Source organism: Temnothorax americanus, unplaced genomic scaffold, assembly GCF_048541705.1.
Source record: "Temnothorax americanus isolate GAGA-0224 unplaced genomic scaffold, ASM4854170v1 Scaffold2, whole genome shotgun sequence".
NCBI classification, from domain to species: Eukaryota; Metazoa; Arthropoda; class Insecta; order Hymenoptera; family Formicidae; genus Temnothorax; species Temnothorax americanus.
Genome location: NW_027509338.1, coordinates 4111499 through 5158998, shown reverse-complemented (window position 1 = coordinate 5158998; position 1047500 = coordinate 4111499). Strand labels below are relative to the sequence as shown.

Here is a 1047500-nt window from a genome sequence, read left to right as displayed (position 1 = left end):
GTAGTGACACTTATCCGGTCGTGACGACGAATGACCATTTCGCGATGCCGTCGGTAGCCGTAGCGACGAACGCCGCACCGGGCGATTCCGTCCTTGACTTGACTTCGAAACTGATGTCCGCCACCGCGATATTCCCGCCCAAGTCGCAGATCAAACGGCAGAAGATGATTTACCATTGTAAGTTTGGCGAGTTTGGCGTGATGGAGGGTCAGTTCACCGAACCATCTGGCGTCGCGGTGAACGCGCAGAACGACATCATCGTTGCCGACACGAACAATCATCGCATCCAGATCTTCGACAAGGAAGGCAGGTTCAAGTTTCAATTCGGCGAGTGCGGCAAACGCGACGGCCAATTGCTCTATCCAAACCGCGTCGCCGTCGTGAAGACGTCCGGTGACATTATCGTTACGGAACGTTCGCCGACCCATCAGATACAGATTTACAATCAATATGGTCAATTTGTGCGCAAGTTCGGCGCAAACATCCTCCAGCATCCACGCGGCGTCACCGTCGACTCGAAAGGACGGATCGTTGTCGTGGAGTGCAAAGTGATGCGCGTCATCATCTTTGATCAGACCGGCAACGTTCTACAAAAGTTCGGCTGTTCGAAACACCTCGAGTTCCCGAACGGCGTAGTGGTGAACGATAAACAGGAGATCTTCATCAGCGACAATCGCGCCCATTGTGTCAAGGTTTTTAACTACGAAGGCGCTTATTTACGGCAGATAGGCGGTGAGGGTATCACCAATTATCCGATCGGCGTGGGCATCAATACGCATGGCGAGATACTAATAGCGGACAATCATAATAATTTCAATCTGACCATCTTCACGCAAGATGGCCAATTGGTCTCGGCCCTTGAGAGCAAGGTGAAGCACGCGCAGTGTTTCGATGTGGCGCTAATGGACGACGGTTCGGTCGTATTGGCCAGTAAGGATTATCGGCTGTACATATACCGCTATGTACAAGTACCGCCGATCGGCATGTAGAGCAGCGACGCGTCACGACGACGACGATGATCGTCGTGCGCCAAGTGTCAACATTTTTCATCGTGTCATTATCGCCATCATAATTGCCGCTCTTCGTCGTGCGACGATCGCGGGACCACCGCGATCTCATCGATCTTTTCTCTCACCTACGTTCGCCTGTCTTCTATCGCTTCACCGCCAACGCTCGCGCGCTTAACTCACCACCTCCGTCATCATCAACTCATCACCTTCTTCGCTCGCCCCACCTATGAGACGTTTCACGGAGAACCGCCGACCATGAGAAAAGAAGCGCACCATTTATTGCTACATACACGACTCTCAAAGAGATCGACACCCGAGCGAGTGTCGTTCACGCGGCAAGAATTTGGGAGTCCTCTCGTCGGAACTTTCCCGAGGCGCTCCTCTTGTGGACTTTGCCGAACGACGGATATCATCGACGGTATGCGAGAAAGCACGCGCGCGCTTCCCTCGATAATCCTTCTTGCGTTTCCGCGAGCTGCCCTCTTCGTCCCGCGTAAACGAGCGGGAAAAAAGAGGAGAAACGCGTGATGCTTTGTGTGTATGGCCCTCGCAACGCTGGACTCTCGAGGACCCGTAAACAAGAGAAAGAGAGTGAAAGAGGGAGAGAAAGAGAATGAGAGAGGACGCAAATCAACCCTGCCCCGACAAATTCGCGCGCGCTCCTTTCTTCGCGCGTACGCGCCGTATATACGCGTGCGCGTACACGATAACTTACTTGTTAATGTTGTTATAATACTGAAAATACTGTTGTTGTTGTTTAGTTGTAGAGCTCGCCGCCGCTAGTCACTTCCCCCTTCGCCTTCCACCCTCCGCTCCTATTCTTTCACGCCCGTTACCACTTTCCTACTCCCTCATTCCCATTGTCCACACTAACCAACGGTCCTCTCTGAGACCTCGTCCGACGATCACATCAGGAAACATGTTTCCACTCGTCACAACGACATATGGTCTACACTTAACTAACACAATGCATCGGGTCGTTACGCGTGCCCAAATTCACGCGCGTTCACCACATTTTCGTTACTCTCTTCGACGGTGGTCGATCGCGGCCGTCGCGCTCGGGTCACTTCCGGTCATCGCGCTTCAAAATATCTCCCTCCAAATGCCGTGCGAGGTTCGCGAGGAAGGTTCGTTTCGTTGAATAACTCGTGAGAGGATCCATTTCGAGATCCACGCGAAATCCAACGATTTTGCGCAAATTGCCTTCAACAGGTTTGATCTTGTCCCCACGGGACTCGAGACTGATTACCGTGAGTATTATATAGGCTTATTACTCCGGTAAGTTTCGAACTAGTTCGTACATTGTCAACACATCTTATCTGCGGTCTTCGTTAAACGATTTTGTTTCCTAAATTGTTTATACTTTATGGATCTCTATGGACAATTGTTTGATCTTACTGCGTAAGACGTCAGATTGATCCGTGTGTTGTCAATGCGTTTGCAGAAATGGTTTCAGAAATTGTTGGAGAAATTAGTAATTTCGTCATTATATTTCGATACAATGTAATATAATACGTCGACATATTTGGGTAACAGACTCGCCGAAGATTGTTGAGGCATGTATGGGCGCACTTGGGACTGTGCTGATTATCCGAGATCAATTGATCCAATATCATTCGTGAAACGCGAGAATCGTCCCGCGGATTCTAAGTCACCGGACGGCAGGACATTTTATATGTTGCGGATAGATCGGATCCCGTTGTTGAATTTGTCCTTCGATTCCGTCTCTCCCCTTCGTTTTGTAACGATTATCGACAATTCCTACGGAAACTCATTCTGAGGTGCATTTAGTAATTATGACAGCGTTTCGTTGAACGGTCATCGGGCGCGTTTATTTTTTTGTCTCTTTAATTATATTATTATTGATTAGTTTTACTTAATTAATTTCCGCACCTCCTCTCCCAGGACATTCGTCTCACTCATTTTGTCGCTAATTCGCGTCGACCCATTTAACTTTTCGGTCGTTACAGCAAAATTACTTTTTCTCACTCGATTTACGTGATAAATTTAATTACCACCTTTATCGGCGAGTATATGTGCTTATCGACGGTATCGTTATTCATTATGTTTAAATATAATGTCGCGATATGTTTCGGAGTATTAGTGAGGAACCATTGTACCAAGTAACGTTAACGCTTAAATACGAGATAAATTCATTTATAGATAACGCAAATAATTCTAATAGGGATTAAAGATTGTTTCACTCACGCAAGAGACACGCAAGAGAATCGCAAGAGAATTTTTAAAGACCTGAATATAGTATTATAAGAGATGAATCTCAAGATAAAAAAAATAGGATGCTTAGCGTTTGATCCATGCGTAAAAAAAGCCGATTGCGTATATCGGTGTGTTAAGATTATCGAAGCTAATTCTCGGCTTTCATAGCAAAATAACGCAATCATTTACGTAACCACTATCCTCATCAACGATTACGAAAGCAGAGGACGAATTTTGTCATCGTCTTCTCCAATTTTCTATTTTACGGCAAAAACCCTCTTCCTTTTTTTTTCTATTAGCGTAGTTAGTATTGTAGCGCATATAGTAGTTATTAGCCGTTTTTAGCGATCGTATAAGACTTTCCTTTTTGCTCTGTATCTCGTTCTCTCGATAGTTACGTTGTCACAGCCTGATGCAACTTTTGTTCTTCTCTCTTTTTCATTTGTGTCGCTGCGCTTAGAAAAAAAAACAGAATGCGTTGTTGCTGCTGCTTACATTCTTAATAGATTTTGACGAAACCACCGTCTATCCCAACCACCAGCGATGAGAATCATCGCCACTACCATCACCCTCCGATTTCCACCCGACTGCCACGCTGCCGTTTTAGGTTTGCGCTGGCGTCTTTTTCACTCGAAACAAAAAACTTATAGTATTAATAATATATTTTGTTGGATGGATCGTCAATCGCGGAAGTCGTCACAAGTCTCCGCCGCGCGACTCCGTGCATGTTTGCTATTATTATATTTTTTATTAATATTATTCTATTATTATTCTATTATATATTATTAACGTGTTGCGACTTTCGATTGTCGATGTGAGACGTCATCCAACGCCCCCCGTATTGTGAAGAGAAAAAGGCTAGCTGGCATACCCTAACGACTCTAATTACTACGGTCACGAAGATTCGTGGATTATGTCAGGATCTTCGGTCGTCGATTGCTTTGCTCGCGCGAACATCAATTCGATTCTAGAAACTTTAGGCTGATTTAATTTTCTCGCGCTCAATCGCTCGGGAAAAAAAATTATCACGCCACTTAAAGAATATTACGAGTTTTACACATGGAATAATTAGAATTCTTTTAAAGATTGATTCTCCACGATTCGATCGAGTATTGAATATTATTTCAACTCAATGACAGATTTTTAAATAAAATAGTAAATTAAGGTAGTAGTATAATGATTGATCAACAGTTGACTTTCCGCAAGTCTATTGGACAAGTGTTAACTAAAATTCAATATTTCCACATCTTCGAACAGTTTCGTCATCGATCGTAATCGAAGATCCTGGGATAATTCGCGATGATTGCTTGATTTGGTAGTCGAATCTAATTGCACGTTTAGTTCAGCAACGTGCTGACATTTACAAAATCGGATTGAAGATTTATGACATCTGATTAAGGGCTTTGATTTGATTTGAATTGCGATATAAACATTTTGTACCTTCTGCAGTTTGTTGTTAAGAAATATAAAATGCGAAAAGAAAAAGGGAGGTGTAATCAAAAAGTTTCCATGACGTTTATGTGAATGTTGCGAATCTTATAACCGACGTTTGTAAATTAGTGAGTATTTAGGTAGAGACACGCGAATTATGATGCACGACAAACTATTTGTATCATGCGACAAGTGTGTTATGATTTGACAGATACGGGCACTAAAATAAATGTTGAATCGTGAATTCTTTAATTTTTGCGCGGTTAAAGAGTTGCAATTAAAGACTACTGAACTGCAGGTGATCGTCGTTGAATTACGTCCTTGTTCGTCCGAGGTAATTCCACAGACATTCCGTAAACATTTCCGATCTTCCTTCGAGTCGCGCAAACGCTCTCAGAATCATATCACGGACCAGTTATGCGCACATGTCGTTTGCCGTCTCGAATAGAGGATTCAATATTATTTTTGACCACAAATTCTGGACATTTTCCGATTGGAATGTCCTCGTTACGAAGACAAACTCTAAGGACGGACAAGGAGGATGGAAATTAATTAATAGGGTACCCGGAATAAAAATAAACAGTTCACCGAGAATTATTTGGATCATTTTCATTTTTCTTCATATCGCGGTTTTGTTTCGATGTTTTTGTTTTAATCTTTCGATTAAGCGCCATTCCCGCATCGACTCGGGCAAACCGTCGAGTTTTTTTTTTTTTTTCAACTTCTTGATTCGTCAAGCTATTTCAACTATAGTCGATCGCACTTCCGCGCCTTTAATCTTTTAAATAACTTGACAAAGACGGAATGCCAAGAGAACGGCGTGAATGGATTATTTGTAAAAATTCGAAATCTCTAGGAAGGGGAGGGGGGGTATTAATTTGGGGAGAGAAAGGGGGTGCACGAAGAAAGTTGCACCGTCGAGACGGCATCACAAGGTATTTGTCCATTAGTATTTATATCACATAAGGATGTGTTGATCCCTAATTAACATTACTGTCATTATTATCATTATTATTGCTATTATTAATTAGTTATTATTGATATTTAGTTACTATTATTATTATTACAATATTCTTATTAATCAGTTATTATATCGTTATTGTATCGTATTAACGCGTTTGACGCGAGAACCGAGGAGAGACGATGCGCCGCCTTGCCAGCTAGCCATCACTACCACTTCGCCGCTCTCATTGTCAATAATAATCGGCCGTGAGGCGCGCGCACACAAGACAAGAGATTAAATTCCATTCCTACGCATTACTCCCAAAGTAAAAGCCCGCGAGATGTATGTACATGCGTGTGTGTATGTGTATATGTTACTACTGTGCCTGCGTGTGTTTTATATATGCGTGCGCGCTTGCATTGCTCGCGTTATCACCGAGAATGAGACGCTCCGCGATGCGCGCGAGAGATGAGAACGAAATACCGTTTCGACACTGTCACTTTTCTTCTCGCTGTCAGCCACTCTTTTTTCCTCTTTTTTTTGTACTGGTTTGTTATGTTATTATTATTAATATTATTATAATATTATTGTATTATTATTTTTAGATGATACAACTCGATTGTTCTTAATTTAATTGTAAATCGTATTTTTGTTTGTTTTTTAGTTATTTTTTGTTGTAAAATGCTTTTTAATAATATTTTCAGTTCACATTACGAATGAGCCGCTGGTCTTATTTTTATTTTCTACATCTCTTGCCTGCTGTTCCCCGACAACGATGGCCCGGTTCGGAAAATCAATATCTCCCTTTTGAGGAAAGTCCATTTTGAAGCATCGAATCTAAATGCAACTTTTAAGAAAAGTCCACTGTCAAATGAAAATGTAATTACTGATATACAAAATTTGGGAACTTTACTATTTTTTCTTGTTACGCACACAGATTAAACATTTTTCGCATCCTCGTATCACAATACGACGGTGCGAATTGAGATTCAATTTTTATTATTTATTGTATAAATGATAAAGAAATAATATTTTTAAAATACTGGTATAGCAATCGAAATAATATAAATTTGATTATTTACTGTTCCAATGATTTTTTCTTGGTTTTTTCTTATCAAATATTAACATTATGTCGAACCAACATTTTTCGAACCGGTTCGTCGATATTTTTTTGCCGAGCAATCGGATTTTTATTTACGATCCTTATAGGCGTATCATATGCGCGCTTTAACGCAAGTATAATCGACGAGTGAACCTGCCCCCAATGAAACTTCCTCGCCGAAGGTGATCAGTACATTCCACTATAACGTGTGCGTTACGTAGCACTATGTTCCTGTTTGATTATAGATGATGCAGTATAGTCTCTATAGATCTCTTAGCGTAGCTAGTTGTTTGTTGTCCACCAACACACGGTGTCCTCGTTACATAGCGTAACCGCTGGGCTTTCTCAAGCAATTTAAAATTATTACATGAAAACAGGAAACGCTGTCAAAAACATAATCGAAATTTTATATATTTTTTAAATCGATTATTTGAATTATTTTATGTACTATTTCTTGATTTGTATTAATTGTTAAGAATTATTAACTGATTACTAATTAATTTATATTATTTTACAGTGATTTTTAGTGTCTGCTATTTCTTCAATTTGGCCTCTAAAAAAGTTGGTGCATGTTTTTTTCTTTTTATTTTTAATATTTTTTTTTTAATTCGAAAATCGTTTGAGAAAGATAACATTATTCTATATTGTGACAAATGCCAAAGATGATAAGCAGAAGTGATGTTGACAAGTGATGAATAAATAGGAATCTTGAAAAGAACATTTAGCCAACACCTTATCGATCGATATATTCAAGTCGAGGAATGACCAAGCCAATTGTATTCTCTCGAGTTGTTAAATTTTACTTAACTTGTTCCTAGCACACATATTCCTCTTGATATCTTAAGTGCGAAAATGTAACGTGAAACGAAAAACTCGATCAGTTCTTGACCTAATCCCCGGTATCGAGTGTCCAGGCTTTTCCCGACAGTTCCCTTTCCGCGCGACGATCATCTCCTTGTGACGGACGATCAGCAAAGCAAGATAAAGAAACGAAATTGAGAACGACGAAACGAGGTCTCGCGAACGGGGAAATTCCCGCGGTCGAGCGCAAGGCACTTCGGCGGCACTCGGCGTGACGTCGTGATCGCCGGTGAATTAATAATAATGAGAAAAAAAAGAGAGACGAGTTTTTAGAAACCTATAGCGGATTATAGATGTCACATATATATTTTTGTACGTTCGCAACGCGCGTTAATTGTGTGCCGACCACGCCGAGCGCCACCGACGAAACGCATGCAGAACACCTGTTTCCTTTGAATCGAGAACACGAGGAGGGATGGGCCTGCCATAAATCACCTTGGCTTGCCGCAATTTTTGCGGCAACGTGAAATTATATCCTGTGTTGCGAGTAATTCGATCTCCGGTCGAGGGTCAGAGGAAATTTTCCCCATGTGGAAGAAGAGGAGAGGAGACGAGATCGAAAGCTTAACGACAAAAACGATATCCGTGCATTTCGAAAGGAGGGGGAACCTTTTTTTAACTATCCACACGACGTCACACACTTGAGACACAAAAGCAAAGACAGCGGCGCGCGGCGACTCTGTGTAACTTTCGCGAGAAAGGGAGAGAGCGAGAGAGAGAAAAAAAAGAAGAAGAAAAGTTACATTCTTCCCGGGCCCAAGTAATGTTACTTAACGAGTAAACAAAAAAAGAGCAACTGTGAAAGTGAGATGATGAGAGAGTGTGAGAGAGATAGAGAAACACTTTGGGGAAAAAGAGTATATGAGAGAAGGGGAGAAAGAGAGATTGAATGGCTGATCGCTATTTTTAACTCGAGAAAAAAAATACCACTCCTAGTATTGTTGCATGCCTAGTTATATATTGTACTTGCTGCCGAGCTGCAGTCTCTCTGACACCACACGATGGATATTACGATGCTGTAAAAGTGTAAACGAAACGCCGTGGAGAATCGGCGCGTCGCAACGTCGGGCTCGGTAGCACCGAATCGGCTGGCTCCGGTCGATCGTACTTTCGTCCTCTACACAGCTAGGTTATTGTAATTTAGCGAGGCCGCCGGATCGCGCTGACCGGAGTCGATCGTGATGCGACCGCGGGCCCTTGGGCGACATGCGCGATCGCGAATTTCCTAGTCCGTAAGCGATATACGCGAATTAATTATTATCGTACGCATATATCACTAGCATGATTAAACGTGGTGTATACGTATCCGCGCGTGACGTGCGCCAATCGACGACGATACGGATTACAAGGAGGTCCACGAATCGAAAACGAGCGTGCGCTATTAATCATTAAGTTTCGAATTTCTTCGAAGATCGAGAAATTCGAAGGGGAGAAATTCACGAGATCGTTAACGTTATCGAGATAAATTCAGCTCGAGAAACTCGGTCACGTGTTCGGTGCTCGAGTCTCTCGACATGATCTCATTGTTCTCGACTATGCAACTCTGGAAAAGTACGGTTCGAAGAAAAAGATCACGGGAAGGTGTCGTTGAAAAATCCATTTCAAAACATTTTCCGATAAAAAAAAAATCATTACAGGGGGACTCGCCTGCCGTTGACCGTCCTTATGAAATCAATTCAAGTCTTGGTTTTGCAATCGTGATCAAAACGGTGATCTGGAAATGAGAGAGTAGCGAAGTACGCAAGCGCGGAAAATGACGCGAATTGCTCCATAATGCGAGTTATAGGTATGAAGAAAAGGGGTACGGAGAGGAAAAAAGGAAGTTGATGCGTACGTTCGAAGTACAAAGATGGCGAAAGGTTCTTTATTATTATAGCCTGATCGACGAACAAATTATCAGGCCGGTCGCGTCGTTCTCCTCTGGAAATTAAGTAGATCTTAAGACGTTACTCGATGTTGAATGGCTAGTTATCGTTAATCGTTGAACCGCCCTTGCTGCTTACTTATCTTGGGAAAAGTTTTTAATGGATTGTCCGTATGTTGAAGCGTGAAGGTGAAACGACGCGACCGGCACTCCGCGTTTCCATTAAGAGAATATCTCTTCGCGTCTTTTTTCTCCTTGAAGAATCGCTATTCCGATCTTCCGATACACCACTCAATCTTCTCTTATTTTTTTTTACCCTGAGTTCTATGTATAAGGTTTTTAAATCTACGTTATCAAGCTCTTTGTTCTTTCTATATGGAATCTTTATCTTTACTCTTATGAAATACATACTGCTCATTCGATATCATTTTATCCGTTTTGTAACATGCGATTTAGAACCGAGGTGTCATTTCTAATTCAATTCTTCTTAGATTACCGAAGTCAAATTAATTTATGTCGAATAATAGCACAATCTTAAATTGAATCTTTCATAAGCACGTGTCCGATTTTGTCATACTTCGTGGTATTTCCAGAGTTGTGAGTTCCGTAATAAAATGGTACACAATCGCGGAACGCAGAATCAATTTTCAGCCTTCATTTTGATCAGGGAGAAAAGAAAACACTCGTGAATTTCGACGTACTTTAATGCCTTCCGGTGAAAATATGTAATCGGAAAGTATCGTATAATTGTAAGTGCGACGCAGATTTCGCGTGGACCCACTTGTACGATTAACTAATACATTCCATTACGAGGAGCTTATCAGAAGGGGCGCGTGGCCCAACCGTACCGGTTTCCTTTTCTCCACGAACCGCCACTTTTTTTGCGGGAAAAGGAAAGAAGAAAATGAGGTGAGAGAGGCGGGGCTGTAATCGATCAGCTGACAGCCGTTGATTGGGCACAACACGTGGTACGGTATGTGTTGTAATTTAAGATACGTTTTTCTAGACTTAGTTCTCGCGTGTTTTTAAGGTTTAACTCTAGCGAACGAAAATAAGAGAGAGAGAAAGAGAAAGGATGTACATGCATGTGGGCGAGATAGTAAGGTTTTTGCTATGTGGTGTATAGATAAGAAGCCTCCAGTATTCCAGAATGTCTGTCATGTAATCGTGAATCGTTTACTCTCTTAATTTTTACCGTCGAGCGAGAGAAGGTGGGAGAAAAGGAGCGCCGAGCATCTCCCGAAGCGACGAAGGAGTTAAATACTGAAAGTAAGATAGCGCGTTAAATGAAATGGACGAGAGAGAGGAGAGGGGGAGGAGGAACAGGGAGGGTGTGAGGGTGGAGAGACAGGGGAGACGGGTGAGCAGAACTTATATGTATATTACGTGTATGGGATATATTAATTAAGTCGAGTGTGTTTTATTCGTCGGCCATTTTTCCGGTGCCGCCCGCCATCTTGTTATTACTATTGTAAGTCGTATGACAAGAAACTTATACGATTGAATGTCTAGTCATGGCCTCTCGATAACCTTTGCTACTTTGCATCGCGTGTAAAGCAAGTTAAACACTCAGCGTATGTAATAATTAACACTATTAGCCGGTAAGGTAACACGTACACGCACGTATATATAAATATATACGTACGAGACACGGAGAAACGGCGCATGACACACACGTACACTCGAGGAAGGACACGTGCGCGGAGCACAGGGATAATTACTATTATTATCGCTATTATTACTATTATAATTATTACATTATTATTATTACTATTATCATTCTATTATTATTGCTATTATTATATTTATTATTAAAGTGGGGATTTTTAATAAGGCTTTCTCCTACATTTTCTACTCGTACTCGTCGTCGTGATGTCAGTCACATTATTATTATCATTGATTACTATTGGCATACGACAATTATTATCCCCGCCATCGAATCTGTTGCCAAATGCGCGCGTTCGTCATTTATTATCGAATCATTACGACACTATATGCCATTTTACATTTGCTTTGTGGAATTATATATATGTATATTTTGGCGTCTATTCGTTATTGCGGTTTATCGAATTTATCGAATATTATTTATGATCGTCGACTCTTTTATCATTGTCTTTGCACAAGCATCGCGGCACAACTCTAGTCGCCAATTATTAATCTCCGCGATGCGATTTTACTATTGCAATCGCTATTTATTATTAATCGATCATTATTATTTATTATTACCATTACCATTATTATTATTACTCTAATATTATTTTTATTATTATGATTATGATTATATTAGTGTCATTATTATTGATAAATGATTGCCCAACCTAAACATTACGCATCATTATATTCCATATAAATCCTATTCATATCTCTATATTCGCTAATCGAGCATAGTACAGACACATAATATACGCATAATACATTACATTATAAATATATATGACGTATATATATGCATATATATTTAAATTAACTATTATTATTACTTAGATTGGTAGGATTTTATTAAGGAAGTTAACACGAGCAAAGAAAAAGAGAGAAAGGGAAGCACGGAGCGGGAGAAGCGTTATTTGACAAGTTGAACAAAAAGAGAGAAAAAGAAAGAGAGACTAAGAAAAGTAAATAGTTAGACCGCGCCCGTTGCGATGCGCGTGTCTGGTTGAGAGTATATATGTATTTTTTTAAATTTTGAAATTAACAAAGAACACAAAAAATTGTGTGTGCATGAGTGTGAAAAAGGGAGGCGCGATGAATAAATAAATCTGGGAACAGTACTCTACTTATAGGTTATTAATTAACGACTATATATTTAGCCGTGCGACGTCACGGTGACACTCGCGTTGATAACGCGCCGTTGATAACGACGGGAGGCGATGGGAGAACGTAGAGAGATACGGAAGATAAAGGGTGACAATGAGGCACGGGGGAATGGTGGGAGGAGGAGAAATAAACTGAGATTCGGTGGAGATTCGGGCTTGGATGGACTTCTCTTTTCGTTTAGACGATAGCACATTAGCTCGTTATCGACGTAATTGTATGTTCGCGAATTATCGAGTAACACTTCCGCGTAATTTCGCGACTCTTCTCTCTCGTAGCTATGTACGTACGTTCGCGGCACTTGGACTTTTCTCTCGCAACGATCCCGGATTACGGTAATCGATAGCTCGTAACGCTCTTCCGGCGAACGAGAAACGCGGATCTAGAACGAACAAACAAACGAACGAACGAATAAAACGAACTCGCGCAGATTTCACGCGCGATAAAGTGTTACAATAACGACTGGAAATTTGCGGAAAAATCCGCAATGACGCTTGACACTCCGCGTGTCTCAATTCTTGTACTTTTAGAGCCAGATGAGCATGTATCCGTCAGCCATTCCTGTGTATCGCAATACTTTCTAGGCTGAATATCTTATCTATCACAAATTTTTACGGATATTGAACTAAGAATTTTTCTTTGGGTAGATACTAACTACAATGGTATTTAAAAAGCCAGTAAATTTCTGATTGTGGATCAGGTTCCACTCTGGAGCAAGCACTTCTCTTGGATATTCTGGTAGTACAATAATTAAGAAACAATATAACAGAAAGGGGGAGAAATATCTGAAGTCTTTCTTTAACACGTACACATATAGACACCGCGATCGTTGTTGTCTTCTTTTTCAAAACGTTTACTTGTGGGATAGGTCAGGGGAGAGTTGGTGGAAATGATATGCAGAGGATTCGAGTCACATCCGTTAAAAAAGAAAAAAGAAAACTACTTTTGTAAAAAAAAATATATATATACTATTGTTTGTTATATCTCTGTCGTCGGCAGCTTGAATATGATAATATTTTAAATATCGATGAACATGAGTGTAATATCAAGAGTATATTAATTTTTGTCTCTTCGCTCTATCCACTCTCCTCTCCACACGAGCTAATCGATAACGCGAATTGGAAGAGACGGCGTTTAGCGGTGGAAATTTTATATATCTCCGGAAGCTTGTTGCCTCCCACGATAAAAATTTCTCTTTTTATATTTTATCAAAAAATAATCCTTTTAATATCGATGGAGAAATATACAATTTTTCAAATACTTTGTATGATTTTTCGTCGCGTTAAGGATATAAAGAAATCGAGGATTTTGTGGACCAGTATAAAGTTTCATTTTTTCTTGCAAAATATTCAAGACGTTTTAAGCCTGATCATTTTATAGCCGAACTTCTTGCACGGTTCATCTTTTCCCTTCTTCTTTTCACGTTGAAGAGAAAAGGAGAAAAGATGAACTGTGCGCAAGAAGTTCAGCTAAAACGAACAGGCCTATTTGATGATTCTGTATCAACGCTTTTCACAATGTCGATTTCTATCGCTGGGCGAGCGCATCGAGTCGCGAGAAAACGGAATTGAGTGAGAAACAAAAAGGGGGGAGGGAGTTGAGCCGTTCAGCGGAAAAGAGATATAAACTATAAGTATCTTCACATGTCAATTACTCTAGGGAACATCAAAGCCACGGGTGAAACGTAACCTTTGCGAACCATCAAAGGAACTTTTTATCCCGCGAAAATCTTTTTTCTACCATCCTAACGTATGTACTTTTTAATGGTTATCGACCGATTCGTCCACCGCTTCCGCTTCTTCTTGACACACCGTTCAATTTCGATGCACGCTGATGCGAGAGGAACAAACAAAACGTATGAACAAAAGAAGAGCGGAACCACACTGACCACGCGAAAGGCACCATTCGCAGCTTGGAATCCGCGATTCACATGAAATAAAAAAAAAACAGAAAGAGAGAGGGAAATAGAGAAAAACTCGAACAGGTTTCGGACGGGACGTCCGATTCTTTCTCGGAAATTATGGCAACGGCACCGAAGGTTGTTTCGAAGGTGTATCGTTACGACATACACTTTTGCATGAGATAAAAGAGGAAAAATAATAGAGATGTGGAAGGAATGAAGAAGCGCAAAGTGTCGTATTCTCGCTGGCTTGATCAGCGAACGATTGATAGCGCTCAGTTGACAAATGCCGACGATCGTTGATCGAGAATATCAGAGTTGTTCTTTGGAAATTTTATTTTTGCAAGGCAAACCGATAATGTAGATCCGCTATATAGAATATAGCGACTGCCAAGAGAAAGGTGACAGTCTAATAAGATACGTATTATTCGTATTGTTATAATTCCCAATACGAAAGAATAAACGTTCCCTCCGAGCTGATCGACAGACTAAATAAAAAGAGAAAAGAAAAGAAAAGCGTAAGGGAGTCAAACGAGATAAATGGGAAAAAACGTGGAAGAGCAAGGCGATCAGTTTTTCACAGACAACACACGCGAACTTTTATACGACTTACAATTAATCCTTTTTCAGGGCACTTTTTTACCACATTGACTAAAAGCATATCTTTCATTAATACATTTGTAAAATTATTCTCTTGCATTAAAAATTGTTATTATTTAATAAATTAAAGGCAAAAGGGGGAAAATAAGTTTTACATATCGATTTCGAAAAGTTCTTTAACTTTACTTTCAGAAATAATCTCCTATATAGCCAATACTTTTCTATGAGAACCTTTATAGAATTCAATCCCGAGCCTCAAAACCTATTTTCAGACACAAATTCTCCGAAAATCTTGAAAGGTTGAAAGATCTTCGTAGCCGCGATCATGAAAAGCAGCGAATACTCAAATGAAAACTGTCGACTAAATTTTTCAACCGGACGGTTGAATCGAAACCGGACTGTGACGCGCGAGGGAATTCATTCAACAAGTCTGATTGTTATAGGTGTTTTAAAGTTAAACGAACGGAGTTTACAATCATTACAATTACGTTGTTGGCGTATGACACTTTTATCGACTAATTCCATTTCGATAATCATATGTAGATTCGTTAGAATTAGAAATTAGTTATATTTTTAACGTGACAACGTATTATAGAGACCAGACTGTACAATTGTTTGAAGAATTATAGAACAACGCGGAAAGGAATTTTTAATAGAATGCAGAGGACGCAGTATCGATCGTTGACGGAAGGATGGATGTTTTTTATTGTTACCTCCTAGGGGAAAGCCTCGAGCACATGTGATTCTGTTTTCGATTGGGGAAGCGTTCTGATAGATTAAACGATGATTAATTTACAGACATCTTGTTTCTAACTACAATAGTAAGATAACAGTATCGATTTTCGTGTACTGAGATATTCTCCCGAAGTGGACATTAGTGTACATTCGATAAAGATAATAGATTAATATTTCATACGAATGTGTGTAAAACAAAAAAAAATAATCTCACATCGAATTATTGATAAATTTAGATCGAGACTTCGCTTGCTCGTGATATTCTCTTTCCGCACTTATAAATAATCTTTTGCGCGATGAACTCGCGAGATTTCTACACTAAGTGCTCAAAGAAAACGCGTTTCGTTCGAATCGGAGAAAAGAAATTCGCGGAACGTATTTCTCTAACGCGAGTAAATCTTCCATTTTGTCGCAAACAAAGTTAAAAACAAAAGAAGCCTATTCTCTATACTGTTTATTATTCTTCGCGAGTTTAACATTTTACAAATCGAATCATAATCTGGAGCGATTGTTAATTATTTTGATCAAATTTCTTTTCGCTAACCGCTAACGAATGCGAAACGTGCGCAAATTTTCATCACGATCAGTCACTTCATCCTATAGAACTAGTGTTTCGTGATTCAAAGAGAAGTTACAACCGAACTACTTGATTTTATCGTTCAGTGTTCTCATTGCTCGACCAGGCATGATCTAGATCCGGCCTACGATATCGATATATCGATGGATTTAAGCTCCATCTCCACGTGATGCGATAGCATGGTTTTATTAATCTCCGGTGTTGGATATTTAATCGATGTTGAATTTGGCCGCGTGGGGACGGATCTTAAGCAGGTTGATAGAGGATGTCTCGCTCGCTCAAACAAACTGAATCCCTGAGGATGTAGTTCGCCAGGGACCGTAGTTGTTGAATCGTTAAAAGAGATGACCGATAGAATTTAAAAGAAAATACGCGCAGCGAGAGAAAGAGGAAGGAATGGGAAAGAGTGGGGGGAGAAGATTTTTAGAGTATTATTTTGTCATGGTAGGGTTTATCATATTTATAGGTATATACATACGCATTAGAGAGCCAATGTATCGATTAATAGTTAACAATATACGCGCATATTTAACGTACATATACGTATAGCTATTTTAGAAAACGCACTATGGCTAATTATCGAACTATATGATATTAACGATTTATTGGATATGTTATATAACATGTTTGTACGTAATTTTTAATTATTGATTAACTGCGTTTTGCTCATGTTGCGGAGGGAATTTTCACCGTATGAAACATTCGTATTATATCGTATTCGCAGATACGTATGGGGGGCGAAGTGTGGGAAGTCGCAGGGTTTCTGGACGCGTTCTGGATAATTTTATAAACATTTGAGTGCGGTACTTTTAGTGGTCCCTTCTGACACCAACTTTTCTCGAAAGGCACTTACGATATACACGATCCAGAGAATGCACTTGGAGATCATTTCAAACTCATTTTTATTTCTAAACAGAAAGAATCCGTTTTAGGATATTCCAAAAATATAGAACGCTGCGTTAACAAAAACGACATAAGTGATTTTTAGAATCCAGAAGAGAGCGACGATGAGATAGCATAAATGAAGCGATTTTGTTAACAGCCTAAGAAGAAAAGAAAGAGGAAGAAAATGAAGCTAGTCTACTGCGAACGGTTATTGGATAATAGTACGACTGTACTTATTTGTACAATTACGATCATTGGCACGATTGCTATTAAATCGCTATGACATTATTATTACGACAGTTACTATTACGACGCATAATATCACTATAATGTATATGTATGCCATCACTGTTAGTACCATCGATCTCGATGTTCTTTGATTCCCGATCGAGCGCTCGGTCGAGCGACGTACCTCGATCGTCCGCGCGATCGAGCGCTCGATCGCTTAATTAACATCACGTAGAAAGTAACTAATCGGACCTTAGGCATTCTTATCGACGAAGGGGTCCCGTGTAAATATGGGCCGTGCGTATGTACGACGTTACAAATCGTACACCACAGGACCGTCGTTTGTACTAATGACCGTATATACGTTGTGCTAATTCCCCATTCTATCTACGCAAAGTAATGCCGCTACCTATTTAAGTATCACGGCGTTAAGCGCTTGCCAGGGTGTTATAATATATAGTTCGCTTTGCTAACTAACCTCCCGCGAGCGAGAACATATACGGAAAAGTAACGATAAACTGTAACTGAACACCAATACCGTAACAATATCAAAATCCCAACCCCCTCCACTCCCTTTTAACCGCGTTAGAGTTAACCCCTACCCTCCGCCCCCCGTCCGTTTCTATACGCCCCAAACTTATCGAATTAACCCTCGAGACTGTAGCGTGGCTTTAATTGGCCTGTGTTACGCAATTGAGCGACATTCTGTCGATCGGATTTAGCATGAACGTCGAGAAGAGAAGACTCCGCGTTTTCCGCAAAATCCTATGGTATCGTTTTACTCGATTCGTGGCAAATATGTATATTAATTTTGCATTTCGCGTTACGCTTGAATTGAGAGCTTTGAACGTAGACGATTAACCGTAACGATCATACGGGTGGTGAATAATCAAAGAATAATCCGTGGTGTTTTGCTGAATATTGCATAAAAGCACTGCATATTGCTATTTTTCATCGTAACAATAATCCGCTGTTATTGTTGCGAGACGGACAAACTAAATTATTTTTAATAACTTACAAATCGAAGATTAATATTGCATATTTGAAACAAGCAGTCGTGAATTATGTAATTATATACATAATTTCTACAAAAAGATCCAATATCAATCTTAATTTTCCATAATTTGACTGTATAATTCGCGCAATGTGATATTATCGCAATTGAAACAGTCTCATGCGAAGGTTTTGTGTGATTCTATTTCCGAAGGAAATCTTTGATCTCGTTTCAAATATCTTTAAAAGCGGTATTACATTGCACGTACATGAGAGATATACTTGTGTGCGAGCTTAAACGTTGCTAACGCGTATTGCTCGTACATTGTTAATTTAACGATATGTATTAATTCTTTTTTTTCTACGACAATGGCCTCTTATTAAAGTTCATAGATAAGCAGAGGTCTCTTCTTTACTAACGAGTTTATTACAATCTCTACTGCTTTTTTAAACGTTGACTGTTGAAGTATCTTTCATAACGAAATTTTACGGTCTTATCTTATTTTACCAGAATTTCACTGCTCATTATGCCTAGATATACGGCACCGCTTTATCGCGGTAATGTCAATAGATCGATACCGACAACCGGCTCAAAGCATATTCTGCGTGTTTATATTAGGCGTTCGATAGCGTGCATATGTTGTCTTCAATTTCCGCAAATCCCCGAAATCCGCAATATTGCGATTAACGTGTAACATGTGACTGTATGTAACGTGCAGTCTCTCTCTAACTAACTAACTAACCCTCTAATTTAACGTGCATCGTGAATGGTGGCCCATTCACGATGGTCTGACGAAGTAATATCCGCAATTTTACACGTATTTACCTCACGCAATTACCAAATTGTGCGTGTACGTGCAATGTGCCTGCTAAATCGTTCAAAAGTGCATTAAACGTGTTTTGCTTCATTTCCGAAGTACGAAAAGTTTACGGTCATTGCGGAAGAAGAGTAATCGTAACGCTCGCGTGCAATAATTCGCTATGCTCTCGATCGCTATGTATGCGCGAGAGAGGAATGGCGCAATTAAATCTCTCGCGTATAGCTCGAGGTAGATCTCTTTTGAAAAAAGGCATAAATCCCGATACGATTTCGCGATGAGTTGAGAATTTTATTCAAACGGTCCAAGCACAGAACTCGGTAACGGAAAGCACGGAAGAGATTCTTCTGAGCGAAATATTTCTTCCTCACGTTTACGCTGGTTTACTGGGCGATTTACCTGTGTAGCATCTCGTATTTTTTATCGACATCGAAACTTTTCAGAGACTGTTTTTTAATCCGTCGTAATGTTTGAACATTAGACAAGCGGCGATAGCCATTTGTTGCAAGTTATCGCCGGTGTGCTGTTACAAGTTGCTTTGTGCAGTAATCGACTGTGAATCGAAGGCAACATGTTTCGATATAATCTTATCGATACGCTGATAGCCGTGCTGTTCAATAGAAGAGTGTGTTATTGAAACCGCGATATGAAGCAACGTGTTGACAGCCGTAGGCTGTCGCAGGCAACACGGAAAAAGTGTACTATTTGTTGCTGAAATGTTTTATTGTCCTCTATTAAGCGATAATTATTAACGTGCGGCGCGTAAAGCGTGTGCCCTTGTAAAAATTCGTTGACCATTCCCCCGACTAGAATATTTTTCTGCAACACAAATTATTTTTTTACCGGGAGAGTTAAGGGATTAACGCGATGACGCGAGTGCTGACTAATCGAGTTAAATGTTGCGTGATCACCGTTTTACCGATAGTTATCTCGGACATTGTTCGATCAATACATATATATTCGTCGTTTCTCGTTTTTTAATCTTGCCACGCACAATAAACATTTATATCGTACGGCATATAGCACTAGTAGAGGTAACTTTGTCTTATAACATATAGGGAAAAAGAAAACAAGATACCAATGCGATCAATCGATATAAAAAAAGTAATCGACAAATAATATCACGCCATCAGTGTCCAAATTGGAACCAATTGCTTTGATGTTAAATAATATTACAATCCTTGTATTTACCGAAAGTGCGAAGTTATCTCCGCTGGCTTATACGATCTAATATTATTTCGCCCTAGTTTGGGGGGTGTAGAATTAACTCGTGCAAGACTTCGCGATTCGCCAAGAAGTCTAATGCAATTTGCAATCGGGATCTAAATGTCTCTCGAGAAAATACAGCGCTCTGTGTTTTCTTATTCGCCGTGTTTTAGCGCTGAATGCGGCTTCTAATCTAAGTTTTATTTGTTTACTAACGTATAGGTGCCTTTTCATGCTGACGCTCGACGCTCGATTTGGGCGTCAAACTTGATCACGCGATAGGTCACGTGATAGTTTTTTTAATTCCAGCGTCAAATGGCAAAAGCTCAACTGTGTTCAGCTTTGACGCTTGACGCTTGTTTCAGTCAATTGCTTGTTTTGACGCTCGCATATTTGATGCTATTTCGCCTTCTACCAATGAAGTTGGTCACGTAACCAGTTTTGACGCCCAAATTAAGCGTCGAGCGTCAGCATGAAAAAACCCCTTAAGGTATTCTTTTCACGACACCAAAGTCTTAAGAATTAACTGATTTTTTGGTACGAGAAGGTTAAAATGCATATCTTTACGACAGAAAAAAATTAAACCACATTACCGAACATATAAAGAAGAATTATGACTTTGAAAATTCGATATTTTATATGTGACGTTATCGAAAAAGTCTATTTTCCACGTTACAATGTAATAATTTGTTTATCAAATATGTTAAGATATTAAATATTAACTGCGCTACACACACACACACACACACACACACACATATTCGAAAACTCTATACTTTCGATAGTGTCGATAAAAATACAGAGTCACCATAAATATTTAAGCAAAATATTTATGTTAAAAGTTGACTTGAAATGTGGTTTATAGATGAATATTTTTAATGGCGACTTTCAAGGAATTATTTGGCAACGCTGCAAGCTGTGCGTTCATATCACACTTCAGTTCATCACGTACGGTTTATTATCAACTATTTATTATGTTTTAAAAAAGAAAAATAATCCAAAAATATATATATATATATATATTGCATAAAAAATATAAATAAAATATATAAATATAAACAAAAATACAAATATAAAAATATAAATCATACTATTATATAAGTACCGGACGTCTGTCTGTCTGTCTGTCTGACCGCGAACTACTCATTCGTTAGTGGACCGAATTTTTATCAAGGGTACATGAAATAGGGATAGAATTTCCCGGGAAGTGCCACAAAGATAAAGATAAATATATAAATATAAAAATCAAAATCAAAATTTTAATTAAAAAAAAATTAACAGTTAGGTAAAACATAAATACGCATAAATAATTTATTTTACATAACAGGTTATAGTTTATATTTCTTATCACTCATTATTATTATAAAATTTCTTTTTGATAAAAAGAAAATGTCACAATATTCTTTGATTAATGAAATTGACACTGACACTTTTGTTATCAACTTCACATTTTACAATCGGCGCCCTGAAAAGCGCAGCGTTGCCATATTGTTCTAACAGTAAAATTTACCGAAAAATGAAAAATTTCTAAATACACATAATATTTTTACTTTTTTCTTATAATTAAACAATAATCACGTATAACTTAATTTTATATAAGTTTAATGCAATATACAAGAGTTTGCTGAGGCCCTGCTTAAGCGCCTACGTGAAAGGAATACCTTAAGGATTCACGTTTAAAATTAGCAAGACAAAAGAATCAAACGGTACAACTGTGCGATGAGAATTCCTAAATGCAACACCATCCAATGACATGGAAAAAGAACTCGGAAAAAATACTCTTTCCGAATAAGCTGTCGAAAATTAAGTATTCGTAAATAAGCTTTAATAATGAAATTCCTGTAATAAAACTTTGTTTTCTTAAGCTTAGTAAAATATTTAACGGAAGTTAACGAGCGAATAAATGAATAAGTGATAATTAACAAACTTATGAAAATTAATAATTTCGCAAGCTTGGAGCCGTCGGCAAATTTAAGTCTTCTACGCAGGAAGAATCGAACGGCCGAATGTATTTAGCGCTAAAAGGCGTGCCGAGAACGCGGGGCTGTTATCTCGTAACAACGCGATCGAATCGATAACTACTTTCCTTCGGCGACGTTATATACGATCGCGCGTACACCTTCGTATAGGATTTAGGCCAGTCGTGTTAGGGTAAATCGCGCACGTAGTAAGCCACGTAGTCGAGTACTCCGCGCCAGGGAGTACCCGTTGTAGAGATCTCTTTATTAAGTAAGGACTTTAAGGTAGCCATACTCGGTTTTTCTCTTCTTGTCGATAGGTATTATAGGCGGGGTCCACCTCAGGGTCGACCGCAGTCACGCGTGTAGATTAGCAATAGTGAGTCGTAGCGTAGCGATTATTTCGACGCACCTATTATTATAACCCTTCGCGCGCGGATATGAGAGAAAGAGAGAGAGAGAGAGAATGGCCCTCTGGATTCAAAGCGTGGATACGTATCGTTCCCCGCGTATATACACTTCTCTCGTTCGGTCGTGAGTCCCTCGTCAAAGGTGGTCGCCGAAGGGCCAACGGAGAGAAAAGGGGTCTCGTATTTTTGTCTCGTTGAACGTTGGTCTTACCGGTACGCGGGTTGCTTCTTAACGCGCGCCTAATATTTCAGGGATAATTTTGGAACCCAAACACGAGAGCGGAATAGGTATGTCCATATGAACCACGTTTTTATCCTACTTTTTTTATATTCGACAAAAAACATGGATTATATCTGACATTTGGTGATATATAAATATTTTATTAAATGTAATACGGACGTGACCGAAGATCGTTTCGCAACGGTTCGCACGCAATACCGGGAACATAAAATGTTATGAGGAGAATTGTTATGAGCGATAAAAGGAAATAATGAAATTGACCCTGCAGTAATGGCACGTGTTAAGAAACACCTCGTAGTATCATCATTATTAAACGTTTGAAAAAATTTATTTTTCTACTGACATACATCGCGCGTCACCGTGTCGCACGACGGCGAGCACATCTTCGTTTTGCGGATTCTCTCGTGATTCTCGCGATGGTTTTCGAGCCGCGGTTCGGGAGATCGAAGATTGTTAACACTAGAACACCCGGAGGTGGACAGTCTGTTCACCGAGGATTTCATTTAACTCGGCATATCTCCGCGGGGAGAGATTATTGTAAAAGTAATACGTGTCTCTCAGCGCTAAGTGTGTTTTTTTCGTAGATGTATTCGGAGGCAAATTGAGCATCCTCTGTCGGAAACTTCACGTGCAAAAGCGTCACTTTCATCCTCGATCTTGAGAGAAAACTTTTTTTTCCTCTTCTTTTTTTTGCATACGGCGGATTTTGAGGGAACACATCACGTGTGCAGCGGTGTACATAGCATCCACGAATGTGGCGCGTGTCAAGCCGCGAAGTTGTTGCTCTTTTCTATATACATTATTCAGCACTCGCGACTCGGTTTCCGATTTGATTGCGCACGACGAGTTTCTGGAAGAGCCGCGGCGTTCGATCGAGGAGAGAGAGAGAAAACGGCCGGACGTTCTGGTGTTAAGCAAACACGCAGATAGGAATCTTTCTGCGGAGAGGCGTCATGAAGAGCGAGGGGTGGTTAAAGGCAAGACTGAAATCCGCTGACTCGACAGAACCGGAAGATTCGAGAAGAAAGGGAAGAAAGGGAGCGGGAAGGAGGGAGGGAGGGAGTAATCGGACATTTCTCTCCGACATTTAGACCGAGGACTCGCGACAACGCACACGTATTTTACGCACACGAGAACAGAGGGCGGGGGGGGAAAGAGAGAAAAAAAGGATTAACGTAAGCAGCACATAACAGTGAAAGAAACGCGTACACGTACACGTATCGATTATGCTATACGCGCACAACACTCAACACGATCACACGTTTATAACCGTTGTATAAAGAAATCGCCGTTAGCGTAACTTACTACCTTCGCAGGGAGATTGTGTAAAGAACATTTCGCATGCACATTGTCACACGCACCGTTCATACTCTCCCCGCGGCATTAGTATTTCTCTTTTGCGTCTCTGCGCTCTTCGCCATTATCACCAGATGAGAATAATCGACGGGGGGAGTTACTGACAAAACGATTGTGATCGGAAAGAGAAAGAAAGAGAGAGAGAGAGAGAAATCGTACGCTTCCTCGAAGAAAATAGATTCACCTCGCGAGGAGAGAACTTGGTCGCGCGAGAGTTACTTTTCTTGTATAATTTTGTATCCAAAAATATCCATCGGATATTCATACGAGGTGATATATCTGCGAAAGTTAGTACTGGTACAAAGAAATGTCGCTTCGGGCGAGAGAGAGAGAGAGAGAAATGAAAAAAGGGAAAATTTGATAGAATCGCCGTGGGGGAGGTCGCATCTCTTGGGAATCGCACTACCACCTTGCACGTCTTCTTATCTATCCTTTAAGACTGAATGATTCTTCATATGTACTCGCGTGACTTCTGAAAGAGACGTGACAAGCGTACAGGATTCTCGTTTCTTAAGAAAAAGAGAGAAAAAAAAGAGAGGAGACACGAGGAAATTGTGTTTCATGAGGATATGTGCGCACGAGGCGAACGGATACGTGAGAAATGCTATACGCGCGCACGAGATGGAGGTGATTGGACGACAGAAAACGGTGGAGAATCTGTACATTTTTTCAAATACAATGCCACTCGAGTGTGTTTTTCGTCGCGTGAGTTTGACGCTTTGGCGTAAGGGCCGGGTGTGCGCAGCCGAGAGAGTTTTGCCTTCGCGAGGAGAAGTGAGTTTTCCTCTCGTAGGGACGTACGTTCGAAAGTTTACTCGCAGAAAGTAAAACTCCCGGAAAGTGAACGTTATACGAGAAATGGACGGGAAAGGGCGCGGGACGGAGAGTAGGGATATTATCGAGGCGCAATCGATAAAAAAAAGGTGGGGAAAAAAAGAAGAAAAAAAGACATAATAATGATTGATTCTAACTCTATCTCTATATTCTTCTACCAATTATATTTTTCTAATTATATTTGTACGTTGACTCGTAAGCTAATCGACCAAGCGATGTTTCGTGCTTGTGGTAGAACGAGGAGGAGATAAAACGCGACAAAATTATAAAAAAAAGGAAAAAGAGGAAAAAAAAATATGGAAAACGGAAGAGGAAGATAGAGTCGCGCGCGTTGCTGGGTTAAAAGGGAGAGCGGGATGAAAGCAGCGGAGGCTCGCATATTGTACTTCGTGATGACTACGTATACCTACGATAAACTGCGCCGCTCGTTTTCGCGTAGACGATTCGGTCTATCTTTTTTATTCCCTACGATCGGCCCTTTATTCTAACCGCTGTGGTCTACAAGACTATATACACGCGATAAAACACCCGCGGGATTTCGAATCAATGTAATTTCGGTAAGTTCGAATCCCGGCGTTTTTCACGGAAAAGGCGGAAAGCAACCCTCACGCTCGTTCGTCGCAATGAAAACGACGAGGGCGAGGCATCTTCTTCCCTTAGCCACGATATCTAAGAAATTGAACTTATCGAAATTATGCGGATTTCAATTTTGCGCACACATACCACTTCGGGTCGCGTTTCAAGAAGAATTTAATATCGTTCTCGCGACGCGATCGCGATAAATTCCATTCGCAGGCAGAGCTGGGCTTGCTTCGACGTCAAAAATACAAGGATAATCGGCTACCCATTTTGCGAAATTTATCGTCTGTACAATTGAGAAATAAAAAGAAAGAAAATTGTCGTTCGAGTGTAATTAAGCTAATTGCGCTTGTTAATCGAGATTCGCTCGGAAATCTCCATCAAGAAAGACAGAAGCTTCATCGTAAACTCACAAAGACGACCTCTTCTCTCAAGCTTTGTACCGTTCGTTCATTAGCTTGAATAAGCGAAAGGGAAGAATTCGCATTGCGTTTGAAATTCCCTTTTCAAGCTATATATACGCGTTGTAATGTATTTCTTTGCATTTCGCTCAGCTCTGCGCGCAAAATAATGTGGATGCACTTAAAAACTCTAGAATACGTATGCACAAAAATCCGTATCAGATCGAATTTATTAGGCCGATTTCACGCTCGTATACCGCGCTTAGTCCCCAATAACAGCCTTTCGGTTGAAAAGAGAGAAAGAAATAAAGAGAGAGAGAGAGAGAGAAAAGAATGGGAGAGAGAGGAGAGAGGGTACGTCTGCTCGATCTGACTCGGTATCGGCTCTACAGAAATATTTTATCGCGATCTCCAAAAGCGCTATTCGGAATTTTTCGTGCGGTACGGCGAAGAAATTTCACTAAGACTAAAGCAATCTATTAGAATTTATTTTTATACTGCAAAAGAATCCTTGTTCGATGCGAAATATTGCATTGTCGCATTCTTCGTACGAATGTCAAGCGGATCATTAAACTCTATCAGGTTTTCCTGCGGACCTTCCGCGTCAAACAAGGTCAGTCCGATCGGACGACGGTGAACTAATACTTACTTACTACCAAGCTGCTACATACAATAAAATGTTATAATAATTAATAAATTCTTACTAACAATATTGTAATACGACCACGGTTTCCGCCGAGCGGTATTTAGGCTGGATTTGTACGGTGGATTAAACGATCCCCGTGGCTTTCATCGCGATCAAGATGATGTTTGCTCTCATTAAATCAAAAATAAACAAGTCTCTCTCTGCGAATCCACAGAAGTTCGTATTTTTGTGTATAATAGGAGCGAGATGGTGCACACCGCCGCGTTCTCCACAGAGCCATGGCACTTGTTACGACTAATTTCGCACGAGTCACACGTACAGTGATTCGCGAGGAGGGGGGAGGGGGTGGGTGGAGTGAGAGAAGGGAAGAAAGGGGGAAGCGCAGTGGCTCGAGATCGCGCGGGAAAACAAAACGGTGAAAGGGGGGAGGGGGCGAGAGCGACGTCGGGCCCGGAGCGCGGCACTCTTTCTTCGTGAGCGGGGGCGCACCAGACACAAAAAGAAAAAGAAACTTGATTATTAATCAATGTGCAAAATAATAAACTCGAAGTTCAGTCTCGAACGGCGCGGACAATTCTTTTATATCGCGTTTATCCGGCGTTGTTAAGTCTTAGCATTAATGATCGGCCAAAGGAAATGCACACCAACACTCGACGTGGCATACACGCGTGTATATGAAAACACACACACACATACACACATACACATGTACACACGCATAAAAGTACACGATACACAAGTAAGCGCGACATTTCGTTCGTTAGAAACAAGTTAGAGACACACAAGGGGACTCCTTATTTTCTCACCGCTCCTTCCGGGTGTAGAAACAACGAGAGTCGAAAAGACACACTATAGTTTTATCCGCCATCGGCGATCGGCCGTTCGCACATTCCACACATCGATCGAGCGACTGAGAGCCGCTGATGTCCTGCACACAACAATACAACTAACCCATACTCACAAACACACGTACACACATACGCGTACGAATCTTGCGAGGATCCGCGAGTTCGTATACGAATAGTATTTGCATAATTAATTGCGTATGTATATACACGTATATTAATCACGAACACGAATATCTATACGTACACGTTTGTAATATGTATATACATGTATTATCAAAAGAGGTGAAGTAGAACGTAAGCTGATCGCGGCTACTTCGAGAAATCAAATTTACGTGTGCGCGGTCGATGTTGTGAGGAACGTGTGAGGAACCGAGAGAATGAGAGCGAGAGAGCGGAGGGGGAGGAAAAATGATGAAGATAAGATAAATAATAATAATTGACGATGACTGTAAACGGTTAAACAAGCGCCGCGGGGGGCGCGGGGTGTGCGCGCGTGGTCGATATCCTTGAATGTTCGCGCGTGAGGGAACGAGGATGGGGGAATCGAGGGTACAGCGTTTCATCGGAGTGGGCTCGGTAATGGGTGAGCTGGTAAATGTAATTTTTCCTAACGATAATTATACATAATCGACATACTGAATCCGATGCAACTAATTGCGACGCGCTAAAGTCACAAAGTTCGCAAGTAAGCACGAAAAATGAAAAATGCGCCCGGCCTTTTATAACTCTTTATTTTGCAACTGCATTTTTCGGTAAAACATTCTTCAACAAATTGAAGGAACTCAATTTGTAATTTGTAAAGATTCGCAAAAATTTGCGAAGACATATTTTAACGCCGTAATTTTAACAAAAGTTACGATTTTATGCAAAGATGCATCTTGCAGTATGCATTTCGCGGATAGTGCTTTTACGTAAAGTACACGAGAAAACTGTTGTCTCTTTCTTTTTTACTGGAAATGCGAGACGACATTGCGTTTATCCCATTACAATCACTCCGATGAAGCTCGTGACGATAACGTCGGTGCTCCTTCGGCGAGCTTCCTGTTTGATAACGTCATAAATGGGGAAATGGTATTCGTGACGATTCGGTGATTAAACCGGCTTTAAAATCGCGAAGCGGCGTTACGTCTCGTTCTGCATAATAAATCGATGAAAAAACGGCTGTAAATCTGTATAAAGGGTTTTCCAGTTGAAATAATTATTTTATTAACTTGGTCGTTTGTACGTGTGCGGTTTTTGCGGTGTAACGAGGAGAGAGTAATATATTCGGGGGTGATAATATATATGTATACGTGTACGTGCGCGCTTGGAATTGGCTCAATTCTTCCTCAATCGCGAGATCGACCGCCCTCAAATGTATTTTTGTTACTGACGATGTTAGGCGTACACCTGAGAGAGAAAGAGAGAGGTAGAGAGAAAGAAAGTGAGAGCCTATAAATATATATTTTTCTCTCAAAGAGGTAAAACTCCCTGCGTGGTCGCTTTCGATAAGTATGTCGGGCAATTTTGATGCGTGAAAGAGATCTTTGTTGAGATTCGATTTTACGCCGACTGAGGACTTTCAATACTGGAGAGAAGCAGCTATCGGGGATTAAAAAACGCTGCGAATTTTCGCCAAAGATTACTCTGAATCTCGTATCTATCAGGACATGAGAAATTTCTCTCTCTAAAAAAAAAGAAAGAAAAAAAAACAAGAAGCAAAAAAAAAACTCTCAAGTGTACGTTTGCTCGTGCATGCGACGGTGACGTTGTTGGTAGAACGGATTCGCATTACGGTACGTGCTCGCGTGTACGGTTTTGAACGAGAAGAGGAAACAGATTTTCGATATCGCGGATACGGCACGTCGAGAAGGTTGAGAAGGGTATTTCGTGACGGTGACGCAAAACGGACCGTCGCAACGTCCGCAACCCCTCGTTCGCAAAGCCCCCCCTCGGTCGCCAATTCACGTTTGTTTGGTTTTTATTGTCAGAAGTTTCTATTTTTCCATAATATGATAAGGGACGATAATATTTACTACTGATATATATGTATGTGTGTATATGCGTGTATGAGTGTAAGCGGCAGCGTCCGGTCGAGAAAACGTAAGAGAGAAAGAGAGAGGACGAAAGAGAGAAAGAGAGAGAGAGAGAGAGAGAGAGAGAGAGAGAGAGCGCAACCAGATCGAAGCAAGTTTTATAATGACACGGTTTGTTAAGTATTGAAAGGAGGCCACACATGTTTGCGGAAGGTACTTTAACAGTGCCCATCATCGGGGCTCGAAAATCGCGTTTTATATTAAAAGGAAGTTGTTGCTATATTAAGAGAAGTTTAATTGAAACCGATAAGATTTCTAAGGAAAAATAAAAGTTCAAGATCGTATCTTTTGTTTGATTACTTTTTTTCTTTCTTCCTTTTTTTATGATTTTCGAGCCCCGTATCTGTTATTACCTGTGACGAAAGATACGAGAGAGGTGTAGCAGTGAGAAGATAAAGCAAGAAATATTGCAAAGTTACCCGAGTTGAAGCGATAAAGATGCGGTAAGGGGGACGGCGGAGTGAAGGCGAATCGGATACGAGTGAGTGCGAGCAAGAGGAAGAGATAATTTTTTTCTTGTTATGAACTAAGTGTGCCTAGTCAATAGAGAATATATCTCGTCAATTTTAATATTATATATATATTATATATATTATATATATATATTACTACGATTATATATGATTTAAACTTGATACTCTCTGTAATATTAACGATGTGAAAACCTATCGGACGTGTGAGAGAAAAAGGGGAGAAAACGGAAAAAAGGGAGAAAAAAAAACGTAATGAGATGCGACAATGATTGTGCTGTGTTGTACTACGAAATGTTGGCCTGTGACTTATATTTGTAGCGATTATACGTACGTACCCGTACCCCCGCATAAAATGAAAAAAAAAGGAGAGACGGTAACAACCAGAATACAAAACAATGAGGTAATAACGATACGCAAGTCACACACACACACACACACACACACACACACACACACACACACACACACACACACACACACACACACACACACACACACACACACACACACACACATACGTACATATATATACGTGTTTATATATGTAGGTTGTGCGACTTTTTTCAGTCGGGAGAGTCGGACCTCTCGAAGAGAATCGCGAACGAGTCGATTACAATCGATGAAACTGAAATACGACCTCCCGCAGAATGTCGAATCTCTAATTTTGTTTCATCGAACGTGTCTTTTTTCTTTTAAGAAAAGCAATAATTCTGTTTTATCGGGAGGTGCTTGAAAGGAAAAGGCGCAAGCTCGAAAATCAGTTGAGTCGCGTCAAGACCGCAGCTCGCTGCGATCAAAAGTTGTCGATTTTTGCGAATTACTCGGAATCGAAATTGTGAAGAATGTTAAGAAGCTTCGCGATTCTCGTCCTTCAGTTACGCAAGCATGAGGGCCAAAAGCTCGTTGATAATGGAAGTCGAGTGACGAGAGCAGCTCTCATGCGTGCTTCGCTTCGACTCGTATATTGAGGATGGAAAACTTGAGAGAGTCACGAGAACGAGAAAGGAATACGAAAGAATTTTGAGTATGGCAAACGGTAAAGTGGATCAACGATAAATTTGTACGGCTCTTCGTTGCTCTCTCTCATTTTCTCCCGCCCATCTCTCTCTTTCTCTCCCCCCTCCCCCTCTCTCTCTCTCTTGTGCATTCCGCGTGTTGGAAATGTGGAACACAATTTGTAAGCGTACGGCACGGAAAGCCGAGTAGCGATACCAAAAAATAATAAAAATCATGCATGTGAGAGTGCGAGTACGTATGTGTGTGTGTGTGTGTGTGCATACGAAAGAAAGACACCGAGCGAGAAATATTTTTTCTAATAAAGACTTGTCCCAGTCATGGCAAACGCAACCCCCTATCTTGTTACGTGCGAAACTGATTCGCTATTAATGATTAATTCGTTATAAAAACAGATGTTGTACCGTGAATGAGAGAAGTATAGAGGGAGGGAGAGAAAGAGAGAAAGAGGGGAGAGAAAGAAAGATGATTTCTCTTAAAACCAAAGGTAGCGTGAGAAAAGAATAAGAGAGAGAGAGGGGGGAGAAAGAGAGGGAAAAGCCAGAGGCAGATATTAAAGGGTCATATCAAGATTGGTTATGGAATAAGAGGGCTATTTATTTAGGATATAACTAAATGGTCTGTTTTAATGTGTCACGGGCTACACGTACTGTACTATAATATTTAACAATAAAGTATTTTGTTTGCTTCAAGAAATTTCGCGCTTTATTTATCCTCATCGTTGTCTTACGTGAAAATTTTATATTTCAGAAAGAAGTTAGTATAGAGAAATAATTAGTGTTAAATCTGCTTTTAACACGTGAATTCAACATGTTAATGTATGTACAAATAATTAAACCGACATTGACGTCGAAACTGACGTTTACTCGTACTACTATCAATTGTAACTGTCCGGCAAGTAGAAAAAACACCGCTTAATGCGACGTGAAGACATTTAAATCGAGAATATTTTGCAAAATAATTATTATATTACATTCTGGAAATTCTTATTATTATTTTAATATATATAATTTTGAGAAAGTTTTAAATAGAAAGTTTTAAATAATTCATATATAATCTCTCTCGATATTGCATCGTATTAATTAAATAATATATGTGAACATTACAATGTTATAAATACCTGACAATACAATAAAATACATTGTATAAATGCGGCACATTTGAATTTATCAAACATTTGATGAACTAATGTATTGGGCGCTAATTTTAATCATTTATAATTAATATATTTATTTAATATGCTTATTTATAATATTAATGTATTTATATCAGTACTTTTGTTATATATAGTACACGATTGTTTTTTATCGTAGTACAATATATTAAGCGTATTATACTTTTTAATCGATTACCTTCTCTGTTAACATTTTTAATTTATCTTGTATTTAATGAAACAAAAATTCAAAAATTCAAAGAAAATTTAATGCGCAGAAGTATTATTTTCTCTGTAGATATTGTAACTTTTTTTTAGGTTTTTATCATAAATTTTCTGCACTTTTAAAATGAAATGATTATACGATTATACTCTCCTTTAGTATAGAGATAAAAGAAAAATAACGAACTAGGAAATATATACATATAATAATAACGTGAAATAAAAATAAATAACCCCCCTCCCCCTCCCTTCGAAGACCGTCCATGCTGTGTGAGCATCGTCCGAGGGAAACATACTGGATCACGAAAAGGGCAAGATATATAGTCGGGAGGTAAGTACATAACTATTTCTCTACATTACGACTGAAAGTATAGAACTTTTCCAATCGAGCGCTGCTGGTTCTTCGCAGCCATCCGTCGGTGCTTCCAAAGCGTTCTTATCTTACGTACAAGCGGAGTCTCGTAAAAGATTTCTACGCCAACGGATTAACCGGATTACTATCTTATTAAAACTACTTCATCGCTGCGTACGTGCATTAACGAACGGAAAATGTTCAACTTTTTTTATCGACAGATATTCTGGAGCGCGTTATTTTCGGTAAATTCGTTGTCTGCTCTATCTACGTTTTACATGGTTTTAACATCGTTGTCTTTTCATTGAAAGTTTTCTTGAAAATGGTTCAACTACGCTGATGCATAAGGAATAAAGAAACGTTGTACACCTATGACAGCTTTCCAAATTTCTTATTTTCTTTTTCGTAGAAGTTATTATACCATTTGTAACGGGTTATTTATTTCGCGCTTACCGTATACATCACATATATGCGTTAAATTCCAATTCGTGTAACAAACAATACCAATATATATGAAAGTAAATTGCATAAGAAATTGCATTCTCTTGTTTTGTGGGCATCTTTTTTCACGACACTCGCAAATGCGTTAATTTTACAATGTGATTAGGTGAATTAATCGTTAAGTCTGAAGACGTGAACTTGATAGCCTTTATCTGAAGAGAAGCGTGGGATACATATCACAGTTTCTATTTCATTTGCTAAAGATTCCCTTTCTCTCTCTTTCTCTCTCTCCCTTCCCGCCCCTCTCATTTTCTCCTTCTTTCACCCACGTGTCCCGTTATTCTCTTATCTTAGTCAATCTCTTATCTTAGCGTATTGTCGGCAACTCCTTTACTTCGCCGCGCCGCGCCGGCAAGTATATCAACCCCTGTAGACGCGCTTCGCAGGGGCAAACACCGCTGTCGGAGGGGGCTATCCCACTCCTGCTCTCCCTCGTCTCCCTCGCTCTCTTTCTCGACCCTACGGTCCCTCGCGACCGACACGATCGATGGAGCGTCGTCCGCGGTGAGTAACCGGTCGACGCGACGCAACGCCACAGACTAGACGTACGTGAGCTTTGAAAAAAAATTCCATGAACGTATGTCCAATTTATATTCTTAGAACATTGAAAAATTCAAAATTTGGCTGCGTATACGATACAACAATATAATTAGATCTCTGGGCGTGAATAACGTGAGGGTAATTGTGGAGCAAGGCGGCGCGGAAATTCTGAATCTCTGAAATTTAGGCGCCGCCGCGTCGAAACAAATTGGCGCTCCGCGCTTTAATCACGCGTATTTTTCGCGAGCAGGAGTAACTAGGGTACTTCGTTACTCGCTCGTTCAGCTTGTTGGTAGACGAATTGCAAGCGTAAACGCAAATGGCCAATTTCGTGAAATAAAGTTAAACGAGCAGCGCGATGAGTTCAAGCTCAGCACGAAAATAATTAACCCCTAGGATATCGGATAAGTTAAACGCTGGTTCGTAGTAGTTAGAGGTAAATATATTGCGCCCTGCAGGAGTATTCTTCGGATTAACTTCAGCTTCGTGTTCTGTGCTTGCGCACGCAGCGAACGAAAGAAAAAGAGCGAACAAATTAGGCTAAAATGGAACGGAGCAGCAAAGATAATATAACTGCACTGACGTTTTAATAATAATGGTGTCGAAAAAAGAAACGAAGCAGTTTCGCGAATGTACTATTATACGAAAGAAAATAATATTACAATATTAAAGTTTCCTTTTAGTGAGTTTTAATTAATATTTTCCTCGTTTTGCATGGAATTAGTTTGAAAAATTCAAAAAGATAACTCTTTCTTTCGTATTAAAATTTTTCCTATTATTTCTCATTTGTGCAAATTTTTATTGAAAGAATTATTAAATAATACATAAATATAATATCGTGACATTCTTTTGTGAAAGATTTTTTTCTATTAAGATTAAATTGAGTTAAGAACGGCGGCTTTAAGACTCTAAAATTTACTTTATGTAATAAATTAACTTTTAAAGCTTAAATATAATAAATTATTTTATAAGAATAAATAATTGTTCTCATTGATAAAGTGCTAGGACTACATTTTTAAGAGAGACACTTCATTTCGCGTTCATTTCGTGTATAATATACATAAACTGAATTTTATACGTTCTACGGAAAAAGATACGCGTATATGATTGTGCAATTATATAAGTGAGTCAGTGTCGAGTCAGTACACGTGCAAACGACAATTACGCGTTAATCCATGTTGAATTGAGCATAACCTTTAGCGAAGGTTTTTTGGTCGCAGAAAACGTGATTCATACGGTGTTCTCACGGCGCTGAATCACTACGCGTCACTGGAGAGAACGTCAACTACTCCTGCTACAACTTTACAAGTGCACGCAAAATAGAAGTTACAAAATCCACACGAGTGAGGCAGATTACACATAATATCTAGCGTGTTTTGTTTTGCGACGATATGCACGATGCATAAAGCACGAAATATCCTAAATTTATTCAACAAACCGCTATGGAAGTAGAACTTTATATCAATAAAGATCATGTACGAAAAAACTTTCTAAGCATTTTTTTATTATTCAAGAACTGACATAATTTTAAAGTTATACATTACATACGTAAAATGCGATTTAGAATATTGTTTAATCGCATATCATTTCAGCTTTATTTTAATAAACTTTTTTATTAAATTAAATTATACAGAGTGTAACTCTAAAATAAGAGGACAAACTTCGGGGATGAGCTTCCCACACCAAAATATGAAAAAAAGTTAATATCAACATAATAATATATCCACAAACCCACTGTTATTGAGATACAGCTCAAACAAATGTTTATTAATGGAAAATAAAAAAGTAATATTTATTATTATATTTAATATTATTTATTTTCAATTTTTAATTACAACAAATGTTCAAAGTGTCTCCTATTTGATTCAATAAACGCATAGACATGTCGGACTGTCGCACTCTTTCAAAGATTCCGGGGCGGTTGCAAATGGTTTCATTATTTCAAGAATACATCAATCCGTGTGTATATATATATATATATATGCATTGTACACATATAAATATGTATGTATGTATGTATGTATGTATGTATGTATGTACAATACATATGATGTCGAGTTACGTTGCCCGCACATACACCGAGAGTCATCTAGGAATCAGAACGTAAAACGGGATATGTTCAACGAACGGCAACGTGCCATACGAAGGTGCACTTACGTTGCCTACAGATGCTAAAGACTCTCACGGTACAATTTCTGATATCATATATGTATATCTTACGATCAGTTTTCCGCATATTATCTTATCCACAAGAATGTTTAAAAGTCATGATATTATTTTTAGGACATATCTTATCATTTCGATTAAAAAAAGAAATACATAAAAATGCAATAAAAAAAGCTGTAGAAATTTTCAATATAAGCCTATACATACATATGCAGATTATTAATAATAAAATAATATTATTATTATAATAAATTGCAACTATTAAGAACATCTAAGACTCTTTATTGCATTTCTAGAAACTTTATTTTGTATTAATAAGAAAATAAAGTTAGGATTTTACCATAAAGATGACACCAACCGAGATAATATTAAAGATCATCGACTCTGGATAAATTTCGTGACTATTATCAATGAGAGGTATCTGGAAATAATTGAGAAGTATTAATATTATCGACTATTGATGTAAAATTTTTGACCGCCGACAATGATATCTGAACAATTTTGATTTATGCAATATTAAACTAACAATTTTGTATACTAATGCTTCATAAATAAGCATTGCTTTACATATTTACAATGCAATAATATCATACGTATTGTCGCGAAACTGTGTTTGTTATCTCACAGTTATCTCACGGATAATCAAACACAGCACAGGGTTCTGCCATAAATTTCAAGATTACATCTACATGGATTGTTTACGCATTGCTTATGTTATGTGTACACAAATTTTTTTCATGTAGACAACATGAACAATGTAAATTATTATAAAGTAAATGATTAATTGATTAATTGATTTATATTTTTGAACTGTATTTTTGCAGTCTTACAAAAATATAGTTTTAGACTAGGTCAGATTAGTTTTAATATATTTACTAACTATAGAATGGCATAAAAGTCTATAAAAGATAAATGGTACTGATATAGAAACATTATTATTTACGTTGATCTTATATAAACTTTTAAACAAAAAGCAGTATATTGTTTAGCTTACAGTTGCGACACATACAAAATACATACGATATGTTTATTTTCTTTTTTCACAGGTATAAAATCAAAATTTTTAAAATTATTGTTAACGTCTTTTTGATATTCTAAAAATTGTACCCAAGTTAAATAATATAGGTAGCATTGAAAATAAAATTGCAAACAAAATATATTAATATTTTCGATATTTATGATGAAATATAAAACATCTCGATGATCGTTTCCATAGATTACATTATTTAAATAGATAACACGTTAAACATAGTTTACATTGTACGCACGTAGATATAGATTATTATATTTTACGCGTAAACGCCCAACTCTGCACAGTTATCTCACGGGTAATCAAACACACGAATAATAAAAATAAAAATACAGTTTTAAATAAAAATCAGACATTATGGAGTCGTAGTTGTATCATTACTCTGTTTTGTTAAAATTTATACTCGTTTTAAAATTAATTAAAAAGAAGTTTAAACTAATTTCATAGATTTTTAAACTAAATCTTTTTTTTTAATATATATATATATATATATATATATATTTTTTAAATTATTTAATATTCTAATAAGTTTATCTAAATTTATTTAATTATTTTTAAAAGGTAGATTAATTTATTAATTATTAACATAATTTTATTTTAAACTTAGATATATTAATTTTGTCAAAAACGTAAAATAGTCTTTTTTCGTTAATTATATTTTAAATACTATAATATTAAAAAATTGTAATTATTATGCAATAATCGACATGTTAGTAATTATACTTGCAAAATGATAAAAATAAAGCGAAGAGTTTTTGAAAATATATGCAATTATAAGATGGAAATATAAATTGTGTAATAAAAATAGAAGAAAAGTGAAAATATTTTTCATAAATATGAAAGAAAAATACAGTAAAATAATTTCTCGTTTTTATACAATTTGTTCCACAAATAGATTGCTAAATGCTAATAAATTATTAATATCACCAAAACAAAAAATCTCTTTTATGTCTCATAAGATCAATTTTTTATGGAATTCAAATTAATTGGAGCATATAAATTTATACCCATTTTTTACAGTTTAATGAGTATTATATGCCTTTTCTCATCGTGCCTTTGTTTTTTTTTTTTTTAATTATGCATATTATTATGAAAATGAAATAAGTAATCTCTAATTGAGACATTTTTCTTTAATTAATAGCGTTTGTAAAGTTTTACATTGATTAATCCACGAGTTGAATATTGAAACGGCCGGACGCCAACGCAATTCCCTGGACGCGTGGCGTCGACTAGTCGCGACTTCCCCTTCCCGATCTGAAAGCGTTACAATTTATGCGCGGAGAGCTGCGGGATTTCACGACGACGAAATACGTGGCAATGACGAGTGGTAGCCGCTAGCTAAAAGATAATAATTTCATGGTTATTTCATAAGGAAGAGGGAGGATAGGGAGGTGTAGGGAGGTACCCGAAAGAGGGATTTCCAGTATAGATAGACCAGAAGAGAGACGAACGAGGAGATACTGGTCTCTTTGAATATGTATTCAATGAAATTTATAGCCGATAAGGGTAGGGTAATTGTAAAGTACCCCTGAGTGTTTCGGAGGGGAAAGAGCAAAGAGCTGAGCTGACCGGTAGCCCTTGAATATGTAAAGATCGCGCACGCACCCCTTGCAGCCATAATAGAACCAAAACATCCAGCAGGGCCGAACGAAGGGCCTTAATTACGTTTTACTGCCGCTCTAACAACCGTTACTGCGAGATTTTCGTTTCTTCCTTTTTCTCTGCACAGCAGGGTTGTAATCCTGGTTTTGCTGCAACAGGCGGCCGTGTCGAATTTTCCCCAATGCTTCATATATGTCATACATTCGCCGGTAGAAAACAAATCAAGAAACTGGTATGTAATATACTGGATGTAACGTGAAATTGAGATTCCGATAGTATCAGATCGCTCTTATAAAGCAAATTTTATATCACATATTGACTCGCGTTAAAATAATGTTTGACGATACTAGTATTTTATATAAAATGTGTTTTTATTTCAGTAAAATGCAATTGTTCGAGTTAATCGAAAAAAATTGGAAATTTTTTATAATGTTACTACGTGATTTTTGTCGGATATGATATTATAGGAAAAGTTTACGATATAAATTATATTCAAGAGGAATCACATTAACATGAAAGAAGCAGACGTGAAAGAAAAAGAGAATATTAGAAAATGACGCAGCGGAGAAATTTTTGACGCCTCGAGGAAAATGTAGTTCGGTGTCTTAATAACAAGTTACATTACGATAACGGAATAAAGAACATGAATCATAAATAGCTTGGTTGGATAAAATAGCGGCTTGGCGCTGCAATGGGAGCGAACGTGAGAAAAACGCGACGTTGCACTACAGAACTTTCAGTAAGTCACATTTCTGCTACAACGTCGTAAGCGCGTTCTTTCAACCCCATTCCTCCATTCCTCCCCAACCACTTTCACCTGCCTGTCCACTTCGGTTTTAAGATTAAATGAAAGTTTCACGAGACTTAGAGTAAAAAATAATCTACGAGATCTTACAAGAAAAAAGATAGTTTACAAATAGTGAAAGAAAACTGATTTGAATGAGTAGGACGAAAATTCGGGAAATTAAAAAAAAGTTTTAAAGAACCAAATGTTATGATGACATTAAAACTCTTTAAGATTATATTTTCCAAGATTTAAAGATTATTGAATTAGTTGAGGATTGTAAATCATGAAGATTTGCCGCGTTTTATAGAAAATTAAAAAAATACCTGTGAGAAGAATATTTTGCTTTAAATCAAAAAGGGAGAAAACAAGACGATAAATTGACCGCATAATAACTTGGATGCAAATTTCTATGTAGATTGTATTTTGAAATTAGTGTCATAAAACAAACTTGAGAATCTGTTGAAAAAATTATCTAAAGAAAATAATAATGTAGAGAATAATGAATGATACACCCCATCCATTTTTTCAATATAAGACATTATTTTGCTAATTTTATTTTGTTTAAAAATAGAATATCTCCAAGAGTAGAAAAAATTAAATAAAAAATATTTATTTGCAATTTTATTTATAATACTCGCTTCTTAAAATTTGTATATTAATATCTATTTTTTGCTTCCTCATAGAGGAAGCTTTGTTTTTTTCTAGTGTTAATATATGTTTATAAATGAAATTTTTTATTAAACATTATATTTTTATAAATTTACTAATTTTTTCTGTATTTCTAAAAATTAATTGTTTTTTAAAAAATTGCAAACATTTTTTTAAAACTAGGGCATACTTTTGTTAAAAATCATATTTCTTTAACGTGACATGTAATATTCGATTGTCAAAAGACATTTACATTAGAACATTTTTATGCAGAAATAATCCAATGTGACGAAAATGCGCGTACTTACCGTCCAAGTGCTTTAGATGCAAGATATCCTAAATCGCATCTCGCGGGATTTGTATCGTTTACACTGAATTTCTTTCTTTTCCATTCTTTTTTATTTCTATAGCATGCGCTCCTTCCTTTATTCACAAGACGCTCGAGGCGAGTCTGACACTTGCTCTTTCTTCCGAAACTATGTTTATCTCGTCTGACATCGGACATTAAGTAAAAGCTCCTGACCATGTTTATTTGATCTTGCGAAATGTTCTCGCGAATTATTCAGACGCAAGTACTGATGGCACTTTACATAAATGCGTTGTACACTTAAATGTTGTTGCTATTTATTCAAATTATTACTTTTTTACATATATTTTATGATTTTATTTTTAATTATAACATTATATTTACAGCTATATGTTTATTATTATATTTATGTACTAATAATTTTTTTTTTAACACAGAATGTATTCTACTCTACAAGATTTTTTTACAATTAATTTGTTTTTTTATTGTTATTTTAAAACAAGTTATGTTTAATAGAAATACATATATATACTAGTTATACTTTCTCACACTTTTTAAAATAAAAAAATATAGAAGTGAGAAGAAAGAAAGTAAAATATAGAAGCACAAATATATAAACTTAATATATTGTACCATTTTTCAAAGAGTCCCATCGAGATGTTTATTTTTTTTCCCATTTCCAGCCTCGACGTTTGAATGACGGAATTTAGCGATAGCCCGTACGAGATCTGATTCACAGCACGTGCAGGTCCTCATGGATCAGAAGGAATGGCCTGGTGAACAGCGGCGATGCATCTCCAGACCAATACGTGGTGTTTTTGGTGATGAAAGCCACAGGAATCGATACTAATGGGCGTTCAAATGTCAGAGAGGAGAGAAACTACCACGCCCAACGGAGAAACCAACGCGGTTGCATTGCAGAGACAGGAAGAGAGAAAGACAATGGGTGGAAGGAGGGGAGGGAGGAGACCAATCGGTGAAAATGCAAATTCCGAGTGACAGAGTGAGAAATGACATATAAATATTATCTAGAATGAACGGATCCTTTATCTTCATCCATCAGATAGTGAGCAGTTAGTTGATTTCGGAATCCCTTTGTGGCTTCGAAATTGGCTGAACTTTGATACCTGGCATTCCAGAATCAAAGCGAAATTTGGCCTTCCTTTAGCGTGCATGCACGTGCCGGGATCCAATAATCCCGTAGCTACTGATCAAAACAATATGATAGAATGTTTATGAAAGGAAATCTTTTTATTTACGAATTCGATGAAATATTGCGTATTTAATTGTGGAGATAATTAGATTTGTTTCAAAAGCGGATGAAGTTATTTATTCAAGGTAGATACTTAATACTCATTACGCAAACTTGAGAGAAAGATTCATTCTGAAGAATATAATTAATCTTTGGAAGTAACGGGCAAGTTACATCATTAACATAAAAGTACGTAGATTAGACAGACTTTAATACATAGCTAATTCTTCCTTCTTCTTTCCGGTGCGTTGGCTAAGGGAAAAAGCAATATCGGAATAATCGTTGCATATGAGAAAACGTGCTGGAGATCACAGCAAAGGAGTATACGGAACAGAACAAGAGGGGAAGATTTATAGGATTTTGTGTAGTGGAATTTCTCTCTGCGCGTGAAGACGATACGGGAGCGCGTACAATCTGTGGCGACTCCTGGGGCAAACTGCTGCACGGACAGACAGACGGGAATCGCGGCACGTCTTCGCCAGTGTTGAGAACAGATGTTCTCTTTTGGATTTACGAACTAATTTGAGGAATCTTGCGGGAGACGTAGCCGGAGACGTACGCCGGAGCTAACCAATCAATTCGTATTGAAAGTTTCAGCAGTCTCTTGGCAATTGTGGCGTAACGAATTTCTATACTCACAATTAATTAGATATATTCAACAACGTCGATGGCTTCGAATGTGTGAATTTTTCAATGAGCAATTGGGCGATTAACCTTTAGATGCATGACTAATAAACCTTTACAAACGTTAAAAAATAATAAGTTTTCTATATATAAATCTAAATAAATTGTTATTAAAAGACATTTTTATTAATTTTAGAAAAAAGAAAAATTGATACTCAAAGATGGTGGAAGGAGGGAGAAAGAAATTGAATTCTTTTATGTGTGCGTAAGAACAGTATTTTATTTATTAATATTTTCAAATTATATATATATATATGTAAAATTAACTTATGTATATATTTTAATTATATATATGCATATGTATATATGTAAAATTAATTTTATAAAATCTGGAATATTCTATATAATTAGGATATGTGTAATATATATAATTTACGAATTAATTGAATAACAGACTTAATCAGATCGTATATACACGAGAGAGTTGCTGAATTCCAGTTCAAATCCGATTGCTTGCAAATGTACAATGCATTCACATGAATTTATTATTAGATATTAAATTTGTTTCTCATAGAAAAAAAAACACAGAAATATTTTCTATATACACATTATTCTTCATATATAAATTTCAACAACAACGAAATATAATTTATATAATTATATAATCAAGATTTTATTTCAACGACGTGCAACATTTGTTTCATTAATTACTGAAAATCGTTGTTTCCTTTGACTTTAATTACAAAAAAATTACACAATACATTGCGAAGAGAACGTGGTTTCTTAGGAGAACTGCATTTCGCTCATTCTCGTGCATGCAACATACAACAGCGTAAGAACTCAATATTATATTTGGTATGTGCAAAATAACTCTCTCGAAATAAGAGATTGATTAATACATCACGCATGTATGCATTATGTATACATGCATAATATAATTTTAGAAATTTAGAAATGTAAGAAAATGTATATAATAATGTAAAAATATATTTTATTATTGATGGAAATATTTAAATAAATATTTGATATAGTATAACTGCATTGTAATTTTAATAAATATAATTTACTAAAAATTACAATTTTTTCCAAAGTATTTTTAATCTATTTTTGCACGTTATATATATATGTTCCCATTGCACATTAGTGCTTGTGCTAGAAGCTTTATAAGCAAAAACTTAATCATTCAGTTTTTATCTTATAAATAAGAGGTACGTCTTGCCTCATCGAAGAAGATCGCCATTCGCGCTTTGGAAATATCCTTTGAGGAAATAATGCCGCGAGGTCGGTGAAAAATGCAAAAACGACTTTGTCTGCTCTTCCTTCGAAGACCGAATGCGCGTATACATCGGATATACAACCACTCCGTCGCTCCGTGTTGAATAATTGACAATGCAATTTGCTCGAGCGGTGGTAAAAGAGGAATACTTCGTATCTTTGCGCGAAAACGTCTTCGGTTTCAAGGCGCAGTGCGGTTTTCTTCGTGCATCCTTCGTTGTAAAATGTGATGTTTTCCCAATGTGACAGGACAAAGATTGTATGCAAACATTATGCATTTTTTTCAGATTAATTATTTATTCTTAGATTTGATATATTATATCTAAGTTAAAAATTTAAGACAAATAAATAGAATCAAACAGAAATCTCTCTTTAAGCGACATACTATTAATACTAACAATTTCTTATGTATCGATTTGGATTAATATTTAGTCTTGAAGCTCTCGGATGTCAAACTGCTTCAACAGTTGAATTACATGTACCATATTACATGTACCATTTGATTCTGCGTAGAAAGCCTAATAGTGACACGCAGACATAACGTGGTTGCGAAGGTTGAAGGGCTTTCAGGAAGGGGTGTTACCGGTAGAGAGACAGACTACCACGCCCCGTCCCTAAAATTTCATCCCCTGAATGATTAAAACCTAATATTAGGGACACGCCTACTTGGGGTCCTCCGAAACCCTCGTTGCAATGTACCGTCTCGATTTTGTTATCCCTTATTCTCTACGGCCTACGCAATCTACTGCAACTCAATATCTGTCTTTCTTCAATCGCAGAATCTAATAATCCAATATTTTTACTATATGATATTACTCCCATTTTTCTTCTTTATCTTTCTCAGAATGGGTCCATCAATAACAATTATCCTTTTATCGCCGAAATTTGTTTATGAGAATCTGAAAAGTGTGTAATACACTTACAAATAAATTAATAAATTAAAAATACATAGTCAGTTTGTATTGTCAAAGTATGGAGATTGTTTTTCATAAGATATTAAATTTGCATTTCTCTATTGTAACTTTGAAGTTTTACTATAAATTTTATATGACGATTTCCTTGAAGATGATTTTTTAAATAAAAATTTATTAAAGAAGAGCTTTTATTATTTATGCGAGTCGTTGAACTAAATATTTAGAGAGTAATGCTGTTTTGCACCAAATTAAAACTGTACATTTGTTAAATCTGCGAAAAAATTTTCTTTTCATTTAGAAGTTGTAAAGAGAGAAAAATGTTTCTGTTTAAAAACTGTAAGGAAAAAATTTGTTCTATTGAATTTTGAAACTGTGAAGAGAAATTCTTTCCATACTTATATTGTGAAAAAGCTTTTTTTAATACTAACATATTATTTACTATCATTTTTTTTATTTCATCTTTTTTTTTCCTCTTTTTTATGATATTTTGAGACCCTTCTTTCTTATTATTTTAACATTTTCAAGAATATATCATATTATACATCACATTCATACTTTCTGCTTTCATTTTCTTCGTTTCGTAATTTATGGATAAGCACAGTACTCTCTCGCAGTAGTGATAGTACAAATCCATGAGGGATTTTTGCAGTTATAGTTTAATTTCCGGTCAGCGGTTTACTTTTACGAATTTAGTTCAAAGTAATTCGATAGATTGAACAAGAGAAAGGGAGAAAGTCAGGGAAAGGGAAAAAAGTAAAAGAGAAAAAAAAGATTAATAGATAACAATAGAGGAAAAAAGAGGGAAAAGATAGAAGAAATAAAAGGGGAGACAAAATGAAAGAAAGAGATGGTTGGAAAATGCAAAATGAAAGGGATAAATTTTGAAATCCGCGGTCTATCGAATTGGAGAAATATTATCGTTATAAGATATTCAACACTGACCTGTAATGAACATATCAAATGAAGACGTGACAGTTCTTGTAGCCCGTTTTAAAATTCGACACACGTTTGTACGAGATAAAACTTTCACAGTTAGAGGGAAAAGAGGATTCCAAGAATGACACGTCGTGACGTCCCATCCGTGTTTTTGCTACGTTTTTCCGCAGGGCTCTCCATGTCGACTTTGTCACTCTATAATGCCATAACTTATTGTTAGACGTTTCTAACGTTAGAAGTTTCTTATTTCTTGAAAGCTGCAGAATCATAGCTCCAGCTGTTACGAATATTGAAGCAAAGTATCTATGTTGAACCAAATTTTAAAATAGGTACTGATTAGTAATTACTAGCTTAGTAATTAATTGTAAGAGCTGAATTTAAGCTGAAAAAACTACATACGTATAAATTGTTATTAAAAATATTTATTTCCATTACAATTGGTTCGAGATAAGTCATTATCTAATTCAAGGTAGGTAAAATAATCAATTTTATCGAACCAATAATGTAACTTACGATTTATTTCTTGCAAGCAATGTTTGATTTAATATCGTATATTTGGTCCAAGAATAATGTAAAATTTTATAATTGCTAAAAGCAATATATTACACATATGTTTTTCATGATTTTCTTTTTTTTTTTTGAATAGTAAAACTACATTGTTACTATATGATGTTAGATTATTTTCTTCATCATTATAATAAGTCGTATGACTCCAATAATAAGTTATACTAATTTTATTGAATAATCGAAAAAAAAATCTTTTCTACTTTAAATAAGTGCTCAATCTGAGAATTTTATTTTACTTGCGCAAACGCATTGTCTATTTTTAATCAATAAAGCAACCATAAGAGGCGAACGAATGATCGGATAACCCGATGCAACTGTCACAAATTGCGGCACTTTCGGGAAAACTTCGGGGTTAAACTTTCGAAACTTTGGAAAGCTGGCCGTTAAATTCTCATTATCGTTAAAATTAATCCGGCCTTACGGCGTCACAACTTCTTGGCATATAACGCAACCCGTACCAATATATTCGTCAAAAAACCATTATTGTTATAGTAATTTAATCTCACGACGCGACGTGTATAAGATCTAGATTAAGATGAAACAATTAAATTAATTTTTTAGATCTTGGACGTGTAGATGGCATGCATATTTTTTTATTTAACATCTCTCCCCGTTAAAATGGATCCATAAGTGATTTTTTACGATGTTGTAATAAACATAAAGATACCTATAAAAGAAATTTATTTAAGAAAATTTAATCTTTGTTTCAAATCATGCATAAAATAACGCTTTAAGAACTAAATCTATTCGAGAATTTAACGTATCATATTTATGATGTCCTGAGAACAATTTCTGTTGTAATATTTTAACATATACTTATAAATAATTAATTTAATAATAATATTGGTATGTGCCAAAAATTGAAAATATTAACTTCAATGTAGAAAATGTGGAAAAATTGAGATTTTATTCATAGGCTTATTCGTAAACTTTCGTCGTTCGATTATTAATAATTTGCTCTGTTCTAATATACTTTTTAATATATATCTTTTTAAAATTTATTTAAATTGTATTATATTTATATATACACGATATTTCTGTAAACATCTCTTTGTCAGTGTATATACACATATTTCTTATACTTTATTATAAATGTTGCCGTCTAGCAAATTTCATTTTACATAAGATTAAATTGTGCGTAAAACAAACAGAGGAAAATTAAGTTTGATGAGATTAGATAATATCGCGTGTCATCTTGAGGTAAGCAGTCTATTTGATAGCGAGTGGGAATGGTTTGCTTGGCGTATCGACAGAGATTGCAATTTCGTAGCTGCCGTAGCTGAGTTGTTTTACTGTCTAGGTATCTACGCGTGTGAGAGCGTGATCAACCGATCTGGAGGAGAATTTGATTCCCAGTTGATCAAAGGCGATGCATCCGGGACCGTGGAAGGGCGAAAGCACATTCAAACTCGTAGCACGTATTCAATTTTTCTCTTGGAAATATCGGTGACACGACGGCAGTACTGCGACTCGGGATATTGTCTCTCGAGTTAAATGCAGCCTCTCGCGGCGCACTCTTGTGCAAACTCACATTCGGCGGATTTTCGCACGACAATCGCGACGTTCAAGTTACATGTCATCTGGATTTACGACGCTTGGCTGAAAGTGATAAAGAATAGGAGCAAGAAATTGAATTGTTTGCTTTCTCAAATTGTATTGTAAAATGATGCAGATCCTATAACTACCTTATTTTAATATATTAAATATTAAATAATGTTTATATATATTTTAGCTGACAAGGATTGAAAATTTAATGATAAGTATAAAAAGACTTAAAAAAATCTAATTACACTTGTTCTTTTAAATATTGAACAAAACTTTGAAATGTTCTTTTTTTTTTAAATGCGATCTCTTATAGGATTATAAGATCTTATGAATTAAAATAGTCCCTGCATATTTTTTTTAATATTTACATATAACATATCAAATCTTCTATCCCATTGCACAGATTTTACACGATATATACCTACATTATAGAATGTCAAGATCGCCGCTACCACTGGCGACTTGTTTGTCTCGCGTTCGACGTATATAGTCTAATTATATCGGTACATGTTGACTGTCCATTTCCCTGAGCAGAACAAATCGATCGCGTGTCATCTGCCGACTGGCATTGAACTATTCGTTTTCTTCGGTCGAGTATCGCTTTGCTTGTCCTCGTGGTCAGACGTTTCGTGATTCCATTGGCGAAATCATATTATTTCTCGCCGATACCAGCTCGACCTCCAAAATTTTGTCTGATACTTGCGATGCAAAGGCGATTTAAAAAGATATACATTTTAATATAAAATCTGTGAATATAAAGAAAATTTTATCCATCCAACATTCTCATCATTTCTGTTTCAAAGCAGTTACACAAAATAAAGGTAAGTATAAGAATTAACAGTGTAAGAATAAAATCTTATTATGCATGCTTTTTAAGATGATATCTGTTTCCAAAAATAATATATATAAATACTGAAAAAAAGAAGAAAAAGATTTTCAAATACATTTAACTTTTAATAATAATTTTTAGATTTTATATCAAAAATTTGTTATTTTTAATGTTTGAACGATATAGAATGATGATTTATATTATCGTACTTTTAAAAAAAAATTGATTACATTTACCTACAATATAAATATAGAAATAATCGTTAAATTAATACAAATTTTTTAATTAGTGCTACAAAATCTTATTGCTTTAATTTTTTTGTATTTTTTGTATTGTAAAATGTAAATTATATTGTTTGCATAAGTATACATATCTATTAATATATTATGCAATAATAATATGTGGAAATAACAAAGAAGAACGACAAAGTAATCTTTTATTATCTCAATTTTATTAAAAAACAGAAATAATTTTTAAAAAATTTAACTTTGTGAGTATTTTTATAGATATGTAAATCTGTGTCACAATAGAATTTATTTTTTAAGATATATTCGAAGATGTATAGTTTTAACCGCGTTTGAGTGGTTGCATAAGCAATTGTTTGTTATAAGAGACAGTCTCACATTCTTGCACGTGCAGTTGATGTATAGGATGTCATCGTTAATAGATAATATGTTTGTAACGTCAGTTTTACTCTTGAAAAACAGTTCCACTAATCTATAGTGCACGTTGTTATAATCCCTGCTTTAGAAATAATTTTGCAACAGTCTTGAAGAATCGGAACATACTTTTTATTTTGTTCAATTTCATAAATATTTAGTACTTTACGCTTACAATCTTGTTTATTTTGTTAACTATTCATATATATCTATGAATTCATAATTGATGATATTTTCATGTGAGCAATCTCTTTGACATATATATTTTCGTAAAACAGCCAATAAATTGAACCAATTTCTATATTCATATAGAGAATGCAGAATAAAAAATGTAAAATTATACGTTGTGCATAATAAATTTTCTAATTTTATTATAAAAGATTATAAACAAATTATAAACAAATAGATATAAAGATAACTCTTAAAGTGTGAAGCGTAGATGTAAAATGTACAAAAGCGAGATTAAAGAAATAGGAAATTAAATTCTTCTAACTAAATGAAAAATGAGATAAAAAATGATAAATGAAATAAAATAATAATAAAATAGAATTAGGGGAGACAGGGGGGGCTTGTTGGCACCGTTTTCACAATTTCGGCATTTGAGTTTTTAAACAACTAATTTTCATGATTAAACAGTACTAATATGATAGAGAGAACCTTTCTCCACATTTTCATACTAAAAACGCTCCTGTATACTGTATAGTTTCTTTGTAATAAGTAAAATACGAACATGCTGCATTAAATCGCGGATTCTTCTATTTCTGGAAATCAAGTATTTCGATGAGATGACAAGGACGCATGAAATTAGATAAAGATGACAATTGTTACTAATTCCCCTGCGGCTTAGGGTTCATATAAACAGCCGTGATGATCACGGGGCGACCCTCAGTATGGGTATTTAAACGAGGCTTAAACGAGGCAGAATGTTTTGCGACATCGTGCGACGAGCGACGTTTCCCACGTCAACGATCCACTAAGAGTGAAAACGTGATCTGAAATTGGGTAATAACTTTGCAGTTATTCCTATACTTGTAATGCTATATTATGATTAATGTGATGTAAAGCGCTCAGTGTAATAGTGACTCAATTCCACGAAAAAGAGTGATATTTCTTGTATTGCAATGTATTGAGTGTAATGGTCTAGTAGAAATAACGTGGGGTGGTCAATGTTGCGCAACTACAGTGTAATTGGATCATGTCCACTATAGAAAGATAAACAATAGCGTATAGAAACGCACTTTATTCATACCAGCTGAACCAATACAGATTATATTCGTCATATACAAAATCATTTCCACCGTACCTCTTGTCTCGTCTTGTCTTGATGACCATTTGAATTTGCTATTTGCATTTAATAAATTTAACAAAATAGCAGTTTGTATTTACTGGTGCACGGGAGAAACACAATGTACAGGACAAAATTCTAATCTATATAGAGCATATATGCAACATAAGTATTTAAGAAATATATATGCGAATATGTGGAACATCAAAAAATACAAGAACTGAATTGTATTTTTTATTTCAAAATTGTTGATATAAAAAAATATTGTGTATAACTAGTCAATAATAAAGTAAGTTAATGTAACAGCGGATGAATATTGTACATTTACTAGCTCACCACTTTTTACTTATATTCTCAGTTAAATATATTTATTACTTTGCCGAATAGAAATAAATTTAGATTCAGATCATTTTTCGCGTTTCTCATAAAATTCGACGAGCGTATAAGTCAGTTTGCAAAAGTGAGCGAGAAAATATGTATTCTTTCAGTGAATCTGTGAGGCAGAAAATCTTCAGTGTGAGAGGCGTAACTGACAATTTGATTAAACTGAATTATTAAAACATAATGGCAAAGGTATAGTACTGATTGATATGCAAATTATTACTTATAGATATTTGCTTATTTAAAGTTTACGACTTTGTATATTTATAGATACGTGTATATACATACATGTATGCGTGTATGTGTTCTTAAGAATATTATTTTAGACTTTAAAAATGAATTATTGGATATATTTATATATTAATTATTTTTTAACCATCTTTAGATTATCATTTGTTTTAAAAATATAAGTAGGTAAACTCTTATAAGCTATCGTATATTTTTTTATTCTTTATAACATTCAAACATTATATCAATAAAAAATTGGATTACTTATATATTTTTTTATACAGATATTAAATAAAGATCTGATTAATTTAATTTGATAACACGCGCCAGACTCGTGATCTGAGGAACCAGGTTCCTCCACTAGAGCCACGTAAACATGGAATTTTAATATTGCGAAAGCTGCGCTCTTGTGCACTCTCGTGCGGAGCAAACTGGGCTCCGTCTTTTGGAAGAGACGTTAAACTGTTAGTCCAAAAAGGTTTAGTGTAGAGATGGAGAGGATAGTGGGAATTGTAAATTGTAATTCCAAGGAAATTGATTAGGGACTTCTATTCTATTCTAAATACTTAAAATATTATTATACACACATAATCAAATAATATCTAATAATTAAATAATTTTTATTTCTTTAATTTAAAGAAAAATTTTTTAAACTTATAAAAAAATAATAAAACAGCAACAACAATAACTAAATATATCTTAAATATATCAATAAAATAATAATAACAATAATAATAACAATAATAATAATAATAATAATAATAATAAAATAATATGGAAAATATAGAAAAAAGATATTTATTCTTTTCATATTTTTTTTTTTTAAGAACTAGGTATAAATAAAAACAACTTGTGTCATTCATATCCAAAATACAATTCAACAGCAAAAAGCTTTTGGCAGTAAACTGATAATTTAATCGTGCTAAAAATAACTGTTTTAACGATTTACATAGATCTTTCCAATTTTGCAGATAATGTTTTCATCGGTCACTGGAAAGCAGCAAGTACTGATGCTGTTTCTACTCGAAATTATCCTAATCGCGATAATAGGGACAATGATGACATACGGTCCAGAGGCGAATGCTAATTTGCTAAAAAATCACACTGGTCAGTGTCCAAAACACACACATACACATAAATGTATACATGTACGTGGATCTCAGTTACATAATAATACGACTTGTATAGTTATATAAGAATTATTGAGTGTGTAATATAATTTTCAGCAAATTCATTTTTTTATTCATAAATACATGTAAAATATTATTAAATAAAAAAATGTAAATTTATAATTAAATAGCAAAATTTTAATTTTTTTCTACAAAAATTTTATAAAATTGTTACATATACAATATTAATTTATTACAAGCAATTTTTTTTCGATAACTTCCAAGGAAATGGAAGTATATATAATTAAAATAGAATTTATAAACATATTCTTTTTAGCCACTTTTAGAACTTTTTTCGAAAATTCTAGAAATTTTAAAAATTAATTGTAAAAATTTTAAGAGTTACATTTATTATTAATGATCAACTTCTTTAAATTTTTTATATAATTTATGTACATACAATTTCCACTGTTGTGCTTAACATTAAATTCTATTTATATTTGCAGGCACCAACAAATCCGGACAAACCAAGAAACCGGATGACGATCCATTACGAATTTATCCAAGTAAGTAAATCAAATTTCTTCATTTAAATTATTTGTTATTTTTTGTAAAAGAAGAGAAGAAATGACGAAAAACAAAGAGTGAAAAAGAGCCAAAAGATATATTTGACAATTTTTGTTCAATATCAACAAGAATTTATAAAATATTCGTAAAATGATGTCTAAAAGATAGATTGTTTTATCTCTATCATGCAGAAAACGCAAGAAAAAAGTCAAATCTTTGTGTCATTTCACATATAAAAATATTAAGATAAGATCATTAAGAAGATGCTTTACAAATCTTTCACATTATTTATACAAAAATTTATTAAAATACACAAGCTATTTTGCAAATTATCTATTTTTCAGTGATCTTGTGTTAACGTCTACAAGTAAAATAAGATAAAAATGTATTTATGTAAAAAAAATAGAAGTTTTTATATTTAAAAAAAATAGAAATAGCTTTTAGATCTCGTAAAAACCACCTGAAATAAATTTGTACTCATTATCATATTTTCCTGTCCTGAGCTAACCTACGAATTTCCCTGAAAGTATAGAGCATCCTGCGTCTTTGACTAATTGTGAACGATAATCTAATCTGCGTCTACCTCTACGTTTCTTTATTTCTATCTCCGCCTCCAATATGTCGCGTACTAATCCTTCATGTCTCAGCACAGGTGTCCTATACCATCCTATCTCTTCTACTCTGTATTGTTGTCTACATATTTCTTTTTTCCTTAATTTTTTCTAATATTTTTCTATTGCTAATCCTATTGCTACCTCTGTCCATGGTATTGTCATCATGCGCCTGTAGCATCAAATTTCAAACTTCTATTTTTTTCCTATCCGCTTACGTCATCGTCCACGTTTCGCCAACCGTACAATGCCGTGCTTTATACGTACATATGTACCAACCACAGATAATATCTTATTCAAAACAGAATAAGTTTATTCTGAATCATTTTTTTGAACTAATATTTTTAAACACATCACAAAGATCGCTTAGAAAAATTAAAATAAATCATTTTAATATATTTGCACGTGTTCAGCGTTGCACAAAGAAAAGAATATACAGGTTAGCATGTGAATAAGAGAGGTACGGTTTTCGACTTGACCTTTCATATTTTAAACATTATCGACCCGCATGTGTTCAAAAGGTTGGTTGGAGAGACATTGTTCGCGCTAGTCGTCGGAAACAGTCCATCTTCAGTATTTGTCAGTGAATTGTCATGTCTACGTTGTTTCCTATTAATGGTCTACTTGGAATAACAAGTTTATCGTTAAATTCAATGGGGGGATCTTCAACCATGTAATCTCTTTTCAATTAACACATTAGTATGTAATCAATAAATCATAATTATATGATTTTGATGATGAAAATAAGACAAAATAAGATTGCTGTAAAAAGATTGCGGATAAAATTTTGTGTTAATAAATTGAATTAAAAATATCTAAAGTGTTTTCTTTAAAAAATTGATTATTATAAAATTATTTTTGAAGAGAAAATTTAAACAACGACAATTTTAATTAATTTATGCATGTGTTCCTTTTTTAAAGAAATAACTGCATAATAATTATAACATTGATATAAAACTAATCTTAACGCTTACATTTATATAAGCAATAAAATGAAATCTTTTTATTTTCGTGGACTGGAAAAATTTTAACTCACTGCGCATTAATACTCCAAGATTGACATTTATCAGAAATTAATGCGTATTATACTTTTTCGTGCGGCAAATTAAATTCAAGTACATATGCACCGTAATGAAATCTCCATGAAGTACGAAAACGCCAATAATTTTGAAGAAGTCACCGTGACCGAGCACATTTGGCGCATGACACGCCGCACAATGAATCCTTGCACAGTGCTGGTACGAATCCTGACGTGCAACGGGCCAGAACGCCCGATCATACTTCTTCTTATCGAGGGTTTTCTGTTGTGTGCTTTTCTTGCCATATATGATTATGCCCCGGAGGCGGACGCCGGTAACCCACAGAATAGCTTCGCACCTTATTTGAATGGAAAATCGAACTCTCTATCTGTCAGCTATACACGTAAGTTTTATATTGGTCTCATCATTTTCCACCATTTCCCTTTTTCTGTCATTTTTATTTTTTTTCTTGTTATTTATTTTTTTTATCTTCTGTCAACTCATCTTTTTAATATATTCTGTGTCCTTCTTCTCGTATGTCCCCGAGAAAGAACATTTTTCAAAAATAACCGAGAAGCACGCATAATATCGTTGAAATCTGAAGCAACGTATAATGTTTGAAAAGTTAAGTGTAAAATTTTTGTTCTTGATTGACTATTTATGTGGCCATCGGTGATTTTAATCTTTTAATGAAAGAAGATTTTTGATACTTTTTATTACTAAAATCATGAAAAAAGTGACAGCTATGTTTTGCGTCAGAAAAAAATATTGGAATGATAAAAAATAATACAGGGTGAAAAAGGAGGTGAACCAAACAAATTTTTGTTATATTTAAATTAATGATAAATGAAAGTCTTTATGATACACACGATGCTGAAGTAAAATGTACAAAGCAATAACAGATGGAACGGAAATATATGAAGCAAATGTACGAAACAACATATAAAACAAAACTTACAAATGTATAATTGTATAAATAACAGTTTATTTTTATTTAATTTTATATTATTTTTATTTGTATAATTAAATAAAATCCATTTTAGATTATAAAAAATGTTTACGTAAATGAAGGAAATTATAATCTAGTCGCAGTGATAAAATTACATTTATTAATAACAGATTCTAACACAAAAGCTTTGCTGTATCGGTATATATAGAACTTGCATGTTAATTGAAATATTTTATTATTATATTTATTACTATATATTAAAAAGTTATAAGATGTGTATAGGTACACAACGCGCGGAAATATATGCTAAATCTATACAAATTGTAAGTTACATCTTTTACTATCCTATTATAAACTATGATTGCTGCGATTGCTAACTAATGTGTAAGTTATATAAGCGATTAAGGTAGATTGAGAAATGAAGAAAGAAAGCTTTATGCACTAATCAACACGCGAATTGTGGCGAATATATCGCTTTACAAAACGCTCGTTCTTTTTTGTTTTTGTGGACCTGGCTAAAATCATCAGTGTATCAAGATGTCCACGTAATGATTTGGATCGGTTTTGGCTTTCTGATGACGTTCCTCAAGAGGTACAGCCAGAGCGCTGTTGGCTTGACCTTCCTTATAGGCGCGATTCTCGTCCAGGTGGCTTTAATCTGCGACGGCATATTGAACGTGAAATTAGGCAACAAGGCTCATCTTTCATTAGGAAGGTCAATGTTTATTCTGATTTCTATTAAAGACTGAAGTAATTAGATAATATTTTAGATTAGTTTTATTTTGTGGATATAAAGAAATGTAAACGTTTTACTTTTACACTAAAATTAAGGAAAGTAAAAAAAATGGCTCTTTTATAGAAAAGTCTAAATAAAAATATTTATTTCTTCATCATGTATTGTTACGAAACTTTTCAGTTTGCTTAGCGCCGATGTTGCTGTTGCTACACCGCTTATATCCATGGGAGCAATTTTAGGTAAAGTGACCTATATGCAACTGGTGTTTATGGGGATAGTGGAGTTAATCATGTTCACCGCTAATAAGTATGTGGGCGAGCATCTGTTCATGGTAAGTTTATGTTCTGGTTTTTGCAAGATCGCAGTCACAGAAGTTCATAAATTGCGCGATCATAAATCACACACACAATGAGCGGTAAAACAAAATATACATTTATCAATTAATTAAAGGGATATTTTTATATGATAAAAAATCCACAGAAAATATATTTATAAATATTTCTGACAATTGTCAGGAAAAAGTTATCGCAATCGATAGTATTTTCATAATAATTTATTTCAACATTTCCAACGAATGTTTATTATATTATAAATGAAAATATTCATTAGGTATTATATAATCTATATGTGTTGCTGACTTTTATATCAATAAAAATATATAAACCTCGTTGACATTTCTTAGGTTGTTGACGCTGGTGATAGTATGTTCGTTCACGTGTTTGGTGCATATTTTGGATTGGCAATTAGTTTTGTACTCGGAATGAAGGATAAACCGGAGGAGCATGATCTGGAGGGATCGTCTTATCAGTCAGACGTTTTCGCCATGATTGGTATATGTCAAATAAGTTTTGCGTATCTATAACAATAATAGAGATTGGATAATTTATTAAATAGAATTTTTTAAAAATTTTATTAAATTTTATAAATGATAATCGCTAGAAAGGAGGTAATAAGATATATGGTTAATCGTTGCCTTCAGGTACGGTGTTCTTATGGCTATTTTGGCCGTCATTTAATGGCGCTGCATTGACAGGAGATGATCAACAGCGTGCTATAATCAACACTCTGCTATCAATATCCGCGAGCTGCGTGATCACGTTCGCCGTGTCGGCATTGGTTTCCAAGGACAACAAATTCAACATGGTGCACGTGCAAAACTCAACCCTAGCTGGAGGCGTAGCTATTGGCACAGCTGCAGGTTTGCAAATCGATTATTAACTCTTTAACATACAGATCTATAAATATTATGTATATACATATACTACTTATGTGTAGGGTTTTTATATTATATAATATACAAAATCTTATGATGCGCGGCATAATAAAAAAGTGATTAAATTAAGTCGTATTTAATCCCACATTTACTTTTTGTGTTAATTCAGTTAATTTTTTCATTGAGCTAATATAATTTTTCTAAATATGTTATTTTTACTAAAACAATATAAAATCGATCAGTGTATGGGTACTGCAATTATGTATTAGTTCAGTATCCGAATGTTTTCTTTCTACATAATGTATATTAGATACATAATATGTTACATGTAATTATCGAAATTATCATATTGCTTATTAATTTTGGTGTACTTATGTTTTATGTTACATTAAAATAGAAAGACACAGACTTTTTTCATATTTTGTGTGTACTAACGTTACCTGTACTACGTTACCCATGACCATTAAAATTGAGAATAAAAGTAATATACAAGTTTAATATTATTGTCTTTTGCAATATTTCATTGTTATAAATATATTGCAACGTGACTGTCATATAACACTTTTGTCCAAAAGATAAATATATTTTTTATTAGTCTCACTCATTAAATCATCTCGTTCTCTTGTTCAGAATCAAGTGAGCCTTTCTCTAATTCGGATTTTTCAATGCGCACAGGTATGATGTGTCAACCAGTGGGTGCTTTGATCATTGGAGCTATATCTGGTATGATTAGTGTGCTGGGATACAGATATCTCACGGTGAGATTATCATGAGATCAGATAGTTTTTTAGATACGTACCTTTTTATCCTTTTCTGAAAATAAAAAGTTGGAAAATCAGTAGTTTTTTTAAAGGATCGAGATGTTTTATATTGTAAAATTATATCAGTATAAAAAATATAAAATATTTCGTAAAATATTCGCTTTTCGATGAGTGTACTTTAATACTTTTGTGATAAAATAATAGATAAATCTATTAACGTAATTTACGTAATTGTTACATATATATATATATATATAAACTTCTATTCGCTATGCCAACAAAAAAAATACTTTGAACACACAGAATATACATTAGATCGTTCTAATCAGGAATTTTGCTAGATTTTATACATTTATACCAATTTTAGTTCTTTGAAAATAGCACAAAAATATATTAGATATCGAAAACGATCTTGTTATATATTCTTATATAAGGATTATATAAATACACATAACGTGGTTATTACATAAATCACTCCTCGTCTAGTTTTTATTTTCGGAATTAAAGATGTAATTAAAAGTTCAACAACAGTTTTTCGATATTTCCACCATTCAGCATAACTTATATATAACGAAGAAGTTAAATATCATTTATAGTCAAGAACTTTTCTGTTATTACGAACAAATTGCACGACTGTACAAAGTTATGTACATATATATATTAAAGGGTTTATTTTAAATAATAAATATATATTTTTTGTGTTTGTTTTTTTTATTTGACTTAAACTTTTGAATAACGTTGTGTATTATTTTTATATCTATTATTATTTTAATATCTTTATTTAATATATTAATATCTTTATATATATATATATATATATATATATATATATAAACTTTTTTCAAGTTTTTTTTCAAGAAATATATTTAACTATTCTATTTCTACTAAATCCATTTTATATCAATTTCTTTATCTTTTTTTTACAGCCAATTATACAAAAACATTTTCATATCCATGACACTTGTGGGGTACATAATTTACATGGAATGCCGGGTGTACTGGCTGCATTTTTCGGGGCTCTTATGGCATGCTTGGCCACGGAAGCCTCTTATGATTACTCCCTGTATGAAGTACGTAATTCCGTTGTCTTGAATTAATCATTCGATCGTTTCCGCGTAATTAACTTTCATTTGTACGTTGCTGTGCGGAACGATAATTTGACCATCGCAATTTTAAATAATTTTTGCGGTAATTATCGAACAGAATCCCGTCCACATAAAGATGATAATCATTCAATAAATTGTACATGCAACGTATGATAAAATGTTTTATTTTAACTTTAATCGTATTTTTATCTGTTTTCCATCAAAATATGTATATAAACATTTAAAATTAAATAATTGAAAACTATATAAATGTTTGTTAAACATATTGCAAATTTTATGTCAAATTATAATTTATAATTATTGTTGATTTAAAATATTTATTTTTAATGGCATTCGTCAATAGATCTTTCCTGCACGAGCGCCAAGCTCAGAGGCAAAAATTGGCGAGATGCGCGACAATTATGGAATATCACCGGGACTTAATAGGACGGCGTATCAGCAAGCGGGATATCAATTACTGGCTCTGGCGGTCACCCTTGGGATCTCTATTGTTTCTGGATTAATAACAGGTACTTCTAATCAATCTCCACGTCGCGCATATTGTGAAAATTAAACACTAGCGATATGAAAAAAAATAATTTTTATTCTGTTAAATAAATTTTTAATACAATTTCTTATTGTATAAACAAATTAAATTATCGATAAAAAGGAAAAATTATAAAAACTTTTTACTTGTATGTTGAAATCAATTAGTTTCTTTGTCTTTAAATTAAATTTTATAATTTGTCTAGTCAAATGAGTTTGTTTCTACTTCATTGATTTTATTCATTTATTTCATCGGATTATGTAACTCAATTTATAGGTATACTTTTACGTACAATGATATGCGGGTGGGTCACTGAGCAACAGAAATTCGATGATGAGGTTGTCTGGGAATTGGAAAATGAATTTCAGCACGAGATCGGAAAAAATAGAAATGATAACACACGTTCCAACGATCATATAGCCATGGGCAACATTTAACATGTGGATATAATACGCAATATATAATGAAATAATATGCAAAGTGCGAATCTCACAAAATTATTTAAGCTTAATAAATAGGAATAAAGGCCAACAATCGAGCAAACACGTAGATGTCAATTTAAAATAAATTTAATAAACATACTTATATACAACGGAACGTTTCAACCGCACAGGGTCTTCTTCAGCCGTTTTAAATTGAATTCTTTATTTATCTATTATTTAAGCTTGCATGAAAACATTAGTATTAAGTAGCGTATTCTAATATTTGTATAATTAATTACTTAATAGTTAGTTCCTGTTTGCACCTTTCATATATAGAAACCGTATTGCAAATAATTACGTTAGACGAACTGTTTTACGATACAAGCATAGACTTTTACAATTCATCAAGTATTTGAAGCGATTAAGGTGGACGATATAAAAAGTATTTCTATCTTTTATGAGAAAAATTTGTTTAAAAAAATTGTTACACACAAAATGTTTGTACAAAATATATTATATACACAAAATATATTATATTTGCGTTTGCATAAATGTATTAAATAAGACAATTTGTAACAACATTTTACTTTTGTTGTAAATATAAGAAATTTAATAAATTATTAATAAAAAGTTATAAATGAATAAAATTACAATGAATGAAATAAATTTTAGTTTTAGACAGAATTATCTAGAAAAAGATTTAACGCGTTCAGACTTATAATTATTATTAAACTGTCAATGTAATCTAAGATGATATAATCAAGGCACACCAAACAAGTATCATCCCTTACGTACGTTAGAATAGAACATTTATTAACCCTTAAATGCCACACCTCTCAAGAATCTCGTAAATGACACATATGGGGTCTAAAAGACCCCAGCATGAAAATGTCTTACTCATTGATTTTTTGATATTTAGTTATGAAAATTATTTTCAATCTTGTTCAAAGCTTAGAAAAGAGAATAAAATGCTTATATTGTTAAAATTTCAATTTCAACATAGTAGAAAAAATTAAGTAAACTGACTAAGTGTACAAACGGGTAGGTCATCAATCACTCAACTATCACGAATGGGAGCATGAACTCTATTTTTGGCGGAAACATTTGAAAATATATAATTGTAAAGGGTCTGGGGTCCGCTGGTCCGCGTAGCATTTAAGGGTTAAAAAAATACATATCTCTTATTTTGAATTATACGTATTCAAAATCGGTGGGAGACAATGGGGACATTTGTGTATATTTTGTTACCAATGTGTAATCCGCTAGTTCTCTTACACACATTCCATGTTCTTCTTCTTTCCGTTTTTCCATTTTTTCTTTTTCTTTTTTTATTTCCCCATCTCCCTCTTTCTCTCTATCTCTCTTACATTTTCGATTTTTTTTTTCATCACTTTCCTTTAGTTTTACTACCTTTTTATTTCACGTTTTTATGAATCCTTCCATGAATCTTTACGGTATCATTTTTTTTATCACCAACCTCTTTATTACACATGCTACAAAACCATACCTGTTAAAAATATACTCGCACTTAATTTCGCATCAAATATCTGAGGTATAATATTTTGTTGAATTCTGTATTCATTTCAATGTACATATCAAATACAATATAGATCATTGTATACATACCATTCTTTTATATCTGGAATAAATTTGAACTACCTTTTATATTCTGATTCATTTCGTACTATTTTTCTAGTAATATACATACGTGAAATAAAAATGTTTTATACCACGTTTATTTACTTTCTTATCCTATGTATAATTAAGTGATTACATAGCAAATGTATAACAGAAAAAGTCCGCAAAAGTAGAAGTCAGGTTTACTGGAGAACCATTTGAAAATAAAAACTGATTTAAAACAGAAGGGGATAGAATAAAGAAATTCTACCGTAAATAAGTAAGTGCGTGAGAAGTTATAATTTTCCAATTATAATTTTTTATAATACTTTTTATTGATATTATCAGTAGGAAATGCAAAATTGATAGGATAAATTTCGACGGGAATAAATTATTGGAAGAGAAGGAATGACGTATAGCTTCTTTGTTTTTCGACAATTTATTTCCGATTATCGTTAAGTCTTACAAAAGAACATATAATACACATTATAGCTTGGCGGTAAATCTATAAGTAGACTAAACCTAATTTATTATAGTTGCGTTTACTTAATAACTTAAATTAATTGTACATATAATATATAAAAAAATCATTGCATTCTCCCAAGAATTATCTTCTTGAACATTATAAAACGTATCCGACATATACATATTGAAACTCGTATATATGTCAAATATAAAATGTAGTTACCTTAATAAATAAAGTTATTCAAATAAACGCGTATGATATAGTGTGGTACGTATTAAAAGTCATATGAAAATCGAAGAATAGAGATAAAGCGGGAGACTTGCAAAGTGAATTAGAGAAAATAAAATTAGCAAATTGCTCGATTATCTACTTTAATTATTAATATTCTAATTAAATTTGTAATTCAATAGATAATTTTATGATAATCTCTTTTTTCGTTCATTATTTAGCTAATATGAAAGAATAAGTAGCAGAGTGAGAAAAAGAGAAAGAAGGAGACCCTATGGAAAATTCACGGGGTCCCGTTTTATTTAGACTTACAGCGACTCGGGATTGACAGTGTACCCGTTCATTTACTTATCAGATTTAATAATTACTTAGTTTATTTTACTTAGTGCGATCAGGCAGATCACAAATTGTGTACGAGAGAGAGATTCCTAACAGCTAACACCAAATTTTTCTTATCTTTGGTACCTATAAGTTAAATGCCTTACGTGATCGCGATCTCCTTCAACTTCTTTCCAATAAATTGTGCTTATCACTTGTTTGTTTTTAACGAAGTCGTCTATATAGAGCTATAATTAATAATCCTAATAAAATGTTGTGTCCTGAATGTTTCATCAGATTATATATGTCTCAGTAGTCACAAAGAAAATAAAGAGAGAAAATTAGATAATAATATTTCTATTTATTGGAAACTTACGGCTCTAAATATGTTTATTTGTGGCTTAATTTTGTATCTTATAAACGACCCAGTAACGCAGTACCCCTTTAATTTATACGCGTATTTCTTTCAATCGACAACAGGTGTCATGCCGCACTACGGCATCGAGCGAAGAGCAAGAATCGATCATTTACTCATAAAAAAGAAATAAAAATTAGAAGAAAGTACTCGTTTTACGTTATTACGTTCAAATAATTTATTTAAAAAAGATAATTTTATGCATTTTTTGATTGCCCTTATGTATTTAATTTGTTTCTGAACATTTTTTCCATCATTTATTTATAAAATCTCTTAGTCACACAACGCGATCTATAAGTATAATTTAAAAATATTTTTATATAAATGGACATTTTGCACTTTTCATCTCAGAAATAATAAATCTAAAATTTATATTTATATTACGATTTATTTTTGAGGTATTTAAAAAATAAAGGATATAAGCACAAACTAAATATACATATTAATCAAAATGAATAATGTATATAAAATTGTTTTTTTTTTTAATAACTTGATTAATTAGATTTTTTGTTCGTAAGAATGTAAATCTTAAATAGAAAACACTTTCACAGATTAAAAACACTTGCAAATTATATTTTTAGCTTGCAATGGCGGGACCTGTCTAAATTAAATTGTAGCTTATGTTTTTTTTTTTAAGCAAAGGTCGATAGTTGACTTTCTTGCGTCTCCTACGATGTCGTTTTGCGACTCGACGTTTCATATATTATATAAACATTATCACGATACTATGACAACGTATATACTATTAGACAAACAACACCTCAACATTATTAATAATTCTTTTCTTTATCATTTTTCCATATAGGGGTAGGCTATATTTCACGTTATCCATATCGTGCGTTTCTTACTAATTGATTGTTGCAAATTACGTCTGTTCGCTCCAGTTGCGCTTTCCGTTTTTAGCTTCATTCCTTTTCTCTTCCATCCAAAGATTAAAATATAAGTCCATTTAAAACTTTTACGCAAAAAGCGCAAGAAAGTGCATCTCAAACAAACAGATTGTCGTAGACGTAATCGTTGTGAAATTGCTCGTTAAATATCGCGCAAAAACATCACGATTATTATGTAAGAAGAATAATAAAAACGCTTAGTGCTCGAAAAATTTCTGGTTTTCAGTCTCATTTCACATATACCAAGAAATATATTTCATAGGATAAGAAGTATATATATTTCTTGTACTAAGTATAATATTAATTATACACACGTGGAGAGTAAACAGAATATTTTAAATAATTCATGTACAATTGAATCAGTTATTATAAAATGGACATGAGGTACGATTTTTATGGAATTAAATTAATACGTATTGTTTCTTAACTCACAATACATGTTATATACGAAAAAAGTATCAATTGCATTACTACAGGAATATCGATCTCTTTTTACATGCAACGTTTCGAAAAAGGCATGATTACTACTGAGCTTTCTTAGAGGCATTTTGTAATTAATAAGCGTTTATTTATATTTCTAAATGCCAAATATGTAATAAAATACTAATATATACACGATAAAATTAAGAATAAAGTCCTTGGAATTTTTTAAGAAGTTGCGTTAGCGTAACTCGTGCATTTTCGTAATCAACTAATTCAATTGCTTTTCTTTTCTTTAATAAATATCGAAAGCAGTATATATATATATATATATATATATATATATATATATATATATAAAATCCTAATCATATGGTGTCCTTCTCAATTTTTCCTTAAAATATGTTTCAACCATATCAATTCTTGATGTGTTCTATAATCGCACCGTGCCTCCATTAAATTTTTTTTTTAAATTGTAGATACATCAATATTAATTCTTGATGTTCTTGATATTCAAGATATAAAGTTTTACAAGGATCCAAAATCATCCATCCATCGTAGATGATCTTCGCTATAGACTTAATGTTAAAAATATGTATAATGGATCAAAATCTAAATAGTAAAATACAATTAAATCCGTATTCTTAACATATTAGGATAAAAAACCTTCTATTTTTAATACTTTTCCACAGCCCCCTCAAATAAATATGGATATTTATCTGTTGGACGTAATGGATAAAAATATAAATGGACCGAGCAATTTTCCATGCCGACAACGCTTTGGAGAGGGAAAGTCAAGGTAAATAAAATGAGAAAATAATTGCCGTGTCTCTTTCTCTCTTATTCGCGCCTGCGCGTTGACATTCGATGTGTCGCGTGATATGCATGTGCGCATACATACGCATGCATATGTGCATAAATAAGAAATTCTTATTTACTAAGAAATGTCTTTGAATATCCTCTTCAATATGGCATCCTCCTCTTTCATTCGCGCTTTTTCTAATTATAAGATGATCACGTGGTCATATAATAAGTATGAATTATTAGCATATATGTATACATATATATAGCAGCACAGGAGTAGATGTTAAGAATACGGAGTTCATAAATGTTGTTACAATGAGAATAGAGATGTTAAGAATAGAGGGGGGGGTATTAAGAATATGAAGATTTAATCATAGGTTTACAAATAAAATGCTTACTGATAACTGGCAATGTGCAATATTTAATGTTTTGTAATGTTGTATAGAAGGTTACAAAAATCGAAAAGCAATCTTAAAACAAATATCACGTAAATTTGTATCAAAATTTTAAAACCATCCATAAAACTGAGCGAGCAGAACTGGCAGTGTGATTGTGTTTAATATTTCACAGCATGTTGCAAAAGGTTGTAAAAAGCACAAAGAAAAATAATTTTAAAAAATACATTTATATCAAAACGTTTAACCTACTCTTGAAAACAAATAGAAATAGTGGAAAAAAGATGGATAATTATTGCGGTCATAAATAAACGATTAAAAAATCTGCTGTCTAATTTTACTATCAAAATTTCAATATTTACTCTAAATTAAATTATACGGCGATATCTCAGTTTCTGGCAGTTTGTAATTATATCGATATTTGGAGCCGTTGTAGCTGGACCCGTCGTCTCGGTCAAAATTAACTGAATATGATAATGGACTACAGTCTAAATGGCAGTAGTTACGCAAGCGAGATAGCTAACGAGAAACGGTAGTGTGCGCGATATTTTTTGGTATTCTTATAATGCATACAGTAAAATTATGTATATATACTGTACAAATACGGAAATGCGTACAGTAAGGGAGCGCGTATTGTATTGTAATTGTAACATTTGAGCCCGAATTTAACCAATATTGTGTAAAATAAAACAACGATGTGAAACCTTGCCATTTTTATATTACCATTTTGGCTTATATTGAAAACACAGTAAACAGGTAGATAGTTGCGAACATAAAATATCGCATCTCATTAGTTGGCCCGTTAAACTTTGTGCATGATAGCATATTTCAAAGAATAGCAAACGTTTTTACACTGTCACGTTAAATACACAAAAAATTAAAAGAAAATTATCAAACTTTAAAAATGGCATGCAAACGCATCTGCGTTTATATATACTAGACAATTGTGACTTGGCGATCTCTTGTCCATTGCTATGCATTATTGATACGTACTCACGAACATTTTTAAAGTTCGGATACCTTTAAGAGAGACTTCATATAATAAACGGTAACTGCAAGCGCTTCGGAAAGTTTCGAAGGTACGTCTCTTGGTTGTGTCTAGTTAGTTCCCTATATACGTAAGTGCGCGCGCGCGTGCACACACACACACGCACACACATACACACACACATACACACACACACGCGCACACACACACACACACAAACATACACTTTCTTTCACGTCTCGTTTCGTTTAAGTGTACGATTTTCCATTCGCTCACTCGAGCATATCGGGACGCCGAATGGCGCTTATACCGCTTTATTTTTGAGTGCTTAGCCACTTCTACGTGAAAAAAAGTATAGATAGCAATAGCAATGAGGCAACGAGGACGGACTGACCGGCCTGGACCGAGGTCGAACCAGAGCTAAACCAGCTGGACCCGGACGAACCCACGCGAGCGTTTTCATGGCGGCTGGATGGCTGCTCGGAGGCCATCAAATCCTCGCGCGAAAGCTCCGGGCATGGCAGCTCTTCTGGCTTCAATTCGAATAAGTTTTTCATGCAGCACTTTTTACCATCACGATTACTCTGCAAATCAAAATTAAAATTATCTACGTAGTATCAATTAAGGAGATTCGAACGTTTTGATTAAACAAAGGCTAAACCTAAAACATATGCGTGCGTGTACGATGCAAAGATTAATTAAATTAGTAAGGTTTAGAAAAAATACCTCCATTATTTTTAAAATTTGAATCTAAATATATATCAAATTTTTCATATTTTTAAAATTAAACAGTATAATTTTGAATTTTTTTCTATAATATTTGTATATTAGTCTTCTATATTTTTGTTAGTCATTTCTGGTAAAAATCATTAATGTGTAATATAGAGACTAAAATTAAAAATCTGACATTAAGCTCAGCTTGGTACATGCAATACATGTTATAGTATTAATTTTAATTGCAATCAGCTCAACTTTTGGATGATCAATTTTCATGCAATTGCATAAACATTTAAATTGCCTTTTAATTAGTAATTAAGATTTTAATGAATTTTAAAGAAATTCATTTAATGAAGCAACTATCTTGATATCATTGTAAGAGAAATTTCAGAAGCTATTATGTGTAATCAACAAGCTGGTCTATATCCTACCTTGCTGTGATAATTTGACGAATTTTCGTCATCGGATTCATCATAATAATCACCGTTCTCAGCCTCGTCGTTCTCACTGTTATTATCGTATCTCAAATCATCGTCAACGAATTCGTCTGTAATAAAATACAAATAATTATGTTTAAAAAAAATAAAAAATGCGATACATGAAGAGACTTCCTTCTCCTTTCCTTCTCTCTCTCCTTCTCTCTTTAAAATTTTATTTTTCATTAATCATAAAATATTTTTGTAAGTAATAAATATCCACCAGTTTAAATACATTTTATCGACATTGTGGAATATATAAAGCAATTTATACGTATAAAAAGACGTATAATTACTTTGTTTTTAACTTCTATTGACAAGTGCGGTACATATAAAATTAAATTATGATGTCTATATTCATACAGCAGATAGAATGCTCTTATATGTCTCTAAATTAAATAAATTTTGCATTTCGCCTTTTTGACACAAAACTGAGTTAAGTTTCGCCGAAAGGCATTCATACTCGCTCGCGCGTGAACAAAACTTACCGGAAATCTTGGGCGGCTGATTTCTCCCCAGGTCTTCGTTGTTGATCTTCTGCGTTGCATTATGGCTCTCAAGGAAGCAAGTCAGCTCCTCCAGGGCATTCCTCAGTTCCGTGTTCTTCGTTTCGTTCCGCAGGCCCCAGATCCATGCGAGTTTGCAATCGCAGATCAGATTGTTTCCTACATGCAGATAAGATGATGCACTTTGATCAGTCAATCTCGTTACTTTGATCACGAATCGCCCAAATTCACTGCGGATGATTTAACATTGCTGTTCGCAAACTTTAAACAACTCGCGCGAATCTTTTTAATACATTACAATGTTTTACTCTCTTATTTTGGATTCGAATTTATTTGCGATATTTATCCGATTTTTATTTAAAATTGTTCTTTAGCGGACAATAAATTTGACAATACTTTAGATAATTTCTTCTCAAATATATAGATGCTACAATTTATTTAGATGATCGTAGTACTTACCGCCCAGGTATAAGTGGCTGTTATTGCCGTAGAAATTAGTCACGATTGGTTTAATGTTGTCAAAAGTCATGGTCTTCAGCGAATTTGCCCTCAGATCCAAAAAGTGAACACTGGGTGCACCAGCTAAAAAGTCTGGCTGCAATGTCACCAGCTTATTGCTGCTGAGATGCAATTTCCGGAGATTGCGCATGCTGTCAAATGCTCTTTCGGCTATATATATGATCTTATTTTGATCAAGCTGGAGCTCGGTTAATTCCGGCATCTCGACAAAGCTACGATCGCCGATCATGGTGATCTGATTGAGGCGTAGATCGAGACGCAGCAAATTGCGCAGACCATAGAAACTGTCGCGCGTGATGACAGTGATCTGGTTGCCGCTCAGCTCGAGTTCCTGCAGCGAGCCCAGAAGCTTGAACGCCTTGTCGTGAACAGTGCTAATGTTGTTGCGGTTCAGGTACAGCTTGCTCAAGTTCGGCAAGTTCACAAATGTATCTCTATAAACAATTATTCAAAATATGTTGTGTACATCTCATGTATATATATTTTTTATTGCGTCTTTTAATTAAATAAAATTTTATTTTTTACTTATATTAATTTTCATTAATCAATATTCACGTCACTTATTATTTATGCAATTTATGCATTATGTATTTACTGTTAAGTGAATGGATATAATACTTGTGGTAAAATATTACACATATTATGTAAAAAGTAATTACAAAAATAAATGTAATTTATAATAATATGTGATATATTAGAGTATTATAAATATATTATTATATAAATATGCATAATATTAATTGAAGAAAATGTCATTTTCAGCCGGATTAGATCTTGATAGCCTAATAATAATATTTCTATGCAAATTTTATACTTTTTTCAACTTAGTAAATTGCGCTCCGATTATTTGTCGGTCTTGAAACAGCTTTTTGTTGGAAGAGCAAATTCACATATTTAAATCAATAATCAATTTAATTTTTGATGCTGATAAGCATCCTTTTTAAATTACTGTAAATATATATGATGCAAAATATAGGCGCTGTTTGACAGTAATATATATATATATATATATATATATATATATATATAATAACAATAATTTTTTAAATATAAAAGTTTTAATGGCATCGTAACTTTAAGTTCTTTACATTAAATTTTTATATTTTTAATTAAATTATCACTTTTATTGATACATTATTTAAAAATTTTCCGAAATAAAATGTAATTATATTGCATTTCATTAAATATAATATATTTAATATCCATATATATATATATATATATATATATATATATATATATATATATATATATGATAATGTGTGAAAGAACTAATCTTCATGGCATGCATAATCTTTTAACAATTTGATTGGAGTATTTTTTTAATAACATTTTGTAATAAAAGCAAGTTTAAATTATAAGATTGTAACGTAATCTTCAAATTTTTATATTTTTTACATAAGAGTATTTAGTACATATTACTTTGCTTTAATCTTTTTTTATTTATTTGTGTGCAACAAACTAAATAATTTGTACTTAATGTTGTGAACTATTGGTTTCAAGCTAAAATACAAAAGTATTTATAAATTTCTGACTTATTAATATATTGCAATGTATAAGAGAAATATATAAACAATGTATAAACAATACTTTTTTCATAAGAACACTTTTTTTAAGCTCATATATTATACCCATTTTCTCAACAAGTAATGCAAATAGCACAAATAATATATGGTATGATGATATAAATAACGAATAAAAATTTCATTCGTTAGATTAAAAAACTCGATAAAAAGTTATAATAGCCACCTCTACTACTGGACAACTACTCGCCAGCACAACTATCAGTTATCCGTACCTATTAATCTCGGGGATGCGATTATCGTCGAGATTGATGACAGTGAGATTTCGCATGTTCTCGAAAGCGTACTTGTGCAGCACAACGATCATGTTGCGGTGGAGATTGATCTCGGTAACGCCGTTGAGATTGCTAAAAGCGTTCTCGGCAATCTCGTGGAGCCATCCATACTTGAACACGATCACGCGCAAATTCTTCAGTTTGTGCAGCACCTGACTGGGCACGTAGTCGAGGCTGCCGATCTGACGTACCGTAAACGTCAATTTTTTCAGATGGCTTTGCGATGTGAAGTAATTCCACATGGAATCGTCAGGCACGAACTTGCTCAATACCCAGCAATCGGCCTCGCTGGCATTTTGCAGGCCGACATTGTTGCAATAGCAAAAAATCGGCGCTTGCTGGTTCTCAATGTCGCAGATATTCACCTCCTTTGCCTCTTTGATGAGTTTCTTTTTGCCGCGCGTCTTAGGCACCGCCAGACCCGACGACGCGAACAAGATTGTCACCAGCAACAGTTCAAGAACGAGGGAATGGTACAGAAATTGGCGCATTATGATCCTGAAACAGAGAATTGACAGTTTTGCTTGAGTATTACTTTATATATGACTCATTAATTGATACCGAGATTATTTTACAATAAAATTATTTTGGAAAATTCTCTGGTAATATATATTATTCTTTGACTAACGTGTAACAATTTAACAGATTTTTATTATACATTTTTCTTCCTTAAAAGAATATTTTCAAAAATTATACGCGATTTTTATCTCTCTCGGATGGATTTAAGTGTAAATAATGAGCAACTGATCGTCCTCGAAGCATCGAGGCGATGACGAGGCGATAAGGGTCGATTTCCATTGTATTTAAAGTCGGCGCGATACGATGCGCGCCTCCGGCTCTGTATCACAGAAAATTTGCTCGACAGCTCCATTACAAGCACGTCGATACGTAACGGCATATCGTTTCTCCATCACGAGGCTGCTCTTTGGAGAAAAACATTCCCTTCTTTCATCCATAGAGAGGACGTGGACACACATTGTCGCACCGATCGATGGTATCTCCGATAAATAAGAATTTTTTTAGTCGAATGTTGTTCTTTCAAAGAGATACATTATATAATATATCTATACAAAAAAATTTTAATATGCGCGTTAAAAATATTTTTAATCGATATAAATGATTAATTAAACTGTTGAAATGTTTTAATACGCAAGAATTTTACAATGTTTATGATTTGCATTTAAAAATTACAAAGTTTTTCTTTGTCTTTCCTCTGTGTTGTGTTTATTGACCGTTAAATTCATTAACTCGTGTTTTTTAATCGAATGAGTATTGGAATGCTATTATAAGGATTCCATTTCTGCGTCGATATTGTATTATATTGTATTATATTACGTACGTAATGGCGTTTTTTTTTATTTTAGATATCTCATTGATTTCTTCATATTTTTATTCAGCTCAATATTGATTACATTTAATAATTAAATAATAATTAAAATAAAAAATACTTAATTAAAAAACAATTATAATTTATTAATTACATGTTGTGTCACAAAAGAAAATTGTTCATATCAATTTAAATAAATAAATATTTTTACCGTATAATTTCTGAAACTATTTTATGCTTTCAAAATTTTTCAGTAATACACTGCATAGTTTACGAAAGACCGATTTTAGAACAAAATAACGCTTGGAAAATAATTCACTCTAACTTCATAAACTCTAGGATATGAATAACTCCGGTGGGAAAAGCAGCATAGATAAAAATTTCCTCAGTGGGAGAAGAAAAAATAATTTCTATTCAAGCCGAGAGAGAGAAAAGCCATCCACTATTGCCACATAAATTAAAGGATTTCCTTGACCTAGTGAGCCATTTTTTATCTAGATATAATATCATACATTATTTTTTTATACAAATTTTTGGATAAAACTCGAGTCGTTGTTTTCTTAACAAAAAGATATGACAAACATTTTTAAAAATTATATAAATTAGCCAAAGAGTAGTACCTATACTTTTTAGGAACTAAGTTCTAACGGTTTGTACAAGTAATAGCTTATAACAACTTATTCCTAATTTAATTTAAAGTAGATACTTCTATAGTTTTATAAGTATATTTATAATTATATAATTAAAATTACCTATATCTATATTTATTATAGAAATATAAAGCCCTTTTGGCATCCTAAGCCTAGTCTGCGTAGCAGCTTCATGCTATTCTCTTCACGTTTCTCTTCCCTCGAAATTCAATAGCGATAATCTCGTCTATAATAATCGTGAAATTTTATAAATATGACGGTAGATGATATCGCATAGCGATGCTTTTGTCGTACAATAACGTTTGTTCGCAAACTTCCAGAGGCCGGACGATTTTAACGTACACGCGGCGCGTTCGCGAATTTTGTGAATTTTCCTCCTCCGTATAACTCGGCTTATTTAATTACTGTCGGGAACAGCGAAAGCTTCGACGAAAAGCCACGGGGATCCGCGAGTTCCGGATCAATTTGAGTTTTGTTCAATTTTCCTGATGGACTTCTTCCTCCCCTCCCCTCTCTCTCTCTCTCTCTCTCTCTCTCTCTCTCTCTCCTCCATCTCGTTCGTTATGCCAATAAGGTGTTCACTAGATGAGTAACATATTTATTCGTCGGTTAAATCTACCCGCAAGGCGAAACGCCCGTTTGCATAATGGAAACGGTGATTCTATTTAAATTAGTCGACATGGAATTTGTCCACAATATAGAAGGACGAAAATAAAAAGTAAGAATCTGATTGTACAATATTCAATTACATTTATTTCAATTTAAATCAAGTTGTAATACAATGTATTATGGAAATAAAGTATTATTATATTTTATTAGAATTCTACAGACAAAAATAGTCTAAAATTGAAGATTAAAATGTTTCAGTCATAAATTTTTGGTACTTCATGTACGCCTGTACTTGGGTCTCCAATATATCATTTTTTAAAAATATTTTTATTCTCTCTGATTAGGTAAATTTTTCACCTCGTGCAATAGTATATATCGGAGCTCGTAACGTATTTCGCGGATGAAATAAATCACAAAACTGGCGAATATCATCTGTGGTGAGCGCAGCCGTTACAGAACCGCTGCGGTGGATATGGCCGATGCAACATATGCAGATAATGCGCAAAAGTTTTTAAACAGCGCACTTGGGATACTCGTAATACTTCGTGAACCGCACGATAGCCGCCGCTTTTGTTTCGTACTTATTTCCGATTGCGAGCGAAACTCGTCTTGGAGGGCACCGCGTGTTGCGTGAAGGCAAATGCAAGTCCGAGACTTTGCGCAATGTTGTCTCGACTTTGCAATATTTGCATTTAATTTTGACTATAGACAGCTACGGAGTTGCCTACTACTTTGTGAAGTTGATATATACTCTTATACGACGATGACAATCGCGCCGAATCGTAATATCCGCTACATTGTCAGCATTTATATTGATACGTTTATAGTTCCAATTTAAAGTTTCTATATTCGAGTTCTTTGCAATTTGAAAATGTTTTAAGCAATACTATTTTTTTTCTATATTATATTTAGTAATAACAACTTCTTTCAAAATTCTTGTATACATACATAGCTTTCTTTATATTTTACAGATGTGCACGCATTTTCATCTCAAAATTTAATTGATACACATCTCTTTCTCTCTCTCTCTCTCTCTCTCTCTCTCTCTCTCTCTCTCTCTTCTCTTTTCACCGCTCCCCATTCTTCTCCCTACGACTTTCTCGCCGCGATAATTCCACAGTATAAAGCGACATGTACCGAACCACAAATAATAACGCACGAAACTGGCACTTGCCGTTACAAAGGGCCCAACGTCATGAACGAGGCAAAGACATATGAATATGTGTTATACCTGGTTGGAACGTTTAATATAACTTCGCAACTGACCGAAGTTTCGACATAGCGCGCGATTGCCATACGTTGCACCACGAAAATTATCCACGACACCGCGGTCCATTCGGCGCCTCTTACCATCACGCACGCTCCGTTGCTGTATGCTAATTGCGCCTTAATGGAATTCGAGCCGTGAGACTAGAGATGAGAGAGTGCCGGGCGGGCGTGTGCAAAACACGAGTTGTTTATTCCAAAAGTTAGGCGAGTAGAATGTCGAGACGCGACGAATTTAACCCCTCCGCTCAGTAATCTAAACCCTTTTCAATCCTCTATTGTAACATTTCCAGGACGTTAAATTATAGCCTCTATTTAACGTCGGGAATAACATGAAACGCGCCGCTACGCTTAACATTAGATAATGAACAACTTCGTATATAAGAAGAAAAATGGTACATCAGGCATATATAAATACCTTGAATATACATTTCAAAGGTAAACGCAGATTAACAAATGGATTATCGTAAATAAGCTAATAAGCTTGTTTGGATAAATGGAGTTTCAATTAAGTAATAATTTCATTAATTTACCATTAAAAACCCACTTTACAGCCGTTTTAAAGCTACTAAAGATATTTTAAGCTCGCACAGCGGCAGCAACAGCAATACGCTAATACAATGCAAATTAATACTGCTTAATAAGTTTAATTAAAAGCGTAAGCCCGGCGTATACCGTATTATTCAACGATGAATTCGCGATCGCAGAGAAAGAGAGAGAAAGAGAGAGATTCGCAAAGGATGGCATCCAATCAACGTCGAAATGTGGTGCAATTGGAAAATTCTCGCGGTGCAGCGATGCGTTGCGGGAATTGACTCGTATTATGGCGCCACACATAAGCACGATTCCATTATGCTAATTACATTTGGCTACGATTCGGCGAATTAATAATTAGATCGGGAGATATTTTAGCAATTCATACGCGGAGATTTTTTTTCTAATAAAAATATCATAATGCGTAATGGCGGTATAAGAGAACCCCAGGACACACAGGATCCCGTATTATATGGCTCGCAATATCGAGAAGTCGCCTATAGCGACGGGGGCCCTCGACTCGATCGAAGCGCGCCTCGTATCGTGCTTTTATGCTAATGAATGACGGCGCGATTCGAGCTTTATTATAGGCCGGTACATCCGCACTATGCAAAAGAAGGACGCAATACGTTTTCGGAATGCCTCGGATGCAAATAAAACAAGAAAAAGCGGACGAAAAAAGGGAGCGCGCCCCTCACGTGACTATACCGATCTAGGGAGAAAACCAGTGTATAACTGCGCCGGGAGCTTCTTAAGATTATGCCTAGACATGATCCCACATAGATCGGGGCCTGGGGGGATGAATGGGGGAAAAAGGGGGAGAGAGAAGGGGAGGTTTGAATCTAGCTAGTGTATGCAAATCCCCCTCGTGGCAAACTGCTAGACATTTGCATAAGCTTACAGATAACGACGCGTTAGAAGTAGAAGCCTTTCCTTTGGATTCGTTTCTACCGCGCCGGGCTCTTTCAACGGAAGGGAAGAGCAAAGAATCGATCTCTCGAACGTGGCCGATCCTTGCAACGGTATCCGAGAGTGTGATTTTACGGACGGAAACTCGCAATTTCTTAAATGTCTCGAAAAATTGATCAAATACCATATCGATATGAAAATTAAGATCATATTTTATGACGACGACAACAAAGAGGATATGACGCCTCTGCACCTCATCGACCCCTTTTCGAGCTTCATGTTTTTTACTGCATATCGCGGAAGAAAGCGGAGAACGATGGTAGCTGAGAAAAAATCGAGAACGCCCTTATCGATAATGGCGTGTGTCGAGAGCGGCCGTAAAGGCAGTTCGTTTATCGAGAGGGGGATACTGGAGGCACCTGGACTGGATGTATAGTTTGACGTGCTCGGGCGTATGACGAGCTCTTCTTCGATCGAGAAAGCAAATATGGGCGAGAACTCGAGCCGTTATGGCGTCAGAATTCAAACACCAGACTGATCAAGAGTGTTAGTGGTATTCTAGAAGAACAATTTTCTATCTCATATGCAAAAAGAAAAATAGAAACTTGTTATCAATGGAAAGTTTCATTTCTTTTCTCTCACAATTTGTATATCTCTCATCGATATTTAAAATTTTATAAAAATTTAGATTTAGAAGAAAGCTTTCCAAGAATAAAAATAATTTTATATCTTATATTAAAAAAAGATAAAAATATCTGATAAAAAAAATTTTTTCTTATGCAATATTTCTATTATTGATATTAATTAAAGAATAGTGAAAACAGAAATTTCATGCTTATGAATTACTGACTTGTCAGAAGAGTTTTATTATCAACGCCTCATTAGCACGGAAAACTTCCCTTCTCCTCTCTTTAATTCACCGAGTCGCCAACGATTTAATTAGATCTTACACGCGCCCTCGGCAAGTGAAAGCTCCGTGACGCCAACGTCGCCGTCGGGACGCGTGCCCGTCCTTCTGACGAAGTGACGCCCATTCACTGGATTCTTACAACGGAAACTTTTGGCCCTCGTATTTCATTTAGTTCTCAAAATGAGGCCACGTTCGTTCGACGATCGCAAATTCAGGAAAATTAGAGCTTTTCTGCATTATCGCGCGCGTGAAAGGTGACAGCTCAAATTTGGAATTTGTTTTCACGTGGACGATAATTAATTGAATTTTGTCCAAACATTGTTACAAAGTAAAATGCAAAATTTCCTTACTAATGTAATAATAAAATAATGAAATGTCGCAAGTATGAAAAATTTTGTATCCAAATATAGATATGTATATTTTTATATTTTTATACAATGTATGTTGTTCAATATTCTATAGCTTCTCTCGATGTATATTGTGTAGATATACATATATTAGAAAACAGAGTGAATGTATATCACAAAATTTTTGAAAATAAAAAATGGAAAGAATAAAGTTTCTTTTTAAATTTTAAGATTAGAAATTAAATTTAAAAAGCTTTTTAATCACAATCCATTTAAAACTGATTATTAAAAAAGGATAATTAAAATATAAATAATTTTAAAATAAGAAAAAATATAAATATAACCATAATATAACCGGAATAAAAAATCTTTGTCTGCCCACAAGACGAGTAAATTCTAACGATGTTAGAATATTAACGTTATTACACTTGAAATTCAAGCACGCTGAGAGGTACATCGACAAGGTTCGTGTATGTCTATATGTAGTATATTCTTCCTTCAGTCGTATATCAAACATATCAGTATAGCGAAGGTGCCAGCCGAGAGAGAGCCAGAGGTCGAACTCTTATTGCCGTAAAATACAGCAACAAGACGATGATATAGTGGCCAGCACGGGTCGGAATTTTTAGCGCGAGGACGATTGCCAGAAATGCGATATAGGAATATCGTAACGCTCTGAAAGTACGAAATTGGCGACAATACTATCACGTTTTAAAAGAGCTTTTAAAAAGAACACTTCAAACAAATAGTGTGCAATTTAATCGAAATTGCAAACGAATCAGCAGAAATGGATATACTCTGCAGTTCATAAAAATTGAAAAAAGTAAGCATATATGTATATTATTTAATTCAAAATACATTATACAAACATATCTCTTAATTGAAAATAATATTACACAGACGTGTTTTAATATATAAATATAATTTATAATCTTTCAATATTCCATGTAATTAATATCGCGTAGCGTAAATGATCCACGGTGGTCTCTTGGCGCGAGACACTATACCGTGTCTCTTGATTACATTCATTCATCTATATAAGTTACAAATTAAATAATAAAGTTAGTTATGGATTATATATACATGAAAAAAATTAAAAATGTGTATCAAAAGATCTTGGAAATTTTATATTTCTAATAAGACAATTTTTGTACATTCTGATCTGAAATTAAAGAAAGTATAATTAATATCTATTATTGATATTGTACTGTCATGTGTTTACATATGTTAGTTAGTAAGGATCATCTTTGCCCAGTATATTTCATTATTATTACAATATACACTCTGGTTAACATAATCGAACACGACCAATTTTGCTAAACCACTGAAATACGATCCAAACCAATCGTGTTTCGCGAACCGAATCTTTCCCCAATTCCTCAGCATCTGTACACACGCTCGCACCTTTGTTGGAAACTCAGCCTGCTTTTCAGGCATTCCGGACTACTCCGTACTCCCTGAGGACCCTAGGCCGCGTTTCGCTGCACCAGAAGAAAGGCGCATAAATCGATCTCTCTGCCACAGAGAGCTGCCTAAGCGAATGAAACCTGAATTTTTCAGAATCTCGAAAATATTCGAACACACCTAATATATAATCTCTTATATTGGTTAATAAAAAATTGCGATAAAAACATTTTAGCAAATTTGCTTAAATATAACAATGATAGTTATAATAATAAGAACATAATAATGATAATAATAAGTACTCAATAATTTAAACATCTCGACATCTTTCTAACCATTATATTAGAATATCGATTAACAAAGTAGAGCATGTAATCAACAATTAAAATGTAATAAAGATAAAAAATAATAAAATAAAATAAACAAATAAATAATTAACGTACTTTTATCATTTGGCAGTGAAATAGTAAAAATGGAATATCTCGTAAAGAATTTGCCTGTTCTTTTACGATCTATTCATTGACATTTTGCAAATTATTAAATTCTATTGTCAATAATAATAATATGTGTTTTTAAATGTAACTCTTTCAAAAAAACATGTTGCGTTTATTATACACATAAAAAAAAAAATGAAATTGAACCGATTTTGCTCCCCCCGGCAGAAGTAATTTTTTCCATATTTCTCCGGAAACTAGCGAAGCCCGATATTGGTTCCGGATACGTTTCCTCGTGTACATATCGAATCGTTCTGCAGAAGATCGCGTAGTTAATATATTATATGTTATCGAGAGAAATTTTCTTCCTCAATTTTTTCTTTTAACATAGGGAAAGTAAACACATATATTTCTTAGTAGCAATTTATAATAAATAAACGTTAATAAGAACTAAATTGCTATTCAATTGTTTCAATATATTCCTATTACATAGATTTTGTTTCTTGTACTAAAATATTTTTTCGTCACAGATTTTTAATAAGATATTCTCTGCAATTATTAGTATATCTTGTGACAATTTATATAAAGATATCTTAACAAAAACAAAAAACAAAAAATAAGAACGCATTGGTATCAGTTGAACAAAATAAACTTTCTTTAAATCTATTTGAAAAAAAAAAATTATTTCTAATTTTTTAGTCTTATGTTTTACGTTTTTAATCTTTAATATACATCTCTCAAAATTATAACAAAATAGCGCATTTCTGAGATCAGAATCATATCAAACATTAAAAAATAAAATAACTTTTTTTGTGTGTTTTACATTTATTAATTATATTACTTATATCAAAATTTAAATGTTTATTTAAAAACCTTCTATAAAACAAAATTGAGCTTGTTCACAATTTTCTTTGATGGAATTAAAATAAGAAATAAGAAAACTCTTACGACAATACATATAAAGGAACAAGAAGAAACATTTCTTCCGCAGAAACATTCCTTTTTGTGGAGTACAGAGCACACAGCGTTCCTTTATTTTATTTCGTCGATTGGAGCGCGATAGCGGTGGCTACTTATGGATTGTGCGAACCTGCAAACAGTATCTTTGTACCAAACCTGATAATCTTCAACAACTCCACAAGAAATAGCTCTTTTCGATTCTTTGGATTTGGAACTCGGGACTTTTCTTTGCAGAGAGAGATATTACTTCCCTATCGTTTGTTGTGCGCAACGATGCGAATAGTTAAACTTATTTCACGGTAAAATGATCGTATCGCGCTCTGTGATTCTTTTTCATTATTTCTCACGAAAAATGTCACTTGCGTAAAAACCGCCCACTAATCATGTCGTGATATTAAAATCTGAGGATTTAATTAAAATCTAAATGTCGATCTGATCATAGTCTAAAAAATTTTATAATTGCGCAATCTATATATAAGCAAATTAAAATCTAGAAATAATTTATACAAATTTATAGCATTTATATAGAAAAATAATATACATACAAGAGAGAAAAATGTTCTGCTTTTTTAGTAAAGATTTTTATTTTTCTTGCACTGTATGTTCAATCTCAATTTTTACCATCAAAAGTTGACTTTATTCCCACGTGTCAAACGGAATATTGTTATAGTACGCATGTTATAAAGGAGAAATAAAGATATTCATTATTATACTTATTAATATATGTTACAAATTATGTCAAATAATATCATAAAATTAATCCTATTCCAAAACTAGTCAAGTTACGCCAAATCGCAATAAGCATTTCATAATTAATTGGAATCCATTGTAATCGCCGAACACAATACGCAAAATGTCTTCCTTTCTCTCCCTCCCTCTCTCTCTCTCTCTCTCTCTCTCTCTTTCTCTCCTCTAATTACTTGTTAGTAAATTAATTTAATTAAACTCTACATCGAAAATTGATCTGTCATATTCGAATCTTGAAATCGACTACAGTTAAATATAATTTATATGTCTATTAGCAACCGTTATATTTATTATTATTTTCTGTATATTATATCGTTTATTAATTATTATGCATATATATTAAACATCAATATATCTATTTTAACTTAAAGTATATATATAAAAGTTTATATAATATATAATATACATATACAATACAAAAAAAACATTTTTAGATTGTGTTATCTTTTTCTAAATAAATTCCATATTTAATTCTTTAAATTATTTTTATTAATTTGAGTAACATTTTTTAAACAATTTAATTCAATGTTAATTAAATATCTTCAACAAGCTTTAATATCATAACTCAGTACTTTAAATCAATTTAATCTACATTGATTAATCAAGCATGTTTCCAGAAATTATATCTAGATTAATTAAAATCAGATTAAGGAAACATCAATTATTGTCTGTATTAATTAAATCCAAGTTGATAATACATTTTCTAATTTATGGATAAGAATCAATAATTAAGAATCAAGCAGAAACAAGCACTGTGATCAGCGTTAATATGAGACAAGCATTATATGCGGTTTAGTCGAAAACATGATTTACAATTCCGAGCACATTTCGGGAGTACGAGGGTAAAGCCGCGACTCAGCTCGTGGGGTTGTTCTCACCCTGCATTTAATTTCGCGCATTTAATTCCCGTAGGATGCATTCCAGGAAGGAAGGCGACCTACGTTAAGGTAAACCTGGACCGGTTATGACGGCGGCTTTCAGCCGGGATTTCCTGCGAGTGGGGATGAAGACAGCACAACCCCGAAGAGACCGGAAGCGACGGCTGCGACGGTAATTCCCGCGCGCGAGGAGGAATTAAGGGACTCCCGAACAAAAATGGGGCGAAAGGAGGGGGTGAAGAAGGAGGCAGAGGAGAGGGTGAGACGCGTGATTTAAGTCGCGAGCGGCGAGATAACGCTATCCTCGGTGCCGTAATTTCGCCAAGACGAACGGTTATTGGGCGAACTTCCGCGCATAATGCGGCGCTGTTCCCTTTTGTTGCATCTTCCTATTTTTTTTTATAGTCGAGCCCAAAATATGTCTCAAGGATTTGGAAAAGATAGACAACATATGAACTTTCTTCGAAATTAATGACAAACGGAATAATTAACAAGAGGAGAATTAATGTTTTCGGTAGACATAATTGTGTTGTAAGTTTAATTTATGAAAATAATTAAATAATATATAATTAATTAAATATCAATTAATGTCTCTCTCGAATAGAATATACGTATATAATATCGATCGCATTACTAACGGTTATTTGCATTTTATTAAAAGTCCTTCGTCTTTATTTTATAAAAAAACTACAGTTATTTTATATCGCAAAATAAAAGTGTGCAGGTGTAACAATAGGTTTGTTCGTTTTAGTTGTATTTTCAACACTCTATGTATCTTTCCTTATTCCCCCCTTTTCTCAAAGCCTGAATACACACTTATTCTGTGTAGATACAGAAAGAAAATGCAGGGAGAAAGAAAAGAAATGCAGTTAAAATGAACAGTCCTATTATACTTCTAACGTCTCTCCTTATAAATATAACTTTGAGTAAACATTTTCAAAATTCCTCTCGAAACGTTATTATTACACATGTTTCTTTTAAGAAAAATTCTTACCTGAAATCTTATTTTTATATATTAAGTGTTCGAAATTTAATTATATCAAATGAATGTTTAGTAAATGTAATTATATAATAAAAAATATTAACAGTGGCATTATTGTGTCTTAATTTAGGTGTCTTTCACGTATTTGTAAAAGAAATAAATCAATCTTCAATCATGATGAAGAAATGTTATATAATTAAATATTTACTAAGCAATATATTATTTATCATAGATCCACAGTTGTGTGCGTATGTTTTAGGATAAAAGATATTTTATATATTATGTAAAAATTCTCTATATCACAAAATGTATCGAAAAATATACCTCTCTTACGGTAAAGGGCATTTATGATAAAAGTAAATCTCTCTTACGATAAAAGTATTAAGGTAATATCATTAAAAAGTGAATAGCCTAGGGATGTTTCATACTTTATTCTGACACACTCTGACATATATAGTAACATATGAAATATCTTATAAAGCATCCGTTTTTCGATAATTTTGTCTTAACACTTTTATGCAAAAAATGATAAAAAAAATCAGCTTATATGATAAAAATTATAAGATTCTATTATAAAAAAGTACAGTATTTGCAGGTTTTATTGCAATTGATCATTGCAAGTGCATTATTGTAAGTGAAAAAAGTAATGTATAAGAAATTGGATTACTGCAAATTTAAGTGTGTTATTTCTACACGTATAAACGTCTAAAAATGACATGCACATTTGGCTGCATCTTGTTTTACATGTTTTGTTGCGTGTTAAAGTAACACATTTAATCGACCTAAATTAAAAGTTAATACCGTTCAACCGTGTTGAATGACGTGGATTAAAACGGCAAGAAATGTGTAAGAAGAGCTTCAGTTAAAATAACACACCTGGATTTGCAGTAATCTTATTATATCTTTTAATCTTTTCTTTTGTCGTTTTCTTTATTATCAACGGTATAAAAGATATTCTCTGTTTTATATTGTTAGAATCTTTTTAAAAAACTATAAAAGATATAAAATACCCTTTATAGATTTATTTCGCCAATTTATTTGCTCCCAACAGAAGAGCAATAGCAATTCAAAATTCATTGTGTACAGTCAATTAAAAAATTAAGAATTTATCTGAGAATGTAAATCTTTTTCTGAATAATTTACCGATTTATTTAATTCAATTAACAGAATAAGATGTTGTTAAGAGGAATAGTACAGTAATAAACTTTAATATTTTTAGGAAATTTTTTCTCATTACTTTAATAGTTATATATTTAAAGAAATATATAGCTACAATTATTATGCTACAACCTTTTTCCATTTAAATCTCTATTCTAATTGCTTGCTTTTAAGATTTTTAATTTATTTTCTCAAAATACCATTTTCTAATTTGTTTTTACACTCAAATTTATTTTTTCAAAATATCACTTTTCAACGTTTTTATATGTCATCTATAAATTCTTAATTATAATATTAAATATAATATATGTAATATTTTTAATTACAATATAAATATTAAATTTATTCTGTTTTTATCCAAAAATATCTGAAGATATTAAATTCGCGAAGAATTTCGTTTACTGCAATTTAGCAGGAACGAAAACAGTGGAAGGTTCCATACAGCAGAATTTTCGTCGGGGACAATTAAGAGTAGAATCTGCAAATTGCGCCATAATACGCAATGACAAAGAGGTAAACGTCTGCAAGACGACGTAAGAGAAAAGGAGAAAAGCGAATGAGAGACAGAGAGAAGATTAATAAGTATGACGGAGATGCGCAAGCTATAATATCGCGAGCAGAGAGAGGAATAGCGTTTAAGGTTGAAATATATACGAAACGCGATACGATGCAACGAAAGATATATCCCAACGATGCCAACTAGAGAGATTAGATCTCGGCGATTCGCTTCGAAATTAAGCTCGCTTTAATCCCGCGCAACTCCAGCGATTAATCTTCCCGCGTACTTCGGTTTACCGTTCGCGTTCTAAGATTCCGAGCTTCCGTAGCTTTACCTCTTTTACATCAGATTTACGAGCGATTTGACGAACGGCGAGGTTCATCAAAATTAGCTTCTTTGCTTTTCACCCTACTTGTCACGCTTACTTTTTTCGAAAAATGTTTTCAATACGTTTATAATACGTAAGGTGCTACAATTATTTTAAATATGTTAATGTGACTAGTACTATAACTAATAAACATAAATTTACATATCGTACCTCATAGATAGAGAAAGCATTTCTCTATCAATAGATAGACTAGAAAATGTTTAGTTTATGATATATATTATTATTTACATTATTTATTATCAGCAATTATGTATGTTGTTTTATTATTTGAATATTAATACGCAATTAGTAGTGCATTAAATATTGTTTTAGTAATTTAATATTATTTATGTGCTTTTTAGAGAAAGATACGCTATGTATATTTTTACATGCCATTAATATATAATAATATCTATAATTTTGATTAATTATTTTGATATTAAAATTAAATATTTGTATTATTTATGTTATTTTTATCATAATTTATTTTTCATGTAATACATTATTTACCTAATATATTATAGATTTATATTATAATAATAAAAAACTCGTATAATATTAATTAATGTATTACGTATATTTGATGTTCGAAAAATAAATAGAGAGAGTGCTGAAATGATTTACTAAAATCGAATATAATCGACGTTCTTGTAAAAATTGAACAAATTATATGAATTAAGTGAAGAGAGGGACTTAACTTAATAAAAGTTTTATTTTTTTTTTCTATTTCTTATTGTATCCGCTTGCCTTATTTCTTTCATTTCGCGTTTTCGATTGGTCGCCTGAATATTGGAACAGCTGTCGGCAACAGATTAATGGTCCATTATCGCTATCCTTTCGATTACTTAAAAAGCATCATTGAAAAGAAATGTCCAGCAAAGTATTAACTCCTTTTCCTTTACATGTACAAAATCATTGAACTAAATAAACTTAATTAACAAATATCTTTTCTTAATTTTAAAAATTGTTTAAAACTTTTTAGGAATGCTAAAGATGTTATAAAGTTTCAGAGAGAATTGCCAAAAAAGTATTGTAAATTTATCGAGTTAAATTAAGAACATTACCTCGTTGCGAGTTAACATCTTTATGTTACTATCGTTGCTAATTTCCACGATTGAATCAGCATAAACTTCTCAACTTGAAGCCGAAAGAGAAAGACCGTAAATGAGAACGCAGATTTAATCGATAGACAATTAAACGTCGCGGAAGAAGCGAGATATATATTCGAACGGAAACAAAAATGTGCACGCCTGCGTCTGAAACGCTCGCGTAAACCGAGGATGCAAACCGATATAGCGGAAAAAGAGAAGTAGGAAGGGCAAGAGGAAAAGAAGACCCTTCGACCCATCGGCGTTTTCGTTGCAAACGCGATAAATAAATAATCCTAATTGCGGCTGAATAGCTCCACCGTGACAGTAGAGAGAGAACAGCATATAAAGAGAGAGAGAGAGAGAGAGAGAGAGAGAGAGAGAGAGAGAGAGAGAGAGAGAGAGAGAGAGAAAGAGGCAGGAGAATAAAAGCAACCCTCGAGACAATGGCGATCGGTTGGTCGGTTTTTTTTCGCCCGCTACGTACGGTTTTTTACCGCCTTTCATCGCGCGCAGCCGTTCGTTCTCCGCGATGATAATACGGCTAATTATTTATTCAGCCGATAAAAGCGATCGACAGGCTTCTAACGCGACGGCTGCAGCCGGTATTTACGCGTCGTTCCCGCGGGACGCGCAGATAATTTAATTAAAAAGCAAAATAAACTAATTGAATAAGTGGAATAATTAATCAAAGGTGTAATTACTACGTATATTTGTAAATATTTATGGAAGAGTTTCGTATTTACCTAATAAATTTTTTATATTTTTTTAATGTACGCAAAATCTGAAAACTCGATCTAATATTTATTTGCCCTGTTTATAAAAAACGATACAGAAACAGCTTGTCTTGTTTTTGTTTACATTAATATTATCTTATTTAGTAATTAGTTACACAGAAAAGTGATAAAATAAAACAATGAAAATAGCAATAAAAAATAACAAAATTTATTTTAGAGAACTTTTCAGGTTCTTTAAAATTTGTTGAAACTTTTTACAGGAATTCAAAATATATAACGAAATTTGCTCGGTGTGAATTAGAGAAAATCCTTTCTCCGGGCATTTTCGCCATAGCTTAATTAAACTAAAATAAACCGATTACGTTAATCAGTTAAACATAAAACACTTTCGGAGTAAGTAGAGAAAATAGTGAAGGAACCAAAATGGTAAGCGGGCGAAGAGAACCATCGTGCAACCGCGCGAATATAATAAACTTGGCTCTCCTCTTTAATCAATTTTACACGTTGTCTCCTCTTTTATCAATTTTGTACACAACGTTTTGAACAACATGCACGAGATAAACAAATTATATAAAAAAGATAGGTATAAGATAAAAATTAAAATGCGCGAGGGAGTTAAATGCTTTTAGTGCACCCGCTTGTTAATAGGCGCTCTCTATTGCGAACCTTTGAAAGATTAAATTATTAAGCGCCGTTTAATTAAATGTCACTCTGATATCAGAATTAATATCAACCAAACTCTTTCGGCGTGTGCAACGAGAACGTGCAATTACAGCTATACAAAAATATGTCATATGTCATTTCACTAAATACACGTTAAAATATTATACGCAATGTCAATCGAGCTAAAAAAATAAACGCAAACTCTTACACACGTGTGTTAAACATAAAAATATGAAAGTATTTAAAACTTGAATCCTATTCCTTTTTATTAAAATTACTTTCGAGAACCTATTAATCTTCGTCCACTCTGGTATGAATGGAAACTTGCTAATTAGCGACAGTTATGTGGTTGCGCGAATATGACACGCCTCTCCATATCGAATAACTCGTTTCGAAGCGAGATGGTGCCGTGCGTGAATTAATGCATATGAAAGCGGCGGAAAATGTTATTACGTTGGGAGACATTTTTTTTATGGAGCCCTTATACGCTGAGCTTGAGGGACCTCGAAGTTACATTAGTATAATTAATGCGCAAACAAAAAGGGGAAACATGTTAACCCCTTTTAAGGCACTCGCATACTGTTTTCGCCTTCGTTGCGGTTGCGGCACACGTGGGTTGTAACGAGGTGTTAGATAAACGATTGGATAATACATTAGGTCATTGCATACGAAATGTAAAGCGTATATTCCGAAAGCGCGGATTATAACCGACTGCAGTTCGCGCGACATATAGGTCGAGCGATTAATGACACGTCGCGCGCGATACGGCCAAATCCAGTCCGACAGTGGCAAGTTGTTTTTAATTAAAAGCTGCCCGCCTGCCAGTGGCAGAAGTTTCAGAAGTACTGTCGCGCGCGAAATCGTCTTTCTTCTGTTTCAATTAGATCTCTTGATAGCGCAGTGTGTACTGCATGTGTGTACCCGTGTAAACGAGCGTGCGTACGCGCGTGCGTGCATGCGCGCGACATGGTATCCCAAATTGGTTTAATTAAAACGCCGACCTTTTTTTTAATTAGATCCCAAACCACAAAGTCGTCACAAACGCCCTGTCGCTTATATATCTCAGTTTGAAATAGTTTGAATCGTGCGCGCAAAGATCGTGATATGAATTGCGGCATTCAGAAGCCAGGCAAGAGCGACATGACAGAATGCTGGAAAACTCTGCACGCGTACAAACGTTGAAATTAAAAATTTTATTCTTCTAACGCGTCTTAAATTCGTATTTATGTAACATTATATAAAACATTTTTTTCTCTCTTTTTTTCATTTTTTTTTAAATATAATTAAACTTACAAGGCTTACGAAGACTTTTCCAAAATACTTTAAATCCATATTTAAGAAAAAAATGGAAAAATTATAAAATTATTTAAATAAATAAAGTGATTGTGTATTGTATATAATGGAATACAAATTTGAAATTCTGTAATAATATTCAAACGTATAGATTGAAATCTTCTCAGGTTTCAATTGTTTGATATAACCAGTTTTCATATCTAATAGATCTGAATTTGGAAATTAAACTAGATTAGAAACTATTTTAGCCAGACATTTTAATTTATTTAATGACTTACGATTAATTAGAGAAGATACTATTTTCAGATTCCGGACTGGACGTTGGTAACCTATAATAATTATCAGTTTCCGGACTAGATTTTGGTAACCTAATAATAATAACCTAATAATATATTTCTATGTAAATTTTGAATGGTCTTTTAAAGTTAAGTCAATTATTGATTTTAGTGGTTTACTGTTTCAACAAAAAGTGTTTTAAGACCGACAAATAATAATCGGTGCGCAGTTTATTAAGTTAGAAAAAGTATACAAAATACACTGCACAGAAATATTATTATTAAGCTATCAAGATTCAGCCCAGAAACTAATTATTAGATTAAATGGCATCTTTTTTTATTAATTGTAAGATTTATCTCGGTCCTGTTTTACTTTATTATTGTTTATTTAATAACTATTATTTTTACGCGTTTAATTACAATTACTTATTTTATTGCAATTATTTTTATACATTTCTGATACTTATGTATTATTATACGTATAATAATTGTCATAATACAATAATTATTAACTTTAAATGGAAACTATCTGCTAGCTTTCGTTTTCAATTGGTGAAACGCGGCTGAGGTAAAAATCATTTTTCCTGAGACGCCACACATCGTGGAAAACGGCAGGTGAAGAATATAAAGAGAACGAACAGAAAAAAGGCAATGTGGAACGAATGGGCACGAAATTAAAAACGAGAAGTATAGAACAAGATAAACAAAATTGAGGATTCTTACGTACAATGTAAGAGATGATATCAAATCATCTACGCAGATATGTAGATTTAATATTTCATTAGAGTTTACCTCTCTATATTCTCTATTTTATATATGAAAATACAATAAATTAATTAGTTGCGCACAAATCTCATGTTTTTTACTTTAATACATATACTTATTTTTTAGAATACAAAAAATTAATATTGTTTATAGTTGTCAAAGAATAAGAATTCGTATAAGTAATTAGTTTGTCGTATATGTGTCAGCCACTTTGTAAGAAGAAAACGCTGCGCTAATTTTAACTTTAATGAGTTTTTACAATCTCACAGTTATTTTCACGATTTATACACATTTAATGTGATGTACCATTTAATTTCTTCGAAATTATCTGAATGCTGTTACTTTTTCCATTAAGATTAAAAAAAATATCTTCTCGAATAATGTCTCCAAACTTGGAAGCTTTTATAGTTGCTTTTATGGTAATAATCAACATCTCATTATAGAATTATCTTGAAATAGTTATGAGTGCTATAAATGATATAAATAATCATAATTGTGAGCCGTCATATATGTCTCTTTTAAAGTCAAGTACTCCCGTTTAGTTCACATTTATTCATGCCCATTATATACAGCGTCTATCGATCTTCTCGCGCAAAGTATTGAGGAATATTAACAACGACCGGGTGGACCAAGGAAGCAATTTCGCGAGCGGGCAGATTTGCGAAGCTTTCAGCTGGAAAGACCGTCCATGTCCCGGTGCTTAACAATTTCACAAGTTTGCCGTCCAGGCGGCTTACAGTTTACGCGACGGTGGCTTTGTTCTCACTTTGGGGCACTTACGACTTCGTAAAACCCTCAGATCCCAGACGGTCAGAGAGAGAAAGTAAAATAGAGTTGAGAATGTACACATTTCATGTTTAAGGATTGAAGTCACCTCGAAACGCTAGAAATATTTACGTTTCGTTCAGTAAATAGTTATAAACAAACGCAAAAAGAATTAAAATTATATTATGAGCTAAAACATTTAATTGAATAATATTTATAACTATATTAGAATTAAAGAGAGTTAATGATTAGTAATTATTTAAAATTTTCATTAAAAGTTTACTAGCTTCATATGTATAAGTATATTATTTCTTAAAAATTTTTGCTCTTATTTTTGTTTTTATAGACAATATTGTTATCACAATAATGAAAGAAGAATGTCATTATTTCTACTCTAAGAGAATCCTGAAAATATTTTTAGGTATGAAATATATCTTAGAAAATATTTATATCTATTTAAATAATATATTTTTTTATATTTTGCATATTGCTTCAGAGTTTGTAATTTACATTATATTATATTTAGCATCTAATTTAAAAAATGCAGATATATCAAATATTTTTATCAGAAAAGATATATTTAAGTCTATAAATTTGTGAATTTAACTAATAAAAGATATAAACACGAAAAAAATATAAGGTTTCATTTATACAATAAATATGTAAATAGGTTACTATACATGTTACAAAATTTTTGATCTCATTATTTTATATATAAATGTTCGGTCACACACACATACACCTACATTAGAAAAAGAAAGAAATATAAGAGACAGACGGCAGATAAAAAGGGAGAGGGAGGACAGTAGAATAAGAGGCACAGAGAGAAGAAGGAAAAAAGAAAGGGAGAGAGAAAAAGTACTTTTGGGAAAGATGGCAGTCTTCACTTCCGATGATTATGCCAGGAGATCAATCTCACATCGAGGCCGTTATGGTTCGTTTCCTCTGCTGAAAGGATTAAAATCGTGTGCGGCGCGCGATTTTCCGACACAATAGGGATTTATACATGTATAAATGTATATGTATATGTGCCTTGGGGTGAATGATATCATCGTTCTGAGATGGGTCGTATAACTAACTGGTTTTGTGATCTGTGCGTTTGAGTGACTTCCGGCGAAATTGATCTACATCAATAATTGCCAATTAGACTAATTGATAAGATTAGATAAAAATTACTAATGCGTTTTTGCACATCATTTAACACTCATAAATAAGTTGTCGTAAATTGTTGTTTATAATGATTCCCGTTGAAAAAGTTCTAGCGACGTTAATTTCGATAAATAAGTTGTCCAACAAATATTTACACAAAGATTTAATCAAATGATTAAAACCTATGTTATTTAGTACGTCATGCACCATTCGAACAATATAGGTTGTGAGTCGGAAAACTGTTCATGCTGGTCCCACATTATACCAATCGTTGTTACAGGGGAACATTTTCCATTAATTCTGAGAGTTTTTGGACTAAAACACCTTTTGACCATTTAAAGTTTGACCTATAATGGATCTATAATTTTCCAAGTATGCTCCCTACCGTATATTACAAAGACACTGATATGCTATTTGTTAAAGCATTACCTATTTGTAATGCTATCCACAATTTGTAAATATTGATTTATCAAAGTTATAAAGGCTCTGAGTTTTTCCGAATATTATTCTAAATTAGTATTACCTTCATTTTATCTTCTTAACTGATTGTGAATATTTTTTAATGGCAATTAACACAAATGTTTGAAGACTTTTTATTAATAATCGTTCAGAGGAACAAATCATATTAGTCATTTAACAGATCACTCATTGAACTGGAGTTTATCGCTATAGGTTCTCTCTCTCTCCAAGTACGTTGGTGATACTCAACGACAAATAACAACAATAACAACACTTCCCAACAATAGACAAATTTTAAGAAGTAATTTGACATTGATAATTATGTTGAAATGCTTGTAACACAATAATATAAATTTTTTAAATGCTAAACATTTTTCACAAGTTCAATAAAATTGAGAATTAGTAATAAAAACAAGATTGTATTAAAATTTGAAGTAAATAAAAATATTATTTTTTTAATGGTGTACTTATTAACTGTTTTAAAAACTTAAATGTTCGATTCTTGCATGTTTGTATTTATTGACAAATAATAAAACGCGCAAAATAGTAAAATAGTAAAATACGTCGCGGCGATATATTGAAAACGCCATATAAAGATATTTTTCTCTTTTCATATTATTTGTGCAGATAAAATAGACTGTGTTAATATTCACACACATTCAATACTTCTGTTTATACTCGAACACCGTACATCATTTTGCACGCGCATACGAAAAATAATTTGTGCAATCTTTTCACGTGCGGGAAAAATATTCCGTTGAACGTCGCGCGTCGTAGGGAACTCTTTCTCCGGTACTTAAATCATATTTTGTTTCACGTTTTACGAATGCTCTCGCGCCGTTTTCGCGCACCGTTTTTAAAACATGATTAAGAAAATGCAACATTTCGCTATTACTGTATGCTTTTCCCTTTACCGTTGGCTTTTCCGTATGTGAAGACTCAGGGTACCAACATTATGAAATTAATACAACGTGGAAAGACAAAAATATTCTATTTTGTAACCGCAAAAGTCGTGTGATTTAAGAAAAACGTGTATGTATGTATGTATGTAGATATATTATCTTATACATTTATAACGTTTTTCATTTATTTATATAGATATCTTACGTGTGTATATCTATAAATATGTGTATTCATATTCACAAGTGCGCACACACGCGCACACACACACACACACACACACACACACTAGAAATATTTTACAATGCATTATTGCATCTAAAATATTAGATTCAAAAATTTCAATTTTATGAAATATATTTATAAAACAAATCTCTTTTGTGTTAATCTCAAATATTATATTAAAGCGACGCTCGCACAGCACCAGCTGCGTCATATTTTAAAAAGAAGATTACTATAGATATTACTTTATTCCTGCCGTCATATTACTTAACGAGAGGAGCTCTGACCGCAACGGTGTCCTCAAGACTGTCTGTCTTTTGGAGGGTACCGAAATATGGCGACCGGATGTATGTAACATAACCTAGACTGACATAAACTTGTGCAAACAGAGTTTATACGAGAAGGGGGAACGCTGTAAAACGTGTGTATCTTGGCCGTGGCTGACGCCGGGGCTCGCTAAATTAAACAAGGGTCTAAAGGGTCGCCCCTAATTTACGTAGCTCGCTAATTCAGCCCTCTTCCGTCCGCCTCGACCTCCCCCCCCTGCCCCACACGTCAATCTCTTCTTCCTTCTCTTTCTCACTCCCTATTTAAGCGGGTATCATCGTCTCCGTTCTCTCGTGTTGCAGGCTCTCCGTTACGGATTTCCGCGGTAAAATCCCTCATCTCACCCTCCCGACGGCGGTATCTCTTTTCCCGGATTGGATAATGGGATTATTTACCCTTCGGTGCGCAGATTCACGTCATTCTTAAACTAAATCTGCATCGAGAATTACGCCCGGTGATAATGAGATTGCAACGGATATACGAAGAGGCGACGCAGATTTGCGTTATGAAGCGTGCATCTGTTTTACACAAATCTCCAGCACTTTTTTTTTAACAAATTATCTATCGCAATATTATAATAAACGGTAAAGCTACAACAACCGGAGGGCAAATAATAGCAATTTTTTTCATATTTTATATAATAATTTTTTGTATTTATTTTAACCGATTATTATACAATTCGATCAAAATTGTATATATATCGAAATTTTATTCATCGCTTTATCTTATAACAAAATTCGTCCGATAGCCGTCCGAAATCCAACGGGATAGCGCTGATGAAAAATGCAACGGATGAGATCATCCGGAATCGCTGCGACGCGACGACAATACGGAACGCGGAGCGGAGCGAGTAGGTAATCCGCTTCGCGCGTCGCACGCGCGCACGCGCCGCAGTTATCAGGCTCTTATATTTCGCGACGCAACACAATCTACCTTCGTCGAGCGGCATCACGTGCGAATTAATAAGAGGATTATTACTTTTCCCTGCATTACTCCGAAATGCAAGACGACGCGGGGAAACAGGGTCCATCTCTTCGCTCCTCCCGAATGCGAGAAACGCACAATTTCCGCTTTTCCGCGCGCAAGCGCGGCACGTAGCTTATCTTTCTAGTCGCGCGATGGCACGTGACTTTCAACGTTAAGTACGACCTGGCAGAGAGATGCTCTCAGGAGTGGTGTACACCCCGTTGTAATTATAAAGCTCAAGATAACACCGCGCGCGATATAAATCCTCATTATTGGCGCGCTTTTTCTCTCATCTGGGATCGCGACTGTGTTTTTCCACCCCCCTCGGCTATGGGAAATTATATGACAAAGTTTCGGTATCGCCTACCGCAAACCGCTTCCGGTTACACATGGACGTAACGCACGGTGTGAAGAACTTTCATCGAGTGTGTTTTGCGGCTAAATTTTAGTTGCAATGAAACAGCGCATTGTTGTTGCTACATTTTGCTGCTATAATTCCAAACACAGAAATAGAACTGACAAATCATATTGAAGATTTAGCTGCGATATATGATGAGGAAAAAGCGAATGTTTATCATTATCTGTTATTTTACAATTGGGTTATAATAATAGTATCAAAAAAATTAACAAGTTAAACTTTATCTGATACAGTTCCTAGCCTAAGTCACGAAAACATGATATAAAAATATAAGAAGAATTATTTTTATTTAAAATAGAAAGAATTGAAAGAAAAAGAAAGATAGATTTATATAAATAAAAATGTCTAGAATAATATAGTTGTTATTGTCAAGATTAAAGAAACGAGAAAATATATTTTAAAATATTAATATGTCCCAGGATTTAAAAAAATATATAATACTTTTTAAAATTTTCGCCTTTCTTTAATTCTTAAAAAACACAATAAACTTTGAAAGAAAAGGCGAACGACTGTAATGGTATTCATAATTTCCAACAATGATGTCGTTATATCGGATCGATACAACGATAAAAGCCTGCAGATTGAAATATCGGCCGTTCGTGCTTTCCTCAAGAACGTTTCGCGGCTAATTTAGCAAGCATGTTGCAATTTGCATGTATTGTTTGTCCACGGTCGTACCTCCGCCGATGTTACGGTACGTTTTTTTACGTTGCTTCTTTTGCGACAGAGTACAGCGTATAACTCCGTCTATTGTCGAGCTATTTGCTGCACCGTAAATGACTCTGATTTACAAATCTAAACTTATGACTCTCCGCGTGCATAATGCGATAGGGTCCTCTACTTCGCTAATGACTTGAATATTTCATGAAACGTGCATATGACGATGAACTCAACTGTGATATAAAGTGTCCTAAAACTTAAATCAGATGTTTTATTCGTTGCTTCGAGTTTTAGAGATAAATTACACTTTTTTTTGAAAAATTATTGTATCGTGCCCTAAAGATAATCTTCTACTAAAATTGCTCATTTCGATACTGTATTGTTCGCGCGGGATCAATTTGTAGAAACTACAGTTTCGTTCGCCGACATCATCTTGGATCGCAAAAGCGTGTACGCACGTGATATATATCAATCGTGCATATCGCGCGATAAGTATCGCTCGTACGGATTCGCGGTCAATTGATTCAAATTCGAACGGTGTCACGATGTATATAGGCGAGCCATAACTCCGTGAAACCATAGCGCTCCGAGACACTATCTGCGCATCGCTATCTCTCATATAGAGTGCGTGAATGTGGGTTAACAATCGAGTTAATTTCCTGGCGCAGATGATAACCGGTCGGCCAACCGCGCATTTGTATTCCGCCGCGATTATTCGCCGGAGGAAATTCGCGGATCGAAGGCGCGAGCGTGAGCACGTGTCACGTCCTTCCGCGCTTCGGCGTTTTACTATATGTAAATCCGGCGCTTAAGCTCGCATCAAATGAGCTCTGTAATTCGCGACGAAATCTGGAGACGAAAATCACCATTCAAGTTAATTTCAATTACGTAACAATGACATGCAAAATGTCCCGTTTGTGTCAGCTAACTCGTTTCTGTGTTGCATGTTCAAATAGTTCCCGCTGCAAATTATAGCTTTCTGCTTTTGTACTTTAATCTATTAATAATTTCTTTACATTATAATTTAAAAACATATTAATTTGATACAACAATATATTTTGAATTTACATTAATTAAATATTTTAATTCCAGAATTACAATGTGAAAAAAGATCTTACAATTAGATAAATAAATATTTTCTTGAGCTGCATATAATTTGCATTTTATGAAAATCCAAGTTTTCGATACTATTAATATACATATGTGTATTATTTATTTTTAATTCGCATTGTCTTTATAATCAGTAAATATACATTTCTTAGAATCCTTTTATCTTATCCAAATTTCTATGCTTTTATCTTAATTTTATCTATTGTATTTTATATTTATGTACTTTGAAGCCTGGCAACTGATTGTGAATGACATACACAATTATGTATCAATAAAAATATGGAAAAACAGTTGTCAGTTTTTTTAAAAATTGTCTGAAAAAAAGAAAGAGAGAAAGAAAGGAAAGGGGGAAAGAGGGAGAAAGAGGACAGAGGAGTACAAGCGGTTCGTGAGAATGGCGTATAGGACGAATATTTGCAATTCCGGCTGTGCCATTACGACGGTCTGCACGCAACAATGTTACATACATGCCGAGACAAATTTTTCGCCATTCCGACGACGACACGGTGGCTTTTTTTGCCACGTCGAGATATCATCTCGATTCGCCGTTAACACGGCAGCTTTCCATCTCGCTACCCTTTCTTCAGTCGTAAAAAGAAAATACGATGTCATGCGACTAAAATGAAAAATAAATTAGTAGACTTAATCCTTTGTATCTTTATTATTGTATAATTATATCTTGATTAAGCTTCTTTGTTCTATTTTAATCAATATATTCAAATATTTCCAGAAACAAGTAAGTTATTTAATTATTATTTTTTTGGGTTTATATATATATATATATATATATATATATATAAATGTTGTTCTTAGTACTATTTAACTATCAAAAACAGTTTAACATCCGATTTAGTTACAAAAATATTTAATCATATTAATTAAAATAAGACACTCTGTATAATATATATGTTATAGTCAAAGCCCGAAATAAGTTTTGCGTTTCGGCTTTTGACTAGTCAATCCTAGGAATAATTAATACGGCTAGTCAAAGTTAGAAACTAAAGAAAAATCACTTCGGATTTTGACTACTCAATCCTAGGTGTGGCTTAATTTGGACTGTGTGACTGTTAACAAATAAAATCAAGATTTTTTTTACTTTTGTTAAAAAAAGAAAATCAGTTTCCGTTTAAAAAAAGTGAAAGGTCAAATAATTTTTGTGCAAAACGTTTTTTTTTTTTATAAAAAGTATAGAAAAAAAGATATTTGGATAAGGACATTAAAATAGCTCGCCATGCATATGTCATGCAGTATTATATGATCTCATGGAATATGCACATGTCAAGTTTATATGTATATGAATTAAATTAAAATAGAATTCAATATAAGTACACTGTAAGAGTTAAAGTCAAAAATAGAAGTTTCACATTTTTTTATGGAGAATTGCATTACACTTGCATGTTTCCGTTCTGTGTTATTTCACAATTTCGCAGATTTGCACAATCTGTCCTCCATCTCATATAAGACACACATATAAATTGCACAATATGTCTATCTGCACGTGTGTATTTTATTGCTATGTCTTTCACATGTGCTCAGTTTTCAATTTAAATCATTCCACCAAGTTATCTATATATACCTAAAATAGGTATTTTAACGTGAATTTCATTAAATTACAAAGCATAATTGACATCGTATTGATTGAAATCAACTTGCATTCTGTACATTTGTATTTCCAAAATCGAGAAAAGTTATTCAGGTATTTCTGTCTCTATATGAAACATTCTGTATATCGGCAAGTTAGGGATCAAAAGGAAACAAATTCCGAATGGATTGCTATCGACGGATTGCTAGATCGGGCGAGATTCATCTGATACAATTTTTAACGATATTTCCTCGGACATCGGAGGATTTTTTCGAATTCGTAGAACGTGACCGATTTGATTGCAAAAAGCGGAAATCCACTTAAGGCTCGCTATTTGTCTGGCGTGAACGACAGACTTTTCCCGCTCCCTCTTTTGTGTATATACAATATCCATATATTGTCAATTCAATCCCGTCAGTTAGCACCGAAGTGCTCCAACAACGCTTGCCTCTATGCCGCGCGGAGCGCGGCAGTTATAAATCAGCGCGAGATGCAAGTGCCATTTCGAATTCCGGTGCGCATATAGTCCTTTGTCGCGGCGCATAATTCATACTCAGTTACACATTACGCCGCGCATTACACCATGCATTGCACCTAATGTCAAACAATATTCCGAGCGATAATATTTCAAGCATCGTCGCCGCTCCGTCCTGTACTTGTAATACACTTGGGGTCGCCGGTGACCCCATTATACATCAAGAAATGAATACAGGAAATAATATTTACGTAGTATTACGCTGTTACGTATGAAATATCGTTTTCATATCAACGATATTCTGTAGACAATTTACAGAAAAGCGAAATGTATAAGTAATAGAAAGAAAGAATAGCGTTTCTCAACATAAAATGTTAATTTTATTACAATTAAATGCGAAAAGTTTAGAAGTAGATTAAAAAGTTAAACCAATTAAACAGTAAAAGTTGAAAATATCTTTCTATTGTTTAATTCTTTTACAAATGTAAATATTCCAACGAAATCGTCAGAATAAGATTATGAAAATAAGTTTTCGTCCTAAAATGCAAAAACCATTGTCGAATTTTTTCAAAATATATTTTAAATTAAATAAATGAGCAAGAATATATCATTCAAGATTGAAGACAATTGTATGAATGATAAATCAATATTTATCCTTCTTTCTTTTCCCTTTTTCGTTTATCTCTTTTCCTTTTTTCCGTAGTAGGAATCCCCAAGATTCTTCAAATTAGATTCGAGTTCTCTAAGAGACCATCGCTTGTACCAAACGTTATTATCAATTCAATCGTTAAGTGGTTTCAAGCGAGTTAAAATTTGAAGATCACAGGGAAGCTAAGCAAGTCGCATGTTCAGTATTTCTTACAAAGTCCATTTCGAAGGAATCCGTAATGCTTCACGTTCTTGCATCAGTCTGATTAATCCTTCAACCTTTTCGAATTATAAAAGACTGCTCAATCTTCCCGCGTGACTGTATATTCAATGCGGTAGTACCTACGCGGATAAAACCTAAATTTTCTTGAAAGTTTATTTAAGTAAATCTATAAGTAATATAATCATATATAAATTTATATCAAAATTATTCGAAAAAAATAATTTATTATTAAACTAATTTTTTATTAATAATAATATGTTTAGGTCTAAATTAGAATGATTGTTAGAAAGTAAAGAAATTTTACTTTAAACAGTTTTTTTGTCAATATGTAATATTTTATCAAAATTTTTGAAAAAATCAAAAATAAAATAAAAACTGTTATTGTAATTTATCATAACAATTACATAAAAATTATATAAAACTAATTGCTTTAATTTATTGATTAGAAAATAAAATTAAATAAAAAAATATTTACCTTATTTCAAAGAAATATAAAAATAATTATACCTATAATGTAAAACTGCAAAGTATTTTTTGTTCACAAAATATTTCTTATATAGGCACCACCATAATTCATCAAAGTACATCCACTATCTATATTCAATAATAAATTATCGATTCTGGGCGGAAGCAAAAATAGACAGAGATATAGTGAAAGGGAGAAAAAAAGAGAAAAATAGTGCTAACAATTATGTAACACATGTATGTAAAGGACACATGTTGTACACACTTATTGGCTGAAAAATTTTGCTAAGTCACTATTAGGTCGACAAACATGGAGTCGACAAAGGCACAGCCTTTCACGACATTGAGAACTATCTACCGGAGAAATGACTGTTGATCGCAACTGGCCACTCGATATTAAAAGCGAAGATAGTTCGCCGCCGGTTTCTAGAATAATACTCGGATTACATAAAATGCGGACAAATATGCAAGATTAACGTAAAGCCCATTCTCTCCGACTCTCTCCATTAATATTAACCTTTGTACGTCCTGTGTGTTTACGCCCCACAGTTTACTCTAGGTGGTTCTACGATTCAAACATGCATATATATGTATCGAGTAAAATTTGGAAATATTATCCTTTCCGATTGATATCTCCGAAATGTTAACCGTATTTGATATCAATCGAAATATTTGATCGACAAATTTTTAAGTGCTTTACAAAAGCATTTTATAAAACAGACGTCTGAAATACATTACTTTATATGCAGTAATCCAATATTTTGCATCAACTTTGAAAGACTCGAAAGTATTATAATTTAATTGCCTACTGAATCATTCACAATCGCGTAGATCAATACTGGATGGCACGTTTCGTTTTGTGTACGTGATAAATTCTTCGGCGTCAAATTGATTGTCGATCAGTACAGGCTACGCGGTAGCACGGGCGTGTTAACGCATTCCTCCCGCAATTTAGCGCAATTTAGTACTTCGCAGCGCACTTATTCGAATACGGCGTATACTCGCCGACCCGGCGCTGCAGAATGAATGATCAAAGCGAGCCGGATAACGTTTATCCGTTCCGTCAGTATACATGCCCGTGGTCGTTATTTCCGCACCGGGATTCGGGGATGTTCGATGCCGACTACGCTGTTTGAAAATTCTGCCCGATAGTGGCAAGCTGACCGGTAGCCATCGCTGATATTTTTGCTGTAAAATCTGCTGGCGATTACTGGAAACGTAAAAATGATTGAAACGAATAAGTTGGATCGTTATCATACGTAAAATCCTGTTCCGAATTATAGATCGTCTAAAATGAGTTTGATTAAAAACAGAAAATTCACCATCACAAAATTCACGAAAACCACTTTCTTTTCAGGGAGACTTTTTTTTAATCCAAAAAGAATCACCCCACCACCTGTATTTTTTTAAATACAATTCCAGCTTTTAAATGCTCTATTACGTCAAAAATTTGAAGACAAAATAAACATTTGAACGTACTTTGTTATGCCACAATTACGATATACATATATATTTAAGAAATTTTATGCCATTAAAAATTAATATTATTAGATCTTTTTATCCCCAAATAAAACTTGCTGTAAAAAGTTAATTAATTAAATTTTCGTGATAAAATATTAGATTTATTATATTATTGAAAATTATTATAAATTAAATCATTGAAGACTATAGGTAAACCTTATATTTACCTCATTTTTTTTCAATTCAAACGTCATTGTTCATTCAAACCTAAAACTTTCTCATGTGGTCGAATAAATCTGATAATAAAATTAGAATAAATTGCATATAACGATTGTACGACAATATCAAAATTTGAAAATTTCCGAATTTTTGCGAATATTTATAACATGAGTAGAGGTACCTTCTAAGTTATTGAATATATAAATCCAATATCTCAAAATAAACCAATACAATGTACGGATTTAATATTCCAAAAAGTTATGAGAAATAGATATATGTGTTTTTCTTTAAGTTTTGTTGAATTATGTTATTGAAATTTATGAATTATAATATTTTTTATATAAAATACGTCTCTATAAATGTCATTTACTTTCGCGCATGTTTTCGCATAATTTATACGTATTAAAATATGGAACACAATAAAAACTGTGGAACAATCGCATAATCGAGGAAGTTTGTTTCGCAGCGCGACAAATAATATCCCGTTCATATATGTATATCACGTAAACGTATGATACATCCGTTTCAGCGCCTCGTTTCGGTACAATACGCAGCGTGTCCCTGTCATTAAAATGAATGCTTTATGATCGCAAATTATATGTTTTTCGACATCGATCTACCTTGTTTTTCGCGGAAGTTGATTCGCATTAATGATCCCCGTGTTGCATACGTAACCATAGGTAGCAAAAAACAAAATTAAAAACTCTGAAGCACATACACATCGGGGTTACGAGTTACGAGCGAATTCAGGAAGAAGGGGAAAGGAGAGAGGGCGCAACCCCAACGTGGTATAGATCTAGAAAGGCGGAGAAACGCGGTAAACCGCAAAACGGTGCGTGACGAGGGATTGCGATGAATGACCTAATCGACGCCCACGTATCGCTCCCCTAAACTGAAGGAGAGACAAGGTTAAAAAGAGCCCTCAGCTACATGTCATGTGGTTATACATAAGTTAGGTGAGTCAGGTACGCACTATTGGAGGGGTTGAATACAACAAACTCCAATAGTATTTTCACAAATAACCGTTCGGTAAAAAACAAAATATAAAATATATTAAAGCGTGGCATAAATTAGATAAAGGTGCGTAATTAAAAAAACGTATTTAAAATTTAGATTAGATTGTATCAAATATCATCAATCATAACGTTCGATAATTTTGGGACACGCATAATAATTGAGTTTTTCTCACCGTGTGAGTTTTTTTCAACCGACTATTTCGGTTAAATTCGAGGCACACAATTTCCATGATGGAGTCAATTCAACTCCAATTAATAAATGGCGCCGTATATTTCGTTAAAGCAATGGTCGCACTTTATTTATCATTACTCATCCACGCAATGAGCAAAAAATAAGCGAGGGGAAATAAATCCAATTGCGCTTTAATTAACACTCCTCATTTAAATTTGCAATATTTTACGACAAACATATATCTATTCGCTAATAGACTACACATATAGGTACACACGTGCACATAGAAAATGATTTATTTTAAACGATACTTTAGTATTTCTTACAAATTGAAAATTCTCTAGAAAAATATATCAAATAAAAGTTTTAAGACTTTAACAGGTTTTACTAAATTAAATTTTTGTCTCTCCCTCTCTTCCCTTCTCCTCTTTCCTCTTTCTCTCTGTCTCTGTCTTTTTTTATCTCTTCCCTCTCTTTTCGTATGTATATATATCTATATGGTAATATTTTGTCTTATCACAGATAAATAAATATACATAAAGAAAAAAATTAATAAAAAATTTTGAAGAAATAAAAACAAAACTTGATGATAAAAAAATCAAAGAAAAAATGTATCTTTATAAAATATAAATCTGTATTTCTTACTTATACATAAATAAATAATTAATAAGCAATAATATTAAATAAATAAAAAACTTTACTAGTAGTTAATAAATAAAGAATTACGGGTGTAAATAAAAAAACAACTTATTTTGAATATATAACTTGATTGTATAAATAAAAAAGTTATGTATAAATTTAAAAAAATGTAATTTATATAAATTTGAATAGTTATACAGACATTACATATACTACTGTAATAATTTAATAATGTTAAATATTTTGAATACCAGTTCTGAATATTGTACACATGCTTTAGGTACCCAGGAACTATGTACTTTAATATCAACCGAGGAAGCGTTGGGCACGGGTAATGGCATTAATTATGCAGGCAATTAACATTCAAGCCACCCCTCGCAGGTATCATTTTACGGAGCCACTCTCCCTCTCCCTCTTCGCCATCAATCCAAATGTATCATCTAGTGTACGATCTCGTGGCATGATATGCCCTTCGTCCAAGTGCGCAATTGAGTACCGCCTTACACACTTACGTATAATATTATTCGCTATGAGTATTACCAAACATAATCATTGGTATCTAAAGAAAACATCAATCCTTCTAAATAATAAGCGATCTCATCTTTGCTTTTCTCGAAATTATAATTTGAATCAAAAAATAGAAAGAATATGATTCACGGTGGAAAACTTTATTTATTAATGATATCCTTGCAACAAAATTTACGCCTACATAGTATTTTCAAATTAGACTAAAAAAGTACTATTAAAAAAACTAATATTGGCTGCAACATGATTGTAACAAATACGAAGTTAAAATTTTCTACCAGCGTAAGTAGAGAAAGGATGTAAAAAACTTTAACTAAAGCATTTAATGGAAATCGCGCGTGTGTGTAAAAAAGCAGAAACTGCAAAACCGCGCCGCTAATCCCCGTTTGGGCTCTGTCAGCTTTTGCAGCAGTGAAATATGCAACGATGCGTTTGTTATGTTGTACGGCGTGAAAGTATATTTTTTCGCTTACAGCGACTTGCATTTTTTAACCGCGGCATTTTTGCGATATATGTATATACGTTATATGTACATTTTAACGGATCGGATGGCATAACAACTCGCGCTCGCAACAGAACTAGTATACATTTCGCGATTTTGCAGTAAACTAAACAGATACACCAGGTATATAACTTGGCATTACCCATAATTTCTCTCCCTCTCTCTTTCTCTTTCTCTTTCTCTTTCTCTCGCAGTACTTTGTATAATCTTTATTAATTGTAAGTAGTTGCGTTAGTTAACGTGCAGTCATGCAGGCATTTCACTGATAAATATTTTCAAATTTCATTTAATTGTTATTAAAGAATTATTTCTTTAAATCTTTGTATGTATTAGTTCTTATAGAACTTATACTGGCTACCTATATAATATATTTTAATAGTTTTTCCAAAGAAACTTTTATTTTTCTCGTTCGCTAGGAGAATCAAAACTTTTTAATGCAACAAAATTACTAAGACCGTTTATTTAATGCTCGACCAAAGAAATGTCTATTCGTCGTGAAACTGCCGTCTTTTCTTATTGTCTGGAGAGGCACGGTTCTCTCGTACCACGACGCTTTTACGGCGTCCAACTTTGCGATTGAAGGGTGTAATGCCGTAATAAGCCGTATGGCAATTTCAAGTAGGCGACGAGCAAAAAGAGGACTCATTTGAACAGCCGCCAGTTGAAAAACACAACATTTCGTCTTTGTGCAGTTCTTAAGAACTACGAGTTCTAATAGCGTCTACGCTTTAAATGTATTCGTATTGTTATCCTTGAACTATAAAAAAGAATTATAATTATAGTAATCGGATCTCTCGAAACGTGATTTTTGTTACCAATTGCACTTCTTAATTTTATTTCTCAAAATGTCAATTCAATAGTTACATCATAGTATGATTATACAAACCAATAGTCCGTAATTAAGTAATCGTTAATGTCGTAAGTTGACATACACCGAGAAAAAAATACTCAAAAATTTATTGGTGAAATATATTCCACCAATAAATTTTTGAGTATTTTTTTCAGTGTATAAAAACATATTTTATCTAATCTTTTGTGATCATCAAATGCTATTTCCATCTTTTTTGCAAATTTTGTATTGATATTCTACATTTTTCATAAAACAAAATATTATAATTGCGGTCGTAAAATCGCTTTTATAACCATATAGCACTCTACGGAAAACTTAACTACGCATAGCAAGAAGTTTAATAACGAAGTATATGCATCGTCGACATTCTGAAGCGGAGGCTGATAAACGCGTTGATAGCTTTTGAAAGGAACTCGCCGGGCAGAATCCGCGAAAAAGAGAATCACGAGATGCCGAATCTAATTATGAGCTTCTCTTAATTAATAACTAACAGTCTTCGCCGCGGCTTCTTATGAATTTTCACCAGGCTCACGATTAGCGAGTCAATCGCGGTATACTACAACAACCGAAAATCTGCAACGTACGTTATACGGCAGATAATTATATAATGAACTAAACATCAAAAAGTAGGTGCATTAACAAGTTAATTGGTAAGAAAATGTGTGCTGTTTGAGACGCTATTTTATCGCCACTATTAAATTCCAGCGCAATACGGTCTCTTTTAACAACAAAAGAAGAGCATACAATACAGAAATTAAAGACAGAGCGAACTAACCGTGACGCAAATTTAGCTGCAGCAAGATAATGCAAATTGTATGAAAATATGCACGATAAGCTTGCATGAGAAAATAAAACTTTTTTACACTAATAGATAAGTAATAGACAGGAAAAGATTATCAAGCAGAAAATATTACTATTTTCTGTATCACAGACAAGAAAATATGTCGTGTTCAAGTTATTGTATAAATAACAAAGATTGTCACGAGAGCATAGTATTTATTAAATCGTAATACAGAAGAAGTACTACATCACTGATATAGAAAAAGTATATACATATACTCGAGCTTCCATATTCTTATCATATCTTTCTGCGCTGTTCATCCGCTATTCTACATTTACCACATAATATACGTGTCTATACACACACCTATAGAGATAAAGACAGAAAATATTACATATAACAGTATAATCATTAACGCGATACTTTTAGATATTTTCTCTCATTTTGCACATATAGGCTATAGAAATAAGTATAGCCCGAGGAAAAGTATCGAGAATAGAGAAATTAGTATTAAAAGCTTGATACTTTGTAATCTAAGAGAACCGAAATCTACAAAAGAAGAGAAAGAGCGGAAGAAAGACTGAAGGTTACAGAATCTGCAGTTGAAAAAACAGACAGTGATTCCGAGGACATCTGATATAACATTCTATCGAAATGGCAGCTGCGATATGATCATCATTGTTGTAGAGTCTTCCTTAAATGTCGACGTCAGGGTGCTCATAGCACGTTTCGCGTTACCGCAAACGAGAGGGATGAGAAGAGAGTGCGGGTGCGGGCGACTAATTCGGCTGCCACAGGTGAATATTCATGAGGGGCGATCTTCGCAGCTTAGAGCGCCTCGTTCGCGAGGCCGTATCGCCATCGAAGAGACCTTTGCAACGGAGAAACGGTGAGCTTAGAGAAGAGGCGAAGAGAGGAAAATGTGGTGAAGAGAAATATTTCCGTAATGACGTCGACCCCATTGTCGCACCCGCCTGCGAAAGCTACCGTGTGTATGTGTGTGTGTGTGTGTATGTGTGTGTGTGTGTGTGTGTGTGTGTACAAACTAGAAACAAGCAACTGCTATTCTCGGCGACGCACGAAACGAGTATAATGATATCTAGAGGCGCACGTGAATAGACGATAAATTTTTCAAAGTCTATAGAAAATTTAACGAAAATCTAAAAAAATAAAATAATTCTCTCCGATATTGCTTTTATTTTATTGCATTTGTAGTGAAAAATACTTTTCTTTAAAAATTATCACTTTTACGTATACAGAATTGTATATAATTCCACCGATATTACCAAACTAAGAACCCAATGTAATTGCGTATATATTTTGATAATATTGGAGAACGTTAATACCGTTATTAATATCTACGAAACAATTAAGATCCACGTGTAAAAAGCGAATGCAGCACGTGTTGCCGGAAGCGAAGAAGGTGCTTTGACAGCTATGAAATTCATCGATTCAATAGCTATGAAAACCTGGGGTGCATCATCGATCAGTCAAATGAGCGAAGAAAAATGGAACGCCGGAAGATCGATGATCTGGCCGGAGCTTAGCTTGAAGGTTTCCGGAAATTCTCCGTATAGTCTTCTTATCCTTTTATGGTTGTTTGAGATTTTTCTATCTCTCTTTTTCTCCCGGTTTTCTATTAGACCGTTGGATATGAAATACCGGTTTTGTATCAACAATTTACAGATAATAAACGACCCCGATATTCTCAGTTCTTGTAGATTTTTTTCGAAAATTGCCGTAGCGGAGGGTATATTTCGCGCATCGTTAAATCTAAACTCTTGCAGTATCCGCTGCCGACAATGTGAAGGCTCGCGACTAGCCCAGTAGTCGTTAACTCGAGAGCTCCCGCTCCTCATTATGGTCGATAACTTTAATCACCGCTTGCGCAACCACTCTTGCCGTCCCTATTTCGTGCCAGTCAACCAAACGATGGCATCAGCCAGCATGTGTCACTCTAGTCATTCGCCTTTATCGTTGCGCAGGGTGAATTCGTTTACAAGTGTTAATAAGATAGAATTTATTGTTGTAATTTATAATTGTAATATGTTAAAAAGTTCGTTCTTCAAATAAATTTGCTTGTTTCTAGCTGATAAATTTAGTTTTTGTCATATATACCGTTTCAGAAATTAGACATTTTTAAACGCACATTAATCTATGACTTAAGTAAAGTCTTCTGTAATAGATTTATTTCAAAATTTTCTTATATTTCTAATTTAAAAATGTTATATTGATTACATTTATAATGATAATGTAAAAACATAGAATGGTCAATTTTTTAATAGTAAAAAGACTATAAAAGTTTATTATTAAATTAGATATGTTTGTACTATTATATAAAGCACAAAAGTTAAAAGAAAATGGTAAATATGGGTTATAATCACTCTAATTGGCCCTTATCATACATACTTTTTTGCAAATTTATGATATTAAATAAACTGCGCTTTCAATTTATATGTGTATCGATTTATTCCACAAAACTATCATCAAGTTAAGTTATTTCTTTACAAGTAGTACAATAATATTCTCAACGTTAAATAATCCCCTTTATTTCTATAGCTAATCGTAGGATTGCCTGAAATACTATAGATACGATATCGGTACCGTGCCATTCCGCGCCGGCCACGTCGGTCGAGAAATTGACCAGCTAGTCCTCTATCCAGTCTATCCTATAAAACAATATAACCGGTTGCGCATCACGAAGGATCGGGAACTTGCGTCAGCGGTATTTTCAAGACGAGTCGACACCCCTTCTATCGTCGCCCAAGAGGGGTGACACATCCTTCATATGTTATCGTGAGACACGCCAGCACGTAACTCGATATCTCGCGGCCACGATAATCTGCTGTGCCTTAACCGTCAATTTCTCGGCAATATTTTACACCGCGGAATCATGCACGGCCAACGTATCGATTCACGAGTCGTGACGCAATAACTGTACCTCCGCCGCGGTATAATTTCGCCCAGAATAAAGCACCCACTTTCGGAAAGCACAGTCTTTCTTCCCGGTCGACCGAATGACCGTTTGTGTGTGGACAGAGTGTTATTTTCCTCTTGACAAGATTTATTGCTATTTTATACCTCTTGAAGAAGGTACTTGCATGTGCTGTCCGCCAAACAATGTCATACAGAGTATGATTTGTACTATCTACAAAAATAAACGTGTAACTTTCTGACTATATGTATATGAATATTTGAAATTTCCTTATTTCAAAATTATTTAATTTATTCGTAAGTAGATTAATTTGAAATTCAAAACTCGAGAACTAGTACAAAACCAAAAATATATCTATTATAAATCCTGTATTATGTTACTTCGCATTTACTTGTATTTCTGAATAATTTTACATAAGACCCATTTAGATCATGTCTGAAAAATTACATTTACATTTTTAAAAATTTCTTACTTCTTAATTTTCCTATTATTATAGTTCTTTAAAAAAAAAAATTGGTGTATTTAAAACGAAAAATTTTACTGCGTTAAGTGCAGCAGTATATAATCGAAATTTTATCCCATTTTTACAGAATATAAAAAATTTCGAGAGGATCTCACGAAATACACCTATATTCGCGAAAACCCTCAATTTCCTGCATCCAACGATCATGCCTTTTCCGGACACGTATCTGCGAGTTACGGAGATGTTTTTTCGCGGATATTTGTACGAGCAAATTCCGGTATCCGGTCATTTCGAGGTCGATGACGTCCAAAATCGACCAACGCGAGAATTTCGTCCATCTTCACGTAGATTATAAAATCCGCCAAGAAATCGTCAGACGTCCAACTCGTCGAATATTAATGCGCGCTGGCAGAAGAATTTATATCGATCACCCCAGCGCATAATCCCCAGAAGTATGAGGAGCGCGGGTTTCGAGATCTATTTCCAATATGTGATTTCACGCGTGTGTATCGCGGGATACCTATACTCTCGCGGGAAATCGAAGTTTCGCGTTTGACTTCGCGAACCCCGTCTTGAGCTCAATTTCAGATTTGGAACATGGCGAATTAACGTGTGCTAATCGAGAAAAACGTTATTAATTTTAATCACTTCCAACAGCACAGTTAAAGCGATAATTAATTAAGCAATATTTAGTAAACTTATATTTTTGACTAATATTACAGCATTTAATTAATATAAAAACGAATATACATATACACTCTGAGAAAAAAAATTGTTAATCCGAAAAAATATTTAGTCCGATACGTTCAACTAAACATTTTAGTTAATTAACTAAACATTAGTTGTTTCAACAATTTATTTAGTTTCTTTAATCAAGAATTAATTAATTCAACTAAAGTTTAGTTAACTAACTAAAATGTTTACTTGAACGTATCACACTAAATATTTTTTGGGATTAAAAATTTTTTTTCTCAGTGTACAGAATATATAGATATAATTATAAAAGTGAGGTAATGCAACACTTTCATACCTTTTACTGTTACACCAACGTTGGTATCATCATAGTCTACTTTCTTTTTGTTAGGTTGAAATTAAAAAGACTTCCCTTATTTCTATTATAACATGTACTATTCTAACACTCTTTGCGAACTATTTTCATTAACGAAATTATAATCAAATTTTTTATATTCAAATTATATTTATATTTTTTTTTATATATATTATAGTAAAATTATAATTAAATTTAAATATCTACATTAAAAATATTTTATTACAAATGTTCTCATTTATAAATGTTCTTTTCATAAAGTGTTACAATACTCGATAAGTTTCAAGCAGAGGAAGTCCGCTGCGTTAATTTTTAAAGACCATTCAGCTGTAAGCTGCCGATAATGTCTATATTCAAGTAATAACTATTATCAATTGGAAATATTTGCAGCAAATATAAAAAAAAGTTATATATTTATATATAATTCTTCTATCCACTTAGATTTAATTAAGCAGAAATTATATCAGCGCTATGTCGTGATAACCTTCTATGTTATAAAATTAATATCTCATAATTATGTGTCTCATGTGTCATATACGCTCATGAAAGCCTTCATAAATGTCCTAGGTCCACACAAAATCCGTGACACGACTCAATTCACTATTACGCGCATCTGAAGCTCAAATCGTAATGGACACCGTCGTATTTCGCGTTCAACGCGGCCCTTCGAAGTCTTCGTTTATGACCGGCTCGCTTTTACGATCCTCCGACGAGTAAGCGGCTGATGTTAAGGGGAATATACCCTATACATGCCGTTATATTTTGATTCGAATTTTACAACTTAAAACATTCAATTTAAAGTATTTGAACCTACTATAGCTATATTAAAATTTAAATATTGAAGTACAACACTTTTATTACATATTCACATTAATTAATTAAATCGAATAAGACCATTCATGTATCAATACAAAAGTATTTCTGTTATATTTTATGGCAATCAAATAATTGACATTCCAAAGAAATCTGAACAAATTATTCAATTTCTCGATAATATCGACATTATCTTGCAAATGTTGTATTGGTATTTGTTGCGGGAATAAACATATGTGTATATGTTATATATCTGTTTAATTGCAGTACGCGAATCGATATTAAGTTCAGCATCGGCAGTCGAGAGAAGGGATGGAAGGAATCCTTGAAAACCCTGTCGTACGGTGTTTGCCATGCCCGTCCATCCGTCGTTCCATCCATCCATCCATCCACGGGGGCCACGGCACCCTTTTTCACGTCGGCACACGAGCGGGCCCCGCCGAGTAGTATCGATTTTGTCGACGGAATAAAAAGGCGATTCGTTTCTCTTTCTCGCGACGGCGACGGGGACGAGTTTGCATGCCAACCTCGTAAACGCGATCCATGATTCTTCCGCGACAGTGGAGCGATTGTGATGCCGGAAATCGGGCACTCTTTACGTCCTCTGACTCCTGAGTGGGTATATGGGAAAATAAGCGCAGCGGAAAATGGCAACTAAGCCGCGAAGCCTTGCCTTTTTGAAGAAGGAATCGGAATGTCCTTCAAGAAATTAAGCCCTTAATTTTCTGTGATTTTTTTGCGAGACTGAGGTGTCGGGCGCATAGTTAAAAATCTTTTAAATAAAATAAATTAATTTAAATAAAATACGGACATTGCTATTTATTGCCGTGAGCGTCTGCTTTAATTAAAATACATATATAAAACGCCAGTCTAGTCCGCGAGTGCACTATGTATAGAGAAACTCAGTTTATAATTAACATTTCTTTATATATTATTTCTACTCAATTTACTCACACACATATGTATGCGCGCGCACACACATAAACATAATGACATTTTAAAATTATGTAAAATTGCGGGCATCAAATTATTTTTTATAAAGCGACTTTTGGGAAGCAGTAATTAAATTAATATAATATAAAGAATTTAATATATAAAAAAAGACTTAATTTATCCTGATACATTTTCGTGCCAATAGTTTATCTATACATTTATACACGACGTCTTTTGTGGAATGTAATATAAAAACGATAAAAGAACAATTGCTTCTAAACTGAAAATATAGAATAAAATAATCAATTTAGTGAAAACGCCATTTTCGGTCAAAACTGGATCTTTTGGTAGTCTAATAATATTATTCGCGTAAATTTTGTGTACAATTCATCGCCTTAGCAATAAAATAATTTAATTTTGAATATAACTTTGTTTTTTGAGAAAAAATTATTTTAACGAACAGAAAATTAATAATGTATTTACATTTCTTTTTTACTCTGAAAAATCTCGATTTTGAAGTGACAGCAGCTATTAATACCTAAATAATATTCTGTAATATATACAGCATTTTATTTTTAATAAAACAAAAAAATAATATTAGTAATTCAGGAAGTTACATATGAGAAACATCGAGAAAATTTTTATTTTTAAATAAAATATTGCATTTTGTATTTTGAGCTGTTGTATTCAATAATGCGTGTAAATAAAGTCATTTAAATATAAATATAATATTATTTTCAAATTTTTCAAATAATATTTCTCTAAACCGTACTCTCGTGGTTAATATTTTATTCCACGTTTCCAACTTATTTTTTCAAGAGGCATCACTCCCTGCCCATTGTATCACGCTTTTACTCTATATCTACGTGTTGTAAGTCTACGTCTACGTAAATGGATACGCGACGTGACGTTTACGAAAAGCGAAGACGATGAGCATCGATGCGCTAAAAGAGACACAATACACGAGAGTTATGCGAATTGACATTAAAGAGAAACAACGTCGATCTTTATTCTGTAAGAAAGCTTGCGGAAGCGGAGAACCTCGCGGAGTGCATGCAACGTCATCGGCTATTATAGTTGCGCGCAATATTCCGAGCAAAGGCGGCACGATAACGCAGTGGTTTATCAGGAATTCTTTTCTTGCGAATAAATCGCAGTGCATGGGTTTTTTCTCGGAAAAAGAATTACCTCGATATTTCACCTAAAGAGAACGGAAAATTCTGCTCAAATGGTGAGCTCTGAATGTATTTAAATATATAAAATTTACATTATTATATTGTTATCATATGTAGCCTGATTAAAAGTTTCCAAGTATTAAAGGGTATATATTGTTTTAAAGAGATGTAATATACTCGATCTCACTCTCATTTGTATGTATATAAAGTCATTGATATACCTACAAATTACACAGACAATTATAATAATAATTTATAAACAGCAGAATTTATTTTGTATTATATTTTATTACCAAAATAGAATATGTCTTAACTCTATTTCGACATGTTCCTTTCTAAACCATTTACCATACACACACACAAAACAAAGTTTAAAAAAGTCTATATTTGCATATTCTTGTTTTTTCTCTTAAATTCATGAAATATGAAAATATTATTGAAAATGAAGTTACACATACATGATTGAAATGAAAAATCGTAGTAACATTGAAATAATTCGAACCATTTTACTTCATTTCTAGCAATATGTCTGGTTTTTTTTTTACGAACAGAATTTATTTAAGTGTATTTTACTTCTTTAGATATTCTATCTACCTCCGCGGCGTAATATCCGTCGTCGCGAATTGCACATGCTCTCTGTATTATACTTGCGCCAACGTAAACCACTTCCTCGGAATAAAAATCGATGTGTTTTTCTTTAATGTCAATTCTAATCATTCGATAGTACATCTCTTCGTCGCCTTCGCTTCTCGCAGATGTCACATCGTGTATCCTACTAAACGGTCTCTTTTCGATCCCCGTATGCCAGCCGTCGGAGAAAATCGAATCTCGTCCGAAACTAATTTCGTGCCTTTGTAGAAGAGACGTGCACCATTACTGCCGAGCGAGAGGAAGCGAAAAGGGAGGGCATGAGATGAGGGATGGATGGATTCCTAGATTTCCGATAGTATTGAAATCCGTCGAAGTGAAAAGCAAATTATGTGAACTCTCTTTCTTCCTCCTTCTTCCTCTTTCTCTTTCTCTCTCCCTTTTGCAACGGAGAGAAAGGAAGAGAAAGAGAGAGAGAGAGAAGGAAGAAGTGGCGAGTCCTTTGATGTTCTCGCTGCCGAAACAAAGTGGCCCGCATGCTCTCGGGGACGAGATCCTTGCGTATGATACGCAATCCCGAACCAGTAGGTGACTCTCATGCCCTTTCTTGTACCCTCGAAGTGCTCCGGGAAATTATTAAGTCAACTATAAGCGGGGAGAAACTATACGCTCGCACAGGGAACCAGGAGTCACATCAAAGTAATTGAAGTGTACTATATTTGAGAACTTGAGAAAAAATAATTTTAAGTTGAAAAAAAAATTGAATTTCTGTAAAGCATGTTACTTTTTTACAAATTATGCTGCTGAAATGGTGGAGAACTTAATCGCGAACTTCGTACTTGAATGGCGAAATCCATGATTAGACTGCTTATTTCAAGAAGCAGGAGAAAGATATGGATTTATTTAGCTTATTTGAATTTATTTATCAACAATCTCAGAAGGATTATTTATTATTATGCGGAGCGCTTTTTCTAAACACATGCACGCGTGCGTTATCGCAAAGCGTGGATCAAAGTCAACATACGGGAGAAGTGGGGTATATCATGGAGGCGGTGCCGACGCAAAATGGCGTCTTGACATGCCTATGGGACAGCAGATTGCCTCTCGTGTAATTTTCGCAAAAATTAGCCAGACTCCAACAGGCTCGGCCATCTTTCACGGAAGGGGCCATTTTGAAGGGTTGAAACCGCCGCCGACGGTTTCACGCTCCGATCGGCCTAACGAGGTTTCGTTAGTCGTCCCTTCACCCTGGCATTCGGCGCCCACCGCCATCGGCTTAATTGTATAAATATTAGATTACGCGTAGGGTGCGCGGCTGGTAGCATAACTCCAAAATCGGACGCGAATTTTACGCTTCGCTGGACGGATTTATACGCGGAATACAAATTCGTCGGATTCACTGAAAGTTAAATATTTTCTCTAAGCTATAGATACTCCGAAAACAAAACACATTGAAACACAACGTAAAAACCTAGAAATAACTTAAAACACATTTAACACCAGAAAAACTGAAGTAAATATTGTATCTCTCTACATTGATGTTTATGAAGAGTAATATTAAAGTTGTTTAAAGTTAAACATTAAAGACATATTAAACATCATATATATAAAGAAGACGTTAATTTGAGAAATTTTATGTTCAAGATTAATTCCATTATTAAAGATAAGTAGACACTTAATAGTCACTTATTAAAATTTCATATTGTTGAACAAAAATAAATTTTCAAGCTACGGGGAAAATTGCTTTAAATTTGTCGACAGTATGTTATGTATATAATACTATGCATGTATGTGTGCCACTATAATGTATACATGTACGATATATGACGAACATATTGTACGAAAATTGCAGTACAATCGAAAAAAAACTTACATACAAATTAGTCGAAAATGTAGAATAAAAACGGTTTTAAAAAGTCGACTTTAAAAATAAAAGATTAATAACATGGTTGCATTTTTTAAACTTGAGCAATTTTTTAAAGATTATAATACGTCAACAGATTTAACTTGTCAACAGATTAACTTGTTAAATATTCAAATATCTATTTAAAAAATATAACATTTTATTTTATAAAAAATAAACTGATATTTTTTTATACACAACTGTTGTGGCAAGTTAAATTATCTTAAAATTTTTTATTTTTTTTTAATAGAATAACTGTTATTTTCATATTGTAGCCTCATACGCTGCCGCCGAGACAAATTCAACAATATCATACTTAAAACAACATAAATGTGTTCTCAATTTTCTCTGTTTTTCAAAGTTATTTTTAACTATATTTTTAACTGCATTTTCGAGTGACTTTAGCAAGAGAAATTATTTCTTTTTTCAATTGTACTGCAATATTTAATTTATATATATTTAATTAATTATTTAACTTTTAATGTATCTTGAATCTCTCTAATCTTACATTAGTGTAAAAAAACATAAAAAATTAAATATAAAAAGAATTGCAAATTAGAGGAAAACAATACAATTACTTTTGACTTTTATACTCATAGACGTATATAATAAACTGAGCATTCCCATTGGAGAGCTTTCGGCAAGATCTGATTGTGACAATTAGAAAAAGAAAGCGTTTCCGCAAGCATATATCTTCTGTCCTTCAGATCTTACCGGAAGCTCTCCGCACAATAGCAATGTTCAGTCTATTATACGTTTATACTACATACCATTTTATATTGACAATTGAGCAGACAATTGAGCGACGCGCGATAGGGACCTCTTGTATCGAAATACGGTGCTTATTTATCACATTTAATATAACGGGGATACGAGCTTGTACGAGTAAAATTCGCGGAGTTCGCCGATCGACGAAACAGGTGGGTGTCGCCGTGCTTGTGGCGGCTCCATTCAAAACCGCCTCTCACCCTCGGGCTCACTCTCGGGTTGTAAAAGAGACGCCAGACATAACCGGGCGCGTGTTACGCCATCAACGACGTATACGTGTGATTTATCCGCTCGAACAGGTGTCAACGATACGCCGGTTCTCATGTGTGAACGACAGGTAGATGGCCTGTGACACGAGACCGACGTTTTTCCTTTGCGCTGACTTTCCATGTAGATTTGCTTCCGCAACACTACATTTCGAGGGCGAACGCACGTCGCGGCGCCGATCGTCGCCCAATTGCACAGATTTTAGAGTCGTTGCACACACACAGACGTAGAGTCATTTTTCGATTAACAGAGAGATCGAGCTTCTCGACCATAGAAATTATAAAAATTTTAAATTTTTTAGATTCTTATAACGTTGTAGAATTATTGTAATAATTCTAAAAATTTAAAAAAATTACATGTTATTGATTATCAAAATATATATTTGTAACTCATTGTAAGAGCAATTTGGAGCGATTTAAAGAAACAACTGATATTTTATACACGATCTAATAATAATGTTTGCTCGCGTCATCGTTCGCTATTTTCTGCATCAGCCATGGTGTTTGCATCGCGACGTCACGTCTCTTATTAATGGATTCCACACCACATACGTGAGTGTCTGCTCATCTCATAATCAAGTGCAGAGCACAGTCGGCTGACTTGTTACTCATACGAGGAAGATCGAAAGATAGCAACGACCCGAGAATGTACTCTCGTGACGCATCCCCGAGCCGACAGAATTCGCATACGAAATGCACGCCGAAGCATTTTCTTCGCCACTCTTGAGAAAAGTTTGCTTTGTTAGCGGAGCGCGGCGAGCTTTTCCTTGCCAGGCTGGACGTAAAGTTGGAGGAGATTCAGTTCTCGACCCACCGAGCTAAAATTCTTGACGTTTCTCCATACAAAATTACCGTTTCGACCACGGAAGGAGGAAGGAAAAAAAAAAGAAATAAAGAGAGAGAGAGAGAATTTGCGAATACTGTTACGGTAGTCCTGGACGTGACTATTCCTCTTTTTTTACGTTTTTCATCGTTTTACATTTACGTTATTTTGTAAAAGTTTGACAAAACTACAGAATTACTCATTTTTATTCACTTCAAAAGATTTTGAGATTGCAATTTTAATTATCGTCTTTACATTAATGTTAAATAATTTTTGCTAAATTTTACAAACCCTTAAATATAAAATTTATATAAATTTTTAATTAATTCTCTGATGATGTATAAGCAATAAATAGTTTATTTAATTTATTCTAATTAGAAAACAGATGAATTTTTATTTGCAAAATTTTTAAATAAAACTAAATAATTTTTCTCCAAATGCTACAAATTTCTTAATAATTTTTCACGAATTATGCAAACATTTTCAATATTTATTTGCGAAGTACGTCGATAAATTGCAAAATTTATACGCAACAACCAGTGTTCATCGAATGTGTAGCGTTTGCTTTCATAATCGAATTCGCGCGACACAACGGCAATGACTACGATGCTACAATTTGCATCTCTGGCGCAATCACCGGAACAACGTACATCCAATCCGATTCTGCTGATCAATCGGGACGAACTCCTCGGCGAAATAACCGGTAGCTGCAACAATGGGCCGAAGATATCGATCGATAATAATCCATTGTCGATCGATCGGCTGGCGCCGGAAGAAGTGTATAACGACCGGCGCCGTTATTAATTGCGGTTACTATCGCGAAATTGCCCTTTTAAATCATGCTCGGTATGCATCGGCAAATATTTCACCAAGGGAAGAGAAAGGGAAGGGTGCGATGGCTTTTCGCAAATGCGTCGATCGATTCCGAATATTTATGCGACGTCGATAATTAATCTCGTGGCGAAATAACGTAGATAGTTTCTTGGAGTATGAGCAAATTCTATTTCTCAGGAAACATTTTTCCATAATAATGGATTATTGTTGAATAATTGTGTATATAAAATATTATATTTATACAGAATTTTTTAATAGTATTTCCGAAATAAACAAAAAATTATATGTGTGTGTGTTTTGTCAATCATTACTTCTTAATGACATATTCTTTAATCTGCAATTTGCAATTACTCTTTTCTCAACAAAAATATCGGAAGACATTTATCTTAATTTTCCAATCTTTAACATCATATATCTATATAACTGTAAGCTATTCAAATTAAAATTATATTAAAGTAAACTTTATTATTTATCTAAAATTTACTAAAAGATGTGTAGCTTTGTAGTATTTTGTTGGACTTTTTAAAGTGTATTTCCTAAAAACTTTTTTTCTTAGTTGCTCATATAACTCGATATAAGTAAAAACATATTTTTTCTCAGTTTTATATTCTATAATATATGTTAAATTTTAAACATCCATTTCCCTCATAATATGTACCTACATAATTACATATGGACTTTTTATACTAGAAATGATTTCTATAAAGTAATCTGCAATTTTTTAATTATGAAAACAAACTCGTCTTCTACGAGTTTCCTCACAATTTCTACGTTTGTATAAATTTGCTATTACTTGAAAAATCTCAAATACCTTGCGAGGCTTTAAACATACTATTACATGATGTGTACTTAATTGTCATAAAAATGTTTGTACACGTTTTACATTTCGCAAAAATACAACTTTTAAAATATGACATCGCATATATGCAACGAAAGGCAATATCTTGATGTATGCTTATGCATACGCATACATATGTATTCGAAATTGTTATTTGCGTTACTCGCAAATATATTTTGTCGGCATTGATAACAAGACTCGCTGCGGGATGGTCCGTTCTTGCGAATCAATGACATATATATATAGACGGGATTTTGCTTGTTGTTCTGGTTTACAATCTGGAGTGCGTCCAAACGGCCGAATCCCGACCGGGCCGGATATCTATTGTCCCAGCATCCCGGACCGCCATCTCACCGAGCGATAACATCTGGCTGTCCCCTTATAACGACACCTCGAACGCGCCCGATTATTTGCCCGTCCGGGCGTTTATCCTCGGGAAATCGATTCGTCGCGCGTAGATCTTACCTTACCCCCTTGTGTAAACTGTAAGCTACAACAAACGGCTTGCTACCGTTGCTTGATTTCGAACAATGAGGACCAGTATTGAACTGGTTAAATTAGTGTAGGAAACCTAATTGTCTTTTTTGGAAACGTGAGAAATATTATTGAGAAATATATTCTTTCATTTATATATTCATTTATGTACTATAATTTGTTCTTTATAAATAACAGAATGACATTTCGTACACAATGAGGCAGTGCATTAGAAAAAAAACTGTGATCAGCGCGAATAGTATGCAAATTAAATTGCGGACAATTATTTGCAAAGTACGAGTGATGTTGAATGATCGTCGAAGTCGATCTTTATTCCTCGTCTCTATTGTAACCACTGTCATGATCATTAGTGGCTAGTGGCGGCAGCACGCGCGAGTGCACTGAAAGTTAATGGTCGACTATCATTTTTCCGCTATTATCTACCGGCGAACTATTAATATTCGAGCACTGGTCGAGCGCTTTTCTCATGTAACGAGAGCGTAAAACGGGCCATGCTATCGCCGTATCGCATATGGCGAACTGAAATAATTACATGCCACGCTTAAACTATTAATTATCGTAAGGAATAATTGCTAAACGCATAATTGTATATATATTGCTTCAATTAAATTGTGTGTAAATGATCGAAAAATCCAATAATAAATTTAATTATTAAACCACACAATGAGAATTCTAAGCATACAAAATGATGCAATTAATTATACACAATGATGGTTTAAAAGTTCCAAAATCCTATTAAAATACAGCCCGTCCAGGAGACTGACTAAAGAATATAAGCCTGTCATTTATTTCCCCTCCCGAAGCTTAATTCGTCGAAAAGAGTAAAGAGAAAAGAAATTTGCAAACACAGAAAGAATATATATATTCATTGATTTTAAATACTCTGTGTATTTATATAACGTGTGGTTTAGTTCACTAATCATGCAGTATGTTATTTCGTCGCGTATATCGCGTTGGAGGTAAGGGAACAACGTGTTCCGTGCATCGCGAGAATATTATTGCCGCCCGAGTAACTTCAGGAATGGAACTCGGCGATGCACCTTGTCTTCCATATTCATTAAACTATTTAAAGCGGCCATTATGGCTTTTACAACGGCACCAGCCGTTGCAACACCTTCCAACACGCCCACGGTGAAATTGTTACACGTTCAAAAACTTGACCAACAATTTATTAGTGCATTCGCATTATTCTCGGCAACTACAGCCGAGACGTCATATTCTTTTTATATACCTCTCCTGTTCCCCTATTATTTATCATTTTTCTTTTTACACCGCTCTCCTACTTGTTCACATTTGCGTGACCGCGTGACATGTTTTACCCACATTCTCACTCTACGCATGGGTCACGTAATCACGCAAATGTGAGGTAGAGAGCAACAAGGGGAGAAATGATTACTTTTTTTTCTTCATGCGCGGCAGATGCCATAAACATCTTAACATCTGCTAGATATAAATTCTAGAGATAAAAGAAGGAATCTAAGTTTAGCACAGATTGTTTAAGAAATCTTCAGAGATGCTTTAACACTTTCCAAAAGATATTCTCAAAACGATATTATTTAACAAAATAAATTGTTCACATAATAATATCTAATTATTCAATATCATTTATGAAGAGAGAAATCTGATTTTCAAGAATATATAATTTCTTCTTTTTTTTAACTTTAAGCGATTCATGTAATTCATGCTCAAATGATTCATGTAATACCGTTTATATGATTGGAAGCTAAATAGATTCCAGCTTTATGCTGTCAACAACACTCGCGATCCGCTTCGGGCGTTAATGACGACTCTTAAATCGACTATACTCTTGGCTGATATCCACTTTATCCCCGTGTCCGCGACACACGCAACGACAAAGCCGCAATTGCAATATACACCGAGAGTGCACGGGACCTTTCATTTCCGCCGAAACCGCCGCCCGGTCGCGGTGACACCTTTTGCTCCGCGCTTTTGCTGAATTACTTGCGGCTGATTAAATCCCGTCCGGTAATGCAACATCAAAGAATATTGAAGGATGTCTGCCGATGATGTCTAGGCGGACGGTGAAATAAAATGGATATGCAGCTTAGTCATAGATGCATAAGTTTATTAAAAATTGTCCAGTATGAGAAAAAAATATTCCATTTGATTATTTATTTATGAAAAAAAAGGTTCAGGATTTAAAAGACAGATCACTCTTGAGAAAAAATATATAAAAATAAAATAAAATATAAAATATAAAATATCAATGAATAATATCTGTGTATATATTACGCTATGGCAAAATATCTCGCGTTAAATATTCTTTTTTCGATTATTATTTAAGGTATTCTTTTCACGGAGGAGCGTATTTTGTAGGCGCTTAAGCAGGGCCTCAGCAAACTCTTGTATATTGCATTAAACTTATAAAAAATCAAGTTATAATTGATTATTATGTTTAATTATAAGAAAAAAGTGAAAATATTATGTGCATTTAGAAATTTGTCATTTTTCGGTAAATTTTACTGTCAGAACAATATATGGCAACGCTGCGCTTTTCAGGGCGCCGATTGTAAAATGTGAAGTTGATGACAAAAATGTCAATGTAAGTGTCACGTTCATTAATCAAAGAATATTGTGACATTTTCTTTTTATCAAAGAGAAATTTTATAATAATAATAAGTGATAAAAAACATAAAGTGAGGAGTAATGTGAGCAAAAATAAAGGAGAATTTTTTAAATTATTTTTTTTAAACATAATAAATAGTTGATAATAAACCGTACGTGATGAACTGAAGTGTGACATGAGCGCACAGCGTTGCCAAATAATTCCTTGAAAGTCGCCATTAAAAATATTAATCTATAAACCACATTTCAAATCAACTTGTAACATAAATATTTTGTTTAAATATTCGGTGACTCTGTATTTTTATCGGCCCTATCAAAAATATAAAGTTTAGCGAATATGTGTGTGTGTGTGTGTGTGTGTGTGTGTAGCGCAGTTAATATTTAATATCTTAAGATATTTGATAAACAAATTATTACATTGAAATATGGAAAATAGACTTTTTCGATAACGTCACATATAAATATCGAATTTTCAAAGTCATAATTTTTCTTTACATGTTCGGTAATGTGGTTTAATTTTTTTCTGGCGTAAAGATATGCATTTTAACTTTCTCGTACCAAAAAATCAGTTAATTCTTAAGACTTTGGTGTCATGAAAGGAATACCTTAATACCTTTATGTGCAAAAAAATTATGTGGATTTATCCGAACAAGGCACTAAACCAACATTTTTTCAAATATTTTCTTAGTTAAAAGTTTATATATAGGGTAAATTATTTAACGTTTTTACCCAATATATATCTATTCTATTATATATTATAGTAAAATATTATAATATAAGATATAAATCAGAGTACCACAAACACCTCAGGCTCAAAAAAAAAATTAGCGATACTGTTTGTAATGCATGCCAATGGAATTATTTTACTTAGCGAGCTATTATACGTCCAAGTAGCTATCATCGACTTATCATACAGAAGTTGTGTTAGTTAGACAAACAGCTTCTTCCACTCTCTCGCCTTAAGTCGTCGTGTGTAAACAACCAAGACTTATCCGACATCCGCATGCGGGCACACCGTTTAAGTATCGTAAAATATGTAGGTATCGCTCGCGCCCGATGCGAGTGGGTAAAATCTTCGTAAATCTTAGCTTATTTAGCGTTAGGTCCATTTCTCAGATTACTTTTCCTTTGTTATAAAGGTGTAAGTATTTATTATTATTAATTACGTACTATACTAATTAAAGTATTAATTAGAAAGTTAAATAGTTTTACAATTAAAATTTAATGTCTTTAAAATAAAGAACATAGTGTTTTAAGTGCAAAAGTTTAATGATTTTCGTAATCAGAATTTAAAAAATAAAAAAATTACAATTAAAAAAATCCTTATATCGTAACTACAGTTTAATGGTTGAACTCCATCGGCTTTAATTAGAATTCTTTGTTCGAGTTCAATTACATGCAGCAAGAAAGAGTTTCCCGCGGTATATGTATTTAGCAACCAAATTTCGAAATGCAGAGAACATGCGACAATTTAATTCCGAGGACTATTTAATGTCTGCGTATGTTTGCGCTTTTTTGTTTCTCAAAAATATTTAAAAAGATAGAAATTCAAGAGATGAAATTCATCGCAAAACACTTGCGTAGCGGTTTGTTTATATATTTCATGACCGTTTTATGTGCATGACTATAATAATCTGTGTAATAATAAAATTTAATTTCAAAAGTAACTTTTTATAAAATTATTACATATAAATATAAAGCAAGTATCACGGTTGTCAAGATAAATTATTACTCAAAATGCACAATACAATTAAAAAATTGAAAGACGCACAATAATAAAATAAAATAAAATAAAATAAAATAAAATAAAAAATAAAAATAAATAATAAAATTAAATTAAATTAAAAAATTAAAAAACGCACATCATGCAAAAAAAATATTATTAACTATGCATAATTATTTTTTTTTTAATTTTCATGATTTTATCTATTTTCTTTTTATTTATCATTTATAAACAATTATTTTTTAAAAGTCAAAAGTCAAAATAGAAAAGTCCTTAATATATATAAAATAGATACGAGAAATAATAAAACAAAATAAAATGACATTTTAAAACATTCTAAACCTATTTCCATCAAAATCTCGAAAAAAAATTTTTTCACCATTACAAAGCTTCCTCTATGAGGAAGCAATAAAATTAAAAAAATTTGATAATTAATAAAAATATAGTATGTATAGAGTATATGTATAGAGTATATAAATTTATATGCAATTAAATTATATAAAATAACAAATATTGTCTAAGAAAAGATAATTAAGTATTTTATTAATTTTACATTTTCTCCATTTTTTAATCTTTTAAATTATTTTTTTCTACATTGTATGATTGTTGACTTATTCTATATAAGATTTTCTTTTATTTCACACACATGCTTTGACTTTAAGACAAACATTCTTGTACTCACCGTTAAGTTTTTTACTTTCCTTCGCGTAGTTCAATATCCTGGAAATTTAGTTTCTGGTCGCTGCCCCGATCAGTTAACTGCATCCAACCTGTACGAAAACGAAGGGCGATGAAAAAAAACAGCGCTTCGCCTGTTCCGTAATTAATTCGGCCATTAATCCACCGGTAAATTAAACGGGAGATAAGTCGAGCACATGGGTGATTATTAATCACACATATCGCGGTATCAATTTTTTGGGATTTTTAATTTTATGTTTTTCTCTTTCATATATATTAAAAATACATCCATTAGCCTATTAAAAATAGAAATATATAACGTTGAATAATATTAGGATGTTCGCTTATACATGTCATTCTAGCACAAAATTGTGATCGAGAAAATAGATATGTTACATATTAATTTATCCGTTTTTCGAGCGCTCTCGTATTCATGTCCTCGTGTCGCGCATATTCCACCAAATATTCCGGATTTGTCACGTCGCTATACCCCTTCTGGGAGAATTTGCGCTCTGTGTTTCGCGCGTCTAATCGTCACCGTCGGGAAATTACATCGAGTTTCCCGGCTACAGGCTGGCCGTAATTTACACCGCACGGCGGAGACTACACGACATTGCGCACAGCCCTTATGGCCGCGCCATAGAACGTCAGGAGCGAGAGAGAAAGAAAAACGAGGAGTGTTAATCCCCCAGAAATAGTAAATCAGCGATTATAATACATATATACTCCATGTTTCTTTTTAGATTGTTTTATACAAAATCTGGAAATCAATTTAGCATCGAATATAATGCAAGCGTTTATTTCTTTTTCCGAGAGCTTTTTCTGTCGATTGTGAATCATCTTCAAGATGATTAGTTACAATCTTTAAATTCCTTTTCTTTTTACATTTTTAGATCGTAATATTTTTAGATCACTCTATACATTTGAACGTGAATGTTTGAAAGATGTTCTCTCTCCTCTTTAAATAAAGTGCACGCCGTTAGCGCAGTTTCGTATTCAGGAATTCTTTAATATTTCGAGTGCCGGTTGCATCTCGAAACCTAGAAAGTAAAGATAGGAAGTGAAGAAAGTAAAGAAAACACAACGAAGATCTGGCACCTAGATCAAAGGCAGGAGATGTCATCTTCGGAAAGATTGCGAGGGCGGAACCGTTTCCATTCGCTTCGGCGAGGCGATAAAGAATAAGTAAAGCTACTTTCAAAAAACAAAGAGATGCTTTGCAATTTTAAATTAATCGATAAAATTGCTAAAAATAGAGCAGATTAAACTGATTAGAAAAGTCCTCTATCATTTAAAAATGCGTACTACACCATATCATGTAACACTGAATATACAATAACGCGTCTTTTTCATCAATATTAATCTTTAGTACTCAAAAAACATCTATCAAAACCTATCAGATCTGTCAAAAGACTTCATAGTAGAGCGCTGTTAGCACTATTGCAAGCATTGCACGTGTGAAAAATTGTAACTGTACAAAAATGTTAAAAAAAGACAACATATACAATAGACACGTAATAGAAAAAAACAGAGAAAGGTAAAATATTTCAATATTGAAATTTTGCTCCGTAATATCTTTGCTTCTAGGGCTCGTAGAAAAAAAATAAATATACTTTTGTTATATAATATTCAAGCTATCGATTACGGTTAATAAGATGTCAATCGGTCCAGCCGTTTCTGAGATCCGATAATCTCAGGTACTCGCAACTGGCCGGCTCACGTTAGACTACGCGTGTACTTGGCGCGAGACATTACCGTGTCTCTTGATCTCATTCTCGTACTTAATCTGAATCGTTAAATTTACATCATCCCGCTCAAAGTTTATCTCTGAACTTCGCAATGTTCTGTCGCACTCAAAGGACTTGAAGAAAATTGATGTAGACAATAATATCCCGTCATTTCTTCACGGACGACGACATACTCGGCAAGAGAGCCTCAACTTTCTCCAGGAATATTACCACGGAGAAGCACGAAGAATCCATCGAACAATTAAATTTGCGGAATCGCAAATCAGACGATGATATCGCTCACGAGTTCTCGATTCTTATTCCGCTTGAAAATTCCTTTCGCCGTGGGCGCACGGGGGCGGATAATTTGTTCAAGTTGAGGCTGCCGTGGCCGTGGCAGTAGAGGGGGCGCACGAAGACGGGGGCGCGTTTTTATTTTAGACGGGGGTCGCGAGCGCGCTGACGGCGCATCGAACTTCCGCTCGTCAGCTTGCGGACTTTGTTCAAACATTACCGGCGTCCTCCAAGAGTTCGCTACTCGCAAAGTGGATGATTCGGCCCATCGAACCGTGAATCTCTTTTCCCCGCCCTCCCTCACCGCATGAATCTGTGCGGGAAAGGGCGAGATTCTAGCTTGCGGTTTTTTTTGTCCGCGTGAAAGGAAGCCGCGCTTTTGCGCGATTTATAAGGATACCGGGTAGCGAGAGTTTGCAGCGTAAACGTGAAGAGGAGTTTACCCCCGCTCGTCATTCCACAATGCGTTTCTTATTTCTAAAGCCGGCGAATAATAGTTTACATGGAATGGAAAATAAAATGGACATATCGGGATTTCTCTAACAGTTCCCGAAAAACTTGAATACGTATATTGATGATATACGTGTGCTTTAGAGGTGGTGCATTTTCTAGAATGATATTGTGGAAAAAAGGACGCGAGTTCCGAACCGAGCCGGTAACACGGCCGGGTTTAAACAACGTGTTAAACGGAATTCTCGCATCAACGAGCGGTCTTGTCCGCGTAATTAACGTGCCGCGAAGCCCGACAATTCCAACGGCTACGCGGGTCACTGAAAACAGGGTCACGTTCGTCACGTTTGTCGTCGTCAATATATATATTTGGCGGTTCGATATTTTCAATCATTTCACGGAAATTAAATTAATGGCAAAGATTAATTGCGTATGATTTATCTTTTATTCAATATTATCGATGAATACGTTCGATGAACGGTTAAGAATCAGCTTTTCGAAACTATTCCGATAGAGACATATTATAAATTAAGAAATATGCACTATTCGTAGGCAATGACTCAACAGTTATATAGGCAACTGTTGCATTCGTCGAATTGGTAGTATATGTAAACATTATGACATATATACAATTAATATGTAGAATATATAATCACATGAAGTATATATAGATATAATACTGTATAGAATTAAACATTTTTACGCTACATACAATAAAATTCAAAGATCTTTGTTCTTGATTAGGCAAATTTTAGAATGCAAATTTATATATAAAACAGAACAAGTTTTTAATATTAAAATTGATACTCAAAACTAGTTTAATAATTTCGTGGAGAGAAACTGTAATACTAATTTTATTATATATTAAAAAATTCTTATGTCCAACTATTTACTTAATAATCTAGTCGTCGCGAGTTATTCAAAATATTACGTATTTTTTCACATAAAAGTTAGACAGACTTGATAAGACGAAAAAGATAAAACAGATATTTTGATCATAATTTTTTTCTATGTTCCCTTTTTCTTGTCCTTTTTGGCCATAGTAGAGTTCTAGGGAACTTTTTCGCGCTAAATACTTTATAAAGTAATTTGTTACTTCAAAGGAGAACATATATCTACTTGGTTATGAAACCAAGTTCTCGCAGCCGATACTTTTAGATTCTTTTGTTTTTTTTGTGGATATGTGAATATAAAATGGTCTGCAAAATTTCAAAGTATTATATTGTACTTCAAAACGATCCAATTTTTTGTATTTCACACTTTAGCGTGAAATATAAACGCGTTTTATAACGCAGAAAAATATTATATGTCAGATCAGTAATTTTTAATAATCTACATTTTTTAATAGTTATCAAAAAATTTATCAAAGTTTAAATAATGCTGTAAAAAATAGTTACGTTATTGTCTTATTAAATAAAATCACTATAAATTTCGACTGAGTCTGTTGTGATATAGAATTCGAATTATGAAATAGTCGTGATCATAATTAGGGCCGTATAATTATGCAATAATATGGCGCCGCGTAATAAGATTTGTTTTGTTTCGAGTTGCCGATAATTCGTAATGTTGCAATACAATTTCATTAATGGGAAATAGAATTCCGATTGGTAGTAATAAATGAAGTTACGCAATTCTGCTCAGCGAAAATTAAAACATAATATTTTAATCAATTAACGAGTGAACCGAATTTTATGATTCGCTGAACTAACACAATAAATTGAAAAGTAATTGAAAATCTCGATAACAAGACTAATTAAAAAATATAATTGTATATACGTTAATATTTTTTAAAAAAATTAAAATTTTTTAAATTAATAATTATACAACGGTAAAAATAAAGATATGATAAAAATAATATTTATTATTTCTAATCAGTATTATTTAATTAATTTTCTCAATCTTAATTAATTCTAACATTGCTTTTTATTATTGTATTTGTTTAATTTTATTAGAACATAAAGGAGCTTTTTCGTTATATGAGAAAGATTAGCTATTCTGGCACAATATTCACCGGCGACACATTTCATACTATAAATTGAAGTGTTCATCGTCGCGGAGATGTGAAAAACGTACGTCCGCGCATTTCGCTATTTGCTCTAAAGCTCAAAAGCTGATAAACGTGGAAAAACGGTAGAAAAAGTGAATTACGAGAACAGTGTTGAAACTTTTCGCGTTTTATTCTGCGAGGTTCGCTGACAAGCCACCGATATAGAACGGTTCGACTTTTAGTAATTAGCTGCTCGCGTAATTACCATCCACAAATCCACACTAATTGTTACGTGGTGATCTATCGCTAGCCGGTCAACGAGATGCTTTATCTCGGTAATGTGCTTTTCGAGAACATTTATGTTGATTTACTTACATTGATACAGCAGAGAAGAATCTCAATCTTTCAAGAATAGTTATATCTCTGTTAACACCGATAAGAATGAAATGAATAAGAAGAAAACAAGGAGAGAAAGAGAGAGAAAGAGAGAGAGAGAGAGAGAGAAAGAGAGAGAGAAAAAGAGAGTTACAATTTGTTCAGATACAATTAACAGACTCGTACACATCAAACGCACCATACCTATTATAAATTAATTTTGCTCTTAATAATATTTGATAATAATAATTATAATATTACTGATTAGCACATTAATAATGTTAAAATGAATATATTAGATATAATAGTTAATATTTATCGAAACATTTATGTTCCTTGTTTATACCATTTTTATCATAGATAAGTTTTTTACATATATTAAATTCTTGTTTATATTAATGAGAGAGAGGCTAAAGTGCATATTCAGAATTTATTCAAATGCAGTGAAATAAATGTATATTTTTTGTATGTGCAAATCTCGTGATATCAGCTTTAATAACGAAAAACCCACTGCGTGATCATCACGTAACCACGGTCGTTTTTCACCCTAACTTACTCCGAAATCGATTCGATATTTTAGTAGAAATTTCGGCCACGATACGCACGCATAACAACGATATGCATACCGCACATATCCATATGACACACATATATATATATATATACACACACATATATATACATCACAATGCAACCGCAATGTGTGCAAACCTTTGACACCACAGCACGATGGAATATTTTTACCAAAAATTCGTCGGGGAACGAGCGATAACTGATGCGTCAGTCCACCCTATAAATTTTTATAACAATGGAATTTCTAACTGGGGGAGACGACAGACGAGAATTCATCGGTGCAGATGACTCTTTTTTCACGTCGTTAAATATTCATTAAATAACTTGTCGTTGATAGCTCTTTACGGTTTTTTCCAATTTAACGTAAGCAAGAACTTTGAATAAAATTGCCTTAATGTACGTAATCAATAATATATAAAAAATTATTATATGCATATTAACATGATATTTATATATATATACATGTATATATTTTAAAAAAATAATTTTATATTAATTTTAATATTTATGTAGCAACAGCATATTCATACATATATGCCGTCTTAAAATTATTGAAGCTTTGATTGTTTTCAAGTTACAAGCAATTTTAAATCTTTCTCCTAAGTAAATTTCGCTTTAATAAAATTTCAAGAATTTCAATTGCAAAGATGTACGATGTCGAAATAATAAAAAATAAAAAATTAGTATAATAATATTCTTTAATATTCGAGCTGAGGAAAAATACAATTATCTCAAACTGATATAGACAGAATTTGTCGTTAAAATTAATCATGAGTGAAACTATAATGTATACGGATATTAAATATTACGAAAATTAATATTAAACAAATTTAAAATATTACACGACAAATATTATTACATTACAGAAAATAATATATGCATACACATATATATTTTTATTTATTTATTTATAGATCATGCGATATCAGATATCTCGTTTCTGATAGAATCAAAATTATTGAATGTGTACCGTACAGGGAAATGCGGAATGAAAATGAGAATAGGTATATGTACATAGGTTTGCCGGTTCAAGAGTTCTTTTCGTTTTTCCGAGTAAAAACCCGAAAAACGCCAAGAGAATTTTCGAGCTTATGGCGTGTACGCGCCGATCGATTTACGGCTTGTCGACTAGTGAATGTCCGGCTTCCGAGAGAGATATTTTTGCGAAATACCGAATACTGAATGTAGCGTCAGACAAGCCGTTGTTGTATCGTCAGAAAACCGCCGATCGATGAAATCGCGTTTCTATAACTCGAACACAATAATTTATTCCTCTTGCTCCAAAATTTGTAAAGAACATTTAATATTTTGTACATATATGCACAGATAACGTTTGCATATATGAGATATCGTAGTATAATATTGTTGTACAAATTGTAGGTATATTCTTTTTTTTTTACAATATTTTGTTGTAAAATTAGAATTAACGATCAACATTACAATATTTATAATATTATAATAAAGTTTGACAATTAACTGTGTACATATTTACTCAACCTCACATGTTACACAATAAAATTGTATAATGTATATTACATTACTCATACACAGTCGCAGTTAATCTTTTGTTACATTTAAAAAATTGTCTTGTATTAATATTGTGATTTTTGCTACAAACATAGTAAAACGTATAACTTGTATAAAGGCAATTACATTCAAGTTGTAATCTTTTTTCCTCATTTAGCGAAATTTAATTGTAATGAATTATACATTCAAACATTCAAATAATTATATAATGATTCTTCAATAAAACATAAAATGTGCAAAATATCAAAATATAAATAAACACATCAACATTATGACAATAATTTCTATCATAATGTCAATTTATTTCAAGAGAAGAAAACTTAATTCTATATATTAGGATCAAAATTTAATGACAAAATTATATTATTCATTCTTGTGCTCTTAAGCGCATAATTATATAATTTTCGTTATATAGGAGTAGACCAACCAGACAGACGTGTATATTATAGATATGTCATGAATTAATGATAGAATATTGATCATGACTTACATTTACATATTATTATATTTAAACCATAATCTATTAATTCTATCTCATATAATTCTAATTATCTGTCAAAATTGGAATATCACAGAAAGAAAGAAATATAAGTTAATAATCGATATTGTTTAGATTAGTCATGAACAACGTCGGAATTCAACGGATTATCTTGTAACACGTAAGGCATTTCACATATCGATATATTTTTAACAAAGAGAATGAAGAGGCGAGGCGAAGCGAGAAACGAGCGCTTGCCGCATTGTCCGTTAATTACATTTTTCCCAGCTTTACTTACGCACGACCTATATACGCGGGAAAACTAATTTACTGGCTCGACTAATTTCCTATTCTTCGTCCTCGCGGGACGCGGAAGACTTTAAATTTTCCTACTACAGAGTATGTCACGATGATTCCAAGTTCCGAAGAAGTCGTATCTCGTCGTTTTATTTTCGCCGGAAATTAGAAAAATTATCTTAAATTTCTCGCGTACTCTCTCGTCCGTTGAAATAAATCAATGACATAAATTTTCGGTCATCGCCTCCTACTTTATAGATTTTTCTCTTCTACAAATAAAAAATCTGTTCGTTTAGTTCCATTTACTTGATGTTAATGTCTACATTTTACTCTTGTTGACCGAAATATTTCAATTAAGTATAATAAAAGAATTTTTTATTAAATATTTCCACTCCCGCAATATTTAAATCAATATTATAAAGTAAACGTTAATAATATTTAATAATGCTTAACATATAAAATTAAATTATTATTAATAAATACGTTAAAAATGTTACTAATGAATGCGTTAAATATAATAGTGACATCAATGTTTCAAATTTATATTTTTTTCGATTTGCAATACGAAATCAGCCGTTTCGACGAAATATTTCTGCGTCGCGCAATATTAGCATCATATCAGCGTCTTTTGCTCGTAAAAAAGAAGAGATCGGCGAGATTAAAAGAGCGGGATGAGAAGAGTTTCCGAGTCAAAACTCGTAATTCCGTCGAATGTAAAAGTCGAAACGAGAAAAACGAAAGAGAGAGAGGGAGAGAGAGATGATCTTACGGTCCTCCCGCGGACTTCCGGCCACACGGGCGAGCAATTGCGGCCGGAGGCTGAAGTGAACCTTTGACCTCGAGTGGCGCACTTGCGTGAACGTGCGGTGGTGCTTAACAAGCCGTCCACTCGTCTCGATCAAACGTGGACGGGGTACACGGATTTGGCGTTTAGCTGCGGGTGTCGCCGTAATTGCGGATCGCTCGTAAGATCTGCGATTGGAATTACGCGGTTAAATGACTGCAGAGTTAGAACGATATATCTGATGTACTGTCGTAAAACCGTTTAAGTATAAATAAAAAAAAATAAATGTTAAAGCGAGAAATGTGCTTAAAATGTTAACTGACATTAAACATTATTAACATTGTAGCCAAACAAAAATAACCAGTAATAACTCACAATGCAAAAACATCTATATAATAATGCAAATAAAATAGAATCAAAAATTGATGTAATGTTAACGTCATATTCAAATAAGAATATTTTGATTCAGAAATATCATTTTCTCTTAGAGGATAAATAGAGATGTCTTTTGACTGAAGAATAATTCTCGAGTTAAACATTCAAAATAATGCAAGGGGAGCAAAATTTGAATTTGTAATCTCCGTTCTCGAAACTGTTTTTAACCAACTAACATTGTAAGCTCTGCTAATTTCTCTGGAACGATAGGATGAAAGATTACCATTCTTCCTTGCAAAGATTCACCTATTAATCAATTTAGTGTCGCAATACGTAAAAATCTGATAATCTAGAAATAAAATATCATTTATCATTTTATTTAGATAAAATTCAAGTTAAATTGAACTTAATTCAATGTAAGCGAATTAAATAAGAAATTTTAGTCAAAAGAATTCAACTCGACAAATTTTCTGTTTACACATATATATTTAAGATTTCCAAAAAAATTGAGATCAAAGTTAATAGATCAATTTGTAAAGAAATTTAGTCAAGTTTAAACTTCTTGAATTAACACACTCGAACGAGTAAACAATCTCTGTCAAAACAAAATGGAAAGTGCGCAAAATATATCTGTCCAATCAGGCAGAATATTTTTATTTAGTCAAAAATTTGCAGAGAAATTAAATGCGTTACAATTCGCAGAGAAAGAGAGCGCGATCAAGAGAGAGAGAGAGAGAGAAAGAAAGAGAGAGAGGGAGGAAAAAAGAGAGAGAATTGCGCGGATTAATATTAAGCAAGAGCGAAACGATACATCAGTTACAGTCACGAATTGTTGACACATCGGTATATCTTCCGCATCGTATATATCCGCGACATATTGAGTCAGCGAGCAAATATGACTCGCGTAACGATTTTCCAATTTTTACGTCTAAATTACGATAACGGTAGGATTACAATTATCCAAGATGGATAGGAGGGAAAAAAGCAGAGACAATGCTAATATCGCAGCCTATCATCCACTTCCTCTGTTTCTCCGTGATGGAAGAGACATAAAAGATATCATATATACGTACATATCCTTCATTTCCGCCAACTTTATTTCTATTTCCGATTGGATCACGTAGAATCAAAAGCGGAAGCGACCTATTGAGATAATATAAAAATCAATACTGACGTCGCGACACGGTGAAAAGACCCTTTAGCTAAATTGAGAATCTATTTATGCCACTGATTTGAATATTCTATCGTATACCTTTGTTAATTTTCTTTATTATTTTACAGATCATCGAAAATGCGCTTTGTAATAGCAACAAAATACAAAAAGATTTCGCATAAGTCTCTCTTGAATTTGATATAGCTGTGAGAGCGAGGAGAATCTCTCGCCTTTAAACATTAAGTGTGTAGAGTATATGTATCACCTAATTACCGGCGTCATCGTCTCGTCTCCGCGAAACTTCGTCGGGATCAACAGCTAACCGGGAATCTTACCTGCCTGAGTTAATGGCTCAGCGATCCAATTAGCAACGTAGCGCGATCACGGCGCGTATACTCCATTGCGAAAATCCCTATTTGACGTCTGGAACACTCCAATTACGTCTCCTTATCGCGCGCTGAATGTATTCTTGTTTTTCATATAATTACTACAAGTTGGATAATCACGCCATAAATGTAATTTAAAAAGATTATTGTAGAAAAAATAATCTTTTAACATAAGAGGTGCTAAATAATCATTATTATCTATACAAACAAAAAATATTGATAAATAAATTAAAATTAAAATAAGATTATTATTGACATTTATAATACGTATATATACTCTAGTAAAAAAAATTTAATATATACAATTTAAAGGATTAACTCTAAAAATATATTGTATTTCAATATATTTTCAGAGGAAATATCAATATTTATCGAACTATTAATCAATTTATGCTCCCATGTATGTATTGTTTTTCACATACCAATAGTAGTAATTATTATAAAGTAAGTAATAACGATAAACATTGCTAAATAATTAACTATAATCAATATTAGGTCACCAAAAATAATTAATATTGTTTAATTTTGCAGTTAATTATTGGCACTAAATAACAGCTAAATGCAAAAACTACTTCAGAAACAAACAATCACTGTTGACAATGTCAAGTCGTATATGTAATATTTATATGTGCATGCGTGCATACACATACACATACACACGCATACTATATGAGTATATATACGTACATATAACAAAAATTGAATGACAAACAGGTAAGATACTTGTTAAAACCGAACTTGTTTTAAAAAAAATTTAACAACCGGGAAGATTAATGCTTTGTGATGGCTGCGACTTCACATTCAGTGCCTTTGCGAAACTTGCCGTTAATTAAGTCCACCGCTTTCATTTGCAAGTAAATGCGCTCGCTCGCTGTCGTTCGTCTTGTCGTTCTCGACAAATTCCCGACTATCGCGTTATCAAGCGGCGACACGTTCCGCACGTGAAAAAAAAAAAGAGGACGCCGGCACCATTCCGCGTTTGTCTGTTCGTTCAATCGCGTTACATAGTATGTATGGGCGGCCCATTTAATTAGAGCAACGACGTTGTCGACATGGCACGCCCAGAATATCGACGAATTCGATTTTCGAGCGACACACCCGGTAGATGCGCAATTTCGCGCAATCCCGTCCAGCAGATTCATCAGGATTAATCCGCCGCTGTGATGCTTCGTCGTCGGTGTCAGCGTCGGCGTCGGCGTCGCGACGCGCGCCGCGCGCGTTATTACGTGCCGTTGAGGATGACAACGACGATGATACCGCGCGTCGTCTACGTGATCTCCATAAAACGCGGCCAGTAAGGCCCACTCCACGGTCGAGAGTGCAATAGCTGATAATTAATAGTGCACGAGTAATTTTGCGAAACGAGATTTCTATCATGCCAAAGTGCGTTCAATCTATAATTGATAGATTAATTTAAATCATTAAATTTAGAAATTTGAATTGCTTGTATAATCTATAATACGAAATATATATTTAAGAAAATTATTAAAGCACACATTATATTAAAATACATACTTTTTAAATTAATCATAAGATTTATATTGTTATTAATATTATTATTTTGTAATATAAATTGTTATAATGTTATGTTATTTAATAATAAGAAAATTAATAAATAATTTGATAATAACAGATTAATAACATTCAGATAAATTAATTCAGATAAATAAACAGACAAATTAATATTCCGGAAAGAAAAAAAATAATTACTTTATTTCAAATAAAAGTTTGTTTTTCAGTTATTTTGATTTTATTCAGTTAGTTTACATTTAGAATAATTTATAATTCTTATTTATTATAGTATTTCATAAATAATATTGTTAAGATAAATTTATAATAGAAAATATTAACAATTGGAGATTGGTGACAGATTCAGTTTTGAAATTTAAATGTATAATTTATAAAGGATTTTATTCGAAAAGTCCCTCTCTGTAAAATGTATTATATTTTATATACATTTATTGTTTTATTTATTGTTTGTATTTAACCGAATATTTATTCATAGTTTAAAACTTATATAGCTATTTGCCCAATATTAAAATATTCAAGACACCTAAAAAATTTATACGTTAGAATTGTTTCACACCGACTATGGCAATTTAATATAATATACACAGAATGTCTCTCAAACTGGGACATTTATTTCAATGAAAGTTTATCTGACAAAGTTAGAATCAATTTTATTTTTTTTTTGCTTAAATATTTTGCATTCTCTAAATTTGAAAAATTTTAAGTTAATATATTTAAACTAATATATTTAATATCGTAAGTAAAAATTCAGAATAAGAGAGTTATATAATATTTTTAAAACAGAATGCTTCAGAATATATTGTCTCATATTTCACTTATATGTATAAATTATATATACGGTGTAAAACAATTTCTCTCTCTCTCTCTCTCTCTCTCTCTCTCTCTCTCTCTCTCTCTCTCTCAAAATGTATTGTATATATATATACAGTCGTCGTTTATAATTATTTTTTAAAATAATTTTGTTTACTTAAATTAAATTAAAATTGTCAAATATTTGAAGTTGCATGAGAAATGGCAAACAGCACGCTATATAAAAACGTGCGTTTCGTTTGGTAACAAATGACTTTGCAATCGTGATACAACGGGAATTTGGAAGAGTGATCCGAATGAATCTACACAGCGTGCGGTCCGGTTAGTTCCTGTGAAGCCTGGGGAATCGATGCCTTTGCATGATTCAAGCGTAATGCCCGCGCCGAACGCACATGCATACACACATACATACATCTCGCTCTTTCCAGTATTCTGTCTGCACGCTCCGCATCGAGAATCGAGACGCACCCCGTGTACAATCGGACGAAAGCTTCCCTCTCTCTTCAAACATTAATGCATCGTCTTTCGTCATGTAGTTGCACGACGCCACGACGGCATCGACAAGGGGAAACGATCGCTTTCGTCAGTATATATATGCACGATTGCCGTTCACCCCCGTGTTTCCCTTCCTCCGTGTTTTGTTATTTTTCCACCAAGCGCAGAACAATAGAGACCCTTATCTCGCAACTTTCGTTTACGATAAAAACTTCTAAAAAATTGATGTAATTTTACGCAGCACACAATACAAAATTAATTTGAATTTAGCAGAAATTTCATTTAAATATCGAAAGATTAAGAGCCGGTTGTGTTCCAACCTGTTGTGGTGTACAGTTCATATATTTAAAAAGAAAGTATAATTTTCTATTTATAATTATTAACAAATTGTAGTTTTAATTCAAAAATTATATTTTTAATTAAAATCTTAATTATATTTAATTGCAATGCTACATCGATAATGCATAAGAAATATGGCATGCGCAAATAACATTTTACAAATATATTTTGTACTTTTTATCCCCACACAGCAATTGTTATTGAGTCTATCGCAGTCCTGCTGATTCATTTCCATCAATTCACGATCATAAACGACCATAATGCATTATCTTCTTCTTTCTCTCTCGCTACGTTATTCTTTCCCCCGCGATTACGCGATTACTCGTCGATCGTGCCATTCATTTCCCTCCTTCTTCCAGCGAGTCGGAAAAGTTTTCGTAGCGGCGCCGTAAACTTTCTCGGGCGCGCACGATCGACCATCGGGCACTCGAAGCGATTTTTGCGAGCAACACGAACTTACGAGCTTTCTTCGTCGCTCTGAGGCATACAAAAAACATGGAATAATGCTATGTGAGATCCGCATGAATCACCATCCGCGCGATGAGGTCGAGAACCTAAGCTTGCACTTATACGCGTCCAGGGAGATTTTTATCTTTTAACTAAATCGTTTCTAGTCCAATTACGTTAAATTGGTTTTCTTTTTCTTTTCACACCTCCGGTAAATTAATGGAGAAGAGATTTTACTTGTAAATCGATTGTTTTTAAGGAATATAATTCTTATATGTTTATAAAATCATTATGAATATATATACACTACAAATATACATATAACATGTCTAATTATGCGATTAATCAGTTGAAATAAAAAAAATTAATAATATGTCAAATATCTAAAATATTATAGTTCTTAATTTATAAAAATAGAAAATAAATGATAATTTCTAGTTCCATGCAATTGTTATATGTATATGCAATCAAATCAATACTTTTGTCCTTTTGCAATAAAACAGCGCAAATTTTACGTTGAACAATATATGAGAAAAATGGTAATGTAAATGCTTGTAACGTGAATCAATGAAATCCAAAACTTGCGCATCAGATCGGTTAATACGATAAAACGTTTCGAATACATAAAAATAATGCAATATACTGAATAAAGTACAAGGCACATCAGCAGTAATGAAGATGAAATGACGTATCGTCTATTAGTCGACTAATTTTAGATAGTGCACGTCAAATGGCTTGCCTGAAAATGTAATAACGTTTAATTAATTTGACAATGTGTCGACCAGAACGCTCGTCGATATTCGTCAAGTTAATCACCTTCACGTGTCCATATCAACTTTCAGAGCACATGCTGATAAAAAAAAAAACTTCCGCCTTCTTAGATATTTTGGTCAGCTGTTTTTATTTTTAGTACATAAGTAACAAAGATATAACGATATTGAAATTTAGAAAAATTTTGAAATTTTTGAGAACCGAAAACGATCATTATTATCGATATCGTTATTATCATAATCTGATATTTGTATTTTAAAATTATCGTTTATATCAAAATGCGTTCGTTAATATAATTTTATCTTAAACCTTTATTTCATAACTTTAGTTTAAAATTTCTATAGATTTATATTTTCCAGGGATCTTGCAAGTTCAACTAAATTATTTATGAGCGTCGTTCTCGTCGAAGTGATAAAAGGGATATGTTAAATTAGCTCGTTTATCACGCGACAACAAGAATATATCATTTTTAAACCATAATGAGTTAAATCACTCGACAAGTGTGTTCGATTTTACACGTGTCGCCTATCGGAAAGAAATTTCTCAAATATATTGGAGCTTCCGCTTTAAAATCCGGTTTAAATCATCGATGTTACACGCTGGAACGAGGTAACGGTGCGCGAAGAGCCAAGCTAGAATCAATTAATTTATTAGACTTATTTAGACCGATATTAGATGGCGAGGTATGGAGAGCCTGACACAGAAGGAAGGAAAAAGATGAGGTGGGTTCATTCTTCTATACGAATCGAAAAGTAATCATTCACCACCAAAAGAGAAAGAAAGAAATATGAGGGGCAAAGGGCAGACAAAGGGCAGGTAAAAGGGGCTATCCGGGCTAAGCGGCTATCCGGAAATTAAATCCTTCGAACTCGTCCGCGATAAATCACTCTTCCTTGTGAGGCGCGAATTAGGCCGCTCGATATTAAGGAAATAACAGCGATTTCATACCGCGGGATAGTTATGACCATAACTGGGTTAACGCGCAAATCACACGTTGGGCGGTTTTTAACAAATATTTTGCGCGTTTGTCAACTCTTTTTCAATGCATGAGCGTTTCTGCGTGAAACTTCCGGAAAACGTGGTTAAAATCGAACTGACCACGTAAAATCTTTGTTTAATAACCGTTAAACAAATCTCTGCTCAAATTTTATAATAAAACATCTCCCAGTCCTTTAAAATATAAGACATGACCTTTAGCCTTAAATGAGGAGGACATTATTAATTCGGTCGGAGTATGCGAAATTGTATTTGTTTAATCTACAGACTCTCATGTTCAATGTCAACACGAGATACGACTCAAACGGCAGTTGGCGTTTAGCACGACAAACTCACACAGTGAGAGATACAAAGCTAGATGAAAAGACCGGTGCGACATTTCAAGAACGAGCCGCGCAGATACGACGATTATATCCGGAATTTCCATTAATAATGCACGCGCAGGAGAAACCATAGGTGCAACACGGAAACCGCGGAGCACCCGCGGGGCGTTCACACACACGCACACACACACGTCTATTCGCTCTATACTGCTGCCATACCAATATTATTCCAATTATGGCACACCGTGGCGCAACTCGCGTGTCGAATAATACCACCGTTATCGTTTTTAATCCATAATGTGTTCGGTTGCAGAATGAAATATAATGTATAGCGGAAAATCATATAATAAATGTAATAAATGTAAACGAAATGTAAAAATACATGCAGAATAATAATATTCTAAAGACAAATAAATAATAAATATCTATATAGATGTATAGACGAAAGTAATATTATTGTACTTTTATCTGTATAGAGCAAAGATCTATCAGTAATTTAATTTATCGAACAAAATCCTTTACTTCAACCCCAAACTGGCAGTCTTTATTATAAAAAACACCAAGTTAATTTATCATCTATATTTATCATTCATATTTATCATCTATATAGTAGAAGTTTATCATCCATAGTTTGAGATACGTATTTCAATTATGCAATGGGGCAAAAAAATTATTGTTTAATTTTCTAGAATGGACAATTGCAAAGATTTCACAACTGGCATTGCGTGTCAATCCATACGCTGTCGACTTCATCATCCAGCAATTGCCGAGGCTGCAAATCGAGTTTGCGACAAGCAATGCTGTGAAAAAAAGAAAATGAGAAAAAAAAGTAGGCGGTTTTGAAACTGCTCTGAAACTCCACCCCGTCTGGCGTGCGAAATGCACATCCTGAAAATTTGAAACTGTTGTCCCGCTGGGAAAAAAAGAAACAGACCTATAGGAGTGGCGTCGTCTAAATGAATCGCGGACAATAGGAATATACGGGCCCGGCGGCGGCGTAACGATATGACGATGCATTGGTGAGCAATTATGCGAACAAAAACTTGCAACTTTTTAATTATTCCACAATATTAATTATAAAAATTGTACTACTTTTCCAATATATGTGGCGTTTTATTATATCTATTGCTTCCTCGCTGTGCAATCAACCCGACTGTACAATGAAATGCATTACAAGTGCATCCGGAAGGCTTATATTTGTCAATTGAACGAAGCCAAAGCAAATGGAAGTTCAATGACAGAATAAACGCGACAATAGAACAGTGTGCATGGCTTTGTAAATTGTTTAAATGCTATATAAAATCTATAAAATGTGAACGTGATTCAGCGAAGAGGTTGGAGCGAAGCTCTTCCTTTGATACTATATGCACGTTGACGTACAATACTCGTTGACACTTCACAATATTTTATGGTAGTAGTTAGATTTCATAGATTTCGCGTTATATATTATGTATTTTATTAACTAATGTCTCTGGAAAAAAGTTATTGGTATATAACGGGAATGCAAAAATTCGAGTTCCATTATTTCACAACTGAATAAAATTGAATTATTATATACATATAAATAACCATACATATATTGTGTATATAATGTTGTATATAATATAAACACACACTAGGCGTATAGGTAACTTAGCGAGTTGATCATTGCATTAATAATTCTTTTTAATAATTCTTTAATTAAACACACAATTTCATTTTTGCTTAGCAAATATATACGCGTGTGTATTAAGCAAGCATTAAAAAATCTATCATAAAAAATAATTTAATAATCTATATTCTTGTATCTAAGTTTAAAGATCCGAAAGATCTTCTAAAAGAAAAAAAAATTCTTTATAAAAAAAACTAATTAAAATGTAAAATAAAATTATTTTATACAAAGTGCTTTATTTTTCCGAAAAAATTATTTTAGAAATGATAAAATTAACGACATATTAATACTTTTTTAAATTTGAATAATTTTTAACAATATTATATTAAACAAAATTTAAAAATAAATAAAAAATTTTTCTAATTAATGATTATAAAAATATATGTTAAAAAATATATTTTAAAAGAATAATTTTCATTTTACATAAAATTCTTTGGTAACTTCAATTATATTAAAACAGTTAATTAATTAGAAATTTCTTAATCTCTCGATAGTTATTTTTTTCCAATTTATTGTTTCAAATTTATTTCTGTTTCATAATATAATCACTAAAATGAAAAAAACGGATTTAACTGTATCAATGTAAATAACGCACACTCATCAATGCCATGCACATATTTTTATCGTTTATGAAGTTCGTATGTATGTGTACTCGTATAAAATTTAATGCGAGACTACTGTGTTGTGAGCGTAACGTGCATGCGAGAGCGTTAAAATTTACGGTGTGTTCTCACTTGCTTGTTCGATCTTCGTCGTTTTTCAAAGCGTTACAGCGTAAAGTGCATCGCGTTTATACTCAGCTTACGGGTTACAAAACATACAATAAGTTTTGTAAATGCAAAAGCATTTAGTAAAGCGTGCGCGCGCGCGCGCACGCAGCTTAATATGTTGACGATAACTAAACAATCAATAATGGTATCGCCTAGCGATTATTAATCGGTTCACATTATGCAATGCCATCAGGATAATATCTAGCGCGAGAAACGATCCATCTCGCTAATTGCGACGCGCGATATACGATATATCGCGAAACTGATGTCGAACGCGACGTAATTAGTGCGTTAGTCATTAAAGGCATCAGATTCAACGTCAGAACCTGAGGAATTACGATCGCTTGCGATAAATACCGCTCCGCGTCATAAACTCAAGAACGTATTTATGCAAGTAGATGAAGCTCTGTTTCATTTCGCAAAACTAAATTAGTTTTAGTTTCGGAAAATATCACATTGCGAGTAGATAAAATATACGTGCGAAAGGGGGGATGCGCGAATATAGGAGTTTTTGCTGTAATCACTGGAACGCTTCAATACACTTTTTCCGTCTAAGAAAGAAGTTTCCTCAATCTTTTTTTGAAGAAACTTCGTACTCCTAATACTATTTAAAACAGAACTTACCAGAAAAACAACAAATCTTTTGCATGAATGAAGCATGTAATGAAGTCTATTCGACGATTCAGGATTATTCAGCGCGCCGTTTGTAGGCACGGTCGAAGCCCTTATTTCAACACGATTATAAATATTTATCTTTCATGAGGCACTTAGTATCTGCGTAGCAAGACACATTGGCAATTCACGTGTCTCGTCGTGAATTTTTCACGTCGTTTTAGCTGTGGCACTGCCATGGAATATCGATGACCTTTAAGTGGTATTTGTAAAATCGGAAGCCTGACGAGTGCAGAGCACGACCTTTAAAAACCCCTTTCCATTTTCCATTTTCCAGTTGTCGCGTTATCAATCCTTCATTGCCTAGCTTTTTTTCTCTTTCTTGGATTTAATATATCTATATTTAATATATCTATATTTTATACAGATTTTATCTTCTTATTTTCTTCTTCTTCTTCTTCTTCTTCTCTCTCTTTCCCTTTCTTTCCATCTTTCCTTTTACATTTAATCAAAATGAAAATTTAAATTCTTAATTTTATTCGAAACAAATTTAACGAATAACCGGCAAACTTTTAGACTAATAGACGACCCAGGTGCGATTCCGACAGTGATGTAACTGGCGCATTCGAATTACTATTGCGAAGTCGTAAAGCTGCATTCGCGCTGGACGGTTAAATACCGTCGAATACAACTCGACATATGCGCGTTCTCCGTGGATTTGCATCGCTCGTCGAGTCAAACGACGGGTAATCCCGTGTGTGACCACGACACCGTGGATATACATATCTATCTCCGTGGCACACAATTTTCCGTATTCTCAGTCGACGAGAAGTACATCTCTCTGCCGAGGGATTACAGTTTAGTTACCTCTTCGTGTTTTTCGACGCTTACGTGACTTATAATCCAAAGGAAGAAATCAGATTTATCTCTCTCTCCATTTTGTCGTTCTGGCAGATTCACGATGTCACAGCAATGCATAAAAATATTTCTTCAATCTATCTATTATTACGAATGAAATGTCTATCTTAAATCAACGACTTTTTCGATTAATTTTTGAGAAAATGAAATATGTAATTGAAGAGATTCAGTAATGGTTTTCACATTTTTAGAATTGTTTTAATTAAATATGGAAAAATTCGAAACTAAAAGAATGTAAAAATAAAAAATAGATTTTTAACAAGTTGATATCTGATACAAAGATAATACATTTTATGATATATATTTTTATATGTATATATGTGTGTGTGAGATCTTTCTTAAATATGAAAATAACATAAATAATTGCTTCTATAATGTCGTGTTTAAAATAAAAATTGTAGAACATATTACACGCGCAATTTTCCTAATTTTCTACGTTTTTTCCGTAAATTTACCGTGACTTAAAAATTCGCAAACGTTTTGCAAAAACTAGCCATACTCTTGTAAAAAAATTGTGTTGTTTTAACGTGATTACAAAAAACATATATGTGGCACGGAGCAGCTAAAGTATTAAAACATTTTATCAAATTAAATATCTTACAATTAGTGGAAAATGTTCTAGATAAAAACTGTGATTTTTGAGAGATAAAAATAATAATTTTGGCTTGATCCTTATACATGCATTCTCGTTATGTCATGTCATTATATATTTTTTGCTATGCAACAATTTTTAAGCTTAAAAACCTCCCAGTTCTCGTAATAATGTCACAAATTCCAAAACTAAATATACGTATCTTTATCTCTAGAAAATAAATTGCGTAAAATATTCCTATTTTAACAGGAAAGGAGATAGTCTAATACACGTAGCTATTCCGTTCGGCTAACAAAACACGGAATATTGAAATAGTTGGACATTCAAATAATGGGGCTTTCGATAACGGAGATTCTACCTTCTAGTCGATTACATCGTTGTTCCGGCTTCGACAACGTGTTGTTCACGCTTCAATCGTCGGTCTCCGTCATTCGACTTTTGCGATATTCGATCGGGTCGATTCGCTAATGGAGGAAGCGACGTTTCGACGCTTTGCCGATCGGTCGGAAATATGGATATTTTCGGTTCGTTAGGGATTACAAGCCCGGTAGCTGTAACTCTCCGCGTGGAATATTTATTCCACATCTCGTTCGGTTCCGGTATTCCAATATTTCGTGCGATCTCTGATGCTATATACCTGGCCGATGTCTATGTCGCGCGATAGTAATGGCGAAAGTATTTCATACCCGATCGCTATTTTTGCTCGACTGGCGATTTAGCTACGGCGTTTCTATTCACAATCCGATCGATGCGCATATATGCATGACTGGAATATCTACCGCAATTTTTCCCTTTCGAAAGAGTTTCTACAGCCGATCAAACGTTCCGTTCGATCTGCATGCTGACCATAGTTGACCAGAAAAGTATATCAATCTTTTCGTTTTTAAACGCGATGAGTCATCGGTATATTACTATTAATTAAAATATGCATATATCCACAATATAATTCATAACATCGAAAGTTACAATTTAGCAGTTACAATTTAATCATTATTCGAAATTAAACCATTATATTACGTTGAGTCCTATTTCACACTTACTGCCTTAGTGAAAGAAAGAGACCACAAATTGAAACTTGCAATATAATATTGTATAAAAGTTATTCTTTTGAAAATAAATATATTTCACTTTAATTAATTTTGTTTTATTTGATTGTTTTGTTTAATTAATATTATGTTTCATTTAATGTGTTTAATTAATTAATATTGCAAAAGCAGTAAAAAAAGAATAAAAAATTACATATTTATTAAATTATATAATAATATTATTAAAGATAAATAACTTATTAAGCATTTAAATTTAAAAGGTATTTAATGAAAAAAAATGTAAATAAATTTCCACGCAACTGCATGAGTTGCCTAATAAACACGCAAAATCGCTTGGCTAATATTGTTCCAGCGAAATAAAAATAAAGATACCTCTGATAAAAGTACTACGGAAATAAATACAATCAACTTTGAATTAATTGGACATCAGCTGTTATCGGGATTTCGTGTTTTCTCCATTTTATCCTACAAAAATGCACAAAGCGGAATTCAAACAAACGACGCTTATTTTTAGCTTGTCAGACCGAAATTAATTGATAAAACAATTTTTGTTAAAATTTAGATCCCTTGTTAATAACTATATCCCTTGTTAATCTACGTATTGAATTTAAATCAATATAAAAAATAAATTTACTCTCTGTATTATTGCACAAATTATTTTTAATATGGATTTAAGATACATACAATTATACAATAAAATAAATTAGATTAAATCTATATTTATGTGCATGAATAATATTTCTTATTTTTGTGTGTGTGTATAAAAAAGAGAACATATATATATATGTATATAAGAGTGATTATAATAAAATATATAAATAATATAGAATAACAGTAAAATCTGTTTAAATAATAAATCAATATTTCGAAAGAAAAATAAGTTTCTATATTGTAACTTTAAAATTACAAGTAATGGTTGACAAACGAAAAAGGGAATACAAGAAGGAAACTATAAGATCCAAAGCGCGAATCGTTATTTTGTAAAAGTTTGAAATATAAATCGGAATTTTTAAGAATGGCAGGCGGTATTATCCGTGTCTCTTTCCTTCGTCTAGCTTAAACACAATCGATCATGGCCGCCGCGGAGATGGATTGAGGAGGCAGGCGTTATTTCAGAACAATATCCGTGGCCGATACGAAATTCTGAGGTCGATGAACCTACGATTCGGACATGGTCGACTGTAATTGGAAGAATATACTGTGTTCTAATGGACAGAAAACTAATATTTCTCAACACTTTGATAATACCTAGATACCGGACTTAATACATGTATCTAATTTCTCCTTGTATTGCATGGAAATATTTTACTTTTTTATGATCATTTTTATAATCTCGCTTCGTTCAAATGTGAAAAAGAGCAGAGGATTTAAAAATTGAAAAAAATTATATATTTTAAAGATATTAAAAATTATAATAATTTTTAAAATTTCGACAATATTTTAATAGCAATTTTTAGAATATTAAAAATATTTGTAGATTTACATTTCAGTGAAAAATAAAAAAAGAAAGAGAGAGTATCTTCTTTTCCGTAATAATTTTTTCTTTTAATCAAGAATTTCGAAGTAAAACTTATTGTGAAAAACATCTCGTACAATTTAAACATCGAGTAACGCGTATACGAAATAAAAAGCGAGGCTCTAGCCGACGGCGCAATTAAAATTTTCGGCAACCGCAAGTTCGGTACTCCAAAAAAACCTTCGAGCCTCGGGAGAAACTACTACTAGCCATTAGCGAGGAGCATCCCCTGCGTCGAAGTTCAGCCTGCGGGGCGAGCGAAAGCGAAAGGGAGAGAGCAAGAAAATCGGCGAACCAGAGCGAGGGAAGCCGGGAGGAGAGGGAGACGGCCCATTTCACGGGCTTTAAACACTCCGCCCCGGAAAGGAAAGAGGAAAAAAAGAAGAAGGAAGGCTCGGTAGAATCTGATTCCAGCCATTCGCCCGCTGCTGATTTCCTGCTTGCTGCCTTCTGGAAATAAGGGTGGAGATTTTTCGCGGCGGGTGCGCGTGATACCAACTCCACGCTCCCTTTTCCACCTTCGTCCTACATTTCTTCCGTTTCCCTTCTCGTTCTGTACGAAAAAGCCTAGTTTCGGGCACTCTAAAAAGAAATGACGTATCTATGCGTGCGAAGGGGAAATGAGGGTGGAAGATGAGAAGGATACGAGGGGTACACGTGATATATAGAAAGAATAGGATGAGACCTCGCTTCAAAGGGCGATTTGTCGACAGTCAACATGACAAAGACATTAGTCGGCCCGAGGGCGAGAAGGGATGACCCCTTCGAATCATTAAGAAAAAGCAGCAGCGTAAAGGGGATTGCAGGCAGAAGCAGGGAGGGAGGGATCGAGGAATGCAAAGGCCTCGCCGGAGGTGACTACGTCCGCGGAATTCTCGTTATAAAGTTATCTCAAAGGATGTCACGCGCGGAAAAATTAATATTTTTCCTACGTCGTTCTTTTTAAATTCTCTTTTTCCCCCTCCTCCTTTAGCCCCCTCTTCTCTTTCTATTTCACTTTTTATCTTCATTCGTTATTTGCAAACAGTGCTTTTGATGAAAATTCTAGCGCTTTCTATCCCCGCGTAAAAGCGAATGCACTCTTCCGGACGGTTCGTCCTATTCGATGTGTTTCGCGTCTTCCCAGCTTTTGCTGGTTCGGGAAAGGATCTCAGAAATCTAGGTCGCTATGTACTTTTTGCTTTCTTTCATTCATAAAATCGTTTTATGACATACATATAATTGCTCGAATTAAAAGGACAGTATTAATACAATCGTATATAAATATAGTAAATATGTAACATTTAATTCAATATATTAATTTTATTAATCAATTTAATTATGGGATTGTACTATTCTAGCATCAATTTCAAACCGCGATTCAAGACAGTAACGGTGCGTAATTTACGAAGCAACAATATACATAAATTATTATTAGGCACAAAAAGATCTAGCCCAACTGTATATTGATATATACTGATACACATGTCTATTTACTCGATTGTTATAACGGTCATGACTCATTTAATATGATTAATTTTATTATTCATTAGATAATTCCAAATTAATCTGTTTATGTTTTTCTTATCGCGTATTTCTATCTTCCTTCCTACACAAGAGCTTTTCTTTTACAAATAGTTATCCCGGCAACAGAGTGCAACACACTAAATCGAGACCCGGAAGAAACGGGAATTCGTAAAACTTAAAACGTAAAGAAATTCAAAAACAACGTTAGAACCTAGACGACATTGACGGTCGTTTCAATTGATACCGGCACTCGCGGCTCTCTCGAACCTAGCACAAATAAGTTTCAAACATCCGTAATCTTTCTGCTCTTTCTCGTCTCTTCCTTCCTTTTTTTTCTTTCTCCTCCTTACACTTTCGATTCGAGCTTTCAGCAGAAACCGCCAATAAATGAAAGAGAGAAAGAAAGAGAGAGAGAGAGAGAGAGAGAGAGAGGAGAGAGAAAGAGAGAGAGAGAGAAAGAGAAGGGGAGATAGAGAGAGAGAAAGAAAGAGAGAGAGAGAGAGAGAGAGAGAGAGGAGAGAGAAAGAGAGAGAGAGAGAAAGAGAAAGAATTGGCAAGCTGTTCCTACGACCGATCGAAGCGTTCTCGGTAGGAAAGAGCTTTTCGCAGTACGAGGAAAATTCCAGTGGCTGAAGGCAGTGGATGGTAGAAGGAGGATGGTGAGCAGACTTGGATCATAGATCGATTCGGAGACAAACATTTCCAATCAGTGTGGAAAAGGGAACTGGCGAAGGTTATCGCCTTTTCGCCTTCATTTTTTTTGCTCTCTGATACAGAGACTAAGAGGAGGCGTGACAGGGGACTGTCGATTTTTATCGAGTTACAAAGGGCGAGGAATTAGCGCTAAGCGAGAGTGCAGAGAGCTAAAGCTTAGAAATTAAATTTCCTCGGCCAGATGTTTCGTCCGCGCATCTCACGAATAGACGTCTGCTTTTCCTCCGCCATGTCCACAGCCGGAAAACAATAATGGAGGCCGACGCGACGGGGAATCGAAGGGAAGAGGAGCAAATCTCAATCTCATTTGACAAATAACATAGGTTAAGCAAAAACTTAATTATGAATAATAATAAGAGAAATAGGATCGTAACGATAAACAATCAATTTAGTAACAAAGCGATCCAAAAGCCTACGTCTTTATGTATACAGAAACCAATATGGTGTGCTGCCAAAAAGACCTAGGCTTGGATCGCATGGCTTTGTTACTAAATTGATTAATTATGAATGTCTATATATCCATGGCTCTTTTGTTCGTTTAAATAATTATACTACATGTATATTATTATTAATTCAAATCGTTTGTTTGAATAAAAAAATAGGACATATTGTCACTCTCTTCGATTCTTTAAAATAATTCCGATTCTTCTACTATTTTTATACTTTAACATCGTTATAATTATATAGTAATTTTATCACTTACCCAAAATCTCCAGTCGTCGCCACAAATATAGAATTAACCGATTTTCTATGCACTGGATAAAATCACTAGACCACCTAAAAAGAAAACAAATAAAATCCAGAATTAGTATAATAAATTTAATAAAAGCTAAAGCGAATTCAACTTTTAAAAATAACCACATATAAAAGAACGGTTTCTCCTTCTCTTCTGTACCAATATAAAAACTAATCTATTAACTAATTCACAAACAAAAACAATTTTATCTGTTAAAAAATTTAGAGAAAAAGTATGCAAGCGAAGTTATCAAGTTTATTAAAAACTATATAAAAAATTAAATATTTGAAATAACAATCGATAACCAAAAGCAAAGTCATTATTTCGCTGTATTTTATTTTTAATTGCGCAACCCGATAAAAGTTTCGATTAAAGAGATAAAGAATTCCTGGAATCCTTGTCTCAATAATTCAACTTTAAATTGATCAATTAATTGTGATGCTGTTGAGCCACTTTCCCGCCACCACCAGTTGATTTATATTTGAATTTCTATCTCATAATTGAGACAAAGATATAAAATTCGATCAACCATGCGATTGCCCCCTTAACTAATTGTTTCCATATTACTAACACCTCTGCATTATACCTGCGACAAAACTAGTACATTAATTGCCGCGAGAATGGAGCGACGTTAATCCGGTTTATTGTTCGCGGCGTTTGGAAACCATTCGGTCGTTATTTCGCGGCTATGCACGAATATTGGATCGCGCGCACGGAATATCAAATTACGAATACGAATAATTAATCGAATGGTAGAACCGCGCGTCGTTCGTGACCGCAAAAAGTAATTTTTTTTACTATTCTCTTGCAAATTTAGAAATTAAAAGTCAAATAATAGTACATAAATTTAATAAAAAAAATAGGTCCTTTTAAATTAAAATAGTATATTGTGCACCAAGGGGAGAAAGTTGCGTTTTTCAGACGAGTGTGAAGTTTGCCGCCCGAGCCGAAGGCAAGGGCGGCAATCACACGAGTCTGAAAAAGCTTTCGACCCGAGGTGCACATGATATTTTTCACAACACCTTTACGGAAATGTTCGACTTCCATGCCTGTAGAGAGCCCCTCTCGCCCCGAGCGAGAGTGGCCAATTTCGACCCTCTCTACCAGACATGGAAAGTCGAATTTTCCGTGGAGGTGTTGTAAAAAAAATATTTAATCATTTTTAATCATTTTTTATACAATTTTAATTTTTGGAATGTATTATCAAATCACAATTTTTAGAAGAATATAGAAGATTGTGAAAGGTCGGAAAAAGGCAATTTATCGTTAAGTGTTATATTTATGCTTTATGATATGTAACATGTTGGAACGGTTCTATTGCGAGATTAAATATATCGTTAAAACCATCAGATTTCATGAAAAACTTGTGCATGATTAACAATAAAAAATCCTAAAAATTAACTTCTCAATAACAATGACGGACCTTGATCACATGTGCTTAATATTCTTAATATTTTTCTATATATTTTTTATATTACGATCAATCAAACAGTATCATAAAAAAAGATAGCGCAACGTTCTTTCTCCCAAATAGCCGACTCCATGTGACAAACGGTCGTTCTCGATTCGTATATCAAAATCTAACCATCATTCGCGAAACTAAAACGAAACTAGCCATCACTCACTTCAATCAATCGTCCTCTCGGCGTTATTTACACTATACAGCCAAGTTTCCATTTCGACAATACCGTGACATCCTGTAAACTCGGTAAACGAATCGCCGTAAAAGCATTTTTTAGGAAATCCTTTTTTTTATATAAAATTTTATTTCAAAGAGGGCAATGAGAATAACAGGATGACTACTAAATCTCTTCTGTCAAAATTATTTGAAGATTTACGAAAAACTACTTATTCTTTTTCTTACCAAATATATTTGATGTAGTTTCGTTACGAGTTACGAAAATTATTCCGCTATTAATCATTGACGCGGTAGTAACGAGACATCCCGCCGAAACGAGAGTATGAGAGAAAAAAACGCGGTCATCGTCACGGAACACAAAAGTCACCCTCATGCGACCACGTAACGACTTCCGCGACGCTCAAGGGATGCTTGCGGGAATGAGAGAAAACGTGACGTCATGGCGGAAATAGAAATTAGGGAGCTCGCGGAGCGAATCACCCCCCCAGAACTTGTCTCCTAAACTACTGCCGTTCTTAAATCTTCGGCGAGAGAACGACGCCGCGGTTCACATAAAAGTTATTTATTGGAATGCAGTTAAACGTTCTCGTCGTTGAGAGTGGACGGCTGCGTTTGTCTGTACGGGGGGCGCACACGAACACACTTATATCAAGTGAGTTTTCGATTTATTATATCGCCCTCGGCGTTTTTCCGGACATTATTATCGACCAACGATGGAGGACCACCGTGCGAGTCGCCACCGATGTCTCTTAAATCGATTTAAGTATATCGAGGCGACATGTAAAGTTTCCAATCGGAGACCCGATTTAAAAAGAGCTGACAAATATTACACCACTGCATGCGAGCTCTCTACGCATAATTGTTAAGTTCGATGTCATTTTATCGGTCTGTTTTATGGGTTATAATGTACTGCAAAACTGTGCTCCATAACTGTTACAGAACTATCATATAAAATATGTTGATGGATTATTTTAATAAATAATTTTTTATCTCTCTCTCTTAAATTATACACACACATTCTAATATTAATTGTTTCATTACATAATTCTTTAAAGAGAAATGATACTATAATTTTTGTATTTTTAATTTCTAATTTGAAATTATATACTGAATATTTTATTATACGTATCTTGTTCATAAGTGAATACATTTTATTTATACCTAACTTTTTACCTTTGTAATTTTTTTGCGTCTTTTTATATTTTCAATATGTTTTGTAAATGTGTGTGTGTGTGTGCGTACATGTGTGCGCATGTGTTATGTTTAACAATAGATAAATAACACTTTTTAAAATAAAATCCTTAATTATCCATTGTCTTTTTGTTTAATGTCAAATTCGTTACGGGATATTCAACAAAAATTAATGCGACCTAAAGTGAATTATTATATTCCATATCGCGAGCACTATCAAATTTATTTGCGCAACGTTTGTTTGATGAAATCGCATGCACATATAAATATGCGTCAATACGTTAAATTGCATTAGCTAGACCATCAACCAAGCCTTCAAATTTGGTATCTTAAAATGTTATAATAAATGCCAGGCACGGCTCTTTCCATTCGATTACCTCTTCGATTGTTATCATCGGTATTAATTCCAATAAATTGTACGTCAATAATACTGTTTGCACTGTAAATGAATATTTTATCAATACATTGTCAATAGAAAACTGAAAATACAAATTCCGGCTGTATAGCAGCACTATAGCAGCCATCAAAGTAAAATAGTTTCAAATTTTGTTATTTAAAAAAAAAGTCAGCTTGAAATTTATTAAAAAAACATCTTACCGTCATTTTCTTCTTTAAAATTTAAAATTCTCAAAAGAGATTCTTTACAAGAAGTACAAAAACTCACTTCGTTTGTTTCCCCTGTCTTATGAGACCAACAGAGATTACTAAAGTTTGTCTTGTCATTCTTTCCTTCTCAATATTTCAATTGGTACGTTTCTTATTTCCAATTATTAATTATTCAAAAAAACTGTCCTGACATTTTTGTTGAGAAAAATCTATCGAAATCAACAAAGGAGTCTGTAATAAAAGGAACACCCTGTATAAGTGTCACGAGACAAAAATCGGAACAAGCCATCTCGGCGATCGGTAAATCCTCGACGGTGATTTACAGCGTCTACTAGCGTCGTGGCGCCGTTTTCTTTTCCGCTAGCGGTCCTCGTCGAGGAATCGCTTTGCCGCTACATCGAATCCGACAAGCGCGACTCGCGGAGTTATAGACTGCCGAGTCAGATCTATGAAGGAATTGCTTTTCGACAATTCCTTTAGTTGCAAACGTGTTTCATCCAGTATTAAATTAATTTTTTCTTAGTATTTCATTATATTAAAATAAAAAAATTATATGTAACTATAGACAGAGAGATATAGTTAAAATAATAATTTGTAATTAATCTCTTATATAATCAAATTATCGATATATAGTAATAAGTTAGTTGGAAGATCGTTTGTATTTCTTATTTCTCATATCTTGTCTGTCCATTTCATTATATATCAATCGAAATATTGAGAAGAAAAGAATGACAAAACATCTTATCTCATCTGTTGGTCTCATAAGACATGGGGAAAGAACGAAGTTCCTGTACTTCTCGTAAAGAATCTCTTCGAGATAACTAACGGTCCGAATCGGTCGAGATCTATCTATCGGCTCGAGGGGACCTCATTGGAGGGAGGCGTAGAATTTTAAGCGGCCTCTTAAATTTACTCGGCACCTTGCGGATAACAGGCAAGTTATCGAGTTATCGAGTTACGAGCTGGGGGAATAACGCTTATACCCGGAACGCCGCTGCTAAAGGCGGAACAAAGTTTTCGGGGGGCGAGGTGGTCGAGGGATGATTCACTCATCGTCGAAAAACGCAAGTAGACGATGATGGAGGAAGGAAAATGGGAGGGCAAACTCCGCAGAGAATAAAGGATTCCGAAACTAGTCTTATTAAGGTTTCGTGGCAAATTTTCACTGTGGGAAAATTCATCCTACTAATTCGCGAGAGAGAAAGAGAGACAGAGAGAGAAAGTAATGAAGCAGCTTTGCGCAAGAGGGACTTTGTCTTATATTAAAGAGACTTTGTCTTATATTAATGTGGTGTTTAACTTCGAAAAAGAGAGATCATAAATTCTAATAAATTCTTAAAGGCAGTTAATTTTCTTAATGAAATTTCATATTTATGAAATTCGTTAAGTTAACTTAACAAATCTTATAAGTATAAAATTTCACAAAACAATTCCATAATTTTTCTAAAATAAAAAAGTATTAAATAAATACTAAATAAATAAGTAAATATTAAATAAAGCTTTTCACATCAATAGATGATAAAATAAAAAAGAATTTTTTTAACTCAAGAAATTCTTTAATTAAGAAACTTAAATTAGTTTTAGTTTATATTATTTTATACATATTAGGTTTTGTATATATTTTTTGTAGGAGGAAAAATATTTTTAACAACATTTAAAGTGAAAATAATAAAGAACTACAGATTTAAAAAAAAATAACAAAACTTTCATGTCAACTTTGAAAAGTTTTTTACTAGGTAACTTATTACCATTTTATCTCTTGAACTTAACGATGTTATCTATGATTCAGCGTCAATACATTGATAAGTCCCCTAGTATATGTTCTGAAACTTTTTCGTAAACGAATTATCAAATATTCATCTAGCTTCATAATTAAATAATTACGAAGATAACCTTTCATTGTTTATGGATGAAACAGCGCAATACTTGTCAAATTGATCCGAATACAAAATGCGAGTCAGTTGCGCCATGACATAAAATATTTATACAACTAACAATACGCGTTTTCGAAGCTACACGTTTACATAATTGATTGAATTATCAAATTACATAAATGCGCACCGTCGAAATCGAAAAACAGTAACATTGCTGCCTTATCAATCTCCGGTATTCCAGTCACTTCATAAATAAATCAATTGCGTTGGTTGAATTATACTCATTTTAAGCTCAAATATAGACGATACGCGTACATAAAATATGCCGTTGCACAAGTGAGCATTTTATTTTAGTCTAGATAATTTAAATAACATTGCACAAATAGTATTGTATCCGTGATCCAAAATACTTTGTTTCTTTCAGGCCACCCTATGAACGAAGAACGAATATTGATCCGATTCGACCGCGGAATGCAAAACGACTTCGGTGCATTCGTGATCTGAGGTACGGGATGGAATCGAGCCCATGCATGCCCCGACGATGAGATCTCCACGAATCCTCCGCGAGCCTCGGCTCCATTACTTCGTCATCACTGTCGCTATTACGTCCGCCCTCCCTTAACCCTCGTCACGACGTCAAGACGAGCCAGCTCCTTGCCTTACTGACGCGCAAACACCACTACCACCGTCTGTCTAACGACTCTCCGCTCATATACGGACTCGTAGCGAACTTCCACGCACACGTGTAATCGTTGCTCGCACGTGTGGCACGTCCCGATGTACCCGGACGAACGATAAATCATTCTAAACGCGAATTCGTCGTCTCCCATCAATGTCGCTCCTGCGTTTCAGATCGGGTCTCGGTTAATTGACGCGATTTCCCCGCGATATTCTCTCGAATAAGAGCTAGCACACTCGTGATGTATTACGCATCGCGGGATCGCGTCTCGACTTTTAATTTGACAGCATTTTTTCATAATTTTCTTAATTTAGTACAATTTTTCCTGAAAGAAAAAGAATGCGAACATTTCGTAAAAACTGGAGCATATTACTTCAATGCGACGTGTGAATAGTAGAAAGAAAATAACTTTTTTCAAATTATTCTTAAAAAACAATTATTTTTAATAGTACAAAACATCAGTTACCTATTCAATTTCATGGACTATTTTTATAAATGTCTCGTGATAACACGAGTTTAATAAAAAAACAAAGCTCCCTGAAATCATAACTTCTTATAATTTTCTTAATGTTAAATATAACAAAATTAATACATGCAATGGTAGCAGATTGCATGTATTTCTTAATATACAAGCTTCCTGTGACGCAATAAATCTAATCTTTGTTCATAAAAATTTTATTAATCTTAATCTTCACAACAAGTTTCTTCTAAGGATTGATAGTTCCAACTTAGTTTTAAAGGGAGTAAAACTTTTTTAGCACGTCATATACCGCACAACTTTGGCATGATAAATTATATTAAAATAACCTTCTTTACACTCCTTTACACTTTAATTTGAAATATCTTAAAAACTATGACGTGATAAAGCATTTCCGGGAAAAAAATTATATTCAGCATTAAGAAAATTATAAGAAGTTATGATTTCAGGGAGTTCTTTTTTTTTATCAAACTGTGTTATCACGATACATTTATAAAAAATACTCCTTGAAGTTGAAATTTTAGGTAACTGATGTTTTGTACACATTGATGCAATGCATCGCGTCTATGTGACGGCAAATTGCGGGCAAAATATGCGCCATGTGTCTAAGCACGACGTTAAGATGTCAACGATCGAGCGGGCAATCGCTTACGCTTACAATTGTACTTAATGGAATTGCTGTTGCGGAGTGGGATTGGTCTTAAGCGGCGAAGTTAACGCGGTTTCGAGCAATACATCAGGCCCAGAATGCGCGTCCTAGCCGGTCCTGGCGAATCGCCAATTATTTGGGTTAATGGGTTAAAGGGGACGTGCTGCGCTACCCTGCTACCGACCGCGGCGCGATATCGGTTTCCGAAACAAAGCGGAGTACGTGCGCGTCACGTTCGTGGAATATACCTACACGTGGAAATTTAACGTCCGATGCGCAATTGGAAACTACAGCGGGATTAACATTGTGGATAACCGTAAACATTATATCGCTTCATATAATTAGGTTTAAACTTTCCTCAGGTTGCCATTATCAGGTTGTTGCATATCGTTTCTGTGTACTTTTTATCGTAAACCCATCTCGTTGTCACACCTCATACTCATCGTATCATATCTATTTGTTAAATTTATCCTTATAATCCACTTTTCTTCATTTTTGTATAAAAACGAAGGAACACGAAGAAACACGCAGCTTCATCTGTTTTCTATTAAAAAACACGTAACGCGCGCGCGCGTTCGCGATACGTAATAAAATCGAAATTTGTTTGCTCTCTCCCCTGGGAGAGAGCATGGGGGAAGGTCGAAAAAGGGTACGCAACAACATCCGAAACCGGTCCGGTGCATTGTCCGAGCGCAAGTCGCATGTCGGCCATACCGTCTGCGACTATACTTCATAGCTCGCTCGCGCGCCGCATGCAAGTTTAATCTCCTGGAAGTAACGTAAACGCAGTAGAGTGTGTGTACTACCGCCACCCCGTGCCGCGCCTCGTGGCGCCTCTCCCTGAATAATGCATTTGTGTTGCTCCGCGTGTCCGCGAATCTCCAGCGCGCCGACTGTTCGAGCGTGTCGTCGGGATGCCGCACGCGCGACGTACCACCGTATTTCGAGAAAGCCGCCCTCCCCCCCTCCCCCGTTAAGTTTCCCCGTGCCCATGATTGCGATATTTACATCTTGCGCGAGCGGCGCGTTAATGTCCTAGAAAGAGATACCGACTTCGCGCTTGCAGCTTCACACCCGCGGTGATGCTTCTGCTTCGCGTTTCAGAAGGATGCTAGAGAGTGGTTTCGACGTGCGCTGGATGCTGATGGCGAGGATCAATTTTGTGAAAGATGTGCTTTCACGTGATGTGCAGGTAATATCATCGATATTTATGTCTTATTTAGAGCTACGACCAATTGCGTTAGAGTATACTTCTGAAAAGCACACGTTTCAGGAAGTATATTACCTACATTTACACGGAATCATCGGTTCTTTTACAGTTCAATATATTAAGCTTTCTTTTTATGCGTTATTACGTTTTTTTATAAATTGTTTTTACCTCTCACTTACTTTACAGAGCTAAGTTACTAATATTTTAAATATTTACACTAATGCAATCATTTCTCATAAGAGCGCACAAACTGTTTTTTTTTTTTTTTTTATTGCAAGTTTTATTTTGCAAGCGAAACGTTCCACGGCTAATTATCGTCTTTTTCAAGGATGTAATTTTTTAAAAAAGTTTGTTGACGCTGTTTGCGTGCTTTCCTGAAATTTAGAGTACTAACTTGATGCATCACCACGATGACTCGCTTTGGCTGTTATCATATCAAAGCCTGTTCTCGGTGGTAATTGAAACTAATTTGCGGTCGCGTGGAAGAGATGATGCTCTCATAATTCATGTAGCGAGGGTTAATGCACCATCTGTGTAAGCGAAATGTAAATATGGAAACCGTGGGTGGATATGAAGCAAACTTGAGACGTAGTCATCACGTTCCAAATATCATATTCCGCGCAACGTATATATATTAAAACTAAATGAAATTCAATTTAATAAATTAAAATATGTTTAAATGTTACACGGCGTATACAATAAAATATATTAAATTTTATATATATATATATATATATATATATATATATATATATACGTATAATGTATAAATTATGTACAATATTAAGTTTAGTTCGTTTTAATATATTATTTTTAATAATTTATATGTATTGATTAACGTGTAAAGTAAGAGAATATTCTTACTGCCTTCTACATTTTTCAACAAAAAATATAAAATTGTTCTATCTTCTTTTTGTTTTCTACTACAAATATGCACCTGTCGAGAAAATCGGTGCAATTTGTTAGCGAGTAGTATCACGTGATACTAAGTTAAATCACGATACAAGTTTAATCTTGCGGCTGTTTGATCACGAGGTCCTCCTCGAAGCGGCGCCGCACATCACGAGCTCCCTAGAACTCTGATTTCAGACATCAATCGACATCTTGTCGTAAGATAGATTGAACCCTCGACGAGATTGACTTACAATACCCGGGCCGAAGTCCGGGCCGAGTACGACGCAAATATTGGAATCACGCGCGATAGTACCAGAACCTATAGCCTCTTAAATTATACCCTTGCCGTCTCTACGGCCAGACGTCTAAGAGATAGTTTAACCGGCGATTCTGGAAGGAAATGAGAAATACGAGATAATTGTTTAAACAGCACTAATAATGCGCAATAATGACAAATAAATAAAAAAGAAACTCTAATTTATATATGTTCAATAAAATTGATTTTGTTTTAGCGATACTTTCTGCCGCCCCCGTGGCGCTTATCGCCTCCCTCCAGGTAATCCTCCACTTAGAAAACTGTTGATCCAGATCTCTAAAACTCGAAACTGAACGGAACGAATTAATTTTCGTTCCAGTCAGCTTGTACATCGTGAAAGAATTTGACACGCCAGGATCAACGTAACGACACGATGACGACGATAAATGAGTTCACCCGTATATCCCCCAGCTCTCACGCTGTCGCATAACGTCTTACTTAATTCTCTTATTAACCGTGTTAAACGTACAAGGCATATCCAAGTGGAACGATGCTGAAAGCATGACAAATATCGTAGTCCTCTGCTTCGTCCGTTTCGCAAACCAGTCGGAATTGCATTTAATCTTTAAATAGACTTCCCAGCTCTCTTTACAACCTCTCTTCACTCTTTATGTGTGAATCATTTACTTCTTATATAGTTAATTTTAAAAAAAGTCGAGCTACAAAATAGTTATAGCGGTTGAGTAATAATTTTTTTCAGTTTAAGTGAAGAATAAATATGATTTCCAACGTTCAGAATATAACATTTTATGCAATATCTAAATAAGATAATATAATATATAATAATGAAGATGAATTATAATTAATAATGATAGACATAGACATTAATCTGAAACTACGTAGACATATATTCGAATATTTCTTATTGTTAGACAAACTCTCTCAGTAATTCAAGTCCGTCCAAGCACTACCTATTGCGCTTCTCCTCCTCTCAAGTCGATGTAAGCTGCATTATTCAGAAGTATCAACACCGCTTGGCACACGGGCGGGCGGAGCAAATTACGCGCGATTCGTTAGCAGAAAGAGATCGCCGGCGAGTTGGTAATTTATAATCGTACAGCCACTCCGTTACACCCCCCGATCGCCCGCCCGCCCGCTACCGGAATTTATCGCGCGATGGTTAACACGATTTTCGCGTGTACGGCCTGCTTAATATATTCGCGCGATCTATGTTCTACAATACCGAAATATCGCGGCAGCACCGTGTCGAGCAGATCGAGAATTTATAGTCTAGCTACTTGTAATAGTTGAATACGCTTTTCGTTTGTTCAAGATCTTTTTCTCATTTTTCACACTTTCCAAGTAAAGCCGGTATTTCGTATTCACTTATCTTCATTTTATTTTATTCTCATACATTCATTTAATTTAAACACTTCTCTTTATATTCTACAGAGTTATTAACCATCGTAGGTATATCTATTTAAAGATTAATTGTTTATAATTCAAAGATCAAGAGAGAAAAGGAAATTAATTTATTCATAAAATGTATGTAAATATAAAACGACCTAAATTCTATAAAGCATATAAATCTATAACTAACAATAAGTTCTCAACTAAAATTATACCTAATTTTATTCGAAGAACTGACAAGAAATCTAAATTTGCAGTGCAAACTTAGTTAATTAATTTCTAAAAAGATACATAGAGTGTTCAAATGTAGACAAATTAAAGAAGTATAATGTATGACGTTTTATGTATAAACTAAAGGAACGTGTTCCTAAGATCAATTTAAATACAAAATATCTTATAAATACGGGTTTAACTTATTGTTAGCTATATATAAGCTGTTAAAATATATGTTATCTAACGATATAAATAAAATAATTTTTAAATTTCATAAAAAAGTATATTTTTGTGACATTTTATAATTAAAAACAGAAAGATATTTCAATAAATCAAAGATTATACTAAGAATAAAAATTATATAAATTGTTGAAAATGACATCCTTTCACAATAATACACATAGAAAGTGCAACTCAAAAAAAAGATTTGGAACAGTTATATTATATAAATAATGAGATCCATGTTTATGGGACATTTTGTGTAAAACTGATCGACTAAAATTGATCTCAAAAACATGTTTTTTTTTCCAATTTGTGCGTTATGGAATATATCTTGCATAGCACTTTTGCTGCAAATTGTATCTCCGAGATTTCGGATTGGGCTCCGCGTGACTCGTCATGTGACAGCAATTTTGCGATAGCCGTATGTATGTGTTGCATGCAAATACCCGGAAGTCCCGGTCTTCAGCGGGAATTTAGGTTGCATGCTCTCTCCTATGTACTCCCATTCTGCAATTTGTTCTCGCGGTAGCCTTCTCGAAGTGATACCCTTCCACGAAGCGTTGTCCGACGACGCTGGCGTCACTTCCGAATTGCGAGAATCGGCGTCCATTGTGATCTAAATTGTGATCAAAATGAACGAAGAATCGTTGACTCTGCAGAAAGTGCTCGACGTTCTTGCAATGCATAAATTATAACTTCTATAAATAATGCATATCTGCTTATAATGTCAACGTTTTGAATGCTACTGTCATCTTTGGGAGATCTTCACATTCTTTTTTTTATATTTCTCATTTCATTTTTTTCATCAAAATATAATTAAATTCACTGTTATATACACACAAATGTAAAAAAGACTTCTTTTCTCTAGTGAATTAACAATATTAATTCATGGTCAATATTACAAAGTTCGGCAACATATCGGTATATAATCGGTATATAATCTTTTTGAATTGAGATAGATTTATAGATTAGAGGCGCTCATTAAAGTCCGATTCGTTCCCTTGCCTTCCTTTCCAGCCCGCTGCACGTCTACACAATGTGGAACGAGCTTAATCCTCGATGATACAGGTTTATAAATCTCGCTCCTCTTTCCCTCCCTCCCCTACATTACTCTGTACTCTCGAGTATCCGAGACGCCGCGCCTCCCCATTCGCTTGTATTTCCACAATTCGCTCTTCCCTTTCAGTGCAAGTACGCCAACTTTTCTTTGAAATTCTCACATCTACCTTCTTCATCCACGGACGACAAAAGCGATTCTTCAGAAGTGCCGTTTTAGATTATTTCGAGTGAAATAACACACGTCTCGATTCAACCATCGCCATCGATTGATTTTCTAATATTCGACACCCAATCACGCATCTCCCCTTTTTTGTGGAATCTCTTATCTTTTTCAGCAGTTACTATATACACTAACATTTATTTAATGCCTTTGGGCTTTCACACACAGGATCTCAGAGTTGTTAGACATTTCTTTGGTTGGGCACATTGCATTTGGATTTATTCATTAAAACTGTTATTATGACGAGAGATTAACTATTAAAAATACAGGGCTATATTTTCTATTGATTAATTTAGTTATTTTATTTTATGTTATATTTATCTTTAATCTTGCGCGTTTAATCTTTCACACACCTATCAACTTGTGCGAAACTGTTAGACAAAGTTTTAAACCATAACGAATATCTAAACCCTATCCATCCGACCGAGAATACTTAATAATCCTAGATTCCGGAAATGTTAAGACATTTATGAACCTTAGTATATCCATAGTACATTAAAGTTCATTATTTTGTAATAAAATCTTTAACAAATTCGCCAGACTACAATATTAACGTATTAAGTACAATATTAACACTTCCCTGTTACGGACGTAATCCGCAGAGCAGAAATTATTAGCGGCTCGTTAGTCGTGATACAGAAATCCCCGAAACTCGAGCGGAGAAGATCTCTTCCGCATCTTCAAACAAATTCTGATTTGAATCCAAAACGAAATCGAATCATATGCGCGAAGACTCGATCTTTCGCGCGCAATCGACGACATAAACATACAAAGTTGCAAAAGATGCTTTCGGCCCATTCAATAGGATTGCAAGATTATGAGGAAAGGGATTTGTCGGCACATGTGTATTTTCACTTACGCAGATAACATTTTCAACTTCACTTGACAAATACGACAAACTACATCGAGTAAATATTCTTATATAATACATATGTTAATTTTAATTTATTGTTAGATTCTCTTAATTTAACATTATATGTGCAATGTTTATATGTGTTTATAGAGGACAGGTATTCTATATATGATACAGAACTTATATATTCTGTTGCACGTAGATCGTAGATAAATATAATTCGAACAGATCTGAAAAAGTGATATAATTGAGAATGGAATGATTCTCCTCGCGCATAAGTCGAAATTGCAGAATAAGAAGTTTCAAATAAAATTAATAATATTTGTATAAAAATAATGAAGTATATATTTACACTTTTTCAAGTTTTAATGATTTTTATGTCATATTTCACTAACGACTATTAAACTAACCAAAATTTTTTCTTACAAAAGACATCTTTTTGCACTATTTTTTCACTACTGATATTAATATTATGACGTTTTACTTATCAAATACAATCAATTGCACAATAATTTCCAATGTAAACACCAGCTAGGTATTCGTCTCTTACAGTCCAAAGTCTCGAAGGTACCAAATCGCGTACGCCGACTTTATAGATATTCGATTTCGGCCGTTAAGTTTTGACGGAATTCGCCCGGTAGTAATCCGATGTTACGAGTTTGCTAGTAATTTTGCGGAGAGGTCTAGCGATATAACATCTAACGGCAAAGTGGCCGAATCGTGCGATCGATTTCTCGGCGGCGCGAGCGAAATTTCGACGCCAAGTTGCAACCTCGGAAGCGCGCGATCGCCTTCGATAGAATACCAGATCTATGTGGAATTTCCGACAACTTCGGATTTCGAACTTCTTTCGGACAGCCGTTGCTTAACGTGACTAGCCGCACAGCTGTTCGAATCGGCGATATTTGAAGAAAAATCTAAAGTATAAATATATTTAAAGTATTGTCCCCGGGGCATCTCTCATATATATAATTGATCTTGTTAAAAAGTTTAAAATTTATTATGAAAAAAAAATATATATATAGTATCTATTTAAAACTAATTCTCAATATATAATTAAACTATTTTGCTATTTTCTCCGTAAACTTATTAAAAAACTTGATATAAATGTCCCATTTTGTATACAATAACGTATAATAAATTCGATATTTTAATGGAACAAATCGTAGGGAAGCTAAGTGTTTCATTATTTCTGAACGAATGACACTCTCAGCGATATAGATTGAATCAGCGGGAAGCGGGCTGCTTAATTAATGCCAAATTGGATTAATACGACGATCATTCTCGTGAACAAGATGGAAACGAGGAGCTGAATGGTGCTCGAATCAAACATTCACTCGACCGAAATGGGAGCTAACTTGAATTGGCTCGTATAGGCAAGGAAGGACGAAGTAACAGCAGGAGAGAGAAAAGGAAGATGGGAGAGGCCGGCGTAACTGTATTACAAAAGTCAAGTAGCCGCGAGCACTCGTGGTCCACTGTCCGAAACCATTGTTGCGCCAACACAGATGTCAAAAGGAGAATCGGCGGTGGCCATATGCCACCCCGTGCCGACCCCGTGGTCGAATTCGAGTGTCATACAGACTGAGCAAACGCGAGCTTATTTCATTATGATCCTTCTGACAGACCATGGTACATTTAATCGTCGATCGCGAGTATTTTATTATGGTAAACTGGTAAGTGATTGGTTCAGAAAAATTTATTAAAATACTTAAAATATTTAATATTCGAGATAAAAAATGTATACTATATTTTTTTCTTTCCCTTCCTACATTCTTCGATCAATTTAAAATTAATACTTTTCCTTAAGGCTATAATTAAATTTAAAAAGACATAAAAAAGGCATAAAAAGAGAAAAAGAATTTACTATTTAGAGAGAGTTAATAAGATTGTTATCAATTATTGGATCAATTATAGGTACATTATGGAAAGAAAATTAAATCATTCAAAACCAAGAACATCTCTAAATTGAGATCCAATCTATATCTATCATATTATATTTAATTTTTAAATTCAGATTTATATTTAGTAAGCCAATTATTTTTTAAATTTTAACACCCGTATTTATTTTGCCATTTCAAAGTTAAATTTTAACATTATATTTATATATTAAAAAATCTAAAAACCTTTAATTTTAAATAAATATAATTGCAAAACGTTTAGTAGATTATTCGTGATACTTAATGACTTAGTTACAACTTTCTTAATATAATGGATCCAATATTCAATCACAAAAATCTTATAAAATTTTAATCTTTACAATAAATTCTAAAGATTAAAAGTTCTAACAGTATATTAAATTTTAAATAGAACAAAAATTTTCTAATACGTTTGAAATATATATTTAAGAACTAAATTGATAAGTAAAATACACACTGAAATACTTCATCAAAACTCCTCCATACGTATGAGCAAATTGTAATCAAACTAATTACACTGTTTAACAAAAAAATGCACAAGAGCGAGAATAAATAATTGTTTCTTGTAATTTTTTTGGACGTTGAATATGATCCCGTTTACTAAATTGCTTTATCATGTCACAGTTGTGAGAAATTTGCAATTAAAGTTGTAAATTTTTCTAAATTTTGACGTGCTAGAGCAATTTAGTAAACAAGATCGTATTCAACGTACAAAAAACTACGAGAAACGATTATTTTCGTTCTTGTGTTCATAAGAAAGAAATTTTTTGTTGAACAGTGTTATTCCTGAACAACAAATAAAAAACATAACTGTACAGCAGTATAAATCACTCTCCTAGAGAACCTAGAGAACTCTCCTAGCATAACAAATTGTTAACTTCAATATCAGTTATTGTTGGTTTATTGTTATATCAGCTATATTTATTGTCTTATAACGACTTAACCGCAGTTCTCCATAATTCGACTTATTCAAACTCGTTAAGCAGGAAATTTTCGCGATAAAAAATACAAAAACAAGGATAATCATCAAAACTCTGTAAAGGAACGGAAGTGCGAGGCGAAGTAAGCAACTATAAAGGCGCAAAGGAAAATGAGGAGGTTGACTCCGAGAGATTTCCAACTATGTATAGGGCTGTCTTATATAGTCGCGCGTCGTCGTCTTCGTTGGTTTCCGCACAGATAGAAACGTGTAAATGTTGGTGGGATTAAATCTACGACAAAGGACTCGCGGATTCCTTCCGGGTACCGAAAAAGAGATGATAGTGGAAAGTTCGTATACCCGCGCACGGTTCATAAGAAGCCCCTCCCATACCCTCCCGATTGAGAGAGACACGACGAACGACGCTATAATGAACTTATAGGATCGAAGGCCGCAAGGGACACAATGAAAGCTGTATCAAAGAGTAACGCAATTAGTTTTGCGACGAAATTCGTATCTTTAATTAACGTTCGCTCGTTAGCGGCGGCACGGTTGGAATTTTCCTTCTAGAAAGTAGAAGCTTCACGAAGAACACTGATGACGTTACTCGATTTCCTGCAGCATTCATAACTGTTACCGCGTATTTTATTAAAATCGGGTCTTTGTATTCTGGACAGTTATTATACTCATTTTGTAAGAATGTAAGTAATAAGTTAATGTTGTTTAATTCGTTAAATGGAGTTCAACGATCTTTTACGTCAGATTGTTCCATATTGTTATTATTACTATATTTTATGTCTTGATGAAAATAATATCCATTATGGTTAAATACCAAGACGATAATGAGCTTGTTATTATTTAGTTACGATAACTATATAATTAATTAGTAATCATTCTTAATTAATAATAAAGGATTAATAAATATATTTTAATGATGATAATTATATTATATTTCTATTTTATTTTAAATCATAAAGCAATATACCTCTGATCAATTTATTTACAAATATATTGTATAATTTATCTCATTGTCAGTTCTTATATATTTTTAATGTATTTTTATTTAAAATTTTATTTATTCATGTATTCGAATATTTTTTACAATTCTTTTTAGAATTTGTATTAAATTTTCTATCTTATATATATAAGAATTCTTTTATCGATTGAACAAGCTATCTCAGTTAATTAAATTAATAATTAAAGGATTAACGCTTTCGTTTTTTGCCTGTAAGCGCATTCAAAGACGTCCGTGCAGCTCATAAATTGGCGAAATCATGATATGCATAATTCGCTTCATCGCATGACGAAGTAAATCGATTATTCCCATTACAGGCGTCGCGTCGTATCAAATCGCACGCGCCGATAAATTCCCTCGGTTATAGCGCGCCGAAGGTATCTCGTTTTCGACTTCAAAGTTAATTAAAATTTCCTTGCGATTCATAATTCGCGATTTCGATGCAAATGAACTTCTCTCTCCTTCTCCCATTCTACCTCTCTTCTCTTTTTCTATAGAATACTCGAGAGTATAGCTTCCTCCCTCTCCTCCCTATAAGTTAGTTGTATTTGAGAACTACATATAGAAGATTGATACGTGCATGTAGATATAGACATTGGTGCACAGAAAAACATTGTCGTTTTTTCTCACAAAACTTTGCTGCGCGGAAGTCACGGCAAACATGCATAACATATCGTCTTCATTTGTTTGCTGTGCATTCGCGAATAAAGTCAAATAATGTTATTCAGAGAAAGAGAGAGGGAGAGAGAAAGAAGGGGGAGAGAGAGAGAGAGAGAGAGAGAGAGAGACAAAAACAAAAAAAAGAAAAAAAAAAGAGAAAAAAGAGAGAATTTTTATAAAAAAATAATTATTAATAAAATTAAAATTATATTATGAGTATTATACAGAATATAATAATTTTTAAAATATAATATGAGAATATAAATATATATAAGAACATATAAATAATAAAGAAATAAATAAATATAAGAAACATAATAATAAAAAGATAAAAATAACGTTAGAATTACAGTAGGACAGCTTCAAAACTTCGTAAGTAATTAAAAACAAATAAAAATTTTATTATAATTAAAAAAATCAAGATTTTAATTTTATTTAGTATTTTATACTTTTTAATTTCTGAAAAAATAACATTTTAGCTACTCATAATTTAATAACTCAAATACTCTCTGCAAAACGTAATATAATTGATTTTATTTTTATAATCATGTTTCTTTATTATTATTTATGTTTCTCGATAAATTTTTATTCAACCAAAAAATAAACTATGGTTTCTTACACGAAAATTTAATTTTGCTGAATTATTTATAGTAATTCAAAAGCATCTTTAAAATGGAATTGAAATGAGAACACAAGTACTATGTAAATGAAATTGAAATGAGAACATAAGTACTATCTAAAAATTTTTCCCCACATATGTAGCTATAAGATACATCGTATTAGAGGCGAATCAGCTCGCACGCCGAGTTCAAAGTTCTGTGCGTTTCCACATTTCTGCCATAAAGTTTCTGGCGGGGGGTCGGGTATACTCCCGTCGGGAGATTCCTGTCGTAAGCTGGCCAGATATTTGCCTAGCCCGAAACTGTTCTTGTCATGCCGCGAAATACGTTTCCTATCGGAGGAATTTTTCCTCGTCTTGACTCGAAACTTCACTCACGAAACTGAATTTAATCTCACGACGAAATTACCCTACTACGTATCGCTAATATTTCAACATTAAAAAGATATGAAAAATAGAAAATCTGCCATCTCAATTTGTAAAATTTAAATGGAAATTGTCTTTATTTTCTAGTGGAAAGAATCCCAATGTGATTTCATTATTTCTATGTGATGATATTACTTCTATAATAAGAAATATAATTTTAAAATTCTTGTCATTTAGAACATTTCGCATAGAATATTCGTTAATTATTTATTTATTATACTGTCATGTAAATTATTTATTAATTATTTATTAAACTTTCGTAAAAATACTATTCTAAAAATAGTAAAATATATATATATCGAATGGTTGTTCTTGAAACTGTATCTGAGAAGATTTATTATAGTAAAGAGAAAGATGAAATTTAACACAAAAATAATTTTTTAGACCCGTATTTGACTGTCTGTCGAGTTTTCCTGGAGAAAATTCTTCTTTTCATCCATTGTGCGAAGCAGCTTTAACGCATGCCACATAAATAGATGGAGTCTCAGGTAACAAGTTCGCAGGTAACAGGATTGTTAAAAACGCAGAGGGTGATCGAAAGTCTAATTCAAAAAGGTTAGGTATAAAAAGAACTCGAAAGATTCGAGACAAGATTTACCCAGTAACTCGAGAAGACATGCTAGAATCCACTCAAGAATGCAGTCGGCAACAGAAAATACAAGATTTCCAAGATCTAGCAAGTCACCTTTTGCATAAATTCCTCAAGGTAAATACGCAGCAGCGAACAAAATAATAATGACACGTGCGTGATCTATATTTTAAAAATATGTCTATTAAGATTTAATACATTTTTGATAATTAAATTTTGAGAGGTTTTAAGGACAAAATTATTTATTATTAAAATCACTTTATACTCGCAAAATCCTTGTTCTAAAAATAGTACGTTGGGCCATTAACGGGTTAAAGGTCTGGTTTTTTTTCCATACCACACGCGGTGCAGTAATATTCCATCCGGTGGCACGCCGAGTCGTTATCACCACCGGAAAATAGGAGAAAAGCGAACAACATTTTCATCAGCTCGCAGCAGCCGAATGAAAAATGGTGAGCGCGGCGAGCGCGCATGAAAATACGCGACGACGCAAATCCGATTAATATACGTCGGATCGGCGTATCGACTGCTTTTACGCGTATTCCCCTTCTTATCCCTCTACCCTTCCAACTTCCCCCCTCCCCTCTCAGCCCCTTTTTACCGTCCCCGCGTGATGTCCTATGAATCACCATTTAAAACGTCGCGTGCGCCAGCACTCCCCGAAATCATTTTTCACGTCTCTTGATTGATACAAACGCGATCTAACCACCACTTGCAGAAAACTTGAAGGAAACGGGAGAAAGGCGAAAAAGGACGCTGCGCTGAAGGGCGCGCGAATCACCCTTTATCTAGTTTTTACGCATTGCTCTTTTTCCCATTCCAAGCACCATGCACCCACCAGCCAGATTACACTGATGCCACTTTATATCCCATTTTCGTTTTACATTTTGCCACTTTTGTTACTTTACTTTTTTTTATTTTTATTTTCTCTTTGGATTACTCTTCATTTTCATTCTACTTTGCATTTGTTATTTTTGTTTATTTATAATTTATGTTTACCTCAATTTACACTATATACTTTTATATTATGAATTATTTTACATTTATTTTATTGCGTTAAAAGTGTCAGCTAATTTAACTAAGCTTTATAAAATTGTATTTATTTCTCTATGTTAAAAACTTATATATAATTATTTTAAATTAAATGAAACCGCTTTAAACAAATGTCTGAAAAGGATGCATTTTGAATGGAAATCGACAAATCGCTTTCAAATGTGATATAAATGTGCATCGCGTGAGAAAGAACTTAAACTTCAACTGACATGTCACCAATAAAATTGATAGATTGCGCCTTGCGGATAAAATTGACAAATGTCAATACGCATGTCCATTTCTATTGATTGCAATAAAATCTGCCTATACTTATACATGTCTCCTTTAATGAATCACGTACTGATGGTTACGTTACAATTTTCTGTATAAACTATTGAATATGAAATTCAATATAAAACAAATTAATCACATTTATCAAATAATTGAGGAAAATTAGACCATTTTATTTTATATTTTGTTGACAAATACAATGAATCATACTGACATTATTTCCCTCGAATGTATTGCTTATCGTTAATATAGAATCATCCATTGCAAAACTATATATTGACGCATAAAGTTATTGAATGATAAAATAAGAAGAAAAAAAAATTATTTGATATAGAATAGAAGGAAGACAGTTTGATAAAATATAGTATCGGGCAAAACCGCGAGAGCGGCAAGTCGGTTCGTACGAAAAAGAAAAATCTATGGGATTCTGCGCCCGCACCTGCGGTTTCATTGGCGGCGAACGGAGAAATATGGTTTTTAAACAAACATTTTCCTAGGTCAGCCTCTTTCCGAAACTACGAAACTCCCGTTCGCGTGTGATCGATAACGATTGATCGGAAACTACTTCACGTATATGCTCCAAAGTAAATCGTTGTGTACGTATGTCTCGATGTGGCAGAAAATATTGATAGATTTCTCTTCATAAATGTAACAGAACAAAAAGCAAGAGAGCGAGAGAGCGAGAGAGCGAGAGAGCGAGAGAGCGAGAGAGAGAGAGAGAGAGAGAGAAAGAGACAAAATCACTTTTGTTACTTATCACTTCAATACAACAATTTAAGAATGTTCAAATTTTCTAATTTTTATAATTGAATTATTTGCCAACAATTCATAATAGCTAATTTTTTATTTCTTCTATTTAATTAGCTCCATATTAGTCTACAAATATATACACTAAAAAATTATAAAAATTTGTTACATATTAATTCATATTTCAACCGTGCATATTTCTGTGAAAAATATAAATCATTATGTAACAAATTTCTGAATCAATATATATAATCAATTTTTTTAACTGAAAATAAGATAACGTATCCAAGACGAATTTTATAGAAGTTAAAGTATTTTTGTTGTCTTCTATGAATTTCTTTAAACAGGGAGCGTAGGTCAACCGTGTTTACATATTTATGAAGTTTTATTCTATACGCATAATTCACGCTATTTTTCGTATGTCAGGTGCCGTCATCGAGAAAAATGTCAGTACGTATGTATAAGAATTCTGAGCATTAATGCTCATAATCAAAATATCGAAATTCTGTAATAGTATCGGTATAATAATAAAAATCCGTGTTCTCATCGACGAGAATATTTAATTAAGCATTTAATATTAATACTTTTAAAAAGCCAATAAAATCGACGCTTCGTTTTATACAAACGTCAATTTTATTATGATATTTTTAAAAGAATAAAAATATTAAAAACGATGTGATAATATCAGCGTCAACAATGAAAAATTCTACAGTTTTTATTGCCAAAAATAGAGCTGACCGCATACGATTATCCTATCAAATATCTGATGGTCCGTTTATAATCCATTCATAATCTAAAACAAATTTTAACTTATGTATGCGGACTTCAATTTTATGCATCTTTAAAAATATCAAAATGTCTATACAATAAAATAGATATATGTATAAACAATTAAAATTTTTCCTTCTGCGCATATATATCTGACTAGAAACAATTTATTAAATATTTGAAGATATCGGCATTCAGAAACGTATATAAATATAAAATTTAACAAAAACTTTAAAAAATGTGAGCTTCAATATTCCTCATATTAAAATTGTGATCTTCACTATTAAAATTAACAAAAACTATTAAAATTAATAACAACAAAATAAATAACTGCAAAAGGATTGACTTTAATCTATGTCTTAATAATGCGTTAATAGCTTAGTATATTTAGTGTATTTAATAAATATTCGTGTTCTTGAATGACTGAAAATGGTTAACATTCAGGTTTGTTTGATCTTCGTCAACATTTGCTACACGTTGGAAAAGATGAAGCGAACCGATAATTATAACGAACGACGTGTCAAACTGCAAATTACCGGACGGGCGAGATTGTTTAAAACAATATTTCGCCAAGGTACTGTCAATAATCAACAGCCGACGGCTACTGTAAATTTGGAGCGATCGAATGCCATTATGCCATTTTCAGGATATGTATTTGTCGATGCGCGATTATTTCGTTTTACGGCGACTGCTACAATACTTTACTGTCGTGGGATTAAACGGCCATTGTTGCCGTCAGTCATAAAAATAACTAACGTGTCGCGAATGACAATGAATGAAAGCCTGATCGGCTACAATTCGATAAAATCGACGTAATTTCGAATATTTAATGGAATGGTAGCTGCCGTATCATTCAATCAAAAATTATATCCTTCATTTATCACAGAGAAATTGTTAATGATAAAATATTAATAAATTAGAAAATATTAAATTATTTGTAAATTTAATAACAAAAAATTAATACATACATATACGCTTTTATTATATTATAGTAAATTGTTTTATTATTCATTATGTTTTTGCTTAATATTACATTCTAAAGATTAAATACTTTAATAATAAATTTCAATATATATTTTTAATTAATAAATATAAAAAATAAGAAGAGCATAAATCTAAAAATTTAATAAGTAAAAATAAAACAAAACAATTTACAAAATAAAATTTTCGATGAAAGAATTTAGGGGTACGTAGCCGTACAGAAAATAAAATTTTAATAAATGATTAATTAAACTAAAGACTTGATATTAAAATTAACGAGTAACAAAGAAAGGTGCAGGGGCTTTGAGAGTCAGGCGCGTTGTGCGTGAGTTAACGTTGTATAATCTTTAATTAATAATTTAATACAAATTATAAATCGTACGTTTCGGCTCTACTTTAAGCTGTCTTCAGCGATGATAGATAAATTAAATAATCTCAAGTTCTCCGACGAACATAAGGTAAATATTTAAAAATTGTATGTACAAAGATAATATAATTTTTAAGAGAAAGTATCTGAAAAATTCTTCTAATATTCACATTCTGCGAAATATTCGGACTAGAAATGAAAATTGGGACTAACCAACAAAGAGAAATGAAATCCCTTTACCAAACCGCAAGTCCAGTGAATGTGAGATTGACAAACTGAAGTCTTGGGAAAAACATTCGTTAAATTGAATTCTATTTTTTTCAATAAAATGTAATTTGCACAAGGCGAATTTAAACCTACAATATCAAATATTGTCGATATTCAATTTTTGAATTAATAAAAGTAATAAAATTTTAGCAATTTCCGTTAAAAGAAATTCAAAATAAAACGTCTGGTACATTTAAGAATGAAATCAAATATTGTAAAAAGGAATAACGTTATATAACTGACATTATTCGCAGGAAAGTCGAGAGAAAAGTGAGAAAGATGAAGAACCAATCTGTAAATGGCTGGTGTTAAATAAAATTGTTCTCTATAATGTACATTACCAATTCAAATCAATACTATATTACGGAAGATATATATCATTTCAGAGCAATAAAATCAGCTGTGAAAAGAATTTGCGTCGTATAATGTAATGCAATGCACAGCAAAAGATAAAATAGTATGCGTGGTCTATATAGAAACATGTCTATTTTTTATCCTGGAAGTATAAAAATTAGATACGCGTATCAAAAAATCGATATATCTCGATAAATATAAATTGAATTTGTATTTAAATTGAAAGCTGCACTAGCAAATATTCATAATATAATATGTAAATTTTATATAGCGTGCTTATTATACGTAAAAAGATAAAAATCCTACATATTCAAATTTTCAAATATTGAGGTATCTATTTACTTATACTTTTACACGTATAATACATACAACTATTATAAGTATACTAATCTCATAATTCTATCCACTAATATTGTATAATAATCTTTACTCTCTTTATATTTAAAATAATTTGATTAAAACGAATAATAAAATATTAAAATGTATAGAACTTTTTATTCTTGCTGTCTCTTTTATAATGTCATACATTGTGCAAATTTCACGCTATCTCGCTGGACGCTGCCCGCGCAGTTTAAACTATGTGGGACCGAAGTCAACAACACGAAATGACAGATCCACTACCGGGGCGCGATTTTATATATTAAATCGCGGGTCGCGTCACGTCGAGCAACCGGTAATGGATTTGGATCCGCTCGTTTCAATCCAAATATTTATTCATTATGATAAATGAAAAGCGCGTCGCGCACGTTGCAGAAATCAGGCGGCGATTACGAAATAGCGCTATACATATAGACGCATCCGCGTCATCATATCGAGGGTTATCGAGAGATTTGCGTCGAATCGCGCAAGTAGATTGAACAATGGTCCGCCATTGGACTCATGACACACAAAGTTAAATGACCATTAGATATATATCTTCCGAAAGCGCGCGTGTCGGTTCGAAGTTCACAATCAATGATACAAAAGTAGGAAATAATGAGATGATGAAAAAATCAGTGATTATTTACGACGAGCGTTTCGCAGAAAGGACCGTAATAAATTGTCGTATAAAAGAGGCAAAACCGAGATTTAAAAAATGTTGAAGGTGCATTGTTACCCGACGCTTTAATATTGTAGCATGTATTTTGTATATTGCTGATCAAATGTATCGCGAAATTTAAATAATGTAATTTGGAAGTATAAATTACATAAATTAATAGCAATAAAATGATTCAAATCGTTAACAATGTTGAGATTAATACAAACATTAACATCAAATAGATTATTTGTGAAATCATTATATATTTCAAGAAATAAAATTTAAATCTGCGACGTATAAATTTTTATTCGTCGTTTAAAGATATTTTACTCTTGAAAATTAAACGAGCAATATATTACATAGCTTACTAAAGCATGCGATTAAAAATGTACATTGTGGCTGAAGTACGTCTTCTGATCTGCTATCGCTCGGCCGGCTTGATTACTGTGTCCCCTATCACAGCGGGATCGAGGGCTCGCCCGCGGAAGACATCAGCTCGTTAGGGAACGATACTCCCAACATTAATAAAGCCGCACACTCATGCCGCAAGTATTCCGAGAGTCGAGCGGCCACGTTTTAAACCTCGGATTACTCCCCTTGCTTAATAGTCCATTAATATTTTAAAAACGCTTGAGAGTAATAAAAGAATTTATACAATTTTTCCGCCGTATACATGAAATTTATTTCGACGCTGTATCTCTCCCAGGCGGGAAGAATTTATACCGAGGACTAAAGACAGAAAGAGAAAAACGAAGAGGAGGGAGTGCCGGGTGTGGAGGAAATACAGAGCGCAAAAAGCCGCCGCGATCGACTTGAGATCAGCGGATATGCAGTAAAAAAGTAATAGACTAGGGGCTGGAACGGATATAAAGCGCCAGGATAGAATCTCTCGTATATATGAGGAGAAAAACAAGTCCGGCTGGTACCGCGACCGAGAGATACATGTGAATAAAATACAGCGAGAGAAACGGAGATTAGCATATTCGTCCATTTGGAATTTCAATTATTAAAATTACGCAAACATGGATAGAATAGGAGACGGGCCAATAAGGCTCCAGTGACGAAACCGTGAAGCTTTTAATGGTATCCGCGAGATAGGATACATGAGAAATGGACTAGAGATGTATGACATCATCTCTCTGTGATCGTTAAAACTGTTATCGCTTCGCAGACAGATTGAAACGGATTGTCGTCGGGTCGACGTCGCGAAAAGCGCCAAGGAAATCATCCAGAGTGAATACAAGAGACGGCATGGACTCGACATAATTAAATTAAAGAGCGAAATTGATGAAAGAAGTACGTCACGTTCTTGCGAGCGTGAAATTATTACGGTAAGACACAATATTAGTCATATTATATCGATTCAACATTCGAAATAGTACCTGCTATATATTGAGAAAAGTTACGACCTACATTAGAATGTAAAAATAAATGTTATAATAATATTTAATGAAGTAAAACATATAAAATTTTATATTGATATATTAGTATATATATTAGTTTTTTTAGGAAAGTTAGATTGTTAGATATCACGTTCAGAAGCAGAATTCCTGAAAAAAATGAGACAGGAATTTACTCATTTGTATCATCTGCGCTCATGCACACATGTACAAGTATGCAATCAAATACACATTACACAGTTTAACAAGGAAAGAAGGAAAAAATGTTTTTAAAAATAGCTGTTCCTTGCAGTTTATTATGTTTAACACAATTTTAACTGCAGAAATACAGTAATATTTGTTTATTATAAATAATTATTGGTAATATTTTAGATATACATTATCATATTACATCACATAATATTTTTAAAAAATTTGACTTGAATTTTGAAATAAAAAGATTAAAAGTAAAAAGAGAACACAATTTTACATACTACAACGATTACATGACGCGTTTTATTACATTCAGAATTAAGTATAGTATTAAGATCAATCTTCAAGTAGAATTCTTTTCTCTTATTTTAAAAATTAAGATTAATGAAAGTTTAGAATTAATTTAATAAATGATTTTAAAAATTTAGGAAATTAAAATTAATCTCGATGATTAAATATTGGATTTATTATACCGCACAGGTTGTATATTAAGAGATACCACAAATATACCACAGAAATTGCATTCACCATTTTGTATTTGTTAAATTTTTTAATTAAAAACATTTTTTTAATCTTTTTTAATTAATCTTGAAATTGTGTGACGCAACAAAGCATTTTGAAAATTAAAAAAGTATTCATCAGCATAAGAAAGAACTACAGATGATAATGATACTCTCTTTCTTGAATTTGAAAAGAAACAAGTTTTTTTTTATTGTATTATTAATTCAGTCTTTAGTGTTATCAATATTATATTACTTAACAAAATGGATTAAGTATTTAACGAGATAAAATTGATGGATGATTGGTTTTGAATGAAGTACGAAAGAATGTTGTGATAATATACAAAAATAGATTTTAATTGAAGTAGATCGAACTAGACGACGATATCAATTGAATATGTATATGTATATATGTGAAGTGAAGAAATAAAGGAAATATACCATACATCATATGAAAGTACATGCCTCATGGATAAATCAACGTTATTCACTGTGCCATAATATCGTTTCATTAGTTTCGCGATAATATTTAGTAATATGTTTTCATTAATCTAAATAAAGGACGGTTAATATTCTACTGTATTAATAAGCAAAATGTTTTCAGTAATATATAATTTTTTTAAGCTCTTCTATATCTGATGTCAAATTTTCAAGTATTAAATTATTGATTTTAGAATGTCTATCAATTAATAGTTATTAATTTAAGATCCTCAGAAGATAGACATAATTGTAATTAAATTACATTCTTTAGGCCATAATTGATTTCTTTCTTTAAATACGTAACACATATGTAACACATTGTACAAATATATTCTAATATTCGTTAATTGTTAATAACATTTTAGATATGCATTATTATAACATATTATTTTATAACAAGGTAACATAATATATATTACATTGTTACGTAAAATTATTTACGCTACTTACATTGCAGCTTTCACAATATGTATATTTAAGTAATATCATTTAAAACCGTCTATCGTGGAGAATAGCAAAACACATAATCGCGCACGCATATAAATTCGAAAAAAAGACCTCGGTAAACTTCAAAATGCATGTCGGGTGCAGTCGCATCAAGCTCCGTGAGAAAGCATGTGCAAAGAATACAAAAGGGGGCCTCGTACACCAGAAGGGGTGGCGACATAATATTGGCAACGTAGCGTATATCCGTATAGGGCTAACGTCCTATTATACACATATACGGAGCTCTATCGTACGCATTATGTGTGACGCTGATTAGCGACATATATTCTCGCGCACCATTTAGGATTATCTCACGCGTGCTTGTGGATCTTCTTAAATATGATAAGTATATATTTTAAGCTTATTTAAGCTAAGGTCAACGTGTGCCAGAATCCCCAACCGGAATAATCAACGAACAATCGAGATAAATATCTCCCCCTTTTTTCTCATCTGGTATAGGCGGGTGTCACATAACTCACGACGTTAATTTTGTAGTGACAAGAGTCTCTAAAAAAATATAAAGCCGACTTTTTCTTTTAAGTGTCAAAAATATCGATTTAAAGTTTTCAAAATGTTCGAATCTTATTTCTTGTTATTAATTTTTTTATATGTTATAGCTTTGTGTTACAAGCAATGGAAAGAGAAAAATGTTTCGCAACTTATAAAATAAAAGTATAATAATACTTTTTAACAAGTTTTTTATTTCTAAGACAATCTGATAAAGGCAAAAAACAGAATTTAAAAAAAAATGACTAGATTCAATTTAAAAATATCAAAAATGTACAAACTATTATTCTCGAGTCTTTGAAAACTTTCAGACAAAATAAAGTATGTATTAAAATAATGAAAATATGAAGATAAAAATAATGGACAATATAATAATCAACTATAACGAAATTCTTTATACAAATATTTCAGCTTTTATAGTAACTTTATAATCGAAATAAAGTATCTCTATTATCGTCGTAGCGTCACAACCGCGTTTCGAATTCATCCGATATATTCGCTACGCTTCCATCGAATGCCGATGCAATGGCATTAACTAATATATATGCGAGAGGCCGAGAATCATACAGTCGTTTAATTTGCACGCATTGCAGCCTCTGCGCTGCGCCGGGTTGCGCTTTTGCGCGCACGGCTGATCAGAAATTGAGTGGGAATTCAGAGACGCGAGATTAGTTCTACGATCACATTCGAAGCGGATTACTATATATGTTACTCGCGCAGCCTAACCGCGATACTCGCTTTGAGACTTAAAGAACATTCAAATCGATTGATCCGATTAATAAATTACGTGATATATAATTTTTAAGATTTCTCATTTACGTCTTTTTTCAACGATAAACTTCCCGTATTTTTCAGATAATAAGCATTTTATGAACCAAATATAATTGACTCTCTATTTTTATTTTTACTTTTATTTTTTATTTTTCTGACGCAAATAATAATAAATATTATTTGATATTTTTGATAACAAAAGATCGAAATTTGTTATTTGTGTATGTTACCGACTAGTTTTATCTACTGCTATCAAAATAAGAAGAGTTTTTGAAATGTCGTATCGATGTAACATAATTTCCTTTTATTTATTTTACAGAGAGTTATACCAGAAATATTAAAAAAATAAAAAAAACATAGGATTAGTTTAATTTTATGTTAAATAGAACCGGTGCATATACAAATAACAAATCTCAAAATTGTTATAAAAAATATCAAATAGTGTTCGATGTAGAAAGATTGCAAGAAACGTTAAAATAGAGAAATAAAAACAGAAAATACAACATCTTATAATAAAAATATTATATAATTTTATCACTTCCTAAAATATATTTTGTCTTAAAATGTGAAGATAAAAGAATTTTTAAGAGAACAAAAAGTTCAAAATCACTACAAATAAATTATAATTATACCTTTCTCCACATAGCGCGATTGTCAAGAATACAATTACTGAGATATGTATATATTATCTATAGAATTTCAGACATATTTTGAGCTTCCTCATTACACCGTCACTAACGTATCAATATCCATTATATGTGAACAACGGCCATCGCGGAAATCCGATCGCTATCATCATATATTTACATCGAAGACTTGAATTTAGTTTAGTATGGGATTCCGTAATGAGATCATGTTCGATAATATGTTGCAGTATTAAAAATTTATTATGATAATTTCCCATTAATAAACCACAGAGAAATGATGATGGGGCTCAAGAATAAATCTCTCTGTTTCTCCTTATTATTCAACGTGATTTGAATAATACGTGAGAACCGATCGATAATCCACACGTAATGTCACACACGCTGAAAGCGTGTATATGTACGACATCTTGGCGTATTAATACCTGGAAAGAAACCGCGACAGCAGGGTCGTTGCACCATATGCGAATTCTTTACCCTTTCAACGGCAATGAATGCGATTATATTTGCGTCGCGCGACACGCAAAGAATCGTAGCATCGCGCGGCTTTTCTCTTTCACGTCATATATATTTAACGGCCAGAGCCTTTCCTACGGTGCGCGCGCGGCATGGGTTCTCTTTCATTATTTTTTAACCGAAAAATAAAATAGAAAAGAGTAAGGGAACGCACCCTGCATCCAACCTTCCGGGAGTGTCGGAATTCTCGGCAGGAACGGAAGAAGCTCGGGCGAGACGATCTTTCCACGTTGAAACTCGGCCGGCTTACGGCGCGGCACCGAAAGGATGAGGCTAATTCACGCTGACGAGATCTGACAAAGATATAATGCCCTTGTAGTCGCTTGATAACCCGTGGATTTTTAATGCTCAATTTTGAGCGCGCGCGGAAGTTTATTTCCGACGGTGTATATATATACTAGCGCGGTTCTCCCCCGCGAAATATTTCCTATTATTCGCTCTATTAATCTCCGTATAAAACAGTTATTACTCTTTATAACACAGAATTCCGTGTAAAACATAAGGTAATTCAAGACGCACGAAAGACACAATTGAAACAATCCATCAAGTAATCTATTTTAGAGAAATAATTTATTAGCGTATTATTTACGAGTCTTTTGTTGGAAACATTTTTGCTAGAAATAGTTCTTCAAATCAATAATTTTATTAGCGTGTTATTCTTTTTATAAGTGTATTAACAGCAAGAAATACCTCTCGGGAGAAACAATATCGAACGACTATATATACAGTATTAAGCAATAAAACAATATTTCTTAACTGTTTCAGTGCCAAGAAGCGCAATCGCGTTTCTTCCGGTTCATATTAGAAAAACTGCCAACAAGCACTATTACTTTCTTTTGTTTCATTATCCGACATATAGTTGTTCCGAGACAATTCAATTTATTAATCCCTGGCTAGATTGAGACGATTGCGGTAGAGATTGAGCGCATAAAGCGAACTTTTATATTTATAATACAATAAAATTTAACAAAAAATTTAATAGTAAAATAGAAAATAATATTTTAAAAGACAGTATTTTGTATATGTAACATGTCACTTTCTACTTTCAATTGATGCGAGTACTTGAAATGTTCGACCACCACGCAAGTTCAGAAACAAACGTGCCAAATGCAAAATATTGCAGATTTTAATCGGGAAATGTCACTCGCTGAAAACTAGTACAAAACAATGTGATAAAGGGTTGAAATATTCAGCAAAACGCTCAGAATATTTGTTCGTTTCAATCGTACTTTCAACATTTTTCGTGCACTCTTTCTTCTTTCTTCCCTCAAAGCCCTTTTTTTCCCCTTTCTCCCTGTCAAATATACAAAGGTGTTCCGGATCAACCGCGATATAAAAGATATATATCTTTTCAATTGCGGATTCCTCGACCATTGTCGAGCCGATCTTTCCCTCACGAAAATGTCGTCGACGAGTTATTTTCCGAGTTATAAGAGAAAATGAAAAGACTTCTCGTAAAATACATTTTCTCGTTGTGAAAATGTTTAATTGATCTGTATTTTACAAACACCCTTTTAACGTCGCTAAAACAAAATTTATTTATTTTTCATTCTTTCCCATTCTCCAGCACATACACGCACATTCGTTTATCATTCTTACAATTAAAAGATTAATTGAAAATCGAATAATTGTAAATGTTAAAATAACATTGTAATGATATTGAAATAGCAACTGCAGAGGCTGAGACAATCGAAAATAAAATAATTGTTAAAACAATGATGTCACATCGAATCGCAAAATTGATTTAAAATTATAATCATAACGGAAAGAAAGCGATCGACAATTTTTGGATTTTCATATCTCTGCTGAATTGTTGCTGGATATGTGTCAAAAGTGCATTAAACGTAACAAAAAACCAATCGTCAAAGTAGCTATATATATAAATAAACAGACATGTATAATATGTCATATCACATCACTGCGTACATGTATATATCGCAAAACAAAATGATTCTATTTTTAAACCTACATCGCTTTGGTAATTTATTTGAAACGTTTTTTCTCAAACGGCTGAAAAAGTGGAATTGGAATTTTTCTGCGTAACTGTGCCGGTCAAAGAATCTACTATTGAAAAAACATGCCTCAATGGTCGGACTGGCAAAAGACGCCCGTCACGGATTTTACGAAGGTACAGGGGCTCGATTGTGTATTTTTAAACAAAGTAAAAATTACAAAAGAAAATTTATTAAGGTACCTACGATTTCACCTGTCGAAATATAATAAATCTGTTCACTTTTGTATTTTTCTACTCGTTTTAAGGTGTATACAATAGACCTCCAGGTTCGGACTCTGGCTGGGGTGATATTATTCACAATAAATTCTTTACGGTGAATTAAAAGGAATGCTTATATTTATTATAGCATCAAAAGTTAAATAAATTAACAATTTAAGTACGTGGATTTACTGATCCAACAAAAAACTGTATTTTAAGACTGAAAAATAATCGGCGCGCCCGTTTACTGAGTTTTGGAAAAGGTATATAAAATTCGCACAGAAATATTACTTACTAAATAACAAAAAGCTTAGAGCCGTGACAAAATGTTCGTGACTATAACAATATACATTCTGTGTGAATATCGATACTTATTCCAACTCAGTGAATTGCGCGCCGAAAATTTATTAAGTATTATTAGACTATCAAGATAATCCAGCCCGACCGAAAATGGCATCTTCTCTAATTAATTATAAGATTCATATCGGTCTTGTTTCATCGCTAGGAACAAAATGCTGATTCTAAGAAAAACTATACATATACCAAATTTAATCACTGATACGGGAAGAGAAAGAGTGTTCGCGGCGCACAGAAGACTTGTAGTTTTGCTATACATCTTAATTTCACGTACTTAGTACTTAGAACGCGCAATTGAAACCGAGCAGAAGCAAAAGCGTCTTGGAATTCGCGATCGAGAACGCACGTATATACGGTTTCTCAGCGCAGGTCCGGGAGTCGCGCCGGTCCGGATTCGACATAAAACTCCGCACGCACCAGAGAACGAGATAAATATTCTGAAAACTCACCGGTCAATCCCGCGTCACACGGCCCGGCGTCGCAGGATCGTTCACGATCGACTTGTGTCGCACTTATGGGGTGGTCGCGTACGGGAACGCGCGCCCGATGTTCACGTAACGTAAACCGCGTAACCGCGTGCCCAAAAGAGAGATGCGCGTTCGTTCGCATCTAAAATGCAACTTAAACCGTAACCCGCGCTTTGCCACCGGCACCGGCGCGGCGACGGAACGGAGCAGGAGCACTGGCACTGGCGGCGGCAGCGATGGAGGGGGAAGGAAGGGACGCCGCCGCGTCGCGTCGCGTCGTTCCGCACTCGCCGCACCAGACGGAGCTAGTGCACTATCGGCCACAAAATGCGAGCGAATTTTAAATCCCTACGTTACCAACGAGATTGAGGGTAATATACCTGCGCGTTGAAGATCTCTGTCGCGGATAAATTCTCGGATCTGCAACGATGAAGGAAAAACTATGATAAATGACTAATTGTCGATAAGTGGGATAAGATTACATTCTAATTGAACCATAGACATATTATATCGTCTATGAATTGAACACGTATGTACAGGTACAGTATAAAAATAGGGTTGTGCGTAAAATTTCGAGATTTTACATTTACATGAGTTGTTTGCGTATTGTTTATAAGAACCATTTTCATATAGACAATATGTATACTCAATGTAAATTATTATAAATTGAATGATTAATTGATTAATTTATTGATTTCTTTAAATTGTATTTTTGCAAATAGTTCTACAAAAATATAAAGTATAAATTCTAAACTAGATTAGATTAGATGTATTTCAGTTATAATTTATTTATTATCAATTGTACAATAACGTGAAAGATGCATAATTGCTAACACATAGAAACGTTATTATTTATGTTGAGCTGCATGTTAAACGACAAAAAGCAATATTATACTTATATAATTAGTTTACGGTTGTAATTCGCGCATTATTGGTGCATTTTTTTATAGATATAAAATAAAGATCTTCAAAACCATTGTTAATTTTCCGTAGCGGCCTAAAAATTATGCTTAAACTATAAATAATATCTCTCTCTAGTAACTGAAAATAAAACTGCAAACAAAACGTTTTCCGATATTTCTGACGAAATATGAATGTTCGATGATCCATATAGATTATTCATTGTTTACATGACATAACTTACACTGTATATACATGTATAGATGATTATATTTTACGCGTAAGCGCCCGCACACAACCCGGCCTGATATATTTGTTTCCCCTATATAGGACAAGAACATTTTACCCGATTGCTCGTAAATATTCTACATCGCTGTTCACAATTCAATATTTTTAAATTGAAAAATATGTTACAAATCTGTGTTTTATATTTTTTAGTGAAAATGTCTGATTTCAAAAAAAAAATTTATTTTTACTTTAATTGCAATAATTATATGTTTTTGTAAGAATTTTATCATTTATTAATTTTGAATTATCTTATCATTAATGCACGAATTATGCAAAAACATTTCAAAACTTTACTATTTGAATCGTGACAGCTTCTACATACCTATAGCAATGATAAACGTACTAATTAATCTTCCATTATATTTCTGCGAAAAAATAACGTAAAATATATGCGAAAAAGAAGCCAATCGACTATGCGTACAGAAGAATATAGACAGCCGATACCATAAAAAGAATGGCGATATACAGGTAACGTGCGCGATGTTGGAAACACTTATAAAAATCACTTGCGATATAGCATACATATATAAATGTGATTCACTTTTGACGCGAGAAAAATACGGAGGCTTGCTTAATTGTCAGTAATTAAAAATTAATCAAAGAACACTATGTATTTAATACGAAAAAAAAAGTTGCAAATATTTTTTTAAGTATTAAAAATGCTGGTTCAGAGTTTCAGAGTCTATAAATTATTCGCAATAATTTAATACGCGAAACTTTTCGACGTACGAAAATAATTACAAAATTTATTAAAACGTCCGATTTCTCGACATGACAAATTCTAGTCATTTAGTGATTATTTAGCGCAGAAATTTTTAGAAATTTTGAGACTCGGAATTTATTTATTTTATAACTTATTAGTTGTAAAAATATTTAAACATTGGCACTTTTATGTGTTTTATAATTATTGATAAGCTATAAAATCTATTCTTTTCGATCGTACTATGTTTCTCGTAATTATTTTCATCCATCTCCTCTTTCTCCCATTTATTCAAACGCCTCTCTGAATATATTTATTTTGTTTCAACTCGAAGGAGTATAACGTAACGTAACTAAAGAGAGCAAACTTAGTAGCTGCGAAGAGAGTATATCGGTAAATAAATGTCATCTTTTCTCTCACGAAAGCAGACTCTTTTCTGCGCTCTACTCTATACCAGGCAAAGAAAGTAAATACTTTGCGCAGATGAAAAAGAGAGCAAATAACCGCCGACGTTTTCTTTCTCTTATTCGGAATACAATCGGAGACATTATTGTCATCTGGTATAAGATACGCGTACAGCTCAGTGGTCAAATTTCTTCGCAATATTTTAGAAATGTATTCTCGTGTCTAAATTGTTATAATAGTACAATAATAGTGGCAACTAGTTTACTCTTTGTTGAACGATTAATAAAACGAACGTTATATAAAATCTCCTTTTGAAGGAGACCAGTTATGATGGTGTCAAAAGAGAATTATGATATATTCTAAAAATAATCTTCAATATTTAAGAGGATGAATGCATCTAAGAATTACCAAAATGTTTCAATTTTTTATTTTTTATTAGCTTTTCTAAGTTAACTTTTTAGAAATAAGTGGACTGTAATTTGAGATCGTCTGGTTTTAATAATTTATAAATATTTTACCAATTTATAATTAATTTTATAAAAAAGTTATAATCAGAAATATCAAAATTCGGGAAATTATTCAGAAACAAGTGTCGATCGAAATTTAGCGGATCATACGAAAAAAAATAAGAAAATAAAAGATGATTCAAATAAATATATAAGTCCAGTAATAAAAACAAGAAAAACGGACATAGATAATTTTATTCTACGATTTCGCAACTGCACCATTCTCCTTTAGCTCTTTCGTGGGATTTACGCGCCTTCTTTCTTGAAATTCGAATCGTGCGCCGTAATGGCGGCCCAGTGCCCGGTGCAAATGACGGCGAGACGCGAGAAGAACGAGAGGAGAGAGGAGAACATTGCAGCCAACAGCGTTGAAAACCGCGCCGAGCATGGCGCCACCGCGCACCCGATAGAACACCGCTCTCCACTCTCCACACACACACCGCTCGCGCCACTCTGCTGGCTCTCTCTCTCTCTCTCGGCTCTCCGGCTCCGTCAAGGGGCAGGGCGGGGTGTCGCTGACGTCACGCTCGGCAACGTCCGGCGGCGCTCGACTGGCCCGATCTCGCCCGAACGGGTCAATGTCTGAGGAGGAGGCATCGAAAAATCCAATGGTCGGTGTGGTGTTGCCGTGCTGCTGCTGCTCGACGACGACGACGAGGCAGAGAGGTCGTCGCTGATCGCCGTGTATCGTTCGACATTCACCACCGCCGTCGCGACCCACGAGCGCGCGCGCGCGCGCGCCTCTCGCATTTTTTTTTCTTCCGCGTACGACATTTACCCACCCGCGGACCCGCGTCCATCGCGTCGTCGCGACACACCGAGAGGGACCGAGGAAAGCTGCTGCGAGAAACTGCCCTGCGTCGGCCTGTCCTGTCCGGTGCCCGCAGACCAGCGGTAGTGTGAAAACGGAGAAAGCGATAGGGAAGGAAAGAAGGGGAGACAGTGCGCCGATTGACCACGGGCGTTGAACGCGACGACGGCGGCGACGACCGACGACCGACCTCCTGTCGAGGAACGAGCGCATTAACACCGCGATCGTTCTTCTCGCTCCGTAATTTCCGCGCTACCCGACTCGCATCGCGGCGAAATGCAGCGGTACGGGCTTCTGTCAGACGTCGGTGCAGGCGAGGAGTAGTAGAGTTAACGCCGAGAATCGGAGTAACCAGCGAGTGACGAGGCTCCATAACGAGAGAGGCAGATATAAGAAAGAAAGACAGTGCGCGAGACAGAGAGAGAGAGAGAGAGAGACGGAACGAGGCGCGACGGCGCGTGAGAGAGAGAGAGGAAGAAAGAGAGACGGAGAACGACGGAGCAGCGAGAGAGGAGCGAAGATAGCCGCGAGAGATAGACACGGCGGGAGATCGACGCGACGTTGGCCGTGGAAGTAAGGATTCGCGCCGCGCGTCGTCGTCCTAGCGCGGAGGACCGCGCGGTGGCGCGGCGCTACGTAATACGTCGGCGACCGACGACGACGGAGAGAGCCGTGGCGCGGGATCGCGAGGTAGCGGCCGCGTTATATAGGAACCGCAGACCGTACAAGCCGTCCCGAAAACGTCGGTTCACCGCCACCGCCACCGCCACCGCCACCGCCGCCGCCACGACGTTGGCACGCACCCCTCGTCGCTCGCCAGCAGCGCTCCGCAGCGTCGCCCTTCCCCCGCTGCCGTTCATTGGCTGACGGTACCGCGCTTTGGAAACCGCTCGCGGCCGCCGCTGCCGCATCGCCGTGACAGCAGCGCGAGGAGGAAGCTAGGCCGTCGTCGCCGAGAGAGTGCGCGTCAGTGTGTCGGAAAAGAGGGTGGTGTCGCGTACGACGACGACGAGGAGGAGTTAGCCGAGCGCGTGAAAGTGGCCTCCTCTTCCTCCTCCGTGGAGAAGGTGTTGCTCTCCCGCGACGAACACGGTGCGGATCGACCCGAGGGAGGGGGGGGACACTCGTCGCGTCGGTGGTGTCGCTGCGCGCGTTTCGCGAGAATTATAGGAAGATAAAAAAGTCATCCGTGTGAAATTAGTGTCGTCCGCGGTTTCGCGCTGCTTCTCGGCCAGTCGCCATCTCCCTTCGCCCTTGCTCTCCGCGCTCATCTTCCCGTTCCTACGTTCCCTCCCCTCCTTCTCCCCCTTTTCCACCTCCGTCCGTCCGCCAAGCTGCGTCGTGACGAAAACGGTGCGAAGAAAGTGACAGAGAAGAGAGAAAGAGATAAAGAAAGTGCGCGCGCTCGCGCGCGCTCTCGTGCGATGTGATAATCGCGTGTGCGACTGTCATTGATGTGCGAGGTGGTGTTGAAAACAAGGAAAACGACGTCGACGGCGACTACCGGGGCTAACTTCAAGCGGTGGCGGAGGAGGAGGAGGAGAGTTGCCGGAGGAGCACCGGCCAACCTAACCTAGTAGACGCGGCCGGAGCAGCGGGCGAGAGAGATAGAGTGAGCGAGTGGAGCCGGAGACGCAACCCCCTGCGAGTCGCGGTGTAGGTGTGGTGGAGGTGGAGGTGGAGGTGGAGGCGGAGGCGGTCGAGAGAGCTTCAGGATGAGCGGACGACCGAGAACCACCTCCTTCGCCGAGGGTAACAAGCCGCCCGCGAACCCGCCCCTCGGCGGCATGAAGATCAGCAGTAAGTACCATAACCTCACGTCTCCTTACAGTTTTCCCCCCTCCTTCTCTTTCCAATCGCACGATCTTCGATCGAATCTGCTCTTTCAGCCGTCTCGCCTTTACTCTCGTCCAATTTTAATCTCTGCACCTATCGAGTGCTCCTCGAGTGCAATAAATTGCTGAAAGGAACAGACGGTCCGCTTCTTTGACCGCTGGATTTGTCCATTTAAATTCTTTTTTTTTTCCGCGTATGTTATTTCCTTCTTCTTTTTCTCCTTTGTGACAATTGCGTGCGTACCTGTCTTTTTATTTGACTATAAAAGGTGTGAGAAAGTACAGAGTGTGAATAGTGAGTTGTGCGGTTAATTTGACGAGGTGTGCGAAGTGTAGGAAGGTGCACGTGAAAGGTGCAAACGTCCATCTTTGTCTCTCTTTCCTCGATCGTTCTTCGATATAGGGAGCTTTCCAGCAAGCGACACAACTCGACACAAGTATCGTTTTATCTTTGTTGCTCATTACCAAAAAAGAAAGATAAAACGATGCTTGTGTCGACCTGTGTCGCTTGCTGGAAAGCTCCTGTTATTTCTTTTCTTCCATTTTCTCTTTTTCTCTCTCTTTCTCTCTCTCTACATTGCACATTTTTGACATGAAAAATCTGATCTTTTAATTGTATTACTTTTATCTTATAATTAGTCTAAACATGCACGTGCTTATTGAGTGCTTCTTAATACAATAAAGTGCAACGTATAGAGATAGGGAGTATAAAGGCCTGTTTGTTTTAGCTGAACTTTTTGCACAATTCATCTTTTCTTTTTTTCTCTCTAACGTGAAAAGAAAAAGAGGAAAGATGAACCGTGCAAAGAAGTTCAGCTAAAACGAACAAGCCTATTGACAATCTCTTTTTTGACTGCTAGATTGTCCATTTTAAATTTGCATTTTGCACACATATTGTTTTTCTTTTTCTTTTATCTCTTGTGACGATTCCATATTTATCTTGTTTTAAATATGAAAAGGATAAGAAAGTTCAGAGTGTGAAACAGTGCGGTCAATTTAAGGATGTATGTCCGTTCAGTCAAAATAAAGGGATCAAGCTGAAATTTACAGAGATTGTGCACTTATATGTTTTAAAAACCTGTGTTAAATTTTAGATTGATTGTCTGACTCGTTTAAAAGATATTAATTTTTTAATTTTGTATGTGTTCTTATGGAGATTGACAGTTTATCAAACATATACATTCAGAATGTAAAGAAAAAATAGAAAACAAATCTCGAAAAAATTACGGTGTATAGAGGATACATGGCACAGGTTCTCTACAAATTTCACGATGATTCACTGACTAGTTTCTGAGAAAAAAAGTCAAAACTGCAGCACTCTCGCAGATTTTGGCGTTTGACGCCGAAGACGCCTAAAGACGTGGCAACGTCGTTGTTTCATCGGTAACTAATATGGATATTTTTCGCCTTTTTTTGCCGGTTTCCGACATTTTCAGTCGATGTTTATATACAGGATCTGAAATTCACTTGCTCTTATATATTAAAAAAGCGGGATTTTATTCACTTCAACATTTTTTATTTAACTACACTTTTCTAATAATCGGCTGTCAATATACAACAGATACTATAACAGTCGTGTGATAGCAGTCGGGCGTTCAGTGCAGCCAACAGTTAAAATCGAGCGGTGTTGCCACGTCTTTTTGTGTTATTTGCTCGATATTTATATTCTTTATTCTCGTATTTAGCGTATTATTTTTATTTTATAATAATATTTTATACTATTGCGTGATATTTTTGATCATATTTAACCGTTACTTTCTGTCTTTATCCATATTATACATGTATGATTTTTATTTCTAGCAGTTAGATTCAGGGAAGATTCCCAGCCAAAAGTTTTGTGCCTCTATTAAGAATATTTACAAATACGCTGTTAATAATCATAAAAACTTGTTAAAATCACTCAAATCAGTAACATTAATGTCCTTGTTATGATATTAAATAGTAGTAAGCCGTTAAAGTATGCATACAACCGATATATATTGGATTTCTCAGATTACTGTACTTTTGGCTGGGAAGGTATAGGTAATACATCCTTAATAAAACGTACAAAGAGTGTAAGAAAGTGCGGTTGGAAGGAGCAGATCTATCGTTCATCTTTATCCCTCTTTCATTTTCTCGCGCGCTCATTTGTTCCCCGTTATTTCTTCTTTTCTTCTTTTTTTTTTCTTTTTTCTCTTTCTCTCTCTTTTTCTCCCTCCCGTTCTTCCGTCTTCTCCCCTTTTTTCTTTTACCGGTTCATCTGTAGGATGCAAAGCTACGCGTATGCGTGCGTGCATCATCCGGATGCTCTCGAAAGCGAGGGAGTGAGGGGGTGTCAGAAGGTGGGAGGGAAAAATAGAACCGATTGCCTTTTTTGTGCTGTCCTTAAGATTCCGCTCTCGCGATCGTCTCGATCTTGGCGGTTTGCGTCGTGTGCTTTCCTGGCAACCTCGATGGGAGTGTCGTGAGATTCTATGAGGATAAGGGTGGAGTCGATCGTGCATCTTTCCGCATTTCCCCGTAGTAACGTTATTCACCTGGTTTCTACGTATTTGTGGCAAAGCAGGCTCAGTGACAAAATGCAACGTAAACGTGCAAAATTACAAAGAACTTAGGTAGTTATCCTTTTTTTTATGAATGTTTTTCTTAAAATAATTTGCATTTTTTATAACATTATATTGTACTTCAAAGAATGCAGAATATTAATGGTGCCTTAAAACAATTGTATATCTAGCGGTATATTTTGTTATTAATCACAAGATTGACTCTATATAACTCACGTTGTACATAATTCATGTTATATTAATTAACTTAGAGAGGTTAATTGTATTCATAGTCCTTTGGAATTCTTATTCCTCAAGGTAGGACTATGAATACGGCAAGAGAGATTTAACTATTAATGTTTGATGGTTTTTCTCTCTTTTTCTCTAGCTACTTTATGATTATTATATTTAAACATTTAAGAGCAGTTTTTAAAATTAATTTAATTTAAAAATAAAAGTTAATTTAAAAGGAAGAATTAAAATTGAATTTAAAATTAGCGAGACGCAGTGTAAAAACGCGAAAATATAGAAAGATATTACCAAATATTTTTTTCAAGAACAATCTAGCAATTTTTAAGTACATTGTATTTCCAAGAACACATTAAGTGAGCAGCAGTATATTATTAAATACAAGGTAGTATATTTGGCATATCTTGCCGCTAATTATCACGTTAATTTGTCCTTCATTAATCCGTTCAATGTATTCTTTTGATTTGTTTGAATTTAACGACTCATTGCCTTATGAATTTTACATTTGGATATTGTATTAACTTTATGTTAAAATCAATCCCGAGACAGGATGTGTTGAAACCGACCATCTTTGATTTTTTTTATATTGAGTGATAAAATGCTCGAAACTGCAAAAAAGTATGCAGCTTAAAAATATATTAACAGCATATTAGAAGGATAATTATTTAGTAGTTTATCTCTCTCTTTCTCTCTCTTATTTTCTCCGTTAATCTATTTATCATACGTTAATGATTAATCTGGGTTTGATGGCTATCAAATCCATTTTATGATTATAACCATTTCATAAATATTGCATTTGGATACAGTTTTTTTTAAATTATAAAGAATTTAATTTGTTATTAATTTTCTAATAATTATTTGTGCAAACTGTATGCACTAATATATTACAACGTTCGAACATTCTGTATCAACTAAAAAAAATTAAGGGAATAATAATCTATTTATACTAATATCAAAAATATTAAATAATGTAAAATATTATTCACCGAGCAATGCGACAAAGCATAAAAGCATTGAAGCATTTTGGAAGTTTTGGAACATGCAGGAAAAGTTTTATTACGAGAAATTCTAGTGAACAATGTGTAATTAAAAAATATCGGGGAAAATTTTTATTTAATAATATTATCTCAGAATTCTCTATATCTCTCCCTCTCTTTCTCTCTGATTAAATCATATGTACACTTATTTTTGCGATGATTATTTTCATCGCTCGCGATCATAATCGTGTCGACGCAATTCAAATGACCATGACAACGTTATATACGCGCGTGAAAATCTGATTATATATGCATTACATTTTTGGCGAGTGTTTGATTTACGTATGTACTAACGCACATTGATCTACTATATTATACGTGCAATATGTGCCTGCGATCCCTGCGATCCATTACATGGAATAAAAGGCTGTAATGCGTGGTAATGCGATCACAAGATATCTGGGTAATTCTTTTAAAGAACTTTTTGATTTTTAAAAAGCTATCATATATGTGTAACATTTATTTATATTATTACTGATACTGATCCCAAATACTCAAATAAGGTAACAATTTTAAACTTAAAAAATATTGACCAAGAAGAAGAGATTAACAAAGTATTAAAATAACAAAAATAGTATTACACGTTTATTCAAACAAACTGATTGATATTAACGTCAACTTTTTTTGATGGATAACAATATTGAGGGAAAATTCACAACCCTAAATTTTGTACGCCACTGCTATACTGCCGAGCCAATGCCGAATAAATTTCGGACACTGTCTTAGCGATGCTATGCCTCCTGCATTGTCACTGCCACCAGTCATTATTATCACTGCCCAACCACTGACGACAATACTGTCATATATTATAGGCGACTGTTTTTACTTTTTTTAGTCCATTGCTGAATTTTTATACACCAATGCCGGCTGTGAATTCCCCCTCGAACAATATATAATAAATATAATTATTAGGTGAATGAATAAATAAATCTGAGGCGAATGGAGTAGGTGCAATAAGGGACGTTAATATGAATCACTATTTGAGTAAGAAACCATTCCGATGTAATATTTATAATATTTAATCAAAATCACAAATGATCAAGTTTATTCATTATAGCATTGAAAGTTTAATGAATCCATGTATACGAAAACAAGTCCGATTTAATTGCTGCAGATAACCTGGAAGCCTAATTGCACCTGCGTTTAATAAACATTTCTCCGTGTTGCATACTTCTTCATTGGCAAGGCAATTTATGTAACGGCACAGGATAAATCATGTATCTCGCCATGCAATCCACATGCGCCAGACTGTGCAAGATAAACCGTTACCGCCTTGAACTTGCATAACGCTTGCATAATTTTTAATCGATATGCCGAACTATATATATGGAGTTTAACAGACTAAACCTTTAACATAGTTTTTGTATTTTGTTTTGCTTACAAATCATAACAATTCTGATTTTTTTCATTTTTCCATAAATATATTATATAGAATATAAAAGGACATTTCTTATTCTTACAATAATTTTCTATAAAAACATTTTTAAATGTCTTGTTTTATTAGAAAGCATTATGTTGATCAAAGTTCTATCTTTATGTTTTTTTAGTGTAAGAACTGTGAAGGAAAAGAATAAATAATTTTGTATTAATCTAATAATTATAGGTGATTTTTGTATAATACTATTTTATTCGTACGTTTTAATGTACCTCATGCAAGAAATATATCATTATACATTTAAGACGCTACTGAATGACCTACGTCTCTCCAAGGACGTAATGTAATTTGTCATTTCGATGGATTATCTGTGAGATATTGCTGCTCGACATTGAATGGCCGCGGTAGTAGGTGATGGTAGGTAAGTAGGTGACAGTAATGATTCAGACTTCTACTTTGACTTTCGTAAACGCGTCTCATGCTCAAGTTATAATTTATTACGTCGCATCTAACGAAAATAAACTCGACTCTCTCAGGTGTTGATCGATCCAAAGCTCCATTTCGGATATATCTATATACATATATACAATTATAGAAATTGAATTGACATTATCTGAATTAAATAAGAAATACTCTATAGTACATGTATTAGCAATTGTTATTTTAATCTTGTAAATTCATAGAACAAAGTAATATTTCTCGAAAACAATCTTAATTTTTAAATGGAATATGTATTTTAACATTCTTTTTGATAATCGACTTCTATGATAGTGTGTATATCGTGAGAATAGTGAATAAAAATAAAAGGAAAATTATCGCACATATTTTATTTCGACGATGAAAATCATATAGATCGCCAAAGTCGTTTCTATATACGATAACGTTAAATTAAGATAACTTCAAGCTTCCGTGTTGTCAGCTATGAGAGCGTGCTCCTATCAAAAATAGTGACACAAGTAACGCAATCGCACCGCTATCTTTGGCGCACGCGACCTGCGTACGTCCGTAACCTTCCGATGCAATTAAATATATAATTTGATTGCACGATATGTGTTCCTGTATGATACAAGGTACCTATTATATCCTGTATGATGCAAGAATAATATCAGTAGTAATAATCAGAATTTAATTCGCGATTCCTGTAGTAACACAATGACGACAGGTTTAACAATTGTTTTCTACCTGCTATTTTTTATTATTTTTAATCATAGATTTTGTAGTTTATTTTTAGATGAATGATTTTAACGTGCTGTTATGAACAGAGATATTACCACATTATTGGAAACGATTTATTTTCTATTATTAATTTATTATCAAAGGCTATAGATTTCTCGATAGTATTAAATGACAATTTAATGGCTGGAGAACCTTCTCTCTCTTTCTCTGCTCTCTCTCTCTCTCTCTCTCTCTTTCTTTCTTTCTCTCTCTCTCTCTGTTAAAAAATAACATCGCGGGAATGGAATATACTTGCACTAGATATATGTATATATTTTTTATTACAACCGATTGATCCATCTTTGGAGAACTGCGAATCCCCCCGAGACTGTTTGCGTTGTAAAGAGGGTCGATCACGTTACCGATTCACGTGCTCGAGATCTAGGTCAATGTGCTTCTACGATATTAAACTATTCGCAAGAGAAAAAAAGACGATACGCATGTTTCAACAATGGGCTTCCCGTCCATTAAACGATCTGATTTTTGCTTGATATCTTATTATCACTCCATTTAGGTATTTTCAGTTAAAGCCTGTTCGTAAAATATATATCCGAAAAAATATCAAATACATATTATATAGTTGAGTTATTATTGTATGAATTATTATCATAGTTTAACACAATTATTGAAATCGCATTTATTTATGCATGACATTCAATCTATGTCGTCTCTATATACCTACTCCATTTCTTCCGATTTGTTCAATTATATGTCATGCTAAAATATGCATGACACTACATACGCTATAAATAAAAATACCTAACCAGACATATAATGATTGACTGAGCACCAACTTAGCATTTTTTTATTCTGTCATTGTGTGCGAAAATGTTCGTCACCGGCGTTTCCTATATTCACGTATTTTATCTGACTTTTACATATTCACGTTTTTCCAAAAAAAAGTTTTATATCTGCCAAAAATATTTTCTACTTTAATTATATATTTCCGTTATTATATTTTTTTTTTAATTTTATTTTTAAATTTGACTAAATAATTACAATTTCAACATCTTCTCATCTAGTTTTCCCCATTTACTATATTATGATGAATAATGTTTTACAAAAATCAATTGTGTATTTAAATTTAAGATTGTATCAAACAGTAAATTGCGACTGATTTTTATAATTTGTATCGCATACGTTTTTATGACACGAAATCTATGAATCTCAATAAATTTACGAAATCTGAAAGACAACCTTTTTTTTAATAGTTCACTAGATGTGTGCAAACAAAAATTTAAATCATGTGTGCAAATGAAAAAATTTTCATTTTTTTCTAGTATTCGGGAGCTAATCCATTTTACGTAATGGTTTCGTAATGCCTCTACTAAGAATCAAGTTCGTTTTCTTGGTTTTAATGATTAAAGATAACAAACCTTGTCTGTTGCATCTTCTTTGTTCGTGACTTATCTCGATAACAGATGGACAACAGTACCGACCGATCCGTTGTATAAATAATCGGGGCTGATGGTCGACCAAGTAATTGCGTATTGACGCAGTTGCCAGGCGGAGCGCGGAGACGACCTCTTCGATTGCGCGGAGGATCGATTATCCTCGTGGCGGCGGCAGCGTGCTATATTCTGACCCGAATCAGACTCATTCCGCGGGTAGCGGTCTAAAAAGGATCGTATTTCATATGCATCTCGATTCCTCCTAACCTTTATTGCTCTGATCGTTTCTTCTTCGGATGGCTCGATCGCAGGGATCCGCACGCTTGGTGACAACGCTAAAACTAAAACCGTTTAATCCTGAAATAGTGCTACTTCGGTATCTCCCCAAGTATTATTTCGAAGAAAAGAATCAGTATTGCTTTAAACCTTCTGGTTTCAACTGAAAAACATAGCTAAAACATAAGATAAGATATAAAGAATGTACTACAAAAAGAACTATTACAATTGTTAACTTATTGCTGTTAAATTGTGTTACATTGTTAAATAATTTACAGATGTAAGTTATTCAAATTATTTAATTATGCATCCAACTTTCCGAATGTTAATTTGGTTAATTACATATTGTCTAAAATCACCAGGTTAGTAAAATGCCGGCCGTTTTCAAAGATACTCTGGGGCCCCCTCGATATCGATCACTCAAGGTCACTATGTTAAATTTGAGTACGACATATAGTACAGTAGGAGCTTTTGACGTTCGTTAGCGAACTTCAAGGTGTAACGGCCCGATGATTTTGTCAGTGCTACATTTATTACTTCTCAGAATCTTGAATCGTTTCAGAGAACAGTTTGAAGATATGTATATACGAAGAATATTTAATGGTAATAAAACAAAAAAAAGCGAATATTACATTATATAATTAAAGTATATGGTTAAAGTGCAGTAAAAAAAATTTAAATAAACTTTCTCAGTCTGATGATATTTGAAAATACTAGGAAAATAGAACATTGCTTATAATGTCAAAGCAAAGAAAATAGATGAATTTTGGTGATATAAAAAATTATTTTAAATTTTTTTCAGAATTTTATTTTATATTCAATGCATTATAGGTAGCAAATGTAGAAATAAAAAAGAATTGACTCGTACAGTTTCTAAAATCTTCATCAATTTGAATCACGATAATAATGTAATATTTTTATATAAGAAATGAAAATAAAGTAACAGTAATAAGTTACAATAAAATAGTTACGTAAAGAACAGAATTAAATTAAGGAAAGTATGGAAACATGGAGGTTAAAGGAATAATATACTACTATTATCTCAATGAAACGTGCCCGCGTGGCAATGTACTTTTTTTTTATAAGAACCAACCCTTTCTAACCGCGGCGGTTGTAAATATCCTTGCTTTGCACGCTCATCTTTAAAAATATCTTCATTACAACGCGCTATAAAGTTGCGTCTGCTGACGCATTATATTTTTAAACTTTCACTGTATGTCTCGAAAAAAAATTGCAAATGCATTGTAGGTGTACGACCAACCAATTAGTGGAATTAATCACTCATTCAACTACATCAGCTTTCTTTTTACTCACACATGCTCTCTATAAAACTTTAGTATATTTTTTCAATTTTTAACAAAAATAATTTTAGATTGATTCACAATTGTTTTTATTTATCTTACATTGAAATACATTCTTTATCCATAAATTGTTAAAAAATAATTTATCAAAATTATTCAAATTTTTTGCCAGAAAATTCATGCTTCCCTTTATACTTTTTTTATTTATATTTTATTTTCAAATTATTTTAAGTTTATTTTTTTTTTAATCTAATTATTTAAACTATAAGTTTATACATTTATTTTGAACTATTTTTACATTTAACTGCATCTTGATCTTAATTGCAACTTTAATTTTTTTAATATTGTTTTAAGACAGTTTGTAGAAGTAATTAATTATTATAGTTAATTTTTTAGTTTATTTTGGAAGGAAGTCGCATCTAAGACGTTGACGATACTATGGTCAGTTTTCTGATGGTGCGCCAACTCTAACATATCATCTATACAATTTTACTCTTGGCTAAAATTGTGTTCCTCTCGGGGAGATCGATTTTCCTCTCTCTTTTGACATATTTCAATTTAATTTAAGATTTTTAAAAATTTATATAGTTTATTTAATATATTATCTAATTTTTTTTAGAAATTTTTATGTAAAAATATGTTACATAGATATGTCACAATTTTCTAAATGTTAATGAGATTATTATTAAAGATAAGATAATTTATTAATTGAACGGAATAAAATTTATATAATCTAGCTAGACTCAGTCAAATAACTTGTTTAAATAAATTGCTCACGATATGAAAAGCGAACTAGAAAAAAGTCTTGGGTGATAAATGTGCTTTGCACAGTCTGAAGATAAGTCTAAATTATCATTTTATTACGGCTGCGTAAAATTATCATTTTATACGGCCTATATTTACTTGGGTTGCGTTCCGATATTCACTGTCACTACTGAAAATCTATAGTTTACGTCACGTATACTATAGGTTTTCAGTACTGAAAGTTAATATTGGAACGCAATCTAAATAAATAGTAACAAGACAAGAGAAGAATGGAATTCGAGTATTTTGAAATACTTTTTTTGAACAATCTATATAGAGAGATTAAGCCAAGGATGTACCGAAATGCATTGATATAAAACAGCAAAAGTTCTGTATGTATTTCTATATTTATAGTTACTATATAATTGTCGTGACATCGTATGCCTTCCAGATTGAAATATATCTATACTTCTTTTTTTAATCTTCTGAAGAAAAATGTAGAAATTAATCTAGAATTAAATTAATGGAATATAATTTTTTCGCTAAATCTACGTAATTTAAATAAGAAATTAATTGTATTCTAATTTTTCGCACGTTACAAACAACTTTTTCAAATGCATAAAAGAGTTAGTTAAATATATAGCGCGACGAATCTTACAATGTCAACTCAAAATATGAACCACAATTAAAGTTATGAAAAATTAAGAAGTTTTTGGTTCTTTTATACAATTATAATTGAGATCAATTTTCTTCCTCATCTGATCCACCAATTATCCGGATTTTTGTTACAAGAACATCAGCAATGCACTCGAAAGTTGCAATTGCTTACAATTTATGGAATTCACCTTTGATAAAGTATGTCAGAACGAGAGATGTGTCTTTTATTGCGTTGGTTCCCTTAATGCAATATCGTGATCGGCCTTGAGCCGAGAGAAAAACAAGGCACAGTTTATCACAGTATAGGTAATTCAACAGAAATGTTATGATTCGCGTAAACATATATTTTATTTACGCGTATATCTTTTTAGAGATATTTACAAGTATAACTAGACCAACAAAAACGTTGCCATATTACGCCATAAATAAGACTCATGCGTTAGTGAGTTTTTAACTGAAATTTTAAAAAGAAAAATTATCTAAAATGGACTTATGTATATAAATGTCTTATAAAGTCTCTTTTAAGAATAAATTAAATAAGTATTGATTTATTTTTAAAAAACTAAACGCCTAATATTTTTCATACTTTTATTATAGAAAAAAGATATTCTTTAAAGACTCGGGTTTTAATTAATTGTTGGAAATTTAGCCTAAAATTAGATGAAAAGATCTTATATATACTCTCTCAAGCATATTTATATTTGCAGGTAGAAAAGGAATTATAATAATCACAAGGCAAATATTTAAATCAGTACATTAGCTTTTTGCTATATTTAAGCTAACATTTTATAGGTAAAGTCACGTTAAATTAAGACTCATCAGAGCATCTGTCATCAAAATTAAAATTATGGAACACTTTATATTATAATAATAACATAAACTTATGGAAACTACACACTATTTTTTCATAATTTTATTAGTGAAAGAAAGAAACCATACGATGTATAATCGAACGTAATTTAATTTATGCAAAAATTACATTTTTTTTCTTGAGTAAATCTTTTCGGAATTAAACTTAAAATAAATGCATTTTATAAAGTAAAGAACAGTTAATATTAATTGTGCGTCGGTATGCCAAAAATGGTTTGGCATCCGAAGTCCCAAAACTTAAGCTTAGCTCAAATCGCCGGCATTACTTCGGTATACATCGGTTTTTTGTCAATTAGAAAAGTAGCAGACCGCGCGATATGCTGTCGAATCAATAAATGAATGTTCTTGCCGCAAATAGAAATCCACTGTTGTTTGCACGGTATACGCGTTTGTGTTTCGCGTCCACAGGACACTATTGTTCTCCACGGATGATCGCGGAGAACGCCCGCTATTGTCTCCACCGGTTCATCCTTCGACGAAAGCACGATCCGTCGCGTTATTTTCATCGACCGAACACTTTCCTGTGCTACACATTTCACGTAAATATTTTATTATTGCTTGGTTCGTCTTTTTTTTTTGCAGAAATCGTCAAAGAATTCTTTGTTTATTTCAATATATTCTGTGTTTATCTTTATTCTGTTTATCTTATCTCGAAGATGTATATATTACTATATATATATATTTTATCAGGTTTATTTCACTGCAGTTTTATTCAACGCGACATTGTTGCGATAATTGCAGTTCGCGATAATCACAATCTATGAATGAAATTCTTATCGTTACTAGACAAAAAGTATTGCTGGATGTTCAAGTTTTCAATCTACATGCAATATTTTTAAATAAAATAATAGTAATAAGATCATATAAACAATAAATGGATTTTATTATATAAAGAAGAATACAACATTTAGTCTTAATAATATATATATATATATATATATATATATATAATTCAGTCTTTATTTTAAAATATATATTTAAAAAATTAAAAGATATTTTTTTAATTATTATGAAAACTACGAAAATTTTACCATGTACAATTTTATTATTGTTTAGATAAATAAGCTTGTTGTGAACTCATACAAAACTATTATATTTCTATTTAAGATATTGTCTGAAAATATATTATCGGTAGTTTTGATTAGTCTGTTTGACCAATTTAAAATTGATTTTTATTTAAATAAAAATATGATTATATTATAATATGTGAAATCTAAAAGATCCCATAGTATGCCCGAGTTAAAGATAGTCCCGCCTCCACGAAAGAGATATATACGCGTTTCACTATTAGTTGCATCAGTATATTCTTAGCTGACTAGTATATCGCTATAGTATATTCTTAGCGAGTAAGTTGATTTGCGATATCATATTGGTACGAGCCAAAAAACAATCGTTGTATTGGAGTTCGCAACATACAATCGACACTCTTATGCGTATGCAACCACTTCTTCCGGATAACTAATAGTACCTCAGATGTCTTGACTGTAAACCGAAGACAAAGTTGAACGAACCACCTTTGTGTGAATTTAACATTCCGCTCTTAATAAATTAAACTTTTAATACAAGATGTCGTTTTAATAAAGCCATATATATTTTTATCAGAAGCTGTCTATAACATATTGTTCATGCATATGTTATTTAATCGGGAATATACTTTTTATCTACAAAAAATTAATTAATTAATTTACGATTCCATTAATACTTATTAATTTTTAAATGTTCATTTTAAGGTCTAAACTAGGGGTCCGTTCCGTTTCACGCATGATGCGCGCATTGTCTATAGTAAACGTTACGTATGCTATATAGATAAATGCGCGCATATACGTGAAACGGAACGGACCTTACGAGTTTCCCCAACTTTTTGTGTCAAAAGGGCCATATTAAAATATTTGTAATGACCAGGGGGTCGAATAAGTTTTATTTTTAAAAATTATATAAAAGTAAAATATTTTTATCTAAAAATTCTTTTATATTATAATATCGAAATTTCTTGGCAGGCCGAATTCAGTCCACGGAGCATAGATTGGGGATCCTCTTAGTCTAGACCTAGACAGACGAAACTATGTTTTCTAGAAAACTATATAACTCTATAACGTGAACAAGATTTTATACAATTTACATTGAAAGAACGAATTTATACTATAGTACGGTTTAAAGTTGAAAGGAAATCGAATTATAAATTATAAAGAATGATGCGATAAATTGTTAATGCTCGATACTGCGCGATTTATTTGTATTACATTCGTATTTAGTAAATACAAACTTTGAACTGAAACAATAACATAAGCACGGATATAGCACGAAATAGCACAAAATGGATTATTTTTAAATGACAATGTAACATATAAACGGGCAGCTTACCGATTAGAGATAGTAACAAAATCATAAGATAGAAATGAAAAATTGATAATTTTACAATACATTTTAAAATTTGATCACGTTATTGCAAAAATGCTCCATTGTATATTGATTGAAATTTTTTGATAAATATTCCTCTTTGAGGATCTCTTCCAAAAACTTTCACATGACATATATTATGCGAATAACCTTTACAAAGTTTTAGCCGTTCATTGTTTATTCGGAAGTTATAAATGACTAAAGAATACCTTCTGTGCAAAACAAGAACTTCAACGTATTATTAAATACCTATTAAAGATAAGAGGTGAATACACGTGGGTGGGAAAAGGGCAAAGCCCTTTGGAACCCAATCTAAAATTGGCTTAAGTCAGGCTGAAAGTTTGTGAGGGAGGGTGCAGAAGGAGGGGCTCCAGCCACGCATTAATTTTGGATTTAATAAACGATGAGTAATTATTGAATTATTTAAATTTAAATTAAACACACTTAATGATATGCGAACGACGGATGATTTTAATTTTATATTACAATTAGTACAATTATAAAGTGTATTCAGAAAAAGGGGATTTAGCTATAAAATTAATCAAATTTTACATACCAATTAGCTGCTCGACTAAAAACGAATTCAACTTCCGATTAATTTAATCGACGATTTACTTATCAATAATATCTATTTTGTCAATATTATAAAGTTATTAATTTTTTATTGTTTAACATATGGACAAAAATTAGATTAAAAACAACGATTTACACAGTTAGAAATTTCGTTTTGAGCAAAATTCTGCTGATTGAATTCATCGCCGGTTAAGTTAAATGGAGCTGGAGTTTGGTCGAAGTCGACCCGAATGCCGCGGCGTACTGCTATTTAAAAGTAGCGACACGTGCCAGTCGTGTGGCGCCACCCTTGCGCGCGTCATCTTGTGGTATCACACGAATAAACTTTGATAACAAAGCAGGCCAATTGCGTGCACGGATGAGATTGTGAAAACTGTTTTTCTACAATCTTTCTTCACAAAATTCACATAGATACACACACAGGCAAACTATATCAAAATACGATGTAAAGGAAAAAATAAATTGTCCTCTGTTTATTATAATTTGTATGAAGTCAACATATATTATTTATTTTGCAAGAAGATTTCTAAAGAATGGTATATTATTTTTAAAATAGGAAAATATAACAATAATATTGCGAAAGCAATATTGATAATAGCAAATGTTTTAATATTGAAATTTGGTAAAGGAATGAAATGTTATTAATATCTTTAGCTGTGCAAACGCCATACTGGTAACTCATTGTCGAGCAACGCTGCATCTCATGACATTAAATGTTAACCATTGTCGATAGGTGGCACTATACACGAACTTATTAGCTTGTCTCTATGTTTCTCCGAAGATATCTTCACTTTCGCATCATATAATAACAGCCATATACGTCCCACTAGACATAATTGCGTTCTGTTATTTATTAGAAAGTCTATTAAATAATTTTTTTTATAAATTTTTTTAAAGTTTTTAATAATTTTCATATTTTAGTTATCTATTATTTTAAAATTCTAATATTAAATTGAGATTGCGAGGAAATAAATAAATGATCAAAGTTTAGGACAATCCACAATAGTTGCCGAAAATAGAATCTAATTATTATATTTATTACGACATAAAAGTTATTAATTTATTTTTCTAAATATACTATAAAAATAATTATGTAAAATGTTTTATCTTTATATTTTAGTAAAATTCAAACGTTTTCTTGTGTTGAAGGATCTAAAAACTCTGTTTTTTTTAATGATTATCTTCAATAATATTAAACATTTGTGACAATTTTGTCATGCTACATATTGATTACATCAATTCACGTACGCATCGTGAGCAGCGTGAACTTGTAACATGTGTTAATAGATGACTCGCGTAACGTGTTACCGTTATTAGAATATGAACTCTAATAAACTAGTCTTCCATATTACGATCTCTGATGTAATAAATGATCATCACTATAACGAACTTTTTTGGGCTCTTGAGCGAAGCTCAATCAACGTATGTGTCGATAATATAGGAATCATTTCTATAATCTTCTTTTATTCTGAGAAACTTGAATCCTTCATTTTTTAAATTAATTATGATCAAAATTGATTTTCTCATCTTTTTCTCGTCGATAAGAGGCTTCAGAAAAATATTGTTCATATGATTTAACTAACATTTTGATCTGCTTACTATATACAATTCGGCAACGTTTAAATCTACATTATGTGTGACTTCAGATGATTTATTTAGAATTGATCTATAAATATGACTTATGCAAATCGCCAAAGTAAACACAAATTTTCATACTGCGCTATTGTTCTTATTATTTTCACAACTTGTGATTTTCCGTCGATTCCTTATATTTTGTCTGTTAATTCATGTTTAATTCCTCGAACTTTTAAAGCTATAATGAGATATAAAGAATGTTTTGTGACAAATTTATTTTTTCATTCTCGCCGAATCGATACGAAAAAGAAAGAAGTAATATTAAAAATGAAAATTATATATTTCTTAAATAGAGATGTGTTTTAATTTAATATTTTATTGACTTTTATTAAAAGAAAGAACTAAACTTTTTCCTCGATTAAATACTTTTTGTATAAATTACCGTACATTTAATGTTTATTATAGATAATATTCTTTATAAATAATGATTAAAATATGATTTAGCGGTATTTTATAATCTATGTATTAATGTTATTAATGTGATTTGTACATATATTACAAATTGTTTTATAATTGTTTTGAAGGCGTACCGATTTTTCGATCGCAAAAAATAGCGCCTTTGCAAATAGACTCACACTATATGATGACCTATGACCGTATATATCGCTCGCAGCTTGATCTATTAATAGTTATGGCGTTATTGCTATTTTACTTGAGAGAACGATTGAAAGAAAAAAAAAGAAGTCGGCCCGATTATCCCGATTAATTCGTCGAATGCATTCGAGCAAATCTCTCTGGCATTAAAAAAGTGAAGATGTTCTCAAGAAACTGATTATACGAATGTACATATGTGCACAATTCAAAATTGATTTTACTGCGTTATTTGCGCACCTATAGACACATTAAGCGACACTTATGCATTGAAAATTTGATGAATCTTTACACATGAATCTTTACGCAGCGAGACATAATAAAATGCCAAATGGATAGTCGCAATCAATTCGGTGTGACAAATACTTCTATAAATATTTCCAATCTTTATATTGCATTGATAAAAGTCATTACAAACTTGAGTTCTGCTATGGAAGAGACACGATCTTTTGTTGTGATACTTTTTGTAATTCAATAGTTTAATATTTTCTGCGAATTTCTTTTACAATATCTTCGTCATTCGCGGTCTTCAATCTCTCGTTCGACTTATATACGATCGTTATACTTCCCGTTGAGATTTATAGTTTGAAAAAGAACCGCCTTCATATATATTGTGACGGCAAATCGGAATTATTGGCAAACGATCAAGACACTCACGTGTGACGTTGCAGCTGACGTCGTACGTTGCGGCAGGTGCCAATTAATAGAAAACGAAAAAATTTATAGAAATCCAAGAAAAAGTTACAGAAAATAAAAAGTAAAGAAAAATTCTAGAATCTGCAAAAATTCTATCAAAAATATATTTGAAATTAATTGAAAAATATATATCTCTATTATCTATATATTTGTATTTTTGAAGTTTAATTCGCGAAAATGTCTTGTTTTTCAATTGCTTTATAACTCGGAAATAATCGATATTTTTGGAGTTATAAGGAATTTCAAACTTATCAAGGAATCTGCTATTAAATATTAAAGTCACGAGTATGAGACACCTGTGCATATACGTGTGTATGTGTATACATACATAATTTGACATGTGAAGTAGTTATCGCAGTGGTTCATATTTTTATTTGCGCTGATCTTCATTTGCTCTTTCTTCATTTATTCATCTCGGCATGTGTCAGAAGATAAGATCACGATAACGGAATGTCTGCTTTTCTTGTCGTTTTTTTTTTGTGTGTATGTATGTGTGTGATCACTGATCAGAGTTTAACTATTACAATTATATATTTCGGTATAAATAGACTGTTATCAAAACGTGACTTCGTCATGTTACTTGAATAATCTCTTCACACAATTTGCTTACGCGTTTAAATTTGCAGGATTCTGTTCTTTAATTTCATGTTTTTTTCTTTTTGTTTTCTGGAATAAATGTGTAATATATAACAAATATATATAATGAAATTTTTATAATCATAAATATGACTATACACAAAATAAGAAATAATATTTTTAATCGCAAAAACTTAAATTTGATTTTTATTTGCAATAATAATTTAGGCATACGAAAAATTCACTCAACATTTATACTCAACCAATAACAACATGAGACTATGCCAAAGTTAAACATTGGGCTATTCATGCAATCGGATGGAACATTTTCATTCTTTCTTTATTTAAATAAACATTGTTCTGTAACATGTGTGTAAACGCAAGAAATAACATTTTGACGCTAGTTACAGACTTCACGGAAATAGAGATGTAAATAGTGTCAGTAGAAATTCCGCGGAGTCACCACGCATATACAATATTCGCTAAAAGACTTCGTTTGTCCGCGGTTAATTTCTCGAACAACTGGTCCCAGCACTGCATTTCTGAACTCTCGCGCGGTCATACGCACACAGAAACTCGTGGACGAATTTGCACGACGCCGCACGCGCTCATAAAGGAAAAGATGGCACAAAAAGAAACGTGAATCAGCAAAAGTTCGCGGGACCTTTGTCCGAAGTTTCTCCGAACTGTATCATTTCTATATATATATATTTCTTATATTCTTATTCTCGAAAATTTTTTTGTGGTGATAAACACTACACAGAGAATGAAACAATATATTAAATAAAAACGTAACAAGTGATTTCGTAAAATTTTACATATAATTAATTACTGGTACGTTAAAAACTGATTGCTGGAATTTTTTTTATCAATTGACGTTGAAACTTTTTATATGTATAACTGTCTGTGATTTTATAACAAACAATATCAAATAATTGTCTATTTTCAATAAAGACTTGTAATTTTATCAAATCAATTAGTAAATGTTGTTTTCTGGAGTAATTGATTTTATGAGAGAAATACCTCCCAATATTTTATGTTATATCACTTTTGTTTTAATATACATATTTGTTTTCCGAAGGAAGCGAATTTCGCGTACGACGATTATGTAACGACATGAAGTTGCGTCTTTTGAAATGAGTGCGGCTAAGCGATTTCCGCGACTCGTCGTGTATACGTAATGTGAACGAAAAGTCAGACGCCACGTATGCATCACCTCATTGCCACATCTTGCGTCAAAATTATTTCCGTTGACGTTCATCATTGTATTTCGAAAAAAATGCTCGCATTACACAATTTGTCGTGACGTAATCGTGGTCTGTAAAGTATCTTGATCGCAATCTTATTTAAAAACAACGCTATATAGTTTTCGGACTAATAACGCTTTCACGATCGGTGCGATGGAAATTAATTTGAACAAACGCAAAAATAAAATTAGTCGTGACAAAGTAACATGCGTAATGACATAATCGCGTGCTTTATTTTGTTTCAAGTATATTTTATTCGACTAGAAACTGTTTGGGAATATACCGCTATCGCAAACCGTTATAAAATCACGAAAGAATGGAGATTTCTTTCCACCGTCTCAGATGAATAATAGAACTCTATATACGGTCGAAGAATGCTACGTCTTTTTAATCTCAGAAACGCGCTTAATAATCTGTTACATATTGAAGGGCACACAGCGCGGAATTGCCGCGTTATATCTGTGTTGCAATCGATAATTCACGCTGCGTCAGGGTCAGTGTGTTAAACCGCATATCCTGTATACGCTATAATGCTCTTTCTTGATGGAAATATCTTTATAATTAATCACGCGCTCTCTGAATACATAGCGCGATGAAAAAAATGTTGAAGCTTTTAAATATATCGAGAACAATCCATTTTTAAACCATAATTTTACGATTTTATAACAATGAAACGTAGTAATAATCGATTGTTTTAAGGCGCATTTTACTTAATTTATACCAACATTATCAATATCTTTTTTTTTTAAGTAATTATACTTTTTATTTATCTCGACATATCTGTTGAGAAATATTGTACAGAATACAATTTTATGTAACTTGTGCCTTGAATCGTGTATAGTGATTTTTTCTGGTTTCTGAGATACGTCTTGCTCTGTAATTATTATACAATATTTAATGGTGATCTGCCACTCACCGCCTTACATTTTTTATGTAAAGTAAAGTCCACCTTTCTACCACTTGGATATTAAAAAAGGCATGAAGAGAAAACATATAATTATATATACCTAAAAAGAAGTATGCGATGTATCGAAACTCCCAAATATATCGAAAATAATTTATTTAAGATACACACATCTCATTTAAAAATGTAAAACAAACAACAAAATAAAAGAAATCAAAAACGAACTAAAATATAGCATTTAATACAGATTACACATTAATCGCAAGATGTTGAAATCGATAATCGCCGACATACCGTCGAAAGGGATTTACATTATAATGCCTGTTTTTGCGCGACGAAGCTTGATCGACACGCAGCCGGTCTGGCATAATTGAGTTATGACCAATTTGCGCAGCTGATCGTTCGATATAAATAGATCGTGCAACGTTTATATACGGTTATTCTCGTTACTTACCGATACACTCTTTGACCGACGACGTCGAAGATCTGACGCAAGAACGCTTAACGAGTGCAGTCTATTCCTCTTTCTTTCATTTTTCATATTCAACATTGTCGCCTAATGGGTGCATATATAGACATCAAATGATAATATTGGTTCGAAAAATCCGCAATCAGAAGATATGCAGTAATTTTGTGACACTTCGCGTTTTCGGTGTAAACTTTCAGCGAAACGACGCCGACGTCTGAAATTTTTAGGACGGTCATACGCGAGTTCGTTCACATTCTACTAATCTAGATCCGGAATAATGTCGTCATCAAGCGGCGGATGCGGGTAGCTAAGATCGTGTTGCTGGCCGATTTCCAAGTCTCGTCTGTCTCGGAAGAGAGACAGACGAGAAGAGATATGGCAGCCACTTCAAACATCGTACTCCGCGATAACTAATCAACAGTCAGAATTGGCTTTTCGCTCTCTTTCTTTCAACACTGATTATTTTATCGAATTTATTTCTTATGCTTCGTCTGAACAAATATCTGAACAAATATGGAGGTACGGAGTTATTTAATACCGATTTAAAAATTATTGAAGGAGTTTTGAGTCCTGCAGATATTTTGTGTCGTCTCCAATCCTTTATTTGACGGAGATAAAACTAGTTAAGAAATAATTATACTTTTTCGTAAACAATGAACAAATTTGTCGAAATATTAACTATTATTGATAAAACGAGAGAATTGTCGATTATATTAAAATGATAATAATCTTCACGCGTGAAGAACACTTTATCAGTTTACAGAAGTATTTCTTATCTTAATTTCGATAAACTCTTTTGTCTTTTTTTTTTCGTATTCACGACTCGAGAAATTCAGCGAATTATAAAGTCTACTATGAAATTTAACTAGTAAATTAGTTGAGTTTTAGTAAGTCGCAATATATATTTGCGATAGATGCGTGTTAATAAATTTGAATGATAAATTTGAATGCTTTCGTAAGACACTTGCCACGTGCCCTCCGCGTTTCTTCGTTATCATATCTCTTCCCCCGAAGACGTGCGCACGAGCGCGGGGTACTGCTCACGTGTACCGTTTGTTTGTGTGTTATAACGATGTTATCTCCTTAGCGGCTAAATATAGCGAATACTCTAACCTGCTTCGTTCAACGTATGCGATATCGACGCGTTCATTTCATTCGCTTTAGGTATTCGACACAGGAATGCGAGAATCGAGCATTCAATTTTTTACACCACATGTTGTTTTCACTTCCTCTTCACTTAAGTCGATTTTTTTTAATGAAAAATTAAAAATGTTAAAACTAAAGAACACAAATACATTTTAAAACATAGTCACACGTATATAATATAAATACACTCTAATTTATTCTGTTTTACCAAATTTATTAAGTCATATTGAGCGCAGTTAAATAAGACAGAAGATTGATTATTTATAGCTTTGAGTGCAAGTTATTAATATGTGTCCTTATGACGACGAAGGATACAAACTATAATTGAAGATTATTGCGACATCATATAGCCGTATTAAGCATCTCGTTTAATGGAAGTAAGGTTTAATCGAACGTGATAGAAATATTTATAGCACATCTAGATGATTTTGCACAAAGTATTGGATTATAAGCGTTGACCGCGGATAAATTTTCCGCGGATGAAACTTTTTCCGGTCTAATAACGTCGAGTTTAATAAATTTCCTCTATCGTGAAATTAGGTAAAACCACTCGAGTCGCAAGATTTCCCAATCATTCCGATGAATTATTACGTTTGCGACATTACGAAACATTATCGAGATATGAGATAATCGTCTCTCTAATTATAACAATTTCTACGAAGTAATTTTTGTGGAAAGAAAAAGCGCTGTTCTTCCTATTTTATTGATTCTATAATCTTATCATTTAAGAACATTAAATATTTTAAAACATTTTATTGCATGTCTATGATACTTATTGAATATTTAACTCAATAACGTTATCACTCACACACACACACACACACACACACACACACACACACACACACACACACACACACACACACACACACACACACTTGACTTACTTATAAAATATATCACCTACATCATGCACATTGTGACCGCATTATTGTGATCTGTATTCGTGCCCTACATTTATTGTGTATTAAACACAGAAAGATCTCCCTCGGAGATGTTATCGCGAGCCAACAATCACGTAAACGTGCTAAATGTGGAACGCGAATTAATTCGCGTTTACCTGATTTTAACTTCTCATAAGGCCAGGATTTCAATTCCGCCGAAGACGATTCGAAGTAATCGTTTGCTGGAAGTCGATCTAAGAAAAACGGTATCTCTTTATCTACAATTGTACCGTTCCGCAGGTTGTTCGCTTTATTTCGCCTTATCAGTAATCGAATCGGCAGCACAAGTTCCTGAGGACGGACGAAACTCGAGTCTAACGGCTCGGACGCGATCGACGCGATTATTCACTTTCCCGGCCCAGGCGCTCGCTCTCTTTCCGGCCATCCCTCTTCTTTCCCTTCTACCACGTGCAGGGTCGGTTGTACACGATGTCAGAGAACTATAATCTTGAACTATAATCTTGAATTCTAATATTTTAGTTAAAGAAAATTCAAGTTCATATTGGTGAGAAGCCTCTCGACTTAAAAATTTTTATTCAAGTCTATGATTTATTCTTAATTTAAAATTAATGTTTGAAATTTTGACTCAACTCACATATTATTTAATTGCATTCGCGTAAATTACACCCCAAAGATTCGAGCATGTATGATTAGCAATTAATATATTGAATAACTTAAGCGCTAAACTAAACGGAAAGAATCGAAGGAGAAGTTCCTCGGGGAGAGAATTTTGCTTTGGAACACATATGAATGAAAAAAGCACGGGTTGCAAGATATAAAATAAAATTCATTTTGTCTTACACCAAGATACGTCAGACGATAATTACTGTACAGGATTATAATTATTATGCAGCCAGAAATATCTTGGAAAGACAAAGGGTTGCCCCAACGTTGCTCTCCCACCGCGACCACCCTGAACGCCCGGCGCGCAAGTGATGTGACGACTCGATCGGCGCCGGCGGTGCTCTCCGCTTTAGTCGCGTGCTGGTAGTCTATCGCGAATCAACGCAGTTTACTACGTGTGCAAAGTCGGCTCGGGCCGAGCCCGCGGTGGTCCCGTAATGCGAATCACGCCGATTCGATACCAACGCGTGATCCGCATCGCAACTCTGCTTATTAATCCGTTCGGAAACGCAAACCATCGTTTATCGCGACCCCCAATGGATTAATATGGTGCAGTGCATCTTAAGAAGAGAAAGAAAAAGAGAGGAATTTTTGTGAGTCTGACACGTTTTGAGCGATTGTTCAATCGAGATCATCGATCTTTCCCGTGAAGAAATATAAGGATATTGGAAGTATGAATATTTTTCGACGATTAACGTGATGGTTAATCATTATTGATTAGCTTCGAGAAAAAAGACTTAAGTGACAACAGTTTAATATATATCAGCACCTTATAGTGTACGGCATATCATTACTAATTTTTGTAAGACAGTAAAGTGTGTTAGATACAATATCGTGAAGAAGTATTTTCTGATTGTATGTCAAAACTCAAAATAAATAAACGTGGATTATAAAGAATTAGTGACATAAAACTTTATAAAATTTATATACATTATTAATTCAAGTGCCAGTTTTTACGAGCAATTTGTGTGAGCGATAACCGAGAACAGATATTTATAACAATTTTGTGTGGAAAAAAATTTGTTATTTAATTTGTAAAAGAAAATATAAATGATTATTGAACTTCGTACTATGTGCACATTCGCGATATTTGATTCTCGTGAAATTCGACTTGAAATAATCGTCGATTCTGTAAGTCTGACGAAGGATATTGTGGAAACTCGAATACAAAAACGAGTTCACAAAAAATACCATAATAAACACCACAAACGTTCCTAGAAAGACAACCTGGAATGCGCGATATATAACTGGTATGAAAACTCTAAAAGAGAGAGAGAATTGTATTCATAAAATTCTTCAAATATACAAATTAAATTCTCTGAATAAAAATATCGAAATAGACAAGTCGAGATGAATAAATTCTACAAAAATATATATGTATCAATAATAAAGAATATAACTTTTATCTGTGATTCAAAGCATTAAAAGTTATAATAATGGTAAAAAGTAATAGGCATATTGATCTGTAATATAAAAAAAAAGAATAATAAACTTAAAGTAATAATAGAAAGAAAATCTATAACAGAGGATTAATAATAGAAAAGGAACTGTATGATCGAAAAACGACAGAAGAAAATTTTTGTGACGCAATATAATTATAGCCATCACGGAGAACTAATCGAAACCTTTTCAAAATATCAAAACAAAAACGAAGCGTTATAGTATATAGTGATATATCGTGGGACGTTTCAATAATCGATCGATCTCTAGAGACCATGGCTCCAGCAAACAATCTCGATTGGTCAGAACCGTGTCAGCAGTGGCGATATCCAAAATTCTGTCCGACGGCGACCGGACAGAAAAACGAGCGTCCTAAGAGCGCCGTGGAACTGGGTGGCAAAGAGGCCAACACTGCCTATAAAAAATTCTGCAAGTTCTTGCGCCGACTAAGCAATAAGAAACGTAAGTCTATTGAGCGATCGATGTACCTTGTGTATGTATATATGTATATGTAAACGCGTTGGTATCTCATAATTTTATAGCTTTAGATAGAATCATAAAGTTTTTACATACTGTGGAATATTACAGGATTATGAATCTTTGTTAAGCTAAATTTTAAATTAATTATAATTTAATAATGAGAAATTTTATTTCATATATATTATTATATTTAAAATATTATTATAGAATACACTGAGAAACCCATTTAGTTGACTGAATTAAAATTTGGTTGAATCAACTAAATCTCTTGTTTGTATATGGGCAAACAAGAATTGTGGTTGGTGCAACACAAAAATGTAGTTGGAAAATTTAGTAATACCAATACATAAATATAGTTCACTGAACAAAAATATGGTTTGTATGGAACAAAATTTGTGATTGACTTATTACTCAAATTTTGTCCTCTGAACCAAAAGTATGTGTTGATATTACTAAAATTTTCAACCGAATTTTTTTGTTGCGTCAATCGATTATTTTTGCACGGAAAAAACGATTTTGCTGAAGTATTTAAAAATTTTGACTAGCTAGATACAGATCTGAAAATAATTTTGTTGTATCATTAAAATAATTATAGTAGGTTACTGAAGTATGATGATAATGCTGTAAAAAATTTTGACATTTTAGCAATCAGTTCTACATATAATTATTTTAAATCACATTGCGTGAATCTATAATTATTTTAATTATGTAGAACTGATTGCTAAAATGTCAAAATTTTTTACAGCATTATCATCATACTTCAGCGACCTACTATAATTATTTTGATGGTGCAACAAAATTATTTTCAGATCTGTATTATATCTAGCTAAATTTTTAAATACTTCAACAAAACCGTTCTTTCCGTGTGTAGCCATCAATGTATAGCACATAAAAAAATGCATAAACAGTTAAAGTCGTTTAAGTATTTTTATTTATCACATTAACGAAAACATACAAAATTATCGTTAGTATTGCCGTAGCGCAAAATACCTGAAGTAGGAAAAACGTCTATCAAAGAACTAAAATCCATCTCAAAACTGTTGTGTGTCGCATTTTGTATGACTTGATAAGCATCAATATGTGAGTAATATCCAATAGTAAATAATTTTTGTAAATTAAATACAATCCTCTTGTCTCCATAAGAAAGTATAGACGAAATAAGACTAAATTCTGGCAAAGGTTCATCAACAGAGGTAAGTAAAACTGTACGATTAGCTAAATATTTTATTCCATTAATTTCTATCCATAAATAATGTGTAGGATCAGCAGTTTCGTCAAGATGTGGACCAAAAGTAATTTTATCCGATAAGCCTCTTTTACTAAGAAATCTTTCGCATAACTGCAACTGGTTCTTTTTTGCTAAAGTTAACGTGATGTTTACGCGAGAATTTACTACACTTGCATTTTTCTTAAAGTCTCGATGTTTGGCCTCGAATCGCATTGATGAAATATTAATTAAAGGACCCACTGTAGTCATAATCTCAGGATAATGCGTTATTATGTGATGTTTCGGCTTTAAAGTTACATTCTTAAATACTTCTAAGTAAAAACTATGATGTTCTTCGATTAATGATTTTAAAAGCTTGGGTGTAGACTCGTGAATTGTTCGAGATGTTACAATTGATATAATCTGTTTGAGAAGTAAAAATACTTCCCAAGCACAATTATTTTGAGGAATTTTATCGCCAATTATTAATCCTAAATAACGAACTAAGCATGCCATCTCTGCAGCACTAATTATAATGTGACATTTTTTTATATGTTCTGTTTTTATTAGAGGTACTCTATTTCTTTCATACATACCAAAATTAAAATATTTTATTCTTTCGTTTAAAAATTGAAAACTGAATAGTTTTTCATCAATCAAGTACTTTAAAACAGTGCCTACTTCATATCGGCAAATGCCTTCATAAACATCATGCATAATATCGCATGCTATATTTTTTGTAACATTAAAATATTTTAAATCATTCCAAATACATGGTTCTTTTACACCTGCAGATGTTCCAGATAATGTTTTAATATCTTGATCATAATTATTTTTGGTCCTCCTTAACGAAAGTTTTGATGTACATAATATTTGACATTGTTCTTTGGTAGCTCTACAAAATCGACAAAAAAAATGACTCGAGAAACTCTCTGAAAATCCTAAAATACTATTAACACCTAAATTATCACCTAAAATTAGAGCTAATGTGAAATATATTTTGTATCTTTTATTATTGGATACTATTTCAATACCGTTTGTTTCCAAAAATTTTAGTTCTTCAATTAAAATGTTAAATGTAGCACGATTCCCATGAATCATTCTATCAGACGCATGACACAAAAGAGCCAAAAATATATTATTTAATGTAGAATGGTACTTTATCGGTGTACCAGCAAGTAATATATAAACAGCACCTAATTTATGAATACCGGCATGAGATCCTAATGGATTATTGATTTCAAAATCGTCATAGAAAAGAAAAATTGGTATCACAATGCTGTTGCCATAATTTTTCGAAATATCACGCCATAAGAGTGATCCAAGAAAATCAAAATAATCTTTCGAACAACATTTAATATATTCTATTTCTTAAACATGATTAATTTTTCGAGCTATGTTAGACATTTACTATCTGCCCTCTAACTTCGAATTCTTTTTTTTTCCAATTTTGTATAATTACTAATTAAATTTATTAACTAAATTTATTAAAGAGTTAATTATAGACGCGCGCATACATATATACATATATAGGTACACAAAATATTTTAATACAATTTCACAAAATTTCTCTGAGATTTTCTTATACACTCTCATGTCATCAAAGGAAACCAATGTCTTTATCTCATTCTTCTAAAAAAAAAAAAAAAAACCAATTTATTGCTGATCGGCGCGTTTCGGAGTTTCCAGGGCGATTTCTCGCTGATCTGATTTCTATTTGAGCGAAGGGTCGATCTTCAAGATGACGTATTTAATAAATGTCGTCAAGTATACCTAGCTACCACTTTATGTATCGAGAGCGCGTGATCCTCTGACATTTACACGACCGTCTCTTGGCGGTGCCGTATTTACTCTTGGTCGCACCTACCGTGTGTGATGTGGTTTTTCTGTCTATTCGAGAGTGAGAACAGATCGAGAAAGCAGGAGAAAGAGAGAGACGAAAGGGTTGAAGAGAAAGTTCATGGGTATCTGTTACCCTCGATACTGCTTCTCGCGAGGAGGCATCGAAGGAGGCTCTTTCCGTTATGGTAATATAAACTGAATATTAATTATAGAATTCGAGCAAACGGTCAATGAATACGTTTTGTAATTAAACGAAAGAAACAGTGAAGTGATAATCAAAAAATCTAATATAGTTCACGTATAACAGTAAATTAAAGAGTTATATATATCAAAATTGACAGTCAATCACTGATGATTTCTTTAATTTAATACTTTCTCTAATACTCTTTTTTTTCTATATTTAATTATTTTATATTATAAAATAAATTATATAGAATAAAATATTATTTTGTAATATTAATTATATATATTATTATGTAACAGTTTTTTTATCAGTACACAATTGTGTGTACTGATAATGGAACATCGTAAAAATATCAAAATAATCTCGCGCAAATCGCAACGTTCAGCAGATCTAATCATAAAAGAGATTGTCTCGAACCTTATTCTTCCGCTATTCTCTGGCTTGATTAATCCCTCTTTTTTTTTTTTATTATCCGCGCGGCCTATTTCGTTAAACCGAGCACGATTGCCTCTGACGTCGACAAAGAAGCCTTCGATATAACGGAGGGACGCCCCCTTAAGTCGCACAAAATGTCACCATGAGGACCGATATACAGATATTCTCTGAAGCTTTCTTGCTTCACCAGGTAGGGGCTGCACGCCATGGGAAAGGTCGAAGTCTCCTCCGATGCGCGCGTAACGCGATAAAGGGATTCGGCATCGTACGCGATGCAGCTGCTGTGCATCGCTTCGTTGCGCTTTTTGTCGCAAGCTGGATTTAGCTGGCTAGCTGACTAGTCGGCTAGATTTTCTAGCCTCGACTGTCGCTTGACCCATTTCCTCCATAGGCGCGATGTTTGTTTAGTTTTTTTTTAGGCCCTTTCAAGAGTCTTGGAAATTATTATGAGGCTCTATCTTTGGTTTTCTTGAAATTTTTAGTAGAAACACGACCAAAATAATATACTATTAATTAAAATAATTCTTTATTACTACATCTCTCAGTTTATACTTAAAAGATACAAAAAGATGTATGTATCTTGGTAAAGAAGGAAAAACATGTTATTGGGATGAGGTAACAATACGTGAGATATTTCAGAGAATCGGCATTTAAAAATAATAAAAAATAAATAAATAAAATAAAACACCAATACATACCAATACATTTTTGTATGTTAATCTTATCTGGAATCTGAAATTATTTTATAATATCTGCGTAATAAATGCAATACTTTTAACATTATTTGATTTTTATATTGTTATGTATATTATATTATATATTAATTGATTTTTCTTAAAGTATTCTTCTGGGAAATCTTGTACACATCATACTTAAATTTGGCCGCGCGGTAACACGCTCAGTGTCTTGCCAATGCAGCGGCGTTTCATAGGAACGTGACAAGATTTCTTTCGCTGTATTGTTCAATTCTTGCAACTATAAATCAGATACGAGATTTTCGTATCCGTTGTCGGTGTATAATTATAATAATTGCGTGTCTCTCACGTATATTAATTTAACGTCTTAAACGAAACGGTTGTTTGCCATATCTCGCCGTTATAATGAATAATATATATAAATTCTTTCCTTTGTCTATATATATATATATATATATATATATATATATATATTTACAATCAAACATATACAAAATTATAGGTAGATTTCTATTATAGATTGTCTACAAAGGGTTTTACACTAGATATCAAAATCTAATCGGCATTAATCTCGCGAAGTACACAAAACAAATGAGTCGCTCGCGATCTTCAATCTATGGTTGACAGTAATGATTGAAAATGTCGCGAATATGTCAGAAGACAAGACACCGTTCACGTGGAGACTAATCGTTCGCGGTGTATTCGCAAATCGGAATCCTCGTATTCACCTTCGAACTCGAAAGCAGGTGATTCTCTAATTTCTCGATCAAGTAATTTTTCGAAAAGTATCTCGATCAAGGATCTTTTAACCCACTTTGCCAATAACAAAATACAATTTTCACAGAAATTGAGTTTAATTAACCTTGCTCTTGTCAAAGTGATGATGAAGTTACAGCACATACATGCAAAGCAATTATTAAAATTTCAAGTAAATCTTAAGTAATCCTTTAAATAATTCTTTATTATCACATTCTCTAAATATAAAGATTGTGAAAAAAATAACTATTATTTTGATATTAAATTTCAATAATAAGAACTTTTTTACTATTACAATGGAATTATTATATTTAGTTATTTAATTCTATTGTCTAATTTTTTAATAAATAGAAAGATTGTTATTAATTGTATCACGATTACTTTGCTGTATCCATGTAAATAGTCAGAGCTATTTTAATAGATATATCTATGAATCAACAAAGCTTCTTATGACATACTCGATGTGTTATTAAAACAACCTACATGCACCCGATATTCGGCGCGTCCGTTTCTAACAACAGATGAAAGATATGACGAAAAGTGTGACGCAGTTGAGAAATAGACCGGCAAAAGTCTTGCGTGAAAACAGCAAAATGCATATTGCGTGAGGAAGTTTACATTGCAATGGTAGCAAACCCGGTTATTGTTCGCAATAGTTTACACCGCCTGTTTATCAGACTTCATCCATCAAGGCTATATTGTGCACGTTTTCTATCGCCGATTGAAAACGTCTCTCAACGATTCGATTGTACTTGTACATATTCGTCCAATTTCATGTAAATCTACGCGTTTTACCTTTTTTAGAACGATAAAAAGAGTTGTCAGAAGTCTATTTGCCTAAGTATTCCCATTAAGGAATCTATTGATTATTGAAGACATTAAGTATCGTCGGAAATCGCAAAATTGCAGGATAATTGTGAATTGTAAATCTCAGCTCTTTCTTCGGGCAATTTGCATGCACCATTCAGCGATTTATTCTGCAAGTCGCGTGGATCGAAACTATTATAGTTGTATAACAAAAACAAATCAAGGATTAGATTATTTCTGGTCGCCTATGTCCAAGAACTACATGTGAAAATAGCGACACGATCGCGCGGATCCGAGGTGTTGTAATTTATAATAATTTATATAACGCTTTCCAGACTCGCGATTTTAACGATGTGCGTGATCTTTTTTTACATTTCTGCGAAATATAAAGTTCTCGGAAAGAAAGAGAGAGAAATATCTGAAAATAATAATATAAAAATGGATTGATTCTCTGATACAGTATATATGTATCTAAAGTTATTTTTTATATTAATAGATTACATTTTGCAAAACAATACGTTGCATTTTGTCATAAATTTTCAAGATAATTGTCAACATGGAGACAATTTTGCTCGAGACGTTTTTGCGAAATAGGGGTGCAAGCTTTCCTCGATTCTCGAGGTTCTGGGCGTTTTCTGCTTTTTAGAGGAAGTTTGGTTTCCCACTTTTGTTTCCACTTCTTTTCGTGCACTGTGGTTTTTTCCGATTTGTTTCTATGGGTAGTGCAATGTACCCTGCAGGCAAGGATGGCAGCAAGGTAACGACTGTGGTAGCGACTCCCGGTGCTGGTCCGGATCGTCCTCAGGAGGTCGCGTATACCGACACCAAGGTCATCGGCAATGGCAGCTTCGGCGTGGTGTATCAGGCGAAACTCTGCGATTCGGGAGAGATGGTTGCTATCAAGAAGGTTCTCCAGGATAAGCGATTTAAGGTAAGCATTTTTACGTTTATTTCCTGACATATATCTAAATAACGAAGTACAAAAGACTAAAATTATGAACTAAATAAAAATGTGTTGACGACACATAATATAATAGCTGTTAATAGTTACTAGATAATGTGTTGAAATAATACATTTTTATTTGCATTTTATTTTACTTAATTTGATTTAATTTGATTACATTCTATATATATTCTATCTTTTTATTCTATATTTATTTATTTTATTGTTTTATATTTTTTATTTTAATCTATTTTTTTTTATTTTTTTTTTATTTATTAATGAGAGCAACGAATACAAGATGTTATAATAAAACTATACGATTTTATTTCAGAACAGGGAATTACAAATCATGCGACGTCTTGAGCACTGCAACATTGTGAAACTCAAATATTTCTTTTATTCTAGTGGTGATAAGGTAACTATCTTATCTATTTTTCTTGAATTTTACGTGAAGATGAGTTCGATATCCGATTTTGTTGTTTAAAAAATTCTAAGAATTCTCTCTCAATCTGTTTATTATAAATCGAGAGAAATTCGCGAGAAAATGATGCGAAGTATGTAACTTTAATCAGTACAGTGCTTCCTTGATTGGCGTGCAATTATCAATTTTATTGGTTCGTTACGTAAATCATACGTTCCTACAAATAAAACGAGGTTCATTTGATGCATGCCACATTGTTATGTTATTTTATAGAACGTCTTAACCGCGACTAATCCGGTTTTTCACGTTGACGTAAGTTGAAGTGCACCCAGTAGTAGTTTGTACAAGAGTCCTCCTTTTGGCGAAAGAAAAAAGAAACTAGGCGAATTATCGCTTCCACATAGGAACACAACATCTTCACATTCGTATCATTTCTTCGAAACGTCATTTTTTTTTTTTTTTTATGTCAATTTAGGTCCAATTAGATTACGCTGCTTCGCTAGTCTTGTTAGTACGTAATTTTTCTGAAGGCGTGTGTGGTAATTGTAAATGTTAATAACACGAGGGCATCGATGTGTGTGTCCAAGAGAGATAATAATGACGAAACGTATAACTTAAACGATCCTTATATACGGGGTATCCCACAATTCGCTATAATTATTTCATATTTTTAATCACAGATTCTGATGGATTTTTAATTGGTGCTTCTTTATTCATAAATTCATAAATTCTGAGACCCTGGAAAAAATAAGAAAGAAAGCTTCTAATGAAAAGAAAAAAGTTTTCGTATGAGAATAAATAACATAATCCTATTTCTACGTTCTAGTCTTTTTTAATTAATTCTCGAAAGACATGCAAAGATTTACATGTAATGTTGAAAGCTAGAAGATTGAACAAGTAAAAAAGAATTGATGAGCATAGGTCGTAAAGATAGTTAAAAATAAAAAGTTGCTGTCGGATTGATTAAAGAGAATTTGTCGTTAAAATTTAAGTCGCGCGAGTTGCGGGAAACTCTACATTTTTTCCTGACGATAGTATACCAAATATGTCGTCAATGTTTGGGTTTGGAGTAGTGTGTCTTTGAGACGACAAATATTTACAAACAGATTCCCCCCCCCCCCGCTTGTTGAATGAATGTTACGTGCAAAAGAATTTTCGTATTTCTTTTTTTTTTTAGAAGGACGAGGTTTATCTTAATCTAGTCCTGGAATACATACCCGAAACTGTGTACAAAGTCGCTCGACATTATAGCAAAAGCAAGCAGACGATACCAATCAGTTTCATCAAGGTAAGTCATTTTTTTTTTTTTATATTTCTAGAATCATAATGTAACGCAGAAATAGATGTTTGTAAACCTCTTTGTACTTTTTTGTAATCTTGTAATCTTTAATTAATCTTTAGAAAATCACGTAGATGTTATAGTATCTCTGATTGTAAAGGAAACATTCTTTTCATTCATGCAATACTCAGTATCTAAGAAGTCATTAATTATATTATGAATCTCTCCTAAATTAAAATATATGTATATAAGATTCATAAGTATCAATAAAAGTAGTTGATATCGCGTACTAAAACATACTTAATTTGCAATATTTCAGTCGATTATATTCGCCGTTTTAAATTTGCTATTCATACCTCAGGTTTGTAATCGGTGATCTTAAAAACCTAGAAATACTGACTTGTGTACACAATTCGAAAGAATCTGGAAAAATTTTATAAAGATTTTTATGTTATAAAAAATGTGTTTTGCAAACTTAACCAGACATATTGTAGTATTAAATATAATACCACAAAAGATAATCTTTGTTTTTCTTTGTTCTTTGCAGTTATATATGTATCAACTGTTCCGTTCATTGGCGTACATCCACTCGCTGGGTATCTGTCACAGGGATATCAAGCCACAGAATTTGCTTCTAGATCCGGATACTGGTGTTCTGAAGCTATGTGATTTCGGTTCAGCTAAACATCTTGTGAAAGGCGAACCAAATGTGTCCTATATCTGCAGTCGCTACTACCGCGCACCTGAACTCATTTTCGGTGCTATTGACTATACTACAAAGATTGGTACGTTCAAAATTTCGATGAAACTTTTGTTTAACATTGCATATTATGTTTGAAAGAATTTTATCATTGACCGTGCTGTTTGTGTCTCTTTGTTCTAATTTATATGTATATGATATATATCCGAAAAAATAATCTAATTCTTGACAGATATTTAAAATCTTTTGGCAAAATACGTTGTAATTAATAGCGACATGTAAAAAAATACATTATTTAATATGTTTTTTATTTCTTTTCTTGTATTTTATTGTAATTCTTAGTGTAACGTTCTTTTCTCTTTCTCGACAGATGTCTGGAGTGCAGGTTGCGTGCTAGCGGAACTACTGCTAGGTCAACCGATATTTCCCGGTGATAGTGGTGTCGATCAGCTGGTAGAGATTATCAAAGTACTCGGTACGCCTACGCGCGATCAGATACGTGAGATGAACCCCAATTATACCGAATTCAAATTTCCACAAATAAAATCACATCCTTGGCAAAAGGTAAATTCTACTATTTTATTTTTAAATATAACTTTATACATTTTGTTCTTAATATGTATTTATATACGTACATAAATCCAGCGGCATATTCTATGTATTTCTTCATCTTGTGATTGTTTCGACTTGTTCCACACATATGTCTATTAACTTTGTGATTTGTTATGAATAATTAAGAAGCCCGTTTTCGTCTTAAATCCATAATTTCAGTAATAAAGATGATAGAGAATGTCGTTATTTTTTGAAATATGTATTGTTTGAAATATATACTTTAAAACACAAATTTCAGAAAAATATGGATTTTTTTAAACAGGATAATGACAAAACAGAAAATAAAGAAATTTTTTTCAGTTAATTTTTCAAGTTAAAGGAGAAGGTAGAGTCGAATTTGATGTAACATTGCATGAGGAATTATTCAACATGCACTTTCGTAGGGAGATTATTTTTCGTGTTTAAAAGATCGATGGCCATAGCAATAGCGCCTCGATCGGTGCCAATCATCAATACATGTACTCGTGATTTGCAGTATATGCTTCAACGAATGAGTGAAACACCTATGTGTTCCACGGAGCATCAGAAGATTAGAGTAAGTGATCCGACTTGCAACAAGTGTTGTTCAATATGGCTGGCACAAACTTTCTCTATCTTGGCCCGTTGTACTAACATTCGAAATAACATCTAAACTTCCATTTCGATATTCGGACGAGCGTGCAGACTTGTGGTTCCCAATCTTATTTAATGATTACTTAAAAGAGAACGAAAATAAGGAGAAGAATAGTTTTCAAGATTTCCTTTACGATCAATTATCTTCTTCATGTAACTCCTCATTGCCTAGTCTCATCTGTTAACGACACTAATGATTTTTTATACGCGATTTCTTACATTTTACATTTGTTATGGCGACTGATTGAGAGTCACTTACTCTGATGTTCTGGTGATATTTGAGACTTGCATTTGTCAAACTTGAAAGAATGAGTAACATACAGTCTTTCGTGTCTATTGCACAGAGAATAGTACTTGGAGTCTGTGTTCATCTTAGATGTACATATTCACACTTGCATTGTATTTATTCCAATATTATGCTGGTACATATATATGTATATATAAAATATATATAAAAGTTGCATATATAAGTACATGGTGTGTAGATTTAAACTTTGTAAATTTTTTTTTGTTTTTATTGGGATATCTGTTCTTTTATGAAGATGTAGTACTATGTGCTAAATTGTACAAATTATAGATGAGCACAATATAGATGTTTTACAATGGATGATTTTCGAATATAGATAGATAAGTTTTTGATGATAATATTAATGACAAATCGATGTTATCCTTATCCATTTTCATTGTCGATACAAAGCATAATTATTTTATTTTCAGTTCTCAGCAGGTATCAAAACAAATTTCTTAACTCTAGGACTGCACATTGTATTTTTGTAAATCATTATATGTATATAGTACGTAACATTTACATATTGGATCTATCAGATTTTAGCCTATTATTTTTACATAACTCTGATACAAATACATATTTTTCAATAAATTTATTTACAAGAGAATGTCAGACATCGTGAAACAGAATTATAAAATCAAAATTCAAGTCCGTTTGCTAGATTGAGAAATGTAAATGTTTAAACAGGAGAAATTTCCAAGAATGTTAGCAATTTGAAATTGTCGCCAGGTTGAACAAACCCATATATAGTGATCCTAGAGTTAAACGCCATAAAATGAAATGTAAGAACTGAAATTTTGTATAGGAAGTGTGACTAAAACCATCTCGTTACGAATCTTTTAATAACATATCGCGACCTTTCATATCCATCATACTGAGAGTAGTGCTTGGAATCAGTGTGTAATTTTCTTAAACGGAATTTTATAGACCTCATAGTACAAAAGAATTGACAAACTTTACGATACCTACTGAGATTTAAAACTGAGAATTTAAATGTTACTAACTGTTCTTGTTATTAATCATTCGTACAACTTTCAATCTTCAATATGTCTATACAATGTTCAACTTTTTGAAAACATTGAACAGAAAATGTCAATGCACGAAAATACAAGGTTTTGATTCGTATTCTTACTGCTCCTCTTACGTTTACACTGCTGATCATAAAGAAACAAATAAGTTTTATAGTCAAGGTTGGTTCTTATTCTCACTGCACATTTATAATGCTCTTATCTTATTGTTAGAAGTATATTTAAATATAACACAGTGCATTATGTGATGGAGGAAATATCTAATCTTGCATATCTCTGCTCTTCAATGTTGTCATTAGCTGTCGCATACGAATGCACAGTTTATTTACGTAAGTCTATGGTAATATTGCACAATTGGCCGTTACTTATAAACTTTCTTATTTTATTTATTATACTTTATTAAAATATATACTTTTTGCACGCTATTTATTTTTTGCACTTTAAAAGAGACCGAAGAAATATCAGAAGTATTCAAATATTATTATTGTTATGTAATATGATTTTATCAATGAAATTAATCGCATAGCACCGCTATAATTGATCAAACTTGCAAAGCATCTTGCATTTATCAAGTACAGTGCGCCGTTATTACGGACCAATGTTCTACAAATTTAATTTAGAATAAGATTTTTGCTCTAAAATTCATCCTTTAAACCAAGACTGACAGTCTGTCTCTAAAAGTCCCAACAAATGTGTGATCAGCATATCGTAATATTTATCTAAGGAATATTTATTGATACATTTAACGAAAGTTGAAAATACAAGGTTTTGTCATGAACTTGATGGTGATTGCAGGTGTTCAGGGCGCGTACGCCGCCGGAAGCGATGGACCTAGTAGCACGGCTGTTGGAATATACGCCGTCGCTGCGCATGACGCCGCTACAAGCATGTGCGCACTCGTTCTTCAATGAATTACGTGAACAGGGCACGCGGTTGCCGAGCGGCCGTGAATTGCCGCCACTCTTCAACTTCACCGAGCATGAGCTGCGAATCCAGCCGATCCTTAACAGCATGCTGATACCCAAGTACATGCAATCGGCCGCCGCCACCACCGGTACGGAGGGAAATCCCGGCGGGGGCGGAGGTGGCGGCCAGTCGGACGCCACGGGCGCCGCTGCCAGTGCTAGCGGTAACTCTAGTGATAATAGCGCCAGCAATCCCAACACCACCACTAACACCACCGCTACAAACACGCAAAACACTGACCCCAGCCAATCGAACATGGCTTGAACCGCTTTACTCTATCTTCTACTTTTCTTTTCCTTTTTAACGTTATTAAAGAATTGGGTTATGACGTTGTTACGATGGCATGACGAAGTAATCATCTTCTGACGAGGATGTCCACGTTGTAAATGCGTTGTATACTGCATTGCGGAATATATAGATATAAGATTTTCATCTTCTCTCTAGCGAGAAGTAGTGGTAGTACAGCGACGCGATTCGGCGGAATTAAGGCTCCTCGCACCCGTCTCCGTAGGCACGTTGGACCAGGGGGTCCTGACTCTCTTCATTTTAACGAAGATGAAAATTCGATTAATTCGTAATTTCCAGAGGACGGAGGCAGAGCGCCAGTACTGTCGACTTATTATCTCCACTACTCACTGACTTTTTCGTTGTCAGTGCTAATTGCTTGACCGACTTATTAACCAAAATATATTGTCTGCGAGTCTATAGTGCAACTAGATTATATTTCTGTAAATTAGACAGTCAAGATTCTTCTACCTCGAGATTCGTATCTATCTTTGCATCTGTTTTTTTATCTTTTTAACGATAAAATCGCTATTCTTATGGAACAGGCATATAAAATCGAATTTTATGATAGAAGAACGTTAATCTAGTTTTGCGGAACTATAATCATATTTCAGATTCGTAAAGACGTTTCTAGAAAACTGTAAAGCAATCGTTAACAACAAGACGCACAGGAAAAATATTAATTTTATAATTGAATGAGATATATAAAAATAGAAATATGTTACACTCCTAGAAGAATACTGTCATTTAAAAATTCACAATTTTTAGGAGAGAAGAATAAATTTAATTCAGGTCTAGTATGATTCACTTTTCAAGCGACCGCAACCGATTTAAAAGAATAACGACACTTCTGCTTCCTGCGGAAGAAGTTATTTACTTATTTCGCATATCGCTTGTGATATTATTATAGCACGTATGTAACATTTTAGGCATACTTTTTATAGGCTTAATTCAAAATCGAAATTTTTGGAGTTGTGGCAATACTTTTCTAGGGGTGCGATATGTAGATATGCGCAAGCGTATAGTTTTCGCAACGTAACAAGTATAAACTGCGTGTTCCAATTAACTGCACACACACTTTACAATGAGAAAGGAAGCTTTGACTGATATCTTCTCCATTCAAAATAAGAGTAGAGGTGAATGTCGTTATATCCTAGCTGACATAAAATCAACAAAGATAAAGACAGATCGGAAAAGCATCACGTAACTTTTCTAACATTGGTACATGGCTAGAGAACGCGCAATTTTTATTTATTACATTTGTAGATTGCAATATATAACATTTCACATCCTGTTTCTCTGTAAATGATCTATTTTAGTTCGCTGCTTTTGAAGAATTCGCTGAAATTTGCCCCCTTTTTTCAGGAAGGGAGTTTGGACCCACTGTGTGGGCATATAGTATCAAAAGTATTTTACACATTGAAGTAGATTACATTTTCTGATATGCTACAACTTGTATTTGATAGAATAGATCTACGAAACACACCGAGAATTCTCAATTTGATAAATATTTGTTGAAGCTAGATCTCAAAATTCATTTTTGTTACAGACACACGGAATAGATCTAATATTAATTTATTTACCGAAGAGGAAGTTTCGGAATTGGTCTCGAAATTATTCTGTCAACTACGAATTGTTGCAAAAAGCTAATTTACTTCAGTGTGTGCATGCGCGAACAAAAATTTTGACATTTTTTATTTCTTACATTATAAACCGATGTGGCTATTAGGAGTCTTAATTACGCTTCGTTGTTGTCGAATCGAATTCAGTGTATATATATATATGTGTGTAGGAATTTGTCCCCCTTTAACTTTAAATACCGCTAAATGCGTTTACTCTAATTAAAGGTAAACTAAGAGGATGTATAATCTAATGCGTTTAGTAATGTCGTTTGCGTCGCCATCATTTTATATTTTAAGACAAATTGTGAAATCGAAGCTTGACAAAAATACTTTAGGAGAATGTGAATGCTGATAACGGATAAAGAATGTTATGTTGTCTTTTGTAGACTAGACCGACGCAATTTGACAGCGAATGCTTAATTATACCCTATGTATATATAAAAAATAAATCCATCTTTAACATATTGACTGCTATGTTAAACCCATTATTTATATATGAATGACACTTTATTTCTGTCATTTAAATACGAATGACATCAAATTTTCGTAACAAGTTAGTGTGCAATGATATTCTACGATAAAAAAAGTAAGTTATGAAGAGAACGGGTTTGGTCTCCTAAAAATTTTTCATGAAATTGAATGTCATTTATATATAATATAAGTGATTCGTATAAATGACATAGCAGACAGTGTGCTAATTGATAACGGCTAAATGCGCGACCCTAAGTGAGTTAAAATCGTTAAAATACAGTCGAATGCCTTTACTGTGAACTCGTTAGGATGAAACAAATTGCTTTTTGTATACTTTTCTTTAAGATTCTAATTGGATTTTAGTAACATATATATTGAATATCTTTTTTACTTGCTTTCTCATTTTAATATGATTACGCAATCACATAGCAAATATGAATAGTGGGAAAGCTATGCGAAAAAGAAAATTTTCTTTAAAGAATATTTAGATGATTCATAATACGGGGAGTTGATTATACGGATATTCGACTGTACATGTAACCATATTCGATTATGTCTAGGCATTTCTCTAGACAGAGTTCAATATCTGCAAATTTAACTTTAAAAAGTACAGATGCTTGTTGAAAGAAAACCATCGTACTATTAATGCATAATTTGGCAGCGAAAACAAATTTCTTTATTGCTGAATTGACTTAAATGTACATATTAAATGTACATATAACTGGTTTCTCTTTAACCGACAATTGCTAAGCATCATTCGAATTGAAAACAAACCAAAACAATGTGTAATCAAATGTCTAATAATTTATTAATGCATCGCAAAATTGGTTGAAAAAATAACATCGATGACAATTGGAAGATCATCGTGCTATCGACATAATTTAGCATATATGTAGGAATCGTTCCTTCTTTAACAACTGATAATTGCTAAACGCGACTTTTGACGAAAATTCGAGATAAATGCGTAATTTCACATCTAATATCATTAATTTATTGATAGAATGCGACAGCAGAACCGAAACCGGTATAATTTAAAATTCTAACTTAAAATTGAATGACCATTACATTTATATTTGTGAATAAATATGAAATGATAATTTTCTTACAATAAAATCTTTTCTCGTAGAAAATTATGCTTATCGGAAATTATACCAGTTTCAAATTATACACTATGGATGTTATTGCGAAGTCGGCTTAGAAGGAGATAAAAATTGGAAATGGACTATCATATTTTCGATTCATAACGCGAGTTACATTAAGCCGAACTGTATTTCTTCAAGATTTAAGTCAACTTGCAGATATCGCATACTACGGAACGATATAACACAATGAATATCGAACGATAATATCAATAATTAATGTCTGCATTTCATTTCGACTGATGTCATCTTGTAGGCAAATGATCATAAAAAGGATACCCTTTATTTTGTATTCAGATTTCTTCCGTTAATGACCCAAGTAGCAAGATGACATTTAAAGACGTCTTATTGACGTTAAAGACGTTATTAATACGTGATTTGACGTCACTCTGCTACTTGAGGACTATTACTGATACACGCAGAAAGATACTTAAAATATGTTTCAATATGTATAAAAGTGTCTCTTTCAGATATAAAAATCGACGCGGATTAAGACGCGCTGTCATAATTTAAGAGAATATTAGCTAACAAATTCGTCTTTCTTGCTGAAACATTTAGAAAAGGCAGACATTAATTAATGCCTATATCGATCATGCCTTGGCTCTTAAAATTGTTATCCCTAAATACTGTCGCTACGCTATGACTTTTTCCGGATTCTTGGCTTTCCAAATTTTTCTTTTTTCTTTTTTTTTTTAATCTAGATGACGAACCTGATCGACTCAATGGAGCGATTTGTAATACTTTTAAGCCGATGACATCGTACATGGCGAATGGACTTTTTGACATGTTAATAAAATTCCTTCGATAACAAAAAAAAGTTTTTGTGCGTTATACATGTCCCAGGAATCAGTTACGCGGGAAAACAGTTGAAAATTCGAAAAGTTTTTCAAAGGAACGTGTGATAAGAGCGAAAACTCTCTTAGATTAAGAAGACGCACTTCTCTATTGCAAGAATTATGGAAAGGTTTGTAGCATGTAATTTTTATTTTCTAAAAAATATGGTTTTAACTGTTTTAAGGCATAAAATAAATATTTGACGTACATATATAAAATAATAAAAATAAATAACCTTTATACATAATTTATAAAGTATATTTATTGTTGGTTTGCTATTACCGGCAATTTTGCAATATATTAATTGTTAAGATTTAAAAATCAAATTATTTGTTAATGGTTTTTAATAATACAAAATGTATAGAGAGAAAGAGAGAGAGAGAGAGAGAGAGTGAAGTATAAAGTTACTAATGTGTAATTCTCTGAATCTAATTCGGAAATAAATCTATAATCCTCGCAGCTGCATCCCGGGACAATTCAGTTATCTTAACATGTGTAGCATATTCTGTCATTGCGTTGCAAAAGATAACATTCAACCAGTTCGGTTCTTCTACCAGGAGATGCAATCAAAAATGAGAAGCAAAATATATGAAAAGAGATATGAAGAAAGAGTGAGTGATATATAAAAATTAGAGACGTTGAGGTTCAAATTAGAATTTTATCGACGTTGAAGATATTAAAATTAAGTTTTTTTAACTCTCTCGTCTTTCTGGTTTTTTTTTTATGATTAGTGCTGCATCTCACGTTTGATTTGAAACGAAATCATCGTCAACTTTTCTCCAACTTTAGAAGTAAGACAGCTTTAGAATTTATTTTTCGGAATGTCTTCCGGTTTTGAAAAAACGAAAATATGCTTTGTACAAGAAGTCGTAAACGTGTCGATGATAGAAAAGTGAAATTCACATTTTCGCCATGTACAAATTTGAATTACACTGTTCTGTACAATTAGAAATAGATATAAATTATGAGATTGTGAAGATTAAAATATTGCATAAAATATATAAATAAATCTGAGAACGAACTAAAGAACCCCCAGTTCAGGTTCAGGTATCGGAAACAATATTGAAAATATTAAATAGTTTGTTAATTAGTTGTACATATTTTGAATTAATTATTTTCTAATTGTTTTGAATGGTGCATTTATAAATCCTTACTTTAAGAGATGGCTGGCTCGATACAAAGGCTCGAATTCTCTTTCGTGTTGTCATATTGATACACAGCACGAAATATTTTTTTCGAAAGAAATTTTGAAATAATCGACATTTTTTAAAACAGCGAAATTACACCGTTATCCATCTCTAAGTTTGTTCGTTTCAGATGCATCTTTCGCACTTTGTTTTTTTCTATCTCTTCTTAAAGCCTAGATATATACATATGTATATCCGTTTTATTTTAAAGCGCATGAAAGTGCAATTGATACAAGAAACACCGAAGAATTCAGAAAAGAAATTAATCAGAAATTTAGGTGTAAAGTAAGCAATAAGTACGAATATCGAGGGTGCGTTCCATTTGGGCGCTCACGCGCTGTAAGCATCGCTCTATATCTTCGTTTGATATTCGATGTGCAACGAAGATAGAATGATGCTTACAGTGGCTTACAGCGCGTGAGCGCCCAAATGGAACGCACTCCAAATATTCACTTCTTGGACATAGATATATTGTTGATTATTTATCATTATTATTATTAATAAACAAATTCAGCGATTTTTCGTTTGAATTAATTCCTTTCTCATCTTGTCTCAGCGAGTCTTTTCTTTATCGTCTGTGGAAACCTTACACTCAGACAAATGGGAGGGGATTCTCTGTATTTCATAATTAGATGATCACGAAACTCTTTTGACGTGATTGTCAGCTTTAAAGAAGAGTGTAAAATATTTAAAATTCTCTATATAAATATAAAATATTGATCGAAAAGTTCGTTTATTTCGTTTTTTTGTTCATTAGTATAAGGAGCCATACAATGAACGAATCTTTCGATTAATCTAATAATAATAAATTTATAATATGTGTGTATATATTATAATATTATTATTAGATTAATAATATAAATATACATAGAATTTAATATATAATGTATATATATATGTGTGTATATGCATATATATATATATGCATATATGCAAATTAATTAATATTTTAATGATAGTGATGAATAAAAACACATTGGTGTTGTGAAGAAAAAGGTGCGAAGAGAAAGATTAGACAAAAATTTGCTTTTAAGGTTCCTGTTTCTTCGTTGTAGCTGTATTAAACTATAACGTTAAAAACAAGAAATCATATGAATTTTTTTCTTACTTTATACATTGAAATAAATCAATTTTTTCATATATTATAACATGCGTTTGATAATATAGATTAATAAGACGTACTGAGAATATCCCTTGTTTTATTAGTAAGTGCATGTATAATTCAAGCTGCAGATATGATTTCCAATAAATTTTCAACAAAAATGAACCTTACGACAATCGATCGAGATTTATAGCTATTTATTAATCTACGAGAAGGAATCTTTGGTTCAATACGAACTATTTTATACAAATTTATTCAACAATGAGAAGCTGCTTGTGAAAAAACTAATTTATCTCGATTGTACAAGGAAAAATTTATATAATTTTTTATTTTTAATGCCGTTAATCAATATTACACAATAAGGAAATAAGAACCTTAAATAATATCATTATATAATATACTCTCTTCATTTTACAATGACATCTTATTCGTTAAGTTTTCTTTTTATCCTAACATCATCGTTTACACCCTTCAAGATGTAACGGATAAAATGTAACAATTGTGTAAAGAGACAAACAATAAACTAATTTAATATGTAAAATATATATGTGTATGTGTGTGCGCGCGTGTGTTCATGTGTATATTAAATTAGTGCAAAAGATATTAAGATACTTTCACAAGTTCAAGTTACGAGAGAAAGTTTAAGTTTAAGTTTAAAGTTTTAAGATGTGAAAAGGGTTTAAGATGAAAAAGAAGGAATGCATGAACCTAATATATGATAATTATTTTAATTAATAAAGGTATAGTTTTCTTAAAACTATATTATTTTATTCTGAATCTTATTTAGTAAATATACTTTTGCACTAAAAAATATAATACATTGTAAAAAATAATTCATACTTTGGCGTTGTCGCTGACTGTGCGAGTAATGTTGTTTTGCATGATATGTTACGTGTTAATATATCTGCATAAGGTAAGAACGCAAAATAGTGTGACTTACGATATATCTCGACAAAGACCAATCTTTCTTAACTTAATTCTATTTTCCTAAAGCGAGACATATCACGTAAGGAATTAATGTAATATGGCGCACATTACATTAATCCATTAACGACCAATCACATTTTTGGGATAAAAATTCTATTGTGAATAAAATAAATTTAATAATAATAATGACGCTCTCCAGTATCAATTCTTTTTTAATATATCTTGTTTTTAAATATATTAAAATGTTCGAGAGTATAAATTATTCATAATATTGTGGACTTAAATGAAAAGTAAGAACAGTTGTATAATAAAATATAGTATTATAATTACGGTCTTTAACTAAATTCTTTCCATTACAGAATAATGCGTAGTCTTTAATGGATTTATTAATCAAACACGAATAAAAATGGATGGAAAAAAGGAAATTGTTGAAAATAAATTAACCAAGCACAACAAACAAATGAATTCAAATAAATCTGAATTTGAAAAGTTTAATTAATTATTTTTGAATGTGTGTATATAATATCTGTATCTTTTTATTATTGCATGTTAATTTTAATGTTAACTTTATTTTAATTTGTTTATTAAAATAAAACTTAATAATAATTTCTAATTCTTGGTCTTAATTAAAGAAAAGCAGAAATTAAAAAAAAGATGTTTTATTTAAAAAGAATTAAAACATAATAGATCTTTTCTTATTTTGCACTTGATTAAGTTAAATATATTATTGTAATTTAATTTTTTATCTTTCAATTTTGAAGTTTCGTGAATATGTCTTACGTATAACTCCATACAAGTGTGATTTTTCCTTCCAATTCCATTTTAATTCGTCCACTTTTTCCACAGACATTTCCACAGATATCATGATGTATCTCATTTCTTATCTATCAAAGTTCATCGTATAAGTGAATTTATATACTGTTGCGGAATATTTGATATACGAAGGTGTGAGTGATACGTTAGGAATAATCTTAATTTTCTCTTTTGGATCCGATCTGATCTGATCTCAATATTCGTTCTAAGAATCCCAATTGTTGGACATCCTCTTCAGAAGTGCGTAAGAAATCTTATGAGGATCAAGAAAACTTTGAATTTTCAATTTAAACAAATTTACAGTTACAACTATAATTCTTTTCTCATTTTTTATTCTGTTATAATGCAAAAATTGTGTCCCAATTAAAAATTTATTAAATCTGAAAATTAAAATACCGGCTAGAGTCTCGCAACTTCTTTTTTAGAATATCTTACATTGCGTATATAATTAAAACTAATCAAATTAATAAATATGTATATAAGGTCCCAACGTTTTTTGCTCAAGGAATATTTTTTTCACTTCACTGTAACCTATTTATTTTAACATTGCATAATGTTAAATATATATATATATTTGACATATATTTTAGTAACTAAACGCCAAATCTTATTGAAATCCAATTCGAGTTGCATGACAACGTTTTGTTATTTACTGATCCGTAATATTTAAATTAATCGAAAAAATTGACGTTATATAGTAATTACCCGTTATAGTAATTACGTGTGTTTCATTATCACATCGCGACATTCTTGGTGACGTTGTGTACTCTAACCGATCTGACCTAATGATAAAGCAATCAATATCTCACGAGTATAATCATTAGCAAATGCGTTTCGTTTAATACGCAATCACTCTCTTATTCGACACAAATATTAAAGAATTCAGACAAAATTATCAATTTCTTCAAGTTATTTCTCTTCTTTGGTAGAAATGTAAAGAAGTTCGAGCTTTTTAATATAAAAGCTACTTTGTATAAAAATGCTTAATTAAATATAGTCTAACTTTGAAATAATATAATGACATAATCTTTCTATGTAGCTCATTTTCTATATACATCTTTTAAATAAATTAATTTTGTTTAAAAATTTTATTTTATATTTTCTTACATCTTTTCTATTGTTGTCTTTGTAATTAAGAATAAAATAGAATGTCCAGATGTTAAATTGTAGAAAACAAAGTTTCCCTTTTATTACTTTGAAAAAAAAGACCAAGATAAATTGTTATCTGTAAGAAACTGCTTAACAAAGAATTTTTTAAATTAACATAAAAAATATCAATAGAAAATATATAATAATTTATACAGAGGACTACGTAATATAAATCAAAGAAAAAATTGCATGTTAACATTTAAAGCAAACTGCATAATCACATTTATTTACACTAAGGAAGAAATACATTATACAAGAAATATCCTGATAAAAATAACGCCTCTTTCTTTCATGACCCTGTACCTTCTTTACACTCCTTAATATCGTATTTTAGACGAGGACAAGGATGCCAAGGAGACAAAGGAGCAGGAAGCTCAGGAGCAGCAAGTGGTGGACGGCGAATAGAAAATATATTGGTTGATGCAGATCACATCGCGCTCCGGTCGAAATGGATGATGATGACGATGACGGTATACTCCCGAATGATATAAGGGGCAGCGAATAATTGATAAATCAAGGTAACACCCTCGACCGCAGGCGCAGTGAGTGCTTAATGTTTAAAACTCATGAATGTACGATATTAGGGAGAAATTGTTTAATATATATAAATATATATATATATAGAAGGGAGAGAGAGAGAGAGAGAGAGAGAGAGAGAGAGAGAGAGAGAGAAAGAGAGAGAAAGAGACGATACATAAGCGACAAAAATATTTACCACACAATTAAATAAAAAAATTAAAGTGAAATGAAGATGATTATAAGAAAAAAAAGAAGTAAACAGAGTAGTGTTAGTTACTATACCACGCCTATACGATAAAAACGCGCTAATTCGACGTCGTGAATAGGTGTGAGATTATATGCGCACGTGTATGTGTGTGTGTGTGTATGTGCGTGTGTGTATGAAAATAAAAGTGCGCTCGTAAGAGAGAGAGAGAGAGAGAGAGAGAGAGAGAAAGAACGAGAAAAAGAAGCATGTACATACATATATATGTATGTAATATATAGATATAGCGTATATATATATATATATGAATATGTATATGTATGTATAGGTAATTAATTATATATAACTACACACTGTACTAAGCAGTGAGCAAAAAAAGTGAAAAGGTAGTAAAACTCTTATTACACGATTGCTATGTTTACACAATTATATATATATTTATAACATATATATATACATAAAATTATAAATACACACACTCTTACTTATCATTCTCATTTCGCTACTCCTCCTCTGCGTTCTTTCTCTTGAATGTTGTTTTTAGTTTTAATGAAACATGACGACGCAAAAAAAAAACGTATTAGTCGCAACGACGATAATGATGATGAATACCTTGTAGCATAACTATTCTGGATGTGTTTAAGCGAAAAAGGAATCGCGCGATACCGCGCCGTCGTCAATCACGCGGCGGGATCACTCTATATAATAATATTATTATTGTATATTTTGTGGTTTATTTAACAATAAACTATTAACAATAATGTTAATCGTTGTCTCGATACTTTTCCCACATGTAAAATTTGCCTTCTAATTTCTAAATTGCTAAATAGATAAGTACTTTGCTAAGTAGGACATGCGATCTAATAAACTTAATACTCGAACGAGAATATACCGATCTTTCAGTCAAGATGGAAAGGATCGTTCCAACACAATTAAACTTATCTATTCTCTACTTCAAAATATAATATATATTCCCTTAATTTTACTTCCATTCTACTGTGGCACATGCGCAAAATAAAGAATCGCACGCTTTATTTTTTACTCATTTTTTCATTCTACATATAGCCATGTGGTTACGTGGTAAAATGTGTAGGTGTAAGTAATATGAGAGCAGCGTAATTCCAGTTTATAAATGTTTTAAAATAAAGAGGAGAATTTTTAAAATAGAGGGTTTACAATACAGAGAGTTTACATATTAGATTAATCAAAAAATTCTTTTATTTCTCCAAACTTTCGAAGCAGATCTAAATTTACCTTGCTATTTTCGAAGTTCTAAAAAAGAATCTTATGTTTTTATTTATATTATAAAATACATTATTATATTTTACCAAATTACATTTAACATATTAGTTATTATATTTTTGATGCAGAAAAAAAGAAAAAAAAGAATAAGTACACAAATGTATAAACAGAAAGAAAAAAATATAAAACATATAAAACACATCATAATATTTCTATAGATTTACATGTTATAAATTCAATTCCTCTGTATCTTATAGAATCTATTCCAATATATTTATTCCTATATAATTATCTATAAATTTTGCATCATCGATCAAGAGCAGAAAATGAAGAGTATCTCTCTTGAAGTGGGAAAAATTATAGCGAAATAGTCTCAATGTCATCTATTACAGAAATATATATGTCTTTAAGATCTCATTAGCCCAGAAGAACCTTTCTGATCATGGCACCGCTCACGAGTTCCTCATCGCTGTCGCGTGGCTCGATGCACTTGCTGCTACACAAGTATTGTAACAGCGGTAAGCGATACTTGCCACAGAAGTCGACAAACTTAATGTGCTCCACACGGTTATTAAAGAAAACACCTGCGCAGAAAGATAAAGGTTGGCCTTGACGCGAGATTTAATCAAGAGGAATATTTTGAGAATGCTTTGTCATTCCAAATTTGCTGCTGCATATTTTTTAACGCGCTGCAGAAAGTGTAATGCAATCGAACTTTTTCCTCAAGCTTATCTTATCGGGAATGCTCGACTGATTGATTCGCTTAAGCTTTCCACGCGTGACTACTCGAAGTAATATTTTATCTAATTGCTTTTACTACAGTGATTGAATTTGGTTTCAACTTTCGGCCCAATTTTCGTGTTGACATCCATCGATCTTCCTTGTCGCTTTTAACAATGAGAAGAATAAGAGAGGGAGAATAATAAACGTCAACACAAAAATCGGTCCGAAAGTTGCAATTAAATCCGATCACTAGTTTATTACATCTGGATTATAATTTTGCTAATTATTGCTAAATTATTACGAGATACTAACCTTTGCACTTAGGATTGACACAATGGTGGCCACTATTGAGGTACTGCACTAGATTGTGCGGTATACTCTCATTGTCGTAGCGAATATCGCTAGTCTTGACGATGCGGGCCGCTAGCTCCAGCAACGACGGCGGATTGTGTGTCATATCGGATACAAATCTCACCACTAATGGATTATCTCGTAAAGACAACTGCGAAAAAACGAAAGAGATGTATTCCGAGAAAAAAAATTATTTGATTCAACATGAATCAATTATAAATGTTAAACTGCTGTGCAAAGTTTCCACTAAACTTTGCACAGCATAGTTTACTAAACTTTATCAGTTGCAATTAATATATAATATGATATATGATATAAAATGGTGATTACATTATTAACCAACCTCTGTGAGGCATTTTAACGTTATTATCTCGGTAGGCAGTGTCCGTAGTCTGTTCTTATGAAGCGATAAAGTCTTCAGGTTTGTTAAATTGGCTATCGAGCTTGGCAGGCTCTCTAGCATGTTGTCGCAAAGTACGAGAGCCTGTAGGGCCTTCAGTTCACCAAGGGTGGACGGTACTTCTGTTAATCTGTTGTCTCCCATCGACAAAACTCGCAACCTTTGGCAAATCATAATATTTATTGTTAGAGATGTTTTTTTTTTATAAAAACGACAAATCGTTCAATTTTTTATATAAAACATATTTTATATAAAACACATGCGCATATATTATACTCGGAAGCAGATACAATTATTTGAATTTATTTTCGCATTTATGATTATAAATTTTTAATGCGACAAATATAGTTTTAAACTCTAAGATCACACGAACGTTAAAATAACGGGCGTGATATGATGAACGTCACGTTTATTTTAGCATAACATCGAAATAAAGCGCGCAAACAGCAATATCTTAAAGATGAAAATTGATTGCACAGCTGGAATGCCAGTCAAACTAAATTTAAAAAGAAAACGGGGATCAAAATCGATACAGAAAATTCAATTCCTTTGTCTCTCTTCATGTACGCAAAAAATTATTATTTTAGAACATTATATAGTTATGAATAACCATAGAAAATATAGAAATCATCTCGACACATTGTGATATCGCAATTATAAACTCGCGTATTACTATCGTTAACAGCAGTAGACTTTTTTAAATTAAAATTCTTTAAATTACAATTAAAATGTTTGATTATAATTTTCAAGTTTCTTTACGTTCTTCATAATACGTTTTTATTTTCCGATTATCAATTTGCTAACAATTAAATTAACGAATTTGATTTTTATCTAAACCTTAATTATTATTAAACTTCGTTAAAGTGTGCATTACCTCTGCAGCTTCCAGATGTCCTTGGTAATCTCGTTGATACGATTGCCGCCCAAATAAAGATACCTTAAGCCAGGTAGATCGAGAATCTGATCGGGAAATTCCGTGAGTCTATTACCACTTAAATTGAGTTCCCGCAGACTAGCGAGATTTTCAAAATCCTTCGCTAATCCATCATTGGCCAGGTGGTTGTGTTTCGCAATCAAGCAGGTCAAAGGGCACGCCGCCCAAAAATCTGGCAATCTGGTGAGGCCGCAGTTCGAGATGTCGAGGAAATTCAAGTTGGTGAATCTATTGATACTGGCAGGAAGGGTCATGAGGAGATTTTGCCTCAACAACAAGGTATCCACTTGCTCTGGACTTTTGGTATTGAGAAATTGCTTATCTAACACTTCGTTGTCCAGCAACAAATAGGACAGGTCCAACGTTCTTAAAGCGGAATCGGAGTCGCTGGAGTCTGACGTGTAATTCTCCATGACTAGGCTGTAACATTTCATATACTTATTTCAATGTTCACCCACTTATTCACTATTATATAACGCTTATATAAAAGAGAATGTAAATATATTTATGTATAAAATAATGTATACATCAAATATTATAAAATGCATGGAATAACTCTTTTATATTATTATAATTTATATATATAAAAATAATAGCGTTAACGTATCTATTTATTTATGACATTTAATTAATGTTATTATAATATACTTCCATTCATATGTATAATCTTCATAGCATGCATATAGAGTTAATTTATTAACTCAATGTTAATCGTCTCATTGCGATTAGTCGTTATTTCTATGTTTCTTCAAGGAAAAGAGAAAAAGTTTATACAGTAAAAAAAAAGATAATTTTTTTGTAAAAACTCGCATCGTCATTACCGTAATCGCGCGAGCACGACACAGAAGCGGCAAAGTAAACAGAGAATGTGTATTTTTCGCCATGTGGATGATACATGACGATGTGGATTCATGTTCAACACGTTATCATACGACGTGCATGTCAAGTCATGTATTAAAAAATCGAAAAAAAGTTCACCGATTAAAAATGTACAATAACTATAATATAATTAGCCAAAATTATTATTACAACGAAATCATTTTTAATCAGTTCATAAAGAATAATATAGTATAACTAAAAGTGCAATGAGTATTCTTCATTTGATGTCCTTCCTTTTAATTGTAATTATTACCCACAAGCAGGCGCACATACATTCGGTACAAGTAAATTAATTATCGGAAATCGATAAGATTCTGAGAAGGCCATCGTCGCAAATCATGCTGTTGTTGATTAAATGAATTTTCTTGAAATAATCGAGTCTCAAGTGTTTTGTAAAAAATAATGGAGTGAAAAATAGGTACCTCCATCGAGTTACAGTCATTATCAATATTATTACAAAAATTATTTAAAAATTATACATTAATAAATTAACAAAATGAGTCATTTTGATAAGGAGTCACATATGAAAATTTAACAAGTTACACACGGAAAATATAATTTTCATTCGATCAATGGCAAAAATATTGAATAAAATTCACATCCCTTGTGAAAAAATTTCTCATATTTTCTCAGCAATTGTATAAGAATTAAGACTTATCAAAAGTTCTATAAATTTTATAAAATTTCTCATACTTTCAGAAATAATGGGATTAAAAAATTTTCGGAATATTTTAGTATCCGCGTATGTATAAAAATCTATATAAATAAAACAAAGTCGGGTTAGTTACAGTTACACCATTTATAACTCAAGAACGGCTGGACATATTTTAATGATCTCTGATTTGTTGGATTCGTCTCCGCCCCGAATAGCAGAATAACTATTAAAATATCGAAAAGATTCACGTAAAAAAAAAAAAATAATAGGGGTAGAATTTTCCGGCGAGTGCTATAGAGTGTATAGTTTTTCGTTACCGGGACGAAGCCCGGGTAACCAGCTAGTTTCTGATAAATTACACAGATTTTCTCATATTTATTCAGATATTTCTCATATTTATTCAGTTTTTTACAAAGATGTGATGGCGGGAGAGAAAAATCTGAAAAATTCTGAGTATTCTGAGAAAGTGAAAATTTTTATAAAAATTCTGATTAATAATATGAAAAATTCTACGATATTTTTCCACCAAAGATGACACTTTTTTTAACTTAAAGAAAGCATTATCCGACATAATTAACATGCAAAGTTCTCGCTCCGTATTGCGCTGTATTAAAATAATTAAGAAATTTAGAAAATAATAATTGAAGTGAAATGCTCTCGAAAGCGAGCATGCGGACGTTCGAAATCCGCGCGTTGCTTCTGCGCGAGAATTAACAGTGCGATTCTCACGTGACGTCAGACTGACTGTGAACCGTCTGGGTCTGGGCACGACGGGCTGCGTGGAGCACCGCTTACTTATTATTTGTTTTAGCTTGGCGATGAAGACAATCACAATGCCGTTGTCAGACTCCGTTTAGTCGGCACTTTCCGAAAGCACAGGGCGTATTATATGCGTGAATCTCGAACGAGCGGATCTTACGAGCGGCACGGGCAGAACGACGGCTAACCATCAAACACGCGGAGGTCGGCGGCGCACGAATCGCGACCGCATGACGTCTGCGCCGATCCGTCCGATCTGCGCCTTTATCAGCGCGGTCGTCTTTATCCATTGCCTATCATCGCCGCGCTACCGCACGCTCGAGCCGTTCTCCCCGCCAAGCACTGTTGCAACCAATTCCAAATATATTGTTAACAGTCTATTTTAGGGGCTCTCAAATCTTTTTTGTCAAGAGAGCCGATTTGTTGAAATTTATTAAAATTTTTTCAATAATTGAAGGATTTTATTTTTGAAAATCATATAAAAACAAAATATCTTTATTTTTAAATTAACGTCTAAATTTCTTGGCGGGCCGAATAAAATTTAGGTGACCCTCCAGCAGTCTATCCAGATGGAGTTGCGTAAAATTTATAATGCATCGCATCTCGAAAAGAATATACTGTCACACTATAAAAAATATTCATATTTTTCAGGAGAGAAAAAACAAATTTAATTCAAGTTTTTTGAAACTGTGAGATAAATACAATTACAATTATAATATTTTGTTATAATGAAACTTATATTGTTTCTTGAAGATTTTAGTTCTGGATTTTGGTTTAGGTCTTGTAATGGCAAAAGAACGTCATCATAATGGCGGAGGCACTTCGTCTCCCGCGCGGTCAAATTCACGCGATGAGAGTGGCATCACTATAGACGCGTTCCGTTCTTATATTCGCGTTCATACATTTTTTTTATTCTAGCAATAAATATATGCTACACGCTTGCCTTATATAGCGGTCGCTCTTTCGCAAATTGAAAGTGCATATGTTGAAATTGTAGGTTTTGATATCCGCAATACTTTTCAATATTGAAAAATGTGAGCATTTTATCGAATATCCGCGCGATACATTTTCGGCCGAGTAAATCTTGCAAAATATGCGTTTTAGTTTATAAATTGTCAATGTCCATCTGAAATAATTAAGCAAAGATATTTAAAAGATTTTCTGGTTTGAACTTTTTATATTCTTATCATGCGAAATATTAGATTCTTTTTTAGTTTTTGCTCTTTTTAAGTAATGTTCTTTTTCAGGTTTCCCTATTTACCATAAACAGATAAAAAATGCCTAATAACCTACTCAAAAAAAATGATATATTTATTAAATGTAACTTTCCGAAAATCAATATATTTGTTTATACGCGCGGGAATTATTAATAAAATTTTATTTTTAATTATCAAAATATGCTGCTCATATAATACGTACCATCTCTTTGTGTGCGTATTCCCACTACCTAATTTTTAAGTTAACCACGTCCTCATTCGTCCCTGATGGCACATAATGATAAATATCATATATTATATTAATTTGTTTACCGTTTTATAGTTAACACAACCAACCACCGAGAAACATCACTCGTAAAAAGAAGAATTAGAGACTGAAAAATAATTTTTCTCATAACAAGCAAGTTGTCGTTTAATTTATTAAACATTATTAATTGCGTCTCTCTCTCTCTCTCTCTCTCTAGAATATAAACACTAACTATACAACATTAATTGACGATCGAACCACTTATTCCTTTAAACACCTTTAACACTTATGAAAGTTGTCACTTCAATGAGGCAGAAGTCAAGTCTTACAGATAAAAGTCGTGTTTGATACTATTCTGTTCTAATTAAGCTTTTTACAACTTTAATCGTTACAAACTGTACATTATTTACAATAATGTAAAAATTCACTTGTCAGTTCGTCCCATTTGATGGGCATCTGTTCTTCGTGTGACCTGTGTGAAAGAACAGTGGAAAATGTAAAAATATATATAATATGTACAATATGATAGATAATAGATATAACTATAGATAGATAGAGATGGAGGAAGAAGAGAAAATATAACAAAACAAAAATAGAGAGAGAGAGAGAGAGGGAGAGAGAGAGAAAGAGAGACAGAGATCACTTTACCTTCTATTGCCGTCCTTTATTGGAGCTATCCTTATAAACCGTCAGCCTAAAGAAACACGAAAGAAAATATTTTTACATACATTACAGACATAGCTGTTAACCGGTGATATTTAACCAAGACTTCGACTCATTAATTATTGACATTAATTAAGTTTAGTTGAGAAAGTTTATCGAGTAGTTTACGAGAACCTTGTTTCCCTGATTCTTAAATCGATGATTCTTGAGATAGAATGCTAAATATCTCGCAATATCTTAACTCAGTTATTTACAGTGGTATCCAGAGGTAGAGGCCTCCATTTGCTTTTCGATTTGCACGTTATTTTCTCTACTGTAGTTTCCGGCCGTTCTAAGCACACGTCCAGAAAGATCTGGCAAGGCATTTTCTCGAACAATCGTATTCTGGCCCATATATGAATTCTACAGATATCCCTTCGCGATCGTCGAGTACTCTTAGCTTCTAGTACGACTCGGATTTGAACCGATGGCTAGAAACCTCTCGACTACAAACCCAACCGTTGGAAAGGCAGCTGCCATAACTGATGAGCATATCTCCAAGAGTATTGGGGAATATTTTTTGCAACCTTAGGATCTGAAATCTCGTAAACGCAGCACCTGTCAACGTGTTAATTAAATATTTATTTACATGGAATTTATTTGCAGCTCGATTACGATTCGTAATATGATCTTTAATAGAAGCAGTACCAATTCGTAAATCTAATTCGCTTTTTACATCTACGGCATCGCTCGTTGCTTTATCTGGGTTCTCCCAAAGTTTGCAGAGCTCTTTCGACAGACTGTCTCGTAATTTTCGAGAATTTTGCTCTGAAACATGAAGAAAACATTAAAAATCTTGTCAAATGTATGAAAAGAACATAGAACAGGTTTTCAATTACCTATATATACGGATATTAGGCTTGACTGCTTGGCAGACCTGAATAATCTCAAACCCTATGTCGAGATGTTCTCCCCCTCTCTGTCACAATCTGTCCAACTAAATAATCAATGCGTTGCAGGATTGCACTTCTCGCTCTAAGGTCCTCTTAAGCTTTACATAATTTTCATCTAAGCACTGCTTAGACACCGGAGCATCAAATAAGATTAACGGATGACAGATGTATCCACTTGCTATAGGCTCCAGTGAACTCGTAGCCTAATAAGTGGCCGGTCACGGACGTCATCAGCATTTGGCAGTTTTGACACCCCATAGTTGTACATACATTAAATTCGAAGATCTTGTTATACATGGAAAAACCTTCCCTCTACAAAAAACATAAGAGTTAAGGAGCATATTTCTAGAGCTCCTTTGGTTTGCAAATAGATATGATTGAACAATGAGAAGTGCGTGCACGATAGTCACAGATTACTGCTGAGAGAACGCTCTGTGCAGAATGTAATATTGTTTACCTTTCTGCTGGTACCGGGTACCGTGCGACAAATAACCAGCGATAGTTTTAGCCGCGTTGGGCTTCTCGGCAACATTTGAGAGAACCTTCATAATGCGCTTTGAACAATATCGCCTTAAGGGGATCCTAAAGCCGTCTGTAATACCGGCTTTTTTTCTTAGCACTAATCTTTTAATTGGCTTTATAGAAATGCAAAATTCTTGTCTAGAATTAAAGTACGCATCAAAATCTAGGTCCATAACACACACACATGACGCTTGGCGTCGGTGGTATTGTTGACAATTTTCTGTCACGAAGGTTAGGTTCACTGTTCACTACTCGAAGCAGACTGCAGGGTTGCGTCACAGTATATACTGTGCCCAGAGATCACACAGAGAAGGCCTCCCTATTCTCTATTCCCTCATTTCCCTCGTTCTCTCTGACGTCAGTAGATAACAATACGGTGAACGTGGTACCCCAGAGAGGTTAGAAAATGTGTTCGCTCTTATTACGAAAATTCTGATGAGAAAGCAACGAAGAAAAAAAAGGAGGAACTATTCTTGATGTTCACTTACATACAAATTTACAATTTGTTATATTTATAACGATACTATTGTAAAACTTTCTACGGTGAATTGTCTTATATGCGGTAAGAATAACTTAATCTTGTGCGATCGAAATAAATTGCATTATTTGTTAGTACACCTCGGTTAGTACTGTTTAATAAAGTAAAATTATCGAAAAATATATGAATGTTACTGTGCATTAAATTAAATAGCAAAATTAAATTTAATTCTAGAATATATTTACCATAAGAATATATCAGTTTTTTTGTAGATATATTTATTAATTACTAATTTATGTGCACAGATAATTTATAGAGCACGAGATAAAATAAATTATATAATAAATAATTATTAAGAATTAATAATAATCAATAATAAGCATTTCTGGTTTATTATATTCTAGACTTCTGGAAAACAATTTTTTTTTTATTTTCATAATTTTGTTCTGTTTCATAATATTTTGATGTATTTTAAAAGTATTTTTTTATAATAAGTATTACGACACCAGTTTTAACAAAGCAAAATAAACAAACGTAAGTTCTTATATAATTATGACATATAATTTTACCAATGAATAAATTTAATTTTCAGGTGTAGAATAAATGACGCTACTTTATAAACTATCTCAACCATTATGGTCCCAGTTTTGCAAGGTTCACCAGAGGACATATTTGTTATCGAAACAAATCTATAATGTTAAGAAACTTATTCCTTTGAATGCCTTTATCAGGGAAAATGCAGATATATATGAGAGAATGACAGGAAATTTATCAACTGTAGAATGGAAAAACATTCGAGAGGAAGTTCTTCAGAAAAATCAACGAGTCACGCCAGCCACCATCGACTCCACAATCATAGATATGTGTCTTAAAGATTCCAACGTGGATAATGCTATTGCGTACTTCAAATTCTTGAGGGAAAATAATTATCCCCTGAATATGGCAGTAATTGGAAAATATCTCAGACTCTATGTTTCGAAACAAAACTCCTTGACTGACGCGGATAAAATGGAAATTGTCGAAACTTACAATGCTTTGAGACAGAAGCATCCGTATTTGGATTCCTTTACAGCTGAAGATTGCATAATGAGCTTATGTTTGACGGATGAATGGGAGAAAACACATGAGATAATAGAAATGCTGAAACTTACCTCTATTCCAGGCACCACGATATATTCTGCGTTAGCTAGTGCAGCATTTAGAAATGGAAAACCTGATGTCGCATGGAAAGCCTTATCAAACATAACGCAGCGCAAGATGATTCCACAAAATTATGTATATATATCGCATTTACAATATTGCCAGTTGGAGGATACAAAAACTTTTAGCGGTAGAATGGAAGAGATGTTTCATTTCTGTGCCAATTATGGTATAACACCGTCAGATAAAATTATAAGTACATATGCTGATACAGCTAGCAAGTATGGCTGGTCCACGGAGCTTGTAACAATCTCCAGAAAAACGTTTGTTTTCTCATTATGTCAATGTGATTAAATTTAGTTTATTTAGTAATTTTAGTTTAGATAATGGTTAAAAGAATTTAATAATTAAAGATGGGATTTTTAAATTAATATATTTAAGTAATTACATTAATATATAATAATTTTTATACATTAATGTAATTACTTAAAAATATAGTTATATTTTTTAAAGATAATGTTTAAGAATTTAATAAAGAAAATTAAGATTTGAAAAAATAGATTAGTGTTTTTATAGAATGAAATTAGTAGTATGAGTTAATAAATGATGTTTTAATAGTAGGATATTTATTTCATTTAGGGGACATTGTAGACATTGCGGTTATTCCTTGCCTGAAATAACATTTAGTGAAAAAGAATTTCGGGAACTGGCGAAATCTGTGATAGATAGGGTGATCATAGGATCAGATATCTATCGTAAGACTAATCCAAAAGAATTGTTGAATTTTAAGAAATTTGTTGAACATACCAGACCTTACGACATAGTGATTGACGGACTTAATCTAACTTATGCTCAGAGCAAGTCTGCACCTAAGTTACTATGGGTAATACCTACTGTTTTTAACAAAATGAAGTATATTAATATATTAAAAGATATATCAGTACATATTATTACATATACAAGTTCATATATGTAGAAATACGCTGTTTTTTCAATTCCAAAGTAATTTTTCCATTACCTGTTATTATTTTTCTATTTGCCCGTTATTGTTTAATATATTAGATATTAATATATGGTTCATATTACAGCTAACCAATGTAGTCGAGTATTTTAGCAAATATAGGAAAAAAATGCTGGTATTGACGCGGAAACATCAAAAGAAGCTATCTGTTTTTAAGCAAGTAGAGCGGCATGCACATGTCTTCCTAATAGATGATTTGTAAGTATTGAATATATGCAGATACCGTGGGATGTTTGGGATACCCACCATGGGATAAGATTACTCTATATATAAAATAAAAGTATATATAGTTTAATTATGAAAGAATTCCAATAATACATTTAAATACTTGTGTACATAAAACTTAAAATTTTAGATCTGCTGATGATCCTTACATACTCTACGCAACTATGGCGAGCGGGATAAACGCAATGTTCGTCTCGTTGGACTTGATGCGACAACATAAACACTCCTTGCGGGATAACCATTTACAGCAAACATTTAGGAAATGGCAATATTCGCATCAGTACTTGATCAAGCCAAGTAAAACTGGTATCCGTATCCAAGATCCTTTTCCCTGTATGCCGTTTGTACAGAAGATCGATAACTGTTGGCACGTGCCATATATCAGCGAGGATCTTACTTATGTAGAATCATATGAATTTCCGAATAAGTGGTACTGTTTAAAGCACAATGATAAAAAATAAATGATATTTAAAACATATTTTCTTTATTAGATATTCTTTATCTGTATATATATAATACTAGATGTTGGATGCGATTTCAAGATTAAAAATCTTATTAATACTCGTCCCCCTTATATACGTGAAATATCATGTATTTTTATACAATTTTATAATAAATTATATCGATCGCTTGTGCTCTACTGCATTAATGAAGTCTAAAGACTAATTAATTAGTCTTTAGTATAATTAGTCTTTAGTAATTAATAAAGTTAAAGTAAAGTTAAGCGTTAAAGATAATAAACAGTATTTAAAATATATAAATAAAGAAATAGTATGTTAATTGATTCGTAACGGTGGTTTTAAACATCCGGAAAAGATTAATTCGACAAGTATCTGTATACTTATATCGATCATTTCGGTTCTACTAGCGCTCAGAGGAGCGCTCATTATTAATGACTCATTGTGACATCATATAACTATTGTTTACAAACGCTTATCTCATCGAGGTGGACTGAGGTGGACTAATGAGAAAAGAACTGTTAATTATAAGCATTTGCTCGCAAAAAATATGATGAAGCAACGCGCAACCTTTAAAATAGCTTTAAACAAAATTTTTGAATTGAATTTTTAAAAAACGTATTATCTTTTTTCATCATACTTCTTTATAGTCTTACATATACTTTCGTCATCGTTAAGAAAATCCGATAAATTCTTATGCGACACAAATTAACTTTTCCTTATCCCCCATTTTTATACATGCTCATAATTGATCTCATAATTGCTAATAATAATATCCGAGGTAAACAATTTCAGTTGCTTCAATTGGAATGTTATAAGAACAAAATAATTGAAAATAGCGCATGATCAAATAATGTATGTATACCTATAATTTATTGTCTTTTGTAACTATAACTTTTCGTATTTTAATTGGCTGCATTCTATTCACTGCTAATACTGAAAATTTATAATGCGCGTAGTATGTAAACTATATAGATTTTCACTACTGGCAACGAATATCGGAACGCGGCCTTTGTAAATTGACTTGTAAGTATTTTGCAAATGATTTTTTGTATCTTTCCATCATATTTTCTTTTATCTCCAACGTCCAAGTGTATGTAACATCTGTCTCATTTTAAATAGGGACAATAGGCCTGTGTTCTTTTTAGTTGAGCTTTCTTGCGCGGTTCATCTTTTCTCTTCTTTCTCTCCAACAACGTGAAAAGAAAATGAAAAGAAAGATGAACCGTGCAAGAAGTTTGGCTAATAAAAGCATAGGGCATAGGCCCAGCAATACCATAATCATAATTGTAAACGCGAAGAGAACGAATGCTAGACGCTACAGGCTAAAAAACAAGTGAGGAGACAAATAATTGCGAGTAATCGCTTCATGAGAATCGGCCCGTGCGTCCGCGAGCCGCGAGCCGCGAGCGCAGCTCGCCTCGAGTCGCTACAGTCGCGATTTTACGATCAGCCGTGTGGTTTGTCTATAGCGCGATAAATTCCGCACCCGCGTCTCATCGCGTTCCGTACTTAACGGCGTCCGGCGACCTTCCGCGTCCGTTTTCTCGCGCCGCGCGCTCCCGCACGCGTCTCGGCGGCCGACGGAACGTGCCGTTCCTCGCTCCAAATTCGGTTTTCGTTGGACAATGGACATGTGATGTTGCGCACCGTGCTCCGTGCCCGAGCCTCGCCATCTTTGTCTGTCACCGCCGCCGCCGCCGCCGCGAGAACGGTCTCGGGGAACGCGGTCCCGATGCTCGTCGACCGTCGCAGGATTTTCGTCGTGTGAGAACCAACGTGTGCGTCTCGCGTCGCTCGAAATCGCGACGCTCGCGATATCGATTCCGCCGTGGAGGATTTGTCCCGAAGGTAACGTGTTCTCACGCGCACCTCCGCTCCGGCGTGTGTCGAGTTGACTCGCGACTCGCGAGAGAAACGGAGATAGAGAGAAAGACAGACTGGCTGGCAGTCTCTCCTTCGGCGGAGAAACTTTCGTGGGACCTCTCAAAAAGGACACTCTTTCGCGGGACGTCCCCAGGGATATCTCTTCGGGGCACCCCGGCAGCATCCCCGATCCGGTGGGATGCTACATTGAAGCGAGCGGTGGCAACCTTTTACGGACCATTCGCGAGAGTGAGTATGGTCAGCCGGTATACTAGACGCGGATTGAAATAGCGTTAAAAGGGTCATGTTATTATTATATAACGTAGGATTGTACCTGTCCAGTTGATAGATAAATCAACGGATATCATCAGGCGCAATTTGTGTGTTAATAGGAAAAAAATGAGCTTTACACGCTGATTATTAATAAGAGTGCATTTCTACGTGTCTAGATTTGAGAGAGAAGGAATTGCGCACCAATTGTCCAAGAAGAGAATTTTTTCAAAATATGTCAAGATATATAGGAAGATGAGCCTGTGTGTTTTGCTACTGACGAGGTTTTATTTTTGCATACTATAGTTCGAGGATTTCAATTCCAGAAAATTGTGCCTTTTGATGAATATTTTTTCAACGGTTTCTCTAATTAATTCCGACTGGCATTATATTCGAATATGAAAGAGTACCCCGTCTATCTTGGCAGTCCGCAGGTATAACCGGCAAGTTAATCGGCTTAATCCATTTCCGCCGACAGCAGTAGTCGTGGAAGCATAACAGAGGGTTTAGCGACCATGACGCTGACGAACAACATTGTTTCCAAGCACACTTTAAGCAATCTGTATAAGTTAAATGGCATCCGTGACGGAATATACTAAATTAAGAAATTGATAATTAATCGCTGAACACACATTTGTCTCTTTGAAAGATTAATGAGACATATGTATAAGAGTAAATAAATAATGAGGATAAACGACCGTATGTGGGTACGTCTAATTCTTGTGAATAGGAAAAGTAGATATAAAATAAAACATATGTGTATAATGTATAAAGAAATATAATGTTTACGCATTCAATTAACATATATATTTGCGGCTTTCCTTTATAATGTTAGTTTGATGTAATAGTGATAATAGCGATGATCTATTCCTGTTCTTATATACATATTATTTCTATATACCAATTTTTTTTATTCACTATTACAATTATTAATAACATTCTATGAAAACCGATTAAAATTATTCGATATTAGATTTACAAATTATTAGTAAGGCAATATATTAAAAGTTTCTGAATATTAATTTTATAAATTGAAAAATGAAATTGAAAGATATTTAGGAAAGCTTTGCACGATCATGGTGAAATTATTCCATCATAATTCTAAAATCCTTTCTCGTCGGTTCTGAGTGAAACTCGGATAATAAGACTTTTTCTTTCTCCTCATCATTATAGTTGGTCTGGCGTTATTTACTATATACTTCAATTTTCAACTAGTAGCATATATTTATTTCATACATTACTCGATATTTAGAGCATGCTGTACTTAAAGTAATTTCATTCGAATAGTTCACATTATTCTAAATTATGAATTACATAATTATTAAGGAATTAAAGAACATTATATAAAATTCTTTATTTTACTTATATGAATTATATAATTATATATTATTATATATAATTTGCAATTGAAGATACCCGTATATAGACAATGTAGTAATATATAGAAATTATAAATATAATGATGAGTATATATTAAATAATGATAGGTATACCATATACGTGTACAGAATAATTTGATACTTTCGGTTATCGGACAAATCGTACAGTGTAATGTTTATGAGATGAGTGAGTTGTAGATATTTGCTTTCAAATCATCTGCTTATAGGTATTATTCAGTTTTATAACGTAACCTACTAAAGGTCAAATACAATCTTATATTATTAAATTTGTATATACGTTATCGTTAATAATTAAACAATAAATAATTTAATATTACTGATGATAACAAACATCTTATAAAGCTCTATTGTAAAAGAATTTATTGCGAAAAGTATTATTTCAGAGCCGAGGCTCGAAATTGGATTTCTCTATTTTCCAAGACATCAGGAATCTAACGTTTAGTCACCAATGTTTTTGTATATCAATTGAAAAATTATTTTCTTAATATGTATTATTCATTGTGTGTGTGTGTGTGTGTGTGTGTGTGTGTGTGTGTGTGTGTGTGTGTGTGTGTGTGTGTGTGTGTGTGTGTGTGTGTGTGTGTGTGTGTGTGTGTGTGTGTGTGTGTGTGTGTGTGTGTGTGAGCGCGCGCGCGTGCGACGTACCTACTAGAGTTTTGATGATCGAAAACATCCTAACACCTAATCTATTTATTCTGTATTAATGTACTTAATATTATTTCTGTATTTTTTATTGCTATATTTAATTACTTTTGTATTTTATTTTTTATTTAATTACTTATTACATTATTATTACGCATGTCTGTGTCAACCGTCATAAAAGTATAACAATTCTGATTTAACAATATATTAAAGTTAAACGGAAAGTCATACAATTAAGTGGAGCATTAAGAAAATAATATATTTTTTATTGTTGCGATAATTCACGCTGGTGCGATCGAGCCTTTTTTCGATTCAAAATAGCACAATTATCGAAGAAAAAAATCGGACGGTTTAAAATTTATAAATTATTATCATGCAAGTTATATGTTTTTCTACACCGGGTGGCTTTTAAACTGCATAAAAATCTGGTATGAAATCCGTGAAGGAGAGAAAAATAATAATATTTCTGCAACAACACTATGTACACGCGGTTATACTGCTTTACTCGGTAATAGTGTATTACTGGCTCACAATCAGTAGTCTGTCGTCATGCTGTTGTGAGTCATCGAATGCCAGTCACAGCTGTACTCTGTAGCAGTCTCTGGGATTGCAGAAACAGACTGCGTGGAACTTTCTTGCCGCCCGCAGATCCTGAAACTCGCCAGGTATATTAAGCTATCTAAGCCAAATTATCAGAATACAAAAAAATTTTATATCAAATTAATTTGCTAATTATTTGCTATTTTTTGCTTTTAAAAGTAATTTTTTTGCTCCAGCTATTAAAAAGTTACAAAAGGCTGGATATAGCTTAAGATTAAGCTGTCACGCCATTGTAAAAAACAGCATGTACATAAGTCAAAGCAAAAAATTAATAATATCAAAATTATTTGTTACTTTTTTGCTATTTTTTGCTTTTAAAAGTAATTTTTTTGCTCCGGCTATTAAAAAGTTACGAAGGGCAGGATAGCTTAAGATTAAGCTGCCACGCAAAAAACAGTAAAAAAGAGCTTAAGCTATCCAGTCCTTCGTAACTTTTTAATAGCTGGAGCAAAAATATAACTTTTAAAAGCAAAAAATAGCAAATAATTAGCAAATTAATTCCATATAAAATTTTTTGTGTTCTGATAATTTAGCTTAGATAGCTTAATATATGGTACCTAAACTCGCCCGCTTTGCATTCGTGCGCGAAGAATTTTGCAAAGAAATTTCACAAGTGTTAAAAATTGTCATTATCACAAGTCACATTTATATTTAAATTTTTATTATTAACTGTTTGTAAGATTTATCATATTAATAGTTAATATTATTATTAATAAGTAATGTGACATAAATCTGTCAGGAAAATAGTTAATTATTATCTCTATTTTAATATAATTATATAATCGGATGTTAATGATAATATATTATTATAATAATAGATTCAAGAATAAGGATGTTGTACTATTATGTGTGACGAAAAATATTTTATTCGACTTTGAGATATAATATCTTGTAAGTACACGAATGTAACGCCTGCACTGCACCTCTAGCATCCCTGCAGCTGCAGCCTTACAGGGGATGCGATTTGTGCACTCCCCTTTATGCAAGCCGGCGGGTATACCCTATACGGAAGAACGTTATGGCGCAAGCGTTATACATTTTCCATCCCCGCTGACGCTCTGCACCCTTCTCGGGGTAGGGATGGGCTCTCGCCACGGGGGTGGAGGTCTTCAGTGAGAGGCTAAACGCGATCCCGCGCGGTACGGTCACCGTAGCGATCGAAACTGTACACACGGTGTACATATACCTTCCCCCTCCCCCATATACACACGCATACTTATGTACATATTCGCGCGTATTTGTATACAATCTATATTTTTGTACCGACGATAACTAGATGACTTTTTTGTATCGTGGAAATACGTCCAACGGAGGAAGGAAGAATCACTGTGTATATAGATACATATATGGTGTAAAGTGGTAGAACCGGCAGAGTCCACCGTTACCGATGGGTAGGACGGATATGTCAAAAACGCTCAATGCTTATAGAATGTGAGTAGACCTATAAAAAATCCATAATTCTGCCTTTCTCTCTCTTCTTTTTACACCAACTTTCGTGAACAATTTTCCCATAATTTCTCCGTGAGAGTGACGAAGTGGCTCATATTCGCAGTTTTGCGATTGTGCTGTGAAATGACGAAGTGTATCTTGAAGAGAGAGAACATTACTCTTACAAGCCCACAATAATTTCTTTATTGGATCTTGCCCGCACCCGGTGTAAACGATTCATTAAACCATGTCGTAATTTATACGTTTGTTCGTTTTAACGGCATTACTTACGCTTTATCCCTATTTTCTACGTTCTTTCGAGGTCTAGCGGAAACAAACAAACTTATTGATAACGCTAATATGGGATTGGCAAAATGGCTATAGTGATCGCATGACTCTGGAGAATAGCTTCAGCGGGAAATAGCGGGCATCAGGTTCAACGAGAGCAACGAAAGCTGTCGATGCTCTTCAAGATTAGGCTCAACTTTGTTAAGTTCAATGATAAGGTTCATTCATATCCGATTGCTACGTAGCAGCAAACTTAGAAATTGCTTCCACACAACTGTCCTCGGTGCCGAGCATCGATCGGCGGTTCTCATGGCGCCGCGACGTTATCGTGCTCATCTGCGATATGTATGGAGCACGGTGGTGATATGAAATTTCCGGGAACATCTTTGAAAACTGATGTTTTGATGTTCTAAAAAGATTCTTGTTAATATCAGCGCGTACGCACACACCACGCACCTATTATATACCGTTTATCTAATCTTTAAACCTTTATAAAGATTAACGCGTCGATCAATATTATATATATTTTTTTACTGATGATTTATTTTGCTTTGGCGCTATATCTCGAGTTTTAATTTATTGTATGTAGTTGTATTTTTGATAAAATAATTTGGTCCTTCAGAAATATGTTAATTGATGCTGATTATGGTTTATCTGAGTCTTTAGCTTTTTTTTAAAGATTAGAAAGTTATGTTAATGATAGTTAATCAATGTTGTTTTGTGACGAGTTAATTCTGTTACAAATATATAGGTAAGTGAAGTTTTTGTGAAGGTTTTGATTAAAATCTTGTGTCGGATTTATTAAATTATATTTCTTCGAGAAATATCGATTGTTCAAATTGTGTTTTTAACAATATTAATGATTCTATTATATATAGTTATACTTATTCTATCGTGATCTTCTAGACATCTAGACTATCGTATATTAAATTGACTAATTGGTATTGATGAAAAAATCGACTCGTGTTAACTGTAGTTCATTTAATTTATCTCTTGTTGAAGATTTATATTAATACTTACTAATATTAATGATTACAATTTATTACTAAATATACAAAAGTGTTTCAAATTATTTGAAAAATTGAAATTTGTGCAAAAGAAGAAGAGAAAAGACAAAAGATAACGGATTGAAATGTTATACAAAAAAGAAATAGATCTAACTTTAATTTTTGATCAGTAAAGCTTTCTTTTATCATTTTTATTAGTGATTATGTTTATTTGATAATACTTCTGGAAAATAAAAAAAGAGAACTTATTTTACTCGTAATGAGTGTTACTATTCCATTATCGAATTTCTCACCGTCTATTGCGTGTTAACATGAATACGCAATGTTGCCGTAGCTTTGATATCTCACTTCTTCCCTCGTATGAAATAAAGATCGCCATTTCGATGATCCAGAACGATAAATTTATTTGAAGAGTAGTAAGATAGATTATTGTTACAGATTAGCCTAAGAATATATTAGGTTAATAAAAATAGTTGTGGAAAAAGAAATTTTTTTCTTTATGGTACTGCATTAATAAAACAAAAAAAGTTTAATGAGTACTTTATTAGTGTAATAGGCATCAATTACACATTAGATTAATCTCGAGAGAGTTTTGTTAATTGTCTGGACTAAAATATATTAGAAAGAGTTGTATACAGTTATTTTTATACATATTTCTGTATATACTGAATCTAATCTGATGCTTAAAATTGGACTTGCCTTAGAATTTTATCTAACATCTTTCAACCTTTTTTATATTCATACACATTTTCAACACACACTTCTTTCTTTCTATGTTTTTCTATACATTCTCTATAAACTTAGTTCTCTATCCTATCACGTTATTTCTTTTTTCCTATAGTAATCTTTTTATCTTTATTCTATAATGAGATATCTGCATATTTCTATACATTTGTAAATTTTTATTTGTAGATTGCTTATTTTTTTAATAGTTTAATTTTCCCCGGTTGAAATTTTATCGCAGATTTGCGATAAAAGATATAATTTTTTAAATAAAAAAGAAATTAGAAATATCCATTTTTGCATTTTTTTATCAGTCCTTATTAGACAGTTACTTATTACTTAGCCAATTAATTGTTAAAATTAGAAATAGTCGTACCTTGACTTAAACCATGTGTGTGATTTTTCCTTATTTATTTTTTATTTATAGTAATAAAAGAGGGTAAACGTTCTATGAATATATTATGAGCATGTAGATAGCGGAAAGCAGCTCACAGAACACATAATGTATAGCAGATTAAAAAAAAAAATGATCGTGTGTACAGATAAATAATTGTATTCGCTCTTCGTGGCTTCCGACTTTCGATTCCCTATTATTTTATCCTGCAAAATTTATCATAGAATGTTTTTCAGAGTCGTTCTAAGGTTTCGAATCACGATAACTCCTTTCATATATATTTCAATTTGCATAATGGCTTATATACATCGGTTGGCCAAATAATCCAGAGATACAAATTCATACAAGGCGGATCACGTAGATTGATCTCCGTCTTCGAGCGGTTAAGGTCGTCGCTGGTCGTATAACTGGTTGAATAACGGAAGTCCCGAGATCGGACAAATGTTCTTGTCGTGAGGTCGTCAGGTCTGTCTGCAGTACTGACCTCAGGTTGTTGAAGGAGGTCAAGGTTTACGAGTGCCTGAAAATTCAACCTCGATCGAACGTCTAGGACACCTAAGATACGGCTATCATGTACCCATTCGAATAGATGTACACTCTACCGGCAGGAATGCCTGGACATAATACATATATAGGTATCGAAATGTCCAGGCATTTTTGCCGGTCAGTCTAGGTGTTCGATCAAGATGCTTCTCAACTATTATTCTATAATGGATGCATTAAGCATTGAGACAGTTCTCGAAACAGGGTAGGCCAATAAATCAGGACAGAAAGTTGATTGAAGCTATTAGAGGTATTGCATAATTGGAAAATAATACTAGTTAGTTATGTAGTCTTATACAGTGATAGATCGGTACCAAATTCGAAATCATTGTCTGAATGATGTACAGTACATCGTACATGTGTAATATCGATTGTAGTGGAATATTTCACAATTGATCTCTAGAGAAAAGCGGTCTCTCTCGGCCGGTATCGATTACGTGGCGGCGACGCGATCGTTCCCTCGAATTTTTAGTCGCGTTACGCCTCTACAGGCCGATTCACAAAAAGATGCTATATGTAACATAAGAATACAATTTTTTTAATTAAAAAGAGATCTTGAATAGAAAATTCTAACATCAAATCTTAACAATTGAGGTAGTGAATTTTTAGGTTGAGCATTTAATATTATAATCATTACATATTGAAATATTTGAAATCTTGATACTACAGGGCGAGATATGAGTCTCGCGGAATCAATTTTCGAGGAGATTTAAAGTGATCAGTTTTGAATAAGTGACGAGAGATTTTTAATAACTGCAATGCTATTGAATGCATTTAATTGTATACATTTAACTCTTTATTTAACATTTAATATTGTTTTACAGATTTAATTCTTTTCTCTCTCTTTCCGGTATTGTTTTTATAAATATTTAAATGTTTTTTTCCAAGTTTTATAATGATATATTGGCACAATACTATACTGCTGATTAGTTAGAAGCTTCGACAAAAGTTATTCTATTTGTAAGTTGAAAAAGAGTAAAAGTCGAAATGTTATTGCATTGATATTGTAAGTTGTAAGTAAACAAAGTATGTTATAATACAATTGATACATCTATCTGATTGTAAAACTTATTTTCCTCAATTTTTCAATTTTATTCTATAATATATAATATTCTTTGTTGATTTTTTTACTTTACAATTAAATAAATCCTAAAATAAAATGCAGAAAAATAAAAGCTTTTTTAACGATAGTTAATAAGGGAGGATAATATATATTGAGATATATTTTCGTAAATCGCTCTGTACAATACGTATCCGATTCTGTCGGAATCGCGAAAGCGCCGCGGTACCACGATGCGCCGGCGTCGAAATATTGAGCCGATGGTATACCGCGCGTTAGACCAGCACGTAGACAGCTTCAACGCGGCTCCGAAGACATGGGGTAAGTCCTCTCTCTTCGTCCTCGTCTTTCGTTTCGCTCGCGACTCCCCGATCGAGTGTCGATCGCGTGCTCAAGTCATAACGGTTCTCTTTGCCTTCGGGATCTCTGAGACCCCGCACCTTCGGCCTTCGACTTCCTTCTCTGCGCCGGAAGCGCCTTGGCGCTCGTCGGCCATGTTACAAAAATATATAACAATGGTATATGAGTTTTTGATGTTTTATTATAAAGTATCCACAGATACGCGTGAGGTGAAATATTTTATCGGCGTTTACTTTAGAAATTAACTGCTATTTACTTTATAAATATAAGAATTTATTTATATTTTTCAACAGAACACGTTTATACACTTTGAAGGAAAAGTAGGAAGAAATTGTTTTGTACTGCAAATATAATTTGTTCTCCTTTGTTTTTGTTTACAGTAAAAAAATTGAGAACATAGGCAGAATGACGGCGATGACGCAGGAGGAGATCGTGGCTGGGGCACGAACGGTTGCTCAGGGTCTTGAAGCTCTCCGAGTCGAACATGGGGGTCTGCTACAGGGCCTGCAGTCTCAGGACGCGCCAGCCGCTCGGGACAAGGCTAGTCTACTATCTAAAATCATTGAGATGATCGACCTGGGCCTAGGCGAGGCGCAGGTGATGCAGGCGCTGGCGAGTCATCTGCAGATGGTAGAGGCGGAAAAGCAGAAACTGAGAACGCAGGTGAAGAGGTTGTGCCAGGAGAACGCCTGGCTCAGAGACGAACTGGCCAACACACAACAAAAGTTGCAAGCGAGTGAGCAAGCCGTAAGTACTTAATTCCACCTGTTTAATCGTAATGTAATGATTTTATGTGGTACATATAGGTACAAAAATAATTTAAATTGAGATTTCAAGAATTTTTTATAAGTACATGTCGATTGTACTTCAATTTTGTTTCTCATAAATAAATTAGTAGATAGTGTTAAAGTTTACTGAATATTTTGTTTTATTTTATTTTTATTTTGTTTTTTTTCCTCCTTTTGTTTCTCACAAGCAGTTAAAACCGAATTTATTAATTTTCTTCTTATCGTTATTATCTATACAATTTTGCGTATTTTAGCATATTTATGTCTTGCACCAATTGGTGTATCGTGCAAACCCTTCTCCCCTCCCCCGATTGGATTTTTGGGCGATTGATTAACAATCGAAATCGGGGCAGCCTTTGTCTCTTCCTCGAGAACTCTTGCGCGAGAAAGTGGTTCAATGAGGCAAAATAATTTCCGTGATTGTGATTGCGAAGCTAAAGGGAGTGAAGTGACCGGACGATTCGATATCTTCAAATCAGACTGTTCTCGTTCCGTTCTCGTCAGCTTCATGCACTATTGATTTAGAGTGTGACCAAAGTATTCCGAATTCAAACGCTGCAACAACTGTGACTTTGGTCATTCGGTCGAGCGAAACGTATGGCTTTCGCTCATGCTAACGTTCTGCGAAGTTAGCGAGCGGTGGAGTTTTTCGCCCTGCATTGGATGCATTGTGCTGTAATCATGTTTGGTCGAATTTGCCGTAAAGCAGACATATTGGTCAATCGTATAAAAAGCACGTCACTTCTCGGCGACAGCCAGAACAATAGATCACTCATTCTAGTTTAAGTAGACTTAAAATTTTCGACAGATCTTTGTTCACAAATCAAATTTTCAGCAGTAATTGTGAAAATGTTAGCAATTGCGAAGAGGCCCTCTTTTATTAATAATTTTCTTTATTACAACAAATTGCTTGTTATTCTATACTCAGCAAATTTATCACATTTCCAATTGTGTATTTCGCAGGTTGCTCAATTGGAGGAAGAGAAGAGACATTTAGACTTCATGGCCAGTATGCGACAATACGATCCGGATCCATCAACAGAAGATGAAAATGCTAAGGATCGACCGAAAGACGATCCTGTGGTGGATCTCTTTCCTGATGATGATGCGGACGATCGCAATAGCAAATGTATTTCTACCTTTCTATCTTTGAATTATTGCAATAGCAAAATTTCTAATACTGAAAATTTTATAAAGATGATTATTTGTTAAAAAATTAACAATATATAAAAGATAGGAGCAAATAATATTATTTAATAATGAATAGAATATTATTCAACGAATATTATAATAAAAACAATTGTGGTTTAATTAAAATTTTTTATAATTATGACTTTTGAACTAATTTAAACGGATTAAGTGTAAAATACTTTAGAACTTCATAAGTATTACGTGGCTATTTCTTTAATAGAGATTTTTATTGTGTTTTTCAGCTATATCTCCAACTCCACCGTCGCAATTCGCTCAGCAAGTGAATGCCGGCTATGAGATACCGGCACGTCTGCGTACCCTGCACAACTTGGTGATCCAGTATGCGAGTCAAGGTCGCTACGAAGTGGCCGTTCCCCTGTGTAAACAAGCTTTGGAAGATCTGGAGAAAACTTCTGGTCATGATCATCCGGACGTGGCAACAATGCTCAACATACTTGCTCTTGTATACCGAGACCAGAACAAATATAAAGAAGCCGCAAACCTTCTGAACGACGCTCTAGCGATTCGAGAGAAAACGTTGGGTGAAAATCACCCCGCGGTAGCGGCGACGTTGAACAACCTTGCGGTGCTATACGGAAAACGAGGGAAGTATAAGGAGGCTGAACCCCTATGCAAACGAGCACTGGAGATTCGCGAGAAGGTACTAGGTCGCGATCATCCGGATGTGGCGAAGCAACTGAATAATCTGGCACTGTTGTGCCAGAATCAGGGTAAATACGAGGAGGTGGAGCGTTACTATCAACGTGCACTCGAGATCTATGAGGCTAAACTAGGCCCGGACGATCCAAACGTCGCTAAAACGAAAAACAATCTGGCATCTTGTTACTTGAAGCAAGGAAAATACAAGGATGCCGAGGTGCTATACAAACAGGTGCTTACTAGAGCGCATGAGAGAGAATTTGGTGCCATCGATGGTGACAACAAGCCGATTTGGCAGGTACGGGAATATTGAATCATTAGTACAATGCAATTGCAATGTTTTCATAGCTGCGAACAAGTATTTAATTTTTGGAAATCTTTTCAGAAGACACTTAGTAATAGTCAAAAGATTCCAGAATTATATTAAAAAAAAGAACATGATTCACGACTTATGATTTATTTACTGCAATTTTTCAAAATTTTTTTCTTTTTAGAACAATGCAATGTAACTTATAACCTACTTTACCACATATCTTCTAAAAGATTGATCCATGAAAAAAACTTAAGTTAACTGCAAATCTTATAGATTAACAATGAAACTTCTCTCTGTGTGAGCATTACACAACTAATTCCGTTACACAACAGAAAAGTGATGACTGATGGTTACTATTACATTATTATTTCAACTTTCGTATTTTTATATACATACATACATTAATGTGAAAGTTATATAAGATACGGCAGTGACTCACTGTCACAAAATTTCTTTAGTACTTTATATTAAAATTTGCTCTACATTAGAACATTATTGTTGAGGAAACTAAATTTGTATTAATTTAACTTTTTTGAATTTTTGATGAAATTCTTGAAAATTTAATTGTTTTCTGACCGATCTTATGATTTCTGTTTTAGGTGGCTGAAGAGAGGGAGGAGAATAAGCACAGGAATAAGGAGAACACACCATATGGCGAGTATGGCGGTTGGCACAAGGCCGCGAAAGTGGATTCCCCTACTGTCACTACTACCTTAAAAAATCTCGGCGCCCTTTATCGAAGACAAGGTAAATACGAGGCCGCGGAGACGCTCGAAGATTGCGCCATGAGATCTCGAAGAGAGGTAGATATAACGTTTGTATTAATTCTTTTGTTAAAATAATACGCGTGTATAATTGCAAATAATACAACTAACGAGGTTTTTTGCATTTCACGCACACGCAGCACGCACAACAAGCGAGTTTAGTGAGTAAAAGCTTAGCACGATTCTGGAATCTTGCATGATCTTTGCACATTGCAAACTTACACGAAGTTAATTTTTTCATCTGCGTTTAAAATATTTTTTTTTTCTTATTAATTTTTTATTCTAATTTTAATTTACGTTAACATAATGTTACATACTGCCATATGTAATAGCGATATATAATTAATACGCACATGTGGTCGTGACAAAATTTCTTTCTCCATGTTATGTGGAAAACTTCTTTATTAGTCTAAGAATAAGTTTATTGCTTGAAGCGTTGACAGTCAACATGTTAAATAATTTTAAATGGTTAGATTATCAAGTATTAAAACTATATAATCAAACTGCAAATTAAAATTAATAATATACTGTATGTATATGTATGCAGTAAAAAGTAATATCTACAGAAATTAAAATTTGATCGAATTAATGGATTCATAATATGGATTCATAGTATAACCATTTGCTTTTATTTTTTTTTGCAGGCGTTAGAATTGGTGAACAAGGCACGAGTGGCACAGCTGCTGGGCGACGAAAAGAGCTCCACCAGACGTGGCTCGCGGTCCAGTCTGGCTAATAGCGAACATGAACAAAGTCACGAAGAGGTGAGTCTCTTTCTCTCTGCCGTTTGTCATTTCGACGTATAAATTAGCCGTATGCACTTCCGCATGTCATGCAGTAGTTGACACAAACACTTATAGCCGTCTACTATCCTTTTCTTCTTTCTTTTTGTTCTTTTTTTCGTTTCGTCCCGTCGTCCGTCACGTCCGGCACAACCTGATCTGACCGAATCTCATCGGCGACCGCACACGCACGCATACGAACGCAATCGAACGCAGGCGAACAGTTCGTTGCCACTGGTGCAAAGGGCGCTACACGAAGGACAGTCAGCGGCGAGCAGTGGCCAGCACCAACATGACGCTAGTCCTAACAAACCCGGGTTTAAAAGCAAGATCTTTCAAGCTTTTGGCATTAATTCGTCGTCTACTACATAGGCCGGGCGGATTCCGTTTTCTGTTTCTCGTTAGCTTCTATTCCGCCTTATCACATCGTCACCGTTCTCTTCAGCTACGTATTCTGTATTTTTTTCTAACAGTTTTTATCTACTCTCTTTCACTCTCTAATGCTTTCTTGTAACACTTATCTTAAATGTAAAATTTATCGTACTGCAGCTAAAGAGAACAGCTTTATTTTATCGTGCTCTCATTCATCATCCGTCGATGATTTTTTAAACGTCACTATATAGGTAGATGTACTTCTAGGGCGAGCGAGAACTTTAAAATATACTCTTTTATTTTATCTTTCATATTTAATATATCTATAAAGGATTCATATCAATCGATTGATTTCTGAATATCTTTTGATGTCATAAAATAGAAACTATTAAAATATTAAAATTAATTGATCAGATTTTTTTGAAATAGAATATTAAAATTAAAAATATTAAGATAAAGTATTAACAGGATTTATTTTGACTTCAATAAACTCACAATTATTTTAGGATAATTATTAAATTATATGAGATGGCTTATAGAGTTATTTTTTATACAGATTAAGGCTCCTGGGTACTCGTCGCGGCCATGTTGGAATGTGACGTTAGAAGCGAGAAATGACACGTTGAAAATTCTTGCATGGTATTTCCAAATAAAAAGATATTTGCTTAAAATAACACTACAGATCACTTCAGCACATTTTTAAAAATACTCCGAGTTACATCCCTTTCAACATATCCGTAAAAGGAATGTGATACGATTCAGACTTATACGCAGGCGCATGACTAGGTTTCGTATTACATTCATTTTATGGCTGTTTATTAACTGTCAAGGGAAAGAGGTAGACTTAACTTAATCTCGGAGTATTTTCGAAATGTGTTGAAGTGTTATTTTATGCAAATACCTTTTTATTTGGAAATGCCATGCAAGAATTCTCAACGTGTCAATTCTCAACATTTCTCGCTTCTGACGTCATATCTCACGAGATGTCGGGAAAGAGCTCAGGAGCCTTGAGAGAATATATAAAAATGAAATCAAATATATGAGTGAAAGTATGTCAATTTATAGGATGACATAAAAACATGATGCATATCTAGGCACAATGCGTTTGTTCTGAATATGCTTCGAATAGAGCGCATCTAACTATCATGTGATAAGACGTGACGCCTAGTATAAATGAAATTTTCCAAATGAATCATCCAGTATAGAAATTTTATTCATCCCAAATAGTTTGTGTTGACAGCTGTATTCGACACACATTTTATTGCACACTTTGTAAGGCTACTTGTCCCGTCGTTTCCTGAGATGAACAGAAATGTTTAGTAACTTTTTTAGAGGACAAAAAAGGTGAATGATGGTGATGTTTAATGTGGCATTTCTCTTTATTCGTTGATGTCATATGCAAATCGAAAACTTTTTTTACGTGTTTTAGTATTATATATAGTCACATACAGGGTGTAATCGCCGTTTCAATTGGAACACCTTGTATAAATTGCATTTACATGAGACTAACTTTCCAGATAAATGCTTACTCACACATACCGTAAATGTAAGAAATAACTGGACCAGCTCATCTATCATAAATCTATCATATTGTTACGCCCGGGACTCACTCGCGTTCGCGCACTTCCGAACTCGTGGAAGTAAAAGGAGACAAGCTAGCGGAAAAGGACTGTTTTATTCAGTGAAGTACAGATTGGTCACTTTGACACGTTCGTTCGGTTTAAAGTCTCCACTTCCAATCTCCATGGCGTTGTTATTCAACCAACTCAAGGGGAAGACTCGCGACTTCTTCTCCGGCTCGCATCTATCGAGCGTCTCGGCGCGGGCGTAATAATATCTATTATAAATACAGTATGTCGAAAACATACGAAATTTAATGTTATTTGAAAACTTCAGTATTTTGAATATTTTAAACTACAAAGAATATTAAGAATTATAAACTGATATTATTAAAATGTACTAATATTTTTTGTATAATGTTAAGAGATATTCTAGGCATAATAGATCATATCGAATTTTTTGTGTTCATTACTCTAAATTACTTTGGAATACGACATCCAATGTCTTTCAATTTTGGAATAGCATTTTTACACTCTATTGGGGAATAGCATTTTACATTCTATTAGATATATATTCACTATGATTATTCATTAAAAATCTGAAACTATTTATATTGATAAAAATATTATGTAACATTTTAAAATGTTTACGTTGTAAGCATGTCAATAATGTGGCATAACCAATGAAGTTTAATAATTTTTTTTAACTTAGATTTTATAGCAGGTCCAGTCATTGTCTTACATTTATAATTTATATAAAGAGATTGCAACAATCAAACGCGTATTCGACACGTTGCTTTTAAGTAAAATAAAGAAAGAAATGCAATTAGGAATTGATTAAATCTCAGAAATATAAAAAAACTTTGATAGGCAACAATAAAAAATGTGATTATATTTTTTACTTGTCACGCATTATAGAGTTTGACCTAAAAAATTTTTTTTTTCAAATATATATCTATTTTAAATATATATTTATTTTTTTTTCTTTCTCGCCGCAAAATTTGATACAATTACGCACACGTTATTTAAAAGTAGTATTATCATACAATTAGTAACTTTGCTTAACTATATAGTGCAGTATAGATTCGCAAAGCAATGCGAAAAAAACGAGATATATTAATGATTAAAAGGCCTCGAGTAAATAGGCAAAGGTTATTTATGTAAAAAAATGTTGTTAAGAATTTAATAATAATTATGAAAAATATTCCGATTTTTATTCAATTCATCATTACATTTATATATATGTATAATATATGTATTCATTAAGATATAAATTGAATTAAAAATCGGAATAAAATTCATTGAACTTTATAGGAAAATATATTCCAATGTTTTAAATTAAATTAAATTTAAATCAAAATTGGAATACATCGAAAAATATTCATGTATTCTAATTTTTATTTAACTTTTCTTTATAAAGAATTTCTCCAAATTTGCAATGCCGTGATATGTATATCCCATATATCGATAAATATTTATGATAGCATAGAACATATTTTCTCGGATACTTTGCGTTATAACCAAATTGATTTTTAAAATTCCACGTGGCTTTTAGCGGTATTTTGATCACAATTTATACGCTTTATACGGTAAATTGCAGCAATTTCGATTGTTGAACATATATAATATCTTGAAGATATAAGCTAAGATGTCTTGAAGATATATTTTATTTACAGCGATAGATATATTTACACAATTGTATAGAGAAAAATAGATTTCAAATATAATTCAGACATAGAGATGTATTGAACGTACTTGAAAACTTCGTTAGAGGAAGAACGTCAAGTTGCAATCCATAAAATATAAATATATTCGAAATATATTTGAATTATACTTGAAATGTATTTAACGGTGGCAAAAAATGACGCGCGCGTGGGCGATATCTCTTATAAGATCTCAACGGTGCATGTAAAAGAAGAAATGATGTTTCTCTTGTTGATTTCTGCGTTGCGAGATACCAAGAGTATGTGTGATTTTGATTGAAAAATAGATATGAGTTTTTAATTCTACGAAGCGACATCAGCACTCTTAATACATACACATTCTTTTTTAGATAGAATAATTTGTTATATAAATTAATAATGGTTATTTTAATCTCGATTGAATTAATAGATTAAAAATGATGAAGGTAGTGCCTTGAGACTTTAATACATAATAAATAAATTATTTTCAAACGCAGACTCCAGTTTGTTCTTGATTTTTTCTCTATTGTACAACATTTCGAAGTTGTTATGACTTTTTATTATAGTTACGCTATGAAAAAATAATATGTAAGAATATATAAAAAATAATAATTTTTTAATTTTTAATAACGCTTTTAATAATTTTGTTTTAAATTAAGATTTAATTAAGATTAAATTGCCTCTAAGAAATATATATATATATATATATGTATATAGGCAAAAAAGTTTTGCAACTGAAAGCAAGTACTGTAAACTCCACTTATTCTAGGTTCCCGTTTATCTTGGACAGCTATCCCATTATAAACTGTAAATTTTTATTTTAAGCTATTCTTTGAGTACATGTTTGCCAGTTCTTGTGATAGAATATTCTTTGTATCTTCTCGTATAAAGTGAGAAAATGAACGAAAGGCAGAACGGCGAAAGGCGCAATATTTCACTTGTTTAATTAAAGATACAGTTTCCATGTATTCTAGTGTTTTATTAGAATATGATTGGGGATTATAAGGACAGGTTCCAAAATAAAGAAGCCAGGTCCTAATTTGTTAATTTTAGAATAGAAGGATTTTATACATTTGATCTGAAACGTTAGGAAGGCATGTGAAAAAAGCTGTAATTTATAGGACGTATAATGTAATATGTTGGTAATGAATGGAATATTGTGCATTTAATTTTCTCTGCTCGCAAAACTTGTGCTTAACTATACCGTTCGTTCTTTGGATCAACTTGCGTTGTCGTTTTTGTTTCGCTTTTGATTCTTGAGTATATATTGAGCGGAATCCAAAATACAAGATGAGGCTGCCGATGACGTAGCGGAAATATATCACTCCTGACGACGAATGGATACATGATAAGGTGCGTATTTTTTTCGTAGAAATATGTAAAGTTTTTCGTTTCTACATTATTAGTGCACAGAATATAACTTAGTTGTGATTATCCTTGATTGTTTCCGTCACTTTGTTTCTTTTTAGATGTGTCATTCTATTTCTTTTAAATAATTTAAATGAACAAACGTCTTCCGTTGATAATGTTGAAGCAGCAAGTCGATAAAGGTGATACATCTTTTACATAAAGAGATATATTTTTTATAATGCGTAAACATTTATTATTGTATAACATTAATTTATTCTTCTAAATAATCAGATTATTTTATATTGAGAATAAATGTCATATATCTTTATTTAATTTTTATAATGTATCATCTTTATGTTTATTTGCTTCTTCAATTCTCGTTTTCCAACAATTAATGATTGATCTTGATGTGAAATTCACAGTAGCGATAATAGTGATAAAAATAAATATAATAGCAATAATTTTATCAGTGTGTAATAAATATAGAACAGAGTGGGGATGCTAATATCAATAACTACACAATCAAGAAAGTTGCAGAAGGAGTAAAATGTACATTTGTTATTGTGTAGAATTGCATGCCGGAGCAATATGTAATAGGTACTTGTGTATCATAATTGTTTCCTCGATTTTTGTGTGCTTGCTATGACGACAAAATATAAATAGTACACTAGTTAATTTAATACTGTGCACTTCTTTCAGCAATATTATTAATATTTTATAAAATATTATAATTATAAATATCTTGTGTTTTTTCAATCAAAATAGAATTAAGGCTAATATTAATCTACAAATTATAAAAGTATTGCAGAAGAACAGCATATTATAAAAAGCAGAATGATAGGAACTGGAGGAGTAGAAAATTTCCATTTATTTACTTAATATGTCGCTCAGAACTATTAAAATACTTTTATCCATTGATTTAATTAAGTATATTATATTTGAGGTCAATGGTCATAACAATTTATTATTCCTTTATCGACTTATTTACTACATACATTCAAAATTTTCTTAAATTATTATATTTCTATATATTATTTAATCTTTAGCACTGTATTATCTAAAAGTAATTGAAGACACGAGGTTTTCCTATTTTTGAGATAGTTAAACTTAAAAACTTGTTTCCATTCTGTTGCAGGACTGGAAATACGCCTTTCGCGCGAAGTAAGGAGAACGCGTTCATTGACGAGAACTACTATTAGACTGTAATTCGAATGTGCGAATGATAAGACGAAAGGAGACTCTGCATTGACCGATGATGATGTCCACTATGTCTGGATCGTCGTTCACATACACGGCACACATTCCAGCTGCTTTTCTCTAACGAAAAACGCACTGTATGCGAACTAGCTCAACGTTGCTGCTAATTTCTCACTCGTAGCTTCATGCGGACGATTTTGCTATGACGCGAATTACTATCTTTACTATGTTTTGAACGTTTATTTGAACGAATCTAAGAGATATATCGAATAATTGAATCAAAATCCAAAAGAATGTCAGTGTTTTACCTCGCGTACACAAAATTGCGCATGTACATGTTATTTATTTCGGTATTTTCTTCGCGATAACGCGTTGTCTTTTTATCTGGAGTTAGATTTGATCAAACTCAAGTTACTGCGCGTTACTTGGTATAAACGTAATCCCGCCCGTCCGTTCTTTACATTGATTATTTAACTCATTCGTATAATCGTCAATATTTATTTATGTTTACATATTTATATTAAATCATATATATATTTATATATTATTTATATTCGGTGATTATATGTTATATATTTCTCAAATAATAAACATGTTTGTTTTTTTTTGTCACGGCAATTGAAGAAATTTCTTGTGTACAACCTATCTTAAAAAACTAATTTTTTAAATCTATACATCAAAGGAGATGAATCTCTCGAAAACTATGGAATTTTCTAGACAGCGTTTTTTGGATTTGACATCCCGACAGGATTTGAATCTCGACGTGGTGCAAAAATTGTAAATCTCAATTTTTTTAAAATATCAACTTGAGAAGATCTGAGTGTAAATTTTTCAATTTGGAACGAATAATAGAAGGATCACTATTAACAGTCAGTGACTTACAGCGATGTTGTACAGCCAGAATTGTGAGTGCAAAAATGGTTTTTTATTTATCGTACAGCTATAAAAGATATTAATGACATTCGATTAATTTAAGTAGGTTTACGTACATGATACATTCTTTTGCGCTACATGCGAGCTAGTAATGTGCGCAATGTTTTTCATAATTTGCTAGCTTGTATGGAATTTTAACGCGAAAAAATGCACCATCTACTTATACGGTTATATAGATTAGATGGTTGCAATATTTTTGTTTTTGATGAATTTCGGTACGCGTCAAATCCTTGAGATTGTCTTTGTGACTTTGACATGTTCCACAGTTCATTAAGAAAAAAAATTGCATAACTTTTCCGTCCGTAAGTGTACGCATAGTTGGCATCAAAAAGATTGATACTTTAAATCACTTTCGCAAAATGATATTTAAAAATATAATTGAAATTACAGTGATTTACTTTTATGCTTATATTGGAAAATTGTATTGTTATTATAAAGATACATTAATTTGATGTATTTTTGTATTATTTGGACTACTATTGATATTTTGCCCATTACTTCTATACGTATGATAAATATTTATTTATCGTATTGAAATTATTGACTTGAGTTAACTCAAATCGCTCCAATTGTATATAAGTGTCGCTGAAAATTATATAAATAAAAAGCTCTTTTTTCATTCTTCTCGAATGAATATTGAAAATCATGAAAAGAAATTTCAAACTTCGCCTTTTTAATGCCAACTGATGCACACTTACAGTTTTAAACATCAAAATAAAATTTTTACTTTGTTAACATATTATTTCTCGAGCTTTCATTATTATATGTGTCTCGTCATTCTTGAATCTTTATCGATTTGAAATGACGATAATTTCTTTTTACAATTTTTTAAGAATTTTAAACGAAAAATTTTTTGTCGCACTATTTATTGTTTTATTTTAAATGTTATCGTTGAAATTTCGAAACGCACGGAAGAAGTTAAGCAACAAGCAAATCGACGAATTGTAATTGAGCATTTGCTTAGACTTCCTATTTGATCTCTTGATTATTCTTGAAAATGTTCGACTACGCAATTATACACCACACTGTAAAATATTGGAAACTATACTTACGGTCGAAACTGCGTAATATTTCATGGTTTTAATATCCGATTTACACGTTTAATTCACATATCTCGTAATATAATGCGAGAAGAACAGAAAATATCGAATGTTTACTTATTCGGTAAATTTAATCTTATTAAAAAACTTTTATTTATTTTTTTTTTAATCACTTTTAATGTTCTACATTACAATGTTTTTGTTTCACTTTTATTTCACGTCTTTGATAGTACCAATTTATGTGCCTGAGAGCTTAAAGGCCTAAATTTTCCTTTAATTTAATTAAATTGAGCGATTATCGATCATCAGCAGGCACTATATAGGGTCTCATACCTCGTAAGATTTTTTTAGATTTTGTCTAGGAAAGGGTTTTCATAAATCTTAATAGATTAAAATTACTTATTCTAAAAAAGATTTATTAGTTTTCTTTATTACTTGAATCTTTTATTTTCAATGAATTTTTTTGTAATAAAGTCACATAGATTCCGTGGTATTCAAGGCAATGGTGTCTGCTGAGGTTTGAATGCTTTTTTGCGAGGGAAATTCAACATTATTTTTCATGAAATTATAAGTTAAGAAAATATTAATAAGTCAAGTAGGTGCTATAAATCCAAAATGCATCTTATAAAGCAGTCAGTCGCTGTCTTTCGATCCGGAACGACGTGTCACCAGTCGGTTCCGTTCATATCATGACTGCGGCTCGCTCTGGAGTGCGACTTTTTAAGATTTGACAATGTTAGTAGAACTGCAAGAACTTTGTGGGTGGCTAATGCAATTTGCGAACAGTATGAGATAGAAATCTCTTGATAAGGACACAAAACCAGTGTCGAAACGTCGAGTTAACGTAAGAATAAATGTCAGTTTGGTCAAAAATATAACCTGTGTTAATTTTTCACTGACAAAGCAAAGAATTTTGGAAAACATCTTATAAAGTTCTATAATGTGTACTTTTTGTAAATTAAGATATTAGTTCAAGATTTATATATAATACTTTATACATATTTTAAAATACAATGATAGACATTTAATATAAAGAATAATGAAATGGCAAGAAGAATTGAATGATAATCTAATTATTTGCATATAGATATTAAAATGCATATGCAATATGCAACTTTCTCTTGACTATATATTGCTTTCCGTCAAATGATTCTTTTTATCATTTTATGTTTAAAAGTATTAAACTGATGTCATCGAGAAGCGAAATACTTTATAAGATATTTTATTTTATATTAGAATATATCAGGATAGAGTCTGATATATATAAACTGTTCATTTTATATTTTTTTAATCTTTTTAGTTTTGCATGCAGAATGATAATGAGACTCGATTTATGTAAGAAAATCATCGAGTGAACAAAATATCAATAACGAGAAGTAAGTGTTTGTTCCGCCAATGATAATCAAGACAGATCTTGACGACAGAGTACTGACGATCATTCTTAAAAGGGGCAAGAACCGTCTCAATAAAAATCAGTCCACTGAGTTGGTTTATAGAATTTACTGTAATGATTGTTGGTGCATCCTACATTAGTCAAACGAAACGCTACTTAAAGACGCGGGTCACGGAACATTTTAACGATATAAAAAAAAAAAGAAGATCGTCAGAACTCTGTCGTCAGTAAGCACCGCGTCTCTCATGGCCATGAATTTAAATGGTCCGAAGTTGAGATACTTCATAAGGAAAAGAATACAAAAAAGAGAAATCGTGGAAATGTTCCTTATAAAGAAATATTCTGACACCATAAATCTCCAAAAAAGATACAGATAATTTAAATCCCATTTATGACAACGTCATCTCTTGTTTATAATTTTTGTTATTCGATGGTGCTTGCTCCACCAACCTTGGATTTGTTCTTTAAACAAAGCATGACGCGATACTTTCAGTTCGTTTCCGTCATCCATCGCGTAAACACGAATTTGCCTGCTGTTCTGTGTTTTAATGTAACTCAGCGAGCATGAGACGAACCGGTGCCATTGGAAAGCATTCTTTGCGTAATTATTTTCTTTTTTTTTGTTTCTTGTTTTTTATTTATTATAACATACTTACCTTTCTGAACTTAAACTGAATCGAAAAGTTTATTTTATAAGTTTTTCAATAACTAATGCGAAATTAATAAAGATACTACGGAAAATGTCTTATGATGCACGAGGACGTTATGTTGTAGCAGAATAATGACTCAAGATCTGCTTTTTATGATATAAATATTATTTTTTAATTACTTAAATATTATCAGGTAAATATTATCTAAAAATCTGTCAGTTTTATTATATTTTGTACTGATATGCTGATATGAAATAGAGCGATGCCGCGATGTAAAAAAAATCTATCGTTATATACGTATGTGCTCATATTTGTTGAATTTTATTCGTCAATTTTATTTAGCTTTCTTTGAGTAATTGTATCAGCTATGAGTTTGTAACGTATACTATTATAAACTCATATAGCTGATACAATTAAGGTAATTTAATTTTCCATAAAAAGGTTTTGTTCATATTCTTATATTATTCATTATAAAAACGCCACGATCTGCAAGGACATCTGCGCAGGCAGACGTCCTGATGCTCCGATAGCCAGTTACGAACCATTTGGATTTATTGCTAATCGCGGCGGGTGTCTTAAAGAAACGCGAGATTTATCAGCTTCAAAGACTCTTCGGCGTCTGTCAGATCGACCAGATGCGAGCGGAACGTTTCTACACAGAGACCATTGGTCAAGAACCGAGAGAGCCTTACGTTGCTATCGTGGGTGGTCACGCGGAAAGTCCTATGTTTTTATTTCCTAAGGCGAGACCGGATATTCCTTTAATAGAAGAATTTAATGGAAGAAGAAATTAGAATTTTTTGATCTACCTTGTCCGAGATGCTGAAAGAAGAGTGATTCAAATAAGATGAAATTATTTCGCAATAAATAAAAGTAACGTTACTTGCATACATTTTTACTATGTACATGATAAATGTAAAATTTAATATCGCGCGTTTTTCTTTACTGCATAATTAGAAATAATTAAAAAGATTTCAGATTTCAATTGAAACAAAATGTTTTCAAAGTTAATTGGCGTGCAACTAGTTAGACACATATCTCGTACTTATTCCTTATCCATTTAGTCAAAAGGTGCATTTACAATGATGCTACTCTTTTATAAATTATGCCGTGCCATACGTCAAGAGCTGAAAAGATTATATACGTTTATATATAGATAGACGATTGAATGTCGCAACTTTTTAAGAAAAAGTATATTTAAAATATTTGAACTGATATATATATATATTTTTTGAAAACATCTGAGAGCTTGATGATATTAGATCTTACTTATATTACGTATATTTGATTTTACGATTTGTAAAATCTCTTTAAAGTTTACTATCTCACAACTTTGTAGCAGATATTTAGAATGCTGTTATAAATGTCGCAATTATCTTCAATCGCATCATGACTTGCGGTATAAATTGCAAAGCATGCGACTAACGATATAATTGTTTTGCTAATCAAAACTGGAGTAAAAGTCAAATGCAGGTATATTGCATTGTGATAACAAGTTGCTGCACATTTGCCGGAAGGCTTCCGTATTCTACGTCGCAACAATATGCCGTTATCGTTACAATACGAACTGGATCTTGGACCAAGCCGTGCAAGTAATTTTCCAAATAACACGGGTGTCCCGCGATCTATTGGTCGTTTGTGATCCAACGCATCTGTCATGCGGTTCGGAAGGGCTGATATTATGTTATGAAACGGAAATTGTACATTCCGCCATCACCCGCGAAAGATTTCGCCAATTTCCTCGTATAACCAATGACGCAATGACGCAATTTATTTGTCACCTGGAGCTATACTCGGGAAGGTAAAATGTAGACGTGAAAGTTCATATAGCGCTTATATAGCATCAAATTAAGAAAAAAAGTATATTAGTTCCTCTTAGAAACTATTACCGATTTACATATGTTATAGCGTTACATCGTAGCATTGCTCCGTATGCTATTGCAGCTATCCTATCAGTGATTTAATTTCGATAAGATGAAAGATTATATTCTTCCTAGAAATGAAAATAATTTTGCTCTATCTAATATCAGCGAAGTGTACAGCTTCGGCGCGCGCGTTTCATCGCCGTTCATTAATTAGCGGTCGCGCGATAGTATCGAGGCGCGCAATATTTTAGGACAGCCGCGGAAAGTAGCTGCGCACGACAGGCGAGCCCATTAAAAATGCTTGTTAGAGAGTATTAGCGTCGTTTCGACGCGAGCTAGATCGCGACGTAAGATCACGATTAAAAGGCATTTACCAGACACGGCGGATTAAGAGTGACGCACGGTTCGACCGTTACCTCGTTAAAAGCGCGGAATTACACGCTCGAATTATACGTAAATCTGTTCGTGATAATCGCCTCTAAATATTGGCGCCGGTGGCACCCGACATACATAATTCACCAGGCGAGTCGCGTTAAAGTTCCTGAACCTGAATCTTTATGAGGAAGTTGCGAATTAATAATGGATAGGCGTGGGGAGAGGCGAGGTGAGTTTTAGGAAGAGATGGGGTGGGGTGAAGGATTAATTTATGCAATTCTCGATCGCACGTTTCACTTCAGCGTTATTCTAATATCAGTTAATTTATTTCGCTTAAATCGCTCTTATTAGCATTCGACAGCGTTTGATTGTATTAATCTTTCAAATTATCTTATGTTTATTAAAAGGATCTCTTTTAACAAGCTTATCTACATTTTGCTTCTGAGGACCTTTAACTGTAATAAAACACATTTTTAAACACATGTCTCAGAAAGTAAATTTACGTATATGTGTCTTGCTTATTCATTATTTTAGATTCTCTAGATTACAGAATCATTTTCTAATATAGAAAAGGTGAAAACATTTTCCAACAGAAGCTAAGTAGCCTTGTATATACTTCTTTACACATGCAACGCCTAGCAGTTACGTTAATTTCTCAAATAACATTTTTATTTTAATTAAAACGAGTGATTTATGTTGATCGGAAATAATAGTTTTTCAAAATTCCTCAAATGTTCGGATAAGAGTACAATCAGCAAAAAGAATTTCCGTTTTCTGAATTACCTGATTAAAATTAAGATGGAGGATACTTCTCGTTTCATCGATAGAATCATAAGTGTATCCTCCACGCGGATGATGATAGGAGAACAGGTAGCGGTATTTAAAAAGCTAGAAGGGGACGGACTTGCGATAGCACGCTAACCACAGTGTACCGTCGCATTAGCGATAACGTAAAATTACTACGAGGCATGATTCTCACGAATCGCGAGATCTCAATGAGTAACCGCCGGTTTTATTGAAAAGCAATTGCTGCTCTGGGTTCCCGCCGTGGAAAAAAAATTTTTGAACGATTGGATCGTGGAAAACGTTCTTTCGTGGTACTCCATCAAGCAAGTGTTGTACTAAGTAATTATAACATTACGCGCATCGCGATGTGCAGCACCGAGGAGAGAGACATTAGAAATTCCCACGATGCTTATGACTATATATTTTCGCGCGGTAGAGACTTCATTCTGCCATGCCACCGAAACCTTATTCTGCCACGATCAATGATCGGAATGAAGATGCATCGCCATCGTGCGAGTCGAGGCTTGGCACGAGAATAGGTATGCAGATATGATCGCGGAGATCTCAATTTCGCGTTTTTCGTTATATCTAGTATCTATTATAAATATTTATTTGTGTTTAATTCTATAATTATATTAATGCACGTGCTTGCAAGACATTTAATCAACACACACGTAAAACATAAGTTTAGTGAAGCAAATACGCGAACGAGTTACGCGTTGTCACTAAATTAAAAATCTAGTATTTAGTTCAGGTCAGATAAGGATACGTTAATTGGTTAGACTTATATATGTTACTTCTGCAATTTATATTGTACATTAATAAAATTTTTTCGCATTGGAGTTATCATGCATGCAGTTGGATTATTCGCACTCTAGCCTTTAGCAAAACGTTTGCAACACCGTTTAATGTGAACTCTTTATCTGTGAATACTATAAGCATTGTAGGTGCAGCTATATAGGTGTGAAGATTGAGAACTTTAACGCTAATGGCAAATAAAATTTTAAGAAAAACTCGATTAACGTTTCTCGCCGTTGATTTACGGCATCATTACGCTACGTTGATTTTATATATATAGAAACGTATTATCGAGCGTTATCGGGATCGCGAGGTGTGCGCATTTCCATCTTTTATAGTATTTAAAACGCCATATAACACGGCGTAGGTGCCTATTATAAGGATTAATCGTAGTTGCGTATAGTTACGAAATTTTCGCGTTCTTGCACTTAAGACGGCCGTAATAATTCGCGCAAAAATTTCGCTCTTCTCATCAATTACGTAATAACAGAATGCACGGACGTGCAGATCAGCGCCTAATATTAAACCGTTGCTCATTGCGCGGCGGTGAAGCGGATTTTGCCGATAAGTTATGAATGTACCATGATGCCATTAAAGTGAATGAATTGCGCGTTTATTTCCGCGCGTTAATAAATAACAGTCTCCTCGGGCGTTTCGCAAAAATTGGAGCAACCGCGTGGAGCAACGGGCCTATATATTTCTCAAAGTTGCACAATACAATTTCGAGGAGGTTTAATTGTCTCTGTAGGGACAGACGAGATGGTGATCGCGGCATTTTATGATTATATCAGATAACTAATGGCACAGAAAAAGCGTGATTTAGGCGTAAAATATGTATCTGCTGCTCAAAATAATGATTTTTGCCGAATTAAAGCGAGATGCTGATCCGCGAGCTGTCCGTATCACGTCGAGTCGACGAAAGCTCGCGCGCTCGCAAAGCATCGAAGCACTTACGATGCTGCATTGTTCGATGCTGAAAGCACACACACCGATCGTTATCGCCTTAATCGACCAATTATGACGCAACGTTAATGATCCCGATGAATGGTGTCATCGAGTCAATGACACTGCGAGCGGTGCAGGCAAAAAAGCAGGTAGCTATACGAGTCGTACGTGCAATTGGCTTCACTTGCCATGCTATAATCACCGTATTACATCGAATTATTGCGATTTGCCTGGCATTTGAATGTGTCGAGAGAGGATCTGATAAAATATTTAAATCTTGTTAATTAGCATCATTACGCTAGGATAACTATAATCAAGTAGCTTAAACAGATTCTTTATCATAATCGCTTTGCTTGTAATAAAATACTAGTCACACTATTCCTTTCTCTGATTACTTGTTTTTATTGAAGTATGTATGTTTAAACATTTTTGAAATGTATTATATCTGTTTATATATGTACGCATGTTACTTTCTATTATTAATTTTAAATGTTAGGTTTCTAACGTGTTAGACATTACACACGGTTTTAATGTCAGTGTAAAATAATATAGAATATATGTGCGTTATTCTATAGAAGAAGGTACTCATGACATATATGTTGTTAGCACTATTAGTCTTACTTTTAGTTCATTCGAATTAAAATAAAACTTCAATTTTACTGTAGCTTCAAATTATCTGTATATATTTACACTTCGCCTACGAGTTTCCGCAAGACGGGTGCAATGGTCGTTGCCTCCGGAAGAATGTTCTGTTATCGTACGAAAATTATTTCTCATACTTCGATGGGTGCGATCGAGAGGGTGACCCGGTATATTTATTTATAGTATCGTGAGCGAAAACGGAACGGAGGGTGATGAACGACGATGATACAAGAGGCAAGATGCAGTCTGGACGCACTCTCCTTGCTCTAGGAACGCGGCAATTTAGCGATATCAGCCGACAGACCGACGTGGCTAATTCTATCTACGTAGCGCCACTCGATAATTTACTTGTGGAAATGTATTAGATCGCTGCCGGAGCGACCGCTAATTACAGGCTGCCTTGTATGCGAACGCATCTAAGCTGCGAAACGAGATGTTAAACTATACTCCGGCGAAAGTCACCCGTCCGTTATCAATTTCAGTTGCTGTCATCGCTTCCTCATAAAACCGTTGAAAGTACGTAGGTTCTCACAATTAATTGCGATTTTCCCAACATTTGAATTTAGAAAATGATTTATGTAGATTTATGCAGATTTTCAATGTAGATCGGTGTCTTTTAATCTTTCGAGAAATGTTTCAAAGAATATATCAGTAATATACATACAAGCAAGTATATTCGTAGATATTTGTCTCTTATAAGATTCTAATAATGAGCAGTTAACCAGTCATAAATCATATTGATGTTTCGCAGCAGCGAGATTTGATGTACGACCGGTTGTACGATGTACTAGGAACGTTCTCCGTTTTCTTTTGGTACAGAGAAACCAGTCAGGACCCACCTTTGTCATATATTTGCTCGAAATCTCGTCATCGTTGATCTCAAGCGATTCTTTTCAAGAAAAATAAGATTCCGGGAAGAAAATTAAATTAAATGACTTCGCTATAATCATAATATCACATAATAGGTACCATAAACAACGTATCTATATATTTATCTCTTATCTATTTATAATATCTTTGGATTAAATCGAATTATATTAAACCTTGACTTTATTGGATGCTTTAAAATTATTTTGCATTTTAAATAATAAAAAAATTTCAATTTTACTCCTATCTTTCTTTATATTAAGTTTTCATAAAATAAAATTTTTAGATTTTATAAAAAAACAAAAACTTATTTTTATTAACTTACTTTAGATTTTAAAAGACTAAAAGGATAACAATTTTATTGTAAAAAATCCTTAATTTCAGGCTTATTAAAGTACTAGCATGCCCCGCCGGGCTTCGCCCCGGCCCCGGTATTTCTTTAATTTTTTTTTTTTTTTTTTTAGTTTTTCTGCTATTCGGGGCGGAGACGAATCCAACAAATCATAGATCATTAAAATCTGTCCAGCCGTTCTTGAGTTATAAGTGCTGTAACTAACCCGACTTTGTTTTATGTATATAGATTCAAATTTTAGAAAAACATGATTTAAGTAAACTTTTTGTTAGAAAAAATTAATTAATTTAGCTAATAAATTTCTGTATACAAACAAAAAAGACTTTGTACTCTGAAAGTATTGATATAGAACATTAATTCTTTCGATATTTTTGTATTCACAGAATCGCTTTGGCCGTTTTCCAATTGAATCAATAAATATAATAGATTAATTAATTTTTGTCAAACTCTCTTTCTGTATTATTTAATAGATTTGCGTCACGAAACGAAGAAAAGCGATATTTTCATCTATTAAAATAACGTCTTCATACTTGGTTGCCAGGTGACGCGCCGTGGCGGAGGCGCCTAAAGTTCGGTTCCGCGACTCTACGCGGGCGTATAAAATCGGTCCTCCACCGACAGGAGCCGTCAGTACGAAACAACACCTCTGACAGAGAAACTCGACTCTCGGGATCTGCTCACTGGCCTGCAATATGCACCTCCTGCGCTTTACATACGTTTTAGATTTACACGCGAGATAATATCGAAAAACAAAATTATCGAGGGGGGGAACACTGGATGTGTGTAAACTGGATATAAATTCCCATGCAGCCATTCCACAAAGATATTTTGCATTTGCAACACTGATGAACAATGTTTTGTTTGTCGATCGGTGGCGTTGATGAACCAACCAGCTGGTGAACTAATTGGCGACAAGTCTATTAGCTTACAAAACCGAAGACCACGCCTTCGGGATAATTGTGTAATTACAGTGCGATTAATCGAGATGAATCTCTACGATGTGATAATAATTTGCTCTGCAAATTTGCAAATAAGAGCCGTATTCTGTGATCGATATGTGAGTTGATATTAGCTGACGTGTCTGGTTAGTGTGTTTATTCTCTGTCAACAATTTCGCGTACGGTCCGAACTCGGTGCAACAGGTCAGTCAAGTAGTCACAATGATCACGATTTGACGTGATCTTCGTTTTTAATTAAAAATGCAGGCGTAAGACAATGTAATTATCTCTTCTAATATATTTAAGAAAAATTAACAATAATACTTTTCAAATTTAAAATTATATATAAAAGATACACGAGATTTTTAATGTAGTTATAACTATATAAAATGTAATTAAATTATTTTCGCAAATAATAATTATAACCGTATAAATCTGATTAAATAAAAATAATTATGTTTTATTAATAAATTGCACGAACGTTAAAATAACACCTGCATAACACCTTAGACATTTCATGACAATCAGTTAAATAAAATTTATTTGCATCCAATTTGGCAATCACAACACGAGTAATACGTCTAGTTCCGTACTTGTAATTATCGTAGCCGGTATAATTGCGAACGCAGCCGGGATAACGAAGCCGGGATTGAAAATATGCAACGCGCAAAACTGTGATTAGGTACTTATACGTTCCACTCGGACGAAAATGACTCCTTGTTCGCAGGCTTGTTCACAGGTTCGCCTTTTGCACAAACGTGTATTTATAGTGTGGTAATGCTGACGGGGTTCGATAATCGTAAAAATCAACGGTACATCGCGACTTGCGTAAGATTCCCTCAAATGCTCCATCTCGCCGCGATATGCGACGTGTTTTCTCTGCAATAAAGTAAAGACTCCCGATAAACGGTGGCCCGATAGAAAACACACACACGGAAACGCACGCAAATAATTTTCTAACTCGTAACAAGGGCTCTTACATATACGTACGTTGAACAATCGTATGGTATTTTCGACATGCATGTAAAAGAAATCTCATAACGGGATATTCGTTATATAAAAATTGTAAGCTCTTACAATTAGTAATACAAAAGTACAATTTCTTAGAGAAATATATTTTTTGAATATATTCTGATAGAATAGATAAAATCACATGCAAAATATTAGTAAATAATTATTATGTTTACACTATTTATTGCACAAATTATAATGCAATGATTAATAAAATAACCAGTAGTACTAGTTAAATAGACTGCATTTATCAACGGATTATGAGATATTTTAATACATAAAATCGCCAATTTTATCTAGTACGATAACTAGTTTTTCACCCGAGTGATGTGTAAACTACATGCTTTGCTCAAAATGTTAATAAAATTATCATGCCCGGGCAATTTATTCGCCATGCAGGCGTGAGCGATGCAATCGCGTGGTGCGTTCGAATCAGTAATAATTGTAAACTTAATGAGCAATTCGTACGCGATTTAATGATCATATCTCACGCGGGCTAATTTGCATCGGTCGCGCGTACCGTAAATAACGCAGGCCGCAATCCCGTTTCGAGTGTCAATAATGTCGACGTCAGCCTTTTTTTTTAATATTGTGAAATATATGCTCTTCACGGAACAACGTGCGTCGGGTTACGCGACGGTTCACCGGTGCATTGACATTATCGCGAGGAACTATCGCATTTCAGAATATATGCAGCAGGACGGTGAGCGCAAATGCTTTGCCGTCTGCTCCGCGAGAGTTCTGTTACAAAAATTCTCCGGTATACTTCGAATCGGCACGGTCGACTGCCGCAAATTTATCGTACGCGATTATGCAAGCGCACTCGTATAATTGGCGACGCGACTTTGCGCAGCCTTTGTCGGCAATTTATCTACGCAACGCGTAGATTTGCGCGGGAGCAGAGGCTTTCCCATTTCAGAACGATCGTTATTTACGATCCGTTTGTAATCAGCAGTCCGCGCGTGTAAAATTCTCGTCGTCCGTTTACTGACTTTGATGACAGAATGTCACGCGAATCGATCTTGCTTTAAATTAAAATAAACGAAAGGCATGATCTATTTAAAGTTAGAAGATTTTAAGAATATTAATCTTAATCAATTTTAATGTGCATAACTATACGTAATGAAATGCGTTAAATCTCTCTGGTATGTATAATCTGCGGATAATTCTCGCTTCGGGCTACTCCACCTTCGACAGGTCGACGTACGGGTAATATAGGTTCTTGTCTAACGCTCACTAGCAACTGGAGCATGAAAGCATTATACGTGCATATTCGCTCACATGCACGCCAGCCGATGACTTCTCTAATATCCAATTTCCTTCGCATCGGCTTAGCTTCTTCAGCGTCACGCTACAACATTTGGTTTGAATGTCAAACGTCATTTAAGCGCAAACAAGTCATAATTAATTTGCTATTAATTAAATAAATGACAGTTTATGTTATTTTATTATTAAATGTCATGATATATGTTGCAATTTATCAATTTCTATCATTTTATTCAAATATTTGTACTGTTTCTATCTTTATAGAAATAAAATATATTTTTCTAATCTTCTGAATTTAAAATATTAAATGTCTTTGTTTGGAATCTTGTTAAAAAATATTAATAACTAAGTACATCTTGTTTTTACTTTATCTATAATATTATATGTGTGGCGAACTTATAATGTGTATTTTTTTAAATGTAGTTTTATTGTTTAAAGTTTAAAACATCCTTGAATTTTATTTTTATAAGAAAAGAATGACAAAAAGATACAAGTAAAAAAGTAATTGTGAACAAATTTTAAATATGTAATAAATGATTTAATTGACGTTTTATCAAGCAATATCATTTGACGCAACGGTGAATTTGCTAGGGTTCAATCAAGCACTCGTAAAATTGCGGATAGTCGGAACTTTATAGAGACGATGATGTAATTGCATTCCACGCGATTCGTGCCGATGTTCATGAGGTTTTATCTCTGGAATGTTACAATGATAATACTGTTATCGTCACTGTTCACGAAATATCACAGGAATAACTTAAAGATTCGATCATATCGCAGATTCCGCGACATAATTGCATAAACAGTTATAAAAATATTAATCGTGTTGATTTATTTACTGAAAAAGATTCCAACAAGTATTTAGATTTTTTATTATTACATTCTAAAACAATATTATTTTAATATTTAACCTTCCATTACGATATTGTTGAATAAACGCTATTGCCAGAAATTGATTGAAACAAAAAATTCAAAAAAGCTTAGTTAAGAAGACTCAATTTAAAAAAATCTAACTTCTGTAAATTATTTAAAATACTAGCATTAGAAATACAATTTATGATAATAATCGCATATCCATATAATCCACACAATATTTAAAAAAATTATAATATTTTAATAAGAACATTATTTTTTTTTTACAATTTAACAACTTCGATTGCTGAACACATCTAGTCAACGACAAATCTACCGATAGCGCAACAAGCGGCATTTAAAACAGTGAAAAATGACGTAAGAATAAACGTGCAGTGCGGAAAGAAAAGTGTGCACTATCTCACCGGAAGCAGTAGCGAAATGCGTCGACAGTGAGGCCGCAAGAGCGAAAATCCGTCAAGATGCAGCCACTCGTTCTTCCCTTTTTGCTGCTATTTTTAACGGTAAGGCATAAGCGCAACGCGACTAACATATATTGACGTGTGATTTACCGCGCCATTAAGGCCGGCCGTCCGGTTGCAGCCTCAATGTCAAACTCGTATATCAAACGTGGGCGAAATTGTTCGTAAATATGTTCCGGCACATGTCACGAACATCGCTTCGCCGGTTTCCGATCACTGAGGTCGATCGCGTAATTTCTTCTTAGAAATGGAAAGGTAATGGATGACAATTTTTGCGTTACAATTCACGAAAGACTATAGTTTCCATCGAAGCACATTCTAACAGATGAGATTCACACCGGACTAGAGAAATGAAGACTAAAATGAAAAAATGCGTAAAAGGTGAAAAAGTTCATTGACCATTATGTGAATGAATTTTTGATACTAAATATTTACATAGAAGCCTCATTTTCAATATTCTTCTATTAATTAGTTTTGACAACTGTGTGTTAAAATGTTTAATTAGAAATATATAATATTTATAATCGATAAAAATTCACATAGATAAGTTTACAAAATTTTTTTAGAGTTTATCTCCTACGTTTATTGATTTTTGTGAGACAGATTAAATCAGACTGTTTCAGTATCTATTTTCCTTCTTTAATCCACGATGCTTTCTCGGTCGACGGTGAGGCTTCCGTCGACGAGGTAATAAACAAGTGTTACACAATAACAGAGTTTTTTTATGACGATAAGAATTTTTTATATAAGAGAGCGTAGCTTTTTATCTATATATACATGTACAGTGGAGAGATTCTCTTAAAATACATGCATATATTTTGGACGAAGGTTAATGCACCGGCACGTAGTTAATGTCATTCGGCATGCTAGTTAGAATAGAAATTTCGGAGAAATTTATAAAGCAGACTCATATTTGAAGCGAATAAAATTGAATATTAAATAAATTAAATAGAGAGCAATAACAAAGAAACTTTTAAATTAATTAGGAGAGAGAGAGAGAGAGAGAGAGAGAGAGAGAGAGAGAGAGAGAGAGAGAGAGAGAGATTCTAATAATAATATTATATAAATATTAAAAACATATTATATTATAACATATTTATAAAATATATTATAACATATTTTTTATATTTATAAAATATTATATAAATATATTATAAATATATATTATAAACTAAAAATTTAGAGAAATTGATCAAATTATCTGTTCCACTTTTAATACGATGCAGATAACAACTAATTATATATTTTATATTTTCTAGAGAATTTTTTTTTTTTATAATAAATGTTATAATGTATGCTGTAAAAGAATTCATTTTTCCATTGCATATTGTCCTTTTATAAATTTCCGGTTGTCAGATTCAGATCAAAGTGTTATGTTACATATTAACTGATCATGTTTGTGTGAAATGAAAAATACATTCAAGCGTGACGAAAGCAATTTTGGTGAAAAAGAGAAGAGTATTACTTTGCTCCTTAAAAAAAAAGGTAATATCGCAGGATGTTAATTGGAACAAACGATCATTTACATCAGCCTTGTAGACTAACGTCATCATAATATTATTTCAACCGGATCGGCTTGTACGTAAAACGATGTTCTATTAGCATAATCTAAGCGCTACTGGCGCCTAATTATAGACAATTTAAAGACGTGCGAGGATCGTTCTTCCTGCGTAAACGAGCGGCGACACGCGGAGAGGTTTCGGAATTAATTCGGAACTTTCACGGATGACTCGATAATCGCACAGTCAGGTTTCGGTAATGCGGTAGATTATGTCTGAGTATAACTAGTACGCCGAATGCTGAGTAGGAAGTCTCGCTTAACGCATTCCTGCGGCTAAGTGTTACCGGCGGTGCGTATTTTTAGAATGGCAGAATAATATAATCGGAGCCGAATGTGCAACTTCCTGCCACATGATCCGAAATCGAATCTCAGTCGCTACAAAAATTCTTTCTTCGAGAGAATGGCGATAAATTTTATAATCTCTATAAATACTTCTCTCTCTCAAGAGTGGAGGATTAATATATTTATTTCTCGCGCAGAAACTCTTGCCTCATTTCACACACGTGACAAAGAATTCTATTAAGCTGTAAGTTTTCCGTCTCTTTAATATGAGAAAGTTTACATTGAAAGTTAAAGAATAATATAGTAATTTTTCATCTTTCATTTTTATCATATAATTTCATAAATTTTTATCATCAATTATTACTTCTTTCGCATCACTGCAGTTTTGTACGGTCATAAGATTAGAAAATTAGAAGGTGCATACGTAGAAACATTAAAACACGATAAACTGGATTTGTAGGACACCGAAATTTTCACAAGAGACTGTTTTATTTTTTACGTTCGCTCGTAACATTGCAGTTTTCATTCACTCGGACATATTTGACATGTTTATGTGGCGGCTATTCGTCTTCATTATTGTATAGGAGCACGGCGCCAGAGGTTTACGCCGACCCCCGCATGTCCCCAATGTGTTTGCCTCCAAATCGCGACGACGTCTTTATTTTCTCCGTATATCCGTTTCGTTTAATGGCTCGTAAGATTTCTTCGGATTGAGAGTGGAACCGAATTTATTTGACTGGTACCGAGAAGACACCGATTTTCGGCGAGCCCCTTCGTTGTTGTCATCGTCTTTTTGTTCACGTCGAAAGATTTTACATATTGGACGTTTAAGTGTTTGCAGTTTATAATTAATTGCATAGAAGAGGAATAAATGGCGAACTCCTCTATTCAAAACATCTCGTTGAAATCTTCGTGAAGACACGCGGAAGAGTACATAGAATAAATGCATTGCGTAAATATAACGACGTAGAGTTATCTATTTTTTGACTCTAACGGAGTGTAACAGCATAAATAACGTGTTACATAGAAGAATTGTGTTTCAGACAGAAGTAATAATATTAAGATTGGAATATGTGTTACCTAAATTTTTTGCAATAAATTTTTCGATGTACCGATCTCGTTTTTCTTTTAATACCGAAATATGATCTTTTTAATTGTTCTATTATTTATCAGAAATCTCTTTATCCGTTAAGTAACAAATAAAGAAATTTAAAAAAGCATTTTGTTAAAAGAATTTTGATGTTTGATCGAATAAAACGGACCTATAAAAAGATCGTCGCTATGCATCGTCGCGCAGCAGGTTTGTCATTATGCGCCGCATTTATAGGGCGATGGGGATTTAACAGCTTGAGTGGCCACGAAAATAACACGCTGAAAATAAGCGGCAAGAGATTCGATGCTAGGTATATCATCGCGAGACGATCGGCTCGACGCCGTCGATCTTGATTATCGTAAAAAGGAAGACGCGCCGCGGCGCTGCCTCATGCAGGCGCACTCAACTACTTCACTCTCGTCGGCGACATTACGCATAATCAGCTAAAGCTGGCGCTTAGAAATCTGACGAAATGCAGAACGATCTCCTAATTCGTGTTTCTATATAGGTACTGTACTCTGCTCACCGCTGTAAATGCGCGGATAAATTGAAATAGAAGGATTTACATTATTTCCATGCTGTGATAAATAATAAGAAATTAATACAGAAATGTATCGTATTTCTTATTGAATTATAAAGCGATTCTTGCTGTTGGCTAAATTAACGAGATGTTAAGTTGACAAATTAAACACAGGAAGTGAAGAATTGTATAACACGAGGCGGTTAATTAGGCGACTGGGACGACCTGCGCGCGACGTAATCTCGGAGAACCGGAGGAAATTATTTAACCGTTCACAAAGAAAATGGTTCTTTCTTAATCGCGTGTTCATACGTTGCTCGGTGATACGCCGAGTGTACACACGACCGTATTTTATCGCTATGTAAACACCTAATGTGGCCGAGGTGCTACATGAGGAGCTATACATATACTTACGCAGATACTCGACTAAATTATGGTTCGTTCGTTATTATTTACGATATGTATGATGCGATTCGATAAATTGTGATATTATAGCTTGCTATAGCTGAAATTCTTTTGCCTGAATGCGGTTTTTTTGCGCAATCGCCTTTGCTGAAATGAACATTTTTATCAGCGCAAGCGTTTGAAAACGATGGTCAATCTAGATATAATAAATTTTTTAAATATTTACTTCGCTTGAAAACTGGATTCAATGAGTGACCAATACTTAGAGATTATACTTTGTTTATAATAATTGAAAAAACCAAAAGCCCCTAACAATATATGTATAGTTCTTGAAGAGAGAGAAAAAAAGAAACATCAGTTACATTAAAAACTTTCTTCTTTATTTAAATAATTGTTTTACACCTTATTTTATCCTGTGTCTTATATATATAGTCATATTTGGATTTGAAATTAGTAAGATATTTCTGTATTCCACATCTTTATGTCGTTCTCTCTTAATGGAAAAATGGAATCTTTCATATTTCGGCTTGAACGTTGAACGTTCTACGCCACTGTGCATTCATTGTTCGCCGCCGATTTATAAATTCACTCATGCGATATTCATACAATTAACATCGTGCGATCTCGCGTACACAAACGGCAAGCAAGTTGACATTCATCCCGAGTTAATCCAATTGGAGAGAGAGGAGTGTCAGTTTGGGCGCGGCTTGATGTGCAGTTCGCCGATTAAACCTGGTTGAAAATGAACGGTCAGCCTCAATCGAGCAGCGTCACTCTTTCAGAATGATCCCCGACGTGTAAAATGTCGAATTATGTTGTTGTATTTTATATGTCATGCAGAGACATGAACTCGCTAAGAAAACTCGAACGAGTTAGAGTACTAATGAAATAAAACTTTAACTTGTCTAATAGAGAGTAGAGATTTTAATATGTGTGTTGTAACTTATAGTAAAATAGTAATACATATACTTCTTTAGCTTAATCGAGATATAAAAGATGTAAAAAATTAATTAAATATTATATTTAGGTTTAATTCCCATTCATTATTAAAAACCAATATATGTTTCAATTTGAAAAATGTTGATTAAATTAACTTATCGCAGTATGTACATTCGACACATGTAACATATTTCATATATTCAACAAAACAAAAACTTCTACTCGTTTTTAATAATCTTTTGTTAAAATTTAAGGAGAATTTAGAATAATGCTGTAGATAATATTGTCAGAGAATTAACAAGGTCACTTAGTAATAGTAAAGCAGTGCGGGAGCGATTCGTAGCAAGAGAAATGATTTATTGCTGCAGAGATACTAGCAAGCTGATGGAAGAAGCTCGAGGTATAGATTAAGCGAGGGTTCTCTCTTTCTCTCTCTCACGTACACACATCCGTGCCACAACCGGGCCACGTGGCGCGTACAACGTGATAATACTTTGATCGAGATTCAGGTCGAATCGCGCATCTTACATCTCCAAGCTACCGTTTGATCGCTTAGTTAACCTTGATGATCTTACGTGGCGATTTGACGAGGAAGCAAAAATATTCTACTATCTTGATATAGTAGATCTTGATGCTTTTAAGCTATTTTGGTGTCTTTACGTAGGATATTCCAGAACATGCATCATGAATGTAACTTCTATGTAATTTATGTCGGAACGATCATACAGAATAACATTCAACAAGAACAAGATATAACATTCTGTTATAATTTTCTTTTAAATTTCAATTATTTCTTTTAATTAGTCCCTTTATAATGATTTTGAATGTGCCGTATTAATTATTATCCCTGATTTTCTAGGTGTGTTATACCTTCCTATAAAAATAAATTTGTTTGAGAACCGTGCGTCTAAAAAGTGTTCTTGCGTACTCGTGCTAATTTCCAGGACCGAATTCGCGACCGGTGTTTATTTCTGTGCATTAGCGAAACAGTGGGTGCGGTAACCGTGCAAATGTAAAATGCTCGTCCGCGCGCCAGAGAAACGGAAAGGGTGACGCGAAATTATGGCTGTCAAGACGTAAATTTAGACGACGATTTGCCACCGTTTCGGTCCGCCTGCATTCTATTCACCTCGTCTGGCTAAAAGTCGCAACAATAAGTCCGCTGGAAATAAAAAGCGAAGTGTAATCGCGTCACAAATCGAAATGCAGAGAAGATAAGAACTTCATTACCTAAAAAAATATATCTTCTAACGTCTGACTGTTTTTTAATCTATATTGTTCGCAAAATTTTCGCATCTCACGGTGCATTTCACAGTGTAGCAATTAATGCACGGAAATCGAAAATTTTTATCAAGCATACAAGCATATAAATCACCCGTCTGCATCGGGCAAAATGGGTGTGTCGCTTCCTATTAATTCATTTCGCAGATTGACATCTGCATGGTCGCACATACACTCTGCTGATTTCAGTTTGACATCTAGAAAAATTGGAATGCACGCGAGAATGTCATTCATTACCTAGTACCCGTTCAACGGAATGCTCGGATCTATGATCTTGAATGCCGAGGCTGCGAAATTTAGTCTATGAAGTCACGATTTATTATCTTTTGCATGAAATTCTTGGCTGGCACGGCCAAGTTAGCACATGTTATACCTACTGTTTCAGTGTGGTGTGAAATTTGGCAGCGGTCATCTGATAGATGGAATTTTCACGGAGCCGACTTTGGAACCGGGTTATAATTTGGTGGCGGTGGTCCCACGTGGCGCCTTGGCACTGAACGTGACCGAACTCCGTCGCACGCAGAACTATCTTGGTAAGAGAAACAGGAATTTATGACTATTGATGAAGATAAATTAAGATGGCTGAACTATTTTCATTCAGCTCTACGCTAAACCTTGCATCGAACATTTAAGCGCGTGCGTGCCCCATTTATTTAAGTAAGATCGCCAATATTAAGCAATATATTTCATATTTTGGAGCCTATACTGTAACGTCATATTTTCAATCATTAAGTTTATTTAATGTATTTTAATGCCTTCTATCTTTTGAAGCCGCAACGTTACAAAACGTATAATATTTCTTTGATAAAAAGTGATAGAGAAGCTAAGGGAGAGAGAGAGAGAGACAATTTCTTTATTACGGGATATAAATTAATGTCAATGCAACTTTGTGCGTATGCAACTTGGTGCATTTTGCATTGTAAATTGGACGTTACATGATCAGGACGTGACTAGCGACTATTTTTACTGACGTCCAGATACTGATCAGCGCTAACATTAATTGCGCGGTTGGCGCCAGATAGAATAATTCAGTGGTAATGCTTTGGATTTCGTGGAAAGCGCAGGCAACCGGTTGCGAGGAATGCATTTCCACCTACCATGATTTCTTACTGTTTATGCACTGTTTACGGGTAACCCGTTACACAGCGTGGTCGTTAAATAGCGACCGCACCCGACATTTAAGATCATCATCGTCTCGCGAATATGATTACGTCGTCCGCGCGAAAAATTAATTTACGACAAGCATTCTGCCTGCGAGATAAAATAGGTAACGTGATTTAAGAAATTAAAAATGACGATATTTATTTCAATAAAATTATTAAGTTATTATACTCTAATAAACATTTATGTCAAGTTACAAAAAATTTAAGGATTAAGTTAGAGATTGAAAACAAATATAAATATATTAGGGTAATGACGTTTACTTAATTATCTGATTAGTTATCTGTTATTACATCCAGACATCTCAGTTAATTGTTTCTGAGGTCTTTAAGAATACTAATTTCTCCTGTCATAAAACAAGACGTATTGCAGGTGTCGCGATTAGTGTAGTTATGACTATTGAATTTGCGAAAACCAATTAACTTTTTTTCCTTTAGAAAGCATAATGCATTAAAGACCATACATATATAACTTACATAATTCATTACGCAAAATTCACGCTGTATGATTCTTAGTTTTGGAGATTATATTTTTTAAGAAATACTATGTTGAAAACTGCAAAATATTTGCAGCATAATTAATCGCGAGTTACATACATTCTTTCTTCATCTCGTTAATTTATTTAAAAGATATATACATATATATAATGTGTTTTTTAAATTTAACAAATTTTAAAAGCAATAATTATAATAAAAATTAGCTGTAAATAATATTAAATTAGCATTTTAAAAAGTATAAACCATAAAAAAATTAATAGTTAATATAACAATAAATAATAGACAGTTTTAGCAATGTTTAAAACCATATTTAGACCATTACTTATTTGCTAATAGCATTATTTTGTAATAAGTTTGGTGGTGATATGCTATTTAAAATTTAATTAGGAATTGAGTCTCCATTACATATGAAGGCAATCATCATTGTACTGTCTTTGATGCCTTTCGAATCCATTCATCGCTCGATCGAAGTAATGTAATGATTACCTTTCACGGGATACGAATAACAGATCGTAATCAATGCGTCTTCTATATACAATGATGGCGTCGCCGATAAGCAAAATGAGTCGCCAGCAGCGTGATTAGTTGCGATCGTTAACAATACTGTCGGAACCTTCATTACCGCCGACGTGATCGCGCCTCCCATTATCCTCACTTAATCTGGGAAGATGAATGATTCAAGGGAAATCGATAGGAAATTGCGCCTCGCGTGAAATTAAATCCATCCAATCTTCAGGGAACATAAAAACATAAATTGACATAAAAAATTTACAAGATATAGTTAATAAATTATTATGTATATGTATAATATGTTTATAACAAAGTAGAATATTTTGTAAGGCGATTGTAGAACGTATTAAAATTAATTTAGGTATCCAGAAATTAAATTCTGCAAATGCATTTCCGTCAGCTTTAATCCATTTGTTTTTTGTAAATTGCGCTTTTAATGTAAACGTAATTTAATCTTTCGCGGTGCGTCGTAAGTGGAACGGGGCCCGTTGTTCCGCTAAATTAGATGCACCGGCCCGTGCCACGTGGATTACATAAATCGCGCGCGGCCGTAAACTCGCTCATAAACGACTGCTATTGTGCGCGCCCAAGTCTCGTTTAAACGATCGTGCGATTGCCAACTTTAGCGTGATCCATGTCAATCGACGTGTCGAAGATCATAGATCATCCTTGTTCTATAAATAGGACTAGATAGTTTATTCGAAAATAAATGCAATGCGGTCATTGTAATTTTCTCGTTTTTAACTGTACCAATATGTTTGTGATATACATATATATTTGTGACGAATAAATGTTTTTATAAGATGTACATAGTAACTGGAACGTACTCGTCACATATAAAATCTATGGAGAATAATTAATATCATTAGCTATATTCTTTTAAATAAATGTAAACAATTTTATTACAATATTATTAATATTTCTATAATCTGCATCTCAGATGCTGCACAGAAAATCAAGTATTTCTTACAATTTAGAAAGTACGTAATAAAACACGATAATAAATTTGCAGCGATTAGATTGCAAGATGGTAGCTATTTGTTAAACGGGAATAATTTTATCAACTGGTCTGGCGAGTACAAAGGAGCTGGAACAACATTTGTTTATCGTCGTCAAAGTCCTCAGAATTTAGAAAGCTTTTCTGCCGCGGGCCCATTACAGGAACCTATAGATGTCATGGTAAGTAAAATATAATATGATATAATATAAAATATATGCGGAAATAATTAATTGCAAAAGCTTTCTTTATATACATATATTACATTTGCATTCAGCGATGTTAGTCAATTTTTGTTCATAGAATAAAAATATCTACTAATATTACATATAAAGCTTTATATCTTATGGAATATTTTGCATCCTTCGGCCAAATTGTAGACATTGTTATAACGCGACCGTAATAATGGCGGCTCAGAGTAACAATTGTTGCGCGCTAGCAATCGTGGGCGTTAATGAGTTCAACCGAGTTCCATTTAACCCTTTCACCGCTGATTTTCCACTACACATTGTCATAAATCGTATAGGTTCTACGTTTAATGATGTTAAATTGCATACTGTTTCACTTTTGGAATACTACAATTTAATAATTATAGGAACTATCTAGTAATAATTCATTAATTAAAAATTGTTTAATAAAAGTTTAATAATTAAAAATTAGATCTCAATTATTTTTAATTCAGATCTACTTAAAGTATATAACATAATCTAATTTTATTATTTCGTAGGTTTTGTATCAGGAACCAAACCCTGGTATTGTTTATCGATATCGGATTCCCGGAACTACAAATTTACCGAAAAGCAATCATTTTCCGCATAATTCAGGTGTTATTTTATTATAACCATATATTTATAGAAAGAAAGTAATTTCGAAAGCATACTGATTTTGAAATATTTCTTAATTGTATTACAGATAAAGAATTGCTTTTTACCACTTTGTTTGGATATTTTTAGTCTTTTTAATTTTATTTAAAAAAATTGACAAGCAAGCAAAAATAATGCTTTAGAAGTTACTTTTCTTGAAATCATAAATATTAGATATTACATACGTATACACACACACACACACACACACAAAATTACTAAAAATAAAAAATTGTTTAATTATAGTTTCCAATAAAGGCGTTGAGCATAGCTTACAAAATAGAAGGTAAGAAGTTCATCAATTAACATTTAATTAATTTAATAAATTAAAAAATTGTTTATTTGCCTTTTGATAATAATAAACGTCTCACTTTAAATTTTATATTTAATAATTAATTACAAAGAATTTAATTTTAGATTCGAAAATGAGGCAGCAGTGAGTAATGTAACGTCTCCGCCGTATTTATCACGACGGTTTAGGAAAAGAAAATTTATCTGGAAAGCGATTGGTCATAGTGAGTGCAGCAAATCATGCGGCGGAGGTAAACGAGAATTAGCTGATAAGTAGTTGATTTTATGACAAGTTTTATAGAGACCCGCGCGGGCACAAATGATTTTGATATGTTTACATAAGGTGTACAGATACTCAGACACGTGTGTATCAAGGAGCACACGCAGCAGCCGGTACCGGAGAAGAGATGCCATGGGTTGGAAAAGCTGCACGAAATTCGCCTCAGATGTAATACCATGCCATGTCCACCCAGGTGATTTTAATTTATATTTTATACGCGTAAAAAGTCTCTTATATAAATTATAAGTACACAGTACGTGATAATATTAAATAATAATTGTACAATAACAGTGCAAAATAAGAATGTATAAAAACACAAAAACCTAAGTATTACAGTTGCAGAAATCTAAAATAATTATTTAAGATATCGTTTACATTATTCTCCAAATAAAAACTGTATTCTCGAAGGTGGCGCGGCGGACCATGGAGTGACTGTTCTACTTCCTGCGGCATCGGGGTTCGCACACGGGAACTCGAGTGCGTACAGGAAATAAGGACGTCATTAACGATGAGAATCGCTGATGGAGCTTGCACAGAACCGATAAATCTGCCGACGAGCGAAGCGTGCGAGATGCCAGCGTGTGAGGAGATTAGGCAAACGTCGACGGAGACATCCTCTCAATCGTCTGCTCCGCAATGGACCGTGGGTGTTTGGTCACAGGTAATTTTGTTCAGACACGTACATTATCTATATCAATAATTTGTTATATAAGAAAAGTAGAGAAAATAAAGCATAACGATATTATATAAGTTTTAATATTTAACAAAAGTTTCATTTTACAGAGCGATATTATGTCAGATTTTGAATTTGTATATTTTAATATTTATTTATATTAATTATATGCTTTTTTTTTCTCATATCTATATATATCATGGGTATAATATTTTAAAACAATTTTTCTAATTTTCTTGTTATAAACAATTAAATATGTATATATACAAAATTTGTACAAATATTTGAATGGAGTGATTATAATTTTTTATGTCATTGGTTTTTAAGTGTTCCACGTCCTGCGGCGTGGGGAGAAAAACGAGAGACGTAACTTGCGTTACAGAAGGTGCTCCATGCGATCTCTCGGAAAAACCTAAGGCACATGAAACGTGCGACTTAGGACCATGCCTAGCGAAATCAACGCCGCAGAACGTTGTTTCTGCGAAGCTACAGAATCCGCAGTGGTTATTCACTGAGTGGTCTGACCAGGTGAGCTGTTTACCTGCACTTGCAAGCTCTATGAGAACTGAAAGTATCGTTCTAATTAAAAACTGGTATAATGAAAAGCTTATTTTTAATTTTAATAACTTATTGACAGAAGAACTGATAAAAATGTGCATAAGTTATTATATTTCCTAGAACATCACACTTGAAATTATATTCAGATTAAAAAATTATCATATTGATTTTTTACTAGCAATCTCTAATTATCGACTTTAGTGCTCGGCAGAATGTGGCATTGGAGTTCAGACTCGGAGAGTTTTTTGTGAGACGAATTCTGACGAAGAACATTGCGATGAATCGAGTCGACCTGAGACTTCCAGAGACTGCTCGAGCAATAGAACTTGCAGCGGTCAATGGTTCACAGGACCATGGGCGGAGGTCAGGCTTAAATATAATTGTGCAATAAAGCTATAAAAAATAATTTTAAAATAGAAAGTTGTATTATATAAAGATTATAACGTGTTGATTGTGTGTCGATGTGTATACACACAGCATATATATTATAAGAATCCATATATAGCAAAAGAATATATATATATGTTTGCTTCACACTATTTTCGTAATTATCTCAATATATAATAATATTTTTAAAATTAATTATTAATGTAACGAGAATTATTTTACATTCTCTAGTGTTCTTCAGACTGCGACGTGGGTGAGCAAGTTAGAGACGTCGTATGTGTTACAACTCTTCGAGGCTTTCTACGTGTCGTCTTAGACATGAATTGTCCCGCGAACAAACCGGAAAGTAGAAGATCGTGCAGAGAGCGTCCCTGCACATCTACTTGGTTCATATCTGACTGGACGCCGGTAAATATTTATTTTATCACAAGTTAAAATCACAAGATTAAAATTTCAAGGGCTAGAACTCGGTAAATTTACTTGTTTCCAAAAATCGGTTCGCAGTGTTCGCGATCTTGTGGTAAAGGTGTACAGAAACGCGAAGTTCGATGCCTGAATCCAGATGGCCAATTACCCGAATCATATCAGATTCATTGCCGAGAGGAGGATCGACCAGTATCTCGAAGAACATGCAACGATTATCCTTGCAGAGATGATCTACGCGCGCCTGAAAATTCTCACAGGGTCGTTCAAATCCAGGACGATTCCGAAATAACAAACGGTAAACAAACTTTTAAATTTGAGATACAGATAATATAATTTACCCTTGATATATGTAAAACATTATATATATAAAATGATACTTTTTCCATTATATATTAACATTTTATTTATTTCAGGTGTTGAAGACAATCCACTTTGCAAAGACAAAATGCCCAACTGCAATTTAGTCACACAAGCTCGGCTCTGCTCTTATCAATTTTATCAAGAGTCTTGCTGCCTGTCATGTTCTCGAGGCAAGCAGGATTTTGAATAGAAATCCCCCTCTCGATCAATCATGCTCATTACGGCTTTTTAATGCAAACAAAAAACTGCCTTCAGTAGTATTCCCCGTTAGTATATATCGCCAATTAAAACCCTATTTTTGTCGCCTATTGGTACAAATAACTTTTAATAATTAATAGATAGCAAAACTTTTGTACGTTTTATATGTATAGAAGTATAGATATGCATGCTGCAGAGCGATTTTAATACGAAGTCCACGATTTCGTTCGAGCAAGATATTTGATAAAGAAATAGAAGAGACTGATCGCGTGTAATTGCCGGTTTCGTTGTAGTGATCTGATGCAGCATTTAAATCCGCACTGTTCTCGAGTAACCGTAAATATATATATTGAGCATTAATAAATGTTACGCTTTTTTCTTCTTCGCTGTTCCTTGTTACCTTTTATTTCTCTGCTTCCTTTTTATTTCAACGTTCTAATATTAGTACAAGGAATTTTACGCAAAAACATATTATGTATTATTATTCAATAATAAACGAGGAACGTGTTTACTATTTACATTGCCTCTAAAGTATAAACCTACTTGCTATATTTTTTATTAATAAAATAAATTATTTATATATATATATATACACACACAGATAAAAAAAATTGTTTAAACTAGACGGAAAGTTGCATCATGGAAACAAGGCAAGTTTCCAGATATTGAACATTGAGCTTGTGAATCTTTGATTAATCTGCTGCTTGACTCAAGAATTATTTTCACTTTCCTCCGCGTTGTTTGTACCGTTCTCGTGATTTTTATACGCTGAGAAGAACGCCAAGGCCTTCATCAACTGATAGCTCTTGCTGATGGGTATATTACTGTCGTACAAGTTCTTCGAGGATTTACAGTCTACGTAAAACCACCAGTTGCACTTCAGAATCGTTTGATCGAACAACGTCGATTCCGGACACAGGAAACTCTTCATGATCAGGCCGTCGTCCGTCAGTGCGCAAACGTGGAATACCTAATCGGACGAAAATTAATTTCAAGAATTTTTAAAACAGCAAAAACAAATATCGTATAAAATTAGTCAAATAAATACTTTTTTTTAATACAGATTACTTTAATCTAACGTAGTTTTTAAAAGCCTCACCATACATCCCAAATCTTCGTCGGCATAGAGACCTGGGAAATGCTTTTGATCGCCACAATAGAAGCTCGTATCCGGCAGATCGACGCGACTTGCGAAATTGTCATCGAAATTCTTGTCATATCCAACGGGATAGTATTCCCGTGGCGCATTCATCACTTTAGTAGCTCCGGAATTATATTTACTGTAAACAAAAGCGTTAGATTTTTCTTCTCAGTGAGCTTATCATTATCACATATATTGCCTTGTAATGCATATAAAGTACATGATGAAACATTGTACATATAATAAGATGTATTAAACGAGATATTCTACACGAAATACGTTTCATTTTCTGTAAAGCAAATATCTGTATCTTTTTAAATTAGTTAAATGCCCTGCTTAAAAGATTATAGTTAAGTTGAAACGGAAATAAATTTACTTTTTAGGAGGTGCGATTGTAGATGTCGTAGTGGTACTGGTACTTGCAGTGGGTCCCCGTTGCTTTTTAAGAAGCTGTTGTTGTTTTAGAAGAATTGCTGCTTCCAGGGCTTCTAGAGTAATATTACTTGCTTCCGCGAGAGCCTTCAAGGATGTTTCCATTTCTTGGATGGGGGCCAAAGATGGTAAATCGTTGGGCAGTGGCAAAGACTGTCGTTTTTCATTTTGTTGAAGAGGCAGCGGTTGACTGGCATCACTTGCAGAAATAGGCTGCAACGAGAGCAACGTCATTTCATTCACCGAAGCAGCCATCTCGTCGCTCGGCAAAGGCAGCTGTAATAATAATAAAGTAATAATAATATTTAAACTTTACGATCTTCAAATATATCTTTACTGACATCACGCGATTTATTTGCACAAAATATGTTGTGACAGTTTATTGAGCAAGATGTAAAAGTTGAAGTTTAGAAAAGATATATAATTTAAAATGTTTCACTAATTACAACGATAACTATAGTGGTAATAAGATAAGTGAGATGATACATGAAGTTTTAATAAAATGATTGCTATAAATAAATACCGTTATACCTGTGCGAAATCATCTTTTGATACTTCGTTATCGGAATCCTGTAACAGAGTGCTACTACCACTGATTCTGTTCGTGAGCTTTGCTGACGACTGCGGCATCGCGATGAAAGGCGGCAGGCCAGCGTTTGCCGAGACTAAATTAGTCGCCGCCTTTGATGACAATAACGATGTTGGGAGGGCTTCAGCTTCGACCATACCAACTGACGGAATTGCAGCAATGATAGGTAGTTTCGGTATCGTTCCTGCCACCGCTATCATTTGTGGTTGCTGTACCAAGATTCAATCGAGTGTATTTTTCACATTTCTCAAAGAGAAATCTTTTCATTGAGATAATAATCGAAGCTATATAAAATTAGAAATGTGTGGATATATGTCTGATAATGCATATTATTATTTAAATTTCCCGGAACAATATTTAATTATTAATTTAATTACAATTAAAATACAGTATTTAATAAATATTAGATTAAATCAAAATTGATCACCACAATCACTTGGTCCTTCTTGTTTTCTATCGCCATAATCTGCTGCCGTTGTGCGAGCATTTGGTGTTGCTGTTGCTTCTGCTGTTGGTGTATCTTCTTTTGTTGCTGCATCTGTTGTTGTCTCATGGCTTCCTGCTGTTGCAGACGTTGTTGCTTTAATATCTGTAGCGCCAACGCTTCCTGTTGTATTCTCTGCTGCTGCTTTAGTTTGGATTCTTGATGAATTCGTTGGTGATGCTGACGCAGTGCATCTTGCTGCATCGCCGGCATCACTGATGTTGTTTTAAGAGCTGTTGCGTTCACTATCAGTTTTTGACGTTCAGGCTGCTGGCTCATCGGTCGAGTCGTTCCGATAGGCAACGGCTTGAAGGGCGGTACTACTTGGCGAGTATTGACTGAGCCTGCACGCGTATCATCACGATTGTTTGGCTACAAAAATAGTGGATTTATATTCAGTGTAAAGTGAAGAAAGAATTTGTTGATACTGTCTCTTAAGTCTAATTTTAAGACACTAGCTCTGATAATACAGGGCACACCCAGTTGAGAGCGTGAACTTTGCATTTTGTGGAAAGTTACACGACGCTCATTCGTGCGTTGCCTGAAGAAATTTCAGTAAAATCGCAACGTGTCATATAAACACGGCACAAGAGAATGTATACCGCGCCGAAGCGACATTCACGCACCAGTTGTGACAAGGCCGATATCGGCACTTCGTGTAATCCATATTTTTTTATAGCAATGCAGAAAAACCGATCCATCTTATTCGATCCCCGACCTAGATATTCCCCTCGAGGTGAACAAAACATCAATAAAAAGACATTGACAGATATTGAATATAATATTTACTGATACTTTTACTCCACTTTTACTGATTGTGTATCTCTAACACGAAGGAGATTAGATAAAGATATAATAACTTCAGTAATCCCCTTCGCGTTAGAGATATACAATCAGTAAAAGTGGAGTAAAAGTGTCAGTAAATATTATATTTGCCTACAAGCAATACAGTTTCAAAATTAACGTAAATCGCAGTATTACAAGCACAAATCTAATTTGACGCAAAAATTTAATCGTTATATTTAATTATAAACCTTTTAGTCAAATTATAAGTATGTAATAATACAAATTTTACGATAAATTAAATTTCTTTGAGCATAATGTCGGTTGCGTTATAATAAATGCATTAGACACTTTCCTCAAAGCGGCTACGAAATGAAAAGTTAGAGTGACGGTTATTATATTATATAGAACATAATCCTATGATTATTATTGATCGTTATATACATCACGAGGCGAGATCAAGAAGCTGCCTCGAGAGCAGATGCAATTAGATTGCACACTGTGGAATGGTCAAAGCGGATTTCCAGAGGGGATATTGCCTCTATGAATAACGAGTTAACGCTTTCGCGCTGATCTCTGTCTGCATTGGACTTTCCATGAGCCGATTTGAGTGTGGCTATCGTCGTGATACCTATCGCCGCGTACAGGATGTTCAGCCCGAAAGTATCGTGTAAGCGAACATGTTAAGATCACTGTCGTATAGAGACTACAGAGTATAGAGAGCCTTAGGGCAGGAAGGAAAGTAGCAAATACAAGAAATAAATGCAAAACAAGCGTTAAGCGAAAGTAAAATCGTCATCCTATTTATTCAGTTCATTTGATCGGTCTTTTATGTATATTGTTGTATAGATATTATTCATACAAGTAATATATAATTTTTATATTATACTTTGATACTATATTCTGAATGTCTTACTTGCCTACATAATTAGATGAGCAAAATCTGATTGGTTTAGAAATTTTTTACTTACCGTATTCAAGGGATTAAATGCAAGCCCATTAACTCTGTTCGGTTGCACGCTTCTTCTTTTCGCACTTTCCAAATTGGAGAGCGATTGGCTAAAGCCTAGCTCGTCTCCAATGGAAAATCCTGTAACCAAGTAAAATTAAGTAAATTTGATTAATTATAAGCATTACACGCGAAACGGAGGACTTAAATTTTTTAAAATAATTTTGTGAAAAGAGAGCAACAGACAATTAAATTTATTTACAAAAAGGAGGAGAAGACAGTGCTATTGTAGAAAGCTTCCTATAAGTGTGTTAAGAGAATAGAGACGCGTAGTAAAGCGTAGGTATATATGAAGAGTCACAGTCAATATAGAAGTAGTATTAGCTTTTTCAGAACCATTTCCACCAATCTTCTTTTCTTCTATTGTCTATTATTCTATTTTTGTAATTATATTTATACAGTCATGTATATATAATTCAGTAGAATTTTATACATTTTTTATACACAATGCTTTATATTTGTTTTTATTACATTAAAAGACTTGTATTTATAAAAACCACAGGTTTTCGAAATCTCTTTGTTATCGTATCTTTATTTACGCCAATACAGTGTCTATATATTAGCTAACACTAGCACATATAATAATTGCTCAAATGAAACGCCAGTAAACTGGCCAGCCGTTGAGGTCGGTAGATATTGTGCAAAAAAGATGTTGCGTCATTTTAACGCCTGGTGGGCTCATTTTTACTATCGACATTTGATCCTCAGCCGCATGCATTAAATACAAATCGTGTCCCCGTCGAAAAGGTCTTCTTCGAAACGAAGATGTATGATGGATAGCTACGCAATAACTGGGTCAGGTCAAGGAAGATGAATAAATCATTATCTACTTGTCACTGCGTCTTTAAAGACGAAACCGCGATATCGGTCAGAGGGTAGCTTTCAATGCAAGTTGCATCCACATTGCAGGTTAAGCCATTACATATTGTGCTTATACAGGCCAATCGCTTATTTCGTAATAATCTTGTTAATAACGCTGTTGCAATTTCCGATATTAAAGCAGTTAACTTATACGTAAATCTTACTTGCAAGAGTTTGTTAAGATTAAAATTAATTACGTAATGGTAAAAGATTAAAGTCGTAAGATATTCTCGAAAATTATAACAATACACGAAGTAAAACTGTTTTCAGTATTTATAATAATTACAGAAAATAGAAAAGCGTAAATAAGAACGTTGTAGTTCGACTTGCTGTCAAGTTATGACATCTCAATCGTTATATCACTTAAATGTACTTGTCACATCTTTCCGACCGAAACTTTATGTAACGATTGCATGCGATTGGATGTATTTTCCGGTAGTGACGCGATAAACGCATCCATCAGCACGCACGCAAATAGCATGCGGGGTGGGTGAAAATTTTGACGTAACACTTAAATCGCCTTGTTTCTCAATCGTTTGGAGAAAATGTATATATATGCGATATATATAAATATTTATAGATATAAATATTTATGAACACGTGAACCGGTAACTATCGGTATAAACACTTAATGAAGTGCTTAAAGCAGGTCACGTATAATTTAGAAATCTATGAACATTTGCATTTATTATGCACAAACGTTTCTTTCGTGATGTGTGAAAGATGGGTATATCTGAGCAAAGTTTGTTTCACCTATAAACGTTCATTTAACTTGTTACGCGATAAGAATCTTAATTCGTTATTGAAAAGTTTTCATTGCAAACAGTTTCTGTAAATAGGACGATCAACATGTTACAAAATCTCTTCGCAGTGAATTGGCAAAACAATTTACGCAACGTACAAAAAGGTCGAATGTGCAATTCATCATTTATTTAAAAACGATAAATATAAAAAAAAAGATATGTCAAGGAAAAAACATTTTGACTAGCAATACAAGGACATTAATATACATTTTAATATTAAGTTAAACTGAATTTTAATATAAACTTAATTAATATATATTAAATTACTTACTAGTGCTTTTTAAGCTAAACTCAACTCATTTAATATATAATTTAAATTCAAACTTTTACAAAAGATATCTCATAAAATAGTTTACTATTGTTGCGCTGCGCTTCGCTATCGCACAATCACTCGCGTTCGCGCCGCGCACTCCCGGACTCGTGTAATAAAAGAGGGTGAACACTCTTTATTACAAAAGGAACTCAGGTTTATTAAGAATTCTGTACAAGCGTTTCAGGTGGAGAATACGTCCGAACGATCGGAGTCTCCCCGTAGATCTGACAGTCGTCGTGAAAATCAATACATCATCAACAACGCGGTCGTTAAGGACCGCGCTTCAACTTGAAGCTATTCAAGCGAAGTTCGGGCTCCTCGTGAGCGAAGTTCCGCGCGCAACGGGTGAGCGCAACACTATATAATTTACCTTTATGAATGTACCAATAAATTTTGTAATTTAAAACATGTATTTAATAAAATTTAATTTCTTTTTAACGAATTAAATATTCTTAAGAAGGGTTTACTATTCAAAGAGTTCTTTGTCAATTTCCTTAACGTGAATTTAAGACGCGGATATAAACGAGATTTGGTTGATTGATTCGGTTCACGCGATAATTATATCTTCTCAAGGTTATTCGTTTTCTCTACAATCTCCAATATGAAATTAATCGACCGAGCCAGATCAATAAACACGATTATTGGCGATCGCTCCCATCATATTCAACTCACCCAGGCCGACGTAACCCTTTACACCTCCGAGATTTCTGACACGGAAGAGACCGGACTTTTTGAAAGCGCAGTTTAGAACAAAACCAAAGTCCGATTGAAACACGCACGTGCCTAGCGCCTCTCGCCACGTACATCCTGCAAGCAAAACCGGAAGAAACAAAGCCATGGATCGTTCCTCTGATGATCCAGCGAATCCGAAATGATAATCTGCGTGATTCGTTATGCTCCGAGGTGAATACAGTTTTATGAGTCTTGAAGTATCAATTGTTTAAAGCTGAATGTTATATTAATGATGTCTATCAAGCTCTTACATGCATTTACGTATACATTTTCGATTATGAAAATTTGATTTTAGTTTGCAACTTTTGTTGTAAACTATTTATAAAAATATGAATAAATTGTAAACAAATATTCCTAAGAAATGATTATTATTTTGTATCAGATTGAATTGATTTAAATTGTTAAATGTCATTATTATAACTAAAATAATAAATATAATGATACTACTATAAAATTTAGATAAATATAGTTTTGCTTTGATATATTAAATAACAATCAGAAACAATATTATTTTAATCAGAATTGATTGTTAAAAGCAAATGTTGAATAATCAAAGTATATAGTATATGCTTATACATATATGAATGATATATTTGCGTATTCTGTGCTATTGATTCTCCGTCGTCTGTCAATGTCACGTTTTCAGAAGATATGCTTCCATGTATACAATATTTGCTTAGCAATCAAATAAATAAACTCAAAGAAGATTAATGTTAATATTGGTATTAATCCTTGAAAATATGTAAAAAAGTACTATAATCCGCAATTTTTTTAATATGATTTATCCACATGTAAACTTTTTTAAATAAATTTCATTAATAATTTAATGCTAACACACGCAGATATTAAAATAATTTTTAAAATATTTTTATCGCGTACTATAAAATGTTAGTTCCTAATAATGCTTTTTAATTACTAAACAATTATTTATATTCAATAATTTAAAAATTGTGTATCAATCGTGTATTGTAGATAAATCGAGAGTAACTCTATGCACGAAACCTTTACTTTCCAATCTCCTTTCTCGAAGATTATTGTAAAGATAAATAGCCTTGTCACCGTAACTATCACGACAAAAAAATAATAGTGATTTATGTCTACGTGTTTTCTCTTTGTTTAGATATCGCCATAAAGAGCTGTGGGCCAAATGCCATTAAATTACCTATCAAAGCAACCTTCACTTTGTAGCAGTTTCTATTTTTAACGATATTACTCTCCGTTAGTAGAAAAAACTCTTAATGATGATATATCATGCATCACAAACTTTAAAGGCAATTACTTTCTCATTTAGATCCATTTCTTATCTATCTACACTCATTGTGATGATGATTATAGAATGACTATAATAACGCGGCGATTATATTACTTTTCACTTATATGTTAAAATAATCTATGCGTATCGAGTAAGTACGCGTTTTGCAAGAATTTGATTCTCTTCTTTGCGGAACGAGTATTTCGAACTTCGTGAAAGGTATTTCCGGAATTTGTTTAAGGAATATTTGCCGGATCTGAAGCGTGCCGTTGGGCCATAGCCTAGTGACCCACTTGAAACCTGACTAAACGCCCTGGCGTTGACCGAGCACCATGTGTTTCATAATTTCCATGTGGTCCAACTGCTTTCTTATCGATGCCAAATTTATGAGAATTCTTCTCGAATTTCCGACTTTCGACTGATGCATTCATCAGGCTTGGATACATCGCAAGTATTTACAAATCGCTTTTAACTTCAATATCAAAAACCCAACATAACATTACATTCATCCACCGGGAATTGAAAAATTTTCGCCATCAGACAATTAATTTGTGAGAAAGAACATTGTAAAAATAATAATTAACTTATTCTTTATGAAATGTTATTCGCAGACTAGAGAAAACTGACAACTGAGATCTTTTCTTTTTAATTAAAAACAACCGGATGAGAAATAACAAAACTTTGAGAAAGAAATTATATAGACGGCTCAAGACAAAGAAGAACACAAATTATCATTGATAAAAATGAAATTAATAATTAACAGAGCATTATTATTGTAATTAATACTGTTTCGCCATCTCTGCTGATGAATTTCCTTATAGATAATAAGGAAATATAGTCAAATAAGGTATATTTGACTATAAGTATATAGTCAAAGAGAATCGGTACACTGTTCTTGCTTCGGATTTATTATACAATCGCGTATTGCACTATGACGTACGAAAGTCGGCGAAACGAGTGGCGTTTCGTAATGTAAGAAATTATCTCTGAATAGAAATTTTACCGTTCCAGTCCGATAAACGGATGTAAACCCCTTTTTTCTAGAGCACTACTGCGGTAATGACACGTCGCGTGTGTGTCATTCGTGATAGTGAAAAGCAAAATAAATCAAAGCCGGGAAATTTCACCGTAATTCGTGATAAATTAAGTGCTATCCGATCACATTAGTTATATTCAAAACAGCATTTACGGTTGAACGCATATGTAGGTTTATTAATTTATATTTGCATACACCGACATAATATATAAAAAAATAAAATGTTATTATGTATGTGTACAATTCAATTTAATATAACTATGCTTGATAGAACGAATACCAACAAGATACATTACTTATCTTGCTGCACAAATAAATGATAAATATTTTAGCAAAATCAATTCTTTTATCAAAGAAACTTGTTTTACAATATGCTTTAGACCATTTTTGGCAAATAGTGTTTTTGCCAAAACGACGATGATGATATATTCACACATCTGTGGTACAGATCTCGCACGTACATACTTTCACTGTTTCGCTTTTGAGAGATGCCTGATGTAACAGAGTCACGATATGATTCTTAAGAGTTATATTAGGTTCTACGAACGACGGCGAAATTCACTTTTCTTAACCGGGATTCTCATCATTGAACGACATAACAATGATCGTGTACGGGCGAACCGTGTAATACTTTTCTAAGGCTGGCCTTCACCTTGACCGCCGGCTGCTTCGATAATATTATACTATATTATCTTTACTCTATCAGCGGATTACAGAGAGAAAGAAAGAAAATCAATGCCGTCAACGTTTAGAAACTAACGCCAATCTCTCCTCTCGCAGACACTAACAATTGTCGATGATAAAATAAACATCCAACGATTCATTAAATTGTATATAATGTCGAACGTGATCATTAATTAAAGCAAAATCGCTCAAATAAGGGAAAGTGGATTTCTTCGAAATGTGTTCTGACGTATTGTGACGTTTATTATTTTGAAGGAAAATAAAGTAATTTGTAATATAAAATAAATTGCACAGATATTATTATCACATAAATTATTGAGTACAAAACATTTTTTATACAAGGTATCAGATTTGAGATAATAAAATGACGATTAAAAAAAATAAATTTCATCTGACAATTATAAATTTAATAAATGACTAACGTCGACGTAACGAGAGCGGCATTATTGTTGGACGCAACTAAATAGAAAGTATGCGCACAGATGACATTTACATAGACAGGTTGGCCTGATTCCCCAAATACGCATCCCGTGAATCTCGGTAAAAAGATTATCGACAGAAGCAACTGGTCATTCTTTCAAGGTAGCCTAATTTTTCACTGGACACGTCGTCAATGCAAAGTCATTCAAAACGGTACATTCTCCTATTTTCGTGTCACGTATCGCTTTATTGAGCTTGAAGAAATAGATTGCATACGTAATTATAGTTATTGTTTACAAATAAATTAACCCTGGCAATATATAACGATCTTAATATTTTAAAATATATGAGATTGCGTACATTTAAAGTCAAGTGTGACGCGCATCTTAAAAAAGCATTTAATTAAGGTCAAATAAATAAAATTTATTCGGAACAGATTTAGTAAATCAAATCAGATTTCCTTAGCGGATCTACAGTTTGGTAAAAGTAGCGACCGGTTAATTCAGCAGTTAGTCAATATAGGAATAATTAACCTCGATACAACTTATCTATAAAAAAAAAGTATATTTCATTTTAACGCCAAATTCTGAGCCTAGCAAACTTGTGTTATAGTTACTTTTCAATTCATAATAATGCAGACACAAGTACGACAGTCGTTTTTCCGATAATCGTGGGAGAAAGCTTTCGCGCATCTTATTTAATTATACGTCACGTCCGTTGACAAGTTATAAGTTTATATACAAAAATAAGGTTTGCATGCTGCGATATATCACAGGAACTTCAACAAATACGCATACCTCTTTCTCTTCCTTTTTACTTTTTGTAAAAATAATACACAATTATATAGTTGAAGAAGCGAAGTCGACTTTGATTCCTTTCTCCTGGATCACTTTCAATGACGATCATCTAGCGATCAAAATTGCATACTTTCGTCGATGTCCTGCTTTATTTTTTCCACTCTACATTTTGCGACGCGTGCACCGTGCACCCAATCTTTTCGCACTTTCTATCCTGCATCACTGAGCAAATCAATGACGATACTTTTCTCAATGCGGTAATTTTTAACCGCCTACGCGTTACGCATATTGTTGTACGTAAGGAACGTTTTGTTATATGAACCTGTTATCGAAACCCTTTTAATTTTATGATGCAAGCAGAAAATCAAATAATATTTAACCTTTTCTTTAATTATTGAAAAGAATTAAATAGTATATTTGGAAATTATTAATTCTACAAATAAAATTCTAATAATAATTTAAAAAACACAAAATAATCATGTGTATTTGTATAACAATAAAAAAATAAAAGAATGATACAAAAAAGTTATATGTGCAAATTTTTGCAATTTCTTGGATAAAATATTTTGTCGTCTTATTTATGTATAATAATATCCTGTCCTAAATATTACCATCAATAATCAATTTATCAAAAGTTTTTAAATTACAATGTACATATTTATTTTAGTAAATAAAGTAATGAGCTGCAAAACAGACTTTATATTTTCAAGGTGTTATTAAGCCTATTTGACCAATGTACACACAAAAGAATAAATTGGTTAACGTAGCGAGAGCCACGGTTAATTATACAGTTTCATCATTTTTATTTACACATTATGTACACATATTTATAGATATATACGATATGTACACCGACTCGTTTCAATAACTTCTTTTCTAATGTAGCAAATAGGGATGAATAACTTCGCTAATGTAGCGAAGAGGGGTGAATAATTTGCAGTTACATGTATTTAACCAAGAAGATTCTATTGTGTCTCTATCGTATATAAAAATACACTTTTTTAACATGCTTACTTTATACAATTTTTAATAAAAATACTATAAAATACAGTTATTATGCTAGAATTACTACTTACAAGTATTTTAATTGGCTCTATTTATTTTAGAAAACAGATTATATTATTTATAAAAAAAAATGTTTTTATTTTTTTCAAAAACACAATTTAGGTTAGAACTGCGTCTTTTTGCAAAAGTATGAAAAGTTTCCGTATAAAAATAGGTTAAAATATTTTAGACAAGAGATTTCCACTGATCCTGACGCATCATGACGCATAATAATGCATCGAGTGCAACGTACTACCTGTATCAACCTGCGAAAAGTCCGACTGCTTTTCACAATGCGTAACCATCACAGTCACGCTCAGATCATTGCAAACAGTAGCGTGAAATTACGGAAAATGATATATTTTTACACAACTCACGTATCTAAGTAGGATATATGAATTTTTCGCGAAGTATAAAATGCCTGCTTACTGTAACGTTGTAAACAAAGGCCTATTATGTACAAATCTTTGTCACAGAACGAAATTTCTTCGTTAGAGAGAAACAAGACCATTAGTAGAGTAAGAAAGAGATACGCTGATTAATTGATCGATTTACAGCGTGAAACGTGCAGTCAAGTCAAGAATAATGTATACAGACGTCGAAGTCGATAGCACAGAATAAAAATTATGCAGTTCATACAAGGCGCAATAAAAATGAGAGAAAGACCAAAAAAAAAAATGAAATCGCCCGTGTAAAAAATGCCGACGGTTTTTGCGATCGGCTTTCAAATTCGACTCTATTGCAAATCGTTCATTTAAAACTTTATTATAACATATCTGAATATTGCATTAAATACTAATTATATTCTTTAGTGACACCAATAAGCAGTAGAAAATTAATGTGTTATTTTAATGGTATTAAAATGTTCCTTTTTTAACAACTGACAATGAGAATGTATTTTATGACAATTTACTTCAAATTATATAAAGTTTAATTAAAAGATTGTTTTATTAATTATTGAAAGATTAACGCAATTAATATCACAGTATTAAATATTTTATTTTAAAAACACGATTGCACAGGGAAATTTGAAAACCGATACTTATAAATGTTAAAAGAAATATTTGATAAAAAGTTTACGTTTATGTGTATCGAGAATGCATTTATAGCGCGATTGTCCTATTCTATTATGGCGCAAGAATTAATTCTTATGTTGCAAAATTGACGGCATATATAGATGTGCATCTCAAGCTCTGCGCTAATTTGACATATACAAATAAATATTTTTCAGATTAACTTTACTACACAATTGCATGAATACAAATATTCCACAAAACTGTCAATCAAAGCAATGCATTAACGTATAAATATCAATAAGAGAGAAATAACCGGATGCACAACACATGCACATCGATAGCCACCGTCTGTTCTGCATTTTACGCATCTTGCGCGGTAGAAGTAGCGCAGCTGGATGGTTTTCCATCTGTGACGTTTACCTCGATAAAAATTTTAATTTTAAACTTAAAATTAATTTGAAATTCAGTTATTAAATTACAAGACATTGATTTAAATATTTGCAATGCGAGAACGAAAAAATAAACTTAAATCGCTAAAATTGATTCAAAATTTCTCGAAACAGTTTTATATAATTTAATAAATAATCTAATAATTTGATAAAGATTTATAAAAATTATATTCTTTCTTCTTTTTTTTCGTAAAAGAGTACGAGCATAAATAGCATATTTTTAAATAAATCAACAAAAAGAAAAATAAAGAACCAGCCACGCTATTTCTTGAAAAAAGAAACAAATTACTTACCGACGACCACGAAGAGGAATAATGTAATGGCGATTTTCATTCTCGATCCAGTTTTGATTATCACTATCCTAAATGATCTCAAAGAGTCGTCGATCCTCGCGAAACGATCCTGAGAATCGTTTAGGAACGAGGGATAGAGTAACAAGCGCAAGGATTATTATCGCAAAAATAATTCGCTTGCAGGTTGAGCGAATCTTTACTAGGAACGATCAACGACTACCGGTGAAAAACGTGCGGCAAGCTACTCGATCTCGCGGATACTAATAGTACATGCGGACATGCTCGACAAAGGCGAGCACGCGAAGCACTTTCAGACTTCATCTGGCTTTCAGGGCCGAGCCACACAAGTCCTGGGACTTTACACTCTCTGATATCCCCTCTCATACATACGGAGGACATCTCATCCAATATAATATTCTAAAATTGAAATTTCGTAATTGATGCATTTTCTAAACTTGACAATATATGTTTTTTTAATAATTTGTAGTAATAAAACATACATGTGATCGATTACTCTAAAAATTACTCTTTAACTTTAGTATTTATCTCTTGTTATTTATTTTGTGCGTTCTTAAATTATACGTTTATTATTTTAATTTTAAATTAAAGTAAAATCTGCATATTACACGTAAATTTAATATTTAAAAATGCCATATAATTTCTTTTAAATTTAAAATTAACTTTCAAAACTTTTTAATTTATTATGATACAAAAAGCAATGTTCAAAGTATATAATACAATATTCAAAGAAATTGATTTTATTATTATTATACAACATTATATCAAAGTTATTTAGTAATCTCTACTTAACTATTCTTTTTATCTCGTGAGATATTAACAAATAAAAATTTGAGAGACATTGAACACTTTATTTCTCATGTTTGTTTTCTTTTTTTTTCATTTAATTGTCCATTTAATTTTTCATTTAATTGTTTATTTAATTACATTTCTTCCGTATATAAAAGCATAATCTTATTATATATATAATTTGAAACATCGGTTTTTATTACATATCATTATGTGTAAAATTTAGAAATTTACTAAAATAAAATAAAAGGTTAAACAATTATGTTTTAAATATCAATGGAGTATTCTTGTAAAAACAAGCCGTCCCTGCGTGCCCCACCACGTTTTCACTGAGAACGGTCCGCTCACGGAACAAGTCCGATGCACGGTTGCGAGTTAATCTTGGCGAGGTGCCGGTGACCCACTCGGACGAAACGATAACGGGACCGACATGCGTCCATTTAAAGACAACCAAATCGACCATGATGGCTGGACATTTGAAAAATAGAAAAATATTCAAAAAGTTTATTGTTTCTGAGAACAAATTGCACCTAAGTACAACAGTGTTTTTTGAACGAGAGAGAGAGAGAGAGAGAGAGAGAGAGAGAGTTCTATTTAATAAGTTTAAATTTATTATATTATATTGTAAAAGAATTTAAAAGTATACTTCTGTAGATATATTTTAAAATATAATTAAAAAAGATAAATTTATTTTGTTATATATAGTCTATATAGTGTAAAATTCTTCAGTTCCTTATGATATTATTTTAGAACCTTGAAATATAAACTACAAGAATCACTGCATCAGGAAAAAAAGCCGAAGATCTATATGTGCTAAAGAGATAAAAATTACGCACACAAAATAGTTATAAAAATATTAAGATTGAGAAATAAAGCTGAAGCATACCTACATGTGTGTGCTGGATCTTATTTCTAATTTCCAGTCGCAAATCTCAAGTGAAACAAAATAAAAAATCAACCGACCCTGCACATACGATGATGTAATACACATTGTTGCGTTGATTTTCCGGCAAAATTGCACTGCACATTCGATGTAGGGGAAATAGAAAAGGAGTTCGATGGGAAGATTAAACACCTCGTTCGTGACTGGTGTGAATTACACATCGACGGTTGCGTTCAAGAGAGAGAGAGGCATGTTTCGTTGGATACAGCATGCACTTTCATCCAACCGTTTCAATTCTAGAAGCTACTAGTGCATAATGCACTTGACCATGCAAAAACCGAGAGTGGGTCAAGGTTTAATTACGATTGAACTTTATTATTTTATGGAGCGTCAAATTATATTCGTCGGAATTTTAATTATTTTTATAATTCTCATTGTACGAGTAATATCGCTCTCTATTAAATCATGCTGTAATAAGAATATTCTACAAAGATGTAACGAAGTAGAAAATATGTCCACAGTTTAAAAGGCTGACAGTTTTCAGTTAAGAGTTTTGGAAAGTAATGTTTCGTGCATTAATGAAGAATCTATTGATTAATTAATCAATTTTGAAGACACAAAAACTTTTCTTTATTAAATATAATTATACTTAAATGAAAATAACATATATTTATAGAAAATAATATATTATTGTTATACAGATACTGATAAATAATTCATGAAACTGTTGGAAACTGTAAAAAATCAAACGATACTATATTTAGTAATTTTCATCCTATAACTATCGCTCTAGGGGAGCTTTACCTTCTTTTTAAACTCTTGTAATGCTGGTGATACTTCTGGATTACTGTATTCCTTAAAATTTGGCAATTTTTTTGTATTTGGGATATCCTTCACAATCACCGAGCTTTTGTGGTCCGGCAGCAGGGATGGTGGATTCTGCAGCACCTTAATTGATTTAACAATGTTCCAAGTACATCTGGAAATTTTTTCAAGCTGATCGCACTCGTCAATTTAAAATGGTGGACGATCAAAGTGTGTGTAGGGTCAGACTGACCCATGAGTGTTTCTTTAAAAGAAAAACGTAATTTACGAATAAAATTTTATTTTTTTTTATTTTTAATATTTCTGGCTAAAAATTTTTCTGGCAAAAATAACAGGGTCAAATTGACCCTTTGTGTTCTCGGAGGGTTAATAATAAATAATATTATAAATAAGTATAAAAATTAATATAAATAATGTGTTTTTTATTATGTGGACAGATAGCCCCTCGAATGTGGAATCTCGCTTTCGCCTCGCGCCTACCAATCCGCGTGTCGGAACCGTAACAGAGTGCGTTCTCCGTGAATGAAAAAATAGGTGTGTTCTCGGAGGGTTAATATATAATATTGAAAAAACTGCCTAGTCGTTGGAGTTAGAGAAGTAGTAAGCACACACACACTTTGTGTGGATTTTTTGACAAGTTTCTTGCGTAGAGCTGACTTTTCTTCATATACGGTGGCATCAAACTGATTTTGAGTCCGTTGCAAAATCAATGCGATGAGTTTCTTTTGTCCCCTCAATTCTTTAATCTTTTTTTTTATTTAGGGCCTTTACTTTATCCTCGGCAGCGTTTGAAATATAAAATACTCAATAATTTAAGACAAACTCATATATTTAACTTGACGGGTATTTTTAAAATAAAAATTTGGTAACAATTCTTGAATCGCAGGATCAAGTAGTTGCTCGTAGGTCACTTTTTTACAGTAGCGAGTGAGAGCCCAAACATTTATTCCAAAGTTTAACGCTGTTTTTACGAAAAGATTCTCGCTCAATTTTTATTCTTTTAATTGCTCTAAATATAATTTTATTAGATATGTCTACCTCATCCGTCTTAAGGAAAGTTTCTTTTTTGTAGTAACGCACTATTATCTATTTATAAAAGAACAATTTGTCACACACACACACATTGAAGTGTGGACACATTGCCCCATCAAAAATAGGACAGATAGCCCCGACCACGTTTTTCAGTCTAACATGTTGCCAATTTTAGATAATGCGGAATTAAGATTTGACGCTTCTCACACCTGATAACTATATATTAATTGATAATATTATGAATTGCTTACTTTAATTTGAGCTAAACTACTGTCGCACAACAAATTTTTCGACCGTCGAAAAATGTGAATAATTGTTTTCGCTTTTCTTTTAACGTATATATAGCGTCTGCGAGAGGCATCGCAAGAAAACAAACAACATTTAAATATCTTACGTAGGGCATTTTTCAACTACTTGTTACAATAGTAGAGACATCTTTTGGAAGATAATTTTAATTTTTCATTAATGAATAATTTTTTAGAGGGTAAAAGCGCGCGAAGCGCGATCGAAAAAAAAGAATTAATGAATTGATATTAAAACAGAAAGGCAGCAAATGTAAAACTAAACCCAGTAGAATTTTTAAACAAAATAGAAAAAGGAGGAACAGAAAGAAAAGAGAGTCAATAACGGCGGGTCAGCGGAGGGTGAAAACGCGCGAGGCGCAAGCAAAAATAAAATTTAATGACTATCAATATAAGGGATTACATTTTTTATTTGACAATATGCTAATCTACATCTATAATATTATCTATTATTTATTATTTATTAAAAAAAAATTCGAAGATGTGTAGGTTAAAGTTTGAGGAGAAAGAATATCAAATTTGGTGCTCCTTATTAATGGATGAGTTTGGGGAGAGAGGAATAGACCGCTTCGCGCGGTCTCAAAATCTAGTAAACATTATATTCAGGAAGCATCGGTCGAAGTCCTTTTCTCCTTCATAAATTCTCTTTTGAATCTCTAATGCTGTTAGTAATACCTGTGTCAATGACTTTCCATATATAATTGTTGATGATATTAAATATTTTTTTTTGCATTTGAAATGTCTTTATCATCATTCGAATAAGTAATATATGTATGTACGACCCTGATTCTTCTTTTCATTCTTTTTAAATGAATTACGCTGCAAAGAATATTTATATCAAACTACGCTTCTTGTTTGCATTGTGTAAAGGAGGAGAATAAAATTAAATTTTATGTCTTTTAAGTAAAATGTTACACATAATAAATCTAAAAATCCTAAATAATAAGATACCACTTTGTAGTTATTACTTACAATTTTTGTTGGTTTTTTTTTATATAGAGCTTTTATTTCTTTGTCTTGTAAAAGTTCTTGTAAAAATAACAATATTTGTCTTATTTTATTTTTAGGGCAATATATAAATTGAGATTTTTTTTTCGTATTTGGAACGTTCTTATCTTTCTTCAAAATGCCATTTTTTGTTGTATATGTATATGATATCTCTCCGTCCTCGATTGGAATATCCTGAAAGCAGTACAATTTAATTAATTACATTTTTCTTTTTAATTATATAATTCAAACGTATGTATAATTAATCCTTCGAAACCACACTAGGTGGCGGCCAATCAGACAAAAATTCAGGCCTGATATTTTTAAAATAGGCTTTATAATCAATGTCTCTCTACCCTATAGGATCCCTAGTTTGAGTCCCTCTCTCGAAGATCCGTACAGTAGAAAAGCTTTAAGACATGTCAGTTATGTTTGGTAAACATTTAAAAATAACTGTGAATGTGACTTCGGTGTATATTTCTTATCGCGACCAAAAATTACAACATTTTTGTTCATCGAGCACATTTCGGGTTTTGCACCAGTGTAGATTAATTGAAATTATGAGACTAAATCCGTGTGGGCGCCGACCACCCAGCGCGTGGCCGGGGCGTATTAAAGAAAGAGGTGTGGCCTCGGAGGGTTAAAATCTATGTCCTTTAAATAAAACATTATTCCGTCCATCGGATGGATATATTGTAATAGCGTTCCGCTGCGTTATCCTCAACAAGATATTTTAATGCTTAAAAAAGCAAAAATGCCGTCATTACTCGCCTTCACTCGCCTGCGTGCGCTTAAGACACTTCTTTGTTTTCCTGTTGTGTGATTACGTATCATTATGAAATTACGATGCTTCTTAAAACCTGATGGCACTTCTTTCGTATTCAGAACATCTTCCTTTGAAGTATCATTTTGTGACGTACATGTATCAGATGTATTTTTGTCCTCGATTGGAATATACTGAAAGCAATACAATTTAATTAATTACACTCTTTCTTTGAACTGTGTAATGCAGGAGTATATAATTAATTAATTTATATGACTTTAAGAAAAGCATATACTTATATACTTAATTCTTAACTTAGATTAACATCTATAGATAATTATATATATATATATATATATATATATATATATATATAACTATGACATTAATTGTCACTGATGAATTATGGAACTCATAAAAACTAAAAATGATAACATACAATTTTTTTATTAGCTCTTCGTATCTGTCTTTTCCGCTGTAAGGCTTTCATTTTCCTTTCAAATTCTGTGAACACTGTTGACTTTTCTGAACTATCTATTTCGTTGATGATATTAAGTATTTTTCTGAAATTTGGAATGTCCTCATCGTCTTCTGAAGTAACACATTCTAAAGTACGACCCCGATTCTTCTCTTCGTACCCGAGTGTATTACTCTGCAAGTATATAGTACAATTTAATGAACCACACTTCTCTTTGACATCGTGTAAAGTAGGAGTACAGGATTAATTTCTATATCTTTTTAGTAAAATGTTACAAGTAATAGACATTAACATTTACAGGTAATAGTATTATTTTAATATTGTTACGTATGACAAACTGAAATATCCTAAATAATGAAAAGATACTAATACTCTGTAGCTATATATTACTTATTATAATTAGTTTCTGTCGTGCTTTCAACAATAGTGATATCTCTGTATCACTGTGTTTATTAAAATCAAACTCATTTTTTGCATTTAGGACGTCCTTATCTTCTTTCAAAATCTACAGTTTAATTAATAACATTTTATTTCTTAATTGTGTCATGCAGGAGCATGGAATTAAATTGTATAATTTTATATAAAATATTCTAGCCAAATAACAAATAACAAATACAGGTAGTACTATCAATGTGATATTATTACTGATAAATTGTTGGTTATAAAGTTTCAGTTATTATACCTACATAAAACATATTTAAAAATATATACAACAAACTCAAAAATTCTAATTTTGATGAAAATTTATATATATATTTATATAAAGGGAAAAGGATAAATAGATAAATTCCGAAATTTCCAATTGCAGCACAAAAATAATTCTAAGGAAAGAAAACCACTCTTAGCGTTTTTTCCTTTTCTCGATATATCACGAAATTATTTTTTTGAAGTGGCTAAATAGAGGTATTCTCTTACCATAAAACTTTTATATAAAATATTTTCTAATATCTCGAGTACTTTTTGAGATATATCGAGAAAAGCAAAATGCCACTTTCTACATATACTTAAAGGGTAATTTCACCTCTTAGAATCTCTACACGTGTATAAAGATCCATCAAAATCAGAATTTTCGGGTTTACGAGGTTTCCTTGTCGAGCCGACTTCTCAACCGTATGCAATGTCATATCTCATTTTCGCCGATTCAAAATTCTTTATTTTTTGTATTGTATCATTAACTTTTTGATTTATTTTTTTTGCAATTTTAAGGTGAAATTCTATTTCTTTTTATTTTAATGTACAATTTCGGTCTCAGTTCCTTGCGTTTCGAAATGGCACATTGTTTGATCCTAGATAATAGGAATTACTTTTCTTGACCGGACAACAGGACCGACCATCGCACCGCTCACGAAAAATGTCATATAATGTTCTTTCAAAGTACTATGATGGATGATGGAGGACCTTTCTCTTCATTTTCAAAAACCATAAAAATCCGTTAGACGTAAAATGTATATGTTTCCAGCATTTTAAAACCACTTATATTTCGTTATTTTTAAATCGTTTATTTTAATATCTATTTTGTGCATTTAGTACGTATGTATATATAATGCCTATCAGTTATATTTTTTCCATAATAAAAAATGCAACTAATCTTCATTCTTTAGAAATTTTGGCGTAATAAGTTTTTTAATGTGCTTCTTTTGTTTGTTTAATATACTTTTGGTTTCTTTTTACTTTTTTCGGAAAATATTTAGTTAAACTATATATATAATGTCCTCAAATACACTAGTAAATTTTTAAAAAATTATTAATATACAATATATAATTAACAATATTTAATAACTTTTAATTGTAAAATAAACGTGTAAAATGGTGTAAAAAAATCAACGTAAATAGTCGTTTACGCAAAAAAAATTAAGTTAATAGTTATTAGGATTAAAATTTTCACTGAGTTTATAATAAATAAATAGGAAAGTAAAATTTTACCTCATTGAAGATATATTTCAGCTTGATTTTTCCCATCACAAAGTCTTCTTTTTGATTAATGTGTAATGTATTTTCGCAGAAACTGTTCTCTAGAGCACCCGGTACGATCGAATTACAACCAAGAAGTGTTCTTCAAATAAAATATACGTTTTAGTGTTCCCCAGCAATCCTTGCGCCTGCGCATCGGAGTTTCAACGAAATACTCAAGTATAAGGGGGTTGTTAGGTTCTTTCTTGCATGTAAATCCTGGGTAGTTCCACGAGCGACACAAGACGAGGCACAGGCCTTATAATTCTGGGAATCGACGGAATTTCACAATCGCTTTTAAATAATCGTCTTAACGTGACTCGACACAAAAATCGTGCTACGTATAGCCACAATAAATACGAACAATACGAAGCAGGGGTTCTACATTTAGCATGCTTATAGAAATCTTTAATCTTTAATCTTTTAAAATTTTAATATTTATCAAAAACAAAACAATGAGTTTGATTCGCCAGCAAAAGATTAAAAAATTAATGTTATAGGTAACTTTTTAATCGATCCAACTGGCAAAATTTATTAATATATTTTGCAACGTTTCAACCGTTGATTCTGGTGCTTATCAAGTAAAATGTTATAATGTGCACCGTTAATTGATTGTTGGTTGGAGAAAAATTGCGAGGACAAATATTTCTTTCATTTTTTCCAGTTTATACATTCAGTATTTCGATTTATATTTACTTTGGCTAGAAACTAGAAAAGCCTTTACCGTCAATTTTAACTTTGAAATTTTCACAATAGTAACACATGTTATACCTCACATCTTGTCCCTTCCTTGTCACGGTAGCGAAAAAATTTTACCTGATAAATTCGTGCCGACTCATTTAGGCAGACTCATTTTTAAAATATATTACATGCTTTATAACTCTGTTAGTTTTGCAAAGTATTCCATCTTAAAAAACATATAGTATTGTAGTAAATCATTTTTAAGAAATTTTGAATATTAATAAACAAGTTTTGCGAGGAACCCCGTTTATACTCCGCATAAAATGCATAATAAGGAAAACTCACACTTTCAAAGAAATAATAATTTCATCCATTTAAACTATTCTTTCGCGGTAAAATTTGTGTCGTTTTTACAGTGGATATTTTAAAGAATATTTTAGTGTAAAATCAAGTTTATTTATTTATTTTTAATATATGTTTTAAACTTGTTTAAACCTTAAAGTTACCATTATGCCCCGGGTTCTCCTATATCTCATAAATCCTGGTTTTTTTTTCTATACACAGTAAACATACAGATAATTAATTTATCTATATAAGAAAATAATAACGTAGAAATGGTAGGTACGCGAGATAATATCGCAGTAAAAGATAAATATACCTTTTCATATTTAAATCTTTTGTTATCTTTTTTACAAATAATATTTTAATATATAAAATATTTTAATGCTTAAATATAGATAATTTGTTTATAATTATTTATTAGATCACAGCATCAAACATTATTACAATAAATTTAACAATATTAACAAATATTACAATTAAAACATAAAGAGCAAAAACAAAATTATTAATAATAATAGTTAAATTAAAAATATGCCTAAGATTCTGATGTATGCTGTTTGCGTGAAGAAACTGTCCTCTGTAGACAAACTAATGGGTCTTTAACAAAGTTATACAGCATAGAATATAATTCTAAAACTAACAATAAGTCTGCCTGGCGTTGGGTCGACTTTTTCTGAAAGAATTTCGGGTCAGGTAAAATATTTTCGCTTTTCTTTTGAGAGGAAAGGGGGGGAAGAAAGAAAAACACGATGTGAGGTATAACCGGATTGGCACACCGACAAATTACTATTGTAAAAATTTCAAAGGTAAAACTGACGGTCTTTGAAACTCTTTTAGTTTTTAGCCAAAGTAAATGTAAAATGCCGAATGCAGCTAGAAAAAAAATAATAGAAATATTGGTAACAATGCTGGCACCAACGACACAATTAGAAAAAAAGCGCCTAAGCATATCTTCTGTCTTTCAGATTTTACCTGAAAGCTATTGGCAATGTTTTGTATAAACCGTAGGTACATCAACGGCGAGCCTGAGGTTCAATGCGTACCTCTGAATGGACGCACCGAGGATTTTCTAGTCGCCTGTGACTAATTGTGGGATTACGTGGGAAAGTTTTCCCGTTTGATCACGTTGACCACATAGCCACTCATAGCCCCCGATGCATGGAGTTTTTCCAGTGAACCAGCCAACCAGATAATTTTATTTTAAATCAGCCAACTGACGACGTCAATTGAGTCCCACTCACATCCAGTGGACCAGAGAATCACGGCGCTCCGGCAGTTGCAGAACCGGTGTTGCAGAATCCCTACGATCTTAAGCACGTGCATCAGAGTGTTGCAGAGTGATAAGCGTGTGGGTTCTCTCAACAATATCACCGTAATCGTAGTGATCTTGACGTAGTGTTCGCCGCCGATTGAAATGGCTTCGCGCTATCAATTGCCGTGGAATTACAATCTACGAGACAGTGATATATGTCGCCCCTATTCCGAAATGAATTTCGATGAGTTTGTCGATATCTCAAATGTGTGCGGAAGAATAAACGATGAACAGTGGTACATCGAATACAATTACGCGGACACTTTAGATTCGAAGACCGACGAGGATGTGCAGGACAATTACTTTCTCGCCGCATCGTCGTCGCTCAATCTCTCCCTCGAGAGCGAAAAGTCGCCGGTGGAAGCAGAAAAGCAGAGCAGCGATGACGACAGGAATGACAACGATTATTCTAACAGCGATAATGCGAACGTCTGCCTGGTGGACTCGGTAGTAGACGATGGCGTAGACGATCGTGTCCGACCGAATGACAAAGACATTCGCGACGCGGACGACGAAAATGACGAAATGCTGCGCGACCACAGTAACGACGACGACGACGACGACGACGAATGCGATTACGCGGACACTTTAGATCCGAAGACCGACGAGGATGTACACGACAATAATTATTCTCTCGCCGCATCGTCGCTCGATCTCTCCCTCGAGAACGAAAAGTCATCGGTGGAAGCAGAAAAGCAGAGCAGCGATGACGACAGGAATGACAACGATTATTCTAACAGCGATAATGCGAACGTCTGCCTGGTGGACTCTGTAGTAGACGATGGCGTAGACGATCGTGTCCGATCGAATGACAAAGACATTCGCGACGCGGACGACGAAAATGACGAAATGCTGCGCGACCACAGTAACGACGACGACGACGACGACGAATGCGATTACACGGACAATTTAGATTCGAAGACCGACGTCGACACCGACGAGGATGTACACAACAATAATTATTCTCTCGCCGCATCGTCGCTCGATCTCTCCTTCGAGAACGAAAAGTCATCGGTGGAAGCAGAAAAGCAGAGCAGCGATGACGACGACGACGAATACAATTACGCGGACACTTTAGATCCGAAGACCGACGAGGATGTGCATGACAATTATTTTCTCGCCACATCGTCGTCGCTCAATCTCTCCCTCGAGAGCGAAAAGTCACCGGTGGAAGCAGAGAAGCACAGCAGCGATGACGACAGGTATGACAACAATTATTCTAACAGCAAATTAAAAAATAATGGGCTATGCTGAGAGCCGACGCAAAATTAGATATGCGGAAATTACATTTAAAGACTTTAGTCAATACATTAAAATTCAAAAATTTCGGTCCTAAATCAGGCCTTCTTCAGTGACTCATAAATATAATTTATAAAAAGTTAATATGCACGCATATAATGGTATCGCAATGGGTTATGTACAAAGTTATTATGCACGCATATACAATGGTAACGCAATGGGTTAACGCGAAACGCAAGCGCAGATATTAGAGTTCGCATTTTAAGAACGTCGGGTGCGCGTTCAGATCTAACTGGAGGTATATATATTACGGCGCGTATGTCCGACAAGCATCCGCGCAACAATCGACAGCGGGAACCATAGAAGGAGACGAAAGGCAGCAAACTGTAGCCCGACAGAACTACAGAATGCAGTAACTATTAGGACCATTGTAATAGATGGAAATTATGAATAACTTACTGCGTGCTACGCGAACCGCGTTCAAACGATGGAATTCATAGAGGTATTCCCTGTCTGGAAAGCGATGTGTGTGCGTTGGCATCTGAACCACAAAATGTGGGTTCAAAGCGCACGCCGTGATCTCAAGAATACGCGAACGTATAATAGTTAAGAAACAAACAAACACGTATCGCCGAACATACGACGGCCGCACCAAGAGAAATCAACGGATTTGCTTAAACATTAGAGCGATGTTTTATTTTATTTATTAGCGGGAGATATAATTCGCCCTGATCTTGCGTCGGCTCTCATAGCCCATTATTTCTTAATTTGTTTTTATTCAGAGCCTTATTATACATTTGTTTATTCTAACAGCGACAATGCGAATGCCTGCCCGGTGGATTCGGTAATAGACGATGACAACGTAGACAATCGTGATGTCCAACCGAATGACAAAGATGTTCAAGATGCGAACAACGAAATGCTGCGCGACCACAGTATCCACAGTGACGACGACGACGACGAAAATGTCAACGTCTGCCCAGTAGACTCGATAGTAGACGATGGTGACGTAAACAATCGTGTCCGACCGAGTGACAAAGACGTTTGCGACGCGGACGAAGAAATGCTGCATGACCACGGTGACGACGATGAAGCGCGTGTCGAGACTGCTGGCACGCATACCGTTGTGAACGATGACAAGTCGCAAATAGAGATAATGGCGAGCGACGACGAGGATTCGGACGTGGACGAGCTCGAGTACGAGACATCCTATGCAAATACGGAGACCCTGATGGCCAGCAACGTGGGAAATACCGATTACGACGAAATTATACGTCAAACACAGATCGAGAAGGAACTCATTGATGCTATGGATTGTACGGATAATAGCATCAATGAAGTTTTGGCTGAACCTCCTCAGCATGCACAGTTCAAATCGGACATTGATTTCGAGAGCGAGTGGGTTCATATAGAGCTGAACGAACAGGAATCCACAGCGGCGGCTGATGTTGCAGCAGACAAATCGCCTCTCGACGACGATTGGGTGATGCTGGATGGCTCATCCAATTAAGAGGAGGACGATTGTCACCAAGAATAATCCCATGGCTATATCGCTTACACCAGGTAATTTTATAAGGCAGCATTCGAGAAAAATGTCGATTTAAATGCCGTACATACATTGGACGACAGTTTAGATGGTGCTGAACAAGTGAACACGCCGCCGCGTTCATCACCCAAGCCGTATGCAGACGAGGATCGTGCGCACACACCCCTCTCGGAGGACAAGAGCCCGAGCGATGTCTTGTGCGCGTCAACACCGCAGCCCCCAGATGATAACTCTGTGTCCACTATGAACTCTGAGATTAACTCCGAAACAATTTGGCTTTTCTCTTTCAGCAACAATGCATGACAAGGAAAAGTCGACCCATTATCCTTGGCGTGTATCTATGGAACAATTTAGCGCCATGGAGAGAAAAATAATAAATAACTTTATGAATAGGCTTGTTCTTTTCAGCTGAACTTCTTGCATTGTTCATTTTTTTTCTCTTTCTCTCAAACAAAGAAAAGAAAAAGAAGAAAGATAAAAAAAAATGAAAAAGAAATTCTGCTTTATATAACTGTTAATTTTGCGAAGTTTTCAATCTTAAAACATTCTCCACACATTATATTTTTAGGAAATATAAAAAGATTTTTTTATTTTTTAGAAAGTACAAATCTCTCGATATAACTATCAAAATAGAGTACATTTATGTATCACATTATTACATAAAATTTGTTACGTCAAATTTTATTTGATAAAATGCCTAAATTTAAATTCATTAGAATAATTTTGCATGCATCTTACATGTAAAGCCCTTTGCACAATGCTAGGCAACAGGCAATAGGAACAGAAAATAGAAATCAGAAATCATGTATAAATGCAGAATAAACAGTGACACAGGCACAATAGACACAGAGTTTTCGTCACGTTGGAAATTCTGTGTCTATTGCCTGTTGCCTACCATTGTGTGTGCAAGGGGTTTAAGAAACACATAAAGAATTATATCTTCGGATTATATCGAGGGAGGAGCACAACTATCGTGCGCTCTCTTTCTTTCTCTTTGTTTCTCTCTCATTTCTAAAGTAACATGTCCAACGCATAAACTGCACGACTGCAGGCCCATTTCGATTTAGTTTCAGTTTCTAATGCCTTTGTGTATTAGAAACAATAGAAACTGCAAAATGCATTGTTGTCGGATGAATGATGACTTATATGGAAAACTCCGACATCTGGAAAACCATCAGTTTGTCTACAGCAAAGAGAATTTTTTACGCAAGCAGCATGCATTAGAATTCGGTTTTAACATAAAATTTTTTTTATTAAGCGGTCTGATAGATCATGGCATACTTTCTTTGTAAACTTTTTGAATTTTTGCAATATCTTCAAAATTAAAGAAAATATAGTACACGAAAATGTGCTGTGACGTCATACCTTATGCGAAATCTTTTGAAGTTGCCGTCATCAAAGAAACTTTACCAAGCAATAACTTTCTCAAATTTAAGTTTTTTTTAAATTTAAAAAGTACTAAAAATCGGCTTAGATTCTCTACATTAATTATGGATACCGCTTAATAAAAAAAAAATGTAAAAACCGAATTGCGGGCGAATTTAATTTAACATTATTATTAAAAATTTTTTGTTTGTTTCTTTTATTTAATTTTTTTGTTTATTCCTTACATTTGAATTGAAATATTTGTGCATATTATTAAATTTATTGTAATAACGATTGATGATGTCTAATAAATAACAATTTAATTTAATTCCCTTTCATAATTTATTTTAATTTAATATAATCTGCGAGACATGTGTGTAGGTTAAAAATAAAGAGTATTTAAAAAAATATCTTTTTTATAACAAATAAAAATTATGAATAAGTCTGTATAGTTATTTTCTACTTATTGTATAAATAATTCAATAGTTTAATGTTGATTGTTATATCAGTGATAGAAAATAAAAATAATTTTGCCAAATCATAAAGTTGTTGTGTGCATCACACTTTAAATGATTGTTATGCAAGAATGGCACCAATTGCAACTGCATTATTTAAATTAATTTCCTCGTTAGCTTTAGTATCGACCATTGTATGTTTATGGCTCACCATGTAAAGATAAACCTTGAGTTTAAGCAGCACATTCTGGCTCGCGAGAATACAGATGATTCGTTCGCGCTGTTGACGTCTCACGACAAATTGTTAGTAATCGTATAAGAAAATAATTGCTTTATAACAAGAAATAAAAGAATTACCGCAAGAATATTTTTAACAATGTTTATATTTCTTGTTTTATCATTTACGGTTTTATATATAAGATAGTGCTTTATTTTATAATTTTTTATTACTTTTTATAAAATCTAAAAATTTACTTACTGCATATTAAACGATTTTTATTAAAAGCCTTACATTAAGAATTTATCATTTCGCTTTATTTTGATTCGTAATTTGTTTTATTTTTTGTACAAGTCTTTTTCTGGATTATATTAAGATATTGTAATCTAAGACAATTAAGAAAGAAAATTAATTAAAGTATTCATCGCTGTATAAATAAAAGTACATTAAGATACATTATTAGTCTGCTTTATTGAAATATTACACTGGAGGATTAAAGCAGACACTAAAATCTTTGCGATAACATCAATAAACTGATCAACACTTCACAATGTAAATGATACCGTTTATACTGGTTTCCACCGCATGATATTTTCATGAGCTGTGAAATTTCGTGTAATATGCGTACTTAGTTTAATAATAACCACTCCATGAATAGCATAAAGATAACCTTACCACCTTTGTTTTAACAGTGTTTAATGATTATAGGATACCGATATATTCCTGGTAATCCCAAAAATTTAGCAACATTTATATAAAGTATTGTAATGATATAAGTAATAAGTAATAAGATATTTTAAAAAATGACAAATCTTACAAAATCAAATAAATTGATATAATTAGAATCAATTAAAATAAGTCATCAAATCAGACAGTAATATGTTTAAAATATCGAAAGAAAATAACAAGAAGAGGAGAAGAAGTGACTAAATTGAAATTACTTGAAAAAATTAAAAATTTATTATGACATCGTAGATGTGTGTGTAGATGCATAAATTTTACTAAAACAAACTTGATTGACTTTTTTCATCTTTTAGTATTTTAATTTTGTCGTGATCTTTATATAGCGGGACTCCATAATTATATGCAGTTGATCTGCAATAATGCTCATTTATATTTGTCAGATTATTTAACACGTATTTTGTTAAAAAATTCTTCTATCAACATTTATTGAAATTATCAAATTAATTCTTGACTGATCATGACAATCAAAACTAGATATATTTCTTTCTATCGTTATCACAGTTGGATTGCACCGAGATATTGACAGATCCGCGCAAAGTTTATTGCCATTCCTCGCTAGGAATGCATTTCATTGTGTTCTGCATCGTTTGTTTAGCGCATTATCGTTTCCGTGCTTGAAATTATTTATTGGCTGGTGCGTCGTCTTGTATACAAAAAAGTACGTGTAACATACATTATTCATAATTATCCGCATGCCAATGAATTGGAATTTGCTTGAATCGGTTTGCGAGACATCCACCGAAAGGCAAACTGTTTACTCACATAAATGATTTTAGTATATCATCTTCTTACTAGTTGCTATTAATAGAAGATATAAAATTAAAATTTTGACTCACAATCATTTTCGATAAACTAATATCGTGCATTCTAAAACTTATCAAAACTAAAATAGCATGCAAACAATTTCGTGAAAATAATTGTATAATAATTTAATTAAATTGTGTACTCTGATCTAACGTTTGCGTCGGTGACGCTTCTGATGAATTTTATTAATAAATATATGATGGATGACTTTTCTGGACGATTACTCTTGAAGACTCCGCGCAGGCGCCAATACGATTAAGTCGGTCTTCGGGAGTAAACAAAACTGGATCCTACCGCGTGGGTACAATCAGTCAAGCGGTGACTCCACTCATCGAAGGAATCTCTTGATATCATTTGAAATTCTCGTTCCTATCTATTTTCAATCGAAAGATTCGCAAGTTCGCGTCGTCGATCGTTGGCTCTCCAGGATTTCCTGCGACGAGAAGAGCGCGACGGGTGATCGGCGTTGCTTATCGATACGAAAATCGGATTAAAAGTCCGGATTAGTAGACAACGATTCAAGCGAAACCGTGCAAGATTATCGTCTTGAAGAATCTCAGATGAGACGGCGAATGATTGGAAGAGCTTCGAGGATTGAATTTACGGAGAGATGCGATTTTCTAAGCTTGCAATTTCCTCCGCGTTAAAATCTCTATTAGAAAAAATTCGAGGAATTATAGAATCTCAAAATATTTTGAGATTTTTATAATAACTGTATCGTAAAAATGACTGTTAAAATTGGCTGTGAATACAACTGTTCGGAATTTTCACGCTGTGCGTAAATATTACACTATAAAATTCCGTTATAAAATTAAACTATTAGAAATAATATTCTCAAACATTAAAAATTTTTGTAACCTTAATCTTTAGATTGCTTTAATAGCTTTGTGACTAATAAGTTTTAAAATCTTTCTACCATATTATAATCCTTCATTGTTAAGAAGTTTTAATTGCGATATCCACAATTCAGAGCCTTCTCAATTTTAATCTTTTCCCCAGAATTAATTATCTTTGCCATTGATTGTCATTAATTGCGTTTAAATTCTGGTTTTTATCTTCTGCAATTAGTATGTAATAACTATTATAAATTATTATACTTTTGCAGACATGTAGAATATCTTGTTGATCCTATTTTAATTATTCTTCTTGAAAACGTTGCTGCAAATACTGCAAAAAAAATATTGAACATGCAAGAATCATTATACAAGAATTTTTATACAAGTAGCAACAAAGAGTTATTGTATACCTTTTAGAACGCGAAGACAAAAGTGCAACGAACTGCGTAAACGTATATAATGTAATGCGCATTTTGTAGACAGAAGAAATTTCTATCCATCTTCTTTGGATTCATAGGGCCAATCTATATAAACTTAAACTTGAAAAAAAATATATATATATATTAGTGATTACAATACGATTGATGCTAATATTTTAAACTGAACAAAAATAATCACGCATGAAAAAAGTGAGAATTGAAATCGACATATTTTAAAAAGAGGTAACGGATAATTTACATCGGATTATAGTTGATGTGAATATCAGTTGTCTGCATTGGTAAAGTCAGGCCATTGTGACTGTATACTGGATACTATACTTCATTATAGTAATGCTTTACGTCACATTAAGATAAGTTCTTCGACGAAATTGAGGAAACAAAAAATAAGCGGAAAGTCCCGAAAACCACGTATCTTCCTAAAACCACATATCGCAATCATGTTGGCGGATAACTGGCAGAACGATACTTTATCAACTTTTGCGTTTAATAAGACAATGATGATGACTAACATAGGGACAAGTGTTGCGCGAAAGAGACATGTAACTTTTGTATCTCAGCTTATATTGACCCTCGTCTACATAACCGGTGTCATTGGTAACGTGTCTGCCCTGGTAATACTTTTCCATCGGGACAAGGTAATTCACAAGGAAATAAGATCATTTATCTCAGTTTCTATTAATTAATATAATTTTTACAGTAGATATGCTTATTATAATGTATTAATTAATGAGTTTTTGTAATATATTGTAAAAACTGTTACTATAATAAAAAAAAATATTAAAGAAATTATATACTACATAAATTATAATGCTATTTTTCTTAAAATAAACTTTTTTGTAGTTTATAATCGAAAGTATATCTAATAAGGGACTTACTTATTGTATTTCTATTATTAAAGTATTTTTTTTAAATATACACAAATTTAATATATTTTCTTTTTAGCTGGATTAGTTAAATTAAGATCTTAATATACATATATTAGGAATATCTTTAAAAATAATACCATTTAATTAAATGCAAATATTGATTACGCGAAACAAATAAAAATGCTTTTTTCTAATGTTTGATCACTGATGGTATATATTAAGTCCATTGATCGATCCAAACTTGATTCCACCGACAGAAAGTTAAACCTTTTCTATAATACTATTAGGACGTTTTACGATTTTTCTCTTTGTAGAACAATTTTCAATAAATATAAAATTATATTAAATATATTTTAATAAACAATTAAATAAAAATAAACCAAAGTAATTATTTTCTTCGCCAGTATCTAGTGATTAACAAGAAAAACAATTTATTTTGACCAAACTGACAATTTATTATAACGTTCACATATAAAGTGATCATTGTTTTTGGTCCTTATCAAGTACACTCTAAAAATAAATAGCGAAATCATAAATATAAAGGGACACAGATATCAAGCCATAAACAAAAAGGAAAGGATCGGTACCTATGTCATAATAGCTCGGAGCATCTTATTGGTTACAAGTTTTTTCCCGGAAATTTATATCTAAAAACTTTTTGGTGTTATATATCATTCTGACTAATTTTTAATTTATCTTTTAGATATAAATTTCCGGGAAAAATTCGTAACTAATAAGATGCTTCGAGCAGCTATGTTTAAGTTTATGACATAGGTATCGATCCTTTCCTTTTAGTTTATAGTTTGATATATGTATTCTTTTGTATTTATGATTTCGCTTTATTTTTAAAGTGAGAAGGACCAAAAACAACAGTCGAAACATCGTATATGTGAACGTGATAATAAATTGCTAGTTTGGTCAAAAATAATTTTTTTTGTTAAATACAAAAAAGTTCAATATTTTCTTAATAAATTATATAAATTATTTATTATAAATAATTTCATATAAAAAATATATTTTTCTATTACATAATAGCAAAAATATGTTTTTGTCAATTTAATGTTGTTTTAGCGAAAAGTGTGTTACCCTCCTCATAGTAAAAAGTAATAGAATGAATAAATTTGTTTCATTTCAGAGGAGAAATCGCAAGCACTTGTTGATGCTGCGTTGTCTGGCAACCAACGATCTCGTGGCGTTATTGGGGATGTTGGTACAGATGTATGTTACAATTTATGCGGACGGTGTGACATCCACAAGAATATTTTGTTCTCTCCGAGTAGTCTGGCGACTTTTTGGTCTCTTCAGCGGCTGCGTCGCCATCGTCATGGCGGCAGAGAGGTGGTTAGCTTTGACGAGACCCTTTGTTTACCAAAAGGTAAGCCTAAGTTTAAGATAATATAGTAATGGTGATGTGTACTTACAAATTGCAGATAATTTTTTATACAGAAAAGAATTGAATTAGTTAATTTCTTTACGCAAATTAAATAAAGAAAATAAAGAAATTGTGCGATCGTGTGTAATCTGTTAGAGAAACGGATTCTTTTTTATATTTATTGTGACCATAAGTTAACGCACTAAGCGTGTTACCAAAGTAAATCGCACGTTATAATTTACGACATAGTTTTGTTTAATCCAAACAAACTGACGCGTGTGAGAAAATTTATACACGTGTGCCACTCCAAAGCTAAGACAGACGCTTATAGAACGACCGTATTTTACCATAAAGATATGGAATAAAAGGAGGGAGTACGATTGATCGACGAAGTTAGAAATCTATTTTTGCTTGAAATACAACTGCGTGTTGATATAGGAGTACTAAGGCTACAAGGAAATGCCGTTTCGCCAAATTAATAAATTCGAATAATTTCACGATCATTAATTGAGGAAGTATTGATCGCGGAACGATGGAAGCTGACGTCAATTTACACAGCGTGATCATCTTATTCAGACGCAGTATCCAAGATTGCAAGTAATTGGAGATGATTACCGCTACAGTTATGTCGCCCTTCATCAAATATTATTTTTTCCAAGAAAAAACCCCACCTATAATTCGAAATATTCTCAGGGAAATGCTATTAAATTAAAGTAATAATTTGCAACGCGCGTTATTTATATCTATGTTTGTTCATAAAAACTCGAAAATAGTAGATTATAGATTAATAAATTTTTAAATTTATAAATACATAAAAAGATTATTCTTAAATATCTTAAAAGACTAATAAATAGGTCATGTTTTCGATTCCGAGATATCGCTCTACGCACGGATCATATGCAAAACTGATATAAAGTCGCATAAGAAGAATCGATAGATTTATCAGGCGCCAGCATGATTTCTGGTCAATCTTGGACGATTTAATTTGATACAAATACCGTTTTCATTGATTTTAAGAGACAATTGCCCTTGAGAGTTTCGTAAGATTTTACGCGGAACGATGTTCTTGAAATGCTTTGAACGACGTCGTTCGTAGTTCAAAACAAGGCGTCACGAACGTATATTTTTCGCATGTTGACCTACTTATAAATACTTAACAAAACTTTAGACATCAGTATATTTTCATCTTATTCTGGTTGTCATGTGTCATGAGACCGCATGTTGCAATACATGATAAAATTAAACAAATTATCATTTGGTGATAATTAGATTATTGGTTTTTTTTGATATCTCGGTTTTTTCTTGGTTCTTTGATAAAATTCCATCCTTTCCAAAAGGCCTCTGAAGAGCAAAGAATTGGCGAGCGCATAAATCCAGATCATGTAACATAGAAGATTTATGCGAGTATCGGGAGATAATAAATTCTAAAGTTTCCCTTAGGAATTTAATCTAATGATTTCAATTTAAAAAATTTACATGCGGTTGTTAAAGAAGATATCTGAGATATAAATCTGAAACATCAAATTTGATTTTTCCAGAAAAATATTATAATTCTATAATATATATTATGGTTTATAATTTATACCTGTATTATTTAAATACATATAAAAAATTCTTAATCTTAATAAGACTCAATATTAGCGATTTGAAAGCTTAAGGCTTAACGTACATTTAATAATAGCATTTCTTATTCATGAAAGATTGCATTTAATTTTCTTAAAAAATATTTCTTTATAAAGAAGAGATGAAATTATTTCTCCAGATTTACAAATAGAAACAAAAATGACTAAAAGTTTGTAAACAAATTTATAAATGAAGATTACTAGTTTTTGTATCTTTTTTTGTGTCTGTGGCAAAATAATTTACACCGAAGCCGGTTTTTCCCGGCTTCTTCAATTTGTATAACTATCGTAATCAAAAGTTCAGCAAGGAGTCGATACCCGCATCGTCGTATCTCGATATCTTAATGGATGACACGCATGTATCTTCCAGCAGGTGACGTATCCGGTAATTGTGCGTTGTATGTTGGCGCTTTGGTTGGTCGCATTGGCAATGACTAGTCTTCCAGTTATGGGCTTTGGATTATATTACAAAGGCGAACAATGCATGCGTTACCGAGAGGCTACCGAGCCGAGTGATATCGCTTATGCTTATGTATGGTTCGTTTTTGGTAAGCATAAATGAGAAGATAATAAAAAAAGAGAATTATTGAAAATTAACAAAATATAACATTATTTATTTTGTTAATTAGTTTCACTTCTTACATAATAATTACTATAAATATAAAATTATGTTTCCGGTTGGCGGTTAGCAAAAAAGATCCAATTGTAAAAGAATTATTTTTAGACTAATAAATTAAATTTTTTTTAAATTATAGGTACTCTTTTGTGTTTGTCCATTGTCTGGTGCAACTTAGCGGTTTCTAGGGCCTTGAGTAAACTGAGTCGTCGTACAATTGCCCTTAGGAGAATCTCCAGAGCTTCATCAAGAGCGAAACCTTTGCTGACCGTAGCCAGACCAGCAAATCAACCGGAAATGGTTGCTACGACTGAAGAAAGAGCATTCGCAAGGCTTATGGCTGTATTATCGATATCATTCGTTATCTGCTGGATGCCACAAATGGTAAGTCTATCGACTTAATTATAATTATGTATTATAGCTTAAATTTATGATAAAAACTAGGTAAAAAAACAATTAATAAATATAATTAATCTAAAATATAAATAATCAATGTAAAAAGTAAAATAATGATAAGACATATACAGTAAGATGATAAATTACAGAAAATAGATGGATTTTATCTTATCAAGTAAAAAAGCTAATGTAATAAAATAATATTAACTTTCTTTTATTTTTTAAAAGTATTTTCCTGTTTCTCTTATCATTCTTTTATATTTAGAAAAAGCATGAATATATATCATACACATTCATTGATGTGTCCTCCCATTTCATAAACGATTATATCTATATCATCAGACTCTAACAGATAAAAGTAATAAAATAGCAGTCGAAGCAAAAAAAGGAAACAGATCAATTCAATCGATCTTTTACGTTTTTTATGCATGCAGTAAGGATTGGTTGAAGGTTTCAGGTAATAGATGTAGGTTGATGTCTATCTTTAGACAGTATAAACAGTATCGAATCGTAAGAATGAAGATCGTTACGTAGTTCCCATGAAGGATGGTTATCATTTTTCCTCTCTTGTATAAATTAAGAGAGAAGTCCTTGGTTGAAATACAAGTTCCTTTTCACATACTAGTACATTACTCGTCGTAACTATAGCACGTAGCCTTGAGAAATTTTTGTCACGAGATTCTACTTTCGGCAGTTCCGATCCAGGAGTTCGATAGTGTAGCGTCCATGACATTTGCCTGCATGTGATTTGCCTGCAAAGTGTTGTTTTAGTCGAATGTTTTCTGTTATATTTACGACGTTTATGCTCGTCCATTTTAATCTTGATAGCATTGAGATGAAAGAAGAGAGGAAAGATTTTTATAACAAAATGATTCTCGACGCCTTCATATGTCATTCGATGACATAAAAAATGTTTTTATCGAAAAGATTTTTTTTTAAAAAAGATTTTATTTAAAGATAAAAAATGAAAAAATTACTAAATATAAATATATAAACTGTTGCTACAATTGTCTAATTATAAGTAATAATGATAATAAGAAGAAAGAGAAATAGCAGGAAATATAATAACAATACGATTACTAGTAATAAGTAGATAATGTGAGAGAGAGAGAGAGAGAGAGAGAAAGAGAAGAGTATATTAATATCAAATAAATATTCTGATAGAACGTAAATAGTTACATTGTATTTTTAAATAAATTGATTGACTTAGAGTGAGCATCTTCTTCTTGCAGGAAATAATAATCATTATTATTTATTACATCTAACCAGTACAAAAATATCGCGCGCTTCCGCTATAACTGAAGGTCGAGGGTAAATGATGGATATTTGAGAATAGTTTCACGTACAAGCCATCGAGACATCCGCGAGCCAATATTCTATTCGTCTCTGAAGTGATTTCATCCTGTTGACGGTTTTGCCAAGTGACGAGAAACTTTACGCGCAGAGAAAATTAATTCGCAAAATAAATAGATTCAATAAATATTTTTTTCAATAAATTAGGAACGTTATTGTTATATATATCTATATATATATATAATCGATTTAATTTATAAAAATTTTAGTAAAAAAAAAATATTTAATAATGGTTGCACACACAAAAATGCATCTCTCTATTCTTGAAGATTTTTCTTTGTAATATTTTATCTGCAATAATTAAATCAAATTTTTATTTGTTTAATTTAATATTCAACTCTAAATTTTGCTAAATTGTTTTTATTTTTTTCTCTAGATTTCTATTCCATTGGCTCAATTCGCGATGCAGTTACCTAAAACGGCGGTCACAGTACGGAAATGCATTCGCATCTTCCACGTCGTAGCCGATATTCTTTTATGCATTCACTTTACCCTGGATCCATATATTTACGTACTTTTGCGAGTGCCACGGCCAAGATTTCGATTGTTGAAGCCCCTCTGTAGGATCTGCTGGCCGGATCGAAGCCGCTCCAATTCTTTTACAGGTGAAACAATATACGAATGATTAAAAATTAAATGTAATGCCTTACGTATTTTTATTCATGCCGCAACAATTGTATTAACAAAGAAGATTTATATAGATTAAAATTACTTATATAAAGTAAATATTAATTATCAACTTTATAAGATCGTTGTAGTAAAAAATAAAATACAACGAATTAAATAAAGTTGGAAAAATAAGATTATATAGCTGTTGGAAGATAAAAGACAAAGTAAAAATAAAATTTATAGCATTGTCATAAAAACTATTTTGTGCAACAGGCACGACGGATCACCAATGTAGCACCGGGGATCCACCCACGCCGATCACTGAGGCCCCATCGACCCCTGTCAGCGAAGAGCACGATTCGCATCTGGTTACAGCATCTCTCTGAGATCGGCCTATGCGAATGATCTTCCTAAAGCGATTGAAAAATCACGATGTAATCCGCATGTAAGCATTTGAATCGCTTTGAAACTGGGGAGACATTCGACCAATTTTTGATTGACTCCGTTCATTTGCATGAGGCAAGTGAAAGTGATGTTGATATTTTGTACACGAAAAATTTAATCAAAATTTGATTTAAAAAAGAGAATTTTTATTTGTAAATAAGAAATATGATATATTCTTGAATATGTTTGTTTATATACGTATATATAAGCTTCTAGTCAGTAACGAGAGCGCGAGAATGAATGACGTAATCAAATTGAGCGCCGAAAACCAAAGTGTAACCATGGCTGATTAAGAAATATTTTTTTAATACTAAAAATTCAAAATATATAGAATACAAATATAAATCTCAAAATATTATGGAGGATTTTGAAAAAAAAATGCAGAAAAGTTTACGAGATATAAATACACGTTCTTACATCTAAATTTAGTTTAGAATATAAAATAAAAAAATAATTTTAAAGATTTATGTCAATCACATGTATTTAAAATATTGTCGAATCTTGGACGCAATGTACCATAAGAGAGAAAGTCTATTCTACATACCTCTTATATATTATATTCCGTATTATGTGTGCAATTGCAACTTAGAGCGTAGGAAAATATTGTCAGTATATTTGTAAACGACTTTATTTTAAACGAATATCGTTATTTGTACATAATATCATACATACATATGTTAATGTATTTTATGTATACCGCGCAACGTCGCGTAACACTTGCGCGTTTAACAACTTTCAAATAAACGTTAATCCGAAATTATCTAGATCACGACTCACCTTCCGTTCTCCATCCAGGACAAACATACACCCACGACTATTCTCGTGTACAAAAAGAATAGAATGCAAACATATGCTTCGCACTCTTTGTGCAGAATATCTAAAATATCGTCACGTCGCGCTATGCCCGAAATATTAAAATGATCGAAATGGCAAAGCGCAGCGCGAGATAAATCAAGGATCGAATGAAGTTATACAAGTAATACAAGTACAATTATGTCGGCAGGTAACTCGCTGTTAGTTACTGACAATGTTAAAAATAAGTTACTCACCGTCGAAAAGTCGAGTCGTTCGGAAGAAATATACATATCTCAAATGCAAGTTTAACTAAAATATGTATACATTTTGTCTATACAGAATGTAACAGAATGTTATTGTGACTGCATTTGCATTGATCCATATGTTATTTAATTACTTGTAATATATAAAAGATAAAGTATATAAATATTCGGATAGAGAGACATAATATATGTCAACATTTCTTCGCTAAAACATTAAAAATATGATTTGCAGTCAGATATTTAACTGTTGCTGCTAATAAAAAAAATTTTTTTGTTATATTTAATATTATTAATTTGTATATTATATAAAAGAATGACGTCTTTTAATATTATTTACTTTTGACTTGAAAATAGTTAATTTTAATTATAGTTAAAAACGCAATTACTATAACATTTCTTCTCACTTTTTGCGATGTTTGTTACACTCTGCATATTTTGAAGCTTGGAGCTTGATTTTTTGAAAATCGAAGTTACATTCGACTATTATACATCATTCACAAATGTACATATACATATATTTTGGTTTGTATTAATTTGACAAAAATTTATATAATTTGATAATTTTCTGACAAAAATATCGTTTTTATGCAACAAACAAGTGCATTCAAAATTCTAGTTTGAACATTACAACTGACATATGAACATTAAATAGAATTGGCAAATAACAGTATGAAAAAACCGTAAAATTGCAAATACGACATTCTTTTATCTAAAAAGATTTGTTTGTTTTAAATATAACGAAATAGTAATAAAGCATGAAAGCCAAAATTGTATAATGTGACAACAAATTGACTTCCGTTTTACAATATATGCAATAACCATTTTATCAATTAAATTTTTTATGGATAGTATTCTTCTCACCCGAATCAATTCATTTTTATATCGCAACAAATTAAATACTGATCAAATCCACAATGCCATGTAAGTCACTGCGTTCGCACGGAATCGGAATAATTGTTTGGCCATTGCACTAATCGCATTTTTATGACAACAAAGAATGTCAAAACACTAATGACTACATACACTTTGTTTAGTCTCGTATACAGTTATCTCGATTCATTATCAATTAATTATTGTCAGGTATGTTGTATGTTTATTACATGGTTAATTATTTAAATCACTTGCGGACTTGTGACAATCAATGTTGCACATTTCTATCAAAATAGCAGTGCATTCTCCGAACGCTTGTATAATTAATAATTCATAATGTTGTTATAAATGCACCTCAAACTCATTATCGAATCCATCTTGAATTAAATGTGCTTTTAAATTACTGCATTATTCAGTACGACATTGATTGCAAAGTCTTGTAGATGCGGAGAATATAAACGACCAAATCATTATAAAACAGTAATGTACGATCCTTTTAGAATTCTTCTTAAATTATTAACTTTATATAATACTTTTCTCATTATATATATAAATTATATAATAATTCTTAAACAATTCAAGAAAATAAATAGACAAGTAATTATATCCAGAGAAATTGTTGATCAAATTTAACATCCATCACAGTTAAGTTGTAAAATAGCAGATTTCTGATATTGGAATAATTTTTCTAAAAACAGCGCCTAAAATAAAAGAAAGATGTACAACTTGATGGCAACTTCGTGACAGAATAATTATTGGCACTTCTATTAGCTTGCAATTGTAAATTTGTTTTTACTGATTTGTAGTTTTAATTAGAAGATAATGAAGTCCACACACATACGCACGCATACATACACCTTCACGCGCGCGCGCACAGATAAAATATAAACAGTCACCTCTAATACGTAAGCTTTAAAATTCTTTATTTCTCGTCTCCTTCAAATAAATAAATCCGTCTATTTCTTGTTGTACACAAACTCGATAAACTTTTAAACAATTAACACGAACACATCGAGTTACATTATACCATGTACTGGAAATAATGAAGTACATCAGTACTTTCGCAGTCAATTGATGAACGGGGAAGCAAAATTCATTCTCTTTTTTTTCCCTTTTTCTTTTTTTGGCACTTCAGTATTTATAAGAAATATATATATCTCTCTATATCTGCTAATTGATGTAGGCCAGAGTTGGATACATGTACACACACACACACACACACACACACACACACACACACACACACACACACACACACACACACACACACACACACACACACACACACACACACACACACACACACACACACACACACACACACACACACACACACACACACACACACACACGCACACGCACACGCACACGCACACGCACACGCACACGCACACGCACACGCACACGCACACACACACACACACGCACACACACACACACACACACACGCACACGCACACGCACACGCACACGCACACGCACACGCACACGCACACGCACACGCACACGCACACGCACACGCACACACACACATTAAGCTCGATTTGACGTCCAGTCAAGTCCCGTTGATTTCTCAGCGTCGATAATTTTACCTGATCATAATCCGGTCTGAAATAGAAGATCTGTTACATTTATTGTTAGTTACACTTTCTACATTTTTCGACAATTTTCTCCTAACACTCTTTTTCTTAAAAGTTCAACTATATTTTTTTCCCCATTTTAAACGTATAAGATGTTAGAAAGTGCAGCTAAAAAAATACACGCACGGATCAAATCCAAACGAGACAAACATCTAAGAAATATCGTAAAGACTCTACTTAAAGAAAAACAGGTTTCATTTTTATAAATTTTGTAGACGTTCTTATAGACGTTCTTTGGACCTTTGTGTTGTTTTGGAATCTGTTAACTTAACGTGCGGGGCGTGTGGGTCACTTTCAAGACTATATCTTCGTGTATAGCGAATCGATATCAAAACATACATCGACATCGAGAATTACATCAAGGATCAGATCCTACCATTTCCAACAGAAAATTCGCGATCCCGCGATTCGTCCGGTATTAATAATTTACCAAAAGCATGTGCTCAATCCACAAGAAGTTAACAGTTTCAAATACATGTAAATATCGCAAATATAAGGCAACTCGAGATAAATATACACATTTTTTTTCAATCGTGATTATTTAATGCAAACGCATATTGTTATTTACAATGTAGAGAGAAAATAATACAAACGTTCAGATTTAAATATAATGATTGTTTTATTATATGTTAATCTCCAAATAATTTCGGATATGTAATCGAGAAAGCAAAATCTCACGGTCATCGAGCACTCGTCATTGGTAAACGATCTTGCATCAGACCGACATAACTCATCATGATCGGGAAATTACAAATCCACTTATAAATCGCGCAACGATGACTAAGACAGGTCCATGACCGTCTTCGATCGGTCGGACTCCCGCGCGAGCTGCAATCGATATTTCCTTACGTCTTGAGAGCAGTGCACTTTTTGCATTTTACTCTTGATCCACTCAGCTAATACCAACCAGAGAACCCGCCCGCGTTCCCTGAAAACCTGACGCGCCGATGTGTTCTGATCGGCCACGATCAGACGACGGCAACGTCTGCCTGCGTGCTGCGCGTACAACGATTCCCACGGCGTGTCATGCCGGCTTTCATTTACCGCGACCCTTGCCTGCAATGTAGATGGTCTTCATTACATTCCCCCCTTCAAGTATTCATTTACAGTGTTTATATACATAAATCCACATAGATTAGACATGCTCAACTAAGATCTGTCTAGAGAAAGTTTGACTAATCAAATCTATTATTGTATACATAATAATGTTTAAAATTACTAATTGTAAGTTTACTGTGTTATAATAAAATAATGTCGAGATATCTTCTTTTATACCTAGCTATTAATATCTTCTCTTCGTGCTATATGTATAATTTGATTGATAAATTATCAACTTTTAACCATGAATCTATAATCATTTAGATGTTATAATAATAGATTAGATATTAATAACAAAAGCAAATTCAATTAATTTAAATAAATAAAAAATTGTGATACAATTATATTAGGCGTTCAGTTTACTTTTTGCGACAAAATAAAATAATTTTTTGTTTCAATATTTAGTCGCATTAAGTAAAAACGTGTTTTCAACAATGACATGTATAGATTTCAATAAATAGAAGAATCTTATTGTACTAAAAAACAAAAATTTTTATATAAAAATATATAAGAAAGAAATAAAAAATATTTTATCTTTAATAAAATTGATATAATAAAATAAAATTGTTGCTACAGGAAATACATGTGCAACAAACATAAATAATAAATCATACACGTTTCAATTCTACGGGATATAGATAAATTTCATAATTTAAATTTTTATAAAATAATGCATACTTACTAGAAGTAAAATGATTACTGCATCATCCTGAACCTTGTTCAGCATGATGAAAAACTTTATTTAGCGTGCGATATTAATAAAATATTAAGAAAATTTAATGCACAGTAGCAAATTATAATAAAACCAAGACAAAAAATTATAAAATTGTCTTATAAGAAAAAAAAATGTACTTTAAACATATTTTTTTCAAATAAGTGATAAATTTTCTACAGAAAAGAGAAAGAATAATTTTGTGTTTCGTGTTTCTTTATGACGTAAATTTTATCATTTAATCTGCTCTTCTTTGTACACGCAACAGCGATATAAAATAATGTGTATAATTGATATATTGTGTATATTTAATCTATAAGAGTTCACCTATTTTAAATTAAATTTTACAATAAGATTTTTTAAATATTTTTTATCGAGGACTTGTATCTTTTACCTGGGGTCGTGCCATATCGTATCACACTTTCCACAACAGTAAATGGTTTGTGGAGTCTTCGCGACCAGCTTGCAACTCAGCGGATGCTTGAGGTCCACGGAAGTCTTCATAACCGTCTCCGCCGGATATCACCAGGAGTTTACCGCGATTGATGTTGTTCTGTTGCGTTTTGTTCGATTTTAATGAATAACGATTCACCTTTGGACGAGGATCCGGTTTCGAGGGATTCGGTGTTTCCACACAGGTAAGAAAACGCACGTGTCCTGTGTGTCCGTGAGGAATTCCTGTATAGAACATCATAATTTTATTAGATATTTAATTTGATAAAGATTATTTAATGTAAAGCTTTAGTGAGCGTAGAGAAGTAGCGTGTAAATTTCATAGCGAGATTTGCCGAGTTTCTAAAATCTTTGGCCATAATTTTAATCAAATTAGTTATGCAAATATAATTTCTCATGCAGTTTGTTTCCAGGAAAACCTTTATAAGGTCGATTTATTTCCACTTGACGTATGCCAAAATGCAAACATACGTATAAAGATATTAATATTCGTCTGACAAAATAATATACAGGGTGTGTATATATAAAATATACAATACAATAAATTTTGATAATAATTAACACACACACACACACACACACGTTATGTACGTATGTTGTACGTACGTATTTTAACGCGATAAAAAAACGAAACATGACATTGATCGATCGCTTATTCTGTATCCTTCCACGTGGACGAAGATCGCGCGAGATTTGGGGTGTCGGCCAGCTTTCTAATTATATCGCGAGGCAATAATAACGACACAGGCGATAGAATATGACGTCAATACGCACCAGTTACGATCGGCGGCTGCGACATCCTCTGAGTAGATGGCTTTATATGGGGAATTGGCACGGTGAGCAGCACGCCAGCGCTCGTGCCGATCCAAAGCAATTCGTTGCAAGCCAATAGTGCGGTGACCCTGAGACACGCAGCCTTGTGCTGCCGAATTATGTCATCGCAACCTGCAACAAGTTTAAAGCTTCCGTTAAAATAAGTGCCGAAGCTTGTCCCTCGATGGGAACTCGTCTTTATCGTCTCTATCATTCGGGTAATCAAGTTCAGACGCAATTCAACAAGTTTGAAAGGTGTGTCACACATCTATTTCTATTTTAATATCTTAATATTTTATATATAATGTTTTAAATTAACTTTTTTAATACTTACGACTTATATATAAAAGTTAAGTCCTAGTCTCAATTAAAAGAGGCAGTTTTAAATTAGTAGGAAGTATACGAAATCCTAAATTTGAGATCTATATAAAATTTTATCATTTTAAATTATTTTTTTAAATTGTTTCTTTAAATTTTTCTACTAATTTTTAACCCAAGTTTCTAATTATTCAAGATTTGAAACTTACTGGCAAGCATTTTGGTAACAGCTGGCGCGATGTTGATATCGGCTAGGCACTCGTATGTACCGGAATGGAAAAGCCTCAGCACAGCGCTATTGTGTAAGGAAATCCAAACGCCTAAACCGCCAGAGTTTGCCATACAGGAAACGGCGCGGCTCGTGTCGCTGCTCACGGCGAATGTGTGCTCGATGTCCAGAGTGTGGGTATTCAAAACTTTAACGCTGTTGTGACATCCGCACCAAAGTTTCCCGGAGACGGACAGCATTTTGGTCACCGGTGACGCTACCGTCCCGACGGACACCGTCGTTGGATCCGGAGTGTTCCATCCACTGACTAAAAGAAAAAAAAGAAAAGAAGAACCAAGAACAAAGTAAAACAAAGCAAAAATAATTTTATCGTGCTCACAGACTATTTTGTTACTAATTACGAAAAAGAATGTCAAAAGTCGGTACGTACTATGGTCCCGAACGTAAACGGTGATATCTCCGTTGGCAAGAGAGACGAACACCTTGTTATCTAAATATCTGAAATCACGAAACAATATCGTGAGAGTTTAGAATAAAGCGTGGAAAAGAAAACATTCCTATTCCTTTGTAGTAATAAAATAGATCACAAAACGACTTACATGATGCAATGCACGCTGCTGCCGTGCTGTATCTTCACTTTGTTCTTCTTGATACGAATGTTGTCGTTGCAGTTATACACATGGATGCAGCCATCCTCGGTTCCCAGCCACATCGTAGGCTGATTCGTATCCTCCTCCGTGATAGTATTGTCGATACTCGATACGTCGCCGCTCAGCGTTACGCTGCCCGTGTCTGCACATGGAATGTCGTCCGAGTCCGAATCGTCGGAGCTCGAGCTACTGCAAAATGTGCGAGCAAAGATATTAAAATATTAAACAGAAATAACATTAAACTAAATAAAACGTTCCTGCGTGGCAACCTTCTATGCAAATTCCAATTACTCTGATTTTAAAGAAATTTCATGACCGTTAACTGTACTTCAGTTTAATAATTAATAATTAATAATTAATTTCAATAAATATGTTGAATTATATAAATTTAAGTATAAGATACATTACTGGATAAATGGCCATTATTAATATTCGCGCTTATCAATAAATCACACTCAATTATGAACCACTTAATATTGCCAAGTTTCGGATATCATTATTTATGCGTCAGTCGCTAGAAGCTGCAGAAGAAATATTACCTGTCTAACTGTATGTTACCGCCGCTGGCATCCACGTCTTGCACCGATATACTTATACCACTCTTGCTGTTAGCGAACGGACTGTTGTTCGACGTGCACGAGTTCGAGCTAAAAAGACAAATAATTTTTAATAAATTTAAAACTGTGTGTTCGTACTTCTCTCCACCTGGTTAGCTATTCAATTATATCTCGTGGTAATGTCAAACTTCTTTATACGCATCTGCTCTCGACAATCTTACCCAGGCGTACACGCGGGTATTCCAGCGACGCAGAGTATCCTGGCGTTGCAGACTCCATTGCATGACGTTACTTGAGGTGGTTCTGGGCTTAGACTCAGTACGCACACCTGACCGACGTAACCGTCACTGTTGCAGACCCAGACATCCTTCGATCCCTGCCCGTTCGCCAATGTCGGCGCCGCGCAAGTGAACTGCAGACCCGCTCGCGTTTTCCTGATGGGTAGAGGCCCCACGAATTCAGGACACGGTCTCCTGTCAGCCGATAGTGCTGCACACATAATGAAAAAGTACTCGAAATTTTCTTGCGAGTTTACTTTTAAATGAAAAATAAAAGGTACGTAACAGATTTGAAGGTGGAAGATTTATATGTGGATATATCTTATATAACTGTGTCTATGCTTCAACCTTCATTTACAAGTTACAAAAGATTTGGAATTCGATTTGATGTATCTATAAGTTGGTCTAATTAAGGCTTTGTTAAAACGTTTATATTTCTGAATCATAATTTAAGTTTTACACACCTCTTCATTCATTCATTTATTCAACTCTTCGTTAAATATTTTATTTATATCATAGATATTGCTTTTGTGTGAAAGCTCGAAAAAGGTAATTGTGATTGATTAAATTATTCATCTATTTGTAAAATCTTCGATATATCAATTATATTACTCTATCGAACAATATAATAAAAGGATTCTTTTTAGGTGAATTAATATCAAAAAATCAACTTTTATCAGATATGGCTTTTTCAACGTGGAATGCTTGACATGAAAGACTAGGTAATATTACTCACCGAGCTTCTGTTTGGCTTCATTAAAACTCTCCTCCCAGCTCGCACGCTTGTCAGGCTTCGCGAACATGACGGATATATTCTCGATCCCAGCTCTGCAAACAAAATACATAGGAATGTGAGTCACGTTGCGACCGCGATCAAATCATCATGATTTAGGGATCTAATATTTAGCACGTGTGACGGAAACGTGATCGGAAACGATTCTTCGACAACGATCAAAGGATTTCACGATATTAATTTTGCAAAATTAGATGAAGCTCGTTTCTATTAATACCTCACATCAAGCTAAACTTACTTATCGCCATCAATTTCCTAATTTCTTTGACCATAAATTGTAAAATAAAGATATAAACACCTTATATATTTTCAATTCATGTTATAATAAGAATTTGCAACAAGTAAGAGCTCGAGTAGTCGCAAGAACTACATCAATATATTTTATCATCATCGATCCCCTAAGCTTTTCACTATATGTTTACTTATCCCGCTTAATTTCGGAGAGGCACGCTTACTGAGTATTAAGTGTAAGTTCCAAGCAAGCCAACTGCGAATGCGCCGCATTTCTTTCCGCCAATTGCCGTTGGGCCTGACTCAGCATATCCTTGATAAGGTCTTCCAACTGCTGCTTGGCACCATGCAAAGTCGCGGCGAGTTCCTGCAGCTGAGTCAACTTCGTGCAATCTTCTCGGAGATAATCCACTTCGCGTACCATTCGTCTTAAATTCTCGTCTTTGGCTGAAAACGATTTTAGGATAATCTCTCAAGCTCGAACGATGAGTAATATATTATCGATGTCTCTACAATACCTTTCATCACTTCGAGATCATCCAGTGAGATCCGCATCAGCATTTTGTACTTGTTTGCGTCGAGCAGACCGACCAGGCTGTTCGGACACGTGCTTCTGTAAATTTTCATTTCTTTTGTATTTTTATTGTCACAACAATATTTCTATTAAAAACTATTTATCTTTATATATATATAGAAACATTATATATAATATATATATATATATATATATATATATATTATATATATATATATATATATATATATATATATATATATATAATATATATATATATAAATGATTTTTTTATATTAAAATTCGTAATGCAAATACTGAGCAATTACTTTATTATTTAAACAATAACTAGAAAGTAATACTTTTATATTCATTTCTCTTATTTGCGTTATGCTTAGTGTTTTAAATAAGAGTAATTAAATGCATTACAATTATTTTAAGAAAATTTTAAATAGATGTTTGGTAATGCAGAATGTTTCTACATTTTTATGTGTTAAATTTTTTCTACTAAAACGCCAAATAAAATAAGTTTGATTTAAACAGATAAATTCAAAAGAACACTTTTTATCGCACCCCGCTAAAAAGAATTTTATTTTTTATATAAAAGTATATTTCTCTAATAATCTTGCTTACGTTGATGGTTTTCTTATCGTGCCGCTTCTGCGCTTGATGCTGGTGATGACGAGAAGATCGGAAAACAAAAATAAAGCTCGTTCCTTCCGTGTGCCCTGATTCGACGCTATGGTGACCAGATCGTGTCGGACGAAAGCTCTATGGGAGAAAAAGCGGACAACGTGTCACACGATGAATTCGATGAATCTTTTTGTCGCGTCGTGGCCAGTTTCCGCTACAGCACGCATCATTATCGGTAATCAATATTCCGATTCCGATGGCTAAATAAGTCCAGTGGAAAAACTATGTAACGCGTGCGAGACGATTGACACAGATTGAAAGGCATGTGAAGTGGGACGACACGTTTCTGTCATGCAATGGTCGATAATTTATTGGAAAACGTTATTCACCACGAAACAGTCTACCAATATGTATTTTCTTAATAATTTACGTTCCTAGTAGTCAATTCAAACGGTTATTCTAAAATACAATTTATGTCACGACAAAGCATGCAATAATTTTTTGGCGCATTGTCCTTAATTATTCTGTAATTTTTTTTATTCATTCGAATATTATAATTTTGATATCATGGATAATGATATTGTAACAGAATAAACACCAAACAATCATAATTTATGTTATTATTATAACTTGACCTTATAAAAAAATTGTCTGATCATTATTATAACTTGACCTTATAAAAAATTGTTTAGATGTTTATACCTGAGCATCTATAGACACAAAGAAAACATGAATGACGAAGCACGACTTTGGAAATGCTGTGGTACGTAAATTGAGCGATTTATTTTACAATTTGTAGTTCTTATTTGATTATTCACTCTTTTGTTTTTTTCGCTCTTCAGCAAGATTGAGTTTCGACATCCTTCGTCCGTCGACGTCAAAATGGGGAAATGATTGAGAATTACCCTTCCGTCGTGATAAATTATGCCGCACGTGCATCGATCATAAATCTAAGGATATTACGTTGGAAAATGCTCGTAAATCGCGACCGCAACGTATCGATCGTAAATCCGAGACCAGCTGTCTTCAAGAAAACAAAGCCGAATCGAATTATTATCCGTGCTCCGGGGCTGACGTAAAAATTGTAAACGAATATCGGCTCGCAGTTATTATATTACCTGTCGTTCGTTACGATACCGGCGAGACCTTCGACGAGAGCCTGGACCTCTCTCAGCGTGGTCTGCTGCTGTTCCCATTCGAGCGACTCCCTTTCCGTACAGTTGATCTTCACTACCAGCTCGTGCACTACTTTCTGCGCGGCCTGCAGCAACTCGTGATCGGGATGCGTCGGATCCGTGTGTTTTAGCAGCCTCTGGATCAACAGTTCGTACCGCGGGATCTTCTGCACGGGTTTGATCAGTAGCTGATCCAGACCCAGCTTGCCCTTGTGCTCGCGCTCCATTGTCTAATCATAACAAAGTGTGAACTATCCTCTAGGAACTTTTTATAACTTACCTCGGATAATTTACCGCGGATTTTGGTAAAATTAACTTCCGTACAAGATTTAGATAGTTAAACGGTAATAATTACTATTATACATATAGTCATAACGATATCTGCCAATTGAAATTTTGCTTAATAAGGTATACAAAGAAGTTAGTTTTTAAATAAAATCGTAAACTGCTTTAAAGAATCTTTTTGAAAAAATATATGTAACGTATGTTACATAATGTTATAAGCTATCGCGAATCTAAGAGATAATAACTCACAATCAGTAATGATGATGCACAATGATAATACATTGAAGCGCGTTTCAGTGTTTAAAGCGACTATGATATATGCTTCGTATTTCTCGAGTAAATGCAAGTTGCCAAGTGCGTCGAAAATGCGCCCAGCCTCATGAGAATCTAAGCGGTAAGTGGGCGATGGTAATGCCGGCAATCAAGTAATAAGTTAATTATATCGATAAAATTGTGAAAGGTCAAGTTTAAAATCGTGACGCTTTAAGAAATATATATATATATATATATATAAAGAGTCGCAACGGATAGAATGTGCAGCGTACCTCGAGAAATCGTGCGAAGGCCGGCTTCGCTTGGCACGTTGTTTTTATCGCCTTCCTCGCAGACTTCCAATTGTCCAGAAACAGGGTGTATGTCTCCAGCACCACCGGCTTCGTGAACTATAAAGCGACACGAGCTCTTTATATCTTCACGTATCAGTAAAAACGTATGTTGTACACAAAACGCAATTCTTTAATAAAAACATTATTAAAAAATATATTGAACTCATTATTTTTTTAAGTTTTTGTTAGTTAAGGATGGATTACTTGAATAAAGATATACCTGACAATAAAGGTCATCTAAATGAACTGATATTCTCAATATTCAATTGTTAATTAAATGCATTTCACTATTTCATCTAAAAATGCTTGAGTCAGATTATTTTGTAAAGTAAGTATTTTGCTAAAAGATTTAGTCCACAAAAATGTAAGTGTGGCATATTTCTAGTTTATTTTTAAATAATCAATATAAAAAAAGCTTAAATCCGTTCCTGGTACGACATTTTCAAATGCGGGGCACGCAAATTCGCGAATAATGAAAACTTGTTCCACTTTACCTTCTCTGCTATTGAATAATAATAGGATAAATTTGGTGTTACGTGAAGTCGCGACGCTGTCAAAATTTATTCTGTTTGTAATATCAATCGCGCACCAAATTCCAACCTACGCCAGAATTAATTCGCGACTGACAAAACCGAAGCGCGGGAATGAATTTAGTCCCACGCTGTATCCTAACATTTTAGAGAAAATCCTGAAATATCACGGCATCGCAAAACGACCGCTGTAAATTTATTCGTTACATTACATGATCCGCGGGGAAAAATGCGAAACGCAGATAAATGTGTTTTCAAAGATAAAACTATTCCGTGTTTATGTAAGGAATGGTATGGTCGCGACGTTGGTCGATTTATTAACGTAGACTGCACAGAAGAACGAGCCGCACGAATTAACTGTATGGCGTCTGTCGATTTTGTTGGCGCGGGAATCTTAATGGCAAAGGAAAACGGATACTCTGTTGCGCGGTGTAATTTATTACGTGTCCGCGGCCGGAGATATTTGCGCACCTAGTAACAATGTAAACTCACCACATCGAGGAAGACGTCGCCGATCGTCTGCCTGAGTTCCCAGGTGTCCAGTCGCCTACGCAACTCCTCCAAGAATACCTCGTGATGACTGAGAAGCGCAGGGATCTGAAATGCATGAGTATTTCCTTTCGACAACTTTATCTTTGATTGATCGACGCACAATCAAATAATACTTTACATGGGAGGATTACATCGGAAATCTAAGAATTCGAATAAAACGCGAGGTACCAAGTCTAACAGGTGGAAGACTTGGTTATGTAACTGTTGTGTCCGAGTTAATATATTTTTAACGTTATATGTCTGATTATTATATATTTTTCGCTAAAAAAGATATATATATTAAAACATAAAAAACAAATAAAAAGAACAGCTATAATCTCAGCTCTATTTTATGCTGCTATTAAACTTCATAAAATTCTGTTAATATTTTTTTTTTATTTTCAATAAAACTGTCACATAATATAATAAATGCATTCTTTAAATCCTAATTATTGTTTTAATGCCTACACATTTAACAATTATTTAACGCCTACACATATACTAGTATTATATAAATGTCATTAATATTCAATGAATTAAATATTATTCCAAATTAAATGTCATTTATAATAAACTATTAATGATCTCGGCTACACTTTTCGAAATAATTCATTAATAATTAATATACAGCAATTTGCTAATTGATCACGGTTCTGGACAAATTGCAAACAATCGAACGGAACATTTCGCAGTCGATGGTGTTCGCCTATTTGAGCGGGATCGATCAACTTCGCGGTTAGATCTTGGTCTTAAATCTTCGGTCGGTCGGAAGATCGTAAAGCCCTCCTCCGCCTATATACAACTCGACGCGGCATTTATAAAATATAACCCCGCGAAGAGAAAGGAGCTCCTCGGTTCCGTGAAACTTCCCGGATGTTGAATTACAGCCCGCCGATGAGGCATGGATTTATGCGCGTGGAATAAGTGCGACGTACACGCTTTTGACGACGAAAATACGAAAATAGTTCCGCTTGTACACCTATATGTCACACCTACCTGATAAAATATCTCATCGACTGTTGCAGCATCCACCAGACCGGCATTTTCGGGGCTCTTCAGGGGCTGTAGGTATTTCTGAAACGCATATCAGAACTATGTTCATAATACTTTTATGTGGTAACAAGCTTTTAGTTATTAAATTCTTTATAACGACAGCTAAAAATCTATAGAGAAAGAAAGAATCCGTTGTTAAGTCTTTCGCAATCGGCCGTGCGCGCCGTTACGGTGACGCTTAAATTCCGCGGGCGTACCTAACGCGCTGGTTAAAAATCGCCTCTCGGCCGAAACTTCGAAGAAACCAGCACGCCCTATTTTGGAAGTGTAAACAATAAAACGCGTCCTGAGTTTAATATTATGTATTCGAATGTGACCAGATGACCCAGTGGGATAGCAATCTAACATTATTAATATACATCTCATCATGTTTAAGAATGTTCCTGTAATATAGTTTCATTGAATTTGATCCTTTAGAGAGAAAGTGATTTATTCGACATTATAATTGTTGCATATATTACCTACTCTTTAATAATAAAGATGCGGTAAAATTAAGAAAATTTCATTTTTTAATGAAGAAGCTATTACATTAATTAATATAAATTGGATTAATACAAAAATAACAGCAAAAATAAAGAAAATAACAAAGAATTTTAAAAAGTTTGAAAATCTTTAAAATATGATAAACACGCAGCACATATACACATTTACTTACTTATTTATATCTTAAAAATATTGCGAAAAATGTTCTCTATGTCGTTAATTGTTTATGTTGAGAAGTAAGAATTTGAAAGGTTATGAATTTGTAACATTATTATTTTACAGCGATTACTGATAAATAGAGGCAGCTCGAGAAGCATCCTCAAATAAATCGCCCGATAAAGTGGCATTAATTTTCCAACAGTATCGTTGCACGTATTGACGTAATTATTTGATTCAATAATTATACCGCGCTGCGAAATGGCAATGCAATTAGTGTGGCGTGTAAATCGCGTAATTAGTTGAAACAAAGATCGGTCTCATTATCAGTTCCGCAGCCAATGTTTGTCCGGTTAGCCTTTATTAAAGCGCCGGGCTGTCTGCACAATTGTACAGGGCACGTTGCACGTTAATGTGACTTGCGTCTCACACGTGTTCGGAGACCCAGCGCATTTCCGGTCACGAGTAACTCATGCATGTGCTTGAAAAAGTTCCATTATACATTTCAACCAATTCAATAAAAAAAAAAACAATAATTAAAAATTGCATGCTTTTAATAAAAAGCTGTTACAACTTAAGCTTTTTGTACACTACATAGTCATATCAATAAAGAAATATGCAAATGTTTACACATAAAACATTTTTATATTAAAAATCACGTATTTGCGTCGCAATATTTTATTCTTTTTGCAAGTATTCCTACTTTCTCTTTCCTCTGAATGCAAATTGCAATTAATTTAGAAAAATCGTGAAATCTGTGGAGCTTTAATGATGAAGTATTTTTAATGCTAAAGTAATTTTTAATTCAGCGAATTTAAAACTAAGGAGAGGAGAGTAAAAGATGTAGCAAACAACGGCTGTGAACGCAAACTGTAGCTGTTTGTACGTAGAATATCCATGTCGGAAATCGGATTTAGATGAGTAAACGAACACTATTATCATTCCGCGATAGCGAGGCGATACCTTGACATTTGAAATACGTATTTACAAAGTTACCTTGTACAAATCATTGTGCGATCAATTTCGCGGAAGCACCCTTCAGCGGATATTAGATGCATTGTGCCATTAAACAAAATATTCGACCAAGGACGCGAGCGAGCGCTTGAAAATCAGATTACAAGTATAACGCGACCTTGCGTGGGGTGGGCCCGCCGCCTGTTGCATTTAATGCGTCGTCCACTTCTGACGATTGCCTCTTGCGAATTTTCATTTTCCAACGTAAAAAATGTACGACGTTCTCTCCACTTATTGACACATTGACATTTATAGCTACATGCAAATTATTTAGTTTTGCGACTGCATCGAATTAAATTATAGTTACATCCTTTTACATCAGGATTCTGTAAAACAACGGTACATCATAAAATTTTCTCGTAAAAATGTCACATCAGATTTTAATTATATTACATCCTTACATTAATTTTAATGATGTTGGTCAAATAAACACATAAGTTTCTATACATAAATTTTCCCTTTCCTTAATAATTTATAAATTCGTTTCACTATAAAAAGCCTGAAAAACGTTGATTTAAACAATGACTTTTATTATCATAATCACTATTATAATATAAAATTCATTATTATAGTAGCGCTAATTTTTAACAGCGATTTTTCAGCCTTGAAAATGAGGATATGCAACGATATACGTGTTTAATTCTCTTGTAACATTATGCAAGCGCACAAATCGACTGATTCCCGTAACTATTCGGCACGGCCTGGTATTCAAACCTATTTCCGGTGTTTAACGAAAAGCGATTATGAAGTCAAGAGTGGAAATTTAATGAAAATAAGAAACCGGAGACGGCGTACTTGGATCGAACGAGCAACAGCTCGCTGGAGCGAAAGTGTTGTTCAATCGGAGCGAATAAACGAGCGGGGGTGTTTGTTTACAAGACGCAAGGACGAATCGCAGTTCCGACGTACGTCGGTGCAACGCCGTTTCTTTGGACGTCGCGACTCGAGAGATCGATCGACGTGATCCTCCTGATTACCCTAGTCCCTAGTCCGGAATATTTCTTTAAAAAAAAAAAAAAAAAAAAAAAAAAAAAAAAAAAAAAATCACTTGCCTATATATTTAGTCTTTTCTTTCTTATTGTATAGTAAAAGTTTTAGAAGTTGAGAAAACTTCGTGATTATACGCTCATTAATCTTAGAGATTTAAAGAATATTAAAAAATATACAATATTGTATACTATATGCCAGAGAAAACTAAATCAAATTCTAAGAAGAAACGTCTGGCTAATCGATAAAAATGTGCTGCATGACAGAAGAAATTTTAGAATTTTTATTAGAAAACTCCATTTTATAAAGAATCGATCTCTTTTCGGATCTATTGATTCAATAAAAATGTACTTACATTGACTAGTATTTGTAGCGCCTCTACATAGGAGCGTTCCGTATCGTAAAGCTCCACAACCACGTGAGTCCTCGTATCCTGCAATGCAGAAAAGACAATCAGAAAAGATGAGTATTCATTGAGCGGTATTATACGAGGAAAAAAAACGTTTGACCGAGATGGAGAAAGGGAGGGAGCTTATAGGCGACCGAGCACAGCTGTCACAGCTCGATTATTGCATCGTCTCGTGATTAGATCGCACGTGTGGTTATGAAAGATGTACACGTGCGATGCTTCACGTGCGTATGTATAATACGAAGCGTTTGATTATAGTCGTTATGCAACATGGACGACGAGCTGCAAAATGTTGAGACGTGTATCGACATTGCGATGCACGCCGGCATCAAGATTCTGTTGAAGTACCTTAACCCTGGATGACTAATATATGACGTAATGGACGTGCTTTCAGTTCGCCATAAAATCCTTCACTTTTTCTAAAGGATTTTTCATCTTCAAAATTATTAGATCTCATTTTTTATATTTAATTTTTTTCCTGTGTTTTTTTTTATCTCACTTTCTTGATTTGCAAATAAAGATATATATTATAAATATTTTTATCATATATATATATATATTTTTTTTTTCCCACTAAAACACGTTGCGTAATTCTGAATAAAAAAAAAAGAACTAAATAATAAATAAGAAGAGATCTGACCCCTATCTGACTTTTGCGACACTTATGATTATTTTAGTTTACTTTTGCAAAAGTTTACCCAACGCTTACTTAAAGTGCTCAGAGAGCTTTTTCATTCAGAATTAACCGTGCCCAGTCTATAAACATCAAAAACAAGAACTACCCACGCGCTCGGAGGTGACGCGTTCGTTATTCTCGCTGTCCACCGATGACGCACTGACAAGCTTGCGATCAGCGTCCATTGTCATCCACGTAGGCCACCTGTACTGAAATTTCGTCAGCATTGATGCCCTCCAATCGCATAGTAATCCGAGCGATCGCGCGGAAAGTGCGTAGTTTCGCAATCTCCCGAAACCGATGCACTGTGAGAAGCGCGCGCGTGTCCGACTGTAGAGTATATGCACTTGCGTCTCGCGCGTTTCCGGTCTCTCACTTTAATCTATTCCGCTTGGCGGAAACGAGGTGAAACCAAAGTGGAGCTCTTAAGCTTCCGTACGTAAAAGCTGCTCTCAAACGTTTTATTCTTGGACTCTTCCCATGAGCTTCAAGTCGATCGCGCCCAAATACTTCACGACTCGGTAAACTACATCGATAAAGCAGCAATTAGTATCGATACAGGAACAATTATAATTTGTATTTTTTAATTTTATGATTCTCGTAAATTTTATACAAAATAAAATATAACTTTTACTGCGTATTTTATTAGCATACATCTTTAAATTGTTAATGTAATCTCCCAGAAAACTATTGTTATAAAAAAATATGTCTGTACTCCAAACAAATATCGATCATCGCGAGTAACTAACATTGCAAGTTTATATAAGCCGCATTATATATCTATATTTATATGTGTTCCTTCAATCCCTATATTTCTACTTCTTCATTTTCAGCATAAAACTTCGGAGGTAATTAATAACTTCCATCCACACAAAAGTTTCCAAGAAACAAGAAACCAATGCAAATATTCAAATAAAAACAGACCTATTCATGTTCTCAATCTGTATGTCGATCGCCACGATACTCTTTGAAAAATTCTTTCTCGAGTATCATTCTTTCCTTTTTAATACAACAATTCTGAAGTACATGATTTTCGCGAGATTTTTAACAGTGTCTATTTCCAGGAAAAACTAATATTAAAGGAGAAAACAATATACACTTTGAATTTCAGCATTGATCACCGCGAACGATCGGTAAAGCGTAAGTTGCGCAAGTTCCGGCTCGAAGTAAATGGAAAAGAGAGCTGACTGTCGATCGACGCTCGTGCGTCGTATCTGAAATATTCTGAAACCGGCGCGCGTGTCAGAGAGAAAAAAAAAAGCCGTGTCTCTCGGCGTGTCTGCGCTCCTACTCACGACACGCTCGTGGACAGCGCTTCTTTAAAAGCTCGTGGGAATTTGCATGCGGAGCTTTCGCGCCTCTGGACGATCGCGCGTCGAACACGCGTCGTTACGAACCGACCAGTCGCCTGTTATATTTAGCAACCGTGACTAAAGACCCCCCGCTTCGTCCCGTGAGCTTGCAAGCTCATCCGCGGCGCTCTTTCTGTCCCTCTCCCTTTTTTTCACGCTCCATCAGTCCTTCTTCGTTCCATGGGGTCGCGCTCGGTTACGGAATCGATAGTGATCCCTTGATCACGTTGTACGAGTATAATGATCCGTTGTGCGATCGCTTAATTACGCGAGTTTCCTTCGCTAATTAGTCGCGGAGTTATATCACAAACGTTCGGCGTCTATCCACCGTGTATCTAAGTAGCCTTGGTATCACGGAGAAAGTGCGTAACTCAAGATTTTTCAAACAGAAAAACTACATATGAGCTCTCTCTGCGGGATAAATGCTTCTTCTTCTACGTATAATTTATGGTATTTATTAAAATTTAAAATGAAAAAATGTTTTGCGCGTTCATATATTCCACCCATGAAGAAAACAAATTATCTAATAACGCGTTGACAGTCGCAATTGACTTTCTTACGTGACTGTAATTCTATTATGTAAACTGATGGTCTATTACGCAAGCACTTAGTTTTATACTATTATGCTTACGCAAGACAAATACGCCAGATAAAAGTTTGTTAATCAATTTTTTCGTGGCAATTACACATACGCTATAATATTTGAAAGATTACAGTTTCGCGAAGTTATGCTTTCTAGTTAGAATAAAATATGTGCTTAATACCATTGATAATCATTATTAAAGGGATAAATTGTGGGCCATCTGTTTGTCTCGTTATTACGAGAAAGATTGATCAACAACACGTAACTTTAAATAGATTTAAGAGATAGATCCATGCGATGGGGCGGAATTCGTGGTGATTTATTTGCGAAGTCTCGAGTTGATTCGACAAGGTCAGGAAGAGATATTCGCGCGGCGTAGACGTGATATCGAGAAGAGGAAACGCACATTTCCCGATACTGAAACGTGTTGAAGAAGAGAAATCATGACATTCAGACGTGTCGTTTCAGCGATTCTTCGATTTGACTTGCGCGACGAATTCTAATTTACTTTCAAAGAAATGTACATCACACTGGAGCAGCACGAGAAATCTTGATGCAAACACAAAAAATAAAAGGAAAATGTCTTAAAATAGGTACGCGAAAGATTAAATTAAGTCTTGCCCAACAAAGGACCAGAGCTGGATTTTCAAGCGTAGCTTTCCAGTGGCACAAAGTGATCGACATTATTCGATTAGCTCGTAGAAACGCGCACGGAATAATTAAGAGTTTCTCTCAGCCATGCTCAACAACTGCAGAGAAAAATCATTATGTTGCACTGAATCTTTTCACGATAACATATTATTTTTTTATAAGCATTAAATTTAATATTAAATAATAATAAAAAGAAGTATTAACCATTTTTTTGGTAGAAAAAAATATAAAAATTTAAAATCAAGTTAAGACGCGAATGTAATTATGTTATAAGTTATAATAAAAATTTAGAAAATGTAACAAATTAAATTTTAATGAAGTGAAAATGCATGCCTTATTCTGTTTTTTAAATTATAATTAAACTTAATTGCAGTAAATATAATAAAGATATCTAATATCGCGAAAAGAGAATGTATATGTTTCAAGTTAAAGAAATTTGAAGAAAGATAAAAAAAAATGTATGATAGGACAATCGATCGCTCAATATAGCGAAGCATATTAAACGTGTCGTTAAGAACCTGCCGCGCGCGCGCGCAACCGTGTTTAAACGTTGAAGAGAGTTGAAAACGCTCGTGTACTTACAAGTACTTGTCCATACCCCTTCGCGTCACCCTAGAGTGCCACGCGATCGCAAGTAAACACTTTCAACGTGAGTTTGCACATCGACGAGGCTCGAATGAAATTACAACCTGTTACACACGACGGAGGCGTCGCGACGCGCCTGTAATTGCCCGGTCGCCCGCGCTACTTCAATTCTCGTCGAGAGAGAGAGAGAGAGAGAGAGAGAGAGAGAGAGAGAGAGAGAGAGAGAGAGAGAGAGAGAGAGAGAGAGAGAGAGAGAGAGAGAGAGAGAGAGAGGGAGGGAGGGAGAGGGAATGAAAAAGAAGCGTAAATCGAAGCGGAGCGATAGATCTTGTTTAACAGTCGCATCTCATGTATACACAACTCGCTACGGTTATTTCAACCTAACGAAACAAACGGATGGCACACGGGATGATATAACGCCGCACAAGCAAATCGAGAGATGATATAACCCAAGGCGATTACACCGATCGAGGATCTATCCGAACGAGGTAATCGTCGCTTCTGTTCTCGAGTAACAATAGACACATTGTCGGATTCCAACAAACGCGCGAGATTTGCTTTATTTCCTCTTCCCACGCCGAATTCTTCCTCGCATATATAATAAAATGCCGCGGTAACTTTGCGATCCGTCGATATTTTCAGAGCGCTCTTATTTACGAAAGTATTGATTACTTAATGCGAGAGGAGTATTATTTAACTTGAATTTGTGCTCCAATGCCCTACTGCTCCATTGCGTAACGTTATAGCTATAGCAAGCTGCACCTGACAGACCTGTTGTTTTATAGTCGAAAATAAACTCCACGATATCTATTAATTTATCCGTAAGCCAAATCGTTTGTTTCCACAACTTTCGAGCATTCAATTCGATGGAAATGCTATTCGCCGCTGTAATCCCATCACGTTGCACAAAATAAATGCAACGCGCGAAATAAATGTCGCACCAAAACATTCCCGTTAAACTGGAGAGTTTCTTTAAATATATAAATAAATTTTAATTCCCTCCCTAATCGATCAATACATCCAATCCCAATTTTTACTCACAAACTTGGACAATTTGGGATCAACATCGAGAAATTGCTCTCCGCGATAGGAACAAAATGTTTTGACAAGACACTCGCGATGATCGGTCCCGTGCTATCTAATAGCTGCTATAGCTACCTGTCGCGGTATCACATCGTACAGATTATTATTATCGATTTATCGGAAATTGTTATCGATAAAAGAAAAAAAAGTGTAGAAACCATTCTGCGAGAATGAATATTGTAATACTTTTCTTACGCGCGCACGTTCGATTTGCCGAGCACGATAGCGATGGTGATCGCGGCGAGGCGGTGAGATTTTTCCCGCGTGTGCTGTTCCCGCCGCAGCTTTCCCGCCGACGAGCAACAGTTAGACGCGGCGTTACGCCTGAAACTGGCGACCCGTCGCACAGCTACCGGGAAGCTGATCGATGCTCAAGAGAATAACGGCGGTGGAGAGGACGGAAGCCGGGCGTCAGGACGCCGGCGCGTACTCTTCACGTGGATTACACGCGCTCCGCTCCGTATCCTGACACCACATCACCGCCACCAACGTCCTTCCTCTCCCACGACCTTGTCCTACGAGGAGACGAGGCGCGACCTTGCGTCGAGACGTCGGGTTAACTCTTTCGAACCTCGTTACTGTGCAACAGGTCTTTAATGCCGCGCCGGGTAGATTTGGGCGGAGACCGATGATAAACCGTTCCGAAATTAATTTTCGTTTCCTATTAAATTATTGCGTGCAACGGAGTGATTAGACAGGCAAGAAGACACTGATGTGCCCCTATTTAATTCCCAGTTGAATATATTTAATCTCAATTACGTATAAATACGTCGAAGCGGCCACGATGCAATACAGCCTGATTTGCTCTATTACCGCGTCGCGTTTTACGCGGTTACTTATTATCTATTAATTATTCAATTTTTTAGAATTCTTTTATCGGTATCGGAATCAGGATTAAGAGATTCCATTTTACGATTCGCAAAACGCGTTTCTGCGCCGTGAAAAATGTGAGAGAGTTTCGCCTGACAGCGTGAAACTTCCTTTTGAAGTCTATGCACGATGTATAATTGAGACGAGATATGAATAAAATCCATGATTTGCTTGGTTTATTCGCATCTTTCAGGTAAATTGTAAATTGTAAATAGAATTGCGGTTACTCTGTAAATTCAATTAAAGAAACGGCGAAACTAAATATCGCAAAATTATCGAGAATATATGCGCATTTTGCACCGCGCTTGAATTTGAAGCTCAACTTAAGGAATCGCTTAACGTCGCGAACGATCATCGGTCGCATTTAAATTTAAGTCGCACGTTTACCGGCAGACGCGTTACGATTTTACGACGATGTTCGACCGGGACTACGGGCTCTCGAGTCGTTCGCGCGTAACCGTACATTTTGTTCTTTCAAATAACAGATCTAATTCATAGCCGAGCGGCATTCTGGCCCGTAAACTCGCTCCGGAGCGGAGGCACGCTCGATCGCGACCGCGAGCACGTCCCCGCGCGCGCGCGCGCGCCGCGCGACGATGCCTGGACTCACGCCCGAATAAACTCGTCCACGTGAGGATTCCGTTAAAGAAGTTGAACGTACGATTTATGCAAGCCGAGCGTGCGAGAACAATGACCGGCTGGCTCTATAAGCCGTTTCACGGAGACGCGCGGCTTTTGTGTTTACCGGTGGCGGACGGGCGGGAGGAATCGATAAGCCCGCGAAGCGAATTCGAATACATTGTCACAATAAACGGACGTCTATTAAAGCGGCGCTTCCTTCTTATTCGACAACGAGGATTAATTTCCGCCACCCGCGCTCGTTCTCCGGAAGCGGCACAACCGTTGCTGCTGAGAATACGTCGATGATGCACTCCGATGGGAATCATATGAAGCAGGAAGAAAAAAGACCTTCTCAATGCAGATTATTCTTCGGGATCCTTTTTGATCCCAGCGTTCATGAAATAATTCTGTTAAGTTATTAAGTGAAATAGTAAAGATCAGAGCTCTGAATAAACGTTTGTGAAAACCTCCGCTTTTTATCAAATGTCATCACATAAACCTCATTAAGACAAATCTCAGTATTTTATGTTGTTAAAAGGTCGATTACGATTTTGGTACATTTGTTTAAAGAATTCTTCATTTTTCACCTTTTGCTCTTGCGGCAGAATTATGTAAACCGTGTTCGAAAAATTGGATATTGCATTCCCATATTAACATATATACATATTATTGAATTATAAATTTGATAATTAAATAATATGATAAAAGTGCTAAAACAGAATGTAACATGCCAGTAGTTAATTAGCTTATTTTAGCTTCCTACGATTTCTCGGGAAACATTACAAAGGATTCACAATGATATAATGGTATATATATATATATATATATATATATATGAGTTACGAGAAGATAAAATAAAAAAATCGCAGCGATGAGATGTGGTATAGATCAAAGGTCAACGTGAGTGTCACATCAAGATGGGCGAAACGCCGACGATTTTTCTTAACGACGCACGGAATTGCGCTCGTGATTGCGGTTTGGCACGCACCCTCTCCGGATTATTCTATCGCATTTTTGTAACGTCCTGCAGCCTATATTTATTTCGACGATGCTTGTTTAGTCTGCGTCCAGGCTTACGGCGGGCATCGAAACGCTGCTTTTCGGAGGCGCATTTAGCGAGTTTATGCATTGTTACGCATTGTTCTCACCGTGTGCAAATCTTCTACGTGAATTATTGGCCCGTGAATTCGTGTGGGGATTTTTTTTTATTATGTAATTATTCACGTAAATAATTGAGTACTTTAACATAGAAGAAAATATTGATCAAACATTTTTCGCAGTTTAAGTCCAGAATATGTACCGTTTATTTGCGAATCGTCAGAGAAATTTGATTTCACTTTCTATCAAAAATTTAATTAATAATTATTTCAAAAAGTATTTTCGTATGTATTGTATGTGTTGTATAACACCGTAAAAAGAAAATATTGCTTAAAGATACCTGTTCCCTTAATGCCGAAGTACAGGACAAAGTTCTAAAGTAAGAAGAAAAAAATGAAGAAAAAAAAATATCTTATGTTATATCTAAAATATAAATAATATATTCTAACAGCGATAAAAATACTTAAAAAAGAGAAAAGCTTATGTATTTGATTTAGCAAATGGATATTAAAACATTCGTTTTCGGCATTTTTCCAGAACTATATGCGCGAAAGTGTTACCAATATAAAATATTGCGCAAACGTGCATGCCAACAAGTATGTTTGTGATCGTAGCGCAATAATAAAGTTACGCACGTTTATGGGTTGAGCAGAGGCATGAACGCGCGCGCGAGACTCGAAAATGCATTTCTGTTTACACACAACAGGTCGGAGAGTGCCTTTGCGCACGATCTTAAGATCGATTCGATCGAATTAAATATCGCGCAACAGCGAGTGCCCGCGCTTGCGAAACTACAGACATCAGCCGGCCAAGTGGTTTATACCATCGTGTAAGTTAAATATTTAAATATTTCCCAGTAACGTGCCCCGCAGCGAATGGTGCAACTACTTCGTGCCCGCGCGCGCGCGCTGCACTCGTCGGTTTATTCATAGATTATCCGGCAACATCCTGCCACGCGGCCCCGCGTGTAGATGCATCACGCCGCAGTTTCACGATCATTCTTCGATTCGATCGAAATGTCGCGAGATATTGCGAGAGCAACGCGTTGCTGATTTATGGTGATTCTGTTTTGTGCGCGTCGAACAATCAATCCAAATAAAAAATTCTCTAATATCCATCACCTTTAAACTGAAAGCCTTCTCAGTCGTAATCCTGCGAAGATTTATCATAAAATATTTAATAATAAAATATAATATTGCACAAAAAACAAAATAATACACTGTTTAGAAATAATACGGTTTGCGTACATCTTTACCAATATTTACAAAATTATTGAGAGATAAAGTAGATCTTACAGTGAATAGATACGTGTCGAACCTAAGTGCCAATATAAAAAGATATCAAATGTAGAAAACATTCTCGTGTCGTTTCGATATTAAAGGAGGTCAGGTCCTACCGACGAGTTTGTCCGAGTCTTGGAAATTGCTGCAACGATATCGAACGTAAATGCGTTTAATATCGCGCGTGCACGAGATTCCTTTACGGTCTCCCCCGAGAGACTGATGTACTGATACAAGCGGCGAGTCATAAAAGTCGGTACCTACCGATACCACCTACGTGCCTAGTCGCGTCCGCACCTCTTAACAGTCAATGGAACCACGATTACGCTATTGTTCGAAAGTTTATGACCGGCCGACGGGCCTTTCATTATTCTCCGGCGTGTATCTCTCGCCGCGCGCCGACGCGACGCGACGCGACGCGCTTTCTCGCGCGTCGAATTTCTGCCGTTCGGGGCCGCAGTTTCTCTAAACTTCCACCGATAATGCTGTCGATAAAGTAACGAATTTGTACTCCCGGTACCGTGCAGGCTCTACTCCATCACGTCTGAGGAAACTTGCTACTTCAAGAATACGTACATCACCGGAATACTTTAAGACTTGGACGCTACCGCGCTTCGCAGTTTCAATATTAAATTAATGATTAAAGCGCATACGAGCGTATACGAGTACATCGAATGTTGATCGATATGACGTTTGAATAAAATAAACTTTAAAATACAACATACTATGTATAAAATATTTATCCCTGCTCGGGGGGACAAGAATAAAATGAAAAATATATATATATAAAATAAAAGCTGTAGGTATGCAACATACGTATATATTATGTAATGTATATGTGCGTGTGTATAAATTTATACATAAAATTATTTAGAAATTGTTCGCACAGAACAGAATTATATTTCTCGATAAGATCATTTCTTCAATGAAATTATTCATAAAACTATGTTTTTACAATATAGAAAACAATTTACAAATTTATTATGAAATTTACAAGTTAAACGAATATTTTACTTTGAATTTCAATATACTGCTTCGCCATAATAATTATTGATCTGATAAGAATGCAAAAGTATGTTTACGGAAATAAGAAAGAGACCGCAGATTTCGCATAATCGTGAAAATTGAAAGGGATCTTACGAGGTAATCAACGATGAGCTTTCGTGAGCTTTACACGGCGGTAGGTGTTTAGTATTACGTCATTCTTCGCTCGTCCGGGGATTTCATGAATGGAATGCAAAATTCACGATGCCTGGGCGTAGTGACGTCAACGGTAAACATGACGTCGACGGAGGGTCTCTCGTATCCGCAGAAGAAATAGTTCACTGCTCTCTCTCTCTCTCTCTCTCTCTCTCTCTCTCTCTCTCTCTCTCTCTCTCTCTCTCTCTCTCTCACCGATGAAAACGCGACTGCGTACAAATGTACGGATTGATACCTGCCGGGTCAGTGCGTATTTCCATCGCGTCGCGGATGCAAAAATATAGTTCTGACCAAAATGTGTGCGCGAAACTCCGCACGTCGTGGGGTGATGACTATAACTGGCGTACACAGAGATATCGCGCGGTAAATGCATTCCGCTTCGCGTCATAAACAATTCTGCTTTCTCTCAGCAGACACAACCTTGCTTTCTTTCCGTGACTAATCTCCGCTGTGTGCGCATCGTCGCAATACGATATAAATTCTTCGAAAATCCTCGTTAATCCTCGTTCGCGAATGCCATTCGTATTAAAATTCATCCGTGCCTCAAATCCCGGTGAAGAAATTCACGGAATATCTCCTCCGCTAAAAAGAAATGAATTCCTCGTTGTTGAATCGACTGACTGATATCTACAAGTCTATTTTTAATACGACACGTGAACAGAAATAATCTTAATGAAAATAACCTTTCAACGTAGATCTGTAATTTTTTTTATATAAACTCGTATACGCGTTTCAGATGAAAAATGAATTTAAATTGAATTATTTGCAATGTCCGTTTCGGATTGCCACACACGATTCTATTTCAGTTTCCTTATGTAAATATAGAAGTTCTCACGCGCTACGTCTAGCAAATAACATTGAAACGCTGAGATCAATTGAGCATTATTGCTAATAGCTGCAAACGTTTTAACATTTCACGCTCGATACTCTACGATCACGAACAAATTGACCGCGGCGTGAGGATCCGTCTGACTTCTAATCGGCGTGGAGAACGTGACTAAGTTATGGCGACATCTTTAAGTGATATATTTGCGGCTGCCAAGGACTTGTGGATAAAACGGGCCTATCGTTCCCGCGGTTCTTTGTTGTTCTTTCCAAACGGCAAACGTGCTGGATAGACGACGCGCGCATTGCATAAGCTCATCAGAATTGCGTAAGTTCTACCGCGGAATATATAAGTACGAGGGAATGGTGCGCACTTATAAAATCATCGAAAATGTCTGAAAATAACATAATTTTGGAAACTGTTATCCCTCGATGTCGCTTAAATTAAACTTCTTTATGAAACCAGATTTAATCTGACATAATTCGTAAATAGAATTATGTAGTAAGTAGAATTACCTCGTAAAGTTAGAATTCAGTAGCGGATCGGGATATATTCCAACGCGGCCTTGTGTTTTCCGCGATGTTATTGCCGCAATAATTCTAGTTCAATTCCCAAATCGTGTCTCTGTATCGCTAAAAGTATTTTTGGGATATATATTTTTTTTTTTACATAAAAAGAGGGGTATGCATATATCAATTTAAATAAGCGTATATACCGCGCAAGGTCGCGGAGTTTGCGCCAAGATGATCGTGGCACGCGAATCATCGCATCGATGTTGAGGACCGTGGTGTCGGTCCCCAGGTACGCCTAACCCGCCAGGAATATCCGCGTACACGCCCCCGCCAGAATCGCATAGGGACTCTATACCAACGTCGAGTGCACTGGCCAAGGCACGGACTCATCCGAGAAATATGGCCGTATATTATTATTAGATTATGTTTTCGGCGCTGCGCGCTGGAGTCGAACGGGCGCGCGAGCGCGCGGCCATTCGTTTCGCTCGGATTGCGGGATTTAGGTTTACCGGCGCTTTACCCTCTCGTGGCCTCTCGGCCAGATGTTAGAACGCTGATGCGCGAGCCAGAGGTACAGGGTGATAAGCCGTGCGATCAGCGTCTTTGTACGATATTTAGAAAAGAAGCGAAATTCGAGGAAGAAGCGGAGTCAGAATTCTTTGGCTCGCATTCATGCCACGCATTTAGCGACGAAATGTGACCGTCTCATCCCGAGATTTATTCGTTTAACATGAAGAATTTGTCGGCGAGAATCAGTCAGTCATATTCATGGGGGGGGGGGGGGGCCGGCGTTGGATATAAATAAATTATTTCTCCCACAGAGAGGAGAGATATTACAAGAATATTAAATGAGTGAATGACACGATGTATTTTTTTATTGCAAATTAGCTTTTAAAAAAATAATTTAACAAATTTTACGGCTCTAGCATACTTTACAAAATAATTTAAAATAAATGGCCGTTATTATTTTATAAACCTTGGTACAGATTTAGAATGCCAACATCAGTTTTTTTTTCTCTTTTTTTCTTTGTCGCGTATAATTAAAACATTTTTGTAATATAACGACATCGTGCGATGTGCAAGAAAAGATTTCCCGACAGAATCGCTCATTCATTAATCAAAAGGAGCGTGCATTGTGCATGCATCAAATGTCTCGATAACAAATGCGCTGCGCGAATCGTGCGGATACTTTACGGCCCTCCCTCGCTCTTATCTCCATCGTATCGCGAAAAATGGGCGAAATGTAGCCGGGGCATTGTAACCGGCAATTTATATCGAAGCGAGATAATCTCTGACTCACGTTTCGATGCGCCGGTGCGCGAGCCACCCTCTCCGAGGACCCTCTCAGCAGCTCCGCGAGCAGCTCAGGACTCGGCCCCGGAAGTCCGTCAAGTTTGGTCGGGCTGGAGGTCGTCCGATGGTGGCAAGGCGTAGGCGGCTCGGAGCCGCTGTTGTTGTTGCTGCTCGCGTTGTACGAGAGATTCGCGGAGATCTTTCTGCGAGGGCGAAGACCTTCCTCGAGCGCGATATCGGTGGTGCGCGGTTTCGCCATCTCAGCCTCCAGCATTTGGCCGTAGGGCCCGCGAAGGGGCCTCTTGCTATACCTTGACGTTTGAAAAAAAGAGAATCTTTATGTTATTAATGTTTATAGATATCTATCAGTGGTACATTAAGGATTAAAACAAAAATTTTAGCTTTCGATAAAATTAAAATTGTTGACAGCTGTAAAAAAATGTATTTTACATCTTTAAAAAATAAGAAAGAGTTTTTTAATTGTTATATTTGTGTGCGTACTTTTTGAAAATGCTTCTCCAACACGTTTTTTAAAGCTTAAGAATATTGAAGCTTGACGGTAAAATATGAACTTATTGATACAATCTTGCGAGGAGAAACCGAACGAGCAATCGAAATGTAAAAATTTTGGCTTTACACATAAAACTTTGACTGTCTCATTAAGGTTATTATTAACGCAAAATTGAAAATGGAAAAGGAATATATACGTTAAATCGTCGCGTCTCCATGTCAGGCGCACTTCCGTTCTATTTCGATGGGTCTGGATGTATAGGTACTCCGGTTACCTTCGAGGCGTGTGGCCCTCGCAGTCGGACAGGTCGCTAGGCGTCGCAGGTGGCTCGTCTCTCTCCTCGCTGCTCTGAGCCGACAGCTTGTTCCTGTCCGCGTCCAAGGGCTCTGGCCATTGAGTTATGTACACGCCCTTCCTCCTCTTGCTAGTGTCGCCCCGATATCGTCTCGTCTTGCCGGATGGCGAGGATGCCTCCGAGGGCGTCTCGCTCGGCGCCTCGCTGCCCTCGCTCGCTTGACTCAGTCGCGGCTCCTCCGGGGGTGGTGTGATGATCACCTCGTGCGGCTCTATCCTAGTTTCTAAAAGCCATTTTTACGGTTCTGTCATTCTTGTCTGCCTATCGTATGTCAAAACAAATCAATATTGATTTATTTCGGCCAATTAATAATACGATCAAAGAAGAATCTGTATGAAATTAACAAAACTGCAGCTTTGAACTTCAAACTTTCACAACAAGCCAAATATAGTTTATTAATATTATGAGAAATAAGACCATTATGATACAATTATAACAAAATATAACAAATTATAACAAAACGCCATTTATAATCCAAGCTTGGATCTTAGTAGCCTGTAGGCTACTATGAAGTATATTTTGTTCGGAACTATAGAGTGAGTTTGTTCCGAAAAATTTGTATACTTAAAGACTATATATTTTAAGATATATATTTTAAGACTAGATATAAGAATAGAAGCAGACTCTTAGGCGTTCTCCCAGCACATCTTCTAGCTTGATTATACTTTTGCTAAGAACCTGAATACTTATTAGCTCTAAATTCTATAATCCTCCTTAAGTTCTCATTCCCCTCTGTTACTGTGTAAAACTGTGAATTTTCATTTAGCTGGTAAAAGTTAAGTTTTTTAATATATAACACAAATTATAAGAAATAAATTTCTTTGTGATTTATTTCTGTCTGCATCAAATATTTCATCATTTATAAAATAATATGTGCGTTTCTTGATTTTTTCAGGCTTTAAGATAAAGAAGCGCTATGGTTGGTTAAATTTAACAAAACTAAATTTAACTCTAAAGTCACTTTAATTTGTGCCAAAATTGGAAATTCCAAAGAAGTTTACAGTTTAGCGTGAAAATTCATCGTTGCAAATTCGATCTCAGAGAAGACAGAGTTTATCAACATGGGAACAAATCAAGTAGGCGTCCATGTATCTCGCGATGTCAGAGACGATGGACAAAGAATAATGCGGGGGGGTGGGGGAAGGGTCGCGGGAGAGAACGAGAACTATTTTGGGTGCATCGACAGGAGCACGGGTACAAAGGTGCACGCAAGTTCCATGTTATTTTGCGTGGCACTATTTTCAGAACGGTGGGTGCCAGAATGGAAATAGACGTTTGAGCGTCATTGAGTTATAGCCATCTTCATTGATGACTTCACGCACGGCCGCTCTCACACGCGCCTGGAACCGCGCTCTATTCACAATAAATGATGAACTGACGCGCATTTCTCAACTGATGACGACGGTATCCTACCGTCGCGGCTACCGTTTCTTCGCCTTGTACGCCGTTCGTTTCCTGTCGTTGTTTCCTCGGTATGATGAGCAACGCCGCGCGCCGCGGCGAAATTCGAGCAAGCAGATCTTGCTCGCGCATTCGCGGACTCCCACGCGAGTGTATTTCCGTTTTATATCCTACTGAGATATCTCTCACGCATACAATCGACCCACTATCGCGAGTAGAAACTTTGCTTCGTTTCTCCAAGATTACGCTAAAATGTGCCGAAAAAGGCACATGTGATTCTTTTTATTAAAATAATATAGGAGTTAGAAATTATTAATTTGTAACATAGTAAATAAAACTTCAAGTGAAATAAAATAAAGTAAAATAAAGCAAAACGTAATGACAAAATAAAATCTTAATTATTGAAGCACAAATATACATACGAATTACCGACTTATTGTTAGAGATTCTTCTACTTTTTCTTCTAAATTATAAAATAAAGTAGAATATAATTGACATACACTTCTAAAACGATTACAAGAGAATATATTTCTTTTTACGTTACAGATTTGGACCTTGTAGTCTCACTAAGTTTCTGTCAAATTGAAACGGTAAACTCACCATGTAAAAGGAGAATATATTTTTGATGTTAATATTATTCCATTGAGGATGGCTCGGACAGGAGCCAAAACGTTTGGATTTTTGTAAATCGAGGAATAAATCACACTTATATTTTAACGCACCTGGATCCGCGTTGTTGGCCCTTACAGCCCTTTCTAGTTATATTTTTATTTCGAGGGTCTTTATATCACACTTTATTGAATATTTCTTTTTATTTTCTCAAGCTAAAGACGGTCGTAATTTCTTTTGTGATATTAAGCCTATATGAAATGTTTTTTTTAATGCTAATAAATATTAAATATAAAAAACTAGTAAATATTTTTATCTTCGGAATCTAACCTTTTTGAATAGTTTGTTCCACGATGCTTCCTTCGACGACCGGGTACACTGATTCGTGGCCAACGAGTTCAACGGCGGGCGAGTCCGTTTGCTCCAAATCGACCCTGGGCTCAATCTGGTTCGTCTCCGGAACTAGTGGTTCCGGGCTGGTGAGTGCGCTGGAAGTTGCCAGACTGTCTGAGCCATCGCTTCTGGGTCGTATCTCCTCGTGGTTCCCTTGCTGCGAAACACCCAGACCCTCGGCAGAACCGACGGCGCTGTCGACGCTGGGTGTCGACGTTCTCGGACTCTGTCGATTGGGGCTGTTTTGTGGTGTCGAGCTACCCGGTGTGACATCACCCCGACGACGAGGTAACGTGCTCGCTCGAACGTCTTTGGTCTCAGAGCGATTGGACGTTACGATCGGCTGACTTTTCTGTCGATTCGCTGGAAGAGGAAAGTGCGAGTTTGCGCTGAAAGTAAAATCTGCATCTTACAGAAAATCACGAATTGTTAGTAAGTTTATCCTTATATTTCTGTCTCATTTTATAGCGTTTTAAATACAGTATTCATGAAAAAATATTGCATAAGTTATATTTATCAGAAGCAATATATATTAACGTTGTTAATGTTCCATGGCAAATGGAAAATCTCTGGAGAATAAAAGTATAAATTATGTCCATTGTAATAATAGAATAGCCAGAAAATTGTGAAAATAACGTAATTGTAGAATTACGTTATTTTATATCTAATAAATATTGAATTTTTGTAGTAATTTTGTAAAGCTTTAGAAACAAAAATACAATGCGTTATTATTAAATTTAATATAATATTGAATATTTTTGCCTAGTAAAATAATAATACAGATAAATTATGACAAAAATTTATTTCAGGGTAAAAAAGAAGTTGAAAAGATAAATAATATAGAAAATGTAAGGCAAATTTATAGATTTTAGTCTAATGCGCGTTACTGTTACTAATCATTATTACTGTTAATTGCGTGTATTATAAGAAAGCTTTTGGTACAAATTCAAGTGGTCTCTACAGATACCTTTCGAATGACGTATAATTTCAAAGATGCGTATTACGCGCGTTTTCAATAATAACTCGAGTACTCTTGCACCGAGCAACAGTGAGGCCGCCTCTCTCGGTCGTAAGAGAAGGCGAGAAACGCAGAGAGCACTAGAGGAAATCCTAATTACCTCCTCGAGTGTCACGTAAGTTTGGCAGCGCTCTTAGACCGAGGAGGTGGACCATTCCAATAATAACAAACAGACGAAGACGCGAGAAGCGGCGCGCACTTCGCTGGCGGAGTTCCGGAGAACGCGGCTGACCGATTAAGATACACGATAGAAAATTTTATTCCGTACAATTAAATCGGAAAAATAAATCAAAATACAATTTCGCTAAAATTTTACTTTCAACGTTGTGAATACGAAAAAATGTATCGTGTGCTAATTATAGTAAACTTTTTCACATTATCACATACATATATGAATATGAGCATAAATATAATCATTTACGTGAGTATCCTCAGAGGAGATAAAATTACGAAACTTATAAATTCAACTTTATGCAGGATCAAACCGTAAGAAATGAAACAAATTTTTCTCGATTTTTGTTAAAGAATAATTAAATTGTATTATATAAATTTGAATATATTTTACTGGGTAGTCATTTTTTTCTATTGTAACACTTGAGATAATAAATTATTAATTTCGAATTAAATAATGTTAATCACAAAAATGCAAATATCAAAGCATACTGTCAATTATCCGATAAAAGTTATTCACACAAGCTCTATACAACATAAACAGAACAGTCAGATAAATAGACTTGGCTTCTACGTTCGCTCGCGGAAAGAGATTTGGGCAAGCGCAGAAAAGTTCTGGCGACGATATTTCAAAAGCACCTGGTTATCCGTCTTCGCAGCCCGCTTTTCGTGCGTAAAAGGTGTCTCGAAAGATTTGTTGCCGCGGAAGCGTGAAGTGTTTCCGGCTTGCCAATGAGTCGCGACGCGTTTTCGCGCTTTCAATGTCGTCATAAAGATGTATCGTTCATATATTTTGTTACTTGAACTTTAAATTGTTATTGTTATCTTAATAAATCTTTTAATAATATATTTATTATATATTAATATATTTATATCTTTTAATAATATATGTATTTAATTATAGAATAAATTTAACACTTTTCTTAGTAATAGAATCGTTTTTTTATATGTCTTTATAAAGTGTTACAATCAAATTATTTTATTAATAAATTTACGTAAATATTATCTTTTCTTTTCTTTATTTCAGTAAGATTTAATGCGGTTAGGAGCGCATAAAATTCTTATCAAAGATATGAATGTGCGAAGCAATTGAAATCTTGTGGTGATCTAAAAAGATAATACGGGTCAAGGATACCAGATGTTTTATTACTATCATTAGAAATTCGAACAGTCGCACACACTTAGCGCTTTTCTTATTTCTAGTCTTTCATTATGCAACCGAAACTACTGTGGTATGTAGTTCAGGGTTGAAACCTAATACAAGGCTGTCACTGTGGCGTTACTTCAGTTCCGTGTTTCCAAAAGTATCTTGTGAAGACACGTGTGGATCGTGGATTAAGAGAAGGACTTTATGGATGAAAATAGCGTTGGCCGCATTGTGATCGCTATCGAATTAAAAAGCTATTTAAAAGCAACATTTTTCTTTTCAAAGATTCGACCGAGCTATATAGCTAAAGAAACTCTACTCGATCGCACGTCCTCGATTTTCCTTCTGCATGACGACGATAAAGTAAATCTTACGGTAGACACAATCTGCATCAGTCTTGCTGTAATTGGTTTAATTAAACCTAAGCTTGCAAGACGCCCCTAATGAGCTCAGCCGGCACACGGAAGCTTACCTTGATTAAAGTCCACCTGGCTGAAGGAGGCACTCCTATAGGGCGCGCCGGATCTGTGAAAGGCGAGCAGCCCACGCGGCTCCAGCCTGGTGATGGCATCCCGGGCCTCCCCCTCGTTACCGCCAACGGAAGCGTTCAGGTTATCGCACAAATCGTCCACACTCGTAGCACTGTTTACCACGGAATCACTGTACTGTCTCAAGTGTTTCGCCGCCTCCGCATTGGCATTCGGTTTGCTCCTGAGGTCACTGACGTCATCACTGTTTCTCTCGGGTCTGCCTGATCTCGAGGTCTTCCTCGAGTCGTGGCAGGACTTCCGGTATACGTTGTTTCCCGAGCGATCACTGAGACACTCTTCACTGACACTTTCACTACGGACCATCGTCTTCGGATTTTCTTGCTGCTGATGCTGTTGCTGATGTTGTTGAAACTCCTGATTGCTATTACCATGCTGGCTGCCCTCGCTATATGTATAGCTGCGATGAGATGAGCGACCCTCACAACGGCCACAATTTGGATTCAAACCCGTCTGAGAAAAACACGCAAAAAATCAGATTTATTTGGCTTTATATTACGTCGAATTAAGTCTGGCAAAAATGCGTGATTTCATTCAAATTGGAAATACACCCACTTTATTTGTGGGCGGATTTTAATTAGATTTATGTCATATAGACACTAAATCCGGAAATAATTCATGCGCGATTATTAAAGTATTATCGTAGGTCAAATGTTATTGAAATTTGCATAACTTGACGTCATGTGTATTAATTCCTGTTACGAGGTAATAATATTACTATTGACGTTATAGCAAGAAATTTATTAGAGGCAGCAGAATAACAGAAATTTAATGTACAAAAATTATGACGAGCTAAATGACAATTTGTGTAGATTATGAGAGAGCGATCATCTTTATGCGTCTTGGCATGCATCTCGAGTTCAGCGAAATCATGACAAAGGAGTCTCGCGAATCATGAACGAATCAGCAAAACTCTTCTCGGATATAAGCGGCAAAATGGACATTGAGATTCGTTAATGAGAAGTATTGACTATGTCCTACGAAATATATCCCGATATATCTATTCTTATATTTTCTCTTAAAATAAAAAATAAATATTTGAAATATTTGATAATCATTTATATCTTTCTTCTTAATGCTATTGAGTGTCACAAATTGAAGAAAGATAAAGATTCTGTCTTAATATAATGCAATTATTTCTAGCAACACCAGACATTTTCTACAAATACAATAGAAGAATACCTCCTTTGTTTGCAATACTAAAAAACCACATTACAAGTAATATAAATTATTAAATAATTTCTGCATAAGCTTGATTTCGTAATAATGTTCAAACGCTATAATAATAATAATAATAATAATAGTAAATAAGTATATATATATATATATAAGAATAATAAATATTTTTTTTCTTGGCAATAGCAAACGTTCGAAAGTATAAAAAAATCCAGTTGTGTAAAATATCACTCGTTCGTGCGTAGCAGAAGACGTCTCTCGTCACTATGACGTTGGAATTCCTCACCTGTGGATAATTTTGAGACGACGGCTGGTATCCGCTCGGAGGAGGGGAGAAAGCCTGCACTCGCGACGGTCTTCTGGGTGGCGGAACCGGTGCTGGTCCCTTGAGCTTCTCGGTGAGCTCGCGAAGGCGCTCGGCCTTCTCGCTGCGGGGGCCGGAAGAGGACTTCTTGCCACTTCCTCCTCCGCCCCCGCTCCACCGAAACCTGTGCAATCGGTCCACCGCTATCACTGCTGGTTCCTGCAGTCGGTCAGGGGAGAACAAATGAATCTCACGGCTTGCAATAGCTCCGATAAAGATACACGTAAAGCCAAGTCGATAAAAAAAATTATTTCTTTCTTATTCTCCCTGCTATCTCTCTCTCTCTCTCTCTCTCTCTCTCTCTCTCTCTCTCTCTCTCTCTCTCTCTCTCTCTCTCTCTCTCTCTATTTTCAATAACTCCTAAACCAATCATTCTAAATTATTATCAAGGCAAGGTTTGACAGAAATAATAAAAATTATCTATCTCCGATTGATATTAAAATATCAATTAATAAACGATTTGTATATTGATAGAGTTATCTAACCAGTCTGCAGCTTAAAAGTCAGACTCTTAGTTTATTTATAGTTTTTTTCTAATTTTCAAAAAAACTGCATATATATAATATGTATATATAAAATAAATATAAACGCAAGAAAAAATTTTGCTTTGCAAATATTTCTCATGAACACAAGTGTATATCATACTTGTGTAGTGACTGACGCTATGATAATAGCGATGCAAGAGTATGTCACGCGGGCGAATGCGTAAAGTGGCAGGCCTAGGTCATCAAAAACTCTTAAGTGTCGCGTACATAAATGTCTAGTCGAATAAGAAGAAGCGATATTCTATTTTCGTCGTCGTCTTTATCTTTTCCCTCTCGGAGCGGCAACGTACCGCGACGCTATACGTGTGAGATGATCCAAAAATCAGGCGGCCGCACGAATGCATGATTTTAAAAAGCAAGAAGAAGAAACCAAGTTGTTCGAATGTGCAGAAAGATCAAGCGTGAATTTTGGCACGCCTCTTTGCAAGCTGATAAATTTCCTTGGCGCGATGAAACCGCGAGAGTTTCAAGGCGAAGTGGATGCGTTGACTGTTTTGTAAAGTTGAAAACGAAAAAATTCGTCCATGGAAAAGAGCAGTTTAAGTAAATTATAAATTTGTTGATAAAATGGTATTAAATATTCTTTTTATCATACTACAATTAAAAATTTGGAAATCTTTTTAGATATAAAATTTTGGAAGAGGAATATCGTTATTAAATTCTTTAAAAAAGATATAAGTAGTTAATAAAAAAGTAGGGTATTTTTTTTTTCCAAAAGTTAGATCAATCAAAGTTATTCACTTCTTTATTGATCATAGGAAATCGAGAAAAAAAAATTTCTTTTAAGACGAAAACTGCTTGTAATGGAGTCTGCCACGAAGATTAAGGTAATTTCAAACCTGTTATCAACAAAATTCACGATGTCATCGAAGAGATGAAATTCCTAGCGGTGACCTTAAGACCTACCTCGGGGCTGCTGACACAGAATCTTCCGGACCTAAGCCACTCCACTTTGTATCCCTTGCGACCACCTTTTTCACCTCACCGAGTCTACGCGCGAAACTCGAACTTTGCGCAGGCTACGGACGAGCGCGATCGAAACGACCCATCGCGAAACAACGATCCACTCGCGGATAATGGAACGGCAAAGAAACGGAATGACTAACTGAACTAACTAAACAAGCGAGGAACAAACGATCGATCTTGGCGCACGATCGACTGAGGCAAGTACCTGCAGCTTGAGCGTCTGATGCTTCGTCCACTGCGCGAGCTGCCGCGGCACGGAAACGGTCTGTGTCGTCGTCGGAACGCCGGACAAGTAGCCGAGCGACGTCGAGGGTGAGCACGGCGTCGTCGTCGGTGGCGAGTACGACGATGTTACCGCCGCCACTGCTGTTTGTGGATAATGCTGCTGGCCGGTGCTGCCGATGTTCCCCACCGATGTTTGAGCCGCGCCGCGACTATTATTAGCGAGCGTCGGCGTCGTCTCCGCGACGCTCGCGGTAGAAGCAGGAAGAGGCGGCGAGCAGCCGGCGGCGATACCCCCGGAGGGATAACCGCCAGCGACGATCGAAGGGCATGACGACGCCGACGATGACGATGACGCGGACGATGCTGCTGTCGCCGTCGAGGACACGGTCGAAGGGGCGGAGATCGCCGGCGGGATTCGTGGGAGCGGTAGGCGCGATCGTGGACCGATGCAGCAACAATCGGCGATGCTGGCCGTTAGATCGATCGGCGGTTTTTCCGCCACCGATCTCTCGGTCAGTCGCTCCCGCGAATCGCCCTCGCGCGAATTCCGCTTCCGCCGGTGCTCCTGCGATCCCTCTCTGGAGTTGGCAGGCGGCATCAGGCTCTCCTGGAACAAACAAACACAATCTTCGATTCTTCGTAAAGCAATTCTCATCGTCGTTTAATCTGTTTGATCGTCCTAAGTTTACCTGTTATTTCCTCTTTAAGAAATAACTCTATCAATATTCTTTTTGCTTCGAAAGTCGTACGTACATTACGTACGCGCTTCAACGTTTATTATTTCATTTCCTAAAGTAGTTCATAAAATGTTAAATATCGTATACTCTTTATAATATATATATATATTTTTTTAACGTCCTCTTATTCAGATGTAAATTTGGAGCTAAAAGTATTGAAATAAAAGATTTAAATCAAATTACGAAGAGAAATCGTCGCTAAATTCTTTCGAAAATAGAATTATGCTATTATAGCTCTTCTTCAGGGCGCCTCGTATATCTTTGTTACTTATTCGCTATTTCTTGTATTTCACACACACACACACACACACACAAGCGCGTCCTCATATTCGCTTTATTTCTCCGTCTGGGGCGATGCGTCTTTTTCGTTTCCTTCCATTTCTCTCATGTCCTTTTACTTAGGGACACTGTTCCCCGCGCTGTCTCAAATGCATCTCGTATTTTTAAACTTGCAAGAAAATGATGTACATGTAAACGTACTACTACGTAGATACTCTTTCTGAGGGCGTATCGCATTTCGTAAATCTTCGCCGCGTTACTCCTAAATCTCAACCAGTTTTTTTCATATCATCAAGATAATATTTTCGGAATCGATAATGGCGTCATTGATCTACACGGCGATAGATAACGGCGATTTATACGGGTCTCGGGCAGAATTTGGCACAGAGGACGGCGCGAATGTGTCACGATGAGATACACGTACGTCGGTCGTATGTGCCGTTGTGACGTCGACGGTGCTTATTATTCCGCGGACAAACCATGAAAAGAAAGGCGGAAAATGTCAGAAAGAGTGGCAGAGGTGAGAATTGAAGAGTCACTTTAAAATCGGCTCAAGTCAGTGACTGGCGAATTCTATTTGTATGATTGGTTCTAAATTTAGATCCTTCAACGTCTGAATTTTCGTGACACGATTGAAGATCGTTACCAGACGAGGTTTAAAGGAAAAATAGCCGGTTTAAGTAGAATTTAAAATAATGCAAATTTTTTCTTTTATACTAGAATAATATAAAAAATAATTTGCTGCAAATCTTATTGTTAAATAAAAAACCAAAATATTTTATATAAAGTACATTCTAAATTATTATTTTTTAATTTTACTTCGGCAATGCATTTAGAAAATGAGTAAACTGCTGACTGCAAGCGATTGAAATAAAAACTTCTTTTTGTAATTCTTTGAAGTACAAATATCTGATAATAATGTCTTGAATGATATGAAAAAAGAATTTTGTAAAACTTTTATTTTCTTCATATTATTCGTAATCTGTGTGTGTGTGTGTGATATTTTGCATTTTATCGCCGTATAATAATAGATGAACTGCACAATACCTGAGAGATCCGCAAACCGTATCTGGTGCCACCCAGAACAACGTACCCGCCACCGACGCCTGCACCCGTCATGGCCCTTGCAGCGCCACCCAGCCATCCTCCGAAGCTACCCCCACCTGTCCTCTGGGGTCCGCTACCCCCGTCTCCTCCGCCAGCGCGGGGCATTCTTCATCCTTCCTTCACCCTGAAATTCAAATCGTGTTACAAGCCGGACTAAAAAGACAATCGAGCGAAGGATGACACGTGCAAAAATAAAGTGAAAAAAAGGACGAATCTTGCCTCGCGCGAGACAGATTACGGCTCGCGTGAATTGTCCTTGGCTGCCTTGCACGAGGACTAACGAGCTAGATTCATCCTATGGGATATTAACGATCTCGGTTGAGTTACGAGCGAGCGGCTCACGCGACGGACACATATCACGCACTTACGCACGCAAAATGCGGGCCGCTGCGTAAATTACTGCGAACGTTCGCGCATTCCCCCAATAACTGTCGGCCACGATCTTATTTATTTATTCATACGCCATCGCCGATGAATGAGACTCGCCGGAATTCGTGAGCCGCGCTACCATTAAAAGTCAGACAGGTCGCGCCGTTACCGGAAGCGACGGAGGCCACTGCGTGCCGTGGCAAGACCAATGCCGGCCGCGAAATTCTTTCTTGGCTCTCACCAGGTCCGAGAAGAAGTCTGCTGACGTCCGAGGGAGGTCTTCCTCCCTCGCGAGTCTGTGGGTCGTTAAAAAAAACTTTGCGAGAATTCGGAGCAATCTATATTCCGGCGCGCGACACAAGATATTTCGAGACTTTACTTTAAATAGATAGATTTAATAAATGCGAGAAATGTTTATATACAATAAATAATTATTTTTCAAATTCTCTGCAATGTAACGTGACTCTGAAATAACGTAACATATGCCTATTCCGTAATACTATTTTTGTAACTTGAGAAATTGCACCTTTGTGATATATTTTTAAAGATAAAATAAGATATGCTTATTTATAGTCTTGTTGCGTGACGTCTAGATCGTGAAGCGAAATAATCTCGTTTATATTAACGAGGCTTAGAATTTGATCAATTTTCCACTTCTCTAATTTTTTATACATAATTATCCTGGTAGAAGTTAAACAGCAAAATATTTTGCATGATTATGTTATGCGTTACAGTGGATACGCCGTTGACATCGTTACTGAATCGTAAAAGCGCACTGTGGAGATATCTATATAGTAAACCGGCATATTTCTGCAAAATGACCGGAAGTCGGCGTCGCGCCAGTGTATCATAACTTTTTCTACATAAAATCAAAACAGAATAATAGAATATAAATTTTATCCGACAAACTTTCCCCACATAAACTTCTGTCTTCACATAAACTATGCGCTATAATAAACTTTAATTTCTTTTTCTCGTATTTAAAACTTCAAATTTTCTATTAAAAATTTTAAAATAAATGGCAACTTGGCACAAAAACATGATAAACAATTATTTACATAATTTTTTTCTCCAATTATATATTTTAATCAAAAAAATTTTACATAAAAAAAAACATACAAGTTTTTATTATATTGGTAATTATAGTCTAATATAGTAAATCAAAACTCAGAATTGAATTTAAAGCATTTAAATGTATATTTAATGTATGATATATGCAGATGATAGCAGATTATGCTGACTTAATGTTTTGTGTATAAAAGTCGTTTATATTTTCTTCTATTATTTCATTATATATAAGCTTGTCCCATTTTATTTTAAATCTGTTTTATGTATACTTCTAAACCCTCGTGGTATTAACACGAGCTAAAATTGCACATTTCCCACTCAGATCAATGGGCGATGTGCCTGATGCTCATCCGAATCAATAAGTTTCACAGATCGCCTGCTGGCCGCTTATCTCGCGGGCAAATAAATAAACAAATAATTAATACAAAACTGTAATTATGCTGCATAAATCTCGATCTGCCACCTACATGCGCCTCCCACGCTTTCGTTATAAAATAATGGTTCAATAAAACAGCGGACAAGTAACGAAAAAATTTCAAGAAAATTCCTTTTTTTTAATAATAAAATATTTTTGTAAAATATCTTCATATTTTACAATATTTAATAATATATTTAAATTAACAAAAATTATTTTCTGCTATAATGGTGGTAAAAAAAAAACTATAATCGAGAAAAAATTATCCAAGGTTATTTTTTTATTATTTTTATATTATTTTATTTCTTGTTACTAATATAGTCATTTTATATAATTTGCTACTGCTTTTTAAGCTAAATATATTATAAAACTAAAATTTTTAAAATAAATAACTAGATTTGCAACTTGACTTTCGAGATTTATGAGGAAATTATCCTTGCCCTCACTTGATATTAAGAAGATATTAACTGACAACTACTTAAATAAATAACAAAGTTTATTGTGAGCCTAACAAAAATATAAGAATGTAGATTTAATTGCGATTTATATCCAAGAAGTTGAAAAAAAATCGCGATTTAATGGATGTCCATTTAAGTAGATAAGCGTGACCGCGGCTGACAGGTATAATGGATGAAATTTCGTTGGAATTCACGCGCAAGGCCTTGCATAAAACGCGCGTCCGCTCCGAATTTATTATCATGCAGCGTTAATGCAAACGGGACGCTTCGCCATGCCGGAAATCACTCTCGGGTATTACTGCACTAATACCCGAGAAACCGATGTATTCGGTACAACCGTCCTTCCAGTTCAACAGCTTCTTTCATTCCGAATAGGCTTTCGATACAAAGTTAACTTCTTGGTTCCGATGCGATTACAAAATTCGCCGGAATTATTCGACTATTCGAATAATATATCCGAATGTAATGTGTCAAAAATAATATAAAAGAATTAATGAATACATCTACATATATTACAAATTAAAATTATTTGATTGTATGTATACGTAGCTTTCAAATTTCTTTCATATTTATATGTATATGTATATGGCAAAATATTTATCGTTTTTTAAAATAAATATCACATGATTAGAATTGAGAGAAATGCTTAACAAAAAGGAGAACGATTGGATCTAACAATAAGAGGCTCAAATGGCATATATTATATCAGAGATGCACGCGCGTATATATGAATGACTCTTAAATATATGTACGTGACTCTATTCTTCGAGAATGCAGTCACGCGTCACTATCATCCGTTAAAAGCATACCTTTTACTACTCATATGTGTCGTTACTATAAGGTAAGGTCGACGGATATCAGTCTTGTTAGATATTCATTACGTCACGTTATCTGTCAATGACAGACTGACATCGTAAGTCGTTGAACTCGCGCCAAAATGCCGATGAATTTGTCGCGACGAAAAGAAGGAATTCAGGAAAAAAAGAATTATTTTTCTCTCGTCGACGTGAAAAATGTGTTCATTGGCGACATTATGTCGTTTGGCGCTTATCCATTCCGTCGTTTGGATTTTTCTAATATATGACAGAAAACGTATTTTCATCGGTGAAAATCGGTCGCGGGATCAACGAGAATGTTGTTTGCCTTATTCAGTGAACAGTGGACATGCTATAACAAATAAAAATTATTCCTGGCGCCTCTGCTTATCTTTATTTTTGCTCGTACAAGTAATTCTTGCTCCTTTGCAAAAAATATAAAACGACATTAAAAGTAATGCAGCATAATAAAATAATAAAGTTGTAACCTATAAGAATTTTTAAATTGATCCTTCAACAAAGATTCAATCGAAAACTGTTATTTCATATAACTTTCTAGTTTTTACTCCTATCAATCTTATAAAAACTACACAAGTTTCAAAGTTTTGATAGGAGTTTGAGATATTAGGAAAATACATAAACAAAATCAATATTCTAAAAAATAAATACATTTTAATAATTATTTACGTAATTTCACAAATTCATTTTTAATGATAAATAATTAAGACTAATATAATTTAAATTATTATAATTGAAACCAAGTGAGAGTTGGAAAATCGAGTGCAATTTGACTATTTCTGCGTGGCGCCCAATTGATAAACAGGCTTCTACAAGTAATTGAGACCGCACCAAGACCGAATCAATATCGTCGAGCAGGATGTTTATTCGTATTACAATTTCCAAAGCGATCCTATACCTACATATATTCCAGATTTATCGCACCATACCACATTTATCTTCAATCTACCACACTCTACTATATCGTACATACGCAGTTAATGTTTGCAATACATATCTTAAAGTTCCTAATCGTATCCGGATTTTCTTTCAATGCAAAAATTCCTTTTATGATATTCATATGCATATATTAATATATAATAATGTGATACTAATTGTAATGTAAAGAATACCTATTATGAAAAGTTATACTTATCTTAATGATTATATTGTTACGAGGAGCTTTATCTTATTAAATTATTAAATTGTTAATGTTAAATCTTTTTCTATGCAATGATTAAATTATATATTTAAGTATATTCAAAACGCACGTAAAACGGTTAAATGTAGAAGTGAAAAGCGAGCAAAGAACTTAGGTAAAAATAAAAAACAAAGTCGCGGGCAACACGCGTGAGCAATGCATCTTCAATCTTCGCGCATTGCTGTTTTGATCGAAGGAATTCTTGCCCTGGTGTAAGATCAAGATCGCAGAGAAAAGGAAGGTCCTGTCTCATCTGGCACGCGGAGCACGTAAGAAAACCGAAACGAAAGTGCGAATCTCTCGTAGGCTGGACCTCTGTTATATAAACGCGTACGTCGCGTTTCAACTCATTCAATCCGCGTTCTGTTTGATCCATATTCCAATTGAATCAATTCACGCGGTTAAAAAAGCAAGTCAACGGGATTTAAATGCAATCGAACGATGCATAATACTTTCTTTAGCAATGATTCCTTTGTTTCACATGTTTCCTGTACCAATATAGGTTTCGTTTAATAAGTGTGTAAAATATAACATTTAAATTCATTACAATAACTTACGTACGCTGTATATTTCTATAAACAACTCGCAGATTATTTTTCTTTTTTATCATTCTGTATTTTTATTATTATTTTGAATTCATTTTCATGAGAGAAAAACATATATTCTCCGTGAAACATATTTTCTATACGAATAATGCAAAACTCAGTTATTACTGGTGGCGGGTCAATGCCAATCCCCCGAAAAAGGAAAACATCGAATAAAGAAAAGCAGCCACATTCAATTTCGCAGGACATTATTTACACATGAGGGGGCAACTCGTCCCAGTGCAAATAACCGATAAACATTCGCGATGCTTTGTCATCGCGGCACAACGCGTCGCGTCGTGAGGTTTATTTGCGAAACGATAAACACCCGCGTCAAAAGTGCATTCCCGCTGTATTTCGACGGTTTTGCGCCGGACTCGCGACTTTACGTCGCCAGAAACGAGGACGTCAGATATTAGTCATAAACATCAATAATTTCAAGTCATGAACGATAAAAAATTTAAATTAAGAATAGATCTGAACGTATGGGATGTAACTATAAGTTGACATTTTCAGGTAACTGACTTAATATTTTACGCTTCAAAGTGGTACTTATTCTGCATATATATATATATATATATATATATATATATATTAATTTAATATATATTAATTTAAAAAAAATATCGATATAAAATTTGGTATGTAATAAATGTAAAACAATCTGAACATTACTTTTAAAGAGAGAAACCGCCTCACACACAACATATTATTTAATAACCGAGAATGCTTTTTTTGATAATTTAAATTTTTGAATGCACTTCTCAAAGGAAAATCTTGAAATTCCTCGATGTAGTATCGTGTTCCAAATTTAATACCTGGCCACTAAGGCGCAAAACTTCGAAATTGATGGAACGCCCATAATTGTAGATTTCATATTTCAAACATTTTCCTATCAAAAACAATGCCCTTCCACTAAGAACAGGGATGAAATTACGATCTGAAATAATCGAAAATCATTAATAAAAATTTATATAACTTACACTTATCTTTTAAAATATACTAAATTATTTAAATTTTGTCAATATAATGACGTTTTGTAAAAAGAGAACTATGGAAACTTATATACATTTGATTTAAAAAATGTTTAGAAAACTTTTAAATATTAAATATGTTTTATGTAAATATTAAAACATTTTATCTGATAAATAACATTTGCTGTATAACATACATATGCACAAAATACACAATTTTCGTTATGCTTATATAAAATATTATAACTCTAAAGTATTGTAGAATCTTACAGCAAAATTTAGATGCGACATAGAATGCGCCTGCATCTATATATCTGTAATATAAATTGCTTGTTTGTCACAACAGGCTTCTGTGTTGTGAAACAACGCGTAAACTTTATTATCTAAATAGATTTCCATACTAAAATATCTATTAGAGCATCAGAAGACTCTTGTGCCGGAGGCAAGCTAATAGTCTCGTGACTGCTAGCCGTCTGTGCTCCAAACGATCCGCCAACGTAATACTTCCTTTATCCCGTGGAGAATGCAAAGGCAGCCAGCTCACCGGGGGGGTTTCGAAATTTTTCTCTCAGGGAAACGTTTCTAAATATAGAGAGATGCGTATTAACCTTTTACACAGAAACATCCCGACCGCTGGGGCTTTTGTATGTACATCGATTTTGCTCCGGGTCAATCTGCCATTCGCTCGCCGAACAGATTCGCGTCAATCACTTTTAATTGTCGCAAACATCTGCTCGCGCGAAACGTCTTTCGTGTTATACGAGCGAGAAAATGACGCAGCAACATTGAATATTTTGTATGGTCTCAACGGGTCTCAAGCAAATATCAAGATATCTATAAAAATAAAAAAAAAAGATTTATAATTTACATATATAAATATAAAAGATATCATTTGCGTAGAGTATAACAGAGTATAAATGTAGACATAAAATGTAATGTAAAGTAGTCTAGATAACATTGCATCTTACTTTTCATTTAACTAAGCAGAAATTATCGAAATAAGATGTCAAACATCCCGGAATTATGAAGTTAAGGGGTGATCTATAAATCCAAACGCAGTAGCCCGATAATTAGCCAATAGGGTATTTCTGACTTTATGCTTAATTAAGCAAGCGCGATTTAAGCCGATTTAATCGACGCGCCGCGACCATCCCGTCCCGGTGTCCGTTCGTCGCTTTTTCAAATAAATTAATTCGCGATCTAAGTCTAAACGGTCGTGTAAGCCGCGCGGTTCCCTCATTTGCATATCGATCGAGAGTTGTCCCATAAGTCACTGCAAATCGTTCGTTATAAATCGCCGCACAAAACTGGCCGACGGCTAGGGAATACCTGCCCGCTCCTGTAATCCTCTTTCTGCCAGTTTCTGCAGTATATGCATACCGTTGCTTGAAAAGTCCGCGAAACTTATTTTCTTCCATCCCATTTTCGACGGGTCGGATTACGTCATTAATTAATCGTTATTAACGTACAAGATACGATGTCATATTTTTGCCACGATGAGTAACTGTGTTTCATTCCTAAGAAAATTAGAGAGGGAGAGAGAGGGAAAGAGTCGCGGCGATATTTATATCTCATTCGTGAGCGGCATGACGTGTGACGTGTGCCGGGATTCGACATTTCTCGCGATGCGTTCGCCAATTTCGCATGGCGGAAGTACCGCAAATGAAACACTTGTTTAAGAGTAATTGGATCCAAGTAATTTCTGGGAAGTTGTTTTGAGAGAACATATTATGAAATACTTAATATGAGTGGACTTTGAACGATAATGTTCTTTTCCGCATATCGTTATAATGTAAAATAACCTATCATATAAGTAAAACACGATATTTAACAGAGTATATTGCTCTCTGTATGTTAAATACGTAAAAGAGGAACTATAGATTACCATGACAGAAATAGAATGAACAAGTTGTCTATCACTAATCAGTCAATATAACACGACAAATCATCATTATCGCATTCGATAATGACTTTATTATCATGCAAGCAAGACGCCCTGATGTCTCGCAATTCGTCAAATGTTTATCTAACAAATTTCGCGATGGAATGTTGGCACTTCGCACGCGTACAATTACTTCTTTTCTCTCGGAATCATGCCAAAGAGAAATAAAAATTACTGGCATTGATTGAGATCGTGATGATGAAACGAAGAGGGAGATCCGTAATTATTTTCAACGTGCAGTATGTTGTTAAAAATGTGAGTAATAATTTTGTTAAAATCAAGTAATGAAAATTATCGAGATAAAATATAAATTTAAAGAGAGAGAGAGAGAGAGAGAGAGAGAGAGAGAGATATTTCAGAATATATTAATTAACTAAAAAATCTGAAGAAAAATGTTTCTCTATTAAGATATAATATAAATAAAAACTATTTTTGTATTTATGTATCAAAAACAATTTTGTTTTGACGATAAATACACTTAGTAAATTATTTAAAAAATTGAAATTAATGTAATAAACTTTAAGTGCTGTTCTTGAGCCTCAAGCAAGCTTATAAGATTTGAGCTATAGTTCATGTGAAGTCTGAAGACTGAAGTCACTGTTACGTTTATCTCGCCATGATAAAATATTCTTATCAGTCTTATATACTAAACAAATAACAAATGTATCAATTCATATGATCGGCACACCAGGTACATACCCTCTGAGAATAAATTCACTGTCATCAACGAGTCCCGTCATCGCCTATTTGTCTCTCATTTTCTCAAAAGTCTAATTCTCATGTACACGCGTCTCACTATTCACCACATTGCCAAGCGTTGCTTGATTATGGATTTACTAAAAAAGTTTTCTTGAAAACTCTTCTGAGCATTCAGATTTTTCAGCTAATTTTATTTAAAAATCATATACCGCGATTGTGTTTTACGATTATTTTCACGAATTATATCGCTCAAACTTTTTTTTCGGCTTATTGTAATCCTAACTTTCTTGTCCTCGGTATCTTCACCTCAGGATAATACGAAAGTACGTATATATATATACCTTTTCTGAGAAATTCTTAAAATATTTTACGTGCTTTCAAAAGTTTCAAAGTTCTCCTCAACAACCCTTAAGAGCGTCTTCGAGATTCTTCTTGAGACTCTCTCAGGATTTCTTTACAAGCTCTCTTCGATGCTCTTCAAAACGTTCTGTGTGTTCGGGGTTTTCCTCACGGTTCTCTTCAAGACCGTTACACGAATCACGAGACAGACGTTCGCGCACGGGCGTGGCGGATGCCAAAAAATTTCACCGGGAACTGAAGCAACCACGGGAGGAGCAGGAGGTGAGGGAGGAGCAGGGGCAAAAGATCAGTGATGCACAGGCGAGGAACACGATGCCACCTTGGTGAAAGCCACCGCGATGAAGAGGCTTCCTTGCCGCACCGAGTGTCGCTCCCGCCAAGCGGAAGATTATCTAAATAGACTCCGCGGGCCAAAGAGGGAAGGAGCAGAAGAGGAACGAGGACGGCGGCTTAGGAAGAGAAGAGGACCCACAACGAGTTGGTATTTATACGTCGTGCCTTTGGAGAGCCAGTGGCCGCGACCAGGAACATCCCTCTTCGTGTCCGCGGACGAAACGCACCGGATGCCATTGATTCTCCTCAGCCCCTCAGCCGTCGATTGGAATTCTCGGGGCGACAGGAATTAACAGCCTCATCGGCAATAAGATCTGAGAGACAGAGGGGGAGAGGGAGGAGAGAGAGAGAGAGAGAGAGAGAGAGAGGAGAGAGAAACGCGGGTTAATCGCACCGAGCGAAACCGAGGACCTTTACTCTTCGGTTACATCGTTTCGCTGTGCATTTCTTGGGTGGTATAGAGATTACTGCGAGATCTAATCTGAGTTTCGTCTTCGGATTTATTTCACCGTTCATAGCAACGCAGTTGTAACTTTTAATAAGTAATTATGTATAGTATCTTTAATTATGTACGGCAAGCTCTTACCGCATTTTCTAACAACAATATGTGTGTGATTAAGAAATGTGTCTTTTATTTTATCAGGGGCTTCATGAATATTATTTACTTTCACAATATTTTCCAACATTAAAGTTTAAGTACAATTGTAATTAACAATCATTGTTAAAAAATTGTGTGTTAAAATAAAATTTGAATATGGGAGTAAAGCAAAAAATGAACTTGAGGCTTATATATTGCAAAAATCCTTAGATTTGTACGACTACTTATAAATAAGAAATTATTAATGTTTCAACATTTTAATAAAAAAGATTTTTAAGATAATTTATATATAATTCTGCGTTTAATTTTACTAAATCTTATATTTTATATATAATTAATTATTAAAGTTTTTGAAGTTAGCTTGAAACTCAAAGTAATTTATTTTCCTATTTAATTGTCCGTATTAATAATAAAAATTTATTTTATAATTGTAATATAAAGTACAAGATTTATGATTGTTTCGATTATCGGATTTGAGAGACGAGAGAAGATTGCAATGGAGGAAATCTGAGTAGCACACATTCGCAGCTGTTTTAATACAAGTGTGGGTATCAGGTGCTAAACCTGATGATTGCGCGTTTGTGCGCAAAATTCCTTAGACGCTTACGTAACCACGGATACAATAAACTTAGTAAAAAAAAAAATAATAATAATAAAACTTGTGCCATTTGTATAATCAACTGTAAGGAGCAGCAAACCACGCGGTGGAATTTCTTCTTGTTTGTCCTCCCGTTCCTTAAGACGATTCGTGTTTCACTCTCGATAGCATCGTAGACTTCGATAATTAATTTGAGAAAAAATAACAAATATTCGATAAGCGTGGCAAATATTAGAAATTCCGCAGAATATGTCGTTTTTCTGAATCAACTTGTGATAAGCCATATGTCAATCTTTTAAAATTAGAAAAAAATCAAGATATAAAATATACATTGTTAATTTATCCGATAGCTTTTGTTAAGAATAAATTCTTGAAGTAAAAGAAAATACGTAAAAAATATCGACGTTGAATACAGACAAATAATTTTTAGCAAATATAATTGGTTAATAATAAATAAAGATTTGTTCCATACTGGATGAAACTGGACATCTTCGGAAGGAAAGAATGGAAAAATATCGTAGATCGCGGATATGAAAACAATGGAGAGGGTCGCGCCGACATTTATGAATATAACGTTCGCTCGTCCCGTGGCGTTGTTCGAGCGGAAAACATCGCGATTTTTTGCCGATCGGTGAAAGTTCAGCGGTGATCCCAGGCAATCCCGGAAGCCGCGCTCCTCAACTCGTCGCAACGTGGAAAGAATCGGTATTGTGCATCGCACGCGCTCACGCTCACGGACGAATGCGTGCAGCTGCCTCCCGGTACAGGCCGTTTCAGCGCGGGCCGTTGAACCGAAACGGTCAACCGGAACGACGTCCGATACTTTTTCCTTCTTCAATAACGGGCGATCCGCCACGCGCGGATACTAATCGAGCGAAAATCAAGGACGCGCCGGCGAACGTCGAGCGCGTCGCGACCCATCGCGCTCGATTTCAGGGCCAAGAAAGCGTATGCATTGCATTGCAAGGGCAAGGGACTCGACGCATTCGAAGAAGCGAATTTTTACAGATTGCTCGCAGTAATGAATTTTAATAATAATTCACCCTCGGATTTTCAGTCGGAAAATATAAATATCTAAAGCGAGAACTTAAAGAGTATCTTCATTTTTGAGAGGCCCATGTCTAAAAATTATATGCTAAATGTAATCTAAAAAAAAAAGAAAGTAAGAGATTCCAAAATATGTTTAAAATAAAAAATGCATTTAATGTGAGATTAAAATTATTGCCATGTACATTTAGCGCTAAATATAAAATAAGATTTTTAATATAAAATGTTAATCTGACAATGAAAAAACTTGTTTAATTATAGGATGCTGGCGTCTCAGGATTCATAGAAATCTAGAATCTTGGTATCCCAAGATTGTCGAATACAAAGATCGCATCATCCCTTAAACCTCTCACGTTTCACTCGGTATAAAGTTCTCGGCTTATTTCCGAATTCTCGGCGTCTAATCCACGTAACATCTGTAAAGTTTAGGATTATCGCGTTCTGTGATCTTCGAGCCGTACCTTGTGTCCGACATTCACACATTCCGGCACTACAACGCAAAGTTCTTCTAATACGCCGTTGTATAGATTAATAGCGGACTTACTTCTGCGGACGATCGAAAATACTTTCGCCGATGCCCTCCGCGCGATTCCACCTGAGAAAGTCAACGATCGCTGGGTGACAACGTGCAGATCCATGATCAGAAATCCGTCAATGGTTGATATATCTCGCCAGCAACCGAGCACACGCAGACTCGCGAGATTTTCGTCGATGCGCCCGCGCGTTTTACCGCGAGTGCACGCGCACTCACCGCGACGTTCGCGTCGGTCGCTCGGGAAAATCAGCGATCTCGATCACCAAAGAGAGATCCAGTCAAATCGCCGAGTCGATCTTAGTCAACCGCGCGCACTGGCACAACATATATCCGTGGCACACATTAGAACAACGTAGCCGTTCTACAAATCTAGATACTTCACTTCCTCCCGATTCTGCCTTTGGACCGTTTGCTTCCTCCGCAGGTTTATCACCTGATCACCTACCGAGAGAGAATCCATGAATTACGATCGCGATATTTTTTTACTTTATGGATGCAACTTAATGGAACGTTGAGCCTGCAGAGACTGGCCAGATCTGAATTGCACTGTAAGTTTGATTTGCGGGAATTTTGCGTGTGCCTCCAAGTCAAGAAAGAAACGACGCTTCGCGCGTGAATTATGACTATATGATTCACATATCGGATGAGTAATCTCTTTTCGCTCCGCGATATCGAGAAACGGTTTCGCACGATACAAATCGCACAATGTACTTTCCCACTTCACTTCAATCCTGTCGATGGACTCCGATTCTACTCTCGTACGTCTTTCACTCGCAATCATCTGAAAGAGTAATCACTTAACACTCAAGTCGGTAAACTAAGAAATTTCCTATTGACCAAGATTTTCGCGTCACTCGTTTTTTACCTGCTCTCAATGTGCAAAATTTTATTTAAAAATTTTATCCATTTTAAAATTTAACACAATTTCTGACTTCCAACAAAGAAGAAAAAAATCGATGCACGTAAAATTCACAATAAAGTTAAACTCCTAATTAGCGCGACGAAACTCCGATTCGTGCACGCAATCTTTCGAAAATCTTTTCGATCGCTGTCGAGCTGGATGCTTATATCCACGAGGACTCACAGGTTTCACAGATTCCTACGTCCTTCTCTCCCCGAGGAGAAGACGAGAGCCGCGCACAAAATAAACGCACTCTCGAAATTGGCTCCGGCCTCGATCGGCGTGGATCGGTCCCGGCGGCAGACTCGCGACGCGCGCGCGCGAGGACGCGTCGCAGACGATCGCGGGCGATCTACGGGATCGCGAACATTGTGACCGCTCGGCGGCCTCGGCGCGGCTCTCGAGCGTGTATGCGTAATCGCGGCGATATAAGGTGGCCGCGCGACGCGGTTTCACGGATGCAGAGAGAAGGGGGTTACATCAGAGAGAATACGAAGGAGTCCGCTCTCGCGGCTCGGCTCGGCTTGTCGTTCACGATGACGACGACGACGACGACGACGACGGCAACGACGATGACACGACGCGCGAGATCGCGCCGTGCCGAGGCACCGCTTCGACTCCGCTTCGTTTCGCGAGCGCCGGGACCGACGAATGGCCGTTCGGGACCAGCTGGGTACCGCGATGTAGCTGGCCCGACTTGACGCGAGAGACCATGGCGCGTATGCACGAGGCAAGGCGGATCCGATAGCACAAACCGGCACGAAGGAACGGCTTCGACGGCGCGGAGCGCGAGCGAGAGGGGCCCGACGGGGCCTAATCTGACCGGAGGGGCTTCTATACCCCCTTCGCGCTAACTCTCCCACGGCGAAAGGTGGTCGCCGACCGCGCGAGATGCTGCGGTCGGCCGAGATTTTCCTTGCCGACCATTCAGCATTAACAATAATACTTTTCTTATGTTATAAAAGCTTTACATGAGTTTTTTTTATACAAATAGCTTCAGATATAAATTGTATTAAAAATTGCAAATACAATTTATATAAATATAACATTATATTCTTTACGAAAAAACTTATCAAATTTTAATTACGTAAAAAACTATGATTTTCTCTCTCCTTTGGATCTTTATTTCTAATACTTTATTTTGTAAGAGTTTCTTTTTGAATTTATTTTAAAGTCTTGGTATTACTGAGAAATGTATTACGACTGTGCGTCTATAGGCCCCTTAGTTGAGGTTCTTATTTCGCTTGGGCGGGAGAGATCTCAGATTCAAACAACGCGTCGCGTGGCTGCTCCCACGCCACGCCGACTAAATATTTCACGGAATATATTAAGATATTAGTCACGTAACTCTGTGGATCCGCTACTATTAGCTTTCGAAGTAAAGTGATTTCCACGCGATCTTAAGGCACGTGATTGGTGCCCAAAACATGCGATATTTCAGTCTTGATACTAACATCCCACATTTTCTTTTAACAATAACAGTTGATTCACTGAGATAATTATAGGCTTTCTAATTTCTAGAGTATCATTTTTCAAACGTTTTTACATTACTGTCTCCAAACAGAATTCCAAAAAATAGATACATAAAAAATCAATTTCTAAAGCATCATATTTCAAACATTTTCACGTTACTTCAAACATAATCCTGACAAAATGGATACATAAAAAAATCAATTATGTAAAAAATTAAAGTCGAAGATAATTATAATAACGGTTAATAAGAAATGAATTGTAATAAATTAATATTTCTATTGTCTTTCAATATTCTCATTTCTTAAACTTTGCGATATTTTTCATTATATATTATAAAAATACCTTAAAGGAACTAACTTGAAGCAATAAATTTAAACCTTGCAAACAAGGTTGTAGTCTCCAGATACGAATCTTATTGTTATCAATTCTTCGACTCATTGTCAGACTACGTATCTATCTGGCGTCATACCGTCGTTGGCTAAACGTGCGAGGGGTCGTGTTTCCATTCGCAGATAATTCACGAGAGAGTTCACGTTCAGAAATAGTTTGAAAGAAGAGAAACCTATTTCTTCGTCTCTTATTTTACGGACAAATTAACATTTGTATTAACATATCCGTACTTTTACACGCTTAATGATTTTTTCATGATTAAATTTATTGTTAAATTATTGAAGTTAACACAAACATGGCATATATCTCAACCTCTCTGTTTCTCTCTTCTCTCTCTCTCTCTCTCTCTCTCTCTCTCTTTCTCTCTCTCTCTTCCTCTCTCTCTCTCTCTCTCTCTGTTTCTCTGTTTCTCCCCTTGATGCTGATACTTCGTTCAACTTGAGTATGACTCTAGTACTCCGAGTACGTTAAGTTCACTCGAGCAGTTACGAGCACCGAAGGAATTAAATCAAATTCGGTTCGGATAATGCGTCAGATAATATAATGTGCCGCCGAAATATTTTCCGTTCCAGAAACCAGCTGATTGCAAAATTAAACAACCGCGACGGGCCGCGCGATAACAGTTTTATCACAAAGATAATAATTTTAAAGTCTGAACGCTCTCAACGGTACAAACCCAACATCTAAATCAAACCTGTAGTAACTGCATTTATATGCACCACAATTTTATTCGCAATTTTAAATTAAACACCTAAATATTATTACAAATATTACCCTAAAATTATTATTTAATAAATAATTGTCTTTAATGTCTATATTCTTGTAACGTTTATGCGCGGTTATATTGTTTACTGCAGAATGATCTGAAGAAACGTTAGCCAAAAGCTGCGAGCTTTGATAAACAAGAATAAGCAATCGCGCACACGATACACATATGTGCATACGCTCGAAATCATTTACGTTCATCGGCAGAAGCGGCGCGACGGAATGGTTGCTGGGTTTACTGATTATTCCGATTTGCTCAATTTGACCGGGGCATGAGATGAGCCACGTGCCGGGTGTTGGTTGAAGATTCCCGCAGCGTTGCCAGTCCACAGTTGTCTTCATTCCAACCATTGACACTGTTGAAGTACGGCCTCTCGACTAGATGGCAACGTTGACATTGCCGCGCGAGCGTGCAGCTGGCATGATGCTCCGAGTCCGACGCCTAAATCGAGAGACAGTTTACAGTGGTCCAGCGGATGCTAAGGTAGGCTTAGAGCTGCGCCGCGAGGGAGCCGATATGGTAGCGGGCGATCGTATAGAAAATGGTACGGAAGAATGGAGAACGGAGGGATCTGTATCTATCCGCATATAACGCGCGCACATGCACATGCGTATATTTATAGCTTCTTCACTAGTCGGCATCAGGAGAAGACTATAATACGGGATCAGTCTCTTGCTCCGTGTTTAGGCGCCGCTGATACCTCGATAGCGGGGTGGGAATTAAATTTGAAATTACCTGTCTGTGGATGGAGACGAATATTGACGACACGCGCGCGGTTCATTCGAAAGTTTGAGAGGGCAATGATCGACTTAGAACTTTGGATGTCTGGAGTAGAATGGATTTTGGGACCCTACGAGCATACAGTCGAAATAATTCATATTTTCTAAAAAACTGTTTTCTATATTATTATCAAGGAGAAATGGTTACATTAGTAATAACGCAGTTTAATCGTATTCAATAAAATAATTTCATCATTATTACTATCCGATACGATCAGTTTCTCAATTCTGCATTACCCGTTCTGTCGCATATGTCGTTTCCGACTGGATATATCTTGCACCTTATAGTATTGCTAATCCCAATGACGTTAATCCTGCTTGTCGATGATCTACGGCGTCTTAGAGCACCGCTATCTCGACGAACGTCTGGATCCATTACGCCGTTCGTTGTTGCGCCGAATGACTGTGAGGATTTATAGGCATGTAGGCACTGTCCTCCCCGGAGTGAATGGATTTTATCATTTCATAGAGCCCCGTGAAATTCCTCATGGCCGGCCGACAATGACGGCCAATCAACAAACCATTCTTGATCTCCGCGTACGGCGATTACAAAAGGAAACGTTCGAAACGTGTCCGTCTAAAATTTTTAGTGACCCTCGCTTTTTTTTCTTCACGTCACTGTTCGTTTATTTTATTTCAATTGAGTTACATCGTCTTGAGTTACATCGTGAAAGCGTGAAACGCGCGTAAAACGACAGGATATACGTGCGGGATTTCCCGCGTCGAGCTGTAGTTTTCTTCTCGCGCGACAATCGAATTATCATCGATTGATCTCAGCACGGTAGGTTTCTGTTTTCCTTTGCGGTGCACCAAAATGACGACCCGCTGCGGAAACCGCGGTCAGGTAACACGAAACCGTTGCACTACATTTTCCGCGGGTTCGATGACGTGCAGACGGCTCGATAATAAATGTGACAACACAGCGAGTTTATCGCAAGATTATTATAAATAATAAAATCCATTCATTCCGGGAAGATATATTTGTAAACTATCGCAGTAAAAAAAATCAGTTTGTTTCCTCTCTATTCAATTTTTATAAATATCTAAAGACTCAGAGAATTGCTATTTCCATTCATTTGTAGCAAAAGAAATTACCGAAATAAATCATACAATGTAAAAATCACGGAAATTACTGCCTCTTCAAGAGATTTTGCGATCTTTGAAGTACGCGGCGAATTATAAAGTAGGTAATGTCACGCTACTCTTCAAACGCACGACTTAATAGAAGATATAAATGTGACCATTTCTATTTCTATCCAGACTGACCTTGCACTGCGATATTAATAGATGGTAAATCGCTGTGCAAATACAGATAGCGTTGCTACATTGAGTTCGTCGCACCTGCTTGTTAGATAAATTGATAAATTCCAGCACTAATCTTTATAAGGGTTCAATTACATTACATAAAACAGACATTGCATTCTTTTCACCGGTCAATGCTCAAGCTTGTTGATAAAAGAAAAGTGATTTTTATACAGATACATATTAGTTGTATTCCTAAACGTTTATTTAAACTTTCCAATTTTCTCGAAACTCTTTATGTACGTTTTTGAATAGCACTATAAAATATATTGTGATCATATCCTAAGAGATAGGAATGTGAGACTATATACAGTACATATTTTAAACCAAGCGCCGCAGACGGTATAGCGATTTCTGGTTACATTTGTTCATCAGCCGCACTGTGTCAATAACAAATGGATCGATTGTTGACAAGTTGACAAATTGATAAAAAACAAATAGATACATTCACTATTTATGGAAAATAAGACTCACTCAAATTTTTTAATGTAGTTTATTAACAATATTCAGATTCGATATATTGTGGTTTTGTATAATAAAATAAATATTGATTTTATAAAAGAAAAAGAAAAGAATAAAAAACAGATAACTTGTTCAAAATCTCTTCTACACGATAAAAGATTAATTGTAAAATACAAATTTTTTGTAAGCCAAACGAGTTAAAATATGCAATAATAAATAAGAAGTTCAAATTTTATTAAGTATATTACTCAGAGATATTTTAAAATTTTTTAAATCTTCTTTATAGTAAATGACTAATTGTAATATTTGCAACCACGGTGTGTTATGGTGCATGGCATCCTTTAGCCAACTGTTCAGAGTTGGTGGATCGACGCGTTATACAAGCTTTACGAAAAGGGAACAGCCGGCATCGTGACCTGTTCGCAAAGTGGAGGGGGTTTCCAATGCTGACACGACGCCATTAACCGTACGTCCATCGACGCGTGTATGGCACTGTTTGTCAGTTCTGCTGTTATTCCGAGGCGATTCGAGCATTCGAATCTTGGTGACCGCGGTGGCAGTCGACGTTTGCGAAAGGAGTCCGATTGAAATCATTTTTCTCGCCCGCACCCCCGAGAATTCGTAAGTACGAGCGAGAGAGGAACGATTTTTGAAAACAACTTGGTGCTGGGTGTTCGACATGAATCGACTGCATTGTCGCATCGTGTGCCGTGGCGATGAAAAACGCGCGATTGGTATCCGGAGTTTTAGCGTCAATATCGCGCCGGGCGAGAAGGGCCGTGTCTCGTTTAAAAATTGCAAATATGTATTAATTGTTTTGTACGCGTTTGACCATTTCACATGAGCAAAATCCAACTTGCGTGTCAGAATTGATTGTTCCGCCTCTTGTAACATGAGTCTGCAACGCTATCAACTAGTGTATTGACGCTTCTTCGATATCAGTGTCTGTGGAAATGTCGTAAACGTGAATGTTAACGCGATTATTCGGACGTAAAATTGATTTTGCGCATCGACATGATTTTATTTTAATCTCAATAAAGCTTCCACGAGCAGTTCTGTCAATACGTATTTACGTTGGTAACTCTGATGCGCGTCGACGCCCAAGTTTTGCGACGATTGTTCAATAACGTCATAAGTCAGCGAGACCGCACGCTTGAAGCGCGCTTTACGTTCTCTCACATTCGAATTTTGATTTCAGTGTAAACAATGGCGATTGTGGAATCCTGTTGGTCGCCGTGCATCTGGTCGAACAGCGTTAAGACCGGTTGCAACGCTATAGCGTTTTACACAGTGGTGAGCATCTCTTAATTGGCTAAGAAGTTCCATGTAATTAGAGGCAGAGTTAAAGTATATCTAATGGAATATAATTTTAACATTCTGAGGTTTATTGTGCAAATATCACATAATCAATATTTTTTTTCTTTCAGGCAATTAGTGTAGTGTTAATTACGCTAATATGCTATCAACTGGCTGGTGGCGATTCTACACAGATATACAATCCGTTATTTGAAGCTGATGTAAGGGGATGTAAGTAAGATATTAATCATGTATAAATGAGTTTGTGGGAAAAAATTAAGCTAAATTTAGTCTTGTAAAATATGGATAACTAATATTTTTTGCAGCAAAAACTATATTTTTTGCAGCGAGAGCTATATAGTTTAGCAATAGTAGCAAAACCTTTTGTTCTCGCTGGAAAAAATGTTAGTTATCCATATATTATGACTATTTTATCTATAGTAGCTAATCTTTTTATACACTGAAGTGTATAAAATTTCAGAAACGGATATGAATTTTAGAACGCTAACTTACGTATATTTCGTTCTTACAGTTTTCAAAGATTTTCGAAACTATATTTATGAAATGTATTTGTTCATACATATGACGTGAGAAATGTTTAATTATTAGTTATTACTTTAGCTAATCACACATTAAAATGCGATATTATAGTCGAAATTAAAAGAATCAACTTTTACTCAGGTCCTTTTAAATAAGAATACAAGTAAGATTGATCATATACAAATACGAGTTTAAGCAGTCACAAGTATAACTTCCGCATCAATCAGAAATTAATGATCCAACATTTGCAAAATTAAATAAACAATATCTATATAATTAAGTAAAAATCTATTGACATTTTAAAAATCTATTGACATGTGACTATACGATTTAGATCACTTTGCTTTAACAAAATTCGAGTTTTCTTTATATTTTATGTAAAGTTTTTTATGCTAATTCCTGAAGAATGCGAATAGCAAAAACGACGGAAAGTTTAAATAAAGCTACAAAATCTTAACCTTTGCATTATCTAGAGAGGGTCATAAGTCATATAATTTTATTATCACGTTTTCATTAAGCTGGTGAATGAGTGACTTCACTTCTTTTTGTCAAGTTCTGACTGTCATTTCTATTTAAATCATATTTTATACTATAATCACTAGTCAAATTTTATTTTTCTCGTAAAAGATAAAAATTTTCTTTTTTTGTAACACTACTTTTTGATCACCCAACCTTAAAGTATTCACCTATTTATATAATTTAAAATTGTTTCATTAACACTAGACCTACCAGAACTGTTCAAATAACTGGTTTATAATATTTTATAAAAATTACTCAATTTATATAACGGTATATTGTCATGACTTTTATTGTAATGTGTAAATAATTAAATTGATCAATTTACTCTTTCCTTTCATTTCTTTCTTAAAAGAGATACATACAGTATATTTAAATAACATAAATTAATTGTCAGTGTTTCTAACGTTAATTAGTCTTATTAGTTCATAGGCTTATACTTTACTATAGTTTATAGATTCATATAAGCTTTTAACTTTTATGATATTTTTAGTATTCTATTCAAAAAAATGAGAGACGCCCGCAATTTTTAGCTATGCAAGTTGTCGGAGGCTTCTTCATCTTTTACCTGCTTCTGTTGGTCATATGCGCTTTGTTAATGGTTTACGGCATAAAGGAAGGCGTACGTGGATGGTTATTGCCATGGCTCGTTGGATGGTTCATCGTTTGCTTGTTCCAGTTAGTCTTCGGACTATGGCTTTTAGGCGGCTATTATATTTATGTGAGTTCCTTTTCTTTATTTTGGCAATGAGTCTGTTATCGTTCGATAAAAGTTCGCAATCATATCACTTATTTATGTTTTTACTTTAGTTGGACTCTGTATTCGCGACATTATGTAATTGGCTTTGGATGTCTTACAACGTAAGTGTATTTTTTTGTTTGTAGCGTGTTTCCGTGTTATCTAAGCTTTCTGGTCTTCATATCTCCCTGTTTTTTTTTACAGATATACTGCTGGCTGGTTGTTTTGTCAATGTACAGAATATTTGCGAAGCTGCAGTCTCCGAACATAGAACTTTTGTGGCCTTGAAGGAAAGCGCAATGTATACGATACAGCAATACGTATATACATCTATTGCCACCAAAGTAAGGAAGAATCTCTATTTCCATTTACTCGTAAACTCGTCGTAAGAACGCGTGAACTTGTTAATAATAACGCAAAGTTCTCCAATCGTTTTAATAAATATTTTCGAAATGTTTCAACGGGTGTTTAAGAAAGCGAAATTCGCCTTTTCATCGATGTATTAGATATTTTGACAATTGGGCTTAAAGACTTTTATGACATGTACTTGTAATACAATATGCATTCGACCATATTTGTTTTTAAGGACGTTCTCTTGTCCTTATACCAGAGAAAATCGATTTTCTTAGGATTTTCTTGAAACTGTGAATATACGTTAATTTAGGTATGCTTTATGCGTGGTATAAATTTCAGTACCTCTTCCGGTATAAAAAATAAAGATACTGAGCCTCAAAATTTCGAAAAAAAATTTTTAATTTAATTTTTTTTAGTTTTGGCATTTTTTCCTTATAGAACTCGACGAGAAAAGCAACTTTGGTCCTCTTGGTCAACCTCGTATCTCTTACCGTTTGGCCTGTAAAATCTTTTCATTAGTAAAAGTTGAAACTTGAGGCTCAATATCTTTATTTTTTATACCGGAAGAGGTACGGAAATTTATACCACGCATAAAGCACACTTAAATTAACGTATATTTACAGTTTCAAGAAAATCTTAAGAAAATCGATTTTCTCTAGTATAAGGACAAGAGAACGTCCTTAATAACGTTTCTAAAAATCTTAGAGATTTTGGCCCGCGTCAAATAAATCCCAATTATATTTTTGTATATTTTATATTTATATAACATTCAATTATAACATTGGTCACGTCGTAGCGCATTTCTACTTAAGTTTCAATAATATACAACTATAGTCGATGAGAAGGCACGATATTTTATTCATAATAAGAGACTGAGAGAGGCCTTTTAAAATATCCGTCCAAATAATCATCATAATAAGCTTAGAATCTCGTTGAATAAACAAATCAAAATAGTAATGATAGCATCAGGTTAGTTGAAAATTCATGTTAGGTCTTTTTACATGACCGTTTTACACGTTGTTCTGAGTATATTAAGATATTATACATTTTTTTCTACAAACTATTTTTTCTACAGCATTAGTACAATAAAAAAAATATATAAATTACTCGATATAGAAATAAGCATCTATTTATATTATACAAACAATTTATATTAAGAATAAATAAATATTCCATTATTACTATCTTTTATTATAAATGTAATTATTTACGTTATTTTTCTATTCTCCCTTCCTGGTATACAAAAAGCCTTGTTTATACGACATAAAATAATATTTAAAGAATCTTTAATTACAAATCTAATATACGTTTTTTACTGGAAGCAATATTTGTAAAAAAGAACAATTAACAACTTTTATGTTAACAGTTCTCATATTTCTTATGCTGTACGACAGTAGATGGCATGACGATTCACTTTATTCGAGCAAAGAAAATGTTATCTACAAATGGTATTCTCACAGATTATACAGTATTAAAAGGTAAATTTTATAACAAGAAAATTCTTATGATTTTGTAACATTCACATAATAACAGATATAAATATTATATTTTTACATCACGTGTCTCATGATAACTTGTCATTATTTAATATTTCTATTGTTTTACAAAAAGATTACGAGTCGTTGGCTTATTTAACAGTAACATATACTATGACTTATATCCTGTTATTCAATTGCGGAGAGACCTAATGCAGAAATTGTGCATCTGCAGTGCATTACTATAAATCGAGCAACTGAGAGTTGCGCATATACATCGATTCCCGCGCGTTTACAGCAACCTATATGTTTGAACTGCTTGAAGTCGTACAGCATCATATCTTAAATATTAGAAATTGTTGCAAAATGTAATCTTTATTTAAATTTTTATAATGTTTTCAACTTAATAAAATTTCTTAACTCATACGCATCCATAGATTTCAATTTGTTTATATCTGCTTCTATGTTTTGTCTTCTGCACAGCTGTTTATCGTTAATCATTCATATAAGAGTATATGTGATAAATGTGTAGATGTATGTAAATGTCCACAGTGTATTGAGCTCGAGTCCGCGGGTTCGCTAAGTTCAAATGAATGTATGAATCAGTCATTCCTGGGTGAGTAACATCCGAATTGTCACAGTTTATCGTTTAACTTACGGAATGACGGGATGAAAATCGTACGGTCAATGATGCGCGCCGATTATCTTTGCGAGAAACCAGGCGCTTTCTAAGCGCGACCCAAGCAGCGCGGTTCCTGTTTCAGTGATTAATGACGCGAGAAATCCTCCCTCGTCGGACCACCGGGTTTGCGCGCGAGCCCATCTGTCGAAGGCGATATTAATGGATTCGTCCTAGTGAAACGTAGCTTCGTATCTTGCATCCAATTAGCGACGCGGTCTGTCGTGCAGAGTGCGGAGAGAGCGCGCGCGCGCGCGCGGAAGGCTTGACAAATTCTCGCGAAATAACGGCGCATGTTCGCGGATTAACGGCGCGCGTGTCTATATCGTCGCCTCTGGCGGCATTTGAAGCGTAGTTAAGCTGATATTTTGCGGTGATAACCGTTATCGTTTGTCTTCGCTGCGGACGTATATCTTCGAACAGAATGATTCGTCATTCTCGGCGCTCATTCTTATGAGAATATGCTTAGCAATGTGCAAAATAAATATAAAAAAGATAAATCAAATTTATTATTAAAAACTATTTAAAAAAATTTATATAAGATATATATGTATATATATATGTATATATAGAGAATTTTGTATTAAAAAAATTATTTCATTAAATTTGAGAACTAAAAATAGTTTTATCTTTTGTACTTATAGTTTATAGAACTCTGTTGAATTCTTAAGATTCACGGTTGTGGGACTGCAAGTAGCGTTTTCTGCGGCCGCAATCTTTCCTTTCTGCCGATAGCTCTACACGCGCATATACACATGCGTAAATTGTAGGCGGCTTAGAAGTGCTGATAAGACTGATACAGCGCATAACGCGTCCATAAACGGCGTATAAAAGTATGAATAGAACATTCTTCTTGTACTGATAATGTCGGGAGGAAAACACGTTTCTGTATATAGGCTCGTCCAAAACACACTGTTTAAAAGTATCATTTTATACATTTTACTTCTTGTCCTCTTTCGCTTATTGTTTTAACAATATTAATTTGAACTCTTCTTATGCGTAACTTCATTTTTTGCATTAATAAATATTTCTTATAGCGTTTTTCACTGGCAGAGCCGGTGCGCACTCAGTGCACATTAAAGCCGTCGTACACAAACCAACGTAAAGTGTATGTTTAATATAATCGGGTTAAATCATGAAATCCTCAATATTCTTTATTGCACTATTTGGTAAAATATGTACTGAGTATTTTATCAGTCGAAATATTTGCATTTTACTTTAAATATTAGAAACTAAATCAGTGTACAACGGCTTTAATGTGCACTGAGTGCGCACCAGTTCTGCCCCAGTGAGAAAAACGCTATTATATAAATACAATAAAATCTATTATACTCATATATATAATTTATTTTTTTTTAATGTACAGTCTCTCTCTCTCTCTCCCTCTCTCTCGTACTGTATACATTTTAAATTAATAAAATTTGTACGATCGTAAGGACGTAAAACTGAGCATCCGTAAAATTTGTTTGCGATAAAAACCCGCGGACCGAGAAAATGACAGCGAAGGAGCATCGACAGAGCGATTTCGCCATATGACGACGAAGTCAAGCGAGTCAACGGCCCTAAACGTCAAGCTGAAAGGGCGGAAACGGCGGGCCGTGCATAAATAAGCGCCTGGAAACCACAATGCGTTTGCGGAGACGTCGCGTGTGGGCAGCGGCCGCGGTGCCGTCGTACTGGCCACTCGACCTGAAAATCAATGTGAAACAATTTGGCTGACGACCTCTCACGTGACACGCCGTAAATCTCCGGAACGTCGATGATCTTCGCAGGTATTTGATTTCCGACGCGCCGCGATAGAATGTAACGAGTTGTACCGACGAGAGCGGGACTTGTCGATGCAAATTGGGATCCTAAATCTTAGGAGAACGCACGTAACATGTAATAATATGCCATATACAACGAATCATATATAGAAACTGAATAATATCACAATAATCATTCTTGACAGGCCTAATGTCAATGGCAATCACAAAAGATAAAGTTATAAAAAGAAATATACGTACTATTTCTTTTCAAGATACTCCTAAAATATCAATTATTTATTCATTACTAGTTTAACTTAAGATTTAATTGTACATTAACTACATAATTCCGTAGGTTTTACTTTCGCTGTATGAATTTATTGCAGAAGCACAACGATTCTTGTTGCAATTATTATAATAACTATAATATACGTGTAATCGTAAAATAGATTTGTTACCGTAATCTCTCATATGTGCGCTTTCGCGTAAATACAACAATATTAGAAGACACTTAGGTTGAACATGGTTAATCATATATCTCTGTACTTTCGTGATTAACAATAATTACGCCCGCGAGTGCCGTTTAAGGACACCGCGAACTTTCGACTTTCCCTTCGCTCCATCTTCCAATTACAATCGCCGCGTTTGGATGAGTCTTAACGTCTCTAGAGCGTTTCACGAGTCGTTGTCCACCGTTCATTAAGCCGGTTTCACGATTTACGATTCTGCCGAGCAAAATGCGAATAATCGAGAAGGAGACGGAAAAGCCGGGGGAAATATATCGTGGCGCCTTAAGAGAAAACGAGAGGAGGACAAGCTAAAAGGAGCGGAATCACTCGTATAATGGTCGTATCTCGTGCTGGTAGTATCCGTAGCGAGCATTATGGTTTCATAAAATATTACGACGCGTACACGAAAGTCCCGTCGAGCGGCGCCCGACTTATATCCCCGTAAAACGGAGATTAATCTTTCGCCACTTATATATTTTAATCCACGACGGATTCCACTCTGTTCTTGTTGGTTCGTGTTTTATCGTTTCATGAATGAGAAGCGACGATAAGCATCCAGATATACTATCGAGTTATCGGATATCGATCTACGAGAAGCTATTTTAAAAATCGTAATCTTAGGTACACATACTTTCTTGATTGCGCGCTCTTTGACGATTTTCAATTAAGTTTTTTCCAATCTTTAAATTTCAGAAAATAATATACGGTATATTGCGTAATTGTCCTACATTTATTTATATTCTTCAAAATTAAAGCCATAAACTTTAAAAAAGAAAATTATTGCGTTTAATTAAAATCCTTATGTTTACTTAATCTTATCACCACAGTATATAAACGTAGGAAGAAATTATATCGATACTGATTCATTTACGCATGACTTACGCTTGCCCAAAGCAAAAAAATTTTATTCAATGCATTTAAAGCCTCGACGGAGTCCGATGTTTATCCTTCCATCTTCCTCGGAAAAAAATAACACCCTCGGTCAGTGGCTCCAATTTCATCTTGACGTGAATATCAGAGTACACCGAAAAAGAAGTGGATATACGTTTTAAGAAAACACTTAAGTTACGGTCTGCTCCGGTTCAGGTTTTGAGGCGCCCTGAGGTCGAACGATAACCATTCGAACAGATATGGTTGAGTAAACCTCTTCAAACGGCCTCCTATAAGTTGCTAGAATGTATTCGATCTATTCATGCGCATTTTTTTTTATCTTTTATTGTTGACGCGGGAATGCTCGCACACAAAAAACAAGTATTTTACCTGCTTTTCTGGCATGAAAAGATTCGTTTCTCTTCTTATTATTAATCCTTCGTACTGTTCATATTTGATGCAAAATTTAATCGCAATTAGATGAACAAAAACATTAGCATCTTTATCGGAGTACTTTATAATCAATGGACTCTTTGGAAATTAATTTAATAAAAAAATGCAAAATTAAAAAAATTATGAGAAAAAATTCTAATTTTAGACAAAGATCAATTGTTAAGATATTAATATAACAACGTTTAATATAAATGTGTAATTTTTAATTCAATAATACAACTTTAATAAAAAAAAAAACAAGACCTTCAAGTATTAAATCTCATTATTATTCTTCACTAAATTGTTAGAAAAAAAATAATTTACATTTTAAATATCACTATGTTTCATTAGGAATAAATAATTTTTAAGTTCATAAATAGATACTTATAATTTAATCTTTCAAATCTTATATTTGCACGGTCAAAACGAAGAGAGTAAACGCAGAATATAAAATTTTGACAAACCCTGGCGAAAGAACTGCATCTCGCATGACGCAATCGAGAAAAGAAATTTTTTAAAGAATCGACGCGGATTGTTGCTGAGGCAGTGCGTATGCAAAGGGACCGACGTACTGTCTCATAACGTATGTATCTCGCTTTCTATCGAGGCCCGCGGAACCATATTAGTGCATCCTGCATTGCACAAACCGCAATGGCCGGTTGCTGCCTGACTCCATATTAGCAGCGCGCCGCCGTTCTTTTTGCGTATATACTTCATTGATCGTAGCAACATACATATGATATTTACACGATAATGCACTTGTATGATTGCATTATCTTTGGCAGATATGCTACTATTGTCCGAATGATACGGCGGTTCCTCTTTTTTTCTTTGTTACTAAAACGCTAATTTTATAATATAATTGAAGTTTATAATGTATAAATTTCTTAAACATATCAAATGGCTCTCGAATTCTTTTTTATTTCCGTATTTTTATATATTTTCTTGCAAATTTACAGGATGTCAATGTTCCAATCGCTCAAGGACAACTCTGTCGAAGAATCCTAACGTGGATGATCCTTTGTAAACGACCCGCGATCGTAGATCATGCGTCTCGTGCGAATCTCCGCGCCACAGGTTATTTATAATTGTTAGAGGCGCATTGTAACGAGTGCCTGAGTTATTGGACGTCGCGAAGAATATTGTGTCCTCGTTGAACCTCCTGTCACGTCACGGCCATGCGCATACTTTGTATCACACCCGTTATACTTGCGAGCTGCTCTCAGGCGATGAGGAAGCGTCGCGGACCTCGACCGACTTAAACCGCATTTCCTCGCTGCATCGCGAATCCCACGGTTTCTATAACAAGCCTCGCGGTACAAGTTTTCAAGTTCTTTATACCTCAATTATAACGCGCGGCAACGTCAGGGAAATAAGTCAAGAGATAATTTGGATGTTAAATTAAAAGCACAGTTAATAAATCGTCTGTGAATTACTTCATTATTTCTCCTGATAACCAGGAAATATATTTACGCTTATGCCCAATTACTGCACCTTCCATGAATTGTATACTTTTCACTGGCATGAATAAATTCTCCTTCTGAGAATTAAATTCATAAATTGTCTGAAGCAATCATTTAAAACGATTATTTATATATATAATAAGGCCCTACCTATAAGTGTCTTCATATCGTCCTGTAAATAGATTTATATTTTTTCCTTAAATATTAATAACTATACATGGAGTAACTATCACTTTTAAACACAATAAATAATAATTTATAAATATAATCTGTTGTTAATATTTTTGCGCATAAATTAAATATTAAAAAAATTAGTTATTATATTTCATATTTTTGACATCTCGAAGAAAAGTTACGCAACAGTCCTGCATTTATTCTTATAAAAATTAAAATAGTTAAACGAGGTTTAACTGTTTGTTTCTAATTCTACATATATACTTCTAAGAAGGATCGGCAAATCAGGTAAGCCTCAGATAATTTAAATCAATGTTTATGGAACAATTCCTAAGGCTTTATGGAAGTCTAAATCTGCTGCTGGACGCACGTTCTTATATATCTTCGCAACTGGTACTCCTACGGGATTCCACCACACAGAATAGCGAGACCTAAAGACCTTGTAGATCCCTCGGACGAGGTTTCTCTCGCGTCCGGTCGCGTGTCGCGGATCCGCGTCGCCTTCGTGGCGTCGAATTAATTTTCATGGATTTCCGCGGGGCGAACGAGACAGGCTCGCGCCACGAACACGATCGTTCCCCGGCCGTGGAAGAAAATTAATTGGATGCGGCTGCAGCTTTACGGCTGTCACCATTATACGGCCTTTACAGGCAGCTTAAAGCGTCGTTGCGCCGCGCCATACGAGATAGTTAACGATTAATGCGATCGTCCGTTCGCTCGCTCGCTCGCGTTCACCGGCGCATGTTTCACACGCGGGGTCTCGACGAGCCTGGACGACGTTAATTGCACTATCAAGTAACGCGAGGGTGCCGCGTACCGCCCGCGATAATTGCGCTTAACTGGTCGCCTCAATTGGAATGAATTATCGTTTTCTCGCGATTACTTTTTTCGCCGTCTCATCTGCCACGGATATCATCTGTCTCGTGTATGTTTATTATGTTTCACCCACCAACTGTATCACTACTACATAAATTTAACGAATATTAAATTGAATCGCTGACAGCTGTACAAATTGACAACTTTTATAAAAGAAGAAACTGCAAGATAAACTTCTAAAATTTTTTAAAGAAAAACACGTTATAACATTCCGTGACGAATATAATACGTAAGAATAAACAATTTTTTAAAATCTTTTTATATGTATGTGTATATTAACAAATTAATTATAATTTTTTATAATTTAAATATCATTAATTTTATTTTGTCACATATCTTGAATCGATTTTCAGGTTTTAATCTACAAACATGTGAATCACTCGAGCGACGATCGTGTGGTGTGTAACAATCACTTTGACGCGAAACTACGCAGTATAGGTAACGAACGCAGTTCCTGCCACGCGCTTTTTACCGGAACCCGCAAATAGGCCGACAGTGTCCAATTTCACATTACGCAAAACTGACACCGAGCACGTCCGTTCAGTTCTCCATCTGCACCTGTACATCGTAACGCAGGCGCCCGCAAGGACGAATCTAAATTACCGCTCTCGCAATTAATACGTGTCACGGTCGTCGTAAATAAACGAAGAACACGCAGACATGCGGCTGTCGCTCGTAAACTGCGGACACTGCGGCGAGCGCGAACGTGATCAATAACAATTCCGCGGGTTGCCGCACCGGTTGCCGTAACCCGAATAACGGCGACGATCGTTGTCGATTACGCAATCGTTAATCGATACGCAAAGTTACCGTAGATTGTATCGTCCGCGGGTTTATCCCTCCCTCTCCCCGCGATCGAGTAAAAGGCAAATAAATTAACTGTGCCTCTTTAATTCCGAGAGCGGCGCGATTAATTGGAGAAATGCTCGCATGCGGTCGCGTCGTCGTGATGCATTTATTACACGTGCGAGACACGCTTTCCCACGATCGCGAGACAGCTTTTCCTTCTGTCCTCTTGCGAAAGAGATTCGGAGGTTCCGCCGGTATTCTTGAGAGAACCCGGATGCTCAGGGGATCAAAGGATATGAGGAACGCGCCGCTGTATTAATACCGAAATCCCTATTATTATTGAAATCATTCGGACCCCGAGGGTGTCACGGTGTGTTAAAGCTACTATGCTTGTTTCTGATGTGCTATTATATACCGGGTGTATGCGAATAAAGAGTTATTGCAGCGTGCATGGTGGTCCACGCGAAGATAAAGAGGATTGACGTATATTGTTATTTAAATTTAATATTGTCAATTTAACTGCTATGATAAAATATTACGGTCAGATCGATTTCACACTCAATAAATAAATGATAAATAATTTATCTATAAATTTATTTAAAAATAATTTGTTTTTCCTTATATAACAAAGAACTGATACTTACATATTGAGATTTACTATTTTTGTATTAAATTTATTCGTACTTTCATTCTCCGTAATTGTAAAAGGAATGGTCCAATTAAAAATGTGTGAATAATAATATAATACAAATTATTTCATTTTGCAATTTTTTTGATTATTTAAATTAACATAGTTATTTAAACTAATATTTTATTAAAAACGATGACATTATGTATCTCAGTGCCTATATATGCTTAATGGATTAAGCACGTTACTTTCACAAAAAGGTTGTTCTTGCGAGAAGGGAACTTTTCCATGCGATCATTCCTCGCGATTCCCGCGTAAACCGCAAAATTTCAGACGGACACGTCGCGTCGCGCGTCGGCGAGAGCCCGTAAAAGTCGTGGATCTCCCACGCGGATGGATCTCGCGAGAGAGATCGTACGGAGCGACGCTGGTAGAGCGGATTATGGAGTTTACGTGTCGTATTATCATAGACAGTGCGATGTCACGAGCGCCTCGTCTCGTGTACCGGGGCCTTATAGGAGCGGCCCCGATCGACCGCCTCGTATAATCCGCCGATCTGTATTGCGAGATCGATGCGCGAGGCACTGCAGCTGGCACACGTACCGTACGTATGCGCACGTCGATGCCGATATACACGGGTCCGTCCCTCGTAGGAATTAATCCCGATCGTGGTTCGACGATCCGTCATTGGACGGGACCGGTGAGCTTAGCTGCGCGTCCGAGACGCGAGCGCATACGACGGACGTCCAGCAAATGCAGGGATACGCTGAGAATCGGTAATAGTTTTACGACGTTGACAGAGACGAACTGCGGGCAGAACAATGAAAGCAAACGTGAGAAGCATGAACGCGCAACTTCGAAATTGTCCACTTTCCAAGACCGCATCGTGGATGTTTTTTGAATTATTTTTATATACCGATTTACACTCACATTATACTACATTAAATTTCATTGATCTATTTTTTTTTTTTTATTACTGATATAACTGATTTATGGGCCTGTAGCCTTCATAAACTTTTACATATAAATGCTCGTAATATGTCGGAACTGCTGTCCAATTCATCAAAAAGAATTTAGAGTTAATATATAAGATATAAGAATAGTCGTTAATAAATCTCGAGCCACACTATGTTAAAACAGACGTCAGATAATTTAAGAACCAAATGAAATTACTCGCGCATTAACTTTGGGGTACATCATTTAGATGAATTATTTAATATTAGCCGCCGAGATATATACTCTCGCGTGCGTCCTAAGCGTAACGCATAGTTGATGCGATTAAACGAAATTTGACGCGCACTCATAATCACCGGCAATGTGCATTATCTTATCACGCGCGATGGATCGCGGCCGCAAGAAAACGAGTTCTAATGACCGTAAGAGCCTTCTTATTCGGTATAAGAAGCTACCGTACCCGCTTATTATTCCTAGCGGAAGACGAAACAAGGACGAGAAGGTAACGCGAGTATCACGTGCAAGGCGACCATAGCTTCTGCACCGAGAAGAGTCTGATGCCTCGAGCATTTCGGCGCGGCGTTCTCGAGAAGAAGAGCACGCCGCTACTCGTGGGAAGATAGAATTGGGTTAATCCTACGAGCCGAGTTCTCCGTCACCGCGAGAGGGCAAACTGTTGTCGGGACGAACACGGCGCGTACATTTGTCAAAGTCCACGGGACTTCCGACGCGCGTGGAGAACGCGCTTCATGCGGCTCTCGTCGTGAAAACAGCATACATGGCGGCGGCGTTTATTCGCGAAACACAAGAGGAAATAAAATCCAAAGAGTGTGTTCCACTTGAGGCATTTTAAAAGAGAGTGTGCTCTAAATATAGAAGAGTCGCCTTTGTCGCATTTATATCACAAATGAAACGAAAGGAAAGTTTCTGTGTATGCTGTATTCAATAAAATACTAGAATATATCTAACTGTTTATCTAATTATATATCCAATCTAAAATAAAATTGCTAAAATTCATTGTTAAGTAAATTACGAGAAAGATAAATATATTTATTTATGCTGAAAGATAAATGTGCTTCAAAAATGATCAGAGATTCAAGAAAGAAAAAATATACAATTTTAGAGTAAAAATTAAAATCAATAACAAGATAAGACATAAATATCTAAATTTAAGGAAGAAATATTATGAGAGATTAATTCAGTGTGGCCAAGGGGAAGCTGTAACATGTAATATTAAGAGTACAACATGAAGCGAGCCAAAGTATTACCGATTTCTTACACTCGCCGTAATGACGAATAAATTGCTATACATATATACAACCTAAGATAACCCGTCGTGACAGCCGCAGGCTCCATAACGTTCATTCGGTTTCATTTCAGCACCGAGATCAATTTACGCTTTATTACAATTTCCTCATTTCTCGAAAAAAATTATTCAACTTTATGTTAGTTCCGTTCGCGAGTACAGGCGCAGTTTCATTATCGCACTTGCAAAACTGACGATTTTTAAATCTTCAGTAGACATTTCGCGAAAATTTCATAATCTGAAATGAAATATACGCTATGACGCATACCGCGACAAATCGACAGCGGCAGAAATATGAAAGAAACGTATCGCTTGAATCGCAATTGGCACTTTGCTCGAAACGCAACTCTCGTTGCAACCCTGAAACGCAATGCCGAAGACCCGGCGCGCCACTCCTGGTAAGTGCTACTTCCTCGAGGGATCGTTGTTGTGCGGCCAATTGTTGCCGCACCGGTGGTTATATATGCACTCTCACCTGCATAGCTCCGCGTCGCGCGCGGAAATTAAGCGCTTCAAGTACTATTGACTATTCGAGCGTGGCCGCGGCTCTCTCTCCGCCCATCGCCGACGTAATTCCCGGCTATTACGAATTGTTAACGTCGGGTGCCCCATCATTGCGATTAGACGTTCGTGTCAAATCACATAATACGCTCCGTGCTCGACTCGGTGAGGCTCTTCGCGTGCGCGGCCACTTTATATATACGCAGACTTAATAGCATGACGTAAGAAAGTAACAGTCCACATGCGCGCCCGCGTAATTTTTCGTTTTGCATAAGCGTAAGCCCGTTTCAGGCGGCGTCCCGCGATAATATCGTCGAGCAAATACAGCCGGCAATTTGTTTGCAAATGTATGCTAAATGGAATAGCCGCGCCATCCGGCGAATAGTCGCCGACCATCATAGAGCTGGCTGTTCCATGGAAATTCGTACATTTCCGTAATGGTACGATTTGCATAACTGCACGAGGATGTATTCCATGCGACTTAAGTACACATAGACCTTAAGAAAGTTGAAAGGAATGCTAAAGATAGAAAGCCGCCGAATTTTTAGAGCATTAATATTCCAAACCAAAGGTACACACGGAACGTAATAGGTTCGCAACATAGATGAATAAGCTCAAGCTAAGCTGTTTATTTATACACGCACGATGCGAAATAACTTTACGGTTGTTAATTTCACCACTGCAGGGTATTATTGTCACGCGTACGCATTGGGACATATCTCCGCCACTCCGTTCTGCTCCACATTCCTCTATCACCGCATTCCTTCCTTACCGGGCGCGCTTGTCGCCTAATTTCAGTTCTTTTGTCGCCCCCACCTTATCAGCGCGCTGCTCGTGGCTCCAAACGTTATCGCGTCATACGTTGAAACGGAAGAATAATTCGGTCGCGTCTTCGCGAACGGTCCAGAATTTATCTAGCAACCTCGAATTGCTCGATGATGCATTCTGCCTGATGATGTTTATTCGGCAAACGGAATCTCACCTCGAAATAGCGGGGCCGCGGGGTCCACACTCGGGAAACACGCACGCATACGAGGGTTTTGGTGTAGTAGGCTACTTCGGCGCGCTGACGTCTCAATGCAGCCACCGAGAGGACCACCCAGTCGCGATACTTCCTACGACCGCCCAAACCAGAAATCCCTTAAAAAGACGACGAGAGAAAGATCCCTCGAGCGTCGACGAAGAGAAGGGATGAAAGAATGGATAGCTCAGATGGAGATTAGCGGAACAGCTGAGGATGTTTGCATTTTGAATATTTAATTACTGGAACGTATCAAGTATAGACTCTTTCATATAATTGCATCTAATCATAAAATAGTAGCTTCCAAGAACAATTCTCGTGTTGCGATGTATTGCATTTTATACGTCTGCGAATAAAAAAATTTATAGTTAAATTTGTATGAATAAATGTCATATTTATATAACATATCATATTAATTGCAAATTATTTTTCAAACTACTATAAATGATAAAAATCATCAAAATTGATTGACATATTAGAATCTTCGCGATCTATTAGACTCTAAATTCATTTTTCTTTAATTCTTTTTTTTTCTTAGAGTGTGATATCGGATATGGCATTCATTATACAAGTTCGCCGAACCCGGCCTCAAAGTTAATGTGTTACAAATTGTCCGGCGCTGGTGCACCGCTGCCACAGGGATTATCACGGAAGAGCTCATTGCGTCGCCCCGAATTTGTCGATAAATAAAGGCTTATGTTAATTCGAGCGATGGACGAGAACCGACCGAGATATTTCAAAGGATTAATATTACATTTACGCCAATCAGGCCCGGGGTTTAACCTCCCGTGGACCTGAGCTTTGAATTCAATGAAACCCACAAATCCCAGAAATACATACAGCGTACTCGCTTAAATGAAACAAAAATTTCAAAGCGCTGTGAATATTGTTAATATTTGAAATATGTAAAGAAAACACATTATGTGCGTGTAACTGTATCCATATTAAGTGGGGTCTTAATGTAAGATCTCAATATATGTCTTATTCAGAGATGTAAAACCGAATTACAAAGCTCCTTATAAAAAGTTTTAAAGTTAATTTAAAAAATGAAATATCTAATATTACAGAATAGTATTGTTTGAGTATTATATTAATTCATCTATATATTTTTATAACTATTTCACGCTTATGCAATTTATGATTTCATACATAAAAATAAAATAGAGTTGAGTGATAGTCAAATAAAGATGGAATTTAAAATTTTTTTATTGGAATTAGAATCCCGACTAAAGCCCTATTGTGAAACTTCTATCAAGTTAAATCCGTAAAGATTTAAAGCTTTCCCATTGTTGTGATCTTAATTCGCGTGAAACCGGCGAGAACGATCCATACCGAGCCTCGCAGCATCCAGAGATCAGCCTCTGAAATCGAATTATGGTATTCCGAGCGCATTTAATTCGGAAACACTCGTGTGATTTATAATCCGACAGCATCGGGCCCGGCCGATCTGACGATCATCATCGGTATCTGCGGAATGCCGATCGTCGAAAGTGAACCGGGCACCCCGATTCGATCGGACTTACGAGGTGCACCTGCAGTTAACGACCGCGCGTACGCATCGGCGATTCCCTTGCTGATCGAATATACATACCCTCCCGTAATTACTTTATGTTCATGCGAAAAAAAAGTATGGAGCTTCTTCCGAGGTTCCATAAAATTAGCACTCTATTTTCAGAACTTCAATATATTCGATAGAGTTTTGACTATGTGTTCTCCAAAAAATTCTTCAGTTTCTAACATATTCTAGAAACAGTTTCAAAAAAAGTTCTGATGATTAAATGTAAAAGCTATAGAATCCAAAACACAAAATACGTTTAAAAATAATATTAAAATTATATGTTTAAAAAATACAATTATATGTATGACTATACTAGTAAAATCTTTTTATCTTATCGATTTAAGTCGTAATATTTTCCAATAGAACTCTTCAGGCACTATTCAGAATTACAAAAGATATTAAGATTAAAAAAAAAAAAGTTTTTAATTCATGTGGGAACGTAGAGAGTTGCCGTCGAAAAATTGTCTAAAGTGCTCTTTCGTTTTTGTACCGTGAAAACCGCGTCAGATTGAGTAATGATACATATCGCAGGGATATTACCCGACCTTCATAATGAAATGGTACAACGCGCTTTTAGCAGACTTAATACCGTACACGGCTGAGAGTCAAAAGCGAGCGACCTAATGGATAACGCATAATGCACCGTAATTAACTACTCCAGGACGAGAAACGAAGGTGGATTGACGTCGGCGAATCGACACAGTGAGCTTCAAAGTTTATATAACACCGGTTCTCTTTATGATGCAGACGAGCTGCTCGAGTGCCTCGTAATGGCCGACAACTGTCTCCTCCGTGGTCTCTCGCTTAAGTTACACTCCGTAACTGACTCCGATTCTCATTGTGACACTCTTTAAGCCACACGGCCGTCGCACGGACGCGCGCGCTGGCTCTGTGGACACAAGCACAAAGAAATATTTTGAAAATGCTCACCGCTTCTTCGACTTATTCACGCCTGTCGCGCGGACAATGGCGAGACGATTAGCGGTGGATACATCGCGATGACGCAAGGCGGCTTCAGCGATCCGACTTTGCTTTGGACGCAACGATGACAAAGATCTTTATTAAAAAACAGTTAGAGTTCCCCGTGCCTCGGAGACGCGACATATAATTGAAGGGAAAAGTTGACGAAGCGAATACATCGATGACGCGGACGTATTGCGAAATTTAAGAGAGAGAAAGAAAACAGTTATCTCTATATAAGACGCGATTATTATTTCTCATAATCGCGTTGTAATATTAATTTAACAAATAACAATTTATAAATAGATAGTCTTATATTAAACTGCAATAAATGTGCTTTCTTACTAATGAAAACTATTTAAGGACGTTCTCTCGTCCTTACACTAGAGAAAATCGATTTTCTTAGGATTTTCTTGAAACTGTGAATATACGTTAATTTAGGTGTGCTTTATGCGTGGTATAAATTTCAGTACCTCTTCCAGTATAAAAAATCAAGATACCGAGCCTCAAAGTTTCAACTTTTATACTAATGAAAAGGTTTTCCAGGCCAAACGGTAAGAGATACGAGGTTGGCCAAGAGGACCAAAGTTGCTTCTCTCGTCGAGTTCTATGAGAAAAAAATGCCAAAACTAAAAAAAATTAAATTTTAAATTTTTTTTTTGAAACTTTGAGGCTCAGTATCTTTATTTTTTATCCCGGAAGAGGTACTGAAATTTATACCACGCATAAAGCATACCTAAATTAACGTATATTCACAGTTTCAAGAAAATCCTAAGAAAATCGATTTTCTCTAGTGTAAGGACGAGAGAACGTCCTTAATGTCTTATTACAATGTATTAAAGATATTTTACGCTTTTGTTCAAAACTCGATATGCGAATCTGACGTAGATTAATGCATATTTGAGCATCTACAGTAAACATAGATATTCTTTACTATCTGTTTACCTAAATTACACGTCAAGTGGAAGTTTAAGTATTCCACATGTAGGCTATGATGCATTATAGATCTCCAACGCGCGCGCGCTGGATTAACGAACGTGGCCGTTGCTTTTCTCGATCATATGCACAGCGCGATCGAGTCAACCGCCGAAACATCCCGCTGCTCGCCGCTTATGAAATCCGCGTCGCGTGGAGCACGCAAGATCGTCGACGAATCAACGACGAAGCACCGTTAGACAGTTCATTTAATCCTGCGCGTCATACGGAAATACACCGTAATTAACTGCTCGCAACGAGGTGCGAGCCGGGATTGACTGACGTCGACGATTCTCTGCCGCGGGATATATGTATAAGTTTATGTAACCCGCGCGTTTACATCGCGTGTCGACGAGATCCCCGACTGGAATTTAACCCGCACCCATGACGTAATATTTATGGGATGCTTTTTTTTCTCCGCGCGACAGGAAGTTTCTCCTCTCGTTTAATCATCTTCGCCGGACTAATCATGCGGGACAGAGTGTAACGCGGTACGCATATGAATAATAATACGTTTATAGCTACTAACCGTGCGTTTATTATGAATTATTATCGCGGGTCTCCGAGCAAAAAATATACGGTATATATTATCATTTTCTCGAAGAGAACTGCGAGAGCGTAAGCGCTAAAGCGCAAGTATATTCGATTAAAGTAGAAAATAGCTATATAGTTTGTGGTAAAGCCGAGAAATGTTTTGAAACATTGTTATCATGCTTTTTACGAGATATATACAATTTTATTGTAAAAAAGATATTTTTTCTTATATTTTATATTTGAAAATGAAATAAATACGACGAAAATAACAATTAAAACTGTCACTTTGATTTTTTAATATCAAAGATACAATTTAATTTTCAATATCCCTAGATAGAGTCACATGTTAATTAAAAATTAAGCTCTTGGTTTTCCATACGTCATTACAAGAAAACTGTTAAGTATATACGCGTGTATACATAAACGTAAAAAAATAATGCAATGCGAATTGGGCAAAGATCATATAATTTTTCTCTAGAAACAAAATCGTAAAAGATAAAAAATTCACACAAATTCGATGATTCGCTCGATCATGTAACTCTAACTGATACGTAATCACTCTACGTGAAAAAGATTATGAGGCATCGTAATAAATAAAAAGTAAGAAAAAATGAAAAATTCTGCTCAAAATTACATGATCAATCTCTGATTTGAAACGCAAAGCAAGATGAAACGTCACCTATAATAGTTAGGTCGTGAAAAAGAACAGTATATATACTTGTGGCGACGCTTCCTCAGGGTCTGGTTACGTTTAATATATACAAGCAGCAGGATGCGCATAATGATGCGTTGCACCATCCCGATTAACGAGCGTCAACGGCGCGAACTCGTCGTTGTCGGCGTGCTGTTACGCGTTACGCGTCGGCGGAGTCGACGACCAGCTCGATCATGGAAACACGTCCGCCGTCCATGCCGACCCCATGATTCAGCGGCCGGTCACGCCGAATGACATTGTTATGCAGCGTTTGCATCGGGACTCGGGACGAACGAAGGAGGCCGCGCGAGGTGGTGGGGACCGTACAAAGGCACGAAAGACTGGCGAGACTATTGTGCGTAAGAGTGCAATGGCGCAAGCCAATGCATTATCTCACGCAATGGGACACTGACACCCCGTTTGCGGTGTCCCTCCTCGCGGCGTAAAGAGCCACACAAAGCGAGACACAGTGAGGACTGGCGGACGAGCAGAGACGGGAAACTGATAAGCCGCGACACGAGATTACGTCGCCACGAGGCGTGCTGTATAATGCCCCGTGAATACTTATTATAGAAAGAGAAAGATTCTCAGTTTGACTGTCTAAAAATTCTTTATTTTGGACGCTTGATAAACGCGAGAATAAATTCAAATAAATATCAAATAATACCAGATCAATTTTTATCGCTTCCCTCTCTGTCTCCCTCCTTTTCATTCTCCTCAGAGAAGTGATACTGCGCTGAAGTTACTAAAATAATATGCGTAAATACGTAACGTATAGTATTCAGAGCTCTTAATATTTTGCTTGTAAAATATTTATTTAGAGTTATCTAATATCTCTAAATATCTATTTAGAGTTCAGATAAAAATTCAATGTTGAATCTACGAGATGATTATTCTCTGTATTAGTAATGTAAGAGAAGTGAGTTCGCCTATCTCGCGGTCTGATCGTCCGTAGCGGCGGAAGGAAACGCGATTATGTCGACGCTGGACGAAAACTCGTTCCCCCGCATTACCATTCGCGCCCGAAATGCGGTCTCCTACCGTGCAGCGGTGCCGTTTGATGTAAGCAGTATCCTCGCTGCGTATCTTTCTCCTCCGCTGCCCGCTACACATTTCTCTTTACATTTTGTTCTTTTTCTCCCTGTTTACTCTTGTCCGCCCACTTTGTCACCCTCTCCTTCTTTATCTTGACAATATCTGAGAGAGTTCTTTGCTGTGTTTAACCCTTAATTCCTTATTATGTTATTTGAAAAAAAAATGAGAACGCGATATTTATAAGTACTCAAAAATTAAATCAGATTTCGCAAATTTTTGACTCATAAATTGCCATTTTATCATGATTCGAATTATATTAATACAGAATATGGACTACCATTATTGTCATTTGAATTGCCCTTTAAGTGTGTGTTTCTCTCTCTCTCTCTTTTTCTTTCTTCTCCTTTTTCTATTTTAATTTTTCTGTTCTTTATATTCTAATAATTCTCTTGTTTGCAAGAGAATAATGACATTTCCCACAATCGTCATGCACGCAGAACCACTAAAGCGGAAGGGCATTGAAGTGGAGCCATGGTTTAAGGGCCGTGTAGCATGAGTCAAGTGGTCCCCTCGTTGTCGCAATTATCGTGGAAACAAAACGACAGCCAACAATGCGACAAATACCGCGTAAACAGCCGTGGAGGAAAAGGATGAGAAGAAGAGTACGGGAGAGGAGGAAGGGCAGCAGAGAAGCGAAGGAGGATGCATGTGTCTTTGTATTACGGAAATTAATGGGAGGGAATGCTTCTGCAAGTCGGTCAAGTAATTGCATTCGCGTCACAACGTTCTTTCTTAAAGCGAATATGGGAAAGCTATATTTTCAATGCTTGAAATAATTTAAATATTCGTAGAATGTTAATTTGACATGTTACTTTTGTCTATTATAAATAGATATACGAAGATTTGTGTACATTAAGTATTTTAACGAGTAAAAAAAGAAAGAAAGAAGAGAAGACAGAGAATCAACGTGAGATCTGTTGCTTACATTATTTTATACAATTCGCCATTATTTTTGTGACAAGTATCAGAACAACGCCCGAAGTAAAGTAAGTATCGTATTAAAAAACACGGGGGGTCCGACGCCGCCTCTGGCTCTCCGTCGGTCAACGAAGATTCCTCTTCGTATGTGTGCCGCATCTGGTCCCTTCATTAGAATAATTGCGTACCGTGGGATGATTAAGTGCTTCTTCCACACGCTTAGACGTTACACGCGACAGCGGATTTTTTTTTATTTGCAATGTAGCAAATATATTTCCGCGGATGTCCTTCTAACATCTGACGTGTATTTTGTTATTCAACGGTTATGCTTTGGGAAGTATGTATAAATCAATAAATCAGACTCAAAGAAAATCGAAAACTCCTTATACCACCAATATGGTCAAAATAATATATTATTTATGTATGTTTATCATTCGAATTAATCTTCTATACGAAATAATGCTAATAATATAGCGAATTTCATAAGAGTCAGAACAAAATCTGGAAAAACACAGATCTTCCTGTTTCTATTTTTTAATCCTCTCAATCCTTTTTCTTTTTTCTTATAATCCTTATAAATAAAATCTCGTCGTCCCCGACATTCGTTCAGAGCGAATATCACTTCTCACACATACGCAAAAACCAGCAGAACCATTGTTTGTTAATGTTTCTTCTTTCGTCTTCTCTTCTTCTCCATTGAGAGATACATGGCTTCGTGTGTGGTTTTTTCTCGACGAAGTGTGGCCCATTGTTGAATGGGCACTGGTATTCCTGGCAACCAGCGCTGGTTCTGGGCTCCTTCGCATGCCGACCAATTTACCGGCCGACAAATACCCCTTATAGTCTCTCGCGTGATCGTGAAAAAATGAGAATCTCAGGATACCCGTATCGGCGCGTTCGCAATCAAGTCGATTCAACGTTAAAGCAAGACTAATTGCAAAGTATATAATTACAGCTTACGCGCTATATTAAAGCCAATTTTTTTAACCTAATGAGATATTTCTTAAACCACATGTGAGGTGCTTTTACATGAGGCGCTGAGAATGATTTAAACGTCATATTTATAAATTGTAGTAAGATTATATAGGTATGAAGGTAAAAATAAGATGCTTATATATATAAGTATCAAAGATTATTAACGTCTTGACGATTAAGGATCAAAACCAATGGTCGAATCGTCACGATGATTATAATTATTTGCCAATTATAGTTGGATGAAATAAAAGTTTAATTGTTTATTATATTGTTGGCAATTTACGAATGTACTCGTACTTTAGATATTTTTACATCTTCTTGAAATTTCAGTTAAATTTCGCTAGAATTTCTTTTTTTTTTTTATGAGAAAATATCTCAAATCAATATGTTCATCAGTTACTTGATCGTGAAATTACTTCACGCTTTAACGCGCAATTCTTCATAAGTGTCGTGAATCATGTTTGTGTGTGATTGGAACTCGCAGATGAAATAAATTGCGTCGCGCGCTATCGTTCATCAAAACATTGTCGCTCGAGTGGACGCGAAATGGTTTGTCACCCGCGGTGAGTTAATGCGGCCGATCGCACTGAAATCATGCTGTTTATGACACAATACGAGCGACGCTTGGGAGTTAACATCCAGGCTGGCGAGAGAGGTGGTCTCGATTCGTTGTGAAAACAAATGTATATCCACTATTTCCTCATCGATCGGCATTATACCGGAGAGACGCCCGTAACAAAGTATATCAAGCTACATTGTAAAAGCGTATCGATCGACCCTCGTAAAAAATATCGAATATCAGCTCCTAGCTCGCATCGAATAGAAACTCACGTCGAGGGATTTAGAACCGTTTAGATACAGCAAAGACGTCCACGTCCGTCGCGTATTTAACTTTATCGGCGCTCGGACTTTTATGTGGTTATCCGGTCGTAAGATATCGTTTACCTTACTTATATTCCATCACGCGCGTTTTACGATACTCCGTACGAGTGGCTGTATATATTCGCGATTGCAATAGATGTTGTTCATCTCTGCTTATGGGAGGTAAAAAGATTCCTCGAATCTTCATGATAAAATTTTTGTGATAAGTTAGATAATAAGAAACATTAATATTAAATTATATAAAATCCACATTTAATTTTTAAAAATTATTAATTTAATATTAGATACGTAAAAAAAAACCTAATATTTTCTCAATTATTTTTGTTAAAAAGTATAAAAATTGAATTTATGAGAAAACCGAGCAATTATTTTGAGCATTACACAAAAATCTCTTATATCGCTACAAATGCTTAACACAAATATCTAAGTATTTCACTTTTCATATAATAATTGCTTTAGTTCACATGCATTCCTATAAATATTTTGTTAACGCCAGATTTCTTGTACTGAGAGCTCAATCATTTTTCATCTCTGACCAGGTGGTCTCGATGGGTCACTCGAATGAATTCAAGTCGCTACGGAATATCGTATATAGCCAGGGACGACGGATCGACGTGGAAAATAATGAAACTTCAGCTTGAGAAGAGCTGAGCTGTTAAAAACTCTATGGAATAAGTTTAATCGGAAATATTTATCGATTTCATAAAGTTTTCTAATAGATATAAGTCTATGTATTATGTAAAATAATAAAAAAGTCAACGCCATTTAATAATTATTGTTTTTAAAAAATTTTTTTCTGTTCAAAGAACATTATTACTTTCAAACACGAAGAAATCACATCTCCGTTCCTGCAGTTTCTCGCAATCAGTTACGTACTAGTTCACAATGCCACGGTGATATTACGGAATGTAACGTTTGTATTGGTCTTTACGATTTCGTATCGCGATCCTAGGAATCAGGAAATGACCGCTGTGGGACTACCACGTGTGACATTTCGCAACCGTTAAGTTCCTTTCAAACTCCAGAGACACCAATTTGAACCAGGACGATTTGACTAAGTTTTTAGGACATTACACCATTCGGTTTTTAACTTAATTTAAAAAACACGACAGCTTTGTATGATTATTATCAATTAGTTGTTCGATAGCGGTAAACGAGTTTTTTAACGTTAGCCAATGTTTGATATTTCATAATGAAAATGTCGGTCAATATTCGCTTAGAAGTTAAGTACACCCGATATCTCTTTCAACAGAATTGCAATAAAATTTATGCCCGCAAGCTTGCAATAATATTACATGAAAACACGCAAAATCGTACTTTATTATTTAATTAAATTTAACAATATAAGTGTGTTATTAATACAATTAGAATAAAATCAGTTCAAGAAAAGTTCGTAACAATTGGAAAGATTAATAATTCCAATTAATACGCAGAATTAATTAATCGCTTGACTAAATCTCCAAGTTTGTGGCAGTAATATGAGTTATGGTACAAATGCAAGTGCAATATATGTTGCAGACGTGGCGTCAGTTCTATTATCGTAACACAGAGAACCAAATTAGATCGGCTTCTTAGAAAGGGTAGCCATTAAGGAAAGCTCGCGCTCTAGTCGTGGGAAGGTTAACGTTCCGTCGTCGTAGCGCCGTGACGAATTGCACAAAGTGTTTGCGACGAAATTGGTCTCAGAGCTCAAATCTCGTCTCGTCTGTAACCTCGGGTTAGTCCGCACCACTACCTCCCCCCTTAAATTCATTTCGCAATTTCTCATCTCGTTTTAACGCCTCGGGCGGCGCGCCGTATTTAAATCCGTAATTAATTGTCGGCCTTGAGCTCATGCACGCGTTTTACCCATTAAAATTCGTATACTCGGGAGGCTAGATTAATTAATCGCCTCCGCTTTAATAGCTCTCCGCTGCGATGTAGCGCCGTGGACAAACTTCGGGGCCGATCGGTTTTCGCGGGCGACAAATGAAGCGCATAATAAAGCCCTCGATCATTGCGGCCGCCGTCGTTTCTCTCACCGCGAGCTCACAATTTGCATCTTCGCACCTTCGCACCTTCGCACATTCGAGTCGTTTAAAGCCGCCGTAGATCTTGCCACTGCAATGCTTGCTCGGAGGCATTTAAAGAAAACCCTGATCGACGGCCATGCGTTCCAATCCGCCTCGTCCGCGACCATAAACGGATCGGCTTCATTCATAAGCTACTGTCGTCGAAACGGTCTCCCATCGTCGATTCGTAAATTTGCTCCTCGCTCTGATGGGAAGAGGAGCGTGGAAAGTTATAAATTCAACGCATGAAAAAATTAGGAGCGTGCAACAATTACCAAGATATATAATGTTGTTCTCATTAAAACACAGTGGAAGAACTTTGCGTGGACGACTTTCTCTCAACTACTCGTTATAATTATATCATAACTAAATTATAAATTATGTGTAATATAAATAAAATTATATGTGTTACTTATAATTATTTTAAATATATATATATATATTCAATTATAATTATTATTAATATAAATATGTATTAGCTGTTTATTGTTTTATAATTACGCAAAATAATTAACTGTATAATGAACGGAAGTTTGTGTTAATATATCCGAATAAAGCGAATTACGAAATCAGCTTGCAATAAAAATTGTTTACAAAGTTTCAGGCGTTAGACCACGAAAACTGATGATCATGACATACGCTTTCCGCTGGCCGAGGAACATTCCGGTATCGCTTGGGAGATTTATCGTATGTAATTCCTTTCGCGGGGACCCGAAAGACCGAGGTATCGCCGGAGGAAAGAAAGAGGTTTCGACAGGTCGTCTTGTTCATTACATCCTCGCAGGGTTAATGCACTGGGCACAATCGCGGCGCACGCACCTACGTGACCGGCTTCCACAAGCGTTGACACATCCTGTCGCAAGCCACACCTGCGATATACCTACACAAGGGTATACAAATGGCGAGGAGGTATACAGGTACACTCGTCGGCGTTACACGCAGAGTCGGAGCAGAGGGATCCGCGGAGATCTCGCTCGTCGATCGCCGATAGAACGAGATACGGAACTTAACGAGATCCGCGCACGCGGCCGCGCCACAAAAACCAGTCCGCTTTCAAGCCGCGCCGAGGAAAACCTCGCGGCGGAACGAGAGCGGAATCGTTCAACGAGCTCTACAATGGTGCTCGTCAATGAGCTACGGAATGATTCCGCGATCGTTAAGGGGCGATAGCTGCGGATATAATATGCAATCACGGCTATGTACTGATCTACATTGATAGACTATCGTCGCGGTTTGCCGCCGTTTAATTCTATCCTCGATGGACTCTCTCGATAACCGGCCTCGCAGCCCGCGTCACTCCGATAAAGTGTCTCGTTGGACGTTGCGTATCGACCATTTCCATCTAGTAGAAATTCTACGAGGTGGGCCGACTCGAGACGGAGACTGAGCGAATTGCAATAAAAGAAAATTTCGTTTGACGAAGCTCTTTGTTGCTTATCACTACGAAAGTCTTTTATTCCTTTGGCTGTTATACAGCTTTGTCATACCCGACACAGAAAATGCTTCAGATAATTACTAAGTAGATATAGTTTATCTATATCAAACTGAGAGAAAGATAGAAAGAGACGTGTCATAAAAATAAAAAGTATTATATTTTTTTTAGATAAAATATAAAATAATATGTATTATTCAAAATTACTAATAGTAAATAGTTTTTAGAGAGGCATAAGATTTAAAATTTAATTTATTTTTATTTACTTGGTTTCGTTCAATTCTCTTCGCTATCTTGCCCGAAACAAGCATTCAAAAAAATTCAGGCAAAAGCAGAATAAAAAGAATAAGAAAAAAAGATGAGAAAAATGGAATTAAATCGCAGTCGTTCGGATTCACTTAATCCCGTAAGTATATGGTTATTCTCAAAACTTCGCTCGGCGTGATCGACGAAACTTGCGCAGGTAAACGTTGACTCGCGATTTTGTGACGGAATTTATCGCGATTGTTTAGTCGGTTTCGCGGAACAAACGCAAAGATCACCCAGACTTTTTCGTGAGTCCTCATAAAAAACACGTTTTATCGTTACGACTGCTGATGATGCTAAAAGTGGCTTCCCTCGCATTAAGGATCTACAGTGAGTCTCAACCACGCGTCTTTTTTACGCTCCCTGCGCTTTTCGTCGGAAGTTATTGTGCAACAGATCGAAGGGGGAATTGCCGCAGTTGCTTCGTCACCAATATAACGAGTAAGACAATGGCCCCCGTCTGGCTGCTCGCCCCTCTCCCCCTTTGATTTCTAAACACCTTCGAAGAACAACTACTCCGTCATCGTTGCCCACGCGCGCCATTGTCATCCGAGGACTCGACAATAACTCGAAGAGTACGGAAATTGCCTCTCTCGATATAGGTCTCGCCTGCCAGTCGACGATGTGTCAATATTCGAATACGAGTATGCCAATAGCGACATTCGCGATGATATCCACGACGAGAGAGCCGCTGTGCACTTGTTGCACGAATGCAATTCGCGGCGATCGCTTAAACCTGTCCCCGAAGGGCGAATTTCGACGTCGTTGGGTTGATGACGCCTTTTAAATGGAGTGTCAATTACGTTTTCATTCTAATAACTTACTTGGTTCAAGCGAGAAAACATGTCAGTGAATAAATTTGTTTTTTCCATCGCGACTTTATTATAGAAATATTTATTTAATTCTTTCGCTTTTCTTACTTATTAAATTTCAATCTCCCGCGTGTTATTGTTGAAACTACTAAGAAAATACTTTTACAAATACAGATCTTTTTCAAATGTAAACAAAATCGCTATGTAATCGAATGCGAGTTCCCTGTACAGGGAACTGCACTAGTGCGTCGAATCGCACGGCCGCGCCGCGCCGTGCCCCTCGCCTCGATAGTATCTCGAAGCAGCATCGATAAAACTCGTTGCTTAAATAGTTTCTGAATCACGCTATATGCATGATAGAAATGAATTTAAATCCTTGATTGGGAGAAGGATCGATTGAGAGAAAACAAAAAATGCAATTTGCGCGACATATCGCCGAGTGTAAAAAAAATATTTACAATATATTACCTACATTTAACGCTCTACCGCATTTAGTGGCTATCTCAAGGGCTATCTCGCATTCCTCGAGTTCTCATTACACAGAGACCCGCCGAAGAACGTTAGCCCTCGATGAACGTTAAAGTACATCGATCAAGGGCGGTCCAGCTGTGAAAGAGAGGAATCCGCGAGATCGTTGCGGGTTGGCGGCTCATGCCATTGGCATTAAGTATTCACAAAGTGCATTTAATATTATTCATGTGACGTGGCGTGTCCATAAAACGCGTGATGCTACGTATCGATAGGATGTGCATGGTTATCCGCAGACGATATGTCGATACTTAAACTCGTACTCGACGCATTCGCGAGAGTATTGTCCGCGACGACGACGGTAATGATAATTAAATACAAACACTGCAGATTAATGGTATGTCCTTCGCACGTTTAATATGCGTAGCTTTGATAAATATTTAATTTAGTTGCGAGATGCAAACACGCGCAACCCACACACAAGAGGTTAATATATACTTCATTTATTCAGTATCAGGGCAAATACACACACACACACACACACACACACACACACACACACACACACACACACACACACACACACACACACACACACACACACACACACACACACACACACACACACACACACTTAAGATACAAATTTTTTTCATATATTACACAATCTTCTCTTTAAAATTTATTTTAATTATCTTTTAGATTAAAAAAATGGAATACTGACAATGTAAGAATAGGATGTAAAATTTCGAAAATTATATTGATCTGGATAGTTATAAATTAAAAACTACTACAAATAGTCTTATCAGGCAAATAGCTCTTAGCAATTTTGTGTTTATTGTTCGAATATTCTTGTAATCTCAATAAATTGCATCACAGTTAAAAATAAATACAAATTATTAGCTTAAATAGACCATTCTTTCAACTAATCTTTTAATATATAATGATTTGTAATTTAACATAATTTGTAATCTATCGAAAATTGCGTTATAGCTCAAGATATAGCTTCAAATCTCTCGATCGACTCGTTGACGATGCAAACGCATTTGCTTCGCCAACGTGTGCATCTACCAAGTGCATTTAGTATCCTCGTGGCGTGGCTCGCGCGCGAAACCACTGCGTATTTGCATAATAAAACAGCCTTCGCCCAGGTGATTCCAGGGTCGGATTAATGTATATAATATACATATGTAATATAATTCTCATTCTACTCATCATTTTATATATACTATTTTATATATAACATTTATATATAGAACATAATAGAACTTTTTTAGATTAAGAATACGAAAAATATGAGGCAGCAAAAAATGAGCTTCAACTTTCGCTATCTTGCTCCATTTATATCATACACATATGTAAGTTTTCTTTTGTTTTGATTCTTATTCTTATTATTTTTAAATTAAATTATATTTTACTTTCAATTGTCCTCAAATGTTTATCACTTACAAAAATGTGTATATGGGTGTATATGATATGTAAATGGATGTAAGTGTCCGCAGTGTACTGAGCTCAGGTTTGTGGATTGGCTAAGCCTGTAAATGACTATGCGGATCAGTCATCCCTATGGGAGCGATAGAAAGAAGCGACACATGCGCGATCCTGGTGTAAGTTCTCTCCTTATTCTATCTCGCCCGCACTAGTCGCCTACTAGTACAAATTTCATAATGCGCAATTCTATTGCTTATCTGATCAACGTCAAATTTCTTTTTGTATAAATCTTCTATATGTATATTGGAAAACCATCGATGGAGATATTTATTAACCTTATATATATTTATTAATCTTTATAAAAGTCGAAATTGATCATTGAAAGTATCTGAATGCGTAATTTTATATCGTCATATGATTATCCTGTCGAAGATTCCAAAATACTTTAATCCGATCCTGGGTGATTCATCCTGATGCACCGCTTGAGCGACACTCAAGCCGAGGGGCCAGCGAACTCTTTATGACTTGTAAGGAACCTGTCCAAAGGCGACTGAATGTCATTGAGAGTAATAACTAAACATAACATTATACCAAGTCGGGAGATTCGAAGATTTTCGTAATCTACAGAATCGCTATGACCTATTTCTCGCTGTACGAACGTACGGTCCATTTAGTCACGCAACGATTTTAATTTTCTCGCTACATGCGATGAGACTGGACGACGTCGTTAACGCCCGGGGGGGGGGGGGAATCAGAAAAATAGCGAGATCGCAACGCGAGTATTCCGAGAATTTTCTAAGCTGGCGATTCTCTAGTTCGTGCGAAATTGGGGCAAGCGCGTGTACTCGTCGCCGAGGAATTTCTTGCCATTAATTCGCCTGCATTCCAATAGAACTCCGCGGCATTTGACACGCGGCACGGTCGGATCAAAGAAAACGGTCGCAATAACAGGCGTCAACAATCCGACCTTTCATCCGCGCATTGCCCGCGATACGTTATGATCGCTCGTCAATAATTCACTGTCCGCGATTAAGTAGTATCACGGGATCGACAGCGCATGTTAAAGCTCCGAGCCAGGCGGTAGGTACCGCGTGATGTTCGTTGTCATTAGCCGCGAACAGCCGCGCGAAATAGTGCAAAGCGGTTTTATCGAGGAGCAAAGTGCGGGAACTGATATAGGCGATGCAACTGACGTTTAATCACACGCAGTGGTAGATGAGAGAATCGGAAACTTCAGACAGAACAAATGTAATATAATGAAATGATCTATATATAGCGATGAGTGACACAAACGAGATAGCCAGGGGTGCATTATGTCAATATTATAAAATGTATACGAAGGCATGAATATATAAGATTCGATATTATGCAACTCAGATGAAATAGTTCACGAAATAATACAATAACGTAATAGCATTGTTTATACAAAAAATTTAATTTATATGAAATAAATTAAATCGCAGAGAGAGAAAGTTAGATCTTTGGCAACGGCAATTAAGGATGCAAAAACGTAAGAAACCTTTATTTCCGTCTTTCACTCTTATTATATAGCATCGCGAAACCGACGCGAAGATCGCACGCGAGCAGCTCGGGCGAATGCACGCGCGTGGGTGCGCATATACGCGTGCCCACACGCCGACGAGACTTAATGGACTTCCGATGGAATCACGTACGTGTGCCCACGTGGATCGTCTGTCTAAGCTTCTAAGATTGCGGAATTTTCACGCCGACAGAAATTTATTGCCATGCACGCGTCTCTCCACACGATTAATAAAACGGCGCTGCAGCATTCAATGGTCGCTTCGGCCGAGCTTCGAGGAATACTTTGCACTCGTTATATGCGTCGAACAATTCTACAAAAACTTGCCGCCGTTTCTTCGACTTCCGTTGCCATGGACGCCACGAGTCGAACAAAAGTAATGCCGATCGTCCGTCGTTCTCTCGATCGAGGGGTAAAACGTTCGCCCTTCGATCACGATTTCAGTCTCGTCCCACTGTATTATTATTCCGTTCGGCGGATTCGCGTTTTTGCAAATCAGTAATTTACAGTGATTCTTCTGATTGTTCTTTGCTGCTTGGTAAGAACAGTGCCGTTTCGAAAATCATTTAAATATTCACTTCGACGCTGATAAATCTTTAATTCCTATGGCATTATACGTAACGGTTTATACTTTCTTTATCTAGAAGATTTATTTCTTGATATTAGTATTTTTTTGCGAGCGCTTGTATCATCTTCAACCTCCTTCTAACTTAGCAAATAATAGCAAAGGAATAAAGCAACGAGGTGGCTAATGCAGTCTCGTAACAAGAAAGTGTGCCATCGCGCGCACGGAGGTCCACATTGCGCATGCAAGAGTGCATCTCCATCATCGTAGCGGGTAATAGCACGACCGCGACATTAATCACCTCAAGGATTCCGCATTAGCCACTTGGTTACTATGTCCTCCGGTAATGACCGGTAAGTTCTTAACTTCCGTGCATGCTGGACGATTAATGAGATACACGTGGACCGAAAGCCACTCGTTAATCATCGCTACAACGTAATCATCGAAAGCTGCACACGGACCCGTCCACCGCGGATATGATACAACAGAATTAGACGTTGCACTTTTCCTGGAAAATCCTGCATATCGCTTCCGTCATAAGTGGTTTTCCGCGCGAGTCGATTCTAATCTCGAATATTTTTTTAGATAAAAAGTGACACGCATATGTACATATGTGGCAGTAATGGTCAGAGATGGGATTATAATTTTATAATAATTGTCGATTAACTTGCGGAGTCTTATATTAATTCTACAAAATACATTTTTTCTGGATTTTATTGTATCCAGTGAAAAATATGCTTTAAAAGTAATAACTGTGAAAGATCCAATTGCAGTTCCCGATATCATAATATATCATTTTTCGTACTACTTATAGAATTACGATTTGCAAATACTCAAGTCGAATGATGGAAATCACGACTGATTTCGCAATGCATAAATTGTTAGATCAATCGGAGGATCGATCAACATGCGCTGAATCGAAGCCTCGGACATCTCGTCGAGATCGATCATCGAGGGTGTTAATACCCGACCCTGCGCTTCGTTTCTACAATCACGCTGCGATTTCGCAAATCAAAGACGAAGTGTTTCTCTTTGCGAAACATCACGAGGCCTCGTCGACTCAGATTGGATTGTCGTGAGAATAATAATCGGCCAGGTGGCCGATTATTGCGATAGAAGAAATCTTATAGTCTTGTGTAAATTACGCGATTCATCTTGAAAATATTCTGCGATGAAAAGTGTTCTTCATCTCCGAACGAGAAGAAACCTAATTTCCTTTTGCATGCGTTTAAATTACTTTGACGATAAGAAGCGTAAACATGTTTTTTTTTTACTTCTTTGATTAATGTAAACGTCAGTGAAATTAAAACACTATCGAAAAATCAATAAATGACTTTATGCGCGTTGTTAATAACCTTGTTGGCTGATCTTGCTTTTCGAATCATTCTGTATATGGAAAAGACGCAATCAAGACCACATCCTCTACGCCACTGGTTGTAAACGACACCATAAGTATGTAACAGTTACTTACGCTTAAAGACAAGTTTGTATGTATTAGAGTTCGCGATTGCGGCATGACTGCGTGTGGTTATCGATTACTTTGCGATTTTATCGATTAGATTAATGAGCGAGAGCTGCTCGTTTCAAACACGAAATCATCTCGCTATTCACGAAAGTCGAACGTTCGGCGACGATTGCGAAATCATTCGTCCGGAATTTACGAAAGTTTCGTGAATAAATCCGATGTCTTCGTATTTACTGATGTATTTGTCACATGAAAAATAAAACGATCGACAATGTCCTAATATAGCTGAGAATCAGATGCATAAAAAAGATCAATATATTGTCTTTAATTGAATTTGTATAAGTATCTGTTTATAGAATTAGGAAATATCTAGTCAGTAATTAAATAAAAATAATTAAAATACAACTTTAAGGCAAGCACGCGATTATTTCGTTGATTAGAATACATCCATCACTCGTGCTCGGCATTCTAAGGATGCGTTTTTATAATTTTTTTTGCGACTTGTGCAGTACTTTTTTTGCTAGACTGAGAAAAGTCAGAACATGTGGCGTATATTAAAAATTACCACGCCACAACAACATAATATGGTCCTTAGCGCGACAACTCGACGAGATGGGATCGCGTAGGATTGATCTGGTCCACGAGAGTATACGACCGAGCTTGATGATGACGGTTGATGAAATGATTGAGGAAATCTCCAAATGGTAGCCGGCCAATTTAGTCGTTTCGTTCTAACGATCTCTGTTGTGGTAACAAGGGACCACACTGATACAACTAGTTTCGCCATATCCTGCAATAACCATGATGATTGTTGCGAATTTCATAAACCTAAACATCCAATCTAATAATATCAGAGAGGTGAGATATTTTGTGTGTACTTGTTATATAAATAACAAGTACACACAAAATATCAAAATATCAAAATGTGAGAATAACACAAAAATATGTTATCAAAAATCTTTTGTTATGATAAAATAATATACTCTTATAATCAATTTATAAAGTAAGCAACATCGTCATTGTGCAATTCAAGACATCCAGTCGCGTGTTCCAATTTCTCTCGATCTAGCAAAACAATGTACTGCATAAATCAAGTATTATATATATATATATAAGCTGCAGAAAATATTAAATAGATCTGTTATATTAAGAGAGAGACATTCTCAACGAAACTCGACATTATTTCTATAATGAGTTATCAAATTTGACTAAGGTGGCTAATTGCCAAAAAATGTATCACATTTATTAATTAGAAATTATAGACTGATGTATATACAAAATTTGAAAAATAAATGTACGTTTATATGAATGCAGATTTTATGATTTTATGATGTACCGTAACACATGTATACGTCATATATGTCCTTAAAATATGTTTCATGATTTTATCAGTCTCAACGTAGTATAACGAGTCAGCATCAGTAATCCTCGCAAAAAAATTCTCGCTGCTTGTTCGTGGGTACATTTAAGTCTTAACGGATCCCGGTCCATAATATCACACAAATATATGTAACATTATTTCAGCGTAGAGCAGTTAAGAGTTAAATGACACGGGTCTGATTTTACAGTTGGCACTGATCTTTCCGCGGCCCAAGGCGATTGCACGCGCTCGCAATGCGCTCTGAAAATCATTTGGATGCAGGTCGGCCACCGACAAGGGGAAGGCGCGTCTGTCCTTAGTGGCGAGCACGAAACTTAACCGACGACTAAACGATGAAAGGGAGAATAATGATAGGCGGGCAGACCGGTGTAACGACGTCGTACGGCCGCGCCGACGACTAATTTGTTACAGTTTTAACGTCCGAGGTAATTTTAAGTGCGTGCCTAGAGCGCTTTTATTCGCGTTAAATCTCGAAAGCCCGACCGAGACGCGTTCTTAAACCTTAATAGTACTTCGAAAACGGCGTGTTATCGGTTTATGCGTAACCGTAGCATATATACAAACTGATTTTATGTTTAAAGACCGCGAAATTTTTATGTCCGTTTGCATTTTTTGATGAAAACTATAGCTTGATCTAGAATCTCGCGTCCCTGAAAACTAAAACTTTAGTCAATTTTTATTGTCAATAGCTCTTTCTTAAATTTGGTTGAGTTATAAAAAAGCTTTTTTTTATGATTACTTCGACCTTTGTCTCAGCAAAACAATTAGTAATACAATGCGTGCTTTAAGGCCAACCGCGGTGTAGACAGTTCATTCAGTTCCCGTCAAGGCAACTTTTTGCGACTGGCGATGATCTTCCTTGAATCGATCGACGAATCGGTTATCCTCGCCGGATTCGTCCGTCGTCTTTACAATGTCGTCGGCATGTGCCGACGACCGAATCAAGTTCAAGGCGACTTGGATAATAGGAATACGAGTCGTGTTCTAGAAGATATCTCGCATGCCGCATTCAAGCGCAACCTTCCATAGAAGGTTTACCTATACCTTCTGTGGAAAGTTGCGAATCCGATCATCGAATTAGAGTTAAATCGATCGATTTATCCCAGAATCAGTAAAATTATGACATTTCAACGCTATTAATATTTGAAGTAAAAGTTGCACTTTTTCAACATATCGATAAGTATTTACTTAGATAAAAATGCAATGTCTGCTTAAGAAAAATCTTATAATAATTTAAAAAATATATATACATATACCATATTATTTAATCCGTTATTCTATTTTTCTATGCAAATTTATGTAGGTAACTTTTGTATTTTGTGCATTAAAAGAACTATATTTTTCATAATGTATGCATGATAAGAATTCAACGTGCATATTCAACGGCAATCTTTTTGCTAAAGGTGACTTTTACGACCGGCTCCCGAAGTATCGCGGCCGCCTCGTCATTCACCTTATATACGAGCGATACTCATTAGCCAGGAAAGCGGAGCCGCGATCCATATCGAGAATCCTCCGATCATCGCCCACGAACGAAGCGCGAATCTGTCTGATTGTAGCTAAACGAACTCCGGCCGGGCGATGCGTTATAAAGAGGCGCGCGTCTGCGTTATACGGCCTACGTGCGCTTTGCATTTGGTGCGCGCGTGGGTGACAAATTGCGGTAAATTACCACGAAAATCAGAAAACCGTACGTTAGATCGAGTAGGTCGGGTCGTCTTTATTTTACCAACTGCAAATTGTAATTAACTTCTGATTGACACGGCCGCGGATTGAGTCGTCGACAGTTTTCTCCGCTTGTATACATGCAACAAAAAAAAGTTTGCCACTTTCGTGACGTATATACTGCCTTAACGATATTACCGGCTTTTTCGTAATAAATACATCGTATAATTTTGCTATCCCGGTTATGTGTTTAGAGATTTATCAGGATTATTAAAGATTACTTGAAAATTTTACAATTTTTTTAAATCCATTAAAAAACCCATTTGCAGTGTTCGAATATTATTATAATTTTCCTTTTTATCATGCATGTAAGTGGTATAGATGGTTATGTGTATGTGAATCTGATTAGTCGGAGAACTGTATAGATCGCTATATAGTACAACTAATTGCCGACCTTGTCCGACGAGCGACGAGCGCGATGATTGACGTTGCATATTCGGTAATTGCCGCTCATTAACCGACAAAGCGGTACCTATAGCCGGCTAATGAATGAAATGTAAAAATCGTGATCGCCGCATGCGAAAGCGGCGAAAAGCGCGTGGGCGCACACCTTAGCGTGGAATTATGATGTCCTATAGAATCGTAATCACAATGGTAGGTGATATACCGGCCCGACGTATCTGTCAGTAAAACAAAGCCATGTTCATAGTCTATTCAATCTTTTTTTCCTCTTTTTTATAAACTAACCGCGAAGTGCCATTTCGAGACATATGATAACTCAAGTCAATTGTACTTTTGTTACATCATTGACATTGCACCGATTGCCTCGACGTACCGATGGTTGATATTGCTCTTACTACCTCCTCATTGCTCTAGAAATTATTTTACGTCCCAATTAATTTTGACTCGCAGCTTGCGATGACAAAATCGTAAAATTTACACAGTATTGCCGGACGTGTTGGGAACCGAGTATATAACAGAAATTATAATAATCAATTAGATGATTCCTATAATAACTTAGGCAATTTAATTTTCACTCTAAAAAATAAATTTAATATAATTTGTAAGTTATTAATAATATGTTAATATTATAACTTATAGAAAACATTAATATTGAAATGAGCAAAAAATCTATCACGGAAATTAAAATAGAGTTTTTGACATTATTATATGTATATAAAATATGTATATAAAACTAGGATTTAACCATTTTTATAAAATATTAAGTTTTAAAAAAATATATATTTAGTAAAGATCATTAAGCGATTAAATTCACGAGAGTTAACGATTTGTAGATGTTCGTAATCGAGGAAATACGATATTAAAATGCATCTTGATGTATCATCTAAACGTGTAAACTTTATTTATCTTAATATAGCACATATCGCTTCGTTACGCGCCATCGCCTACTGATGCGATTGCTGCATCAGAACCTCAGTAACTTCGAGACATACGGCCCATAATTAGCCGCTACCTTTCAACTAGTTACTTTTAGTACTTCCTTGTTACATTAAGAATTATTATATACCGGGATTAATTAATTGCGCTGTCGAGACTGAGCAACAACTACATGCTCGTTGACGCAATCGGCACGTTAGATAATGGACCGGAAATATCGTGAGTGCATAGATCATGTTTGCTTTATATCTATTTGGGATGTGTGACTTATATACAATACCGATTGTCGTGACCAAACAGTGTCAGAATTTTTTTTATTGACTTGTCAATGAATATGAATAGGTTTGGAATAATTAAGACAAAGTTGCTGTAGTAATTACATTTAAATTTAATTTCAATGCATGCGTTTATCATAAAATAAATTCCATCTATTTAAAAAGTAAAATCTTTATCTTATTTGATCAAAAGAATATTTTAACAAATTTAATTGTTGTTTTACATAAATTAATAATAAAGTTGATAATTAAATTGTTAAAAAATTAATAATTAAAAATGCCGACAAACTAATAGCTCGACAACACACTAGTAAGCCGTGTAGTAAGTTTTACGTGTTAGGATATCAAGCGTGTGCGTGGCGCGCGATAGTAAAACTTCACCGACGATTCATATCCACGTCGTCACAGGAAGTTACTTGATAAAAACCATTTATCACGTTATTTATCATATTTATTTTTGCAGGTGCTGCCGGTTGCAAGGCACCAGCGGCATGTCGCGACGATACCACACAGCTACCATACATCTGGGTAAACCCGCTTATCAATGGGCTATCAATGTATTACTGTTCGCGACGTCTTTGGCCGTTGTATTTTAATACATGCACGAATTTCATGTCGATGCATGTGTAAAATGAGTGTCGAGATGAACGACCCCATTCCCAACGCTATCTAGATTATATTGCTACAGAAAATTCATAATTTTCAACGACAACTAGCTCAACCGCGCCTAGTGAAAGTGTAGGATTGTTATAAAAGATCAATTTTACTTTGTTATACCGCGTTATAGAGCATGGAAGACAAAAAGCCGCAGATTTATAAGAAAGCTATTTTTGTTCAGAGTCTGAAAATTTTATTTTGGACTAACACATTTATTATATAAGCTTTTAATATAAGATAACTTTTGTTAAATCACCTTACATCAATTTCATAATTTTGATATTTAATAAAACTTTAATAATCAATTTAATAATAATAATAATAATAAATAATAGATAATAATGGGAGAAACTCCTGTGTAAAAAAAAATTTATATATATATAAATTGCAATAATTATAAAAATGTAAATACGTGTAATATTAAATAAATCAATTTGTTATTTGTTGGTTATATCTCCGCCATGTTTTGACAATTTATGGATTAATAATAATGTTTCATTTATTAATACTAATTATCTTGCTTACCACAAACGCGTGTGATTAAACGCATAGGAAGAAGATGCCGAAGAAGTTGCCGGTAGCACGATCATCGCAAGAAATCCGTGGCTCTTTGTGCATACCATTAGCGATGCAAATTTGCATCTTGTAGTACATAATTGGCCGATATTGTGTCTTCGTTAGGAAGCCATTCTGCATAACTCTAACAAGTTATCATACAAACGGACGCGACCGGCGGCTTTCCGGTTGAAAGGAAACATTTTCACGTCACGCTGCAATTTTCACGCTTCGGCGATGCCAGCGAGGAGGAAGAGAATGTAAGTAACGGCAAGAATGTTCCGCGAAGGTCTCCAACGCGCGCAAAGGGGAATTTTTTGTAACTTGTTCAGTTCAAGAGTGTCACGGCCGTCGACAAAAAGCAACAAAAGAGGAAAATTTATTATTAGCACGGTTTGTGTCTGTTTGTAAAAGTATACGATATACATAAGCATCTCATTTATTATATTAATTTGTGCGTTAAATAATAAATACACTGAAAGAAAAATCCAGGTTTAAATGATCGTTCGAAAATTAACAAACGGACAATCCGACACTTTCAATCGGAATAATTAAAAAACCGATCAATTTTATCAATGATATCCGGCTATATCCGGCTATCATTGATTGGACATTATTCTAATCTTGATCGGCTTTTCATAATTTCGATTAAAAATATCGGATTATCCATTTGTTAATTTTTAAACAAATTGTCTATTTCTCTGAGTGTAGTAAAGAAGTTTTTTCTTGTTCTTCAACATAAATTACTTCTTACGTATTTATCCCTTGTAAGTGTCAAAAGTTTACAATTAGAAACGTATTTTTAAACTCTTCTCCTCGAAATAGACACGGAAGCGCGCAGTTAAATCAAAAACATCTTATTCCTGCTTTATTCTAACAATAAACATTTCGCTTTACAAACTGACAACAGGCAGTTCCATTAGAGAAACAGTGCAGAATCGAAGGCTCCGCGACTGGCGAATAGCCAATTCATCAGACTGAAACGGCGACAAGTGCATTCGATGTGGCGAATAACGGACAGGGAAGTAAAGCATCGGTTGTTCGAGTTCCGCCGTCGCATCCCCGCGCGTTTACATAGCATAATTAATATCATTATTGTGATGTCAACGCGCGGCGGTAGGAAATGCTACGAGCGCATTTTACGAGTCGTATACATATGCGAGTGAGCAAGGCTACCGCGCTGCATATGCTAACGCAAGTACGATCGAACAACGCTGTTTTATGCTAAACGAGTCACGGCTGTCACGTCACCGGGAGGGACAATGCGGCAGACTGCATCGCGAAGCACATCAGGATATGCGCTCGGTTAAACGAAAAAAAATCTCCCAGCCCAGAAGAAGTTCCCTTTTCTCACACCGCGCGGTTCTGGGTCACTTGGAAATAAGACTTATCGCCAACAATAGATCTTAATGGTGGGAACGATACCGCGTCGATGATAATTTCGTGATCATTTTCATTCCGTTCGATCCTCTAACCGTATTCGCGTTCTTCCAGACCCAAATATAAAAAAGGAGGGAGGTATATATTTTTTTATTTAAATAGTAAACATTATGTAAAATTTGTTTGAAGATTTTCGTATGCGTTTTTTTTTAGTATTTTACGTAAACCGTTGTACTTCATTATATTATACTCTAATCTACTTTTTATCATTTTTAATTCGAATTCAAATAACACACACACAATGTCTAATAAATATTTATTTAATAAATTTAGGCATTGTGTGTATAAATATAAATTTTTACTAAAAATTTTTAATAAACCGTTCACTTGGCATTTTATTTTTTATTTGGACAATGGATACCATGGAATATTCACAGAAAAACGTGATTTTTTCTGAATATTCCATGATCTTTCGGGATGTTTCTTAGTTTCTGTCGTGATAGTTAATTACTCGTAATGGTGCTAATGGAATTCGTTGCGAAATTGCAACTGGCACGCATGTGCTGATAGCGACTGTGAGAAACTGCTTTTTCTCGTTCGCCCGTACACCATGATGCACTTATATCCGTGAGAGAGTCAAATTTCACTCGAAACAAAGATTTATACCATTGGCTGAATGCCAATGAATATATATTTCTTTAAATTTTTTAAATATTTAGAAAAATATATAATCATATATTTCTATATATTTATGACGTAGAGAATAGTCTTTTTACTTTCAACTTGTAAATATAGCAGAATCTTAGACTATTTTGCTAAAAAATTCATAGTTACTCCAGTACTATGTTGCCGATTTGGCGCACTGATTGCAAGAAAAAAATCACGTCTGTCTTGTTCAACAGCGTTCACGTTATTAATCATACGCCCTGTCATACTGTCGTGAAGGAAAAACACTCATTAGGAAAAGAGCAGAATAATATGAGAACGCTTACGCGATAGCGCATCAATAGTTGGTCCAAGTTGGTCATGGCTCACGAGTCATTCCGATCTCGACTCGACCGTGCCGATCGATTCGACACGCACTCCGAGCTCTTGAGGCACCGAATAATCGTCTCTCATCTCGAACGACGACGTACTAACGAGACGATAAAGAGAGTTTTTCTACGGAGGAGGAGTCGCAGCTTTTAACTAGGGGTGACCTAGATGCGTTAAATCCACATGTTAACAATAGTACACTTAAAAAAAAAAAACCAATACTCGAAGACGAAAGTCACGTAAGTAACATATTGTTCATCAACCCTTTGAGTGTTCATTGATAGCTCAAAAGGAAATTTGTCTGTTATTTAATAATAAGCAAGCAAACATCATAATAAGTTTCAAATGAACAACTTTCTTTGCATATTATTTCATATACCTATTTACAAAATGATAATTAAAATTATTTACTTATTGTTAAAAATAAAGTTTGTTTATAGAAAAAATTATCTTGGATATCCTCTTATCTCTGCACCAAATAGCGGAGTGGTTTAAATTAAAAATTATCGTGTCGGAAAAGGAATATGAAAAAAGCCTTAAGGCATCAGTAAGATCACATATGTTACAACAGATTTCTTTAACTCACCGCGCCGTCGGGAACATGCGCATGCCGTTGTCGACAAGCAGGAGATCCAAACGATCTCGCGGTACTAAAAATACGACCAAGCCGGCCACGTCTCAGGCTTGTTTAAATCGAAACTGAGAAGACGAAGAGAGCGGCGCGAGAAAAGCCGAAGGCCCGTCAACACGCTCGACTAACGTAACGACCGTATACATTCGGCTAAAAACGCTTCACGTAGAGGGTGACTTTCCTCTCTCTTGCATCCCTCCGATATACTCTACAGCTCTACACTCTTCGTCCCTCCCTCCCCCTTGCTTTGCTCGCAATGAAAACGTCGCGGCGACTTGTTTTATACGCCATTCGAACGGTTGTTAACGGACGGCGCTGCGAGCAGGCGCCTTCAATGCCGTTCGCGAGCACGGAGCAGGCCATATAATTAGAAAAAGTCCCATCGGATTTATTACCCCTTCTGTGCGACGGTCGTGATTTATTTGTCGATACGATCGGGGGTGAGAGACTCGCCCGCAGCAAAATTTTCCAAAGCGTGCAGAAACAGTACAGTTTATTACAATATCTTTATTATAATATAATCAAAACTCTTAATCCCTATCTATTCTCTATTCTATTTTTATATTTAAATTAATTAAATTATTTGTTAATATGTTACATACTTTTCAGTATATAAGAGAAACGACAAAAAAAAATAGAAATAAAGTTTGAGAATTTTAACAATATTGAATTGTTTCAAACAAAATCTTTCAATAAATGATCCAATTCAATTTTAAAACCACTGAGAAGCAAGTTTACTTCTAATCAAACTGTTTCTTGACATTCATAAAAAAAATATAATGTTAGAATAAATCATTTAAATAAATGTTACATAAAATTTGCAAATTAAATTTGCAAAGATTCGCATCTTTGCAATGCTAAATATAGCTGCTTTATTTTCTACATCAATGAGAAGAGTTTCTATCAATTTTTGTTTTGCAAATACGAGTTTATATACTAGAAGTGTGATTTCGTTCGACCTTAAGCGTTGCAAAGATCCATCGACTCTTGACATTAGCACGATCTCTCCCGTGCAAACAGAAATATATCGTTTTCACCGCGAGATTTTTCCATGGATCCACACGTAGTTAGAAACCCTTTCTCAGAAGACCGCCAATAGAAAACGTGCATGGTATTTCAGTGTCGCGAATCTCATTCTCACGCGATTTATTGCTACGTAGTTGACGCACATGCATTCTGCAACTTCTCGCCATGTTTTCAACTAAACGACCCGAAAGTCAAATAAAACTCAAAGCTTTTGCAAAGGACAAAATTTTTGTACTAATATTTAATGTATGTAATTTATTATTTATAACAAAAATAAAAATATATATCTATATTTTTTTTTTAATTAATATATATGTATACGATTTTAATAATTTAACACAAGCTTGTTATAAGATATATGAAAAAATAACATATATATAAATATTCATTAAAATATCCTAATTCGATGCATTATATTAAAATTATTAAGTTATCTATAATTTCCCTTTTAAATTATTTAAATTGTTTAAGAATTCTCTCTCTCTCTCTCTCTCTCTCTCTTATTACAGAATGCAATAAAGAGGATAGCAGATTTTTAACAATTTTTACGAATATTCGGTTTGTTCTGCATCGCGTCGGCGTAGTTCCACTATTGAACGTGCCACACAAGCACGAGGCACACTTTACGTTTTAATATTATGTTTTATTGAATCGATGAAAGCTTCACGCCTCCTTCTCGCTTCTCGTTCGATCATAGATCACATGCTCGTTGTCGATGTTGGAATCGCATTGAGGAAGGAAGTTGTAAATTCGCCTTACGTCGGCCCACGTCGAATCGATGAGCAGCGATACGTTCCCGCGGGACAAATGCCGCTTTATATACACTGTCGCGAGTGTGCACTGTGCAAACGATATAAGGCGCAATCTTTGCGATGGCAGAAGGACCCTATATATTCGGTCCGCGAGACGTTTTACAGCTACGCGATGCAATGTTTACGAGCTGGTAATAGTTAGGTTGTTCTTTCCACCACATTATAACGATTCTTCTGGGTAGAAAGAAAAAGAACGCTTTTTCAAGTGTTCGGCCTTGCACCCAACACTTGAAAACACTTCGTGCGCAACCCCCTTTGTGTGTGTGCTCTTGAATAACAAAATCCTTGTATGGAATTGTATTATGTCAAAAACCATAAAATAAAGTTAATAAAGTAACCGCACAGAACTTAATATGTGACTGTAAATTATGTTACTATAATTAGAACATAATTGTATATGACAAATATTGAAAATATAAAAAATTCGAAAATTATTAGATATACATATCATGAGAAAATCCATTTTTTGTTCAATCGTCGAAAATTTGAACATTCTAGCTGTAATATAAAAATCAGATGACCTGGCAGACCAGAAAACCTAGACGCGTGTCTAACACGATGCTTCCGATATACGATATCTTTCTATACTTTGTCCGCCACTCCTCCCAGATTTATCCGGGTACCTGGAAAGCGTGGCAAGGTTTTTCACTTAAATATTATATCAGCTGTCGACGGAACGCGCAGATATATACGAAGGCTCCTCTAAAGTATAGGCTCCAAAAATGTCTGTCTCGATGATGTATCGCGCTGCAGGAGCTAACGTTTTCCCGAGGGTCAAGTATACGCACGATAAGAACGACTCGAGTGCGACCCGCTGTTTCTGCCGTGTGAAGAGCCGAAGCGGTGAGTTAGCATATCCTTCGAGGAAATCCTTCGAGAGGGATATCTTTTATTTCTCCAGGGCGCATTTTTCGACGCAGCGGCAGTAACGACCGTGGAAGCGTTCGTTGTTGCAACTGACACAACCGACCGAACAATGCCACGTCGTGGTAACAGCCCCGCACGACACTTTGTCTCGCAGAAATCGTCCTCGCGTTTATAAGGCAGAACGACTCAGCCGTCGCTGTTCCTCGACGCGCATCCTGCCGGAAATAATTTATTGGACGGGGCGTCAATAAATAATTCCGTGCCGGGACCATCGCAAAGGTTGCGACGCCGCGACGCCTGTGACTCATGCGACGTTGTGCGATTCGGCTGTGCCGGTAAGTATTAGAAGACCGCGGTATGCGAGTAAAAGGTTCGATTTGGAAGACGAGGTCAATCGTGTTGCGAAAATTTACATAACGAAAGATAAAATGTAAAAAAAAAGATCGGATTGATTAAAAGCGAGCTAAAATAGAATGATATAGAGCGATGCGGTTGGAAGGTCGTGTAATTTCTTTCTCGACCGTCTGTTAACTCGATCTCGATTTCCACCCATCGTGGTTTACTGTATTTCCAGGAATAGAAATCCCGATTTCAAACGAAAGAAGAACATGAAGCCTGGAAAACACTTTCCGTCGTTGAAACACTCCACCCCCTCTAAGAATCATTGCTCGAAACGAGGCGATAAAGTATTTACGTCTTTGCTCCCTGCTAGTCTCCCTGTTATTCACTTATTTCAAGATGAATTACAGCAACAGAACCCAAAAACAGAAAATCCATCTAATATCAAGATATATTATTATTATTTGCTTGATTTTTTAATGATGTAAATTATATCCTGTTCATTTTAAGAAACAAAATGTTTTACGAAAATAACATAATTTATTATTAATTCTGAATGATGCGAGCTCTGTTAGTTTTCTTTCATATACTATCGAGAAGATATAAATAATTACAAGAAAAATGTTTTTTATAAGAATTAAAAATTAGAGTACAATAATTACAATTAATGATTTAACCATTAGACAAGAAGGTGAGATAATAATTGATTGAGAAAATTGTGTTGAAGATAAAGAAGATTGTCATGCACGCAAAGCCTTTTATGCGCGTAATAAAAATATTTCGGTCGTGGAATGTGCGGCAGATAAAAGCATGAAATCGTGTCTCGACTATTCAGCCTCTCTTTACGACGTCTTTCCACTCTAATCTCCGTCTTTTTCCGCGCGAAACTATTCGTCCAGCGAGAAACGAACCGTAATAACCGTCGTTGTCAAGAGACCGACCATTAAAATCTCAAGGTAATATCCTTAATAAATAAAAATAAACGTGTAAAAAAATTATATAATTGGTCAAACGATCCATAACAACTTTTAAAAAATTTGCAAAGCTTTTAAAACAACAACTAATATAATATTACTTTATAAGTAGCACAATCAGCAAGCAACAAAATTCACTTCTTTAAATCTAAATATTATTTCCTGCGTTTATAAAAGCCACTTCTTACATGTAGGTATGTAGTAAGGAGTAATGTTATTTTTACAACTTAATGAATGCAATTTACGCGAGTCACGTATTTCGAGCACACGGCACTTACAACGTGCTTTTAATTACAACAACTTAAAACAGACTAAAAATACTTACTTCTCATTAACCCGCATTCCTTATTTCTGCTCTTATTTCTTTGTCCGAATAGTTCACGTCATTCGGAATTAATATTCTTCGAATTAACAACAATTCTCCACATCAGAGAATCTTCATTCAATAGTAATATACTTAACAATTAAGTATCGCTTCGAAATTGTAAAAATACTGCGGACACTCCAAATAATTGGAGGATAATCGAAAAATAGTTCACAATTTTAATCAATGTCGAAAGACTTTAAAACTTGCATGTGCCACCCTATATACGTCTCGAAGCCCGGCGCACGAAAACGATGACACCGCGAACAAGGTCACTGCGATAGGCGTGCTGCTTATGCAAATTAATGACACACGTCCCATCGCTTCTTAAATAAAAGCGACGAGACGCGCAGATGGCTAGAATTCGCGGGCAGAAAACGGAGGTTCCTTCAAGGCTACCTAGTTTCTCACAGCCCATCAGACGGAGAGTTGCACGCGCGCGCACGCATAGATGCTGCACCAGGTATGCGGACGTATGCATAAGCGAACGAGCTTATGTCCGCAAAGAGGAGACATTAACTATCGCGTGGAAAATATTTGCGGACCGGTTCGATGTCTTTCTCGCTAGGTCTTTTCTCAGGTGGAAATCACTCTGTCCGTACCGCCGCGCTATATACAGACTGTCCCAAAAATACCGGATGTTTTCTTAATAACAGGTTTTCCAGCTTGAAATCGATTCCCAACTTGGGTATAAATAAACAGGGTAAAAATCCGATGTTCTTAAAAATTTGGAAAAAAAAAAACAATTATTGTATTTCTTTAGGATACTCCAGCTTTTCACGTCGATGACATCAATAATTATTTTTAAAAGAAATAGAATTTTTACGATAATAAAAGTAACAAGCTAAAATCATTAAAGATAGCGTAAAGTAATGTTAAATTCGTCAAAATAATAAATAATACCAAAGATAATAATCACGAGATTACGTGGTGCTTCGTAACGTGAGGAGCAGTCGTTCATTTCACAGACCGCGTTTGAAGCTGCACCCGCAAGCTGTCCCACGGTACTACTTACGTGTTATCAATTATCATCTTGAAATGAGCTGAAGCGCCGCGCGTCGGTATTGTAATACATACAGCTTTTGTTTAAGCTGATAAACCATTGATAAGACGTAACGTGTTGCGGCGTTCGCAGTATCGCAGTCTGTGAAATATCTCGTAACGCGCGTCACACTTGGCTCATCGACATAATTAAAGTGGTTGTCGATGAATCAAAAAATAATTTAATTTCAAAGCTAACTATATATTCGTCATAAACAACTGAGTTAATCATTAAAAATGAATTTTTTCAAAAATAAATTTAAAATGTCACGTTTAAAAAAATATCTGTCTCCCTATAGGTAAACTGACAAATGTCAGTTAATGCTAATTAGGATTTTATGTCATTTGTTATGACGCGCGGTATATTAACATATTATTCCTCAGTATTAACATAAGAATGGGCGAGAACTGCAAGATGAAGGCCGATGAAAAACCGAAATAAAAGGAATCATTTTACGCGCGAACCGGTTGGATATCCGATCTTCTAAACGAAAGGACGAAAGGATACACACAACCGCATCGAACGCGCGCGTCACAGTAACAATGAGGGATTTCCGATGCAACGCGCATTGGGCTGGAACATCTTGAATTTCATTATTTGTCCGCGGTATCGAAACCCGACGCCGTGCGGATGATAGAGAACAAATCGATGTGCTATTACCAAGGTTACAACTTGGAAACGTGTTGAGGAAATTCATAAAGATACGACATTTTATTATATAAAATTGACAATAGTCAATTGAATGATTATAAATATATAATCATTCATTTTATGTTAATAATTGAGAGACTTTGTAAAAATATTTAGAAAATAAAACTTTATTTTCTTTTCAATATATGCAAAATTATTGTAATTTATAAATATTATTTTTACTGACAATATACACTAAGAAAAAAATTTGTTAATCCCAAGAAATATTTAGTCCAATACGTTCAACTAAACATCTTAGTTAGTTAACTAAACATTAGTTCTTTCAACAATTTATTTAGTTTCTTTAATCATGAATTAATTAATTCAACTAATGTTTAGTTAATTAAGTAAAATGTTTAGTTGAACGCATCGGACTAAATGTTTCTTGAGATTAACAAATTTTTTTCTCAGTGTAAAGTTTAAAAATGCAGAATTGCTTTAAATTTGTCTCTTCAGACAAATTTCTATAGTGAAGAAAATCGTTGAATTTTTCACACAAATCGAAACAGGTTTCAAAAAGATCTTCAAAACATCCGTTCAGACACACCACGGAGGCTTTATTCCTTTTTACTGAAAGATCGTATCTATACTGTTCTTTTTGGTTCCTATAGGATTTGCATCGTCATTGCAAATAGAAAACCGACTTTTGTCGAACAATGGTATAAACCAGAAGTCTACAACCTACGGCTCGCAGGTTAGATCCGGTTTGTCAAGAAATTTCGACGTTTTATAAGTGTATAAGATATATACATAAAGTTGTGAGTCCCTTTGGTTTTGTGGTCGTCGCTGCGTCGGACTTTTATAATATAAAAGAATTTTTTAATAAAAATATTTTATTTTTAGAAATAAAACTTATTCAGCCTCCTGATCATTACAAAGATTTTAATATAGCTCTCTTGACAAAAAAGGTTGAAAACCCCTAACATAAATTGGAAAAATATATTTGTCTATTTACAAATAGTTAAAAGATGATTTTCTTCTTCATTGAATCCGTTATAAATGCCACAATTCATTAAAATCTAATTGCAGAATGAAATCTATTAGAGAATTCAAAATTATTCTAAATACTCTCTAGATTTATTTTTTGCATTATATTTTATGGGAAACTTGAATTCCACATTATAATAGTTATTTTTTAAATTTAATTTATTAATTTATTTACTAATTTTTTTTAATTTCAATTCTAACGCAAAATATTGTATAATTTTAATTTAAAGATCGATTAAAAGTTATAACAAGTCTGTATAGATTATGAAAAACTGATTATTTTTGGTGAATAACCCTTGCACTTGCCTTTTCGAGACGTCGTCTTTAAATCTCGCGTGTCGCACGGTGTAAGAGCGTAAGGGCGATAACGAGGTAAGGTTCGTGCCAGTCGTTGATTTAACGCCCGCATTTCCGTGCGGAGGCCCTTCGGAACGGGACGATCGCGAAACGAATAATTCTTGCCGCGAGGACGAACGTTTGTCATTATTATCGAGGAGGACCTTTAATACGCGCCGCCTCGCGCGAGAACGAAAGCCAAAGACGAGAGGCGTGTGTGCGCGGTGAAACAACCGAGCGGAGACCCCTGGAGCTATGGGTCCCGTGGGCCCGACGCGGCCTTGGTGAGAAAAGGAATGCAAATGAAATCGACGATGCGAGATATTCCGGGTCCCTCTAATGCGCCTTGATGAATTCGAATACGAAAACACATATATCATAACTCGGCTCGGAAAGAACCGTCCATGATCTACACACTCTACACGGCGCGCGGCGTTCCGAAACTTCAATCCCCGATTCCACGTACATAAGCTCGAAAATTATCTACATAGCTGGTTATTGTGATAGTATGAACAGTGAATGTTTCCATAATTAAGAATAGAAGTAATAACTATATCACACACGATTATTCGCAATTATTACAATTTTTCTTTTCTCACAATTATAAAATGTTCTTAAAAATATGTTATAATTGTTTTTCCGACGTTGAAAATTTTATTTTCTATATACATTTGTTTAATATTTCTTTCGTCATAAATAACGTGCGTGAAGTAGTTCTGAAAGCAAGAACGAAAGAACCCGGTTACGAAGGTGGGCACGTCCTCGGTTCACGACCCCACTTTCGTTAACTGCTTTTAATTGCGCCGTAATTGAGATTAATGAAAAGGCATGCGGGCTCTCATGATATTTCTCTCGACGAATTAAAGTTGAAACGCGCGTTGTGTGCCGCAAAGGCGCCGCCGGAATCTCTTGTGACACGCAACGTCGCCGACCGCTTCCAGAAAAAGAGTTACATAATAACGCCGCAGTGTCAATTATTATCGTTCGACCGAGATATTCCAATTATATTTGAGCATCTCGTTCGCACAATAAGTCAAGAACTCATTCACAATTAGCTTTTTAACTGTCAGATATTTTTCTTTAAAAGAATTTACGGACAGCATTCTTATATCTGCGATGGTTTAAGTCCAAAGGGAACAGAGGAAACCAAAAAGAAAATTCCTGATAGCCCTAAAGAATTAATGATGAGGTAAACACTCAACCACACTATGGGTCTCCGTTTAAGTGAATATTTACAATCGTTATAGCGTATAGGCGTGCAAAGAACCTCACTCTGTTCCTAACAGGAGGGTCGAACAACCTGCGCGGTAAATAACTGATTATCTCAGCGTACCCAAAGCATGGAAAGCCACGGGCCAGCACCATCCTGGACTAGATGAAGTAATAATAGGGTAATCTCGTTGGCATGCGGCGAGCATACCGCACGGCTACGATGTATGCACGGGCAAGCTTCTTCCTCCTCGTCGATTATCGATTTTGCGAGTGCATTATTACCTACCTATATAAAAGGAATTTGATACTTGAAATAATAAAAAAATGTTCGTAAAAATAAGAATTTTATGCATTTAGTCTTAATATTTACTTTATCCTGACTTGAAAAATTTTAGTATTCAATATTAAAAATTGAAGATCTTTTTTTTACTTTATTAAAGACTCTATCACTAGAATTAAATCTAGAATTCCAAAATTGATTGCGTTTTGTAAATTTAGATATCTCGCGACTATCGTTTTCGTCTTACTTTGTGTTTTTTATTCCGGCACATATGTAAAATGGAGTTTAATAAACATTTTTTGTGCCGAGTCGCGCATAAATTTAAGCTCTAACCAGACGTCGCGGCTTTCCTCGTCGATTTTACGACGGCGAATGAGAGAGATCTTTCGGAGTAGCAGACCATGAGGCGATGTGGGGGCTGGCACTATTCACTCAAGATAGTCGTATATCCACGCGTGCTCCAACATGCTCGCATGTTCTGTAAGAAACAGCTGAGGCCGGCGAGGACGAATGTTCTTTCCCGCGGAACATCCTCCGCGGGATTAATGGCTCGGGATCCTTGGTTTCAAGGACGTGCGGATTCGCACCAGACCAGCAGTTGAAGCGGACAAGCTTGCACGGAGATGCTTCGTTGCATTCCATCGATCAATCCTGCAGCCATGATAAATTTTGGCTTGCCATCCCGAGGTCCACCCGAGGATATCGCGTAAAAATTTGTTTTTTCAAGATAAACGCTATAATTTTTGAATGACGATGCAACGGAGGATTCTTGCTCCTTGAAATATGAGCTACTGTGACTCTAATAATGTTTTAATCGGGAATAAAAAAAAAGATGCGACAAAAAAAAGTAAAAATCACAGTATCACAATTAATTTAATTATATACCTATATGTGATTTTTAATTAATATATCATTATATATTTCATATTTATAGCAACGTTAACATAAAGTAGATATTAACATCACAACGATCAAAATCGAAGGAACGATATATAGCTGCATAGCTGTATACAGTTCTTAGAAAAGAAAAATATTTCAAGAAACCATTACCTCGCGAGAAAATTATCGCCGCGCCGCGCCGGCCCGAACCTGTTGGCAAAAATACTTAGCGCGTAGATGAAAGTTACAAAACAGAGTTAAGAGCGTAATAACAGTAATTGTTTCCCAAATGAATTATTCATCATGGGTTTAACCGATATTTTGTTACATTGTAAAATCTCTGACTTTGCGCCAAACAATCGGTAGGCACGCACGCGTAATTAGACTCCTACATCCCCGCTGATCGTTCCGTGAAAACTGAGGACCGGCGCCTGCGGCGCGACGGACGCCTACGCGTGCACATACACGTGCGTGCCTCCACGCGGAACAGCTGAGAGAGCGAGGTGCGTATACGCGTTGACGAGACGGCGCGCGGTGGGTTGATCGTGCCGAAATTAGGCGAGAAAGAGAGAGAAAGATAACACTGTAGCGCGTGTTATCACTTAAAAAAATGTTAAAAAACATGGCGTGAAAGAGATGCTATTTCTCGGGAAAAATTGAAACAAAATATACATCGTACAAAATTATTCAAGCAGATAAAAATTATTGTCCGTAAACTAATGTTTAATTAATGGTTTACAAAAGATTCAACTTTTCTTGTAAAAAAAAGCGTTTGTTTGGAGGAGTACAGTCGAACGAAATAGGGCGAAACTATTTATACTCCTTTTTGTGGATCAACATATTCGAATCATCTTTTTTAATTTTTTCTATAATTAATTACATTTTAATTGATATTCTTTTCTAGACAATCTCTTGTTAAACTTTGATTATGAATTAAAAACAATTATTTTTCTTTTGTAACTTTTATCACTCATGACTTTTAATTAGATTATAATTTTTTTAAATCAAATTAAATCGTAGTTCATTCATTTATGTGAAGAGGTTCAAAAAAGATTATAATTAATTTACAGTATTTTCTAAGAAAGAGATACAAATACAAAGATTAAAAACCATGATTTACGGCCGAAGGTTTCCATTTACTATTTAGCATCGCAATCTCGCATCTCAAATTTGTTTCGTTATTGCTTTTAATCATCCACTTCTAAGAATTTAAAGAACAAACCTTTTATTAGACATCTAGACATATCCAAAATTCAATTTGTATCAGTTGAAAATGTGCGAGAGACAATGTATTTTTTAAAATAGAAAATTGATGTTTTGGTCATTTCAAGTGCCTCTTCTTTAAGTCATTTTAATAACACGCGACACCACCTATTGCGATATATGCGTCTAGCTCTTTCCGCATTATATATATTCTCAAATCTCGAGTCTAAACTCTTGAATTACCTCCGGATTTGAATGCGCGTCGATTTCGTAAGTAAACAGAAGACGCGACGTGACTGCGGTGAGACGTTCGGCAACCTCTGATGTAAGCAATCGACGTTAGGAAGAAGTGGAGATAAGGATTCTCAATGAAGCGTGCGGGGACAGCGCGCAGGGGCACGACGGGTGAACGGCGCGGTCGGGCGGCGAGGGAGACAGGTCGGAAGCGCGAGAGAGACACGACACGCGATCCTGCGCGTCGCGGGAGCGACTGAGAAGGGACGACTTTGCGTGACTGACTCACTCACAATCAGTGATACCACGGACCCGTGGACTCTCGGCAACATAAGTGGGTGGAGAACAGAGTAGGGGTAGGCTGACCAGGCACGGGGTGTTCGGTGCGTAACCCTACTACTCACGTTGCCGGAGAAGCCGCGGCCCCCCCCCCCTCATTAGGATATCGTATCACTATCACTGAGTTAAGCGCGTAATCTTGCGTGATAAAAAGTCGGCAGAGGATTACAAATAGTGAAAATATTTTCTAGGCTCTATTTCCGAGCCGATTTATTTTTCAAGGCAATAGATATTATTTTATAAGAATCATATCTCATTTCTTATGCATACCATTTATTTACGTTTTTAATATAACTTTACCAATCCATTGCCTTGATATTGAAATGAAAAGTAACTCACCGGCCGATGCGCAACAGCGGAGTTGTAATCCTGCGTTGATCTGTAACAAAAAAATATTTTTACATTAAAGCAGGCATTTTTTAAAACATCGTTTTCAAGAGATATCTGATTTTGAAATATGTTAACGCGATAAGCGGCCGCATATCGCATTTTACTCGCATAATTAATCCGCGAAAAATCGCGCAAGTAATAATTACGATCGTATGCGAATAAGAGAGAGACGCGACGTTCGCGATGTAATATCTCCTCTCGCATATCAGATATCGAACTCCGAAATTACGAAATTGCACCGGAGTTAACCTCAAACGGTATTGTACGAATAATATGAGTATCAATTATCGTTTAATGGGCGAATCGAGTTGCGCTTGAGAAAGTGACGGGACTGACACAGGACCGGCAAAATAATAAACGAATAAGAATTACTCACCCTACGGTCGCTCCGCCGTCGCCCGATGCCTCCCAGGCCGCCTTCGCCTCCTCTGGCCTCCTCCTCTTCTCGGTCCATTGTCGCATCCGTCGCATCTTCGTCGACGCACTCATGCACTGACTCACTCGCGACGTTCACGCGAGAAGATCGACAATATCGTCGCTCATGACCGCGCGACACTTTGCACGGCACAGAAGCTACGATTGCTACGAAGCAAAGCAATGCGATCCGCTGACGTCCCGCAGGTAGACGCTAACATGGCGGACCGCGGGGCGCGGAGAGAATTTCGTAAATAGCGCGGCCAACTTCACTCGCCAGGAGCAACCGTCGTGCGTCGCGAGGACGCTTGCTGCTCCGGGCTCCCACACGGGAGATCGATCACGCATCTTTTCCCCTAGCGGAAACACCAATAGAGAAGCTGGCGCCAGACTTCTGATTCGCGATTCGCTATTCGTATATGGATCGTATGGATTCGCCGTTTGCCAATGTAGACCCTCCACTATTCATGGTTCACCTGGTTCACCATTTCGCGATTTCGATTCATCTCTTTTATTTCGTAAAAAAAAACCGCTCCGCTGTAGCGAATCGGCGCGAATGACGAACCGCGAATGACGAACCACGAATCGCGCATAATCTGGCGCGGGGCGCCATCAGCTAAAAAGATATATGTTACATGAAACTTTTCACTTTTCACGTTTCCACCTTACGGGAAAAGATACATGGTCGACTTTTCGTACTTGAACGACGAATATAACGTCGACAGTCGACATTTATATATACTTTTACGTATTGCAATCTAATAATGAATTAATGTCAGAGTTATTCGTGAAACATATACCAACCGAAAATAATGCGATCGCTACTTTACTGGTCTAGTTTACACCGATCTCTTTTGATATACGCGTATCGAATAGTATATTTGAGCTGATCAGCCAATAATCAAACTAATTCACTATATATATAGTTATATTTATTATTTTTAATACGCGTATCAAGCGATCGGTGTAAACTAGGCCACTGATTGCGAGGCAATTTTGGTTAACTGCAATTAAAACATCGATTATGAATATCGTGTCTATATCCTCCACGATCGCCGTCAAATATCGATAAAAACACGACTAAATACGATGTTAATAAAAACTGTTATCCGCGTTATCGATAATTAATAGACTCAATTTAAGGTCCGCTCGTATCTATATACCTGTGTTCCGAAAACAACGGCAACTTCTTTCCAAAGCCGCGCGACACGCGAGTCAAGTTATTGGTCGGTTGAGAAAAGCGTGAGCGATTGTCCAAAAGAACGCGATATAAGTACCTCGATATAATCCGTATAAATTCCGCGAAGCACGTGTAAATAGATATTCGATATATTACAGTTTTTCGTAATCTCAACCGCCGGTGATCGTTGTGTATTTACTCCGCGCGATCCGTGAGGGGAAATGCAAATGCGGAATGCGGCAGAGGGGACGGGCGCGCGCGGCGCGACGTCCGTGGCTCTCGTCAACACGAGTGGTGGGGTTGGAGTGGGGGGTAAACCAACTTAAGCGATAGGCACGCCGCGCGCGCCGCACCGTGCCTACTGCCTAGTGCCTAGTCGCAGTCGCGGTCGGTCGGTCTATTCCCCGCTTCGTCTCTCCGTCATTCGTGTTACCGAGAGAGCCGCGAGCGCGCTCTGGCATCAACGGACTCGCTCGGGGTTCGAAGCGGTAAAGCGACGTAAGCGTGCCATGCCGAGCATGCGCACGCCGCTCTCGCTTCTCAGTCTCGCCGCGGCGGTCGCGGGAAGCGGTTCCCGCATTTCGTGGCGCTAATTCGATTTGAACGCATCGCTCGTGCGCGTAGGCGGCGCGCCGTCGCGTCGTGCCGTTGCTCCGGTAAGCTCCGAATGAGTTTTTCGTTAGTTTCTACGGTGTTTCGCGACCACGGTGTTCTTCGCTCGGTCGTGACAGCAAGATCGCGACGTAACTCGACGAGAGAAAGCAGCGGCGGTGCTCTTCCGCGATTTGTGCGCGACAGTTTCGGCGAGCGTTTCGATATGTAACGGAAGTGAGACGAGATCGAGAGTGGCCCTTCGCTTTACGTACGAGGTTATCGGACTTGCGTGTGTGAGTAACCTTCGCGTAGGTGGTGGGTGGTGGATCCGTACGCGTATCGGAATTCCGATACGGAAATTGTGTTCCTCGTCAACGAGGCGCTCGTGTCCACGGCGACGATCAACAAGCGCGGTGGGTAACCGTTGCGGCCACGTGATACGCGTCGCAAGATACGCTACGCTACCGAGTTGCCGATTGCCCGCGTGGCTCTCGCTTCTGCTTCTGGAGAGTCTTGAAAGAATCCGGTGCCACGTCGAACGCGGAGAGAGTCAGTGTGATCGAACTGAAGCGCGGCCAACTTCAGTCGCTCCGGTACCGGACTCTGAAATTCGCTGCGGATCGAAGCGCGGCGAGCGCTGCTGCACGTCGATCCTTCGACGCAAATCGAACTGCTCCAGTGCTCCGACAATAATCGCGTCGACGCGTCGACAGTCGACGGTTCGTACGACACGTTTCGCGGGGTGGGGGGGGAGGGAAACGACGAGCCGCAGCCGAGGATACGTGACGTATCGCGCGTTGACTCGCGCGACGAAATCGCCCGTCGCTCGGAAATTCGCGGAAGTGAAGCCACGCGGCGTTTCGCGGAAAAGTGAAGCGCCGGAAACGCAACTCGGTCTCGAGAGAGGAAGAGGCGGCGGTGACCGCGGACCGCGGTGATATAATCGCGCGGGATCGTGAAAGAGACACGCCGCGCGCGGTGGCCGGTGGTTTCTTGTGTTCGCGTCGTGTCGCGCCGACGTTTGTACGAGTCGAGTAAATTTAAACTACGCCGCCCCTCGAGAACACGTGGATGCGCGCCGCCGCTCCGTCGTCGCCGGCGAGCGGCGCTTCTCAACGTTCGTCGAGGATTCTCGGGTGAGTACCTCCACTCTTTCGAGAGTTATATCGCACCTAACCTAACCGACGGCGGAAAGTCGCGGAAAATTGCACGAAAAAGAATTTCACACGCCGACGATCCCACGGAAGTGCGGCAGCGAGAATTCTTTTTATCTCCTTTCGCTCGGGCAGGCATTTTCGAAACATTCACTGTTAAATTCGTTAATTCGTCGAATTATATGTACTCAATTTTAAGTTCACGTTACGTTACTTCGCGTCCGTCGCGTCCCGTTACGTTAAATTCATCGTAATCCCGGCAAAAAAAACCAATAAAGTTAAAGTGATACCGTTTTGTGATAAAATAATAAATTTCGATGTACGCGATACACGTGAGTTAGAAATAACAAAATGTCATTTAATTCAAGGTATTAATTTTTATTAAATTTTATCCTTTAATATTTAACAATGTTGAGAACGTTTCGATACTTGATTCTTGGTTAATATCTGAAAAATTCAAGTGAATTTTAAATGCCTGCTCGACTGATGATTCGGAAAAAAATATTTATTACTCGATTTATTTTCGGAGTACCGAAAATCTTGAATGTGTGTGTCGCTTAACATTTTTAATCTCTCGCGGGTCATTAAACTTTGTTCGATTAATTGACATTTGTGTACCACAATTGCTTGACAGGAACATATTTTTATCGCGAAGGAATACCTATCGCGCGTTGAGCCATTCGCGTCGACACAAGTGCAATTTATCGGAGCGGCTTATAAATATAAATACGAATAGTCGCATGCCGCATAGGATTATGACAACTGGTTAACGTTGCGGTCTGACAATAAAATACGCAACTTCAACGCTCTGTTTTTTTCTCCCTCTTTCGCTCGACACGCGTGTGCAAACTGCAACGTGCGCCCTGACGTCAATCGGAAAGTCATTTACCCACGCGTGGCGCCGATAATCTCGGCCGAAAAGAATCTAAAGACCGGCTGTTAAACGTACATAATTTGCGTGTTGTTTATCGCGATCGCGAAATTTAGATTGGGGTGGAACTAGTCCCAAATTATTTATATAAAATCGTACGTCTGATATATAAAGAGTGTTTTTCCTCCGTCGCTGTATCCACGCAATCTCCGTGCTATTCCGCCGTACGAGTTCGGTAATTAGAACGAGGCGAGATCGTTAGATCTGACACGGTTCCGATCGTCGGATCGCCCAATTAAACGCGACAGCCGATCGATGCGAGTCGCGCGGAGAGCGATATCGTGGAATTGAGCGCGCGCGGCCGCGTAACGGAAGTGAGGTGCGCGTTGTTTACAGAAGTCGGTGGCGCGCGCGTGTGTGTGCGTCTCCTGCAATCTCGGACTTCTCGGATCGAAGGCGCGGGGCATGCGTCGCGAGTCGCGACGCGGGCGTTGCACGGCGGTGATTCGTAATCGTACGATTTATCGCGGTATATGGCGAGATCGGTAATCGGTATCCGCCGCGCCGTGCCGATCAGCAACTCGCTCGGCCGGTGCGCGCGCCCATCCTTGAAGGCGAAATCCTGATTACGATTCCGCTCGATGCCGCGGTGACATCACCGTGAAATCATCATCCTCGTGGAATGTCCCGCCGATTAAATCTCCGCGTGTCTAGTGCCGCGCGCTACCTGCTTCGAGAAAACAATTTTTTCTTTTAATTTTCTCACGTTTCCTCGTTCGTTAATTTGCAGATAATACTAGTGTGATGCAACGCGTTTAGAATATACGCGAACTTACGATTCTAATTTTTTAACTTTATTAGCAATGAATAAACATTTTTATTTTTTTTATTACTTTTGACGTGTTTTGCAAGACGAAGTTGAATTTGAATCTTACATCGATCTCGTATGACGATTAATTTGTTCGGGAAATAGTGCTCTACTATGATACTATAGAAAGCGAAGAAGTCACGTTGAGAGAGACGAGAGAGACGGATTCAAATTATACTTTATGATTTCATTCAACATGCCTGATAAGGTTCTGAATGAATACTGCAATACGCAGCTGAAAAGTATATATATGCTTTAAACGCGCGCATTAAAAGAAGCCTGTTTATTTAACGCTTACTTCATAACATCGTCGCCAACAAATGAACGGTAAGCGATTGCCGTGCGTTGTTATTTCGTACGTGATTATAGTACGGCGTAATGATATGCGTTTCTCGGAATAATGACACAAATATTTTTCACACCGTAGTAATTTTAATTTATTTCGCAGCGCTTTTGATGACGGATAGGTGGAGCTGATATTGTCACGTGCCGATATATTAACTCGACATAATCAATAAGCAATACGATGCTTTATTAATTTCGAAAATTATTATTCTGACTACAAGTGCAACAAATAAGCTAATATAAAGGAATCGTGTCGCTTGTTAAACAATCGATTGTCGAAAGACGTTTATACTTTGAAAACCAATCTGTAAAATACAGCTTTTCTAAAGTAAACGCAACATAAAGGGATTAAACAGATTTTTTTTCACATTTTTTAATTTATTTATAATAAGAACTGCACTCTCTCTCTCTCTCTCTCTCTCTCTCTCTCTCTCTCTCTCTCTCTTTGTACTATGTATGCTAAAATGCTATGGGATAATAGTGAGGGATTCTTATGTATATACGATCGCTACGTTCACACTTTTTGCAGGAATTGCAACGCGGCAATTTGCGTAAAGCGAGCAGTCGTTGGGTCGGTCGTAAATAGTCGTAATGCGATTGCGAAACTTAAAAGCTCCCCGCGTTACTTACATCGACAATGGCAACGCTCGATTTCTTAATTCAAAGCGGGAGAGCGAGTTATTTCTGCCATGCGGATCGCGTAGCAATAAGAGGGGCAGCTTTTTTGCAACTACTGCTACTCTTACTTTACGCGACAGGACTCTATAGCAATACATTCACAATTATTATAAGCTAAAAATAAGCTCTCTGTTTCGCGTTTCTTTTATTTTACTATTTTGTGTAAGCAACAATTCAGTAATTGTTTACGAACTTGAGAAAAACTGTCGTGTGAAAACAACATTTTTTTAATCACGATTCAAGGGCCGTATTGATTGACCATGAGACTGTAAATAAAAGCTACCTTATTATATCAGTTAGAGCGCAAAGAGATGAGATACCGTGCTGCGTCGTGAATGACGTTTATCACATTCGATTAAATATCACAGCTACTCCTTCTGAGAATGACGAGTCACACGGATATTTTTGCTCCTCGCGTGTATATGTGTGTAGAACACAGCCTATCAGCCGCGATAAGATTCTGTCTATGACTTTTGGAAACTAATCAATGTTTGACGGTTTTATCTTTTAGAGATACACAGAAGTTCCCCGATTTTCAGTGGCTAACACATGAAATGTATTGATCATCGATCGCTTACCAACAATGAGAACGATCGCCGTTTATGTCTAATCATTAATTATATCGGCACGCAGCGATCGTTTCACGAAATTTATTATGGAGGAGTGACGACGCGTCTTTCTTTGTTCGCGATGATGAGCGAGCACGGGCTACTTTAACAACGAGGCTTCCAACGAAACACGTGGTCAGCACGTGTGGCTGCTCTTCCGAAAAGCTTCATACTTTATGCTACAATCATTCTTAGCGGAAGTACGTTCTTTGTTCAGGCTACTGCCTTTTACGAATCACAAGCTGCTAGTGACAGAAAAACGGATATACACACATGATTATAACTCAGTTTATCAAGGTTATTCCATTTTATTCCGAGAAATATTACAATATAGAGTATCATAAGTAATTATTTGAGGAGAATTAATTATAATTTTTAAACAGAATAATGAATTTTTTTCGCCGGTATATAGAATAACAATTAAATAATTTAAATCGACTGACTGGCAATATACAACGTCTTTTCGATGTGAACATTGATTGATATAATATTTAAATTTCCAATTTCTAAAATATTAATTGCTAATAAATTTTAATAGAAATATTAAAATTCAGAGATGTAACACTAAATTGAATATAATAGTGTTAAATGTCGCGTCACTTTCTTGTAACGGATTTTAATAGGCTCTGTAAATTATAAACTTTCACAACATTTGTAGGAAATCTTTAATTTTTTATAATACCTTGTGTAAAAAAAAGAAGAAAAAATAGGAGAAAGAAATAATCGTCAGGCACTTTCAATGTACAGGATTAATTACGTTGTCGATGATCCTCTGACTCCTCTTTCACTTCCTTCTTGATCCTTCAACTTTTACGCGCCTCCGCGGAGTAGCTCGTGTCCCCTGCATGATTTACATCCCGCATTTATGACGCAACGTAAAATCGCACGAAACTTTCCGCGAGCCAACCCCAAGTGCCGGGAGCGCTCTTCTCCTCGCGCGCCTTTAAACGCCTGTATATCTCGATGGGTGATGTGTGAAATATTTATGCGCGATCCAGGCTTTATTCCTCCGACATGAGTGCCGCAACGCGCAGCGGTAATACGTTTGTGAGGAAAATAGGAAAGCGTAAGCCTTTGCGCGTTGCAAAGTTCTCTAAAATGCGGCTTCAAGTGTAATCTATTTAAAAAAATTGAAATAACAGTGTTGACGGAACCTTTCTCGATCGTTTTATCTCCAAGTATTCCGCGTATAGAAAAGTTGCGTGGCTAAAACGTAGCTGCAAATTCACACAAGCGACCTCCTAATGCGGACGGAAAACATTAACGGCGCGAAGGCGATTGCGCGTGGGAATTTAATTTTCTTACCGCCTGCCGGGGTCGGTTACGCGCGCGGTAATGACCGGTACTTATTGTGTCATTGGGTCATATTTCTCGAGGAATTATGGTTATGCTGTAGCGCGCTTCTTTGAAATCGAGCCCGCGGCCTATCGGCTGTCCCTCCGACGAGAGACGGCCCTAAAGACGACCTCCGTTAGGATTACCGTCGACAGAATACGAGGTATAGTAATCTCATAATCCTTCACAGAGCTTAAAAGAAATTCACTTCAATCTAGAAATAACAGAAAATTAAAATTTTAAAACATTTCTACGCACAAATTACATTATCTATTGAGAGATTGTGCGTGAAATTGAGACCTCGCAAATCAAAGAAAGCAAAGCGCAAATAAATGTCTAAACAAATGAATTTTTAAATGTTTATCGCTGTTGAAACATTCTCAAAAAATAACAAAATCTTATTTAATAAGAAGATAATAAAATATCTAGTGAATTATTATCGGAATTTATCTTGCTTATTCGAAGATTTTAGTTTATACTTAAATACTTAATTTTATTTTGACATAAAAATATATTTTTTTAAATTTTGATATTTTCTGAACAACATCATCCAGAAATAGATAATGAACTGAAATGAAGATATCGATACGGGGAAACATTGAAAAGCTACCGAGTTGTCATAGTAACTATCAGTAACGTAAAGGAAATCAATAGGGATATAAAGGAGAAACGTGTGTTTACTGATTGAATCGTGATTCAAATATGCAAATAGGTCGTCGATCTGGTCGATCACTCTGGTTGATCACACACGCATATACACGGATATGGCGAACTATCCTTGTTACGCGTTGCGCGAAGCACAATTGACGACCGAGGAAATCGAAAGCAATTACAGTCAATTAAATAGTAAAAGGCTATTGTCACTGTTCGGTACATCGATAAGAGCGTTCCATATCACTCGTGCGTGAAATGGAACGAGGGTGGAAGGGAGGAAAATCGACACGCGACGAGCGTAGCATTTCGTGCCGGGCACGAAAATATTCCTCTCTAGCGCCGGAAACCGACTGTGTGGGTGGTCTTCCGTCGATAGGCCTGTCGATAGAGCGGCGATAATAAAACCAACCTTGATGTCACGGGGATGCTTGTTGCGAGCATAGGATCGAGAAACGATCCCGAGATACGACAGAGAATCGATTCTATCCGCTGATGCATTCGAAACAGCGTGCAGCTAAGTAAACATCGAGTCAGATATGAAATATCGTGAAGATTGGGAATGTAATTTCGATATATATCGCTATAATCCGAACTAATTGCTACAACTGGTCAATGCACAATAATAATAATAATGATGAAAAACTCTATTCAACAAGATTGAATAGAATATATAAAATACTAAGTTTTTTAAATTATCATATAGCGAGAGATAAAAATTGTTGTTGATTATTGTTAATTATATTGTTAGAATTTCTTATTATACAAAGATAATATTTCAAATAAGAATTTTGAAATAAGTATATGTGGATCTCTATATCGGCCATAAATACACACATTTTTAGAGTTTTTCTATAAAAGTTTAATATCGAATAAGTTAAAGGCAATTTGTGTATATCGAAAGTTAGAACGTATGTTTTGAAGAAGTTGCGGCTTAAATAAATGCCAGCCAGACCTACTTTATCCAGGCGACGATGAAGAGTCGCGTCGAGGAGTCATTGATATTACCAGAGTATCAACGCTTCTGGAGAGCTTCTCGTCTCGCATAAGGATTAAGTTCTCCGAGGTTGTTTGCAAAGACCTAACGCATGAATCATATCATGTCCCTTCCTGCTTGCCTACTCCGATATTTGCTTGCAGTTAGTCATACATATTTGCTGAAGTCTGAAGTTTGAATAAGAAAATGCTGTCGCATTCGTAGCGGTTCCTCACATTGTAAAATTAATCTTGGTTTCAATACTATTAGTTCTTCCTACTATTGTTACTATATGTGACGATACTTTATAGAATTTCTGATTCTAAAAAATATCGTGGTGGTTTTACATGTCAACATTAACATGGTGGTTTTGCATCTACCTGCTTCATTGCTTCGCAGTCTGATGGTTAATAATTTTTTAGTACGGCATTTATGAGGTAATTTCTTATTAAAATAGATGAACTTTGTCTTTAAATAAATGTGAAACACGCTGTTACAACTAGTTTACTGGTATGACCGTTTATCTTAACCAGGACATCAATGATCATGGTCATATTATCATAAAGTCGCAATTTAAAATAATATATTATCCTCGTAACATTTACGGAACATTTTTGGCATTTCACGGTGCTAATACTTATTATTATTGCCATATATCTTATTTCTTATTAACATTCGATATGCATATCTGGCATATTTTATCATCTTATATGGTTAATATTTATCATACCTCACACACACAAACAGCCGTTTGCATAGAATTTGTAAGCATTTTTATGACACGTAATTTTTTTCTTCTTTTTTTGCGAGTGTGATGCAATGTAATATAAATAAAATGTAAATTTCTCACACTGGGTTTGTAGACAAAAGAAAATGTGCTAGCGCGCGTCTTCGCACTGTAATTTATTCGAAGAGTATTCGTAGAAAGCTGATTTTGCGAGACGCCTATCGAAAACGACATTTAGAATGCACGGAATTAATGACCATGATGACGCACCTTGCATCGCAAGGAACGCTCGTAAAATTTTTATTTTGTATTTATTTGACCTAGTGTATGTAAAATTATTTCGGATGATTGTGACAGTGTTTTTAATAAGAAACTTAATACTTACGAAATTATTATAAGTGATAACTTCTACTAATTTAACATATAAAATTATTAAGAGAACCCATAACTATAAATCTAAACTATTATACTTATATATCATCATTGATGTCACATTCACTCCACGCCACTACATTTTTTTATCGATTGGGATGATTGGATCTATAGATGAGTATGAAAAAAAAACAAGAATAGCAGAAAGAAAATGAAAGACACAATAAAAAAAGAAGATACAAGGAGATATATGCGGTATAAGGATTTGCTGAATTAACTTTTCGTTTAGACGTATAAAAAAAGTTGCCCGTTTATCTATGCGACATTGGCTTGGATGTCACAAGAAAGGTCCATCGTTTTAATCAGACGATGAGCGATGAATCGCGAGGACCGCAAGAAGGGAGAATCCCCTGAAAGGATCATCGATACATCTCTCTTTTTAGCTATTCGCGGCCTCCTCTCATCCTTGTTCGTCCTTTATGTATCGGAATCGACCGCGTGTAAAACCAGTTCTGCGACTTGGGGATGGCGAGAGGATATAGTATCTTATAGCTCGCGAACTCGCGACTATTCCAGAGCAAAATGGATCATGCTGATCACGCTTCATTATTTTTTTTCCTCATTCTATTCTTTATCGTCATCCTCATTGAATCGTGCTTTTGGCATCTGCTGATGTACTTGCTGTGTGCGACTTTTGTAATAATGTTTCACCCTTCAAACACTATACGTCTTTATCGCGGATTACGAAAAGATATTAAAAGACATTATAAAAGAATGTTTATCGATATATTAGTTTTTAATTTTTTTATCTTTGTTTTTATTTTTGATATGTCTACTGTATTATGCTTATAAATAGATAACAAAATTACTATATTTTTGATTTTTAACTTGAATATAACTTTATTTTTAAAATTAGTGATTATAGAAGTATACGTTTATTCAATTTAACTTCAGAAAAATTTCTCGATTTAAAAATTAATTAGGTAAAACTCATATCTCGTAATAAAAGTAAATGCAGATATTGCACTTTACCTTAAATAAAATTAATCAACTCAGCCTAATTGCAAAAATAGGGAAACACGCGGTGAACCGACTGGAAACTATACATTTGATTTAATTTTACGTACATCATGATTTTAACAGTAATTCACAGTTACAGCGTTTATATCGCGGGATTCAACGCGAACGTTTGCCGCGCGCGTCGCGACAAAGATAATCATAATTCTAAAGTTCTACGACCTGTACAAGTATATCGGCGCTGCACTTTCGAGATCCTTTCGCGCAGGATTGAGACGGTAGATAAGGGCTCTCACAATGTAAAGCAGCCTCTTCTCTGACGCGATCCGAAGCCCGTAGAAACGAGTCGGACGATCTCCACGGATAACCGACGGCCGTCAGTGAAGTAGAAGTACAAGATACTCGCCGTTCAAAATGCAACAAGCTATCGCGGTGGAAGCACGACCACCGCGCGAGTTATTCGCCGCCGTTCGAATGCCACGATGCAATCATTGCTGAAGAAGCACGACCACCGAGCGATCGTATTAACTTCATGATGGGAAAAGCGCGGCTGCTCCACGACTTTGGGAAAAGTTTTATCCTTTTGTCCGCGATTACGTAAAAAAGGAGATTGTGCACGGTGATTAACGTGCACGATATTTTGAAGAAATCTGGAATATACTGAAAGATAAAGAAGATAAAATGGACTGAAATTTTTATTAAATTATAGAAATAATTATTTTTGTTATTTATTTGTGTTTATACTCTTTATTTTACATTATCCGTCAGAGTGTTCCGAATAATGAAGTGCGACTGATTCTAATTCTGGATACTGGAATTCCGGGTTGGGGCAGCTCTTTCTTACAACGCTTAAATAAACATCGTGTCGGATCCGATTCGAGACACATCGTTTTCTTATTCTTTTGTAGACGTTGCAGCGACGGACTGTTTATTTGCATTACTGCAATAGCTCAAGCTATGACCTAAATGTTTTCTGACTATCTTATAGGGTGCGGAGAAATTTACGTTAACTGAACTCGGAAACGTGCACACGAGACATAACTCACGTGATAAATATCGATACATTGAATTTAAATTGCGAACGAAATGAAATTAAGTGAAATAAATTAGGGATATGAAAAGCACTCGACGCGCGCGCGTATATATATATACACACATATACATACATACGCATATATACATGCTTATGTATGTTATTAAGCGTTAAACGCCGACTGTGTGTTATTTACTTTAGGGAAATGCTGTCTATTACTTAATAGCGACTATTTTCGAGCTTGTTATTAAGTTTTCGCATATCCGAGTCACGAGGTGAATCGTATGAAACACGCGATAAACTGTAAATCGTGTGATAATAACTCTCGTCACGCAATCTTCACGATCACGTTACGTTGTCGATATATTCCCGCACGACTCCGTGTACATTTTGCAAACGTGATAAATCAAGACGTCGCACTATGCCCATTTTCATGCTTTCTATCTCATCGTTTCCCTATTTACGTTCGTGCAGCATACGCCTACCAACAAAGTCAAGTCTTGCTAAATGGCACACGGAGAACATATGAAAATAGATTGCCGTAATTCAGGAAGAAGATGCATATCAGATTTAATAATCTTTAACCTTTATTTCTTATTACCGCTCATTGCAGTTTCTCTCGAGGGAAAATAAGTGTCGTGATGTTGCAAGGTGGAAATAAAAAGGATCCGTTTTCAAGATACTAAAATTTCAACCTTTCAGTTTCGTTAAATAAATGTAATTGGTTTAAAAATGAAATTGAATTAATATACAATTTTATTGTTCAACGGAACTTTTTTCTTTATTATAAGCTTGTGCTATAGGAGTGAATATATGTATATAATATAGGGGTTTATTGAATTATTCGTGGTTTGAAAGAAACGGAGTTAAGACAGACGAATGTGTCGTTCCCGAGACTATATGAGTCATATATGTGCGCGGAGCGCAAGAACGTTATGAAGTCGCAAAAGTAACAAAGGGACCACACATACGCGGATGATACGTTTGATCTTTGAGCGTGACGAAGAATGCACGTAAAGAAGGGATTCTTAACGATCTGAATTCTTCCAAGTTAACTGAGAAGCAGTCAATCAGGAAGAACCTTTAAGGCGAGAGCTACGCTCGTTATAAATTTCCCAGTTAATTATATCTAATGATTCAATAAACATTTTATTGTGCACATTCCTACGGGCGTACTACCGCAAAGAACTTAATTTACCGCAACGGATGCTGGCAGATGATTCGAAAATAAATTGTTGGAAGCGACACAACTTCCGGCATTCTTATAATTCTCATTAACATTTCTTAAGTTCTTTTGGAAATTACGTTGGTGCGTTCTTCTGATTTTTTATTATATTAATAACAACAAAAGCTTATTTTCCATCTTTTACGCTGTAGGTAAAAGTATTCTTGAACTATTATTTGAATTGCTAGTTTATCAATGATTTGCTCGTATAATCTTTTAAATTATTTTTATTAAAACAAATTATTTGAAACAATCTGTAAATATAAATACATTACAGAAATTATTTAAAGTAATCAGGATTATAATTTAATGATCGCTTTAATTTAATTATGAATCTCTTTTTTTGTCTCTCGTATGAATAAAAAAGTATTTTTTTCCTAGAAATATTTATTTTATATTTATACAGTGTTATATATATATATATATATATATATATATATATAGCATATCTGACAAAAAAAACTTTACATACCGATTACTATTTGACGAAAGTTAGAGAACCCCCATCGACGTCTTTTCTTTTCTGAATGTGAAACCGGAACCAGCTATTCCGCGACGAATGTTTAGAGCCATTTAGCAGTCGCTAAACGCCGCGGGTAGCCAGCATCCTGAGCGACCAGCTCCTTTCTCTCTCTCAGTTCACGTTTCCATCCATTGAATACCTCGTAGCGGGTTCTTCGAAGGGAGAGAAACGGAGAGAGGTTGTAAGGAGGCCTTGCAAGGTTACCTAGCTCTTAGCGAAGTCTACGAACCACTTTCGAGTTTGCTTATGTATACATGTATATATTTCGGCAGCGTTTTATATCCACAATTCTTTTAGATAATCTAAAGATAATTTACTTTAAAATTTATGCATAAAATAGAAAATTGGGGAAATAAAAATTGGTGCACAAAAGTAGATGCTTTTATAAGTTTATATCTTTTTTTATAACTTCCAATTTAAATGATTAAAAATTAAAAATTATATTATTAATACAACTTTAAATTTAAATTCTTTTGATTTTCATGTATTACATAAATAATAAGGAAAGGATATATAAACCCAGTTTATCATAATAATATTCAATGTCTTAATCTTTCATGTTACCCAACGTCTTAAGTTATTCAGTCAGATTCACTATGGTAACATCGGTCAGATTGGATAATTGGACTTCCATGATAATTTCCTCTCGACGTTAAATATTCACGGAAGTCACGGAGCAGAAACGCGGGTGCGATTTCCGCGTGACAAAATCGTTTTCTCCGTTCATCTTCGAAGCTCGGCATACTGAAGTGCACGTTGGAACGTTAATTCCGATGGTAACAGGGCAGTGGTCACGTCGCGAGCGTAACGCTTTGTAATTACCGGTCGTCATTATCGTGCTACTCGACTTGACGCGATGATTACGGTGCACCGGACACGAGCAAATCGAGAGTGCTCGCTACGGTGCGTGGTCGCGCGGAACACCCCGAAGCGTGCGAGTGGTATATCGTGGGGCCAGATAGTTCACTGGGTTTCGATTAACGCCGTCTGACGGGGTCCTTCCTACGGAATTATCAGCATGGCGAATTGAATTTTTGCCGGCAGCGATTCGAGTCACGAGCGCACACACCGTTATTCTAATGTATCTAGGCGTTTGATATTCCGGTTAACCAAAGTCTTTTTACGTACGTTTGTTCAATTCGTTGCATCAAATTTGTTGTCGCGTAGCCAGTATGCTGATTGTGAAATCGTTTTACTGTCGACGACGCTATCACACTCATCCAAAACTTCGTTTTCCGTGTCTCGAGGTCAGTACGTATCGGCACTATCGGCAGTTCCATTCGACGCCATAAATTATTTATATTAGGAAACGTGCCCCGATAACCGTGCCAGTGACGGAGCTGATAATAGCAGTACGGGAAGAGAAGCATGCGGTGAACGCAGTTATTAACTGAGTGATTTTACACAGCAATGATTAAATATTCTATGCTGTTACAAACTTACGGCATTTTTTCAGTGTTATTGTTTGTAAAATAACTTTATACGTTTTACAGATTGTAGTTTTTAAATCTCTAAATAAACTTAAATTATTTTTCAAGACTTATTGTTTAATTTTTATCTCTATAATTTTATATGTTGATTATTAAGCCATATCGATGTATTGTAATTTTTATAATTTTTATTAATAGAGAAACCAGTGATAAAAATAAAATCTATAATACAATTGTTCGAATTATTATGATTTAATATTATAGTTTATTTAATATGGTTGACTTTAATTGATGAAAAAAATGTTTTGATTGATTAAAAATCTCAAACTGGAATCAATTATTATCGACAATATCTCTCACATGTTGATAAAGTAATCGCAAGGAAAGAAGTAACAAAGTTCCTTTTGACCAAATTCTCTCCGCAGTTTCAAAACTGGTTTCGAGTCGGGTCGGCTAATTGGAATTAAATGCAGTTTCCCCGCCCGGCCCGCGGCCGCGGCTGCATTTATAAACAGCTGAATGACAAATACCGCGATAGCGACAGTAATTAGGTATACACGATACCTCCATTTCCATGTAGAGGCTCTTCCTCTTCTCGATATCTTGTCCGTCTTTTTCTCGCCGCTTAATCATTCGAGTTCTGATTGTATTCCAGTGGACTTTGAAGTCTGAATGAACTTCGACATGTGCATGAATAATTATACACCGTTTTACGTGTCGATAATAATACATTGATGTGAATAATCTCATTAATCAGATAGAAGTATGCGCTTTCTGACGAATTTCGTCATTAAAAAGGATAATAGGACATATAGGACGAGAAATAAATATGATAACGTTATCTCGAACGTTATTCATATACGTTGAACTTAATAAACTTGTTGAGATACGATTAAATATATATTTATTATAAATAATATTTCTATATATATTCGTTTGTATTTGACCCAATAAGTGTCAAGCAATAAAAAAAGTTAATAATACGTACAGCAAATAATATACTTATGTTGCTGTGTACGTATAGGTATAATAATCATTATTATTAAAGAGATGAAAAATTTTTGTCAGGTTGCCCGAGGTGGAAAGAACGTGCACCTGCCTGGTTGTACCTTGTATTACTCAACTAAATGTACACAAACGTTTAACGAGTGTTAAACCCATAAAGGTGTTGCTGACACTACCGAGCTTGACGCCTCCGCTTCTTCGAGATATGCCGTTACTTTCTCGAGGCGGGGTAGGCATCTGAAACAGAGATTTTGTTACGTGGGGAAAAACGGTATTCCTGTGGCCAATATTGAGCAAATTATTTTTCTCAATTTTTTATTATCTATATTCTATATTCTCTGGAAACTCTCTCTCTCTCTCTCTCTCTCTCTCTCTCTCTCTCTCTCTCTCTCTCTCTCTCTCTCTCTCTCTCTTTAAAAATTAATTCTTACAATTATTATTTTATACATTATTTTGTACGCATTAATTATATTTTTTATTCTTTATGTTTTACTTTTATATCAAGAGACACGGTAGTGTCTCGCGCCAAGTACACGCGGAGCGAGACCGACCGTGACTCTTTTACGCGACGCGACGGGTTGCGAGTACCCGAGATGTTGAGATCTCGATAACGAGTGAACGGATCAAGTTCTAAGTAGGCTTGATCGATAGCTTGGGGTCCAATTAGGGGGGGGTTTCTCTCATAATATTCCGCTACGTGCCCTACGAGCGGAGATATTGCGACGCAAAGTCCAAATGTGAAAATTTATTTTTAAGATACTTCTACTAACGCCGACGTCTGATATGATGACGTCATAATCAGAAACGTTACTTTCACTTTTTCGACGCTGGCGGCGCAGGTATCGCTAGTTTCGATATCGCGCGCGTATTTCGAAATTAGGTCGATAGACTTATCGGTCAGAAGGAAGATTTCTATTTAGGTAAATTAGGTATATATATAAATAATATATATTGAGTTAACGGAAAAGAAGATTCTCTACGCTTGGCAGAAAATGCCGCTAGGGAATTTTTAAGTCGATTCTTATGAATTAAGCTTGAATGCGATGTCTAGGTATCCCAGGTTGCCGATGACGAGGTCCAGATAGTGCGCTTCATAGTTTTTGGTGTCCAGGTGTAATCGTACGTTGAATTCGATGTCTAGGTGTCCCAGGTTGCCAATGACGAGGTCCACATAGTGCGCTTCGTAGTTTTTGGTGTCCAGGTGTAATAATACGTTGAATGCGATGTCTAGGTGTTCCAGGTTGCCGATGATGATGTCTAGATAGTGAGTTCCGTAGTTTTCGGTGTCTACGTGTATTTATACCTTGAATTCGATGTTTAGGTGTCCCAGGTTGCTGATGACGAGTTCCAGATATCGCGCTCCGTAGTTTTCGGTGTCTAGGTGTAATAATACTTCGAATTCGATGTTCACGTGTCCCAGGTTGCCGATGACGAGATCCAGATAGTGCGCTTCATAGTTTTTGGTGTCCAGGTGTAATCGTACGTTGAATTCGATGTCTAGGTGTCCCAGGTTGCCGATGACAAGGTCTACATAGTGCGCTTCGTAGTTTTCGGTGTCCAGGTGTAATAATACGTTGAATGCGATGTCTAGGTGTTCCAGGTTGCCGATGATGAAATTTAGATAGTGAGTTCCGTAGTTTTAGGTGTCTACGTGTATTTATACCTTGAATTCTATGTTTAGGTGTCCCAGGTTGCTGATGACGAGGTCCAGATATCGCGCTCCGTAGTTTTCGGTGTCTAGGTGTAATAATACTTCGAATTCGATGTTTACGTGTCCCAGGTTGCCGATGACGAGATCCAGATAGTGCGCTTCATAGTTTTCGGGGTCCAGGTGTAATCGTACGTTGAATTCGATGTATAGGTGTCCCAGGTTGCCGATGACAAGGTCTACATAGTGCGCTTCGTAGTTTTCGGTGTCCAGGTGTAATAATACGTTGAATGCGATGTCTAGGTGTTCCAGGTTGCCGATGATGAAATTTAGATAGTGAGTTCCGTAGTTTTAGGTGTCTACGTGTATTTATACCTTGAATTCTATGTTTAGGTGTCCCAGGTTGCTGATGACGAGGTCCAGATATCGCGCTCCGTAGTTTTCGGTGTCTAGGTGTAATAATACTTCGAATTCGATGTTTACGTGTCCCAGGTTGCCGATGACGAGATCCAGATAGTGCGCTTCATAGTTTTCGGGGTCCAGGTGTAATCGTACGTTGAATTCGATGTCTAGGTGTCCCAGGTTGCCGATGACAAAGTCTACATAGTGCGCTTCGTAGTTTTCGGTGTCCAGGTGTAATAATACGTTGAATGCGATGTCCACGTGTCCCAGGTTGCCGATGACGAGGTCCACACAGTGCGCTTCGTAGTTTTCGGTGTCCAGGTGTAATAATACGTTGAATGCGATGTCTACGTGTCCCAGGTTGCCGATGACGAGGTCCACACAGTGCGCTCCGTAGTTTTTGGTGTCTACGTGTATTAATATCTTGAATTCGATGTCCACGTGTCTCAGGTTGCCGATGACGAGGTCCACACAGTGCGCTTCGTAGTTTTCGGTGTCCAGGTGTAATCGTACGTTGAATTCGATGTCTAGGTGTCCCAGGTTGCCGATGACGAGGTCCACATAGTGCGCTCCGTAGTTTTCGGTGTCTACGTGTATTAATACCTTGAATTCGATGTCCACGTGTCCCAGGTTGCCGATGACGAGGTCCACACAGTGCGCTTCATAGTTTTCGGTGTCCAGGTGTAATAATACGTTGAATTCGATGTCCACGTGTCCCAGGTTGCCGATGACGAGGTCCACACAGTGCGCTTCGTAGTTTTCGGTGTCCAGGTGTAATAATATGTTGAATGCGATGTCTACGTGTCCCAGGTTGCCGATGACGAGGTCCACATAGTGCGCTCCGTAGTTTTCGGTGTCTACGTGTATTAATACCTTGAATTCGATGTCCACGTGTCCCAGGTTGCCGATGACGAGGTCCACACAGTGCGCTTCGTAGTTTTCGGTGTCCAGGTGTAATAATACGTTGAATGCGATGTCTACGTGTCCCAGGTTGCCGATGACGAGGTCCACACAGTGCGCTCCATAGTTTTTGGTGTCTACGTGTATTAATATCTTGAATTCGATGTCCACGTGTCTCAGGTTGCCGATGACGGGATCCAGATAATGCGCTTCATAGATTTCGGTGTCCAGGTGTAATAATACGTTGAATTCGATGTCTACGTGTCCCAGGTTGCCGATGACGAGGTCCACATAGTGCGCTCCGTAGTTTTTGGTGTCTACGTGTATTAATATCTTGAATTCGATGTCCACGAGTCCCAGGTTGCCGATGACGGGATCCAGATAATGCGCTTCATAGTTTTCGGTGTCCAGGTGTAATCGTACGTTGAATTCGATGTCTAGGTATCCCAGGTTGCCGATGACAAGGTCCACATAGTGCGCTCCGTAGTTTTCGGTGTCCACGTGTCCCAGGTTGCCGATGACGAGGTCCAGATATCGCGCTCCGTATTTTTCGGTGTCTAGGTGTAATAATACCTCGAATTTGATGTTCACGTGTCCCAGGTTGCCGATGACGAGATCCAGATAGTGCGCTTCATAGTTTTTGGTGTCCAGGTGTAATTGTACGTTGAATTCGATGTCTAGGTGTCCCAGGTTGCCGATGACGAGGTCCACATAGTGCGCTCCGTAGTTTTTGGTGTCTACGTGTATTAATACCTTGAAATTGATGTCTAGGTGTCCCAGGTTGCTGATGACGAGGTCCACATAATGCGCTTCATAGTTTTTGGTGTCTAGGTGTATTAATAACTTTAAATCTGAATGGGTGCGTTCAGCCGATACTCCGCTAGCCTAGCAATCGTGAGCAGTTGCTCGTTTGTGCTCGTTTCTTCTCTTTTTAATCCAGTAAGTCAAAAAAGAGGAAACGAGCGAAAACGAGCGACTGCTCACGATTGCTAGGCTAGCAAAGTATCGGCTGAACGCACCCAATGTAGGACACGTAGATATCGAATTCGAGGTATTAATACATGTAGACACCGAAAACTACGAAGCGCACTATGTGGACCTCGTCATCGGCAACTTGGAACACGTGGCCATCAAATTCAAGGTATTAATACACCTGGACACCGAAAACTATAGAGCGCGCTATGTGGACCTCGTCATCGGCAACCTGGGACACCTAAACATTGAATTCAAGCTTGATTCATAAAAATCGACTTAAAATTTCCTTAGCGGCAGAATTAAAATTATGTCATGACATAATAAAAATCGCTGAATTAAAATTATGTCTAGACATAATAAAAATTGGACAAAAATTATGTTTAGACATAATAAAAATTGGATGAATTAAAATTATGTCTGACGTAAAAATAATTTTTGGAAAAAGTTGGTAAGAAATAATTTATACAAGCAACGTAATATACATGCATATTATACATAAAAGCAATGTCCGGCAATGTGTATATATATATATTTACAACTTCAGACACATTTCTTTATAAGGTGTAATTTTTTTGTTAAGATTAAGATGCGTAACACTACAAAAAGGCGTGATATCCGTACAAAATTACCTTTTTCAAAAAAAAGGTAAAAAAATGCGCCAAGTACACGCATAGTAGTACATATATGTATTATGTTGTTACCTCGAAAAAAACAAAGTGGTAGTATTATACCTCGAAATAACACCTTGTACATACTGTTTATACAATGCGTAATACTACAAAAAGGCGTGATATCTGTACAAAATTACCTTTTTTAAAAAAAAGGTAAAGAAAGGCGCCAAGTACACGCATAGTAGTGTATATGTTGTTACCTCGAAAAAAAAAAAAACAGTGGTAGTATTATACCTTAAAAAAATCTAAGTAACAAGTGGTAGACGAAATCTTTGTATCTTGAAAAATCTCGAAAAAACCTAAACAGTGGTATCTTCACCTAAAAAAAAAACAAAGTAGTAGTATTATACCTCGAAAAAACCTAAGTAACAAGTGGTGGACGTAAGCTTTGTATCTCCAAAAATCTCATCACAAAATTACGTTACCTTATCAAAAAATGAGTCGCGCTTCAAGTGATCTATTATTACAATTACAAAAAAGAAATGATATCTCTTTTTAAATTACAGCGCCAATTACAGAGAACATACACTGAGAAAAAAAATTTGTCAATCCCAAGAAATATTTAGTCCGATACGTTCAACTAAACATTTTAGTTAGTTAACTAAACATTAGTTGAATTAATTAATTCTTGATTAAAGAAACGAAATAAATTGTTGAAACAACTAATATTTAGTTAACTAACTAAAATGTTTAGTTGAACGTATCAAACTAAATATTTCTTGGGATTAACAATTTTTTTTCTCAGTATATTTTTCGAGATACAAAGATTACGTCTGCCACTTGTTACTTAGGTTTTTTCGAGGTATAATATTACTACTGCTTTTCTTCGTTTAATTATACTGCGATTTTAATTTATATATGCTTGCGGTTATTTTTATTTTTTAAATAGAGTTAGTGGCTGAGAGAGAACTGTATATCTAATTCGAAGATTTTTTAAATAAGATGTATTAAAAGAAAGTAGTTAAAAATGTTTTGTTAACAATCTAAACATTTCCAAGCATTATCGCAATGTTGCATAATATTTCTTTCATGCTCAAATCAACTGGAATGAATTAAAATCCGATTCTGTCCACTTGATGATTCGCGCGTATCGTCTCGCAAAGAATTAGCATGACATTAAGCGTTAGCTTGCAATTCATGAATATGCTGGGTAACACCAATGCGTATGCATGTCTCTCAGACTGCTGAATCTTTAAATTCTAAGGAGAGTGTAGTCTGCGTGTTTTGCATCTGGATGTCCCACTGTCTAAATTGTGACATTCGATGAATAGATACCGCATTTATATTATTGTTTACATATTAGTTGCTTAATATTATTTTGTCGTCATTAATTTTACTTTTATTAATTGATATATTAAATTTCTATTTATTATAATATTTAATATATTTATAATTTGATATAAAATTATAAATAACAATATTATAAATTGTATATAAGTTATAATTTAATATTAAATTTTTTTCGGTACGCATACTTACTTTTTTTATGTGATTTTTTGCGAAGATTTGTGTAGAAAGAAATTTTTTGCTAAATCTATTTTGTAACAAGGTTATGAAAAGGGCTCTTGAAATAGGCCTACTTGAAAGACCCCTAAGCAGAACATTGTTTGACTTCTCGTGCGTTCGCCTTTCCTTCTTTTGTTACGAAGGAAGTTACCTCCCGCTGCTTTTCAGAGAACGATGTCAATGAGTCTAGACGAGGGAAATAGTTCGTGTTCGCAATTGCGCGTAGCCGAATGGCTGCGAAGGTTAATAGGTTGGTCACTGTGGTCATTGTGATTCACATAGTTAGTTGGAAACCTACATTTAACAATCTCTCCAGCAGTTGTCTTCGTTCGCTGGCAATCTTCCTTGAAACGTGCAGAAATTTTTCGATCGTTATTTTTCAGGTGTCAGTTTTACTATGTCAAAGTAGTTAATAGAATTAGCGTTTACTGCAGCTTATTAGAACGCACGGGGGGCTATATAGGCAGAATAATTTAACATAAATTACAAGCGAGATAACGGTCGCGCGACAGCGATTAATTGCGGATTAGCCTGACAGACGGATAAGCTAATAAAACGAATTTGATATAGTCGCATTTCAAATTCGGAACGGCAAATAATACAAGTTTACGGATGTAATCCTAATCGGCCGCACGAGTGCGTTACATAAAGTATCGGAGGAGGGTCTCGGGAGCAAGGTTTCATGATTATGGTCGCCGTCGATGCCACATGCACAGAACACGCATTGACGCATTCTGCACGAGTATCGAGCACTGCATGGCAGGCTGAATGACCGCAATTAACCTTACGTAACTCGGCCTTCCTTGGTGGTCCTCCAACTATCCGCGGCCTCATAAATTGTACATATACAATGCGTCTATACATAGGAGTAAACTATATGTTTATTGCTTAACACTTTGGATTTTTTTGTGTTCTATTTAAACTAGAAGCTAAATGGTTTTAAGACAAATTTTACTTCTATTTTTTATTAGTATCGATATATTTGGCGGATTAAAAATTACATAATAAAACTATTTTCATTGCTATATATTCTCGTTATTGCACATTATGTGAAATCATCGGCTATCATTTTCGCCTACGTGAACGAGATCACACCTCGTTGTAACGTGACGGAAACAAAGATCGTGCGGAATGTAACAGCGTTCGAGAGTGCGACAATAATGTGTCGTAAAAAGAAGCGAAAACAGCTTTAAAGCTCCGTTCCGCGTAACAAATATGTCGTACGTGGAACACTCCGCGCTCTTATCAGTCGGATTTACGATTTCGATTAGCACGAAGCCGTCGTGTCTGCTTTCCTGGTGGTGAGAAGACACTAAAAACAATTATCGCCGACGTGTCGTACCTTGGGAAGAGCAAGGCTTCTTCTCCGGAAGGGTAAAAAATCTCGCGAATTGAATTACAGCCGCCCACACGTGCGGAAATATTTGAATATTGATAGTATCTAAGTGACAAGTCAATATCGACGCGCAAGTTTATACAAATCCTTATTTTTTTCTGAAGGAAAGTTTTTTGATTTTGAACATAAGATTAATACTAATGAGGAGTAATGGTATCACTTTTATGCATTTACATGTATAACAAACTAATATTATACTTCATATTGCTTCCTCATAGAGGAAGCTTTGTAATGGTGAAAAAATTTTTTTTCGAGATTTTGATGGAAATAGGTTTAGAATGTTCTAAAATGTCGAAAAATCATATTAGTAAAAAATGTCCGGAAGTATGTATGTATGTGTGTGTGTGTGTGTGTGTGTACGGATTTTTGTACACGCATCTACTTCTACAATTTTTTAGATACCAGTTTGAATTTTTGCACACAAATAGAGTATCATAGAAAGTATGTCCTCCTCAAATTTTATTGAAATCGGTCTACCGGTATAGATTTTATGCAGATTTTCCTTTTTTTGAAAAATGTGTTTTACGCTGCCGCTTTCTCAATATTTGAGATAGCGATTTATTTTTAATTTTATTATATTTTCCAGTTTTTTCTACCCCTATTTCATATATAATTCATTAAAATTTTATTGATTAGATCTCGTATTACACACATTTGAAATTTCGAGGAATTCGTACATACATAGAAGCTTTATAAAACTTGATCTGATCAACCAAATTTTAACCAATTATATATGAAATAGGGGTAGAAAAGACTGGAAAATATAATAGAATTAAAAATAAATCGCTATCTCAAATATTTATAATATCGGGCTGATTTTTTTATCGATAAAGTATCATTTAAGTAAGGTTGGTATTGAATTTGGCGAAATCTGCATATTGTTTTAGTTTTTAAGTGGACAAGTATTTTTAGTATTTTTTAGTGAATGTACATAATTATTTACGCAGTCCCCAAAAGAGTTAAGTGTGAAATCAGAACCTTTGCTAACACAGCTTCCTCTATGAGGAAGCCAAAACAAATAAATACCGATAATTATACCTCGAATAAAATAAAAACTTGCACACTTAGGAACTATGAGGAAGCAATGTGCAAGTTTCTACTTGCACAATTAAAAACTACGAGGAAACAATGTGCAAGTTTCTACTTGTCTTAATATATTTTAATATATCTAATCTATTTAATTTAATATATATATCCAACATTTTTTTTTATTCACACACAGAGAGAAATGGATCAAATTTTTAGAAAGATATGCTCTTTGCTATACATGTAGCTATTTGTTAAAGGCTATGAGATTCGACAAATATGATTTGCAAATAAAAACCATCAAAATATCAAATTCATATCGCGCAGATAAAATCTCGACGTATCGATATTTACGCAGTAAGGCGTTGGTAGTTAATACATGCCGCGAAGTCGATCTCCGATCTGTTCCGTCTGTATTCCTGCGAGCCACCCAGGTGTGAACGTGCCCAGGAGCAAAAGGATTGCGGGGTAAATTACCGGCAATAATTTCCAACTGATAAGAACGGCGCGCGTCACTCTTTCTCTCTCTTTCTCTTTCGCGGTTAGCGGGCCGTTTAATTCAGTTTAACCAACGGCCTGTGTCCACCTATCGCAGAATGGTATTCGATTAGGGTGAGCTATTGGTACCGGGAGGCATCGGTATCGTAGTTCTTTACGAGGCGTTCTGACAGCCCTCACCTACCTATCGCGAGCTACAAATTTCTACGTCCTACATGGGGTTTGAGACAGATTAATCGAAATTTCGACTGCAATTTCCGGATAATAAACGCAATAATCGCGGATCGAAGAAATAAATCTTTGTTCTATCAATCGAAACATAAGAAAAATTTTTAATTTGCTCAGCAAAAATTCGATCACTCTTATTCTGCTATTCACGTTTTAGTAAAATTTTATTTTATTCAAACATTTGAGAGATTTGGACTGCATGATGTAACTCTGATTTTTCAAACTGCAAAGTAAAAACAGATTAGTAAAAAAATTAAACAAAAAAATATCTACAAAGCAATTTTTTTAATCCGATTTCTTCAAAATATATTTTTATCATTGAGGCAAATACCACTCAGAATGATCCATTAACGTTTTGGTTTTCTTGACAGCTCGGGAAAGGATTTTGATCTTATAGAGTTACATTTTCAAGTGTAAGTTAAACGTGGCTGTTATTCGGCGTGAGTTGTACCTATCTTATATAAGGTGCGACGAACACTGTCGTTCACCTGTGAAATCACCTGACGTATTGACTGCCAGCAGCCGGCCACGATTAGACATCCGGTCATTTTCTAATATTACGTGTGCGCGCAGGCAATTCATGTTCTCATGCATGACTTCATTGTTGGCGAGTTCAATGATTGTAACGGCGATCGTATTGTATTTTTCAAGCAGGTAACGCGATGTAATTGGTTCGTAATCTCGCGATCGCGTGTACGTAGATCTATCGAGATAGACTGGTTACAAACGTAAAGTACAGTCAAGTAAAGTACAATCGATCGATTTAATTATGCCGATATATGATTCATTTGATACATCGCATAACTTCTGTTAAGGAGCGCCTAGTTCCTGCCTTTTTTTTACTTACGTAGTATTTCACTGCGCATGGAAGGAACAGGACTCTGAGTAATATATTTTAAATCACAATGGATATTCTATCCAAAGACATGTACAATTGATAGATTTGAAATTTTTGGAAGTTTTACAAGGTGTAATTATATATTGTACTATATGGTCTATCAGTACGGTTTTCCTGAGATTTAATAAATCGCAGAACCTATAGTTATACATATGTGATATAAATAATGGATTAGCGGAATCTTTCTAATAATGACAAAAACTCACTGTAACAGATTACGAGAGTCATTTTGCAACAATTATAAAACTCGATAGAGCTGTATTAAGATAAGATCGCGCTACCTATATGTGTCCATATTTTTTCGCAGGTGGGCTAGATACTCACTACGATAAAGTTGTATACGGTAGTCGAAAGCGAGTACAAAATGTAATATTAATTATTATTAGTCAGAGCTCGCCGGAGCGTAAAAGCCATGCTCATATTTTAGTTTCACTATCGTACTTGTCTCGGTGCCATTAACGCGCGTAACTCAATGTGCAGAAATATGTCGCCGCCATGTCTCTGTCACAGTTAAACGAGATGAAAGAAATTATTCCATCGGATTGCATTTTATAGTTATAGTAGTTACTTCATACGCCTCTTATGTCGCATCGACAGCACCGACTCGTCTACTTCGTATATAATTTAGAATTTTTCTATGCTGTAGTTACTAATATGTAAATTTATAGAAAGTTAACAAAATGTGCAAAATAATTTGCTAGTTTTGCACATGTCATATAATTTTTATCACTGTATGAATTATAGTCTATAAAATAAACGTTTATGGGTTACGCAGATTGCTTTTATCGCGACTTATCAAAAACTTTTTCAGCACTTATTAACGACCGATACTAAAAATTGTAATGCGTACAAAAGAAAAAACATACGAGGCATAAAAATCACTATAGAATAAAATTATCCATTAAACTTTTCAATATCTTCTATCTGGAAGAAAATGTTTTTCGTCTGTGTAGAGAACGACCGCGTGCAGAGACTGCTGCGAACGATGGCAACACGACACAATTTCGAGTAGTAGAGAATTGGATACAAAGTGATTTCAGATTAGCCACACGTGCGGACGGTACGGCTAATCTGCGCGGAATATAATTAGCTCCAGTGACTAACCGCTAGCGCGGTCGTTAAATTTAGCCAAATGCAAGCGCATTTGGTCATAACAGCGCAGGTGGTCATTTTACCCTTTTCAAGTATTTGACAAGTCCAGATTATAGACCGCGCGTCGCAGCGGCCACAGTGAGTCATGGCGAGGCTAATTATACATATATATGTATATGTATAATGTCTTTGCCAGAATACAGACCTAGGTTCTCTTTGGCCTTCCTTCCTTTTTTCTCGTTCTCATTGGAGCACTATAAGCGTTATAATTTCTCTATCGATTTATTCGTTCGTTATTAAAGCGTAATTAACGTTTTTACAGTAGATAATATATGTTTATTTTTTTTATTTTTTTTGTCAAGTGAAATCCGAAGTCTCTCGAATCAACCGATCCCTGATAAATTGTCTAAATTGTTCATTAGTTTTGTATAGTCGAATTTTTAGGTTTATATTTGCATTTTTATTGCAATTTATATGTTGCACTTTATATGTTGTTATTTATGCGACGAATAGATTTGTCTTATATTCTATTTTTTATTGTTATTAATTTATATTGTTTGTGGGATGTTACAGATGCACGAGAAAATGCGTGTAAGATCGTCGAGGTGACTGTGAGAGCATGGAGACTACGCAGGAAGGTGGTAGTCGTCTGCAAAATGGTTCGACCGTCGCGAAGATGCCAAATCGGTTGAAGCTCGTGCAAAGTGACGAAAATGACAAGGTGACGAGTGAAAAGACAGCGGAGATGGACCCGTATAGAGAATTGGAGCTCTATCTCGCCAAGGTTAACGTAAGTCAATTTTGAATTCGTATATACTTTTGTATTTCTATAGCATTTAGTTGCGAGAAATTATAAGACCATCCTAAGAAATCCAATAATTTTATTTTACAATTATTGAGCTATTATAAAAGAATCTACATATAAAAAGAAATATAAAATCTGATATTTTTATAATCAGATTCTTTAATTAGTAAATTAAATTGATGTTAAAATATGATTATGTTGAATTATCTATCATTAATAGAGATATTAGTCGGAAATTCTATTAGAGTGAATATCTACATTTTACTTCAATTAGATAATTATAATAGATATGGTATAAGGATTTTCCAGTATTTTTTCGGCGTTCCGTTATGAGATCTTTTACTTCGATACCTTTGTTCTGTAATTAAATCTTCTGATATATCACATCGTATAAAATGTGATGTAAACGTTAAGAAGATAACCGTATTTGAAATCTCGCGTTGCCTGCGAGTGTGATTAATCATCGTATACATATCACCCGCATTCAAAAGTTCCACTCGTTCTATCTTTATCCCTACAGGATTAGACGCGCTGTTTTACAATTTTGCTATTAAAATCATGTTTATATACGAATCGTGAAAGGTTCCAACGTTTCACGTAATCGCGTTTATACGACCGGATCTTTGAATGAAGAAGACGAAGATCGGCGATAATTTAAAAAGGTCGAGCGAATCGACGCCCACTTTCTCTTTACGATAATCGATTCTGATTCCCTGGAAGTGACTCGATTCCCCGACTTCTTATAGGCCTGAAACGGAAGATTCGAGCGGTGAAAGGAATCGTGCCGTGAGGGCTTTGCCCATATTTTTCATTATCGAACAGATCACCGTAAGAGCAAATGATTTCTCTCGCACGATGGACCGAGCGCGACGGGCGGATGATTCCGTCCGGATAAATATCTCGTCTTTCTTAATTAAAGTTTGTTTGATGCGATCTAAATCACGCGTGCCTTGTTTAATGTACACACAACGCGGAAAGTCGTTTTGCAGTCTCGCAACTCGGTACATCCTTCTCGATGTATCATTTAGCATGCCATAACACTGCTCATTTAGCTGCACAATAAAATCGATCATCGGCTTTATCGATCGTTTCGTTAATCGCCAACGGCGAGGCATCAGGCATGTCGCGACAAATTAGCCACCATGTCGACGATCGCGAAATCCCGAAACAAGTCCCGGAGTCGTTCTTTTGCTCTCCGCGTTGCTTGTTTTTCCGTATTCCCTTCCTGGTCCGATGTTTATACATCTGTTTTAGAGACTTTACCTAACTAAACGACTCCAATGGCACCCGAGAGTACGAACCGGTTCTTGTTTGCGAATTCGCGTAAGGCACGTTTGGTTACAGGTGTCACCATTACATTCCTATGTGACTTGCTTAAATATTCATTAGCTGTAGTGGATACACTTGGAAAATGTACTTAGAACTTCGGATGGGATTCATGTCGTCAGTATTTTAATGATATATATTAACTCTATATAATACATAATAACATTTTTATTATGTGACAACACACATATTAGGCATTAAAAATATGTAAACAATATTAATTATAAAATCATTGACCATTAGTGGGTTTTCTCTGTCAGCATAATTTTCTCAATGTGTTGCCGGTCTAAAAATAATTCTGATCATTTATAGATTAAATTGATGCATATGATTAACTTAATAGGTCGAGTAAATCTTAGCGATCTAGTCTTGATGTTATGATCTAAAAAATTCAATCTGAAATGCGTTAGACATTTCGCGCGTTTTGTATTTCCGTTTGTATTCGATTATCAGCTGCTACCACAGATTATGTTTTCGTCATTCGCTTGGGACGCGTTCGCTGATTTTGATCGGGCCTGCGAGCATGCGAGCATGCGAGCGCCGTGCGTGCGTGCGTGCATCGGTTCCGCGTCGTCCTTTGGCGCGTACCGGTGCATCGCGAGTGCATCGGTGCATGTCGATGCAGCGCCAACAAACAAGAAGAGTTCCGTCGTACCACAAGAGGGGTAAGGAAGGTGGCGGCCGATGGCTCATCGTTAAAACTAGTTGGTGCGGAAGTCGCTTCTTAGTCTCCTACTATTTCTCAGATAGTGCCTGCGAGTGCTGCTACTGGTCGGCACAGTATACCTTAACGTGGTCTTTACGAGAAACTTATAGCCGCGATGTAATCGGGACTCAATATCGTTTCCAGATGAATGATTGACCACTTATCGGCTAACGAGTGATCTGAGCTTCAAAGATCCCATAGATCCATTTGCGTATCGTTCCCCTATATACAAATGACTGATAGTAGCGACGTTTAAAATGTGTCACTGATAAATTCATACTCGTTGATAATAAATGATAGTAACTTATATGTATTGCAATGTAGTTTCTTCTAATTTTGATTAATTTCTATTGTGTTACTTTAACCAAGTCGCGCGCAAACGTATACTATACCTACTATTGATTATGTACATTTGTCTAAATATTTCTCATATCTCGCATAACTAACCGTTCTGCAGACGTAGTATAGTTACACATTTTTTAATGACGCAATTAATATTCATATTTTATAATGCACGTTGGGTGTACCGTTTCGCGTTTTTCTCGCGGCGTCGAGCGAGGGAGCACGATGCTCGATATTCTCCCAAGCCGAAAAGCAGATGACACAAACGGATTCTTCTCCACCCATCAGTTTTTTGCACTCTCCTTCCGTGCGCATACTTTTTTGCTGTTTTCTCCGACCGTGTGAACTGGCGGGCGTTTATTAACTAAACGGATAGAGAAGAAGCCGCGCGTCACACTCCATCCGATTGCGTCTGCGATCCTTGACCTCCGCGATGGATGCGTGTCTGCTTTTTGGAGTAGTCTGAATCGCCTTAATGCGCGCTCGGACATTAACGAAAGAATGTAGACCGTGATCCTATTGAAAGTTAAATTTGGAAGAAACTCTTGAGTAATAATAACTGGGTCGCGCGTGATCATATAGCAACTATTTCGAACGGTCGAATTAATATTAGCAAATATTGTTGTAACAAATAACAAATTCTTTGCAAATAGTTACAATCATCGATATAATGTAATATAGTAATAAATAATAGACAAGAGACAGTGGTTTTTATATGCAATACAGTAATAAACAGTATTTGTTATTCAGCTGTAGATAATATTTTTGACTTTGAATTATCGGTTTTTTAGGATTATCAATTATACATTAGTAGTTGGCATAAAAATTAATTTACCTTAAAATCATTAAATTTACCTAATTACTTTATTTATGTTGTGATTTAGGTTGAAGATAGAAGTATAAAAAATAAAAGAGGTAGGTGAATTGAACGGGTGCAAATTATCCTTAGCCATTGTTAGTTTATTACTTATACAATATAGTGGGTCAAGCTTGAAACTTTTCAAGATTTAGGTTAAACAGGACCTAACTTCCTCTTCCTTGCTCTTTCGCATGTTCATGAAAGAAACGATTGATTCAATCGGAGTAGGTATACCGGCGGCGACGAAACCGATCGAGGAAACTTGTTTTGCGTCTCAAGTCCGTAAGTGTGCGCCAAATTTAGCGGCGGTTCGGCCGAACCGTCACCGTGATTATATAGCAATACGAGCGCGAATTCTTGAATGAGCGTGTGATCTTTCGTATAATACATCCGGTTTCTCTGCACGCGAGGTGAAATCTCCAGAATCGTGAAACACATGTTTATTAGTAATTACTGGAACAACAGTGTAGGTATTACAAAATATGCACTCCAATACAAATAATCGTTTGGCCATCGTTTCGTTATATCAATAATAAAACAGATGTTTTTTTTTATGCTATTGCTATCAAGTTACAAATTAAAATTATTTTTTATCTGCACAAAAAATTATAAGGTCGAAGTTGAATATTTTAAGTTTTATATTTATCGCAGTCATTTTTATTCATACCCTATTAACTTCTTAGGCCTTGATTGCATATATACATATTTATGTTAGCCCGTAGATCTTCATTTTTACCATTGTGACGTGAGATATGAGTGTCATAAAATCACGCAGGACCTCAGGTCTAACAAAGCGAGCAAGATATGAACTTATTTTTCCCCTGTCCTCGGTCATTTATCTAGATCACCGAAGTGAACAGACGCATTCTTTCGATGATATCATTGCGATGACGCCTAAAATAGACACTAGTCATACTTGGTATTTGAGTTGATCGGTATAGAAATCAAATGTAGATTTCGTGTATCGACGCCCACACGTATATTTCCAGAGCACGAAATGGTATCTCGATCGAGAGGACCGGTAGATCGTGCTATCACTTTCTACAACCTACTGACAGCGGAGGATATTTGTAAGACCATCTTACCGCCAAGCGTCAACATTTCCTCACGTTCATGCAATCATTAAATAATAACACGCACGAGTCTATAGACCTCGAGGTCTAAGTAATCATTGGCGCGCAAATTTCCCATAGACATGATAAAAGCCACTGTTCTCGCGAACCGTGTCTTTAATGAGAATATCTTCTTACAGCGCGTTCAGTTTAGTTCACTGTTATATTATTAATTTGATTGAAACTATTTTAAAGAAGTCGTAAAAAACAAAGCAATTTTCTGAGCTGAAGCGACTTTTGTAAAACTTTATTCAGTTGTAATATTATAGCGTTTTTCACTGGCAGAACTGGTGCGCACTCAGTGCACATTAAAGCCGTTGTACACTGATTTAGTCTCTAATATTTAAAGTAAATTGCAAATATTTCGACTGATAAAATACTCAGTAGATATTTTACCAAATAGTGCAATAAAGAATATTGAGGATTTCATGATTTAACCCGATTATATATTAAACATACACTTTACGTTGGTTTGTGTACGACAGCTTTAATGTGCATTGAGTGCGCACCGGCTCTGCCAGTGAAAAACGCTATTAGACACCTATATTTCATCACAGAGAAAATACTCAACAGGTACAACAAAATCCACTTTGGAACTGTCGTCAAACATCGTTCGCGTCCGTATGGCAACTCTTAAGAAGTATCAATTCGCGGTCAAGTCCGGTGTACGTTCGCGGGGCGGTGATCATAACGCGTTTAAAACGGCAGTTTAATGCAAACACGTTTCGCACATGTGCGAGGGAGCGCGTTTGGTGCACCGATGCCACGGACTTGCCTGAGGTTGCGGATAATAATCAGAACGGAATGTAGCGACCTCAAGCGTAAATGCAAGCGTCTCGACCAGGCGCATGCGGCAGCGCGTTTCTATCTGCATAACTATCTCCTGATCTCAAACGTAACACGTACGAGCTCGTGAGACGATGCGCCCGAATGCGGAATAAATTCGTGGCTGCGACGGACGTTTGCGAGACTGATTGAAGTTTCAAAATACACACGCACAGGCCAGATTTATCTTCCTGAGAATAATACATTATATTTTTGGTATTCATGTAAAAATTATCTATTATAGGCACCCGAAACATAATTTAGGATTAAAATGGATATTTCAGATATTAATCTTTTTTTTTAACGATAATTATTTTAATGTGTATTCATCAATTTAAGGTATTAAAAATATTCTGTGCACAATACTGTTATTAATATACTCATATTGAACTTCTATAAATCAACATCTATAAATTAACGCGCGTAAAAATGATGGAATTTGTAATTGTTTCGAAAACACGTAATAAAAAATGCTGCCTAATATTAGTAAAACGTGTGTGAAGATTAATTTTATGCGAAGTGTAATAAAAATTTCTTCAATGAACTCCGAAATCCATCGTGTATATGTGTGGATTAATCTTTTTACACCGCGATCGTTTAAAAAAGAAATCTTCTTGAATGTCCTGATGGTGTTGGGGAGATGCGGCAATAAATTCACAAATAGGTTGTGCTTTGCATATGAAATTGCGTATTCACGATGACAAACTGTTGCGTCGCGAGCGCGAGAAGTTTATTCGTATTAAATTACTGGCGGACACGCGCGTGTACCAGTGTCCGTGGCAACTCACGCGCGCGAGGAACATATGCTGAAATCAGCGTTGTGCCGATATTCGAGGCAGTCACAAAATTTCTCATAACAGACAATAACGTTAACGCTGTGATAAACTTGTGCGGCCACACACCATGATTTTTTTTTCTTTTGCATATTTTCGCCAATAACCTATGATGCCTCTCTGTATCTCGTGCCTTAATATAAATAATTAGTTAATCGTTCTTTCTTAAATTGCAATTTTAATTGACATTTTTCTTGATATGACGTAATCTTAGTTGGTAAACGTATTCACGCAACTTTACGATTATTTCCTACTTTGTACTCGTCTAATAAGTTGATCGATAGATTAAAGGCGGCTCCGTGAATTTTAGTCATGGCAAATCTATAGAAATAAATAAGCAATAAATCGTTCCCGGAATGTGTTAGAGTTAGAAGTAATCTGCGTGTAGTAACGACAGATTTCTTGGAAAAATATTTTACGTAAACGGCATACGAAGCTGGTTTATTTCACCCCGACGGGCACTTCGGCGAAGACTGTTCTCACCTTCGCGCGTTTACGAGAGATCGATGGTAGATCCGTATAAATTTTCGAGGAAGCTCTGGTGGAGTCGCGGATAAAAGACGATGCTTCCCACAGCCAATCGCGCGAATCTCCTGCACTTGATGCGCTGCGTATCGACGCATCGCCACATAAATCGTGCGCCGGAGTGAATCACGATAAAATCTCCGGATGCAAAATGGGTAAACTCAGAAATGCCGCGTCTGTCCGCGACGACAGGGAAACGAAGTGGGCAGGGAATACGGAACGCTGGAATACGGAATAGCATCCGGCTGGAGTATATCTCGGGGCTTCCCGATACCGTCAGGACCTGAAATTTTTTCTGGTAGCTCGGAGCCTTCGTCTTGAAGGTGGTCTTTCCACGTTCTTTCTTACCACTTCCTCTTTATATAATAGCACACTTGATATTTTATTTATTGTCCAGAGATCGTAATCTATTATCAACGTATAACGAAGATTCTTAACTTTATATTTATATTTTATTGCATTAAGAGAGGCTCATAAATAAAAAATATTCTAAATAAAGTCGTAAAACTATCTTGACTTTTGTTAAAAGGACCTTTGATAAATTAATAATAAATTAAAGTTGACTGCACTCGTGTCCGACAGAGTCTTGATAGTTTGACATTATTTGCACACGAACTTGTATGTTATGTTGGAATCTCAAGGCTGCCCATCCTTTCCCTTGAAGATTGCAATCTCCGTGCACGCGCTGCGTCGATCGTGAACACGTGAAAAGCTCTCGGCTCGCGAATGACTCGGCTCGGCGGGTCGAATCATGAGCACACAAGATATTTTTCCCTTAGGAATAAAATCTAGCTGACTCATTCGATGAACTTGAATTGTCGATGTGTATTTGATTAATTGTCCGCGTTGCAAGAATGATGCACGCATTACCTGCGACGTGGGTGATGTCACGTGCTACGAATCAAGGAAGAGAGCTCAATGACGAAATTTAATACGAAGATATCAACAAAGAAAAACTGCGGAACAGCATCTAATAATTTAGATCACTTATAAAAAGTACGAGTCTTTTTAGTACAAATTAAATTATTTAATCACAATTGAAGAATAAACATTTATTACATGAGGAATCGATTTATATGAATTTATCCAAATATTTATTTTTTTTATAAGTGCTTTTTATGCTAAGTTGATCGTGAATTTTATGACTATTAATTTGCTTGTGAAATTGGTAAGTATTTATGAGCGAAATACTCGAAACGTAATTCAAATATTGAAGAAACTTTAGATGTTGTCATTCTTAGTGGCATTTTTAATTTGATCATGGTCATCGTTCCGTATAGGAGAGATCGGTCCGGACCAAGCGGATAATACACATTAATACACGGCAAGACGCCTGCAGCAACAGCGCAGTAAAATCATTCGGGATTAAAAATAATGGCCTTTATCCGAAAAGAATCTTCCAATTAGGATAACGAACCGGCGAGTATCGGTACCGGATCCGTGACCAAGAATTAGCTCTTTAGTAGACGCCCGGTCCTGGTGCGTGATTACTAATTAGCATATCACCGTTAAAACGGTTCGGCGTAGCTCACGCGGCCAAATCAGATTTCATTGCTCGAAAGTAAACGCGGCCTTGCGCGCTCTCGCGTGCGTGCTAAGAAAAGTGGTCGCTCTATAACTCCGTGGGAACATCGTGAACAAATTCGTATGTATAATGCGTTGGTCACACGCGATTACCCTCAAACACTATACTAATTTTTGTTAGGTACAATATAATGGGAATTAAGGAGGTTAAAGATAGCTTTATCAATAATGCTTTTTATAAATGTTGACCCAACTGCATGTATGATTAATTCGTTTTAATGCACGCGGTTTGACTCATTGATATATTTATTTCAATGTAAGCAATTGATATCTTTTATAGCACAAAAGAAGATGGATAGATAGAGGGAGAGAGAAAGATAAAAATGAAAAAATTAAACTTTCTTGTTATTACTAGTAGCCAATGAATTACTGAATGATTCTTTCTTATATGTCGTAATAGTTTTAGATTTAAAAAAATTAATAACGAATTATTTATATGAGCATAACAATAAAAGCATTTCAAAAATTGTATTAAATATGTCAATAAGTAAACGAAATATATATAGTTAATTAAAAATATGTATTTGAAGCGGTAATTTTATAAAATGTTTGAAAGGAAAGTTCGCGGTATCATTGCGTGCGTGTATCGTTGTTTCGAAATTGTAACCATCGTTTGTTCATCCAAACTTTGTACCTCAATTTTGTTAAAAATATGGAATTCTCGCGTGTACGTCGATCATGCACGCGTGGCGATCGTTCCCTCGAATTCCTCAATGACTTCTTTGTGCCAGCCTTGGATACTTTCACTTTTCATCTCTCGGCCATGTGACCAGGTACTGTCATTCTCCGCAAAATGCACACTACGCGCTCTTTCGCTCGCTCGTTCGCTCGCTCGCACGTTGCACGCACGTGGGGGACAAGATATTATGCGCGTGTGTGGGTGGAAGTGTAGGACTGCCGTACATCCGGTTGGGCGTGTCGGATGGGTGCTCGAAAACGATCGCATTCGTACCTCGTTAACGCGAATCGGATGCAGTTCCTGCCGCAGGACTACAGAATACAGCTACCTTCCGCTAGCGCTGAATGTAGTTCGTTAGGTGATTCATTGAAAGTGTCCAACATCTCCTCGATTTGAATATCGAAAAATATAAGGATGCTCTTAAACATTTTAAAAACTGCTCGAATTTATTAACGTTTTTGCAAAGCGTCACAAATATAAATATTGCATTAGATGTAAAACGTTTTATAATCAATTCTTTTAATAAATATTTATACATTTTACACAAGATTTCTTCTACAAGAAACTTTACTTCTGTTCCATTTAGTGATTCAGCGACGACTTCGTTTGTTGCGAAAGAGTCAACGCTGAAAGGGTTAATAACCAAGCGGGGTCAGCGGGTCGCATAAATGTTTTTTTCTTCCGCCGGCCGGTCCCGCATCACTCCTCGCGCATTATCAATTTGCAATGCTGATAAGACGGAAATGCCCGAGCGGATTTGTAAGTCGAGTCGCGGCGTAATCAGCTTCGCCGCCGCGAACGATGAAAGCGATTCGGTCTCCATCACTGACGAATGACCGACCGATTGCAAACGTTTCATGATCGTTATTGTAGCACTTTCTGCACAAATAACATTCCGTGAGATGATTTTGCCCCTACATGTAGGTTAAGATAACAAAAACAATTCTTATTAATCTATCCTGTTACTTTACACTGTTAAAGGTTAGAGGAGAAAATTTAAACCAATACCATGAGTTAGATTTGATTTGTTATTTTTAACTACCATGTGCGTCAAAATTTATTAGTTTGAAACAAAATAGGATTATTTTAACTCCATTGGTTTAGTCAAATTAACATTGTTTTAGTTAAATTAACAAAATTGAGTTGAATTTAACCCTATGAATTTTAACAGTGTACGTGTACTTGGCGCGAGACACTACCGTGTCTCTTGATTCAAATAGATGATACGAAACTATAGATATAATATAGCAATAAGTAAATAAGAATGAGAAATTATCAATGAACATATGTGAAACGAAGCAAAAGTATTGCAAGTTGTAGAATGTAGACAATGACTGTTGCTTGAGGAAGAACCATGTGTATGACAGCTGTTTCCTTTTGGGGGTCTAATTCTGCTTCGGGAAATAATTTTCGAGACGACAATCGAGACTATTGCAGCTGGTATCTATTTCGCCCCTTCCACTTTTGAAAGGATGCCCCCTCTAATCGATTACAACATATTTAGACAAAATTATATGGATGAATAGATTAGATTCAAAATGATGCGCATGGCAGTAGAGTCTTTAAAAATAAAATTATTAACATGTATAATGGGTACATATGAAAGCTATCTAAATTCGAATCCCGAGTTTTTAAAGTTCTGTTGGTATTCTTTGCTGCGCGCGCGCGCGAACAATCTTTATATACTTTACTAGTCTACACTAAATAGATTCGCGAAACTGACGGCAGTTCGTAGAACTCGCATGCCGATCCTCCTTTGCTAACTTCTCGTGCGCGGGATATTCCAGATATCGTTGTCGCTTTTTCTCGGTGTGAACGACCTCGTGATGCCAGCGCCGTCGAAATTAATTTGCCCCCCTTTGCCGGCCGCGTGCAACCCTCGCCTTAATTCTCTTTTTCTAGCCAGCTGCGACGCGAGCAGCCGATCACAACTGCGGCAGCGGCGGCAAGCAGATGCGAGCCAACGTGTGGTTAACTCGGAATTACATCCATTTAGCGGCATCCTCGCATTTTGTGGCCGCTTTGTACCGCCAATTTGTTGCCGGCCGGACGCGCCGCCGCGCCGGTTCCGACGGTTAATTTGTTTGCGCGTCGCACTTGTCACCGCGAGAGCGGAGGAAACGGGCATGAGAGCAGTGGGTGGTAACTGATAACGAGCTCCCTGCATGTCTGCATATACCAATATTTTCTGACAGAAAGAATTTCGTACATGCCGTTATATTATAGTTATTATACAGATCCTAATAGAACAAATTAATTGCCCTTGTAGTTATTAATTTTATTTGCTATTCTGGAATTGATCTTCTTGCAATAAAAAAATATTGTAATTGTAGCATTAATAGCTTCTCAATAATAACGCAAAAGTCACTTTCTTGGAAACATTTTTGTTAAAGAGAAATAAAAGATATCTGGGAGTTAGCTAGTTGATCTTTTTTTCTCTCTACTTTCAAACTGCCGTCAGTTTCTCGAAAAATTCTTGAAATTTTATTACTTTGTTCAGCGTGTTTTCTACATTTACGAGCAGGCGTCTGGAAATTGTAGTCACTTCTTCACCGTGAATTGGCACGCGAGAATAACGCCGCGTAGAAAGATAGACCTCGCCAGTAAGGAAGAAAACAAAAAGCGGTGTATAACACAACAGACGGGCGAGTAACACACAGATTAGCTCTGTGCCGAGGAAACGTAACGTAACTTGTATGAAATGAGAGGCTAAACGTGGCTACAGCGATGACATAACATCGTCGGCACCGCCACCTTATAATCGCCTACATGCTTAGGCTATACTGTCACAGCGCGACCGCCTCTGCGAGAAGAAATGTCATACGCGGTTAATAAACATTTAAAAAAAAGGTAAAAAAAGGCGCCAAGTACACGCATAGTAGTGTATTATGTATTATGTTGTTACCTCGAAAAAAACAAAGTGGTAGTATTATACCTCCAAATAGCTTTACCCTGTACATACTGTTTATAAAATGCGTAATACTACAAAAAGGCGATGATATTCGTACAAAATTACCTTTTTTTAAAAAAAGGTAAAGATTTATAATTGATTACAATGTTAATTATATCACTAATTTAAAGAAATTTTTCCAGTGCAGTGCGAGTGGACAAATTATTAATATCCTATTCATTCTTAAGTCCATTATTACGAATTTCTTATTTTATTAGAGCGCAAATAATATTTCGAGGATTACCAAGAAATTCGTGATTAAATAAAAAGTCCTTTTTAATAGATTGATAATAATTTAATGTGTCAAACGCAAGTATTGATTCAAAGATAATTACCTTAAAATTTTTCCGATAAATAGAATTGACTTTTCGTACTATTTTTGTCTCTACAAAAAGCTTTAAAAGTTCGATGAACTTTAGTAGGTCAATCTTGGAAATTTGTCATCAGACTTAATATCTTATCAAACAAAAGATCTTTGGCGTCTTTTTTTTTTTTTTTTTTAGCCCACATAAAATCGAGATGACTAAATTTCTCAAGCGGCACGCGGAATTTTCCAATCGGATTGCCAAGATTCTTGTTCTTGTATAATTCGTCAACAATGTAATCATTAGTACAATTGAAACAGTATCGTATATGGCATTTGACTTTAGTATCTCGATTATTTTCAAGATATTTATTTAAAAAGTAATACGATAATAATAATAATACGAAAGCTTATGTGCGCGTGTATGTGTGAAAAAAATATCCTGGCAAATATATCGCAAATATCTAAACTCGAATAAAATATTACGTATAAGAAGGTATACGAACTTTGACATTCGCCAACCAATCGTTGGTGCGCTATAATGAAGTAACACTGGCACCTTGATTTTTGCCAAATTATATTCCGGAGGACTCAGTGTGCCGTATTTCATCAAATTCCCGGCCAACGAGTACTCGTATTGTCTGAATTTCCCCCGTGTAATCAAAAACCCTGAGAACAGATTCGTAATTTATAAAAATTATAATGTATATATATATATATATATATATATATATATTATTTTACAAAATATTAAAAAATGTTTATGGAACGATGTGATAGAATGCATAGGATATATTTCGCCAATTTTATGCAAATATAATATGAGGTATATGAGGTAATAGAAATGAAGGTTTTACCGGTCTTAATAAGTTGTGCGTAATGGAAAAATTGTTTTGTGGATGAGCCCAGCTGGAACGTGTTCCAGGATTAATGGTAGAAGAGTCTGCAAAGGTGACAGGAACATCATGAATAAATATATATCGAATTAATAATGAATTGACACTAATTCAGATTATTTGATAACTAACAGCACACACAAAGAGTGCTATAATAAACCAGCTTACTAATTTGGCGAATAATCATCTTATTTTACAAGCTAACTATAAGTATGTTAAAGACAATATCGTACAATGTTTAATTGGTTTTTGTTAAATCTGCCGAACAAGAAAAGTATATATTTGAGCACAAGGGTTGCGTGATAGCGTCCTCCGCGCATACGATTCTTGCGAATATTTTGAGGGCTTCGCTAGTAGGCTCGAAATCATACATACCGATTAATTTCATCAGTTTCTGCAACGAGGCCATTAAAGTCCAAAAAGACGATCGCGATTATTATTTTCTTATCGAGATTAGACTTACGTACATCTAAAGGACCACTGAACTTTGATATAAATTGCATAATGGGATTATCCATCCTCCCACAATAAGCCACCGGTGCCAACGCGAACATCGCCTGGATCTTGTCCTGATATTCGGGCCGTTCCGACGACATGACGAAGAAGGAGGTGGTACCTTGACTATGCCCTAGATAGAACATTTTATGACGTCCAGTTATTTTCACAATGTAGTCTATCATCGCTGGAAGATCGTACATGCCAATGTCGCGAAAACTGCAAAAAAAGGTGCAATTTCGAATTTTGATATGGATTTAAACATTGCATGTTGTTTTTATTGCATTTTTTTCATTGTTATTGTTTGCAAAATTTGATACTAATTCTGATATTATTTAATTATTATGTTGAAAGTAAAATCTTTATCGTAATCGGATAATCGAAGAAATATGGGTGATTAAGAAAGCACAATTAAACTTTTTTTCCCGCTGAGATAACGCGCGCAAATTGATTTTATCTTGAAACTATTACGTGAATACTGTAATCATTTTGATCCATGTCTCCTTTCTCACTGCGTCGCATACACTGAGAAAAAAAAGTTGTATTAAAATGTATTTAAATTAAATACAACATATATTAAATCTAACATGACGTAATTTACTCAAATAATTCAATATTTCAATTAAAAAAATAATCAGTTGAAAATATTTAGTCAAGTTAACAAGCTTTTTTTCTCAGAGTGTACGATTAGTTATGTATTGGAATATATACATGTATATCGCCACATAGGGGGGAAATGGGGAAATATTCATTTTCCTGAAGCTCTAAATACACGATTGAGATTTCTTAAAATGTGATAACGTCGTTGCGATGGCAATGATACAATTTGAGAACAACTCGATAGGATACAATTCTTAAAATTGTGCCATTATCTTGGCGTTATTTCGATAAATCATCGATTAATCGAATGATAGACTTAGAAATGATAAATATTACCTCCCATGGGTTTAAACTAAATTTCTTCATTCGACGGTAGTAGACCGTATATGTATATGTTTAAAGATAAAGTTAAAGACACTTGACATTCCTGGCGTCAAGCTTCCATCGTCCCGTGCTGACTTAAACAGTTTATTTTCAAACGCGTGCTATTATATAGTGTCGTAATCGGTATAATAGTTTCATTTTTTGCTATTTACATATACACGTTTGTTTTTCTTCCATGCTATTTACATCTATTATCCTCACCTGAAATCCTAGAAAAGGGATTCTCTCCGAATATCCGGGAGCAGGTGCTTGCGTTCATATACATTGCCACGAGCGTTACCGAGCCAACAATCGTATCCCGCGTCCGCCAGAATCAATGCTATTTCAAAAGGACATAACGGAATATAACAGCAGATAATATTTGACAATATTTTCATTAAGGTAAATACGAACACTGGAACGTAGATGCAGAAAAGAAAAATTTTTAATCTGCAATGTGCAGATCTTCATGCACGCGCGTAATTTTACTTTGTTTCAAAAGAACATATTTTGCTCTATTATAAATTATATGAAGAAACGTACACGTGTACATACACGTGTATTATGCAATAATGTACTCGCGCTCAGGAATCAAACAATCAAATGTTTTTATTGGAAATGCACTTTTTTTACCTAAGCTTTTCTGCGGCCCAGGAACGACCCAACACGCCGAGCTACACAGAAGGCCGTGCATCACAAATGCCACGAGTTATTGAAATTAATATACGCCCTGTTATCCGATGCATTTCCAAGATATACCCGTCCGAAGTGAGTACCTCGTGCAGCTCCCCATTGTAACCGAACTTGCTCACTAATTGCAACTGTACAATGGTAACGTTTTCATCACTGATAGATTGGTCGACATGGATCGATAAAAAACTAAGGAAAGCCGAGAGAGATTAAAATGATAAACGTATGTCAGAAACTTGGTTCATTATATTTACGCGTGTTATAAATAATATTTATAATATATAAAGGTACTTGTTATAATTGTTTAATAAAAAGTTAATGAAGCTTAAATAATTTAATAAGGGATAATCTCAGAAATAGATTTATTAGTGGATATCAGTTTTCTCATTGAATCGATAAAGATGTTAAGATATTTGTAATTGCATTAATGAGGCGTAGGCAAATGCAAAGTCACCTCGATCGACGGAAATTGTTTCAACCTGCATGTAATTGTCTTTTTTTATTTTACTTTTAATCTCGACAAATGCACCAGGGACAGGGGCTGTTGAATCGGGACATTATACACAACTTCTTCGATCACCTCGGCTATTGTTCGCGATATATATTCACGCCAAACCGCATATAACATCGTGTTATTTTTACATTTAGGAAAATTATTTCATATTAACTCAATAGGCGTTAAACTTGCATACATAAGTGAATCTCGCGTTTTATGTAAAATTTTGTAAGAAACCAGTGATCTAACCTATACTACGTTTACGCGAGCGTTAATACTTAATTCTGTAGTAACTTACGAACGATACGATAATTTCTCCGCATAAACGGGAGATTTTATAATAACTACGATGATATCGTTCGTATAAGTTACTACAGAAGTAATACTCACGTAAACGTAAACTACTATAATTCCTGTCACATGCACTTAGTCGCGTAAAAGAGTCACGGTGCGGTATCGCTTCGCGCGTATAGGTACTTGACGCGAGACACTACCGTGTCTCTTGATCGTGAGTTCACGGATTCGCGGTTCTTATGACGCAGAGACAAGAGATTATTTAATCTTCTCCACATGCAAATGACGCGACGCGGATGTTCTCATCCGATTGAGTAGAATAAAAATAATCTTTGGCTTACAAGTGCGCGCTTGGTACGAAGTATTTTTGTACCTCATATTCGTTAAACACGCACAGAGTATGCATAAATCGAAGATAATTTTCATCGAGGATAAGAATTACGTCAATGCATAAGTGTGATTATGCAGGAAATGATAAAAATCTCGTTTTTTTTTTCTAAATTCAAATTACAGCCATTATTTATAGATGCGATACACACTTTACGTGGTTTTACTAATAAAAATTTCTTAGACATTTAGGGCCAATTTTTTAAAAATTTGACGCAATTTCCCGTAAATCTATGGCATAGAATCTATTATCGCTGAATAATTTTCCGAATAAGCCGAGGCATGACGTACTTAATTACAAGGATACGTTATTAAAACGCATATCAGTTCTAAGTATTTAACATTATCTCAAGCAATATCAACACCAAGTCGATAAATCCGCGAACCTAGAGAAGGAAATTGCAACGGTATACGTTTGCTCTTCGCGTCATGTGTATCGAGTTTCCAACGATCCGACGATAATCGAGGTGTATCCGTTTACGTGATTTAGCCGATCGTGTTTGCTCGCTAAATGGTATCACTTGCCAAGATTTTGTCATCTATTACCATTGCAAACCTTGGCTAGTCCCGGTCGTTTATTCGCGTATTATTTCGGTCCAAACCGTTTTTAATTTTATTTCATACTCTGATGACTTTTCGAAGAAAATAATTTTTTTATGAAGCATTACGGAAAGATCTGATAGAACTAGCGCTGTGATAGCGGAATATCTTATGTTCAATCAACGTATTTACGTCAATATGCAAATATTATACGTTTAAGAACAAGAGCCGGTGCAGAGCACTAAGGCAATGTCACGTTGCTCTTGATTATTGTGGCCGCGATTTTTCCGCGATAACGCAGAGCCGAGAAATCCCGCGCTGCCCACCTGTTTGCCTATCGAAATCTCACTAGTCTACTTCGACGCATCGTATACCGCAGGCGTGCGTGGTCGATATACGCTCTTCGCCGACGTGCAATACATGCAATGCGTGCAATGCGGTCGCAATCGCGCGTTGCGTCTGCACGGTTGCGCTATCGCAGGCCAGGGCTTTTATCGCTTGGTTCAACGGGTAAATAATGACGCCCGGGTACTTTGCGATTTATGGCGAATCAAACGAATGTTACATAAAGGAAGAGACGGTATATCTGTATGCAATGCGAACATGAGAGGCTCTGCACGCGCAATATGATTATTCGCGATAGCTCTGCATTTTGAACTAGTTTATGTTAAATTATTAGTTTCTTACTTGTAAGAGAAAATTTGGACTTTTTTTAAATAAAAAACGAGAGAAACGATGTCTCGCGAATAAAAATCTTATCAATACTTCTAGTGAAATTATATCAATTTTAATGTTAAATATTTTATATTATTGACTCGGTATATTGTTATATTTAATGCTTATGTATTCAATGTGTATTAAATATTACAATCTGAAATTGCGTAACACAACCGATCACGCGTATATAGCTTTCACGGATCGGATTGAGGATCGTGAGGATTTATGTATTTTATTCAGACATAGTCCGCGCGCGCGCGTATCAGATTTACAGTCACGCTTTAATATTGTTACTCAAGTACTCAACGTGTGTCGCGGAGTCACGTCAGTGTTTTTGTTACGATGTTAATCGGGCCGTAACACTTTATGAGTGACGTAACCAACCTTCATCCGCGCGATCACGCGGTCAGTACTCTCGCGCGTCAGGTTAATGGGCGAAAAAGTGGAACCGCCGCGCCGAGATCCTTGCACGGGCCGATCGTATTTTCGTTTCATTCAAATGCACATCCGCCCAGACATTCAGTTTATCCAGCGTAGCGTGCTTATTATTTATCGAAGTTCTCTGGCGCCTCACACACATCTCGAAAGATAAAGGCGAGCCATCTGCTAATTATTTCACGGCGAAATTATTTACAACGGACAAAATGTGCGAGTCAACACGAGAAGATAAGACTCGCCTATCACATTTATGGTTTGTTAATTAGTAACGTGATTTGCAGAATGCTTAACGATTGGAGATTAATACATTTATAGTTTAAGATGCAAAAGCTACTCATCTTTTTCTTTCTCTCTGTCTCCCTCCTCCCCCCTCTCTTTCTCTTTGTCTCTTCCCCTCCTCTCTTTCTTTCTCTCAACAAAAGCGTGCATGGACACGCGAGAACTTTAAAGAAGTTCGATAAGACGATGCCTCGCGCTCTCGTGTTCGACACGTTTCTCTCGGGCGGCGCGTCACGGTAGATAGGGTCGATTTATACTTACGAGGCGGAAAACAATTAGATGCGAGAATCGATAAACATTCGAAAGTGGCAAACGCACCGCATCAAAAAGCGTCTCGGAATTCTATTGGATGCATGTTTATCGTGTAGTTTTTGAAGAAAATTGCTTTCTTATGAAAATGAGTGAATGATTAAATGACAAGAAATTGTTCTTTGAGCAGTACTTTGTGATACTGTACATGCAGAGCAGTACTTTTGTAATTGATATAAGCAATAATTATTTCAAAGTAATTCTTTGTCGTCATGGAATTTCTTAATAATTTCTATATTCTGTTTTTTTCTTTTGTATTCTAATATAAAGGATTTTATTTTTATACTTTGAATCAAAAAGCGATATCGTCAATGTAAATTAATACGTGATGCAATTGTAAGAGAGCTCAAGGTCAGCGGTTTTATTTTAACGGCACCAATCTGTCATAATGGACTCATTTTTTATTTGAAACAGATTAATACTTATTGCATTAATTAGCAGATTAGCACGTATGGCCGATATTCACGTAACGATTAAGTCGAGAAATATATAGTTGTCGTAGGAAAGATACGTGCTGTATTCCAGTTACAATCAACTGAGTAGCTTTGCAAACTTACGTGGCTTAATGCGTCTGTTATATATTGTCTTTTCTTATTAAAATCGTGCGCGCTCGAGCGGGAATGTCTCCGGGCATCCTCGTAACTCGTAAGTTGTCCATAACTTTCCTTCCTTGTTTCACGATGAATAATTTCTCGCTTTGATCGCACCTCCGCTATGTGTCCGAGAATGTGGCTTGATACTGAAAGCGAAACAGAAAGGAAGAGAGCAAAAGCTCGAGAGGATGTGCAGAGCCTCATTGAGAAGTAAAAAAGGTGCCTGAAAATAAATAAAAACATTGGTGAGAAAGGAACGCGGGATATATAAGAAAAAAGATGAGTACAAAAGTAAGCAATTCAAGATGTAAATGCATAAGAAAAAAATACACTTGAAAAGTAGTCAAGCGTCAAAATTAAAAGCTTAAATAATCATAAAATAAAAATGAATAATAAAAAGGGAACAATTTTTGTGTATTCTATATTATTGTTTTGTCGAAGCAACAAATTAGAGAGGAAAAGTTAAATGACAAAAATAAGCGGAAAGAGATAGCGAAGATGCGTCATATGTAATTTTATTATGTCTTTAGCTAGACTAAAAGTTGCGAATGAAAGTAGGGAGGAAAAGAAATAGGAAGAGACCGAGATACATATATACACATATCACTCCATCCATCCATCACTTTCCTCATGGGTAACCAGGCACAGCGATGTGATCGGATTATAGCTCGCGGACACGCTTAATGCCCGGCGAAAATTTATGCCGGCACCGCACCAGTATCGGTACGGCATTTGCAAATAATTATGCGGGTCACTCTTGAGATTATGTAAGCAAAGTGCTCTCTCGTTCTTGCTCCTGCGGGTTTATTCTCTATAGCGTCGCCGAGAGAGACAAGTCTTCGGCATACGATAACGATAGCGTTAAATTCTCCAGCCGGACCATTCGTGGACCGTGAAGAAAAAATATAGTAGCGATTCGCGCGCTTTCCAAGGTATATATGTATATGTATTATCGCGTTAACTTTACCTGTACACTAGGGATTAAACGGTATTTTATAAAATATACAAGTGATTTTTGTTTTAAGATTTTCAATTGATTCTAATTAATCTGCAAAATATGCTAAATAATGTGCCAATAATAATAATTGTATAAACAATTGCGATAACCATTCTACAATACGTATAGAATAATTTATGATTTAGTTATATGTTTGCAATTATATTATGTCAAATAAAACTGAAGTAATATACGTTGATTGAGAGTAAACAATTGTATATAACAATTATAGCTTGCTATTAGCAATATACGTTTTGTATACATATCAAGCACATTGAAGCGAATTTTATTACTAATTAAGATTCAAGCAACGATATTTTTATTTCAAAATGCTTTCACAATTGAATGGTATTAGTTACTACTCGATATATATATATATATATATATATATATATATATTATATATATATAGTTATTTTATAGAAATAATATATTAAATATTTCATGGTAGCAAAACACTGGCTGACTTATGGTATTGATGTTTGTTTTGATAATGTACAGCGCGCTACTATATACATATACGAGGCCACCGCCCGCCGTTTTTATCATTCGCGCGTCAGAGAGGATACTCGGGATTCGCGTCGGGGTAGGTAGTGGCGCATATCGTTTCTTGTGTTTTTGCATGTATGCCCATCGAAACGCGATCGCACCAAGTACGAGCTACTATTATTTTCTACGAACTATTAGTTTACGCGTTCAGTTAACTTTCGCAATTAACGATTGTAAATGTATTATGTATCGAAGCAAATATTTCGTACGATTTATTCATTCCGTTTAGGGATTCGCTCGAAATGTAGCAGATGGGAATTACCTATACCAATTATTTTATTTATATACGCGCGACAGATTCCTCATTCTCATAACAAATGAGTTAGTTTTATTCTAATTTTTCATAGCTTATCTAATCACAGTATAGGTAATCATGTAATAAAATAAGATTCTCTATCTCATTATGTATATGTAATATTGCGGAATACTTCAAAATATTTTAATATTTTCACGTTTCACGAGTATAATTGTTCTGTTTCTCATGATTTATTGAATATATTCTCATTTGATATCTTTAATCAAAATACGACTCTGAATCCGTCTGTGTCTCAAGAACTTTATTCTGAGTATTTCATCTGATTTCTTCATATGAGATTCATGTAACGACTATATACAGGCTTCAGACACCCTTCGGAGAAAATATCTATTTTTATAAACACCTTTCACGTCGTGATTGAATGATATCGCGAACTTCCAAGCTGGATCTTACATATAAACGTATACTTTCGCCAGAGAAATTCGTCGAGAATCTTTGATGCGGCGAACGTTGAGTCACCGGTACGTTATGCCGCGATAAAGTGTCGCAATACATCAGCATTCAACAAGTTATCGGCGAACGAGCGGTATTTCTGCCGACGGTAATTACCCGCAAGCCCGGGCATCGTTATATTGCTGGGATAGCAATTAGCTCCACGCGCATGAGCGATTTCTAATTGGTAGTCCATTAAGCGCGATAGATTATTATTTCTCTTCCTATTTTATCGAAATCGCGATACGCGACCAGTTTATTCCCGGTTGATATGGATCAAGTACCGCAGAACGGTTAATTACTTATTAATTGGCCAAACAAAATGTCGTCGCCTTCGCGACACTCGCGTCCACGAACAACAATCTTTTCAATAATATTAACATGCTAGTATTAATACGCTAGTATATTAATATAATTAGTGTGTTAATTATATGGATTTAAAATAATTTCAACTAAATTTTGACTAATGGAATTCTGATTATCACATCCAAGACCCGATCGCCAACTGCCTCCGTTCTGCCCTGTTAGGGATCGTCGTACCTAATTAGATATGCCGATTGCTGGCTGCTCGATATATCGAACGTGGCTTTCAGATTAACGCAGCGTCCGCGTCAATGGCGATCGAAGATTCGTAATTAACGATTACCGTTAAGTCTCCGGTCCGATAAACGGGAAAAGATGAGATTGACCACGAGCGATCAGGAATTGGCCACGACATCGGGGATCAGGAAGTAAAGGATGCGCCAGGTTAATGAATAGTGGCCTTTCGGCATTAAAAAAGGACGACCTGAGCGATATGCGCATCTTAGAAAATAACGTTCTTGTACATCTCAAGTTCTATAATACGAAAGTATTGTCGGTGAACGTTCCACTGTGTGTTTCCCACGATACAGCCTCACACGGTGTCTAATAATAAATCTAATAAAATTATATCGCTACGCAACGAACATACGATGCGTAATAGCTTGCACGAAGATAATATTACTCTTTTAGTAGTGCCTTTATTGCCTATTACGTTGAATTTATAGTACATTCTTCATTTTAAAGCTCTAACTACGCTGCAGAGTAGAAATTAAAACTTGACATTAAAAACACTCCCTCTAGTCTCTATAGAGCGCAATGTAAAAATATTGTCTTTTATTTTATGCTTTTCTTAAGTGGGGAATTTAGAATAATAATGCATTCGCATATATTATAAGTGGAAAAGTTACATTTCGATTTATATTTAAACTGAACGAGCCGATTTTTTATCTCTCGAGCATTTTTTAAATTGTAACGAAGCAGCCAAACGTTGCCGGCTCAATGATGTTCAATGAAGCATAAGAAACCGTTGTAGTTGATTCGCCTACCGCAGACTCGTCTTCGTTTAATGAAATCGTTCCCCCTCTCGAAGACCCAATGCTCGCCATTACAATTCTATCTGGATGCAAGAGGAGATTTCTGAATCTCTCACGTCGATCAAACCGCGCGTCCGTCAAAGTGGGCGACGCGACGAGTTTCAAAAGTGCATTTCACATTGATATGCGCATAATCGGCGCGATAGGAATGCGATCCAGCGAGGGCGAAACACGTGCAGAGATCGATTCGTGACCGCTATACGCGTCCACATGCGCGCGTGCTCCGATCGATCGCGCGCGGCCGATCGATCGACTAACCGATCTCGGCAATGGGTAGCCGTTATACCGGCTAGCCGAGTTCCAATCGGTCAATTTGTGGCACGATTCGCACGTTACCGTGTTACGAAACCCCATGGAGGGGAGGTAGGGAGGAGGCACTTAGGGTAGCAGTTGCGTCAGGGCGAGCGAGAGCGAAGATCGTTGCTCTCGTTCGACGCGCCCGCGGCCGTAACTCGTCGTCGATCCCCGTAATCACGGACAGAGCATGGCCATTAGAATTATCGATAAGTATCGATACTCGTCGCTCGTCGCTGCGCAAGCGTGTATAAGCGATTCCCGCGAGCACCACCTGCGAGCCGCGATTGCGGCTGCAACCGCGTGACGGGAGAAGTCGCGTCGCCCGGGGGAACGACGCGGGATTCGCGTGATATCCACTGATTCACGCTAAGCAATGCTGATTCACAAGCTCATTCCGTTTTCGCATTGGAAGCAACTCGGCCGTGAAGTACATACGTACGGCGCGGCAAATTAACTTCTCGGCCGCTCGTTTCATTTAGATAACTTATTCGTTCACCCGATAAAGTTACCACTCGGCGATCGTCGTTGGGGGAAAAAAAATGCGTGGTAAACACGCAAATTACAGGATGCGCTAATGCTTCCCGTAAATTGGCACTCGTGGTTTTGCGGATGCCATTATTTCTCCAGTCGCGCGTGCTATAATTTCACGTAACGTGCACTTTCGTGAAGATTGATTTAGATGAATTAAATGAATTCGTGAATTTAATGGGACGTGAGATTTACAACAACACGATCGGTAATGCCAATTTGATGCATGTTTTTTTTTAATTATTTTGTCTCTCTCTCTCGTTACGGTATATATAATTGAATTTGTTTTAAAATTCTGTATTGTAGTCAAAAAGATGAGTATCGCTCTACGATATCTTACATTATTAAGATCATTGCGATGCAAATGAATAATGCATACAATTTAGAAGAGGCCTTTGGTAGAATTTTTGCTACACTCGTAGTTATGGTTGCGCAATACTTTCCGGGATTTGTTGAGCTCATAATTCTTCGAGAGACCGATGTTTTCACGTCGACCAAGATTCGTGGGAAACAGCTTACTTACATCGATAGAGGCGTGCGTAATCGGATCAGCGACAAAGCAGCTTTAGAGAAGCCGATGCGTTTGTATGTTACATGCCTGTGCTTATCGTGCGCGCCGCGAAGAAAAACGTTTTAGAAAAAAAGAGGTTTTCAAGGGAACATGTTACGTAACTAAATATGCAATTATGCAGATAAACGGGTACGCCGCTATACTCATGAATTACGCCGCGCAATTTCATTAACTTTTTACGATCGATGATTATTGCGGGTAACGGTGCGTCTTGGAAACGCCATTTTCGTATATGTCGACTAAGCAGTGTCTATGACAATGCACAACCGGAGCGGTTTGAAAGCCGAAGATACGCGGTATCGCAACTTAAGTTGCACTTCACCGCGAAGTTAACGCAACATCTTGCGGTCGGCGTGCGTAGAATGAATAAGGAAGCTGGAATATATTAGAATTTCATTTCAATAGAGACACATAGGTTTTCTTAAATACAAATAAACAATACTTTCTCTTTGCAGAAAATTTTCTTTTAAATTTTAGAGACGATGCTTGTCGAAAAAATACGACCCATCGAACCGCAAATATATCTGAAGTTAGAAAAGAAATATAAAATCTTGAAGTGATTTGAACAAGTTATCATATTATTATTTTAGAAAGGCATATCCGGCGATGAGAATACAATTACATCGACTCGTGAGAATCTATTATACGATTTAATATTTTAACTGAAAAAATAATATACATTTTTAAGCGATGTTTCTTTGCGGCAATAGAATTTTTCGACTTTGGAAGGCAATATTCATGGCGTGATTCATCGATCCGTGCCGCTGCGCGGCGATTTCGCGCAAAGGCGTGCTTTGCATTCGTGCGCCTAAGATGGATAGTCGTTGGCAGACTCGATCTGTAAAGCCGGTAATTACGTCTATTAGCGTAATGCTGATTGTTTTGGTTTTATTCGCCTTTTTTCCAAGACGCTCCACGTCTGACGCTCGTGCTCCGCCAGTGTAGAAAGCGGCAGCGAGATACGTACCGATTAATACTCACTTTGAGCGGTAATTATAGGCGCTTTTATTGAGAAGGGAATTACACTTACGGCACTGACTGCATTCTATTATAGTGGACTGCAACAACCGAGGATGTCGTTGGAAAGAAAGAATTGCTTTAAGTTCGCTCATCGTTTATCTTGTCATCATATATTCATAATACTATTTAATAATACGCTGCTTTATCTCATTTCTGTTATCATCAAGTTGCGATTATCATTTACAAAATCTCAGTTAAACTTCAATTAAGCAATATATATATATATATATATATATCCAATTAATTATAGAGAGTTAAGTTATAAAGAGCTTAAAAATAGACCCATAATTATCTTTATTTTTTTTTAATATCATTATCTCTTATTTCTTATCTTTGTTATCTTAATTCAATTTCAGTTTCTTAAGCCATTAGCCGATTGTATGCGGATAACCTTACTGTGCTGTCGATCGCGATTAATACTTTTAAACTATTTTTATCTCGTCAGAGTGTATTACCTCACGCTTGCCTCGTTGCATAAAGGATAGACCGCTGTTTCTCGCGAAGCGTTTCCCACAGAACCAGAAAGCGTTATTCGCGACGTGATTTATTCCACGAGCCGAAAGAACGCTCGCGGAAAAAAGCGGCTGTAAAGAGAAATGGTTTCTCAAAACGTCCCGAGGGTCGAAGCGGCGCCGGGCTGCCTGAGCGAGCGCGTGACTGCCCGCCGCGCCGCGCCGCGCCGCGCTCGCTCGGAAAACGCTTGCACGTCGCGAGCGCATCGAGGCCCGCGAGGCTCGCGTGGAGCTCGGCCGCGGCACGGCTAATTACTATCTAATTGCGCGCATTACTGAATACAACAACAACGGGCCGCGGCCGTTAAAGGCGGCCGCGACGACGCCCGGTATAAATGAGCCCTGACGGGATATAAATTCAGGGTTAAATACTGCATACAAAACGCAGTAAAGCTCCGGTTTACGAGCATCCGACAAGATCTCCCGCGTACGTACCGTACAGGGCCGCATCTCCCGGTCCTCGGAAAATCTATGCTTCTATACGAGACGCTTGTTTAGAATATCAGATAATCTAAGCTTCGTATATGTTTAAAAAGTTAGAAAGATCCGTCTATAACGTTTCACTTATTTATTAAGAATTCTATTTTTGCCACTTCAAAATACGTGTTTTTTTTCGCATTGAATCCTTTTTGATATTAAATTAATATAACATTTTTTTCTAGTAATTTTTTAATTTATCTTTTAATTTGAATAAACGATATCTGAGATCAAATTTCTTTACGCATAAATATTCATTGGTATTTTCAAAGATCCCAAATAAAGTATCAATTTTTCCTCTCCACTATTATAAAATTTATTTCTTGTTTCCATATTTAAATTGGACAGCTGTTAAGACTTCGTGGACCTTAATCTCTTTTTTCTGGGCCGTTTCGCATGCCCGTCAGGCACAGTTATTAATCCAACCCTGTTACGTGCGTTACGCGTCGTTTGTATATACACGTGCATGCTGACGTTCGTACATATGCACGTGCAGCATTTCACGCACACGTGAGATCGCATGCCTGAATATCGCACAGAAAGATATATCTGTGTGAATATTGTATTTGTACCCGTGTGAATGTATACATACGCGCGACACGATTACGAGTGCATTGTAATTTAATTATTAATTTAATTACGAAGTTTGTACGCGGCACGCACAACATAATGTAATTTTACAACGTTAACGGTACAGCAGTAGCGCGAGGAAGACTGTTTAATAACTACTGTCCCAGTTTTCTTGTCAGAAGCTCTATGTAAATCTGCAATTAGTAGACAAAGAATAAAAGGATAAGTATAGGATAAGGTACTTGACATAATTTTATGCAATAATGCATTTAATATGAATATTATTAATATTGCTGTTCGACATTAAGCATTTGATACATTTCTTTTTTTTTTTTTAATCGATAATTGTATGCATATACTTTTTACACTACATTTTTGTCTCTGTTGGAGAGAAGCCTCGAGAGAAGCAATAATATCTGCGATCGGCTTGAAATATTACCGAGTAACACCTTCACAACAAATGATTATTCACGTTCTTACAGCGGACTTGAGCAATTGCGCGGCTGTTGGTTGTGGTAATTGAGAAAACGCGGAATTGATAATCGACGCGAAGTACTTCTGTCGACGTAAGGAAAGAATTCCTGGTCTCGCCTGATGTCTTGCTTCGCCTCGACCTTTTTTTTTCTCTCGCGGCTGACCGTTGCTCGGCGACTTATAATCCATGCTTAATAAGCGGCGCTTTTCAACGTAATTGGTCACACGTCTCAGCGTCAGTCATTATTGCATTGAGCAATGTTGGCGTTAATGAGAAATTTCGATCCGAACAACTGATACGAAGTTATTCCGTGATACTAATTAAACGAAAGAGATTTAGCCGAAAGCATCGACGAGCAATTTAAATATTTTATACTTACTTTCAATTGTTGATAAAAGACTTTATTTATAAGCATAAATTGTTAAAAATTATAAGAGGTTTTTTGTTAGTCCGTCGCATTACCATTCGATCACATATATTTATTATTTTGTTGTTGAATGTTAATCATCACATTTCCGTTCTACGGTTCAATCCTCGTTTGCATTTTATAATTTTATTTTGAGAGAAAACGTCTGAAGACAAGCCAAATTGTATGCATATATTGCAAACCACTAGATTGCGATTGCACTTATTACTGTCAAAAAATATATATTTAATATATTTTTTATTTTTTTCATTCTTTTTTTTTATTTTAAAATTAATTAATCTTAATCAGAGTATTTTTAAATAATAAGTATATTTAAAATATACTTATACGTTTTTTTTTTTTATTTGGAAGATTGTACGAGACTTTGGACATATTGATTTTTTACTGTCTTTTTAGACAATATTGTTTTTCAATATTATTTCCTTACTTCCTTCTCTGAGAGAATAGTCTGCAGAAAAATATTGTGGATATTTATATTTGCTTACGATGTTCTTCGCTCATGGACGTTTTTTTTCTTCGAAAGCGCAAGGTGCACAATTTAAATTTCAATCTCTCAGAGCGACGTGGTCGAATCGAACGATAAATTATGAAAAATGGTTACGCTGAAAGGTGAGTCCGACGATCATCGATAATTAATATGGCAATCTGTTACCTCGTTGATGAGTAAACAGCATTAATGTCAATATTCTTGCGCAGCCAGCGGGCACGTTGATGTCATCGAAACTGCTTTTTCTGACGATTGCCGACTAGCTTATAACGCAACAGATCAAGGAGAACAATTATATTGTCGCATATTTTTATTGTGTCACGATCTATATAGAATATACGTTCAATGTGGCAAAATTATTTGTTGAGTTTATTGAGAGAGAAGACTAATGAACTAAATGATAGAAGACTAATAATGAATCGTAACGTGAAACGGTGTGATTTTTATGAATATAATAGAAAATAATAAGACTGAAAATATTAGATATTAGATAAGATGTTGGTGTAATAGAACAACGGTCATTGAACGCGATACAGGATAGTTGCCGTAATGACTCTTGACAACGCTCGTCAAAAAATATTTGGTATATCACACGCGAGTATAAAGGCGAGCCGATGAAAAAGTTGTGCGCGCAATCACGGTCGAAATAGTCATGCATACAATAGGGGGACGCGGGATGTGTGTGTGATGAAGGAAGAAGTTTTATTAGATTCCGGGCTGTCTAATGGGATGCGATAGCGGGTGATTTGTGAGCTCGGCCGTGATTTAAATAAGAAATCGGTGGCGGCGGGGTTCAGGCCGCTTCGTATATGCGTCGCATCACTCGGTTTAGTCGGCCGTTGACCCTCTCAACTGATTGTGAGGATTCGTTGCTCAGAATGCGCGCCTCATACATTGCACCCAGAACCGAGATGCGGCCAATCGAATCATCAGCGATTACCACTTAAGTATCGCGGTAAGCGCGCGATGAAAAAAAGCTGAGTGCCCCGCGTGCGTTTACGTCGGCGATTTAACCCTTTCGCCCGTTTGATTGGTACCTCAAAAATTCGCTGTCTCATGTACCATTTCATGTGTAGTAAATGGACTAATTAGACATCGGTTGAAATAAAATCTACATGCATTTGGCATTCGTAAAAAGAATTTTTGCCGTTGTAATCACTTTTTCACGTTTCTTTATAAGATCACGATTTTAAATAATTTTATAGCCATGATAAGGATATATGAATACAAACTTAACTAACATTACAATATAATATAATTGAGAATTAATGGATGAACAAGAATGTAATATACGATAGAAATTATTCTTATGATTGCGATTACCCAAATATCTTTCAATTTTTTTTTCACTAAATTGTTTCTTCTTAATTGTCAGTGAACGCGAGTAAGGTGCATTTCGACTTCCGACTATGATCCATTTTATACAGTAGATTTTATAAAGCGGGGGCCGAGAGTTCGCGAGGGGTCATATGGCACGGGTGCTAGCGTACAAAGGCAATATGATCCTTTCGCGGAGGATCCTGCAACGTAATCTTGTCGTGATTCTGTGTGGGAAGATCCTCGCGCGGAGATCACCCTCGCTTTTTTTTCCTGCTCGTTCTCTTCCTTCCTCGTTTGCCTTTACCTTGTGCCGCCTCGTCTAATAAAACGCATAATTAACTCTCTTTATAAGCGTACGATTTGCTCACAAAAATATAAGCCCAGAAAAAATGCGACTGATTATTTATGCTCTCTTTGATTTTACGTACCTATATATTCTTGAATATATCTTTGTATACATATATATCTTCAAAACATTTCCGCATTTATTTGCTTACGTTTAAATTTCTATTTAAAAGCAAAATTTTTTAGAAGACTGCTTATTGACAAAGTTAAAATTTTTGTAATTATATATATAATATTGTATAACTAATTAGCAAAATATTTTATCACGATGTATATGCGCCATTGCTGAATTATATTATACACTTGAAACTGGGTGCCACGGGACGTCGGCGATAAGACAAATCAACACGAACTTTCTCTTTATATTGTGTATGAACTTCGCTGAATTTTTTAAATACATTATTTCAAATTATATTTAACTTTAATATACATATATATGATCACATCACACACGTTTACTCACTTCTAATAGCTTGAAATTATTATATCCCTGATGGATCAAGAAAAAGTTAACATTGCAGAATAAAAAATAATTAAGTTGCACATGTCCTTTAGAAGACACCTATTGCCACAGTAAAGAGCACTTTATACGAATCGCTTTCTTGAATTTATACATATGTGCGCGACGCCTGCGCGTATGCTCGAGAACCATTTGATCCACGAAAGAGCATCGAGGATGGGTAGGCATTCTCCTTGTCCATGGAGCGATGGAAATAACCCAGTCTTATGTTCGTTCATTGCAGAAGAGATGGCGCGACGACCACGATGGATTACGATTTCTGTGTCGGTCGATCCTCCTATAGAGTACAGGGATGTGACTGATTCGCACAAATTATTTGAATTTATCGTTAGCACAAACCAATGAACCCGAGCTTAATATACTACAGACTAGCATAAACATTTACACTTTACGTACACCTGTGTCACACATTTTTGAAATTGACAGTTCTATAAACATTGGAGAAAAAGTGGAAGCAAAGATAGAGGTTTTATTTTTAAAAATCATAAGAAGAAAAAGAATAATAAAAATAAGAACAAGATACTTGATGTAGATAGAGTATTTGATGTAGAGCAGGATAACGAAAGTTAAAGTTGATTGATTTTTTCTATTAAAAAAAATTTTTGTCGAATATTTGTCGATGTATTTAAATTCGGTAGTTTTGAGCGCGTTTGTGTGTTAATTTGTTAATTTTCTTTTATAAAACAAAGACGCGATAAAATTTTGCAATAATAATTTTTATAATTATTACTAAGATATTATTAATGAATAACTAAGGTAATAATAAATGGAACAGGAAATTCTATATAGTTTATTATATATTTATATAATTGTATATAATAAATATTTATGAATAATCTTTCTACGTTAATTATTTGTCGCAAAAAATAAATAATAAGATTGAACTATATGCACTGAATTATCTTGTACACTTTTTTTTTAACAAACGAGTTTATGATTCATTATACACATTTCTTATTCTGGTATATATGATGATTTATGCAGAAGTTAACGTCACTGTTTGTAATAACTTAATTTTTTCTCGTGCTATTATGAAATTTTGCTAGATTAATGATCCATATTTGAACGCTTATGAGCAGTTTCATCAATGTTAATTACCTTTTTATTCTGCGTCCATTTCTAATAATAGCTCTAGCAAAAGTATCATTCAAACAGTTAAAGCTAATCGATGTTTTCGAAATCGCTGATTAGATAATTGAACTGCAGAGATTATGCACTCAATTATTCAGAGGAATTGATTACGGATGATTATGGATTATTATCTTGCCGTGAGAAAAAGGTTTTAAACTCGACGGGATATTTGTTGCAATCGTGTCAATTGCAAGTGACGTTTCTCTTTATAAACAATTCAAATATATTGCAACACGGCTCGCACATGATCTCTCCGACGTGTTTATGAATGCGGCAGACGAGCTGCACGCGTGAAATATCAGTCGGTTTATCGCGATGCGTCTCATGGTTCGTAAATCTGAGTTTTCAGCGAATGGGCTCGCGGCCGATATAATGTTTATTTATGAGGCGGCCGCATTGATGTCGGGATCGTGAGTGTTTCGACATTTTCAACGAGAGCGCACCTTCGAGATTTCTTAGCTCGGCGCGAATATTTGGCCTGCAAGCTTTCGTAAACGCACAGACACATCTTAAGATGTATGGCGCGAGTTCAAATTGCGCTGAGATCGGGATGTTGGCGACAGATAGATATATCTCGGAATATTTCAAGAAAGTTATTACCATTAGATACACCAGGTATGCTCTCGGGCAATTGCGAATTGCCGACATTATACCGATTAATGTGTGCGAAATTGGACATTATAGACTTATTTCTCCAGATTCCAGCTTGTCAAATTTAGACAATACAACGAGGAATGACAATCTTTATTGTATGCATATATTATTAATTTATCTGTGCTGAATTCACGGTTAATAAATGAACCACGACAATAATAAAAATGAATTTTCTTATCTTGAAGAAAAAAAGCTACGTTCATGAATGTATCTGATGCTAAACTTTAATAATTTATTACTGCTTTTATGCTAAAATAAAAAATATAAATTTAATTTTGTATTAATTTTAATTACTAATTCGATTGATTAATATAGTCTTACCAATAACCATTATCGTAAAAGAAAAACAACAGAAACGTTACAACGCGTTTGACTCGTTTACTGAATCAGAAAGAAATCTTTTTCTATTTTTTTTTACGAAGATAGAGAGTGATAACATCAATATAGATGAATCACGATAGGCATCAGGATTGGGAGATCGAAACGGGATGATTATCGCGAATACGGCTTCGATGCATCTGGACGGTCCATTTCCTCCTGCTCGATAACTTTGAGACCGCGAAGGCCGAATTGTATCGAGACCCTTGCGCGAGACAATACACCAAGGGCCGATAAATAATGCAAGGCAATAGCGGGGACAACGAGAGGAAAATAATGGCGATATTCCCTCAATGCAACTCCCGCCTTTTTATTTCGTGGCTCCCTTCGTTTCTTCTCTTTCTTCCTAATTTTTTCTTTGTCTTTATCTTTCTTTGTTCTTTTTGCCTGGTCCGATACTCTTTCGCTTCGCAAACCTTTTCTTTTTTCTTCCTTCGAACTCGTCATGTTCTTTCTTTTTGCTTTATGCAGACTAGCTTCTTCAGAGCGGCCAAGTTTCACTAATATAATCTTATAAGCTAATCAAATCCGACATGAGCCCATTCGCTAATTCTGTTCTGAGATTAGCAGCTTAAGTTAATTTACCGAGAAGATTTGTTCGAGCTATGATTTTATTTTAAGCTTATATCCTTCGACGAATCATATTTCGTTCTTTGTGTATAATTTACGATCCAATATATTTTAATATATAGGTACTGATATTACTTAATATTTGATGTGAAATATGATGATGAGGTCTTAAATATTATCTCGATCAATTATCGCGATAATTTTTTCTGGTATATTGCATTTCTCGCAGTTCTTTCTTTCTCTCTTTCGGCAACGGTGGTAAATCTCACAAAGAAGCGATTCAGAGTCACGATATTATCGGCGCAGAGACAAGCCCTGAGAAACTGAACTTTATTGCTGCTTTTATGTTCTGCTCATGATCCCCCTGGGCGCGGCGGATCCTGCTCCGGTATACCGAAAATTTCAGAACGTAGTACAGCCTCTACGTCGTTTTTCATAGGACGACACGAAGCGGATACGTGCATGATTCGGTCGCTTAGTCGCTTTGCGACTCCACTGTATCGTAACTTCCATGGGCAACTTTGATTAGCGAGAATAAAATACAAAAGAGAACTGTAGGATCGTAATTCAAGATTAAAAAAGAATCAGAACACTCCCTTCGTGGTTCTAAAGTTGCTTTCGCCCCGCGGTCGCGCCCAAAGCGAATAAAATATTACGGTTGCTTTTGCATGTCTTCGTACTTCGTAACTTAAATAATCCTCGACCCCCGTCGTAAAATTACATTTTATAATATCTATAGTTTTACAGAGGGTTTAATGCTGCAGAAATCTTGCAATTCGTTCATATAAATTCACGTAACACGCGCGAGTTGGCAGCGTAATTATTAAGGATATAATATATATATATATATATATATATATATATATATAAGGGACATAAGATATAAAATATATAACAGCCGCACACAGTATTTATCGATAATATAAATAATACAATAAGACAGGCGATGTGTTTATCGAAAACACATTATATTATAATACGGCTGTAAAAAATATAGACGAATTATATGGATGGCATAACCTCTGAATAGGGACATTCTCGCATAGTCTTGAATCCTTATTCTCTCACGTATACGGATATACGTGACCCTTGCGATATAGGAACCCTTTTCTTCTTTCTGCACTTACATGATACTTCATGGAAAACAGAATTAAATCGCGTACAAGTAAGCTGAGGTAATTTTTATTAGAGAAATATTAAAAAGTTTTAATATATTAATCTTTTTAAGTATATTTTTTTCTTTAATGAATTAACATGAAAGCTGTATTTTTATTTCTGTTGACAATATATTTTACTTGCTGAAAATATGGATATTGGAGAAATAACTTAAGTGATCAAGGTTTATAATTGTGTAATTAATATAAGTATAATAACCATCACGGAACAAAAATCGTACTTTATTGGAAACCGAAACTATTATATAGGATTAGCAAAACTTGCATACCAAGAAATAACACTTCTGTCATTGAATCTGTTATTATTCTGTTATTACAAGAATGATGATAGGCTTATGATATTTTTTCTAATATTTTCCCTATAAAATCGGCTGCAGTAGACAGCAACAGACGATGGTGGTTTCATAACAAGCAATCGTGGAAAAAACGAGACTCTCAATAAGCTCATTGGGAATTCTATTGACGACGGTAGCGCCGTTGCCTGTCCTAATACGGCAACTTGTCGTTTCTTGGCTCCTGGCAAGAAACGTGCTGTGGCTCTTGTAGAAGAGAGATCATACGGCCCTCGATCGTTGTCCGATCCCAGTCGCCAGGTCGCAAAGAGCAGCGTATACCTTCGCGTTCATGCGGGAAAATCGTCGCGGCGTGGCGGTTGTTTCGCGAGTGATGTCTTCCTTTGGTATCTTTAAACGAAAAACGGCGTTGATATACCCTTTAAAATCTCTCATCAACCTCTTCGAAAATACGTCGTTAAATTTAATTATTTAATTTGATTACAATGACGAATAAAATTTTTCAATTGACAAATTCTGTTTAAATATCAAGCGATTGATATTATTATTGCGAAGCTCGATCGCTTTCACATCAAGTATGCAGTAATAGCTTTTTTAGTGATGGTGAAATTCCTTTTTTTTTGTGTATAAACTGTTCTCCTTTCGTTAACATTTTTACAATCTTCTTGCCACAGCGATTTATTTGTGCTGTAAAGGAGAGGTATACGAAGATTTCTCGAACGAAGTAACAGTGAGAGGAGACAGGCGATTACGTAGATCGTTCCTAGCTATTGTGTAGTGCCTCGATCGCGAGCTTTGTTACTTTTCACCGTCGACACGAGTATTGCGGTTTCTCCGATGAAACTGATGCTAGATTGCGAGGAATTGCGCCAATCCGCATTTAATAACTGTATACCGTTCTACACCGTATAGCTAGCTACCTTATCGCTACTTTATCAACAGGAAACGATTACTTTGTACGTCTAACTTGGAGCTTTTCTTTGTCAGTGTCTCCTTCTTCGTCCCATTACTATGAGAAAAATATATTCTCTTCGGTGGTTTTAAAAAAGGTAAATATTTAAGCGTTAAATCTCTGTCGTGGAAGCTGTCAACAGGTTCGAATCCAATAAAATAGCATGAAAAGATAGAGTGCCGTCTCGGGGGGAACGTAAGATGAAACACAATGGGCGCCGCGAGACGTTAAAAAATGAGGAAGGAGGCCGAGCCCTTCGTGAAGCGCAAACGAAAGTGGGATTCCAAAAGGCCGGCCGATCTGGAGCGCGTTTATCATTCGCATAACCGTGAAGTAAACTGGTTCCTATACGCGCGCATCGTAAATAATCGCGCGGTTATTCTCGGTCGACGATCGACTCGACGTGATTAATACTTTCGTACGAGCCCGGCACCGGTGGTTAATCGGTCTAACGGTGTACCGTGGTGTGATAACACGCGGGTACCGATAAACGGGGACATTTGCAAATCATTGATAGCCCGCTGTCACCGCGATGCTTTATCGATTCCAGTCGACGCAAAAATCTCTATCATCTAGGGTAGATCGTAACGACGTCGTTATAGTCGATTGCCCCTGCTGCGTCATACTATACTTAGCCCGAAGTAAAATAGTGATAACTTTATTGGGAGAAAATTATCCCTTCCGTGAAAAGTGAACCGATCCTAACGTAGACTAGGTACAAGCAACTAGAATTTTAAATTTTTTTGTTACTTATATTTTTTTTTTCTTAAAAGATGACTCGATTTGTTTGTGGAACGCACATTTCAAGAGAATGTAAGAGTGTCACAAAGTGTGAAGAATTATTTTAGTATATTTCGAACTTGGCTTTTTGAACTTGCTTTTTTCGACTTTATTTATAATAATATTTGTTATTTAAAACACGATTAAAATTGTCGATTGTCTTGGCAACGTTATTAAGGAGTGCCTAATTTTTTATACAAGAGGTGACAAATCTCGAATGGAATTGACGTGATCGATGATTAACGACTGCACCTATATGTCGATGTAAACGTCTAGCCTGTAGACATCGGCTGGGTGAAAGTGCTAGTTAAACATCGTAATTAACTCTTCGCCGCTAATAACAGCTGCGAGAGGATGAATTGACGATCTCGAATCCGTTTATGCGTAGGCAAGGCGTTTGCGAGTTGAAGCTCGCGAATAAATCTAAATGTCGTTCTGGCGCGGTCTTATCGGCGCCTGTCGTGAAATTTTATTTTCTCGAGAAATAAGTTTTTGCTACTTACGTCGATAATACGATTGGAGCCTTCGATACCTCGTAAAATACGATTTAACTAACGGCCATGATAAAGACAAATTCTGCCCGCCCTTTACTTGCGCTCAATCATCAGTATGGTTACGTGACTACAACGAAAGCTAAAAATATAGTTAAACCTCGAGTTAAACATATTGAGTCTAAGTTAACTGGAATGCCCAATACTTTAGTGCCTTTGCGACATATACTTTGTTTTGGGCATTCCGCAGTTAACTTATTAGACTCAATATGTTTAATTGTATTTGTAATTGTTCAATTTGAGTAACATAGAATTGCAGTAATTTCAATATTTGATTGAAGTTATATACGTTGTTGGCTTGCAATTTCCTGCCAAAAAATAATTTCTAATTATGTAATGTATTTGTACACCACCCGAAAAATCTTCATATAAAGTGTATTTTTTGTTGAAGTATACAAATACATTATATAATCATTATAAGATGGAGTTCAGTTTCTTCCACTAGAGTCCCTCCGTTAATTTCTTGCGCGGAGGGGTGCAGTTTAGAATATAAAAATTCCTATGATCATGCGGACTCGAACCTGATTTTCCGTGATTGCGAGTCTGACGCTTTACCACTAGACCACACTGCCATCCCTAATACAATAAATGTATATAAATGACATAATATTTGCAGAATATTTTTTATAAAACTTTAGTATCCTATTTCTAACATTAATGTTCTTCTCCTTCGGTATTGTGTCTAATGATTTTTCTATTGCCATCGTCGAATTTTGAATACGGATGATCTAGTCTCGCAGATAATTGCTCTAATCGTCAAAATCGCCAAAGATCGCTCGCTATATGTTTCTTGAATTCTGAATTTATGGCATTTAGCTCCCATTCGGTCGTGGTCTCAGTAAAAATAGACACTGAGAAAAATTACGCAAGGCCATCTAAAGCCTTTTAACTTTTTTCGGATTATATATAAGTTTTACAAGTAATAGGTGGTGTGATCTAAGAATGTTCATGCGTTGCCCAAACTGCCATTCTGTGATAGATAATTATCGTAATCATCCTGTGCGGATATTTCTCCGTTCTAAGAATAACACAGATCATCCGGATCGCACATAGAGCCTGTAACATATTTTATCTTCAATTAAATAATCCTTGAAATTGATAATTTGACACTTATTATAAAAGATATTAATCTTTTGATCATTTGCGTTAAACTTTAAACTTTAAACTTTAAAATTATAAGAAATATTGCGATCCACGGTACGAGGGAAACATCTCGCAACTAAATGAATTACGGTAAAACGGAAGCTGTATATGCAATAAGTTGCATGACATGCTTTTGCGTAAATAAAATACCCGGTAATTATAAACACGAGTGACATACGATTCGAGATTTCAATTGCAATATTGGTGGTCGCCGTTTCGAACGGCGTATACTTTCACTGTCCAGCAGGGAGAATTCCCAGTTGATAATTGGATTCATGATGTGACCGCGGCTACTAAAATACTCGATTTTACGGGACATTTTTTGCGGAATTAATTTGTAAAAAAACGTGAACCGGGTCGGCGTCTCGACTGCAGTTTCCAGGAAGTAGATGATTAAGAGGAAAAAGTGATTCTTTTCCCGCTGGCGACTCGAGGCGGAATTCTCGATAATTCACTTATGCTCGCGAAACCGCGTGATCGATGATCCGCGCGGAGAACGCGTTATTTACTATAAACGTTTATTGATTTGTCCGAAGACAGATGCTGTGCTGAGTTAATTAAAGGGGAAACGATAAGCAAAGCGCGATGTGGTTCGAGGCCAACAGACATTATAATTATGAAGTTCGAAGAGAGCAACAAGGATTTTCTCGTGTGGGCTGTCCGATTCAAGCGCTTCGCGCTTAATGGCCTGCCATTTCGAATGGGTTCTCTTGACTTAACTTCCGCCACGAATCACAGCGAAGGATATGTCTGTTAGTTTATTTATAATAATTTCGAGAATATGTGAAAGAGGCGAGTCGATAATTAATTCTATGTGAGAAGTTGTAATTTATATAGCACCACGTTTATTAAACGTCTTACGTAAAAATTGAATAATTCAGAAGCTAGCGCGGGTGACTGTCAAATTTAAGCCTACTTAAATAAAATAATCACGCTGCTGCAAGATTTGATTGCAGACTCGATAATCATGCGTATTCAAATGACATATGGAAACGTTGCTCGGAAATCGAAAATTATTTCGCGTATTGCGCGACGATCCAATTAAAAGGGATTCGCGCATACAGTATTCATTAGCGAGGTGCGAATGCGAGCTTTCAAGGACGCGTTTGACGGAATACCAAGGACTGTTCGTATCGAAACAGCGCAACCTCTGTTTCCAAACAGCGTTGCTTAGCGAGTATCTTCACGCAAGAGGAAATTAAGAGAATTGGCCTATGTTGCGTGTGTACATTAGCGTATGATGGTACGCGGCTGCATCAGCTGCGGCTCCACCTTTATCTTGTGCATTTGATGGCACGGAACCCATCTGAAAATTATGGGTTTTCGGTTTAACGGCCATGGTAGTCGGCGTCGAAAATGAAACGCGAATGATTATTCCTAAATACCCCGCACCTTTATCACTATTGTATTATTTGTCTTCTTTAATTTTCCACAGATTCTACAAATAGTTTAACGTTTATTGTCAAAATTACGCTTCTCTGCTACCGTAATAAAATGAGTATTACGATAATTATATTATAGTTATCTTTTTAACTTTTTCTCATCACCGTACGTTTATCAACTATTTGTTACGTTATATTAATATCTTCTTGAGATCATGAATTCTCCCGTCGTATTGCTATATACCGTTCCTCTTGAACTGATCTCCGCACTTGCACAAAAACCTCACGTCTCTAATACATTTCTAAAATTTCTTTTGATATGATTCTTGTAGAATTTGTCTATTTGTATATATCGGCTATTTATTTATTGAATAACTCGGTATATGTATATATATACTTCAAATTAAATGCCTATTAAGCTGAAGCATTGAAATTGCAATTGCAATTGCTGAAGCTGGTGCAATTTTAGTTTATCTGCCAAGGTCTCCCGATATCGTCCAATTAAACGCGATATGGTAGGTATATATAACATTATAGCCACGTGCTCTTTGGCGAACTCCAAGCACGTTAACGATACGCATTAGCATGCACCGAAGGGTGAAACGAAGCGAACTGGTGCCGCGCCCCGCGCGCATTTCTCTCCGCGATTTCACTGCTCGCGCGTAACACTCGCCGCGCGGCATAAGCCCAGCGTCCAGCTGTCAGTAACGAGACGGCGCGGACAGTCGAGACCTGTATCGCACGCGTGCACGTGCACGCGTGTCCGTGCTCCGAGGCGGCGCAGCGTGTAGTATAGTGGTTCAATCGCATTACGGTTGCAGTTTCGCGGCGGCGAGAGAGTCGCGAGAGCAGTATCCTCGAAGAAACATCCGCGTTTCGCGCGCGAACGCCACAAAGGCAGTAATAATCGTGCGGATCCTCTTCGCGCGTAATTGAGAATCGACGGTGAGAAACAACCCATGGTGAACGGCCTCGGATATCGGAGCGAATCGACGCGATCTTGGAGCACGATCGTTAAACGGTGATTTACGACCGCGGCGATTGCGTACGGCGCGGCGGCGTTCGGAAAAAATTAATAACGCGCCATCGATGATAACGACGACGATGACGACAACGGTGATGATTTGAGACCATCCGCGCGATTTTACTTGCACATCCCGGTGTTTAACGTGTCAGGTGTGTATAAATGTTCCTTGTGCATCGTTGCTGTTCGCGGAGATCTCGCGTATTCAAGGCCGCGGTGATCTTTTGACGTGTAATAATACTTATTCATTATCCACTTTGCAATATCATGTATAAACATTAGTCGTCCGCGTGGAATCGTGGCGCGATCGATACGCCGTGATATTCCCATATACCGTCAGGTCAGTGTAAACTGGCGATATCGACAGGGCCTTGAATCTGAATTCGATTGCAATATCTGATATTCGCGAGGCAAAGAGTCCTCGATAAGATTTGAAAAAATGATAGTTTTCTAGGACTTCACAATTATTATATTATTCATAATCAAAAGTTATTAAAAAATACTAAATTTGTAACCAAGCGCATACATTGTAATTAATAAATAAATCTTAATTAAAAATTATTGACGTGAAAGAAAAAAGACGAGTCTTTTTGTTTTATTATTATTTATATCAAGATTACCGCTTGCCAATTTTATATATATTTTGAAGAAACAGAAGAATATACAATAGTTTTACATTATATTTTTTTATTGTTTTGATAAATAAATATAGATGTATACAGTTTTTTTTACCATAAAATTTAGGAAGAGATACGCGCGATCGATGAAACTATAAAAAGTTATTCGAATTTTAATAGCTTTTGATATGAAAGCTGATTGACGAGAAATTTAACCGTCGGTCTGGAAAAATTTCAGTATATACGGAACGATATCCATGATAAAAATAGAATCAGTAGCGCGCAACATTGGGTCGATCGGTGTCACCTGGTGATCCTTGAATAGCGATCGTGCGTGCACGCTCGATCGTGGCACGCACTCGCGTCTTGATCGTCGAAGATCACGCTGCTGTTGTACGAGCTGCGCGTATCGAACGTATATTGATATCGTTCAGTGACTATTGATAGTGTAACATTGACTGGATATCGAATCGTGTTTTTCGTATATAATGATGTATGGGCTAGTTAACGACGCTTGGTCCATGTCAGTCACGTGCGACGGATTAAGTGATGCAGGCGTGTAGGTGAGTACAGTGTAGTTAATAGATGCATTCTGCATCGGATGCGAAGCACTGTGCTCTTTACATACGAAGGTGCAATGTTAATTTTTTACCGAGCGGCGCATCGTATTTTTACGTTGTCGATGCATGATGGTCTTTTGTTTAGAATGACGTGCGTTTACTCTGATCGATTTATTTATGTATAGCGTGAATCAGTTTATTCTTTACGCGATATTATAGATAGCTAGGACATTGATGTGACGTGGTTTTATCGAGAAACAGAGTTGATTAAATATACGATGTTAATCATCGTGCTACGGAAAAGAATTATGAAATTATGTCAATACAAAGTTAACATATTTTATTTGAATTATATTTAATATTGTAGCAGATTTATATATATATATGTATTATATGTATGTACGTTATATATATGTATATTATTTACAAAAAAAGTAGACACTTATTTAAATACGCTTATTTAAATACGTTGGAAAAAATTTTATATAGCTTAATTTGTTCAATAATATAAAATATGATAATAAAATTTTAAAATTTTAAATATACGTATAATTATACGCCAAATAAGAAAAAAATTCACAACATGCAAGTATATAAATTATCAAAAGATAATATCGCTTTCAAGTGAAAAGATACACAGAACATGTCAAGATATAATATATGCAAACAAGATCAAGGTGCAGTGTATAAATCTTTTGAAACTGATTAGAATTTTTGCATAAATTTTTATTTCAACATTATTATCTAATATTGCTAATATGAGAACAATTCCTACAGTCTTTTATAAAGATTCTAATATACATATACTTTACCAATTTCAATTATTCGTTGTTTCAATGTTGTTTAGTCAAGTGTGTGAAATTATCATAACGCACATTTTATTATCGCTATATTTAACGCCGACAAATATGTTATGCTTAACGATAAGTGCATAATATCTAACGTTTAGATTTAAGAGAGGTGTGACAATTACTTTTCACGTTCGACGTTCCCGTTAAAGCATTTGGTTTCGAATGTCAATGGTAATCTTCCAAGTAATGGCTTCTAGTGAGTGTATATTGAGAAGTTCGCGCGGATAATTCCGATGGAGACGTAAAAGATATTAACGACCATGCGGTGACCGCACGTTTCGTTTAGCTATCTATCTATTTAGCGTTTAAATTACCGCACGCGGATTGCTTCTCTATAAGCGCGCGTATTACGCGCGTTCTTCGCTTAACGGAGAGCCGTTTAATAGTTTCGCGACTCGCACCTGGTTACGTCTCACCGCATGCTTCGAGATCGCGCTATCGCTCGCGAATCTCGACCCGCGCCGCTCCTTCTCGCCCGAAGTGCTCGAAACGAATTTATTAGCGATGCGTACCTCACGAGATTAAATCGGCTTTCCCCCGTAATTACGGAATAATCCGAATGGTTATGTAGCGAACCGATGTGCAGCTATCGGGCTTTATGGCGTTTTAATTATATGACTGCACTGTCGCGGCGAGAGCATCCAAGTAAATGCTCTCTGTTGCACGTATTAATGGGAGAAATCTCATTCAATGCAAATGTAGGAAACACGGGATACTCCTTATTTTAAGCCGAAAGGGAGATATTAAACCGGCAAAGGAAGATACAATATTAAACCGGCAAAGATTTTAATGATGATTTTTGCGCAATAATCTGTTATCTTATTATTGGTTTTATTATTTTTCTTTCTTACTGCAGGATATTATATAGCATCCATTATAATTAATTCATTATGTGATTAATCCGTAAGATAATTTCGAAGATAAATATAAATCAGAAGAATTATCAGAAAATTATCTCTCATCGTTGCCTCTGATTTATGTTTATAGAATATGTTCTTCTTCGCGAGTGTTTTCCCTTGCCGTTAAAAATATTGACTCCAGATAAAATTGGTGTGATTTCGCGAAGGAGATCTCCGATATGTCGTGGACCGTACACAAACGCTCGTGCTATCGCCGCAATTAAAGGTGAGCATCGATTTAACTGCGATTCGGTTTGATTCAGAGGCAGTTGTTGCGGAGGCGAGCGACATAAATCTTGTCCTTCGTGGTTCCAGTTTCTCGAAAGGAGTGAGAGGCGATCGCAATCCATAGTGGCCGATTTAGCTATCCGTCGATCTGTCGTCTTCTCCTTGATAACATTAAAAATAGAATAAAATTTTTAAAAGCATCTAAATTTTGAAATATTTTAGATATATTTATTTTTATATAGAAGAGTAAAGCATTTTATATATATATATATATATATATATATATATATATATAAGTACATACGTGAAGAGAGTGCGGAACGGGCTAAGTAAGAGCTAAGCGCTATTGACGATGCACAAAGGTTAATTTTTTTATTCTTGATATCAAATTTTAAAAACGTTTTTAAAATTTGATATCATAAATAAAGGAAATAACCTGTGTGCACCGTCAACAGCGCTTGTCTCTTAGCCCGTTCCACACTCTCTTTGATTGTTACCAGAGTCTTTACACGGATTTACATATTATACGTGAATGTATATTAATATTGGATGAAAGAGATTAGAGTCTACATGTTATTGATATATAAAAAGTATTCGATTGCATTATATTTACAGAATTATATTTACAGAATTATATCCATCTATACTAAGAACTATATCCACTATAATAAGAACTCGCGTGGCGTTAAACGTGTTAAGGATATCTCGCGAAACACGTTACGATTGAGGAGGCTTCGGTATTTATCGCGAAGCGAGGTATAGCCAGCAGGTGCTTGATCGGTGGTAATTTTGCGACTTGTCGGCACGGTAAACGGCACGAGAAAATGATGCACATTTACCCGAATAATACGTGAATGCCTTGCGTGTGTACCACAGATTCGAGGCATCAGGTGGGCCTTAAAATTGCACGTGTGGATATATGTGGTGTGCATATACGTGATCGGCGTTGAGACCGCGCGCATGTCAATCCGTAACGTATCGTGTAATATGTAGCAAGGGGGAGGAAGGGGGTGGAAACACAAACGGATGAGAACCGACGGTCGACGGAAGAAAGATATTAATTTTATTTTGCGGCGGCGTAATCGATTTATATATCATTGATCGAAACAATCGGCGCCTCGATATTATCCCCCGCAAATATTCGTCGAGTTACCGACTGGTTTTTACTTGCCGTTCAACGTACAGAAATTTCACGGCGGCGACGACGTCCGCATGTGGGACGATTTCGTAGGTGTCGACGGAGTTCCGTGCATGACAGCGGGAATAACGTCAGCGACAGAAACCGCCAGGGTCCTAATGTCGTGCTTAGAATAGTTTAGAATATTAGGAGGTCGCTGTTCGAACCAACTCGTAACTCATTAAAGCCAATTAAAACGGCCAAGTTCTTGCCGGTTGACGTCACGAATTTAGAGCGCCGCATTCCCCACTTTTTCCCCGGGCCGGTTTCCATTCCGAGGGCTGCTGCCGCACCTCTCGCATGTAGACGGTAGATTAGAAAATGACGGAGCGGAGATATCTCGATTTGCGTTTATAGAAACCGTTTGAAAAACGCGCATGCGATTCTTTATCATTCACCGCACATGCTACTCTGGATCTTGATCCATCTTCGTTTTAAACTGGCACGATTATTATTTTCCATTAACGTAATTAATTTTCTATTTCTATCAAGCTCGAATATATTTCCATGCTTTTATTTTTTCATTAAAATCATATTATTATCATGTATATTATGCGCATAATGTATATAATTAAGAATGTGATTTTCTATATTTCTATCAAATGTGAGCAAATTTTCACGATGGATCGCGATCACTCGGATCGTACGGGACATAGATTGATACTGTTGTAACGTGTTATTAACATTATAATATTTTATTAGCATAATTGATTCTCTATATTTCTGCCTAAGCGCGGACAGGTTTTCACGCGTCACTATCAATTTTGCTGGACGGATTCTCGGTTGAATTATCGGAGAAAGTTGCTAATAACTGTAATGTCGCGGAAGGGAAGAAATTTCCGGACGGCGCGGCGGGCAGAGAATTTGGCGTTCAGGTCGAGCTACTTTTCTTCTTCCACGACCATGTGTTCACTGGTGCAGCGACACTTGTTGCTCCATTTTGGCAGTTTTATCCTCGCCATCTTCGTCATGACGAGCCTCAAGAGATTTTACAACCTGGCGATGAAACGCTCGACCTTGATTCGGCGATAGTCAAACGCGAGAGTCGAAGATGAGTCGCGCGATCCTTGATCTTCTCATAAAAAGATTTATTGATGAGAGGAGGAATCGATTTTTTTTTAAATCGAATATTTATTATTAAAAATACTTGACGGAATAATTTGTATATCCAAGGCGATAAAACGTCTCTTGAAACAACCGTAAAATAACCTGAATTTTGTTTCTAACTTTGAGTTGTGAATTTTGCAGGGAAATTCGTAAAATTAAATTTTTTAACTGTAGTTTTTTTTCGAAAGATTACTTTAAACTTATATTTGTGAGATCAGTTTAAATTTTACAAAATGACAAACGGATATTGCAGTTCGGGAACTCCGATATATCGAGTTCAGTTGCTCCCTTCAATTTCCTCTCGCTGTGTGTATAATTATATAATTCCTTCATTTCAAAGAATACAGAATCGAAATCACAGAATATGTGCTTGAAATTAAATATTCATTAACGTGGATAATTTAGTTCTTTGATTATCTTACAGTCTAGTGAAATAATTGTTACTGTTGATTAAATAGTCAATCCTATTAATTATCAGTTCTAAATAAAACTAATAATTACGACATTGTTATTAAAAATAATTACGAAATTTGTTAAATATAAAGAGAGGATGCGAGTTCAATTTTGCATTGCAACCACGTCGCAACTGATTTCTTTATTTGATACGTTTTAATTATGGGGGATAGACCTTTAACGCACAATAATATTAATATATAATATTCATTGACAACCACAGTCACAACGATGAAACTTATGCACCTCGCATCTGCGGCAATAATTTTTTTGCGACTCACGCATCGCACGGAACGTTGCGTGACGTAAGAAATCGCGCGAGAGTTTTTAACGAGGACGTATTGTCGTCCGTATACGCGAGACGCATCGACGACACATCCGAGAAAGTATGCGTCGCGACGTCCGCGAGGTGAGGTACCGTTTCTCACGCGTGGATCGTACGACGCGTGACCCGTTAACACGCGGTGACGACGTTCGTGCATGCGTCGAGCGCGATGCGCTTTCACGGCGAGTCGCGAGTCGCGAGCGTGCGAGCGCGCGCTCGATAAAAGGAAATCGCGCGCGAGTGTTAAACTGAAAGAAGATCGTCTTCGCATTTAACCTTATCGCCGTAAGAAACGTACATAAACCGCCGGCGAGAAAAGAGAGAAAGGAAAAGAGAAAGAGAGAGAGACAGAGAGAGAGGGGATTCGTTATTCGATCGCCGCAATAAAGTTGTGTCCACGATTTGCATACGCGAAAGCGATTGCTTCCAGATGCGCTGTCTGACTGCCGCTCTCGCGGATGCATCTCCGCATCATCGCCAGGATGTTTCTCTCGCGTCGCACTTGTTTTTATTGTTCTCTCGTCAATGTAAATTTCCCGCATCCTGTTTCAGTCTTGCTTATAACGCTGGATTTAAATTTATATGAGAATTGTGAGATTCTGTGTGTTGCTAGGGTGGATGCATTCGCGAGATATTCCGCGAATTAAAACTTCAAACGAACATGCATTATTGTTAAGTTATTTTTTATTTCCCGTAAGTTTTGTAAGTTATATTTCCTGAAAGTTTTTTTGACGTAACTTTTATCGCGTTTCGACTCTTTCCCCGCCGAGCTGTTAACGTTTTCAGAGCTCGGAAGAAATATTCGTATTTACTTAAATCTGGAAGCTGTTGAAAAAAACAAACAAACGGTGGACGATGACACCGCAGATCGAAGTAACTGCTAACATGCGAAGATATATATCACGTCTTGAGTGAAACGATCGATCGACACGCGATGAGCGTCCGTTTCAATGGATCGCGGCGGGCGGATCCTTTTGGGAACACGGTTGCGCGTAATGGTCTTCCTGATGGCGGAGCAGAAGCGTAACGCGATTAAACCCGGCGTGCCTCGTAACACAAGGGAATACAACGTGTAATTTCCGTCGATGGCCGATAGAAAGCTGAAAGAGCCTTTGCGATCGGCCCTTCACTACCCGTGTAATGACCGGGCCGACACGCCGGGCCGCACGATCCATCGTTCTTGATTTTCGATGACGAGAAAGTGTTTGGGGGATGTGCACCGTACGCGGAGTGCATCTTACAATGTATCTCGATTCCCGTCACTATCGACGACCGGCGTACATCTCATCGTTCATTTAATATGTCCCGTTTTACCCGAGATAGCACCATCAGCACTGTAGCGTCAAACGAAGAGTTGTCATATTAAAAGTATACCAATATGTATATCAATATCAAAATCTCGAAACGTGAGAACAATCAATCATTCCTATGATTTACGTGCAAAATGACAGGTATACGTAATCTATCATGGGACTGGGATGTAATAATTATTGCGCGCTTTACGTAATAATAATCGAATGAACGAGTGTCTTCTGAATGAGGTAAGCACGAACAGGATTCACGAGACTGATCAGAAAAGCCTCGGAGCAATTTTCTCGAACGTTGATGAAATCGCGATCTCTCTGACCCGTGCGTCGACTTGCCTCTTCACTGTTTTTCCTTTTTTTTTTTTTTTTTACAATTATGCTTTCGATCGGACGAGCCCGCGGGGTAAAAAAAAAGCATCGATAAATTTCTGCCAATACTCATATAACGAGAAACGGCGATATTTTATTGCTAGACCAACGGCAATAAAACCGCACGCGTTGACATTCGCCGCACCGACTCGTAGAAAGCACGCGGCACAAATCCCGTTTTGTATTTCAACTTTCAATTGCGGTGCTTTTACGGCTTGCATAGCTTCTGAGTATCCTATCGATTACTTTCTTTATGATTGAATTTAGCCGATGTTTTATGCGAAACTTTCGTCTTCGGCGAGATAAATCGCGTCGCTGCTGAAAATTAGAAGCGAAATAACACATAGTGAGTATAATTATTTACGAGATCGCAGTTTAAATAAATAAATAATTAAACTGATTATTCTCATTATTAGTTAGTTAACTAACCAATTGAATAACTTTTAACGTAGTTATTAACGTATTTAATGATTAAGAAATAAAAATAACAAATTCTTTATATAACGATATATATAACGATATATCATATTTAATATCATGTGTACCTAAATACATATTCCTGTTATCAAATCGTGTGTAATTTATATTGCTTGAAATGTTTTAATTATATGTTGTTGAGATATTTATCAAGAGATCTTACAACCCAACTTTTAATATTGCGCGCGTTTGGCAACAAATTAGATTAAATTTTATACTCATTTGCCGCCGTGTTTTTCGCGGGCAGATTTACGGTTGCACAAAACCATGTTCGAGAGTATTATGAAACGTATTTGCCTAGCGTATTTGAAACGTGTTTAGAAACGAGCATTGCTTACGCGTCAATCTAACAGAAGACGGATTTATAATGCAATTACATATACTGGAAGGTTCGTGATAAAAAGCCGGTTACGTATCGCCAAGTGGAGAGAAGCGTACTGATATAAAGTGGAAAGTAACAGACCAGATCTTGCACGGGATTTCACGTAAGCGCGAAATAAATAACGAGATATATACATTAACGTAAATCTAGTTTTGCACTTATAGCATGTGTGCGCGCGCGTGCGCAACCAAGCGACGTGTGATATGTGGAATGAAAATTATGAGACTTCTTGTCGTTACGCACCGCGTTCCGAGGGTCTACTGATCGGCTTTTTGAGTTTTAACGTTATTAACAAATAGGCACATTCACGCGTGCATTTAATTTCTCGATCAGTAGGTTTCTTAAGTGATCGAAGGTGCACGGGAGTGCATGTCTTGTGAACAGTTATCGGATGAATTATGGCGTTGAGACGTCAAAAGGCAATTTTTGCAATTAGACAGTTATATACTCGCGGTTTTAATACCAACTGACGATCAGATGTTGACCTTAATTGATGCACATGCCCGAAGATAGATTTATTCGATAAAATGGACAGATGCATATAATGATCTTCAAGCGATTTTCTAATTACTAGACTGAGAGTCTGTATAGAAAAACGGTTAGTTAAACTTGACATTAAATGCAGACTACCCGATGGTCTTTTAACTCTTTTCGCTTCTTCAGTTCTGAAATAACCAAGCTGGATTTACGAGATGCTGAGATGCATGTATCTTTCATATGACTGAACTACTTGCAATTAATTTTATAACGTTCCTGGAACACTGTCTTTTTTCATTCATAAATTCTACATTGAATTTAAAAGTAACTTTTCCTTTGGCAAAAATGTTGTGAAAGTTTATCATTTGGCTTTTCATGCAATTATTAATGCTCAGCTGTAAAATTTCCATTATTTTCTTAATCTTCTTTCTGGCATCTCTCTATGATTGGAAAAAAAGCATCCGGTAGCTCTGGGACATCCTATATAACTACATAAATGGATAAAATTACAGTTGTTGTTATATCGCGCCTCATAATAAGTGCTGGAACCTGTTGCTAGCGGGAATTCGTCATTTCGTGACCGTCGAGAAATCCGCAAGGCGATCCTTCGCGCAGACAAATAAGACCTCGTCCACCGTGGACGCGTATATGTATAGAACACCTGAGATCCTTGGCATCACGACACGCGTGTTTCACGCGTAAATGAAAATCGATCGAATTCCGATCCTGTATAGCCTCGCATGACGCCGCGTTCGTTCACGATCGATTGGACAAACCGTGGAAACACGTGATTTATCAGGAAATATACCTGAAGTGCTGAAATGAAGAAAAATGATAAACCAAACTATGTAAAATATGACATATGAGATGCATGTAAATATTTTATATCTGGTATCATATTTATATATGTATCGTAATATCTTTTTAACATTAATAAAATGTACGAAAATTTATGTCTCGAAGAATGGTCAGGGAAATGCTCGATGTTTCCATGAACTATTAAATTAATATTATTATGTATTGAGAGATACAAAGAGAGGAAGAGAGGGAGAGAGTCGGTAATCGAGGTGAAATGAATTAAGTGAGAAATTCATAGTCGATAATATGACGACATGCATAAAATATTATGATCGTCACGGAAAATTAATTAAGAGCCGACTGGTAGAATTCTCGAGCTATCCGACAAATATGTGGGAAGATCAGATAAGATCAGTAGAACGAGTTGATCAACGTAAATTTCTATCCGATCGATAGGTCACATTTCATTCGGCGGCGTACAGATATTAAGCTTCGCGTGTTTAATGTCGTAGTAATCTTTCATATTAGCGTATCATTTAATGCGAATGAGAAGTCAATTAATTAACATGATATTTTTATATGCGTATCGTCTCACGCAAAAAGACAAAATGCAGAATTAACCAGGATTCCTGGACCAAACAGCGAAAAAGCCAGTATTATAAATTGCGTTGATTATTGACGCAATTGGATAAGTTCGATTTCGGGAACCGTTTACCGCCGAATTTTACTTGATTTATGTGGCGACGTTAATTAGCAATCATTGCGATTAATTAATCAGCTTGGTGATTGCAAGTGGATTAAGTGGCACGCGCAGGCGTGACGAAAAATCGTTGATACGCTAAGATTCATGCGATCGATTTCCCGAAGCGATGCACTCGACCATGAGATGCAGTTTATGAGATGATTAAAACGTTGCTTTAATCCTACCCGATCATTCTTTATGCTCACTGGGAGACTCTCGAGCTTCTCCAGCCGGTGCTTAATTAAGTTTTGAGTCAATTAAGCCCGCACGATGGACGAAACTATCGCACGCCAAAATGATGTCACACAACCTGCGTTAATTAATGCGCTTTATATACGAATGCATATTTGCAATTTTAGAATTTTCTCGTGCAACATATCCCATGTATGCGCGAGAAGATTAATTTAATTAGAATTTACCGAAGTTTGATATTGAAAACTTAGAACTTGCACATTCTGTTGTTATGTGAAAATATTTTAAATTTTTAAAAGTAATTTGAGATTTAAAATTTTTTTTTTAATTAACTAAGAAAGTTAGTAATTAAATTTCTCGTATAACATTATCTCAAGCATCGACTAACTCTAGAACTTTTCTTATATGCGTATTATAATACAACATTGTCTTTAGAAGATTAATAGTTTTATACAATGCTATATAAATGTAATAACAATTTTATGTGTTTTGAGCGAAGGGGACAGAAGAAAGAATAGAAAATATAAATTAAAACGTTCAATATGATAAATATATATGTTAAAACAGTTTATTACACTTCAGTAAAAATATCAAGATTTACCTTTAATTTAAATATTAATTTTAATTCTGCCGGGAACTGTCGGCACGTATGCTGGCCATACTTGGCGGAGGGATTGACGACTTGGACCTTGGACGTACGACAAGCTTCTTCGCTTAGTGTACGACGTCGATATTTTATCGAAACTTTTTATTACCTAAGCGGGTTGACGACTTTTCTCGCTTTCAGGAAGATGTTAAGTGCGACATGCATTGCGCGCGGTGAAATTGCGTGTCTGCAGTTTGAAAGGTCACTTCCGCGTCATTCGCTAATTAATTCCTTTAGCAACAAATTAAGAGTTTGACAGGCAAATGATCGATTTGAAGTTCTATGTAATTATTATATGAATAATTATTATTATAAAAAGGGAAATCTTCCAATTTCTCTCTCTCTCTCTCTCTCTCTCTCTATTTTTTCTAACGTGAAAATTGTAACTTAATATTTGTCAAATAATCAAGATAACTGAAGATATACGTGTTTTTATCTTTACGTTATATTTACAAGCAATTATATTTCATTAATTAAAGTCTGCTTTTGCCATGGTGTAAGTAACGTTTTCGCTGAACGATTTTCGCTATCAATATTACAGCAAATCGGCGGTCGGCGAGTGTTAATTTATTGTCTTTCCAGCAACGTCAATCTCGCTGACTGTCGTTATCATCAGCGGTCGGCCTACGCGGAGGCGAGAGAAAATTTTCCAGACGCGCTCGTCTAATCATTGCGCTACGAGAGCTATCTCGAGTAGGAAGAAAGTGCGCCGCTAAAAGCGCGACGTGCGTGCTTTCACATAAATATCGTCTTGATAAATGTACCAGCCCGGGCGTTATGGATGGAGAATATTAGAATGGCACATGCCGGCGATCGCGGCGATGGCCGTGTGCCATTGTAGGCGTAGCGCGAGAGCGGAGATTAAACGCGATCCCAATCAAGACGATTCACGAGCGCGCTTCCGCGTCCTTCGACGGAAACGTTGCACTCGATCCATCAACAATTATATAGCGATTAAGATTTGCGTGAACAATCGGACGCGCGAGTGAGAAACTTGTCGCTTTGTTAAGCCGCTCATCAGAACGGTGTTTCCAGAAATAACACATAATGTATAACGAAACAAAGACGATGTAAAAAATAATGTAAAAAATGCTAAATATTGTTTCCCTCTCTTTCTCAATGTAAAATTGAAAGAAATTTCCAACGAAACAAAAATTTCTAAATAAAAATTATCCTAATTACGTAGTATTTATTTAATATATTATTTAATTCCCCCCAATTATATTATATTATGTATTGCAAAATATTAATATACATATTATTAAATTGATATTAAACATGTAAGTAACACTTTCTGAATCAGTTTTATGATACATTCTATAAGTAACTTATTCACTTGTAACTGCAAAAACAACAAAACTTTTAGTAAAAATTTTAAACTTACACCAATTATTTCCTCGCTTTAAGTATACTTACAATATGTACGATTCATTCTCACGTGGTAAATTAGTACAACGAACAACGAACATAAATAAGGTCAGGCTTTCAAACGTACTTATTACGCAATTACAATTACAAACCTATCCACTGACGTCAGGATTAACCTGTTTCGGGGGTAGACCAGTCCCCGAAGATATATCAAGGTATATCAAAGCCGCGAGATTATAGTCGCCGATAGTAAATGGGTTGACACGTCCGAGACAATTATATCCCGGTATCTTCCGCGAGGCGGCCATTAGCCCGCGGCGCACAATGTAACACCCGCGTAGGAACAATAGGAAGCTCGTGCACGCGATGATTGATCGCCCAGCTGGATGCAATCGTACCGGCTGGATACCCTCGACAGCTCCTCCTTCTTCTTACTCCATCTCCCCCGCCGTCTTATCTTAGCGGCTCTTCGTCTTACGCGCCGACGACGTTGCGCCGCAGTCCTGATGAGTTTTCTTCGCTAAGTCCGCGCCGGTTAGGCGGACTGTAACTACTCGCGTCGACGGTTTGCATATACCAAATACGCACGGCAGCCTATAAATTTTGTTCACTCGTATATATAGGTATACGCGTAAATGCGCCATTGCGTTTTGCGTTGTTGCGGTCTTAAGATTCCCACGTCCTTCCTCTCACGCGCACTCTCTGCGAATCTCAATAATTGTTTTCTAATTCGTATAAGATATAAAGACTGACTGAAGATTCTTTCCTCCGCAATTTCAATCTCTTGATTTAATTTTTCATCCTTAATTTTAGTCTTTGATACGTCTGAGAGTGGAGTTTTCGATTGAATTGCCAAATCGTCTTAACCTTCTCGGTTTAATCAAGCTTGTTCTTTCCATCCGGTATAATTTGATACGTCGATCGACGAGACCGAAGCGTCCGGTTGGTTTCGTCTCGCGACTGTCTCGTGCGTAGATCCGAGATCGCGTGGGTCGTGAGCGAGCTGCATCGAAGAGACTTATGCAAATTCAATTTAGCCCGCCTGTGCAATGGAGGAGGGCCGGTCAGGGTCGGCTCGAAGACTTGGCGAATTTCAACGTATATTATTAATTTAAAGCTGAAAGTACGGAATATTTCTTGCGTTGTCGACGAATATAATACGTTAAACGTTTTAATTTTAGTGAATATTTTTTTAGTTAATTATTTTAAGTCTCAAATATATAAATGCAAAAATTGAAATTTATTTTATTAGTCGAATGAAAAGCATGTTTAACTCCAGCTCTATTCTTATACATATATATTTTTATTTAAGTGCATAATAAATCTTATACACTTTAACTTCTCTTAATCGCGTTTCACTGCAGTCCTGCTTAGGATATGCACACTCGCTTCACAATGATTATGTGCCTTTAAAGAAGGAAGGGGGACGCGATTGATAGATAAATAGAACAAGAAAGCAGGAGGGAAAGAGAGAGATCGCGTCCATCGTCCATCGTCCATCTTGAAATCGGCTCGTTCGTGTTAAGTCGCGGCAGCTGGCCGATTCCCTCGTTTTATTTCGCATGACGAGCAACGGAGGACCGCGTTGCGCGTTGGTTCTGTCAGCGTCTCTCGTAACCGCTTCATTATGGGCCACTTTATAAATGCGTTCCGCTGGCTAACTGTACGCGCGAGATATCCGTGGCGCAAAGGTAGTACCTAACCTAACCTAACCTATATCTATCGCCAATAGATTTTTGCAAGTTTCTCTTTAGCCTCGTCGATCGAGCGACAGCTATATTTAAACGATGACGACTTTCAACGAAGCTTCTTCCTTAATTTAAATTACGTAGCACATATGATATTATATTCCATTCACGAGCTGTATATCACGCTTTGCAAAAATAACGTACTTCTTAGTGAAAGGGCTATTCTCTCCGGCAATGTGATGTTTTAACCGCTTTGAATTTCTGATTGGTTGCAGGAGGAAATCGGCGAGATAATCGAATCAGCTCCAACGACTCCACTCCGCAAAGAGACGAAGTATTCGACTCAGCCCGAAAAATTGTCGGGCTACACGAACGATTCGTTCATCCCGAAAGATTTGCCCGCTGCGAAATCGCACGGCTTCGCGAGGAGACAAAACTCGTTGACGAGAGGCGACGAGGATATCGGCGAGTGGTCGAACAGCATCCTCGCGGAGTTCAATAGCATAATCGCCAACGAGATCAACGAACTTACCAAAGAAAAAACGAGGAGAGAAGCCGCGCGTGGCGACGACGACGTCAGGGTGGTACAATACAAGGAGCTGCTGAACGAATTCGGAATATCTGACAGCGAGTGCTCCGAGCGAGAGTTCGGCGGTGAACGTGGTTCTCTTCGAGACGAGAAGAGTCTACGAGATCGCAGGAACGGAAAACTATTCGTCGACGATGATCGTCGCTGTCTGTTGAACTCCGATTACGACGAGCCTCACGATCGAGTAATTTCTGAAGGACGGAAGAGCGGTAGCCTGCCGGAGAATCTGCAGGACATCATTGGCAAACGTGGGCGATTTCATACCGCGGAGACTCTGAGCTCCGACTACGACGAGCCCGGCAACTGTCTGCCAATAAACTCGATCAGGAACCAGATCGATAGAATCACCTCTAGTCTACCGTCGAAATTGGAACGTGAATGCATCTCGAAAGACACGCGATCGAATCCTTGCCATGCACCAAAGACACCCGTAGGATTAAGTTCGAAGACCAATGAAGACACCAACGTGGACACAGCGCTCCAAGCCGGATCGTTCAGATGCGCTGAGGAAGACGCCGAAGAAGCGAACGCGAAATTACCGCCGCGACAACGATCCGAGAGAAAGACGAGCCTTCCCATCAATCTAACGAGCCAAAAGCGCAGAAAGGCAATGCGACTGCGGAGACTCCGACGAGGTCCTGACGATCGAGAGACCATGGATCCCGATTACGACGACGTATTTCCGAACGAGGAGACGGGCAGATCTAAATCGTTGGACAATCACGTCCCGAAATCAGCGCCCGTAACGCCCACGGACGAGAAGAAGCCACCGTTCTCGAAATTATTGAGAAAACGGCACACTCCGGTGTTCCACGAGAGCTCCGACGACGTTATTCTGGTTAGCGTGTCTTCCCTGCCGGATCAAGATATGCTGCGCTTGAGAAACGACAGGCTTCATGAGACGAAGAATGATAAGGCAAACTCGAGAGAAACGTTGATTCGAAAAAAGAGAGCGATATCGCCGCTAACTCTACGTTCTGACGTCACCGCGAAAAGATTGTCGGAATCGGACCGAGATATCAGACGAGTCAGCCCGGTGGACTTGAAGAAATTCTCGTTGACGCGAACTTGGGGCAACGACGTTGCGGTGAATTGCGACTTGTCCGAGAACGGTGACGTCAATGGAAATTGCGGGATCGAGAACGGAACCCTCGGCAAGCTGGAGCACGCTGACGTGAAGAGGATTATGGAGGAGCAGAACGCGAAAACGGGATCTGTAAGTTTCATATTGATATTTCTTACAACTAATTATATTTCACCGACATGAAATTATTGAGAATTAATCATGCATTAGTTTATTTGCATTATAATATGTATATTTATCTCGACGAGTCTATATTAAATTCAGAGAATTATAATCAGAAGATACATTTAAATAATTATTAATATGTAAATATTTGATTAATCAAATATTTACAGTTTTTTAATTAAATGCTTTTAAATAATTATTTAATATAAATAGAATAAAATTTGAATTTAATTATTAGCTCGGTATTATCCATTGCAATATTTTTAAATTTGCAAACATTGTTTTAAAAAAATTTATTTGGAATTAGCATGCATTAAGTTATTAAAATATGAAACTGTTTTGTTTTCATATTTACTAAAAAATATAATTTGGAAGCAATGGAAAAGCGAGGTCTAACTAATTTATATTGTCGTTTCTAGTTGCCTATTTCCCTGCAGTCTTTGTTGTCGAGAATACGAAGTGGCTCGGGTTCTTGTTGCCCAAATAGTCCGCCGATGGATACTCTCACCTGCTCCGACATGGCGACTCAAACGTCACCGGCGATTTCGAGGAGCTCTAGCTTCACCTGGGTCAGCGATTGCGACTCTCCTCAAGGTAATTTTCGTATCGTCCCACGTTGCTTACATGGCCCGCTTAATATATATTCATGAGATTAGTTAACGCCCGTGAAATTTATTTCCGTTTCGGATTTCCGTAATTCAGTAAGCGACTATTACAAGAGTTTGTCAATGATTTACGTTCAAATTAACTCCCCGTTGACCTTTCGAGTCGGTTAAAATTACATCTGGTTGGAATAATGTTTCTGCCTTTGGGTGGTATTGAATAGTATATATTGTGATATTATATTAATTTATTTTCAATCTCTTCTGACGGAGAGAATATTTTTGTACGATAAAAAATTTATAGAAAATAGATAAAGGTGTATATTTTATTATATTAATACATTATTAGTTTACACAAATATATTTTATATTTCTATAAAAGTTTGATAACAATTTTGTTCGGGAGTTATAAAAATGTATTATATATATATTTCAATGAATGATACATGTAGGATTACTATTGTATATTTAGTTCATAGTTTTCTCTAAATTGCATATTTCTTAATCGCAGCCGAGTCCCAATTAGATTCGCAGTCGTTGCAAGATGAGAGTACCTTAGACCCAGTTTCCCCTCAAGACACCGTGGATGACGACAATAGATCCTCATCGTCGTCTCAAGACCTCCTGCAAAGCATGGACGAGATTTCCTCCGGAAGCTTGTCGCCGGATACTACCGACAGAGCATCTCCGCTTGAAAGTGGGATCGGAACAGCGAGTCCACCTAGAAGTACGGACCGCCGATTGACTAAACGTAAGCTAGAACTATTTTATTATCTCTTCGTAGATATCGACATAAATATCCTAAAAATCAAATTGCCATATTTATATTTTCTTTTACTTTCGGAAATTAAACTACTGGTAGCATTTTTGTTTCAATCAATCAAATCATTTGTGATTTATAATCGCGTATATTTACAATGATAATACACTTGCGGTTCCTAAAAATATTTTTTTATTTTTTAGTCATATAATATATTTTAATATAATATTACATTATATAAATATTTAGTATTATATAAAAATCGATATTTGTTTAAATCTCGATGTTGTTGTCTTTCACGTAGCGTCAATACCGAACAAATGTCATCGCAAAGAGACATGGGAGCGAATCCGGCGACGGCCGTCGAAACTGAGCTCGCGAAACGACAAGAATTCGCAAGACGTGTGGGTCAAACGCGAAAGCGTGCACACGCAAACGAAACAGATCGACGACCAGTACTCGCAGGACGCGGTGGACAGCAGTAGTGGTCTCGATGACTCGTTGCCGAGGATCAGGACGCCCAGGCCTACGAATTTACCGCTATGTGAGTCATGTCGACATATTTCCAAGTATTCCTCCTACGCGTAATGTCAAGCTGTCATTTTTTATGTTTTCTTATTACGCGCGGCGCAATAATACGCTTAAGCGTAATAAATACGAATCATTTATTTGGAAAAACTTGTTTTATGAGACCAGTTTCTCGAAGATTTTACTAGTCGGACGATATACTTTGCGATAGTTTATTTCTACATGGTATAAATTCTAATCTAGCCGCTCGGCTATTCTTCTGCAACAGGCTTGTCCACCACTGCGAGCAGTTCCTTGAGCTCGGGCGAGCTACTCGAGACGCCGCCCCGAGCGCCGTCTTCTCCGTCCGCGGCGAGTCTCCAGCTGAAGCCGGAACCTCTAGCCGTGGAAATGGGCGGGAAGAGTAGCAGTGCGCCGTTGTTGGAGAACAATGACGCCAAGAACGCCAACGGGAAGGTGCCGGTAAGCTGCTCTTTCTTTAACTTCGAGTAAATAGTTGCGAAAAGTTGGTTGAAATTGAAATCAGGTGGTTGTATGAACTAAAAGAAGAAAGAATCAAAATATATAATAGATATAAAATGGTCTCCACGTTGATCGTGAAAGTCTTGTACTTATTTTATCAATATTTTGTACTACATGTGATTTTATCCCCTTTAAACGTCTGATAATATCTGATAATAATCCGAAAAATCCTCTGCAATGAGGAGGAGAAAAGTCAGCCATAGAAATTTTCCAGTTATCTGACAAAAGTTAGCAAAGTTTGGTTTAATATTGTATTTATTTCCCTACCTGTTACTGTTTAATTAAGATGAACGTGCAAACTTACGTAAGCGGTAACGTCCGTATCGTTTGACGTCAAGTCGCCGGTCTGAATATCTCGCGTCTCTTAAATATCGATAGTTAACTCGAGCATGACTCGTGGAGCAAGAGGCCGGGCGCTTAACATCGGGTATCGTCCTAGACGGCGACGGCGGGCATTAATCGCGCGGCAGCGAAGCGTGTACGGCGCTATCGGTATCGAGATTACCCGACACGGTATCGCAGATATACGCTCCCCCGTCTTCGCGGTTGCGTTCGACGATCCGCTGTTCACGGACAGCTATTAGTCTCTGCCCACGTGGTTCGCGTACGTCGTTCGACACGTTAGCCTACCGCGTCTCTTGTATCCCTCGCCTGCGGCTCGTGTGGGCCACGAAGAGTGTCGTAAGAATGACATTTCGTTGCGACGATGAGCCTCGCGACCTCGCGAGTACCTTTCTCCGACAAGAATACCCACCTGTTTCACAAAAGATGGGAATTTCTTGCAAATCGGCAAGAATCGCTTTCCCGTGAGAACTGGTCGGTTCAATCTACTACGGATGCATCATTAAACTTTATATACATCGTCGATCCGTTATGATTAATTGTTCTGAGAAATAATTAATCTTCGTAATTTGCGTAGATAGTTACGATAAGAGAGATTATTGACAAGTTCTAGCATAGGAGATCGAAACATGAATTAGTGGATAATTACTTGGATTATATGAACGAAGATTGAATGTAACATTAATCTTGTGAACTTAATGTTTATGCGATATATTTAGATTTTTTGACTGAAGAGGAAATTATTAGGAAATTAATCTGTACATGAATATGCCATAGATTGCTACTAATTAGTTATTGGTGATTTAACAATATATTATTATATTATTGTGTATATTATTAGTAAAATAATTTTATTGTCTAATCTTCTGATATTACAATATATGCATACCAATTTTTGATTAATCCCATTTATGAGTGCGATTTCCGTGCAATGATATTTCATAAGAGAACGCAGTTTCTGTGTTGAATTTTAATTTGCGCTTAATTATTCTAACATACATCTCTTTTATAAAATTCCTGTGAATATTTCGCGTCAATATAGTAACATCAGAAGTTCCAGCGCTGTTCGCTCTGTTAAAAGGTACCAGCGCGGCAATTAACCGTTATTCCACAATTAAGAGTCATGCTAAACGGTCGAGCAACTAAATAGGTCGCATTTATTGTTTTCTCGACCAGCGCTCTCCAACATTCTTCCTTAGTGTCGTCTCAAGCGTGTCGCTCTCTATGCGCGCGAAACATTCAGCTAACTTAGGGAATTCGTTTCGTGCCCGAAAATCGTGCAAGGTCAGTCTTTGACGGTAAAAGCGGTGCTCCGCATGGATGCACTTGGTGCCGGGAGAGTCGATACTTTATTTACTTAAAATATTTTCGGTGCGACCGACGACGACGACGACGGTGCTTTGATCGCCCAAGTCCAGCTGCTACATTTCGCTTTCCGTGTGCGAGCCCGGCCGCAACTTTGACCTTTGGCATGCCCGAATGTACGCCCGCTGCTCCGGCGCGGCGTTTATCTCCGCAGTTTTCGTAGGACGGTGGGCCGCGTATGCAAATTATATCAATGAAGTGTCAGTACACGGGGAGATTCGCGCTCGAGTGAGCATGTTGCCTCGGTAAACACCCATTGCACGAGAGCGCGCGCGGAAGTCGCGCGTGAACACCCGGTACCGGATTGCCTGTGTTGAGCGATTAAAGCTAATGGGGCAGCCAGCCGTGGTGGCGTATTAATCGGTTGGTATCTCTCGGACCTCGAATATAGCCACACCGTGTGGTCTATCACATACGCATGCACGAAGGCCACGATGGAAAACTCGGGCTTTCGTCAGATCAACTGCTTTAAACGAGCAACTTTTTCTCTCTCTCTCTCTCTCTCTCTCTCTCTCTCTCTCTCTCTCTTTTTGTCTCTGTTTCTGTCTCTGTTTCTGTCTTTGTCTGTCTGTCTGTCTGTCTATCTGTCTGTCTGTCTCTTTTTGTATCTCGGAAATCGCAAGTGACATACAATCGTTCTTTTTCGAATCAGCATCCGTAACGAATCAAACGTCATGCAAGAAACCTCACGCGTGACGCGTCTTATGTAGTGAAAATTTTAATCGACCGTTAATTTGGTTTCGTAAACGTTATAGAAATCTGTATCTAGCCAGGAGAACAGCGCTGAATATGCAATAGCATTTATTTTAATACTTGAAATTAGCATTTTGATATATGCTGCTAATTTTATCCTGAAATTACAAAAATTTACATTACTTGATCTTAAATCCATAAAATTTTATTAATATTTTATTTGTACGGATATAGAAGAAGAATAATTTATCTTTTCTTAGAAGATCCTTGGCTCTTATCGTGCTCGTTTTATTGCGATATTATATGTACAGAAGCATTGCAGAATAAAATAGAGATCAGAAATATTTATTTTTTAAACTGCTAAGACTGCAGTGACGCAGCTGCCTTTCGTGCGTTTCTTTTGCAAAATATGCTTCTCGGAATGCAGCGGTTTAAAAACGATACATTCTTTTGAGAATTACGGAGAAATTTTTCGCAAAAGTATTGTGTATCCTTTCTACGTCACGTTGTTTCGCCTCGTATCTCGTTTGTAATCGATGGACAAAAAGTGATTCGACAGAGTAAACGGGATTCCGAGAAACGATATAACTTTTGTTTGAGAATTTCGTGGGATCCGCTTTGAAGCCTAGTAAGTCGTAAAAGAGATAGCCACGCCTATTCGGTTTTGCTTGAAAAATATTTGACGGCTGGTCTACGATTTTTAAATATGGCATACCTAGAGACTTTTATGATCACGTAATGGCGAGGACCTCTTTTCCAAAGTCGCGCCTCACTTCGTCACCCTGCTCATTTTCTGGTCGCGCTTTGTTTGTGTGATTTTCATTATGAATGAACGTTTTAATAAGCTTTGAAGAATGATGACGGAGTAATTAAAATATGAATTAAACGTTTTTCAGAATTGTTATATCATATACTGGTATAAAGCTAATGCTGTAATTCAATCAACTTTTTGACTATTCCCGTAGCTGCTTTGATATATTAATTTTACACTTAGCGATTCCGTGTAGAGGGCATTAATTAATTTTACAATGCCCTTTTCGATACGAAAACATGGAGTATCGCGTGTGTATTACGAGGTTAATTACAAACTTCTCACTTTTTTCGCGATTATTGGAAGGATATCGATCGACGGCGCATCCGCTCGGTGGAGCACGGTGTAGATAAGGTCACGGTTGTTCGTTGTTTTCGAGGCCGACTGGCTCAATACCGCAAGTGGGTCACGATTCAATGTCGCGTCGATTATTAGTTATCTCTCGTTGCTATGGAAATAATATGAAGTTCGGATTCCCCGACAATGAAGAATAGTCTTTTGTGTATCACTGACTATTATCAAACAATTGATAGCTCTATGTAAGACGAAGTTAAACCAGTTCTATATAAAAAATTACGTTATCAAGCCACGCCGCTAAATTAATAATTAAATGTCTGATTTGTTACACGTAGTTCATGTGGAAACCTGAAATGTTTTAAATAGATGTACTTACAGCTCTTTGACGGCTTGTTTCACGCCTACGTGAAATGGGCTTTACTAATCCACTAACTGATCGTTAAGCGGGCGAGCTAAGTCATTTTGAGCGATGCTTTTACCGCGGCAATTCGAAATATACTGTCGCTGCGGTTACCTGAGCGCAGTAAATGCATCGTTCATGCTAAAAACACTCTTTTGACCCTTTGCCCACGGTCTCGTGCAAGCACGATGTTTCTCAAACTAATGATGCGTTCTCCGTTGCTTTCAGAGCTTGCAGCAGCAGCCACGCTCGCAGTCGGAACGACAACTATCAGGTACGTCTCTCCGTTGGCCGGAATAACTATTCCACGTTTAACAGTAGATACCGTGTATTTCTTATAACGAACACGGTGAACTTTTAATGGTCATCGGCTGACCTTTCCGAGGAAAAACGATGATTCGATTTCAAGACGATATCGACAATCCGCGTTTACTCGATTACACGCGCGATTGCACACTCGGTGAATTTAGAAAAAGGATTCTGTGACTCTCCCGCACGCGAAGCGAGAGTAGAGAGAGAGCCTCCAATTTGTGTAATGTAATTTCTCGCATTCTAGCTGAAACATGAACATATATACAAATGCAAAAAATTCAATAGAATAATTGAATTCTACACGGGACGCCCGACAAACTGTCGAGAAATTAACTGAACTTATACACTTTATAGAGTTTATATATATTCAATTTGTGAGAAACTCTGTCATCCAAAACGAATGACGGTTATCCTGACACTTCGGTTATTCGGACCACCGCATAAATCACACGTGGCAGAACCGGCATCTCTCCGATCCGCGTCTGATTACATTTGAACGGTGGTTGTCAGCTTACGATCCCAATCTGCCATTTTAATTTACGCTCCTCGCGTGGGATGCAAATGAGGCCGACACGGACCATAATGAATATTGACATTTTTGATCGGGAACGATCGTGATCGATACCGAACTTCTCGAACAATATCGGTTCGAGAGCATCCGCTAACGAGTTTAGTGCGTAATTAATTTCCCTCATGGGAGTGCAACGCGATTGAACGCAATTTGCGGTGGCGCGCTGGAAACGGCGGAATTTTCACCCTACGATCGCGGTGATACAGGTAATGCGGTGTCTGAAGGTTCATTAGGGGATGCATGCTGCATCCGGCTTGACTTACGCGCGTGTAATACCGCATGCTATTACGTATCTCGCAATTAATTGAATACACCCGGGGGTGTCGTGACCCCTTGTAATTTTCGCGTAATGATCGTGCCATTCTGAGATTTATCCGATTACGCTATTTCGATGAGAACATCTTGAAGCTACACACTAAATGCAAATGGGATACTGCAATTCTTTAATTATAATCTCATTAAACAAAATGTATCAAAGTAATCTCAAAACTTTTTTACGATCAGATTTATATCTCTCATATTTATAATGAGTGGTAATACAGATTTCAAGATATCATAACTCAAGATAAGATATATGTGTGTGATGTAAAAATAGAAAAAGGAAATTTAATTAACTTCTTCGTATAGCAATGTAAAAATAATGACAGATGTCGAGAGATTCAACCACATCTTCTGTCGCGCTCTACATGAAAGTTCCTCCATCGCTTCCTGCCTCTTGAAGCGCACGCTGTATTGTGTCGCGAATTTGATCGCGAAAGTTTAATTAATTATCGACGTGAACTAATTGCTTTCTCGCGGCGCGATCTCGTGGCGTGACGTGAATATGACTTCTGGTATAGACACGCCCACGGCTAGAATGGGTCTATGGATGCGCGCCGGCGATGCACTTTCCTTCTCGCCCGCGGCGATCTAATCGGCAACGCGTTAATCGAAATAAATCCTACGATAGAAATATAATAGATGAAAAGAAGCGACTCTGCATGCGATGGCTCGCTACAGAGTGGAAAATCAGCAATCTTCTGCCGCCTTGAACTAGAAAATTACCTGTATGGCGTCGCGCGAGGGGAATCTATTTATTATCTGGGGTAAAAATAAAAGCTCACACCCATATTTTCCCCGACGGCCGGTGAGGAGCTATCGATTTTCTGAGTCGGATGATTATATACAATAATTCGGAATTTTATTAAAATCACCAAAGATCATCAAATATCTGGATTACTAAAATCATAACTTGTCACAAAAATCCAGATGCTTGAACTTTAATTTTGATAAAATTCCGAATTATCAAGAAAAAAACGTTTATTTTATATGAACGAAGAAAGAATGTTTATTTTATACGAATAGATGATATTCGCTTCTCTGCGTTTTATTCTTGAAGCTTTGTAATTTTGTAATGTGACAGCTCGTCTCTTTCCCTCATTATTTTATTATCATGTCGTTATAGTTCAAAGCGAGAACAATTTGTTCCGAGGAATTATATCCTTAAGGAATTCTCTCCGGCGGCTGCGCTGTGCTAAAATTAATCATTCAGGAACAACTCTCGCGCGAATATGGATCGCATTAGTGTCACGCGGATTCGGCGATGGAAGTATAAAAATAAATAGAACAATTCTACAAGCGGATGGCGATGAAAAGAGATACGTTTATTGCTTCTCCATCGACGATTCGAATTAATATCGGCTCGCGCGCGCGTTCGCTTATCGTACTCACTATTTTTTTACAAGTCAGTTTGTCGAACAAACCGGAAAGATTCGTGCTCAATTTACACGACGGAAAATGATTGGCACAAAATAATTAGAAGCAATAAATTACTTCTTCTTCTTCGTCTTGTTAGAAATTTATAGCCGATGACACCGCGGTGATTCACGATTGGGGTTAACGATCGAGTTTCCCGTTAATGCAAAAACCCTGTCTCTCACATTTAGATACGGAAATTACATTTTCTGATATTTCCATAAAATACTTATATTTCTCTTTCTGTTATAAATCTAATGACATGAAAAGGAATTTTATAATATGAGAAAGTTTACTCTGTAATTTTAAATATTATACATATTTATAAATTACTGTTTACACATTTGGGACATCAAACAACAATCCAATGTTTAATTATACTCAAAATAATATTATCGATATATATAACCTCTTTCAGTACCATTGGCTATTGAAACAGCGGGAACATTATAATTAATATCAGCTGAATGTTATTTTAATATTATCATAATATAGCTTTTGGTTTGCTTTACACTGTCTATAGAAAGCTACTAACGCGATACGCGATACATGAATAGGAAGACTGGAAACAAATGACAGTTCGAAAAGCTCATTACAACGATATCAGATTAATCCTTGCCGAGCAAACTGGAACAGCATTCTATAAAACTTTCGTCACAATGTCGTAAAAAAATGTATCGATATTCGAAGCATGATAAAAAAAACTTGTCGACACAAAAATACCATTTAAACTTCCCCGATATCGTTTCCCGTACACGAATTGTTAAAGCAAGCGTCTCGAGTTTCGAACATTTCTTTTTTTCAAGTGAATATAACGCTGTTACATTCGAGTATCTGATACCCAGAACACCCGCGGAGCGAATCGTTAAATAAATATCTCAGTTACGATCGTGCGATACCCGGATATATTGCAGATCCGAACGGAATCTTCTCTGAATGCGAGTAAAGTGCACCGAGAGCATCCGTAATTTTCGACAATTGATCCTGCGGTTTGCGCGAATTAATCACATCGGCTCTGCGTCGGTGGCACCAGGCATTACGCGCAAATCATGTTGTGGTTGTAGCGCAGGTGATTCGATCGGATCGCGCGGAGAAAAGCGCGGAAAAGAGCGGGTTGCGCGGGACGCTTGCGCCGCGGCGCCGCCGCCGCCGTCGTCGTCGTCGTCGTCGTCGCCGCCGCCGGTAGCTTTCGTTCCGTTCCCCGGTGGAAGTCGTCGCCAGTCGTCGCTATCACGGGCACCGCGGCGTTGGGTCGCAGTTTAATACGAGGCGGCCTTCCACGCGACTCGCGCGCGCATCTATCGCGCTCTGTCACACGACTCGTTCCGAGCCGTGTCATCGCGCGCACGCTTCATTAATCGACCACCGAAGCCCGAGGTATATAGGAATAATTGTGGCCGACCGCGTCTCTAGGGCGATCTCTTCGATATGAGCGATTATAGGAGAATTTTGAGGGTCATTGGGCTATTTCGGAGCATGCAGCAGATTGATTAATTTTATCGGAATGTATGTACATTCTTTTTTTTATGGGTTTCTTGAAATTTTAATATGAAAAATGATAAGGTGTGTGAGAAAATAATCTGCACGCGAAGTGTTCTAAATATTATTTCGTGAGATGAAAATCTTCGATCTTTCTATTTTTATATACATTATTATCAGGAATCTTTAGGCGCTCTTAATATAGATTCCGCAGATTTCAGAGGAAAAAAGTGAGAGAAGGATTAAGAGAACGGAACGATATTTTGCAGCAGCAGCTGGCTGCTTCTTGGAAAAGTGTTTTATAATTTTCGGACACCGGCCCGTCAAACGCGTACGCGCGCGCTTTCGTGCGGCGTTTGGTTACCGTCATCCATCAGCACGTTGACGTAACACATTAGTATCCCGCAGAGATGTTTAAAAACATTTATAATTGTCAGCGATCAAGTTTTTCTTGTCTTTAATCCAGTGGTGTAACTTTTTTGCAATAAACGATCAAAACATGAGCAAATAATAGTTTTTATAATGGTTCTATTTATATTAGAAGTCACGTACTATGATCATGGTTCTACCGGTTTATGATAGGTACCACTAAAGAAAATTTAATTACTGAGCCATTAAAAAATTGTAAAAAAATATATCAACCTATTTTCAGGCCAAAAAATTAAGAAAATATGAGAGAATTTTGAATTATTAATATTTTATATTTCAAATTTGAATTAATATTGTTAGAAGTAATAAACCGATATTTTTGACAAAAAATATGAAGACAATTGAAAAATAAATCTTATTGAAATAAACTTGGAATTCAAATACAGAATATATAAGTTTTTAATTAATTCTATAATTAAAAAATAAATTTTTTAAAATAAAATCTTGGGATTTAAAAAAACTTTTATTAATTTATTTTTAATACATTTTATTATAAAAGAACGTTTTATACGATTTCACGCTATTAAACTCCAGATTGAAGAAAATACAAAAAAATAAGAAATTTTATTCTTCAAAAGTTTCTTCCTGAGCTCGGAGAATTTAACAACATAGAGGATGATAAGCTTGCATTATTGAATTAATTATGTTTGTCAGATGGGGATAGCTATCGAAAACAACTATTATAGAATGCTTTCTTACGGTATTCAGATTGCGATCAGTTTTCCGTATATCGTCGACATTCCTGTCAAGATATCTGCGCATCTGGTAGCACTTCCACGCCGTGTAATTACGTAGAAACGTGAGATTCGGTTCAGCATCAGGTCTCTCTTGAGTCTCAGTTCTCACGAGACAGTGCGTAACTAGCCGCCGCAACTTTATGCATTTCGTATACTATTTTCATCCGATAAAAGTTCCGGTGCTAAAAATACCCGAGGCCCGCGGCGGTCCTCGCCGTGAAATGTCTATCGAAGCGTGACAGCAACATTATTGACAGGCGGAATCCGCGAAATTCGTCGCTGTCGTTGCTCGTATAACGGTCACGCTCTGCATTTACGCGCGTGTTCGCCATTTTGTCGCAATTATTTGCGGCGACAAATTCCGTCGCGCGTTTCACGAAATTTGCACAATTTTGCGAAACGAGGCGTGACTGCAGCGATAGCGTGACAAGAACGCAACCGGCTATGTCGTTTTTCATTTAAATGTATTAACGCGCAGTAAATTTTTTGCAAGAGTTTAAATATCCGCGCAGATGGAAGAGACTACATATGTAGGATGACATGCATGGCAAAAGAGAAAAAGGAAATTTTCACATTGAGCGAGATCTACACGTAAAACAATTTAATTTTTTACCTTCTGTCGTGTCATCGTATATAGTCTCTTCTATCTACACAGATATTTAAGCTCTCGCAAAAAATTTACTTTCTCTTTATGTAACTTTGTGTTAGTCACGTATGAATTGTCTGACCTGTCGATTTTATTATTGCGGTCGCTCCTATAAAAAGCCGGTAAATGAACGTTAATAATGACCATAATGTCTCTCTTAATTAGTCATTATAGATGGCACCTGTCTAAGCCACTTTCATCGCTTTCAACGTAGCAAATAAACGTAAACGTTTCCATACGTAAAAGCTTTTGATACATTCTATCCATTGATCTTTGGTAGATTGAAGTTTATTTGAGACGACAGGCCGTTTCACGTTGGTCAATGGTTAAGTGATGTTTCGTAACAATAACGAATTAAGATCGATGCCAGATCGTACGAGGAGATAGCTTCCGGCCTTATTGTTCGCCCGGGACGCCCGGGAAGTATTTAATCTCGCCATTAGCTCGGTTCGCTCGAACAACGGCGGGAGAAAGGCGTCTCGGTTTCCTTTCCATGTCGCTGGCTATTGTTGACCCTCGTTGACAAACAGAGAGAAAAGACTGCAACTTATCTAATAGCAGTTTATTTAGCGATCGGCCGGATAAGTGACTTTGACGCATGCAAATCTTGCAGCGGCCGCGATCGCGATTTAGTTGACAAATGGTCGAAACGGCTAAGCTCACACGAGCGTGTCGTAATTTTTTTATTCAGATCCGATTTCGATAATTAGCGACTCTGGTATCGCCTGATAAATGACATTTCGATGAAATCGTGATTATTTTATCCGACCCTTGTATTTTTTACAAAACCTTCAAAGCTCTCGAAATAAAGAAAATATTTAGAGGCGTAATTTTTTAAGAATAAATTGATACGCGCATTGAGATTTAGTTTATTAATTACTTATTAGATAATAATTTCTGTATAATTTGTTATTACGATTAATCTTAAATTCGTAAAATTAATCTTTTTACATTATAATATGATTCTCGTATTTTGCTTTGCAGTTTTCAGCGATTTAATAATCACACTTCTTTCCACTCTATCTAGATGATGCTGCGAACCGCGAAAGGTCATGCTATAAATTTTCCATTTATTTATAAATATACGCTTATCGAGATGCTTATAAATTGCAGATTATGGTATTCCAACAACGCGATAAAGCTATCTGAATAACGCAAAAACTCCAAAAATGAAGGTGATTAAAATATTAAGATGCTTTCGAAGAGTTTATACTATACGTCTTCTAAATATTTTTATTCTCTAAGAAAATTTTCTTTGAGAATTTTACAAAATAAAACGTCTTTGTCGGAACGCGAAATCTAGATACGTTATTCGGTGATTCAGCGACGTAACTGTAAATAATTCGCGTAACAACACGTTGACATATAATCACATGATTCAGTAGAAGATACGCGGCGATCTGGAGTGCACCAGATGACTGACAGTTCTCAGATGCGCCCGGATGCGTCTCGTGAAATTCGACGCGGGCGAGACTGTCGCGTCCGGAGACGAGATCGGGAGATGGTTCGCGAGGCCGTCGCAACCTGTTACCGGTGAGGTGTCGTCACTGTAAAGTGCCACAAATCGCTCGTTAAGCATCGTGATTACCGCTTTCCTCCGACAATGTACACACCACCGTGGCTTGCGCAATAAATCTCTCCATCGCACGCCTGAGAGGTGCTGAGTAACCTTGAAGAGAGGCGCCTTTGTGCGCGCATATGCTCACGTATAGCTGCATTTTCACCTATTCACGGTTTCGCGCGGCTTTCTCTGCAACCGGGACCTGTTAGATCGTTTTTTTTTTCGCGGATGCGGAAGATGTCGATGGCTTGGCGTCTCACGGGGTGCCCGATTAATTTGCGTGCGCCACGATGACTTTGGAGAAACATATATCGATCGCGTATATAGCTATCGAGCTCGCAGCAACGCGGGAAAGCTCGTTAGCGAAACTCGGAATTTGATTTTACGCGGAGATAACTCGATCTATTTTGTTTCCCCCGTTGGCTTGTGCAAGTTTTTGAAGATGAAAAAGAAAAGTGTTAAAAGTCGCGAACGGAAAATTGCAGCAAAGGAGAGACAAATATAATCTTAATTAGATTATTTATGTTAGGAGTAAAGGGAGATAGCGCGAGTTGGAAACTCGAATCAGAGAGACTTGCATAAAGGAACTGGTGAAGTGTGAAGCTTTAGCCAGGCATCAGAGACGGATAGTATCTTTTACCTGAAAGCCTGGAATTAATGACTTTTATTAGGTCTTTGAGAAAGAATATTATCAAACCAGAAGATGAGAGGATAAGTTTGCAAAATTTCTAAGTATGAAAATTTTCATCTTGCTTGAAGCTTAAGTTTCACCGGTTTCCATAGAACGTCATCGCCGTGTGTCAAATTAAGATTAAAGCTGCGCATGTTAATGGACATCGCGGTTGTCGCGTTGACACAGATTACTCTCTGGGTTAGAAATAATTTAAGTTTCCTATTTTGTCGCAAACTTGGAATTTCGAAAATTAGGATTTACGGTGTTGACGGTGACGAAAATTTCAGAAGAAAACAGCGTTCTCATTTATGTCAATGCACATCTTTTTCCTCAACAAAGAGTCGGCGCATTACTTTCTTCGGCTTCATAAAATGCCGACTGAAAGTTATCGATCATTAGACGATCGGGAAAGAAAAAAATTTTTACTGCGTGCAATATAACTTGTTTTTGTCCGTCGAAATGACCGATTCTTGCTTCGAGCGAATGCTTCCGCGTGTCTCTTATTAGGACAGTTAGGACGCAAGATCTCGTTTTAATTGCGTATCTAAGTGAACAAGAAACTTAAATTAAATTGAGAATATGGCTATAATGAACGATAATGATCGCATTCAAAGCAACTCTTTCATCTTCACTAAAATTTCCGACAGAAAGTATGTGTCCTTTTTATATTTATATCGAATCCCAAAATTTAATTTAAATTTTAATGCTTGTGTTTAGGATTGATTTTTAGTCTCGTTAGCCTTCTCTAAATAATTTTCAATTGGTTTATGTTTTCCAACTCTTGTCAATATGGTAACTTTTTTATCTTTGTCGCACCTTCCTTTACTGTATTTCGAGATTTTAATATAGCTTTTACATATTCCGTCGACAAATAAGATCAATACACGTCGGAAGTCAGTGTCTGGCAATACTCGTCCATATTCATTTTCTCTTATCGATTCACGTGTCAAGGGGAAAAAGATATTTTAAGCTTCAACTCTCAATATTCTATTAGATTTTCCAACTGCTTTGTTCACGAGTTTTCCATAATGAATATGTCTGCTGCATGTTCTTCTATGACAATTTCCTCATTTAATATCTCTTTTAACATATATTTTTATTATATAAAAATGATTTGTTCTGCTTCTGCCACCTTTGCCATGTTAATTACGATATAATGAGCAAAGTGGTAATAATTTTTTTATTTTGTTTTCAAATTCTATATTTATTAAGAGATCGGATGTGCCGCAATGCAATTATTTAATATAATTGATTAATATATTGTTATACGAATTTAAAAGAAATTAATTTAAAAACCCATGAACTTTTCTCTTATAATCGCTTTTTCAATTAGAAATGTAAATATCATTTAGATCCGACAAGAGAATACGGTATTATTTGAAGCGAAATGCGACACGGTTTTCGGTTGAAGAAGAACTCGTAATCGATACTTGCAGTTTCGATGCAACGCAGAACATGTTTCTTTGAAGTGTGAACGTCTTCGGGCGAAACTTCGATATTCCTCAAGAACAGCGAGAAGATTATACTGGTATATCCCCGAAGAGAATTTAATTAAATGGCAGAGGTCAATCGACGGCCGACAGCTATCAAGCTCAGCTGGTCTCTGTCTTTCTCAACAAAATATAGGATCACCCGCTGGACATGCGATGGAGTCTCTTCGAGATCGAGAATTGTACCGGATCATTTAATCGTTCGGTCGACGTAAGTTCTCAGAATCGTTTTGCATTAACCGTACAAACTTTATATCTCCTTATTTCTCTAAACGAGCGGTTGTCACGAATAAAAGTCCTTTTCGCGGGAGAACGGACAAGATTATTTCCCAGTATTCTGAGAAAATCTACGAGATGAATTCATGAAACGGAAATAATTAAGTGGAGAAATAAATCAGAAGTATTGGACAGAGCAATTGGGAAGAATTTTTAAAGCAATGGCTAATAAATTGATTTAATTGAAGCCAATTTATTTCATCGGAAAAATGTTTTTTTTTCTGACAAAAATTAAAGAGGGATACTCTTGTTAGCCTCCAAAGTAAAGAATCGTGACACAGTAACTTTGTGCTACGATACATTAGGTTGTCTCGTTGATTTCCGGAAGGGATTCATATCGACGGTGTGACAAATAATCGTCTTCCGAACACATGCAGTTGATGGCAACATGTGGCACGGCTTGCAGCAAAACTAGAAGTCGCTCTCGATTTTCTCATGCTTTTTGCCGTGAAAATATACGTTCTTCCAATTTAAGTCTTAAGCGAAGTCTGCAAAGTCTTAAGGCATAAGACAGATATAAAATACAATATTTTGAAGCTATTTATTCTGAATGAAGATATATGAGATCAAATTATATATAGAAGTTATATATAAGTATTTTGACCGAAAAATAATATTTTTCGCACCAAGGAAATATTAAACGGGACTTCAATAATGACGTGGTACCTTTTGCAAGAAGAAGAAACATGCACGGTTCAAATTTGGATAAATTGTTCATTGGATTGACGCGACTTAACGCTACATATACGTGAAATAGAAACGGGAATTAGTTTTTAATGCTAGGCATGTCGAGTGAGGATTGCCGAGACAGCACTACAACGAGTTCCGGTAACATCGATCAGACCAGAAACACCGGTGGTAGAAGAATGTCGCACTTTAAGGAGTACAAGTTCTTCCGCAGTTTCAGCGCGAAAGTCGAGAACTGGCCGATGCGCAAGGCGGAAGCGCTATGGCGACGAATGCGCGAGCGGAAAATCGCAGGTAAGCGTTTCGTTGTTAGAAAGACACATTTCTTAAAATTACAAAGCAACGGTTGACGATAAAAACAATTTAGGGATACAGATTATTGGAGATAAATAAAAGAACATATTTACTTGCGTATGAAATAAATCGATAAGAAAAATAGTTTTATCTGCACTTTCAATTATTAGTGCAGCTTGCAATTTTACATTTTCTCCGTATGAAAATATTTCTTCTGTTTATAAGTCGTTGTATGTAATTTTCTCATATTATATTTTCTTAAAAGCGATTTTTGTCCTCAAATAATTATTATTTTTCATTCTTATGTATTAGACTATTCGTCGATCTCCTTTCCATTATCTAGCATACGTTAATATTAGACAATCACAAGTGATAAAAATGTAGAGGACAGGCGATTCTGTTATCACAGACGTAAAAATACGGCTTGGTCGAGCGTGATAGGTAGTTTTTGCAAATTGTCAGTTATAATTGACAGATGCGTGTCACCTCAAAAGCGACACACCTCGGCAGTCCCAATAAAATTCATATTCGCGTGTCAGATGATAATTATATAATGGTGCGAGATCTATATTAGTCCTGGATCTGTTTTACTTCGATCATTCATTTATTTGTTACGTATCACGTGATTTTCGTGAAATTGTATAAATCTGACATTTCTATTTTCGAAGTTCCGGTTCATTGGATATTTTCTAGAGAAAATGTCGCATGAAAATTGCATTTCCGCTTTCAACATTCGTGTTATTTATAGCAATCAACGATATGTATTTTTAACTAAATTTAACGCTGAGGTTTCCACGCGATAAGCGTGAAACATACATTATTGACTGAATCTTCCGCATGTTGACGTATTGGTTAGCCGTTATCTCGTTCGTGACAATTTTGCAGCCGTCAAAAACATTTTGCACTCGGTCTCAGATGCCACCTGCTTCAAAGCAATTGAGTATCGTTCCGGCAAGTCATAAAGACAGCCCGTGTTTTCTTTCCGATTTCCGAGAACGATCCCGTGAAAATTTTGTTTACCGCTGAAACAACAGCTGGTGAAAAGCAACATCTCGAGTGACCGGCTGGAACATGCTCGTATGCGAAGAGATATCTTTACGCGTCGTAAAACTAGCGTTAAACGGCATGACACATGTCACGAAAACACGACAAGCCTCGAAGATATATGATATATAAGCGGATTTATATGTAGTAAATAGAACCTGTCTCAATATATCATATAGGCTTAATCTTCCTCGCGCTTCTATTTTTTCTGTTTCCTTTGTATGAAATAACTTAACATTAAATATTAAGAAAATTAAGTCATTATTATAAAAATGTTTCTTTACAATGCGTATTTGTAGTCATATGTTTCGGCTGAAGAACTCGACTGAAACCAATCTTGAGACACGTATTTAACAAATACATTTTGAGAGTCAATTTAATATTTGTTTCATCATATCTACAATCGCAACTTAATTAAAGAACTTAGCTGAAGTTTAAAACGAAAGTTTGAGTTTTGATTCTCGTGATGCAATATTTGTTCAGAGCAATAAAATTACATGATTTTAATAAGTTAAAAAAAAATAAGATTAAACTATGACACATTCTTTGACAAAATAATCTGACTTTCTTGATTTGTTTAAAAAATCATAATCCTTCATCACTCTCAAGTTATCTTTAAAAAAAAAGCAAACAATTTGTATATAACAATTAAAGTTTGCTATTAGTAAATAACATTACATTTATATATAATATATCAAACATATTTTTTTTCAAAATTTTTTTAATTATATGGTATTCATTGTTCGGCATATAGTTATTTCGAACATATAACATTGAATATTTTGTGATAACGATGTTGGTCAGCGTACGGTCAATAGGGAAATCAATCGGTTTTCCGAATAAACATTCTTAGTTCAAGTATTACGGAACACCTTTTTCTGCGAGAATAACTGGGTCAATTTAAGTCGAATCTTCTGGCAGTCGGTTGGGATTGCGCAACATATCAGATTTAATTATTCTTTGACAATATTCAATGCTTCGCTGGCTTTCGCGATAGCAGGTGCATTTCAACAAAAGCTTCGGCTGCCTCTCGTTTAATTGGAAAATATCGGTTGACCGTGTATGGCATGTTTTCTCATGTCAATAAAATTAATAAATAAGGAAAGGATCGCATACGTTGTTCATGACAATCTCTCATGATCGTTTATTGCTACAAAATTGCGAGCAATATGTGCCATCGATGAGAGAATAATTACTACGACTCGTTCTATGGTTAAACAAATCGGCCTATTAAACACTTCTTTATTGACTTGTTCGATCGCCAGTGAGATTTTGTTGCGGTGAACAGTGAAAGGCAAAGTATTTTACGTGCAATTATCGCGCACGATAAATCGTGGATTTCAATCGACCCAGAAAGTATTTCGCGGGGCTGCGATAATTACGGGTTGTCGCGATGAAATGTGCACCTCCGCGAAACAATAGGACTCTTTCGTAATGCACAAACGTAACGCTGAACGATTCGAATCGAAAAGACCACCAAAGCGGCGGAATATAAAAAAACGAATACGTTTATTTCTCGGAATTTATTAAGAATTAAGGTGTCGATGTAATCCAATACTTATAAAAAATAAGCAAGACATTTGCTACAAAAGTTAAAAGTGTAAATGTGTAACAGAAAAGATTTATTTAATTATTATTAAATAACTGTGTGTGTCGGATACGTATTGATTTTGGATGAACGCAATATTATAGTATCGGATAGTAGTAATTTAAATATTACGGATTTAGTTAATATTATTGCTACGTTGGAAATATTAAAAATATTGAAAACTACAATATGTGTAAATTTTTTTTATCTGTATATCTTTGCGGTTATTGAGTGGGGTGGTAGGTAAATATTTATTCGGCGAAAGCTGTAATATTTTTTTATTACTTATACCGCAAAAGAAAACTAATTTTCGCTTTTATTAACTCAGCTTATTTTTTTTTTATACTCGCGCTTGCATTTTCAACTAAACTGACCATTTTAAATAATTCGGGACACGTGCGTATTAAAATGGATTTACAAAATATTAATAAATTCCATTACTTAAGTTTATATTATTATACGTTATTTATACTTTCGTGTGTATATATATTCTTTAGAATTTCTATTTTAACATTTATTTTTAGATTTTTATATATATTAATAACTTTGTGTGCGTTCATGTTATTCTAATGCGCGATATGTAATTCTATATGAATACACATCAAGAGTGCTCGAGTTTATTTTCAACTTACGTTTGGCCGCTAAATTCCGGGTTATAAATTCGCCTGTAACATTTTTTTGACGTTCTAAAATCTCATAAAAACGGAGAACAGGAGTCTTTCTTTGCTGAAAACATATACCGTGCGGTGTTTTCATTTTGTTGAAGTTCATCTTTCGGTGAAATCCTTTCTGGTTGCCCTAGGTTTCAGTTTCGAGGAGGGTCAAAGGGATTGTGTCGCGAGATCCTGCAAAAGCGGTAGAAACGCATTATGCGGTTAAAACTGCTTTATACTAATCCTCATATAGCTCCTAATATCTGCTTAACTTGAAAAAACTTTTATCCCCCGTCGTGAAAACGAGAAAGACGCAATCCGTCGATAAAACGGCTTCGAGGGAAGTTTCTTCCTTTCAATTTCAATTGACATGTTTAAGAAGGAAAGAAGATATAGTGATTGTTATTATTGGGATTAAGCAAAACAGGTTTTTAAATTAATTCTTACCAACACGCGAACTTTTATTCCTTCTTTCTTTATTCTTGTTTCTTGTGCAACATCTTGCATTTCGACGATAGCATTTATGAAAATTTACGTAAAACATCTTGTTTAGTTACAAATTTTCAGAATATTTCTCGGTTTGTCGGATTTACGCGAAATTTGCGCAATAATTTCGAGTGCAATCTGTGCGTTACCGTTGCGCGAAAGTTGTTAATGATGTTTCACGGAATAGCGCTTTGGCTGAACTTTCGGTGCAAGCTGCATCCGCTTTTCTACTTTAATAAACATTGCAATGATGATAAATTTTCTGTTCGATGTTGACGTAATGTAGATGTTGTTCAGCTCCGTCATACATAACTACTCATTACTAAAATAATTATTTTGTTAGACGTATGATACGCGGTTTTAATTAGATCCGACATATTTGCCTATGTCATGTTAAACAACTCTATCTATCGCTTTTACATCGTGGCATTTCTGCGCGTTTGTATCAGATTTTTATTTTGATTGGAAATACGAGATGAGTGTAATAAGATTAATAGCGATACAATGGGACGAGCGTTTTATTGCGCGAGCAACCTTTTAATTGAAATGACCTTTTATTGTTGAACATTGACCACAATTCACATATCGTTTATCAAAACCGCGAAACGTGCGAATATTAGCGAGAATTATAGAAAATATTAGCGAATATTACGTTGACCGCGCGATTCGTATATCGTTTATCAAAACTGCAAAAAGTGTAAATACTAATTGTATATTACATCAACTATATAATACATACATAGTTTATATGAAAAAAGGTTACTGAGAAAGCTAAATAAAATAAAACTAAGATTTAATTAAAGTTAAATTAACAATCGAATATTTTAGATATTATAACAAATTTTATGACATGGTTCGTTTTGTCGCGATGAAAGTGTAATGGGCAGTCGTTGAACCCGACCGACGTAGACCGACAGTCTCGTTCGGCTGCGTAATTCGCGGATTTCGCGTAAAACGTAGTATACGTTTGCTGCAACGTGCGCGTCAGGATTTATTTGTGGAGGCCCGTGGGTCTTATAATAGATCACAATATAAACGCGGCATAGTGATCGGCGTTGGTACCGCGAAGTCAGCTTGTTTGTCTTACGGGAAACGTGCCTCTGGTCACCACTAAGTAGCCCTTGGTTATAAGCTGCCGCCCTCACTCCCTGCGTGAGATTTATTTTCGACGGTTGCCTTGTGAGTCGATGGAAAACATCATAACGCAGTCGGTGGTACCAATGGACTTGCTCGGGATTATTGCTTGTATAATTTTCGATTTATCGATTTTTGAGGACAAATTATATGGAAGTGCATATATTTCTGCAGTACTTGGTATTATAGAAGCCATAAATTAGAATAGCTAACTTTTGGAGAAAATTAAAGAAAATCAATATATTCACTGGCAATACAGTTTAAAATATTATGTTTAAAAGATTCTTATTGAAAAGTATTCTTACTAATTATTGTAATTAGTTAATTAATTAATTTAAAGAAAAACGACCTTAACTTTTTTTAATGTCAAAGAATAATCATAATATTATATTACGTTGCTGATTACACAGACGTATAATCACTAAAAGTTCAATCAATTGCGTTACATAATACATCTTACTCGACATTAAATCGTCTAAAAGTTACTTTAAACGAATAGGTGACTGTCGCAACGAATATTTGATTATACATAAGCATTGCACGAAGAGGGCTTTCTCGATTTCACCGTCGGTAATAATTTCGCGGCATCCCTCTAATTTCCTAAGCCGTAAAGTCGATAACAAAAGAACGATCGCGCGAGGTGAGATATCAGCGATCGAGACAAATTGCAGTTTAGAAAGTTCGAATGCGTACTCTTCGTGGAACGAGGTGCGTTTACACCTGAGAATGCACCAGCACCTTCCGATAAAGGCTAATAAGACAATGAGTGAAACAGGATATTTCGATTGCGTTCGTGCGGGAATGCAATTGCATCGCGCAAAAATTATCTTGTTCGATGCAATTCTGACCATTTTACAAATGAATTTTAATTGAATGTTTTATGCTGATATATTGTTTCGTGTGGAGTTCTCTCAAGGATCATTTTTGTCTGCAGATAAGAAGAATGATTTTGATTTCGTTTCTTTAAAATCATAATAAAGTAATGTCACAATTTTGTTGATATGAAAACGCATTTACATTGGTGGAAATGGAAAAAAGAATACCATGAAGGGCTGATATACTCACTACCAACGTACCTGTAAGGTATCCTCAATTGTTTTTTTTTTATTGTACGAATAAACACAGCGTTATCGGATATCGTAGGGATAAAGTGTTCTTGATATTCTTTTTTCTATTTCCACCAGTGTAAATGTCAAAGATTTTATAATGAGACTCGAGATTTTCGTTCCAATCTTTAGCGTTTATTAGGGACACAGCGTCTTCATTGTCTACTGTAACACTTGTTCAAATGATTTGACGAATGACGGTTCAGTGAATAGCCGCATTTTGCATTTAAAGCGTTGTTACACAATGAGAAAAACAGTGGTGCGATATGAAGACAATTAAAAGCCACGTATCGTGTATTTCACGGTGAATAATCCAGGTCTTTCGATGTAGAGAGAAAGTAAGATGAAAGATTAATTCGCGATTCGAGATAACGTAGTATTTAGTAGTGTTGTAATTTACTGGTATTGCCGGTATATTGCAATAATATCGATGCGTATTATTGCAAATTTATTCGTTATGGACGTATTGTCCGATTTCTAGTACTATCAGAAATACTTCGCTTTTAATATAATAACGTGAATTAATTTATTTACGCTGATATAGCAAAACATTAGTATAATTATATTTTTAATGAAATTACAACTTATTTTTTTTATTACATTGCCAGTATACTCGAAACAAACAACATCAAAATGTAATTTTATTATAAATTTAACATTACTTCTCGGCGTATTGATTTTATGTCACTATTACATTTTTAATAATTTTTTATAGTTTTACTTTAATTTATAACAATAGATACGTTCATTAATAATTCTTCAACGTTGGGTTAATTTAATTAACATTGTATTCTCGTTTGTTTCTGATGTATAACAATCATTTAGAGCTAAAATCAATTTTCTATGTTTATGTTCAACGACCATGTCATTGTTTTATCACACTGAAGATGGCCACCAGTTATGGCCGAAACGTTTGTTGATTATTTTATTGTTCAAATTATATTATGGTAGCACACAAACATCCAGCTAGTTCGCAAGCCTTTTATTTGTATATTATTTAATTTTCTATATAGAGTTTGACCTACTTTAGTATGATTATTTCAAATCTTTCTTCTATATTTCGTGGAACATTTGAAAGTAAATACCTGAACGTGTTGTCACACGCTTATAAACACGATATGTATTGTTTTTTCCTTAAACAAGACAACTCAAAGGCGAGTAACGTAGAAAAAAGTGGCGGCAAGCAAAGAGCCAGAATCCGACGTTTATCTTCCGAGATGCCTATCTCGCGCCCTCGTAATTCCTCGCGGACGGGATTTATAATTCCCCTGAAAATCACACGGCGCCCGCTTTCTACACGGCGCCCAGCGTCGTATTATACGCGTGCATTCATGCAAATTGTCGGATTTATTATGGCGCGGGACGGGTACGCATATGGGAGCTTTCCCATCAGCAAGCGACACAAGTCGACACGAGCATCGTTCTATCTTTCTTTGTTGGTAATGAGCAACAAAGATAAAACGATACTTATGTCGAGTTGTGTCGCTTGCTGGAAAGCTCCCTATGAGAGTCCGAGTTTCGCGGGCGGATACACCCCGTTGATTGCACCGCCGCGCAATATCCACGAGAGTTTCCTCGATATCTCGTCCCCTTTCTTTTCCTTTCTCTCGCCACCTCCGCCGACTTTTGAATTTCACGCCATTGTCGTGGACGGTACCGGCAATCCGGCGCATGCCTCTCGAGAAACCGCGACGTCGCGATCGTAGATGTCGGGGTGAGATGATATAGCTATTGGCTCATTAATATTCCGAGACAATGTGGCGTAATGGCGAGGTAATGCGCGGTAATCGGTTCGGGAATAGATGCATCGAAACCGAGCCTGTGTCAGATAATAACGAGATAACAGCCGTACTTGTATATAAGCGTATTAAAGCGTACTAAAGATACTTCCATTTTTTTTGCCGAAGGTTACATCTTGAATTTAAAACGATAACGTTCAGAAAATATCCCGCGACTTTTTTTTCACAACATATAGCTCTCAGCAAGATTGTATATAAGCTCGCGTATATATCTGTAGTAAGATACGAAAGTGATTGTGATACACGGAAATGTCTTCGAATGATATAATGGATAATTATTTTGTCTTAAAGATTTCAAAGTGCATGTCGAATAAGTAACATTATTGCTTGCAACAACATTACAATGATTATCAAGTTTATTATTAGAAAATATTCTAGTATCAGGTTTATCTCGAGTGTATCACAGTTATCTCGATCGACTCTGCTTCTTGCAACGTGTGATATATTTCACACTTTGATCTTTCTTATATAATTCAATATTACATACTTCTTGGCAAATTTCAAACTCTGTGTTAAAAGCAAAATACTTCTCGCACTGTACTTATTGCAGAACGTGTTGGAAATTGGAGTAAGCGTTGCTCCAATCTGATTCGTTAATAAAGATCGCTATTTTGTTTCCCGCAGGAAACGATAAATCGTTATCCCATGAGACTCATTTTTTTTTTTTTTTTTTGCGGAAGTGTGAAGCAGCCTAGGCACATATTTTCTCCGTTAGAAATTCCGTTGAGAATAATCCGCGACACATGAGGGGAAAGCGAGCGTGCGCACGTCTATATCTGTCTGTTAATTGCATCAAAGTTTGTTCCGAGATCGAAAAAAAGCATACAGCGCGCGCCACTCCGGGACGCAGTCAATTATTAGCAAGCAGAAGGAAATCGTGTTTCCAACGTCAATAACAATAAAACCAGAGAAGCAAACTTTCGGTAACTTTCGGTTCTTTTTGCGGATGTTTTGTTCGCTACCAGCACCGCTATAAATCGATCTTTTACAAATCAACGTTATTTTATATAATACTAGGTGCAATTTTACTTATTTTACTGAAATTCTCGATATTTTATGAATAAAATAATAAATAAAAATGAACATAAATGGGAAATGTTTTCACACAATGCTTAAAATAATGACGGTTTAATTATAAACTTACATAGAAACATTTTTAACGATTCTCGTATAGGGTTTTTTATATCTTATTAGAGGGAATGAATTTCTACAATTGTATATCAAAAAATATATATATATAAAACGTTGTTAATTTTGCCACTTATTTCGTAAATTATTCTTTGATCTTTCAATCGCGGAAAGGCCCGACGTCCTTCGTTGACAATTTCTACCGCCGCGCCGTCCATATTTTATACACTCCGAATTTCGATCCATCCACGTGTCGCGCGAAATGTCACGAATGAGAAGACCCACGTGCGCAAATAAATCGCAATCGAAAAAGCGGCTCTCGCACCCCTGAGAACAGGCAGCACAAATTGCCTCCTGGCATACCCGCTTCATCTGGTGCATACGAATGCATCCGCGCTGCACCGTATTAGATTGCCACCTACTGGTGCAACAACGAAGCGGCACACGCGTTCGGGTCCGCATTTACTACATACATCGGAGACCGCGTTTCGTCTCACAAGAATGCACCGCTGAATCGCCCGTTCTCCCACTGAATCCTATTTTATCTTGTCACCTAGGTATTGATATGTAAAGAGTACAGGCACATAAATAACGGCGTGGAAAGGGAGCAAAAAGAAGCGCAGTTATCGTTCCAATTAAAATACTTTCAGTCCATATCGAACGTTTATGAATAAATTTGATATCTAAATGACGATGTCCTCTTCGCGATCGCTTTTTACCGCGTCGCGCGGATTACGCCGACTTCATAAATCATCGCGCGGCGCACGGCGGGGCCCCACAACGCGCTAATTAAACGAGCATCTTTATTAATCGACTAGATTGCCGCGCTTCTCGCGGCCTCTCGCTTATTTCCATTTCCGCGTTATTTATAGCATTTCTATCTTTATAATTCCACAATTCTCGCCTAAGTCGTATTTACGTCGCCGGAACCCCCCGTCCCCTCCCCGTCGGCGGCTAGACCCCCATGACAAACAAATCAAAAGGAAGCGACATATAAACCGATTAATCGAGCAGAGCCGAGGAAAGCCGGCCTGTCTACGCGCAGCCTTGAGACGAGCGCGTATATACGATAAAGTCGCTGTGGGACGAACGAGCCTAATAAAATTCATCGAGTCTCGTGACGATGCAACTTTGCCCGCGCGCGCGCGCGCGGCCCATCGCGGTCGGCGCATCGCGTTGCACCGCGTGAATAACGTTAATTTGCGGCTTCTGCGCTGCACCTTCGACCGGTTTAGCAACTAAATCGCGGGATATGCGAGCGCGCGTTATTCGCGACGAAAGTGTGCCGACGCGATCTCCGCGTCTAGTAGAATTCTGCCTGCCGACGAGAGACTTTTCGCACCCCCTGGCGATACGTCGACCGGAGCGGAATTCTCCGCGTTCGCGATGTTTCGCGTTTAATTAAAGAAACGTTGAAAGTCCTCGTCTTCCTCGTGGAAATGAAACGCGAGCACATTCCAAGCAATCTTTCTCATTCTGTTCGTAAAATTCATCTCGAAGTCGGATTGAACAGATGAGAAATATTGCACTGCGATAAGTGCCTACTATACAGAGCAAGAAATGTCTTTTTAATCGTACTTCTCTTTTATAAATTATTCAATAAAAAACTAATATTAACTTGATATTACGAAATACGGAGTAGTCTTAATATAGCGATATTACTCGTAATAACCCAGGTAGCAAAATGACGTCTAAAGACGTCTTAATGACATGTTTTATTGACGTTAGAGACATTATCATTAAGACGTTATTAATATACGTCATTCGACGTCACTCTGGCTACCTGGGAATACAAACGGTGATCTTTTTATATTTTCTCTTTCTTGTACATATTAATAGACATCAAAGAGCAAGTTTTCTATTCTTTCTTTGACATTAAGAAATTCTCTACTGCGATTAAAAGAAGCAAGAAGCAATTGTCGCCAACAGGAAAATTATATTACGTATATCACTAATTGATATTGTGACACGCGAAGTGTCGCGAGCGTTGTTCGATATCGATTACTTACAAAAATTGTCACTATAGTCACTAATATTTGTCCATCGATTCGCAGAGATTCGCGTGATATATCGATCTCGTTTCCGTTCCGTATTAGCAAGCTGAGTCCGCTCATTATTTCAGAGGATCGATCGAACCATATCATCTACTTTATCCGCCGCTACATGCATCCTCGTCCTCGTCTTTTCGTTTTCCTCCGCTCCTTCCCCGTGATCCTAACGGAGAATCGTCACTGCAATGATTACACCTGCGGCTGATGGTAATAAGGAAACGAGCGGCTCGGCAGCATCCAAGCCGACGGATCCGCGAAATTTACGAAACGTCGAGATAACGGCACGTAGATGAGCCGTGTAGAATAATATATACACACATAGCGTGAAGAATAATGCGAGCTAGAAGTCGGGATTAACAAGGGAAGGAAGCTGGCAGATGCGCGGTGCGAAGATAGTTTAGTATTATTTATGCAAATGATACGCATCGAGGAAGCGAGGCCGCGAACGGGCGACAGTAAGTTGGATAATTAATTGGAATGTGCCGTACCGCGAGGAAGCGAGCGGTACCGAGTAAATTAATTCCGGCGCGACAGCTTTCACATCGTTCTTCTTCTCGAATATCGAAATGAGAAAAATTATGGATATTACCTGGCTTTCTCTTAAAAAAGCAGAAACTCTTGGTTAATTAACATTCATATTTACTCACTTGATTTGTAACGTCTGCGATATCTGCCTGATTCGCGCGTTTCTCGCGGTGAGACGCGTGATTCGTATTAAACGAAAATGTTAGAATTTTAATGACGGTTGCCCCGCTTGGTGACCCGCGAGATTGAAACGATTGCGGATACGCGAACTCGCACATTAGCGCAATATGCGCAGATGTACCGGTTTATGGGACGCGTAAAAGCCACCGACGTGCGGCCCACCGATGGTGTCTCGCTCGTAAAACATCGCGTACCCCGGTCGCGCATTTATCAAATTTTATTGACACACGCCTGTATCCAGCGGCGTTAATTACAAGGCACTTCGGCGTCGCTTATCAATGAGCATCGATAGCGCTATAAGCTTCACTCCTTATCACCGTAAAAAAACACATTGGTTCTGTTATTTTAACAAATGTTTTTTATGATAAAAAAATATTTTTATCGTATATTATATCGCACATGAAAGATTTATCATATGACGATCGTTATCTACAATGTTGACATTAAACGAATGTCTTAAGTATAGTTTATCTTTCGAACATCAGGTGCATTTAGTTATATGCACTAAATGCATTGGAGTGTTTCAGGCAAAGCTGCCATATAATTATATTATGTTTATTATCTTTTACAAAAAGTAAATTTAGATGCATTATTGCAGATCGAAATCTCATACAAAAGTAGAACAATATTTCTTATGCTCCGATAATGTTTAGATATATATACGGTTCACTTTTGCAACTCGATGCGTTACAACAGTATTGGTAGATGGCACATACGCAACTGCTAAATTTATCGCACGAAAGATACAAAGAGGAAATTGTCTTCGTGATATTACATCGCAAGCTCAGACGTCGAAAAATTAATGAGAGTTTAAATTTGTATGTTCTTTTAATAACGAATAAATACGATATATCACCTACTATTATACGCAATTCTTGTCGTCCGTCGCGGCGATATGTTGTCCGTCGTTTTACTTGTTTTTGTAACGCATCGCGAAATGCAGCAGCGCGAGCTGCAGTGGCTCGAGATAGTTGACACGTATTCTATAAGTGCGTCCCGCTAAACTATCGGCTTATCATCGTTTCCATTTCTGGCGGAGAGATATGCCGGCGATCGGTGGATCGGTTTCTCCGTTGCCGTACGATTTTCGTGGCCTTTCCGGCCGTAACTCGGGCATTTTACAGGCGATTTGGCAAAGCGGCCGCTTCTCCGTAAAGTCGATCACCTCGATATTTCTCGCGGAGTAACCTTTCCATGGATACTATCGCTCGGCCGTGCCTAATATCGTCGTGTTTCTTTATGTTTCAGGTAAGCGCAGGTCGATTATAAGAGGGATACAGAGAGGGCCCGGGGGTTACGGCGGTAGCAAGTGAAACACTAAATCCGCCCCGTAAGTACGCGCCGCATTTTAAGACTCATCCAATCACCATAAAATAGTGTCCAAGGGCGCGAGTCGTTAGAGGGGAGGGGGAGATACAATTTGCATTTTCATGGGGCGACGTACTTCTACGGTTAGTCCACCTTCAAGGTGGACTGCATTTCGAGTCTCCCCGTGATGAAGATCACGAAAAATGTCAGTCGGCCGTGTGCAGGTGCGGCATGAGCAAGCGAGCGAGTATATAGTATAAAATGGGTGCCGTTTGCAGAACGCATTTATTTGGCCGCATGTTCTTTATAGCGCGGGAATTAATTAGAAGCGAAATTCCGCGATCGGGATCGCGGCTCGAATATGAAATCGCGGGAGTTATTTTTAGCCCCGGCGGAGTGTAATCCGCCGTGTGCGGCGTGTCTCTTCTAATCTGCTATCGATCACGCGTCGGTTAATTAAAGCCTTAGCGCGCAAAAGTCGTCGCGTTCGATTTCAAGAAGCGATTAAACCGCAACGGTGATCGATTAATCCAATTAATAGAACAGTAACGAAAATATATCGGGAACGCGGAGATGGTTTCATTAAAATTTTAATCGACCGAATTTATTCCGCGCTGATATTAGAACGCGAAGCAACAAGAGTCAGATGATATTGACTCCGCGATAATTCATCTTCAGAAATTGCTATTAAAGTATATTGCAATTATTGAGAATGGAATATATACTGTTACACGTGAGTGAAACTTTAAATTTCAAGACAAAGAAAATAAAGTGCGTAACGCCCTCGTGATGTTATGCAGATGCGATGAAATGGTACCAACGATAACGTATACCAGACTTTGATTAATACAATTGTAATATTATATACTTTACAGCCGCATGTATGTGTGGTTTTATGTCACGTTCAATGATCACGTGCACGTGAGGTCGCCGAAGGATTAGTCAATCAATCCTAAGATGCGATGATAGCGGTGCACCGATGCACCGCGCGTACCTCGCGCGCCCGTTACGAGGAAGAAATTAATAATTGCACTTAATCCAACGTGATTAATGCTACATCGCCGGCGTCTACTACCACGGGCTTCCGCGCGAAGTCGCGAGTTGTACCGCGCGTTTCAAATAACAAACAAGCCCGAATGATTCATAGTGATACCGCATCTTGGTGCGACTAACGCAGGCGGAAATACTTGTGTAGAATAAATGTCTATTTTTTCCCCCCGAAAGGTCAACGTACCCTTAATTAATTTTCTTATCTGATTAAAGTAAAGCATAAATATATAGAGCGTAATAGAAAGTCACAAAAAAAAAATGTTCTTATACGCAGTGTGGGAAATAACACGATTGTTATATCCGATGTTACATATCGCAGGAATAAAATCTAAAATTTTACGAACTATTTGAACATATAAGATAGGCATTTCATCGGATTGCGAGATCTTGTTAATTTTTCGCTCGTAACACCGGAGGTTACGATTGCAAGGAGCTAAATACAGTTCATGTAAGCCGTGCGTGGCACGTACGGCGATTTTCTGCGAGCGAAGTGGAGTATAACGGACGGTAAAAAGTGCATTCTTTCGTTATCTGGCGCGTTATATTCGCAAAATTGCGCGTTGGTCTCGCGCAATCGCGGTCGGCCCGTTTGACCGGTAAAGCGTCACCACTCTTTCAATTAAACGGCTTGGCCGATAGCCGGCGACCGACTAACGCCTGTCGCAAAGATGCGGCCATTTTGATAAAGCTTTTTATAGATCCGCTTTTCTCCGATCGCAAAATTGTCCGTGCGGGTATATGCGCGAGGATAACAAGGCCATGCATTTATCGATTTTTTTATTGCGACAGGTCTATGTTGATAAAACGGGAAAGATACAACTGTCCTCTTCTAATTAAAATTGCTTTTAATCTATAAAAATCTTTTTATTAGAGAATACGTCTAGCATATAATTTCGAGTTTTTTGTTTATCTATACTGCTTTCTAAACGGAAAGCCCGCGACTACAGTGCGATCTAGTCATTCTAAAAATTTCGTCTCGGCAAGTCTCGAAGAAACACCCTAATTGTGCAGCACGAGACGAGTTATAAGCGTGTTGAAACCGGGCACGAACCCCGCCAATTGAGGCAGCTAGGCGCGAAAGTGCGTCGAGCGCGAGATGAATAATTGTACTGGCATACTTAAGATTACAGATAAAGATATCTCTCAGAGCCTGCCGTCGGTGGTGCATTTCGTAGCAGCCGTAAGCCCGTATCAGACTACCGACTGCGAAGGCCGACCCGACTGCCGATCGCGACTGCCGACTCTAATCGGTCAATCACATTGCCCAATCTGTCACCAAGTCGCCGATGCTGACTGATCGTATTTAAGCGAATTTTAGTGAGAATATGGCATCAATATTACCGAAAAAAAGTATTTTTTTCAATGCATGCAAAATTTGAAAAAACGAAAAAAACTTGTTCTTCTATGTTTCGTGTTTATAATAGAAGAAATCCGATATAAAAAGCAAAGGTTATGGGTAAAGCCATGGATAGCACAGAGGCAAGAACAAGGAATACATCGCAATTTTTTTACTGAGTTAAGTCTTGAAGATCCAAACAAATTTTGCAGGTATTTTAAAATTAAAAAATTAAACATTTTAGGTATTATAACTTATAAGAGTAGACGTGATATAAAGTTTTTGTTTTTATTTTGAACAGATGTTTGAGAATGGACACTGCCACCTTTGAGGAGCTTCTTCATAAAGTTGCACCTTTGATTATGAAACAAAATACTCATCTTAGAAAAATATCCCACCAGCAGAGAGATTATCTCTTACCGTATCCACAGGACACCCGCGGAACATTACAAATTACAACTAAACTATCACGTGATCGGAAACTGTATTTCTATTGGTTTCGACTTTGAGTCGGTGAGTCGAGAAATAGACCAAAGTCTAAAATGCGAGTCGGCCGACCAGTCAGTCGGCGCTTCGTTGTGATTGGCTAGATGTGAGCCGGCAGTCGCGATCGGCAGTCGGGTCGGCCTTCGCAGTCGGTAGTCTGATACGGGCTTTACGGATCATCCTACGGAATTGATGGGCTGCTATCAACGCCGACTTTATGGCTGGAAATCGCAGCGTCTCGCGCGCGATGCTTACAAAGTACATTGGCGAAAGTGTACAAGCCTTACAGACAGTTTCAAACCGCGTTTTCGCACGATCGTGCGAATCGATGGGTATTCAATTAAATCAAAAGCGAAATTATACGCATATTTATTGTACAGGATATAATATAACTTATTAGGTAATACGTTTATTAAATCATGTATATATTTCATTTTGCAAGGATAGAAGAGTTGCGAATGTACGAAAGAGACTATTCATGATACTTCGTGAGGAGAAATCTATATTACGAGCTATTACTATTATTATATTATTAACATGTCTGACAAAGTAATTGTGGCGAAGTACACTTCTTTCCACTCGGTGAAGAGTTATCTTTATCTATAATAATGCACACACATTTGTACAATTATTCAACGAGAGTTTCTTACGCTCCGGCTCTCTCCTAATTTGTCTTCATCGTATTTTCTCTTCTCTTCCCTTTTATATACTTCGCATGCGGGATCACCGTCTCAGGGCTTATAGAAAGGATATGTAATCATAATTAGCGATGTTATTAGTGAGTCATGGCTTTGTTTTATTGGTTCGTTTTACCGGGGCTTGTATATGGCGAGGGTTAACTGCCAAGGATAACTGGCTGGTGGATCCTACATGGTTGCGCACGGCTGCATGAAGAATTCCGTCAGAGTCAATTAGAAACGTTCGCGGATCGAATCTCATCGAATGGACCGGAACGTATAGAGCTCGTCATGGGCCGTACGGAGCCTGTAGAAAATGAAATCGATATAATCCAGTCTCGAAAATGAAGGGTAAAATCGCGTTAAAATCAATTTTCAAAGCAATCATACGTAATATAAGGATTGTGTTGTTTTTTAATGATAGAAATCGTGTGCGGAATTCTCAATTAGTTAGCATTTAAGAACCGTTGATTTCACTTTCATCACGAACTATCACGCCTCAATACTAAACAATGAAAGCATAGCATGGTTTTTGTAATCTCAAAACATTAGAAAGTTTTGTACATAATAATTAGATTTTTTTCCTATTTATCTACATAAATTAAATATTACTTTCTAGTATTGCGGAATAATTAAATACAAACTGCGCAACGTATATTTCGAATAAAAAATTTATTTATATAATCACGTTTAAAAAAAGCAGAATTCACAAATATTAATCGTTATTCTACACGCGCAAAGTCAGTACTTTGATTTAGGGCTTATACGTACTTTTCTGAATTTTTCTTATAATTAGATTTTTTAAATACATATTTATAAAACACGACATATATGTATTATATTTAATACAAAAGACTGCTATAACAGCGCGCGAAATTAAAATATAGTATTTAATAAAAGGAAATTGAATCGTAGAGTAAAGCGCAAAAAGTTAATCCTATTGACTTTCGAGTTCACGGGACGGACTCGGCAGATCGGTCGATCGCTAGGAACACACGTTGTCGAAATGTTTGCCATTCGTCGGAGCGCTTAAAGCACCAACATCGCCGTGCACGATGCGCGCACGCAACCACCGCACATAAAATCATTATTATGGTGGCAATAAACCGTAAACGGACGCGCGGCTGTATTTTCACTCGCGCGCGTACGCGCGCGCTCTCCGGAGGGGAATTCCTCCCTTTATTTCCCGCGCCTGCCCGACGACGGTGCATATTCACCTGGATGGAGGCGCATCCAGGATGACGCGAAAGACGAAGGACGACGACAAGGAGAACGTTCCGCACGCGCGCAGCCGTCCGCAAGCCGGGTTATACTGCGCCATTAGTGCCTGTCCACGGGCTTTATGGTGCTGCTCCGACTTGCGTAGGGCTGTCTTCCGGTGGCGAGATTCCCGACGCACTATAGAGCTCACTTTTTTCAGAAAGAATACGCTTCAGGAAAGGCTATCTTACTTTGAAAAAATATACGCTTGTTTTACGGGCTCGGCATAATTTTATCCTTAACGTCGAATCTCATGCTAGATTTTCATTAGGAAACCACAATTAAATTTCCAACGCGCGGCAAAGGTACAACGCTGTATATACATTTATATGCATACGTAGTACGTAGTACGTACATATATTTAACTTTTCTTTGAGCAGAAATTAAATAAGGGAGAAAGAGCAAGGGAGGGAGAGGAAGAGCCAATCTACATGAAGAAAAATGACTAGTTAATAGAATATTATTTAATTTTATTTTTAATGTCTAGTTTCATGTTAAATTTTAGTCCCGTAACAGCAATTGATCTTGTTTCTACATCGAAGATAACATCATTACAATGTTTTAGTAATATGCGACACGCATGATATCTCCACACAACGTCAAACTACGTGGTGTCGTGCTAATACGAATGTGCCGTTCTTGTCATGTTACTGACATTCCCGCTTATGCAACAAGAAATTTCTAACGTGAAATTGATGTTATCTTTATCATTATGTTTATAAGATTATGGAGAGCTTCTCGATTTCCGGCGTCTCGCTAAAACAACTTGCGGAGTATAACTTGTCATTTTCATAATGACTCTTATTCCGCAACCGTTAAGGCGAAAGCAAAGTGCCATTATTTTTCTATATGTCTTTTAAGCAAGATCGTTTATTACACAGTCCAAAATTATTCTCCGTTTACTTACGGTAGAACGTAATTAAATGTCACACGCGCGGGTGTATATGTGTGTTTGTTTATGTGTGCATGTGTAGGTACAGCTTTAATTGCAACGCCAATTATAGTCCGAGAATATTAGCTTCGACATTGCATTCGTAATTTTAATTGATATTTTAATTTGACACAATTGCATATACATGGCGTAACTTTATTTTGCACTGTCATTTAAATTTCGTTTATCACGGGGGCATCTGACGAACCCGAACGAAGACGGTCGCGCGCACGCATATGTGTGGATGAAAGCGTATACTTACTGTGTGTAAGAGGTTCACGGGGGAGAGATCTGCTTCGATCAATTTCGCTGATTACGCCTTGTTGTAACACGTCCATATGAAAGCATATTATTTCTCTTTTTTCTTCCGTTTTATTATTCCTTTTGTCCATATCTTCTATTGTATCGCTAATTAGATTTTCAGGATAGTATACAAGTGTTTTTCGTAAGGTGCCGTTTTCTGCGGATACTTAACAATTAATCGAGTGATCTCTCTTCGTGAATGATATCGAGAGAAACCCGTTTTCTGTCTGTCAAAGATCGTATCAGAGTGTCTTCCGCGCGCGATCGAAGAGGCTTATTTTAAATTAACGACACACGTAGATAACAAATAAGAAGAGACGTCGCTTAAACTCTCTGTATCTGCACAAGTTATCCTTGTGAGAATTAACTTCGTGCTCGCTCAGCGAACACGAAGTTTCAGTGAAAAATAAAATTACGATCACTTATTACACTGCTAATCAATGATTTCCGGATCGAGTTCAAGTTATTCTCCCATTTATCGCTGTACACTGTATTAGGGACAATTATATCTTACCAGGAACAATTTCTTACAATTTTCTAACGAGTCTGGAACGGTACCCGCAACTGGAAAACTTCGCGCGTCCGCATGTCTGGTAGCGCCGAGTTCATGCATGAGAGACTTACGCAAATACTTAGCGTGTAGATAATGTGCGCGAGTTTCTTAATCAAGTTTTAATTGCCGACCGCGATTTGATAAACTCACGCGAGATAATTCTAGTCTTTGATATCGGATTAAAAAGAGGATAATCTATCTTCGCAGCGCAAGTAAAATCGCAGCCGATACAAAACGCCCCTCGTTATCCCATTTGCTCCTCTCAATTAATTATGGCTAATTACTGATAGTGATAACCGACATATGATATTTATGTTGCCAAACGATATTTACGATCGATGTGCTTGTCTACTTCGCTTCCGTTGCATTTTTGTTTCATCAAAGGCAGTTTTATTTCAACGTGACATTCACAAAAATTGGAAAGTAAGATTTTTTAAATAGCGGCTGGAGAAAATAATGCCATTACGTTTTAATCATGAGAATAATTTCTGAAGTAATAAAGTAAGTTTTTACTTATTACACAGATTAGTAATAAATATAAAATTTGGCTTTTTATGTCAAAATTAATAATATCGAAATTGTATCTTTAGACCGAGTCCGTACGAAAATATCTTCTATTTTAAAACTGACATTTGTCCGTTCTTCTATCGTCCTATTTTGACAAATGCCAAGTTTATTTTAAAACCTAGGTCAAGTGTTCGCGAGTATTTCGCTTTAAAACGGTGCATCGCGCACGGCGCGTTTTATTTCACGTTTCTTCAATATACGCGAACACCAGCGAGAATTCATGGAGAGTAGAATCTATGTAAAAAAAAGTCGACATTCCGAATCGCTGCACTCTGCCCTCCGCGTCGTCGTCGTCGCTAAAGAAATCTCAGCTTCCCAGCTGAGCCGGGACGAGAGGCACGCACAATAAACGCGTTGTTCACCGCATTCCACGTGCACGCACTCGCGCACACGCCGACGCTCATATCGCTCGCGTGGCGTGCTCGCGGCAACGTATGCGATTCAGTTTGGCGTCGTACACGCGTTACTCGATATTAATTGTACCGTCGTACATAGATAATTGCATCCGGCTACGGTTAAAATATCTCTAGCAGCGACCGATTAACGATGCCATCGTCGGTACGCGCCGTACCGCACGTCATCGTGGCCGATATAAAGGAGCTACGAACCGGTACATATATTCGTATCCACGAATGACTCGCGTATGCGCACGCGTACAGAGCGATGGCTTTGAGTCAAACAAAATATTCCTTGTTACAACTCGATCGCTGTAATTATGTATAAAAATTGTTGCATCGACTGAATGCATTTGATTACGTTTAGGAAATTGTGTTACACGCGTGTAGACATTACATTTCTTATTTTAGAAAACTGGCAGAAGAGTCATCCTCATCTTTTATTTAACGAATCGTGCTGCACACGCTTTATAAATTTTCTTAACAGACTTAACAGAATCTTTAACACGCGTATTACTATCCATTCAGATCTTCGAAAGTTATGTAATTTTTAAACCGAGTGATTCACTCGTATTTCATTCACGGTCAGGAGGAACATTCTCGATCGCGTACCATCAGATCAGGCCCGTCACTAACGCGTACGTACGCGTGTTTGTACGATGGTACATCCGCGCACACAATCGTCGTCGTCGTCGTCGTCGTCGTCGTCGAAGAGCACGCAACACGTGTGCATGCGCATGCACACGCACGTGCACGTGCTTCGGCCGAAGAGTCAGGTTGCGCTGCACGGATCAGCGACTGCCGAGATATGTTACATGCGCCTGGCTTCAGCGTTCTCCGCCTCGGCCATACGAGACGAAGAAAAGAGCCGTGGAACGCGCGCGGAGATCCGAAGGTCGAAAGCATCGAAAGAGAAATGGCGCGCGCGGTTATATAGCCCAAGTAGACCCTCACTCGAAATAACATTTGAGTGAAATATTCTCAAGTCCCGCTAAGATCACGTTTGTTTAATTAGGGACATCATAGTTGCCAAGATGTGAACAACACAAGATGTTTCGTATTATCTCACGAGAGAGCAAATTATAAACTCTCATCCACTCTCTTCGTTTGCAGTTACACGTTGTTGGTATACTATTCTGTAACAAAAAAATACTAAGGAAATATGTATAGAAGGGCATATACTTGTTAGAAAAGAATGTCGTGGACTTAGAAACAATCTTACACGTTTCCAAGTCCAAGCATGGTCATTCCAAGATTAATATGTAGCTGAGATCGTCGAAAATCCCAGTTACATCCCAAATGCAATTCCCATGCGTGCACGCATAGACGCGGATGCAGTAGCGACCGTCGAGGCAGCGAGCGCGTAGGCGCAGGCGGCAGGCCCGAAGAAGCGGAACGGAAGGATCGTGTAATCGAGATGTAATTCATGAGGGTGGGATTTTTTAAGAAAAAGGTCGAACAAATATTTCCACGTTCACACGCGTGCCCGAGCTACTCGCGCGCCGTGCGTACTGCGTGAGCGCATATATATTCGCGCGTCTCCGTGGGGCATTGTGCGGGTGTGCGTGCGAAGAATCGTCTCTCTCTTTTTGTCTTTCTCTCCTCTTTCTCTCCCTCGCGATTGAAACGTTCCTGGAAAGCGCGGATGAATAAGGTCGGAATAACAGCGCGAAACGAGACGTACGGTTGTGTCTAAATGGCGTCATTATCGCGGCCCGTATGGATTGGCGGAGGCCGCGCGCGTGTAAATGGGATTACGGTATCTCCGGATGCGACGCGCGCGGGATAATGCACGATCATATATTATCGAATGCGATATATGAACGATGCGCCGCGAACGACGCTTTACACTTCGGCGTTGATAATTTAACACTTTGGCAGCTTGCGCCGCTCGCCGACCGGCCGCGACAGCGCTTTAATTGCGGATATTAGTTTGCGACGGATTGTCGTGGCCGCGGATACTGGCGAGCTACGATAACTGCAGGACTAACGTTGTTTTTTTTTTCGCGTTAAGCGACGTAGGTTGAATAACCTATAATAACGTAAGCCGATCAAAGGACAGGTTTGACATATGTCGCGTTTCGCACATAAGTCTCTGGTGATGACTTAATACTTCTTGTCTTTACGTGAAACACAATTATATAATTGGGCTAATCGGAGTTTTGATATTTTCGCTTTCTTGTGAGTCTTAAAAATGAGCTGTAACAATTTTTAATGAAATACAGAATTGTTTAAAGCGATTTGATCTTAAAATAAAATGTAATACATATTTAGCAGTATATTATATCAGTAATTATACAATGATATTTTGAATCAAAATGAATAAAAATTTAAAAAAATTAATGATGAAGCAACGGTCTATACGTCTTAAGATGCAAGATTATTTAAGATAAAAAAATTTCGCGTAGGAGTATACGCATGACATGAAGAAAGTGTGAAGTTTTTACTTTTACGATGATAATATTAATATAAAGTTTGTGTAATTTTATGATAGGTTTCTCACGGGTGTCTTCTTGCATGACGTTATATTCTTGTCATAAAATGTAATTAAATATAGCAAACATCAAGATGTTTGCGCGTAACATCGGATTACCGTGAATATTATTAACACATCATCATGTTAGACGTATGTAATACACTTAGCAATTTTCTTCTTATTTATTATATATAAAGTAAAATAATATTTAAATGCATATTTCAATGCTTTCGAATACTATCATTTTGAGTGAAGAATATCTTCAACGACCTGGGAAAATAGACGGCTTAAAATGGATAAACTCTTCTCCCGCAGTTTACAATTTGTAGAATCGAGGGCATTTGTGCTACAGATATTTGAAAGATTACTCGGCTATTTAATAACCGTGAGAACTACTTTTCGCGAACCGTCACAAATAGAGAAAAACGATCTCGCTCATTCAATCGGAAGCGCCGGAAGTATGAAAGGATATATTCTCGCGTTGATGCAGTACGGACAATCGAATCGCCAAGTCACGACGTTTCGGTGATCGACGCGCGATGCGGCGCTTTATCGCGGAGCTAATTAAAAAGCAAATTAATTCCAGCCTCCCCTCAAGGAAATCTACTTTGTATAACGAGTTTTCTGTACGCGTCGTAATAAACACGCTCGTCGTTGCCGCGTTCTGAAGCTTTTCAGCCTGTCGGATCGCTCGGCGTGCTCCACGTGGCAGAGAAATGCCGTGGAAATGGACACGAGCAATCCGATTACGTTTGACAAGCCGTTTTATTCCCGCCTTGATAAACGAACACGGAAAAAAATTTTTTCTCCGTCGGGATATTATGTCGTTAGCGTATTGGAGGCTGTTTATAGGATTCGTTAATATTAAGTTTTAGGAGACGACTATTGTCCCGTGCAAATTCCCTGGAATTCTTAGTAAGTTAAACAGGTTAATTAGGTAGGTAGGTTAATAATATAAAATGCGGTCGTTCTCAAACACAAATATTCGTTAAAGTTAGCATAGCCGATGCTTTGTTTCTGTTTAAAGACTCGGAGAGAACAGAGAATTCTAGACCTCTCCCGAGACAAAGTTAGAAAGGGACAGAGAAATCCGTTAAACCTCAACTAATTTCAGCTAAAGTCTATGGGAACGACACTTGTAATTAATTATGAATTTTATTCTGGGATTTTGCGAGACGAGAGCCGCTCCCCGACGATTAATTTTCCACTCGCTGCTCAATAACAATTTCCGGCACACAGCTGCAACGTTCCACTTATATAGTATAGTGCACGTGCGTCTCCTCCGCATCGATGCGACTTAAAGTTTCTCCTAGGTATACTACTATGGAGCGCAACGAAAATCGACGGACACGATTAGCGGAAAGGCGAGCCGCTATAGTGTCCCGCCCGCCTTCGCCTGCTATTAGAATCATCCGGCACGACCGTAATTTCGTAATTGGGTCTCCCGTTAATTATCCGTCGTCGTGAGTAGTTTTCAATCCATGGCGAGGTCCCGAGACCCACGTCCTCTCTCGTCCGACAGGTGCGCACCGCCGCGCGCTCCTTCGCGACTCCTATTAACGGCATGGAAGTATCTCGCGTGCGCGCGCGAGAACCTTCTTGAAATCTCGACCGATCTCACCTTTCGCGGGGCTTCCTTCGGTCCCCGCTCGGCTGCCGATTACCATAATCACGCGGATTATATGCTTAAGCTAATTACACGTTCCTACGCGCATACATACGCGCGCGCGCGCACACACACACGCATGCATACGTGCGCACGGGTGAATCCCAACCGCCCGCAATTGACCGCGCCTCTCGCATTAATTTCATCGGAACTACGCCCGGTCAGAAAAAGCCGTCGTCGGAATGTTATCTCGCTGTGTTTACTCGACGCACGTATAGGGAGGCTCCGCCTGATAAATCTTTGTTAATTAGGCTTGTCGACGAAGCGGCGCGGGGGAGATTTAGATTTCTGTGTGTTTCTGTTGCAGAATAGCTTTTGTTATCCACGTGCACGATCTAGAAAATGGGATAAAGTCCTGGCGTTTATTAATTTTCTTCGTAGGATTTTAAGCGCCAAAAGATCCGTAATAACGGAATAATGTTTCGTGAGAAATATTTGGAGAATGCAATCGGGGTTGTGTGAGAGAAGAGAGAAAGAGAGAAGGAGAGAAAACTACGTTGGGGATTTCTATTTGCACCAGAGATCTCTCTCGCCGGCATAATCTCCCTGGTCTACATCGATTCTTACACTTCGTTCCGTTTACTGTGTAAATAATTCGTGCTCTTAGGAATTCTGAGTTAGAGGAGCCAGTACACTATTAGCTTCCAAGCTACGAGGCTCGTCGATAATCATCGGGCACAATGCGAAGACTGTACGGGAGGATGTGATGCAAGTGGCTGACATTGCGTGCACGCACGTGTACACTTAGCGATGGATTCAAGCAAGGATCGAGCGGCACGTAATAACACGTTGGAATACTTTAAGGAGATTTTATATTAAAAGTGTAACGATAGAATTTCTATACCCAATTTACATCCTTCCATCCAATCTTCACCCTGTCCGATGATTATAGATCAGCTCGGAAGCAGATAATTTAACAAATAAGATAAATATCTCCTTTGCCCCATTGAGGAATGGAGAAACTGAAGCTAATCGAACATTGCAGAGATTTTATTTAACGATTACATTAGGCAGTATAGCTTCCAGTGTTGAAGTAATGCTGCGTCGATATTCTAGGAATACGTATACTATTCTAGGAATACGCATGTTTCGCGTAATACGACCTGAATTTATACTGAGTTTAATGGCACTTATCGTGACTTATGTGACTTATAACTTTAATGAGAATTATAATGCGGATCAAAGCCATTGCTGACGCATGGACAAGCGCGGCTTTGATGCGTACGTTAGACAGGCAGACGTAGGATAATATTGCTGCTCGCTGGTAGCCGCTGCTGCATTCCGGCCGCGCCGATATTGCCCCGTGCAAATTATTCAAATAAAATTGTGCAATTATACTGGTACATACGTAATAGCCGCATTAAGAGTAACTGGTGCGAATAGAAATTCCGCGGCGTTGCCGTAATTATGATACGTCGCCGCGGAGACAAACAGGACGACGCTCCGTGTTGCAAAACGAACGCGTTGTGTATACCGCATGTACATATTTTACGTACGACGGACGTGTGCACGGACGCGTGCATTTGTCGAAACATTTTACACGCCGCGCGTCCAGAATATTTCTCTTTCTTTGACACAGATACACCGCGGAACATCGTGCAAAGACATCCATCGATCGTCGGCATGATAATTAGGTCCTCCTCTTCAGTGTTGCATCTCGATGCATCTATTGCATCTCGCGATGTGAGTCTTGCAAAACAGCACGTGATTACTAATTTTGCGGCTGAATAATACATCATAACGTATAATCAGGTTTAAAGTTCCGCGATTATTTATTTAAATTTCATTACTCTTATATTTTTATGGATTAAAAACGCAACTATTATATATTTTTGATATACTGTTTGATATTTCAATTGCATTGTTACTGTAATTGAATTTATGTTACATATGAATGCGTATACAAATAAGATTTTAATGCGAAAATCTACAAAACTGACAATGAGCTAACGCCATTTGTAAATCTAAACATTTTCTGAAGATCCAAGGATAGTCCGAGTCCAAGAGTTCGCGAGACATTACCGGATGTCATGCTTTACTCTCTCGATTCCAGAGACTGAGGCAGTCCTTGAGGTAGCTTCTCGCTTCGCGATATGGAGAGGAGAGATCTTAAGGATAAAATTGTTCGACGATCGCGCGTGGGTACGAGATATATATATACCCACGGATACCCTTTCAAAACGATAAATCAACGGAAATCGTATATCATTCGACGCGACGCGTGAACCAGTTCGAAAGTCGTCTTGCTATGCGCACCGGACGTAAGGCTCCTCGATATGCACGCATACATATATAAATATATAAAGTAGGGTGCTTCTTATAAAGCTTCTTATAAACCTTTTGCGAAATTGCTAAGTACTTGGTAAAATTCCTATTTTCAAGGCGGTTCAATCCGGAACGGGAACTTTTAGCACCTATAATACTTGGCGAGAGGCTTTAACTAATAACTTAAAAGCTACTTAGAATTCATATGAATTAATCGGCGTGATGCTTAATATCCAGATAAATTTTTTATCTCTCTTATCATCCCTTTGTTCCGTTACATCATAAAATGTGAAATAAATCGACTGTGTGTATAATACGCAGTCGAATGAGTTAAAATTCTGCGAGGTGATAAATGTCTTCCGCCGTCACATATCGTCACGTATGCATAAATTTGATAGGCGCAGCGTTGTAGTTGTAACGAAAATGTGTGTCACTGGTGTCTATGTCGGCTAACGGCATCTCGTCCCGATCGTCGGTGACGGTGGGCCACTGTAATAAATAGCAATATTCTATGCATCATGAGATCCACCATTGTGCATGTGCGTTCTCATACATAAATATCACTCGTACACCTACGTATAACGTATCTTGATCTCGGTGATCGTGTCGTGTCAGGAATGTCTTCACGCATGGTAACTCAAGGTTAGCGCGATGCCCCTCAGTTGAAGTTGCAAAAAAGATAACAAAACTTTATGATAAATGATAAAACGATAAAGTCACGGATTAATCGAATCAATTCTTTTGCGAAAATTTTATATGCGTCATAAATTAAAATAAATGTCGAGTTTCGTTCACGTGTAATAAAATGAGGGGTTTCAGAAAGATGGACATTCTGTCGGGAGATCTAATACATTTATCTAAAAATATGGACATTTATATATATAGCTCTTTGAGGTAAAAATATTTTTTTATAAATTTCGTTCCTAACCAATTTTATTGATTAAATCGTGACGTTATTATCGTGATGGATAGAGAAGTTATTATCGTGAATTTGGTATCACCAATGAACCGCACGTAACAGTGGTTGCCGATGAATTGAGGTGGATATTGCGGCGTCACGTGTTGCAGCTCCGAAGCTCTCGAGACGAGCTCTAGCGTCGCGTCGGTGTGCGAGTCTCCGCATATCCATGGCACCGTCGCATCTTCACGCTTACGGAGATTCGCCGGGGATAATCGATGGAGAATCGAGAACGCGCGCCGCACGAGATGGTCATTAGAGGTCCGCGTGGAGTGCCTCGATCCGCGCCGGCCGGTACTGTGTAATTGAATTTCCGCTATTTCTGATCCCCGTACAGCCACGACAAGCTACGTAATACTCGTGTCTGACATGAATCCCGTGTCATTGTTGATTTTATTTCGGTTTCGCCATTGGTGCGACCGAATAATTTCTTTGCGAACACCAGTCACGTCCCGATCATTTACAGATGCGTGCTAATAAGTCTAAATCGAGTAACTGTAAAGTGAAATTCAGTAAATAATCACATTGGAAACGTCTTGAAAAATAAAATGTTTGCACAGCAAACATTTATCTTGGGCTAACATTTCTGCTAGTAATGTACTAACAATGCGATAATAATATAACTATTAAATGTCTAATAATAGAATTGTCAATTGTAATGTAAAGGATTTATTCCAATTAGATAATCTGCTTCAAAATATTTTTATTTTATTTTTATTTCTCGCTACGCGAAAATAAGACTATTTTTTCTGGGGTCTTAGGTAATAGCACTTTAATCATGATAATCGAATGTCAGTGCGATTTGTTTAGCAGAGGCAGATAAGTGGGTTTGGCACTTCGATTGACGACCGTCAGCATGACGAATAACCCACATTGAATGAAATTGTATTCCGACGAGGCGGCCATCGGATACGCCCGCGCCCATTGACAATCGTTAAATCATGTTGCAATCATCCGACATGTTATTGAAATTTATATTTTTTAAAATGTTAATCTTTCTTTTTATTCTTTTTATAAAGAACTGTTTTGGATGGACAATAGATCGATGATTATTCTCTTTTCCCTTTTTTTTAGTATATTAAAAAAAATGTCAGATACATTAAACAAGATACGTGTTAACACAACAATAAATGCAGTAATTGCGATATCAACAAAATACATGTGACAATTAATTATGTAACTCTTTCATTCGATTTGCTTGTGCCTTATCCGTCAAGGTTTTCTTGAGCGGTGAAGACTATCGATGGCATCAAATCATTAAATCAATTATTTAATTCGAAGAGCATAACGCGCGGGAGGACGTTGAAGTTTACGTATCCATAAAGACCGCTTTCGGTAGCTAATCCGAGACTAACGAGGCCCCGCGTTCGTTAGAGCTATACGTAATCCGAGTACATGGATCAGCTAACTACGTCACGGTGATTACCGTGAACGCAATCCGGTCTTTACGCGTTACGAGCACACGTCCACCGTCGTTATAACACATCCTGAGTTACGCTAGTATCTTAGAATCGTTATCGCGTATACAATGTGGATAATTAATATCCTTGGGTTCTGTATACATGTCACAAAAGTACTATAAAGCTCTCGTAACAGGAGCAAGAAATAAAAGCGCGTTAAATGTCCGTGGAAATCGATTACAAGTAATAAAATGATCCGTCAAAATTATATACCGTCAAACTGAATAAAGAGCGGTACGTAACTGAAGATTAATACATCGTATGAATTATAACGATAACTCCATAGCCGAATGAATTTCAAAAGAGATTATTTTATCCATATAAATTTAGTTATTACAATTTTTGAATAATTCAATTGAATTTATATTAACGAATTGTTTATTATTCATATCGTGATAAGGTGTCCTCTTTGTGGCAGATGCGCTTTTATATTTGCTCGTAGAAAAAAAATTATTGCAGCAATAAACCGTTGTTACAACTTTCTACGAGAAATTGCTATCTGCGAATGGTGCTTGTGCGCCTTTATGAAAATTGTACTCGCGCGAAGCTCGTTACGATTTACGATCGTTTTGTTACGTGCAAATTGCGCAAAACGTGCGAGCCATATTATCACGCGTATAAAACATCGTGGTATTTTACGAGCCTGACAACTACCCTCGAAATTGGATTAGTGATTAAATTAAGTTTATACGGGAAAAGTCATAACTTTTGGTATCTCTGCTTTAACATTTGATATCACGTAACGAATTAACGTGTAACGTGGACGTGTATTATACGTTTCGAATATCGCGAAAATTATGACGAAATAGCGAATAAAACAGAGAGGAATATAATAGAAGTGCTTTGAGAGGAATTCGAAAAAGCTCGTTTAGTAGAATTTTTGTTGAAAAACTTCATATTTTACTCGAATATTCGGTTTTTTTTAAATGTCAGCGATTTTAAAAAAGTTTTGGAATAAAATGTCATTTTGCAGTATCTGGCTCTATCAAATATTTCGAGATTATTGTCATGTTGTTTCAGTTTCTGTCAATCTTAATTATATGGTTATATATATATATAATCGTTTAGGTTTAAAAAGTTTCCATTCTACTTGTGCCGTCTCGTTTGCGAATCCAAGTATTTTAACGTCGGTTTTAAAAATCTGGCGGTGTTGATTATGAAAAATCTTTATGTGCGCGCTGCAACACGGTATACCCATTTACTCATAACATTATTTCTTTTCGCGGGAGTCACTGTACCGGCGAATTTACAAATACACAGTGCAAGGAAGTGAATGATAACTTATTCACTTTGTTTATTCAGCGTCGAAATTTCGCGGTATGTACCTTGCGTAAGGGTGTCCATAATTTACATCGCATTACGGGGTAATTCCACCGCGCGTGGAAAATTTGTGGTGCGCGTCTCTCGATGAATTCCACCACAGTGTTCGTGAAAAGTACACGTATAGCGGAATTTTCAGAATAGAGTGGGAACGCCAGTTGAGCGCGTGCATCTTCGAGAAGACACTTCTCACGTGAGTTCTCGCCACGTCACGTGAATTACGCGCATTCTTTTATTTACACGGCAACACGGGGGACTTAACGGGCCCCTGTACAGTGACCACTTGTCATTTCTCGTCGGGTTTTCAGTATGGAAACTCCGAGGTACGCTAGCTCAATTATTACGGGTGATAGGTAGTTGACCTTTTTATCGGTATGCTCTTTCACAGCGTTTACGTTATATAATTTTTAACTTGTTCCACGGTACGCATGTATGAAATTTTTCGCACGAGTATGCTGTGAGTTAAAAGCACTTTGTCAATGTTCTCAGGACGTAAAATTATATATGTTTAGTTCAACATTTTCCACATCCTAAGACTCGCTATTGATTTTTTGTTAATAATCGAGGCGAGAATTGTTACGAAATACATATTGCACGAATAAAAGGCACATAGTGTGTCACGAAACGCTTTTCAGTAAAAAGTACATCGCTGCCATGCAATTTACATACATAGCCGATACGTTATTTTCACCCGTTCAATCAGCAATCTCGACGATAATCCAGGCTTCGCGGGCCGGCGACGTGTATTACAAATAATTTGTGCTTATGGTATATGCCGCGTTCCCTTAATAGATTTTCACTAGAAATTCAAGTGGTTGCTGTGTCTCTCTCTTTCTCTCTCTCTTTTTCTTTCTTTATCGCCGGGGTTATTTAAGATGCTTGCACTGCCACGTTCGTTCGCCTATAACGCAACGTCTCGCATCTCGTCTAACGGGATTTCGCGTAGATAGATACGGAAAAGAGACTTGCGACTCAAAAGGAAAAATATTCGAGAGAAAAAGAAAGGCTGTGGATCTATATGCCAATAATCATTATGACGGAATCGCCACGATCCGGGAGAAACGCGAATCTTCATTCAATCAGATTCACGCGTTTGCAGCGAACAAGCTGATGTGCATCGTAATTACATAACGAATGTAAGTTCGGTACATGAAACGTATCGAACATGAATTTGATTTAATAATTAGCGTGATACGTAGCGCGACGTTTGTGATTAAAAAATGAACATGTCATTTTCTTTGCCGTACATCTGTGAGATTTATGGTTCTGATTTATTATTTCTGCATTATTATGAGAAATGGTGGTGCAAAAAAAACGAGGACAAAGTTAGGATGTGAGGGCAGAGGCGCGATTTAGAAATCGGCGGGTATCGAGTTTCGTCTCGAGGGAAGGCCGAGGCTCCCGTTCCTCATCGGCAAACGCGGAAACCAGGAGGAGGATCGGCCGTGGCGACGTGAACGTGACCCATATACCGGATGATAGCGATTCATCGTGAGAGCTGAACAGAGTGTGGAATATTAGTTTACCGAAGCGGCCCGCGGGGACTTTCGGTCGATTAAGGTTACATCTATCAGCTGTTTAATCCGTTCTAGATCCAAGAGCCAGAGAGGCGCTTCAAGATTTTTATTGCGTGACGATTGATAAACGGGAACAGCCAGATGCTCGCGTTGCATATTTTTCTTGACTATATTAAGAACGCTCGATATTTGGCTACGCGATTGACCCTCGTAGTGGATAAATTATCGACCGCTTTTAATAATTTAATCCGCATTTTCCGTGAGATATTTTTAAAAATGTATTTTTTATTAATTTGTGTGGTACTTGAAATTTTTAACTTTTTCAAGAAAATGGCAATACGTATATTTTCTTTATTTAAAAATGGTTTGATGTCTGTATACCTATATTTAATTTTTTCTCAATTTTTCTCAAATTTAAATATTTTTTTAATTTTTTGCGCGCGATCTCTTATATCGTAAATTTAACAAGGCAAGTGATAGATTATCTTTATATTTAACTGAAGATGACTCCTAAAGAAGTTAAATTGTTCCGAGGAAATCCATTAGAAAATCAATATGAGAAATTCCCATAAAAAGATTAATTGAGATTAACTGCCAGAGATGAAGTGTCGGGCACAGATGGCTATTTCGTTCAGTCATTCGCGGGATCGAGGCCTTCTCGTGCGTGAAATTGGGTGATGTAACGCACGAATTTCAGCCGATCTTCGGGAACCAGAGAGCCACGAATTTCACGGATCGTTGAACTCCCACAGATAAATATCCAGAATGGGATTCGAATGCCGCGTGAAAGATTATTCTACCTGCGTGCCGCGCAAAGTCGCCTATCATTGTCACGTATAAGAATTCAAGGAGCCGGTGTGAGGGTTCCGCTAGCCCCTCGGAGGACGTTTCAAAGGGCCCGACAGCGGTTTTCACTACGCCTCATTTAATAATTGTTACGCGCCCCCCATCGCGTGATGCATACGGAAGAACACGACTCGTTCCGTCGTTCCACGTTAGATAGGATCGTTACACGTGTCGTGAATATGCGGGATTTCTAGATGTCACCGAGTTTTGGGAGATTCGTGTCTGAGAGAGAGAGAGAGAAATGATTTCTTGGTCATCTAAAGATGCATTGATGTATTAATTTATTAACTCCACACGATTTATAAAAATAAGAAAATATTTTCTTATAAACTGTGAGTAGTCAAACTGTAAGCTCAAGAGAAATATATTTTTTTTATATAGCAACATACAAATGATGAATAAATATAAATATGTTTGTGGATACATATAGATATTAATTATATTAATTTTATATATTCTATTATATTTTTATTTTAATGGATACACATTAATTAATATAATTAATATGTATTTATTAAGCGTATTAATTAATTAATTGTGTTTGTCTACTTTAGTTTTGAGAAAATATTTTTTGTGGAAATCACTAAGGTTTTTTAAATTTAATTACTACTTTAGTCCTTTGCGTAAAAAAAAGGAAAACGGTGAAAGAATGAGAGTCACTGACGGGCGGTATCTTTGTATAAGACCTAAGACGAAACATTATCTACATGGTCGATCTCTCAATCTTGATCATCCAAGGAAATCCACTTAACTTTCACTGAAGGATTCTCCTCGTATGCCTATATTATCATCCTTCGCGGGAACTGTCATGTGACACGTGATGTTTTCTATCGTGAATAAAAAAAAAGCTTGGAAACGTTTTATCAAGCTTGCCCGAAATACCATACTACTCACTGACGTCAGTCGTATAGGTAACGAGCGAGATTTGATCGAATCTCCCGTACATCGCGTGGGCGTGCCTTACTCTTCGTCGCGAGGCCATTTTCACCGGTATCGCGCGGCTCGATCGTGCGATTCGTAGATCCTTCGTTCGCCGCAAAGGTCGCCGAGATAAGACACGACACTGTAGGACTTAACCCCTTCTGTTTTCAGACCGCGCGCGCTTCTCCGTGGATTGACAGTCGGTCTCGACGTGATCTCTGGCCATGCCGCGTGTTTCCGCATGGCTGAGAGAGCGAGAAGGTAGATAAGCAGAGTCGATAAGCGATATATTAATTGATCGATCAAATGGGCACCGTAAGGAATTCGCGGTCTCTGATTTGTAAATTTTCTTAAATTAACACAGGCCTCGCCGAGACCCGGCACTGTGAAATTCTACGCTTGATTGAACGTCGCTTTTTTTCTTCTTCGTGCAAACAGGCGGTGGCTCGTGACGGCCTTGTTCCCCGCAATAGAAATCTGAGAGTGTCTAAATGCGCTTGTCTACCAGTTAAATTTAATCGAAAATGATCCCACGTAACTTTCGCTTGTATTCACTTTTAAGTCGCTCGACATTTGTTTGCATTTTTATTTCGTAGAGATTCCTGCTTTCGAATTTTATGTCGACGATCGGAATCGCGTTATAGAAGAGAGAATATTTCATATGCACGATTAGATGTGTGATATAATCAAACCTGTAGTGATTAAATGAAATTGTTACCAAATCGTTATTCGTTATTTTAATCTTATTTATTTATTATAATTCGATTACTTTTTTTTTTTTTTTTTTTTATTATCATGTTGTGACGTTGTTTTAAATGTTTTAGGCGTTATCATTTTATCAAAATCTCTCAATCTTTAACATATCTTTGCATCGTTTAAAAAATCATTTAGCTTTTGCCAAGGCAGAGATTGGTATATCTTTTTTTTCGTAAAAGAAGAGAATTACATACATGTTTCTCAATTAGCGTACCTATATATCTGCTCTCTTCGCTCGTAACGCAATTATTAATGCCACGATTTGCTTATCCACGGCTGCTCGAGATTACATAAAAACTACTGAAATAGAACCGTCGATCACGCACTTCAGGCTTCAGGGATCGTCTAAATCAGCTTCGCTTCTCTCGCGCGGATAGAGACCGGGCCGAAGCGGTACCGCGCATCCTGCGTCAGAGCGACGTCAATGCTTCGCAGCCTCGGTCGACGAACCCAATGCGCATCCGACGTTATTTTCAACGAGCGCCTATAAACCGCGGCACTTACTCGCACGGGCGAGTTGCAACGCGGAACGGCCTTAATCGCCAGCGGAAAGAAATCGGCGACGGTGGAAGATCCGCGCGGAATCCCGCAATTCGAGCTAATCGTTGATTACCCGCGCGTGCCGCATCATCCTTTAAGTCTATAGGCTTGCCATAGTGTCCGCGGGATCAGTCTATTTAATTCTTATTTTAAGAGGTCGGTGCTCACTCTTCGATCTCTTACACCGCGTGATAATAATTATGTGTATTTTATGTGATATCAATCATCTGCTTATTTATTTCAGCATAGATTATTAATTTAATTTTAAATAATTGATCTCTCCAAGAACTGAACTTTATTATTTTGTTACGAATGTAAAATAGATAGGTGTTCAGAGAATATATATACATAATAATACCACAAATATATATTTTCAACTATAATACAAAGTAATATCGCAAATAACATGTTGCGCTATCGTACACAGCATCATAAAAACTAACACGGATCAACGAAATAACGTTTATTTTCCCCCTTATCGTTAAACCGTACAGAATTCCATCGTAGCAGAAACTCGATCACGGTCGTTGTGGGTGTTCGAGATATCGACTGGCCGCATCAGAGAAGCCGCTCTTTCGCCGAAAGTCGGCGGTGCTTTTTTACGGCCACACCGCGCCGAGAGGCGGTAGATATCGTTTTACGTGCGATAAAAGGCGGCTCGTCAATCGGGAGCAGCGCGACGTCGATTAGAAGGAGTCAAATTTAGCGTAGGTAATGCGATCCGTGAAAATGACCTGTCGGACCCATATAAATATGACGGCATATGACCGATAAAAGCTACAAATTTTATACATCTCTACCGAAGCTTTGTATTTATGTAATATAAAAAAATCGATCTATTGTGACCAAAAAATCCGCTATTAAAATGCGAGCATCTAATCTTGTGCGTGCATCGTAATTTTTTATATTATAAAGATTCGAGCGAAAAAAATTAAGCAAAATTAATCCGCATTGACTATTTTATTTCAATGGTTTTTATATAATCTCAATCGCGGGTATAGAAGAAAATCACGTTATTAGTATAAAATTATATTTGATTAAGTTTTAGAAAAGGAAAAGAATTGTGAGGAGATATCGGAGAACGTTTAAAAAAGAACAACTCGATAAGTAGCACGTCCGGTCGCTCCAATCATATACACGATGGTACTGCCATTGAAGATTTACCGATCTCGGGGCCGGAGGACAGACGCATTTTGATCGACGCGAGCCACCGGTCTATGCGATACGATCTTTACGGAGGTTTTACGTGGCGTATTACAGCTCAATTTACATGGCGTATACGCGACAACGGGAGTGTACGGTCGCGGCGATACTCAACGGCGAGAGAAACGATATTCTTTATACGGCCGCTTCACGGGCCGCGCGGCGGCGGCCATCGCGAGTCCGCGTTGTCGTCGTCGTCGTCGTCGTCGTCGCGATGCAACTGCAATCGCGCTTGTCGCGGCCGCAATCGCGGCGAACAATGCCTCGGGAAAATCGACGCACACGCACACGTACGCGCATGTCGGATATGTAGACGTGTAGAGGCGTGGAATACTTCCGACGTGCCGGCACGGTTAGAAATACGTAAAGTTTAAGGGTCGCGTTTTACGATGCATCCGCGCGAAGGCGTGGGTGCAACCGCGACGTTCGCCATTATGCACGAATATCGGGAAAGCCTTGACGGGTCCGATCGATTTTCATTTGGAATGGCTGCGCGCGTAAATGTGCACAATGGCGAGATTATATAAGAGAAAGAAAAAGAGAGAAATAGAGAAAGTAATTAATATTTTTATAAATAAAACGTACAAGAGAGATTGGAGTCACAGAGAGTTGCGTTTTACGGCAGAAATTACGGGCAGAGCTAGCACACGCGCAAGGATCGAGCAGAATAAACGGTTTTACCAAGTCGCCTTTTTTGTTTCATTCATTTTGCATTGCGAATGTTACACGGCACACCAGCACAGGCTGCGATGAAAACTCTGCGGTTTACCGTAAAATAAAAAATCTGCGCAGGCAACGGTTAAATGTAAAGGCGAACATTGATTCCCGATGGACCAAAACAATACACTGTTTACGTTGTGAAATAGAGACTGCGTGATTTAAATAATAATGCTGGGTATTTTTCTTGAGCAAATTAACAAGGGTAACTGATCCATATTCTTTTATTAATTGCGTAAATCTTTGACAATTCGCGTTGAATTGAGTGAAACTTGTGATACGAAACTTAAGCGCAGACATCTTTGAAGAAAGTTTTTATATAATTTGATACACATTATAAAAGAATTACCTATCATACACATAGATACATACATATTTGAATCTTATATGAAAAAAAAAAACATCTATAAGATTTTCCCGGATATGTTATTATTCTTTAATAATTACGTTCTATAATAATTATTTCCTAGGTAATTTTCACTCAGGGAATTAATTATTTTTATCAACGAATTTATCTGAAGGAGTGGTATATTACATTTTCATCGTGTTTTAAATATTTTTCTTTGAAAAAAACGATTATGTCAATTTTTAATTAACAGACTAAAATTAAAGACCGAAATATCTCAATATAATAATAATATTGCAATCAAATGTATTTATTATGCTGAATACGCTTTTCGTGAGCAATATTCACCACTCTATTTTCGTTTCTATGACAACGATGAAAGTTTGTCGAGTAACTTCGGAGTCATCGGGGCATACGATGTATCAGGCCAAAATTTGATGACAAAAGCTGAACGTGTAGGCAGCCTATCCGTAAGATCCCATTATTGACGGTCGGCTTGCAGCTGACCTATTGAAAATCAATGCTTCGAACCTTTGACAAAGTCGTGTCTTTTCCTATCGTCACACGGATGATCGCACTTCATTCCCCTGTAAACATCGAACGCGAACCCTTGCTTCGACGGTACGAGAGGATCCTGTTGCGAATAAAACACTTGAAAATAAATGACGCGGTCACGTGTCACCGCAGCTATTTATCCCGCGCTGACATAAAGGGCTGATTTCATTTAATCGAACATCTCATTTCCACAAAAAGTACGATTTAAAAATTCAAGACGAGTAAATTAATGCTGGCAATTAGGCGATTTTAATATTATTATTGCTAAATATTTAAAATTTGTATCTGAGATTCTTGAGATATACTTGTAAGAAAGGTATTTCTTCGCAATTGCTTATGTGCGAGAGCCAGTATGGCCAGGGTTTGATATGTGTGCCGGACAAAGCGGAGCCGAGCGCGAGAAGACGCAAAAGAAATTCACATCGGAAGAAAAGGGCGGCCTTGAAAGAATGCCGAAGCCATCCGGCGGCGCGCGCGCGCGTACGCACTGGTTCACACATTCCGCTCTGCAAAATATCACTGGCAAAAATTTGAATCGAAATTTACCTGAACGAGCGACTTCAATACGGTTCTCTTGTCGTTGATTGCCGTGAGCGCGGGAACCTTGACCTAAAAAATCAGCCGAGACGCCTTCAGATAAAAGCCATGAACTTATCGACCAGCCGCGACCCCTCGGCTCGGTTACGTACCCACGTGCGCACGTGTGACCATGTTACGCATAGATGCGTACGAGTGCGAATTAGTGTGGGGCGACAATTGCCCACGACCGCCGAACTACATAATTCAGCGTCCTGCTTTGCATAAAAGATCACGGGTTAGCTTTGGAGCACACTGCCGATGTTGTGTATTGTCGGCTTTCCTACGTTAGGTTCGTCGCCGCTTTGTATACGCGGGAATATTTACGCGGCATACAAGTCATACTCCTCGAAAATTAGTAGCGGGTTATACGAGAACGACACACTAATACCGGTAAAAAAGAAATTCTTGTAAGGTAATGATAAAAATCATTCTGTGTGTGGGTTATCATTGCTAATTTAATTGGTTACCTGTGCACCTCAATTTATTAACTCGTTATAAATTTTCAAGTCTACAATTTAAACCGTTGTTTAAATTTTACTTAATTCTCATTACTACGCAATTACGTGTGAAAAGGTTTACACGTTTACACGAGGATTATGAGAATATTTTATAAATATGTTAATGAAAAGTCGTTTGTCCTAATTAGGATTTTTATTCATTTATACCTCCAATTTATAACAAGCGTAGTCATTAGTTGAAATTTTGAAAGCTGTCTCGAAAGCGGGTCGCGTGCGTTTTCGCACAATGGATCCCTCGTAACTCTCGTTAAGGATGCTAAGCTCGCTGCGTAACGTTGCGCCAGACAGAGAACACGGTTGTTCTCGTTCCCCGCGCAGTCGAGATAAACGCTCCAGAATGAGGACGAATCACAGGGGACGACAATGTCGGCTGAAGCTGAATTGGCATTTATCCGCGACTGAAAATCGATAGTCGGAGAAGTTGCGCTGCTGCGAACCGATTGAATGGCTATATTTGCGCCTTAACGCTGGTAATTGAAAAACTGAGCATCGACACGGTAACACGGTTTGCGCGGACACCGGTGTGTATATATAATCTTCCCTTGATGAATTTTTTTATTAGATAAAAGTACAAAATCGATCGACTCAAATATGGTCACCGTGGCCGAGGATAATCCGGTCCTTGTATCAGTCTGAGATAATGACGTTTACTGAGATTCGTATTTGCTCTACTGGTCACTTTCACAGCCTAAATGCGCTCGAGCTCTATTTACAGAGATGCCACTTCGGGGATCGAAAAGCATGGCAAACATTGAGAAGATCCACTGGGATAGATCGCAAACACAATCCTCCGTAAACAACGACCTGGCTATTCGGTTACTTTCCAAACGATGTAGATAGGCGATACTGAGAATAACGCAAAGGAACTCGCGCGTTACTGTCACACACACTAAAATATTATCCATTACCTATGAAAAAGGATATTGATACTACCAGTGATTAACGTACATCTATTTCTGTCTATTTAAGTATACTAGATATATACTGTATTTTTATAAAAGGATGAAGGCAAAGTAAATGAATCAATTTAATCATTTGCATATTGCAACAAAAGTCACGGAAAGTTCAAAAAAATATATCATTAGGATAAAAAATTACAAACGAGTCAATTTGACCGCTTTGGTAATTCTAGTGTTAAAAGAGTATATAGCTAAAATTAATTTTTTTCAATTAATTTTCTAAATTGTTCACAATCGTTAACATCTTTTCATTATTCTTTTGAGTAATTCCACTATATATTTTGAGATGAGGCGTTTGTCGATTACATATAAAGATAGCCCCGATGCGATGGCCGCTCGTTGCCAAGTGTCGATCCTTCAGTGCTCGGCCCCACAGGCGCCGGCAATAAAATAATCAGCCATGGGTACAAGGGACGACGCCCTGCGAATAGACGCGGGCAGTCTAAACAAACAGCCGCCTATCGCCCACCATGGGGGATCCTTCGCGCGTTTGTGACGTCATTCGCGAGGAACCAGCAGCCGGGAACGTTTTTTTTCCCGACCTCGAATGGTCCCGTATATTTTCTCAACAATGCATCAAGTCCGGGCATTTATAAACGTCGTTCGCCTCCTCTGTTTAACGCGTGTCGGACTATTTCGGGCCGTCCGAAAGCTTTCCGACATCCAGTAAATCAGTCCTCTGCCGGAATAATTGGCGCATCAGGAAGCGTTATACGGCGCCTCCGCGTCCTCGTGAAACTGCGAAGCCGCGTGGAGAAGCGACCTCGTTTTTACGAAACCAAAACACTTAACGCGATGACTCGATAAGTTACGTTTATGAGCCATTTCAGCGTTATGAACAATTTATCTAATTTGTTTAAATTGCCTTTATCTTATATAACTATTTTTGCTTAATTATTTTTTATCTATTTATTATTTTTATTTTATTTTTTTTTTTACGAGAACTTCACTATAAGCTCTCGCTCATCTTGATCACCATCAACGCGGTGCTGCTTATGAATAATTTTTCATCGAATACCTGATTTGTTTTATTCGATATTTTTGTGTTACTTTTTTTTCCGTTTCGTTTATAGAGTATTTACATTTCGATGACTACGGGTACCATATGATATCCCGATACAAAGTATATTTGACTTGGGTACTTCGATACTGTTGCAATACGACAATAAGTATTGCAAAAGTCAACGCGCACTCTGGCCGCTTTCGCTGTGTCATTATGCGGATTTCAATTCTCGAAGCATTTCGCTTCCGACTTACGCGCGGTTGCTCACAGGATCGAGACGTTTGCGGATCCTCGAAGTCGGTCGAGTGCCTGACTCCGCGTCGAGGCACAGAGTTCTTCCGCGAAACTCGCGCGATCCGCGACTCTCTCTCCTACTCGTGTAAGGTACGCCTTCCCGCGTGGAATTTACACGTGCGAATTGAGATTGTTGCATGCTCTGGCGCGGCCAAAGGACTAACCACACGCGACCGCGATACATATGCATGAGAGAAACACCGGCGAACCCCGCGCGCTGATGGATGAATAAATATTCGCGGGCAAACAAGCTTTGGGTCACCGTGGGTGTGCGCGCATATGCGTGCGTGCGCTTATCATACGCGCGGTTTTCGTTGGCATGACCGATGCGCTCCCGCGAGTTTCTCGCGAGTCTCATCGACCACGTGTGCTCCACATACCCACGTGCTCACCGCTTGTCAATTCCAGAGTAATCTCATTTAGGATATTGATTTTACACAAGAAGATTGGAACATGGGCAATACTTGTTACGTTTCTAATAAGCGATTACTTAGCTTGTGCCTATTACATTTGTTTCAAATTTTCTGCGTATTTCAATGTCAATTCGTAGTTTCGCAATATTATTACAAAAATATGGCAATATATAGATATATTTTGATTTAATAAGTATCTAATTATAGATTAAAAATTAAATAAAATCCTAAATCATAAATGTAATATCTATATTACTATGTATCTATAAATAATGAATGCAAAATATGTAAGATTATTTATAAAGTTATGTAATGAAGGAGAAAGTAACTATGTTGCGACTTTTTCCAAAAAATAAGTACCGTTAATAAGCATTAATGCATCCTACGCGCAGATAAATAGCTAAATTTTGCCTCGGTGAGCTGGCAATGATGTCATGCGAGATTCAGTGACGATCGTAGGACCGAATTCGCAAAAAACAAGTCACATCCGTGACAGGATTCCTTTTCTGGAAACTTGTATAATATTAGTTTGGGAAGAATGTTTAGTAAAAAATGTGCGTCACGTCCATATCGCGTATATAAAAGTTTCGTGTAACGATGACACTATAATGTTTCTGAAAGCAAAAACGAGATGGAAGCAAGAACAAGCTGAAGAAAACATTGAAAGTAAATTGAAATAGGTATATTAAAATGTAACAAATTATTACCAGCATATTTTATATGTCGCAAAATATGTATCGTAATTATAGTTAATAGATAATATCTCATTATTATTATTTATAAATTTAATCATTACTATAATACTTTATTGCACAATTTTATTTCATGTCGCAATATTAAATAACGATTACAGATATCCTAAGATTGTTAATAAATTTTTCCGTTTCTTCGCTCAGCTTTGAAGCAAATTCATTGACTGGCAAATATGCGACGATATCTCTTCGTTCGCCATATCGCATGGCCGTAAAATAAAATCCCACGAAATCGAGGAGTCGGGAAAAGGGATTTTACGGGTAGTTGCCGGGGTGCGATTACATAGTATTAAATTTACTTCGAGGGTAGAGAAACGACGCGTAAGGCAGCCGCTCGCTGCCGGTCGGCACGTTTCACTGAATATTTGTTCTTCGCGCCTTAGCACGACATTCAAATGGATACAAAGGCGATCTTATACGTCCCCGCTGAATGGATTTTCTTTGGCGCGAGTCGAAGGTAATTTTCGGTCTGGTGCGAAATGAGGATGATGTTTATAATGCGAACGTAAGATCGCGGAAAGCCTCGATAAAGATCATTTTTGCTAATAAAAGTTGCATCTCCACGTTCCCGTCTGGAACGATGTTTACGAAGTCAATTTTTACAACTCTGAAAGTTATGTCGGATGTAAATGATCGAATCGTTTATTTCAATGCATTGTATATAACTGGTTAAAATATAGCAAATAACTATGACGGCGAATTTTAAACTGTGCTTTAGAGAGAAGATGGGACGAATATAACAATATTTAATTTATTTATTTAATTTACATATTATATATATATATATATATATATATAATTGAAAATGAATACAAAGCGTATAACTTTACGTAAATAATTACTAGAATAAAATCTATAATTTTTTTACGACATCTTAATTGAATTTTTAGTGAAAATTATTTCAAAACAGAATCTACGTAAAATTAATTAAAAAATTGAGAAATTTATTTATTTGTTTTATTTTTAATTATCTGTATCATATAGAAATTATCGATGATATGATCTGTTCTTTAAGAGACAGATTTCAATTATAACATGCGTCTTATTATTTTAGTATTATGTGTATAAGCACATATGAATATCACTATCAGTATCACGCGATACACGTTATCGATGTTTCTAATGACCGTCTGCGTCTGTGAGAAAGTAGCGCGCATGCAGCGTTGCAGAATCCAGCATCCGTTAGCGCCAGCAGCCATCGAGTAGCTAAATCAATAAAGTTTATTGACTTTGCTCGCGGGAGTGATTCTCGGGGCCGCTCGATACACGATATTAGCATAATTCGATCATAGATTTCGCTCGCGTGTTTCGTGATGCCGGTGAATTTAACGCGCGATGCGCACCGATCCGGCACTCGTTAGGGGCACACGCAACGGTATTTTGCGTCGCGCGCGCAATTTTTTAATAGACGCGATTAAGGTCTCAAGCATATCGCCGGGGTCTCGCCATGGGAAAACTCGTGTGCGAACTGATACCGCGTATCTATATGGATCATTGCCACTTGCCACGGATGTGCGCTTGCTCGTACACAGATAACTCGACCCACCTGTTTCGTGGCGCGCGCCGGCTAGCGTTCGTTATTAGTGTTACGTTAACTCGGCATATGAAATTTTTGCAAATACCGCGCTTCGACTACGGAAAATGTTGAGGTTCGGTGTGGGGCGGTTGCAAATTATCAGTTGGCAATTTCCATCTTGAATTTATTGCACGCGGAACTTAATATCGGTATATTTGAAACTGTTGTGAAAGTCCAATTGAGCATTCTTTTCAATTATTAAACTCATTATCTGTTGCATGTGCTTCATATTTTTATTAATTGTTATTATATATGTTAAACTAAGATCATTCTGTAGAAATGTCACGCGAAGAATCTAAGAGAGAAGTTCACGTTACCCTTGGCATTCTTACGCGAACCATATGGTAACTGTTAACGAATTAATTCCGACGGTCGTAAAAATGTCGTGGCCCGAGAATGACTCATTGTCGTTGAGTTCGAAGTGTTGTATAAACAGTAAGCGGATTATACATCGGTAACAACGTCAGCAACAGTGTCCGAACGTACTTTCAGTCACGTCCGTCTCGCAGCCAGCTTTCGGAACAACGTCGAATTCAGCTGAATAAATAATTCGTGACGTAATTAAAATTGTATAGAACCTTATGTAAATATTATCGATGAACAGTTCTTATTTTTGTTACTATTATATATATGTCAAATTTTCAAGTTAGGAGGAATAAGAATCGGATAGATATTGACTCGAACAGTTCTTTTAATTTTCTCGCCAATCAGTTGTGAGGACATGTGAGGAAAAAGAGCAACGAACTCTCTATAGAGATTCCGTAGACCCGAACCTCTCGATTACTTTTACTGGTAAGTTTGCTGCGGCTTTTCTTACATATTATGCAATAAAAAATTAATAAGCGGTAGCGAGCGAATTTCGAGCGATATCTAAGAATGGCATTAGCATGAAGCGCAACTCATGCGCGACTTTACACTCCGCGGTAAAATGATCCAGCGTTAAGTCATCATCGCCAGGTGATGCGGTGTCCGCTGTTGCGATCACCGAAGAGCATTCGTCAATAACTGTAAGTAAACCTCTTCGCGTGGATTCCTGCCATCGTGAGATAACGCGGCTTTTTATTGTCCGAGCCTATATCCGCGAAGACGCTTTCGCACGTCGAAGCGACGCGTATAATTACGGCGCATTAAGCCGTTAACGGCACAAATGGACAGGAAAATGTGGAAGTGAAGAGAGATGGCAGAAAAAGAGGGAAAAAAGAAGAGGAAGGCGTCAACCCCGAGTTGATATTTTAATGCAATGGGTGTTGGGTGTTTGTTGAACCATGCCGGATGACACTGCTCTCAGTCTCTCGCTTATTTTCTCAATGAATTCGTATTCGTTAGAAATTTCCCCACGTGCGTAGTAAAACACCTGCGTGCGACTCCCACGTGGGTGTCCGGCGAATTACTTGTATCGTGCTCTTTAAAGGTGACGGGTAAACTTATAAGGAGGGACGGTGTAAAAGTAGCGACAGCCTATGCGTAGTCGAAGCAATTTTTTCTGTCTTTTTCCAAGCTACATCACAATAAAACGCACACAGTTTTTTCAATTTTAGTTAATATTTTCCAGCGTGATACATGAAATATTTTGCTAATAACTTTCGAAGAAAACGTTTTGTGTTATTAAATATGATAATATGGAGCAATTTACGCACATAGCACGGATTCTTAAAGGATCCCTAAAAAAATATCTTCGTAGGAAGTCGGTCAATATAGGAAATGAGAGAATCTGATATTGAGATTCTTAGTCGGAATCGTAATACAAAACTCAAAAGGTTGTCTTCGAATTTCGAGTTTATTATGTACACTGAATTTTTCTGTTCCCCGGATAATCCTGGGTTTATATTTGATATCTATATGTTTATTTCACCTCTGCGCAGAGAATATTCAAATAAATAACTTTTTTAAATGATTTTGTGCTCACTTGAAATTTTTAGATTTTTTTTCTAAGAAATACTTTACATAAGAGACTTTATTTGCGATAAAAACTCGCGATGCAGACGCAGACGCTGCGCACGTGTTTTTCCAGATATGTGACATTGCTCGTTTCACTAGAGATCTCCGTAAAACGCGATATACGTGGGTGGTGAGTGAACGGCGCACAATATCCCGCATGAATGAATGCGCCGTTACCGCGGCGGCTTAAGAAAACGGTCTTAGGCCCAGTTTCACAAGTGTCGGTTAACTTTTAATCTTTAGATTAACTCACTCTTTGTCTCTTTCTAAGGGGGACGTTAGAAGGAGACGAAGAGTGAGTTAATCTAAGATTAAAAGTTAACCGACACTTGTGAAACTGGGCCTTAAGCAACTTACGCCTTAACGTCGAGAAAATCGGGGGAGGTTCTTTGTAATCTCCCGAGAAAGATTGCGTCGGTCCGCCAGTCAGATAAAATCGTTCAGGTAACGAAAGGGATCGCGCATTTATCTCGACTCGTCGTCGACGCAATTGGACATGCCTGAAAGTGGTCCATTCACCTCTTTTTCCTTCCCTATCTTTCTTGCTCTTCGTCTCTCTTTCTTTAAATATAGAAGAAAATAAAAGCAGCGAGCAATTTCTCGAGGACTGGAAAATGAACCGCGCGAGCATCGCGAACCTGCCGAGCCGTAACAGAGCGTAATTGAAAAAGAGAGGATTTTTTCTCCCTCGTCTTGGTGATGTACAACGGGCACGTCCGGCGATTACCCGTCGTATCGGGCCGCAAAAAGTTGCGTAATTCGGTGCAATCCCGACAATAAGCACCGTCATGCATATATATACGTGTGCAAATGACTCTTGCTCGGAACGAGCTTATTTGAGATCGTTTATCCCAAGCGTTTCGTACACACTACGTGCGAGCAGCACACACTTCCTGACCAGACCAGAACGGTGTAATTCACATCTCGCGGCGCACGTCAGCGAGTAGTACCCTCCTTGTTTCACATATCCCGCAGATGAGGCGCAATCATATAGCATTGAAAATGGGCTAAGGATTGTGAGTCCGTCGATTGCATGGACGGATACACGATCCGCGGTTCCAGCTCCAGCGCGCGATTTCTCATGATCTTATTCCAACAATAAGTCACCATTATTTCCAGTACACGTACCGCGATACTTTCTAATAGACGTTATTATTTAACATGCGAACGTTGCGGGATTTATAAAATTTTTTTGTCAATGGTTTATCGACAGTTTTCTCTTTCTCTTTCTCTCTTTCTCTCTCTTTTTTTATCGACAGAATGATTGAAGAGCTTAATCCGTTGAGGATTAAAATTACATTGAGGGGTGAAAAATTTTATGATCGCGCTGAAACATTTTTACGAACATTTCTGACTAAGCCGCTTTCATTTTACAGCGTTTGCGCCGTCGAGTTATGCCGGGCCCCGATTCTACGCGCGGATATTTCCGCCGCGCTGCACGATCGAGAGATCTTGCACCATTACGGTCAACCGCCAGCCGCCCGCGTACTTACAAGAGCTTTTCTTCTTTTCGCGTATCGCGCTTTCCCACGAGCGCTCTCGAGAGACCCGGAGAATCATTATGCATAATCCCGAGGGCCGCACCTCTCGTGCGATGGTGCAAGCCTCGTTAAAAAGCGTGCGCCCGCCTTCTTAATGGTTCTACAATGTGCACTCGCGGGAGAGAGCACAGATTTTCCGACTTGTAAATTTCGATTTGGAGAAAGCCGAACGAGAAATATCATAATTTGCACGCGAGAATTAAAAAATGCCGAAGATGATATTTGTTGCGACAGGCGTGCATCACTTAAACGACTATACGATTAAGAATATCCCGGTAAAATACTCGAGCAATAAAAAATATTTCTCTGAATTAAATTACGTCTAAAAAATGCCATGGGATATATGAATAAAATATAATTTTAAAAGATACCGCATATTTTCTATTTTTAATCTATTTTTGAATATCATATCAAAACGCATCTTACATTGCAGCACATGTTATTGACATCTTATTGACATATTTATGAATATGAAATGATTTTTAATTAAAGTTTGTATATATGCGCGATTGCAATTTGCCGCATAATAATTAATTATTCATAGCTATATCACGTACGCTTTAAGAATTTTACATGCAATATTATCATCCTTGATAATTATAATTCGACTGCGCGTGGTCTGTTCTTTTTTTTTCTTACGTGGGTGCGTACCCTCGAAGATACTATGTATATATATGTAAACATGCTCGCACTTGATACGCGAGTTTATTTTTCGTTTGTGGATTATTATTTTTATTTTATTGCACAAGCTACAATGTAATTAAAAACTTATCATTTATATACATTATTCTTGACATTTGCGTTTGTTGCACAATTTATCTTTAATTCCGTGAAATCAAAATATTTGTATATCAGTTGCTTTCATACATCTATTATTTTATTATTTCTGTTATTGCCGATCGATTAAATGTCACACCGTTCAATATACCATCGTCTACTGATTTGTTTGCTAAACATAAATATCGAATATAGGCGTATAATCGACAACTTGGCGTTACAACAAATAGCACGTCGCATAATCGCGAAGAAAGTTGGCGCGAAAGGGTTGATCGCCAACGCTAATTAGCCCGCCGCGATAACTATTTATTGCGTCGTGTGCGGGCGGCCGGCACGCATAGTACCTATTTCCGTGTGCATTTACAGCGGATTTTGTTGCGCTTTCCGTTGCAACAAAACAACGACGTGTACCAGAGTACTACAGAGTCGCTCGCTCGCTCACGACGTAGGTATACACGACGGGGAAACCTCGTATGTTCGACAAAGCGCGCGGTGACGCGTAACGCGGCTGCAATCGGGTGCAACCATGAATGCAACCGCGTCGTTGCACGTGTCACGATCGAGCCGCGATCGAAAGGCAGGCTTAACGACTGCTGGCGTCTCTGTGCGTTGAAAAGGGGCGCGATATCGTAACGGGAATACGTCGCGCTCCCGGAGAGAGGCGTGAGAATGTAAAGTGGAGTAACTATTGTTACATGGGCACGCGAAGGGCGAAATATACTTCTTTTGAATTCCAGACTGTGTAAAGGTTTCCGAGAGATAATCTTCGATTTTCGAATAATATAAAATTTTTCCGTTTTTTACGCAATCTCGTACGTATTTGATCCCCACAATGCAACTTTTAGATAAATGTTTAATTATATGATTTTTAGATCGTAGTACGTTATAATTAAGGTAAATTCTAACTGTTGTGTTTAAATCGAATAAATGAAAGATAAAAACTTTTTATCCGTTGCACAAAATGTAACATGAAATTTAAAACGTAGAAACGAGATCTTGCAATTAGTATATTTTCATCCGATCTAATGGGAATCGATTAATTCATATTACGTTCACGATGTTTTCGTATTATGGTGCTCGTATGGTGCTTGCATAGATATATGAAACATTACATAATTAAACCGTCCTACAAAAGGTAACGACCGCATTAATTATACAAAGTGTAGTTGCGTGAAATTAATCAACTCCCGGCAATATTGCGGCAAATCTGCATCGCAGATTGAGATTCAATTAATTTTCACCGTGCTCTTATATTTGTGCTCATTAATTTGTCACGTGCGTGCACCTCGCAAAAGGTTGTTGGCACGTCGTAATCGAATAAGGAACCCGCTCGACAACCATTATAAGCATATGATCTCAACATCGATCGCAGATACTTGAAAATCAAGAGCTCCAATCAAGTTTGAACTTTTTTCTTTAGAACATAGCTGTTAAAATATGTACCTCAATAATATAAATACTTTGAAACGAGAACACATATCCAACGTCATTCTGCGACGCGCATCAGAACGAGAGACGTACGGATTGTGTTCAGCATTCATCTTTCTACTTTCAAGGCATTCGTCGATATCACTTCAAGTTATATATAGGAATATTTGGTAATCTCAACTGCGATACGTGCTTTTGTAAATGTATCGATGATTCGTAATGGTTAAATCGCGAAACATAAGTTTCCGAGTTCTAGCACAACTTCATCTCGGAGAGAGAATCTGTAAAAAAATCCCTGAGAATTTCCTAAGAGAACAAAACCGGCATTGTTGGCTATAGCGCGAAGTGGGACGCGTCCGTCTCGTATCGCTTTCCTCTAGAAATTCGTAGGTGGTGAATGACGGACGCGCCCGCGTCCGCGCCAGCCGGTATCAATTTTTAACGATGCCTCGGACGATCGTGAATATCGCCAGAGTATCAATTTTCACGTGGGCATTAATTCCGATACGCAAATCTCTCGCGAGATCGCCCTCTCTTTCCTCGATCCGTTCGTTCGTTCGCGAGCAGCTGCGCGACTTTCTCGTGGTTGCGATCGTGTCTGCGATCCCGCGATTCTCGGCGCCGTTCAGTCTGCGCGATCCGGGAAAGGCAATGAATTGATTGACTTCTTTCCGTCTGCGTCTGTGAGATAAATTGAAACAAGAGCATCACAGATTCTTCGCAATTTTAAAATTTTATGGTAACGTCGTATTATATTTGATATATTTATTTAATTTTTTAATAAATTTTTTGAGTCGCTTAACTCAGAATTTTTTGTTTTAAAATCCAACAATGAAGTATAAATTCAAATAATGACGGATTTTGATGGAAACATAAAAGAATGTCCAGAATCAACTTACGTAACAACTTACTTAACACAATTATATCGAGATTTTTAAGATTTATTCTTATTATTTGACAGACTACAAGAAACAAATTTTTTTCTTTAAATCAAGTAAAAATTAGTAGATATTAAATTAGATAAATTACACTTTTAAATTCAATTACAGTTTTTTTAATACGTGCAAAAATATATCATATTTTCAAACATTTTTTGGTGTAATTTTTTACACTTTTGTTGAAAAGAGAATTATTACTCAAGTCAGATCTAACACATTGAAAAATTGGGTTCAACGAGTTCGTGTTGATTTCAACGCTCGTGTGAAACAGTTAGGCAACGTATGACGAAATTCTCTCCCGCAAAGAATTAGAGAGGAAGAATAATGTCGGTCGAGAAACCCGGTGATTTCCGCCTCGTACTTAGATCGTCCGAGGACAACGCGTGGGTGTTTGTCGCGAGATGTCGCGATTATAAACAGCTGCCGAAGCTTTCTCCATTGTCCTGAATAATTATTCGCGGTGACGCTTGCCGGTCGCGTACGGTTTGGAGAGTTCATCGTGCGATCTCACTTAACGGCACGTTCACGAGTTTTAGCTCCAAGAGCGATGGACTTTTTAATATTGCTGTGTCTCTTATTTTAAGATGCAAAATCTCTCGTTTACTTATAACATAAATAATTTAATATTATTAGAAAAGGAAATGTACGGATATATATGGGATATTTATTATACGACAGTAAGAATGTAGCAACACTTGAAATTTGAGGCAGAACTTTATTTATGCATTATACATATTTTTTTATGTATATGTATATGATGCGCATCGAAACTTTAGAAAGAGTTAATTTATTAATCGTAAATTAATATTGCAAAAAGGCGAAAGTTCTCAAAATTTCTCTTTTTCTTATTATTCATATACTTTTTAATATCGAATTTTATTGCTTCCCAGAAATATTCTCTATTTTCCATTTCTGTGGTTGTACAATAATAATGTTGCATATTTTTGTCTTGCAAAACATATTTTTACCAAAATTATTGTATAGGTATTTGTGATATTCTGCATTTTTAGTTTGCAACTCGTTTTTTCATGTAGATAGACCTCATGATCGAATGTAAACAACTTTCTGATTCATCACTCATCCGTGTAAGAGAATCCGGGAAGTGCGTTCAACGAGGAATGCAGAAAGGGGAGATTTGCGTGCTCCAGTTCCAGAGTTCCAGAACGGCCGTTCTAGCGGAAGTGCAAGACGTAAGAGCTTCGCGGGGCTCGTCGAAGCGCGCGAGACGAGCTTTGAATCGTAACTAACGATTCCAGCAATTACTTTCTCGGCGGCGGTTATGCACCAACGTAAGGGATTTAGACTGTAAAATCCGACAAGCGTTTCCGGGCTGTTCATCACCCGTTATCGGACGCGCGCCAATTTGGCGGGTCCTTCCCGCGACCACTTAATTCGCAGCCGCTATTATAACGGCAATACCCGCCCGAGAGTCGCGATAGACGAATCCGTCGATCTTGATAATTATATTAAATCACCCGATTGTTCGTTAACTGGCAGAAATCTGCGCGCAAATTTGCCGAGAACAAAATTTGTAAATATTGTGGGAGATAATCAATTTTAATTTAAAATAAGTTACGAGACCGCATTTTATAAATTGAGCAATAATAAATATTAATTTTCATTAATGAATTTATATTGATCAACATTGAATATTAACTGGTTATTGCATTAATATTTATTTTAATTATTTTATTTATTTTAGTTATTTTTTATATTAATATTAATATTTTAATTAGTGAATATATCAGATAAAGTAAATTACATTCAATTATATTACACATTAATTTTTTATTTAATTCTTTGAGGGAAGATTAAACGCTGAGATAACAGTTGGTCATGTTTTTTCCTCGATACTTTATATGAATTCCGTTGAGGTCGGAACATTGTTTTTTATTCATAAATTCGTGATGTAACCGGCTGGACCACCCCCGAAGATCTTTCGGAGCCGCGCGAGTGGATTATTCCGGAGTCGAGTCACGAAAGCCGTGTAGGTCTACGATATACACGGTAAGGATAAAGGGTGGAAACGCTCGGACGATGGAAGGAAGAAGGAAGGAAGGAACGAGAGAGGTCCCGCGCGCTATACGAATTTCTTTGGGCGACTGGCCCAAAACGACCGGGACACAAGCGAGGAAGGGTGACGGCACGTGAGCGTGTATACCTGGCAGCCAATCTTCGTTATTATGTTTCTCTTCCCACGGTATTCATAAAAGCAAGTAGACAACGCGCTGGTATACGCGTTTGAACGTACACGCACGTGAGGCTTGTACACACGCGCCTCGTCCGTGAAATAACATACTCTTTTTTGTAACTATGTAACTGAAGACAGTCGATAGCACGCATCAAAAACTTCAGCGGGCCTATAATAAACAGGATAACGGAAACCTCAAATATTTACAAAAGTCTTTTACTGTTAATTTTATAATATTAATATATCAAGATGTTGTTTTTTTTAATGATGAAGTACTCTTGAAAGATTTGACACGCATATGTTATAATATAATTTATTATATCGTGAGATTTATATTTACGATAATAATATAATAATTATTCTCTTCGGGTTTAATGAACTAGTATATGATGCCTCAACGTATGACGTACAAAGATATGTAATATAAGTTCGGGAGATTGTTTTTTTTTAATGATAAATTATTTATTCTTGAAGATTTGATACGCATAATATAATTTATTGTAGTATAATGAGATTTATATTTATATATGACAGTAATTATATAACGGTTGTTCTTTATTCGGATATAATAAAGTATTATTTGCCTCAACGTACGACGTGCAAGGAATTGGTAATTACGGATCACGTGTGTATAACAATAACACGTGCGACTAATCGTCCAGTCATCGACGAGGCCCGGAACAATTCTCACCGCACGATCCTCCTCGCGCTAACTTTTTCGCGCGGATATTCAATAACCGTGGATAAACGTACATTGTGTCGGATGCGCCCGCTGAGTTTCCCTGTATCATTATCTCGCAACATCGTTCCGGAGAAACTCCATTATTCGAGGATACCCGCGTTATCGGCCGGCAGGACAGTTCTAAGTGCCCCTTTCTTTCTCTCTCTTTCTCTTTTGACTCGCGAAAAAAGCAGCCGCGCATGCATTAAGTACGTACACATGGACGTATGCGAAGCCAAATTACAGCTCGGCCCCTCGGTCCAGAGAATTTCGGTCGTTACCGTCGCGATAATAATTAGGACTTCGCGGATACGCGGCAAAAGTATTATTATGGGTGTAAAGACGGTGATTATGCGCGAATCCGCGTAAGCTAATTATTATTGTTGCGCGAACCGGTTTCACAAAACGATTTAATCCCATACCACGCGGGGCGACACAATTTCCGAGAGAAATTCTTAATCCTTCACTGCGAGAACCGTAATCGCGTTCGAGATAAACTCGGAAGTTTTTTGGAAGATAACTTCTCGTTTGAAACGCGCTCGTTAGCCCTAAAGAATACGATATGTATTTTCGCGTCAGTATCAATCGATTTCCCGTGAATTTCGTGAATCCTCATTCCGTTTTAGTTATTGCAATCAACATTTTTCCATCGATAAATACTCTATGCATTAAAGATAAACGGGTAATATATAGCCGAAGATCATCCGTCGCAGTCTTACACATTGGCTGTGATTTTAAGTCCAGCTAAAAAGATCGATCCCGAGTTTGGGATCGGTAAAAAATTATCGGTCTCTTCCATCCGAACGGCGAAAGTTGAATTATTATTACGCACGATCGTAAATCACTGTAGTCCTGAGAACTTAACCGGAGGTAAGATACGAGTCTATCCGCAAGGGGGTAATTTCAGCGAAGCGTTAACGCGTTAACGCCGGATTTACGAGCTTTTATCTGCGAATTTCCATAATCCAATCTTGAATACCGGAATCTATCAAGTGACCCGAGAGAGGCCACGCGTTCCGTTCTTTCTTTTCCGTTTTTATATAAAGCCGGTGAGGAGGAATTTCGTCTCGCTGTATAGGAAGTATTCGCCGAGACTTTCTCCCGGTAGCCTCCCGCACCGGTCGCCGCGCATAGGAGTGCAACGCTTCTCTCGATGATCGATTAAGTTTGACGCGAGTTCGGCAACCGAGAGCGATTTCACGCTCCCTTGCCTCGCGGCCGAGTAACGGAGTCGCCTGGTCGCACCGCGTATATCGCACTCGAAGATCGGCGAGAAATTAATCATTGTCAGCGGGAAAATGCGACGTCGTCCGCGATCGACGACGATCGACAAATTCGCGGCACACTTTGCAACGATACGATTTGCCGGAAGTGCAATATAATGCGCTGTCCGCATAGAAGGATTTACAACGCTGCGATTTGTATATTTCAACTTGCCCCCTCGCTCCCACTCTCTTCGCCCCGCCGTATACTCGAGAGAAATTAAATTACGCAATAGAATTTTTACCGACTCTTTCTTTCTTAGCATTTCTTTATTAAAACCGATCGGACAGTTCGCACGATACGGTTATTTAAGAAAAATAATATTTGTGACTTTACCTCGCTCTAGATTGCCGTCGATACTTATTCGCCTCAGCGTAGACACGCCTCTGCGCGCTTGTCATTCGCGATTTACGACGATTTATATCGCGATACCGATGTGCTATTCTCAGGCGTCAAGAAGCGCCGCGATAGCCGTGACACGTACGTTCGAGACTCGACGGCGAAAAGGAGGTCCGCCGGCGACAAGCACCGTTAGCCTCTAATTATCGGCCTGGCTTCTCGTAAATCAACCGCGCTCTCTTAACGCGGGCGCGCGCGCGACATGCTCGTGCGGCACGCGTTTTTCGCACCGGTTACGCGCGCGTGAGTCATTAGCGCTTCATTGACGGTCGATTTGTACGTAATAAAGTGCGATAAAAAGTGCCGACGACGTATTGTCCCGTCGATAAAGCGAACGGCTTGTAGGAGCCATGCACACAGACTTTCCAATTCTTTCGTGTCAATATTCAAAAGAATGGTTGCAATTTTGATTTATTATTGAACGTTGTTTTGTCAAATATCTTAGGTAATTAAATACCAAATTTTAATTTTATAAGACTATATTAAGTTTTTTAATTTGCCAGCGCTCGTAACGTCAAAAGGGTTGTTATAGCTTTTTGTCACGCTTCTTAGTTTGTTTCACAACGTGTCCCACTAAAAGGAAGGGTAATAAACCTAAGACGCGCCGTGTGCTATCAGATAAGAATGATATAAACGACGGGAAACCTCTACTAGATTTACCTAGTCATAATTAAACGATACAGGTTTGTAATTCCAGCGAAAGGTGCTAGATAGGCACAATTTACAGACTGCGTTCCAGGACGTGAAATTCGAGTCGCACGAGCAAGCTTCCAATGCGCGTTGAATAATATTCATGTAATATCTCACAGCGAGGCATTGATAAAAATTACTCGCGATCTTTAAACATCGAGCCGTCCCCCGCATTTGTCAAGCTTAAGATCGCCGCGGCGATGTCTCGATCGCGAGAACGGCCGCAGGGGAGAGGAAAAAACGAGGCCGGGTATACGATGCGCGCGGTCTCCTAAAAGCCGATTTAATTAGTTGCAATAAAAGCCGTGTTAATGCAAATCCACGGCGACTATATATCGGAAATAATACAGTTCATTAGCAAACCTGGACCTGGCGTGTACCTATCGCGCGGCGGCTGCGGCGGTGGCGGCGGCGGCGGCGGCGGCGAGTTGCGTGTACGCATATTCAAATGAGATATATGCGCACCGGCGTGTAACACCCGCGTCTGTGTGCGCGCGTGTAACTAGGCGCACTAGGCGAGACCGCGAGCACACCGCACCGCGCGTTAAATTAACGGCGCGCGCTTTCGATTCGAATAAATCAGACGTTGAGAACTATCGTATTTCGGGTTCGATATTTAACCCTGTAGCGGTATCAAATAAGTAATATATGTAGAAATGTATAATTGTCCCATAAATAGATTTCTTCTCGACAAAAATGCCGAGATAGCGATGACTTTTGAGCTCGCTTTTGAGTCATGAGTTATCTACTTTGCACCTTGAAAAACTTTACGAAATAAACTTCAGAAGCGAACGTAGGTGGTAAAACTCTGCTTAATTTTCTATTTATAATGAATTTTATTTTTATTTTTAGAATTTTTATTCGAAATTAAATACTTAACCCTCAGTTACCTCACCTGGGTCTGAGAGACCCTGCACATTGTTAAAACGTGCAGGGTCTTTAAAACGTTCATAAAACTCTTGTATCTTTTTTTAGTCAGTACTACGTCAACTTGAAAAAAAGCAATCTTTTTCGCTTTTTCAGAAAAACACGTCTTCTTTTTTTTTTAAATAACATTTACATTTTTTAACTTGAAATAATATAACTTGCACAGTCTTGTAGATCTTTAAAAGACGCATCGATTAAAAAAAAAAGACTTCAAATTGATGCATTTGTCTTATTAAAGATACAAGCTAAAAAAAACGGCAGGGGTCTCTCAAACCCTGGTGAGGTAATATCGGGGTGTAAAAACGTAGGGTAACTGAGGGTTAAAATAGAATATTCAAAAATGCTTTAAAACATCAGAATATTAAAAAGTTGCTGAGAAAAAATTAGAAGTGTCGCCAAACTGTGTCTGCGTGTGAATAGATATATTTTATCGGCTGGCAATTAGGATTCGACCGTTGAAATACGTCGTCGTCGTTTTGCCGTTGATCTTTAATTGAACGCCCCCGTTTTGCCGGACGACAAAAAACGCGCGATATGATACGCTGGAATAAATCATGGCCTTCTGCCGATCCGAGGACAACTCTCCGAGTATCTCGTCGGCCGGCAATTAGGAATCGTTCGATAACGGTGACGTTTTACTTGTTGCATCAGAGTTATTTATCTTATATTTCCCGCGGAAGTTCTAGCTACGCTTTTATCGCGAGCTCAGCTAACAAGCCGCTGATATCGCGAATTTTTTGCTGGACTTTTAAACGGATGTACGTGTGAGAACGAGACGTAAGAGTGGTCTCGAATCCATTAGCTTCTATAATATTTTATCGTTTAATCTCTCACTGGAATTCGTTATTTTTAATCTGTATTTCAATACCCCGATTAAGTATAAAAACCTATTACGCATAATATATCAAGGTAATTTTAAACAAATGTGATTGAAATTTTAATATCAATTCCTGCATCCTTTTATCCTGAGCTTTATTTCTTTCTGATGATAAAATTTAATTCTTTTCTCATAAATATGAGAAATATAATTTTATACGAGCATAATATCATAGAAATTGCGGCAAATCAGAAACACTTTAGAGAAGTGGAAAACGACCTAACTGATATTAAGCTGTTCTTCCAGAGAGCTCCTCAATTGCTCTCGTCTCGTCGTTAGAAGCCTTCAGGACTGAGGATGACAGTAATTTATTACCATTCTTCTATCAGTCTCTTTTTTTTAGCCACCGAGAGCAAGCGAGATCATACCACCGGCTTTAAATTTATAGCGCGAATTAACTAATGAATACAATCGTACTGTGGTAACGATCTCACGTTGTTCTCGTTCTAGCGTGTCATATGCTGCTGTTGCAAGTCCGTAATAAAGCTTTCGCACCGAAGAGATCGTTAAAGCGACGAGCTCGTCTACGACCTGCAATAACGTTTAAAGTGTCAAAGTTCAACAATTACCGCGTAAAAATATGCGACGCTCTTCGCGCTCTGTAAATTTTCTCAGATTGTTCGCATTCGCGACTTCTAAAAATGCAAGTGAAGTAAAGCCCTTCGAATTCCTGGCATTTAAACGTACATCTTTTTCTCCGGAGATTTTGCTCGCGTACTCTAAGCCAAAGAAAACGAGAAGAGTTATGTTTGCAGCAATAATAAATAATGACATGATAATTCGTCATGTATAATTAAATCTTTGTCGAATTCCTTAACTTTTTCTTAGAAGAGAGAAATATCAAGAGTTTGAGATATAATCATAAATATTATCTAAGTATTTTAATTAGTTTTGCGACGTTACAAAAAAAATTAAGGTATATAAACAAGTACTTTTTTGTAGTTTGTACAAAGCATATAATGAGCGTATTGTTAAACGCGATGGCTCGATTCGCTTGCCAAAGCCTTGGCAGATAGTCTGGCCGGTCCGTTTGGTCGATCGGCCCGCGAGTTCCGGAAAATGCGCGCGGCGATAACGAATCGGTGATAACAAGCGCATGACAGATCGCCGATGTAAGTATACACTTCGCGCGGATATCTCGTTAAAACGAAATAATCTCGGCAGGCACGCTCACCACCTACGGGTCTGTTCTCTACCGGTTTAGGTTGAGGCAGGTCGTCCCGTGTCCCGAGCTATTACCAGTTAATGACTGCCGCCACGTTCTCTGTCCCTCTCGGATTCCCTTCCCTTCTCGTCCGCTCTATCTTCGCGTGATCACGCCTTCTTCTTTTCGGATCCGATCCCTCCGTCGCTGCAGACACGCGCGTGACAGTTAATCCGACTGCAGCGATGGAGTCACGCAAAGGACCGTGGTAGAAATTTTATCGGGGGATCTTATAAGCAATCTCTATACGATTCCGGAATGGAGCGATCTGCACAGATGCACATTCCTCGATTTCTAATATCGTATACCTTGAAATCTTTTCGTGGAAATAGCATTTTGATTGACATAGTGTCAAATACAAGTATACAAAAAGAAATGATGTTGTACTAACGCTATATTAGTCTGATTGAAAATAATCTTTTTAATTCAATATTAATGAAGCAAATATAACATTTTATTGAAACAAGACCATATATTTGTTTCATTAATATTGTTGTTGAATTAATAAAATTATTTTTAACATTATATTTGTCTCTGTGCATGCAATCTTTGATTATATATACATACACATGTTTGTTTCATTTATTTGTATTACCCAATATTATATGCATGAACACATATGATTGAATATCATAATAAAGAATATCATATAATAATCTGATATATGATCAGCATTTGTTGATTGCGAGAATGTGTTTATCCTTATAGCTATACAATATGTTACGAGTTACGATAAAGAACACAATGAGAGTATTCTTGGGCAACTCTTCAACCAGGAAAGCCTTTGAAGATCCTCATTCAGATATTCCCCCGGTTCTTGAATTTTAAATGCAGGAAATGTGAAACTTTCTAGAAGGAAGTAAAAAGAATAGGGATACTTGCCAGCCCTCTGATTTTCACGCGAGACAAGGTACAAGAAGGAAAATAAAAGTAGAAGGCGAATAAGGGTCGGGGAAAATTGGAAAGAGCGCGAAACGATGTTAACGCTCAAATCGTCGTCGGCGTATACGGCGTTTTTGAGGCAACGCGCATTAATTCGCGTCTCCGCTCGCAAGAGACGTAAATCATCACCTACCACTCCCACGTGCCCGATAATAGATTTCGTCGCCCGCGAGAACGCATCATTCTTGCAAATGATACGGTCCATGCACGATAGTTAGCGCGGTCGAGGTTGGGCCGGTCGGTGCGCCGCTCTTTAAGAACTTACGGATGGGACGAGGCCGGAGATATGAAGTCGCGAGAGGAAGTAATGATTGTCTCCCCTACTCCTTGTTAGTGAAGAAAACGGCGGAAGGGTGGAGAGTATAGTCTCTGCAATTAACGAAGAAGCCGTGGAAATGCAATCGCGCAGATCAAATATTATTCCGTGCAGAAGGACGAGACTCTTCTCTCGCACGAAAGGTAGGTATTCGCAGAAAGTTTTCGCAGAGGTCGTCCGTTTTATTTTATTTTTGCCGTTACTTTTCCCGATGGAAGAGTATATCCGTGAACGTCGTAGGTCGTAGGACAAAGGCGTGGCTCGACCTTTTTTTTTATTTTTATTTTTTTCTACCTCCGTCCTCCACCACTTACCTACTCGTGTAGATTTATCTTTCGGGCTAAACGAAATACGAAGTTCGCCAGTGTTTGACCGCGAGGCAGTTCGGGCTGGCAGTTGCCCTCGAAATGTGATGGTGAATTTTGGATGGGTCAACGGGGCGCATTGCACGTGTCAGGGAGAGAAATATTAAAACTTCTCAGACTTCATCGGAGATATACGAGATTTTAAAAATATCCCGACCTGCTTTTTTACGAAAATAATTATTAACGGATATAATACGGAAAAACTTGAATGAACATAACGTACTTGTTATTAAATAATAATAATAGCAATTGTTATATTTATGAATTAAACTAGAGTACCACATTACATATTATAATATAATATTGCATTCTAATTATTATTTTATTATTACAATGAAGGGAGAAGTAAAGATAATAATCTCTTAACGTTTCGCATAATGAACCATAACTTCTCCCATAATTACTGGTTTTCGAATGACGGAGCATTGCTTGATGATTATCGAGCCATGTTCGTCTTCTTAGAAAGAGTCCTAGCGCGAGCGCGCTTTGCAAATCACGGAGGAGGATCCTATGCAAAGCGGCTAACCGGTTTCCGTGAGTCCCAAATCGACGCGGGGAAGAATCCGGGGCCCTTCTCGCCGACCCTTCTCTCGAGACTCTGTCAATGTGACAACGCGCCGTGCCGTCGCAGCATGCGGCGACGCGTTTTACACCCCGCTGATCCGCATTTGTTGAACCCAAGACGCACTTCGGACGACATCTTTACCGCTTCTTTAACGCAAAAAGAATTCGCTTCGCGTCACGTCAGGACGATACATGTTACGAGTTATGTAATACATAATATGTACGATGACGTGATAATAATCGAAAGAGAGAGAGAGAGAGAGAGAGAGAGAGAGAGAGAGAGAGAGAGAGAGAGAGAGAAGGAGAAAAATCAGCCGTTTAAATTTCATATTAATACACAATATAACGGATGTATAAAATAAATTCCGGTTTATTCACTCTGTTTGGTAACAAAAAATTGTTAAAATTAGTAATTTATAATATCATTAACGAAAGTTCAATTGGGTTATAATATTTTTATTTCTTAAAAATATATAATATCTTTATTCTTAACTACGTAACTTAGAGTTGAGAATGTTGACAAATGAATATTATATTTATAAGTTTATTTTTGTGTCTAGCCTCTCCTCGGGGCTTCGAGCGTTCCCACAGTATTTTCGCAAGGATTAACACGTTTCTGACTGAACGGCTGTACGGGGTGTAAAAATGTCAATTGCTTTTATGATCGCTAACTCGCGCGGTACTCATTAGACAAATGTTTATGCAATGGAAGGTCGTAAACGGGGCACAACGTTGCCGTATATCACTGAACAAAGGTTGAGTTGTCGGGTAACGGGGACGAATTGCAAGAGATCTTTCAGCGGCCAGCAGCGGATAGATTATTACGTAATATAGGAGTGGTACCAGCTATGTGTAGAAAATTGTTAAAATATGCAGTTAATATTATCGTAATTTTGGTGGGCACGAACGAGGGAAATAGGAAACGTTGACTCGCACGATATATACGTATAATTAAGGAATAGCTATATGGCGAGCAACAAGTATCTTACGTTGCTTTTACTCTCTACAAATAACATATGCACGTTGAGGATGACGAATAATTGTATTCCTTCAACGAGAAAGTTTAACACAAAGTAGTAATAAGTGCCATATGTACCATAAAATAATATTAAACGTGAGGTAATTACAGAGAAAGTTAAAATTTACTTGTACGAATATGCATTATGAGTATATACTATATTATTTATTTTGTTATTGCACTTATAATTACATATTGTTATTATGGTGTTCTTAGGACGGTGCGGAAACGAAATTCTCGATTCTGTTTTCACTGCATCACGCAACTTTTTCTTTTAAAACTTTGACGCGCGGTCATTACGCCGCGTGATTCATTCGCGTTTTCGACGCTTGCATAACATTTATATATATATATATATATATATATATATATATAAATTGTGGCTCTCAAACATAGCAGCTTAAATACGGCCAGGTCTAACCGATAGTTTTTGGGCTTGCATAACATTGAAGATAAACCTGGTTCGAAGGATAGTTTCACTATGCGTATATGACGGTTGTCTATATATGCTTGTGAACGCCCACCGGGGGCAAAAATTATCTTTGGCGCCAGTCCGCCGTTAAATGCAATATATACGAAAACAATAACATATCCGCTGGACCATGACCCACTCCAATGCCACGATTTATCGGACTCGATTGGCGATGGATATACGACCGTGTTGTTCGTACAATCAATAAACTCGCTTAAGAGAATTCGATTTGTCATAATAAACCGGTTAAACGGAATATGCGTACTGAAGAATGCACGTAGGAGATATAATGGATCTTACGACCTACGCTATCTATTCGCGAAGAGCGTATTGAAAGAAGCAATTATTTGTTTTCAAAGATTATTTATTGATTAAACAGATCGAATCTCCGAATGGAATGAAATTATGAATTTTCTTTTTGCCATATAATACTCCGCTTTCACGAATGATATAGAATATGAACATGTTTGTATGCTTCTCCGTTAATATTTGATTTTTTTTTTAAGTTTTTATCGTCGATTATCGCCGATGAACTTAAAAAGAAGAAGCTATGAATATTTTCGCTCCATTTAACTCAGTTTCCGCACTAACATTTCTCTCTCGTAACGAGGAAAAGAATTTGTCACTGTTGTCCCAGATAAAGCTTTCTTCTTGGGTCGTTGCAGGACAACGCGCCGGTATGTTTTCTTCGTAGAATTTCCGGCGGAAACGTGAACATTACCCTGATTTCTGTGAAAACCACAACAGCAGACCGAGAAAAAATATATATATTTCGGGTGCATACGCTTGACCTGAATCTACGAACAATCGGGCATTTTGGATTGTGAGACACGTATATATATAGCGAAAATGTCACGTCCTTCAACTTTGACTTGTCGCATAAAGCTCTTGGCGCATAAGACACTTTTTACACCCCCGCGTCTTTTTCAGGCTTTTTCTAATGCTCGACTTATTTTCACTAACGTGTGATGCATGGCATAAATTTCGTTTTATCGATGAGTGCCGATTTCGTTTGAATTTCTTATCGTTATGCTCGAGTGGATTAATAATAATCTAATCTGGAATATATTCAATCGATATTAATATTTAATATGAATATATAAATATTTCAATTTGGGAAATTCAAATATTTCGATATTAAAGCATCCAGATAAAAAATTATAATAATGTATGATGATCATAATATAATGCTATTATGTATTTTACTTTCTTTGATTTTATTTTACCACTACACTATTTTTTCTGTTATATTTATCTGTTAAATTATCAATTTTAATATACAAGCATAAATGTAATTAATTTTTTTTTTGTTTTTATGTATTTGTGAGATTTTTATATTCGTATTGAAATAACATTAATACGCGGAGCTTGAGTCTCGAATATTCCGTGATGTCAGAGACAAAGTTGCCCCTAGAGATAAAAATATCGAATCGAGAAGGATTAAATTTAATTGGAATCCCGCATTTTGTACTGCGCGTTTTTTATCCGTTTGGTATAAGCACGCAAATTGGCGCACGATCGGAAGTTTAAAAAGTGCGAGTATCACCGATATTTTGAAATAGGACAATGGCATCCTGACATGCGCAGTCCCGCATTAATCAACGGTGAGTGCGAATACTCTTAATTCGAAAAAAAAAAGATGGGCCCCGCATATACGGTAACGAACAGTTACATTGACATGAGCTATTTAATTAATATTTATCCCGCGGGGGGGGATCAAAGAAAACCCACGTGACGAGGGAAATTACTGATTGAAATTACTGATTGAAATACAAGATTAACGCCTGCCAAGCCTGAACTCGTTTTTTGTACTTGCGCATGTCGCCGTAATTGCATCGTTTCTATAACCGCGCCTTTGGGATATTTTTCATTTTCTTTCCACAAAGAAATACCACCATCCGAATTATAATCAATCTTGGCGAAATTCTACAACATATGAAGAAAATCCAGACATAAATAAAGATAATCTGCATTTTGAATAAAACACAGAAAAAAGTAAAGTAAATATTTAAAGTGTGCTCTATACGACTAAGTTTTAAGTCGTTATATACTTTTTCGCGCCTTTCTTGCGGTGACAATAATTTCCAACGTACAATTTTTCTCACTCATCCCGCTTGTTCGTTCGCAGGCCCACATGACAGAAATTCGCTACGGAATAATACGACTTTGCGGTAGGTCGCTGCTTTTAACTTCCAGTTATATTCTGTACAAAAGCAACACGTAGGTGTGCCATTCCGCGTGAGATAAAAGCACTTCGTGCGCTTCTCTCTACAGCGAGAGAATATATCTCCTAACTCCAATTGTTAATACTGTTGCGCGGTCAACCGATTTCTGCGTCGAGGCTCTCCTTGTATTTGGAAGCTCTCTAATTAGCCTGTTAATTGGTTCGCTCTGGTAAACTATGGTTCTCTACATAATTCCCGCCTCTGCCGCTTTCCGATCAATCCTGCAATTTGTTGAGACCGATATAACTTTGATAAGCTCATATTTCGATAATGTGCATACGCGGAAGTGAACCGGATATAATCGTTCGTAATAATCGTATTGAAACATAATTAATATACGGAGCTTGTGTTTCGAATATTTCATGACGTGTATCGGAGTCAAAGTTGCAAATAATATTGCACTGAGAAACATTAAGTTTTAATTGGAATCCCGCATTTTGTCTCGCGCGTTCGAAGGAAACGTGAAAATTGACGCTACGAATTCTATCCTGCAATGTCTCTCTCACCCGAGAAATTGACTTTATTAAATCTATGTCAGTAAGCGCGCCTTAAAAAGTTAACATAGAGATACTATTACATTTTTCTACTTGACTCTGTCAATTTTTGCAAAACGAAATACTAATGCGCATTGCACATCCTTCCTTGTTCTCGCGCGGGACAATGTCGATCCTACACATTATTATTCGCGTTGAACGTATGCACGCGCGCGAAAGGGATATTTTTAACGTTTATACAGATACTTTATCTCATTATAATTCGCCCACGCGTCCGCAGAGCGACTGCGTTAGTTACCGTAACGATCTCCGCGGCAGCGAAGGCGAACTTCTCTTCCTCATCCGCTTCCTCATCGTCTTGTTCTCCGCGTGTTCTCCGCTCGTATCCTCCTCTCGCGCGCATTTTTATCCGCTCTTTGGATTACATTTCTGCCATATTTCTTGTTTATTTTTTCCTTATATAAGCACCGCGCGCTTATATTTAAACACCCACTTATTCTCGTCACAATTGCTTTTTTAACGCATTGAAATGTATATCTTGTAAAGCGAACATCGTTTGTTTACAATAAACATTCACTTCTTCCGCTTATTAATAATTTAAATGTAAGATAGATGTGGTTGATTGAATTTCGTAATCGATAGAATTAAGATCGTTATACGTTCGTGGAGCGCGATCGAAAGAAAGAAGAAGTATCCTAAGCATCCTTATTTTCATGCGACTTGAGATCTGAACGCAATTGGTGAGCACTTAGGAGCGAGACGGTTCATTTGCATGTTTATAAAGTGGCATACGTGAATACGTACATGAATACATATACATAAACGCATGGCTACTTACGTAAATTCGTGTCGTCGACCTCGCGTAGACTCCTCGTAACTTAGTTTTATCTTTTTTCCGTCATTGAATCTGCACCACAATGATGCTGTCGCGTTGCATTTTACTACAAAATACAGTCATGAAACGAGTGTAATTATATATATATTTAAAGTTTTAAATTTATTATCTTTGGTAAATATCTAATCAATCCCCGAGCACAAAACCTTGCGTATTTAAATATTTGAATTATGAGTACTTGAGCAATAGGTACAGAAGTCGTAATGTATAATAATGTTTATAATGTATATATATTTACGTTTAATTTTTATTAAAAAAAAAAAAAAAAAAAATTAGAAGCTATGCCAGACGTGCGATATATTTGATACATGAAATATGATTCAATGTGCGCAACTAATAATGCTCGTAGATTAATCGACGGACGAGCTAAAAGATTCAACTACCGGCGTACCGCGAGTGAAATACTCCAGCTCGCAGGCGGAAAATGAAGACGTTGGCCGTTCATTCGCGAAGGCTACCCGCTGTTAAGGAAATCTATAAATCCGCCGTGGCGATATCGATACTGATGGCTACCCATGTTTTATCGCCCTGCGGATACGCGATCGCCCGGATCTCGATTATGAATTCCCGTCGTCCTATAGTCTCAGCGGGGTACCTGACTTTCCAAGATATCTCTAGTCGTTCCAACGATTTTTCTGCGATAAATTTTCGATCAATTTTACGAATATTATATTAATTTGCATAGATATTTTGATATTATATTGGCAAAATTTAAAAACTAAATATTTTTATTCTTTAATATTAATTTATGACATTGTCATTTTGTACAACATACTGAATAATCTGATTAATACTGATTTAAATTTTTTCAGAAATCGAGGCGCAAGAAGCTTGCAAATGGTTGAGAGCTGCCGGATTCCCGCAATACGCGCAAATGTACGAAGGTAAGTGCTCGGATAAATATCAGAAAGATAATAAACAATTATGATTTGCGGTTCGAGAGATCTATTAATGCAAGTCAAAATACCTTTAAATTGCTCCGAGATTGAATGAGTATAATACTAAATAGCTAACACGAACTGAATAAAGGAAGTAATGTTAGATGAGATCTAAATCGCTTGAGACATCCGAGGATTCAGATGTCCTGGAAGTAGATAATTTAAGTGGAGCTGTTGGGAATGGCAAGGAGGCTTAACCTTTTGTTATCCTCCAAGTCTCTTAAGGGAGATAAACTACCTAAACTTTCGACAAATTCTAACTTATTCGAAACTACGACTCGGCTACAGTGATGTTGTTGCACATAAATCCTGACAAACATTATCTTAATTGCGTAAGATTATCATCGACATAATTTTCACGACATATACATTTCCCAAGTACTACCTAGAGCCATGTGTTTAATCTCACAAGGGCTCTTCGCCAAAGCGATCGCACGCGTCGGAACGCATGTACTCTGCTTGTCCTCGAAAAAGGATGAGACTAGAAAAAGCAGCGTCATTTTTCAGGACCGCTCTACGAAGAGAAATATGTAGTTAGAGCTTGGAGCAGAGAGATTAGAGAATCTAACGGCAAGATTTATAGGCAGTGACGCTCAGCCTGAATTTCGCGATTTTTGAAAAAAATAAAATAAAATATATTAAATGCAATGGCAATAAGCCAATTCTGAAAACTATCCGTAGATAGGGCGACGTGACAAATGATCTTACATGGGAATAAAATTAATGAGTCTTACCACGGGCAGAGCTGTTGGTGACTATTTTGCAACTGGGTCCGACTGCCAACTCAAGTGTTGCAAAGCAGTTATTCATATACGACAATACAATACGCGAGTTCTCGAGGCGCATCGGTGGCACGTAGCGCCAGAATACGGCGGAAGGAGGAGCATCAGTAACGAGCGACACGTGGGTAGACGCGGCGGATCAGGTCGTCGCGAGAGCCGAGAAAGTAAATTATTAAGGGGGCAGAGCTTGATGCGTATGTGCGCCCGGACATGTTAATACGTTTTATAATGCGAATCCTTTGTCGCGGCGCCTACCAACAATGCGTTCGTTATTGCGGTACCGGTGCATTGTTGCCGCCGCATTTGCGCCGCGGCCGATGATTTCTTCTCGCCATGCCATTAGCGAGGTATTGTTTTACGTTTGTAACCAAGGGGGGTCTCGCGGAAGAGTTTAATGCCTATAGCAGTCGGGCTTAATTTTTTTAACCGTCTCTCGGATCAATTTTCTGACCTTCTTTTTAGTCTGACAGACTCGAGTAATATTTTGCTAGACTAAATAGGACACCGTTGTATATATAAAGCAGAATGTTTCGCTCCTGGAGACCCATGGACCACCCAGTCATGACATTAGAGGCCTCAAGAATTGTCGAAAGTTCGAAACCCAACACCCCTCTCGTCTTTTCGTGTTTTCTTTCCTTAAAAAGCTCCACTTTCACGCACTGTCATTAATTATGTCACGAGAACTCCGTAAAAATATAAGTATATATATATGGCGATCGGCAAAAAGAAGCTGAAAAAATTTCACCCATCATACATCGTGTTCTATATCTATAGAGCTAAATAAAATATCTCGGGGATTTAATGATTTCATTCCACCGGCGATATCCTGGTGACATAAATCTCGTCGTTACATTGTGACGCTTAGCCAGGAGGTAAGATCCGCGTATATAGATGTAAATCAGTGCGGCTAGGCGAAAATGAAAAATTACGCGAACTATTAATCACTCGTCCGACGGCGTCCGGGTGAATATTATTCCCGCATTAGCTCTTGAAATTGAAGAAAGACCTGGAATTACTCGCCGTGCCAAGGACGTTAATGACTGCTGAACACGAGGCATTATAGTCCTTTCCCTATGTACACGTGGCTCAATGCCTCTGCACGCGCAATACGCTCTCTTGGCGGATTTGACGGACTCCGTTTACATCTGCTATGAATATCATGTGCATTATGGAGAAATACGTGCCAACGAAAACTGACGAGAGCTTGCTTCAGCTGTCCTCGTAATCCAGAAGATCGTATTTCTATAACAATTCATTTGTACATTTCAGAAGATTGTACATTAATAATTAAATTTGATATAAATGTTTTAGTGAAAGCAGAGAATGAAATTTATTTGAAGTTCGATTTAATTTATATCTCTGATTTTTAATTAAGTCTGTGAATCAAAATAGCAACGTGAGCAAGCGGAAGACGAGGTTTAACGTAATTGTGATTTATTATTTAAAATTTCAATGCAACTAGTCGGAATTTTTCGATTCGTCTAATAACTCGGTATTACATATATAACTGTAATTTGCAAGTTTAATAAGTTCGCTCCATTATAACTGTAAATTTATGTGCCTCCGGTCACGCCATCAGTATCGCCTGGCGAGCGAGATACGCGCGTGTTTTTCTCACTGCGGCAAGGAATCAGACTAGCAACGCGTCTCGCGTGTGCAAGAGGCGGAAACCAAAATTTCTTATTGAATGTCGACGGATCGCGGGGTTCAGCTTGTATGTCGCATCGTATAAAAAAAGCGACACATTTGATGGATACCTAATTATTCCCATACCTCGAAATAACATGACGGTGTTCATTATGTACTGTCATCCTTCTGGAAAATTAGAAATATTACTTATGAAATTTTTTTTCTTCATCGCAGAGCCGAGAGATGAAACGGAATAAGTTAACATATATAACGGTATAAGATTTGACATTTTATATTTTTTTTCTCAATTTATTTACTTACGACATTATAATGCATTTTATATCACCATGAAGAAATGTGCGGACAGCTTTAAAGATACGTTGCGTAATGAAATATGCGGTGTTAATGCGCAAGCGGATTAACGTCGATCGCGGAAAGAGTGCGTCGAGCCGCGGCACTCCCATTTCCATTGTACGAATCGCAGGCAGAGATAGGGACCCACTCTGTTTCACGACGGTCGTGATTAAACAGATTTGCTCGACATATACTACTTATGCAGCGGTTGGATAAACCACGCGACAACGCGACGTGTCCAACGTCACGTAAAATCTGGACGGAAAATTTTACGCCGGGTTACGTCGCGTTAATACCTCGACTTTTCGTCATCGTTCAACTGGCGGTGTTTGAACTCCATGTGTTCCGACAGGCCTGTTCGCAGCCAGAGCTCAATCCTCAATCACGCTCGCCACACGCGTAGCTCGCGTGCGAAAGTTTCAATATGAATTTTTTTTCTAGCAGTTTATGAACCGAGGGAAGTTTAAATTTTTTTATCACGATTTTTCTCGCAGGGACGATTGATTCACACGATTATCTAAACTTAGCAAATTCACGGATCCGAGCTCGATACATTCCTATACATCCTATACATTTTTATACATGTTTTTATAAGTGAAAAGTGAATAGAAGAAAAGTGAAAATAAAAAAAATACAATGTAATAATTTAAAAATAAAAAGAGTATATAAATAATAATAGAAACAAGATTTATGTGCGTTTGGTGTAAATAAAACAGAATAGCGAAAAGAGGTTCATTTTTTCCATATATTTTAAAGAAGAATGTTATAGCAATCAGTTTCGTCGCTACATACGTATTTTTATAATTAGCTTGATCAATGCTAATTTATTTTATTATAATAAGCATATATTATAAATGCATACAAGTTGGCAACTTTGAATACTATTCGAATATATTACACGCTTTAATAATTTTCAAATACTTTTACTTCGCCAGTCCCAAAGTTCTAATACATAGCGAGAAACATTTAAAAAAAAGAGAGATAGCCGAAATGGTGTTTATTAAGAAAAACAATAACACTATTAATTTACAAAAGGACACCGATAACCTTCCGGTCATTTATGACAAAATAATAAACTTAATGTGAGCGCTTTCGGTTACCTCTGCCTTTGTTTCTCACTCAGTCGTCTGTCGTCACCTATAGTGAACGCACCACCGAATTTCACGTTTGTTAATATGACTCTCATTTCTTTTATCGCCTTTGACACACAAAACATGTAAGCGTTGCTATTTTATTCCCGAGTTTACTCTTCGTACGTCATTTTAGTTTGTTAATTTATTATTTTACTTTTTTTTGTATTTTAGTTCGTGGACTCATTGCTGCCACATTGTGTATAATGAAGTGTTTTGCAAGCGTTAATTTATTGTACGCACTTGAGAAGGACCGGAATCTCGGTTGAAACGCGTTGTGCTTGTTAAATAAATATTAGCCAGTTTGGTCGCAACAAAGGATTTTTGTAATTTTAATAACTTTCGTATTGTTAATAGAATTATATATTTAGAAACGAAAAAATATTATATTTATATTTAAAAAGTAATCATATTAGTGTAACAGTATTTGCAAATGTAGCTTCTTTCAGCTGTTTGCAGTTCCAGCATTTTTAAAAATTTACTGCGCGTGTGATTTTATTTAGCGTTATTTGAAACGACATAAAAATCGGCCGTAAAAGTTTCAAGATAAAACGATTTTATATTTTTGCTTATGAAGAGAGAGACATGTTGTTTATTTATTATTCTACAGAAGCCAGCTTACACAGACAAAGCTGCCGCCTGGATTCTCGGAAGAAAAAGCTCAAAGAAAATTTTAGATACGAAACATTTCTCAGTTTTATCAAGTTTTTCTGGACGAAATGCATCTTCGTTAACGATTCTTTTGCGATTAAATTTAATTTGTGGATTAGAATATTTATTAAGAATATTTTGACGAAAGTTATCTCAGAAATGTATTATAAAAATATTCAATATTTTTACCATTTTATGCCAATTATCGGTGACATATTGTTATAAAGAATATTTTTGTTGAAAAGGACTATAGGAGATCCATTACATTTAGCTCGTTTACATTCAGCTTCGTTACATTCATTATTCTTCCCGAGTTTCACTCGACTTTCCGTGCGAACGGTTTCAAGTTTTGCAACCTCTTCCGTATTTTCCGTAAGTAGAGCGACTCCACATTTTATGCGGGTAGAAATTCACCCGCAGGCGGTGTATAGTTTACAAAACAATCTGTTTTTCGCGTTACGCGCAGCGACGCAGCTGACAGCGATCGTTAACGGCAGACGTCCCGAAAAATCGACTCATATATCCTCGTGAATCACGCGTTGCGTCAACAGCAACAGCGGCATGGCATAAATCGATCGTTACTGGTTCAATTCTCCGGTGTGCCTTGGAAGTGTTGCCGCGCACCGGCGTCACGACGCGGCATCACGCCAACGGCCACGGATGTCAGGTGGTCGTCCGTTTCGTCTGCTGGCCAAATTTATAATACGAGAAAGAATAAAGAGAGCTTCTCTGCTTCTCTCTCTTTCTCTCTCTCTCTCTCTCACTCTTTTGCGACGTACTAAAATAATTTCAGTCGAATGCAGACTAAAATTGCACGATGTCGCGCGGAAACAGTCACGATTCACGAAATCGCGGGGTGTCGGAAACACGTGCTGCTCTTTCTGCCTTCTTTCCGAGCCGGCTTGGCACGACGCCAGACGTCGGGGCGCTTCTCCTGTTACCTCTTTGTCTTCACCTCGCCGTCTTCCTTTTTCCCCCTGCTGTCTCATCGCGGAGGAACATAATCGCCCTGAGCTGTGGGCAAGACAGACTATTCGTCTCTTACCCAGAATCCGCCACAGCTGCGGATACACAGTGGTCTCTTCAGATGATCGCGACGTAATTAATCGTCCGAACGGCGCGAATAGAGCGTTTCGAGGAATCATCGACCGTCCACTCGTTGTTTTGTCTCGCTTCGGGCACTCGTAATTGCGTATCGAATCGAGGCAACGACTACCCAGGGAAATTCCGGCTTTGACCCGGCGTTTCCGAGATATCGGACAATCTCTCGGGTAATTTCTCCCCGCTCGTAATTTCAAATCGGATTCGCGTCACAATGAAAATTAATGAGTATTTAATACCGTATATGAATAACGATAATATCTTTCGAATTGTTTGTGAATTAATGATCGTAGATGTCGGGATGGGAGATATTTCGAAGGACGCGAGCCATAAATAGTTTTGCTCAGCGTCTCGCTTCGTTTTATAGTAATTCACTTAGCCGAGGAATTCTTTTCGGCGCGTCCCGTGTTCACGTTACCAATTAAGGATAGCATGAAATATTAACTCTTCTCGAACTAGCGCTAAGAGAGGAGCATTTATATATCTGCGAAACACCGCGAAGGCTGATTGTTATGCGCGGCTGATCTTCGGCCCGGCTCTCTCAGCTGGGCTCGGCTCCTCGGATTCTCCTCGGGGTGCAAGCCCGCTTGGATAGTCGCACAAATGGTTTTCATAAGACCTTGGAGAACGTGACATCGGCACTGGAAATATATCGCTCCGTAAAAATGATGGCTCTTTACAAGTTTCTAGCCAACCGTGCTGGGAATGTCGATAGAAACTGGAGCGACAGGTAGTGGTAGCTTCGAACACGAATAGAATCATTTTTATGCTTTATACCTCGCTTTATACATATTTAAGTCTTGAATCTCATTGAAGACTTCTGCATCGTACATAAAATAGTTAAGTTGAAAGTTTTGATAAAAATATTTTAATGATAAATAATTTATCAATTGTATTAATATTTAGAAAGATACATAAATAAAATAAGGTTATAACATATTCTTAATATATTTGAGCAGGCTTGATGTGATAATCTTAATGTCATTATAATATATTTGTATATTTATGTGTTTATATCAGTATATTTAGATTATTTATATAGATATGAGATAGAAATATGATGTAAATAATATATTTTCTATTTATATATATAAATTAGAATATTAGAGAAATTAACTCCAAAGATTTTTATTTTTGTTATTTATAACTTTTCTATGCGGAATAAAATTTATTTTACACTGACTGCGCTAATGTTAATAAGGCCAAGTTATTTAGATTAATCACGATTGTACGTTTCGATGAATCACAACCATCATTGGTGACAGGTTGTCCGACTCAGCTGTTATAGGTGACGAAGGACTATATACTTTTGCCGGAAATAAAGCGCAATCGGACTCTCACGCTGTAATAATCGCGCAAGCGGAAATACATCGCGAGAGAATCCGATGCGACGCGGTGAAACCTTCACCTAGTTTCCGCGTATATGTCTTTAGTGCAAAATCGCGAGCAGATCTAAGGAACTAGGGCGTCTAGTTACGTCCGTAACAACAGCTTCGTAATGACCTTTTCACGCCCAGTTTCTCCTCTTCCGCTTTCATACCCTTCCTGTTACAGTTGCCACGGAGGTCGCATCCTCGATACGATATTTTCGGAAATATTCAACGAACGACGGTAGAGAAATTCTCGACGAAAAAGTATTTTTAACGAGGAGTAGAGCCGCTGACTACGAAGATAAAAATAATGCAGCGCTTTTTCTGCAACGCTTATTACTCGCCGGAATGTGAAGGGACGATTTATAATTCTTAACAATGTGCATACGCATAACACCCGACTCTTGATTTTCGTAATGGAAATAAATTGTATCGACGCGTATAGGAAGTACTCCAAAATGTTTATCCGTTTAATTTAGATTTATGTCGAAAGTTTAAAATTGCACGTTGCTTCTTTCGGTCAGAAGATATATCTTCTTTAAAGTTTGACTGATGAAGAATGACTGATAGCTTTAAAATTTCGATGACTTTGAAAAATAAATCAATTGAACGGAAAATTGGAATTATTCGAAAGCTTTTCTCAATTACATCATTTTTATATAAGGCGCGCAAAATTATAATATTACGTTTGATGCCAAAAATAATAAAAAGATGAAAATGCTATATTTTATCTGAAACCACGACAAGTAGACTTGGGTTATATGTCCGCCAAGATTTATCTAAAAATTCTCAAGCTTCTTCAATAGCAAGGTGAACTTCACGTTAAAGCGATAAGATAAGCGATATATCATGTATCTCGTCATGTCTCAGGTCTCGCCGTAATCGATTGTTTTTTTTCTGCAAACCTTTAACAGTTTTCAATGAAAAGATTACAAACGAGCTCTCGTATCTCGATTTCATGTGAAAACCATCGCTCGTTTCAGCCGACTTGTCTACGTGACTCGGGTGAACCATGAGACGATCGATCACACCCCTGTCTCCAGTCTCGATAAATCGCTATCTGCCTGTTTGAACGCGTCTCGCCCTCGTCGCACGTCTATAATCGCGAGCGTACCGCCGATTTTTTTTATCGTTCACGGACGTTCAACGTATAGACGATGCCAATACGAGACATCCGACAGGTCCGGCGCTGTGTGGCACGCAGCGTGCATCGTCCACGGCCAATTAGTCATACGGTTGTTTGCTGGTGATACGATATCTCGATAAGCGGTCCGCGTCGGCTGCGCGCGCGTTATGACATCAGTGTTATTTTGTTATGTAACACTGGAATGCGCAAATCGAATTTGTCGGTGCGCGCGTCTTCTGCCGATGACGAGTACGGGATAGGGCGCTCAATAGCAGACCTACGATCCCTACGATCCTTCAATGACTCAACCAGATTTCTACGACGGCAAAACGACCTTGTCGAAGTTATTCTTGTGGTTACTGACGCATTATGTTAATTCTAATCGGCCATCTGTTACGTAATTGACTCAGAAAAATTTATTAGAGAAGAGCAGGAAGGGCAGACCGCAGGCACGCACGATGTTGTAGCAATATGTACCGCACCGCTATTATCGCCTATTAATTACTATTCTGTAACGTACCGCGGTCTAGTCCTCGATAAATAAAGCAAGGGTTAATTTAATAAGGCAAGGGCAGTTAATAATCCGTCGCGCCGGCAATAGGAACGTCCATCACAGCCGCCGCCGCCGCCGCATTCGTAGCCGCGGCGAGATATGGATGTGCAGGCGAGGGACGATGTACCAATCGCTCGGCAGTCGTTACAACTGGTTCGTAATGACAAACGATGTCGTTACGTCTATCTGATTACGTGAGGCATAAAGAATCGCTGTCGGACTGAAAAGCACCCGCGGTGCGCGGGAAGAAGAGGGTGGGAAGGGAGACCCCTCAATGAGCGGAGCGATTACGAGAACGAATCGTGGATTGTCGGCCGTGAAGAGGCCTCTCCTCTGCAACCGATACGGCGCGCCCGTTATTTCTCGACGTAAATAAATTCGACCGTGATTTAGCAGCGTATGCACCGTGGCCGGCCGTTCCCGATGACTGAAGTACAGGGTTATCGCGACTGTGCAACGCGTTAGGCCGTCTGACGTATGTGCGTTGCGCCGAGCGCAATATGGACCGAGCATCGTTACTTCGATCTGCATACTCCGTAATAGTAAAATGATTTTGTTACGCACTTTCAACGATTTCGCGAATTTGTGAGGTTTTATGTTTCTGGATGTTCATTCGCAGACGCATGTTTCTTCGCGATTGTTTAAGTTTCCATAAACAATCAGACGATATTATTGCGACTATTATTAGTAGGATGATAAAATTGAGGAAATTTCCACGTTTTGTTTGGACGTGTCGCGCTTGAATTCTCATAATTGCGTCGAAACAAACGATCAGACTGAATAATGTTCTCCGGAATTAATGCTTCTCCGAGGCGCTTTTACTGTCGCAGAATCTCGCCGTGATGAAGATCGTTCCTAAATTTTAGGAACCAAGCTCGAGTTTAGATTATATACCGAGTCTTCAACATCAGTCTTGTATGCTCGGCACCCAAAGTTCCATGTTAGATTTCATCCGATCAATCTGCCGCAGGCGCTTCAAAGCGTATACAAGCGAGAATTATGCAACCCGAGCGGATCCCTGACGTCGAGAGAGAAGAGCGCCGAGGGGCGAGAACTCCTCTCTTTCTCTCTGAAATCAAACGCGAATATCGCCCGCGTCTATTTCGGTAATCGCTCGCGCGGAGCATCTGCTCCTCGTTTCTTCGGCATCTCCGACAGTACAGGCAGATATACATATAAATATTCCGCGACTTCTTCCTCACCGTCGAAACACACCCGGAAATATAACCGTCGCGTAACGTAACTGCGACGCCTGGTAGATTTAATTCGGACGCAACTGGGTTACGCCGTCGATTCCGCGAAATGGCGCGTTTTCCTTCGACAAACATCAAAGCCCCCGAACTTGCGGCGTCGTCGGCCGCCGCGCCGCGCCGCCCGTATAAATCAGGAGTCGCAAAGTCTCATCGTCTCGAGGGGGATGCGAAACTCGGGACGGATTTATGCGCGTCGCGCATCAGAAACGCTCGACACCCGTATAATGGTCCCGTCATCGCCCGCGCAATTATTTTAAATCGTGAACTTCTTGCACGCGCGATATGACACGCGAAAAAGTGGCGATGAAACTTGCCGACTTCGAGGCGAAAATGCTGGCGCGTCGTGGCGAAAAACTTTTCCTATTTTTGCGGTATAGCGTGAAACTTATCTTACGGAAAGGTCAACGAGTTAATATAAGAGAAAAGATAGGGGCCATCGCGAACGATGACACGAAGGTCAATGTAACATGAAGTATACTGATATCGCAGCGCGATTTCTACCGTGCGCCATCAAGGGCGGGGGTCTTATTTTCCTTTTATTATTCAAGCTCCATAAATTCCCTGATGTTCGGCCGGCGAAGCTGATGGTCGGCGAAGTAAAGCGCCAGCGAAATTCGCCGTTGTGTACAGTTTAATCGCCGCTTCCCACGGTACGTGCGGGGCATCGCCGATTAAGCCGTCCCCGTGAACGGGCTTGATCGTTCGCGAATAATTTCCTCAGGTTGCCCCTAACCTGTCCCCCTCTTCTCCACCCCGTTCAGCGCGCTGCCCCCCCGCGTTTTCCTTTTTGCTCGCACGCGCCGCTCTCGCGCCGGCGACAAAGTAATCTCGCCCGGGATAAATTATTCGACGGCCGGCGAAAATGTAAATTCGCCCCGGTGGGCGAGGGCGGCGATTTATACGCGCGACCAAGCGGGATACTTTGCTGGCACTTAAGTGCCAGCCAATCCCTTTTTCGTCCGACGCACGCGCTCTCGCTAATTTATGCGACTGCATTTCGCGGTATTCGCGCGCGCTACAGACGCGCCGTCTCTCACGAACGCTAATTCTACTTGTCGCGACGTTCGCTCGTAGACGAGAGACGAAGCGGAGAGTCCGCGAATATTCAACAACAAATTATTAAAGCCTTGGTTGCGATACGAAAAGCATTTGCCTCACTAACTGCACGATACCGTCCGAAAGAATTAAATTCTATGATAACTTATCAAAAATTGTGAAATTGACATGTTAAAAAAAGTTATATAAATGCCTATTTATAAACGTACCAACATTGTATTTAAAATATTCCAACATATTGTACGATGTTAAGATATTAATTTTGAATTATATTATTCGTTATTGCTCGTCAGTGGCCGTATTTACTCTTGATTTTTGTTATATACACACGAGCGTGTTATTTAGAATTTAAAATTTATAATACTAGACACCACAGACGCGCGCTTCGCGCGCGCTATTTAGCTTTGACATTATGCTATATTACTATTACACTATTAACTTCTATTGATGCACACAACTGTCAAAATATATGATAACAGCTGCAAATGAAGTAAGCGCAGCGAGAGAACCGATGCCAATCGGCATCGCGGAAAAGCGACAACAATAAACTTTGATTAGATTCGAGAGTATCGACTTTACATTTCTTTTTTAGATACGGATGGATCAAATTTATTTCGAACATTTTCTGGTACTCACATACTGTTTCCTATCGACTTTTCTTCTAATAATTATTATTTCAGAACTTCAAGGCATAGATCGTAATAAAAATAAGAGAGATAAGTATAAGCTTAATTATAGAGCTTAATTATAGAGAGGTATAATTTATTACATGTTCGAAACTTTTTTAATCTATGAGTTTGAAATTCATTACTTGGATATGTGTTATAAGTTTGTTTTATATAAAACTTGTGGATTATATATATGTTATTTTCAATATTTTTATATAGAGATAAATAAGTATAGATAAAAGCTCAGATGTAAGCTCAGAGGAAATGAAATAATTTTCTCTCAGTGTTTCTTTGATGAACCACGCTCACTGATTTATTTTATTTCGTACTTCTTCGTTGCCGCTTTCTTCTGATATAATGATCCATCAAACTGATGTCAGCGAGAATCGAGTCCCTTATGTGACGAATGGTTCTTCTAAGTAATCCCGCATTATCGTTGTCGTTTTGATATCGGGAGAAAAAGGCGAACGTGCTCGGACGTCCGGTGCACCAGTTCTTTGCGAGACCTCAAGTGAGTAACGCACCCTTGAAACTCTCGAGAGTCACGTGACACCTCTAGACACGGTGAGTCTTACAGGCTACTTATTGTGGAAACGAACTCTGGTCTTGAAAATACTTGGCCTCGACTCGAGACTTGTCTGACGTCACGTGCGATTGGGAGGCAGGATATCTCCTACGGTATTCTCTTCTATCCAAATATTTCGATATCGTTTAATTCTCCTCGACGCGAAGGGAGACGTCGCACGTGATAACCGAGTTCACTTCTTATTATAGCGAGCGAATTAAAATTTTATTAGCTCTCCGATTTCGAACATCCAATGACATAACTTTCTTATACGGAGTTTGTAATACAAAGTTGTAACATAAAACTAATCTAATAAAATTACTTGTACAAGAAGATAGTATAACATGTAATTATACGATATATTATTACATATTGTTACAACAATTAGATATTGATATTATTTCAAATATGTATTGTCGTGTAGACTTGACGAAAGTTAAATGCGCGCATAGAGCAGGCTACTTTCACTCACGCAAACGCGACGCATGCATGTTACACGTTTACCAAGTACGTGCAACGAAGGGTTATTTCGAGCGGTGACATTGAGCGCCGGTTGAAAAATGAAAAAAATCGCGGCGCTTAAATATACTGAGAAGGACGGCTCTATACGAGACTCGGGAGACGCCGTGGCGCGCGCGAGACCCAGCCACACCTCTATATTCGTCGTAACGACGCACTCCGCAAACCGGATTAATGTAAACCACCCCTCGGGAAACCTTCGCCCGTGCGAAGACCCCTCGCGGACAAAAGAGTATTAACAGTGTAGGCAGGATTATCTGGTGTTTTTCGCCGTGTCGCGTTGCCGCTTCTGTCATTAATTCTAAAATGTACAACAGAGAGAGAGATAGAGAGAGAGAGAGAGAGAGAGAGAGAGAGAGAGAGTGAGTGAGAGACTTTCTGATGCTTGTACATTTGTTTGCCTGTACATAAATACCGAGAGACACTTTAATTTTGCTAATTACATTTCTGGAAAGATACGTTATTAACGATCCCATACAAGTGTAGAATGTTTACAAATCATGCGCGAATTACCGCTCGCGCGCTCATGCTATATAATTTCGCTCGTGCGGCTTGAATTCAATTCCGCGGACGTTGGCCCGCATTTAGTTTAACCCGAGATAGCGTTGTGCGCGATCTTCATATAGGAAATAATACTCGGAATCGTAGGCAGTCACATTCCGGCTAAACGCCGGATATGAATGCGGATTATTGAACCCAGAAATAAAACTGAATAATTCGCTGTCACATCTGGTGAGAGACTGTGCAATTTTAGCAATTAGACTGGCGATTACGAGCGCGAGCGCCGTTGCAATTTCGTCGGCGAGATTCAAGCAGAGGGGGGAGGGGATTAACCCGAGAAATAACTCATCCTGATCAAAGATTTCGCCTGACTCATCTGACTCGTCTCTACTCGTCTTACGGGCGCACACTAATTCTAGCTGACACAGGCGCGATGGAACGTTCGGCGAGGTTCTCCGTAAAGCTATAGTCCCCTCCCTCCGTTTTTCAGGGAGCAATAGCCTGGAGTGCTGCCAAATCCGTAGATGGCCGAAGCTAGGAAATCGCTTCGGAGCAGGTATTTCCGCGCCTGGAATTCGCGGGATACCACCGTCGCTCCGCGCGCTTCGCGGCGCGGCGGGGTCTTCGCGACGAAGGCAAGCGTCGCGGAAGACGCGATAGCTCCGACGCGTTGGTAACTGCCCGATTCTACCGGGAAGGATATAATTTGCCCGCGTGTATTTTCGGGAAGCCGCGGGCCAAAGATGTGCGCCCCGACGGCTATTTGAGGCGTGTGCCATCGTTTATTCTCGAGACAGGGAAGCCGATTTCGCGCTCGACGGACGGCTGTCAGCCCGTCTGGCGTCCGATAACGTAATTACGTAAGTGCGTCTGCTTAGATCACCGTCTTTGATAAAATGTCATTTCCTACTCAGACATTTCCCGAAATAAATTCCGATGGCGATTCCAGATCTCTTAATTGATTCGATTGATAAGCACATTTACAGAATGTGAGTTAAAGGTACCAATACCCGGACACTTAAGCATAGGAAATGTACCGATATCTGGACACGTATCTGTGTCTGGGTACCTTTAAAGAAATATAAATTTATGAAAATAAACGTTTGGATATTATACAACTGAAGTTTCAAACTACAAGAAAAAATACTTTTATCTTTGATTTTAATTTGCGTTGTACTTACAAATAATAAAGGTGTCCGGATATAGGTACATGTCCGGGTATTGGTACCTTTACCTTATATGATAAAAAGTCGTGTATCGCACACAATATTTAAAGTAATTTCCGTCGGTTTTGCAAGGCTGTTAAGCGAACAAACATAAAACAGATAGAGTTATCAAATATGCAGTATATATAATGTGATATCTCATGTTAAATGCATTTTACATGCTTGTATAACTTGCATCGATAAACGAATCAAACGTAATAATGTCCGCGAGACAATATGTAATTAACTCCGATGCGATAGAGCAGTTTTATTCGAAGGAATCGCGTAGAATAAATTTGTGTACTAAGACGCGATCTATGAGCGAGGTGTGTTTCTTTTTCGTACGTTAGCTCTAAGTCTAAGAATTTTGAACAGAGACGCGTGTACACCGGATCCTAAATCGACGTCCGTGTTCTAATGGATCTGCGAATCCCGCGAATCGGCCATCTAAGGTTTTGGCGACGCGCCAGGAATAGTCCCGCGGGGTTGCCTGCATAGATCTCGCCGAAAGCAAAGGGGTCTTTGACACATCTGTTGGGGGCGAGCCAACGCCGGAGAGTGTGGCTGTACCGTGGCACCTGGATAAACCCGCGTGCGTCGCCTCCTCTCTCTTACGCCCAGCACAAAGATTCGCGATGACGATGAGAGGCGAAATCATCTGTTTTATAATGGAATCGATGAATATAGCCGGACCGGGTAAAAGAGAAGGGGTCACAAAGGACTGGTAGAGGCTTAAGTGCGTGCGCGCACAGTAGCCATCAGCCGCTTCCACGAATTTCCGTCTTTGTTACTCGGATCTTCGTAGGTGGGCCGCGGGAGATTCGCGGGGATAGATTTTCCGCGTGACAGGAACGCCGCGCGCCGCAGCGTCTTTGAGCGCGCGCGGCTGACAAAATACGCGGGGCGATTAACCTCGGTCGCGTACGCGGACGGAATTGATTCCGCCGCTGACGCAAAACGCCGATGGACGCGTATCTGATGCGCGGACACGCGTCGCGATAAGAGAGACTGTGAGAACTCGTATTGAAGAAACTATATAGTTTTAGACAATTGAACGTTTGAAAATTATGACACGCGACAAAAACGTTGTAGAACGAAAAAAATCATGTAAAGTAAATCTTGATTTCTTGTTCTTTTAATACGTGACATACATTTTTTAATACGTAAACGTAGTGAATTTTGAAGCTCCGTGTATTTTTATGCGTAAAAGAAAAAGGAAATTTGTTCGAGAATATCTTCGACGCGTTCATATTGAATTTGACAAAGTATGGAAATCGAACTCCAGATCGTTCAGGAACTTAAAGGGATATACGCACTCGCCGAGTTCTGATTACGCCAGGCATAGCCCGTATAAATAATCTCGACTAAAACTATCTCGACACGCGAAATAATACACGTCGTCGGCGCATTCATTTTCCCGCGGCGACGTTCTCCAGTAATAGAATGGAAATTCTCGCTAAACCGCGCTTCCGAGATCCCTCTCTTTCTCTCTATCTCGCTGGCGTCTTCCGCCAGGCTCATTCCCGCGTATATCTCCGCGCACCAAGAAAACGAAACGTAAACTCCGAATGCTCGCGAGAAGTGGAAACGTAGAAACGGACAGATGACACGAAGACACGAAGACACAGTTTCTACGGACAAGAAAACGCCGACCACGTCGCGCGTCGCCTTCCACGAAAGGCGCCTCCGTCGTCGTTGGGTGGGCCGCAAATAGTCTCGGATCCCTCGGTAGATGAGAAGGGATGCGCGAATGTGTGTTGCACTTTCGCGGCCCGGCTCCCGATCGCTCCCGGGCCCGATGGAGCGAGAAATTCGCGCGGACACGATCGGCGACGCTTCAGCACCGTCGCGATCGTCCGCTTCCTCGGACGCCGATTGAATTAGCAATGCATTTTCCACGTAACGAGCACGCGAAATACATCGGGGAAGCTATACATGCATCTTACCTGGTGTATCGTCCCGAGTTAAGCCGTTCGGCGTCGCCTCGTTTCACTCGTGGATGTTAGCGAATTTACGCGCGACGCTGACGCATGCCTTCACGCGCATTAAGGTCGCCCGGGTTTGCTCGTGACAATGGACAATGGCATCGCTAGCGATTATTCAAATAAGCACTGTTTATAATATACGCTGGGAAGAAAGTTAAATTATCCCCATTTCCCCGCGCGATAAACGCGAGGAAAAGCGATTTAATTCATCCCGCGAGATGGATGTTTGAAATGGCTCTTGGCACCAGTTTTTTTCCGCGCTACACCAGAGTTCGTAATACGCAGAACTGCGAAGCTATATCCAATATAATTTTATACTTGTTGACGCGCGTCTTCGAAGATCCATTACGAGAGGCGTCAAATCTCGTGGATAGCGATGGTCTGGAGAAATCTTTTTTGGAATCTCGCGTGACCCAGTAAACGCGCTTTAGAGAAACACAACGATCGTCTCAGATCTTTCTCGGTACAGGAATCTTTTCTTCGCATTTGTTTTCTGCGGGCGTTAGCAACGCTGAAAGATGCTGTGTTGCGGCGCGAAAATTAGACGTGTATTTCGGGCGATCGTAAGCCACGCGCATTCAGGCTTGTCACCCCTTTTAGCTTTCGACGTTAGGGGATTTTCCCGCATTTGCTTTGTATTCGGAGATATTGCGTTATTTATACGTCACTCGCTTCTCTTTCAGAGATTACAATTTATTGGTTTAGTTATACGGATTACGAGAGATTTTTATTTAATATGAAGATAAAAATAACAAGCTTTTTTTAAATAATTCTATTGTCCTTTATTTTTTAGATTTATTCGGGTTTGACGCATATATTTTTTATTAACAAATTATAACTAGGATATTTTTAATATGTGTTCAAAAATATTTTTCAAATATTCTCTCGAGTCAGCAAAATTCTTCGTTCGGTATTTTTTTTTCTACCCCAAACAGCCACTGTTGTTTTTATACTGTCAAATATTAAACTGTTAAATATTAAAGATTGAAATTTAAATCAATACCTTAAGTTAAATAACATGTTATTTTTAACTACCGCATGTGCGTCAAAATTTATTATTTTAAAATTAAAAATAACATGTTATTTAACTCAAGGTACAAAATAGTATTATTTTAACTTCATTCGTTTATTGTTAGTTAAATTAATAACATATTGAGTAGCAGTGACGATCTATAAGAGAATGGCTAAAAACTATTTAAATTGAGTATAATTTGACACTTCGAATTTAACAGTGTTGTAAAGCTCTTCTATGATAATATTATACAAATTTTATAGTGAAGGAAATGTTTAATTTTAACGAAGATATATATACTGAATAAACGTATTGAAATGAATTTACAAAGTACATAATGGAAGCGACAATAAAGCATCATCTGATATGCAATGCCGCGACAACGCGACATCGGTCACTGCATCATGCATCCGGGGGTATCCGTCTTATTCTCGTACTACCCGGCCGCGCGTAGCGAAGTCGAGTGCAGGGCATGCACCCGTGAAATGCATCGGTTGCATCTCTCCCCGTTACCGTTCCTCTCGTTCCCCTTCTCGTACGGACACTCGTGCGCCTCTCACCGTGCACACGCTCTTCTTCGTGCATTCGTACGTTCGACTCTTCCCCTCTTCTGGGACCCAGCTGCCCCTCGGGTACGACTTCTTCTCTCTTTCTCTCTCTCTTTCGCGCGCCACCTCTTCCTCTGCTTCTCCACCGACCTCTTCCCTCTCTCAGCCGCACGCTTGGTAGAGTTGTTCTTCGTGTGCCGAGCCTCTCTTCTATATCGCTGCTACGCGCCGACGACCGCTAGTTGAGAGCCGACCGGCTAAAGAGTCACTACGTTCGCTCCGAATTACGATTGCTCGTGCACGAATCGCTCGTCATTCATCGCTCGTTGCTCCGAATCGCATGGCACTCCGAGTTGCGTGCGTTTCACGCGCGCCAAATCGCACGCGCTTTTATTCGTGACCCAGGGTGCGAACGGGACAAGACTTTGCGAGATAAAATAACATCCCGCAAGTGCAGTAGCATCATCGATAGCACTTTATGAACGGTGATTGAAAAGGACTTTGAATGTCGTGGGAACGCGACGATAGTGGAAAAATTGTGGAAGCGTGCGAGAGTGTATGACATTTTTCGAAAAGATGATTCATAACGCCGAGCGACAAGTATACGAATGGATCATTGAATAGCTGATTGATGATACTTAACTGTTATAGACATAACTCGGACGAGATACAAGCTTGAAATAAATATTATACAGTGTGTACGGTGTTGATGCTCTTATTTCTAAATCGCGCGCTTGACGGGTGTCGTTGACCGAAGACGACCAGCCGAGTCGCGATCGATAAAGTTCGACGCGGCGCAAAAATATTGATACGCGCGCGAATCTGTCAACTTGTCATGATCACCGAGAGTCAATAACATTCCGCTTTATTGCTCCGACGTGTCAACAGTACTCCGTAAAACTGCGTGCTCTCTACGCGATTCGCCGATCATCCGTGGGATTTTGACGCGCGAAAGCAGAGGGGACGTTCAAGATCGATCATCTCGCGGATCTGGGCGTAGATCGCGTAATTAGAGGCGCCTGGGTAGCCCGCACGTCCGCGGCGCGATCGATCGATCGCGCTACCATGATTGTGTGGGTGAGAGATTAGGAGTTGGCTGGTAGCCATGAGTCGCGTCGGATTCCTCACGTTCGTGTGACAGCGAGACGGGACATTTCGCCGTTGTCGTCGTGGAGAGGAGGAATTCGTCGCTCAGCGCGGTCACGGATGTGCCGACGGTGCCCCAACGGAGACATGAAAGGTAAACAGGAGGAGGAGGCCCCGGCGCGCGTTAATCGAACAAACAGTCTCACGATCGCCTGATTTACACCTTTTGCGATTTATTTCGTCTACGAGAACGCGCGGTTTATAGCCTTTATCTTATCTCGGCTCTCGGTGTGTGCTCGACATTTTGTTCCCGCGTCGAGCGCTATACACGCTCCATCGGGCAATAATGTCGCAACATTCCCGAGCCGGGATCGCCGCACCGCGCCGGCCGGCCGGGAATTGAAAATTTTGCAATAACTCCGGCTTAAACGGTAAAATCCCATGAATTTCGCAAACGGGACCTTTTGACGGGATAAAATGTTCTCTTAGATCCCCGTTAGTCACTTCGCGCGAACGCGAGTATATTCGTCGTTATTATTACGATTTTATGCAAATTGTATATTGCTTGTACTTTTTCTCAGGTGTATTTGTATGGTGTCATCTAATTTAAGCTTTACTTGAAAAGCTATATATATATATATTGCTTTTTTTTTAATAGCACGTATTTAAATTTCCAAGTTTGCACGTATACTGTTGTATATCAGTTACTATGATTATATTTGCTAAATATGATCAAGATCAAGATGCTTATTGTAGAATTAAAACGTACGGTATTTTGGAGCAATATGCCATAATTATTATAGTAATCAAACTCGTTTTATGTTAATAATTCTGAAAAATAAATAAATAAATAAAAATAAACTGAATAAAACTGAAAAGATGCGACAAAAAATGAGTCATGAGAACAGCACTGCATTTGTCCGGGCATGGCTTTGTGCGCGTCTGATTAAAAAAGCACTGCGTTGGAAAAATCGCGGAAAATAGTCTGCGCGCGCTCGTATTTTCACGTAGGAGTGAAGCCGCGCAAAAATCACGATAATTAGTTTGCTCGCGGCGCAATAATCGCGAGTGAAGTCACCCGTATCTAAAAGGACAATCTTATGTCATACCGCTGCGGTACGTGGGCGTAATTATAGTCCGGTTGCAAATAAAAACGCTCGTCCTTCGTTTAGTATCGACATCGACGATCCTGCGATGGGAGATCCTTCCATATATGCCGATATAATGTCCGCGCGTTCCGAGCACCTCGACTATTACGTAAACGCATATCAAAATTCACGGCGGACACTTCGATACTGCTACACGGATCCAGTTTTAAATGTGACATAGTCGTGATCGTGGGAAAAGTTTATTTTATCGGAGGCAAGGTGGAATCCTGAGGTTAAACCGCAGCTTAATCGCACGAACTATCGTGCGGGTTCAAACTAAAAATAATTAAACGAAAGATTGGAGAGAAAATATTTACAAGATATTTAGAGCAATAATGCAACAAAGAGAGATATCTCTGAACAGATCTATTTTAATAAAAATATAATTTCTGTAAAAATTAACGATTAAATAGAATGTCTGAAAACTATATGACATAAAAATAAATAATTATTAATGACAAAATTGATCATTATTATATAATTTTTAATTATGATCTTGAATATTTATTTCTATATATATATATATTTTTTTTATTGCGATATTTTAGCAGTAATAAATAGAAGAACAATTTGATTTATTTTATGCAAATGTATTTGATCATCTCACTGTGCAGTTTTTAATTTTTTATTTTGTAATTTGATTGAGTGATGGTAGTTATTTGATGCCTAGCGGAAACGAAATGACATTTATGGAAAAGCGATGTTTTCACGATAAACATCAGTACGATCTTCTGCAATGGCATTTGTCACACAATGTCGCATAATATAATGACATTCACAAATCTAATATATCTCCGCAAACGATGGATGCGACCTTCATAATAATGTTACGATATAATTGATGAATTTTCGATGAAGCTTCGCAATTCCGCTAGAGTATACCACTCGATAACTCATTCGCAATTATTTTAACAACCTTCTCCGCAGTGAAATAAAATTAAACTACCGCATTAAAGTGCAACGCAAAATACAATCCAACGCCCACAGATTTGGTTATATACTTGATAATCACAATTCTCAATGCCATATTATTCTAGCGAATTTTTACACATCAATTTTACTGAAAATGCTGCTGAATTTATTTGCAGTCGCAGCTTCGCGAATACCGTCGCAGTTTGCGAAAAGATACTTGAATACGCACTTAAATACGCAGTTTAATGCGTGCGCTGCGCTGTGCACGGATAAACATATTTACGCCATTGTGTTCAGAAATTCGCTGCGCTGGCGGAGAAATCAAATTTCGCAAAAAGAATAGCACGGCCGGTATCGTTTCACCCAGCGGGTGATTAGGCGCGTAAACAAATCGTATTCGCGAATATGATCGCGTGACGTTCGTGTATCACGATCGTGAGACGCAATAATTTTTTTTTGGTACGATCGAGCCGCGATGGCGCAATTGCGCGCGTTTAAGCGCTCGCTCGTGCGCTCGTCTGCATGCATGCATCCGATTGTTTACTCCGCGTTCGTCGCGACGGATTTATCATCGATTTCGTAATTATGAGACAAACAAGCCTGTAAGATATCGTCGCGTCTCGTTGGCGTCATCGCAACCCTCGCGGGAGCAAGTGTCACGAGCGACTGGCACGAGGCAGTGTCAAGGGTTGACATTCTTCTGCCGCTGACGCATAGCGCCAGGAATTTCTGAGTTTGCACAGATAATACGGCGCGGCTACCTCAGATTATTTTTATCTGGCCCATTCTTTGTTTACTCCCATACATGTTCGCATAAACTCGCCATAGCTATACTTGGCGCTGATCTTTTCTGTAATTCAAATATTAATGTTTGAAATTATTCTAAAATCAGTAGTTACGTATCTGAAAAGAATGTCTTGAATTAATTGCTAAGATAATTGAGACTCGAATTCAAATGTGTTATAATGTTATACTTATTTTTTTATTAATAGTTCCGATCTGTTCTGCACAATAATACGAACAAAATACAATTGTCCGTGTAATATGCGCATTTATTCGCGATTTATTCACGCCACGACGCAGCTGCGAGTCACGATTGAAATGTTTCCAAGTTAACAATTCTTTCATTATATGCTGACAATAAATTCGCGACACACTTAGCCGTGCGAGAGGTAACGATTAGCTTGCCAAAGTTCTCGACAAATTTTCCTCCACAAAATTCGACGCCGCAGCTCATCGACAATCCGCGATGCCTTTAATTAGGTGTTCGGAAACGAAAAAGAAGGCACTGTGGGAAAAGTTTTGAACCGCACGTTCGAGAATCGCGCCGATTCCAGGGCGGAGCACCTCGCTAAGGGGGTCGAAATGCAGCCTTAATTCTCAGGGCAGACTCGGGGCCGTTTAATCGTCGTGATAAATTAATACCGGCGAACGCGCTCCCGCGCCTCTCATTTGATTTGTTGGCCGTAGCCGTTGTGCGTGATGTATACGTGCATGTATATTCTGGTGTGTACACGCCTGGGTATATTTTACTTGTTAGAAACGTGATTCTCGAACGACGTTAGGTTTCGTACGGTGAGTCAGTGGAGCTCTGACCGTTGCTCGAATCGAGACTCCCATAAACATGTCGCGGCGCAATGCAGCCGGACAGGAGACATTGCGATGCGCGATGCGGCGACCCACATGCCAAAAGCGGGAAGAGGAATGGCACGGAACCGGCCAGCCGGCCGGCGGGCCGTCCCATATAACTGCAAAGTCACATTTACGCCCCCGAAGAATTCGCGACGCGAACAGCTGATGTCCCCCTTGCGTGTACGAAAGCATCTGGCCGAACAACGGTTACTATCCAAACCACTAGGTTCGTTTTGGCGCTGGGCTGGTCATAACAATTTTTTTTCTTTTAACATAATTAGACAGAAGAGAAATATCGCGACCCATATGTTAAAAAATCATGAGATTATTTTTAAAATTATTGTTAACATCATAAAATGACATTTTATTGAAACATATTTCGATGCAAAACTTGAAGCGCTTCGGCACACCTGATCTGAAATTTCTTCAATAAGAATATTACGTGAGAAAAGGAGACGTATATTGCGTGACTGTAAGCATTTAGACTGATATGCACGTTTATTAAGGGTTAAGGACGATCGATCGTTCGATATTTATCGTATTATATCAACACATTCACTTCAATTACCTAATACTAACAGCGCGGTACTACAACCGCAGTGCTATCGATAATTACATAACGCTGGCGCGAGCAATTAGGATACTAGGCGTGAGAGGGATTTACGAGGTGGCATGGGACTTTCACTTTTTGCGGTGCGCGTGGGAGACATGCGGCGACTTTATAAAACTGTAATTTAATTTTTGCGCGTGCGGACCGCGTACAGCTCGGTCCACTGCCGCAGTCTCACAAACAGATTCTGAGCGACGCGACGTAACCGCCGCAACGACCCAGATGCCAAATGTGGAAAGAAGAAATGGTGCAGTTTGGTAAACGACAAAGTTTATTCTAAATTGTCACAGCATACAAATGCATTCTCTGCGCCGCGGCAACGTCGTCATTGCACGACCATTTTTAGTCCAGAACATATCTTTAACACAGAAGATGACTTGCATTCATAATTCTCGTGAATTGTATGAATGGAATGCACGAAGAAACCTGGGAGAGGTTGAAAACAAACTTATTTGTTAAATAATAAGAGAGTAATTAATAATATCATGTAATAAATAATATTAGAATAATTAATATGATTATTAAATTTATTATTTTGTTATTTCTTATATATGATACGTGTATTCATGATGAGAATGAAAAGGATTTATGAACCGTATTCTTAAATTTTGGAAAAATTTGTAAATATCTAGCTGTGTCTTAAAGATATTATTAATTTACAATCATACACTTGAGTATATATCGTAACAGCTTCGAAACTATCAGCTCTAAACTGACAGCTCTAATACGTCGGCAGGCCTGGCGAACGCGAGTTTGCACACGTACACGTGCGTGTAAACTTATGCGTGCACGAGCGTGTGTGCCTAGGCGTATACGCATACGTATACACGTGCGTGCGGTACCACTTACAAAGTGCACGATTGATCATAACTCAGACGAGTTCTCGCGATCGAAGCGTACTATGAATAGTAGCTAATTGACCCAGTTGAACCCGAGTCGGTCGGCGCAAGGCACGATATAAATACCGATACCGATGCCATGCCCATCGAACACGTACGGGAATCACGCGACTCACGTGCACACACACACACACACACACACACACACACGGGGCCCACACACGCGCGCACACGCGATCTCGCAAGGATATTACCGCGGGTCGTGTCCGGCCCCGGCCGCGGAGGATCCCCTCGACCGCGATCCTTCGTGGAATTCCAGCGACGCGATCGAATGTGGGTGTCGTGTCTGACGATCGGCGTGATAAATTAAGGACGTGATCCGATCGATCACATCGCCATTCTTGGCCCGATGCGCCGCCGGATAAATTTATCAAGTCGCTCGCGGAGTGAATTTTTTGTGTCTCGCGAACGACAACGGGTTGGCCATTGTAAAAAAAAAGAAACTGATCTTTTTCTTAACCTTGGTAAAGAAGATATATGTGAAAAACGAGAAAGAGAAGAAATTGAGAAAAAGAAAAATGCGAAATATCTTCTACAAAGGTGGACGAGTATGTGCGAGACTTATTGTTAAATATATGTGTCAATAGTAACATGTTTTTAGCGAAAAACAAATCGGTATTTGCTGATGTCGACGTCATTGCGTCGACGAGTGAAAGTTCGCGCGCTAATTGATTCGTCAGACGAGCACCGTGCGTACATGATCAGCGAATTTCCCAGTAAAACGTGATTAGTTTGTAATTAGGACATCTAGGAAGCGCGCCGTTCATTAACGTGAATCTACCGATAGCATCATAAAATCCTTAGCGAACGATCTCGTTGCTAGGAAGTATACCGTTTGATGCGTAGATGGCGAAAGATATAAAGAAACGAAAGATATGATGCACATATGCAATGCGCAATGAATCAAATCATTCTTCATTGAATAACATTGACACAAGTATCATCCTATATTTTCGTCGGTCGACAGGCTTTATTAGAATGCAAGACTACCTGCGATATCGCAGTCCCGACATATATTTCACACTTTCATATACTACTTCGAGAAGCTCAATAAATTTTCTAGCGATAGGGAGTTTTTGCAATAGCATATGTTTTACATTCGGTACACGCGTCAAGTCAAATCAGTATGCAGTGAATGATAACGTGAACCTAAGGTGGAAATTGCTACGGGCGGTTTATAGGTGTTACACGACACGTTTATCGTATTCGAGAAGTACCTACGGTATTGCAAAAACTTCTAGCTGTACACGGCGTGAAGAAATGTTAACGATTGGAAAATACGGATGCGCGTTTAAGCATTCCGAAGGAGGAAGCGAAGTGTGTACAACGTCGGTACGTAAAGCAGATAACTGGTTAATTTATCCGCTATCAAGTAACATCAGGAACTGCTCGAAGTCGTTAATCATATTTACGCTTTAACAAGTGAAAATAAACGTGGCTGACATGCGCGCGTGCGCTTATAGTTTCTACAGTATAAACGGAATTTGTTTTAATTACCAAGCTTGTTTGCGAGAAACCTTAATGAAACATTATGGCATACGCCCTTCCTCCCTCCTTGGCATTTTGTGCGAATAGATGAATCAGGTAGAATAATATTTTTAATATAACAAATATATATTATACTTTTCACCGGAAAACGTTTGATACCACGGAAACGCTCGCCGTGTTTATTGAAGAGTCGTTCTACTTTGGGGATCGACGAATCGATCCTAGGTTAAAGATCCCGGAATCCCGGTTAAAGATCGTAGAGCCGAGATCTGGTTCAGAAGATCTAGGCCAGCGTTGCGCAAGTCGTGACAGAAATCTTCCAAACTTATACTGCGACATATTTACGAAGAAATTCTGGAGAGATAGCAAAATACACCATCGAAAATCGCGATTTTTATTTTCATTAAGAGTGAATCTTTTTTTTACCGCCACTGCAAAATGAGAAAAAATAACGCCGATATTCTTTTCACAAAAATTTTATTTTAACAGCTTTTTTGTTACGTGCAAAGTGGATTATGTAACTATATAGAATCTGAAATAACTTTCGCAATTTTTATTGCGAACAAAAATTGTTAAATGATCGTTGTACACAGCTTCAACGGACGTCAATGTTAATAATAGCATTTATGGCATGTATTTTTTGAAGCCATATTACTACGACATTTAACAGTTTTCGTGCGTAACAACGGATAGCAACGTAACTAAATGTTACGTATATTTTTTCATATATTTTTTTTTACATGACTAGACACTACAAACGCGCGCTTCGCGCGCGCTATTTAGCTTTAACATTATGCTATTACTATTACACTATTAACCCTTGATACACACAACTGTCAAAATATACAATGACAGCTGCAAATGAAGTAAGCGCAGCAAGAGAACCAATCGGCATCGCGGAAAAGTGACAACAATACCTATGACATGCCCTTTTTAGAGAAGAGGAGGATTACAATTTTACATATTTACAATTTTTTAAACATAATTTTCTTTATTTTTTCTCACAATTAGAAAAATAGTTAGAGAAATGTTTCTGTATAATATTACAAAAGTATTATTTTATATAATTTATTAAATTTATGGGAAAATACTATATATTAAATAATTATAGAGAAACATTTTTTAGATATTGTAAAATCCAATTGGAGATATCATAATAGATATTAATCACGTAAAAACAAAACGTACGTTTTAAGTTATTTATTTGAATTTAAACGTTTTGTACAAAAAAAAACAAGCAGAATGGAGCCGCGCGACAACGGCACAATCAACATGTGATAAGCTCTTCTCGGTTTCACGAAGAGATTAATGCCCGCGGACTAAATGGACATGGATTTGGTCTATTCACGGCGTATACCTGTGCGCGTTTATAGCATCGTTCGATAATCGAACGACCCTGAATGTGCCGTTGCAACAAACAAACAAATGACTGATACGGCGAATGTTTTTAACATTATCAAATATCGGCTAACGACGCACTTTTTTCGTTTACGTAAATACGCGCACGCGTAAGCGCGATACCTTATCCTATCTCGAGCGCGATATAATCGAGCATGCGAAACGAAAATTAACGATCGTCCGTCTTCGTGTTTCAGACTATCAGTTTCCGATTGACGTTTCCGGCGTAGCCAAGGACCACCCTTTCCTCGAGGCCGATTCGCTGCAGAGCCTTTTCCGGCGTCTGCACGCCCTTAATCGTTGCGCCAATATGAAGCTCGACACGCATCACACGCACCACAGCACGAGCCACAGCAAAAGCGTGAGTATATACGTTGAATTACTCGACTACGGAGCACGTACGGGAAGCGTTGCGCAAACGCGCGGATACACGGAGATGCGACGAGGAATTTCAATGAGAGTTCAATTAATTCTCATTGGAGTTAAACCCAATTTTATTATATTGACTTTCGCATTTTACATAATTCTCGTAAGGAGATTTGCTGCGGGAATAATTTCGATTCCGCTACTTTTATGCTATTTTTGCCCTATTTCTTCGTAAACTTATTTTTCTTTTCTTCGCAGTTTCCATCTTTAAAGGTTTCCTTGAAATTCTCGTCGCATCTTCTCTCTTCGAGCGTTCTCTTGAGAATTTCCCGATAGACGATGAGATCTAGAGGAGACCTCAAGACGGAAATGTCAGATTAGAGCCCGGGGTCAGTTAGAGGAGACAAGGGTACTTAAATGTTTCTTAGAATTCCATGGTGGAAACGATTCAAATGTCACGTTTTACAATTTTTATTTTTGACGTCGCGCGTAGATTTCTCGATTAAATGTTTATCATTGATTTAACATATCAGTTTTTTAGTTAAAATGGTAAAAATTTTAATGAGTTGAGTTCATATGTAATGATATAAATAATAAATAGCACGTTGCGTGATAATGCGATAGATAACACTTTGCTAATAATAAAATTTTGAAGATTAAGTTAAGAAAGTAGATAAAATAGTTAAATATGTCGATAAGGAGTATATATACGATTATAGACGTTAGCCACTCTCGTATTCTTGCTTCGTAATCTATGACAAATCGACATTTGAGTCACATATTATGACTTTTATGACACGTTCACACATATGGTCATTGTTATGCACTAGATGAAAGCACTCGCGTGTACTGTGTTCTTATACGATTATCTGTGTGGAACAGTGAATAAATGAACGGAATAGCAATCAACGGTTGTCACGTGACGGAAATAAATTCGTAGTTAATTACTTTGGAAAGCGCACGCTGGATACGCAATTAAATGTATCGTAACGACGTTTGGCAATAAATACCAATACATATAATGATTTAAAATCCATAAAATTTATCATGTTATTTATTACTGCGAAAATATTATCATTATTGCAACTCGGAGACAGTTCGATATTATAATACTTTCAATTAATCGGATGCTTGGGAGATAAAAATCTACCTATCTAAATATAGCTAGTTGAATTATAACTTAAAAGCGTTTCTGCGTCTCTTTGTGTTCTTGTACGAATTTTACTTTACGCATATACATCGGTAAGATCCCAGTCGTACGTGGAGCGGTTGGGGTGCGATGACCCACAATCATGTTATTTTGATTCCACCGTCGTGTACCACGCAAATTAAATACAGCTAATCCGAAATAAGCGCAGCGAATCTACGGGCCGGTGGTGATCGTAAAGATCAATCTGTGCGAATTACCGAGTAGGAGTGTTATTGGGCCGCTCTCGGGAGAGAGAGAGAGAGAGAGAGAGAGAGAGAGAGAGAGAGAGAGAGAGGAGAGAGCAGGAAGCGTTCACTACCGTAACTCTAGTGAAGGAGTACGCATCGCAAATCAGAGTTAAAAGCATTTCGACGAAAGTCTAAAATCAATTATATGATCCGGCTCGGCCCGACCGAGATCGCGGTGGATCTATCCGTGTGATCGCGAAAGGAGAATCGCTCGGATTTGCACACGTGTATAGAAACGTATGCCGATGCCACAAAAGAGATGATATCATGACAAATATCGATCGTGTCTTTGTAGACTGCTGAGTTTCGACATTGATTTGTGTATCGTATCGCGTATTGATCTCGGTTTTGAGATCAGCAATGAATAATGGATCGATTGGCCGGTTGCAATCCATCGATAAGCTCCTTGGAGTTTGCTCTATCGCGCGTGACGAACCGAAAGCAGGCTATTATCCGGTCGTCTGTATGCCAATTCTTCTGTAGGGAGACATTTGACTTTCGGAAGAGTTGCTCCGAATGGCGGAGAGGTCAATTCGTACCACAACAGATACGCTGAACGATAATTTCGAAATAAATTTTAAATTTGCAGTCTTCTTGCGATATTTAAAACTCTGTTTTTACTGAAACTGTACATATTTTTAAAAGTGTTGATTTTATTTCTAAGATATTTTCCAACATCTGTAACATTTTACCTACAAGTCTTCGTTTCTGATATACAACATGTCTTATCAAGCAAGGATTATTTTGTGTCATTGGAATCTACCGTAGCTAATTTAAAATTTAAAAAGGACTTCAGGATAAAATCGATCGATGATACTACGGCACTGAGCATGATCGACGACTTTCATGCCCATAAAGGGTTCACGCATATATGCGTGTTTGCCAGCAGCAACTGCCACTGACAAGTGGCGAGCTCTTACCGGAAGCCAGCGCGGATCGTTACGCACGGTTGTATGTTTAATAAATAGAAAATTTATCTGGCGACCGTACGCAAAACGGACCGCAGAGTAAACTGGCATAAGGATTTTTCAAGCAAATGTCCTTAGATGGGGAGAAAGCGCGTTTTACGCGCACGCGTTTGGTACGAACGGATATGTAAGTACGCGAAGCGTCTGGTCGCCGCGCGCTGACGCGCGAAAGTCTTGCCAAATTTGTAGCTACGGTGACTCGCAAGATGCTCGTATTGCGAGATCGATTAGACGATTGTCGGTTCGTCGCCTTTTTGAGCAAAGATTGTCGTATGAGGGCTTTGTGCATACGTCGAATACGAATCGGTGTAACATTTCGTGCTTTAAACGAAATGCATACGATTCTAATCCACAAAGAAATGTAAATATTTTTCATATAAAATAAACTCTTAAGTGATAATATAATTCTTGAATTTAAATATCGAGACTGTAATATAAAAGTTACGCTTGTTAGTGTCTTATTTGCTACAAAACAAGCAAACTCCAGATTGTGTGAAAACAACTGAATATTTATATGAAGATTTCTAAGTAGATAATATTTTTTAGGAAATTTCAGATTCCGAAATGTTAATATTCTAAAGAGATTATGAGAAACTAAATTCCAGAATTGTAAGACTGTAAAACTTTGAATCAATATAGTTATGATTGTCGCTATTAGATCGCGCGACTTCCAACTGGTGAATGAAACGTTATTGTGGAGGTGTTTATAGCCGCTGGATTGAGATTAATCGAAATATACCGAGCAGAAAATACCGCGATGCAATATCACCGTGGGGGAAAGTGCCAAGTTCCTAAGGCGGTTTATTTTCTGCCTATGTCTTACTATTTTGTTATCGCATTGACCTGATTTGCGCCCAAGGCCCATTGATCCTCGCGCGAGCCAGGTAATTTTATTCGCCCGTTTTAGACCGCGGCTGCTAAATTGCTCTCACCTTCGTCATGCGGCCAGTATTACGCTTATACATAGTCCTCGTAACGCATTAGGTAAGATCAGTTTACAAAATGCCAGAATTGGGTGTGACGTGCCCCTCCCCCCCCCCCGACGCGTGTTGACATACCATTCAAATTATCCCTGGGCTATTTCGTGATAATGAAGATGTGTGGCAATTAACGTAATGTGTTTTCTTTGCGATGAGAAAATTGTAGGAATATGAGATGATACAAATTTAAAGCATTAAAGCATTAAGATATTTTTTTGCTTCTTTCAGAAAACTGCAAGAGACGATTTCACATGTATTCTTTAGTCATGCGTAATATGTAGTCGTGCGCGTATGTGCGTGTATAATTGCGGTGTGTAAAAAATTTCAGAGAAGCCGCAGGTTTAACGCATAAAATTCAACGTTCTGAGATAAAGATGAGTATCTTTATTGCTTCCTCATATTCCTTCTCTTTATCTCGACAACATCGAAAATTAAACTCTCCGGCCAGAAGGCGTTTTAAATAAAATTTTCGGCTGACGTCGACCTTGCACTCCGAATGGAAAGCACTGACCGACGTATAATGCGTTTTATCGGGTGAAAGCTAGCCGCCCCGATGAGACGTGCGCGCACGTGAAGTGTAATGATCTACCGAATCGAAGGCCTTACGAAAGCAAAAGGCGGAGCGGAGGCCCCTCCGGCGTTGACGTTCTCGCGAAACGATTCTGGTACGAAACGTGCTTTGCGAAATGTGCGGATTGATCGATACGAAGAAGCGACACGTAACATTGTCCGTGACTGAATGAACGAGTCGTGACGAGGTTCCTACAGCTCTCGTTCCACAATAACGTAATCCGCCGTGGAATCATCGCGACTGCACGCGCGATTGCATTGAATAGATTCGTTCGATTTTCGCATTTTCCCGTATAGTCTTGCCGTGTAATGAATCTAGAATCTGAGGAAATTTCTTCAGCCATGAAATCTTCCCGGAGGGAAAGATCAATACACCGAAATGCCGCAATAGCGTGACTTCGAATTTTCAAACGATACTATAAAATATGCTTGCGTCAGTTCCATATAAGATTATGGAAATGCGAAAGAATTTCTTTACGGTCGAATCTTCGCGTGCGTAACGCATATAAGTACGCGGGCAAGAGAAAGTAGAGGAATGACTGATGCGTTTTATAGGAATAATTTATACGCGAGCGTCGCGCGTAACTTAATTTGGTAAAGCGACGTATAGCAGCGGCGGCGTGGCGGCGTACATTCGTGTAAAGGAGTAATAGATATCCGGGACTTTCCCTGTCAGAGACGATCGGGTCCCTTTTCCTCTCTCGCCGGAGGTCCGAGTCGTTTTCGTTCGATCCTCCCTATAATTGTTATTAATAAAAGCTTTCACTCTCTGCGCCCGTGACCGCCGAAAATGAGAACTCTCTCTCGCGCGCGCGCGCATCTCGATCCCTGTGTTTGTCGAATCAACGAAAGTGGCAATTTGCGGCAATTGGGTCGATTTAACAGCGGTCGTATTATTGTGCTCGATCGACCATGTTTTCGTGCCCTACTTCGATCTGGTTCTTGAAAATTGCTGCTTCTCTGGAGCTACGCCGTTCGCACTGATGAAGGTAATAAATTGAGCCATTTAAAGGGAGCGTATATCTCAAGCTATTTGTGCTTATCGTAAGGTTGCGTTAAGAAGATTCGTGTGGCTTGATGTTCTATAATAAAATCGTAATTTCCGAATTAATTATTGAATCGATATTATTTTATGCTGCAACTGCTGTTATCTTAATTGAATTTAAAGTGTCATGTAAACGTAAATAGACATGACACAATGCAAACATATATATTAACATTTATGAAGGGAAGCTCTTTTTAAAGTGCATTGTGCATTGTTATTAAAATGTCACGGTAAAATAATTAATTTAATAAGGTAGAATTATTAATTTAATAATTTAATAAGGATATATATTTAATATCAACATATATCCTTTATTTAATCAAATTCTATCACACACACATACATTACTATCTTTCAGTTATTAATACATACACAGCAGATATGAGGCAAAACTTCTAAACTTTTTTAGAAAGTGCGGCAAATTAAATTGATTGCTGGCTTGTTAACTCGCGTTTACGGGGAGCACGAAAATTGCAATCACGTTAAACGAGCGCGCGCTAATGCTGAACAGAGGATGAAATGAGGAAGAGGAGAGACACGTAGAAGTATCATCGACGTCCTATCCTCCCGAATATACAGGAGGACAACAAGAGAGTTGAGAGAGTAATTATTTTCCGGCGCGTTGGCCAGCTTTTCAGGCCTTTACCGCGACACAGACACACGCCGTGATTACATGCATGTACGCTCGCGCAAGCGAGAGTATCGCGGACGAAAAAGAGGGAGGTAGAGTCCGAGTTATAGTTTATAGTGAGGGATTTCGCGGCCGACTCATTAATTGGCAAACGGTTAATTACCGGGCAGGAAAGTTGTTATAAAATACTATCTATCCAACTGCCTCTCTCCCTTTTTTCCCTGTTTTTTTCTCCGCATCTTGGCGCTTCGCTGTGTCTCTCATCAGTTTCTCCCCATTCTCCTACTTCACTTCGTTCCCTCCATATCACCGTAGATTTCTCCACACACGAACCTCTCTCCTCGTTTTTTTTGTCGGTTTTAGTTTTTTATGGTTTTCTTATTTCACTTGATTTTCTTTTATCCACTTTGAGTCTGTGTTTCCACTGCGTCTTTCTTTTCTTTCTCTCTCTACACCCCGTCTGTCGGTTTTTCTTCCTTTCTATCGTGTCTTGCCTTCTCTGATCTATCTTCTCTTATTCTCTTTTTACGCGTGGCCGCCCCTTTTCCGTCGGTTTCCCCTTTTTCCTATGCGACGCTTTTTCTTTCCGCCCAAACGTTACGGGCGCTCTCTCGCATTCAGAACGCGTTCCGCCGTCAGGGGAAGGAGTGGTGGCACGCGTAATTACATACATGTATGCACCCGGGTTGCCGGCGTGGGCTTCGCCGGTGCGTAAAACCTGGAAACAGGTTCGGTACACGCAACCGCGGAGAACGCCGTGCTGGCAGACTGCGCGGCACGGTTCCATGCACGTCGCACCTGCATATCGCAGTCGTCACGCACCATTGGCAGGGCACACGGTAGTCAGTAATAATCACCGAGAACTTTTGTAACATTGTGCGGCTAATAGAGGATTGACAGTAGTTATAAAATTTATTCAACCCGCATATACGGTATATCGTTTTACGTATATTAAAATAATTTAATTGAAATAATTCCACTTAGACTCCTCGAATTTCTCCATGATAAGATCTCTCGTAATTTTAGTTTCGTAATTTCGTTCTGGAATCGTAACCGGAAATCGTAAAGGCAAAAGGAAAGGTGAACGACACTGTTCGTTCGCGTTTTATGCCAGCCATATGTTCCTGGATCAAGGCGTTTCGATATTCTTGACGTGGATGAATAAATTCCGATCCTTCGAGACCCATCTGACGTTGTACGATCATTCTGTCGGGATAATAATACCTGGCATACCTGAGCGTGAATGCGAGTCACAAGTGAACGGTTAACGATATGAACAACTTAAATTGTCCTACTATAGAGGTAGCTGATTCATGGAGACTCGAAGAGAGGTACCGTATTTTCCCTCCAGCCTTCGAGGGAATATCGATCATTATCTGCGGTTTTTCCGAGGCATCGTCACCTCTCTCTCTCTCTCTCTCTCTCTCTCTCTCTCTCTCCTCGGTCTCTCTTTGAAAAGTGCCGCGGATTGTCGGGAAGGCGCGACACGGGGAACGAAGCGACGACAACGATGCGTCTCTTTCTCTCGCGCGAGTTGACAGGCGCAAACGACAGCCGACATTCCTCCGTCGATCGCGCAAACCGGTTGCCATAAATTCGCGCGAACGCGAACGCGACTTGCCCCGTTTCTACCGCCGCGCGATATACCCGTATCGGCGCGCCGCGCTTTTTCCCATGGCACGACGGTCGGTGCACCGTAAATTTTATGTATGTATTCGGAAAAACGCGCCGTTCGTTCGCAGCGCAAAGTGTATATAATACGTCTCATTAAGCCGAAGTTCGTGTTCGACGTTTGTGTTCTGGGTTTCGCCGCACTTCCTTCTATATACCGTTTCTTCAATCAATCTGCAGTCGAGTTTTACTTCGTAACAACTTTCATGTGGAAAGTATTTTTGTCAAAAATTCTTTAAATATTTTTTTTGAATATTTTTATATCGTAAAAATAGAATCTGTTTTGTAAAATCTTTTAGGAATTTTTAATTTCCTTCAATTTAAATAAAAATGATATTTTTATTAGATGTAATATAATTTATATTAGATATATATAAAAATGAATATTTTAATATAAACGAATGCACTGCAATGCAGTCTAAACACATTTTTTTTATATGAACATAAACGCCGTAGACATTCAGCGTAAACATACATAAATGACATTTAAAAGAAACATATTTTACTTTCTTCGCATTTATTACTCTAGATGTAAATTATATTAAAAAAATTACGTCATAAAAAATACATATCCTGCCTAATATAAATTTTCCGACAGCGGTGCACGGCTTGCTCTCAACTCAACTCAACCAAGATGTTAACAAGCTCTTCGCGTTCTTATCTCTCGCGCAAATTAATCCAGTTACAGCTCGGCTTATACCGTAATTACACTACTACGGTGCCGCGTGAGAGGGAAGTACCCACGCTCGATAATTAGCGCGTCCGATTCGTCGGAACCAGCGCCGAAAGCGTGTCATTTCTTCTGCGAACGCGGTCTCTGCGTGTATAGAAAGTGTACACGTCCTCGGATGACGACGAGGATGGCGATGATTATCCGAGCGGGATGTCGGTTCGCAACGACGAGAGCTCCCTGACCCGGGGAACTCCTTATCGAGCGATCGGGCCGAGCGCAGACGCGGGCGCGTTTTCTACGGTGGCATTACCGCAGAAATCGGACGACGGGAAACGGTCATTAGCGCTAGGATAAATGTCCGCTTGTCACGCTCGTGCATATGCGCATTTCTATGCCGCACCGTTATATTATAACGATCTGAGCGCGAGAAGTGCACGCCCGGCGCGGATCTAGTTTTTAATAGACCGCCGTTGTGTGCACCTGCACAGCATAATCGCCATTTTCATGCTCGCCGGAAGAGGATTACCGAGAAAACGGTCTCAACTTTTAATCGCGCGCCGGGCTGGATTGCAACACCATCAGGCATAACGGAATCTTCAATGCATCTCTTTCCAAGATTTTAGAAACACTAAATGTACTCGTTGTCGTAATTTATCTCTATAAATTACTGTTCGCTATAAATACTTGTATAATAGCACACTATATTAATTGATGTATTATTATTTACTAATAATATTATACTAATAATATACTATTATCACAGTATAAATTATACTAATATAAAGTTGTACTAATATTGTATTAGTATATAATTATTAATTAACTCCGACAATTATACTAATATATAAGATTATGCTAATATTATATTAATATAATCAACTCCTAACAACTGCAGGAATACCGGTATAAAAATGCTTTAATCGTTAGACTGTCGTTTGTTAGAAAAAAAAACGGAGTTCTATAATATGGCTCTACTTTCCAGGCATGCGTTAGAAGCTAGATTCTTTCTATAAGTATTCAACCATATGCACCCATTCGCGACGATGGGTGGCGACCGCCGTCAAATCGCGGTGCTTTATTTACAAGTGGTGCAGTTATCGCGACTGCTCCGCTCGTGGAACCGCGAGCAATTAGCACTCGCGGCCGAGAGTCGGGATATTACCATAAATCTCCATCGGACCGTTCAGAAGTCAATTAGCGTAAGTCATACTGTGATGAAGACCCCGATACCTTTTGCGGTTGTTTAAATTAAGCAACGACCGCACGGAACCGTTGTATCGCGCCGCAACTTAATCGCAATCCAATGGGTACTTGTCGGATTAAAAACCGCCACGTCAGACGATGTTAAAAGTCGGGGATCGGCTGCCGCAGATTGCGATATGTAACACGAAGACAGAAATCGAAGCCAGTCTCTGAATATACATGAAGCTCCAAAGAGATATTTTTTTTAACGTCAAAAAATTATACCAAGACTATTCGCAGGATTAAAATCTTGCAAGCTTGGCGATTTTCAGGCTGAAATCATAATTAATAATAATTAACTCTCTCTATTTTAAAGTCCTAAGAATCTAAGTCCATTTTGTGATTATACCTTAATTCTGAATTTTGCACGCGGTAATTTCATGTGAAATGCAATGTGCGTACCTTGTGATTTTCTTTATATACCACGTTCTTACACTCTCTGGATCTATTTCAGAGAACGTCTAATAAACGACATTTTCATGGTAATAAATAACGATAAAAAGAGCCGCGGCATTTTCTCCGTTTTTATGTTTTTCTTTGGAAATGTTTACCCGCGCACACATGTGGGGACACGTCACGCGTGTTAAACAAGTGTCACGCACCCACCGCCTCGGGCAAAGGGACAAGATGAGCGGGATGCTGCGAAATGATTTCTCTCTTGCGAGAGAGTCGAGAGAGAAGCATCGAGAGAAACGGCCGACGGAGCAGACAGCGCGTCGCCGCGCCGCGCCGCGTCGTCGTCGTGCGCGAAGCCTTTTGGCGTGGCAACGAAGTCGTATTCGCAAACGTAGGAGCATTCAAATCGGAGTCTGGCCAATCCGTCGATTTTTAATCGTTTTAACGTCAATCGCGATTATCGTAAACTCATCTATTAAATTTTATTTTTGAGAAAAAATTAAATAATGTGTCATACATTATATAATTATTTTAATTAGAGAGAAGCAACACACACATATTAAATTCAACATGGTAATTTTTTTTAATAGCGAGATTAATCGCAGCATCGAAACGCATCGCGTGTATCGATCTGACTCCCACTCGAATGTCTCTGTTACACACCGGATGCAGCCGCGTGCTATTTACACACAGTGCGCGCATCAGGAGAAACTCCTACGAGAGTTCCAAGCCGAGAATTATCGCTGAAACCGACGCTGTCCTAATACCTCCTCGCGATTAGAATGATCGATCGACCGACCAGGCGAGCTGGTTCTCGCAAACGAGGATTTACTCACCGTTAGGGCGCCCCACGAACACCGCTCGTTAGTTAATGATACCGGAAGTAAGGGACGATGGAGGTGACGATGGAAGTGGTCGGGATTAATGAGGCGTGACGGGAGTATCATCGCGCGATTTTCTTGCGGGGATTCGCGCGGAATCTCCGTAGGAAAATACATTGATCGTCGTCGTTATGCCTTTGCTATTTCGAGGAAGCGAGATTTGTACAGATTTGTAATTTTATATACGAAAGCAATTTAACATATCACTTGTTAGTTGTTTGTTAGTTAAGTCAACAATAAATTAAAAAGTTATGGAAATAATAAATTACATAATAAATAAAAAATAAGTCGATATTAATACACTGAGAAAGAATGGAAAATTTTTTCTTCATTTTAGTAAATGGAGTAACAGTTGTATGCAAACTAATATTTACTAAAATGCAGACAATTTTTTTCTCAGTATAGGTATTTTATTACATCCATGCATTCTCTTAGGTACATGTGAATGATCGTTACGTACTGTTCAATATATCTATTTGTATTTTTATTTCTGTAACTTCCGTCATTTATTTTACTTCTTTGACTCTTAAAATTGGACGGGCGTCTTGTTAATGAAAATGACGCATAAATATCTCTCCGTGGCCTCCGTTTGAGTGGCGGTTTTTTGACGTTAGGCTAATTGAATTTCGTGATATATGTTCCACACAATGACGGGCCATTCGTACTCGTTAGGCCACTGCAAATCGAGTGTCACTGGATCGCGACAGGCCGCAAGCTTCTATAATACGACGGTGGTCGTACGGCCCAAATTTAGAACCAACCACCATAGAGCAGCGGTAAGATGACCTAGATTTCCGAATGTTTTCGTTCGCTCTGGGTGGTATACGCGATAAAAATTCTCTTCGTGTATCGAATTTTTAAACTTAGACCTCAGCATTTCAGTCAGCGCAAAATAAACTTGAGGAAAACTCGATACGAATCTGTTTTTCCTGGATTTATTTATAGAAAGAACGAGAGAAAGAGATGTGGAATCTTTTATTTAGAATCGGTTTCACGAATTCTGTCGGGAATAAAATATTATCGTGGGGGTACCACATCTTTTCGACGCTCCAGATATACTTTTTCCCCGTTCTACTGTTGGCCGTTGCATTTCGAGAAACGAGCGCGAACAAATTGTGCGAGCAAAAACTGGCCCGCGCTCCTTGCCGCGCATTGTCGATTCCGCGAGTTAAAATTCTCGATTCGAAAGTATGTTATCGTCGTACTTGCGAACGAGACGACGGCAGAAGAAGTAGAAGAGACCGACATTCCAGGGATTTCCGTTGGTCGCTGAGCGGCTATGCAGTCGCGGCTGCAGTCGCAACTGCAGTCGTGGATTTCTTCATTGACAATCGCGATTCAGTGACGAGCCCTCGAGGATCGTACGGTTTGCCGTGCCGCGGTCGTTTCTTTACGCGAAACATCGAATATAAGCTCCCCTGTTAAGCGACGTATCAACCGGTCGTCATTGAATTTGTAGCCGCGACCTCTTTTTCCTCGACGTTGTCCGGCATCACGATTTCCTTCTTTCATGGCGCAACTGGCAATTGCACCGCTCGTTTCTGCAATTCGCTAAATCGTATTGTTGATTTGCGAATATGAATACCAACGTACAAATCATGTAGGATTTACAGAATTTATTACAGAAAACTATCAATATAAATATATGCATCGCGTGTATAAGGATATTCGGAACAATGAATGTTTATACATTTCAAATATTTTTTTAGACTCTACTAATTTATCATGTTCAAAATTTTGCGTGTTGTAATATTGTATGGAATGGCCGTTGTTTAACGATTTGAGCAACATTCTATTTATTGTTCTTGTTTTTGGCTGCATCTATAACCGAATTTAAATTAATATACTCACCGTTTTGCTCTTAAATTGGAGACTTTATCGGTCGCACTTAAAGAACGATATACATTAGATAGGGCAATTTAACTAAACAGCTGCGTTAAAATCAATGTTAATTTTGTGAAAGGGGGAGTTCTTGAATTTACCTTCTGCGACAAACCGCTTTCTTCTGGGCGTCGTAAATTAAATTAATGCCATCGCGTGATACGACAGCTGGTTAATTGGTAATCCAACACGACCGATTATTCCGACGACATCCATTTACAAAATGGATACAGTATTTTACTACACAATTTGTGCGCGTCTGTTATAATTGCTTGTAAGACAGTAAAGAATTAGAATGTTCGTTAGACCAGTCTGTCGCTTTATATCACGTATAATTACATTTTATGCGCCATAAAGTAACGATAATATATGTGTATATTTTCTCGAGAGTCATATATTTTTAATACATAATAAATTTTTATAATGTAAAATAATTACGCGTGTGATTATGATTTCATATAGTTTTACGTAAGTTTTACGTAACAAAATAATATTACGCATCTCTCGCAGAGACATTAAACAAGTCGCAAAAAAAAATGAGAAATGCATTTTAAAATAAGACACACTCGACGGAAGTAAAACTGAAATTTTTTTCCTCTTGCGTAACGAGTGTCCTTCCATGTATGCGAGATGTATTTGCGCGTATATATCTCGGGCCGTCCGGGCCCAGAAAAACGACGGACGGACGGTTTGTTCAACCTGCTTAGACGGAAGTGACGTCGGCCGTACACACGGCGGGGCGACACGGCTCGTTGAGTGCCGCGCGGAAATAACTCACGTATGGGGGTATCGTCACGTCTCTCGCGTAGTAACGCGCCGGAACGGAAACGCAGATACCTATACGTGCATGCGAGCGAACGATCTAAGTACCGAACGGACGGTAAAATCGGCCGCGAAACTTATTGCACGACAAAGAAAAAGAGAGAGAGGGAGAAGGAGAGAGTCGTATGCCGATGTCCGATGCTCGCGCATTAGATGCATTACGAAAGGTGCATCCTCCTCGGAGAAGGATGACGGAGAATGTCCATTGCGTCGATCCTCCTCGACGTAAATGCATACAGCCTTCGTCGCTGCAGGCTCGCAGAGTCGTCTCGCCGTCTCGCCCTTCGTCAGGCGTGACGCCGGTATAATATCTAATGATGGCGAAATGTCGGGGAAGAAGTAAAAATAATCGAAACTAGACACGAGGTAGAAATTGGAAGCACTGAAGTATGATTCCTTTTATTGATCTCTTTTATTGTTAATCGAGTGTATATACGATGGTCTAATATCAATTTGCGTTTATATATCAAGGAAAACGTTCGGAATATGGACTGTACGTCGAAATTCATCAACTTAAACGCTTCTGAAGTGTGTGTCGATAAACCAAAGTAAACCATTAATTTTACGCGTTGAAAGCATAATGGATACTTTGTACTCTCATCAGTCTCTCTCTCTCTCTTTCTGTCATGATGCCAAGCATTTATCGCAATTCACGAACGAGGGATTCTATTTAGCCTTCCAGTTTGTGTTAGCCCGGAAATTCGTTATCGGCATTCACGCATCCGAGAGCTTTTCGTTCCGGCGGCGCGGCGGCTGTTATCCGTTTTCCCGATCAGCTCGTCTAGCACGGGCTGTGTGCCCCGGTTGCTCCGTCACCGAGGAAAGAGAAACGACACGGTGACCCCTGCGACTTCTCGTGGTATCTCGTCAGTTCCCCATAAGGTGACTAAGCCGAAATGGGCGTCTTTTCGTGCGCCCCGGAGACGGTTGGCTTTCTAACAATAGGACCGACACATCGCTTCTCGTTACGAAACTTGACGCCTTTGTATTTTCACGTGAAGCGCGCACACACACACACACACGGAGCGTACGTATGTGAAACCTCACGTGATCCACGCTACATGACAATGGACCTCTCACCGCGGCAACGCCTCGCACGGTTTGCACGGTGGCACCGTTTAACACACACACACACACACACACACGCGCGCGCGCGCGCGTTTCTCATCTAAGAAGCGAGGATCACGTTTTGAATTATATGCTCTCCGTCGGGATTTTCTCGGAGCGCTACGAATACACAATTTACAAGAAATTCGACGGGTTATCGGAAGGAAAATAATATATGCGATTCTTTTTAAAGCGCTGACTTGAAACATAAACATCGATATAAATAAAAAATTTCTTATATAATTTCCCTTTATTCTCCTCTAACTCGAGTAAAAATTATTCTTATTATAAGATAATAAAATCAGAAATAGCGTTGTAAAAATTGCATTCTTGTATTATCGGAGTTAACTTGCGCGTTTTGCAATTTCTTCTCAATCGTCTCGATCACTTTTAAATAAATTCCAAAACCATTTTCTGAATGATTGATGGCAACCCGTTTTGCCCCACTAAAAGAGTATCAGAAACGTGCCACTCCTATGCGTTTTCGCGCGCGAAGGGGGCGGTTTTATTTATATTATCCCGCACGGGGCCACCGGAAGGAACAATTAGCGACGCAAAAATAGTTTCGCAATTATACCGCGCCTTACATCGGCGTGAACCTTGCCTCGCAGGCCTCATCAAAGACCCGACATTTGTCACCGCGGTCGTCCCCGTTGTCGTCGTCGTCGTCGTCGTCGTCGTCGACGACGTCGCTGTCGGACGTCATCCGGCCGATTTTATTTCCGTCGCTTCGACGGAAGGATTTCGAAAGCCTGCCCCACCTTGCAGCGTTAGGCCAACACGGAGCGCGAAATGCACTCCGAAATCTCAAAAATCTATTTTCTGCCGGCGTCGCCCACGCTTTATTTCCCGGCCGATATCCCGCACGTGCAATGCCGCGTATTTTTATCCGTGGCCCACATCCTCGAGAAGAAGCGCTGCCTCACATTATTATTCGGTCACTCGCGTAATCGAACGAGGAAAAAACGAGAAGTATTGCGAGAGCAGCGAGAGACGCGAAAAGGCGAAGCCCTGCTCGTTTTCTTCGTCCACCGCGGCGGAGACCTGCGTAAACCCATTTCGAGAGCGTCACCCATCACCGCGTCGCGCCGCGCGAGATCGTTCTAGTAAATTATTTTTTACGACGTATATCGTAACTGTGCCTTGGGGGAATGCTGTGTTTCCTATATAAAACGGGATTTACCGCGGTGATAAAAGCGTGCGATCGTTCTCCCGAATGGCGAAGCTTCCCAAAATGAATTAGGAACACGGTTCGGGCTCGTGTCAGTTCGTCTGACGGGTCGTTGAGTGGAGAAATGGTGTAAGTCAGTAATAGCCGGCCATAAATTTCAGACGGCACAATGAAATTTAATTTAGGAGACATAATTAGGACGTAAACTGTTTTGACGTTACGGAAATTTAGGATGTTTCCTCCTGTAACACTTTTTTAATTGATATGGGCTACAAAACTGATATCACAAAAATTATTATATATACCTATCACATTTACACAAGATTATTTAATTTTCATACTTTTTGGCAATATTCTGATTCCATAAAATAATAAAATTTTCTTTTTATCTTGTTGATACGCATAATTAACATGATAATAGCGACTTCTGTCGAAAAATCTCCCGGTCTGTCGGTTTCCTTCGGAAACCGTTCAATTCTTATTACGCGAGCTGATGACCTCGTGGTATCGAGCCGGCAATTTCTTTTTTCTCTTTACTATCGAGGGCAGCAGAAATGCTTGACTTGCGACCTCGAGAACCCCATCGCCGATTACGAGCGGTAAAAGTGCGCACGGAAGACTTTCTACAATTAATTATAGAGCACTGGGCGCGATCCGCCTGTTCTCCAATGGCCGGCGGTCCTTAATTTCGTTGCTTACGAACCGATTACGAAACACCATCGTTCGTTAAGCGTTCGATAAGTATCATTTATTTCGAGCGTAACGTTTCTCTCTCGTATAAACGTCGGATAACGTTGAGTCACATATGTTCTTTCGAGCCCACTTTGTTAGTCCGCCGTAATCCCGCGGAAGAAACGTCCAGGCTTTTACGGATTACACGCGCCGACCGGCTAGTTTATTACTTACTTTGTGCTTGCCGGAATCGCACCTTGCACGCGACAGGATTATCCTCCGCGCGAAATAAATGGGCTCGAAGCAGGCCTCCCCGCTCGCGAAAGCCGCACGTACGAATGGAATTCTCGTTCGAATCAAGTTCCCGGATCCAGATTCAGCTGGATCCGGATCGTGATTCAGACTGGTGAATCACATTTTGCCAGTGTTTTTTGTTTATAAATTTAGGTCAATCAGAATAACTATGACACTCTTGTTATAAATATAGTAATTATTATGAGTGCTATCTGCACAGTAATCGGTTCAAATCTAATGTTTTAGCCGTGGCTAAAATTAATAAACTATTTTTAAAAATTTTATTACTTATTATAGAACATTGTAATACAACTTCAAGGAATTATCATGTTGATATATATTATAATTATCATATTATATTGGTTGTTATATGTATAAAACTCGTTTTATTTTAAATTTTGTGTCGTTATTTATGATACAGAGTGGTGGCGGTGACGAATCCGACGAGGACACGCAGTGCGCCTTGAGCGAAAAATGGACCTTCGAGAAAAAGACGAGACGCTGGTCGCGCATAGGCGACGTAACACCGGCGAACGTCGAGAGGCTGCAGGCGATCGCCGGGCAGAACGCCGCGTCCGAGGACGATTCCATCGAGGATCGTCTGGAGGCGGAAGAGGCGGAAGACACCATGCTGGAGAATCTGCGGTACGGCAGTTTGCCACCGGGAACGGTGCCCGACGAGAACGGCACGCGATTTCGCAGGTCCGGCTCGGAGAGGCTGCGGGACGGCGCGAAGGCTTTCCTGAGGCGCGTCGAGTCCCTGAAGTCACGGCGGCGGAAGCGCCAGAATCGCGACGGGGTGGTGATCAGCGGACCCCAGGTGCTCGACGTGATGTCCATGCAGCAGAAGATGAAGGAGCTGAACTGCGTGGACGTGTCGCCCACGGGGCCGGCACCGGTCTCCTTCAACGAACTCCTGTCGGCCGGGTCTCTGCAAATTCCCGGCTCGCCGGTCACCCTCCCGGCCTCACCCTATCATTTACCGCCGTCGCCGCTGGCGAACGCGCCCAGTCCCTTCGGCGACGACTCCTCCAGCTACTGCTCGGACGGTTCGCAGGGCGGTGGACCGACACCGAAGCCGACCCGCACGAAGATGAATCGCGCCCGCCGATTTCTACATCGCGGCAGAGAGGACCAGGGCGCGCTGAGCGACTCCGAATGCCAGCCGACGAACTGGCGACATCGGTACTTCCGCGACGCTAACAGCAACCACGCGAAGGTGCTGGAGTTCGTGACCGTGCGTTCCCAAAGTTCCAAGGAGCGTTCTCAAAATTCCACACCGACGAAGAACGCACCGATTAATACCCGCGGCGGTAGCCTGAACCTCGGCAAGGAGTCGCAGAGGTATCGCGACAAACTCGCTCAGGACAAGGAGGAAAAGGCGGCGACCTCGAAGCGGGAGGACAAGATGCGCAAGAGCTTCCGACGCCGCGATGACTCGCATAGGGACAAGTCGCATTCTAAGGAGGTAACAGTCTACCGAGAAAAATCCAGGTCCAGGAGCTCTGAATTAGCCGGCAGTCAAGAGAGTGGCTCCACCGTGGCCAGTAGGGACTCCGAACCGGAAGAGGAATCGCCTAGGCACAAGCAGGGCACCGTTGTCAGGTGGCACAGTTTCCAGAGAGGGTCGCTCTACCCCGAACCTTTGGACCCGTTGTGTCCTAGAGCGATGGCTTCCATGTCGTGCGGACAACTTCTGGTCCTGAGGAAACTGGCGTTGTTGAAACTCACGGCGTGCATGGAACGGTACTGTCCGACTCATCGCACCGGTTGGAACTGGGAGCTTCCGAAGTTCATCAGGAAAATCAAGACGCCTGATTACAAGGACAAGACGGTCTTCGGTGTGCCGCTCTTGCTGTCTCTACAGAGAACCGGTCAAGCTCTACCTAAGTGTATCCAGATCGCTCTGAGATGGCTGAGAGCCAACGCTCTGGATCAGGTGGGCATTTTCAGAAAGAGCGGCGTCAAGTCGAGGATACAGAAGCTGAAAATTATGACGGAGACCCAGGGAGACAATATCAATTTTGACGGGCAGCAGGCGTTCGACGTCGCCGATCTTGTCAAACAGTATTTCAGGGAGTTGCCGGAGGCTCTGCTGACGAACAAGCTCTCGGAGACGTTTATCGCCATTTTTCAACGTAAGTATGCGCGATTCTTGCTAGCTTGTTTTCTAGTTTACAGACCGCTCGAAGAGAGAAACTTTGCAATGGATCGCTTTTCTTTCGCAGATGTACCGGTGGAGTTGCGACCAGATGCTGTGCAGTGCGTCCTGTTGCTGCTTCCGGATGAACATCGTGAGGCGTTAGAGACTCTGCTCGACTTCCTCAATCACGTCGCCAGCAACTCGCCCTACAACCAAATGACAGCCTCGAATCTGGCCGTGTGTCTAGCCCCGAGCCTGTTTCATTTTAACCACAGCAACACGAACGTGACCAACAGGTCGAGCAGCGTGTCCCCACGTAGGCGAAAGACCGTGGGCATTCCCGATCAGCGGGAACTGTCGGAAAACAAAGCCGCTCACGACTGTCTTCTGTATCTGGTCAAGTTGCATCGTGAATTATTCATGGTGAGTGCCGAAGCGTCGTCATTCGTCGATCGCGATCGCTCGCGGGTTCGGTTCGACCCTAGGCGCGCGAACGAGTGGGATGGGCACGGGTTCAAGTCTCTTCCGGTTCTTTCAGGTCTCGTCGGACATGCTGACGCAGTGTCACTTTAATTACATGGAAGAGAGCATTCCGGTCGCGCTGGAAGAACTCGGCTCGGAATTGAAGCAGGATTGGAGGGGTTACCTGTACGCCTGCACCACGGCGTTGCTGAAGGAAGCGCGAGAAAAGTTAGTACATATCGTCATTATGTTTAATTAATTCGTGAAAGTAAATAATGTTAAAAATAAAATTAATGTAAGCGGATAAAAATTTTAAAATTTTTAGAAATACAATATAGTCCGTGTTCTCTCATTTTGCTTTTAATTCTGAGATGCTATAGTTTACGTTACATATGCTATGGCATTTCAAAAATAAAAGTGCGCTTTTATCAATAAAAGTGAACTGAGAATACGGGTCTATATGTTTTTAAATTAAATATAAATATAATGAAAGAAAGAGTAGGAAAGATACAGTATATCGAGTCTATATATATATAACAAGTCAAAAATGAGTAAATAATATAAATATAATAATAAAGGATGCGCACGCGCTAAACAGAGACTGCAATCCGTTCTAGCAGAAGTCGCGGCTGGGTCACGGTAAGCAATCCTGCCGACAATAGCGTAGAAATGGCGTACAAAAAGGTCGGCGATGGACACCCGCTTCGTCTCTGGCGAGTGTCAACCGAAGTCGAAGCTCCGCCAAATGAGCTGTTACATCGTGTGCTGAGAGAAAGACACATCTGGGATCCGCAACTTTTAAAATACAGACTGGTGACTAAGCTGGACACCAATGTCGAGGTCTTCCAATACGCCACCGGGAACATGAGTCCGCTGCCCGCTCGAGATTATTGTATAGTAAGGTAAGCTTTAATAAAATTATTAAATTACGTCATTTGTCATATTTATATTATTTATTCTTTCTATTTATACATGCACATAAACACATTTTTGCATTATTGTATTTTTATAAATAAATATTTTATTTTCCGAGAATTTGAATTATTTACAAAAATGTTTACAGTTTCTAACGAGTATAATTAATTTTTGCAGATCCTGGCGGAACGATCTTCCCAAAGGTGCTTGCGTCATTGTCGAAACATCGGTGCAACATCCAGACGCCCCTGTCATGCTCGGAGGAACTCGTGGCATCGTTTTGGCCTCACGTTATCTTATCGAACCATGTGGCAGCGGCAAATCCCGCATTATGCATTTATCCAGAGTCGATACAAAGTAATATTGTTTGAATAATTTTAATCTTCTTCGACTCTTAACGTTTACTTAGAAGTATTTTACACAAATTTACTTAAAGCAAATTATTTATTTTTATTTATTTTATATTAATTATTTTTTTTTTATTGTATATATATTTATTTGAAATAAATTACAAGACTAAATAAACTTGGGATTAGACAAAAATCCAATTGGAATCATTTTGTTTTCAGGGGTCGCACACCTGAATGGTACAATAAGAGCTACGGACACATCGCTGCTCTTCACTTAAGCAAAATCCGTAATTCTTTCAAGCATACCACCGATGGGCCCGAAAGCAAAGTTTGAGAACAGGGTACCGTGCAACAGGTATCGTTGCACGGTTCTTCCTTTCCTTCCTCCTCTTCTTCCTCCGCCTCTTCCTCCACCTCCTCTATGTCCACTCTTCAAGTACCCGACGAGCAGTATGACCACAGGCTCCTAAAGGACGCACTACAAGTCCAGCCTACCATCGATGAAGAATAATCTCGATCGAACAGTCACCAAAACCCACCGATGTCGTAGTTAGCTTTGTTCAACAAATGTTTTTGAACTTGAGATAAGCAATCTATTTTATCATATAGTAGTATAGTGATAGAATGCCCCGTATGACGCGCGTTTACTGTCCAAAGATCTTACCGTCCGTTTGTCATGAAAGTTGGAAGGGGCGGGATATAAAGAATGAGAATGAACAATCTCAGTCAACAATTTTAATAATGAAGATGGCTTACGCGTGTCAAATCAGCTATTTTGGGATACAAAGGACGACACGTTATTTTTGCAATTTTAATGTTGTTGTTTGAGAATTTATCAATTCTATCAAATTCCGATCGCAGTGATTCCTGAAATTGCGTCACGCTGCAGTTTTTTAATTTGATCGCATTTTAATAAGATTGAAAAATCGGTCGATAAATATAAACGCTTCCGGTTGTGAGATAGAAGATGAACGTCATTCGGTGTTTTCGACGACTATGTGTATGTGTTTATATGAGAATAGCGACTCCATGGGTTTATTCCATACTGTAGCAAGTTCATATTTTCGATAAAAATAAGATATAGAGATATGTGAAAGCACGACCAAGATAAGAGATGATATATTAACTATATTTTCTCATAACATCTTAATCAATAAAAACTTCCTAATATAAAATGTCATTGTTTCGACTTTTACAAACTATAATATAGAGATTACAATATAACTGAAATTTTTTTTTCAAATATTTTATTTCTTAGTGCGGCAAAATTTTATTATTAGACTTTGTGTCAAACATTTTTCTATAACTGATGAAAATTTTAAGATGAACAAATGAATCCGTGGGACCGAGTTTTGTTATAATAAAATGTCGCTATACAGGATCATTCAGACTTGTAGAATGCACCAATTAGTTACAGCGAAAGCTCTAAATGAAACCGCATCTAAGTTGACGGTATTCGTACGTAATACATTTGTAATGACAATGTTGATCGATTAATGTTTCCGTCAGGTTCCTAAAAATAGGACGAAGCCTAGATAGGGTGCTGTCTGAAAATACAAATTTCATATGCATTTTGTATATTTTTGTTGGACCAAATGTCAATTTTTCTATCACATAGTGTATCACAAGTAGTAGTTGGCATATGTCTCGAGATTGAGGAATTTTCTTCCTCTGTCATAAATGTTGCCACACATAGAAGAGCGAATAAGTAAATGTCGCGTACGCATTTACACGTGTGTCTATTTATAAACGTGCTCTTATAAGCACGTGTTTGTTACATGTATGTAAAAGAGATTACGTCGTTTCATTGTCGGAATTGCACGATGCGCTGCTTCGCACACCATTTGTCTGTTGTGTGGAAAAATACGTCATGAGCATACAGTTAAGCAAAAATAATTTGTGGCTATGTCTCAATTATGTCTATTTTTTTATAACATCAAACAATTTTACTTTTTTGACTTATAATCGATAAAATATTCGAAATTTCTTTAGTTTTGTGAGATTAAAAATATTCCGCGTGTAGCGATTGACGTAAACAAATCAGTGCACCGTGCAGTTCTGCTCGTTATCGTTAGATTTACCGCCGGGGTCACGATCGCCGCGGCAGTTCAAGCAATGCGAAAGGATTTTGAGTAAAACATAAGTATCCAAATCTCGTTGTTCTGTCATGCGAGTGGCGAACGACTCCGCTCGACATAAGCAATTATCATTGTTACTCGTATCGATGTTAAGAGTTATGAATTATGAAAATGAAAATATCCGTTTTTGCCGTGTCTGTTCCGGAATCGTTGCGAGCCGACCAATTGCGCCCGCGACTTTAAAGACACGCGCTTAGGATGTTTAATTGTTCGACATGTCCGTATACAACAATTACTATAGGGACCATCTCGTGGGCGTAACAAATAACCGAACGGAATGTTAGCCGTGCGAAATAAAAGTGACAAAAATGTAAGGAAAGAGAATGCCAAGTTCTATCGCGCATCAGCGCGTTGCTCAATGATAATTTGTAATGCGACGAAACTTTATTTGATATGTCGAAATGAGACGGATCAATACCAATTCGTTTGTTACGTCCATGGATCACCTTTGTTTGGACCTCAAACAGAAAATGACCTGCGTAAGATGCACCTCATCGAATTGAAACTCTAAGTGTATTTTAACGTAATACTAGTCACTTACATTATAGCCGAGAATTATGGATTACGACATAGATTTTTATTGTGCAGCGCGTTGCGCCGAGGATATTTAAAAAATATATTATTAATTGCTACTATATATATATATTATATATCGACGTTAAGTAATCATACAAATATATCATATTTTTGTGTCAAAAACGCCAGTAGAAGCGCGATGACAATAGAGATTCGTCGTCGACGTTTCTTCATATTTGTAACGATATATGAACGTCTTTATTCTTGTAATCCGTGTTCCACTAGAATGTAAATATGTATATTATATAATAATGAGCAACACACAAAGTTATATACTCATTAAGTAATATCTTCCTATTCTCTTATCGATCCGTCTCCCTTTTATCACTGCTTGTCTGATCATTCTCATTTTTCTTTCAGCATTTATCATACGACCTTTTCATTCCAATTTCTCTCACATTGATAGCCAGCTATATTCGCATTGTTTAATCGATAGCTTGTGTTACCATGGACCCTTCCTGTCGTTCAGGCTGCTTTTGTTGGGTGAATATGAATATATGTTGGATACTTGGACTTGTTTAGTTCCTCGTGGTTCCTCATAACAACTCGCTGGATGCACTTAGCCGAATGTTTCAACATTTAAATCGAATTGATTGTCATAATATATTCATTGTCTCAATCAAAAATCTCGAGTTAGCGAAGATATTAAATTGCGACTTATTACGTTAATCTTATCGAGCAGAAATTTCAGTTTTGATCAAAAGTTGTAACCCGAACAGAAATGGTGAGATTACACGTGAAGAAAGGTGACGACAGTCAATTTTTATATGATACCCACGTGGAGGCGAGTGTGGACGATGTCGTACGTGACATCGCAGTGATCTACAATGGTCGTTTAAAGATTTCGAGAACTTGTTATGGTAAATTTATTATATGTATTCTTCATAAAAGCAAGTTATTCTAAGTACTTATTATAGAGCGGGATAAAATATACGTTTTTGAAATTCCGAATTATTTCGGTCATTCTGAAGAATCATCATAATTCTATTTTAATAATTTAAACAATGAAGAAAATCATTCTTTGAGTCTACTTTTTTTATATGAGATTTAATATACCGGACGAGCAAGAAATCCTTTCAATATACACTATATTTTAATTGATACTGTTGCCTTCTTATATAGAATTAATATTCAGTAATTTGGAGCAAAGCTATAGAAAATGTTGAACAGTATTTCTAAGTTAAGTACAAGCAGCAACGAGGACAGAATCGATTGTGGTTTTTTTTTTTTTTTTTTTTTTTTACGAGCTTTTGTGGCACGAGGTGAACCGGCGAACCGCGCCGACCGCGCGGCGTCAGACCCTGCCCGGCCCTGGCCTCGCAGTCGGAATATCATCCACGTGAAAAATCCATTAGCGATTATCTCTTCGGGGCACACTCGCGGCCGGTAATAACAGCGTGTAATAAGAAAGTCGAGTTGCCTGAGTTTATGAACCCATCTATCCTGAGCATCGGTGTGATATTAGTCACGCGGGATAATTATACGGACTTTAAAACTTATTGGCCGGTCGCGCGCGCTCGCTCTCCCTCTCGTATACGCTCTCTTCTCACGGCTGTCGTCACTTTCGTCTTTCGTGAAAAAATAGAGATCGAGGAGCTGGCTAAGCACGGCGTGATGCTACCGCCTGACATAATGGGCCTCACGGACGAGCAGGTTGAGGAGCTCAAGCTCAAGGACGAATGGGCCGACAAGTGCGTGCCCATGGGCGGTTGGACTTTCAACAGAGACAAGATCGGTGTGTAACATGTAACAATAATGTAACATATATATTTTTCGCCGGATATAAATAGGTTTTATAACGAACGTCTTTTTAACATAATTGATAATGAGCTTAAGTCTCTTTCAATAATATCTAAGGCCCACTGGCCTAGTTCCGCAAACGTTATTGTTAACTTTTAACCTTAAGTTAACTCCACTCTTTGTCTCTTTATATTCTATAACTCCCGCGTGTCCATTTCTACCAGATTAACTTTAATCGCGGTTTAACTTACTTTTCATGTTTTTCTAGATTTTAAAATTAGAGACAGATAAAAGGTAAAAGTTAATTTAAGATCGAAGTTAATCCTTAACGTGCATACATGGGTCTACGGCGTCCGAGCTAAAGTGACGTTTGTAACTGTAAAACTTGCAAGAGCTTGTCAGAAGATATTGAATAAACGATATTTATCAAAATGATTATAAAATCGTCAACTACAATGTAGACAGCTGTTTCACGAATTTTTTTTAGATTTTTTAAGATATCTTAAGGTAGGGAAAAATAGCGTTGAACGTGACAGACCCACGTATGCACATTAAGGCGGGTGTTGGTAAAAACGGATATTAGAAAGAGACGAAGAGTGAGTTGCTTCTAAGGCCCGGTTTCACCAACGTGATTTAATCTAATCGGTCCATTAAACTCACTCTTCGTCTCTTTCTTATGTCCATTTCTATCAACGCAGGTTAATTTTAACCTTGGTTTAACTTACCTGTCATCTTTTCCTAGTTCTAAAAGTTAGAAAAAGATAGAAAGTAAGTTGAACCAAGATTAAAGTTAATCTACATTGGTAGAAATGGGCATAAGGGGAACAGTTGGAAAGAGATGGAGAGTGAGTTTAATCGACCGATTAGATTAAATCACGTTGGTGAAACTGGGTTTAAGGTTAGAAGTTAACCGACGTTTGTGAAACTGGGCCTACCAAGCTAGTAAATTAAGCAAAGTATGATGTACTCATTATGTTTTTTAGTATATCAGTTTGTAATTTATAATATTTATTATCTATTTTATTTGTATCTCTCAATTATATCAATTCTTAGCAATATAAAATTTTGCTAAGAATGAGCAAATAAATTAGGGATTGTATTTCAAATTGTATGCATCTCACATGATAGATTGAAGACTAACGAGTTTAAATATAGGTCGTAGAAACGGTAGACAACCCAACGAAAAGATGCAGGAGGTGCTGAAGAAAACTATCGAGGATGCACGTGCCATGACATCGAAAGTAAATCCAATTTTATTTGTTACATTTTACACTTGCTAAACTCCTGGTTGTTCAACAAATTCTTCAATGTTATTTCGCAGAAATTAGTGCAACAAGAGAAATTGGTTACCCAAAAGACAGTTCAAGAAGCTCTGGACTTGTTAAGAGGCGCCGTGACAATCGTTTATCCGATGGGACTTCCGCCACATGACGTGATACGTAAAGAGTTTGAGAATACCGAAGATCTCACCGGTACTCAAGCATCTCTCGAGGTATTGCTTTTTGAAAATTGATGAACGATATGGCAATATAAAACAACACAAACGCTTTAAAACTGGCATTTAAAAAATATTCTAATTTTTTAAGCACTCTTTTTAGAGTTACAAAATGTTTATTATATAATATGTAATAGGGAAATTTAATTAAATATCGTTTTTTTAAACGTTTAAAAAATATTTTACAGGCGTTTAAAAAGAATTTTAGTCTGGAAAACGTTTAAATTTATATGTTGTTTGCTAAGAAATTAAGCTAAAAATTGGCGACATCTTCTCTGACATGTGTAAAAGCACGCACTTATTGTAGGTAATCGATGTGCAACTGGCTCAACTGTGGTTCTCCGGGAAGGAATTATTACCTGGGAAGAAGATGAAGGACTTCGTGGGTAATAACGAGAAGACCAAGGTGATCGTAAAACTACAGAAGAGAGGATCTGGAAAACCGGCGAGAGAGCCGTTAATGTCGGAAGACGAGCGGAAGCAATTAATGCTGCACGCGTATCGTCGTCAAGAACAGCTGCAGGTAAGTATTTTTCCTTACACATCGATGAAAATCTCTGACGATTCATCCAGGATACGGTATAATTTTATTATTATTGCTGCAAATTATCAAGTAACATTGACATTAACGACAAACGGTGATCAAGTCTGTAGTCGAGCTTGACGCGTTCTGTTTTATCCCTAACTGCTCGTTCAAAAATCAATAAAATCAATGCACGTGCAAATTACAAACAGAAATAATAACAGAATTTTCTAAGTTTCGTAATAGTTTGTCAATAAAATAACTGGGTATTGTAATTTGCAATACATGTCAAAGAATTATTAAGCAGAATCGATTTGATTACTACTCATGAGGTATTCTAAAGCGAGAACGTACCGCCTCTATATAAGACGCCTCCATTGATCGTGCTTAGGAAAAGATAGTACATGCCTATCGATCACACGCGTGTCCTCTGCGCGCCCTATTCGGACTAGGGTGGCTTATTTCAAAAACAGCTCGCGGGCTTGTTAAGCTGATACTGATCTTTTGAGCTATCTTATGTTGACACGTGCTTTCCACGATTGCGAATTTTTTCTTTTGAAACTGAATAATTTAACATTTCTAAAGCATTGGATAGAAATAAATTTAATTTCAGAATTGCACGAGTACGATCCATAAGTACGATTTAATTTAAACAATATTTTAATACAAGGCGACAGTTTAATTTACAACATAAAATCGAAACATAAAGTTTTTCTCTACATTAATTATTTTTATTTATATTAAAATGGAGACATCTTCAAATTATGAAGATATATCTTCGAATTATGAACTTCTTTACACGTAATAATTGTAATCTAATTGTTTTAGTACATATCTAGAAATATCTATAAATTATTTTTTATTTATTTACGTAGAAATATTTTTGTGCTTCTTTTCAGTAATTTAAATGTAAAATAAGTAACGTAATATTATATAAATGCACATTAATTTAAATTAGTCGTCAGGGGGACAATTGCAGAGACTGATAGGTAGGTGTGACGAACTCATATAGCAGCAAATGTCCCATTTCCATTGTTTCCATTATCGATCTGGAGTCGCAGCAAATAGCTTTCAGTACGACTTCCATGTATAGCGAACGTACAAAAATCAATAATCTATTAAAAGACGCTAATATTTTAAGATAACTTAATTTAAATATTTCATGTTTTATTTAATCTATTATCCTAAACTATGTGGGATGCATGAACATTTCTCTCTAGATATCAACAGGTATGATAATCTTCCCAAACTATTGTTCGCTTGAATAATCATAGGTCATAGTTTCGTCAAAGGCTAAACTGACTGAATTGCTTTTCAAAGATTTATCTTGCTTCTTTTTACGTCGTTTCTTTGATGGAAGTATGTAAACTTAATCAAACTTTGATCAAGTGCGGAAATTATATATTGCGGCCAAAAGAATGTGATAGAATATATATAGATCTGTCTCTTGAAATTTTGAATTTTTTATGTATTGTACAGAATTAATAATTTAGCAAAATTGTTTCAAAGTTTCAAAAAATAGCTGTATTAAGTATATTAATTTTGTAAATTATATCAAATTAAAATCAATAATAGTTATAATAAATAACATTAACGGCAATTATTATTATTACATAACAGTAAGAATATCCTAAAGCACATAGACATACTGATGTTGAAGCATGCTCCTTTTTTTTAAGTCAAATTCAAAGCACTTAGCAAATTATTTCTCTAGAAAGGTTTTAACTAATCGTCCTGCTACTATACATTAATTAGAAGAAAGACATTATAGCTTCTTAGACATTGTAATAATTAATTATTCCGTCAAAGCTATTTATTGCATTGGTCAATGGACACAGTAGAAATTAATGTTCTTGCTTCTTTAATTCATAAAATCGATTGCTTGTTGGTACTTGGTATCTTACCCCGTCGTAAAAAGATTAGAACTTAAATGGACGGAAAAAAATATTCTCATTAAGAATCTCATTAAGAATAATCGCGTTGGTCTAGTCGGCACGTGTCGCACGAGAAATTGCGTCTGTGAAATGTTCACGACGTTCCGTTTGCTCTTCTTGAGAGGTTGACAGAAAGAGACCGCAGTGTTTGTTAACGATTGTAATTTGTTCAGTTTGTTCAATGCCATCCCTAAGTTCCAATATTTTCTCTTGGAAAACGAAAGCGGAATTTCTATCGCGCTAGAATTTTTACCGTAATTCTGGAATACATCTCTCTATAGAATGTAATGATCGATGTTTTTCGACTATGAGACCATGAGACAGTTGGTTTACTTTCGGTCGATATATCTACAAAAGAACATGTATGCTATTGTGTTTCATGATAAATATATCCACGCTTGTTCATTATTTTTACAGAACACTATACCTCACAAAGTTACGTGAGAGAAGACTGTACGTTGATTTAGCATTCTTCAAAAATTCATTGTTGAGCGTAATAGGCATAGGATACATATCGATATTAAGCTGCTATTTTCAAGCAACTGCTTATAATTAACAATGCGTGAAGAGCGCAATTTCTATTTATATCTCTATCTCTACGGAAGTTTACTAATTCAATGTATATAACTCCATTAACTCCCTTTCGTCTTTTATGATACAATTCGCTCGTGTGATCGTATCTCGATTTTCGTGTTATTCGCTGGTTGGTTGCCCTATCACGTAATATCACGTAACCAACGTCTGAAAGCTTCCATTATATGTTTATCTAACAGCTAAGGCTTTCCATTAAACACCGTGTCAGTTCTAGCTTTTTGCGACGCGTTGATGGGACATGTGTAAATGGGAAATACTATCTTATTGCATCTCTTTCCCCTCCTCTCTCTGTTTTCCTCTTTCTCCCCTTTCTTCTCTCTACTTCTTTCTCTCTCTCTCTCTCTCTCTCTCTCTCTCTCTCTCTCTCTCTCTCTCTCTCTCTCTCTCTCTCTCTTTGTATATTGAGATACGTGAGCATTTAACGCGGTGCTTGCATTATGAAGAACCCTTCAAATGTCGACAAGCTGCGCGATTGACAGGACGCACTTGATTTTAATCTGCAGTTGCTGCGAATATAGATTGATGACAATTCAATTACCGCATTTATTGTTTATTTTATCAAAACGATACGATTCATATTTTTTAAGGGAAATAATATGATGAGAATGTAAGTTAAAAAATTGGGACTTAATATCGTGATGATTGATTGTCTAGAAGTCACAATATTATAAATATGAATTATCTCTTGATATTAATATAAACTATTTTCTATTATCAAAATCATGTTTTATATTTATTTATTAATTTATAACTAACGAAATGCAAAGAGAAAAATTTATATTTCCACAAAAATATGAATCATCAGGAGATTCCATGGAGAATCTCTGTTTTTAAAAAAAATTTTTTATTCGCTCCGCAATTTTGTGCAAGATTAAGATTATAAAGAGGTAAAATTGTATTCGTTTCGCCAAGGTCAGAAAATGGTTTTCGCAGTAGATTAATTTGCATGGGCGTATTATGAGTGAACGGCAGATATGAGAACCATTTCGTTCTTGCGCAGCAGAGCCTTCGAGTGATGCCCTCGGCACGAAGTGTTCCGTGACACGCAAGGTGGCGGCGATATTATTTTATTACGGTTTAACGATGTGCGCATCGCGCTTCTATTACGGCGAGGAAATTCTTAAACGGCAAAACATTATACATACATATATATATATATATATATATATATATATATATAATTCAAACGTTTCCATACATTATTTCATTACAGGGAAAGAATAAATATTCGACGTAGTTTTTCTTCGATTGCCCCCATTTTCCGTATAGTGTTTTACAATCACGCGGACACGCAACGTTTATTCTGAACTGTTTACAGGTAAATTTGACCGAGTTAATTTTACTTTTAACGCGGAAGATAAATTGAGATGCGGATAAATATGCAAGGAAGAATTGCGGTAATTTACACGTGAAGAAACTTTATTAAAAAAAAAAGAAATGATATTTTACAGTCGGCACATTTATATATGTCACAAATGTATTTGACATAAAGGCATACCACAGAATTGCACGATTTATATACACATATACTAAGCTATTAGCTATAATTTTTTACATACAAAAAGAGGATTAGCCCTTTATCTAGTTAGACAGATAATTAATCATATATATATACAGTTATTTGTCATTTGCATAATCGTATATTTATTTGCCAACAACTAAATCTTGCATTGTTCCCTTATAATCGGTGTTCTTTAAAAATTGTTGCGAGGATCTACTCCAATTACTCCAATCATTCATCTCTTTGTCCGTTTTATAACGTTATTTCGTACGTCGATCACATTGCTTTCATGAGTACACGATCAATCTAATGATTTCTAAATAGACAGAAGCGATACACGCTAGATTAAACTTTTATTTACAAATCGGAACTTCTCTAATTTTGTAATAGAACAAAATAACAGAAGTAACGGAACTGCGAACATTTATTTCCGCGAGAGAGCGAAAGAGCTCGAAAAAGTTTCCTTTCGAGCCTGTGTCTTCGGTTAATTTATAGTATACTCGCAGATATTAATAGGTATACTTTATTGATGGCTCCATAGAAAGCGGAAGAAGGCACATAGAGTACAGTGACATCAGAAAAGTCTTCTTTTCTTGTTGCGCGGTTATTTTTAGCCACTCTTCTTGCGTGCATACGTGCATACGTGTATCACTTGCGTGAGATTAGGTATTTTAACTTATTATTGCCTATTTAAATCGGTATCTTACGTTGCTGATTATACGAGTGTATTTCTCTAACAATTCTTTCATAAGTTTTGATTAAAAAGTAAAAAAATATATACATTCTTTCTTCAATAAATCGTTGCGAGAATAAAAATATCAAATTAAATTATGGGTTTTTGAGCTAATAACCTATCTTAAAAAAATTATTTATTTTACTTTATTTTAGTAAAGATATTATGAAAAATACAAGTGTGAAATAAAATCAATAATTAAAAATAAAAAATAATTTTATGTCATTGCGTTATTCCTCTTATAAAAAATTCATATTTCTAATTAATACATATTTGTTAATTGTATCAAATATTTCGAATATTTATTACGCGACGGATCATATTTTTGATTGACTTGAAACACACGCTGACACGAAACTGGCACGAAAATTGAGGCAATGTCGATTACCACGAATATATAAATGTCTCGCTGAAAGCATATTATGTCATAATATATATTTTTATATATTTACATCGTAAGGTACTGATACTTAGGCATCGCAAGTATGTAGTACAATATACTGTACAACTATAATTTACGCATATATAGGCAGTCGTAGTACTCGCATATCAGAAATAGGAAATCGCATCGAGTGTTTTTTTACCAGCGGTATTAGATGTATCTAATCACAGTAGTACGGAGTCAACTACAGTGTAGCACAATATAAGTGGATGTAGAAAAAATATAAATGCACGTTCGTTGATAACCGAATATTAAATGAGCTCTAATTGTAAGTCGCCGTGTTATCCTATACGTTGTACATCAAAATAAGCTTGATTATTTCACATTTTGCGCAAAGATCGCAATTATCGCGTAAAAAAAGGATGTTTTCGCGGAGTGACGTTTACTGTAGTGAATATATATTTCAGCGTTTATCCATTCGTTCCATCACTCATTCCGTTTTGTCTTCGTTGATTAATATGTTGTTCATCTTTCACTTCATTCGTACACATTGCGCGAAGACGGTTGTTTAACGCCATCATTGTTAGATACCGTTCGTTAAAACACGACGACGGTATAAACAATCGTATATTACACAAGTACACTTTAATGAAAGTTTTTTTAAATATATCTGGAGGCAAAATCTTAAAACTAATGTATCGACGATTGTGATACCAGTGTCTGTCCGTTTGTCTGGCGCGCAAACAATGTGATAGCGATACATCGAAGGCAACAGTGAAAATGTATCCGATCGATATCTACTTAGAGAGTCGGTATTATTAACTTGGACCCCGAATGGGTTACTTTCGATAAGTTTTATTAGCAGAAATCACTTGAAGTTTAATTTCATTTCAAGCACAACCGATCAGGTGACATCATTATAACGTCCACGTTATTACGCATTACAATGATCATTGTAACTGTTAGAAAAATTGATTGCACCTCATTCCGGAAGACGACGTTAATGTTCATCCGAGAATTTAACTTTGCTTCACATGCTTCATTTGTGTTTGGATTTCATTTTTACAGCTTGTCTCTCGCAAGATTTTTTTTGTTGGATCTGTCCGGCACGGCGACCGCTTGAAAATCAAGTATCGCGTTTTCTTCTAAAAGGAATCCTCAGCGTCGTCCATGTCGATCAACGGCAGCCTTTCATAGCCCAGTGTAGCGCCCGTGCCAAGCGGCTTGTACTGCTAAAGGGTCATACTTCTGATCTCGTTCTCATTAGCCTGACTTTGAGTCGCGGAGGACGTCGCCTCCACGAGTCCCTCGTCCTCGCTCCGGGTCTCTTGATTGTCAACGCAGTATCTGCATCGCATTTTCGCGTCGTCCCCCACCCGCACCGATCGCGAGATGATAATCAGGGTGATGACGCTGATGACGAACACTCCAGCCGGCACGATAACGGCGATCAACAGTTCCATTCGCGTCTTCTTCAGATCGAAACGTGCAACCACGAATAACGAGTTGTTCTGCATAATATGTATCCGCATAAATAAGAATTGTGCACGTTATAAATCATTAGTGTTTTACTATTATATCGGAAATAACAATCAACAATAGTTGAAATTACTCGCCACGAAAAATTATAATAATTTTTCTCTATAATCAATTTAATTGCACGTCTTTGCCCTGTTTGTCGAATTTGATGCATTTTTTAAATAATTGCTCAAAACACAAAAATTATCGAGATGCCGGAATATCTTCTTTAAGGAAAAAATTTAATTTTTAGCAAGAAATATGGTTTTATGCGATAAATGTGCCTGTTACTAAACGTTATATTATATATTTTTCTATTTAAAAAACGGGATTGCCGGAAAAAGAAATCTTAAGCTGAGCCAAATCCGTTTAATCCTCACGTATTAGTTGAATCTTTCGACAGAAAATGCCTTACCTTATTGTAATAACAGGGATATCTGCTCTGCGCGGTCTGATTATCGCCGTCGCGGCCGTGGGTAAACTGGAATCGTCTGCACTCGCCTCTCAATGTGTTGACGCAACGCTCGAGATTGATGTACAATCGCGAGGTATTGTAGATCGTCAAAGATTGCTGTGCCGGGACATAGGCATTCGTGGGATCCACCGGATGCTTCAGGGTTTTCTCGTAAATTTTCAGGAAGCTCGTGAAGTTAATGGACGGTTCGGGAATCGGAATCTCGCCCAACAACGTGCCGTTCACGCAGTCCTCCGTGCTGCGAAAGTAACAGGGGCGGTAACGATATAACGCATATCGACAATTTTGTCGATTTCCTTACGTAAAAAAAATAATTTAGATGAAGATGATAGAGAAATATAAATAAAATATAAAGAGATAAATGTTTTTCACGCACATTATGAAACATTGCAATTTTTGTAAATTTTTTTAATGAAAAAATTTTATTACATATATACATATTTGAATCGATTAATATCCGTTAAGCCTCTGTCAGATTACGGATTAGGATTGAGATTGGACTGAATTTAATCAATCAAAATAAAGAAAACTGATCACAAGTTTAATGAACTTTATTCTAATTGGTCAAATCCAATCTCAGTCCCAATCTGTGGTCTGATACGGGGTTTAGAGAGGATTACGAACTCTAAAGTTAAATATTTTCTTGTAAGCAATTTTATTGAGGTCAATTACTTCTATCGCGAAACCTGTGTCGTTTTTTTATACCAGCTTCTTATAGGCTGTAGGGTATTTCCATAGCAACCATTGATTCTGCGACTGGGTTTGGTTTCCCCTTTTAATATTTTGTCCCTTTCTCCGTCATTGGCATGTTTATCTTTTTTTACTTCCTGGCAATTCAATAAAATTTTAAGCTCTTAGCTTGAAAATAACATGATGGTGAGATAAATGAGAGAACGCTTGAATAACATCCACGAATGTGTATCAAGTACATTTTACACGATGACTGTATAACGGTTTTATTTTTGTTCGTGCATAACATTTTAATTTTACCAGTTGATCAATATCTAAGACGATAATGTTATCAATGTTTTTATAGGAAGGAAAAAATAGAGCAAAAATATATTTTCCGTTCAATCATTCAGTAAAGCCTCACTCTATCAGCAATCCAATTCTCGAGAGTCTCATGTTTCATTCAGTCTCTTCTCATTTTCTACGTGCGCATTTAAGACTCAAAGATGCGATAGAGCCAAGGAATTCAATAGCTAATCTAGCGTTAATAGCGTCAGAAGACCCTTATAAAAAATTGGCATAGAAATTCACCACGTAACATATATCTTAAAAATTAATACAAAATTTGCGTTTACCGTATAAATATAATTATTTGCATATATACGTATATAAAATATTAACATATCTCTTTATATCACAATTGCATATTTTAATGATGTTTGTTTCTTAACGATATTTAATTATTCGATTTATATAATTAGATGACGTGATTTAATGAAACGAGATTTTATATATATATATATATATATATATATATATATATATATATAAACGAGAATAAATTTAAATAAAGTGGAAAATTATTATTCGTCGAAAGACTTCGTTATATTAACATTCGTCATTACCTGATGATATTGCCGTGGTTCGTCACGGCGAAGCAGCTCGCGAAAATACTGCCGTTCCGCTCGTCCCAGATTTTAACGGGGTTGTCCAATCTGATACCGGGTAGGCTACCGTTCGCCCTGTTCAAGGCCATTCCGCGGGAGCACCTGGCTGATATGATACTGTCGTCGTGCATTAGATAGACGTTTACGTCGCTGGTGGAAATGCTCGGGCAGTATCGGTCGCAGGTGAAGGTACTCTTGATTTTCGTGCATCTGGAGTGCTGACAGCTGAAGAAGCCGTTCAGCTTCATATTGTCCTTCTCGCTATCGATGACGACGCCGTCGGCTTTGTGATGACAGAGCATCAGCTCGCTCATGTTCGAGCAATGTCCGAGGCTGCAGTTGAACACCCCCGTCAACATGCTGCACTCGCTGCCGTTGTTGCAATTGTACCGTTTCATGCTCCTCATGTTTGCCTATCGACGTTTCTCATTTTGAATTCTGACTTCATCTCATTATTAATTATATATGACAAAACTACGTATCATGATGTGTTAAAGCTAGTGTCAGTGGATTTGTGATTTTAATCTGTCGGAATTTTTCTATTTATAATTTAAATTATATATATTAATTGTGTGATTTCTGAATCTTTTGGATAATTTGAAAATTAAGTCTCAAATTTATTTTGCTTACAGGATAAAATTTATTTGAAAATATTTAAACATGAAGTTTTTAATTATATACGATGTTAATACTTAATTAATCGAGTTCTTTTTATTTTATATATCTACATTTTAATTTTATTCTCTTATTGCGTAATTTCTGCGAGAGAATTAAATGATATTTTATGTTTTAACGTTTGTGTGTCCGTAATTTTATTATAAAATTATTCTCTTTTAACGAAATGTTAAAAAAATATAAAAAATATTCTTTAATTTATTTGGAAAATTATTTTACGATTTATGAAAGTTTGTCTGACATCATTATCAAAACGATTGTAAAAGGCACGGTCATGTATGTTTTAGTTACACGCTATATGACTTTTTCTCATCAACGCTATTAATTAAATCCCATTACTTTCAGAAAGTTTCAGGCCTGTTGGCAAAGCATTAACGGTCAGCATACAGTACGATGCCGTGCGCCTAAATATTCATATTCATACAGGGCACTCCCTCGGGGATAACTCGTATGACTCGTATCCTCCCAACTCATAATTTTTACTTTAGATTGGAATAATACCGGGTATTTTTAGACGTTTTTTACGATATTACTTGAAACCTTTCGACTCTGTCGCGAATACTTTTCCCTGATCAAAAATTGACATACATTTTGACTATAAGAGGATAATCGACAAGTTTATAATCATTTCATAATTAATTAAAGTTTCTTAATTAAAATACTATTATATAACGCGATTAAGGGCCGGTTGTTCCAACCTATTGGTAAACTAACTAATATAGTTAAATCATATATGTGTTTTTATTTTTCCTTCTAAATAACACAAGGATAGACATATGATTTAACTATTAGTTAGTTTATCAATAAATTGGAACAACCGGCTCTTAGAGAGAAAGAAATTAGTATATTTGCATCATACTTTTTTTATTGTAATAAAAATTTTCAATTTGTGAAGGATGTAATAGCCGTTCGCAAATAAAGCTTCTAATCCGCAAACATTGTTGAAAATGGCAAGTTGTTTGTATAACGTACTGCTACTACAGTAGTGAAAGATTATGTCATATTGTTTGCCTCTTCGACCTAATATCATGTCTATTTTTATCAGCACATTTCTTTATTGTTCGTTAAATAATTGGATATAATAAACAACAAAAGCAGTTAATATTGCTCACAAGGGAAGCTTTTCTTTAAGAACTTTCGATGACGGATAATGTGGGTATTGCACGCAATGGATTTTATAATGGCATTTCTTCTTCGTGAATATTGCAAGAGGTTTAGGCTCTCAACGGGCTGAAAACCATCCTTGTAATCGACGTCTCTTGGTTGATGGATCAATATATAGAGGAGACGATAAGAACATGAGATGGAAATTTAAGAGCAAGACGAAAGCGAAGTGCGATTTTCATATTTTCTAAAAACAATTAAAAAGTTTTTGATATCTGAATCATGAATAAAATGATATTATATATTTAATCAGATTATATTTCATAAATATATTTTAACGTATACGTGACACTTATATCGGGTGATATCTATTTCCTACGAAGATTGCAAAGTTGACAAGTATTGATTGATTGATAGTATTTCATATTCCTTCTTTCTCCAGTAATCTTGTCGATGAGATATAGTATCGGTCAGTATAGTATCGACATTATATGATAAATTACCGTTATTATTATCAAGGATAGAGTTAAAGGAAAACAATAATGAATTGATTTCTAAAAGATAGTTTTGAACGTATAAAGCTATTGCTTTGAGCTTTAATAAAGCCGTGAATTCAAGAAACTATTAAATTAAAAGGGTGCAAATTACAAACTTGCACATTGCTTCTTCATTATTACAGGAAGCTTATTTTATTTAATGTATAAATTTAATGTATATATGAGGAAGCTTTTATTTTATTTAATGTATAATTATTAGTATTTATTTTTTTGGCTTTCTCATAGAGGAAGCTTTGTGAGCAAAGGGTTCTACTTGCACACTTAAAAACTATAAAGAAGCCCGATATTTCAATATTTGCGGAAGTTAGAGAAAATTTACCGAAATTTCTATAACTTCAGAACTAATCAACCAAATCTTAACGAATTATATATGAAATAGGGGTAGAAAAAAGACTGAAAAATATAATAAAATTAGAAATAAATCGATATCTCTAAATTTGCGGAAATTAAAGCATAAACAAACATTTCTGCAAATTCAAAATTTTATTAAAAAAGAATCCCTTGATTATATATTAGCAATTTTTATTAATTCTATTATATTCTTCAGTTTTTTCTACCCCTATTCCATATATAATTCGTTAAGATTTGGTTGATTAGTTCTGGAGTTATAGAAATTTTGGTAAATTTGGCACATACACACATACACACACACACGCACACACACGCGCGCACACACACACACACACACACACACACACACACACACACACACACACACACACACACAGACATTTTTTTAAATTGCAATTTTTCGACATTTTAGAACATTCTGAACACATTCAAAAACACAAAAAAAAATTTTTTTTACGAAAACAAAGCTTCCTCTATGAGAAAGCAATAATGAAAGTAATTCCGAATAACACAGCAAGTGTCTCGCTACAGTTTATTTGTATGCAATTTGTATGAATCTTCCGCAACATCACCCTCGGTATCGATGTTTGACGGCACGGTGAGGAAATTGGAGCCTACGTTGCTTCAGTAAAAATGTAATATTCCCACGAGATGGAGACCTACGCCCACGAGAAAGCATCGGTTCGTATGGAAGCTCACGGTCGCGCTTGGTTGGGAACGTACCGTGAAATAAAGTGATCGGAATCCGAAGGGTAAACGTGTGTCCTCGCCACTCGTTAAGAACCTTCATACTACGTCAAATGGAAGAAGTTTCCAGGGAAAGATTATGGCCAGTGGAGTATTCGAGCAAAGCTCGTTATTGTCTTTTCCCGAGAAAGCTTTGCCTAAAGATTTCCAAGAGTTGATTGGGTAATTATACGAGATTGTAATTGTTCGTGTCTAACGAGAATCATCGAGGGAGATCATAAAATTTTAATATCAGATCTTATACCGTAAATGTTCCCGACCTGAGGAAATTATGCCGAGCTCGTTAATGGCAATCTATCTCAGTTCGTTGTTAATTTCATGCTTCACGTTTTTCTCTTCGAGAACAAAATCAGGTTGTTAATATAAACTAATAAATTAGTCAAGATTAAATTAATATTTAAATAAATCAATTAAAAACTTTTTTTCAACATAATTATTTCCTATTTCTTTAAATCTTTATGTTCTTGTTGTAGCACTTAAAATGTTATTTTGCATTCTGCATTTTTAAAACTAAATTGTCAATAATTTATATATTTTTATCTGGTAATTTATAATATTTGTTACATATTTGTGCAAAATATATATAGGCTGCGTTTCGATATTCACTGCCAGTACTGAAAATCCATAGTGTATGTGACGTAAACTAAAGTCCCCTAATAAGAGTCGCGACATCTTGAGTTTCGACAAAATAAGAGAGAAAGAGAAAGCGATATATAAGTGATATAAATTCTGATAACGCTTTCTCTTTCTCTTTCTGTTTCTCGTGCTTTTGCTGAAAATGCGCACCAATCAAAAGTTGCTGCTACGTGTCGCGACTCTTATATTAGAGGGACTCTAACGTAAACTAGAGAGATTTTCAGTACTGGCAGAGTGAATATCGAAACGCAGCCATATAGTAGTTTATCGAGAGCTTTTCAAATGTTTGGACAACATTTAAATTATAACACAATGGGACTTTCAAACAAAAAGCAAGGAAGAATTAACAGACGACAAAAGTAATGCTGCGTCGTTCTTACGCACCTGGGGACACGCCATACTGCTGAACTTGGTGCAATTTTCGAAAGTCACGTCGGTGCCATTACGTCTCACGGTCGCGTGATACTGGGGACAAAAACCGCTCGTCTTCGTCAAACACCACTCGCCGCAACTCGCCCATCCGCAATTATTCACCATCGAGGCGTTAACGGTTTGGCACATCACCGGTTCCGGCTCGATGCCAACGTGGAAGGCCCTGAAATTACGCCGGCGTCGTTAACGCGCCTCTCGGATTACGTCTCGTGGAAACAAGCTGCGAACATCTTCCCCACAGCCTCATCTCGAATAACATCTTTGACTTGAATAGCGTCTCAGTTTCATCTTAATAAATCCTACACGGTGAACGCCAGTCTTGTGCGAGAAGACTTTCACGAGGAACAAATGCTTTGGATGGATAGAAGCTAATATAGAGTCTACCAGTCGAACGTATTTCGACGAAAATGGGATCGATTACATGCCAGAAATCAATTTCTAATTTTAGATTGTAATATGTCATTTTGTTTTACCTATACGACGGCGCGTAGATCGCCACGCTGAGGTAAACCAAAGCCACGCAACTGATGACGAAGGTGAACTGGAAGAAGCATATGCTACCGCAAATTTTACGATCCTGTTCCGGTATCAGGCGGCGCTTCTGCTTTCTACCCATTTTTTAAATCTTCCGTTGAATTTTTTCTATTTAAATTCTACGGGGTTTTTTAATTCCACGTCAATCAAATGCATATACACAGCATTTATGCGCAAGCGTGATCCCAAAAATTAATAATTCCAGCAGCGGACTTGTTGAAAAATTATCTCACTCGTTTTGGAGTTTCGACCTTTATTCTCTTATCGATATGCGTTACCGCCCAAAAATTAAATTCTCCAAATTTGATAAACTAATTCCGTTTGTCAGATAACGTTAAATAATCTCGCGTGTATTATATATATTATATTATATTTGCTTCCTCTCTCGGAGCGCATGACATAAAAAATAAGCGACTTTATGTCGACATTTCATTAACGTCGTGCTATAGCAGTCTCGTAAAAGTTTGATCGACGTCTCGCGCGAAGAAAAACCCGAGAAATCGAGAGATCAACGGACCGCACTCTCGCTTCGCGCTAGGAATCGATCGTTCGCAACAGCCCCATTTTCACTTTCATAATATTACCCGCTGGAATGCACACGTGCGCAGCCGGAATATTTCGTTGCGAATCTATGTTCGTTTCCCGCATACTATTTCCGTTTGAAAAGTACAAGTCGCGAAGTCGGTCGACAAGTGCGTGTGTGGGTGTGTATGTCACGACTTCCATCGATTATATGATTTCGCTATAGCTATACCATCCTCTTATAGGGCACGAACACGCGTGACGTCGTGACGCACGATCGTCATGCCGTTTCGAAGAGCGTCAGATGACACTTAGAATTTCAAATCTCTAATCTTCTCCAGCGACGAAAATTGACGAATGAAAAAAAAGCGCTCGTCAAAAAATCGCCAGTCTGCTCGATTTCGAATTCAACGAACGACTTGTAAACTTTCTCTTAACTTTCCTTTCTTCTTGGAAGTTAATTAGTTACCAGTAACATTAACAATTCAACGATAATGTACCGGAGATTCGTAGTAAGCTCCAAGTGTGTCACGCGCGAGTGACTCATTAGGCAAGTGATTCACAGTTCTGCCGAATCGCTGGCGGGTTGCCCCATTTCTCTGATCGGAATTTAAGCCGGTGTGTGATCGACCGTTCGTCAATCGAGCGCACAATAGCGTGTAATGCCGAGGAAGTCTTCTTCTGTGTTTGCGCGCGGATCGCTCCCCCCGCCGTTCTTTCGCTAGACGCTCTAGTGTCCGATCTATCTGATGCACTTAGAGCAATTACCACGTGTTAACTTCATTAGCCGTATAGTTGCGAGCGGATGCTCTACATAGGACAGTATAGAATTAGATGATGGGGTAATCCCATTACCCGCGACGCTCGAGTGGGCGCTTAAAACAACTGTTTAAAAAAATGCGCTATTGATCCGGATTTCTGTGCCACCATTATACCGTCGGAAGTAACGTCGTTCGAATTTGTTCCTGTCGTTCCCTGCGTCGTTGCCGAGACTTTGCTGGCGTATAATTAACAAGTAAAAGGCCGTCTTACAATTAAAAGAGTGACGTTTTAACGCACCAATAAATTTTAAACTAATTATAATTTTTTGTCACGCAAAATTTTCTTCCTTGAAGAAAATTACCTTTCGTTAAGTATTTAGAACATTGTCAGCATTATTATTTAAATAGAAGACAGGAAGTAGTAGGCTTTTGCGTTTTTTTTTTTTTTTATAGTGGGCAATCGATCTCGATGTTAGAAAGACACTTCTCTGAGGGACACCCACGACGAAGTCCCTAATGACTGTTCCACTTGCGAGTAACCTTGGAATAACCGATTATCTTGCCCATAATACCTTTGGGATTCTCATTCTTGGAATTGCCATTATTGCCGTAGACGTGCGCTATCTGATTCCTAAATTGCGTGCATAAATTCATTAAATCTGATTTTCGTTTTTTTATAAAATTTATCATGATTTTGTGTCCCCTTTTTTTTATCGAGAATAAAGCTGCCGATGCAGCAACAGAAATGATTAGACTTGCAGAATTATTATTCGTCCATTCGCATCCTCCAAAAAAAAAAAAAGAACTACAACTGCAGAATATCTTTTACATTCTCGATATTCGTTGTCTGACTAAAGCGAGTATTTACTACTCGTTCGAAGCGAGTTTTATCTCCGATAAAATTGAAGCCGCTTTACTTTCAAGCTGATTGCGCGTCTCAATTTTTCATGGATATCAAGTGCTCTTTTAGATGAATTTTTTTTCTGCTCGATCACCGATTTTCAGCAGCTGACGTAAATATACCTGCATTTCTTTTTCAAAAAGGAATTAAGATAATTCTTTTGTAGAAGTTCGACGATTTGTGTATTTTGCGGATAATAAAATCCGCATGATACAACGGTTATTTATGTCGTTATAGCGAGTCTTCATAAAATTTTCTTGAAAATTTCTTGCATTTTAAAATTTTGGCGATGAATCTTTTGAATCATAATTGAAGGAATGGATCTTCTTCACATCGTTTTTCTTATGTCGACGCAATTTCACTCGTTTTCATCGTTCCCGTTCCGTACTTTACCGAAAACTTTACACTTTACTGCTAATTATATTTGCACAAATAACACTCGATCATGAATAAACCGTGTCATTTAGCCACGAGAATTTAATTTCACACGTGTATGCGATCGGTATGCGTCCCTCGTAGGATCACTGACGTTAAGAAACGATCTCGCGATCATTTCCGTCCGCGACTTGCAAAACAATTGTCAGTTCGTCGCGATCTTTTCATCCCGAAAAAGAGTTTCACGATCACGCGAGTATGCGCGAGGTAGCCATGCAACCGACCAGCTCCGACGACTGTTTGAAAACAAGTTTGCTAGTTGACCGTGTGGTTCGCGAGTTCCCTCGCACGGAGCTTGCGCGGTAATATATCGCGCTTTTCATCGGGGGGTGGGATCCTCTTCCATGGTGAAATGTCCGAGTGAAACGACCCATGGTTCACAGATCTCATCCTGTGGTTGCGAGAATAAAGTCTTTTGCACAATGCCAGACAACAGGCAATAGGAACAGGAAATAACCCAAAAAATCGTTAATTACAACCTAAATAATTCGAATGCTATGATTGGTTGGCAACAGGCAATAGGCACAGAATTTCCAACGCGACGGAAACTCTGTGTGTCTATTGCCTGTGTCACTGTTTATTCTGCATTTATACATGATTTCTGACTTCTATTCCCTGTTCCTATATTGCCTGTTGCTTGGCACTGTGCAAGGGCTTAAATCGCGAAACTTCTGGAACGTTGAGATATGACTACTTAAACGACAGGAGACAGTAACAAAGATTTATTAATCTTTTTTTCAAAGTTATTTATTTTTCTTACCTTGAATATAAAGTACAGTTTATTTTAGCTAACGATTATTTCTTCAAAGTATTTTAATATATTTTTACATGCAGCGACATTTGCAAACAATATTCGACGTTCAATTCATTTGTATTCTTTTGAAGTTATATAAATTTCTGATTTTAAAGTCGATTTCAAAAAGTGAAATATATATTTTTTATTAACGCGATAAATTAATAATTATAATATAATTTGTTTATAATTCATATTTATTTAATATAATATATAATGGATATTTATGCAGGTTAAAATAATATTAATTCTAGTGTCAATTAAGTTCTTATCTCTTCTTTTTTTAATTTTAATTGTACTTGCAAGTATCAGCAGATGACATATGCAATTTTGCACTAGGAAATGTGAAACTATTCTCTCATCGTACACTATAAATTATAAATAAAAGTGTTCCGCATGGCACATATAGTCAGTTGATATCGTTTTATCGATTTAGATTCATCCCCTCGATATCATTCGAGTAGGGTGGAGTGTTAGTTCCGATGGATTAACATTTAACATTTCTACGACCTTCAGAGCAAAAGGTCAAATGTCTTCCGTTTAATGTTATGTAATTTTCGCATAATGCATGTGAAGATAGATTTTTCATATACCGTAACGTCGATAAATGCAACGTATCTGAGTTTTATTATCACAATTTCTCATTGGCAGACTTTAAAAATTTTAAATGAGAGATCATAACTTTCACTTTTTGAGGCTATTATTTAAAAAAAAAAAGGTATCAAGAAAATTATGGGAAAGCTATAATTAACACATAAGCTTTATTAATATAAAATTTATTTTAAATTAATTCACCTAAAATCAAAACAATTCATGGTATTTCGAGAAACGTATCGGGAATGTTAAACTGGAAAAATAATATATCATCAGATTAACAGAAAACATTATTTTTATGTATTTTAAACGAACTCGTACAATCTCTTATATACAATAGTCCGTTTGTATCGCAGAGCGAGTATGTGGTTTATTTGTATACACCGTGTATATATATATATATATATATATATATATATTATATACAATATTTATGATTCAGTATGTAAGAAGCGAGTTGAAAACTTTCGAGTAGAGAGAATGGAAGCGTCTCGAAGAGTATTTCCTCATTTATATTATAGATTTTTTTTATATATAAGGAAAGAGGCGAGAAAAAGAGAGGGACATGTTGTGAGGGACATGATAAATATCCGACTATAGTGCGAATATTATTATAGCAGCCAAATAACATTACGAGTGGTATATAATATGTGAAGGTAAACTATCGAATAATGGCTTTGCATCGCAGCACTGCTGATTTTCAGAAATCGAGTACGATAGCTAAATCGCGTGTGGAAATAGAATTCGCAATATTCTCGGTTATTATCAATTCGTGCTAATTAGATTACTCAGTTAACCGCTTATTTACTCTACATCATCCTTGCCATGCGTAGAAATTATTTGAATTTATACTAGAATTTGTTTACCTATCTAATGAGAGATCCCAAGCAAATATTTGTATGTTGAATTTTTCCTTGATTAACTTCCTATCTAATTAATCTTTCGAGAAGTATTAAAGAGAAATTAAATATATTATACCCTTTATACAGGATATTTTCATAGTAGGCTAGCTACGTGTATTATCATTTTTCATATTGTATTAAACATTGCAACGTTGCCGTTATATCGATATAATATTTATTATAATTTTAAAATTCTGATATTTATTATAATTTAAAATTGAGTCGAAAAATTATTCGAAGATTTAAGGAAATTCTAAAGATTTCAATTCTATATCTTTGCGAAACAAAATCGCGCTTCCTATAATTCAGCCGAGAAAAGTCATCTGCTTGAGATCTCCAGTTTCTAATATAAACATCTTCTCTCGCGATCTCGATAAGATCGTGCGATCTATAAATAACGCTGCCTATGACGATTGCGGCCGGCTAGTCGAGCTAGCGAATTTTTATTGGCACTAGAACCGATACGTGATGCGAAAATTGTGCCTATTATACGCGAGTAACTTGCTCCTGGATTGTCCGCGTCGAGCTTTCTTGATGTTGCGCCGCGCTTGAAAGTTTTTAATATCACATAAGAGTTTTAATTCTAACTGAAGATGAAAATTTTGCGATGTGGCGAACCGATATGACTTGCGAGAAGCGTACGCGAATTCAATTTGCGCCGTCGTTTCGTCGATTATGAGCGCTTTGAGCAAATGTTCTCGCGAAGAGTGCAAGAGAAGAGAAGCAAGAATCGATTTATATAATTCGATGCTCTAATTATGTTTCGAATTAATACTTATCATCCGATATCTAATTTTGATTATTCTTTAATATATTATCGATGTATATTAGCGTAATTAAAATTCAGCATCCTCATTTAAAATTCATCCAACTTGCGAGAGAGAATCGAGTCGGACGAAATCGTGTAGTTAATGCGACATGAAATCGACGGACATCCACGATTCGGAGGCGATCGAACGGAAAATAGACTAGCAAGCTTCAAGTGGGGAATGAGTGCCAAAACATTAGGGTCCATGGGAAGTTGCTAACCTCGTGGAAGCCCTTCCACTCTGGACACCTAGAGTAAGGCCGAGTAAGGATTCACAACCATACTAGATGTAGAGGGTTACGACATGGTTTCCATATGCTTCGAAACAAACATTATTAGAACCGTTATTAAAATTAGTTCTGTCAAGTGTGTGGCGTTTTTCAAATCATTTCAAAGAACTCGCAGTCACCGGCAAAAACAATTTTGAGAAATATAAACTAATTAATATTGCAATCATAGTGAGCAACTTGATTATTCATCAAAATTCAATTTACGTATTCAAATTATTTAATATTTGAAATTTATTTTATGTGGTTTTTTTCCCGAATTTCTTTAAGTAATCATAATTGATTCCAAATATTCAAATTATTTAATACATATCTGAAAATTGTTTTATACGCTATTCCATTTTACTTTAATGGCGTTCTCGGTTAAAGTTACTAATAAATTATTATCTGCGATATATTAATTTACTTGCAAAATTTAGCAATTACGCTTGATGGAATAAATGTTATTATGAAGCGATTGGCGAGCATTCAATAGTAAAAACGATGTCGTTTCGTAGCTTACGGAATGTAGTTCGCGCGTCCCTGCAGAGAAAATCCAACTTAAAAATATATATTATATCTATCCCTATATAAACTATGCGCACAATGCGTACCAGCGTTCACGTGCGTTTAATATATGCGTATATTATTCGTATATATCTATATAATATATCCTCTCTTTGACTATAGAATCCACGACGTGACTTGCGTCCGCGTACAAAATTCGTAACAATTCTTATATCAATTTCGATAGAATTACGATTGGTAATATTCACAGGCTTAACTTATAGCCTAGTCTTAGCCTACGTTACTTGGTGCGAAAGCGGATTTTGTAAGCAAACCACGTTACTTGCTTCACTTCCTTCTTCATAAAGCACTTTCATAATTTCCATTCAATACATTTGCCTTTGTACTATCAGCAATAACATTTACGAATCGCTTTTCTTTGTCGATTCTGCAGAACGTTATCATAATTTTATTTTACTCTTACGAAATTAAAATTTAGTGCAGCTTTCAGAGTCCTGCGTTAGAAAATAAAGAAGATGACAGCAGCCACATTGCTCGTTCTAGTTAGTAAAGTAATTACAACGGGAGGCACGAATAGGACAATTAATTTAGTGTAGCGAGTAACGCGATTAGCCTAATAAGAGTCCGCGTTGGAATCTGTTTCTTCAGCTCGACGAAAGAGTGAAGATATTTTTCGCTTAGCACCGAGCCACTGCTCGTACTGCTTTGATCGGTACTGCTTTCACGATCGATTTATCGTCACAAAGGCAGCTTATGTAACCAATCGTAAATTCACGGTTACGTAGCTTAATCTAAATCCGATGCTGCTGCAAAACCTAATTCTGTGCCGTTTAAAAACTATCGTACTGCTTAAACTTTTATCACGTAAGTAGGAAGGCGCGCCTTTATCACGGCTGACCTCGAAACACACGGAAGTCCATCATTACCGTTTCATAATTGCTTTATCTGAAATTACTTCCATAAATTAATCTCTAGTTTTTAATTTCAAGATTTTAGAATGCGCAACTATACGCTGCTAACAATCAGTTGCGAATAATTTTGCGAGTGTCATATCGTACTAGCATTTAATGTATTATTAATTGAATTAATTTGTGTTATTAATGTATTGCGTTTCATTAATGCATAATATTATTTTCTGACACTGCCGCATGTTTCGAGCCTCTTGAAACTCACATGGAATACTGATAGATAATCGAAAAATCCGAGTTCTCATATTCATGGCCCACTTTACATCGTAAATTTAAGGTATATTCTTCGCGCAAGCGATTCTTCTGATTGCCGATCCGTCAAATGAATCTGACGTTACATTTCTTTCGCGTAAGTGCATACAACTAATATCGGTGCAATTGAAATATCGAGAAGAAGAGATAGAAAGAGATAAATATTTTTATGTCGCTGGCATATAAAACCTAGGCGTGTGTTCCATTTATTGAAAGCACGAATCACAGATTTAGAAGACAAAAAAGTCGGATGTAGCGTTAAGCATGATGAATAAACCCGATAAGAAGCGATAACAACGAGATTCTTTTTGCCGCTCTTCGCGGATTTTTTTTAAACGCTATTGCTCGCTCGCTTAAATTTAGAAAGTAAAGTACGCTGGAGCCATTCGGAGATTATTTCGCTGGGATCACTCCCGCGCGGGGGGGTGAGCCCTTGGTAGCAGTCAGTATTCCTCTTCGTCTTCCTCGAATTCGTCCTCTGCCAAGATGCTGTAAGAACGAAGAGAAACCAAAAAAATTACAGAAATGGAAAGAGGAGTAAACGGTAAAGTCACATAATGAACGGAGGAATTACTTTGAGTACAATTAAAATTCTGCAAATCGTGTAACGCCTAAGAGCCAAAAATGAGAGAAAATGTGTGTGGTGCAATTTAAAAAAATATATAATTTTAGTCAACGCTCGATTTTTCGTTTACAATATTCGATTATCGTTTTTCTCGATCTCGACAGTCGTGTAGCGATAATGACTTCAAAGTAATTCCGTAAAATACAGTTTCTGCTAGCCCGCAACGGGCACTGCATACATACACTTACTCTTCCTTTCTAGCATACTTGTCCATGAGATTGCGACTCGACCCGCCGCCGCAGGTCTTGTTCATCGGCGGACAATACCAGTAGCACAGCACGCCGAGCGTCCCGGCGAACAGTACTATAGGCACGATCAAGGCTAGCACCAAATGCCTCAGATTCTCATCCCACGAATATCTGCGGACACAAAATAGCGGGCTAAGCTCTATGCTAACCAGAGATAGATGGTCGTGCAAACCGATACGATTTTCTAATATGCGAAAATGTCTACGTTTTATGCAAGAAAGCAAGATAGCGCACTATACTTTGCGTTGACTGATCCATGCATCGCCTCACTGATCGTACCTTGCGACAACTGTCTCCGGATGCGTTCTGCTGTAGTAACAGGGAAATACTTTTCCCATATTTTCGTAAGCGTATTTCTTCGCGAAAAGAGAGCAATTGACTGTGGGCGGGTAGCCGCATCCTTCCGTGTTCACGAAGAATTTCGTTTCGGTGACGTCCCACGGCACTGAACCCAACGGCTTCGCCACGAACTCCTCGTACGGGAGCCTGGTGTAGTTGACTTTGATCTGATGACAACGAAGCGCGGCCGAAGTGCAACCTATGACGTTATAATAACGATATCATCGATTACACTCGGACGGTATGATATAAACGTAAAAAATATGAGAAAGGAATCGAGAAATGACCTTCCCTGCAGCTCGCCCATGAACAGTTTTTCAACCCCTCCGCGTACACGTGCTCCGTCGTGACGCAGGCAACCGCGTGCGGCGAGAAATCCGCCAGGATGGTGGTTATCGCCGGCTCGACGACGAACGGGATCAGAAACAGGAAGGCGAAGACCGCGAGAATTGCCGTGGTGCCCATGCAGACAGAGGTGTAGAACTTGGCCTTCTCGACCAAGGCGCCTATCTTGGACTCCTCCACCTGAACGCCCATTATCACCGTCGATTCGTCGGAATCAATGATTGCGGCTTTTTGTGGGTCCACGTGGACCCTACTCGTGATTTACTCAAAAGTTTCTCGGAAGATGCGCGCAGCCACGATTCGCGCGGCCGCGTCGGGACTCGTCCGAAGAGACGTGCTTATGGCTCACTTACGACACCTTGATTCACCCCGTGATTCTTTCTCGTCCGATGGCTGCAGCGGAGGAGGAAATAATTTTCCTCAAACGAGTGAAATATTATAACTATAAGGCTTGTGATTAAACGATCTGCGATTTTGATGAATACACAACTTGATTTATTTAAGAATTAATTTAAAAACTTGTGAAATTGAACAAGATATAATAAGATGAGATAGTCAAATAATTAATCTAGAAACTTGCGAAATTGAACAAGATATATATATATATAATATGATAAAGTTAATTAAATAATACGATTATTCAAGATCCGACATTAGATTTAAGTAGGTCTAATGGATGTAGTACTGCGTTAAGTTGGAAAATTCTAAGCTTTGAATATGAAGCTTCTTGAGATGAAGGTCTTCAGGCTTGAGTAGGCCGACTTTTTCTTCGTCGATATTGCTAGGTTGCTCGCGTCGTCGTTCGCGTCGTCTTCTGGTTACGTTGACTTGTTGAATCGTTAAAGTATAAGCAGGCTATCGAGAGCTCGTCTCGAGTAGTCGATCATCCATCAGCAAGGCGCGCCTCTTGGCTGTTAAACTTTAGCTATTGGTCGCGGCAAATCAATCAAGAAAAGGGGAACCTCTTAAGAGCTACGAATGTCACGTGTGAAAAAACGCCCAAATCGAGTAAATCTTCTCTCTTGAGCTGTTACTTCCTTCTCGAGAGCGAGAGAATCGTGCGGAATTATACGTTCGATATCGTGACAACACCTGCTCGTCGTGTCGCATAAGCATGCGCGTGTGCGGTCTTTCAAATATTTAGTGCAGGCAGTGTGCGAGTAGATAAATTCTTCTTGATCTCTTTGTTGTCTGACCGCTTCCCTTTTTCGCTTCGTTTTCTCAATACTTTTGCAGGAATGTGTACGTGTTGCTTTTTTTTTTGTTTTACTGAATTGCAAGATGAGAATTTTTTTATCACGCGTTCCCCCCCCTCCTCACACCTCAGTAATACCCGCGCAGGGAGAATATCGACTGACGAGCCGGACTCTCCTCCAGGAGGGGAATGCCTGTTAACACAACATTAAAATCTATATTGCAATTTATTAATAAAAGTGATCGTAGTTGTCTATCAATAAATAGCTCGCGAGTTTCTCTTTTCGAATCTAATGAATTTTGGACTTCGTAGAATAGTTCAAAATAACAGCTTCTTACATTCGTTCTAATGCAGGTTTTGTTGGATAATCAATTCAGTTGAATCCGTTTAACGATATTTATTTGTGATGATGTCTATTTGAAGTCATTTAAATATCCTTAGCCAAATAAGACAATTGTTTAAATTGAATTCGGTGTTCTCAATTGACCTTAATAACGTTGAACCAAATTAGAAACTTTACTTCGCGAGTTTTATTGCCAACAACGTTGATCAGATTTATAACCTGGGAATTGCAAAATGAGGAAATAATGTTACGTTGTGTCTCTTTAGTAACATAAAAACTAATACATCTTTAATGCGATAGTATTCCTGAGAATATACGCATGTACATACATCGCAAATACTTCTTTTTAAAGATAATTTCCATGACATTCTTACTTAAAGATAATTTTATCAAAATTTATCAAAAGCGATGATTTTGAATTGCTCTTAACGTTATAAAATGTTTATTTAAAAATTTTGTCGCATATACACACACATATTTTTTATAATTATGACAGTGGAATTTTGTTAAGAATTGAATACGTTTTAAATACATGAATGTTGAATGCATTTTCTGTTCATCTCTCTAATATTTGTATCAGAAAAAAATATGTGTCTTGACATACACTATAGTCGCTACACACATTCAAAGCTCGTCTTTTGTCGTCTTTTTCTGATAGATAGATAGAAAGGAAAGTATTTTAGAGAGTAATGCAGCGTTGGAAAAAAAATAATTTAATTCACACACACACATATATCACTTTAGGTCTAATTTTATTAAAATTAATTTATTAAAATTACAGTATCCTTATATATTATGTCATGCTATTTAATAAAATTATGGTTTAGATTTATAAACTATAAGAAATTTGCACAATGACAAGAATAAATTAATTATATGTAAAAGTTATTATTACTATGACAATCACACGTAAAACGATTATTGAAATTCCGATTGAATGAGAGAAAAAGGAGAGAAGAAATATGATTCGATATGAGATATACGATATGAAGAGGATTATATTGTTGGGGGAGGGGGGAATCGGATATATAATCTGAAAATTATATGAAATTAATTTCTGAAAATAGTGTAAACTAAACAAAACGGGGAATCGAATCAAACATCTTTCGTGATATGAAAGGACTGATTAGGGCAATGTAAATAGCTAACACCATGCCTGAAAACGCAACTATTTTCTGCCGAAAACATGTCTTACGTGACGGATCTCAGAGCGCCATAACGGAATCTCCTCCGCCAGCATCCCCTAAGTTGCCCGACGCGCTTCTCTCTATCGAGACCAGCGCCCCGGGCGAGCCCTTGAACCTCATTTTAGCGTCGTCCCCGACGACGACTGTCCTCTGACAGAAGATCAGAGTCACACAGCTGATGACAAACAGAATACTCGGCAGCAATAGCGCGATCAAGAACTCTTTATAGGTCGTTTCTAGATCGAATCGTGACACGACGACGCCCGTGTTAGCCTCGGCGTAGTAACACGGGAATCTAGCACGCGCGTTATGATCGGACCCGTCCTTCCCGTACTCGTGAAGGAACTCTTTGCACTCGTCCCGTAGGGTGTTGACGCATCCCTCGAGGTTGATCAACAGTCGGCTCTCGTTGGCGATGATCAGGCTCTGCTCCGGCGGCGCGACCAGATTGTCGTTGTCCAACGGCTTCGTGGCGAATATATTCAGATAGGACAAGTACGTGAAATTCGTCAGATCGCTCAGCAGATCTTTCTCCAGCACGGAACCGTTGATGCAGTCCACCGCCTCCACGCCCAAGGTGGAGTTGAAGATCCCGTAGCAGGAGGCCATCATGACGTCTCCGCGATCCTCGTGCCAGATCTCGCGATTAGTCTCTACGTCTATAGCTCGTTCACACTGGCTCAGATACACCTTGTCCCCACTGAGGAGGATCATGTTCTTATTCCTGGTCGGGATGTCGACGCACCTGCGGTCGCAGTTGTAGGGCGTGCGTATGCGCTCGCAGGTGCCGCGGTTACAATTGAACAGGCCGTCGATGTCGATGCAGGTGATCTTGCCGCGACGACCGGAGCACTTGAGGGGCGGGTCCGTGTCGTGGAACATGCACTCGAAGGCGTCGGTGATGTTGATGCAGGTGCCCGCGGAGCAGTTGAACGTGCCGGTCAGATTGCGACACTCGTCCGCGATGCACTTGGACTTCTTCGCGTTCTCCTGATCGATACCGTAGCACGTCTTGTTCGTCGTGTTCGTGCAGTTCGCTAGGAGGATCGTGGACCCGTTTCGGCGTAGGTTCACGTGGATCTGCACGCAAGGCCCGGAGGTCTTGGACAGGCACCACTCGCCGCAGCTGCCCCAATCGCAATTGTCGGCGTTCACCGCCCGAATCGTCGTGCACATCGCGGGCACCTCGCTGATGCCCGATTGAAACGCCCGTCCGCTGGGCATGTAGATCGCGACCGTCAGGTATACCAGCGCGACCGAGGACAGTACCATCGTCATCTGGCAGATGCAGATCGTACCGCAGATGCGGCCATCCTGCGGCGGTATCACCAGATTCTCCACCGGAACTGGTTTCGGCATCCTGCCCCGATTGAGTTGATCGCTCACCAATCGATTGCCTACGTGCACTTGTTCATCTTACGCGCGACAAAAGCGTAACTGGTATGCGCGCGCTAGATAAACATTCGCTGTTTATATTCGTTTGAACGGATTGGAGAAGACTCGACGATGGATTTAACTAGCTGTCTAGAGTCTATAAGTCAGTCGTCGTAGATTCTTAATATTTCTCTTCAACGATCTTATCAACATTTGTAGAGAAGCGAAAGATCACTCTTGACTTCTCTAATCATCCTGATAAGATATGCCGAATAAAAATCTTCAAATCCTTCGTGCATATCATTATTATGATACGGGCTGTTACGTAAGCTGAAACTGCACTCTTGTCGATAAGTCCCACAATACTAGATATTTGGATGGGAAATGATATAATTATACTTTAACAGAGGCAGTTTTATTAATCAGAATGGAGCGTTTTAGCCACCAAAAATTAAACGGTTGATACCCTTTGCCTGGCACTAGCTTTCTACATCTTGCGGAATTGTAGCGTCGAGAGAACCGTTTCGTCGCAACATTCCGTAGTCACATCACAAACACAGCGCGGCGTTGGTTCAGCTTTCTACCTTGGTCTTTACGTTTCGCCGGATCGCCGAATTCATCGAATCCCGCACCACGCAGAAATGCGAGGGTGCGTTTGCATCATCGGCATTCCACGTCAGAGGTTTCCACGCGCGTGAGTCTCTCTCTCTCCTTTTTACCGCAGGACGAGTCCACCCGCGCGCATGTTCTGTTCCCGGTCCTCGTGTAATATACGCCGACGGGGGCACCCTCGTGCGAGGACGCGCATTGATCGCGGTGCCGCGCGGCTGCGCGTCGACGGACTGCAATGGTACCGTGAGCGTTACCGCAATTGACGTCACGGCTACGAAAACGTCTGAGGGAGGATGATGCGGGGTGATTTCCCAGAGATGGCGGGTTCCGACCGATCCGGACCAACTGGTCGCGATTTTTCGAAATTTCTTTTAAGAGTCGTCGAACGACGATGCGAGTTGGAGAACATTAGAAAATATGGAACTCTTGAGCGAGACATTCGATGTACTGTTCTTTCTCTTGATTTTCAGGGATTCAAGGTTTACGGTTTGTTTAAAAGTCCTTAAATTGGAATTCAATTACATCTTTTTTGAAAACTTTTGTTCCGAATTAAAGACTGAGCTGGTAAAGCACAGCACAGTGTCCAAAATCGGGATACAAGACGTCCCGTGTTCCTATTTTGGACATTGTCTTGTCCGGGAAAGAATAAATATATACGCGTAAATCGCTTTTCTAAGAAAACTTCATAGGTAACCCAGGTATGCGAGAAATCGTAATAAAATCATCGCTGAAAACAAAGTAGGTTGAAGCGAAGCGTCGAAGTACGAAACTGGAATAATTCCCATCAGCTGATGCATTCCTCTAATGTGGATTCTATGTATATGCGTTGCGGATGATGGCCTATGCAAAGAGTTTCTAAGAGATCTAGGTGTAACGGCGAAACTAGGTCGACAACCATTCGTTTCACATGCCATTAAAATGACGGCAATACCTAGCGCGGTGTAACTTTGTTTCTTTATCTTCCGTGTTTCTCCAATTGTAATCTACGTGACTATTATTTATATTGGTGTTTTACGTCTTGTAGATCGATGCTGAAAACAATTTCCGGCGACCGTTCGAAAGGGAGTCTTGGGGTATATCGGTCGTAAACTTTTACGTGTTTTCTTTAATATCGTATAGTATACATTTTCTCTCCAAGAAGCACATAAAATATTTTATCTCCGCAAGTGTAAGGGTACAATATGTAATTTTTCCTTTCTGACTTTTTTACAACGTTGACATTGCAGATGTTTTATAAGCAAGACTCTCGGCGGGTGATCGCAAGAGACATTTTTGTGACACAGAATTGTTTCCGAAAATCAGTTCTTTTTTCACTTCATTACGCAAAATAAATCTACCGCGATACTGTGACACACTTCCGTTAACGACCTTCGCAACATGTGACAATTTAACCGGAATGGATGGAGAACAAGAGAAGAGAGGCGAGGGTAACAAAACGAGGCTTATGGTGTTCGCAGTGTAAATTTATCGAGCGCCAGGCTCAGACGGTATGGCGCCCCCGTTTTATGCGGTTTTCCACAAATGTATAATACACGCACGTCGGACTCGTCGCCTAACGCTCGCACGGAATCACGCAACTCGAATTGTGTCAACAACAATTTTTCGTATCGATCGGCACGGGAAAACACGGACGATTTCTGCGATAATTGCCTCATATGTCTTTGCATTCTTCATAAAGCAAAACTGGATCTGTAAGATAATTCTTACATCTCTATATAAAGATAATTCTTACGTCTCTATATAAAGAAGAATAGAGGCAGGCGAGAATTTTCTTCGGAGATTAAAGCTAATAATTTCCAAGTAAAGGAATGTTGAATTGGTATTTATAAAATATAATATCTCCGTTACATAATCTCCTTTTATAGGAAATTCACAAGTTTACAGACAGATAATTCTTCAGATATGTAACATCGGGGAAAATGCGCATCAATGTTATGCAGTGTAATTGCGCGGTTCGATCGAATCTTAAATGAGGTCGACTGCGATAGAGTTTGTCGCGTTTCTGCGGCTCACCTGAGAATCGATCACCTGCTTTTAAATTATTCAGCGCAAAAAGACTTTTCGCGACGCGAACATATTTCCGTATGTATGCCCGTATATGTAGTCTCAATCTACCGCGGTGCAGGACCAGCATAAAGCGTCATCTCTATCACTCGGTAATATTCCACCTACCGATGTTACAGAACATGTTTTACATCTAGTTACGCGAAAGCTACGGATACTTATCTTATAATACCCCCCCCCCCCCGGCTAATGCCGTGATATATGACTTATCGTGCGTTTTATAACGCAATGAGAAATAAAGTATTGATAAGAGAATAATTTAGTGCAAAAGCGTTACGATAAAATTATTTTGCACCGAAGATAATATTAAAAATTGATTTATGTGTTAATTAAAGTCTTTTTCTTTCTTCTAAATTAATTTTATGAGATCTACAGATGTAAATATTGTAAATATATCGAGGAGAAAGAAAGATTTCTATTCGATTTTTCGTTCAACCAAACAGGCGAACGCGTGTTGTAGCCAAGAATGAACGATCGATCGCGCTACGATTGGTTAAACCCTAGATTTACCGCACTCGGGTGATTCCATTCCTTTATAATTTACAACACTTTCTTACGACGTAAAAGAAAGAAAAGAAAATTCCGACTGATGAAAAAGAAAAGATTCCGTTGGTTTGTTGCAGCAGAGAGACGCAATTAACAACAAACACGCGAAGCGGATTAAAGGAGGCTCTTACCTCGATCATAAAACGACAGATCTTTGTGAAATTAAATTATGTTGTAAAGTGAACCACAACGAACCGATGCCCAAAACTTTAGCATAGGTTGACGATAAAAATTTTAAAAATATCAGTATTGAAATTTGCATTTTTAACACAGGGCGTATGGTAAACACTAAAATTTTTACCGGAAGTGATGTATTTTCTTGGCAAGTTGGCGAGCCAGGTAAACAAAAAACTAAGGAATTGTAGTTAAAATAATAATCTTTCTAATGATAAGAAGAAAACTTGGTGTTGACGATGAGTTATAAAAGATATTGTAGTTTTAATATGACGTACGACAGGTTAGGCGAATGATCTTCCGAGTGTCAAAATCGCGCCAAGTTTCTAACCTCACTTGCACATGTCTTTTCTCTGCGCTGTATGGTAGCGGCATAATTATTCTCTCGCGCATCGACAACCTTTATTTTCGAGAATTTTCCTATCATTTTCCCTCTCAGCATTCTCACGTTATATCTTTCTTTTAGCTCCATCTCTTTATCGCATCAATCGCTACAACGCTACACGGCTACACCTCACTTAGCTGCAGACTGCTGCAGACGACGTTGTAACACGCGCATGTTATTATTCTGCTCTTTAGCACTGACGTAGTCAACTGACTTATTGTATAAATTTTAATATTTACACTAATAGAATATATATATATAACTTACTCTTACACTATGTAAAAATCATTATTTATTTTTTTATTTAATTTTCCGATAATTTTATAACCAATTATTAATGATAATTTTTCGGTTGCTACATTGATTAGAGAAGCCGGGTAAGAGCCTCCGACGGCTTACCCCGCGACTGCAATTTTTATTCGACGCTGGCACTGTTTTAATCTCGCGCGGGAAGATACATTTAATTTAGAGAAACATTTATGGGGAAAACTTATCAGCTTCTTCCCAACGCGTTGCGTCATTTCTTCATTGACGCGTGACTTATATCCACTGAAGGTATACACGTCATTGAAATTACCCCCTTGCTGCATCTCAAACTATTCTCATTGAAATTATAATGACTCACAAATTCACTCGGTGATTCACTAACCGATCGCCACCAACGGAATCGTTCTTCGCGGATATATAAAACGAGCGAGAGGACTCGTTGGTTTCCTGCTCCCCCTCATTGATCAGCCGGCGATAGCGTCGCGGATTCGCGCGCGTCACGCGGCCGATCGAAAACGACGAAGAACACGCATTGAAAAAAGTTGCGGCATTAGTTTCGCCGAGAGACAATCACCTGTCGAGCACCTGTCACGCGTTGTTTACGCGGTCCTCCCGCCGGAGCGCGGATTCGCACCACCTGCTCTCGCCGAAAGGGGATGCTAAACGCGCTTCGGAGTCCGCGCGCGCTCCTCGCGCGGGGGTGAGAACGGTCGGAGAACGCCCGTGGAACTGCACGGGGGGTTGCGTCCGGATCGTCAATCTGTTACTTACGCAACGGCGCGGCGGGACGACTCGCCCGATCCGGCGTAAACCGCAGAAAATCCGCTCTTTCCCCGCAGTCCGGTCTCGGCCGAGGGAAACAAATATGGCGGTACGACGGCCGTACACCGGAGCTGCAACTGCTCCACCTCGCAGTTGCCGTATTGTACCACAAAATCAATACCCCGCGTTGCGCTACCGAGACACCATCGTTTTGTCATCGCGAGGCAAAGCCGCGCGGCGGCACGCACGTCCACGGTCTCTCCGTGCCATGCCGGTGCGATGGGCGAGCCGCCCACGTACGCGTCGATTACGGGAGTAAAAGGATTGACCTGAATGAGAATTCGATATACCCTCGCCCGTTGGTCTCGCTGATAACGGGCCAGTCCGCGCCCCCAAACACCGAAAACCGAAATCCCTCGTTCGTCCGCCCGCGTGCGTTCCCGTATATTGTCTCGACGTCGCTTATTCTCATCCTTTCGATCAACAACGGCGATTCCTCCGCGAAAGAATAAACGACGACCTGCGCTTTGACGTCACACGAAGAGAGTGGCCTGGGAAATAAAAAGTCGGAGGAGGTCGATTGATTCTTGTTCCTTAGGCGCGCTTTTATGGGCTCACATCGCTCGCTCGCCGATCCAATTGGGCGCGATTCGCGGGAACTGGTTACGCGCAGGAATCCTGGGAATGTCCTAATTACTGTTCCAATCCTGGTTCGTCGGCTGCTCTCTTCGATTGCCTCGGCATTCTCTCTCGAGAGTTGGTCACTGGGAACGTGTTCCGGGACAGAAACCGACCACACGAAAATGGCACGTGGGCTAAGCACGTGCGGTTAATTTCGAGCGCGTCGTTAATTTAGTCGGTATTGGAAAGGGTGTTAAGATTGCACCGTTCAGATACGGCTCGTCCGAGAGAGATATATATATTTGCATCCATGCACTCGTGCGCGCGTATTCATGCGGCCATAAATAGAAACGGCGTCCGATATCTCCAATAATCCATCCCTCCGGCTCTTCCGTATTTCGAGCTCTCTATACCTACAAAAATGTAGCGCCGAGAAGCTCATACATTAATGCAGACGAATATATTCGTCTCTTTACTTGAGAAATTTTCAAATTTATGCCTTCAGTTTGCGACAATATTCAACTGGAGGAGCGTCATAAAACCACTGATAAAATATGGCTATTTTCATAACTGACAATGAGTACTGGAAATAAAGTCTTTCAAAATGAAATTTATGTGGGAAAAGAATTATATCAATTGCTCTTGCCAATTAATCATGTGGGAATTAACAAGATTCACGAGATTTATCGTCTGTTATAATATTGTTGCGATATGGGATTACCGTGAAATCCCTCGCTGTATCAGATCGCGTATTATTGTCGGGTATCCAACGTGATTTGTCTTTGAACAAACTGAATTTCATAATAATAAAATTATGATTGTAATCGTTGGACTCGGATTTAGTGATTTAAAAAGAATAAATTGTAAATGTATGTACAACAATATATACGTGCATAAGATTTTTTAATCTCTTATATTGTTCTTATATACTATAATTTTATTAAGTTATTCAGAAGTTCTTTAATCAATAATTTTATGATCGTGACCTTGGCTATTCTATCTCGACGTTTAATATGTATACTTTCATTGGCATGGAGGTTTTTTTCAGTTTGTCTCTGCCAAAACAAAAAGTTGTACTGGTACCGATTCGTACGAATCTGACAATTGAACGAATCAGCCTGGGACTATCCCCGGTTACATCGTTAAGGTAGGCGTCTCGCTACGTGCTAGTCATGTGATTGTTTGTAGGTTTTTACGTTCAGAAATATATTTCAGGCAATTTTTGCTAAGGAAAAAATAATTTTATGAATTATGGTGTAAAATTTCATACGTGACAAAGTATGTTACTTTTTCCAAATTATGTGATTTTTCTCATTTGACTCCGTTTTGATCAGCTGATCATGCGAGTCATCGAGATAGGTTACAAGTGAGAAAAATACTTTTCGATTGAATTTTGACAATTACTGAGAAAGGGTTTCAAAACGCATGAAGGGGTGTCAATCACTATTCAATTCGGCTAAGAAAGACGAGCCCCATAACCTGCAACTATAGTGATTAGCCAGTGGCGTTGCCAAGCCTTCCCAACCTCACCTCGACCAAAAAATGTCTGCTCGATTACCGCATTTTCAGTAAAATAAACTAAAAAATTAGCAGCAAAATCTCCGGTAAACTATATATTTTATGGTTGCATCTGATTCTTCGAAATCTAATGTATAAAAAGCAATGTTTTTTCTCACTTCATCTAATCGAAAAATGCGAAAATATGTGATTGAAACCGTGATAGAGCCTTCTTTTTCTGGTCGTTTGTATGAAGTAATGCAAAATTTGTGATTTTTGAGATCGATTTTCTAGAGTAAATAGTCGGTAAGGAGCCACAGAAAAAATCGACTGCAAAGCTGATCATATAATTTGATATAAAATCCGAAATCGAAAACTTTATCTAGTACATGCCCTGACGAGACGACTACCTTAAGGTCAATCTGTCTCACTGTGTCAGTGTGGCACCTAGCGCCATGTCGCCGATAAAGAGGGATGGTATATAATAGCGATTCTACTATTGTCTGCACGATGATTCACGTGAACATTTTCATTCACAGAAAACGCTGCATGTTGTTAGGAACAATTAAGAATTTTATATTTTCACGTTGCAACGCGTTCGTGAAAACAACGCTCTTTTTTCCAATTAGTTTTTTTATGACTTCTACACTCATTTAAAAATTGTCATTTTTCAATTATATCAAATTATAAGATGTCTCTAATCATTAATACATGAAGATAAAATATATATTTTAATCAGAAAATTTGTCAAAAGTTTGGCCTAGTAAATTTCTTGTAATAAATATGTAATAAAAATTTTCTTGGAACTTTTATTTAAAAAAGAAAGAAAGAATGTTTCTCTCTTGCTCTATATATAACTTAGAAATTCACATTAATTTTAAAAAGTTTACCCTATTAATCCTTAACAATAAATATAAGATCAATCAAAATAAATTAGTGAAATGATAGATATTTCGTAATGTGTTATAACGAAATATCACTATGAGCAGTTTTTAGCTTTAGATATTGCCTTCAAGTCGAGAGCACTTTGCACTCAAGTATAGTCAGTCCTCCAACTTAATAAAGATGGTCGACGATATTCTCGATTGTACAAGAATAGAAAAGACTAACAATATAAAGGATTTATAAAAGAATCTCCGAATCTATCTAAATAGCATTCAAAATTTGTAAAATAGATAATTGTCCAAACAATTTCATATTTAAATATCGAAGATTGTGAAACCTTGATTTTCGGATAACAAGTTTAATCGAAAGTATTAAGATAGATATTGATTTTTAGCAATTTATTTTATAGAACAGTCACATCTCTCTTTCTTCGTGCCGCCACCTCGCTTTTCTTTCATTGATCGAAAGCAAAATTCAATTTCTCTAACTAAATTTAAACGTGATTGGACTCGATAATCGCGAAATGCAAACCGTGTTCCACATTTCGCAACCACTGCGACGCGAAGTATCGCGAAAAGCGTATCAATAAACTGCGTTCGCCGTGTTAATGGAAGCCGCTGCGAGTCGGTCGACATCCTTCTTATAGAAGCAGTTACACAATTTTAGTGACTGACGGAAGGTGCATTACGCGGTAACAGATGCTTTCTTCGTCGTCAGACGGAAATTAATATTGATACCCGTTCGACCGATCGTCTGGAGAATTGTTCGTTACGTCATTCGCGATAATAATAACTCTCCAAATCATCTTGGAAAATAGCACTTAGGGGATGGTAACGTATTTATTAATGAATAGGTACTTGAAATAAGTTTGTGTCATTGAAACCATCAGCAATAGATTGAAAGCACCCAATATTATATTATCTATATCTCTCTCGAAATTTCTACATTTTGTAGATGAAGCGAACTTCATCGGGCTTAATTTCGTTTCGGTGACTTCGTCACGCTGTTCCAAACTCCAACTAGACCGGGAGCGCTTATTGGTTTTCCTTCTTAAATCGCAAGGATATCTGGCAGTTGGTTGTCAGATAGAAGGAAAGTATATCTGGCATATAAAGAAAGATTTCTTTGTCCTTTATCTTCTTCAATTCTGAGACTTTTCTGATGAGATATAAATTTGTTTTTTACTAAAAATAAATGCAGATATCATTTTATAAACAATTCTGGACATTGATTTTGAAAAGAAGCACCTATCGCTGCTCTAATCGATATGCCTTGAATGTCAAGTTAAATTTTACATGGATAATCGAATGCTCAGCTAAATAGTCGCAGCTGTTCTCTAATCTAAAGTCGTTACATCGAACAGTTTGCGTTTCAAAGTAAGAATCTCCATTCCGAGCATCTCGCTTGGTATTCCCTTAAGACGAGATTTCAAGTAAACGCGACTATAAATATGGACTTAAGAATTCAAGATTAAAGCACACACTGGTCTTAACGCTGAAATAGCGGTAATAAAATCTCCGTTATTCCCTCCTACATATATACAAAGCGAGGTTCATGACTCCATCGCGTTCAACTCCGATTTAATTGCAACTCGTTAGGATAAGGACGAACTATTTGAGTCAATATATTTTAAAGAAAAAATCGGATAAAAAATTTTCAAAACAGAGAGGAGCTTTTCAATTTTTAAAATAGAGAGGGCTTTTTGGCTTGAAAATTTTTATCCGATTTTATCTTTAACTGGCTCGAATAGCTCGAATCTCCTTACCCTATTCTTATTTCTCAACCGATCCTTCGAAATTCTCGGATCGATGGTGGAACTACTTCTTAAGAGTGGTATATTGCATCGAATAAATAATAAGAAACAATATAAAAAATATAGCAAAAAATAGACACTAGTAATATTAGAGATAAAAATTGTTAAGATAATTCTAACATTGTAGAATAGAGTTGTGTCGTGCGCAAAATAAAAAAAATGCAATTTTCTTACATTATTTTATTAAAAGATTTAATTTAAAAAAAACGGGGATATAATTTTCAAAGTTTCATTATGTTAAATGTTTTAAATTGAATATACATTTCTATTCATATAAATACAAATTATATAGTTTATCGTATGTTTGAAATTTACATATTTCTCTAAAAAAAGATCCAAATCACATTAAGATATCTCATACTTTCACGTTTCTGCCCTTCTCCTATGATTAAAGAATATTTAAAAAATCTTAAAAGAAAAAAGGTAAATTGTATTGGGAGAAAGAAAGAAAAACAGGTCTGAAGCGAAGGGGAAAGAAAGCTTCGATATCTCGTATTCGTGCGAAGCTCGTGAGACAGTTGTAGCGATATAAATTGCTAAGCAGCATGCCATCCAGCAAGACAGCAACGGCAATAAATTGTACGCCGGAGTAATCGCGAAAGAAAGCGCGAGGGGCGCCTTCTTCGAAGAAGAGGGAACGCAAGGTGATAGGGGCTTACGGGGGCCGCCCCGAACGACGGTGATCGCGCCGTCGTCGTCCTCGTCCTCGTCGTCGTAGTCGTCGTCGACGGTGGTGGCTGCGGTCGATGCTACGAGGTACCGTCGTTGGCGCTGGTATCGCTTGAAAATAAGCTCGCCCGAAAGCTCCACCGACCGCAGTAGCCCGGCATCCGTCGGCGCCGCGGCCAGGATAAAAGCTTCGCGCACACGCGGACTTGGCTCTGCCGTAGGAGACTTCGCCTCTCACCCTGTCCCTCTTTCATCCCTTCTTCTTAGAACCCTTCTTCTCTTTCGCGCTTTCCCCCGATTTATAATCATCCTTCGGCAGCGGGTCAGGGCGTCGTGGTGATTCGCGTGTCGCGGGGGAGACAAATGTGCACGGTGGGCAGCAGTGTGACATAGTGCGCGGAAGTAGGGGACGAAGAGATCGGCAGGAGGGCAGAGGAGCGAGGAACGCGGGAAGAGGAGTATAGCAGAAGGTGGATGATGATGATGAGGGGGCACAGGAAGAGGGCGCCGAGCCCTGATGCATTCGCATTTTCTACATAGGGGGTACCGTTACGTCCGACTCCGAAGGGAACTGGTCGAGTTTTCTTTGCGTGACTCGCTCCGATTGAGAGATTCTCGGGGTTTGAATCGCTTGAGATCCAGCTTCGCCTGAGATAACGTCTTGAAACAAAACGCCGAAAATATTGCAAATTATCGCAAAGATCCCGTAAAGAAGAGCTTAAATGTTCGCGAGTAAACATTCGAAGACTATTAAGTAGGATAACATATTGCCTCTACGTATAGGTAAATTTGCGCCACGATAAACAGGAGCTTTTAGAATCACGTTTACCTCTAAGAAATTAATTCGTAAGCCTTGTACTTTCATGAATATCCACGAAAAAGCTTTTTATTGACTATTTTCTTAGATGCTAAGTGGTTCTAAAATTATCGCTTAACGCGGTGCAAAGTTATTCCTTTCTTTCTCTTTTATTTTATGAAAAGAAAATAAATAGTAGCCGTGCGAATAAAGTCATTTCTTCATTTTGATGTAAATCTTGAAAGATGTGTACGAGAAAAGAAGTTACGTAAATAGATTTCGCTATCGAACTACATATTAATATATAGTAGAACATCTCTTTATAAAGAAGTTGCGCCACATTATTTTTTATATTAGGAACTGCGTTGACAACTATGAAGTATCCTGACTTTTTGTTATCTACTCCGGGTGCTATCAAAATTACATTAGGCAAAGGAAAGGTTAGATAGACTTGCAATAGAGACACGCTATGCAATAGGGTATACCCCCGACGTAAATCATGCATTAGAAAGGCGTAGTAAGCTTGAAAAAGTTATTAAAGTTGTATAAGCACTTTTTGTGTATGTTATAAAAAATATACATTATATATATTTATACATATAAATTTATCAATGTATAAGCAAAGCAATTATTAGATCTTATGATCATACGTCGCAATCGGTAATTAAATTAAGATTCAGTAAACAGCATAAATTAAGTATTATACTATTTTTTTAGACAAAGTAACAGATTACTTTCAGTAATGTTCAATAACTTTATCATCTTTACTAATCAATGTATTATGACGTACAAAACGCTTTTCTTAATCGCTATCTTTCTCTTATTTTTAATTTTTACATACATAATTTACTTTTTATTCATATTAATTAATTGTTTCATTAATTGATTTCTTAAACAAAAGATAAACTACACGAGTAAATTATTTTCAAGTACGAAGGACACGATACAGTCTTTAATCCCTTCGATTAAACGACTCCACGTGAACTCACATAAACCTCCTTAAAACTCGTTATAAGTTTTATCCTTATTCTCTCTTGTGTAATGTGTGACAGTATATAAATAAAATCCAATAACGTGCGAAGCAATATTTTGGATCTCAGGGCCGGGATCAATCCTGAGTCCAACAGTCATTTCGTCTTTCTTTAGGACGTCAGAAACTTCCGCCGGAAAATTCCATGAATTGCCTTCGATGACCAAGAAACTTGAGGAGCAACTTTATCTCGATATACTGAAGGCTTGAGACATTTTAAGAAGCACAGATTCCGTTTTTCTGACCCTTACAAATTTTATATGAATATAAAAATCGTAAAATTTAAAAATAAAACATAATCAATAAAATATCCATGATAAAACTTGTAAGAAATCTTCTATATATCTTCTCTCTAACAAAAATTCAATGAAAACCAAGTTATGTGCGACGTTAATAGGTATTGTCCGTCTCATTTATCTTTCATGAGAATCGAACGATCGCGTCATTGTGCCGAAAGCCGATAGTGCCCATAGACCGAGTTGGAAATACGTAATTGTCCGGCACTTCCTTGTCCTTTGCTTCCTGCAATAACCTACGTTGAAATTAAAGGTGTTCTATAAAGTTGTTACTACGAGAAATTCAAATCATGGAATTTATGATACTCAGTTTTAATATAACATTGTTGTTTTAAACAAAACGGAGCTCTTTGGATTATTTAAGAGCTAGATAAACTATCGTTAATTTTCCCTCCTTCCAATGGGGAAAAAAAAGATTACTGCAATCTATGAATACGATAAAACAATGTTAGATTCATGATAGTATTGATTTCGTCTATTTCCACTTTCCATTTACAGGTCCTATATATATGTACATGCTCCTAGTTTGCCAAAGAATAAAATATACTGCGAAACAATATCACACAACCCCTAGATAATATAAAAAATTATACTCTTTCATCATTCGACCGAATGTACGTCGTAAAAGAAGAAAAAAAAAGTCGTTTAATCGATACGTCGCTTCAAGGTGATCAAGATAAATGTAATTAACGCGGAAGCATTCCAGCGCATGCTAACCCCCGGGAATCTCCGTAAGAGAAATCATCTCTCGGGGGGGGGGTGACTCTCTCTCTCTCTCTCTCTCTCTCTCTCTCTCTCTCTCTCTCTCTCTCTCTCTCTCTCTCTCTCTCTCTCTCTCTCTCTCTCTCTCTCCCTCCCTCCGCGAGGTCTTTCGGGGCACGAAGAAAACTCGACTCGCGATACCAGACGGCAACGGAGGACAAATACCTGCGAATTGCCTGTAGATCGTTCCGTCTCTTCGACGTCCGACGTCTGACGACGAGCAGCAGGCACGCCGAGGACGACGGCGGCGACGACGACGACGACGACGACGACGGCAACGACGACGACGACGGCGACGACGTCGCTTAGGAGCCCCCAGCACGAAACCAGCACTGCCGTTTGTTCTCCGAGATGGCGGACGAAAAGGAGAAGCAGACGTTCTTGCAGAAGCTGCTGTTCTACACGACCGCGTTCTTCATCCTCCTCAGCACCTTCAGCCTCTTCGCCTTCCTCTTCTTGGTCCCCTTCGTTATCGACCCCGCCTTCACCACCATCTTCATGCAGTTCGACACTCGACCCGCCGAGTGTGTTACCATCGACGTTGAGTCCAGAAGAGGTGAACAATCGGCGACCCTTACCTCTCACACCTGTTCGCTCTCGTTGTCGCTCCTCGTTGCATGTGTTGTGTAAACTCTCTATTCTTCGCTCTTCTGAGAATTCTTCCTTCGCGGCGCGCAATCTAAGTCCTTCACGTTTCTCTGTTTCTATGTCCAAGCATGTGTGTTTGTTGGTATGAACATATATCATTTTGCGTTTGTATGCACGTGATGAGAAACGTTTTATGAAGTTGTAGGAAGAATCGCGTCCAAATCGCATCTAATCTCATTAAATTTCAATGCTCCATTAGACGAATACCGTGACATAACTAGTAAAAGAGACATATCGTACGTAATTTAAAATAAAAAAATTTGCGATATGTATTAGAAAAAATGATACTCTTTTTTTTCCAAAGAAAATTATGTATTATTTTATTCTAAAAATATTTCACGTGACAGACGATGATAAACGTATTACACCAGGAATTGACGTAAATTCCCATTTATAGAATTAGGTCAGCGTCAAAATATGCGAGTTTCATGAATGATTGGAAAGGCTATTTCCCAGACTGAACAAAAGTGACGAAGAACGTCCGTACAGGACAGCTGACGTCTCCGCGCTTAATTCCATATTTATCGTATCATAATTTATTTAGTTGGCATAAAACAGCAATCGCATCCACCTCTTATTAGCAGTGAAGTCGTAGGAAGATCAGCACATGGGCAACAATAACGGAAGTAATTGCGCTTTTAATTATAACGCCAAATGTTGAAGAACGCCGCGCCGTTCCGTCGTAATTACTTCGTCTTCCTTCGCCGCCTGGGAAATGCTTCCCTAACTCGCTCCGGATCACGATAAATTCAACGAAGATTGTAACAAAAAAAAAAGCCTATGAATTTTTTATCCCCCGATGGCACGCATTTGCCTTTCATGTCGGGCCGTCCACCGCACGTTCGTAAATACCTAATATAAAAGTTTTAATACTGTCCCATAAATTTTAATTCTCCATTAGATGAATACCGTGACATAAAATTCACGAGAAACAGAGAACGTCGTTTCTCTGCATGTTTCAGAGGACCAGCGAAACTTTAGTAATTTAGTTAAATAACATTTGCGGGAACGAGCTTATCTATCGAGTGAAAAATACAAAAAGATATAAAAGGAATCGAAAGAACCGGTCAATCGTTAGCCAGGAAAGAGAGGCCGCGGCGAGTGGTGATAAGATCGACGCAACTGGTGTCTTTGTGCTCTTGGTCAGTCTTGGTACCCCCGCGGCTCACGTTCATTCGAGTCTCCCCTCGTTTCTCCTTCGTCACTTGAATTTTCTTCTCCTCACGGACGTCAATAGGGGTGCAGGCGGTGCTCTTCACGATTGAGCACCGGCCTCGTGTCAACATCCCTGCAACTTTACGTCACGATGCAAAACACTTTCTGGACGACGGCTCAATCCCCGACACTCTGCTCTGCTTGCCATCGTCTTCGCCTCTGGTCTTCGCATGCACGTTTCCGATATTCGTTTCACACGGCGGATCTGTCCTCTCGCAATGTGTGTCTATCCGCGTTGACTGTATATCTGGAATAAATTGGCGACTGTGAGTTATTACTTTTTCATTTAAACGTCACGTCGGTGATGGACATAGCGATTATCTAGAAATTTGAATAAATTAACGAATATTTCATAAATGCTTGTTGACGGTTGCAAGCTTCAAACTTCAATCTCGTAAATTTTCATAAAGAATTATCCATTTTCATGGAATTGTCAATGTTTCAATCCGCTGTCTCACGCTTTCGCTCGTTTTTTAACGACTTGATGTATGTATGTGTGTACGTGTATTTTTGGATGTCATCGCTCATTTTTTCCAGTTATTTGTTCATGCGCGAATGTTCTGTGTATTGTGCTTGGATTGTGTATTCCGCGGCCGCGGCAATTTCCATGATTGATCGTTGAGTCCATCAGGTACGAGCAATTGCTCATGGACATCCTGTAGAGAGGGTTGCACTAAGGAACTGTACGATTGTACGCAAATACGCGTCAACTATAAGCTACCGGAAAACACGACCGAGGGGTCGGATGGGGAAGGCGGAGCGGTAGGAAGTGTCGAGGACGACGAAGAGAACAAGCGGATGCCTCGTTACGAGCGTTCCTTAGGCGAGTACATCGAAGACGGCGACGAGAACTTTGCCGTGGATGACGAGAACGGACTGCCGAAATCTTTCCCTACAGGTACAAAGTGATATCACACCGAGGATTTGAGATTTACATTCAATCCTACCCTTCGATCATCTGAATCCGTTCCATATTTGTTTTCGAAAGAGCGTGGTTATATAGTCGAAAGGAGAAGCTTGCTATTTATTCGTGTAATTGATATTTTACATATGCATCAGAACCGTTTGTAATTTTGACGCTATAAATGTCATGAAATTATACAATCCTATTCTGTTATCCAATCAAAGAGCCGACAGAAATAATAGGAACGTTGAAGTAAAAGTTTAAAATTATTGATAACTATTAACTTTAATATCTTGTAAATCTTAATATCTTTATAAATATCTTGTCATATATATTTTGTGATTTTACAATTATTACCGGAATTGAAAAGTCTTCATTGCGATGAATTATTCTACGATGATTGATTCCACGTGCGAAAATCGTTAGAAATAGGTGCGGACTTCCCGAAGCCAATAGATAGAGAACTAAAACTGTTACAGCACCCGCGAGTGAGGGATAAGTTTTCTCCGGTAAAACTTCAGCGATTCATCTCGCTGAACGTGAGAGCGCATTGCATACAGAAGTCATTATACGTTTTCTTTGTTCCTCCCGTCCGGTTTGTTCTTCCGGTTTTCCCGCTGGAACGCGTCCCCCGTTGCCGAACAATAACGAGGGAAAGTTCGCAGGTCTCATGGGCAACGACTCCGTGTGGTACTTCACCGGGGCCAAGCTGTTCCCCAACGTAAAAGGCTGTGGATACCCTCCAATGCTGAATTGCAGTATTTTCTACCGGCAGTACGCCAACATAGGGCAGAACTTTAGCTGTTACTACTCGAAAGTGGATCCCGGGATAGTCATCAGCGACCTCGACATGTGGCAGGTCTCTGGCCGTTATTGTTATACACTTCCCACGCCGTGGACACCCTCTCTCGTCGCGTCTATGTGTGTCTGCCTCCAGTTTCAACCCTAAATCCAGGATGTACGAATTCCTTCGCCGACGCGATGGCATCCGTCGGCCACTGACGTGGCTTTAGCTTCCCGGCGTGTTACAACCCGGTGACCGGATTATAGTTCAGGCGATTTGCCATCTATATCGGTATGTGCGAGTCACGCGAAAGAAGCGCTATGTGACTTTTGCCCGAGTTAAACGCCGGGACTTGAGCCGCGCACTTGAGAATCAATACTGCGGCTGCCTATCGGGAACGGAGCGTGATATGCCGAAACTGTTTCGTATGAAATGATTAAATGGATTACGGTAATGAGTTCGTGCGGAGAACGGTGAATCGGCTCTAACTGGGAAATGCAGAAATACTCTCACGAAAGTTATTCTCCCAACAGCTAGTCCCACTGTCACTTTGATCGCGGCTCTATATGCTGCAAATGAGTCTCGCGTTTATTCCTGTAGAATGTCTGGGGTTCATCTCTTTATGAATCTCGCATAATCTCGACTACGCGTTGAAAGCGATATAACTTTCGTCGAGTTTAGACCTCGACGCCGTAGATACCTGAAAATGATCTTCATTTCGAGACAATCGGTGCGTAAAACGGATTTCTCCCGCATCTGCACCGAAAATTAATTCATTCATTGAAATTACATTGCGAAAGATCGCACGTAGAAGATGTAAGCGATAGCAAAGAGCGGAAGAGGAGATTTTTCGAGCGCGTGGGGGCACAGCGCGAGTAGCGTTAACGGCGACGGAAATGCGACCGTCCGCACGAGGAACGGACAATGCATTTCAAAGCGGTTGAATGGGCGGCTCGATGACAAAGACGGAAGCCATCGCGGCGCGCGATGCGCCGCCCGGAAGAAAAGAACATTTCTCCCGGCGCGCAGAAATCCAATTTCCACAAGTGTGCGGCCGGCGTGCTATTATAAACCCGCTGATAATATCGGCGATCTCGGAAAAGCCCGCCGTCCGTGCTCTCGATGCTCTATAGCACGAGTGCCAATCCTTCGAACGAATGGACGACAGGAAGAAATAGGATCACGTGGCGCGAATAACACGGCTCTCTCTCTCTCGGGACTGTTCTTCCGCCTTCCGCCAAATTTATAGAAATTTATAGAAAGGTCATTTTGCAGGATCAACTCGGCCGTGTCTCGGCAATGAAATTGCCATAGTGATATCGAGAATAACGGTTCTTTTTATAATTTATTCTTAATTGGAAAAGATAATTGAAAAATAATGCTTAGTTATTTCTCAATATAAATATCTCTATGAACGGCTGATCATACATTGACTGCTACCACTTGTCGAGTTACATTCAGTTTCACTACTCTTTTGTTCGGATTATATTCATTATCCGTTTAAACAATATTCATCTATATAATTTTTCTTATTCTTATTTATGGCCAGATTAATTAGTTTCTTTTATTTGTATACTTTATGGTCAGAGTAATTCGAGTAACTAATTACAAAATTATTCGTAATTAAATTAATCTTTCAGTCGAAATTCGTTCGCGGGATTCCTTCCACAAAACACTGTCTCGATGCATGGGTAAAAGAACCCCGGATGCATGTTAATTTCCGCCAAGTGACCATCAGAGGGTCACATGTGTGAAACGCTTCCTCAGGTGTACATGAACCTTGTGTACGCGATGGCAATTCCGATACCGTCTTTCATAATCTCGGTGATATACCTCACCATCGCCTACTTCAAGATCTACAACGAAGACGAGGTCGTCCTCGTAGGTGGCGAAGAGGGTGAGGAAGGGGAGGAAGGGGAAGGCGACGGTACACCCTTGCCGCCCACTAGCGGTGCACTGACGCCCGGAAGTGAAGCCTTCAGGGAGGATTTAGCGAGCTTCGGGCACCAACTCAAGGTCGCGATGGCCGACGACATCAGCAGGGAAAGTCTTGACGGGATTCCTAACTCGCTCTCCGCTCAGGGGTAAGCACCGCTTCACCGAAAATCTCGTGGTATCGATTGACTTTAGGAACGCGTGTCAACGTAAAGAGAGACCGGCCAGACCTCGCTGTCTTACTTGTTGACTGTCGATCTAAGCTTTTAAGTGTCTTCGTGGTTTTCCGTAGGGCTTCGAGAAGACTTGCTCTAAGCATTAACTGTGAACAGGCATAATCACTTTAACCGCAATCGCCGACGATTTAGAGTTATTCCTTAGGAATGGTAATCCTGCCTGAGCCCCAGAGAAGCTATTACGGCGCAATTCTCTCTTTCTCTCTCTCTCTCTCTCTCTTTCCGCATAACAACACATAGAAAATACATAAAGGCCCGTATTCTCAGTTCACTTTCATAAATGCGCGCATTTAGCATATTTACGTTACATGAATCTCAGAAATAAATGCGCGCATCTATCGACAAAAGTGAACTCTGAGACTACGGGCCAAAGTGAATAACATGAAAAATGATTAACAAAATGTTCGGAGGCACAACATAAAATTAGACAGCACTCTCTTTTTTTACCCCATTCACCCGTCTGCTTCGTAATCACAGAAAGATATTTATGTTGTCGTAAGAGCTAACTTGAGTCTAAGTGCTTCACTCGGATGCAATAATTTTACGCCGGGCATAAAATCGTCTGAATGAACGTCTCGCTTATATATATAGAAACAGCGCGGCATAAACGTCATCCCGCAGTCCGCACGGTTTATATACGTTCAGGTATGACGTTGCCATAGGAGTATTCAATCAATTTCCTTCGCGGTTTGCGGCGAACCGAAGGTGTTCGATAATCCATGTGAACAAGCATCCCCCTGTATAAAATTGATCAGTTGCGAGCAATCGGATCGGCGCGGCGGCGTGCCAAGTTGTTCACAAACAGCTCGAAATATTCACGTATCTCCAGCCGTCAATTACGAAACGCGTCGTTTTAACAATAACAGCGCGATAAATTTTATGAATATCGACGTTCTGAGGGCATTGTACGTAAAGACGTTCGCTGGAACGTACGCCTCTTCAATGAGACAAATGAGTAATCAATACATTACGAACATTTAACGCACGAACGGTAGAATACTTCAACTTCCATATACACATGTTTCACGAATAAATACGACTCGAAAAAAAATACCAGATATATTGTACGTAAAAATATGTCAGATCACGTACATGTCAGATTATCATGTCATCAGTTCGGTTTCATATATCGTCAGAGATTTACCTTATTTCAGCACGTTTTAAATTGGGATTAATCGTGCCGCGGATTCTAAAGGTCCGCAGAGGAATTGATTACAGAAATCCTACGACATACATCGTTCAATATTTAATAATCGAGAATCCCGAACTGTGTAGCAGTCCAAACTTCCGATGAGAATGCGATATACTCGAATGCCTTTGATCGTGGGTGTAGAATAGAGATTACAGGATAAATTCGTTGAAGATAAATTGATCCACGAATTCTAAATCGAATGTTCGATGAATCGCTACGGAAGTACGCGTCATAATAGAGAAGTATCTTCCACCACGGGAAATCGCATCCTCTCTATTCTTCGCATCAACTGTTTTTTTTTTTTTTTTTTTTTTCCAAATTCGCGATTAACTTCATAAGAATAATTTGTTCGTAAAAACATACCGATGTAATAAAATGATGGCGCAGTTAAGTGCTCTCGACGACACTACCGGCGCATCTATATCTATAAATAGCGGACTCGGGATGCGGGGCGATATATAGGTCGAACGGCTGCGCGATAGACTGCGAGTCGCCGCTACCTCTCTCCCACTATCGTTCACAACCGCATACACAGAGTAATCTATCCGGAGTATCCCCCGATTCATACCTACCATTCAACGACAGCGACCAGAAGCAACGATCAAACACCCCTATTTCCTCGTGTCTGATCTTTCGAGCGGAAACTTTCGCGAGTTTACGTTGTGCGACAGCGTATAACGAATTTGTTTTCGTGATTTTTCTACACGGGAGTACAATTTTCTAAACGTTTCTCAAGAAAAGTCATAAACGACTTCTGAAACATGCGTATATGCTGCGGAAGGATGAAACATTTTTGAGCAGATACTGGACGCGAACGAGCGTTCTACATCCGCAAATAATCCGTTCCACTCTCGAAGAGAACTACACACGCGACAATGCCTGACCCGTTATGTTTGCCGAGGAGATGTATTATAGTAGCGAATAGTAGTTCTCCTTCATGCAAAGCTACTTATATTACTTTGCCCCACAGTTTATTTTGCCATCTGTCAGCGAGAAAGCGAGAAAGAACTGCAATTATTATTCCGCAAATCGGAAAGTTGAGGCAAATGCATGACATTTGAAACTATCCATCTTTTTATTTTCTAAAAAAACTTATTCAACACAAAAACTTTCCACTATATGGAAATATATTAAATTTGCAATCATTTCTACTCTCAAGTATCTATATCAAAATCACTTCATATTATTCACAATCAAGATTGTGAATAAAAATAAATAATAAATAATCCTTTTACTCCTTTTACTGGGGAAATCTTTCAGCAATTATACTGCTATTAAAATTGTGAATAAAAAAAAGAGATTTTAAATATCCAAACTATTGAGATTTCAAGGCTTAGAAATGTGTTATCCTACACACTGAATTCCCAACATATTACTTTAATTCATCTATTTTTGCCCGAGCATGCTCGACGCATGCACGTTTCCGTGCGGCACGTATTCGCACGTGTTCATGATCAATCGTGAGTTAGCCCCCACGCAAACGGGGGACCTGCGGTTTTGTCGTTTATACACGGGATGCGTGAGAGAGTGGCCACGCTGAGAGACCATCAGGCAAGGACGCGAGCATCGATTCTGACCCAACAAGCCCCGCCTAACTCACCCTTGATTTCTCGGCCCTCCCCATAGCTTCCAAACGACAGCGGCCCTCGGAGCTCTCTCCTACCTCGCCGAATTCTCGCGGTCGTCTCTTCGCGAATACCGCGCGAGCTTGCAGAAACCGCGAGGTATTAGGGTCGTTTGCGCTCTATGCGCATAGACGAGCAAGTTTGGGATATCAACGAGGCTTCGAATTCACGAATTGAACTAATATGCGAAACATTAAGGGTGAACTCGATCGAGATACACGGTGAAGATAAAAAAAAAAAAAATAATTCTTCTAATATTGACAACATAATACAGTGCTGCACTTGAAAATATTGTGTAAATTACTTTTTAAATAATATAGGAAATAATTTAAATAATATGTGATTACATTCATGTTAATCTTCACTACAACTAACAATTTAACTTGTAAATAATTCAATCTCGCTCTTTAAACGGCGAATAATATAGAGGTAAATAAGGTAAACCCGAGATGATCTCTACAACTTCAAGCGCGGGGGGTGAATAGTATCGAAATAAATAATGTAAACCCGAGATTTTCCTCATTAAGAGGAATTAAGCGAGGACATTAAGCGAGAAGTGTCATATTAGTTTTTACCTTGCAGAAACTTGAGCAAGACGATGACGACGAGTATCTCGACTCCCCCTGGGCCGACGGCAGCAGTTTGAAGCGGCATTTTCAAGGTCTGAATAATATCTCGTGGAGACCACACTAGGCGATTCCACCATCGCCGTCCGTAAAGAAGCGAGGCGTCACAGCGGCCGAGGAAAGGAGCCAAGTTATCTTTCTGTCTCAGGATCGATTTTAAAATCCACCCTCGCGATTCACGGAGTGAACCAGAGACACGCTCGGTACTCTCTCTCTCGAGCGAACTCGAATCGTGCGCGAATACACGGCGCGATTCGAGGGCGACCCTTGACTAAAATCTGCCATTTCTCTATCGTAAATCTGTCCCCGTTATAAGCGCCGACTTATACCTGCAGGTGTCACGACGATATTTCGCGAAATACCTTTTCCTACTCGATAATAGCTCAATAATTGCGATGTCGTGCGTATCGGTAACTGTCGCAGACTGTCGTGCCAGAGAGAGAGGCAGAAACTCTCACGAATGCGGTATCTTCAGCGCGATGCACGTATATGCGCGAGAAAAGTTCTTCGTTTCCTTGCAATGTTTAACATTGGCACGCGGCAGCCGTTATTCCGCGCGCCAGATTGATGATTTACCTCGCACGATGCCTTCTTCGTAGCTTGTCTAAGTGCGATTCGCGATACGAAATCAATTCGCGAATCTCGTGCCTGTATATCGCTGATATCGCATCCCGTATAAACATGAAGAACCTGTCCTTACTGTCGTACACGTAGCGCGTTCGGGTACACCGTATATTTTTAAACGATTTTCCACGATGTATCCGCGACGGTAGGCGATCGTTCTGCGTAGAAAGGAAGTAAATCGGTTGCTTTTTGGAATCACGGCACGAGTATATTCTTGAATTGTATATGAATCTATAATAATTGTCAGTTAAAAATTTACAAGTCGTATAAATGATAAATTTAATGGTGGATTATAAATCTGCCTGTGCAAGTAATCGATTTCTCGCGAACGTACGTTTCTATCCATGTATATGGGTATCACGTTACGAAACTTGAAGAAGCTTGTTTTTATACAAGAAGCGGTTATCGTTTTTACGTAAACGATTCTTTTATATCTTTATATTAAGTGATTGAATCTCAAAGTTAGCTGGACTCGTGCCATTCTCAAAACGACCGACGCAAACTTGCAACGAAGCGCATTTTACCGAGTATACGTTCCCTCTGGTTCACTCAACGATTACCGAACGGACGTCCATCCGAAGAACGCAGAGGAGGGAAAGGGACGCGTAGCGAGGTGTCCACTCGTTCGGCGTCACGCGCTATCTGTATATTAAAAGTCACGAGAGTTAGCTATGGACTTAAAAAGAACTTAATCAACTATGAGCTAAAGACCGTAAAAACGTTATGAGTATTATCAGGTAATTCGCTTGCTGTGTGATCATGATGCGTCCACTCGCGTGCATCGTGTTAGACATTTTTATCAGACACACCGACGACATCACGTCCGTTCCACTTTTAACTGGCGACACGCTTTTGCAAGTAAAAAAAAAAATGCGCGCGATTCGCAATGTCCACCCCCGCACCCCGTTGCGGCCTCGTCCATGTACTATGATCTCCACACGCACAAATTCTAACGGTTTTTTCAGGTACCTGACCGACACTCACACGAAGAAACGTAGGGTACCTTACGCGAGTCTTACGACTGCTACATATGCGCATTTAAATCGATACGAATGCACAAGGCGAAGGAACGTTCGGTATATAATGTGAGGTGAGGGCTTCTCTCGAGACAAAAAACCGAGGTAGGGCTTGTTGTTGTTTTAGGTACGCTTTCTGCATTTAAACGAGAGAAATTATGCGCTGTTTCTTCAGGAAAAAAAAAAGAGAAAACAGGTGTTGAGCACATAATTAAAAAGAGCCGACCTAGCGTCACTAAATTGTTTTTTTTTGTTATGTACCATCTGTATATTTTAACAATGTTATATTTGACAGCATTGAGCTGTTCTGCACAGAAGTTTTAACGAGTATCCCTCAAAGGATGAAAATGTAAAGGCAAATGTTGGTGCCCAACGGTTAAAAATAAATCGTAATCGCGATAATTTCAAAATCGCAATAAGCTTCGTGCTACTCCTCAGGCTTAAAAAGAACGGCTAGTCTTATTATCGTCTCAATGTCGGCCGTGAACATAATTAGCTGTTACGTTACGTTGTGATTTAGCATTAACGTCGCCTGGGATATCGACCAAACGCTTGCCGCATGTAAACTCTGGGAGTACCCAGGTAATACTTCGAAATGCACGTGAGCATTTAGTTTATAGCGTTTGTATCGAAACTTTGAAAATTTTACTAAAAACTTGACTGAAAATGTATAATTTGGTTATTTACAACCTCGAGTTTTCATCCTCGAAAATATATTGGTGTTCCATGCGGCAATAAACTGGGCGAGATGTGGATAAAGACCATATGTAATTATCGCTCGACATCGGTTTACGTTTCCGTGATTCGTGCTGTTTTTTGCGATCATACACACACCGAGCAATACCCACGACACACACACACGATACACCACCGTGAAAGGCACATTCTACACACATCGGTAATCTATGGGGAAAAAAAAGATAATTGAATTGTTTTTATGGATTAAGAACAAGTTGTCTGTGATCTACAATAATTAAAAGAATATTTAATAAGTATTAACAGATAAAAAGTATAATTGAGATAATGTTGAACGATGGAGGAAAGAAATAAACCGAAGAACGCTCGGATTTTATTGGTACAAGTTGAGCGCAGGTTTCTCGAGGCATTGGTTGAGCAATACGATAGTAAGAGAAATAAAATGTCGCATAAAAAATTAAGGTCATCGCAAAGGAATTCTAGAAGAAAAGAGGTATATATTATATAAATTACAAAAAAAATAGAGACTTATACAATAGAGCACGCAATGTGTGTGAACATTTAAATCGCTACTATTAATCTGTACTTAACTTGCGATATGAAAACAAAGGTGCGCGTGCTGCGTTCGGATAGTACCAATAAAAAAATATATATATATATACATATATATAAATATATTATATGGCACTTGACCGTCGCGGTTAAAAGTATATAGGATTAGATAGATTTATATAGAAGCGCAAAACACCAAAAATCGTTCCTTCCACCCGCTCCGGCCGTGTATTCGATTTTAAATATGTCGCATCTCATATGTGAAGTCAAAGCTCTGTGAATTTATAAAAGCGCACCTCAGAACGCAATTAGCATCGTCATCTTACTAAATGAAGGAAAGGAACTAATACACACGCCCGTATCATCACCGAATAATAAGTTGTTCAACGAGTGTTGCGAAAAATATTCGGGATAATTTTTCTACAATTCTGGCACACACAAGAGGAACGTGCACCATCATCGTCTTTATATTTCTGTACATTTCAATTATGAATTTTTCAATATTATTATCGAACTATGATCGATTTTGTGTGAGTGTATATGGCTTTTTCTGCGGTTAACAATAAAATGTTTTGTCAAAGCTTTTTTCACGATATACACATATTATTATTATATTTTTCTAAAATGTCTTAAAATATCAATACCTATTTATCTTAATCTTTCCTTGCTTGCTGACTCCAATTCATATCCGCTAAATCATGATGCATTATGATATATAAGTCCGAAAAGATAATTTAATAAAATAAATCTATTAACGCATTATTTTGATTAGAAAAATATATTTATTCAAATATAAAACATTTGTATGAATATGATTAATTTAAGTTTCGACCGCTGGCCCGTACTGCGTGTAATGCGCTGGCCCGTACTGCAACAAATGGAAATTGATTATTTTCGTAAATAAATGTTTACGATAAAAATTGAGATGTCATACAAATCAGAAATGTGAACGAGTGCTTTCTCATCTTTCATTCAGGACTCTAGCCAATTATTCATCATTTTAATACAAAACTATAAAAATTTCGTGTAACTTATATTTACTTAATCCGCCCGCGAATATAATGCTAATAATTATTTTTATTGGAAAATTAGTTAATTATATTAACTAATATATAATAAGCTAAAAGCAACCAAACTGGTAATTTCTTGTTTAATATTTTGATTTTCTACTCTACGAGATATAATTTACCTTTCTACAAATAAAGTTAAAGTAGCCTTCAGCTACTTGATGCTGAAAAGTACTCTTGAGAGAGAGAGTGCGCCTTGCAATCCCCTATACATAAAAAACATTTTTATGAAAAACAATTAAAGACAATTAATTAACTGAGTAAAATGTAGTTCAAGACATGCCTCAGTTAAAAGAAATGTACACGTTGGAATTAGATTTTTTTTCATCAGGTTTCAGCCCCGAAAGAATATCATCATTGCAGTCTTGATAATAGTTTATATTAACGTTGATATATTTATAACATTAAATATTTTCTTTCTAGTTGATATAATATACATTATTCAAACGTATGTATGCACACTTTTTAAACAAATATTTCTAATAATTTTCTCACCTCTAAAGCATAATCTGCATAATTTATGTATTTCATGTACCAGACCAATTTATGTCACTTCTTCATTACGAACTTCCCTTTAATACAGAAATAAAAAATAGCAGAGTTAGCGATATACATCTAATTCTGTATCATATAAATTAAATATTGATTAGTTATTTAGTACAAGTGCAGACCATTAATTAACTAACTGAATAAAATGTAGTTCAAGACATGCCTCAGTTAAAAGAAATGTACACGTTGGAATTAGATTTTTGACATCAGGTTTCAGTCCCGAAAGAATATCATCATTGTGCAGTCTTGATAATATTTTATATATTATAACGTTAATATATTTATAACATTAAATGTTTTCTTTCTAATTGGTATAATATGCTCTATTTAAACGTATGTAAGTACACTTTTTTAAAAAATATTTCTAATAATATTCTCACCTTTAAAGCAATTTATGTGTATCATGTACCAGACCAATTTACGTAACTTCACACAAACTTCCCTTTAATACAGAAATAACAAATAGCAAAGTTAGCGATATACGTGTAATTCTATATCATATAAATTAGATATTGATTAGTTATTTAGTACAAGTGCAGACAATTAATTAACTAACTGAATAAAATGTAGTTCAAGACATGCTTCAGTTAAAAGAAATGTACACGTTGGAATTAGATTTTTGACATCAGGTTTCAGCCCCGAAAGAATATCATCATTGCAGTCTTGATAATATTTTATATATTATAACGTTAATATATTTATAACATTAAATATTTTCTTTCTCATTAATATAATATGCCCTATTTTTAAACGTATGTAAGTACACTTTTTTAAAAAATATTTCTAATAATATTCTCACCTTTTTAAAGCAATTTATGTGTATCATGTACCAGATCAATTTACGTCACTTCTTCATTACAAACTTCCCTTTAATACAGAAATAACAAATAGCAGAGTTAGCGATCTACGTGTAATTCTATGATCACGTAAATTAGATCTTGATTAGTTATTCAGTACACGTTAGGATAATTAAAATCATTTGAATCATTTATAAAATCTATCATCATTATCAAATTGACGAGAATTAACATGAAGGATATAATCCTGAACAATAAATGCAGAGAAAGAAATTAAAGATTATACAAACCTTAGACACGAAGTTCATTACTTCACGTAATGACATCAAGCCTTAACCATCGTCTCAGGACATCAGAATTCAGACTATAAAAATTGCAAGAAAATTATATAATTGTATAAATTATATAAAATGCAAAAAATATTGATCAGTTTCAATAGAATTTTTATAAATGCGATCGGTACGATCTGTCTATCGCGAGTCTTTAAAATAATGAGAAAATTCATATCTTTCATAACATGCAATCTTGTAAAGAAAAAGTCTGCTGACAATACACAACAAAAATTAATAAGCAAGTTTAACAATTCTAAAAGCATCTATACAAAAGAAAAATCTGACCGCAAACAACTTTGAACACGTCAATCAGAATATGACAACAAACTTTTGTAAAATAAGGCTCTGATATTGTGATATTTAAAGTTAATTAAATATAAAAAATATTTTATCAAAAATTGAAAAATATACCTATATTTTGTCAGCACTTTCTTGATCAACCTGGTACTGCAATCTGAAAACATACAACATGTTATAAATACGTGTTCATTAAAGATATTGTAATCAGGCGATTCCAGTTCTAAGAAATTGGATATCCGCGTAATGACAATCAACGTCAGTCTATAAAATATGCATCGTTCGGTAAGTACAGCGGTTAACAAAAAATTTTGTTTTACGTTAAAAATTTAATACAAGTATATTAATTTAATTTTATATCATATAAGACAGCGACGTGTAATTAAGAACAATTATAGTATTATATAGTGTAATTCACATGTATATATGTTAGAGCTATGTATTATATAAGTTTTTAAATAGGTTACAAATATATGTACATGATTCCCAAAGTATCATATTGATCTAAATTTTAGATTCTAAAAAGTTAAGAAATACTAATAAGAAATCTAAAAATGATTACAGATGATAAGTCATAAAATATATGCAATGTATTGAAATATGACAAATTGAAACATTCATAGCATTCATAAATATATTATGCAGTTCATAAATTGTATTGTCAATTAAAAAAAATTTTTTTAAATTCATTATATTTGAAAAAAATAAATCAGATATATTTAATAGATAATTTCTAATTTGTGCTCCAAAATAATTACAGATTCTGTTAGCCAAAACAAATTTTTAGTGTATTCTAATATTCTGTCATATAATATGGTAATGAGATAAAAATACATAAAAACCACAGAAAATTTCAAAAAATACAACAAAAACTTCGTATTTTCTGTAACAGCTTCTTTTAACAATGCAATAAAAAGTAAGTAACTTGTCTATAATTGCGTTAAAAATATAATTTTGACAAGATTATGGTGTATCAAGAATACCATGGATATTCTTTTTATAAATCTCTGAACTTTCTCAGGTTTTTATGTACATTCTATCATCACACGTAATATTTCTTAAAAGTTCTGCATCGCATCTTAAGAATTAATAAATTACAAACATCTGCATTTCCTCTATATTTAGTTTTTTTTTATCCGAGATATATCCTTGCGTGCTAAAAATATTTCCTTCCTATGGAGTCACTTACATAATCAGTGACCATCTACCATTTCACGAAATTATTTTTCGAGAGAGATATCGTCGCTATATAATAAAACCGTTTGTCAGAATTGATATAAAAGATTCATCGTGGTATTCCTTGCCACTCAAAGTGGCATAAAGTAAGAATTTGTTATTCATGTTACTTAATTGATTATCTGTCATCACAGCCTAGATTTCAATAGCTAGACCAAGACAACCCTTTCATCAAAGTACGTGTCCAGATATTGTGGTTGTCATAGGTGAAAAGAAGTGCTGTCTAGGCTGATAAGTGCTTAAATCATCATATAAATTATTTAGATCAAGATTTAATGTTTCCTTCTTAAGCGAGTAGCGAGTCGGAGATGAAAGTATCACGAAATATAAAGTTACCTATTTAAATATTAGTTGCATATTATAATAAATTATAATCAACAGTAATGTCTGTCAGCAAACGTTATAAAGTAATCTTCAGTTTGCTCGCTCTTTCTCTCCCTCTCTAGCGTATAATATAATTTTCTGAAAGAGAGACTCATAACAGGCGCAATAATAATCTTACTGAGGGACTCTTAGTGAATGGTCAATAAATGATCACTTTGTAATTTTTGCTTGAATGTTTTAACGTCCCACCCGAAGATTAAAGTAAGATTACGCATAATAGTTTTACAAAATCTACTCACCTCGTTAACAGGTAGTTCATTGACTAGCAGTTTCGAGTAAGTAAGTCTATCTTGTGATTGTAGTCTCCTCTCCGTTAAAAGACTCTTGATTAATTATATTCAGTTCTAAATAAATATTATTAAGCACTGGAACGTGGAAGATTCTTGAAGATGAAAAATATTTTTTTTCTTATCATCCATAATGATTCTTAAAGAATCAAGGTAACAGACAAAATTGCCAATATTACAAATAATTGGGGGAAAAAAAAAAGAAACAATAATATAAGATCTTTGAATCATAGATGCTATAATATTGCAACTTTTACATTATAAAGGAAGGCAATCTCTTTTTCACACCCATTGTATTAAAAAATAAAAACTTCAGATATAATAATCATAATAAAGTAATTACATAAATTCAGATTCTCATTACAATTAAAAAAAGTTTTTGTGAAAGCTATTTTAAATATATTAATTACTTATTAGGAAATTTACGTTCAAAAAATTTCAACCAGTATGAAATTTCAATCGACATTTTCTATAGAATGCTTTTGTATATTTTTCCAAACGCACTGTCTTGTCTATAACTATTATAAATCGTAACTTTCCCAAGTTGTATATAAAATACAATTAATAAATAATTATCAGATTTTTTCAAAGAGGAATAAATCAGGCATCCGAAGATATTTGTGAGAAACTTTCTCTGAGAATATCAATACATCAAACCTTTCCTATGTAGAAGATATAGAAAATCGTTGAACTGAAAGCAAAATTAAGATCATCAAATATTTTATGTAAATATTTCAGTAGTAGCAAAAGTTGTAATCTGTAATTCAGTTATAATTCAGTTAATTATAATTCACAGAGGATCAGTTATGTATGCAATTCATAGAAGACACAGTAATGTTGATTGATATTAGAATATAAGATATATAAGTTTGTGTATTATATACCTTTATTTTTTTTTTAATCACGCTGCTATAGATAGATTAAGATTCTTCACAAAGTATTGAATATTATGTCTGCAGATAGCACTGCGTATATATGTATATATATATATATTTATATATATGTATGTATAATAACTTATATACTAAGTAATTACTGTTGAATATTTAAAAACTGATAAGTTTGCATATCACGATGCAACCACCACACTCGGCATAGCTCGGGCGTACAACACAATACTAATTTTCAAGATAAACCAAGTATTGTAAATCTTGATTGAAAAATTAAATTCTAGTTATGACGTCTTTGCGTCGTCGCTTATACATTGATATTTTCATAATTCAGGTAAAGAGTATAAAATAATAAGTAAGGAAAGTGCGATCTTTCAAAGTTAACAAAAAAAATTAAATTATAGCTTTCTCTCAATAATAAATAATGTATAGTACGGTTATCGAAAGAATGATTAAAAATGGTACAATACAAATTTAGAATGAACGAATTTTTTAATAAAGCTATGATATTCAGAACAAAAACATATTGTAAAACAAAAAATTATATTGTTATCTTAATGTCATTCACATTTCCCAAGATCTTTAAATAAATTGTAACTTCGAATCTCACTTCGTAGTAAATGTATGTATCTCATATTTGTGATATAAATGAAATATGAAAATTCAAATTATTCATGATTCTCTATACTTGACGAGTCTAATATTTATGGGCATTTATGCAATATTTCGTTAATATATGCATGCAATAATATACGTCAAATACAAAATACACATATTAATTATGAAGTAAGATTCAAATTTGTAATGTTCAAGTCATGATTCGAGTAGAAGATGAAAATGCGGAATAAATTGTGTCCAATAAAATATCGGGTATGTTAAATATTGCTTTTCAATTGATGATATTTTGCATAAATCTCAACGTAGAAACAGCAATTTAAGCAGATTTCTAAAACGTACAAGCTGATGACGTCAATTTTTTTTTAATAACATCGTTATTGATATTCAATCGAAATACATGCTCGAGAAAAAATGTCATCTGGAGGACACAGAATCCGTCAAGGTATCAAAACATTAACTTGGGTTTTAAGTCCAAACTCTCACGCATTTTTCATTCGCAGGTCGAGTATCTCAAATCGGTATATTACTGCCATCGATGTCCAACATTATGCTTGTAAATAATATTCGATTTTCTCAACGCACTATTCTTTCCCCATTGCCTCGTTAATTATCAAGATCAAACAAGTAATATAAAAGTGAGAAATGAACGAAGGACATAGTACGATTTGCAGAGTGTCAAGAAATCAGCGAAGTAAGACTTTGTATGTTTAATATCGTCGGCGTTTGCTAGGATAATCATCCGGGCGATTTCGATCATTTCCTTGCCAACGTCCACTACCACCGCTACCTCCACGACCACCGCCCATATTACCCATGTCAACCCTCATGTCCATTAAATCCATTATTTGCCCACGATCATCGTTATAACCCCCTCGACTACTGCGATCCATATTGTACGCGTCCATAAATGACTTCGGGTCCTATAGAAACGCGCGGAGAATGCGAATCGTATAGGGAAGCCGAGAGTTTGTTGTTAATCATTGATGAGAATGTCGTTCGCATCAGAGGAACGCACGATACGCGTGTGCGCGTGAATTGCGGATGTACCATATAAGTACATTCCGTATGATTCAGGGCGACCATCCATGTTTGACAGCAGCACAGGTCATCGTCAATTTTCGTCAAATCACATAGAAAAGAAAGGGGAAAACACAATGTTAGATTGCTGTTTTGTGTGTCCATGGCAGTAAAACTGCATTAAATACAGCTCTTACTAATATATCTCTTTTGGCGGATATGTTCTGTGACATTAATCAGACCAAGAAAATGCCCAACGTAGACAGACAATACTTTTTGTTATATGTGAGTAGACAAATATCGGTGTAGCTGTTTACGCGAAATTTTTATAATTTTATCGCACACGTACAATTACTTTTCTTAATCGTGACTTCAACTCAAAATATAAAAGCTCGGAAATTGCATTTCAAGCATAACATTAAATATAATCGTGGATTATTTTTATTATACTCCGTATTGTGGAGTTGAGTTTCAAATTAGAGTTGAAGCGCACGATTAAGATATTAATTGATATAAGGATTATTGCTATTTTGATAATAATGTAGCCAATATATATTGGAGATCCCACAATATAAGAGTAAGAATGAGATTCATTTCATTTTGCACATCACACAATGAATAAGCAGAAATTGTCGATGTATCGGTTTGTACATAGATGTAACATAGTACAAACGCAAGTTTGTACGCCTGTATATTCTATATAGTGTGTAGACCTAAATAGAATTTCTTTAAAAATTTCCCAGCCCCAATAGTAGAGTGACATAATTATTAGTCATATAATTATATATTCGGTAAAAATTATGAACGAGTTTACCTCGTGAGTAATTAGAGTAATAAGAACCTAATGAATAAATAAATATCTCCCTCATATAAAATAAATATCTCCCAATAAAAACGGTGAATTCATTTTATCGTGTGGCAAATCAGATTTCGCACATTAGAGAGAAAAAACGCCGAAGATAATTTCAATTGCTTAACAGTAAAGTACTGACATTAAGCTTCCACATAATTTTGAAGCTCCGAGCACTAAAGACGCGAGCAGCAAAGAAACGTGATCAAGGTCTCGAAGCAAGCTCTATCTCCGTTGTGCTCGTAATACTTCAAAAAAATGTATCGTATTGCGAATCAGTACTATGCATAAATACTCCTACAATGAGCATATGTCAAAATATGCAAGAGCATTAGCATTCCATAAACAACGTGCTTCCAAGTATTCAAGATTATACGAAGCTCAGAATGAATAAACAAGATTCAAATTTAACTTAGTTAGAGACTCTGGAGAAATATGTGCATGCACGATTCAATTTCCTTAGAAATATTTTTATAAGAGTAATAGCTTAATATACTTATTTAGAAGAAAGGTCTAGTTGGGCACTTCTTGGTCAGTAGAATTACTATGGAACCGTACTACTTCGTGAATCTTTTGCCACACATTCTTTTCATTTTTTGTCACAAAAAATGTAAAGGCCATAATACCAAATTATGAATGTGTAAATGTTCCATAGTAAATAAAATTGCTCTTAAGACTACAACAGAATATATAATAGATCAGAGTCTCCTGTCTGCAATCATGTGGAGAGACCAATATGGCAGTTATATTTATAGATCTAAATCACTTTCGAAGGCATAAAAAGTTTAAATTGTAATATATTTTTAGTAATATATATATTACAATCGTATAGGCCAAGTGTGGCACGATTATAGAAGTCAATTTCGAAAAATCAAGAATATCACATTATGACAGAACATCTGTCTAATGTTCTACGTACATATATATTAATAATTATTAATATATATATATATATATATATATATATATATATTAATATATTAATATATATGTTAATAATTGAATCAATATATGACAAAGCTTATTAAGTAAAATTTAATCGTTTGTCAATTAGCGGAAGTCAATTAACGGTGATGATTATTATGGTTGCTATTTCTAGCTGCAATGTTTGCAGCAAAGAGCAGTAAAATGTTTGTTATGAAAGTCACAGTTCATTAATTTGCGTCAACGCTGCGATAAAATTGAGATATTGCGCTGTTCGCATGCTGGTTCATACATATAACACTGAAGTCGGAGGTTTTGAGCAAAACTTTCAGCGTAAAGTCATCGGCATCGGTACTTCCGATCGAAGATTTCGCATCTTAAAAAAAACAGTAGATCATATAAATTCGAATATCTGTGCATCAAAATTAGATGCAAAACAAAAGCGTATCTCGTCAGTAGAAAATATGTTTAGGAGTTAAATAGCAGAAATAGCTATATAATCGTTTACAGATCTTTGCATACGGCAAAGCCAGTTAATGGAGATCATTTAGAATTTGTAACTAAAATCAGTGTTAATATTGACACTCCATGCAGTCATTGAAGTGTCATTTTTTGGTTGTCTAAATACTATGCACATTATTGATTCCTCCACATGTTACAAGTATCCGAAACAAATTTATATATATATTTTTTTTTTTCATGAATGTATTGAATAAAAAACTATTAATAAATATTATTCGTTGATTTTGCAGACATTAGAACTCTGCTTATATTGAAGAGCATGCTAAATCGGGGATAACATCAGGGTTTATCAACCCTCCTAAGTTAACTTTATAGTGTTATACACCATGATAAATAATTGCATCTCGTCATGCACGACACAGTATTCCGCTCATTGTAATAAATGAGATGTGCGCGAAACGCATGAGAATACATTTCAAAATTGTACCGCCCAAGAAGAAAAAAAGAACACGTCCAGAAAAGAAAGTCAAATGTTACGAGAAAAAACTTAATGCTATAATAAGTTATAAAAGAAAATAATAAATGAAAGGGATACATTACCACTGGCATGCCGCTTCCACCTGCAAAAATTAACAAAAATATATTTGTTAAAGTACAGAATATAAAATTATGACAATGCTGAAAAAATAAGCCTCAAATCGTTGTATACTTCTTACTCATACTCATTGTAAGTTTAGACATATTGTACATATAGCTGTATTGCACATATTTGCGATATATATAATATATAGATTGCAATTGTATTATAGTTGTATCTTCGTAATCTTAAATCATTTCTTCCTAAAACAAAAACTCATTACTTACCATCAGGTTGGCCATATCCATCACGATCATTGTTACTGACAGAATCATAATTTTTGCCGCCACCGCCGCCGCCGCCGCCGCCACCGCCACTGCGAATTGCCTGTTCCTAAAATATAAAAAAATACAACCATCAGTACACAATAATTGAAATGTTAAACCTGTGGTTTCAAGAAAAAATATAATATAGAAAGTTAAGGGAACTAAAACAGAAATTTTTATATTTTATCCTTTCACTTTTTATATCAGTATCTTTTTTTTTTTATAATAAACTTGTACTTCACGTGTCAGCACACAGCGATGATACTAATCAACTATGTTTCCTATGTGAAACTTATATTTTTCTATACCCCTAAGATTATACATTAGGCACTTGTTGATTAGAACACATCAAACAAGCGTGGCGTCGGGGATTTATCGAAAAGTTTGTCAACAGTTATGTTAAACTTATACCGTTAAACAATTTTATTACTCAACAAACCTGCATAAACAAATTGTTTTCCTGTTGACGTCTATGCAATTCCTCTTCCTGCCTCCTGATACGTATCGCCATTTCTTCTTGTTGGCGTCGTCTTAATTCCTCTTCGCGAGTTCTCTGCTCTTCGGCTTGTCGCTCCTTCATTTCCCATTCTCTCTTTTGTCTTTCGCGATCCGCCTCGCGCATTCGCAGTTCTGTAATATAAGATATGATAATTTATATAATCATAAAGGAATAGGAGGCAGTACTTTACACATTAATATTAGAAAATACGTACGTTCTCTCAGAAGTTCCGTCTCGTGTTCATATCGGGCGAATTCCATTTGAGCTTCCAGTTTTTCTTCTTCCATCGCCATTTCCCGTTTAAGTGCTTCTTCCTTCTGCTTGTATAATTCGTGCAACTGCTTCCATCTCGTACCGTACTCGTGCTCAAAGCTGCCTACTTGCGCGAAGCGTGGTCCAATCTCACGTGCTTTGAAAAATTCTGGATTCTTGCGTGGTAAATTTTTATCGGGATAGCCGTCTACATCATCTTGTTGCTCAAATGGCTCAACAACGACTGGTCGAAGGGAACTGAAACAGAAATTTTTACATTTTATATACCCCTTCACTTTCACATCAGCATCTTTTTTCATAATAAATTTGTATTTCACGTGTCAGCACACAGTGATCAATGAAACTAATCAACTATGTTTCCTATGTGAAACTATTTTTCTATACCCCTAAAATTGTATATTAGGCACTTGTAGATTAAAACACATCAAACAAGCGTGGCGTCGGGGATTTATCGAAAAGTTCATCAAAAGTTATGTTAACTTACGCCGTAACAAAATAGCAACCCTCCGTGCATTTTCTCAGAGCTAACTGAGCAGATGGTTTCCGGCAAAACTCAACAATTCCTTCGCCAGTAGTTTTACCTCTGTCGTCAACTTTAACTATCGCACGCTCGATTTCGCCAAATACACTGAAGGCTCTCTCAAGAAGTTCGTTGGATGTCCAAGTTGTAAGATTCTTTACTTTGATTGTCGATGAATGAGGCGCGAAGCGTACCTTCAGCGCACGCCCTTTGCGCATTGAACCATCTAGTTCGCGCTTAGCTGTATCAGCATTTGCTTTATAATCCTAGAACATAAAAAAGAAGAACAATTATATAATTTAAAATTGCTAAACACGAAATATTTTAGTAGTTGTAACGTGTGATCATTTCAAAATTATACAGCCAGAAATTCTTATCATTTCATATCAAACGGTAATTATTATAATCATTTAATATCATCACAAAGAAAATTGATGCGTAGCAATGTTGCTTATTAAATAATTATATATGGTTCGTATAATTACCAGTCTGAGAAAAGCAAAATTTTTCTCTTTGTTCACAAACAGCTCGGATATTTCTCCATATTTTTGGAACATATTCTGTATTTCTTCTTCGGTCACGTCGTTTGTCAAATTTCCAACGTACAAACGATTTCGGCCACTGAACTTCTTCTCTGTCGTATCCTGTAGTGGAAGCTCATGAGTAGGCCCACTGATAGACATAACGCGTTCCATTAGTCGATCCTAAAAATGATATAAATAATCAGGTTCATTAGTAATCACTATGGGCAAACGATATACAAAGAATATGAGATGTAAACTTACGTCTTGCGATCTACTGGCCATGTTTCTGTCGCCGCCACCGCGACCTCTGCCGCTTCCTCGCATTGCACCACCGCGACCCATGCCCATACCGCCACCCATTCCGCCACCCATACCGCCTCCCATACCTCCTCCCATACCGCCTCCCATACCGCCTCCCATGCCACCACTCATACCTTCCGGCATGGGATTATCCATACCTCCATCCATGGAGTCATTCATTTTCATCTAGAAGAAAATCAAAAGTATTCCTGAATAATCTATCATTATAAAACATGTATAATTCGTTAAATACACCCTTTCTTATAATTTTGTATATCTTATTCTCGATAGCAATTTTTAAAATAAATTTAAATTCTATTTTTTCATAGTTAACACATGTAATTTATTACTTAACAAAATGTGCATATTAACGTAATTATCAAAGTGCGTATTATTGCTATGTAAAGTATTTTAATGAATATATCAACTCTCTATTTGTAAAATAATAGAAACATCTTAATCTCTTAGCAACGACTCCACGAGCTCACACGTATAACTTCGTTACTTAACAAAATATGCATTAACGTGATTATCAAAGTGCGTATTATTGCTATACAAAGTATTTTAATAAATATATCAACTCTCTCCATTTGTAAAATAATAGAAACATTTTAATCCCTTAGCAAGAACTCCACGAGCTTACACGTGTAATTACTTAACAAAATATGCATTAACGTGAATATCAAAGTGCGGATTATTGCTATACAAAGTATTTTAATAAATATATCAACTCTCCACATTTGTAAAATAATAGAAATATCTTAATCTCTTAGCGACTCCACGAGGCACGTGCGACGCGGGAATTTAAGAACGCTCACCGCCATTTTAGATGCAAGGAACGCCATTTTGCATTTACTCCACCGGTGTGGGAGTGCGTAGGAGTGAGAATTAAAGACGCGTGATTCATATCCTTTCAATCGTCCCAAAGTTTTCAGATTCAATGCTAACGCGATATCGCAGGCGTAACAAAGGTAATGCCGCCGATCGCGAATGCACCATGATTCCAATCTCGACAGTCGCGTAGCCCCACGACGAGGGCTCTACGTATATAATCGCCATATATTCGCCACGCTGCCTGCGGCGACGCGCCGGAAATAGTGCGATCCACGATCGAAGAAACGCGGGATCGAGGGACGGTCGGGCGCGTAGTCGGCCCGAAAATAATTACTACGTTTCGCCTCGCCGGACAACGTAATGGCGCCGGTACGACGCGGCGGCGATCATTCGACGCCAGGTGATCTTTTAGCTCGCGGTATATAAGTCGCAAAAAGTCGTGAGAAAAAAAAGGAAATTACCGCTTCGTTGTTCCTGCCGCCGGGACCTCCGGGACCACCGGGGCCGCCTCCACGGCCACCGCCGGAGAAACGAGTACCGCCTTTTCGGCCGCGAGGTCCGCGGCCGCCACCGCCTCCGCCTCCTCCGCCTCCTCCGCCTCCTCCGCCGCCGCCGCCGCCGCCGCCGCCGGGCGGGTTCCGATCGCGCATATTCTCGCTGCTGTTCTCGACTGGCGCGTTCGCCGTCTCAGACTTCACGTTCGGGGTCTCCGTCCCGGCCATCGTTGCGCCGTGTCCCGCGTGCCGTGAGTGAAATCCAAAGCCTCCACACTCTCTGCTCTCGACCGAACCGAAGCTCCTACGTCACGCGTCGTCGTCGTCCCGTACGAGTCGACCACACTCTATGGCGTCCGGCAACGAAGAGACCGACGAGGGGAGCCGTGGCAATTAAATATGGCTGTTTCCCTTTCTTGCTCTGGCTGCGGCGCGATGCATTGTGGGAGACGCAACGACGGGATTGGTTGAGGTGTCGGCTGCGGCGCGCGATGATTGGCCGGGCGACTGGCCTAGCACGTCCGCCAACTTTCCCAGGAATGTGTTGTTGACTAGGGACTCTGGGTGCACTTCTTGCATTTGTATTCCCCAGGCGACCACGTGAACATCACGTTCGAGCAAAAAGAGTTGTAAAAGATGAAAAATAAATACATATATGTATTAGAGGTGAGAAATTATATCTCCATTCTAAGAAATTTTGAGAAAACAGAATTTAAAGTTTATTATTTCTATGAAGATTTTCAATATGACTTTTTTTAAACATAGTATCTCAGGAACTAGTAATAATAATGTCGACATGTAAAAAATTCTTAATATTTATTCAATTTAAACAAATATTTTTTTATAATTGATAGTATATTTTTTGTGCACATATATATATATAAACATTTTTCAAAATATACGAATTTTAGAGAGAATAAAATATTGTTTCAATATTTAGTTTGTCAAACAAAATTTATTTAATTTAGCGTTAAATTATTAACATTTGATCCCTGAAATCTATTGCGATATTTTACGCTGTTATAAAAATCACAGTTAATTATTTACTTTAAATTAATTCGATGTAACAAAAAAGAGTAAAATATTAATTACCGATCGTAACGCGAAAGATATGTATCCAAAAACTAATTTGTCCTAAACTTTGGAGGGACTCGAGAAATGTCAGCCCATAAGTTATCGCATACTTCGGGAAAACTTACGGCATACGTATCAATATCAATCAATGTAGAATGTCAATGTCACACGGAGTTGAGCGGTGTGAACTTTGATAAGTATGCTGACACGCGCGCGTTTCCTCTGAGTCGTCGCTATCAGTCGACGATATACGACGATAAAATGTGACCTATAATGTTTCCGGCCCGTCACCTAAATCACGGGAGCTCTCCGGGTCGTAGATCCTATACCGTGAACGCCGGAAGCGCGATTCGATCGCAATCTGGGCAGAAAAGCACGCGTGGGAGTTTAGCGTTATAATAAATTCCCGGGCGGTCGTCCGCGTATCGGGCATTCCTGTCGTGAGATCCAAGTGGCGAATTAGGGTCGGAGCCGCCGGCAATCTATAGGACGATCGGTAGCGACTCGACGCGCTCGTCAGCCGATCGTTCAAGCCAGGGATATACGCTCTCGCGGGGATCGCGCAGTTTTGCCGTGACACACGTGTGTATGTACACGTAAAAATCGGGACGACTCTCCGGAGGGAAGTAGATCGCGTCCCAGAGACCCATCTCCCCACACCGCGGTCTCGGAAATTATCGGTATATAACATCATATAGCGGGTAATAAAATCTGCTTTACAGCGAAAGTAGACTCCGTACGTAGAATGTACTTTCAAGAGGCCCGTAAATAAAAGTGAAGACATGCAGAGAAGATCGATAACGCCAACAATATGAGACTATATATAATGGTTGCTTTTCTATCCCGTGGCTGAGGGATAAGCGAATATTTTAATTGATTCTAATGATTCGCAAAAAATCTCTCAAAAGCGGACCCCACGACGCTGAATCGTTCCTCTGTATTTTCTTATTAAATCGAAAGCATTAGAAACTCATTGTTAATAAAACTTTTCGTAGTTCGCGTTTCTGCGTCGTAGAATTGCCTCTTAATTTTATGCAAACTCGCTCGTTAACCGTATTGAACTTCCGTCAAACGATTTTTAAAGAGCCTTAAAACATCACCTCTCCGTGCACGCCGTGACGCGAGAGACCTAAGACTCCACGATTAAAAAATTGGCTTCATTACAGGACGTAATTAAAAGATGATAATGGAAGAACGAGAGAGGAAAAGAGTAGAACACGCTGGTTGCGCGCGACATATATACATATAGTGTCCCAGATCTATCGGGTAAATATATTTTGGAGACTTTTTCCATCACACATTCGTAATTTTGAAGAAATCCTACTTCTTAAAATAATGATCGAAATATCGATGTCTTTCTGAACTACAAACGATCGAAAATAAACTCACTCTTTGCGAACTACACGTAATTAAATGGAACCTTTAATCCGTTATTTAATTTGAAATATTTCTTAATTCAATGTTCTAACAGTAAAACTCCTTCAATTCTGAGTCGTCGATCTTTAACGTTTTAATTTAAATGTGATTACATTCTCTTCCTCTCCCTTTCTTTTCCATTGAAGTTCCACAGTCGTTAAACAAGTATTCAAATATTTAAAATTTCTATGCAAAGTTTTGGCTCGAATAATTTTTACCTAAAACGTGATGTATTTTAAACCCTAAATCAGATAATTTTCCTGTAAACGCAAATATACTTTGCTTTCTGATAAAAGTGTAAGAGTTGTTCTCGTGAAATTATATCTCTTTTCAGAACTCGAGAAATTCACGTCGACGTGTCAATGAGTTTCGATCGCTGCTGAAACATCACACGGTGGCTTCGGGACATCTCGTATAGAGAAGACGCGGAGGAAGCAAAGGCGGGACACAGGCAGGAGCGTAAACAAGGAGAATGCATCGCGCGGGTGGCACGATGGGGTACGAGGGCGAGAGGGTTGTACCCGTCGCTCATGCGCGCCTAGAACCCCGCCCTGTCGCTTCGGACCACAGCCTGTCCTGTCGAGGACTCCTCGCCGAGGTGGTCGAATAGTCACGCTTGAACCCGCGATCCGCGAGGCGGACGGCACTCGCCAGGAACGCGCTGGTGCTCGTACGCGAGAGGAGGAGGAGGAGGAGAAGGCCCCGCGAAACATCTGTCCTGGTCCCCCCCCCCGGTCCGTCGCGCTTTCATCCCCTTTCACAGTTCTCTTTCCCTCTCGAGATCGCAGGATCATCGAGATCACCCCGTGATCCGATCGCGACGACCGGTGAGTGTGAGTGTGTCCTATGCACCCAGGAAGGATCGACGGCGGCGGATCGATCGGGTATACGCGACGGGAAGTCGCGTGCGGCGACAGGAATTTCAGGATCGCGACGCGACCGACGTCGATGCCAGGCATCTCTCCGCTGCGTGGCAACCAGTTGCAGAGCTGGTGTTAAACGGGACCCGTTAAGTGTTACCGCGAATGGTCCTTCGGCGCGAGAGCCAAGCTGGACGGCGACGGGTAGATCGCGGATTCGTGGCACCATCGGGATTCACCGGCGGAGGCTCACACGGGTTCTGAAGAGTACGTCGAATACTTTTACCCTTTTTTCCGCTGGAAACAGACAGCTGGGTGGATCGATCTGGAGCGCGTGGCGGATCGTCAAGTATATACCAGCGACCGCTGTTGATTGCGGATAGATAATAGTAATAGCGCAACGTCCTGGATGAAAAGCTCCTTCATTAGCGGAGACGAAATGTCGTTGACGATTTGTGGCTTCCTCAGTATAATTTTACGATCGGTTCTAAAGCTAACGAGCAAGGTACATAGGGGAGAGTCGCGTCACGTCGACCTGCTTGTCCAATAAGTTTCACATACGCGATATCGAATTCCTTTGACTCGATATCCGTCGTTCAAATATCACAACGTGCGCCTTACCGATAAAAAAAATAATAAACAAAGAAACGAACGAACAGGCCTAACTTGGGATCAACAGATTAACAATTTCCAAAATAGAACGCGACTTTTCTAACGCGTGAAGCGATCGTCAGTCTTCATCTGTCATTTTTCATATACGTGCGCGGAGCGCGCTGCTACGCGCGCGCATTATCGAAATGCATGATTTCCTGCAAAACGGCAGTGGCTGAAAGGTCGCGATCGATCGGCTCAATTTGATAACCCGAAGGAACCTTAAAGCGTGCAAGGTCGTTATGTATAGCGATAAGGTAAAGACTTTCCACGGTTGAAAAGTCGAGGAGGAGAGTCGAGAGGAGGTGGCTCGGTGGAGCCGAGTGGTACGTGGCCTATCTACGCAAACGATGCCGAGATTTACAAGTGTCTGTTCGAGCAAGCGCCGAACTTGAAGGCGATAATCGAATTCATCGAATCCTCGCGCGATGCCGAGCCAAGGCCGTCGCGAGAAGACGTGCATGGAGCTTTGCGAAGCGCGCGGCATCGTTTGCAGGATCTTGCTTCATGGTGCTCCTCGAGATTTCGGGAGGAGATCCGCGACGATCGAGCGTACATCGACGAAACAATAACGCGGCGTCGTCGATCGAGGATCTCGTATAAGCTACACCTAAAACTATATCCTAATTTTTTGTATCGAGGAGCTCATATTGTTCGATAAAATCCCCCGGTATACACGAAGAAATTGCCTCGACGTACCGTGCATCGAATTTCGAGACGAGCAAACGAGTTGGTAAACGGCCTCGCTCAATGCTTCCTAGCGAAAGACGGGATCGCGATCGAGCTCATTTGATCCCCGGTACTCTGCCGGACGAGTCGTCCACGCGGAAACCGATGATCGATGCGTGCCTGCTCGACAGTTGATCCCGGAGGATCAAGGACCCCTTCCCTCCATGAACCTATATAGCGTCTAACCGTATACGAAGCGATGATCGGCCAGTAGATCGGCGCGCTCGATGAATCGTCGCAGAATCGAGGCATCGAGCAGCAGCCAGCACCGCCCGAAGAAGAGGAAGCCGTAGTAGAAGGAGCCTTGGCCGCGTAGCGTCGTCTCGATCTCGGAGAGAAGCCGTCTCCCGGGTGATGCGCGGAAGCAGCTCCGAACTCCTGCTGGAGGCGAGCTGCAGCCAGTGCCAGAGCGATCACGATCGGAATCAGGGTCGGGACAGCGGCGGCGAGTACGACTTCCACGAGCGGGAGCTACGTCGTAAGCGCAAGCTGTTGGAGCTCGGGCTCGGCGCGTCGCGGCGCCGACCGCCACGGCCTACCTGCCGTCAGCGGTTTAATTTCTACGCGACATCGGCCCTGGCCTTCGTCGCTACGTCAGGCGGCGCGGCGCTCCTCTTCCTGGTGCCGCTCTACGTCGACCCGGCCATCAGCACCCTAGCGGCGGACTTCTCGCCGGAGCCGGTAATCTGCACGACCTCGCGGCGCGAGGACCTCGCCGGTCTCTTCAACTGTACGTGGAGCTCGTGCCGCGAGGGATGCACCAGTGACGTGTACAGCTGCACTCACATATACGTCACGTACACGCCGTGGAGTAACGCCAGCATGAAGAACGACACCGGCGGCAGGAACACCACCGCGAACGCCACGGCCGATCTGGGCACCGTCACTGCCGGTAGGATCACTAACAGTCGCAGTCTTCCTTAGCGTTTTTCACTTTTCTTCTTGTATCTTCCACATACACAGAAAAAAAAAGAAGTATCAAATCAACACCGGTGTATTATACTCATATATATATTATACGCAACAATATATAATCTTAAAACGAGATTATATTGCGTTAAACGAAGAAAATTTACTTGAATGAAGTCATTTGTATAGTTAAACGAAGTTTTCTATAGTTCAATCAAGAAGAAAAAGTTGAAAATCTTATAAGATAATTATATGTTGCTGCGTATACACATTGCAAGTATATCAGTGCTGATTCGACACTTGTTTTTTTTCTGCGTGGATATATACAATTGAGAATAATAGTCGAAGTTAAAATAAATTTTTGCGTTAAATCAGATTGGCAAAAAAAAAAGGTTAAAGTAATGCCGTAGAGAAATAGGCAGGAAAGCACGAAGTACAATAGAAAATCCGAAAATATTAATCGTAATATGATTTCAAATATTAGAAACAACGTTGTTGAACGCGAGGTACAATTCGAGATGTAACGGACGGAATCTGTAAAATTCAAAACCATCTCTTTCTCTATATCGCTATTTGACTGTAAAATAGAATGTATCGCCAGGGAAATCGAAGAGAAATTGGAATACATTCCGATTTAGTAGATCAACGTTGCGGATTGCATGCGTGCTCTCGGCGAGCATAAAAATTCAAATCCACCACCCTCCCCGACGTTAATCTCCGCTGTAAAACATGTCTTTGTCGAGCAGTGTCCACGCCGGGGGATGTCGAGGCGGCGCTGTTGGTGAACATCAAGGGCTGCGGATATCCGCCGGCAGTCGATTGCAAGAACTTCACCCGCGAGTTGGGTTACGAAGGCGCGAAGTTTCCCTGCCATTATAGCCGGGTGAATGGTAGCATAGTGATGGCAAACTATAATCGCGAGGCACAGGTCGCCATCATCATGCACTTCTTCGCGGCGCCTTTCGTAGTGACTCTCGCGACCAGCGTCGTGCTGTGTGTGATGCACTGTGACTGCAGGTGCACGCCGCCACCGCGACACCCGCCGCGCGGCATGAGAAGATCCAGGGGCAACGACCTCAGGTAATTAGTTTCGCCAAAGTACAAAGCCAGTGATACACACATACACGTTCGTTCGTATATAACTAGACAATTTTCTTTTTCTGACGGACGTATACGGATTGTTCATTAGCCCTAGTAACCATATGTCCATGATACACACACGTTTTGTGCGGAATGAGTTAAAGTTTTGCCTTTGTTAGTTTGAATGTAACGTATCTAGAATAGAGTAGAGTAGAGTAGAGTTGTCACACACGGAATAAAAGTGCTTTGTTACTTTAAAGAATTGTTGAAACGCGATAACGTACGCGTCGGAAATCCGGGCGCTGATATCAATCGAGTTAATAATACTCTCACGATAATGACAAGTCACACACGAAGCTGGTAAATTGGTGTTAATATAGCAATTATTGTAATATTACAGCTGCTGCATGAGTATAAAAAATCGATAACGGGTTAGAAGCGTGCCAGAAGTCGTCCGATTTAGAAGGTGTATTTGACGAGGCAAATAAACTTTCTAAACCATACGTAAGACAATGACGACTTAACAATGATGTTATCTACCATCGTACTTACCGTCGTCGTGAAACGATGCTAAACTCTTTCGGCTGCAAATACTGCCTTAGAAGGTATCTCAAAGATCATTTTTCAAGGATTGATTGGTGTAATCTTATCAATCTTCGTGTTCCGTTGTGCATAAATATTCATTTACATGATCGTGTTATCAAACTAAACAATCTTCTTAGCGTTTCTTCATTCTATTTTTATATTCAAAAATTGACAAATAATTTTTATTTTTTTATTCACGTTATATATATTATCTAAAATTTATATTGGCAAGAATTTTACGAAAATGTAATCGTAATCATTTTCTTTGTCCACTGTTCTCATTAGAATCATTTCGAATTTTCAAAATCAGATTTTCAGATTTAATATACAGAAGAGTCTTTTCTCCTTTTATGAAAATTAATACTTGATTGTCGTAGTCTTGGAGCGCGAAAGCAGAATAAAAATAGAATAACTATCGATGATTTATTTAAACAATAAGAAGAATCATTTATCGAGTGAATTATTAAATCCGCTTTGACGCTCCTCCGCTTTCGGCTTGTGTTGGTTTGGCTAAGTTTTTCCGAGAAAGCTTGTTACTGTGCATGCTAATTCATTAATATTCGCTGCAAAGTGATACAGACCAACATTTCCTCTGACTCGCTATAATTTACATGCAAAACGCTTTGCCGCAAATACTAGTGCTTTTTGAATACACGACGGAACACGGAGGCGCTGCCTTAGGAATAGAAATACACATTTATCATATTATTACAGAAAAGAGCGAATCGCAGAAACGGAAATCGGATATCGATTCATCATCTCTCTCTCGTAATCTCCACTAATTAGCTCCAAAAGGCGCATTCATCTCATTAACGATACGAGTGCGCTGCCGAAAGCCGTGACTGCGCTCTCCGTGCAACGCAATGAACATGTAAAAAGAGATCTCTAATTATCGATCGGATGCCGTAAGTAATTCCGTGCACTCGGAATAATCGAGTTCTCTCTCACGAACGTTGATACGTTGCGTGAACAAGCATATAAGAGCAAGCGCGTACCTCGCGTAATATAACTCGCGTGATCTATCACTTTTCCGAATGTTCTTTTTTTCCTCTCCCCTTTAATTTTTCTTCTTAATTCAGTCGTTGAGCGAAACAAATCACATTTTTCTCGGCAAGATATTTATGAAAGTGCCTCGTGTGAAATCCTGTTAATGTATTATACAACAATTTTTCTAAATCAACAAGACTGCCTAAAGTACTTGAACGGAATATCCCGACAAAACCACTTGAAATAAAAATACCAAAAGTTGGTAGTCACGCCAGAGTTGTTAAGTATCATATTGCTTGAAATATGAATTACAAATATTGACTTGCCGTGTGTCTGTCGATCACTATTTCGCTCAACCGCTGAATTTCCGCTATCGCATGAGATTCTCCCCCCCCCCCGACCTCACACAGATCAACGCTGTATTAAGAGAAATAAAAGGGACCAGATTGTTGAACCAAGAAATCACGTGTCAAGAAGCTAATGTAATAACAGCCCGCAGAGGCAGCGAGAACAAAAAGAATTATATGTATTGTTATTTCTATAATATATACTCTCATCTCTATAATATTCTCGTCGCACACGTCGAAGAATCGCTGGAAATGGACTTATCGAGTTTTGCGCTACGGCACTACCGAGGGTGAGATATTAATCCACGTCCGAGCGACGGGGGCAAATGCAAGAAATAGACGTGCGATTGAAGTCAGAAGTCGTTTCTGCTGTTTTAAGCATCGCGATTCAACGTAACGCGGAGCCTCGAGGGCTCATTCTCTCTCCGAAAGCTACCTTGTTATCTTTCTACTTTCGACCGTTTGTCATTTCCACGACGATGGTATTAGAAGACGGAGGATCGGGGGCGAGGATGACAGCTAGCAAATGGCAGCCCCGGCTGTCATACATCAGATTTGGATTAACCAGCGACCCTGGCCGTGTTGCCTTTCACTCTTTTTCTTCTCTCTCTCCTTCTTTCTTTCTCTTTCTCTCTTCGCTCCCCCTCTTTTTACATCTCTTCTTTTTCATCTTTCTTCGCAAAGTTGTTTGCTACCGAACGTATCGCGTGCGTTTTCACTACAAACGGTATTTTTGTTGCCAGGGTTTTTCCGCCTTTATCTCGCCCAGGCCACGGGAGTTGTGTCCGCACAAATCGCTGTAATCCGTAATAATGTAATTATGTTTGCCCGGACTCTCTGGGTTCCGGGGGAATTATCTCGGTTAATCGCCTTCTATCTGAATGAAACTGGAATGTATATCATTTCCCGCAGTTCATACTTTTGCATTTTCATGACTTTCAGAGTGAAATTGTCGCCGTCGATTCTCGTTTCTAAGTAGTACAAGTAAAAGATAAGATCGTTATGGAATTTATATAAGGATTATATAAAGATATAGAAAAAGAAAAGAGTATATATGAAATAAAATATTGTAAGAAACAGTGAAAGCGTGTGGTATTCCTGAATTCTCCACCGGGATTTTTATGGGACATTTCGAAGCGACCTATTAAATCGACGATTTTGCATGTCACGCTGCTTGATTTCCGTGCAACGATATCCCTCGAAATTTGTCGTGTGTGCGGCAGAGAAAAGACGCGATACACGATACCGCTGTCGTGTCACTGTTGCTGGAGATCGTGTTACGTATCAAAGAAGGGTAAAGATGAAGTACGGCAAATTCCGTTACCGTATATCCTTCTTCCTCAGAATTTCCACGGGACAGACGGATAAGCCCCGGCCGTGCTATGAAATACGAGAAATTCTTCCCGAACGCGGAAAAATTCACTCCGGTGTACTACGTTCGTGTGCGATATCATCATATGCTAACGATTACGGCAAACTTTTCGCTCGAGAGTTTTACGGCGGTGTATAAATTATTCGAGTTAAATGGACTTGTAATCACGATAAAGGAACACCTCCATTTCCCGTGAAAAGGAGTCGCTTCCGCAAAAGAAAGAGAGAGAGAGAGAAAGAGAGAGAGGAGAGAAAGAGATAGCTTTCTCGAATCTATGTCGCGCAAAGTACGTCTTGCGAAATAATAAGAAGTATATTTGACATTTGTTTTTCCGAGAATCAGAGAGAATCGGGCTCTCTCGGAAGGAACGGGGAAGGAGTAGAATACTTGGGCGTATACTCGTTAACTTTGCGACCATCCGGGATGGTATTATACATAAACGGATGAAAGGGATAAAAAAAAAATCCTCTGGAACTTTTAATTGAAACAGTGCTCCAAAAGAGCCGTAGCTACGTGTAAACACGTGAATGAGAGAATATCTCGGGAACTCGGTTTTACGGCGTTGCTGAAGTGTCCGTGTGGCTACTAGCGCGAGAGAATGAATGAGATTTTAAACTGGCACATCGGAGGTAACCTTTTTGAACATACTGGAGGACAGTTAGTCGCGAGAAGAATGCCCGCGTATAAAAGTTAACTTACCATAATTTGTGTAATCTTTCGTTGCTCGATGACGTTCATTGCTGGTTCTCCTTTCATACTTGGAGACCGGCCAGAAACTTACAAAAGGATATACTTTTGCTGGGTTAATTTATAAGTAATTTCCATTCGTTGAATGCCTTCTTGAAAGATTGTATAATTAAAGATATTGTGGAATTGCTATTTAAAATTGTTACTTCTTATTTTTATGATATACGCACGGACAGATTGTTCAATTGGAATGGTCTGTGATGTAATAATGAGAAATGAATGGCGGTATTTCAGTGAATAAGAATTTCTAAGAAAGTTCGAAAATAGAATAGAAACCGATTACTTTTATGTATTCCGATTTATATTCTGCGTATATCGCTAAGCTCTTTATACGATGTGACAATATTTTGACGTACATTTTACACGTAAAGTGTAATAATACATTTAACAAAGTGAAAGTATTAAAGCACGTTGTTTTTACATATTTCCCTTATTCCGTGATACTTAGAATTAGACTGACACCTACGTGAAAAGCAATTAGTCTAGAAAATTACAGTATTATTTTTATTCCGATTATCCTGTATAGGGGCAAACACTCAGGAGTCAGGATATGGGAAGAGTAAACATTGGAATTTCCAATTATCCGCAAACTGCATGGCTTCCACCGTGGCGCGCGGTGGTTAAATTTGACGTTTGAGCAATGCCGCCCCGTTACGCTTCGAATGCATGAAGTTACGGCTGCTTTATTTCGCGAATCGCCAGCGACGGGGCGAAAAACTGTCGTACAAAAAAAATTGGCAGTGATCGAGAGAGGGATAAATAAATAAGGTAGATCGTTCACTGTCTCGCGCGCACACACGCAACGACGCAGTTGCCTGCAATTTGCATTTGTCCTGCATTCCGCGAGAAGCACGTGCCGCTAGCTTTACAATCCCATTAAATATTTATTTACTTAATTTGAAACGCTGATATATATATATATATACGATTGTTTGCAATCCTCGTGTGCACGTCATTAATTCGCATCGCATATACGTTATCAAGAACGTTGGCGTGTCTAACGGGTGACTCATAATCGACGATGGTATCGAAAGGTGTGTTTTTTACCGCGTGCGGGAAACGCAGTGAGGGGGAACGTAATCTTTCTTTTATAAAGTCGACCACGGACGATTTGATCAAATTATAATTTAAACCGCGAAGAGAGAGAGAAAATGCATTTTTATCTTGTGCAACCATCAGAGACACAAAGCGTTCTTTGCAAATCGCATTACGCTGATTTCTCGTGATATATATCACGATTACTCTTTTATTTCGACACAACTTGTGAAAGCTTTATTTATTTATTTTTCTCATAACTGACATTTCGTTGCCGTACATTGTCGCAATAATTACTATACGTTGCATAACTCTTCGGGCAATCGGTTACCGCGATCGGTTATAAACGCGTACGCGTAACTCACACGCGCGACGGAACCGCACATGCAGTTACGCACGATTTTACAGCCCGTGTACGATCAGACGGAGCTTAAGGGCGCCTGACTTTATCGGAGCGCACGCAAAATACAGTTGCAATACCGGTGCTTAATTGCTTCGTGTTGCACAGCGCGTATATAACTGCCTCCAACTCCACCTCCAATGTGGAGGCGCTTGCCGGCGATACATCGAAGGAAGATTAACTCCGCAGGGATTAACGTCCAACGGGTTTAAGCAGATGGAGAAGGATAACGGAAACTAAAAGGCATATTAATCGTGGGAAAACCGGCATTTCCGAGATGCCGTTCAAATTCTCCGAAATTTAGCGTTATCGCGCTTTGAAATAAGCTCGGTTGACTAAGAATTAAACAGTACTCTCATTCGATACGTTTTAATTGCAGGACAAATGTAATCAAAGTGATAAAAATAAAATTCCTCTCAGGAATTGAAAGAAAAAAAAAAACAAAATCCTTAGATGAAGCAGAAATTTATAATGTCACAGTAATATGTGAGAAAAATTTTTGAATTATATAAGAAAAAAATATAAGTATCTTGATGCGTATATATATAAGTCGCGTTTACATCATCGCAAAGCAACATAAAATTTAATAGACCTTAATTTTCTAATTAACTGTCTGTTTTACTTAACGTTATGAAGATCAACGTGACGGAACATTATGTGTTTCCATGGCACTTTCCTCCACATTGTTATCTGTACTAATATTTTGTTCATCAACCAAGTTACGCGCAAGTGACTTTTCAGAAGAGGGACGGAGGGCAGAACTTCCTGAGAAATTATTCGATTACCGGCAACAATCCTTTACACTATCCGCCGCTATTACAACGGACGAGCTATTCGGGATCCCTGGCAATTATTGACTATTTATTCAATCTTGTGCTCGTGTTCGACGCGTTTATTCCCACCTCGCGGAGAATTACGGTTTCGATTAAACTAAATCAGTTCGCGACGCGAACGCGCAATACGTCCTTTTACATGCTCATACGCACACGTACGCCACACGATCTTACCACGATATCGCACAACATCTACCACGTAGTGGCAGGCGCCACTGCTCGGTACGATCGGTGTGGAAGTGGTTATCTAGCTCGCCATTAGGCACGATTGTAGTTTAATTGCTTTTGACGTACGTTCCGGCCGTGTGTAGCGCCACTCCAGTCCTTTTAAAAGTAAGTAAACTCGAATCTCTCCACGGCATCTCAACGCGAGCGGAATCGGCGAGAAATATTATCAAAGGCTTTTATGAGATTTTGCCCTTAATTAAGATTAAAAGAGTCGACTCTAACAGAGGGACTGGAAGTAAGATTAATGTGTTCGACACTGAAGAGCAAAGTTGAAAATATTTTTATGGCCATCGCGATGATGATTCCCTTTCACGAGTTTTGGTAATTAAAATGAAGACTAATCGCATTTTTATCGCTACATTTATCTCCGAACGAAGTTATTATTTGAACAAAATTGTGAAAAGTTCTATATGGAAATATATATTGCGCATTAATATATAATATATATTGTGACCAAAAGGTTGAAGTTAAGAGGTAAAGTTGAGGTTGCAGACCCTCCTCGGTAATATCTCTTAAAAAAATTTTGGAAATTCATAACTTAGCGGTTCTGAAAAATTATCCATTGAACTTCTGGCGCCGATTTCCTCCCCCTTCAAATTATTCGAAACGGTGTCAACGTTGTTGTTGTTTACGCTTCGCGATATCCCACTGAACGTCTGCCGCGTGATGAGGAAAAGTCGCTGGAAACAATATAAAGAGTGGAATGCAGGTCATGGCGCGTCTCTTTGTAGTGCATTTCATGCACGTATGACTTTGGTGAACAAGATTGACTTTCCACGCAAAGAATTTGCCTTTCATTATCCGCGCCTCGATTATTTATGACAGCCATGTGAAACGCCCGAGATCAAAATCAATTAAAAATGTGTGAACTATGTTCGACGACAGGGCGTACACGGGGACAACAGTGCAATCGATATAGCGCGAATTTTTCTGGCAACGCAACTAAAATCGATAGCGATGTAACTATACGCAACGAAACCATACGTGACATATATAATAATCATTGACGGCGTATATTCTGCGAATATACCGCTATCTTCACTTAAACTGCGGTTATTCATCGGTGTTGACGTTAATCACCACCAATTGACAACGTTTCTATGAAGAGCTATTATACATACCACGTATACTAAAGAGCTTTGATTTCAATCGAGTTGTTGCTTCAATTCCGTTGCATTCCTTTCGCCTGCATTGGTAACTTTTGTCCTACATTTTATACGAATCCCACCGCAGAGTGAGGTGTATATGTAGGTAAATAACGTTTGAAACGTGTTCGAAAATCCGAAAACGGAATTTTAGAGGGCCGTTGAGCCTTCGCGTTCGAGTACCGTCGAGATCACGTTTCAGATCCCTCGCGTTCCTATAAATTGTAACATTATTACAGCAGGGTTCGCGTATAGCTGTGATAATATTCAATTTATGTCAGTCGTCAACTTTGTCGAGCCGCGGCAAAACGATCCTAAATTGGTCGATCCGCATTTTCTGCAATGGGACACGATGATCGACGCCTTCAGTATTTATTCAGGCACGTTAGATGTTAGATGTAGGTATATCGAGCTTGCGCGCGAGTCGGTAAATCTTTGCCCATTGGCCGGGCGTAAAAACGATCCTAATAAAGTTTATCACGTCCCCTCGGGTAAGTTATGCACGAAGTGTAGAGCGTTGAATCGAGTTCCCAAGCGGTCCGGGGAAACAGATGGCGAAACACCGCTCATCGATCGTGTCCCTTGTCGTCTTGCTGCCAGTTCCCAGTGAAGGGCAGTCACGAGATACGGCGAAAAGTATTTCAAATATGGGATTCATGGATTCACCAGGATAAGTCAGTATTTCCCTCGCCAACATTGTCAACAAACTAATTTTGATTTGGTAATTTATTTTCTCCGTGCGTTCATCGTTGGATTCATATTCTAATTTCTGTCATGCCTCCTGAGTGAAATAATAATTCTGTCACGTGTACGATGACGAATTACATATGAAATATGTGTGAGTAAAAAATGCGCGTTGAATTTTAATATTGTACGTATTATATGTGAACCAAACATAAAAGGATACTCTAATACTGAGAGAAACGGTCAATATAGTATGGTGTTCCATTTTTTAATTCAAAAGAATAATTCCAGATTATTTAAATTAAATTTAAATAGTTTACAAGAAAAGTAAACAATTTAAGGTGGATTGTTGCCAAAATTTTTTAAGAACGTCTCTCTCGTTAATTTTTTTATATTTATCTACTTTGTTCACTTTTCAGAACTATAATAATCATCTTGCGCGGCAAGACCTATCAACTTTGTTTTAAAGTTATCTTTCAGTAATAAAAATAATTCAATGCGCAATTACGGAAACATGGCTTGTTACAACTTGTATTTTAAATTTTGCGGCACGCGTACGTGATAAATTAGATTTTCTCGAGTAAGAAGTTGGGTGCAAGTATATGTACTTGAATGAAGTATGCGAGTTAAGCAAGGTGGAGGGTAGGTCTCCCTGGAAATCGAATGAAGCAATTCCAACGAAATCGTTTCAGAGAACCACTATTAAGCTCGGCTTGCAGTGTGCAAGCAAATTTCTGTTAGATCTTCGAAATTATGTGTCTGTGGAAATGCCGATATGGATCAGCGAGAAAACGTACGCGGCATCGTTCATCGCTTGAGAGATTGTATACTACGGGATACTACACAGAGATAATATAAATTTATAGAATGCAATCGCATTCTTCTTTTCTTTCTCTTTCCTGTATTGTTAGTGGGTGTAACGTTTAATTAATTTACTTTATGCTGTTTATCTTATTTATTTATTATTTGTAAATCTGCCAATATTTTCAACAAGTAAATTTATCCTAACGCTTAATCGCGATTGCTTCAGGCGAATACAGGTGTGCATACTGCATGTGTGTAATACGTGTCGTAACAGGTCACTTAGGAGTATTATATCGATCCGCTGCGTTTCGCTGGGGGAAGGACAACGGGGAAAAAAAGCGACTAAACACCGCGAGGGCCGCTTGCAAAACGAGGCGAGAAAAATCCGTGACCGATGCAAAGTGGTCGGTCGAGAAGAATGCAGCTCGGCAAGGACATTGTGGTGGTAGTGTAATAAAAAGAGAGATCGTAAGTTTCTTGCGGCATTTCTTTCGTCGCCATTCTTCGGCTCGAAGGACGGCTGGCGTGGGCGTCGGAAATGCACTCCGCTCTATTCGTTCTCGGTATTGGCCGATACTCACTGTTTTGCCGTCTTATCACCTTTATTTTCGTTATATACCCAGCGAGGAATTATCAGTCGGTTTTGTTTGTTTTATTCTCTATGAGCGCGATCTGTGAAGACTAACGATAGAATGTAAAATAAATATTGAAGAAAGATTCACTTTCTGCATATATTTTTCGCGCCTGTGAAAATAAAAAGTCTATTACATAACGCGGGGAAGACTATTTTTGCAAATAACATTTGCACGAAGTAGCGAATATTTATTCAGTCTTTTGCAAAACTTCTCAAAATCTGTTTCCCGCGAAGACATTTCACATTTTCACATTTTCACAGCAAGAAACAGTTTTTGTAATGGGCATCATTGTCGTGGCTGCTTTTTTTCTCCCGTTCATCGTAGTCGAGCGTCAGAAATATACTTGCCTGACAGCTACAAGTTGCTGCTGGGGAATTCGCGTGGCATCCAGACTATACTGGACACAAGCGACTTGTTGTGCTTTTCGAAAAAGCTCTCCCTTGGGCGCGCAACAAAAAACGCGGGCAGCGCGACGTGCCAGCACTTTATAATATAATTAAAGATTCCGCTTTCGCGACATGAAGAAAATGAGGGTCCAGTTACCGCGTAATGAGGAGAATTTAGTATCCCATGATAAATACCTAATATTCGATTAATTAAACTAAAATTCTGATATTATTTCTCCGATGCTGCGGTCATATAGTATAAAATCGAGGTAAAATTCGCCAACGTTTTCCAAGCGAATCGCCGCGCCGCTTAAGCCGCGGTGAAATTAAATTTCTTGGTTTGTTTTTACGGCTGGAACAGTACGAGTTAGGTTACGCGAGCGAGCCTTTTATTTGATAAAAAAAAAACCGAAAGCGCTTTAGAATACGCTACTCCAGTTTTGTCCTCGCTGCCAATTTATCCTTCGGGCGCGACAAAACGGATTATGATATTAAATTATGAGGAGGAGTGGAGAAACTGGAAATATTTGATAGCGTATCTCCGAGTACTCACTATCAATTTTCGGAAAAGGTATCCTAAGACTTTTTTCTAGTGAAAATACTGAAAAAATCATAGTTCAGATATTTCGATGTCTCTAAAAATATATGATGACTGTGACAGAAGTACGAGCGTCTATATGGATGAGAAAATTTTTTTAAAATGATAACATAGCGAGAGAATTTTATCTAGAAATATTACATTTGAATCAAATATCTCATCCATCTTTCAAAGGTTCAATTTATTCATATACGTTTCGGTGATGTAATGACGTGCTATATAACACCATCGTATAAAAATTTTCTATTTTTCTTAAAGCACACATCTCGACGTCTCAAGATTTTTCTTCTTCCAATTTCTTCTCCTACACCGTATATGAACATCATTACGAATTAATTTATGCAATTTTAGATGATAGAAGGAGATACTACTTTGCTGCGTTTAATATGCTAATTCGATTGTCCTTAATTATTGAAATTTCTCTAATCTGGAATAGATATACGTTCAAAGAGAATGAAGAACAGTTCGGAACTTCGGGAAATTCTTGCGACTGCCTCAGGCTAAACTGGAAACTAGTTTCCATCGGATCATCAATGATTTCGCCGTCGTTGGCACTGCGCCTCGCGCTATTAATTTTTGATCGCGTTTCCGACGGTATACGCCGCATCCGGCGCCGGTGTGGAACATCATGTCGTTTTTCGCTCGAAACGTTTCACTCGACAAAGGCAGATAATTGAGAATAATTGTTGGGAATCTGCAAGCGACATTACATCGATGTTGCATAATCGCAATTTGCCGTGCAAGATTTTATTGAAAGTATTGCGTAACAATAAAATTGTTATTGCGTCAAAAGCGATATTAATTTGTTTCTTACATATAGATATTAATTCACTTTAACATTTTATTTTAATAAATAAACAAGTACGTATTTTTATTTAGAATATTATAAAGCGTATAAATCTATATTTGATTGTATTTTATTTTAATTGCTCTTCCGTGCCCTGTTTTATAATAACTTGATACCTGATATACGTTGGTGCCATTTCACGAATTGCGTTGCTTCTCGAAGTTCACATATCACATATCACTCTGTCGAATTGCACACGCACACGTTTATATTAAATTCCCCGATATATTACCGCGTGCACCGTCTCTCTCATCTTCGTAACGGCGAAATTATATATGCGAGGCAAGTATTCCGGCGGTTCGGGCTGACATTCGCGGCAAATTAGTGCTTAAAAGCGACTGACTGGAAACTCGAGTTCATATCATCTTCCGAATACCACACCGACCAGGTTTGAATGAACAGCGACACTGACAGCACGCTGATTTGGCCCGGATCTAAAGGCTCGTTTATTAACGTCCATAATCGCAGATCATTGCGAATTAATTTAGTGCATGACTCTACGATTCGCATTGCGATCCCCCGACACCGATACGTTCGGTATTATAAGTGCTCAATAATCGATTTAAAAAAATTTAATCGATTTAACTATCACATTTATCTCTCTTTAATTTCGTTCGCAGAATAAAAAGTAAAATTGTACTCGCATATTTTCTCTTTCATTTGGACGAACTCTTTGCGGAAAACGACTCGACTACGCTTACGAGCCGTAGTTCGGCTTGTTGTTCGCCAGAGCCGCAACCCGGAAAAACGTTTGCGCAAGTAAAAGTTAGCGGTCTCGTTCGTATAAGCTTGCACACGTGTATTTATACCCGCGTAAACTTCGATCAGAAGCGTGATTCACTCACGCGGAGGTCGCCTTCCGGAAATACTTTACAACGGTTTCTTTCCATTGACATAGGACCGTGTACGCACCTTCGATTTTTCCGGTTGTTGGTTAATTCAAGAGCTTGGGAGCTTACGTTTGTGACGCGATAAGCTACAACGCGGCGAGCGTCGCGCGCCGCAATACAGCACGCCGTGCATAGTCCCATCGCGGAAGCTAAGCAACCATAAGCTGTTTGATATACGCGAATCGCAAATAATAGGATCGAAACAGCCCTCGTCTGTGAGGGATCTATCGCGAAAATTACTCGCCGTCTAGCGTTTCCATTAGCAGCCAGCTGAGTATAGACTTTCATTAAGTATTCCAATTCTTCGAATTAAGGCGGGTTGCATTATTACAAATTAATAACGTTCCGTAATTTTTCTCCTAATTTAATTATGCAGAACGCTTGTGCGCGCGAGCGCGCGCGCGCGCAATATTGCGCGGCGCGGTAATTAATTTTTATACGATGCTTTTATAAAAGTGATATTAAATTTCCATTATATAAATTATAGAATATAGACGTACAAAGCGTCGGCGTCGAAAGCGTCGAAAATGCTCGGCTTTAAATTATAATTGATTCTCTCTATCGCGAGTTTTCCCGATGCGTTTAATTATTTCCATCGAATCCGAGCTAGTACACTTTAAAATTTACCGCAAATAGCATTGGCGGTGTATCGCCGCGCGCGAGCATGCGAATCGATTTCCGCACAGTGATGTATCGCCATGGCAATGAAAGCTGAACGAGTTTTTGATAAGGTAAATAAAGTTATGACGTAAATCGATAAAGTTCGCCGACGGAACTTCCATACGTCCGCGTAATAACACGTCCGTGGTATCGTCCGACTTTAATTAATTCCGCGTGAAATTTCGAGGAAGACCTTCTTCGCTCATAGACACTCTTCAACTTATGTTCCACCAGTTGTAATGGGAGTTGTAAGATTCTCACGGTCCTAGCTGCCAGAATATCCAACGATTATTCTGTCTCGTCGAACGTGAGATAACAACTGTTTCACGTCGCGCAGCGGTGACGTCCGATAAAAGGCGAGAATTTAACGGAGGTCGAGTGCATGTGCTCCGAGGATGGAGATTGATCTCGTCGGCGAGATAAACTTGAATCAGCAACCGAACGTCGTCTCTCTCGCCATCGATCGTTATTAGCTAAAAGTTCCTGGACGCACTCCAACTCGGAATCAGCTTCATTTGATCGCCAACTTCTTGCTGTATTTCCGAGATCACTCATGAGCCACTTTTACAAAAATATAATTGCCTTCAGTTGTTTCCGCTCTTACGTCGCGTCAATATAGAGTGCTTTACTCATTTATAAAATAAAGATCGCAATATGTTTTTTTTAATACAAAAATAAATTTAAATCTAATGATACAATTTCACTAAAATGAAGATTGAATCTTGTCGAAACAAATCGTACTTTAAAACTGCAGTTTATGTTATTTAACAGAGAATTATAAAAAATATACTTCTTGTATCCCGCTTTTTCCGTATTAGACATCTCATATAGCGACACTTTTACATTTTTGTTTGCAATTTTGCACTTAATCCACATTCAGCTATTTTATGGAACGAGCTCCAACGGATATTTTATTATTTAACACGAAAGATTACAGAGCTTCAGCTAATTAAACTTTTATTGCAACAAGTTAAACTTTTCCGAGACAATTAGCACAAACTATTAAGACGGTTAAAAATTGAAAAAACAGCTGCAAATTTTATCCCAAGTGCAATTCTATATTATTAATGTACGTACGCGATTGCTCCGGATTGTTTTATTCCACAAGAGAGATGGGTCAACAACAGAACGATTGGATATGCAGATCCAATTATTTCATAAATATGCTATAAAGCTACACGCACGCTGTAAATCGCCCCTTTGAGGATGACATGGATATAAAACCGAAAGTGGCGACCTTTGTATACCCACTCTCGCATTAAGTCAACGTATACATCGTACACACGTTGTTACGCATCGGTGCTCATATCTTAAGATACGTAATAAGTAATTAACTTGCGCAGGACTGCCCTCCTAATGCGCGGGATACAACCGATACGCGGAAATCGAGCTTCAAAACTCTATAATCGGATCCAAAGTTTCTCCCGCACAGGCTCGTCTTGTAACCACTTCTGCATTCGTGGTAAACTAAACTGAGTCTGAAACTAAACGACTTAGAACTTACTCGGAAAACTTCTATTCTATTACGTAATCACGATATATAGCCGCCATGATGTGCATATATATTCTCGCTGTCATTCTCGAATATGAGTCCATACATAGGGTACGTGCGAGGCGATTCTCAGTAGAATTGTGGCGGAATTCTCGCTGAAAATTTTGTCGCGAGCTTTTCGAGGGAGTTCGTTTCAAGGAAATCTCGTTAAATCGGTGTAACAATAAGTTCGCTTCTAATTTCACATGGTAATCTTTGAAGAAGCCTTGAAGAAGCTAAAGAAGCTGCTGAAACGGTTGAAAAACGCTGTCAAATAAAAAACAAATATGTTAACAAATATCTCAAAGAAAATAATTTATTAATTTGTTTGCCATATTGATTTTAATTCAAAAGTCTGCATTTAAATTAAACAAGTTATAGCTTCGAACCTGATGATATTGCGGGAAAAGTGTCGCGCCGTCTTACAAAAATATTTTTATAACATTTATTATTCTATATTATTTGATGATGATAAAAGCGCACCTTTCAAGTTTTGGTATAACTCACGTTGTACACCGCGTTTAAACCCGTCATAGCATTCGCGAAATAGTAGTTTTCAAAGAAAATGATGTTATCAGAAAATGTAAGGAAGTCAATTATATTTATACAGAGCACGCGCGGAATATCTTCTCCTACCTCGAGTGTACTTTCCCGATAGGAATCTCTTAATGTCCGTTTAAACAATAACTCGTAAAATAAGCTTACGTTTCTTTGCGACTTTTTTCGCATGCTGGATGGCACGGGCAAGTTTCCCAGACCGAAATTTTATCGGGTTTCAACGCTGTCGAGAAAAACGGGCTTCCGTCGCGGAAGTGGCTTATCCGTAAAGGAAACAGGCTCCTTTTACGAATAAGAGCACTTGCTGTGATTTCCACGGTCACTCCCTATCTCGAGGAGGACGCCGTAAAACGGCGACATTACGTGATCACATATATGTGATCTCATGTACGTGTATATATTATATGTATATGTGGGTTTGCGGATATATATATGTTGATCATATGAACTTTTTTCATATTTGGTGTGGGGAGCTTGCCCCCGAAGTTTGTCTTCTTATTTTAGTTACACCCTGTGTATATATACACACACACAGGATGTAACTAAAATAAGGAGACAAACTTCGGGGGCGAGTACCCCACACCAAACATGAAAAAAATTCATATCAACATATATCCGCATATATATATATATATATATATATATATATATATATATATATATATATATTCGTGTGTGAAGAACGCGAGCGAGAGACGGCTCACGTAATGGCGATACGATGTTTTAAGGGATATAGGTCAGGGATTCGCGGGATTCTGCACGTGAATGCTTCGGCGGTGTTGTTCTATATCAGCGGTTAACCTGAATTTCGTAACGGCCAACATCCGTCCAGAACAAAGCGTGGCGATTCGGTTACGAGCACCTGAAGAACGGAACGGCACACAATTTTTCCACCGCGAATAATTGGAAATGTGATTAGCTCGGCGGCCGCTGCATGCGAAAAGGCTCGTGGCGATGCGCTAAAGTTAATTAACGTGCAAATCTTAAAGTTTACACTCGACATTAAAATGTCAACGTTACGCCTTTACGCCACGCAAGTCCTTTTTTTTACTGCGAACGTGTTCGCAAAAATATGAGACTATATATAGAATGTGCCGCGCGCACTCTTTTTGCGTGCGCGGCAGAAACTACATTTATGAATTGAAAATGATAATTACACGAGCGCAATTTTACATAAATGTGAACGTTCACTTTATCTCTATCTAAAAAGAATGTTATTAAAATTTTAAAATATAATTAAAATAATTAATAAAATATTATTAAGAGATCTTTTCATTCCTATACCCTCTAAGGTTTACTAATTTTCATTCGCATTCTGTTAACTGCATGGTGTTTGTAATATTATTTGATGTCTTTTCAAAAATCGCTCTCGGCAAAATTTAAGTTCTCGCACGAGCGAAGATTTATATTTGCATCATAATTTCATGTTGCTTTATAAAATTTATTCTAGAGCGCCGTCGATACGGCGCTTTATGCAAAATATCTCACCGATTAGCGCAACGTCGCCCGCAATGTTTCAATCGCGTGTTAAACTGATAACCTGGCAGCTGATGCAATCGATTAATTCACGATAAATTTTTCAATGAACGATTAATTTTTGATCTCGCGTTCGAGAAAAACAATTAATAATCGACAGCTTTCCCCGAGGTTATCCTACTTTCCACGCACAATCGTTACATTCGGCAAAATACAGTAACGTTCTAATACTTAAAATTAGTGTATAAAAATAAAGTATAAAAATAAATTTTGAAAGAAGTGAGCTTACAGAGACCGACATACGTGCTTAGAATAAAATTAGGTAATCTCGTAAGCTTTTAAAAGTAGAGAAAAAGCATAATAACATGTGACTGTATATGTACCGCGGGCAACACATAAATCTAAATTGAATCTGCCGCTGAAAGACATTTCGGAGGGTCTGTTATCAATTTTGTGAAATCTCCGCGGACAAAATCTGTCAAAGAAATATCCGGTGGTCCCGGGGATTGCCCCAGTTTTTCTCCGAAGAGTATTAATATATCGAGAGAGAGAGAGAGAGAGAGAGAGGGAGAGAGGAACTTTCACCTCTAACTTTTGTTCAGGATATAAGCACACGGCATCATCGACCGCCGTGTCGCTTCCACCATGTCCAGCCATTTTCTAACATATATATACGACAAGGCTGGCATTGACCGCGCGCAATCTTTCCAGCACATTACGTTAAGCTTCGGGAACCTTTCCTGAACGGATTTGGAGTCGATCCTATTTATGCTGCGACAGCGACGAATCTATTCTTAATGAAGCTTAAGCTTTCCGTCCCCTTTGGTCACAAGAGAGCTCCGCAAATAATTCAGTCCTTTCTCAACTTGTGTTCTAATAATAGAGAACAACAAATGCATAATTTTTATGCATTTTTTGTTGCATGTTATGCATTTTTCAATTTCTAAAGTTCAATTTTTGATACGTACAAAATACTGCAATTATTTAACAGACTTGATAATAATCGATATATACGTTAAATAGCGGTATTTTAAAAGAATTAATCTTAAGAAAAAAGAGAGGGAGAAAATATAATCATAACACTACTGCCATTTTGTTCTCGTAAAATAAATTTTTTGCAGAACCACTTATTATCAATTTCTTAAAATTAAGTAACATTTTTTAAGATTGTATGGTAGATTCTGTAATGACTACAATATCTTTTTGTTCAGTTATACGCTAAAATAAATGATTGTTTTTAGGCCAAAAAACTCACCGTCTGTTCTCGACAACGGACAAACATCAAAATTCTGTTCAGGTTCACTCGAGATTACTTCCTTTGAAAATTTGAAGCCACGCCTTCGAACGGTGGTGAATAGATACGACGACTTTGTACGTGATTTCGGAGAATGCGCGCAAAGAATTCTCGGTTCCTTCGTACATTTGTTATCGCTCTTCTGCATCCAGATGTGTCAAAAGCCACTTCGGCATTCACTTGAACGAATGTCGCGTTACTATATGCGATATCATGGTTGAGTTGACAATTGAAACGTAGATATGTGCCCATTGTCCCTCTATTTGTACATGAGACACGTCGCATTTTTATCATTTGAACTGCGCCCTTACTATTTACTATTTCCGCGAAAAACGCGGCGAAGTGACTTGTCGTCTCAGTCTTGATTTTGATACTCTAAATATGACTTCAAAATAGCACTATAAAAAAAAAAAGAAGATAACTGTTGGCACTGGTTGGTATATATCCTTTTGCGCGTTTCAAAGTTAAGTATATTGAATTTCTGATGGCGTTGGCTTTCTCGTAATTTTACCTTCTCAACGAGAAGGAAGAAAGTGCCCGAGAGCGCCTTTTATGATATTGCATTAGCGTAATTTTGCGCATGTAGTAAAAAAAGGTCGCATTATGGTAGGCGGTACAAAGCTTTTGCATATAGGCAGCGGTATATACGTACTTGCGGGTGGGTCCGTTGAATATTTACGAGTGGTCCGTGTAAAAAAATAGGGAGCACATCTTAAAAAAATCGCTGTCAGCGACGTCCCACGCACGCGGAATAAAATAGGCCGGGCTATATTGCAACGCGATCCCGAGTCCCCGTCTCATAATTCTTTGAGTACGGAGTTGACACCGGCGGACGGTGTCACGTGCGAATATGGATCGAAACGAGACATGAGTAAGGCACACGACGCCGTTAGGATTATTTTTAGCTCTGATTATGCGTAATAAATCTCGAGCCCTCCTGCCGATTTATGTGATCAAACTTAATCCAAGTATATATACACGGTATTTTACCGCTTGTAAAAAAATAGTTTTGCATATAAAATAAACGAGTATGAAACCGTCGAGTCAAAATTTAATGGATCTGACATTTGCAATAAAATTCAAGATAAGAAATTAAAGACGAGCTTCTATAAAAGAATTGCGTGTATAAAGAAATAAAGATATATGCGATAAATATCACCAATAAAACAGTAATTAGATCATCACCACATGCTTTCGTATAAATTTCCTTTACGTGCGTCATTCTTCCGTTATCGGTAAATAATGCGGTGACAATAACGCGATTTAACGTTCCTGTTCTCACGAATTTCGTGTGTTTCTGAACACCGTATATGTGTACGCGTTCGTGCGTGCTCTGGTTAGCGTGACACTAACGAATTTACGTCGGGGCTGAAAGCTTTACACCGAACTCCCTTGATTATCACATGCGTGCCTCGATTGCCATGATTACATTTACGAAGGTCGTCAGTACATTCCCGTTTGATACAATCGCGATTGTTTGTCAAATTGTAATAAATTATGACGTATGAATTACTAAATTATGCATTATTAAACTACAATAAATGATACATGGTTTAAATCATATGCGCACGTCAAACCGTAACTGCAACATTTGTTATTGCATTGATTACAATTTAACGCTGCTATGAATACTGCAATTTAACTCGTCGATTAAATTATATCGGGCATAATTATAAACTCTACTGCCATACTGCGGGGTATGGCGATCTAAACTATATGTATCCAGCTTATCTTAATCTATTGGATTTTTGGCAAGGGCTCTGAGAAAAGGCGGTCGCTTAATCTAATGGAATCCATATTTATAGCCTAAAGCGGCGGTTCGTACGAGCTTGCAGGTTGAGGATTATTAGTAACGATAACAACGAAGCGGTGTATAAAAACGTGCTTACTTAGATTATTTCCATTTAATATATCCGTCATATATTTTCTCTTTAGATTAAAATTTTTCAAACGGTTTACTCAAAGATGTACAACAAAACGTTAATCTCGATTAATTAAGTACACTATATCTAAACGATATATCTCAATCTTACTTTAAGAAATAGAGAGAAGTTTGTAAAGGGCTTATTAAAATTCAGTTACTTTGCATTGCGGCACTATTTAGTAAAGATCAAGGTAAATGATTGAACAATACGCTCTCTCTCTCTCTCTCTCTCTCTCTCTCTCTCTCTCTCTCTCTCTCTCTCTCTCTGTAATATGTATGACTTGCCGCTGAGTAATACCACTGTACCACCCAACGGCACAATTATCTCAACTCCAATTCTCCCCGGTAACGTCGGTTAAGAATTAGTTTGCCTAAAAGCGAGCGCACGTATAATGTCGTCGTATTTCGAGCAAAACGTCGTCCTCGACCTTGTCAACTCCAGGTACCCACGTCAGTCCCCTGCTGATCGCTGACGGCGAAGTCCTTATTATTAAACGCCGTGCAGTCAGCGGCACAAATTTCGAACTTCAATCGTGCATGTCAGCCGAAGCGCGGCCCTAAAATTTATGTCCCACGGGCATATCGCGGACGCTCGTAATCATAACTTTGCGTCCCGCGGGAGTCGCGCGCGCGTAGGCTAAGGGCGCGTATCCGTCGTCTCTTCAGCTGTCACGCAACGGCTTGTAACATTCATTGACATTCTGAAAAGGTCACACTCGTTGGTCATGGTCGGGTTCGCGTATGCTGATGGCGGGCGCGCGCGCGCGAAAGAGAAAGAGAGAGAGAGAGAGAGAGAGAGAGAGAGAGAGAGAGAGAGAGAGAATCGAGTTAACTGCATCTAAAATGCAGCCCTGAGGGCCAAGCGGCATTACCTTCCGAAGAAATTTTAACGCCAAAGTGAAAAGTGGACGACGCTTATATCTAAAGCTTTTATACGTATTTGAAAGTTCGTTTTACATCAAATATCGCGACCATCCAATAAAAACGAAAAAAATTTTGAAATGTGAATAGCTTTGTTCTGAGGAAGAACGAATTTGAGAACACGAGATTTAATTTCAAATATATTTTATATTAAGAGACTTGAAGAGTTGTAAGAGAAAAGGTGGAATTTAAATAAATTTTGAAGCAAAAATTTTATTCTACGACTGACGATACGATATATATTTTATGTAAAATAATTATACATATTCAAATAATTATTATCGATTTATTTTATATTGTAACCACTTTGTCTCTCGATTATTTTCATCTGGGAATTATAACCTTCGTAAAATATCGAAAAGAAATTGAACGGAACATGAGAAAAATAGAACAGGTAATTAATTCATAACCAGTTTATCGAATTGTCTCGCTCAATTTGTACTGCTTTAAACTTTGAACGCGTAACGTTTAAGCGTGACGGTAGAAATCACTTCTGGTCTCACAAGGGACTTGTAACTTTATTGGTTACAATGAAAGTTTGAATTAATAAAGCGCTAAAGCCGGCGATGAACTTTATGACGATCTTATCGAAGTCCCGTTGTTGCACGCTCGTAAATGTAACAAGTACACTATCGATTTCCTACTGATATGACATCACGTCATAGAACGATTTAGACTATCGCAGTTGAATATCACGTCTATCCGGCTTTCTTATTTTCCCCGTTTTAATGTTTAATTCAAAAGTCTCTGGAATCCGCTTACTTTTCCATTTATTACACCGTCAAATAAATTGTTATACAATCGTATTTGTACTCAGTTTTCGGTCTTACTTATTGATTTTGTTTTCTTTCGCTCTACTATTTTTCTTAATTTATTTCCGTCTACTTTTCTTCATTTATTTATGCGCTCCAAGCTTGAGAATTATCGTTACTATAATACACCGCGAAGTAAAACTAATGGGGAGAGCTGCGCCAAGCGAACGATATCGTTACGTGAATCGACAAGTGACGTGAACAGTTTGGACGTGAAAAAAAGTGACGGAATAGTAAATAATTAAAAAAAATTCCTGCTCACTACTCGCTGAATCGCGATCGGCACGCAATCTAACTTAAGCGTTGTCGGGCCATTATTGAGTAGTAACCACTGCGTGAGCAACGTTGTCTGATACCATCGGTCTACAACTACTGCGCCCGACAATAGTATACTCAGTATTCACCGCTCTTTTTCAGCGGGACGATGTAGGTCATGGTGATATCGCATTTAGAATTTTTTTTTTTCCCTCATCACCCACGGCGATTTGCTATCCCGCCTCCAACCATCCCTGTCATCCCGGTCAGCTCTTCCGCCAACTCGACGTGCTAATCTTCGTTATTTCTCTTATATAAACCCTTTACGTCAGGTCTATATTGCCGCGGGATAGTTTTAATCTTTCGCAAGAATTATTTTACGCTTTTTCTGTGCTTTATTGCTTTTTATCATTGCTATTTTTACTCCGCGAGATATTTTAAGTCAAACTGATCTGATTATAACAACGTATTTCTAAAAAATTCAAACCGACTTTTCCTTAATAAAAAATTAATCGAATATCTCTCATTCTTTTTATAATTTCTTAATTTTTGATAAGATTAAGATTCTTAAGATTAAGAAATTATTTAAAAAATGAGAGATATTCGATTAATTTTTTATTAAGAAAAGGTTTTGTTTGATTAATTTATTTACAGCGTTTCTATTTAATTAATTTTACTTACATTTAAACATCTTTATAATAAATTATTTATGTTTATCAATTATAATTATTTATGTTTAAATAATCTTTTAAGGCAACGTCGAGGACTCTCTTTAAACTAATTGAGAAACGCTTTATCCCCTAAGCCATCAACTTAATTCTAATTGTAAGGTGTCCGGTATTTTTTATGACGACGGTGTCATTCTATTGTGCGAGGAAAGCCCGCATGAATATGCAATATTCTTAAGCTTCAGCCTGAGTGTTAGCGCACGAGCGAACGTCGGCGGTCCTCAATTCAACAATGGAGCCTTTTGTAACGAAGATTTGGCTATCCTCTATTCTTCACGGTACATAATCAAAAGAAGCAATCCGCGGAATTCGGGTTGAAGTGGGTTTCCATAGACTAGAGGCAGCAATAGGATATACCAAAAAGAGAAAACCTCAAAGCGAATCAAAATGTAACAATTCTCATGTAGCGAGCCACATTGTGGCAAAAATTCAATGAAGTCGTAAAAGGATAAGGCATCACAATACATCGCAGCGCTTTCATTCCTCAGCCCTTCGTTGTAGCATTTTAATCATTTTGGCTAGGTACGCGCGTGCCAGTGATATATACGGTCATCATAAAAGAGTTATTACGTTTTATGATAGCATATTCAAGTGAAGAAAGAATGGAATACTCAACGAGAATATTTTGCAATAATACTAAAAAGTAATTCTATCTAGGAATTTCATATAGATAAGTAGTATAATTTAGCGTTTCATTATATATTTGTTAATCCATTCTGTTTTATCTCACTATTTCTAGAACAAAAATAATAATGGCAAAGTTCTTTTTAATATCATCATTGCAAGATTAAAAAAATGTCACGTGGCAATCAACATACTTCTAACAGCTAGAACAAATGTCGAATGGCATAATTGTTGCATAACACTCGCAAGCCGTCGTGCGCGCGAATATTGTCCGCATATATCGCTTCGTTGACGTCACATCTGATTCATACGCATTCATATATGAGTTGCATTTAATCGCATAATCGCAAAGCCCACGCAGACGTAAAGGGACTGCAAACGGCAGCGGCTTACAAATTTTCGGCGTAAGACTTAAAAATGATAGCAATTTTATTCATTCCAATTATCATAGCCTTCATCTCGACAGAGTGTATATTTCTGAAGTCACTGAAATGCATTTTTCCTTTAACAAATGAAAGAATCTTTCACATTGCGAAATCATTCCATCGTTCCGCGTATATACACAGTATATATAAACGGCGAGGCGGAACGACTCGATTATTCACTCGTTATAACAGCGAGCTCGTCGTTGCGCAATCGAGGATTCCACGCCGTGTATTTTATTGTCTTCAATCGTTTCATTACGTTGCGCGTCCCTTTCGTTGATTTTTGAAACTACATTATTAAAGCGAGAAGGTAGAAAACTGTTGAGAGCAGAACTTCAAATTAAAAGTCGTTCATTAATCTTCGCGCTCTAAATTAATGCATTTATTATAAAAAAAACATAAATACTGAAGAAAAAATATTGTTAAATATAAAAAAAAGAGAGAAACACACACACACACACACACACACACACACAGCTTCTTTACCATTCTCCTCGCTTCTAGAGAGATGAGAGGTATTTCGCTACGTAAATTTATTACGGTAAGCAGAAAATAGGAAGTGCCGACGTTACACATTACAACAAATTGCATTTCTAAGAATCTCATCTCAACTGATTTAACGAAGTGCCTTAATAAGAAAGCCGTACCTGACGCAATAGAAGTTTTCCATCCTAAAGGGTTAACATCGAGATAAATTGTATGCACTTGGCATATACCGTAAATTCAATATAACTTAAATGGATTTTGCAATTTCATATCAACTTGCAATCCGCGGACATTAAACTGTTTTAATAGAGCTTATTAAACTCGCTGCTTCTTGTTCGAAAAAAAACAGCTACACGGCTTCTTCATAATTTAATGGAAAATTTTCTCCGATACCTTCTGTTTTATTATAAGAGAATAAAACAGAAAGATCTCTACAAGAGAAACGATATCTGTAATATACCCATATAACTTACATTATATCTATACTTATGTCTTGATCGATGCTTGCCTGTCGGAGAAACTTTATTCACTTCTTCACTTCTTCACCTCTCTCTCTTCTTGATCACTTGCGCACAGCTAATTACTAATACTAATTTTAATTAATATGATAAAAGAAATTCAATATATTGCAACATTAATCATTATATGACCATTATACTATTATAATCTAAACGAGGACTCTTTCAATCTTCATTTTTATATTTGCAAAGACGATGTAAGAAGCTTCTCGTGATTTTAAGGGGTAATACCCAATTAAAAAGTTCGAAAAAATCGATTGTTCAATTTTTGCATTCCAAGCAAGATGGAGGACTTATATTATGGACCTGGAATCGATGATTCTGTGTAAGTTGAAACATTTTCGCGATTTATTCATTGCTCAATTTTCAAACGCGTTTTTCTCGAAACCATGTTAAAAATCGGTGACCAAAATATCTCGGCAACCACTGAACCGATCTATTTGAAATTTCTAGTGGTTATTCTATACATAATTATCTAGTCTTTGTCGTGGGATTTTTTTTAAGTGACTTAGTTTTTTCTTATCGGCAAAATAAACCCGAATTTTTCCCTAAAAATCGCTATTGTAAATTTAAACGCCCGCCATTTTGTCAAAAATCGATATTTTCAAAAACCCCTGCGACAAAGACTAAATTATAGTGTCAATTTTAATAATCTTTTTGTTTTTTTTTTATTCTGATGATTACAAATGAAATGGGAGTGGTCACCGCGGAGGGCCTTTTTTTGCGGCAGTCGACAGAACCCAAGAATATTCCGCCAATATTGAATATTTTTTAATAAAAAAAATTTAACGTATTCTTAAAAGTGTGTACTTTCATGTAGAAAAAATACCAATACCATAATTCATGTTAGGTTTCCTTAAAAAAATTCACAAAAATTGCCTTTTTTTCGCGCTTCTAATTGGGTATTCCCCCTTAATGACTCGATTAAATCTGTTCCGACCCTTTTTCGTCGTGTTAATCATTTTACTCGATCTTTCTGTTACAGCGACCACTCAATCAGCAACCGCGTGGACCGTCGTGGACACCCGACGCATTGCGAGTGTGGCGAGGTGACGAGGCCCTTATGACGACGCGAGGAGACGGCCGAGAGTGCCCTGGCCACGTCGCAATCCGACTTCTAGGCCTCGTTCACTCCTCCCGCCCTCGACCGTCCTTGAATCGCTCGTTGAATTCCGCATGTTTTCCGGCAGCATTTCATTCCGACCGTCCCCACTCGGCACCACCACCACCACCAACACGTGTACAAACGGAACATTCGCGTTTACACGCATACGTAAACACGCAGGCACACACACGAACACACACGAACACACAGGCGCAGGAACAAGGAAATGATCCTTCGATCCTCTCGAGGACTCGCCCGCCGACTATAAAGAGTAGAGGGGCCCTGCGGCAGTCGCTACATCGGTTACCGCGATGTTACCACAATGGTTACTGCGTGGTTAATTGGTACAAATTGGCGGTTCGCAGCTGGTAATTGTCGTCAACTGCACGAGCTGGTAATTGAGCGGTGTGATTGATGAGATTATAAAAAGCGCGCACGAGACGAAAAACATCGTGCGCGTGAGGCGTATTGCGCGCGATCGAATGAAAGGTACGTACAAATTGGTTATCGTGTACAGGACGAGAATAAACACAAAAATCTACGTTGTTATATACCTATATTAACGGAATCACGCGTTGAATGACTTTTTGTAACTATTGATATAATGTTCTGGAAATATTCTTTTGAAAGATGCCTTCTTATGCAGTAGAGAGGAGTATACAAGTCTCTCTCGGATATTTTTCTTTCTTTTTATATATTGAATACGACAAGAGAGTACAAGCTCTATACTTCGTTAACAAGTGGAAACTCGAACAGAGTGCTACGACACGATAATCAACTGCCCAATTAATTTAAAAAGGGAAAAGAAGAAAACCGTGTCCCTTTAAAATATAATACTCTATAATTTTTCAGCTTTGTACCGTGAACAATATCACTATTGGCCTACGCATTAATTAGTTTCGTTTGATGATACCGCGCGCTTTGAATTCTCTCGACGTGCTACATGCAGAATTTGAATTCAGCAATCAATATTTGCCAGTCTGCTCGGGGATTAAGTGCAAACATCAACGAAATTCGCGAAACAATAAAGCGTATTAATGCTCCTCAAATATTTTCGGTAAATAAGAATTCATGCGTTTTGCCGCAAATACAATTACGCTCCTGTTACATACGAAATTGCGGAAATGCCGAATACGTGTAATATCAGTACACGTAAACGTAACGTATACTGATTGTACATACAACCAGCCGCACACTCACACGTTTATTGAAAGTTTCCTGCCACGTAGTATGGCGAGGTGAATGCGTCCCCAATTGGTTCCGCGCGTGGTTGGAAAAGTCTACGTTCGCAAAATTAGCCGAGGATCACGTGCGACCTTCCGAATTTCGGTATCGCGGTCACGATTAGTCAGGAAAATAACGGGCATACTAAAAACCGAGTACTTACGCTTTAATAAAAAAAAATCACAGAATATAATTAATAAATAATGTCGCATGAACGATACTATCTTCTCTTTATTTCCGCGTTTACTTCTATATTCTTCATTTGAATTTTTATATTTTATTTAATTCTATTGATTTCTATTACTTCGTGCAATGTCATATTGCACGAAGTAATATATTGTATAAGCTCTCTTTGATAATGAAAAAATCTCTAAAATTATATTTAATTATATCGTTTTAAATTCCATTATATAATTAATTCTCTTTCATGTAACAAACAGATGTTACACACATTCTTTATCTAGAGAAAGATATTTTATTCTTTTTTTTTCGTTAACTTCTGCAGTTCTATCCAAACAACGTAAATTTATCTTAAATCTATCGCGAAATCGACAGGCACGACTGTAGGCCTCGCGACAGCCAATTTATTTTACTGCCACTAGAAGGTCGTTATTCTTGAGAAAACGTCGAAATGAGAAAGAGAAAAATAGAGGGAGGAGGGCGAGGAATCGAGTTCAGAGAATCGCAGAAGCGAGGTATAGGCATCCTAACTGTATTCGTTTTCTCGATGTATCAAGTTGAAAAGATACAGAAGTAAAAAAAACTAATAGAATTGACCGAAGCTATCAAAGTCATCGACTTTTTATACTTCGTTTCATTATTGCGCGATATTAAATTTTCTGTAACCCGACCTACAATTCGCGAATATTTTTCTGAATTTTTCGCCATGCGTTTCTCTTTGCTTTGGAAACTGAGTTCGATAGATTGAACGTTGAGAACCTGGCGGACAGGATCGATAACGCGTTATGCAGCGGTTCGATATTTCTCTATCGCACGTGAACTTTGATCTTGAGTCGCGTCAGGAGAAGCGTCTCGCTGAACACTCGCGCAAAGAAACTGCACGGCAACTGCATTTTTCACGAGAGAGATCGGAAACTTTCCGAGGTCCCGTGCTCTTAATTTATATGTAAATTCATGCGCGAGACACCGTTAATGAAACAAGTGGCGGCGAGAGCGACAATTCACGAAGGACACGCGCGCGTAGTTAGATATTACAGCTACGCGCGCCGCGGTCTGTGGAATATTAACAGCGACAAATTTGCTGCGGCTATTGTCAGATTTCGATGCAAATTGCGTTCTCGTATTTATTGCTCGCCTCTCTCCGGGGAAAAAGAAAAAAAAACGTAAGCGCCCGTGCGACTTCCGCGCGAATATTGGGTTTTATACATATGCCTTCCGTTTCCCACGGCCGAATTGGCTCTCGATAAACGATATCAATTTCTCGGGTAGCTGGTAGCGTCTACTGCACACTCGGAGGCAGTTCATTTGTACGTGGAGTCACCTAATGGAGGCAGGAGCGCTTGGGTCGACGGTGATTAATGTACGAAGGGGGTAGCAGATGCATCTCGCACCCGAGTTAAGTATTACATTGTACGCCTTCGCGGAAAACGCATTCATCTCGCTGAAATATCCATATCAACGTCCAACTTGAAGCAAGATCTGCGACATTTATTACCACGTCGAATTCGTTTTTGCTTTTCGACGAGTAATTTATTCGTTCGCCCGAATTTTATTGGTAAATTTTAACAAGCGAAATCAAGCGCAGCGCGCGGGTTTCGCTTGTTAATAAATTATCAAGTGTCCGTAGAGAGCGGATGAAATTTCCATTATCAAATTTAATTATTTTGGAACGTCCTATACGCGCGATTAATATTGCCCTGCATCCTCATGACTCCTGGGAAAACGATTTATTTCGCAATTTTACTCGCACGACATAATTCTTTTTTTTAATATTAATTTATTATCTTTAAATCTTTTCAGTTTAACGCTGACAATATCGTATGACTTTCAATTACGATCCAATCGATCCAATGATGCTTATACGATTCATGTGCAGAGTGATTCCACTTTTTTTTTGGAGACTGCTCTCCGTTGAACACCTAAGCACAAATTGCGGGCAATTTTTAAGCGCAGATAACAGAATTTCCTTTTTTTTCTACCTTCACTGATATTTGGTATACGCTTTGGTATACACTGGTATACGCTTGCGTGCTTCTTTCTGCAATTACGAGGCAAGCGGTTTTTGGAGCCACTGAAATTCGCCGCGGCATGCAACGCGATTTGCGCTTACGAGTCGCATGGAATTTGCACGAATACGTAGCCCAGGTGTGATATGATCTCTTAAGTAAAAAAATAATTTGCGTATGTTCCGTGTTCTCCGATTGGATGGCTTTCCACTATAATACCATACTTTCAATTCGTGCGCGATACGAATTTCTATACGAATCGCGTTGCCTCGTAAAAACGGCAATATTATTCATTTTTATTTTTATACAACTTGCTAATTTTTAGAGAAAAATTTGTGTTGAATTAGAAATATTATTAATTTCCTTATGACGCGCGTCACGCTGCAATATAAGTTGTCAGACTGTATATTTCAGATTTCTGGCTGAGTCATGCAGTGTCTGTGCTTAATTATCGGCGAAATGCAAAATTTATGACACAAGTTGTCGACAGGCATGCGGCGTGCACGGTGAAATTATGCGGAACCGGAAGATCGAACGCTGCATTATGTTGTCGCACACTAGATAGAGTATAAATACCGCAGCGATCAACGTAACAAAATTTTCGATCGAAAATTAAGCCTTCGTTAAAACATTTGAAAATAGTTATTCGTTAAACTCACGCCCAAACAATAAATTAGTCATTTTAAAGAAACCGTGCAATCGAAAGAGATTTCATCACTGAATCCGCATGAAAATTATAATTAGAAAATCTACATCGGCGAAGCTCCAATCTAACCGCTGCAAAATATTCCACGCGATTGATATGAATCTTCTACGCTTTATTGTACACGGATTTGGAGATATATAGAAAGAAGCTAATATACGAACATTCTATTGTTTGAGACTTTCAAGGATCGCAAGGGCCAACTCGTTTTCTTCTTCTGCCTTTTACTGCCGATCAAGCCATTAAACGGATTAGCAGAGCGAAAAAAATTTTAATTATTAAAAAAAACTCCGTTAATGTTCGTGTTGTGTTCGCTAAAATTACTGAAATATAATATCCAAGCACTTTTTAATTGCAGTATTTTTATTACAATTTTGAAAAGAACAAAATACGTAGATGAAACTAATTATATACGCGCAGAAACGAGTAAATTATATTTTTACTTTTTATCTTTCATGGCTTATCCCGCCGCGGCAGCTTAATTATTAATCATCCTTAATTATTTATCAATCGCGAAGCGACAGCACTGCGCTTCAATTCATATCGCTTCGCCCCGACGACGCATCCGCGCGCTTCGACGACGTTATTTCGCAGTCGCGACCCTTTCGAAGGTATCTGATCAGAGACACCGTCAGCACACATTTAGCGTGCGCTCCAGATGGCTCGTTTTCACGAATCACGTAGGTATCTTGAACGAGAATCTGGGGCAATCGGATGTTTGTGTCGCGTGAGGGAGAGAGAGAGAGAGAGAGAGAGAGAAAAATCAATTAACGACAGCGGCGAAACGCGTTATACACCGACGCGTGCACACATCGCGAAGTGCATTCGCATTTCGTTGCAAAGCCACTTGGCATTGATCGTGTCACACGACGTTTGGGATATCACGAGGGCAGCATAATGCGATGGGCCCTTAAGGGTCACGTTGCGGAAAGCGATACGCGGAGACACGAAAGACGGCCGCGTGACAGAGGGGAAAAGGAGAACAGCAATCGATAACTCGTTTTTTAATCTGTGCCATCTGTTGCACTCGTCGACGCGGCGATACATTAATGCAAATGTATCTCGCTCACCGTTGTACCCGCGTGTACTTTTTGTTTTTAAACGCGATACAACCGTGAAACAGTATAAACAAGTCATGATACGGTACGGGCGATAAAAATTTAAAAAAAGAGCCGTACGCTGCAAAACGTATGCACGTGATAATCTCCGACTGGTATTCGCGCGGATTTCGATTGAATCTCTATTATACCGTGGAATTGCGCGTGTATTTTTGTTACGGATATATTACGCTAATCGCGATGTGTGATTAGTACAAGCGGGATAGTACGCAACTAAATGGATAGCGACCTACATTTTGTACTAATAAAATTATATATATTACCTGCACTATATCAATACTAACATTGACATTATGTATGGAGATATACTGTATATTAAAATATTTATATCAGTTTAACTTCTAATTACAAAACAGTTTTAACGATGTTATTTTACATTACGTTATGTTCCATATATTCGGTGGCTATATTTATTTCAAGCGAAATTCTTCGTCCTTCCAAAATTATAAAATTCCGCTCACTCGATCACTCGAAAATGAAACAATTCGTGTTTCAAAAGCCACTCGTAGATAATGAGACGATATGAGTAACGGATATAAAATCTGAAACAGAGACACGCACGCTGTCGTTATTTGTCGTTTTTCTCTCAACACGCGGACTCTATAGGAGAAAACTATAGCTTAAGATATAGATAGAATCTAGTTACTCGGTAAAGAGTGACGTTGGGGGCACGCGTCTACTCAATTAATTGATGTCCGATCAAAAATTGGTAGAACGAACGTTTGGGAGGATCGAGCGTTTGACGATTTCGGCGCGTGCCTCCGAGATGATGCGTTTAATTAATTATATGGGCACTGCCAGACTTGCAAAACTTTAATCAAAAGTACACACCGGCACGGCTAATCAAAGACCCGTAATCAAATCGAGCCGCGATTTCGTCGATAAGGACAAATGTACACGTTAAGCGGAATCGAGCACCATGGCGATTTTCCTATGTTATACCGGTTGTCTCGGAAAAATGCCGTCAGCCTTATCTGATAAATGAAAATTTATGCAGCTTGGACACAAACCTGTATACTGTATTTTGCCTTTCGTCAAGCCGACTTATCTACGCAAAATTGCAAGAGCACGTTTATCGGTTAACGTTTGATTGGCACTTTTCGGAGACAACTTGCATATTGATGCCGGGAGAGAGCTCTGACCACAAGCCACGAGAAAAAAAAGCCGCATTAATAAGGTCACGAGCTTAATGAACCAAAAGAAAAATACTATAAATAATAATAAAAAAACGACCGGGGAAAAAGAGATGAGGAGCGAGTAAAGGAAAACATCTCATAGGAATTAATGACTGTTGTCCTAGATATGTCTAAAGAAATAAACGAGCCGAAACTTCGTTAAGGATTTTGTACGTTGACTTCGCGAGCGACCCGGATGGTCGTCAAGGTCGCTGGTGAGGGTGTATCACAAAGAACTACTACTTTCCTCGTACACGACGCGCGATGCTTGCGCGTCTTGACACCGCACGAAATTAAGAGGGGCGAGCCAATGTCAATGCTGTTATATCGCGCGATCGAGGCAATCGTCGACGATCAATGGATCGTTCGATTTGGCACGATCGACGGATCTCCCGTGATCCGAGACGGGATGCCACGTGATAGGAAAAAACTTACAGAGCTAATAAATTATTATACTTGTAATTAGTATAGCGTTTTGAATTAACACGAATCATTAACACACACACACATACACACACGCGTATTCACATACACACGTACGCGACACACGTACACAACACACGTACGCGCTCGTGTCGCATACATACGAATAAGTGTGCGCAAATGTAAACTAGACGAGCTTTAGGCTAATCAAAGGGCTCGAATTCATTGAATGGGAGCTCGCGGATAAAAGATGATGCGGCACGGTATCACTCGTGACTTAATTAAGGACGTTAAATAGCCGCCCGATGTTGGCATTTAGCTGGTCTAAATCGCAGAGGGTTCGTTTCTACTAATCATAGTATATACTGTTGAGTTTAATCGATTGTGAGATACGAGATACTTTATTATTATACATATGCGTAGGCTATACGTACGGAGAATCATATTTGAAAATCGATATTTCTACCGAAAACGTTTGTAAGGTGTGTGTTCACGTATGTGCGCGGTAGCAATCCGATCGGTCCCACTTGGCGGTTATATCACGTGGCGAACGACGAACGGCGAAAAGAACGCGCGCGTAATACCTTCCGGAATCACGCCTAATACGTGCATAATAAATGAATAAGGGGATCAGAGCAAGAACTTTTATTCCCTTAATTAAAAAGTTTTAAGATTTAAGAATGAAGTGATAATTGATCCGAATCGTGAGGCGAATTCGTCTGTCTCTTCTGGTCTACCATCTAAACTCCCGTGCTGGTAATGAGAAGCAATTACTTATCCTTAATGAAACACATGCATATATTAATAGCAGATGTCTGGCAAGTTGCGCGTCCGAGTTTCGAAATCGACTCGGGGTACAAATCGCCCCATCGGGGTTGAATGCATGGCGTCCTTCGCGCGAATGCAATCTGTTCTAGCCGTCCTTTCTCGTCGCGGATCTCTCCTTGTCGGTCTGACCTTAATTGTAGGCTAACCTAGATTATAGAAGTCAGAGGCAATTCCGACGAATGAACAATCTCGGAAACGATAAGGCTCTCCTGCTTTATCATTAAGCCTCCCGGATCACCCTGTCTTGTTGCGAGTTTTCAATATTCAAACCGTTGCCTCTCCTCTACTTGGAATTTCCACGTAGAACGATCGAAATACTTAATTTGTAAAATTGTTAGCTAATCGCATCTCTGCTGATAATGGCTTAAATAATTAAACTCGTCCGCGAGAATAATTATCTCGAAATTAAGAGTACTACAAATATCTTCCTTTTCTGCAGCAGCAAATTATTAATTAATGACAATATATTATTGGACCGTTTCTTTATCTATTCACGCGTATGTTCAAAATAGTCCTCTGTCTTGAAAAAAAAAATCATAAAATGTCTCATAAAAGTATAGAGAGATCAAGATATGACAAATTAAATGCAGTGCAAAAAGAGCGAATATCGCGGACCGACACAAATGCAAAATTCCTCGCATGTTAATTCGCAAATTAACGCTGTCGCGCACGCTCAATTAAATCGTTGAATTAATTTGTAAAGCTGCTCATAAAAATTCGTTACGCCCGTTTGCAATCGAACGAAACGTAATATTCGGTATTAATGTTTCTAGAGCGCGATATTGTTTCCTGGCCGGCGCGTGTGTCGTTGTGTTTGCCCGGGCGATAGCCGTATACAACGCGGTTAGATGGCTCAATAACCAGCGATGTATGCTTCTGGTGACCCGCCTCGCATCGATCATCCGCACATTCGACGAGATATCATTTCCTCTCTCTGAGACTTTCCAGAAAATCTTGCCCGCGCAGATAGCGGATTGGACAGGTGTCATCGACATATTTCGCGCCATCGAAAAATCTTCTCGCCGGGACACCTGCTCTTCGATTACATCAGAAACGTACGTTTTCATCGACAGATCTTGTCAATCCATCAAGTTTTTTATTTTCATTTTTTTTTACCTTAGCTTAATTTTATGATGATGTATCTCTCGGTTGTCGCGAGAAAAGTTATATTATTTTCTAAATGATATATCGAGTCATATCTTATTCAAGATTTAAAGACGATAGAGGAAAGACCGTATAATTGCTATACATTCTTATAGGCTGTGTTATTTATGTAAACGTTCGTTCATAAATACAGAAAAATATATTAAAAATATTTTGTAATTTTTTTTCTAGTAAAAATATATTATTAAAAAAAGAATTTTTGTAAAATTTTTTGTAGGTTCTGTTGGTTGCAGTCCTTTTATGTTAAATCTCAAACTGGTCGCCGAATTGCTAGACATCATGCCTAAAGGAGCGCTCTCCTGGACTTATTTTCGTATCGAAATTGAGTACACAGTTATGTGATATAGTTCGTCGCCGCGTATAAACCGCCGCATAGTCAATCGCGTTTCCACAGAGAAGCTTCGAAAAATTCCGTCGACGGGTTGCTACTCGCCGCAACGAGAATGTTATATATATATATACGTACGATGTACAAGTCCTGATTTTGTAAAAGCAGCAAAACATGTTACATCTAGAATAATAAAAGTGATATATATGAGGTTTTATAAAAGCTATCCCCGTTTCTCTGAGGAGCAACTGTTTCTTGCCCGACATTCCACACGTCTTTCATCTTCTTTACGTCATAACCACTATAGGAAATTTTCTGACGCGCGCAGCAGGTTCGAACTACTGTGGAAACTTTCCCGCCTCCCGGGAAAAGGAGTAAAACTTTTCGAGGATTCTTTGGCAGCACGAAGCCCCAGGGTGCACATACCTAAATTGACCTTTCGCTCGAATTTCATTTTGTCTTGATTTCAAATTATTCTTTCATTGCATACAAATTGCGAATCTAACGTAAAAACGAAGTTCCTCTCTTGAAGAGTGATTCATTATTTCAGAATAATTGTGTATCTGATTGCAAGTTTCCAAAGTAAATAATTTTTAATTTTGTTCCTCGAGGCTCTCTTGCGTATACCTAATGTATAACAGAATAATATAAAAATGGTTGAATCGAGAATCTCGAGTACGATAAGAAAAAGCCGTTCCAGAATGATGTAAAAAGTTTCTCTCGTAAAAGGGAAGGGTAAAGGGTAAGCCGCAGGCCTTCGACTGTCAAAAAGCCTCGGATGAATAATGTTGCTCGGAAATATTTATCAAGCTTTTAAGCGACGTTATGTAAAATGGAAAATACGTTTAACATTTCAATATTTGAGCATAATCCCGCGCCGTGAAAGTTTTTCTAAGTTATTAATTTCAGAAAAGAGTTGGGTCCCCTAATTTAAAGAACATAAGCAGCTTAAAAATAATTTTAAATTTTATTCAAATGTCAAATGTTAAAAGGATTGTTACAGTGAATTATAATCAATGCAATTTCAATTTCATTTCGTGTTTGGTTCAGACATGCTAATATTGTAAAGACTTGCGTTTCAATATTTTTAACATTCCATTTTATATTTAATGTACTGCCCTGTTTATACGGCTATTAAAATCATAATCTCTATTCATGACAGCCACATACGCCTCTTTTATCTCTTCCGTGTTTCTTGCCAGTCTTCATGGTCGGTATCATGTATGTTACGAGCAGTAAATCTGCACGTATCCCACAAATTTTTCCGGAGAAAGACTGTTGGTTTTGCGGAAGCGTTATTGCAGATCCCAGCAATGTTCTCCATTCTCAGGACGAATCCCCCGGAGTTCTGTAAAGTATAAAACGAGTATTTACGTTTTTTTTCCACCGACCGTTACTTCTCGAATAACGTTTACCGACTGTCTTCCCGTCTTCTTACGATCGATATTAATACTACAGGAAAGTTCCCTAAACTCGGTGCTTTTAGGGCCAATCACGAAATTAGAAATTTTACCTTTACACATTTCTTGCTGCAGTTCCACCCTGATTAATGATGGAGATCGCTATAAAATCTGCAACGTTATCCCTTAATTATATCGTAACACGCAAATTTGGCGTGGTGGCTCGCTTAAAAATGGAATTCTTCGATCGCCCCCGCCTGCGAAACGCTCCGCCCTCCATTCACGTCCCCGTTAATAGCGACCGCACTTGAAATTGCATACACGTCGCCAGTTTAAATCCCGGATGTTAGTGGCGTAGCGATGGCACCCCGGTCGATCTCTCCTATAATCGGGCTGTTTTTATTCCGTCCCATGCCATTGATCGCGTGTGTCGCCCTTTTCTTCCATCCATCCGTCGATCGACACCTATCACGCGACCCTTTTCCGTTCTTGATCCCACCTAATCGCGGAGGACTACGTCATTCTCGACGAACGATTGCCTATTTGCAAGGGTGTGGCCCGGTGTACGTACCACCAGCCCATTGAGTTTCTGGGCGCGGTGGAGACCTGAATGAACACTCTTAACTTCGCCATCCAGCGTAACGATCTTTATGCAAATTGGCCTTTGTTAAGTGTGCACGAGATTGCCGCATGTATATGTGTATGTGCGTATGAGTATGCGTTTCTGTCAGAGATTCTATTCAGTAATAACACGATATTTTTACTTCTGATAAATTCTGGTAGAATTCTCATATCCGTTAAGGTTCACATAAACACGCAAAAATAATTTCCTACCTGACGATGTCGACTGCGTGCGAAATGTTTTTCTCGTACTTAGAACGCAAAAGAGATTTGTATCATCAATACTCTGGCTTAAATCTAAGGCGCACGATTAATAAGCTACGTTCGTGCGAGAGATCTCTTAACATCAGAGAAAAATGATATCGAGAGAGAAAGAAAGAGAGAGAGAGGAAAATCATAATCCCCGAGAAGTGGATCTCGCGCTCGTTATAGGGGACGAAGGAATGGGTACCTCACAGGATCTTCGATACACAGGAACTTCAGACGGAAAAGAGGCTGGGGATGCTCTTCGCGGAAACAGGTAGCTCGAAGAAACGATTCATCGGCGGGGCTTGAAAAGAACGTGGAAAAAGGAGCGACCTAGTTTCACCTCCCACGAAGACCACGACCCCCACCGATCTTTTTTTTGTCACGAGTCGAGGGGCAGGCTCGCAAAGTTAAGGACAAAGACAAACGTCTCTCTCTCTCTCTCTCTCTCTCTCTCTTTCTCTCTTTCTCCACGCAGAAGGTCGGACCACTCGGACCGACCGGCATGACGATACTACACGGCGACACGCAAGTCTCGTTAATATAGTTGTTTGGATTTACTGACCCTTCTGCGGCGCAAGACGGTGAGGCCTCTTCGCCAAATATTCGAGAATTCGATGGGTTCTCGAAGGCAGCTGTTCGACAGCTATAAGTAGCTGCGACCTTTCGAGGCTACGGAATATCGAAAGTTCGCCAAGTTCATTATATTCCGAACTTCGCGGCGTATTGCGGCTCGGCTACTCGGTACGTATACTTTTCAGTAATCGATAGTTCGTAAGTACCGGAAGCCGCTACCTCAATATACGCGCGCTGTAATTTGGATCAGACCGGCAGATTTATATACTATACATTATAAGTTTATACATTATATTATGTACGAAAATAGTTCCGCCCAGAAAACAAAAAATTATAGAACAGTTTCATTACATAATATGAAAATACACATCGTTTTTTTCTTCTTTGACTTTTTAAATCTATATTACGGCTATGCTATATGCCATTACCTTAGATTGATATGTGAATTATTTGGTAAAATATATTAATTAGATTGGATATAATTCTTACAACGTATATAACTTTATTGATGCGTATAATTAATTTACAACGCAAAATGATAGATTTATATACTCTATACATGAAATTTATTAATTATATATAAAAATAATCTCGTCCAAAACACAAAGAATTACAGAACAGCTTTATTATATGATGAGAGCACGCACATCATTTTATTCCCCTTTGATTAATTAGATTGGATTTAATTATTTTACAACATATATAACTTTATTGCATATAATTAATTCACAACGCAACACAACAGATTTATATACTATTCATTAAAAATTTGTAATTATATATCTATTACATAAAAATAGTCTCGTCTAGAAAACAAAAAAAATTACAGAATAGCTTCATTGTATGATATAAGCACACATCTCATTTTCTCTTTGATTTTTTTTATCTATATTGCGGCAAAGTGCCATTTCCTTGGATTGACATGTGAATCGTTATTAAAATATTAATTAATTATTAATATTAATTATTTTAACGTATATAATTTTATTGCGTGTAATTAATTCACAACGTAAAATAAAACTTCACATCGTCTATCTCACACTTTATTGGAATTATTAAAGAGATATTACAGAAAGATATATTATAAGAAAAAAGTTAAATTGCGTTATGACGATCTTACATAGCCCGTTAAAAGTCGAGTGATGTTATTTAATTCAAGAGTCACTTGAACTCTCTCTCTTCAGTTAATTTTAAATAACGTTTATGGCAATGGCACTTTCGCAAACTCATTTTCTTTAACGGCAAAAGGAAAAAACGCCTTATATAACTGTCCCACCCAACGATTCATATTTTCCTGTTCCAAATCAGGGTCAAAAAAAAAAATTCAAGCGCGAGTGAAGAAACGATTCCCGGTCGGATTTTTAAGCGGGTCATTCGCGACATAAAAAAAAGGGTGACGAAAGGAGACGGAGTCGCATTAGCCGATCAGCTTTACGGTTTACAGGCATGATGCGAGAACAACTTTGACCTGGATCGCCGTGCATAACTACTGGCCGCTGTCATCCTTCTCATTCTCCGCCCTCTCTCTTCAACCCTTTCATATCGTAAGTTTGCACGCGCTCCGTGTCGTGCACCCCGCGACCACCGACGCGACCCCGCATATATGCACCAACCACGTCGCGTAATCGGATCCGCGATAGAGCCGATGCGCGTTATGCCGCACGTCGACGATCTCTCTACTCCGTCTCCCGTATTGCCGTGTTGTCGCCAATATAAATCCGCATAGATTCGTAGATTGCGCGGGATGGCCGGCGGAACGCCGCCGGTCCCCGGTATAAATAAATCGATCACCGTAAAATGCTATACAAGTCGGTCATGTTTTTAAAGCAGTCAAGGTAATGTATATACATATCGCCCAGCTGTCCCTTTTCGTTGGACCGACTCCGCGTGCTCGCTTTCTCTCTTCTCGAGGCTAGTGCACATCTATACTATTCACTTAATCATGCAACCCGCACCGCAAATTATACAGCCGTTGACCTACATATCGCCCCAGGTATAACATGCCAATTCCGTTTCGATGCGTTCGCGTGAAAACGCGGGGATTTGTTTAGCATCAAGGATGCACGCGCACGGAGTATGATGTATCTTTCATTTATTCGTTTATTTATAAAAATGATGAGTACGAACACGGTTAGTGTAAACATTGCCGACATTTTCTGTGACGAAAAAAAAGCGGGAATAGAAAACATTCATTATCTTTGAACGAAAAAAATAAAAAACTTAGTTTTATAAGTTATTATTTCCATAATATTTATATCTCTGAAATGATATAAAATAAAAATTTAAGCATTATAGAATAATACATTCATTGTATTTTTATACGTTTCTGGCATAAAATTTTTCTGAAAGATAAAACATTATATCGGTTTATAAAATTTCATCTCTGCATTGCATATCTTCTGCCGCTACCAATAAGATATTCGAGACATTATTTGTATACACGGCATTCATTTTCACGCTTAACAATATGGTAATATTCCGTATGCATTGGAACAAAGCTAAAATTATTCGCGACGGAAGGAACCCACGGTCGCGGAAATCATGCAAACTCCGCGCTTCGTCAGTATATCGGGGAGTACTCTTCGTTTGCCACGGCGAAGTGGTGCTTATACGCGAGATCGACGCGAAGATTGTCATTCTGCGAACGCGGGGCGCCAAATATCGATTTTAGATTTCATATACTGTCGCGTAACTCCGACGGTCGCGTGCCCCACTTTTTCAGAGGGCTATCCCAGAACCCGTCAATCGATCGTGCATGAATTATCGATCGCTGACTAGGAAATTGAAAAAAATGCGGCGCGTTCTAACAAAATGAAACAGACTTCGAATCTTATAACCATTAGTATATTCTTTCACTCGACATCTTTGTGCATATACTGCATGCCTAATGATATGCTTATGGATTGTTACCATATATATTACCTAACTCTCAAAGCGAAACCGACGATATTCTTCTTGTCTCATTACGCTCGTTTCGGTATTCAAAGAGATTCGAAGTTAAATTCTAAACTAGCACGTAACTGCAACTGCAGAAATGTAATATGAAATGTGGGCTATTTAGTCCAGATTTTGAATTAGTGCTCTACTGACCTGAAAAAGACCACGATATCGCTATACGTATATATATATATATATATATATATATATATATATATATAAAGTAAATTAAGTTTAAAACATTGCGGTATCATCGTGATGATCATAATTTCTTCGCATACATGGTCTGTTGACCACATATCTTTCCAAATTCTATTTCGTGAGATTATTTCGTATAAAATATATCAAGTGGCCTCAACACATGATTAAATATTTTCTATGTTAGCATAAACGTATTCATGAAATCGCTCGTTTCAGTTGATATTTCGTAATAGGAAATGTCAAAACTATATCCCGTGCTCAAAGTCGTAATTTAGAGCTCCGAAATGTTATATGTCGTTCATAAATGCTGTGCGAATATCACGGCTCTCTCTCTCTCTCTCTCTCTCTCTCTCTCTCTCTCTCTCTCTCTCTCTCTTCAATGCGTACAATTAAAAAAAAAATTTTTTTCCTAAAACGGACTATGGTCGAAAATATCGGGTGGAATTTTGTAATTTAATATTCGTCAGGAATCGAGAACGACGTCACGAATTTTTACAAAACGGGGCGGTTGCTCCACATCCCGCGAACCTTCAACGTTTTATCTCGGCACTGTCGACCGATAATCTCTCTCGGCAAAGTGATTTTCCACGTCCCGGGCGCTATTCACTATTCTTTTTTCTACGTCGCTCGCGGTAACGCTTTTGATCAAGTTACATGACGGCGATTGTATCGCTGCGAATGATTATGTCCTGTAACCTTTTCAGATGAGCTCGTCGAATTATATCCTTTCGAGATATCTCGGTTAATTCACGGCTACACACCTGGTAACTATATTTGCATGCAATTAAAGAGTAATTTTTCGCGTTTATCTTTCTATCTACATATTTATCCACGAAATTAACGATTGCCCGTACGTTACTACGGCAGTGTATGCAAACATTGTTTGACGTTGTTTTCACATATAACGAGTAAAAACTCCGTAAATCGTCGGTGACCATTTGCCCGATTGCGAAAATGCCTTAAATCCATATTTAATTTTTCACAATTAGCAAAAATGGTTTCGGTGGACGTATGCCAAATGTGTGTTCGGCCTAATTATTTTCCGAGACACCTATATCAGCCACACAGGTTCGGATACGGGATCGCGGATGGATCTTCCCGAGGGGAAAAAACGACGTTACTTAGCGACGTTCGAAGGCATTCCCCCAACGGACGTTGGAAGATTCACAGCGGTACGCGCGATCGGGCTTGCTGCCAAACCAATTCAGCTGCAATAATATTTGCATAAACTGGATTCGTCGTGTCGGATGCATAAATCAGGCAGCGACACGCGCGGCAACGCTCTTTCGCCCCGCAATAACGACTATGGGGAAGAAGCGGCCTTTGAGGCATGCCCATTGCAGTATGCGCCGCTTGGTTCAGGTACGTCAGCCGTACGATAAGTGAATCGATTTGCAGGAAATCGAGCCGTTTATCGCATTCCGTACTATCCCACTTCGATAAATTTTACTTGCCCGAAGGCAGGGAACTTATGCTTTGCATTATATCGCCTAACCATTTGTAAAGTAGCTCCGTTATGGATGTATAAATTTTTTATAAAGTAACGTGAATGTGCACGATAAATTATGACATAATCTTCTCATACATTATGTTACGTCTATTAAAAAAAAAAAAACCCTTCGTTTCGAACGAGTTAAACACATGATCTTGTCATTCCGTTTGAAGCTCTAAGATAAATTCTAAACTCTGAAAGATATAAATCTTGTTTATAAACTTTCCTTTTATACTGGCCAAGTTGCTGATCGCGACTTCTGTTGTTGTTACAGCAGCAGTGTAAATAACGCCGTTGTTCTTATTGGAATTCTCGCCCAGAGTGCCGATCAATCGCGGGCGTATTTTTCGGGATCGCTTGTAACGGAGAGCGGGAAGGAGTTCTCCAGGGCTTTCTCGAGGATACGGGCAAAACATTCGATGATCATATAGACGTGAGTTGGCCGAAATTGAAGAGTTTGGTGGAAGAAGAATGTTAGTTCCGTATCGCTAAATTTTTCATGAAAAACAATAAATTGGATATTTAAGAGTGTAATACTTATATTTCAAAAGTATGATTACAACTTATGATTTATGTAAAGATTAAGATACGTTTGAAGATGTAAAGATATTTCTTTTCCATAAAAAAAAAAAAAAAAAAAAAAACAAAGTTTCCTCTATGAGGAAGCGAAAAAGACTCAACTCATTTTTTTTTATTATAATAACCACCTTTTTGCAAATATCGGTGTACTTTCTCGGGTGTACTTTAATTGCTAGACCGGGTAACCAGCTAGTAATGTTATATATAATGTTGCTAAGTTGAAAGCATTGTCGTAAAATATTTCTTTTATTAACATGATGCAAATAGATTATATTGAATAATAAAATGTTTGGTATTTTTTTTAAATATAAATAAGCAATATCTCCAGAATATCTTCTTTTTAATCAGCTCGAAAGGACAAAGCTACGTCGCACTTAAGACGAGGTAAGGAAACTCCAGTTGTAAAATTTGATTATGATACAGCGCACTTTTCGTAGCTAATAAAAAGAAAAAAAAACAGTTTTATAGAATACCTGTGTAAAGGGCAAATGAGAAATCGATAGCGCGGAGCTAGTTTACGAGGGAGCTGCGCGGAATCACACGATGAGATTTTTATCGGATACCTCATAAAGCGGGAAATTACACGAAGAAGAACTCGTTCTATGCATTGCTTCGCTCGCGCCAGTGAAGTAAATTGAAACATGAGATTTTTCTGATCGGCATCCCGCGATTACCGTTACCACGTTATCGGAAATGTACATTATGGAAAGCGCGAAAGTATTTTCGATGCAAAACTTAAACGCTCTCAATGTCTATTAACGAATTGGAAAAACTTGATCTGTTTCGCAAAGATTTATCGCAAGTATTTAACGTACGTGTGAGAGCTATAGAATACGAAATATCATAAAGTTATCTTTTAGATATAGGTACAGCATATACTATAACTCGCATTTCTTTCTATCGCTCTTAATACATTTTAAAGTGGAATATCATAAAAAGCATGCGAATGCGTAATAAATTCTCCGGTTGGTTTAGTATAACGGCTTTAAAATCCCGTAAACTAAGAGGCAAAGAAGAACAAGCTCTCTTACACATTTATTCCGCGAAGTTTTCCCCACGAAAACGAGTATATAAGCGTATATTTGGACTTGCAAAAAATTTAACGACGCATTCACAGAAGGCTCCGGCGCACACGGCAGCGCCGGCGGATCTCTCGCTTTCTCGCTTCGGATCCGCCCGCGAACTCGGAAACTGCAGCGCGATGCATATTACGAACGCGTAACTGGCACGGAAAAGTCCCTCGAACGAGACAATTTGTCACGAGTGAGTGCGCGAGACAAAGACGCATATCGAACAACTCCACGCCATTCCCGTAGCCCGAAGGATACTCGACCGTTCCTTTACTTATGCGACATTGACGGAAGTCTGCATTCGCTGACGAGGCGAGCCGCAGGAGCACCGGCGCGGCGACTGCGAGAGCGGAAAATGCATGTCCGCTCTAAGTGCTGTCGCATAACCGTCGATGGTGATAATATTTCGTAACGTTGTATGACAGTTGACTTCACCAAACAAACGAAATGAACTTGGATAACGTTATTAGGCACCCTCGTAATCATTATACTGTACTGAATCTGATAGAAAGACTTCCATTGTTTAGAAGTTGTTCACTAGAGTGCTCATTATTATAAACGCATTTATTTTTTATTTCTTTCAAAAATAAATGTTACTTAAAAAAAACACTTTATTTTAATACACGGAAAGAATGGTTTTGCTAAAATATCTAAAAGTTTAGCTAGATACAGATCTGAAAATAATTTTGTTGCACCGTTAAAATAATTATGTAGAAAACTCAAACTGAATGCTAAAATATCAAAATTTTTTACCAGTATTATCATCATACTTCAGCGACCTACTATAATTATTTTGATAATACAACACAATTTGCAGATCTGTATATATCTAGCTAAATTTTTAGATACTTCAGCAAACCCGTTCTTTCCGTGTAGGGTGCCTAATAATGCCAAATATTATGGTATATTGAAAACGGGAACAAGAAGAATCATGAATATTGTCGCGATTACTTAACTAAATTCAATAACAGTGTACCACAAAATAGAAAGCTACGGTACAATTGTGAATAACATATTTATTTGACACAGAGAGCTCGCGGTCAACCGTCATTTTCACGAAAAATGTGCGAAGTAACCATCAATGCTGTTAGAAAATATCGCAAATCGTCGCGTCGCGTAAAAGAGTTACGGTGCGTTTCGCGTTTCGCTTCGTGTGTACTTGGCGCGAGGACACTACCGTGTCTCTTGATATATTACACTAAATTAAAAACATAATTTGAGCCGCCGGACGATAAAATATAATGCATGTCATGACGGAAGATGAGAAGATATGAAACTATTGCATTATCTTCGCAGAACATAAAAAAGTTTTATGTTTTATTCTCCGTGGCGTGACAAAACGTACCGCAATAATGCAGTAAGATTTACATTAAGCACTTTCACACAAAGCGCTTTGTTTTTTTGAAACGTAAAAAGGTATAATTTATATCGTTGTCTACCGCAACCATAATGCCTACACGGAAAACGGAAACACGGAAAACATTATTTGAGGTCACATGTGTAATAACACTAGCAATTACTAGATGGCCCGCGAGCAACGTATGTTTTCGTTATTGAAATATACTTAAATGTATAATATAAGCACGCATGTGTGTGTGTAGTTATATAAGTTTGGTATCGTATACAGGACTTACACATATAAACAGTTGTCAGAATGTATATGATTTCTCACTATACATATACTAATAATAAATGATCTATTATGGAAAAAGTATGGATCTTTATTAAAGATCTATCTGAGTTCCACCGTAGAGATCGATAGACGTCGCATGGCGCTATGGATAGATTGTACGGATAGATGGGCGTTATGTTCCGTGAAGACTGCAGAATCTTCATAAAAAGATGCAACATTTTGAATTACTATATTTATGCTACCGCATTAATATACGTTGATGATTTTGATGTTGAACAATTCCTGACAGTTGAAAGTTTAACTCTGTGTAAAAAACATATTCAATGAGATCCATTAGCAACCGCCATCATATCCGAACGTTCACGGAAACTGCTCACCACTTGTTCGAGTGCTGCGGTAGGAATACCTTTCTACAGCGATTTTGAATGTTGATTTTCAAATTCTCAATTGTGCGAAGGTTATTCTGGTACCTATAGACGTGATCTTTCAGATCACCATAAATGAAAATCATAGCCATCATAGGAATTTAAATCCAATGGGGAAATCGAGTTCATGATGAAATTGTTCCAGATGCCGATTAAATATTACTCTATATTATATTTATTCTCTATATTGAATATGTTTTTATATAACATCAAACTCCCAGTTGTCAGAAATTGTTCAACATCAAAATCATCAATGTATGTAATGCAGTAGCCTAAATATATAGTAATTCAAAAGTACTGGGATCTTCACGTGAAGATCTTGTCTACGCATGTAAAGTGATAAGTATACATAACGATAACAATTATGTAACACCTTTTGTGAGCACTTTCCAAGTGAGGAATATCATGCTTCCATTTATTCTGCGCAATTAATGATCACCTGATGGTGTTTGGAGATCAAATTCGCTGCTCGTTGTTAAACTATTGTAATAGCTTAGGTAAAATGTCATGTATCACTAACCTGGCGAATCAACAGAATCATCATATTTAATGAAACAACATCGCGCAACATTCAGCGCGATTATCTTTTTATGCTATCTCACCACGTTTTTTCCTATGTTTCTCTCTCTCTCTCTTTCTCTTTATGGCTACATTTTATAAAAATGGGACATTTTAAACTGTCCGTAACGACGGTGCTTTGTTTGTTCGCGATCCCAACCGTTACATACAAACACGTGCACGTAAATATATAGGGTATACACGTAACAGTAAAACTCGTCATATAATTGCGCTTTCCACGATTGTTAATGGTCGAAACGCGCTTTCCAAAAACGTTCGCGGACAAAACTTTCAAAAACTCGTAACAGAAGCAGGAGGCCCCTGTCATTAGTTTCTCTGTAGCTCGTAGGCTCCAGTTTGGAAAAAAAAGTTCGCGCGGCAGAGTTTTCAATTCCGGCAGCGTATTCGGCACGGAGGAATTTATCGATACTGTGAGACGCGTATTGAAGTCTCATCGCACCAGGTGACGTTTTAAAATCGCTCGATGATACTCTTTCTCGCGTAACATTGCGCATATCGCTAATGCACGTTACGTGTCGGAAAGGGATCGCGTGCAGCGCGAGAATTATTCCCGTATACGCTCCCGTATACGATTGCATATTCATGGCACACCGTAGGACCGTGCGACGTGACGTTCTTACATTGTAATCCCGTAGGCGCGATGCGATGTAGCGAGAAATGGAGGAGAGAGCGGAAAAAGCGAAGAGAGAGACTGAGAGAAATCTGATTACATCCGCCTTTTCGCACCGCGACGCGACGCGCGCGCGCGCGCGGTCGCGTATTCACACGCCCCCCGGCATACACATCGACGCGTCAAAAGCACAAGTCGCTTACGCACGCACGCACTGTTCACCGTCATTTACGCATGAGCCGTTCCGGACGCGTGTACGTTGACGCGGGAGTGATCGAGATTGAGGGGAATGAATAGACGAGACGGCCGACAGGAGCATCGTGGACCTTAGACGGATATGGGTATATCGACCTGCGCGCGCGGTAACGGCTGCAATCTGGTTGTAATCTTCCGGCTAATATAAACGACGTACGTCCGACTATCCAGTCAACAAAATTAATCTTCTTCGGTGTATTTTAGGCGAGGCACGCTGTTGCGCGCGGAACCACCAAAAAGATAATTGGATTAATTACCGCAGAGCTCGTGCGTGAATTTCAGCGCGTACACGCCTCGCTAGCGAGATTACGTTGAAACATGTATATGTATCGCCAGGAAGAGAAATTGTGCGATAGCGTGCGAATTTAAAACCTTCCAAACGTTTAAATTCCTTTTCCGGAAAATATATATATGAGATAATACCTTAACACGCGTGTGTGCCAAAGCTATCGACATATTCCCTCTCTGGTATATATCTGTCATATACTCTAATGGTCTTATTCTTAAATCCTTTATCGATTGCCGTGGGCGTATCATTCCCATCACTGCCGATAGCGTACGTAATCCGATATAGTCCGACTGTGTACGTGCGACTGCAGTGTAAATGCACAAATACCCAGGCGCACTTCCTTTAGACATTCCTCTTCTATTGCCAACTTTCGAGAGTGTTACTAGTAGTGGTCTGCACTTTTGACGTATCTCAAGTTGAATGTAATTCCATGCAAATGGTATTCTCAGCCTCTCCCTCTCGATATCTTATCTGCTTCGTCGCCTTATCCATCCCCTTTGCAAATATAGCAAACGAAACGGTACAATTTTGATGATTTGTCGCACCGTATCTTGGGTCACTCAAAACGGCGTGCAATTTTCCGTATTGTAAGTTTCCATATATTACGTGTCTTTTATATACTAAAATTTAACTTTAATAAAAACGCTTCGTATTCAAGTCGTCGACTCTTCAAATTTGTTTGATCGCTGCACACCGTTTTTGGCTATTCATTGCTGTACATCGTTATCTTTTTGCTATTGAGTTATGAAAACGCCTGCCTTTCAGTTCATGTAAACTTTGCGAGTAAAGTGGGACATGCCCAGGTGCGCACCATGGCTTTCGGTTTAACTCAAGAACTTCGTCCTGCTTGATCCGTCCTCCAGACGGCAGATAAAATAAAATCTTTGAATGTGTGTGTGTGTGTTTTTTTTTAATCATTAGTTAGTGAAAAAGCGCTTCTTCTAGAGTACATCGATGTCGTGATAAATTTAATCATAATGAATTTTGAAAAATTCATAAGTCACGCATTTCATCATATATAAAATTGTTTTATCTTTGCACATCAAAGTATAAAAAACTGTTAAATATGCTATATAAATTTAAATAAAATTTTTGAAATTATTTGGCACAAATATTTAATAGAGAATTATTAAATATATAATAGCGGAAGTTTAAATGGATTTGAATGGAATTTGGACGATTCAGCGAGAACACGGAACCAGAGAGGTAAAATGTGTTTCATAAAATATTAGATTAATTCTGCCCCTGTCTGAATGCACGATGATACTTAAGATGTTCTCGTATAGCTCAAGCTGCGTTTTCTTCTTGCAATAACTTCCGTAATTATTTCTTTGCTAAGCACAAGCGTGCGAATAATGACCGTTATTATTCGGAAAATATTGGGTGATTATTTGCCGCTTTAGATCGTAAAATGCGGTCGAGCATTCGATTTCTCTGATTTATTTTGTTTTTCTTACCCTCGCGAATTGTGTTATACGACATGGACCGTTCTATCATCCCTTTCAGCTTCACCATTTACGCGAAAATTAAACGCGCGTTATCGACACGTGCAATTGTTTGGGATAGGCGCGATATCGTTTTATGCGGGTCGTGAACAGTGAAACACATGTAAAATGTGGGTCACTGATTCCACGATTTTAAATCATTTATTGTGCCCGCGTCGGCAAATATATACTCACGTGGCTCGCGTTATTGCACCGCGCCGCTGAATACCGTCGGTGATATTTCTATTGCAACCGTATACGAATTAAGCTGTCGTCGTCGCGTAGATCGCGGTGTCGAACGACGACGGGCAACGACTCTGTCATGAGGAAAGGAGCTTCGACGACGTTTTGCCGTTTCTTACAAGTGACACGAGGAGCTGGGACGAAGGAGAGGGGGGGAGCAGTCGTTACCTATATAAACGGAAAATCAATCAACGGCAAACGGAGGGAGAAAAATCGTCGCGCACATTGAGAGCTTGCAGCAACCGCTGATGTTGCTGTGCGCCGCGCCCCGTTCCTGAATCATTCATCATGGAACGCTCGCTCGCCGATTTCGTATCGCTTCCATCGAAATTACATTTTCGATCTCGGCGATGAGGCCACAATTGCAGTCTAGCTCTTTAATTGATTTAGAATGGACGCGTTGATAACGTCTCTGAAATTAATTCGTCGAATATAACACGTTTCATTATTCGCCCACGAGAACGAATTTATCACGCTGGGAAATTCTCTGCCCTTTTCGAGCTACATAATTATTTGTTGTGAAATGTACATAATTTTATTCGCCGTTGCAATAACCTTTCAGTCACGTAACTCATAACTCTATTATTTGCCTGCGTATATTAAAATTTTGTAATTTTTCGAGAAATAATTAAAAACATATATACACATACAAACATATACGTTCTTTCTTTTTTTGCTCATTTTTATTTTATCGAAATATTTTTACAATTATCTCTTTACTCCGTATATTTTTGCACAGGTGTAGAAACTATATATCACAGTGGTAGATATAATTAAATTAAAAATTTAAAGAAAACAAGAAAATAACAAAATAATCTCGTTTGACTAAGCAAAAACTAAATAATTTAAAACGGCCAATTTTCGAGCAAAACAAGAAAATTTACATCTTTCTCTCACCGTTATGATAATAAACTAATATTGAATGTGCGTGCCGAGAAAATCGCTCGATTTCGATGTAACACGATGATCATTCCATTTGCATCAGACTGCGCGACGCCAGAAAAAAAAAGAGTACATCAGATTGTATTCTCTTTTTTGGCGTGTTTATTTTTATAAAAGTTTTATCTCACGCTACATTTGATTATCAATAAAGTGTGCATCAGCATAGGAGCTTAAATCGATCTGTATATCTCAATCTTGTAATACAAACTATAATCATGTAAAACAGAATAAATATATTTTTAGCACGTTTCTCTCGTGTGTGTGTGTGTGTGTGTATATATATATATATATATGGAATATAAATATTAATTGAATTAAATAAATTTTTAATTCAAATTCTTTGTTCTGTATATGCGAACCGTATAATACGCGTTATCCATTTTCTCCGTAATATGGAACATTCACGTGTGCAACTTGTATCAAGCTATACTTTAAGCCTAGTTGCATCGTGTACAAATATACGAGTCCGTAAACGTCCTGTAGCGATCACGTGAATATTTTATATCTTGCTATAGCATAGATAATTGCGTTATGTTCCACGTTTTATGGCCTCGTACGCGCGAGAGTGTATTGTCACGCGTAACGGCATCACGTTTTGCATCACGTTTCAGGCCGTTCTAAAAAAAAAAAAAAAAAAAAAATAACGATTATGGCAGTGAAGAATTTTCCCTCAACTTTGGAACATGCCGGTTCATAAAATTTTTATCGATACGATATTTGCTGCAAAATACATGAAAAATGCCAGCATCAGTATTAATAAATTTCAATCAGAAATTTGAGAAAAACATAGAACGTATGCGTATGCATCTCTACACGTGCTATTTAATATTTACTATGATATAAATAATTATTTTTATTAAAAGTGATCAATTCTCCAATTATTATTTTCGAATATTAAATCGCTCGTCAAGCAAACAGTCATTATTATATACGTTCTGATCAAAAGAGAAATGTGGGAGCTCGTGTGAGAGTTAACGTTTAATTAACTTTCCAGCTGGATGGAAATCAGAGCAGGCCAACTTATCGTGCCGGTAATTAATTCGGACAAATACGTTTTCCATTGTTCTGACTTCGTTGCCAAAAAATACACGGTTGACTCGATCAATCCGCAAAAAATACCGCTACTCGTTACACAAATGTGATAATTAATTACGTAAACTGAAGAAACAAGTATTATACTTTTCACGCTATACGTTATATTAACTGTTCAAAATATTATTGCCACGGTTCGGTAACACAATAAATTACTGACAAAAGCAACGATGGGATCTGGCTATACAAATGAAAAACCAACGACAAAGGTGAACGTTTTCAGATCGATTCGTTATCGCGAAGAAAAATCAAGTAAAACAATTCAAATAAAACATTCTTCAAATTGCACGGTTGTGCGTATATATAACAAAATTCGCGTAAGTTCGTTCGCAAACTTTGAAGGAACGGAGAATTAAACGAAGCGTACAAATGCCGATTTCGATCAATCAAATTTTCCGGCGCAGTTAAATCCACTTCGCGTGGATCTCACGCGAGCGTGGAACAAGCGAGGAAAAAAAGGCGCGCATCGCATGAATCCGCAGAAGTTTCAACGGCAGATTTTTTTAGCGAAACGCGCGGCAACTTTCGCGAATAATTATCTGGCAATTCGCAAGCAATTAACGCGTAATTATCGAAACAAGCTCAAAAGTCTCGGCTACCGGTTTATTATCGAGCGGCGGTATATTCCCGCGAGGGCAGTCCAACTCCACGTGCAATGCTATCACCCGTTATCATCCTCGCGTGTTATTACGATTACGGTTGCTAATACATGTTACGCAAAAGCGATTAGAGAGCACCGTCCACCATGACGTATCGTTTGTAATTAAATGTTAAATGTGCTAAATCCTTAATCAATATGTGCGCGTTTGTGGTTGTTTAGATGCTATAATTTAATTATAACTGAGGGCTACTCGTAACTGCATTAAGCTGCTGCCATGTGTTTCCGTGAATTGTTATATTGTTATATGTATACTGTATCACTTTACATGTATACAAGATCTTCACGTGAAGACTTTTGAATTACTATAGGGGAGACCGGGGCTATTCGTGACACTGCTGAAATTTTGTCGCGGGCCTAACTTTAAAATCTTGCTGCTAGAAACCTGTAATATCAATCACAGATGTTTCTTAGTGTCCTCTAGGTTATATATACCAACGGAATGGCATTTGCGTGTCAACCATTTTTCTCTCTCAGTGACAGAAAGTTTGATTGCAAGTGCTCAAAGTAAATTTTTTCAAATCCATAATAGATAATTTCTCCATAATAGATAATTTATTATTAGTATATATATATATAGTGAGGAATCATATACATTCTGACAACTGTTTATATGTGTAAGTCCTGTTTACGATACCAAACTTATATTACTACATGCGTGCTTATATTATACATTTAAGTATATTTTAATAACGAAAACATACATTGCTCGCGGGCCATCTAGTAATTGCTAGTGTTATTACACATGACCTCAAATAATGTGCGTGCGCGAATATATACACTATTGCGTACTTTATTATCTAATCGATCGTATTTTGCAAACTTTCTCAATAGATTTGATTATCTGAATACATTTGCCACGGCTGTTTTGTTACATAAAACTAAATGTGCAGAAAAAGCGTTAAAAGATACTAATTAAAGCGAGCAGATTTAAGAAAGATACGCGGGAAAAAGTATAGATAATAGCAAATTTATAAAATCTATTACTAAATCTTCCTGTCTAAATTCCTCTTTATCTTAAATTACATTTGTCTTACATTCCCAGATAGCCAAATCTGTCGAGAATAGATTTTGAAAGCGTCTGCAAATTTTGTCAGCAGAAATATAACAAAATTTGCTAATAGATTTACAGATTGACCGCAGAAACTGAGAAAAAAATCTGTCGTTTCGTAACCATTTAAATTTTTAAAGAATGTATTTCATTTAAACGTTTACGAATTGACAGATTCTGCTCGGGTTCTGCCGACAATCTATTATCAAATTACATCGGCAGACTTTGCTGGCTAAAACACGAGTTTAATGCAGACACAGATGATACCGGATCTGTTGTGATATCTGAGCAAATTTGCGCACGAACATTATTTGATGTCATGTGTAGTAACACCAACAATTAGATGGCCCGAGCAACGTGTATGTTCCCGTTATTAAAATAGTGTAATAAAATAATATAAGCACACATGTAATAATACATGATTGGTATCATGGTATCGTCTATAATAATCTAATACATATAAATAATTGCTATTAGCTGTTTATGCGGTACCTCTCAATATATATACTAATAATAAATAATAATTATAAATAATATTATTATACTGCGGGCAATTTCAATTTGCTTATTGGAATTGTTTCTTCATGTATATTAGTCAAGAGAGAATTTGGAACATATACAGAATACTCAGATAACTTATAAAAGATATATAAACTAATGTTCTAAACGTAATTACTTTGCAAAAAAATTATTATGTAATATGCATTAAAAAAACAAGTAACATAATCCAAACATATCCAAAGTACATAAGCATTCGCAAATTATTGGTCAATGTTATAATTTGTTATAATTTGTTCTACAAGAAGATTATAAAACTTGAAGCAAATAACAGTACAATTTTCATAAAATAAAAAAAAAACAGTTCTTCGCTTGAAATAAAGCCAGAGAAACTTCTCTTTTACAACTTACAATGGCATAATAAGATTCCATTATGTAAGATAGCCTGCAAAATACCGAGGCAAATATATAAAAAAGACCAAGCTGAGAAAACTTATTTCTTAGCCCATTTATCGTTCTCCCTTGCGCTTTTTCATACGGGTTTCATTACCTTGAAAACGAAGCGAATATGAACATTCTTCTCCTGGAGTAAGAAAAAACCAAGACGAGTTAATGAATGTATTGCGCGGGCTGCGTTTTCCATAAATTATTTATTATAATTGTAAATCATATCCAAGGGACAGTTACACAAATTGAAAACATTAATCGTACCTTCGAGAACCGGAGTCGCTCCAGACGTTAACAGATGACGCGTGGCCCATACTTCCTCCGCGACGACGATCTATATACGCGAGCGGGAGTGCGGGAGGGCCTCGCTCGCTTGCACTTTATAACAAAATATTAACTCACACTTACACGTGTGTGCGCATACGTTATATCTATTTTTTTTATAGTAACAATTTATTATATAAGTCGCCGTTCAAATCAACGCGTGTGTTTCTCGATTAATGTAAAAACGTGCGATTCGCAGTCGGAAAGGAATCGAATCGACGAGTACACAATTATTTATAGTACAGCGATATTTACAGATGTGCTTACAAATTATACTTACAATAAAAACGTCTTAATATGACAACATTCTTTCACTCCCTCATTTTCTCTCTCTCTCTCTCTCTCTATTTCTTTACGTTTTAGACACACGCATACTGTCTTCATACCGCTCCCACATCCGTCTGCATACAAAACATTGCGTTATTTAACGCGAAGCAACGTTACGGTACGTACACGAGCCACTTTGTCACCTGAAATAAGAACGCGTGAAACACAATCGTATAAATGTGTGTCAGGTAGCAATTTAAAATGCAAAAAATTTTGATCGGCGAATTGAAAGATCTTTGAAATGGCATATCCTGCGATTTCCTCCACTCATCATAATGAGCGATCAATTCGAAGAGGAATTGTGCGTCTCGCCCGCACTTTCTATATTATGCTGTCTCACGGATTCTCTCAATTTCTCGAAGAAAATAGAAACCAAGATTCGCACGAGTTAACTTTAAACTCGTGCGCGCAGTTAAGCCGACAATTGCGCGCGCGGATCCATACGCGGAGTTTGTATGACGACGGGGGGGAGGGGGAGGGAATTGCGAGTACGTACGGTACTTATGGACGCTTCTCGTTAGGTAATATCAGGCACTCCGAACAAGTTGCTTCAACGAGAATAGACTAATTAATACCGAACGAAATAAAAGAGGCGCGAGATGAAACGCACGACAAAATTTCGCAAGACCGCTTAGCGACCGTTCGCGGATCATCTCACGGCTTCGTTCGTTAATTGCTCAATTGAAAGCGGTATCGGTGAAAAACCAGACAAGCGGAAAAACCTAAGTTCGGAATTGTTGCATTCCATTTCGAAAATAAAAATACGATTTCGTCCACTTGGCAAAACACTGCTCTGTCGTCGGCACGTGCAAAATTCTTTATAACATAAACCTATTTATAATGACTTTTAATAGATGTAACGCACAAGGTAATAGAGAGTGGCGTCAGCGTGGAACAAACGTTTATTACAAGTATTTGTCGATAAACGCTCGTTCCATGATGCATCCGCACTTGCATTTCTTTAACATTTCGTCACTAAAATGTACCATCACAGAATTATGCGAATTTTATATAACACACATTTATACATGAATAAATCTCGTCTTTGACGAAACATTACTTGCCTGCTTTTTACGGATGCTAATCAATTCGCAGTGGAGGAGGAATGAGTGTAATCCGCCGCTTTATCCGTCGGCTTTTCAACCACTGATCGATCGACCGCCGCCGTTCAATGAAGCGTCTTTGGTATAAAGGTACAATTCATTCATTCCCGGCGCTAGACGAACGCGATGGGGCTGCGAGAATAAATAATAGCGCGAGCTCTCGCTACGGCCGCGATATGATAATGAGGTGGCTTCGCGGAAGCGCGGCGTTCCGTAAAAAGGACAGATCGGCGAGGTGAATTCAGCGGGGCGAAAGAGAATTGATCGCGCCGGCTCGGAAAATAGAGAAACGCGAAGCACACAAGCGTGAAAAACTGTAGAAACGGCACTTCTTATAACATATTTACATAGGTCTAATTTGCATTTTGGAGTCGGGAATGCTGCGACGCGTGCGATTTGCATCTTGTCAATGTAAATACTGACGGATAAGCGGGAACGTTATCGGGCCGCCGTCATCTTCTGCCGCTAAGCAGAAACGCGGGACGATTGCCGAGAGCGAAATTATTTTTCTGATTTCGCAGCACGTTTCAACGAAAAATTAATGCTACACGCGCGGCGTACAACTATAACGCGTCCCTATAGGGCGCGGAATAAACTTTAAAGCGACATCGATCGCTCTGTCGCTGAAATATATCGGCGGTGTGTCTTTATGCTTATAACACGCGACATATTAATGACGCCTGTGTGTATTCTGAAATTGTCACCTATATCTCCGGCGGAAACGTACGAGAAACTTGGAACGAATTAAGAATGATATTATCGGTCGGTGTCCGGATGAGAATAAAAGGACGAAAATAACGCGCGGGATAGGAATAAAGAGGAACACTAAAATAAAAGCGAGAGTAGCGAGTGTTTCCGAGTTTCCAACGCCTCGTGACGCGTGAATGTTACACGACGCTATTTGCATAAATACAAGGCGCCGTCGCTGAAATTTCGCACAAAAGAAAACCGAGAGGGGTTCGCGAGATAGCCAACCGGCTCGTTGTGTGGGAAGTGGAAGAATAATAATGAAGAAGAACCATTCTCGCTGATGAGAGGCTTTTCTTCCGGATGGCGAACCCATCCACAGCTTTGCGGTACGTAAACCTTAATTAACGTAGACCAATTAAAAAAAACACGCACCCGCAAGGCTACGTAATTGCATCTCGACCGCGAAGGAACTCGTTTTCCGCAAGTTTTTGGATCTCGCTGAGCGTATAAGCCGCGTGATGGTGGCCCTTGGGAATTATATTTTCTGTCGGGACTCGATTACACGTTCGGTTACACTGGTATGACTCGAATCGCCGGCTCGCGGAAATCGAGTTGTCTTTCTATCGATGTTGCTCGTGATATTGCCGGAGGGTCTTTAAAATCGATATTTCTTGACGTAAAATGTGCTAGAGATAACTCGAAAGATAAATAAATAAAAAATTAAAAATGTATTAATTATTCCGCGCGTTACCGGAATAGTTTTATATTAAATCTAATTAAAGTAAATATGAACCTTCGTGTAATTCTGATTATATAGATTTGATATCCGCGGCTTGTGATTGGAATGAAAACAAATAATTGTAAAATGTAGAATTTGTAGATTAGAAAATAACGTCGAACATGAAATTAATTCCTGTTTCGTGGAAGAAAATAATTTTTTCAGCGACCGATAATCGCTCGCCGGAGTAATCGATTCGTTTGCCATATTCATTCACACAAGAAAATGAGAAAATTAAAAAAAAAAAAAAATAAATAAAAAGAAATTTCGTGAAATTGTTGCCAAAATGTATATCAGAAGAAAAGAAACGCGTACGTGTCGATTGATCCAACGAACCTTTCTCCTCGCGAAGAGCTTTAATTTATCTTTCAGAGACGCGAAAATAAAATATCGACTGTATCAATAGTCATTAGTTATCGTGTGAAAATATAGATAACTATACAGGTGTGTATATATAAAAAAAAAATATTTATGTTTACATAAAAAAATATGTTTAATGTGTAAGTATGTAAATGCGTGTATGTGTACGAGTAAACATGTATCTTCTCGCACGAGTTATTTAGATTCGCACATATTTTTCGTCTCGGCGAAAAATCAATCCGCGAGAATGATAAATATATGTCCCTGATGATCGCGACCCCGCGCGAGGTCGTGGTGTCAAAATTGTTCCATTGATGTTCAGACGACTTCGACATATTATCTAACTGATGACCTAGCCCTTAAAGATAACGATCGGTGCGGGCGTTATTGCGTTAACGACCTCGCTGATGTGTCGAAAATGCGACTCCGCGTCGCCGGATGCTCGCGAGATCGATTTGTCATAACGACACTCGGTGTGTGGAGCTCAGGGAATTACAACTTACCGAACGACATACAAACAAGCAACGCGAACGGGCTTGCTCGAGCTCGGATTTGTCGTACACTACGGGCAATTGAGCGAAATTACATTAATACGGCTCATACAAATAATAATGGCGTGGTCCCGTGTGATACGCAATCAGCTATCGTAATTTTTCCTTACGAAATGGAATCTTGATTCATTTCTCATACAGGTAGGTATATTATCGTGTTCAATCAAAATCAGAAAATATTCTGAGAAATAAAAAATTATAAGAAATATGGAATTACAAAAAAAAAAAAAAAAAAAAAAATTTGTAAAAAATGTAAAAATTAAAGTTTCACATTTAAGAAAAAAAAATAAAGAAACAGGACTCTTAAAGCTTCCTCTAAAAAAAAATACACTCGTATTTTTGAGCTCCGTTTAACCGACGGACTCCAAATGCAATTAAATTCGGAATGAGACAATTCAATCAGTTCCGCTTCGTCAGATTGCTTCTAGATACGACTTTCTCGTGACATTCTGATTTCGCTGAACAGCGGCGCGACCCTCTGTCATTGCTCCTGTACAATCTTACAGCGATCAATAGCCAGCTGAGAGAGAGCACAAGTGACAAACAAGATTGCGCATCACCGGCGAAAAGACGCACACTCGTTTTATGCGCCTTAGGAAGGAAGGAAAATCCAAGGTCTGTTTATTACGTACTAATCCTTGCGATCGCTCGCGAGGGAGAGTTTCCGCTGGCTCGACAGACGCGCGCTCTCCCGCTTTCTCGCACAATTGCAAAATCGATTCTATGGCACGAGAAGGACAACCCTCCAGTTACAATCTCCGACCGTTTTCCGATTTAAGATCTCGGTACCGTGCCTCCCCTTCTCTCTCTCTCTCTCTCTCTCTCTCTCTCTCTCTCTCTCTCTTTTACTTATCTGTACATTACACGTCCCTATTTACAGAGTGACATACATACATATCAATTTTCTATAAAAATCGTCTCGACTATGGCAGCGACTGTGGCAGCTTCGACATACAAAACCGCTGTAAGTTCGTTGAGAGATTTTTTTTCTTGAGTTTCTTTGATGGGCGTGATCGCGTACGGCCGCTGGCCCCTTCAGCGGTGGTCAATAATTTTCAACTGGCGCACAAGTGGTACGGATTTTGCTAACACGGTTGCCTTTACAGACTTCACGGAAATTTGCCTGCTTATAGAATTCGATACTAAGGAAATTATATATACAAAATCATCGCTCATAAACAGTTCAATGTTCCAAGTTGTTTTTCACATATTGTCGACTTTCTCGAGACAAATGTTGGAAATCTGTTGATTTTTCTTTCCACTGATATAGCGCAGGTAGCTACGAACCAGTTGCGAATAAGAAGTATTCCAGAAGTCTGTTATCGGCAAAATGTTACCGGCAGGTTATCGATATGCTCCATGGAACTCGCTCCGTGAGTTTCTTCCGTGGGTATACAGTTGAGTATACGGCGAGTATAAGGTATATACAACGAGTAAATCGATCGTGAGTCGACGAGGTCGATAACACAGTTTCCATAAAATATGTCTACCTATTAAACAACGAAACTCAATCCATCGATTTTACAGTTTAATATAATTCAAGAAATAAATATTATTTCGCAATATATACGTTTACTTTCTCGATACCATTTTATGATTCGGAAAAGCGACAACATTCGGTGAACACTGTCACGTGTGTCTGATTGCATTTTGTTCTTTCTGTAACTGGGCGCTTGAACGCACAGTTCAGATGTAAATGCTTGCGGTGGTTCTTAAAGCTACTTTCAGTCCTATTCTCCGAAGAAACCTCTCGAGCCTTCTTATACACATTTACAAATCGATCATCATCGTTCTCGTTGTAATATCGCAACAAGACAATATATGCTAACTATATATATATTTCATTTACTTCTCCTTATTCCCACCCTTACTTTGTATGATGATAGATCATACATTTCTAATCGAGAATTTTCGCAAACCCTCGAAATGGACGACACGTTTACAGATATACAAGCCCAGTCTGTTTTAACGAACATCGACCGACGCTCACCATTCGGCGTCCGACGACTGACAAATCTGAGATCGCACTGTCACAATATGTACCATAATTCGGCGCAACAAATGGTAATTTGTTCAACGTCTTCAACGTAATTTACAGCGGCTTAGTGCGGCGCGCCCGCCTACTCTGCCGTATCCGCGTTCTCGTTTTCACAATTAAAAGCAATATTTTCGCGTGCTAACTTCCGGTACCGGGCTCAAGGACGGGGGTCGTCCCTCGCGCGGGACAACCCCTTCCTCCTGTCAGCCATAGTAGTAGCTTTTGCTGTTGAGGTTCCGGGGATTCTCCGTGCGGAGAATCGTGTGGAGATTATCCGTGCCGACCATGTGGTTCCCGAGATCAACCCGCATCCCCGTGTTGGTTGGGTGAGGTACCGACGTGGCGTGGATGCTTGTCGGCGACAAAGGTATCCTCGTGTCGCCGTAATAACGTTCGCCGTGGAGCCTCTCGGCCAACTGAGTTTCGGGCAATCTATATACAAAATACAGGAAAGATAATTAGATTATACAATTAAAAGCTCTTCCATGTATGTAAAAAGATAAGGTTGTGATAAAATGAGTGAAATAAAAGTAGCAACGAAAATTATTTAAGATTAAAGTTGTTTGAAAATTTCCAAAACAATTATACTCTATTTAAATCTCGAGTAGATACTTTTTATCGCTATCTCGTGTTTTGGTTTCACACATATCTACACCGAGAAAAACATTTTTTGCATTTTAGTAAATATTAGTTTGCATACAACTATGACTCCATTTACTTTCAACAATTTGTTTTCCAGTGTAGAGTGTTCAGTCACTTTAGATCTGAATAGTAGTAAGTAAAAAAACAAAAATAAGACACACATTGAAATGATTTTATTAACTCGCGTAATAACGGAAGACAGTCATTCTTTTCTTGTCGAAGAGTAAGATATTTACCTTGCATCTTGCATTGGCACTGCGACCGGGGTGGTGAGATCGATGTCGGCATCGATCTCGGAAATATCGTCGGTGAATCCATTCGGGAGGGTCTCGTTATTCGCGTGGAACTTTGCATCCCTCTTGGCGCGATGCCGGCTGATTAATAGACGGCCGATAACCAACCCCAGAAAGAGCAGGATACCGGCGCTGACCGATACAATAATGTAGAGGTAAAACTTTTCTTGGTTGTCTGCAGAAATCACGTTAAACGAATACTTAAAAACCTCGTGTTTCTTTCTTTCCGTCCTTTCGTCTCCGTGAAATATCGGCAATAGCAGATTCAAGCGTTATCGCAAAAGTATATAAAAGAAAAGCACATCATTTCTCTTTTTTCATTCGTTTTTATTCGTTTAGTCATCTGCTTTTATCCAATTTGCAAATTTGTCTATGTAGATCGTTTATGCACGCATATTAGACAAGCGCATCCAACATGGCACTCGAATAAAATTCGGGAACCATCAAACAAAGGAAAAAAACCATTTAACATGCCCTACTAAATATTGCCACTAAAATGCAACGTCGAACACACAATGCTCACATTTGCCAGTCAGGAATCAATCAGCGGTTACATCTATCATTTCAATATATCGAGAGGCTAGAATACAAACCGGTCAATTTTGATCAGTTTGGTATCGGATGCCATAGACAAAATACAAAAACTGATGCACTAATTGAGATACAACAATTAAAGACTAAAATATGTCTTATAACATCCAAAAAATTGAACTGTTCAATATTAACCGGAGGCCTCGGCAAGAATCAAGGTATCCTTCTTTATAGGCATGTGTACCATAGGATGCTCAGGCAGCTACATAGAACGAGAAGTATCTGTCGCCAACGTCTGCCGTCGTGGGGCAAACTACCCTATCGTATCCAACCCTGGCAAGAGTCGTCGGGGATCGATAGAAACAGCGCGCGTTTTACCAGCTGAAAGTAACGATCGACCGTTGGTGTACTCACTCGTTATGAAGGAGTAGGCATTGATCCACTCATTCAGGTATCCCACCACTACGCGATCCTCCTTCGGAAATGCGTAGACGACGGTAGTGCAATTTCCGGATGCGCTGGCGCTCGTGGATGCGGCATTACCAGCCCGGCTGTCGCTCGCCATTGCGCTCGCCTGGATAACCGTGGGCGGTAAAGGCGGTAAGGATAAATCTTTCGCTCCGATACCGAGCGACTTTAACATGTTCAACCGCGCGTCCACTGTGCACGCGAGAAACAAACGTGAGGGAATGGCAGTTTGCGTTAAGCAGTTATTGCGTTAAGAGTCCGATAGTTTGGGCGTTGAGACCGTCATAATTTCGGTAAACCCAACTTTCAATGCTGTAACACGAGAGAAACCTGAATTTTCCTACTGGTATAGACATTGTCCACGAGAGAGAAGAGACCAAGATCGCTTTCGAGCGTCTCCGTAGCATCGAAATTTAGACTCACCGAAATTATATCGATTTCAAGATTAGAAATTATATCGCGGAATGAAAGCGTCAGAATGAAATTTGTGTAAATTACGTAGCAATTTTACAGCGGTAATAGACGTAGAAAAGTGTCTCGTAAAGGATAGATTGCGTAACATTAGTAATGTTTCAAACGCGTTTTCATATTAAGGAAATTTTATACAAAATGGATTATTATAATGCATGATATACAATTCGTCGTACTGTAAAATACGATATGTTAATTATAATATGCAAGACGAAAAATAAATAGCGAAAGACTAATTAGTCACTAATGTGTTATTTACAACAGAAGTATCGTGGATATTTCCCACCAAACACAATGTTTATTTCATAGTGTTTAATGCGAGATACAAAAACCTATCACATAGCAATTGTGTCTATCTCTCTCTAAGTTGAAAATACTATAAATAATATATTAAATAAACATTGCGTAACATGATGGCGTAACAGAGTATTTCGCGGTTATAATTAAAACGGATCTGATATATGAAAATGTATCGCTTGTAACTTCAAAGTAAAATTCATATTACAATTTTCTGCAGATCTAATAACATCTAAATTATCCGCCATTTTGCAGCTATATTAATTCGCTAATTTCATATTATTTAATCATGCTTTAAATGAGATTAACGCGTCATTAATTAAAATTTGCGGAATAAATATATGTATACTTAATGCAGATATCCATCTGCAATTTAGATTAATAATGAAGAATGTAATAGGCTTTTCGCAGTGCTTTGTTCAGTTTTAGTGAATATACATTGCGCGATTCGATTATGTGTCTGTGTATGTCTGTGCATAATGCAAATATGTTTTTCCAACAAACTTCTACAGCGTGAATGATTGATTATATCATAACACCCCTAATAGTCCCTACCAAATGAATCATGGGAGCTGTTCGACGCAGCTCCCGTCACCCTGAATACATTATTTTCACAAAAATTATAATACAATTTAAAAAACAGGATTATTCAATCATTCGCCGCTCGATCGTCGTTAAAATTTATGATTTTTTTTTCATACTTATGGAACAAAATATGAGATACGAAATGAAAAATTCTCGCGACACAAGTCGTTCCATTCTGTGTCTCTCCACGGATCGCGAAAACTTAAATGGCACATTGTATTCCTGGAACGCTTCACGGTCTTCCGAATCCTGACTTACTTTTCGCTCGGGTTATTTTTCAGGAAATAACCGCACGACATCTCCGAACGTCAATGGAAATGGAAAAACGGAATAAGGTATAAGCGAAATGGTCCATATCTTTGTTGTCGGAAATTGATGGAATATTTAAATATTATATAAAGATCGCGTATAACGTAATTAGTGCAAGAATACGCGGCTTATTTCAAATGCGTTGTATTAATATACGGAATTGCGGCGACACACTCAAGTTCTAAAATTTTGTTGACAAATTTACGAAGACAGAAAATTCTTCGAAAATATGTACTGTCTATACAGCTGCTGAACGCTGATGCTATTCTATAAGTGAGCAAAAAACATTCAAGTAATTAAAAAAAAAAAATTTTTAATTCAACTTACTATACTATCTTATTCTGTTTTGTGCACAGAACGTACGATACACTTCGTTATAGAATGACTGATCCAAGCGGACTTAAAGGTGACGAATTACTCGGACGCGACGTGTCTCGCGAAGCAGTTTCGCTGACACGATAAAACCAAAGAAATATCATCAGCATATCGCAACGCTGAGACACACTTATCAAAGTTACTCGTGCACTCCGCGTAATTAATTATGTTTTAAAATTGTTGACAATCAATTTTCTTCTAGAATTCGAGTTGAAAACAAAGTAAAAAATATGAATTCAATAAAATTCATATTTTACGTACCATTACACAATAGAATGCACTCTCAGTGCATTCATTTTGATAATATACTGTTTATAAAATAGCTCAGAATCAGTGCGTTCATTGGGAAGTTTCCGCGGGTCTTCAAGTTATTTACATCATAATTCAAACAATATGGTTCTAGTTCTTCCGGCCGCGTTGTTCCAAGCTTGCTATCTCTCCCGAGCGAGATAACGTTCGCAGTTTCTAGTTTTATAATTAGTGACTTGGGAATGCTTACAATTAGCCGACGACGTCGCGAAATTCCGTTGCTATCCCGTCACGCGAGTTGTCGCTATTTATACGATCAAAATTCTATCTGGTTATGAAATTTTCATAGCAAATCTGATTTAAAGAGAATTGATATTTTTATAATATCATTATTTAAGATATCTCTTACAAGTGAAAATAGAATAAAAAAAAGAGAAAAAAAGGGAATGAAAAGATGAAGCATGCATTAATTGCTGCCATATGTTGGCATAATATGATTTCGACACGTATTATGTACAAATCCTACTTTGAAAAATATAAAGATTTGTACAGAGGCCATTTTTACAGGCATGTCTTCGACTAATTGCGTGTGCCGCATATCTTTTAATTGCTTAATAAAATCCGAATAGTGATATAGTATAATATTTTTATCAGTATTCCGAAGGTGATAAGCAAAGATAAGAAATACGACGATGAAGTATAATAAAATGCAATTCGCTTATACTGAGCGTCTCTTAAAATATGCCGGTTACAAGTACAGAAATGGGAATATAATTAGTTTTCCTGATACTTTTCATAAACAATTGCTATATGTGTGTGCGGTAACAACTAAATATATCTCTTGCAAGTAAAAATAGGGTAAGAAAAAAAAATAAAACGATGGGACGCACATTAACTGCCATAATATGACTATAACTTTATATATATTTACAAACACGGTGTATCAAGTATCTAATTATTACACTGAAAACTACGTTCTCGCTATGAGTCTTTAGACGAATTTACTCAGTCGACTAGATAATTGCTGTGTCTGACGTGAGTCTTCAAACATACACAGAGTTACGTAATTATATTTGTGCCTTATAGCAAGTGGATATATGATTTCAGTGTAAGCTGGCTAATTATGTTACCAAAGGAAACTAAACTACGAGTACACTATATTCATTCGTTATGAATATATTTAAGCAAAAGGATCGTGATTCGGCTCTTTGCTTCATAATTCATGCCAAATTTAACGAGACTGTTTCGTCGTTATATAATTCTGAATTAAAAAAAAAGTAATATCTGCTTTTGCGCGTTAAATGTCATGCGATATGACTATGTACGATAATTGATTAAAACTTTGTATAATTGATATTGAAGTAATGTTTTTCTGCATATTAAATCGTGATACGCGGTGAGACAAGGAGATTAAATAAATTTCATGAATTCGGAGTATCGACGGTGAAAAAATATCGAGAATGAAAATGTAAAATGAGATAAAAAATATTGCGCGAGAAAAGGAGAAAATGGTAGCCAACTAATATTGAACGTTTCGTTGAGAATTATAGAAACATTGGCGTGAAATCCGTGCCTTTCGCTCGAGATGGCAATCGATTGTCCATGAAATTTTAATCGCAGCACCGCAGCATTTCATATTTTATCCTTCATGAAGTATGCAACACGCGTAAAGCTACATGCACACACTTGCAGTCCGGTGCTTTCTCGGCTGTTTTTATGTTTTTAACGTAACGCCATATTACATAAAAAATGGAACCACCTTTTTAATTAAATGGATTCGTAAACTACTTACGATTTATCGCCAAAAAATAATCTTCGTCGCGCAATATGGCATTTAAAAGTTGTTATACTTTCGACGGTACAGTAACATCAATCGATATCGCAAAGCGATGTTGTAATGTTAAACGTAATAATCTATATACATAGAAGAGCACGTATTAATATCAACGAGAATTAATTTTTTTATTGTAACAGCGTGTCTCAAATTATGAAAGTATATTAGAACAAATTTGCGAGTGCGAATCACGCGTGTACGCCGAGAGACATAAAAGCGATATTCAATTATCCCCGCTGTAAATAATCCCTCGAATTTGCAAAACGTAATTTCGTTTCGCATGCAAAATTAGATATCCCACGTACATTTGCAGCGCAAAACGATAAATACGCGTCTATCATTTTAAAAAAAAGGGGAGAAAAAGCGTTTCATGCAGAACTCCGCAACGGTCGGAGCGTGTTTGCGCGCCACCGGCGAACGAGACGTGACAAAGCCGAAAAGTTATCACGAGTAAAATAGGAACGAATGCCGTTGCTTTTACTGCGTAAACACTTTTATTCCGCGGCGAAATAATTTCTCATCAGTCCCGCCGTAAAAACGTTATGCACTGTCGCTAATGCGAGCCACGCACGAACTAGTACGTTTCCTGCTCTGCTGCGGCGATATTATCATTCGCGTTGCACATCCGCGAGTCGCGCGCAAGCTATACATGCACTGTGTGATCAAAAGAATCACACGGCTGGTCTGCGCCGTCACCCGTTCACACGTCGCGGGACATTGAACACTTTACGACCAGCTGTAATGTACACGTGTTAATATGTTACGTGCAATTTCGAGGTCACGATTTACGATTCGATACGTGGTGTGTGTAGAGCAGAGAGCTTTTTTCGTACCTTGTTCGCGGAATATTAAAGAGAAAATAAAAAGACATAATATGTATGCTCTATATGTGAGAGAATCCAATAAATCTTTCAAAAGGTAATTTTAAAAGAGAATAATATTAAAAAAAGATAATAAAGAATAATACTAAAATTTTTGTCTCTCTTTTGCATCATTCGGCAAAATATTCGCCGAATAAATTAATGTATGTTTTACAATGCGTGATAAGAACGACATTATGTAATATGTTTTAATGTCGACACAATTTGTATTTAGATATTTAAAAAAGATTAAAAAATTAATATTAAATATTCAGCATTCAATACTTGTTTAATTTCATTTAAGAAGCAGGAGAATAGCAAAATGTTGATTTCTCCATTATATAGCAGTCACTTTATCGGTCTAATAAATAAATAACAGATAAGCTACTCTCAGATTAATGTTTTTTTCTACAGGATTTGCAAGATTCTGTTTAATGAAATAATTACTCATACACACACACACACACACACACATACACACGTCATTTCATTTAACTAATTGCAACTTCGGGAAAAGACTTAGCGCTTCATTACCAAGTAATTAAACGAGCGCGCCATAAATCTGCGGTGATAGAAAACCTAGGTGTAAATCCGCTACTAAAACACGTCGGACAACGACGCTCAGAGGCAATAAAGCATCGCGCACGTTGAGCTCGTCAAGGCAGAAGCCCGATCTCTGTCACCGTGCGAGTCAACTAAAATTCGAGAGAACGGTTGCCACCTAATCGACATTCGATGGCTCGTCCTAGTGTTAGTATATTGACTGTGGATCGATCATTGGCGCAGCGACCCCTAACGAAATAGTCATATCGCTCTCAGCCCTGCTACTAATGTCAACATCAATCACTAACAGCGGCTATTAATCGTGCCTCAAAGTTTGCGTATAGAGACCAGCGTAAGGACTTTGCATTCGTGAGAGATCAGCTGCAAGATATTCCGCTCTTCAAATTGGCTAAGTCTGCATGTAAATGTTCTTATCATGCTTGTTTACTTGGGAAACAAGATATACTCGTACATCCGTGCTAAGTATCTTATACGCTACCAGGACAAAATAAAGGGGGTTTTCACGGAAAGTCCTCGCCTTTTATGACTTTGAACGGTCGTGGTCATTCCCTCTTGGCCAATTCTTCAATTAGCCAAATAAATGAACTTATTGCCGCTTTAGCTGTACGATAATTGAATCGCTCGTTAATTTCCTTTTATCGTTTTAATTACCAGAAAGGCAACAATTGTGACTTTATTTCATTGGAGGAGTGATACAATATTACATTAAGATACAACAACGAGTGCAACAGTTACAATAAAAGAAATTATTGGAGTTAACATAATAGTAGTTATGATTGTAACAAATTTCATTGCTTAAATTGGTTTGCGAAGTTTGCCAGTGATAAGAACTCGATACGAGGATCAACAATTTCCCTTTACGAACTTAAAAGTTTCACTTCAAAATAGTTCACGCGGTAGGTATTGATGTCGTGACAGCTGTTCGATAATTGCTTTTGCATCGACAGCTTTCCACCTAGTTTGGAGACGAGAGAGAACAGTCACCAAACTTACTAAATACTATAACGTACAACGTTATTAACTGATTGACAATGACTTCGCTGTTGACGATTGCTCCGCTAAACTCGGCCAGAAATTTATTATAGTTATTATCGGGGGTACAGATGTTTACGAATAAAAGCAGCTAAAAACTATTCTCTCGAAAAAAAATGCTTTAAGAAAAATAACATATAAAAAAATAATTAAAATAACTTCTCATTGTATTCGTATAAAGTATAAAATTGCAATATTTCTTTGAAAAAATTAAAATGCATTCTTTAGATTATTATCGATTTTTTATCTTGTTTATCTTATCTATGCTTATCGTAATTAAAACTGCCGAGATTGCTCAATTTATCGAAATATAAATAATTGATAATTAAAATTTTAAATAATAACAAAAAAAAATTTTAAAGTTACATTACAAGATCTTCTCCCTCGCATTGTAAAAATAATTCTAGGTGAGTCTCTCGTAGAATAAATTTTACAATAGTAAAAATTAGAGAAAAAAATTTCGCTGCAGCGAACGAAGAGGAAGGAATCGAGGAGAAAACTAAATTTTATTCCATTTTGACGGTACGAGAGCATCTTTATCTTAGAGAGCCGGAGTTAAAAGGCCACGGCGCGGCGTCGGCGTAGCCCGCTGGGTCGGCCAGCAAGTTAAAAATGTAAATAGAAGAGAAAGTAAAGTTCTACGTGCCCTGAAAGCTCTCATCAAGCTGTGTAACTTTTACTTAAGCGATTTTGTTCTACCTGGTGCCGTATTATACTCACGCTGTACAGCTTGCCAATGCGGGCTTACAAACGATATTTAATGAGCCACAGTAACCTACTTTCCTTAGTTTCATTGATTTTAGCAAGAATTATCGTTTTACTTATTTTATATTTCTCTCTCTCTCTCTCTCTCTCTCTCTCTCTCTCTCTCGTTCGCTCGCTTTCTCCCCCTCCCCTCTCTCTTTCTATCGTCCCTGTTCAAATCTACTTAATATATGATACCTATAAATATAACTAAGGACTGCAATGTAACTTTAAACTTATAATTTATAATTTAAGGCATGATTCGTTATTTCTATTTCATTCTATCACGCGTTTTCCCCGGTTACAGTTGAAATATGAAGAATTGGGTAAAGAGTTGTAAATTACGCGCTCGAGAAACACGCCGGATGCACCATCCTACGGTGAGCCAACACGATTCACTTAATTAGTTACGTCAAGACAACGGCGAAACACGATAACTTAAGATTGTCCCCAGACATTCCACTCGATTAAAGCCATCCGATTTCAACGCTAAGTTTTATCATTGTTTGCCGGCTAATGTACAGGAATGGCTGCGGCCCTAGTGCGCGAAACGTGCCGTTTCTTATCTTATCTTAACTAAAGACGAAATATGCGCCGATCCTCATTTGTCTGTGTCGGTAGTACAATTCTGACGGTGTTCTTCGTTGTCGCCTAAAACGGTGACACCCCACATTTACACAATATCCGCTTATCACACTATACGTTACGTCGTAGCAGTGAATTTCAAATGATCATTAGCAAAGTTAATATTAATGTAAGTGAGCATTTTCAAACAATTAACAATAGCCAAATGGTTAGGTTATTATATTGCGCAATTAGAATTAGGTCTGGCTAAAGAACTATGCGTTAATTCACAAGTTTAAATGTACGTACAAGTATATTTTAATATAATTCAGTTTCTATATGCGAGATTAAATTTCCAAAAAGTTAAAGAAAATCATTTAAATCTATTTATTAATTCGATTTGTTAAATTACATAAAATTATCAAGTATGGTTACGTATTTTATTAAACTACACGTAATTCAAGGTGTTAAAAAAAATAAATTTGTTACTTTTGTCTCTATCTTGTGGTTGATATAAGATGAGTTTCGATATATAAATATTTGCTCAACTACTTTAATCACGATCAAATTAATTTTCATTCAAGTATAACAAATATACTAAAATTAAAATTAAAAGACTCAAATATAAATCTTCTTTGCGGCTATTAAAATGCTTCCATGGTTCCGTAAGCATTGACTTTCCTACTATCTAATAGGATTTGAGATGTAATTTGCATTTCCCGATTCTAGTTGAGAAAGTGCATCAAAGAATCCGATCCGCTTACACCGATTACCGGCGGGTCAATTTAACTCCATTTTTAATATCGAACAATTCCTCTCGCGCGATATCACTAATCACTATCCTGTGCGGGGAAGCTCAATTATTAAATCCGCCGATCTAATCGACCGTGAGAGATTACGAGACGTGGCGCTTGTCTGCGCCTAAGAACTTCGCAAATATTTTGTTCCACCTGAGCCAGTAAGTTGGAATCGAATGTGTCAAATTTATTCGGCGTTATAAAGAAGTAAGACGCGGGAAAGTTCGAGCAGATTTTCCTCTTCGATGTCAGAGCACGATTTATATAATCTTCTCGCCAGCAGTTCATCCAATGCATTTTTTAATTCCTTTCGCAAAGTCTTACTACGTTCTACACATCTGATCCGTGATATTCTTATTTTTGGAGCGCTTGTTTTTTATACTATAGAGAGCACTTGCGATATTTAGTCTTAATTGAAGTTTCCATTTTCGTACACGTATCTAAATAAAATATTGAATATTTCAGCGCATCCGTCCCGCAAACCAAATCGTCGTTTCTCTCTTGATCCCCTTTACACACGATGCAAATTCATGTAATTTATTCGCGAAGTTTAATTTCGTTCTGACTTGACAAAGACTTGACAAACGGGTAAAAGAATATAGTCATGTCTTGGGAAGAGTTTACTCGATCATTATCTTTAATTAACGGCACGATAGAATCTACGGTGCCTTCGATAAAGTTTGCAAAGCCTGCGAAGTAAAACGTGTCGTTGACGGCGATTCATGCTGAAATTGAACGAGAGAGAAAGACAGAAACAGAGACAGAGAGAAAGAAAGAGAGGGGGATGGAGCGAGAGAAAGAGAGAGAGAGAAATAGGGATTACTTTGCCAGACGCAAAGTCAGGTTCACAGGTTTTTCATCGCTCACATATCGTAGCCCATCAGGTGGCATTAACTTTATCTGAGATTTTTTCCCCCGATAGTTCGACGTCCCCTTTCACCTTTAATCTCGGTCGGTGCACATCCGGCGCGTCCGATATTCCGCACCGCCGGCACGATGCGCAACCTTTTCCCCATGAACGATCACCGTTTCAACCCTTTTTGCGTAGACGGCGAGTAGAAAGACCCCCGGACGAAATCTTGATCAAAGGAAAAACTGATCTTGACGAAAGTTTTAAACGCCAATACAGACTGTCACACGCGTCTGTTATATTCGTATCGATGAATGTAGAAAGAACATACGGAATATTTCATTTTAATGAAAATAAATTTTTATAAACATAATTTTGCTAAAGTATAAAAATTGAGATGTTTCAAGTAAGGAAATGGCAAATGCTGTTTTTTATTCAAACATATATTTTTTTATATTATAAAAGCGACAATAACTAACGTATAACATTTTACACGTGGATGAACATCGGTGACCTTTGAAAGATAGGTCAATCTATGGTATTTCGAAATTAAGTCAAGGATGCATGATGATATGTTGAAATGAGCCACAACTTGTTCTTTTACACGTAGAACATATTCATAGAAAAGTTTATATTGTATATGAGACTGGGTATCGACTTGACGAGTTTAGTTATTCATTTTGATTTCGAAAGTACAAGACGAAACTTTCTCTCGGGTAGTAGACAAAATATATAAGGAAAATCGAGAAAAACGAGGGAGAGACTGTCGACCTTACAGAATTGGATAAGATTCTGGAATGCGTGGGATATTGCCTCTCGGTGGCAAGCTATGTCGACGTCGCTCGTCGCTGTGTCTGCACCGGTGATAGTTTTCAGGAACGTACACAGAGTCGCACCGTCATAAAAGCGAGATTTCTTTTGTACTCGAACTCGGAGTTGCAATTCACGATCCAAATATAACGAACGTGCGCATTCGCGTGTACGGTCGAGAAATTATATGATTTCGGACTAAAGCCAGTAAAGAGCAGGTGCGAGCGCTTTTAATTAGAAGCTTGAATTACATGCACTGACGGCGACACGTATACTCCATTCGGAGGTCTTGTGGCAGAACCACGTGCGTAATCGGCCGGTTTTCACTGAAATTTTGCGATGCTGCAATGTAAATGTTCGTACCTCGAATAAGTGAAGATTGCAAATTAACACTTCTCTCTCGTGTGTGGCTCTTGATTGACCCATTCTATTTCTCGAATAAAAGAGAAATATACTTAACGAGGAAAAAAGTATTGATGTGCTTTAATTATCCTGCTGGAAAATTAATTAACTTAGTTTCGGAACATTTAGTAATAAGTAAAACCATTGTTGGAAATATCCGAGTTCGAATTTGCACAATAATACAAGGATTAATAAAAGAGGTAACTGGAAATAATTCATTTATTCGTTAGGTACGTTACCAATATGTTCGCAAATGTACTTGTGCATATTTTACGTTACTCGACCTATAAAATGCAAAAATTCGCGTGATACTAATCATCAAATTTTGTAAAACATTATGAACGTTTAAAATAATATCTACTAATAGTTTATTTTTATCTTTATTGACCAGATTGTATTGTATTGCTCGTAAATTTCGATATATTTATATTCTCTTAAGGAACACACATTTATACGAATCTTTCGCGTGACGTGTAACAGATTTCACGTGGTGAACTTTAATACAATATTTATCTCCCTGCTCCGGAATCTTATCTTTCATTCTTTGCTTTAGGAGATCTTTGCTGTCTTTCCTTCAATTTATACAGACCGGTAGGGACGCTAAACGAACGAACTGAACGTCGAGTTTTTGTGTGTGTCTATATACTTATATACAGACATTGTCTCCCTGCTGTCTGATTGCGTTTACACGTGACCGGGGTCACGTTGAGAACGAAGAAGATGAAGACCGAAGAACGCGTGGGTGGCCGAGGGCGAGATCGGACTTTTCATCTTTTATAATTAATTTCGAGCAAATTTGTCAGCTTTTTAAGATAATCTTCATCAAGATAACCCTAAGCCATCTTCCGTCAGTGACTAAATTAACTTTATTAATTTTCTTTTACCCGAAGTATTACATTTCTGATGTTTTTTCTTCAATCAATGTTAATAAGAAATTAATCCTGCAAACTGATAGTTCAGTCACACACTTTGTTGCCACGAAAAACACGCAGTTTTCATTGTATTTCAACAACTCCAAATGAAATTGAAAGAATTTTTTACATAAATGCAAGATATATTACATATATCTCTTTTAAAAATATTTAAGGAATTAAAAATCTTTAGATATTTCAAGACATTTAAAGATATCATTGTGATACATGGCTATATTATGATAACGTTTATCGTGCTTTATAAACATAGGAACGACTGGAACGCGGTATCTATCACGCCCGAACATAATAATTATCATTATGCGTCAATGACATAAATTATTACATTTAACATCCCCGATGTTAAGTCAATTATTTCGTTCGCGCAGGTTTATTTCGTTGAACGATAACGCAATTTCGATAATCTACGGCGGGCATCAAAGCGACGCACGCGGCGCAGTCATTACGCGATGGCGTCTCCGCGCGAAGACAATGTGGAGATGAGGGTCTCTTAGCGCACCGCATTATACACGCCTCGTCGACGAACTCATTAAAGCCACCGACCGCGCCACGTAACTGGAACCCGGAATAACCCCCTTCGAAAACTCGAGGGGGAGATGCACGGCTTCTCTTTCTCGCTCAGAATAATCGTTTAGGATTTGCAGTCAGTTAGTACATATATCTATAATCGTTTGAATCGTGCAATCTTGCAATATAATTTACGTAACGACATTGATACAATTGGAAGAATAATTTGTTAATAATGAATAACTTGTCGATGATCCATTTCTTCTGTTTTTCTCTTTTAAACTTTTGCCGACGTTAAAATTATGCTACTTTAAAAACACAGCAATTAGAATAGTAATCAATGTTTGATAGATGCACATTGTTATAGAATATAAATCTATATTAATTTCTCTCTCTCTCTCTCTCTCTCTCTCTCTCTCTCTCGAAATTAACGATTATAACATAATTAAGTGACGTATATGCGCATGTGTTACAGCATTTTTTAAAATTAAAAGAATATTCTCGAGGGTTAACAACAACACGTTAGAAAAAGGAGGATATTTATAAAGTTATTGACAGCTACGGATATTAAACTGAAAAAAGCCGCGTGGACTCTGAGGCAGCAACTCTTTTTTTCAGGAGCTGAGAGATTTTTTTTTTTATTAATACAGTGACTAGTCTTACCTATATATACTTCTATACTTCTTCGTCATATGTTTAAAAATCTATAAAAGTTCTTTTATTTTTATCCTATCATATTTTTTTCATTCATAACTTCATCGCCCTTAATTAATATTCTATCATCTCAAATTGTGGCTCGAGGATATAAATACCCGATATTGGCGGCCGAGATTGAATTTCTCGTTTACTCGCATACAATGTTCAACGCATACAATGAGATAACAAATAATATATTATATATGTACATATATTTACATACGCTAAGATATATTTTATTACCACCACATATCTATGTTACACGCGAATTGAATACAATAGATTACCGATACATTAATCTGCTTTTGAACCAATTTAGCTTTATCGATATTTTTATCTGCGGACATGTGCTTCTGAATTCCTGTTTTAGCTGACCTTATAAATACGTAGATAAGAATATCGTATATGGGGTAAACAGATTTGAGATACCGAAGTGATATTTTAACTTTCTCTCAGCGAGATATAAAAATTTTGATGCGTAACATCTTGATGCGTAAGCTTCGTCAGTGAATCACTACAATCCAGTAAGATGCCATATTTCGAATGTCCCATTCAATAGAATAACAGATGTTCATGAATTCCCTACTTCCTTATTTTTATCTTCGTATACCCTTTCCCTATATATTATTCTAATGTATATTCCTTCTGTGTTGCTTTTCACTTTGCCGAAGCCACCGAAGTGAATAACCGAGGGCAATAGCGAATGAGTCAACGGACCCACACAAAGCAAAGGTGTCAGCAAGGAGTGTTCGAGTGAATGCATATCCAATTACAGTACTGTGCCCGGTCAGGCGATCTTTGAGAAGCTGAACTTCTAAACCGATCGACTTACCTAATTTCTCTCGGCTTTAATGAGTTGGTTTCACCCTTCCAACCGATGAAACGGTCGGTTTATCCCATTAATCGGCCTTAGTAAAGAAATCCTATATCTAATAGAATAGATAATGGCATTTTACAAAGTTATAGGTGCAACGACAAAAGCGAAAAAACTCCGTCGTGACAGAGCTGAAAACGTTTAAATGCGTTTCGAGATGCGTCCGACTATAAATATCGAGATGAATCATTCGAGTGCATTGGCCTAAATACTGAGCCGCGTCACTGATGCATGGCGGACCGAGCATAGAGCTGCATCACTGACGGGACACGCCGCGGCTTAAATATCGAACGGAAAAAATTACACGGGACTGAAAGCCTTAATGAATGGTGATGATAACAAGGGTTCGCAAAATGCCCTCGTTGCATGCGACGCTAATAACACCAGTCCAGTATAACGCTGCCGGCGAATTCGCATAAAAAATAAAAAACGGAAGAGAAAACGCTCGGAGGCGAAGTGAATATAAAGCGGCTGGATGCTGCCGTTCTCTCCGGCCGTGCTTTTCATCGAGCTGGTAAGTAATTTCATTGCGGACATTGCTATACAGGATATAAAGTTACGTACATCCGGATACTTCCGGCAATGAGAGCGACTTTAAGACGAGCGTTTTGCTTCCCACGTTTTATACGGTACGCAACGCGATAAGAGCGTAGGAGAAGAAGAAAAAAGAAACGGAAAAACGTTTCAATGCGTTGAAACGTTCCTTGCTGTGAAAAGAACGGAAGCGTAAAAATGGACTTTAATACGCCCGTTCGTCGTGCTGCTCGTCAGCGCCGCGATAAAAAAAAATTAATACAGCTCAGAAAAACAAAAAAAAATCCGAGCTGCATTTTTTTCCATTTGCATGTTCAATTGTCAGAATGTCATTTTAAACGTAATTTGTATTACATATTAAATATTATATTATTGTTCTCTCACACCATTGTTTCGAAACAAGGCATCTCATAAGCATATACTTTCGGTTTTACCTTTTCATTGTTCCCTTTTTCCACACGAATTCGTGGAAAGATAATTTTATTATGTAAAAATGCGTTATGCATCGTGACAACGCAGTTGTAGACGTAGTGAAATGTACAGTATAAATGGATCCCACGTTGATGTCCCGGCGCTCGCGCCGGGATTAATTAGTCATGGAAATAATAATTTACCTCGTCATCCGCAAGTATAATTATACAATTATGCGGTTATTTATAAATGAGTAGAATTAATCAACTGCTCGGATAACGCTTTGGAGCGGAAAACTTGCCGAAATACATATATTTTCATAATCCCGACACGGAAGCCGGCTAATCGCCTTTAGCACTCACGCGTATTACCTGGACGCAACTTCCGCCTGGATAATGTCTAATATATATACGCACGTCGGTCGGTGTGTCAAATGCAGATCGATCATGAGCAAAAGCACAAGCATGCAAAAATACAATCGTGCGAGGTGCGTGCAAAAATTTCGCATACCATTTACAAATGAAAAAAATATTTTGAAACAAGGAGAATATAAATATTATGGAATGGATAAAAAAATAGGTATTATTTGCAAGTTTGCTTGTTAAAAAGTTTAGCATGCGCAAAAATAACTCGGCTGCATTTTCAGGAATAAAATAATATAACAAGAACACGTATATATATATATTTTCTACAATTATAATATATTACATATAAAAAAATATAAATCATATTTTTCTCACTTTAGAAAGAGAAACAGAGTTGTAAAAATAATTTTCTTCCATGTGCAAGAATTAATTAAATTATATAAGAAGTAACTAAAACTATTTAAACCACGTATTTAAGCATTAAAATGTGCGATTCATTATCACCGGCTTATTACTATCTCGCTCTTGTGCGGAATAAAACGTTAGAAATATATATATTACATGCAGTTGAAATACATTTGCTGTAATGCAACATGCGCTTTTCTCAAGTAAGAAGAAGAAACAAACCGCGCCAGGCGGAACTCACCGTCGTTGTTGGTCCGTGCGCGAGGTGGGGATGAGCTGACGGTCGGAAAATTTCTCGAGACATTGTCCCGCGGTGGCGGCTGCGGTCCTTCGAGGTTCGGACTGGGGCTGAATTCGGCCCTGAAGTCCGCCCTGTCGAATCCTTCCTCGAACTCGTGCATCAGCGCCAACTCGTCCGCCTCGACCTCGCCCTCGAATTGCTCCCGTAGCACCGATCTCGGAACTGCGGAATGGAAAAAGGAAGTTCGAAGTCTGCTCGCTGTGTAATGGACTCCATCAGCGACACATTAAATATACATAGAGGAACGCCGTTTTGTACAAGATTTGCCGATATAAGGAAAGAATCCGTTGACGACGACATCAGTCAACGATAAAATCATTTCCGCGTCGGTATTGGTTTCCGTTAAAAGCCTGCGATTGAAATTTGAGACGGAGAGTGCATGTTTCATGAGCAAAAAAATTACGCAAAACGAGAAAAAATCCGGATACGACCATACTTTTCCGCTCGTATAATTATTTAATGATACGCGAGTACACTGAATTCCGCGTTTTATGTGACATCGCGGCAAGATGCTGCGACGAGCAGGCTGGATTTTATTATATTCAACGACTCATTTACGAATGCAAGTGCGAATGCGGAAAATGCGAAATCATTCGCGAACGCGTTCGAATGCATCTTGCCTCCTCAAGAATTCCCGTGGCATTCTATTCCGCGTATTCTGCGCGCGCTGCATTCGCGTCGAGCTAAGTTCGCACGAATTTATGCGATGGCTTCCAGAGCGTCCGTTCTAAATGCACGTAAAAGCACGCGGATGAGCGTCGATCGCGCATCAAAATGTAAACGTTAACGTTATGCGCGATGGCAAATAAATCCGCTTCAAGATGTGTGGGCGCAGTCGGCTAATACCTGCGGCCCAGCAATAACGTTGCATTTGCGTTATACGCGTGCGCGCACGTTGTGTATCGAATCGGAATGAAATGCTACCGATCGTTGTAAGTGATACGCAATCGTTATCGTTATCGCGCTTACGCGGTGCTGTCCATTTTTCATCGCACGTGTGGCGTCGCCGCGCTCGCAATAAACCTCACGGCCCCGCTAGGAGTATGCTCGTGAATTTGCGACGTGAAATAGTTTCGTTGCGATCGCGAAATAACATTTCGAGGTAAAATGTAAAGATATATGTGATATTTTGAGAAACGACGCCGATCGATCGAGAATTTTACAGGAGCAGCAATCGTGGATGGCGATCGCAAAATCTATATGTATATGCCCAAAAGTATAGCGCATCGCGATCAACGCGATTCTTGATACTTTATTTCAATACGCTTTATTTCACACACATACACACACACACACGCACACAATCAGAACTTAAATATATATCATAAATTCCTATAAATACCATTTTCATAATTTTAGAATGTAAAAATATAAAAAATAGAAAATGTTTATTATACTTTTAACTTTAATTTTAGAATAGACTCATAGAATTAAGTTTCTATAAATATATGACTTTATATGCATCTCAGCGGTACAGATGTGAATTACGATTAACCATTGCACACCCATCTAATATTTTGTATACATTTTTTCTAAAAAGAAATTAAAAGCTCGATATATATATTTTAAATTTCTACCCAGTCTCGTATATTTATTTTCTCCCCTAAGAGAGCCCGAGGCTTCTAAGAGAGCCATCAGGTCTTCCAAGATGGCCCAAGGAAATTTCTTCAGGCTGATTAGCACTGTCCTAAGAACGTCAGTCAGTAAATAAACTTGCAAGATATATTCGCCGAGACACTCTGCGTGAGGAGAACACGGCGAAACTCTTGGCGAAAATCTTGCTACTTTAAAATAATTTCCATCATTTCGCCGGAAAATTTCCGCATGATAATCTAGAAGCGCGCACAGCACCCGCGGACCCGTTCACCGAATTAAAGGCAAATGACGCGACTACATAAGCGAGTGAGCCGGCGCGGACGACGATGTAGCTTGTTTACTGCAATTAATAATTGTAATTTAACACCAATTCTGCGGCAGTACATGCCGCAACGAGTTATACCCGGGCTTGGCGCCTGGCGCCCGGCGCGGCGCTCTGCGCGTTCGCTCATGACGCTTTAAACCGAGCGAATACGTTATGTCCCGCGTCCACGTATAATGGAACGGAGAAAATGCGGAGGGTGGAGAAGAGATGCGGTTGAACTACCACCGCTATTGCCGCCTAGTGCAACATTATATGCGCGAAGTATTGTGGAAAAATATCATTTTCCCGACCATTCTACCGCAAAAAAGTATTCAAGCGTTATATTATTCAATAGTAACAATAACATTCGGGCAAAAAGCAATTTCAAAATTAATACCACACACTATCGAGTAGATTTGTTCATAAGATATCAAAATTAATTTGTACGTTGGAATTTTATATATTAAAACATATAAATGTATTTATTGCTTCGTATATTTATATTCCTTTAAATATTTAATTACTTTAAAAACTTTAGTAAATTAAAAATTGATAATGCATATTTATGTGAACTGCGTTTCATCACTTTCATTAATTTAAGAGAACGGTTTAAAACTTTTTAAGATAAATCACTCTTTTTATGCGAGAAAAAGCTCAAAAACTAATAATATCCTATTAATTAATTATATCACGCAATTTTTCAACTTGATGTACTTAATTATTTTTTTTACTTACAATAGATCATTAATTTATGAAGAAATAACAGAATTTTAGTTGCTAAAGTATAAAAATGCTAAAGAACACATAGTAATGACGCATACGGATGAGCTGTAGCTTACTCGTGGCAATTAATTACAGTAATTTAACACCAATTTCGCGGTACAGCTTGCCGTAAATGCGGGTTAAATTTACTTTGAGTCGGTACACCGATGCTTTAATCTGTGTGGATATATTAGAACCCCATGCACCACAAGCGAAAATAATATAACGAAGGAAATACTCCGGCAAGATGCGCCATTGCAGGTGCCATGCACGCAAATTGATGAAATAATTACTTATCGCACGATCTTCGAATTATTGTGTTCGATAGTTATTGGCGTTGTCTTACACCCTACCTATGACTTGTGAAAATTAGTTGACTTTTATTACAGCGATATCAGTCATCTTGATAGCCAAGAATGAGTTAGATCATCAGTATCAGAAATACCGAAGCTCGTTAGCGCATACCGTAGTTTATCATTAGCTTAACGTAGGTCGTCATAACAACGTTGCGCTGCCTCGCTCACCGGCCGGGATACAGGATAGAGGATGTTAGCCACGGTCAGCAGCAATAATAATGAGATCCAGCAATTTGCGACGCGCGAGGCTTTTACCACTTCGCTGCTCTCTTGAGGGAGCATTAATTTATTATGCTGAAATTGTCATACCTGTGTGTATAGATCATACTCGCATTCATAATAAAATGTTGGCATGTACAAATGCACATATAAATTAACCGCGAGTATTTAATATCACGCTTATGAAACTCTAGCCTCTGTCTCTCAATTCTTCTTCTATTTCAATATTCATCAAGTAACGTAATATTCTTAAATGGTGGAAAAATTGTGGAATTAAATTGATAACCCATATGTATGTGTATATACATATATATTTTTTTACATTATTTCGCAAAACATCAATTAATTGGAAGGTAATGACGTTCTATATTATATATTAACCCCGAATCTCGATTTTTTTAAAAATTATTAAATCAAGATTTAACTGTCCATGTTATTGAAGAACAAAACCCGCAAAAAGTTGCCGATTATCCTCATATTGACGCAAATTGGCTTTAATTGGCTACGTTCCGTCTCACTATAGTTCGTGAATCACAACGTTCGTCTCGTTAAATCGGGAGGTCGCAGCGGTAAAGACTTCAATGAGTTCATCGTGGAGACGGCTGAAATAAGGGCGGAAGGGGCTTGGATAGCAATAATTGTTCCCCGAAGTCCCATCAAGGAGATATATCGTATGGACCTTGGCAAGGCTAGAGACATCCTAAATTTTGCAAGTCTCTAGGTCGCGACGCGCTAATAAGACCTCTGTAATGCACGAGAGGTTCTCTCAATCTTGCTTGGCGCGAAAGGGGGCCCATGTAAGTCGATGGAACGATGAAAGGAATTTTGAGATCAGTTTAAGCTCCGCTACGAGCCACTCGTCGACAGAGAAGCCAGAAGTGGTACAAGTGGCAGCGAGATGCAGATTTACATGGAAATGTCTTCCATCTGAACGACTTTTCATTTTCAACGGCTGAGTACTGTACAAGGGATCACCAACTGTTCCCTCTTTTCAGCTAAGGTGTTGAAAACTTGATCGAAAACTTCAGTAAATTTAATCACGCGACAAACTGTGCGCCTAACAAATCGAGCACATTTATATTATATCAAAGACATTTAATTGCGTACAATATAATATCGAACAAGAGAGTAAAATTAAACGGGGAAACGAATTTTCAAAACTATAAAAACGTACCAAGAAAATCTATTTTTGAGAAAAATTGAGCAAATATTTTTGCCGGGATATCTATTTTCTGTTGTTTATTTTCACGCAAAAAGTCGACGCGCTCAGTATAAATGTATTGAAGCAAAATAGAATGGCGTTGCTATTGGAAAAAAATTTATCGCAAATTGAAAGTGATATGTATACGACATTGTTAAGCCAAATGCCGAACAGTTTTCTTCGCAGAATTTAAATTCCAAAGAGCCTGTATTAACGTCCTCGGTATTTAAAATTTCCAGATTAAATATCTCAACAATTATAGCTTCAATTAAATTTTCCTCAAGTTAAAGTCCACTACAGTCTAATTGGAAGCTAAGCTTTCTTTCCGCTGAAACTTAAGTAACTCGCTAATTAAGACATGGATAAGATTTTCCTCAAGAGGAAAACAAAACATCGAACTCAGAAAAAACCTGCTGCTGGTTTGAAAGCGAAGGTACGCAATAAAATGTAACGATATAACTTTTTAACTGAATAATGTAATAAAAACATCCTAATTACTTCTAAAGAAATTTTTACTGTTTTCTTTCTCCTTACTTCAAAGGGTTTACATTTTCCAAAATAAAAAATTGCACCGAGTAAGTATACTCGTATAATGATCGCTTTACACCATGTAGGTACTCCGTGGGTTTTTTTTTTACGAGCGTTAAATGCAACACACTCATTATTGCAACAAGCCCCCTCGAGATATTTCTCCGTTGTTCGCGGCGTATCTGTTACGGACACCGAACATATTCAGCGAAATCAAATCGGTATACGAGACGACGCCGACGCCTGGTAATGGCACGCCACTGATCTCGAATGGCCAGCAGGCTGAGTTGCGCTCACCGTTTCTCTGAAATTAGGAACGTATATGTACGGGCGAAAGGATGCTTCGCTTGCATCGATGTTGTAGTTTGCAGTCGGATATTGCATATAGGCACGTCGCTTCGCGCACTTCGTGCCTTTATCATCCGTTTCTCTGTCAGCACCGAGACGCCAACGTAAAACGATCGCCTTAATAAATGTTGGAAATCTCGCCGGAAACACGTATCTTACAATTTGCGCATAATCCGACGGAAATATTATTGGAAAAATTTCTCTACAAAATGCTATTACGGAGAAAATTTTATATTAAATTTTACTATGCTGCCGCACCAACTGCGGACCATCAAGACGCCCAAGTTTAAATGCTATAGTCTTATAGTAAAATTACTATGTTCATAGCATTTAGTGCTACGATCATAGCATTATTATAGCATTGAATGCTATATAGAGATAAAGAAATTTCATAAATATTCCCGATAATTTTGGTAAATTTATAATAGTAATATATACGGAAAAAAAAAATACTTGTCGAGACGATATCAGTAATATTGCAGCGTACTTTCATAATGGATTTACTCAATTTCATTTTTCGTCTATCGTGACAAATTTAAACACGCAATCGGCCTAGGGCCTAAACTGTCAGCTAAAAATCCATCAAACTTTAACACAATGCTCGACTGCAGCGTGTTTCTTAATTGCGCCCAAAAACGTGAATAGAAATTCACGACGGGCGCCTCGCCTCGTCTCGTTCGCTTCGATGCGAGAGAAGGATCTGAATGACATATCCGATAAAATGGAATCGCGCCTTCGGAAGCGATCGCGCGCGCGCACCGCGCGCGATAAATCTCCCCCAAGACTGACAAACGAAAAAGTTAAACGCCGTAATCGAAAATGTAGTATGTAAATCCCGGCGGTACGCGGGAAACACGCGCCCCGGCGGTCGTTTATCCGTCGCTATCGAAAATTTCACGCTCGTCGTTTTTTTTTTCCAACCCAAACAACCCCTCGCTCTTGTCGTCCCTCGCGTTCCGGATCCTGTCAGGCCGGCCATGCCCTGCCGGAACAGGAGCGTTGACCACAGGAAATGCAAAATCGTTTTGTCACGCGAAAAAGTGCTAACCAGTCGACAATGGTGTGACCCCCGGTTTTATCGAGCGACCTTTCGCTCGCTGCCATCCGCCCGCGCAAATGATATTTACGCAGAATTATAAAAGAGAAAGGGAGAGAGAGAAACAGAGAGGGGAAGGACAACGCGCGGATGCGGCTGCCAGGGCGTGTAAACGTGAGGATGATGAATGAAGAGCGATGGATCGCTCGCCCCGGTCGCCGAAGGACGAACGCGTACCAGTCGCGGTTATTAATTACACGCTTTGCATGAAGCGATAAGAATAAAGCATCGATTGACTGTAAACGGAGGAAAGATAAAGAGAATTTAATGTAAATTACGGTCGGGGATTAAAAAGCGCGACGTTCGCATCCTTTTGAACGGAAAGCTTTTCCGCAAGATCATCATAAAAGTTTCTTGTGAATTCGAATAGAACGCGCCCTTTCTCCGTCTCCTCTTTCTTTGAAAGAATATACATCATAATTCATTTTCAAATTCTTCACATACCTGCCTTGCGAGGTATTAAATTCCTGATGCAGAACTCTAAAGGATCTAATGACCGTTCTTATCTTATTAAAATCGAGTCAATCATCCATCTTCATTCGTCGTCTCGCATAAGTACTATAGCGTAATCATATAAAACAGAGGCGTGTGTTTCGATCAGAAAAGATCACCCACAAGAACTATTTTCATGTGTCAGTATTTCACACCGGCGTATATATAATTTGTTATTTCATTTACATTTTGTTCTATTTCATGTACTGTACATGTCATTTCCCTTTTCTCTTTTCTTCTCTCGGTGCGCGGAACAAAATTCTCTGCGGCAACGTAAAAGTGTTTTTATTCCGCTTCACCACATAAGCCCAGCATCATGTCAGATCTTAAAAATGCGCTCGAGTTCTCCTCATTTACTTCCAGCTATTTTACCGGCTTGACAAACTTCCATTAAATGTTTGATGCTCGGCGCTTTCTTGTTTTCTCAACTTAAAGCTTTTTACAGAAAATGCAATCGCTATATAGATTCAACAAATTTCTTACAAAAACATTTGAATCCATTTTTGATATACACGCAGGATAGCTTTTCTTATTCTGTGTGTACAATTGTACGTGTATATATTTACCATAAATAAGATTTTTTCTCTTCTGAATACCTTTCTCACTTTCAAAAATAATATAGTAAAAGTATTTTGATCATACATTATTATACGACTGCAATATGTTTTCACAAACCATGTGCATTTGCTTCGTCTTATATTTGGGAAATTAGTTTTCTGTATCTCTATAATCAACGTGTCTAGCTTTCTGTATTTATGACACGTTGATTCTTAGATTTATAAAAATGGATTAAATAGACGGATTTGTAAGGATTAAAAATGGCTTAAAAAACACGTCTAGTATTTATTTGTTTTTCGAGTAGTAAAAACATTCCGCTGCGCGCATTGATTTAGAAGATGCCCTGAGGGGAAATGAAAAAGAGTGTAAAATAACCAAAAAACTTGTGCAATTTTTACACAAAGGCTATGTGCGAGCGACAATATTGAGTAAAAACCAGGTTGCAGGTTGAATCCGGTCGTAGAATGTATTACATATGTAGTTTGAACGAGTATGCAAATACGTTTGCGGCTGGCTGTACACAGACCGAGGCTAGTTGTCCGAACAGGCACGGAGGCATACTACTCTTGTGCATTAACTCTTCCTATTGTGTTGGAAATAATATCTCAAAAATAAAATTGAGTTAAATAAAATTACGGGTAATATTAAAATTTGAATGTTAAACTTTTAAAAGATTTAAGAAATATATTATAGAGCTTTTTTAATATACTATATGTAATTCATTTGCCTCTCATTGATCAATATTATCAAAATAAATTTTTATTTCGGAATAACGATAACTGATGTATAAGCGACGAATCATGATGAAACTTACGCGATTTTGCATTTTCTTATTACGACTACCGTACGCAGTATATAATATACTCTTTCCCCGAAAGTAGATTTCATGTTCAAACAAATTGTATGCGCAGACAGACAAGGATTATTCCTTCGCTGCTGTTCTTAGCGTGTTTCGAAATGTTAGCTGGATCCTACAATACATCTTTTTCTTCTATTTTCTTTTTTAAAACATCCCTTCTGTTTTCTTCTCGCCGCATCCTGCTTGTTGATGTTTGCATATTGTTGTTTGCATATTCATTCTGGATCCACTTTGTCGTACAATTACTACCGCCACACATACTACTATGTCCTCCCTGCCCTGTGCGATCCGCTCGAAATTCAATAGAGAGAATATACGAGAAAGTAGAATGCAATTGTTTGGCCGAAGGCATGTAGCGCGGGCTTTTGCGCGGGATACGTTATATGCAATAACTTTGTAATTAAAGTCGCGAAGACACAAAGTGAAGGAATTACTTGCTAAAAAAAAACCTACTACTATCATCGGTTACTCGCGTTATCCATGGCACGCAAATTCCATCGCGAATGCATATAAATATTTCATTGTACGGCACAATCGTTTGTTTACGACACCCGATGCTTCTTGTAATTTCTATTTTTAACTTCATTTCTAATTATGAATAAATCTCTCATAATATTCTAAAAATCATTTATCTATACAAATTATTTATAAATAATTAATAATAGTCAAAAATAGTACTTCCAAACAAACTAGTAAATAATATAAATAACATATTGTAAATACTGAATATTTAAAAAAAAATAGGAACATAACGAGCAAGTATATATAGAAGAGAATGTATAAAATGTATAAAATAAAAATAACGATACGTGAATATATCGAATGTCTTCAGATAGAGATAAAGTCTCAATATTTCGAATTGTTGAATTAAATCAGATATCAATGGATAACGTATACCGCATGTGTGCGTATATGTGTATATAGCTGCTCAATTAAAAATATTGTCTACGAACTCGAAGTGTTCTATGATATCTGCACGTATAAAACGATATCGTTCTAGATATTTGGATTAGCCGAAAAGTGATAGTGATAGTCATAGTAACGTTATAATTATTACATATATAATAAATACAAGATTTTTGCAGAAATATGAGTAATGTAGAATAATTATTAACATAAGTTATTTCTCTCGTAGAGTACACGAATAAAATAAAAAGGTCTCGCATCTGCAATTTCACGAATTTCGCAAATTACTTGCAATTCGTAAATTAATTCTTATTGCGAAATATCATAGCGCTTATGTGTAATTTAGCTATACGTGTAAATTAGGAATTATGCAAATTTTTATCGAGATCACGCAATACGATGGTATTCTGTATGTAAAAGTGCATTAAAGATGTTGCAGAGAACGCGAGCGAACAATTTTTCGCTTCACTTCAACCACTTAACGGTTTCGCGCTGCAAAGTCCTACACGAGCCACTGAGCCTTTCCATCCCGCTTCACGTAACTGGTGAGGGTGGCAAGCGATACACACATGTCAGCCGCCATCGTCGCGCTAGATGCGTTCATTTAGTGCTCAAAGGCAGGGAAAACTCAAATTTTTAATAAACCGCGGGATTTCCACCCCGGCTAAAAGTACACAAACCCTACATACATTATAGTCATCTCGCTCTCGTAAATAGCAGCATATAATACATAGAATATCCATTACATATCGATTACGTTCTGAATGTATCTCTTGTATGAGAAAAGCACTTTGTGCGATAAATTGTACGAAATAAAAACGCAAAATAAATTCAGACGCGATTATTCGTGGTTATTGCTATTTTCATTAATTTCTGTGTAATTGACAGGCAAGCCCTAGTTTCTTAGTTAATGAAATAAATTAAGAAGGAAACACTGTAAAACATGTATATCGTAAAAATATACATTTACGCCAATTAAATGTCCTCTTTGTAGTTTATTCCAAGCACTGTTAATAAAATTAATTGTTTTTAAAACAATAAAAAGTATTATTTTCTCCTTGATGTCAAGAATTCTATAAAAATAAAGAAAAAAACATTAAATATACACATAAGGATGTACAAATAGAAATAGGTTACTTATTAATTTGTTGGATAATCCAGAGCTAATTGTTGTTTTATATATATCTGCTTTTTATAATAAATAAAAACACCATTAAGCCCGTAAAGTTCATTCGAGTTGAAAAGTAAAGATGTATACGTTCTCTTTCACGTTCTCCGCTCCCTCCCCCTCTCTCTGTATATGTATGTTTAAAAGCCATAGCCATAGCCGAGCGAGCAGGGGAAACGCCCATGAATTCATTTGCGAAGAGGCTTCGTTAATTTCGCCCGGATGCACTTCCCAATCGGCGGTCGCCTGTGATTGAGTGCACGGAGAGGAGTTCGCAAATCGAGCGTGCATATGTCTCAATATTCGCGCGTAGGATGTGTCTGCGTGCATTGTACGCGCACGGTTGAGCAATGCAGCGGCGCGGTACGAGACATCCACGTCCCTTGATCAGAGTGCTGCTGCCTAGGTTGCGTGCCCGCATGGTTCAGCTACCGGTTACGCCGTTACACAGACGTCGACTTGTTCCACGCTGTATTCGACGTAATTTTCATTAAGCGCGTAAGCACGACACGATGGTCCTGAAAAATAATCAATATCGCGCCATCGCATCGTTTATACGCGAATTACAAAACTATGTATGTGGTCGAATTTGCGTGTATCGCGTATTTGAAATTAATAACTCGGCGTCTCAATATAATAATTATGCAATATTTAATTCTTAAAGATATAAACGCAGGACATATCAGAATGTCCTGCGTTTCGTGAGAAAAAATTCGCGTTGAATTTTATCGCTTTAGACGGTTCCAGAAGCTTAAAAAATAGTATGTGCATCAACATAGATATATATGTACAATTTGTAGGAGCACGAGCAACATTTGGAATCAAATACAAATCTATTTTGCATTCTCGTTGCCACAATTCGTACATAATCCTGAAATCCTATATTAAAACAAGACGATCTATCTCGGCTATAGAGTATCTCGTTATCTCGGGTCAAAGTAGCATTGGTAATACGATGCATTGACGCAAATGCGGTAGCTTTCCGAGCCTGGCAACGCAATTATAATGCAATTGTAACGGGCGGTCTCGTTGTAGAAAATTTTAAACGCATGCAATCGACGAACGTGAATTTTACGAATTTGCATCGACCGCCCGGCAAACGCAACAATCACGACAGTTCCCATTTTATTCGATCATAAGATCTCGGCGGTTGGCTCGAAGGCTATACATCGAGTGAAAAAGTTCGATGGCTCTGTGCTCGTAGCCCACGGCTATGCTGTAGGAAATTCAATTCCCGCGTCAACAGAAGTGAATTTATTGTATAATAGCCCGGCTAAAGAGGAAGGACCTGCGAGAGGGTTAAAGGAAAATGTACGAAATACAAAAACTTTCCTCTCGAGTTACTAGTGAATTTGTTGCTACAAGACTACACTTTGTTCAACCTATTCGTGCATATACTGCACGTTCTCTATTCTCACTAATTTGCCGCAGGAAAGTCATTTCTCAGAGAATACCGCCTTAAGAGTTACACACGAAGAGTGTGTTGAGAAAACGCGCGTTGAGAACTGTTTCAGCAGAATGTTTATTTTGATGCCTAAAGAAAATAAGTTAGAAAATATAAATCAATCTTACTGAGAATTTTAATGATGAAAAAAGAAAGAAAGAGACAGAGTTATCTTAAAAAGCGAGTTGTTACTATTAGGTTTTATTTTATCGTTGCTCATTGACTTAGCGGCGGACTTCGTAGAAAAAGAACTTTAAGAAAAGATAATAGATTCATGCAGTTGAAAAATATATGGGGCTTCTTTAAAAATAGAGACCAAAGCATTTATCTGCTCTGAAAAAGCTGTAGCAATATTATCACAATTGCAAAGTTTTAAAGAGAAATACTTGTCTCTTATTCAATCCTCAGAACTCAATTCTACTAAAGTCCAACTTAATGATTTCCAGTGGGAATTAATGCTACATATGCTAGCCTCTGATATTATATTAATAAAAAGTACGTATATGTACATATGAAAGTCACTATATTCGCGTATAAAAATATTCTCAGCTCAAAGGAAACGTTCTTCATTTACTAAACGAGTTGTTTCCTGATGCGTAAGCAACAAATTAGCGTAGTATATCTCCTTTCTCACTTACCTCAGACCTCAATGAAAGAAAAAAAATACTTATTCTCTAATAAATGGCGTACACTCTCGATAATTAAGTATTGCTTTCTCGCAAACCGGAATAAACGAAGTACTTTTCTTCTATTTCTTTCTCTCTAGAGCGAGCAAATATTATTTCTTTCTTTTCCAAAATAACAAATATCCATGAAGAAAATACTTAATCCGCATACTTAATCACTGTTATGTTTATTTATAATTGCACAGTAAATAAATAAAAGAATGAATCACTTTAAGAAATAAATTCGTTCACAACAGGGTAACATGAGTTGTTCCATGTAAGTTTATGAATGATTTATATTCCTGTCACCTTAAAACAAAAAACAGCGATTTCTATATTTTATATGGGATAAAACGTGAAAAAAAATGAAGAAAAATATTGGTATCACGAAGGGAAAGCACAAACACCGAGATAGGTATATACATATAAATCTTTCTTTAACGTCGCGAGTACCGGTAAAGATTGAGCAAAACAAATTGACGCGAACGATGTGTAGAATCAGAGAATAGAATGTAGAAATCAGAAATATATAACGTGTGTATCTTCACTGTCCGCGTTCGTGCTCAACAATGTGTGCTCTCAAAATGCAATGATTTTCAAACCAAAAATTCAAATATGTATTTGTAAAAAAAGAAAAAAAATACATGATATCGATCGGACTATTTTACGACAAAAATGGTTGTTGTAAACGACTATAGTATATTGTGTTCACAGTTCGTGGATTCAATTATTCGAATTGTACATAAACGTACACCTGGTCGAGGTTGCAACTGGCAGCTAGTTGCTAAACGTACAGTTTGGCGTTACGCGAAATATCTGGCATCTGAAGTTGATAGACATCTCGCCAAGACTCGACCACTTGTTGAGAACTTGGCGATTTCGCGATGATCTATAAACGCCGTTGCAATTGCAATAATGCGCCTAGCGATATTCAGTGAAATCAAGGGAGATGGGAGAGAAGAGATCGAATCAAGAAACTCCATAACACTTATAACAATTCATTTACTTATTAGAAACTTGCCTTATAGGCGCACACAGCGAGAATATTAATCCATTAGGTATGTGTCTTCAAGAAATATTATTCGCTAAAAGAGCACAATGATGATAAAAATTGCAAAAGCTTTTTGTTTCTCGAGAATATTTTTTTTTTCTCAAGACTTTCGCAATGCTACGTTCCGTAGCAAATTACGTAGAGAATCGTGAATACATCGCGCTGTATTGATACTTAAAGAATTCCTATAGTGTAATAGAATTCTTCAAGCAATGTGTATATATATCCTATAGTGTAACAGAATTTTTCATGATAGCTACTATGCGAAGAAAACTGATCATGCGGACACTTGTTGAAGATTGCCAAGGCGACAAGTTCCAGACATGAGAGAAATTGCAATAAAATAGCGTACGATCTCGGACAAATCCGGGAACGCTGGATAAGGTATACGACGGGAATAAAGCGTTCGAGTCTTGGACGATTTTCGATGTCTTCAATTCCGAAAGACATCGGCAAACGCTGCCCGGTGCCGCGTCGTTGTCAGGGGGGTTGACGAGTTTTAACGAGTTTACGATCTAAAATATGCAATCATAATCAACGAGGCTGCTTGCACGGCGTTTCCCAATACTAAAATATTCAACGCTCGGCTTTCTCTCCCTCGATGACGGAATGAATTTTGTACGATTTCACAAACGCAATAAAAAGGCCGAAGAATTGAGAGAAGAGTAAATTAATATCGAAAAATTAAAATATTGTCAACAGAAATATATACAATGACCTAAATAAAAATGCACGACAGAAATGTTATGTTTAAACTTCGAAATCAATATATCTATTCGCCATTTATTTATCTTATCTATTATCTATTAATCTATACATTTTTTTTATTTCCAATTCTTATAAATATAGTAAACTCAAAAAATTAATATTGTTTAAATTATTCGCCATAAATGTAATAATATGTTTTTATTAATCTCAAATCTGATTAGTTATGTATTTAGTTATCTTTCATGTTTAAAGAATACATAAATATGTTTATCTGTTTGCTTTAATAATTATAACGTATAATAGCTTATTAATTTTAATTAATTAATTATTAAATATATAAATTAGCACTGCATGAAGCAATTTGGAGACTAATTGTGTCCAATCTCTTTATTATAACTGGTTTAAACTCGGCGATTTATTTCGTAAATCTTACAAAGAGTAAAATACGAATATATCTCAAATTCTAATATCTCTGATAATACCGCCATTTACACATGCTTCTCGCGAATAACTGAATGCATATAGATTAAGGCATTTATTAATATGGATGTCCGAATCGTGCGACACCGTCACTGAACGTCGAAAACGATAGCGATTGATCGGCGTCGGCCTGAATTGTTAAACGTAAATCGAATAATTCAAGTGTCGACGGTACACCGCGCGCAAATTAGCGCACGTCCACGTGGAAAGACGAATTATACCCGACTGAACCTAGAAACAGCACATAACTCACGCATAATGTTACGTACGTACAATGGTTAAAAGCGCTTTTGGCTACGTAGCGTTCTGCAGATAGATCGGGAATTATTATGAATGCAACTGTCGTGGAAACTAAAGAGAATCGGCAACTGCCACTCAAAACTGAGAATTATCTGACAGTGGCTACGTTTACACCCAGCGACCTGATCGCGGCCTGACCTATGTTGTGACCCGAAGTAGGTCTAGTCATCATTCGTTTACACCGAAAAAAACCTAAAAATTGACGGGATCGCATTTGAGATCGCCCTGAATTGCAGCGAATCCGAATAAGCAAATGAAGTTTTTAGGACGCGTCGCGCTTGATCGCGCGTTTACATCGCAAATGATAACGGCCGATTTCAGGTCGGATCGCTAAAATACGCGGCCTGATCTGAAGCCAGGTCCGGTCGTCTATCAACTGTTTACAACAGGCGGGCTAAATAATTTATAGGTCGAATTTGAGGTACAGGCCGCGGCCTAGATTCAGGGTGTAAACGTAGCCAGTGTCGGTACGAAACAAATTACAGTCTATATGTTTACACCCTGAATTTAGGCCGCGGCCTATACCTCAAATTCGACCTAAATTATTTAGGCCGCCTGCTGTAAACACTTGATAGGCGACCAGAACTAGCTTCAGATCAGGCCGCGTATTTTAGTGATCCGACCTGAAATCGGCCGTTATCATTTGCGATGTAAACGCGCGATCAAGCGCAACGCGTCCTAAAAGCTTCATTTGCTTGTTCGGATTCGCTGCAATTCAGGGCGATCCCAAATACGATCCCGTCAATTTTTAGGTCTCTTTCGGTGTAATGATGACTAGACCTACCTCGGGTCACAATATAGGTCAGGCCGCGATCAGGTCGCTGATGGGTGTAAACGTAGCCACTTGAAACAAGGAAACGAAGAAACTTATTGGGTGCGGCGATTAATAAAATTTACTCGCATCCGTATTACGCGATGCTTTTATTTTGCAACTCATCAATTAACCGTACCGATGGCCGATGTGTGCGACTAGTTTTTTTTTTAGAAAACATCCAAGGTTGAAAATCGGAATGGGAAAGAGTCGGCTCTGAAGGATTAGTTCATTAATCTTCCATGAAGCATCACCGCGTAGTCCACGTAGTAATTCGCTCTTTAAAATGGAAATCGAGAGAAATTTCCGGCAAAGGACCTTGAACGTATCACACGCACGTTAACACGTCTAAAAGACAATTTTGCGGCATAATATGTTCTTACCTCGCGCTCTAAATTTTATAAAGAAGGCAAAATTTTTGTGACTTTCAGCTCGCGGATACATATATTTTTTTGTATATAAAATTATGTAAATATAAGCAATTAATACCAATAATAACCAATTATAATTATATATATTTTAAAGTTCTGTCGAACGTAATTTAATAATTACAAGCATCAAAACGTAAAATTAGCATTAATGAGATATATGCAACAAATATGGTAATGTATTAATAATGAGACATATCAAGAGAGTTATTAAATTTATTAGTTGCAATTTATAATTCTATTCAATCGAGTACTTATGGCAAAAGAGAGAGTAAAAAAGTTTAACTTAAATTTAAAATACGCATTTTCTACCATCTTACGTGCAATTTTATAACATGCGTTAATTGTGTGCAAAAAGTATTTGGTTATCTTCGAGAGACATCTCCTGTATTTCATATCGTAAAATGTATCGCTGTCGACATTGGAGAATACCTAAATGTTAAAAAATCGATATGATTTTTTCCTCTTTAACTTTCGAGCGCATTGCACATATGATAGAGTAACTAGTGGCACTTGTCAACATTTATTTTTTCTTTAAAACAAATATAATCAATAACACAGATCCCTTTGCTCTCGCAAATATTTTGCGACAGTATAAAGTTTTAGAAATATAGCACATATTTCTGAAACATCATCCATCGTTAATGCAAACAATCTCGTGCATTTGCTATTTATTAATTAAAATACGTCTCTGTAACCAAAATAAATTGTGATATGTTAGCTCGCCGCATTTCTAATGAAAATATATTGCAGCTACAACAATGCGATAAATATCAAACGCTCGCATTCTTGTTGATAAATAAAGATAGCGGGGCTCAAGAGTTAACAAAGAATTGGTAAACTGTAACAAACGCCGTGCTTTAAAATATACCGTTTAAATGTAAATTATTAGTCAATATCGAATAATAAATCCGTTCCACGCGGATTGAATTGATTATTCGTCGCATGAAGGATATTTTTCATTAGCAGCGTAGCTGTAGGTCGGATTAATGGCTGAAATTCGAAGGGTCATTACCTCGCGATGAACCCTGTGATGTAAAGTAGCTATATAGCCGTATGCGCCATCGAGTTGGCACTTCGATCCCTAATTAGCTTCGTGGCTACGCGAGAGCTTGATTTTCTATCGTTGATTGACATGGCTCTTCAGCCACGTGTCAAAATTCAATTGAGACGAATTGCCGTGATGCATCGACGCTTCGTTAAGCAGCACGGAGCGTATCAATGGCCCCCTATTATTGTAAATCGAACGATTATTATGTAAAAGCGGCTGGCCGCCAATTTCAACCATTCTATTGAATTCTATTTCGAAAAATCTTAGGTCACGAAAATATCTCTATAAAAGGCCAAAAAAAAAGGGAAGAAATTGTAATAAGAAAAGTTTAGCAACTTAATAACTAAAAAAAAGTTGGAAAGTATTGCAAATGCAAAAAATGAATTCAATCAAAGTTTTGAAGATGATTTTCAACAAAATTGTTCAATTAACGTCTCCTAAGAAAATTCTTTAAACGTATTAAACTGAATTGAACAATCTTGCAAAATGTGGTTAAAATATACTTCCATAAATGATTTTATACGTCCGACGGACGACGCATGTATATAAAACGGATCTATTTTTTTCGATTGACTGATATCAACCGATGTATTCGTATCCGTGAAATTAAGCAATGCATTCATACATCGTTAAGCGTCGACTGATTTGGCTTTGGATGTAGGCTACGTATATTCACTTTGTCAACGAGATCCCATGTGTGAAATCAACGGGTGATTCAGTTTGTATCAGGGAAATGGATGGTGAAATCCAACGAATTTAGCTTCTATCGTTGAAGAGACGTGGATAATAATTAATGTAACAGACGTAATATATAACAGAGAAGAATTCTCAAGTTGCTCATTCTCGTTGTACGTAACACCGGCTAATAACCATTATCATGATTTATGATTAATCAAGCAACGTTATCTGGAAAAGTTTAGCTATGTAATATTTAACGATTCGTACCTAAACTTTGTTGGAATTATTAAACGTCGCTACAGTCAAATCAAATAGAGAAGAGCATTAGAATTAACACAAATATTAAAAATTAATTTTATCAGAAAATAATTACAATTAAAAAATTAATTTCATTAAAAAATAATACAATATTTGTAATGTAATTTTAGAAACAGGAAATTACTTTATGGAATATTTAATTGTTGGGTTAAATTTGGGTTAAATTGTTTTCTATATATATATATATATATAAGTGTTAATTAACAAGGTATAATAAATCTGTCTTTGGTATCTTTCATGAAAAGTCCTGAAACTTTTAGCCACGAGAATCTAATTACACAAATCGAAACAGTTACAACGTTGAGTTAAGTGCAAACGACAGTGATGGAATAAATTTTTGCGGTTAATAAACCGCCGTTTATAAATAAAATTGATGAATGGAATCAGGAGTTACTTTATCCGGCTTTGTAGATGGTACCGTGTTTTGCCTCTTATAAATTATGAAAGTTCGCATACCATGAGAAAAAAACACATGCTTTGAATATTTTTTTCCCTGAAGTTTACCCTTCTCTTATTCCTAACAGCATAGTTCTTTAATAGCTCCTTCTGTAAATAAGTTCCGCTTGAAAGAGATATTTTTTACTTCGCGGATATTACCTCGCGGAAAAATATATAATACGTTTAGCGTGTGAAGACTAATTTGTGACGATTAAAAATTTTATACACGTATTATGGAAAAAGCATTTTATCATTGATTTTTATATCCTCATAATGTCCGAGTAATTCTTAAGAAGCGTCTTTTTATTATTTTTACTGTTTCAATATAAGAAAAAAAAAGAAAAAGAAAAAGTACAGAATAGAATTAAAAGTTAAAATATATCAAAAGATGAGTTTTCTACTTCTTTGTCAAAAAATAAAATATTTCACGAACGATTATTTTTAATCGTATTTCTAAAACTTGCATGTAAAGTTTAGGCACTTTAGGCAAACATCCAACTTAACGAGTCAGAATCATAATGGATAACTCGTATTCTTGTCTACTTCGCCAATTTTGTTATATTATTGATAATAAATATACCCTGTGAACATATCGAACCTGATTAGCATATTTCCAATGCTGCAATAATCGATAGGGACTCGATTACACCTATCTCGTAGAACGTGGATTTGCAGAGCTTATTTACTTCCAGCGCGATTGACGATCCACGCTCGTGTCGGATCAAAGAGGAGGAGGTGGGACTTTGATGTACATTGATAATTCATGCGGATCCAATTACACTTTGAAATCGCTCGATAATTGTTCCAAGTAAATACCTCGGGAGAACTTAGCAAAGAAGACAACGAACAACGTGCTTTAGAGAAATAGTATGAATAGTATGGAAAGCACGCGCTTTACAGAAATAGCATGAATAGTATGGGAAGTACGTTTGATTCCATTCTGAATATCGTCATCCAATCGAATGCAAGCTCAACGGAAAGAATGTTTCCGCGGCATTGTCATTATTTACATCATAGTTTATTGTCTTGCTAATCTTTGAAAATGTATTATAAGTATTAAAAAATTACAAATGACACTATTGCAACACATAAATAAAAAATATTGTAATGTAATTTTTTTGATTCAAATATGAATATTTTCGACACGCAATACTCTGTAACTTGAATCTACATCACATTAAAGTAAAGTTCAAAATGCATACAAAATCCGAACATAATGAGGATATGATTTATAAAATATAATCAATATTTCATAATTATGCTTTCATCTATATGTATTTAGTATCAATTTTATCGAAAGTATCGCAATGAATAAAATAATTCCGACGTAATTTTTGTGCAATTCAATTTTTTGAATCAGCAATCTACGCCGCGAAAAAATTCAATTCACAACAAGCCTTACTTTCTTATCATGCCATTTTATTATTCCCCGAGCATGTTCTCTTGGCAACGTGTGCGCATATATGCATGAGTAAGAAGGAAGATTTGATATTGCCTTAGAATACCTCGAAATCCTCGAATTACTTTAAACGTGGTTCAACGAATAAGTAGGAAACTTATTTTAAAATCCGGTATAATTTTTTGATATTAAGCACACGGAAAAGCAATCTCAATTTGAAAAAAGAGTATATATGAACGCATCGCTCTTTTAAGGGGAGAAAGGGGGAAAACTTAATAAATCGACCACGAAACCTTCACGCATCGCTATGTTAGCATTCTACAGACGTTTGCGCAGTCAATTGTATAACAATATTGTTATAAAAATCGTTGTAAAATGTGGTTTTACGATATTTCAAAACGTTCGATCGCGAAGAGATGCGACCGACTCCGATCGACAGACGTTCATTATTTCACGAATTTTTTCACGTACCAACGAATGCGCATAATTTGCCCGCGGCCACCGGGAGAGCCGCGTGCCACGAAGAACTGTGCATGACTCGCCGCCAAATTAGAATACCGAGCGACGATTCCCTATTTTTTTTCTCTCGCAAACGTTGCCGGTCGGTAACAGGAACCGAAGTGACATTGACTAATGAGCTCGCATCGGCGGGCATTCACAGGCACATACAAATGCGTTCTCTCGGCTACGTCGCACGAATCATAATCCGTGCGCACGGTCGTTTACGGCCGGTAATTTGACGTGCGACGAGCCACGAAAGGGCCAACGCGACTCCCTGTTCTTCCAGTGCCAACACCAGGCACTTACCATTATATATATATATATAATCGCGACTTTAATTTCAACTCAAAAAATTCAGCTCGAATCTTTCCAATCAAAAAATTTTAATCCGTATCATATTAATAAAATATAAAGGAGAATGCATTTCACAACTGCACTGTATCCGAAATTTATAATGAGTATCGCGTTAACTCCGAAGTGCCGAGTGATCGAAGCGAGATCAAAAGGAAATATCTTAAATATGGGTATATACCTACTTTAAATAAAAATATTAAGTTAGAAAATGATGTTATTCATACGTAATGTTATCTCGATACTTAAATTATTTCTCAATTCTTCTTCTCCTCACTCAGCTTCTATTCTTCTTAAAAATAAGTTCTATAAAGAAAAATTCACGAGCCAGTTTCCACGGTAGGAATAAATTTTACATGTTTCAAGAAAAATTACAGCATATTTTTTTATAACACAGTATACCGTCTTTTCTACACTTTCCTTCCTTTGTTAAGAAGGTAAAAAATAGTTGCGATTAATGTAAACGAGGTATTCCGCAACAAAGTAATACCCAGTTATAAGAGCACGGTACACCGTGCTATTTACTGACAAAATGTACGTGTACGCGAAATATGTAATTTCGCTCGTAAAAGTAAAAAAAAAAATTGGGGCATGGAGTAATACTGTGACGACCGTGCGCCGCTCTCACGAGGGACGACATAAGCATCTAGCAAGTAGTGGTATAAAACTTCCCCTGTTAACGTCTCCCAATTCGCGTGCAACTTTTCGCGAAGAATGTTATTGCGGCGTCGCGGCTTCGTTGAAAAGATTCAAAGATTTCCGCGAAAAGCGTTTGTACACGAGCGTGTGTACTCGCGCACGAAAATTCAACGACGATGCAAATATTGCGACTGAACGCATTTACGTTCCACACAACTCGTTCTATATGTTTATTTTTTATTTTTTGATTAAATTGTGGCGAATTCTTTATTAGTTAAAAAAAAAAAAAAAAATGTGGCAACCCGATCGACGATAACCGACGTAGCCGTTAATCGATACTTGCGTAAAATTATCATTGCGGATACGTTCAAACATAAGTAAACAAGTAAACACGCGGACTGAAATTGCAACCTGTATCACGATGATGGCCGCGGAAAATTCTAGTTTTCCGTTCTCAGGGGGATAGCGTCCGGCGACGTCATGGAATATCGCTCGAAATACGTTCCGGCAGATGCCGCTCGTTAATTTTCGTCGACAGTTTTCACACACAACAGTTTCTTTCGCCATTCTTCGTGACGTACCGTTCCTGAGGAAAGTGCCCATTAAAAATGTCGAGAACGAAATTCAGTACGAGTCCCGTCCCGGGTTGAAGGAAAGACCTTGCGACGACGTCATTTTGTTTAAAGCTGTCGCTGACTCGTTGCTGCCGCGCCGAGTCACTTCGAACCTTGCAATAAAATAACTTCTCCTCAGAGGAAGAGCGTTCCTGCGCTCATTATACGCCATTGTGCAGCAAGCTCCGGACAGATCCCCCCTACACGTTATTGCACGGTTCGTAATATCAGTTTTTCTCGCTACTTTTCAAGGATTGCAACGGTGAATCGCCGCCGGCTACAGTTCCTCGGAAAAACGCTCGTACAATTTTTTCGTTTAAATAAGTATATAATTACTTTTCTCTCTGTACGATTATATACTGTACCCGTTACCGCTATTTTTTTCAAAATGTTATTGCATCTCAATCATCAACTTGTCTATCTTATTTGCGAGCTGAGTTGCGAGTACGGTAAAAGACACAGAATGTCTCTTTGTTATTATAAAAATCGATTATAATCGTATTTAAAATTAGCCAAAGCTATTGTTCCTTATTCTAAAACCAAGATTTCTAATAGACAGATATTTATAGCGTTTATATTATTCGTAAAAGATAAAAATATATGTGATTAATTTTTTTAAATATATTTTAACTCTGAAACTAAATCATTAGCTATATATTACAAGACACACTGTATTTGATCATTTCATGACAGCAAAATTGAAGCAAGAGAATTTCTTTCGCTCACCGCAGGTGTACACGACTTTGAGATACGTTTTGCTGTCTGGGCTGCAAGGGTCTGGTCTACCAAACGTTGTGCTGTTAGCCACCACCGAGCATCGTCGTTTACCGTGGCATAATTGCATTACGGTTTCCGTTGCAAAGTCCATCATGCAAGCTGTAACAGTATAACGATAACAATAATAATATACAGTATATAAGAAAACTAATAGAAATTCGTGTTCTTAATGTTCCATATAGAAAATTTGACGCAAAAATTACGCAGGAAGTAACAAAGTTTGTATATTTCGTAATAACAATTTCACAAAAGTAAAACGATAATGACTAGCTCATTTTATGCACACAAAATTACAAAAAAATAGAGTTTTCAACAGTTACACGTATATATAAATCCACCTTTGCTTGGTTAGATTAAAAGTCACGTGAAGATTACGTAAACATTATGCAAAACGCATTTGCTACATGCAATTAACTCTTCAGTCTAAGACAAGTAGAAGGATCTCTTAATTCACGAGCTTGCGTTCAACATTTACAAAACATGTAAGATTCTGTTTACATCATTTATGTAACACGTGCATGGAAAGTGGCCCATTGCGCACGCTACGCGTGCGTGATAGACCACTTTCCACGCACTAGCAACATAAAATAAGGTGTGCAAGTCGTGCGTAAAGATGAAAATTCCCGGGTGCGGTGACCGCACTCGCCTTTCATCTTACAGCACTTGTTGCACAAATAACTATTATGATTTACAAAAGACTTGAAAAGACACTGCGCGACGTTGTTTTCGTTATTGAATAAGACTTGGAAAAGTTCGCCGACAGTCGTATCGGAGAAAGAATGAGAATATATAATCGATCTGACTTCACGCAGAATGACAGAAAAGACGGAATCCAAGGAAGAGCGAAGAGCAGGAAGTCTTTGGAGTTTCCGATACTCTTTTGTGCGAGAAAATGTACGTATCACTCAAGTTGACCTGAGACGTGACGACGCAGCGCGTCTCGTAAAGGGATATCAAAGCGACCGCGAGCCATTCATGACGAGGAAGCACGAAAAAGCACTATTATAACGCGGCACCATTTCGGTAGATTTTGTTCCTTATTGTCGCACTCAAGCTGCAAGCAACCTTTCGATCCTTCGCGTTAAAGGGTAGCTCTACGAGTTGGCGGATGATGACCGGATAAGTGGACCAAGGAATTGTGTGCCATGGAATGGAGAGATTTATTGGATCATCGTGAACAGAGCCGAGCTATTCATACAACTGTAAAACCAGAATTTCCTTTGCCCATAAAAGGAACAGAAATAATATTTTCTTTTAAGAAAAGTAAAAAGCCAAATAAAAAAATAAAATCTTTTTTTATAACAACTTAACTGAGAGTAATTGAGATTCTTCCCTTCTCTCTTTCTAGTTTTATCTCTAAAGTTAGTTAGCTATAGCTAATAAGGTTATAAGAATAATTCCATCATGTATGCGTGGATTATTGTCTCAAATGATTAAAGTGACCTAGAATTGTTATTAAAGATTCGAGACACGATATAATGTTGAAACTAAAACAGAAGACCAGTCAGATAAATAAGAACATCCTTTACTGTGTACGTGAAAAATAAACGTTTCAATGTTTCAGAATTAAATGGTATCGTTAAAGTATCAGTAGTACGATCTTCGCAGTGAGCCATTCTCGTTTACGTTTTCCCGTTTCAGCGTTCTCTTCGTGCGCTTTCGTAGGAATCGATTGATTGGACGGGACAAAAAGTCGTCGTGGGAACGCGAGCGGTCGACTGGAGCATTCATTCGCGAGTTAAAAGAATTTACTTTGAAAAGTTAAATAAAACTGCGTCTTAAGAACGAGAGGTAAGTAAGCTCCTCGCTCTTCTTGAATTAAAAGTGAGAGGCGTGCGGCTTTCTCCGGCGCGCGAACGCGAATAACAAGCTTTCCCGATATCAAACGTCACATTTGGCGCTCAAATGCATGATCTGGTCATTGAATTATCCCGCTCCACTTGGGAAACGGAAACACTCAACTTCCTTTCTTTTTTTCAGGAATACCCTGCGGGAGAACTCACTTTAATTTTCTCTTCCCACATCGCGCGAACCTCATCCGAAACTTCGGCAGCCACGAAAGAAAGAGTCGCAATCTCGTCGCCAAGTATGACAATAAACTAGGACAAACATCGACTCGAGGGCTTCTCTGTGCAGAAAAACTCATCGGCAAATAGAAGAAATGAACGACAGAGATTATCGATCGAACCCCCGTTATATTACTATAGAAATTGAAGCGTCTCGAAAATCCCACAATTTGTCGCCCGATTTGCAGAATTTTGGTTTGGTATTTGTATTTATACACGATGTATGTGATGATGGATATCATTACTTTAGTGACACGCATCAGGATTTATGATACGCCTGCATAACGTCAGTTATAATCTCGGAGAGTGGCGTCGCGTTAATATTTTTTACGAGTGACATACTCGGAACAATGCGACACAGAATCAAGATGATATCGAAACGCGAAGAGCACGCGAGAGTTCATAATGCGTTGAAGCACACACGAGTTTATGTTCGCATTACTTACTGCTTTAATAACGAGTAATGCGATGTCGAACGGGCGTGTCGCGGAATCTCGATGAAAGAAGGCAGAGTTAAAAAATAAGTTACAATAAGTCGTAAATTACGATTAAAGGAGAAACGTAAGATGTCATTAATTGATGGCAGCACTTACTTTCTTCTTGCACGCCCAGCGGCTGCGGACATTGCAGAGACTCGTATTGCGTTCTGCCGAAGGACGCGCTGAAAATCGTCACCCTCTGACCGGGATGACAAACGAGATTGATGACTTCGTTCTCGCAAGCCACCTTACTCCTGAACTCATCTGAAACCACAAAACCGGCTTTTAATAAAGTGGCCACCGCGCCGCCCCCGCGCCGCTGCCGTCGCGCAAAATGCAATTATGCGTCGCGTGACGGTATATGAAGTGTACCTTATATTAAGGAGCAACCGTGTTTATTTCTTGCGGTAACAAAAAAAAAGGGAAAAAAGGAAAAACTTTCTATTTTGTCGGAAATTGCAACGAATCGTGAGTTCCGCGATTGAAACTCCGTAGGAGGCACGATCGCCTTCTCACGGAAAAGCGTTCCCTCGGGGGGTGAAACAGACGTTGTCTACTCGTCTCGTTACGACGTAATGTTGCACTCGCGAATTTCAATGAAGCGGAATCGCTTGCAGCTGCCGATAGCACGTTTTTGCGTTTCTCCCCCCCCTGCGAGATGCAGAGATCGCGTAGCGCTGGGAAGTTTCTTGCGGCCAACGGACGCAGTTTGCGAGCTTACGGATTGCCGGCATTTGGTCTTGCGCCGATCCTCCTGCGCCGAGGTCTAATCGTGAATATCCAATAAACGGGGACAAATCTATAAAAAGGCCTTTTGCCGATTCTTAAATATTTTCTACGAAACAAAAGCTTTATCACGCATATACATCGATCAATACTAATCAAGAATTACGGATAACAAGTTACGATATTTGTCAGTTAAAAGTGTTAGGGTTGGTTTATAATAGCCGTAACCGTTGATTTAAGCCGTAATCTTTAAGAAATTGACCAATCACAGTCGATTATTCTTCTCACATTCGACTGTGATTAGTCAATTTTTTAAAGATTATAGCTTAAATCAACGGTTACGGCTATTATAAATCAACCCTTAATCTTGCGAGAATAGCTCATGAAGCGTAAACTTGGCACAACCATTATCGGCAAAACATTCATATTTGGCGGAACAATTTCATAACAAAATCATAAGGCTATTGTCTTCCTCCAAAACGACAATGGAGCTCCTTTTCCTTAAGAACTTAGAAAGCTTCAATTCCTTATCTCTCCTGCCGTCGTAAACTTGCAATTAAACGTGTTATTAAACGCGGTCTCATTGCGGCAGAATTGACGATAAAAATTCCGGATGTACGTCCGGTGAATCCACCCGCGGTCGAGTGCGGCGAAACCCCGTGCAGGTAACTCGTTGATGTATCGCGGTTTTGTTGCGGAAGAACAAGTTTGACCATAACCCAGGCAATACCGCGCCGGGAAACATCTTTTCATACCGCGACCATGTTTCTTATACCCACGCACGGAAGTCGGCGGGTGCACTTATGCTCCGAGATAAAGTGTTATGCCCTGCTTTATTGAGTTGGCGATTTACGGTGGTTGCCGTGGCTGGCTTTCGAACTTCTTCCGCCGGCGAACCGAGGCTACCAATGGTTACCACCGCGATTTAAGGCGAAATTACGTGCGATGCGAGGCCGTGCACACATATTGTTTGACGCGCTAGCTTCACCAAGACCGTCAGTGCGCGCCGAAACCCACGTAGCGACATCCGCTAATCTTACCAATCCGCTGTATCAGCCCGTTTTGTCTTTACTCCGTGCTACCATAAACATTGGCTGACCTACATCTAGTTTCATTTTTTTCTAGCTCATATTTTCGCTCCTCTGACAAAAATATCGCGTTTCTCTGGATTCATATATATTTTTCGTTTTCTCTCTACGCGCATATACAACCTAGCTGCGCCGAGCTTTAACTAACAAGTTATTGTTAGTACTAATATAGTCTTGTTACAACCAGAACTATATTAAAATGCATCAGATTTAAAATTCTATAAGTTTCAGTTTTGAAACTCTGTATATTTAACTATAATATAATAAAACAAATATAAATCACTCTCTTACTTTCTTCAACGTACATGTTTTTTCTACGCGCAATTTTACCAGTAGGTATAAACATCAATTGGCCTATTTTCAATATCATATTTTAATATTTTTCATTCAATATCGTTTATATTTTCAACATTGTACTTTTGTGCTTTTTAAATTACTGATAAATCATGTTCTTTTACAGCTGTAGATATATTTTCCATTTACACTGTCCCATATACAGCTAATCAATACATCTAATCTCAACTCTAGCAGGATGTGTTATTATTATTTTAACAAACAATCCTTTGTTTTAAAATAATAATGATAAAGTTTGCATTGCTCTCATCTGTGTATCCAGTCATGACACTTAAAACCCCAAAATTGGTGTAAAGTCCTAATTCTTTAAGCTACAATTATAGGATCCGAAAGTTAAGCTAACCTAAATTAAGCATCCCTGGCTGTAATAAAAGCTAATGCTATCGCGATACCGTGGTATCATAAAAGACGACTTTAAAACGTGGAGATGGCTTACTCTTTTTAATACAATCTTCCACATTATCCACGGCGCATAAGATTACGTCGGTTCGCGCCGTCCTTAAGATTTTCCTACGTGGAATATTGTCCGTATCGCGCTATTATGGCCGCGTTACATGCAAAGCAAAAATCGCCACGCCATACCCTTCCTTGCCGGAGCTCTCTCGAGGCTCGTATCCACGTATAGAAGTGGCCAGCGCTATCCAACGGACAACGGACATATCAAAGACCGGGGCGTCAATGGCCCGTGAAATTTCGCCCGGAAGAGCGAATCCATGGTATACGCGAGAGAGCTCGCGGAACTTCCTTATTGCCGTGGGATACTCCGTGAAGCTCATGCAAGAGAAAGAAGGAGAGAGAAAGAGAGAGAGAGAGAGAGAGAGAGAGAGAGAGAGAGAGAGAGAGAGAGAGAGAGAGAGAGAGAGAGATGTCCAGTCTGGGGCTTTAATTGGCAAAAAAGAGGAAGCACCGCCATGGCGCGGAAGAGTAGTGGAAAGAGGGTTGAAAGGGGAGAGAGGTAATTCCCTCGACGGCAGACTACTCGAAGCGACAATGGAGCCGGTTCCTCGCTTTTTCAGCAAAAGGCCGGAACTTCGATCGACCTACTTTTCCTGACATCGATGGAATCTCCAGTTTCCACGTATGCTCGTGTGCATGGGGCGGGGGCGAGAAAAGAGGTAAACGCGAGCGAGTACGTGCCCTTCTCTTTCCGACAGGGCACGTCGGTACCCGGAGCGGCCCGTGTAGCGCCGACGAATGGAATTCTTTTCAAGGTACGTCCGGCCCTTTTTCGAACACTCTACTTCGGTGCGGTGTGGACGCGAATACCGCGGAGGAGGAATACGTGTCGAGGGTGACCGACAAAGCCAAGGAGCTGATAAGGATAGTCTATTACATCCTGAGATGGGTGAATCGCGCGTAGCGTGTAATAATGACTGCTGTAGAAAGAGTGGCATAAATTAAAAAAAAAAAAAAACGTTAAAGAAGTCATAAAAATAGAGGGACAGGTACAATTACACGCTGCGAATTATTAAGCAAACGTGATAAAATAATTGCATTATTCACTAGTTAATGTAATAATGTATCTCAACCAATACATAATGCGAAAAAATCACTGCAACAATTTTTGAAATTTTAAAATAAATATACTTTTAGATTGCGTATATAAACGCAGATCGAGAAATCGGGCCCCTAAAAATATGCTTATATTCGTCAATCGCATTCAGGTATACATAAACACTATCCGGTTGTGATCTGAGTGCTCATTACGCGTATTGCAAATCTCATCGCGATGCGAAACACGAAGCTACCTCGTTTACTCCTCATTACATTGATCATCGGTCGGATGAACGGGGGCAAAAATTGATTAGACAGATTAAGCACGTTCGTATACGCAGCTTATTGTGCGTGTACATCGGTGCAATAAGTGGCACGTGTTGTCGCCGGATAGATTTGCGGGCGGCGCGTGAGGTGTCGGCTGGCTTTGGCACGTAACGCGACACCTGTAATATGTAATCGTCCCGTTGATGTATTACAGAGGACAACCGCGTTAGCCACGTACACGCGTCATCCCAGCGCTGCAGCGTTTCGTTTTCGGGCAAAGTTGTGACGGATGTAAATACGCGGAACACGAATATACATTTTAATGGATTCACGAATAGAACTTCATTCGGAGATAATGGGTTCTTCTCTCTTTGCCCCTCTTTCTCTCTGTTTCGATAAAAATGTATCGTAAAATCGTCGAATATACGCGTATCTACATTTCACTATACATGTGCTATAAGCAGAATTTAATTTGACGTAACATTAATTAATTTATAGATGGCATTGTATTGTTAGAAAATAATGAGAAAACATTCGCTTGCCTGAAAATGTCATTGTAATTAAAATAAAGTTACAGAAATTTGAAATTCTGCAGTTTGCATGGCATATTCAATGTGTGTTACACACGATGGATTTATATAAAATAATAAAAGTATAGGGGAGAGTTGAATATACCGCGCGGTTAACAATTCCGCGCCATTGTTTAACTCAATAACTATTTATATTATGCGCCTACAATGATGTTAATATCATAGAGTAACACAAAATATACCCCACCCGCATGCGCCGTCAATTCGTTCCGGCCGTCCATGTAAAGACACTGCGCTCTGGAAGCTTTTCTGCTTATTCGTTGCAATTTTGCTGGTAGTTTCGATAAGAAGTGAGTAATATAATATTTACATTAGAGAAATAAATTTGACGGATCTGATAAGCTAAAACACTATAAAATTAGGTTGCAAAGTGATTTTAGAGAGAGAAATACGCGTTTCTTTCCTATATATTTTAAGGTTGTAAAGTGAAATAATTGAGTTTGATAATTTCACGCCCAAGGTATAATACTCATAGGTATAACGATAACTGTGTGTTAAGAGTTACCAAGACTGTTTAGTTTACAATGTAAGATGCTTACAGAAAAGATCGTTGCTTATGTTTTGATTTGAATTTATAATGATCGTTATTTGTTAACACATTCACTTATTTTTATATGTAGGTACCTACCAGACGATATTAATGCATAAATATAAAAAAACATTTTGTTATTGTGTTCTACTTCATGTCACTGGCTGAAGCCAGAGTAATTTTTATAGGCACGGTTTTATTAAACTGGGCACGATTTTATCAGATCTGGTGACGATATTATCAGACCAGTTTGATAATACCGCGTTTTCTTATTTTTTGGAAAATTATTAATATTTCAGTTTGTGTTTAACTTTCAAGATTATTGCTATGATAATGGATAGCCAAATAAATTACCTATCTAAAACTGCACATTTTGTTTCTTTGAAGCATTTCTGAGCTTAGATATACGCTTCAGTTCTTAGGGGCTCGGTAATATCCAACTCTCCCCTATTATAACGTAATAGTAGCAACGTTGCGTGAGCAGTTGCACCGGACACGCATATGTTACTGCAGATAATAAAAACTGCGGCAAGAATAAACTTTTGTCTAAACCGTTGCCATTATCGTCATATTTCCTATGTGTCCGTTAGTGAACTGCGAAGTGCAACCGCATACTTGCTAAATGGCTGCTTGCTTTTATTTCGTCGTTGTATGCGACACTGTACTCTTAAAAAAAAATTTAAAATAAAAGTTTTGCAAAATGAACGTTTCGCGGGACACAGGAGTTTCTCGCTTATAGTTTCCTGCACTCATCATTTCGCAGCCAGAAAATTACGCATTATACTTAAGCTGCACTTTACAGAACTATCAGTGCGAAAAACGATGCGCGAAATAACTTGCGTTATATAATCTGTCGCCTGAAGTTTTATGTATTAAAACAGCATATATATATAAATTTATCCCTTTTCACATTTATTATTTTTCATGCAATCCATCCTTTTTAAATTACTTTATATTATTACACTGCAAAACTAGTGAAGTAATATGAGAATTTACATGATCATTAAATACACATATCTACTAATAAATAATACAATATTTGTTTAATAGATGAAACTTATTTAACGTTTCGACTTTTCTAATGAGTCTTTTCAAAAACTAATCTATTTATTAGTTTGTTACATCTACGAATAATCTGCTATTCAAATTGTCGATCTATACTACTTGTCCACTTATAAATGGTTTTACTACTGCAAAACTACTCAAAACACGATTATATTATATGTATCACGTTACATAACATTTAATACAATATATAACATGTAATATTAATTTAGTAAATATATTAAAAAAAAAAAAAAAAAAAAAAAAAAAAAAATTACAACACATTATATAAATATATTAAATATTGAAATATTTTTACTTGTTCTTTTTGAGAATTTTAAGTTAACAAAAGTGTCTCTCAATTAGTCTAAAATAAATCGTTTGCTCTAAAAAAATTTTTTTTGTCACTTATTTTCGTTAGATATGCAGATCTTAAAGAGAAAATTATTTTTGAAGTGCTCTTTGCGTTTGATCAAAATTTTTTTATAATTAAAAATTATTCCGAAAGATCTTAAGGCAAGCATTTCCGAGACGGTATTCACAGCCATTGTCTTCTATATTACATGGCGCAAATACGGCACGAAAACTTCTCAACCTCACTCGCTATAATATGTACTCTCGTTTCCCCAAACTTTTCTTCGTATCTGTTCAAGTGTTCGACGTTTCTGCGCTCACTGTTCTTCTGAAAATAATCTCGCAGGTTAATTGCGAAGCTTGTTAAGCAAAAATTGTCTTGTAAATTATACTCTACAATTAAATAAGCATTGGATATATTAAATGCTGTATTTTTCGCTCACTCAATGCTATCTTTACCGCGCATTTAATTATATTAATTTGTTTTTCGTTTCTCAATATAAATTACAAATAAAGAAGCTTGTTTTGTGAACACAATAAATAAAAATTATAAGAAATATATTACATCAAAAACTATTTATAAATATGGAAAACTAAAAACAAATGTATCTATATATATAAAATTAATTTGTTATATTTAATTTGATAAACATATAATATTTTTACTATGTTGTGTCTATTCTTTAAAAACTATTTTTTAGTAACAGTTAAAGCTAACAAGTTAATAAAAAATTACTTACATGTACATATGTATATGTATGATAATAAAAATAATTAACAATAATTAACATAAAGTATGCTATACTAGTCATTTCAAAAATTCGCCTACAAAGTAGACGATTTTAAAATGTAAAATTTTTAAATGTAATAATGTTTATTTTACAACTTTTAATAATATTTGTAGATAAAAAAACATTCGTTTTAAAGCGCAAAATATGAAATTTTTTTAAAAATTGAAATAACTTTTATATCATATCTTGTTAACGATATATATGGTTATATGGAATATAGAAAATAATGCATTTAGTACTTCAATGTTATCAGATTTGTTTTGGTGCAAATGACATAAAAAAGTGTACGCAATATTTTAAAAGTGTAACACGCAACGTGATAAATTCGCGATTTAAAGCAAATCCATTGTAAATAATCGAAATGTCTAAAAAAAAATGTATATTGCTTTCCATTCAATTCGAGAGCTAAATTTCAATAGTATATAACCTACGATGTACAATACGTTTAATATTTTCTATATGTATAGTTAAAAACGTCTTGTGTATTTGAATTTGTGAAAGAAAACAAAGAAATATAATAAGCATATTGTACAAGTTTGCTATTCAACATTCCCGTATCATATCGAACTAAAATAAACCAGTTACGAAACCATGTTTTTGCCGATAAGCTTTTTCAACACACGAAACTGACACACCTTTGTTCTGCAGAGTGATTTAACGCTGCCGGTAGTGCCCCGAAAAAGCACTTGAATTTACCGTGTGCGCAGTAAACAATGAGATGACTGTGGCTTATTGAGCACGGCTGCAGGAACCGGTGCGGACCTACAGAATGTAAAACGCGCCGCGATGGAGTATTTGCTATGTACTCTGCAGCAAAAATTACTTGAAGCTTGTTACTGCAACAGGTTGTCTTCGTTGCTTTAGGGGAATGCGTATGTTATAGATCTCTGATATCATTTCGTTACAGTTTATGGTTTTGCTCGTTATTCGCGCTAAGCTCGGCAAATACAATGAAATTCTATGTAAGTAATATAAAGAGAGAATTTATAAACCTCGACGTCCGAAGCAAGAGCGTTAAAACTGGCTCTTCGAGAAGAGACAAATAAATTATTATATCATTTTGTTTAAAATTAATTTTTTTAATTTTATCCATAGTCATCTGTCTAACTGCGTAAAGTAGTAAAGTAGTAACTGCGTAAAATATGGGCAACCACTAATAAAATAAAGTCCTGATAGCAAGACATATTACTTGTAGTCAGAATCTTACTTGAATTTCTACTCGATCTCGGAATGATGGCAAAATTACGTTTTTATCCGTAGTAAATATTTCCCGCAGCCGCCGGAATTTGCCGGATCACGTCGCGCCTGAGAATTTCCCCGCGAATCTTCCGCCGATCCGTCGTGCGTGTCGCGCGAGGAATTTCATCGATATCGCCGGGTTCTTATGCGCGCGGCGAACCGACCTAACGCTCGATGTTCCGCATAAAAAGAAATCGGATGTCTCGGAGAAAAACGATCCCTTCTCTCTCTCCCAAAAGCGCAGCTCGATCTCGCGTCTCCTCGCGCACGTTCGCGCGTGCATCCGTTCAGAGACGTATATGTAAATGTATCTGATGCATATATACGGATGAGGATACTTACAGGGACGACATTTGTAGGCGACTTCGATGTACTTCCGTAATCCGGGGCAGGGATCACCTTGGAAGGTCTTCGGGTTAGTGTTGAATTTGCACTGCCGCTTTTTCTGACAGACTCCAACCACCATCTGCAACAGTGAGTGCTAACGCGTCAATGAGAAGAACCGTTCACTTTGCGATCAGGACCGATAAGAATACGAAATATATCAGCTTGTATCCTCAGAAAAAACATTAAAATTAAAGTTTTAACTTATTAATATACTTTAAAATATGTGTGCAACAACAAATAATATTAAACAGAAAATCAAAAATATTAATTAGTTTAATATTTATAACATAAATAATGGGGTGTAGTTTACACCCCACTCCGTGCACCCTTTTACGTTTCTAATTTTCACGCGCCTATTGGAGGGTTAAGCAATGTTGGAATTTTATACTTTCTAGAATAATATATAATTACAAAAAAAAATATCTTTAATTAAAGACCGAGCTGAAATATCGTTTGCAATAAAATAGAAAATTATTGTCTGGCGATAAATCGCAGAAGCGCGACATTAATTAATGGGTGTTTCCCATTTACTGACACAAGTCAACACAAGTCTCGTTCTGTCTTTGTTACTCATTGAATGTCAAGAAAGATAGAGCAACATTTGTGTCGACTTGTGTCAATAAATGGAAAGCATCCTATATATATATATATATATATATATATATATATATATATATATATATATTGCAAATAAAACACCGCGTTGAATTATTTATTAAAATTGTAATGTTTAAAATGTTTAGAGAAAGCAAAAGCTGTTAAATTTTTTTAGAATTTCTTAGAATAATGCAAGTATATATTCTGAAATTAGTATTAACTAATTCTATAGATAACTGCACTGAGAAAAAGAATTTGTTAATCTCAAAAAATATTTAGTCCGATACAAGCAACTAAACATTTAAGTTAGTTTAACTAAATATCAGTTGAATTAATTAATTCTTGATTATAAAATTCTAAAGGTTGACATAAATGCATTATATCTTTTTTAGTGCAACTTAATAATTGTTGAATCAACTAATATTTAGTTAACTAACATGTTTAGTTACTCGTATCGGACTAAATATTTTCTGGAATTAACAAATTTTTTTAGTGTGAAATAAAAGAAGAGAAAATTCAACGAAGATTAATATGATAACAAGAACAAACAGACCAACGGAGCAATCTAGTTCGATGGTGCTTTGAAGTCGAAACTTGAAATTACAGTGGCTGCACCTTTTGACGCGGTTATTGCAATTGCTATAAAGGGTATTCATCCGCATAAAAAAAAAAGATCTCAACAATGGTGGACAACTGGTGACAACTTCAACTGAGCCAGTTAGCTTTTACATGAAATAAAGACTTAATTTTGTGGCCGAGCCTTTCGGCCGACGAGTTTGAAATGAGATTATTTTTGCTTTTTTTTATGAAACCGTCGGACAAAGTAAAACTAATATCGTTGAGGTCAACCAGCATAACGAAATTGTATGTCATGTGCCAATATTTGCGTGCAATGTGAGAATAAATCGACAAGATTAGTAATGGAGCTGTGCTCGTATAGAGATATAAATAAAAAAATTTGAATTTTTAACTCGCCCCGTAAACATCATATTACAAAGGACAAATTGCAAATATTCATAAATGGATGAAAAATGTCAAAATACAGGTCAGTTATGTAATAAACGGTTAAAATCTTTTTAACAAAAAATGAAATAAAAATCATGTTTCTCAGCTTTCACGGAAATGCGTTTTTAACGTTATCCTGAGACGCGGAATTGTATCCCGCGAAAGATAGAACAGAAGTGATAAAATCGCGAGCGAGCACGCAAAAGAAAATATTGTACCGTAAGTGAGTGATGTAAAAGCATCGGCTGTCGAAAGCGAGTAACGTCATCACGGAAAATCAGCCTTCTATAGGTTTCGCGTTCTTGAGGAGTCATTGGTTATCCGATATCACTTGGTGATATCCGCACATCGCCGAGAATTCCTAGGATTCCATTTTCAATCGGCTAATTGCATGCGAAGACTCGAGTTACATTACCTCATTCAAGCTCGATTACGTTAAACGCAATTTAATCGCGTTACATGAGCGGCATCTTAATGAAGTGAGCGATAACTTTAATCGGGGTAAACTCTACGTCAGTAACTGTAAAGGTATCATATGAAATACGAAAATAAAAAATGCAAAGACACGCGAATGACCTCGAGATTTTAGTTTTAAGAAAGCTTTAGCTTTCTTATTGAATTGAAAATAATATTATTTCTTTTCACATTTTAATTTTAAACTTATGTTAATAAAAAGATATTTCCACTGCATATTAATACGGTTCTTTTTTTTTTTACTTTCGATTACGTCTACTCATCTTGTGTCATGTGCGATAATTAAAAATCGATGACCTCACTCACGAAAATGCGGGAAAAAATGTTCGTTGTAATAGTTGTAATATCCCGTGGAAAGTGGGAAGTGAAGAAGGACGGAAGATTTCGCCGTGGAAAATGTGAAAATTACGTTTCCAGGTTTCAAGCTGCTACCGACACATTCGCATCGGAATTCCCATAATCCATGCACATACGACCCGCGTATGTGTTCTTCGTGCTCTATATATATATATACGATATCCATCTAATTATCGGCTTTGGGAGTTTCCGTCTTGGGCCATTCTCCTGCATTTCACGTGCATGCGGCGACGGTTCCCGCGGGGGAAATCGATTTTCCGCGTGCGTCGATACATTCTGACAGTTTCCATGTCGTCCGTCACTATAAGTAAACGTTTACCGTTCCGTCGAGCAACTTTGCCCTAGGGGCCAAAGTCAGAACGCGTAATTCCCTTAAACCGCTACGTTTCTCTTGCTGTTGCACGAGGACGCGATACCGTAAACTAACAAACCAATCTCGACACAAGTAGGACCATCACTTCAATATTAGTTGAGCTACTTCGATTTGCCGTGAGGCAACACAATCAACAATACACGGAGGCCCCGCAACATCTTTTAGGGGATACGCTCGTTATTCGCGTATCTCTCGCAAATATTTATATGTGACGCGCGACAAGAATAAGAATTTAGGTTTATAGCGCAGCGCACTAAATGTACAAAAGCGCCACAAAACCAAAATGTAAGTCCTTGGGCGATAAAATCCAACTATAAACCAAAGGATCGGCGTATCGGGTCTCAATCTTTAGAGTGAGACGTCTGTCCTAGCAACAAAACCCAGGCCGTAAATCGAGTCTATTTCCCTTATGCTCCTCTACCTTATCTCGATCTCGATCTATCTCCCTTTTTCTTTAATTCCGTTTAAATACTATTTCGTAATATCCGCTCGTTTATATAAATACCTTCTTCCAAATCCTGCTCGTTATCGATATTTGCATATTCACTTCGGTTCTTGATCTTCCGTTCAGTCGCGATTTACATACATTCCTCGCGGAAGAACGCGTCTAGCGCACCCGTCGCTTTTATTCCAGCAAGCCGCGACTTTAAATTCCTACCTCTTTATGGAAGCAGCGACGTATGTCGCCGAGAAGTTGCGCAGAGGGTAAGCACTCGCGCGGAAAAGCCCTTTCGCGAGATTCGAATCGCTCGGCAAAGCACGGAGCCACTTTCGAGTCGAACTCTCCTTATGGTTCTACAGAGAATACGCCTTCATTCAGGGATACGCCTTTCCGGCATCGAAAATTCCCATGCAACCTGCACCCGAGGAAAAGTACCCGGCCCGCGGCGCTGATTCGTTCACGTGATGCAAGTCGTGCTGGAAACGCTTCCGTCGTGGAAACAAGACCGTCATCGGGCGACCGGGAATTTCTCGTATGTAATGGAAGTAAAGGAGCGATCGATCGCGATGTAATCTCAAACAAATAACAAATGTCAATTCAATCGTGATAAATACAAATATAACGATATAAACTATTAACCAGAACTAAAAGCAGGATATTCCATCTCATGCTTCGGCATCAAATATCTTATATTGTTAGATCGAATCAAAATTAGACAAAAAGCCAACGGAAAAGTCATTTCGAGAATATAATATGTGTGATTCAATTAGGTTTCCTCTATTATAGAAGAACAAGTCGTTACGCTATATTTATTTCCCTTTATGACATTTAAAGGAAATGGAGCATTCTATCAGCCCATCAATAATATATATAGATAAATTTTGTATAGATATATATTATTCACTCTTCAGATATTTTTCATGATTTCTAAATTCTCATACATTCTGCAATCGTTTAAATTTCTATATCTATTGAATTTTGTGTTCGATAATCGAATAAATTTAAATTTTACATAAGCTCTCTAAAGTCAAAAGCGGTGAATAGTGAATGAAAGTATTTTAGAACTCCATAAATTGTCCACATGTTAACTGTAATCGTAGGTGATCCAATGTATGAAAACATAGTAAATATAGATTACGCACACTTCACTACGGACTTGTTTTATGAGTCGACCCCTTTTGTTAAGAAATCAAATAGATCGTTCAGAAAGAAATTTCTTCCACGGTGTCTGACCCATTGAACTATCGACCATCGTTGGTTCTCTCCGTAGGATACGTTACAATCTGCCTGTAGAATGGACCCAAAAGCGTTATAAATCCCGTTGAAAACATTATGGATAGTCATTGGTGCGTAAGGCGGGTTATTAAGTACATCGTATAAAGCTATACGACTTATCACTATTTTACGGTTCAATCTTTTGTAAAAGAATAAATGAAGATTCTATTTCTCGCAAGCATAATTCTAGTAGTAATATATCACACGTATAAATGTACGAATAAAAATGTGAAAAAGGGCAAATTTTATAGCGTTTTATAAAATTTATACTTTAAGGAATAAGTGTCGTCGGACGAATCGTATATCCAGTGGCTAAAAAATATCGCGCAATGTGCAAGAGAAAGCGTAAATCTCGTGAAAAGCAAGATCCGCAGAAGAGGATAAGATCGTCGACGAAATAAAAGAGTTACTCCATTTTCACATTCTGGTGGGATCATATACGTACAATGGTTCCTTCCTCGGTCGGTGGAATATGAAATATGAAATCGATACGTGGACTCGCGAAAACCGCAAACCGATGGATACCAGTGAAGATTTTTATTGTATACCGAAGATAAGTTATTATATCGCAATGCCGTGCGAATAAGACGTTTTTTTTTCCCTGAGAGAATAGAAATGAAGATCATTCTGATTTACCACGAGACGCTTGATCCTTCCGAAGACCGTTGCTCAATGACACTGACATAATACTTTCTTTATTATATATATACGTCCGTAATATACCCAAGTTTCATCATAAGGAGCAAATTTCAATTAAAAAAAACACTCGCAAAAGATCATTATAATGAGAGATAATTAGTATACTAATTTTGTACTCGATTTTCGCTTGAATAAAATTAAATCGTGTGACTCTGTCTAAATAAATAAATAATTTAACGTCTTAAAAAAGAAACTGAAAAGGCGTATATTCTAAGAACACCTTACTCGACAATCTCGTTATACCGCTGAGTCGCTTCCACCCTCTTCTCTTTAGCCCGCGCGACCTCAAACGAATTTGTCAGTTGCACGCTTCGCGAAACACAGGGGTGCCGTTTTCAGGTCAGTTGCCATTATTTCGCGAACCAAAAGATTTTAGACCGACGCGGAACGTATTCCTTTTCCCGCCCTCGCGCGAGATCCATAATTGCCAGTGAATTACGCTCAAAGAAAACAAGTTTTCGTGAAGGCGCATTCTCCGCGGACTTTTCTCGCCGAGTTTCTTCCCGCCGTTGCATTTATGTTGAGAGAATAAATCGTACAAACAGATTTTCCTACAACTTCCCGACTTGCTCGATTACCATTCTCGCGAAAATTTCGCGAGAAACTCCTTTGACGATGTTTACAGTTACATTTGAATTGCATGATGCGTGTTTGCGTCGTCTTTGACGAAGCTTCTTCCTTTAGCTACTTCGCTTAAATCGAACTCGCTGACAATTTTGAAAAATCGCACGAAACGAAAAATAAAGGCAGAGACGAGAATACGGAATGTTATAGCTTCTTAAATTTTGAAAATCAGTTTTATGTATTAATATAAATAGAATTTTTTATTGGGTCATGCTATTTAGCGTAAAATGGAAAACCGATAAAAAATGATCACAATATAGGAAGAACTGCAGCAATGTCGATCTTGTGTAAAATCGTCCGAAAGATAAGAAACGACTGAGCTCTGATTCATATATACACTAGTTCGTGCGCTCGAGGTTTACGACGCTTGAAGTGTACGAAGGTTAACCCCAGAAAAGAGGTCGGATTCGGTTTACGATTCTTTCCAGTTCGGTACTCACACGTGGGGTGGAACGAGAGGAAGACGAAAGTAGGATGAATATATCATCCACACCCACCTCCGGATTAGAATTGAGTAGTTCGCGAAGAGCTAATAAATGTAAAACATTGAATAAAGTTTCGGAGCGAAGAAAACCGAGAAACGAAAGTGTTGTCACAGAAATGGAGCAGCCGTGAATGACGGCGTGAAATCTCTTTCAGCTGTATCATGGTAGAACGAACAATCGTGATGTCCTGAAACGCGATGTCAAAATGTTATGAAACGGAGATGACACATCCTATATTTGATTGACGCACGAATTCTTCAGAATTTCCGAATTTAGGCGCCTCAGATTGAACGGGAGTTTGAACTCGCGGAACTTCCTTTCGGAAGCTGAGAGGTAGAATCGAAAGATAATCGGAATTTAAAGTACGTTCAAATATTAAACTTTCGGCAGAATAGAATCATGTCTTACCAAAGTTTAGCAAATTTGCGAAGTTCATGCTACGCCATTACACGAGAAATACCTATGTGATCTGCCTTTTAATTTGCGATAAAAAAGAATATGTTATATTAATAGCTCGTCGAACTTCAACATTGGCATAGTTTAATGTCAATTTTTGTATGCTACAATTAAAAAAAAAACTAGAAAAAACTATATAAAATAAACTACATCTTATTAGCATAAAATACAACCTATTAGTACAATATGGTATAATCAATTACAGCCTAAGAAGACTTTAATTATTTAAAAAAAAAAAAAAAACAAGAAAAAATTTTTTTCAACAAGACAGAAAAGTTGATTATTTTGTAATAAAAAATAATATTATCAAAAAACTTTTATCGACATAAAGTGTTATATTTAATCTTTTCAGAGGTTTCTCTCCAAATCAATTAACTCGATCAGTTATTCATTCACACGGCAGTAATTTTCAACAAACTTGAAAACCGCACACGCTGCGCTGCTCGATCGGCATTTACCTGTGCGGAATGAGAGAAATTCATTGGCACATACCTGCACTGATTGCGGCCAGACGCATGTGTGATTCGTCGGTTTGTCCTCCGTGATCATCGGAGGAACGGACGAGTTGCATTTGCTGATGCCGTACATTCCCGTTCTTCCATATTGAGCGTGTTCGACAAGGATGGTTGTGCCGGGCGGGCATTTCAACGTCATCGTTTCCTCGTCGCAAGCCGCGCGTTGATAGGTCTTCAGGGTGCCTGACAACAGGGCTGTCCAGTTAAAATAGAAGAATCACGTGACGCGAGCGTCATAAAAATGGGATTAAACGAACCGATCGGCAATGAAATATGAATTGAGTAAAATTACATTATTGTGTTGCAATCGACAATAATCGATACATACGAGCAAAAAGCGAAATATTAAATAAATGGACGCCGTGGAAAGGGGTGATATGAGAGAAATGGATGAAAAAGGTTCAAGCCGCACATAAATTACAGAACGGCACAAAAGAAAAGGTGGGGCGGAAAGCGCGAGCGGTCGTGTATCGAAGATCGATCGATGAGCCATAATGGCGTCGCCACCGCAACAGTGATCAATTTAAGAGGATTGAGAGTAATTAACGAGTGGATCAGCCAGGATTGGTTCGGTGAAGCGGGAACGGATGTATCAATGGCACAAATTCGCCCACGAAAGCAACGGCGTTTAGTTTACACACGATACGCGGTTTAACATAACGAACGGAAAGCAGTTGACATTTGCGGAATTTAACGCGGAGATCGTTTGTGACGATGGAGTTTGCGGACGGAACCGCAGACGGTACCAACGTGTAAATGCAGATTCGCGTGATAATTTCGCGAGTAGAACCCAATAGAGGGTGGTACGGTCGCAGAAGTTTTCGAGGAAATAGCGAAGTGATTGTAGTAGTACACGATAATAGCCCGCGTGTTAGATAACGTGTGTTAAAATGATAGAAGATATCCATTTCGTTGTTCAGTAATGTAAGCATTATAACGTGTACGTACATAAATAGTTAATAAAATGATAGTAATAATTAATAGTGTCAACGAAAAATATAACATCGAGGATAAATGCAAGATTTCCAAGCAAACAAAAAATAAATTAGATAAATGTGCCAATGTGCGTGTACGTGTATATATCACCGTCACCAATGCGTTAATGTGTCATCGCAATCCACCATCACCGTAGTTAGAGAGAGTCGTCGTCACCACCACCGAGTTATCAGCAGCCGTGGACGAGTACGGCCCGTCGCGTCGTCGTTGTCCCAATGAGAAACATGAAAAATAAAACAGATAAAAAAGCTTGTTAGTTATGTCGTGAGCAGTCACGTACATACGAGATGCGGAATATGCAAATTCTTCAATATTTCCTAACGCCGGCAGGAGGAATTGCGCACGGAGGAGCGAAGTCGATAATTCACGCGGCGACGAAGGAATAACATCTGTCTGACCCAATATTGGTCGTTTCTCCTGCAAGGAGGCATTCGTGGTAACGCGGCGGTATAAGCGTAGAATACGCTTCCCAATTTTATTGAGTAAATTTGCAGAACCGAAGAATATCGAAATCATTTTGATTACTCGGATATGCTCGCAATTATTGTGTATTAGAGCACTGGCGCTCTCTTTCGCAAATATTAAATACTTCCGAATATTTCGTATAAGACGTAATGTTTCTACGGTATTATCTTTCAAGCATGTAATATTTTATCTTGTATTCTTTCGTATTATTAACTACACTCGTTATTTTACTGACAATAAAATTAAATCTTTAATTTCAAGATTAAGTCATTCAAGCAAGAAATGATAAAGTGTGTTGATTATAAATATTATATAATTATCCAAAAACATTTAATATAAACTCTATAGAAACTAAGTATAAATTACTAGAAAATAAAATTATTATCACTATCTAAAATATTAAAACAATTATCTTATGTATAAAAATGACTATATTTCTGGATCTATTATAATTCGTGTAAACCATAAAAAAATAAAACATTTATAGTTTTTAAAAAAGGATAATTGTTGTACCATAAAATATACTTGAATTATATGTTAATCTAATGCCACAGGTATGTACTGTATAACCTGGCGACATCGTGTAATTCGTTACCTTTTCCATCGACAAGGTTCACAATAATGTCGCGACATACCAACGTTGAGAAGCAGAGTGCTTCTCGACATAGTCGGTACATTGTCTTATAGTAACGACCATCTTCGTCGCAGCGTCTAGATTATATGCATAAAGCCGAGCACAAAGAGTAATGCATACAAACGATTGTTGCACCGGCAATAACAAACCTAGGTCCGCTATTCCGTGGCCCCCTCCGCGCACGTCCGTAAATCAACGACTGCGAGCATGCAAACTGTAAAGCGCTGAACTGCATGGCACTAGCAGCTACTTGGGATCTTCGAGGGACCGACGTAACTCGACTACGTGATTAGAATGACCAAACAATTCGATATGCCCCTTGATCTTCGAAAGTGAAGAATGCACGTGCACAATTCACAGGCAAAGAATGTGTGAAGTTTCGCGTATTGCAATTCGATTAGATTTAATTGAGTAAGTTCTCCGTGATCTCTTTCTCTATTTCTCTATCTCTCTAAGCCTCTCTCCCTCTCTATTTTTCTCCCATTCCTCTCGTGTATATATGCTAAATGCCGACGCTATCTTTATTTCCTGTCTATTAAAATGATTATACTTTGTCGGGCCACTTGTTCCAGTCGCAAAAAGAACACAAAGAGACTTTGAGAAAGTTCGAGTACCTAATACGAGAAAATATTAAAGTAATTTTGTAACAGCTGTTCTTTACAACATTTATTTATAATATTCACATTATTCATTTTAATTATTTAGACTTTTATTCAATAAAAATAATACATTATTTTGTATCAAAAACACAAAGACCTGAAAAAGCTCTTTCATTTTATCCGCTTTTGAAAATACACAGTCACACGTTTTGCACATTTCGTGTATTTGAATTTATTCGCTTAAAAATGAAATTCTACAATTATTATCACTAATATATAGCGATGCTCATTGTAGTTATAACAAAACGAAAGATCTCGTTGTCAGTATATTCTTTCTAAAAAATAGAGAATATTATTTCCGGATACTATTTCCGTAGTCACTCGTTATCCTAATACACTCAATCAACGTCTATTCATTGCTGCGTGTGTGCACGTTGCGGTAGGTGACTATAAAAAAAGTTTATGAAAATTCTACGCGAAACATGCTCTTATTACCGAAACTAGGTTAACGACAGTCTCGAACAACACCGTATTCTGATTTATCTTCTATAACTATTATGAGAGCTCGTACGGAAATTAAACGCGGGATATCGCGGATTAATCAAGCTTAATGACATTTGCATATTGCTACTGCGCTTTAGATATAAATAATGAATACGCATGCAAAGTTATTAACATTATTAAAAATATTGCAAACACATATTTCCAATTAAGCGCACAAGATTCATTGGTAAAAAATAGCATATATATCGTAAAAAACAGAATTATATATATATATTATTTAAAAAAAGAAATATATTGTGTCGTATTATAATGCAAATTCATGATATTCAGCTGTTATGTATCTTGAATATAATATGTGCACCTAATTTTGTATAATATAATAATCATGTCATAATACTAACGTAATATAATAATCTGTCTAGCTAGTCCCACTTGATCAAAATTTAACGAATAAATTATAAATAATAACACGCTATATTTGTGCGCTCTCCAAATCCATACACAGTAAAAAATTGTGTGTTAATTTAACACATTTCACATGTCCCAAACGGTCCACCCAAATTTTTGTGTTATTTTAACACAAGACGAATATGTCAAAAAGTATAACACAAATATTAACACTAAGAAATGTTTAATATCAATTTAACACAAAATATTCAAACAACATAACCATTGCACATAATGTTAAATTAACACTTAGATATGTTAAAAATTCAACACAAATTTTTAACAACTATTTTGAGTAGACCGATTGGAACATAAATACACAATGTGTTAAAATCTTTTTTACTATGTAAGAAAAAAATTTTGCGCTTGTTTCGTTCAATCAATTATTATTTTTAATGGGAGAGGAACTTTGTGACTATAGGCTGCCAGAGAGCCACCCCACGCACGTGTTAATCACAAGTGATTCCGTAAAACAAATATACAAGATTTATGCGTTAATTGTGCTCTCATATTTGAGTAATTTTGATGTTTGCGCATCTCTCTCTGGATACAAATAGTAATATTCTTTTATAACTCGTTAAAAGTTAAAAATTTTGGATTACTTAACTATGCATAATACAAATTATGCGTTATTATCTTAAGATAATTTTAATTTTTGCGCTGCACCCCTTAAGGAACTTTTCTCTCACGATGGATAAAGACAACCATGCCTAATTAATCTCAAATTGTAAAACTGAATAAATTAAATATATTTACGATTTACGCGCTATTATTTTCAGGTAATTTCGATTTTTGCACTGCATTCCTTAAGGGACTTACACAACAACACAATGTCTCTATTCCATAAAATTTCTTTTAATTATAAATAATATACGAAATCTTAATAATAATAAATTAATTAATAAGTTTAGGCAAACTGCATAGCCGTAATCATTTATAATGTCTCCTACCTATTACTTATTGTATTATCAAAGTTATTTAAGAATAGTGCGCCCGGAGGAAAAGATTTCACGAAAAGAGTTCGTGATTTATATATGCATTATATCGAAGAAAAGAAATATAATTACCATTTTGTGCTATTTATAAAAAACTTACAGTAAAGATATTTCATTTTTTATACAAATGTTTTAATGTACTAAAAAGTGCTAAAAAGTAGCAGCTGTACTTTAAGACGGTCCTTTTTCTTGAATGTTCTTTCTCAGAGCGTTCGATTTTGCTCTCGTTCTGTCTCCCACTTACAGGAACGTTGTGCTCACACTTTTATGGCGACAAGCTGTAAAATCACTCTGTAAAATAACGGCTACGGAAGTAAATTGTTGTTCTGGTAACGGATGAACATGGAAGCGGAAGTAGGACTGTGAATTCGAATGTTTATTCAGTTGCAACCTTACGAGCGCGACTTCCGCGGAGAACACATTATTTAAAAGGACCATTTATCGGGTAGATCGTATATCCTGTATCGAATCGAAAAGGCGAGAGGACAAAAGCTGGAAAACAGCTTGTAAATTCGCAGCTTGACGTGAATGGCACGTCCGTTCTCACTTTTGGCGCGTCGTTTTACTATATATATATATATATATATATATATATATATATATATAATATAATTCTCATTCCTTTTCGAATCCAAGTATTATTACTACACAATGTACCTCGTTTAAAGATATAATCAATACAGTTATATTACAAACTGCAACGTATAATTGCAATATATTGTCTAAACAATTTCGAATTGAATTTAAACGTAATATAGATAACGAAACTATTCTATTTCACTCGATGCACCCGAAAACGGGTTCAGTATCATATCTCTCATTGTAAATAGAAAAGTCTTGATTCCCGATAAGTTGTAATTTTAACTGCAACTGTGTAGAAAATAACACAATATTTCACGATGAAAGATTAACCCAAATCGAACGCTGGCGTAGATATATTTCGACTTAATTCGTCCGGCTAATCCAAAGTTTAAGGTTCCTCGAAACAAAGCTTACCAGAGGATTAAAGTATCGTTGATCCGAACGGATACCATGAAGCAATGTAAACATGCTGAAGTCCAGCAAGGTAGTTTGAGAATAATGACCGTACTATTATAGTTTCAAAACAATCGCGTACAATTATATAGTAACTACGATAAAAATCTCATCAAACTATATAATAAAATGTATTAAAAACTAATTTACTGTCACTGAGAAAAACAAAAAATTCCTTTATATATTTCTTCTCACATGTCTCTATATCTTTTAAAATTATTAATAATGCAAATAATCTAATTAAATAATATGTATAAATATTAATATAATAAAAGCATAGTATTAATTCATATTGTCAAGCTATATGTGTGACTATCAAGATAAAAATTATTAAAGTGTAATATTTTTTAAGAAAACAACGTGACACACAAAACTTATCATTATTAATTACAAACGGTATTTCTATTACGCAGGAATATCTCTCGTTTTACTGTTCCGTTGTAATCATTATTACAATAACGTCTATTGGATTTTGATTGCTGTGCTAATTAAATTCTCCTAACTTTCACGACATACGCCAACGGTTACGCGTTTTGTGCAGTTACTACTCACTCAGAACTTCCCTTGAATCTAATTGTACATTAATGTGCGTTTATGAAACTGCATGAAATATAACATTTATGACGTTTAAGATTAATTTAACATGAAAATAACCAAGAACCATAACCTTCGATATCCACATGTACTGCAAACAGTGCAAACACTTGCTTGCAACGGTTAATTATACCATGCTAATGTTAAACGTGCAATAATTTTACAAGTTATTTTTACAAATATATTCATTGTAAAATAATAGCTCATATAAATATAATTTTGTCGGTTATACAGACGGCTCCAGCATCACCTTAAATTTAATTTAATTCGAATACCTACAATTTAATTAGTTACCTAAAAAAAATCATTAAATATTTTACTGTTAATATTATTATTGCGTAATAAAAAATAATAGAATTTTAACATATATAAAACTTCAAAAAATATGTAAATTCAATCGTGCTTATTCTGTTTATATAAATCATAAAATCATCAAAAAAATATAATATATGTATATGTATAAAATATGTATCAAAAATATTTCAACGTTTAATATAAAAAGTTCATGTATAAAGAATTACTTTAGTACACATAAATCTAAACTGAACTGCCAGCCATAACCATATCAATAAGTAGAGATTATAAGAGAGCCAATTGCCGGTTGAGATTTGTAGCTAGATTCGATCAATGTCCGTACTGATGGTTCCATCGTGACGAAAACCAGAAGACGTGCCGTGCCGTCCGAGTTGCTTACGAGGCAGCTTGTACAAAACTCGCCTCGTATTGTGAAACGTTCGTTCTGTGGAACAACTAAAATCTGGAAACGATGCCAACTTTTCAGAACTCAACCAGCTAGAGCATTGTATACTCATTTCCTCTTTCTCTCTCTCTCTCTCTCTCTCTCTCTCTCTCTCTCTCTCTCTCTCTCTCTTTCTTTATTTCTTTCTCTCCCTCTTGCTATCATTATACGAGTGCGGCCACTCCGACTTTTAACTTTTTGTGCTTTTCACATTAAACGACATCCACAAGTGACTTTACGAAAAACTGTGTGACGAGTATGGAAAACAAGTCGCATTTTAGAATACAAATCAAAAGAATACAGATCAAATCTGAAGAAATCAAACTAACGTTGTATTATTTAGATTTCACACGTGCGCGATTGCAACGTTTTTTTCACGCGCAAGTAATTAAAGTATTTCAGTCATATTCGGGAAACCAAAGATACAAAAAAAACAGTTTTAATAATTTTACTTATATAGTAAAAACTAACAGAGAGTCTTGACAGTATTTTTTACACAATTACAGGAAAATGTATAATTATATATTATGCTAAATAACTGTGCATTAGGGGAATAACGGGGGGTAGCCCCGGACATTATTGAAATTCAAGTATACCGCGTATCTAATAGCCATTGTTAAACATTCTGCGTATGTCGAGATACGCAGAATAAGGGCATATTAGAGTCCGGGGCTACCCCCCGTTCCCCTATATGCTGCGTGCTGCGTGCGTTCAATATATATTATACCTATAAGTATGTATAACTTATTACTGAGTTTCCTCATTATTCTGCGCAATAGGTTATTTAAAAGATTAGTAAAAAATTGTGAACCTCGAACTTTGTAAACCTTATTCCAACTGAAATCCATATATATACGTTATAACGTACGTTGTATAAATCTAAACTTTTCTCTCTCTCTCTGCGGCTAAAAATAAATTTAGGTTGTAAAAACTAATATAATAAAATCCTTTGACTTCGCTAAAAATTTAATTCCTTTCTACGCGTCCAGGATAAAAATGTAGAGCGTGTGTTACAATTTTGTATGGTCAAACACATTTTGAGATATTTCATCATTTTTTTCTTTAATAATAAATTCTGTGAAGTTCTGTATAAACATCTGATATCGCTATTATAGAAACGGATAATTAAAATTTCAGCAATAAATTAATATTTTATTTTGTTCGTGTAACAACAAAGCAAAAAAAATTTATAAATAAATTTGGCCGGCGTGTTTTACGTACTCCGTATGAGAGGTATTTAAAATAGAGATGACGCATTACCTACCGGATTCGAAATGCTAGAGAGAATGTACGTGCATACGATTACTGATTATTGTCTACGCATTGTCAGGAATTAATGAATATTCTCGGCGCCTACGGCATTCTCGATACGTGCTCATGTATTCCTGTCCATCTTCTGGCTTTTCAATAGACAACTGTGTTTACATCGCAATTAACGCATATCTGCAACGTGATACACCGTTGAATGACACTAATAGAAAAATAGTAAACTGAATCACGCGCGCGCAAATTTATGAACTAATTGAAAAAGACCTTTATATATAAACGCACTTTATCGACAGCGTGAGTTTTAAGCTGATACGTCGGGACAACGCGCGTATAAATTGTTATTGATCATTATCTGTATAGTCGAGGTTAATGGATATTTTCCAGCCTGCATAATAACGCATCGAGGAATATGAGTGCTCTGCGCTCGGATATCGTGCCATTAATAATTTAATTTCCCTTATTATATATTGCATATAATATTATTCCGGGAAGCTGACATGCAAGTTTTAAATATTAATTGATTGTGTGCAATAAAAAATTAATCGTACACTTTTTTTATAGAAAAATCCATCATATTTACAAAATATTAAGTACGTGAAAAAGTAACTCTAGATAAATCTCAAGTTTTACAATATTAGAAAACTCTTTTAAAAAACGCTCGGCGTTTATTCAATTACGTAATAAGTATTTCATTCGTAGAAAATAAATTCGTAAGTTGTTAATTTTAAGGATATCATCTACTCTTAGCGTAATAAGTAATTAAACTAATTATATTGCAAAAGCAGGATTTCATTAGCATTCTAATATATTATAAACAAAAAAATGAGGATTCAATTATTTTAGGTCATACACTCAATAAAAAGTCATAGCAGTAAAATAAACATCTAAAAAGCCGAAAAAATCTCAAATAATTTTCTCTTTTTTCTTATTCACTTACTTGCAGAAAAATTATTGCTTCAAATCCTTATAATTATTGATACATCAACATGTATTTAGCGTTCGGATATTTCGAATACTAGGACAGAATGTTGCCGAACCGAGGTCTATTATGTATACCAACATATGTATGTAAAATCAACCATCATCCATTTATTCAATTAATCTGCAGCTGAACCAGTTATTGATATATTTTACCAGATTCTAATCGCGCCGGATTATACATTGAATATGACCCATTATTCACATATCTGTCTGAAGATTAATTAATTGGTGTGCAATTGCTGGCACAGCCATTCTCTCGTCAGCAGCAGACCGTATTTAAAATTGATAGACTCGACGGACTCGAACTGTCGGCGCGCAAATTGTTATCGCATATTATCCGGATAACGATATTTTTCCTAACGAGTTTAATCAGGTCTCCACCGCATCGGGTGCGTGTGCGACCGTTATATATTAATCGCGCCTGAGCGCCAGCAAAAAGCAGTATTCTATTTTTATTGGCAACCGCGACGCGAAGCGTCGATCAGCGAACTCGTTTCCTTCGTCATTTCACGCGTTGGCGGCACGGAAGTAATTTCTCTCGACGTTCGCGTCAATGATTTCCCCTCGCGCGTGGCTCAATTTTCCTGCACGTGAGAGAAAGCATGCCGTCCGGATGGATTAAACATCAGAGGAACGAGCATTGCACTAGGTTTCATCGCGTCCAGAATGCGAGGCATGTCAAAAAAACGCAATGCGCAACAATGCGGAACGCTGTCGTGCAAAAATGCGTCGAAAATCATCGTCGAATCTTCCGAATTATACTTTGTATTTTCCGGTAACTTAAAGGGCAAACTCGTATTTAGCAGATCGATACCTTTTTTATGATGCATTTTCAGACTATTAAGAATATAACATATATAATTAAACTTTCAAGAGATAAAGAAATTACAAAAAATGTGCAAAGTGCAAAGTGAGATATATTAGATTCATTGATCAAGAAAAGACCATTCCACAGAGAAAATAGAAAACAATCCTACACACAACGAAACTGTTGTAAAGTTAGTCTAACACTTGCAAGTTAGATTATTTTAAAGTTATAATGTATATACTTTAATTAATACATATGCTTAGAGTTAAATATATTCATTGTATGGAGGCTTTTCGAAAGTATATATAGCAGTAAATAAATGTACGTTCTTTTAAGTCTACTGAACGATTTATTTCTATTCTGTCAGTGTTATATTTTCAAAACCTACTCTTTCAAAAATATGGTATCATATTATGCTATAATAAACAGTAAATAAATACACCGAAATGGTTACTGAAGTAAATAAATGTATAATTACATTATAATATATTTATGTATTTAATAACTATATTATTTCATTTTAGTATTTTTATTCACAATACAGTGTACAAATTTATAAAAAGATTGTATATAAAAATATATTAATATATATATATATATATATAATAAATATTATATAAATCACCAAAACAAGAGTAATTAATGGTATATTTTTAACTAATTATATCTAAATCAGAGAAAAAAGAATAAGAGGTTATATTTTGCAGAATCCATCAACGACATATAAAAATTTCCATTTCTTTTTATTTTGTTTAGTTGGAAATCGCGCACTTATTCATCTCAACAACATATTACCAAAGTAATACGCGTCTGCGACTACATTAGACACATTTCGCTAAAAGCATATCGAAAAAGGTAAACATATTTTATATAGACATACACACAAAGAAAATGCTTACAGCTTTGTCAAAATCCTTTCGCTTCTTTAAAAGAAGAAAATATCAAAGAACATTTGTTATATGTATATAACCCTTGTAACACCTCATAATGTTAAGAAAATAGAAGATAATAATCTTTGAACTACGCTTCATATATAATATATGGACATCATACATATGAAAATTTAAATTACATATACCTATACATATATAGATCGACATTACCACTAAAACCTCCAATTTTATGACTCCAAGATAAAGAGAGAAAAATATAAAGAAAAAATGTGAGAGACACGTTATTCATATTTACATGTATTTTTGCAGTAGATAAGAGTGTATATCTTTGCGCGGAAAAATGCACATCAGCCATGACACTATAAAGAAAAGCTCTTGCTCCGTAGCCTGTAGGAATCTTTCTACTCTATCTAGTACAAAAAGTGTAAGAATCGGCACGACCAATGTGGCGTTGACATTTTCGATTTGAAATAACATTCTCACGATGGAACGCGGCTTTCTGAGTATTACGATGCACAGTATTTCTCAGCGACAAGAAGAAACGATTCACGCGAAGAAAGTCCGCTGCAGAAGGCACTTCCCGTCCACTTACAAAGAGAAATACGCCTCGATGTAAGAGCGTCGTTTTACTTTCTGGTCGGTAAGGACAAGACTGTAAAAAGGTAGGTTTGTACTTTTTGACGCGTTCTGAGTGGACTCGTGCAAGCTGTTCCAAGTCTTTCATTTACTTTGCATGCGTTTTTCTAATACCCCTCTTAGCGACGATCAATATACGATCAATTATTCGCCGGGAATAAAAAGGCTTTTAAGAGCTTCTCGGGAGAGTCGAAAATAAAATGAACTTTCAGCTTGTCAATGACTCCATGTACTTAGGCGTTTTTTTTTTTATCATATAAGCTCATTAAAATGTGCGCGGACATGGCGCGCACAAATGCCGTGGATATCGCCTGCCTGCGCTATTTCCGTTCCTCGTGGTATGTAAAAAGCGTCTAACGAAGCCTGCAAAGTCATTAATAATGATTTCGAGGTACGGGGCCTGAGATAATATTATCACAAGTGTAAGATGCTTGATCTGAAATAAATTCATTGCAATAAGATGAAATTTTTGGAACAAATATTAAAATGTAAGAAATTCTTAACTCTGGTTGAGACAAAAAAAACATAAATCAAGATTTCTGTATTAATTCCGTAATAATAATTCAATAATGATCGATCTATCGAGCACATATTGTCCAAACCTAATATAATATTTATATATATTTATTATGCGTGCAATGAACGATAACTATTGTTATTTGGATATAAATATGTATAATTATGCATTACAGCTTATCGCGATACAAATGTACCGTTAAATTATTAATAATTTTATAATAATTTTAGATAATATGTTACATTATTCATATGCGTAAATTTTATTCAAAGAAATTTTCTGCCTAAAATCTAAGTGTTTGTAAAGTTTTAAACCGTTAACTAGAAGATTAACCAACATTACTTAAATAGGAGTTACCACACAAACTATGTATAATAACCTGATCCAGTAACACCCGTTAATTTCCGCATTACATCGAGTTTGTACACCGAAATTCTTCAGCGGTTTACCGTTTCCAAGACAATGCGAAAAAATAAAAAACTTGAAAAAGTAGGGTCTTTTTACTTAGCCCTTTGATCCTTTAGCGCTATCGTCCAGTCGCGACTATTCTTTAACACATCTTCAATGGCGCCAGTTCATGCTTTCGGATGAGCTTGCAATTTGTCGGAAGTCAAAGTCGAATTGTTTCGAATCGCGCGGTGTGTACGTACGTAGTTAGTTTTCCTGCCGCACTCGAAACAAAGTGCCGCCCCGATTGTTAAAGCGAGAGGCACTATACCGGTCGTTTTCATGGAAACTACAGCGCTCGCTGTATTTACGACGAAGTGGCTTCGTATGCCATCTATTCGGGTCGCCTGGTACATTAAAAGCTCAAACTCTGTAGAATAGAATAAAAAGAAAAGAAAAGAGAAGTCAAAGTGACGGAAAGTGGAGAAAACCAACGAGAGAATGGACGCAAAGTCGGACATCTCGCGATAACAAACTCGCGAAAATTTACATAGCGGATAGGGTGAAAAATTTGCGTTACGCAGAGATGCAAGAACCAATTGTGTTCTCAATCGTGTTGGAACGTTTTCCATCTTTTTACTCGTTGTGTATAGGTATATCCTACGAATACTCGTTGCCTTATGAATATTGATGTATTAATTATGTATAATAAACATTTGATTTCTTTAATTCTTCAGTCTTTTCTTTCTCTTATTAATACCTTTGCTCTCTTATACATTTTCTCTGATTCAATTAAACAAATTCAAAGCTAACCGTCACAAAAGATGAAAGAAAGGAGAAAAATGTGAAAAGAGAGAATAAAATCAATATTAAAAGTGAAAATATTCGAAATTCCACACTATGTAGCCAACCTTAAGCACATGATTTTTCACAGTACTGCAAGTCAGATAAAAAGGGGGCTAATCACGTCATTCTCTCTTTTCCGAACAATTGCAGTAATTCTAATTACGCACGATCCATCAGGTTCTTTGTCAGACCAACTAACTGTAATAGTTTGCATGGTCGGTGGAGAACGTAACCAACCCTGGAAAACGGAAATGGGGATGTTGAAAAACTGCAAACTCAGATCGTGGAGAGTAAACGGAAAAGGTTATTTTTCTCCGGCACGCGCGATTACTTTCGCGAAAATACGACCGCATCGCGTTTTCTGCATTTCACGCATTGATCTATTACTTCTTGGCACACTAATATCAAATTTTAATGTTACCATTATAAAAGATAATTTAGTTAAATTTTAAAATAAAAGTAATAAAATAATTAATTAATACAATAATTATTCCGTTATAAAAACCATATAGAAACATATACTGGGTGTGCATGTTTCATTAGTTTTCAATAATAAAATTTACCACAAATAATAACTAATGAAATTATTTCAGACAATTTTTAATTATATAAGTGACATAAAATCATTGACTGATTTACATAATTTAATTACTCCCATATTTTGTGAAATAATAAAATATTGTCAATATTATAATTAAATCAAAATCGAATATTTATTAAGTAATAAATAATAGCTCATTTATTAAAAATCCAGTTTTCAGTAAACCTTAAGGGTTTCCTGCACTCAAACCGCGCGGTGATTTGGGTATTAATCTAGCTTAAGCAATATTATATACGATCACGTTAATCAAACTTCCAACACGGCGACGTGAAACGTTTACTGTACTTAGTTTACTTTAGTTTATCGTAGATCGAAGGGGCCCTAAAATATTCATGCGACGGCGCCGCGGCGCATCGAGCAACCACGACACTAAAATGTCGAGAGAACTCAAAATGGTAAAAGCTTTGATCAGGCTTACGTCGTGCACCGTAGAAAGCTTTTAGAAATTAGCAAATCCCTTTTGAAGCTTTATCTTTGAGAAGAGTTCACAAAAGACTGTGTTAAAACGCATGGCTCTATAAAAATTACTGATGAAATAACCGAAAGCAAATTTGGCTTCAAATTCGAATAACAGATCTAATCGATAATTATCATGTTTTTTTGATACATTCGTGGGACACTGGTGAATTATTTACTTGTGAGGTGAAGTATTTACGAGATGAAAGTCTAAACATGTTGTAAAACAATAAAGAATAAATTTGTATCTCATTATTTGCGTGTTTTATTGGCTGCACATAAAAAAATGAATTATAACGCGATGGTAACAGTTTGCTGTCAGAGATGCCATCGTGATTTGATCGTAATACGTGACGTAGGAGAAATCGAGAACGAACAACATACAATATTTGCTTACTCGACTTTCTGGCGGGTCGCCGCGGGCTCGGCTTCCGGACTGGAGCGCCGCATGCGCTCGACTTAATGGCAGCAAACCAACCCAGAAGCGCTCACATCCGGAACGATGCGCGGAAATTTTCGCGAGCCTCGGAAACGATCCGAGAGATCGCTATCGGCGTTCGATTACTACGCCACGAAATTTTCAGCGCAGCGTCGTCTCGGCTGGCCGCGTTCTAGGCTGGATCTTTTTACCTTACCCATTTTTACACGTAGGAATAGATCGGCGAAGTGCTCGATTTCCAGCCGATAGAAACTGAATTATCCGCGTGCTCTTGAATTCGGATCGATCGCGCGAAAGAATCGATCGTTTTGTACCGTGCACGAACAATTTACGATTCTCCCCCGTCATTGAAATCGCGCATAGAACGTGAATCGACTCGCGAACGAAGAGGCCGACAACGCCGAACGTTTTACTGCCTGCAATGTAAAACGAAATCGAATATCTGGCAAACTCCGCCGGTTATTTTTCATACAACGTAAATATCGATTAATGCAATATTATGGTATCTCCATACATATCTTCCATATCAACAAAAATATCAAACAGTTAAATATATGTTTCGTTGTAACATTTATAATAATATTAAAGAATGATAGTTATTGCATTTCATATAGAATATTATTATAGGTTGACATTATTAATACATTTATTTATTTGTACATGTTTCATTCCACATGCAAGTTGCAAACAATTGATTTTGTGTACAAACATAATTGCCTTCGTTTTCAATAAAAAGCATAATGAAAAGCATGCATATGTCTAAGAAAACGCCGCGATGCTTATTTTTACGTTCTCTGAGGAGTATCATTTACGACGAAACTAAACAACTTGCGTCGTTGCGACTTGAATCGTTAATATTTAATACACAGGCGTATAACCGCGATTTATACTTTCTGAAGATCTCTCGAATATAATTAACGTCGCCCTAGTCGGTCGAGTTACGTCGAATATTATATCCGGTTAAATATTATGCATCCGGGTTTATACCCGAGACGTTTGATGCGGTCGTCAACGAAGAATAACTCTCCGCGCGGCACTAAGTAACGAGATTATCTATACCTCGTTGTATTTTACGCTAAAACTGGTGTAAGATGTGCTAGCGTGAGGGGTTATACCAAGACGGTGTTATACTAAAGCGTTATATGAGGGATTGCATCAGGGTGACGTTAACGCGCACAGCGGACAGAATAGTCGATAGCACGTCTCAACGCTTGTCTTTGCGGATAAATTTAAGTTGGATATAAGATGCAACGACAAAGGGTTGTTGCATTTTACGGAACGCTGAAATGTCGAGTAATTGAAAGAGAAATGCAGAATGATGAACGTGCAAACACAAAAAATCTATGTATTGCGAATTCCAGAGAAATATATAGTGGAAAAAGCGACAGTCTTTATCTCGAAATGTTCATTTTTTTATAAATTTTATTTATAAATGTATTAAAAAATTTTCATTTAGTTTTTCTTTAATAGATTTTGTTTATTTTATTGGAATTTTATGTGTACAAACACTGTAATCCCTTGCATGTTTATATTGTAAATTTATTTTGTTTCAGTTAGAGTTATGGGATATAAGTTTTTTTTACTATTTTTTTTATTCAAATGTGTGAATCATATGTACATCAAACGTAATTCAAATAAATTCTTCTTTCATTTAAGTAATATTACTTATTGGATGTACTTATTTTATGACGTTCTATATTAATATTGTTGAAACTCTTAGAACTTTTACTTTGATAATATTTATCTTTGTTCGCTATTTTAAACGTTTCTTGCAACTATATATACGCAGCGATTTTATACTTCCGATATACAATATTACGTTATCATGCTATAGTTATTAACGCAATTATTATTCCTCCTCTTCACAAGGAAGAAATACTACGTGGACAAAAGTTGAAGTCATCAAGAGACACGGTAGTGTCTCGCGCCAAGTACACGCGGAGCGAGACCGACCGTGACTCTTTTACGCGACGCGACGGGTTGCGAGTACCCGAGATGTTGAGATCTCGATAACGAGTGAACGGATCAAGTTCTAAGTAGGCTTGATCGATAGCTTGGGGTCCAATTAGGGGGGGGTTTCTCTCATAATATTCCGCTACGTGCCCTACGAGCGGAGATATTGCGACGCAAAGTCCAAATGTGAAAATTTATTTTTAAGATACTACTAACGCCGACGTCTGATATGATGACGTCATAATCAGAAACGTTACTTTCACTTTTTCGACGCTGGCGGCGCAGGTATCGCTAGTTTCGATATCGCGCGCGTATTTCGAAATTAGGTCGATAGACTTATCGGTCAGAAGGAAGATTTCTATTTAGGTAAATTAGGTATATATATAAATAATATATATTGAGTTAACGGAAAAGAAGATTCTCTACGCTTGGCAGAAAATGCCGCTAGGGAATTTTTAAGTCGATTCTTATGAATTAAGCTTGAATGCGATGTCTAGGTATCCCAGGTTGCCGATGACGAGGTCCAGATAGTGCGCTTCATAGTTTTTGGTGTCCAGGTGTAATCGTACGTTGAATTCGATGTCTAGGTGTCCCAGGTTGCCAATGACGAGGTCCACATAGTGCGCTTCGTAGTTTTTGGTGTCCAGGTGTAATAATACGTTGAATGTGATGGCTAGGTGTTTGTGGTTGCCGATGATGATGTCTAGATAGTGAGTTCCGTAGTTTTCGGTGTCTACGTGTATTTATACCTTGAATTCGATGTTTAGGTGTCCCAGGTTGCTGATGACGAGTTCCAGATATCGCGCTCCGTAGTTTTCGGTGTCTAGGTGTAATAATACTTCGAATTCAATGTTTACGTGTCCCAGGTTGCCGATGACGAGATCCAGATAGTGCGCTTCATAGTTTTCGGGGTCCAGGTGTAATCGTACGTTGAATTCGATGTATAGGTGTCCCAGGTTGCTGATGACGAGTTCCAGATATCGCGCTCCGTAGTTTTCGGTGTCTAGGTGTAATAATACTTCGAATTCGATGTTCACGTGTCCCAGGTTGCCGATGACGAGATCCAGATAGTGCGCTTCATAGTTTTTGGTGTCCAGGTGTAATCGTACGTTGAATTCGATGTCTAGGTGTCCCAGGTTGCCGATGACAAGGTCTACATAGTGCGCTTCGTAGTTTTCGGTGTCCAGGTGTAATAATACGTTGAATGCGATGTCTAGGTGTTCCAGGTTGCCGATGATGAAATTTAGATAGTGAGTTCCGTAGTTTTAGGTGTCTACGTGTATTTATACCTTGAATTCTATGTTTAGGTGTCCCAGGTTGCTGATGACGAGGTCCAGATATCGCGCTCCGTAGTTTTCGGTGTCTAGGTGTAATAATACTTCGAATTCGATGTTTACGTGTCCCAGGTTGCCGATGACGAGATCCAGATAGTGCGCTTCATAGTTTTCGGGGTCCAGGTGTAATCGTACGTTGAATTCGATGTATAGGTGTCCCAGGTTGCCGATGACAAGGTCCACATAGTGCGCTCCGTAGTTTTCGGTGTCTACGTGTATTAATACCTTGGATTCGATGTCCACGTGTCCCAGGTTGCCGATGACGGGATCCAGATAGTGCGCTTCATAGTTTTCGGTGTCCAGGTGTAATCGTACGTTGAATTCGATGTCTAGGTGTCCCAGGTTGCCGATGACAAGGTCCACATAGTGCGCTCCGTAGTTTTCGGTGTCTACGTGTATTAATACCTTGAATTCGATGTCCACGTGTCCCAGGTTGCCGATGACGGGACTCAGATAGTGCGCTTCATAGTTTTCGGTGTCCAGGTGTAATCGTACGTTGAATTCGATGTCTAGGTGTCCCAGGTTGCCGATGACAAGGTCTACATAGTGCGCTTCGTAGTTTTCGGTGTCCAGGTGTAATAATACGTTGAATGCGATGTCTAGGTGTTCCAGGTTGCCGATGATGAAATTTAGATAGTGAGTTCCGTAGTTTTAGGTGTCTACGTGTATTTATACCTTGAATTCTATGTTTAGGTGTCCCAGGTTGCTGATGACGAGGTCCAGATATCGCGCTCCGTAGTTTTCGGTGTCTAGGTGTAATAATACTTCGAATTCGATGTTTACGTGTCCCAGGTTGCCGATGACGAGATCCAGATAGTGCGCTTCATAGTTTTCGGGGTCCAGGTGTAATCGTACGTTGAATTCGATGTATAGGTGTCCCAGGTTGCCGATGACAAGGTCCACATAGTGCGCTCCGTAGTTTTCGGTGTCTACGTGTATTAATACCTTGGATTCGATGTCCACGTGTCCCAGGTTGCCGATGACGGGATCCAGATAGTGCGCTTCATAGTTTGCGGTGTCCAGGTGTAATCGTGCGTTGAATTCGATGTATAGGTGTCCCAGGTTGCCAATGACGAGGTCCACATAGTGCGCTTTGTAGTTTTCGGTGTCTACGTGTATTAATACCTTGAATTCGATGTTTAGGTGTCCCAGGTTGCTGATGACGAGGTCCAGATAGCGCGCTCGGTAGTTTTTGGTGTCTAGGTGTAATAATACCTCGAATTCGATGTCTACGTGTTCCAGGTTGCCGATGACGAGGTCCACATAATGCGCTTCATAGTTTTTGGTGTCTAGGTGTATTAATAACTTTAAATCTGAATGGGTGCGTTCAGCCGATACTCCGCTAGCCTAGTAATTGTGAGCAGTCGCTCGTTTTCGCTCGTTTCCTTTCCTTTTAATCCATTAGGTCAAAAGAAGGGAAACGAGCGAAAACGAGCGTCTGCTCACGATTGCTAGGCTAGCGGAGTATCGGCTGAACGCACCCAATGTAGGACACGTAGATATCGAATTCGAGGTATTAATACATGTAGACACTGAAAACTACGAAGCGCACTATGTGGACCTCGTCATCGGCAACTTGGAACACGTGGCCATCGAATTCAAGGTATTAATACACCTGTACACCGAAAACTATAGAGCGCACTATGTGGACCTCGTCATCGGCAACCTGGGACACCTAGACATTGAATTCAAGCTTGATTCATAAGAATCGACTTAAAATTTCCCTAGCGGCAGAATTAGAATTATGTCATGACATAATAAAAATCGCTAAATTAAAATTATGTTTATAGACATAATAAAAATTGGACAAAAATTATGTCTAGACATAATAAAAATTGGATGAATTAAAATTATGTCTGACGTAAAAATAATTATCAAAAATATCGATACCTGAAGATATCGGTACATATACAGTTGCGAACAACATTCAGTAAGACACGCAAATAAAAATAAATAAAGAATTTTACAGTTAACGACTTATTAACATTAATCATGTTTTATTGCGATTATGTTTTATGTTGAAATTGAAAAATATATACAAGGTGTACAACTAAAAGGGTTACAGATTATTATTTAAAAAAAAACTAAGCAAAATATTAAATTGTTGTTTTCTTTAGAAATAATAGTCGGTAACACTTTTAGCTTCATACCTTGTATTACATACTGTTTATAAAATTATAAGATATATTGTTTATAAGATTAAGATGCGTAACACTACAAAAAGGCGTGATATCCGTACAAAATTACCTTTTTTAAAAAAAGGTAACAAAAAGCGCCAAGTACACGCATAGTAGTGTATATGTATTATGTTGTTACCCTGTTATGTTGTTACCTCGAAAAAAACAAAGTGGTAGTATTATACCTCCAAATAGCTTTATCTTGTACATACTGTTTATAAAATGCGTAATATACTACAAAAAGGCGTGATATCCGCACAAAATTACCTTTTTTAAAAAAAGGTAAAAAAAGGCGCCAAGTACACGTATAGTAGTGTATATGTTGTTACCTAAAAAAAAATGAAAGTGGTAGTATTATACCTCGAAAAAACCTTAGTAACAAGTGGTAGATTTTTATATCTCGAAAAATCTCGAAAAAATCTAAGCAGTAGTATCTTTATTTCCCAAAAATTATAACCCAAGTGATACACGTCACAAAATTATGTTACCTTATCAAAAAGAAGGGTCGCGCTTCAAGTGATCTATTACAATTACAAAAAAGAAATGATATCTCTTTAAATTAGAGCGCCAATTACAGAGAGAACATGTATATTGCCTCAAAAAAATAATTGTTGCACTACTTTGAAAAACCTTTACATTGTGTCAATTAGAAAAGAATGTATAATAACAATTTTATAAGATTAAAAAATTTTATTTAAATTTAACAAGGGAATACAAGATATTTAAATACAAAGTTATTTACATGTGTATTTTTTAATGGCCACAAAGAATTACAGAAGTAACAGTACAAAATAAAAATATTTTATTAAAATACATAAATTTTTCTTGTAAAAAAACTTGGCGCTGCTAGACCTCGAAATTTTAAATAAATAAATAAACTTATTCTATACTTAATTATAAGCCGCATTATCCGCCGTCCGCGTAGTCACGCACACCCATATCACTCACTCCCACATCCACGCTGATAATCATTTAATATTACTCCCATTGTATTCTTTTCTGAATTATTTTTATTTATTGTTGTCCTTATTTATTTAAAAGGTCTAGCAGCGCCAAGTTTTTTTACAAGAAAAATTTATGTATTTTAATAAAATATTTTTATTTTGTACTGTTACTTCTGTAATTCTTTGTGGCCATTAAAAAATACACATGTAAATAACTTTGTATTTAAATATCTAGTATTCCCTTGTTAAATTTAAATAAAATTTTTTAATCTTATAAAATTGTTATTATACATTCTTTTCTAATTGACACAATGTAAAGGTTTTTCAAAGTAGTGCAACAATTATTTTTTTGAGGCAATATACATGTTCTCTCTGTAATTGGCGCTCTAATTTAAAGAGATATCATTTCTTTTTTGTAATTGTAATAGATCACTTGAAGCGCGACCCTTCTTTTTGATAAGGTAACATAATTTTGTGACGTGTATCACTTGGGTTATAATTTTTGGGAAATAAAGATACTACTGCTTAGATTTTTTCGAGATTTTTCGAGATATATTTAACAAGTATTTACTAAGTGTAATAAAGCGAATGAGGAAGTTCGAGAACAAACAAAAAGTAGTGTCTGAATGGAGAAAACTCCTTCTTGAGCCGCGAGCCGAGTATATACATAAATTCATGTTCCATTTTTTCCCTCTTTTTGTCGGTAATTTCGGAGGTAAGAAATTACAGCCTTCGACTTCTATCACCGCCTGTACGCGCTGCTCAGAAACCGACCTCGTTACTTAGCCGTTTCTACGACATAAGGCAATGAATTTTTATATAAGAAGTATTCTTCGCGTCGTGTTTCGTTCCAAAGATTATTTTGTATATATGACGGAAAGAAAAACATTGTTACAAAAAGATATCTCCCATTATGTGACGTGCGTACGCATAAATCTCACGTGCCTTCATTTAATCTCGATGGCAGAAAAGTGCCCGATTTTATAATTTATCCGTATGGTTCAACGATCTATCGAGTAAAAAAATATATGACCCAACCTAACAAATTTAGTGTCACTCCGCATTACGCAAATTGATTTAAAATTCTGTCCAATTTTTTGATAAAAACTATCGTACTTACATACCACACATATATACACAGCTATCACAATTTTTTTGTGTCTAAGTTAAATGTCATTTATCATTGACGAGTTAAAAATAGCGTAAAGAAAGTTGTACTAAAGCGTGGAAAAGAAAGAAAGTATTATGATTATTTGACGCTTTAAATGGAGGTAATTCCCGGTTGTAATGGGAGCCGATGGTATCTGGGAGACTCGCCGTTTTCCAAAGTCTCCTAAGACAACGGTACCCTTAATTAACAAACATAATAGCTTAATTTGGTCTACAGCCCTTAATGCCTTATCAAGCGAGGTTACTGGTACTGATTAAACAGATTCCAACGCTCGCGCTGCTATACCACCATGAGACGAAGGAAATTAATTTCTACCGCACCTGTTCAAGGTGTTTGATGTGCCGAGAGAGAGAGAGAGAGAGAGAGAGAGAGAGAGAGAGAGAGAGAGAGAATTATATTTCACAATGTAACGAAATAATACTTGACCAGTCATTACTTAATGTTGCAGCTTGTATTACGATGTATAAAACAATAGTTTCTTCCATAATTGCATTATAGTAAAGCGTATAGCATCACATTACATAGAATATATTATTTAAAGATTCAACGTAATGTCTGTAATATTATCACTTCAATTTTAACACGTTCGAAAAGTTAAAAAGTAGAGGTATGCCCTTTACATGTGCCGAATTCACTAACTTTTGAGAGGTTAATTTTCCTGTTTTGTATGTAAAACATTATGCAAGTTATTTAAGTTGCTTGCGCGTAAAAGAAGCTACATATATTTAGGGAAGAATGATGATGCTCGTTTATCTCGGTGACGTTAGTGGACGTTAAATAAATTTCGAGTCAGTCGTCCGCGTCGCTACAGTAAAAGGTGAACATGAATTACATCTGTTTTAGGATTCCAGCTCTCAGGAAAGACCTTGGAAAAGACACAAAAAAGACGCAGCAGGAGCATGAAAACCCAACGAAAGGCGTACTCGTTACAGAGATTTAATTAAATTGTTTCAAAGGTGGCGTGTTTAAAAGAATCTTCGTATGATCTTTCGAACTAATTAATTAACCTCCGGGATCAACGGAGCTCGCGGTTCTCTGATCTCTGCTATTAAGAACATGAAAGGATATAATGATTCATGATCCTCTCTGATGCTGTTCTTATGCGATCGTAAATGATAAGCCGCAGCACCCTTCCGGGACACTTAATTACGTGACCATCCGAGAACTTTACGTGACTCGCCTACAAAGTGGCTACCAATCCAAATGCAATTTAAACTAGATCGTGTAATTCTTCATCAAACTTTCAATTAAACTTTAATTTAATATAAGTAATTTTGAATACGACATTACCTGTCACGATCTCCATTTAAATTCTTGTGTTGTATTAAAAAATCATTTAATATCAAATACCTATTTATAGGTAAGTTATTTAGACGAAATATTATAGTAATAAGTCGTTAATTTATATCTCAAAAACTGCTGATTGATTATTTGATATAAAATTACTTATTTTTCTTTTTTTATCTTTAAATATATGTATAAAATATATACTATAATAGTTTCACGCGATTAATACTTTAAGTAATAATAAATAGTTTTTACATTAAGTGCTTTTATAAATAATTTTTGAAAGGGAGAAAATTACGGCTATTATATTGTTATTTCATTCAAGATTCATTTAGTATCAAACGCTTTTCCACACTTTTCCGTACAATGCTGGCGTAAAATAACAGCGATTAATTAATATAAATTATTCGTTAAAAAATGTAATAGTAATTTGATTGATTAAGCGCGCATCGAGTTCGCCATTAACATTCTAGAATAATTGAAATTCCCCATTTAATCCATGATTTTTACACACCATTTCAAAATGCGAAATTTCGTGGTTTATGCGCGCGTGTTTCAAAGTCGGCTGTGCGGTAAAGGCATATACTTAACCTACCTATACGATCGCATTTACGAGATTAAACGACTCTTGCAAGATAATCTCATTCCCCTGAATGCTGCGTGCCTAGGTCAAGAGTCACAAGAGGCGCGTCTCGTACAATGTAGTTCAGGATTTTCGCGTGTCGTAAATCGCTTCGATAAACACCATCCCTTTGACGCTTTATACATTCACAATTTTATGGTATTCTATCCCTCATAGAATTATATTCGCAGTTATAAATAATTATCATTACTTTTGATGTATTAATAAATACATCAAGAAATAATTTATTAAAGCAACATATATATATATATATATATATATATATATATATATATATTCATCGTAAAACTTTTCAATAAAGAAAATAATGATATAGTAGGTACACGGAGTGTAATTATTCAATTTCAAATACACAAGATGTATTTTTATTGTCATTTCATGTTTTAAGATTTAGAAAGGTACAAAAAAATACATGAAACGACAATAAAAATTGTTCTTTAAGTTAAACTCTACAATGAGAATACTACTCAAAGATAATAATATTATCTTTTGGCAATTAAAAAAACTTCCGCTGATGGAGATGAATAATAAATCTGACGAAGAATATACTCCATTTTTTACGCCATATTCCAAGTGTTTAAGTTATCTGTAGATAAGAGATTTCTTGTGTAACAATCCATTATATCGAATGCTAAAGAGTAAATTTTAGTCTCCAACCTTAATCGTTTTCCCATGTTACCGCGCGACATTACTCCGGAACAAATCGCGGCTACTTTCGTAAAGCGAGTTCATGGAACAGAAATAACTCTTTACTAGTTAAAAATGCCACTATTTTCAACCTCCACTTTTCCGTGCGGCTGCTGATCTTCATACGAACGGCGGGGCAAAAGGAATAATGAATAAACGGAAAAAGATCAAGAATACGCCGGTCGTAAGTCATCGTACCGATGAGACCTTGGATCTTCTCCAGGTGGGCGGGGAGACACATATACCCGACGGTAAAAAGAATAATAATACGATAAGCGAAACGAGCGTCGCGGAGGGACGATTTTTCATCGTGAGATTAAATAGATTAGGTGTCTCGGTGTCACACGTCTCTGGGAATTTATGTTCCCGGCGATCGCGATGGCCAGCGATCGCCGATGTAGTTGCGCCGCCGCTGTCAGTCAGTACACCCCTCGTTCAGCGTTTCCATTACAAAACGTCGGGATGCTTAGTCCGCACGACAATGGAAGCTAATATATCTGGCGCCAAGATCAGTCGCCTATCTTCCGAGTTTATCCAGAGAAAAACGGAATTAATTTCGTTTCTACAATTTCGCAAACTCGGGGAAATTGCCTGACAAAAATAGACAACCCATTAACCATAGACATACACTTTTGAGATACCTACATAAAACGTGTATAAAATATCAAAAGCTTGTATATATAAATATTATTAAGTCTCCTTTAATTTGTTTTATTTAAAAAGTGAACAGTGTAATTTAAATCAAAATAGAAATGTATCGTTGATAACCATTATTCCGTCTTGTCATGCGTCTTCAGTTTATTTGAACGTATAATGATACACTCTGATCATAAAAAAGTATTGTAAATTAACAAATATATGAATGCGTAAAATATTCACCTTATATCCGCTAAAACGACAGTGAAAACTTCACGCTTTAACGCGACACCATTTGTCAAAAGTGATTTCGTGCAATCGGTCGGGACAATATTGAGTTTCTTAATACTAAATGTTCGACGAATGTTCGCAGCTGACATCGAGAGATCCTCGACAGCGCGGGCTCATCGCTCTCAAAGGAAACGGTAATCGCGGTCTACGTCGTCATATTGTTCGTTCAAGACTGCGCTTGTCTAATTATTATCAGTTCCAGGACACATGGCTTATCCAGAAACTCTAGGAACACGCGACGTGTAAGTTCATAGGAGATCTATGTGTGCCGTTGCTCTTACCCTCAACGACTGGTGCACTAGTCACGCGCACTCGTCCCTCCGCGTCGTTTCACCCTAACCTGCCGCACCATCGTCTCTCTATAGCGCCACGAGACCAACTCCACCAGGACATTTCTCGTATCACGCTGCACCACGTATAATATGCGGCTGTATGCATGGCACCGTGTCATACGGCGCACGTCTGATATCCCTCTCCGGCGCAAATTACCGCCTCGCCGCCGTCGGCAAGGAATTGCCAGCAAATTTGTCGTACCGGCTTTATCAAATAAACCCCCGAGTATATGTGATTATTTCTTTGTGAAATGTGTATCCCGTACCGTACCGTGCGTCCGCCGTTGAAACGTTAACTCATTCTTAAACAGCGTCAATTTATTTTGCGACCCGACAAACACGATGCGTTAGGTCCCGCTATCTTCGAATAACCTAAAGACGAAGGTATCAAGAGATAATAGTATGAATTTCTGACGTAATACTGATGTATGGTAAGGATGACGTAACATATGAAAGTAATTTTCCGGCGAGGGATGAAAATCCTCCGGAGAGCATTGTCCCGAAAACACAATTTTGTTCCTACTTTAGAAAAGGAAGTGGCACTCACACGTACACACACTCACAAGATAGATGCTCACTGAAGATGCTCAAAAAGTTTCTTCCATTTCCTTCGAGATGGAAACAACTTGGGATAAAGTTACTGCTTATATTAATAATGTATACATTTACTAACGAACTTTAAAATCTTATAAATATGATTTATAATAATCGTAGTTATAATCGTAGTTATTACATATTATGTAATATTATGTAAAATTCCTGCGTACATGAATAACTGTGGAAAAATATAGCAATTTTATTAATATCTGGAACGATGTCCGACCATTGCAGTTCAGTGAAAGTATCAGCTCATAGAATATGCCCGATATATATATGATAGAATAAAGGTTTATTATAAACTTGACCCACGTCATTTTTAACGTACGTGTTTCTGTGTAATTAACAATTTGTAGTTTACTCTATATACTAATCCGTATATTTTATATAAAAAAAATATCAGAGACCTTATAAGCTTTGTTAAAACCTCTAACGTTTCTCGCGAAAAACGTTGAGTTTATTTCTATATATAGAGTATATTTCTAATATTTTTATGACCTAATTTATTTGCGTTTTAAAGCCTAGAGGGGTTTCATCGATCAGTCGTGTCACCTTAATGCAACTGTGACATTCGTAGTCGCTATAATAAGTTTAAGGTGCTCTTGCAATTTCTTCACCTGTCCAAAACTAACAAGCTTTGTTACCATCGAATACTAGAGAGTCAAAAATATAAAGCAAAGTATTTATGCGCTTATATATATATATATATATATATATGCTTTTGTAAAATTTGGTAAAACAAACAAATGCCTGTACGTATATATAATATGCGAAATGAGTTAAAAGCGTTCATGTATAATATGCATATAATATAACGTACAAAAATCGTAAAAAAAATAATAAAAAGTTAATATTTTAAATTAATAATCTTAAACTATCTGACATACAAAAAACTTGCTTTCTTCATTACTATGTATACACCTTGTTTGCATCATCTCTGAATTAATTCGTTAAAATAAATAAGAAGTATTTACTTGGCTTAACAAGAAGTACTATAATCGTTGTGTATTTTTACTGTATTTATTGTCTCGCAGGTGTGCCAGCGACTGGTAGCACTACGAACAGAAGCATCATCGTTTTCAGTTCGATACACAATTGAGAAGTTCGTAACACTTCATTGCGCGAGCTTAAAAATTGAAACAAAAATCCGAATGCCGTTCGAGATAATGTGAAGATACAGTTTCGCGTGCCAGAGTTTACTCAATGGATGCACCGTTATCGAAACGACGTTCGATAAAAATTTGCGTCGATTGCAACCGGCTGACTTCGCGCGTGCCCATAAAACTCTCGTTTATAGATAACATTTACATTCATGATCGGAAAATTCTATAAAGCGTATCGGGTAATGGAAATTGCAGCAGATTACGCTCGTTCGCTTCGCTAAAAATGTAGTAGACAGTGAATTCTTTCAACTTTTCGAGAGCACACGAACTATAGGTACCGGAAAAAGAATAAGCTGTCCAAATTTACTATCAGTTTCAAAACAAGCAATAAAAATTGCGCGTCATACTTCTCGGGATTTATTACAATAAAGAAGCATGGTAGCATAATCAAACGCGACAATATTAAAACAGGTAGATACTTGCTTGTGACTTTATTGCTTTTCCGTGAACAATATTCCGACTAAGTTTACGCGTTCTTTAAAAAGTATATAAAAATGCAATAATAGTAATTGAATTATACAATTATACACACACACACACACACACACAGTCATTTTATAAAATAAATAAATTATGTTCTAAATTTATATTTTTCAACTAAATGCGTTTTTCACATCTATATCGGTTGATAAAAAATTTATTGAGAGTTTTAAGGCTGAAGAATTTTCGTTAAATCCAGAGTCTTTGAATCAAGATGGCACCAGCCCTCGAGGGAAAGAATCTAAGTTAGATTATTTTGAAAAAAGGATGGTACAGGAAATTCTCCCGAGAGTTTATTCTCGTCAGTAAAGTAATTATTTCGCACAAATCAATATACGCGCCGTATTTCTCTACAATGGTAACTTGACGAAAAAAAATAAAAAAGTAATTGACCTAAATAAAGTTATAAAGACCATTTCACAATAATTGTATACATATGTAACAATATTCGAATACATTAACAGAATTTCGATCTTGCAGGCATGCAGAGTTACCCAAAAATAGCATAACAATAAGACGTGCACAGCTATCAAATGAGCCAGAAAGCAAGGATGTTTTCGCACGACCACGTGCAGCCAGTAGTGGATCAAGATTCTTTGGATTCTCCTCTGTCTCTTCTGGCTCTTCGTATTAAATATTTAAAAAAATTTTCTAAATATAGTGCACTTTAAAAATAGCTGTGTTATTAATTTCTGAATGGTATTTGAATTGATCTTTACATATTTTATTTCAATAAAAATATTTTACTTCACAAAAAATTCCATTATATCTTTAAGTATTTAATAATTACTATAATTAATTAAAAGAAGAGAATTTCTGTTTTAAAAAAATGTTATAGAAGTAAAAAATGAAGAGAGAATGTTTCAATCATATGTTATAAATAAGATTATGAATAGTCATTTAATCAAGTCCAATATAAAATAGATAAAACAATATCAAATCATACTTTTATGAAATATTTAGAAAAATTTACTAGTAGAATAATTTTGTACTTGAACATAAACAATAATTATTAATTATTATCTATACATGCACAGCGCAGCAAAATTAATCAATAGTTAAATAGATATAATAAGAACCGTAGAAGATATTTCTAGAAAATAAGTAACACATATACACACGCAAACAGTACCATGAATGTCACTACATTATTAAACGACGGGAATTACTTTGAAGTTTAATTCATAGTGCAAAGACTTCAGATAGTCCGCTTATTACTACCCCCATAATACGATACTGAGTGCAGTACGCCGAAGATTATTTCTGTGCGACTAAAAACGACTTCGAAGACTGTAACAGAGAGAGGATAGGTAGTAAAAGAGGAGACTCGAGAGATGGTATGGGGGAATGCAGAGAAGAACACTGTGCAACGCCATGCTGGAACGTCGAAGATGCGAAGTACCAGGTGGTACGTTGCTCCTTTTCCTCCTGCTCTTTGATTTTTACACGTTTCCAGTTAGAGTAGAACGAGGAGAGGCAGGCAGGCAGGGAGGATTTTCCGTGCTCGGCGCTCGGTTCCACCTTTGACTCTTTAAGCTATTCCTTGTAATACGGCTTAGCCTAGCGGCACGATAGCATGATGGCACGATTGAAATTTTTTACAAAAATACATTTTTTCATATAAAATAAAAACGATAACGCGTTAACGTTGCCGATAAAATTGTTCCTTTGACTTTGCGCAGCGATATTTCGCATAAGTGAATATTGTGAGCTTTATAAGTCTCATCTCTATGTGAGAAAACGATCATAAAATAACAACATAAGTTATTTTGCAAGATATACTAATATTGATCATTTTTAACCATGTACAATATATTCATTTGTTATTTAAAAATTATTTTTCAAACAATTTTTAATTTTAAAAATAAAAAAATTGGTTATTAAAACATTTTCCGTTATGTAATAATAACTAACTTATTTTTTGCTCGCCAAAACAAATTAATTAAAGATTGTTTCCATAGCAAAAAGCACAAAGTTTGAAATAAACTGTGCTTTGTTACACAATACAACGTATGAGACACATCATATATATATATTTGGCTGGTAAATATTTTAACTTTATTAAATACTTCACCTTTACGGTACGTTTAAGCCCATGCAAATAGTGTAGCTCATACTATTACAAGTATTACTATTTTAATTTTAGAAAAGTGCTGCGTGGATTGTTTGTTAAGTATTTACGTTTCATGAAGCATAATATGCGCATTTTAACCATTTTATAAATCTACGAAAGAAAGATGTTTCATTAATATAAAAATCCCAAGAAAGACCCATGTCCTAAAATGCAACAATCAAAGCATTAACAATCTTATAAACTAACAATTACTGTAAAATAACAAAATTTTTATTTTAAGTACTTGATATTATTTCAGTTGCTTTTACGAGATTGTATATAATTCCATAAAATTCAACAAAACTCAAAAACTATATTATCTTTTGACAACAATTCCGTTGTGTAATTTCAAGACGCACATAATGCAACACATATGTTTTGTGTGATTAGATTAATTGTCAATTAACGGCTGCGATAAAGAACATTTTCACGATGCATATTTTATTAATCTCATATAGTTTGCGTCATTATTGTGTTCATAAATACTGTACATGTATTGAAAGTAGGGTACGACCTGATTAAAGGAAGCTAACGTAGCGTGTTCGTATGTTATCGTGCGTGTAAACTGGTTAAAACGGAAAAAGAATCATTGCTAATATAAAAAGACTTAAAGCATTTTAAATACTATTATATAAAATGGAATTATAAAATGGTATTTTTTAAATCAGTTTTACTCATGTCATCAATAATATTTCAATAATTTCTATAACCTGCACATTGCCACTGACAAGTGATTATCGATACTTATGTCATCCATAATATTTCAATAATTTCTATAACGTGCGCATTGCCACTGACAAGTGATTATCACCGGAACGGATTAAAACTGAATAGAAAAGTCCCGTACCGTTTTGCGATTATGACAATAAGTAAACTTTTGTATATTTTCATACAAACGTGTGTTATTTTTTAAAATTATATATAAGATAGATACAAGTTTAAAAAACTACATAAAACAATTATAAAACATTTACATAAGTACCATAATTTAAATGTCACAAGATTAATAAAAACATATAAAGCTTTTCTGCAAAGTACGAATAAATCCAGTTACATAAAACGGCCATAAAAAAAATTCTAGTTACTCCTGCTCTCTTTCACGAAATATTGGAACGAGATTTGGACTGATTTATTGAATAAATTTTCACGAGAACAATTTTAAAAAATAAATTCGTATTCAACATAGAAGCGTACGTCGAATAATCTTTCTTATTCTAATACTTCCGGCGACGTCCGATGATATGGGTTTTCTGATCACAGCGTGAAAGTATTTTTCTTCCTTGAGAGAAGGAACTTAATCATGTCGGGTCGTGCGAGAACACTGTATGAAACTGCCGGAGTACTTTCGGGATGCCGGCCGTGCGGCAAATAATTTTCAGAATAATAAAGAGTTACAGCGACACTCTAATGTAACTTTCCAGATGATAATACGTGAGATAGTTCTTTTCATAAGAGCACAAGTCTTTCATGCAGTCATGCAACTGCCATAATGAAAATTAAGTGATTTCAAAGTTCAACGTTACGTATTACATATTATATTATACATTTTTATGTATTTAGCAGATGAGAAACGCTAAGTGAAACAACGCTATCATTTTTTCAGCTTAAAAAAATTCGTATAAAAGTCTCTTATTCCAATAATTCTTAAAATCTTGCAGAGAAAAATGGAAAATGTATTATATCATTGTAAATTTTGATTTTTAATACACCCCTTATATCATTATTATTCCTTTCCTTATTTCAAGTAATAAATTTAAATTTAATGCTTTTCATTACGCAAGCAATGCAATTTATCGATGTTCCATATTGTTTCTCATCTATATCGAAAAACTGATTCTGGACTAACTAATAAGCTTGTTCGGGTTCCCTTATCCTGAATTAATTTGCATTTGCCTGGTTTCACTTTTACCTTATTTGTAGCAAATACAAATTGTAGGAATAGTGCGTTTGATTCAAGTTGAATTCAATCAAATCTACATCTAAAAAAGATATAAAAAAGAAGATACATTAATAAGAAGAAATAGGGCACACAACGCGATACATAAAAAATTGAAATAAATAGAATTCTATGGCCAATAAGCAATATCAATATAGTCTCATGTAATCGATTTTAGATTTAGTCTGATAAAACTACTTGAAAAAGATGCTTCTGATATCGTAACTTGTAAGAAGACCGATTGGTAGTCACATGACTTATGAACTCACATGAGCCAGTCGCGACAGAAAGCCGCAGGATAAGATTAATACGATCCCGCTGAGTTTTTCGACTAGCGGCTTACGGCGCAGGATATTCTGAACGTCCCGATTCGCTTCAGATTTTTCGCTTTCTTTTCTTTGGCTTTTGCGAGGAAAGTTTCTTTTGACCAAATTCGATAAAGTAAATCGCCATTGGCGGGTCCCGCAAGTCCGGGGAGGAGAGGGATGAGTTTTCGGACAATGACCCGGTAATATTTCTCAATGTACGCTATACACAAGTTGTTCTAAAATTGAGAAAGCGAGACGCAGAAGCAATCGAAATAATTGCAATTATACGTAAATTATAACAGTTCAATATCGTTCAATTTATGATATAGACCAAGATCTTTTAATAATTATATATATCAATTGAATAAATTATTATCTCAATCATTTCTATAATTTATACTTTCAATAAGTATTGAGTTTAAAAAAAATATTTTACAGTGTTCCAGTTATCCGGATTGGCTTTTATATAAAAAATGAATTCATAAATTTTGTGATATTTTATATTTAAATATTTTCAATTTAAATATAGATTGTGCATGCACAAATCAATGGAATTTTCAGTTATATCCGTTTTTTATTCAATTTGACCGCGTTAATATATAATTAATGGCACCTAGTAAGATAAATTTTGCATATAACTAACACAAAGGAAATCTACGGCTTGATATTCAACATATTGAGTACGAAATACGAGCCGTATATTTATCGGAGAATTTATCGCCGCTCGGTGGGTGGGAAGTGCGGTGATCGAACTCGTGTAAAAGTTATTGCACCACGAAAGTCATCGATGTGCATCAACGGTGATATCCGCTGATTTATACCGACTACTGCAGAATGTAGTTTTTCGGCAACAACCAAAATAGGTTATAGAGCGAATAATGCCGCTTCGCGGATGATATCGGTAGAAAACAAATAAACTGTAGCGACACGCATTTGCGAATTATGGACGCCACGCGCCGCACCGGTGTATGGTTCATTAATCTCGGTTGTCAACAATTTCACGATCTATTAGCCTACGTCAAGCAGAAAAGCTTTCTAAACGACTGTTGTATCCGCGACTCGCGAGCTTATTTTTCACGTTCCATTATTCATTAATGATGTATAGAGAGACGTATCGCGAGTGTAATACATAATATCGCGGCGGTCAACATGTTAGATAACATTTACATGAATTGTGGCGTGCCAGTAAAGGTATTTTGTCACCGTTACACTTTTGTCACCGTTGTATTTACACATTGCATCACAACAGAAATCTCGCATCCATGCGCAACAACAACTCGTCGTACATTTTCCGATGATTAAATGCGTTAATCCGGATAGGTCAGTAACGATACAAAATACTTTAAATATCACGTTGGCTACATTAAGCTCTTAATATAGCTAATAAAATATGCATTATAGTTTTAATAATCTGTTCCTGTCTTGTATGTTCGTCTAATGCAAAATGCATTAATTATTTGCTATTTTTGAATAAAATCAAAATCTAAAACTGATAATTAACGGAAGTTGAGTCGCGTTCTCGAATTAACGCTAGAACGACAGCAATTTTTCAAATACTTTATAATAAATTTAAAAAAAAACTGTTTATGAACTTTATATAAACTTTTAATTAATATTAATTAATATTAATGATAGAAAGTATGAGAGATTCAAAGTTCTAGTTCAGAACTGAATTCTTAACTTTCTTAACATACGATTGAAACTTATACATTCAATACAGCAATCAGAACTTTTAACTAAAGTAAAAATTCGAAACTTTGATTTAATTTACACAATACACAGATCAATTTAGATCACAATCTTGTGTGTCACAATAAGCAAATATTATTCCTCCATTCGCTCCAATCCCGGTACGAAAATTCTAATGGCCGAAATAAAAACATCTTGGTGAGCATGTAATATAGCGAAGCCATGTACGAACGAAGGAATTTGATAAATGGCACACATAATCCCGGTACATACCATCACGAAGTACGTCGGTGAGAGTTACTTTTGAACACAATGAATTCATCAACGATAGCTTCTCAACTTTCGTGACTTGCGAATACTTAACAAGAAGAAATGTAAAAGGAGAAACCTTATAATATTCATAGTTTGAGGTTTGAGTGAATAAACATTCTGAACACCGCCATCTTCGTAACTAAATAAAATATTTGCGGTTTGGATGTTAAAATATTTCTAGAACTATACAAAAATTATAACGTCGAAACAGCGAGCGAGCAGCATGTGAGATGTGTAATTTTTTCCTCAACTTTCTCTTAAAACTTTCCAGCGTATATGTATTTGTTACGTCGTTACATTCAAGTTAAAATTGATGAGATAAAACGTAAAAAATAAAAGTGGACATAGAGAATGAGATTATAGATTGTCGACAAGGCACCTCATTAATCTCTTCGCGGTGTTTGCAATTGTTGAAAAATCGCCTGTTCGCAAATTTAACGATGCATTTTTAATCGCGTTTGCCTGCGGAACAAAAATTTATCCCGACGAGACAAAACTTTTTTTATTTGTACTCATACGTGCTTGCACCTGCGAGTAGACGCGTGAATAAAAACGGCGTACAATTCTACCTTTTTTTGTTTCATTTGTGAATTGTCATCCACGTGACACGTGACACCAATACAAATTTAATTGGCGCTACAAAGAAAAAACCCGGTCACGGGGCCGCGAGGAAAAACACGGGCGATACATTAGGGGATCGAGCCAGAAACGTATATGTATGACGCACACGGAGAAAAGATACTTGCACGGATAATGCGACGTGTGTCGAAAAGGTCGAAAACAATAGCGTCCAGAAACGAATGTTTCCCTCCTGACCGACAGATAATGGGAAAAGTCAGATCCGCGGAGACGCTGATGCTGGCGTCAACGCTATAACTGAGCATATTATATATTTGTTAGACCGTTTTTGTTGAAACATTTCTCAGTCTGAATGCGTACATTCTCGCGAAACTCTACTCGGAATATCCTAATATTTAATATTTTAATATATCGTAATTTTCTACCGATATCCTCTCTTTTCTCTCTGTTAAATTTTAAATTTTATATTAACTCATTAAACTACCGTTTTCTTAGGTCAAATATTGTCCGACTCGTGAATTATATAATTGCTTTAATTACTGCGAAAAATTTACATGGACGTTCATGTAAGATAACCAGATAATTTGTTCTCTCTTTCTACTTTCTACTCTGGTTTAATAAAAATTGAATTTTCCTCTAAAGCTCCGCATGAAACGTTCCAATACAAAACTTTATCAGAATTACTTCCCGTACCTTCATGCGGATAAATTAATAAAGAGATGGATTCGTCGACAATGATATATAGATTACGTCGAAAATTTATTGCTTTTACACGTATCATCGGAGTAATTCCATAATCTTCTGGTTATCCCTACGCAAAGCTCGAATTTCAAAGCTCGGTATTTAAATTCCGGATTGTACCAAATAACGTACATGCATGTGAGTCGTTCCATCCACCGGAAGTAGGAAACGATCGACCATAAATACCCATTGGCCATCGGCAGCGTGCCGTCTATCGACTGGACTCGGACGTATCGATAATCGAACATGAAAGCCACGTGATGACAAATGCGTTTATCAGAGACGGCTGCTGCGCGTTGCAGCTCGGCAATACTGTAAATAATTCGCAGACTATGATTCCAGCCACATATTGTCCCATGCATGTTACGATCCGGGACATTAATGATCCGACGACTAAGGAAATTAGTGTGACGTTCAATCCGCTGGATTCCTTCCAGTGATAATGCGCGGGGAATCAATACGTTGTCACACACGCCTTATCGAGACTCGCCAAGAACACGCTGGAGACATGGAACAGCAAACAATGTAATGCAACAATGCGTACATGCTGCACGTACTGTTCACTGTTCAGGAAAGCGGGATATTATGCATTATTTAGTAAGATCTATCTACGTTACTAAGAATTTTATTCGATCAATCTTCAAAACTTTATCATTAATCGTTAATGTGATCTTTTGCTGTTCAAATAATAATAAAGAGAAGAAAATTTAAATTTAAATGCGCCTTAAATTTTACTTTTCCCTGAAAAAAGAAACAAAAATTTTTAATATTCAATGATCTATGCTATTTTTATATATTTACTGGAATCTATATACAAATTTGAAATATATATAATATATTTACAAACCTTTTTTATATATATTAAAACATTCAATAATTCAGAATTATAAGTATGTTTCATATTATCTCTCCTTTTTTTATTACAGAAGGAAAAACACACAATTGTAATTATATAAAAATTATAATTAATAGTAGTTAATAAATCAGATCGTAATTAACTTTATATATTATATTTTTTATATTAATTCTATTTTTTATATTAATAATTTTATATTAATTTATATTATATTAATCCTACACAGTAGAATTAATTTGTAAATAACAAATAATTTCCTGAAAATATTTCGCCGAGTATATCCAATCGTCTACGACCGTTTCTTAATTCTATAGTTCTCCACGGCACCTATACCAACCAGATGCTGTTGAAATCTTACACGGAAATGAAAATTTATGCTGCCATAAGTCCGTCGCGATGGAACTCGATTCGAATCCCGTATCGGCGCGTAAATTTCATTTCCATCGAATTCCGCGCATAGTCGGCGGATCGGTTTCGAAGCGACCGTATTCCAAAATGGCTGCTTTGGGCTTCTTCAACTTTTCGCGAGATATTGTACGCATAACAAAAATATTAGATCCTTTATAAACTCTTATAAACTTTTATGATTCAGATTTTCCCAATTCAACAAATTTATTTCGACATGAAATATCTTCGTCTTAAAAAAAGGGGAAAAATCCCGAATATACATTTGAATTATTATACAATAAATCTTTCAAATTCATCAAGCAATATTTTATCGGTTAAAAATAAAAAGATTTCGCAAATCGAATTTCACATGCACAAAATTATTAATAGAAAATTCATCGTTTAATATAAAGCGGATTAAATTTTAGCATAATTTTAATTTGAGGTTTAACTGACATGAGAGATATATGGTGAAATTAAATTTTGGAAAGTTATAACAAATGAAACCTTGCTGAACATAAATTTGGATCGGCCCTAAAATATCATTCGACGCGTCCATAATACTTCGTATATCATGCACTTTATCCATGCGACGTAGACAAATGTATCCCAAGTTACGAAAGTACGATACATTTTATTCAAAGTGGACAGTTCTAACAATAAAACTGGATCTTTCTCATTGTGCATTATTCGAATGTGTCTGTTCGGTCAACAAACCGTACTTGAGAATCGATTATCCACAGGGGACAGTTACCTTAATCCGCGCAAAAAAAAAAGAGATGAGGACACGCTGGGAAACGGAGCAGAGGTAAAGGCAAAACGGACGGGCTCATCACAAGATGTAATCTTTCGTAATTAATCGCTATGTGCTCTCGCGCCTTGCGGTTTAACTGACGTAGAAAGAGAGAAGCGCGCGGATGCGGTAGGAGTGGCCATGTCTGAGTGCCTAAATCCGCTTAATTATCTGGCGTTCTCATTTGATTCCTGCCGGCTCCGCGCTCCTTTCTCTTTGTGCTCTAGCCAGCAGGAGAATTTAACGCCAAAGGGGGCCATTTCGGTCTCCGACGTATACGGCGCGGCGGCGGCGAGGAGATAGACGCGAGCGTAAATGCGACGATTTGTCTCACTCCTGAAACTTATGAAGCGATCTAGCTTTTAGGAAGATTTTGCAATGCTTCTTCCTGGGAACTTGGTGTGGTAGGGATATGTTTCTTGTTTCCGGATAAAGCTGATGCGAGCGTTACGGATATGAAGAAATGGATGATCCGTCCCATTTATTAACTCCCTACACTTCGACCTTTCATAATAATATAATTCTGACGTCGATAAATTTATTTAAGAGTAAAGAAATATTATTGTATATCAGATTTGTGCTTTTTTTTCACACGACGTGTCAGCAGTATCTACACAAATAATTCAAGTTAGCTGAATATTTTGGCGTATTTGCACCTGACCTACATTTCAACCAATATGTCTTTTCATTTATTATAGTTATTCGTGTAAAAAAAAAATTATAGAGCGCCCTGTGTATATTACGTTCTTTCAGATACAAATTCTTTTACCAATCTGATATAATTAAACTTTCTGTCGAAGTACCCTTTACGCTAGAGGTGCGATTAAAAAAGGGTTTATTAAATCGTTAAACAGAATCATATACCTATTCCGCTTTTAATTTCACATAGAACGGAATTTAACGAAATTTTAATTTAAGACTTTATTACAAAAAATATTTAATATTAGATATTAAAATATCATAGAAAAATATGATATTTAATATTAAATATTAAAATATCAGAAAAATATGATTCATGCAGCAAAATGTCTTAATAAAATTTTCTGTAAAATAAAAATCAACAGAGGATCGATCGAAACATTGCGGTAGGTAAGTAAAACGAAACTCGCAATGTCCTGGCATACAATTTCGAACGATGCTGCCTACTCAAATCGACTTAATTATATTTTGTTAGTAAAGCACGCAGCAGCCACATTTTGTCCTGATGACTATATTAAATAATAACCGCGTGACAGGGAACAGCAATCTACAATTCGAGGACTTATTCGACCAGTATGTCAAACGTGTACGTCAACATGACACGTACACGATGCGTTATTTCGTTGGCTCGGCCAAAATTATTAACGATCGGGAGCATGCAGTCATGTGCAACAAGGATAGTTCAAACTTTCGGACGTGAGAAACACTCGACGGTAATCTACCACACGTCTTCGACTCTCGCTGGACGACAACTATATAACTTGCGAAGCGCTGTATTTCAATTGCTGTATTGCAATTGCTGGTATACTGTACTCGAGAAGAATTTTGCCGCAAAATTTCAAATATCACTTATACAATCGTACTTTTATACGATTCTTCCTTTCGTCTTCGAAATATATGCTGCCTTCAATAAACCAGGCGGAACGTTATTCGGAAACCTATAGAATATCGAATCCACAACTTGCAAAGATAAAACATCAAAGAGGTGAATTGTGACGGTGCACGGGCCTTTTCCCGTCATTTCAAGCAATTGCCATCAGGGCGCAGTCTCCATATCTCTCCACAACCATCTTTCAATTCATTCCCTTCCTCCCTATCTTCGCTACAAGTTTGACGTTATATCTCTCAACTAATACATTGAGCGTACTGATATTACTGTAACGCAACGATCGAACCAAATTTCATTTCAGAAATTTTCGAAAAATTCAGAAGAAATTACTTACATCGAGAGATCTAATCATTCTTATCAATTTCGACGTTTCGAAATCAATGAAGGTGAAAATTATATGGATCACACAGATGAGCGAGTTTCATGTGAGCGTAACAGTATAGCTACGATATATTGCAGTAGCTAAATGTATATTCGTATAATTTCAATGTTGATGTTTGAGTTAATTGTTAATTGAACAATGAATAAAATGATAGTAACAATAAAATATTAATTTCAAACCATAAAAACAACGACAAATTCAATAGAGAGAAACTAGCCGCGGGACACACGAGTAATTAGTCAATTAAATTTCTAACAAGAATTCCAGATTATTCGAACACGCGAACGGCTCTGGTGCATATAAATGGTAGGAATCCATCAACCTCGTTCGACACCGATAAATAAAATCCGACTGCACTATCTGCATTCGATACGCATGAAAATAGTTTATTGATCGCGAGTGCCATGTGCTTGCCCATTTCGACAAACACGGCCAAACATCAGAGAAGCTATTTTTTTCACGGGAGATGTGAGTCATACAGAATTTTGATGCCGCCCGAGGGTACAGGTGCATGGTAACAGCGAGAAACACGCTTCGCACTACAGCGCGGTGTACGCGACGGGAGAAAGGGGTAGCGTGTTGCGAGAATAGCAGCGAGCGAAAATAGACAACGCGCGTTGAAATGCCGAAAGGCGAGGAATATAGCTGATGCAGTCCAAAACACTGACAAAGCTCCAAGCTCCGGGGAGCCGCGGACGATCAACCGCACGATATTAATGTCCCGCCAAAAAGAGGAGCGAGGTGCGTCGAGAGAGGGAAAGTTTAAACCGCGGCATCTCATTAATGCGAAGCAGAGACGCCAGGAATGTTTCTACGCCAGATTGCACCGCGTACAGTGCGATCTGCATTACAATATAGTAATTCGTCGATTGCACCTTGACGAATATTTGTAATGCAAAGGGAGAAAGCGGCATATGCGGTCAACGATTCTGTTGTAAGTATATATGCTATGCAATAAATGCAATTTACAGTAGGTACAACACGCTTTTCTTCGATGCGAAAGCGCGCGTGATATAATTGGCTTTTTTCTCCCTCACATCACCGATCAAAAGTTTCGTTTATATCGAGTGTAATATTAATTAATCAATTTCGTTATATTATTTGTACAATTTTTTTCTACCTATAACGCTGCACGTGTTAAGTCATCAAAAGACGGAATATTCGTAACTTTGTTCATCTTTGCGACACGTTTACGGTGGATTTTCGCAGTGCCAATGTGTGCAACAACGATTAATTAAATGTTGCATATTGCTACTACCTTGCGAATTTCTACGTCCCACAACGCTTTCATAATTTAATTATGTTTCAGAGAGATTTGATTGTGACGTTCACGCAGTTTAAGTACAGCCAATGTATTTGTCTCTTGAATTTCGACTATAATTTCTGATATTACGAAAGCAAAATATCAATAATATTTTTGTAATATTTCTAAAAGTTGCAATGTGTGATAAATAAAAGCAACTATTCAAAACTGTTAAAAAAATAATTAGTTATTGAATAAAAATAATCCATTTTATAGTCGTCACTCATCAATCAAATAGCATATAATGCGTTATTATATATCGTAATTTAATTATTTTCTATTATTTAAAAAAAAGGTAATAAAAACAATATTCGAAACAATCAAGAAATTTGATTAATAATAAAAAGCAACTTTATAACATTGCAAGAAAATGATATCATGTCGAAGTAAAAAGTTATTTTAGCGTAAGCATATTAATAGAATGTTCCATTTGTGGTACGAATGGAACACTACGAATTGACATAAATTAAATGTGAACTTTGTATCAACGTTCCTATTATTTCGTTTGAAATCCTAGATATTCATCGCATCGCGCGATGAAGATGGACGTGTCAGATATTCGTGGAACATAATCGATAACGCGAATCGTCTCCCCTCCTCGACAAATCAACGTCGACGACAGACCATTTTCGAATATCGCATTGTGATTTGTTTTTGCTTGTCCGACAAATTCTCGTCACGAAATTATTGCGCTCCTTTGTCTCCATTTCATTTTATCCTGTTTTATTATAATAAGTTCCATCAATCCGTACATCGCAGATTCTATATATAATGGAATGTAAATTGGAATAAAGACGATCATCCGTGTAGTTAGTCCAGCAGTTATATATTAATATAAAATGTATTTATAAAAATTAATCTTCCAATCTTCAATCAAACATAAAGTCTTTACAATTAATTAGAGAAAATGTCACTTGCGGTTGGGTTGGATCTTGGCAACCTGATTATAATATTTAATAACATAGCTCTTTGCTGAAACAGTGAATTCATACTTATATCGATAATCGATTTAACTTTTAATGCTAATAAGCATCATTTTTAAATCACTGTAAAGAATTTATTGCGAAAAATATCACCTCAACCAGGTTTCGGAAACCTAGACTTTCTTACAATCCGTGACGGGCGTCTTTATCAATTAGGTCACTGAGGCATGTGGTGATATTTATCGCAATAACTGATGGTAAATACTGAAGAGAACGTCTTATTTCAAGCGATCGATGTGAGTAAACAACAATAAATAATGCTTCAGTGATAAGTGTAAAGAGCTCCAGGCTCGAACCTTGGTTGGGGTAATATTTTTCACAATACATTCACTTTACAATGATTTAAGAAGGATGCTTATTAGCATCAAAAGTTAAATCGATTATCGACTTAAATATTTACTGTTGCAGCAAAAAGCTGTGTTTTAAAACCAACGAATAATCGGCAGTTTATTTTGAGTTGGGAAATGTATACAAAAATCGTACAGAAATATTATTATTAGAGTACCAAGATACAGCCCGATCGAAAATGACATCTTCTCTAAATTGTAAGATTCATATCATCGCGGCATCGGTTCTGTTTCACTTGTTATTATTCAAATTTTAATGGTAACAATTAGTGCGAATAGAGAGAAACCGATAATTTCACACAGCGGGTTTAAATGTCTATGCCGTAAACAAGTTATCATATTCTCATACATATTATTTGTATATAGCTGTGTGCGAATCCTTATAGCATTTAGCTATAAATTTAGCAAAATCATATCACATCGGACCTTGACGTATTAATCACAATAATCACTATACCTGTTAAATATTTTTTCTATCGTGTCATAAAACTTGTTATAAGGATGCACCTAGAATGCAAGCTGCGAATGACTCACATTCATCCCGATCAACGAAAACAATAATATCATCAGATAGCCCTGTCAATCAGCTGTCGAGAATCGCTAGTCTTGCCTTTAGTTTGCTTTAGCAGCGTGCAGGCATCCTACGCATCCGGAAGTTCAATCGAAACTCCATCAGTATCGATCGTAAGTTACAAGCAACATTCTCTGTTTGGCTAGTCGACATAGCCCCGCGTTATAGGATCCGAAAGATGGGATATCAAAGGTAGAGAAAATGAGTGGAAAGTAGAGAAAAGGGGAACAGTTGAGATCATTTCACGTGGATACCTAGAGAGCTTGATACCCTCTGAAATAATAAAGATTCCCAACAGAGCATGTTCCCGAGTAATCGCATAAATATTTGCGCTGGTCGACAAATAGAATACGCTCCTTCAAAAAAAACGAGAGACTGATTTCCAAACTTTTGTTCTTAAATCATCGGATATAAATCATCGGATAAAGTCACTTACGCATTTGGTTTATAAAAATATCCAAAATAGTTTACACTTTACCATAAAGAAAATGCGATATAAAATTTAAAAAACCTGAAGTATAACACGAGTTTTATATCTAGATAAAATTTTTATCAATCAGGTAACGTTACACCGCGATAAACCACTGGAGAATTTGAGCGTTGGACCTATCGCTCGGTTAAATTTATTTTACTAAGAGCTAATAGGTAAAATATTTCTATTGTTCCTTTTTTTTCCTTTACTCGAGGTGTACGTCCGTTCGACTCACTCGCATCGCTGATAAAAATTAGAGTCATGTCAAAAGAACAATCACGCCGTCGATGAAAACGAACACGCGCCTGACATGTCCTTTACACTTCGGGCGACGCGTGTCGCTCGTGGGACATACGTCATTCGCGGACCACTCGATTCGAAGATCGCGAAAGCCGTGTGACGTGACGTGACCTGACAGGAACAAGCGGGAATCGCATTAGCATGTCATGCTGCCATGTGCGCGCGTGTCTCTACGCAAGACTATACGTATCTTACCCGAGAAATGCGGCAGAATACGGAGCGGTTTCTAACGTCTCCGCGATGCGCAAGTGGAATCGATCAACGCGCAAATATATATATATATATGAGAATCGCGTGGAAGGAGGGCAAAGATCTCGCTGTATAATCGAATCTCGAGTTCTAATCAAATTCCGCACTTCAGAGTCAGAGGTCTTGAGCCATCGCCTAAATAAGAGCCCCTTTCCAGGTTAATTTTTGTGTACTCACTACTCCCCAGGTATGCGGGGAGAATATTTGTGCGCGCCCTACTCAACTGACGAAAGAGTATAGTTTGCAACTCTATCGGATAATATAATCAATAACATGCGCAACACTCTCGAAACTTCGTTCACAATGCTGACATGAAGTTCCTCCATTCAAAAGTACCTTCGAGCATAGATAAAAAAGCTTTTAGATTAATATTTAATTAATATCTATAAAAGATTATATATATATATATATATATATATATATATATATATATATATAATAAGTTACAATATGACTTTTAACTCACAATATGACTTTATGCGCCGCGCTCACAAAAAACTCGGTAACTATTAAATGTTTTCTTTATTAAAAGATGATATTAAAAATCTTTTTTGAAATGTTATAGAACGATACGCGAACAAAATTGCTGGAATTTTACGATGATCACAGGCGCGTGAATGAGCATGTTTCTAACGGATCTGCGGTTGCAAATCGCGCCGTTTTAACGCATGGTTAGTTTTCGGCACTGCAACTGTAACATAGTCCACCCACGTACGATCGCGAGCACGAGTGAGCATTCGGCGAAGATGGCGGATCACGTCCGCCGCGATAGTTCCTTTGCGGCTACGCGAGGTATTTGGCCGATGCGATATCGTCTTACTATTCCAAAGAAATAGATTGGTATTTTCTCAGAGCCGCTTTGACCAAAGGACTTTCCACACTAGATTTGATGACAAAATATTTTTATCTATGCTCTTGGTTTACGCTAACTTTTATATTCAACTCTGGTACAAGTACATAATTAACAAAAAAATTTAACGATTCAAAAACGTAAAAAACTTAAAATCTTACTTTAAGTAAAGTACAATATATAAACAGCCATACAGTTATGATATTTGTTAAATAAGATGCAACAAAGAGAATTACGATTTATATTTCTATGTATACCAAAAGAAGATATAAAACTAAATCAAGAATTTTTTTATATAATTATCAATGATCAGCGATATTATTAACAAAATGTTAAAAAAATAAACAATTAAATAAAATTGACACGAAAGCAAAATTAAATTGCAGGACGTCGCGCATTTTCTCTTCCTAGCTGTTTTATTATCGGAAAGTTTATGTTGCGTCACCTGCAGAGATCGAACATCGGAGATTAAAAACATTTACGACTTTTACGAAGTAATAGCGCTTCTTTTTATGTGCAATTTCTATATGTTTCGTTGACACTTTACAGATCAAAAATATAGTTTAGTGAAATATTGTTCACAGTCGTAACGGTTGTTACGTATCATCCACTAAACGTAAGCGTAAGAAAATCGATCAATCCCAATCAAGTATTTTCCCCTACTGGAGTTACGGACAACACAATATTTGATTTGGATTGGTCGATTTTCTTACGCTTACGTTTTACGTCTTTACGCGATTTTATGTGTGCATGAAGGCCTTCAGTGTTCTAAACCGTGCGTCCGAGCAAACGCGACTCAGAACGAGAACCCCCCGGCGTTGTCGTGTGTCCGTAAATCCTAAAGGCGACTCATCAGGACAACAGCCCCCAGGCATTGTCGTCAAACCGGTGATCTAGGGCAACAGTCCCGAGGCGTTATCCCGGTCCTACGCGGTTCCGAGCGTGGAACATTAAATAAAGGCGAGTACTTGCTTCAGCAGTAGATAGACTAAATTCGCGAACCGGAGTGACACTGACAATGTGAGTGCAAGACCTTCTGTACCAAAGTGAATTATAAAATAAAGATTATACGAAAAGACAGAGTACATGTGAATAACATCTGCGCTGACACAGAACAACGGTCGTAACGCGGTTAAATTCCACCATTAATAAAAATAAAATATTCGAGTCTATAAGGGATGTTCTACTATCTATATGCGATATCAAGTTCCTTGCACTTCATTTCATGCATATTATCGAATCAATTTAAAATAGAATTATCTTTGATAAAAATTTAGAAATATTAACTGTGTATTTCTAAGTAATTAATACAAGAATTTTCACAAAATAAATTTTAAATAAAATAAAAATAAATAATAAAATTTATTTTTTTATATATTATAGAAACAAATTTTATTTTAATATAATTTTAATTTAAGAATTATCAAGTAATTATATAAGTTATATAAAATTATATAATAAAAATTAATAATAACAGTGTAATAGAAAATTACTGGAAAAAATCCGTTAAATTAAGTTTTTATTAAAAGCTCTATGTCATATGTTAAGAAACCCATAAAAATTCGAAACAAAACGCTAAAAAAAAATAATATATATTTTTTAAATATAAATAATGAAATAACAAATTTACTTATTAAGAATTAAAAGTGTCTCGTAGAAACAAATAAAGTATCAAGAGAGAAACTGTCAATAATACTAAGTAAATTTTTAACTATCTCGTGAAAATGAAATGAGAGATCTGCTTATTCCAACAAATAAATACAATCTCTCACATTGAAAGTCCAACGAACGGTAACAGATGGCTCCGTAACTCGAGCATTAAGTTACGGTGAACTCTGAAGGGTGAGAGACACTTACTCCCCTCCGTTCAAAGAATTTATATAAGAGCTCTCCAGGGAAGGAAGAAGAAATAGAGAGAGAGAGAGAGAGAGAGAGAGAGAGAGAGAGAGAGAGAGAGAGAGAGAGAGAGAGAAATCGCGGCTCAGAAATTTACAAATACGAATATTTGAAATAATCATAAAAAGAAAATGAGATGGAAAAATTTGATAATATCTATCACAATAATAATTTCATTAATTAATCGAGATGCCATATCAAGCGTATATGAGAAAAAAAATGAACCATGTATAGTCATAATTAAGATATATAAAAAATTTTATATATCTTTCTGTTAGCAACAGCAATATACTTCTATAAAAAAATGTCTGTATATAATAACAATTAATGAAATAGTAAATTATTATTATAAATGAATTAATTAGAATACATAAAAAGCAAATACATCGAAACCATTTTACATAAACTATTTTTATTATTTGAAATATTTTAATAATTTTCGGATTATAAGAATTAATAATCAAATAGATTTCTTATAAACAATATGGTTTTTAAAGGAATACGATTTGATTTCTAAGGAATAAAATTCTCTCCGAAAAAAAAAGGAATTTTTAAATCGGAATAAATCCGCTTTTTATGATAAATTATTATTCGTGTTGCTGTAAATTTAAAACCCATCAACTTAAAATAATCTTCTTATTTCGCTTATGCTGCGCCAAAAATAAAACAAATCGAATAAAATGAATCAAAAGAACATAAAAATAAGCCTTAACAATTCATATAAATCACAGAAAATGAAGCAGATGGAAACAAATGAACTATTCGCCAAACATAGAACTGATAATTAATGAAAATGTCTGCAAAACATTTTACCGTCTTAAAATATTACTATGTCGAGTTCTTTGATCGCTTTTTAGTTACTTGACTTAATTACTACTATCTATATTGTTTTCTTACATTTTCCATTTAAGTGTATATACATACTTTTTTAAATTTTGAATCAAAATTCTAACAAGTTAAAAATAATACATTACACTAAAATATTCACTTAATGATGGCACTTTATTCAGACAATCGATCTATTTATTCGAATTCAAATGACTTAACTGCCCTACTTCGATATATTCAGCATTCCGTTTTTGTATGTTCAAAACTAGTAGACATCAGTTGCGGTCGCTGTCTACTAACGCGAACAACGGGTTTGAAGCTAGAAGGAATGAGCCCGTATCGAGATGGATAGGTTTCCTCCGAGAATAATAGCCGACCTCGTCAGAAGGAGTTATCCCCAAGATCGACGTTAAGCGCTGTTCGACCGTCTCAAGTATCGAAGCCACTTCTATCGTCCAGCACGCGCTAGTGACCCTGCGGTTGCACCAGAATTGCATCAAACTTCTCCCCGTTTCCCAGTTTCGCTCACTCTGTCCCACTCTCCCTCTTTCTCGCTCTCACGCAGATTGCCACATTCATCCATGCACACCTACGTCCCGCTGTAATTACGACGCCGGACTATTGAAGCTCTAATCACGAGGCGACAACTGTCCTCTCGCTGTCTCCGTTCCTCTCCTTCTCTGCCTCCCTTTCTCTCTCTTCCTCTTGGCCGCATATCCTTCCGCCGGATCTCCTTTTCCCTATTTCTCCCTTCGCTATCCCTTGACAACTACTTGGAACAGACGTGGACGACAAATGCAAGCTTCTCGAGCTTCGTCTCCCTTGAGCAGACATGTGTATGCGACTTGTCAGCGTCTTTGTGATTTGGAAGATCAAGCGAACCATTCATTAAGCGATTGAAATTGTCATTTAGAGAACGGTCGAACTTGTCATCGCATTGAATGAGCTTACAGATCTGTGAGACAAGCTTGCAACCAGTACGCTCGATCTATGCTACCGTGTAATCAAATCGCTAGTGCTCTGACTGGGTGAAAAGCGAAACTGAATGAAAGGTCGAGGTATTATAAATCACGCAAATTAGATATAAACGAATAGTATAAAATCTAGTCAATTTAATATACAAAAATAATATTATCAAAATTGATAACATTATACAAATATAATTTTTTTATTTATACTTTGTCTTTGGCGCTGACTAAGACACATTAAAGATTCCGCTCAGTGTAAAAAAGGTACATTGAAAGAATTATTTTTGTAAAATTTAATTTATAGAAAAATTTTAGGGACAAAATTATTTTAGAATATTTAGAAAGACAATAAACAGATTATTCTCGGCTCTTATTTCTTACGCTATTTACCTAAACCGCGAGTATGATTGATTGTCATCTTTCTGAGATCTGAATTGAGTTAAGAAAAATCACGATTTATAGTAGAAGGACCCATCAGGAACTATTTAATCAAACACGTCAAGCTTGTCGAGATAATGCTTATATCCGTATTATTAATTAATGCGGTTCAATTCATCGACGTTTTATGATCGATCACTGTGGAGCAATGCTATATTCATTATTTCAGCGCTCACTCGATTCAGCGTATTAGTCAATTGTATTAATGAACAATTAGATTTTTATAATCACTAATGGATACTCGGAGAGAGTCCTTCTTGTTACTGATTAATGATGAACATTAATGAAGTGCATCCGATACGAATGGTATCATTTGCTCGACGGCACTTGAACCAAATTCAATCAATAAGTAGCTCATTTTGTTACGGGCAAACGTATAATAGCCCATATTTCCACGAACCAACCGAACCACGTAAAACTCTCTATAAGCATCTAATTTAACAAATGTAGACAAATCTCGACATAATATAAACAAGTATTTTTCCAAGCATTTTAATTGCTGACTGAGCTGAATGTAATGAAGAAAAAAAAGATTTCAAGTTATGCAAACGAGAAACCGGGATTTTTCCACGCTGCTATTTTTAATTTACGAAAGAAAGAATTTTTGCGCACGGAGTTTGCCTCGTCTATTTAAAAACTTCTACTTTTCAAATAAGTGTCTCAATTTTCAAAATTCTACCTATTCAGAAACAATCAGACACAATATAATTTCAACAGAAAATTTAAATTATACCGTTTACTGTTCAGTTTTTGTAATATTTTTATTTTATAACATTTTCAGATACAAAAACGAGATATAGAAGAAGCGTGATCAGCGAATTATTTTAAGAAGAGAAAAAAAGGGGAGCAGATTTATTTATATATTTTCTTTAGCTCGCCCTCACGAAGAAGCTAAGAAAGGAGCCATCCGAAAATTTATTTATAGACCGCTCGAACTTTTTGATCAACATGATCATATAGTAACGTATTCTAAAGAAGAAAAACCGAACGTGAAACTCGAACTAGGATGCACCCAGTCTTTATTCAGATCGTCATATTTTCGACTCAAAGTCTCTGTCAAACGATCCTTTTTCAAAAACAATCAAGAAAAGCCCTCCTCCTGACGACGTCGTCTTCAGCGAAAAAAACAGCTCCAACACCTGAAAAAGTTTGAGCTAAGTTGTCGCATCGACCACGACGACTAATTTCAAGGCGTAAAATCGGATTTCGCGGTGGACGAGAGTCAATCAATGATCAATGTAATTTACATAAATCTCAAGTGACGAGGCAGAAACACCGACGTGAGATTCATGCACCACATCGTTGAAGATGATTTACGCGCGGTTTTACCGCGCAATACATCAACAAAATTCCCATTCATTTTTCTTCTATGTCACAACAAGGCTATCTATATTGTCAAGGCTTTGTCGACATGCATGTCAATGCGTCTCGCCGAAAGCTCGAAACAGCGCAGACCATGTATTCCGAAATAAATGCAACGCTCGCTCAAATGTTTGCGGTACAAATGATGGAACTTACACCGAAGTCTCGTCATACCAAATTGCGATACATATTACAAGATACATGTAACTATTTCAACGTATCCCCCCGTTTTCGCTTTACACGTACGCGCGTGTTTAATTGCAGTCTCGCTCATATGATGCGGATCCTTTTCAATTGTAAATCTCATTATATTTGCATTCATCGGCGGGTTGATATTGCAGGTTCCAATTCCCAGCGTATGTTATCCCAGCCGTATATAACAAGAATACTCCCCTCGTCGTATAATTACGAGTAGCCGAGCATACAACGTAATCAGCAGAATGATTATAAATCGAACGATTATTTATTCGGTAAAATTTTGTCATTTTCCCTCCAAGATTTTTTTATATTTTAATGCGGCTGGTCTTGGCCGCTGTTGCGTGTATTCCACATTCGTGTTTCATGCGTACGCTTCCGATTTGAGAATTGTAACCATTCGTATGTACACGGAACAAAGCGCAGTCGTTAATGAGTGAAAATATTGAAAAATATACTGCTGCGCGACACCTCTAAAACATACGATTTTAAATCCCTACGTACGTCGTATATTTCACCAACTGGAGAATTTTAGCCTGCAAATTAACACGAATATTTAAACGGGCGTACGAGGTACTTATCAACGACGTCATTAACCATTAGCGCCATTACTGCGACTACCATACGCGAATGCATTATTCGGCCCATAATGCATCGCATGACTATAAGCGGACGTGTGCTGTTAGTTTTGTATTTTTTATCAGCCCAAATGTTATCACGAAAGAGCTATTATAATTAGAGATATTTGAGGACCTACGGATTATAATATGTCAAGAGCCTCTATTACATATATTAAACCAGCAATAATTATGTTGAATTGTTTAACTCTAAAAATGGCATAATAAAAAAACTAATAGTTTCTATACTTCAAAATAAAACTGATTAAATCCTGCGATTTCGTCTTTTATTTATGTAAACATTAAAGCAATGTTTTATTGTTTTCTAATAAAATATTTCTAAAAAAAACCCGTACGAAATACACGTTTATCACTTTTTGTATGTATAAGAGCTTGTGATATCCTTATTACAACAAATTTACAAAAAAATTTGCTTGTAATCTCAAAAGTTATACTAAAAATAAAACTAACAATAAGATTCCTGCAATGGTACGTGACAAAAAGTTACTTAAGAAAGTCAAGGCTTTCTGAACTTTTCGTATTCTGATAAACGTAGATAGATAATATATCTCCATGCCTGCAAGATGCCCTTTTGAATTTCTAAAGTTTGTATCGTTACCAGATGCGCTTCCAAGTACAGAGGCTTTCAATGAACAGCATTATATATTGAATACGCCGACGAAATTAGCATTTAGATAATATCCATGGGTATATATATCGCACTAGGATATCTGGTAGTGACTTAATCCTTCCACGACCAAGTTGGAGCCCCTACGATGTCCCGGCCAGAATCTTGCCCAAGTTGCGGACAAAGTGGTTAGGAGTTTCAGGAGCGGCCATGCAAATGTGTTAGTTGCATTCCGAGGCCGAGTTTTCCTTCGACTTGGCCGGAAACTTCCTTTAACGAGCAGGAAGGAGTTCGAGGTTGCGCGAGGCTTCTTCACTGCAACAAATTGAACGGTTTTCCGCGCGCGATCGTGAATTGCCGATATTGTACACAAAATTTTATGGCCCCTATAACATAAAATATCGGAGTATCCCCAATGGAAAAACTAAGCAAATCAGATTTTAATAATTTTGCTATCGGAAATATCCGACCGTTGGTACCACATGAGAATACTCAAGTATTAGATAATGTATACACAAAGACGGTGCGCCAATATCAGTTTGCATACTTCGCATATAATGGCCATTACGATGTAAGTGGATTTCAATGGATTAAAAGACCGATTTTTTAATCTTAGAAAGATTTCATAATAAGTTATTAGAAAAGTTTCGTCCCTAATTAAGTTTTTTCAAGTAATTATGAAAGGTGTGTGTTACAGATCTACATTCATTAAAAATCCAAAGAGATAAAAGAATGTAAAATATTCGATTATTTTAATCTTGTTATTTTAGAATCTGAATTTTGATAAATTTAATAAAACTGAAAGTTTAAATGTTTAAAGATAAGAAATTTTTTTTAATCTCGCAAAAACTGTTAAAGATTGTAAGAATTTTATTGCATCATTAAAATTCACATAAAGTTAATTTTATTGATTAATTTTATCTGTACTTATAATTAAATATTATTTAATTTCTCGTTATTGTAAAATAAAAATACTTCAATTTATAATAAATAATTACGGTCTTATTATTAAACAAGTGTATTTTACATGTAAAATTGTACGTAACGAATGGGATAAACGTTATGACAAAATTATATAGTGTGCATGAGATATTAAGTATAAATACTTATATAGTAATTATATGCCCGTTATCAAGCAAATAAATAAAAAAACGTTCTTCAACCTGCATGAAAATAGATGAAAAAATATATTAAGTGCTCTTAAATTCCATAAATATATATATAGTATGCATTTATATTATATCACGATAAATATATCATCAAAAGACACTTCACTTGCATGTCAGCAAATGATGACAGCCTATCGACGATCAAGTGGGATAATTTAGCGTGATACTCAAGTGATTTTAATGATTTTCGAGTCAACAACACTTCTGGCTGTCGAATAGTAATTCGGTCATTCTCCACTAACCCCCGACGCATGCATGCCGAATTGTCGTGCATTTTTTATCCGCCCTTCACTCTCTCCTCCCTCTATATTTTATCGATCGCTCTCGAATTTTTTTATATATGACAGTTTCTTTGGGGCTGACGGATATTGATGATATCAAAGATAATATATGAGATCCTGATATATAGCAATAGGATATCTTTCGCATACACCATTCGTTAGCTATTTTTACTACTCTTTTACTAGCAAAATGAGAAGAGGGAAAAATAAGAGAATTGTTCCAAAACAAAATATACATACTCTGTTAAAGATAATATCCCATTTTCAGGGCGGATTAAAGTATAACAAGTGTGGGGAAAGAAGAAAATATTAAATAGGTTTTTTAAGTTAAACATAAAAATCGTTCTTTACTCTGTTAGCTCGTTAAAATTACTTTACACTGAAACTTTCAAAATTAAATATTTTCCCTACGTTGCAGATTTTGTTTTCTTCGTGAACTTCCGGCAAGAGTCAGTCTTCTCGAGACCAAATGTAGTTCGTCGCGAGAAAAAGTGCGATGACACTATTATATTTCGCTGATACCGCCAATTTAACTGCGCGGATTAAACTAGTTGGCAAACTTCAAAAATAAAAACGAAAAGATTTCTTGCAAACTTTGCGTTTTAATAATAATTTTTTTTTTCTAAAAATATTAAAATGTAGTTTACGTCTTTTAAAATAAAAAATTATATTTTCGTACAAAAAATTGCCATTAACATAATATTTTTGATGCGATATAAACACACTATTGCAATATCAGAATACATGTTAATATTGATGCATTAATACTAACACAACACTAAGCATTGCTAACTAAAATGATGACAATTATTCGTTACTCGGTATCGAATTAGTAATGTTTCGCAATACTATTGCAGCGCTAAAGTTCTACAATATTCAGTACTAATGCGCCAATACTGGGGATACGAAAACTAGTGCTATGCTATATCAGGAATTAATACAGCATCGATATCAACATAAACCCAAGCGAATATTAGAAATCTCTGCTACGCTTTTGAAGGTATTAGTATTTACGTCAATTTTAAATTATGTATTAACACAATACCGTGTTAACATAATTCTAACTGCGTTAAAAATCAACATTGTGCCATGATAAATATCTAGAGTAATATTATTCACCTTAAAAAACGTTGATATTCTTAAAAAAATGATTAACGCTTCAATAATTCTAATAGCCTGCATTTTAATGTTACACAATATTGGGCTATCTTTTATTTAAAATGATACTGATACAGTTTAGTATATAAGCTAAAATTTATGTAAGTGTTGGATTATGCTATCGTGTCGATTCTCAAGACAAAATATTTCTTGATATTCTTAATATTTGAAGATATATATTATGATATTATGTAAGATATTTTTTCCTTATAACTGCATAAATTCGTTAATATATCTTAAATATTGTTATGAAGCGTCAGATCGTTTCAAGGGTCGTCGAGACATATATTTACGAAGCACGGTTTAAAATATGCACGGAGTTGTCGAAGTTATTTTTTGACGCAAATTTTGTTCTTTATAAGTTACGGAGAAAGCTGGAGAAATTTAATCGAATCTAAGAAAATCGACGTTCACGGGATGCCGAACTACCGCGAGAAGACGGAAACTTCATGCCGGAATGGGAGTTTAATGCGACATTTCGGTACTTTTGCAGCTGCAACGAAATTCAGGCAACTTCTGTTCCATTTGCCAAGAACTGCCGGGCACGGATATCTTCATCATGGAGAAAAGCGCTTGAAACGTGCGCGATATTGGACTATATGAAACTCGAACAACCATTTTTTCCCTTTATCCTCTTTCAGTCGGTGAACAAACGTTCCGCAAAAATCATTTCTCACCTAGAAACACCCGTTAGATCCAAGTACTATCTCCTCAGTAACGCGGACACGGTTCAAACAATACTCGGGTCTAAAAATAATTTATTCGCGCAATACGAAAAAGTATATGCTTTTCCAAATTGCTCCACATAATCGCGAGCAGCTGTGAAACTTTGGCATCGTTATCATAAAATATGCTCCACGCTCTTGTTGCACGACTGCAAAATAAGGAACAAAATCCACCTTTTAATAAGACGGGAGGGAGGCGACAAAAATTCGCTCAAATTTAGGAAAATTTAAGTACATCCCGCTCAGAGATGAGAGAAAACGAAATTCATGGAAATTCCTGAACCGTCCCGACGTCGAATTCAGCGCAATTATACTTCTGTGCATTGTAAGTCAAGATGCTAATTTCGGTTCTTGAAAAAAAAAAAGGATTGCATCGGCTTTTCACTCAAAAGTTGCCCGATAATCGTTGTAATAAATGTAAAAAAAAATTTTGCAAATTATAGAAAAAAATTAAAAAAAAGGCATTATTTTATGCTAAAAGATTTTGCATTAGACGTAACTCATTTATCGTTTATGAATAAAGAATATTATACGTGTCGATGACCTCGATGACATAAGCACGTTATATATCCAAAATTTTTTAATTATTTTGTAAAATCGAGATCGAACGTTAACCTTCTAATTCTGTCTCATGTTACTCTTACTTTTTCACTAATGCTGACAATCGCAAAAGTAATCTCACGTGTGTTAAAACTATATAAAGATAACGGTTTTACGATAAAATACGACTCCGAACGTGACGCGAGGGACAAATTCCATATCGTGGTTTCCCAAACGTACCATCGTGCAGCTGCTCTTTTCTCGGACGCTTTTTATCATTACAACGATGAACAGCCGTGTTCGAGACGGCACGAATAAACGGCCGTAAAGCTAGCGTAAAAATCTACCCATCCTGGAAGAAATTCTAAACGTATATTTCCCGTGGGCTCAAGTCATAAAGGCGCGGCCACGTAAATTGAATGTGTGAGAAATTTGTCATGTTATTTCGCTTTCGATCCCACCAGAGCAATCAGACCACCGTACTTTTTGTTGCGCAGTTTGCGAACAAGTGATGCGATCTGAGATAAAAAAAAATGATAAAAAAAGAAAATTGAAGAAAAAAAATTATCGAAATATTTTTACATATGGGACGCAATTCTCAAAAATATATATAATATCTCTGAAATTAAACTTGCTTATAATAGTTTTTTCAATTTCTCTCAACTAAACATTTAAGCATCACACACACACACACACACACACGCACGCACGCACACGCGCGCGCGCGCGCGCGTTATAAATATTAATTAATACAAAACAATACAGTACCAAATTGATGCAGTACATGTATTTATCGCGCAGACACGTAGTCCAACATTACTTCGAAGGAAACCATGTAGAAAATATCAATTTTTCGTAGCCTTGCGGACCATTCCTATACGGGATTCGGAAAACTGATGTTATATAGAAATATTTTTCCCTCCTTGTCGAATCGTACGAACGCCATTTATGATTTTGTATTACGGAAGTGTGCGCGTTATGTATGCGCATATGTTTAATACAGAATTGTATAATTTGTATCATTTTTCAAAAATTATACATTTAAAAATATTACTGTCACGCGTTTCTCTTAGTCATATAATTTTATATATAAAGCCCAGAACAAGGATTTTACTTCGATAATCCCGAAAAAGAATATTTTCCAGAGAATATTCACCTCTCGGTTAAAAGGTGAAAGACCTTGGAATGCAATTGTATTCGTCATCTTGATATCTTCACACTTGAAATAGGAATGGAAATCTCATTAATGTCATAGAAACTTAACACACAAATCAGTTTAGCGAATTTTTGTCTTAAATATAGAATATATTTGAACGTTCCACGGATTCGTTGCAGCTAAAGTTAATTAATTATTCATCCAATAATTATCCGACACTCGACGCGCGACGTTCAAATTCGCGACTTTCCAATCCGGAAAAGCAACTAATTGACGTCAGGAACACGCAACCGATTAAATAAACTTTCTTATCAAATATATGTCCCGCCGCGGTGCTGCCTCTCGTTATTAATAATACTGACAGCATTGAATATTAAATCACTCACTCTCAATTTAAATCCCGTTCCTATTAAAAATTATTCTTGTGACAAAATTCTAATACTTTTAGATTGAAAAGAAAATATATATATATAAATATAAAAATATATTTACACACATATACATAATATATAAATATATATAATTATTTCGTTATATATATAGTTATGTATATGTACGAAATAAAACAAAAGTTTAATGTACAATTTATGTGTAACAATTTGAATCCCTAAAGTTTAATTCACGGATGTTAGGCATTTAGATTCATTACTTATAATTATATATTATTATAAAATATTAATTAAACACAATTAAAAATGTTTTATATCGTTATGTTTTAGTTTGATCTTTAGTATTCGCGATCAATAAACCGAAATGTATATCATACATATAGGATATAAATTATTTTTATGTGATATTATTATCTATAATTAGTACAATATATGTAGATATAAAATCTAACTGAATTAGAAGATTATACGTCTTAATTATTATCTCTACATCCTAAATATGCCTCTCTGACGTACATTCTTCTAATTTAGTATGTATATATATGGATAATATTTCATTCACTTAATTGATTAAGCATTATTGCCAGAGTGAAATACTAATGCGTTGGTAAAGAAAGAGTTGGTTGGCTCTTTCATCGGAAGTCACGTCACCGGCAAGTGATTGGTAATCATTGCGTATACGTTCGCCAAATCTGTTCGTGGCAATCTTACCTCTGTGTACAGTACTATAAAGCGGCAGTTCATTGCCTTATACTATCTCTTTTTGTCTCTTTCATTCTTTTCGAGCCATTAGTGCGTTGCTGCCGTGTTCAACACTTTCATTCGAAAAATCCCATCTACTTCACCACACCCAATCCATCAACTAATTGCCGTAAATCCGCGGCACACCCTCATTCGTGTCCCTCGCAAACTCGCGGCTCACGGCGATCGCATTAAACAATTGCAAGACCGCCGTGTAATTTACGGTTCAACGTGCGATTTGTCTGCAAGATCGTTATCGGCACGTAAGAAAAACACCGTTGCCTACCTGCCAGTCTAATAAGGGTAAAATTGAATAATGCAGTCGCGATCAATAACATTATAACGTATTAAGTTAACAAGAATGCAACAGTACAAAATGTGTACAATAGATTATGCCTCATATATAAGCATATATGAAACAAAAATGTATTGTAAAATTTAGGAAAAATATGCAGTATGTCTACAAAAAAATATAAGTAATAATATTTGGTACACATAAATAATTTTTGCACTTTTAACATTTTCTAACAATGTAATAAAATATCAGAATCGTTGGAGGAATGCTGACAATATTTGTTAAAATTAAAATATATCAAGCGTGTAACATAACGTGTGCATACTTGCGAAATAAATACATGAAAAAAGCATAAAATGCATAGAGTAATGCAAAGATCATGTATAGTTACTTAAAAGTATTATTTGTTTATGTATAAAAATATGCATTTTATGGATTAAAAATTATATACAATACTATGTATATAAAATGTGAAGCTAACCCTTATATCCAATTATTATTATTTCAATTATTGTATTAACAGTTTTTATATAAACAAATTCTACTTATTTCTTACATATCTCACAATTAGAAAAACTTCATTTACGGAAAAATTGAGAATTCTTATATTATAATAATAATAAAATTTATCTTTTGATAATTTATATTTAAAAAAAATTAATAGCATTTTTTTATCAAACAAGATACTCAAGTAATTATAATTTATTATTATTATTATTATTATTATTATTATTATTATTATTATTATTATTATTATTACAAATAATAATAATAATAATAATAATAATAAATTATAATTACAAATAATAATAATAATTTAATTTTATAGTCACAAATCTGTACAATAATAAATGGTAATCAAAGTTGATTTTGTTATCTATTCAGATTAAATAACACTTTGCAGTTTACAATAAAACTTACAATGTTCCTGGAAATGCTATATTATAAGCTACGATGTTCGTTGCCTCATTAGCTTATTGTGCACGTCTCTTATTTCATCTTGTTTTCTCTTTTCATTACTTTTATTTTATTATGTGCACATGATAGCAAACAAGAAAAACTTCACTATCAAAGCCGATTCCTAGTAATTCGCACGCGCGTCGTAAAAACTCGTAAAAAGTTTAAAATGGAACCCGTAAAAATTCGTATAGGAATTCAAACTGAGTGGATAACTAAAGTTTACTTTAGAAAATAAAATCGGAACATATTTTCTTTCTTTCTTTTATCAGCGTGATTTTCATTTGTTTCCATTTTTATCTAAAAACGGAAATAAAAAATAAAGAGCTAGTTAGTATGAAAAACAAAATTCTGTCTTTTTTGGAGACAATTTTTGAGACATATTATTTAAATATCTATAACTTATATCGGTTAAACAAAATCATCTGATTTTGTTCGTTATGACCAAAAGCGAAATTAGCATATTTATTTACCCCAAGATTTGTTTTTTAATTATTTATTTATCGAGATTAATTTATTTTTTAACTTCTAATTTATTTTGAAAAAGAGTATACAAATTTAAATAGATCAAGTTATTAGTTTCGTGACAATAACATCGAATTTCATTTTCAATTACCAAGAAAAATACTATAAAATGTCATATTATAAGAAAATAAGAAACTGTGAAAAAGTATATGGCAACTTCTTTATTATAGTCGGTCTTGTAAGAAATTGAAGAAAGAACTAAAGGAAGAACTGAGATAGTGACTACCTGGCATCGTAACTGTTTACTGAATCGTTATCGCGTGAAAGAGAGACTGCGGCAAAAGTTTGATTAGAGCGTGCAGGCTTCGTTTCGGTCTGTACACAAACGTGCTGCTGATGCTTGGCTCTCAGTTGAGCATGATGTGAGTACAGCACAACACTCAACAGTACACGTGATATATCAGAACCGTCGAGGTTGAACGTCAATAATTAACAACATTCTTATGCATATAAATCTTTTAAAAAATAATAACTGCACGCGCACAGAAAAGAGAGACGTCGACGGAACAGCGAAAAAAAAAATCACGCTGCCATGATTTATTCTTTCCGGGAGCGATTCGCTTGTCCTGTTAAACAAAATATCAATCATCAAACTTTTTGTTAACAAAGTAGGTATAAACTTTGGGCCAAATAATTTTACAGTTCCGAAAGTTTACGTATTCTATATACACACCTTCGCCCCTTGCAACTCCTTTATACTTTATGGGCGAACTACAGTCGATATATATCCGACGACTTTGTCTTATTCTCTCGAGACGGAAGTGCACACTCGACCGAGTTTCAAGATATCGATTCAGTCACACGTGTGTCGCTACGTGCCCTCTTGTCTCGGGTTCGTAAGCGTACGACGAAGTTAATCGCCGCGTTGCCGTTATAGCATTCGAAACCCGTAAGGATGCTAATCCTTTCGCTATTAGAATGTGTATAGGATGCTCTAAAACTATCATCGGTCTTTTTGTCTACGAACGTTTTGAGAGATTTGAAATCGAATCGACTGCTGATAGATCCATGCAAATCGCTTTTTTGATTGAAAAATACACCTACACTTATATCGTCAAATTTGTAATATATACTTAAATCTTTCCTATGTTCTTTCCTATTTTTTTTATTCATTTTTCTCTATCATTTTCAATCATCTCTCTTTCCCATCACTTTCCACGTGGAGGACAGTTACGCGGTATCACGTGTTCATACTGCATTTGAAAATGGATTAAACAATTTTCGTCAATTTTCAGTGCAAACAGCCAAATTGGTTGACAGGTCAAATGTCTAGTGTCAGGTTCGCAATGTCGATCAACGCTTCGATGACATCACAAATTAGTATCGATGGTCGAACGACCACTCGAGTTTTGCGACACGGACAATATTCAGCAACTTTACGCTATCAAATTAGATGACTAAACAAATCTGCCACTTTTGCTAATTACAGTAATAAAACATTATAATAAAATGTTACAAAATTCAAGTTATTTTATTGTATTATTTAAGTTAATATATTATTAATATTAACACACACTGTATAAAAACGAAAAACTCACAAATATTCAAAGTTCACTGGCAATCGTTGATTACCGCGAATATCAAGTGCAACGGTTATATGCACTAAAGTACATTTTTACTATTGCTGCATTGCGAAAAACTCATACGACGAAACTAACCGCGCATCCCTGATATCTCGACCAAATTTCATTGTTTGGACAAACCAGAGTGATCGATTTCTGCGGGTATTTGTGGGCATCCACCGTCACTTCTCCATAAAAGGGAGAGAGAGAGAGAGAGAGAGAGAAAAAGAGAGAGAGAGAGAGAGAGAGAGAGAGAGAGAGAGAGAGCAAATTGGAAACGGTCAATTTTTATTTCCTGATTGTTTGACAAAAAAAAAGAGGATTGAAGTGTGCTGGTTCGTTCCAATATTTTATCGGAAACGAAAGAACGTTATCAACGGATTCTGCACGTTCCTTCGCCTGTAATGCGCCGCAATCGAAACGCCGCGGCGCCGTGGAACACAGACTCGAAATTAAACGCACATACAATCGGAAAACGTACCTACGCGTGTACTACGTAGCGAATAATTAAGCGCCGGCCACATTCTCGAGGAAATAAGTACGCGATTACACGACGGCTTCAACCACGTCCGCGCGAAACGAGAAACATCGGCCTCATTTCCGCGTTTTGGCAAGCAGTTTCCATTCTAAACCGCGGATGATTACCAGACGCTTTCGAAGTATTATACCCGTTTTCGCCTTGAATGAGATTTGATGAGCTTCGATAATTTGACTAGTCTCGACAAATTAAACGTGACTGCCATGCCAAACTATAGAAAGTGCATATGTGTTATAAAAAAAAACTTTTTGAAAATAAAAGAATCTTTTTGTTTATCATTTAGTTTCGAATGTAAAATAATACTTTTTTAAAACACAAATAATTTGTTTTTTTCATTTCTTATTTGTTACTTTATACATATGATCGATTCAATCGTCAACGATATGGCTAGATAAAGCAATTTTCACTTCACTACATTAATTACCTCTTGAAAGCAGTTTCTCACGTGAAACGGCAGCATTTAAACGCAAATTGGAAAGTCCCAGCTGCTTCAGGTGATACGACGACAGGAAATAAAATTTTCCGTACATCGAACAGGTGAGTTTTTGCGACATTTATAAACTTTTTTTAACTTTATATTTTTCCTCTGCCATCCAGCGAGGAAACTGCAAAGTGAATTTGTCGATCACGATTACTTGACTCGTCTGAATATGAAATAGTTACCTCAACAAATTAAGGTAGTCGTCTCGTCAAGGCATGAATTAGATAAAATTTTCGATTTCGGATTTTATATCAAATTATATGATCAGCTTTGCAGTCGATTTTTTCTGTGGCTCCTTACCGACTATTTACTCTAGAAAATCGATCTCAAAAATCACAAATTTTGCATTACTTCATACAGACGACCAGAAAAAGAAGGCTCTATCATGGTTTCAATCACATATTTTCGCATTTTTCGATTAGATGAAGTGAGAAAGAAACATTGCTTTTTGTACATTAGATTCCAAAGAATCCGATGCAACCATAAAATATATAGTTTACCGGAGATTTCGCTGCTAATTTTTTAGTTTATTTTAGTGAAAATGCGGTAATCGAGCAGACATTTTTTGGTCGAGGTGAAGTTGGAAAGACTTGGCTACGCCGCTGGCTAATCACTGTAGTTGCAGGTTATGGGGCTCGTCTTTCTTAGCCGACGTGGATAGTGATTGACACCCCTGTCATGCGTTTTGAAACCCTTTCTCAGTAATTGTCAAAATTCAATCGAAAAGGAGATGATAACCTTTCTCGACGACTCGCATGATCAGCTGATCAAAACGGAGTCAAATGAGAAAAATCACATAATTTGGAAAAAGTAACATACTTTGTCACGTATGAAATTTTACACCATAACTCATAAACCTTAGCAAAAATTGCCTAAAATATATTTCTGAACGTGAAAACCTACAAACAGTCACATGACTAGCACGCGTAGCGAAACGCCTACCTTAAACTTGGATCCGAGATGAAATAAAAATTAAATAGCGACGATCTGCGTTTTCCAACGGCAAGATTGACTTTCATATTGTAACAACTGTTTTAATTTTAAATAAGTATCTCAAATGCAAGAACTTTAACCAGATAACTATTCTTGAAACAAGAAGATGTCGATAAAGATTATACTCTTCACAATAACACAAAACGCAATATATAAATTAATAGTTAAGTACAAAATCATAGAATACGTGAGATACGGATGTTTTACACACCATTATTTATCTGAAAGATAATCATCAAACTAGCTTACTAAATAATGCGTTGCCTGCGTCATTCTCTAATTAATCCACGGATATTTGCTAACCGCTGTAAGTTTTTCTTTCGCAACTTCGAAAATTGGATGCTATAAGTTTTAACACGCACTTTAATAAAGCTTACGGAAAAGCAAATAATTGATTAAAATCGCTAACCATCGCGTAAATTGCATTCACGTCAAAAATCAATCTATCTAGAACGAAACTTGAACGGCATCGAGAAAGGATTAATGAAAATATCCGTTCCAAACGTATTGCAGCCGCAGTCAAGTAATTCGAGAACGAATATCAATTCGCGCTTTGTAATATAACTTTTTCACTCTTTTCTCATTTTGTCGTTTAACTACACGTTTTTATTCCTACAATTTAACCAGTAAACTTTAAATTATTTGCAAGTTTCATTTTCATAAAAATGCAGTTATAAGAACAGTCAAAAACTATACTTTCACATTATCAAAGGGCAATTTAATTATACCATATTGAATTGCTATTGTAAGTTGAAGAATAATTAATGGGATAATATAGTTTTTTTTTTTTCCCTATTATGTACGCTTAGTATCATCACAGCTGAATATTTGCTAATAAATTAAAATTTTTTTATATTTGCTAAACCTCAATGAGTTTGTACAATAAAAAAAATAAATGCTATTCGGCCACTCTGTGATGTAATGTTTCTAACTAAGATACTTAAAAAATGTATCGCAAGATTGATCGTAAAAGAAAAATTTTTCATCACCATAATATAATATTCAAACAACAATTTGTCACTCATAAACATTTAAACATTGTTAACGTACCTCATATCTTTGTGTAATGAAGGAGGAAAAGAAAAGATCCACAGAGTAACGCTTGAAAATAATGTGGCAAATGTTCCAGCATACATACCTGAAACAAGAAAAGCTTATTTTAATTTCTAAAATAATCAAATTAAAAAAGTTTATTTCTATTTTTCAATTAAATCATATATTATTTTTTAAGATGTACAATTTTCTCTTTCATACTAGATACCTATAGTTTACTGCTAATTCAGCGCAATTGAACGTAAATAATAACAACTTCAACGGTTTGATTCCTTCCAAAATCTTCACAAAACTAGCTGCATAATTTGACGATAGAAATCTGAATAAACGATAAAACTAATGAGCTACTAGAAAATGGCAAACGGTGCATTTTGACCGCCATTCAGCATTTTCGCGAACAAAGAAAAGCGATCGACGAAGCACACTTGAGCACACACTCACATTCTTTCACCGTCAAATTACGCGTATAGAGGAGTAAAAAATAGGTCAATTTCGAAGGGTTTGGTCGTTTCTCACCACATGAGATTCGTTGACCGGAATAATTCCATCATTCAGTGAATTTCGAGCATCTCCACGCCTTTTCTAAATTCTGTGCCCGTGCGGGTCGTTGGCCTATTGACGCGAAATCGGTTATAGAAATTTAACGACCACTATGTGGCAGAAAATGCGTAGCAGCCACGATTATCCCTTTTGTTTCGGCGAATGACCCTTCGCAATTCGTGCGAGGCACTTTCAGACCCCAAGGACTAGTCCAGCTAAACTAGACTAAAGAGAACTATATTTCGCTGACTGCGAAATGTCGATAGCCTTGCTTATGAATTATTTCCGCGGAAATACATACAAAACAAATATAAGCATTTCAATATTCCACATGCAGAAAATTTTAATGCTGGAGATACTAAGCTGCATGTGCATCAGCTTGTTTGAGGGGTAAATTATCTTGTCGATATTTATGTAGTTATTGCTAACTTTCGCGAATCTACCAGTCTTTTCAAAAACTAGACGGTATCGACCGCATATAATGTGTATTACATATGTGCACAATAACACCTCATAAATGTATATAACGAATTCTATCCGTTCCTATTATTAGTTAGAATAATTACAGCAAAAAAGATAATTACTTTATCAATTATAAACTGGTTAATTTTACATGTTTTTGTTTACAATAAAGAAATAACAAGTATACAGTAATAATATCAAAGAAGGTACGAGATTTTGTATATTTGAATTAAACAAATTATCGATTAAAAAGAAAAAAAGAAACTGTTGCAAAAAAAATATGTGTGTGTGTGTGTGTGTGTGTGTGTTTTATGAAACATTTTTAAATTTAAGTAAAAAATCCTGCAGCTCTTCGATATGTGCGAGGAACGGTATATACTTTGCATAAATCCTTGAAAGAAAATGTTGATGGTGGATGATTCATTCTTGACGGCACCGCGGCTATACATCCACCCATCCACCCATCTCCCCCGTCCCACCTGCGTCCGTTATACATTGCCGTCGTATTCATATAAGCGTGCATAAATTCGAAGGTTCGTGTACATATGCACCTGCACAGGCACACCCAAAATATATTAGCTCTGACCAAAATATATGAGACGTGTGTTACCCCGGTTGAATAACAGAACTTTCCGGCGGTGAAAAAGATCGAGAACGAATTAAAAGCTGGTACAAGATAAACAAAGATATACAAGAAACTGCACAACCATGAATCTGTCAGAAACGAGACGTTCCTACAGTTGTCACGAGAGAAACAAATTGCATCCCCGTTATTCTCGAGATCTTTAAGAGATTATAGAGAAGCAAACTGAACTGCGGAAAGCTAAGTTTAAATTTTGCTATTTCGTAAATAAAATTAAGATAAAAATCAGTTTGTAAGTAAGCAAATTCTCTCAGAATTTGAGTAAATTCTTGAAAGAAATTATTGTTAAGACATGCCTATACATTTTTCCTATAGCAAAAATTCTGTCGGCATTCACGGAAAGAAATTTTCGACTATATAATTATGCCAATTTATTCCACGGTATCATCGCGCCTTCCTCACATGCGCAATGTGATCTATGAAAAAACGCAAAAAAAAGGCTTGGCCGTCATTTGCTTAATGGGGGTAAGGTATCCCAGCAACTTGCAAGTTCGCGTGCCGCATCGATATATCGTGATTTTCATTCCCTTGGACTCGTTACGACGATCGTTAGTATTGCGTCGGTGTGAAAGAGTGCAATGCACCGACCGCGGTCATCAGCCCCCTTTGCATGCTTTATTATTGTAACATTATTCGCCAGCTCGTAAAATTCCTCCATCTTCCTGCGATTGAGATTTAGTTTCTTTCTTTCAGTTTCTTTCTCACCCTACAGTACTAATTATATAGTAATTTCAGAAGTGATATAAAGATAATCGCTCTACCGTCTGTATAAGCGCTACAAATAAGCTATTAATGTTTGCGCGATCATCCTTACTAATAAATATTTCATGTATATAATACATATATTACAATATCATTTACATTATTAAACGAGACGATAGGTATTCATGTACAAAATATTATTATTATTAATAAAACAGTATTAATTCATATGGCAGTTATTTCCGGGATAATTATTTCTTTCTCATACTGAATTGCACGATACTGTGCATATATAAAAGTTATTGTTATTTACAACTAAACATAAAAAATAAAATTACGAATTGTATTCGTATGGTTATTATTCTCGCTGATAAATTAAGGAAGGTGATGTGAACCGGAGAGAAAATCCCCCGAAGGAAAACGATTGACGTATAAAATCCTCTTTGACGTTCTGCTGTGCTGTAACGTCGAATGAAGATGGCACAACTGTGAGTGACAATTTATATACGACGCGTTTGGATTTACGATCGTTGACACTCAAATAATAAAATATAAATCTACGATTTTAGATCCCTGTCTCGTGGAAAATACGTTTCTGAAAAAGTGACACCCATTGTTTTATAGGATAAGATCTCGCGCGCGCGTTACGTTCTGAATAATATATGTATATAAAAATAAAATCGTTTCCGAGACTATCTCGAATCACACGCGAAGTAATGCATAATATAATATGTATAAAGCATACGTTATATTAATTTTCACAAATAAGCAACGTAACAATAAGCGATATACATATCACCGGTAAACATAATTAACCGAGATTCACGTTTAGTGTCACACGGCATTATATTCCGTTTCGGCGTATATTGATAGCCTGCTTTGATAAATTACAAAATGTCACTCCGTAAATAATCAATATATATGTATATCAATATCAAGTATAGACAATAGCTTGGCGAAAACTGAGTAAATAACGAAAATACGTAATCGATGTAAAGATTGATGAGATTATCCGTATATATCTATTATGTATATTTGTTATTTGTCATATTTATTATTTATTATCGTATTTTATTCCAAATATGACAGTTAATAATAAATTATTAATATTGTTGATACATTAATAAATATTACTAATTAAACAAATCCTTATTTCATTTCCATTTGAAAGTAATAACAATAATTTTTAGACTTCCAATATCCAAATTTCCACACTTTGGAAGCGTGTAACAAATTTATTGCTTTTATACATATAAGAAAAAAAACTTACTAATTTTAATATTATAAAATTATTTTTGGCACTTATATATAAATAATTATCCGCTATAATTTAATTGAATCAAACAAAATATAATTAGCAAAATTAATTATTATCAAAGCTATTTTAAATGTAATTAGCATGCGGATTAACATTATATCATAATATAATTCATGACACAAATGTTCAAAACATCATGGCAGTTTATAGAGAATACCGAACAGATTTTCAATTAATATAAATAGCATTTAACTATTAAACTGTATACCACATAATTATCTAACTCATCATGTCGCAGAAGACTATATTTACATTAAAAAAATTGCATCATACTTAATTATCATCCAATACGGACTTGGATTACGTAACGACTCCGCGTAACTTTTATCGCGGAACTTTTCGTAATCCGGGACATCGTTATTTCGAAGAAGAAAACGATGCAAGACTTGCATCTTTTTCAGAGTTCTATGGAAAGTTTTTGTTACAATAACAAGTACGTGATCAAAAGAACATTCTCTAATGTACAAAAAGTCAGGTCGCTGGCGAACGTGACATTTTCTACTCTTCTATACATATTCGTCAGTATATATAGTTCAGTTTAGCATCATAGTATTATCTATAATCCTTAGTTTGTTATATAATGAATATATAACGAAAAAACTGATAAATAAATGTTATTTTATTATTATATTATCGTATGTATTTTTTCTGTAGTGCTTTAACACTTTGTCAACCGACGGATAAATTTATCCGTCTCGCGTGACGCATCGCTGAATAACCGAACAGGTAGATCAGAGTCTTTTTGGGTCACGTCCACGCCGAGGTCCACGCACTTAATATATATATAACCAACTATAAACACTATAAAAGCGACGTACAAAAATACACTTACAATAGTTCAGGCGCTTGATTTAGGCGTGACTAAGGCGGTTGAAAAAAAAAAGTATTCATAAATATTTAATAAATTTTTTTTTACAAAAATTATATTTACAATAAAAAAATTACTTTGTACCTTTTTAAGAATTTAACCTATTTTTTGGCTCTATTATGATAAAATCCCAAAAATTAAATTCGAATCACTGCATTAATACCACACTGCGTGGCATATACTACAAGTGACTGAAGTATTAATCACTGAAACGAATTCATTTAGAAGCAAAATTCTGGAAAAGAGAAAACTGAGGTGAAATAAGATGCGCGTCTGCTTTGACACGACGTCCTTTCTCTGACGGATATATAATTAAAAGCGGTCCTTCTCTCGTACGGCAACTTAAAATGTCGGCGCATCCTTTTGTCCGACGCTCAGTCTCGTTTCGCGGACATTGAGGGATAAAGAGTGAGTCGACGGGCGACGCCGCGACGAGATTAAGGCATAGAGCTAGCACGAGGTGAATAAAAGGTGCGCCCGGCGCATCGTAATTGTTCCCTTGGCACGTGACTTAGCCGCGCAATCGGTTTTCTTGGCGCCGATGGTGAAAATCATCGACGCGCTGCTTCCGCTCGGAGAAATAATTGCCGCGGCCTCTACGTGGTAATTACGTGTTCTCAATGGTTCCATAGAACGATCGAATAGTGACAGAACAAAACGAAGTGATTAGAATTATACCATTAACTCATGCAGTAGACAAAACCATATAAAACGCCTCTCTCTTTAATTTACGAAATAAATGAATATGTGTCACAAATAAAGTGATTTCCGTTATACAGGAATAAATAGTATATATTCACAGGATTCCTAGTATATATTCTATAAGTTATTCCTATAATCAAATAGAAGCACGAATATTTCATATATTTCGCTTTAATTTTAATAATATAATCTGTACAGAACATAGATTTATACATAAATCCATTTGAAATAAAATTTTTAAATGTGTCTAGTAAATTTTTCATATCTCAATATTTAAAATTTATGTTAATAATCCTTTCATGTACCTATCGAGTTTAAAAAGATTAATATATCACAAAGTTAATATCCGACTATATAAACTTTCGATTTTCAGTTGCAAGTTATTTTCTATAGACTACAATTTTTGATTGTGCAAGCTCTCGTAAACTTTCTCAATTTTCTACTTTCTCGTTTGCACTGCTGTCTGATATAGAAGGGCCTACTGGCATATTTGGTAATGTCGTTTCTACGTGGTCAAGCCGGATCCCCGGTATCGAAAAGGTCAGCATAAATTTTCTTCATCAGGTACGTTTTCTCACCAAGGCCAAAAACGCTGACCTTCTATAGACCAACACACTTCACAAATAGTCGAAATATACGATCGAATATATCTATCCCCCCCCGTTACAGAATAATTTTAAATAAATAGATTAATACTGTAAAATTTTACACAAATATCAATCTTATGAATTCTATCGTACATTTTAAAATGTAAACTATAACTTGATTATATAAAATAAAATAGATTTTTCGCATACACAAATTTAAAGATTTTAATCCAACCAGAGAGTTATTTTAAATAAGTACGTTATGTTATTTAAGCAAACATAATGCAAAAAGGATTGTGCCCCAGAAGGTAAAGATTGGATATCAGAAGTTGATTTCCAGGTTTGCTTACAGTAAGCGATACGAAGCCTCATGCGTGATTTCGGTCCACTCGACCGATGGCAGCGGTCCCAAACGTATGTACGAATGCTGGTTGCACCATCAGTACCACCTTATCGTAAACTTCGCCTCTGTGTGGTACAGCTCTGAATTATGCAGCCGCAAGCGAATGCAGTCAGCTACGGAGCTCTCTATATTTGTCGGTCCCTTTCGGCCGTGGCCTCTCTCGCCTCTTTCACAACCCCTCTTCGTTCTGTGGTGAAGCGCAAGAAGACTCTGGGGAACGCAGCTTCTGCGCTGCAGTAGGATTCTTGTCCGGCCGTTATGCCTTGCGATGGTAAGCGAAGACAGGTTTATATCCTCCTCGCCTTAACCGTTGGGAAGAACGGACCCACGTACGTTCCCGCGCGTATCCCGGAATCGTAAGAACGCACACGGAACAGTGGCCCCCGTCACTTTTTTCAGGGTGCTCCAAGACAGACAGACAGTTCGTTCTCGGAATCCCGCAAGTCCATGAACGGCGAATCGAACAGAAGAAGAAAATAAGTGGCGCAATCGTTTTCGCAATGCGGTTAACAGTTACCGTATCGTATATACTTTTATCTTCGTCAAATTATTTAGTTAACAATTTTAATTAATTATTTTTGTATATAATTTAAAATAAACAATATTATATTATATATTATATTATCCAAAAATATTCTGTATAGAATTTATTTAATCTTCTTAATTCATTTTTTTTTCTTTTTTATATTTCCCAGTCTTAACTTCTAGTGACTATTCAGTACCTACTCAACAGACGTTAAAAATAGCAAGTATTATACGTATAACTCCATGTGATGTGACATTTAATGTCAAAATGCAAACGGAGGGTAACTGGTTTCCGATAAAGATATCGGCAGGATTATGAAAAAGCTTCAGCTGCGAAGAGGGAGAGTAAACGATTTCCTATATATTCACGTCTGCATGAGATCTTTGACGATAACGAGCCGGCAGACCGTCGCGAAGATAACGACGTGTTAACTGCGTAGACCGCCGACAACGATGACAAAGAATATCGGCCTCAGACACTTAGGTATGCAAGATACGCATATTTTACAGTCGACGAAAACGCGTTTTTTCACGGACATATTGTTTTTGGAATACAAAAATCATTAAACGACTTTAGATACCTTTATTTCTTCTTTCATATATATATATTCTTCCCTTCTTATATAAAATCATTTTTAATTTTAGAACACATATGTGCGTTCAATTTTATAAAAAGATTTGCAAAAGTTAATTGGTAAAAATGACAATTTCGAGAAATTTAATTCAGATGTTTTGTAGAAAACTAATTAAACTGCTAGAATAAAATTAAACTACTAGCTTAATTTCATTATCTGTAATATAACAACCATTACCTTAAATTTGCATAAAATAGAATGTAGGATATATAAAAAAAAAAAAAAAAAAATAAGAAATATTTTTTAAATATTAAAATTTTGCTATAAATTCCATTTTTGTTGAAATTGAACCTATCTCAAAGATAATATTAATCAGTAATTTTACAATAAATTAAAAATTTCAGATTTAAAATTACGGGAAAGAAAAGATTTTACTCGAAAATATATTCAAATTGGGTATTCTTATCAAAAATACTATATCCAAATTATTAAATACTACAAGTTATCTTCGAAACTCTTTCTACTTACTTTAAAATTAAAGTAGAACATTACTGTGCAAATGTGCTAGGATTAAAGGTTAAAAGATATTTTCTTAGCGTTAAGTAGAAAAACATTAAGATATAAACTATTTGCAGAAGAAACTGAGAGCAAAAAAAAGCTGTGAAGGAAGCAATGAGATTCCGGATCCCTTTAACGTGTTAACAACTGCAGCGTTGTTTGTCTTAGCACGCCAGACTATTCCTCCTTGCCTGCACGTAGAATCCCTTCCGGGAAATCGTGGCCGAAACAGTCATCGCTTTCAGTTTTTCGACCAAAGAAGCTCACGGCTATCAGTTTACTCGTCTTAAAATCACGTAAGTGTGCAAGAGCATATAAAAAAATACACAAAATGACTTATCGTTCAGGTAATAAAGTCAACTTTTACAAGCAATGCATTTGCAAAACACAAAAAGTGGAGCAACTTTATTTAAAATATCAAATAGATCATTTCAGATATAGCAACTATCTAATAATATTATTCGTTGAAAAAAATTGTAGGTACAGCAAATTGCGATCGGCAAATTTTTTTAATGGCGTAAAACGCTGCAGCTATATAGACACGTTTAATGAGGATACTCAAGCCCGAGATGAGAAAAGATTGAAAAGATGAAGAAGAAGACCCATGGATAATGACGACGGGATTATAGCGATTAATTTATTATTCCTTACGACGTACTCGACGATCACAATGATTACGTGCGCGTCCACGAATTAGTAACTGTGCTTATATCCCTAAGGCAAACACACCCAATCAATAAAACGATCTAATGGAGTGTAGACATAAAGATTTTTCCAGGTGAGATGTTCGTTCGGAAATTCTTTCTGCTCTAATGCTAATTTTCGTTTCATATTATTCCTCACGTATACATAAATCGCGTATAATAGTTCATAAGTACCTATACGTTTTTTCTTAGGTACACTTTTGTGAACATGCACGATTTTCCATTTACGATAATAAAAAATGATTAAGATGTAAAACGCTAAAAATTCGAGGAATGGAAATTTTCTAAGATAAACTTATTACAAAATTTCTATTCAAAACTATAAATAAAGAAACATTGTTAAACTCGATTAAAACGTGATATACTCTGTTACCCAAACCATTAATAAAAAATTATCAATTTACAAATAAAGCTAAGCGTTTCGCGGCCAATCATACTTTCTTTACATTCTGTTTGGCATTTTGCGACGCGTATTTCGTGAGTGTGAAATAAAAGGTGTGTTCTTGTTTGGATAGAGAGTCGCACGTAGTACAAACATGAGCATCATGAGTATACCCCCAGGCTTTCATCACGTTGTTTCAGAAAAGCTTTGTTCCCACATATGAAAAATCATTTTGCGAAAGATAAATATATATATGTAATATTCGCAACAACTTATTTTTACAGGCAATAATAATAAAACGTAAAATTTATATAATTTCTGAACACGTAACTTATGACTTGTATATACGTTATAATTTACGCTATATTTGTCTTTTTAATAACGATAAACACAGTTTAAATACAAAAAAAATCATGTTAAAACTTTTATAATTTTCTTTTTAAAAAAGTTAAAATTACTTTCCAAAAACTTTCTATCCTTCTTATCTCTTATATTTACACCCTTCTCCTTTATAAAATAAATTTCACTGAAAGTATATCATGACGTAAAGTTTTACACACAGACGCGACAAGTAAATTCTACAAGGGCTCACACGTGGCTCACGCGGAGCGTGAAAATGCACCATGCATGGCCATACGTGCTCTCAGAAAGACAATAGCGTCTGGAAGCCGAGAAGTTCGCCGACAGGGCACCCCTGTCGACCCTGTCCGCGGCGTGACAAAAGTCTTAAAACAAAAGTCTGCCTCCGGTTCGTGAATGCCCATCCGCCGAACTTTCGTAACGTTCGTTCAGTTTCCTATGACAAAGTCATCCGTTAAATAGTGTACAGGTCGCTATTGTGCCGTATATGCGAGCATTAGACCGCGTATACCAGTGTGCATATACCAGAGTACAATATGCCACCCGCCGACGATATGATTTAATACTGATGGCCATGCGAGAGAAAGAGAGTATAAAAAAATATAAGATGTACAACTGGTAAACGAGATTATTTTGCGCTATATTGTAATCCTATAAGTTTGAAACACTTTTCACTTAGCTAACGTTATATTGCTTATCTAGACTAACCAAGGCTTCAAAAATTTCTTCGTCTTATTATTATATAGGCCTGTTCGTTTTATGTCCATTTCTATCAACGCAGATTAATTTTAATCTTGGTTTAACTTACCTGTCATCTTTTCCTAGTTATAAAAGTTAGAAAAAGATAGAAAGTAAAAGTTAAACCGAGATTAAAGTTAATCATTGGTAGAAATAAGCAAGAGAAAAGATGAACTGTGCAAGAAGTTTAGCTAAATCGAACAGGCCTATTGTTATACTAAAATATTTTAAGAGAAAACACAGAGAAGCATCATTTTTCGTACGGCTTAGATCCTAACACGCCTTTCAAGCCGACTCTGAAATTCCCCCATTTTACGCGTATCCATGTATACATGGCACGCATCGGTATATAGGTGCCTATTAATCATAGTTATATAACGGTAGAAAAGCCATGACCTTTTGGTGTAATAAAGATAACTTTCATTTTCTCTCTTAAAAGGGTAGATAAGTATAATTAAAATTTAGATAAAAAAAAGATTGGAGAGAAACGTTTACCCAACTGATATATTGGTTAATATACTAATAAATATTAAGAATCAGTTGAAATAGAAACTATTTTAATTAACATTCATGCTTCAATTAACTTGAAAATCCCTCAAATGTCGTAAAAAACCTTCAACGTCATTATCTTTTACCGTCCTGATGTAGATAAATAATGAGTTACATGACTCTTTTTTATCACCCACTATTAACTTAAGTCAAAATCAAAGACATTGTCGTTTTACGACAATTATTTGTGAGTCAACTTAGAGCAACCAGTTCTTTGTAATTAAAATACGCGCAGTTGCTTAGTATAACGCAATTTTTTTTTCTTTGAAAAAACTTGTTTGTTCTAAGCAATTTACTTCAGTAAGCAAGAAAAAGCTCAACGTTGATTGAAGATTATAGGAAATTATTTTAGCAAGGACACATGGTTCAAGGTATCTAACTAAAGAAATTTATATTATAAGCTTTGATTGGTCATAAAAATGTGATGGATTGTTAAAGATATTGCAACGCGCGTTATTTGACGCGAAAGAATGTTATTTTTATGTAGCCAATAATTAAGCAATTTAATTTTTTTTTTAACTTATTTTCCACGCTGCAAAAGAGAAGATCCGCAGAATTCTTACAGTATTTTTAATGCGAATGCTTCCGTATACCGTAAAAAGTTGCGATTTCCATCAGATCGCGATTTCCAACAGACAAATGTTTTTACAGAAATCAACTCTCTAAATTTCTTGGAGTGGGAAAACTGCCACTCCAGTAAGATTTCACTCTTTTGAAGTGAGATCTCACTCCAAAAAGAGTGAAATCTTACTCCAAAAGAGTGAAATCTCACTGAAGTGGCAGTTTTCCCACTGCAAGAAATTTAGAGAGAAACTATCTTAATGTTTCTAACTTTCATTAATTTATTAGTTACTAATATTTCTTTTCAATGTAAATGCGTTTCAAAATCAAACCGTTATTACTAAATCTTTAATTTTTAAAATATTCATAAATATAACAAAGTTAATTGTAATATTAATTACAATTAAAAAATTCACTTTAATTCCGTATATATATGTACGTACAATTTCATATCACATAAGAAACATTTATTTAAAAATACGCGCTTACAGACATAGTGATTTATGTATAAAGCAAACGAAAGTTAATATTTTTAAGATTAAAGTTTCTCTAAAATTTTTGCATAAATTATTTTCACACGTTCATCCTATCCTCCCTCCCTCCTTCTCTCTCTTTCTCTGTCTCTTTACGAATGACTGATTATTTTCTCTTACTTCCGCAGGAAATAAACTCATTTAATTTTGACACTTGATGAAACGATGTGACAAAGCGTTCGGAATTATCCTAACAGTATTGCCCTGCAGCCTCATCGATCAAAGAAGGTTAACATCCACGTGTATACACAGTTAGTTGTCGCGTATGTTCCCTGAGCCCTTCGGGACACCAAGCGCCAACATTTAAATTCTGGCATCCTGGTTAATCCAGTTCGATTTATGGTCCTATTACGCCGGACGTAACGATACGCTTCTCATTGGCAGATCGACGAATCGGTCTTTCGCTATTACCGCCAATCGATCATCTACATCAAAATTACTTCATACATAATAATTACATAATTGCATAATTGTGACAAGCAAGAGAAATACCTGAGTGCCGCTGATTTACATTGTTAATATATATGTTGACGTTATATTGTCGACATTATATATCAAATTGATCCTATACATTATCAGCTGTGTAGAATGAAATATGAGCATCGCTTGTTAAACTGCCTAGATCATTTTACGCGATGGAGTTTTTGCGCCGTTTACCTATAGAGTCAATCAAGGTAAATGGTACGACACTAAAATATATTCCACGCTCGCGAAGGCCTAACCAATCTGAGCGAGATAGTAACGGTAACAGTAGCCATAAAGGGAGACAACATATTGACAAGAGTAATTTTTGTAGTGAGGTTCTTTTATGCGCTCGACGTAAAAAACTGCGCCATAAATATTTCATACTGACACGAGACTTTCCCACCGCGAATTCGGCCACTTGTTTGCCGAAAGTAATGACGTTTCCCATCGCACGACGGTAAATGGAAAATGGGCGGGTATCAGGAGTAACTGATCGAATCCCTTTATCCTACCACCGATCTGCTACATTGAACTCATTCCACGCTGTGTAACCTTTCGCTCTTGGTTGCTGGAATAAATAAACAGCTAAATGAGACCCGTGTGCATGGCTTCCAACCGGCAAGCTCATAACTGAAAACAGCTTAACACGTCGTGAATACAAAGGGCTTATCGATAAATCGAAAAATTAAATTTTTCTCTCGATTAATTTATTCATCCGTTAAAAAATAGTCAGTTTATAATGAAATTATAACTATTATTTATTGATTATTTGTCTTAATCACCAAGAATTAATTTTTATCGTAATAAGTCAATAACCATTATAAATAAACATTAAAGTTTCTTGATATGTTAAGTACACACAATCATTAATGTTTATAACAGAAAATATTGGCACCATCTGTCAAATCATTTTATAAATACGAATGTATAATAAAATTATTTCACATAATTTAATAGTTTTAGCTATACATATAGCAAAAAGCGGTGTTTTAATTAAACCAATTAAATTGCATTTTTAACTGTTCCTAAATAAAAACAAAATAAGGAATAATAATAAAATTTGCACAAAACTAAATGTGTTCAAACTAAATGTGTGTAATTTATCTTTATTTAACGTCTAATATCTTTATTTAGCTGGTGCTAAAAATGAAATTACTTGCATGCAAGACATCATTTCGATCACGAATGCGTATCACGCGAAAAAAAGTCACCACGCCGCGGTTAATAAAACATCGTACAACCATACACACACACAGCGGTTTATTAATATTGAAAATATAATAATCTATATCCCGAGGCAATTCGCGTCGTACTTTACATAGAATATTTCACAAGCAAATTGCTCCTCTCCGGATATTTGCCTCACGTAATAGGAATACCAATCAGGAATGATCGCACAGGATCGAATCTTTGGCACGCTGCGGCATGGTATATATGAGTTATGCAATGCCTGCCAATGTAATCGCGGCTTACGATTATGATCTCGCTAATGCCAGATAACGTATTACTTATGTGTACGGCATACACGTGCATGCATTATGCATGATATCTTTTGCGTCCTGCCCTCATCTACCTTTATTCCTCTGATACCGGTCCTCTACCCCACAATTTTTTTCATTCTCTTCTTGCTTCATCTCCGATACATCTTCCCTCGCGTCCCTTTTTTGCCACTTTATCACGAGCACGCTTGTATTCTTAAAGATTTGCTCTCAAAAAAAAAAAAAAAAAAAATATCTCTTTACTATCTACATAGTAAACGATAAACGCAAACTTGAAATACAGTTATCATCGGACAAAAAATATCAAAATCAAACATGTGATCGATGCAGTAAAATTTTTTTTCACCGATATATCAAATAACTCATTCCTATTTCAAAAAGTTCTTTTAACATATGAATATATAAAACAAATATAAATATAAATATAAATGTAAAACGAACAAAACAACAGGTTTTACTTTCGATATCACTTTATAACTTATAACTTTTTAAACGGGAATATTGGAGCCAACGTTAAATTCTTCCCGGAAAATCGTTACGAATCTTTCGAAATATAAAATCCCGTAACTGCGAAACATTGTCGGACAACAGCAAAGCTATTGTGTTACGGGAAATATTGCAGGTGGTGAGTTAGTAGATGCGTTTACATTTCTAGCGAGCCGTGCAGTATAGTGATTACGACTGACTGATGCAAGTAATTTCTCAGGAAAACTACCCACTTACGAAAGTTTCCTCGGCAAGTTTACGTCCGAGTAACATTCGATTCGGGCTGAGTATCACTCTAAGTCTCACAAACTGAGCAACTTTTGCGAGTATGTCGCTGCGCTGGGCGGCAATCATTATCTCGCTGAGAAAGGCGAGAAAAAAATTATTATCGCGATAATAGCCGCGATAATAACGACAATGCCATGAACGATAATATAATCATTGTAAACGAATCCATCGTTTTAAAGGAGTTGATGCGTCTCTTGGAAAGAGAAAACGATTGGTCGCTCGCAATGGAAACGTCGAGAAGACTAATGGTGGACTTCTTCCCACACCATCTGCCCTCGGATGGCTCTATCCAGCCGACCGATAAACTTTTCTATTCGCCCCGCGGCCACCGAGATCTTTTTTGCTGTGGTACGATTGATATTGTTCCAAAGCGGCAGGCCGGCGAAGTGGAGAAGTAGTTTAATTGCGTTAACGTGTATACTACAAATGAGGAGCGCGCTCCTAAATCCTGCAATAAACGCTTGTTCCTTCCGTTTTTGTCTGTCGTTAATTTGTTATTCTTTAAAAGTCGTGAGTGTTTTAACATTGTCGTAGTATATTGAAACTTCACGTCCATTTATGTTTGCAAGTATTATAGCAAAAACATATTGAAATGTTATACTACCATTTGGACAAATACAAATGTTTCTCTATAAGCTGTAATTTATTTACAAGTTAATAAATAAAAAATTTTAACTATATTAGAAAAAAACGATTATAAAGTGCTTTTATGTCAAGAGAAAAATTGAAATCTGAGTCAATTATCAATTGATTAAAAATCAATAATCCATAACGAAAAAATTGAAAAAAGCGAAATCAAGCGCGGGATTTATATATTAAACGCGTGCCCCATACTTTATCATGAGTTTAAATTTGATTTAGTAAAGCCGTAAACCGCTTCGCTGCTCTGCACTTTAATGCCTGCAATCGGGGCAGTCTCCGACCCAACTTAACAACGTTGAACGGATATTACCGTCGACCCCATACCGCATCAAGGATGGCCAAGCCGCAGGGATGCTTGCGACACCATCGACCATGCCCATCCTCGTACACATAAATAGTTAAAGTATACTATAACTTGTTACTTTAAAAAAACTATTTGATCAATAAATGTAATATTTCTCAATATACATATACTACAATGTAAGAACACTTTAGTAACCACTATATTTTTGGATGTGCGATCAGTAAAGAATTTATATACTTCGCCCTGGTTATTATACGTATCATTATCTATATATATCTTCTTATCTATATATAGAATTCCTACTTCTGCTATTCAACTCCAAATTCGAGAATCGTTCGGTTTTTTGCTGACGTGAACTCACGAAGCTTCTGTTGGGGCTGTCGGGATTTCCTTGCTCCATGCGTGTTAATCCTTCGAGGTTTGTGGGCCTCGAGGCGATTTTCCGGCTTACAACGAGATTAGCGAACTTGCACATGGTTGATTTCATTGGCGAAACCACGACGTACGCTTTGTTCAGGAGATTCGATAACGCAGGTGAAGCGAGAGCTACGCGTGTGAAAATAATCGCGTAAATGCGTTATGACATGAGATAATGACGCATTTCTCCGCTTTTATTATATACCGTATATATGAATTTCGAAGGATAACATAAAATTTTTGTGTCATATAATTTAATTGTGTCGCACGACGTACATTAATGCAACATTTTCTTTATTCGTTTATTAATTTAATTAATAATTTAATTTTTGTATAATTTAATTGTTTCGGCAATTTTTGTAATTATATTCCATTCTTTACACAGAAATATGATTATTTTTAATATATTTTATCGCGTAAATATTTAATAACAACGCGCTATGGGAAGTCTTAACAATACTATGTGGAAAGAGATAAATTAAAAACTAAATAGGAATAGTATTTGCTAAACACGTTAAGGATTAAGTTCGGAGTTAAAAAAGCAACAGCACTGTAGCTATATACTGGTGTATGGAGTAAAGCCATGCGTAGGGAAAAGTCATTTTAAAAGCAGAAAAAAAGTATGATAAATAATTTTGTTTTAATGTCAAAATAAAAGCAAGGAACTACTGTAAAAAACGTAACAAACGGATTTACGATCGCATAATGAAAATTCCACACCTCATTTGACTACGCGCATCGGTGTTGTAGAGTTTTAGCAAGGTAAAATGCACTCGTGTCACGTGGCCTCATTATTACACGCCATGTATAACATAATTAGAGCCCAAGCTACGTATAATTCTCGCGTTGCACCGACTGCACTTCGTGTCTATCGTTGCGTGGCAACGCTATGTAAGTGGAATTAAAGTTACGCTTCGGCGCATCGTTGTAACCGTTGTCGACGTATGGAACGCCGCCGGCCCTCGGAATTTGTTTAACAACGAGCAAAACGATATAACTATTACTTTTGGAACGAAGTCTTAGCGTGATTGTATAACTTTCGCGCTAACTTTGTCCTTCTCATTTGTGTTGTGCTCGCATCAACTGTATTAGGTATTCTCAAAGTTTTCTGCGTCATCCTATCCTGAATACTTGCAAATCCCTCGCGTTTTCCTCCATCAGGTTCCTTCTCATTTAATAAGATGTAGATGCATATTTCACGAAAATGAAGAAATATGGCGGTAATATTTTATTACGTACGAGAAGATTTCGTGTTTCTATTTTTTATCGCAAGAAAGAAGCAACAGCATGTAAGACACTTGTATACATATATATCAAAAGTCAAAAAAATTAGAGATGCTATAAATTGTGACGTAAAATTTAAAACTTTTTATAAATCAACATTTTTCTTAAAATACAAATAAATCTTTCCTGATTAAAAGTACTTATTTAATCCTGGCGTTTATTTAAAAAATTTTAGAGACTTTAGCAAGAGCACATCAAAGAGTAAGCTCTTGATAAATTTTGCAATTAAAATATTATCAGGATTAATAGAAACCGTTTAAAGTTCACACAAGAGATTAGTCAGAATTAGCATTTATCATGAAAAGATCATTGAAATATCGTCGAGCCAGAAATATCACCAAAAATATTATTAACTAAAAATAACACCGAATTTTATAACATATATTATCTAATTAAAAAAATAGAATACTAATTATTCAATCTATTCCCGAATAATATTCTTGAAGCATCGTAACAAACAAATAGCTTAGACACATTCAAATTAGCTTAGATGTTTAGATTTAAGTTTTTTAACAAAATCGATCCGTCACGATATATCTAAAAGTAGAACATTGCAAGTTTCAAAAGGGCCTCGTAAATCTCTCAGAACAATGTTGAAATTTCTAAAACAAATAATCAATCGGTCAAACGTCCGGCGCGGGCAATACAGGTTCGATCGTTTGTATGCAAAGCGCTCAACGAGATAACGACGAATGTCTCGCAAATTGCAGGCTGAACGTTTACGGAGCCTCGAGGGTGGCAAGTGTCAGGACACCAGAGAAACTCGATAACTTTACGGTACTCCAGAAACCGGATCGATGCCTATATGATTATGTCGACGCTTCGTATTTCACCTCTGAACGTATGGTCGAAGCATATCCGGCTCTTTATCGCGTTTATGGCTTCATAGTTCATATCGTGCAGGCAATTACAAGCCAGTATTCTACTGACCAATATATACTTGGCGCAATCCGACTCTTTTTATGAGCACCATAAGTCGCGCGTCACCTCTGCCCTGTCACTTAATATTTATCATAAAAATCTATAAATTTAGCCTATTTAGTTATGCTGCTAAACTTTTCTACAACGCGCTTATTTCGCTCTGTTTTGAAAACTGTCTAATTTAAAAGTACTCATTTCCATTTCAAAGAAATTGATCAAAATGCAATTGTAACAAAGAAAGATTACTATTTTGAAAATATTTCATAAAAACGGGATTATACACACACACACACACACACACACACACGCACACGCACACGCACACGCACACACACAAATTTAGTTTTTAATATTTATCAACAGAAATATATATAGATGTCATTTTCATCAAGCTTTTATATCATGCTTTTGAATTTAAATACAAAGTGACAAAAACTGCAGTTATCAAAAACATATGTAATTTGTTAAAGTTACGTACAAATCAACGTTTTTCAGCAACGAGAACGATTTCGAGTCGGTATCCATGCGCGAGATAGAATTTGATGCTAATCGAGATTTTAATTTCGAACTGCAAAGACGGCTTGGGATCGTAGCTCTCGCTCCGTTTATCGCACCAAAATGTCAGGAAGATTCTGGCGGGTCATGAACCGCTGCCAAGAAAATGGGACGAGAGACATTCAGGGCCCACTTATCTTTCGCGCCAGGATTTATGAAATGCTCCGCCCCCCCCTCCCTCCGCGAGTACCGGGGGATAAGAGCTTGAAAGGACGTGCCTGCCTGACCCGTAGACACGCAGGATAATGCAAGGATTAAGAAGCGTCGCCGTCGAGATGGAGTTTGCTACTTCTGGATTAAGTATGGACGCGATATTAAAGCGCTTCTCGAATCCGATTTGCAAAAACGTTCTCCCACGCTTCAAAGGCGAAGTACATCATCAAGATATACCGTCAAAATCCACAGATATAATTTACAGCGTAATGCGATCTGAGATCAAATGTAAAAGGAATTACCCGAAAGCAATTTTAAATTCAGGAAAAGAATGTCCGCGTAGAAATCGCAAAAAGATGAAAGATCGAGTCCATTTATTTCCTAAAAACTTTCATTTTATATACGAGGTGATACAGTTTATACAGAATTATAAATATCCAAGTATTTTTGCATCGCACGTTCATATCGAATAAACCATCTGTATTTCCGTATTTTTACGCGGATCATCATGTGTATATGTATACCTCGCATAATCCAGCATGATACTCAAATGAGATGATCTTACGCGATCCAGAGAGACGCACAATATGGGATTAAGAATCCCGAGTGCGGAGCTCATTATTCACGGATTACGAATAAGCTAGAACCAGTAGCGAGTTACTCTCATAGAAATCCTTATTATCCCGTGGGTAACTGCTGGAACGCTATTTCATGATCTAGAGCCTTATCGTCCTAAAGATATGTATTCCGCGTTAAAAAAAAAAAGACAAAACATTCTTGTTCTTCTAAGGTTAAAACGCGGAAGAATGTCTGTGTAATGAGGGTATTGAGAAGAATATTTAGGGAATTGATACCATTTTTACAAATCTTCCTCCGTTTGCATAAACGGGTACCAAATATTATGCTTGTAAAAGATATATTAAAAATAGATAAGTAGAATAACACGTCTACTTTTTATTAACAATCTAAAGTTCTTAATAAATTCAGTTACTCGTTTATTTATCAGAATTATTTTTTATTGTATAATTTGCTCTAATAAAAATTACGTTAAAAAAGAGAAAGGCTTAATATATTTCTGGCATTGTTTTCAAGACTGCGTTTTCAACACGGATCTTATTTCCCACTATAAAAGAAAGCGAGATAGTACAATAAAGTATATCTCGCATCGAAAGAGCATCCAAATGTCAAATTTTAATCGAGTACACTCTCCATTGGGGAAAAGGTTGATTTATAACGTGCAGGCACGCTACTTTTTCTGTCCGCGTTCAGACCAATTTCCCTTTACATGTGAAGTGACCCACACGTTTCAAGCTTTCTATCACGTAAAAATATTTGATATAACGGTTCGGTTTAATCAGTCAGGAGAGTTTCCAATTACAACTTGACAGAGAAATATAAAGAAGAGATAATTTCACATCTGATGTTATTATTCCCGTATAAAATATAGCTATAACATGTTATTCGGATTTTTCTTGTAATTTCAAGTAATTTCGTAATGTACATAAACATTTAAGTATTATTTTTAAAACTAAAATAAGACACCATCGCTTTTTGCCAAGTTATATCACACCTTTGAAAATACTAACGCAATTCACACACAATTGATAAACGTTTAAGGAATCTTTAAAAGAAAAATCTCTAAAAACAACTTAATCTCAACGTAAAAGAACAAGCGCAAAAAGATACAAGTCAAATCTACCGAGAAATAACAAGAAAGATAAAACGATAACGGATTTCAGAGGCTCGAGTTTCAATATGTTCTTTATACATCAGTCAAGAATTTTCATTAATTCAGAATTTAAAGATATATATATATTATTATATATATAAATACTCAAAGTCGAAACTGCTATTATATCTTCTTCTCATCAATGACTTTCTTTTCCTGTATCATTTGCCCTTGCATGGCATGTAGCCAAAGCGGGAATTTATTATCTAAATTCTATTTCAATGAATTTCGAAAGTTAAATATAAAGCAAAATTGTAAAAAAAAAATCATTGAGTGGTCTTATGCAAATATTAAGTAAAGTTATGTAGAAAATACATTGTAATTCATTGGAATCCATATTGGTTTTAACATAATACCTCGATAAAAATTGAGCTTTTATTAATTTCATCACTCTTCTATAATTTAACTCATCCAGAACAATTGTAGATTAATTCAAATAAAACGGAGCCCCTTCTCTCGATAGAAATACATTTATGTCAGCTTTAAATTCTATTCTGTAATGTGCTGTAGAATTTTACATTATTGTAACAATGTAATGTAACAATACGCGTTTCCCGTTTTTACATTATCTAAAATTATAGACAGATGTCTATAATTATTCTTAATAGATATAAAAGCAATATTAAACAATGTCTAATGAGGTAAAAACGTTCATGATATTTCCACTGGTACTCTTTTGTCGCTAAAATTAATTTGCGTGATATTCATGAAGAATGTATCGGCATATATCAATTATACATAACTGTAATTTTAATTATTTATTCATCATTATAATTCCTGAATGCTTCGTGTCGCGCTTGCAAACATTTGCATAATTGGCAGTAATTATGTGTCATTATAGCAAATAAAAAAACACGTATAACATATATGTATATAATGTATATAATGTATGTTGCCAAGCAAAATTGTTTTGTTGATTCAACAAAATTTTTCCCTCAGTGTATCAATTTCAATACGGTTATTGATTTTTATTATCCGTATTCTTTACATTCTCACGTATATGCAAAAATAATATAAGTCAATAAATGTTCTAAAAATATATTTCTTATCGTTATAAAAATATTAAAAACAAATTAATTGTCGCTTTTCTGGCAAAACGCGTGTCGTGCAAACCATTGCAATTTACCCACTATAAGTTTGTATATACAACAACACTTACAACTCGAAACTTATCTAATTCTGAGAAAAATGAGTTACCCCGACGAGAATAAAAAAAATATATAAATTAACGATATAGAAATTACTGACCACATTGTAAAATGAAATTTTTAAATTCCTTGAATTTTCGCGACACGCATTAATTAAAATTCACGGACTATGGGAACATTCTTACGTGCAATTATTAAAATATACTTCGCTGGCACAAATTAAGATATATCAAGATAATGTACATTTTCTCATGAGAAAATGTAATATGATAGTCCAAACTCCTAGTTTCTTAATTTCATTTTCATCGGACTTGCAAAAGCACTCTTCAAAAAAATTCCGTGCCTCTAATACGTATTACCTTCCTCTGATTTAGATCCATGCAATGTACGCGTTGTCATCGAATCTACATGTATGACGTCATTGAATGTACCTGATGCTTATACGAAATAAAATACGAACGTTATTCTTTGTCAAGAATGTCGAGAAGAGCCAAAGGTGGCCGAGCACGTAATTTTATTTCAAACGTTTCTTTCGACGGAAAATCTAGAACGTGCTTGATCGTGGAACTGTATAAAACCTTTCAGCGTTTATATCGCCTGCTGTGTCATTCAAGAGAACTCATTAGACAAATCCTATAATTCTTTGTAAAATAATTTTACTTTAATTTCTCGAACTCAGCATATGTGTGGTATTGTAAAAATTACATAATTTTCTAAAACTTAGTATAGTAAATATATTTTCAGCTTATTCTTAATATATTTGATATCCACCTCACACAATAAGAATTTATCTCTATTTCTTCTCACGCGCTACAATCTTACAAGATAATTCTTTATAATAGTTTTTACTCTGTATCTTTTTCCTTTCATAAAAGTCATCATACGGACCATTCGAGACAAAGTTGTCGCAACGTTAGCTATTAAAGGAAGTCAGAAATAACGATATTAGCCCTTAGGGACTTATCCTTGGCGATATCTGAAGTTTCCACAGGATTGCTACAAGTAACAGATGGTATATACATGCTTTAGTATACGTATATGTACGTATAAATCACGTGTATAAATGTGGAAAACATACGTAAAACCGTTGCCACAAAATTAAAAAAAAGAGCTTTCTATAAGAGTTTTGGAGATCAATCAAGAAATGACTTTAATTTTGTAACAAAAATTTGTTAAAAATATGTAAAACATATACACGATTAGTAAATATTTTTTTATCAATATGTCTCTTGCATGTACTAATGTAAATAAATCACAAATAAGTGAAAAATTGAAAATGATCTAAAAGATAAACTAATTCCGCCCTATTTAGATATGCTTGTACTTTTTTGCAGTTGAAATTATTCCTGTCCACGCTAAAAGACTGTATCAATTTTATTCGTATACAGTAATAGTAAAACGTAAATTGTCACATTCGTATAAAATTGCGCGCAAAAATTAGTCGCTATTGGTACGCGGCGAGGAAAACCGCCAGGCAAAATTTTGCATAAGACTCTCTCATACTCTCTCTCTCTCTCTCTTTCTCTCCCTCTCTCTCTTTCTTTGTACGTGCAACGAAATTACCTACTTTCCGCAGACCATCCCTGAGCATAATTAGACCACTAGTATCTCTAATTAAGCAATTGCGGTGTAAGATATTTTTTTTTGTAAGTGGCTACAAAATGACGCCACGAAATATCCTCATCGCCGCTTTCGCGATGAGCGAGGCAGAGCGAGGGAGGGCGCGCACACACGAGACGAAAGAGGAAAATTCGAGAGTTCCGTATAGCTGGAAACTGAAATGGAAACTAATATACGACAGACGCAGTCGTGATTCAGCGGCAATGTTGCGCCATGCTGCTCTTCCCGGTTTTCGGAAAGTTGCTGTCCCCGATTCCTACCCGCATGCTGTGCACCTAATTCTTTGTACAATAAACTCTCTTCCTGATATTCCCATAAAAATAATGATACCTAACTAGCTCAGATACGTCACAATCTAAGTTAAACACAATTGTTAAACATGCAAGTATCTAAATAAAATTGAAAACTATATATCATGTTAATTTATATTCTATAATTCAGTATGTTATAGATAAATACATAACTTCTTTAGATATCGTCGCATTATTAATGCATCGTCAAATTATTATAGTAAAAATAGAAATATGGAAATCTTGCGTTAAAATGCAACGTAAAAATACTATATTTTATAAAACTTTCCGTTAGCGTAAAAATTTCCAATATTGATGAATGACAAAAGCCGATAAAAGCCGTACGACCCATAGCAAAAATTCATGTTACGCGTGATATACTTTTTATTCTGTATAAGGTGTATTTTTTGACATAATTGCTGGTGTCAGATACTTTTGGTCTTAGGGTGAAAACAGATACAATGTGGCAGTAAATAGCAACGGAGTGAACGCGTGTGGTATGCCTACGTAAAAAGCTTGTCGAGATCTATAGTGGCAATAAATTCGCATATATAGCTTACAGTAAAATGGAAACAAAATGGCGATACGTGGTTATCTAATACGTTTCGATTTATAAAACGGTGGGTGGTGGTTAATTTGTCCTGCGAAAGAATATTCCAACAGCTTCAGATTTCAATTCCTACCATTGCCGTGAAACAAATGTGCATTAAGCGCGATATTGCAGCTTTTATAAAACTGTATTACGTGGATTTAATACAATGAGCTCCATATAGCGTGTTACAATTGCATTATTGGAAATTACGAAATAACGCAGTGGAGTGTATGTAAACAAGAGAAAATATGGCATAAAATATGTCTGCCTAGCTCTAGCCCCATCTACTTAATCAAAATTTAACGTATAAGTTATACATATAATAATGCGCTATTTACGCGTCCTCCAAATCTACAAAAAAAAATTTGTTTATAAAATTCGATAAATCAGATATTTGAAATATTGTTAGTATTATTATAGTAAAACAATATTATAGTAAAATAGTATCAGAATTTATATAAACTTGTGAGATGTGTAAACACATTAGAGATGTGGATGTGGATGCTTTCATCCGTACTCTGGGAAAAATATAACCCACTTTGGGGCCCACAATTTTAAATAATCAAATTATTTAGACATCGTAACCCTATAATTAACATTGTGGTTAATGCCCTTTAAGTGAAAATTATTTTTGCGTAACTGAATATCGACAGAACTAATTGAGAGAATTGACTAGTAGTATAACTTAAAAATCTTTGAAATAGATAGAATAGCTAATTACGATTTTTAATTACGCGTGGGTCCCAAAGTGGGTTATTTTCGTCTTTTTAATTTTTATAATATAAGAGGAAAATCTTTTAAGGAATGCAGCGCAAAAATCGAAATCATCTTAAGATATTAACATATAATTGGGGTATGTATTGTGCATAGTTCAGTAATCTAATTTTTAATTTCTAACGAGTTATAATATAACAGAATATTACTGTTTGTTTCAAGAGGGATGAAGTCCTTTAGGAGATGTAGCGCAAAAAATTTAAATTACTCTAATGCAAGAGCGCATAATTACCATCACATAAATCTTGTATATGTTGTTCAGAATCTTGTAATTAACATGTGGGAAGGTTCACTTGTGGCCTACTCACTCCCCCTATTAAAAATAAATTTTCTTGATTAAACGAGATGAGCGTAAAATTTTGTCTTATGAATTTGGAGAGTGCCTAAATAGCGCATTATTATACAATTTATTCGTTAAATTTTGATTAAGTAGAAAGTCTAGCTGCAGAAGTACATAAAATCAATAATACAGTTAATTTATTTCAAAAACAACAAGATTTGCCATCACACTTCTGCCTTCTGCTTTTACTTAAATGATCACAGATGTAATCCGAAATGTTAAAATAAAGTGATCCAGCGTTACATTGAAGTCTTCAACCAAACGTAATAAACAGTTTCAGCTAAAAATACCGGGGACCACGTAGTCTTTTTAGCTGTCTCTAAGTTGGAAGTCCTAATTGAGGAATTTGCCCTATATACACAGCGTCCCTGAGCTGAGCTATTTAACAAAAGTTACGGAATTCGGATCCCTAAAAGCCGCATGTCCGTGTCAACTTCTTCAATTAACAGCGATCTAAGTTGTAAATCGGAAATCATGTTAAAATACAAAAATTAATCTTTATCATAATATGTTATCTTTGCAACATTGCGTCTAATTACGAATTTAATTAAATCTGTACAGATAAATTTTGATTCTTATTTACCTTTCTATTTCTTTCCAATGCGCCAAAAATCGAATCAAATTTTATTATTATGTAAAAAGCATCTATACAAATAAGAACAGCAACACGAAATAGATATTAATGAAAACTCCTCGAGAATAATTCGCAGAAATCATGATTTTCCGATAATTGCGTAATTACGAGACGAAGTTTACAGAATTTATTCGTCGAATTCTGTTGACGAGCGTATCAGGCGTACTTATGCATGCATTGTTAATAAATTATCAAGTATGCCGCATGCATATACGATAGCCATTAAGCAGATGGCGGCGATTGCAAATTAGCGGCTAATAATTATCTCGCGCTCACACCCGATACACACTTCATTCGTAAAGTTATCCGGATGTTACGAACGCCACCTCATCAATCGTAAGGGATAAACGCAACGAGAAACGCCGCGTAAATCGGATCGTTGTGGCCCGAATAATTTCACATTAATTACATGCGTCGCGGATTATACATATATCTATCTATTGTAGATACTACTACATGCCGCTAAATACGTAAACAAATATCGTTATACATGATTAGTTTGGCATAAATTCCGACCAAAATTACACTAATTTGCCTACGTGTGACACATAAGCATGTGACAAATCCGACAAGATCTCGCATGCTCCGAAAAGCTCGCAACTGTCTCAGCCAATGGTAATTTGAGAAATACGAGCAAAGAGGAAAATCTGCTAAGTTTTTGTATAACAAAGCGGATTTCGATCATCCCAAAATCGCGAATCTATAGTTACTGCGACTTTCGGTATATACACGATCGTTGCATAAGTCATAAACTTTGAACTTTTGCATCCTACTGTTTAAAACATGCGGCTTATCTCGTTCGCCAAGATCGCACAGTTTCAATGCAACTAACTTTTAGCTCTATTTGTTCCCAAGAATTTTGATAGAAAAAAGAAAGATTTTCAACAAAATCAGAACTATAACTATGCATGCAACTGATCATACATAAATCAGTACAAAGAAGAACAGGAAAAATGTTATATTCATGAAGATACATATATAAATTGAGTGCACTCTTATCTAAGAGAGAAACGACCAAGTCGAAGGATACATGTCGGCACTCTACGAAGCTCGTTTCAAAAGTAACGCGCGTCGTTACCCGCAAAAGGTTCGCCTCTAAATAAAAGCGGATACAATCTCGCAGCGACTTTACGCGTCGAAATCGCAACTGTCGATATTACGAAAGCAGCCTCAGCATTACAAATAACGAAGCAGAAGCGGCGAGCGGCAGGGTGCGTGCACTGCCGGAAATTTACACGGGGCCAGATATGTAGATTGGGCATGCTTTCAACTCGGAAAAGAAAGATGAGCCAGCCGAACAATACGTAAATGCACTTCCGCGAAGTGTAGACCGCTACTAAACCGTAGCTGAGCAGCTATATACCTATTCTACGCGACTTGCTGAATCGGGAGTCGAGAAATAGGCGTTCTGTTGCGGCGACCGTAAGCCGTAAGGCGGCTCGGGGTGGAAACGGAAATGGGAAAGCTTGAAAACGAAGTGCTCTTCCGTCGAAACTTTTATCCCGAAAAGAATGTGCGAGATTGAATGTGAGAGGGTGAGAGAGAAAAAGAGAGACAGTGCGTGTCGATAAAGAAGGTATTCGTAACACGACAAAGAACACTCTTATCGTATCAATCGTGAAACCATATATATAACCCGCGATATATATGTATACTGACAAAACATTATTGACGCAAGTCAAACAAAAAGCCATGATACGCGGTAAAATTTTTTTTTTTTTAATAACGCGCGTGCATGACTATTGATTTGAAAAATATATGTCTTACGAAAAATTCCCCTGAATCCCCCGACCAACACGATTTTGAGTAACTTATGAAATAATATAATAAAACGTTAAAGATTGTGCACTTTATTTAAAAAAACAACTGTGTTGAGCTAATGAGGCGAACGACAGAAGACAATCGAATGTCGATAACAACGAGAATGGAAGCCAAAACAGGAAAGCCTTTAAGCTTGATTCGCACTATACGGCACGGACCGTCACGTTCCGACAACGACACGTACGTTTACGTACGTTAGACAAGGATGTAGACAATAGGTATCCTTGTCTAACGTATGTGTCGTTGTCGGAACGTGACGGTCCGTGCCGTATAGTGTGAATCAAGCTTTAATCGTATTCGACTCCCGAAGCTGCTCCACGAGACGGTTAATTATGCATACGAAAGATCCATTGTTTTGCTTCGTATATATAAGCACTACAATTCTGCGTAAATTAATGTAATCGGCTGCAAGGGATTTTCAGAACAATTTGCTGCCACATTTTAATAATATAAAAATTATTTGCATCTTAAATGTTACTTCTAAATATATTATAATATCAATTATCTATTCATGCAATGTGTTTGTACCTCAATGTACAATACGGTGCCCGCAACTGCGTATCGCTCCGATATCGAAGCGAGATAAAAAAAAAGAGTGCAGAAATTTTGCAAACTGGATACGCACCCGCTTTCGATGCGAAGTGCACAAGCCGGTCGAGCCATATTTCATCGCGCGGCGACTGTTGCGAATATAAAATATCTTGCATTAATTTTCGAATATTCGAATCTATTTCGCGAAAGAGTGAAAATTACGACTTGTCCGTTCTTTTTTTTTTCACTGGCAGCGCTGAATTATGGCTACGTACGGAAGAATTGTTCCCGGCGAAATGCAGATAGCATTCCCCCTGCAGTTCGTGACCTCATTTCGCACAGATTTTGTACAATTTATAGTGGAAGACGGCAAAGATATCCGAACAAGATAATCAAAATCAAGTTATATAAGACATTTTCCGTGCGCAAGTCTTGCGCCAGAGTTAAATGTTTCCTGCGATTATATATCCTCAATCCGGAGCAATGACGTTCCTCGACGCGACGTGCAGCTAATCGGAATAATCCTTAAAGGACGACCTATATACCATTTCAGAACGTCTATCTACTCGGGCGACTTTTTCTACAAATCGTTCACATCCATCGTAACATCGAGCCCTTTAAACCAAATGTTCTCGCGTTACACGGCAAAGTTCTATACTCTGACTCTCTACCGGTTCCTACTAGCTTTTTTTGTAAAACTCTCTCTCTCACGTGGATCCGCGTAAAACTTCAACCATCATAAGCCCGCGGGCATCCATCGTTTCGCACGATTTATAGAGATGGCGGCGACTTTTCAAACTATCAAGGCTGGCTGCAACGGCGGATCGTCGCCGATCGCGATTTCCGAGCATTGCTGCAATCGCGCCAATTATAATAAGAATTTACGAGCGAGACTAAACGACCGCGCGCGCGGACTATCGATAAAGTGCCATCGTCGAGGATGTCCGATCTCTTTCCTTCCTTCGAAAACATCCGATAGATTTACGAGGGTAATTACGCGCTTTCTTATTCCCGCAGCTATTCGACACTCCGCGCAAATGCACTCACTGTCCATTCTTCTCTCATTCTTATTTATCCTGTTCCTTGATTCGATCCTTCTTTTCGCGCACGTTAGCACCTACGTGGCGAAGTCGGAGCAACTTTACGATCGCGTCGCTGATCTATCGACATCATCTAGTATTTGGACATACCTACATAGCATAATAATCACCGAGCACTCCCAGAGCTTCAGCGTATGATCGGAATACGATCCAAGTGCATTAGCGGAGCACGGAAGATCGTAACGGAGAGGTAAACTACAGACCAAAAATTTGTATATTAACTTCAATAATATCTAAATATTGGATAACAATACATAATAACATATTACAGAGATGCATTGTTAAATAACTAATTTATTATAAAAATTTCAAGTTAATTCTGTAACATACTCATGTTACAGAATCAATATAAATCGAACAAGTAACTAGTTCCCTTTAGAAAATATAAATTAGATTAATCAGCCTTCAATTATCTACTGCAGAATTACGTTGCTTAAAATAACATTGCAGTCATTAACACCCGCGTTCTGAATTTCTGCTAAGAATTTTAACCCATAACTCTCGACCCGTAATATCTTTGTATTATACACTAAAATTCCACGGTAGATTTAGAATTCAATGCTAACATTCCAACGGGAAATTCGACCTCACCGACCACCAGTCGAGTTTTAAAAACCAGTCCATTGCAGTTTTAAAATTTCCGAAGATGTAACATGATTTTCGATGATGTTTGCGAAAATCGATTCATTTCTTTCGCTTTCCCGTCAATTATTAACAGGGGTGCGCTAATTCCCCAACAAATCGACAGTCGTGCCATATCGTAAATTATCACAGCGGTAGCCGGATATATAACCGGGCGGTTCTTACAAATCCCACGATATATTCGGTTCAATCGCAAATCGTAGCGCACGCGCACACAGGCATAAAACGCGCTTGACAACTGTTATCTATATATGTAAACGATTTTACGTGCTAGATTAATTATACGAGCGGCTGAGTTGCAACTAATTCACGCGTCACAATGATCCCTGATTTATGGCCCGGAATTTGCCCCATGAATCAAAACGTTCGTAGACACCGAAATACCGACCGAATTGCGCGTTGCCACGATACGGGATATCGACTTTAACATGGTTAAGTTTGATTATACTAATTATTGCAGGACTGCGCGCAGAGCGCCTTAGGCATCACGAAAGAGGGGGGGGGGGCTAAACGCGAGCGACATGCAACATGCCGCTCCCGGGTGGCAATTCCCTCAATTTGCTCTCTAATCTCTTAATTATATGCACATGGAGTTATTGCTACTCCGCATGGCAGTTGCCTCCAAAATAGGCAACGGCAACGATCCGACACGGCCAATTTTAACTTTTGATATTCAATCTTCAGAGAGGTAATATTAAACATTAAAATTTTACGCTACATTTCTCCGCCTCTGTTATCTGAATAGAAAGGCAAACAGTGTTAAATTGATAACTCAATATGATCTCATTAATTTTAATATGATCTGTCCAAAATAGTCTTTATTAACATAATATTATATTATTTTATTTCAAAATATATATAAAGATTAGAAATCAAATTGTACAAGATGTCGTATATGTTTAATATATAATAGAGTTATATTGTATAAATACTTACTGAATCCTTTGGAGTATCACATTTACGAATCGTTTAATAACTGCTGCTTAATAATTTGCAAAACAAAAATTAACACACACACCGCTTATATATTTCAATAAATTAGAAAAATTTTATTAATTTTAAAACGTATCTATGTATATTATTATTAATATCGTATAACAAAAAAAATATAACAGATGTATGAAAAAAATGCAAACAAAATATTATATAAAAATATAAACAAATTATCATATCTGTATATCACATATTTATATTTGTAATACATGTGAAACTAAATAACTTAAATCGAATCAGTTAAGAGTACATACGTTTGACAGGCCTTAAAACTAGGTCAAAATTAACGAATTTTTATTGTAGGTAAAATTATGTTTTATTAAAAAATAAAAATACATTTCTTGTAGAATAATCGTTTGAAAATATCTCCCGAAAAATTGAGGTCCTGGCAGCTATTTCCCCGAAACAGTTTTTTTAAAATTGGTACCAGCTATATCTCGGAGACAAGTGAACCGATTTGCATGAAATTTTTACAGCTACATACTCTCAATATAATAATCTAGTGCTTGTCATAGAATTTTTACGATCTACTCTCTCTCTCTAGTTTAGTTTTTTCATAAATAAAAAAAGACCGATTTGCATAGTCACAAAAATCACACTTTTCGCTACGAATCGCTACCATTTTTCGGAAAATCAATATTTTCAAAATCGGCTACGACAACTATTTTGTTTCATAGAGAGGAGAAATCTCTACCGCGAATGCCATTTTTACAAACACTATTCGGGAAAATAACTGCCAGGGCCTCAAAATTTTTGATATTTTTTATTGAAATTTCCAGAAGATATTCTCAAACGACTACTCTGCGAGATATGTATTTTCATTTTTTTTAAATATATATATAATTTTAACCACAATAAAAATTCGTTAATTTCGACCCAGGTTTAGACCTGTCAAACGTATGTGACCCTCTAAAACCCCAAAAGCAAGGAACTTACACAAACGTATATTGGTGTATGTTTCGCGTGCATTAAATTATTCGCATTAAATTATTAATTAAAATTACACAAAATATTCGTAGCAATTGCGGTTATACAAGTCGAACGTTTCCACACGGCACTGAAGGGGGTTGAATAAATTAATCAAAATTACTATTCCCGATCTCCGGACTCCGCGTATGTATATACACAAAAATGACTCACCCAAATGATCGGAGCCTGCGACCCGATGAGCCCGAAGAAGAAGGAGCAGCAACCACACCGCCAGCACGATCATGACTCTCCCGTTTCCAGCACTGACCAACGTCATTGTCGCACCGATCAGTCAGTCATTTACATCGACACCGCACCGTCGTACGTCACCAACGGACATGTCACATCGCCCGCACCTTTGGTCATCGACACTCCGGGATCGCGATGTATCTTCCGCGAGCGTTCAACGACGACGAGTCACCCGCCGCGAAGTCGTCGAACTCGGATCGATCATTTCCGGCCGCGGTCCGCGCGCCGATCAAGCGGCGAAAAGTCCACCGACGATTCGATTCTTCTGCTCGATTTGCACTCACGCCGATTTACACCGTGTCTACATGGGGTGATCCGAGTGAGAATGATCCCGAATCCCGAAATCTCTCTCTCTCTCTCGGGCTGCCGTCAGCCTCGAGATCGTCAAACCGCGCGGCGCAACGTCTCGCGTCGATCCGCCTCGCGGGGCGCAGTCCGTACGCGAGATATCATCCACGCTGCGAAATTATTCAAACCGCACAGGACACGCACGACTCTCGGCTACACAATTCCCCGTATGACTGTTTCAGCGAACCGAGAACCGACTCGACTCCGACGCCGGTGCTCGAAAGCGTCGTTCACTCGATGCACTCTCTGTCACGACTACTGTCACGTCACGGAATATATATACCGGTTAATTTCACACTGTTCCACCGTGCCGCGTTTGATCCGAGAGATCGAGTTGGAAATAGAGAAACTTCACTTTGAAATCATCGAGAAGGAGACCCGAGACACTCCCGAGGGAGAATACCGGTCACGCGCGCGAGAACGTCTGACGGAGAGACGGGAACGTAGCTCGTTGCCCTCGGTGGTCGGCGCGCGACTGAGCGCCAGCGGGCGCCGCGGGCGGTTTGGGACTTTTGAAAGTGCGGAAAGCGGGGAAGCGCGCAGCGCGGCGCGCGGCTGACTCGTGCGCCCGCGCGTAACGAACTCGCCCCTCTTCGCTCGGTCGCTCCCCTACCCCTACCCCTGCTCCAACCCGTACCCGTACCGCGAACCGCGGGTCCTAGGTCCTAGCTGCGTATGCGCTATAAGTACGCCGGATTTTCGACGCGCCTGAGATGAGTGTAACCTCGCGCGCGACGTCAGTGTCGCGGCCCGTTAAAAGGTACGAATACACAAATATAGCAAATACGTAGGTATACAGCCGGTTCACTGCCGATTGGAAATTACGACTTGGAAAAAACGCGAAACGCGTAAATCGCGGTGCCGAGCCGAACGATATGCAGCCTGGAGTCAACCGTATATTATTCGATATTCGCGAAAATAGATTCCAGAGCCTTGCTTGCCAAATAAAACGCAACGCTAATATACAAGATCGCGAAGAAGACGAGCAAATAAAAACAGCTTATCGATATATCGCGAGCATAGACTGGCAGTGATTTTACTCGCTCGGCCGCTCGTCCAACGGTTTCGTTCGTAATCGTGATTTAGACACGCAGTTATCTCGATTAAAACCAAAAGAGCAACATATATACATATAGATATAAATGTGTAACACGCCGGTCGATGCGTAAAACAGTCAATGACGCGGAGAATGTGAAACGGAGCAAATTACCTCCGACGAAGCATAGCAACGCGCCCTCGTAATTTCCGATACGCAACGACGGTTTGTTTATGACATTGGCTTCGGTTGTTTGAGCGCGCCCACTTGTTCTGATTTGACTGTACTACGGTTACCTGGCGCTCATTTCACGGCTCGAGCGGCGCGGCGGCGGGCGTCGGGCGTCTCGTTTCGCCGTGCGCTTTCGCGTCAGGTCGGAGTCTCGTCTCGCCTCGCGCGGCTTCCCGGCTTTTCGTTGCTTTTACGTCCGTCGTCAGCGAATCCCGGCCCTCCCCGTGTCGGCAGTGCTAAAAGTCGATCGAGTACGTCGATACGGAGCGACTCGTCGTTCGTGATTAACTCGGCACGGATACGCGACACGGTAACGTAATATTAAAGACGTCTCATCCCGATTCGCGGCGCGAGGTTAAGCACCGTTCGCGCGAAGCCGCGTGAAGTTGTCCGCGCGTCTCGAATCTTTCCGTTGAGAGTAATGCGACGCGACGCGAACGTGATATGGGCCATGGGGCGAGCTGCCTCGCCGCGCCCTGCACCCGCCCGCACGGTCGTCATGCCGTTGTTTACGCATTCCAAATATGCACGTCGCGCGATCATCGGGAGTGTTGTCCGACCGGACGGACGATTACCGCGATGCGTTAATTAAAACCGCGGGTTTACGATTAGCCTCTGTGTTCGATCGATCCGCATCTGATGCGCGAGTGAGTGTCTGAAACGGTTAGGAGCGAGGAGCAATGTCGACGCGTCATATCGCTTGTTATTTTGGTAAGTAAATGCGTTTACTGTATTAATTCGTTTATTTTATTAACGATAACTCTATGCTGCGTCGCAGCGATTGCGTTTGACGCACGGCATCGTGCGGAGATGCGTAGATTTTAATGTTCGTGTTTATTAATGATACAAGTAGAGAGAGAGAGAGAGAGAGAGAGAGAGAGAGAGAGAGAGAGAGAGAGAGAGAGAGAGAGAGAGAGAAAGGGAGACATACGAGGGTCGTTCAATAAGTCCTTAGAAAATTTTTCGTGCAAAATTGAAAACACTACCTTGTGTAGTACAGCAGAAAATTAGTAAAGTAATATGGATATAATTATATTTTTTTCGAGAATAAAGATACGATAAAAAATATCAGTTTTTAATTACCATACTTATTTGCATATACGAATTATATTAAAAAATCGTTATAACTTGGAGTTATAATTTTCAATATTACTTATTTAAATGTTATTTTTAACAATTAATTTTGTACTTAAAGTTAACGACATTCGAAAATTTAGAAATATAAAAATAAAAGGAAAATATATAAACGATAACATAAATTTTTGACCGCCAGATTGATATTTGAAACGAGTGTGTGCCATGGAGAGAAACCAGAGTCACTGCGGTTATCGCTTAACACGTGTAACAGAGTAATTTGATACATTTTTCCGATACGCACTGAAAACAAGTATTTCTTAAATTTTATAATATAGTTTGAAATTACATATTTATAATTGGAATATTTTATAATTGTAACATAAATTATTGGAATATTAATTAAATGGAATTCGTATATCAATATCGGCTATCGCTAATTTGCTACAACTGCAACAATGATACAACTAAAAAAACGAGGTTTTAGGCCAGAAAAAAAAATTTAAATGTTTTGAATCATTAAAATTTTGTGATGATATTATTTTAAAATGTAACTTTGGAATAGCTGATTATAATAGAAATAAAAGTATATCTAAGTACATATTAGCTCTTTATTCAGTGTATTGAATTCTCATCATCTTTTGCAAACAACTCAAAAATGACAATTTTGGAATTATGTCGTTGTGTAGTAAGTAGTAAATGAGCAATATACTATATTGTATTAATATAATTATAATATTTACGTTTTACATTGAATAACAATCCAAATTCAAATACGATATTATTGAGCAAAATTTAATGCAACATTGTGCTTACTAATAAATAGATCGCGTTACGAAATTGATATTTTAATTATACATTCTTTAATCAATTTGAAACGAAGAGAGCAAAAAAGACTGCACTGTAGCCGTAGATTTTCAATTTTTATCCGGTACTTTTGTAAGCAAACTTTAAATTAAAACTCTGTTAAAGTAAAGTTTATTTAAAATTAACTAACAGGATTATTTAACTATTGATCTACATCCTTGAAACTTGAGAGAGAGAGAGAGAGAGAGAGAGAGAGAGAGAGAGAGAGAGAGAGAGAGAGAGAGAGAGAGAGAGACATACGCGATATGAGAGGGCAGTGTTTGGAGTACTAACATATATACTGTCGACACACCAAAGTCGAGGGTAGAATACGTGACTGACTACCCCGAAACCATGACCTAAAGGCCCATGAACCAAAGCCTACCTACCCACTTCGCTGTTAGTAGGCATGCGTGCTTTAGAATGTGATTCGCACACCGCATTTCGAGTTACGGGGCTGCGGTTACGTATACAGGGACGTTAAGTACGGAGGCGATTTGCCGTTGACGCGATCGTGCGGCAGATAAACGACACTCTGACGCACAGCTCCATTACTCTGTACGTTAGATCTGCGTTGCGGATTTTATCGATATGTAACTCCCTCCCGCAACGTAGAGGATGCAGATATAGATTCGCAATCTACCTTTCATTATTCTTTTTCCCAGGCGATGGAAACGCGCAAACAGTCGGTCTGCCGAGAGATAAGCTGCGCAAATTAGCTTTTTCCATCACTGCTCTCTAAAGCTCGTTTTTTTTTCTTTAGTTCATTTAACGTGTTCCTCCGTTGTAGATTTTAATCTAAACGTATAATTCTCTTTATCAACTTCTGTATTACTTTCACGTCGCAATACACGAAATGAATAACAAAATGGATATTATTTGCGTTTGAGATTAAAACTGCGAAAACACTGTACTGGAATAATTTTATTATCTTTTTTGGTATAAGAATAAGTGACAAAAAAATCTTCTTTTGTTACTAATATTTGTTTTTACATTAGTTATTACATTATTAATTTTAGTTGTTTGTTTCTAGAAAGCATCTATCAATATTTTTCGTAAATCATCTGAGTATCAAACAAAAGTACTAAAATCAATTTTAGAATCAATTAGAATCAATTTCATGAATTGCATCTTTATGCTGTAGAGATTAATTACACGCAAATGTAAGAACAATTTTTTTCTGAATACATCGCGGCATAGATTGAGATAACGAGCAGCGTTAGTAGCACCGAGTGTAGGGGCCATGTGCGTCAAAGTACAGCGCACAAGAACAACCTAAGTATACGCGAGGAAATGTCTGGTCGATGCACACGAGTTTAATTTTATTCACCCGACTGGTTTAAAAAACACACCATTGAAAGGACATATTGCAGAGAAGTTCTCAAACTCTGTACGAAACGCAAGAACGCGATTTTGCGTAGAAATGATAGAAGTTCTACGTTCTACCTGTTCCTAAATATTATCTTAATTATAACTAGACTTAACTACGAATGTCTAATTGCATAAATTACTTTGCCCTGTGTTGCCGGTCTCGTTTCTTGATAGTCCAAACTTCGAGTAACTGATACGTGAATTACGTGTATTATATATGGACTAAATAAATATTTTACAAAACAATATAATGTATATTATAATTAGTGAGATTTTATAAATTGCCAATTAACAATTTATGAAAGAGTTTGCGTTTAACATTTCTATATCCAACATTCTTTACTTCCGCAATGAATCAAATATTATTTCCAATTTCTAATAAATCTTGAAGTTATAATAACTAATATTGCCATCATAATATTAGCCGTGCAATTTCGTAAGTAACATGGAAAAAAAATCGCCAGTATTAGAAATCATGGAGCAAGAAGTCAAGAGATAAGCAAGTATTTTTGAGAAAATTGTTTGGCAACGTTCGACGGATGCAAACGTAGTAAAGTACAGAGACAAAGTAGGTAATATAAGTAGGAACAACACAGCGAACGGGTGAGCAACGAGCTTTGAACGTGAAAGACGCGTTTTATGAGTTTACCATTCCAACTTCTTTAGGAAATTTTATCGAACACGCTTTGCGATTGTACTTTTTTTCACTGAAACACTCTACATGTCAATTAATCTTCCGAACCCTTTTCTCCAGCTTGCCTTTTCATTTCTTTTTTAGTATGTTATCAATCTACATAGCGAAACGAAATACTAATAAATGTATAACGACAAACGTAAACATTAATCATTTTATTACATACTGCATATATACAAATTATGAAACTTACCCTCCGTAAAATTAAAAATCTAACACATACGTACATACATCTGTTATTCTCCGGAATGAAAAATATCCTCGGCATATGCTTTCTAAGATAAAATTAAACTTAATGTTGTTTGTAAAATTGTATACGGATTTAAAATATATGAAAATTGGGAACTTGGCAATAAAATGAAATACGTACGTTAGGTTTAAAACGATATCTTACATGGTAGAACGACGAAGATAACATTATTAATTCGTAAAACTTAAAGATGTTCTTGATATTATTATGCTAGTTTCCCTAAAGACGTTATACTACAGGCAACCTCATAAAGCGCATTCTGAACTCTCTGAGCGCTTCCTATATTATTTTAGCTCGGTTCGACATTTTAGCTTATTACTTCTTTGTTCTTTCGCGAGTAGAATGTTACATCTAGACTGCTATAATAATTAATATGTAACACAAAGAGAGATACAAATATATACAGGTACAAATCTATATTTTTATACGAGTTTAATCAATTTATTTTCTAATTTTAATTTTATTATTTTGTAATTATAATCGAAACTGTTATAACTTTTGCGTAACTGTAATAAAATACAAATATTTATTTGGTTCAATATATAGACATTATCCAAATTTACAATAATAATTTGTAAAGATTACACTAAATTATTATTTTATGTTACACACATTCTTTCTTCTTTTCTCTCTCTCTTTCTCTCTCTGTCTCTCTTTCATTGGCGATTGTACCATATCAGAGAAATCGTACAATATTTACGAAAATACATCCAGCACGCGTTGTAGGAGTAAAATCGTTCTCTATCGACCTCAGTTTCTTGGTTGATTTACAACTTTAAAAGACACACAAAGTGCGACACATAATTTTCCTTTGCGTTTCCTTGCTAAATAACGATATCGCACAAATTTGCAAAAATTTATCGAAGCTTGGGAGAATATTGTGAGTTGGGTAACGATATGCCACCTCAGCGCGCACATCAAAGTTCCTTTTTCTAAAAACGAGGAAGCAAACTCGTAAAATACCTGCTACGCTTCCAAGACGTACGATATTGTTCCACTTAGTCTTAGCTTGTTACCAAGACAGGAGAACGATGACAAACATATCTCTCTGACAGACAAGGTGTTCATTGATTGAGTTTGCTTCTCTTAAAGGCTTATGGGAATCAATGCTGGGACACTTGTTTAATGTATCGTGCTATCTTATTGAACTTCAGAGTTGGACTACCGATGAATTTGGATTGAAACTCATGAATCATAAGCCATAAGATTTACGAGATTACTCTTGTGAAATAATAAATTGTTAAGTGAGTAAATTCCTCTAGTATGTCAAAGCACACAGAAAATGAAAAATATATATAACTTAACTGCAAATATATTACCTAACTTTAAAAATACAAAATAGGTATGTTTAAAGATATATAAGAAAAAATATCTTTTTAATATAAAGTCGGATTTAACATACATGTGTAGCTTAAACGAGAAATAATTAAGTTAAAAATAAATTTTATTATTCTTTCGGTACATTAAAATCACGCTGTTAAGAGAAATTATTTACAGCCATTCGATATGCTAAAAGTTGCTATAATCAAAGTAATATATTGATATATGCACAGTTTCACTGATCTTTTACTGGTTTTACACATATTTATTATTTGTTTACTGATGCACATGCAAAATAACACGGATTGGATTATTTTTTAAATTCAATATTTTGCGCTTTAGGTTTTTTTATATTTATTTCATAAAAATAAAACTTGCCTTCAATGTATGAAACTTATCAGCTAAATATTATCTTTGGAAGTCATCATCCATGAGATTTAATTAATTTATATTTAAATGCAATGCAAATGCGTGAAATCGATAGAAAATGTTACAAATATATTTTCTCTCTCGTCATGTTTTGCTTGTTATAATCTCAACGCATTATTTTTGCAAAAACGTGCTCCCCGGTATTCACGTTGATTATTCGCAAAATCTCCCCGTTTGCAAAACCGTCGACAGTGCAACCATTTGACTCAATATGTCAATTACTAAAAGCAAACGAGACACGTAAATCATCGTTATATGACTAAACTTTCGCGATGCCGAGAGCTGCCGCATTCGCGAATAAAAAACGCGAGAAAAAAATGCTCTCCGTTCGTTTTGGCATTACACGTTAATCCGACATCGATGATTGGCTATACCGTTTTCAAATACACCAACTTGAAAGAAAGCTTTTTATGACCCCGCGAGAATGTGCCAGCCGTTGAATTGCAGAAAACGTGAGGCTGATCTTTTCCCAAAATAACTCGCGGCGAAATCTCGCGAACAATTTTATCGTTCTCTTTCTGCCACTAAAAATATTCTCTTGTATCAAAACATTGAATTTTGTATTTTTTGTCCTTTGTCTTCACAAATTTTATAATTACAAATAATTTTTTGTCTTTTATCTTGTTCTATTTATTTTATCGATTTATTAAGCATTGATTATTATTTATTCTTATTTATTAAATCTAAAAAGAGTATTTTTATAGTTTTACATCAATTGACTCATTTCTTTCTGGTACTTAATATCTTTTTATTGTCATAAAAACTATTAACCTATTAACTATTTAAGACTTGACAAATTTTGATATGTTTAATTTTTGTTTAAATTTTCATAATACGAAAACTGATTTTGATACGACGAGACGTTAAAATGACTATTATTCTTCTTCATTTAAGTAGTATTTATTATTAAAATATTTAAATAACGAATTTCTTATATATAATTAAAATTTTATGTACATTTTTTATTCAATGTTATATATTGTTTAATAATTTTTGCGTTCCGTATAGTAAAATGTCAATGGAAAGAACGTCACTTCATAAAGGTTTGTTTGCTTTATTCTTTATTATATTTATAGTAACGCTGAGATTTTTCTTTGAGTGTATATTTTTAAGCCGAGAATTACAAAGTCAGATGAATAGAAATAATTGTGTATATAGCGGTCCGTACACAAGAACAACTATGGTAAACGTAAAAAACATTGAAAATAAATGTGGTGAAATAAAATTAGACTGAAAATTTTTCTTCAGAAACTTGCATATTTGTGACTTTCCGGTGTGTCTAGCTTTTATTATTTATGTGCTGAAATATAAGCGCGCTCTAAGTATTTTAAGAAAGCGCAAAATTAAATAAACATAATTTTATATCTATCGGTCTTTTCTATTTTTCGCATCGCATTATATTACGTTTGCGTATAAATATTTACATAATTCGAGAAAATATTGCAACATTTAAACTATATATAAAGTTCAAAATTGTGATTAAAATCTACTATATTTCATACCTTTTAAACATTTGATTTCTTTATAGTAGCTTGATATATATACTGTAAAATATTTAAAAAGTTAAAAAGTATTATACAATTTTGCTAAACTTTTCCATATCGTCGTTATGATAGATTTGTAGAGATCTAGAATAAAATTTTAGAATACTATACTGCTTACGCTGACATACAGACCTGTTGAATTTTTAATCACGATTGAGCACGATGCGGAATAGCGCAATATCGATCTATCGAATATATTAGTGATTTTATCGGCACGGATAGAATTTTACTCTCGTCGATAAGCAGAACCGACAGTAGAATTAAATCATAATAAAGGAGCTCAAGCGTCCATCTTTGTCGTTCTCTTTACCGCGCGTACGGAGATCTACGTCTTCACGCTCCGTAAATTCGGCCCTGGGAATTTTTCATAAATTAGACAGGTGACGGTGGCGTTAAAGTCCGCGGGAAAATTCCAAGAAGCCCATAAATAAGGAAAACGCTCGCTTCCACGTCGTCTGTTCTTTCAGCGCCTCGGTTAGTTTACACGGCGCGACATCGAAGAGAATGGACTGCAAAGTCAGAAGATGGGAAAATTGCAGAATTGAAAGAAAAAGATAGATGGATGAAGAAAAAATAAAAAGAAAGAGGAAAGCAAGATGTACGTGTTAGTAGAAAAATTTGCACTTTTTAAATCATATTTATGTCTTTTATTTTTCTCTCAAACAAAACGTGAAAGTTAGAAAGAAATAATTATCTTGTCTTATTCGCAAACTGTATTACTACAGATTTTTTCCTTTTCCACTGATTCTTAGTCCAAATAATGTACACCTTCTTATTGAAGCATGAACTTTTTCTTTATGGAGGATCGAACATTTTGTCAATTTGAGCGATATAAACTTAAATTATATTAAGCTTAATCATATTGCCCGATTAATTAGCAGTAGAAAATAAAGCTTGAGAGTCGAATTGTTCAAATAGCCGTAAAGGCAATTGTATATTTGATTATTTCATTGAAATTGAAATTGGATTTCATTCAATTGAATTTTTATTTAATGTCTTCATGTTACAAACAACTATTCCATACCAATAAATTTATAGTTTGACAATCTTAAATAAACAATCAAAACTTTCAAAGAATTAATTGATAATTTAAGTAGTAAAGTTTTATCGAAATTTTAAATTGTTTGAAGAACTTTTCGAGTAAACATAACAAATGTTAAATGTTAAACAAATGTTAAATCAAATATTCCGATTTCAATATACAAATATGGTATTCGAGACGTCGCGTCGTTGAAATGTTTTAAATTAACGTACGCACGATGTCGTTCTGAATTCGTACGATGTAAGAGACGCGCGATTAAATTGCAGTCGCGCGCACAAAGTGCCAATTATTCTTGTCTAGCTGCAGCGACGGCTGCTAGTTACGATGCATCGGGCGCCTCGACGCCTGTTTTCCGCGGGATGCGAACCCACGTGCGCACTCTCGCGAAAAGTAGAGCGGAAGGAAAATGGGTGGTTTTGAGGGGCGTATCGGCCGTGTATAAAGTGTCGAGAGGACACCCTTAACGAGAAATGCTCGTGCGAATTGCGACCCGTGCGGTGAACCGCTGGCGAGAATTTCGAGAGCTCGCTGATACTTGAATACTTTCGCGAGAGTATCCGATCGATAATCGCGAATCGAATACGAGAGCCGTCCATGAGAGTGGCAATTATTTCGGAGAATCGCTGAGTTGTTTATATAACTAGTTGACTGAATGCAAACAATGTGCTACACATTTTTCGTCGATGGTCATGAGGGATTCGATAACCGCGATTGTTAATCACGCGATTATTTTCGGACATGCATATGACACGTATGAGTTTTACGCGCGCGAAATTAAAAAAATTGAATAAACAGTAACTATATTATTCGGCTCGCAACGCGGTGCGAAGTTTCGAAATTAAAACGCAATAACAATTTTTTCGCGAATAGAATGTCCGACGCGATGCGCGCTGATGCGTAATAATATGGACGATAAATTCCACGCGCACAGCGTGCTCTCGCCGCACCTCTTGGATGCTCTAAGTAAAATATTTTCTCTCGGGAGCCCAGTCAAGATTTTCCTGACGTCGCTACGTGTAATGCCTCTTGCAACACTCGCCGCGGTTGCTGGTGCGTCGTATTTCACGGTTCCTCCCGAAGCGAGGTCTTAAAGAGTGATATATTACTGCCGCGCGGGGACGTTTGTTGGGTTCGTGTGCGTGTTTGTGTGGATCGATTTCTGAAAGGGTGTACTAGTAAGAACCGTTCGACACCCATAGGAAACACATGTGCCCATTGCGGCCTCCGCGGAATTATAAAACAATCCTTTTCGAAACTGTTAACCCTAGGCTCTCTCAATCCAGATTTATATCGAATGTATATAATGCACAGCGCACATAGAAATGCAAGAAACGAAATTACCGTTTAACTATACGCGGTGGCATCGGCAAAACAAGGTATAAAAATATATTTTATATCAAAAATGTTTTCTGCAGTATTTTACATTACGAATTGTTAACAAGGTAAACATATTTTCCATTTTTTTAATAACCAAAAGATCTAAAAGTCGGAAAATTTGCAGCATATCAGTTGAGAGAGAAAATGAGAGCGTATGCTACTTAAGAGTTAAGCGATCAATATGCATATATCTCACGTCGCTCCCTCAAAACATTATTATATAAAATGAGTCGGTAAGAAAAGAGAGAAAATGATTAGCTGCGATTGTGAAATTGCGGTTAGTACATAAATGAATTAATAAATAAATTAATACCGCGGCTCTGTAAAATTTTCTTTTTGTAGAAGTTTCCTACATATTTCGTGAACGATACACGATTTTTGTTCGACTTTCCCGCTACGTCGTATAATCGAATTCTCCATTCCGCTTCCTCGCCCGGACGATGGTTTGAAATATATTTGTTTGTCAGATTGCGTCGAGTCGGGGCGGCGAAGGAAAAGTAAAAGAAACGGTGGGAAACGCCCGCGTCTCTCGAGGAAAGTGTAAGCCGTATTTACTGAAGCGCGCTACTCGCGACATATGTAGCAAATTCGTATATATCTCGTCGCTTCGACGTACAAAGATTATTCTGCGGTAACAGCTTTGTATTGTCCAGGGCTTGCGGAACATTTAAAGAATTGGCACAAAATTCCCGTCACAAAATATCAAAAATAAAAATCTTTACGCGGCTAAGCTACGTTTTTAAATATTTACTTATCTGTGAAAAAATAGAAAGAATATTTGTTCCCTTCATTCCGTTGAACAGAAATACTCTCCCATAAATAACAACTATTGTTATTTATTTTAGAATTTTCAGTTTTGACACACATATAATTTTTTTCACGTAAAATTTTTTTTTTTATGATAACTTACAAACCATTTTATTTACAAAATCGAATTTTGAAAAGAAATAAATAAGTATACTTTTATTTTGAGAATTTCTTTTGAGATAAAAAATTTGTCTTTTCTTTGTTTTTTGTATATAATAAAAGCTCTTTATTTTTTATATACTTATAATTATAAAATATACAATATTTTATATAATTATAAAATTTGATCTCCAATTATATAATCGATTTTATTTGTAATATAAACTATTTTCATGCAAATATGTATGTAATAGTAAAATCGTTTGTTCGACTATAACGTTAAAATGATTGCAAGAGTGGCTGCGCGCTATTAAACGCGTAAACTACACATCACAATATGATTCAATTCAAATTATGCTTATCATGAAACTAATATATTCCAAACATAATGAAATCCTCAAATAGCCACCAATTTAATTATACAAATCGCGTTCAATAAAATGCATCAATATTGCTGACTCGAAGTTCATGGCATGAAGGTGGGCTACGGAATACGAAAGATACGCGGTTAAACGGTAAATTAAACGGGCGCGCTGTAGCTGTATAGCACAGGCGCGAAATGCACGGTGTTAAAGAATAAAAAATTAACGAATTTAATTTGGGTTTAACGAGGTCACTTTAACGATAGTCGACGGCAAGTGACGGCAACGGCGACGGTGTATCGGGTATTCTAGTTACCGGCGGTGGCGCGAATGCGAGCGAGTATTACGTTTGCATCGAACGCGACAGCATGCATTCCAATTTGAAAGGCCGCGATTCTCGCGAGGATTCGTTTCGCGGTTACCGCCGATGCGGTTTAATCTCGGTTACCAACTGCAGAGGAGACGTCGCTTTTCCCTTCTCTCTCTCTCTCTCTCTCTCTCTCTCTCTCTCTCTCTTTCTCTCTCTTGCTTTCTCTTTCTCTCTTCCAGCGCTGCGAATTATTCACAAGTATTCTGACGTGGAGAGACGGGAGACGGCGAGAGGGCGAAAGCATTCCTGCATGGTAACGAGGATCAAAATACCTCCGATCAATAATTCCGCGTCGCACTGCTTCTAGGGCCAGTGTACTTAACTAAGGAGCTCGCGAGTGAAACGTCTGCTGTTCGCTCTGTCGGCCGCTCTGACGGCTTTAGTATCGCTTTATGAAGCATAGAGAATCTTGATCTTTGGCGTTTCGTCTCGCTTTGAAGTGCGACAAGCGCTGAAACGGCCGGCGAACGTTACGAGTGTTCGAAGAGAAACATTCAGGTTGACGTATCAATTTATCTTGTCAACTCATAAAACAGCGGATCATCTTGCGCTGTAAAAAAGACAAAAAGAGATATTCCTGCGTCACGCGACAGACTTGAGAATAACGAGATCGGCCCTTAAGATTTTCGTAAAAGCGTCGACTCTTGTTAGTGATCTCGGTTACCGAAACCGCGCACGAACAAGGGATACTTTTTCAGCCGCGGCGTGGGCGGCGCTGTTCGAAAATGTTAAAAGACCCTGTGATATTGTCCAGAGATACACTGTCAGCTCGACTAAACTCAAATTCAGCGAAATCGCTATTGTATAAAGCATATCATCCATATCCGACACATCATGATAATCGATGAAGTGCGTGCTTTCATTGCGTTTCTTAGAATACTTCTCAAAATATAAAAAGCGCAAATATTTAAAAGAAATTAGAAAAGATGTAAATATGTAAAAAATTCTAAGTTTATATTATATTATTTATATTGTATAATATTATATATAATACATAATGCAATATAATATAGACATATACAAAATATATGCATTGCATATATATGTATATAATATATTTTTTTATCTATATATATTTATAACTTTTGATAATTAAAATATACGTATCATAAAATATACTTATTAAAAATATATCAATATAAAATCTTTAAAATAAAGCGCAACATTATTTCGCGCAAAAGTATGTATATAAACAGAAATATCATAAATTTCCAGTCTGTGTATTTCATATTTAATATGTAATATTTATAAATAACGAACGGTAAAAACACACACGATTGATTTGCAATGACGAATTATGCCGTATGCACATGCGTTCCAAACAACGCAAAATATTCGAAAAATGGTAACCACTCTTCGGTAATGTTAGCGGAGCGGCTCTCTGCGGAAAGCTGAAAATAAATCTTTCGCGCGGTGACTGACATAAATGCATGTCACGCAGAAAGAACTCAACGCCTTCCTAAGAAAAGATTGTGCATTCTATTCGTCGCCTTTGAATCGTTCAGTTTTCATTTTACTTACGCCCACATCATACACGATCAAATAAAATAGATGTTAAACTGTTTACCCAAATAAATTGCGAAATGAAAAGCCAGTGATGCGAATTTTTATCATTGGAATATAAATATATCATATATATTTTTTTTCTGACTAAACCATTTTTTCAAATAACACTAACGACATATTATACTCATATTTTATACCATTTAAATATTGCTACAACTGTAATTGTATATCATTCACGTCTTATAGGGGAATAACTAATGAATACAATTATTTGATAACGTATTATTATCACACACATCGAGATTAAATCAATCAAAATAAAAACTTAATGCAGAAATAGAAGTTGCAATTTCGCCAATCGATTTATACTAATATTAGAAATGCAATTTTATTTTCGCGTTCCAAGCTTTTGTGCGTTGTTATGATTTTCATTTATGACCTGAGTCCGCCAATCGATAAGCATTTGAGCTTAACCATTTCGAGACCTTCACGCGCAGCGCAGAAATTTCAGAATCCACAACTTTGTAAATGGGGTTGCAAATAGGCGAACGTGTTTGGATACGAAAAACACTATAAGTGAATCGATATTAACAGAAAATTATTAATATTATAAACGTACGTGACAAATACATTTATTAACGTTTGAATAACGCTGCATATAGTCAACTAAAGTATCATTATATACGCTCAATCATACCATATTGATAATTGTGAAAATTATTATATATGTGTATAATTTTTTATTTTTTTTCTTTTATATTAGATTGTTTCTTTTATATGTATATACATACACGCAGAGAGAGAGAGAGAGAGAGAGAGAGAGAGAGAGAGAGAGAGAGAGAGAGAGAGAGAGAGAGAGAGAGAGAGATATACGTGACAATTATACTTCCGCCAACTTTTCCACAATGATCAAAAATATGTTTAAAAGACATAGAAATTATTTTTCGAAAAAATTAATTTACATCTATATATGAAAATTCAAGCTTGCAATTATATATCAGATGCTATTAGGCATATGCTAAAATAAATTCCTGCAAACCGATAATCTACACTTTTAGAGCATTTTTGCAAGGAAGTGTTCCTCTGACCTCTCCATGCGCAGTGCGTTAATAGTCATCGATTTCGCATCGCGTATCCGCGGCAGTCAGGAGCACGCTTGCTTCGAATAAATCGTGCGATATTTTACGACGACTTAGAGCACCCTTCGCGCAGGAGAGAGGATGGCGAGGATGGAAGACGAATCCATTCGAAATCGGCGAACCCTTTAATCTACTAGCTCAATGGCGTCGCGAAGATGCGGTATGCTCCTTGCTTTTCTGTGTGTGTATCGGCGAATACGTCAAGCCGCGCGACGGTATGATTTACAACCCGCGTTGGTACATGTCACCAGGTTATCCAAAACCGATAAATCGAGCCTGCCGCACGGCCGGTTGGTTATTGCCAGGTGCGTTTTCGTGATCCCGCGTTCTCCGCGTTTGTACCGTACCACCCTCGACACTGGGATTAGATCGGGAAATGGTTGCCAACTGATTTGAATATTGGCTACCGTCGACTTATCTCCGGACGGCGACGGAGAGCACTTTACTCGCAAGCGTGTTTTAGATTTGGAAATTAAGCTTTGCCAAGGTAGAATATGCGAAACGGAAGAACGGTATGTGTATCAGTAATAATGAGTCTAATATTTCAGGAAACTTCAGGAATGCTTATTATTTTAACCAAAATTGTATTTATTTCTTTACAATATTTACTTATAATTACATAGAAACACGAGGAAAGTACTGTGATAAAGTAGCTGATTTTGTATTAAATACTTTCGCAAATCTTTTTGTTTCTCGAAATGGAAAAATTATGACTTATATACCTTTCTTCCCGTTCGAATAGAACAGCACGAAACGAATAAATTCTGTTGATGCACAAAAATAATTCGTGACTTCTGCGCATTTATATTTTAGTTACAAAGAGAAACTGTAGACGATAGTAGAAAAGAGGGTAGAAATATGAGATACTCATTGTCTTCTTGACCCATATACTTGAACTTGCAATTTTATGAATTTCATCCATTACGTCCATCTTTTGCATTTGATGCGCGCTTCAGTTAAATAAATGCAGCTTGTATCGTCCGCGTATTTAAAATCTCTATATATATTCTTTGGAAAAAATGATCAAATTTATACACCTCGGTGTCAGAGAGTTCTATCTCATCTCGTATTCCTATCATCTCCTCTAAACTTTAATTAAAGGCAGGATACAGTATTACCCGCTATAACAATGTTAAATGACGTCATTTATTTCTACGATACCACTCCTTATACGGCATAAAATGTGAAATACTATGCGCAATTTGTCACGCCGCGGTAACACTTGTCGGCCAGCGCGGTAAAACTTGTTGCACCCCACACTTTCTCTCGAAGCACATCCTGGATAATCGACACAATCTGCTTTAGGACAGAATTTACAGGGTGTCCACACCCCAGCTGAACCCACCAATCCGGTCAGCTATAGGCGTACCCACGGAAACTTGGATGCGAGCGACAGAGGATATACTCTTCCTCCGTGTGCGTGTGACCTCCTATCCGAGAGTTTGTAATTAACGAAGCAACATCGTCGCCGCGGCGAAGCCCGGGGCATAAAACGCGTATATCCCTCCCCCTCCTCTCCGTGCCGATAAACTCGTGTCTAATGTCGAACTTCGGTCCACGCTCGACCGCGCATTTTGAAACAAACACCCGTTGGACGGCTTGTACCATATGCACGTACCGATCGTAAAGACTCGAATACGCGCGACTTTCTAATAGACGAGAAGCCGTAGCGCACAGTGGGAGACCCTCATCAATCTCACGTGCGACTTTTGACACGTCACTGCACTCCGTCGTACGCTCGTTCTATATGCGTTCGCACCTTGCCCAGGGTGAAGCCCCATTCATAAGGTCACGTGTCCCCTGTCGATACTTTGGACATACTTCGTATTCTCCTCGATTTTTACTGCCATCCAAAGAACGCCGTTAACGCGTGGCATTCAAATTTGTCACGCGGTACAACTTCACAATCACGCATGATTATTAAAACGTGATTTATTTTGAAGACAATTTTAAATTGTATATTATTAGTAAAATAAAAATGATGTGATTTCTCAAAACTAATAAACTACTAAACATTGTATTGTTTTTCTCAGTTCTTTGTTACTTCTTTCTATCTGCGATTTCTTTCAAGTTTTTCAAAAGAAGTGCATTCAAGATAAATGCAAAATGATATACATACAATTCATGCTTTTCTCATTCTTATTGTTGCCTTTCGAGCTCCATCTCATCCTATCTTCTCGATTCACGAAAGCAACACGAATACACATCAACGCACAATAGCGTAGCTTCCGTGAGATAATAATGTATTATCAGTTTACAAGCACCACTATGCGAATGAACTGAAATTTGCATGTAGTTTCTTGTATACGGCTCCGAACAGAATATTAATTTTGTTCAAGGTTAACAATTTTTTTAATTCGTTAAATTTACAAAGAATGTAGTTAATTAAAAGCACGCGAGATAAGTGTTATACGATAATACGTGTCGGTGACAAAATGTAAATAATTATGAACAGTTTTTAGATACAAGGTAATATAAAATTAATATTAATTAATTTTATAAAGTTAATTTATAAAATTATTATTAATTTTATATTAATAATACTGAATAATTATAACAAACATTTTTTTGATAATTTTCTTTCTAAAATGCTCGTTTTCACCAATGTTGTTTAACTTGAACCTTAGATCAATTCACTCTTTGTCTGTTTCTAATTTCTAAGGGAGATTGTTTAGATAAAGAGACTATAATAGAAGTGAATTGATATAAGGTTCAAATTAAACGATGTTGATGAAAATGGGCACAAGAAAAATTTAACTTTAAGTTTGTTTATACTATATAATATTATATATTATAGTGAATCTAAATAACTACTACCTACTTACAATTAGTAATAAACTTACTGTCTGATATGAGTAGTTTTTATGATTATTCCATTGACGAAGCCATAACGTAAATATATATATATATATATATATATATATATATATTTTTTTTTTTTTTACTTGACAGTAGTGACGCGAGAGCATTAAAACGTTTTTCCTCCGCGTCACGGCAATAAATTCCTTCCGTTTATTGCACCAAATGCGGAACGTTTCTCCTTGTATCTGCGCAAAGGGAAACTGGAGATTCTATTACTTTTGAGTGCTAGAACCACAGTGTGAGCTGCAACCAGGCCGAGCGGACGGGTTGATGCCGCAAAGTGAGTACTTACGGTTTACGGAAGATAGTTTGTTCGTCGAGACACGTTTGCTTCTTCAACGTAATCTTCCGGTGTATTCTGAAACGTTTTCACTCATCTCTAGCGATAGTCTCTCGAAAATAATTTAATATCGATAATTATATAAGATTATAAGCTATAAATCTAAAATGAATATTATATATTGATAGAATATAATAAATATTATAACACAACCTTAGAAATTATCAGCAAATTACAGTATTTGCACATAAGTAAAAATTTATTTTATACACATCAATCTACACAAATCAAAGAAGTATTGTGTATATTATATATGTAATGAATTTGATTTTTAATAAAAATATTATTAATTAAAATAGATAAATAGAAATAGAGAGAGAGAGGGGGAGAGAGAGAGAGAGAGAGAGAGAGAGAGAGAGAGAGAGAGACTTTTAAACATTTAAGATTTAAAATAAATTTAACGTAAACTAAATCTAGTTAATCCCAATATTATATGTGTGTGTATATATAGTTTTCTTCTAGATTTTTCTTAACTATGTGTGTGTGTGTGTGTGTGTGTGTGTGTGTGTGTGTGTGTGTGTGTGTAGTTCAACCTTTTCCTCCAAACTTTCAAACATTGGCGTCGTCGCCTGACATGAATGACTTTCGACCGCCCCAAGTCCGTGCCTGTCTCGTTCATGAATGCAAATTTATGCTAACCAAGTAAAGTAATGCGATCAGGGGACGCAACCCATAAGCAGCAAACGATTTAGAGAGGCCGTCGACAAAAATTCGGCGCTCGAAAAACTCTATGTGGGCTTTTTTTGGTAATATATCAAAATTACGAAAGGTAGTTATGCTTTGTGCTTTTTCCACAATATAACTTTACGTTTTGGCTTTAAATTTCTACATTCTATGCATCACATACTGACCTGTATATGTATATATATAGTAATCTTGAAAATCTAATATTATATATAATAGAAATAATATAGATTCTAAGGATTATTATGTATACATATATAATATATTCGATAATTGCCGAATTAGTTTATATAATTTATAATACATTAAATCAGAAAATTAATTATTAAATTAACATAAAATCTGTAAATTACTTATACCATAAAACTGCAAGCTATTCTGGATATACAAAAAGGAGCTGAGTTGCAAAAAGAAACTGGGTCGACGTTGAAAGGATTAAGGCGTGAGAAGATTAACGGAAGACGGAAATTTCGAATTATGTTGAGACACGTTCAGCGAGACACTTATCTGCATGTCTATCAAAGTAGATAGCCTGCCTTCACAAGTTGTTAGGCAAGATTCTTTTATGATATATTTTTGGTCTTAATCGTCAGGTAGGAAATCGATGACGCTATTGGTCGTTTTCTATTATGACAATGTGTTCGTGGCAAGTGCCGACCTCAGAATGCCCGTATCGTAGAAATGACCGGCCGCTACATGATTAATGTTTGCACGTAATTTCATCTACATAGAAACATGCCACAACCCCAGAGATTAAGATGATACACGATAAGAGCATATTATCCAACTAATCAATTCGCACATGATACGCGAGATAACTGACCGGTTGACAATGAATAGTGCTTCACGGATCATGTGCTGAAAGATCGTTATCTGTAAATAAAATTATCATTACACAAACGATGTCATTATCGGTCTTGGCATTAATTTATAAATTAGATTTGTTAATCAATTTGCTGATTAACCAGTAACTGATCATCATAAAATACAAGGATGGAATATTGAAGCTAATACAACTTAAATTAGAGATCTTCAATCGTCAAGAAATTACGTAAAATATTTATGCAAAGAAAAAGAGAGAGAGAGAGAAAGAGAGAGAGAGAGAGAGAGAGAGAGAGAGAGAGAAAGAGAAATATGAAAAATTAAAATTTTAGAAAACCGTTACAAGTGCAAAAGGAACAATTATATTTCATTCTTATACAAGTATACATGAATCGTAGATTCCGTTTCTGAGTTAGGTATAATGGAATCGCAGATTCCTTTTCTGCGTTACAGTGCACTGAAGTGTGTGCACACATGCGATAAGCACGAAGAGCGCCGATTTCTTTTCTGTGACAACATGAGGAGTCTTTACGAAAAACTAGTACTCGTAACAGCGATAGCTGCGCGTAAACGCGGTTACGTTACTGGAAGATTATTGGAAAACAGATATTTTCAAGCGGCCATCGCGGATTGCTCTCGATCGAAACACTGATGTATTTTAAAGACAGCAATGTATTCGAATACATAGTTTATCGCTTCTGCATTTCGATAATCAATATTTAAACGTATTTCGATTCCACCTTTTTACAATTTTCCTGATTGTAATTATCACAAAATAATTATTCGCTATCTGACTCTTTATTACGTTTTGGTAAATAAACTATACTTTGAATTATTTTTATCGGTGAATATATATATATATATATATATATATATATATATATTAACATACAACAGCTATGTTATTATTTTCGTAACATTTTCATGTGTTATATTAATGTCAACAAGTAACATACGATAAATGAGTTATTTTAACTCAAAATTTATAGAGTGGACTTTCTGGGACATTTGAAAAATGTTACGATTAACATTTTATTTTTTACTGTATATATATATAATATATACGGATTAAAAAAGCATATATTTTATAATATTCATATTTCAATTTAAAGTTTCGATAAATATGAGTTGCTTTATTTTAAATTTTACACACACATTAACTAATTTATTTTGTTTTCTTATCAATAAATTTTATAGTAAATTTTGTGACTATTAATATACTTAATACATATTGTCTGGCGTAAGAACATTATCATTTCAAGTCAAAATTCTCCTAAATAATACTAATTGAAATACGTCAAGAGAGTAAAATTTCGGAATTGACTTTACCGCTCGTTCTCATATGGTCTTTTCAGCAACGCCAAGAGGATAAGGAATCGATTTCTTTAATCGAGCAGATAGGTTGAGCGTATCGGGTTCTCGAACATCCCCCAAGGGTGGGCGGAATTCGACGTATCGAGAAGTTAGACGAGTGTATCTGACATTATTGCAAGCAATTTGCCATACGACTGTCTCTCTCTCTCTCTCTCTCTCTCTCTCTCTCTCTCTCTCTCTCTCTCTCTCTCTCTCTCTCTCTCTCTCTCTCTCTCTCTCTCTCTCTCTCTCTCTCTCTCTCTCTCTCTCTCTCTCTCTCTCGCTCTCGCTCTCGATCTCGCTCTCGCTCTCGCTCTCTCGTAATGCGGATATTGCTGTTGCAATCCGTTAGACAAAAGCATATTCGAGACTCGATGTATCTGATGACCATCGATGAAAGCAAAAATAAGACCGATATTCGTATCTGATCGTTATTGAGTTTAAACGTAGTTACATTTCGGATTATTTAGCAATCTTTACTCGGTTTTTGTAAAAGTTTATAGTCCTTAAATAATTTTTGATTCATCAAACGATGACTCATGAATCGCGTGAATCATTTCTTAATTACTATATTAATTACGATACGTACTTGTATCATTATAACACAAAAAATAAACAACTTTTTGATCGAAACGATATTATACATTAAACAATGTATGCAATTTGATTACAACTCTATTTCTTTATTGCATATTGTTATAACAACAAAATATATGTATTACAACGTATATTATACATATTTATGATAATATGCTGTTGATATTCTGGAGTAGTTGCTTGTATCGAATGTTAAGACTTATGACGAAATAATGATATTTATAATGAATATTTTTTCTTATAACGATATATTATAAAGTAATATATGTTGTAATTGTAACGTTTGACTGATATTTTACTAAAACGCGACTTATATGCAGATTCAATACTGGAGAATCCGATTTGAGTTTTGAAGAAAAAAAATCGTGTAAATTCTTGAATAGATTCGAAATAATAATGAAAGTAGGTTTTACAAGTTTATTTTAATCAAAATTTAATAATTTTCAATATACGTTTTTTTTTAGAAGATTATATATTTACATAAATATTCAATATTCTAAAGTATATTTAAAGAGTTCCTAAATAAAGTTTAGAGAAAAAATATAGTTATTTTCTTAAACTTTTACAAATATTATATTTTGATTGTTATAACACAAAATTTATACTTATTTGTTTAACTTAAATTTTATCAGAAACATTTTTGTTGCAGATTTGAACATGCGGAACATGGCCAATTCTGAAGCTGATGGAATCGGTGAGTAGAATTTAGAATTTACTTAATGTTTTTCTCTGCCAAAATAGCTATTTTTGCAATTAGTGCGATTTATTTATATGTAAATGCATGCAGACCTTTTGCATAGAAAGCATCGAACGAATATATTCCGCGAAAAATTATTAAAATTATTAAAAGCATTCGAAAATTCTCCTTTTTTTACTTCTTATAATTTATCATAAATATTCTTTAAATAAATATACAAATTAAATCATGAATTTCGTGTCTCGAACGCATCATGCATGCGAAGTTAACAAAGTGGCACAAAACAGAGTTACAATAGATATATTAAAATTTTTGATTAATTCGCAAATTTTATTTTACGATAAATACCCAATAAATACCGATTATTATATACATGAATTGAATTATCAAATTCGTTAAACTTGCGTTTTTCGTAAATTTTGCATTGTTAGCATAAGTAAAATGAAACATAATCGACATGGAACGCAGAAAAATTACGGAAACATGTCAGGATATATTTGCAAATATTAATTGTAGCAGATGTTGCATCAATGAACGTCGAGGGACATCACGAAACGATAAGTGTTAAATTTTAATTACAATATTAATCTGCTTTTTTAGCTGCATTTTTGTGTGCTTTGTTGCAATTTATATATTATTATTTTTATTATTTTTTATATTATCAAATATCACTTATATCAGAAAATCAATATTAATTATTTGCACTCTTGAAATAAACTAATTTAATTATTTTCTTTTGGATTTTGTATTATAACATTTATTTTTTTAATATTATAAATTTTATATATATATATAAATCGTTATAAATATAAATCATATTTATATAAATCGTATAAACATATATTTTATAATTTTCTAATTTAATTTTATAAAATGCGAACTCTCTACAAAACTCCGACATACAACTGTAGTTCATGTTTCATAAATTATCAACAGAGTTAATTATTCGTGTATTTAGACGTGTGTAGGTATCCTATCTATTTAAATTGTTAATTTATTAGTTTAATCTATATATTTTATAAAGTAAATACGTATCAACATGATATATGATTATACATTTAATATTTTTTATTAATTGGATTGTTTTTTGTCTTTAATTATACTGTATACGAACACGTACGAAATTCCATAATCTACAATAGATATTTCGTAGCTATTATTTTATTAGCTTGATGGATTGTAATTATATCGCGCTATGTTACGCTGACGCTTCCTTATGCGTTACCGATTTATAACGATCTTACACAATAGGTGTTTTATAGCTATAAATAAAATCGTGATGTAAATGCACGTCTTATCCCGCTGCTTGTTAATTTAGCAAGGCGTTATATAACGAACCATCGCACAATGAATGAAACTTTCAATTACCGTTTGTCATTCCTGTTAACGAGTCAATCCAATGCGCCGCACCAAACATTTGATTCTCGTGAACTTATAATGTTATTGTCACACAGTCATTTCAATTTAATTTTATAATAACTTTACATTTTAATTTAGATCATTTTTTGCACATTAATTATTACATTATACTACTGCATTTGAACGAAACATTTATGTACATGTATATATACGTATTATTTATATTGTTTTATATAATACATGTTTTAACACAATATTCAAATCTATTTAACGTGACAAATAATTCCAACTATCGGCATTTCTTTGTTGCATGTACGACCGTTTCAGGAATAATTATGAAATCTAAATATTCCGATCGAATTAACAACGAAACTTGGATAACTATCGGCTATACTTCGAACTAACGACTTTGTTAACTCTATCCCTAGTTACTTCCCGGATCGTGTCCGCTTTTCGAAATCGAACGGTGGCAGCGTGGCCCGGAGTCAAAATCAATTGGTGAAAGGCCCGCATCGTATATATATACGTCCGAAACGGATCAGCGATCGCGAAGCAAACACGACCTCGCGTTCAAACGAGCACTTCGTAAATCTAGCCGCGCGATTGACTTAGTTCGGCAAGATGATTGCCGGAGTCGCCCGCGCAAGAAAGTCTCTCTAAGGAAGATTCCGAAACGGTGAAAATAGCTAACTCGACGAATAACGATCGAGTCTTGAAAATGATTGTGAGGCAAATTTTGGACGGCTTGTTTCAGAATAGATATAAAACCGCAATTGCGACCAAAGTTTAATTTAGAACATTAGTAGCACGAAGTAATTTACGTGATCGCAGAAAAAATATTCTATATATTCGTCAAATGTATTGCTTCTTTATTAAGCACATGCATAGATTACTTTGACTTTTCGATTCTCGTGCAGTGCGTATTAAAAACCATAGAACGTTTTTGTAAAAGTAAATCTTTTATGCTAATATTTCTTCTAAATATACAATTTGCAACTCTTTACATACTTAGTTTAATATTATATTGACATATAATTTAAAAACTAAATTACATATGTATGTTGTGTGAGATATAAAAGAAAATCAAAACACACGTAAAACACTCTGACTATCTAACTCTGAAAATAAGGAAACATACAGAAATATTTCTCTCTAGTTTTGGTGAGTTTTTAATATGTTGTATTTTAGAAAAAATAAGAGACGTATTTTTTTATGTGTACTCATACGCACTTTTAGGGAGAGAAACATAAAAAAAAAACATTTTAAAAAATTACTTTTTTTATTTGTAGCGAATATCGTCAAAAGATAGAAAAAAATTTTTAAATAAAATTTCAAGTTTCGAAAGTATTTTAAAATAATGATAAAGATGATTTTTAAATTTTTTATTTATTAATACTTTTCTTATCACTTAATATGTTTTTCTTTATTTTAAATTTTTTTAATTGAAATTTTTTGTGATGAAATTAGAAAGGTTATTTTATTACACAAATTCAACCGTATATAATAGTTATTTTCCACAGAATCAATTTTGAGAATTAATTACAAATGCCTCTGTACGCATATTATCTGTACTCTTTATTCATATGCTCGATTTTTCATGTAGCATGCATGTTTTGTTTGCATCTTCTCGTAATAGGAGATGACAATGGAGATATATACATTTTGAAGATATTGATAATCTATATGGCCCATATTCTCAACTCTTTTTTATCGATAAAAGCGCGCATTTATTTCTGAGATGCTATAGTTCATGTTACATATACTATAACATCACAGAAATAAAAGCACACATTTATCGATAAAAGTGCGTTCAGAATACGCGGGCCTATATGTATAATCACAGAAATTTTTATTGCGCAGCTATAGGTTCGAAAAAAATATGATATGTACGTGCATGTTTAAAATAGAACTAGTAATATCGTATTTTTTTTACCTTTGTTTTTTGTGATAAATTTTCTTTGAGTAAAGAAAAAGAACAATCTTTATGTTACGTGTATATATTATAAACAACGTCTGTATTAGATATTTTTTCCACAAAAGTTATACGAAGTATCAAAAGACATTTCTTTGCAATACTATAATAGTAATAATTTATTAATCTCATTATTAAACTAAAGTAATATCTACAACACAGAAAAGCGATAGCCACGATGTTATACAATGTCATAAAATACTAAATTTATTTATATATGGAATAATAAGTGTAATAAAAAGTACTATAAGAGAGTCGTGAATGTTCTTACAATAAAAAAATAAATTTATTTAGTTAACTTTACATTAAACAGTACTTAATCTTACACAATACTACGCTTAACACGATATATAGTATGACGAGATATTTATTGTGTCGAGGAACTGCAGTGATCTGAACTTGCAGTCCGAGCGAGGCTTCCCTTTTAAAAGCCAAAAAAAGGTCTTAATTATTCTTCTACAAACTTTCCAAAAATGAGTAATCTCTATGACGACCTCGGAAATGATTCATCGCTGATGTCGACACCGGAAAATATATGGTATCGGAAAATATGTCGGAAATACATGATATCAATAAAACATTTGTTTTCGGTTATCATTTTTTTTTTAGATATATAGAATTAGCCATAAGGGTTTATTTAGGGTTTTTCTTATAAGATAGGTACGTGGACGATTGTCATAGTACAATATATTTTCCACAAATCTACATGCATAATTTAACTAATGGCGTTGGATTAGAAAATGCCATACATAAATGATTTCGCTGCTTGCGCGTCGTTTCACACGTGCGCTACGAATCATTCATATTTGACTTTTATATTTTAATACCATATAACCTTACCATATACATTCAACTGTTATATAAATGTTGTTCTAGCTAGTACGCGCGATAAAAGCTTCCATGATTATACACATACCAGAATATCCTCGAAATGTATTTGTTCCCATCGTCATTTCCTATCACGCGAACAAAACATGCTACGTGAAAATCGAGTGCATGAACGAATACGAATGGCGTGCAGAGGCATTTGTAATTAATTTTCAAAATTGATTCTTTAGAAAATGACTTTATTATATATGCGATTGAATTTATAGTAAAATAACCTTCAATTTTATCATAAAAAATTTCAAAATTTTTTAAAAACATTAAGTGGTAAGGGATGTATTAAAAAATAAAAAATTAAAAAATTTTTGTCATTATTAAACTATTCAACTTATATTTAAAAACATTTTTTCATCTTTTATAATTTCGACAGAAAAAGACCGATTTTTTTTTTAATATTTTGCTCCCTAAAAGTGCGTACTGGCACGTATAAAAAAATACGTGTCTCTTATTTTGGTCTAAAATACAACATATTAAAAGCTCACCAAACTTGAAAGGGAATATGTCCGCATTTCTTTGTTAGTTTTATGCAATAATATGCAAGAGTGTCATAAGCTATTCTTACAATAATCCTGTCACAATATCTAATTTTTTATTTAATTAGCATATTATATACAAGCGTATTTCTTTTTTATCGCTCTTTGTATTATAGTACTTATTCGCATTATTGTTTTTCGTGCGAAATGATATATTTATTGCACGTTAAAATCCGCGACAGAAAAACATAGTTGACTGTATAAGTAGGTACATGCATATGCAAGCTTCAATGTAAAGCATTTCCGAAATGAGCTTTTCGGCCTGGTTGGCGGTGCGGTATTAAAAAGTCGACGATGATAGAAAAGTACTGTTACGGCATGTGAGATTATTCCTCGGCAGTTTGTGCGCTTGAAAAAGACAAGTAGATGAGATTGACGCAAGGTTAGTGCATGAATTCCTTGCAAAAGTACTTCCGAAAAATTTCATTCGTAACTTATCATGCTGAAAAATTTGCTTATTTAAACTCATTTATTTCACGATTTTCCACACAAAGTTGAGGAACTTAGTCATAAACTCCAAAATCGCATAAAAACGCCATTTGCAAAATCGTATCTCTTACACGAACGATAAAGAGATTGAAAATCGATTGCAATAAATCTAACGATATATGTATTTTATCCTAATTTTATGAACTTGAACTAAAATAGCATCGGTTTTATTTATTGACAGAATAGGATGCAAATAGCTTCGAGGGTAATGTTTTTGCATATGATTCAAGAATTCCAAAGATAGGGTCTGAGAAATTATGTGTCTGTGTTCACTGATGTCTTCATCACAAAAGCGAGAAAAGACTCGCTCGTTAACTTGTCATCTTTATGTAACGTTTACTCTTTAAAGCGGCCGCTTTGTCGACATAAGACATCATTTATACCGGCGCAGTATTGAAATGCAAAAAGAAAGTCGACACCTCTGGAAATACCTCGGGCACGTAAAGAAATTTTATATATTCAAATCGACCAGCAATTTAGCAAATATATATATTTCACAAATAATCTTCTATTAATCACGCTTGTTTGCAATAAAATAAAGAAAAGATACAAAATTTCAATAATATATATTACATCTAAAAACGTTCTTGCAAAAAAATTACAATTAATTTCAGATTGTTACATAAATAATAGTCTGAAAATAATTTTGAAAAAACAATCAATTTTTTTCGTAATAAATTTTTTAGGAAAAACGCGCAGCATTTTTAACCTTGCATCTTTTTATATAACTAAATTTTAAATTAAAATTTTATTAGAAATTTATTAAGTAAAAACAAAATAAAAAATAACATTGTGTAAAATCTATATATATTTCTCTGTTACATGTTGCTTCAGTGAGATTTATTTGATCCAAATGTACTTTTCTATCTATTACATTATTTATTATATTATATATTTTTATATTTTTAAATCAACATATATATAACAGTTCACATTTGGAATAGCATCACATTTTGTTGGTAAACTTTATTCTATCGAGACATTTTTTTGTTGCATCAACCGTACTTTTCAATATTTTATCACTCTATTATTCATATTTCTCGATATTCCTAAAGCAGAATGTATTACACTAGAGCTGTCTCCCAGCAGAAAATTTATTTCTTTTAACCGCAGAAAATCTATTTCTTTAACTGCCACATGTATCTCTCAGGTTCACGTTTACTCCCAATGTTCCGTTTACACGGCATTGACAGATGAAACCTTCGAAGATGCATGCGACGCTTACGAAATCGGAAGCGCTTTGAAACAGGTGCCAGAAGACAGATCAAAATACTATGTCGAATTCGACGGAAACGCGCAAGCGGCGTGTCCGACGCCGAACAAACGATGGACGTGATCGCGTTCGCAACCGTTACAGAGTACGCAACATTTGTTTCAATTTTTTACTCTTTCGCTCTATGTACATACAAACATATTATCCGTATCGCAATTGATGTGAATAATAGATGCATATAAACTATGTGCAACACAAACAATCAGTTTTAATAGAATTGCTTCATTGCGATCGATATTGGTGTGCAAGCGACTTAACCAATCCTCTTGATTTGACATTTATCACGTAGATCATCAAAACTGATCAACTTATTGTTTTGACATAATCAGATTTTGTACATATACGTACAATTTGTGGATCGTATATCATCGATGTTTTCTTCTAATAGAATTGGTTTATTATTGAGAAAAGCATGTTAATTACTTAAAATTAACTAGCGCTGATTCTTTTTTATTCATATTATCAATTTTCTATTAGCTCTTATAAAGTAATGACTATAATGTTTTCCATCGGTAATTTCAAGAAAGTACCGTGTTCACCATATAATACCGGACCGACTTTCGGCGTTAACGAAGAATCGCCTGGTATGGCACTGGAGTTATCTATGGGACCTCAAATCATCCAAGTGACGCGGCCGGATAAAAATAGGGCAGATCGAATCTCGGCTTCCTCTTGGTCCCCCGGGGGCTAGGCCAGCTGGCGCAGTTTGAATTAGAAAAGACATCGCTTCCTTCCCTCCAAAGGAACGGAAAACGGAAGTGAATTCGTTAATTAAAGCGGAACGTCGCGTCGTCGTATTGAATAAAAATCAACGTTGTTGCTGTGAATTCCGTTGTAACAAAATAACAGATTAACATAATAAGCTAAGATGAGTAGTGCTCGAACGATGTCTGTGATCAAAATTTAAAAAAAAATTTTTCAAACTATTTTACGATGTTTCATAACGTGCTACGTACGAAGTAGAGGCGATGAGTTATTCAGTCACAATCTCTAACCACCGGTGAGGCATTTCCGAGAGATGTAACGAGACAGTGCATCTGGAAAATGCATATACAGGCGCGAGAGGAAAACCGCGAGGAAAAAAAGCTCCAATACGCAGAGTTATATAGTCGTTGCTTTTGCAGTCGTGACTTTATATTATGCAGGAGCTGCGGAATAATAGAATAAGCAGTAATGTAACAGCAAAGTGTAGACCCTTAGACGAAACGGCAAATAGGAAGAGATATGAAAAACATGAAGAGAGAAAAAGAGAAGAAAAAAAGGGAGACACTATATTTTTATTTTAAAAAGTTTGTATTAGTTAGCCATGAAAAACATCCCTCTTTCATGCAAAAACTTGTTATTTATCCTAACGAATATAACGGCAAAGTTTTTATAAAGAGCAATAAAAAAAATATATAAAATCTAACAATAAAAATATTATTGTTAAATCTTTCACTCTTCAAATGGTACGCACAATATGCACGTTTATTATATAAAATAATTTATAGTAACTGCTTATAATAATTTTATTTATTTTAAAGAATTTAAACTTTAATTAAAATAGAAAATTAAAAACGTGGTCAGTCCATTAAGAGATTTATATTAATCTTATTTGCTTAAAATATAAAAGTTATATGTGATTATATATTATGTATTTATCTTTGATTAAAATATTTACAACTAATTGTACTATTTCTATTAAATTCAATAAAAATACAATTTTTATCTTTTTAATTATTCAAATTTTAAACTATTCGTTATTTCTATTCATAGCTTTCTGTAATAATATTTCACGAGCAATTTAAAAATATTAAAGAAACAATAGGTTGTTATCGACTTTTAGAAAAAATTAAATTGTCAATAACTGAATAGATTTGTTAATTTTGTGCTATATTATTTTGTACTATATATTATTCCTCACAAAGAATGCTCGCTTATACGGAAATGGACAAACTCATATTGTCAGTATGCTTGAATTCAAATAAAAAGAAAAAAACCGTAATCTGGCGAAGTCTAACTAAATAAATTTACGATCTCTCGCAATGCCGTGCGCCTGGAGAGCGAGGAGTTGTATGCGCATCGCGTGTACATCACGGGTGCGGCACTGATGTAGCCCAATACAAAATGTGGTAAGACGAACAGCATGTCGACGGATGGATGGCTGAAGCAATGCTCGAACGACAACGACGACAACGACGACGACAACGGCGACGATGACAACGACAACGACTGAGACCGCACGCAGAGCGGAATAAATATAGTATATACGCGATGTAGGGGCGAGAAATGGTAATTTGATTACGCGCGCTTTACTGTTGCAAAACGGCTCTCTTCGTTATCTTTTCTTCACACTTCTTTTCTGATACAATCGGACTTGATCATGTTTCGATATCCATGCAATACCGGTATGGCATTAGTTCGCTTTACGCGCGCGCGATTTGTATATATTTTAAATGAAAAGTAAAAACATAATATTATTGCATTAAGCTTTTAAATTTAAGCAAGTAAAATTAATGGAAATCTTACAATATAGATAGATAATCCATCTTTTTAATTTTCTATCAAATATACTAATCTCCAATTTCTTTGAGTGTCTATTCATACATAAAATTATTTTGATATATTTAAAAATAATAAGCGTTAATTGTATTAATTAGAATTATTTATTATGATATACAGTTTTTGTTGTGCGCGTTTTAATACAGTGATTGTAATGCAAGAGAGACTGTCATAAAGTCACAAAATTTAAATTTATGCTTAAAAAATGTAATAATAAATTGAAATAATTAAAATACGATAACGCATTGCAACTATGATCTTTTAAAATGTCTTAATTACAGTTCGGTTATAGTTTGTGAAATCTGTTACTTAACATTTGAATATTTAATATAGGTATTGTAGGTATTCAAAGAAGATGTTTATAAAAAAAAGAAATAAAAGATATGTGCGCTTAAATAGTAATTTATTAAAGAATTTATGAACCTATACATATAAATAATTTGCATCTGTATAAAAAAAACGCAACATGACTAAAATCAAAGTATCTATACGTGTATATATATATAGTGTATAGATAGTATAAATACATTACTTAAATTTAAATAATGGTTTCATACATCGATTTATGTTCTGAGAATTATAAATAATAAAGATATTGTTATCACGCTGTGCTACTCATAAATGTTTATTTTTATTATAAAATACATTCGTTAAAATACAGAGGATTATCTCTCTCTCTTCCATTATCGTTATTGAAGAACGTATAAAATTCGGAATCCATTATCATTAGAAAAATACCGTACATCTAAAAAGTATTTGTAAATGGAGCACAAATGATAGAGTAAAGAAAACGGTTTCATGTTGAAGGAGGCACGAAAAATCGAAAGTGGGGTGTAAAGTTGCATGAGCGAAAAATAAACAGATTCCCTTCCACTCTTACGCACCGCGAGCGACAGGAGATTTTCGTTTTTTTTTCTCTCGCAAACGAGAGAAAGCGTACCTGTCTCTTTTGACGTGAAAGAACCCTCTCTTCTCCACTTCCCGTCTCTTTAATTAACCATCCTCACTGTCACTAGTCATAGGAGATAACTTCGACGTTCGAAGTCCGACATTAAGCGCGCCATAAATTAAGCGACCCGTCTAATTATTCCGATCGCACACACATTCACGCTTCTGCTCCGAATGACCCCGATATGACATTACACATCTGATATATTGGACGTCCGCTTTATTTCGTATAAATAATACGCCAAATTCATATTTTTTCTTCTCAAACATTATTGCCACAAAATTGCATTGAAGTATAACAATAAATTTATAGTTGTAACCTGCGTTTGAAAAATTAAAAATGTTTAAAAAATAAAAAAAATGGGTCTTATCGTTTCAAAATAAATTTTTTCCTTTGCGACTTGAAACATGTCCACAATAAATTGAAATCCTAGCATACGCGGTGCAAACAAAATATTAATTGTTACGAACAATTCGTATACACAAATTTATTAAAAAATAATCAAATTTAACAACCTGGAGCTTATATTGATTTTTTTTCTACACGATGACGCGTTCCGCATAATTATTATTTTATTTTATTATATTCTGCGTGGCGGTGGTACGCGCACATATGAAGATTTTTAGAAAAATCCTGACCGTGTTAGATATAATTCGGTTAGACTCGCAATGAGTACACGAGTGAGGCTACGAAAGAGCCACTTTAAAACGGAGTCTTGTTGAATTATTCGGTACAACGTGATTGCACGTAAAGTAAATTACCTTTCCTAGAGACCATGGTACTACGACAAAGTACGAAGGCGCGTCTATATAGAAGATTGCGAAGGCTGCTGTGCAGTTTTCGACGTATGTACGTACGAACTGTCGGACGGTACCATCGGGATATATACGAAATGGATGTAAAGTCTCCGGAGATTTCCAGATTATTGAGTGCGGTCGATTGAATTTTCGACGTTTCGGAAATGCACAGATTCGCAAATAAATATAGATTGCGTGTCAGAGAACTTGAACAAAATAGATTTACTTAAAATTTGTTTTGAAAGTGAACTTATACGAATTCTATTATTATAATACATACGCAATGAAAGTTTCAGTTCTAAACTTTACTTTTCAAGTATTTAATATTGATACAAATATTTTCATCGTGACATCGATCAAGAACATATATAACAGTAATACCATTTATACCATATTTATGCTTAATGCTAATGAATTCTTACAGTCTAAATAATGAAAAGAACGATTTTCGTGGCTAAGATAATACAAGTTCTTGCAAGTAGCACAAATTAGATTATTAGTATTTATCTTGTTACAAGTAAAGATCAAAGTATCTAACAACTATAATCATTGCAGTTTTAGTGAAGTTTTACCAGAGAGGATATACATTCACTATCGCTTTTTCTTTCTTTCTATCTCTTTCTTTGTCTCTTTTCTATCTCTTTTTCTTTGTGTTTCTTTTGCTTTTGCCAAGAAATGGCGAATCAATCAAAAGTTGCTACCGTATGGCCAGATTCTGGGTTAGAGGGACTCTACTAACAATCAAAACGATTGTTCAGAGAGCAGTGATTGCTTAAGCAAATTGTTATTGACAAATAACGGTAGCAATTATTTCGTGATTCCAATGTGTCCAAAACATTTCTCTCTACACATTGTACGTGCAAAATTCAAAATCTTGTTAGCGCGAATCACATATACGAGTTTATTGGTCGCCTTTCAGGAGTAACGCTATTACTGTTACAAGTACCAGCGTTTGTGAATGGACAGTTATACAGAATAATACAACAATGCATCTTATCATCTTATCGCGAGTCTATTGTAATCTTCTACTCTAACTGTCTAATTGCCTAGCTGCCTAACTTGCCGTTATAAAAATTTAAAATAAAATCTTCTATTTGCTTTCATAAAACATTTAATTGTTTAAAGTTACAATTAAAAAAAATAATCTACTTCTAAAATTTCAAATATATATTTGCCTCGAATAATTATAATGTTATGACAATTTATATAAAAGAATTATTATTTTTAGTATTTAATACAATTTGTTGAAATAAAATTATTTGAATACAAATAAAATTATTTAGACACAGTCACATGTACTTTTATGACAGGATTATTATTATCAAAATACTATGAAAAATAAATTATTTACGATAACAACAACCTAATCTAATATACCCTGTAAACAGACTCGTATTTTACCAACTTTCGACGACACGATCAAAATTAAAATTATCAGTGCCAATATTAAACATAAACACGTAGGGGTACACAATATAATACTATATAAATATATATAATACAAATCTTACTTTTAAAAATTACATAACATTCTGTTTGTTATTTCTAATGATATTAACCGAAGCTTCGCACAAGAGCATATGCGTTATTAGTTATTTTTATTTTCTTCTTTTTTATTAACAATTTTATTAACAATTTAAGAAAAATTTTACCGTATATTGCGATTCGGCTAACTAATAATGCAACGTTGTATTATATGTAAGTTCTTTTGATGAAGAATTATATTATTTTTATCTACGAATATAGAAAACGGGCTAGAACCAACCGCGGTAAATGATGCGCGAAAGTTTTATTTTTTATTTTTATTTTACATATTTTCCAACCTGTAAAATAAAAATATAAATATAAAACTTTCACACATCATTTACCGCGCGCTTGGTTCTTAGTTAGTCCGTTTTCAATATTCGTAGATTTCCATTGGAACCTATACTTCGAATATTATTTTTAATATGTTTTTCATCATTCTAGACAAAGCTTTAAAAAACGCACGAATAGCCGCAAACAAAGTTTAACTTCTACTCGAATAATAGCTTCTAACACCATTACGGTAGGAGAAAATTTATTAAGCACTCTAAAAGCATGATACAGCTGTGTGCTGGCCTTGTTCTTTAAGTATTTAGGTACCATTATACCCGTTCATGACATCGATCTTTCGAGACTCTTATCCCCTTACGTCTCACATTTCCATTTCCGGTCAGGGTCACTGTGAATTTCGTCAATGTGCCTCGCGCCTACCCTGAAACCCGAGAATCGAAGCGAATTCACCCGGTATGATGCACGGTTCGTAAAGCAACCCGCGAATCCATTTCCTGCGTTCTACGAAGTTCTCGTTTGAGATACAGAAATTCGTGATAAAATTTAAACGTAAGAATATTTACGTATTACGTACTATTATCGATTATATTTGAATTTATATGAAATGGTAAATGTATATTAATCTTCAAGATGCCTTTCACATGTGGCTCCCGTGTTTTGTCACGAATCACAAGCAAGTACTCGGAGAGATTGTCGCATCGAGCTATGAACGGAAATGTCATTGATGCCCTCTTAACCCAACGGTTAGTGTGTATCGCTATCTCCACGAATTCGAAACACTTCCGTTACACCAACTCGAAGGCGGATATGTACGCATACCGCATTGTACATAGCACGTACGGGAACGCGTACGTATGTGCACAGCCGGTATTGTGTTACGTACATCGCGTGTGTATACGTGCGCGGATACGTTCCGCGCTGTTATCCAGAAACGGAGAGTGGATGTGCATCGTCAAACGGTACGTTAGTTTATCGGTTAACCGTAGTAAGATCCGCCAATGATACATATACGAGTTATACATATCGTGTAATTGTTGTTATAGTTTCAATTCTGACGACTTACATTGATTCTAAAAAAAAAACTTATTTGTTTATTTTGTATTTCTAGCCATTTCTATCTCTGAAGAGAAGGAAAAATTACTTGGAGTTTTATATATATACATATATGTGTGTACAAGAGATAAACTCATTGATTATTATTAACTAGAACGAAAAGAATGATATTTTGTTCGCTGATGGTTGGTCAAAATGTCGACCATCGTTAGGTAGGATCTACTAGAATACTCTTAATTACAGTTGGGCCAAGAGTCGGCGTCTAGTTTTACAAAAGACGATATACTTTTCCCACAACGCGGTAGGTCTTATAGGCGTTAGCATCATGGTCAACTAGTAACCTAATAAAACTGTTCTCTACAAACTATGATTCTGTATCGTACCATGAAGCATCACATCTTCCATTCGATCACAATTTCCATTTGTTTTCAAAATGCTGTTTATTAAAAATTTACACAAATTTTTTATTGCATCGCAATTTTTCAAAAATCTATCAATTTTTTAATATTTTTTGCAGATATTAAAAAGATAACGCACAGAAAATTTATTTATTTTTTAAATATTGAAGCCAGTTAATTCCACCAAAGTTTCTTAAAAAATTATACATAACGTAGGCAATGTTTTATTTTGTGAAAATGCATCAATTTAAATTTAATACGCGTGAAATTACTTTTTCCAAAAAAGTGATTTATAATTTAATTTGCCTACAGTAATAAGAGAGAGAGAGAGAGAGAGAGAGAGAAAGAGAGAGAGAGAGAGAGAGAGAGAAAGAGAGAGAAAGAAAGAGAGAGAGTATGTAACGTTACTTTTTTCAACAATAAAGCAATTTTCTAAAGATATCTGATATCGAATATATTTAATTCATTTTTACAAAACTTATCACAGATATTATTATTTTCTAGATTTTTAAAGTAATATTTTACAAAAATAAAAAACATTCTGTTTATTTCATGTTTCGCTAAAATCAATGCATGTCGCGTTCGAAATGGATATGAGCTGTTGCGCTCTGTAGTTTGAATTTTTTTTCTATATCTCTCGCTACAAAATTCGAATATCCCTTTTGTAATTGTAAGCGGATCTCGAATACAAACGCGCAAATTCCTTCGATTCATTCTACAGAAAGCAAAAATGGCGCACGTGCATTATTTGATAAAACCGAGAGATCTTGCCGCTGGTACTTTTTCTCATGCACGCTCTCGCGAACAAAGCGCCAAGATGTACCATGAAGGCGAAAAGGATGGCAGAAATGTATAAAGAGAAGGTAATAACGCGGCGGAGACTACGGATGCGCAGATTACAGTATGGAATGCAATTTAAGCTGCACAAACGTAATTATTGCTCTCGTTGGTTTTATCACTGTCACAGTAAATAATTCAACGCATATTTCGCGCGTATCTAATCATTTCTCTGCGGTTAACTCGTGGTTTACCACCAAATTTTGTAAACGTATTATATTAGCGTAACATAGCAAGAGCACGTTTAGAATAAAGTTAAATCCTAATTCTCTAATTAATGAATTAATTATAACGAGATAAAAATATTTTTTCATAGCATACGTTTCGTAAAAATAAATTATCGGTTTGTCTGTTCACGCTTTGACATTCTAATAATTGTAACATTATAATTATAGGATTATTATAAATAATCTTAGTATTATTATAAACTTATACATACTTTTAGCATTATTTTCCTTGCGGTTATTACATCGATAGTATATATGGCACGGAACTAATTATATATATCTCATTATAGGACGCATAAATCTCATATTTCCGCAATCGGTGATGCTTCTGTGAAACCATCTGCCGTTTAAGTGTTCTTCCGCATTCTCATGTAGCATTTAGAGTAAGACAAGAGTCTACAAGTGGAGAAGAGCAGAAGCATTTCGAGATAGAAGGGTAATGCGGCATTAAAAAACGTAACCGAGTGGAAAACTTTTTCGCGTTGAAACTAAATTTACTTCTCTCTACGCTAGATCCACAGTTATAATCTCTGCAGCTCGCCGAGATTGTTCACAGCAATAAATGCAAAGTGAGCCTTGTGGTTTGTCCTTGTAAAAGTGTGATTTGCATAACATTTTGCATTACACGATAGAATTTTTAAACCATCCTCTCCTCCAGTTTAAGGATGCTATAATTTATCAGTAATGGCGCCGCGGTTCCTATTGAGTGAAAGTTACAACAATATTTTCCACGCAATATGCATTGTTCTTGAATTAACATTACAGTTCACATAATAAAAAAATGACGTTTTTATTTTTCTATCTTCAACTTTTTAATTAATTTTATATATTATTAATAATTAATTTAATTTATTTTTTACGTGTAAAATTCTTTTGCTAACAAATTTTTAGTAGCATATTCAGTAAATATTTATTAATTTGCAATATTTTTTTATAAGAAAAAAATAATGGCTATCTCCATAATTCAAATTTGCTTTTAGAATTGCAAAACCAATTATCTGTTTACGATGCACGATTTCATCTCGTTAGTTTACATCGCGGTAGCGAAGGAAAAAATCTATCGCGCTCACATATGTATATCGAACTATATATAGCCGAGAGAGTGTTCGCGAAGTGCTGCCTTTGGGCGAGCTGTGATTTCTGAAGGAACATATCAGGGGTATGGCGTAGAAAATAGATGTCCTGGGTCAAGTCGACAATTAGAGCATCCGTGGAGCGAGCCGCGGCGCGGCGCGCGGCGCGTAGAGCGGTGAACCGACGAAAATATTCCAACAAATTGACTACACACGCGGCACGCCGACGGCGACGTATGTACATACGTGCACGGCCGACTGCCATCGGAAATTGGGACACGTGAAAGCGTTTAGCGCGTTCCGAGGGTAGAATTTCCAGATTCTCGGTAACGTGATTGATGAAGGTGCTCTTTCTCGAGCGAGAGAGCGAGCAGGGCCTCCGTTTTCGTCCGCACAAATTGATAAACCGGGCGACGATAGATCTCACTTTGAAGGTGCGCGTATTCCTCCGCTTCGGTATCGCGGTCTGTCAAATGTCTCACTTTGTAGCGACGGATATAAAGTAATCTGCAAATATTCGAAGTGGTGCAAAATTGAAGAAGCTCAAATTGAATTTTCTAACGTTTGTTATATACTTTTCAGATTGTGCATGCGTTATAAATGCGAGTGATTTTGATTGATTTCCAATCACGTTCGAGTATTGCTTAATTCAGTTAATTTAAATATCTGAATTACCATATCCGTACGAGTATCACATTTTTATGATCTACTTAATAAATTTAAAATACTTTGACACTTTGTGTGTGTGTGTGTGATGGTAACTCCAAAACTACGTTCAACAGATACTTTGTCGAGTCATATTCATCAATTAAAAGTTAATCTCAGCTTTATTATCTCTTAGCTTCCGACCATATGCGCGTCTGGAAAGTTTCGTGAATTTTCTGAAAAATTTGCTATTCATTTTTAACGTCCGTAACAAGAGACATTCTACTCCTGTACAATATTCGCATCATTAATTTTAATGACTGCATTATATTTTTATTGCACTCAATTATATTATTACAGATATTTATATTTTCTAATAATATTATCAGAAACATGTGTATCTACAGCAAATACAATAAGCCTTAATAGATTATACAAATATTAAAATTGTAATTTTTGAAATCATGGAGTGAGAAATTTATTTTCTATTTGGATTTTTTCTCTGTAAAACGAAAATTTATTATTGAGTGATTAAAACTACGATTGTTGTTATTGATATAAATCTTTCCCAGCAGAAACTATTACCATAATAAATAAGTAGCAATCAATCCAGAGAGAGAGAGAGAGAGAGAGAGAGAGAGAGAGAGAGAGATTCTGAGACAATTGTATTTACCCAGAGAACTCAGTTATAATCGCGATATCAGGTATATATTTGCTTCACGAATTATCGTCTGTCAGTGCCGAGGTACGGTCATATCTCAAAGTCACATTCGATTCATATTGAGCAATAGACAAGACGATAATCGATCGCGCGTTATCCGAGAATCGTTGGGCGTTGCGCGTTGCGCGTTGCGCGTTGCGCGAAGCTTCAATATTCTGTGCGAAATTGCGGCATGAAACCACGGCTCGATGAAAGATGTGTTACAGGAGCTGAAACCTAATACAACCAGTCTCCGTTCTTCGGCATTCTGAGAGATATTTGCTGCATGTTCTAAAATTTCCAAATTAACCCATGGTAAAACGCACAGATTATTAAAGTTAAGTAACGCGACTGATTATACTTAATCTTACTCATATCCGGCATCATGTCGGAAAATCATATATAAAATAACCCATACAGGAATGATGATAAAATATTTAGAATATATCATTAAAGGTTATTATTTTGTGTAATGATAGTCAGTAACAATAGTATATTACAGTACAAGGGCCGAAAGTTGAATTTTCGGCCCTGCGCATCATGATGCCTTGAGGCGAAGCCGACTTTCGACCGAGGTATGAAGAAAAATCAATTTCTGTTCTAAAATAAAGAATGATTCGTTCCATTTGTTAATTCTATCAGATTTTGCTATTCCTTCGCGGAATCTTTAACTAAAAAAATGGAGCAACTTGTTATTTCATGTACTATGAGCTCCTACGTATCCCGTTTCATGTTCACCGCTTACGGTTAGACAACGTCGCCTCCATTCTCAGGAACAACGCCTTTTAAATCGTGCGCGCTGGCGTTTAAACTGAAATTTATCATCCGCGGCAATTTCACGGGATCTTATCCTTTTGGAGGGCACGGTGCTCCATACCCGTCGCGGCTGCGGTCCGCCCCCCCCCCCGCGTGGCATGAATAAAACATTCAACGTTGAACGTACGCCTCTGTTTCACAACGCCGTCTTAACGATTTCATACGGTTTTCGGCATGTATGACGCCCCGAAATCAGCACGAATCATCGTAATTTTGCTCGTAATAAATCTTTTGATTTTCCCGAGTTAATCGGTGCCTGTTAAAGCCATGATAATAGTAAGAACAACATTCTGTGCATATATATACAAGTGTTGTGTAATTAGAGGCAAGAGTTATGATCATCGTACGGGAATTATGCATGCATTGCAACAATATCTTAATATTTATATCGCAAACATTGCGTTATTGCAACGTAATTCAGTTACGTGAACGTATAGGGTGCAGATGAGAGATAAGAAATATAATAGCAATTCTTATGCGTGTGCATTTTCGTAGCGTAACGAATTGTTTACTGACGACGAGGATTTGATATCAAAATTCTTAACGTGTACCACATATCTAAACTTCTAATGTGTGTCGTGTAATCTTCTCTTTATTCTCTCTCGCCGAGAGTTATCTCTCCTTAAAGAATTGATATAAAAAAGCTCAGAGATTGTTATGGGCAGGAAGTTTCAAATTCAAGACAAAGGCCATATCCGGTGTAACACGTTAAGAAAAAGGCGATGAGAGACTCGTCTTGAAGTTCCGCTTTTACGAGTTGAATTTATGAGACACTTACCAGTCTCCAACAGTAAAAAAGTGGATCCTTTAATAATCGAAAATAATATATCATTCCATTTCTTTCTTAATTCGTATATATAACAGAAAAAATAGACAATCGAGTTCTAGGTAGATAGAAAAAATAATTGTAAGTTTATAAAAGTTCTTTATATTATAACAAATTAAACGAGCGCAATAATAAAGATCAAAAAATTCTAAAAAAATACATGAATTAGAAAAAAAATTGTAGAAAATTAATTTGTCTCAAGAGATCACTTTCTTATAAAAATTTCTAATTTTTGATATACAAAAAATTGACTTCACAACTTATTGCTGAAAATCTTTTTACATATTTTTTTTTATTCTAGAATATTCATTTTTATTCATGCGAGCACACTCAACAGTTTTTAGATAAAAATCCTTTAATTCAATATTAAAATATATTAAATTATATTCTTTGTTATTCTAGATCCAGATTCAATATGCAATATGCAGTTATAGTTAATGTACTGAAAATAGAGATAAAAAAGTGATTAAATTTTAAAGTTAATATTTTATTTCGATGATAACGTATTCTATTTCACAAAATTCAAATTTAATATAAATTATTCATATTTATTTTAATTTATGTATTTTTTTAAAGCAAATATAACGACATTGATTATGCGGTTTCATATTAGTTTCTCGTTTCATTAAATATCCGTTTACATAATAAAGCTTTGAGGTGATTATGACTTACGTAAAACATATCGTCGAACGAGGGACAAAGCTGGATCGCTTCCAGGCAGCATTTCTCTCTTGTGCTCCCTTTCTTTTCAACTTCCACGCCATTTTTACACGAGAGTCATTGCTTTCGTTGGTCTTCTATATCCGCCAGACGAGAGAAGCATTCGGAAAACTCGGTTTCTTCCTTTCATTACTTATGTCCAGCGACCAGCAGCTCCGGTTATCGAGCGGCTGGTAAGAACGATCGTGACTCCATGGAGTAGAATTACTTGAGCTTATTATGTCGGCTGTAACTGCACCGTAGACGTTATAACAACCCGTTGCTTTTGTGCTTTTGCCTTAGCTCTCGCTATTATAAGGATGAACTCTTTATGGCCTTGAACAATCTTGCATCTTTCTTTTATTTACTTTTTTTTACGTTCTTTTGCTGAATATGCATTTAATATTGCTTGATAGTATTTTGGAATGGATAAAATATTATAGTTTATGTCATTAATATAATGCATTTATTTTTATACAGATTAGCAGCAAAACTTTAAAATCTGGATTTTTTTCTGTTTTTAATATGAATGATGCTTGTGTGCATGAATAATACATTATCGTGTTTTTTTATGCATCATATTATAATAATTTAAATCCAAGTAACTTTGTCATCCATTAAGCTGATTAAGCAATTTTATTTACACATATATATACACATTAGCATGATACCCGTGCTTCGCTACGGTAACACACATTTTACCCCTTTTCACCCCGTTAGGAGTCGAATTTCGACTAAAAATCCCTTCTTAGTGAATGCTTACGTCATGGAAAGAATATACTCCCCGAATTTCATGTTTTTAGGTTTAAGGGTTTGGGCTGGACGTTGATGAGTCAATCGTAACATTGAATTATATATATATACATATATTATGTGCATTTCAACTTTTCTCGGATTAAATTTAAAGACAAACGAATCGTTCTGTATTTATTATTAAGAGATTCTTCTCGTAAAAACTTCCATTATGTAGGGAGGGAGGGGGGGTAAATAGAAAAATCATTATCCAACTTTCTTCCGGAAAACTCACAAATTATCAAATGTCAGTAGATACTACTTTTTTCTGTATTCTAGAGATTCCACCTGTACCGACACGGTAATTGAACGTGATATCGATACCGATTCACGTACCGCCAAAATTATTGATGTGCGCGAGCTGATTCAGCTGTAGAAATGGAATCGACTTTCGTTACGTTCGAGGCGACCACCTTAATCATTCGCCTCCAACAATAAAGATTAAATCGATCGCTATGGCGCACCCACCCGCGAATGATGAAACGAGGTGAGGTCGCAAACGGATTTATCAGGCAAAATCGGGGAATATATTTTCTCGCCGATTGAGACGTATTGCTGCGCGTTTCTTCATGATAGTAAATGAACGGTGAATAGAAGAGGAAATGAAAGAAGAGACGCGGTACAATAGCCAATTGCAAGGATAATTATCAATTTAGATATTTTATCGAACTTTCATTAAAAAAAAATGAAAGTATGAAAAAATACCGAAGGTATAAAAAAATAATAATGGAATGCCGCCAACTACAGGCTTCTCTATATCTGCACAATAATATATTTTGTATCATAAACTATTCCCTTTGCTGCAAGTTACAATCCGATAACCGAACATCGATGACATAGCTTGTCGATACATCAGTTTGGTCGTCAATATTGCTCGTCAGCTAGTTCCGCTGTGCATCTTTCATCTTTATCAGTAGTTAGTCGACACACTGTATAGTAGTATTCTACAAAATATATATATCCAAAGATTGAAAGGCGGGTACTTAATCTTTAAGTCTCGAGCTCATTCAGGCGTGAAGATACCGAAACACCATCTTGCTGTTTAACAATAAAATATAAATGAAGATTTACTGAACAGACGAAACTACAATTACGGCTGTGTATGATGTACTAAAAGACATTGCGGGACTGTATAATAAGTATCTGCTTTACTATCGTTTCGTTGCTTACAGAAATGGAAATTTATTTAGTAATACAAGATTTGTCAGTTGTTAGTACGTAGATTGTTAATCTGTAAATTGTGATAGCAAGAAGACGTTTGGATGATTAAGCATCGTTTTGGATTTGGTTACTTAGTTCAAGAAATTAAACTGGCCGTGTTTAACCCGCTTAACCGCTATGCCCGTTGTACACCAATGTTTGCCAAGACAGACGAATACTTTATCCTAAGAGACATGCGGTTTCGAAGTAATTTGCGTCTGGGAAATTGCGAAACATTGGTCCTCGCCATTAATTATATGCGCTAATGGATTTGGAGCTACCTCGCGCCGCGCGCCACAGAGAGGAAGATCCGGTAATACTTTAGAAGTAAGAAGCTCGTATATTTCAAAATAAGCACAATAATTTAATGACACCCGGATCAAATAATTTGAAAAAATTTCTCAAAAATTCCATATTATCTAATATGCACATCTGTAAATAAAAATTGATAAAAAAAATAAGCAAAGATATATATTAGAAAAAATATCTATTTAATTTACTTTTTTTAACCATTCATTCTCTTTTTTACATCACACTTGAATTATGAAATTATTGAATGTTGTAATTCGCAAAATTAACATTATTTTTTTCGGAATTTTTTTAGATATACCTGTAATTTGAGCATACAAGCATTTTGGATTCTTCAAACGAAAAGATAAGACATATATTTTCTTTTATATAGGTTACAAAGTATATTCTTTTATTAAAATTATTTTAAAATAAACTATAAGACAGAAATATATTTGCTCAAAACAAAAATACGATTTTTAAATGCTGGCGTATTTGTCTGTCCATGATAATGCGCGCCTGACAAAATATTCGATCCAAGAGGTGGCTGTGTCCAAACTAGAGATTGGATTTCGTGCTACCTAGAAGGACATGTTTCTCCGAGCGCATGCTCGAATTGCATTAAGCAGGCCGCATTATATTTGCATCTGCTCGATCAACCATCACATGCCTGGCATATGGTCGTCCCCAAGAAAATCGACATGCCCCGGATGCAACGTGATTTCAAATTAAACTCCAAGAAAACTTCAATAATCGATACGAAGTGATATAGATTTACGCGTATAATTTTGTCAAATACTTGAGTACCTTAGTAAATACTAAAAATGAGATATTTATTATTTATAATTATGTGTAATTAATGACGAAAATTAATGTTTTGCAATTTTCTAGACGTAAATTACTTTGAGATTTGAGACCACTTATCTATTAAGATTAATATTCGAATATTCAATTATCTCGGTAGCAGTGACATATTCATCATGCTTTTGCCGCATTTTGTATATCATAATATTTCAAATACAGTTTTCTTTCGTATAAATTTTAAAGACTCGCATACGCTTTACTTATATGTTTTACTTGTTAATTATTGTCTTCATATTATACATTATTTACTTATTTGTCTTTTGTGTTATGATTACATTGCGTTATTTAAAAATTATTTTGCATGCATATTCTACGCGTTTGTTACTTTTTGCGGTTATAAGCGCCCAAGAAAACATGCTTCACGCGTTCATTGTAATTGCACGAATTGTTAAGCCATGATAAGGCGTGGTCTGGGCAGACGTTTTTATTATCGTCCAGAAATTACCGTCCAGCCAGCTAACGCGAATCTGGAGATTTCTCATGGGAGTCAAGAGCGCGCGCGCGCGCGCACGCTTTCAGATAAATAATTTCACGTAGAAAGCTGTGCGTCAGGCAAATATACTTTTGCACATGTACGTTCGCATACACACGCTCTGTATTATTGTTTTTTATTGTGAATCGTTGAACTTATAAAATTAAATCTCTTTTATTTGTATACTCGCAAAAGTTACCCCGTTGATTGCTACATACAAAAACTGCAAGAGGCAAAGAATATACGAAGATAATTTTACAAAATATTAATTAACCAAAAAATTGATACACCTAACATGGACACCATATGCATAATATTAAAAAAATAGATGTTTTTTATACATTATATTTACTTACTATTGCTATATTATCGTATTTTCTATCATGTATTAAGAACTAAAGGAATATTATAACAATTAATTAAACACACAGATCAAAACATTAAAGATAGAACAGAAATAAGTAGAGAAAGTAAGACTTAAAATATAAAACCCCCCGCATCAAAAAGTTTATTAATTATACTCCGTTACTAGTAAATGGAATAAGGAAACACATTTTTTAAATATTATACGGCATTATAATAAAATCTAAAAGGAATATAGATCGTAAAAAGTTTCAAGAAAATGCCAATATTGAAGAGCAAAATTCCAAAATGAAGTCTGCATAATTCATGAGATATTTTGTATTCTACTTTAATAGTTCTAACTCAAATATGTAACGCGACAAAATAAATTACTTTAGCGTGGCTTTAATTTTACGAGATTATGGTAATTCGGAATTAGCATTACTACTAGAAAATCGAAGTTTGACAGTTCCTTTATACGATTATCCTAATTATGACGTAGACAAAGCCACCTATTTGAATGCTGTTAATATACGTTACTAGTAGCTACAAGTTAACATACGTGATCTCTGCTGGTTAGACGCACAAGTGTAGACCTTAAACGAGGAATCAATTAACGCGATGTTGCCTTAATAACGTACATGTTCGAGTAGTAGTTAGGTTTAGGCTTCGTACGCTATGGAAGCAAAATTGCGACTTAGCTTTTCGATCCTAATCCATCTGACGTATCGAATATTGAAAATAAAGCTCAAATTTTATCTTGGAAAAATCGAAGATATTTATATATTTGTAAGCGATAAAATATGTATGTATTATATATTAAACTTTTGATATTACGAGAGACACTAGTAATTAATAGGAAGTAAATTTTACTTTTAACGTACCACTGGAATAAATGTATGCAATATATCTTTTATAAATTGAAAGTTTTATAAGTAAAACACGTTTAACGTTTCATACTCTACGCAATATTGTCATTACGAGCAACGCCAATACATCGTTTCGCTCGTTATGTTCGCTGGTGTTATCCTCCTGCCTATAGTTTACGGATTTAAACGCTCCGAGGCGAAGTTTCAGGACAGATGGGTCTCCGCAGCCCTCCAGGAAGTTCCTTGATGTGCTTTCGTGTTCGTGAGGTAAGCGGCTCTTCGTTGCATGCGCAGCAAACGCTCTCGCGATACACGCCATATCGTGACGCTATTAGAGGCGAATTTCGACAGCAAACAAGCCATGGCCATAACGAGGATTTAATCACATTAGATGTACGATACGGCGCGGTGTTCTTCGTAGTAACGGGAAGTGCGTAGCAAGAACTTTCAGGTTTATCGAACATTCATTCAACCTTTGTTGTTAGCATGTCAATGCCACGATAAAGATCCAAAATGGATTTTATCCCTCAAACAAATTTCCAGAAGACATTTACATGTCCTTCGATGAGGTTCAAAAGGCATCAGAGTAGAAAGTAAGGCAGCCCTTACAATTAGCATAATTAACAACGAGTGTTTTCTTAACGGAAAATGAATTGAAACTTCATTAAGATGCTTAACGTTCTAAGCTGATTGTAACAGATAAAAGTAGTAAAATTTTTTTCTCAATTAATTTGTAGTATCTTTCGTGCCATCAAAAGTTTAACATAGTTTTACTTATAATATACATACACGAATACATGAACAAAGTCACGTCATATTAAAATTTTTTTCCTTAACTTTCTTTTAAACAATTTAAGCATAGAATTTGTTAACAATCTTTTTGCGATATTTTAGATTTTTATATACAACATTCTTTTGGTAAATTATCTATATCATAGATGTTCTAAAAAATTATAGTTACATAATTCTTTTCACTATAAGCAAATTGTAATTGTATTTATATATGCACAACGTATATCATTATACATCAAATTGTGCTTACATATAGGTATATATCAAAATGTTGCCTGTTGTTTGACGATTTTTGTAAAAAGAACAATGAAACGAAAAAACGGTGAAATGCGCGAACTCAAAGCATGTAACGGAGAAGAAGTACGATCTTCTCCCCTGACAAAAGTTTTCATCGCTGAGAGCGTGTAGGCCAACGGCAAGACGGCAAAATCTGCAGCGTTGAAAGTACGAAAGGCGATGTACATACGTAGAATAAATATTAATGCGACTGTTGCCCCTTGCTCTTCTTGCATCTGCTCTATTTCTGGTCTCGACGGCGCGCGGCGATCGAATTCTCATTGTTTTTTCTTTCTCTCACCTTTCGTCACAGCTCTCAGCTATGCAAAATATTTACGAGTTTGGCTATGCGTGTGCATGCGGTGCGTCTATATACTTCGTGAATTGTAATTCTCTGGCTTTACATACCGTGCGCACAGCATATGATGCGATTTATCTCGCAAATTTTATTTTATCACTTTGGAACACTTGAGCATCGTGATATTTCATGAACTTGCGAAGTGGAAAGTAAGCAATCGTAAAAATACACTAGCTACTAAATTATGAATTGTTCACCGAGTTTAAAACATCTTTGTGATTTATTGCTTTAGTACCGTGGCAAAATAAAATGAGATTACGTCTATGTTGATCCGACAAACAAGACATTCAAATTATTGTCATTATAAATATGTGTATATATATATATATATATATATATATATATATAAGTTAGATTCTTATTGTACTTAATATTATACTTAAACTTTGGTAGTTTAGCATTATTCTATGTATTTTAAAATAGTATATTACACTACAAGGGCCGAAAGTTGAATTTTCGGCCCTGCGCGTCATGATGCCCCGAGGCGAAGCCGAGGGCATCATGACGAGCAGGATCGAGATTTCAACTTTTGGCCCGCGTAGTGTATACGATTTTTCTTTATAGCCGGTCGAAAGTACGTTATTAATTTTACTTTGTTTAACTTTAAATGTTAATAAGCATGTTTTTGATGCCTGCCCCCGACATTTGCGGCACGAGCGAAGCGAGTGCTGCTGGTCGGGGGGGCAGGCATTAAATACATTCCAAGAGTCAAGTCTTGTCATATTTTGTAAAAATAAAATACACAAAAAAAATACACAACTTTAAAATACACAACCAAATTATTTTCTTCACAGTTTGACAGTGAAGTTTTGTGTTTTATCTGCCACTTTTTATACGTGTCGTAAACAAGATTGTATCGATCAACAGACTTCTTTGGCAACGTATATCTGTATTTATTATCAATCGCGCTTCTGCATCGAAATTTCGTATCACTTCTTCCTCGTCTACGGATTCATCAGATGACATATTGATAGAACAATATTGATTACTATTTTTAAGGTTAAAGGGCGTTAAGGTTTAAAGTTATAAAGAGCGCGCGTGTACTTTTCACAGGGAGTAAATGTTAAACTTTCGTCCCTGCTATTAGGGACGAAAGTACGTACTTTCGACCGAGATATGAAGAAAATGTATTTTAATATTATATATTATCTCTGCAAAATTGCGATTTAAATATATATTAGAAAGAAAATTTACACATAATTTGAGTGACTAATTACGGTTCAAACATACAGGGATAATGAGCAAACACTCGATTGCGTTTGCTCAAAAGTATATCCTCTCTGAAAACTTGTATTAAGGAAATATCGCTGCGAATAGTTGCAGAAGCGAAAAGGCACTTCACTACTTGGTTCGGCCCGTTAAAATATTTACGTCGCTAAAGGAATATAGGGGCGATGTTCGCAGTGATTCTATTCACGTCGGACTGCTCGTGTTGAAAAAGAAAAAAAAGCCGATGCCCTTCGCTGCACCGGTGATAGCGAATTAAAATGCTAATTCGTCGCATTAATTTACATCTATTATGGGCGCTTATACGCCTTTACCAGCAGAAAATAAGTTTAAACGCTTCCACGTTTGTTTAGAGCGACACTGCATTTACGATACAAATATACCCATTTATATCTTAATTGTTATCGTTTATAAAGTTAAATTATATGACTATACAAAAGATTTATCGATCTTTTCTCTCTCTCTCTCTCTCTCTCTCTCAAATTTTTTAAAACTTTATATCTTTGGAGGCTATACATATATTTGTTTAATGCACAAATTTTTTTATAAAAATCATAACTTTTTCGACAAAATTTAAATTCGCAATGATTGAAATTAAAAAATAAAAAGCTTATAGCAGAAGCGATATATATATATATTAACTGATTTATATTATATAGAAAGATATTTTCTTTAGTAACAATTCTTATTGTTAAATACAGACAAGGAATATTTTTAATCAAACTATTTAGATAACTTTAACAATGTTATTATTCGAAGCATTCAATTATGTTACGCACAAAATGCAACTTATAATAATTTTGAACACATTATACATATTTGAATATATAGTGTGTTATTTTGTACAACAGTTATTTTATTACCATCTGTCATTAATGTGTTCAATATGCAACTGTGCATGCTGTGCGCATCAATGAATACGATGGAATTTCTCGGAATTCTCGTTTCCCGATAAATATAACGTTTGATGAAGCATTAGCTTTAATGCTCTTAACTCCCAGTAGACATTTTATCGAAGCTCGCATGTAGGATTAGTTTCGTTTCGATTGGTCGATCGATTTTTTCCATCTATCGTATCTTACATGGTCATACATACTAAATCCATACTTAGGATATTCGTATTTTTAATCCGACCACTTGTTGGACAGAAATGCCATTGCATTGTGCTGAAACTTTTCTATTGAGAAAAATTCTATTGAGGAAACACAAATGCGCGCTGAAATCAGATTTGAGAATCCAAATTTATTTTAGACTATTTATTATAAATATGAAAAATAACTTTACTTTTAAATATTAATATATATAAAATAAAAACTCATGTTATATAGCATTTATTTATAAATAAATACGATATCTGTATAAGTAATATTATTTTAAGACAATGTTCATAACACTATATTATGGGCAAACATGGATTTTTACGAAATAAGCGGCAAAAGTTTTGTGGAGCCGTAGAATTAGCGCAAACTTTCACGCTGCAGCAAAGCAATTTAAAACTACTTCTCTAAGTGGAAGTCGAGTGATGCCCAAGAGGATGAAGCTGTCCAATTGCGAGATAAGTCGACAAATATCTTGACACTCATGCTTAGTAAAAATGCTAATTGCATCGCGAACAATCTCGTACGATTTCGCTCAACAGACAATTACTGGGGTACACCTTTTCGAGATTCAAAAAAATAAACAGGAAAACAATTTGACGCTGTAGACAAATAGTCGTGTACGCGTCAATTTTTACGTCTTGTTCTCGCGAAAAATAAATATAGAAACTTTCTTTAGTATATCTATACCGATTCTAATTCATCGAAATTGTGCCATTTTTAATTTCTCGAAAAAAAGCGTATTCAAATCGCGTATCTTGCCTGACAAAATCTCATCTGTTCGTTGTCGACCCCTCTCCTTTCGGCCGCGTGAAGAAACGTGTTTACGAGCGCGACTTCGAAAGTTCGCCAGGGATTGAGTCTTGACAGTCCGTTGGCGCGACGAGGAGGAGAACCGCGCGAGAAACGAGTTTGTTCTCGTCGGCGATGATACGCAGGATATTGCTAGCGTTGCTCGTTGAATGAAACGTAGTAAGACCTTTCCAGTTTCGTCGAAACTTTTCATCATCCCATCGCTTCCGCACCAGACGGGCACATTCTCCGCGAGAAGATGGCAAAGTACGTCTTTTTTCGCGTGACGCGAATATCCGGTGCTCTGAGGGTGTCTTTTTCGATACCATTTTCGGAGATGTAAAACAAATTATAGTCCGTGAGGCTTCCATTGCTCAATAAAGAAATTTACATTTTTATTAAAAAAAAGTTACATCTCTTGTTATTACAAATTATTAATTATTATCGATAAATGTATAAATATATGCCGATACCATAATGGATACAGCATCGATGAGTAAACTACTACAGTGTTTAAACACTGCGCCTATACGTCAATCTGCAAACGTCTCTCGCAGAAGTTGTTGAAAATGCGGTTTACGAGCATGAAGTTCAAAAACTTGCGCAGATTGAGCTTTCGTAACTCATCGAGAAATCGTGTAGACGCGTGCCCCCGGGATATAAAGCACTCGTGAACGAACTTGAGACAAGGAAAGATCTAAGGGCGGTATTCATAGTCCGTTCTTATTTCGAAGACCGTCTTGAGTTCGGTCTTAAGATGCTCTCTAGATTCATAGTTGGAAAATAAGACAAGACTTGAGTATAACCTCAAGATATAACTTATCGAAGATAATCTTATTTTAGAACGTCTTGATATAATTCATAAACATGTCTCATTTGATATAAGTAGTAACTTAAGGCTATGCTATTTCTATCAAATTCATAGTCGTTTAAGATTATCTTATTTGACATATATGTTGTTGAATAAGACGATCTTGGTCAAGTCGTGGTCATAGAGGACTTAAGATATTCCTGTTTGCTTTATATGTGAAATTTTGGCAGTAAAAATTGTATGTAATATGGAAATAGACAACATAAGAAATATTGAACTGTACGAAATAGATTCTGACCGTGATTCTGACAATGATGAGGATGAGAATGATGTACGTGTTCCAAAAAGATACATTAGAGATTGGCTAAATCCGTTTGAGTTTTACAGCAATCGAGAGTTCAAAAGACGTTTCAGATTTAACAAAGATTCTTTACTTTATGGAATTCAACCTAAAATTGAAGAAGGATTTTTATACCTTAATAACCGTGGTCTTCCTATACCTCCGATATTTCAATTATTAATATGTCTACGGTTCTATGCCACAAGCAGTTTTCAGGTTAAAAGATGAAATATATTATGATTATATATATATATATATATATATATATATATATATATAACAAGATGTTTAATAATTATATGTCATAATTATTTCTGAAAATTAAATAACAATTATTTATAAAAATATTGTACAGATAACATTTTAATATTTGTGCAGCAAGTACTTGGAGACACTATAATTGTTTCACAGCCAACTGTATCAAGAATAGTATTCCGAGTGTCTGTACTTCTAGCAAGGCTTTTCAAGCAATTTATAAAAATGCCTGTCACACCAGATGCTACAAGAGAAAATCATAGGCTTTTTAGAGATATAGGACGTCGCAATGGAGGCATTGGTTTACCCGGCATTGATGGAGCGATTGACTGCACACATGTGCGTTTAGTCCATACCAGGTTCCAGAACATTGACGAAGTTTATAGAAATCGAAAAGGATACTTTTCATTGAACGTAAAGGTAAATAACTACATATATGTAAATATAAAATTTTAATGTAATAGCATAGTTTGAATTTTAATTGCATAGCATAATTTTAATAAACAAAAATTGTTGATTTTTAAACAGTAAAACATGTAGAACATTAAAAATTATTAGTTTTATATGTACATACGCAGGCTGTTGTTGGACCCAAAACAGAATTTTTAGACATTGTCCCAGAATGGCCTGGAAGCCAACACGATAGTAGAATTTTCCAAAATTCTAGATTATATATGACATACACTCAAGGTCAATTATCAGGCGTTTTAGTAGGAGATGCTGGATATCCCTGTCTACCATTCCTTTTAACTCCTCTTTCGAATCCACAGACAGATGAAGAAATCACGTTAGTATACTGTGTCTTTAATTTTATATTATATTCATCCATTGTCCATAAAAACCCAACAAATAATAATATATTTTTTATTACAGTTATAATATACTTCATAGGAGAACACGAATAATTGTCGAAAGGACATTTGGAATATGGAAGCGCAGATTTCCGTGTTTGTCTAGAGGATTAAGCAACAAATTAATATGTTCAACCACAATTGTAGTTGCTTGTGCTGTGCTACATAATCTTTCATTAATTTTTAATGACGTATTACCAGAAGAAGAAATCATTGAGGAAGATAATGAAATGGAAGTGCCAGTTAATGAACCACATTGGGAACCAGGCGAGGGTTTTGCTATACGAGCAGCACTCATAGAAAAACTATTCAGATAATATTTATTATATACATGATGTAATGAATATAAAAAGCAGTTAACCAACACAATTTTTGTTCTATTTTAAACTTTATTGATACAATATCAATGTAATTTTTTTCAATAAACATTTATAACATACTATTTTAATATCTTTTAAAAAGGAACACAAATCATTAATCTATTTAATTTAATATCACTTTTTTTACCTTGTTATATAATAATATTACTTGTACAAAATACAAGTACTTTCATTGTTAAGAGAAGTTTCAGTAATATTTGTTTCTACTTTAGTCATTTTTGTATTTCGTTTACAAACAGTATCCAAACCCTTTTTTCTTTTCAAAACACCCGCTGTAAATATAACAGTATTACATTAGTTGATCAGCAAAGAAATCAGTAAGAATCACATATCTATGTAATTACCTTGAATGGGAAAATCGATATTTTGATTTTCTTTATCTTGTGTTGTATCTTCAATTGTTACGTTAACTGAAAATAAATAATAATCAATTTAAATTCTTAACTGTAAACAATTTTACTTTTTAAACATAGAAATATATTTATTACGGGTATATAAACATAATCTTGTGAAACACAAAATAGACAGTAACACAAAATTAATATAAATTTTTTTAATAAAAAAGATTTTTCTATATTTGTATATAAGGATATAATGGTGTATGATATAAATATATTTCATTTTTAATCTATTTCAATTTTACATACCTTCTTGTATTTTATTTTCATTTGTTGCCTCGTCGTCATTACTTTCAGATATGACAATGGTCGAATCATTATCTGTTACAATCTTCAAAGTCTGTTTTTCCATTTCTGAAACAAATAAAATATATTTGAATTAAATAAAATTAAGTATAAGAACTTGTAACATTTTTTTGTCAAATGTTTTTATCATACATAAGAATATTAATTACGTTAAATAGTGAGACAAATTGCTTATAAATATATTTATAAAACTATTTACCTTTTATTTCATTGTCCGTCATATTTGAAGTAAAAAGGATAGGAGCTGTTTCCAAAAGATGCGGTGCAATTGCGGCTACGTCAGGATCAATATTTGTCTCTGGAGGTGGTGGACCACCACCAGTAGCTAGACGAGCCTGTTTTTCTTTTGTCAATAATTCTCTTTGATTCTGTTTCATGTTTGTCCATAGTTTTTTCAGTTGTGCAACTGTACGCTGTAAAAGAATAACATTTACTTAATCAGTATTAAATATAGTATATAAAAAATAAAAATAAATTGCGAATAATTGTATATTAATAATTACACTATGTTTTACAATTCAAAATATAACCTAGCTTTCTTTTATATTTACCTCTTGAAAAATCATTGACGAATCGTTATATCGGTTACAGATTTCATCCCATGCAATTTCTTTATCCCGAAGCGTTGAAGAATCACTTTTTTTTACTTCAATTACATGCTTAAAATCTTTTAATATTTCTAAGAAAATTTTTTTTTCAACTGATGCGTAATGCTTATTTTTTGACATTTTAGAAAATTTCTTTTCTTTAATTGCTGACTCGTTTTGCAATAACGTTTCGACTGCGTAACTGCAAAATACAAACGCTCTTGTATTATATCACATAAAATGCCGATAAAGTTGAAGTAATATTCAGAATAGAAAATGCACATAACCATAAACCATGATTAACGAGATGGTATAAAACTGCACCTTGAATCTAATATTCCTATTGGAGGAACTGATGGAAATATTACGGAAACAGCCGAATCGAGAATAAGCATGGTCTCAAGTACGTCTTCGCCAAGTCGATCTCAAATCAAATAAGACTTACTTGAGCGACAACTTCTTCGTGAAGATCGTCTTATTTCATAACTATGAAATCTACTGATCTTAAGTCGGTCTGGATGGAATAAGACTGACTTGATCAAGATTGTCTTAAGTGTTGACTTGAGACTCGACTATGAATACGGGCCTAACACTTTTTAGCTTTCCTATAGTTTGTCGAAGACCAAACTCATCTAAAACTTTGACTTCTATGAAAGGTCCTGATAATCGTTAACACTTTGCGGAATGTATAATAGATATCTATGTGCACGACATTCGAAAAACCCATTTACGGCGTTTATTCGATTGACAGATCGATTATGAAAAATTCATGAAAAAAGTTGTAGCAACACTAAAGTACTTTGATATATCTCTTATATATACCTATTTATCTTTCGATGTCCTATATATTTCATTTCTATCTGTCATCCCTTTTTCTCGATTTTTCCGAGCAACAGCGGTGCCAAAATTCATTCTGTCAAAAAATTCTGTCGATCTCGGACTTTGATACTTGACCAAAAGAACGAATAAAGAATTCTTTTATTTGCGATTTACTATTAATCCTTCCGCTTAATTATCAATTTTGCAATTTCGAATGCGTATCAGCGACGGGTTACGTACAGCGAAAGCATTTTAGCAAACTCGGCTAATAACGACGTTCCCGGCCAATGACAAATGGCACCGGGTAAGTAATTAGCTGACCCTGATCGTTAAAGAGTCAAATGAAATCTTGCACCATTCACGGATTAGATCCGTCAGCGAGCCACGCCGACGATTTAAAGTTTTCACGAGCTCGAATTACCTACCTACCCGATAAAGAAAAAAAGAGCTTTAGAAGTGGGTTAATGTTCATCATTAAGACCTGCTACATAGAACACATAGGAGCGAAAAGAAAATAAGAAGATAGAACTTTACAATCACGAGCGAAATTTGTCTTTTCGCGGTTAGTCCACCGGCTGCCTTCTCAGATTTTCTCGCGTTAAAGTATGACCACCATATATAATTCCGAATTGAGAGAGAGAGAAAAATCAAAATAGATAAATATATTAAACTGATAAACGAATCACTGAGAGGAATAGATGATATCCTTCTCCATGTCTCTTTATTTTTAACAATAATAAAAGAATGTGTGAAAAGTACTTTGTATAAAATTAAATTATCTTAATTTCTTGTTAAAAAGAAAAGATAGAAAAATCTGAGTTTTATGTTAATTGTAAACTGTAATGTAATTAAGCATAATAACCTTAAAATATGTGACTTAATATCACTTGAGTTATACCACTATTCCGCTCAACGGCTCAAATAAAGCTCGCACGTCGTGGCAAAGGAAATTGTTAAGTAAGACGAATCGTCGAATGAAGTACATCACTTGGCGGACGCATATATTGCTGCGGCTGTATATTGCGAGATGTGATTGCGTTGAATCCCGCTCTCGCTACAGAAAATGTAATTCTTTCAAGAATTAATTAATATATTACGCACGTTATACAGTTTAAAATGTGTATTTGTAAAATCATATGATATATCCAATGTTCTTATATGTATAATTGTAATATATGAAATACATGCAACTACATGATTGATTAAACCAGGGACTCATGAAAATTAAATGGAAGCTTATAATTTCGTGTTACAAATTAAACAACTTTGTGATGAATTAAACATCAGAATTAAAATTAATTCATACAGAGATAATTACAGTTGCTAAAGAAACAAAATCGACAAACCTCATTTGAATGGAACGTTATAGAGAATATGGCATTAAACACCGATGAAATTTCATAAATGGCCGAGAATGTCAAAAGGATTATTTTTTGTAAATGAATTACATGCAAAAATTTCTCTCGCCCAATTTAAAATGCGGTTTTTCACTAATAGCATTTCCACGGTAGCAGCGATAATTGAAAGCCACCGTGGAGCGAGAGAAGCATTGCACCACGCGATATCTCTCCATAGAGTCGTACGCGTTCGGGGATGAAAAGTGCGAATGCGTGCTTATACTTCGTGCACCTGCCGGCTCGTAATGCGCGGAGCAAACGGCTCGGACATTCTGATAACCCTTGCATTATTACGGCGCACAGATACACGCGACGGGGACCGACCACAGAAGGAGAGGAGCATAAAAGCGACTTCCAGGTAGCGATATCATTCAACATGCGGAGCCTACAACCATTATCGTGCTCTTTTCATTGTTCGGCATCGGACAGTCGAGCTCGCAATGCACTTCCGTTTCGCGTTTTTCATTCTGCCGTAAAGGCATAAGAATCTATGTCTCACTTCCTACGCTACAGCATCAGAATGAAAAACGGAAAGCTATTTATTACGTATTATGGTTATTGGAACCGCTTGATATGATAAGCTTTTCGATTGTTATATATATATTGATTATTTGGAATCTATATAGATTTGTAGTGCGATTTTTTGAAAATAAGCAAGAATTATATTATTATAATATTCTAAGAATTTCGTGATATTTATTCTTAGAGATATATCTGCTAAATTATTCGAAAAATTAAAATCTATTTACATTTTTTAAATTGAATACATAAATACTGTGCAATTTTTAACATTGAATTATATTCTACATTAACCCTTTATTTAATAGGGGACAAAGAACTGGAATAAAAATAGTTAGCCGCACTGTGCGAAAATTCTGTGAAAATACAGAGAAATGTCCAAGCTGCCTACTCACAGTGCAAATTTCTATTATAAACACCAAAGTTATTTCGGTGGAATTTTTCTAGCGCCGGTTTTGCTAGCATCTCTCACATGTATCTGGTTTCCCCAACAATACCGGATGATCATACTTTCAAGAAAATATACGACTTCAATTTCGATCCTTCAGGATTGCCTGAAACCGATTTGCTTCGTTTCGTTCTCGTTGGTCTTAGGATATTCGATTTATATCGTGAATATAACTTTACTTTCTGCCGGCCTGCCCTAGCGGGAGATATTGCGAGATATGGCGTGCTTTCGTAGAGGAATACTGATCCAAAACACACATGCACGGCCTATGTCCGAGCAAAATGTTATCTTACGCACGCACAATCGCCTGATGTTAATATTTTTCTTCATCGTAACTTCAACATTAATCCGCTTTCCAAAAATAAATGTGCGAAGGATTAAATTTATTGCCGTGTTACTTAGAAATTTACTAATATAGACTTCTATGATTTTTATTAATACGTTAGAAAGGCTTAATAACATTCTTAAAAACATATTCTTAAAAATTGCGATTTAAGTCTAAACTAAATTTAATCACGTTAAGGCGGGAAGCATGCATTAGGAAATTTAATTTACTTAATGGGTTATACAATGACATATTAATATCATCAAATGGAAAATACAACGATATTCGTAGAACCCTAAACAGCCTCTGAAACCACAAAGGCTGTTTAGAACAATATTACATCGGAACATCGATATGGTAAAGGATGATTTTGCATGGGATAATAACACAATCATGCCTTGATGATTACTGATTTCCTGTAATATTGGATTTAGTAAATATTAATCTTAAATTATATATATATTTATGATATGCGAACATGACAAACTGCATGCCGTTAGACAAACAATCGTTAATATTAATCTTATTGTTAGCATATGCTGTATTTGAAATTTTTAAAGATATTTATTAATCTTAGAATCAAAGCACTTTTATTTTAATAAAATTCTTTTTTTAATTTTGATATTACTTTAACAAACTCTTATCAAAAATCTATATATTTAATATGAAAAGTTTGAATATTTAACTATTAAAACTTAATATTATAACTTCAAAAAATAGTCGCGGAAAAGACGGCGTCTTCATTTTGCTAAAGAAAAGATAAATCTTGTTTCTCGTAAGGAATATATTATTCTTCAAGGATAATCCTATTCAAATACACTTATTATCACACGTGCATCTGTGCATCTATCCTATGCATTTTGCACCGTTCTTTCTACGGTCGTGAAATCTAATATTGCCACGACCTATAAATCAGAAGCGACTATAATCTTTCGCGCAACTTTATTTCCTACCCACGTAAAACATAAACTACGAGCCAATTTCTTAGGCGGCGACAAGATAGCCAGCATTTTGAAGAGAAGAAACAAAGGTAGCGTTGCGTAGCGAACATATCAGTGAGCGAACATATACCAAAAATGCGAACCGAATCAGCGTTAGAACGGCATGAATTATGGATTCCACTTTGAATTATTAAAAACCATTATTCAGAATATATCCACGGATGAAGTGGCGTTATCCGGATTTTCCTAAATTATGAACACTTTGCCGTAATAATACCGTATTGCTGACGACCAATAAATCTCTTAAAATTCTCTAAAATCAGAGTAGGATTGCCTCATGAGTAATAAATTAAATGTTTCCACCTGTTCTTTACTAACTTTTTGCAAACCGTTTAAATTAACGTTTTAAATAGCTACACTAAACGGCTCAAATCTTTTTTACATTTTTTTCCAATTAATGTGTCAATTGATATTCAAGCGTTTTCTAAAGTGATATTACAAAGGTAAATCTGTAAATATAATTTTTTATAGCTATAATATACATGTACATTAATTAGAAATTGCAATATTACTGATTGTTAACGCTCGTAATAACAAAAATGTTTGCATTATATTTGCATCTAATACCTCTACGTTGGTATAGCACAATGCATTACAAATGTGTACACAATAACGCGATACCTATATGGATTGGTATACATATATTCGTTAGCATAGTTTAGGTTTAGGGTTGGCATAATTAGCGTATATATAACTCTCGATATTCCTGATTAAATATTCCATTACATTTGTTTATACATTATAAAAATCATATATTATATTATATCAGCATATTACGGAATCTTTCTTTATGCCTTCGTATTAATTTTATATATCCCAATTGGCCGACATTAAAGTTATAACATAATTTTTCCAGTTCATTTAAATAATAAGGAAAATCGATCTTCTAAAATGGTTATTCAAACAAAAATTATAAAAATGAAGAAAAAAAGAGAAGAGAAATATATTTTATTAAAGCATATAAAGAAATTGTTAATAACATAGGTTTTCTCTGAGGACATCCGGTATATACGTTGCATCTTCGGTCTCATACGAGTGGGTTGGAAACTCTCTCAGCAATCAGTGTATCAACGCAAATAAATTAATGTATCATGCCGCAAATGGCCAGCCCCGATAGGCGCTCTTATACGACAACGCATTTGTTATATATGCCAAGAACTGGCGGTTAGCGAGCAAAATTCTATCGTCTGTAATCATGACGCATGAAGGGAGCGCCACGCTCGTAACACCGAAGCGTTTCCATCGCGTGCTTTAATTAATTCGGGAGTTACAGTGAGACAGAGAGAGAGAGAGAGAGAGAGAGAGAGAGAGAGAGAGAGAGAGAGAGAGAGAGAATCTCGCGACTATTCTATACATCGTCCAACGGACTGCGTCCGTTTTTAGTCGAAACGTCCATTACTCGCAAAACTTATTTTACAACGTATATTATTATTTCGGACGTTGCTACGGTCACGATTATTTAGAGTGCGCAACTACACGTTTAATTATCCAGAAAATTATAATAAAAGTAGAAAACTGATGAAACAGTCGCTTTTCAAAAACTTTCAAATATATATTAATATTAATAATAATAAAAAATGTTAATATTCGTATTTCTCAAAGTTCCAAATTGACCCGACGTTGACCCACTCACTTTGTAGTTTTAAAATTGAAGGATAAATTTCATTATCAAACTCTCAAATAAGTTTCAAAATAATACAACATACCTAATAATGATATACTAGTATAACGGATATAAAAATACTTTTGTTTTAAATAATTGCTAAATTATTTTATTTATTATTATCTATAATCTATTTAATTTTTTTTTTTCTAAAAAGAGTTGTCAATATCAGTGCTAGCCATTGCAATGATTGATATCGTTTCCGGTAGTCATCTGCTCGGGGGGGAACGGACATTTATCAATTTATAAAATCGATCGATGAATTCGTCGATGGCGAACGATAGATTTAGGACGATCAGAGCTTAGGATGTGCGTTTTGACAATGACAAACCCAGTCGAGGGAGATTAGAAAGCCTTTGTGCGTGCCAGCAAGCTGACCATTGTGGCGAAAGAGAAACCAGAGGAAGCTGTTCTTTTGTCGCGGATGACAGGGCTGATCTCCTTCTATCAGTGCAGATATTTGTAGCGGCGAAAAACTGAATCATAGCCTTCTAGCCACCAATTTTATATCATGTATTACACTTTTATTACACTTTTGTCTCTCTCTCTTCTTTTTTCTCTAACGCCTCTGTATCTAGATTTTTGTTGGTAATGGAAACTTTAAAACATAAAATTTAAAAAAAAATGGAAATTTTAGACACCAATATATAATTACGACTATTTTTGGGATAAAAATGAAAATTTTAAATATTGTTTTAGTGAACAATACATGCAAAATATATTTAAAATAAAAACGCGATAAGCATTAACCGATAAAAATAACAATCTTATTTTTAAGACTGTTTATTATTTTCTTAAAATTAGATATTTTACGCTATAAATTCTTAATTCCTACTTTGGTCACAATATTGTAGACTTAAAAATTGGTAGAGAAGCACATTGTACTTAAGTTGCATTATATATGTCGTGCAAACTACGTACAGCATTTCCAAGGAAGGCTCCTTCAGCCGAGTGAATTCATTAAAATGTTGACAGAACCCCGTATCATGTAATGAATAATATACGAGCGTGCAGTAACAGCCGTGCTTTGTCGAATGTGGGAAGAACTGATGAGCACCTTTGTAACAACGGTATTATTTAATTAATCAGGAGTAGTGACTGCTAAATCACTATGTCTTTTGCGGTATAGTCAGCAGGCTTGTGAAAAGGGAATTTCCGAAACGAGAACCGGAATCAGAGAAATCAAGAACGAAAACCGTGAATGGCTATATAAATCGATTTATGCTCGTGAAGAGGAAGGATGACGCCTATCGATTTTCAATCGGCCGCAGAAGTTTTTTATTTTACAAAAATTGCACCTTTTTTTACGACCCAACACGACGAAGTCCCCTTAGCAAGATGACGTCGGTCGGATTTATGAGGATAATAAAAAGCGATCGATTTACTATAAAAGCGATTGTTCTTTGTTTCATACTGAATTTTATCATAACAAATAATCAGAACGTGAATAAAATGAAAATATAATGATTTGTTTATATGTATAATATATTATACAATCAAACAACTGTATTAAGGCAAAATACAAAAATACATTGGTTATTTAATTCATATAAAGGGAACTTTTATAAAGCTCACACGATCATTATCGGAATTCTTTATATTTCCACATACTTCCACATATTTCCACAATATCAGAAATAAATAAACGCATATAATTTCAAATATTTTTAAAATTAGACATTCTGATTTCTGTACAATGTAGAAATATAAATACGTTGCAATGACTGATTGCCTGCATGCTTTTGTCATTGATTTTCTGATTACATCTCGTTAATATAAGCAGAAAACAAGAATTGCAGGCTTTATCTTTTGCTAATACAATAAATCGATGCAACGTAATTATTAGTATTATTAAAGTAAGTTTATTAAAGAATATTTATAGTAATATTATATATAGTACTTTGTTTAAAAAAACCAGGAGAGGAAAATATTACATAGGAAAACTGAATTTAGCAAACTTCGGAACGTGTGGTGAATGGCAATGTGGCCAACGATACCAGAGTTAACAAATCGAAATTGAACTTGCGACTAATACAAACAGTATAATGAAATAAACCGCACGGTTCAAGAGATTGCACTAAAAGCTGTATATTTATTGTAGATTCGTTAATGTGTATCTCATGCAACGTATCTCATACAACTGTTGAACTGGATTGCGAAAATACTGATCATAAAATAAACACAGATAGAGGGAGGATTAGTATGGCATTATAAGTCGCTTTTTTACAATAAAAATGTAATGATTGTTTATACTACTATCGCGGCTCTACATTGCCCGTAAACTTTCCGCCAAATCATTGGATTTACTGTGAGCTGCATTTAACAGGCGCGCGGGGACGTGTCTGGTGTGCTGATACGATTACATGAGCCTGCAAAATGGCACGTTCCATCGTTGAAACTTGGTAATAATGAACTTGGCTGAGGCTCTATGACCGAGATTCTTGCCCTACATTTAGCGGTATTAGATGTTTATCCGATACTTGCGCGGTATCAACATCAAACGCGATCTTCGCATTAGACAAAGAAAAATTCCTCTTAGGTGGCTAGTGCGGCTAGATGTGCATCGCGGATATTAAAATAATTATTTTTCACAACAGCGAAATTATATGTAGAACAGAAACGAAGGAGAAAATTGATGTTCTTCTGAAAACAGTATGGTTTCTTCTTTGGCTCTTAAGATTTCTTCTATGACGTCCTGTAATGATAGGCTAACAGCAAGAGCGGCGCAAATAGATGTTTAGTGTGCGAGACGTAATTATCTTCGTACAGTATCGGCATGCCATACGACTATGGCGTATTGTTGTACGACGCCGTGATTAAATTCGCCCACCACTCGCACCGACAAGGATTTAGATCCTTGACCTAATCGCTATCTCGTCTGCAGCATCCTAATGACCTGCTATTTCATCGCACTATAGAAAGAGCATGATACGGAACGTAATGACATTTTTTTGTAATAAATAACCATTTTATTTTAACGAACGATTTATGCATATTTATATTACTATATAAATATAATAAATTTTTTTTCAAGATAAAAATATAATTGCTGTTGCGCATTTGATGTAAAGAACGCAACTTATTATTTCTGTCGAATGTTAATTGACTTAATGCATATTTGCTGATTTTTTTATATCATAAGTAGAAATATTTTCGAAAATGCATATAAAAACTAATAGCTTGTTTAATTTAAAGTTAAATCTACAAATAAAAAATATTGTGCTTTCTCTCTCGCTCTCTCTGTAGACAATGACGATCAATGTTTGCACTTTAATTTGCTTAGGATAATATCGAAGAGAAATTATTAAAGAGAGTATAATTCAATTATGCATAGATTTACTAAACTTATTCGATATTATTTTTAGATTAACTTAAGATATAACAAAATTGCAATAATTTTTTGTGACCAATGTGAATGTTTCTTAATCAGCAAAGATATTAACTTTAATTGCATCAAAAAAACAATTTTGCGAGCAAATTTCAAAAGACAATTACTTGATCGTGATTATATGTACTGTAGTCTTATACCTTAATATAATCTGGTGGAAAAGCGGGATGAATAAATTTCCTCCTCCAAGCCGGCGGTACACTCGAATCGCCAGCAGCGATCGATTGGATTTGCCATCGAGCTTAAGTAATATCACAGACGCGATCGATTTGCAAAAGTCTGGTTGCACCATGCCTCAATAGTTCTTATATGCATCAGGATTAGGCTCGTCATCTTGTAATACGGGCGTTACCCTTCTTGAAATATCAATTACACATTGATGAAATCACCTCTTTTAAAAAATAGCCTTATTTACCTAGTAGTAGTGTTGTATCATTCTTTCTACGAGATACAAAATGTGTAGGTACATTGTATAACAGGAAAAATAAAGCCATGTATCAATATTATTGTTCAGTAAAACTTCCTATTAAAATTTGCACATGTAAAATTCTGATGGAAAATTGTAAATTTTAGGTAAAATTATCTTTGATTTAAATTACTCTTTCTATTTTTTTAAATCAATTATATATTTATTTATATAATTAAATTAAATATTAAATTAAATATTAAATTATATATTATATATAATTAAACTAAGTGTTTTACTAATTGTAAATTAAAAAAAAGGAAGAGAAAGAGAGAGAGAACAATTTGAATATATACATATAATATATAATTAAATTGCTCATATAATTTCTTTTTAATATTATTTTATTATCTTAAGCAAACCAAAATGTGCAAGCGTTGATGGTTATTGATTTTTTATTGCTGCATAGAGATAAACACAATTTTCTCTTTGTCAGTTACTTTAAGTAAATTATTATTTTTTTATATGCAATTATCGTAAAAAGACTCGGAAATTATGTTATAATAAGCCATAACAATTAGGTATAGCAAAAGCTTAAGGTAAAGATAAATTATATCGATGACATTTGCTATTAAATTTGGTAAAAATCTGTAGCAGTCTAATGTGATATTTGGATGAAAGGAGCTGTGTCATTGTATGTGCCGAAGCAAAATTGCGTCGAAATCTTCTAGCTGGAGGCATAAAATAGCCGGCAGACTCGGAACGAATTTGCGCCCAAAATTGAATTGCACTGGAATGCAACAAACAACCGGCGAATTGGCGCCGCGAGAAAAATTCTGTATCGAGCAGACGAAATTTATTTCAAATTCGACAAATTAGGTTTCGCACAAAATCAATACGATGAAAACGCGCGGCGGGTTCAATAATCTCTCATTGCGAAATTAGAAATACTTCATATCGTCGGATATTTCGTTAATATAATCATTTGATTCGACTGCTTTATCTCAAAGAGGCTTTAGGAATTATAAGTATGTTTTATGTTTTTGTGAAATTTATTTTTATCGTCCAAAATATGCATCTTATATCATACTACGGTGGTATTTTGTGCGAAATTTTGTATGAAATTTTTCAAAGGTATAAATGCAATACTTCCCCATCACTGAAAATGAGAGAAAATGATACAGGGATAGGTCGTATAATTTGAAAATACGCAGCTCGGTTTGAAATTTCAACGTGATTCGCATCAATTATAGCAAAGAGGATCTTCTTTCCCGGATGGTATCCTGGAAAGCTGAGAAAAAGAGAAGACGGTCCACTCTTCCGTCGGTTCTCGACATTTGCGACAGTGTAATCTTATACCGGAACTCCTTTGAAAGATGAAATTAAAGTGTTAGATAATGCATCACGGTTTTAATGCGCGTTGTAACATCGCATTTATGATAAGCAGCACGGAAAACCGATATGATAGATTCAAAATTATATTTTTGTATTTATTTTTATTTTTTTTTTATAAATATACAGAATTACATTTTTATTTTATTTATTTTTATCGCATTTATTTTTATTATTAATATAAAAAACTTTTATTAAAAAATCCACTCTGATCTATGTTCGATTATTTTTTTTGCAATATTTTGCTGTGCAGATTAAAGTGATACATTTTGTATATATTGACGCGTATCGCTATTGATCACTGTCAGTTTACCGAGAAAAAAACGGGATAGGATAAACCGTCTAAAGCGCAGCAGCTGATCACGAGCACGGTATAGGTGTCCGCAAAAAGAGATAGCGAAAGCATTGCGCATACAACGAATACAGCAAGGAATACAGGATACCGCGATAATTCGAAATAGTTTCCTCCGCAAAGTCCGTTTCTCACTTCCAGGTAATAGCTCGAATCTATATATAACACGAGATTTTACGAGCAATGTATAAGAGAAGCCAAGCCGATTCGACAGCAAAAACAGAATCAACATTTCGTTTGCCAGATAAGAAAGGAAGCTATTACTATAAAAGCTTCGTAAACAAAATAATGTTAATTTTTTATTAAGTACTTGTCTTTTCTATGATTATCGAACGCAATATGTCGACGACTTACAATTAGACTAAAAAAGATTTTATAGTAATATCAAAATATTTTAATTTTATACAACATACATAAATGATTTATACGTGTAAATATATATATATATATATATATATATATATATATATATATATAATGTGTTCTTTAGTTCTTTCTATAAAGACTATTTCATTATCATCAAAAGAGCATACTATGTGCAGCAACGCAGTGTAGAACTGTAAGGATAGATAAAACTTTCTCAAGGATAAAATAGATTTAGATTCGAGCAAATTTCTCTTCCGGAAAAGAGTAATCAACACCATGAAAAATATCCGTTTTCATTTAAGTGGCGGATGGTTTGCGCATTTACCAAGTACTTTTCAAAGGTAATTTTCAATTCGCGATCATCGGTTTCGCTCGACGAGCGAATAGTCGCTCGTCGACGTCAGAGTGATGTTCTTTTGTGGGGAAAAAAAAAGAAATATTACCGGAATACAAATCGCGCGTTCGTGAAGACGTGAATAAAAAATTTTATCAGTTGAAGATTTACGTTTAGCTTTTAAATATGTATCTAGGAACGCTTGCGTCACTTATTACGGCTGCGCACGGGTGGAGGAGGTGAAGCACCACTTTCTCAGTGAAGAATCATGAATGTTTCGAGGATTCGTATACCGTGCATATGTATACGTTCATGCAAGAGGCTTTCCAGCCTGGAAATCTTCGTTTTTCCGCTGGATATACGTCTATTTGCTTGCCGCTAGCACACCGCCGCGCCGCAAGTACTTTCCGCGACATTTTGCATATTCCCGATCCACTCGACGATAAGCTTTGAGTATTATACTCCACCACTGACTTTACCGACCACTTCGTCATTACTCACCAACTTCAAATGTTATATCTTTTTTAATGTACACATATTAAATGCGAGATAATAGACATCTAATATTTATCTTAAAGCATATGGTAACTAATTGTAATGATTTCAAGACGACGGGTGACAAGCAACCCTGAACTCATGTTTCCTGGCATATTATATTTTAACGAATATATTGATTTAGAATAAAACGAGGTTACGTTACATATACAGAGATGAGTTTGCATTAAAGCAAAATGTTTTATTTTGAGATCATCTAACGTCGGGAAAATTAATTAAGAAGGAATTTCACAAATATTAATATAACCACGGTAAACTCAGGTAAGATGGCCATAGAGGAAAGATGGCCAACCCATGTTCAATCGATACTAGATGAGTTAGATTGATAGAACATGGATTGGCCATCTTTCCTCTATGGCCATCTTACCTGAGTTTACCTTGGTTATATTAATATTTGTGAAATTTCTTCTTAATTAATTTTCCCGACGTCAGATGATCTCAAAATAAAACATTTTGCTTTAATGCAAACTCATCTCTGTATATGTAACGTAACCCCGTTTTATTCTAAATCAATATATTCGTTAAAATGTAATATGCAGGAAACATGAGCTCAGGGTTGCTTGTCACCCGTCGTCTTGGAATCATTACGACACGACTTTGTGCTCGACCGCAAGAGCCATCTTCTATGGCTGGAAGATCTAGGGACCAGACTAACGAGCTCGAATCGCGTCCCTAGGAAGAAGAATGAATAATGCCGCATCTGCTGCTCGCTTCAACGGTTATTATTTGCGGTCGTCGAATGAATTATCGGAGTGCACGCGTCTCGACAATGCAACCGCGACGTCTCCGGAAGCTTCGCGCTGCAAGTAAATTTATTTTGTTAGTTACATATACCGTCCGATATGCTGCGAAATTCCGCGCGGCTTTATTCATGACGGCACTTTGTTCGACAAGCAGTTGCATTAAAACTTACTCGCGGATGTTATTTTATCTCATACATTCGTATAACGCGAAATCGTGAAGGAAGTCTTTCTTGGTCGAAGCACGTGGCAAGTGCCGGATCCACGTCAAATACTTGTCACGTAGATGCAACTAATCCCTGTTAAGTCCTTTCGGTAGGAAATCCGTAGAGAATTTGAGAAACGTGTTTCTCTCGCGAGTTTCCGTGTCACAGATAGAAACTTACCTGGACGAAACAGATAGCGGTACAAGATCGTCCTGAAAGAGGGATACTCTGTTGTATTTTTTTTAAGTTTATTTCATTTTTAACTTTATTATCTATTCACCATTAATTTAATTATCGTTAATAATTTTTTATTTTAGTAAATAAAATTTTTTACAAATTTGTTTTTACTTAAACTGATAATTTCTTTAAATATATAATTTGCAAATAATTTATGAGAAACAAGTTTATGAAAAGTACTTTTATTCTTAAAAAAAAGAGCATATGATTGCACAATAAAATGTATTATAATACGTTTTTTTATCTACTACATTTTATACAATGTTGTAAACAAATATCCACAGCAGGAAAAATGAACAATTTTGCCTGAAAATACGTTACTTGTTAAAAATATTTGTTAAAACAGTAACGTATGTTTAATTTGCTAAATGGATGTATTTTTAGGTCAGGAATATTGCATATTTTAGTTACGGTAACGCAATAATACGATCAGTGATTGAGAACAATTGTTTAATATTAGTCAATTGCGAGAAATAGCACGGTGAGAATAATGTAAAAAATTGAGTTAGTATTTAGAATTAAAATCAGTCTGTTTTTAAATAAATAGAGTATCTCATATTTTTAATTAACAGTTTTAATTAAGAAAATATTTTAATTAACATTGCCTCGCTTATATAACAGAAAGTAATTTATTTAATCTAAAATAATTTTTGACGATCTTTCGGATTAATAGAAATTATTCTGGGTTGCCGTGAAACGCCAGTGCAGATTAAACGAAGACTGTAAAAGTGAAGCTAGTATATCGCTAAATTAGCATCAAAACTTCTCAAGATATGGCACGTTCGCTTTAATACCATGTTTTATCATTGCATCAGGTACATATCGCTTTTCCAGTTGAGTCACTTCTCTTGCCACATGTAAACACTTATTACAATTTCGCTACAAACGTTTGCGTGTCTTTTATCGCGTCTCGTTTATGAAGCGTTTCAGTCGTAACATTCTGCTTATATTAACGGTTGGAAAATCAAGATACTTTAGACATGTATCATTTTGCATAGAATTATATATTGCAGAGTATATTGCAGGACGTGAAACACATTACTATAAGTTTCGATAAGATATTTAAGACGGTTCGTGACATTTTCGCTTAACAAAATAACATAATTAAAATTCGATGTTCTGTATGATGGTCGCGAGCAGCGCTCGTTAATGTCAAATATAGAGCGTACAAATAAATAAATAAATTGATGAATACGGTCGTTCGTTTCGCTTTTACTATAGAAACGTTTAATCAAAAGTGCTATGCACCCTCTCGCATTAATGCACAGGCTTTAAATATGGGCGCCGGTTTATAGCATGGTCCCCCATTACCTCGCCGAATTTTATGAGCTTTTGTAGAATCGGCGCGGCCACCACCGCGAAATTGATTCGAATGAAAGTGCAAGATAATCAAGTATTGCTAATAAAAGAAACTGCGCGAGAACGTCTGTAATAGACGAAAATAACGAATGGTTGATTTGCCTAATATAATAATATTATAAATATAGCTATAGATTAAACATTTTTTATCTTATTTCTAGCAAGTCCATAATAATTATCGGTATTGCATTTATTTATGATAATGGAAACGCAATACTTTATTAGAATATATGACAAGATTCGCTCTCTCAATATGCTCAGCATAAATACTAACATTTCTGTAAATACTGCTATTATAATATAATCAAAATAATCGTAAATATGTGATAAGAGAAATTAATATTAATTAAACCCATATTTTGATTTCACGAAGAAGTTACGTAAAATTTTCCTATTTTACCGTAAAGCGTAAAATAAAAGGTTTTCTGTGCTTATGTAATTAAAAACACATTAAAAGCATCTAAAATTAACACCGATTAATATTATATCCATGTCAATTTTGATTTATTCGAATTTAATTATCGACAATTGTGCAATTTTCCTTCATAAAATATAGACTCTGACTTATTTAATAAATCCACATCATCCAAATTGGTGGCAATCGACGGAGATAATGCACACGTTGTTGAGGAGAAAAGTTAAAAGTTTAGATACGCTATTAGAGCCGTCGACACGAACTCGTGAAAAATTGGTGTCTACGGAAAATTAATTTCTCCTTATCTGCCCGCATGGAGGAACCGATAAATCTGGTCAGCGCATGGCTGGAGTACGATTTACGATGGTGCGGCAGCTTGGCACGGCTTGTATCATCGCGACTTTCTTTGAGCGCCATCATCGACACAGATTTATTGCGTGGTTTTGACGTTTTGTCGATTGGGAGAACGTTAGTTTAATTAATAATTATTGGAAACATAAAATAATCCGCTTAACTCTTAAAACGTTTATTCACTGAACTCAAGAAATTTTACGATTTACATGCAACGCCCATAAATTTCCAAAGAAATTGTTTTATAACATAATTATTTTTGGGAATATTTTATTAATAACGAAATAAAGAAAATATTTTTTTTTATAAATGAGTTCATAAATGAGAGCGGAAATTAATGACATTCAAACTTGTAAGATCAGCGTATGTTGTGCTTTTTAAACTGAATCCTTACTGGCAGATTGAGCTACTTTGCACCTGTAAGGATGCACTTGTAGGAAAAATTAATTTTCCTCAACTTTGCATGATAAAAATAAGAGTTCTTAGAAGCACCTGACATCTGAGAAAAAACAATATTCAAAAGAAACTCTTACACGTTTATTATTTTGTTAAACGATATCTAAAATATATTCTGAAACTAACTTTTTCTATAATATTTTTTATTAAGAAATTATTTTTTATTATATGATGGGTCAAAATATATAATCGTATTGTATTATTGCGTATTGTGTAAGAACAATCGCGAGCAAAGACAGGAAATTGCATACCGATAAAAACCGGGATATTCGCACAATCATGACAAGATAGCGGCAATAAACATGATTGATGCATTCAACCGTGTGTACACCTTGTACACGTTTGCGATCGATCAAACGCGACGACGTGCAGCGCTAACGGGGGAATTTCCGCGTCCACCCTTTGACCCTTCAAAAGGAGGTATTCGACGGAGTACGGGGGAGGGGGTTTCGCAAGGCTCGGTACGCAACTGAGAAATGATCGGGATAGGCAACCCGCGGCGGGGGATGAAGCGTTGAAAAGGAAAAACCGCTCCGCCACGGCAGGTCGGGTATTGTAAGACTCAATTTCATGCTTGAATAAGCGACGCGACGCGACGCGGGGCAGCCCCGGCGATATTCTCTGCGCCTAGAGATTGCGCGCGACAGCGCGAGAAGGGGATAATGTGCCGATTCTCGATTTCTGCGGAATGTCAGCCCGATAAATTTTATCTCACTGATTTATTAGGGATGCCGAAAGAAACGACATTTCATGCTCAGATAACGCACAGCCAAACCGCATGCCGCTTTTCCAATGTAATATTTCCTCGCTCGCAATATAATTGTAGTCTTTAATCATAAACTATAGAATATAACGTTTTAATTATATTATTGAATATAAATGGATAAACCGCACTTTCTATTTTTTTTGTACATGTATGTGTTTGTTTTGTTTAATATTGATTCGTCAATCTCTTTACTCCAATAAAAGATAAAAAAATTATTCTACTTAAAGCTATTAATTACTTTATCTATTAATTATTTTACTTAAAATAACTGTTAGAATTCTAAAATCGTTTATAGAATATTCAAATATATTATGTGCGAATCTGTGAAGCGCAATCTTTTTAAAGAAGTTTTTACATTTTTAATTTTATTAATAATTGATTACATGTCCGGATACATTTAATGATAATATCATTAACCGCCACTTTTATCGTTCGAACAAAAAGTCACGGAAAATTATAGAGGCATGAGAATGCTTCGCTAATATCTGCCGTGCGCTTTATTACGAATGCAAAATTTGGCGTGACCGGATTATATGATACATATTAGAAGTAGGAAATGTATTTCAAGCACGTGAGATGTAATGAAGAGCAGCAAAAAGATACATTCTCGACGTTGCGATCTCATTACGAGCTGTCCATCCTCTAAAGCAATTCGTGGGAAGGGGAGCACGAGGGTAGAGAACAGCAACTTTTTCACACTGGAAGAGATCTATTAAACGGTAGTAGTAATCTGCTGAAACAAATATGATAAATAGGTAAGATAAAAACAGTTTCGATACATACAATTTTAAAGTATTAAAAACATATACCATCTATTTATTTAGAATATTAATATTTTAGAGATAAATATTTAATAATGGCCTAATTTTACAATTCAAATTATAATTATAATCTTTTAATGTATTATCCATCTCTTCTCATATAATTTTCATATTAAAGATCTCTATATTTTGAGTCTTTATATTTTGTATAACTGGTAATTTATCGTGCAACTCTCAAGTTATATTTTAGAAATTCTGATTATATTTAAATAGTCATCTCGTTAAAACAAAAAATACTTATAATTTATAGTTTGTTGATGTGCAAATGGTTTTTATTCATATATTATTGTAATTAACTTGCTCGTGTAATCAATTATACAGATATTATTTATTTTGCTATAAATCGCAAATATTAAAAAGAAATTAAAACTTGTCTCAAAAATTATAAGTTTAAATTGTCTGCTACTTTTCCGCGACGAGACTCGTATTCACTGGTTTCTGCTTTCTTATCTTCTTTCCAGTAGTTCATTTCACTTTGTA

General features: G+C 36.3%; 22 protein-coding genes, 6 long non-coding RNA genes and 1 pseudogene across 83 annotated transcripts in view; 15 read left to right on the top strand and 14 right to left on the bottom strand.

The window, feature by feature from the left end:
• Nucleotides 1-6311, top strand: part of Brat (tripartite motif-containing protein brain tumor) — an 85452-nt gene extending 79141 nt beyond the window's left edge. For all 5 annotated transcript variants that reach the window (XM_077405354.1, XM_077405353.1, XM_077405352.1 and 2 more), the window contains one exon: nucleotides 1-6311. This exon is cut by the window's left edge and continues 1595 nt beyond it. In XM_077405354.1, the coding sequence (XP_077261480.1) occupies nucleotides 1-989 (989 nt within the window). In that variant the 3' untranslated portion in view covers nucleotides 990-6311.
• A 41717-nt stretch (nucleotides 6312-48028) lies between these two features.
• Nucleotides 48029-65020, top strand: Rh50 (Rhesus blood group-associated glycoprotein Rh50). Of its 7 annotated transcripts, none has more exons than XM_077405065.1 (13): nucleotides 49793-49927; nucleotides 50699-50783; nucleotides 51791-51926; nucleotides 52435-52494; nucleotides 54280-54528; nucleotides 55603-55789; nucleotides 55991-56141; nucleotides 56493-56640; nucleotides 56790-57008; nucleotides 57699-57781; nucleotides 58711-58854; nucleotides 59234-59399; nucleotides 64885-65020. In XM_077405065.1, exons 2-13 carry the CDS (start codon nucleotides 50775-50777, stop codon nucleotides 64929-64931), a joined length of 1599 nt encoding a protein of 532 aa, XP_077261191.1. In that variant the 5' UTR covers nucleotides 49793-49927; nucleotides 50699-50774; the 3' UTR covers nucleotides 64932-65020. The 7 variants fall into 7 exon arrangements, with proteins under 7 accessions (XP_077261190.1, XP_077261191.1, XP_077261186.1 ...); XM_077405060.1 differs by lacking the exon at nucleotides 64885-65020 and adding an exon at nucleotides 59693-62052 and having other exon boundaries at nucleotides 49794-49927; XM_077405061.1 differs by lacking the exon at nucleotides 64885-65020 and adding an exon at nucleotides 59693-62052 and having other exon boundaries at nucleotides 49808-49956.
• Nucleotides 61894-185008, bottom strand: Con (leucine rich repeat protein connectin). 3 transcript variants are annotated; one of them, XM_077405069.1, is made up of 9 exons: nucleotides 184778-185007; nucleotides 181914-182052; nucleotides 150806-150879; nucleotides 124665-124752; nucleotides 70396-70953; nucleotides 68538-69031; nucleotides 68061-68237; nucleotides 67528-67643; nucleotides 61894-66963 (listed from the first exon to the last, which is right to left on the bottom strand). In XM_077405069.1, the coding sequence occupies exons 5-9, from the start codon at nucleotides 70944-70946 to the stop codon at nucleotides 66718-66720; spliced, it is 1584 nt and encodes a 527-aa protein (XP_077261195.1). In that variant the 5' UTR covers nucleotides 70947-70953; nucleotides 124665-124752; nucleotides 150806-150879; nucleotides 181914-182052; nucleotides 184778-185007; the 3' UTR covers nucleotides 61894-66717. The 3 variants fall into 3 exon arrangements, with proteins under 3 accessions (XP_077261195.1, XP_077261194.1, XP_077261196.1); XM_077405068.1 differs by lacking the exon at nucleotides 181914-182052; XM_077405070.1 differs by lacking the exons at nucleotides 124665-124752; nucleotides 181914-182052 and having other exon boundaries at nucleotides 62809-66963; nucleotides 184778-185008.
• Nucleotides 185009-188191: 3183 nt separating this feature from the next.
• LOC143897187 (glycogen synthase kinase-3 beta) lies at nucleotides 188192-239395 on the top strand. Of its 7 annotated transcripts, XM_077405604.1 has the most exons (8): nucleotides 218708-218833; nucleotides 222266-222456; nucleotides 222800-222883; nucleotides 224067-224177; nucleotides 224716-224953; nucleotides 225239-225432; nucleotides 228205-228538; nucleotides 238239-239395. In XM_077405604.1, the coding sequence occupies exons 1-8, from the start codon at nucleotides 218767-218769 to the stop codon at nucleotides 238307-238309; spliced, it is 1290 nt and encodes a 429-aa protein (XP_077261730.1). In that variant the 5' UTR covers nucleotides 218708-218766; the 3' UTR covers nucleotides 238310-239395. The 7 variants fall into 7 exon arrangements, with proteins under 7 accessions (XP_077261733.1, XP_077261734.1, XP_077261732.1 ...); XM_077405607.1 differs by lacking the exons at nucleotides 218708-218833; nucleotides 238239-239395 and adding an exon at nucleotides 188192-190209 and having other exon boundaries at nucleotides 222249-222456; nucleotides 228205-235558; XM_077405608.1 differs by lacking the exons at nucleotides 218708-218833; nucleotides 238239-239395 and adding an exon at nucleotides 188193-190205 and having other exon boundaries at nucleotides 228205-235558.
• Nucleotides 195600-205089, bottom strand: LOC143897198 (uncharacterized). Its single transcript, XR_013256873.1, has 3 exons — nucleotides 204831-205089; nucleotides 198015-198370; nucleotides 195600-195994 (listed from the first exon to the last, which is right to left on the bottom strand). It is a non-coding gene; the product is annotated as an uncharacterized LOC143897198 (long non-coding RNA).
• A 726-nt stretch (nucleotides 239396-240121) lies between the features above and the next one.
• Nucleotides 240122-244874, bottom strand: LOC143897190 (leucine-rich repeat-containing protein 58). 4 transcript variants are annotated; one of them, XM_077405623.1, is made up of 5 exons: nucleotides 244732-244874; nucleotides 242219-242698; nucleotides 241288-241504; nucleotides 240906-241095; nucleotides 240122-240454 (listed from the first exon to the last, which is right to left on the bottom strand). In XM_077405623.1, exons 2-5 carry the CDS (start codon nucleotides 242689-242691, stop codon nucleotides 240288-240290), a joined length of 1047 nt encoding a protein of 348 aa, XP_077261749.1. In that variant the 5' UTR covers nucleotides 242692-242698; nucleotides 244732-244874; the 3' UTR covers nucleotides 240122-240287. The 4 variants fall into 4 exon arrangements, with proteins under 4 accessions (XP_077261749.1, XP_077261748.1, XP_077261746.1 ...); XM_077405622.1 differs by having other exon boundaries at nucleotides 244542-244847; XM_077405620.1 differs by having other exon boundaries at nucleotides 242219-242715; nucleotides 244608-244847.
• A 3307-nt stretch (nucleotides 244875-248181) lies between these two features.
• On the top strand, nucleotides 248182-251494 carry Mldr (mitochondrial ribonuclease P catalytic subunit). Of its 2 annotated transcripts, XM_077405603.1 has the most exons (6): nucleotides 248182-248714; nucleotides 249223-249284; nucleotides 249362-250093; nucleotides 250410-250653; nucleotides 250859-250989; nucleotides 251147-251494. In XM_077405603.1, exons 3-6 carry the CDS (start codon nucleotides 249387-249389, stop codon nucleotides 251475-251477), a joined length of 1413 nt encoding a protein of 470 aa, XP_077261729.1. In that variant the 5' UTR covers nucleotides 248182-248714; nucleotides 249223-249284; nucleotides 249362-249386; the 3' UTR covers nucleotides 251478-251494. The 2 variants fall into 2 exon arrangements, with proteins under 2 accessions (XP_077261729.1, XP_077261728.1); XM_077405602.1 differs by having other exon boundaries at nucleotides 249223-250093.
• Nucleotides 251495-252912: 1418 nt separating this feature from the next.
• Klc (kinesin light chain) lies at nucleotides 252913-276387 on the top strand. 7 transcript variants are annotated; one of them, XM_077405590.1, is made up of 9 exons: nucleotides 252913-253589; nucleotides 262436-262802; nucleotides 263807-263972; nucleotides 264277-264992; nucleotides 265607-265810; nucleotides 265912-265932; nucleotides 266416-266535; nucleotides 266770-271519; nucleotides 272652-276387. In XM_077405590.1, exons 2-8 carry the CDS (start codon nucleotides 262461-262463, stop codon nucleotides 266923-266925), a joined length of 1725 nt encoding a protein of 574 aa, XP_077261716.1. In that variant the 5' UTR covers nucleotides 252913-253589; nucleotides 262436-262460; the 3' UTR covers nucleotides 266926-271519; nucleotides 272652-276387. The 7 variants fall into 7 exon arrangements, with proteins under 7 accessions (XP_077261716.1, XP_077261714.1, XP_077261713.1 ...); XM_077405587.1 differs by lacking the exon at nucleotides 252913-253589 and adding an exon at nucleotides 257365-257683; XM_077405589.1 differs by lacking the exon at nucleotides 252913-253589 and adding an exon at nucleotides 261871-262016.
• A 7582-nt stretch (nucleotides 276388-283969) lies between these two features.
• Nucleotides 283970-301572, top strand: LOC143897180 (thrombospondin type-1 domain-containing protein 4). Of its 5 annotated transcripts, none has more exons than XM_077405585.1 (14): nucleotides 283970-284320; nucleotides 287748-287950; nucleotides 294375-294522; nucleotides 297170-297336; nucleotides 297882-297978; nucleotides 298264-298303; nucleotides 298435-298559; nucleotides 298652-298781; nucleotides 298997-299249; nucleotides 299589-299789; nucleotides 300021-300182; nucleotides 300438-300614; nucleotides 300711-300927; nucleotides 301046-301572. In XM_077405585.1, the coding sequence occupies exons 2-14, from the start codon at nucleotides 287909-287911 to the stop codon at nucleotides 301180-301182; spliced, it is 1896 nt and encodes a 631-aa protein (XP_077261711.1). In that variant the 5' UTR covers nucleotides 283970-284320; nucleotides 287748-287908; the 3' UTR covers nucleotides 301183-301572. The 5 variants fall into 5 exon arrangements, with proteins under 5 accessions (XP_077261711.1, XP_077261710.1, XP_077261707.1 ...); XM_077405584.1 differs by having other exon boundaries at nucleotides 283970-284416; XM_077405581.1 differs by having other exon boundaries at nucleotides 283970-284501.
• Nucleotides 301573-301584: 12 nt separating this feature from the next.
• Mtg (mind the gap) lies at nucleotides 301585-315611 on the bottom strand. 2 transcript variants are annotated; one of them, XM_077405595.1, is made up of 8 exons: nucleotides 315329-315611; nucleotides 308278-308412; nucleotides 305591-305709; nucleotides 303780-304208; nucleotides 303295-303561; nucleotides 302708-303039; nucleotides 302290-302470; nucleotides 301585-302160 (listed from the first exon to the last, which is right to left on the bottom strand). In XM_077405595.1, exons 1-8 carry the CDS (start codon nucleotides 315366-315368, stop codon nucleotides 301900-301902), a joined length of 1764 nt encoding a protein of 587 aa, XP_077261721.1. In that variant the 5' UTR covers nucleotides 315369-315611; the 3' UTR covers nucleotides 301585-301899. The 2 variants fall into 2 exon arrangements, with proteins under 2 accessions (XP_077261721.1, XP_077261722.1); XM_077405596.1 differs by lacking the exon at nucleotides 308278-308412.
• Nucleotides 315612-325437: 9826 nt separating this feature from the next.
• LOC143897005 (uncharacterized) lies at nucleotides 325438-330105 on the top strand. The gene is made up of 2 exons (XM_077405275.1): nucleotides 325438-326892; nucleotides 327743-330105. The coding sequence occupies exons 1-2, from the start codon at nucleotides 325793-325795 to the stop codon at nucleotides 328437-328439; spliced, it is 1797 nt and encodes a 598-aa protein (XP_077261401.1). The 5' UTR covers nucleotides 325438-325792; the 3' UTR covers nucleotides 328440-330105.
• A 2252-nt stretch (nucleotides 330106-332357) lies between these two features.
• Nucleotides 332358-341358, top strand: LOC143897188 (prostaglandin E2 receptor EP3 subtype). Of its 8 annotated transcripts, none has more exons than XM_077405617.1 (7): nucleotides 332358-332834; nucleotides 333687-333971; nucleotides 335338-335577; nucleotides 337567-337744; nucleotides 337952-338196; nucleotides 339938-340166; nucleotides 340444-341358. In XM_077405617.1, the coding sequence occupies exons 2-7, from the start codon at nucleotides 333774-333776 to the stop codon at nucleotides 340554-340556; spliced, it is 1203 nt and encodes a 400-aa protein (XP_077261743.1). In that variant the 5' UTR covers nucleotides 332358-332834; nucleotides 333687-333773; the 3' UTR covers nucleotides 340557-341358. The 8 variants fall into 8 exon arrangements, with proteins under 8 accessions (XP_077261743.1, XP_077261741.1, XP_077261740.1 ...); XM_077405615.1 differs by having other exon boundaries at nucleotides 333665-333971; XM_077405614.1 differs by having other exon boundaries at nucleotides 333587-333971.
• On the bottom strand, nucleotides 341227-458024 carry LOC143897179 (rho guanine nucleotide exchange factor 17). Of its 4 annotated transcripts, none has more exons than XR_013256867.1 (26): nucleotides 394874-396131; nucleotides 382812-382995; nucleotides 380729-381355; nucleotides 378935-379171; nucleotides 377397-377925; nucleotides 374526-374951; nucleotides 372105-372408; nucleotides 371327-371630; nucleotides 358636-358713; nucleotides 355584-355661; nucleotides 354549-354653; nucleotides 353467-353583; nucleotides 352580-352866; nucleotides 351462-351599; nucleotides 350833-350927; nucleotides 350539-350761; nucleotides 350027-350118; nucleotides 349234-349501; nucleotides 348995-349102; nucleotides 348405-348644; nucleotides 348236-348303; nucleotides 347786-348112; nucleotides 347220-347393; nucleotides 346387-346670; nucleotides 345963-345995; nucleotides 341227-345238 (listed from the first exon to the last, which is right to left on the bottom strand). XR_013256867.1 is itself a non-coding variant. In XM_077405579.1 (26 exons), the coding sequence occupies exons 3-25, from the start codon at nucleotides 382974-382976 to the stop codon at nucleotides 346408-346410; spliced, it is 5253 nt and encodes a 1750-aa protein (XP_077261705.1). In that variant the 5' UTR covers nucleotides 382977-382995; nucleotides 457366-457405; nucleotides 457793-458024; the 3' UTR covers nucleotides 341227-345238; nucleotides 346387-346407. The 4 variants fall into 4 exon arrangements, 3 of the variants coding, with proteins under 3 accessions (XP_077261705.1, XP_077261702.1, XP_077261706.1); XM_077405579.1 differs by lacking the exons at nucleotides 345963-345995; nucleotides 394874-396131 and adding exons at nucleotides 457366-457405; nucleotides 457793-458024; XM_077405576.1 differs by lacking the exon at nucleotides 345963-345995 and having other exon boundaries at nucleotides 394874-396130.
• Pasi1 (septate junction component pasiflora 1) lies at nucleotides 401380-405573 on the top strand. Its single transcript, XM_077405119.1, has 6 exons — nucleotides 401380-401558; nucleotides 402136-402230; nucleotides 402365-402464; nucleotides 403823-404010; nucleotides 404100-404150; nucleotides 404233-405573. Exons 2-6 carry the CDS (start codon nucleotides 402144-402146, stop codon nucleotides 404314-404316), a joined length of 510 nt encoding a protein of 169 aa, XP_077261245.1. The 5' UTR covers nucleotides 401380-401558; nucleotides 402136-402143; the 3' UTR covers nucleotides 404317-405573.
• Nucleotides 458025-459479: 1455 nt separating the features above from the next.
• On the top strand, nucleotides 459480-678029 carry Cv-c (RhoGTPase activating protein). Of its 2 annotated transcripts, none has more exons than XM_077405574.1 (16): nucleotides 459480-460740; nucleotides 486236-486452; nucleotides 541821-543350; nucleotides 543803-543977; nucleotides 544497-544736; nucleotides 545050-545289; nucleotides 545542-545735; nucleotides 549932-549977; nucleotides 627790-627861; nucleotides 655294-655457; nucleotides 672325-674041; nucleotides 674132-674469; nucleotides 674585-674736; nucleotides 675126-675410; nucleotides 675601-675780; nucleotides 675993-678029. In XM_077405574.1, exons 2-16 carry the CDS (start codon nucleotides 486282-486284, stop codon nucleotides 676105-676107), a joined length of 5619 nt encoding a protein of 1872 aa, XP_077261700.1. In that variant the 5' UTR covers nucleotides 459480-460740; nucleotides 486236-486281; the 3' UTR covers nucleotides 676108-678029. The 2 variants fall into 2 exon arrangements, with proteins under 2 accessions (XP_077261700.1, XP_077261701.1); XM_077405575.1 differs by having other exon boundaries at nucleotides 459488-460740; nucleotides 675129-675410.
• On the bottom strand, nucleotides 498514-525815 carry LOC143896900 (lipase 3-like; annotated as a pseudogene).
• Nucleotides 553695-554297, top strand: LOC143897195 (uncharacterized). Its single transcript, XR_013256870.1, has 2 exons — nucleotides 553695-553826; nucleotides 554014-554297. It is a non-coding gene; the product is annotated as an uncharacterized LOC143897195 (long non-coding RNA).
• Nucleotides 678030-678893: 864 nt separating the features above from the next.
• Nucleotides 678894-735247, top strand: LOC143897191 (cilia- and flagella-associated protein 298). Of its 4 annotated transcripts, none has more exons than XM_077405627.1 (6): nucleotides 678894-679347; nucleotides 680073-680222; nucleotides 681383-681468; nucleotides 681549-681719; nucleotides 682030-682245; nucleotides 731721-735247. In XM_077405627.1, exons 1-6 carry the CDS (start codon nucleotides 679209-679211, stop codon nucleotides 731829-731831), a joined length of 873 nt encoding a protein of 290 aa, XP_077261753.1. In that variant the 5' UTR covers nucleotides 678894-679208; the 3' UTR covers nucleotides 731832-735247. The 4 variants fall into 4 exon arrangements, with proteins under 4 accessions (XP_077261753.1, XP_077261752.1, XP_077261750.1 ...); XM_077405624.1 differs by lacking the exons at nucleotides 678894-679347; nucleotides 680073-680222; nucleotides 681383-681468; nucleotides 681549-681719; nucleotides 682030-682245 and adding exons at nucleotides 719849-720258; nucleotides 722782-723155; nucleotides 725094-725360; nucleotides 726032-726225; nucleotides 727918-728234; XM_077405625.1 differs by lacking the exons at nucleotides 678894-679347; nucleotides 680073-680222; nucleotides 681383-681468; nucleotides 681549-681719; nucleotides 682030-682245 and adding exons at nucleotides 719849-720263; nucleotides 722782-723155; nucleotides 725094-725360; nucleotides 726032-726225; nucleotides 727918-728234.
• On the bottom strand, nucleotides 687607-698893 carry Teh4 (tipE homolog 4 phospholipid transfer protein). The gene is made up of 5 exons (XM_077405094.1): nucleotides 695974-698893; nucleotides 695453-695663; nucleotides 690957-691411; nucleotides 689323-689620; nucleotides 687607-688900 (listed from the first exon to the last, which is right to left on the bottom strand). Exons 1-5 carry the CDS (start codon nucleotides 696114-696116, stop codon nucleotides 688622-688624), a joined length of 1386 nt encoding a protein of 461 aa, XP_077261220.1. The 5' UTR covers nucleotides 696117-698893; the 3' UTR covers nucleotides 687607-688621.
• Nucleotides 700318-705515, bottom strand: Teh2 (tipE homolog 2 phospholipid transfer protein). Of its 2 annotated transcripts, none has more exons than XM_077404967.1 (4): nucleotides 705264-705515; nucleotides 704917-705175; nucleotides 704572-704748; nucleotides 700318-704253 (listed from the first exon to the last, which is right to left on the bottom strand). In XM_077404967.1, the coding sequence occupies exons 1-3, from the start codon at nucleotides 705511-705513 to the stop codon at nucleotides 704574-704576; spliced, it is 684 nt and encodes a 227-aa protein (XP_077261093.1). In that variant the 5' UTR covers nucleotides 705514-705515; the 3' UTR covers nucleotides 700318-704253; nucleotides 704572-704573. The 2 variants fall into 2 exon arrangements, with proteins under 2 accessions (XP_077261093.1, XP_077261092.1); XM_077404966.1 differs by having other exon boundaries at nucleotides 704578-704748.
• Teh3 (tipE homolog 3 phospholipid transfer protein) lies at nucleotides 705712-710629 on the bottom strand. Of its 2 annotated transcripts, none has more exons than XR_013256781.1 (2): nucleotides 706855-710629; nucleotides 705712-706709 (listed from the first exon to the last, which is right to left on the bottom strand). XR_013256781.1 is itself a non-coding variant. In XM_077404965.1 (2 exons), exon 1 carries the CDS (start codon nucleotides 709403-709405, stop codon nucleotides 708065-708067), a length of 1341 nt encoding a protein of 446 aa, XP_077261091.1. In that variant the 5' UTR covers nucleotides 709406-710629; the 3' UTR covers nucleotides 705712-706709; nucleotides 708055-708064. The 2 variants fall into 2 exon arrangements, 1 of the variants encoding a protein (XP_077261091.1); XM_077404965.1 differs by having other exon boundaries at nucleotides 708055-710629.
• A 164-nt stretch (nucleotides 735248-735411) lies between the features above and the next one.
• Nucleotides 735412-740294, bottom strand: LOC143897194 (uncharacterized). 2 transcript variants are annotated; one of them, XR_013256868.1, is made up of 8 exons: nucleotides 739554-740294; nucleotides 737809-737851; nucleotides 737356-737429; nucleotides 737068-737135; nucleotides 736649-736710; nucleotides 736215-736291; nucleotides 735842-735925; nucleotides 735412-735520 (listed from the first exon to the last, which is right to left on the bottom strand). It is a non-coding gene; the product is annotated as an uncharacterized LOC143897194 (long non-coding RNA). The 2 variants fall into 2 exon arrangements; XR_013256869.1 differs by lacking the exon at nucleotides 736649-736710.
• Nucleotides 740295-740469: 175 nt separating this feature from the next.
• LOC143897181 (uncharacterized) lies at nucleotides 740470-749085 on the bottom strand. The gene is made up of 9 exons (XM_077405586.1): nucleotides 748677-749085; nucleotides 747343-747567; nucleotides 747043-747261; nucleotides 746522-746823; nucleotides 745979-746274; nucleotides 745705-745895; nucleotides 745227-745332; nucleotides 744963-744982; nucleotides 740470-742029 (listed from the first exon to the last, which is right to left on the bottom strand). Exons 1-9 carry the CDS (start codon nucleotides 748935-748937, stop codon nucleotides 741817-741819), a joined length of 1833 nt encoding a protein of 610 aa, XP_077261712.1. The 5' UTR covers nucleotides 748938-749085; the 3' UTR covers nucleotides 740470-741816.
• Nucleotides 749086-749239: 154 nt separating this feature from the next.
• Nucleotides 749240-752362, top strand: LOC143897199 (uncharacterized). Its single transcript, XR_013256874.1, has 3 exons — nucleotides 749240-749375; nucleotides 750950-751049; nucleotides 751534-752362. It is a non-coding gene; the product is annotated as an uncharacterized LOC143897199 (long non-coding RNA).
• Nucleotides 752363-752386: 24 nt separating this feature from the next.
• Teh1 (tipE homolog 1 phospholipid transfer protein) lies at nucleotides 752387-787684 on the top strand. Of its 2 annotated transcripts, none has more exons than XM_077405628.1 (3): nucleotides 752387-754331; nucleotides 755095-755428; nucleotides 781149-787684. In XM_077405628.1, the coding sequence occupies exons 1-3, from the start codon at nucleotides 753794-753796 to the stop codon at nucleotides 781228-781230; spliced, it is 954 nt and encodes a 317-aa protein (XP_077261754.1). In that variant the 5' UTR covers nucleotides 752387-753793; the 3' UTR covers nucleotides 781231-787684. The 2 variants fall into 2 exon arrangements, with proteins under 2 accessions (XP_077261754.1, XP_077261755.1); XM_077405629.1 differs by lacking the exon at nucleotides 781149-787684 and adding an exon at nucleotides 755829-756033.
• A 4008-nt stretch (nucleotides 787685-791692) lies between these two features.
• On the bottom strand, nucleotides 791693-805749 carry LOC143897197 (uncharacterized). Its single transcript, XR_013256872.1, has 2 exons — nucleotides 805010-805749; nucleotides 791693-791765 (listed from the first exon to the last, which is right to left on the bottom strand). It is a non-coding gene; the product is annotated as an uncharacterized LOC143897197 (long non-coding RNA).
• On the top strand, nucleotides 791774-798542 carry LOC143897196 (uncharacterized). Its single transcript, XR_013256871.1, has 2 exons — nucleotides 791774-797760; nucleotides 798168-798542. It is a non-coding gene; the product is annotated as an uncharacterized LOC143897196 (long non-coding RNA).
• Nucleotides 805750-809929: 4180 nt separating the features above from the next.
• Nucleotides 809930-973156, bottom strand: LOC143897185 (uncharacterized). Of its 4 annotated transcripts, none has more exons than XM_077405597.1 (9): nucleotides 972243-973156; nucleotides 875352-875569; nucleotides 868028-868166; nucleotides 859324-859473; nucleotides 856614-856763; nucleotides 833559-833780; nucleotides 817797-818042; nucleotides 816795-817026; nucleotides 809930-816348 (listed from the first exon to the last, which is right to left on the bottom strand). In XM_077405597.1, the coding sequence occupies exons 1-9, from the start codon at nucleotides 972346-972348 to the stop codon at nucleotides 816120-816122; spliced, it is 1692 nt and encodes a 563-aa protein (XP_077261723.1). In that variant the 5' UTR covers nucleotides 972349-973156; the 3' UTR covers nucleotides 809930-816119. The 4 variants fall into 4 exon arrangements, with proteins under 4 accessions (XP_077261723.1, XP_077261725.1, XP_077261724.1 ...); XM_077405599.1 differs by having other exon boundaries at nucleotides 868028-868151; XM_077405598.1 differs by having other exon boundaries at nucleotides 875352-875557.
• Nucleotides 973157-1027414: 54258 nt separating this feature from the next.
• On the bottom strand, nucleotides 1027415-1029263 carry LOC143896943 (uncharacterized). Of its 2 annotated transcripts, none has more exons than XM_077405132.1 (6): nucleotides 1029150-1029263; nucleotides 1028669-1028906; nucleotides 1028317-1028530; nucleotides 1028061-1028165; nucleotides 1027758-1027823; nucleotides 1027415-1027685 (listed from the first exon to the last, which is right to left on the bottom strand). In XM_077405132.1, the coding sequence occupies exons 2-6, from the start codon at nucleotides 1028843-1028845 to the stop codon at nucleotides 1027558-1027560; spliced, it is 690 nt and encodes a 229-aa protein (XP_077261258.1). In that variant the 5' UTR covers nucleotides 1028846-1028906; nucleotides 1029150-1029263; the 3' UTR covers nucleotides 1027415-1027557. The 2 variants fall into 2 exon arrangements, with proteins under 2 accessions (XP_077261258.1, XP_077261257.1); XM_077405131.1 differs by having other exon boundaries at nucleotides 1029029-1029170.
• Between the last annotated feature and the right edge of the window lie 18237 nt (nucleotides 1029264-1047500).

Bases quoted from the DNA above. Each gene is read 5' to 3' on its own strand.
- Con (XM_077405070.1), bottom strand. From the start codon at position 70,946: ATGCGCCAATTTCTGTACCATTCCCTCGTTCTTGAACTGTTGCTGGTG. The intron at 68,238-68,537 runs GTAAGTACTACG...ATCTGCATGTAG, and splicing joins CAGCCACTTATACCTGGGCG to GAAACAATCTGATCTGCGAT. The intron at 66,964-67,527 runs GTAGGATATAGA...TTTGATTTGCAG, and splicing joins CGTCAAATTATCACAGCAAG to AGTAATCGTGATGGTAAAAA.
- LOC143897188 (XM_077405617.1), top strand. From the start codon at position 333,774: ATGTTGGCGGATAACTGGCAGAACGATACTTTATCAACTTTTGCGTTT. The intron at 337,745-337,951 runs GTAAGCATAAAT...TTTAAATTATAG, and splicing joins TTATGTATGGTTCGTTTTTG to GTACTCTTTTGTGTTTGTCC. The intron at 338,197-339,937 runs GTAAGTCTATCG...TTTTTTCTCTAG, and splicing joins TCTGCTGGATGCCACAAATG to ATTTCTATTCCATTGGCTCA.
- Teh4 (XM_077405094.1), bottom strand. From the start codon at position 696,116: ATGGGTAGAAAGCAGAAGCGCCGCCTGATACCGGAACAGGATCGTAAA. The intron at 695,664-695,973 runs GTAAAACAAAAT...GCGTAATTTCAG, and splicing joins ATCTACGCGCCGTCGTATAG to GGCCTTCCACGTTGGCATCG. The intron at 688,901-689,322 runs GTAAGGCATTTT...CATATTATGCAG, and splicing joins ATCCCTGTTATTACAATAAG to AACAACTCGTTATTCGTGGT.
- LOC143897179 (XM_077405579.1), bottom strand. From the start codon at position 382,976: ATGCCCCGCGCTGGCGGAGGAGACGGGGGTAGCGGACCCCAGAGGACA. The intron at 350,928-351,461 runs GTAAGCAAGATT...GAAAATTTACAG, and splicing joins ACGATAAGAAAACCATCAAC to AAGCACGTGTCCGAACAGCC. The intron at 348,304-348,404 runs GTAAGTCGTTTT...TCGTGATTTCAG, and splicing joins AGCAGCGTGCATTGCATCAT to ATATTTAGATAACAAGGTGT.
- LOC143897181 (XM_077405586.1), bottom strand. From the start codon at position 748,937: ATGGCCGGGACGGAGACCCCGAACGTGAAGTCTGAGACGGCGAACGCG. The intron at 746,824-747,042 runs GTAATTATACGA...TTTATGTTCTAG, and splicing joins ATTTTGCTTTTCTCAGACTG to GATTATAAAGCAAATGCTGA. The intron at 745,333-745,704 runs GTTTGTTGAGTA...TTTATATTTTAG, and splicing joins AAAACAATTTGTTTATGCAG to GAACAGGCAATTCGCAGTGG.
- LOC143897180 (XM_077405585.1), top strand. From the start codon at position 287,909: ATGCAGCCACTCGTTCTTCCCTTTTTGCTGCTATTTTTAACG. The intron at 287,951-294,374 runs GTAAGGCATAAG...CTACTGTTTCAG, and splicing joins TTTTGCTGCTATTTTTAACG to TGTGGTGTGAAATTTGGCAG. The intron at 300,928-301,045 runs GTAAACAAACTT...TATTTATTTCAG, and splicing joins CGATTCCGAAATAACAAACG to GTGTTGAAGACAATCCACTT.
- LOC143897191 (XM_077405624.1), top strand. From the start codon at position 722,951: ATGGCGGACGAAAAGGAGAAGCAGACGTTCTTGCAGAAGCTGCTGTTC. The intron at 723,156-725,093 runs GTGAACAATCGG...TGAGTCCATCAG, and splicing joins CGACGTTGAGTCCAGAAGAG to GTACGAGCAATTGCTCATGG. The intron at 728,235-731,720 runs GTAAGCACCGCT...TTTACCTTGCAG, and splicing joins AACTCGCTCTCCGCTCAGGG to AAACTTGAGCAAGACGATGA.
- LOC143897185 (XM_077405597.1), bottom strand. From the start codon at position 972,348: ATGACGTTGGTCAGTGCTGGAAACGGGAGAGTCATGATCGTGCTGGCG. The intron at 833,781-856,613 runs GTGAGCGAAAGA...TCCATTCCGCAG, and splicing joins CAAAGTCGTGTACACCTGCG to TTCCGAGATCGGTGCTACGG. The intron at 818,043-833,558 runs GTGAGTTCCGCC...TCGCGTGCACAG, and splicing joins CGCACGGACCAACAACGACG to TGGACGCGCGGTTGAACATG.
- Teh3 (XM_077404965.1), bottom strand. From the start codon at position 709,405: ATGCCGAAACCAGTTCCGGTGGAGAATCTGGTGATACCGCCGCAGGAT.
- Teh1 (XM_077405628.1), top strand. From the start codon at position 753,794: ATGCGCGGAAGCAGCTCCGAACTCCTGCTGGAGGCGAGCTGCAGCCAG. The intron at 754,332-755,094 runs GTAGGATCACTA...TTTGTCGAGCAG, and splicing joins TCTGGGCACCGTCACTGCCG to TGTCCACGCCGGGGGATGTC. The intron at 755,429-781,148 runs GTAATTAGTTTC...TTTCTGTTACAG, and splicing joins TCCAGGGGCAACGACCTCAG to CGACCACTCAATCAGCAACC.
- Mtg (XM_077405595.1), bottom strand. From the start codon at position 315,368: ATGAAAATCGCCATTACATTATTCCTCTTCGTGGTCGTCG. The intron at 308,413-315,328 runs GTAAGTAATTTG...TTTTGCTTGCAG, and splicing joins ATTCCTCTTCGTGGTCGTCG to GATGTACGTGGCGAGAGGCG. The intron at 303,040-303,294 runs GTATAACGGTAT...TTATTATTACAG, and splicing joins CAAAAGATGATTTCGCACAG to CTGCCTTTGCCGAGCGACGA.
- Mldr (XM_077405602.1), top strand. From the start codon at position 249,234: ATGACGCTACTTTATAAACTATCTCAACCATTATGGTCCCAGTTTTGC. The intron at 250,654-250,858 runs GTAATACCTACT...TTCATATTACAG, and splicing joins CTGCACCTAAGTTACTATGG to CTAACCAATGTAGTCGAGTA. The intron at 250,990-251,146 runs GTAAGTATTGAA...TTAAAATTTTAG, and splicing joins GTCTTCCTAATAGATGATTT to ATCTGCTGATGATCCTTACA.
- LOC143897187 (XM_077405605.1), top strand. From the start codon at position 215,395: ATGGCTCCAGCAAACAATCTCGATTGGTCAGAACCGTGTCAGCAGTGG. The intron at 222,457-222,799 runs GTAAGCATTTTT...ATTTTATTTCAG, and splicing joins TCCAGGATAAGCGATTTAAG to AACAGGGAATTACAAATCAT. The intron at 222,884-224,066 runs GTAACTATCTTA...TTTTTTTTTTAG, and splicing joins TTTATTCTAGTGGTGATAAG to AAGGACGAGGTTTATCTTAA.
- Pasi1 (XM_077405119.1), top strand. From the start codon at position 402,144: ATGGCGATTGTGGAATCCTGTTGGTCGCCGTGCATCTGGTCGAACAGC. The intron at 402,231-402,364 runs GTGAGCATCTCT...TTTTTCTTTCAG, and splicing joins CTATAGCGTTTTACACAGTG to GCAATTAGTGTAGTGTTAAT. The intron at 404,151-404,232 runs GTAAGTGTATTT...TTTTTTTTACAG, and splicing joins GGCTTTGGATGTCTTACAAC to ATATACTGCTGGCTGGTTGT.
- Rh50 (XM_077405060.1), top strand. The intron at 56,142-56,492 runs GTAAGTTTATGT...GACATTTCTTAG, and splicing joins TGGGCGAGCATCTGTTCATG to GTTGTTGACGCTGGTGATAG. The intron at 57,782-58,710 runs GTGAGATTATCA...TTTTTTTTACAG, and splicing joins TGGGATACAGATATCTCACG to CCAATTATACAAAAACATTT.
- Klc (XM_077405587.1), top strand. From the start codon at position 257,640: ATGGGTAGGACGGATATGTCAAAAACGCTCAATGCTTATAGAAT. The intron at 263,973-264,276 runs GTATTTCTACCT...TGTGTTTTTCAG, and splicing joins GGACGATCGCAATAGCAAAT to CTATATCTCCAACTCCACCG. The intron at 264,993-265,606 runs GTACGGGAATAT...TTTCTGTTTTAG, and splicing joins ACAACAAGCCGATTTGGCAG to GTGGCTGAAGAGAGGGAGGA.
- LOC143897005 (XM_077405275.1), top strand. From the start codon at position 325,793: ATGGCTTCGCGCTATCAATTGCCGTGGAATTACAATCTACGAGACAGT. The intron at 326,893-327,742 runs GTATGACAACAA...TTATTCTAACAG, and splicing joins CACAGCAGCGATGACGACAG to CGACAATGCGAATGCCTGCC.
- Cv-c (XM_077405574.1), top strand. From the start codon at position 486,282: ATGGAGACTACGCAGGAAGGTGGTAGTCGTCTGCAAAATGGTTCGACC. The intron at 674,042-674,131 runs GTAAGTATGCGC...TTTCTTTCGCAG, and splicing joins GTTTATCGCCATTTTTCAAC to ATGTACCGGTGGAGTTGCGA. The intron at 674,737-675,125 runs GTTAGTACATAT...AATCCGTTCTAG, and splicing joins CTGAAGGAAGCGCGAGAAAA to CAGAAGTCGCGGCTGGGTCA.
- Teh2 (XM_077404966.1), bottom strand. From the start codon at position 705,513: ATGGGCGTTCAGGTGGAGGAGTCCAAGATAGGCGCCTTGGTCGAGAAG. The intron at 704,749-704,916 runs GTACGATCAGTG...TTGTGTCCGCAG, and splicing joins CCGGAGACAGTTGTCGCAAG to ATATTCGTGGGATGAGAATC. The intron at 704,254-704,577 runs GTAAGTGTATGT...TCGTTCTTACAG, and splicing joins AAGTATGCTAGAAAGGAAGA to CATCTTGGCAGAGGACGAAT.
- LOC143896943 (XM_077405131.1), bottom strand. From the start codon at position 1,029,099: ATGCTTATTCTCGATTCGGCTGTTTCCGTAATATTTCCATCAGTTCCT. The intron at 1,028,907-1,029,028 runs GTGCAGTTTTAT...TGTATTTTGCAG, and splicing joins ATAGGAATATTAGATTCAAG to TTACGCAGTCGAAACGTTAT. The intron at 1,028,166-1,028,316 runs GTAAATAGTTTT...TATTTGTTTCAG, and splicing joins GACGGACAATGAAATAAAAG to AAATGGAAAAACAGACTTTG.
- LOC143897190 (XM_077405620.1), bottom strand. From the start codon at position 242,712: ATGAAATGTTACAGCCTAGTCATGGAGAATTACACGTCAGACTCCAGC. The intron at 241,505-242,218 runs GTAATGCACACT...GATTTGCCAAAG, and splicing joins GACATCTGGAAGCTGCAGAG to GTTGCGAGTTTTGTCGATGG. The intron at 241,096-241,287 runs GTTGGTTAATAA...GTTTTTTCGCAG, and splicing joins CGTTAAAATGCCTCACAGAG to TTGTCTTTACGAGATAATCC.